At 37.4% G+C, this 956792-nt stretch overlaps 7 protein-coding genes across 8 annotated transcripts; 5 read left to right on the top strand and 2 right to left on the bottom strand.

The window, feature by feature from the left end:
• Window positions 1-133545: 133545 nt before the first annotated feature.
• WNT5A (Wnt family member 5A) lies at window positions 133546-146214 on the top strand. The gene is made up of 5 exons (XM_050904703.1): window positions 133546-133827; window positions 137354-137487; window positions 138633-138898; window positions 143732-144024; window positions 145630-146214. The coding sequence occupies exons 1-5, from the start codon at window positions 133822-133824 to the stop codon at window positions 146086-146088; spliced, it is 1158 nt and encodes a 385-aa protein (XP_050760660.1). The 5' UTR covers window positions 133546-133821; the 3' UTR covers window positions 146089-146214.
• A 179985-nt stretch (window positions 146215-326199) lies between these two features.
• On the bottom strand, window positions 326200-809487 carry CACNA2D3 (calcium voltage-gated channel auxiliary subunit alpha2delta 3). The gene is made up of 38 exons (XM_050904793.1): window positions 809369-809487; window positions 808673-808754; window positions 709242-709358; window positions 665614-665673; window positions 627075-627237; window positions 601377-601508; window positions 599921-599981; window positions 599678-599828; window positions 588007-588081; window positions 573058-573147; window positions 565647-565760; window positions 500292-500370; window positions 492779-492912; window positions 465684-465701; window positions 452381-452452; window positions 451502-451582; window positions 447265-447339; window positions 433952-434035; window positions 427705-427776; window positions 427411-427472; window positions 425450-425517; window positions 423577-423622; window positions 423329-423426; window positions 422425-422518; window positions 420704-420799; window positions 419263-419384; window positions 418603-418683; window positions 374826-374887; window positions 373848-373892; window positions 368353-368415; window positions 365005-365075; window positions 355658-355733; window positions 351899-351951; window positions 350248-350303; window positions 346255-346366; window positions 328328-328440; window positions 327428-327510; window positions 326200-326571 (listed from the first exon to the last, which is right to left on the bottom strand). Exons 1-38 carry the CDS (start codon window positions 809485-809487, stop codon window positions 326479-326481), a joined length of 3273 nt encoding a protein of 1090 aa, XP_050760750.1. The 3' UTR covers window positions 326200-326478.
• Window positions 398092-405281, top strand: LRTM1 (leucine rich repeats and transmembrane domains 1). Its single transcript, XM_050904500.1, has 3 exons — window positions 398092-398101; window positions 401291-401887; window positions 404848-405281. Exons 1-3 carry the CDS (start codon window positions 398092-398094, stop codon window positions 405279-405281), a joined length of 1041 nt encoding a protein of 346 aa, XP_050760457.1.
• A 94901-nt stretch (window positions 809488-904388) lies between the features above and the next one.
• SELENOK (selenoprotein K) lies at window positions 904389-906780 on the top strand. 2 transcript variants are annotated; one of them, XM_050904714.1, is made up of 4 exons: window positions 904389-904431; window positions 905068-905158; window positions 905936-906016; window positions 906684-906780. In XM_050904714.1, exons 1-4 carry the CDS (start codon window positions 904413-904415, stop codon window positions 906778-906780), a joined length of 288 nt encoding a protein of 95 aa, XP_050760671.1. In that variant the 5' UTR covers window positions 904389-904412. The 2 variants fall into 2 exon arrangements, with proteins under 2 accessions (XP_050760671.1, XP_050760672.1); XM_050904715.1 differs by having other exon boundaries at window positions 906684-906771.
• A 3448-nt stretch (window positions 906781-910228) lies between these two features.
• On the top strand, window positions 910229-920719 carry ACTR8 (actin related protein 8). The gene is made up of 13 exons (XM_050904571.1): window positions 910229-910351; window positions 910546-910716; window positions 911624-911734; window positions 911991-912095; window positions 912743-912916; window positions 913480-913573; window positions 915567-915699; window positions 916030-916183; window positions 916729-916824; window positions 917418-917558; window positions 917964-918228; window positions 919189-919352; window positions 920037-920719. Exons 1-13 carry the CDS (start codon window positions 910229-910231, stop codon window positions 920178-920180), a joined length of 1875 nt encoding a protein of 624 aa, XP_050760528.1. The 3' UTR covers window positions 920181-920719.
• A 1340-nt stretch (window positions 920720-922059) lies between these two features.
• IL17RB (interleukin 17 receptor B) lies at window positions 922060-926429 on the bottom strand. The gene is given in 7 exon segments (XM_050904886.1): window positions 922060-922487; window positions 922490-922556; window positions 923940-924061; window positions 924684-924725; window positions 925080-925093; window positions 925925-926052; window positions 926415-926429. Coding segments are annotated over 7 exon segments (816 nt in total).
• A 15238-nt stretch (window positions 926430-941667) lies between these two features.
• LOC127021726 (choline dehydrogenase, mitochondrial-like) lies at window positions 941668-952092 on the top strand. The gene is made up of 8 exons (XM_050904927.1): window positions 941668-941696; window positions 943206-944014; window positions 944450-944601; window positions 947704-947833; window positions 948503-948637; window positions 949801-949943; window positions 950766-950868; window positions 951447-952092. The coding sequence occupies exons 2-8, from the start codon at window positions 943261-943263 to the stop codon at window positions 951863-951865; spliced, it is 1836 nt and encodes a 611-aa protein (XP_050760884.1). The 5' UTR covers window positions 941668-941696; window positions 943206-943260; the 3' UTR covers window positions 951866-952092.
• The last annotated feature ends 4700 nt before the right edge of the window (window positions 952093-956792 follow it).

The following is a 956792-nucleotide window of genomic DNA, read 5'->3' on the forward strand; positions in this document are numbered from 1 at the left end:
ATTAAATAGGGCGTATATCTTCTTTAGAAAAGCTTTTCTGTATTTGTTTTTTACTGCAGACTTCTATCAAAAGCTAATTGTGAATATGAGAAAACCAAGAGACCCAACGAGAATGAACATGAGGGATATATTTTATGTTGGAGAGGAAAATATCATTTTAGCAACAATTTCATTTTAAAAGTATTTGAACTGCAAGAATGTGGATTTCTAGGAAAAAATCCTTCACCTTACTTTTTTATAGTTTGTATCTTTGCCATAATTTTTAGTTATACAGTTTAAATTATATAAACTATGGATGCAGCAGTTCCATTGCAACACACACTTTTGTCTATGAACCAAAGCATATTAATGTCCTTTTAGAGTCTCAGACACATTTGTTTTGGTTTAAAAAAAACTTGTGTACAAAGTGTACAATGATTTTGAAAACTGACTATCAAGAGACTAAGGGAATCTTAATTTAATTTTTGTTACAGTAGTGTAAAATAAATGATATGCTTTTGATTTGGAGTTTATTTCTCTTTAAGAGGATTTTTTTTCCTACAAAACAAAAAGCCCCTGAGATACCAAAATGTTTAGCTTCTGAACTTGTTTTGTTTCAAGTCTAATTTTATCCTGATTATATAGTCTTACTAACATTGTTTTAGGTACCATGCAGATAGTCTCATTCAATCAAAAGTTTTCCTGAGGCCATGAGGTAGTACTCTGCCTCAGTAAGGATAGTTCAGGCTGGTCCTCTAATTATGTTTAAAAAGTAGTAAGTTAAAAATCAGTGAAGTCCTTTTAAACTTTACCACTTCAGTACTCAAATACTACACAAGAGTGACATGAAATGATGGTGGAAATGTAGAGTGGCAGAACAAGAATGTGTTGTAAGGTTATAGAGAGCTAGTTACTCATTAAGGAACAGACGAGGTGTTCAGGCAAATCTCACTGGCCAGCAAATTTGGTAGCACATGTAGCTGCACTGGTTGGGGCTTGTTGGAAACAGGATCTCTTCCCCTGTCCTCACCCTTACAAAGGAAAAAAAAAAGAAAATCAGGAGGTGATGATAAGTTTTAAGAATTAAGCCTACATAGCGGTCTGTCATGGCTAACTGAAGCCATGTGACTCTCAGAAAATATGATTTGTGGCACAGCTGAGGTGTGCAGGTAGAACACAAGTGCTAGTTTTTTCCTTTCCAGTTCCCCCCACTGAAGTGCAGCAGACGCTGGAAAAAGTTAGGACTTTGCCGCAAGTTGTCCATGTGCATCTGTAATAGAAATGAACACAAAACCTGTTCGTACAGTATTTTGTTTGTACAGTACTGTAGACTTTATTCTTTGTCAGATGTGAAGTAAATCAGATGTTTTAAAAGATGTTTAGGAGTGTTTGGACAATTTTATTGTCTGTTATATCCTTAGAACAGGGTTACCTTCACATCTGAAACAAAGAGGGACTGAAGCTTGTCCCTGACAGCAAATGATGTCTAGTGTTTTTGAAACTAGAATCATAAAGCTAGTCTGTTAAATTTGGATTTAGGAGCATAACATATAGTCTATAATTTTAAAATTTTGCCTTAATAGAGACACTGTGGAGGCATTCTTCAGGAGGCACCAGTGTCATTCAGTAAAAAAACCCTTCAAAGCAGAAATTGTGTACGGAATGGGCGAAAGAATAAAGCTTCTTAATTATTGCTCAGGCAAATATTCACTGTTCACTTCTAACTACTGGATGTGTTTTGTATGTTTTCAGGGAGGAGGAGGAGAAGGCTGTTTTAAAACAAATGTGGTGCCTAGCTTTGTCTTTGTTGAGATGTGGTGAACAGTTCTCTTTCAAGATGTCCTTACTAATAGCAATACAAAGCATAACAACATTTGGTCATGTTACTATATAAGGATATGTTTAAAGACATTAACTATTAGCTATTGTTCTGCTTTTTGTTTTTGTTATTTCAAGTCAAGATTTTTGTAAATAATTTATTTTTCTTTATGTTTGGATATTCTGTTTAGCCTGTTTTGGAAAAAACATGTTAACTTTGAAATGAGTCTCAGCAGCATGCAAAGCAATGGAAAAATAAGGAGCATGACTGTTTGCAGTGTTCATTTTAATTTTCTCATAGAGTGTATGAATACTAGCTCTATGCTTAATTAGCTAAATGGGTGTTGCTACATTGACTGGAGCCCAAGGGCATTTTGGATTTGTGACTTTTTAGACATGATTGTTGTTTTACTGCAACTTGGTTTTTACTAAACAAAAGGAGGAACCTCCCTAGGAATGTTTGTTTTGCAAACTACGGACAGATTTGTGACTAGTCTTCATTCCTGTTAAAATACTTTTATTCATAATGGAAGATGTTTATAGTTTTTATTTTAATTGGGAAATTTTATATTAGTTAAAAAGTTACCTTTCTTTTTTTCTTAAAGATGTCGTTACTACTGCTAGTATTTTCGGGTATTAATTGCCCACTATCAAAGACAGAGGTTTTTCATTAAAAATACATAGGAATTTATTTAGCTGTATGTATTTGGTTACTTTTTATTGATTATACACTGGAAATACGTGAATTGCTTGACAAACGTGAAACTTTTTCTGTGTTTCCTATGGAATGGAAGATCAGTAAAGCAGATCAGCGTTGTTCTTTTGAAAAAAAAAAAAATTCTTAACTTTCTGTTACAACACTGCTACAGCCAAATACATTAGAGTTAAGGTCAGAAGCTGAAACCCTGGGCCCACTGAAGTCAACGAAAGTCTTGTTATTTATTTCAGTACTGTTAAGTTTTCACCCAGAGCAGTTTCTGTCTTTTGATTTGTTCATAGTCTTAGTAGAAAAACATCTATGCATATACATATATGTATTCTCAAAAAGATTTGTACGAACTAGACGTCTTTTACTTTACTCTGACAGGCATTTATCTTATCTTATCCTTGGTATTTATGAGACGCCAGATCACCCTCATGTCTAGCTATAGAACATTATTATATAAACTCAATAGTTTTTTGTCTGTCACTTGTATTTTGGCTGTGTGAGTCAGGCCATTCTGCTTGAACTTTGGCCTCAGCTTCTTCAGTGCAGGTGCAGAAGGTGTGCAAACAATCTGAAAATTTATCTGATGAACTGAAGTTCAAAGCTTTTGATGTAGTCAACCTAGAGACAACAATCGCAGGGCCTACAATCATCCGTCGTACTCTTTTATAATCTTCCATAGTAAAAATAAATAACATACTAGAGCAATTTTTAACACCATAGAAAGTGAGAAAAGGCAGTATGTATTTTCACAGCTAAACTTTGTTTCAAAATATTATAGTTGCTGTAAACAGGAGTAGATAATCACTGACTTCACACCGAAAGAAGTAATCAAATAATCTAGGTAAAGTTTAATATGTGATGCTAAGCTGACATCTTGAAAAAAGTAGCAAAAATCTGCTTTAAAGGGATTAATACAATAATGACTTGCATTTTGTTGGTTTGCACTTCTACAAATATTCATGTGAACATGTGAAATTACTATTATTTTTCTTGAAAACAGTTTCAAGCAGTTGTTTGTGAATGTTAGAGTATGTGAATATGGGACTGGCAGCACAGCATTCCTCTTGGAAGGTCTTGGTTTGTTTGGAAGCAGAAGTACCACCTGACTTAAAGACCTAATCAAAGGTCATGTGACCTAAACTTTTGAATGTAAGATTTTACAATTGAATATTAAAATATGAAAGAAACAGTTGATTTTGAATAAACATGAGATTTATATAAATTACTCTGGGAAGTTTATGAAAAAATACAAGAGAAAATGTTCAGTAGAGTACAGAAAGTAATACCTAATAAAAATTATCTAGTAGCTATTTTTAATATAAATAAACATATTTATTCTGTTAGTTACAATGCTACTTAAAAAAAAAAAAGAAAACCTCCCTGTGCTGACCTACTTAACATCAATGAAATACCATTTCATATGTCTCTTGATTTCCTGAAGGAAAAGCTTTGATAGGTGGTGACTGCTATCATAGATATCCAGTCCTACCAGCCACAAGGCCTGGAGCCAGTTTTGAGACACATCCCTGTCTCACGCTTCATGTTATTCTGGCAGTGGTTTCTAATGCAGGTTTTCAGATCACACACATGCAATAATTGAAGCACTTCATCTGGGTGTGGTGGATAGAGCTCAGACTGAGCTGAATGAGGTGTAGATACAAAGAAATAAAAAAAGGCATTTGGCTGTTTCTGCAGGTGTATACTGCTTGCATAGCCATTCCCTTTTTCTGCCAAAGAAAAGGCATTGGGCAGGATGAGATTGTCTTGAGTTTGAGCCTTGAATCAGTGGCTGAAACATGATAATTTATAAATAATTCTATAACAGAGAGTACAATACAGAAATCTAGGGAAACTATTTATTCATGTGATTTAATTAAGTTCAGTATCAAGCATCTTGGGAACGTTGCTTTGACAACATTAAGCTATTTGTATACTTGTGCTCTAGTAGCAAATATTAATGTAATGGATTAGAAATAGTTAAGGAATGCCTGTTAATATTCCTCATCTTGCTATACTGTCCCACTCTAATTAGGCATCCATTTTGGCATCAATATTCTCATTTGTTCAAAAAAACTATTGTGCTAATTGCCCATTTCAAGAGACCACTAGGCAAAGAGCAACTTTAGTTGCTGTGGTGGAATATCCCTGCATATCACAAATGGCAGAGCCTTGTTGCTTCATTTTGCTTCAGTTTTGATCTTTGCTTTATAGACAGTTCACTAGTGAATATGTTTACAGGTCTGTTTTCCAGAAGAGCAGTGATGATTTCACTGGTTCCCTCCTGGAGCCTTTCAAATCATCTGGCTGGCCAGATCATGAGCTCTTCTTCAGACTGGCTCTGAGTTCTACCAAAGTGAGCCAAGCTAGCTAAACAGTTCATGTACTAGTTTTATTTTAAACCAGATCTTTTTGACTACAATGAGCAAGCTACTCACTTGAACAGCGTTACTGGAAGATTTGAAGAAGTAATAGTGTTAGAAGGGAGAGGGACAAGTAGCTGGAATCTCTTTCAACAACATATCTGGATGCAGATGAGGATATCTGTCCACAGCCTTAGGCCATGGGCAGAGCACTCTACAAACAGCTGTGCCAGTTGATGACGTTACCACCCACCCTTATGTGCTTATTACTATTTTTCTGCTAGAGATTATTACCCTCCCAGATCTATCAACAGAAGAAATCACTCCCATCAATTCCATATCAACTTCAAGCAAACTGAGCCAGGTTAGCTTAAATAGTGATGAATACCCATTCATCAGGCAAGCCTGTTTATCGTTGCGTAGTGTGGATTAGAGAGCACTCTGACATTTCTGACTTTCTGTTGGAAACTGTGTGATAACATCCAGCTGATGGTTAGTGAAGAGAAGCTAGTGGCGGTAACATCTTCAAGTGGAAAAGCTCAGTCTGGAAGAGAATTATGTCCATAAGTTAAAAACAAAAAGACCCTTACTGAAATCACTTTATCTTCAAAGGCTCTTGCACCAATTTAGGTATTCAGGTTATTAAAATAATTTAAATTAAACCAGTGCAGTTTTCTTGTTTAACTAATCTGAATCAGAACCTCTTTGTTTGTTTTGCAGATAGACATATTTTTACCAGATGCAAGCATGGAGATCAGTAATAAATTATATTTTCCATTTTATATAGGAGCTATAATTTTGGATAGTAAATCTGTGTTAAATTCTCAGAAAACAAGTTCTTCAAATTGTTTTTTGGTTGGGTTTTTTTGATAGATCTTGAAGCAAGTCTTTGCTGGGCCAATTATATTAATAATATGATTAATTTTGTCACACATGGCTCTAGGACCTTGAAATGCATTAGGTGATAAATCTTAAACAAAGCTGAAAGCTTTGCTCTTTATAGCAGATCTTGAAGTCTATCTAGAAGTGTTTACGAATGACTACTGTTCCCTAATGTGGCTGAGGCCTAAATCTTTATTTGTTGAAGCCATCAAAGAAGCACAGTACAGTCATGTTCTTTGTGTTGTGTTTTACATCTGTTGACCTGGCTCCCGCATGTGAGCTTTTCATGAGGATTCATTTTAGTTCTAAGAATATGGATAGGGTCAAATGTAAACACTGAGGTACGTTTTTAATGATTTAGGAATTCTGTTAGCTAGGATGATTTTGATTATGGCAGTTAGAGGCTTTAGGTCTGACTTACATGGGTTCTATATCCCTATAGGAATTTATACCTCTGTAAATAATAACAGATCCTAACATTTTGACTGAATTAAGTTGTGTTCAAGCCTTTTGGGTGGAAAGTACTCTGAGATTGCCTTTACATTTTTTAATGTAATTGAGTATTATATCCTACCTGCATTAATTGTGGGGAAAAAAAAGGATAAAGGTGAAAAGCTTTATCCTTTTGCAAAATGTTTTTATAATAGTTCCTGATCTAATGTTGGACTTGCCTTCAATGTCATGCTACTGAATTTTTTACCAAGTCTCTAAATTTTCTTCTCTGCCTTACTCTATGTTGTAGTTACGATTTAAATCTGTGGTTAGATTTAATGAAAACATAACTTCTTATCCACCCTATTTAACTTATCCTCACTCATACTCTGTCTGAGGCTGACAAAATTGTTGAGCAATTTACATTGATCCTGCAGCACTCATTTGTAAAATATTTATGAATGATAGGTCATCCTTTTAAAAACTTACAAAACTGCTTAAAATCTGTTTACTGTTTTTTCCCAGATTTCTTTACCAAATCAGATTCAGCTTTTATTCCATCTTTTACACAATTGTGGTCATTCATCTTCTAGGATATCTTTTTCTTCATTTTTAAATTTGCTTAATTTCTAAAGGCAGTGGCAGAAATTTTACTGAGAAACCGTCTTATTGTTAACTGTTTTATAATTGAAATGAACTATTTTACAATTGCAGTGTTGCAAATCAATGTACCTTGAGGCTTGTAATGTATTTCCAGTGTGTAATTCATGGATGGAAAAATATTTAGAACTTGAATTGCCATTCATTTTAAGAAAAATGATAAATGCTCAAAAAATATCTGCTAGTAGTAATAGTTTTAGAATTGAACCTGTCAACCAAAAAAAGCCTGCAACTGATTGCAAAAGCAAAGCTTATTCTCAGAAAGCTAATTCTTTTTTTAGTTACATTTATTTTACTTGTTTAATAAGTTCTCTAATTTTTAATTAGAAGTGAAGACTACTTGTTCAAATATTGCAGTGTCTTAGAGTACCTTGTCTTTTGGTTTTGTGGGAAAGAGAGGCCTTACTATGAAAACTACTAAAGTTGTATGTGAATCCTCCACAGATACAGTTTTATTGCTTGAAGAAATTTTGGGGAAGTTTTATCTGGAAATGGTCCTTCAATATAAGAATCAGAAGAAAAATACCCTTTCTTTCCCTCTTGAAAGCAGTGTAGCTTCTAAGAATGTATTTTAAGACAAGCTGAGTGAGAACCCTGCCTTAGTTACAGAAAAAAGATACTCTACAGAGAAAAAACATGAGCTCTCTAGCTACATTTAACTGCTGTTAGCACCAAGACAAAATGAATACTGTCAACCGTACTTTTACCAATGTACTCTGTTTTTCCTTGAGGACTGATAGGTTTAAATGTACTGATTCTCTCTTTGACTCTGTCTGTCAAACTTTGATCTGATGTTGAAGAGTTCAAAAGCTGCATGTGTTGGAGGATTTCAGCAAACTTGATCTTACAGGTTTAACTTAAATATTGTTTCCATTTTGAAGTCTGTCATATGGGTGTACCACAAAGAGTGTTTGGTTTTAGCCCTGATGTCTTGGGTGGTGGTATGCAGCAAGTAACAGAATACTTGGAATAAAGAAAAATCCTGAAATGAATCCCTCCAGCTATGGGCCAGTTGAGAGCTAGAGAGACAGGATGTAAAGTAAAACCAGGATGTCTCCCTTTGATCAAAGGATAGATTCCCCACCACCAGCAGGTGATTAACACATAAGTACATTCTCCCTTACATGGGCTGATTGGACAGAACTAAGTATCTGCTTAGCACCCATAAAGCAAACTTCAGTTAATAAACGGATGTTAAAAATATTTCAAATGCGTTCAGATGCATGAAGTTATGTGATCTGATGCGCATAAGTTGCTACTAAATTGTTTTAGAACATGAAATTCTCTAAAGGAAGAATTACTAAGCACCTTATGAAACTGCATTTTTATTTTTAGAAAACAACCTCTTTCCACAAGTAAATTGTTACATATTTTTCAGTTGTGTATGCTTTCTGTATTTGGAGAAATTCATTAATAGTCAACTGCACTATAAATTTTGAGTATGGTGAAACAGTAGTGTAGGGTGTGGTTGTGCATGGTTTTATACATAAAAGCTGTTCAGAAACAGACTTGACCAGCTGGAAGATCTGTAAGCCACAGACTGGTTTTACTTCAAAAGTAATGACAGTGGGCGTTTTACTTTGTTTCTAGAAGTATAATACTGGATTTAGAAATCTTTATTTTCTCAGGGTTTCATCTAATTTTATTTATTATGCGCCAAATGCATGTTTGTTGAAGAGGAAGGATGTAGCACATGAAGCCACCACTGTCCTGAAGAATTTACAGTGCAGTAACACACTCATGTCAATAAACTCTGTTGTTGTCCCATTGACTTCTTTGAGGACAAAATTTCACACAAGAACTTTCAAAATGGAGAGTATGTCAGCTATGCTGTTCTCATTTTCATGATTATGAATTGCTTTCCAATACAAATCAGAATATAATGACTGAAATTTAAACATAAAATACCTCTGCTGTATTTCACTACTAGTGTGATAGAAAAATCTCATCAGTGTCTTTTTAATAAGTAGCCTCACTTGGGATGTCTGTTAGAACATAATCTTAAGAAAAAATTTATTCAAAATTCATTTTTATGACAATAAATAAAATATTTTTCTATGAAAGATAATCAAGCCATCTCTCACCAAGCAGGATCTGCCACATATCATCCAGAACAATGTCTTTCAGAAAATGGAAAGCAATAAGCTAATTACTAAGCAAACTATTTTTTTCATAATTTTATTATGTGAGATCAAATGTCGGTATACATATGACACATACGGTTTTTGCGAGCATCCTGCTAACAATAATTAACTAAAGTATTTATCCTGTTACCCAAGAACTCTACATTCTTCTTAATATCAAGATTGAATTTTTGAAACAAAGATGCGTTGCCAGATTCTAAAACAACATGAAATAAATAAATCTTAACCAAAAGATATGCAAACATTCCAGAAATAAAGTGTGGATGTGGTATTCTAGAAAATAAAGCCCCCAGATCCATAAAAGCTTTACTGGGTATTGTCTTTGTTACAAGACTGCACTGTGGTTGCTACAAATTGTGTGCTTTGGTATTGGTATTATAACGCAATTTTAGCAAGCTTCTGTATAAGAAAAACATTGCTTATCAACCAGTCACTTTTCCTCAGATCAAAAAGCAGTAGTTGGAATATAAAACCTCCAAATCTGCAGGAAAGGTGTTTGACAAATTAATGTAATTTAATAAGATCAAATAACACTGTTTTAAAATCTTATTTACTTATTGTTTTTCTATATTCTTCCCATAAATCGTGGGTAGAGTGTGCAGAGTTTGCAAGAACCTAATATTCTCTTGGCAAATGTTTCAAAGATTAATGATCAGGTAGTTCCAACACTGGTGTTTTTAAATGATGACAGATGAATACAGGCTTTGTAGCAAGGAGAAAACAGGTGCTGAGATGCAGAACTATTTATTCTGTGTATTTTGAGGCTTTTTTAATAGTCGCAAAGCTGCTTTCTTCTTCAGTGACTAGTTTTGTGTTGTTTTATGATTTTAGCTAAAGACTCCATCTCTTGTGACATACTCCTCAAAGTCCTGTCATGATATAGCTTAACAAAGCATCACCAAGTATCCTGATGTGCAATCCTGACTGCCAATCACTTGGTACCTAAGCAGATAGGCACTATCCTGAATGTCCTCGGGGTGAATTCTTGTTTGCATTTCCTTTACAAAAAGCCTGAGGTTGTTATTACACCTGCTGGTGTTCAGTGTCACTGACCTCTCACCTAATGTACAATCAGGTGCTCTTTTTTTAACAGGCAATCTGGCATTCAGCCCACTTAAATTAGGTTCATTTGTCATGTACTCCTATCTGCCGGCAAGCAAACTGGGAAAAAAGAGGCCAAAGTAGGGATTTTTCAAATGTAAATGTTTCCTGGAAGCTGCTGTTGAAACTCAGACATGTCATTCAAAATGCATGTTACTGCCTGCCTTCTTTCTTAGCAAACTGTCTTTTACAAGTACTTGTCTTTGCAACAGTTTTGCATGAAGTTGTTGCATGCATATTGTTATTGCCAAACACTGTTGCAAGCAATAAATAAATCACTGGGCTATATTAAAAGCATATTTTGGCCAGATGCTGCTTTGAAATACTGGATTAAAATGGAAAAAAAATAGTTTTAAACCACTTACAGGAAATGGGATCATGAAAAAGGCTGGTTTCATTTCCAAGTATCTTGTTGCAGTCAGTGCTTTTGTATATGGGATGTGTACAAATTTATATTACAATATGATACTAAATCTACTTTTTAAAATTATTTCATTTGTCCCCCTTTATGGTGGGTTTTGGGGTTTTTTTTGGCTAATTTAATCACATGGGCCAACGTATGAGTAACATGGTGAGATGTAGATTCTGGTAGTAGGTGAAGTTACTTCTTTTAAAACTTAGTGGTAATTAACTTCCTGAAGAATTGTGTGGATTCTGTCAAATTACTAAATGTTTCAATGGCTGTGACAACACTACCACTTGTATAAGGTAGTGATCCTTGAATCAAGATTATCACAGCAAGATACAGCTATCCACAGTAACAGGGATGGAGCATGATGAGGTGGCAGGAAATATGCTTTCTTCCTTGTAGAATAGTAGTTTATTTTTAGTTTTGCCATTCTTATGAAGGAACTGAAACTTCATCAAATAACGATATACAATTGAGCTTGGATCAAAAGTTGACAATATTGGCTAAATAATGTGCTGTCTTTTGCTTCTGCATTTTCATTTCCACTGTCAGTAATGAGAAGGGAAGATAGTTCTGGGTTGGTGATATGTCAGTGAGAAGGAAGAGATTGGTTATGAAGCTGGGAATTGGCTTTCTGAGACTGCAGATTGACAAAAAGAGATTTCTTCAAACCTGTGATTGTTGTATGTGATTGAGAGAGCGACAGACTTCCTGACCGGTGTGAATGTTTTCAGGCAGGTGGAAGTAGGAAGGAGCTGAAGAACCTGGCTAGTTTTAGCACCAGAATGGCATGTAGTTTGTTTTGGCAAGATTGAACATCTGAGATGATGGAATGAAAAGGTGAATGAAAAAACAGGTTATTGGGGTTATGTCAAATGAAAGTGGTAGGTAAATTGTATGCTAAGAGTTAGCTTTAGGGCTTGAATTAGGATATGGGGACAACAGCAAAGGACAGAGATATAAAAATAGTCATTATTTCTTTGCTCTCTTCAAGTTATACTTTGATGGATTTTCTCCACCACTTTTTTTAAGGTTCCTTTTGTTTCCATTTTCTCTTGTTTCCCTTTTCTTATGTCTCTACACCTTAATCTTTGGATAACCTCACCTGCAAACACAATTTATTTACTATGTCTTTGCTGATAGTTCATAATCTGCATTCCTACCCCAGATCCAACTAATTTTCTCCAAATTAAAATCAGGGCTATTGCAACCGTCAGGTATCTAGTTATTAGTTTGAGGAAATATGTCTAAAATAGGTAATCTACCTTTTGCTTCTGTTTAATTGCTTTCATGATCATTATATCATAATCTGACTTTTCTAATATTATTGATTATTTAATTTGTTTAGATTCCCCAAATAGCCAAACTACCATGATCTGTAGTTTACTTCTGCAGGCACATAAAATGAGCAGCACACAGCTGAAACCTCAAAGCAGGAAAGTGGAGAGAGGTGAGGTCTAGAACACAAAGGAAGACTAGGTTTTCTTTTTACCTTTTTTGTGCCTCTGTTGTGCCAGAGCAGCTTTTGTTTTGATGATGTTTACTTTAGGCTATGAATGCGAAAGCCCCTTTAGGAAATTGGCTTCCAGCTTCCAGAATAGAATACAATTGTTTTATTCATTGCTAAAGGTAATAACTAACACATATAATCTGTCTGCTACTCTAGATGAGTCACTACACAATAGTTTTAATATAAAATAAACTGGCTGGGATTTAGTATGGATGGAGATGTAGTATACACATCTTGCCAGCCCACAGAAGAATCTTCTGATGGGGTCTTTCCAGTGAGTTAGACAATGTATATTAGTTATGTTACTATAACAAAGCATAACCAAAACTGTTTCAGTAGAAAGAAATAGTCATAATTGGCACAGTGAGTTAAATTATCTTCAGTCATCTACAGACCAGTGTACAGAAAAAAAGAATGGTGTTGGTATAGTAGATGTCAAGTGGACAGGTTAAAGAAATCCCACTCCTAGTGTACAGGGATATTACCTGGGTGTATTCAAAAGATTAATTCAACAGCTGAAGTTTTTAAACACCATCTTTCAAGAATTAAAATTCTTCTTCTCCTACAATGGATTTATGTCTCTGCCCAGTGAATTCTATTAAGGAAGACATAATTCACGTCCTCAGTAGCTGAAAAACAGGTCAAATTTTAAGGAAAAAAACCCAACAAGCTATTAAACCAATAGCATTGTAAGTGCTATTATTTGTTTCAGATGCTTTTATTTGCTTTTGTGAGCTAGCAATAGCATATGAGCAGTAAGAAAACTTTTCTTCTTTCTTCATGGCTTTTTGTCTGTTCTTGAAAAAGCCCTACTCCCTCAGAAAAGTGTAAAAAATTGTTTTTTTCTCCAAAGCTAATTGAAACTACATTGGAAAAAACCTTTTATCTGATTTTTCTTCTTGTCAGATATCTAGATTAAACAAGACAGATGATTAGGCCACATTTATGTCTTCAATACTTTTTTTCCAAGAGTTGTCCATTAGTGGGTGGAGAATTCTGACTTACATAATGGGTTTAGAGGTATATATGTACAGTGCAGTTAGATATAGAATATAAAATATAATAAAATGCATAATGAGGTTAGAGATTCCTTAGAAACTGCTGTTCTGAGATGGTCAACAAGTAATGAGTTCATATTACATATTAAATCATATATGTCATATTACATTTTAATTTTGAATTGGGAAACCACTATTTTTTTATTCTACAATTCTTAGTATTTTTCAAATCTCTCTGATTAAGAATACAATCAAAATAAAGCAGAAAATTATGCATGGTCAGTCACTGTTAAGGAAGTTTTCACTTTGATTACTTAATAAATTGTTAGATTTAAAAAAAAAAAATTTTCAAGGTTAATAATAGTCTGTCTTCTGTTTTCCAGTTGTTGAAAGGTAGAATACGGTCTTAAAGAGTTTGAAAAGTCTTCCCAGAATTTCACAAATTCTAAATAATTTTCAGGAGCTAAGGAGGAATCAGGAAAGTTGTAGAAAGTTGTATGGAAGATAAAGTAAATTACTTTTTCCCTCAGTGTGGATGGATCATCATGGACCTTATGTTGTTGATTTGAAAGAGCCAGGGGCTTGTCTGCCAGTCGTCTTCTCTGCTGGTCTATCCAGTCCACAAAGATGATTAAGGGCTGGTAATTGGCAGAATCTTAAGTCCACTGCAAATATAGCTTATTCATAGGAATCTATCTTACTGTTCTCCCTCCAAACAGATGCATCATAATTTCTGTTTGTCTACTTTGCTGTAGAATGTGAAGAAGAGATTTAAAAAACAATCTGTTAATATAGAGTGCACAGTATAAATTTACTCCTATGAAATTAGGAATGACTCAAGATTTTGGGTGTGTGGCAAAGTAAGAATTCTAGATCCTTATTGCCAATTTCCAAGGCAACTGCTGAAGTCAATCTTAAAAACTTGTTCTCACTTTAGCAATTTCTGGCAGAGACAATGTTGTATTGTATAGGACAGCTTGTATGATATCCAAAACAGGACAAAAATTTGGAAACAATAGGAGAATTTGGCATTTATTAATCTGTAGGGTGTGCACATAGTTTAAATAACTTCACAATGTGAACATCTATGTGCTTTAGAGTCAATAATCAAAAGCTTTGCAGATTTAGGAGAAAGAATTCAATTTTAAAACAAAATTAACATGTCATAAAAAAATCTTAACATAAAACTGGAACGCAGTATGATATAGCACATCAAGGCTTACATTTCCAAATCCTTTTATGTACACTTTTCTGAACACAAAGCCCAGTATGTACTTGCAGATTGAAAAAATGAATCAAATGTAAGTCAAGCATCAACAAAGGTTTGTGCACGTATTTTTGCACTTGGGTTTCCCTAAATTGCTGTGACTCAGTGCATTTACATTTATTATCATTTTGTTTTACAAAATGTCATTGACAACAAATCAATGAATCACATGCTTAGAGGTACCAAGAAATAATATACCCTTTTAATACCTGCATTTTTGTCATCTGAAATCTAGTAAATTTCCCTTTTCTTCTGATTTTTCTTAGAATTGTACACTATTTGCATTACTGTGGTGTAAGAGGTGTATCATGGTAAAGAATATGACCAAAATGCTAGTACACCATCAAAGAATTCCCAGTGCTAAAAAAATGTGAGAGGGTTTGATTCACCAGATTTAAGCTTTCTTTATGTCAGGGCAGAAATCAGGTCTACCAGATTCCAGATCAGGTCTGTAGTGTTTTCCCAAGGGTTTGCCACTTAGTAAAAAGAAGGCCTGTTGCGCAGAAGCCTTAAAAGTATAAACTCAGCTATTTTGGTTTTGTGGTTAGGACAGTGCTGTTTATTGAGTTTCCAGGTAGGAATCTGGTAGGTTATCTAGCACTCAATAAATTACTGTATGGCCATTGAGCTAAAAAAAAAATCAAGATGCTTACAGTGTCATCATTGGAAATTAGTCAACTAGTCAGCCTGCTTATTTAAAACAACATTATAAAAATGACGAGATGGCTTCTGGCATAATTTCCTGGTTCTATAAGGGCATATTTTGATTTGCTATTCCTATTTACAACAACTTCAAAGAAAAATCCTTAATTGCCTTGCCATACATGCTACATTTTGTTGGTTTATTTTTATGTTTGCAAGCACATTGTAAGCCTGAAAAGGTAAATATATTTGTGCTGATTAGATTAATGAGTTCCTAATTGTTTTAGCTTCTGAATGCTTGAAAATTTGACAGGCATTGAAACATAAATATATCAGTGTTCGGGGTTGAAAGAATAAATGACATGACTCTTTGTTTAGTGAATAAGATATATTTTTTAATGTGCTATTTTATTTTCCTGACATATTCAAGGAAGTCTAAATCTAAATTCCTTTGGCCAATTTGCTTGACTTTCCTGCCAGGGTCAGGGGATTGAGTAGTTGTGCCAAAGTTTTTTATTCATCCCTATTTACACGGAGTGACTGGAAGCTTTCAGAGTCAATCATTCCAGTCACTCGTACCTGAACTGAACCCACATGAATGTAAATCCATCTGGCATTTACCCATCCCATTTAATTTGCATATTTAGCTATATAGTTGGTATCTTTTTTTGTAGGCATAGTCAAATAGTGTTTATTATTTTGTGACACTTGCTTGACCAGTAGCATCCTCTATGAGTCAGTGAAAGAAGGAAGGGGGTATAAAGGACAGGCTCAGGAATAATGCCTCAGTTTGCTGTTCATCTACAGTTTAAGCAGAACATGTGCATGCTGGCGTATGTGTTAGTGAATGTCTCTTTAACTAGCTGTGTGGTATGAGGGCCAACGTGATGAGGTAGGGCATGCCAGTTTTCCTTCCCAAAGGATCTGGTTGTTCATATTGGCAGGAAGTTTTACTTACCAAAGTGGTTAGCAACTGGCAAAGTGAGCACATCCAGGTCTGAGGTATTCCTTACACACATTTCTTCATGGGAATTTCTTATGTTAACAGTACAGTATGCAGTGTGCTTAATATTCTGTTTTATTTATCAAGGCAAAGAAACAACTGTATGAGTAAGGTCAATATACAGTAAAAGTTATTTTAGGTTGGAGGTCAATTTGTTAGTCCTTGTGGTTTGTTGTTTAAATCTGTAGAGATTTTACATATTAGCAGCTATTTCCTGGAAGCAATAGGAATGATGCGAAATCCTAGAAGGATTTTCACTTTTCATTTTCCCTATCTTCCTTTTAGAGGAGAATGGTACTCATCCTCCTAAAATTAGTTCATTTCTTAGTTGTAAAGTTTATATAACTTTTGAAGACTTTAAAATTTTGCATGTATTAAAGAAAACGTGAATATATTTTAAAATGTACACAGATCTCATTGATATAAAAACTGAGTAAAATTAGATCAACTGAAGTGTTATGTTTACAAAACTTTTATTCTCTTCTCATCTGCACCAAGTATATATATTAAGCTAGCAAGTCCAGGGAATTTTCTCCTTCCTCTCACAGACTCATGTCTCAATTCACTGTCCTACTGTTGAGGTGATTGCTTTTCACTACTGCATTTGATTTAGAACATTATTTTTATTGAAACTACTGTGTTTTAAATCTTTTGCCTAAAGGAACATGTTTTCCCAAATAATTCATTGAATGATAAAATAAATTTCTACTCTTATAAAAAAAAAACCAACAAAAATGTTGTAATCTTAGCCAAAACAAACAAAAACCCTGCACCAAATAGCAGTTTAAAGGTAGCAGAAATAGTTAGTTTATTGAAAAAATAACTTTTTGTTAACATTATTGTCAACATTAAGACACACTGCACTTTGTCTTAAAGGTTTTTGATGGGACAGTGATGTATTTAGTAATTTGTGATCATTACAACAGCCTGGCTGTTGAAAGACGATCTCTGTGGTTATCTGGAGAAGATCAAGGTGCATCACCTCTAGAACAAGGCCTTGTTCTGGCTCACAGCTGTCCTTCTGGAAAGGGAGCACAAGATTTTGAAAGAATGTTACTGCTAAATCCATCCTTTCACCTCAGTTACAAGCTTTCCAGTATGTGAAGTTTAACTGCAGATGAGTTATTTCCACAATAAGGCTCCTGTGTTAGCAGTTTTTAAGACTTGCTATGTGTTCTGCTATCACTATTTTGTCAGTAGGATGACAGCAGCTGTTCTTTGATTGAAACATGAAGAAAGATGTGTTGAAGTCAGATAAGCATCACTGCTAAAGCAGCTTTACCTCCCAATTTGCTGGTCTTTGTAATATGGCTAGTAATAAGGGATGCTGAAACTGAGCTTTGTACTTGATTTAAATTATAATCTTACAAGATATGTGTAAATCTATCTGAAGAAATTTTTCTTCATGTATCTCTACTTCTTGAGACAAAATGCACTCATGTCATTGTAAACTAAAAGACACAGAATAAGAGAACATCATCTGACCCTTAGTAGTAGTTCAGTAGGATTTTTTTCTTGTCATTCCTTATGATTATGATTTGTCTTTTTGATGACTTATCAGTCTTTTTTTTTTTTTTTTTTTAATCTGAAGTGATTTGTGGTTGGACAGCAGTAGTTTCTTTGATCTTCATTTCCAAAGCTGCATTTGTAAAACCACATTCAGTAGCAGATTAATCCTCAAATACCTTGGTTCAGTTTTCACAGTTGCTGCCAAGTAGGCCTTCTTTCACAGGCCATTTTATACTTTGTGATACTTGTAATTAACAATTACTTATAGCAAGTTTGCTTCTGTATTCTGCACAATGAAAATTAAGCCTTACTGATGCAAAATACTAATGAAGATAAGCAACATGAAAATTTACAAGAAACTTTCTATCTCTTATTTTTTAAATGCTGTGAATGATAGTGGGCAAATAATCTGTTGGTGAAATGATCCCAAGTGCTTTGGCAGATACTGAAGATTTTCAGAATTTAAGTAGGGCTAAAGAAATGCTCAGATCTGGTTTCTTCTGATCTCGTTTGATTTTTGGTTATGTACAATGATGAATGGCATTCTTTTAAAAAACAGAGTACCAGCTCTAGTGTCTGCTTAAATCCACTGGATGCCATTTAAATTGCATTAGGAATAAATGGGTTTGGTAAGGTATATTTCCAAACAATACATGAGATTAGAAACTAATCTCCCAGCTTTTTAATGACTTTAAAAAAATATGTGTCATTGCTAAATTTTCTTGCCAGGGGATTAAACCAGTAAACTTTTCCATTCATCTCTAGGCTGGGTTTGACTGTGACTGAAATTGTGTTTCAGTTTTAGTTCAACAAACATAAAAATATTTTCAAAATGACAAAACTTCATATTCAGTTGCAGTTGAAGTTAAGAAAAAAAATAAACTTATTTTCAATAGGGTTTAGTTTGTCTCCTTGATGATCTATTTCTAATCTTTCTATCATATTTAAAACAATAAATATATTACTTCGGTATTTTAAATTTACAATACACTCAAATAAGTATTTTCTGACATTTGCAGAAGCTGGTTTTTGAATCTTTGTCAACTACCTGATGTCTGTATTGTTATAAAAATTAACTGTTGGCTATTGGTGTACATATAGATACCTTTGACCATTACCCCAAGTATATTTTTAGTCCTTGGAATCATTAACTCATACATTGTCTGTAGTCTGGGATAAAACTTTGAACAAGACATATTTCTTCTTAAGATGATAACTACCCAAATCAAACCATATCTTACATGAGGCTCCTTTTATAGAACAGTATTTGTACAAACGTTATACATTGCATAAAACTGAATGGAAAGTCGTCGTCTTAAAAGCATGCTCATTTTATGCATCAGGAATCATTTAAGCAACAGGAATTTAAATAGGGACTTCTTCCTGGGCTTTGATCCAAATGCATATTAAATAATGTATTTAGAAGATCTTTCAAAAATACAAATAGGAGTTAATTTAATTAAAGCTTATTCAGAGGTAAGAGGCTTGTGCTTGACCACTAGTAGTATTTTTATGAAAGAAATACTAAGGACGAGAATTTTTAAAAAATGTATATGGGTCTACCTACATGAAGGTACTGATTAACCACACAATAGGAAAAAAATACTGCACGGAAAACTAACATGAAAAGTTCACATTCCAGAAAATATTAAAAAATAGAAAATTTCTTTCCTCGTTTTCTCCTATCTCTGCCAATGCCCTGTTGAAGAGACCTGTCTTTGTGTTTTGCACAAGGTAGATATGATGACTCGTGATATAGTAGCAATAATTGTAATATTGGTACTACTAATAATAGTAACAGTAACAGTAGAAGCTTGTCTTCTCTAAAGATGCTCATTTCTACTAACATTTTAAACTAAGAGTTTTTTGTGTTGGTATGTTAGAGCACGTTGTTTTGAGAATGTCCCATTGTGACACTTTAAAGGAACATGCCTTTTAGCTACTTGCAAGCTGCTATGAGACTAGCTGCCACAGAGCAAATTACAAATCTGAAGAAAGCATTCTAATCTAGGTTCTTCGTTCTGTTCCTTTCTGGGACTTACAGACCCTATTATCTTTAAAGAACTTTATGGTACGCAGAGGCTCTAGGAGGAATGAACAGAGGGAGTGAATTAGAGCCCCCTTAGTGGTAAAATCTTGAGAAGGGTTTGGTGAAATACTGTGAGATCATTCTAGGAAAGCAAAGAATTTACAGTAAATTTAGAGCACATAAAGAAAATATGCTTTATTTAAAATCCTTCAAAATTTTATTAAGACTTTAATTAATTTCTGAAAAGGTCCAGTGTCAGTTCCAACCAATTAGTCTAATGAAAGCAATAAGAATATCCCTGTTTGCAAAGAGAATTTTCAGACTTTTCTTCAGGTTTTTCTTCTTCATTGTTTTTAAGCAGACAGACTCTAAAGTATTTTGGCATAGCTACGCTCACTGTATCCATTATCACTCTTTCTTTTCTCTTACATATTAGTGAATGTAAACCAAGACATTTTTAGCCTCCCTGGTTTTCATTCAGTTTTTCAAACAAAGTGGTAGTGACTAAAACAGCTCTATCAGCCTCTCAAGGAGGCCAATTTAAGATTTGGCAACTTGCCATAAACATAAAAATACTATTTATTTATTTATTTACGGGGGGGGCTAAGATAAGGCAAGTGCCCCTTTTTGTTTTCTTAAACAAAAAGAAAATTTCCCCTAGCTTGAATCTTCTTCAATAATAAATCATTCTTTTCCAAATTTGTAATTTAATTAAATAACAACAATAATTAAAAGTGTTGAAAGGAGATTGCTGAGTCCCCTAAATCTATTGTAAGGTAGAAAACATGTCTCATGGTGTTTAATTACATTGTATTTATATCCCAGCGGTTAAAAAAACCCCTATGTGTTTTGTTTGCATATTTTAGTCTAAAAAACAATTCACGTATTTATTGATTGTTAGCATTCAGACCCTGTTTTAAGAAATGTCTGTTTTGTTTGCTATTTCCAAAGTTGAGCCACTATTAGAACTTAAAGTTGAAATTCCATTTTGAAATTTTGTGTATGTAGCTTTGACTCCACTACCCAGTTTAGGTCTGTGCCCCTGCTTTGTTCCTAGGTGTGATGCAAATCTTGAAAGGGTCTATTTTCAAGTCCTGGTTGCATTTGTAGCTGGGTAGCATTTTCTGGTGGGACTTCAGTTCGTGGGGATAAAGTAATCCATCTCAATTTCTGAAAACAGTTTGCAAAATTCCCTCCTGATTTCTGAATCCAGCCCATCAACTGCATATTTGGATTGAAACTTGGTAATCGTTTTGCCCTACTGTGAATTAAAAGACTGACACCTCAGCTGGTCTCTGGTTTTTATTTTCCATGCTGTAAATAATAATGGTGCTGTTTTAAAAAAAGATTCTCAGTAGCATTGATATCACATTCATTTACTTGCCCCCTGTTTACTTTTTCCCTGGTCAAAAATATTTGTGTCTTAAACTATGAAAATAAAAGTCAGCGGAATCAAAAACGCACACGTTCAAGTTAGTAGGATCATCTATAATGTTCATCTTTTAGCATAATTTTAAAGCAGTATGGCGCTTCCTTTGAAACACAAATCAGGGATTTTTGATGGTTTAACAAAGTGCACAGTATGGAGGAGTGACTGATAAAAGACTTAGAAGCAGATGTGAATCAGAATACAAGAAACCTTATGAATCATGGATAAGTTGTTACAGGGATCCTTTGAGGAAAGTGATACACTGTTGATTTTAAAGGTTAGAAATAGCATCCTGCTGTATTTTATACTGCTAGGAATTGATATAGCTGCACAGACTGTGCAGACTGTGAACTGGCCCCTATTCTTTTGGAATAAGTAACACGTCTTTAAGTATTACCTGGACCCCCATTTCCCAGGTGGCCTCTGCTATGGGTAACTGCACGGTTCTGATAGGATCAATCTTAATGAAATAGAGCTGACATTTCAGTATGTTTCCTGGAGCAAGGAAAGATGCTTACTGTATGTTTTTTCATACTGCTTAAAATAATGTCCACAGAAAATTCACCCTATGTGAAGTGAACGATAATAGTGCTTTCATTCAGCATGTTATTAATTTCTAGCTTCTTATTGGAACAGGAATTTATGTAATGCTCACAAATTGTGATTCTATAATGCAGATAAGTCTTGACTATTCATAGGCTTTCTCCTTAACCACTTATTCTTTCATGCTAATTTTTGTTCTAGATTTTAGTATGACATTGATTTAGATCATTTTCTTGCCAGATCTCAAAAAAAAAAAAAGGAAAAAAGGAGTGACAGAACTATTCAGAATTTACTGCCAGATTTCATACCTTATGGAGATGAAATTGTGTGACACTCTACAGAAACAAGTTGTCCTGAGATGTTCATCAGGTTGCAAAGCTATGCTACTTCTGGTGGTGATGGTCAAACATTCAGATATAGCTTAATACCACTGCAGGGTATTACATTATGTTACTTAGATATGCCTTTGGCCCAGGGCTGAAGCTGGGGTTAGCATTTTGAGCTAGAAGTAGGCATAGATAGTCTCTGGGAGATTGGAGCTCCATGCTTATATACCTACAGCAGCCCACTCCATGATAGGAAATCAGTGTAATATTTCCAAATTTCTTCCAGGTTACAGCAGTCCATTCTAGAGGACACGACTGCACTGTGGTGGCTAGAAGAGTCATAGATAAGGAGAAAGGTTTGACATTTCCTAGCCAGTCAAAAGTTGCTGTTTATATAGTTTAAGCGATGGTAAAACAACGCTGAGGTTGCACACTGCTCTAAAGAATGCATGAGTAAGTGTCTAACATGCGTGAGCTGAGAGAGACATCCTGGTTACTGCTGTCCTGGTCTTACCTGTGAAGAATTCAAGCCAGCTCCTTTTTATTCCAATATAGTGCTTTACCCATTGTGAAATCATTATGATAACACTGCTTCTGACAAAAAAAGTTAGGTTGCTTGCTGTCATATTAGTGGTATCACGATTTTCAGCTTGTCTTCAAATTACCACGACATTTTTCAGAAAGGTAGAGCTCTTTAGTTTCATATCTAAATTAGGTAGTCATTTTCTTGATATTCTGCCTCACTTAAAAGTCTCCATTGCATTTTTTGCTGGAGTCAGTATGTTTTAATTTTTTCCTAAGCTATTCAGTCACATTGCTAGTTTTATTTAACTTTTGTTGATTTTACTCAAAATGAGTGTGGCTTGAAGTGTCTTGGTTCAAATATACATCGTTTAAAGGATGGATAGATACCCTTCTGGGTGACAGATGTTACAGAGATAATATTTCTGAAGACGATTTATCAAGTGATTAGCAGAGCTGTCAGAATTAGCTTATATTTATTTCCTAGTCTAGAAAGCTTTTTTTAAGCCACTGACTTGTCTCTTTAATTCTAAAATAGTAATCTTTACTGGTTCCTGTAGGGAGATAAGGCAGAGATCTCTGCTTCCCAGGAGGTAGTTTTTGAAGTATGAATACTTTACCTTTAAAGAATAGTAATGAGAAAAATGTCAGTGGAAAGGATTTTCTAAAGTAAAATTTGAAAAAATCTATTACAGAAGACATCATGAAATAATATTTTTGGTTACTTTGTGCTGTAGATATATTTTTCTTGGAAATATTTGCTTTTTAGTGATTAAAGATATGGTTGGTCATTTGATTAGTTTATGTAAAGTTCTGTTTCATGTGGAACCTTAACTAGCCTGCACTTAAAATAATTTGTTGAGTTGATATCTGGATTCCTCATTTGAAGTTTGTCTTGGAAATAGAATGTTTTCTATATTACTGTCAATAATTACTTGGACATATGATCAGTATTAAGAATGCATGAAGATGACTTATAGTTTCAGTTCTGTATTTGTTGATTTAAAAGAAAAATTGACACAAATTAAAGAAAGTTCTCACAAATTGGAGCTCTTGATACCTTGTTTTAGTAGTTAAACCTTATATACTTGTTCTGGAGGAAGGATTTGAATGGAAGTAGATTTTTAGAGGCAAAACTAAACAGGAATTTGTGAATAAAATTAGATTTTGTACTTTTTTTAATGCATTTTGTTGCTGGAATTTCCATGCAAACATGAAAATGTGAGAGAAAGGATTTAACTGGGAGTCTAAGAGAAGTTTTGGAAATTGAATGAATCACTCTGCCTTCTAATGACAGATTATAAAGGTGGTTTAATCTTACAGTGTGAGTGTTCTACTGGCAGGTTCTCATGTGAACAGATTAGACATCCATCTGAGACATTTTTATCATATTGATTTGTTCCCTTGGAAAAATGCAGGCTTTTACTTATTTAGAGATAATTCCAAGTGGCTTGTCAAGATTACATCTTGCATGTGAATTTTAGCTGGGATTATGTTACATGGGAGTGACAATTTTTAATAGGCATGGTTCAGGTGGTACTACAGAAAATGAGTAGCTCAGCTTAATGGAAAAAGCTAACATATACACATGTGTAGCAAGCAGCTCTAGGGGAAATCTGTAGATAATGTATTTGAATAGTGCATGTGTACATAAAAAGTAATATATATTAAAAAAATTTCTGCTGATTTATGTTCTTAGATAATAGGCAGTTGTATATAAACCATCCTCATGTCTGGGGCACTTACACAACCAAGTGGCAGCTCAGATCATTTTTAAAAGCATGTTCATTGATGGACAAAAGGGAATAAATACTTTCTGAGCCAAACCTGACTAATGCTCAGTAGTGCTATGACACTCGGTCCCATCCTGACAGACTTCAGGCTTAAATAAAAATTTTACATAAAGCTTTGAAATTCATATTTTGTATAAATTTTCCACTGTATTTTATCATGAATAGATTTTTACTTAAGACGACACTCCTGCTTGAAGCAGCGCTAACTTCAAAGTTAGATCAGGTTACTCAGGCCCTGGTTTGGCCTGAGATTTTTTTTGCCGAGACCTCAGAGTATATGATCAGTGAAATATGTGGAAACATATAAACAGGTAATACAGGAATAAGAATAATTTATGTATTTGTCTATCTGCATTTCATGCAAGCAAGGATGAAGCAGGGATGTTGGGGAGATGATCATAAACTACCAGATGTAACTGAAAGGTCTTTGCTGGCATCACAAGTTCTACGTAAATGATCCTTCTCAGCAGGAGGACCTGGGGCTTGTATCAAGGAGACTTTAATTCATCGGCAGTCAGTCAGGAACAGAGAAGTTAAGAATCAAATTTACCTGCATATCTAGAGATCATTAAATGCCCTTTTTCTGTATGAGATTGAACTGCTGTGAAAGGAACTTAGCACATAGCTTCCTGGTGACTCCACCAGTGCCAATACACTTTGGTATGTGAATAGAGCCGTCAGAAGAACCCTACAAATGGACCTCTTTTCTATATTTGGAAACGCCGAATCTTGTCTTCTCTGCCTTGATTTCTCCCTTTTCGATTACTAGTAACACGGTACTGGCCAACTATATAGTACTTCTTGCTGTCTATTAAGAACTCAGATGATAGTAACTAATTTAATGTTAGCCAGCTGTAAGGCTATTTGATTATAGTAATTTTGCAATAATTACTTGAATCTGTTACCTAAAGGAGACGAGTTTTAACTTCCTTTATCAATGGCCTGGCTTGTCCATTTTCCTAGCTTCATAAAATAGAAATCAAATGAACTTGCAAAACTTTTATTTTGAAGATATTTCATAGGAGAGCAAGGCATTCTAATTAATCTTAGTTTATTATTTTATAGCCATATGATATGAATAACTAAAAAATACATCTCAGAAGACAGCGATGATGCATGAAAAAACAGAGATAGAACAGCGTATATGGAAAGTACAAAATATCCAAAAGGTTTTTTTATCGTCTGTGAAAGCTGGTCTAAGTCTGTTGGTGCTGCTGTGGAGGATGCTCCTGTGCTTTCCTTGACTCCTGCCTGCATGGTCTTTTTGCCATTATTAGTACTCATGCTCAGCTTGCAGGTCCGGCTGAACACTAACCCTTACCAAAAAAAAAAAAAAAAAAAAAAAAAAATTGCTTTGTTGAATCAGTGAGCTTATCCAGCTCACCAGTTAGCCAAATGAATAGTAATGCCAAAAAAGGCCAATGATGAGAACTGCATGGCTGTGATTGGGAGGTGGGAGGCACAGAGAAAGGGGGCATAGGAAAGCAGGATGTCCCCTTGTAGCAGGAGAGCAGATAAACTGAAGACAATTGTAAAATTATATCCATCAGCATCAATTGTAATATTCATAGTTGCTGCATGTTTGTGCTGTTTTAGGAATTTTACGCAATTTATACTGCTAAAACAAACACAAAAATAATCCAAGGAGTTTGGAATACTAATGTGTTCAACCAATATGGGTTTTTTTGTTTCCTGTAAACAGTTCACTAACGTGAGGTCTTTGCATTTTACCTACATAACCAATTCTTTAAAGGTCAAATACAAATTCACCCTGTAATGTCTTTACTGATTCAGCATAACGAAAATGGAGTTTTCCCATCATTGCAGGCTATAAATCATACAGACTATTCTTTCTTTGGATAGATTTCAGTTGTCATTTCTTACGTATAGCACTTGAAAAATTGTTTCTAACCAGAACTTGAACTGCTGTAACAAAGTGCCTATTCATTAGACATGATATTTCCTGGATATCAGAAGGGTATCTGCAATAGCCTTTTATCAAAGAAAAGATAAGATTCCTCCTTTCCCTGTGACTGAGCCAACCCCAGCAAGGAGCAAATAGGGGAGTTCTGTAAGACAGTTTTGTGTTCTGTTGCAGGTAGTTAAGTCAATTGCTTTTCATTTGGCATTAATAAAACATTTTGTTCAGTTGCAGATTAATCCCTAGCAGCAGATGTCTTTACCTAGAAATGCATGAAATATTTTAAAGTTTAAATTTATTAAATATGCTTACAATTGAATTAGCACTGGATTTAAATATGCATTATTTTAAACATATAGAAAGTGAAATTGCTGGTGTTTTCCATTTTTCACAACTAGACAATCATAAATATTTACAGGCTTTTCAGTGAAAACTGAACAACACAATGACTGAAGTCAAAGTTGATGGAAATATAATTAGTTCTACATAATAGGCCATGCCAATTGTAGAAAAAAGGATTTGAAACTTAAACAATCCAAAAATATATAAATAAGTGACAGCCGTTGGTCTGCTGTAATTTACATTCCAAAAGGTGACCTACACTTTAAAGCCTGTTTCCTCCAGTGCTCAATAAAAACAATAGAGTCACAACAAACTCTCTGGCTTGCCATGAGAATCCTCTAATGTGGAAGAGAAAAAGGCTTCTGAGATGATGCAAACTGAGAAGCACTTCAGTATGACACTAAATTTTATAGGTCTTCCAAATAACAAAAAGTCTTTTAGAATAAAATGCATTTTGCACAGATTTCTCTATTCATTGATTCTTTTCTCCTAATATGGCAAATCAAATTTAGTCAGATTTTAGAAGTCTAGAAATAGTCTTGAAAATTACGGTTAAATTGCTTTGGTTAGGTGTGTAAAAGAGTGAGCCCCACACTCAACTCGTGGTATTTGGCAAGTCTGTAGGCATAGATTTTGCATCAGATTATTCCATGTGTTCTTACAAGAGAAGGGCCAAATGTTTTTTTTAAAGTGGTTTGATTTAGGCATTATTTGCTTATTAATGAATCTTTATCCAATGCTTATATTAAAATCATGTATGTATATTGCATGTATAAATAACTATTTTTAATGGGGAGTGTGAGAGGAATGTAACAGAGACAAAATTTCAGGGGGAAAAAAAAAATCACAATAGAAAAGGTCAGCAGAAAGTAGTGGGCTTCATCCATAACAGACTGGTGCCAGGAGCATGAGAAGGCAGATTCTGTTAGGCAGGTGTCAGTTGCCAGCAAGAAAAGCGGAGGATCGCATGCGTATCTATTGTAACTGGCTGTGGATTGTAGTGTGTGCACAACCATACCAAATGCACTTAGAGTGCACAAAGCATGTCCCATATCTTCTATCACACCACATATTTTTCAATTCTTTCTTTGCTCTCTTTTCACTATCCCCATCAAGCTATTTAAGGATTCTGTAATATTTTCAGGATAAAAATCCATCTATACCTACCTTGCAAATACCTCTTTGTGGATGGGTTGTAGTTAAGTCTGGATAGAGTCTTACCTGGGTTGACTTAAATCTCATTTCTTATCCTTAAGATGTCCCTTATGCCAGTTTATACTTCTAGATGCCATCTACATCCACCTCCAGTCAGTGTGTAAATAACACTCTTCATTGCCTCTGAATGTAGTAACAGTGCAAAAATGTCTTAAGTAGCATAAGTGGGTTTAATCATAATATTGAGGGATAGAAGAGGAAGAACTCTCAGGAACATGTGTGTTAAAATGCGGATGAAGGGAGGGTGTTCACTTACATTTTCTTTCACGTATTTAGTTGCAAGGTGCTGTCAGCACAAATTCTACTTCACTGTGGTTAGGTGGTCAAAAATTAAATGCCTCTTCCTTTTCCCCCCCCTATATTTCCCACTGTCTCTTCTAAAATATGATATTCAGCCCTAGTGTAATTATACTGAAGTTATTTTGGTACACTATTTCAATATTTGGATGTATGAGAAAAACTGCAAATTTTAGTTAGTCTGCTGTAGGTTCCTTGTCATAGAATCATAGAATGGTTTGGGTTGGAAGGGACCTTCAAAGATCTTCTTGTCATTGTCCCCCCGCCATGGGCAGGGACATTACCTCCCCTCCACCAACATCCTTCTCTTCAGTTACAATGTGCTTATTTTACAAGCGCCATTTTGCATACCTGAGTTGGTGTCTCTGTGTGTGCCTTCCACAGTACCACATTTCATGTTAATTCTCCCCTGAGAGGTTCCCCTGAGCATAACATTATTTCAATCTCAAATGTTTTCAGTTGCAACCCCTACACAATTATGGTAAAAGTTTATGGTAAAAATATTTCCATCCAGTTTTATAGTCAGTAACTGCCAGAACATCAAACAAATCTGCAAATACTGTGGCACTCATGTTTCCCTAGAGCACTCTTCCTTTAGACCTAAGGAACCGTAATAATTCATGCATCTATGATGTGCTGACCCTAACTCAACTGGGCTATCACTAGCACCTAACTGAAATGTCTGTGTCCTGGAAGTTGACCCTTAAAGTCAAGGCTACTGTGTCCCTTGGCAGAGCTTCTTTCTACCAGGATGCTGTTCAGATAGGTTGTGGGTATCCGTGCATTACAGGTGTGTTTCTCTTCCATGTGTATGACAGGACTATTCTTCCTGGTGCCTCCATGGAAGGAGTTACACTTTCTGCTTTTAGAATCTGAACATTCCCTCAATTAAATAACTTTTTGGAAAGGCACAAATTACTTGGACATTGCAGTAAACAAGCTTGCACATTATTTCATATTATTATATTATTGTTAATTCTTATATATGATTTCATATGCCCTATATATTAATTTGATTATTTTGGTATTAATATCACTTGCCTTTCATTAATTTAGTTTTACCAGTGGCAAGCAGGTTAGAAAAATAAATAAATGGAAAGAAGGATCACTGCCAGGATAGGTCAAATTTTAGGCCTTCCAGTCTTGATCTGTCACTTCAAAAAAAACCCCAAAACAAAACCACCACCCTATAATTCTGTGAAGACATTACAGTCTATTAAGTTAACAGTGTAAATGTTTATTTAAAGAATAGTTTTTTTAAAAACTTGTCACTGACCCAGTGTGATAAATAATCAAGGCTGGATTAATATAAAAACTGTATCCAGCCATGAAACCATAGGTCATAAGAAGTTTATGTGAAGAATGCAAAGCTGTAGTCTCAGGCACTTACACTGTGGAGCTTACTAGCTGCAGGATCTAGCTCTTACAAAGTTTTGACTGGATTTTGTCATATACACAATTGGGGACTACTTCAAAAGCATAAACATTAGCACTGTAGTTGGGATTAAGTGTTGCATGTGCCAAACTGTCCTCCTGTTTTCAACATTTTTCCTGACTTAATTTGGCAGTAGGAAGACATACAGGGCACACTATATAGCTGTCGCTACCCAGAAGAGATGAAATTAAGAGAAAGGAGTGGTTGGCCTTACTTTAATGTTTGCATTGTAGTGTAAAAATACTGATACTAAACCAAGGACTTGCTCTGTAGAATAGGATGAGTCTGACTCGATGTCTGCTGGGAACATAACCAGCAAAGTGCCTGAAACGGAATGGAATGAAATATTCTCTTTCTCCTGGAGGGCTGCTGAAATGGACCCTATCTTAGAGCAGTTAGACCAGTGTCATTCCTGAGCTTTAGAAAACGCAGCTGCATTTGTTCTTTAAAAAGAAAGGGCACTGGTTTTGTATATCTCAATCCAAGTTTCACAAGCACAGAGGCTCTACTGAAAAGTGCAGTATCCTGTCCTGCTGTAGATAACTTCACCAATCAGAGTACTAACTGTGGTTACTTATGCAGTTATGTGTACGTATAAAGACACAGTTACATTCTATGGAGAAGTAGAAGGATGATGTGTGCTTTTCAATAGTTGAGGAATACAGACATACAGTAGCATTTCAGCTCCTTCTAAAGGGAATGTAAACTTTTTTTCTGTAACAATAATTGTCTACTAAGTCCTTACGTATTTTAGATTATTTTTTCTCATAGTCATATTTGATGGGGAATTTGGAAGACTGGGTGCTAGAAATATGAATTCTTTCAAATCCTCTCTTAAAAAGCAAATCGAAAAAGACTATCTACCCCTTTTCTTTCTACCCCCAAAGAGCAATTTATTTATGGGAAGACAAACATGTCAGTGTTCCACTGTGGACCGTATCACCACTTGATGTTTTATGTGCCTCAATTGTTGTGTTTTCAGATTGTAAGCCCCAAGGGGCAGGGACCATGTCTTCTTTTGTTTGTACAGCACTGAGCCTACTGTCAGCACTCTATAAATAAGTAGTAATTATAATGTTATGCACCCATGTATTTTGAAAGCTTGGGTTTGCTCCTGTTGAAATCCAAGGAAATTTTTCCCTCTTACTTCAGGGACAAAGGATAACATACTGTATTAGCTGGCTGAATTTGTTTTACATTGGGGGGAGGGGATGTTTATGCGAGGAAAATAGACTAAAAACTATAATACATCCTTTTCAACCAAGGTGCTTTAGTATATGAAGCTGGGTTTTGATTCTGTTAAATGAATATATAGGACATGTTGTGAATTAAAAATACTGTTTCAAAAGATGATAACCAGTTTTCCAAAGCTAACAGCTTAGCTTATTAATGCGATAGTAAAATAAGAAATGAAACTGCTACCAACTATGGAAAATTGTAATTAGAATGGAAAATTCCATCATTCTACTCAGTAGACACAAAGGTTTTTCTGAGTGCAGGGAGTGCAGAGAATACTAGAACAAGAATGGGAAACCTGTTTTGAGCTACCATGTAATCTGAAAGGCACACCATTTTTTTAATATATGTGAAACATACTTTAATGCTGAGGCCTTGTGTGTTAAGGTTCTGCCTGAAGTGAAGTTTTACGGCCAATTTATAAGGTCTTGCAAACAGGAGTTTACAGTGGAAACAGTGACTCTTACCTTAATTGTAGCAATGTCAATAGCGTTGCTGTAATGAGCATCTGGCTACATTCCATCTGTTGACCACACCAATGGGTTTTGTGCATCATAAAAGAAGTGTTTCCCCTCCATATTTGATTTTCCACATGTCAATCCCTCCTACGCACTCCAGCCCTTTCAGTTTATTGGAATCCCAAAATGTGAGCTGTGTAAGTGAGGGAGATGGGTGTTTGCTCACATGATAGAGACAGCCCAGCCCATGCGGGCCTTGTAGCACGCTTTTTCAGCTGCATGACTTGCCCTTGTCACTTCCTCACCGCCATCTAAGTCACACTGGATACACATGGTTGATTAGCCTGTCAGTTGCATGTGGCATATTAGGTTATGGATTTGCAGAGACGAAGCAGCACCACGCTGTAAATGCATGAGGTCTTGCAGCAGGAGAGCATGAGATGAGGCCAAAAGAATGAATTTCAAGTTTAGCACATGAGACTTGGCAGATATAGTTACTGGCAAGTGTTTGGGGGAAGCTTATATTTGCATTTGCACAAGGGAAAAGTTATGCATTTAAAAATGTTACCAAAACCAAACTGCATAATTTTAAATGAATGCTGGGCAATTTCAGTTCTAAGTCATTTCATTATTTTTTTAATCAAAGAAAGAATTGAATAAATGCACCTACTAAAGTAGGTAAAGAATTTGGAATATAATATCTTTCGTATGAAATACAAATAAAATATCTTTTTGTATGAAGCAAATGTTGCCCAGATGTGCATGTAAGGTTTCACAGTTACTAGAACTTTTAATGGGTGATCTAATCTCTTCCAATATCAATGGCTATTCCATCTCCACCAAGGTGCGATGCTATGAATATCCAAGCTGTTCAACACAATGACGAACTTACCACTTTTTAACTTGTCAATGTTTGAGGCCTGGTGCACTTATTCCAGGAACAGAAACAATTAATAGTGAACTGTCTTTGTTACAGACCTATATATCTGTGTTCTAATATACACAGCTTGTTTTTTCCTGAGCATGGAAGAAATAAAGTACAAGTGCCATACTTACTTGATGTCCTATCCTGGTTTTGGCAGTGTTCAGTCCACACAGCTATCCAGGTCACAGTATCAGAGTTTCTCTAGCTGTGCTTTAATTTCTCCTCCATGTCAGTCCTGTGCTGGTTTTGCTGCTCCTCTATCATGTATGTGCACTTAAAACACCAGTCACTGAAACATCTCTCCTTTTTCCCAATATGCACATTTGCATTTTTTTCCATATTTTTGAGATTGTCACAAAGCTTTCCTAGGTCCACTGTCTAAAATGTAAGACAATCTTCAGGATCACCAGCTTTGCTACTAAGTTGCCCAAGCACCTTCTACTAACTTGTGTGGCAGGTTTTCATAGGAAGCTCTTGAACCCTTTAGAAAACTTAATGCTGACATGCCTGAAGATATGTATTACAGCTGTGTTATACATTTAGTGGTTGCTATTTTTATACTATAAGCATATCAGTTTTGTCCTTGAGTCTCTGGTAAATTTAGTACAAAATGTGTTATGAATATTTTTTATCAACACTTTTAACCTAATTAGACTTCTAAATGGTAGTCTTTAGGTCTTTGGGAATTCGTTGTGCATCAAAATATTGCTGTAGTTTTGTTCTCAAGGAACATTCCTTATTTTCTATCTTCATACCTGCTGTAGTTTTGTTCTCAAGGAACATTCCTTATTTTCTATCTTCATACCTGCTTGCTTTCTGTAGAGCATCTGCTACTAATGCAGCAGAAAAAATAGAGTCCCAGGTTTGAGGATGAAAGCTGGTCAGTAAACTTTGTCTTCTTGGTGCTCAGAAAAGTATGCAATAAATGAGAATATTTTAGGCCTGTCTCATTTTGGATTTCACACCTTCAATAGTAAATTGGCACTCTACCATTTAGACCCAATATTCCAGGACACAATGTCATTCCCTCCTTGGCTGCATCAGGAAGTCCAACCTTTATTGCTAGTATACCCTAGTTGTTCTTCCAATAACTTTGCACTTTCTCTCATGTTTCCTCCAGGTGAGGGGAAGCTATGTCCAAATCTATAAACTCATCACCATGTCACCCTTTAAATCACTAATAATTATCCTTAAAGGCTATTAACTTCTGTCTAACAAAAGAGGGGCAAGTGACAAGCAAAGCTTATAAATACTAATTCAAATCAGGACTGTATCTACCTCTTCATGTCACCTTAATTTGTTTCTTTATATTTTTATCCTAAGTTGTGAAAATTCTGGACAAAAGGTATTTATACTGTGAATAACATGAGCGGACTTAAGTCCTTGAATGGATAATAGATACAATTGTAATAGAAATCAATAATTCTGAATGTTATGAGCAGTGTGTTTCTGAATTTTCACTTTCAGCAAATCACAGAACATGTCACAAATGAGGAAATGTGCACTTAGGGAAAGCAATTCTATAAAATAGTAGTTCTTGGGCATTATTGCGCAGACCTTTTTGGGGGGCAGGGGAAGCTTTGCCTCACAATTTGTTAGGATTGTGACAGGCTTTGGAGAGCTGGGAAAGCTGCATGCTCACCCTTACAGCCATTGCATTCTCTTGCTCTGAAGTGGGTGATTTCCCACCTTCCTTAGAAAGTTTCAATTACCATTAATTTTGACTTCATTGGGCAAATAGATACTTAATCGGAATATCTCTTCCAGAAGCCATCATTACCTGATATACTTCACTTTTTGTGCATAAGTGTAGAAATAGTATTATTTCTAAAAGTGTAAATTGCTAGGATTGATACGTAGTTTTGCTGTTAAGGCTTTTTGTCTCTGAAAGATAGTTTCTTTGCTTTTCTTCTTCATAGTAAGATCTGTAGTTTGTATGTTGTAGGCACACTAGATGTTTGCACACAACAGAAGATAAGACAGTCTTTATCTAATAAACCTCAGCAGCAGTACTAGTTTTTGAAATGTCAGAGGAATACTATAATCATAGCTGTCATTATTTATACAGACAGTGGTGAACAATTCCTCTCAGTGAGGGTAGCTGCTCAATGAAAAATGTGGAGACAGGAAAGGACTATTGAAAGAATAAGCTGAACTTAGTTGAGATCCACAATTTAACTAGTGTTCCTTGGTTTTGTTGCGTGCACTACAACTACATAGTGTGTAGTTGTAGCAGAGCTATTAATGTGTAGTTTACATTACTGAGCATGTAACTGAGTCCTGGATCATTTTGTGTCTCCTCTAGTGATGTCTCCCACAAAGTATTTGATGTGGGAAAAGCTTCCAGAATTTAGGAGTGGAAAAGATTTTTTTGTTTCAATTTGTTACTGTGCCTGCCTCATAACTGATGATAATGGCTCTGAGAATACAGGGAGCTAACCAGGCACGGCAGGAGTGCAAGTGATTGAGAAGGTGTCCTGGTTTCGGCTGGGACAGAGTTAACTCTCTTCTTAGTAGCTGGTACAGTGCTGTGTTTTGGATTTAGTGTGAGAATGATGTTGATAACACCCTGATGTCTTAGTTGTTGCTAAGTAGCACTTATCTTAAGCCAAGGACTTTTCAGTTTCCCATGCTCTGCCAGCAAGCAGGTGTGCAAGGAGCTGGGAGGGAGCAGAGCTGGGGCAGCTGACCCGAACTAGCCAAAGGGGTATTCCATACCATGGAACGTCATGCCCAGTATATAAACTGGGAGGAGTTGGCCGGGGCGGTGCGGGGCAGATCACAGCTTGGGCATCGGTCAGCAGGTGGTGAGCAATTGCATTGTGCATCACTTGTCTTTTCTTATTTCTTTTTTTTTTGTTGTTGTATTCTTTTTCATTACAATTATTATTATTCTTAGTTAGTAGTGTATTTTTATTTTTACTTTAGTTATTAAACTGTTCTTATCTCAACCCACGAGTTTTACTTTTTTTTTCCTCTCCTCCTCCCCACCCCACTGGGAGGGGGGAGGGGGAAGCGGCTGCGTGGTGCTGATTTGCTGACTGGGGTTAAACCACGACAGAAGGTTAGTGCCTGAAAGTGTTCCACAGACCTTACCTGATCATTTGCTTTGTAAACCAATCTGTGATTGTTGCTTTTCCTTTCACCTTATACTCAAAAAGAAAGAAAAAAAAAGTATTCCAAGCCAATGATCAAAACTAAAATATGAAAAAAAGGATGAAGACATACATCTAATGTGTATCATATTGATTTATAAGATGTTTCATGTGCTTAGAGAGAATTAGAAAACATAATATTGTTGTGTATAGTGGCTCTCATTTTCCTTGGTTTTAAGCGTGTGGCATGGTACTGTATATATGATGTTTGGATCCTTACCGTAACATACCTCAGTCAAGTATTTCTGTTTGCTACTTAAGGGTCTTAGGCATAGCAGTTCAAAGTTGGGTTATTTATTTATTTATTTGCTTATTTTCCTTGATGTACTCAGAGAAGATAAGTATCCAAAGAATCAAAGACTTAAAAGATGCTTATTCTCATAGCCAAAGGTTTTGGAGTCTTTGAGGACAGGGTTCATATATCTGTTGGAACAACAATAAAGAAGTTTTATTTTATTAGAGCCAAAATATTTTTCAAATGTTGGTAATTAAATTGAGTCCATAAAGAAGCTAGGATATTAATATCAAGAGTGGATATTTCAATATTAGGAGATGCTGGCTTGCAAGATTCATAATTAGGAATGTGATTCAAAACTATTGTAGCTAGAACTTTAACCCACACAGTCATAATTCAGATCATAAGCAATACATAACCAGGGCATGCCAGTGGCTTTTTTGTATTTTACTTTATAACAAGTATTTTCAGTATGAGTATTGCTATTGTTGACTATTATCTATTAATAGCAGGCAAAGTTTTAATGCATTTAATAATTTCTAGTATTTCATCACATCATTCAGACATCCATACTCTTATTTCTTATTCAGTTTTATTCTTAACTCTTCAAGTTGTTTCCTCATGTATTTATCCTGGTCATTTGAAATACAGCAGCCAGAAACTAGGGAGTAAGTTGGGATTTACTTGTACTTCAAATAATTCTCGAAGGTTCCATTTCGTCTAATTTTGTCTCATGAGAAAAAAAAAAAAGATATTATGATTCTTGTGTTTCTTCAGTTTATTTTTTACCTTTTCTCAGGTAAATGTATAGGTCAAAGTGGATAAAAGAAACAAATGGTTTTGGTAGTTCTGAACTAATGTATCTAACCTAGAAGATTCTATTTTTTATAATTTTTATAAGTGGCATGCTTTCTTAGTTTTTATCACTTTAACATTCTAGTACCTCTTTTGGCCCATATCTGCACACGGATACATTTATAAAGTATTTTTTGTTTCCATCTTTACTTTTTGGTAATTCCATTTTGTCAGATAATTTATATGACGATATGTGATGAGCTGAAAAAGTTGTCCAGACCATTCAGAGCAAAGATAGTGACAATATGCTGGGAGGTAAACTTGAGAAATGGCAAATAAATATCTGGATCTTGGAATGAGTCATGGCTAGTAGAAATAATTTTAACAAAGTAAGACTATTAAAAATGGAGGAAAAGAACAAATTTGTAACAAAGGACGCCTCATGGATATGAGGCTTTTTCCAGTGATATTTTGCAAAGTGAGAGCAGGAACAGAGAAAGTGGAAATTAGAAATACGACTCTTGCAGGATGCAGAAGTAAAAGGAGTCTGATGAGTGAAGAGTGTAAAGCAGACAAAACTAACAGTCATGACTGTAGAGGAAAACAGGGGATGAAGCGCTTAGAAGCCACTGTCATGACATTCAGGGACTGAAAATTGCAAATAGCCACTTAGGATGACTGGAAACTTGTGATGGAACTAATTGTAGCATATATTTCACACCAAAAAAATTCACAGGACAGAAGAAAGAGAAATTTGTAACAGGGAAGACAATTAAACATCAAAAAATTGTGGTGGATTCTGTCATTCTGAAACCTTCATTTAAGATGCAGTGTTCCAGCTAAACAAAAAATTCTGGAGCTGTTGAAAGAATCACTTGAAGATGCATTATGCACAATGTCATGGAGGGACTTTGGCTTTATCAGTTGTTTTCTCATGGCTTTAACCACAAGGGAAATTATACAAAGCAAAGGACCTGGAGAAGTGTTAAGGATTTCATTATAAAATAAGGAAGATTTAACTTGCTCACCAACTGCACGCTGCTGTCCTCCAAGATCAAGACTTTCCTCTGGAAGTTCATGCACAAATACATACTCAATATTTAGTTTTTACATACCTTTTCATACTGTCTTCAATAGCAAGTATAAGGGAGTTATGACTAATTCTACAGTTGTGGCTAATTCTAATTTCATTCAGAATTAGCAGGTGATCTGAAAAGATTCAGAACACTATGTTTAAATGACTGCTGCAGTCCCTTTTTTGCCTTAGAAGGTATAAACCTAAGAGGAAAACAGACTGTGTGTGTGATATAGGAGAAAGAGCAGAGGAGTGAGAAGAAAACATAGTTGCTCGGTTGCAGCTGTATGGTGGGAGGTAAATAAAGCAGTGTCTGATATACTGTCTTCCAAAATGAAAAGAAGGAGCAGTGAAAGCCCAACAACCACATTTTGATCTGATCTCAGATACCTGGCATATAGGAGAAGTTATCTGCACAGGCATGACAGTGGAGAAGGTGATTGAAGTGCAGCCTTATTTTCTTCAAGTAGGTCTCCGTGCAAATGTTGTGGCATAATTTCTATCCCAGAATTAAAAAATAGTTGAATGCATTCCTACTTAGTAGGAGATCAGTTTGTGTAATGAAAGAGCTTTCATGCTGTAATACTTCAGTTGGTCTCTACTAGTGCTAAAGAGGTAATTATCACTCTTACTGTTTTCCAAGCTGACAACCAAGGTGGCTGAAAATGCTTTTTCTGTCTGATAATGTGCTTAACTAGCTTTCAGTGAAGTTGCATATCATGCTTCATTGCCCCTTGATTTTTTTTCAGGACCTGAAGTGGCTGGTTTAGTGACTAGCAGTAATGTATCAGTGCAGATCAGCAGCAGATAATTTAGTCTGATCTTGTTTGATTTTATGGGTCTCCTAAAAACTTTGTTTCCACATACCTAGCAGCTTAACAGACAGACATATGATTTCAAGCTGCTAAACTTCAAGGACTGTTGTAGAAGGGGCAAGAATGCATGGTGGAGGAAAAAAGGGTGGATTTAATGCTGGGAAAGAATTTGACTCTGGCTTATACTGCCTTTCATTTTCAGACATGTCTACACTGAATATTATACATTTCTGCGTCTGTTTGTGGTACAAAAAAACCAGAAATGAGATGACTAAGTTTTAATAAATAAAATGTTTTCAGATGTATATAGTTCTTCATGTTCCTCTAAGAGGAAAAGAGAAAGTTCTTTACAATTCTAAATTTAACTTAACATGTACAGCTAAGGGATTCTTGAAGTTGTTATTATTTAAAAGTAATCTTTGTAGAAATAAAGATGCACCTTTCAAGTATTTAATTAATGTAGAATTTCAGTGGGACAATGTATCCTGGACTTAGCTGGGGTTTCAGACTGTGTTGATCTCAAGGTGTAAATGAATGGATTAAAATGTGGTTTGGGCTTTTTACCTTTGAAATGAAAAAAACCCAAGGCTTTTGTCATTTTACTTCATTCATAGAGTTAAAAAAAAAAAAGCCGATGTCTTATGCTTACACTCTTTACAAAAAAAGAATTCTGATGTGGAAATTAATAGGCTAGAAGTTATGGGAGATGCAATATGCTAATAAAGTTATCCTCCATGCACCATCATCCTTGGGAACCAACAATTTTGAATTTTATGTGAGGCATTAATTTAATGAGGTTGAATTTTCATAGCATTCCCATAGAGTCAAACATACAGTGTCTTAGCAAAAGAACAGTCATTCCCAAGAGCCCAGGGAAGATAAAATGTGTTTGTATTCTTATGAATGGTCCTTGGCCTAAAAAATAAGGCAATACACTTGCTGAGTTCAGCTGAGTTCAACAGACATTGTAGACAACTATTTATTTTGTCAGCAAATAAATCTGATTTTAAAATATCTTATATATTAATTTTATAACTATATGTTAGAAATTGACAAATACTTATATTTCAAATGGCTGTGATTACTGTCGTTTCTTCACCTTAGTTGTTTTTTCTCCTCTTATAGTAAGCATTCACATTCAATAAAGTAAATAATAGCAGGTGACCATTATTTTAATTTTAGAAGGGATTAAGTTGAATCAAATTTAATGGTGAGATGTGTGTAGAAGGAGCCAAAATACTCTAAGAGAGATCTATCTGGTATTAACCAGGGATCGCAGGGTCTCACTTTTATGTGCCTAAGAGTTATGGAGTGTAGGATAGTGGATAGTTTCGTTTTAGGTTTTTTACAGTTAGACAAGGTATTACTGGTATGAGCAGGTATTTCCTATATGCAGAATAACCCAGCTAACAGAAGAAAAAAAATTAAAAGGAAATGCTTTAAGGGCCCTCATGGTACACTGTGGTATTAAACACATGGCAGCCCATGGACTCAAAATAAAATCTTACAATTTGAGTGTGATGTCACTGGTCAATTATTTGACTGTGGTAGCAATACTGATAGTGATATCGCACCTATGAAAACTGGAATTCATCCAGCTAGGTTTGAAGGTGTGATCTACAATCCATCAATGTCAGTTGAAAGTCAACCATTACCTTTTACATCAAACTATAAAAGCAAGTTTTACCTTCACTGCTGAAGCGTAAGGGTGTTGTTCAAGCAGCCCATTCTTTTTAGGTATTATGTATATAGTTTATGCATTATGTTCCTCTGAGAGGCCTTTGATTGCATCTTTAATCATAATCAATATCTGGTGTTAATTACTACTAATAATGTGTTCTCTTTGTAATAAATTTAAACTTCACAAAATAATTTGTAAGTGGGAACTATTATATTTCTATTTTGAGAAACTGAACTACGAAGATGTTATGACCCGTTCATGAATTATTTTGTATTTATCTATTTGTGTTTACCTGGTTTGTGACTAATTGTACCCCTAACTTCTTTTTGAACGGTAATATTTTACAAAATTTTAAAAGCAAAAAATAATTCTTGATTTATTTATTAAGATAGCTTTAAGTATATTTAATCAATTCTAAATAACAACGTTCTCTCTGGCAATACTGTAGCTTGAAAGTGTTATATATCCTTTTTCTTTCTGTTGAATATTTACGTATACAACAATTTTTTTATTCCTATCATGGTGGAGGGTTTTTTTTGTCATTAGCAAGAAGGACCCCAAAATTATATCAATATATGAACATTTATATCAATATGTGAAAAATATATCAATATATTAATACATAAATATATCAATATATAAAAATTATATCAATATAATTTTTTTACAAAGAACTTTTGCAATACTTATTAAATTGTTCTGCTGGATTTTTTTAATAGAGTTTTTCAGCTGTTTTAACAAATAATTATCAACCAAGATTTTCTACATCTTTTTATTTCATAATTACAGCACTTCAAAATTCCCTTTCTGGTTCCAACAACAAAAAGAAACAAATTAAATAGGTTATTACAATAAAGCAGTAGTATGAGTTTATTTGTCTGCATTATATATTCCCAGTTTACAGACCTGCCTAGTATCCTTTCTTCTTTTAAAGGTCGTCTGACCTTTCCCATAAAGAAATGGGGTTTTTTAGCTGATAATTTTATAAAATTACTTGGGACACTTGCTAAGTGAGGTATCTGTCTCAAGAGTTTATACTCTGCACAAATGGTTCCATGTGCTCAGCTGAAAAGTCTCACCTATTTCCAAGACAGAGAATACAGGAAAAAAAACCCCAACAAACTAGTAAACAATACAAGTGGCAACTTCTTGGAAAAGATTTACTGATCCAATTGTTTCAAGATGGTGTCCTGAGTTTTAGTAATTGGATCGTGTTTATTTCATGGATGTACTTTTTGTTGTCCAAGTAAGTGTTTGTTAAATTTAGTTAATTTAGAAGAATCCCACTTTCCATGAGATCATTAGGTTTTAGCAGCTAGGATTCCATCTGCATGATCGGCTCTGGGGCTGAGGAAGATTTCTCTTATTTTCAGTTTGGGACAGCTTCTGTTGTGCCAGGTCCAGAACTGAAGCTGAGAGATTGTCTCTCCTGTATCTTTTGTGTCATCTGCCAGTCCATAGCTGGGATTTTTCTCAAAAAGTTGATTTGAGGGAGGAAAATGAGATCCAGAGAGGACTGAGGCTGATGAAAAACATTAAGGCGGGAGGAAAAAGAGTTTGGGAATATATCTCAATAGAAAAGAAAGGATAAATCAGCTGCAGGGGTAAGGTAGAGCTGAGGTAGCTGGGCAAACAGGTGAGAATAATGGTTGGTGGTTCAGGAGACAACAAGAAAAATTGGGACTGCTAAACTGCGAAGGAAGGGATTGTGACATGGGGATTGGAGGGCATGGTGGAGGCTGGAGTACACAAATAGGAATGATTGAATATGGAAGATGGAGGAGAAATTGGAACTGGCTGAGCAAAATCCCTAATGGTAGTAACTGAAGAGAATCCAGAGAGATGAGGGTAACTACAAGTCCACCGAGTAGGGGATGCTGATACTCAGGTAAATGAATGCAATAATGTCATAATAAAGAATACTCTAGAAAAGCCTGAATGAAATTAATAGTTTTGTTTTGACAGTAGGGTTTGAATAGCATTCAATTAACCAAGCTTGAAGATAAGATGTATCAAAAATGTTGGCTAGTTGGTCATGGGTGAGGTCCTGACATCCATTCTGTGTACTGATTGAGGCAGGAGCCCTGGGGAAAAACAAAATATGCAGACTTAAGGACTGTATCATAACTAATAAGGTGCAAAATTCAAGCTGAACAGATAATCTTAATTCTGGAGCTTTTTACATTTTGCTTGTTTCAATTTGTAAGCTGATAATGTTGTTATACCATAGAAGTTTTTTCTCTATGTGGAATACGCATTAAGTAGATTGTATGCGAGACAGTAGACAAACTTCTGGATATTCATTGTGTAAATTAAAAAAAAAATTGTCAATGTGTGTCTAGGCTTTAATCACATTATATGGTTAACATTAAGCTGGGTGACAGAAAGAAGGATCAGCTTCTCAATATCTTTTTAATCAGTAAAATATTTGCTTGTTCATCACTGCAAGAGGTTGAATATACAGCAAGAGATTTGCTAAATGACAAAAGCTTTAATGTGAATGTCAGTGTTTTATCTTCAGTATGTATACCTGTATCAGTCATCTTGTAATTTTTTTAATAATTATTTTGTAATCAATTCCATTGTTCTGATAAAACACTGTTTCCTTGAGTGTGCTGCATAAACCGACAGCTTTTACTACAAGGCCTAAATGTGTCAACATTGACAGGTAGTTTGTCTTTTTTTTTTTTAATCTACAAGATAAAATCTTGAACTCAAAAAAGCAAAGTAAATAAAATAAATAGGCTTAAAGAGACAGCTGTGTGCTTTTATGAAGAGAAAGAGTAACAAAGGACACATCAAAAAGCCGAGGATGATGTGTTTCAAATAAACCTTGGTACGTATGACAGTTCTCTGTTTAGGATTTTCTCATAAAGGTTCAAGGTAGAATAACTTAAAGGTGGAATAGAGTACTGCCAGAATATTTGACTTGTCCTGTAGGCAATTTTTTGAGGCAATGCAAGTATTTAATTGACCTAAATATATAGTATTTATTGTCCAAGAAGGCAAGTTTCATGCATCAGCAGTGTTTACAAAATAATAGTTGTCAGACTCCATGATGGGGTTTTTATTTGACAGGATCTGGTCAGTAAGTTAGTATTTAGAGTAAACATGAAATCGAATGAAATTCAAGAATACCATGTTGTGAGTCTGGTGCAGAAGTCTGAAGTCTATAGTAACCAGGAACTACAGCTTGTGTTGCATGAAAGTTAGAGGGTCCCTGGTTATTCTGAAAACTGATGCTGATATACTTACCCTTGATTTGGGAAATTTTCTGTGTGTTAATTTTTTCCATGTCATCAGTGCAGCGTTATGTACTAAAATAAGTATATAATTGTAATACATTGCAAGCTATCTCTTAACAAATCTTGAAAGTATGTGCAGTCCTGTTCTCTAGGCAGAACCTCCCCTTCAGCTACTTTGTTAATAAAAGTCCCCTTCCTAAGACTGTCATACCAACAATTACTATTTTTTTCTGAATAAGGAGATTAGCATTCACCCTAGTGTAAAAAACCAAATGTTTATCTTAATGACCAAGTATAACTCTGGAGTTATAATCAGCAAATGTGTCTCTCTTGATTTCAGCAGAGGCTGAGAAAATCTTAAACAGTGTTTTCCTCTTCACATTACTATTGACACAGGCTATGGAGCACCTATTATTAAGACAAGGCTATGTACATCTGTCTAAATCTTACATTGTTAAAGACTGCCGTTGTTCTTGCCATTATATTTCTTTGCAAAGCTCTATGCACAGATTAGATACTGCATAAGCAATAACTGACAGTTCACTGTGTGCACTACCACCTGGAAATATTGTTAAGGACAGTCAATGAGGGGGAAAAAATCAGTGATGCTGAGTTTGGATTCTGTAGAAAGAATTAAGTAATGATTTTTTACTGGATTTTTTAAAATCTGTGTTTTCAAGGTTATTTTCATTTAATTTTTAAAGTTTTCTTAAGGATTTAAACATAAAGATCTGTTTAAATAAAGAAGGCTTTTAGTGGAAGAATAAAAAAAATAATCTACTACCACCTAAAAAAGCTTCAAAGTCAGTCTGTCAGGTTCTTTCTAGCAATGAAGCTCTCACATTATCTTTTTAATGTTGAAATCAGTTCAAGTCAGTGAAATTTCTTTAATGAACTTTAGGGCACATCTTCAAAGAAACCTGCAATTGAACCTGTGGAAAGGCCAATGCCTTTGAACTGTGGAAAAGAAGTTTATCCTAGATTAGCTTGATCTTTTAGTTTACTCTGCCTTCTAATCTAGTAACAAAGATCTAAGCTTTAAGAATACCCCTGAACTGCAGTGACAACTTAAAAGTAGTGCATTGTTATGGATAAATTCATTACTTCCCTTAGGTATTGGCATTTTACAATTGGAAGGATAGCAAAGTTGTTTATTTTGTACTGTGACCATGACCATTCTGGGTCTCCCTGAGCACTAAATTTTCTTTAGTTTTGTTACTACCTTATGAATTGAAAATTTAACTTCATTTTTGTTTTCATTCTCCCCCTAACATTTCACTGTACTTCCATCCAGTTCAGTCTTTCATCACCCAAATGTGGAACAATGAACCTTCAAATGTGAAAGAAATAACAAAATCTGGAACAAATTATGAAGTGATGGAGAAGGGAAATGCAGAACTGTATGGAAATAAGTACATTAATGCATAGGCTCTGATGCACATAAGTCTGTTTTGAAGGACACTTCATTTTTAGTTTGAACTTCTGCTTTTAAATTTTACTGTAATATGATATAACATTTGCTTTGGTGAGTACTTGAGGAACTTTCGGTGTTAACAGTATTCTTTTCTATAGAAATTCCTTTGGATTTCAGATTTTGTACTCTTTCCAGGTTACAATAAGAAAAACATGGAAGAGATTTTTAATAGAAAAACAACACTCGGTGGTTTGCAGCTGGCAATCACAATGCCTCTACTGCTGCTTTTATTTTATTAAGTGGAACAGGTCAATTCAGTATCAGAGCTCATTGTGTTCCTTCTCTAGTCAAAGTGAAAATACAGGTCTAGCAAAAAATTAAGTGACCACTAGTTTCTTCCTTTCAATCATTCTGTGAAATGTCTTTTAATAACCATCTCATTTTGTGGAATCAAGTAGGACAAGAATGGTTATCACTCAGCTGGCAAAGGAAAATATGCCTTTTGTCTATAAATATTGACTTCCATAACTGACATTATTTGATGCCTACTTTTAATTATGGATTAATAAGAAATAACACTGTGTAAAAAGTGCAGAAAACCAGACTTAGGCAGAAAATCTCATTCACAATCAGTTGAAAAAGATTGTATTTATAAAACTGGATTTTTGAAGAGGGAAGTATAGAAGAGAAGAATTTAAAATGTGGTTGAAGGAACAGAGAATAATTGAAAATGGAAATTATATATTTATCCAGCATTAAAAATTAAATGATGCTATATTTTCCTGTATTGTATTTTATTTTGAGACTAAATCCTTGACCTATTAAAGTCAATGGGAATTTCACCACTGACTTGATTGGCATTATTTCACCCTTCATTTATGAGAAGCAGTTTCTGCTTTTTATTATTATTTCAAAACTGTATCCTTCCTTTTCTTCTGTTACTCCAGTTTCCTGAGGATTTATAATCTTTTGCATCAAAAGGAAAATTTTTCTTGGTATATACTGTATAGTTGAAATCAAGCACCACGCAAAAAGCTAGCTGACCTAATGGGCTGATTCCAGCAGAGCAGACGTTTTGAATCTGGACTTTCTTAGTTATTGAGGGTATAGGATTTTGAATGCTTTTATCCTTTTATTGGTGAATGCACTAAAGTGCATGCAGACAGAGAATGTTAAAGTGGCAGTCAGATAAACTTGTTAAAGCAGTGGGAGTTTTTCCTTTCTTTCTACGTGACTTTATCATCACAGTGGAGTTAAAAGGCAATTAGCCCTTCAGCTCTTTTCTGGCCAGTTTATTGGCATTTTACACACAACTGTTGAATAGACAGTGCCATATTAAAAATTCCAATGAAGCTGGCCTGGGGATAACAGACTCTAAATTTCAGGTTAATGTAGGTTTCCTTGAGAGGAACTATTGCCAAAAAGCTCGAGTAAAATTATCTAAATACAGTACCTATGCTGCATGTACTCATAGTTGATGGAAAATTGTAGTAGTCTTGCTACATGCTGTGTTACATTTCCAGGGAAATATTTTTATAAAGAGTGTTTGATGAAAAAGTTTATTCCTTTAGTAATAACAGGCTACCCCCTGTGTTACTTAAGGCAATGAACATAGTGAGTAGAACTGGACGTTTTCATCATAATAACAATTATACTTGCTTTGCATTTCTGTAATTTTCATCTGAGGTCATTAAAACACTTTACAAACATAGAGTACTTATTTCTTTCAGTATATGAGAAGGTGAGGGAGAGATTATTAAGTCAAAGTTTTGACCAAACTTAGTCCAAAATTTGTATTCCTTTTTTTTTTAGAAATGTAAAGGAAATATTGTGGGGTTTTTCTCTCATTTCAGTGTCAATAGAAAATCAAACATGTCTTTTGCAATTCTTGCACTCCAAAATGTTAAGAACCTAAAACTGATTACAATAATTTTTCATCACTGAAGAGAATGAAATACAGACAGAAAACGCATAAGCTCACTACTGGAGAGTAAATTGGAATTTTCATAGCATTTCAGTTTTAATCTGCTCTTGCCAAAGAAAATGTGAGGTTTTTGATAGACTTGACTGAGTATTATTGGGTCTTAATGATGCATTCATTGCCTCTGTGAAGAAATTTATTTAATTAAATTTTGTAGCTGATTCTAATTTACTGATGTTAGAACAGATAATGAGAAATCCATTGAGGTCTGTGTGATTGCAAACCAGATGGTAACAACAAAGAGTAGATCCAATATTTTTAACCTGACCATATGCATTGCTCAAACTCCTCCAAGCTGTATGTCACCTAACTGTGAAATCAACAAAAAGGCTCCTTCTATGTCCAGCTGATTTTTGGATCAGATCCATTTCAAAATAGGGAGGAAAAGCTGGTAGGCTTAAAGAATCAAAAGCCCTATTTTCACTATTTTTTAGTTTGCATGGCCACTCTGGAGAGGGCACTCAGATTTTGTTCAGAGAGTAAGTGATGGTTTTATGCTCCAGTGTGTCTTAACAATAAACAAAGCAAACCAAAATGCTTTCATTTGCTCGGGTATATAAGCTAGCAGCTTTTTCTTTCAGTGCACAACACTATAATTGGAAGTGATCACCAATAACCACAGGTTTATTTTAAATGGTGTGTATCTGTACTTCAACTGTCACTATTAAGAGCTCAAACTTTGCTTCTGATACTGACGAGCCATCATTAAAGTTGTCTGTAACTTTCGTCTTTTAATACAGCAAATATATGTTGCAAATCAACAAAATGGCTTCATTAAATAGACATTACAGTGTAAATCAAAAGTCTGGAACTTAGGAAGTGCCAGATTTAAAGTAGCTCATATAATTTTTATTTTGGTGCCCTTTTTGGTACATTACAGCGCTTTTCAGTTATACAGCCATTTACTACCTCTTCTGTAGCACCTCACTGCTGTTCCATGCTTGCTATCTGTTATACTAAATACATTCTAGAGTTGCATATTAAATGGGACAATGGTTGTGGGAGAGACAAACAATGATGTTATTGGTCAACTTAGCCCTATCCATTCTCTTGCTACAGATTTCTTATGTGCTAATGAATTGCGTAGACCAAAATATAGGTATTGTGTGAACTTCTATTTATTTCAGTCATGACCTGTCTCAGATGTATCGAGCATTCACAGTACCTCAGAGCAATGAAAACACTGCCATTATGGTAGTAAAAGTATCTGGTCATCAGGAGCAAAACCAGTGCTGAAGCACCAGGAGTGGTTCTGAGTTTTAGGCCATTTCTAACAGTTCTCTGGGCTGCCTATGCAAAAGTCACTTTTTAGCACCTACAAAATGAGGAAAATAAAATGTGCAATTTTATTTTATAGAGATGTGTCAAATATAACATGTTAAAGTCTATACAACTGTTTCAAAAATGAAAAGGACTATAAAAACCGAAGAACTTTACACAAGTAAGCCTAATGCATTAGTGCAAATGACCAAGACATCTGCAACAAACGAAGACTTTTGAAACTGTGCCCAGTGTCTGTGCACCATCTTTTCCCACACAGATAATAACGCTCTTTTCATATCACAAAGAAGATGCAGAAAGCAGTTTGTTAGTGTTCTAGAGATATCCAGATATGGTGATGAGCAGCACAGAGAAGCCCAGAAAGCAAATAGTGGCATAGTTTCAGGGAAGCAGCGTAGCAAAGGCAGCATTTTAAAAACTTTGGTAGTGTTGAAAGGCAACTTCATTCTATAAGAAATATTTAGCCTGTGAACAGAATGACACTGAGATCCTAGAGTGAAAAATAATGTGTGAACGTTAGTTAGAAAGAACCATAATTTATAGACACCAGGGGGCAGAATTAGGGTTGCAAGGACAGCTATAAACCTGGCATTGCCAACCATCTAAAGGGCTATTTATGTTCAAAGTCACACTTTTAAATTTAAATATTTGAATGGTATAGAATTTGTTGCAAATAATGTTCTAAGTTTGTGGAAACAAAAGTGTTTAAATACACTTGGGAGAGAAGTGTGATTGCTCATATATTAAAAATGTGAATTTAACGAAAAGCTAATTTTAATTAGTTTCAGCTAATGTCCAACACATTATTGTTTGTGGATAAATTAATCCAGCTTTCTAAAGGAAAAATGTCAAAAAAATCCTTTCTTGAAAGTTAGACGTCTTTTTCTTACTTTCTGAACTGCAGAAAAGACTGCAGATAACTGCAGCTTTTTATTTCCAAGCTGACCTTCCACGTTCTGAAACTAATTTGCCATACTGCTTCTCAAAGTCTGCTCAAGGACTTCCTTTAGCAGAATAATGTGGTTCTTATTAAGTACATCCTATAAGACCCAGGAGGATTGCATGCAAAGGAAATAAGACAGAGACACAAATGAATTTCCATCCTCTAGTCAGATATATGATATTGATGACCAGGATGTATATGAAGGATATTGAAAAGAAGACAAAGAAAAAGAATTAAAGCAAATGTCTGACAAATTGGCTGTCTTCATACGCAAAGATGACAAGTGGTCTATACAACTAAGTAGAAGAGATGTAGGCATCAAGCCAAATAGTTATATAGTCAACAAGTCTCTTTGAATCACATGGTTATATGTAACCTCTCTTTTAAATAAGGCCTCACTTTAGATTACATCATCATGAAAGACTTAAAAGCCCTGAAGTTTTACATGAAAACTGATAGTTTCTCTTAACTCCAAATGTTGTTTTTCACCGGTCAGAATTTTATATTTTTACCAGAATACTGAGATATTCTGTTAAAGTGGAACTTCTTTAGGAGATTCTTTCCCTAGTTTTTAATTAAATGCACCAAATATAACTAATTGTGAAAATAGCAGCTTTCATTTCAAAGTCTGTTTCTTCCTTTAGTTAAAGTTTTTCTATAAGGCGACAAAATATTTTTACGTTAGTATAATTTGATGGAAAAATGCATTGAAGTAGCTTGAATGTACTATAGTCTCTAATTCCTGATGTTCTGGTTCTAGGGTGTCTTGCCTAATGTAGCTAAATATAGATTTCAGAGGTTTTACAAGGCACTTGGTTGATGAGGAAGATTTGCGCTCTGTATGTGACTCCGTGCAAGTGTAAATAAGTGAATGGACTCCGGAACTATCATTATTTTTCATTTCATTCTTCAACAACATGCAGAATTTGGATAATCAGGATTCTAATATGATTTTCCTATTAATCTGTTTTAAACCATGAAATCTGATATTTTCACTGTGAATAATCCATGAAATTTGTCAACTTTGTGATTTACACAAGCTCTATTTATAAAGAGAACTTGTTTGAGTCCTAAGGCATGGAATATTATTTCCCAGCGTGCTTTTAGTGTCTTTTTACTAATAAGTATAAACAAAATGTGCTCATTGATTATATTATTATTTCAAGATCAGGAGGTAAAACATGAGGAATGTTCAAAAGTATATTACCCATAGCAGTGTATATGAGTCTTAAGCCATTAAGAAGAAAATAACCTATCATATCAGAGTTGGTAAGAATGGTTGTGATCATAAAGTTTACCTAAAATAATTGGATAACTTGCTTGTAGATTAGAAACATATGTGATACTTGTATGTCTTTATGCTATAGGCTTTAGAATTAATTGCTGTCAGCATAAAACAGACCAAACAAAAATAGATTTGCATCAATTCTTTGTAATGGGGGAAAAAAAAGCTTGAATGACAGTGAGGATAATTCTATTTTGTATTTGGGGGGGAAATGGCTATACAACGTTCACATACTGGAGTGCAATTCACTATATATGGGAAAGAATAAAGATCCTTTATGTAAATGTAATAACATGCAAGTAATACCTTCAAAAGGAAAGAAAAAAAGTCTCTTGTGTACAGAAAGTTAGTCTGCTCCAGCTGTCCTCTCTCACTTTGTGGGGGGAAGACATTTGGGGAAAGGCCAAAACGCAGATCTTCACAAAGCATCCAATTTTCAGTTCAGCATAATGTCTTAATCAGCTTTTACAGAGCTGCTCTGCTCTGTACCAAACATGCTATAAATGTGCAATACATCCGTACATGTAAATAAGTCACACTCCCTGTGGTGATGAGAACAAGATGACTACATATTTCAATAACTGCACAATGCTGCAGGTAATAGAAAAGCAGCCTTGTCTAGTTGTTTTTCAGCTGAGCAGGGGGCTAGAGCTAGAACTGCTGAATACTAGGGCTATCTCTACATCATTTCAAATTCCTGATCATACAGTTTTATGAAAGATCTCCAGAAATCATACACATTAACATCACAGATGGCCAACTTGTGACAAGATCCATAGACCGGAGCCAGCTAGCAAGAACTTGATCTGCTCTGTAATCTGGTCTTTCTCCAGAAGAAATGACCATAGATGTATTTACATGTCCATCAAATTATCAAAATACAGACATCATCTGTCATGTTTCCTCAATCATGTGATACAAAATGCCTGTTTTGTGATCAGATGATAGGTGAACTTCTGGTCATGTGCTGAGAAAGGGCTCAGGGAATACAATCTTCATGTGTCTTCTGCAAATGTCATGATGTTCTTATGAGGTTGCCCAAGCCATGGCAGGGGAACTCTGTGCCTTTGTGGTTCTGGTTGGCCTTTTCTCTGTCCTGCTTCCTTAATCACTACAGCTCATGTTCTCAAAGGCACAACTGCCTCTCAAACTGATTTCTGAATGAAAACAGTCAACTGGATAATTGATAACTGGAGAACTAATAAGGTTTAACCAAATGCCTGTGAGTTTCCAGAAAGTATAAAGCCATCCCTGATGAAGAAGTGAATTCAAAACAACTCTTTGCTATCCCTCATATTATGATTAACCTGAGTATCAAATAAAATTAGCAGTTGGGGAGTTAAAAAAAAACAACACAGGGAGGGGAGGAAGGATGGGGTATTTCTTCCTATAAACTGTAATTCTTCTATGGAACTTCTTGCTACGTGACGCTGTGAACCATTTTTACTGGTTCAAAAAGAGATTTGATGAATTTGGGGTGGGGGGAATCCATCAGAGGCTGTTAAGTGCTGAGATACTGTTTGCAATGTGTAAATCTATGCTGTGAAGGTTGCTTAGGCTGGGAGACTATACCAGGAGCCACCACAGGAGAAAGGATGCTGCAGTGGATGGACCTGTGGTGTGCTCCAATGTTCTTTAGCTCTCTACCAGGCCTCCTGCTGTTACCCCACCACTCGGAAATTCTTGTCTCACAGTGTTCTGAGAGTCGAGGGGAAGTGTTACCTCTACTCCAGGCTGGAATCTGTTCTTGACCTAAGAATTATAATTTATTTCAAACTTACTAAAGTAATTAGTCCAAAAGGATATTTTGTGGAGGATAGGGAAGAATTTGGGGAAGACAGATGAATGTTTTACACATAATGTTTTGCACTTCCCTAGCTAAAAAGCAATTGAATAAATTTTCTTCTGGTTGCTCATAGCATAAGATGGAAAGTAAGTGGAATCTCAACCTTTTAAAAGATATTTTGAAAATAGTGTGAGTGAAAAATAGATGTTTAGAATGAAAGTGTGATTTTATAAAATCCTGTCAAATTTAGAAATCAAAATGATCTATTGATCCTTTTTTTCATTAAGTACATCTTATTTTGATATCTTAATATGCCTCTTTACAAATGCAAATGTTCCCTTCAGAACCTTAAAACTTCTCTGATACCACTGCTATAGTATGGAATTCATGAATAATCAATAGGGTTACATAGATTCTGTTACTTATTCATTCTAGATATCCTAGATATTTCGAACTAATATTTTTATGTATATTTAACCTAATATACATAGAATTGCTCAGGACAGAATTGAAGCTGTGTCAAACTACAAAAGCTTTTGGCTTTATCCATTTACTGAATCGTTAGGCAAATACTCTTGTGTTTTCTGCATTTAGGCTCTTAAAAATTATTGCCTTTATGTTACAAAGGATTCTGTTTTACATGATTAACATGCCATGTTCATATAAGACAAAATGCTCTCCAGTGTAAAGTAGGTCTGTGGAATTTACCTAAATGTTTGTTGAGTATGAAAGTTCTACAGCAAGGCGTTTTCCTAATGCATACATTTATCAGCTAAAATCTTGATTGTTTTGCCTGTATTATGTCACTCATGTCTGGGAAGAACAGCATCCTGCTGTTTGTGAAGCTGATCTCCTGCTGCTATTTAGCCACTTGTAGGATTCTGTCCCAATTCCTCTAATCCACTCTGTTTCAATAGCACCATATTTGGACTCCTTCGCACATTCTTTTGCTGCTCTGTTTGTGATGCTCTATGAGCTGAATTAGAATTTTAATGTTCCATTCAAAACAGAAGGAACCTTTTTGTTAAATGAGAGTATAAGGAATAATCTCCTCTGCTCCCTTGGATAGAATTTCTACACGTGCACTATATTATTTTCCTTCAAACTATTGTCCAGAAGTTTGGGGCACTATTTCAATATATTGGTTTACTTTATATAAATCAGATCCAATTTGAGGTTTAATGTTGCAATAAGGCCTGCTACCATCTTAAGTTATTTCTTTCCTGTTGTAACTTCTCATTCAGAGTTCAGTGCTCCTTGTTTCCATTATGTCAAAGGTTTACTCATATCTTTTCAAGCTCCTTGTGCAAGTCAGGCCTAATTAAAGCAGAGAACTGAAAGGACTCAAAAAAAGGTGTTAGAAATGACACCAAAACACAAAGTGCGCTGTAGAAATTTTTGCCTTACTTTCAAGAAGTCAGCAAAGATTTGCATATGTATTTTGCCAGTAGCTATTTCCTGATCCTCACATAAAACAAGGTTTAGAGAAAACAACTTAAAGCTTGATTGGTATACCTATATATGGATTGTCTGTCACTTCACAACTAAACCTATTAACTTCAGTGGAACTATTTCTGGCTAAGATAGCAATTGAAAAAACCAGGATAGCAGAACGTGATCCTTTTTAATGTAGAGCTCCTAGGCTTATACTTGCTTTAAGCATTTTTCTTTAGTGAATGGGATTTAGTTTAATGAAAAATAAAAACATGGTTGAATTATGATGCTAATTTTACTCTGTGAAAAGAAAAGAAGTTCCTTGGACACAATGCAATATTGTATGAGTCTGTTGTACAATCTTAAAAATTTTCACTGCAGTATATATAGATTACCTAAGCGTATAAAGAGAATAAAGGCATTATCCAGGTGAAACGTATTTCAATAATTTCATAAAGTGTCTCTCACTTGTACCAAACTTCCTGCACTGGAAAATTTAGAATGTTTTTTAAAGCATGTACCATGTTTGTTTTAGCTGTAGCTTTCTGCAGTCCAGAGTTCCCTCAGTGTGCTGGATTATCATCGGCAGGAGCCACTGGTGCCAGGACCTGATGAGAAACACCATCTTGTGAATGGGGTTAGGGATGCAAGCAGAAACTGGAAAAGACAACGGCTACAGCAGTTTGATAATATATAAATTGCTGTCAAGTTTTACAGCTAGGAATGGAACAGAGAAGATAACGAAGAAAAAAGGGGAAAGAAAAAGATTTCGGAAAGTGAAGGTGAAACAGGGAGAGAGATAGAGAAGTATAGGAGCAAGCAAAGGAAACCATACTGAAGAAAAAAGTGGGACAAAGAAAAAGTATTATATGGCCTCCTTTCTTGCTTGCATTTGGCAAATAATGTGTATATGGTTTGTTCACAAATGTGTTAATATTTCTAATGATAGAAACATATAAGAAAGAAAGACATTTAGCAGTTTTTATCAAGGGATTTATTTTATGTAATACAAAATGAAGAGATTTGTAAGTGATCCATCTATGCAATATCAGCTTGAAGACTTGTGGTTCTGCTGCTCCTTCTCTGTTTGTACTTTAAAATTAATTGAAAGCCTCATTGTTTTGTTTAAACTGTGAAAGCTTCCAAGGTCAATGAGTGAGGTAATTGACCTGCCTGTTGTAGGACAAAAATATGTATGTTAAATTGCATAATTAGTTTTAATTACATAATTATGGTGTTTAATGTGTGTGGGTCAAAGGTTACTATTACATTTAGAAGTCATGGCAAGAAACACAAAAATAAGCAACATAGTTTAATTCTGTGTTTCTTTGGGTTTTGAAAAAGGGGTCCACTGTGATCTGTCCTTGACCTTGGATATTTGATGATTATAGCAAATAATATATTGCTGTTACACTTTTTGGAATCATAGAGACACCTTTGTAAATGACTAAGTGACTTTACCAAAGACTTCATTTAGGTTTAGAGTACACGAAAGTTAATCAACAGTGGGAACTCAACTGACAGCAATTTAATCTGATTGGGTAAGGTAATTACATGATTACCAGGAGTGTTTATATATGGACAAGGATATTTTTATTGGGAAAAAACCTAATTACTTTCTTACTGAGAAGAGAAAAAAACAAACAAATTTGTTGTCACAGGTTAAGAGGACATCCTTCGTTCCTTGAAATAGCTTCTTTTCATATTTTAGCGACAAAATGAACTCATAATTCTTTGCAAATTTGCACTGGGATTATGTTATGAGTTCCTCTGTTTCTAAACTAGAAATAATGCCATCATTAACTTGTTTTAAGAAGCTCATTGCTTACACATTAATTGTGTGATAGCCTAAAGATGTCATGATGCTTGTAATTCATGATCTGTTTTACTGTGTGTAAACACTGTTGATTAAATACAGGTTGATTTCACCAAACTTAAACCTAAAGGTCCATTATACTAATGGATATTTCTGGGAAGGAGGGCATTATTTGTTTTTCCATGATGGTAAAAAAAAAAAAAAAGCACTATGTACAAGATAGGTAGATAAAAGATGGTGTTCCTAAATGCTAGAAGAAAAAAAATCTCAGTTTAGGTTCTCTGAATGGTCTTTTAGAAAATGCTCTTTCAGTCTATTGACAATGAAGGGAGTGTTGGGAGATGAATCTTCATTAACAAACATTAACCTCTGCGCATACCTTCCTGAAGTGCACTACGGAGTAGAATCCCATTTGGCTAACAAATAGTGGCTTGCTCCAAAGCCTGTTTAAGTAATGGGCCAGGCCTGGCCTTGGCACTTTGTATGGTGTGTTAGACACCAAAAAAAGAAATTGAAACTTATAACAGTAACTTCATATCTCATCAGTAACTATTGAACACATTCTGCCAATGGAAATGGGATACAATCCTCTAAAGGCTGACTTCTAAGGAATTTAAAAGTTAATGAACTAAATGTTAAATAAGAAATAAATGAATTTTTGAAATGAACTATATGATTATGAGAAGAATCTCTGTGATACATTCCATGTTATAAAAATTATTTGTTCTCCCTTTTGCTAATTTTTCCCTAAATAAGTTCTTTAGAAAATATTACAATTTTGAATTGTTTTTCTAAACCAGATGATCCAGTCACTGTTGGAGGCACATAGCCACGGCAAAATCTCATGCTGTACATTGATCACCTGTCCAACCTTTGCCTAGAGTGTGATCCCCAGTTCCTTCAAGAGATCCATCTTTACCTGTCTATAAAGAAGAAGAGGAGGAGGGAGACATCTGGGATATTCAAGTATCAAAGTTTAACACCAGAGCAGGTTGAATCTCCATTTATATTATTCTCTATATATGTTGCTAGTATTGACTTGGATATTTGGCTGAAGATTTTTTCAGTAATTATATAGTATGCTCTGAAGTTTTACCAGCATTAAAGCATTTTTGTTTAGACTCCTCACTTACTGAAACTACACATGCATTTTTCATAGTTCCATGGTGCGAAACTGATTCCAAAGTCATTCTGCTGTTAAGGAGGTTAGCTAATACTGAGCATGCCTGGCAGTCTGTACCTGTCTCTTGAACATATGCTGACCACAAAGACCAAAATGGCTTGTTTAAAACTGCCCAGTGTACTGTAGTTGTACCATTCTGTATTTAGCACACGCAACTAAATCCAGGTCCCCAGCAAGTACGCTCATTTTCATTCACTTGCTTCAGGCGAGTTAAACTTGCTTCTTACTCTTCCTCTTCCATTTCCAAGAGGACTTTGATATCCACAAAACAGACAAGGTTTCACTTACTGTCCTAAGGACTGCCCCTTTAGGAGTCTAGCACAGCCCACACACAATCCTGGAATATGTCCAACTTGTTCTTTGAGCAGAATGTGAACCTCTGACCTCCTGGGCCTCCGGCAAGAGTGCTGCCTACTGAGCCACCAATACCCAGGCCATCAATAAGTTTTAAATGCCAGTTGCAGACTTCACAGAGATAATGACTTCAGTGTGTAAAGGTTTTGTTGTGGAGGCTGCAGTCTCACATATGGCGTGACAGAGTAAATATGCTAAAACCATAGAGAGTTGTTGCATAACTTGCCTTGATATAACAGTTTTTGTAATATGTTTCAAGGCATGGAATATTATTTAAAGGGACCTTGTTATGTAGGCTTAGGCCCCAAATGAAGCTATTATAAAAAGAATGTTTAGCAAAAACAGAAATATGTCCATGAAATTGTTGGAGTGGGAATTTCAGGGTAAACTTGCTTGGATTTAAACAGTCGCCTGCATGACATTGCACTGTTGTGCTAGGGAATGAGAACCAGCAAATGAAAATACTATTAAGTGAGAACCAGAAACTGAAACTGGGCAGAATTAAGATATTAGAAGTCTATTACTATTGTTATAACTTCTTAAAAATCTTACCACATCCTGAGAAAGATGAGGTGGAAAAATAAGTTCCAACTCAGTAATTCAAAGTAGCACTATTGACACAGGTAAATAAATGTATTTGCATTTTAATATTATTTTTAACCTGCTCTCAAGTAAGTTTTGTATTTTATATACTTATAAAGCAAAATTAATATGAAATCAGCTTTAGGTTTTTGGCACATTTCAGTTTTATTGATGTTCTCTATTTAAAATTTAGCATTACAAGTGTACAAAAGACATGTTGATGTTTGTGAAATTCAAATTGATAAATGTGATTACACAAAATGTTATTTATAGACTTGGATCAAGGAGGAAAATGTAGCCAGATTCAAGCTAGGACTTACATTGTGGAAAGGCTGTTAGATAAATTGCATGAACCTTCTGTGGAGCAAAGGCCAGGAACCCAGGACTCTTTTTTCCAGCTGAGTGCCCAAATCACTAGGCTACAGACTCTTGCTCCCTCTTGTGTTCTTTCTCTGGCCCAATGAATCTTGAATTATTTTCTGTACAATGATACAGCTTCAACAGGAGAGCTTTAATATATCCCTATCCTTGTCTCAGCATTTAACGCAGCCTGTAGCCTATTGATTAGAACATTCTGCTAAAAGACATTGCTTTGAGTCCTAGACTGAAGAAGGAATTGGACCTGGGGATTTTGCTTCTGGGATGAGTAGTTCTGCTGCTAGGCTAGGCATGACTGCTGTTCATGTACCATTTTAGCAAGAAATAGCACCTGAAGAATTTTGTAGGAAACCCACCTGGTTGGTGTTTATTAGGCTGGCTTAGGCTGGCTTTGAGAACACCTGTTGGATCAAACTCCTCAGATCACCTAGGCAGGGGTGGGCTTCATTTCTAGATCTCAGTCAGCCTTAGACATAAGCTGTGCAGTGAGATGTTCAGCCCTGGCTGGGTAGGTAAACTCTGGCCATGCACAGATGTACGGCCTCTGTGTCTAGCCTATCTTACCACAAAAACTGTATTGTCTTCAGAGAATAGACATCTCCAGGATGAGATAGGGGCCTTGAGGATCACCATTTTGGCTGGAGGTGCCTAAATTCTCCTCACATCCCATTTTGAATTCCCATATTTTTAGGCCTGTAATTAGTTTATTTTAATTTAACAGCTCCTTTGAATGTAGAACTGAGGGATTTTATGAACCTGTTTTTCAAACATAAGGTAACTTTAAAAGAAAATGTTACAATTAAACAAGTTGATAGGAAGAATTTCTGGTTCAAAAGTGCGTTGACAGTTAGGAACCATAGACAAACACGGTGTGTTTTGAAGCTCTAAAAAGTGAAATTGCTTTAAATGTGTTAATGCTTTTCAGGCAGTTCTGTAGAGCAGTGTGTATTAGATCTGAACTCAGGAATAGTCAACTTAATTAACTGCATTGCAGTTATAAAACAAATGTTTGTCAAAATTTCTGACTTAATTCCTAGGCTATCATTTTATTTTTTTCAATATGTATGTTTGTATTAAGTCCTGCAGTGCAGGTCCTTATTCATGCAAATGCATTTACCTGCCTCAGTGGAATTATTCTGGTGAGTAAGTCAATGTCTAAGATCAACTAGGATGAGTCTGGTTTTCTTTTTAATAGAAATGCTAATTTTGAAAATGACATCTGTGAATTATTTTTAGTCTGAAGAGCTACAGACAGTATAAAATTAGAACTGTGGGTTTCCTTGGCAGTTCTTTTATTATTGTTTCTACCTGTTGAAAACACTGGAGGAATAACGTGATTCATTACACATTACTTTTCTGGCGTTAGATGTATCACCTAGTTTGGTATCCAAATGTGAACTATTGCTGCTTTGTAATATGGTAAATTGGGGGTGGTGGAGGTGGGAATAGAAAATTATATTCATCACAGGCTGTTGGTTTTAAAGACAAGTCTTTTTCTGCCTCGCTAGTGTCTATTTTCGTTGCAGTGGAGCTTTTTATATAGTAGGATAGCACTCAGCAGAAGTAGGATGCAATCCATATCCTGGTTATTGACTGAGTAGATTTATGTGCAGTTAATTTGGCAGCATTTATGTTTCTACACACAGGACTTTCACTGTCTCATAATCTGTCTCAAGAAGGGCTACCATTTGCACAATTTAATGCTGTCTCTCACAGTGAACAGAAGTTAAATTGATAAAGATTGTAAGTCAACATCATATTAATGATTGTGTGTGCATGGGGACCTACCAGTGTAGGGAACTGCTTAGCAGAGTGTTGACTTGATTGCTCTAGAGAAGTGGGTGTTTGTTAGTATGTTAAAGGGGGTGTTTAGATACCAGTGTTACAAATTTGTGATAAATAGCTAAAAAAACACTGTAATCATCCACATAATGACAGAGAAGGATAGAGAGGACTGAAAGAAAACTGGAATTGGAAAATTGAGTAGGAGAGCAGAGGAAACAAACATTTCTACAGAACGGAAAATTTTTAAAAGCTATGAGTTGATAGAGTGGTAAACTTTGGAGGTGAGTAGAGGTCTTCAAGAATGAATAATTTTTGTATAACTATGGATAAACTATATTACATGATTCTAGTTGATTTGAATCGGTGTAATTTGGGAAGCCCTGCATAAGGCAGTTATAATAATTAAAAGTTGTGACTAATAAACGTCTTGATGGAGTCAGGTAATAGTCAAATGTAAAACAAGCTATAGAAATGAAAAACAGACTTGCAGTTCAAATCACATGAAAATTAGTATTGAATTTGGGAACAGCATATTTTCAAGATTACAGATAGGAAAGGTAAAAAGAAATCACAGTAAAGATGACTCATATATTATTTAAAGCTCAGATTAAAGGCCTCATCCTCCCAGGTATAAAAATCGTCAACTGCGTTGTCAGTTAGCAAAAAAAAATAATATGAATGCTGTTGTGTTTTCCCTTGATCAATTTTAAATGAAAACGTTTTTCACTTTATTGCGTATTTTGTTATTTTTATTTTATATGAGAGGTTCGTTGATGTATGATTAGTAGCAATGATTCCCCAGCTTTCAATCACTTGGTATCTTGAACAGGAAAAGATTGCATGGCCTGGTCTCACTGTCCCCTCTTTAGTGTTGCCACAAAGAAAAAGAAGACTGTTTAAAAATGTCTGAAACTTATTTGCATTTGCTTTTGGAAATACTGAAGCTGCTAGGGAATTTTTCAAGTCAACAGAGTTTTTGATAGAAATTTTTGCTTCATCAGACCTGAAACCTCTCTCATATCAAGGGCAGTTTAAAGAAATTTCCTTCAGGAAACTTTAATTTTAAATAGCAAATAACTAATTTATTGAAAATGGAAGAGCTCAACAAGAAACCTTGAGAGAAATCTGCATTACAATACCAAGAGCCTAATAGTTAGGGCATTATCCTTTAAGACATGCAACTTTGGTTCAATTTCCTCTTCTGAATCCAGCTGAATAGAGACTTAAACCCAGTTGAATATCTAATGCATCCAAGGCAACTGTCATTACCACTGGACTATTGTCTGTAATAGGTTGGGTATCTCTGCTTTTGTGGAAATTGTGAAGGGATTTGTCCTAATACTAACAAGACCTTTCTGAAATCGCCAGAATTCTTATAGGCTAGGAAAGAACCTTTGTGCCTAGCTTTATTCATAACCCCCAGGCTCTGAAGAAATGCCTGTAATAATCATTATTTTATGTATTCATACCAGGCAACATTTGTTAATCTGGACTCTAAACTAATTCTCAATCTCAGACTCCATATAGAGCTGTCTTTCCATGCCTCTGGTTATTCCTGTCAGCTGTCTCAGGTTTTTCTCTGTTTTTCCTATACCCATACTTTTAACAGTTCAACCAAATCTGCCTAGAAGTAGTACTTGGGATATAACAGCAATTAATTTAATAGCATTTTTCAATGTAGTTTTCTATCTCTGTTTTTGCACCTTATAATTTATTATGACAAGGTGAGCTCAGTGGTGATCACTGTTGAAGATGCTTCTAGTTGAAATGTGCACCTACTGAAAAAAAAGAGTTCCAAAACTTGTTGTAAGTAATTCGATTGTGTTTGGGACATTGTTTTGGAATACGCACTTGATGATGGATTCCATGAAACTACAGGAATCAGGATAGTTTTGTGCCCTGTCACTGGGTAGGTATTCTTCTGAGATTACCAAAAGGGATCAGTTACCTTGGTAATGTGTCCGCCAATATTTATTGTGTCTATTTCTTTACACAGGCTAACAAACATTCATCATGTGGGAATGTTGGTCATGATCAACTTGAACTGAATTTAAATTGATGACCTAAAGGTTAAAGTCTCTGTATCCCGTTCCCTCTCCCTTGGGGTGTCCAGTCCCCCTACAACTGGGTTTAACACCATTTTTAGTTTATCACTGTCTTTGGAGGAAGAGCAGTCTTTAGAAGTGTTGATCTGACAAATACCGTCGATGTCCTGTTTAAAAAAAGAAAAGATTTCAATATGACTTTTGCAGCTTGTCAATACTTGATAAAGAAGGTTCTGAACAAGTATTCAGACGCTGGACTAATAACTTAACCAGCCTGTTAGATAGCTTTAATCCAGTCATATGGGAACATAATGCAGTGTAGCAGCCCAGTGAAACATGAAACTATGAGAACAGCTGAATAAATTTAAACACATTTGTGAACATTCTAACCTTTGTCATAAAAATCTGATAATATAGAAGAAAAACTAATAACACTTTATTTTGGTTTTGTTATTCTGTACAGTAGTTGAGAAGACAACATTTCTTGTGGTTGCTGACTTTAAAGAAGTAGTGACAATTTCTGACACTACTTTTTGCCCCATATGAAGTCTATTCTTTCTCACTCATTAAGGAATGAATCTGGTTTCTGTTTTATTCAATATTGTATATACATCTCACCCATAAATATTTAAACTAAGTAAATATAGAATCTTAAACATGGAATATGCTTTCATTCTAAACTAGTGGCTGTGGGGGAAGGTAAAAATATTTTATTCAAAGGCCAGTGGTCCCTTTGGAAGAGAAAAAAAAAGTGTTTTGCCTAAAAATTGGATAGACTTGTGCTTGCTGTAGGGCAGCAAACTTTTTACCAGATTATACCTATATTGTTATATTTATATGTATAAAGTTCAGACTATAAAGGATCTATAGGAAAGGGTTTGCAGATACTCACTTCAAAAACACATGGCTAGTATTCAGCCCCTGTATCTGGGGCTAATTTAATTCTTCTTCTCCATTCAAAGTGCCTCACTCCTGCCTACAAATGCAGAACAGATTCCCTGGTAATTTTCTTTCTTGGAAGTATCGTCATTTTATTCCTAACTGGGAATAGCATGAAATGGAAATACATGTATGACTCTACTTAAAAACAAACACCAAACAAAATAAAAGCATGGATAATCTGAAAGATAGTTCCATAACAAATTGATGCAGAAAAATGCAGAAATATGAAGCATATTGAAAAGTACACAACTGACATTTTCTCCAGGAAGATTTCCTTTAGCAAACTGATTTTTGGAAGCAGCGTAATGTGGCATACCCAGAGTACTTAATTAATTTTGGCTTCGTTGCCAGTCCAAACTGGTAATACAAATTCATGGTTTTAATTTGATCCATGTAAGTAAAGTTCAATACATGTCTAGGTATGCAACAGGTCTAGATCCTATTCTTAAGATACAATTAAGAGAGTTGTAAAAGTAAAGTTTTTTAAACTGAATACAATGAATATTGGGCATCTGTGCTTTACAATGTTATGACTGTGTGACTCTCCTATGTGTATTCCTCACTCTTCTTCCATATATATTGTACAGTCTGAAATGCTGAGGGATACTGAAGTTTACATCCTGAGGCACAGTTCTGCTGAGGCTTTCTTGAAAAAAGACAAGTTCTTTGTTATGTTTTGGAGGCCTGCGGTTCAAACTGTAGCTTGTGTAGGTAGCTAATGGGTTGGATCGGCCCCTTCAGTAAAGCCTGGATCCTTTTGTGGGTAATATATCAGTGAAACATAAAATAAGCTTTGATTATAAAAGGTGTCTTCTATAAACACAGACAGTTACAAATAGAGCACTTCGTGTTTACAAGGCAAAATCAGACCAAACCTCAAAACAGAAATGGAAAGTAGATAATATTTTATTATGCATTACAGAGATGTAATTAACTGATCAATATGATCTCCTTTGTTGAATTCGATGAGGTCACAGATTTAATTTTAAAGGGGAGGCAAAAATCCACCCTTTATTTTAATTGATTTTTATGTGTAGACCAAGTACCTGAACTGGACCGGTGGTAAAGACTGCTTTTAGCTAAGTTTAGTATTGCTTCTCATTATTCTTTTATTTTTCTATCAAACAGAAAAAGAAGATGTGAGAGAACATCAAATGGTTTAATCTCCATTCTTGTCAGAACAGGAGGGTAGAACAGTATTTTCAACAAGATTCAGTGGCTATTGTTGACTTTTTTATGTTAAACCTATGTTCATGGAAATCAATGGCAAAAGCTTTATTGATTTATAAAAGAAGGATTGGGATATGTTAGTTTTGCCCTCTGTAATTAGGCATAATAAAGAGTTTTTTGGTGTAGAGCTTTTAAACAGCTTGGTCTGGAGCTACCCTTTCAAGCTCTGCTGGCTGAAGTGTTACAGTAATGAATCCTAAATTCAAAGATGATTTCTTAAGAGTGTGGCTTTGTTCTCCTGTGCACACTGACAGATACAGGGAGAACAAAACCTTTCTTTGGTCTTAGATCAATACTGTAATGAAAATGCAAATACTTTTGTATGTTACCACAGCTCCCATAGAAGCACCATTCACACGTTGGGTTTTTTTCCCCACTTTGATTATCTGTACCGGCCCACAAATTCAGTCTGTGTTGGCACAGAGCCCTCAACATGGAAAATCAAGACAGAAGAAAAGTGTCCTGTCATGTCTCCCTGTGCTTTTATTTCCCATCTCTTCGAACTGTCCTCCTCCTGAAATTTTCCACTTCAGGTATGTGGTTACTCTGAGTACATCCTTTTACTGAATTTGTTAAGTGAATCTAGACCTCTGAGCTCCAAGTACCATTTTCATATGAACATAGGCTCTTTTTCTCTTTGCGGGCATCTTAACTCTGCTGTGCAGAATGAAGTACAGTCCCTTTGTCTGTAGTTGTAATATACTTCATTAGTTTCCAGAAGACAATAACTTGCTTTATTCCCATTTTATAAGGATTAATTATACTCAGAAAAAGCACTCAAATAGCAAACAGAAAAGGAAACCAGATGTTGCAGAGTTATTTAACCAGTGTTATTTGCGGACAAATATTTAAGCTATGCGATTTAATTTTTTTGTGGAACCTTTGGAAGCTGGCTACTGAGTGAATAAAACATCCAAAGTATATATGAAAATATATTTTACCTGATAGTATCATTCTTTTACCTAACTATTGCAGGTAAATACTTTATCAGTTCCTGGCCAACAAATTTGCAAAAGTATTTGATTAGAACAGGAACAATCCCCAAGGCATATTGTGTATAGAGTCATAATTCATAAATAGGCTTTTGTTGCATAAGGCACAGTTGCGCATTTCCAACAGTTTCAGTTTTCTGTGTGCTAATGAAATGGTATAGTGATAAACCTCTGTGAAAATTTGTTTTTCTTATAGATGCAGAATCTAAAATAATGAATGTTTAGAACAAGCAAATGAATTCATCATCTGAACACAAATATTTAAATGTGTTTCAATGCGAGCAAGCTTCACTTCTGGAAATGGTGTTTTGCAAAACAGACGTGCAATTTCTCTTATAGCAATGGTTTGTATAGGCAGTTAAAGGCATATTTAAAAGTTTGCATGTGTTCCTAAAACTGTTTCTATCTGTTTTTTCATGTCGTTTCATACCTGTAAATTTGTAAGACATAGTTCTAAAGTATAGAAGCTTCCTGTTCTAGGCATTATAGGACAAACAAGAATATCAGTTTGTATTGTCCCTTTCATCATTTCTACGTTCTTGACATCTCAGAAATCCTGAACTGTGGTAACTCCCCAAATTTGTCTTCCAGCTGTCTTCTTGAGCACCTAGAGCGTGTCTTCTGCCAACCACTCCTGTCAAAGACAATGTGCCTCGTCATTAATAGAAATTATCTAAATGACAAATGTTGCAATATTCCAGTTACTAGTATCTCAGCACGTGCATGGATATGCCTCATATTCAGCTTTGGCTACCTAACTCAAGGAAGCACCTTATCCTTATTTTGCCAGATTTGCTCTTTTAACATCTTTCATCCAGCATTTCAATGTCTTCTTTCTTGTAGCCTCTAGTGGCTCTTCATTCTCTTATGTGGTCTTTCTGCTGTGCTCTCCTTTCCCTCTACAACGTTTTCCAGCTGCAATATTCCTTCCAGGCTTTCAGATTCATTTGATTTATTTTCAAGCCTATCTCCAGCCTCTTTTCCCTTCTTTCCTCTTTCCTCATTAGTAACCTGCAGGCTTTTCAAACTCTCTTTTTCCAAACTTAAAACCCCACTTTCCCAGGTTACGTCATCTATGTCCTGCCTCCTCAGCTTTTTCCTACTGTTCTCCAGTGGCACAGAAGTTTTGTAACAGTTGTGTTACAGTAATTTTCACTGTTCTGTTCTGACCTTACAATTTCCTGTTATTTGGTCCGTGCAAGTGCTCAACCTGATGGACTTTGCACTGAGCATAGTCACAGAAAAAGAAAGTATGCAGTTTCTGTCATCAGAGATGATAATAATCTGTTCCTCTTTATAATACCATTTCCTGTTTATGGGAACCCATTATTGCTGACAGTTTATTGCAAAGAGGCATCATTCTTAAATGTACCTTCATCTTTAGAAGTTTGTGCATTTTTTTTACTATATGCAAGAATTGTTTGCTTTATGTAACTATTTCCCTTGTCTAAATGTAACTTGCAGAAAGTGACGATAAATGTTAAATGGTTCTTGTAAAACTGTTAAATTGTCAGTTTCAAAACTTAGTAAAACATTGATGTTTTCATTAGATCCCAGCACTGAGGAATGTCCGGCTTTCATCATAACAGAGTTGTTTAGTTCCATGTAAGTCTAAATACTCTGCCCTTGGGAGATATCTTACTGTCACCTGCTCCTAAATTGAAAATTATTTGTTCAGCCAAAGGTTGTTTTTTTTTTAGAAAGGAATCTTTTTTTTTTTCCCCTTTAACAGACATCTTTGATGTAGGACAGAATCCCTTCAATGTAAAAGAAATCAAAGCCTGGGATGCTATTAAACAACCTTTTAGTTTAAATATATCCAGTTCTAGATAACCAAAACCTGTTGCTTCCTGCCCTTGTTATCTCTTTCTCTATTAAACAGATGTGTAGATTTTTGGACAAACAGTTCTATTGGCTACATCATGAGCTCCTAACCACTAGCACTTTGTTGATGAATAAAAATGTAGTGCTAGGTAAACTTGTTTAGAACACATTCTCCGTATAAATACCTGAAAACTTTTATCTTGAATAACAAAAGTACAGAAATCAAAGACAGTAAGTTAATGTCATTCAGCATAAAATAGAATCAAAAAGCTGAATGTTTCTCATCTCACCTAAACAATTAACAGAATCAATTTAACTCATAATGTCAGAAAACCCTTAAAAATGTATAGCGCAAATACAGCCTTGATTTAATTGTGTGTAAATAAGAACTGTTGTCACATTCACCAAGCTGTGTTTGGCTTATGCCTAAACATCAACTTTTTTTTTTTTTTTTTTTTAATAATGCCCCGTTTATCTTTAAGAGGCATACAGATGTAGGGCCAAATCAGATTTTGCTTGAAAGGAACGAAGGAATGCATAAATAAATGCATTAGTACCTAGTTGAAGCATATTGTTTTAAATTCTGTAGGGCTTTTTTTACATAATGATTGAGAATATTAGCAAGTAAGTTCTTCCAGTAGATATGGTTCTTCAGGATGAAAAAGGAGCATGAGGCAAATATTATAAGACTAGAAAAAAACTTTGAAAAGAACTCGATACAGAAAGGAGGAAACAGATCTTAAAGTGTTTTACATTTATTTTCCTAGTCCTTGTACAACCAAGAAACCCCAAAACAAAAACCCTACAGAAAGCTCATGAAAGCCTGAGGTGTATTCCATCTATGAAAACCTTACAGTATACATCTCAAAACAGAAAAAGAATGTATACAGGTATTTTTTAATATCTGGGAATATTCTGTCCAGGAACCTATGGAAGAACAAGAGGTGGCATCTTACCCAAATCATTCTCGTCAGCTGACAGCAAGGTACTACACAGCACTATACATTCATGTCCTCCTCAACTCCATTGAAATAAAAAGCTTCCAGGCCCTGTCTACTACATCTGGCCTCTTGGATACATTTCTGGTATGTCATATACGACATTACATCTAGCTTTGAATGTCCTTGGTATCTCCTGTATTTATGCATTCTGCCTCCAGATCTGCTCCCTTGTGGCAGTCTAGTTAAGAATGCCACATGTACGATATGACTATTCTAATCCTAGCTTCATAGTCCACACAGAGGAATTTCTTAAATATGTGCCCTTTACTTATAAAACATATGTGAAAATTACAGATAGATGGAGAAGAATGCTTCTGTACTGATCCTTTCTTTGCTTTCATTGGCATGTTTCAGAGTAATTTGGTCTCTGAGTTTGTCCAATGGTACAGTCCTCTTTTATTCTTCTGTCTTCCTACTCTGATGGTGGTATGTCCACTTAGCTAGGGAAGATTTACCTCTTTAGAAACAGCCTGTAACACTTTTTCTGCTTCTCTTCTTCCCCTGAAGTTTTTTCACTTCTGACACTGTAAGTTCTTCATTGCTTAGTCTTTGTTTTTAAAACGAGAAATAATTCTATTGACAACACATGCTGTCCTACTGGAATAGGGCTGTGCCATTATTGGTGGCCTTTTGATGCAGCATCAGACACCTAAATATTAGGCGTCTCTTCCTGATATTAGAAAAATGCCAATTAAAGAGATGGTGATTGAAGAAGACCAAGAAACAGAGGTCTTGACATGGAGCTAAGATGTATTATAGATTTATCTTTCTGCCTTCCTTCCCGTTCAGATTGCAGACACAGATATAAAACTTAAATTGTCACAAGGTGCAAAGTGATCCACAGAGCAAGTTGTGTGTCTAGGCTAAAAATATCTCTGGATTTGACAGCCACAGCATAACATTATACTCTAATTCTGGGCAGAGATGAAGAGCATTCTTACTTGCCTAGTTAACAGAGCTGCTGTGAAACCACGTCCTTATGTCTTTTAACATGAAGCATAAGGAAAAATCCTGCTTAAAGGACTTTTACCATAGTCTTGATCAATTATTTTCTACAGTGCCACAGAGATGAGAAAGTAGCAAAAAAAGATGTCTACTTTATCCCAAGTTCAAAATACTGATCAGATAATTAACAAATATCTATAACTTGTTTTTTTCTTTGTATATAATGAATTTATAAAATGGAGAAGTGGGAGAAAAATAATTAACAATACTAAAATGTGTATGACATCTGTTTCTGTTAGTACTATGGACTTTGCTTACAAAAATAGCAGATCTCAGATGATTATGTGCTGGATTGCTTTTTATAAAAAGGGTCTACTCAGCCCACTTATGGACCAGGAGGTCATTGCATTACATACTATATGAATATATAGATATATTTATGATCCTGATAGTGTAAAAGAATGGTTTTGAGTATGTAAATAAGGTCTGTATGTTTGTATGTGTACTAAGCAAGGATGATTTGTATTTGTGTGTGTGTATTTGTGTGTGTGTTCATTTTATGTATACATACCTATTAAGCAAGCTTAGACAACACTATGCAAAGAGCTGTCTAAACTTGTTTCGAGGTTCCAATCCTGTTTACAGCCTCTGGGCATTATTTTAATGTAAATAATAAATAGGGGGGAAAAAGACCTCCACTGGAATTACTTATTTAGCAGCATTTTTCACACTGATTTAGTAATCTAGTAAATTTATTTCCATAATGGACAGCACCGGACAGGAAATAGCTGTCATGTCTGCTACCAGTTTGACAACAGTTGGTTTGTTGAATCATTGCTTCTAGAACCCTAATCCAAAACTTTCCCTGTAGTGATTTGTGTGGGACATTGAGATTTCCTAGTATTTAATTTCTTTTTTTCCTAGCTGGTGTTGATTGTATTTATTTACTTTTTTATTTATCTCTCTCTCTCTCTTTTTCTGTTTTTGCTTTCTCTTATTTATGCAAGTCAGAACTTCAGCACCTCCCCTTATCCTTGTATTGAGAGATTTACTATTCCTATAAAGAAATTAGAGTCCATTTTCTACATATACACCCATATAGGAATTTCTCTGATCACTGAATCCTTGCATCTTCTAGACAAGATTTTACTCATCATGACCTGACTATAAAATCAAGGGTTATATAGTAGCTACAAATTCAATTTGATAATAGTGTCTAAGGAGTATGAAAAGATGTATCAGTGAATGATACTATATACATGTATGTGAAGAGCAAAGCAACCTGCTGTTCTTCCAGACAATTATTACTCTGGGACACTCAGGTTCTTTAAGAGCAAAGTCATCGAGGCATTTTCTATATACCACTGTTATACTTCTAGTAATTTTGGTTTTTGAAGATACTAGAAAAGGCTGACATATTGGTAAGTAGGCTGGTCATATTGGTAGTAGAACTTACATATACTAAATATTTATATGTGCTGTAGGTCTACCAGTTTGTAAGAACATAAGAATTCCTTCTTTTTCAGTAACTGTTTTATATGGTGTCATTTTTAACAAAATTTTCAGAAATCAGTATTTATTCAATACAGAATGCACAGAACTGTTTTGTGAATCAGACCTAAGCCTTCTAACTTGCATATCTTAAATATAAGTAGTTAATAAAAAAAGAATTCTGATGATACTCAAAAGAGGGTCTATTTTGTATGATGTTATCCTCCATTGTATATAAGGTTTTACATGAACCTGTAACAAGGATCCAGGGATTGCATATCTTTTAATAAAAAAATATGAATGTAATTTTAAAGGACTCTCTAGAGTAACTGTTTCATCAATCAATTAGACTCCATCAGCAATGAAAAACTTCATGTATAATTGTTACGTAATATTTATAAATGTATTTGATACAGAATATCCATGCTTGAAATGCATTTATTTGTGTTTAATGTTAAGTTTATATTTAGCCTATGTGTATTTAAGATTTGGGAGTAATACAGAGCACAGTAATTGTTTTTCCTTTCAACCAGAAAAAATTATAAATTGAAGTTGGCTGAGGCTGCCAAATACTTAGTTACACTTAGTTAATTATTAAATCCATTCACAACATGACTTAGAAATATACTAGTTAAAAATATTGTACATAATCAATCTCTAAAAAATAGTATTTGGCAGCTTTAAATTTGTACTAAACAAGGGATTAATTATTGAAGCACTGAAACAATGCCAATCACAAAGCCATTTAAATCCTTCCCTGCTTTTGTGTCATTCACAAGAAAAGCACTTGTTACCTGTTTTCAATTTATATTCTGTATTTCTGCTCTATACCCTCAGTTTGGAAACAGAAGATCTGGAAATACCTAATGGCAAATCTTAAGTTTCTTGAAGCTAACAAAATAATTTTTTAGTTCATCATAAGTCAATTAGTAATGATTAATATTATCTACATACTATGAAACTAACCGTTAAGAGAATATCTAAATTATAGAATACAGGAAATTAACTGGTACATGGGTTGCATTCTTTCTTTCTGGGTAAAAGTGCATAGCATAAATATCAAAGCTCAGTCATGTATGACTTCCAATAAGCATGCTGTCAAATACAGTAATAGCTCTGCTCTGCTATGTAAATCCAAGCTGCTGAACAGTTAGCAAACAGTTAGCTAAATGACATTGTTTTGAAAGCTTTTAACTTAGCGCTACCACAGGATACGTAGTTAATAACAAAAACAGCTGCGTAGACATTCTTGGATGCCATACTGAAACTGATAAATCTGCAGTGACATGTATCTGTGATGAAGCGATCTGCCATTAGTGGATTTTTTTTCTTTAGTGACCATATATATATCTCTATAGCATCTTGCTGAAGAATGAAGCTCCATGCTTAAAAGCCACTTGACTTTTTTTTATGAAAGTAAAAAAGAACTATATTTTGGTTTAGTAGTTTGTTAGAAAATATTTTCAAACAGAAAAATTGCTAATTTTCCCTACCTTTTTGGTAAACTGAAGAGGTTTACAGCAAAATCTGTGACCAGTGTCACTTTTATCATCACTAATCCATGCACTTGCAGCACATACACAAACATAGAAACTTCTTTCAGAAAAAAATTTACTGCTGTGTATATGACCTACTAAATCATTGTTGGAAAAAACACTGAATTCTTAGTATTATGGCTTGCATAGGAGTGCGATATCTTTTCTTTTAGCTCTACAATTCAACTTTCATTTGAATGGATATAAAAATCTCTGAAGGAAGAACCAGGTCCAGTATTAAATATTCTTTGCATTCCAGATCATTTTCAGATGTCAGCTATATTTCCCAGTCCCTATACAACTGAGAATGAATGGATGCAAACTACATACTGTTTTCCCCTCCTGTTGCTAATGTGTGTTAGTTTGTCTGGTTTAAGGTTTGGAAATTTTGGGGGGTGGTTGGGAGGGCAGAGAGGGTTGTGTGTAGTATATGCAAGTTTCAGTTCCTACTGAACACTCCAAAGCACTTTCCTTTGGAAGTATTGAACTGCTGCCTGCAGATCAGAGGGTCAGGTTCATATCTTGTGTCCTGGAAGCTGTCCAGCTTCCTAACAGAGACTCATAAATTCAAGAAATCTGTTCTGATTTTGAGACCAGTTGGGAATTGCAGTAGCAAATGAGAGCTTGGACCAGTTCATGAGGAAATAAGGTATGCAAAGAACAAATACAAATTAATTTGACATTAGCTTAGTTACTGCTTACCAAAAGCCAATGGAAATGTTCCTTACTTATTTAGGATTGTCCACAGTGATGATGAATTTTCCACAATAAGGATGACTGCTTTTGCTAATGGGTTCAACCAATGTTAATATCTGGCTGTTTTTTTGTTAGGAGTTTCTCCTGTTGCAAAGACAATTAGAAATTAATTGTAATGTAGTAACAACTGTAGTAAATTACTATAGAAATGTTAACAAAACTTTATTTTAGCAGATGTTTATATCTAGATCATGGACCATACTGATTTGTTCTTTTCCTAATTGATGTATAAATTAGATGGATGGACAGAGATGGACTTTCATTTTAACATTTCCCTGTTCTTTAATGATAAATCAGTGTTGCTTTTGGAGAGGTTTTTTGAGCACTGCGTTTTGAGAGAATTGCTTTCAGTCCATGCATTGTTCATGTTCCCTGTTGTCATGGATCAATGTGGTCCATATTTGACAAATCTTCTTCATTGGTGGTCATTACAAACTATTTTCACTTTCTCCTTGTTATGATAACTAACAAATTAAGACAGTAAATGCCTTGGGCGAGATGGAAATCTGTAATAAGTCATCATACATGCATAAATGCTATGATCATGGTTCAGAAAGCCTGTGGAAATTTTGGCCTGAAGTATTTTGGAAAATGTTTCCAAAATCTGCTGAGCTCTTTTCTTCTTCCAGGTTAGTGGTTTCTCTCAGAGTGCAGGTTAACTTTCTAATTTTTTTTCCAGTTCTGTGCAAAACTACTGATGTATTTCAAAATTCACTTTGCATGAAAGCAAAGCTTTTATTAATTGTTTCTTTAAAAAGATAACCTACAAAGATATGTGATTGCAAATACAATAGTTTCATTCTTATTTCCAAAAACCTCCACCCATACAAAAGATGGCATCGTGCCAGTTTCAGGAACTCTAATGTGACTAGCAAATAACAGCCTCCAGGGGAGCAGGAATGCAGCGCTCCTAATCCTGGCCCAGAGTCGCTGGGAGCCAAGGCAGTACCCTGCTCAAAGGTGTCACACTTTGGACACTTCTCTGCTGACGACTGTGCAGCAGGACTGGTCATTTCCCCGTGCACTGGGTCAGCTATGCGAGTGACAGTTCTGTCTCTCTTTCTGAGTATTATCGGTATTGCTGCAAGTGTAGGAATTTTTCAGGCTGTTGCATTCAGGAAAATCAGGACAGTTGCTGCAACTGGCTTTTGCCCATGGAGCAGAAGCAGGAAAATGCAAGTTCCGTTTCCCCTGCTAGGAACCCCTTCGTGCAAAGGCAGGTCTGTACGGCATGCTGTTCTTATTGGGATCACACCAGCCCCTAGGTCAAGTATCCCACATGAATGTCAAGAAAATAACACCAGTGAAATGATGGAAAGCAAATCATCTGGTTTGCCTGTACTTCTGAGCGATTGCTTTGTAAGCAGTGTGACATCTTGCTATGGGTGTTAAAATACTTGTGACATTCTGTAAGTGAAGAGTTATATATGGGTAACATCATGACTAAAATCTTGTATCTAAGCACTGCCCCCTGACTGCATATGTAAGTGCCTGCGTGTGTGTGGCTTTCAAACTCTTGCAGAAAAGTGGCTGGGCGCACAGATAAGAGAGAGGTCTGCTTCCTTTTATTAGGATTCAGTACATGTTACTAGTTTGGGCTTTGGTGTCTTACAGTGTATAAAAATTATCTTTATATGGGGATAATTAGGAACATTTTTGTTGAAAAATCTAAACTTGTTTCCAAAAAAATGTTTTGAAGGATGCAATACTGTGTGCAAATTCAGGTCAGATTTGGTGAACAGATGTGCACTTTCTTTTAAGAAATGTTTTTGAAAAGTTTTAAACATTTGTTTGTTCTGTATAGAAAGCAAATTAGGATGAATTCGTACACAAGCACAGCAGGTTTTCTACCACAACGTTGAACCTTGTGTGCACAAACCAGCATATACTTTTGCATTTTTTCTTTTATAATATGTCTAATTTTACTGCATGTTTGTATTAATTTACATACATTTCATATACATATGGTCTGTCATTTAATTCTCTGCTGCGTCATTACACAAGAATGCCAAAGCTGATTCTAATTGTTCAGCAAACTAAAGGAATTTAGGGAGGTTGCCCAGAAATTCAACGTTACTTAAATAAAATACACATGTATTTTAAACCTTTTAACAGACACGTTCTGTGCCATATCCCCTTTACTAATATTAAAATAAGACTTATCAGCACAAGCTGCATAAGGTTGTGCTGCTGGAGCCAAATCCTGGGATCAGCATCCAGGCCACGAGCCTGCAATCAGTTACACTTATGTTGAACTTCATGCACATTTGTCATTCTTTTGAAATCAGCAGGATTATTCACCTCCATAAGACAAGTATGTGTGGAACTGATTCCATGAGCAGACCCTCCATTTTTATTGGCTTTGTTATGAATCTGAGAACAGGAAGAGGAAAATCTGCATTAGGACCACAAAATTTAGCTCATAGGGATCATATTGGAGACAAAATTTTGGTACTCAGGCTGCTGGTAGTCACTGAAGGAGAAAAGGATCATGCAGGCGACATGCATGGTCAGTGGCAGAAGGCGTGTTCTGGGGGATAAAAGAGATTATGGAGAACAAGAGAGCGGAAAGTTATTCCATTGGTTCCCTAGCTGAGCTGAACCTTTTCAAGTCCTGTGAAAAATCACAGGCACATCATGAAATGGTAGGAATGGTAGAAAAACGGTAGAATAAGTGTAGAAGGAAAGATGAAGTTTTTTTGTTTTTTAAGTTCTTAACATCTGGATCTAGTAAATATTTTGATGCCGAAGTTTCCCAAGCTGTTTAGTTGAACCTGCAGAAGGATATTTTTTGGCTCATCCTAAATGGTAATGTTAATATCATCTAGGAAACATTTTGTCTTCCCTAGACACTGCTTTCTTACATCACTCCTGGAAGTGCTGTATGCAGTTTGCAGTGTCATGTGCAGTAGTTGTAGAAATTTTTGCTATCAGTGCCAATATATAGCAACAGAATTTTAAATGTATGCGCAAGTATGATATTAATGATCTTATTTCCTTTGGTTCTTGAAGAATTTTTGTTTGCAAATTTGGGATTGAATCTTTTAATAATAACATTCATGGCCTCCCTTCACTGCCCAAATAAAAGACCAGTAACAGCTATGAGGAGATTAAGACAGGCTAAATGAAATCTTGTTACATTAGATGAACGTAACTGCTGCAGGTAATTAACGTCTTCCATTTTGAAGAATGATTTCAAGCACTTGAGGGAATTTGGAATGATATTTTATGTTTTATTCCAACAAGTAATGTAGAAAGGAAATGAAATAAGACTAATTTTATTTTCCATTTTTGCTGTCTCTCTCGTCTCTCTGTTCTTTCTCTTGTTGAAAAACTATTGTCATTTATGTCATTAAAACACAGAATTATTGCCCTCAGACTTTCAGTGAACCACAGCTGTTGACCTTTTTTGTCAAAAGCTTTGAATACAAAACTACATTGGGAACATTTGTAGCCTGTGGACCATGACAGCACTGTAGACTTCTCTCCTGTCCTGACAGAAGAGAGTGCCAGAGGGTGTGCTCACATAGTGACTGCATTATTTTCTGGCAATTGTGGTAAAGATTTCCTTGCTTTTGGTCTTTCTGCCTCCTCTCAAGTATACAGTCGTCCTTCAAACCTATTATACCACCTTCTGAATACTGTGGCTTTGTCCCTTAGGCTATATAATCTATTGTTTAAAATGTTTACCAGTGCTGTACAGATATTAAATTAAGCATTGCAGCTTAACGTGGAATGTGTGGATACTTGAAGCTGGATTTAAAAGACATCTTGATTTCCTTGCTATGTAATAGTATATTACATTGAATAGGAAAGAAAGTAAAAAATTAACCTTTTCTAGTATAGGAAGTGATAATTTTCAGTGAAGACTTATGAATATTAAAATAAATACTGAATACTAAGCATGTGAAAAACTCAAGATGTCTTCGCTTGAAATATGCCATAAACTCTTTTATTTTTCCGGGTGATTAAATTAAGCACTTTTCAGTAGTGCACACCAGCTGCTGCATCTGTAAGTAAACCAAGTATTTTCCCACAGTACATGCTGTATATTTCATTCTTATAGCATTTCATTTTGACAGGTAATCTTTATTCTTCTGCATATGAAGTCAAAATTCAGAGGATAACTAAAAATTAAAGGCAAAATACAGTGTGTTTCACAATTTCTGTGAATTTAAATAGAGCAATATTTTCATTGACAATTACCAGGACATGTAAAGCTCGATTTCTAAATACATAGTCGATTCCTAAATACATGTAGCATGAAGTCTCAAGTTTGGACCTAATTTCTTTCTTCTCTGTACAACTGACGTTTCCCCAGTCTTTCTCTTGTGAATGTATGAGGAAAGCAGAAAGGGTGGTAGTGGAAGGGAATTCTGCTTTTTTTCTTAGGCTAATTTTCTCTGTGAAACTTGATCTCTCTTAGTTACATTTATGAGATTTTGCAAACAGAGAAGGGGCAATGTGATGTGAATGCAAAAATCGTACATTTTCAATACAATTCATTAGGTTACACTGCAACTTATATACAAAAAATGCCCAAATCCTTTCATAACTGAGCTTTCTAAGCATTACCGTAATTGTAAGCTTATTCTAAATAGTCTTTTCCCTTAGAGAATAAACAGGTACATTTTTTTTGTATCCACAGTCAAGTCCACTTAGAGGTGCAAGGAACAGAAATTGTACTTGCAATTCAACTGGTATTTTGAAATTATACTGGCAGAAGAGAGGCTGCCTTTCAGAAAACTGTTTTCTATACACTTCCCCCTCCTGTCCCCCCCCTTTCTATAATAGGACAATATACTTCTTTCAGCTGAACCACAAAGTTCTTGAATATCCTGAAAATCAAAATCGGGATTAATGCTTGAAATGTATGCACCTATCGCAAAAAACTCAACCTGTGAGCTAAATGGGACCTACAGAGCTCTGGCTTCTGGTCACTCAAGATCCCAGGAATCAACATCAGGCACATAGGGGCCACAGTGATTAAACAGGAACGCTGTTTGGCTCCTCTGCTTTAGGTAAAACCAAAGAACTATAGTAATGTCCGAAAGACTGTATAGCAAAAAGGATGAAGAGTAGCAACAGGTATTGATGAGATGGTTTAAGACCATTCCACCCAATTATTAACCTCTTCTTCTAAATTAGCAGCAATGTTACTGGAAGACCTTAGTGTTGAAATGTCTACAGCTATTTATAATTAGAATATCTGTTTTCAAATTATACTGTTATATTTTATACAAGAGTTGTTAGTAGTATATGCAATGTATATTTTTTTCCTTTTTTGCATACCTATGTACTTTGTAGTCTGCACTGAATTAGCCATCTTATAAAAGGCATTCTGTGTTGTCATTTTTTACTGCTGTCATTACTGGTAGGCCTGTATCTCACCATAAAAGGCTGCCTGGTAGTTGCTGAATGCTCCACATGCAAACTGGAAAGCTCCATAACTGCAGGCAGCAAGTTTAGACACCTTGCTGCACAAATACTGCCTCCATTCATATTTTTGGGACTCTGAAAATTTTCTCTACTAGTACTAGTAACACATGTGATCGTTCAGCTGCCTGGAAAAAGCATCCCAATGAATCGTGTAGTAGTTAAGAAGGTAAATGGCATCAAATTACTTACGGGTATGTGATAGGAAGCAGATCTCTTTGGCTGAGGATGCACTTCAAAGCACAGGAATGAGCGATGGTTCTTCAGTGCTGAAGAAGTGTGATGGAAAAAGAGAGTAGGAGAATTACGGTGATGGCTCCTTACACTAATTCTGAACAAAGCACTTAATTTGAGTCAGACCTATGGCAGTGTTTGAGTAGAACAGCTACATTGTTTCCACTCAAATCCATCTTGTTTTCCTAATTTAATACACTGTTACACAAAAGAGAGGTACAAAATTTTTCCTTTCTTTTCGTAGTTGACATAGTACATCTATTTATTTTCATTGTAATTGCGGGGAGAACAGCACAAAAGCCGTTATATCAGAGGAATAAAATGGTGATTGTATACGTGAATTTATCTCTAAATTCTTTGTAATAGGCTAGGAAACAAAGGGAAGGTATATTCTGTTGTCATTATGGTGATCCTGTCCTCCTTTGTTTTAGCAAACCTCCTAAAACTATAAAGCAATTATAATATATAAAAAGCTAAAATGAGGATTTGTTATTGGAGAGCACAGCAGTGGAAATAAGTATGGACTTAGAAAAAGGTTAAAGTAGTACATTAAGTAATGCAAGACGAAACACAGAAAGAGCTGAGAACTTTAATTGAAAGCTACTAGGATCTAGTGAGGGGAGGCCAAATCCAGCAAGGTGCTGGTGCAGCAGTTCTGATCTGTCAGTAACATGTCCTTCATATTGGTATTTTCTAAATATATTGATTAGGTAGTTAACGTTAATCTCTAGAAAAACAAAAACTTAGATTAATAAGAAGGTCCTATCTGCTCACTTAGGTGTTTTGAAAACAAAAGGTTAAACACAATGGTGACCTATTCTTACTATAAACTTTTTTTTTCTTTTTTTTTTAACCAAAAAAACCCTGATCAACCTACTTATTTACAGCTGTTATTTCATTCAAAGTCTTGATAATCTGGAAGCGACAATTATCTTCCTGAGCTAAACTGTAAGGGAGCTAACATGCAGGGATCCTTACATCAGCACCTATTGCCAGAGGCTGCTTTCTCCCAGCCCAGGCGGTCCCTTGTTTGGCATCCTTACACAAAAAATGTTTTCCTCCAACTCTTCTGACAGGGATTTTTAAAAAGTAATTCTGTCTGAAAACACAGAATGGCAAACCTTCCTCCTGTCTGAGATTCTTCCCCATGACTCTCTCCTATGTCACAATTTTCTTCTATTTTTCAAAAAATAGAATATTTTTTGAATAAATATCCATCATCTCCTAACTGCCCACAACTGCCGCTTGCTTCCTCAGATTGTTTTCTGTGACCCAAAAGTGCTTGCAAGACACCTCAGTGGAGGCTAGCTCCACTGAGTATGGCAATGTTTTGGGGACAAACACAGAAGTCCAAGAATACCGGTCAGAAAAAAGGCTGAATTACTGAGTCCTGCACAGGTGGGGTTTCCTGTGCAGAATGGCATATGACAAACATGGGAGAACTTGCAGAAATGGTATGGGGAGAATAGGAAAAGGTGTGAGAGGAATCCAGAGTTTAAGGTTTCTATGAATGCATGAGATAGGAGATTTCAACCCCTGCTCTTGTTACTTAAGTGCATTCAGACAGATCATTACTTTGATGTGCATTTCATCTCCCAAATCTTTTCAAGGTGATCTTTATCACCTAATTAAGTAGATTTTCTGAGAAGAGGGATCTCTGTATCCAGAAAAAAACAAAATGGCTTATTGCTATTATTAAAATTTGTGGGGGAAAAAACAGAAATGCAGAGTTAAATTTTTGAGGGCATATGTGGGAAGTTAAACACTGATGAATATCCCAACTCAGATGTGCCTCTCCATCTTGCACTCACTGCTCAAAAAATGTTCTCCTTTGTGTCCCAAAATTTAGCTTTATCAGGGAATTACTGTGTTGTATTATTTTGTTACTGTGCTAATATCAGAAGCACAGCAAGGCAAAAGAATTTTTTAGAATGAAATTAGAAGAGACTGTATAGTTCAAGACAGTGGTTAATCCTTAAGGGGAAAATAGTAATAATAAAAATAAGAAAATAAGTCTCTTTGGAAGAAATAAGAAAGAAGTAGGAACTTATTGGCAATTTTTCTACCCATGCGGTATTCTTGGAAAACAAAAAATAATGAAAGCCCATTAATTATTTGTCATGTCATAAACTAGATTAATAGGCTGAGATGTTTTTAAATTCTTGACATAATTGAAATCAGTATCTATATGAATTGCCAAAATAAAATACAAGGATGACAGATTCATAATATGAGCAAAAGAACATTTTTGAGCACATTAGATGCAAAAACATTGGAAACTATTCATCTGATTTAATTGTAATCTTTTGCCAAAAACATTAATGCAATACCTTTGAAGAGTAATTGGTATAAAGAATATCCTCAAAGAGGAGCATTTCCACATGCCTAGGCTTTATTTTGCCCTCATTAAACTTTATTCTGAGTTGAATATTTCCTGTCTATAGCATAAGGATTATTCTTGTTCTGCAAACATCTTAACCTTTTAGTTTTATCACATTATGCTCTCTGATGCGTTTTCCAGATGCAGGTCAGTTGATGACAATCAAAGAGGATTTTTAAACCCTTTAATGTTTTCAGGTCTGCCTTTCTCCTTTGTTTAATCAGACAGGTTGGAAGCTCATTCTGGTCAGCCTGTTCATCAGGTGAAATGGGCAAATTTATTAAGCATTAATTGCTTTCAGGCTGCATAGGAACCAATATGTACAGTACAACTAAAGTTCAACACAACCATAAATTAAGGATTGAAGAATGATAAGAATGGAAGGAGCCTTGGGCAGGACTGTCACCTACCTTACTTTTAGTCCCAAGTGTAAAACTTTGACTGAAGGACGCACATAAGAAAAGTCTGTTAGTTTATCATCCTATTCATTTCTGTATGACCCCGTCTTACGCTCTTTGTCTGCAACTTTGAATTGATACTTTTTTTGAGTTAGAAATTAGCTATTTGTGCATCATGATGAATCCCTGGTCATTAGCTAGTCTAATTGGATAAAATCAAGGATTGTTGTTTTTATTAATTTGTATCATAATCAAATGAACTGATGCCATTATTTATGAACTGGATTTATTTCCTCATGAGCTTAAGATCAACCAGATGCTTAGAAGTCAAGATGTTGTCACAAAATGGAAGATATATTAAAAATAAATCTAGACTTATTATCTCTCTCTCTTCCCACCCTCTCTCTCCCCCTCTCCCCCAACATCCTCTTTTCCCCACCCCCATTATCTCATGAACTTTGCTTCTCACCATAAATTTGTCTGATACTGACATTTTCAAGATAGTAAGTCTAGACTTTTGGAAACTCTGGAGACTAATGAAAAAGTCATTGAGGTGGTTCTTAAGTGTCTTGGGCAGCATTCCCAGGGCACCTTCGACAATCAGTGTTACTTTAACATTTCCGCTCCACATTTAGAGGTCTTCTCCATTAAATTCTGCCTGAAGCTAACCCTATGGACAAGCAAATGTTTATGATAGGGATTTTGTGGGTGTATGATCCAGTAGGATGTTTCATTAACTTCTCGTGGCCTCTCCAGTCACAACAAGTCTTAAGGATCTTTGCTTTTGCCATTGTTTGTGAGCTGAAGATTCCCGCTCCTTGGGAGATAATACTGGCCACACAAAGCTTGGTGAAGGACATTGGCTATTTGTTTTTGCCTAGTATTAAGCAGTCACTAGCAGCAGATATCATATGCTCTCTGCACATGCGATATGACTTCTGCTGTGAAAGCAACTTTACCAGTTGCCATCTGGGGCACCTTAATTGATGTGTTTGGAGACTCTTGTGCAGCCATAATGAAGACTTCAGCTGGTATTTAGCAGAATTCTCTTTGGGTTTTAGTTTACTTGCTTACTTACAGCTTGTAAAGTGATGACAAAAGCCGAAGGAAGAGAACCACACTTCAGAAGAGATCTATTTTGGTAAGACAGGAGCCCAAGGAGTACAAGAAGGGGTTGGGCTGCTAGCAGACACCCACAGACCTCTGTGCAAGCTCATTAAAAATATCTCCCTCATTAATGTCTTTTACCACTTACTGCTAATGAGTCTGGAAGAGGTAGAGCTTTGAGGGGTGTCATATGTTTTTTAAAAGGAGAGTTTTGTCTGAGAGTTAGTGGTTTTGTAAGTTATGGCAGAGGTTCTGAAAGCCTTGTTCACAAATATTGTAATGATTAGTGATGAAACAGTGTATAGAGATGAAGATCCCAAGAGGGCAATTCTTTCCAGTGCCAGGTGTTTTTTGCAAACTAAACAATGAATGTGCTTTTTGGGACTTGAAGAAATACGGCACATCACAGGATTATTCTCAGCGTGGCGAATGTCGTATTTCCATTAGTGAACTTGAATTGATTATATAAATAAGAATTAAGGTAATAAGGGATATTTACATCCATCCTGAAAACTTCTAATTCCCAATGACTAGATATTTAGGAGTATGAAATCAGGTAATGTAAAGATATCTTATTTTCAAAACCTACCAGCTCAAATGATTTAACAAAATTTTCAACACCGTAATGTGCTTGCTTCTCTGCTGCTATGACATGAGTGTCCACCATATATTGCCTATATTATACATAGTAGACTTAAGTATATTTATAAAGATATTTTTGAGGCATATTTGAGTGTCATTCTCTAATCCAGTCACTGGCGCACAGAGATTTTGTTTCCAGAGGTTCAGAAGTGCCTGACTGCACACCAACCTGCTGGCACAAACCCCTGTATCAGCACAGCACCTCTCGATGCTTATTGAGCTGAGAGCTGTAAGCGCTGTACACGCTGAGAAACCCCACTGACATCAATGGCTCTCACTCAGACATCATGTAAAAATAGTTTTCTGTTTGGTGGATTCTAGCTGTACTGTTCTGCCCCAAAGTTTGCTTGTTTGCTGCTTATGTTTGTGCCAGTGTGAAATGTTGCTGTACAGCAACAGGGTATATAGTTTAGCCTTGTTCGTCTCTTCACAACTTCTCTGTCCCTTCGTTGTTAAAAAAACAGCTCTCCCACTACAAGAACAGATTTCCAGTTTCCACTCATAATTAAACACACACAACTAACTGCACTACTCAATCTTTTTAATGCACAAATTAAGCCACTAGGTTATTCCATGAAAAAAATTGATACCATCTCAGGTATGACTATAAACATGGCCCTACATATGTACCATCAGAAAGCATCAAACATCTTACATTTAATGATGAGAAAGATTTTAATTCTTTTGCAAATTAATGGCCTGATCATCACTTGGATTAAATTCCTATAGTTCCACTAAAACCAGGATAGCCATGCTCACTTACATTTTCCCTACTGTCAGACTTGCATTTACTTTTAGCCCAGTCAGCACTAAGAAACCTATGCAATAGCTTTGATGCATCTGTGTCTCAGTTTTCAACCAGTCTTTTCTGATACACCAGTTCCTCTTGTGTATGGTATACCCATGTGTTTCTTCGACCTTTCTTGGGAGGTTGATGAATGTGTTTTTAAGCATCTGTAAGTGAATTGTAATATATGCTAAAATGATATTTTTGCAATATTTCTGCCAAAATGAACTACAGTGGATGGCTTGTGTCCACATTATGTTGGAATGTGCATGCTCATAAAATTTTACACCGGACATTTGACATTTTGCCAACATTCATTTGCTGTCACATCACCATCATTTCCTACTTCAAACTTATTAGTACCAAGTGCATGTACAAGCATAGTTGTATGCTGCTTAGAATATTATATATTTAGAGGGGAAGGAAAGATGAAGTCAGAAAGACTGTATGAAGGTCTACTTAAACAGCATAGTAATGCTTGAACTTTATTCATCCTGCCTTAGACAACTGTATGAGATGGGTAAAAAAATCTATAAGCAAACTTTCTGGTATTTCTGGTATCTACATTCTAAGAGCTTAACTCTTATTAAGTTGAGGAAAAATTTTGCCAATAACAAGTCAGAGCTATTATGTCTTCATTAATATGTACATAAGCTGTAGTCCAGGAAATTACAGGTCAGAGGGCCCTGTGTTGTCTGAAGAATACAATGAAAGGAGCTGTATTCATGAAAATTTTTATTTAAAACAGTATTTCTTCCTTTAAATAGAATTATAATTAGAGAACGTAAAGGAATATCGTCAAGGTAAACTATATAGCTCCTACTTTGTTATGAATATCTTGGGCTTCTGCCGCAGAAGAGAGTACCAAAATCTGTATTGACTTTAACATTTGGTTCAGTTGCACATTTTTGTTTCATTCATTTATAAGGATGAATTATGAAACTGTTTACTCTCACTTTTGGCAATAATGCATTACCTACTCTGGTCTTTTTGTTCATAATGCTGTTGTATTTGGGATCACAGCACAGGCTAGGGACTCACAATACAAAATAATTTCAATTATTATTTATGTTATTTTTAAAATGTGAAGGCATTTCTACTCCAGTTGACTTTCCAAAATATCTTTCTTTTTTTTTTTTTTTCCATGTATAAACCTATATTCTGAGCCCTGTTAAGTGATGCTGTATTTAAAAGAAATTATTACTATTGGACCTGATCTAGATATGCTATGTGGGAAATCTGCCATACACCTACACATTCATACCAGTGAAGCTCTATACAAACACAAGGGCCTGTCCCTTCAGCTGGAAGGAGGTTCAGATGGTCTTTTCTAGAAATGTACATCCTTGCTGGGAAGATGACCTTTGAAGAAGATGAACTGATAAGCCTATAATGTGAAGGTATTCTCAATTGCTGGTGATATTTTGGAAAGAGAAAAATGGATTCTGAGAAGAAAGCATATGAAGTTAAGAGGAGAGAAAGAAGTTTCTATTAGTTTGAAATAAAAGGAAAATACAGAGGAAAAGAAATATAACAGGGAATATGAGAAATATAAGAGGGAATAAAAGAGGAATGGATGACCCCAAAAGCTTCCGATTATTCTCAAGTTGTCCAGATTTTTGGACTTTACCTGAACCATCTAGATTTTTATACTGATTTTCTATATTACATCTATATGAGCTCACACTATAAGAAACAGAAGTACTTGAAAGAAAATGAACAAACAAATCTGGTCTTCATTAGCAAAAGAAAACAAAGGACTAAAGCAAAATTAATCCCCTTTGTAACCATATAAAGTTAAGAGGCACAGCGTTATGAGACAAACAGCAGAACAATTACATCTGAAGTCTGTAATAAGATTTACAGCATTATATTTTAAGGAGTTTAAAACCATATTTATGAATGTTTTGCATTTTATATGAATCTTGTGAAAAGATATAATTTTCCAGGATTTCTCTACTTTAGGACTAAAACCTATAGAAAAGTATAACTTGCTGCACTACAGACTGTTCAAGATTTACTTCTGACCCCGCTGTTGCTGGGCTTGGCTACTTAATTACATTTATTTTGCGCCATCTAGTCACTGTCTGCTTAAAAGATAAATGTCAGATGTTGTTTCATGAGAGAGTACGCATTTCATATGGAATGTTCTGCTGTTGACCTACCTCTGAAAATGAAAATGCTTCTTATAATGATCTTAGGTAGTTGGAATCTTTGAGTAACAGGTATGTGAGATAGAACTGGTTGAATGCACGAAAAAAGGGATTGTAAGAAAAAAAAGTATAGTGCTGTTTTTTCTTCTGAAACTCATGAGACTGAAGAGAAAACAATACATTCCTTGTAGCGTCTTATTTAGGCAGAAGCTTCTCCCCACACCTTGCTGCTGGAAGACGCAGACCTCACCCCTCTCTACGGGTTCTTCCCATGGTAAATAGGTCATGGACAAACTATCAAATGCCATTTATTACCACAGAGTTCCAGGTGTTCCCATTTTCCCTCTTTCTGATTTTCTTAAAAAAACCCAATAGAATTTTGTCCAAAATTGAGAATAACATAACTGAAATTCAGGTGTTGGTAGGATATGGGATACTCCAACATGAGGGAGGGTGTGAGTCCTCTAAAACTTATACAGCCTAAAGCAAACCCTAGGTCTTGACCAGGAATTATGCAAGTGCAGTGGATATCTTCTTTCTTCAGTGTCTTTTTGTAAATAAATAAAATCACCGTGGGCTGTTCTGAGAATGAGACAAATTCAAGTTAGGAATACCATCTGCATTATGTGTTTTTAGTATATGGGTGGGTAACAGTAAATATTATGTAACTGTTAAGATTTGGACAAAAAACAATGCCTTGCTATCCCCTTGATAGGCCCTCATCCCCTGAGGTACTGAACACTCATTTTCCATAGTACTCACTCAGCCCATTATTTTCATCAAATGATTGCATCAGATAATACATTTTAGCTTGCGTAGCCTAAAACTAGTAATCCCAAGAGATTAATAAGATTATAAATGTAACTAAAATTAATCAAGTTTAATCAAGAGAAAGGATTAACATGGTACTATTTTTATTGTCTTGTTGTCAATCACTCAAAAGAATATGCAAGGCAGAACTTAGCCCAGAGTGATGTAGCAACACTTCAGCATTTCAAAACTTCCCAATTCCAAAAGTTCTACATTGAAATTGTGACTGTATAAAATCGAATGAAGAATCTATGTCTAGTGCATTAATTCTGTGCCCATTGCATTTTAAAACAAGCTACAGTTAAAAATATAAAATAATATCAGATATAATGCCTGAAAATCCAGACATATGGCATGAATAAATTGATTTGAGCTGGTCATTTAACATGTAATTAATCTACAAAGAATTCCTGATGATAGAATTCCTGGATTTCCATTTTGAAAAAAGCAATGTTGATTAATAGAGATCCAAGACCATATTTTCTGACTTTTCACTTGATATTTTTTTGTTTTGTCAGAAAAAATTTTCATACCTATCTTCGAAGTAAAGCATTGACTCTCTGTCTTCCAGAGATCTTCTTTAATCTTGTTCTAAACAGAAAGTTAATTGTACTCTGTTTAATCTTGCTAGGAATGCAGCTTTCAAGGTCAATTGTTGTCCACTTGGAGCCATGGACAATAGAAATTAAAAAATACATGTATTAGTTCACCCATTCCATCTTCCTACTCCCTAAGCAGCATTTTCTGCTGTCACACTCCTGAAGCTATTAATTTTGGATAATACCTAGCCTTCAAAAACAGATTTTCAGTGTATGCAAGACTGGAATTGAAAACATAAAATAAGGAAGTTTGTCTTTCCAGTTAGGCCTGAATTTTTAGCTGGAGTGTGTTTTGAGTGAGTAACTTATGTTAATTTAAGGATCTATGTTTCTTTGGGGTGGAACATCACTGCAGGGAGTGAGGCCCTATAGTCTAATAGTGCTAGCAATGAGTAGGCCATTATTCTACTGTAGGAGGTGGAACATACTGGTTCACCTGTGGTTTTGCTGCTGTTTTCAGACTTTATTTGTCTTATCTGTTTAGAACGCTTTTCAGTGTGCTTGTACAGCCATTTCAAAGGCTACTTATTATACAAATTTATGATAACTATAGAGTTAGTTACAGATCTGTCCTCCCTTTGGAATAAATATTTCTCTCCATCTCATATCCCGCTGAAGAGTGAAGATCTGGAAAGGCCCACATTAGCACTGCAATGTATTGTGCTTTTGACTTTAAGATAAATAAAAAGAAAACAAACATGCCTTTGTCTGACAGGTTTTGTCTTGGGCACACCCACTTATCCCTCATCAGCCAAGATAAATTGCTTCAGAGGGAGGACTTCCATGTTCACAGAAGGAATGCAGAAATTCTTTCTATTTTGTACATTCTTGGTGTCTTTCCTTTGTTATCAATTTCACGTCCTCTTTGTGTTTTGAAGCTCTGCTTGGGAAAGGAGGTTATAAATATTAAAGCTCTGCACAAGTTCTTGAGTTGGGATTTTTTTTTTGTTTTCTCTTAAATATTCTTTGTTTCTGCTATTTTTACCTCAAAGCTATCCTTCCTCATCCAAGCCGTGTATTTTTAGCTAGTCCAGATAGTTGAAAAGATTGTTATTAATTGGACAGAGATTACTTTTGGCTTTCTTCATTTCCAATTCTGTTGTAATATTGCCAGCACTGAGAAACACTCACTTAGAACAGATTTTACAAATATTATATGGAAGATATAGAATTTATATTTTGAAAGTACTTTAATGAATCCCCTGCCATAAACGGCAAGAGTTTTTAAGTACTGGAATGTGTGCCTTAAGTTGGACTTCATGAAGAAACATCCAAAGACTTTGTTCATAATTGCATAGGACTTTGTAATTAAAATTCTAATATGATCAGGCTGTGGTTGATACAGTTTCTATATCACTGTAGACAATGCAAATATGTTTCTGGCATGGCTTGAATTAGATGAGAATTTCCATTTTCCCTCTCATAAACATTTACAGTAGTTATTGACACATACCTGAAAGGCCAGGATTTTAACTTTTAACTAGGAGCAAATATATATATTGTATTGAACCTCTAGCTGTAGACCCCATTTTTAAGTTCAGGTCCCCTTTCACACTCTTCTAGAAAAATAAAAATTATGTGGAACTTTTCCACATAAACTTTTCCACAATTCCCTGTATTTTGTTTGCCTGGCTTGTAAATAGTCTAAATAGACCCTTTTCCTTCATGTGTGAGGGTAATGTATAGATTCCTCTGTCACTTCCCGCAATCACCCGAAGCTCCGTAGGGGAACAGTGGGAAAGGCTATGGAGTAAGCAATAAAAGGAGCAGTCCAAGTGCAACGCAAAAGAAAAAAGAATACTTTCCATAATTGGAAGGTCCATAAATTACTGTAGCCCTGGGGTCAAATATTTATGTGTGGAATTGCTGGACCATTTAAGCAGCTACTCATTAAAACCATGTAAATGCTTGAACAATCAAGCTATCATTTTACACTGATACTTGTACCTACTCCCAAGGAGGGAAGGCAAATGTGCATTGATAAGGATACATATACTTTTAAAGAAAGGTAGGTTCCCACATACACAGCCCTTCTTCACATAAACATTTCCTTAAAGGCATGCTGTCAGGTGAACTTTGCAGAGTTTCAAGCCAGGCATCTGTATCTCAGTGTTAGGACCTGCTAACTCTAATGGAAAAAAGCCTACAAGAAATACAGAAAATTTCCTTGTAGGTTGCTCCATTTTTTTATGTTTTTGCCTCTAGTGCAGCAGGAGCAGTGTGGTTTTCCCTTATGAAGTGAGCAGTGAGGTCTGCAGAGATCACAGGGAATCCTCCAGAGCCACAAAGCCATCCTCAGGGGTGATGGGTTCTTCTGCACTACCTCTGCCCTTCCATCTTCCCCCTTTCAGTTTCTCAAACACAGGGAGGAGGGAAGGATTTGCTCAGCAATGGTAGTTTACTCGTAGTTTAATTAATCCTGAACTGCGTTCACTTTTTGGCAGCCTTCCAGCGGAGTTCAGCAAGGATGGTGGATATCACTCGTGCCTGTACCTGCCTTCTTCCTCTTCCAGAACCGGGGAAGTTTCTCTGCAGGTTCAGAAACAGCAGTGACATCCATCAGTCCCCTCAAAGTACTTCGGCACAGAGGGGCCCTCAGGTACAAAGTCTGTAGTCTGCCTTTGTTTCACACGCGGGGTTAAACACTGTTTTTCTTCTAATGCAGTCTTCTCTCTTTAATTGCCCGGGGTGTTTTATCTCTTCTATCTTGGCCTTTCTCCATGTCTGTATTTAAATTCAGTTTTTCAATTTTCCCTGTGCTTTTCCCTTCCAATTTTCAATTGCAACTGTTATGATCAGCTGCTGCTTTGTTCTTCTCTCTGATCCTTTTACCACCCCACTGATATGAGGTCCCTCATTCTTCAGCCCCACGTGATGTGAGTGGGTGAGTAGTGAGCAGATGACAGAACTAATTTGCAGGTGTCTCCCTCCTTTTGCTTTTGACATCCTGTCATTTACCATGTCCTTATGTCTAGGGGGTTATTTCTCAGAGTTGTGCAAAGCTTTTCTAGGTCAGCATCGAGCAATCTTAATTATTTCAGAGACAATCTTTATATAAGGAGATATTTTTTGAGGGAAAAGACTTTCAAATGTTTTTCCTTTAAAAACAGTTCAATGCAGTAAAATGGAAAAGGCATGGAAGTAGTGGCATCATTTTAAAGCATGTCTGCAGCTACTCTAAGCCAATGAGAATGGAATAGTTTGCAACAGAACAAAAATGCCAAACTTGAAAAACTAAAGATAATAATAGTAAGATTCATTGCTGTGTGTTCCTTTTTTATCTTAGGAGATGATATATATTGAAGGTTTGGTCTGCTCTGCACACAGTTGCCTCCTGGTGAGGTGAGGCATGTCTGTTTGCAGAAGCGCAGTGTGGTTGACTTGTAGGTGAACTTCTTATTTACACTCTCATTTGTTTACAAAAACTGGGATGATTTACTACAAAGAGTGTTCAGAGTATTCCTCCTGTACATCCCTTGCATGTCTCATTGTGCCTGGTGAGCATCTCTCATCCATGACATTAATTAATTTTCCAGAGGGGAAAGGGTAAAGGAAAGGTAATCTGTGCAATAATGGAGTCAGGTATGAGTGAAGAATTCTAAACATGTATTAAGTACACGCTTAAATCTAATAATATTTATTTATTTACTATTTAATTTCCCTCTCAACATTCTAGTGTGCTCTTTATTATTCAATTTATATTTTTTTTCTTCTGTTGGGTCACCCCGAAAAAACATTCATTGTTCCTAATCATTGATATTCTGCCTCGTTTTGGGAGAAGAATGTAAATAAAAATGTCCAAACTGTAGGTCTTGTGAACAGTCCTTTGTCTTTAAGGACTACAGATATTATTTCCTTGGAATACTTTAGTTATGCCTAGCCTTAAGGGAAATCATCTTTCTCTTTAAGGAGTTTCTTTTCATTATTTTAAACATTTCTGAGAATGACAAGTGAGATTAGCTGAACACAGCACACATTTGGGGAAAGGAAGGATGAATAAGAAATTTAAATGACATGAGCACCAATATTCCTTTTTATGGGCTTCATGTTGTATGTTGTTGTATGATTACAAAGAGCAAGTATTGCTAACAAGTCATTAAAAGGAGACCCCATTTCTTTATCTCTAACTGTGGCCTTAAATGCACAAAACTCTTAGTAAAATAAATGTGTGCACATCTGTGATGTAATAGCAAAAAGTAAAAGCTGGAAACAAATTTGTAATTCTCCAGCGCTCACTCTGAATGATAGTTGATTTTTATGCTCAATATTACAGTTCATAACTGGCAGTGAAATAAGAATCCAAACTGAAATATTAAAAAAAACAGAAACATTTGTCTTGATTTTTTTTCTTAAGCTTGCATGTTCTGTGCTGAAACTGTTGCTGTAAATTGTGAATAGCATCTAGAATTTCATATGCTTGCATGCCACATTTCAAGACTAAATGGGCTGATTATCAATTATTCCTCATAAATGACATAAACGTTCAGATTCCTTTCACTAGTTGTATGTTCCCACTGACTTCGGTGGGAATTACTGGTATTAAGATCTTTGAAAATTAGGCCAAAAGACAATGGTGTGCAATGCTGTTTGTGGAGTGATTTGCAGACAGATGTGCAAAATTCAGTTCTGACACAACAAGAAATCACCAGGAAGCTCCGTCCTCTCCCAGCATCTTTGCGGGAAGAAGGGTTTCTTTTCTACAAACAAATTTATTTCCAAACATCCCAGTTTGTTTAAATTGTATTTCAAGTCATGTGAAGCTTTTACAACAAAGCTGGCATCCTTTCTGTAAAATTGAATAAGTTTTAACACATTTGTGTTGTTGCTTGGTTTGCTTTTTAAACTAACTCTCTGATAAATCACCCTTTTAATACTAAACTAGAGATGGGCCAAACCAAGTTGAACAAGCTCAGTTATCTTTAAGATGGAATAGAGCATTTGACCAACTGGGGAAGGTGACGGAGTGAATGCTTAAGCCAACCTGTCTAATAAGGGAGTCTGTAACAGTTCTCCCTGTCACAGAAGGCTCTTTTACATGCTCTATTTATAATGTCCTGTTGCCATTTTATTGTGCCTTTAACAGCTATGCAAGAGTGATTAGAAACAGTCCCCAAGTTTCCTGTGTCACTTTTCACTCATCGTCACTGCTCTGAATGGTAACAGTTTAAACCTTCCCATGCCCATTAGCTAACGTTTGTTGAGAACGTAATATTGGCCTCTTTCTTTTTCTTACAAACTTCATGTATCTGTATTATTAATTTTTCACTGTCAGGCTTATGGGAAGGATCCAAATCTGGAAATTTAAATAACAATTCATCTTCCTTGTTTTCTGGTCTTCAAATTCCTCTGCGCAAAACTCTACTTGACACAGCATTACTCTAGAATTAGTTTCACTGCCTTTGCCTAGCAACACAAATACGTTTTACACTTTCCAGGCTTCTCCTCTTAACTTCTAAAGCTGATTGTTGTCACCGGTATATCTTTGTTTGCTATTTATTTGTTACTAGGTGTGATGGCTCTGGACAGGCTCCCCTGGCTGGATGCTCCCCAAGCTCTGTCTTTAGGTCCCACGATGCTGGAGCTGTGTTCTCTCAATCTTCCTGACTTTGAGCAGAACCCGGGACTGCCTTTGGCTCAGGGCTCCTACATGCCTTCTCAAGACATGCTCTCCTAATTGCTCAGACCTGCTGTCTGTTCCTTAGGCCTGTATTCATGCTGGATCTCCAGGAAGATCCTCATGCTTTCCCAAAGCTCAAATCTTTGCACTGTTCTTCAGACTGAGATGGAAATTTTCACTTTGAACTTTTGACACTGTAAGAAATATACTGAATCCAAAAGAAAGAAACATCTTTATGTCCTTACATCATTTTCTTCTTGCGTTAGGAACACAGCTTTTAGAAAGGGGCATAGTCCCTCTTTGGAAACTTGCAGCCTGTTTCTTGCTGCCAGTCAACTCCCCTTCACCTTTGCCATTACACAGTAAGGAAAGTTTATTCTTTGGCCCAAAGCCTGTGTCTTTGTTCATCTCTCTCCTACTTTTTGCCTCATCTGTCTTCTTGACCCACCCTATCTTCATGGCTTTTAAAAACAGTGTTTAATATTGTGCTCCCTTCAGATTGCCCCAGGAGGGTGTTTCAGCCTTCTCAGGCAATCCTTAGCAAACTTGCTGCCCAGCTCAGCACATTCTTGAAGTGTTAGCAACATCTTTGCTTGTTCTGTAGTTTCTCTGAAACAGAAGATGTCACAGGACAGTGTCCTCATCAGATTCACTTGGTGTGCGAAATGGAGGGGGAAAGAGTGAGGACATGGTTCGCAGCTTGCTGGTAACAGGTGCTGCTGCCTAATGAGGAGGTAGAGCACAGCTGCTCAGCAGGATCAGGCTTTTGGGCACAGCACAGGTTTGCCACTGCCCATCCCAGGCTCTGCGGGAGCCGGCATCGTTGTTCTTCCTAGTGGCATCTGTCCTCTGCGTCCCTTCCTGAGTCACCAGCCCACCATTGCTGCTGCTTCCTGCAGTGCTGCGGGAGGCCTTGCTCTGCGCCCTGGTGAGTAGGTCGTGCTCAGGTGAGGGAGCAGCTCTGGAGCTACCTGGCTGCGTAGGGCCCTTGACAGCTCAGAAGGTGCTGGAGACCTCGGGGATGGGCTAAGCTCCAGCATCTGACTGGATGTGTGGGACAGCTGCTTCTGGCGGCACTCAGAATGACTCAGAAGAAAAAAAAGTGGCAGCAGGTAAGTCTGTGCTGGAGTCAGTGCTCGTTGCTCAGTAGAGACTTGTACACTTAACAACCACACCTCATATTTGTCATTTAAGAACTGCCGCCAACACATTCTGCACCCGTCTGATGCCGGCAGTGGTGGGAGCCCCTGAGCTCCTATCTGATTTGCCTGGCTGTGTCTCCTCTTCTTGCTGCCTGCTCAGTCGCAGCCCCAGAGATTGTCACCCGTCCCACCCACTTGCACGCAGACGATTTTAAAACAGGGACTAAGTGGAACAAACCTGTGAGCAGAGCCTGTGTTCAGCTGTCTGTAAGGGGCTGGTGCTTATGTTGGTCCTCAGCGTATATATTTCCTTGAGAGTCAATTCCTTTCAGGAGCATAAATGAAATGTTACTGTAAAATGTCCCACGGGAGTTTTGCATAAGATATAAGTGACTCCTAGTTTTGCTGATTTTTAACAACATGTTGTGTAAATTACACAAACGTGAGGTCGTTACCTATTTGTTCTTTCTGTGGATAAAAAGAAGACATTTGACTGAGGGTAGCTTTTTAGTGCATATGCCTCAGCTATGCACACAGTCATGAATCAGTTACAGTCTGTATTGGGAAATATATTGTTAATGTAATTGGTTTGGTGAAATGAAACATTTAAAATGAATAATAGAAAGATACTAAAGAATTTATATTAAAAAAAATATCAAAAGCAGGAAAGGACGTGACCTTCTTATGTCAGTGATGTTTTTTGTTATTATAGGAATGAGAGGCTTAATTCTTGGAAGTGCTAGAGTGGTTTTGGTTGGCTGAATGTGTCCCTCATAGTAGTCTGTCATCTCTCTCTTTTTCTGAAAATGGAATTCAGATTTCTAGCCAAAAATACAATATTTTTTACTTTGCATTGAGGTTATATAACAGATGGTGAGCTAAAATGCACTCAGTGTTTCAAAATTATTTGATGACTCATAAAACTAAATAACACTTTTTCCTCAGATCATGTTTTGATTCTATCTAGGGATGAGTAAAACTGTTGAATTAGAGAAAATTCCATCTAAAATATTAAGCAAGTATTTGAATTGTGAAAATCTGTTGGGATTTTTTTTTTTAATTCATTTACCTGTGGCTTGTCTTGTAGTAGGAAGTATTCAAAATCTCACAGGAGAACAATGTGCAATTCCTGAAATGTTTAAGGAATAGCTATAGTTTAGTCAACATTGAAACTGCAAGCGAAACCTTCAAGTTCCCTGAGAGTTCAACTATTATATGCTTTAACTGGAACGAACATAAAGCATCTCTCTTAAAAACTGCTGTTTTCTCATATATTTGGAATCAGTGGGAGTCAGGTTCCTTTGGAAATACTTTAGAGCGCCTATCGGGAAATAAGGCATCTAGTTCATTGAACGTCTGTCCCTAATACTTGTGTGATGGACAAACTTTAAAGGTGTGGGTCCAATGTTGGAAGTTTCGCACCACGAACCTACTTGGTTTCTGCTGGTATGATCCATCATTTTCTTGGACATTCTAGAAGGTGCCCTTAGCTGCTTCTGCACCTACATTGGAAGTAGGATAATGTCATTGACTCTGTTAATTAGGTCTTGGTAATGCACATTTGGTCCAAACACTCCCTGGTCATAGTTCAGTCTGACCCTTTTTAAGAAGCAAGGCTAATCATGATACTCTGCTTGGAGCAGAAGAAATTTTCTTGGGTTAGGAGGGAAAAAGAACAGTGTTTGGGGTCTTAGCACACATTTATGTATTTGTGAGATCTGGAGAGACACATGAGGTTATGGAGCTGAGTAGGTCTCAGTACCCAAAGGACTGTCTGAATCAAGGGGGCAGACAATTCTTTGACTGGATGCTCAGAGGATCTGGCAAAGGAGGTGGCCACTAACTAGCTTTTGATTTCAGATTAAGGATTTTCATTCAGGACAAACTCTATTTATTCAGGCCTAAAAGAAAAACTTCATTATCGTACCTTACTACTCAGCTGTGGATATATTTTTAAGTTAACATATACATTACTATAGAAGAAAGCAGGAAACTCAGAACACTTCTATCTTACAAGTACACAAAAGTATATTATGTATACAAAGAATACACAATTTCGAAAGGGCTCTTAGGCCTGCTTGTGATGTTTACATAGAGAGTTAGCAATGCCATTCTAGGTGTATCGGTAATATTTGCTTGAAAAAGAGATGCCATCCCTTGGATTTTCTTCTTTTTTTGTAAAGTTATATTTTTGCTCTGTATATCTAGTAGCACAAAGCTTGTTTTTCTACAAGTTGCTCTATTTTCAAAGATAATAGGTAGATGTTAGAGTTCCAGCTTTTCTTCCTGATATTACATGTGTGGCTCTATTTGCATTCTCTCAGCTCATGTTTTCTCAGATGCAGAAAATTATGTAATTAGTTGTGGGGTCTCATACCATCATTTCAGAGATGTTTCCCATTTAAATTAAAGGCCTGTTCTTCTACCCAATCAGTAATTGTCTAGATCTTTTAAGATCTCCTTCAGCTTGATTTAATTGTTAAACATTAATTTAGTGGGAAAAAGGCTTCAAAGGGGGAAAAAAAAAGAACTGCTGGAGGGTCAAAATATTAATAGGTGCTTAAAAGCAAAACAGTAATTCTTCCCTTTCTAAGCTTGCAGCCCTTCAGGCCTAGTAGAAAAGAAACAATTGACTGTATTACAGGATTACATAGGTTTCATTGACTTAAAATGAACTGAAAGCAGCTGTAGGGAGATTTACCTCAAGTCTTTATTATTAGCCATATAAGGCAGAAAGAAAAACAATGTTTTGTTTGAATCAGAAAATACAATTTTCAATGGTGGTTTAGAAAAGGTTAGATAAAGAGAGCATTACTTTTCAATAGGGAAAAAGGTGAACAGAAAAATTCTGTTTTGCCAGCATTATATACCGTATGAAAGATTTCAGCCAACAGAAAAAGAGGCTATCTTATACTTGTAGGGTCTTTGTTTTCTTTCATTTCTGATGGATAATCTTTGAGTTTAGTACACTTGATATCTCTTTTACTTACTAATGACAGTAATACTTCACTCCTTTGAATACTTCTACCATGCAAATGGAGATAAAGATCAAAAAAGCGTTGCTTTTTTACAAAGAAAATCCTTCTAAAGTCTGCATCTCATTGAAAAATACATTGGTACAGGTTTCCCTCTAAGATTTCTGCCCTTGGTTGTTAAAAATTCTAATTAAGAAAGAACCGAGGGGTTTTTATAAAAAAAAAAAAGTTCAGGATGCAAAGTCAGAATCTATTCTAAAGATCCAGAGTATTTCCTTACCGTGAATTTTTAAAAATATTTAGGATTATTTTACCTACCATAGACTTTTCTGGAAACCATACATGTCATTAAAATGCAGTTACTAGTAGTTGTTTTATAAACTGTCTATGCTCAATTACTTTAGTAAATCAGGATGTTGCTTTAATTCCAGTGATGTGCTGAGAATGGGAACTGCTTGTTCTCATACTTAGATAAAAGTGCACTGTTGTGCTACAATGTTGGGTGATAAGGCATCTGTAAATATACACATCAACATGAATAAAAACTGATGCCTGGTATCAGTAGTAAGATATTACTATTTCAGAAAATACAAAACTTTCTGTTGTATTAGAATTTCTGGTACAAGTTTCTTATTTCCTGTAACTTACCTTTGTCCAAGGTGATCATCTGTAGTCACACGTATTTTGTTAGGCTGTATTACTGAATAGATTCTGCAATACCTAACAGACTTTTTTTTCCTCTGGGTTGTTCAAGTGAAGTGCTTTTATATAAATGTGTCCACAACAGTATTCATTATGATGCAGGATGGAATTACGCGATTCTGAACGTTATATCAGCTGTATATTACTTTGGCATTGCAGCAACAACATTTCAGCAGAGCCAAACTGTTATTTAGAGTTATGAAAAAATAAATACAAAAAAATTCTATGGACATAGAAGAAAAGCTGGAATGAAATTCTCACTGATATTAAAAAATATTTTCTTAACCTATAGACCAGCCACTCCATAGTCCATTTTTGACTGGAGCAAAAAAAATCATTCTGCGATAAGGAAGGACAACTTTGTTTGTGTAGCTACAAGTGGCAGCTATACCTCTCACCCACTTACCCATAAAGTTCCTTCTTCAGAGTCTACAAAGAGAGATGTGGCTGATTCCGTCTCCAGCAATGTAGCTTTGAAGTATATATTGTTGCATTCTGATACTCTGTGTATGCAGAGGCGGAGTTTTCCCATGTTTAAGAGCTGTCTTACACTCTCATATTCATTTCATATTTTTATGCAATATACAATTTCTCAAGCCCTTTTCAGTGGGACAATGACTTTTTGAGGTATTATAAATGGTAACTTTTAGACCTGCAGCACTGTCATATTAATTATCTATTTTGTTTTTTATATATCTGTGGAAGGGACGTTCTCAACTCTCTGACACTCATGGGGTCAACATACCATTGAACTACCAATTTTTTCTCTTCAATTCTTTTCTTAAATCATTCACTGAAGGGTTATCTTTCTACAGCAGCATAGCAGCTGTTGCAAAACACAACTTCAAATTGGTGGACCTCATTTTTGGATCTTAAGTTAGAGAAAGGCTGAATATTTTGTGAAAGTAAAACATTTTTACTTTTTTTCAAATTTGTTGTCCAGAACCACTATTTACGCTTTTAAAAGGTAGGCCATGGTTCCTAATCAACCTGAATTCAGATAACACTGCATATGTTTTTCAACCTAAAGAAATTGAAAATGGTGTAGTAGTACAGAAGAAAGCTTAGCATTTACATCCTGCTTTGATCTGTAGGTTGTAAGGGACTTCTCCAGGTTTCCTAGCTGTTTTTTTGATTTTCACAGTTGAGAAAATCTTGATACAGAGAGATTAAGCAACTTGCCCAAGGTCTCAAGAGGAGCGACTTAACACCATTGGAGCTGAACACTGAATTCCTGTCCCATTGTTCACAACACTTAGATCACAAGCTGGGAAGGTGGCAGTTGCTCTGGCATTCAGAGGAGTTTCTTCCTGAAATCCCACCCCCAGTTTGCTTCTCCAGCAAGAAATCCCAATCTTCCTTATCTCCCATAATTTCCAGCAGGTTCCTCCTGCCTTATGCTATCAGCAGACACTTATTATCAATGTTGCCTTCTAATAAGAAGTCCAGGTACCTGCCACTGTGTGTAGGAAGTGGATGCTTTCATTCAGGTTGATGTGTTTCATGTTCAAAAGTATTCACTTCTAATTGAAACTTCCAAAAGATATGAGTTCAACAAGGGAATTTGGTGTATTTGCTGTAGATGTGTTGTCAGACTTGCTAAACACCGTCCCAAACGCTAGCGGGGGTGGGAAGTAGAGAGTGGATACAAGTGACCTGAAACACACCTGACTCGTTTGCACTAGACATATAATTACTTGATATGTGCATGCATTTACAGTGCTGTAATTGCATGTCTGACGTACTTTTAGTTATGTATTCATCTGTTGATCTGCTGAAGAGAACAGAAATGTTGAACAAAATGAAACATTTCTAATGAGATCTTATTTCATCCACATATTCACAAAAAGAAAACTAACCTGTATGTATCGTGAATTTAGGTTAGTGTTCTTGACAAAGTGGATGCTGCTTGTAGGACAGGAGTAATCTCCCTTCTTGGAAGTGACTTCCAATTATTTGTGTATGGATGTACAGAATGTTCTGCTTCCTTGGGCAATGTTCTCTGTTCAGAATTGTGAGGGACATGTTCATTGTGTTGTTAGTGATCAACAGGAGTTATGAATTATTGAAAGTTATCACACCTTCCAGGCATTTCAGGGCAGTAACATATAACAAGAAGAGGCACATTTCCCTCAATGAATACATTTCCATTCAGTGGGTTATTCACTTAACCAGCATTAAATGAATCCTCTTTGAATCTCAGTGGCCACCTCCTACTCTTTTCCTGTCAGTCTTCATCTCCTGCAAAAGCATGAATTCAGCCTTCAAAAGAACAGCAGTTTGGCTAAATCACTGTGTAGCTTTCTGTAAGAAATACAAGAGGGATTCTATAGAATTAGTGCAAAATAGCTCAAGGTCAGTAGCTCCTAACACTTTACATCATAATAAAAGTATTCACATTTTGTCTCTTCTCCTCTCTTCTCTCCTCTCTTCTCTCCTTTTCCTTTCTTTGCTTTTCTTATTTACTTTTTTCTTTCTTCCCCCTCTTCTTCCCCCTCTTCTTCCCCTCTTCTTCCCCCTCTTCTTCCCCCTCTTCTTCCCCCTCTTCTTCCCCCTCTTCTTCCCCCTCTTCTTCCCCCTCTTCTTCCCCCTCTTCTTCTTTCTTTTCAAGACGGAAAGGTATTTGTCTCAGTAATATAGCATCATCACCTCTTTTTATGCTAATTTTATTTTCAGACAAGGCAGATCACACTGCTGGCCATTGTGATTTACTGCACACCAGCTTTGCAGAATATAATGGAGTGGGACAGTATTCTTTTTGATGTGGTTAATCTTTGTTATACTTGTGCCTCTCCTGAAAACTGCACTGTATCAGAGAGTCTTTTGTAGCCAATGGTGACAGGAAGATCAACAGAGAGAGGTTGCTCCATTAACCTCTGAAGTAATGAAGTTGCATTTCAGGCAGTCAACACTCACGCTGCCAATTTATTATCATTTAAGAGGAAGTGGAACTACTTCAAGCCACTCTAGTGTCCACATTTTGATAAATACACAGATTGCTAATGTTCTAATGCTAACGATCAGCCTTGAGGGGACATCTAATGGCATAGGATGCTGTGGCTGTGTGTCTTCTTGGTCTTGCAAAATGATCAGTCTTCAGCACCAAGAAAACAGGGTAAGCCTATTTATTTCCATACTAAATATGCAGATGTAGTTATGCTGATAATGCCAGCTTTATCTGTCCATGTGGAAATGCTGAAAGTAGATAAATAATTTGATAACAAATTTGTGTAAACTTTCAAGGGAACTGAATTCAGATCTCCAGATTTGCTTTTATTTAATTCTGGTTTCCCAAGGGATACACATTTGTAAGGGGATTACTTTCCGTCTTAGAAATGGACATAACCAAAATCTTGGGAACACGTTTAAACCTTCAGTTTGTTAAAATCTTGCAGGATTGTCTGACCTTATAAGATTTTCATGACCAATAGTCAAATCCTGTGAAAACAGCTTTCTGAGGAAGCAATAACACTAGTCTCCCCCACCTCAGCAGTAAAACAGGCTTGTAAAAGAAAACACTGCAAAACTGGCATGACCATACCCCCATTCTTCCTGAGTTCTGCTCCTAGGCATGGTCTTTGGCACATATTTTTTCCTGCTAAAGGTAGCGTAATTTACATGTCTGGCTTTCCATAAGTAGTGAAAACACTTTTTATATATAAAAGTCCAGGTGGTTTCATAGCCATATCATACATTCCTTTTCTCCCAGGGTGACATAAATAGTTATTTATCCACAGTATTTCAGAGACACAGAATCAAGGTGGTCAGTTAAGTGCAGTATGTTCCTGCTGGTGCCTTGCTAGATTTCTGATATATTTGTATTTATGCTGAGGGCCAAGTTGTGCCTGCAGATGGGTCTCTGAGTATTTGCTTCCTGGGACTAGTTTGACATAGCTCCACTGAAATAATTTGAAAGATTCTGTCTTCCGTGGGCTTTGGATGGGTCCTTTTAGTGTCTTTCATCTGTGAAGAGAAAGCACTCAGTAAAGCAGGGGGAATGTTACCTGCATTTTATAAAAGCATATTGTTTATGAATGGAATACTCAGCCATGGCCTTGTGCCCATTGTGCGAGATGACTGTTTTCTAGCCTCTTCTGTCAATAGTCTGAACTATTTTTCTCTCCCTCTGAGCTGTAACTCTTCTTGTGGTAAAGCTTGCTCCCTTTGTCTTGCCTCTGCATGAGGAAGGTGGCTGCATCTCCTTGCCTGGGCTTTTCTTTCTTGAGCAATGGTTGCTGGACTACATAGCTAATGGCTGATGGTGCAGAGCCCTGCCAAGGGTAGGAGTAATGGCTGTGGCCAGTACAGTTTCTCACTGCTAGCTCCGTACCTAGCAGACAGCGTCCTGAGGTCTGTATCGACGCCACAGGATTTAGAGCGGCGCTGCGTTGCTCTGCCGTTTGCCAGAGCTTGTTACAGACCTGGTGCCAGAATGAGGACCACAAGCATCTCCCACGTGTGCCCCAAAGCTGCATCGAGAAATGCAGCCTGCAAAGCTTAATGTATTTTCTCCCGCTCCCTCTCTCCCTACCCCCACGACACGTTTTTCTCTGTACTGAGACAACAGGTATCTCAAAACTCTCCCTTTTGTCTTTAGGCAGACGGGTTTGGAAAGGGCCCCCTACCAGGTTAGAGCACAAGGTTGCTTTCGAGTACCTGACTTGACACACAGCGGTTGGCTTTTTCAGCTGTTCTCAGCTGGGAGCGGATCAGAGAGCTCTGCTCCCAGCGGCGCGCAGCTGACGGGCCGGGAAGGACGCGCACTGCCGCTGTCTGCGCTGCCGGGGAAGCACTGCTGGGCAGCAGCACAGCGAGGGTTATGGCACTCGACAGCGTTCCCAGGAAAATGTTTTGAATATGAGGGGAACAGGATAGGGAGTCTCTGCCACCTGCACAGCCGGTGGCGGCTGCAGAGCACTCAAACTGCCTATGTGTCCCGGATGCAGTCTTCGGAGTTTCTGCAAGGGCATGTCGCAGAGGAACTGGAAAAGCTGTCAAGAAATCCGTAGCAATGCTAAAACCAGAGAAACACGAGCAACCCTCTGTGGGCCAGTACTGTTTCAACACTCTTTGCCCTCTCAACCCCTGGCTTACTTGATATTACTAGCATTCATAAAGCAAATGAAACACACCATGTGTGTGTATAGAGGAAGAGAGCTGGGATTCATGTTGTGTGGTATTGCATAAAGATTTTGTTGGCATCATTATCAGATTTTCAGGTAGTGAAGATGTTTTCATTTAGCACAAAATTACATTTTGTATGCATTTTCAAAAGGGTGAGATAAGATTAAGCAATACTGAATTATAATTTGTAAATCTACAATTTGTTATTGGTTCGTGTCTGTAGTCTTTTTATGTGATTTAAATATACAGTTCACTAATCTTAGCTTCTTCCCTTCTATGTTTAGCCAAAGCGAACTGTTGAAGAATGTGAAATATATTATTTTATTGGCACTGACTCACAACTGAATCAGTGAACTTTTTTGCACTTACAACTAAAATTGGATTCTAACTTTCAAAAATTTATGACAATTGCTCCTTCTTGTGGCTTGAATGTTGACATATAATTAATTTAGGATTTCTTCTTGAGATTTCCTGTCTAGGTTTGTACCTGTCACAAAAATATCCTTGGGAGTTTATCTAACAGCTGGAACACCACGAGAGTCGATTGAAATTTAGCAAAGAGATTTACTGGGGCCAACAGGAAGTGCTCAGAGCAGGATGGCATAAATATGCAAAAAGAGCCCTTGTATTTCAGCTGTTTGCAAGGGTCCCAGTACAGGCTGATAATGGCACAGTCCTGAAAAATGCTGACAGTGTCAGCCAGCAACACCAGCACAGAAAAGGATTCCACAAGCATGGACTGGCACTTTGTTGAATTATGCACAGAATGGAAATATGTCTTGTTGCCTTCCCTCAATCCCAGCTGCCCTGCAGGTTTCAGCTCATTCTTTTGAGAAACCAGATATATTTAATGGGAATTTCCCACGAAATGGTTTTGAAATCTATTTTGTTCCTCTGCAGGATTGAAGGAATTCTGAAAATTCAAAATCTAGGTTGCACTGACTTGAGGGACCGGGCAGTAAAACGGCAGATGAAATTTCCTTTAGACAAATGCAAAATGAAGCATATGGGAGAAAAACAACCCTAACATTACATATCAAATGTCAGGATGTAAATTAGCCATTACTCTTCAGGATGGAGATGTTGGAATTATTGTGCATAGTCCTCCAAAAACTTACCTTTATTTGCAGCAGTAATCAAAAAAGCAAACAATATTATAAATACTTAGGAAATAAATAGATACCTAAACAGAAAGCCATTTTTAACCCCTGTACCTGTTCAAGGTTTGCCCACATCTTTGCTATTCCACACATTTCTGATAAGCCACTGAGAAAGAATAGAGAGCACAGGAAAGGCTAGCAAAAAGGATGATGGGGATGACAGAGATTTCAAATTGTTTCTACGTAAAGAAAGGCTATTATTATATGCAATATAATTCTTCAGTTTGGAAAAGAAGTAGAAATATGAGAAGTGTCTAAAATCATGTATAGTCTGAAGGGTGTGAATATGAAATGATTGGTAAATTTGCCCACAATATGGACACTGAGTGAAATGAGCAGGCAGTGGATTGTAGATATAATACAAGCAATACTTACTCAAATATCATGTAACTGTTGCCCAGGCTTGCCATGCCAGCTGCGGAGACCACAAGTATAAATGAAATTGGAACAGTGCTAAATGGTTTGTGGATGGTATTGGTCTATAGATGGTTATTAAATGCAATGTTCTGGATTTAGCAGAGAGCCCTGAGCTCAGGGGCATGTGCATTGTGGGGAGCCTGGAGGATGCATTCCCTGGAAGGGAAGGGCAGGTCCTGTTTCCTTCTGCATAGGGATAGTGGAAGGTGTGAGTTGTTCCTGATCCACACTTTGAAATTTGAAACAGAGATAAATTAGAAATTATTACTGGAACAAGCTGCATTTTCTATGAGCCTACAAAACAATTTGTGATCACTATTGTGGCAATGCCTAATGGTGGAAGGTACGTACCTTGGGGAATTAAAAATAAGATTTAATTTGATGAAATGGAAGTAAAGATCCCAAAACATTCTATTGGAAAAAAATTCTGCAAAGGACACCGGTGATCCTTCTCCTCCTTTTTTATGTCCTATGTTTGTGATCTCGTGACCTGCATGACAAAATTACTCAGCTTTTTGTTGGTTTTTTTACATGATTGTCAATTGTTGAGCTCTGTTAAAAAGCTATTCCTGGCTTAATCAATTGCTTTTGATGATAAAACAATTGATAAATTACAGGTAGGGTATATGCTACAAAAATTGGCTTGTTCAAAAGCACAAGTAGCTTAGACAAATTAATAAAAAGTTAGTTTGATTTGATCTGTGCAAATGTTTGTACAAACAAGGTTTTCTCATTTAAAAAAATGCAGTGAAACCACGTTCTTTGACTTAAACCTCGCATTTTATATTCCAGCCCTCACAATACAGTATGCTAAATTCAAATATGAAATCATGGTCCAGCTGTGGTTCTTTGCTGAATTTCCCACATCTTTGTGTCCAACTCTAATGTTCTTTATATAGCACAGGCCACTGTGTCTCATATCCAACGTGTATAAAAATGAATGTGGAGGTGTACGTAGCAGTGGTGACCTATATTATATCTTTAAGTTCAGACAGAAAATGAGGCAAGACATGCAAGTGTGAGGAAAAAAATAAATCCAGAAGATCAGAATTAAATGGGCTGGATAATTTTATTTGTATTTAGAATACTTAATGAGAAATTAGGATGTATTGTCAAATTTGGTTTTCTCTTCTTGAATTAGAGTCCAGTAAGAACAAAGTTTCTGGAAAGTAGTCCTGAAACTATCTTGTCTTTCTTGTAATGTAGTTGTTTCAGTGGAAAAGATTTTTTTAAAGTACCAGTTTTGGTGCTGCTCCCTCTAAAATTAATGGAGGAACGAACAAAGTTTGTACTACCATCATTATTCTTATTTTCCAAGTTGTTTCTATGAGTTAAGTTCCACTCTGGGCTTTACTTTTTCCTCAGTGGGGTTGACACATTTGTGCATGCACAACAAGAGTATCTTCTGGTTTTGTTTTGCTGTTTTTAATTAGCGAATTGTTGCCCTCAAAAATGCTTTTGTGAATTACTCTTGTGTTTTATCTTGTTCCAACCAACAGAAGTAAGGTAAAGTAGACAGTGATGATATCACACAATTTCCAGCTATAGTCCAATACCACCGCTCAGCAATGAGCTGGTCGGAGATTGGCAACAGAGACTGACAGAGTGGTAAGAGCACTACTGCAGAGAATGGAATAAAAAAGAGTGGGGAGAAATAAAGCTTAAGCAAGCAGAAAAATAGAGAGAGAAAAAATAGAGAAGGTCTGTGCACAGTTGGAATGGGAGGTTGAGAGGGGAAAGAAAATGGGCATAGGGAAATAGGTGTTCTCTAGAAAAAACACTGTTCAGTGTAAGTTGTGATTAATGATGGATTGTAGTGATTATTTTTGCTCATAAATTTACTAGTCCTGTATTGCTAAACACAGTTTAATTGCAGTACATCAATTTTCTATAAAGGCATCAAGTAGAAAATGTTGTCCTTGTAATTTTATATGATTTCATAATGAAGCTCATATTTTTAGTTGTATATGTTTACCTGTCATTTGACACTTGCATGGAAGGTCTGAGTATCTCCTTTGGAAATCTTGCAAACTAAGCCTCTGATCTCACTAACTCTTACACACTTGCATGCTTTTGAGTTCATAAATGGTTAAAAAGATGGTGTTTGGAGATTGGGGGGGAGCAAGATTTTGCTTAAACAAGTTGCTTAGTGCTATTTTATTATTTCCCTTTATGCAATAGTCATTATTATTGGTATGCTGATAACTGTGGGGCTTCGATCTGCATGGCATATTATATGCATGCCCTTAGTAAAAGGATAGCCTGTAAGGTCCCTTTCAGGATAGACTCTTACGCGTTCTCTTAATGTTAGGTGCACATTTAAGTCTCACTTAGAGTAAAAATTAAAACATATGCTTATATGCTTACCAGAACTGGTCCCTATGTCTTCCCTATCGTGCACTGAGAAATGCGTGGGCAGACCCATAATTGTGGAGAAGCTCATAATATTGGGGCCTAAAGTATAAAAATTATTGCATAATTAGACCACACAAGTTAGATTTCAAAATGCTGCGTGTTGTTTGGATGGGTATTTAAAAAATAAGTAGCTGTCAAGCATGTATGGTCATGTTCACACTGCCACACACAGTCATTGTAATGCTTTAGCAGTTCGAGGAGTTTTAAGTGGATCCAGCATTGGTCTTACTTCAAATAGACCAAACCTACTAACACTTTCCTTAGTTGTATCTCTTTCTTCTTGACATTAAAAGATGCAACTGTAAATATCACACTTCACTTTTATAAGTAGGTTCATATCATGAAGCATGTAAAATAAAAAATATTTAGGATCATTTGGAGAGGAAGGAGATGAAAGGATATCTTGTGTACTGTAAAACAGGCTTTTGGTATATGACAAAACTCTGAGCTATCCTTTGGCATATTGATTTCTTTTATATTATTATTAATACAATAAGCATACCTCACAATGCCCTCCACAGCACAATTAGTATTTAAATATGACTGATAGGATAACTTTAAAGAGTACAGGGCTATTAACTAGCAGAACAAACTAATGAAATGGTATGTTAATGGTTTACCTAAATTATGAAGTATAGATAGGGACATACAGCTGTTGGTACAAATATTCATGTCCACAGAGCAATACTCTGAAGCTCATTAGTTTATTCTCAACTTTAGAAGATAAGCAATCTAAGGTGATTGGAAAAACAGATGCAAGCCATTAGATGCATCTTTATTAATTTTCATATTATTATTTGGTTAAGAAAAAGATAATCCCAGCAAACTTCTGCCAATTTACTGGAGTCATCTGCCCTAAGGACACCATGCTATGCCCAGCACTTCCAAGAAGACTTGTCCTCTCTAGCCAAGAATCCAGCCTTTTCCTAAGGGAAGAAATAGGCCCACACATGAAGTACCTCAAACCTGCACTCAGCCCTCACCACCTCTCTTCCTCCCAACTCCATCCAGCCTTTGGGTACTTCAAAAGAAGGAGTACAGCCCTTGTATGCCTGCTTGTTGGCTGGAATGCTTTTGGATTAAACTTCCTCGCCACAACCACCAAATTTATTAGTATTTACTCTGGTACAACATCTAGTAACCAATATGCTTCTAACAACAGAGTGTGGTGACAGCCACAGAAACTAGAGTTATCCAAGCACAACAGCCAGACAATTTTAGCTATTAAATATTGACTGACTCTGGTAGGATGCATGAGGTGAAAACCAAGTCATACTCCCTACAACCAGACAAATATGTATGAGATTTTAAGAATTTCCTTCTAGTCCCAAACTATCAGCAAGTCTAAAAAGATGACAGAAAAAAACATAAGTCTTACAAATTCTAGAAATTCCCCTCATCCAGAGAAAAGCCACAGCTATGACCTTGCTTGGCTCAGGCGAGCTCCTAAGAACAGAAAAGAAACACTCCTTCATCACTGGTGGCCAAAGAAAGAATGTGCTTTGCCTTTGACATAATTTTTGTCCCTCCAAAAGGACTGGCCAGTCATTTCTGTGGATCAGCAAGTCGGAACTGACTGAGCCCTTAGCAGCGCTGCCAGCAGCAGTGAGCTGGGTGCACCCCAAGGGTGACTACGCCTGAGCAAAAACCCTGTCACCTCACCCATGAAGAAACAGGGGAGGGCACCAGGGAAATGCCTGTGGACAGAAAGAACAAAAGATTGCCAACCCCTTCCCTCCTTTAGCTGTGACCTGTCTTTATCATTTTCTGCACATTTAACCTCTTACATAAGCTTTAGCTCATTTGGGAATGAGGGCAGCGGCAACACGTAACAGGCTTGAGAGAGAGACAAATGTTTCAGATATACAAGTGTTCAGCCAACTCATCATTTGCTCCATGTCTACAGACTGGTAACTCCTGGCAGTGATGAATCTGCAAGGATTTAAAAAACGTGGGACCACAATGCAGTTTTGAAAGGCAAACAGAACCTTCAGAGCTCAGGGACCATGAGCATCCTCATCAATGTGCAACAGAAACCTCGCACTGTTCCCTGAAAAAAGTGTAGTCCTTAGGGAGATAGGAAGAGGTGTTCTTCTGATTTGTATCTCATATTAGGGTTTATAATTTAAGTCTACCCCTCAGTTATATCAGTAATATCTCCTTTCATTAACTTAATTCATCTTTCTTGTCCATTTCACAATCCAGTTCTTAAAATCTGAATTAAATACATGTTTTATCTTAAAGAAAGGAAAAAAAATAAGAACAGTGGGAAGTGTTGATTTAAATAAGTGGATGCTCATAAATGAAACTTATCCCAGCTGAGATTTTAGTGGGTTCATTTTTTCTGTCTTCATTTTGCAATGAATTTCTAGCAATAAAGATTTCTCTATCCAGTGAAAATTTTCTCTTTTAAGAGAAAACAGCATCCTGAGGTTTCCTTTTTTTTAAAATTAAATAAAACATGCAGCAAGTTGCAATTAAATTTCAGTTAACAAAATGCAAAAATACACCCAACCTCCATCTGCCAAAAATAAATAGTTTGAAAAGTAATTTCACATCCCTGACAATGACGACTGTGTTTATGACATATTTCTGGTGCCATATTCCGCTTTCCTATCACTGCCAGCTTGCGTCCAGTATTTAGAAATAAAACAGAAACACATTGAACTTGCTGAACTAGATGTTGCCACACTGCAACTCTAATGGGCTTAGTGACCACAACCTACAGGGGCCAGAATGTGTCAACAGCAAAAGGGCCAACCTCAATCACTGTCTGTGCTTTTACAAAGTTGTTACATGTTTAATTCTTTGCAGCTTAGTTCTCCTGCTGTTTTGGCTGCTCAAAACCAAGGCTCATATATTGCAGCAGCCTTCTCTACCTCATATAATGCCACAAAGGTCCCAGCAGGAGACCTTTCAGTGGAGCAGACAAGCCACAGGCTAGGGCAAACAGGGCATCACAACTTCCTAATAAGATGACTTATTAGATTGGGGGCTTGACACAGCTTTTATTTAACCACTTCTTTTCCCAGCCACCAGCAACACGAACTGTCTGTCTGCTTGGAGCACAGCAAGTGGTATGTGGATTTGCAGCAAGCACTGCCACATGCATTCAGTCCAGTCTATAAGTAGAGCGTGGTTTCTGATGCCATCTTTATCACTACACCAATACAACAATTTTGCCCTTTATGTCAGATTTCCAGCCACACGATTTTTTGTTATATTAAATTAATGCTTTCCCACTGGCTTGGTCACTGCCTATTCAGGGCTTTGAGTGGGCTTGTGGCGGGCCGGCAGTGAACGGGTTAAACGACTGAAAAGGCAGGATCGGTTTCCTGCCTGCACTTGCAATGGCCTAAGGCAGTGCCTGCTGTTCAGGAGTTAGAGAGAGTGCCTTGCCTTGTCCCAGGTGGCAGACAGGCAAACCATGTTATTAAGAAGCAGAGATCGCAAAACCTTGATCTTCAAAAAAGGCCCCTAATTAGTCCCTAGCATGAGAATAAATGGCATTCCACATCAGCAAGGATGAAAAAGGCTCCTTCGAATTTCATTAAGTAATCTCTGCTATTGACAGTTTTTAGGATCACGTTGGGAACTCTTGTTATTTGAACCACTTTACCCAAGAACTCTTCTTTATTTGTCACTTCTGTTTGATTTAAATAAAAAAAAGAAGTCTTAATGGTCTCACATGCTGCATCTTAAGGAAGTCATAAATGTCTTGACAAAGAGCTCCATGCGCTGCACTGCTGAGTCACTGCTGCCTTCGTGAGCGGCTCTCAGGTCTGCTGGAGTCGATGGCAATTCTTCCATCATCTTCAATACGCTCCAGCTCAACCCATCGAACAGTGCTACCACTCTCAAGCCACCCTTAACATTTCCCATAACCCTCTTTACAATTCAGTGTGAAAGTGACAGACTGAAGAATATGTGCTGAATTTTCTCATATTTCTGAAGAGCTTTGATTTGGACTAGACTTGTTTTATGAAAAGAAGAAGTTTATTATTAAAAAAAAAAGCTGTCTTTCAACTCATATACCACTTGTCTAATTTTGATTTATAAACATTCCCAGTAGAGAAGGCATCCTTGTCCAAATAGTCTCAAGGTTCATAAACTTCATCTAATTTTATCATATAATTGTACAGTAGTTTTCAAGGAGACTCATTCTCTAGAGGGCTTGAATCCATTTGATTTTATTCATCCCAATGGTATCTGCTTTTATCCCCAACTCAGATTAAGAATTCTGGCATTATAGCAGTATGGAAAGTTCATCACATTCATGCAGTGATTCTACCACCAGCTGCAGATCCTTCTGAAGTTTACTGTATAATGAATTTAAAACATAAATAGCAAAAAAATAGCGTAATTTCTTTGCCAGAATTGGAACAAAGTTAATTTTGTCTTTATAAATAACTTTTTATACTGATGTTTTTTGTGAACCTTTCAATATTTAATTAAATCACACAGTTTCTGGATCTTTCTCTTAAAATATATTTTTCTCATGTATTTTCCATTTTTAAGCTTTATTGTAAGTAACTATAAATCATTGAAAAAGTAAAAAGAAAAATGGTTCTACTTTTACAATGTAGCTAAGAAGGTATTTTCTAACCTCTAAGAAATACACCTCAGAATTGCTTATTCAAAATCAAGAGTTATCATTATCAGGGATATTTCACATTATCGTAAAAGAGAGATTTGTTGTTAGGATTTTGTAAGCTAGGTTGGAGCTATTTATTTTCTGAAAGGATTAGTGCATTAAGAGTAGAGCCGGACACCTTTGCCTAGGTATACCTGAATGTTGTCAGACAGTTGCAGATCTCCCAGGTAACATTTCCTTAAGTGGAGTTTTTAAGAATGACTAAAATTTGTTCTCCTCCAAGCAGGGTGTTTACTTTCTGTGTTCACTGTTCTCCAGATAATGTGCAGTGCTGCACTTACCGTTCAAATCAAGAAACTTCCTTTAGCATTACTTTAACCTGTGGGCTTTATTGATTTGAGATGTAAGAAATTGTATGCCAAAACTTTGGTTATTTTAACTAGTTCTAAACAAGAAAGACTAACATCAGTTTTGACAACAAACAAAACCAGTTTTTGTTCTGTTGGTTATGTTTAAAAGATTCCAATTTCAAACCAAACACAACTTGTGGTTATTCTGTCAGATATTTATGTAGCCACTGGGGCGCCATAGTTATGCACCGCATACATCATTGTATTTTTAAAATGTACTTAATGAACATTTTTTCTTTTCTGGTAACTACTTCATTGCCTTAAATGAATGCATTCCAATAGAATTTGTAACAAATGAGCACTTTGTGTTTGCATTAATGCCAAACACGTTTAACAAATTTTTAACAAGGAACACTGGCAAAAAGCCAAACTCCTAGAGGGACACTGAAGGAATGCTATAAATTTAAACTAGATTTTACCTTTTCACTCAGCTCAACAAGTGTCTTAGGTGTCTTTGGCATCTCGGTATTGAAAGTTTTCTACATAGGTTGGATACAACTTTATGTCTTAATTATTTCTCTTCTTGGCCCTCCTTGCTAGAGATTTTCACATCGATAGAACAGGCTTTAACAGATTACTGTATTTTTTAGAAAGTGAGAGGTGAGGTTTCATTCTTTCCATGAGAGCTAGGCCAGGAGGCAGTAGCAAAAACAGTATTTATTGTTGGGACTGTAATGACAGAGAAGTTCAAACAGTACATATCATGCCATTTTCATATCCTATGTTAAGGGAACTATATAGTGGCGAGCACTCCAGCAGATCTGTGCTACCTCATATTGTTTCTTGTGCTGAGCTGCAAATATCTGGACTGTGATCATGTTTGCAACAGCACTTCAGGGGCAGGGGAAAAGCAGCCCGCAGTTCTCCCACTGGTCCGAGCTCTGGGCTCGCACAGAAGCCACGAACAGATTTTTGGCTGAATCAAACATCTGGGGGGATTCTGCAGTTGTTAAGTTATGCCCACATGGTGCATGTCATTACAGACCTTGGGAATCACCTAGTCTGTAATACATGTTCGTATTAAAAGTGTTACAAGTAGCTCCACAAACCACATGCTTGCTCTTTCCTTGTAACTTAATATATTAATTTAATTTTTACTATGTTATTTCAGTTTTAATCAACTGCAGGAACTGAAAAATAATAATACTTAGCACTCATCCAAGACTATTAAGGCACATTACAAACATTAAGCCTTGCAAATTCCTGTGAGGAGCCTGATGTTATCCCTGCTATAGCAAAGAGCAGAAAAATGATATGACTTTTTCCTTAGTCACACAATAAGCTAGTGGCAGGGACAGAATTCAAAACAGTACCATGCCAGGGCTTTGTCTTAGTTAATTGTGTCATTCTTTTCATGGTTTTGCACAGACAAAAGTAAAAATTGAGAATGCATTTTTTTTTTCCTTCATGTCATTTAGATTTTGTTGTTGCAAGAGGCACAGGTGAGTTCCAGGAGGTCACTTGAGAAAGACTTTATGAGTTATAGCCTTATTTTTTAAATAGTACTTTTCAGTCTAGTTACTTGTTTCCAGAAAATGAAATAATTTCCCCTCGTTTGTTGGTACTCTGATCACAATAATGATGAATGAGTCTAGAGAAGGAAACTGAGGAATTCATCCTGACAGCTTTTTAAAAGATGTCACATTATAATGCAGATGCCTTGTCATAGATTAAGGAGCAGAAATAGCCCTAACAGGTTTTCATTAATGATATCCTTCTTTACTAACATTTGGTCAGATACCAATTCCCTGCAATAAAGTGGCTATTCCCCCTCTTTCTGACTCACTAATTACCATATCAGTTGTTGGCCTTTTATGTAGGTACCATGTGTAACAGGTTAGGAGAGGGCAATTTAAGCCTATGTGAATGGGTATCTGTTTTTGTATCTGGGTGCTTGTTGCAAACATTTGGAAAGCATATGGAGCATAATGGACATTAACCCAGATGTCAAAAATAGCCTGCATTTTACTACTGTTATTAAACAGTTTCCCCTTTAACCCCTTTGTGTTTACCCACCCTCTCCAGCTTGTTTCTGCAAACCACTGCTGAGAGGAAAGGATTGGAGGTAAAAAGTAGTAATCAGGCAGGTGTCTTTATCCAAAGGAAAAACAATCTGAACAAATATTTGTGGGCTACTACACTTTTATATCTTCACATCCTTCTGCTGTTTTCATTGACTGGTATCTAATGGATTATCAGAGGTGCCAAACTCATAAGACATTAATTTCAGCTGGAGCACTGCTGAATCTCAGGCCCAATGTATGTTACCAAATTTTATTTCTGTTTTAGAGGTTCAGTGACCTATACCAAGTACAGCATTGAAGAAACAAATATAAATTTAATTTACTCAACCTCAGTTGGTATTTGACAGCAATATCCTTTTATATATTTATTTGACTTACTTGAGAAATACTTTGCATTTCCTACCTGTGGTGAACAAGTTTTTGTTACACTTCCAATACATGTATGGTTTCCTGATGAATGGGTGGGTTGATTAAGCGGGTGGGGTTTATTCGGGGGTTTTATTCTATAGTAAAACCCTGATGAAAATTTGGGGAGCAAGCCGGAGAGAGATTGTATTTTGTGATTTGTTGCTGTTCCTCAGATTGGACACTTTATTCTAGGTTCTTATTTTTAAGAGCATAAATGAGTGTTAATTGCAAAGGAACTTCAGCTTGTAAAATATCAAGTATATTGAAGATTTGCTGTGATTATGTTTTAGTGAACTTGTTAAAAAAAAAAGTAGACATTTTTGTGCTACGGTTTCTGGAATGTACTCTCCTCATTAACTTCTATGGGTGCTTCCTATGCCTATGTATCTCCTTGAATGATGATTAAGAAATACTTGGCACACAAAAGAATGGGAGCTATGCACAGTTCACGAAACGTAATGCATGCTCTGACTTACAGTTTTCATAAAAAGTTTGCAAAGATTTTATGTGCTAGAACTAGTAACATGATCTACTTTAGGAACTCCCTGGCTTTCCAGCTCTGCAGAAGTCATTTTTTCTCCATTCAAGGGCCAGATCCAAAACCTGTTAAAATCAGTGGGAACCTTTCCACATTTCAATGGGGTTTGGATTAGTTCCTAAGTGTTTTAACCAGACGAATTGTACCAACCTCCCATTGGAAAAGTAGAACTATTCATCTAAGTTTGTATTATATAAACCGTTATATGTACTTGCCACAAAGACATGAACTTGAAAATATGGATTTAAAATCATCTGCGAGTTTATTCTGTAAACAGTGTTTCACTTTACTCACAGACTAATTACTCTGATAAATATTAGATTCTAGAATTTAAAGGTGCGTTTTAGTCAACTAGTTCTATTTACAAAACATAATTTTTCAGTTGTATACAAAAGTGTAAGTATTCTATGGCAATTTCTTTTTCATAAAATTGGATGGTTTGGAAACTTCTAAGGTTACATAAATGCAAGGGCAATAATGGAGAATCCCATACATAATGCATTTCCACTTTTCTAGAAACAAAGTCAGTGGATAAATGAACAACTGCCCTGTAAAGGAATCATTTAATTCCTCCCACTCATCTGATATACAGACAATGTGAATAAAGTCTTATTCACTGTCTAATTCACTGCTCTCTGTTCAAGAATATTGTGCCGTTTGCTTGCAGCAGAACTAGTGTAACAACAAAAATCATTCAGGCCTCACTCTGTAGTTGCTTACAATCAGACATGGAGCCTCATCCAAAGCCCGTGGAAAGCAGGAAGACTGTTTCCACTGCCTGACTCGGGCTTACACCAGTTACCTCTCGTAGTCCCCTAGACTGCAGCAATGCCAGCCAAACCATGATGAGCAACAGTCATTGGTTAGAGACTGCATGGCTGAAAAGCTCATAACAGATTGTTGTATATTTTAACTTTTATAAATCTGAGGTTCTTGTATCCATAAAACCTTTCTCCACTGTTTTGTAAATTAAAGTGGACCTGAAGTGCTTAAAATATAACAATAAAATGTTGTTTTCAGTACCTTCAATCTTGGAGAGTTGCTAGAACTACTAGATATTCCCACCTGCCATAGAACTGAGTTGAAATAAATGGATGATTCCTTTGGTTTCCAAATAAAAATATTTAGTTTTATTAATAGCATTTCCCCTTCAAAGCTACTGTGCGTATAGATAAGATCAGAAAACGCACCATTTACAGAATCACAAGCACAACAGAATTTCACATCTTTGGAATTTAAAATCTTTCCCATTTAGGGGGAATCTTGTCATACAAATCAGCTGTAAACCTAATTGCCACCCTATGAACATAATAAGTGGGTTCAAATCTAATTTAAATCCTTACTTAATCCTTAGTCCCTAGAAAAGCAATATATCCACTGATGTCTATGAGAAGCTTGATTAGATGAGAACTAGGATATTTTGTATGCTTCAATCATGTTATTAATTGGAATATTTTGTTCCCTTGTTACAGTTGTCAGAGGAACTAGCGAAAGAGGAAGAAAAAAATGTAGCACTGGAAGGTAACGATGATAATCTATTGCATTGGATCTCCAAACATGACCGTGATATCCTGGAGAAGATCACAGATGCAGAAAATTAATGCTAAGGTTGATATCTAATGAAATGCTGCATTAATTGGCATTTTCTCCATTATTTCTTGTAGTCTACTATGAAATTAGATACTTTGGAAAATAATGAAGGAGACTCAAGCAGAAATTATAAGAGCTTCATTTCTGTCTTTAATGGGTCTTGCAAGTTATTCTGTTTTCACAAAGAAACCATCTGTTCAGAATATTATTGTTTAATGAAGTTCAGTTAAACAGGTTATTTAACTAATTTTTGGTAAACTGATATTGATTTTAATATGTAATTCAGATTCTCTTAGATGTGGTATCTGCATTTGCTGATTTTACCTAGTCTATTCTAAAGTATCACTTCTATTGCACTAGATTATCAAAGAGGTATTAGTAAAACGCTATATAAGGGTGTTGGCATTAATCTTACCCCCAGTTAGATGTGGGCTTTTCCAAAAAATAAAACCCAAGCCTTTACCCTCCTCTGTTTTCTTTTATCTACTGATAAAATAATAATAATTTTAAAAAAACCCAAAAACCAAAAAAACAAAACCCAAAAAACATTGATAGTATAACCGGTATTAAGCTCTGGGCCAGGTTGGAAATGAAATCAATTTTTGGTACTAATAACTGATGACAAAGATTAATTTATGAAAATATGGTGTGTGTCTCTGACAATGCATAGGACATCTAATTTGAGCATAAATATAAGATTATATACAAGATGTATCTATTCCTGGATGGTAAAAGCTTGAGGCATATATAAATACATATGTATGTATATATATGGACACATACACAAGGATGTATCAACCTTTTACCATCCAAATGCATACAGGTTTTCAACAATAAAAGCTGGGACTCTTTAAAAAAAAACAAAAATAAAGATAAGATTGCAGTGAATACAGTATATGCACTAGGTCTCCTGTAAATGAGGAACTGTTTGTTTCTGTTTTCTACATTGAAAAACAGTCTCCAACATGGATCCCAACGAATCTTAGATGTTAAAGAAAATACCAATGAACAAACAGCACTTAAAGGCTGTTTGTATCAACAAAATGTATCTAGTAAAATAAATCTAAAGCACATGCAAGGAAAAATAAAAATGTGAAGTCATTACATTCAGTGAGAGAATATAACTGATAGTCAAATCTCTACCACTTCTCAAGGAGAGGATCCTTATGACTCCATGAACATTTTCAGTCAGTCTGGCAAACGTGCAAATGTTTGGCTGTTTTATTGAGGCATCTTTTTGTCCATGGAGGAAATGCTTCCATGCTGATGGGAGTGCGAATAGAATAACTGAATTTTTAAAGGACAAACAATAAATTTAAGCATGGGTGGCCTTAATCCTTAGTAGTTTTTCTTTGCTGCTGTAAAAAAGAGAAATCTAAATGGATACTCCTAAAGTCTTGCACTGAATTTAGAAAAATTATTTTTTGAACCTGTGGTGCAATTAACCCTAAACATCCTACATGAGCCATACCTAGTAACCCCTTTAAAATTATTGTCTAGAGATGATATTTTATTTATTTGTACCATAATTCTTGGTGCAATCAAAGAGCAATTTATTCGAGCAGGAGTCCTGCTGGATGCTACTGTCTTCAGTAAATAGAGTAAAATGTATAGAATTAGTATCGCATAGATAATCCCAATTTCATTCATGTTTAAAAAGTTTGTCCTTTAACTATCATTAAAATGCCACTAAAGTGGCATTTTAGATCTTTGTTTTTGAAACAGCAAAGCTTTTGGGAGTATATTTAGCACATATGACAAATGTTGCACTTGGAAACTCAGACAACAAAACTAGTTGCTCATGACAAATTTGTTGTCGCAGTAGGGGACAGTCGTCTGTGTCTCTTACAATCAGGTCTTTACCTTAACTCTGCAACTGAATACTTGAAGTAGGAAATAAACTAGGGGGGAAATAGGGTCACAGATACAAAGCTGTATAGTTAGATATTTATATGTATGTGCCAATTTTGTCACAGATATTATTTTAGGGGCATTTTTGCTCCACTCATGTTGGTAAGAGTATTGATCTAAACTTTTTTCAGGGGCTACAAGTTAGCCCCTAAAGAGGAAAATTTTGTCTAACATTGCTGTTTTCTTTCTTTTTTTTTTTTTTCCTTTTCATTTCATGTGATACTCTATGCTGTTTGGAGAAAATCTTTTCATATACTAAAATAGAATCTCGGGGTTTACAATAAACACTGTGATGTTGGGAAATATTTTATTTGAGCAATGTTTGGTAGGTTTTTTTTTCCCCCTGTAAGTGTAAAGAAGCAAACCAACTTTTGGTTAACATTTAAGATAATGATTATTATTTTAATGTGAGATCAGTCTTGTACTGCACATTCTTTCTTTCATTTACATGTACAGTATGAATTTTGTATTTAATGAATTTTGTGTATCCAGTATGCACGTACCTGCACATTGACTTTCATTTGAAAGTGGGTTTCAATTTACTTTTTAAACAGTGTTTATGAAAAGACCTCAGATGTGTTGACACAAACTATATCTGCAATGTTTTTTTTGTGTGTGTAGGGTGACGTTTGAATGTGATGTTCTGCAGCAATGGGTCAGTATTCCCTATTTACCTTAGATCCTCATTTGATAGTGCTTCTTGTAATAATTTTTTCAAGTGAGTGGCATGTTCTGGATTGTGATATTGATATACGGTTAAGGACATTGATATGAAACTAAGGAATTCCTAGAAATTACCAGTGGGCATGTATTAGACAGTCATTGTAATTTAATGTCTAGTAGAAGTGTAAAGTACCAAGGTATCTAGAGTTCATAACATTGTTATCATGTGTATGGGAAGTATTTAGTGTTGATCAGCTTGTTTATATTCATCAAATAAACTTTGTTGCTTTCTGAAATCAGTGTTGTGTCATTAAAGTAGGTTTAATGACTGTAAGAAAATGTGTGAGAGATGTTTTCCACATGGTAAATCTATCACACTCCTTATTTCTCTAATTGCTACCATTCAAAGTAATTTATCTTCGTGTTGTTACTATCACATAAACTGTTTAAGAAAGCATAAAAAGGAAAATGTCTCCTAGGCCTCACTCCCAGAAATGCTTATGAGCAACTTTAGTAAAGTGAGGAACCATTTTCTGGATTGAGCTCTTATAGAGCAATATGCTTTTGAGTGGGTTTCTAAAACATAATATTCTTGTGTGACCCTGTGTAATTGCATAGAAAATTACATTTTGTTGATGTACTTTACTGACCAAAAGCCATAAGGTGTGAAATTCTCTGCACAGTCAGCTCCTTTTTCAGCTGCCTGGTAAGTGGTTCCCCGTTTCCATTATGTTCACTTTTTTTAGAAAAGGAACTTTTGTTGAACAGGAATTTCTTACCTCATAGAACTCCCTGGACCAGCTCAGGGCACACACAGCAGGAGAATAAAAGGTAAGTAAGTACGCTTTTTACTTAGGTTATTTAAAAACACACAGTCTCTTAGTTTTAAGCTCTGTTTCTTTGCCTATAAATTAGTTTTCTTCGTAAGAGAGTACTATGTACTAACATAGGATATTAAGTTTCACTTTTAACTACAGCTAAATATACATTTATTGTGTATTCTACTTACGCCTACTTAGCTTTGAGTTGCAATGCTAGAAACTGAGTAGCAGTTGCTTCTCTTCTTTCTAGACCTGCACAATTTTTCAGAATGGTCTTGTTCTATATTCAGGCAGTGCCCGTATTAGGGGACTCTCCATCCCACTCCACTGGAAACACACTTTTTTTTATTCTGTTTTCAGTGTTAATCACTTCCTGCTTTAAAGGCAGGTCCTGCCTCCCTGCGTGGTGAAGGGGACAGTACGTGCCAACGTGTAGTACTAAGGACATAGAGGAGGACGCCAGTGGATTTGGGGAAACTGTGAAAGGCTCTTGAGCCCCATTTTCTGTAAGATTGTTTTCAGCAAGGAGTCCCCTCTTTCCTCTGCAGGAAGAGCCTGTGAGGGCCCCAGGGGAAGGGGCAGGACGGGTCTGTTTGTGTTTGCTGGCTGCCTCAGGGCAGAGGAGCTCCTCAGAGGGCAGCTCTGGCTGCAGGAACGTCTCACCTCAAGTTGAAGTTTGAGTTCGTACAGTTAAAAGCTCCTCCAGCCCTATAGGAGAGAGCCTGAATAGGGTCAACCTCTTCTGAGCTTGAGGTTTCTTCCTAAGAGAGCCTGTTTGTTCACGTCAGACTTAAGCCAAAGTAGCTCGAGGTTTGAGCAAGCAAAAGTATAAGCAGTGGGGGACATTCAGGGGATGAAGCCATGTGTTGGCTTGCATTCAAGCCAACATGTCAGTTCAGACACACTCCGAGAGCCCCAAACCGCTCCGTGCCAGCACGAGTTGGTTAAAGCCAATTGCAGAACACCTACTGCATCTCCTGGTTGTTCACACTGTGCTCCAGGTCCAGGATTTGATCCTGGAAGAGCCGCACTAATTACGCTCACTGCGTCCTGCCCTGTGCAGAAACCTGTCAGAAAGTACAAAACAGAGGGTCAAACAACCGTGTGGCTGTATTTCACCTCTTGATATTGCTTCTCCAAAACACGAGACTTTTAATAACTAATGTATTAAATCATTCTAAATAAAGCCAAGTCAGCTCTAAATAAGTAATACATTTCCCATTACGAAGTCAGTGGGAGCCCTCCACATCGCCAGGGCATGATTTGACCCATATATGAAAAGGACAGCTGACGTGGGGCTGCTGTACAGATTTTCCTCCTGTGAGATTAGAGTGACGTTATTTGATGCCCCTAACTTTTCAAACAAGACACCTCTTTTTCAAATGCACCTTTTCAAACAAGAGGCAACCTCTCAGGAGTAGCCCACGACACATCACTACAGATTTTGTATAGCCTGGAGGCACTGATGCAGCAGTAGCCCTGTTGAGAAGCCCACCCTTGATGGATGCAATTGCAGAATCAAGGACTGATTTTGTTTGGTGTTACATTCTTTCCACTCCTTCCTCTTCAAAATGACTCTTTCTTCAGAATGAGACTATTCTAAAACCAGATCACCACAGATGCAGGGGAAGAGCAGGCAAAATGCCAGTCCATCCTAAAGACAACGCATGTATCCCTCTGAAATGTGCACTTGAATTTGTGTTACAGATAGTTATACCACATATTCCCATGTAGCTGCAAGTCTCAGGACAAATCCAAAAACTTTGAACTCATCCAGTTTCTAATGGGGGCGACTGTCCAACTTTAAAAAGGCCGTGCTTTTGGTACTCACCCCAGCGAGGCCAGGAGACAGCAGATGTTCTGGCAGCTGCAGGCTGCCTTGCGCTCGGGGAGCCGGGGCTGGAGGAGAGCAGCCAGCTCCCTCCAGATGGAGCAGACAGCGGAGAGGCGAGTGGGAGGCTGCACAAGGAAGTTAGATAGCTCCAGATAGCGAAGGACTGATGATGTGTGGCTCCACATCACCTAACCAACTTTCGAGAGGCTGCACAAGAGAAATAAGCATCAGTCCACAGTTAACCTGAGTTCAATAAGAAGTCTTCTTGTCATGGGAAAATCGATAGAGAGGAAATATCTGTGCAGAATGCATGATAATGTAGCATGGTAACTATTTTTTATTTGAGTGTAATTTGGACAAATGCATTACTCATAAGTGAGTTATCCAGGCCTTGCCAAGTATGCAGCTAAACAGTTATTATAGCAAGTTACACCATCATCTAAACACCTCTGTTTTGGCTCTTGGTTGTCTTCTTTTGCAATAAGGTTTTTTTTCTTGATTATTGTTGTCTAATATTGCTGTATGTACTGCTCTGGTTACCATAGAAATAAATAATATGAACAACAACACGCGTACAATCGAATCAGAGCATTTTCTGAATTTCACGAGGAGAACACCCTTGTTAATGAAGACCTATATGGCTGCATAGTTCTTAACATAGTTCTCAAGTCTATTGATTTGTGTCCTCATATGCATTTTATTATGGGCTTTATATTTCATTTTAAACTTCCAAAACTAAAGAAAAACAGCTGAAGCACATTTTTTTTTTAAATGGCCAGATTTTGGTTAGAGGTTAACACAGGCCAAAAGAGAACAAAGATCTGCCCTGGAGCTCTTACAGTTTTATTTTGTTTTGTTTTGTTTTAATAAAAAGATCCTTATTACAATCCACTGAGGGTCACAGAAACGCGGTCATTACGGACCAGCCGTATTCCTCATGCATAACTCTCCTGCCCTCTGTACATTCTCCAGTCTTAGATCAATCAAACGTGTGAAGGCAGGATTGTTGTCAGTCATGATAAGGGTGTGCATTAAGGGACTAATCCAAACTTTACTGAAATGAACTGAAAGACTATTGATTAAAAGTAAGTTTCTGATTGCACTCCACTTGCTTCTTTCTGGAGCAAATGCATACATTTACAGGAGCATGGGGCCAAACCATTTCCTCTATATATCAGAATCTGAGCTAAATGTAATTCAGATGAACAAACTGCCTGACTTTTTGAATGCTTTGTGATAAGGAAATACATCTTAGGTTTCATTACTGAAGTTCATTTACAATGTATTTTGTTTATAGTAGTCCTGACTGTGTTTCTAGGTCAGCACTCTACTCCTACCAACTCTTAACACAGTCTCTCATTACAGTGTCTCTATGTTACAGTCACTTATCTCATAGTATTTGTTACGATTGAATAAGTATCATTCAGTCCATATGGTAATTTGGTATTGCTATAGATAGATTGGCTATTGTCTCAGGGAGTAAAATGCATTATATTTAAGGAGTCTATTTTCTAAAACAAAATAAATTCTGACCAATCTTTCAGTTGGGGTTACTACAGGAAAAAGAAGAGGCAAAACCCTCCCATAATAACTAACTCCCAGGGCTGTTCAGGTAGCCAGTTTCTAGAGGATTTGTTCCAATTCTGATGCCATTCACCACGTCAGAGTTATTCTCACTGAAGTTAAAGAACCAGTCTCTGCATCTGAAAGCTGAAGGTTGTAAATCTCCCTTGTGAATGTTGCCTATGACAGGGAAGGAAAGACTTGCATAATTACCACTTGTACTTCCTCGGAGAACATGAGCTCAAGTCTAAAGCAAGAAGTTTGGTCAATAAAACATCAAGGTCTGAAAACTACAGGAAAAGACCTGTCCGGCTCATATGATAGGGATTTTTTTCTTGGTTACAAGAACATGAATATTTCAGTGGAAGCCTCTTCTTCAGACCTGAGTATTGTGCAGGTATTCTCAATTTTTCTTCAAGATTACCATCAGTTATTGCAATTAATAGGTAAATTAATTGAAATATCTCACAATCGTCCTTCTATGTGAAGCATAGTGCACTGGATATAGTTATTCTGCTAAAATACAGAGAACTGTTTACTAATCTGACTATAAATGTTATTATATTCATTAGTGTCTTTGAAACAGGCTAAGAATTTAAAATCAGAGAGCAGGAGTAGCACCCTGTTTCCATGAATAACGCTACTGAAGTCAGAAGGAATTACTCTCAGTCCTTCTCAAGCGAGTAAGGGATATCAGTGCTTGGCATTTTTGGCTATAATTGGCCAGATAGCTTATAGAAGAATACAACTACTCACGTGAGCAAATTTTTACAGGACTTAGATCCTGAAATCAATTATAAATGCTTTTGGGGTAATGCGAATGCTCATGGTCATACCGATACCTTTTCATAGCAATCCTCGTCCACATCTGTTCTGTACATACATTGCAGGGAATGATTTCGGTTGAAATGTTTATGCTTTGCTGCCATTCTGTTTGCTCTTCTCCACTGCAGCCATAGGGGCATACAGGACTGATTTTTCTACTTTCTGCAGTGCTTTGTACATTCTTTAGCTCTAAATTCCCTCATGCAGAAGTGCCATATGCAATCTTTGAAAGCTTCTTTTTGAAGGAAATCTGTGACTCTTCGGCTGCTTTGCCATCTTCTCTGGGGGTGCACAGAGGCAGGAGGCACCTAAGGTAAGACTGTCTGAAATTAAACACATGCTTCAGACTTGGATTACCTATGGGTCCTATTCTGTGCAATACGGAAATGCTTTCCTTCCTTTGCTTGCTGTGGAATTTGAATATAATTAGCATCTTCCACGATAGAGACTGAAATATAGAAAACCTTATAAAATTTTCCTAATATACATTAGGTTGCCATCATTAGTGTCCCAAAGAATCAGGCAAATCAGAACATATTAAAATAGGTTGTTTAGAAATGCTGTTTTTTCAGAGTTCACTTGCCTAATCAGTTTGGCTCAATAATTATTTTTCCCTCTCACTTTTGAAATTCCAAACACAAATTGTGATGCATGCACATTTGTTAAACTCTGAGCGATTAGTGAGAAATTGCACTGAAGGGGCGTTTTCTGCAACTGATTTGTTGGACCTTGACACGATAGCGAGTTCTGAGAAGAATTTAGATTACTTAGCAACACAGACATTAAACTGCCGTCTGAAAATAAAGTAAATGAGATATTTGAATTGAGTAATTCATACGAAAGGAAGGGTGCCTTGATGTGTGATAGCCTAGTACTTTCTGGAAGGTCAAACACCAGGGGAATGGGACAAATTTAAAAAAATAGATGTTTTTATTTTGCTAAATTTCTTCCTATTTGCATATTCAAAACATTGCAAAGTCACTGCCGTAAACTATGTTATAAACAAAATGGCAATTGAAGAGATAGTTTTGATGTTATGCACATCCTACTTGCATCGCAGGAATGAAGATGAAAAGGACACTTCTTTCAAGTGCCACATCTTAGTACAGTTTCGTAATTATGCTACACAGGCAATATTAACAATTCTTATTAAATACAGGATATCATCTTAAACCAAATACCAGATTTTTAGGAAGGGCTTTTTAACAAATATTTTTAAAAATCTGATTTCACTTTAAATTAGCTTTTAAAATCCAGTCCAGATATATGTAAAGAATATAAAATGTAAATATATTTTCTAAAGTACTACAGTATGTGAAATTTATAAATTGTTCCATGCTTTGCTAATGCAGCTGAGTGAAGCTTAGTCTCAGATAGAATCTTTTAGATAAATCATTTATGACTAGATGACTTCTTATCCAAAAGTCAAATATGCGATCATTTACAGAGGTCACGGGCTGTATTCTGCTCCGTGTTCCATAATCAGCTGAAATAAACCCCAGGAGTCCCTCCTGATTGTATACTCACAGGGTCACAGTATAATAAAATACTGCTCAAATTGTATTTCAGACAAGGAATGCTTTCCCCAAAACTATTCTAGTCTCAGGGACAGGACTGTCAATATTCATTCCAGTGCAAATGGCAAGTATAAAGTCCAGCATTTTGAAGGATTTTAGTGGCAAAAGCCCTGCTGTGACACACATTTAACTATTTAAGTGACTCTTACAATGTATATTCTACACTCCTTTTTTTACAGAGTCAAGCTGGGACTTACAACTAAGGCAACTTTTTGATAAAGAGGAGAGGTACAAAGAAAATACTGAAAAACTTGGGAATATTTTCCTAAGGAACTCAAGCTTATGTTGTGGGATAGTGAAGAAATACTATCAGCTTCTATGGAAACAGAGAATATCCTCATGATATCCTACTCATGATAATGCAGCCCTCACAATAACTTCATGCAGTATTGTCAAAAAAAAAAGTCACAGGATGATGGAACTGCATGGAAATGTACTTCTGCTTGAAAAGCAGGTAAGGTATTAGCCTCTGGCATTTCCATCATTCTGTAGAAATACATGTAACTGATCATGAAAATGCAATAAATGTTCTACATAAAACCTTACAGAAATGAATGAGATTTTGTTTTCCTGTGGAGCTCACTACAACCAGTGGTAGATCAGTACACGCAGCTCAATGCTGGGTAAGTTACCCTGTAAGCCTCAGATGTTCTGGAAGGAAGTGTTTTATGAAAATATTAGCAAAACAGCTGATTAAATAAAGAAAAGTTGCTAAATTGGCAACTCGTAATAAAGACAATTAGATAAAGCGCAATGACTACTATCAAGCAATTAAGTGGCTACTTCTGTAGCTGTTCCTTTGCTTGGCTGCTTTATTAAAAGTGATATCATGGAGTCACCACTATGCTTTGAATTACAGGTTATTACTGACTGTTTGGGTGGAAGAAATGCTGTGACCAGGACAGATGCCAATGAGGCAGGGCTGGGCAATTACCATAGCTGTTCAAAGCAGCACACTAGGCAGTAATGAGTACCTGTCATGCTCTCCTAGAAGCAAAAATACAGCTACTTGACAAAAAAGCTTACAGTGTTCTGTACTATTATAAAGAACAGAAGATCATCTCCCATCTCCATGGGATTGTCCGCTCCAATAGCACAGCAGGCTATTCAGACGGCTTTTCTCTGCCTTCGAATGAAGAAGCAGAACAAGAGGAGTCACATACACAGGCTATGGACTTTGATACCAGAACTCAGGTAGGTTGGAGCACAGCAGAGGCCTCACTGCAGAAGCCCTCATCCACTTCGTTGCCAGGTCCTGCCTGGAAGCACAGGACACTTTCCACCACAATGGTCCTTGTTTCTTCCAAGATTATACTATAAGCATTTTTTGTCAGGTCGCTCCTCAAAAAGTGACAGTCTACAGGCTCTAAACAGCAGAAGAGAATGAGAGGTGGTCCATGATAAATCCATTTCCAACTTTTCAAGGCTGGGTTAGTGATTTTAGCAAGGGAAGCACTTGCCCTAAGTGCCAGATCTACGCATGTGGCCATTACACCTATTCTGTATAGAATCTTAATACATACTACTCAGCCTGGTCCCATGGCTGTGCTATCAGTGTATTCTTGTGTTATTCACTGTGGGCAAACATTCGCACTGTCAGTGCTGTTTTCAAAACTCTTCACAATTTTCATTTAAATTGAGGAAAATAATGTAGAGCTAAAATGGTACCTTAATCATTCCATGAAAAAATAAAGACAATAGTATCACTGGGACGAGAAGTCACAAGGTTTGCCTAATCAAATAGTTAAAATGAAGACTTCAAAAGTAATCTAAACATCTTTCTAAAATGAGTTGTCGAACAATGCCGTATTCTAAATAAACTGGTAAGAATCAAGGTCAATTCACAGACTATTATGGAGCTTGAAAAATAGGGTTAAATTAATCAGATGTGTTGCTCATGGTGCATAGATTGATAGCTATGTGCAGAATTATATTGGCTTTAAGCAGTCATGGACAAATATACATTGGCTTAACTGTTATGACATATCTTTAGTCCTAAGGAAATGATGAATTAGCTAAATAGTCTTTAAGATAAGTGTCATATAAGGGCTAACCAAGCTCCCTCCTCTCACTCTTAAACACACCTTACTGATGACATGTGTCTGTACATATTTTAAAGAAATGCTTAGTGATATTTCAGGTGAGAGTTTCAGACAGCATCCACCTACATTCCTCCTTGAGCTATGCAGACTTTGAGGATCTAATATTGCTACAATTATAAACTTGAGCCTAATCTTGTAATCTTCTCAGAGGTAAGTAGTGCTATTCAGGAGCAGATGCGGCCCCAGGCAACCACACATGGTTGTGACCATATCAGGAGCGGGTGTCAGACTGGTCCATGCTCGTGGGAAGTCTGTGGTGCCCTTTCCTCTCTTCCCCTTCCTGCCCATTCATGGTTTGCTGGTTTGCCATCAGTAAGATCTCCTGAGGGTCCTAGTTACCTGTGGGTCATGAGTATGGCACAGCAATCACACCAACACCATGAAAATATGCCAGGCAGAAAATGGGATTAAAAAGTTTCCTAAGCTAGGAGTACCTTCTTATGTGGTCCAAGGAGGATGGTGAAACAAGTGTGGTGATGTACCACCCAGCACCATATGCGCAGCCCCAAACCACGTCTCAGGCTGCCTGGGGTGTGTTAGCAGTGTAAACAGAGCGCAATGGCAGTCTGCTGATAGGGGCGTCTGTTTAAAGAGCAGAGATCACCCCAGCGTGATCCCTCACCTCTATAGCTGGTGCTGGGCTGCTTCTGCCCTCTCTTTGCTGCTGCAGTTGGGAACGTGAAGCACAGCCACAAGGCAGAGACCTGCATGTGAGAACGGGGCTGCTCAAGGGCTGTTACACACGAGTGATACAGGTGAGCTGTGGAAAAGAGCCTTGTCCTGTCCTCTCCCTGTTGTCTCCTGTGCAAACCCTCTCTGCAGCTATGGCCTTCCACGCCTCAACTATTCTGCGGCTCTCTGAGGAAGAACCAGGAGACTGTGCTGGTCTGTAGTCAGTGCGACAAAGCTCCCTGCCTGGTCATCTCTGGAAAATGAACTCTCTGTGTGCTTTTGTGTGTGTGTATTGGGGAGAGTTATGTTCAGGCCACTCAGAAGAAACATATAAGAGCCCTCCAGAGTTTATGGGAGGTGCCTCAGGCCTCAGTGAAAGAAGGAACTGGTAGCATTAGGAGAGGGAAAGTACTCTGTTGTTAAGGAGTGGTGGTGGAATTGTTTATTTTTTCCTCCCATAAACGTTTTTTTTTAAGGTCCTAATGGAAACAAAGCAAAGTATTATTCCTCTAAAAGCACTATTCTTTAAGTAAACCAGACTCACTACTTGAAACATTCCAATGACATACGGTGGCAGCAGGGGGATCGCTGAGATGCAGACGGGAGAGGTATCACCAAGATAAAGACACACAGCTTGTAGGCAAAGGCACAAGGTGCGAGGAGAGGGATACCTGCCCCAGGGAGAGGCAGGACAGAGGAGAAAACAGCAAACGCTTCTGGGGGCATAAAGTTATTCCTTTGATAAATACCTTCAACAACCTTGCTATTCCAGAGATTAAAAAACGTCAGAAGCTCCCCTTTCACAGTCTCTATTACTACAGAAAGCAGAGGTCTAGGCAGCTTTCCCATGTCCTGTTGGCTGTGGGGGAGTCATGTCCTCCTTGAACACCTCCTTCAGACACCTGCATTAGCGTCAGCACCTGCACCTTCAGCTCACTGAGCTCAGTGTGCCAGAGCCGGGGTTGGGCAGAAGCAGCTGCCTGTGGCACCAGTCTCCCAGAACAGTACAATAATCATCACTGTGGGGCACCAAAACACAGGGGTGCCTTCCCTGCTCTTGTGAGAGGGCGTTTTTTTACCATCTTCCACCTGGCTGAGCTCACAGCAGTCGAGCCCCATGCTCCAATAGACGTGGCACCCGGTTGGCATCCTGGTTCAACAGCTTTTAGGGTTATTTCTCATTTTTGTAAAGAATTTTCTCATATCTTTATCTTCCTCCATGACCCAGCACACACACCTGTTGTACCTGGGCTGTGATTTCTGCAGTGGCAGCAAGGTTTAGTAGACCTCAGTAGAAGGGAATGAAAAGAACCCATCTGTGTCTTGCACATTAAAAATGAAAAATGAGTCCACAACTGTCTGTCTCCAGCTGACAATGCAGACAAATGCTGAGTGTTTTGAGGGGTCTATTTGTTACGCAGTTCATTACTAGTAATAACAAATTGGTACAGTTATCATCAACTCATATATAAAATGGTATATTTTTTTCTACAGACTTTGCAGGTTTGTAGATTGGTGTATTTACCAGAATCTGTGACGCTTCATTACCCTGTAAACTTTCCTCTGTTGCTTGCTGCCTCTTATTTGCAGCTCACTGCATCTAAAATATGTCTTCACCTAGTAAAGATGAATGCTAATCTAGACTCTGTCTCTTCCTCTCTAGTGGTTATTGCTGCTCCCAAATGTCCTGACTTCTTTCAACATCATGAATTTGGGATTTGAGGGAGGGGAAGGGGACAGGGCGGGGGGACACGACAGACATCCATACCCTTTTCTTTGTCTTCTAGTCTCTGAACTTGTCAGAGTTTCTTCAGCAGTTAGGCAAGCTAGAAATATAAAATGATTATTTAAAAAGAGAGAACGTTTCCCATGCTATTTCTTGCCTTTAGTGTCTAAGGATATAGGAAAATAACAATATTTCAAGATTTGGCATAAAATCATCATCTTTGGCATTTCTTTTGTAGTTTAGCCATCTTTGGATGACAGGGTGGTCTGTAGAAGAAAGCAACAGCATGTTTGAGGAAAGAAAACAGCCTTAGGAAAGTGCATATATGACTTCAAGGCGGTTACATTTAAGTCCCTCGGAGCTTAAAATAAAAAGTCATCCCTGGACTAGATGTGCTGGAGGGCAGAGTGCAGGTTACATGTTCAAAATAACATGGCGTATTTGCTCTGTCAAATGGTCATTATGGTACTATGTATGGCCCTCACCTAAAAAAGCATATATGCAGATACACTATGCATAGTAATACCAAAGCAGCTGCAGATGGGCTATGCCTTCACAAAGGTTCAGGGCAATATGTGTAATAATTCCTATATTATATATTCAAATGCCATGATGAACTAAAAAGACATATAGGAAAATACCTTCTTCCCTCAAAAGTTCTGCTTCCCAAACGGGTTCTTCATGATGGAAAACCGTGCCTATCGGCCTCTGACTGCATATTTGCCATTGGCCAAGGTGTAAAGATATAAATCACACAGCACTAGCCATTAAAATGAACACATGCGTGCAATCTTTTGATGTGACCACTCCTTTGTTAAAATGCATTACTCTGCAGAAAAATGGCAGAAACACATCTAAAAGAGCAGAAATAATCTATTTCTGTCTTACAGAGCATTGCAGAGCTACAGCAGACCTTCATCTCTAAAATACTGCAGCGTTGCTCTTTGGCGTTCTGCTGTTTGGACATTCAACAATATCGTTGCACTTCCTATTACATTACTCTGAGCATTTATCTTTTTTTTTTTTTTTTGTCCAGAAAACACTTCGACGTGCAGTAAAGCAAGCCAGATCAACTGTCCGGTTAACTTAAGAGCTCCATCGCCAGCAAGCCTGGAAAACAAAAGCCTGGGCAGCACGAATGCCTGTGACATTGTCAATATTTCTCCCTCCTGCCCTCTCTAGCTTCACCCAGCTGTTTTAAATAGCGAGGAGAAATTAAAATTCTTAAAGCCTTGCAGGATGTTTGGATTTCTGCCCTTTATTTCCACTTCTATGCGCCACAGCTTAAAAATTTGCCCGTGATTTATAAATTCCCTGTTCAGTTTTTTTTTTAAAAGCAACGACTAGGAATCCCGGCAACGAAAATGATCTGCTGTTGGCTTCGCCTATTGCCAAGCTGCTGCTAACAGCCCTGCCTGCTTGCCTGCCTGTATTGATCGTCCCGGGCTAGGCGTTTTCCTGTGCCCGATGACATTGTGCAATTACATGATGATAAACATCATTCGGGAATACAAATGCGAGAGGTAAACAGCTCGGGGCTCTTTATTAGTTTATTTCAGGCGATCTTTCTTGTTTTACTGCGCGACTCCTCCCCTTTTTACAGTTTTCTGCTATTCTTTACTAATTCTAGTGATTTGAGAAATGACCTTTAACCCACGCAGTTTGCAGACTCCTAAAGGGGATAATTGAAATGCCACAGTAAACCAAAGGCAATAAAATATTATTTACTAGGCATAAAACTAAGGTTGGTCTTCCTAAAAGGAACGAACAACCCCTTTATTCCTCCCCCCCCTCCCCGGTCCTGGTGCTACACCTAATTTATAAATTCCTCACCAGCCGTCCCGAGGAATGAACCGCAGCCCAGGCTGTGAGGATGCCTAATGGAAAGACTCCTCAGATATCAGGGAGTAAATAAACCTGCCGGGAGCGATGCTGCGGCCTCGGGCCCCGTCCGGGCAGGCAGGTGCCGGCGGGGGCGCGCAGGGTGCCGGGCTGACCGCCCGCCCCCGGGGCGAGGGGGGCTCCGCGCTGCCTTTACGCCTCCACCGCTCCGTTAGGCAACGCTCCCCTTTCCACGCCGTCCCGCTCCCTGCCTGCGCACCCGCGGCGCGAGCTGCCCGCTCCTCGGCTCTCAGAGCCGGGTACCCCCTTCTCGGCGGCCCCTCCGGCGCGTCTCCCTCCCGGGGAGGCGGCGGGCTCGGCGGGCAGCGGCGGCCCGGGCAGAGCGACAGAGGGGGCGGCCCGGGGGGGGGGGGGGGCGCTGGGCAGAGAGGGGAGCGTAGCGATCGGGGCCAAGAGGAGGGGAGGTTGCCTGTTCAGTGGTCGGGGCGAGAGCGTGCAGCGGTCGCTGCTGCCGGAGGAGGGCTGCGCTTACCTGGCGGGCAGCGCCCCGTCAGGGCGGGCGAGCTCCTGGTCCTGGGGGCGTCTGTGCAGCGGCAGCGGGCTCAGGCCGGCCGAGATGTGTCTTTCCCCCCCCCCCCCGTTGGGCTCCTGAAGGGATTTTATCTGCAGCGGAATGGCTTTGAAGGAGTGAATGCATTTATTGATAGCGGAGCTGCTCTCGCAGCCTGTTTGGATCTCCCAGGGCTGCTTTGATAATGTGCCTCCTCCCCTCCCCCGCATCCCCCCGTGGACCCGCAGGCGAATACAAGGGAAATAATGCGGAGTTATGGCATGGCTGGGGGAACGCTCCCATTTCCTGCGCTTGGGTGCGTGTGAGATGTGAAAGGTGCAATAAAAAACCTTTGGCTGAGGACTGCAGAGCTGGGAAAGCACTCCGAAGTACAAAGGGTCCGCGAAGCTCGGCACCTCGCCTGTAGCTCTCATTGGGTCTTACATGATTTAACCCAAAGTTTTGTCAACAACTTGCCAAATTTACAGCGGAAAAAAGACGTTGAAGAAGGAGGAACCCAAACCGTCGAGCCCGCGCCGTCCCCCAGCCCTTGGCAAGCGGCACACGCGGCCGCCTCTCGTGTCTCGGAGCATGCGATAAACAAGACTTGTCAAATGAGCCACTCATCAGGAATGCTGGTGCAGCCCCCTCCGGCTCGGCCATGTGCGCTGCACATTGCACACACATGTATGCGAGGGGGAGCCTCCGCAGGGCCGGCCTGGCAGATTATTTCGTGTGCCTGTGCGTCCCTCCGCCCCAGATGAGCAGCCGGCGGTGCTGGTGGCACCGGGCCTGACGCGGACCCCCGGACGCGCACCCCGGACGGGGTGGGTGCAGGGGGCACCGCTTTGCGGGAAGAGTTTTGTGTTCACGGAGCCTCACGCCGGGCTTGGCCATCGAGAAGGGCCCGGCGACGCGGGGCTCAGCCGGGGCGGGCACGCTCCCAGGGACGCGCTGCGGCCGCGAAGCCCGGCCACCCCCCGCCCGCCCCGAGCCTGCACCGGGGTCCCGCTCGCTGCCGTACAGCTTTAAAATCCAGCCCCGTCTGCAATAGGTCGGCTCCGGGCGCATGCGCTGCGGAGAAAGTTTTTCAGCTGCCGTTGGCTCTCCAACTTTTTTTTTCTTTTTTTTTTTTTTTTAAACAGTTTTAAGCAGCGGGGTTGAAGAGGAGCGAGGGAGAGACACGGGGGGAGCTGGGCCGGCTGCAGCGGGCGGGGGGCAGAGCCCCGAGGAGGAAGGGTCGGCTGCAGCGCGACGTCGTCCGCTCCGGCTCGCTCTCCCGCGCGTAACTTGCTCCCCGGCGCTGGGTGCCTTTGCCAGCGATGGATTGGGGGAGCCGCAGCTCCTGAAGCCCCGGACTTCTCCCCTCCCCCTGCCCCTACTCGCCTGGCAGGATCAGTCGCCCCGTAAGACAGACACACGCGTGCACAAGACCCCCCCTCCCCCTGCCACGGTTGTGCAGAAACTTCTTTTTCTGTTGGGCTTTTTCTTCTCTGTGTAAAATGGAGGGAGCCAGCCCCAGGATGGCTCTGCAGCCGCGGACGCCCGGCTCCGCACCGCCCAGCCTTTAAGCAAGTGAAGGGGGGCGGCCAGGGGGGAGCCCTGCGCCCGCTCGGCTCCGCTCGTTCCCCTTGCCCGGTCCGCGCCGAGCCGCGGAGGGGCCGCGTCGGCGGCCCGAGCGCTGCCGGGGGCCGGGTGGGAGCGCGGGGAGCCCCGCGGCGGCACCACCTGGGCTGGTGGGACGGATCGTCGCCCGCGGCGCTTTCGCTGCCGCTTGTGAAGATTTTTATTTGCTTCCGCACAATCACGCCCACGGGCGCTGTGTGCGTGTGTTGGGTTGGCTTTTTTTTTTTTGGCTTTTTTTTTTGGCCTTTTTTTTTTTTTTTTGCCTCCTTCTTCTTCTGGTGGTGGAAAGCCCTAATTACTGCGATTGCTGATGGACCTTGGAAAGAAGGCTGCACTGGTGCCCCGCTCCGCAGTCGGACACGCTCAGCCTGCGCCGGACAGAGCGACCGCTCGCCCGCCGCCCCCCGCCAGCTCCGCGGGCCCCCGCGCTCCCCCGGCAGCCGCCGCCGTCCGCTGCTTGGGAGGATACCGCCCGGCTCCCGCGATCCAGGATTTTACTTTCGCCTCGCCCTTTTCCCTCCTGCTCTGCTTGGATTACTTGGCTGCTCTCGCTCGGTGATCCCGCGGCAATGGAGGTGAGTCCGCGCGGGGCGCGGGTGCCTCCGCGCCGCGGGGGGCTGCCGCCGCGGGCGCGCAGGGTGGGCTGCACCTTCGCGGGGCGCGGCCCTGCGCGGGCGCGGGTCCTCAGCCGCGGGGCGGCCCTCTCCTCCCCGGGCTGCCGCCGTGCGCTCCCACCTCTCCGCTCTCACCCGCCGCGGAGAGCGCTGCTCCCCGCTTGGAAAAAGCTCCTTTATTTTCTTTTTTCCTTCTCTTTTTAAATTTCCCCCCCGAAGAGAGGCTGCCCGCCGCAGGGACGCTTGCCGGGCTCGCTCTGCCCGCCGCGTCCCGGTGCATCTTTCTGGCAGCGGCTCCTAACGCGATTTTAAAGACATCTTTCCAAACTTCCCAAACTTTCCCGAGGAGGATCGCTATGGAGGAGCTCAACGGCGGCGCTAATGGTGGCCTGTACCTTTAAGGAGAGCTGGCTGGGGGCCAGCGGAGGACCCGGAGTCAGGCCCCCCCCCCCCGCCCCCCCTTTTAATTTTATTCTAAGTTTCTGGAGATTATCACTCTGCATCTGCAGAGGGTCCCGCCTGGGTCAGAGCGGAGGAGCGCGGCTCCTCGGGGTCCCCTTGGCGCTGCGAGGACTCCATGTTGGAAAGGCTGTTGGCTTTTTGTTGTTTGTTTGTTTTTAATTGTCAATTGTATGCTAAATCGGTTGCGTTCTGAGGGTCACGGAGAGTTCAGTTGGGCCGAGAAGCGTGGCTTTTCGCCGGCCGGAGCTGGCGCGGAGGGAAGGACAGAGGTGCGCCTTAAACCCCCCTGGAAAACACCCCCCCTCCGCCTCTCCGGTAGGAGAGAGCTGGGCTGGGGAACCCAGCCAGTGCCTTTCTCTGCAAACGTGAAACCTGGTCTCGTCCCTCCAAAATGGATGTAAAGCCGCAGCGGGGAGCAGGGGGCGGCCGGGGGGTTCCCCGCGGAGCCGCTGCGCTTCCCGCGGAGGCCGCCGCGGTTTACAGCCCCCCGGAGCCGGGGCTCTGGATGCCGCCTTCCCGCAGGTAGTGCTCCCAGAAAACCAGATGCCTTCGCAGGCTTTCCAGACACCCCGTGTAAAACAGGATCACAGGCGATCCCGCGGCTGCAGGATCTGTAAAAGCCTCCCTTTTCATCTCAGCAAAGAGCGCGGCCTCCGCATGGGGTGCATTAAATACCAAAAAACCAATCTCCGCGGCCCTACAAAGTTGAAAATGGTGCCTCACACTCCTGATAGGCAATGCTGCCATGCTGCCGGCGAGTCTGTCTGTTTTTTGTTGGCTTTTTTTGTTTGTTTGTTTTCTTTTTGATGGCAGCTTGTCAGCTGCTGCGTGCAGCAGGGACGGGCTGGAGGGGCTGCGGCCCCGCCCGCGCCCCCGGGCGCAGGTGCCTCCTCCCGCCTCGCCACGCAGCGCCGTGTCAGGAGGACGAGGAGGGCGATAACGGCGATGATGAGGAGCGGGAGGTGCCGTCGGAGGGGCAGCGGCCGCCCGTCCCCGTCGCCTCGCGGGGCTGCGGCGGCCGAGGCCGCCCCCTGTTGGGAGCGGGGCGGCACAGCTCCCCGGGGGCCGCCGGGCCGGGGCTCGGGGGCTCCAGGGCTCCGGCCCGGTGCAGCGCTGGCTACGGCGCGGCGACGGCCAGGCCCGGGGGGGCACCCGGGCCCTTTGACCAGGGCTAGAGGGGCTTCGTCCCCGCCGTCTGGGTCTTGCAGCGGGGGCACCGCCCCCCCCCCCTCCCCCTCCCCCTCCCCCCCCCCGCGGTGCCCCGGCCATCGGCTCCTTCGGCGCGCGGCGGGCCCCGGCCGCCCGCCCCGCCGGGACAGCTCGGCGTGCAGCGGGCTGGCTGCTGGGCCGGGCAGCTGCAGATCTGTTGGGGTTCCGCTTGGGCACCGGCGTCTCCAACTTCCTCAGGGCTCGGGCAGTTCCAGGACAGTTCTTCATTATTAGTAGTATTACTATTAGTTATTATTATTAAGAACAGATGAAAGAAAAAAACCCAACACCTTGGCTTTTGGGTGTCGCAGTGAGCTCCTCGCACACCTTGCTCCGCCTCGTCCCTTGCTTAATATGCCCTCGGCTTTCGCATCTTTCCCGGCATTGATCCCATCTAAACCGGACGGGCTCTTTCTGCTGCGGGAGGCGGGCCCCCATTCACCCACCCCCAGCAGTGAGGAATTGGGGGGCTCCCCCCGGGCAGGAGGTATTTAACCCGCAGGAGGCGGCCGGGGCGAGGGGAGGCTTTGCCCCCGGGGCCGCAGCCCCGGCGCCGTGGCGATGAGCGGCGCGGTACTCCCCACGCAGAGGCGTGCGGGCCCCCACGCTGACTGCAGCTTCCCCGCGTGTGTCCGGGCAGGTTTCGTGTCAGCCCGACTTCCCGCCGCGGCGCTGCGATCGGTCCTCTCCTCCCGACCCTTCGCAAACAGAAATAAATCAGAATTAAGAGCACCTTCAATTCAGCATTAAGGGCTTTTTGAGAATGAATAGGGAGCCCCCAAGTGTCGAAATGTCTTTTTTTTTTTTTTTTTTTCCTCCTTCCGAGGGGAGGGGAAATAAAAAACCGTGAATGGCACTGGTTAGCAAGTTAAAGAGTCCCGTGTGAGGACGCAGACGGTGATCGCGGGACCTGTCGGGGGAAGCGTTTGACTTCCAAGACGGCAGCCTGGTTGTTGCAGGGGCCGGGTCGGGACGCGGAGCCGCTCCTTGTCGCTCCTGGTACCTCCCCAGGCCGGTACCGACCCCGGCGGGGCCCGGGGGCTGCCGTCGGGGCTGTCACCGCGGCGCCAGCGGGGAGCTCGGGGCTGCCTCGGCGATCGCGGAGAGTGGGCGGCGGCGCAGCACGGAGGCTGCAGCGAGATGGTTTAGGGGGCAGCGGGGAGCGCCTTCCCCGGCCGGCGGGGAAGGGCGAGAACCGGCCGCATCGTCCCCGAGTGGGAGCCGCCGGCCCCCCCCCCCCCCCCGCCTCCCGTGGCACCGACCCCCTCGTGGCACCGGCCTCCCCCCCCGCCCCCCGCTCGGGCTCGCTTTGCAAACCTGAAGCCGCCTTTAGACAGCTGGGAGCGTTTCGTGTCCGCGATGCTGGCTCCGGAGCGGGGAGCGATGGGGTAATGGCCGGCCCGGGGCCCGCGGGTCGCCTGTAGCCCCGGCGCAGCGGGGATGGCCGGGCGGGGTGCGGGGATGGGGTCCCCCGTGTCCGGAGCAGCGGTCCGGCCCCGTCCCGTCCCGTCCCGGCGCGGGCGGGGTGCGGGGAGCGGCGGGGCCGGGGCAGAGGGCCAGGCGGGCGCGGGTCGGTGCTGCGGCCGCCCCAGGAAGGCGGTGTCCGCGGGGGGGTGGGGGTGCGTGGGTGGGTTTTGCCCGGTGGAGCGGGAGCCGCGACGTGCCTGCGTCTGGCACCAAAGCCTCGGCGGGGAGAAGGGCAGGCGAGTCAGAGTCAAGTTAAAAGGGGCCCGGATACTTCCGTTGTTTAAACTTGAATGCTCGAAAATGGTCTGAGAAGCAATAAACAATCTGATCCTTTTTCTCCCCCCTCTAGAAATCCACTGCAGTATTAATCCAAGGAGGTGCTTTGGGGACAGTTGGCAGTACAATGGCTTCTCAGTACCTCGTAGTGGCTCTGGCCGTTTTCTCCTCTTTTACCCAGGTTGTAATAGAAGCCAGCTCTTGGTGGTAAGCATCTTGTATCGACTTGATTTTAAAAGGGGGTGTCAAGATTTGCTTGATGAAATGTCTATTTACTTCTTATGTACTTTGTTTCGGAAGGAGTACTGCATGAATGAGACAGCAGGGGAGTAGTTTAAGTTGTAATATGTAATATAGAAAAATGAATGGGTCTCTTGAATAAGTGTAAATGTGCAACATCTCGTGTTGTAAAATTCAGTTTTTAGAATGCCGTACAGTAGATTCTCTACGGATTTGATCATCCTTAAATTACTAGAATTGTCTCTCTTTTAAAAGAGTCATTTCAACTGCCTTAGATTAGAAATTTTGCATTTATAAGAGAAAATGCTGATTTACAAGTAAAAACTTTTACTGAAGTTTCGGTTTGAACTTCTCTGTAACTTAAATGTTTATAAATATATTTTGTTACAAAGAAGTACATTTAAATTTCTGCTTTGGCAAATTATCTATTTCTGTATAGTGTACGATGTTGGGAGTTCTTGAAATAAGTGTTTCTCTGCTGTTTCAAGTGATCCTTTTCGGATTAGCGGTCACTTTTAATTGAAATGTATCATGTGAAGAGCACTTTAAGAATTAAGAAAACAAAGTTGATTTTGTTTACAGTGAATATACTTGCCTCTGTGTTTTTGTGTGTCATTCGGAAGAAGCTAGAACTAGTCTGTAGCAAGTTTCTAACTTCTGGCTTGTTAAAGGTTTCCCTGTTTGTTTATGGTAGAACAGATTGAAAAATCCAGACTTAAATCTAAAATATGTGTTAAAATAAATCGGGGTTTGGGGGGCTTTTTTTGTTTTTGCTTTATTTATTTTTCTGGCCTTGCAGTTGTTTAGAGCTTCTGTTATTTTTACTACGTCCATTTAGGTTGGTAAAGGACTGCCTAGATGCAAGTTTTCCAAGTTTGCGTCTTACTTCAGTCCCTAATGTATGGTGATAACCACATGGATGGGAACTAATAACTTCTGTTCTGTGCTGTCTTTAAAACAAAAGTTTTATATTTAAGTGGTTTTTTTCTCACCTGTAGCAAAACCAGGAGTTGTACACTCGTGTATAAGATACAGTTCTGTTTGGGGTTTATGGACCTTTTTTTTTTTTTTTTGAGTCTTCTCTTTATTAATCCAAATCTTTCTTTATACAGGTCTTTAGGGATGAACCCTATGAACCCCATGAACCCCGTTCAGATGTCAGAGGTATATATAATAGGAGCCCAGCCACTATGTAGCCAGCTAGCAGGGCTTTCCCAAGGACAGAAGAAACTCTGCCAATTGTATCAGGACCATATGCAGTTCATTGGAGAGGGTGCAAAGACGGGCATTAAGGAGTGCCAGTATCAGTTCAGACATAGAAGATGGAATTGCAGCACTGTGGACAACAACTCTGTTTTTGGCAGAGTCATGCAGATAGGTAGGAAGCAACATCTTTATGATTAAACTCTTGTCTAAGGATATGTATGGCACATACTGTTCTGCACTTGAAACTCTTGCCAGGTTCTTACTGAGTACTGTATACAATCAAGGGTTTTTAAAAGTTGGCAAAGGAGTTGAATTATTTTTAGCTGGAGGTGATTTCCCACCACTGTCCAGCCATGTGTCTTGGAAAACGAAGTAGGAATATATAGTTGCATATGGGAATAGAGGAGAAAGGAAAATGCGGCCCTGAAATCTCCTTTTAGAAAACCTGAGACAAAATGAAGGCAACCTAAGAGAATTAAAAACAGCAGCGTCTTGTAAAATTAAAGATGTCCATGTCTAGTTCCAAAGTTAGCGGCTGCATAATAAATTGCTCTTGGTCTGGAGGTTAACTGAAAATTGCTGCTCTGTCTGTTAGTGTTTATAGGTAATTCCTTCTTGCTTATTTCCAGATATGGTAATTTTTTTCTCTTTTTGAGAAAGGTAGATTTATGTTAAAAGTAATGTAGCAGGGTAGTTTTTATGAAATCAGTTCTATCAGGACAAAATGTGTGATTGTCCTTGTAATTCACATTTAATGTAATCACATCGCTGGTAAGAGAGACAGATTCCTGTTTAACATCTTATCACAATTTGGTGGGCACCCAACCCTTTCCCTGTCAGACCCTCTTTGAAATGTGCTTCAGTGCTCACATGCTGCCTGCCTTTCCTGTCATTTAAGGACCTCGGCGTATTTTAAAGTCCTTGGCAAAATTTTAACCAGTGCTGTTGAACTGGGTCCATGGAAACCTTCCTCTGACTTTCCCAAGTCAGATTGCTGATTCTGTGTAAGCGACTGAAAAATGCCTATTTTTCTGGGTGACAGCTGTGATCTTTTATGTAGTGATTAGTACACTGACAAACTCAGCAGTGCTTTTTAGTTGGAGATGTAGAGTAAAGCTTTTATGTCAGTGTTTTTCTGTCCTGCTTTAAAAAAATAAAGTTTTAAAATCAGACTCAAGCTAGGTTTATCTGTAAATGGGCTAACTCCAGTTAAGGTTGAAGGAATACATCGGTTCACATTTGGTCTCAATTTTTGTTAAAAGAAGTTTTTATTTGGAGATTGTCAGACAAATAGAAAAAAATCTGTTGCATAAAAGTACCTAATTGGAACAGCTGATTTTAGATGAACAACCTTCCCTAGGCTTTTTGCAAGCACAGTATTAACACCCCCCCAGAGTTTGTTTTTTTTACCCTACCCGAGCAAAAGTCTAAAAGCACATGAAACATGAAAGAAAACTTTTTCTGTACACCTTTCTGTTCTAATAATCTAACAAATGTCAGAAAAATAATCTGTTTAAAATTTAGGCCTTCATCCTTCAGCCCTTATTTATTATCCAAGCAAGTGAAAATGAGCTCAAGGGGACTATTGGTGTGAAGAAATGTACAGGATTGGGCCCGTGATTTGTGGTGTCTGTCTCCGGAATAGATGTTTCTGCCCTCTCCAAGTATGACATCTATTTAAAGGTGGTTTCTTTCAAGTTAAATAACTTTGCCGCGCCCTTCTGCTGAATATGACTGTATTAGCTGATGTCTACACAGCAATTCATCATGTAATTAAGCCACTTATTCTAATTGCAGATGGAAGCAAGGTCAATAGCCATATTCAAGAGTTAAAGAGCCTAAAGAGTGTATTCACTGAGAACAAGAAAGGTGTTGTGGGTAACAGTTGTATTATTTCATGCTGACCTTCGGTAATGACCAGTTGCTGTTCCTCTGAGTGGAAGGAAAAATGGGTACTTTTAGAGCCTGATTCAATTTTACGTCAGCCCGCCATACCCTGGCTTGTCAGGGACTGTCAGATACTCCTTACTCTCACTGACGTGAGAAGATGGTAGTCAGGATCTGAACGCGCATAGTTTGGGAGGATTTTGTCATCTGACCTAACGACGTGCTGTCGCTGGCTGTGCACAGGAGAGCGCCTAGGCAAAGCACTGACTGACAGCACAGTAATTACCCCAGTGTATAAATGGACAGTCTTTCTTCCAGGATTTATCCTGCAAAGTTAGCTAAAGCTGTACAAATAAACCTGGCATTGGGTTTGGAAACTTGCTCCGTGGCTTATTGAACTGCAAAATTTTAGAGCTTTTGTTCTCTGCTGCTCTCCTTTGCTGCTGGTTCCCAGGTCAGGCCATGGTCTTCACTGCCTTCACCACCTTGCGCCATCTCCTGGCTTTGTGGCCGGCCCCGGGCTGGCTGCGCTTGGGCTTTGCAAACAGCGAAGAAGTGCTAACATAAAATAAAATGACTGGATCCTCCCCCAACAGCTCGATGTAGTTGGGGTCCAGTTTATTCATGCCTGCTGCCTGATGTTGAATGCTTTTGAAATGCAAGACAAAGAACATTTTGTATCTTATGTTCAGGTATAAAAAAAATCGTTCTGTTCTTGCAGACTTATTCATATCAAGTGTAAAGCTCAGCTCCTTGCTCTGTGGGTGGCTTCCTACAGTGTGTGTATATTGAACAGTTCCATTTCTATGTTTTATATATATGGGAGAGAGGGGACTCGAACGTGTTTGGAATGTGTGTTTCCTTGCCATGGCTACAATAGAGAGAAATGCTGGACTGTGGGAAAAGACAGATATGTTTGACAGTGAAGAAAAGCACAGTTGTGCCTAAAGACTTAAAAAAAAAAAGAAAAAAGAAAAAAAAATGCAGAGTAACTCATCCATGTGGAACCATCACTCTTAATGTGTTCCTGGGGTCGATGACTTGAGGCAGTGTTGGCTTGCAACCTGCGGGGGCTTGAAATCTACTTCAGCAGCTGATGCTATTTTATAATTTGCCTAAATGTTCAAGGAGGGAACTTGGGGGGCAACTCTCCTTTCTGTTCCCCAGCCTCTCCTTCTCCTTCGCACTAGGAGTAAGTTCTCTAAAATATGCTCCGGGATAATAATGAAAACTAGTCAAAATCAGTCAACTTTATGAGTTTAAATCCTGCAATAAACGGCGTAGTTAACCATGTGAAACGTGAGGTAACTAAACATGAAAAAGAATAAAACGAATGGAAGAGGCGAGTCCTGTGGTCCGAAGCAGACCACGTTTCTTTCCTCTCAATCTAGTGGAAATTTTGCTTAAGGAATTAATCCAAAAATGTGTGTTACAGAGCAAACGGGAACATTAAAATCTGTATGAGGTTCCCCCTGCTATAGTTTGCAGTAAATGCAAGGCATAAGTCACTGCATAAAGCCAAATCTTTTTTAACTGAAAAGGCTACTCTTGTAACCCTTTATACCCATAATTCATGTAAGTACTTCCATGAGCAGGTGTCTGTGAGAATAGACCATTGTAAGTAAGAGAGCAAAGTGCTTCTCATCTTCCTTAAATCTGATCTTTCCCAACATAAGACTTCTGATTTTTCCCATTTAAAACCAGCATCTATTACTAAAATTAATCCAGTGGATGACAGCTGTTATATTAACAAAGCTGCTCTGAGCATGGTGTCATCTTGATGTTAAATATGGACCAGACTGCAAATTATTTATGTTCCAGAAGTACTTGAAAGCTCCTATTAGATTTGACCTGTTATGGTAGGTCTTGTACAAAGAGTTTCTGCCTCAAAATGTTGCTGCCTGAATACATATGACATGTCCGAAACACAACCTCTTAAAGCCCTAATTTTACAAAGGCCCATGCTGTTCCCTAAGAAAAATCTTGTAAAACCGAGATTAAAAACTAGCTTGATCTGTTGATTGGACTAAAGATTAGAAATAAAACTTAACTCATATAACTAGAAAAAAAAATATTTAGTCTATTCTCAGTCATTCTGGGAATCTTTCTTGGAAAAGACCCAGTGGGATGCTGTCTCTTAAGATGAAAAACTTCAAGTGGGCTTTCTGGTGCAAGTTTTGTGGTTTATTTTTTGTTTGTTTGTTTGTAAGCTTTTCTAGTTGTAGTCAGAACTTGCGGCACCCTTGGAAAAGCGATAGGGGAAGTCAGGCTCTAAATAAAGGTGGCATTAGCTACTGTCAGCGGGATGGTACGTGGCCATAGCTTGCATTCTGGGTGTTGTAGCTTTTTCTTCCGAAAGTTTGAAACTCGAGGTTTTCAATTTCCATTTAAGGGCACCAGATGCAGGAGAAAACCTTCAAGGCCGCCTTGTGCCAAGGGTTTTTTCTTCCCTGTAATTTGTAAAGATGATTGTCCATGGACTCACTTGCCACATTCACATGAGCTGGAGTGGCGGATACTAAACAGCACAGGTTGTCGTTAGTTTTAAATAGCCTCCTACAGAAGTGCCTGGCTTATGCGTAGGGTGAAAAGTTGTGCGTTATTCTGCTGCGCATTTCTTTGATACCAGGAGGCTTTGTAAAACGCTATAACTTTAAATAAATTGGAACAAGTGGGTGAAGTGCATAAATCATATTTGAGAAGTAGTAATTTAAGAACCAAACTTTTAAAGGTTGTATTTAACATTTCTTTTTTCTGAAAGACAGGGAGTCTGTTTCCCTTTCCGCCCCTCACACGCAGGCACAGTTGCTTTGGCCCCGCTGGCATCGTACTCCGGCCCCGATTCACCTCCTCCTCGCTCCCTCGTCCAAGCTTTCACCAAGATGAATGAGAAGCAACTCCTGCTCTTCATAAACACCTTGTGTGCTCTAATGGATTGGTTTCGCTTGGTTTTTTCAGAGTGAAGACATTTTCAGGAGCATGGTTCAGGGTTACTCTACCTTTTAGTGGGCGAATGAATTCTGGTGGCTCCTGGAGAGCCTTTGCCCTCCCGGCTCGTCAGCGGGCAGGGAGTGGTGTGCGTGGGCTCCCCCCTAACACGGCTTATCTTTCCGTGCAGGCAGCCGGGAGACGGCCTTCACCTACGCAGTGAGCGCGGCTGGGGTGGTCAACGCCATGAGCCGTGCCTGCCGGGAGGGTGAGCTCTCCTCCTGTGGCTGCAGCCGAGCAGCACGGCCCAAGGACTTGCCCCGGGACTGGCTTTGGGGTGGCTGCGGGGATAACATCGAATACGGATACCGCTTCGCCAAGGAGTTCGTTGATGCCCGGGAGCGTGAGAGAGTTTACCAGAGAGGCTCCTATGAGAGCGCCCGCATCATGATGAACCTGCACAACAACGAGGCCGGGAGAAGAGTAAGTGGCTGCGAAACAGCACGTCCCTCTGCCCCCGTCTGCGTCGCTCCTTTTGGGGAAAGACGTGCCTCAGCAGGGTACAGAGCAGCGCTGGCCGGTGACCAGTCTCCAAGGCTTGTCTCCATTTTGATGCACAAAGCAAGAAAACAGCAAATACAGGGTGTAGGTGGGTGGGGAGTATATGAATTTGTGTTGCTCCTGGTTGTCTGACAGCCCTATTGCCTTCCCCATGGGGGAGGATTGGGACCGAAGTGTGTTCTGTTTCCCTCCATATTGTTTCATTAGAAGTGCCCCGCTCACTGTGGATTCTCTGTAGAACAGAATTTTATTAGTTTGTATTTCCAACCAGGACAGTGTGCGTTGGAGGGAAGAGGGACGCACTGGGCTTCCCAGGCTGGAATCGTGCCACAGGATTGTTCTAACTTTTTTTTCTTTCCCTGCTCTAAGAGGATGTGAAAAGCTCCTCCATATTATTAGAAAACATGGTCTTCTGTGGTTAAACATGTCTTTATGGTTTCTTTAATCTTGAAAATGCCTTAAATGAATGGGTGTAAACTTTTCTTTTTTCTAATAGTCTGAACATGAAGAGCCAAAATCATTATTTTCCTAGAGCTTGAAGTGCCAGAAATAGTCGGCTGGAGACTTTACACTTGTGTTCTAAGGTGAAGAAGGATGAAAGATAATTGAAAATTAATAGTATTTAAATGTGAGAGGAGGGTGTCTGAAAGCAGTGGACAGGCCAATTTACTATTAGCAAGAAGAAAAATGGCACTTTCACAGTTGCTTATGGAGACTCAAGCAGTTTTTTCCTTCCTCAGCCTCATCTTTGCAGTGCCATTTGGCAGCAGCGTTAAGACTCTCTGTAACTGCTGGGTGGAAGTTGTCTACAGTATCATCTAATGTGTCAGACCCCAGGATTTTTGGGGCAGTGTCAACACTGACTCTTATTTCTATTTGTACAGGGCAAGTGACTGATATTTCCCTGCCAAAGCTTTGTAAAGAGGATATTGCTGTGTAGCTCTGTCTCCCACCCATAGGTGTTTGGGGGTTTCTTCTTGGATGAAGTCTCTCTTGCAGAGCAATATTTGGGATAGGAGGAGGAGGATGCTGAGCCAAGAGTAGACAATCAGCTGCAGCTGAGCCAGGGGCAAGAGGAATCTTAACTCTTTCCCTAATTGCAGCCTCAAGCAGAGATCAATAGAGAGAGTAACTCAGATAGAAAATAAAGGGATGTTTTACATTTCTCAATGAAACAGCAAAATCCTTTGCTGGCGTGAGAGCGAATTCCTAAAATTTGACTGCAGCCTGACTGATGCTGCTGTCTGGGCTGTGTGTGTGCTGTTGCGGCTGTCTCTGCGGTGGGGAGAGGCCGGCGAGAGCGCTCCCCTCCTCCTCCTGGCTAACGGGGGTGCTGGGGGTGGACGTGTGTTGGCTCGCTTGCTCTTCCTTCCCAGCGTATTGCAGGAGGGAAGAGGATGCTAAGGCGAATATTGTGGAGGGGCGAGTGGGAACGTGACAGAGGGCAAGAAGTGAGGGGAATAAATGCTTTCACAGCCATGCTAATCTTTCATCATCCTTTTTGCTTTCTCTCTCTGGCTCCTCCAGACTGTGTACAACCTGGCTGACGTGGCCTGTAAGTGCCACGGCGTCTCTGGTTCCTGTAGCCTGAAGACCTGTTGGCTGCAGCTTGCCGATTTCCGCAAGGTAGGCGATGCCCTGAAGGAGAAATACGATAGCGCTGCTGCCATGAAACTCAACAGCCGGGGCAAGCTGGTGCAAGTGAACAGCCGCTTCAACGCACCCACCATCCACGACCTGGTCTACATCGATCCCAGCCCTGACTACTGCGTGCGCAACGAGAGCACCGGGTCCCTGGGCACGCAGGGCCGCCTTTGCAATAAGACCTCGGAGGGCATGGACGGCTGTGAACTCATGTGCTGTGGCCGGGGGTACGACCAGTTCAAGACGGTGCAGCGAGAGCGCTGCCACTGCAAGTTTCACTGGTGCTGCTACGTGAAATGCAAGTTGTGCACAGAGATCGTGGACCAATTTGTGTGCAAATAGGGGACGGACGAGGTGGGAGGAACTGAAGCCACCTGCCAGCAAGGGGTGCAGGCTCCTCTCCCTTTCCACAGGACTATCTCCACTTTATTTATAGAGTCCAACGAGTTGTCGTCTTCTTTTAAAAAAAAAAAGAAAAAAAAAAAAGGGGGGGGGGGAAGAAAGAAAGAAAAAAGAAAAATATAAAGGTTGCAAAGAGAAGTGCCTGGAAACCCTCTCTGCGTCCATCCCAGAACTGTGTGCAGCTTATATTTTTGGCAATAATGGAGGAGAACCTGAGAATATTTATTTTACAAAGTAAAAAAAAAATTGACTTTTCTTAAAAACAATAGAGTAGTTTGAGGGGAAAATCCAACATATCCTAATTTAGTCCCACGGGACGTAATACACGTGCAGTAGGCAGGGCAACCATGTAATGTGCTTGGGATGTTAGAACAATCCTTATGGATGTGAGGAACACACAGACCTGTCCATGACTTTTAGTTTCAGACACTAGAAGTTATCAGAATAGGGTATGTAAAGCTGTTCAGTACATTTAGGGTTCTGTAAATAAGGGGTATATTCATTACAAAGTGTGGTGTCAGTTGCGTATCTGAATGTGCCCACTTAAGTACGCAATGTCATCAGAGGGTAAAGAGCAAAGGATCATAAAGGCTTCAACTGCGCTATTCCTGAGTCACCGTGTCTGGTTCCAGAACCTAACAAGACCAAAAAAAAAGAAAAAATCTGCCCTGACGAATAATAAAGATATTCTTCAGGGCAGAATTTGGCCTTATTAGCTCATTGTGACGTTCGAGTGTCTCATCTTACAGAGCAGTACTTCACTACTACCGAGTGTGGAGAGCAGCCGAGGTGCAGGCTGTGTGGAGCACTGTAGCCGGGCGGAGGGGAGCTGCAATGCTTGCAAGCAGTTTCAGTCTCCCAGCCTGGAAAGCCCATAGAAAATAGAATTCCCCAAATTTGAAAATGCCTTAAAAATGGTGTAATAGCTGGCTGTCTTTCAAAACACAGCTTGACAAATAACTCCTCTAATTTTATGTGAGAAAATAAATCATTAGATATCCACTCTTGGAATGATTGATTTTTAGTTTTTTCGCAGATTTTGGGAACGCTTTCACTCAAGGACACAATAGTTTCATATTTTAATAACATTAACTGACTATTATAGTTCAATGAAATGTTGCAGCAATACCAAATTTATCATCCTATGTCTTTAATACACATGCTTTAGATAATATATTGCAGATATACACTACAACTGTTCAGACTATACTTGAGCAGTTACATATATACGGGAGAACTGTGGTCTGCTGGTGTCTGATATTTCAAAGCTTTTTGTACATATATTTTAATGATTTAAGAAATAATAAAATGTCTAAATTACAGGGGCAGTTCATCCCCCACTTCCTTTTTCAGATCTCTTCAGGTTTTTAGATTGATTCTAACCTTTTGGTGTTGGTTTTTTTTTATTATTTTTAAAAGCTTTTATCATTCAAAAGTTTTAAGGTTAATCACAAAGAAGTAAGCCTCTTCCCAGCTTTAAGACTTTCTTGGGTGGTTGGTAGAGGCAGCACCCTGCACTTGAATTGATACCGGTCTGGAGATCGCTTCTATTCCACTCTTACGTTAAGGGCATTATTGATTATTGCTGAAAGGAGACACCTTCCAACTCTAAAATGTGCTGCATTTGGCCCTTGCTTTTCAGTTTTTGAAATGGAATTGTAATTTGTTGAACAATGTGCGTTCCCCCCAATGCTGTGTAGTTACACAGGATTTCATCATTGGTTCAGATGCCTCTTTCCAAGTCAGTCCCATCCAACAAGTTAAAGAAAATGGTTTTGCAAATACCAAGTGAGGAAAACCTTTCACTTTAGCCTAGTTGTACTAAAGCCTTAACTTTTCACGAGCCTTTAAGCTGTATCATTAAGTTCATCTTGATCATTTATCAGCTTCTTAAATGGCGCTTTATTGCTCTTAATTTATTGTACAAGGACATATTTACCCCTCATCTTCAGATGTTTGCAAAGAATATCTTTAAGATAAATAAAGCACTAATTCATTGAATACGTCACTTTGGTTTTTATTGTACAAAAACTATGATCATTTTTTTTTTCATTTGCTGAATCACCTCATGTTCCTTTTTAGTGGCTTTTGTCTGAGCAGAACTGAATCTCATGATCCTAGCTATTAAAACACTATTTAATGTAAAATATTTTACTTGTCATTCAGATATGTAAATCTTCTATGTCCTTTCCTCTGTTCTGTACATTTAATGTACATATTTCTGTCTTGCGTGATTTGTATATTTCACTGGTTTAAAAAAAAAGAAAGGATTATGCCATAATGGAAGATAGACTATAAAAATAAAACTTTGGTTGTATATTGGGAAGTGGTTTTAATTATCTTTCAGAGGAGGGTGTGTTAAAACAATGAACAGAGTTGATTTTTAAATTTACTACGTGGTAAAACAGGGAAGTGATTGTTCGCCAAACATACAAAGTACATCTTGAAGTTTTATTTCTATATTAAGAAGGCATACAGATGTAATTACTTCTTAAATAGAAAGGGAAAAAAATGCCAAAAAACCCAATCCTAAATCCCTGTGACTGTGAACTAGAAAGCATTTTAGAGATGGGTAAGTACTTAATTGGCAATCAGTAGGGACCTGGGTTAATGTTATTTGTGTGCATATGGCTTCCAGGGCTGCTTGTAGTGATTCTGGGTCAGTGGGGCCCGATCCTGTGAACAGCTTCCTCCAGTAATCCCAGTGATGGCAGCAGGATCCTCGTGTGAGCAAAGGTTTCCAACGCGAAAAGGTTTTGGGACTGGGTTTTGTGCGGTTTGGGTCGTGCGTGCGGTCGCTGGGGGTGTGGTTCCCCCACCCCTCCGTCTGACTGCACTGGAGCTGCAAGGTGAAAGCTCACCAGTTTTTCCTTAGACTTCTTGCCCAGAAATTGAGCATGTATGGAGGGAAGAATCTTAAGGCAAAGCACAATGAAGTATTAGTAGTAGGGAAGTAAAGCAGAAAATGAAAATTAATGTAAAAACCAAGCCTTCTGTTTTGAGATTGGCTTTTCTTTGAACTGATTTCCTGAGTAATAATTTTTTTCTGCTGTAGGGAGCTTGATGAATTAGTGGCCTTTCTCTACCTCTCTTCTGCTTCTTTTCTTCCTTTTTTTTTGCTTAAGGATAACCTTCTAACATATCGAAACTCCTTCTGGCTGCCAAGAATGTATTATCCCACAAACCAGTAGACCAACATCGTGTGTTTAAAATAGCGATTCTGGGCAAATGCAACGTTCTGTGGTCCTATTACTGACATCTGGTTCAGTTTTCCTTCACTTGTATATTGACCAGTATTCTTTATTGCAAAAACACAGCCCCTATTTAGGAAAGTCAGCATTTTTTTGGACTGGATTGTATTCAAGCTCTTCCCAATAACAGAAAAGTTACCAAAAAATTTCTTTATTGGCAGCAGTAAATATCTGTATTCAAAATAGTCATTATGGGCTCAGATACAAGAGAATTGTTTCTAATTTGCAGCAAAGTTTATCTGTTTAATTTTGTTAAAAATGCTGTTATCCCCTGGTTCAGAATCTTGTATTTTTAGTAATCTCTTCAAATCTATGTGTTCGGTTATGGCTTTGCCAATATCGATTTTAACCCTGTTTTTGCAAAATATTGAAGCCCCAGGTGTTAGCAGGAAGCGTACCAGGAACAGGCAAGAAACTTGAAGAAGTGAATGCCAGCTTCGAGTCAGGCACTGCATGCAGAAAGCAAGCTAAAATCCTTCCTTTCTGAAGGGTGTGTTTGATAGAACTATCTTACGAAGATGATACAAAACTTGTAGAAATTGGTACTGAAGCTGACAGACTGCTTTCCTTTGGGTAAGGATTCTTGAGAAATAATATCTAAACCATTAGGATTTTCATTGTACAAGGGTGGTTTTGCTGAATCAGGAAAGACATCTAGTTTTTTCTTCTGGACTATATGCTAGAGGAAACTATGAAAACAAAGGGGAAAAATAAAGCTCTCTTAAAAATATAGCTAAATATATTCATGTATAGCTTATGCACGTACTTGCTGACTGTGGTAGTCTTAAAACTGCTTATCTATTACTGAAGTCAGTTTGGACGGCAGGCCAGATCTGTTCTTTCACTCTTCAAATTGTATTTAAAATCCTCAATGGGGGGAAAAAAAAAAAGAAAAAAAAAACTTTCTCCCCTACTACAGGCTCTGGTATGTCTGTTTATGTTGCAGCGGAATAAATGAACCACATAGGAGCACAGTGAAGGGTTTGTACATGCAATTTTGTTTTTTTAAAAGGTGTGATTAAAAAAATGCAATCTGTCTCATGCTCTGCTCTTATATGAGGTTGCGTGTGTGCATTTGTATATACTCTGCTGGTATTTTCCAATTGTGTTGGCCAAATTCTGCTTTTAGTTATGGTTAGGCATCTCTCCTGACTTTGGTGGTGTCATATGAGCCTGACATTTTTCGACCAGACGTGAAGGCCCCCCTGCTCAAAGAGAATGCATATGAAATATATCAGCCTTTCTTCTGCTGGCTGGTTATTTAAACATGGGTAACTGAATTATTGTGAAACAAATTCTGGGACTGCAGCTGCAAAAGCAGTAATACAGTATATTCGTAGTGATGTTTCTACGCCATACCTCCTAATTTCCCAGTTGATTTCCAGTGCAGACAGAAAGTCTAGAATGCATGTGGTATGTTCCTCATCATATATTTTATAAATGTAAAATAATGATTTGTCAATTACTGTTTCTATTATAGAGATAAAAGTAGATATTTCAGGCTCTCATGATTTCTTGAAGACCTCTTACGTTTGGCTGTATTGAACGTTGCTGGCTAGGAGCGTCATTGAGCGGTGTGATGTGAAGCTGCTGTTGGTAACGTCTCTGAAACCCGGGCTGTGCAGTGTGAATATTGGTACATCGTATGCTTTTATAGCCAATGTTGGTTTACGTCGTGTTGTCTTTCCCAGCAGTCCTGCTTTCTCAAATGGTAATTGAACAGCAGCAGTCAAAATACTCAGCTGACGGAGAACCCCTGGACACTCCATGGGCAGTTAGTCAAACACTTTCTGAACCGGTTTGCCCCATTGCTGATTTATTCCAGATCCATTGTGAGGAATTTAAAAAATGCAAACTGTAGTGTAGAGTTCATAGCGTGGCTCACAGTTCTTTTTGGCTTTGTTTTGTTTTTATAAAGCAGCCCATTCCAAAATTCCGTTTTTTTAAAGAATTTTTTTTTTTAAAGTCCTTCTCTGAGAGGCACGCCCTAGGCAAAGGAAACGGTCCCCGCCATACAAGATGATAATCTCTGTGCAGTTCCTCCAGTGACTCCCAGGTCCTCAGTGACAGGTTACCTTGCGAGGACCACATCCAGAAACCACCCACTGCCCAGGGTGTCCTCCTGCTTCTCCCCTGGCAGTTAATTAGCAGAGCGCAGCAGCTTCAGCTTGCTGGTCATTACAGCATTGGCTGCTGCTTTATGCCTCTTCTTTCTACCAGGGAAGCAAGCCCATCTCCTCATAGGTTTTCCTGTTGTTTTTCATAAAGAGAATTGCATCTTTACACAGCTTTTCTCAAGTATGGGTTGGGATTTGCTTTCCATGACTATTGATTTCAGAAGAGCTAATGCTTGGTAGGCAAATAGTTTTAGGACTTCTCAAGTATCTCTGCTTTGTAAATCGGCAACCTTGGAGGAGTAAAGGGTAATCCCTGAGCAAACTCGAACTGGCCCTTACTTGGGGCAGGGAGATTGAGGTCGCTAATGCTGTAAAATACTGTTCAGCTGTATTTTTGTGCTTTCCTTTGGGTGATAGGAATCACAGCATGAAAAAGAAAGTTGTTACTCAGCAAGACATGAACTAGTAAATATCTGAAGAAAATGGGGAAAAGACCAAGTTATGGTGAGCAAATACATTGACTTTGTTAGCAGTCTTCTTTGGTGTTGATTGACATTTATATAAAATCGAAGATCTATGTATTTCTGCATTTATGCTTTCTGGATGAAAGTATTCCCTTGATGATACTTTCATCTTACGTAGTACATTTGTGGGGAAAGAGCCTGTAAGTAAATCAAGTTTGAGGACTTAATGAACTAGAAGTAAAACCATAACCAAAGAAACAGCTCCAAAAAACCACTATAAAGAAAATGAACAGTGCAAGATGTGTCAAACAAATACTTTAAGAGTTAGTGTTGCTATAGTTCTCAAGCAGGCAAATGATTACTTCTGTCAAAGATAGTATGTCCATTTTAAGCCACAGTGCCATTTGATTTATGTACGTACAACTAGGCAAATGCCAATGATAGTAGTCTGGGAGCAATTCCTTGGTAGTTATATGCATTATATGGAATGCTTGTTAGTTATGACCTCTGGCAATCCTCAGTATGCATGATGACATGCTTGTACCTGAAAATAGGTGATAAGATTTTTTTTAAATTTGTAAAAGTATTATGATTTGCATTGCATAATATATAAGAATTTATTTTTTTGCTACAGCCTTCTAATATATATGGGAATCTGAATAGCTGATAAAAATTATGGGAGAGGGTGCAATGCCTTGGCATAAGCAGCAGATGTACACAGCCTAGGGAATGTGAGGTGGAAGTTTCTTCATCCTGATGTTGTTTCCTGTAACAAGGCAGCATGTATAGATCCTGCGTAACAGATGCTTTGGAAAAGAATGACAGGAAGACTTCATGAACGGAGGACGTAATTCATTCATAGTAAGTACAAGGTCTGATGTACTAGTGTTGCCTTTGCCATGTCGTTTGCATGCAATATATATCTCTATATGAACATGTCAAATTCTAAGATCTTTACTCAAACGTAAGGTCTTTATTATAGCAGATTAAAAGCAGAATAAGCTCTAATGAAGGCAGATGTAATAGGAACTGAGTGTGTCCCTTGTTCTTACATTCTAGTGGATTTTGTTGTTACCTTGTTAAGATTCGAACCGTGTCTTCAGGATTTGGCTGACTGAAATGATAGATTAGTCATTGTGGAGAATTTTATGGATAATACATCACATTCTTTTTTTTTGGAAGGGATGATATATGCCTTTTCTGGAGGGCATTTTTATCATAGAATGTGCTTTAATTTGTAATGTAGTTTCTGATCCTCTCTGTGGTTAGAGAATATGTGGAAACATCTATGCCTTGTGTAGACTCTGTCATCTCTCATGTCTTATTGTCCTTGGTGGTGTATATTTTGAATAAGTTACTATGGCTTTACTATTTTAAAGCTTGACTCTTGAAAGTAGAGATCTTGTAAGACCCCTGGCTTGTGGACCTTACTGTAGGAGATCTATTGCCAAGTTTAGCGGAACTACTTAGCATAAATAAGAGTGGCAAAATTTAAACATTTATGTGAGGAGCCAGCTTGACTCCACATTTAAAAAATCTAGGCGAGCAAGATTAGGAAAAGATGTGTTTTCTTCACCCTATTCTTATGAAGAACTGAAGACATCTATCCTCCATGTCTAGGTGAACTTCTGGAAGGAATAAAAGACCAGTGTCAAATGGTAGCCAACTCTTTCCCTCTATGTCACGATCCTAATGTACTTTTATTATACTTTGAGATCCTAAGGCTATGTTGATCTGCTACATGATTATATAATGCTCCAGGACACCTGTGTAAATAGCAAACAGAGAGGCTTTTTATAGATACTAGATCTTAGATAAGTGGCTCTGAGAAGTAATATAGGATCCCAGCTGTAAACTCCTGCTATACATACCATGTATTTCTGGTTGTTTGTTTATTATAAGAAGTACAGAAGCTGTTCCTTGTAAAATAATTTTTGTAAGGCTTGCATGTGTAAAGATTAAATTTGCAAATATTAAATGGAGGAGCATTAGAGAAACCACTAAATGAATAGCTACACATTTCTCATTCCAGATTCTGAAGCCGATTTCCTTAAATGTTGCTCCGCTAACATTCAAATCTGTGTGATGTTTAAGTCTCAGAGAGGAACTATGCAAACCCTCAGCCCTGGCCCTCTCTGGGTGTAGATCTCAACCAGCAATCTTTAATGGTAACAGATGTTTGCTGGAATCCTCCTCAGGGCGCTGAAGTTCTGGGTCAGGAGCTTGTGGCGTTAATCAAAGCACCCTGTCCGTCAGTGCCCGCTGAGGATCTGACCCTCTGCAGGGACCGCGTTTTTCAGGGAGGTGATTCTGGTGTAGGATTCCCCCGGGATAAAATCAGTAGGAACTCTCCCATCTCAGCTCCATCCCACAGTAGGAATGTCCTAGTACAATTAACTTGGCTTGCGTTAATGAGAATAGACTAGAAGCTGGAGGGGGTGTCTTTTTTTTTTCTTTTCTTTTTTGTTTTTTTACAAATCAGCTAACTTCTGAGAAGCCAACTTGTTCCAGTGGTCCTTAGTAGGTACGCTTCTGGGCTGCTGAAGCATTACAGTCCTCCGATTCCTGAAAAAAATGTCCCTGAAATCTACAGGAAAGTATATTGAATAGTTCCCCCTCTATACTTCACTGGGATGGTAAGGAACTACAGCGGTGAGTGAACTGTTGTTTACCAGTATTTATAGAGGAAGGTTGTTTTACATTATTGCTTTTTAAGCACTTAATAGGGCACCTATTAAGAATGAATCATGTTTTTTCTTCCGAAAATAGGGTGAGGAAAATTGAGGCGAGAATACAAAAATGTGGATGTGGCAATATTGGCATGATACTGTTCCTGTTTGTACAGTGTTAGCAGATGATTCTGCAACCACGTAGCTGTAATTAATAGTCTGTGTGTGGCTTGCAGCCGACTGACCCATGACTTCCCATGGAGTCAAGGTTTCCTTATCCAGCCATTTCTTGCAATACAGTGAAGAATAAATGAGTCATGTGGGACACGTTAGTCGAGCACCTCAATTAACAAGAAAGTGCAGGGTAAATTCAGTGGCATTGATGAAAATTCTGTTATAAAGAAGCTGTGTACAAAGAAATAATTTAGATTCCAGATGCTTTGAATTTCTGTGCGCATTTCTTAAACTTAAATGACCCATAAGTAAACTAGTTATTCATGATCTCATTATTACCCAAACTGAAATTTATTCAATGGTGATGATATGCCTTTTATTTTGTAGGGGCAAATGGACAATAATATCAAACGTGCTTAGTTAGGACACAAAAATACTTTATGCAGCGTGGCTTATAGGACTTGAAGTGCCAGACCCATCAACGTATTAGAATAAGTAACAATATGCCACAATTAATTAATCCAAGAAGATTTTTTAGTGATTGTTAATTTTTTCCCCAGTATTCAGACCGATTTGTCATGTTGGTGTTTATTAATTTAACATTTGATCTGAAAAAAATTCCCCAAACTTCAAAGTTCAGCCTGTTCTTTAAGAGCAATCCAAAAATATGTTTCTTCAGGCCCCAGGCATTTCTGAAGTAGCTGAAGTTAAACAAAAAACATTTCTCTCAAACTCTGCAAATGTTCTAAAAGCTTTAAAGTGGTTCCTCACAGGGAGCCGGAGCAGAGAGGGAACCCCTGGGTTATTTTTGTTGCTGTGCAGTGGCACATGGTTTCCTGGAGGAAAGCTCCAGAATTATCGCTTTTCTGTGTGTTTGTATATGTTTTTCCTTCCTTTTTTCACCTCTGTCACTGAGCTCCTCTCTACCCCTGTGCCTGGATCCCCTGTTGAGAAAGTCTGCAGAAGGTAGGGGTTAGATCATCCTTCCAGCAAGGATAAACTGAATTCATGTCTGAATGAGAAGATGACTCACGTCAGATGTGATGTTTTCCTAAGCTCCGTGTTGGAAGGGATGAAGAAGGACTTTCTTTTCTTGAGGAACTGCACCACCGCACTGGGGTCTGAGCAAAGTATTTTCTTGGTGTGTTTCACTTTCACAAACCGTGTTTTTGCTCTGCAGTAAAACAGCATTGGTAAACCAGTCTGTATTTTGCTGGTTCCTTTTGCTGTTATAACAGCATCCCTGAGGTTACAAGTGCTGTTGAGAGCTCTTCACTGGAGTAATTTTGGAGTGATCTTAATTCATTTTCCCAAGCAAAGACTGGTATTCACATAAGATGACAACATGGGTAATCCGCCTTAAGTGCAGGCTCTGAACATATAAAGGCATTTCTAAGGGAATTGCTTCATGACTCTGAGGAGGCCCAACCCAAACTAGTAATTCTGCATCCAGTTTGGTTAATATTTGTGTTTGTTTAAAGGTTTTCCATTTACAGTTCACTTCTGGAAATTTCTGCAGTGCGTCCTGCCTTGTGAGAAGCCCTTTCAGCTCACAGCACTGTTTTAAGTGGGCTAGAGCACTTTTCAGGATTCGGTTGTCACGTAATGTGTCTCGCAGTGGGGAGTCAAATTAGCTTCTCCCAGACAATTGTATTGTATGTTAAAATATGTGCTGTTGCACTTACATCATACGATAGCTAGTTGTGCCACATCACAGACAAGAGTTTGACATATGTTGCAAAATAAAAGTTGCCAGTCATGGACACTTTTTTGGGTGTTTTCATCTCCAGCAGTGCTGTCATGATCTCTACCAGCAAATCGTCTCCCGCTGAGAGCATAACACAAATACCGCCAACACCCTGCTTCCAGATGTGTTACGTGGCATTGAACCAGTGACAAATGATGCTATTTTGATCTTGCATGATAATTGACAGCAAGGAGGGCACTTTGATATCCTCAAATATCAACGTGCTATTAAGCTTTTTGTATGAGAGGTCAGTGGCTTTACGGGATGGGGTTTGCTTTCTGTCGCTAGTCACCTGCTTTTTGCCAGATGTGGCCTTGCTGAAACCAGTCCTGGCTGGGACCCCTGGCATGACCCAAGCTCTCACTCGCCCACCTCCCAAAACCCTAAACAGCCCCTGAATTTGTGTCCTCAGCAGCTTTGGTTTGCATAGGCACTTCCAGGAGAGCAGGAGAGGATCCACAGCCCCCCTCCAGCCATGCTGCCCTCCTGCGCTGCGGCAGAGACATCGTCCTTCCCCGGGAGCCAGGCTGGGAGGGCGAAGGTAAAGCAATGCACGATCAGGGTGGGTTGAGCAGTGGGGTGCAGAGTGGGGCATCATGCTGGTGTCATGCTAATAACATTGCTATGTTCTATACCACAAGCATTTAGCCTCCTGCTGATGTCATGGTGCTGATGTAACACCCACTGCTATGTGGACTCACGGAGCTCCAACAAACAGCCTTTACTGCTGCATGCATAGCTCTGTCCAAATATGCTCTCTGGCACGCAAACACTCTCATTTACACCTGTCAATGAAACAGGCAAATACTAAAACTTACATTTTTTGTACTTGAACAGTGAAACTCAGGTCATGTAGAATGTGAAGGGCCACACATTAGTTGTAAAGCTGTCTTAAAAAGAGCCATTCTGCCCAGGAAAAGTCATTTTGGTCCTTGGAAAATAGTGAACAAAGTGGCATACCCTGAATACTATTTACTAGCACACTCTGGAGCTCTCTCTTTTGGAGATCACTCTTGTAATGGTGAACAAGCTGAATTAGCGTAGCCACAGCCCTCTCCACGAGTCAAACCAGTTGTGCTCCCACTGAGATGTAAGTAAAAATATTGGAGGCTGTAACAGGGACTGCAGGTTTGGGCATTCCGTCTCCTTGTTCATATATTACTGTAGAACAACTCTGCTGTGGTGTTAATACCTTTGTCTTATACTCACAAGAGAAGTAAATGAGCTTTATTTGGATTTTCTATGGAAGAAACAGCAGTGCTGTTTTACTTGTGGCATTTGAATTAGCTATTCAGAGCTTATTTGACTGCCTGCTGCTTTTGAGACAGGCAATAGAGCCAATCTGGTTTTGTATGTTGAATATTTTACAGTAGTAAGAAATATGTAATTAGAAGGGAAAATATTTAAAATAGCTATATGTCTTAATGTCAGTTCAGATTGGCATTTGTGCATGCAGCTTCCCTTTTCTTTTTCTTAGTCATTAATCATTATTAGTGGAGATATGTCAGAATTTATAGTTAGATTCAGCTCTTACTGTGTTTCTCATTTCTTTATAAGTTTTGTGTTCTGGACCTCTATGAAAAAAAATCAATGTGCTTTGGGTTTTGTTTTCATGGTGTAACAAAGTGACTTGTGGCAATAGATAATTGAATTTCCAGTCTGTTTTCCTCTAGGAGGTTTAAATAATACATTGGATAATGCATTAGTGATGATGCTTTATCTGCTAGTCACCAGTGTGAAAAAACTGGACAAGGCTTTCACATCTGAAAATCTCTGATGCTGCATGAGATAATGTTGCTATGAACCAGCCATCCATTTCTAACATGGATGTCCTTTGGGCTCAGCAGTTGAAACTGTAAAAAAAACCCCAACAGAACAAACCAGATGAAAATAGACCAAGAAGGTTACAGGTTACAAGTAGCTTAGTCAGGAAATCACACTGTGCAGGCTTTTTTCCCTTTTCCTACTGTTGGTGCCAAAGGAGCGAACACCCTATATCGGGGAGAGAAATTCACTATCATTGGGCAAATACTTTTGAAAAAGCTCAAGGAATGTCACCTCTCAAACTTTCCTTTCTTGGTTATTTTACCTTGAAAAGACTGTAATCCTGGTATAAACCTTATGAAAGCTGGACTGCAGCTAGGGAGGTTTGAATAGTTATCCAGGCACTCACTCCCAGGTCGGTGTCCCCCTCAGTTGCACATCGTATGCATGGTGTCCTAAAGCCAACCTGTTGTTCATCACACACGATAGTTCTGGCACCAAGGACGGAGAGACGACTGAATCCACAAGACATGGCTTTGTAGCTAATACAAAATCTTGCCAGTTGTCTGGAAAAAATGTCACAGTGGGTAGGCTGTAAATGCAACTGTATTTTTACCTACTTCTCTGATTTTTTAGAACTGTGATTTCAAAACAAAGTATTTAGTAGAATTCAAGCTGACTTCACGGCTACGTCTTCTTTTCTTCCTCTCTGCGTGATATTCCATCCATGGTTTACTAAGTGGTGCAATTTTGATTTTTCTCCTCATCACAAGTCTAATGGGTGAATGGTGATAAGTTTGTAGCTTTGGAGAGATTTTCTTGGCAGTTTCAGTCTATATTTCTGACAGGAAATCATTTTCTCCCTTGAATTATGATTGCTGGGTTACATGAGTGCAGTCTAACCACTGCTCAACTGCTGTTTGTCTGCTGTCTTTCTGGTCTTATGAGAAGGCCAAACTGCCCCAATGTGAAACATAAAATTAGATGAATGCTGCAGGAAGGGAATAACAACATCATTTTCTGTGATCTCTTGCGATTTTATTTTACCACTTCTTATCTGAAAAGCATCTTCAATCCCACTTGGAGTCAAGAATTAAATTTGTTTAGAGACAGTTCTTCCCATATATGGAAAACAAATGGAACTGACTCCATTTGTGTGTTTTTTTTAGTGGAAGATCAGCATGTTCTGCTACAGATGTTTGCAAATGAGCAAACTAGCAGAATATGTGGACCTCATCTTAGATCTACAGAAACTTGCCCCATAGTGTGGCCTGTATCATTTGGCTAAACCTTGCATAGTCCACATCAAACGCATAGCACCGACCTTTCAAGGGTAAAAACCTTATATTTGGTGTGGTGTTCATCTATAAATTGCTGTGGGTCCTACTGTCCTACTTGCTCCTGAAAATGGATAAATTTAACTCTTAGTAATGGAGGCAAATCCAGTGTTTGGAAGTAAATGATTTAATGCAAAATATTGTTACAGTTGAAATTTATAAAAGCAAGCAAGATAATTTCTTTTAATAGACAGGCAGACAGCAAAACCCATCTATTATTGCAGAGTTATGTCCACAGTTTTACTGTCAGCACCCTGGGCTCATCACTAAGGCTCCGGGCATTGCTGTCGGCAGTGTGCAGGCAGCAATGCAGGTGCAGCTCCTCTCTAGAGGTAGGAGTTTGCAAAGTTGGTGAGACAGACAACTGAAGAGGAGCAAATGGAGGAAATCATGAACTGAAAATAGTAGAAGTCTCACCTAACCAGCACCAAACACAAAGCAGGACTACCTTTTCTATCCTAACTTTCTTCCCAATACCGTTTAATGAAAATCTTCATGGTACTCGTGTGAGTAATGGCTGAGGAATGAGAAGGAAGAGGGGCGCAGCCCTGCCGCTGCCGAAGCCCGGAGAAGCTCTGTCACCGCCTTCTGCGGGCTCCTCGCCGCAGAAAGCTACAGCTGTCAACTTTGATGCTCTATTGAACTTGCTAACGTAATTGTAAAGATCATCTTGAAGTAATTTGATTTCTGTCTTCATAAAGTCACGCAAGTGTTGCTGATTTGTGTACTTGCTGTGTTTATTTTTGTTGCAAGTTCAGTTCTAGTCCAGTTAATCAGTAGGCCAGAGGGTCATCTCCCCTCTCCCTGCGCCAAGCCATCAGTAATTCCCCCATGCAAAGTACAGTCGGCTTCAACAGCGGGGAGTGAGCTGTGCCCTTCAGCGGGTGCTGGAGGTGATGGGTGGGGATCAGAGCTGCCCGTGCATCAGTGCTGGGGTCCCTGCCCGTCCCCTCTGGGCACTGGTGACAGTGGCCAGAGCAGAGCATAAATCCCCGTTGCATGGTCCCTGCTGTCGCCCGGGAGATGTAAGACCATGTTAATGCAAACAAATCTTGTTAATTCTCACGAAATGCATGCAGTTATAACCCTGTTAACAGCACAGTATTAATTAACTGAGTGGTGCTTGGATTAGGTACTTATTTAATTTCCCTAACACGTGTTCATAACCCATAGCAACTCAGAACACGTCGTGCTGCAGAAAAACTGTGAATGAAAACTGAATCAGGAGTCTTGTAGATTTTCTTAAGGAAAGAAAATCTTCACCCTGACTAGTCCAGTGGTGTCTAATCCCTGTCCCTAATAATTTTGAAGTCCTGCCCAGTGATGCAGCCTGCATTTTCCCTGAGAAGAGGAGAGGTCAGCAGGCTGAGGGACTTTAACACAGGAAATCTGGAATATACCTCTAGCTCTTCCAGATAACATGCTTCTTAAAGGCTACCAGTCTCAGGTTTCTGCGTGAACGGAGAGGATGGACGGTGTAAAAAGTGGGGTATAAGGAAAAGAAATGCATGGAAGGCTGAATCAACATAGTAGTAAAGGTATACATTAATAAGCATCTTATAACTAATTGTTTCTGGCTGAAATACAAGCAATACAAACTCTAGTCCTATTTACTGTTCTTGAATTAGACTTGCCTTTACTTGGGAATATTTTGCTTAACAAAGTAGGTTGATTTTTATCAAATGAAAATGGCTTTTGTAAAACACTGTTCTGACATAGAAATGATTATCATAAATGCTCTCATGACACTGGAATTTTTCTGTAACAACAAAAATTTTCATGACAATGGGATGCAGTATGTTAACGTGGGTTTTGCAAGCATTCCGAGTTTCCTAAAATCCATAGGAGAGCATCAGCTCACGCAGTCTGCGTTTCCCAGACTGTTAAGAGTAGTCTGCACAGCACAACCCAGAGTTAAGTATTCAGAATAATATGGTTGTAGTACTGAGGTGCTCCACACAGGCTGATTAGCGGAAACTGGGAAATTAAACTGCAGGTGGAGAATAGGAAACCCCCAGTGCTGCTCTCCGCAAGAGTTTGTTGGTAGCTGTGAGCTGCTGCAGTATGGTTTGCTCAGATGGATGCAGCAGCAAAGTGCCCCGCGGTGCAGAAGAAGATGAAGCTCCCCCAGCCCTACTAACCTGGTTTGGGGAAATGATTCGTGGTAGCCTAAGAAAGGATTATTTGTACTGCCTCAAAACGCACCCCTGACCTCTCTGTTTTTTGGACTTTGGCTATTAAGCAGGGGTAGGGAAGCAGGAGAGGAGAGGTGTTATTTCTGACCTGTGTGGATGCCTGGCTAAATTCCTAACGCCTGACATTAATCCAAGCGTGGGTCTGCAGGAGTTTGGAGTAGTCTGTGGGCAGTGTGGGCAATCCGGTTCTTACTATGTAATGTTATTATTAGAAAAAAGAGAGTAAAGGGGAGTGGTAAAGGCATGCTGGAGCTGCAGGGGGGAGGATGTGGCGGCTAAGGAGTGAGGACAGCGCTGTACAGCGGGGCCCTGCACTGAAAGGCTCTCCTGAGTCTTGAAAGCAAACCTGCAACACTGCCCCGGGCTGAGGGTGCCAAGTGGAAAAATAAGAATATGTGTGTGTGTGTGTGTGTGTGTCTGTCTGTCTGTCTGTCTACATTTCATTTCAGACTATGTATCTGCAAGGCTGGAAAGTCACCACCAAGAGATTATTTTTTTCCATGTGTTAGTACCTAAAATCATCAATCGAGATACCTCTCAGCTGCTTCCTAGCTCCCATGCCTACGAGCGAGCAATGGACTTAGCTTGGTAAGTAGATGTTGAGATCATATATGCAGAGTCCATCACATTGTCTTAAATGATGTTTATGAGCAATTGCCAGAGTTGGCAGTATAAATGCAAAGACTTTGACTGAGGAGTGCTGCTGAAATTTTTGCTCATGGACAATGAATAACTTGGTCGAAAGCAAAATATAGTAAAATATAAGCCTCTCAATTTAATCAAAATTCTATCTTAAGCTGTTGTCCCGGTTTCTGAGTTGAATCAATATTGCCTTATTTTGCGACAGTGGCTACTCATTCTGTGTGGAAGTTTTACTTCAGTGATTATACATTTAGTGGCATTCTAACTGCATTGAATAAACTCTAAAACCAGTACCTTTAAATCAGTAATAAAAATCAGAGATAACAAACACTTTTTCTGAACTGGGGTGTGTTCACTAAACATCTTGTTAGTGTATTTCTGATTTCTTGCCACTGGTGGACCTGCATCCTTCAATACAAAGAACTACTACTACAATTTTATTTTTTAATTTTTTTTTAGAAAACAGCTGTGTGATTTGGGATTGGCTTTAGGATTTAGTAGGATGCTGTTGCAAACTGTGTCATTACCATGACCTTGATCCTGCGGTTGGCACATGCGCTCGAGTTAGCAGTGTTACATGCAAAGAGAGAGAAATCTGGTCTTTCTCAAAAGATAGTTACCTATGAACGATGTGGATGTTGTTAAATATTTCTGTGCTGCTACAGATCAGGTTTAAAAGAAAACCTTTACAAACCTTTTTTTTTTTAATCGCCGAATTTGAACAAGATGCAATCTATGCACCAAGTAGCGTGAATAGTACTCTGCCTACTCGTATATGCTTTGAAAAAGCACAAAGGCTCGTACCAATGCGGACAGGAATTATTTTATGCACAATGCCTTTTCAGTCTGACTTCTGTTATACAGAGGTATTTGAACTTGCAGGGTACTAAGAGAAAACACATGGTCAGCTGAAACATGAGAGAGCCTTTTAAGCAGCGTGTCTTTCAAGTCTGCAGCCATTCCCCATTGGTCTGGGAGCCGTCAGCTCGCAGGCAAGGGCGAGGCCTCTCCAGTTGTCTGGAAAGCCACCAAAGCCCAGGCGCGTTGGGGAGCGGGTGGGTTACCGGGAGGTAGAGCCCTTCCGAGTCAGGGTAAATTAGTGCTTAAGGTAGTGGTGGACTTCCAAGGGTGCCATCTTCGTGAAGGGGTGGACTGGATCACTACAGGTTTCGATGGCTTTTTTGTAAAAGTAGTGTCCTGGCTGAATTCCAGCTTAACTAAGGTGGAATGGGAAGAGCTGATGGCTCTGCCTGTCTCCCACCTACCTTCTGCTTTCATTGGTAGAAATAGCCGGTGAAGGGAATATGTTTTCTTTCCCCGTGTAGAAGCCTCAGTTTAGGGTGGAGGTGCTTTTCTTTGACTTCACAGGAGACTTTGATGATATGCCAAGCTTAAAAAAAAGGAGACGCTATTTTCCTACTATATTGTATGTCTTAGATCTGATGAGAAAAAATGATTTTCTTAAATTGCATGGGATGTTTGTGGGATTTGATCCCTGGGTAATAGCATGTGGTTTTAGGGCTCTGCATGTCTCATTAGTTTTACATAACCTCTTGCTCTTTCCTGATACCGCATCCCCCAAACTTTTCATCCTTCTCCCACTTACGTTCCTATGCCTTGTGCTGTCACCACCCACCCCCTCCGTTTGCGAGAACGTCTTCCCATTTTTGTAGTAAACACTTACTTTTTCTTTCTTCAGGAACTGCCTTTATAACAAATCCTTCCTTTAAGACTTTTGTTGGTAAATCACTTGGATCTCTACAAATTTGATGCTAGACTTTCAAGAATCTGGTGGTTATCTGTTATGTACTATGCTGTCAGCACACTTAAAGACCTAAAAGTATTTTATTAATGTAGGGCTATAACACAATTCAGTAACAGTGTCTACACAACAAAGAGCAGAGCATGTTGTAACATATTTGGGACACAATGTCCCAGTTACAGTACATTTCATGGTGTGGTCAATCTATACGTTCCTTGGGGAAGGAAATAAATGTGAACTGTGTACTGTACGGAGCTGAGAATGTTGCTGGTACTGGATAAATTGCAAAACAATGTAACTGCTTCTCCAGTACTAATGATCAGAGCCATCCCTAATTATGCTAGTGCCTTGGGCAAAGAATTTTTATAGTGTTGCCACTCCAGCTTGAAAGACCACGCTCTCCGCATCCTAATGCAGCCATGGCTATTGCCCAGCTAACATCAAGAGCCCGCATCTTAGGTGGCATCAAGGTATCAGCACACCTCGTTTGAGGCGGCTGAAGTTGCTTATAGGTGAAGAGGTTTCTGTTGAGGGCAGAAAGATGTATTAGCCCTAAATTTGAAGTGATTACAACTGAGCATGAGAAACGTTTTTGTTTCCACTTCACTTAGCAAAATGCAATCAATTCCATATTTTCTGTGAAACAATACTCTAGATGACATCACAAAACCAGCCTAATGCCTGCAGTCCCGGACAGATTAGGTTGGAGACAGATTTTCCATGTAGCCATTTTGTACAGCCTCAGGACACAACCAAAAATCCCAGCTCTTTTGAAGGCAGAGAATAAATAACTTTAAATTTCTCCCATTGAATTTCGACATGTTTCTTTTATTGCAAAACTTGGATTTTCATGCCCTTATTTGAATTGTACATTAAAATCTGTTACTTGCCAGCATCCCACCCACATATAGTACTACGTCTCATGGAAGTCATCACTTAGTTGGAAATGTGTGCACCATATGCATACTCTCAACTCCAAAAGTAGCACCCAAGGGTTTTTTAAACTCAGCCCATAATCTACAGACACTGTAAGAAAAATATAAAAGATAAAAGAGAATATTTTAAGATGCTATAAAATCTTTTAGAAACTGTTTTAAACCTCTCTCTGTTATAAGGAATCTGAGGAACATTTATTTTTATCCTCAAGCAGGAGAAAAGATAGGAGACTGTCCAAAAACTTTTGCAAGCATTTTTATTGCATTGCAGGAATAGGAAATGGGAGGCTTGGAGGGAGCAGGGGGGGGTGTTGTTTGTTTTCCCAGCTAGAGACATCTAAAAGTTTGGAATCCTTATGAATAATATATACATTGACATATTCTGGTTGGACAATATTAAAATAACAGACTGTGTGGAAGCTCCTAATTGCACATCAATATTATAACTATGCCATTTAAAAGAATGCTGCGTATAATGCTGCTGCTGCTACCTTTGTAGCTGCTGCAGTTATTCTTGCTTAACAGAGAACGGTTTCCTAGTTGTACATAACATTTCTGCAAATCAGTCACCTGCTTTGGGACCCACTGTAGCTTGCTGTTCTTTGACAGAGAGGAAGGAAAGCTGTCCTGGAAAAACGACTTTCCCTTTCTGACACTGTGTGTTAGATGGGAGTTTGTTATTCTTTTGAAAATGACTTAAATATTACAAAGAGGGCTAAGGTAAAAAGGACATTTATAAAAGGACTTCAGAAACAGGAAGAGGCAACATGGGTATCGAATATCTGCATTGTGGATAGTTCTGGTTGGGTAACATTTTATATCCTGTTGGCTCAGATCTGTATGACTACGCAAGGTAAAAGGTGAGGGAAAGTCAGGCAAGTAGCATTAAACAATGTTCACTTTATTTTGATAGCTGGATATGCATCTTTTGTTTGAAGCAAGAGATCAAAACCTAATGCCATCACCAAATCAACCTGTTCCACCCCTTTACTTTGCATTGCTACTTAAAAAAAACCAAAACAAACCCACAACAAGAAAAAAATGAGAAATGCACTCCAGGAGATGGAAGGAGCTGGGGTCAGTGCTAAAAAAAATTCAGCACATTTTGGTAACTAATGGCCTCAGTAGTAACTGGTGCCAACCATACTGGTGAGGTGGGCTCAGCTGACTGCTCATAGCTCATGCTCTGGAGAGGCTCTTGGTCTTTACTGAAATTGTTCTTCTCTCCTCATTTTAGCTCTCACAGTCACTGTATTTGTTTATGTGTTTTTGCTGTTCCAGGCAATAGCTTATTATCTAATCAGGAAAACTTTTTTCTTTTTTTTGTTTTTGTTTTTGTTTTGTTTATTTCTTTAAGGGCACGCTCCCGTGTGTCATTCATCAACTTGAAACTGGGGGGAGGGCAGTTTCCCTCTCCTTTTTTTCCAAGTTTCATAAATGATTTTGGTGACTCTCTAGCAATCCCGCTGGCGACAGTCACCTGCACACTCATTGACTTTGTCAGTTTTCAATAAGAATTTCCAGGTGGTTGTTAATTAAATCCCCCAAATGACTGGGCCTTGTCTGAAACTTATTTATACAAAAAGCACATCTCATAGACAGCTATTACAATTAAATTATTACATATATTAAAATATAGCCAAATGCGCTTAAAAACTCAGAACACATGTAAGTGCAGATGTTCAGATCCTAGACTAAGGGTTTGGAAGAATTTGTTCTTACAAGAAGATTGCTCCATAGCTGCTTGCTACAGCTCTTGCGTGTCTCCTCCTGCCGCACTGGTACCCATTACTGGCAGACACGGTGCAGGGAAGAAATAATCTCTGGATGGGTAGGGACTCCTATGTTCCCAAAGCTGCTATAATACACGTCTTGGTTTAAATTCCTGTGGCTCATGAAAGGTGGAGAGCTCATGGAAGGATGTGAGCTTGGAGCAGGGGAGGGAGGTGACCGGCTCAGCTGCTCCTGCTGCCTCTGCTGTGCCCCTCTGTAGGGTCGCTGCTCTTCAGCCCCTCTGCCCATGTTGGCAGCCAGCCCTGGGCTCAGGGGACTCTCGGGACATCGGGGAGGGGGACACATCCCTTTCCCTTTGCTATTTATCCTGCTGCAAAGATCAGTGGGGCTTGAGTGATGCTTTGGTGTCTCCAGAGATCCCAAGGACCCTGAAGCATTGGATAAAGCTTCTCCACTGACTGCTTAAACTACCTTCTGGGAAACTTTATGCCAGGGGAGCATCACAAAATACAATCCTAATACCTCTCAGGAGCTGATAAATTACTTTAACTTCAAAAAAATCCACAGTGGATTTTCCTCATTAAATAGATGGTTGCTTTTTATGAATGCTTTTTCTTTGTTGGAATGTTGATTTTTGGAATTCCTACTATAGGAGGTACTGGTTGCTCCACTTACTGCTCTTATGTTTAGTAACATCACAAGAGTTTTGTGGATAGTGTCCATTTTGTTCCTGAAATTGTAGCTGGCTTGCATCTGGAAAAGCAGAGAGCAACCAATAGTTCCCTGGCCTAGTGCTGGCTTTAGTGTATTATTAAAATAGTGGTTGTGATTTTCCAACTTAAATTAAAATTAGGTCAAATTCTGAGGCCTTCACATGAGGAAGAGAGCGTGGTGTGCAGCGGTGACAGCTATGCCAGAGCAAGGGCCACCACCTCTCCGCAGGGTGAGGGGCAGCCCTGCCCCATGGAGACCTCCTCCTGGAGAGCCCTGAGCTTTGCACAGCTCTTGCAGAAGGTAAAGGGAGCTGCGTTTTCTCAGAATTGCTGACATCCAGGCCCCTGTTTCTGCTGATTAAAGAAACACTTAAAGTAGCAGGATGACAGATTATAGAGGCTCATTTAAATATATATAGTATTAACACTATACATTACAAAAATTGGGATGTGTCTTTCTTATGCAAACAAATTCTAAAACTGTATATTTTAGTCTCCCTTTAAGCTGTTTTTCTTATTGAGAAGGTAAATTACTGAAATATGATTTGTACTCAGTTTGTGTAGTTTGCTTAAGCATTTTCAAATTGAAATGTACTTGAGCTTCTAAGCAATATGTAGATGCTTCCTTGCCATGATGTTATTGCCAGCTGTCTACATTTTATGGGCATTTTGCTCTGTCTCACTAGTAGAAATCCTGAGGGTGCTCTCTGTGGAATTTTGTGTATTGACCCAAATGTTTTGATCTTCTTTTTTATGGTGAACTTTACATTGTATAATTGATGTGGTCTTCGACTACATAAACATTTGATACTGGCCAGAAAAATTTGTGACGTGAGGAGCATACTCATCTTTCTGCTAGTTGCCATGATGTGACCCATAAGAGTCACTGTAGCTCTTGCAGGGCTACAGGCTCAGTTACAGGTGAGCCGTGCTTGACTTGGAAGAACCAAGTCAATACGGGTGCACAAATGGTGTAGATATGGGTGTCTCTGCTCATAACTGCTTTGGGGGTCTGGATTGGTTATTTTAGCTGCTCTAAACTAGGCCAAGTGGCCCTAGGGACTCCGGGGACTGTTTCAGCAGGTGGGAACCCTTTTAGACAAGGAGATGCCCTCTTTGTTGGAACAAAACAAGTGCAGGGGCTCAACAGTTTTGTATCAGGACATCTGGTACCAACGCAGCACACCACCTGGCATCTGGATATACAATCCTCTAAGCCCTGATGCAGACGTGAAAGGTAAATTGTGGCTGTTTTGCTCAGCGCTGAGCACATCTCACTTTCTGAGCAGCAGAGAATGCAAATCTATTGCAACAACCCCACGAGCACAGGGATTGTGCTTTGTCGAAGCCTGTACCATGGCTATTGCGCTGTGGGCTCCACTTAGGCTGGTGCCTTGTTCTTTCGTAGACATGGGACATCAGGGAATTAATTGGAAGCGAGTTTGTTCTTGGTTACTTCTGTGAGAAAATAGCATAGTCACAGATGAGTGAAAGATCTGATGTCTGTTAAAGGTCCTGTTGAGAAATAGCGTATTACAACTGACTTAATTCGAGTATAGGAATTTGGAGGAAATGTACAAGGAAATACATATAATATATCAAATTATGTATGCCATCCATGGGGAAAATTTCTTAAGCATTGAAGTCTATACACTTACTGCATTGCTTTCTTTTAAGAAAAAAAAATTACATTTTCCTTGTAACACACGGTGCTGTATTTGGATCGCTTGTGTTCTTTTTGGCATGCCCTGATCTGCACACTCTTTTTTTCAGCAGAGAGTTAGCCTGATTAAGAAGCAGGGTTCATATCCTTATATGTTCCTCTTCCATTGGAACTGAATTATATTTTAAACACTTTATTTATTCCTACCTTATTTACATAATTGGAATTTTTCGGTAATATTTTTAGTGCAGAAAGGAAGTGAGAAATTGAGTGTTTTGGGCAAATTAGCCTACTTCATGTTAGTTTGGCTAGCATGTTAATTTTCTCAGTTTGATCTGAAATAGCAATTACATCATGATGAAAGTCAAGCATAGGTTTTGTCTATACATTGCTTGTGTTTATTAGTGAGTTTGGTGTGTGGGGGTTAAATATTATTTTCACTTGATTTATTATTATTATTTATGGCACAGCTCTTTTTGACTGTGTGTGCATATATGTATATGCATATAAACACACACATATGTTATGTTATATAAAAGATGGCACTGTGTGGTAGTAAATACATTTCTTGGCATGAACTTGGAATGTCAGCAATACTCGTGAGTAGCAAATGTAATTCTTGCCAAGCTAACATAAGAAGATATGCAAATATTTAACATTATATATAGTTGTTTTATGGGCTGCAATCTGCACACATGTTCTCTTTATACTGCTTTAGTTGGGAGAGAGATAACTTTTTCTTCAAATTGAAAATGTGAATTAAAATTCTGTGTACCCAGGGGAAGCTGCCATCCAATGACTGGTCTTTTTCCTGAAGAAACCCTTCCTGTTAGCGCTGGGAATTAGCTCAACTGAGGACAAAGAAAAATAGGGACATAGTTTCTCTGCTGCTTCCTCGGGTCATATCAAAGTCCAAGCCTGTAAATACTTATGTATGTATTTAACTTTGGTACTTTGAGTACTCTTAATGATTCAAATGAGATTCCTCATGGCAGAGTAGTTAATCATGGGAAAAAATGTTTGCAGGTTTGGGTCCCAAGGCTGTTTTTCCTCTTCAGCTGCACCTTTTCAACTTTTTTATATTCTCTTATAGCCCTCATGTGTGGGAGTAGTATGTAATGATCAAGTTATACCATGTCTTACAAAGCAATAGCAAATTATTTTCGTATGTAGAAGAAGTGATTATTTTTTTTCTGGGTGTCTATTGCTGATCTAAATATGCCTTTTAATTCAACTGCTTTAAAACATTGATTACATATATGGGAGAATGGTAGGAATCCTAAATGAAAGTTGCAGGACGGGGACACTCATTGGAGGAGAATGAAATACAACATGTTATCATGATGAAGTGGCTGGTTTAATTCTTTATTTTTAAACTCTCATTTAACTCTACTGCGCTGTCATATATTCTTTAGGAAAAAATGTTAATGCTGATTTAATATGCATGTAGTAATCAGAATCTTGCAAGCCATTTGTGATGTTTGGGTTGATAGGACCCAGCTGTTCGATGGCATTTATAGGTATGCTTAATGCAAATATTTAATCCTGGTTCATCTAAAGATGGTCTATTAAAAAACAAAATGAAACATGGTGGATAAAATAGTAACATTTCCTCCCTTAAATGTATCAGATAATGCACTCTTAATTTAGATACTTGTATTTCAAAATGTTGGTTTTTTTTTAAAATTTAAGTAGTGCTCTAAGGGAAATGCAGTGCTTATATTCTCCTGCGTGTTGCACTGCAAGTGGTTTTGTGTGTCGTGGTAGGTAGCACAGTACTAGAGCAAATGGACTGCCATTTCAAATTAGCTTCTAAGTGCTTTTTAATATCTCTTGGAGATGAAAGGAAAAATGGAGATTTTGTGATTTTCATCTCGATTAACGGGACTGTGTGTAGAATTTATGAAATGCTTCAGTTTAATATTGAGTTTGTTTCATCAGCTATTTATTTGGAGAATTGCTGAGAAATGTTGCACATGCCTTTTGGGTTATTTTAAATGGACAGATTTGCTTTAAAAGAGGTTTTAATCTTTATCACATCTGTGGTGGATTTACTACACTTCCTGTAAAATGTTTTCTAAGGTAATGAATATAACATTAACAAAGTCTACTTTTTATGTGTCAGTCAACATTACTTGATTTTTCCCCCTCTTATTCCATTAGCATTTTTTTGCTTTTTCCTAAGATATTTATACTTGAATGCATTTTAAAAAGTAAACTAGATGAGAAATATTTTAAAGTGAACCATCAAAGGTACTTGGATAGTAATATAAACTATAATATTTGTTAAATTTTGATTCAAGCATACATTTAAGTTTCTAGAGAAGTTTTTAAAATCAAAGAAAAGAAAAATGGGTATATGCATTATTACCTGTAGTTTAGAATAGCCTTGTGCTTTGTATTCTACCTACATTTGTATCTTTTCCAAGAATATATTAGTCATTTCTGTATCTCTATTTTATAAATGCAAGTAAGAAGAATACTGTATATGCAAATAATATTACATGACACATGCTTTCTTAAATATGCTTATCATCCATCTGGACAGTTTTTAAGGGACAGTGCAGAATATATGTTCTTTACATGCAGCTCTTCATACTAGAGTGAAATATTGCTCTTTTGCACTTGTCCAGAGTTGCGGTGGCTTGAGTTTTCTGCCATTACTTTCCCATCTGGAAGTTCAATACATCTTCCCATGGGCTGCCTCTTCCCCCACTGAGCAGCTCTAAAAGGTGCTGGTGGGGGGAATTGGCCATTTTCCTGTTGCTGCAGAATGGCATGCTGTGATTTAAATAATCCATCCTTGAAACTTGGACCTTTCCTTTTTGGTAATAGATTATTCCTAAATGAACCTTAATGAGAGTGCCGGCAGGTAGTTAACAGCAGCAAAGGCAATCTTTCTGAGTATGTGTCAGAGCCATAAAACTTAGGAAAGTAAAATATAATGAGGTTTTTTGTCTTATCTGCAAGGTGAAAATGATAGGAATAGAAATGAATGAATTTGAGGACCTCATGGACTACTGTTTATTTATTTGATAAATGTTACAGCTTGTGCCACATGCCAGTGGAGCAGTCATTTTTCCTGGACATTTAAGCAGCTGTTTCATCTGACCCATAAGCCTGAGCTCAGATTTAGCTGTTGCTACTAAACCTGGTACCTCCCCCAGTTCCAGTGTTTAACAAGCGTTGTGCATCCAGTTCCAGGAACTGTTCACGTTTGAATGTTTGCTGACAAACTTTTCTTCTGCCGTTCTTTTCCCTTGTGTCACGCACAGCCATCACCTGCGGTTACCCCCATTAACGCTGAAAAATATCATCATGAGAGAGAGAATAACCCGCCTGCCTTTGGCAGGACTTGCAGTTTCTGCCTGGACTCAGGGTTAGACACCGAAATGGCTTTTCCGTGTGCAGCAGGCGGAGGCGAGGCAGGCGCTCTCCCCGGGGCTGCCGGGGCTGGGGCAGGGGGCTCCCCCAGAGCGGCTGGAGCGGAGCCGTGCCAGGGCCTTGCCGCTGCCGTGCGGGGCAAGCACGGAGCCCTGGCCTGTGATTGCTGGTTAATCTTCCTCTTCCCCTGCCAGAGCAGCAGCTCTGGGTCTCCCATACCCAGGCTTGAATGGCCCAGGTTGTACCCTAACCCAGGCACCTGACAAACACCCTGAAACCTGCACTATCAAACCCAGTTTTTCGGCAAGACGAACCGCAGTGGCAGTAAAGTTAGCTCTCTGAAAGTATTGCAAAGCTCTGCGTGGAGCTTGGCTCAGTTTTGTACTTGTTAAAGCCTTCTCAAAGGGTGTTTTGGGTTGAATTCTTCTTGGGACTTGGACTAATACGGGAGTGAAGACAAGATGCCTCAAACAGGGCAGTGACAAATGCAAAAAGAAACAGTGAAAAATGAGGAGACAAGGATCTTAAGGAAAAATCATAATAAACATCACATACAGGCTACCCACTTATGCCAGCTCAGCTTTCGGGGTGTTTTTCTAGCCTCTTTTAATATATAGCACAGGCTTCCCTTCAGTTAGGAAAAACATTAAAAATATATTAATCATCCTTAAACAAAAAAACATGTGCTTGAATGACAGGGGAAAAGCGTGCAACATCAAAGTAGATGTTTCTGAATTTTGAATACCCTCTCCGTACCCTTCTCCTGAACCATTTCCTAAAATTTACAAAATATCTCTGTGATCCCCAAGCCCGGCACTGGTGTGTGTGAGCCACTCTGCGTGGCAACTGGGCAGTCGGGCTCCAACCAGCCTGCAGGGTCAGGTTAGCTGTGCGTATGGGTGTTTGCAAGATGATGCCCCCACTTCTTACCCTCTGCAGCTAGGCCTAAATAATACAGATTTAGCAAAGAGTTCTTGTGAAGAGGACTGTGTTTTCTCTCGTAGCAAATGAAATGGAGTAGCTGTGCTTTAGGAATGAAGAGGCAGTATGACCTTTAGCTTGCCTTTTATGTGGGGAGTTGTCATCCACTGCGACAGCATTCAGTGACGGAAGGGAACTGAAAAGAATGCGGCAGGGTAGCGGGAACAAACCTCTTTGCATGCAACTTGTGGGTATCTAAACAAGCTGAATTGGAGCTGTAAACGTAGAGCAGTTGCTGTATACACCAAAACTGTTCTTGTTCACCAGGCACTCTGAAAGGTCGCAACATTAGAACAAATCAGGATTAGAAACCCAATATTTTTAGCACTGCAAAAAAGGTGAGTGGTCCCTATTCCAACAAGCTGACTAGTTAAGGCTTTGCACAGTGGCCTCTGTTAAGTGTAACACCCTGACTTAGAAAGACTTAAACATGCATTTTATCTGGCCTCTGTTCAGAAACCATGTGGGCATTTTAAACAGCTGCTTCACTGGTGTTCTTGAGCAGATGCTGAAGATGCTTTCTGAACTAGGTCCTGATCATACTGTCAGGGGGAAGAAGCAGCAAACTGGAAGAAAAAAAAAGAATTTCAGGATAGAAATTTGTGCATACTTACTCTCACATGCAAATCAAGAGAGTTCCCCTCATGTCAGAATAGTTACCTCAAATTTGAAATTACTGTACTCAGTAGATACTGCACTTGGGAAGAATGGGCAGGCTGATGTCAGAGGAACATGCTATTGAGTTGAGTGTAAAAGAAAACAGATTTTGAGAATTTCTGCTTACTTTGGTTATTATCATCTGGTTGATATAATGTTTGTCTGAGAGAGAAATTTTTTGAGAAAAGGACCTCTGAGTTAGCTTATGGTGAATATTTGATGTGACTGGAAAAAGACATTCATGTGTGAAATGAACAACTAGGTGCTGTGTTTAGCAGGAAGGAGAGTCAGTTTAATAAGACACCAGAGCAAGTAAATGAGGCTATGGGGATCACTTGTCACTTTGTGGGTGCTTTCTACCCATGCATGAATCACAGCAGCCCCTGGAGAGTCTCGTGCCATCCCAAAGGTAAGAGGCTGCACCATGGCAGCTTTGTGGCAATTTATGTGCAATTGTTAGAGAAGACAAGGTCAAAAAACTGTATTTTACCCTGGGAACAGAAGCGGTGAGCAGATGGGGAAGTTAATTCCCCAGCCTTGAGCCACCTTTGAGAGAGTCCAGTCTCTGGGAGCTTCCCATTGGTGTGGAAAGGCCCCCTGCGCCGGGTAAAAAAATCCTGCAGAATATATTGCTTTTTCCATGGTAATCCTCTGGCAGAGATCAAAGCAATCAGCACCCAGTCCTCCCCCAGTACTACAGCTCCTCAGGCCACTGTGCAGAGAAAACATCCCCTTTCCCTGTTTCGATTCTCTCAGACATGTAGAACTATTCTTAGAATTCCCGTTTCTGGCCTCATTATCTACTTTGTCTATCTTGTATTGTAGCACTTTATTTTCCTTGAGCAACATATTAAACATGCCAACATATCCAGCACAGCTAATTTGCAGACCAGCAGATTTGTTTTCAGCACCTTCTAATCTCTTAGAAAAAGACTCCACTTTATTTTCAACAGCAGAGACAGTCTGTGAGGAGTCTAGTCTTTCATGTATCAAATCCTGCTCTGCAGCACTACTTGTTTCACATCTAATATACCGATCTCCCACACAGGACTCGCAAGAGTGGATACAATTCCCTTTACTGTAGGCTGCCGGACTGCTTGGGTGGTGTTGGAAGTTTGTTTTTAAACACGATGAAAACAGGAGTTCTGCTTACCCCTTTCTCAAGTGTCACCTCAGCAATCATAAGAAATTTCCGAAAGAGGCACAGCCAAGCAGCCAGAGAGCAGTGACTGCATGTTCTGACTGTCTCTCCCTTCCCCATGAGCTGATCGGGAGGAAGAAGTGAACCTTGGGCCTGTGTTTTTGAGAGTATAATAGGTTAAAAAATGAACTAGATGATATACATTAACAGAGGCTGAGTCCTTCAGGGGCTGTTAAAATCTATGGTTTAGGTGCAGCCCCCAGCTCTGGATGTCCTTATGCCACCTTAAGATTGGAAGTTAGGAGGGCAGATGTTGGAGGGAGTACCACTGCACACTCGTCTACAAGTGTATCTTCAGCTGATCCTTACTGTCCTCCTCTCCTTGTCTGCTAGCGGCTGCTATCAGAGGCTGAATACAGAGCTGGATGAATCTTTGATCCGATCCAGTACTGACACTCATATGAAAAGCGGGGGTCTTGTTTTCTTAAGGAGGTAAGCAAGTTTCTGTTAAATTAGAGAGGCCACTCACTCTATTTGAAATACACATCTCTGTTTACCATCCTCCTGGCTATGTGTTGTAGAAGACCTGAGAGGCTGGAGAGCACCAGGAACTCAAAGCCTGTGCTGCAGGGCATAGTGCATGCAACTATGGTCTAAAAATTCCCATAATGCATCCAGTATTATCTGCCACTCCTATCACCTTGTTCAGCCCCTGAAGAAGACAAAGATAAATGCTCTTTTCTCTCTATGCTAATTGCAGTGAGGAAGGAGATAGCTGGTAAAACCTACTGATAAGATTTAGACAGATTTTGCCAACAATTCCCAAGAAGATGTGGAACATAAAATGTAAAGCTTTTCCCAGAAGAGCAATTTCTAGCCACACTGCTAATTCTGCAAGACAAATGCAAGGGAAGCACTTACTGTTTACTCTCTAGAATAAACTTCAAACGCAATGCAGACCTCCTTTACTCACTAGGTGTGGGCAGGGACATTGCTGTGATGTCAAATTTGTCTGTCACTGCTATAGCATGCTTTACTTTCTAATTTATGGGTTGTCATTTGTTATGCAATTTCCCTGTTTCCAGACCTTCTGCATAGCACATTGCTAATGAGCTCATTTGCCCTGAAGATAGGTATTGATAAATGCTGGGCAGGCAGCAGGCTGCCCTTTATAGTGAAGCTTCCTCCCAATAAAAGCTGTAATGGCAAAACCTCTTTGAAGCAGATGTACTGTAGAATCAAATGGGATCAATATGTTCTGCTTAGGCTGAAGACAGTTAGACTTACACTGAGCGAAGCAGAGGTGAATTCCAAAAGAGATGTTCCAGGTCTTGTATAATGGGGATTATGAGACCACTGAGCCATATAAGATATTTTAAAGCCTATTCAGCAAGCTTGCTGGCAAGCCTGCTGCATAATCAGGTATCAAATGGCCAGTGGTGTGGAGTCCGTCCTGATAGCTTCCTTGTTTGTTGTGATACTGAACGCGGGAGTATCCACAAGAGCTTTGGAGAGTGCTACGTGAACAGTCCTCTGCCCACCCCACCTATGTGTGAATCACCTTTCCTGTGGCATTCCCGTCAAAATCAGAGCCTGCCACAAGTGGCTCATTTTCCATGAGTGATGAGGCTTTGAAAGGAAGATATAAAAAGAGTTAATGGAAGCAGAGGGACGTTTCTGAGTCAGTTGGCCATGTAAATTTTGAGTGGGGCTTCCCAAACATAACTTCAATATTTGAGTTAAGTGAATTAACAAGGAGCTATTGAAGCAATGAGCAATAAGCACTGGATATTTGGCTGCCACATTGTGGTTTTGATCATAAGCATGTTGGAAGGACTGTACCAGTTTCCTTTCTGTACTAAAAAATCCTAAAATACCCCTTTTTTTTTTTTTTTAACTTGTGAGATAAAGTGTAGCTGCCTTTTTTTTGCATTGATTTTACTCATCCTCTCAGCACTCCTCTCCTGTGACATGATCTAATTCTATCTGCTTTCCTGATGGTAAATGAAAACATCTTGGGAATGCAGTACGGGCACAGGTACAAACTTTAAAAGCAAGGAGTGATCAAAGACAGCATTGGCTAACCACTGAACAATTTCTAATTAGCTTTCAGCTATCTTTACAGAGAGCAAACTGAATGATAAAGAGTAATTATTCATACAGAGGCCACGTAATTTAGACAAATAACTTGTAAAACAGTAATCAGGCTGCATTGCACTCTTTTTTAATTAGAATTCATATTTGGGATCGGGGGGAGTATTCTTCTGTTTTAAAAAGGGGGAAGATGTAAGCTATAGGAATTAGAGAGGAAAAAGCATAATAATTCATCTGGGTATCTAGATAAATCCTAGCCAATGTGGCATTCTTCCCTTGACGCATCATTGTGAAGAGCTAGCCTTGCCACAATGAAGCTTGAATATCTTTCCCTGTCTAAAAGGAGGCACACAAAATATTCTAGATAGTTTTGCCCAGTGTAGCATTATGGGAAGCAAGTGTTGCACAGTTAATTTGCTTTCAGCATATATTGCAAGAGCCACTAGACCTCCAAGTTCAGTGCAGAATTTAACTGCCTCTTTCCCCAGGATATTAGCGTATATTTGTCTGGGTGGTACTTCATTTGGTTTTTTCTCTCTGGGGTTTTAAACATCTCTAGGTCCTTTCTGATGTTTGTAGCACTTCCTAATTAACGTGGTGTGCCTATTTAGTTAATGTGCTGTGTGCTCCCTCTTAGAGATTATTAATAAAGATGTTAAATAAAATTGGTTCTAGCATTTATCCAGCAATCACTCGCTCTTTGCCCTTATAAAGACATTTATGACAACACACTATAACCATTGCATTTTTTCTCTCACCTCAAATTCTGCTGCTGTATCAGTTTTGGCTGTTTCTAATGGAATCTTCCCCAAATTACAATCAAGAGTCTGATATTAAGAATCTGGACTTTTGTATATCAGTGGATTTTTAAAAATCTGACTCAACTAATGTAATTTGGTTTTGTTAGCTTGTATAAAGCAGTGTAACGATTTTCCCCACTCACAGATTTGGTTGCCGCTGATTATTGTGTGTCATCATGGCAAGGATCTTCATTTTCTGTTTTGGCTGTTTGTTTCATTGCTTCCTAAAGATAGATTTGTTGCACCATACTTGCATGCATCTTTTCCCTCCCTTTCAATGATTAGCAATACCTTTGCTTTCCTGCCCCCCCTCCTTGTTGCCAATTCCTGCTCTGCTTAATCTTTGAAAAATACTCAGTTATTACTCAGAATTCAACTGATACTTAAATATTTTTTCTGTTATAGTAAATATTAACTCTCAATATTAATACACTATGCTTGGAAAAGAATACTACCATATTAAAAAGACTATTCATGTACTAATGTGAAATGAATCTCAGAAACCGTTCATTCTGAATTTTAATGAAATCAGTCAATTTTGTTTCTGAAAATGATCAGATCTGGTTTAACATTCAATTATACACACAGAATTAATCTTCTATTTATGATGTTCCTGAGATCATGCACTGCAAGTAAATTGTTTTTTATTTTTTTCGTCAGTACAATCTAACCTTTTAAAGACTATTCATGAAGTCAATACAATGAAAAATCATGGGAAAACAGAGTGGTGTTTGAGGATGCAAGTATGGTTTAGATGAACAGTGAAAATACTTGTAGGGTAGGCTGGGTTTTCACTATGTTAAGGGAACCAGGGACTTTACGTAAACTCCAACTAGCACAGAATGTGGCTGCCAGGTTTCTTATGAAAAGGAGATGACAGGAGCACATTTGATTTATTTTGAAAATGTATTGGCTGCCAGTCAAATACCATACTGGTTTTGAAATTGCTCTCCTTGTTTGTAAGGTGTTACATAGCCGCAACCTATCTCTTTGACAGTCTTTGTCCTCACATTCCTGGTCAATCTCTGTGATTTACTCAGTTCCAAGAGTCCTCTAAAGACCAAGGACTTTAATTTCTTACTGACAGTTTCTTATACAGAAGATATTAAGATTGTCCCTGATTTCTGCTGCAGCCCTGACTTGGAGAATTTCACTGACCCAACTGAGCAGTCACTTTGATTTGAAGTTGGGCACACTGTTAAGTACCTTGTTGAATTAATCTCTCAGTATCACATTGTCTTCAGTAGTTTTGCAACGCACAGAGTAAGAGAAGAATCAGGCTTTTCCTTGTTTGAAAGTTAAATACAATGTGGTAACTTCTTTTTCCAGTTTAGCTTTTCTGATGCATTGATTATACATTAAAAAAAAAAAAACAAAAACAAACCAGAAAAAAACCCCAAACCACTGAGGGTTAGTTTTCTGTGCCAGTCATTGTGCAATATTTTCATGACAGCTGCTAGAAACACATTTTTTTGCCTCATGTAAAAGACTTCATCTGATTTTTAAATTTTTTGTCTTTCAATTACAATGCAGGAAATTTTACAGTTCATGACCATTTTTTATTTTTTTAAAAATTGTCAGATATGCTTGTGAATTTGTTTTCCCACCATAATTTTTTCTCCTGTTTTTGTTTTCTGGTTTTTTTCTTTGCTTTCCTTTTTTGCCTGCACTTTCTATGAAGTTCTCCAATCATGATTTTACACATCAAAAATGCCTCTTTCTGCCTTCTTACTCACACATGTTGAGAAACATTCCAAACTTTTGATAAATTAGAGTGATAATGTTGTAATGCTCCATGTTTTACCATGGTTCTTCAGCTTTAGAAAAACATTTAAACTCTTTGGAGTGTGCAGCTCTTAGCATGACAGAGTGATGTCGGGGCGGGGGGGGAAAGAGAAGAGAAAAACAGAAAGGAGGTGATATATCTTTCTCAAGGACCTGCATCTGTATATCAGCTTTTTCTTTTCTTTCTCCTGAAGAAACTTTTCTCTGAAAAGGCAAACTCACCTGGCTGTCACCACTAAAAAGGCGGTGGGTGGGACTGGAAACTGTTGATTTATTTTTACAACCAGTTTATGTTTATTTTCTCTGCGTCACTAAGGCACTTGATTTATTCTTTTTTTTTCTCACAAGGATATCATCTTTCCTACTGTTGTTTAATGTTTTACAGTTTAATTAAGTTCATTCCATAATTTGAAAACCACAAATAGGCATTTTTTCAAACTCAAATGAGATGGTAGCTTAGGATCATATAAGCCACCGCTAGTGCCACCCACTACCATCCACTACTGTGACCAAAAAGGGACTTGCAACCTGTACACCTGCGGTGCCCCAGCTGCTGAACGATGCCTCTGTTAACTCTTGATTTCCAGATTTTTGAACTTGTGAGATGATTTTCTGAGGAGATGGATTTTCAGCGCTACCAACTTAAGAAAACCCAAAACTTAAAAAAGGATCTGATTACTGGCCAACCCTTTTATAGGCAGGTACTATGCAGAAAGAGAATGAGTTATTTGCAGTTGTGCTACCGATTAAGTACATGGGAAAGTTAAAATAAGTGCCCTCTGCATATTCTTGCCTTTTACATGTAGAATATAGTTCTACAAAAGTAATAATAATGAATCCCTGCTTTCCTTTTTGCCTGACCACCAAAAATGCTTTCTCTCCCTGGGGAGACAGACCAAGATACTTAGCCAAGGGTGTGTTTTATTTCTCTCAGTACTTCTGCTGCTCTTTTTTCTTAAACCAATGTGGTGTATACTCATGATTTTTTATAAAGTACAAAATACATATAAACATAGCTGTGCATAGTTACAGTTTTGTGAAGCCAGGTTTCTTTCCAATAGCTTCTGTTCCCTTCTCTCCTGCTCTTATTTTTTATTTTTTATTTTTTGTTGGACAGATTGTCCTTGCTTTATTCTTCTTTCAACACTTTATAGTAAAGCTTCTGTCCAATTCTATCTTTTGTTTAAGATGTGTGCATGAGTTTCATACTTATACTAAAGAGGGAATTAATGGTGCTGACTTCTTTACACAACCATGTCAATACCTCTTATTTCATATTGGCAGTATCCCTTCCATGTTATGCTTATTCCTTCACTGAGTAGCTGTAATTTTGCTAATTTACTGACCTTGGTGATGTGCACAAATGAAGGGAAAGATGAGGCACTGTAGAGTATTTCTACTTGTGGTCAAACTGGAATATTCAGAGCTCTTCTGGGCAAAATTGGAGTGCTTTGGGGGGTAAAACAAACAAACAAACAGAATCTTCATTGTAGTTTTTGTTTTTCTGGATCAAAATTAGGAGTGGTTTGCCTTTGGGTCTTGTTTCATTTGAACTTGCAACAAGTGGGGAGGAGCAGGGAGAATTATATGAAATAGGCCTGGCTTTGGCCAATTTCTAGACAAAAAGCAAGTGAATGAACTAATGTTCTGCATCAGCAAGTTTTTTTATTATCTTACTTTAGGTTTGTCAAGTGCTTACACTTCTTTCCTCAAATTTTCTCTTTGAATCCTATATTGTCTTCAACTCACCTCAACATGTTGTCCCAAAGACAGCAGCAACCTCTCCCATGATGGATGCCAGGATGAGAAAACAATAAAGAAAATCCAAACATGCAAAGAAAGCATGACTATCTTTCTTAATGCATGCTGTTTACAAAGAGGAAAAAAAGCCTTATAAAATACTATCATCTAGATGCTAATGCTTTTGCTCCCTTTTTGGGTTGCTTAATACATGATAATGATCCTGTTCTGCACAAGCTCCCTTTGATATTCAGACTCCATTGCAATGAACTGCTCTTTTCTCAGAGAGAAAAGCTGTAGTACCGGATAGGAATGAATAAACACAAATATATACAACAAAGGCAGTCCTGAGCTTGATGTAACTTTATTAGCAACAAGTAGGAAGAACACGACATAACAGTATACTATAAATCAGTACAACTATAGAAGCACCATTAGAGGGAGCTCTGTTACTTAGTCCAATAGTTTATATCTGACAGACTTGTAACCAAGTTGCAGATTTCTGATTTCAAATTGGAAAAAATATAGGATTAAAAAAAAAATAGTCAGCTTTGGCTCTAAGCACAGACATCAAGAGAGCACTCTGAATGTGGGTATCTTTCTTGCTGAAAGAGCACGTTGGTTTCAGGCTATTTATATCAGGCTGCTCCATAAAATAGTATCTGTAAAAACTAAAACTGTGACTCGGTCCTTTTCATCTTCCCCGTTCTTCCCTCCCTCTGTCTCCCTCAAAGTATTGAGATATTGGCTTTAAAGTAATGACTTCTTTATTCTTTTAAACATGTGCTGTTTGTCCCCTTTTTTGTGTATAATGCACATGTATGTGTATATTAACTTTGAGCATAGGAAAACATGGGGCCTGAGATTTGAAGATTTATTCTATAATGTTATCTCTACAGAATGCAGAGCTGAAAGGAAATAAAAATGTATCTTAGAATTAGCTAGAATTAAAAAATACTGATGGTATGTAGAAATAGTATAAAAGAAACGAGAGAATTTCACTGCTCTCCTACTATATTTATATACAATTTACAGTGTATGAGGTGTAATTCTGCAATTAATGTGAGGATTTTTTAAATTGCATATTCCTCTTCCTTGTCTGAATCCTATAAATGCCTTAAATATAGTTTATTAATCAGCTAAACACTAATCATGTGGTCCTTGAAAAATTGTTCTAGTTGTTTCTTACCTGCAATAGAATTGACTAGAGTTCCCAGCCTTTGCTCTACACAGTAATTAATGCTCTTTCTTGAAGGGGATTTTGTTTTTTGACTGTCAGTTTTCCTCCTTTCTCATCCAATGACACTTAAAGCAAACTTTGCAGAAGGGGAGAGTTCTAAAATAGCTTCCATTTTCATTTATTTTATAAAAATAACCCAGCAGAGAAAAGGGACCTGACTTGTGTCCCTACCAAAGGATAGGTTGTAGCGAATGTTAATCTCTTATTACAGATAATGGTGCATCCATGCAGCAGTTTGGTATCAGGCACAAATTCTTAGGAAAGCAGGCTTTACTGGCTCTGCCGTTAACAGACCAACTGTTATCTCTCAGGGAGTTTGCTTATGAAGATACTTCGAGATGGGATCATTATCAACATTTTAAATTCTTGATCCTAGAAAGCCAATAAATTTCATCTGTCTACAAGTGAGAAGACACAAGAAGTCAGTAAACACAGGAAAGGAAAACTGGGCTCTGTTTCCTATGTCCAAGTCCGAAGAGAGGAGCTAACATGTTTCTGTGCAGAGCCAAAGCAGCGGTGCTGGGGCTTAACTAGAGAACAAGGCTGTGCCTAGCACATATCATAATACAGCGCAGTATTTATGTAGCGGCCAACGATTGCGAAGTGCTGAGTGCTGGAGTGAGGGAGAGCGTTCATTGCCTTCCTCGGTGACTCTGCACTTCGGTGTCATACATCCCAAACCAGGACATTTATTGGCTTTGAGCACTTGATATGAATAAGTGAACCAATTTATAAAATGGAGTAGCCCCCGACTAGTTGCCACAATTGTAATATTCCTTGAGTTCCTAAATAAATACAGACTGAATGAAGAATATCAGCCATATTCAAGCAAACAGCCATTAGCACTGGTTTTCTTTTCCTCCTCTTGTGTGGCCTCTCTCCTTACACTTGTGGTAGCTTGTCAGCACTTTCTTTAAAGGTAACACAAAGCCCCCTGAATCTCCCAAACAATGAAAAATGAATTACCATAATGTATAATAAATAAGAATCGCCTCTTAAATCAGTCAGTGGCTATGTTAAAGGGGTCCCAGAGCCTTTTGCATTTCCAGAGCTGATGTGTGTGAGTTAGGTCACACTATTCCCAGGAAACGTGGCCAGGGCAGAGGGGAAGGGGGATTTCTTAATTTTTTTTTTTAATTGCAAGGGGACGGAGCAGGAGCATTCAGAGGGATGAGTCACAAGGACCAACTCAGGAGCTCGGGAGTAACAGACAAAGCTGTGAAATAAATTTTAATAATAAGCAGCGGTGTTTCAAGTTAATTTGTCTAGACAACCTAGTGGCAACACACTAACACCTTGGCTCACGCTGAGGAGTGCCTAACCCAGGAATGTGTATTTCCACTGATCTGAAGCCCTTCTCCACCGTTGTTTTTTTTTTGGTCCCCTCCCAGAAATCTGTGGGACTATCTCTGAAGCCAGATCCCATGCAGTGGTAAGATAGCCAAAGTATGGCCCTTACGAGAAACTGAAATACTTCTTCCTGAAAGTCAAAGGAGACATGAAATCCGAGTGCTGGCAAATGTGGGCAATAGGGGGAAAAATGCCTGACGAGAATAAGAAATTAGTTAATAACACTGTTATTTACTTTGCCTGAATTTCCTCACCCTCCCTGGCAAACCTCTTTTGCGAAAGCAGCCGGAAGAGAAGCTGGGTAATATGAGACTTCAGTCACTGATGGCAAATACAGCAGAATGTTAGTGGCAGAGCTTTCCTGCATTTATTGTGGAGGAGCACTGATTGCAGGCAATTGTATCGATCCATTCAGCCACTCATTTCACTTCATTGGAAAATGAATTAATTCTGACAGGCTTTGGCAAGAACTCATTAGTCTGTGGCTTAATGCTTAATAAACTGTCATCTCTCCTTTAACGGTGTAGGAGCACTTGCCAGCCAGCGTGGGGATGCAGGGAAAATCTGAAGACTTCATTTTTCTCAGAAATTAGATTAATAAAAGACAGGATGATATGGGAGCAAATGAAAAGAAATACATACATGAAATAAGTAAGCAAAGTACCTACCTGCAAAAAGGAAAGAAAAATTCTCAAAAAAAAATAGGGAGGGGGATTGGAATTTAAACCTGTATCAGAAATTCATTATTTCACTGTGGCAAAAAGCATGAGCCACTGCTGGATGGCCTTGGGGCAACACCTCCAGAATTTTGTAAAGTGAGGTTATTTCTGGTGGTTTCAATGGTATCATTTCCTGTGCTCTAGACAAATAGTGTTTAAATGTTCTTAGCATGTTAATTATCAAGATGTTGTGAATGTGAGGAAAATTATATTAAAAAAACCATATATTAAAAGCATTATTAATGCACAGACAAAGCCATATATGCAATACTCTACTTTGCTAAATGATTGATTGGCTTCTTTACCTCCATCTATCTGCTTTCAGATGCTGAGGTCAACCATTACTTTGAACAATAAAAAGGATTTTCTCAGGCTGTGATAAATGCTTTGAATACAGCATGACCTTTTTAATAATTTTCGTTGTGTTTTCAGATGTGATTATATTATATTACATATGTTCTCCCAGCAAAGCTCTTGACATTAACTTGAAGTGCCATCTAAAAAAAAAGGAATGCACTTAGTTTGTTTTTTGTGCTAGATTGATAATCCCGCTTCTGCATCTATGGTATTTACTGTGCCAGATGTTCTGGCCTTTCTGTGTCTACTCTTAGTTTGTAAAGTGTGTAAAAGTCTTTGAAGGACCGTAGCCATCATTGCTTTGACTCTAGGTGAAAGTATAGGAAAGATGGCCACAGGTGGTACACGAAAAGGTCCTGCACAAACATGTGGGAAACCCTGTGAAATGATTACTTTTTTCCTACTGTAATAACATGCTCTTATTCCAACTCATTGTCAAGCTGTTGTCCAATCCTCTCACTTGCAAGTAAAATCCATATTTCCTTCATGTTGTATGATAGAAGACAGCTTGATGAATTCAGCTGAGGGTACTAGTGACTACTCCAGCTAAGTGAAACAAAATGGTAGTCCCCTTTCTCTTCTAATGCAGCAAAGCCAGGTCTTCTGTCTCTGTATGTGGCAGTGGCCATGCCCCAGTGCATCTGTCCCATCGCAGCAAACGTATAGGGGTATAACCCAGCCTCCAAAGGCTTCTTCCCTTCCCATCTTCCCCAAATGAGTTTGGGCCTCCTGAAATTGCTGACCTCAGACAGATTATGGAGAAAAGAAGCAGCATCTATCAGTGGCGTAAGCTCCTACATGCAGTATGGTAAGACTAGTGAGAGTTAATGTCTGAAGCAACATTTATCTGCGGCATAGCATGGATTCTCTATGCTAGAAAAGATTTGGCAGTTTGCTATTCTGGCAAACTTTCCTAGTGTAGCCACAGCTTATACTGGCAAGCTAGTGTTTTGTCTGTATGTAGTTTATACCAGTTCCCTGAATGAAATGTGCTATACTGGCAGACTCCTTCCCCCTCCCACCCACATACAGCAGCATCTACTTTGGCATTCAGTATACAGCAGAAGTTTTGACTATAGATCTATTAATGTAAGAAAAATCATGCTCCTTGCTAAAAAGGAGGCTGAAAAGAGGTTGTGTAAGTGTTGGGTAGAAAGCTGTCTTTGCACTGCAACTACATGGGAAAATTGTAAGCATGTGTGTTTGGTAAGGTGATTTACCAATGCCACTGGTGCCAGATTAGTACTCCAAGAATTGTACCTGTGCTGGTTTGCTACTGCATTTTCCAGGTGGAGAGCCCGGAGGCATTTCTTCTTCTGTGTTGCATAAGATTGGTGGGTGAGAAACTACTGCCATTGATCAGTTTACTCTTACAAATAACCCTTTTCCCTTACAACCCCCCCCCCCCTCTTTTCCTGAGGGGATGTGGAGTTTGAAATGCTGATAGCACAGAAGTCCCTGTCTCTGTTATCTCTTTTTATGGTTCTCTTTGAAGGGGAGAATTTCCCTGCCTGTGGCTGAGATAACAGAGAGATGCTAAGTGGTGGGATTTTTCACAGCACTTGACCATATGCAATAAAAGGTCAATTTGGACACACATCCCAGTGAACTTGGAAACATCAGAGTTGTGCTGGTTTAATGTGGAAATCAAAGTGTTTCAATAGCTCACCCAGTAGAGCTATTACCTCCTAATTGCCTTTTTCTTCATTTGCCCCCCACCTCTTAAAAGCACAGTGCCTTACTACTTACTTTTCTTTTAAGTTTAGAAAATTGTGAGTAGGTGGACTGGGATTCATTCTTGCCTGTCTCTAACAGGAGGACGAGGGCTCACAGGTGAGGGCTGTGGGGGCCAGGTCCAAAACCCCAAGTTCTCCATGAGATGAGCAGAAGAACCTCTGGACCAAGGACATTTTGGCTGTTGGACATTCACATGGGCTCCAGCCAAGACTGGAGAAGAACTCATGAGAGAGACCCTCTGAGGGTTACTGAGCAAACCAGACTGGGATTGGGAATCGGCAGAGCTGAAAATAGCTGGAGACTGGGAGAATGCTCCCCGTATGGGGAGTATTCAACACCTTTACCTTTTTTTTTTATTTCCCTGTGTGCCAGCTGAGAGACTGCGGCACACTGGGTATGGATTAGATGCACCCCAGTATGGCTGTTCTTATGTTCTTGTGTATATGGGGTTAAATCAGCACAGAATTCAAATTTATAGAGCCAGAATATCCATCTTGTAATGTTCCTACCATTAAGCAATAGTTTATTCTTTGCAGAAATACTCAGAAATTAAGGTTCCTATCCAGGTACCTCCTTGACAAAGAATGCTTGGCACAGTTAAAATTTTCAAGTTTTGAGTAATATATTGTTAGGAGCTGGAGATAGCAGCACACAATAAATTTTTTTTTGGTTTTGGCTTGGCACCTAAAGCCAGCTGACTGAGGCTCAGTAAAAGGAAATTTGGCATTGCTGCTATTTAGGAGACTGGCTAATGCAAGGATTTGGAATATAAAAACCAAATCAGAAGAAATATTTCATCTTCATAAGGTGGTCCCTAGGCTCAGTCCTGAAGCCTTTGCTCATGCAAAACAAATTTCTCATACAGCTTATTCACATTAGGGGAAAAATATCATGATTGGGCCATTTGCTTGTCAGGTTTACGAACATTTCTCTAGCAGTAAGGGACCCCGGTGCATCCTTCCTCACTTGCCTCCTCGCTCTGTGCTGTCTGTGCTGGTTGAAGTCATGACAGATTCGTCAGCATGGAGGCACAGAAGGCAGGGCTGCTTGGGGAACCACGGGGGGAAGCACAGCCAGGGCTATCCCAAAATATGCCCGAGCCCTTGCGCACATACAAGCCCTCCTGCTCCAGTGTGTGTCCCAGTGCCAGGCTGGCTGCCAGCAGATGAATCATTTGTCAGATTCACCCTCCAGTTTCTGTTGCTTCATTGTTTTATTTATGTTTTTTTAAGCCTTTGTCTCTTTTCTTTGTCCTGCCTTCTCCCCCTCCCCTCCACCCCTTATTTTGTCTGGTTTCGTGTTTTCTTTGGTCTCAGTTAGGGGACTGGGCTGTGCCAGTGCGGCTGCATAGGGCAGGTGTGGTGCTGGGCAGGAGGTGGAAGGGTCCTGGGGACCCCTGGCCCACACCAGTGAGGGCAGCTGCATTTTGGCTCTTGGCCTGACGCTTCCTGGCCCCAGGGAAGGGAATGGGGCCGGGCCCTTCCCTGCTGCGAGGCTCTTTGTGGCCAACGAGCGCCTTGGGGACGGCACAGCCTTCGGCAGGCGCTGGTCGTGGCCCACCCTCAGCGGGTGGGGAAGGGGCAGGACCTTTGAAAGGCCTTTCAAATGGCAATCAGGACATTTTTGGGGGGCTGTTCACAAATGGCCATGAAATTCCTGAATGTTTGTGCTTGGTGGCCACAGTGATGCCGCGTGGCCAGGGAGCCAAGAGTGAGGGCTGCAGCGCAGGCCTGGCCCCGGCTGGGCAGCCATGTTGGGGCCTTGTGGCTAGGGAGCAGTGCTGCTGCAGGGGCTGCGGGGAAGCAAATAGAGTTTCCATTTTGTCAGCACAAATTGTATCACTTCTCTCTTTCTGTGCCTCTAAAAATGCGGTTTGCTTTAGTTTGGAGGATACCTTGCCCTCAGCAAGTAAATAAATGCCAACTAAAATAAAAGGGAAGCACAAAACAATACTGAGGCCTGCCACACGCCAGCTTTAGAAGCCCCTTGAGGCTGGATGGGAAAGCAGAGGGTAAAGGGCCAAATCCTGCGCCCTGGCTGCTGGGCTGCCGCGGGGCCTCTCCACCCCGTGGCCATGTTTGCTCGCTGGGGGGGGTGGCCCCTGGCCAGAGGGTCCTGCAGGACGCCGTCAGCGAGGGCAGGCTGCCGCCTCCGGAAAGGGAGCGAAGGCCCCATGGCCATCGCATGTACATAGGCAATGGTGGTGGACAAGCATCTGCAAGTAAAAGCTGCTGCGCTGCATCGCTAACACGCAGAGAGGGCAGAGGCAGAGCAAAGTTAGAATCAGTGAGATTCTAAGATTTTACTTACTAAAAATCAGTAAGTAAGTAAAAACCACATATACTGTGGCAGTCTCATTTAGATCCCTTTGAGCTTCAAATTGCATATGAATTTGCCTAATTGAAACACCTGAAAACTGAGTGATAGTTTTACATCTTACCTACCATTTCTTGAAGAATGTTTAAGGATTTTTCTTTTTTTTCTGTTAATTTGTAAATGAATGGACATATCACAAAAAGAAATATACCTTACCATTGAAGGACAGGGGAATTTATTGGCAGAAATTTCTCACAAACAGGTTTTTTTTCTAAATTGTGTATTGCTGCTAAAATAAGCTATAGAAAATAAGAATTGCATATTTTTTTTAAGCACACAGTTAAATACTTAAGTCATAAGTAAACTGAAGGAGATTCCGCTATAAATGGAAAAAGCCTGAAAACAACTTTAAAGGGACTTTATGTGTGAAGAAAGAGATACACTTCGCATTAGCCACCCCAACTACATGCTTGTTAGGGGAAAAAAAAGTTATGTAGCACATTACTTACCTCTGTTTGAATAATTTACTACATATGCTTTCCCATCAAGATGGTGGTAGGTTAAACACTTAATTTATTTTTATTGTATACTCTCGTTCTCTCTGATGTTTCATGCCAAACTGCTGTGGTAAAAAAAGTCAAATATATTAAAGACGTATATTTTAATTAAAAATATTAGAAGAAACATATTAGTGTTCCTTTTTTATTAATAGCAGATTGTTGGCCAACTAGGGAGCAAAGTTATTTATTTGGAAGACATATGTTATGCTGTGGAGTAATACTACAAGTAGGACATTGCATGTGATAAGTGGTTCTGTTGGCAGGCTGCTTCACTTCACTTCTGCTGCGTTATGGGAGCACTGGGCAAATCCTCTCCTGGTGCAAACCAGCATTGCCTTGCCAACACTGGCCCTGAAATCAAAGCTATCAATATGACCACATTTGGTGCGAGCAGAAAGAAATCACTTCTGTGATGAACTAATTTAGGGCTGTTATCTGTGAAGTGGTCAGAAGAAAATAAGGTAATGACACATTGTGCATTTTTTCTAAGGTTGAACTAAGAGCTTAATTCCATAAAAGTTATTTTTCTTTTAACTTTTTAATAGCTTAAGTGACTAAACCAGGCAAGAAAAGTAATGAGTTTGGTCACAATAGTATCAGAGAGAATTATAATAAAAGAGGTGTTACCGATACAACCTAGGCTATTTTTATCATTTTCTTCCCTTTTTCCTCATCTTTATCAGTGTGTTTTATGTAAACCTGACACATTTATATATGTGAAACAGATGCAAAATGAAGCAGTTTTGTCTTCAGTTATGACCATGTTTTTTCAATCATGGACATGATTTATGGAAATGTTCTTTGCTGTAAAAAATTTCTTTTAAAATCCAAACCACATTAATTATAAATCTAACATTCAATTTCTTTTGATACTTTGGGGAATGTGGGGAAGTAAATTTTTAATGCAAATAAACAGTTTCTTTAAAAAATCAGTATTCATTAAATGTTGAGATGAAACCAGCACAAGACTTCTCAGTGAAACTACTAGAGAATTCAATTAGATGTTGAGAAAATTAGCTCTCTTTTTAGAAAAATATTATATGTCTCAGATTTCTATCTGCTATGGTATATTTGGCACTCCTGGGGCCAACCAAACTGTGAAAAGCTATTGATGTTGGCTCCTTGGCTGATCAGCCTGTTCAGGATTGAGCTCAGTTTACTGTGGAATAAACTCTAAACATTTCAGAGATCAGAAGAGTTGTGCAGAGGTGTAGGAACTGCCTGAGACTGAGCGGTATCACCAGTAGAGACCAGGAGAATTTGTAAGGTCAGCAGCTGGAGAGAATATTTTTCTCCTGGACAAAGCCAAACTATATAATATCCACAGCACTGCCAACTATGACGACTTTATCACATCTCTTACAAGGCTTAGGGTTTTTCTTCACACCTCAGCCCTTGAAGCATGTACAAATCTCAGTTTCCATTTTTTAAATATGGGTTTCTAGTCCTTGTGATTACAAACAGAAGCTTGGAAATGTTAACCCTAGAGGCTGAACACCCAGAAAGCAAATAAAACAGTCACATTTTTCTTAAATCTCACTTTAAAGCCAGTCTCATGATTTTGGGGGTCTCATTCATAATTTCTGCCTGTGTAGATCAGGCTATACTGAATACCAGGAAGCTAATTCAGCTTTACAGAATTAATCTCTCCTGACAGGTCTCTGTGGTCTGTGGTGCTCTGGTGGTCTGTGCTGAACTGCTACTTCTCTCCTCTCCCTATTTCCACCTGCTATTTCTCATTAAAAGACAGCTAAAAATACTTTACGTGCTTTCACTATATTCCTATTGCTTATAAGCAATTACAGTGCATTAAGCATTATTCAACAGCGTTGTGGGAGTTGAATTCACATGTTCATCTTCTTCTTACCCATTCAGCTGTCTGTGGGATAGTCTCTCAACTTGTGTTTCATACAATGAAGTATTTTTAAGGTATCTGTCTCAAGATCATTTCCAATGTCAGTATTGTGATGTTAAAATTGTTCATTAAAATGCGAAAGGAAGTGACTTTTGCCCAGTCTTTTAAGGGTAGGCAGTGGCAGGGGGGTCTTTTCAACCTGAGCTGGGAGAATGGCTTGTGCTTGAATTAGCTTTTTATGAAAGTTATTTCCCTACCTAGCTGGGCTCTGTTGGAGATTGGATCTCTGTTCTCGTTTCAGCTTCTGTGTAGCTGAAAGCTCTGATAGCCACAGAAGTGGTGGGGAGGACAAGCGAGGTTTGGTTTCTGTGGAAGGAAGGAAGGAAGCCGCGAGTCCTGGTATCTGTGTAAAACAAAAGCAGCATCACGGAGTCTACAATTGATCCCCCAATAAACCAATTTTGAAAGCCCCGGCTTCCCCTATCCCCCTCCTCACTGTCTTCCTTTGATAGGAACAGGAGGTAGGAGCTTCCCAGGAGTGTAAAGATGTCTGGTCTGGAAAACATGAAAGAAGAAAGCTTGTATGTTTATTTTGCATGCCATAGATTTTAGGGCCAGAAAGCCTTTTCTTTTTTTCTAATTAGAAGATAATATCTTGTTAAAAAGTATATGTTCTGAAGCTTCAAAGAGGGAAAAACAAAACAAATCCTCCTCTTGACCTATAAATACAGTTTGAAAAGCTACAACAATTCATTGAAGTTTACTGTGATAACTTGATTTTGGCCTCAGTCTAGAAGATTTGCGTACTTTGGGAATTGTAGGAATCTTGAATCTTACTGGTAAACTGTGAGAGGAGAAGTATGAAAGCATGGTGCAATGCTGACAGAGCGGTATGCAGCATTCCTGCGCATCAGCAGTGTCAAAGTGTGGAGTTTATGACTGCTGTTTCTTTCTCCTCCATCAGTAAACACAATCTCTCCACTCCCTAAAGTTAAATCAAACCGCTGTAAAGCAACTCGTGAGTAACCAGGGTAAAATTTCCACTGAATTAATCATATATCTGGTCCAAAATATTTAAGATATAAACAAAAGAGGATAGAATAAGACCAGCCAGGCATGTAAACATTTCCAAAGTGGTTGTTTTCCAGTTAGTTTTTGAGCCACAACTGGCTAAAAACAGGGTGGTTGCACAAAGCTAGCTTTGAAAGAAATGGATTGTCATCAGTTTACACCAGCTGAGGATATGATCCCACATATTTCATGACTGTCTGTTTAAAACATATCCAAAAGTCCTTGGAAAATATTTTTCCATCGGAAAAAAAAAAAAAAAGAGCAAAAACATATCTATGAAAAAGTTGGGCAAACTTTAATAGACGTTCTAATGAAAATAATCCTACTATTTTTAAATAAAAGAAAGGGGCTTTAAATCTACGTCCAGTGTCCTTATCTGGCTTTCCAGTATATGTATGAGTACAATAATTTGTATGACAGTTTTCATTTTCTTCCTTGAAAGTGTAGTAAAAATAAGAAGGACAAGTATTAATAAATCAGATCAAAACCAGAGCTGTTGAAGAAGCTAAAGGCACAGTGATTTGGGAGAGTCTAAAATTCCAGACATTGCAGGTGTCGTTCAAAATCTTTATGATACACAGTGGACACAGTGCAAAAGGTGGGGAGGCAACAGTTCACACAGCAAAAGGTAAAGTGGATGACAAGATACAGTAGCGTAGGTCAGCAGTGGAATATTCTAAATCCAAACTTGGCATGCATGAACAAATTATGATATGGTGAAAATTTTTTCTTTATATCTAAAATCCAGTATGCAGATTTTGTTTGGGAAGTTTGAATTTTATTGTTGCACGGCACCATTTTCTAGTGTTGTGTGAAATGAACCCAGACTGAAGTCGCAATGTCTTTCATGCGTCACACACAGTCACCTGACATCTATTCAAATAATAAGCTTCAGATCAGAGGCTAGGAATGTCATTTATTGCTCTCCTACAGTACCTAGAGGAAGAAAGTGCATTTAATATGTTAGACTTTGAGGTTCTTCCTCAGGGCACATGTTAAATACTGGTCGTTGCAAACTGTATTCATATTTATAGAGAAATTTGTGAGAGTGGCTAGAATCCATAGTTCCTATGAAGTCTTTGCCTGACACAGGTTCTATAAAGGCTTTGCCTGACACAAGGGCTTAGGGTCTTTCTGATTAAAGTCAATAATGATCTGAACTCTGGGTGAAGGGAACATATTGAATGGTGTAGAGTTATGGTTCATGTAAGCAACTTTGAAGTATTTGGAAGATAACATGTTAGAATGCATCATTTCCCGGTTGTATTTTCCTTACCAGTGCATAAGCCATTTTTTTGTTTTATTACATGCATTCTTCCTATGGCCCTGCAGGCCAGTTAGGGACTGATTCTTGTGAAGCACGATTTGTAGTCAAAGCAAAGAATCGGCAACAGCATCTTTTGGATTAAGCACATTTTGAAAGAGTCTAGACAGTTGCAAATGACAGTTTATCAATTGTTACTGCAGCCTTGAAAGTTCAGATGAGATGACAGGGCTGAACTGATTGGAAAAGTATCTCAAAATTCATTCTCTGCCCCAGGTAGCCTCATCCCCAGGTTTTTTGAAGGGACACATCTTACACCAACAAGCTCTGAAAAATTCCCAAACAAGTAATTTTTCACAGTGTTTCTCCAGACTAGTAAAATATTTTGCTGATGGAGAATACAAGTGCTCCTGTGACCTCTGTAACCTGCTGGTATGGGTGCTGGATACCAAAACTGAGTCCTTGCTTGGCCTTGGTTCAGAGCCAGGACCTACAAGGCAGTCTTCTGCACGTCTGGCAAGCATCCTTAGCTACCAGACTATTTGTTATTTCTGGATGTGTCCCTGATTTTCATTTTGTAGCTGTCCTGCTTTGTATTAAACTAACTCTTCATTAGGCAGGGAGGGAAGCAACAAGAGTTGAACACTCCAACCCTTGGTTTTGTCACTCCCTTGGTACATTAGCTAGAGAAACTCCTAAACACTGGCTTACGAAGTTCCAGATAGCAAAGCTGTAAAGCTCCAGCTGCCAAGATCAGGAATTTGTCTTCTCTCTGTTAATTTCAAAACAGTCTCCTGCAGACACAGGACTGAACAGCTTTGTGTAGTTTAGCCTCCAGCTGTTTCCTCTTGGCGAGGTGATCGTATTGCTCACTTCCTGCTGGAGGTTGTCCATATTATATAAATATATATGTTGGGGAGCAAGCCCTTAAATGCCACTATCAGAAGTTAGTCCAGATTGATTGTTCACTTCCTTGTGGCTATGGGAGGGAGTGTTGACTGATTTTTAGGCCAGTTTTGGAGCCTGGACTGGGACCTGACTCTGAGTAGTTAGGCAATTATCTGGAGCTGTTTTTTGCCAGCTTTGTACTTCAAAAGGTAGCACTTTGAAGTTTCATTAATTCTTGTTTCATAAGATCATACCTCATTAGCGCATGCTTAATTAGTTCCTGCTCTGTAAGCTGATGCTTTGAACATTTAAAAGCTCATGGTTTGGGGTTTTTTTGTGTGACAACTAGCAAGTCAGTTTAATTGATATTGTACATTTTATCAGTTCCCATGGCGTAGCAGTTGGTGAAACCTGCGATTTTATTACAAATCCATGAACTTTTAAAATGTTCCTTCTAGTTAGTTCTCTATCCATGTCCTTTGGGCAAAACAAAACCCTTCGTGTGGTAAATAGCGAGCTTTTGAGTAAACGTAATGTGCTTGAGGGAGCCGATGCAGTTTTCTGTGATGGTATTAAAGATACCTATGCCAAGTCGTACTCAGTTCCATAGGACTAGTCAGTTGTCTCTGGAGATAAGGATTGAAATATAGGAGTGGCTGCCTCTCGGGTGGGACGCCCTTTCGCCACGAAGTGCTGAACGTGCCAGTTGGAGTCCTTTGATACGTCTGCTCAGCCAGGAGGGCTGCCTGGGAATAGGATGTTGTATACAGCCCTTGTCCTCAGCCTGAGTAGAGCAGAAGGCACCAATCACAAATCACTCCCCTCATATTTATTTTCACAAAAGACACGGTCTAGCGTGCTCATATAAGTACTGATAAAAAAGTTGAGGCTAGCGAGTTATGCTTTAAATGACTGCTGCAGAGTAGTTATATATAGAATGATTAATTTTTTTAGAGGAGCCAAGGGCTGTCCTTAAGTTTACGAGAGACCTCAACAACAGGTGGGAGCAGACAGCAGGTGAAGATTCATATCTCCCCGCAGAGGCCGAGAGCTGTCAGCAGAGCTTTCCGAACATTAGCATTAAATGAGTATTCTATGCAAATAGTACTATTCCTTCCACCAAGGCTTAAGTCATATATCTGGCACACTACCTGCAGATGACAATGACTTGTTTATTTTATTAGATCATGTGCTACTCTCCCAAACTCAAATAAATTATTCATTTCCAAAGAATGTCAACAGCTAATGAGTGCTTGAACAGTTCACAAAAGCTCAATGCTCTCTGGAAGGTTGGATCTGTTATTACTACAAACTGGTACATTCAATTGTGTATATAACATATACAAATGAGGGCTATTTCGGCATCTTTCACTTTTGTAATGCTTTTCCTTTGAGCTGGCTATGGTAAAGTATATACCAATTAGCATGGCCAATGATAAACTTAGTCGTATACACTGCAAAATTGTTTACTGTATTTTTCAAGGAAAAGAAGTCATTACAGCCCACACTTGGTTTGTAGTTTGGATGGCAAGATTGCTTCAAGCTTCTGGCTAAAAATCTGGAGTATGATTGCTTTGTTCACTTCTAAAATTTGAGTAATGGATGAATTAGACTAAATCAGACAAAAACACTCAAGAAAGATTCTAGGTACTGTTTATTTTTGTATTTTCTCTTAGTCTCTTATACACTAATTGGGACTGTGAGTGTTATTTCACCAGATTGCTTCTAATTATATTTGTTTGGATAACAAATTATCTTTCTGTAGAAAATATTTGCTTTTATGTTCTGAAACATGGCTCATTTGAACTGTGAAAGCTATGCATGGGGTTTTTTTGTTCGCAGTAATAGGGTGAATTTGCCATGTCTGCGAAGTGATTAAAATTACCTAATAAGGAGATGATAACAGAGATAATATTTTTAAAGTTATGAAGCAGTTGTTGGAAAAGAGAAACCATCACGAGTTTTTCAGCAGCTCTTCTAAAAAAGCTACACAGAAGTTGAGGTTCTCTTTTCTTAAAGGCAAGGTAGTTATGCATTTCTATATTTATTTCCAGCCAATTCCCAAAGGTCCAAAGACAAGCATCTGTGCATCATTGTTCTTACTTGGGGAGGGGGAAAGCCTGAGTCAGAGTAGAAGACTTGAAATTTGCCAGCAGCTTGCTGTAAAGGTACCAGAGCTAGAAGAGACCAGCAGGATTTATATTTCTCATATATATTTCATATTATATGATAAAGCCAAGCAGTATCAAGCTGTACACACCTGTTTCAGTAATGTATTCTCACAAAGAGCTCAAGTGCCAATGGGAAACGGGAGCCTTTCAGGAGAAGTTTTGTCCTTTTCTTTCTAAAGGTGTTAGGTCTGTGCAGAAGCAATGGATTTATGTTGCCTGACTCCAAAACTGCAACAGTCGAGAGACAGCCCGGTGACAATTTCACACAAAGATGTGATTTATCATTGATTTTACATCACTATTACCAAAGCCACAGATGATGGAATAATAAAATTACCACACATTTCTATATATTGTCCCTCTGCCAAGTTGTAGCCCAGGTCTGGGTCTGTGTAGTTCAACTTCACAGAAAATACAGTCCTCACGGTGCCCAGGTATGATAAGACATGTTTGCTTACATTCACTGATCTTTTTTACCACTACATTAGCAAAAACAGTGGTGCTACGTTCCAGGAATCAACTTAAATTCAAGGCAAAAAAAGAGACCTCCATCTGCTTGAAACACAAACTCTTATTAATCACTAATAATATGTATCTAAGCATGGAAAGTGTTTGTAAACTAAGTAAACTTCTTTAATGTCCATCATGAATACAGAAATTAATAAGTGACACTGTTGCTACTTCACACGTGCCTTTAACAGCCTTGTAGAGCTGTTCTTTTGATCAACTATTTTGATTAAAATTGCCAGAACAACAAAAGAGCTTTCCTATATTATGCTGAATTTCTATTTTTCGAGCTCGGTCATTCTTGTTCTTCAAATATTCTGCCATGTGCAAAATGCTTGTATGAAGCTCTTAGAAAACAAGAACAAGAACAAAAAAAGCCCCCAAAAGGAAAGGAATGCTGAAAAAATACATGTTTCTCTAACAAAGCCATTTCCTGTCAGCTTATGTTCTTGAATATTCAAGAACTATCTGCATTAAATACCATTTAAATTGTATTTTCCTCTCTTGATATAGAGTCATTTTTCCAGCATATATATATAAAGGAAAGCAAATTTTTAAAGTGTGCCTTTTCTCCTTAACCAGGATCTCTCATAGATGAGCTACTGTTGTCACCAAAGGTTTGCCAATAAGGGGGTTTTGGTAAGAAGACTGAGAAATGTTCCAAAACTGAGAAAAATCACAAATGTCAGTGTAGTCAAAGACAGACGTTTTAATGACTTTTTGTCTGCTATTTGTTCAAGGCTGGATTACGTAAGTGTTCCCTTAAACATCTTCCCCTGAAAAGCACTTCTAAGACAAGTACAGGTAAATTGGATAGCCTCCTAGTTTTGTCAAGAGTGTATTCAGTAGTAGTTTCAGCAAGGGTTATGTATATTGTACATAACATTGAACAAGAAATATTCTGATTGCAGACACTCCGGTATTTTCTCTAGTATTGCTAAAAGAGTTGTGTGGCAAAGAGCAACAGTGCCACATAAGGGATCGCTCATCCCTTTTGGAACAGGGGAGTCTATCAAAGGTGGCCAGTGGTCTGCAGAGTTCTGTACTGAAAAAATTTAGTTGAGTCTACTACACTGTTGCCTCCTCACAAGCAATAGAGGGAAACCTGGACGTAGCGTTACTGATGGACAAAAGGTCAAACCGAAGATAGCCTTATATCTCCTTTTGTCACCTGTAAAACTAATGTTGGTGAAATTTCTGTCTCAGAGCCTAAGCTCATGTGTTTAGCTGCATTTATGTGAGCAAAGAAAATATTACAGGAGCCCTGGTTTAACTGAGCTCTGTCTTCCACCTACTGCTTGAGCACTGCAATACTGACATCAATAACAAATTTTGAGTGCTATTAGTGTTGAAGAAGGAAGAAGATCTAAATATTAAGTGGCTGCTTGAGACACTACTGTAGTTAAGAATTCATTTAGAAAGAACAGACGCCCCCAAAAGAAAAATGTGTATCTCAACTGAGGTGTTAAGAGGATTAAGGATTAAATAAGCACAAGATCAAAGGCTAGACTAGGGCCAAAATAAACAAATCTATTTAGTCAGGTATAAGAAGAGGAGATCAGAAGAAATGAGAGGAATTAGAAGACAATGATGATGAAGGTGACTCACAGAGGATATTCAAGATACAGAGGTCACAGATGAGAGTTTCTAAACCACAAACCAGAATTGTTAAATCAAAAACAGATGACATGCGGAAAAACAGGCCATGATGGCCAGATGGTAAAATTCTGTGAAGAACTGTCTGAGGATAAAAAAACCCTGTTAGATAATATTGTTTCGACAGGTGACAGTGAACCATGACATGAAAAGCTGAAACAAAGTTTGCAGTCAAAAAGTCAAGAATAGAAGAGCTGTAGGTACTAGGCAAGGTACTAATAGATTTTCCCAGGTTGAATGTCAGTACTGTGGGTGACTTGTTCCAAGTGGGAACATGGAAGACACTGTGTTAGTACTCATTCCATTACCAAACAAAAATAATGGGAAGACTTGTATAAACAACACAAAACTTTCTGTTACTCCATGGGATCAAAATCAACACTGGCAGCTTTTAAAGAAGTTTTTCAGAGAGGTCAGTGCTCCCCAAAATGTTTTTTTTTCCCCACAGAAAAATGAATAGCTTGATACAGCCTGCGTGAACTAGCCTCAGAGACAGTTTCTAACTTTTCATACAAATTTATGATATTTGCCCATCTCTTCACAACGAGTGGGATGTCCACTATCAGCTACAAGATGCAAAGTTACATTTACTAACTTCTATCATCATAAAAATGGAATTACACATCATATGCACCCAAAAGCTGCATCTGTCAAAAAGGAAATTCTGCTCCCATCACTCGTTATGTTGTTTACCACGGTCTTTTGAACTCTGTGCCAGACATCCATGTTTCAGCAAACTTTGTTTTTCCATACTTGTTGCTCCCTCCCTCATTAGCACTAAACCAGTCACGAACTGGTGTGTAAAGCTCTCTAAAGGGACTTGGGCACTTTAAAGTGTAGGCCTTGAAAAATTCCCCTGCAGCTTGTACCTCAGTTTGATTGAGTTCCTACATGAGTACATTTCTAACTGTAAATTTCCCTAAACACCTAAATATCTGCTTCTGAACATGGCCAGACCTTGCAGGTCCTGACAGCCGATGCACTACGCACATGGCTGTTCAAAACAGCCTCCAAGGACATGCGGGTGCATGGCCTGATCTCATAGAAAAGGGCCTCACACAGAGTGGGGCAAAACAGTGCTGATGAAACCTCTGGGAAGGGAGGTAAGGAGAGGAGAGAGGTCCTTTTGCCATTTGCCCAGAATTCAGGTAACTGAGTTTAACTTCCTTGAAAGTGTCAGAGAACACAAGTCTGCATCGCCCATGTTGCAGATGAGCAGTATGCTGGAGGTGGTGTGGGTTTTTGCCATTCCCTCTTACGTAAAGCTGCGAGATTGTGACAGCTGGTCCACGAGCCGATGAGTCACGCTGCAATGGGAGGAAGGTGGGGTTGGGGGGACATCTCCAAGAGGCGGGTGGTCCAGGCACCAAAGAGCGGGAATCACTACAGACATCCTAAGATAACTATCTGACTTATGAGTCAGAACCCAAAGATACCAGGATTAACAAACTTAAAAGCAAAAGACTTAGCCAGACAAAGATTGTATATAATCCAGTGTATATATAAACTCCTCTTACACTGCCTACCCAGTGAGCCAAAGTGCTTGGAGGGGACTTCTTAGTGGGAAGTCACTATTTCTGATAGTTCTGAGAGATGAGTTAGAAAGCACGGTGTCTAGTTTCTTGCTTGTGAAACTTCGCTAGCCATTTTGAACACATATTTTTAGGTTAAGTAAGTAAAACAGAATTTCAGTGAAACACAGAGTCAAGGCCTCGTTCCCCTCCACTGCACAGTTATACAGCAGAGTGGCACAGATGAGGGAAGTATGTCCAGAAAGCAGTGGAGCTGATATGAAGTATCTATGCAATAATATATAATTATGAAATATGTAAGCAGTCAGTGTGTAATCCCAGGCCAAACTATGGTGTCCACTGATAGCAGTTAGTGCAAGATCATAAGTTCACACAAGAACTATCCAACCTTTAGTGGCATGTTTTCAGGTAGGGTTTTTTGCTTCCTTCTTTCTTAACACACCTGCTCAGAAATACCCATGAGTTCAGTTTCTTGTTAATAATGCAGCATACTAGATGATTTGGGTAATTCTAAAATACATAGTTAAAAAAGACAGATCTGCTTTGTGAGTTGTGCATTATTTTCTTCTTCCCCAGCTGGGGGAAGAAAAACCCATCTCCTTATCAAAGTGAGAAATGAAACAGCAATGAAGGATGTACTTGATGGTGGGCTTTTTTTCCTCAGAGAACTATTATTTGGATTCAACTTCTTTCCTAAATTAACGGATTATTTAGTTTTTCAACTCCCAACAAGCACTACTTTGTTAATTAGAGCCATTTCATGGGTATTTGTGTCACTTCATTTCCCATGGAGACATGTCTGCAGGATCATGAGAATTTTCTAATGATACCTCTGACAATTTGCTGTTTTATCCATAATCTGCACTGTTGCCCTTTGCTAAGGAATACCACAACAACTACTGAACCTATACCATTTTATTATCTACAGCAAGACTATGTCTATAAGAAGACATTGCATGTTATGAAAATCCTGGGAATCAGGATTTTTCTGATGCTACATCATATGCTAATTAATTTTTTTCTAACTCTTGGCACAAAACAAGAAGAAAATCCTCAAATCAGCATATCTGATTTGTAGCAACCCCAAGGTGTAACTAATATTAGCACAATATTATGGTTCAAGCAGGGTGGGGAGAAAATAAATTCATAGCTGAACCTCTTTAGGGGGAAAAATTCAAATTTAATATACCACCCACAAGGAAGCCAGAAGCCATGTTTGTTATTGTTAAAAACCAACAAACAAAAAACCCCAACACCTACTCACCCTTTTTGACACTGCAGATCAGATCCAAGGGATAACATCATATTGTCACACTCTGAGTGAATGAAATCATGTTCACAGTGCTTTTATCTGAGTGTTGGTGACACCTAACAGATATTCCTCAGGGCACTGGCAGGTCACAGATTTGTTAAGACTTGGAGTAGTTGCTTTCCTGTAAAACTGTGATTCTTAACCATCTGTAGAAAAATTAGTTTTGCTAATCTTTCTGCTGGTATTAGGTCACACATGCCGTCATACTTGATTGGCCATTCAGAAACTGGGTCTTGTGATTGCAGATACAACTCACAAATTGTAATGTAGGAGTAAAGCATTGCAAACCACAGGAGAAGCACAGAGAGGAGAGAGAGGGGCAGGAAGCAGGACAGTCTGTCACAGGAAGCCAAATGGGCAAAATAACACTAGGAGAAGAAGAGCATCCAGATAAGGAGGAAGAGAAAGGAAAGAAAAAGAGAATTAGTGAAGAAAATGTTGATCCTGTGATAAAGTCTGTGTTGTCTTCCTTTAATTTGTGTCCTTTGGAAGGGTAATTGCAGTTTTCAGATAAAGTTGTGATTACATGGTGCATCCTGAAGCTCATCTGTGGTCCCAGGCCATTTCTAAGAAACTACATAAAACCCCAGAAGATCTTGCAGTAGTGCTTGCTGGCAGAGGAAAGGGTCGGTGATGGTATTTCTGTGAAGAAATATGTATGGACTCTTAGCACTGCATTTGACAGCTGTGCTGTGGATGGTAGCTGTGGTCCTGCTCCCACAGACACAGACCAAGCAGGAATGGGAAGGAGAAGGAAAAGCTTGAGAAGTTGCTGTCTGACAGGTAAATGCTTGGTGTAGGCATTTACATAAAGACCTATATTTAAACTTCCCTTCACTACACTTTGATGCACTCTCATATCGTGTGTAAGAGTCCTTGTCTCTGCTAAGACGTAAGCTCTCGGGCATAACTTTTAAAATGGGTCTCTTTTTGAACTTAATGGAGCTGCTTCCATGCTTGAGACTAAGCTGGCAGGATTGGAGGCCTGATGGTGTGACAAATAACAAAGGACCCCTAAAGGGCTGGGGAGGCCAGATTCCAGCTCTCATCAGAGGGCACCACATTGCTGCACAGAAACAGAGCAGGGTTTGCACTAATTCTGTAATTTCTCCAGCACAGCTCACGTCTCCTCCCATCCCCAAAAATTAAAAAAAAAAAAAACCCAAGGAGAAAACAATAGCAAAGCATGTCTCTTACTGTGTTTGGGAAGTGCCAAGCAGCTTGCAGAGGCTGCTGCTGCAAAAAAACTAGCAAATGACAGTGATGTGAAGTTAATGAGGATCAGAACACTTGGCGGTGGAGGTTTCTGGGCTGCAGGAAGGAGGAGGGCTCTCAGGAGGTCCCGATAAGCATTAGCAGTTTTGGATGCTCAGCCAAAACTTTTGTGGTTTGCCTGTTAGTACTGAATCTCTTTTTTGTTCAGCCGTTACTTTATACTGTGCGGTCTGGCTAGCAGTTGTACAACAGCATTTAAAATATACAACATGCTGTGAGACAGAATGCAGCTACCTTGTCAAAGATGCCAGCATTAAATTACAAAGAGGCTAGTATACTCCATATATAGGATATAGCCATTTTGCCTGTAAAAGTCCAGATAGCCAACTTCTGTTATCGTTGAGTTTAGGATGCAGCAGCTGCCTTGAGTACAGCAAGGGAGGGTGAGGAAAATACAAGGAAAGGGAAGTGGATGGTCCCATTTGGGTCCATAAGCAGTCTGGCCTGGGAGAATGAGAAAGACAAGAGGTTGGTGATCTTTTTTTGGAATCAGTAAAATGGAAAGAAAAGTAGTTGTATAACGTCTCCACAGTGCTCATCACATGAAAGTGCAAGGGTTGTTTGCAGGGTGAATATAGCAGAGACAGTGATTATGGGTTTTGAAGTGAAACAGTGAAGAAGCTCTACCTTTAGGCGTGGGGTTTGACTTTCTGTCATTTTTTTTGAATTTGATGAAATTGATTTCTTCTTGAACATTATTGGCTTTGAGAGAAAATATATAGAGTAGGGCATTTGAACAACAACATTGTGGTGACACATCATAATCCTTTGTGCTCTGCAACGGGTCCTTCTTTTCTTAGTAGTTAACTCTGTATTAGTGAAAATAAGTTCCATATTCTTAAAGGAGGTGGAACTAAAGATACAGCTACCCCAGAAGCTGTGTAAGAATTACAGAGGAAAGTTTAAAAAGATCTCATAAGAGAAAACAAAGACACTAGATTAGCTTTGAACCTGGGAGATTCCCACACCGCAAATCAAGTGCATTGTCAGAAAAAGCACAGGTGTACACCACATGTACAGGTTAAAATGTAGTCCTGAGTGCTGTGATGACAGTTCTGTGCTCATAATGTATATAGCCCAAACAGTACTTATGCATCTGTTATAAATTCAGGTAGGATAGAGATAGGGGAATTTCTTTCTAAGTTACAGTATTGTAAATGCAGCTTTGCTCTATTGGTATCAATGAAATAATTCATATGTGAATTTGTCCCAGAGGTTTTTCTTTTCTTTGTAATAATAATTTTGTAGACACCAATATTTAAATACTTATGTATCTCCCCCACTTTAAGACATGGAGAAAGATTATCTTGAGACTGCTGTGGTCTGATAAGAGCAGTGAGGAATTCTCTGCAGGAGCAGGTCTGATAAGTACTGTGGTAAGGATATAAAAGGGCTGAAAAACCCTTGGAGGTTTCACAGCTTTCTAAATGATGCAATGTAGCATGAATGGAGGAGATGCATTAAAATAGACCAGGAGTTTGAAGAACAAAACCTACATAAAGCTGTTTATGTGACATCATTGCCAAAATAAAAATGGTTTTGCATCAGAAACATGCAGACACTTACTTTTGCCACCTGATACCACAGTAGGTGTTTCAGCAAATTTTTGTATGTAGCACAGAAGCTGAAAGTGGCACATGCTTCTGGTAATTATGAAAAACCGGTGAGTTTTTTGGTTGCAATTTTGCACAAAAAAGCAGTTTGGGCTCTGTGGCCCAGCTTTAGCAAGGTCCACATAAAGCTTCACACATGATCAAACTTTAAGGGCTGAAGCCTGTTGGGGATGCGGGGCATAGGGGATTGAACCTTTCCAAAAAAAAAGCTCTGGTGCCTGTGTTTGTGAGATCCACCACCTTGGATCCTGAAAAGAAAGGGGGAAGATCTAAAGAAAGAGAAGAGATGTTATGCCAACTCCATAAGTGAATTGCTTTGTTGTTTTTATTCATAGCGTGCACCTAGAAGCCCTGAGTCAGCTTCAGGCCAGTGTACTAGGCACTATATTCCACACATAAGAAATAAGGTGATTGCTGTCATCAGGCTTGTACTGGCCAAAGAAAGGCTTGCCAAATTGTTCTGCCATAAGAATGCGTTTGTTGGCCAGGCTGGAAATGAGAGAGAATTTGATCAAGAACCGAACACAGGTTTTGCATCAGCTCTGGTTAGTCCAAGCAACAATAACACTTTAAAAGAACCCCAAACAAACCACCCAAAAAAGATAGTGACCATTGTGCTTTAAGCATCTTTGGGAATTAAAATCTGAAAGGGTTAGCAATGAGCTATGTGAACTTTGCTAAAAACCTGATCAATATTTACATAATTCATGCATCCCACCGAGTGAGAAGCTGACAGTCAGAGTAGCGTCACTTCTGCATAATACTACTGCAACAGGAAAAGGAAAATATTTTCTACATCCTGAATCGGTTATTTAAGCCTTCTCTACCTCCTTGGAAGTATGACAGCATCAATCAGCCAAGCTGAACAACACTGGCATTGCAAACATTTATTCATACCATCTGGTACAGAGTCAAATCCAAGTAACAAAGGCTTTTATTTTCCCACAAAGGCTGAAGGTTACATAAATGTTACCCACATACTTGTGGCATCCCAACATGTTATTCTCACGTGCTGTAGAGAGATTGACAGTTCCCAGACCAGAACAAGACAGCCAGCCACGAAGATTCCTGCAGCACAATTGCTTACTAATACCACTAAATGTACATTTTAGACCCCTTGAAGAGCATTAAATTCCCCTTGTTCCTTATTGCACAGATAATATACATAGTCCAACATGACAGGCAACATCTCCAGTGGTTAAATGCGAGGGTAGTAGTGTTGGGTTTTTTGCTTATCTGGGATGACCACTTACTTGAACTCACTTATGGCTCTATTTCATTCAGCTGCTCATAAATTAGCTCGGCATCCTGAACTCATGAAAGTAAATACATATTTGATGCTTCACCACTGTATAGTCAGTCTCGCTGCTTTTTTTTCTTATATTCAGATGCTCACATGAAACTTGTTATCCTTCATCATAACTATATTGTCTGAATGAGTTTTAGGACTTAAATGTTTTGTAAGGCCTTGTGCAAAAACAAAAGTTTAAGAAATACAGACAGCCCTTCAGAAAGCTTAATGATGTGGGATAATCTGTTAAAAAACCATGTATTTTTTCATAACTTCCATTTCAGAATCTGGTGCACCTTATTTACAGCCTTACAATTAAAAGACATGTATATGAAACAGCTTCAGGCTTTTAGGGCGCAAAGACAAACTGAGATCTGAAACCTAGCACGTTTGCTCACCTGCTGCTGGTCTCTCCTATTTATGAGATGCTCTAATGGGCCAAGTCCTCCAGCAACTCCTGCTCCATGCAAGGGGCCACATCCTGCAGGCGCAAAGCTGCCAAGGAAATTTTATATTTAAGCATTCAGGAAAATAGACCTGGTCAGAATTGTTCTTTTCCTGAAGGAAACATTAAAGGAAAATAAAAATAAAAACAGGAGGGGAGGGAATTCATGTATTTTTTTGGGGAAAAGAAAACACAGATAGAAAACTTCCTTTTTTTTCATCAAGAAATTGATGTGTTTGACATGAAAAATGGAAGATTTCTTTCTCCAATATGCAATTTATGCTTCTATTTTCATGATGTTTTATTCAGACTGTATTTTCCGTGAAAAACCCAGCACATGCTCATCGCTTCCTGAGATGCGTGAGACATCCTGAAGATCTCTGAATGAAGGACATCAAATAAAATGTTATTAGGGAACATTGGCCACTCTACTTTGCTGGGAACAGGATTTTAAGCACAAGGCCAGTAGGATCACCATGATATGGGGAACTGTATTCCCTAGCTCTAAAGATAAATCAGGGATGTAACATATACCACTGATTTTTTTTTACAAATTAAAAAAAATATCCTAAATTCAATTCCTTATGCTACTGAGCTACTGAGATCACCTGATGGTACTAACAGAGAAAATGGGAAAATCAGAATGAGATAGTAAATCTTTCCGATAATCCTTTAAAGCTCTCTTCCTTTTAAAGCTGAGCTGTGGCCACACACGAGAGCCTTCTATGCAAACCTATTTTTAAGAAGCTGCTATGGAAATTTCCGTTCTTAAAGATCAGGCCAAGCTCAACTCTTGCTGCATTCAGCTGAAGCAAGATCTGTCTCTTTTGGAAAAAACTATTAATGTCTCAATTATGTGATAGTATTGAGTGTTATCTCTTAGAAAATAACTTAGGAAGTCCCAAAGCCTGATACTGTCAGAAGCTGCAAGGGCTTCTTGAGGAAGAAATTACTGTATACCTACTCTGTTTGTTTATTTCTTTTCCTTAGCCAGTCAAAGGCAAAACATTACGTTAGGCATATGTCTCACCCACAACCAGAAGTATGTTTAATAGTTTGGATTTCATAATGGCTCACAGCTTTCTAGGACAGGTAAAGCCTGGATGGCACCGGGCACTTTGTGCCCGGTAAGGGCAAATGAGACTTTAACTTTTCTCTTGTAACAACTTTATCTCAATATAAAACCTCCTACTGTCTCTTGAATATTTTATTATTTAGTCAGTTAAATAATGCAGCTGGCAAACAAAGACCTAATTTATCCTTGTCTGACTGATTCCCAGTCACCTAAGAAAAGAAGCTGTCAAATAGAAAGCCAAATCCCATGGCACCTACACAGGAGAAGAAAGAAATGGGAATATTCCCTGGGAGATCAAATAAGGACTCAAGCATTTGATTTCTGTAGCAAGAATAGTGCACAATTTCCAGATGTTTATGACTTTGAAGAAAAACTGGTTTAGAGATAAGGATCTCAGAAGAGCTCGCACTGAGTGCCGAGTGCTGTGCATATGAGACGTGCAATATTTCAACTTCTGATCTATATAATAAAGGACAAGACATTCATTTAAGGCACCAGACAAGACTGTCTGTTGGTCATGTAACTCAGAAGTGTCTTAATGGCATAGCTTCAGACTTCCACAAAGCTAAAAAAGAAAAAAAAAAAAGCCCACAAAATCCCAGCCCTTTCTACTGCCATTAGGAGACAGCTTGGTCAAAAAATTAGCATTCTTGACCCTATTCCCAGCTTACCCTTCAGGACACTGCCAGGGTCCTACAACACATGTTTCATAAAATAGTCTATTTGGTTCATAATCACGTACTGAATGAGCTGAAAAAACCCCACTGATAATTTCAATTATTTTCTTAAGATGCTGTAAGTAGATAGATTAAGGTTCAGGTATAAGGCAAGACAGGATTGGAGAGCATATCATTATTACTTTCAGTGTTTATATTGCCATAAAAAGAGAAGGATTAAGAGTTTTGCAGGATTGGGGTAAGAATGGTAAAGAAAAAAATATTTCAAAACAAAAATCAACCTCTTTTGTGTAAACAGAAATCATTTTGCCAGAACAGTCAAAAGCAGGAAATTAATAATTTACTTATCCTTTAGATGATTATGGCTGATTTTTTTTTCTCTCCTTTGCCAAATAGATGAAAGGTAGGAATGTCATATTTCCTTGGTACCTGAGCTCTAAAACAGAGGCGTCTCCCTCCCTAGGTGGAGAGTTCAGAGACAACGTTGCAGAACTAAACTGGAGGACCTGATTTTTCAGAATATTTGACTTTTATGTTTGGAGTTTGATAACATCAGTTAATTATGAAGGAATCTTTTATCGTTTCTCAATCTGGTTGACCCTAAATCATGTTGTTAGTCAAGAAAAGAGCAGTTCTCATAGTCTGAAATTAGAAAGAAAACTAATAATCAGATAGAGATTACTATCGGAGAGAAACATTTGGATTTAAACTAAACTACTTCATATACTTGTGTTTAAGTGCCATGAAATGTAGCACATGCTTAAGTGTATCGATTATTAATCAGGCCCCTGACATAGGCTTAAGTGTATCAATTAATCAGGCCCTTGAATTAGGCCCTCAAAATAGATTTAAGGGATATATCCTTTCTTCTCCTAGCAATGTTAAGTGTATTATTACACTTATCACAGTGAGACCAGCCTCACTGAAATACATGGAGGCTCACATCCTAGTTCACTAGGTTTGCAAGTGCCAGGGACTAAGAAGCTTGTGTAAGACAGGACGTGGCTTGTTGAGTTTTTAATCTGATTTTAACACTTTCATTGACCAGACTATACAGTTAATATTTTAAAACATTTTACTCCTTCTCTCCCTGTGCATCTACAGTTTGAAACAAGCATGTCCTTATTCAAAGCTTCCATAAGAAAGAGACTCTTGTGCTAAACATTTATGTCTCACTGCTAGCTTTAAAAATTACTCATCTTTAATAAAGTTACCACAAGCTGCACAATTTATTTTTACACAACAGGAGTCTATCTTTTTTCCCTTTCCAGAAAATATACAAAAACAGGTGGCTAGATTTCCTGAAAAAAAGGCCATTTTAAATGTTTACTTGTTTTAAGGTATACTTAGGAATTTTAAATGCTCTTAAGAAAAACTTTTTATTAAGTTAAGTTTCAGCAGTGCTTTTTCTTTTCGCCTGTAGTTTTAAATGTTCTCTAAATTTACATCTTATTTTATTTTATGTCTGTGCTGTTTATATATTATTTTCAGATTAGGAAAAAAATTCTTCAAATAACATTTGAGAAATGCAGCATGCGGTAATGTTTTTCAAGTAGTTTGTTCAGTGGTTACAGTTCATGAGGAATGCCTAAATACATGGTAATGTGGCTTATTTTAATTTCATAATTCTTGTAAACAATTGATACTATAAACACAGTGCAACATCTGAAAGGACTCCAGTGGACATTGTAGAAAAATGCTGTCCAGCCATTTTTAAAAGTGTGGAAAGTCTAATACATTTCCAAAGTATTTTCTTGGGTTTGTTTGGTTGATTGGTTGGTTGGTTGGGTTTTGGGTCGGGTTTTTTTTTTGTTTTCATTTAAAGATTCTGGATTTTAATGTATGGATTAGACAAAGGGAGGTTTGGCTAATAAAACAGTAAAATCTTTTGAATACATATTCCTATCATAGTTTTACAAAAAGAGGCCTTTTTCCCAGTGAAGTTCAGAAATTAGATTTTGTTACTGGTTATGTTGCCATTTTTGGCAAACTAGAGTTTTACGAGCTTTTTTGGCTGAGCTGCCATGTAAATCTGAAATAGCTTTGCCCTCCCATTTTACATCCTTGCATACAACCATGAAACGACACAAAATATTGACAGGAGTGAACCCCTTTTCCATGACAGCTACCCAGCAGGTGGACGGCACTGCGGCCCCGGCGGCCGTTCCCAGGCAGCCCGGGATGAAACAAGATGCTGAACAGCTTCTGCAAGTGCCGCGAGCTCCCAGCTCTGCTGGTTTTGTTGGGATTTGAAAGCATTTAACACCTTGTGGTCAGTCATGTCAGGCACTGTGGGCTCAGATCACTCTGCTTGTGGGGACTCCAGAGTCTTGCTTCGCATCTGACTCTGAGCAGTACTTCCACTACCTGAAAGAGCCACCTTTACCTCTTGAGCCTTTTTCTGATTTATGGATTTAGACACACTTGTCGTAGGCCTCAGAATGGAGGGACATTAATACATGATCCAGCCGGAGTGCTAGGGTTTGCACTATATTCCTGTTATCGTGTTAGAAGCCCTGTTCTCTGTTATATTTCATTCGTTGGTGTGTATATGAGTGCACCATGCCGCACTACTACCAGGGGATTTTCCTTCATCATATTGCTATTGCAAATAATAAACTATTGAATAGCTGGGAGTTCTTTGATTCCTTTTATCCTCATGAAGAAACAAATGATCGGGTCTAAATCAGGAAATTCCAGCATGGATTTTCAGAACCGAAGAAGCTGTGGATGGGGTGGGAGAAGGGGAAGGCAAAAGGCAGATGAAAATTTATTTCATCTTCTCTTTCTGGGCAGATGCCACGAATTTCTATGTAGCAAATTTGAAAGAGTGTTGTGTAACTCATGTTCAAAATAGTAATTGAAATGTATAGTGTTTATTACATTCCCATATGTTTGTAATCGAGGTACAACTCTAGTGGATGGGAAGCAAAAAGCTATAATTTGCTGCTTAGCATCAGAGCTGTTGCACATTCATTTAAATAGCTTTATTTATCTTCTTCCCCATAAAGAACCTTCCATACTGTAAATTTATTGAATGGTTAATGGCCCAAAAGTATGGGGTTCATTACAAAATGAAGTATTTATTGCAGTGTTAATTAAATAAAAGCATTGTAATCTTTCCAAATTGAACAATTATGCTCATTTGAACATTTTAAACAGAAAATCTTTTATATACTAATTGAGTTGCATAATGAAAAGCACGTGTAATGGAAATTTTAATCAAAACAAATACTGAAATAATTTGAACACTTTTTACAATATAAAAGGTCTACCTCAGTTTTTATTAGAAATATTATAACAGCCAGATTAGTTTCAGAACTCATGACCTTTGAGTGCGGTATATTATTTCTGAGCTGATAGGCCACCCTCACATACCAGTTGGCTAACCCCTTAAACATCAAAGTTACTGCTTGGCTACCAGCCTCAAACCATGACAGACTGGCTGCAAGCCCAAAACTTGACAGCCTGGCGCTAGGCCTGTAGCCTTAGCTGACAGCCTTTTCTGCAAGGGGCTGATGAATGATTTCTGGCAACTTGTGCTGCGCTCTGACTGACTGGGAGAATAGCATTCAATCAGAAAAATGTGCACAAAACCTCCGTAGGTCTGTAAGAGATGGCACTTTGCCGAATGCCCAGATCAACGGCGTGTTCACACCCATTTATTTATTTATTTATTAAATTTCACCGAGCAACCCTAGAATATTTGCAACTGCAATTATAGTTCAAATAGCTCAGCCACTAACATCTAAATTTTATTCAAAATTCAAGACTATTCTTTTGCTTCTCTGTTTCCTGTTCTGAACTCTTGTAGGCATAGTTGGCTTTGTTTTTTCATTTGTGGACAAAAGTTGAATAATGCGTATTCATTTGTGAGTCTGAATAAAATTCCTAAAAGATGAAATTGCATGCCACAGACTTGCAGCTGAATTTTTTCTCTTCAGAGGAAGGCATGTAACCCAGTCTCTTTTACTGGGAGTTTTCTTGTTTGTGGACTGGCATTTCCTGAATTCTATTCCCATTTAACAATTTTATTATTAAATTGAGGAAAAAGGAAAGGAACCATTTAGATCCTTTTCTTTGCTTGATATAATTGCACTGTAAGGGGAGCGGTCCATTAGCTGACATCAAGATTTTGCTGGGATTACCAAGAGATTTAAGGATAAATCTCCAGAAAAAAGCTCATGTAATTAAAAGTTATCAGCAGTAAGCTGACAGTATATTGATGAAAATGCTTTGGAAGCAAATTCCTACTCACTTTATCCTTAAAGTGAACAATTATTTATAGGAATATGTAATAGTAATCCCTTACAATGACTGAATATAGAGTTTTCTATAATAAAATGAGCCTAATTGAATACAAGTGAAAAAAATATGGTGTTATTAGGCAAAGGAACTATATTTTACATCTGAACTGCAACAAACACTACGGCCATGAAATAAATGTATAGCAAGGGATTTTAATGCAGCTAAAAGAATATCTACAACGTAAAATCTGCAGACGTGGTGAAAGCACCTGTGAAGGTGACGTTTTTTTGTCTAGTGTACCCTGACATAGGTACCAGTCTCTACAGGATAAAGCATGTTATTCCATTACTCGTATTGGTAACATGAAAGTCTACGTGCATTACCAATTTTTTCCTGCTACACAATATGTCTTTGTAGCTATTTGAGCGACAGGTTGCACATTAGCATGAATAGGCATTCATATGATACTAGTAAAGATGAGTGATTGCCAACACATTATGACACTGATATTTCTAGATCGCTGCCATATTATAATGGGATATGACAAACCCTAGTGAAGACTCAGCTACAGCAGTCTTTTATGTTTCAAAAGTCATTTTCACCCCTTCTCCCAGAAAGTCTGAATGAATTAGGAGCGGAACCTCTTGCAGTGAAAACTTGTTCTTATTTTTCTTATATTAGTGTGGAATAGATGTCCTGCTGTTCAGAGCAGAGAGTCAGTGCAAGCAGGAGGGAATCTAGCTGTAGGCTTCCTGAAATTATCCCATCACGATCTAGCAAGCTAGATGAAAAAAAAAAGCTATGAATGTGAAACAAATATGCAGAACAATATATAAGCAGATCAGAAAGCTTACTACTTTTTATGCATAGGGATGATTAATGCAATGACCAAGGATAGTGTTGAAAATATTACCATGTTATTATATACAGCCTTTTCCACCTAAGACACTGCAGAAAAGATTCTTCTTTCCTGGGTTGCAGAGGGAACATTTCCATCCCAAAGACATTTGATTGTTTAAAAATCCAGGTGAGCAAAACTAAAATGACTTCACTGAATAGTGTAACGTAATATCCAGAGTATACCTCCTAACTAAGGTATCTAAGTTTCACTTAAGAAACCAGAAAGGAGAGGGGGGTTTTGGTGCTTTTTTTTTTAAAGCAGAGAAACCAGTTGCAGTCTTATTGTAACCATCTGTGAGAAACACCAAGACAAATGAACTCAAGTTAGAAGGAGCAGTAGACAAAACATCACTGTGTGCACCCACCAAAAAGCACGTTTGACAGTTCAACAACTCACGGTTCAATCCAGGGCGCTGGGAGGAGGCAGTAACTCGTGGCCTCTCGGCAGGGCTGTGGGCAGCCTCCAGGGAGGGGAAAGGAGGGGAAGCACAACCATGGAGAATTGTAGTTTTGGCTGCCAAGGGCCTGCAAGGCATGAAGATGAGGACATTGCTCCTGGAAGAAGAAACTCTTCCTTCTCTGAGTAAAAGCTGTCACTCCACAGGCTCTGACCTCCTGTGGGGCAGCACACACCTGGCTTGCCAGGACTGGCATGGTGCAGATGTCCTGCCTTCTCCAAGGTCTTGGGCAGGAAAATAGCAGGTAGTTGCACCCAGGTTGAAAATACCATCCAGATCAATACACTACCAATGATCTTTCGGTAGTGATCTTCATGCAAAACAGCAGAAAAAGAGTAATTTTTGCCTGTAAGAATGGAAATATTAACTCTTATGCTGCTAATACTACTACAAGAAGGTGTGGGAGCTGCATTTCCGTGGCCTGTCCATGAACTGTGGCAGCAGCTCCTGCAGGTGAGACCTGCACAGGGTTTGCTGCCTGCTCCCCTTGCCCACACTCCACTGAGACAGGGTTCGTGCTTGGGGACCCACCAGCTCCCTCCTCTGCCTGACCATCAGGGCTGGCAGCAGATTTGGACTTGCTGGAGCATTTCCTCCTGTCCTTCTGTGGGTATTCACAAGCATAGCAGGGTTTTATTGAGAATGAAGAGGTAGCCCAGATATTCCTATTCCCTGCTCTTCACTGGCTCTGTAGGAAGGCGATGGGATAAAGAGGAGAAGCAAGCAAGTACCTTATCTGCTAAACTGTTATTTAAATTGTTCCTAAACCTGATGGAGAGCTGAGACACTGTAGGGACTTTCACAGTGTTGATGACTCATGGCTGTAAGCTGAACTATATTCAATTAGAGAAACAGCTACAGAAATCTCTCCCCCAAAAGCCAAAGCCCAAGAAGATACAGGAAGGAGGAATAAGGGTTACAACATGTATCTCAAACATATTAGCAGGTGTTGAAGGAATCTCAAATTCGCCTTCTTGCAGGGGTTATTTCAGGATTATGAAAAAGTAACATGAAGAAGGGCTGTTTCTCCTGCGATTGCCTCAAATTAATAATTTTAATCTTGTTCTTACATGATGTCACGTTACTTCAGATGAGGAGGTAAATCTCCCAGTTGTTCCCACTAGGCAGTGTGTTTTCAGAGTACAAATTCCTGGGAGGTGTGCTCCAAAACACCTCCCGGGCTGCTGCCATCACTATGAGCCTAGGCCACAGGACTGGCCCAGAGCTAATCCTCTTTCCCCCCAGAAATGCACCCAGCGTCGATTTTGGGTCCACATCATTAGATCCGCCATGACTGCGCTGCTTACGCGCTGCCGTAGGTACAGCAGGGAATATGCCAGCACGGAAAGGGTAGGAGCCGCAGCCCTGCGGAGTCTGCCCTCAGCAGCTTCAGGTAAAAGGGCTTAGATGTGCATGCCCCTGGGGATGAGCCTGCAGCCTGAGCTGCTTAGCTCCTGGGAAGGGAGCAGAGCATCAGAGGCTGTTAGAGCACCTTTTGTGCCTTTTATAGCACAAAGGTGTTAGGTTTTGATACCATTTAGGGGCCTGTCATAGAACTGTTGTTTAAATTTTACCCACCTGCCCTCCCAAATAAGAAAGCCCTTTTGCAAGCATTTCTATTTGAAATATGAAATTAAGAACTAAAATGGAAAGTGGTAGCTTTCCACTGGTGCCACTACAATTTCTAGGTTTTACCATTTATTTGAATTAAATTAATTCAGTTCAGTAATTCCCAGTCTCAGTCAGGATTAAGAGCTTCACTGCTGAGCTATGTACAGATTGAAAGACCAAGTCATATCCTAGAGATCCCTTTTTTAAAGTACGTGAAATGAAGTGAGTTGAAGAGAAAGGAGGATGACGGTCTTAGCAGAAGTCAAGTGCAGGGACCTGAGTAGTGGTTTGGCATATGGGTGGCAGAATAAATCTCCTGCTTTGTTAAGGCTGTCCGATGTGATTTTTTTCATCAGTCACCTTGGTATGACTCTTTAAAGACATTTAGGAGTTAATTCTCATTGATTTTAGTGAGAGACAGGCACTCAGATACTCCTGAAAATCCCACAAGGCATGCATCTACATTTTTAGGTAACCAGATATATCTATAAAAACATATTAGCATTAAATGGAGAAAATATCTTCATCACAAAGAAATTTGAGGTTAAAAAAGACTAGAAGATAGTAGGATTTTTGGTTATTGCAATAATGTGAATCAGCTTCAAATACCTAAAATGGACCGGAGGGACAGGGGTCCTGATGCTGGACTGTTAATCACTGGTGTGGTCAAAATGGGCCAAATTCTACAGTCATTACTCAGGCAAAACTCCTGTGAAAAATCAGTGTAAGGTTTGCCAGGGTAAAGATTTGGACTTACAGTGGGTGAATGCTTAGTCTTTTATCATTTGTTAGATCAGCAAACTCTTCTCAGCATGCAGCGTGCACACAGGATATAATTTAGACCACCTACAGAACAGCTTGTCTGATTCCTAACTGCAAGCCATTAAAAACTAGAATGTAAATATGATATTTGAGCCAATGGTGCCATCAACATAGAATGGATTTCTGCTTCGAAATCAGAGGCATGTCTTGCCTGACTGGATTTCACAACCACCGCTTGTCTGTGAATTGTCTTCTCGAGACTCTGAAGTTAAAAAGACCCTGAGTTGGTAACACGCTGCTGATTTAAGGACTATAATTAGATCAGAATATAGCCTGGCTTTGGTTTAGTTGCAAAAGCACAGACAGAGCAAAATTTTTCTCACCTGGATGCTGCTATAGATTAGGAGCAACTCCACTGACTTCAGCTCCTCGGTGCTGCAGAAGAGCATGAGGCTGGGTCCACAGTGCCCTCCATCAAAGGTTATTTCTAATTAGTGCTAGAATAGGGCTTCAGGAGCTAAATAAAGTTTAAGACCCTGTTCTCTCAGGAGCCATAGACGTGCATGTTAGGCCTTCAGAGCTAAATAACCAGTGACAGAAGTATAACAACAAAGCCTTCAGGAGCTGGAGGGAACCGAACGGCCAGAGATGTGAAGCAACCTCTGTGTGAGGGCACAGGGGAAGGTGATAACGCATCTGGGAGCAGAAGCCTGGATGGCAATTAATGCTCCATATCAACTGCACCACGCTGCCACTGCTGCTTTGGCTGTTCTCATCCTTCAATGGATATTGTGTACACTGTTCTTATGGTACTCTTGGTAATTTTAAGCACTCTAGAGTCATAGCCATTTATAGCGTATGGAATTTCAGTGGTGTTTATATTTCCATGTGAAAACCACTGATATGATGACTTAGTCATTTATGTAACATTAGGGGATAGATGAAGATGGGGATCCTGGCCTCTTTCCATCCTAAAACATGTCTTATGTTTGTAACATTATACCACATTTGCTTGGATGTATTTTTGCTGCATTGATGAATTTGTGATTAATGAGGTTTTATCATAAAAATTCTGTACACAACTAAAAATTACATGCAATTATATGTGCAGAAACAAAGTAAAAAATATTTGGGTTGGAGTGCACAACTTTGATTTGGCCACATTTACTGGTTACACGCAACTGAATCTGGTAGTTTTTCTTACAAAAACAAAGTAACTAAATAACAGTAATGATACTTTTGCATGCAGATTGAGTGACATAATGTGGCTTATTAATGAGAACAACAAAGAACAGTGGGATTAAATGTATGCCTAGTGTAACACAGTTGCTAAAAATCAACATTATCACTGGGACTAATTTGGTCTAAAATGGATTGTTTCCCAGAGGGCGTTGCTATGTGAAATCGTCTTATCTTTGAGAAAAAAGGAACAATGATCTCACTTTACATTTGCTTTCTTTTTTTTCACTTGCCTATTTCCACTGGTTTCAGTGTGATTGTACAGGTGAAAATGGGGGCACGAGTTGATCCCACCGTGTAAATAGATAAAAATTTTAACATCCTGCTAGGGAGACAGAATGCTTTGAATCTGCCACTTTTCAAAGAGTTTGCAAACAATGTAGCTATAATATATTAGTCTAAATTAACTTAAATATTTCCAGAGGTTGCGTTAAACTGGTGAGCCTTAGACAGGAAACACTGTGTTATCTGAAGAATAATGAATTCCTAGAAGCTTCAGTCGTACCTGGCAGGATGAAATGACTAGACACAGTTTTAAAAATAACCCTTCTTTCCGATTTCAGAGACAACAGATGGGTCCAGATGGCCTAGTGTTACCCTGACAGCGGTAAGGAATGAAACTCTGTAGGTACAGGGTAACTGAATGGTGAAAAATGCCCCTGTGTTTGGAGCATTACCTGATGCATGTTGTTAAATTAATTGTGAAATACTCACTGAACAGGTTGTTGTTAATGATTATCAATGATAAACTTGCTAAATTCAACCTGGTTTACTTGCAAAACTGTTGCTGTAATTAAGGTCTAATCCTGCAGTCACTGTCCCTGTGTAAATAATTTAATTCGGTTCTAGACAGAAGAGTAATTCCAGTGGCTCAGAATTCATGCAAGTGCTCTATGTTGATAAATCTTTATACACGTGTGATACAGGAAAAATAAATTTAGAGAGGAAACCTCTTTCAGCTTTAAATTTCTAAGAAGTAATTATAGGCAACAGTGAATAAAAGTAAGTTTTAAATTATGAAGCATAGGTTGATGGTTTCCACTTAACAATTTTAAAACTAAATTTATGCATGGGAGGATTAATATAGAACAATAACACTGCACCATCCTGAAGGCTAGAAATTGAAAAAGAATAATACATCAATGTTATACTGAGATATAATACTCTATACCCTAATTTTTGTGCAGAATAACACGTTTTTCTTGGATAGAAGAATTTTGTGTCAGCTCTTAACCATGTTACAGTTTCTTCTGGCATCCAGACTTGGGAAGCTAACATTTATTTGGTCAGACTATTAGCACCTTACAGCCCAATCTGAAACCTTCTCAGGTCCCTTTATTAAATAAACTGAACAAAGGGTCTAGGAATCATAGTTTTCTCTTTACAGATGCCCTTTAACCTTCATGACTGTTCCTAGCTATATATTTATTTACATAAAACACAGTACTTCTGTGAAACACTAGACTGCCTACCTCTACAGTCATTTCCTACGGGGCGGGGGGGGAAAGCTTGTCGATATGCTTCAGTTTTCATTTGTCTCAGTGTAATCATCTTTTGTGATTTAAAAGCTGGGAATATGTTGCTCTTCATTGCACCGCTGTTTTAAAGGAACAATAGTGTATACACAGCCAGCTTTTGGTGCATGAATTGGAATAATATTAATTTTAATCTAAAAGGAATTTAGTGCCCACTGAACAGCTTGATTTACAATGTATCATCTTAGCTATGGATGCCGATAATAGTTGGGATGGTGTTTTAGAGAGGCTAAAACTACAGCTGGCTTGGCTGATTATTGAGCTGTGTTACAATTTTCTTCAGTGTAAAATTTAGTTTGAAAGTGTCTTATATAGGGTCTGGACACAGTAGGACTTTTAATGGACCCCTCCACCCCAAAATCCAGATAAGAGGACATTTGTCAGACTCCAGCATCCATTTCTAGCAGGCCAGTCATTAGGTGATTGTACTTTAAGATTACCTAGGTGTTAAAAAAGTGTTTGAAATACTAATCAGATTTAAAAACAAATTTTCACATACCACTTGGTGTTCTTGTTGCTTTTACTTCAGTTTACTTGGTTTGAGGCTCCTCTCGCCCTGATGTAAGGTGTTGCACTCGTGTTTTGTGACCAGTGCTTGCTTGTTCACGGGCTTTCTGCAGAGACCTTAAAGGTCACTATGTCTGAGGGGCTCCAGGGAATGGGCAATGACCATCCAGTTCTCCTCTGCGGCAGCCATCGCTGTCTCCTCTTTTGTGGTGGGAGGGGGTGTCCTTGAGAGAGGAACGATTATCCCGGCCGGGGAAGGAAAGCAAGCTGCAGTGTTTCAGTGCCTGCTTGTACCCTGCTGATACACTGTGAATCCTCCCCATAAACATCTGTTCCGACACACTGCGTGGCATCCAAGTGCCATTCAGTGCCATGATTGTAGTCGAGACAGTATGTTTTGAATTCCAGAATGCCTCTATTTTCATTTTAAGGAAATACAATCCCATAGATAATTATTTCACTGCTGAAGGATGGCTTTCCAGGCACGGTACATTCCCTTTTACAAAATCTATGTCTGTTTTATCTAAACCACCAGAAATCATAATAACTACCCTCCCTCCCCTTTTTTTTGCACATAAATTTGCTATCATTCCTTCTCATACTTGAATGTTCTCCCACCTGTCCTCAATTTAATCCGTGAATGTAAGCACATAAATCTTCATGACATTTTGGCAGAAAGTACCTATTTTCAGATGACTCCTTTAGGAAACTCTGAATCCAGGTGTTTGTTTTTTGCATAAAGTGTTGCAAAAGGGGAATTTTAATGTGACCATACAACCAAAAAACTGGTTACATTTGAAATTCTGTAAAAGGGTGGGCTAGCACGTGTGCAAACTTTGCGTATCTTTTCCACACCTTGAGTTATATTCAGAGAGCTAAATGATAATTACTGCACCATCTGTAAAGGGAAGGAATACGGGATTTTACTGCTACAAGCATGTGATTACACAAACTTTGTTATGTGTAACGAACATGCACTGGATATTTAAAAGTCCTTTATCACATTTGACAAAAAGGGATAAAAAGTAGAATGCTGATCTCAAAACATATTTTTGGGATGGGGTGAAAAAAAAAAAAAAAAAAAAAAAAGAGATGAAACAGTTGGCTATTTTTCTTTGGCCAGATGGTTTCTAAACAAAGATCAGAATCTATTTGAAAGTCTCATCATAAGGTCTGCACTAAATAGTTTTGACATAAGGACTGCATGTTCTGAAATTTGAAAAGCCTTTTACCTTTAGTTACTATGGGGCCTATAGGAACCCTAGCTTTATTTAAAGTTGAATGATGAATTAAAACAGAGGTGCTCACTATTTGCTCTCTACCAGCTTTTAGATACTGTATAGGGAACAGATTTCTTAGTAAGTGCTATTTTCCAACCCTTGGGGGAAAAAAAAATCTCACTCTTTTAAAATTACTCAAATTTGTCACCAAACTGAAAATGCCCCCCAAATAATTGATCATTAAAAAACCCAAAATATCCTGTGTACCTAAGCACGTGTATATGGATATCATATTAAGAAAATACAAAAAAGTCCTTTGTTTCTAAGGTGATGAGAAGAGTGTTGTATTTTGCAGTCCACAGTCTTTTACTTTTCTCCCAAAGGTGAGATTAGCTGGTGGGGGTGCTTTGGCTGTTAATGGGACAAATAACTGACTGGGAGAAACTCAAAAAGGGGAGGAAAAGAAAACGCTACCAAAAAAAAAGAAAAAGAAAAAAAGAAAAAAAGAAAAAAAGAGGAACTCAAAAAGGGGAGGAAAAGAAAATGCTACCAAAAAAAAAAAAAAAAGAAAAAGAAAAAAGAAAAAAAGAAGAAACTCTGGCAGGGAATTAGTTGGCTTTTCTTCCTCTGATATAAAATCTTAGCACAGCCCTCCCCCTTCCCTAAAAAAATTCTATAGCAAAGGAGATCTACATCTCACACACACCTTTTTCTCTTGAGAGAGGACGGAAGAACGGACCACACAGGACAGCGGTTACACTATATCTCTTAGCTCACACTCCTGGCAGGCAGTCAGATGTGATGGAGATAAGGGCAGTACAAGGACTTAGGCAGAGGATAAGAGCGCTCATTGTTCCAGCGTTGATATTCCCCACTATAGACAGGCGATTTTTTTTTTCTTTCAATCCCGTAATCACTTATATTTTGCAGAACAACAAAAAAACCCTTCTCCTTTTTGCTTCTAATGGACTAATCCTGCAGAAAGGCTTTGCTCTGAATTCATACTTTTCTATAGGGCCACATTCTCTTGTCTAGTGAAAAGGTTAATTCAAAGGTCTTTTGACCAGGCCGGGCGGCCGGGAGTGCTCTCGAGGTGGCCGCACAATTGCCGGCGCAGGAGGGGAGTGGCAGCTGCAGCGCCCGCGTCTCAGCACCCGCTCCCCGGTGCCCTGATAATTTCTGGAGTTGACTACGACTCTGGGAGCCAAGATAAGACACCGATGTAAGGAAGATTGATGCATTGATTGTGCTGCATGAGACCATAGCATTCAGCTGCCGCCGCTACCTCCTTGCAGGGCTTTTAACACCAGCACCAATCTCTCAGGGTTTGCTAATACAAAGAGGAGGGAGAGGCTGTGGGGGGTGTCTCAAATGAGACGCCTGACGTACCTGCTATCACCTTTATGGTTCGTTCTTGTATAGCACCCTTAAAGGTGAGCAAAATCAGCCCTTTGCACTCTGTCTCCTCAGTGTACCTATACTGAGAGAGAAAACAGAAATTTGGATGGGCCCGTGGAGTTGGCTGTTGTTACTGCTGCTTTTTTGGCATCATCAGAACAATCCCTTTAAAATCCCAACTTCCCATGAACTTACCCATTCTGATCTGAATTTCGGGTGCAGGGATTCCCGCTGGCCACCCTAATCTCCCGCCTGGGCAAAAGATTCTTTTCATGCTGATGGCACAAAGGACTTTGTGGCAAGTTTTACACAGCATGCGCAAATGAACCGATCTTCTGTTCGCAAGCAGGAGGAGAGTTTTCTTTCTTTCTTTCTTTTTTAAGTATTCAGTTCATAGTGGTTTGTTCCTTTTACTCGCTCAAGCTATCCCAGGGTAGAGAGCGAGTTTCTTGCCAAAGATAGAAGCATATTCTACTTTGGGGTGGGGGAAATAGCTTTACTGTTCAGAAATAGCACTTTACATTTGCTGTAGCAATCCAGAACAGTTTATAGAGAAACATTATGCTGCTGATAAAAACAATTTATAAGGTGAAGTTATGCTCCAGATTCAATGGGACTCGTCCATGAACATCTGAGGGCAGAGATTGTTTCCTGAAGACTCGTTGTCTTGGTTTTGGCTGGGATAGAGTTAATTTTCTTCTTAGTAGCTGGTACAGTGCTGTGTTTTGGATTTAGTGTGAGAATAATGATAACATGCTGATGTTTTAGTTGTTGCTAAGTAGCGCTTATCCTAAGAAGTTAAGGATTTTTCAGTTTCCCATGCTCTGCCAGCAAGCAGGTGTACAAGAAGCTGGGAGGGAGCAGAGCCGGGGCAGCTGACCCGAACTAGCCAAAGGGATATTTCCTACCATAGAATGTCATGCCCAGTATATAAACTGGGGGGAGCTGGCCAGGAGGGGCAGATCGCTGCTTGGGCATCAGTCAGTGGGTGGTGAGCAATTACAATGTGCATCACTTGTCTTTTCCTGGGTTTTATTTCTCTTTTTTTTGTTATATTCCTTTTCATTACTAGTATTATTATTATTACTTTATTATTATTATTAGTTAGTGTTATATTTTATTTTACTTTAGTTATTAAACTGTTCTTATCTCAACCTACAAGTTTTACTTTTTTTTCCTGATCCTCCTCTCCATCCCACTGGGAGCGGGGAGCGGGGAGCGGCTGCGTGGTGCTTAGCTGCTGGCTGGGGTCAAACCACAACACTCATGTTGTGCAGTTCTTTCCCGTTGAATACCAATACCAGCTATAGCAGATATTCCCAAATGGAAAAAGTGGTAGTTGTTGCTATCTAAGGTAAAGATAAACTGAACAAGAGGCATTAAAATTAATGTCCAAAAAAAGAAGAAGAAAAAAAATGGCTGAAAGAAGTATGTTCTTCTAAAGGAATGGTAGATATTTCTGATGTCCAAATAGGATTGTGTCTTCTGCGGGACCTGATCTGATGTCTCCTTTGATACCAGAGCAATGGCATTTTCCAATCTCCCATCACATCGTCCCCTTCCCATGCAATGGAGCCGAGTCAGCCTCGGGGAGCGACGGAAGCAGATGTGCATTGCACAGCTCCAGTAAGCCTGCACAGCCCCCCGAGCTCACCACCACGACCACCCCCAGCCGGTTCCCGCTCTCGGACCCTCTGCGCCAGCCTCTGACCCTCGGGCACTACTGCAATGACCTTCCCTGGCCCCAAGCCCGCTGGGGCTCTCAGCAGCCAGGCAGGCAGCCATCACCTGGCTATACGCACCCACTAACTGCTGACAGCCCTTGGGGAAGGATTCAAGCATGGATTTTTTTTCTTTCTGTATGATAATAGCAGGAGTGTCTACATTTATCAGGCAGCGAATCCAGCATAGACACTCTTTTCTTGCATTTTTGTTAAACTTTGATGTCATGATACTGAAGATAGAGGGGACTATAGGTTTTCAGTGTTAAAAGAGTGTATGATTGAAATCACACAGGTCTCAGTGGCGAATTCCACTTTTCATTTTCCTGAGTAGAACTGTCAGTAAATTCAGGGGTTTGGGCTCAGTTTAAGCATTTTCTGGGTGAATGTCCCTCTGATTCCTTCTTTCCTTTCATTAGACAGACTCTTTTATAATCAATGCTAAAATGCTAATTGGGGAAGGAGAAAATCCCCAGATTTTTCACAAAATTATTTCATTTTGCACCAATTATTAAAAATTTCAGAAGTTCTTAATAGAAAGGAGGACATATTTTGGACAAATATATTTGTATTTTCCCTAGTGCTTAGCAGCTCCAGGTTTTATTTCCCCTGAACGGGATGAAAGTTAGTTTTCGCATTTGTAAGATCTCAGAACTGCGTAATACTCACAGGCTGTTTCACCATAATACTTCACAATCGCAATGTAGTTTCCATCTTTTTAAGTGCTTTAGTAACTTAAACAGTAGTATTAGCAAGGCTTGATGTATAAAGCAAGTAATTACAGGAGTACAGTCAGTATTTCTCATACCAAGAGAAAATTAGCATGGTAATTAAATTCATGTCTACTTTGTTTTGCAGCTGTATTTTTGCTAATCTAATCTAATAATCTTGGAAGGTTATAATTACTGGTCTTTTAAAGTACATCTGTTAGCTGGCATGGTGTGGCAAGCACAACTGATATTTGTTTTATTATAATCAGTGCCTGTGCAGTCATTTTGGAGTGCAAAGCAAAAAGAATCGCCACTGAGGTCAGTTAATGATCATTCTTAGTGGGCTTTGGGCAGGGTTTGGTTTTCACGAGAAAGGGAGAAGAGACTCAATTTCTGATGCTGTGGCAGCATTACTACATGACTTTGGGCATCCTATTTACTCTGTTCCCACTTCTTTCTTCTCTAGTTAGTCCCCCTTTAGCTCCTAAGTGGTGATGTATTTGAGAGTAAATTCAGCTGAACAAAGTTTCCCCACTTCTGAGCTGGACAATGCAGGGTTTAGGCACTTCTATTCATCGAGCTGGTGAGTTTATCTGGTTTTAAACCATTTGTCCCAGAAACAGTACGGGGTACAAGCTGACAGATCTTCCAGTACGTTTTTTAGCTGGGTGCTTGACCAAGGTACGGCTATGGGGTATCTGTGGACGTTTCTGCTGGCTGCTCACTCCTTGCTCAGAGCTGACTTGGGTCCTGAGTGAATGAGAAAGCCTTGTCAGCCCAATTCCTTCTGCTTATCAGAGCTGGGGTAAGCACTTGGTCTTGTGTATCCACTGAATACTCAATGCACTTCAGCCAACTCTTCATCTTAAGTCCACAGGAGTTTTCCAAGATGATTATAAAAATAGCACTGTTGAACACAGCAGCAGAAAAAGCATGTCTTACTGTTGTGTCTCTTGCAATTGTCTCCTCTTTACTAATCAGAATTGATTCCTCTCTTTAGTAATAGCACTAGCAGGTGAACAGCTTTATTGCACGAGAATGAACTCTTCCTGCATGTCTCTTGATTTTGCATAACTTGTTACAACAGTGACCAAATAGGACAGTATATTATCTGGTGAAGAAGAAAGCATTGTGTATTTACTATTTGCTGTACATACATTCTCACAGTAGTTTTCTTAGGAAAAACATATTGGGCCAGATCTTCCTTTACTCAAGCTGATGTTGCAGTCTCATACATTTACTAAATCAATAAACCTCAGAGGAGGTAGTGTTCTTAATTAAGCATACTAGTGAGAAAGGAGTGGTTGTGAGGATCTTAAAAAAGAAGCGAACAAATCCCTACCTCTGTTTTTCAGTCCCGGATTCTCTCTGGATTAGACAGAGATTTTTGATCTGAGCTCACTGCAAATGGCACAGTATTTTATGACTGAAAAAGCAAGTGAATGGGCAGGTGGGGATGCCCAGCCCTCCTGGCCGCCCTGCAAGTATCTGTGCTCTCGCATGTTCTCACTCACACAGAGGTGCTGCGGTGATTTCTGTCCTGAGCATGGTGGGGTCCACTATTTCTCTTGCATTGGTGGCGAGAAATGATCGATGAACTTCCACTGCTCTGCAATGAGCAGTTCTGTGTAAAATTGACCTCTACAGCTGAGGTGAATGAAGTTTTTGGACAGTTTGTTTTACCAAAAAAAAAAAAAAAAATCTATTCAGGTCAAAAAAAGCTAGGCAGAAATAATTTCACTCAAAAAAGAAACTAAACCCTAAACACTTCAGTTGGAATGAAATAGTTGTCTGGCCCCAAAGAAAGAGCTTTATCCAAGTTAATTCTTGCTTGTTTTGGGATAGCTGAAAATTCAGTCCTAACATCTGCTCACTCCCATTATTTTCCTGTTTTGCCAGCAAGCTGTCTGCCCAGTTCTCCTTTACAAATTTTTGTCATTCTTCAGAGATGTAAAAAAACCCCAACCAAGCAACCAACCAACCACCAACACCACCAAAACCCCAGGGTTAATTGTCTGGTTGTCCAGTCCTCCACCTCAAACACCCACTGAAAGCAGGTGTTACCACCTACAGACCTCACCTGTGATCTGGGCTGCTTGAGCCGTAAGCATTGGACTACAAATTTAGGTTTGAGCACATACTTACTTAAAAGCTTATTATGTTTTACTGGACAACAGCAGATGTGCTCAAATTGCAGGTACAATGCAGTGTGTGGAGGCCTGTAGTCCTGTCCCTGTGCCTGAAATGACAAGCACGGAAAGGAAAAGCAGCTGATGAATGTCACTGAGAAGCAAAACTCCAGTGTCAGATATGTCAGTGCAAACTGGAAATGACTCAGCTGAAGCCACTCAGGTCATTTCAGATTTATATGTACCAGAGGGGTGAAATTTAATCTCTTAGTTATTGATAACTTTCATACCATTTTAGAAAAATCTCATTTGTTTCTCTCTGCTTCTGCAACAGTCAGGCTTCACTGTAGGAGGGGAAAAGCTCTGAATTTCTAAGATGCAGTTTGGGAATTAAAACTCCAGCAGCATGATATGCAGTGTTATGCCCATTTGTGCTGTATAAATAAATATCTCAAAATGTTTTTTAGATTCTGCCTTGTCTATTACTGAAACCAAAACCATTTGTGCTTCCAAAATGATCCTCAGAGAGTTGCTTTGCATTTACAGAGATTTTCAGATTGGCAGGGAGCCACTGGACAATTTATTGAAAGTCACTGAAAGCTAGAAGTGATGTGAGGGCTAGACATGGAAGGACAATTTCACAGATATTACAGGGCCAATTCAGATTTCACTTACAGAGAAGAATGAGGATAACAATAAAACACACTTCATTAGAAAATAAATATATTGTTCCAAAAAGATCCCTGTTACCACTTCTATACCCAATATAATTCTTCCAGATGAAAACAATCCTCAAAAGAAAAAAACCCCAACATTTCTGCTAGCTGTTGAGTAAATCTATCATAAGGAGGATAGTCAGAGTGCAAACACCTAGCTATGTGATTTGTTTTTGCAGAGGTTAAGGCTGAAAATATGAACTACAATTAACAAGAAGTTCTTTTTCTTGTTCACACATTTTTTTAAAATTATGCAGTCTATTTGTTCAAAATGACTTGCCATTTCTTCAAAATATTGTTTTGCTTTTTGAATAGTACACAAGCGGTTCACTGTAAGGGTTCACTATTCAAATGTCAGAAGCCTCAGCGTGGTTAGCTTCTGAAGCGATGTGGTATTGTTTCTGGTTGCTGATCGGGTGATTTATGTAATCCAATGAATTGCAAATTGCAAACATATCAATGGAGAATTAGTGCTATCTTTGAAAGTCTGACTCCTCATCCCTGTACGCCTCAAGTTCTCCATTTACAAGTGGTGATAATAGCGTGCAACACACTGGAGGGATATATGCTTTTCTGTTGAGATGCTGTGGGGGCTGTTGAATGAGATGATGTCTTTAGTGAGAGCCATCAGGAAGAGCTCTTGCAGATGACATTTGTTTAAGCTGCAGCTTTAAATTCAGCCCAGTTTGCTTCTTCATGGCAGCTGTGTTTTGTCCCGCAGGCTCCTGAATTTCTCTTGGAGCGTCAAAGTTGCTTGGCACTTTTACAGGGTCTTAACAGAAAAACGTGCATGTTGGCTGCTTTGATTAAAGCAAAGGAACGAAACTAAGGGAAATGTAATCAAGAGCCACATGTTAGGTCTGTGCCCACATCTTGTACCAGCAGAGGAGCTGGGTGCTCCTGTCGGCTCCTGTCCTGAGGGCAGGGGCAGGCAGCATATGGCCACAGCAGCCCCACTGTGCCTGGAGCACCAGGTCTGGGGCAGGCACTGCTGTCCCTCTCCGTGGCTGCAGGCAGATTGTGGGGCTGGGGAAACCCCTCACTTGGTCCCAGTTTGGCAGCCAGCTTAGAGGACCATGCAACCCCACACACCCTGCCTGCACCTGCCACCAGGACACCATACACTTGTCCCAGACTGCCCTCGTTCCTCCTCCTGGCACCTCACTTCAGTTTCCATATAAACTGAAGCATATAATGGCTCATCAGTTCATCAGCAGAGGTGACATACCTGGGAGTCACCTAAATCCTCAAAGATGAAACCAACATTTAAATTCACTTGGTTAGTTCATAATCTCCGTGCCGAGCTGGGAAGCAGGCAAGAGGTGGCTTTGAGAGCAGCAGCTGCCCAGCATCAGACTTTGCAAGTGAAATTAAGTCATGCTAGGGCAAGGGGTATACTTTCCAAGGACACACATGATTATTTGGGCTCTTTTAAATAAGATATTTTGTAACAATAATCTACCGTCTTCTGAAGCACATGGGAGGTGTTTTTGTGGGCCAGTGGCTGTGCAGGATGTAAGGAAGCAGGTGGAGAGGGGAAAGTGCCACCAATTAGACTGGATTATTGGTAATTTTAGTTTTAGTTCTTAGAGAAAAAAGGTGTCCATGTCAATAAAGGAAGTGGACCAAACATAACTCTATATCGGCAGAAAATGCAGAGGACCACATAAAGGACAATCAGTACAAAGAATGTACTTGAAAAATAATTCTACTACAACTGATGAAGCAGGTTCAGTATTAGTACAACTGGATAGAGGATTTGGTGGTCTGAACAGAGGGCAAATGCTTTTTAAGGACAAACCAGTCTGCATCTCTGACTCTTATATATTACATGTTACAGATCCAGAGGTGTGTTCACAACACCTGACTAAAGGCTGCAGAGTGACAGGCACGCCGGATGCATGGCAGCTTTCCTGGCAAGCGTTTGCTTGTAATCCTCTGGTTTGGCTATATGATGGGAGTTGCTGTTTCTGTACTACACTAAGCACACTAGATTTGCTTTGTCACCAGCATTTTGTGCAGGGAAGACTGTATGCTAAGCTGACTTTTGGCAGGGTGCGGGGGAGAACAGCTGTACAGCCAATAATTAATTCCATAATTGCTTTAACCTAGACCAAAACTGAGACAAACCTTGGACGGAAACACAGCGCTGCCAATGCTGCGATCAGCTGTCTGTGTAGCCAGGAAATGCTAACGAAATAGGTTCAGCAACATTAAGAAAGAGCTCAGCAGACCTGAACCCCATCATTAGCAGTGCAATGGGGCCTTTTAAAAGTAAGATTTCCAAAATGCAGGTATGATTAGTTTCCCTGCAAAAGTTAGCAAATGCTCCAAACTTACTGAAGAAGCTGTGGAAGGCAGAGATGCACGTTCACAGCTGTGTCCCTCCTGGGAGAAGCTATTGCCCATCCTTTGCATATGGAAGCCTATTGGAGAATACAAACGTCTTCTTTCCATAGTTTCTGCCTAGATCCTCCCTTCACACAGCCTGCTTGGATGTTGCCAGACCCTCAACTGAGGTTGAACTTCCTCTAGACAGAGACACACCAAGAAACAGATGTACTTTTTTCAGTATTTCTTCTTTTTTTAGATATTTCTGCCAAATTTGCTTCCAAACGGACCGACGTCAGTAGGTGGTTTGTGCATGGTTTCTGATCCAACTGCGCAAGTCCTTCTCATTGCTGTAAAAAGCATATCCCAGCAATGACACCCATAGCCTCTTGCACAGGCCTGAAGCTCAAGGCCTCTCATTTAGATGAGCAGTATCTGTGGGGCCGTACCTTCCCCTGTTTCAGACCTGCAGGATGCTCTGGTGCTGCAGCTTCCCAGGGACGCTGGCAGACCACCCACACGGGGCAGCTCTTGCTGACTAGCTCTGGGAATAGAGGGAGGGCTTCAGGCACAGGCAACTGGCACAAGTATCCTCTCACACCACCTGCTCACAGTGGGATATTTTCAAAGCTTTGAGTGGGATTTTTAAACTGTGCATTATCAGCACAGTGCAAAGAAAACATATGGCAAAAGCTCCATGCAATGAGCTGAATATGCAGCTGATGGTGAGCTGAAGGTCTTGAGCTCAACTATCCTGTCCAAATGAATACTGTTGGCTTAGCTATGCCAGTTTTCTTATGAGATTCCTTAAATAACTGCACAAATAAAGTAGCTAACATATTTTCTCAATGCCTTTGGGTATCCACCTTGGATTTTAATTTTCTGCCTCATAGAAAATGATGTTTGTATATTACAGTGGTGAAACATCATCAAAATATCTTTACATGATACATAAAAAGGAAACCATATAGCAGAACAGAGCAAACTGTCAGTAACCGCAATACCAACTATACAGCCTTTCATTGCAGTGCTACTTGCCAGTAACGATGCCTTGCACGTATAATTGCTAGTTTCTAAATGTATTACTGGCTTTCAGGGGGAATTACTACAGAAATGATCCACAACAATTTTTCTGTATTTCATTTGTAGAAGTTCCGCAAGCTTTGCCCTTCCTCTTTGTTGTGAAATCGGAGGAAACTGCTGGTCTCCCACTGAAAAAAATGAAGGCGCTCATACTCTGAATCTGAATGCTGATATTTGTAATGACACCTTCAACAGACTCATTAAAGTGCTGTTTCTGGACAAGTGCTTGGCATGAAAAAAGAATTTCTATATATATAAAATAGATCTTATATATAAAGTATATAAGATCTATTTTATATATATAAAAATTATCTACAAGTATTTATGTGTACGTATTTGCAGTCCCTCACTATTGCTTACTGGCAGCCAGGTGCACAAGGGTGCCATTTAAGTGGCTGCTGGCTACTGTGGAAAGGGTAGAGGCGAAAGTGGAATTGTGATTGTATGAAGACATGATGAAAAATTTCTGCCTACAATGAGAAGGTGGCATATTTGCTCTGGCTGTCTGCCCTGTAAGTCAGTCTGTCCTTGGCAAGAATCAAGAAAGCTTAGTAAACATCCGTTACCTTTTAATTTAAAGTCTACTTAGTGCACTTCAAATATGTAAGCTTACGAAACCAGGGGTTTGGTTTTGGTCTCTCTTAACCAGTTAAATGCATATCATTTACATATTTAAAGGAATTTAAAATACTGTAAACAAAGGGGCGGTTCCTTCTCCAACAGTATCAGTCTAAATGGGGAGTAAGTTTCAGTTTCATTGATGCTCTTCCCCCTTGTCAATAGTGTACATGAGCACAGATTCCATCTTTACATGCTATATTCCATGAAGCATTGTTAATTCATTATCTGGTGGACTAATGAACAACAGACATTTAGTTCTTGTTCACTGCTACTTCATACTTATACTATGTTTCCCAGAAGTAAACCACTTTATTCTAAACTAGAGTTCTGGAATTTATTATTTTTTCTTCTTGTTTCTGATGACCGCAACTATTTTGCATAAGCAGCCCCGTTTCTTTAGTTTGTGCCAGCTATGGAGAAAGGATAATGGGGGGAAGATAAATCACAAATATGACATGGTAATAGCTGGCATGAATGTCCTTTTCCAATGTACTGCATTTAGTTCTTCAATTTTTTGCAAAGTGCATACGTAATACTTCATTGGAACAGGTCACAGGAAAATTGACTATCTAGTAAAAGATGAGAAGCATCGCAAAACAGACATGTTAGTAGCACAATAACTACTACTGCTGTTGGAATACAATGGTAGCAACCATTGGTACTATTGTCCATGCTTTGTAGCGCTAAATCAGCAACTGAAGCCCCTATGCCCTGGGATCTGCACACCAAAAGTTTTGGTCCCTAACTTCTATTCCTTTCATATCCTTTCTATTTAAAGAGATCTTTTACAAACAAAAATAAAACCATTTTATACTCTGCATGGGCTAACCATGTGAGGGCAAACATCACCCCCATTTCCTTTCACCACATGTGGCATACTTACCTGTGGACAAGACTCAGCTGAACTCAGCGCCCCGGGTGCCCCCAGGGACAGACAGGAGGAGGGGGTGCCTGGGGGCGGACACGCACTTTCACCACCCACAGTGAGGGTTGCACTGTGAGGGACAGATACGGCTCCCCTGTGCTGCCCTGCTGTCACCACTGACGGGGTTGAACACCATCAACCACCTTCTCCAGAACACTTCTTTTTTACCCAATGAAGGCTATTAACAGAGTTAATAACATGGTTACTCACTGCAAGCAAGATTAAAATTCAGCATGGGAAATTTGTTACTGCACCTAATTTTGTTTTCACATTTCTGTAAGATACAGTATGACTGACATTTTTGTAGTGCTGAGTTTTATCTGTTCTGTAGTGCTTCACACTTGTTTTTTATCCAGATGTATGATCTGGGCAGAATAAATATTTGTATTTCCCTTGCTTTTCCTGTTAATTGCTTTTAGAGTAGCTCATTTAAAATAAGTTAGTAAAAATGAAATCTCATTAATGAAACAGAGAGGACAGGACATGCTTATGTTGAGATTCATGTCTGCTTGCATCAAAAAGAAAAAATTCTAGTTATAGTTTTGCACCAACTCAAATCCCGAGAGATTGCAGCTTCAGTTTTGACTCACCTCAGTGATACTGGCACAGAAGGCAGAGCCCAAATCACATCCTTGTGCCTCCCGTGAAACATCTGGGTTTCACCACTTCAAAGAGAGGGAATAGAGTGAGGGTCTGATCCTGCGAGCTTTTCTCCAGGGAGATTCCCACCATACCTGTGAGAGAATTAAGCTAAACAAGTCAGCTGCATGGTTAACATTTGTATTGATTTTTTTACTAAGGAAAGCAGTAGGCAGATGTCTATAAAACATGTCTAGGCTTAATCTAGTTGGCCACTGGATGTCACTGATGGCCTCACAAATACAATGGTAGTATATAAAAAAACCTATGAACAGGTATTAAAAGAAAACCCTGTACATCATCTATACATTTGAAGGGGAGATTAACAGTGTCTCATTAGATTTGAAGGATGTTACTACTGGAGTTTTTAAGTCCTCAGTGCAAACGTGTGCAAAACTTTCTCACTGTGGTAACAGAAAAATGGTTTCTTCATATAGTAACAGAATAAAATACCTACCATTTCCATAAGCTGATGCAGAACCTTGTTATGATCAGATAGCCAAACTGGTGAGAGATGAACTGTATCTGAAACTCACCCAGGTCAAGGTCAAACATTCTGAAGAGTTTAAAATGCATAAAAGATTTTTTTTTTATTTAGTTCTTTTCTTCCGCCTTGTAAAGCCCTTTAACTCTGGATGGGAACTGCCAATCTGTCAAAAAGAAAGATCACATTTGAGTGATTCCTGAGCCAGCCTGAATCAGGAGGTACCAAAGGTATGATTTTGTTGGCTCAGGAGTTTGAGCAACTCAGAAAATCCTCTGGCATTTTGGGTGCTCACCCACACTGAAAGGAACTCCTGCATTTAGGGAGATTCACTAGTTGTCACTACCTTTAGCTAATGTACCCTAAACAGACAGGAAAGAAAATTGCCTTTGTTTTGGTAGGTGAAAATGTTAGAGTCTAGTGCCTTAGTCCTCTGGTGAGGGAGAAGAAACTCACCACTAAATCAAGCTCAGACTTGTGCTCTGTAGAGTGGTTTCGCCATTGCTAAACATCTGCTGGGCCTGTTAGTAACTAAAACACATTTCTGGAAAGACCAAATATGATTGTTATTTCCCTGCATTTTCTTGGGATAAAAGTTGAATGAAGTTGCATGAGACCAAGAGCTGAGTTACTTCTATTGGAGTGCCTCAGCAAAAAGAAGTGACAACTGCTAATGGTGACTATGTGAAAAATATTGTCATTAAACATTTGAACACATCCAGTATTGACCAAGTGATTTCCAGAAGACAAAGCAGCCATAGGCTGAGCTGAGTTCCTAGCAATACTAGGAAGACAAGGCTCCTGAATGCATGCTGAAGAGCTAGAAGGCTGCTGAAACCAAAAATTCAGGGGTTAATTTTCATACTAAGCTCACATTTAGAAAAACATGAAACAGATGTTCATATCAAAATCTGGTATTTTTCCGTAAGAGCCAAACATGAAAAAGAAGTGAAGTTAAAGCATGCATGCTAATAGCTCCTTTCAAATAGTTTAGTCTTTTTCAAATGCATAGATGTTCAGAAAATCTCAGTCTAAGCAATTCTGGGTAACGTAAAAAAAGTCTCTGCTGGCTTAAGCTAACAGAGTTGCTGCTTTATCTCAACAGGAAAGAACTTTTCTCTTGGGGTCTTCTGTCTCACCATTGAATTCTTGCGCTAAATTAACTTATTAATCAGCGTGTACATATGTCTGTATATATAAGGATAACATGTGGCAAACAGGCAACATGCACAGGGAGAGGCTGCTCATGGAAAGAACGATGCAAAGCATAGTTAGAACGGTCCTTTGCCAGGTCCCTCTATGATCAAAGCTATAGCGATAGTCAGACATGACACCATAAATGAGAAATGTAGCACAAATAATACGGAATCAACAATGTATTGTACTCAGCATTTTTCCAGCAATTTGCTGTATTAGTACTTTGGTCATCTGACACCTGAGGCAGCTCCTGGATCATTGTAGGCTCTGCAGCTGCTGCATTCGCTGTAGCTCACCAGACTTCGGATGCAGCTCTGGTGGCTGCATGTGTGAATCCCTGTCTGTATGTCCAGCTGGCTTGCAGATAGGTGCTGTAGAAGATTGGAGCTGCTGCTGCTATTTTTGTAAATCTAGAGAATACTTAAAAGTAGAAAAATGCATAATTATTTGGGGTAAAGTCAGCTTCACTGACGCTAGCAGCTTTGTGAATGATACTGAAGATACTGCTTGTGCAAGCATGTTTTTGACAAAGTCCACTCAGAACTGCTCTAGTTTAATCTAACTGCAGCTCACCACTTCTACTGGCTGCAATTCTTTATCCAAAACATTTTTTCCAGCTGTGTTGACTGGCTCTTTCAGAGATTGTGGACATTTTCTCTCTGTTTTCTTCTCCCTACTTGACCTGTTCTTTAGGTTTCCTTCCAGCTACTCAAGGCCATGCAGATCTAGCTCCGTGAAGGATTTACACGTTAAAAACCCCAACAGGCAAGGCCAACCAGAGGTCCATCAAGAGCTGCATTCTGTCTCTGATGTCACTGATAGCAAGGGGATTGTGCCCTATCCACTGTGCCCATCCTTCTGTTCCGGCAACTCTGCAGGACTGACCAGTTTTTGGTACCCTTTTCTGCACCTTTTCTCATTCTACTATTTTTGAAATGCAGGACACCAGGATTATACCTGTATTCAAAATATAGGTATAGGGTGGTTCTCAGGTTTTTTTTCTTTCCTAATAATTCCTTACGGTCTAGCTTGACTGTGAACCGATGTTCTCCTAAACCCATCTATTATGGCTCCACATCTCATTCCTTGGGAGCCCTAGTAAGTATTTAAGTGCCTCCCTTTCAGTCTGTGCAGGGCTGTGCGTTCATTGCTATTTTAGCATCCAGCTACCCAGTGCCATACAATTCTTCTGCAAATATTTTTGTTATCTTTTAGAACCTGGTATCAGTAGCAAATGTTGCCAACTCATTTGTTATTCCTTTTCCAATTTATGGTGGTTGCAAAGCCAATTTTCTCTCGTTAGGGACTTTAACAATCTCTGGCATTTTGTTTAAGGTTTGCAGAATCTATTTTTTATGCTTTGGCAGTAAAGAGTCTGGCAGATTTAAGTTGGTCTTTCTGGCGTGATAATTATACATGGTCCAGAGCAGGGTCAGTGAACCATCTAGGATACCTTGTGTGAGAAATAGGGATGCCACATGGGGAATGCCCATATCTATCACAAAACACTATGACGGCACTGTATCGCTGCAACTGATAGGTGAAATGGGAGTGGGAAGGAGCACACCTTCCCATGGTTATGAAGCCATTGTGTTTTTAAGTGACTCCTGCTGAATAACCTAACTCAAGATGCTCCAAGAGCTGTGCCAGGACATACTTTTCATATGTAACACAGATACTAGTTCAAAATTCATGGCATTGGGTTCTGGCAGGAGCAGCCAAGGCAATGTGCAGCTCAGTTCAGGTTTGCTGCAGAGATGTTATCCAAGCTTAAAGGAGATAACAACTGCAGTGTGGGCATTTGCTAAGCCTAGGGAAAGAGGCCGTGCGTTGGCGCAGTAAGCAGTGAAGTGACAGGACTTGTGCACACAGAGGTGGGGAAAATTACAATAGTTGGGCAAGGGGGAAAGAGAAGGGACCAGGTACAGTCTTTGGAAGGACTAGGCTGACTTTGAGAGCTGCTTCCTTCATTTTATACTGTAAATTGATATTGCTAACACAGGACTAAAGCACATCTCACTTACTTTGCTATGGAACTTGAGACTAAAGCAAGCAACTGAATAGGTATTTATAAAGTGGGTTTTTCCTACTGAAGAAAAAAGAAGAAGAAAAAAACAGCTGATGCTCTCTCACACCAGCTAATACTCTTTTAAGAGACCTATTAGTCTTATGGCAGAACGCAATGCTGTCCAAAGATAGCTGAGCTTGCTCTGAAAGAGTAAAGCTGAGTTCCAGAAACACCACAATTGTGTTGGAATAGCCCTCGGTCTGGCCGGAGCACCTCTGCATGCCCCTGTGTTTTCTTCCATATGCACATCGCTATTCCTCATCTCCTGAATCGCGTATCAAGCCAGTGCCTTAACCTAAATATGACTGCTAATAAGAATAATAATAAGCAGGTTATAGGTCCCGGTCCTGGACTTAGGCCAGGCTTCTACTACAAACTACAATATCAGTCAAGGAGTATTATCCCTTGTTGTGTCAGCAAAAGTCCCTGCTGTAGACTTAGTTATACAAAACTGTGTATTCACCAGGGTAGCTTATTTCACCCATATTACGCAGCAAAAGTGCAGTTTTGCCAGAATAAACACATCTACGCCAAGCGCTAGGACAGTTCTCTAGAAATAGCTACACCGGGAAAGCACTCTGCTATGGCCCAGGTTTAGGCATAGGGAGATTGGGAGATCCTGCCCTAGCACAGATAAGACTACAAGGCATAAGGTCAGACAGTGAGAGACTGGGAAATGTCCCAATTCCTAACGTTACTGCCTCCTTGCCTTAATAGCAATGAGGTATTGGCAACTTGAGACAAGCTGCCTCATGCAGAGGAGCTACAGGCCAAGGGAAGCTAACTATTTCTGTCTTGTTTAATTTGACCACTTAAACAGTTAATCCCTTTGCAATGTTATTTTTTGGCATAGATACCACATCTGTCTATTTCTGAAAAGATCTTTCTACTAATGCAGCTTTTTAATATATGAAACAGTTCGCATCAGATTACAGTGCCTTAGCAGTAGCAGACCACTATCTGTAGGTATGCATACAGACAGACACACGGACATATGCATCCACACATGCACGTTACCTCTAAACGTCTCTGCTCTGTCCCATCTCCTAGTTCTTCTCTGTGATGCCCGGTTTTCCCTCTTTGCTCCCCATCAGAAACAAAGCAGAACATGCCCCGGGCAAGTTGTATTCCTGTGTGCTAAGGCTTTATGTACAAAATCCAGGGTGTAACAGATTATCTTTGATATTTTTTATTTGCTCAGCTTTTTTATCTTCTGTTTCACTGACTGTGTTGCTGCCTTATTCAAGCATGTTTAACCTAGGCTCTGCTTTGTTTTAAACCCACCCTTACTTGCAAATACTAAACATACTGGAGAGAGATCAGCGAAGGGCTACAAAGATGATTAAGGGACTGGAGCACGTCTCATATGAGGAAAGGCTGAGGGAGCTGGGACTGTTCAGCCTAGAGAAGAGAAGGCTCACAAGAGATCTCATCAATGTATAGAAATACCTGAAGGGAGGGTGTAAAGAAGATGGAGCCAGGCTCTTTTCAGTGGTGCCCAGTGACAGGACAAGAGGCAATCAGGAAACATTTTTTACTGTGGGGGTGACCAAGCCTAGCACAGGTTGACCAGAGACGTTGTAGAGTTTCCATCCTTGGAGGAGTTCAAAAGCCACCTGGACATGGTCCAGGGCAACTGGCGCTAGGTTGCCCTGCTCGAGCAGGGGGATTGGACCAGATGACCTCCAGAGCTCACTTCCAACCTCAACCATTCTGTGATTCTGTGAAATAGGATAGTAGATTAGTACTTGTATTAGGTTCAGCAGGACATTGGTCCAGGAAATGAGTTTTTCTTCTCATTTTGTAAGAAATTTGTGACAACTGCAGGGCACACTGAAATAATTTAAACTTCTGCAGTAACAGCTACTGGAGTAGACAGTATATAATAAAATGAATTTCATAATTAATATCAACATGCACAATCCTGATGCTGAAGAAGCAGCATCTGTAACTAGAAAAACAGACAAGAACCACAGTGGATTTCTCTTCCATGATTCTTCTATTTATCCCTGCATGAAAGTGATGAAATGTCAGCTGGTTTTGCACGTGTGAAAAGATCTTGCACAGAGGACTCATGTCTAAGAACGTGCACATGATGTTTTTACAGCAAAAATAATGTTGGTTTGCAATGCCTAGGTATATAGTATTTTTACTAGAGCTGTTAGAGTTTAAAAAAAGCAGCTGAGAATACATGCATGTGTGTGTCTTTTTTCTCCCTCCTTTTCTAAAGAATTTAATTTAATTTTAATCCATTCAGAAATAAGCACAGAAAGAGAGGGAAAGGGAGAAGAATGTAGACAAAGAGGGGAATGAAAACTGAGCGTAATTTAAATAGGAAAACCGAGTTTCACCTGCACCTTGGAGTTATTGTGAAAAGACTTGTCTTTCCAACAAACTGATTTTTTTTTTTTTAAAGTACATACAAGTAATGGGCCATGGGAAGGTTATGGAGTAACAGAGTAGCTAGAGTCGGCTGAAAAGACATTTAATTTGGAGCTTGCCAGATACTCTTCTGGCAAATTAATATTAATGTTTTTATACACTGTGGGGTGTATCTTGTTCCCTGGGTCAAATTTGGGTTCATTTTTTTGGTGGAATGCATTCTGTGGCAGCTGAGACACATTATTCTCTGGCTATGTCTTGTGAAAGTAAAAGTGGGCAAGAAAGATGCTTTGAGATAAAATTTGAATGGAGATATTGGGTTTTAGACAGTGAATACAGAAACATGCTTTCAAAGGTTAGAGAAGACAACTTAAAACAACAACAAATCTGCAAGGCAGAAAAAACTTATTAAATTGTTATTAAACTGTTATTATAACAGAAAACTGTTATTAAACTGACACTAGTCAATTTACTTTTTAAAATAATGTATGCAAAGATTTCATTATATTTCATGTCCCCAACTCCAATGCCACACTATTTAAGTATTTATATGTACCTTATAAACCACGTATATCCAATATGTCATTCACTAGTCTATGTTGATTCATTGTTCGGGGTCTAGTAATTAAAAGAGAAATTCTTTACAGATTGACTTCAGTTATTCTACTCTGGTCTTGTTAATACGTTAGCTGTGTATTCTGATTCCAATGACTTAATGGTTTCTATTAAACACTGAATAAAACCCCTTTAGGGAAGCCAGCTAGAAATGCATGACTTACTCAGTGTGAGGCATCTGCAGATGATTGATTAAAAAAAATTAGCAGTTTTGGGCTGAGGAAGAATTTTAAAATAGTTTCATTTCTGAACAACCAGTGACAAAACCATTGGATTGTTTTAGATGTCAGTGAAAATGTTTGTATGTGAAACTAACTTTGTCTTTATTACACATTTGTTTCATAAATTAGAAAAAAGATCTAAGGTAAATGTTCAGCTCATCTGGTTTGTAACAGAAACCATGACTATGGTGGATAGGGTACAAAGATGAGCTCATTCAAGAATTCTTCTGAAACAGTAATTTATCATCTAGGTAGTTTTAAAGGTTCCTCATGTCATTGCAAGGGCGGCAGAAGCAAGCTTTTTAAAAAACACTCTTTGTAGTACCCTAGTAAGCTGATGCCTAAAATGGAGATTTCACTAATGACAGACTTCCCATCTTGTAAATATTGGGAAAAAAATTTCAGTATAAAAATCTGTACTGAAAAGGATCATAGAAAATTGTCTCTTCTTCCACTAAACAAGGATGACTTCCAGTATCATTAGCAATTGTTCCCGAGAAGATTCTGTTTTGGATTATATTATATATACAATGGGAATTTATTTGAGGTTTCCCAAGTTTACTAGTTCCATTCCCATGAGCTAACAGACAGTAGATCAAGTGCTTAACAGTCAAGTATTCCCATGGCAAATATCCACCAACGTCCCTTTCATCTGATGCAATGGCATAGTGCCCATCCTTCTGCTTCATCATTCTCTTTCAGTGCGTACAGTGTTCCAGGAAAGGGCCATATCATGTATTAGACTACGCGGGAGACATTAAGCCTAATCTTTAAAACCTTATGGTTCTGTTTCGGTTTTTGCTGACCACTGGAAACAATTACAGCAGAGACAACACATGAGAATGTCTGACAGCTTCTTCAGTCCCTTTGCACTCAATCGCTTGGTGAGTCTGTAGGTTTTTGTTTATTACAATCGCAGTTCAAAGCCTATGTTTGCATAAATATCCTGAAAATGAGCAAGAACCATGCAACTGGTGGTCAAGGTGACTGTCATTGGATATCTATCAAATAGGTAAAATATACTTTTAAACACACATTTTCTTATTTCTGTCATTATGCCAGGCAATACATTAGCAGCCACTGATACCCATTTATCTGCACTTTTTGTGCTTGCCATTGCTGAAAGCTCATAGCCTTCATGCTGATTATAGTTATCACATATTTATAAGCATAACTAGTAAAGTTTACTTGCTACTGGGAAACTTCTTCATAATCTTGGTTTTTGCCTAACAGTTTTCAAAACAAGATTTGGGCATCCATAGAAAGTAGGAAAATAGATGGAGTTGGCGACTTTATATGCAGTACTTCCAACAGGCACCGTACCGTTCATTCTGGAGAATCAGAGTCTCTATAGAAGGTGCCTTCACCGGAACGCAAGAGTTAGATTCAGGAATGTACAAATGCCATAAGGAAGGCTGATCTGTTCAGAGAATTCAGGAGCTTCTGAAGGACAGTTTGAAGATGAAAGTCGAGAGGCTGTGGAAGTGAAAGGGATGACAACTGAACAGTATAAAAAGAGGATTAAAAAACCCCAGCTAGTCAGGAAAACAAAGCTGATGGAGAGACAACCAATTTGCAGGCAATTTCTTGTAGGAAAAGGGAAAAATGATAAATTAGGAGGACAGCATTTACTTTCCAGACTGGTTCCAAATCCTGACTAGAAACTAGATATTATTGGGGATTCTCCCGCCTACAAGCTACTGAAACTGTTACCAAGCGTGCTGCTGTTGCCAGAGCTTAGGAATAAAGCTTGTGAGGGCTGGGTACTTTTAGATGTGTGCCATGAGCTGGAGAAATTCTTGTCAATGGAAATGAGAAAAATCCCAAACCTTCAGATCTTCAAAGACATGTTTCTTTATTTTTCTCAATTAAAAAAGGGTAAGAAACTGCAGCAGTATGTTGGTTGGTGACCAAAACATCAAAACTATTGAAGACATAGGGATGGAGCTAACTAAATTTTTAGTTAAGCATACAGTGAGCAGATACTATAATTCTACCTAAATAAGATATAGGCAAGACTCATGTCTAACTGCTTCCATAAGTCACAATCTGTATGTGCTCCTAAATTTTCCCATAATATTTCTTATGTCCTGGATATTGGGGATGCTTTACATCTTGTGAGAGTGGCAGGATGGCATCAAGTGAGACCAGCCCTGTGATAGCCAAACAGGATAAATGCTGAACAGAAAAGAAGTCTCCAAATTTATTAACAGGGATAGTTGTAATTGTACTTACAGTGTGCTTTTCAAAGGTTTGGTCTCTGCTAATTTTTTAATAAACAACCTAAAATGTCACTACTTGCTGAGACTTTTGCAAACTTCTTTGTTCTAAAGTGGCATGAAATTCAAAGAAAACTCAGATGTTCTGCAGACATTATTATTGATGGCTCTACTTTAGGCTTTGACCCCATATATATTTCATGCAGTAGCTCTGTCCCGCTCTAATGGACATACAAAAAGGCAAAAGCAAAGAAACATTAAAACCACTGAATTTCTTAAATTATATAAAAAAAATTGGATTTCATTGGAGCTTTTTGTTCAAAGGTAGTTTGGTTTTCATGTTCCCTGAATCAAAGAAAATTTCTTCGGATTCATTTTTAAAAAATTAGTTTAATCAGACTGTATTCTGTACCTTTGATCTGGTGTGCCTGTGTCTGCTTTCTTGAAATACCTCATATATAGAGGCCTTTTGATGCTTTGAGAACTTTACTTGAAATAACAAACATATATAGCTAAATTAACGTGAAATTCTGTTCTCTTTGAGCATGGACAATGAATGAGACAAAGAAAAGGTCTGGTATGTTTGTAAATAGTATTTCCAGAAGGACTCAGAAAACCAGTACCTTGCTATAGCTTGCCTAAGACCGTCCTTGTATTATTTCTCTATAAAAATAGCAGGTTCTTGCAAAAATAAGCAACAATGTTCACTCAGTCTCTTAGCACTGCTTTCTATGTAAGTTCCAGGTAGTCCTATTATGCTCAGCAGAGGAACTCATTTAATGTGTAACTCTGCACAAAAGTGAAGTAAAGAGAATAAAATAAGAATGGGCAAACTCTTGAAGTAATCTAATGTTTCTTTTGCATATGTGAATGATGATCCATTCTTGGTTCGAGAATAATATAAATACACATTCCTCAGAGGAGAGATGAAGGATTGACAAGGATTTTTCAAGGAATTTTTTTTAAAGAGGACATCTTCTTGAAAATGACTGAAATAAATTACAGTGGGTAGGTGTGTATTCTGTTTCTATCATTCAAATGTCTGCAGAGTGCTGTTAGTAGGAAAAAAAAGATGGCAGTTATTCAGGCACTGAATTCATATGCTGTTAATGATTACTTATACACTGTAGTTCTTTAAGAATAAATTAGGACAGTAGAGGTTACCATCATGCAAAAATAAAAGCATGCTAAGCACCACATACATAACAATCATTATTTTGCAAAAACTAATCTTACTACAGATTAAGAAGGACTCAAGTCTCTTATTGGTCTTCAACAAATCACAGATTGTTCATGCTTAACTACATACTGCCAGGAACAGTGCTGGCATACTACAGTTTTTGGGCTGTACGTTCATACTCCATTAGGATCCCTGGCAAAAGTGCAGGCACAGATAAATTGGCTTTTTTGTATATCCGCCTCAATTTGTTGGCCTGCCAAAAGGATGCTTACTGACAGATGATGTAGGCATTGTAACTTAAAAGGTGTAAACAAAGAAAACTGGGCTGTGTAAGGGTAGCAGATTAGAAGACTGATCCTGCCTCAAGTGTAATAATACTTTGCTCTGCAGGAAGTCCTACTCATTTCATTGGGCTGGAATAAAGTACCAGTCAAATTGCTACGACAAAATTAAACCCATATGCTAAACTCATTAATTTTCTGCTCTTTTTAAATCAGAGACACAGTTGTAGTAGACCTGTCCCACACGGGTTGTGAACCAGCTGATAGACCTGCTGGTAGATCCCTTTTCTCTCAAGTTTACCCTGACCCAAGTGGGCTCCAGGACTGCTCCTTCCCTAATCCCTGGCACACACCCAGGCTGCATCTCTCTGCTTTAGAAATGGGGTCTCTCAGTCCTACTGCTGAAGGCTTTGGGGCCAGTGCTCCTCTTGCAGATTGCCCAATAGTTTTGGCTCGGTTTTTTTCCATAGCTCCAGGCTGTTCAGTCTGGTTATGGCACAATTATTTTATAATTTAGATAGTGCAAGAAATGTAATGAGCAATGCAAAATCAGAAGTCATTTGAATGTATTTTATTCCTGTGATTTCTTTACTTCTCTTGGAAGTTCCTTGGGTTTAGGAAGCCAAGATGCTTTCTCTCTTCTGTTCCTTGCAAAGCTTCTCCTTCAGAGCCTGGCATCAGCCCTTACTTTGAGGCTTTGCCTCCTGCTTCACTTTTTGTCTCCTGCCATACTGCTCTCTCTGTTTCTCTTCCTTTTTCTTTTTTCTTTTTTTTTTTTTTTTTAAAGGTGGTGAGAGATTCTTTCATTTTGAACTGCCTCAGCCCCTTGGTAAAAGCATCAAAGCTTCCCACTTTGCTCCACCTCCCTTTGCACCTTTGCCTCCCCTCACTTTCTTTCCACCCTTCTGCTCTTTTGGAGTTCAGAGATGAAAAAAATGGTTTTGCCCTAAGTGGAGCAATCTCTTTGCATAAGGAAATTCTCTTCAAATGGATGATTAGCAAAGTTGAATGGCCCTCAAGTATTAATCCTGTGCCAAGCATCAGAATTTCTTCTGTCACCACCTTTAGGTTTTAATTCAAAGTAAAAACAAATACAAATGAGACACTAATAAAGTCCTGGTCTCTGAGTGGAACATTTGATCTGACATAAGTATAATACAAAACAGAATACTTAAATTGTACATGGAAAGACACACCGAATCATCAGGCATATGACATTTTTAAGCCTTGTGAATCTTTTCACCTGCATCTTTCCTGCAGGTTTGTACATCATTTACTGCTTTTTTTTCCCCTGGAGTATGGAAGTAGGATAGCATATTTTACCAAAGAGGGATCTTAACAGAAAACATAACTGCATTTACATAGGATTTCCAGTAAGTATTCAGACATTCCTTGGCTAATAAACTTATTTACCACAAGTGGTAATGTGCAGGTGTGCATTCTTAAACAAGCAAACATCAGTTTAAAATGGGTTACACAAAACCTGTGAATACAAGATGAATCTTGCATACTGTGAACTTTCATATTGCTTTCTTTTATTTTCTGTGTATCTCCATGAGTGGAAAGAAATTTAGTTAAAATAATAAAGCAGCATTGCAATAGAGGAAACTCTCATACCAATGGCTCTCTTCCCACCTTATTGTGCTGGAGATAAAATATTCTCCAAGAGGATGATCTGATACATACCCAGCCTTATTGGTTGTTGTTTGTCTACTGTACCCAAACTGTATTTTGTATTTGTACTTTCTTCTGTTTGGCTTTTTAAAAAGAGGTGGGTGCCTTTTGATACCTATTTTTGGATGCCATCTGACTGGAGACCAAAGCCAAGCCCTACATTTACCGGGCCCAAACATCACACCATGAGAAACCCAGTGATGACAGCTAATGCACAGAAGAGACCACACTGCAGCAAGGATGTTGTTGAGAGGGTAACAGGTTTCCATAGCTCTACCCTCCTCCTTTTGTTGGCTCAGCACTTCTGTCCTGGACATATTGGCTGCAATGCCATGTATCAGTAATGGTTTGCCTTGTCACTCCCCTCCACAAGGCAACTCAGGTTTATAAAGCCTTAGCAGTCTCTTCACCAAATTGAACCAAACTTCGGATCCCTTGGGTGAGACTCGACTGACCCACATGGCCCTGCACTCCTGTTACACTCCTTGAATCTATGAAAAGCTGTGCCAGAGGAAGCATGGAGGTTGTGTGCTCTCTTTTATAACTAACACATTTCTCCTATGTACAGCGCTTACCTCCGCTCTAATGTCCCAATCTCAGCAAAACCTGGGTGAACACAGATGTGAGGTCAGGAGGACCCCAGCTTACACTGCAGCAAGGTGGGGCTCCCTGCAGGTCCCAGTGCGAAGCTGCTTTTGTGGTCCTCACTCCCAAGGCGATTCTCCGATGGGCAGCACAGAGACAGACCTTCCAGGTGGCAGCATCGTCCACTTGTAATTCCATTTTCTGTTTGAGAACATGTAACATCCTGGGTTAAGAGCATGCATGAAAGTCAACAGGAAAGAAACTAATGGATAGACTTATCACAGAGGGTAGCGAACAATCACAAACGTAGGTCTGCTTTCAGCCCCCGCACTATATCACAGCTTGGCATTCTTTGATCACCAGTGGGAGATCTGACAAATGTTAAAGGAAAACAAGGGGTAGGTTTTAAATGCTTGTGAGAGATTTCAGTTCTCTGGAACCTGTCTATCTAAACCAAAGCAAACATTATCTTCAGTGACTTGTGCTTGTGACTTATTTCCCATACACACCATAGATTAGTAAAGCATGGTTTTAGATTTGTTGACATTTAATAAAAGCTAAACACTCCAGGGGAAAATAAATAGTTTTTATTCTGTAGCCATAGCTGAATTTCCTTTTGGTTGGAATCTTAGCTGGGTGCTCCTAGCATTTATATTCAATTAGAGTCAAACACAGCCAAGAAAACTGAAATCAAGAAGCAGGTTTGTATCTGTATATGGAGACGATCATTCTATCATATTCTCACGTGCATTAGGAGAAGAAAATATATTCCTATTAATTTTACTTGTATTAAAGTCTTAAGGAAACCTGGCAAAAATATAGATTTGCATGAGTAATCAGAACAGTCATTTGGAGGTTTAGAAAATGAATCATTGACTTAATCCATATGTTTTAGCTTGGATCTCTGAAACGTACCATGCTTGTTCCGAGATGAAAATAGAGCAGTTTTAAGAAAGTCAACTGGAAAAAATATAGCTATGTTAAACTTCAAACTCTCTGATAATAAAATATGAAACAAAATATGTTATGTTTATTAGCAACTAGCAACATGTGAAAGACAAAGTATTTATTGTGAGGTTATGCTAATGCTATTCTCTTGGAATTTTATTTTGCACTTCATAAAATGTAACATAACCCACTGGATCTAACTGTACAAAATTATTGATGGGAGAATATCTACATACTGGCATCACCACTCTACATGTATTTGTATTCAGCATTGTAAGGGTTTAAAAAAATGATGCCTAAGAAAGCTGTAATACTCACTAGCAAGTCCTTCCACAGCTTTCAGGTCTGGCCAAACAGAAGTGTTAAAATACATTTTCACCTAAGAGCATTCAAGTTGATCACTTAAATGGCATCAGGAAGCATCAGACAGGGAATGAAAGTATTGTAAAGTATGACTTAAAAATATAAGCATTTTATGAGCATTTAATACAGGAATATATACATACATGTGCACACATATATAAACTTTTCATATTTAGTGTTAATTTTGGAAACACCAAGTAGAAACTGTCTTCCCCTTTAAGTGATTTATAAGGTTCATGTGCCAAATAATCTTTAAAGTATGCATATTGAACTGAAAATGTATTTTACAATTTACTTGAACTACAGAGTTCCTAGTGTTACTTCTTGCTTTACCAAAACTTGAGAACTTATCTCAGATTTGTGTTCTATTTTAATCATAAGTTTTTTCATTTCCATTATCCTGTGATCTGCTGCAAACAACCAACTCCACTTACTGCTGCTAAAATAGGCTCGCTGTTATATGAAAGGACAGTGCTGGTAGTGAACTGGATATGAAAGGTTTGTTCTAATAATAAGAAAATCTTTTTCTCAGGACCACTTTTTCCTACTGTCTCACAGTGATGGAAAGATCAAACACTGTCTTAAACACAGTAGTTCTATACTTCGGCAACAAAATGCTACTTTATAATGCGGAACCAAAAAGAAAAAAAGTCTGTTGTTCAACAGTCTCTCTGAAAACGATTCGGCTTCTTCTCTCATCTCTGTGTATAATGAACTCCAAATCTGTGCCCTATTACTTTGAACTCTGCGCACGTAGCCTCCCCCACATGTCTTCCCACCATCAGACATTTAAGTCCTAGGCTAATAGCAGATCCACAGTGCTAGTACATGTTTCCCTGGGATTTGGAAAAAGCCTTTAAATAGATTTTTTTATTGGTTTTTAAGCACAAGGTTATTTTGTGTTAATAATGGGCATACATTAGGCTTTAGATAATTGCTTTATGTAACTTAAAGTTTTGCCTTTCAGCTAAATAAACACTGTATGTGTTCACAGGTGTCTTGTCCTCAAGGGCATTCTGCTTCTCAGGGTGGCAGCTGCTGCCAAGGTGTTGCTGATACAGCCCTGTGTATAATTTATTGAAAACAGGTGCTGGCTTATGATGAAGATAGACAGGAAACTAAAGCAGACAACATGTTTAACCACCATTTAAAAAGTTCAGGTTCAGAAAGACAATGTGTCTGAGATGTTTGGTTGATGTTGCCAGCGTCTTAGTGAGAGTTTACAAGCTCCCAGAAATCACCATAAGGAACAGATTGTCCAGGAACTGCAGGAATTGCATACTAACGAGCATTGCATGCGACGGCGCCAGTGCTCATTGATTACACAAATCCCGTCATTTGTAACTAACAAAAATTATAGAATGTATTCCCGGGCTGATGTTAAAAATGACTTTGAAATGAGGTTAATATCTAGAAGAACTCTCAGGCTGAGGGATGCTGTGTGGTACGTAACACTGCTATGTGGACAGGCACACTGGGACATTTGTACATTTGCAGGATTCTACGATTTTCCTCCCATATTTTACTGTGTGAGGACTATAACGAATAACTGGTAAGCACTGATATGTCAAAGCAAAAATGGAAATCTGATTCAAATTTACAGAGGAAGGAAGGACACTCCGGAGGAGAGTTCCTCTGCCACCAGTAACTTACCCCAAACCTATGTAATGCATATGGCAGATGAGTGAGCTACTGTGTTATGTGGGCTGCTGCTGCAGCCCATCAGCATAGCACAGTAAGGGAGCAACAGAGCAGAGACAGGATCCAGTGCACATGGGAATAGGTGGAAAGCCTTCTTTTGACCTCAGTGGTCTTTGGATTAGATCCCAGGAGAAAAAAATGAATATCTTTATTTTCTGTGGCCAAGTTAAACCATTAAAGTTACTTAAATGTTGCTTTTTCCTCCCCTCATCTTACTTCCCTTTGCTTTTATTGTAGTTTTGAACAACTTTTTTTAAATGAAAAACTTTCAATAGGAGTTCATGAGGATGTTTTTTCATGGACAGCAGTTTGCATATTTTAACAAGTAATCTCCAGTTTAATCTCTAGTCTCTATAAGATACATATGTAGTAAATATGCATACTAAATATTTTTAAAAGAAGTTGTTAAAGTGTGTGCACAGTTCTTAAACCTCAAACCTTAAATATCTCAATGATTTACATTTAAAAAAATACCCAAAGGCATTAGACCACATTATGGACTAATAGCCTGCCAAATTTCATTTTTTTGGAAATGTTTGAGTTACAATATAGGAGTGTAAAAAGGCAACTGAAACAACAAAATTTGGTCAAGGAAATATTGACCCCAGGCTGAGACCTTGTATGCCAAAAATGTTGACAAAACTTTATACCAGCCCTAGCAGGCATGTCATGTTTAATATTGGCAGTATATGGAAAAAACTTTGGCAATTTAATGCTTGTATTAATTTGAAAAGCTTTTATGCAGTGCGTATAAACTTTTACATTACCATTCCTAATTTATACCAGCCATCCTTTTCTTTCTCAAAGGAGAAATGATCTACAGTAGTGGGGAGAGAGGGGCATGGAGAGAAATCCCCCAAACATATAAACCAATGAAGCCATTTGCTGTACCCCACCCAAACCCGTATACCTGACTTGGAGTGATCACCCCTTCCATCTGATGGATAATTCCATTTTCATGCTATTTACACTTCTGGATTATTTTTTCACATAAATTTTTCATAGGAAAGCAAATAGTTGAAATAAAAATAAATCTTTTAAAAGAAATATATGTAGAAAATCTTTATTTGTATTGAAACCTCTTCAAATAAATATTCCGTTAACAAACTTGTGTAAAGAATGATAATGTTTCATACCTTACCAAGTGATGAAATACAGTGCCACAAAACAAGTGGAGAAATTGATGATTGATTATTAGACTCCTTAAGCAAATAAATGTGAACTAGTTAATGATAGTTCTTTGTGATGGGAGTTTCACTGCTTCAATGCTCCGTAAGGAAATAAATGAATGGCAGGAATTGACCAACTCCCTAACCTAATGCTTTGCATTTTAGAGGTCTACTCTCTACCAACAAATTATTCTGAGAAATGTGGTGGTTCGAGCTCACACATTGTTATATATCAGTGATTAAACTGCAGTGATCAAGCTGCAAGTGCGGCATGAAACAAGGGGTGAACATGCCCTCCCAGGTTATGCTGCGATCATGCCTTTTATAGTCAGTAGGAAGGAATTGTGATGGAGCTGTGTGTCATGACCACATATGAAGAAGTTATGCTTTGATGATTAAAGAATGACTAAAAAGGTCCCTGCTTGATTACTAAACAAACAAAACCAAACAAGCCCCACAGGATCAACATCACGGCAGCTGAGAAGGGGCAGGACAGCCCTTTTCCCAGTGTTGGCTTTGATCATTTCAAAACATGTATTCCCAGTTACACATCCAGGTTGTGTTCTAGCTAGGTACTAGAAATAATAAAAAAAAAGGATAATGCAGCCATTAAATATTTCATTAGGGCCAATGGCTGTTCTCAGATACATAAAACCCACCTATATGGTCTGGGCACACCTGCTGACCTCGGTCTGGCTGGTCCCAAATCAAGGCTAATTCACAGGAATATCTTCCAAGGTTATGGAAACCTAACCTGCAGTCCATCCTAGCTCAACTCATGAAGGAAACTTGTTAACATTGTTTTCCAGGACTGTTCATCCTTCAGCTGAAAAGGTTCGTGACCTGAAGCAGTGGGTGACTGCACTTGGCTAGAGGCATACGCTCAGGCTACGCAGTGATAATCTACACATCTGCCTGGGCTTCCCTAGGTGCTGCTGGGACCATACTCAGATGGCATTAGTGAGGAGGGTTGGGTGTATGTCATGTGGTCTCCCTGCTTCTTGGTGTTATTATGATAGGTGACTCATTCAACATGGTTGAATAAATGGTTATAAACAATTCTAAACGAGCAATTACAAATTAATAAATGACTGAAACTCACTTCTCAACAATCTCAGTAGACATCTGTGAAGATTTTGATAACTCTACTTTCAAAGTGGTATCCCCAGCAGATGCCATTTTCCAGTATTGTCGGACTTAAAAGTTTTGAATGAGGTATTTTATTTTGCATCAGGTTAGATGCATTATATCAGAAATATAAAGTAATCAAAATCAAAATAGAACACTTCAGTTTTGACAAAGTAAAATGATTCAGCCAACCCAGAATGAATTATTTTTCTTTGACATTTTTCTTCATTGAACATTTGGAAATTTTGGATCTTTGTTCCAATTTGGAACAAAGCCATATTTCAGGACCTTGCATGAGATGGATCTCCTATGTTTGACAGAGCTCTAATTTGCATCTTTTTCAACAATGAATGGAAAAAAACCAAAGGGTAAACAATTGTTCCCCTGCTTCATTCACTGAGCCTTGTCGAAAGTGAGCTCCACTCAAGCAGTAAGTGCAGCAAACTTGTCTTTATACCCATCATTCATATTTTCATATTCAAGACATGGAATCTGCATGGTCCCTGCACCTTTCTCATGCCACTGGTATGTAAAATTCAAAGCTTACCCATCTTCAGTCCCAGCAGAACCCCTGAAGGCAGTTATTTTTTCCTTCTTCCACGTCCTTTGTTAAACAGGAAGACAGTACATGTAAAAAGATAAAAATAAAAAAAGTCAGAAATAGTGAATCTGTTAAGGTATCACTGAGGCTATATGAAGTCAGGTGCAAAAGTCAGGTTTTCTGATTACTTTAGACAGGGACAGTGGAGTGTGGCAGAAATAGGAGAAGGGTGACTTGAGTTGTCTCGGTGAAAATGTGCAGTATCTGAGGAGGAGACCTGGTGGAATTCATGCCAATGGTCACAAAGCCTGACTGTGACAAACATCTGAAGGCATTGCTGAAGAGTGGGAAAACAGTTATGTCTGGAAATGAATGGAAAAGTCAGTCACCCCCAGTCATATGTTGAAAATCTGACAGCAGACAAAGAGCAGGCTTTGGGCAACACAAAGCAAGAGGTATGGACTTCAGACTTCCTGGAATTTAAATAAGGTTACTGAATAATACATGTTTATCTTAGAGATCATTCTTAATTTGCCTGATTCAAACCCTTTTGTTCCATTCCCTGCCCTGAACTGCTACAAAAGCCAGGAGCATCTCTCAGAAGCATGGGTGGCTTTTCATGATGTGTCAAGCACATGGGGAGTACTGGAAGGGTGCTTTGCTTCACATATTGGCTAATGCTATGCAGAAGATAAGTGGGAATGAACAAATGAGCAGTAGACAAAGAACAACAACCAGCATCTTGGCTCCCTTCACAGGCACTGAAGACACAAAGGTATTTTTAATAACGTTAAGGGTGCCCTAAATGAAAAATTTCATTCACCTCACTGGTAAACGTTGACATTGCCATTATCCTTGAGGCAGTTCAGGTATCTTAGAGGTGACTGCTTCTCTTTTGTGGTTGAGATTTGCAAATGAACTGCTTGAAAAACCTCCACTATATTTGTGACTGAATACAGAAAAGGGCTCTTGGATTCTGAAGAACAAAAGCAGAGGAGAAAGTTAACTAAAAGATGCATTTCTAATTAAAATTCTAATCACTGTTAAGATTTATGTATTTTAACAATTAAGACTTGTGGAAAGGAAAATGCGTTGCCATTCTCCATTATAACAGAAATACTGAAATCCACCTATTCACCCTCATATCTCTTTGTGGCCATGGAAATCATAAAATGCTGCCTCTATATTTCAATAGCAAAAAGGCATTTTGCACTGTGCAGTGAAGTATGAACAATATTTACTTCTGGATTTGTATGTACACAGTGAGTAGCTGCATGTTTGCAATAGTTCATTTGCCTTAACATGTCTGCAATGTGAAACTCGTGAATTATGCATATCACTGTTGCCAGCAGTCTTAAAAAGTGATTAAAATTCTGAAGTTTATGTCTCTAGAAACATGTCTGTCTCTAGAAGACCTGCAGAAGAGGCTTAAATCTAAAGGTGATTTCAGGAGGTCAGATCTACTGGATTAAATGATTCTACACCAAATTAAGTGATGACATAAATAATGCAAATCTTTTTTTGAAGGCAATAGGCTTTACACCTGCTTATTCCACAGCTCAGTTTACTTCTCAGTGCTTAAGATGCTTGAAGAGGAATTCACATTTACACAAACACTGATGTTCCTTGTAATTTCAATGTCTTACTTTCATGAATCCAAACACGACAGACATCTTGATACCTAATTGGAATAATGTACTCTTTTGCATAATGACCAAAAAACACTATTTTTTTTTTTTACCAAGGAGTTTGTATCTGTTCGGGACAGGGTTAAAAATGTCTGTACTTTCCATGGATATCTTATACATTAGACAGAATCCTCCTAATGATTTTCCTAGGTCTCCCCTGTTTGCCTTCTAGAATGTAAATATAAAAGTAGCTTTAATTTTTTGCTTTCTACCTAGAGCTATGAAAAGGAGAAGTGCTTATAATATTTAAACAGTAAAAATAATTTAGTACATACCAATTCAGTTTTGTGCTAAGAAGGATGATACCATTCCGTAGATCCCAGTCCATCTTGTCCATGCAGAAGTTACAGTGTGTACTCCATGAGTGCTTATTTATCTAGAAGTCAAAAACATTAGACTTTTCAGAGGATCAATCCAGATAAACACATTACGTTTTAAGCACTTATGAGACTTGATTTATGAAACAGAATAACGTGTTAGAAATGTGACAGAGTAAGTTGTCTAATTATGCAGCTACCACATATAGCATGGGAGAGGATAGAAGTTTCTGCATTATCCTCTTTGAGTTCATACCAAATGAGTTTATCTTATGTTATCTTTTTATTATCTTATTTTCTTGATGGAAGTTGGGCCATCTTTACCAAAAGAGAGGGCAGCAGAGAGTGGGAGAAGGCAACTAATTCATGATCCACCCACCTTTCAGGCAGATTTACCTCTGAGCCTTTCTCTTTCCATCATGATGGATGTGTGAATGATTTACTCTGCTTTTTTGTTCAGGTAGGAACAGTAAGACCAAGTCTATGTACATCTGTTTTGTAGCAAATAAAGCATAACTCCATGCAATCAAGTCTTCGCTGTTTTGAATCCAAGAATAACGGAGCAGAAGGTGGTACAAGGGTCTGGAGAGGTAGTGCTGATGGTCGGAGCTTCAGCATTTCTGACATACAGAAACATTACCAGCACAGCAGGCATTTGCAGTCGTCTCACATTGAGGACATGCCCAGGGAAGTTCAGAGCTGTACCAACTGCCTCGTGCTCTCAACGGTTTAATATGATCCCTAGCTCTTGATTCATGCTGACTCTGTAAAGCTACACACTTCTTGTCCTTATTAGTGGCTAAGATATTTCCTGGAAAAACTTACATTCAGCATTCAGAACAGGTCCCTCCTGTCTGGAAACCTACTTTTTGGGCAGAGTCCACAGAGGTGGCAAAAGCTGCTTTAAAACACCTCTCTGATGTCTCATCTGGAGATGCACTGGGTCTTTTCTGGTTGATTCGGAAATAGCAAAGAGAGAACCAACCTGAAATTACGCCAGTAGGAATAAAATTCTCCAGGGACTACTCTGCTGACAGATCTGTGTCGAAATACTGAAAATTTTGGCTGTGTCCCATCACTCTCCAAAAGCTAAAAAAAGCAGATGTCCTAAAGCGGCTAAGCAGCACGATGACTCCCCTATACCACAGGATCACCAGATGTCCTCTGCAGGCAGCTTAAATATTGCTTCTCAGTGCTGGGCCAGAGGAAAGAGCTGAGGATCTGGCATGGCTTTAGAAATTATTTTCCTCATAAGTGTATCCTGTGGTTTTTCTTTTCTCCAAAAACAGAGTCCTGTTTGAAAATAAAGCCTTTAAAATATACAGGCAGAGATGAGTGTGCAGCCTCCCTTTATTTCAACAATTTCCAGGGCTGGTCCTTCTGCAAAGCCAACAAAGTTGGTCCCTAAACTGGAAGGATCCAGTTTTCTCTTGGCTGTCTGACCCAAATGTCATTAATTCTAGCTAAAAGTGCAAAGACCTTGGAGGAAGGAAGACAACAATACCTCTAAGCAACACAGTACTGGAAAAAGAAAAGAGGGTGGGGAACAGGCCTCAAAGGGATTACAAAACAAAGTGAAAAAGAGTTGAGACAAAGAGACCGTAAGACGCTACCCTTGTGGGACAGTGAGAAATGGAGGAGAAACTTAGTTCATTCTCAACAGATGTTACTCCAAAAAACCCAAGAAACTTTGTTGTACCTGGACTCCTGGGCCTGGACCTTTCTGTCAGGTACACCACTGCTGCCCAGCTCCTGCCACGCTGCAGCCTGGGCTAACACATACCAGCACACACCATGAGGAAATCAGCTCAGCAGTTTTCTTTCCAAACACTGTCCTGTCACGTCCATCTTCCCCACATGTCAAACATTATGTTTAAAGTATTGAATGAAAGCAACCCGTGAAAATAATGAAATGCATGAAACTGTGACTGATAAGACAAAAATGCAGTGTTAGCTCTGACTGTCCACAATTAAGTTTTCAAAGGCCTGACTGCTGACTGAAAATATCACCCACTCATCTTCTCCCAGTTTTGTTTGGAATGGATTTGACAATTAGGGGTGATATTCCTTTGTCAAAACAAGCCTTTTGTTACATATTTAACAGGCGCTCTAGGGATTCTGGCAAAGTGCTAACTTTTTGTACAGTTTATCTGGAGAAGAAACCTACATTTTATCAGATGATGCTATAAACTGAGATGAGGAAACAATTTACTCTTGATTGTTCTTTTGGTTTCCTGATTCAAGAAAATAGTGAATCTGCACATGGGATAAAGGGAATCTAAATAGAGAAAAAATGCTTGAAAATTTAGATCAGTGCTAGAAAAAAGTTTTAAAATACATAGTTAAATACATGTCTATATACACACCAGTATTTTTTTAATTGTATACAAATTTACAACATTTACATATATTTCTGCATGTAAGATTCATATATGTGTCTTACAACAAAGTTCAAAGACACATGGGACAGCATCCCATGCTGACTGCAGAAGTAGGAAGAAGCTGGAGGATGAAACTCCCCAGAGTTCCCCAGGAGACCCACCATACCACAGCATTTTTAAAGCATACTGTGCACACAAACCCAACACACATAGACTTATAACTTTGAAGGGGAAATCTGTTTATGGTAGAGATGAGCACAGCCAGCACGATCCATGTCACCTCACTCAGTGCCTTCTGGATCCTCAGGTGCATGTTGTGCTTTGACAGTACCACGTGGCATTGCTTTCAAGCCAATATTTTTCCACAATGTCCATTTCCTTAGAAACACTGAAAAGTGGCTACTGCTCTGGAGCACAACCACCCCTAAAGTAAAAAAAAAAAAAGGGGGTATTTCATACAAGCAGGAAATTCCAATTGGCTTGACCCAAGGGACCCAATGACACCAATGGGAACACCACCTCTGCCTTACGAGTGGTGCAGCAAATGAGTGGCTGGTCCTGTCAAAAGGGGAACATGAGTAGGCCTGAAATCTTTATAATGGATCAGAGTAACTAATTTTTCAATAAATTAGTTTTAAAACAGACTCATTTTGCATTCAGTTAAAGCAAAAGGTAGTTGTAAATATAGTTCTGATACACAAGATCATCACAGGAACAGTATGACTGGTAATGATTTTTTTTTTTAAAGACAGTAGACGTGTTCTTGGTGTAATAACAGGGCAACATGTATAAATACCCCATAGCTTAATTTCTGCATAAGATATCGAGGAGGCCAAAGTAACATCTTTTCCTCTCTGTGAATGCAGTTTGGGTAGGCATCTGAATGAAAGAAAAACTTCCCAGCAATCAAAGACGCTCTTTTTTCTTTTACTTTACTTGATCCACCCAAAAAAGAATATAGAAAAAAAAAGTCTTAAAGTAGTTGTCACTTTGAAATTTTCCAGTGTTTTAATTAAGTTCCAGAGTCTGGCAAAATTTGTCAAACTTTCCCTTTGAAAATAAGGCGGGCTTAACCTTCAAGGCAGTTTCCCCAGGTTGTTAATACAGCTCTAACCCAAAGTTGTGTTAAGTAGCAAGGTAAGACTAGGTGTGCTTCACATCCTTTTCAAGTTGGTGGAATGACTCTTATGGTCTTCAGTGGGCTTTGACTCAAACTCATAATTCTAAATTTAGGCTTATTTATAATTGTCCCTTTTCCTCCACTAACTGCTCCATAATTAGCATTATTTTGGAATCAGAAGACACAGAAAGAAGTATTATACCCCTCTCATGTATATTCATGCTTAGTCCAGGAAAAACACCTTTTTGCCACCTTTTGGATAAGACTATGTATTTTCATTAGAAGAATGAGAAAAAGATCAGAGGCAAACAAAAGCTGAAATAAAGCTGCAGAGGGGACTCACTAGCTGATGCAAAAGGAGAGGACATAGACTGCAACAAAACAGATAACACGAAAGAGAATGGAAATGGTGGCATAAAGAAAAATAGGTCAAAATTCAGAATTTCATTTTCTTGGTTGGAACACTGTTGAAGACAACAGTCTTGCACTAGATATAAATTAGCATAAACAAGGACAGAATCTGACTAAGATTGAGTCTGGCACACTAAATGGTTAGTCTAGCCCTAAACTGTGTCTACTGAGGGGTTTTAAGAATTAATCCTTCTTGGTTTTGTCAGTCTTTATTCAGGAGTAAGAGCTGAGCCAAGAGCTCGGGAACTGGTGAACTCTGCAGAATCTAGTGGGAACATTTTTGTGGGAATGGCTGCTATTCCCGGAGCTTTGCTTTCTTAACTAAGGTTCTCTTTTAAGAATAATACTTGAAAAGGACTGATGTCCTAAGAGAAATTGCCATTAAAAAGTTGATTTTGTGTTTTTCTTTGATGCAACTTTAAAGGTGAGATCTGCATTCCACAATGTGAGGGCAATAGTCCAATCCAGGTTGGTAATGTGATTTGGCAATGCAAAGCTGCATATCAAGACTTTAGTTCTTGGCTGCACATGCACTATTACACCCAGTGTTCTGAATGGGGAAACAACTGAAATGGGTTTGGCATATAAGAGGTAAGAAAGCCCAAGTGACTGGAGATTCCATAGATAAACCTACATTGTCTACAAAGGGAAAGCCTTTGGCATGCTAGATGATATTTGAGATTAATTAACAGTTTGTTTAATAAAGCTGCAGCCAGACATCTTTAATCCAAACACCTTTGTGGAGCACATTTATATGCAGAACTGTGGGCAATTACCAAAAGTATTATTCTATAATAAGAAAACAAAACTCATTTATGAAATAATATACATGTGTTAATACATGAAAACAAAGCATAATATACACTTACGTATAACATAAAAATAACTGTACATGCCAGACACTTTTGACAAGATCTCCTGGACACTTAAAAAGCACAATAAACATCTGTTTTATATCTGAAAGCAAAACCTTAAAAAAAGCACTCTCTTGTTAAAAGTCCAGCTCCTTATTTTAACTAAATTACCAGCTGTTTATAAAATATCATTCTCTTGTGAACCTACAGTAAACAGGAGAGATACATAAACCAGTAAATTGAGAATGCAGGCTTCAGCTGTCAGGATGTCATTGGTAAGCTTCAAGTTGCTATGCTGGTATGCATTGGTGCAGTGACATAAGTATACTGACCATTTGAAGGAAAAGTGAATGAGTTTAGGAGAATAAGTAGAATTTCCAAACAACTCATGTTTAAACAAAGGAAAAGAAGGACAATGGTAAAGAAAACAAAGAGGAGCTTGAGTGGAGGGTGTCTTATGATCTTTACTGGAATGTATTAGAAGAAATGCTCTGGGCAGTAAAATAACACCATTCGTCACAGAATGGATTAAATTCAATCAGAACATCTTTTCTGATCATTTAATTACATATGAGCAGTGTTTGTGATTATGTCTCTTTTTTTTTTTGGCAGAAAACACCAAAACTTAACACTACATTGCTGTATAACATGGAATACCTTCTCTCGCTTGTATATATGTACATATACCTATATCAAATTAGACAGTGGTCTGTATAAATTAGCAATAAAAAAAATGTAGAAATATGATAACGAAAGCTAAGGACATATATGTTGCTAAGAACAATAAGAAGGTTTTTCAGGACTATATTGTCTCCCCTGCAATTCCTTAAAATGGTATGAACACATTACTGGATTGCTTAAATCAACAGTGTTATTAATATCATAGATAAGACAGAAATAATATATGTTGTATATAGACACATGCAGACACACACACACTCTACTGTCTAGTATTTGAAGAGAAAAAAGATGATACATTCATATGACACAATGATAATAAACTCCCTTGCATCACATTGCCCAGGAAGTCACTGTAAAAATCCTTTTATTAGAGATGAATATTTTTATATCAAACAGACCATGCACTATAAATCCAAAGGTTGCTAGAGAACAGTAGAAATATGCAATGTTGCCAAAAGCCAAAGAGAGGAAGCAGAATGATCACAGTAATTACAGGTCAGTTAGTCTGGCATCAGTCCCAAGCAAAGTAATGGAAAAGCTGATAAGGGATTCAATTAGTATAAAATTAAAGGATGACAGTATAATTGGTGCCAGTCAAGGCAGCTTTATGGAAAAATGAGTCTCGTCAAACAATTTGATGAAGGTAACTACACAGATGTAAGACTTGCAGAAGACATTTGACTTAGTACCTCACTATGGCCTGATTAAAGCATTAGCACTGAGTAAAGTAGTTTATGGGAAGAGTGGAGAATGAGGGTAATACCTGCACATGGTAGCACATGCCAGTTTTCTGCCTGATATTGCTCTTCCTAACTGTGTGGAGTCAGGCTAACCATTGTCAGGTGAAGCAAGCAGGAAAGGAGACCAGAAACAGTCTATCACCAGAGGACCACGGCAAGAAAACAGCAAGAAACAGGAATGAAATCCTGAAGGCAGTGGCAAAGCCCCACTCACTTCAGTAGGGATAGTTTTTCATATAAGGTCTGCAAAGAAAGCAAAACCTAGGAAACTTCTGCAGAGTTTGTCTTCAAGTAGAACATGTATTATGAGACATGTACTTAAAATTTGGATGGAGATCAGTGTGTCCTAAAATCTGCAGGTTCAACTCCATTACAGACATAGTGTTTGGGGGGTTTGTGGCAAAATAGATAGACTGATTCCTTAAAGTTACAACAGGAGATCTGAATCATAGTGCATTCCAAGTCCTACTGAACAACTAAGTCTACTCCCAACAGATTTTGTGTACGTACATCACATCACAGATGCTTTCATGTCTCAAGTCTCTTGGGAACACTATGTTTTGTCTGCTTTGTTTCTTAAAGATTTGCAAACTTTTATAACTTGGCTGTGTTGCTAATTTGCTTGTGGGTTCAAGAAAAGACAAGAATCCATAAACCTTTGATCCACCTGCTATAAATGTACTAGGAAAAAAGAAAAGAAAAGAAAACACAGTGCTGTCAACAGGAAGATACAATGGTTGGTTTGTATGAATGGGGATAATTAGTTCCAAGAAATGTGATACGGGAATTGTTTTGGGTTTTTTCTTTCTGGAAAACATATTTCTTTGTAAGAACAATTTTTATGTAAAGTATTTTAGAGAACATTTTATATCAGATTAAATCACAAAGATACTTTTTCTGGTCTCACCACAAAACAAAGAAAGGGTGTTGAGTTTCATGGTCAGCTGCAGAAAAAAAAATTTTAAAAAATGTCATTAAAGTTGTTATTAGCCATAGGTTTAATAATCTAAAAGATTATTAGATCTCTTAACTACATTTTTAAGTATCACATTTTAGAAAGTATGGGCTATGATTTTTGTACATCTCACTGTAAGGAACTCAGTGTGCTAACAAGCGAAACAGGAAAGTTGCACTCAGAGGCATCTCTATTTTAATAGAGAAGTTTACCCAGCAGAACATGCTACTGTGCAGCAGACAGCTGCTTAACTGGCTGGTCCAGCTGAAGGGCAGTAAGTGACTATCTCAGGATGGCAATTTTCCTTCACCTCATCTAAATGGCTTGAATTTAATCCCAAATAAAAGCTGGGCTTCTGGTTCAAGCCAGTTGTCTTGGCTCCCTCTATAGTCGAAGGAAAGAAATAGGCACTTCTGGATGGCAACTGATCTCATTAATACCAGCCGTCTATCTTTGGTGGAGTGATACATCTTGATCCCCAATGACTATAAAGGGAACCTCGATGAGCAGCTCAAACCGGAACTCAAACCTTCAACAGTCAACACCAGGTGAGATGAATTATAACGAGGGGTACAACTGATACATATATTTAAAGCCAAAGTACAACTCTGCCAATTAATTAAGTCACGTGGGTCTGGTTTCAGAAATCCAGATAAGCACTTGAGATTTGACTCAAGCTTTATAAATATCCATTTCATATTTGAGTCAAATGTAGCTATAAACTGAAATGTGAGAACCTTATACATATATTAGAGAGGAGTGTTACAAAAATCGCTAGCTGAGAGGGCAAAATGAGGGGGCTGCTTTTTGGAGCGAGCTTGCAGTTTGTGTTTTGCCTACAGCCCTCTCCAAGACAATGGGAGGATGGTTGTTCTCAGTTGTTCAGCTTTGGTGCAGGGTCTGTGCAAATCATGATTTGAAAGTAATTGTGGTAATTGCTGTAACTACAAAAGTTAACACACACAAGCTTAATTTTGTTCACATAAATCTGTGCCAGTAATGGCACCATTCATCATTTTCCGTTAAAACAGGTGTTAATCTCCACTCCGTAATGGGTGCAATGCGAGTGAGCAATAAGGAAAGTGCCAAAACGAAAACCACCGTCAAAGCTCTCTGTCACAGAAAAACAATTTCTAGTAATATCTCTGTAATTGGACTCAACTGAAGAGTGAAAAATTATTTGACTTTTCAGTGATGGGGATTGTTAATGAACCCAATTCTTCTCTTCCACCTTAATTAGCTTTCTGTAGGAAGATCCATTTTAGCTCTGTACAATGTAGTTCGGAGTAATAGACACCCAGCTGCTGTAATCTTGTCAGTCCTCCCACTTACAGAAAAGTAGTCTTTTTTTTCTTTTTTCTTTTTTGATAGGCTGCTGAACTATTACCAGGTTTTCAAACATAATGGAAAACAGCGCAGAGTAGAATTTAAATAGGACTTTAACAGCAATTTTGCTATTTTTCTAGTTTTAACAGCAACCATATAAGATTTTTAAATGCCTTGCATATCCTGTCCTCCCAGGCACATAACCTGTCCTCCCAGGGTTCTGGATGTTACCTGTGAGATACCCTTGGCACTGTATTGTGGGGTCTTCTGCTCACTGCCATAGAATGCTACCTTCCAGAGCAAGAGTATAGCCAAAATCTCCTGTGTGTTTTGATTATGTAAACTAGTTCATTCAGTGGCACTCAATTTATCTACAAGGCTCATTTTAAGCATGTAGCAAAGCATTTCCCATTAAGTGTATACACAATCAGACTGGTGTACTGCACAGTTAGTTCACGCTATGGATTTGAGAGAGTTCAAAAGGTAATGCCAGGTGCATCTGCATGGTTTTGCTGAAGTCAATGAGTGCATTTGTGCTGCCCAATGCCCACACTTTTGTTACCAAAGGCATGCTTCTAACCGTGGAGAGCCAAGAGCCATTTTGATTCAAAATGCAGCCCATGATCCTCGTCTTGTCTGTCCTATAGCACACACTGCAATAGCATTTGGGAAAGAACAAAGTTGGCTGCATGCTCTGCCTCTTGCTGCAGCTGATGAGGGTACTTACAGCCCTGTCTGGAGAAGCTGAGTCAGGTGAATGCAAGCATGATACATGCTCAGTTGGAAAGACGAGGTGAAATGATGGAAAGATTTTTGTAGGCAGGAAGAAGCCTCAAGGTACAGCAGGTGAGTCAGCTTTTGGGTAGCTTCATGCTCCGGAGAATCTGGTCCTAGAGGACTTGCTGAAAAAAAAAGAACAGTGGGATAAGAAAGACCAAAACAATTTTCCATAAACAATTCGTCATAAGTCAATCTCGAAGTACTTTACAATGGAAGGCCTATCTTTCTCCCTTTTATGAAAGGGGAAATTGAGGCACAGAGAAAGGCTATGAATATATATATATAATATTGACTACATTCTTCAAATTTGCAAAGAATTTCCTCCTAATTTTGATGTTGTACTTTCTGAAGATGTTCAGAAATCAGAACTTCCAACACAATGGCTGTTCTGGAATCAAAAATAAATTATTGCAAGGCATAAAAATGAGCTGAAACATTGACATGAGACTGAAAGCTGCAAACTATTGTGGCTTACAGCCACTGAAATATTCTACTTTGAATGTTCTTCATCATTGTGTTATGTTACAATATTAACAGATATAATTAGTAATATGGTATAAAAATAAAATAAGATTAATTAAAATGAGGAAACATTTCGTATTGTAATATATTTCTTATTAAAAAGAAATGAAATGAACAGTGTAGGTTTTTCTCCATTGACATTTTTGTTTATATAAGCACATTTCTGCAAAATACTTCAACTGTGAAACACTTTTTTTTCATAGAAAACGGTTCAGTTTAAACTTTGTCTTAAGTCTTGTGTGTGTTGATATTATATTGGGTGAGTTTTATGCTGTGGAATTACTGTCATGTCCAGTGACATCAGCATAGACCATGTCATTAATTTAGGGGTTCACCACTCAACCGCATGTTTAGCTTTCTGGGTTGAAGGGTTGGAGAAATTTATTCATGTTGCTAACACAGGATGAATGGAGATTTAGGCTGTTGAAGCCTAAGTGCTGTTTGGAAAAGATGTGCTATTTACATTATACACAAAACTATCTGATATACAGAGATATGAATGAATTACTGTGTATATGTCTGACATAAATACACCACATTTAAATGTTGCGTGCTCTATACGTGCCTGTCAAAATGAGATCTTGTAAGATAAAATTTTGGGTAACGATCATACACAAATGCTTTAACCAAGCAGTGCACTTTGAAGAACAGATTTTGTCCTAAATGGTAAAAGGAAGATGGCTATTAACAGAGGAGCTATAATTTAACTGAAGCTGCTGAAGTACAAACTAAGCCACGTATTTGCCATCAACAACTTCAGTGTCCGAAGACGCACGCAGTGATACAGAAGCAGAAGGGAGAAGCGCAGCTGGCTCAAGCACAGCTGGCACAAGCACAGCTGGCACCTCCCTGGGAACGTGCCAAAACTCCCCCTGACACACGCCAAGCTCCCGGCGCTGGAGAGGACCAAGAACACAGGGCTAAAAGTTGGCAGCTACTTATCAGCAAATGAGTTAGGGACATAAGATATCTAAGCATATAATTACATTTTCTTAATTCCCAAAATACACAGCTCTCTTGGACAATCAGGAGGGAATCATGTGGACTTTCCAACTGCGGGATAAAAAAGCTGACATAGTCACAATGATGACATTCGAAAAAAATCACAAATATGGCATATAGTTTGGGGACAGACTGATGGGAAATGTAAGAATGAAAAAAGAAAGCATTGAGGTAGAAACACATTTTTGGAGCATAGGTGAATTAATAAATAAACCCAACCCTCTTGATTTGTATTAATGCATGACTCCTAGTCATACCTAGGAAGTGTCTTCAACACACCTAGGGATACAGTTTGACATATTAGCAACGGACCTATTGACATACAAAATGTGTGTTCTACATGTTTCAAATACCGAGACTTCTGTGTATTGAGAAATTGAGCCAGTTTTAAAATATCAGTTAAAAACAACCTCTGTATAGCATTACTTCTGGTGTGAAGAGATGTGGCTCCTTCAGTTTCAGTGAAGCCGTGCCTGCGTGGAGCAGCTGGCATGCCTGATCTTCACGCATGGCCTCCCCTTGATTTCGCTGGATTTGGGATCAGCTGCAGAAAGCACATGTATTTGGATAATGGATCTGCCTCATTTGAAATTTCAGGCTTTGAGAAAGACCAGAAGCTAAGCAGTGCACCCGGAAACTTTAGCAGGAAATGAAACTTTTTGCAGCATAGAGAAAAAAATGTGCATGGGTTATGTTTTTCATATGAATATAATCAGGTATTGTAGATATTCCTTCAAGTCTCTGGCTGATCCTTACAGATCAATCAATGAGTGAAGGCTTTCCCAAGTGACCCTGGTTTTGTTTCTTTTTTAATTAATTTATTTATATTTAAAAAGAACTCTGAACTGTAAAATCAATCCACATCTTTCTTTAATCATAGATCTTATTTAAAACCTGTTATCAATACTGGAGATTTTAAAAGGAGAACTAAAAAAGAGAGTTTCTTATTCTGTTTGAGAAAATCATTAAATGCAAAAAATGTAAATCACAGAGATGGCCTTAGTGCTGACAAACGGACAAAACCCAGGAAATTTAAATGCAAATTCCACATTCCTTGTCAAGAAAAGAAACCTCCAAAAAAAAGATAAGAAGAAGGGGTCATTGCTCATTTTTTCCCAATATTCTATTAATATAAATGCCCATTTGTGAGGTAGTGGGAGGGTGCATTTAGAGTGGTAGCATATTATGATATGCACTCAGCTTTTAGCTTCATAATAATTTTTAATAAAGGAGTTTTAAAATACCTGTAATTTTAGCTGTCTTATTTCACAATTTGCATATTTTTTCTTATGTCTTTCAACTGCTGAATTTATTCTGCCAATTATTTTTTTTTTTTAATAGTAGGTTTCTATGCACAGGTAGATTAAATAAAAGAAATTATGTGTGGCATGTGAGCTCTCATTATACAAAATGTTTCTATCCCTCTGGCTTTAGAGATAACTTTCCAAACATAAATTGCTTCAGTAATTAGTTTTTCTGAATAAATTACATATTATTGCATAAATTTGTGGGGAGCATTTATTGTCTGAAACACAGAAAACATATACAGAGAGTCCTAGGATTAACAGAACTGTTTAGTCCAACTTAAAAAAACCCACTACAATAATTTTTTACAGTTATGAAGCTTTTTGACTTGCATATGTTTTAATGCTGTCCTTGTTTTGTATGGCTATTTAAGTGATCTTTAAATTAAAAAGAACTAAACATAAGTTGCATACTTCTTTATGCTGTTGTGGCTTAGCTCCTCAGATGGGGTAGTTCTAATTCAACAACTACAACAGTACTGACTGTCCTTTATATGTCTTAGGACATAAATACAATTTTACCTCATTTTTTCTTTTACCATTTGCAGCTCTTTGGTGGACCTGAAACTCATAAAATTAACAATAAAATTCTCTACATTATACTCTGATTAATTTTCAAATGATTAATTATCAAATGCACACACCCTAGACATGGAAGCCAATTTTTTCTTTTTATTTTGATCACTGCACTGTTTTTTTTGGCAGAGTGAATTTTAAAACTCGAACTAGAAGAAACCTGGTGCCATGTGGCTGGTTGCGGCAGCGTGCAAGAGCATGGCTGCCCATAGGGCAGTAATGAGCTGCCGAGCCCCACATGGAAACTTTGCTCTACCTCAGTGTCGCAAAAAAGAAATCAATAAGCTGAGATAGAATTACAGCGAATTTGCTGATACGAAGAAGGAGAAGGTCACTAGATATAGAAATTTGGGATGGGAAATGGAGTAATATTGAGGACCCTTATTTAGCCCTTTTGAGTCAAATGATGACCCCATAGAAATCCATGGTAACTTCCACAGCCTTGTGTGGGGCCTGGATTTCATCTTCTACAGCCATGCATACCTTACAGCAAATATTTTTGTCTGTGAGGAGAGAAAAGAAAAAAACAATGCAAGTATTCCTAACACACACAGTGAATGGATTAATGACATTAAATCCTTCAGAACATAATAAAATCCTGCATTTTTATTTTTAAAAATAGTGCATTCATGTGTTGATATGTGCAGCTAAGGCATTTCTTCCCTTTTTTTTTAATATTGCATGATGACATCACCTAATGATGCATCAATTCTCAGGGATTTTGTGCAGAATCTTAATGTTTACACTAACAACGTAATTTAAGAAAGTATCTTCTGTAAATCCTTGAATCTCCTAGGGTCTAGGAATGAAATGTAATGCTAATTTGATTTAGTAATTTGTTCTCTTTCCCCAGAAACACACAATTACTGCTTTTGAAAGACTTTTTTCTTTTTCCATCACGCTAGGACTAAATTGAAAGTTGAGTCGGCAGCAAAGCCCAAGCTGGGAACATAGCAGACCTCTGCTACTCAGCCTGTTACCAGCCAGAACATACAGTGCCGGGAGATTTATTTCTGAAAACGGAATGTTCATTATCTCTTTTTTTTTTTCCTTACAAAAAATGGAAACAAAATAAGTTGTCTTGAAATTCCGTAATAATAATCTAAACGTGAAATGTGAGCTGAAAATAACATGCCTCTCTGTGTGTCTAGAAGAGAGAAGGCTTGCGGCTGTGTGTCTGTTTGCAGGAGAGAAGGGGGGAGGTTGTGTATGTGTCCGTGTGTACAGTAGTGTAGAAATAGTTCATCAAATGAGCGGTTTCCTGTCCTGATCTGTAGATTTTCTTTCTTCCATGAAAGGAAATGGAGATAATTGATCTGACCTCCATCAGCGCACAAAAGAGATTGTCGGCAATTTGTTTCCTGCAGGGCTACTTAAATATATGGTGATGTAGCGAGCAGAAAAGATCACCCACAAATTCTGCAGTAGTCACAGATACATGGTAGGCACACCCAGGGACTGATACATTCTGTTATTTGCAAAGTATGACTTTCTTTTCTTTCTCTCTCTCTCCCTCTTTCTTCTCCTTTAAGGATACACGATGTCCCTCCAGGTTCTGCAGTCTGGGTTTGATTAAATAATTATAAACTTCGAGCAGCAGATCTATCATTTACATTCCTGAACATGCCAACATGTGCCTTTTGTGGGGATGCCAACCAATACCAAAGCTTCTCTCATTATTGTCATTGAAAATACAGTGGTTCAATGTTTGTGCTATTTCCTGGATTTTGGCGATATAATGTTGCCCAGCAATTTGCTGTCAGTGCCAACAACACTAAAGAACTTCATAATAAATCCTTTCTATATTTACTCAGTCCACCACTGTGTCACTGAAATTAGCATTTTACGATCTTATGCTCCAAAGCACCTATTTTCTCTCCTTTAACTCCATGCTCTTATGAATCCTAACAGAAAATCCATCAAAGCATGGTTTTCTTCAGCTTTTCTGTATAACGATTGCTGTCAGTCATGTTTGTTTTCTGAAGGGATGTGGAGCTTGTAGCTTCATGGTAGACGATAGTAAAGATAAACCAAACTAACAAACAAGACAGAATGTTTAATTTAGAGATGTTACAAAGAGATTGGCTTAAAATGTCAGATGCCACCACTTCATGCAGGCTAAAGTACAGAAGACAAAATTTACAAACAGAGAAAGATACCACAAAGTCATAGGACCAGATCCTGCTCTGAGGTCCAGACAGGCCAATTCCGCTCATCTGAGTGACAGGCAGAGTGAACAGAGAGGGTTTGACTCCACTGAATGAAAATACCATGCGAATGGAAGAAAATAATAATCAGTGCAGGGGCTTTAGCACAGGAACGTTCTCAGGGATACTCCAGCCAACTCATCATGGAAACCATGAGACCATGGAGGCTCAAATACTGTTGTATCCGGGTAATCCAGCCCTTTGCTTAATATGGTGTGGAAGAGAATGAAATAGTGCCTTTTGCACTGAAATCCTCAGAGGGGCACTCCTGTGAACCCTGAGTTTGGGGTCCTGTCCAGGTGGTCGATATGGGGTGAAATTCCACTCATTTGTGGTCTTACCAACAGATGGTGACACTGTGGGCTCTGCCCACTGGGAAAAGGAATAGGTATGGTCCAAGCAGAGGAGCAGGTGGTATTAAAAATATTGAGGGGAATATGAGAAGCAAGGATTTTCTAGGAAAAGGAAGAACAGGTTTGATAAAAAGGAGAGAGAGCAGAGGGAGATAGTTTTTGTTTTTGCTGTGAGGAAAGTGAAAGCAATGCTTTCTGGAAAGAGGAGAATGACTGGAGAAGAGGAGGCTTGTGAAGAGATACACTGTAGGACCCACAGTAGTTTTATTTGTTTCTTGCTGAAATAAGTGGCAGTTGGAAATTTTTGACTAATAGGAAGAGCATCATTGCTATCCTCTCATAACCCCCAAAAAGCTCAAAAAATTTTGCTGAATGTTCTGGCATAGAGCAAGTCCACTAAAAAAAACCTCATCCCTCAGAATGGAGTATTTTGGAAATGTGCATGTGTGCGCGCGTGGAGTCACGAGGCTGGGAAGGAAACTGTTCTGTAATCTTAGCCCTCGTGGCAAAAGCAGCTCCCACAGCACTGTGTGATGTGGGTGCACGCAAGCTGAGTTACAAGCTTTCATAGACACAACCTATCGTTATGAAAATCTCACGGCAGAAGTCATTTAACCCGTCCTGTCATGCCCCTTTACAGTGGTACGAATGCCACAATTGCACCAGTGAGAGTGTCAGGGCCACTGCGTAGACTCACGAGGAGAGGACAGGCTTTGTAGGATCCGTTCGAGCATGTTCATTAATCACAGGGCATTTTGAATAACAAGGATACTTGGAAGGAAAATAAGATACTGCATGGCAAAAAAGACTATCTGATTCACAAAATAAAAATCAGGGTTATTTGGCTCAGCAGCTTATACTGCCTACAGACCCCCCTTCTTTCGGTGCAAGACCCGAGGGATTTGCAGCAGCATATCAGCCACCAGAGGACACTCTTATTTCTCCAGGAAAACAGTGCTCTGGGCAGCACAGAAACATGAACTAAGCCGAGAGGCTCTTAAAGCTGAAAACCAACCTGATCTTCGGGTCAGACCAAGAGCAATTTTGTAAACAACTTCCAAGGCATAATCTACGTTTTGCTTTTCATGAGACAAGCTACGAAGCAGGATTTTCTTATATTGGGTTGTACACCCTTGGACTAAGCCATCTATTAAGCTGTTTGCTTAAGCGTGATAATGAGATGGGCACATTTGATTACAGGAACAAAATGTTTCAGGTGGTTGAATCGTCAGGGCAGTAACCTAGCTTTTTCTCTGTTCTGGAATTTTGTCATATTCATGCAGCAGTAGTGCTTTTTATAACTTTGTTTTAAGCCCCCACAGGTGATGGAAGGGTGTGGAAAACATTAATAAACACAGAAAACAAAAATGTTCATGCAATGCTGCTTGCATAGATAGCTGGCTGTGTAGCTGTATATGTAGTTAGCTATATGTCAAATGTCATACACGCATTAGGTGAAAACATGGGACCAGGTATACAAAAGTGCCCAGTTTATGCCTCTGCTGGGGCCTTCCCCCAGTAAAGACATTCAAACTTCCAGAAACTCTGGGAGCTCAGCATATAAAACACTAAAATGAAAAGAAAAATAATCCAAACAACAAAACTCACCCTGTTTTTCTGTTTCTGATTTTTCTACTCTAGATTGTTCAAATTCTTTCCTGGTTTAAATCTGTTGAGTTCAGTGTGTCACTGCTAGAATTTGCATGGAAAGGCATTTCTGTTACCATTATAAAACACAAAAATCTCTGGAATAAAGAAATCTCTTCTGGTGTTACACACTATCCTGGCTGTATTCTGCTTACAGAAGGATGTGTTGACTCCCTCCTGTCAGCACAGAGGACACAGGTATGGAAAGGCAGAATACGGGCTCGTACACCTGGTTAGAGGTAACCCGGGTGAATGGGCTGGCATGGCTTCCAGCTAATCAGAGCAACTCCACTGAACTAAGCGATGAGCCTACATATTTTATGAGTTTAAACAGTAAGCAGAGACTGAGCCCTGATTCTCTAGACTTGTGGTGTGACCAGAAACCACCTCCTTTTCTGCTTCTGATTTTCCTCAGTAGTAAGGAAAACTGAGCTACAAGAACAATATTTCACCAACAATTTCTTCTAAAAGTATTCTAATAAAAACATCCTGAAACTAGCATTCAGCTACTTCCTTCTATAAGTTCTTTTTTGTTCTGAGTTTTAAGATGGTGGTTTAAAAAAGTGGTTTTAATCTTAAATTAAAGAGTACAAAACAGAGTAAAAATTATTACTGAAAATAAAAAGTTTTGCCATCTAACTTATGATTAAATTACTAGCTCAATTAGTTACTGAAGTTATAGTAGTCCTTCCCTCAATTTGTCATTAAATGACAGGGAAAACATCTATAAAGAAGATTCTGGGCTTTTAAAAATCTGAATATAAGCAACTGGAAAAAAAAAAAAAAACATGGGCGACTTTTCAGAGCCTCTGAGATACTGGGGAATACAGCAGATATCAACGTTTTTTTAATTTATTTTGTCTACTTCCATCTGTGCACACTGCACTGTTGGCTTGTTGCGATATTGATTTGTTATTTTATACCTCTATGTATGAAGGTCACTTACTCTACTTATGTTTTCACTTATGGGACCTCATTCGTTTCACAAACCACTACTGCAAGGATGATAGAAAAGTCTGTTGAAAGATATGAAATCCCTATGATACAAAGGTGGCAGTGATTATTCTCACACTGTGACCACTGGGAGGAAATTTCCCTGGGTTGATTTTGGACACCGTGCTCCTGGATTGACGTCTTTGGTAGATTAGCAGTGATACAGGTTGCATTCTACCAAAAGACCTTTGTTAACAGTGTGCAAATACACTTTTAAGTTACGGGATTTCTCTTTCCATCACCTTTGATGATACTCAAGCATTCCTACATACTTCTATGCCCAGCAAAGCACTTTAGGTGTGCTAAAAAAGAAAGCAATGGCACCAATAGACATTATCAAAAGCAAACATCAAAAGGAAGCAATGGCACCAACAGACATTATTCTCCAGTCCATTTCAGGCTTTGGGAATTTGATCTTTCTCACGCCATTCTCCACCATGTAACATCCAGATGCCATGTTGTCACCATGTGTCCCTAGCTTAGTACAGTGCAATCCTGATATGGAGTCCACTCACATAGCTCAGTTATGCGACCCAAGGACAGCTGGGCAGAAGAGTGTTGCCTATTTCTTAACTATAATCCCTTCATGTATCTATCTTCACTAATCTATCCATAGTGCAAATTACTATATCCCTATTTTCCACTTCTACAGCCTCCTGAATCCCTGTGTTCACGCTGCCCTGTTGAACATGGTATGACTTTCTAGTCTGATTCTCCAAGTCTCTTCCTCCAAATTGCTCCTTTAGCAGCATAATCTCTAGATAGGCTCTAAGAAGTGAATTAGGCAACTGTTATTGTAAAATTTAGTCATCCTCTTAGAACTGTCTGTGTCTTACCTTCGATATTCATGGGTGGAAAATGACGCATGTTCTTTCCCACTTAAATCCCTGTCCTCAGCTATGTTAGTCAGCTCACATCTGGAAGTGGAGCAGAGATGCATTTGCGGCCCTGAACTTTGCCTCTCCAGTTGTTCTCTTGAGCACTTAGTGCTCCACTGATGCTTTTTAAAAAAAGGTTTAAAATAAATGCAAGATTAAACAGGATTTTTTTTCCCTAGTGTCTAGCAAGAGTCTGCTTGACACTAGGAATTACTTCTGCCATGATCATCATTAAATACTATTGCTGCGAGCAAAAAAATTACATTGTGCAAACCAAATAAAAACAAAACAAGCCCTTTCAATCCCTTAGAGTTCTTCCCACAATGTTTTCTCCAAATTCATATACTCATGCTTCAAGAAAGTACTGTAAAAAATCTGGTTTGCTGGGTGGGTGGGGTCTTCACTGGCGCTGTGCCAGGCCATACATATGGGATTCTGCCATGCTTGCTGTTTTTTTAATCAGGTAAAGAGAAGAAAAAGTATGTGGAAGGCGAGAGCAAATGGCATCCTACAAAATAATCAAACTCTTTTCCATCATTAACCTTTCTAAAGAAGACAACGAGATATAAGAACAAGGCAGCAGTAAGTGAAATAGAGCACAAAATATCGGTGATTAAAAACATCACATGCAAGAATATGTGCAATCTCAGAGCTATTTGAAGACTCAGTCCTCTGATGGATGCAGTACACAGTATTTGCAGGGGTAAGTGGAGAAAAAATGCAATTCACTGATTTACGGGAAAACATCTGTTTTACCACTTTGTGCCATATTTCCATTTATTTACCCGAAATATTAGTTTTATACCTTTATCTTTCAACTATGCCAATGAGTACACCAGGATAGATCACAAATGTGTCACTGTGTAGCCTCAACCCTCTTCAAGGCACACAGGGCTACAATAAAGTGGTAGGTGTGGATTCCTTCACCGTGTGGCTCTAGAAAATGTTTTCTTCTGGGCCCACCTAATCCAATGGGCCTACTTTTAAGGTGCTTGTGGTCACTTAGCTGTTAGCACTTGCTGTACACTTTAACAAGGGCTTTCTAACCTGTTTCTGCCTGGTTGAGATGAATTTTCAAACACATACTACATAAACTATTTCAATGGACTTGGCTTATTTAAGAACTATAAGGCTGAAACAGTACATTAGCTCTTAAACTCCAGTCACCTGAGACTGCAGCAATAAGTGTCTTGCACAGAAGAGCCTGGAGAGTATTTGTCTACACAGCCCATCCACCGTAGCCTGCAGTGGTTTCTCAACATCCACTAGAAAACCCAGGAAGTAGGGTAAAAGACCAAAATCACAATGAACTTCATTAAGAAAGCAAGTGATCAATGACATCACCAAAGACCTATCTCCCCACGATAGCAGAGAGTTTATTAAATGCATATCCAGGATCTTTTCAGAAATGGCTTGCATACCATGTCATAGAAGAGTTATTTTTTAAATAGATCATAGCTCCCAAATGCGCAGCCTTGCCAGCCTGGCATGGAGGGAAAAATTTCCCCCTAACTGCAAATGGGGAGGCTGCTTTATGCCACTGCTGAAGGCACCAGTCAGGTATTGGGGAGTCTCGTGTGCCTGACTCGCTTGCTGGCAGTGACCAATCTCCCCAGTACTACTAGGTACAGCCAGCAAACCCCAAAGCATTTCTGAGAAGCCACATAATTCATGAAGACCCCCACAGGTGATCAGCATAAGCACCATTTGCCCGTGACCTCGGGAGGCAAGCAAAACGCAATGCAAGCACATTTCAGCAAGAAGGAGCTGACACCTGGCCCTGCACCAGTCCAGCTGATGAGGAGGAAGCACTGCTCTCCGACAGGCAGGCACGGAGGTAGGCAGGGCTGAAACACAGTGTGTTCCAGTAATTTGGGATGACAGGGGAGACATTGCAGGTTATTATATCTAGCGCACATTGGAGTTTTGTTTTGTCTAGCTCGTGTGATATTCTGGGGCTCAGTGCTCTCGCCCCAAAGTCTGGGAGGAAGCGTGGGGGGGAAGAAAAGGTAGCAAGGAGGAACAAAACCACTACTATACTCATACTGGCCCAACACAGAGACCAGGCCACATTTGGGACTGATTTAGAAAACTATTTGGCAGCATCTGTGGAAAAATGGAAGATCAAATGACACCTTTCTCTAATCTAAGTGATTTCTAAAAGTTAAACGTGAAGCACCCCAATCCGCCACAGTGATAACCCTTCTACTGTTGAGCTCATATTGGCTCCGCTTGATGTTTATGCATGTGGTTGTACACATCCATATCTAATATTTGTCGGTTGGTAGGGCCTCAAAAATTTCACAGTGGATATGGAAATCCTGTTTAGAATGTGTGAGCCTGTAGCAATAGGTTGGCCATTTTAGTTACTTTTGGAGGCCCATTAGTGCTAGTCCATGGCACCACTCTCTCTCCATAAGCACCTGAAAAACAATTGGGTTAGAATAGGGGTACCAGCCTTGACACCTGAGTTAGAGGTAAAGCATTGCTAAGCTCTTCGGTACAACTGAGCAGAAGAACATCAATGGAAGAGAGACAATTTCTCGAGATCATTCCTCAAAGACCATTCCTTCATTCCTGTTGCGATGATTTTCAGTGAGTGAATATTCTCAGAGACAATTGTTCTGATACTAAGAGAACACAGGACAGAGAGGTATTACTGTCCCATTACAGGACAGTGCTTTAGCCTGTGTGTTTTTATTAGAGCTGAGAGAGTTTAAGAAAAGAGCCCTGTAACGTGCATGTCCTCCTGGTGAGTTTATGCATGCTCTCACAGCTCTAATAAAAACATACGATGAAGGTAAATTAGGGCAGATGACTGCTTCTGTCAACACTGAGCAAACAGCATCTTCAAGGTTTATGTGTGACTTAGAATTCAAGAATGCAGACTTTGTTTTTCATTGATGGGCTTGTTAAAGAAAATTCTTTGATAGTTCCAGAGGAAAAAGAAATTAAATAGAAATGTGAAGAGATTAAAGCAAAGAAAGAACCTTGACATCAGACGGGAGCTTGTTTGATTAGGTCACTCTATAGACTAGAAATAATTAAAAATAAAGAAGACAGATGGGGGATGTCAGGTGCTTAAAACATCTTGAGTCTACCAGTGCTTGTGTTGGTGCAAGCCAAGACTTCAGGCTTCACAGATGTCGAACGTGTCTTTTGGCTGAGGATCTCAGGAGGATGAGGAGAGGCACCAGAATTTAGTGTGAACAAAATGGAGATTGTGCAAGTCTGACAGCAATGAAGAACATTTGCTGCTATTAACAAGCAGAGAAGGAGCTTTCCTGTCACTGTTCTGGGGCAGGCAGACAAGCTTGCCTCTAGTCTGGTTCCCCGTCTTTTGCTCCTCACCTGCTGCTGATTGCTCAGTCTGCCTTTGAATTAATGAAGTGGCTATTTGCCTTAAGGAGCAACTTGTTCGAGTCCCAGGGGAACTGCTCCTGCCTGCTTGGTGGCTGCAGCAGCAATGCCAGCAGCCTGGCAGGTGGTGGCAGATCAAAAAGAAAAACTCCCACAGAGCTTCTGGGGATTTCCTCACTAATATGCTGATACATACATTAGTTGACTGACTGACACTGCCTAAATATTTGTCCTTTACTGCTATGTTTGGCCATGATTTTATAGCAACTTTGGTGGTTTGTGATTTAGCCCACTTTATGCATGAGCTCATTTGGCTTTTGGTTGCTGCCCATCTGCTAACCACCACTGCAGGATTAGGAGGGTTGACATCAGGCCATTTCACCTGAGTTTTCTCTTTCTCAGTGAGATATGAATGAGTTTTCACCTCCCACCTAAGTGCTTCAGTCAGTAATGGAAAATTAATGGACTTTGACAGAAACTAAGGAAGTCTACGCTCATATATTTACTTTGCACAACACTATATATTAGTCCAGAAGCAGGAAGGAGTTCTCAATGTCTGTACATCTCTCCAGAAGGTATTTGCATGTTTGCTAAATTCCCGCTGAACAGGGAAGCCTGGAAAGGGCACAGATAAGCTACTGTTTCCCAGCCAGCACCAGGTTCAGCTGCAGCCAGAGCCGAGGGTTGCTCCATAAAAGACCAAGACAGACCAAGACTGTTGGAGGGAAACAAACCAGAAATATCTGTCTTTTCACTGTAGTCGCTTGGAAGCTTGATGCTTAACCAGGAAAGACAGACAGGTACCATGACTGTTCAGGTGATCCTGGAAATACACATTATTTAAGTATCTTCCCCAATCTCACATTATTTAGAACAGATATCATTTGTCCTACTATATAAAATGAAATAGGTAACTTCCTTTCTTTAAGGTCAACTCAATAGGATCGTGCATGTTCTTTAACTGCAGTGATAAATACATATGGTTTAGGAATTCAATTATATTTAAGTTCTCTAATAAAGCTAGAACAGCTGGCTGCCAGATCCTTGGAGTGCTTCAACTTTGTCAGGAGCATCGAGCATATTTTAAAACCATCTCTTGACCCTACAGAGGAGGTCAATGTTTCTCCTGGCAGCCCACTAGTTATTTTTTAAGTGTCTTGATTTTTTTCTGTGGCGTAATGCAATTTTGCTCATTATCACTACAGATGTCAGACCAAGACTATCAAGATTACAGCAGTAGCTGAAGCATATGGTTGAGTCATATGAATAATAATCATAAATCGTTTTTGACATTGGCCCATTATTACATCCTGATCATGTCCCCTTGGAATCTCTTGTTTGGTGTAATGTTTAAGTCATTATAAGGTATCTCTGGAGGTCTAGATTTATAGAGAACTCTATTGGAGAAACACAGTATTAGCAGTATGTTTATACAAACATAAAACATGTGAATATTATATAGCAATATATCTACATGTAATGTTTATGGAGACATACAGGAGAAGCAATTAATGATTGGCAGTCACTAAAATGCTTCTGATATCTTAACATCACAGTGTAAGTCAGGGTGACAGAGACATTGCCTGAACTGACATTGTTAAAAAAAGAATACAAAGTATATGCATATAAAGAAAAGTGAAAAGAGACAGTCTTTATAGTTCTAAATGGTAACATTTTTCTAGCTTTTACATTTTATTTTGGGAGAAAGAAGGATGGAACAAGCTGTGAAGGTAGCAATAAGAGTAAGGTTCTTCACATCTCACTAAACAACGTTTGCTGTTTTCAAGAGGATTTTACAATTACAGGCTACCGATTTCTTGGCCATCTGCAGCAGGCAGTAGTGATGGTGTCACAAAATGCCTGGGTATGAGAAGTCCAAATTATGGGGAGGTTTTGATCCAGATTTGAATACTGGTGCTGACTCATTGTATCTATAACAACCTGACAGAATATGCTAAATCAAAACACTCAGGACTTTAAAAAACACTCAATCTAAGTATCATAATTACCAAACTCCAGTCACAGTAATGTGACAAATCATGAGCAGCTTTCCCAGGGATGAATTTTTGTGGCAGGAGTCCATGCCACAGTGAAAAGAGGCTCATTTAAGACTAGTGTTAGAGCAGCCTCCAGCAAACCCCCCTCAGATGTAACAGGGATACCCTAAAACTGAATCTTTCGGATTTAGAAAGAAAGGGTCTCTGCTGAGATACCATGTAATGGGTGATCCAAATATTTACAGGCTAAAACCAATGCAAATATATTAACTGAGCATCATTGGCTAGCACTGTTGAGTAAAATGTGTTGAAAATTACTTCATTTTTGGTAAAGGACATTTCCTCAGTCATGGCAGATTTCTTTTTACCAATGCCCATCAGCCAGCTGTCCCTTTTGAAAACCCATGTTAGCTGCTGAGCCAGTCTCACCCGATGTTTGGGATGACACAGAGCCATACCAGCCAGCACTTGGAGGTGCGCTCCATTTGTTCTCCCTCCCATTGCTTCTTCCTTCCCTTCTGCCTTGCTCTTCTGCTGCTGTTCTGTTTTTAAAGGAGGGGAATGTTTAGAGGAAATTTGTATCGTAAAACTATTCAGCTTCATTTTGCAGTGACTCCCCCTGTTTTTACTTAAGCCACGATGCTAAGCGTATCAGCAGGCAGCTGGAGCATTCCTTTATTTTAGGCTGTGCCTCAAGCGCCTGTTACACCAAGTTTTCATGGCAGATTTGCAGTTTTCTCTACAAGAGAGACCAGTGGCTAAAACCTCGTCTGCCTCTCAGCACAAGCATGTGCTGCCTGTGCTCAGCACCCACCTGCATCAGTCCCACACAGCCCAGGGGGAAAGACTGCACAATCAGGTTTGATCTGTCCTGCAGATAAAGCCTGGTGAGATGGTGGCCTCACCAGTGGGAGAGGTAGCCTACATCTTGATTCAAAAGGGTTTTATTTGGAAAGGACCCCTTTTTTGTTCCAAGCACAAAAGCGATAAACAGAATAAAATGAATCTAAACACTAAAATATAATAAAAGTCAGTCTCCAGGCCTGACCAGCTGTCCTGACCTTTACTGGAAGATAAACCAACTTGGTACAGCTGTGATCATTAAACACATCAAGGCAAAGACCTGAATGCTTGAAATGATAAAACATATTTGTGCTGAAAAATATAGCCGTGCTCTTGAATTAAGTGCAAGAGTGTTGTGGGTTTTTTTCCTTTCCTTTTTTTTTTCCTTTTTAATGGGATGCTTATTATTATTGGGAACTAATTCCCAAGAGTCAGCATGCTCCATTTTTGTTTCTTGCAAATAAGTGAAATATTTCGGTATTTGCCAATTAATGGGGCTTTTGAAACTGCTTCCTATTTAAAGAAATGAAGCAGATTGCGATATACAGAAGTTATCCAAGAGGATACTTTAGACAGATGCACCAGAGATGACATCTCTCTTGTCATCAGTAAAAATGATACAGAGCATATTGCTAAGTTATTCAGCAATTTCCAAAGAATCCTCTTTAATGCACAATAAGAAACAGATCTTGGTTGTCTTTTCAGGGATGTCAGACTTAAACAAAAACACAGAATGCACTTGCAACCATTGGTGTGAAAGGGTACTTTCAAGTGCAGGCCTATTAACTGAAACATTCTGCTATAAGATATCAAAAGACTGCCTATTTGCCACAAACTGCGCAAAGTTATACTCATTTTTCTTAGTGGCAGTAAGTGGTTTTAATGCAAGTAATGGAATTTAAAACCAGAAAGTCCTTATTACAATTCAGAGTGCCCTTTGTCCTTTGATAATGAACACCATATTAGCGTCTTGAAGAAAAACCAAAACCTTAAAACAGGATATGTTGTTTCAGCATTTTGAACTAAGTGACCAAAACTTTACTACTGGAAGTTGATTGCATTTAATTGCATATAGACAAAAATCTAAAAACAAGTTCCAAACTCTCTGTTGTGCCAGAAATAAGAATAAAATGAAGATGGACTAACATATTATAAATTAGAAAAATATGCCAGAAAGGGATAACTTTTGTAAAAAAAAAAGTCATGCGTGATATTTGGCATAAAGCAATCGTATCTGCTGTGCTGGAAAAAGACAATAGGGAAAGGAAGGGAGGGAAAGGAAGGGAGGGAAAGGCAAGGCCAGGCAAAGCAGGGGCATGCATTGCATGAAATGCATCCCAAGAGGCTACTGGAACCAAATGTGTTGCAATTTTAATTACTCTTACCACAAAACTCACTTAGTTAAAAAATGAAAGTAAAATCTTGAACTTAAGGAAATATTTCAGCTACAAATGCAGAACAGGAAAATTTCATTTTTGGCATGGGTAAATTTGATTATCTTACTAAAACAGGACAGTATTTAATTATATAGCATGCATAGCATTTCAAAAAAATAAATCATTTGCAGCTAAAATGTAATGTGAAGGTTTAAAGCATATTCCCCAAGTAAACAAGCTCTGTGATAAGAAGAAAAAAAAAAAAAAGGGTAACAAATTGTCCTTCCCACCAAATCAATGAATAAGGAGTAATCCTTAGATCAGAAATTTCAGTTAAATTACATCTCTATTTGCAATTCATTTAGGCCAGATATGCCTGGTTCTTCTCCATATATATATATATGGCTTATGAAATTTTAGTCAAATATTCCTTCACCATAAACTTGCTTCATAAAATCTCAGAAGTTTGGATGGAGTTTTTTCAAGAAAAATATTCTGAAATGAACAAATTTTCACTGAAACTTTTTTTTAACCTCAGAATATTTTGAAATTTATTTTATAATCTCAGTTCTTCAGGCAGAGATTTGTATAACGCTCTTTTCTTAATTTTTAGTTTCTGGCAAGTCAGCAGAAGTACACAGTGCACAAACTACTGACGCCTATCATGACACAAAGTAATCATGATAGCTCGCTCCTCCTTAGCATGGACTGAAATACGTTGCACAAGGATCAAGAGTGAAAAGAAAGACATGAACCTGAATTCCACGAGTCTCTTCAGAAGTCTTTGGACTACTTTTAAGGGGACCACAAAAGATGATAAAGTGGAGCAGACCCATTATCTGCTGCTGCACTTACCACTCTTTAACTTTTCCAGCACAGCTCTGTTGAGTTTAGGACCCTCATTAACCTCTCAGCATCGCTCTGCTCTGGACCATGCAGACACACCAGTCACTATGGAGTCTCTTCTGGTGATGTAAAGTGCTGTCAGGGGTGGTTAAGATATACCCACTGTGAATGCAAAAGAAGAGAAGATATTTTTAATCAGATGAGCACTTCTCCTTAATTTAAAATGAACAGACCATACTGATTACTATATTATCAGGTTACTACTATTATTGACATATCACAAAGTAGGAACAAAACTGGCTTATAACAACAAACATGTTGCAAAATTATAAACATGTCCAAAGACTGAGAACACATTTCATAATTCTGGAATAAAAATGCTGGGGAAATATCTTTTTCCCAGAATTTCGATTTTGTGTAAAATTTTAAAAATGACGTGTTTTTATTTCAGGTCAGAATGAGTTAACATTTGTTAAGAATTGGGCATTTTGAATACTAAGCATTTTTTAAAAAACTGGAAACTGTGAATACTGATTAGCTTAAGAAATGGAAAATGTGAATAGTGACCAACTCAAACTAGTTTCAGATGAAAAGTCTGAGATAGGATTATTCTTGAAAGTATATTCTCCTTTATTTTGTCTACTTCACTTATAAATCAGTCAAGCAAAAGGCTAATCAGTCCATCTATTTCCAGATTATTGCAGTGTTGCATCATCTCACCAAATGGAAAAACTTCCCCTCACTTTATTTCTTACTGCTCTCCTGATTGAATTCACCCCCAAAACATCCATCTCCCAAAAAACTGTCTACCAAAGGCTGCCAGAGGTGCACAGAGGGATTGGGATGAAGCTGAAATCCCACTGCAGCACACAAAACCTCCTCACAGGGAGCGTTGCCATGGTCTTTGCCACTGTTTTCTAAAGGACTAAAGTTGCCAAGGAGAAACAGAGTGATTTTGGGAACCAAATTCCATCTAGTTGTGATGAAGTCTCATTTGAATGCTCCCCGGATCATATTTAAGTTTCCCCAAAGCAATATCCTGCTGTGGAGGATGACGGAGTTATGGGGAATAAATGTCACAGTTCCCTTGGGTTATCTGTGTGACATTACCCTGCTTGACTACCAGGAGTTAAATCAAAGGAGGCTGCTGAGGCAGAAACCAAATGAACACGAACACACACACTGCTCCCCCGCCCCCTGCCCAAAAAAAAATAAAAAAAAAAGAAAGGAAAAACGAAAACAAGCAAGAACTTGGAGGGTCCAAGGTAACAGGGGTTGAGCTGTGACCTGGGAAGTGGAAGCCCTCCCAGTCGCCTCCGGGCCGGCTGGGTTTGCCCATCAAAGGGCATAAACTTTGCATCAGAGGTGGATCCAAACCTTACACTTTTCTGGCTCCAAGGGAGGAGAGCAGTGGCAGAGGTGCAAGCAACGTGAAGGGGATCCTAGGCAAGTGCAGGCAGGAGATGCAGGCAGCAAAGCAGCTCTCTCCAGTCAAAGGTGATGTCTGGGGCCACCTGCCTGCACCAGGTGGGGGTCCAAGGTCAGGATCAAACCAGGAGAAAGGACTCCTTTTCCTGTAATGCTCCTGCCCCTGGCAGGCAGATACCTCTACAGTTTGAGGACCCTCTCTCTAAGTCACTTTAATCAATTGCTACCATGGTTGTCAGCAGATATAGTGCTTGGAGGTGAACCTTTTGCACAAACATGAGTAGTAAATCATGGGTAACAATCTGGAAAAAATGGACATAAGAGTAAGGAACAAGAAGCCAAGCTATTGCATCAGCTATAACCCCAGCAATGAGAAGAGAATTGGATGCAGCTTGCTATGTAATGCCCAAAGCTGTTATATATTTAATGAAATGATATTTACTGGAAGATAACATTCTTCTACCACCATCTGGATTACTGAAAATAATGTGTAAGTCTCTGAAGATTTATAATTAAGTGATAAAACAATGTTCCTCTATGAATTAAAGGGTGTCTTTGATTCTCCTAGTAATATGATGCCATCTTACCGTGACAAGATTATTAAGTGCTCGTATAATTTTCATTATTATTCTTAATGGAGGATGTGTACAAGCTCTCTGAGACGAATATAGTATGTATAAGCAATGGACAATACTATTGCCTGTAGGAACTAATATTTCTTTAATAGCAGTTGAAATATTTATTGCTAATCAGCTATATATGTCTTTATACTAACTTGAAAGACAAGCCAACTTTATACAGACACCACTAAAGGTACGAGACAGCTTTCTTGTCATCATCAAAATGATATAAAGCAAACTATTGAATAATTCAACTAGAAATGCTCAAAGATCACCTTTACAAAATATGAAACAGAACCCTGAGTCTTTCTTTGATGTTAAGATTTTACAGAGCAACAATAATGCACTCTGGATGAAGAAGGACATTGCTTTGATAAAATATATGATATTCAGTCCTACATACCTTTTTGGCCATGTAACACTGCATTCTTTTTACAAGACTATTTTTTTTAGTACTATAGACACTTCAGAAGAGTAAAAACGTGATGTGTAATAAAGTTGTGACACACAGAAGAGTAGTAAAAGACTAGTCTATATTTCCTGGCCCCAGCCAACTGACAGGGTTAAAAAGGTTAATACCCTGACACAGGACACCAGCGGCTACTGTTATATGGGCAAATCTTTTATTTTTTTATGTTACTTGTCATAAGAAAAGGCAAAGAATATCTTAAAGCTCTTTAAATCAAGCCAAGCATCCTCAAACAAACAACTCAAAAAAGATCCAAATCTAATGGAATGATTATTTATTTTTCTGTGTAGGTTAGAGTTCAGTGCTGGTGGAAAATAATCTTCTAAAACTACTATAAGATATTCTTGTATGTTATACATGATGGTAACATGTTAGACTTCTGACTTTACAGAGTTTTAGATAGTGGATTTGGTTTCATGCACACACTGTTTGAGGAATATGATTGCTTGCATAGTCACTTTTTTACTTTTTAATTAAAGAAAAAGTTGAAAAACTTTTAAAAATTATTATGAAGTTCAGATTTAAATTAAAAATAAATAATAAAAATAAACACTTGTTTATATTTATGGTCCTAACTTCCATTTAATTCCATGGGATTTAGGTGCATGAATAATTTCAAAAATCTTGAAGGGACTTACATCTACTTAAGCATAAAACTCCAAATTATTTGTACAGGAAGTAGGTTTATAACTTTCTCTTTTTTCAACATTATGTAATATTTACTTTGCGTGAAGTTTGAAAGGTGCTAGTTACTACGGTTTGCTATTTGTATGGAATATTCAGTGAAATTTTCATTGGAAATTATGAGCATTTGGCTTCAGAAAGACAGCATTTACAAGGATTCCTTTTCAAAGAGAAATTCCAGCCATTGGTCTGGTAACGATATAGCCTTTATCTCAAAAAAACAGACTAAGAATATTTATGCTTGAGGAAAAGACCTGCCTGTGTAAAAGAATGTTCAGTTTTTCTGTATTCACATTTATAGGATCTCTTGCAAGATACCCTGGAATATATTATTGGAGCTGGAAATAGAGCCATCAGAGCTGAGCCCGCTTAACCCCTCCTCGCTGCAGAAACAGCATTTACTGTCCAATCCATCCACAGAATTCTAGAAAGGGCTTTTTAAAATGTGTTGGGCTTTTTTTTATCAGTCTTAAGGCATCTGCATTATCTGAAGAAAAACATTTACATTTGGACAGTATTTTATAGAAGGTATTTTTAACTTCTAATTCAGGCTTCTATTTACAAGGGAAAATCTTTCGTCTCTCATATGTTGAGATGATACGAACTTCTAATGCATGTTCTTGCACACATTTTATATTTAAGTGCAAGCCTTCATATTATGACTGAGATCACTGCTATGGGAGTAACAACAGGTTGCGCTGTACACAAATACGGCATAATGCCTCCCAGAGGGCTGTACAGTTATCTATACATCAGCTGAATGTGATCATCTAACCCTGTCACGGCACTGTCACCCTTACCAAAGAGACACTCATAACAAGGAGGATAACTACCTCTCTGGTAATTTACTATTCATGAGCTACATTGTTTCACTCTCCAATAATAAAGCAATAATTGCCAATCATTATTTTATCCTTACTTGGGTTTCCATAAGGGCTTGGGAGAAAAATCTCTAAGGAGTAAAATTATGAAGAACCCAATCCAAAACTGCAAAGAATTGCAAAGAAAGCGTCCCTGCCAGGAGCCAGGGCTAACTTGACCTGGATATACCAATATTTACAAAACCATCCCATTAGGGTTAAACTCAAAAGCCAGCTGAGAAGCGGGGGCAATACAGGGCATCACGAGCTGTTCAGCAAGAGCGAGTTGCACTGTGGAAGGGCGGTCCGGACCCGCGTGGGCCTCGGTCACCGCCGAGGCAGGGCCGGGACCTGCCGGGACAGCCCTGAGTGCCAAGGGCCGCAGCGGGGGGGGCTGGCGTAGCGGTGGGTCCCACAGAGGCAGCCTTCCCCCGGGGCAGGAGGTTCAGAGGTGCTGGGGTGGGAGCTGAGGTGGGAGCGGGGGGGCGATGGGTGGGATGCCAGCACAGAGCGCGTCCCTCCCGCGGCGGGGACACGGTGCCAAGGGCTGAGCTGCCTCCGCAGCGCGGCCCGGCCAGGCTGGCTGAGGGGGGCTCCGCACCCGGCTCTTCCCGGGGCTGAGCTGGCCCTGGGCGCAGAAGAGCCATGTTCGCACAATGCTTTATCTCGGTTAAGAAATCTGCCAGATTCAAGTGTTCAGGGTCCACGGCAAAGATAATCCTTAGACCAAATAAGCAACCATGGCTAACTGAGATTTGACAATGCAGCATTATTCACTTTAAGTATAAATTACAAGCATCGTATATTTATTCTGACTTGTACCTTTAGCATAGTTCCAAATGTTGAGATCCTGGGAGCAGCTTCTGTGTGACTGAGCTAACTATAGTGCAGTCCTTGTTAATGATGCATAAACCAACCTGAAAAAAATCAAGAACTGCTTAAACCTTAAACTGATACTCCAGCCAAGCCAAATATTTGCTCGTATATGTAGCTACATCACTGCTCTGATTTTCTCCCACCCCCACCCCCTATGCTGCATCTTTCTATTTCTGCAGGTCACCTAGCTCTAAGGCCAGTTTCCATTTTATGAGTCAAGGTGAAACAGCAGGTTAGGTAGGAAGGCATTTGTTGTGCTCTCTGCCAGACACTTTGTTTCTTTTCTTGCTGTTAATACTTAGTTGTTCTTTGCCTGTCTCTCTTCAATCTAATTTTAAGTCATAGACAGTGTAAATCTGAGGTTGGATGGTTTTAGTATGGAAAAATATGGATTTTTTTTTTTTTTAAGTTCACTTACTTTTGATGGTAGTCATTCAAGACAATGAAATATTAATTTCAAATAATAGGCTATTTTTATCAAATATTATTTTGTTTGGGTTTACTAGATGCAGTCAGCAAGGAATATAATGTATCTAAAGCACATTTGCTTAAATAAAAGCAGCAGTAAATACTAACAAAAACTGGATCTAGCAACAAACAAAGTTTCCTCCAGAACCATAAATTCATTTCCCAGGTCAATACACTTTGCACCTCCTGGGCCTGAGAGACCCTATTATGTAAATGTGTTGTGGATGGGAGAGGAAATGGTGCTTCTGCAGCCTTGCAAGCACTGTCCTGATTTGTGGGGAGAGGAGTGGGGAATCCCTCTTCCAAAAACAGATTTCGGATGTTCCAGCTACCCGTTTTTGTCCAGTCTCTTTAAATCTAAACGGTCAAAATAGAGAAGAACTAGAGAAAAGGGGAGTGGAATACTCCAGGCCTGGTGGAAAGGGCAAAACTTCTGTGTTAGTAGAAGAGGAGATCTAAAAGTAGAAAACTGTAAAAAGGGTTAAAAAGCCAAATGCCCCATGCTTGCTGGAGTTTGGCACACCAAAGGCAGGAGTGGTAGACAGAGAAGTTTTAAAAACTATTTTTCATTTGATAACAGTTAAAAATAATCCTTGTAAATTTTATAGTAAATTTTATTCAGGTGAAAATCCCTAGCTCATTACCAATGCCTCTGGAATTAGTCACTGTCACAGCAAATTAGCAAGGGAAGGTGAGATGGTGACTTACCCCAGTGGCGCAGTGTACGCGACCCCATGCAGCATGCGGGAGCAGGACCGGTGCGAGGAGCTCCAGGGTTTGGAGACTAAGGAGCCGATTCCAGAAACCGATTTTTTACTATGTCGAAGTGACCCTGTGTGTATGTATTTAACAGTCAGGGAAGCCAAAGCAAGCAAATTGAAGAGTTAATGCGAAGCCAGACATAAAGCGAGCAGCAATGTACCATTACAGCTATCCAGGCTCCCTGCAGATTATCGCCACACAGAGAAACTATGTCTTGTGGTTTCCTGACATGTTCTTTAGTGCACGATCGGGCTCCAAACGACTCCGGCCGCATGATGCCAAAAGCAAACCTTCTCGAATACACTGCGACCTCCAAAAGGCTATCGGTGCCTAAGGAACCCACCAGCCTCATGCACATACACACTAACGCACACTGGAAAACAACAGCCCTTAAACGATCTGCAGATTCAGAGGCTCCCTCGGGTTTTCATCACAGACTATCCCTCCCTAGGTTTCCTCAGCTTGAAAGTCCCAAGCCTCCGTACGCACTGGTGTAAGCCCAGCTCATCCTGCTCGCAGTGGAGGAGAAGAAAGATTGCACAGCATGACATGTGCTTTCTCTCTTCTTTCTCCCAGTATTTCTGGCATCTTCAGCAAAACTTCACACTGTTATATAATGGAGTGAGGAAGAATATTTTTACAATTTTTATCCCATCAGGAAGGTTTCATATTGGTTGTCTTTGTTTTATAGACTAGTTGCAATAAACTACAGTGGAGGAAGATATAATCACAATATAATGTAGGAAGAGCCCTTACCTTTCTAGCAGGTAGGAACTATGAGCCTCTTCTGCGGCTGCTGGCAGCTGTGGCCACCCACCCTCCTTCCAAATACTTGCTCAGAAGCATGCGAGGAATGCCCTTGCCAGCTGCCCAGCAACAGCATCCATGGGCTGCGGATCAAACCATTCACCTGAAGGTAAACATGGAGATTTCTCCACCAGAAGGTGATGTTGCAACCACTCCTGGGCATACCGGCTGGCACACCGCAGCTTCTGGCCATCGCATCTGCATTGGTGCTGCTGGGCTGAGCTCCTGTGAGAAAAGGGGACAGTGCGCCTGCCCATCCCCTTAGAACCAAGAATCACTAGAACCCCATTGATTTCCCTGACTTGGCAATAATTAAGTATATGGCTACAGATGGCTTATATTATCTGATAATTAGTTTCATTAGAACTGAAATGAATGGATTTGAGGGTTTTTTTTCTCTTCCTTTTTGTTACAGATGTTTTCTTAGGGCATATTATGATTACACCTGCACTAGGGGAACATGAGAATGTGGTGCAGGAAAAACAGAGAATGACAGAGGCTGGGACATCCTTGGCTCTTTCTGGCAGTGGTACTGCTCCTTCACCTCAACAGGTTCCCCTGCAGAAGGTTCTTGGTACTCACTGCGCACTCTGGCGATATAGTTGTTTAAAGCAAAATTGTGGTATTTATCCATGTCCTAATACTGAGGTCATTGTGCAAATCCACTCGCTAAAAAAAAAAAAGCATTTCGTTGCAGAGCTTCACAGCTCCCCAGGGCTCCATGCTTGACCTGCAGGATGCTAAAGGTACACTTTTTTATGGATCTTTAATAAAAGTGCAAATTACCCCTGAAAGCGGTAGATACTTCAGTGCTCAGAACAACGTCTCCAGGCAGAGCCATACTGCCTGGGAGGAGAGCGGGAACCTGGACTGTACTAGCCTTGCTACGGCATAAAATGAGAAAGAGGGATGAGGAAAGACAGATTCCGTAAACATATGACCTCTAATATGCTGGGGCTGTTAGAAGAAATCTCACAGAAAAATTAAGAAATCATTATACTGTTATGAAACAGTTCTGGATTCAGTATGTACAGACTTCACTCGATACTGACCAGTTGAAATGAGAAAAAAATTACTTCTGCAAAATTAATACGTAAAATAAAATTTTATGGTTTCAGTTGTATTAATGTTACTATAAAAGCTAACCAAAGCCAAAGGCTCCTGATACATCACTCATGTGACTCCTACCATAGTGGAAAAAAAAATTCATCCTACAATAATGTTATATAGCTTGCCAGCTGTAAGCCCTGCATTTTGTGGGCTAGTACTATTCAAATGTTTTATTTCTTTTTAATCATCATGCCAAGAATAATATTTCTTCCATTATATAACATGCTCTTACCCAGGGAAGGAAGAACTCTTTGTTACATGTATATTTACTTTCTCACACATACTGAAGACATTTAAGCTCAGCAAAATTCCTAGGACAGTGCTTAGGAGGACATGTATTTCGAAATCTATGGTTTGCTTCATGGTTTTTACTGGGGAGGGACACACATCAGTGAGAGAATAAAGCATGTTATAAAGGCACTATCTGAAAAATACAAATAGATGATCATTCTTTGGAAACAAAATTAAGGGGAAGTTTAAAGAGGATTATATGCAAATTCCTCTGTAGAAATGAAACTTGCTTATATCAGAACTTAAAAAACATCAAAACTAGACCTTGGCTAGTTATCCATGTCTGATATTTCACATGACAGTCACAGCCCCTCTTTTGTTAGCAAACTATTTCCAAGTCAACTTTAGCATTTTTTACAAACACATTTGCTTAAAAATCTCCTGTTAGCTCAATGAAACTACAAGTCACCTTAGGGATGGCTGAAAAGCCATTGGCAATAGGCAATATTTCAGACTAACTGTGTGTGATAATTACGGTCCACCTGAGCCCCATGCTATCACTCACTTCCCAGACTAGAGTACCTAATTCAGATACAGTATCCAAGATAAACAGACATAGAATTGCAGTGTAAATATTGTGCCTATACGTATTTACAGCCTTTATTCTTCCTATTGCTATGCCCACAAATAATAATTTTAAAATCCCTTTTATGAAAGTTTAAAGAAAGTAAACAAAGTGCTTCCAAATACCAAAATAAACCAACAGAATTATTGAAATGCTTTCTCAAGCAGTATTCACCCTGCTTTATTTAAAGTGTACTAAGAGAAAAATGCACTTTGACCAAAGTAATCCGTACCAGAAATTAGAGAATAAGCCATCCACTGAGTCCATTGAAAAGGGGAATTGAGGCATAAAAACTACTAAAAACAATTACTGTAAAGCAGCAGGAAAGAGAAAAGATGACTGACATTGAAGGATGGTTCCTACCTTTTCTGATGAGCAGTGAACATGGCAAAGTGACCCGGGTGGTCTCAGATCTTCCTGGCTTCTGGGCTGGGTCTAGTGACACTGTCACTGCTGCTCTGAGATGCCCCTCAGTGTATGACAACAGTTTTGAGGAAAGCATTGCTATTTAAAAGGGAAGATTTTAAACAGCATGTTAAGAGAAATCACGTATTTCAACTCCGATTTCATTTGCACACCTCAAACCGCCTCACGCAGGATCCAGAGGTGCCCTGACAGCAGGAGGCTGTAACGCTGCCGTGTCCCACCACAGCTGCGATTCTGTACAGCCCGGAGAAAGCAGACACGAGTTTGTCATTGGCTTTGGAGAGACGCTCCTTGGGAGACACGAGCATTAAGGCAATGGGTGACCTGCTGACAATGCAATGCCTATTGCAGCGAGTCTTTGGAAAATAGTGTCTTTAGTACCTACCTGTGCTTGTGGGTATCGCTTGCTGTCAGGTGATGTAGCGGTGTCTCCACGAGTAACAGCAGGACACAGGGAGTCAGCAAAGGCAGAAATGGAGCCACGTACGTCATTCAAGGACATTTATAGGTACAGAACAAGCACTGTCTCAGACAGCTCCTGCAGTGCCGGTGTTAGCTGGCGCTGGGGAGCCACAGTATTTCTTCAGAATATTTCTAATGGCTCCTGCGGCTCCATGCAGTGGACACATGGGATGTTAACTTGTCCACAAAATGCTGGGCTACTCTTGGGTAGCTGAATACTTCTGCACACCGATTTGCTTCCCAAAAGCCTGTTTCTGTCATATGTCCTCCTCCTAGAAGTAACTGATGACTCTGAAAGTTATTCTCATTTTAATACTTAGAAAAATATACAGTTTTAAGTAATCTATGTTTTTGTTTGTTCTTTGGGGTTTTTTTTCAGGCTCATTCAGGAAACTCTGAAATAGGTAGGAGTTAAACATTTCTGATCCTAATAAGATTTGAAAACAGTACATCTTCCAGAGTACCCATAAAAGTAAGCAGAAATTAGAAGGATTTTAGCATTCTTTAAACATATAATTTCTTTTCATAACCTTATGCATTTCAGCAGTGATCCAAAAGGACTAGAAAAAACAAGTGGCAACATAATACTACAATGTAAAATAAAAACATAGATTAATACCAGGAAACTACAAACTATTCCATCTGAGATCGTGTGGGGAAGTCTTTGAAACTATTTTAAGTGACTCCAGCTTTTTTATTTATGGGAAGTAGTTGGATGTTGATATTGAAAACAAGTTTTGTAAATTCTCAAATACAGAATCTACAAGAGCACTAAATAAAGAAAAATGTTGTGAGATTAGAATCAACAACAAATCCCCCAAACTTTTGATCTTTAACATACATTGACTAATGGATGAGAAAGTGACTTTCAGTTTAGATAACAAAAGCCAGCTCTTTGGATCAAATAAATGCACAAAAGACAAACCAGAGCCCCATCCCTAGCCTGTGAGAGACAACAATAAAACTCTACTGACTGCAAAAGAGAAGGAATGAACCCTTGAAGTAGACAACCGCAGAAAAGCAAAGGCCTCTCAGACAACGAAAAAAATCAGTAACTTGACTCCTAGGTTGCATTGCTGTCAAAATGCAGAGTATTGAGAGAAATGGGTACTGACAATATTGCCTGCAGAAAAATCACTATTGTTGTAATGGGGCTTAAGTAGCAAGAACAGAGTCACTTCCTAAATTGCCAAAAAGATATTCAATATAAACAATTCAATCACTCTCTCAAAAATTCAGTTAATCCACTCTGCAATTTTAAAACTTAACAGTGAATTAAAAGACTGGCCTACTTGAGCAGAGTGCTTATATTAATCACATGGATAGTAATATGCACCTTCCTTAGCTCTGCTTCATTATTCAAAGCAATTTTTTTTTTTTTTTTTGGTCAAGAAAATAATCCTTAGTTGCCTTCTGCCTTTGTTCATGGTATCTTTCTGTCACCAAAACCAGCATGGACTCATGGATTTTTAAGGCCAAAAAGAGCCATTACAACACAGGCCATACATTTCATACAGTGGGTCAAGCCTCTAGGACAGTATTTTGTGGACTGAACCCAAACTTGTCTTTTAGAAAGTTATACAAATTTGATGGTAAAACTCACAGTGGTAGAAAACCTACGACATCCTTTGGTAGTCTGTTCCAAATGCTAGTTGTTACTATTTCATGTGCATGATTCCTACATTTGCAAATAATATTTATAAATAATATAAAAAGATAATATCCTTGCATCTAAGACAGAATAAGGCCTGTTTATTGGCAGTAAGCGCACCTCTTCCTATTAGCATACTAAACTTGAGGTTACAGGTCTGAGAAACTTCTTCACAGAGATAAATGAACACCTGAGAAAACATGGGCTTGTTAAAAAAATGAAGGTTTATGGCTCTACTATATGGCCCTGTGCCAACAATATGAAAAAGCAACTCCCAGCACCTGCACGTGTATGTACAAGTTTTGATTTTAGCAGATAAGTGAGGGTGCATGCCACCTATTAAAGTGCTGGAGAAAAGCTTTGATCCCATTGACATCTTATTTATGTGTGTGCATGTGTGCATAGGTGTACCTATTATATATATTAAAAGGTATTTTAATCATTCATGTAGGAGCTTTTTTTAAGATGCCATTTTGTTTCCTCAAGATTTTTGTGTTTATCACTTAGTGATACCTAGGATGACTGAGAAGTTGACAAAGAGGAAAGGCCTATGGTTTGTAATTTTATATGCTTTATTGAGCAAAGCACCTGGAATGAAATGCTTGCTCTATCGAAATCAGTGCCAAAACTTCCACCCATTTCAGCAGGACCAGAATTTCAACCCAAGTCAAAAGGTCAGCTTAGGTGCTGAAAGTTAAACATCTGCTTAAGTAGAACAGAAAGTTCCCTCATTGTTGGCTCAGATGCATGGACAAGACAAGGCAAGACACAGCAGATGACGCTAAATAGCAGGGTGAAGGTTTACTTGTCACTCTTAGAAATATAACTGTAATGAACAATGTCCAGGGCCTGAATATATGGTTATAAGATATACCAGAATCCCTAAATAATTACTTTGGAAATATAAAGATTTATGTTAATTGAACCAATGGATCTGAAGATGTTCATTGCCTCCAACAGACACTTCACCTCCAAAGCTTCTGACCTGCTGCAGCCTGGTCCTTGGCTGTGATGTAGGGCCAGCCGGCCCCAAGAGCTGCACTGGACCTGTCTCCAGAGGCTGTCAATAGACTGACTCCGTTTGCACTGTGGCGTATTAAGCAGATACTCTTTCTATTTTACCTTCCCTTCTATGCTAAGAAGATTGGGGGCGGGGGGGCAGGGAGAAGGTTCAGTTTTTACCAGTCTTGGCAAAACTGGCCTCTGTTGGCTCGTGCTACTATGGATACCTAAATGCTCAAAGCTCGATTGCACCCTTTAATGGTTAGAGTGCTGCTCTCCGCTGATCACTCTACCCCAGGAACCAACTGAGCTCGTTCCTTCAGTGAGTTATGCCCTATAAGACCTTCTCCTTGCCTCCTCCTCCTGGAGCCTGCTGTAGGAGCAGGAACACAGTCATTTACCTGGGAACAACTTGGCCAAATGCCCCAGCTAGCACCAGAGAACGGCAAAACTTTGCAACTCAAAAATTACTCCTAGGCAATGTTTTATTTAGCTGTTAGTTGGGTGTTAGTCTTCTACACTACATTTCTAAAAGCTTCAGTCATTTAATTTTTAAGTGTTTCAAGCAGGAAGGCTTCCACAGTGCTTTTTCATGCTCTCAGTTCCTCCTATTACTTGTTCCAGAAGTGCTAATACAGCTCCTCAGTTTCAAACAATCTGCCAGAACAGCAGAAAACCAGAATTCCTTGCCAGGGAAGCCTTAACGCTTAGAGTAAGAAGGAGAAATATTTTCTTCTTAGGGGTATGACCCTTTTTTTCTTCTCTGTACTTAATTGTGGGGATTAACAAACCGTATCTACAAGTAGATACAAAAAAGGCAAGAAACAGAGTCAGCTTTTCCTGCATACGCTATTGCTTCAGGTACTTAGGCTCTGATTCAGCCAGTGAAGCAAGTAAGCATATGCTTCTCTTTGTAAATTTAGTCCCTCTTATCCAATAAACTCAGAATTTTTAGAGCGGGAATAGCCCTGATGAGGCTACCCCATTGAACAGTCTCTAAACTACTCCCTTTCATCTGAGCAGGCAACTGCGATGCTTTCTTACCTCTGGCAGATATCCTTTGCACAGGTACTCAGGTACATAGTACACAGGTACTTTGGGAAAGGGGACTTGGCATCTTTCTGCTGACCTGTGTATCAGGAGCTGGCTGGCCTTCTCCCTGTCCCTAGACTTACCCTAGCTAATGAATGCCCAGTGATGCTGGTTCAAAAGACAAACTCTACAGTTCTCCCTTTTAGGGACACTTGATAGTAGATGGAAATGAAGATAACCAACTTCAAAAAGTAGTACAGGATCTCAACTCAGCAACAGAAATTAGGTATACATTTTATCCTTCAAGATTCCTGACTATTTTCAAGCAATTTTTGCTTAAGCTAGAGTTTTAGTCCCTTTCCCTTTATGCACAACACTTTCTCACCAGACATCCGTGGCAAATCAAACCAAATTTCCTCCTCACTGACCAATGTCCTTCATCCTTATTTGATCCCATATTTAAAAGAAATCTCAGGTCCAAGATACCAGCATTTTTTCCAGCCTTCTGAACTCATCTTAAATTTCTTAAAATTCTCAGTAATTCAGATTATATTTTCCTCCTCCTATGCAAGCATTTTTCCATTCTTCAGATTTGCTACAAACAACTGACATGAGACGTTGCCACTCCCAAGAGCTCACACCTGGATGGAATTCGGGAAGGTTTAACACTGTTTCATGATCTCCAGTGCAGGGAGATGATGTGGGGAGACTGGCTTTGCTGCAGTCACTCAACTTGTGTTACTCAGTTCAGAGGCTAAACACTATCATTTCAAACATTTAAGAAAGATGACTCCTTCTCAGGACATGTTCTCAAGACAATGATGATAAGCAAAGCTGCCCAGGTGATGCTGAGAGAGACTTCAGGAGGCAGTCTTCCTGGTGAGGACAAAACTATAATCCTGCCTATGTTAAGACCAGTCTAAAGATGGATCATTGGAAGAGTTTTGTCCGTTTCTGGGAGGAAGAGTATAATTTCATGGATGCATATAAATTCTTTGTGATATTGAAGCAATGCTTTTAAGGAGGAGGACACAATTAGAGCACACTTATCAACCTTGATTTCAGAAGGACATAGTGCAGTATTTTTGCAGCAAATAGAAGACAAACTGTTGAACTATGTTATTCACTGTAAATAGTGCTTCTGAGCTAATTCACATGTCAGTGGGGCTTACAAATATGTATCTTCAGAGCTGGAAGAAAGATCCATGGCCAAAAGAACATTTAAGTCAAAAGAACTTACTTTTGACCTAATTAAACTTAGTCAAACTATCTAGATTACATTCAATAGATTCTGACCTCATTAAAAGTCAGAATTGGGAAACAGTAGGAATTTCATAACTGATTTCCATGGTCAAGTTTTCACTGCTTTTAAATGTGCTTGCTGCACCTTCATAGTTTTGAGTTTGAAGAAAGACAGGGGAAGCACTGTCATCTGAAAGTGGTTAGAATTACTGGATTTTTCCAATTGAAAGTTGACTTTTTACCACAAAAGGACCATATAAGTCTCATGCAATAGATATTCAAGGTTAGTGTATAATAGGAGCAAGACAGTTCATTTCAGAGTTGGGATGCTAGACTTGGAATATCTCGGTATGTAATTTCCTGCTTCTGTGCTTTTGAACTAGCATCTTTTTTAAACCAGAAATTCAAGGTATGCGGAAACAAAAGGAACACTTGCCTTTTCGTCCTTTTAAAGACAGTGCTTTTTCCTATGCCCTTCAATCATTTCTGTCTTCAATTTCTTTAACTATCTCTTGAACGAATTGATTTTGCCACTCTTAGTGGGCCTTTCTTATAATTCTTTCAATATGTGTATTTCCTTTTGAGTGAAATACAGTAGTTTCATGTTAAGTTCCTACCTGCTCCTAATTTCCTAGGATGTGCATTATGTCATCTTGTTTTTGTGTTTTTGCCAGTCGGAAAAGTTTGTCTAGGTCAATTTTATCAGTTTTCTGCATATGAGGAAAAACATCCATTAGATCACCACAATGTCTCCCCTTCCCTAGGGAGAACAACCTTATTTTCCTCAACCACTGCTCATTACATAAATCTTTCTGTTTTGCAAGTGCCATGGGTTTTAACATTTGATACAGAGATTTAGATCTCATCACAAAGTCACAGGGAAAAATTGGGTTTGTAGATAGCAGCAAGAAGATCAAAACTCAATTAAGCAGCACACAATTCTTTGGCAACAACTGGTAACTTTTGCTCCCAAAACAGAATTACTAATTTTCACTATCTTGAATTTCATGGAAATATCACAAAGAGATTCTTGAGGTAAACACAATTAAAATATGATCTTGTTGCAGTTTGAAAAGTAACACATTAAGTAGCAACAGGGGTTACCATGTTTATTGCCTCTCTGTGGCTTCCAAATTGAATTTGGGCAGTCAATGAGATTTACAGCAAGCTTCCTAATCATGTTTGTTGCAGTTTTTCTCTGTGAATCTAAGGCTCTAACTTTAATAAAGTTGTCATCATTACCAATACATATAAAACTAAAAAAATCAGCAGGTGTGCAAAGGAAAAAGGACAGTTCCATGATCCATATTTGCAGTGAGCAAAACACAATTCAGCATCTCTTTGAGAAAGACAATGAAATCAGGAGAAAGAGACCTTGAAGACCTGGAAAAGGGAAGTACAGGATGAATTTTTCTACTCAGAAAGGATTTCTTTTTCTCTTCCACTAGCCAGCTGAAAAGAGAAGAGAGATGATATGTTTGGCATCCTTTTCCATCAGTAATTGTGATATTGCCTCGGTGTCTTGGCCATGATAAGTACATCTTACACGGAGGGATGCATTCTCCTTAGCTGCTTTCCAGGCTTGTAGGATATGAGCTGGCTGGTACAAAAGCTGTGTAGCTGCATTAACCTGGCACTGATCCCAGGCTTGTCAACCCTGCTGTTTGCACTTCCCAAGTGTGTTAAATTTCTACTAATATTCTGCAGAAAGAGACTGCTAGCAGAAATATTTGCTGATACAGCTTTCAGAAATGACCACTGTGGTATTGAACATTAACGAGGTACTCAAGTATTTCCAACAGCACTTGCATACCAAATACCATGCTCACAGACCCCACAAAAAGGACGGACTGTGTAACCTCTATATCATGGACTGTGCAAGATTTAACTATGACCAAATTTAGAATTTATGTGCATATTTATTTTACACAACAAATATATTTGATCAGATCAGCTGCCCAGTAAGTTAATGACACAGTAATGTTTCTGATCTAACTTCTGGGATAATAACAAGAAGAGTTAAGAGGCTAGAAAGTGTCAGAAGAACTATGAACATATTCTTATTTACTGACCATATCCAAAACTGCTCTGTTCTTGGATTCACTCTGTACCTAGTCTGGAGCTGAATTCTTTCTGGAGATCAATACTATGTAATTATCATTTTCTTATGTGGGATTCACTCACTATTGACATATTCCTTTGTCTTTGATAGGTGCACATGTACTACCACGTATATTTTATCTACCATGGGTATTTTTTTTACCTACCATGATATCATCCACAACTAAAGTCAGCTGATATATTGCCTCTTTTCTAACTTTCTTTGACTATGGTTAAAGGATTTTCACTTGTCTGAATGTTTCCTTACTTTTCTAAGGCTCCCCATTATATTTATGAAATCTTCTGGTTTGTAATGTCCATGTGCTCTCAGATGGGCTTTAAAAACAGAATGGCAATAGCCACTTTGCAAACTGCATGTACTTCCCTCAAGATAAGCAACAGTGAGTGTAGAATTACAATTCTTTTAAAGCTTTTGTAGTGTACAAATAGTGCACTGGGGGAACACAAAGCTCCCCATTCACATTTATTACCTTCTCTGTGTCATTTCTCACTTACCAGGGTACTTCTTGGTGCATTTTGACAAGCTCTGTGGATTTAAGCATTTTTAAAAATTCATTCCTCTGCAAAGTAGTAGTTAATCTCTTATTTTCATTCTCTCAATTTGAATTTTCATTAATCTCTTTCATTTTTCTAGGTTAATGCTTATATTCAGAGGCACAAATGCCAGGGTTTGTTTGATGAGTTAAATAGTCTCACTGCATGACAGATTTGTTTGATGAAAGTCACCTTCCTTCCTGCCCATGCAATACTTTTCCATATTCAGGAAGCATTTTTAAGAGGAGACAGCATTGAGGTAATTCTGCCCCTACTTAAATCCCGTGACACCCATATCCGAAACTTAATACATGTAGAGCTGAAAATAAGAGCTCTTTAAAAGCCTTGGAGTTAAGAATTACACACAGGCAGCATTTAGCCCTTTTGCTTGCATTTTTGTCCTTCTCCTAGCAGATGCAGCAAACAATTCTTTTCTCTTCACTCTGAGCAATGAAGTGAATGACATAGCACTACAAGTATGCATAACGCTTTTTCACTCTTTTTTTTTTTTAAATGAGAAAACAGACAGTAACCCTGACACATATGATGAGAAAGCTGTAATTTTGACCTGTACAAACAATAGCCTAACAGATAGTTGGGATACAAATATCAAGGAAGAATGAAGAAAGACAGATATACATGAAATCCTGGCTCCATTGAAGTGGATGGGAATTTTGCTATTGATTTGAATGGAGCCAGGATTTCATTGTGAAAGCATCGCTCAGCTGTATAAGTTGTTACTTTTAAGTCTGTACACCCTCATGCAATGAGTCCCAAACTCCTGATGAAAGGATTTGTAATTTTTCATATTGCCCAAATATTTTTTTTAACAGCTGACCCTTTCTCTTACTTAAACACAACATCCTTCTCCAAGACATGTATTGAATGCTTTTGTTGATTTTAGTATGACTTTTAGCAACTTTCCCACATTCCAACAAAGCCTACTTGAGCTATTTGCTTCCACTCAATTCCTCTTGTTCTTCTCACTTCTGTTAAAATCACTGTGAACACAACTGAATCTAACTGAAGATAATACGGAACCTGGTTGAACTGTGGCACTTTCTGGCTTCCTGATAGCAGTAATACTTTATCATCATTTTTTCTGCTTTTGTTCTTGGCAATACATTTAGATAAACTACTTATCTACTGCTGTTATCTTTATTATGCCAAACACTTAAGTTACAAACATGGGGGTGGATGTTTGGGGAACTTTTATGTCGTTGTTTCATTGGGGACACTTCTTGCTTGCTATCTATACAGTTACTGCATCTGTCTACCCTCATGCCTGACTTTTGGAGAGGTAACGATGTGGTTCAAAGAGGAAAAAGAAGAAAGTAGAAGGCAAATATTTTATATGATGCTTAATATAAAATATTCAATGATGTAACTTGCAATAATGTAACATCACGTGACTTACAAAAACCATTATAATGAGTTCACAGAAGAAAATGCTATTACATTATTTAGGACTGTATATTATCTGCTAAAAATAAATAAATCACCCAAACCAAGAAAAAATAACCTTAGACAAAATAGCAAACGTACAAGCAAAATATTAGTACAGTGGCAGTGAAGAGAGCTTGACCCTGGGTAGAAGTTGCAGGTCAGACAGCATGTGCTGCCGTTTGCGTGATGCTAGCAGGCAGTGCCCTCACCTACTGACAGCTATTGCCCTCCCTCCAGGACTGAGCACCTGGGAGGGTTTCCCTTTAGATGCCTGACAAGGAAAACTCTCCTCCACAGAAAGACTTAGACGAAAATGATAATCATTTGCCCCACTCTGCCACTGAGCCAGCACACAGTAGAGGAGCAAAATGACTACCTGAAACGAGGAAGAAAGCAAACATTTTTGCTATATGTTTCCAGCAGGCAGAACGGGTATGGTGGCTTTTACAGCTGCAGCAGCCAGCACTGAGGCAACAGCCAGACTCTGTCTAATGCACCGAAGGGAGCTTTGTGGATATTCTCCACCCCAGCACCTTTAATCAAACCCAACAGCAACAGTCAGCTTTTGGTCCTACCTGAATTTCTACGATCTGCAGCACGTTTTGCTGTACCTTAACACTATGCCTGTGGTTCATCCATGCAAAGCCTTGCAGGACCCCGGCTCCTAGTGAATGCTGAGGAGCACCCTTGCACAGATGTCAGAAAGCTGGCGGTGCCCACCAGGTCCCATTTACTGCAGCTGGTGAGGAGAAACAGAGAGGATTAGGGGCTCCTCCTCCCCTTGGTCTGGCAAGCGGGAGCTCTGCCTTTTGCAGGCTCTGCCCTCCAGCCCTGGGGTCCTCTGAGAGGAGGGAATGCAGCTGTTTACCAATCTGATGCTGTGACTGAAAGTTGAAGGTGGTTTTGCCAGTGAGACAATCAAAGGGAAACCTGTGAAAATATGCTTCCTAGGTATATCCAGGAGAAACCTATTCTGAGAACAAGTCACGTGAGTTTAATAAACACATCCTTAAAATAGTTAACACTTTTACTGAAAATCTTCAGTCATCCTAGCCCCTGATGGAAGTCTTATTGAGGGTACACCTACAGCTGTCAGATTTGACATATAAAATCAAGTTAATCTGCTTCAAATTAAATTTGAGGAGAAAGAGGGTAAAAATTAAACACAATTGGTTTAGAATGAAATGGCTACTTTGTAGTTCTTGACCCTTTTATTTATAGTAAATATTTGGCTTGCCTTGGAGTAATTTTTATTTTGAATGTCTATAATTAATGACATGGTTCATTAGTTGCAGGGAAGCTAATGTAGCTCTGCTATACAGTAGTTCACATAATTGTGGGAGGTAACTCATTCCACATGCTCAAACATCGTAATTTCAAAATATTTTCCTAATAGTTTTCAAACAGAAATATTTCTAAGTGTACATCGAAAACTGCCTATATCCAAGTAACATTAACAGAACATAGTTTAAGCATAACATGCCAAGAAGTATTATTTTTGGCTGTAACATAATTGGTATCACATGCTGTTGCTATTTTATATATTCTTTTCCTTTTTGCCTTAACTTTTACTATTTTGTATGGGCACAGGTATTACCTGAGGGTGACTTTGCATGACAAGATGTAGGTATATACTAGGTACTGGAATTTTAGCCATTTTGTTTTCTTGTTTCAAGCTGCAACAAATATATGAAGCAGTTAAAGGAACTAATCTAGCAAATATTTCCCCTTACACTTGGCAGAATAAACATAATTTTAACACGGCATTTTAAAAATCAATTTAGATAGAAAGTGAAGCACAAGATCTAGAATAAGACTGAATCTGGAAAAAATGAACACAGTGAATACTCCTATAAATCTCACTTTTACACAGAGGTATTTGACTTTAAGTATTTCAGCTCTTTTGTCCCCCTTACCAGTAAGATCTTCAGAAGCCTGATAACTTGCAATCCGTATCCCAGTGGCTGGGTGGGTCCTTACCCAGTCTTTAGGATGAATCAGACACTCATCTTCCACCCTATAAAACTCCTTATATGTGTGCCCACTTAAGATTTATCCTTGTCAGTCGATGGCAAGATCCTCAATACTGTGTGCCCAAGCTAAAATGCAACTAAGAAATCCCAATAGTGAAACAGGTACAGGAGATTATTTCTGTTCCATCCTGCAGCTATTTAATGGGGGACCTGGGGAGAAAGTAGATACGGCACAGTTAAGAATGTGAAATATTTACCTATGTTTACTCTCAACAACATTACATAGATGTGATAATGTAGATGTAATAATATTCATGTGATCATAGTGGATATTACTGGTTTCATAGGTAAACAAGAGGGACATGCTATGCATTTGTTTTTAAAGAAACAGTTTTTAAAGACTTTTAGGATATACTTCCAAGCATTAAAAGGCTCTCTGGCTACTGAAACAAAAGGATTTGCTTCCAACCCCACTAAGTAAATAAAGTCATTATGTGATCTGATCAGCTTATGCTTGAGTCTTCCATGATCATGCAATGAATGCATTAACAGCACAAACTGACTCAAGATCAAAAATGAATGTTTGCCATACTTTGAATACTTAACATTTATGTAAGTAACCAAACCTGAACTCCATACTTCAGGTTCAGGTCTAAATCTCATTAAAGTCTATAGCAGCCTATCCATTGGTCTGAATGGCATTTGTGTCAAGATACTTTCTGGCTGCCGGCAGAGTATGTTAAGTGAGTCCTGACTTAAGTGAGTCAGGTGTGTTCCTGGCTGTGCCCCAGCTCCAGAGTTGGGGACAACCTGATCTCCTTGGGATGGAGCCAAGGCACATGGGTCAGGCAGGGATCCGGGCACTTGAGATTTCATGGTCTAGGCAAGTGGGGGACCAAGACAGAGAGTGGTACCTCAGGGGTTACCTGTCCTGCCACGTATAGGTGGCCTCTGGAAGCAGAAGCAAAGTTACAGACCTGAAAAAATACCAGTATGTTAAAATACTTAAAATACACAAAATACACACTTTATATACACAGCTGCAAATCTGGTTTCATTCTGGAAAATTTAAGAGAAAAGTGCTAAGTGTGACTTATTATGATAAGCAGGTGTATTACGTAGGCAATGTTATTTTTTCAGGAAACAGGACTGGGATAAAAACTATGAAGAAGTGAGAAGTGTTTGTCCACTTGAGGAATAAACCATATTCAATTATTTCATTATTTTCAGCTTTGAGCTATATGTCAATAAGACTGAATTGTCTTACTTAATACTGAGGATCTGTAGTGATCTTTCCTGTGGAGCTCTGTTTCTACTTACTTGTTTGCACATTCCTTTTATATTCTACCTAAAATATTTGGGCATGTTTTTCACATTGGGGTTTGATTTCAGTAAGTATTCATAGACAAATTAAATGCTGCAAAAGGGAAAAATATTTGTATTTTACATAGCTGTATGCAAAAAAAGAGTCAGTGCTATTTGCAATGCAAATCTTACTAATTGGAAAATTCGCTAAAATGATTTTATTTGGATAAAATCAGAACTGTTATATATCAAATTTTCTTTTCACGTTGGTGTAGAGTACAAATTTATTCCTAAGGGCATTATAAGACAAGTGTAACTAACAAGAAAAATACTAAAATTAATATCCATTTTTAAAGTAGCAAAATAGTGATATTTAAATTAGAAAATAACAGGGAAATGTAAATTGTTGAAATGGTCATTACTGAGAGCCTCCTCTCCAAAAGCCTGTTCTCAAGATTAGTTGTGTGATAAGAATTACTGCCATTATTATTTCTTTATACATACATTTCTATTATACAAACAAAACAAAAAGACAGTCCGCAGCCAAAAGCTTATTTAATACTATGACGTACCAGAGAAGTTTTTAAAAAAAATGAATACTCAAAGCTGCGCATATTGCCTGGGTTTTGCCATCGCCATTGGTGCCACAAGGAAGGGTGTTAATTGCATATCCTGGGAAACACCCCCAGATTTTACCCCTGCATCAGCAAAGCAATGAAAAGTATAATTCACGTTATATATTCAGATAGTTCTAAAAAGTCACTTTGGCTAATTATAAGATTTTTGAGTACCCAGAATAGCATCCAATATCAACATCATATGAAATCCAGTCTGAGATGCAGGTATGTAACTAGTTCTAGTCAATATTAGTAAATCAGACAGGTTTGAAGCAAAACAATTCTGATTACATCACTTGAAACAATACAATATATTAGTTATGAAATATTACGTACAAAATTAAAGAGCTTCCATGTTGACTTAGTATGGACCTCCTACACAGCTTGTAAACCACAGTCTTTTTTTCCTTTTTCACATATTTTCAGTGTAATCCATCTATCTCTTATTTTAAGTAATAACAATCTGTAATTCAAATACAGGTAGTGCAGTAAATTCATAAAGAAGTCTGACAAGTAATATGCACAAATATGTTTTACACTATGGCTTTGTCTTCAGAAACTATCTTAGAATGTCTAACAGCAACAGCAAAAAAAGCTGTTTTGTGTGCACTTACATTAGCATTTTTTGGGGATCAGATACATACCTGTTGAAGCGACTCCCCCACTTTCTCAGCTGGGCTTTACACCGTGAAGCTGTGGAGGAACCCATGATCTGGATGAACCTGAACTGGAAGACGTGTTTCAGAAGCCCCAGTAAAGTACTGGAGCTGTTGATGGGTGATCTGCCCAAGGGACTGGGCTAAACCTTGCCCAGAGTTAAACTCCCGGCTTTATCTATACGTTGGGATGTCAGATCCTCTGCACCAACTGTGTCATGTTACAGACTTCTCCTGCTGAGCACATGGCTTGCAATGTAGATGCAGTGTATGTTTTTCAAACATAAATGATATAGTTTTACTAATTACCAGTGATCTGTTTCCAGAAAGTCACATATGTCAGCTTCTACAATGCTTGGTAGATGGAGTGCTTGATTCAGTAGGAGACCTATTTTTTGCCATTACAATGGAATTTATTTGTCCTACATTGGCCAGAAAACATTTTTAGGTATTCTAAATACTGCTATTTATCAAAAAATAATAAAAAAAACCCCAAACTCCCCTCCAAAATGGAGATGGAAAGACAGTATTTACAATGAAGGAAAGAGAAGCATAGCTAGATTATGCCTAATTCACCATGATTTGCGGTTGCAACCAAAACCCTTTGATATCAGAAACACAAGTTGTTCTACTTATGTCAGTTTGTTTTGGATTGGGACTTTTATTGCTTAGAAGGGGAGTGCTACACCATGGTGTTTCCTAACTTGTTTAAATCAAAGGGTTTTTACTACTTCTCATGTTTGATTCGGCAGTGCTGAAGTTAATGGAACTTTGTCCTTGGCTTTCATGTAAGCTGATTCAATGGTTACCATTAAAAATGTCAATATAAACCCACAGATACTTCATAAGTAGTAATGGGGATTTGGGACTTCTATCCTAAGTCATGTATAAAATAATATCTGAAATTCAGAGATAGCATTGGTAAACTGTTGGGAAAAGATTTCTTTTTTTTTCCCCCCTAATGGAAGTCACTGTGTAGAACATCCAAAAAGTTGTCTTCTTCTTATCCATATTTATGAAGGAAATTCTCCATTTTAAATTTCCTGGTAGAATCCAACCATTTGAGCTAATTTTAATTTCAGAATGGATTAGGCCTGAAAACTCAGCTGGCTATACCAAGAGAACAGACTTCCTTGTATTTCCCCACACTCCCCCAATTTTGGATGTATTGAACATAAAGCAAGACAGGCAGACAGTCATATTTACTTATAGCAGAGACATTGCCAAGTTTATAGAAACAACCTTTATCAAAAGTTTTTTTGTCCGTTATATTTCTCTTCCAGATACATTTTGAATTTTCATTTCTTTTCATATTCCCTTAGATACTTTGTTGATTTTTCTGTCTTGGCAACATAGGCTATCATTATATCTTGTTTTAAAATGTGTTGAGTGATTAGAGAGGAGTCAGCGCAAAAATAGCAACAGCCGTGACTGCCTGTGCCTGACTGAAAATACCCAACCCTGCGCGCCTTCAGACACATTGAGCTGGTGAGGCCACCCTATGGTAATGTCCGTTCAGAATTAGGCTCACCAAAAAGCTGTATAACAGTGATAACGGAGCATTAGCCATATTAGGTCTTCTGTCTCTCCTCATTCATTTCTCTTGGGACAAAAAATGTCTATTTACTCACCCTGGGTAAACTACGGGTGACAAGTTCAGGTCTTTCTTCTTTCTATTCTCTTCCTCTAAGCCTCTATTTTCAATTAAAAAATAAAAAAAAAAGCTCTTGTAGATAACTTTGTCTGTATCATATATATTTCCTTGTAGCGTATGTATACGCCACCCTTCTGGTTTTGTTTTTGTCTTTCAGAGCAGAGATGATGCATTTCAGTTTTTCGCAGAATGACCCATCATCTAGAGACTTACTCTCACTCTTAAACCCTCATCACAATAATTAATGAACAGCTAGCAATCTGCACTCTGATGATGCTTTCACAGTTTGAATTGATTGAAGGCCTTTCCCTTAAAAAAAAAAAAAAAAAAATCACAATTGGGCTTTTCCCACCAAAGCCACTGTGAAGGGGGCATTTACTTCACATGTGCATAAGCTATCAGTCATAACTTCATTCCCACTCTCACGGCCCTAGTCTACTACCTTTTCTGCCTTTAAATATATTTGCTGATTAAGTTTGTTTTATTTATCATTTTGTGTCCCTTTCTCATAATGGAATTCCTGTCATGGTCTTTCTACAGATTTTCAGGATAAAAGCAAACTAACTACCATATTTTCTTGTGGACGAAGCTTTGTGTCTTGGCCAAAAGCCATTTATAGAAGGACTACATCAGTTGGAGGCCTTCCTCTCCAGTCTAAATGAGAAATTGCTCCTTATGTTATCTTTCATCTTTTAAATATGTTCTGATCTGAGCAGCTGTCTATGTTAGATTTATTCCTCTGCTTGTTCACTGATGTTCTCAGCTATGCTAATCAGTCTTCCTTTGTACATCTTGAGCATTATCTTCTTAATCAAGTTTATTTTCAGACCCCATTTCTTGGCTTTCATGGTCCAGTTTCTCCATTAATTCTTGTAGATTGAGTTTTTAGACCAGCATGGTATCTGACAATGTGATTTACTTAATTTTTTTTTAATGCGGGGTGTTCATTTCTCTAATTCTAGACATTCCTTTTACAAAATTGCTATAGAATATCTGCAAACAGCTTTAAAACAGTAATATCACATCGTTTTATTTCTCTCTCTCTCCTCCTATAAATACACACACACGCACATATATAAATAATCCTACACAATTTAAACATGTGGTGGATGTTTCACATTACTGTGTGCTTCCTGGAGACACAAAACAGCATAATATTTTTATGTGCTTAAGCTTTTCAAAGCTCTGACTTTTGAGTTTTTTTCCAGTCGAACAGCTATGTTCATGCAGTTCATGAATGCCATACAGAATAAAAGTTAGGTCTATACTTGTTCTCCAGTAACTCATTAATCATTTGAGTATTATCCGTTACAAAGCACCCAGAACAAAAGCCCGTCTGTTTTCATTGTTTAACCAGTCACTACGGTGTGGCAATTCCTGCACGAAGTATCTTTACACATTTCATTTCTGAAAGGACCCAGCCCCACCAAGCTTAGCTTCTGGTCTGAGGCATCATTAAAATGGTTTGGAGTCCAGCACAACAACTTCCAGCACTAGGGTTTCTTTTTGCTACCTGATTCATTGCTGGTTCTGCTTCATCTTTGGGATTACAGAAAATGCCTGTAATGATCACACAAGGAAAGTCACTAAGACACCAAAGGGACTTCCCAAAGCAGCAGGCAACTACTTCATTCACTCAACTGCAGGCTGAGGGTGGCTAAATAACCATTCCTCCTTGTGTCTCATGCAAAGCTGAAAGGACTTCAACCAAAGAATCAAGATGTTGGCTTGTCTTGCTTCATCCTCCTTCCAGCATCATTTTTCCCAGGAGAAATACTCTTCCTCTTGTCTACCTGCTCTCTCCTAGGCAAAATTTCTGTAGGATTTTAGGCAGGGGAGAGGATGGGAAAGCGCCAGAGCAGCTAACTCTGCCCTCCCCTCTGCCTCAGCTCCACACTCAGGTTACCTCTTCTTGCAGCGCGATCAAAGATTTTCCTACTAAAGGGATGCAGGAACCTTCTTACACCTTCTTCCTACAGTGCTGAATCCTTGTGGCCAAAATTTCCGGGACAGGCTTTACCTACTGAGCAGCTCTGTTGCAGTGCTATGTGATAGTACAGGCTCACTGAGCAATTCCTCTCAGGCCACCATTTACTGCTGTCTCTGTACTTCTATCTTCATTCAGGCACTCTGCCTCTTTCCCCAGATGCTTTAATTCAATGGAAATTGTGAGGGAAATTTGTCTCCATGCCCAGGCCCCACAAAGGTCCCATAAACCATTTCAATTTTATTACCTAATCCTGATTATTGAGTGTTTTGCCACTTACCTATAGTTTGCCAGGGTTTTGGTCCAAACACAAGGCTTAAATAGTGCATCAGGCCTTGGAATGGAAATGAGCTTCTCCTTTCTTTACTGAAAGGAAAGTCCTGACTGCTGCCACTAATGCCTGTCATTCCCCTGACATAAACGTTCATTTCATCAAAAATTCTCATCTTCTAGGAAAGAGCATGCAAGTCACTGCTTTTATAAGAGTACTGAACTACACGGCACTATAACAGAGACCTCCGAAGTATTTAAAAAAAAAAAAAAAGTGAACAGACTTTGTAAAACTCAAGTGGCAGCTACAAGCCAAACGCATTGGGTGGCTTTCACCTATCCTGCTCTAATGCCATGACAGGATTTATGCAGATTCCCTTAACGGCTGCAGCTCAAGGTGCTGTTCTTCGCTTTCACAGTCTGGGAGCTGCGTGCTTTGACGTTACCAGCCTGCATTTTCCTTTGATCTGCAATTCAAGATCAGAGAGGGTATACAAATCACGGGGGTGTCTGTCTGAGCAGATTAGCTGAAAGCACCAGCACCAGCACTCTGTTTCCTACCTGAACCAAAAGTGTGATGGCCAAAGCCTGGTCCATGCCCAAAGCCCGGTCCATGCCCACTTCCTTCCCTTCCAGGGAAAGGAGAGTGTAAGAGATACTGATTTAAAAGGGGACTTTGTTTGCCTCCGTCAAACAGCATGGGGCAAACAGATGTTAATGCTGAAGTCCCATTGTATTTTATTGTGGGCTTGCCTTGATAGCGTTCAATTACACACATGTGAAAAATAAATAAAACCACATAAGCACGTCTGTTACAGCTCAGGCCAGTTAGTGTCAGGTCCCTTGTTTATTTTTTTTTAATTGAAGATGCTTAGGCATTTTATAGTTTGAGACAGAAAGAAGTCCCTCTGTTGGCTTGTGTTCAGGCTCATTTGTATTCAAATCCACATTTTGGAACAAAGAATCCAAAATGAGCACATATTGAAGTCAAACGATGCATCAGTCACTGAGCATGGCTCTGGAACATATTGTGCATATAATCTCACAGAACTGGGTTTGTGAAGCACTGTGCTTCAAGGGGGTAAAGTCCCTTGCTAAGTTAGGCTCTGCTCCAGCAGGCATTTATGCACGTGCTTAATTTTTAGCAAAAAAGCTGTTCTACAAAAGCTGATGGAGCTGTGCATGAATCTGAACAAGCCTTCTAGTTTAGTGCATGTTGGATCAGGGCCACTGACTGTTATACTGCAATATGAAGGGGAAAACTTATTGAACAGAGACAGCATTTTCTTTTAGGAAAGTGTCTCATTCTTCATCTGCTTTTCCCAAAGTTAACAATCAGACAGATCTGAACTATATTTCCTTATTCAAACATGCTGTTATATATATACACACTTAAAATTTTATGTAGTTTTACAGCTCTCAAGTTAAAAAAAAAAATGAACAGGTAGTCAACAAAAAGATAACATTTGCCATTCTAATAAACATTTTGACATTAAATTCAAAATTACACACTTTTAGTGGAACAGAAACTGTTCATTTTGTTTCATATGTCAGTTCAAAGTAAACATTTTTTTATTTTCTTTTTTTTTTTAAAGAAAAAAATGTTGGGTTTTTTTCCCCCAAGGAAAAAATATTTTCCATGGAAAGAAAAAGGTTACAACAAAACCATACTAAAACTTTTTGTCCAAAAATGTTGACCACAACTTAATACAACTTAACAGCTACCCGTATTGTTGTACAACTGCCATCACTTATTTCTGTGCAGTCTTTCCTCAAAATCTATTGTGTCTTTTATCTGTAATGTGCATAAATGATTTTTTAAGAAGTAATGCATTGTGACAATTGCCAGAATACAGGCATATTTAGTATGCCGTGACATTTAAAAAGACTACAACCATTTCTTAGAGAGGTACTGTAACTTTTTCAGAATTAAAGAGGAAATAAAAAGCCAAAGTGTACAGTGTATTATACATAATTGGCCAATCATCAAAATGACCAAATAAGTTCAGGATTCAGCCTGTGTGTTAAACACAGCTAAGGAAGTGGCATAAATTAACTAAGCTTCTGTATTTTATTTTCATTTCAAACCATATTACTAGAGCTGTAAGAGCTTGGGAAAAAACAGCCTGCCAGTACACACTTCTCTAAGAAGCTCTTCAAGCTGTAGAGCCTCGGGAGAACTTCATTAAAGCCACTCGCTATTGCTTTTACATATGCCTCCAACTTTGGTTCAAGAAGTTCTGCCTCTCTGTGCCAAAAACTTAAGCAGGCATTTTTAAATGAACAGTTTAAAACATAATAATTGGAAGTTATATAGCACATCTCATCCCAAAGGATCCTGAAGCACTTTACAAAGCTATCAGCTAACTCCATGATTCTCTCACATCAGCCAAATTTTTCCTACCTTCAGCTGCAGATTTCCCTGGGCAAAGGCAGTTAGAATTAGGTCCCACAATCAAATGAGGAAAGATGGAAGTATGAGAAAGTAACTAAACCTGTAGCTGGGGAATGAAACAAAGTGCATTGCTCCCTGCAGAACACCACTGTGTATCACACACAATTCTGACAGCAGTGGAAAATTTCTCATTGTAGAAATGATATGCAGATACTGATCATTAACTACCAGACATTTCTCATTTCAAGCGTTATTGAGAAAAGCAATAGAAAGTTGAATTAAAGCATTAGCATCAATCTTGGTAATTCATCAACTGTGCGCTTCATCTCTCTGAATCAGCAGAAGACGTGCGCCTGATTTATCAGCTCTAGATTTTATCTACAAATGTTGCTACAGTTTTTATTTGATTCCCCCAATTCATTACTTACTGTCCGCAGCACTAGCTGAAACGTGAGTAGAAGTCTTTCCCTTCTGAATGTGTTCAACAATTTAGAGGATTTATTCACGTTTTTTTTGTTTCTCTTTTGGAGAGCTGCAAAGCTCTATTGATATTTTACACTATTTTCAGTGGCCAAAATCTAATACTAGAAAATCGGGGTTAGAGTTCCAAAAATATACAAGTCCTCTAGCAATTTTTCCATGCTTAGTACAATGCTTGTTCCTGAACACAGATTGATTTGTTACTATGAAAAAAATCAAAGGGTGCTTCTCATAACAGCTAGCTCTCTAAGTGTATATAATTTCTATATACAGTTTATTAAACTATTCTACCTACAACTAAAATATAACCAATTCTGAGGTCAAAGGTTATCAGCGCATCTGACAGTATATGTTTAAATATTTACAGAAATTGTCACAAAGAATAAGCACTTACCCAAAATCTTTCTGTACCTTTTAAACTACCCAAACAAGATTCAAATATTCACATCCTTCCTTGACAACCATCGGGATTAAGCCTGTGCAAAACTGCCCCACCTTCTATCCCTTACAGGGCTCCAATTTCCATCACAACGCACAAGCTCCAAAATTCATAGAAAAGGATGTATTTTGCAAAATGCCCTGAAGATCAATCAGCACACTGAGGCTTTTCTAGTAAGGGATGACATTAACAAAGGATTTATAGACACCTGCCTCCTCTCTGCAGAGTGAAACGGGATGCCTTTGCTCATGTTAACTATAAAAGTATGGCACCGGAAAGTCATCCTCTCATATAGGATAGCCCAAAGCTGTTGGGAGCTTTCTAAATCAAAACTAATGTCTTAAATTCAGTCTGGGAGCTAATACCTGTAGATGACAAAGCAGCAGGACCTCATGCTATTACAACATCATCTATTAAGTAGGCAACATCCTTCTTTATCAGTCTACTCTCCTGGAGTTATGGTCTAATCGAAGGTGCATTGCAGCAGCCTCATCTGGAAGTGGCAAAGGCTCCTGGTCCACATCAGAAAGAAACAATTAAGCTCTTTGCCAGGCACAAATCTGACCCCAAGAAGAATCCTGACCAAGCATCCTTAAAAAAGGTGGGAAACACCAGACCGGCCACATCATCTCTGCTCCCCACCCCCCACTTCTACAGCTATACTTTCAGTTATATTAGGAACAGGTTTCAGCCCGTAAAGGTCCCCCTCTGACCTCAGACTTACCCTACACTGAACTAGGCACAAAACGCTGCTGGCTGAATTGGACACGGTGGTGTTTTAAAGCTGGGTGGCATTAGCCAACTGAAAACCTTTCAGACTATACCTCCTAATTAAGGGCTTCTCTACACTGGGAAATTTACCAGCATAGTTATAGTGGCTTAATTATAACTGTTATAATTGGGAGATAAATATAACTCTCTATTTGGACATTCATATAAGGACTATGAGTGCTTATCTCTGGTTTAGCTTATGTCACTTTGAAAGCTGTTTAAGGAGAAAAAGATATCTTTATTCCATACTAAATATATCCAAAGGAGGAGTTATACTAGCCAGACTGGTGTAATTACAACTGGTATAATTATACCAGTATAACCAAGCCGACAAATGTTCCTCTGCAAACAGTCCTTCCTAGCAGACTCATGTACATGTTAAGAGGATGAGAAAGCAGAAGGAAGCCTGTGCAGTCCCATCTGACGGTATCCTTGGGAAGCAAGTGCCCTTCAGCGCTTACTGAGATTGTGCAGCAGGGGATGAAGACTGACAATTGAGAAAATATTTAAAATTACAGTGGGTGATATAGGTATCACCAGCTACAAATACTTTGACTTGGAAATTATACTTGTGCAAAGTGCCAGCATTCACTGGCACAATCAGAATTGATCAGGAACTCTACTCTCTTCTTAGTGAAATAGTAGCACTTGTAATAGCTGACCAACACTGCCTCAGAGCAGGGAAGCATGCCAGCTGCTCAGTGCTCCTTGAGAGACCCTCATGCAAAAATATAAGCTTATATGGTGTACTTAGGAAGCAGCTCTAATATTCTACTTCCTCTAATTAGGAAGCATCTACAGTGTGAATCTGGCATCTCTATGATTTGTTTCTTCCATTAAGTTCCTGACATGTCAGATTCTTATGTGCAGACATGGCCCTCCATATGCGATTAATGTTGCTCTTCATATTGACAGAGGTGCACAGAAACTGGAATCTTTTTGCATTCATGGAATATTGAAAAACTTATGAGAATATTCATTCAAATTTTTAAAGAAACAATTTTAAACTAACATTTCAGTAGGCATTATCCATTATTTTTCTCAACAGAAAAATAATCAGAAATAATTGCAGTGATAGTTCTAAGTGAATTCTGAAGAATATGCATTTGTCTTTATAACAAACTGATAAACACTAGCAATATGCAATACCTTGTAAGCCTTTTACAAGGAAGAAAAAAAAAATTAGGATATCATTTGCTGTCAATTAGTTAGACAGCTTTAGCTCTTTGAATGTTTCTCTTTATCCCATTGGACCAAATAGATCTCACCTGGTAGAAAGCTGTCTTCTACAGACAGAAAATTAGCTAGACCGTGTTTTCTCAGCAGTAGGCTGTCTGAATCACTTTAACAGTTCTGTTCAAAAGCCATTTGCTTATATTTGCGTGATCTCAGTTGCTTTTGATTGCTAAAATTTAAGAACTCCAACTTAAAGCAAATGAATTTCAACCAGGCAGAAACCAACTCCACCTGGAACAGGGATACAGAGCCCATGGCATGGGTGAAGATAGAATGACATATTGCTAACTTTGGAAATCCAGGAAATCATCTCCTGAAAACTCAGGAAGATTTACGCCTTTCTAATCCAATCATAATTCACTTCCACAAAACATGGAATGAAATCCACAGAGAATCATCCAAGGAAATTCTTTGAGCAGACATGTGGGGAAATTCCTCAGCAAAGGTAAAAGGTCATAGATTAACCTGAAACAAGTGAATAAAAAAAAGAATAATCATGGTCTCCAATCCTTATAAGAACGGTCATTTTCTGAGAACTGTATTGGTGAAAGAAAAGGGGGAAAACATAGCAGCACCACAGATATAAATAGCAGTTCTTCTTGCAATTGTGTTAACTAATGGGTTAAATTCACTGCAGTTGAAGGAGTTAGCACAGGAGCGAGCTTGGACCAGCAGATCTTAAGAAGAGCCAGGAGGTTAACACATGAGTTAAAACTCTGCTAAGAAAAACAAACTCTAAGTTGCAGAAGCCCAGAAACAACAAGGTTCCAGTCGCCAGTGGCCACCTCTAACACCTACTGCTTGCAGTGGAATACAGAATCAGGCCCATATGTACTTTTTTTCCCTGCTGAGATTGCTCTAAGTAGGTGTCATTGGTCCTTTCTGATACAGCTTCCAGCAAACTCAGTGGAAACAGAAGGAAAAATAGCATTTTGTTACAGTCAAGCCTCAAGATAAATCCAATGTCTTTTCTTTCCCTGAAAGTAAAGGAAAGATGAATTGACAGGTAAATCTTAAAGCACTATACTCTATATTGCATTTAAGAACATAATTTCTTACTTATGGTGCTTTAAGTGCACCATAGAATTCAATTACCTTTGAACGGTCCTGCCAAGCCACTTCAAGTAGGGCACAAGTGTTAAAAAGCACATTATGTGAACGTATAAATAGGAAATGAAACTAATTCTCTCCAACAAATCCTTGAAAAATATCAAGTGAAAGCAAACAGAACTGAAAAAGATACTGTCATCTGAGGCTTCTCAATAGATGTTCTTTCCTAATTCTGCTCCCCCCAGTCCATACATTAGATACTTTAAAGGCAGTCCATGTAGGGAAGACAGATGAAATGAAGTGTAGGGAGCCTTGTTGTTCAGTGCATGGATAGAGGGAATGCTGCTGCACTCTTCAAATTCATTGGGGAGGGAAAGGAGACAAGGATTTACATTCTCTGTTGAAGACTGGACCAGGAGATTGTGAAAGAGTTATGCTGTCACTTGAGAAGCCAGCTTGAAATATAAGTGGCCCATAATATTCCATGAATTATTGCACTCCACTGCATAGGTATAGACTAGGTTAAGAGGGTGTAATCAGAACCAGAAAGTAAGGATGTTCTAGGATGACATGTTGCTTAACAATATCTGCATAAGTAAAATAATGCTCTTTACAACATAACTTTTTTCCAGAACTATAATATATACAAATATACATACATATATAGATACATACACACACACCCCCACCTCCCCTATAGTACTATGAAACTGATCTTTCTGATTCTAATGGTAGCAGACTATGTGTAAAACTCCAAAAAGATTCATTGAGCTCTTTATCTTCTTCAATCTGATGCTAGGGTTTGGTGGTTTGTTGGGTGTTTTAAGATTTTTTTCAGAACTCATGCAAAAAAAGTAAGTAGGAATAGAAACACAAAATGGAAGAATTTAAAAGGACCTAGAGCCATATAAGCTATGGCAGAAAAGATCCATCATGCTAAAACTATGGAGAAGAAACAGATGTGGAGTACAGCAGTCTCTAAAGACTGGAACAAAGAATGATAGGTCAATTTTATATCCATTTGCTTTCTCTTTTCTTCTTCGTGAATGCTGTGATTGTGTTTCTTCACTGATTATTCGGCTGTTAAAAAAAAAGCAAAACCTGATCTCCTGATACGTTAAAGCGTTGTCTGTTTGATAAGCACCTGTTTTTTCATTTATATGAGATGCAAATCTCTTCCAGAAGACAGCGCAGGTAATAGAAATCCATGTTTCTAGAAGTTCAGTAACAAATGGGCCAAGAGGCTTGTTGGGAGCATTTTGCAATGTTACACAGTTACTTAGCTGTGTTAAGGCTTTAAGAATAGTTTAATACTCTCTTCTTCCAGACAGTAGACTTTTTAGGATATTACAGTTCAGGTCTTACAGGCACCATTCAAGATTTTTCTCTTTGAGAGAAAACGGGACTTAAGCATGATAAACATGACATACTTTAAGAACTATTTTTCAAATCAGCTTCTTTATTTATAGCGCTGATCTTAAGATAACAGATATTTTAGATGAAGGACTTTATATGCTTGTATTGGGTTTGCGTGGCAAGGTTTTGGTAGTGGGGGGGCTACAGGGGTGGCTTCTGTGAGATGATGCCAGAAGCTTCCCCTACATCCAACAGAGCCAATGCCAGACGGCTCCAAGACGGACCCGCTGCTGGCCAAGGCCGAGCCCATCAGCGGCGGTGGTAGCGCCTCTGGGATAACAGATTTAAGAAGGGGAAAAGTTACTGTGCAGCAGCAATTGCAGCCAGAGAGAGGAGTGAGAAGATGAGAGAGGAACAGCTCTGCAGACACCAAGGTCAGTCTGAAGAAGGAGGGGGAGGAGGTGCTCCAGGCGCCGGAGCAGACATTCCCCTGCAGCCCGTGGGGAAGACCATGGTGAGGCAGGCTGTCCCCCTGCAGCCCATGGAGGTCCACGGGGGAGCAGATATCCACCTGCAGCCCGTGGAGGAGCCCACGCCGGAGCAGGGGGATGCCCGAAGGACGCTGTGACCCCGTGGGAAGCCCACTCTGGAGCAGGCTCCTGGCAGGACCTGTGGACCTGCGGAGAGAGGAGCCCACCCTGGAGCAGGTTTGCTGGCAGGACTTGTGACCCCACGGGGGACCCACGCTGGAGCAGTCTGTTCCTGAAGGACTGCACCCTGTGGAACAGACCCACACTGGAGCAGTTCATGAAGAACTGTAGCCTGTGGGAAGGACTCACGTTGGAGAAGTTCGTGGAGGACTGTCTCCTGTGGGAGGGACCCCACGCTGGAGCAGGGGAAGAGTGTGAGGAGTCCTCCCCCTGAGGAGGAAGGAGCGGCAGAAACAATGTGTGATGAACTGACCCAAACCCCCATTCCCCGTCCCCCTGTGCTGCTTGGGGGGAGGAGGCAGAGAATTTGGGAGTAAAGTTAAGCCCGGGAAGAAGGGAGGGGTGGGGGGAAGGTGTTTTGAAGATTTGGGTTTATTTCTCATTATCCTACTCTGATTTGACTGGTAATAAATTAAATTAATTTTTTTCCCCAAGTCGAGTCTGTTTTGCCCATGACGGTAATTGGTGTGTGCTCTCTCTGTCCTTATCTCAACCCATGAGCCTTTTGTTATATTTTCTCTCCCCTGTCCAGCTGAGGAGGGGAGTGATAGAGCGGCTTTGGTGGGCACCTGGTGTCCAGCCAGGGTCAACCCACCAAAACGCTCCAAGCTGAAGTTCACTAAAGATATGGAAAAGATACCTGCACCTATATCCCTGTTATTTCTATTAAAAAATGGATAAGACTCCAGTAGCATTTGCAACAGATACGAGATTTTTCACTTGTGTTCTTATTCTGTGTGCATTTAAATGATCAGCCTACCTTGTCTCAGGACACTTAGTTTAATAGGCTGAACGTGAAACTGATAGGTAAAATTCTTTGGAGCCATAGCTTTACATCGTTTGTGCACAAGCGACTGAATGACTAGGCTCCTCAATTTTAATTCCTGATTTGATCAATATAGCATTTCTGGGGTAAAGTATTTAGAGCCCAGTCCGCTCAAGCACTAGAATACTTTTCCTTCCTGATTGAAATACAAATGCAAAATCTCAAGGGATTCACATCCTGACCTCTCGGCATTTCCATCTCCCCAACTATAAAATGAGGACAATACGGGAGAAGAATTCAAGAGGAACCCTCTGCTGAACCAAGACCAAATCTAGCTCAGTGGGTAGCTTGTCTTTTTGGTTTTTTATTTTTCAGAATTTACTCAGAGCCAACTGCCCTCCCCTGTTCCCTTGTCTTCAACTGCTTCAGCTTTGAGTCTGTGCTGTCCTTGCTTGTGCTTATTCTTGGAGAGCAAATGAAGCTTCTCATCAGATGCCTTGCTTGTCACAAATACAAGCATGCACCAAGTTGCCTTTTCTGCAAGTTGGCACTGAGGCACTGCCTCTAATAATATATGGTTGTGTCCTTCCACATTACAACTGCTTTATAGTAAAGCCATGAAAATGCTGTCTAAACAGAATTTCATTTCACTCTCTTAACACCAAAAAAAGCTGAATCTTATATGCCCTACCTGTTCATAGGTAGTTTTACCAGTAGGTCTAAAGCAAGAATATTTCCAAGAACACAGCACGCATATTTCTATTGACTGTTACAACAGGACAGAAGGAAAAATGTGTCATTCTTCCCTTTCAAGAGGCCATAATCTTTCCTTTCTACGCCTGCGATGTTACAAGGGATTTTTCTTCTTGTGTAAGACTGAGGCAAAAGTTGGACAGGCAGGGAAAGCAGTATAAAGCATAGAGGGTTTCTTCCTGTTTGTTTTGCTCATAGAGTTTTTCATTTTTTGCATTAGGGTATCCTCCACTAATCTTAAATCTGTCAGATGCTAATGAAGATAGGGTTGCTGTACTTGGAAAGAAATGGGCAGGGCAAATTTCCAGGTTTTCTGCCATGAATATCAGAAGGATAAAGCCTTCTTCTCTCAAGTGAAACAGTTAAGAAATTCATGGTTTGTCCTAATCTGAAACAGCATTGCCTAGAGGTCCCAAATGCAGAGCTGAAAATATGCAACAGTCTTTGGTGCATTAGGAGTTGTAGATCATTTACATGCTTGGCAAGGCAGTTTAAGATCATTGTTTACTGTTAAGAAGTTCTCAAGTGTTTATTGAAAAATATGTTAAATGTGAAACTTCTAAGTATCTTCTATTAGGAAAAAATCTTTCAAGATAGACAGATGTAAATACATAATGACTGCCATATGTCAAAAGGATTTCATGGTTAAAAAATGGACTTAAACAGTGCCTCTCTAAGTTCTCATAAACCCAAGTTTTTAAAGTTTTTCTTTTAAATAAAATCTGGAGGTTTTCTGCCAAGAAAAGTTTTATCAGTGGAAAATAACAATACTTGACCTTCCTATATCTCACAGAATATTTATCTTCCTACAGAGATCTCTGCTTATATCATTACTAGTGGACCTAAAGGATATTAACTAGATATCCCTTATTGAGTCCATACTTGTATGAATTCAAGTGTTTCATATTAACTTCAGGTTTTAAGCTGAATTCAAAATACTCTTTGTTCACCATTTCTCCAAAGGATAGATTTCCTGGGAGTTCTTGAAGTTATCTGGGTTTGGACTTTGAAAGACTGCAGAAGAAAAAGCAGGAAGAATGTCTGCTTTAAAACAAAATGCCTTTCTGAAACCCACAAAGATCTGATGATGGGAAATCACAAGTCTGCATTAGAGTCTTTATCACTAGGTTTTGTGTCCTGCTTTTTAAAGTCTATTAGAGCTAATGAAATTACAATTAATTGTGGCTCTGTTTTGTTTTTGATGCTTAGAAACTAGCAATATAAGTAGATTTTTTTTTCCCCTAAATATTTCACTCACATCTGTCGACATGAAACAGATGTACCTAAACAGCTTCATTAACTATAATAGATAATAAAATATTGTCAGGAACTTGGGATTCTATCTTAACTATTGCACATATCACAGTAACGTCTCAAAGGCGGTATTAGAAGATCCAGGAATGCAGCTGGCTGCTTACAAACTAATTCTATCTATTTTTTTTCCCCACAAACAACATGGGCAAATGAAAAATAATCTTTCATTTTCCAGCTAAACCCAACTGACCAGTGCCAAAACACTAACAAAGAAATGAAACAAAACGATTCTTTATTTCCTGTTTCAGGAGCCATCTGCACATTTGCATGTCTGCCAAAAGCATTCTCGATTAGTTCAGCTATCCCAACTAGCCCCAACTAGCTTTCTCTATTAAACATTTAGCACTCTTCCTAAGACATTTGAATAGCTGATTCAAAACACTTCTTGCTATGAACTGAAATATGATCTTCCCTTTCTCCTGGAAGTGAAATACCCAGTGTGTTAAAGTTGCAAACTAAATCCTAACATAGTCAAACAAACCCAGCATTAACCACTTGAACTTCTGGTGCTAAGGTTCAAATTTGACTCAGAATTGTCAAGTGTAACCTTTTCTTACAAGGCTGCTTTAAACACATAAGTGCAGTTCAAGACTGCATCTGGAACAAAAAAGCCAGCTTTCGAGTTTGATCTTACAGAGGCCCTACTAGCTGTCAACTCCTTATAACCTTTTGATAAAAGAATTCAAGTAAGAGATAACCAAACTCTGCACTACTTGAATGAACTAGAGCTCAGCTCTTCAACAAGCATCTTGGATTCTGCAGCACTCTGACATGACAAACTGGAAATTCAGCCTCCATTCCATGTAATGTAAAGATAACAAATGACTGCCAATTAATAATGAAAATATCACAGGGAATACAGTAGCTTTCTTCCCACTTATGTTGATACTGCATTGATTTTTTTTCAATACTATTTTGTCAATTTTGGGTGAATTACCTACAAATCTCTGCATAGACAAGGCACCCCATATGCTGCCAGAAACTGTCAGCAGCAGAGCAGAGAACAAATGTGAGCTTTTGACACGTGGTGAGGTGTTAGATGGTAGCTTGACATAAACACAATCACCTGGTTATTTCTGCCACCATGATGAGCAATCAAATCTGTTAAAACTGTTGAAATGGAAATTGTCTTCTTAAGGTTTCAGCATCTCATCACTTGGATGGCTGGATCAATTCACAGCTCTACTGGCTACTCTTAAGTAAGGCCACCTTCAGACTTAGGAGAAAATCATTTAAAAATTTAGTTACCACTCTTTAATTATTTTTTCTGTTTAATTAAGGGTGCTTTTTTTAAAATTACAGAACTAAAGGAAGCCTCAGTAATTATATATTTAACATATCCGTACATGGGAATGCAATGCTTTCACAATGAAAGAGCATGCCTTGTTTACACTCATTTCAGTTTCAGTTACATCTAATTCTGCAAGCAAAGTTTCATGTTCTTAAAACTCATCATTAAGCAGTCATCTGGCATTTAACAAATGTTATGTAAGGTCTAATTTTTGTTTTAAAATGTATTGCATACATTTTGTTAATACCAGTTACTGAAGGGTAACATAGCTTTGTTTTACCATCTTTAACCTGGACCTAACTCAACCATAATGCAGACGCGCCTCTTGTTCCAACTCCAATCCAATGAAAGCCAATGGGTTCTTCCTATATTAACAATGGGCTTTGAAATTCTTCAAAGCATCTGCTAGGCAGAACTGTGGATTTTTAAAATAATTTGTACTGTAATTGCAAACAATAAAATAACATTTGCTTAGTTGACCACAGTTACTATAGGAAGAAGGAGGAAAAAAAGTCTGAAAGAGTTGGAAACGTATCCTTCCACTCAGAGCATCACAAGAATACACTATGACTTGGTATATCTGAGTTATAATATCCAGCTCCAAAAGTATTCTTGGGAAGAAACATAGGACTAACTCTTGAAGATGACGTAAATCCTCCCAAGGAGATATAGCAAGAATATTATTATATTGGAAGAAATATGATCTGAGCCTAATGGCCAAAGGCTAAAGACAAGAGAGAAGAAAATTGCCTTCAGACTGGCTTGTGATAAACTCCAGTGAGATCTTCTGAAGATGCTGTATATGAGAACCATATCTCTGTCAGTAGATACACGGGAGCTGGACCTGTCAGAGAGAGTACATTGTTGTAAACCAGATAAATAGCAAGTCAGCTAAATACATACTTGAAACCTTCAGAACCATGGGGAAAAACTTGGACAAGAAGAAAAAAACATACTAATGGAAGTATCTTGGACAGCTCAGGGAAAAGAATAATCAAATAGGAAAATTAAATAAACTTAGTATTTTCCACAGTTGCAAGATTTTGATGCACTCTTCTGCAGAAAACTTTCCAATTGTGAATGCCTATTTACATTAAAGGTGCATGAGTTGGAATTTCTGAGGCACAGAAAGCCCCAAGACGTAAAAGTCCTTGGAGGCCATAACAGGCTCAGGACACAAATGGAAGTAACTGGCGGCTTCTAGCCGCAAATCTTCTGAGCCAAACTTCTGTCTTGCCTTCTGAACTCAAAGGGCTAAACAGGCCCGTGCCTTGTTCTGGGGCTCTTGCTATCAGAAGAAAACTGAAACAGTCTCTTGAAGCCATTTAGGCAATGAAACAATCACTGCTGCTTTTAATATCTTCTTGCCTTAGGCAACCACCTGTTTCGCCTAGCATATATATTGCAGAACTGGCCCTGGCAGCAAAATGCAGTGGGTCAGGCAGTCTCAGTGTCACAAAAACAATGAGAGGAGATAGCACAGCTGCAGAAACCTGCCTGAGGCGCTCTCGCTTACAGGATTTTAAAGGAGTGTTTGCAGCACTGACAGTTATGGGCAGACAGTTTTCCCACACAAAGCCATTAGAAAATGGTGTGTCCATGGCCAGTCCTGAGCCCCCAAACAGCTTTTGCTGTATCAAGATGAAAGGAAGATGAGGCAGCTGGGGCTAATAAGCTGAAAATCAATGCCATTAACAAAGAGAGGAAAAAAGAAAAAAAAAATCCAAGCCCTGCAGAAACTGAAACTTTCAGTTATGCCTCTTGCTGTGTAGAAACAGATTGTACAGTTGTCCCGGTTCTCCTTGGATTTGACCTCAGATTTGGGGAGATAAAAAATATAGATGATGTATGAATTTCCTGTTTATTAAAAATGCATATAGTTTACATATATGCAGCTGTATGTATGCATATGTATACATCTGTGTTTTGCTACGGACTACATTGGACTTTGGATCAGATCTTGCATGATATTTTTAGGATTTGAGAGGAGTAGCACCTAGAATTGGTGAGGTTATGAAATTTAATTCCACCTTCTATGACCTGCAACAGGTTATGGTATGACAGCACAGACCCACTTCACGGTATCTTCACACCTTCTCAGTGTTTCAGAGCTAATGATGACATACAGACTGGTAAACTTAACAACAGTCAGGAACGTTCCTATGCATTAGAATGAGATCAGCTTTTCTGTAAAACTGTTTTGAACAGCCCTTGGCATGCTTTCAGCCCGTGTCAGCTAGCTCTGTCCCATAAAACTCATAATCATAATTTCTGTGTTTGGACATAGGCTGTTTGTATTGCAGCTACTTCATTTTGGAGACCAAGAGATCTTACTAGCATATACACACGCCACTCTCAGCCAGTTGGCCTCAGTGCCAAGAAATGTTTCCAGACACACTCACTTTACTAGTAAAGATGCAGCCAATTAGTTCAAATAAATAGAGATCTCACAGCATTACCACTGGCCTACTGTTGATCCGTTTCATGCACTCATGATTGATGTTTGAAATTCAGAAAAAGCAATACGAATGTCAGTGACTGAACGTACTCAATTGAATATGAGGACCTGTATAGGCAAAGATCCACAAATGTGAACCCAAGGCAACATCTCCACTTGTCCTAAACTACTGGCTTTATGAACCTGAATTCACACTGCATCAGAAACTTCTAAAGGAATAAATACAAAATTAAAAAGATGTCTTCATTAGCAAAGACATGGCAACTCATAAAAAATGTTTTTACACTTAGCAACTTATTTGGATTATTATGTTTTACATAGTAACTTGTTTGTGTACACCAATACATTCTGCCTTCATAACTTTGTCTTAATGTGTGAAAATGAACTGTCACATTTCTCTGAGCAATATTCATTTACGTACCCATATTTTAATCTCTTTCACAATATTAATTTAGACTTGTCATATTTTAATCTCTTTTGTTACTCCCTGGCTCCTTTCTAATTACAAAACTGTCCGCCTCTTTCCAAAATTAACAATGAATTATTATTAGGCATTTTCATCTTGGTTCAGTAGAAATAAATCTTCTCCTTTAATGTATTTCTTTTCTTTGTAAGAGCACTGATGATTTCTGCATCAGACAGGACAGGCATTTGTATGCAGAGCTTTTCAATGGCTCTAATAAGAAAGATTTTTCTTTTCACTTTCTACTAACAAGGAAAAATCACCTGGACTCTGTCGGTTTATAAACATTTCCCATCTAAGCTGCACTGAGAAAGAACAAGCATCAGACATACAAAAGCATTATGAGGCTGTAGTGTTGTGCATTCTGGAAACTCAGAGGGAAAATCAGAAACTAAAATACTATATAAATAAAGTATTGAGATTAATTTTGGGGAGAATGATGGAGGGTAAGGGGGAATGGTGCTCAGAGAAAAACCAAGCAAAGAACTGCAGGATATCTGTGTTGATCTAAGTGTAGAAAATGCCTTGAATTCCCAATTAGCTTAGTAAACAGAGCATGTCGCTAGGACAACAGATTGACCGAATGTCAGCTGGAAAATTATTCCCATAGTGACTGATTTTGAGACCAACAAGGAGGGCAGAGAAGTCTGTAGGAAAACACTCCTAACCAAAAAAGGTGAGGAAAAGAAAATTATGAGTCCAGACAAAGATCTGTATGGTTTCAGAACCAGAGGAAGTACCAGTGCATTTGAACCCGTTAAACCATTGAAGCGGAAATTTTATTTTACTAGTTCTTCCTCTTACAAGCTGGATAGTATTCCTTAAAACAAAGCCCCTCTCAGTGGCTTAGCTCCCTATTCTCACCTAAGGTACACAGCAAATCTGCTTAGCGTTTATCTAATGCTAAAAGCATACTTATTCCCAATCAGGAAACTCCAATCTTCAAGCACCAGGTTTAGAACAGTGGCATTTTATTTTGCATCTAATGTATTATATTGTTAGAAGGTCACATTATTCTCTTGATAGCATTCTACTTCATATAAAACTCCAAGGATAAACTGAGAGATTAACATACTTCAAAGATCAAGGTCTTCAGCAAACATATCCACAACAGGGACATTACTACCAATTACAAGAGGAATATACTCATTATACTAGGGGTAGGATAAATATCCTTCTTTGTATAGGGTTTTAAAAGACTTAAAAATCTTATTTTCTTTATCTTCTTGTTTCCCTTACAAAGAAGAACATAAGGCCTAGAATAAAAAAATATTGGTCTCGATCTTTGCCCACTGAGAGTGAGCCTCAATGAATTCTCAGTGAAAAGCATAATGAGTTCTGCTGACGCAGATATGTTGTAAGTCAAACTTTCTCTGCTTATAAATTCCCTCATAACAAGCTTCTCCCAGCTGACACAACATCTATAGGGCAGAACATTAACAGAACAGTATCATCCTTTTATGTAGGTTATTTTACATATCTTCCCACAAATTGTAACAGATGAAAAGTATTTAATTTTGCCATCTGCAACTAAATCAACCAATTTGATCTAAAGCTTGCCCAAGTTAGGGAAAAGGCTGTAATCAGGCTTTGGCTCACTTTCTAAATGTGGCTGAGATGTTTTATAGCTATTTCCAGAAACCAAACCTTCACTATAAATCAGCACAGTGTATTACCTGCTCAGCTTCATACATGCACATGTGTTTCCTTGACTTGTTAATAAAAGCTATTCTGCCGTATTATAAAAGCTAACTCTACATTTTCTTCTCTGAATCTTTTCAGAAATAGGCTAAAAGCATAATAAAACATCTTCCATTTATTTTACTCTCTTCCCATCATTAATTAATGGAACAAATATATTATCATACTTAAAATACACTCTGAAACTGTGATTTTAATATACTTTATTGAAAAAAGTACACAGTTTTAAATTGTTTTTAATGGGACAAAGCAATGGTCACCTCTATCTACCAAGTCCTTTTTTGATGAATCATGACTACCATATGCCAAATTCACATCTGCATGACTTGCAAAGTAAAAAGATAAATCTTTTTTCAACATATCTTTAAGAATTTATATCACCAACAGTTTAAAATCATGAAATGTTGATGCTCTGACTATATTTCATGTCCTCTATGTTGCACCATTTCCCAGTTCACAGTTTATCCATGTATTAGCATGCTAATTGAACACATCAGTCAATGTCACCTTGAGAAAATCGTCAACAGCAGAGGAAGAAGAACAAGAGGAGGTTTAGCACTAAGGCCTGAAACACCACCACATTCTCTTGCATTTTCCTAAAGAAAAAAAACCAAAGGAAAATAAATACAAGCCATTACACTCAATTGTAATACATGATTATTTACCAAACTACATAGGCAGAAGAGGATTGGTGCAAACAAGAAAACCTATGAACTAAATACACTCAGGAAGTAATACAGGTACACATTTTCATTTGAACAAGTTTAGATTGTAGACTGAAAGTAAGCATGATCATCAAGCATTACACAGTCCCCTCCACGCCATATTTTAGGTCTCATTCTACATTGCATTACAGCATTGAAGGCATGAAATAAAGTTACTCCAGAGTAAAACGGATGTCTACGAACATAAGTGGTAGAAGCCACTGTAATCACATCACGGTCTCTATCGTATCTCCTTGGCACTATACAAATAAGAGTACTATGCAGAACACGGAGTAGTAAATACCTGTAGTGATCCCTCCCAAGCAACATTATGCGTAAACGTAATGACTATAGCATGACAGTTGAGATAGTGAAGCTAGTTACTGAAAAAAACATTAACAGCACAAAGTTCCCAACCATCTCCAATGAGGAATCTTGTGGTCAGCGCTTGCGCCAGAGTAAGTTCTCAGATATTCCTGGCTGTCAGTTTGTGCTCACATCCTGCCATGTTCTCTTATATGATACAAAACAGTCTACAAAAGCAGCAAGTCACGACGTTGTCTACAGGAGTACTAAAAAGATTTGCAGCACTTACAATGTCACTCACTTCCCTTACTACTACTGTGTTCTGAGTGTTCAGAATACTTCCTGATGTTTCATCTTAGAAGATAGTTTTCCCATTTATTTTTTTAAAGAAATAAAACATCTACCAGAGTCCAAAAGAAAGGAAAAGTAGATAGAAACTTACTTCAGGGTGAAATCCATGACAAGATTCTGGGCGCCTTCTTATCTTCTGAGATTTTAAACGTTCACATTTAAGGGATTCATTATGTACAAGGTAGTTAAGGAGAGATGTTCTGAGCATTGCATTTTTATGTGAGTGTTGAAATGAATGTAGTGAAAATCTTTCAGCTCCTTCCTTCCTTCCTCTCCATCAAACCCCCAAGGAGATATGTGTGGTCAACACAAGAAAAAGAAGGTAATTCTAGTGCTTTCTCCTCAGTGATCTGTAGTTTAGACAGTACCATTTGCACTTACATGGCTAACCTGTCTTTCCATAATAAGTCTGCAATAAGAGCACACTGCAGGCTACTTTTGATAAATTCCAACTTATGTGAGAAAACAAATCCTAAACTACAGAACAGCACAAAATAAAAAGTGGGGCAACTAAAAATCAAGAGATGTATTTATTTTGCTACATTTTTATATTTTTGGAAAGCAGGATTCTGAAACATTTTCAATACTCCAGTCCAACCCTAAAACAAAAAGATACCTATATTGTAAGGAGTTTTGTAAGTTCCAATATCAGGAGCTCCATTCTTATAAGGAAATTACATACTTAGGGCCTAATTTGAAAGATTATCAGCTATCTAAGGATGACCATGACCTTATGATACTTAAAGATGCACTTAAGTGTGTTTGCTTAATTTGTATTGACTGTTCAAAAAAAAAAAAAAAAAAAAGTAGTGAATTCTCCTTGAAAATAAGTAAGAATGCATTCTCAGCTGGCTTAATTTCAAACAGCCCCAGCACTTTATAATGGGTAATGATGCCTTCTTAAGTCATGTTGCAAGTTTTATATAATAAGAATTTTTTCAATATTTGCATCTTGAATCTCTTTCTGACAACTTTGCAAATAAAAGGATATACCTTATTTCTATAGGTGCCATGGTAATTGGTGGGACAGAATCACAGAAGCATTCATTATCTACTACCACCATGAAGAGATTGCTGCTTGGGATTTGCTGGATAACAAAAGACCTGCAAATTAAAAAGAGATCAAATAATGGTGACATTATCTGTATTTCTGAACAACAGGTTTTGTTAGGGTTTTTTGACCTTGTCAACAACAGCTGTACTATAGTCACAAATATCATTGACTTTATATATCATACTATATCTCCACACCTTGTAGAAGTACAGGGCCTTGGGCAATGCTTCCCTCAGTTCACACAATATGGTTGTCCATTTTGAGATGTACATGATGCTGAAAGGTACACAGGTGAAGCAGAACGGACAGGCTTATACTGCTGATACATTAATGTGGAGACTGGGACACGAGTGAATTACCAAGGAGTTTATCAGATTTTTTCTTTTTCAGATTTCAATACTGAATCTCTGCTCTATTATGAACACCTAGCTATGTATTTATGATCTGGAATTTTTAAGTACCCATGAAACCAATCTGCAAAAATAATGAAGGTTCTTCTGCAGCCACATAGTGATAACTCATGGTCCCAAACTTTAGCCTCTACAATCATATTAGGGCCTTTATTCACTCTGGGTCTTGCTTGAAGGAACATGAACTACTGAGAAAGATCTCAGCTTTCATCTGTCCTCTTGAAAGTCATTTTATTAGAGCCAACAAAACAGAGATTAAGCCTCAAAATCTTCCTAAGCAAGGAGATTTATTTTAGAATAATGACGACTATATGGTACAAATATGGTGATAACTCAGCACTACATTCAAATTAAGACAAAGTAAGCAACTCAAAAGGAGAGCGAGAAATAAAGACATTGCTTGTAAGAAGGAAAGCACCCAGGGGAGACCAGGGAAGGATCCCGTGGGCACTATTCAATGATCCACATAGTTACAATGAGCTGAACTCTTAAGCACATACCATAGAGAAAAGGGGGAGGAGGCAGAGCAAATAGGCACTATTTAGCCTTTCCTTTGAAATTCAGGACACAATACAAAGAAAGGCTTTAAGGCTCAGACCCAATTCTTGATAAATTTTTAAAACAATCTGTCGGAATTTATATATCGTATCAACAGAATATCTGCCATATCAAATATCATTGAAAACTTGCAATTCCGGGAATTAGGTGTTTTTCAGTGTGGTATGCTGGTAAATGTACAGAACGTTAAGTGAGGGTTTGAGCACCAAGAAGATGTGGAGAGAAACATATTTTTCCTCAGACATCTTTATTTAAAATACATATTGTCTTACTAAAATAACTCCCTGCTTTTTCCAAAGATCACAGAAGATGAAATAGCGGAGGGGGCAGGGAAAATTCAAACCTAGCTTCAGAAAAAAAAATTTGGAAATCTTACTATAAAAATGTTGCCAACGGAAAGATTAAACACTTTTCAGTACTTTTTAAACTTACTGAACCTCCATTAAAATTACACTTAGAGTGATCTGCAATATGTTAGCTTTATGTTTATACATGAAATATACATTTATGGCATAATGTAAAAGGCTGAACTTTATAAATGTACCTACCAAACAGCTGGAGCATGTAGCAAGACTGACATCATTGTAATGGAGCATCTGTGGCTTTGTGGATTTGTGTGTGGGAGAGATGGGGCCAATAAAAGGAAAGGAGGGAAAACCTTTAACAGACAACATCATCAAAATTGTACTGCATGCATTTCTCAAAACAGTTATGAATAAATCAAACCCTAAAGGATAGAAAAAAAAATTAATTTTATTTCCAGAAATTGGCACGATTTGGATTTTGTGCAGTCTGAAACTTATATTTATTGTATCTTTAAAACTAGCTCAGAAAAGAACCTGAAGGGCATAAAGTGTTGTAACAATTAACTGGATGCTAAATGATTCATTTCTCTTTTTGATGAGAAGGGAGTAATCACTCTTCTGTTGTACCTACCATGTGTTTGACTTCAAGTCCTTCTGTGATAGCCCCTTTTTGTGGCTCCCAGGTGAGTACTGAAGCCTGTGAGAAAGCATGTACCATATAGCCAGGCTTAAAGATGCCATTTCATGAAAGGTGGGCACATTTTCCATTTCACCACTTCTTTCACCCACATCTCTGGGGTGGCATAAGGGCTCTACAGTATAGGCTATTGCTTCCCCAAAGAAGGGGGGGGGGGGGAGAAGTAAAAATTTGGGAGCTTTTCCTATCACTTCACCTAGCTGGAATGAAAAAAGAAAGCACTTTAACCCAGAAGAAAGTTTCCACTACAGAACTATGATGCTGACTAAATTCCTGTATGGCTTCTCTGACAAAAAAGTCAAAAACTACAAAGGTTTGGAGGAATTACGTGATACAGAAAATTTTGCTGGACCTGGGGAATGCCGTATATGCATGGATTGATGGAAATTATGAATTAAAGGAACTGCAAAGAGAAATATATTAGGTTAAGTCAAAAAAACTTTTCTACTTTAGGAGTTATATGATAGATATTGACTAATTACACTGGTTCAGTTTACCAAACAGTGAATATTCTTACAAATCTACAGTCTGTTTATCTATTACAGACGTTTGTGAAGTGTCTAACCTTATGATGACTGCCACAGAACATGTGAGTGTCATCTAAAGAGCCATAAAAAGATGAAATGTTTGACTCACTGCAGCATTTTTTTCCATAGTGCGTAATAATATCTTAACTAATATCTTGCAAAGTGAAACAACTAGCTTCTCATCCACCATACTAGAGGTAAATTAAAAAGAAAATGTTATCTTCCACAAGCAGTAAAAGAATGTTTTCCCTTTCACAATTCTCAAACATAATCTTGAAATGAAGTTGTAAAGCCAAGCACGTGTCCTCACCAGTCATTGACTTGTGAGGTCACAGGCAAAGGATTAACATATCAACAAGTGAAGACAGAGAACTGAAGAAAGAGATTGAGTCAAGCAAATAATTAAGGGCAAAAAAAAATTTATGACCAATTTCGCTTTCTTTTCTATTAATAGAATGTGCACAAGCAAATGATACTTCTTTCAGCTGTTGTAATTTAAGATCATTTTGCAGTCATGAGGTACTCTTACCCTCACTAGATCAATGGCAAAGAAGCTTCTGCCAATCACAACCACTGCAGTTGCTCTGTGACTATTCAGATAATTCATGTGGCACTGCTTCCATGCCCAAACTGGATACAGCACACAATCATCCCAGCAGCAGGTCTTCTGCTTGAGTTCAACTTTCAGTTTCCATGGTGACATGCGCATGCATCTTTGAAATTCATTTTCAGTGAATGTTCATGCAAGTAAGCCTCAGGAACTGAACATTCACAGAAAACAAAAGGTGCATAAACACAGTCAGAACAAAGTCTTTCAAATACTGAAATATTCCACCCAAACTGCAGTAGGAAATAAAGAAAGTTGCTGACAAAGTAATGAAAATGGTCTTGTCTTTTAAGTGAGCTCCACTGTAAGTCTCTAAGGTTTATATTACAATAAGCATTTCTGAACACCTGCTGGCTTAGGCTGTCATTTGTGTCACTGGCAATACGGGAGCCAACTCTCAGGGACAGAGTAAGGGGGTTTATTGAACTTTATTGCTGGTTTAACAATCAAAAGAAAGTCTATGTTTAATAGCCTATGTTTAATATTTATGGAGACTGTTTCATGTTTAAAGGGTAAAGCTTTTTTTGTGTTAAGTAATGTAAATCTTTTGATTTGAACCTTTTTCCTTTACACCAGTATCATCACCATCATTTGATAGTGACAGCACAGAAAAAGCCTTGCATATGTCTCCATATATAAAATGGAATAAACTGTTGGGGTTCCTGTTATGTTGAAGCCACACTGAGTCAATAAGAACTTTATTAACAATTTCTCCTCCATCTTTCATCCTCTGAGGAACTAGTTTGGTTTATTTGATGTGCAGCTTCAGAGGCTTAAAACAGTCCTGAACACAAACTGCTTCTTCAGTTTGCAGGGAAGGTGAGGAAGGAAGAAATTTAATACTTGAAAGGGATAGAGAGACAAGGAGAAAGAAAATCTAGTCATGCCAAACCATTTTGTTAATGAAGAAAAAATAAGAATAGAGAGTAAATCTGCAAGAAAGCATGTATTTTGAGTCAGAGCATTACACAACACTTTTCTCACGTTGCACACGCTTTATCTGTTTCTTTCTAACCTATTTCTGTATCGGCCCATATAAAAACATCTGCACAAATATACAAATTGATTTTGAAAAAAAAAACAGCTTCATGTTTTACTTGGAAATAGTAAATATTTGCTCAGAAATGCAAGTATTTATTAATCTATTCCTTGAAAATTAATTTTTCATTGTGGAATGAAACAGAAAGATTTGGAATTCAAGTACTGCTGCATTCATAATTATATTTGCTAAAGTCATGCTTATGAAGGCATGATAAGAAAGCACACTTTTAATGTGTGTCTGGTGGCTAAATGACTCTTCCCACAGAGAATCAGTCCCTTCTAATTTCTTAAGATAGCCTAGAATTTGGAAAGCATCATAATAGGACTGTAATACAAATCTTGGAGGGCAGTCACACCAGCTGCCTTTATGCATGTAACTCAGGTTCCTACATTAGAAGGGTAATCATCTCCAACTCTGAACAGAGTACATGCAGAGACACAGACTATTAAAGGATAATTCAGAGCAGGAGCTTGGCTTCGGTGATCTGAATCATCCTCTGCAGGAGGGTCTTTCTCTCTCTTTAATGGCTGAATAGTGATCCTGCAGAGAAATGCATCCTGAACAGGGTGAAATGTGATGCCTAAAGCTAAGTGCAGACTACAACACCTGTTCTAAAAGGACCAGCACACTACATTCAAACCTAGGTTTTTTTTCCAATTTGAATCTCTTCCTTTTGCTTGTATATATAAAAGTTTTCATACAGTTATAATATATATTATCATAATAATTTATTCCACAGACTATGTTTAAAAAAAAAAACAATTTCAATAATTTCAAAAACGTCAGCTCTTTTTCTTATTATAATTACTTTCTCCTGTAAGGAGGAATAATTAGAAGATATACTCAGGGCAATAGAGGAATAGGGACTGAGCTGACACTACCCGTGTTGCACTACCCTCTTTCCACACTGTGTGCTTCTTTCTCTTCCTTTCATCTTCCAGCCTCTGAAGCTGTGGGGTGGCAAAGTATCAGTAAGGCAGCTGGGAGAGGGGCAAACCTCCCTGGAAAGGAGGGAGACGTTCCAAGATGGGGGGAAAGGGCAGGGATGATAGGACAGGCAGTGTCGGTGCCCTTTGGGAAAGGGACAGAGGGAAGAAGGTTATTAGTTGCTGCAGCAGGTGGCTTTGTTGTGGGGCCTCTGCAGTCTGGCTCCTTAGGGATTTTGGAGCATCTCCCACATCGATGAAAACAGGCACAGCAGTAGCAAGGCAGAGCTAGACCCTTTTTTCTTCCTGGCTGCTGTAGTCATGAGGCTGCTATATCTGCTGAAGTAAGATGACCAGTCTACTGGCCCACTTGCAGTTCACACACTTCTGTAAGTCACTTATTTCCTTGCTTAATGCAGGTCATTTTGCTTCACTACAACTACCTGAATCATAAGGTGCAAAATCTGTATGTGGTAGGCTTAACATCTTGTCTCCGAAATGCTGCTGGCTTCAACTTTCCTTTCCTAACATAGCTGGATCCATAACAGGCAAAGCTAAGGTAATTCAATTTCAAACATGCAAGAGATGTGTCTTGTCCAGCTAAGCAAACTTAACCTTTAAGTTGTTTGCTCTCTACTGTTTGACTATAACATCTGCTATTCAGGCAAATCGATATTACTGTTAAACAGCTTAGTGTCTGTATTTCCATGCAAGAGAGAGAATCCATTTCCTTGTCCACTGATGTTAAGTTTTGGACAGGATATAAACTGAACACAGAGCTGAGGTTTCCCTACTAATAAGCAGCCACTTATATAGCCCCAGACACACCTAATCTTAAGGAAACATTTTGAATGCAGCATATTTTGTATGGGACTGAGGGTGGGCCAGACAGCTGTAGAGATGACACAGTCATATTAGACTGTTCAGACTGAGGATCCCAAATACCATCATTTATTGGTCACTTGCACTGAACTATTTTCCTTTTCCTGGCTTACAGCCACGCTGCCGTTAGCTGGTGGCCAGTGACACCACTACATGACTTGTTTCAACAACAAAGAATGGTAATAAATAGCAATCCTAATAGCATTCAGAAATCTCTGATTTTCAGATCCATTTCCCCCTTCTTTCTTCAGACAGTTGCAAAGGTTGCAAAGTGTTTGAGGGAACAAAATGAATGACAAGCAGCATGGAACTCTGAAGATACTTACAGGATAAGACTACACTTGAGAAACCAAAAAATTTAGAGAAAATATCTTCCCATTATACTGCAGAATGGAAGATATTTCTTTGTAATTTCAGGATGATTTGAGCACAGCACCAACATTAAAAGCAATTCAACTTGTTTAAAAACAATGCTGTGTGTTTCTAGTTAAATTTAATTCTTGTTTTCTCACAGAAATACTGCATTATTGTGCTTTATTTTAAAACATGCTTGTTCATAAGTAAGAATTATTGAACTATATGGTGTATTTTACAAACAATACAATTTTTTTTCATTTTACAAAAATATGCTGCTATTATATCTGTGCTCATGACAACAGATGCTATGCAGTAGAGTATGTGGTCACAATAAACACATGGCTTAGGTGGGATTTTAATCCTATAAACATTTAAATGGCTGTTCAGATTCATCTTTAATTTCATGTTCAGGAGCTTTAACAGCCTGATTCAAGGGGGAAAAAAAATCCATATGTATATTTTTCATTTGTTTCTGTAATGACTGTAGGAACACTTTAATACTATTGTTTAATGTTACACTGATGACCATGGGACTTACATTCAAATTATGACTAGAATAATATCTCATTGTTGTGTTAGCATATGTCACTCCTGCACATAGGTAATCATATCAATCATTTTTAGGAGGCAATAGAAAAGATCTTTTAGCTACCAGTTGTTTTGCCCATGCAGATGAATCCTACAAAGCATTCAAGAATTTCACTGTGAGTAGTCTGAACTGAAATAAACTGAGGGCAATATTTTCAAATTGGCAACCTAAACACATGCACAAAGATGTGAAAAAGCAGTCTGAATTTCCATGGTACTCAACTCAGATAGCCCCCACTGGGCGCTCCGATGCTTGAGCATCTCTGTAAATTCAGCCATTTCCCTCCGGGCCTTTCAGCATACTTTTTGAGTGCAAAGCTGCATTAATGAAGTTTGAGTATTTTGGATTAAGATTAGTTGTTACTTTGGGATTACATTTCTTATCTTGCAAATTTTATCTTCCCTATTTTTTAGAGAAAGAAAAAACATACCAGCACCAGGGTACAGTAAATGGAAAATATTGTGCACTCTGCACTCAAATATGTGTTACTCACATAACTGTTGGTTGCAAATGTTCAACCCTAATGGTCTGGAACAAACTTTAAGCATTCAACTGAAGTGCAGATATCCGCTGTGCTGTTTCCCAACTCCTATCATGTGCTTTCCAGGCTGCTGGCTACATTTCCAACCCACATTTCTCTTACTTATCACATTTTTTAAATGAATGAATGAAATGTTTATATCACAGTCAAGTTGGGCTACTTGGGTTTTTTTCAAATTAATGATGATAGAGAATGGAATATCTTTAATGCAATTTCTAAAAATAACATATATGCCAATAACAACTTTTCTGAGAGCTGGAGCCGTTAAAGTATATGAAAAAAAGCAGCTAGTGGTTCTCTCATATAAAAAGAGACAGATAAACTCTCAGCCTCAGGCCTGTAACCTGACCCCATGCTAGCAAAATATTGCTACCACTTATAGCCTGACTGAAGCACAATTTGGTGTCAGTATAAACATACCTACTCAAAGCAAAGTTTAGAATCAAGGATTTAGATGAACAATATCATCTTCGTCGTTCCCGTGTCTACCGAAAGCTTGCAACCCTGGAGAGCTGTGGCATGGTTGGCAACCACTTTGTTTCAATAGGAAACCCCAGAAGTGCCATTCCTCTTTCATTATCAGTCAGGGGATGCTTTCTCAAATAACTGGTTCTCAGATAAGAGTACCTTACCAACTGCATATTAGAAACGTTACAAACATCCAAAAGCTTGAGTGTACAGATTTTAGGATGAAAAAAAGTACTTTGTGAAATGAGGAATTTGACAGTGCTCCTAAGCTTTCTAGTCCAGCCGCTCACCCTTATGAGGACGTAAGATAACGGAGAGTTTCAGATCACTAGGTTTAAAATGGACTGCAAAATTTTTGCAAAGAAACCAAGCTCAGAAATCCCACAAACTTTAAATATGAGTCAAGGTTCACACCCCTGAACAAACCTGAGCTGAGAGCGTGGGATAAGTTGGTCTCCATAGGCAGAGTGGGTACCTGATTCTATGATAAACTGCTCACAATGAACAACAGAGGAGATACAGTAATTGGTCCAAAGCAAATCATATCAGAGGTCTCTTAAAGCTTGGACTTTGCTTTTTGACAGTGGCATCTGGTTAGCAGGACAACGATAGGGAAGTCAAAGAAGTTATCCAGACTGGAAAATGCAGTTCTACTATATGTTAGCCAACATGTGTTTTTAGCAGAGTTTTTTTAGCCCTACTTAAGTAGCTGTGGTTTGTATTGAGAGACATCTCAGATAATGTTTTTAAAATGCTAGATGATTTCTAAGCTAGATTCTAAATATAATTTAAAGATTAAAAAGCCAGTTGATTTCCTCTGATTTAGGAAGGCTCACAAATATCACATGACATTGTAAAAGTAACTATTGAATTGCATGAATTGGTAACTACTCTTTTCCACAGCTTTAGATCCAGTCTAATCTACAAAGACGATATGGCTCTAGCAAAGAGCTACGTAACACAAACTGAATTATAAAAAGCAGAGATGATCAGGAGATTCATATTAAAAGTCCAATAAATCCTAGAACTAAAGTGCTCATCTGATGTGCCCACAGTGTGCTTTGCAAGGATGTTGTTAATTTATTTCTGTAAACATAAACTTTAGCAATGATTGAGAAGGCCACATCTGAAAGAATTAAGTACACTGCATGTCATCTTCTCCATAGCTAGTTAAAACTCTGTAATATTTTAGGTAATATATAAATGTTCCCTGCATGGCACTCAAATCTTAAGATTCATGTTGTTTTTCCAAGTTAAAGTCTATTAAATATCCATTAAGCTCTCAAATCCTTTATAAAGAGAAGTGCTACATGTACAGATGCCTAAGTCATGTTAGCATTGTTTTTCATCAATCAGACTATAATATAATATGAATATATTATAAACTGAAATTAAATTCCTAGTATTAGCAATTCTTCACAAGTGTGCCTGGCTTTAAAAATTCACTGCAATGTTTTCCAATTGTAATAAGTTTTCCTATTCCAAGCCATCTTTGATATATATATATTACCACTCAGCTCTCCATATTATGGCGTTCATACAACTTTTTAAATCTCCTGTCTTTACAAATCATCCGTTCATCGTGTCAGCTACTATCTATCATTTGGTTAATATTTATTACTGCTTGTTTAAAATGTAAAATTATGTTAGCTTTTAAGTAGAGTAATATTTACATTTTATAGCACTACTGAGTTTAACTATGAACAGTGGATGGGTGGAGATCACCACCTTCCCACACAGAAGTTTTATTTACAAACTTCTCAAGCAATTCAGCTCTAGGCTCATTTGGAAGACATAAGTAGGGAAGTGGGGAGTTAAGAGAGAGAGCACATCTCATCCTACTTGTCAGAAAAAAACCTACAGCAAAACTAATGACAACATTAACAGACTGAATTGCTAGGAAGCTGACCCATGTATATCCAAGATTTCACAGTACTTACAGATGGACCACATGGTCAGTGCTATGAAATCTCCTAATTAAAAAATTGCACACATCTGCAAGAAAAGACCACCGTACATTTCCTCATCTTTCTCTTCCCCTTCTCATTCAATATATATTCCTTGCCATTAAAAATGCCATTTGAAAAAGATTACTATGGTTAGAATTTTTTTTTACATTAAATATACTTTTTCTCCTTTAATCCATAGTGATTCTTTCATCCTCTAGCTTTTTTTATGATGATTACAATGCCAAGCAAATTGAGAGAGAGAATCTGAATACAGATTTGCATGGGTTTGTCAACTAAATAAACAAACTCCAGGTTTTGATTTTTGGGGGAACACTCTGATATAGAAACTGAGATAATAATGAAAGACTATTTTCAATGTAAGGTGGCATTCTGTGATTAAGTGTATTGGGTTTGCATGGCAAGGTTTTGGTAGCGGGGGGCCTACAGGGGTGGCTTCTGTGAGAAGCTGCCAGAAGCTTCCCCTACATCCAACAGAGCCAATGCCAGACGGCTCCAAGACGGACCCGCTGCTGGCCAAGGCCGAGCCCATCAGCGGCGGTGGTAGCGCCTCTGGGATAACAGATTTAAGAAGGGGAAAAGTTACTGTGCAGCAGCAATTGCAGCCAGAGAGAGGAGTGAGAAGATGAGAGAGGAACAGCTCTGCAGACACCAAGGTCAGTCTGAAGAAGGAGGGGGAGGAGGTGCTCCAGGCACCGGAGCAGACATTCCCCTGCAGCCCGTGGCGAAGACCATGGTGAGGCAGGCTGTCCCCCTGCAGCCCATGGAGGTCCACGGGGGAGCAGATATCCACCTGCAGCCCGTGGAGGAGCCCACGCCGGAGCAGGGGGATGCCCAAAGGAGGCTGTGACCCCGTGGGAAGCCCGCGCTGGAGCAGGCTCCTGGCAGGACCTGTGGACCCGTGGAGAGAGGAGCCCACCCTGGAGCAGGTTTGCTGGCAGGAGTTGTGACCCCACGGGGGACCCACGCTGGAGCAGTCTGTTCCTGAAGGACTGCACCCTGTGGAACAGACCCACGCTGGAGCAGTTCATGAAGAACTGTAGCCTGTGGGAAGGACTCACGTTGGAGAAGTTCATGGAGGACTGTCTCCCGTGGGAGGGACCCCACGCTGGAGCGGGGGAAGAGTGTGAGGAGTCCTCCCCCTGAGGAGGAAGGAGCGGCAGAAACAATGTGTGATGAACTGACCCAAACCCCCATTCCCTGTCCCCCTGCGCCACTCATGGGGAGGAGGCAGAGAATTTGGGAGTAAAGTTAAGCCCGGGAAGAAGGGAGGGGTGGGGGGAAGGTGTTTTGAAGATTTGGTTTTATTTCTCATTATCCTACTCTGATTTGACTGGTAATAAATTAAATTAATTTTTTTCCCCAAGTCGAGTCTGTTTTGCCCATGACGGTAATTGGTGAGTGATCTCCCTGTCCTTATCTCAACCCACGAGCCTTTTGTTATATTTTCTCTCCCCTGTCCAGCTGAGGAGGGGAGTGATAGAGCGGCCTTGGTGGGCACCTGGCATCCAGCCAGGGTCAACCCACCCCAATAAGCAGCTACAATACCCCTGAATTCAAGAAGCACACTAAAAAAGTTCTGAAACAAAAAAGGAATATTGAAAATCTTTGTCTATTTAAAAACAAAAAACCCAAGCAAGCAAAAAAATAAAACCCTTGAAAACTGTCCGAAGGATTGTTAAACAAATGACTGGCAGGCACAGACCTGCCTGGTAACTTATATATGTCTTGCCCTATTATTTCGTATACCTATTTTCTTAAATGAAAATAGTAATTTACAGTGTTTCCTGAACTGGTCATTCAAAATATACATTATCAAAGGGTAGAGTTAAATTACCCATACAGTGACTTTAAATTGCACCTGCATGACAAACATTATAATCACTGTTGCCTTTGGAGTGAAGAGGAAGTTACTCAGCATAAAAGTGGAGATGTGTGGGTAACACACAATATAGGATTTTAAACTAAGTATAAAGGCCTTTAATAAACAATTCTAGCAGTTTAAATTGCATAATCTGATACTTTTTACAAGGGAAGAACAGGAAAAAATCTTTTGGGATCTTCTAGAGTTTGGGGGTTTTGGCTACGGTAAGTTTCTACTGCTGTTGCCGCAAATATAAAGACTTTTTAACACTCATAAGTACTCTGCAAGTCTGGAAGATCTGATATTCAAAACAGAGGTGCAAGATGACTCTAGAGACTAAGATTTTGATTCTCGAGACCAACAATTAACTACTGAGATAGGCAAAATGCTCAGTTTCCCTTCAAGATACTCCTTGACTTCCATGCACATCTAAGCAAGCTCTCAGAAATTAAGATCTGTTCAACATTGCCAAGATCAGCAGTGAGCAGTTTGACTGCACCAGACCTGTGACTCAACATGGGCATAGGTCAAAACCATTTATGTGCATGGTATCACATGTGTACTTGGCATGGTTGCTGAAAAAGCAAGCATGCAAAAACATACAGTTTAAACAAAGTATGGTGAAATATAGAGAACATTTGGTTTTCCTGTAAGATGGATACAGTAAAATGAATACAACTCAAAATGTCTTCTAGAAGACTGACTATAATTTACTGCCCAAACTACTCCAGGAAATCTAGAGGGATATTCTGATGTACATAGGTAGAGCTCTAAATGAGAAGAAATTGGCCCTTGATACTTTGCTTGTTTTATGTGGCAAGCTGATTTGTTTAGAAGTAAACTAACTACATCTGAAAAGGCAAATGATTATTTATTTCATGGGAAATTGAACTGCATATTTATTTACACATTTTAAACATGATCAAGTACAGCAGTTTGGCAAGCTTCTACTGAGAAAAATGCAGAAATATTTTAGGAAATCATGGTATGTCTCAAGATCAAGTGGTTTTTAAAAACCATTACCATTTTAATGTCTGCAGATTGCACTATTCCTGACACTAATATACTCATGCCCTGAACAATCTGAATCTAATTTGTATTGTTATTTATCTGTTACTGCCAAATAAGCACATTCAGTGGACAAGTCTGAAATTTGGCGTTATAAATCCACATAAAGTGTTCAGTGTCATCCTGAACTATAATTCCACTGCCATTTACCTCTTTTTATTGACAAGGAACAACACTCAATGCCCAGTCTATAAGAAAGCAAGAGAAGGCATTTGGTTTATTGATGATTTTCCCTGTTAAATAATTGTCTGCTTCCTAACACTCCAATGGGCCAAATATTTAATACATGGGACGGTGTTTAATCGAATAAGTGGTTCTTATCAATTTAACAGGCAATTTACATGTGATATACAACAAAGTAAAGGGAACACTTACATTCACCTTGCATAATTAAAACACACACATAAGTCTTTCCCAGGGTTAGGACGATTGTAGCTACATACTTCCTTGCTTTCCTAGTGAGAATATAGCTTTCTCATATTTACTTTTCTCTTTATTTTGTGTCTTAAGACTGCGCACAAAGAATCAACTGGGAACAAAACAGTTTCTGTGGGTTTTTGGTATTGACCTTGTGGACCCATGAGTGCTGCAATTAAAAGAGAAGGGGGCTTTGCTCCCTGGGTCATTGGAAGTAAGGCCAGATTTTTGATCTGCATCCAAGTCCAATATGTCATCACACACGAACAGGAGAGGTTAAAAGGGCAGATTTTTAAGCATTTGACTGTGCAACTGCTGCCTGATTTGTATACCCATAGTTTTTACAGTTGAACACGCAAATTGGGCAACTATGCACTCAAATGGTTCCTTGCAACTTTGAAATTTTAAAATATATAATTAAAGTACAGTCAGATGAGTAAGCTGCTGTGCCTACAGAAGATCTATACCCACATTCATAGCAGCCTGAGTTAATGCTGAAATTAATGGTATTTTCCTAAATGGAAACATCCAAATTTTCACGCAAAAGAGAGATTTGCAATTAGAGAAAACTTTTTTTGTCTGTTCTACAAACAGATAAACGTATATTCTAAAAAGATCAGGTAACTTTCTCTGGTCAAATATCGTAACAGCCATCATCCTTTCTAATTTATAACAACAACTTTGTCTTTCTAAGGATGCTTTCCTTAGACATTTTTAGTGCTTTTTAAATATCAGCAATTAAACTTTGCAATGCTGAGATCACCAGAAGGCAAAAACTGGTAATGTAACCAGTGAGAATTGCTGAAGAACTTTGGTTGACACACTTGTATTAAAAATTGGCTAACACATTTGGACAATACCTCATAAAACAGCAAGCAGCATTGAGATGCTTATTTAGCCAAAGACTTCAAATGTAAGGTCTAATCAAAAACACATCTCCGAGCAGCACAACACCTTTAAAACCCATACCAAGTCCGTTTGGCATTAGCGTAGTTCTGACTCAACAGAAAGAGTACCAGTTGACATTGATAAAGAAAAACCATTTCTCTTTAGAAATTAACTATTTCCAACACTGAAGCTGCCATAGAACATGGAACAGCCTATCATCTGAGTTTTCAGAAGTAATGATTAAATTTTGTTTTTAGCTTGGTTTTTTTTTTTTACTTTTTTGCTATAAAAGGGAATAGCTTACTGGAAAATATGAAGGCATGTCAGATTTTTAAAAAAATCCTAATTTTTCTCTCTTGTTGACAGTGCTTAGAAAATGTGGGTTGACTTGTTTTTGATTGCTGTTTAAATAACAGATTAATTTAATAATCGTTGGGATATTGAATAACAAGAAATTATGGGGTGGGACAGCCAAACCTTGACCCTAATGACATTCTTATGATAATTCGTATTTTCTTTTAGGCTCCTGCTTTCTTAATAAAACCTATATTTTTGAAAATTGTTTTTAAACATTGCAAATTATCCCAAAGTAGCATTTATTTTTTGCTAGTAAGAGATAAGTTTACATACAGAGAGTGTATTTTATATGTCTGTATACATTTAGTGCCTGATTTGAAGTCCACTTAGGTGTATAGGTGCCCTTCCATTGATTAAGTTTTCAGAGATGGCTGAAAAGGTGATCCAGCTATTTATGAAGTAATTATCATGTAGTCCTTTCTATTGTGTGATTTATTTGTGAGGATACTTTGATTTAAATCCAAGTACCCATGATTAAAAAATATGATTGGAAACATTTATAAGAACAAGGCTTAGTTTTCATAACTACAGTTGGTAACTGTTCCCCTTGGTAACTGTGAAGTGCAGAGTATTTCGAAAAGCTCAGTAACAGCACACCCAGGACGGAATAAGACTGAGCCTCTGACGCTCACTATGTGACCTTGTTGACTATGACTGTGACTTTGTTAGCAATAACACAGTAGTTGTGCTCCAAAATGTCTTATCTAAGTAACATTATATGGTTTCAATTAACATCAGTCATCATTTTTATTTCTACTAAGAGACTGCTTTTAGTCTCCTTTTTCAGACAAGGGCTCTATAGTAGTGCCTGACACTGTAGGAACAAAAGACAGTGACTTGAATGAGTAACTTGTGACACAAACTTTCTTGCAGCAAAGTATTTGCACAGCTTTTGTTTGCAAACGTGTTCACAATATACTGACTTTTCCAGTGTCTTTCAAATAGGTTTGCAATATTAGAGTGGGTGTATATTCAGCTAAATATTTACAAATGTCTTTTTCTACTTGTAATCGAGATTTGCAAGTATATATCACAAACAGATTAATCTATAACACGATCCGACGAGGACACAGAAAATAACCCCACTGACTCAAAGAGATCTGAATTGAGAGCCTAGTATGCAACAGATGCCGTGCAGATTAACCACTGAACACAGTGTCAGTTCAAGACTCACTGTATATAAGGTTGAACCCTAATTTTGACTGATTGAGCCCATCATTCTTAAATTACAAGCACTAAGCAATACACTTGCTTGTAAAAATATTTATTGGTACTGAGGCCATGAAACAGAAAACTGGGTCAGAAGATGTAGGTCTACAAAGGACTTTGGGTCAAATTCCTTAGCCATTCTGCGGGAAAGTGTCCTGGGTTATAACAAAAATATTTGGAATCCAACGCAGTCTGCAATCTTAGATGCAATTTGTAGATTGTTAATGACAGTGGGTAAATGGTATAACGAAGAACTTTCCCATGAGAATCTAATAGTTCTTCTGGATTATTTCTTTAGGTTTTGCCATTGCTTGTGGAGAAAAATAATGGGTGCCTTGAGATCAGTTTGTAACTTACAAGGTTTTCTTTTATTTTTTTGTTCCACTGTGGAACACAAAATGTTTTTCTATGAAAAAGATCTTAGCGCATTATTTTTGAAATACTATAATTTTCACTAAACTCAGTTTCCAACTCAGTGCTGTCCAAGTATTGCAGAATTGTGTTATTTTTGAAAGTTAGTTCCTTTGACCTGAAGTTACCTAAGAAGACAGACTGAAATCTGCATTCCTTTGAGAAAACCTGGTCCTGTTAAATTAATCTTCTTTTCATGGAATCATGTCTGTTTGCAATAGTTAAACAGAATCATAGAATCATAGAATGGTTTGGGTTGGAAGGGACCTTAAAGATCACCTAGTTCCAACCCCCTGCCATGGGCAGGGACGCCTTCCACTAGATCAGGTTGCTCAAAGCCCCATCCAGCCTGGCCTTGAACACTTCCAGGGATGTACGACAATTTGTTGCACAACTTCTCAGTAAACTTCTGCTAAATGATCACAAAATAAGGCTGCTTGAATTCTACAACGCTGGCATGAAGCACTCATAGCAGTGTAACATACATTGTATTTGATATGTCAAGTGGAAAAATCACGGCTTGATTTTGTTGAGTTTGTACTTTTCAGGCAGTGGGACCTATTGTTACACTTAAAGGGTTCCCTAGGATCAATTTACAAAGCACTTTCATACTTCTATCCCACAAAGCCATATAAAAACAATTATTCATACTAGACATTAATAATCTCCTTATAATTAAAAGTTGGTCAGCAGCAAATTAAAAGTGAATATTACCACTTAAAATATATCTCCAGTGTACCTACTCCTATTTCCTGTTTTAAAACAATGAAGATATCAAGGAGAAAATTTAGGAGCAAGTCCAGAAGCACACCTATTGACTTCAAAGAGAAGATGTTTTCACCTTTATTTGCTAATCGCATATTGATTTAGTGTGGAAAGCAAGAGTTGTAACAATTGCTGTTTAATTATAAATTCTTTCTGACATTTATATTGATAGACAAATTATTGCTGTAAATACTAATCTCCTTTGCGATGATGACCTCTCAGCATAAAGGAAATCCAATTAAGAGACTTACTGAAGTACAGAAATTTGCACAAACAATACCTATGCAATTTTTCAATTAAGATGTACCATAACTACAGTAAAAAAGTCACTGCACATGGGCACTAAATGCAGAGAAAAGACATTTTCAGTGTGAAGGAGGAAAGCTAGAATGAAGTCTCTCTCTTCTTTTAACCCTATGAGGGACAACTTTACAGTAGCCCTGGTAGAACTGACAAGGCTGCAGCACTGACATGTGAGATTTGTTACTATTAACTCAGCTTCCCAGCACTGAAAGTTTGGAGGATAGATTTAATCCTCTCCCACTCTTTCAGCCTAACAATTCTAAGAAAACACTGCTTGGCATTCAAGTAAAACAACCAGATCTCACTGCAGCACAAGGGAACTTCTAACCTATCCAGCAGGGTTTCACTCCTGTACAGGAGAGCTAACAGCACTAACCTTTTTGTATCTAAATCTTTACAGAATATGCCCTTAGAATGCTGCCTGTGTCCAGGAAAAGTCTTAAAACATTCACTATTCTTTGAAATTAGCATAAGCCTCTACTGGTTTTACATTTTTTGGTAATAAAAAGAAAATAATAGGTACTGCTTTAATTTAAGAGTATCAAACTTTTAAATGACCCCTGTAACAAGAGAAACGACACCCTGACAGAGGTCATTATATAAGATAAAACATAACAGACTTGTACGTTCTTCAACATAACCTTGAATAATTCAGTTTTATTGCTTTGTCACAACCAGTTGTATAAAAAAAATTGAAAGGGCTTACTTGAAACAGTCATCGCAAGCAATATTCCCCGTGGTCTCCTTTATAGTGCGTTCGGAAACAAAAGCTGGATATTCAGTATCACAGGGCTCTAGGGTTTGTTTCAACCTCTGCGCTATAGGCACAGGAAAAAATATCTTGATGTTAACATGGGAAGAACAGCACACAAAATTCTGAACAATATGAGATGCTGTATTACAGAGCTCACAGAGAACGGAAATGTTACTCAGCTTCTGCCACCCTGTGAGATTTCCTAGGCAGTGCATAACACTATTTTTTCAATTAAAAAAAAAAAAAGTTTATCCATGGAACGTAATTTTGTAAGACATAACTGTTAAAGTAGTTATTCATGGTTTAGCCATTGCCAACCTACTTTACATTTATGCACAAGCTTTTATTCTTTCTCTGTAGATTCAAGATGGACTTACTATTGTTTCTATTTCAGTGATGCTGTGCATCACTAACTATTATGTATGGGGGTTTACATTTATTTGATATCTAAATTGTGGTACATTTTAGTGAAGCCAAAACACTTCTTTGGATTACAGCTTGGGAATCTTTGCAGAATTTCATCAGTTAGAATAACTCAGTGGGTGGGGGGCAGAAGTGTTACTTCACCAGAACCAATGCTTGTTATCTGCTTCCCATAATAGTAAAAATTAAGACACCACAACACTTTTAATCTGAAGCCCTTGCAGTGCAAGGGAAAAGAAAGTGTCACTATTTACATCTTAAAGATTGGGAAATTGAGGCACCAGGAAGCACTGAGACTGGTTCAAGGTCAAACTACAGGACAGCAGCAAAGCTGGGAACTGAAGGCAGCTCTTCTGACTCTCACACTGATGTATCTGTTGGACAATGTCTCTCCCTCATTCCCTCTCTTTTTCCTCCCCACCCCTTCATTCTTCCTTAACACAGAGATACACTTGCACATCAGCACAAATGTTAAGCCTATCTTAAACTAATTGCTAAGTGAGAAAACAAGACGAGGTATGACAAAAATAGATTACACTAAACAGGCTCTTGGACTCAACAGATCTCCCATTCAAGATAATCTGTTTCAGAGCCAGTGGTGTATCTACGGCGCAGTGCCAGGGGAATGACCAAAACTGCATTTGCAATCACACTCTAGGACATGCGCTTCTGAACTGTTCATAATTTTTGTATATAATTAAAAAAAATATTCCCCCAAATGCACAGATCTCAAGGGAGGCACTAAAGTTGATCAGAAAAGTTTTGTTATTTCTCATGTTTTCGCTATGGTCATGACATATTTACCAGTTTAGCATTTTTTTAAAAATTGTCTGACTAGCTCTACTGCACCTTCTCCCTTTCTCTTCTGTTCTCCTTATCTGTTGCCAGGAATGACTGAAATTTATCACCTGTATTTTGGGTCTACCCTCACTTGTATCAACATATGGCTTGTGTAACAAAGAGGCTGCCAAAGATCCATGGGTCTCAGATTTCCAGCACCCTGTTAGAGTCCAGAAGATGATGAGGTTGCCCAAGGTTTAGGGCATCAGTTTCTTCTCTCTCATTTACAAAGGTGATTGAGATTACAAGATCTTGTGCAGAAGTATTTTTCATACTAGGGTTTGGTAAATTGGCAGGTGTGTGGGGACCCTCTAGGATCTTCGTAATATGTGATGCTCTATTAATGTCACAATTTGAGCAGGAAGCAATTTCCCCATTAGAGGAACTGATTTTTTTTCTGAGCTTTGTTAAGCATTGTTAAGTAAAAAAATGTGCAAGTTCATTAGTTTTAATTTCATGAAGTGCAGTCATAATTATTAAAACTCTTAGTGGTAACATAGCATCTACAGAAGAACATACCTAAGCACATGCTTTTCTCTCCTGCTGACTTCTCTCTTGTGAAATCTCTCTTGCTTTTGCTTTACTAACACGTTGGTTTCCAGACAACTATCACTTGCTACCTAACCAAATTTGAACTGGGGAAGCAGTACCATAAAACTTATGACATTCCAATGAGCATGATGAGGGGGTATTTTCAAGATTCTTACTCATCAAAGAAATGGAGCAAGTGAATTGTGTAGTTAAAACTTCACTTTCAACTAAAACATGAATGAAAATCCCTCAATCATGCTTGTCTGTCAAAGTGCTGTAATGATAGCTTTGTCTTTAAGAAAAGAAAGGTTGCAAGTTATTAATGCCTGTCTTCTGTAGTTAGTACACGCTTAAAATACAAAACAGACATTCATTTTCATGAGATGAACAGGGATGCTGTCTTTAAAGGATATTTTGCCTAACACACAATGCAAGTGCCATTGGATGTTTCATGTCAGATATATATTAAGGCATATTTGTACAGGACACTTGAAAAACCATCCAAAAAAGTTACTCGTTTCCTACACTGGCTGCTTTGCGCTGTTCTGCAAACACCAAGGACTAAGACTGGCATACCTGCCATTCCCCTTCAGATATAAGGAACAGTTTTGCATCTTCCAGGTCTAGCACAGCAAACCCTGCTGTCCTTCACAGCCATCAGTGTAAGGGACATTGTTCATCACGGTTAGGGAAATCACTGGAAAGTTAGTCTTGGTTTTTGAAGATCTGTCTAGGCACTGCTGATTACGAAGCAGTCCCAAAAGCAAACGAAGTCTGGCTGGTTCTCATGAAGCTCTATTTGTGTATGTGCATCCAATCTACATCAGGCTCATTGTTCATGTAACAGAAGAATTGGCTTCAGTGTTGCAATGCAGCGTACAGTTTGCATCAGTATGGGCAAGGCTATACTAAGTTCATGCACCTAAATTTCCAGAAGGCTCTTATCAAATCTTCACCTCCAGCAGACACCCATCTCAGCCTCCCCTCCTCCCTACACAGCATTTACAACATGTTAGGCAGTAGCCTGATGTGTGCTTTGCCATTTACTGCCATACTCTCTGGTTGCTCCAGGATAGATCTTTCTGCTAGAAGAGCTCCAGCATCTTATTACCACAGGGGATACTGGAATATTCCAGGGCATCAGTATGTTCCATTTTCCCAATACCTTAACTTCAGGCAGGATATTGTTTTGGCATAAAGACAGCCTAGTATCCAGGCAATGCAAATATAAACTGAAGCCTAAAGGAGCAATTTTATCCCCTGCTTTGCTATGGAATATGCAAATCTGCAAGTATGAGGCTGAAGAACTCACTTTAAATCATTATACCAGTAAATGGCATGCAGCGTAATTTGCCTATGAAATAGCCAATTGAAGAGCACTGCTCTTGTAAATTAGCCCTTTACTTTTGAGCAACACTTCTGAAATGCCATAAAAAGTCTGCTAAAATATAGGACAGTTGACATTGAAGACTTCCAGTTCTTATGGGAACTGTTAAAATTTCATTATTTCAAATGAAGCCTCCGCATTTTTAAAAATTATTTTGAGTAAATTGAATTTTAATTCATCTAGATTTTATTACTTCTAAATGTCTATTTTGAATGGAATGATAAAACAAAATAGTTTTAACCAGTCTTGTTTAAAAATAAAAGCATAAAATTTACTATCTTAAGCCTTAAAATTATTTTCATATGAAATTATATTGAGATGACCATGTTCCTGTGGACTTCTGTTGAAATGGCATTTTACAGCACAATAACTCCCCTACATATTACAGCAGCACTAGAAAAAATGTAGTATAAGCAGAAAAAGGCTAGTGTAATTGCTTTACTCACAAAGACTGTTTTGGAATGAAGGGAAATGTTTTTTAAAAACATATTTAATCATTATCTACTATTTTAACTTTTCAATTACAGTAGTGTACTGTATTCCTAGAGTACACACAAACACTTTGTAGTTATTCATAGAAGATCTTAATTCTCTTGTGTTTTGGGAAACATTAACAAAGAAGAGGATGCTGACATGGGAGACAAACTATTGTTGTCAGACGTCTATTATTTAATCTAAAACATTTTATGCACATCTGAATTACAAAAATCCAATTTAATCTAGACATTTCTGCCATTATGGCCAGGAAAAAAAACTACACTTACCTTTTGCTGTTAGATCAGAGTGCCACCAACTGCATAGATTAAATTCCACAAGGAACCTAGAGAAATTATTAGAGTTTTCATATTATCCCACAGAATGTTTTCAAAACACTAAACTGGCAGTAGTTCAATACCATTAATCCTATTCTAAAGAAAAGCTAACACAGAATTGAAATCCATGTTACTACCATAACTCTGGGATTATCAACTCCTGCTATTCTCATATTTTCACTGGGTTTTATTTTACCACCGAGAATTTATTCTGAAATTAACCCCATTAATAAATCATAGATTTACCTATTATTAATTTAAATTATTGATCTTATTTGAAGTGCCCATTAAAATTCTCAATGCATAGCAGCATACAGTATTTTTACTGTTGAACATTATTGAACATTATTTCTTCATTATACAGGTATTTTGACTCTCTAGTAAAACACCATAGAATTATAACTGTCCTGGCTACAGTACAGGAGCATACATAAAATACTTTCTTATATTATTCTGGAACTAAAATAATAAAGCTGTTTTATTTCTAGGAGCAGAAAAGATTGATTAACCAGTGTCTAATCAACTTCAACTAGACGTGCAGAGAATGCATTTTTCCACTAAAATATACTGCAATTTACTTTGAAGAATGGACTGAAATGTGTCATTTTATCAGTTATTGTAAGTGTAAAGAATGTGAAACCAACATCCAGTTTATCATATGGACATGAAACTATAATACTTATAAACACAGAAAGTTTCTTGAAATTTTTGAAGCTGTTATATGCTAGTATCAAAGTCTCATTTTAACATGATTTCTTTCCCCGATATTTACTTTGAAAGTTGCATTTAAGATCAATCTCTTCCCTCTGGCAATAGCCATTCAGTTAATTCTCCTTAACTCTTATTCCAAACTTTGATGAAAGCTCATACAATTTACAATTAAAACAAAATTACTACAAGAAAAAATTAGTTTTATTTCAATAAGGATAAAATTAACTTAAATCTGCAACTCTGCTCTCTGATAAGAACAATAATAAAACACAAGACACATTTTAAGGCTTCCTCTTCTCCATATGATATTTCTCTGTGATTTCTTAGGCAATCTCTCTTAAAGGCAATGCTCATTATGTATTAACTGGAAATGACAGAAGAATCAGGCAAGGTAAAAATATTCAGCAACACCCAGAGTACACCTTATCTGGTATATACTGTAAAAGGTCCATCTTACAGAAATTCATGAAGTGACAAACAATACAGTGAATCGCTACAACAGTTGGGTATATTGACAACAGCCCACCCAAGCAGCATTACAAACAGCCAGACATTTATGTAAAATTTAACAGTAACCACAATAATAAATTTGGTTTGTATATTGCAATCTGCTAGACTTACTAAGCAAAGACATATGGATGTAAGTGAAGACCATGAATAATGTAATAAAAATGCAACTGTGCATTCATATAGCTAAAATTTTCTCAGATTTTAACAATGCAAAATTGGAAAGCACAAAACTGATAAATAGTACTATATTTAAAATCATTTAATAAAAGCAGCACAATGTATGTAAAAGGCAAAAAGTACAAATATTCATTAAGTATTCAAAAGTACAAATATTTAGTAGTTCACACAAATATTCATTAAGTTCTTGATAAAATTTACTTACAAGACAAGCTCAGTCATAATCCATTTTACTGCAGCAAAGAAGGCATTATAAGGCTGAAGAGAAGCAACTCATTTAATAAAAAGGCAAAACATGCAGTATTTATATCTTAACCGAATTCTTCATGTAAAGACAATGTTATGGATATTCAAATGCATGGGTGGCATGAGAAAAAGAACAATAACTTTTTCTTATGAAGAAGCCAATATTATTATATTGAATATTAAAACATATAGTAATGAGATTTCTTTTTAATGTGGTTGGTCATATACACAGATTATCAGTTGGAAAAGGAAAGTTTTGCAAATGATTCTTAAATCTTTAACCTCTAGGGGTTCCTATTTCCCAGGCTATTGCTGGAGGAACAGCTCTGGTAGATAATATGAGCTTTCCTTAGGCTGCAATTCACAGGCTTGCCTCCCTATACGGTAAATCTCTATTCATTACCTCAGTCTAATTAGGCTAGGAAAAGCTTCTAAGGTTTGAATTTACCTAAATGAAGTTATCTGTGTCATACTGAAGGTCCAGTTGTAAGCACATTAAGTAGTTTTTAAGATTCTTCCCTCCTCCCTCTATTTTTCTGGATCATAACAAATACAGCAAATACTTTGAAAATCCTGTGTATACAGTACTTCTACTACATTCTGAATATTTTATTTTTTAAAAGAATATCAGTAGGATTGTTCTTCTATGAAAGAATCTCAGGCAGAAAAGTCAGTTTCCAGAAATTTGGAATCTATCCTTGTCTCACTCATTTGTGTCAGGGTCTCCTAGTTGCATAAAATTTTAAAAACTTTTTAGATTCCATATCAACAGAGTACTTTAGCACATGTAAGAAGTCGTATCGAATTTAACAGAACTACTCAGATATCTAAAATAATGCTTAACTGTCCTGAATCAGCACCTTACTGAAGCAATGCCATTTTGCACAGCAGTAACTAGCCATTTAAAGTTTTCAGAGGCCACAAAGAGTATTTCTGCACAGGGCTGATATCTCACAGAGCCAATGAACTAGTGTCAGTCAGTGGTGTGAAAGGTTGAAATAGCAAGCCAGCAGAATGCGTAATGCCTGAGACAGTAAAGATTTTCACCTATTAAGGACTGTCTTACAGGAAAAGATAAAAAGCTACAAGTCTTTCCTAGAGATGAAAAGAAAACAAAATTTCAGCCCTGTGGGACATCTTATTTATTTTCATTCTCAATCAGAAAATCCAAAATTTCACACCCAAGTAATTAACTTTGCTGCACACTTTTGTTTTCATAATGCCAAATGATTTAGTGTAAAATAATATATTTATTATGACTTATGAACAATACATATTTAATGTAAAATATGCTATGTATTAGAAAACTATTTGAATATAAGAACTAAAAGAAAATTTAAAAACTCAATATATCTGAAAAAAATTTCAATAATATGAATAGAAAATGAGAAAAATAATTTGTTTTGAAATTTTAGTGGAAAAACATTTCATTACATTGATATAAATGCATTCTCCTGAAATGTCATTTTACTAAGTCAGCCTTTTCCACTCAAAGACTGTTCCTTCAAAAACTGCAGCAAAAACTGCAGGAGTTTTATTTTCTCTATGTATTTAAACCATCATTGAGAGCCAAAGGAATTGAGCTGGGTGACTCTATGGCACTGATACATTTGGAACAAAGTGGTTCTATGGAGAGTTATCTAGGACTTGAATAAATTAAAACAAGAAAATACGCTAAATAACAAAGTATCTGGATATCTTTTAAGAAGCAATCCTATACTGGTAAAGAAATGGACCAGATGATCTATAAATCTAGTCCATCTCTAATTTATCATTTTAGTCGCACAGCCTAAAAAGCTATGAGAGAAAGAGGGGTCCAGCCCTGACACCTGTTTTCCACGATTTTGGCAGAATGTTGTGATAGATCCTTTAGTAGTCGTACAGTCTTTGATGCCTATGCTCCACTTCTTTGCTGTTTAAAATATGAACTCTTTAAAGAGTCTCAGTCTTGTCTCTATATCTATTCCTGTATTTGTAAAACCGTAATTCTCAAAAGGAAGGATAAACATTTGTGAACAAACATTTTGCTTATGTAGAAACTGTACTGAATACTGCCTAATAACCTGATCTATATGTACAAAACTGGGCATAAAAAAAAGAAAAAAATACTTCTGAGGAATCTAGCCCTATCTGTTTTTAATGCAAGTTCTCTTTATACTTTCTCTGGAGTCATGCTTATTAGAAGTGACTGAATCAACAGGAAAATAATAAAATAACCAAAGCTCTGCCCACCTTTCATGTTGAACATCACAAAAACTCACTTGAGGTTTAAAGAAGAGTTTGGCTATCTTTAAAAAAATAAAGAACATGCTCGCCATGTCTCAGTGTATCCCACAACAGTTGCAGAGTTTTTTCTCCATAAACACAGTCTGAACAAAAATTGGAATAGTGAAAATCTCTTGGATTAAAGCCCACTTGTAAGAGAGAAATACTTCAGCTCTACATGCTGGGTGCTTATGCAAACTGAGCTGAAGCCTCAAGCCTTGGGATGGAAGGTTGTTGCTAAGAGTTGTAATATATTTTAAAATTTTTCATGCAAATGTGATTCACAGCATCCCGTTCTATTTCACTAATAATTTAAGTTTCATTGCACAGCCTGGTACTTATTATTCTGTCAAGACAGTATTTTTCAGGTTCAGGCTTTAGCGGATAACAGACTGATAAGCGTAGTAAATCCAAATTTGCAGGTACTTGAAAAACAGTCATGTAAATATGTAAATTAAAACATCCCAAAATGCATACGATTATTAAACCACAGAAGCTATATATAGATATTTAGAAGTTGCCAGAACCTTGATATTTACTCAACAGTTTAACTATGTGTAGGCTTATTTTTTCTAGCTACATCCCTGTGCATTTAAAAATACTATCAGATAACTTTTCCAGACTGGGAAAATTGCTAGAGTGTTTTGCTGCTGCCTTTACATAAGAATTTTTCATGCTAATACTGTCATATACTTGTTAAAATCATTCCTTTTTAATATTCAAAACCTGTACTTTATCTAACATCTTATCAGTTCTGATAGATTATTATTGTAATCAGTAAAACCTATACATGATTATAAAATACCCTTGGGGTTATTACCTAGATAGATGATTTAGCAACAAGGAAGTGTTGCCCTTGCAAGACCCAGCTTGACTCTAATCAGGCCTTGCTGAGGGACAGGGTTTGTATTCAGATCTGATTGCAAGACAAAGGTTTAAATGCATTGAAATTCCACTTTCAAAGACATCTTCTTTAAATACTAAGGAAAAAAAATGTGTTAAAATCACTGACTTGCATGCCTTGCCAATGAACCAATCCTTTCATATATATAAAAAAAAAATCTCAATTTTTAATTTGAATTACATTTCTGCATGTGTGTATGTGTTTACATAGAGAAAAGGCATATGATTCCAGTCCCCCAAACAAAACACAATCCATTGCCAAATTTACAAAGTCCTAAGAAGGAGGATTCATATGGTGCAAAGAACATTCTGACAGAACCTCAGAAATGGTAGCCCAGCATTAAAAGTGATCGTGTAAGTATTTGAACTTGAAAATGCTTAACACTTTGCATTTGTTTATAATGAACTATTCCTTGTATGCACTAGGATAAACCAAAGAGCTGTAAGCATTCCAAATCAAAATAATGGGCTTACAATGGCCATGAGATATTTGCAACAATTTTCTTTGATGATTGCATGGAAAGGTGCTCAGAAAATTCACTATACTTACGTCCAATAAGCTATGGGCACTGTCGCTACTCTCTTTGTTTGTTCTACACATGGCCTGGTAGTCATAAAGTGTAATTCTACAGAGAAGAACAGAAAACTGCTTGACTAAAAGGAGAAAACACAGTGGAATAAAAATGATGATATGGAACAGTCTGCCCACAAAGTAGACAGGAAAATAAAAATCGTAACAGCAGCAGGGAGAAGAGGGAAAGGGATCATTAAAATACAGGTTACACAAAGGAGAATAAAGGCAAGAAACACTGCGGAAACTTTGTAAGGATTTTATCAGACTACAGAACAAAGCAAAAGCGTAACTGTGAGAAACCAGGGAAGATACACATACAGTGTAACACACAATGATATAAACAATGTGAGGAGGAGGAGAATACACATTCAACATGATGCTTAAACAATTGGTTCTGGACTAAGATCAGCACATTTAGCCCCAGAAAGTGAACGAACCTATGCATTTGAGGGGCTTCTCACAACAGACCACTCCTGAACTCCAGTAAAAGCAGAAAGACACTTCTACAGTTCCAGCATCTCAGTGCACAACTAATTTGTAAAAACATGGTGTTGCTTCCAAAGAAGAGAGAGGTGGAATTTCAATGTATTCACAGTACAGGTAATTGAAGCAGGATGGGTTTACTTTTGCTTCTTTTCATGAGGGCAAAATATTCCATGTCAGGTACCTGCTGTAATCAACATATGCTAGAAGCCTCCTCAGATGCATAGTAAACAGGGAAATTTCTTTCTGCTTGTGATTTTACTCATCATTGATACACTTCAGAGATCTAAATGTAAAATCCAGAACTCACAGATAGTATATGGAATTGTGATTATTTCCTAAATCTGTCTGTCCATAGAACAATTAATTAACTATATCCATCCACATAAAAAGCATTTAACATCTATAGCAGATGTAAAGAATCTTTAGCTGATAAGTTGCAACAAGTGTAAATACATAAGAGTTACTAGTATTATTTGAACATATCCATTTGACTTTTGCATCATCAGAGGGACAAAGGAACACAATTGGACATAGATGGTTTATAGATGTATGAGATGGGACTTCAATGTTTTGCAATGTGTGCCTTGCTTCTAAGTGAAGAGGAAAGGAGAGCACACAAATTCGGCTACGGAAAGGATGTCCCAGAAGCTGCCAAAAACAGGTCATGAAATGCATTCAGCATCACCATGAGGCATTCTGCACTGCATGCCATGAAACGTTGCAACCTGTACCAATAAAATGTTGTAATCCATTGTGGTAGAAACTGTATATAATTTTTCTGATCTAATTTTGTGACAGCAACCATCACTGAAAGCTTCTTTATTATGCCTATATTTTCTTTTTGGCTTACAGGCAAAATAGCTAATATATTGGATCTCACAGCTTCAACTAAACATTTAGTACACGGTCATACTGCTTACATTATTAATTTTATCTTATATTCAGAATAGAAATGGCTAAGAAGCCATTGTTTTGTGGACTGGCAGAGAGAGGCACATGGTAGACACACGCATAACTAGAGACCTAAACATGGGTGTAAGTTGAACACTGACCATATTTGGCAGAATCACGCCCACAGCCAGATCCGCGCACACAGATCTGCCAAGACAAACAGAGCAGTACATGGTGTAAGCTGTGCTGCCTGTGTGGCATGCAGTAATACACCACTTTCCCTAGCTTTTTTTTTCATTTCTTTCCCCCCTTTAACCATGGTCAGAATCCAGCCCCTGTAAGGTAATCTCTACAGCTCAGCCTTTCCAGTCTTCGTTGGCTTGACTATTTTATTCCTCTAGATCCAAGGACTGTGTTGCATGTCCACTTGGGCCTCCTAGTGATGGTGGCAAGTGATAAGCACACAGACAAGGGCAGTTTACAGGTGTTAATGTGCTCTCTGCAGAGTAGTCAAGGAATTCTATATGGATGAAACGGTCCCATCCTGCTTCATTCAGTGTCTAGTGTTACAAGTAGAATAGCATTCAGTTTTGTCTTTATTCTGTGTAAATGGTTTTTCAATATAAGTTTGGTGACCTTTTGTTTGGTGTTTGAAAGTGCAATCAATTTCTCAACCTTCAATTTCATACACCAGAACTACTTGGTCCATCTATGGACTTCATTATTCTGCTAAGAAGTGTTAATCAAATACTAGTATAGTGTGCCATGTAGAACATCTGTTATAATTTGAACTTCACTTTAAATATTGGAAAAAGCCTTTCCCCCTCTCAATATTTGTACTTGTATTACATTTCTTATGTAATTATTACATTGTAATAGATGTAATAGTTTCTTTAAATGTTCAAAGATAAAAAGTCATTAAAAGATTGAAATATGTACTCACACAAATAATCAGAAATATAATTAATATTGCACCCCGATATGCTAGATTATATTTTTTGTAGATTGTCTTATTGTATTGTAGGGAGCATACAACAATCTAAGATTGTATTATCAGCGAGAGGAATAAAAATGTTAAAATGTATGTAGTTAAAAAAAACTTCATTTAACAGGGAAAGAAATACTAAACTTTAGAGTGATGGCAGAAGGGAAGAGATGTAATAACCTCAAAATCATCGTGGAACACTGCAGAATTGTTGTTTGGAAATGCTTGAATATCATCTGTGGATGATATTATAATGAGTTTAGTTTTAGTAAATATATTTGAAGGTGTTTCCAGTGTGAATATTCTGGTTCAGGAACAAACTAGAAAACAGATAATGTATCCAGGTTTAAAAAAAAAGGAGCAAATCCTTGGAAAGGTACATGGCAGACAGATTTCTTAACAAAAGCCTGGAATGAGTTTTGGGTTTTGAACAATGTATTCCCATCTCAGTAACTTTCAAAGTGGGCAGGTTCAACACCTATCTGAAAGTTTCTAAAGATGATTCAAACAACTATAACACAGGATGTGCAAAATATACCAGCAAAAGCATTATTGCAAAACGATCTTAAAAGACCTGATTCTTCCACACTGAAAACAAACAGGAATTTTGCAATACACTTCCAAGATCAGTGGATGAAGCCCATAATCACGTTGAAATCTGAACACTGCAACATATTGAATCAATTCTGGATTCTCTGTCACTGTGAATGGTATTAAAGCTCAGCATAAATGGGTTCCAAGGCATTCAGAAATTCAAATCCAGTTTTGTTTTGTTTTTATTCTTGTAAATGTAATAGGAAGGTAAAAGCCTTCCAGCCCTATTCCTTATAAAAGCTACTATAGTGTTTGTAGTCAAAACAGTGGCCTAAGACACTGTGGTGCTTCTGTGTTCAGGTGTCATTTCCAGAGCACTATTTTATTGCTAATGTCTTTCTGAGATTTTAGAAAATAAGCTTTCTTCTCACTCAGACAGACTTAACTCAGTGTTGCAGAAAGAAAGGCTTCCAGATTACCCTTTCTGAAGTGATTGTATTTCAGTTTTAAATAACTGTTTGCAGCTAACCGTATCCTGTTCAACTGACTACAGTTAGTGAACATAACTTCCTGCTTCCCACAATCTAATTTTAAGTCCGTCTGGATGCCCAAGTCCATGTTATGTATTACAGCACCTCACAGGAGAGCTTTGCTCTTGCTACAGATAACATGCTTGAGACTTTCTGACATCACCACGCTGTTAACTGCCCATATTTCCACACCCGGTCACTGAAGTCTACAGAGCAATTGTTTTCAACATCAGTCATAGGACAAACACAGACTATGTGCAATCATCTTTAACTAATGGAAGATAACTTACCAAAAACTAAATGTGCACCTCCTTCGTATATAACTTCAGGGGCTAAATACATTTTAGTGAAAACCTTTTTATTGTCCATTTCCTGATATAGGAAATTCCAGTCTTCTACTTTGCAATGTACTTACAATTGAGTACAGATCTGGTTCAAGAAAATTGAACTTCTAAGACCTACCAGCAGCACAGGCCATATTAACAGATGTACTCTATTGCTTTCAGCTAGATTTTCAGCACACCTATGGATTTCTACTTGGTAGTATAAAATACCATCACTGACAATTCTAAGAGCTGAAAGATCTTCAGCGCATAAAATTTCAAATGTTTCGTCACCAGTTCAAGATTTGGGGGTTTTCATATGATGTGTAGGAATAATAAGCTTCTTACCATGGAAGTAAACGTCAAGTCCATAGAAAAAAAGGAAGAAGTGCTCCAAAGAACCAAGCAAAGGAAGCCAATAATACAGGAAGTCCTAATTATCGACACTATGCTTTACTCAGTAGTCTACGTAAAAATTAATGGTGACTACAGCTCACTTGTGGTGGAAAGATGTTCATTAACTCAGACACAAGATATGCAGCCTGTCTGGCATTCTCGCAAGGAGGGGAAGGTGGGACAGTGTTGAATAGTATGAAGAGTAAACCAGTTTCTAAAGTCTAGAGAGGGTCCTTGTGGTAGCAGAACACTGTAAGAAATCCTGTACCGTTGCTGCTCTGGCTCTTCCACCTCCATTGACAGACAGATTATTAGTGTCCAGAAGCTGTCAGACTAATGCCTTTCACCACCACAAAAATCAATGAAAAGCATAAAAATAAATTACAGCATTTTGACAAAACAAACTTGTCATCACGTATCTTTGCCTTTATTGTTCAGCTATTCCCAATTGCCAAGGTGCTCCAAAGCATAACATGTATAAAAACTACAACTCAACCTGTATTTCCAGCATACAGAATGACAACTGATTTACATAACACACATGCCTGGGTTTCTCCTTAAGTGGGTAAAATGATTCCCATATACTAATACATTGCATTAAATTAGTGGTAGTATTTACAGAGTTATAAACTCTAACAATGCCCAAACTCAGTTTTAAGACATTAATTTTAGATGTCATATGGACAAAATATGAGCAGAAAACATACCACACAGCAGTGCGGGAGTTTCAGAGCACAGGTACCAGATGCACATCTGGTAAATGCAAAAAAAAAAAAAAAAAAAAAAAAAAATCAGAACAGGGCTCTTCTTGTTGGTAATGACAAGAGGGAAGTGACAGATATTATTTGGTTCTTTTGTACCTACTTGTAAACCTATTCTAGACAGTCTCCTATATTGTTGCCTTTCTGACAGCTATTTCATTGATGAAAATGGAATGTCTTTCTTCAGGGCAGTACAATTAGATATTATTCATTTAGAAATTGAAGATTAAGGGTGCAGGCCTCATACATGCTCTGCAGTGCACGACAGCTAATATAGAAGATAATTATTGGAAATAGTCTGCTCATTTTCCTACCTTGAATGTCTTCTGCCCGCCCATACAAAAAATGCCTATTCCTCTACCTGACTATTTTTTGTGGTATTTATGCCATGAACATAGCGTATATTTTGAGCTTACTTTTTCTTTTACTAAATAAATCATCACTAAAGATAGGGAAATTTTTTATAATATAAGAACTGCTATATTGCAGAACTGCTACATCACAGTTGCATTTGTCCAACACCAAATCCACTAACTCCAATTTGAATTGTTCCTTCAGTCTATCACTGATCTTCTCCAAAGTATACATTTACATTCAGAAACATTGCCAAATTCATAGAAGGTCAAATCAATGACCGTAAAAAATTTTAAATATAAGTGTCCATTTAATACCTGCACCAAAAATTTAAGAATATCTTATTAAAATGAATGCTTAAATAAGAAAGAGTGGCCTAAACTAAACAGAAAAATATCCTTCATTTGGAGGCTGTGCTGCCTCAGTGGTAATTAGCACTAGTTGGTGAGCAACTAGTTACTCTTTTCATGATTTGGCTTTAATAACGTTCTGCTCTTTGCAAGTAGCTTAGTAACGAGTTCTGAATTTTTTTACAATCTTATAAACCTGGAGGCAAAACACTTGCTAGGTTTTGCTTATAAAGCAAATTAAGATTGAGAGATGAAAGTCTGCCTCTATGTGCATACATTTGGAGAACACAGGTGAAGGATTGGGACTGTACCGTGCTGTAAGGGCATAGACAGTACGCATTCTTCACTAAGAAGCATGTGAGGAAAGATAAAGAAACAGAGCAAGAAAAACTGAGAAACAAGAAATGCTCTCAAAGCAACAAGGGAGCCTTAGCATCTGGGAAAGCTGGAATTCAGGGGTGCACCATTTCAGTCATATAACCTGACAACATGATTAAATACCAAAGCATAGATTTTTCTTCAGAGGCCAAGAAGATGCCTGGTGGAAACAGAACTGCTAAGAGGAAATGATGCTGCTTCCATATTTGTCTTATAGAATTGCTTAGTTTTCCTCCTACTGGAAAGGATGAAAGCGTTTTGAAGTCAAGAGATATTTAATTTTCTCTTACAGATTTACTAAGTTCATTTCTTTGGGCATCTCATTGCTCTGATAGCCCTTAATTTTTCTGATGTTAGTGTGCGTTTTTTTAGATTTTCATGCTTTGAGCAGTTGAGTCTATTTTTTCACTGTTTTTATGTAAACAAAGTGCTGAGGAAACTATAAAAACCCTTTTTTCTAAGTTATGTGAAGCAGATACTTTTCCATAAGCACATCCTAATTTATTTAATAATAAATTTAAATTATATTTAAATTATTTAACTGTGTGCAATATTCAGGGTATAAGATAAACATCATTTTGCTAAATGAAATCATAGAACATGTCACGTTGCTGTGGAGGCACTGATATAATTTTTCTCCCTAAATATAAAACCCATAAACTAAGAAAATATACATACACACATATGTACATATTATTCAAAAGAAGTACTGAGTTTAAAGAAATTGAGGAGGGAAGGAGGTATTTAAGTTCACTTTAAAAAATAAACAGCGAACACAAAAATTGAATTTCATCCTGCTGCAGGTTGAAAAGAAATATAGTCAGCAGCAAACAACCCCCTTTTGTTTAACGCTTCCAGCTCAATCCTAAAAAGAACTTCTATGTCCCTCCAAATTAGTGGTAGTTGAGAGAACACACAAAGGGTTATTTCATTCCTTTTGTGGACGGAGAGCCTGAAAGCTGGCATGAATCAGCGAGGTGGTAGCACATATCTGCGCTGCCACTCAGATTATTGGTGCAAAAGGAAGAAAGGACTCCCATCCCCATGGTTACTGGGGATGTTAGTAAACTCTTCTGCAGTGAAGATCAGGCACTGTAGAACCTTCTACTTCTAAACTAAATGAAAGAGGAGCAAGACCAGATCAAACAGGGCAAAGCTATATAATTCACCTGCTGGACGGTAAATGCCATATAAGAAGCAAATTGCAAGAAAGGGTGGCTCTGGATATTACCAGAATAAAAGGCTAAAGAACAGAGCTTGCTCTCTGATTTCGTCTCCGTGATCAGAGCAGCAATGACAAGTATAATGCATGCAATATCTATATTGTTGTGCTCTCAGGGAAATGGTACTGGTAACAGATTTTGCCACTGCATTATTCAGTGCTTGTTTTCTTTACTTCTTATTCCATATAAAATAAATTTTGGAAAAGCAAAACACAACTCCAACCAGACAAATTAGTAATCTTAAAAATATGGTAAATGTGTCTAACTATTTTTCATGAGAGCCAGCAAAGACTTCTTCATACTGCTGGAATAATTTATTTTAAAGGCCTCATCTAGCACAGCTCAAAGACAGTTTGGGGATTATTTTGTTGCTGCACAGAGCTATCTGCTGTACAGCAGGAAAAGCAGGTGGCTCATTTAGTGCAATTACACCACTTTGATTCTCTCCTATTTTTAATTGATTGGCAATGGCCAGTTTATTGTGTTTAAATAATCAGCTCATTGTGTTTACATTTTCTTTAGCATGCAGCTCAGTTGCACTGAACTAGTGGCTTCATTATCTGTGACTCTCTCAGAGCTCAAGACCAGCAAATTCATAAGCCAATGATCCACGCCAAACTGGTGTCCACCGCAGTTTAGATGGAATACTCAAGCCATGCAGTCTTTGTTTTCTCAATGGTGGTGCCTATGACCATTGATTGTTCAGTAGATATTCTGTCTGAAATCCTTTGCTAGGCAGGACAAAACAAATTGGGACAAATTAAAGCATTATCCCTTGATTTTGACTGTATGTTTTTTGTTTGTATTAAATAAAATGCTTCTTCTCTTGTATAAACAGATCTTTTCATCGTAGAACCCAGTCTATAAATAGGTATTACTTCATTTCCTTTTACAGCATATATTAAGAATATAGTGCTAAATACAAAAAGGTTGCCACCCTCAGAAAACTAAGATTTGGGATGATTCAGTGAGTGCTAGATCTTTCCATTTCAGGTCAGTCATCTGCTGGGAGTGATATTCAGCTGTAATGCACAGAGGTAGCACAGAAAGCTTTCTGCCTTTAAGAGAGCTGGTTTACCAAGGAAGCACACAAACCGTCTGTTTTGAGAGCCTCTCTATACACCCTTCCATGTAATAACTAAATTCAGTGGTTGATGGGATCAGTGATGTGTCTTTTTTTTATACTAGAAATGCACAGGAAAATAAAAGGGAAAAGTGTAATATATATGGTCAGTACTTCTCTCATGCTGTAAGAGGACAAAGGGGTAAGGAACAGTTCTTAGACCATGTGAAAGCCATGAAGACTCCAGTGCTGAGTTACAGGTTAAAGGGAAAAGTTCTTTCTTACTTCCCCAGGATGCATAATTTATTTCAAAGGACAACACATAAAATCACTATTAGTTTTTATTGTCATCATGATAGTAAGACCATGTCAACAGTCACAACAATATTCAAAGGTGAGTTAGCATGTGAATGAGAATGAATTACTGGCAGAACACTCTTTCCCTTTAACAGTAGGGCATTTTGCACTGCCTAGTTCGAGCAATCTTCAACTTTTTACAGGTCAAAATGTTTAATGTTGCATCAATGATTTGCTTCAGAGCCATTTAAAACTGTTCAGTAGTAGATATGGCCCAATCCCTTTTCCACTTGAGCACAGCAGGAACAGGAGATGCACACAGTTTTAGCATTGTAGGCAAATAAACTGTTCTTTTAACAAGAAACTCACTGTAGGCTGTCTCCAATACTCTTAACATTCAATGTGCATGGCATCGAGCTACGTTCAGATCATATGGAACATATGAGCAATTGCATTGTGCATCACTTGTCTTTTCTTGGGTGTTATTTCCTTTTTTTTTTGTTGTTCTATTCCTTTTCATTACAATTATTATTATATTATTATTATTCTTAGTAGTGTATTTTATTTTACTTTAGTTATTAAACTGTTCTTATCTCCACCCACAAGTTCTACCTTTTTTTTTCCCTCCTCCCCATCCCACTGGGAGGGGGGAGGGGGAAGCGGCTGTGTGGTGCTTAGTCGCTGACTGGGGTTAAACCACGACAGGTTGTTACAACATTTTTTAAGAGATAGAAAGTTGAGTTAATTCTTACCTCTTAAAGGAGCCCATTGTTAGTAACTTGTTCATCACAGCCCCTTCAACCTCCCCAAAAAAGTAACCAGTCTGTAAGGGGAAAATGCAAGAAATTACCAGAAGTGTAGATACATGCAAAACAACACTGGATGCTATCTAAACTGGCATATTCTAGGATCTGACAAGAGTGGCTTTGACAGTTACATAGATAGGTTTTCAGGACTGCTACATAAAAACTGAAGAGGACTTCACAGTTATGGCAAGTTATAGGGATTACATTATTACCCCTGAGCAGATGTGAGAGCTTAAACAATATATTGAGGTACATTATATAACATCTAACATCAGAAATAAAAGCCATCCAGACCTAAAGCTTGTAAAGAAAACACACTAATCTGATCACAAACCCTTGTGATTAAAATGTTACTGAAAAAAGATATAAACAGGTTGTGAGAGGATTTCGTAAACAGTCATTAAAAAGCATTGTTTATAATTCCTGCATGACCTGTTTAAGGAGCTGGAACAGTACATTTCATCAATCCTATAAATTTTAACTCCATTCAGAGTCATTTCATACTTAAAACCACTCAGTCTGATGAATTACTCATTTTGTCCTTGTTCAGTAGATGTGGACTAATAAAAATAAATCTCTGTTGAGAAAACAAATATTGATGTTATGAATTTGGTATGTAATACAGAAGTGACTCCATCATCCGCAGCCATTCATATGACAGTGGAAAATCTTGCATGTACAGCATTTTTCTAGTTTGGGAAGACATTTTTCATTTTAGAGCCTCAACTCCCACAAGGATTGGGTATGTTCTCTGCATTGTTTAAAGGGAGAAATCCCACAATTTATGGGGGGGAAAGGGCACTACACTCTCAAATTGCATGGATTCCATAGGTTTTGTATGAACTAAACCCCAATTCCATTACAAGGAACTTAGCTGACCTCAAGTACGCACCTGGGAGTTCGCAGGCAGAAAAGTTACAGCCCTAGCCAAAAAAAGGCATTCCTCCACCTAAAAAGCAAGTATTGCCTTTTTTTTTTTTACTTGGGAAACTTGGAACATTTTCCAAAACATGCGGGTGTGTAAAGTCTCCTAGAAACAAGAGGAACATTTGTAGCTTGCATGACTAAAAATACTAGCTTCAATAGCCCTAGCTGACTAATGAAGAAAGATTATCCTAACTATGGAGAGGCAGTCAATGTCAAAAAGCCCAAACCATAAATGACTAGTATAACCTTAGATAGTAATAAACCTGATTTATCAAGCTGTGCTTCAGTCTTATAAAGACATTTCAGTGACAGTTCTCTCCACAAAAGGTCCATTTGTAAATGCTAGTTCTCCCCCACAGCAGTAACACCCAGATTATCGTTATTTTTTAATATGTTAGGATTTAGTTGCAATTCAGATGAAGGATTACCCTGCCCCGAACAAGATTCTTAGAGCAGTTCAGGTCATTTTTGGGAAGTCCTTAGAAAAATAGTGCTGAAGGAACCCCAGACAGGTGAGTAACTGATAATACATCATCCCACTTCCCTACCCCTTCTCTATCCACAATAAATATAGAATGTATACATACATACACATATAAAAATAACCAAATACTATTGTAATTATCATAATCTTACTATAGCATTATATAAACATAGAGACAACTTTACTGTCCATCTTAGGCTTAGATCCATCGTAACTAAAAAACTAGGTCATAACACATTTCTAGCCTAGTTCTGATCCAACAATTGTCCACACTATATTCTTCACGGGAATATGTAATGGCTAGTACCAGGTAACCTACCAAAGAAAAAATCTCTTCCTAATCAGATTTATTGGCTGTAGCCAACTATCAACTAGCAAATCAGTTACACAAGTCACAATTAAGTACCTGTGAATAATAACAACAACAACAACAACAGGGGGAATAATGAGACAAAAAATGTTTTAAATGTATCAAGATTATTCTACAATGAGCGTTTTCCTTAAGTCACTGCTCAACTAAGTAGAAAATACAGATTTGATAGATAGATACAAGGGAAAAAAACCCAAACAGCTGCTTCTAACATAATGCAGTTAATATTTAAGCAATGTTACATTTTTAGTTCATATTATTTTGGGGATACATCCTAGAATTGTATTCAGAACATGTTTGACATTCTAAAGTGATGGAAGCAGTAAATTTAATAAAGTAAAACAAAATAATCAATTTTGGTGCTCAGTTCTACATATAAGAAGACATATGATGAAGAATGACTCTTGCATGACACAGTACAGCATGCTTAACAGTTAATGCTCTAGTACACATTGGAAGAATAATAGTTTCAGAAAAATTGTATTTCCCCTGTTTATTACGTGCTAATAGACTTTTCAAAGTCTCAACCAAAATGGAGCAAGGGAGAGAGGGATCACGAGGAAACATGCAATTACTTTTGCGCTGTGCAAAGTTGAAAAATACCTGTATTTTTACTTTCAGAAGTGTCAGATTTAAGGTTGCAATAATTCAAGCTTTTAATTTAAAAGCAAAATGCTGAGTTTGGCTTCTTTTTTGCCATTCATTTCAAGTTTTTTATCTCCTCTCCAGTCACTTTTCCAAGTCCCCCAGAGCTCTTTCCGATAGCTGTTTCTCAGTAACCAACCTAGTCATAACAAATTTAATTCACTTGAGGGCTAAGTAGGAGTGTGGATATTCCTATTCACAATCCCAATACATAAAAGAAATTAAACTTTAGATGATTCTGGCATCCCAGCAGTTTTCAGGCAAAAGTTAATGAGAATGGTGGTGATTCCCTCATAAGGTTTGCAGGATTGAGCGATTACACATTCATTTTTCAATAATTTTCCATGAAGACAAAGCAAATTAATGTTTTGAATGATATTCTCATTAATCATGATCCTTGTCCTCTCTGTTGTGATGCTGAGTGCTTAGTTTTAATCCTTCAATGACTGTAATCCACTTCAGAAAACAAACTCCTCAGCTAACAGCTCTGTAAAATTTCATTATCTCGAGTTTGAATGTGAGAGCTCTATGTCCCCAGCGTCCTCCCTCCCTCCCCAACCTTTCCATGTGGCAAAAATGCCACAGAGAATCTTTTTTTCTTGGGGTAAAAATGTCTTACAAAAGACAGACACTTCTGCAGCAAAAAAGCCCTTTAAGAGAACATTTATGAGTTTAAGAGCAGACCCTGCCCCAATGCGAGACAGAAACTGAGCTCCTGTGAGAAACAAATTACATTCTTTGTTGAAGGAATTTTTTAAATTTTATGTTACTAATTCCTTAACATTTTCAGGTAGTGGCCTATTTAAAAAACAAATAATTTTATATGAATGTGTTACATGAGAAGATTGAATAAAAACCTTTCACTTACCTGTCTATAGTCTTCAGACACTAAAATAAATCCGTTGTTATCTATTAGGTAACAGTTGATTGCCTGAAAAATAATAAAATACAATTTTAATTTTTGATTTTAGGATACAGCAATAAGTTAATTACTCTAATTCCAAGTGACTTCTAAATGGGTAAAGCCTTCAGGTTGTTATAATGGCTTACATAACTTCTAAGTGAATGTAGTCTCAACTTCTGGGATGTTATCTGATTTAATTTTTATGCATTTGTTTCATGCAAAACAAAACAAAGATGTGTACAGAAAGGGAGGATATAAGATAATTATAAACAAACATAAAAAGAACAAGGTCAGTGGTTTTATAATCCATTCTTAAAAGTTTTCCTTATAATTAAGTTTGCAAAGGCATAGAACTTTGTTGCTCCTGATGGCTTCTCCTGTGTTTGGAGAAAAACATCAGCACAATGTCATTACCCTAATGATGTATTAATGAAAACACAGTGTCAGCCTGGAGGACCAACAGGGGACCAGGTAATATTTTTTAATTTGTTCATTGGGGGATGGGACCAGAAACTTCTGTAAAAGAGGCCCCACAGGTCTCCTAAAGCTTTTCAAATTCTGTTTTTAATTGGGAACTGGATTTAGAGGTAGGACTGTTAGCTTTTCGTAGGTCAGACGTATAAACTGTATAAAACAAGGTAAACTCAAATCAGTGCTTCCCTCCATACATGCATGCGCTATTTTAACCTCAAGTGAATTACTTGCTACAGGCAAAGTTTTAATTACTGCACTTCAGAGTTTAAACATAAGGCTCAACTCAAACCTTGATATAACTCAGTTTCTCTTCAGTACTGCCAAATACCTACCCCAGCGTTAAATCTTTAATGTATTTCTATTGTTGGTGTAAATCAGCAAACATTTTATCATTGTTTCTTGAATTTTCTGTGACATCTGTGTAAAAAAAAAGTGGGATGGCTTCCAATATAGGAATCATCATGGCTTTGCTTTTAATTCAAAACCTTCCCTGCTGCAAATGGGCTGCACAGAGACACGACAAAATACGCTTTCTGCTACCCTCTGCACATCCAGCAAAATCTCTCTGCTGTTTTAGAGAGGAAAGCAGTTCCATGCAGTAGTAGTTGTGCAAGACTGTGAAAAAGCAGTCAGATTTTTCAAGAGATGCTTAGATGTGTCTGATTCTCATTCTGGCCATATATTAGTACTGTTCTGTGGGGCTGAAGAAGAGGAGAGATTTGTAGAAATGCTGGCTTGAAGTTCAGTTTTTAAAAAAGCAAAGAAGCCCAAATCAGGCAAAAGTTTGGAATGAATGTCATTCCCTAACGCAAATGCAGGATATTCATTCTAATAGGGGAACCTAAGCTTCAGACACTCCCAGTCACAGAAAACCTGACAAAAAGGAAGTTGAAACAACTCATTTCCAACCTTTGATCTGTTAGAAAGCCAAAAACTGGCAAATGCAATGTGAAAAGCTGATGATGCTGGCAAAGAATCGAGTAGAGCTAATGCATTCAGAAGAGGCAGCTACTTAACCTCAACGGTGTGTGAAGGGTGGAATTTCAGAAGTAGACTGTAACACCAGAACACTGCTTTCCCCAAAGTCAATCATAAACCTCCCACTAACTTTATTAGGAGAGGAGCTAAGTCAACAAAGAGCTCTTTTGAGGATACATATTTGCAGTCCTCATGCATGAAAGATTAATCTAAAGATAGTGCTTTAGGAACAATATTTCTCCACAGCATAGAAAATAAAAGTAGTTACGCTGGACAAGAAAGAGTGTAGGCTTAATTTCATAGTTTATGGATTATACGCAGTTGGGAAAACACTGGCTCGACTCAAGAATTAGTGGCCATGTCTCAAATCTCTAAGCCATAGTCATTCACTAGGACTGTTCAGAAATTAAAAAGATACTAATGTTTTAGCATTATTATTGGAAACAGGCATAACACAATAGTGGAATCTGTATCTTTTCGGAGGAATGTGAAGATAAGAGGGTTTCTATTTCAATCCATTTTAGAAACATTAACAAGGGAAAAATATTCATTTAGGACCATTCATTCACCCGCTTGCCAGCAAGATAAATAACTTCCAATATTCAGCACTACATTAAAGAAACAGTTTGTAACCTAAATTTAGCACTGACAAAGGACAGTGGGGTGCATTTACTTGTCCAATACATTAGCAAATCTCAAACAGAGGATTTCAGATACAAGATTAATGCATGGGATAATAGCATTTGCATAGACTAGAGCTGTATGAAAGAGGTTTAATTCACAATGTTTCACAGGTATTGGAAGTGAACTATGCACAGGTTTGCCCAAAGGTTCAAGTTCAGTGAACTTCAGATTTCAAGGGGAGCAGTTCCATAGGTGGAGAGTCCCTAAGCTTGTAAAATAGAGTAGGCATGAAGTCCAGAATAAACACAGCAAGAATGTTGACTGAGGTCTGAGAACACGTTTGAATTACAGTAACTTTGATCAAGTTCAAGCATATTTTTCACAGCTCCAATATACAATAACAGTAATGGAATGTAATATGGGTTAAGAAACCAAAAACGAAAAAGAAAGAAAACAGAACATTAAAATAGAATGTGAGATATCAGAAAAACAAGAAGAAACAAGCAAATTCAAAGCTCTCAAAGAAAAGGAAAAAAAAAGAAAAAAAAGGATTTCTAATTAATTGGATGTCTCTATTTTAGAATCAAAAGTATCACACAAACTCGTCAACTAATTGTATGACTATTGTGCCACTCTATTTGCATTAATGTGTTAATACTTTTAAATGCTTTAATTTATGCCACAACTGTTCAGCAGATATTTTCTTGCCATTGAGAAAAGACAGCTGTGAAAGTTAACAGACTCAACAGAGGAGCTGTGATATTTGATTGAGCCCTATCAACAGCATATTTTATCATTTAAAAAAAGTTTGGAATCTCTAAATCACCAAGGTTCACACTATTACTAAATTTCTCCATATGCTTACATGGATCCTGCTGGTGTCAAGTGAAAGTAGCTGAAAAGACTTTAAACTGCTTGTGTTTTCTTTGCATATGGATATAATGGCAAAATATGTTCTGCATGAATATTTAGCAAAGTATATAACTATTCTTATTAACTGCCAATGTGATAAAAAAAAAAAAGAGTAGATTGTTTCTGGCTGTGTCCTCTTGGAATCTTTATCAGTGTGTACTTGCTTCTTAGCAAGGACAGACCAAAAACATTTTTGCAGTAACGATAATATGCTTGTTTTGATGAAGTAGTTGGACACTTTGTAGCAGGAGCATGTTTTACACAAGAAATTATGTAATATTACTATTCTATCACAAAGGCTACAGCAAATGAAGGAAGTAATCTCCGCCCAGTTTTTAATCCCAAAAGCATGGTGGTTTAGGCTAAACAAGGAGGAGCTTTTATACAGCACTCTAATTTTACCCAGACTACCTGCAGTTATACTTCTCAAGCTGGTTGGCTATGACTGGAAACCCATTGAGAAAAATATTTAAAGCTGCTGGAAACAATTCAAGGTAAAGCTTGCACATTAAGTCTATAGCAAGCTACAGCAAAGCAAGGCCACAGAACTTAGGTAATTAACAGTTCTAAAGACGTTCTTTTTCACTAGATGTCTGATCACTCTTAGGAGAATGGGGTAATAAACATTATGAGCTCATCTTAAAACTGGTTAATATGCAAATGACAGCCTGAAATTTGGGCTAAGTAAGCACTTTCACCCACACCTGGGTGGAATCTGCTTTGTTTTTCATTAATTCATATTTGGAAAAGTTTACTTAATGATTAAAATGATACAAGCTTTAAATGGAAGAGTCTGTAAGTTGTTATAGCTAGAAATGCAGAAGATATGTTGACATATGGTCCATTTCATTGCCAAAGATGGCATGATCATCAGGTCTTTCTGTTTTGGCTTACTGCAAATTTTATTTTCTATTATTTATTGCTATCTCTATCCTCCAACTGTTCGATGCCAGGGTCCTAGTAGATGAATTACAGTTTGTTGTAACTTTTGCTGATTTGGTATGCTGAAGAAGTTAGTGTTACACTCTTATAACTGCTGATGTTTTAAGTTCTGCCTTTCTCCGTGGAATGATTTTTGTGATCTGAATCTCATATTAAGCAGACAGGTATTTTAAAAAATGTTGTCACTGCACCTATGTCCTGGACTCACTTTTCAATAAAACTCATTCCAATGTCACAGTATATGAGGTTGTGAAGTAGTGAGATTGCTAGGATTGATGATGTACCTTTTAAACTTTTTATAAATTAATTTACACAAAAGTAATAAATTAAAATAACATTTTTTGCCTTAGACAACAAAATATCTAATACACTAATGGCACGTGTTAGAAAGCACTCCTCAAACACATTTGTGAACTTCTTTTTACCATGGTTATTTAAAGTTTTGAATTACCTATCCTCAGGAAAGCTCAACTCTGCTAACTTTCACTACAGGAAATATCACACAGGACTTTACAGGATAAAAAAAAAAAAGTTATCCTACTTAAAAAAAAGATTGCAAAAACATTGCATTAGCATGAATTACAGAGCCAAACAGGCTCTTGCCTTTTATGTATGTTTTGCAATAGTTCTTTTGGCCACTGTATGAAAAGTATCATACAAACACAGCCTGCGGTTTTTATTTCCAGATTTATGAATTTACATTTTATCATACAAACTCATATAGGTTGTTCAAGCCCAGTTTATCAGGTGATCTGGATCTCCTCACTCCATTCACTCCGTTTAGAGATAACACAAGGATGTTATCAGTAATTGCTTTGTTTTCTTCCAAATCACTAACTATACATGACACAATATCTCAAACCCAACTCTGATTTTCTAGAATCTTGTATGCCTAATTCCCCCCATATATCAATGCAGTCTGTGCTTTACTAACCACTTTTTAATTCATTGAATCTGTGATACACTGGTTGCTTAACCAAAACATCATATGGTATGACGTCAAATGCTTTGCAAAAATCTATGCATAAGATATTAAAAATACTATTTTTATCTAACAAATTAAACTACATAAAAAGCTACTTCGGTGAGTTCATTAAGCCAAACTGACTAAGGTTACTTCTTTTTTTATTTCTGAAGGGCTATTAATGTATTAGTTCTGCATAGATTCAACTCTGAATTCATGTCTAATTCTAGTGTGAACATCAGAGATTAGCTTCTAAGATGAACAACAAAGTAGTAAAAAAATGCCTTAGAACAGCTTCAAATTATCTCCAAAACTGGATTCACAAAGCACAAGTCATTATAACACGTATTTGAGGGATCGGTGTCAACCTTGTAATTAAATGGATGTTTGTAAGCATTCATAAAAAAAGTCTCACTATCTAAATAGTATAATATTTAGAAGGTGATTCCAAATTACACCAGGAGATTATAATGTACAATGAGATGTTCAAACTAATCAACTTTATGTTCTACTGCAGTAGACATATAAATGGGGGGAAAAAAAAAAAAATCTGTTAAATACTTACTTCATCATCACAACTTATAGCACATCTGCCATCGAGAGATGCACACTAGAGATGATATCAAAAATCAATAAAACATTTTCATTTCTTTTTTGATGATTACAAAATATGACATTTTAAAAATCCATATGAGCACAATTATAAAGAAGTTGATATTGATTACTTTTTAATCTGACAGCAATTGTTCTAAAAATGACTAGGAAAGTTTTAAATCTCTTCACCAATCCTGTTCTGTTCCTGTCTGCAGAGAAAGGGTGCATTCACACTGTAACAATTTCAACTGTTTTAAACACCATAATCTCCTCCATGTGTTAGAAGCTTGGAGACCATTCGTAGACAAGAACACATGATTTTCCAATAAGGGTGGGGTAGGACCTGCATTTTCGGGGTTATTTTCTGAAACAGTACAGTTCCAATCTATTCTCAAAATAGGGATGGCATCTCCTTAGAAAGTACATGATTATCCTCTTCAATGAGTACAAATTCTATATAGGTATAGTTTATTAAAGACTATGAATGCCAACCACAGTTCAGGAATCTAGTTTAGTTAATTAATTTATGTGATACTTGGTTACTGAATGTTAGAAGATAGGTCCTAAGTAAGTGAGAAGGCGTAATTCTGCTATCACTGAAAATTAATAAATATAACAGTTTCATTTACTGTTTCCACTTTTAGTGAGGGAGAAAACCTACACGTGTCAGGCCAACAAAGTAACTCCTTATGTATAGGGGCCTAAAACTAGTAATCTTTCTACTTGCTTCCATAAATATGGGATCAAGCAACTGTTTTTGACCACTGAATTCTCTTTTTGTAATGATGAACTGGAACGTAAATCAGAAGAGCTAGCCATTATACATTTCAAATACATTGTTTCTGTTCAACAGTTTTGCTTGTGACAAAAAAACCTGCAGATCATCATCTGCACAGTTAGAAAGCTGTTGTGGACTCAATGACAAAGAAAATTTCAATTTAAAATATACCTGTCTACTTGCAGTCCAAAATTTCCGCTGGAAAAATTCAAGTTTCATCTGGATACCTACAGCTGGGAAAGACAGAAATTTAAAAAAAAAAAAAACAAACACCAGCATGTTTAATTCCTTCAAAATCATTACTTAAAATTAATCAGAAGGAAAAAGAGTCTTATAATAAAAAGGGAAAGTAAGCCCTAAAATAAAAAAAACACAACTAATTAAATTGAAGAGACCACACAGTCATATCTTAAACCATTTACAATTTGGTTAAACATGAAGACATTGCTAATATAATGTGAAGAATACACAAGGCAAATATCATTCAAATTGCATATGTCTCCATAATTAACATAAAAGAACCACAAGCTGAACATATTTATGTTCACATCTATCTCAAATTTATATTTTACTGATACCAATATAACAGCTGCAGGAACACACACTGTGTTTTGTGCTGAAACACATGAAGGTGTGCTGAAACAACATGAAAATGTTGGTTAACATTTCAATCATTTCAATTTGGTTTTGGGTCATTTAATCCATGAATTATCAGTGGAACACAAGAAGCCTATTTCAAACATTAAAAACTTCTTTTAAAAAATGAAATTAAGAGCATTATGTGCAATTTTGTCAAAGTATCTGACAAACATTACTGGTTGTCAAATTTCAAAAAAAAAAGATACTAATGATAATAGCTTGTAATCTTTTAAATAAAGATTCAAGATACTACTGGTTTAAATTATACATTTCTCATAACCTAAACTGAGATTATGTTTTTCGTAATATGAGTGAACCTTTCTTCCAGCCTAGTCTGATGTTGCTATCAGACCTAGCACTAAATCGTTTCTATTGAACAACAATATAATGCATTGTGGTTTGCATAAGCTCCAAAGACAGTTAATTCTTCTGGTTTCACCTGCCTAAACTAAGAGAATGATAACGTATCCATCTACCTGTGCTGAAAATTTCTGAATTAGCTTCTTTTATTTAAAAGAAGTTAATATGATGAAGAACATGGCAGGAAGACAGGGATAGAGGGGCGAAAGACATCTGTTTTGATTGCTCTTACCAGCTATTGCTGCATCCCTGGACCATATCTTTTATGCTCTCACTCACTCACAGAGCACACCTTGTGCTAGGCTCTTCTGCAAAAGTGTTTCAGCGCTGGCCCTGTGCCCAGGGATATTCTAGTTGTTCAGTACAATTTATCAACGGGTTCTAGTTCAATGCCCTACAGCTCTTTCAAGTCAGCTCAGAGGAGACATAGTTGCTAGGGTAAAAAGAATGAACTGGGCCCTAATAACTAATCTATAATCTTAGTATACTATTTTCTTCACAAAAGCTACAGTTTTTAAAGCCTTGAAAGTCTGAAGACCTAACTTCTAGCAAATTCATTGCTACAATGTTTTGTTTAAAACAAACAAAACTTCAAAAAAATGTAGTAGTTTTGGAAAATTGAAGAACATTTCATTTATTCATTCCTCTTCTAGGATCCACAGCAGGGATCATTTAAAAACATATTTACATTTAGATTATTGGTACTTGCTTTTGCAAATGCACACATACAGATGTCACGCATATATTTTGCGTTAGCAGGTAGGAAAAAGTATGTGAAATGAAATCTGTAATGCACAATTACATAAGGAATTTTCTTATTATAGCAGGTTATAAATAGTTTTCTGCTATCTGTAACTCACGGACATTTTTGCTTAAGAGAGTAAGTACAGAAATCCATTTCTCCTTTTGAATAAACTCCAGAGGAGACTCTCTCCAGCCACATTTTATTATCTAGTAATTTATTTTACAGTCAGTGAGAAGATGCTATCTGACAGCCATGCAGCATGTTTTCTTCATCTGTTGTTTGCCTTTGGGTTCATTCCTAGCATGCAGGGGATCTGCACATCCTACCTGCTTTTTTTGAAATGGGGACAAAACACACACATTTTCAGGAACTTTCCACCAGGAAATCATATTGCTTCTGGATGCTATATCAGTATTTGAAATATCAATCGCATACTACATTTCTACCGATCCATTTAATCATGTAAGAATTAATGCAAAACCATTTATACCAGTAAAAGTCTTCTTTATTTCAGCAAGCAAAGTTTATGCCTTGTTTTCTGCATGCGAACATTCCTGTTGAATTCCCCGAATCAAGCCACACGATCCACACTAGATACACAAACAGGTACCTTGCTGAATCAAGGCCTAGATTTGACTCTAACAGTCTAAGACTCCAACCTGCAAAGAACGTCATCTTTTGCAGACTTCAGGTGGAATCAATAGCTTTCTGATCATGGAGGATCAGACTTCTTTTCCAAAAGATACAGAATGAACAAGCTTTCTGAACAATAAAACACAATATTTAAGGGAAACTGGAGTGAGAAATGGTTGTATTTACTCTGCATTGGAAAAATGTAAATTCTTAAATCTGTGTTGTGAATCTTTAAACGTTTCTGAGCTCTCAGTTTAAAGGTAACCTGACAGGACCTAGTGGAGCCAATCTCTCTTCTCAGGTGGGTCACAGCTGTAAGCCAGTGGGCGTTTTTCTCTGGGGAACAAAAGAATTAAGATATATAGACCCATGGAGCTGCATCCTTCCCCAAGTGATTTTATAACAGCATCTTCTGGCTAATCTGTTTTGAATGGCTGAGTTCCTGAAAAAATGGATTTTCAAAAGTGTTTAGATTTTTGAAGTTGCAGATTTTCAGAAGTGTTTACGCAGAGTTGCTATTAACTCCTACTGATTTCTACGGTTCCATAACCAAGCAGGTTCCTAATCTGCTTAACTATTTCTATAAACCCTCCAAAATGCTTGTCTCCACCTCTGGACTCTGAGGTACCTTACAAATTCTGTTCCTCACTCATTCATAAACACTAACAACTTCAACCACCTATACTTACTATAGAATACCTCTCAACAAAGAATCTCAAAATACTCCCTAAATGTCATTAAGTCTTAATATTCTTATTGTATTGCTGGGAAAACGATGCATAAAGGAAATGAATACCGGAGTTCACACAAAGATCTGATACGGAGAGTTACAATAGCAACCTTTAGAATAAAACACAGATCTGTGCTCTCCGAAGCCTTGTTCTATCAGTTAGAAATACTGCTGCTCTGAACAGGCACAGAGGAGTGGACTGTGGTTAGATATTCTTCATTTAAGGTCCTGATAAGGTCGACCCTTTGCAGCTCACACTCTTATTAGAGACACCACCACCCAGAGCAGAGAAGCCGTTGCCAAAATTGAGAAAATTATCAAGTTCATTATCCTGATGATGTAAAAGAACAGAGTCGTTATCAAACGTTAGTTTAAGGTTTAAACCCGTAAGAAACATTTATTAAGCTTTAAGGAATGAAGACAAAGATCTATTCCACTATGTTTATGGAAGTTCATCCATTTGTGCTTATATATCTAACATATATAGCTTCTATCCAAGACCTATAGTATATTTAAAATACAAAATACCAGTACAGATCAATAACAGTGATATTAGAATATAAAATCTTCCATTACATGTCAGTGATAAGTCTCCGTAATTTAGAGATTATTTGATCTGCTGTGGCTGGCCTGTTTAAAATACCTGGCAAAGCAACTTTTGATTAAATGTCATTTTTGTTCTTGTAAACTATTAATGAAAGTGTAATAAACATTAAGGAACAATTAAAACTATGGTTCTCCCATAATGAAGTTGTACGTATATACAAATTTGAGCAGGATGTTGGACTAGATGACCTCAGGAGATCCCAATCTAAATTATCTTATGATTCTACGATTTAAGTGTAAATGTTTTGTAGAGAAGTGCTAAATATATAGCGTAGAATCTTCCTTAAATAAAAAGAAAGTGAATATGTACTGAAGGTTTTCTAGTGTCCAGCATAAATTACTTACCACATGAGAGAGAATCTGAAACAGTAACAAGATAATTACGACAAAGCTCATCTGTAAAAGATTCCATGTGCATGTTTTAATGAGTTGCACAATGGAATGCTGTAGACAATTGAAATACTGGGACTAATTTATATGAAATGTAGAGCATCCCTCTTCACAAAGATGAGAGGAGGGAGGCAGCTGCAGTTTTCTTTTCATAGTATTAGCTCTATGAATTTTGATGCTTTCTTGGACAGACTGTGAGGGGAAATAAAAGATAGTGAGAAATACTGGGCTTGCTCCCACTCGCGCAGATTCCCATGATTTCAGCAGTAGTGTAGTTTGTGTAGAAACCGAAGGCCCAGGCATTATTAATTTAGTTACTGTCTTCCTTACTTTTTCAAAAAAGATTCAGTTTATTTCTCTACCTAACTATTAAAAGAGCTGTATTGGTGATCTCTGGGGTACAATACCGTTGAAGGAGATAAAACAGAAATGCATCTTAAACTTAGCCTACTCTGGTCAAGCTAATACAGTGTTATAACGGCAACATTTTAAGTATAACACATGACAGATTACATATTTCCCTTGTGAAGTATTTCCTCAATTAGAGTTTTTTAAGCCTTTTACTTGTTATTAAATAATGAAGTGCTACATGATGATTGGACTCGATCTACGGTCGGACTTGATGATCTTACGGGTCTTTTCCAACCTAAATGATTCTATGATCTGTACCTATGTTGCAGGATAGGAGGAGAAAACACAGCTTGCATAAACATGGTATGGTGAAAGCAGCAATAGACATTTTCTTTGAAGAGGTGTATCTTAATGTGAGATTTTAATCTCATCGTTTTAGTTTCTTTACATTTTGATCCTTGCACAATTCAACAGAGGAACTTCCCTGTCACTGAATGAGTAACTTCTAAATATTCTATATCTTATGTAATATATAATAAATGACAATTATGAATGTTTTCTACAATTTCACTAATAATTATTTGAATGTATCTACATTCAAAAGAATTAACAGTGTTAGTGTATGGGAAAATAATTTTCTTTTCAACCCCAGATTGATACTAAAGCATTTTTGCAGGCTTTTTTTCCCTGAGCTTTTTGAGAACATTCTAACCAACACAGGATATTTTTTGGTTGGGTCATTTAATGCCTTAAGAACTATTCAAATATACTTCAAAAGGTTTTAGAGCCAATACATTCTTCTGAGTAATCCCTAGTCCTTCAGCATTTCAGAACTTCAGAATGAAATATCTGTCCTCCTAGCTACTTTATATTTAAATCTATGTTTTACAAACTGGCTACATGTGGGGAAAAAGGGAAACTTCAGAATTATATCTCCCATGCCACCAATTCCTTGTTTAGCCTCCTGGGTATAACAACTATCACAGAGGTTAGAGAAAAAAAGTGCAATTGCACTGAAATTTTTCTAAATAGCGTTCAGCAAAGTATCCAGATAACACCCACTTTTTTAATTAAAAAACAAAACACAAACAACAAAAACTATAATTGACCTTTACACGGAATATACATTTTAAAGTTATAGAGTATTCTTCAACATTTGTAGGCTTGGTTCAATCAAAATGGCCAAGGGATACAAATTATTTTTCTTCAGCCAGGAAAAAATGAGTAAAGATGAGGAGAAAAGGTTTTGTCTTCACTGCTGCCTTTCCTTTGTAATGTCACTGGGGAGGGTGGGCTGGAGCTAGACGTATACAGGAGATCAACTAATGTGAGCTGATGGAGGGGTACTAAGGCTCTTTCTCCATGTGACACAAAATGTGACATTTCAAATGAATATTGAAAATCCAATTTTTTGTTCCAATCATATTAGCAAATTTACCTAGGTACTTCCAATAAATACCTTTAATGCTGTCTATGGAAAAGAGTTATTAACTCCCTGAGATTTCTTTTCTTTGTTTAATAAAGTGGCTGCTATTCTGTATGCATAGGTATGCATACCCTATGAAATAACAGATAGTTGAGAATTACAAAGTTAAATTCTTGGCTCAGTGATAATTATTGCTAAATAAGTCATTTCCTCATGCATTAATTCCATGGCTGAGGGTAATATTTCACTCTTTTAGTGGGATGCTTTGAAGATAGAAGTATTGGGAAGTGCTCAACTGCTACAGAGATCAGGGCTGCTTAGTATCAAGGCAAACATGAAGGAAAACAAATAACTACTCAGAATAGATCAGGACTGCTTGTGTTCATTTCAAGATCTCCATGGTTAAGCCAATGGACCGAAAGATAAGGAAAGCCTTCCTCAACAAATTACTTCTGTGCACAGAATTACAAGAGCTCTTAGGCTCTAAGTAAAAAGAATCATCTCCTACTTAAAACAAGAGAGGAAAATAGATCAGACTGATTTATTTCAGGCAAGGGAGGAGCTGAATCTGCCTATAAACGTGGCAGAGGATTCCAAATACATAATTAAGGAAAAAGTAGTAAAAGCTAAAAGGATTTCCATTCTGTGAAATATCTATAGAAAGTTACACTATATAAAAGCACTAGATCAGCAAGGTTAGAAAAATATCTTAAGGTCTCCATTCCCTTTTCCCACAGAATACAGTATAGACTAAGATTCTTTCTCACACATAAAAGACGCTCAACATTTTGAGGACATTTGGGCCTCCTATTTCTGATGGAATTATCTTAAATGAGGTTTAACTTGGCTTCAAAATAAGAAATCTTGGAGACAGATTTGTAGCAGGATTTTTTTTTTAATCTATATTGCCTTTGTGTATTAAGCCTAGACTCCTTAAGATTCCCTTCTTTCTGCCTACTCATATTACCTCTTATTACTATCTTTTAAAATAGCTAATAACTAAATGTGAAATATTCCAGAACACCTTTAACTACTTTAAAAAAGTTGATTGCACTTCTTTGTTTATACTCTAAATCTGTTTCAGTTCAAAATCTGTCTTCAGTTTTTAGCTCAGCCAAAGAATAAGACGCTGAGTATTACACCCCAATGCACAATACTGAGAAATAAACACTATAACTGCCAAAAAGTACCTCTAGTACAGATTAATGGAAGACTCCCACCACCAAAGATGATGCCCTTAAAAAAACTTATAAAACATGTGTTATGTACTGTAATTAAAAGAAAATGTACAGGTTTTTTTCCCCTCATTTCCAAGAGGCCTTAGCTAGTGAATTAGAGGTATTCCAACAGGCATTCTCCTACAGTAACATAGTTATGCTCCAGTATCATCCAACATAGCTATATTCCCAGTGATAGGCATTCTTTCATCACATGCAGGATATATAAAAAATATGAATGAACATTCGTCAAATGTGCACCTCCCAGACTGCTTCTAATCCCAGTTTCAGTTTACTTGCACAGTAAAACGCAGTTTCACCCTTCCAAACTTCACACTTCATTCAGTTTCCTTCTTGATCTCAGTGATATTTTTTCATTCTACCCATACCTTCCTCTTCTCACCCCAGCCCATTTTCTTCAGTTCCTCTCTTCAAACAGAAGATCCCCAGAATTTTCTTTTAACATGAAAAAAATATTAGTTTTACTATCTGGAATGTCTGAAATCGATTCAGACACCCAACATAAAAAAATTCAGCCTAACAGTAAGTCTGGCTATTTTTTAGTATACTGAAAACATGAGCTTATAATTGGAAGTGTTGGGCAACCTCAACACTTGGTGGTGATACCAGCCATCTTCATAATGAAATTTTATAAGTAGCCCGTGATAAAAGTGTAAAATTGACAAAAAGCTGGGCCAAACTATTGAGTAGTTGTACACTTTCTTCTGTTTTTCTTATAATAAAGCATAGTTCCTACCCCAGCAAAAATAAAATATCAGTTATGCATTTGGATAAGATACTACTATTATTCACAAACTGTCCTCTGCAAGTGTTGTTTTGTTGGTTTGGGGTTTTTTTTTGTATTTTATTATTTAACTCAGTGAAGATTTCCAATGTTCTTTACAACTTTTTTTGTAGCTTCTCTGACATGGAAGCTTCTTGCCTAACCCCACAATGTGTCTATTGCATATTTAGGTACCCTTAAATTATTTTAATAGTTTACAATTATTTTAATACTAAATTCATTTGAAATCCATGTAAATGTGCACATACCTTTTCCACCTAAATTTGAGCTACAGTGCCTCATTAACATTTACAGATTGATTTTTCCAAAAACGAGTCTTTTATTAACCTAGATACAATGTAAAATGCAAAAAATCTCAAACTGCAAATTATCACATAGTTTTGGATTCTAAACAACATTCAGGAAAAAATCCTGTATTATTACTGGTATCTTACCTTAAATCTTTTTATCATCAAGTAAGTGGAATGACTGCACATAGACATACATTTCTAAGTCCTACATAATTATTAGTTTGTTATAGGAGACAGTTTTCATATGTCATAACGTGTCATAAGATTTTAGCAACACAAAGAATACTTCCTTCATCAGAGCTATCAGGATGCAACATCTAAATGAGTGAATTCTTCTTAAATGGACAATGGAAAGTTGAAGTTCTGCCTCTTTACTCATGGATCTCAAACCTGCTATTTTCTTCCAGAAGATTTTTAGAATTAGTGGTGGAAACAGTTGTCTGAATGGAAACTCCCAAGATACAGGGAAGGCAGTGGCAACTGGTATTTCCTGGAGGCCAAGCTCAAGCAGAAAGGGAGGAGATATTGGGAACTTGATGTGAGGCCAAGCTGAAAGGGGAGCAGGATGATGATTGCTGGGAGGCCGAAGTTCATCCAAACTCAAACCACCAGGGAAAGCTGAAGGGCTTGGTCTGCAGCCAACCCCTGACAAACTGAACTGCGGAGGGCAGTCTGTGAACATCATCATAAACCAGACTCCCTTTGACTCCCTGACACATATCTTCCTTCTGGAGGACTAATGAAGTAGCAGCAGGAGCAGGAGGAAACACAAAAAGGATATAAATTGAGTGAAAACATAAAAAAATATAGATGCTGTTGACTGAAAGTCCATTGCCTTTTCAGGAGGCTTCACTGAGGAGCTTGGAGGGAAACAGGTTATCTGTAAATTATCATTCAGACAGTTGCACTGTATTTCAAACTTTACAAGATAGTAGCTGATGTGCTGCCAACACTCTAACAAAGGGCTCCCACAGAAATCTACTCATTTACCCCATGATAAACTTTGTGTACCAGGAGCACAGCTCAAGGGAGCTACTTGGGAATCCACTTGTATTTTAAAAAAAAAAACAAAAAAACCCCCACAAAAAACCAAGGGAAAAAACCTCTCTCATAAGCCTAGAGGGAGGTAACCACTTGGCATGGAAAATTACACTAAGTGCACTTTGCTGGAAAGATATATACCTTGTTCCTGAGAAATACAGGGAGTACATTGATAGCATAAAATAGTGGTTTAGACTGCACAATTTGAAGGAGGTGAGGCGGGGCACGGTTAAGCCCTGTCTGGCGTCTGGAGAATCCTCTCTGTGACTTTTAGAAAACACCTGACACCTACTGACACCTGGTTCATTCCATTACCAAGAAAGAAAGAGAGAAAGAAAAAGAAAAAGAAAAAGTGGGTTGGGTAGTATTTTTATTAGCCTCAGGAATGCTTCAGTAGCATGCAGAGAGAAGGCAAGCACCATCATAAAGAAAACTGTGCTGGTGGCAGAATTTTCATAAGGAGTTCCTATGAGCCTTCAGCTTTCTTCCAACATCCCCCTGCATGGCCACCAGTCTGACAAATATTTCTGAATTCTGATGGTACAGGAAGCACGTGAAGACTGAAATTTGACCACAGTAACACTAAAATAATGAAGCATTGATGGTGTTTTAGTAACTCCCTAACCATTTTTTAGTTTTATAGGGTTTTCTTGCTCATTTTTTGGCAATATTCAAGTACATCCCATGACTGAAATGAAAAATAAGAACAGTATATATTTGTAAGCATATTTATAAATCTTAAGGGAGGATCCATGACTTGTCAAGTTCTCAGAAAAAGCTTTACTTCTTGCAGCTGAGGTCCTAGCTTAGGGTAGCTTAGCCAGTATATCTTTCACATCTCAGCCAAAAGGCTGTGGTTTCAAGTTTGCAATTAATGAACTCTAAGAGGCTCAAGGTTCAGACAAACATCCAGAAATTAGGATACTTATCTAAACTCTTGGAGACTGTGACCAGATTCTCTTAGGAGATGTCAGGCTTTCTGCTTCCACTTGTAACTAAAATACAACACATTCAAACCTTGATAGTATTTTCTTTTTTCAGACTTGACCCTGGCTACTACCTAATTGTGTTGACAAAAAAAGTCCGTATCTACACATCTCAGCATTGTGAGAAAGGCTGATTGCAGAAATGGGCAAAGCTTCTGTTGCTCTTATTTCCAAAGAGGTTTATCCCTCCCAAACTGAAATCCTATCCTATCCTGTAGCAGAATGGCTACAAGTTGTCCTACTTGTAGACACAGGCACAGAATACTTTGGATGAGACATAAAGGTAAATGTTATGGCATCCACTGCAAAATGAACTCATGAGGTCTCTGTCCAGTTTCTCCCATGTCAGTTCAACGTCTTCTATCCTACCATTGACCTAGAAGCCAAGACATGGAGATTCTGCTGCTACCAATCTTATCACGGAGGGGAGAGACTTACAGAATTCAGCTCTTCCTGCCTCCAGAACACATTGACTACCAACTGCTTGCTCTATCCAGTTATCATTGTGGGCACTTGCATGCATACAAGGGCTGTGAATATATGAAATCTCATTAGTGAAACCAGACTTAGGACACCGAGTGAGAAAACACCAACGTTTTATCAATTCACGTCATTTGGAAATAAGTCTTGGATCTCTTTTTGACTGAGTTATAATAATAATAGTGACATTCTCTGCAAACTGTTTGTGCTATACTGTAATTAGCTAATTACTTTGAACTACTAAAAATACGAGTAATGTTATTTGAAGTCAAATAATACATCAGAAATACCTCATCATGAATACAACTCTCCAGCCTTTCAACACCATACCTATTGGATGTTTTATAAGTCAAATATTTACTGTAATGTTCCAGAACAGTTTTCATGTTTTTATTTTTCTAAGATCACTACTTTATTTAACCATGTTTTTGCTGTTTAACCACATGGTGGTAATTGATAGTTTTAGAAAAGTATAAAAAAAAGTGCGTGCCCAAAAGACTCAGTGCACACATTTTTATGTGTTTGAAATAGATTTGAGTAGTTCCATAGTATTCTGTAGTTGCAAATACAAAGAAAATAGTGCTGGTAGGTTTGCAACCCTCCTGAGTTATGATTGTGTCTTTTACTGAACAATTTTAAAAGACAGTAATAGCAAAAGATACAGACATTATACTTTTCCATGAACAGTATTAGCTGCAAAAGCAGCTTTGTTTGCCTGTTCTTTCATTTTTGGACCAAAAATGCATTTTTCTTGAATCTCCATGTAGAAGAGAACACAGCTGCCTATTTGCTCAACAAAAACAGGAGCTAGTATTTGAGCTATAAACTAGCATTCTTGGAATATCCTGAACTAGAGGTTTAAACCATGTCAGGGACAGAAAGTAATCTTAGATTAGTAACACTGAAAGATTTTCCAGTTTACTGAAATATAAGTTTCCTTCTTTTTCATATTGTCCTACTTTGTATGTGTAAAAGAAAAGAAATACCATCTTTCAAGATTTATTCAGTATATTACATATAAACATCTCACTGGAAAGTTTATTCTGTTTCTAAAACCATGGATTAACATTGGCCATAATCTGAACATTTTCATATTTACTTAATTTTATTTCATGAGAACATTTTATTGCCACCATTTTGAAACCCTGTCAAGAAATGTTAATTATACCTCTTAGGAATAACCTATATTGGGGAAAATAATTGATCTTTTGCTTTATCTAACCTGAAGAAGTTCAAGTGTGTGAACTAGAAAATAGCTAATGTGCATCCAACAGGTCAGGCATTGAGGGATAGAATGACAGCTTTCTATTTTACTTGTCTACTTACCACATTTTAGGAAAACTAACAAATTAACATCTTCAGAATTGCTACATAAGCCTACATACTCTTCAGCAGAAATGTTTGCTTAGGTCTGATCTTGTGAATATTCATGAATTGAGAGAGGTCTTCATATTGCTGAAAACTAGCCAAGAGCTTATTTGCTTCATTAGACAAAGTTGAAACGACCTCCTTAATGCCACTAACTACAAAGAACAATCTATTGACTAATTTATCGCCAAATACATAATTAATGTTTTGAATGGATACTCCAAGAAAACAACAAAGAAAGAAGGCTTTTTAAAAATGTTGAGACTGATAAAATTAAAAGGTACTGACAGATTTTAAAAATTTCTTAGTAAAATGTCATCATTGCCCGAGATCTCTGTGCCAAGTTATGATCATAAGTGAACTTCTCTGGGTGAGTTATTAACTTCTGGAAATAGCATAAGTGCTGACATGACTTCCACAATAGAAGTACAAATGTACTAGACTTACATCACATAAACCATTATCCAGATGCTTCAACAAGTAGTATATTACAATTTATATCCTAATGATTAGTAGGATTTAGCTGTCAATACAGCAGTAAAGCATATTTTAGAATTATAAATTAACAATTTTTGAGGGAAATCAATATCATGGCTACCAGCTGTAATCCTCTTTAATGGAAAAGCTTTGAAATAAATCAGGAAGATTTGCTGAAAGGTAGCTGTCTTTGATATTCCATTAAACTAAGGATTTATCATACTAAAAAGCTTCTATTTTTACTAAGTTGCAAGATAGGTGCAAATTCAGCTGGGGCTTCTGCCTGAAAGGTGTTGAGCACTGCTAGTGCTCATTGAAGTCTGTGGGAGTTCAGGGATGCCCAGCATATGATAAGAATACTTAGCACCTTCCAGAATGGAGCTCTGGAGAATGCAAAAAGTCCTCAAATCTCCACTCCGAAAAGGACTTTTGGCAAGAATTCTCAGAAATTATGTGGTCGTATAAAGGCAAACCTATTATTGACTTACAAAGAAAGTTAGCTTTCCAAAGGCCAGATTTTTATAGCTGTTAAGGCATATACCAAAGGTAGACTGATACTGATGGGATTTCCAGAAGCACTTATTTCACGCTGCAATCACTAAACATTAGGTCGTTATTCTGAAGTCTCTACTGTATTCCTAGCCATCAAAAAAACTTTTAAATACCACTTTCCGAAATGTAGACATTTCTAAATGACAAAGGTTCTCTTGGAAATGTTGCTATAACACGTTTTATAAAACATATCTAATTTTCTAATAGGGTCAATTCAATCAACTCTGCATTTTACTGCTATTTTACAAACAAGGACACCAGAATCTTTTTGAGAATTAATCAATCTTCTCAGCATGTCTATAAGGGAAGCAAAGATTATCTTCTCCATTCCTTCAGAGTACAGAGCTCATATGCCCTACCCTAAGGGAAAATCCCTTCTCCCTTTCACATTAAGAAAAGGAAATCAAACACACACATTAGAGATACAGTAAACTATGACCAACTTTAATAAAATATATTTAAACAGTTTTATTTTAAATTCTGATTTTGATTTTTGTATTAAAAATGGTACAACTGACCATAGAAGGAAAAAGAGAAGGGTCCCCCACAAATTTCCCTGCTTTATTCTCTGCTTTTACATGCAGTTAGAAAACATCTATAAGGATGGAATACTATGACTTGTCATGTGTAGAGATACTTTTATACTGTGCTGACTTTATAACTAAGACTCTTTTTCATTTAATTCAATCAGATTAGATTGTGGTACTGATTATGATCGTATCCACAAATTCGCATTTGAACTGAGTTTCCATGGAAACACTATATGCCCCTGTTGTCTTTTCAGACAAGGCTATGCCTGTTTAACAAGTTTGCCGAGGACAACATGTTTTGTTTAAGTTACATTAACTGGAGCCAATGCTTCCTAATTACATTACCAGAAGAAACATTTACAGCAGTACTTTTACCATGGGAAACCCTCCATTGTTCAGCCCATCTTAACATCTGAAAAACAGGAAACATCAGCATTGCCATTGCTTAAAATGTGTTAACTGGTCTTATATCTATAAAATAATCTCTTTTATTAAATGACAACATTGGTCTTGTTTTACAATCTTCATATATAAGGACATTATCCCATGGTATCTGGATTTCTGTGAAAATTCCATCAGAGAACATCTGCCTATGAAGACAGGGTGGTCCAGTGGCTAAAGCACTGAACTGGAGTTAGAAGTCCTAAGGTCTGTTCCTTGCTCTGCTGTTTACGTGTTGTACAACCATGACAAAATCACCTTACTCTTCTGTGGTCCGTTTCCCCATTTGTGAAATGGGAGGAGGGATACTTCACATTCTATGAGAAGTGATTTGAATTTTATGAATGAAAGCAATAATAGTTAAGTATTCTTACAATCATATTTTATAGATTAGGGTGCAATCCAGAAACAGGCATGCCAACCTGCATGAAGCAATCTTGGGTGAGAAAAATATGGCAGGATTTGATCTTTAAAACTGTAAGACAGAATGGGAAACCTTTTATCCAAGAGAAGCAAAGGTCATTCTTCCAAAAACACTGGACCTACTGCTTTATAAAAAGTTAGAATATAAGACTCTTTTCAAAGCATATCCTCATCCATTATTAGTCTACAACTACAAATAGCAGAAATAGCCTGTAGCATTTTTTTTATCTCCCAAATAGTATACTTTCTAAAATCACATTGTGGGTATATACTAACTCTAATAGAAGGTAATCACAAACAAAAGAGGGTGGTTTCTTATTTGTCATTCCAGAGAAAAGCTTGAAAGTCTGAATCCTAAAAGCTCTGAAAAAAGAGACAACACAACAAATACTTTTTTTTCAGAACATTATGACTTTAAGTTCCAATTTACAGATTTTACACCTTTGCTCACAACACTGGTAGAAATAAAGGAAGTCCACTCATAAATGTTTTCCTTCTTCTAAAGGCTAACATTGCCTACTTGAGTCTTCTTTCTTGTTGTCTCTCACCTTCAGTGGAGAAGCAGCACATTGATTAAAAGACTTATTTTTGTCCACTACAATTATTTTTTCATCCTCATTTACCCTAATTATCAATCTTAAAGATACTACATGAATAGCAATAAAAATCAAACAGCTACTCTGTTTCAGAAATTTGGGGGTTTTTTTTTCACATTTAGCCTCAAAAGAACTGTAGAAACCTAGGTCTGACAGGTGCCATCATCTGTCCAGAAAGGTCCAAAACCTTTTGAATCTTTGAGTGGTCAGTTTTGTTCACCATTTCATACTATTCTTATTGTCATGGTTTAACCCCAGCCGGCAACTAAGCCCCACACACAGCCGCTCTCGCTCACTCGCCCCCGGTAGGATGGGGGAGAGAATCAGAAGGGTAAAAGTGAGAAAACTCATGGGTTGAGAGAAAGACAGTTTAATAGGTAAAGCAAAAGCCATGCGTGCAAGCAAAGCAAAACAAGGAATTCCTTCACTACTTCCTATCAGCAGGCAGGTGTTCAGCCATCTCCAGGAAAGCAGGGCTCCATCATGCAGAACGGTTACTTGGGAAGACGAACGCCATCACTCCAAATGTCCCCCCCTTCCTTCTTCTTCCCCCAGCTTTATACACTGAGCGTGACATCATAGGGTATGGAATATCCCTTTGGGCAGTTGGGGTCAGCTGTCCCAGCTGTGTCCCCTCCCAGCTTCTTGTGCACCCCCAGCCTACTGGGGTGGTGTCAGAAGCAAAGGCCTTGACTCTGTGTAAGCACTGCTCAGCAATAACTAAAACATCCCTGTATTATCAACACTGTTTCCAGCACAAATCCAAAACATAGCCCCATATTAGCTACTATGAAGAAAATTAACTCTACCCGAGCCAAAACCAGCACACATTCAGAAAAACAGAAAGGTCGTACCATACTCACACTTGCAGTTCAAATGGTATGTTGATGAAAGGGTACAAATTACACTTCATCTTATCTCTGCTGAGTTCAATGAAAGATTTCCCTAAGATTTTAGGAGAAGAACCAGGCCCAAAGTCTGAATTAAGAATATTTAAAGCTGCAAGACATGCCTTAGCAGAAGTACTGTGACACTACAATGAAGAGGATTAGAGATAAACAGGTTTTTGACTTTTGTAGTGTAAATCTACACTGTACTATGATGCAACTGAAATGTTGTTCTGCATGACTGATTTCAGCCAAGTTCCATTCAAAGTATTACAGAGAATCAAGCATCATGCGACTCCTTCAGATAAATTGGTGTCTACTTCTTTCTCAAAACTTCACATTTTCAATTTAAGAAAGTCTGCAGAACTGTTCTTCTAAAATAGGTATCCTTCAACTCCAAAGCTAAGAAAGCAAGAATATGTAAAAGTATGACCAGCTGATGGCATATAGTAGAGAGGACAAAGTGTTTCTTTTCCATGGAAAAGCCTGTATTACAGCTCCTTTCAGTTGCACAAAATACAAATATTCACTTAAGTGCCTATGTTTGGAACATGACGTCTCCAAATCATCACGAACTACAAATTAGAGAGAGCTCTCTGCTCTTCTTTCTGAAGGGTTTATAGAAAGGAAGCTTGTAGCAGTAACTAATGAAAATCTATTTAAGATCTTACTGACACTAAAAAACAGAGGTATAGAAATTATTAGTTCACTAACTAGGCACATGATGCATAACTTCAACTTCTGAAAGCGGTTAGCCTACTTCTCTCAACGAGTACTTTAAGAAACAGAGAGGCCAGTAGTACTGTTCTTTGAACTCATCTATTCTAACTCTGCTGAAACACAGAGATGGAGTGAAAATGGACACTGAGCAATGTACTGTCATTTTGAAAAGGGAAAAGGATAAAAAGCCTCAGCCAAAACATGAGTAACCAAGGTCAGCCCTGCCATTATGTTCCAAAATAACATACTGCAGAAGGGAATGAAAGCAAATAAAGAAGATCAAAATACACTTTTTTTGACCAAGACAACTATAGCTATACGGACAGAGGAAGCTCAACGAGGTTGGGAATTTTTGAGATCATGCCCTAAATTAAATAGTACTAAAATAGAAGTGCCTTTGGATAAAAAGGGATTGTATTAAATGATAATATGTATTACCTGTATACTTTAGCATCACTCAGTGGTGATGAAGCAGAAGTCAGATATAAACATTGGAGACAAAAAAAAGAGATCAAAAATTAAATGTTGCCTGAACTTTAGGGCTAATAATCTACTTCTACACAGTATTTTTTCTTTATACTTGCCCACAGGCATTCCAACTGTTGTTATAAATTTGTTATCCTCTCAACTAATGCATGTGCTCGACCCAGAAAGTTCATCCTTCAGCATCTTAAGGGACAGTAAAACAGAAACCACAGTTAAAAGCTTGCAGATCACTTTGGTTAGTACAAACAAAAACTAGACACAGCTCGGTATTATGACTGTCAGGACTTCATCATTTCTGCCAATCTTACTAAAACATTTTCCTTCTTACTTAGCAGACAGCACGTCAGCCATTTGGTATGATCCTCCTAACAGTTGTATTAAATCTCAGCAAACAATTTTCCTTTTTACTAAGTCAAGAAAAGGCAAATATTATACACTGCAGATACTTTATAAATTGTAGTCAATATATTGAAAAAAACATATTCTATCAATGAGAAAAGAAACCATAGAATGAGGGCCTTTTGTGATTCTCAGTATGAAAATAGGAAACCAAAAGAGACATACAGAAGAACATATAGTCAAAACAGTAAAGATAATAATGAACAGGTAAAAAAAAGAGTGTAAGAATAGTGAAAACATGATGTTCCTTAAAGATTTCAATCTTTAGTGTCTTTTACTTGCCATTAGGTTATCCCAGTCAAGTTGCTTCATTACTGCTGGTATAAACTGCATACCTATATAAACAGGGTTTTATTAAAGCTTCTTTTTATATTTTGCTACAGGTTTGGGGTTTGTTCTTTTTTTTTTTTTTCCTTTATTTATATACCTATTGTTTTACTCCTGCATAAATTTCCTCCCAGGGTATCTGAAATCCTTAATCATCATCCCAATATTTCCCTCCCACATTACACTTTTAGAATCAAGTTCCATGACCTTTAAGAGTTATGCTTACGTCAGAGGGAACAAGAGGTTTAAATTTCAGTACCTATTAAAGGAATTTAATCATCCCACCAGTTCCATTTGGACACACTGTTACTGTTCTTTGCTAATCTATACCAGATTTTCCAGTATTGTAATTCTCATTAATGAAATGCCCTCTGAAACAGTTTTTTCTTTTTCTTTTTTTTTTTTAAAGAAAAAAGACCTCTCAGTGGCCTATTTTACAAATACTGAACAGAAACATCATTATCCTTTCTACTAGCTAAGTTTCCCAAGGATTTATCATGTCTGAAAACAGCACAACTAGCTAAACTTGAGGGATGAGCAGTCTATCTATATACCTGACTTACCCTGTCACTTCATTTAAAATATTCGGTGGAGAAAAAGGTATTTTAAAAACACATTTGGTGTTTAAAACCTGCTTAGAGCTTAAAAATAGGAGAGGGGAAAAAAAAAAAGGATAACAGCATGCCATGTGATCTATGTGATCTCTAGGATGTTGTCGTATACAGAGGACTTTCAGTGCCTGCTGCTGTGGCAGTTAAAGCAGTAAGGATGACACAGAAATCCAGAGAGAACAAAGAAACAAGAAAAGCAGCAAACTATGTACTGCCTTGTAAAACTTATCTGCTATTGAAATGAAGAACATCAGCAGCAAGTATAGGTATCTGGCTCATTCTTGTTCATTGGAGTCATATGGAAAAAGTTTACAATATCCTTACTCCACTTGTGAAATGGTCCCATAAGCAATGTACACTGACGTTCCAGCTTCTATTCATCTATCCTACTCAGAGGTCTGCTAGTTACAACTGCTACATACCAGTACTGAAGAGGGTTATAGTCTGGTATCACGCACATTATAATGTAGTTGCCAGATGGTACATCATACTTTACCTGCTGCAAGACAATTAAGACTCTTTCAGGAGCTACAGGCTTCAAGCTTTTCTCTTGTAGAGAAACTCCATCAAAGGGAAATACTCCATCAAATCTTGAATCCAAAGCTATTGAGCACATTGGTCCTGATCCAATAGAATACTTAAGCATATGCTGATGTTTAAATCCACGAAAATTACGTATTTAACGTTTATCAGCTGCATAATTTTAATGTCAGGCTATTTAGTACCTTGCTTAAATTAATGAAAAAAATTCCCATTGCTATTTCCAAAGCGTTGCAAGAATTACAGAAGTTTAATTATTTGACTTTTTACTGCAGCAAATGTCATCTCTGCTTCTGCAAGTTCTTGTGTTCAAGTGGCTACTAGGGCAAAGAGAGAAAGAGTCCTTTTGAGCCCATAAATATAGCAGTTCCCAACATTTAACAGTGAGTTTACTTAACTACTATGACTTGCCTTAAACGCACAAAAGGAATTAATGAAGTACGACTTCTATTTTGTAGCACAATTGGTAAGCACCAGTTTAAGAAACATTTACTGCACTTTACAATCTTTCTTCATACACTGAGAACATTTGAAAACCCTTTTACAGGAAGTTGTTCAAGAAAAATCCTTCCAATTCTTACAAGAACTGGCCTAGTAAATCAACCATTCAGAATGCACAGGAAATTTATATTTTGTTCTTGAGTCCAGGGTGAGCTATGACCATGAATAGAAATTCTTATTAAATATAAAAATAAGGAAACAAAAACACTAAGCAAAAGCTTAGAACTTTGTCTTCAGTGTAGAATGAATAAGCTATCTAGAACGACAGTGAGTGATCTCAATTTTAACATGTTTAAGAGCGGACAAAAAGCATCTAAAATGTCGAGATAAAACAAAATGTATACCTGTCCTTATTCTTACATGTATTTTTCTAGCTCCTGTTTTTATTCCTTTTGTTTCTGTTACCTTTATGCCAAGCAATATGTTTTTCTATTTACAATAATGGCAAAATGAATTCATTAATTAACTCTAATCATACTGGAGATACATTTTATCTATGGATGCTCAGCATGTATAACAGGTGGTTGTCATTAGTCAGGAAATGATTGAAAATTGAATCTGCATCCCCTGCTGCTATTTGTGATGGAACAAATATTCTGCTGACACATAATCTGACCCTTGCTGCAAATTCATCTAACTTGCAATTAAGGTAAAGAAGCCCAGCATCTCTATTTCCTGTGCTTCTCCTCATTCTGAAGGCCTTGCACCCCCTTCTAATAAATTTTCTACCTACTGAAGCATACTGTAAGGCTGATGCTTGAGCATTTTCCAAAGTAACCCTTTCTCACCTTCATATATTTCTGCTCATTTAGTTATGGGAAAAAGAGTACAAGCCAAACCAACTCCTAACTACATTATATCAGAGTTATAATATCACAACAAATTGCTGACTGATCTACCTAATGGATTGAAAGTCTTGCATCACTTTACTGGAGAAAAAAAACAAAAAAAACTGCGAAGGACTGACCCAAACAGTTGTCTATAGATTATCAGCAAAGACCTGGATATGAACGTTAAAAGAATTTTCCAGTCCAAACCAGAAGTTAGCCCAGCTATCCCTTCCCCCACTGTAAATTTCCACCTGGAATACAGTATGTTCCAGTTCATCTAGTCCACTATTACATCTCATACGCCGGCCTCTTCTAGAGGTGTCAGAGGAAGGTGTAAAAATTCCCATAAATAATAATTATGGAAAAAACCCCTGCCCACAGGGAAAGGTTTTTCTCCGTAACTTGTGTCATTAGTGGTTGATTAAAGCCCTTAAGAGTGAAAGTTTATATCCCTTCTAAATGATTCTTTGCCCCAAGAGGTAACTATGGCTCCAGATTATATATGAATCCTACTAATCTTTTGGCCCAAGGATAACTTCCAACAATGCATTTCATAGATCAATTATGCATTGTATAAACAAGTACCAGATGTATCTAAGGCAAAACAAGCCACTGAAAAGAAGAAAACTGGGCTCTTCCCCTCAAAGTCAGTGATCCAAAATACAAAATCACAACTGCCTGCCTGTTTCCTCATTTCTAGAGTTACAAAATATTGTTTCTCACCTTAAAGGGATACCACCAAACAATTCGTAACAACTGCCAAGGACAGACATGAACAACTTTTTAGACATCATGATGTCTCCTTACGCTGTGTGATAACCAAGATTCGACGTTATTAAACCCTAGCTGGTATTACTCTCCTCTTATCCTACCTAAGCAATAAGATGTCTGAAGAAATCCATGCGCCCATCTCTTCTGGAAAATATGGCCAACTTTTTAAGGTATAAATCTTCCTCAAGCCAAATTTGGTCTGATCCATTGGCTTATACTTCTCTTGTGAAAGGTAGGCAGAAGTAGGATCCAGGGCCTTCCTCTAATCTTTCTCAACTTTGGAAAACCTAGTACCCTGCCAGGCCCTGTTTAGAGGGTCCTGAGCTCTTAGAGTACAAGGACTGCCTTTGCAGAAAGAAAAGCATGAGGGATTCAAGGGTTTCTTATGTCCTGTCATCTTTGTTTGCACAGCATTCTGACTCATATCTGGGAAAGGATAAGATCTTTCTCCATGATGCAGTACTGTATTTTTTCAAGTGCCAGTTAAAGGGGGAGACTTTTAACAACAGAGATATGGGCTGTTTCACTAACAAACATGAATTATTTTTTGTCCTGAATCAACATGAAGAGGAGTCTGCATTGCCCAGAGCAGCATTTAGGGTCTCCAGCAAGAGCTTAGCTCTTTTACCAGTCTGGAGACACACGTTAGTAAGGAGAAAGCGCATGCCATTTCCCTGTAAGTGTCGCAGTTTTAATACCTTCCCATTCAAAAGCATAAGAAAAATAAATCTAATAAAAAGAATGTATAATGAATTGTCTGCTGTGGTCTTAGGAACATTTTTTTATATAATCACATCTGCCTGGACTCGATATACAAGGCAGTGGAATCCAAAAGCTGTAGCTTTTAAAAACTTGAAATATTTAAATTGTTTCCTTTCTGCTAGAGTTTAATCAATGTAATGTTCTTCTGTAAAAGAGATAATTCTTACACATACTACTCCTTTGAATCAGATAGCAGTAACCGCTGCAACAAAGTGTTTGCTGGCAAAGCAAACACCGAACTGCCCCCACCAGCCAACAGGGATAGGATATTAGTTCATTGGGCTGTCTTGCTATTTGCAATAGGAAACATATTTTGTTACAACAAGGCACAATTTAAGCAGTCACAATAACACAGTTGCTGCACCACATCAGACAACTGAAAAGAATCCTGCTGGCCGTTCTAAAGGCCAGAAGTAGAGTAGATTTTATGGTTATTCTGTTTCTGGCAAATCTCTACCTGTGTCACAACTATAATTTTCACCACATCAGACTTCTCTGTCATAACCAAAGTATTATTACTAATGGGAATAGGACATGGATTATAGGTTGGGGAAACTTCTGTTTACAAAACATGTGCACTCAGAGTTCTCAATAGAAGGAAAAAATAGCCACATCTACACGAAAAGCAAATTGGCAGATTTAATCATATGTTTCCAAATCTGAACTCGGCATGAAGATTTAAAAAAAAGTAATAACTTCTTATACCACAATTCAGAGTACATAAAACAACCTCTGCATTATTGTTGGAACTGAACCTCCCACAGTGCTTAACTTTCAGTGACCTTGTCCTACGACCATCTCTTTAATATGGCGCGTGCTAAAAATAATACAATTATAGTAGCAAAGACTTACCTAAAATAAGAGGTGCAGTTAAGAGACATTCTTTAAGCCCTCTGTTAGATGACACAAACTGCTGTGGGAGCTCGTAAGCCCACCTGGTCAGCAAACATTAGTTAAGAGGGAAAAACAACTTAAAAAAGAAACCCTTTGAATTCATGAGCCAAAATAAAATTTTAGATACCAAAGAGAATTTAGAAGTGTGAAAAAGTCTTATCATACCAGAAAACAATAAAATAATAGCTAGTACCTCCTGCAATATAATCAGAAGTCATGAAAAGGGCTATCATTGATACAAGGGATGAATTACTGCAAGGACAGAGGGATGTCATCTCAAGCAACAAGTACCTGACCTAAATTTGTTCTTTGAAAGAGCAAAGCAGAGTATCTGCAGCTAGCAAGGCTACGACTTCTAAGGACTATGATATTTTATAATAGCCCTTTTTACATTTAGTTCTATCTTCATTAAAATGATTCACTGATACTATTTAGACAGGTCTGTTTATATGTTTGTATATGTGTGCACATAAATGGATTGGGAAAGGAAATAGCAAATAAATGTGCAACAAAGGTTAGAGAAGCTTTTCACTTTAACTTGACATTCATTTGAAGTACATTACAGCTGATCTTTAAGCTTATCTCCTCCTCCCTTGGTAAAGCTGGAGTTATTTAGTATGGCTATGGTTCCAGGTAATCTACGTCTACAGTACTCCTCTACACTAAATCGCAGACTTTCATCCTGTGTCAGGATGACGTGTCATTCATCAAGAGTGTCAAGTATAGTATGGTCTGCGATTTGTAGCAATAATCCTAGTATCCTCGAGATGAACAGTCATGTTTACTTTACAGAATGTCAGTTGTTCTACGTTCTCCTTCACTGCTCAGCAGTATTCACTGTTCCTTTGGGTATCTTGACCGGTGTCAGAAACAATTCAGCAAAGCATACAATAACAACAGTTACAGCTCTCTCCTGTGGGTGAGGGTAGCAGAGATCTAAACACAGACTTTCAGTAACCAAAAGGTAGCTATGGAGAAGATGGGGTTACTTTCTTCACAAGGAAGCATAGTGACAGGACAAGAGGTGATGGACACAAGTTGCTTCAAGAAAAACTCTGTCTGGATGTAAGACAAAATTATTAATGCTGAGAACAGTTACACATTGGAGTAGGTTGCCCAGAGAAGTGATGGAATCTCCCTTGCTGGAAATATCCAAGTCTCAGCCTGACAGGATCCTGGATAACCTCTTGTAAGACTCTGCTTTCAACAGCAGTTTGGACCTGATGACCTCACTTTTCTATGATTCCTTCCATAGGCCTTAGAAAGTGAGCTTTGTGTGATCTTTTCAAAAGCACCTAAAAGCAGAATTTGAACCCAAAAAAGCTATGTTACATATAAGAATAGGTCTGAAAGCTTTTTATTGCACAACTTCCCTCTTCATAGGACAGCTAACAGATGGAGTGATCATATGGCCTCAAAAGACTCTATTTTATACCAGATCTCTCATTTCTTTAAACATCTTTGAGTTCCTTCATAGTCATAAGTCATTAATCCTTTTATTGTTGTAGACAGTACAGTATGAATGAGTTATACTGAAGAAGTAACAGAGACAAGTCAAGGCACCATACGAACACGTGAAGTACAATTTTAATATCATCTGCCATTTCTTTCCAATATCTTTGAAAATAAATAAATTTGCTCAGTATTCTTGGTGACCATACTAGTATGTATGCCATTTTTACGGAAGAAGCCACCAGTCCTGTGTTCCCATGCAAGAAAATCCTGTCAGCACAAGTAATGGATGTGAGATGAATAAGCTCAGAAGAGCAAACAAGTGCACTGTCAAAACCATGTCATCAACCCACAGGCCTATTTGTAGTGATATTACACACTCCACTGCCTCCAGTCACAGCCCAGGATAATCAGAATCCATGTTCAGAGTCATCTGATCCTGCAAAAATTCACACAGCATAGCTAATAATCCACCAGAATTCAGAAACTATACTGGATTTAAAAAGGCAGCTTTATTTTTGTGCCTTGCATTTGAGGCAGATTAAATAAATTGAAAAGGCAAGGCTATCAGGTCATTATTTGTATGTTACAGCTGTCCAGTTAGAGTTGACAGACACTCTTTGCATGGCCTGTTGACTGATTAAGAGGCAGAGTAAGTCTCTGAGAGTCATAAATGGATGGGGGGCGGGGAGAGGGGGAAGATTGCGATAAAGAAAAAATCAAAGGCTGATGGAGTAACTCACTAGAAATAGTTGCACTTCTACACAAGCCACAGATACCATCTTAAAAAAAAAACCCACAGAAAGGAAACTGGATGAGCACATTACAGATTTGAAGTGGGAATGAGAACAAAGTGTTTGTTACTGTTCTACATCAGAAAACTGGACTGAATCTTCTGCAAGGTGAACAAGCAAAGCAGAATGAAAGGTGAGGTATTGAAGCATTCAGATTAATAATGAAATTTTTCTGTTCTCTAAGCATTTCCTTGCCAAGCAGTATTTATTTTAACTCTACATTGGAAGCTGTGTCTCAGTTTCTGAAGCCAACTGTTGCAGAACAATGTAATGAACTGAAAGCATTGCTTACCTTGCTTGCAAGAATGATGAATTCTTTCAAGTGAATTCTACAATGTAGAATTCAGTACTGCAGAAAATTATGTATAATTTTAATATAAATACCATTTCATTTTTGAGTGAAAATTAATGAGTAGTTTGTGACAAACTGTAGTCTCAAAATAAAACTTTCATTTATACATTTGTCATATTCAATGTTATAATCATACACTGTTATTTCTTTAATATGGTATTCCCTGTTACTAATTAATGTTTGATCTCTGTAAGTCAATAAGCAGTGTGTCCTTTAATTTCCAAAGGTTTCAAGTAGTAACTAACTAAAATGTTTTTCATTTTGAAATAGTAAAAATTATTTGAGGCATTTCAAAAACAACGTTACAAAAGGATTTATCATTCTGACTTTCTTTAGTCAAAGAAAATCTTATTATTCAACATCATCTGATCATTTTTTTTTTTATTTCATGCTGTGCATACAAACATAGCTTTAAGTGGCACCTTATTTTCAAAGTAAGATCATTAGCAAGACATGAAAGGTAGAAACTATTATTTTTTCAGTTAAAACTGACCTGAACATCACGGAGCAGAAGATAATTATAAATACTAAGTATTCCTGTCAACTCACTTATCTTTTTAACAGCTTCTTAACAAACGTTGGCTCATTGTGTAGAAACTTTTATCTATGGGAAGTACAGCTGGCATTCAGATAAGGGAATTAAAGCAATAAGTATAAACATAGATGTTTTAAAGAACAAACTTACAGAATCTGGATTGCTGAAAAAGTACTATTAACTGGTTTTATAGCAATGTCTTTGAAGCCTGTTATTCTTTTGATGGCACATTAACTTAATTCTTTTTAGGTAGTACAATTAGTAAAAACACAGAAAAATAAAAGTTCTACTTGCAATTCTTCTGACACAAGATGGCTCAAAGTTGTTACTACCACAGAAAGAGAAACATTCAAATTTAATAATTTTAGAAACTCTGTTGCATTTCCCTTCAAACATCACTGCTCTGCTGATGGCAAATCCTCCTGAAAACCATTTGTACTTAAGATAAAGCCATGGGAAGTACTTCATTTTAAGACCATGGAAGCACTAACTTCATTCTGCATTATAAAAGTACTTCAATACTATCTGTAATTTACTAATGTATTGTAAAAGAAATGAAGTCTCTTTATGCTATCTACATTAATGTTTATTATGGAGCTGTATATCCTTTGCCCATGTTAATGACCTGTACATTGCCACAAGACAAACATTTTAAACTAATTTTAAAACTTCTTTCACTTGTGATACAGGTAACTGGCTATTGGTTTTGAGTGTCACCTTGTTAATATATGCAGCTCATGGCTGTCCCGACAAATGCCTATGCTATACAGCTTCAAAGACTGCAGACTGCAAGAATAGAGGATTTACTGAAATTCCTGCCCGTTTACCTCCTGAAATTCAGATACTACAGCTGCAGAATAACCGTATTTGGAGAATCAACCAAAATGCATTCACTGGAACACCGCTGCTCAAAATCTTAGACTTGTCTAATAATTCTCTCTCAAGTCTGGCACCAGGTGCTTTCCAAAAATTACGGTATCTACAGGTTCTAAACCTAACCAGAAATGTGATTCATTATATAGAAAACAAAACTTTCAGTTTTCTCCCACACCTAAAAGAACTGGACTTGTCATCCAACAGCATTATACGTTTGCCTGAGACTTTTGGAAACAGCACAGGGAATATAACATTGCTGTCTGTGAAGCATAACAAACTTCAGAAAATGGAAAGAGTTCTGCTGGAGTCACTTCCAAACCTGAAGGTGGTTCTTTTCAAAGATAATCCCTGGCAATGTAATTGTAATGTCTTTGGCCTGAAACTGTGGCTGGAGAGCTTTTTATACAGAGGTAAGGAATTCTTCTCATTACATACAATGCACATGAGAACACTTAACCAGCGTCTAACTGATCTTCACTACTATGGCTTAACAATTTACCCCACAACTTAGATCATCCCCTCAAATAAGCACATTAAAATATAGTCTTATGCATAGGTCAGAATATAGGTGCTTTCATAAACACAGGTGGCAAACTAGAATCACAGAGGAACTTTATATTAGCAGAAAGAGAGAAAGTATACACACACAATCATACAGTATGTACAGATACGTTCTGGAAATACATGTGTAGTGTGTGTATGCATATATATCCATACCTATATAACAAGTATACTTGTGCACATACACTTGCTTTAATTCTACCAATATATTTTTGCTAGAAACCAACCTACTGTTTAAAAGCTTTTTACCTGATGCATGAGGGTAAACATAGAGACAGATATCAGTGCCGATTTAACTTTAGAGAACTCAGGATTCTAATTCCTCTATAAATTATCACTTAGTAGCTCTTCAATATTTTAAGAATACTTTACCTAAAAATGTATGTTACACCTTGGACAAGTTTGCTCTTGCCTAGTATTGCTTCCTAATTTGTTGTTAACCAGAAGAGGTACTAAATTCATTGACAATTTCCTGACAGAAATGGGTAATGCCATCACATGGGGAAAAGTGAATTTTATAAATAAAAGTAGCCTCATATTTTGGTCACACCTGCTTTTAAATATATTCATGTGTTATGCTGTAGAAAAGAGAATATGATCTAATTCTAAAGGAATTAAGTATTAAAAGAAATTAATTTCTTTCTCCCAGGAGGTATGCTCAGACTCTGAGAATTCAGAACAGCACAGCAATTTGCTTTTCTCTAAATCAGGCTTTGATGCTTGCATGTGATCAAACTCCTGACTTCCACCTGTACATGGAAGTGACATGGAGCATGTTGCAACACAGCATATGTGAAGATGGTCCATGTTGCCTGTGATCAAATGAACTGCCATTTTCAGGCATCAGAACTCTGCAGGCCAGCTGGAAAACTGTACTGGCTATGCAGGGACACAATTAATACAGGAATAGTCTCTGGGTGAGGTAAAGCCACTGCCAGAAGCAACCTTTTAGAAAAGACAAAAGGCTAAACTCTTCCCAGGGCTAAAATCTTAATATTTTGGATTGGTAAAATACTACACTATCCCAGGGCTTTAGTTGTATTATGCTGGAAACATTCCATACAACAAATTTCAGCAGGGGTTGACTTCTCTGTGCAGAAGAATGTAATGATCCAAGATAAACATATCAGATTGTCTTAATTACTCTGCCAGCAGCATAAGTATTGTAATTTATTTCAAAAACCAACGTTGTTTAGAAATTCAGTGATGCCCTTCCATCTTTCTGAACATTGCACAGATTACTTAAATGGAGTGATATGGAACTTACAAATTCATTTTAGCAGCAAGTTTTAAAGGAAGCCCAAATACTACGTTCTCTTCTATGTTTATATTTCCCTAAAATTACTTGTGTGAATCACATGAAGAAAAATTAGTTATGTTGCACATTAATCTTTCCCATTACTTATATTGTATACTTATGATAAAACAGGACTGTGGCTCTACAGATATTTCTTGCAAGTCCTAACAAAACATTGCTAGAGATGGAACATTGTCTGAATTTAAAAGTATTGACTGTTGTGTCCAATATAACTCCAAAAGATTTCAGTATTTTTAGCTGAATCCAGCTCAGGGAATTGACATTTGATGCATACTCATAAACAATTATAGAGAATGCTTCAGTTCAGGTGGGACGCCAGTCTTCTATTCCAAGCACACATATTTAGTTACTTAAAACCATAGAAGGATCACAGTTGCAGGATTGGGAGTTTTATCTGTACCCACATTAAACTAACACATTCGAGGTGTCTGGAACCACACTCTGGGTTTGGCTATTAAAGACCAAGAGACAAGCTGCTATGCTCGTATCTGTCTTGGAATATCATCAATATTTGTGGAGTAGTCTCCAGATGTCAGTTTGTATTCACTACTTTCTCAAAGTCTTTTCAGGATGAAAATTTCTATGCCTGGCTTTAGCTGAAAGGTGGATTATTTTGGATAGAGAAGAGGAAGAAAATTCAGCTGATTTGATTAGTTAATTTTTTTAAATATGTAAACATTGTTTTTGGCCTTGTTGACTCCTTGACACACTACAGTCCTAAAGCCGTGGCGTATGGACTAAATAGAAACCTGAAGGCTATGCTTGGTGTGTATTCCTCTACATGCTGAGGAACAACTGCGTGATTTACCAGGACTGAGGCTTCCTACTTCACTTCCCATTATACTAAAAACAGCCTTTGGGAGAGAGCAGAAGCTGGCTTTAAGCAATCATGAAATTTACCATTTGAGCAGGGTAATAGATTGATTAATCTTAACTCCTTTAGATCTCTGTATATTTTCTTACCATGAGCCTTGCTTCAAAAAATTGCTCATGTATACATACAACTTACTGAACTTTCACTTTGCTTCATTACAGTTAGCATATGATGTCAGAACAATGACTATTTCATGGAACATTTCAATCAAGTGGGAAATCTTTACTAAGTATATTGTTTCCATTTCTGTTTATAAAAAGAAGTAATGGCATGAATTTGAATGGAATTAATTTGCTGTTAACAATACCTCTTTGTTTTCATATATGACTTAGTTCTTACTTTTATACCACAGTTGTTTTTTACTTTTACATCCATAAAATCATAGATAACTTAATTCCTGATGAATTGCTTCTTGCAAATACTCTCTTATATGAGTGTTAAAGTGTAATAATCTCACCATTGATCTAACTGGAAAAAGACCTTAAAGATATAGTTATAAATCTTTAAAAGTATAAAGTCAAAGCTGATGATAAATTTACTTCAGGTTTCTGTTAATTTTACATTAAGATAATTCAGAAACCACCAAATCTTAAGACCATAAATCTGTTTTTTTTCAGGAGGAATAAGTGATGGCATTATCTGCTCAACGCCAGGGATTCGGAAGGGAAAGGACCTCCTCAAAGTTCCCTATGAGCTGTTTGGGGCATGCCCTCTAACGACAGCTCACGTTCATCTGGCTAGCATTCACCACCATAGCTTTGAGCACAGAAGTTCTCTGAAGCATGCTCATCACAATGAACATGGGGAAAACAGCCGTTCAAACTGTGAACCCAAACCAAAGCCAAGGCCTGTTAGTTTGCGTCATGCAATTGCCACTGTAGTAATAACTGGAGTTGTCTGTGGAATTGTGTGTCTAATGATGTTGGCAGCTGCTGTTTATGGTTGTGCCTATGCTGCAATTACTGCTAAATACCACAGAGAACATTTGGCCCCGGTCAGACAGCATGGGACTCCTGAGGAAAAAGAGCCATTTGATAGTTCCTTGGCTTGAGTTACTTCTGTCTTTGGTTTCTTGAAAATAAAGCCCTCACTTCAGTGAAAAAGCCTGGAATCTAAATAGGATTGATTTAATAGTAATTACTGCTTTTTTTTTTGTGCTTTTTCACTTTTTTAAAAAAATGTAAATATATACATTCTTTGGAATATATATTAAGAATTTATGTAGAAGAATGTAAGTTTATTTATATTTTGTGTGTATATATTCTGAAGCCACTATTTAAGCTTGAGCATTTGAGATAATGAAATCTTGATGTAGCCACTTTAAAGTATTCCATTCTCCATTACTAGCTCTTGATGTAATATTAGTGCAACACATGAGTCATGGTGCAGCTACAGTCAGTAGCCGATATGAGTGAGCTTTCTGCAAAGAAAAATACGGAATAGCTACAGATGACTGACTATATTTTAAGATCTTAGAATACCTGGTATGTATCCAGAAATACAATTCACGAACAGTTTTAGAACTGGCCAGTCTGTATGCTGCCACTGATAACTTCGACATGTGTTAAAAACATTTCCAAATGCATTTTTTCCACCTTCCAATCTGCCCTAGAGGACAACAATTAAACATTACATCTGTTATCTAACTTAGAAAATAGGAATTACCTTGTTAACTATCACATATCATTTTTAAATTACTTAGTAGGGAAGCAAGAAGAGAGCTGAGAAAATGCTGAAGAAAAAAGAAATGCTCCACTGTTTCAGATACAAGCACTGAAATGAGTACTTATAGCATATATGAAAAGACACTACCCGTTATCCTGCTGGCACACATCCTTGCTACAGACATTTCTGAAGCTTCTTATTCCCAAATCCACACACAAGTGTTCCATTTTGCAAATATCATGACTGTAGATGCAGCTCCCATCACAGTGCTGCCCTTCAGTATGGAGGATAATATAGTTGCATATTTACACACATTCTCTCTTGCAGAAAGAACATTCAGCCGAATTCATTCAAGGGTCCACCCTAACTTTCTTCAGCGCAGTTTTGCCATCAGAGGAAATCAAAGCCAAAACCATTTGAGTAACAGAAATTTAGAACAGAAAGAATATTTTGCATGTGCAGAAGTATTTTTTAAATAATTCTTAGAAATTATTTTAAGGCATCCAACAGAGATCAGCAACTCCATCTACCTTTTCCAAGACTAGATAAAATACATCTAGGCTATTTGTGACAGATGTCTAACGTGTTTTCTAAATCTCTCCAGTGACAGTGTTAAAGAGCTGTCTAGGTAGCTAATGCAGAAATCAACTATGCTTATAGTCTAAGAGCTTTTCTTAGCATCTATCCTAAATCTTTGGTGAAAATCTTGCCAGTTTATTCCACTGGGCAGAAGACTTGAGGACAATAGCTGAGTAACAGTCTGCAATAAGGGCAAAAGGAAGCTGTGTCGTGGCATTCAGAGACCTCCACTCTCCTTCCAACAGATGGATTCCAAGATCAAGTTCTGTAGCTATTCTAATAACAGCCTCAACTGAGTAATGGGCTATATGGCAGGAGTCATGTAACCCTTGCTCTTATCTCCTTATTAATAATTGCAACCTAAATATTAAAGCTCATTCCTGCATCTGCAGTTACTTTCGTGTCTAGAGCAAATTAAGCATCTCAGTCTTAATCTAAATCTAGCAGACATTGAAAACAATCAATTAGTCTGTCTTTTTTTTTTTTTAACTGCTAAGTGCTTCATATTATTATTAGGCTCTCTTCATTCTTCTCTGTCCTGAACTAAATAAACCAAGCTGCTTCAAATTTTCCTGTAAGGCCACATTCTCCAAACTTTTTTTTTCCTGCATTCCCTGGAACCTTTTCCATTCTTCTACATTTTGTTTAAAACGTGGTACCCTAGATTGGGCACATTACTTCAGCTGAGACATCATCAGCACAAAATTTTTAGAATATTTATATTCAGGCTCTTTAAATCTGATCTCTTGATGATGTATCTCAGAAGCAAGTCTGCTTTTTTTCCTTTTAAATATTCAGTAAAGCTTAACGAATAATCTATTTTCAGAGCTAAGTCATTTGAGTGTGTAGATCTACATTTTCTACTCTTTTACCCATTTATTGTAATAACTTTTTACAAAGCAAAACATAGTTTTTCAGATAAAGACTGAAGTAATACAGGATAGGATCTTATTGCCCATGGGTGAAAAAATGAGTTCAGAGCCAAGCCAAATCAGTGCTTTTCTACGGTGACAACCTAAAATAAGTACACTTGCACTCAAACTGCAGATCCTAAGATGAAAGCTAATAAACCTCTGACCTCCAGAGAGATTTCACCCACAGTGTTTCTAATAGGCTCAGATACAGCAGTGCAGCTTCCATCACAAATAAGTTCACACTTCTGATATCTTCAAGCAAAGGAAAAACAAGAACTGACTTGGTATTTCCTAGTCAGGAATAACCAGAACATCTTCCTCATCCTTAAAAAACAGTCCTATCAACAAAAACCTTTCAGGCTTTCCCTACTGTAAGATGGTTTTAAAAAAAAAAAAAAAAGGGAGGAAAAAGGTGAGGAAAAGGGAATGAAGGGCACAACAACATTTAAAGAAACTCTTTCCAAGTCACATTTAAGATGCTTTGGGGATTTTCATGCACATGTAAGGCTGTAAATTGATACGGAGTTCCGCCAGAAAGCAAAGTATTTCATATTTCCATTAGTTCACTCTGCTATGGGAGTAGAGCAAGTAAGTCCATGCAAAATCTGATTTACACTTTCTAACTTGCTGTCTGCTAAAGCAAGAAAGAAAAAAAACCCAAAGAAAAACCCAGCAAAAAATCCCAGAGAAATTTTTCATTTAAAGTTTATAAGACTATATATAATATTTACAAACGTGTTCGCAATTAACAAATTCCAGTTATTTATGATGATAAGCTAATAGCAGACATTCAACAGAGAAACATACAGAGAAACATTGAATTAATAAATGCAAAATTATTTATTTTTCAGTAGAGGAAATAGAATGTTCGACTACTGAAAAACAGAGATAAAAGGCACAATTTATTGTCCATAACAATTATTGACTACAACAAGTGGAAGACTGGATCTAGGGATTCCCCACAGAATTGCCCTTAATTTGTAAAGCTTAGCAATGGACATCTGCCACTGAAATAAGTTGTCTGCACAGATTTATTTTTCAGATAAAGGTTCCTGAGAAAGCTTTGGGTTTTTTCCAGCAATCTCATGAGAGGTATTATAGTGAGCACAGTATTTTTTTCTAATCTCTGTGAAAACCACTCTTCCCTCCAAAGACAACAAAATATCAGGACACACTACTCTGCAAGGTATTTGCAATGACAGAGAAAGTACACATATTGTTGTATTCCTTTCATAGAGAGGCTCACCATATTACTTTGTTTTCAGAAAAAGAGGCTTTCTAAAATTTCAATTTAGAACAGAGATTAAAAACTACAATACGCCAATGTTCTTTAGAGAAAATGTCCTTAGTATCTCTATGGAAAGAAACAAAGCTTAAACTGAAACATACTTGCTTGCCATATGTGTCTTTCCATCCAGAGCTTGCAAAAAGTCAGTCAAAATTCAGCTTCATTATTCCTAGTCATACAATGTCCAAACAAAATCAGGATCCCTCTTCTTGAATATCAAAGTAGAACATTTAGTGACATTATACATAGCTTATCTGTCATGAACAACATTAACAAAAAAATACCAACTGTTGCCTACCAATAACCATCTATCTTTGCTGGCCAGAAGACAAAGACACACAGGCTTTAGTTAAGCATCCAGAAAGTATGCCTACTTTTACAACTTTGATCTTTGAACTTGGCTGAAAGTGGCATAGTAATAATAATCATAAGAGAGTCTTGGTACTTCCTGAGTTTATATTACCTGAAATGTGACTGTATGCTCCCAGATGAGACAGGCAGCAACATCAATCATCTGGATGCGGCAGTAAGCCACAACAGGGGAGAAGGAGTAGGAATTAGAAACCCATAATAAACAAATCTACAACTACATACTTCATAACTATCTCCAATGAAAGCTGCGGTTGGTCTCTCTTACGGATTACAGAGGGATCCCCTGATGTTTTAGGGCTATGTACACTATACGTTGAACTTTTTGCATAAGGCTGCCATCCTCATTTCAAGACACAACAAACACATGAGAAAACACTTAATGTTTGGAAACATAGCCTACTGGGGGGAAAATAAACTAGTTAATCCACAGTACTTAAACTGGTATTAGTGTATTCATATACTACATAATTGCAGCTTCATATTTGCACAGCATTATTTGAAGTTTTCAAAAGAACCTGACAGCTTATCTGCTGCCTTGTTCTGCAATCAGGGATTTATTTTGCTAGCAGCAGAATTATTTAGCAAAATGCCCCTACAATCTGATTGCTATTAGATCACAAGGATCTTCCTCCTAACCAAATTACATACTACTAAAACCCAAACAAACAAACAAAAAATCCCAACAGCAAAGCAAAAGCACAGAGGCAAAGAGCAGAATGCTCTATGCAATTTACTATAGATGTTAAATACTATATGTATTGGGATACTGTTCTAATTCATCCGTCAGAGCCCCAGATTCTCTGAGAACAAGTGGTGAGGAAAGCCCAAGAATTAGATAAATAGGGGTTAAATTCTCAAGCAAACACTAGCAGAGAACTATCTTAAAAAGCTCTGTTATTGAATTATTCCACACACTAATTCTGTATGGTAAAATGAATTGAGAGCAAATACAAATGAATACAAATGTGTGAATGGTTGTGAATACGCCATCTAACCTCAGATTCCCTGTTCAGTCAATAGAGAGAGGCAGGATTTTACCACATGTTCTGAAGCATTCTGTGGAGGAGCTTACCTCTCTCCACGCATTACCTACAAACCATGTTTCCTAAGTCCCGGCTCCTAACCTAAGTCTGTGAGTTGCTTAATGTTAGACTGTACAAATACACATTTCAATTTTCCTGAAACTGAAAACATTAGTCTATATACTAATAGTAGATTTATGAATACAAGCATAATATTCAAAATGAACAAGAAAATCTGGAAAAACATAAACTAGTGGTTTTCCACCAAAGCATGAAAAGCATTTTGAGGGATTTACTAAATGCTACTGCTGAATATAATCTTCCGTGGCTTATAATGTGGAGTAAAGATTAAGTAAATCACTGTCTTGCCTGACAAGGAAAACATCTATTTTAGAACACTTCAAAAATTTGGTTGGTGTGTCATTATGATGACATATTCATTTTCCCTTAGGCCTTCATACTAAAATGCAATTTTATAGATGGTATCATAAATTTTAAGGACTGTGTATGACAGTGACATTTGCTTGAATGTTTTTAATAATATAGTAATACCAAAGCAATACGTGTGAGAAGAGAAAAAAAAAAACATATAAGCAGTACAGAGCAGATGTATTTACTCTATGTGCTATTGTAACAATAGCAGATTGAACTATTTGTGAAACATTTACAATATCTGCCACTCCTAGAAATATCAGTAGTTCAAACTACTTTTGATTAAATTATTGGGAGTCACTTTTTCAAAGGATGTTCTGGGATCTTGTTCAAAGAGAGATGCGCATGCAAACTCCATTTGAATTCACTTAAAAAAACCCTGAATGGAGTGTTGAGGTTGCATGTATCTACAATTATTAACACACCAAAAAAAAAAAGGAAAAAAGAGGATGAAGAACAAAATTTTTGTGTTGTAAAGGCATTTATTTTCAGATATAATGTGCACATTTTCCTCCATGAAATTATAAAAGAATCTTCCTTACTTAGAGCCTAGACCACCACAAGCCTCAGTTACTGGAAAACTGGTATATTCACAAATTTTCCTTTCAAACTGCTGTTCTGTAGAGGCTGACACAAACAGGAAGATTAAAAAACTGAAGTGTGACCAGTCTCAATAAGACAGATTTGTATTTTAAAAGTAATATGAGATTCTGGATCTTTCCTGTTTTCAAGGCACAGTTTGAAATATCTTAAATAGTAGGATCATCAGGGTCACTTTCCTCCAGTCCCAACAGACGCATTCAAAATTGCATGCCATTTTTAACAAATTGGTGATTAAATGAAATCTTTACCGTATCTTCTTTAGCTTATGGATGGGAAACAAAAAGGAGAACCTAAATCTTCAAATTGTTTCATTGAAAGTACCTGAGGGCTTTTAGTATCTTGACTAGGAATATTTAACATGGAAAAACTGAATTTATTGTTATACTAATGTTTGTTCTTAAAATGATATAAAAAGAACAATGAAGGTGATGGATGAGGACACTTGTAAAAAATCTCTCTCTAACCAGGGTTTGGAGAAAAAAAATTTGAACTTGTATATGGGCTAGTTATAAAAATAAAGGATCAGCTTTGAAAAGTTAAATACTGGAAAGGGAAAGATCCTGGCTTTTCGTGGGACAGTTTGTTTGCCGGTATAAAACATAATATTCCTTGTTTGCATAATAAGGATTTTTGGTAAAAGCATATAAAATCAAACTGTCCGTGAACAGAAGAGGGTTAGGCTGCCTTTTCTTCAGATTCAGTAACACCTCCTACATCTGACTACAAAGGCCTGCTTATTATATTTTAAATATATATTTTAGTGTATATTTAAATATAAATAATATATATACATAAAATAACACTTAAGCATGATCTACAGTTTTAGCAGAAACCATTAGTAGGTGCTTCTTTTATTCTGCTAAGCCACATGGACATGTTTCTTTTCAAGAAATCTCTTACGTGATAAATTATTTCTATTAGTCTCACAGGATTACTGTGTGGCAGAGAACAGGGAGCAATCTAACACTTATCATGCCCTTCTGTTACGGTACCATCTACTATGGAATTAAATGCACCTGCCATGCATTTAAGGACAGATTCCCTGGAACCTTCTGTGTCACATACCTATATGAAGACAAGACACTATATAAAGATATGAATCGTGGGTGGCAGAAAGTATCTCCCATTTTCTTTTCAGGTTTTACTGCTTGGGAGCAGAAAATAATGGCTGTGAGAAAAATTTGGCCATCCTTAATCATTCTGAAATTAACAGTAAATCTATTCTCTTGAAAGGACTACAAACAAAGTATAACTATTATTCAACATGTTCATGAATGGCAGACTCTGACCCTTATGGGTCTAGTATTCTCACAAGAGCTATAGACTTTTTGGTAACCTTCACCACAGAAGATTCTGAGAGTGGCTGATCTTCAGGCCATCTGTATGAGGAATGCTTAATACACAGAAGAAAAACAAAAACACCAATCAAGAAGCCTGCAATTGTGAAGAAAAACAGGGTTCCTTCTGCACTGATTTTTCTCTTCTGTCCCAACATGAATTACTGCAATCATTCTTTTTGGGTAGCTTCAGCAGAACAGAATGAGTCAGGGTAGATTCACAGAGCTATGGCAACGTTTGAATGCACATCCCAGGCAATCACTCTTCTTTGATAGAAAATGACTGTAAAGATGCCTGTACATAAGAACAACATGGATTTCTTTTCTTTCCAGAATTACACTGAATAAGAGAAATCTTCAGATTACTACTTTCATTTCTCTCTAATTTAGCTACACTGAGCTTCCGTTAATCTACTAGTCCAGTTAAGTTGACATAGAGCAATGAGGGCTTTCTTCTTTTCAGAAACTACAGGTCTGACTGTATTGGTAAAGCTTTTTATGTTTTTAAAATGAACAAATTAAAATATTACTTGATTTTGATTGAGAGACCACAGAAAAGTATGTGTGCAGGGAGGACTCATTTAGAGTTTTCTATGTCCTAATTTCAACTTTGATAAATAGGATATCCAATACAAAACTGATCATATATAAAATATTTTGGTAGAAAATAAATATAAAACCGCTTCAGATATTCCTTCCTCGTACTTTGGTACCATAGAAACAAAACTTCTTTGCAATTCTACGTTTTTATCAATAGGTGGAAATAGTAATAAAAAACCACCTGTTTTTCCTATCTAGTTATTATATCTAGTTATATCTAATAATTTTAACCCATTTTCTACTGCAACCTTTCCATCATGGAAAGAACACACTGATGACATTCAAACTATGTTTCATAGTAGTACCATCTTTTTATATGCTTATTTTTCAAATCTATGTACTAGGGTCCTTTGCAACTGACAGCATAGCCATTTGTTAAAATGAAAAGACTGTAATATACAGACACTCAGTAATCTTATTAATCATTAAGATGACTCATGTTCACATGGTATCATACTGCTGTTCTATGTCCTGCAATACTAGAAATGCAGGCACATTTCATGGTCTTTCTGTGACAAATTTGCATACCTCTTTGAAACATGGACCTGGTTTCAGAAGAAAGAGAAAACACTGTTGGGTTTGGGTTTTTTTTACTGTGAGGGTGGTCAAACCCTGGAAGAATTTTCCCAGAGAGGGTGTGGCATCTCCATCTGTGGAGACATTCAAGACTTGACTGGACACAGTTCTGGGTAACCTGCTCTAGCTCAAGATTCTGCTCAAGATCTAGTCCACTGGGATTGGACTAGATGGTCTCAAGAGGTCAATTTCAACCTCAACCATTCATGTATATAACTAGTCTGCACAAAAATAGGCACAAGAGAATTAAGGAAAATTTGTACTTAATTTCAGAATTTTTAAGCAGCCTTGTATTAAACAAAAATGGACTGTTTCTCATCATCTCCTTCAAACTCTATATTTCAAATGACTATGAGACTAAAGACTGTGCCTGTGTATGATTTAATCCTTCATTCTTCTGACTAGGTGTCCAGAGCTTTTTACTAAGCACTGCTATGGACTTTTTCAATGAGGCTTGAAATTCCACGTTCTGATTGTTCTATGAAAAAAAGTTAAGAGATCTTGACAATTTTCATCAGACATTTTCTTCAGTGTTCTTTAATAAATTTTTGCCCTAAGAAGATTATGTCAGTTCTGTTATCTTTAATTAAACATTCCAAGGGGCTAATATTCACGTTTTCTGTAAACAGCGATGGCCTCTTCCAACACGAAGGGCTTTTAAGATCCTATATTGTACTGTAACTTTTGAGCTAAAATGCCTCTATAGGGAAGTACATATATGAAGGTTCATGTACTCTCTCAACTGTCTCAAAATCTGAAGAGAGAAACACTTTTCATTTTTTAGAGCCTGCTTTACTCCATGATGACTTTCATTTGCTTGCTTCTGTCCCCATCTCTTGCCCAGAACTGTCTAGGTGAGCAGTATCTTTAAAAATTTATTTTAAACAAAATCATAATGATGAAACCATCACCTTTCCCCAAAAAACTGGAAATAACAATTAACATGTACATAACATACACAAATCCTATGCTGCATTTATCCAGATGCCCATATATTCATTAATTGGAATTAGAGATTCAAATAAAGGACCTCAAATGAGTTCACTCATCATGCAATATCAAAGAATACAAGACTGCAATGCTGAATTCTATCAACAGTTAGCGTGAAACATACTGCCTTTCACATGAGCATCGGAAGAGATAATTCAGTCTTAATTTGCCTCATTTTTAATAGTGTGCTGGTTTTGGCTGGGGTAGAGTTAATTTTCTTCATAGTAGCTAATATGGGGCTATGTTTTGGATTTGTGCTGGAAACAGTGTTGATAATACAGGGATGTTTTAGTTATTGCTGAGCAGTGCTCACACAGAGTCAAGGTCTTTTCTGCTTCTGACACCACCCCACCAGCGAGTGGGCTGGGGGTGCACAAGAAGCTGGGAGGGGACACAGCCGGGACAGCTGACCCCAACTGACCAAAGGGATATTCCATACCATATGACGTCATGCTCAGCATATAAAGCTGGGGGAAGAAGAAGGAAGGGGGGAACATTTGGAGTGATGGCGTTTGTCTTCCCAAGTAACCGTTCTGCATGATGGAGCCCTGCTTTCCTGGAGATGGCTGAACACCTGCCTGCCGATGGGAAGTAGTGAAGGAATTCCTTGTTTTGCTTTGCTTGCACGCATGGCTTTTGCTTTACCTATTAAACTGTCTTTCTCTCAACCCATGAGTTTTCTCACTTTTACCCTTCTGATTCTCTCCCCCATCCCACCAGGGGCAAGTGAGTGAGCAGCTGTGTGGGGCTTAGTTGCCGGCTGGGGTTAAACCACAACAAAAGCTAGACTACTACCTAAATTCAGATATTCTATATTGACTGGCTTCATCTTGGTCACTGAAAGGAATACCGATCTTAGATGTATCTCATGGAATTTCAAGACTAGGGTGATTCTACAATTTTTAGATCATGTTGAGAAGAATAAAAAAATAAAATTCTATCATCTTTTTTCCCTCCTTCACATTGTAATATGGACAGTTTGAAGAAACTTAACATTTCAATGTAAACTTGATATAGGAGACATGGTCATAGTGAACACTAAGACAAAGCAATTTTGAGCATAAATGTGTTTAAATCTAAAAAAACCCTGCATTCAGTACTATTGCTCCTTTCTCTCCTGCAAATAAATTGAACTCTGTATAAACAGTAATAAATATGATGCTACTACACTTATGTATTAAAGACTTATCTCCTTCTTCCACACTTTCTATAGAAAATTGCATTCATTTAAGTGAAAAAAAAAAAAATCACAATCTCAATTGAATGAGGCAGGAGGGATTTTAAAAACAAATTACATGGTTTTTTGCCAATAAGCAAAGACATTCTGACAGTGAACTGGAATTAGTAGGTACAGATAGTGAAACAGCAGCAACGACACTCAAGTTCTCTGTAGTAACAGTCTGGATACTCATTGATTTTAGGATTTTCTGCCTATATTAGAGTTGAGTCTTCCCTACTTGCAATAAGCCTTAGTGTAGATTTGCATATGAAGTCTGTTATAACTGATGCTTTTCTACAGAAACAAAATTTAGAAAAATTTACAAAAAAAAAAATAGAAGAGACTGCAGATTTTGTAGTAAGAGTTGGTTTTGTTCCTTTTTCCCCCCCTTGTGGGCAGGTCTAACTCAGGTTTCCATTTTATAATAATGTTCTAGTTTCTCTCTGCCAGTTTTAAACTCTTGTAGTGATCTGTAATAAACAACATTCTGGCACAGCTTTATTTTCAGTCAGATCCCTCTAGGGAACAGAGTGATTTTACATGAAATGTGTATCCCATCCTGCTGCTTTCTGTAATCCACTCACCCAAATGGCGATGAGGAATACTTACTTCACACAAATTAAAATGAGACGTTTTGGCCAAATACTTACTTCACACAAATTAAAATGAGACCTTTTGGCCAAATTTGAACTTTGATGTAGGTATTTGAAAATGTTACCCATAATCCTACTTTAGTCTCCCAAGTCTGGCTAATAAAAACTGCAAACTTCTCCCATTTACCACTGCTCCAGTTTCTGCCTCCAAATCCATTTTGCTTAAAACAGAATATTGCCAATCTTATAATAAAAGCTAAAAATTGAACTAGATGCTGGGTACTTTGTTGAAAGTTTTCTGATGGAAAAAGTAGGACTGACAAGTTGCATTTATGATCTCCAACTTAAAGAGGACAAGAATAATGCACATACTTGTTTGTCTCTGAATGGCTGGCTGAGTGATACTTTCATGGAAAATGGTTTGTACAGATCCAAAGAGGCCTCCCCCCCTTCCCCAAAAAACCTGAAAGCTTGCAACCATACAAGAGGGAAGGGAAAAATTATTCAAACCAAATTCTAAAAAATGCTTCATACTGAAAAAAAAAAAAATCTAGTGCACAGTTTCTAAAGTGTACAGAAATAAAAGTAAAAAACCACCAATGTGCTTCAGAATGTAAATACACTGCTCAGATTTTTCATGGCATTATGCATTTCCAGATATCATGGAAATCTTTTACATGCTTTGGTATTAAAAAGCTTTGAAGACCCTGTCTTTACTTTAGATAGAAAGTATGGGATCCAAGTAATTTTGAATGTTCAATATTAAACATAATTACTGGGCAAATGGAAGCAACACTGCCTCTCTCTTTTACAATTACTAAAAAACCCCCCAAAGTTTGACGACATAGTATTAGAGTTGGTTATGTGCGATACCTCCTCGAAGTCAACACTAAATTGCAAACACTAGTGAGGAAAGAATGAATTTTAGGATGCCGATTAACCCTACACATTTTACAGATGATGGTAAACTGCATGATGAGCGTTTTGCTAACTCCAAATGATAGAGCATTCTAGAAATAACGTCAACCTTCTTCACTGTACAGTGAAAACTCTTAATTACATCTTCAGCAATTTGCAGATATCTGCATTGACATTAGTTTATAAATGCTGTTTTATGCTTTAACAGGAGTATGAAGTCATAATTAGAATTTCCTGTTATATTATGGAAGAGTTCAATAAGTTGTGAAGAATGTATTCACGCAAACTGGAGTCAGAAGGGTGCCTTCCTATTGACCTTTATAAAACCTGCTATTATCGGTGGAGATATTCTGTGTTTGAAGAAACAGATTAGAGATTTCCCAATTATCTGGCACATTCTTGCTCTTTCAGGATTGTATTCACTGTATCTTTCTGCATTTTAAATCATGTTTTAAATATGAGAAAAATAGGATGGTTCTTGTTTTGTGGTAGGTACCTAATTTTCCCTGAGGTAAGTGAGCTTGGTTTCTGGTATAATAAACCATAAGACTTCTCTAAATTAATTCCTTCTTCAAAGTCAGTAACCATTGGGAACTAGAGAAAACTGTTCAGAAAAGCATCTGAACTTGAGTGAGGAATGTCCAACAATTTAAAAATTAATTACTCTCATTTTTAAATCTGTATGTTTTATTTCTAATCAGTAGTTGTCAAACTTCACCTTTTAGTCTTTAGGTACTGTTATACTCTTGGCTGATAGACTGTAGAGCTTTGTTATTCAATTTATATGCTCTGATCAAATCACATCTCTAATAATCTAGACAAAATGACCACTTTGTATCATTTGTTATAGGACAAGATTTTCAAACCTGAAGACTGTGTGGAACCTTTACACATCGGATAGTCCTTTCTTATATTTCCTTTTCCTTAACATAATATATTCTGATTTATGATGATATAGAATTGTGTCTACTAAAAATGCTTCACTAATAATGGTTATTTCCATTAAGTCAAACTCCATAGCTCACAGGGAGCTTGGATAGTCAATTAATAAAGGATCAAGTTCTCAGGGAGAGGAGGCATTAAGTGTTCTCTACACTAAGTCATTCAATTATATCTTACAGGTGCAACTGCATCTTTCCCTCCTCCTCTCTTCTTAAAAGAAGATACTCCTACATTAAAATCCTGCTAACCCAAAAGAGAAAGTGAGGAACTCATAAACTGCTTTAAAAAAATTAACAAAACAAATAAACTACAACAATTTTACCTGCAACAACTGGAGATTTTCTGTCATCCAAAAGTTGAATAGCAGTACTGGCTGTCACTACATTGCTTTTGTTTGCAGTTTCTGCAGAGTGTATAAAGAAAAAAAAAATCAAATTGAAATAATATATTGCAGAATGAGGAAATTGAGCTTTTTTCCCCTGGATTGAAATAACAGTCCTTGTGGATTTAGCGCTCAGAAAATGTATGCTCTATGTATGTCTGTATGTTCTGTGTATGCACAGAACATACAGGCACTGCCATTTCAAAATTCCCCAGCATTCCAACAACAAGCTTAAAACACTGAAGCAAGTAATCAATTTTTGCCTTCTCTGCTGAAAGTGGCAACAGCAGTGACAACTGGTAGGGCTTCTCATTCATGTGGACACTTACTCTGTTGGACTTGTCTTGCTTAAAATACTAGGCTGTAAGTTCAACCTGTGCAAATATTAAATGAAAACTGTTACACCACATCTTGGGGTTTCACTTGGAGCCCTGTAAAAGATGCACCTGGTCAAAGGACCAGTAAATTAGCTGCAAATTTCAATGCATATTTTAGATTAACATTTGAGACTAGCTACAGAGCCCACTCAGTACTGACATACTTGGAATCCTTTCAGCATCATATACGGCTCAGCATTTAGAGAATGACAAAATTATAGACCTGTACTAAATGGGATTGAATAGACAAAGCTCCCAGGTATTTGCTCAGCAGCTCTTCTGTACCAGAGTGGAAAATGGTCAGCATTAAAAATGTTCTCCTTATCTTCAGCTGTCAGGAAATCTCTTGAGAAAGAAGAGAGAAAGAAAATACTTGTTGTTTCTTGCATGGCACACAATAAGTTTCTAGCTTTGAAAGACAAGAAAAAACAAAATGCAATCTTTTGGGAAAGAAAATGCTTTTGGACAATTTTTCTAATACTTTTTGTTCAACAAAAGGGTTAACTTTAGCCCCTAATAATTATTTGTGACACACTTACAATTGCTTTTGTTGTGAAGGATGGAAAAAGTACTAAAAAAAATAGTGCCTCTAAGTACCACTGAAAACATTTGTACTGATGTGTACAAATAAAAATGCTTAGACTAAAAAGCCTTTTTCTCTCAGCACAATGCAAGAACTGTGAACTGTACAAAACGGAAAAGGCACTGGAGATTTGGTAGTTTGTTGCCACTGGCATTCACTCTTAAGTAATGAAAAAAAGTAATTTAACAGCCTACTTTCCAAATAGTATGTAAGGGGTGGTAGTGGACAACTACATACTTTATTCTTCAGTAATCTCAGGGAATGCTGACAGAAGAAAGTTTGTGTCAGTGAAAAGAGCAAGTATGGTCCCCACGCTATTGTTCTGGTTTGCTGTCTGACAGTAACAAATTGCAGTGCTCTTGATCTCATCTGTCAGGCTACTCACACTACAACAATACTTTGTGGTCAGATAAGCACCATATAATTTTATATTCAATAAATTTAGTTTATCGTAAATATCAAGTGCAGATTTTCTTTTACATGCATAATGCATATAGATTTGCCTGACACTATCAAACTGCTGCCTGAAAAAGTCATTAATTATGGAACCTTATTTTATAGCTCTCCATTTTAAGAAACCTGTACCTCCACTAGATTACATCTTCTCCATGCAAAATAGGAAACTCTTGAATTATGAGATCTCCTGATTACTCTTTCACCCAGTCCACTTCTGTCATTTGGCTTTATTTCAACACCAAAAAAATTTTCCACAAAAATGATGCAAAATCCCTGAAAAAGCCTACAGATATTTGTTTTTAGATGGGATAGTAAAAAAGAAAATCATCATCTGCAGATATAGCATATTCATAATTCTGCTCTGAAGAATAAAGATGTGAGGCTAACTCCAAGGGAGTGGAGGGAAAGTAAATATATGGGCTACAGGTGTAAAATAGCTCATTGTTCCAAATGTTCCAGCTGAAGAAAGAATCTAAGGGATCCTATAAAATCTTTCTAACTTGTTCTATGTATTTCAGTGCGCCAGCATAAAACCCTGGAAGAAACAGTAGATGGGCTTCCTAAAAATAAACATTTTCTTTTCTTCTTTTCTCATATGGCTGCCAAGCATAGCTTTGTTACTTACTGATTAGTAAGCTGTTCTGGACCCACAAACAGGTTGATACGAGATAGTCCAGTCCGTGTTCCAAGGAAGGCAACTTCCACTCCCTTGTCAGAGTTTCTGAAATAGAGCAGAACACAAGCAAAGATAACGTTTCCAGACAGTAAACAGATAAAGCTATACTACTGGTCACAGAAAGTACAAGTGTACACATTTTTGAGAATGATTATTTTAAGTATAGTTCTCTTATTTATTTTTTAAATGCTGTTTTTTAAGTTAAAGTCGTGTGGGTTTTGGAAAACATACAATGTAGAAATGCTGTTTAGACTGAGTCACTAAAAAGTCAAAGACAGTAAATTCGGTAGGATTTGTGGGGATTATGTGGAAGCCATAGAATAAAAAGGTGTGGCATAGCTATATAGCAACTATTTAATAACCACTGGCACCCAGTGATTCAAGATGGGCAGGAATTCCACATCTTGCTCCCAGTCCATTCAACACTTCTGTGGTACATCTATGCTTCAGAGTCATAGGTGTGACTGTTGCTCAAGCAAACAAAAACTAAGCTAGATTTAAAACAGCTAGCTCAAACACAGCTGCCATCAGGACAGGCTTTAGCCTCTAGACCTTAGGAAAAAAAAATGTGGCGGGTAGCTCAGGCTGAACTCTGTACCAAGCTAGCTACTTTAAAACTAGTTTTCATATGGCTACAAGAACTTCGGTCATATTACCACAAAACCAGGGACCACAATCTTAGCCATCTTGCTGTCTCACACTTCATTCTTCAATAAATGGCCTGTCTCATTAGTGTAAGTCAGAATATGCAAGGGGATCAAAAGTCTCCTGCTAGCATCTCTCTGCAGCTGTCTTCCTTGTGTTTACTGGGTCTTTTATTTCATTGTGTAAGAGGATTCCAAGAAACCTTATGCCGCTATATAAATTCATCAATGTCTACAGTATATTAACATGCAACAATTTCTAAGAGGAGACTGGATAATCCTTAGTTTGATGAGTCAGATCTTATCACATTGATTTTACTCATTCAGTATGAGTATGTGCTTTGCAGCAATATATTTTTTCATTCAACTTATAAAAATGGCTCAAATTTAGCAAAATCTAATCAGGATAATCCCCAGAATTGCCCTTCAACCACAGTATTTCATGCAAACTGCTAATCGTAACACCTGTTTTCTCTAATATATATAACACCTTGTTACTTAACACCTTAGTACATCATAACGTAAATGAATTAAGTAAAACATACAAACTCTGAAATGGACCAGCTAATCTCCTGATTATCTATAACAGGAACCTAGATCCCAGTTAGTTCTGGAAACCAACAAAGCAAAAACAAAAAAAAAAGATTAAAGAAATTATTTATTTTACCAGTGCAAATTTTTCTATATGTAATTTGTTCTGAGACAAATTACCAGTTCCCATCAACAATTTTGGTTGCATTAAATTTCTCAAGTACTCTAAACCATTTGTTAGAAATACTCAGAACTGCAAGTTGTAGTTAGTATACAATTTCATTAGTTATATTGTAAATATTGGGTAACCTTACAACTAATGATCATGATGTACACTGCAACATAAACACTTAACACTGAACTCAAAATTGGTGGTATTTAGGATCAAATGGTTAATATAATACTTCCATGCATATCAAGATTTGTTGGGTATTCCACCAGTTCACCAACATAACTATTAAAAGTTCACCCATGACTGACACAAAGCTTGCTTACTCTGATTTATTCAATGCTAGACTGGTCCAATAAGCTTCAATTGGTGCACTCACGACTGCATCAAACAGAACTTCCTGGATCAATTCTTTATCACCTATTACAACATAGTAAAATCAGTAAACATATGTGCATACAAAGAATTTTTTTTAGATGACTAAACAATAATTTTTTTAGACTGCACTATATTTTATCTGTGGTATGCATTCAAACTTTTTACACTATTAAGCATTTACTACGTAATATTACATGGTATTTTACAACAGTGCAGTTTTTCAAATATAGTTTCATTGCACTAACAACAATTTTAGATTAAAAACCAAAAAATGATTCTCCATTTCATGTAACACATTCATGTACATATTATCTAATGCTCACATTTGCACATGACATAAGGTTAAAACTAGGTCTACTAGCAGTCACAAAAGCTCTACAGTGCTGCAAATAGACAAAATATGCACTTATCCATCTGAATTTTTTTTATTCTGCTTTGCAGTTCAGAAATGCTGATTGCATATACATTCTCCCTAAAATACTCAGGAAATATCTGGCATATTCTTTAGAGGCGTGATCCAAGGATTGATTCAGACCAATCCTGTTTAACTTCTAAAACCAGATGGAGCGATAATATTGCATAGTATAGCTACACCATCTGAACAGAAATTTGAATGTTTGGTTCAGGCATATTGTTTACCGTAAAAGTCAGAAATTTGTATCGCCATTATCTTTATTGATACCCTGGAAAAAGCTCAAAACCAAATGAAATTCCAAAGTGACATCAGCCAAGCAATCCAATCTCAATTTACCGCTCGTTAAACTAAGTAGCTTTGCATTTTGTAGAAGGTTCAGTACAACAGTTTTTAGCTAGGGTAAAGCCTACTACATGTATATTTAACAAAATACTTGCATTGGAGCAATGGCTCTTTTCCTGTGAGGTAGCGTTTAATTGCTTCTAACTGAGTCATTTGACGGTGTTCAGGATGTAAGTCAGTGTTGCAATAGGACCTGTGAACACGTCAAAACATTAAAATGTTAGTATGTATAAGCATGATCTTCCTTTGTCTTTGAACATAAAGAATTGGGCTCAGCAAGCACAAACAATATGAAACCAAGAAGGGTAACAGGCACCAATTTCATGCTTTGTTTAAGGCTTACCATTCATCTGCTAAAGATACATCAGGGTGTTCTAAATCATGTAAACCTGTAACAGGAATAATAATGGGTTATTTAGGGAGCAGTCTGGGTAACAGATGGTTATTTACATACACTCCATAACATAAACCCTTCCTTTTTGGAAAGTGCATTATTACCACCATGTAATAAATCACAGTAAACTATGTTCAAATACACTTTAGGGTCTAACAAACTGGCAAAAGCCAACTAAATCAGATCTAAAACTGAAAAGGTAGGAAAAACATTTTTTGTGCTGATATGTTTAACTTATACAAATTACTCACATGATATATTTGAAGTTTAGAAGAAAACTTGAGCAAAGAGAAATACACAATGGTAAAAGACTCCTATTCGTACTCCCTTGTTCTATTTTGCTAGTAAAGTTCTTTACGTTAAAATACATACTTATCATTTCATGAAAGTTGTTCTCTTTCTCTTTAAAAAAAAAATCCTTTAAAAAGAACAATTCCCTCAAAACCTAACCACACAGCCCATGAACACAAACAGCAATTTACGGGATCATTCAGAATAGGTTTATTGTACTAACAGGTCACGCAAATGCTTGTAAATAAGAACTATATCATTAGTTATATTGCACAATAAAAATGTACTTTGACAATTTTAAAAACTCTTAAAGCACTTATCAATAGACAATAAGCAAACAGGATTCAGAAGGCGGGGTCTAGGTTTAAACCCCCTGAGTACATAATAAACAATGACAGAGCTACAGTGATTAAGGAAAGCAGGGAAGTCAAAACTAGAACTATAATTATAGTCCTTGGGGAGGACAGTGAGGTGTCAGTGACAGAGAATCAGTGAAGGTAAGAGTGGGAGAAAAGGAACAGTTAGTTATGGCTATGTTAACATTTCTGGTGATGCATTTGGGAGGAAATATCAGACAGACTGGCTGAGATGTATGGCTGGATTAAAGAAAATAGGTGAGAGGTATGTTGGGAACAGTTTGGAGAGTAAGCAGCTCCAAGGCTCCTGCTGTGCTCTCTTTCTATCTAGACATGTATTTGCTGTGCAAGTGACTCAGACTTTAAAGCATTTCTTTTTACATCTCTCCTGGGTACAGGAAAGTATTCATGTCCCAAAATACAGCTGAGGAACAAAGACCTGAAGAAATTAACTATCTTGTTTAAGATCACTGACAAAACAAGAAACAGAAATGGAAATGGAGACTAAAGCATAAAATCAGAAAGCATTCCTCTATTGAAACACTTTTTGCTCAGCAACGGCTAAAATTTCTCAACCCTCTCTTCACTCTTCTGAAATGCCTCTGCTCTTCCTTCATCTTCAGGAACCTTTGTTTTTGATCTTGTTGCCAAACAACTTTATCACCACTCACAGTTGACTCCTCCACTCATTTTAATTGTGGACTTACCAAAAGTAACACCATAAAGAAAGAACAGTTCTTCCCCTGGTTGCTTCTACTTATATTATATAAAAATGCAAAATGTAAATCCCTGTAGACAATGCCCAAAGTAGTTATATTTCTGAAAGATTTCATAATGTATAGTCTGTGAACAAAAAAGCCATAGCCATTACAGTGCTCTTAGTGGTTACTTCATTCAGAAAACACCACAAACAATTAACAGTAGACCCTGAGTGAGTCTCTGGAATATTGAGAGAGGAGGACAGAAGATGATTCCCATCTAAAGAAGATTCACAGTCTGACTATGCTTAATATAAATGAGGGAAAAATGCCATGAAGTAAAAGATCTTTAAAGAAAAAAGAAAAAAAAAAAATCTAATTTCCTTATGGGATCTGCAGACAAACATACAAGCTTTAGGTCTACCAAATCAACAATAAAACTACTGTTTAAGCAACATGAGAAGGTAGGTATCTTACCTTCTTCTACAGTTACATTCCCTCTGAAGAAATATTTTCCATGTCCTCTAGAGAGAGCCACACCTAAACTGTGCAGAGAAATAAAGCAGACCTTGAAATCTGTGAGACAAACAATAACAGACATTCAGAGCTATTTTCATTTCTAACATTTCCAGCTAGTGTACTATGATTAACTTTAAAACTGCTTGTTTCCAAACCCGCAATGATCATATTTATTGTTCAACTAGCTGCTTCAATGCTGTTTCAGTTCTGATGTGCCTGCAACAATCGGCTGTATTTCTGTGTGTTTAGAGGTGCAGTAAACCATTATTCTCTGGCAAACTAATAAATGAGCCCCTGTAAGCTCACTGCTGTTCACCCAGCACGAGATTTCTTCAGCTGAGCCTTGAACACGCCCATGGCCTTTCAATGAAGAAGACAATTTTTTGTAAATCAAACTAAGCTATTGAGAAACTACGTAAGTGTGGGAATCAATGGAGCTACTGAGAGGAAAAGAATTTCATATGTGACAACAGCATCATGACTCCTCTCGGACTAATTTTTCTGTGATTCATATTTTTAGCTAGTTTGACTTTTTTGCATTGACTTCAGCTTCATAAACTCTCAACACTTACGTACCCAGTTTTGGTTTGGTTTTTAGTCTACTGTTTAAACTATTCGAGTTTAATGAACTGGCTGGGGGATGCCATGCCTCTTCCTATTGAACACATACACAGAATACCTTCTGGCATTCATTCATTCAAGGGGATTATATCAGGCTAGGAACCTGCCAGTAATCAGTAAGACTGAAAATGCACGGGCTGATACTTTAAGTACACGTAGAGGCACCAACTCCAAGAGCACACGTGCTGCAATCAACAGCTCAATCTGGAAATGGGCTGAACAGTAAACATCTTTGACATTACAGTGTATATTTTAATAAATGTTGCCCCGCTGTCTTCCTGAATCTATACTCCTACTCATCAAAACTAGATAGAGACCATGCTGAAAAAGGCAGGACAGTTTTCCTACTATATTTCTGTCCTAAGAATCAGAACTCACACTGCATGTATATATGTAGCCCCGTATCTGTTTACTAAATAGAGTAACAATGACAGTGTCACAGAAAAATAAATAAATAAATTAAAAAAACCCAAAACAACAACAACAAAAAACCCCACAACATAAAACAAAACAAAAAACCCACTGAGTTTTACCACCCATGTGTGAATTTTAACAAGAATAAACACATGCATTAGAGATCACAGAAATGTGCCTGTATTTTCTCTGTGTGGAAATGTAGCTCAAGTTCTGTGAAATGGTTCCATTGAAGAAAATTTCAGTTGAGTATTGCAACTATCAGCCTCCTGCTTTAAGCATAAGGTACAGTCAATATTCTTTTATTAATGGATTATTTCTAATCCAAATATGAGCAATTTTAAAGTGACTTCCTGTCTTTCTTTTCCTTTTTTTTTTCCCCTCCTAAGATGCATGCCAAAATAACATGGCTGACTTACTCAGTTTTAGTTATACAAATACACTGAAGGTAGTTCAGAGAAACAAAATATCCAAACCTCAAATTGGAAGTGAAATACTATCTCATTTTACATTACATTTTTGTTGTGGAAAAAAATCAAAATGGAGCTCAATATGTAGTTACTTAAATGGATTATAGTATTTATAGCTCTCCAAGTACTTGCGAAAGCCTTTCGTTCAATGTAAACCTCAACTGAATATCTTTTAATGAAACGTAAGCCATGACAAACACTGTGAGTTTGCCTGTGTGAGCTTGCACAAACTTTCCATCCCTGGAAAAGCTGAAAGGAATGCTGGTAGGCTCCTTTTCCTTGCTATTTTCAGCATTGTCCAGGGATATTTCATTGTCAACTTTTGCTGATGAGCTTTTAATGAGTTCATAAGCTCTGTATAAATGCAAATCCAATGAGTCTGATGAAATGTCCATTTATTATGGTCGGCTCTACCTGAATGGAGTACCCTTGATGTCTGTATAATAGTAGTCATTTGTCATCACCAATACCCGCTTCTAGATTCAGAACAAGAAAGTCAGAAGGGGAGGGGGGAAGAAGTTAGTTTGCTATAAGAAATGTATAAAAGATCAAGTGGTTAGTCACTGATAAAATTACAAGCAATGTTTACATTCAGTGAGTGAAAAAAAATATACTGCAGTGAATCATATTTATGGCATTCTGAAAATTTGTTAAAAAAATTAAATGCTTGCTTTATACTTAGTTGGAGTAATATTTTATACATTGTACCCCTTTGTCCACTGTCTTCTTCACTTCCATGGAGAATTTCCCTGTTTTCCGATTCACCATTGCATTTCGGAGCTGAAATGAAGGAAATGTGTGTCAATTCCTTTATTTGCATTTCCTGTAATTCTTTCAGCTCTGAGCTTTCTGGTACACTCGTTTGGCCTAAGCAGTACTTAATCTTCTTCATTTCCAGTAGTCCTACTACACACTGAACAACCCTCTTACGGATTTTATTATTGAGTGTATAGGCCAAGACTCCTGCCGCACTACTTTAGGCAAGTTGCTGAGGTACGTAAGACAGGAGCTCTCAGCATCCTTCATAGTAAAATAGCTCTTTGTGTAGTAATCTGGATCCTATAGGAAGATAAGGACTAAGTTCCCAGCTGGACTTAGCTGAAGTTACACCAGGGCTCAGTGTTTAAATACATCAACAATTATACATATAACAACAAAGCAGAAAAGAGAAAACCCCACTTACCCTACACTATTCATTCTGCTTCTGCTTGACACTCTACATTGGGCTGCATCGTAAACTAGCACCAGAAACTGCAACCTAATGGCATCAGAAATTAGAAGTAGCAAAAGAATGACAGCCCATTTGATCAGTAACCCGTTTTGATGGGAACACACAGATGCAGTGCTCTGTGATTCCCTCTGGCTGTCCATTGGTGTCCAGGCACCCCTTGCAAGGTAATAAATTTTATCTCTGTAATGGAAGCCCTAGGTCAGTCACAGCTTTAAGAATTGGCCCGGACCTCTCCCTCTCAAAGTTGTCCAAAAGACTTTTTTAAATCCCCTTCAAAAACAGGTTTCATTACTATATAAACCAAAACCTCAAAGCAGCTAGGGAAAACAGAAAATAAATGAAAAAGGGTTTATACACAATGATTTACCTGCTGCTCTGCAAGTTAAATCCGTTACTTTTTAGATTACCACAAGCACTGTTTTTCAGTAACTTTATTCTAGCCTCTACATGAGCTGCAGGCTCCCAAATCTGTGCTCGAAGTCCCTTACCCATCATCTCTAAAAAGTCTTCCCTTAGCACACCTCTTTGCTCCCTAGGAAAGAAGAGCCTTCCTCCCAGAGGACACCAGCTGAAGCAGCCTCTCTCTTAGGTGAAGATGTCATGATGATGAAAAGAGGAGTAAAAAAAACCCAACAACTGTCCCCCAGGTCTATAAGCCAAAATGACCTGCAGTGTCCCTAACAATGAGTACACGCTACCCTGACACAGCTGGTCTGAGAGCAGGATCTCTGTGCTGAAACTGAAGAATGACAGGACATGGTTTTTGAGAAATCCTCAGCCTTAGTGTTTTGAATTTGCCTATTTATCAGTTCAGGACTTTAGGGAAGAAAGAAGAAAGTTGCTGTTTAGCAACCCATACCATCCATATATGGAAGTATTTTATTTGAATGCTCTTAGATTTACGAATGGAAGAAGTGACTTCTTTTGCTTATATTTTTAATTAATGGCACAGATGCAGAAAGTTTAAGGTGGTTGTTTTAGGATATCTTCAATTACAAAGTGAAATTGCTATACTTGTGGGATTTTTTTGTGGTAAGAAGCATCTATAAATCTTTCGCGACTAATTTTCGTTACAATAGGAAAATTCCACTATCAGTAATCAATTCACACTCCCTCTTCAGGGATATTAAAAATGCAGAATAATATTGACAAAATGAGCATTTTTATGTCTCTTCTATTGCTTGTCTACCTGAATACAATTTTGGACATCATGTTCTTGCTGAATAAATATCTCCTGTTCTCCAGTACCTCATGCCAGATTAGGCAGTTCAGTCAGATTTTAAGGAAAAATTGTGAAGATAGTCATATCAATGCACTCTGCAGGCTTTCTCAGTTAGTACGGAGTGAAAAGAGAATGACCAAACTTGTCAGTGAAATATCTGCGTTTATTCTCATGAACAAGTTGAGCATGGCTGACCTATCAAAAACTGCAAGCTTTGCAGCTCTTTAAATTTAATTCTAGGGCATCTAGATTTGAATTAAGAGTCTTACTCTTCTGTCAGTGAGTGTAAAAGAATAATTTTTAGCTGGAGGCATGTATAAAATAAAGCATATATTTTACTGCAGATTTTTTTTAACAATACATAATAGGCAATTCTGGAAATAGTTTCCCATTTTAAGTTTTGTGGTTTTGGACTTGGAGAGCTGGTCTTAATTAACCATCTACTTTCTAACATTTACAGAACAGTTCCATTTATCTTTAACATGGTTTTCATTTTTCTCCTATTGGTGCCTGCAGTTGTCTAAGACCCATTCCTCCCTCAAGCCTCAGGCAAGTCATAGATTTACTAAAAGGGCCTCCAAACTCTCAGTAGTGTTTAAGATCAAGTCTGCATGTGGGATTTAGAGTTTTACTTTTCTTCTTTTTCCTGCTTGCTGTGATTACATTTCTTGGCTTTGTAATCTGGTTTCTCGGCTCTTCTGCAGTTTCATCTCCCTCCTCAAATGCATAAAATAAGTACTGCCTCAGTTGGCTTCAAGCCCCAAAACATTCATTCATGGTCTTTTTTATTTGGAAAAAATATTTCATTCAGCTAGAAATTATAATAAAAGAATTTTAAAAAGTGAGTTAATGAGAAAAAGGTTTCTGTCCAAATTGTAACTTCTTGTCTTTGGTACCGCGTATTGCCAAACTTTGCTGGAAGACACTGTTAGTTTAATAAGCTGATGCTAAGAGTTCTATTTCTTAATGCAGTAACAGCAAGATAGCAGGTACTGTTAACCTGGAAAATGAACTGATTAATATATATTTACACCACCTCTATTTCATGGTGAAAAAAATTTGAACCTTAGTTCTGCCAACTTTTCCTTATTGGATGACTAGAGAAAATGTATTTCTTCACCTCTTCAGAGTAATACGCATTATTACTCCTTCAACTAAATATCTTCCAATCAATTGTTAACAACCCAGTTTCACTGCTATAGCATGAGATCATTCTATATTCTTGGAAAACTATGTAACCTTTAAATTAATGTGGTAAAAAGTAAGAAAATGTCTTAAGCAGCTTCCACATAAGTGTTTCATGGGAGAAAAATATACCAGTAGTAGTCTATGTTATTAAATGCAGCTATATGAATACATTAATTCTTTCCCTCCACAGTTGAATAAACAATGCTTTACTACCCAAGCTTGGAAAAAATCAAGAACATCAAATCCAAGGCCTTGGCTGAAGCAGAGCCACATGTAGCTCTCAAGTCAATAAGTTACTTCACAAAGTTTTATGTCTCCTACACAATATTTACCATTTTCACTCAAAATTAACAATATTAAGGAATTGCCTATTAGAAAAGATCAACAAAAATAACACACACTTTTTGGACACTCATTTGGATCCTCACATCAGAAAAGCTGCATTAAGAGACGGATTTCATTACAATAATCTACAGAACTTCCTTCAAATTCCATTCTCATTCTAGCTCTAATGCTAATAATGACTGCCTGTAGCTCCAATACTACTTTATTTCATATCTCCTTTTCTTTTATTCTTCTATTAGTATTTCTGACCATCAGCCCCTCTGAAGGTCTCAGTCACATGGTATAAATGACCTCCATATCATTTCACACAAACCCAAAATACTTGTATTGATATACCAGGCTTACATTTAAAAATAGCTGTAAAAATATTATTTGCTTGACATCGCATTTTTTCCTATTTAGATATTTGCATGAAGGTCTCCACTTGTGTGTGGCATTGCTGAAGTATTAGGACAACATTTGGAATGTTAATACATTTTTCTAATGTATTAATACATGTATTAATACATGTTTCTAATATTTAACCTGCTGTTTTTTCAGATAACAATTGGTCACTAATCATCAAACAGTAGATGTGTAGGCTGTTTTACAAAACCTATCTACTGGGGGATTATTTATCAAAGAATGCCTGCTTATTCAGGCATGCACTAGTGAATTATTAGGATTGATAGATGGGTATCATTCAAGGAAGTCACTACAACACACCTGTATTATACATGAGTACTGAAAATTCTGTTTACTGCTGCTCCAAAGCTACAATAGAATATCTAGGTTTTTTCTACCATGTATTAAATATTTACCAAAATTAATTTCACTTATGATTTATCTGTTTTTTTAGTCTTACATATTGGGCAATGTACCTGGATCTTTTCTACAAATGTAATGCTCTATTTAGTCTATTTGTAATGTAGATTAACTTCTTTTCTCCTTCAAAAGATGAAACAATTGGAAAGGCTGCCTGTTTCTATGTTGCAATTAAAAAATACTTTTTAACAAACTTTTTTCTTAGGTGAAAGGGAAAGAGTCAGATAAAATGTATGTATATATCTTTCATCAAAACATGAAATAAAACTTTTTGCAGCCTATGGATAGACAAAACTCGATTTTTGCTAGAAATTTTCAGAAAAAGTGACAGAGCTTAGGGGTCTTAAAGGAAATACTTAGAGATGAATCTGGACCTTTTGCTTTCACGTGTATTCAGATAGAATCTCAATTATAAATAAAACTTGATTTTCAACGTCATAGAAATAGTTCAGTGTTACATTAACTGAACCACTGAATTTCTACTAAGATATGATTCAAAATGAGGGATTAAAGCTGTAAAAATTAAGCAGAGAAAGTATTGGAAGAAATAAAAAGGAAAAAAAATCCAAACCAACGAGAAATAATAAGAAAAAAAAACCATGAAGATTTAAAAGCTGTACTGAACTACAGCAATAACATTTGAAAGGAGAGAGGAAATTTTAAAAGGTCATTTGCAGAGGAACCAGTTGAGCAATATGTGATCAAAGATAAGAGAAAAGGCAAGGTATAAAATATGAAGTCAATGCGATTGCCAAGATGGCAGAAGGTTGCTACAGTAGCTGAAAATCTAATGCGGAAGGCTTAAATAGTGTATGCATAGAAAAGTGCACAAAGCTATACAAGAAACATTACAAAAAGTTTGAGTGTTCACTCCAACACAAAACTTTAAATAAGGAAGATGGCCTCCTAAGAGAGGATGAGGACAATCTATCACCTGATGAAACAGACATTGCTTAAAACATAAACTAACCGTTTCACTATTCACAAAGGGGGTGGAGAAAGGGAGGAATGTAAGATATATATTTTGTAAGGGAGAAAGAAAATATAGACTTATGTCAGAACAGGAATGAAGAAATTAGTACATCTGAAGACTGACAAGACTCCAGGGGCAGCTGTACGTGATCCATCCCAGATTTCAGAAGGACATGACAAAGTAAATATGGGAACCTTCAGTGGATATATTCAAAACCTCTCTGGAAAGTAGAGGTATGAGGGACTTGAGAGAAGCTAACACAGTACTGATATTTGAGAAGGGATCGAGGAGACATCTATGAAAAATACAGACATGCAGTCGTGACTTTGGCAGTAGGGAACTTATGGGAAAAACTAAATTACAGGACAGAAAGGGGAACACCTGGAAAGTTATGATTTAATTAAGGACAGTCAGCATGGATTCACACAAAACGAATCATGCCTAACAAATCAGATTTATTGAGGAAGTAACAGAAAGACCAGGCAAAGGTTAAGCCATGGACATAAGGAAACCTTTTGATACAGTACTGCAGAAAAGGCTAAGCCTGCATGGTAAGAAAGAATAAGATAAAGAGTGAACTACAGAGTAGATAGAGCACTGAAAAATGAGTTTAACGGAAAGGATTGTGTGCACAACTGCTGATAGACATAGAACGCATGCTTCTGCAGCCACCCATATGTCTGAAATTAGGAGTTTGGAGTGAATCTGTGCTCTGAACAGAGGTCAAAGAATGCAATTCTGTTTATTCGTCTGATGCTTCTTGATTTTGTACCTTAAGGAAAACAGCTCTCATTACTTCCATTAAGGAAAGAGGGATCTCATGGAGAGAAGTTAAACTCATTCCTTCATTTCTGAGTTTCAGCAGTTGTCTGGGCCAGCCCTAAAGAGATATTCTATTCCCTTCTCTAGCACTGTATTTGTTATGCAGTAAAAATACACAATAGGATGCATGGGGAATGCAAGGGTGATGAGTTTTACCAAAGATACAGAGTCTGTGTTTGTGGTATATGCATATGTAAGGAAGAATCAACACAAAACAGTTATAAAATTCTGAATGAAGTAAAAGGGGCTATTGTCCTTCCCTCCCTGAGAGCAGTCAGGTGGCCTCTCTAATGACTACTTAAGCAGTTTCCAGGTACAGTGGTGGGATGCAACAACGTCTTCTGACAGGGTTTTAAAACACATCACTTACCACATCATCTCTGTCTTCCCACTCGACCTCAGAAAGATCCACACTACTGTAGTTGGGCTTTCTTCGTTTCTTCCCCTCTTCATACTGGCATAACAAAGGTGAAATATTTAGCACATCCTGTTTTATTTGCACAAAGATTTTGTATCAAAAGATTTTAAAAATTTGCTGGATACATCTTGATTGTATGCAATACACCTAGCAGTAGGTAGCTTAATTCATACAAAGTGCACCATATTGCTGCATAAATGTTTTCTGTAAACTAAAAACCTACATCACACATGATTATTTGCATGATCTCTTACCATGATACAAAGCTTTTCTTGATGGACAGACTAGGAAGTCAAATTCAGCAGTTGTACCTTCTTCTCCCCATATGGAAAATACATGAGACCTTGATCTTGTAGTTTATGTTAAATGTCTCAAACTAGCTCTTTCAGCTGTACAGGAAGTTATATTTCCTATAATCTTATCAACAAAATGTTTACCCATTTCTCTTTAAACGAGATAAGATGCAAGTCTTGGGAAGTATGGTGTTAACATTTGCTGATACTACATTTTATCTACAACTTCATGGGAGAAAGTAATGTACTAATAATGATAATTTATAGTTTTTTATCAGTAGTCACTGTTACACTGTAAATCACACATTTCAAATAAACATTCTAGTGACAAATTGATTTGACACTGAGGTGTTTATAACGTAGGAAATTCTGCCCTCTGCTGAACATTCAGAATCAGAGAGCCTACTAGTGTAAGAACAAAAACCTTGCTTGGTGGAAAAAGAAAAAAGTATTTAGAAAGATCTGTGAATAAAGAACCTAACTGGTTAACAAAAATTATGAGAATGTATTTGAAAAAAATTAAATTTGGGAGAGGATCAGCGTAATGTGAAATCTGGTCTTTTATCTTTTATGATGAATATAAGTGGGAGGGAAAACCACAAGTCCTTCTATGAAGTATGACAGGAGACATTGGGATACTGTGAAAAATCCCCAAATTGCTTTTGTGACTCACCAACAATAGCATCATAGAAGGATAGAAAATGTACCTGTAAGGCAGTATATATAGTTGATTCTCCTCCCTCAGAGCAGGACCAACTATACCATAAACCAAACCTGTCAGTGTTTGAGACAGCCAATTCATCACTGGGGCCAGTGGTGCAGGAACTTTCAATCACATTCTGCAGACTACAGAGAGACTAGAGAGACCAAAGAAAAAACTCGCTCTCTGATCATTAAGGTTATTCCCATCCTGACTTTTTCCTCTCTAAATTAAAAGATTCTCATGTGAATCCCACAGTTGCTTTTGTAGACCACAGTATTTAAAAATAGCCATGACAAAATCTTCCTGCAGAACAGCAAACTTAAAAATATTGACTACTGGATCATAATCACAAAGAGATTTTGAGATAATGGTAGCACCATAAAGTTTCTTCTAGCACAGGCTTCACTAAGCCTCCTTAACTTTTGCTCATAATAACTTGGATATTCCAATTATTTCTACAGATGATTCTTTTGGGAAACTACATGGGATAAAATCCTGAACCAATTCTCATTCTTCTTTTGAATAACAAAAAATCCTAGCAACTCTGTTGGTGTAAGTCTTAGACTAAGTTCTGAGAATTCATGCAGATGCAATTGAAGAGTACTTTCATGTGCTTTTCTTTCCCCTCTGCTAGAAGCCACCATTCTTGTAACAACAAGGTTATCTACTTCTGGGCTAATGCTATTCAACAGATGGGTCGAGAGATGTAAAGAATTTCTGCTTTCAGCACATGCTTATACACTAGACTGTGAATTCAAGCAGCTCAGTGCTACAATTAATTCTTGCTATGTGACAGCTCTGATAACCAAAGAGATAACTATACCCAAATACTGAAGTACAAAATTTGCAGCCAATATAGTTAAATCTCACAAGAATAAAATATGAGAGGATAATGTCCAGTTCATTAGCGGGGCTTCATTTTTGTAGCTACGTTTTGCAAGCCTTTCATTATGGCTGCAGCTATATCAATATTATCTTTAATCTTTACAAGGAGTAACTATGTCTACTCTCTGTGGCTGCACCAATTAACCAAGCAAATCTTTGATCTGATTTAATCATTCTAGTATAGAAATGGTTACAGTCAAGCTCTGAAATACTGAGAGCTGAAAAGTGTTACGCAGACGTTAGCTGGGATCATTTGAGTAGAGTAAACAGCTCCTGTACTGGTTCCAATGTTTAATTACATCCTTACTCACAGATGTTGAAGAGCTTCTGGGCTATACTGCATTCTCAGACACATGTGCAAATCCTTACTTATGACAATAGGAGTTGATCTTGTGTGTCTGACAGCAGAAGTAGGCTTCAAACATAAGGCAAACCATTTGCATCATATTGATTATGGGGTTTGTATTTATTTTAATCATATAGATTCCACACCTTGCACTCAAAGAGCAAATGAAGAGCTGGATAAAACATTCAAAGTTCTGCAGCAAAGCCAGAATTGAAAGCATTCATGTCTTAAAAATTCAGATAAGCAGAAACAAAGCCAAAATCCCAATGCTCAAGCAAGTGTTAGGCTCCATAAGCACTCAAAGGAACTGAAAGTGCAGTTCTTAAACACATTTAGGACAGAAACCAATAAAGTATTGAGATGCGTAACCCCTCATTCAGCTCTTACACTTTAGGGGCTACTGTTTAATTGCCTACACAGGAATTCAATAAGTGAAGAGTAGCTTTATGTTATAGTTGAAAAAAGGATGGCAGAGGAAAAAAGCAACTTCCAGCAAGGACAGGATACCAAAAAAATAGCAATTATTTGTACACCTGGGTAACTTTGCTTACAAATCTAATCTTCATGAAGAGATTACCTTATTCCCAGCAGTAAATTTACATATCTTTATGCTTATGTAACTAGGGCCTAAAACATAAATGCAAGTAGATCAAATATAAAATACTTCATAACACTACTGTTCAATTGGCCATTCTTCTCTAGCTTCTTTCTAGTTTTATTGCTTAACTAATTCTTAGTAAAAGTTATTCATGGACATAGAAGCAATTCACCAGCTTTTAAAAATGGCATTCATCTATATCTTTTTCTCTGGTAGCAAACCTAGTCTAACTTTTTATCTCTGAGACTCCTGGGTGAAGTATAAAATACTGATTGAAGGCTGAAGCCAAACCCATCTGCAAGATTACTGTAAAGCATTGAAACAAATTATTAAGGGACCCACTGGGAAAGATAGATACTAGGAGCTCTACCAAATTACTCTGATTTAAGTGCACGAGGAAAGGAGCTAGATTTAAACTGTGTGCTGTTAATCTACTTTGGCCAGTATGAAATGTGTGGTGATATTATATAGCAGTCAACCTCGGGGGGGGGAAGAGATATTGAAAATTTTTAAATATCTGGACTGCCATACAAGAATCTTTTAGTCTGCTCAAAACTACATGATAGCTCCAACATATTTTTGTTTGTGGAAAGAACACAGGAAATTATTTTGTTTGGTAATCAGAATGAGCTTTATCTTACTCAGTGTCTTTTATCTGAGGCTTGGCCAAACTCTTATAGCACTGGATGATTCAAACAACATGTGACATGTACTGTTTAAAGACTGAATCACATTTTTTCAGCACCCCGTATACAACCATTTACATGTGCCATTATTAAACTCTTTGCTTTGATTTTTTTTTTTTTAACACAAGCAGTCCCAAACCATCTGCATTGAATATGACCTGCCACGTGTTTATAAAGTCAGAGTGCAGCAATCTGATCATGGAGGGAGCAAGCTACATCTTAACAGCTGCAAGCCTTGGGTCTAAGGTGATTGGAATTTCTCAGACGTGCTCCATCTGGATAATAGGGACGTAGGGGAGAGTAAGTTGCTGTGATAGCATCCTTGGAAACGTCAATAGATTTTAGCAAACTTGCTTAGCCACACTTGTGGAATCATCTGTGAGAAAACGTTCTAGCATGAAAGTATCTACTAAACAACAACCAAAAGCTAGAGAAGTAAAATAATTTCAAGGGAATGCTCTTCCTTGCCAAACTAGTATCCTATATACAAAATTAAGGAATCAGGAACTAAAAAAAACTCCTCCAATTTTAAAACGCAGCATCAATCGATTAAGTTTCACCTTTTTGGATTAGTACTTCAAAATTAGGATAATTTATTAATCTAAACAGAATTTGAGAATGATCCCAATTTTTTTGTTTAGAGGAGACAAACTTGAACATATGCAAATATGTTTTGCTGAGCTTGAATTCTACATAATTAAACATACAGTACAATTACATGTATAACTTACATTAAGCCATCCTGTAAAGGTATTCTTGTCTACAAAGTTTGATAGGAAAGGTTGAATGAACAAATATCAAAGGAAAAGCATCATTAACTAAAATTACGCACTTTTCCATACAGCTTTAAATAAACAGGTGCAGACTGAATACACTGTCATTATCGCAATTCCCTGGTCTAGCCAGTTATTCGGCTACCTCTCTTCTCTAAGATTCTGGACACTAAATTTACCATTTATTTATTGTCTAGTGTAGCTCTGATTGACATAATGCAAAGACTGCAGCTGTTCGAATGGAAACTGCATTGAACCTGACTTTACGTGGTCAATGCAATGGCTGATACCGAGACCTTTACCAGCTATCCATCTTAGTATAAATTGCTACTGAGTCACACTATTCCTTATTGAGGTGATTCTGCAAGGGGAAAGCTCGGTTTACACCAACTCTAGGAGCAGAATCATCTGTTTCTATCAGCAGTCCTTCAAATGCGTCTTCTTTGCTCTTTCCATAGAATAAGGCACGAGTATATTGCTGCTTCCTTTCCTGGCTGCAAAGGGAGGTACGTCCCTGAGTGAGGCACTTCTCCAAAAAGAGCCATGCCACTCTGCTATGTAAACGTGCACAGAAAGGAAGGGGAGGGGAGCACTTCTTTCCTCCTTTTCAGCAAGGATTGTAATAATTCCAAATTGCAAATTCCTTTAAATATGGATTAAGTCCTTCAACATTAGCCTGTTAATAAAATAATACTTCTATCATAAAATGCTTAGAGTTTAAATAACTATGGGACAAAGACAAGATAATGGAAAAATACAGTGGAAGGTCGTGAGAAGACAGGGGAAGAGATCGCTTCAATAGACTGATTCACACTGACATTTAAAAAACAAACAAACAAACCAACCCCAGTAGTGAAAAATTCACTGCTTCACCTGTTTATATAACATCACCCACAGTGACTGAGCTTTCATGCACCATGCGCTACATAGCTCCAAAACGTTCTGCCTGGGGACACATGTGAAGCAGCATTCTATCTCAATGTAAATCACTACCGCTTGGCTTTTAAGCTCTTTATTTCATTTGGAATTTTTTTTCCAGCTCACATGATCCTGATTTGTGTTTTGTGATACTTTTATTTCATGATTTGCATCTAGTTTGCAGCTTCAAATGATTTTTTATTGATCTGCACTTAATCTTGAATTTGTAGAACACTCATAGGTGTCCAGTCAAAACCAAAGTGGCTTTCTATACAAAGTTCCTTATTTTAATATTAAAAAGGTAACGTCTTGATTTTCTTAGGAAAACAGGAAGAACAACTTCCCTTTCTAAAGAAAGATTTTCATGACAAGCGTATTATTTAAGATGTTAATCCAGAAGTTCCTAGGTTATGGTTGGCAGTAAAAAACAGTTATTTTGGACTGATTTTTCATGCCAGATGGCAGTGAAAAACTGCCACATTATAAAATTTGCAGAAATACTGCAGAGAAAAGCTGACAACAGGACCCATGTCATTTGCTAGGGAAAAGAGAATAATGCAATTCTAAGTTTCCAGGCAGAGAAAAAGTAGGAAACATTAGATGTACCATGTACACAGGAGAACCCTCTAGCAAAGTAATAGAAGAAAATAATTCTCATGCCACGTGTATTTAAATTACTCTGTCTACTTACACTCTTAACATGTGTTTGCATTACAAATGGTGCAGTAATGTTTAAATTGATGAAACAAAATATGGAAATATACAGGGTGAGGTAAAAGCAAATACAAAACCCAGCTTTAAGTCACACACCTACAGTCTGGACAAAGAGTACATCGGCTGAGCTCACATTTTCAGGTGGATTGCAGTTGATTAGCAATGCGACATGTATGTGATTTACTCCGCTGAAAAAAACAACCCCTCTATTTAGGATTTTATTTGCATTCTCAGGACCTTATCATTTGGGATTATGTAAAACTGGCAGCTGCTTATAATTATTTGGAGTTTGAGTAGAAATAATTAAAAACATCTGCCTTTATCTTAATACTACCAGACTTAAACCCATGAGCTCGGTTATACCTAACTTCAAAGCCGAAAGCAAAGAATAAAAGAAAGCGTCACATATTGCTAACAAATTCTCAGTGATTCATTTATATGTGCAACCAGTTATTCAACAGCCTTCAAACCTTTAATTATCTTTTAAATATATGTAATTTTGCACTTCTAATTAGATAGCAATTTAACGCTCTCACAGGGATTCAGATGGGCTGTCTTTTTTGAAATGTAAACTCCAATAGGAATAATCATTGGCATTCAAGTGATTGAATTCTTCAGTTATTTAAATGAACGTGAGGCATTTACACTGTTCAAATCATTTAAATATTCTGCTGTCAGCTACAGCTGTAGAGTTTTATGAAGTCGCTGAATAAAGCAAGGGTAAGTGTAGGTTATCTTACGTTCCAGGCGGGACTCCCCAGAGAGAAATGAGATTTGCTGCTTATGAAAGGCTAACACTGCTTAAGTGGGGCATTAATGTTTCCCCTGAGACTTGGATTTCTCTGTTTTTCTATATTAGGAGAAACAAATTTTCCCAGAATTTACAGCTACAAAAGACTTAATACTGATCTAGCAATCTTTAAATACTCCAAGTCCTTTAGCTTAATACGATACATCGTGACAGTCAACATTCTAACTTTAAAATGGTAACTTAGGCAGCTAAACCACCAAGATATTTTGGTGAGGGTATTGCGATATATACATGGGCTTTGATTTCTATGTGTAACTTTCCCTATTATGACTGATCAAATTAAATAAAGATGGGCATCATTTTAAAGAAAGCAATGTATCAATTGAATTGGTTTACAGTGATAAAAAGAGTATTCACATATAGCCATTCGAAAAGTGACCATTACTAGCCTTCCCGAGCTTATACTGACAGTATGAATATATGCCTCAATCTTCTCAGAGACAGAGGATTTTGATTTAAACTCAGAAATATTACAAAATCCTTAGCCATCATAGATGTTATTAGATTAATTCATAAGTCATAACACATTCTTAATCTTACATTTCTCAAAAAAAATGGTAGAATCTGAATAAAAGATGTGATTTGATTCCATAACATATGCATTTTTCTTTAAATGCTTATTTTCTTTAATTAAGGAACTTGAGCTCCTTGTTCAGGAACTTTGAGTATTCTACCCTAAATGAACCTAATAATTACTAAAAACAAAATCCCTCTTTACTCTCTGAACAAAAATACAAATTCCATTGCCAACTATGAATCAAAAAAGCCGTAGACCTCACAAAGTCTACTAGCAATCTTGCTATTATTCATTGAACATGACACAAACATTAGGACTGAGAGGCAACGGCACAAACCCCTAACGCCAGATAAGATTCACAAAGGTGTCAATCTATGACTATGGCAGACACTAATCTTTCGGTGGCATTCCTTAATTTCTCTGTAATCCCATGACACTTTTCTAAGAAAGCAGTTTTCCTCTGGCACCAACATTTAACAGACTCCACAATGACAGTTACAGTAAGGAGCAATCAGCCACAATTAATACAGTGGTTGTTTTTAAGTGTATGTAAAAAGTATATATCACTGTTTATTACTCTTCCTTTACATTCACTAAGCTCTTTTCTTTGGCAAACCATAACATCATCATGACATATTTTGCATTTTAAAATTTAATGCAGTAACACCTAGTACACTGAAAGTGCTAACAGGATGCTGAAAAGCAAGCAATTAAATCTGACATAACTGTCGCTGAGAAAAACTTTGTCCTCATGTACACATTTCAAGCGTGTGTAAGGAACCTCAGAAACCAAGTTACTGCCTTGAAAAATCTCAAAATTCACTTTTGAACTCCCAAACAATTCATTTTTTTCTAAACAGTAAGTCGTGGTTTTAAACTAAATATAAAATTCAAAACTACATCATATAATTTAAAATATTCTCTCATGGAAAATACAACACTACTCTGTAAAAATATAGACTATTAATCAAAATGCAGCATATAGGAGCATTCTGATATAGCAATATTAAAAAAAAATTGAAATATCATTACCATCAGCTACAGTTTCTTGAGCTACCCCTGGAGTAGTTTTGATAGGAAATGCACCCTAAAAAGCATATAACATGTAAAAACATTTAAAACGTACTCATCCACTATATAATAATTTAAAAAAAAAAAGGCTTTGAAATACAGCAGAAAGATGACAAAAGCATTTTTTTCATTTAAACTCCAGTTGAGACGAGTTTCTGGGTTCTGACACCGCAGTTTGCACCGCGCACCCGCCCCGCCGTCCCGCTCGCCGCTTGCCCGTGCGCAGCAGCACCCCTCCGCCCGGCGGGGCGGGGCGCCGCCCCCCGCGCGCCCTCGGCGGTGCTGGGGCGCCACCGCATGGCGGCTGCCCCACAGCGCAGCCGCGGGAGGCTCCCGCCCGCTCCGCCCGCCGCGCCGCCCGGGCCCGCGGGAGCTGGGGGGGGGGGGGCACGCTGCCCGTCCCGGGCCCCGCCGCCAAGGGCACGGCTTCGGGGCTCGCCCCGGGAGCGGTGGCGGCAGCGCCTGTGGAAGGTCACGGACAGGACAGCCGGTCACCGCCGGGAGACAGGGATGGCACGGCCTAAGGTGGATTGGGGAAGAAAAGGGCAACAAAAGGAAGGGAGATAATATCAGAGTTGCTATTGTCGTTTACACTCAATCATTTAATTAGGAAGGCCTCACAAGCTATCTCTTTTTATTCTCCAAAAGGAATTTCCAAGGGATTCCTTATTCCCTGATTATCATGATTTATTAAGTTGTTTGTCAAGACTAACCGCTCTAGTAATGTATTTTAGAGAAGAATGGAACCAAAAGTCCTTTCCGGTCCCTCTATGGCAACAGTCACCCGTGACAACTTCCAGCCAGCACTCAGTTGGAAGTCTGGGGGCTACTTCAGCAATTGTCATAAACCTCTACAAGTACCTTCTAAGCATCTAGAAAGTACTTTCCTCTTCTTCCTTCAATTACTCCCACCAGCTGCCCGTGCACACGCAACCAGTAATCCTAACCGAAACCCAAGTTTATTCAAAAAAAAGGCAGAAGAAACAAGGGAGGAAATCTCCAAGAAAAACATTTTTAAACATAAACCCAATAGGATAATCAACACAAAAATGTAGCTAGCTTAATGATTAAATATACTGGTCAGCATAAGATAAAAATCTGGCACAACAGGAAGCACTCTTCCTCAGCGACTGTTTGCTATCCTGCCTGTCTGCTCAGTGTCCCATAAGACAATTCCTTAAAAAGCGGTATGTCAGCTTCAGAACTAACGGACATGGCCGCTGGGGTTAGCAACTCAGGAGTCTAGTAATATTCTAGCTTTACATCACCATAGGAAAACATAATAGCAATATAAACCAGTGTGGATCAAGTCAGTAATCAATGGAGCTTGAACGTAAACTCTAACCCACCCAAATAATTTTAGATAATATCTTTGGTGAACTATCTAATTCCACTCCTACATGCCTATTTTCACATACTATTGTCACAAATTTCATGGAATGTTTTGCCATTAGTTACAATGGTATCAGGATTCGGCCTGCAATATTAATCTCAGGGCCCAAGCCAGCAATCACTTCACTCTCAAAAACTCCACTGAAGTCAACAGAAGACTCCCATTATGCACTACTGACAGAACCCAGAGGTAAAAATGCCTCTTCCAAAAAAATGAACAGACCGTGAATATATCACAATGAGTTCCCTGTAGTTGACAGCTTATGGGCTACTGCCCAACATTTTGATTTTAAAAAGAAAGACTGTTGTATAAGGTAATGAAATAAGTACCTTCAAGATGTACACTTGGGCGAGGGATAGTAACAGAGAACCACCTTTTGCCTCATTAAAACATGCCACCACAACAGAAATAAGGAAAGAGGATAACACCCTTTGTCAGTCTAACTTAAAGCTATCCAGTGTTCCTGGATTTCATTACCTTCTGTTTATTAAAATTTCTATTCTGTAATGAATAAATACTAATATTTTTGAAGGAAGTAATTTGCCAGAAGAAAAAGGGACAGTACAACAAACGCATGTGTTGTCAAACGCTTGTGATGTAGATAGGGAACTTTCAAATATCTATTCCTTTGGCTTGCAAATATAGGCTGTCAGATGTACCCGTGATACCTGAAGATTTCAAAAGCATTTTTAGGAATCAAGACCAAGTCATGATTTTAGTATTATGAAAATTGGGCAATGCTATAAAAAACAATACGTTTATATCCAATTTAGAATGAGATATTAAAAAACCCCATGGATTTTCATACATACAGGGATAAGAAAAAATATTCTGAAGGTAGTGGCCAATCATGAACTAAAAACAATCCCCTATCACATTTTCCATTGCAACAGCTAAAAATTTTGAAGACAGCTTCTCCCCACACCGGCACTTCCCACAAAAAAAAAGTTTAATATAAAAAGTTTACATTAAAGCACAACAACATTTATTTCAGCATTTTAACCACTGAGGTGAATTAATAGAACTAGTCCAATATAAATTTTCAAATAGCAAATTGTAGGAAAAGATACAGAATTCTATGACAGTCAAATTTTAGATCTAGTCAGTGTGCTTTTAACTTTGGCTCTTTTAAGCAATTTTTAGGTTATGTCTATGGCACAGCTGGATGTGAGATAAAAGCAAAATTACACATATAGTCACTTGACAAGGACAAGCTAGCTGAGGTAACAAAGCAGTGAAGATGCAGCAGAAGAGACCTGAAGGTGCATTAAAAATCTTTGTATGTAATCCAGGTGCTCTAAGGAGGTTTTGTACGGCCCCTATTGCTGCCTCTTCTCTGCTATGGTTACCAAATAAAGCTCAGTGGGCAATCTCAGTCAGAAAAGGAAAGAACATGGAAGAATGGATAAATAAGAGGTCAGAAAAATACAGACAACATGACCACAAAATGCCAAAATGCAGAAAAGTAAGAGTAGAAAAACATTACAGCAAGACTGAAAATATTGGTTGTTTTTTGTGATGAGAAGATTCAATGAGATAACAATCACAAATTATTACACAAATTAAGAAATGGAGAAGAAAAAATAGATCAGGAGCTTCTGCTTTCCATATTCATGATATAAGAACTACTAATGAAATTTAAAAATCAAATTCAAAATAAAAACTGTGCATAAAATGGTTACAATATGAAAAATCACCATTATGAGAAGTCAAGCAGACTGACAAAAATGAGTATGTTAGTATGGATAACAGAAGTATCCACTCTAATAAGTCTTAATGTTAAAATGTCAGAACCAAATGTTTATGAGCGGAAGCCTATCTGAAACTCTTAAAAGTTATACTGACCGCTGTGAGATTTTCCACATCCTCTTACTCAGTTCCTGCATCTTCCTCAGGAACAATCTCATGTTGGACACTGCTGGAAATGGGATTCTGGACTAGATGTGTCTAGGTGTGGTGAATCAATCTCATAAACCCTACACTTACATACTTCTCAAGTATGTAATATCTTGTAGAGACAAAACACATTTTGACTGAGGGGTGAAATGCTTAGGTATCGATTTAGAGTTTCCTGTCTTCCTTAAGAGTAAACTGCTGCTACTGAGGCTGGAAGTTTTTCGCTCCCTAATATTTATATATTTGGGTAGCAGAGGTCCTAATTCCCATAAACCAAGAAGATACAAATTCATCATTACGAGAAATCATCAGTGGGGAGTGTAGAGGTGAAAAAAAAACGGTCCCTGGAGCATGTTAATTTGACTGGGGTCTGAGCTGTCTATACCTAGATATATAGCTTTAGTGACTCACCATTGGAATGCTAAAAAAGCCAGTGGGATAATTTGCAAGAGCCATTTCTGTGAATTGTATTGCTTATTGGTCAGTAATTTGCCAAATTCTCTACAGGTATTGTCTTCCTTTCCACAGTTGTGAAAAATTCTACCATCCAGAATCATGGGTGATATTCTTAGATGAAAAATGACAATTAAACCATTTATTTTAAAATTCCTTCCAAGATACTATAATGTCTGCTTTGCCATTAGATTGTCTGTCCATTTTACAGTGAAGTTACTGAGAAAATGTTTTTCCATTCACCCATAGAAGTCCTCCTGTTGAACTTTTCATAAGCTCTACTCCAGTTAAAAAATAAATGGGGAAACAATAAGTGCAAATACAAATGTTAATTAAGTGTGTAATTCCTAGTCCAAATCCTAGAAAGACAAATTCTTTTGCTGAATGGAAACATCAGATATGCTAATGACTTAATCATGCTTTTCAATAATTTTATTTTTATATGAAATTATCCATCCAATTAATATTTCTGTTTTCTACTAAAATATTGTTGAAATTGGACATTACTTGAAGAGCCTGCATGAGAAATACATATGGCATCCATGTGTATACAGGAGTGGAATTATTAATACCGATGCTTTGCTAAGAGTTGATAGTGATGGAACACTTGCAAGTACTGTTCCTAAACAATGATGCAATCAAGAACATACCAGTTCTCTAGGGTGTTAAGCTGATAAACATTTGCGTAACAGGCACTTCTATTTTTCTTGCTGTGATTAATGCAAACAAGATGATAAAGGAAACTAAAGGTAAAATTTGCTGCTATTTCTCTTTTAGTACAAAAATCCCTTGTGCCCCTATTTTGTTTAAGAATATGCTTTATTGAAATTTCTGTACATATATTAAATTAGCTTTAACACTTTAACATGACAAATAGGGGTTATTACATAGCAATAGAGCATTCTGGCATTCCGTTTCAATGCAAAATGAACATAATTATAGCAATTTTTGGCTTTGCCATTTTGCAGTAATGGAGGCCTGCATCTTTTGCAGAAATAACTTGTGTATTTATTTTCCTTGATTTTTTTCATGCTAACCTTTGTTTCCAGAAGTAAATTTACCAAGAATTATAATGTACTATAAAGTAATATAAAGTAACTGGTCTGTCTCATTTAATTTTTTAATGAATATTACATTATTCACACTAAAAGAAAAACAAATGCAACATGTATAGCTAAATAAAATAGATCAGTAAACAGTATTCTTACCAAAGGCCTAAGTTCTGGATGAGTCAAAATATATCCATTGTTTGTAATTGCAAAAGCGTATCCATGAATACCTAACTGTAAGAGTAAATAAGAAAGAAATACTAATTAGCATGGTCTCCAGTAAAATCTTAAACAAAAAAATCAGGCAAGAATTTAGTTACCCAGGGCTTAAAGCTGGCATTCGTAACCCTTATCCACATAGTATTTCATTGTAACAGATACAAAGCTCTGATCCTTGACTTTTTGTGAAAATGAGAACCTGTCATTGCGATGAATTCACCATATAGCACAATTTTAAAATGTCACATAGACTTTGCTATCTAGGGCACTTATTTCTGTGTGCTTTAGAGTGAATTAGATATACACATATATATGACACACCATAGCACGTGGCATACACCATAGCACGTGCCAAAGCAAAAGGATACTGGAATTTGGTAAATTCACATATTCCCAGGAGTGGCTAGGTTCAGCTTACTTCACTTGTTCAAGAGATGTTGTAAAAGAATCATTTAAATCAATGGTACTGAATGTACCATTATAGTGAGCAAGCAGTGGCCTGTCATATGTGATATTTACATCTTCCAGTCTTAGAGGCATTTTACCGCTCTGTTAATTCAAGTTCATCTGGACCCACAGAAGGCGGAATTTTTCTACTAAAGAAACTCCTTTAAGTTTACATATTTGTACCGAGTGGAACTATGGGAGATCATTTGAGAGCAATGAAATGCTTTATGAGGCCTATCGGTATATGTAATCAAATTTAGCACTGTACTTATTTAAATAACAATACTACTCTTTTAACAATATGCCTATTACACAGTTGATTGCACCCACTGAAGGCAACAAATGTACCTTCAAATCATTCATGAGGGCATTCAAACATCCCTTCTTAGCATAAACTTGCTGCTAATGTAGAATCTTTCTGCAGCTTCAGTATGTAACTTTTACCATGCAAAGAGTACATCTCACTATACTTTCTCACCCATTTTTTTCAATTCTGAAGTAATGTAATATAACATCCCATATATCTTTATTTAAGCATCTTGATGCACCGAGGTACTAAAAAACCAAATCCAAAACTCCAGAACTATCTTGCTTTGGTATTTACTTCACGTTTCTCACTACTAACAACCTTTTTATTTTACTTCAGTACATTCTTAAATGCTTTGCTGAAGTGGGTCCTTAGGCATTTGTCTGGCATAAAGCAATGTGAGCAAGGTTGACAAGTCAGAATAATTTCTAAGAGGCAAGTAGGACAGCAAGTCTGTTGACTTCTGTAATTTTCTGGAAATATAAACCAGCGTATGATATTATGGCAAGGTCATAGAGAAAACATACCAGGTAGATTTATACCGTCTCTCTGTGAATGATTGTATATGGTCAACTGTATCTGCCATATAGAAGAATGTTTCATAAATTAGCAGTTTTCCTAAAGCAATAAACTTCAGTGAAAGTAATACAAGGTGATATGTTCTTGGCATCTCTTCATAAAGGAGGGATAACCAAAATAATAACAGTGGACATATTTTACCTATTATAGTATGACAAGTGAACTAGCTGTTGGCTAAATATCAGATCTCAAGTATAATTGTCTGTGTTGATAACTGCAGAATGACATCCAAGCAATGGAAGTCAGGTAAGGAAACAAATGTGGGTGGTATACTTCACAGGAAAAAAATGTTTGCCTATTTGAAGCATACCCAGACTCCAAGGGTAGTATTTTATGGTATGTTGTGCAATATGTGAAACTGCACACTCTTTGCACTTAAAATGCTTTGGCTTGAGAGGTACTACCAGTTACAGCAGTATTGCCATTTTAAACCTTGAACTCTAAGTGACAGATTCAGAAACAAAAAAACTTTTTCTAACTGCTGTAAAATGCCACATGAAAACTAAGTATTACTAAATCCAACCCTGCCTTATTCAGGGGAAACTGCCACTGACATCTGGGGAAGTTTAGTCTAGATAATGACTGCTGAAAATAGCTTATTGTTATTATTCATCTTCCTCAGCATAAAATCCACCTCGTCCAAGCTGAGAGAATTCCAGGTCAGCAGAATTCTATTTCCAACCAATCGTTTTATATCCCTGTGTGAATTTTATTTCACATGCTGCCTCTACAGGAATGGGTCCCAGCGGTGATTATGCTCTTGCAATTGCATGGTCTTTTTACTGTTCAGAAATGTTTATGGTATGTGAGACTGGAAGTTATAACTCAAGTGATTTCACTAACCTAACTGTATTGCATGATATTGGTGCCTCCTGTAATAATCCTCTCTTACATTACATCCTGCAATATAAAATGTACCTTCAAATAAAAAGTCTAATATTCAGAAAGAGGATCGTATATTACTTCCACAGAAAACTAAGTCTTAAAAAATATAGTATCATACGACAAAACCAGAAATTTTAATTTTCCTGCCTATCTGCTCCTTTTCTGAATCACTCTAACTCTGCTGCAATACCTGTTATTCAGGCCCCACACTCTCTCTAGGTTCTTGCATTCAGACTATGTCCAAATCTTACAGACAACTTCTGAATAACATCGCTGTGATATGGCCTTTTCTATCCAGCCATGCACAGCCAGGCTTTCATTTCTGCAGTTACTACAACATTGTTCTTCCTTCTCATTACAAATGAAACTTGCTCTAACCCATAGCTCCTTAGAAGGCTGCTCCAAAGATTGGTTCCATAGCTCCAAATTCTGCAAAGGAGCAAATTTTGCTCCTTTCTCTTCTACCTTCTACTGATTCTGTATTTCTGCATACACAAAAGTATAATATAAGTTGCGGTTAACTAACTTTGGTGGTTAGTGCACTGAGACTGTTCTCTGTCTCTGTTCACTATGTTCTGATATCAGTATGTAGCCATCTCCTGCTCTTCCCATAGTCTGCAAACTTTTTTTCCAGCTGGGACAGCCTTTCTGTTCTGCGTTTGCATAGCATCTAGCCTAGTGGGATCCAGGTCCCAGGAAATTACTCCAATACACCTTATCAATATTATTGCCAGTATTTTATGCATTATTTTTATCAGATTCTCATTTAATTTAAACTTTCCAGTTACTGCATATTGAATCATTTGGTAATTGCTAATGTATTCAAATTAGAATTAAAATCGATAGAAGGATTTTTTTTTCCTCCTAAGTAGAATTATCTACAAAAACATGTAGGAATATTCAAAGGCATTCACAAGTCAGCTTATTCCTCCACCCTCTTAGAAATCAGTAAATGAGAACATGGCAGCCAATTAAGAAGAAAGTATGACATAAAAATTTATGCTCAGTACAGGTATGCGTCAAAATGTAGCTATTCCAATAGCCGGCCTCTTTAGTAAAGGCTGTCTACAGTATTGTGTTATGTGCTTATTTGTCTTGCAAAAAAATTCTGCTAGGAATTAACTGCAAAACATTCATTTAATTTTCATTTGTGAATAAAACAGCACTATAGTAAAGCATTTCAGACATAGAGTAGTAGTGAAATACTTATGTATTGCATCAAATTTAAATGAAATGTAATTATATCTTTGCATTTGCCTGAAGCCTTCTTTTATTGAGTTACAAATGTTTCACAATAGATGAAGTGCATCAAATTTTGAAAACTTTTATGATAATTATTTTTTTAAGAATTTTATAGTAGAGTTGTCTCTGTCTTTGAAAAACTAATTCGAGAGAAATAGCTAGCAAATACTGGGCAGGGGAGAAGGAACCACTAGTCTGGTTAGGCAGGAATTTGTTCAAGTTCCTGAAATGTGCCACTTGCTTTAATTCAAGGAGCTGACTAATGTGGGACATGGAGTTGGGATAGGAAGTACTACACACAGGCAGGAAGCCTAAAGCCATGTTAAGGATAGATTTTTGTACGGCTTTCATACAAAGTTATGCAAATTTTCAGCATGAATTTCTGGTTATTTTGTGCGGTATTCTGGTTATATTGTGTGGTTGAATCATTTCATGGATTTTATTATGGACAATACTTAATATTACCTTCTAGAGCAGTCTGTGATCTGCAAAAATGTGACAATTAAGCCATATATTAATTTTGGTATTAAAAACTGCACTTGATCTCAGGACCAATGACATTTAACCATCAGACACGACAGAGCTAGAATTCCTGAGGAAAATGAGTGAAATAATGGACCTACATCAGTATAAATAATATTAACATGCTAAATAATTTATATTATATTACAGATAATTATACTGAGTATAAAGGACACATTATCATTTGTCTATTACCTTGTATTTTGGAATAGTTTTTAAAAGCTCTTTAACTGGAACATCTGTGCCAACTACTCCCAGAAGAATCCCTTTAGATCTCTGAAAAGAACAACAAAAGATGCACTCAGAACCACAATAATGATGAACATTCTCACCGCTCATTTCACATTACAGCTACTCTGCAGAAGTGAATAGATAACAGACAAATTATTTAAAAAGTGGGGAAAGCAGACGCTGGTACAACTCATCTGATCAAACAGTCATTTAATCAATAATATTGCTCTTTTCTACTTTATCTGCAATTCCCATCGAAAAGGCATGCAAACTTCTGATAGCTATTGAGTCCGTCAACAGAAAACTTCCTTATGCAAAATAATTTTTTAATTAAAAACTACTGTTAAAAATATGTTACTCCCTTCTTTCTCAATTTCTCCTGCCATTTGATAAACAAAAGAGAAAGATTAAACATTAAGGGGAAAGTACCTGTAATTTTCTTTAATAACCTGTTAAATTAGTAAAGATAAACAGATATATACATAATATACATATGACTAATTAAATTTTAAGTCTATGAAATAGCAGCATATCAGTGCAAAGAAGAAAAGGATATAGATTATTTGCTGTAAAAAGGTAATATAGAAGTAAGAAAACCCTAAGGCCTAGCATCACCTGAGATTTTCTCTCAGACATAGTTTCATTATTTTACTATGGTTTCTAAGGTATAGTTATTTGGGATTATTTGTCCACATTTTTATGCTAACAAAGGGATATTAACTGCAGACAAAAGAAGAAGAGAAGAAAAATTTTTAGAGTTGGCTAAAATCTTATTAGGTCCCTGAAAGCAACTTCACTGCAGTCACCCCATTATCACATGACAGAAATACTCTGAGTACTTACAGTCTCATTTTGCTTACTAAATACTGGCATGGCAACAGTTGTCATCAGCACCAATCCCTGATCATCAGCAAGCTATATTTGAAAAAGAAATATTATCTCTAAGAAGTAAGGAACAGTTACAGACATATGATTGCATTTTTCAATTATATTCTCTTCATTTTAAATGAGATAAGGCAATTTATCTAAATGACGCTTATGTAGTTAGACTTGCAGTCAGTGCAGCCCAGCCCAGCCCTGGCTCCATCTCAACTAAACTATACCAGCTCTGCCCACCCCACCATCTGCGTTGGCAGGAAAGATGCCTCATCTTCATTCCTGTTGCAGTCTCCCATGAGACACACGAAGGGGCTGAAATGTGGATTGTGGAAGCAGCATGTGCGGTAGCAAAGCAGCTGGAGCTCTGTTCTACATCTTTCCCAGTGTCAGCTCTGCCAACATTGCCTCAGGCTGTTTTCTCCCAGCAAGGGACAAGAGGTCATGAGTTGCATGCACTTTGTTCTGGTCCAGACTGAGATCTCATCAGCTAACACAGTGGCAGAAAGGATGACAGCCAGTTAGGATCCCAGGAGCATCTTTGCTCCATCCAGTTTCAGTTTGCTGGAAGCAAATGCATGAAGCATTAGCTGATTCTGCACATCAGGTTTCAACATATTTCTTCAATTTAGGGAGAAAACAGATCTCCTGACCTTGGTTCCATTCAAGAGAAACATGTAGAATGCTTATCATTGGCCACAGGAGAGTTACATTGCTCAGACTATCCTCTCTTCACTTTTCACACCCTCTGGCCAGAGTACATCTTTGCCATAAGGCAAAGGCTAACTGTGATGCTCAAGACAAGCACTGCTCTGTGTGCCTGTAGATCTTCACCATCTACACATGAAAGATAACTCAAGCAGGAAGTTGAGAGTTACTGTTAAACTCTTTCTGCCCCTATAATTTGGGAAGATGTTTGAAGTCGAAGACACTTATCCAACATTTAAAAGCATGACACATCCAGTTATAATTACAACTGGAGATTTTGTAGAACACAATTAAAGTCTGCTTTGTTGCATCAGTGTTTAGCCAAATGGACAAGGCAATAGACACGATATTCCTGAGAAATACTGTAGGTGACAGTCATGCCCAATTTCAAGTATGATATTCTCCTACTACCCCTACATCAGTATCACATTTTCTGTACTCAGGCAGTATTTCTAATACATTTTTTTGAGAATTGCTGCAATTTTGATTTTTTGTTAACAAAGCTTTTGTTATTAACAAAGCAACAGTTATCAACTCCCCAGATTTTCAGAACACAAGTCATATATTATGACCAAGATATTTTATGAAGCATGTTTCACATTAACAAATCAGACAAAATCTAGAACATTACATGTCTTGCAGCTCCCAGTCTGCTTCAGGAGGGTTTCAGTTTCCCAAACAAGTATATTTCCTGAAGCATGGCGCTATCTCATGGTGAGGAGGAATGTTTGCAGACATCAGACAGGAACACAAATAGGGTTTAGGATTAAGAAGGTTTACATCTGATAAAGAATCAATAGGGACATGAGGTGGAACCAACTTATGATCATGTTTGCTTTTTTTTTTTTGTTTTCCTTTTTAATAAGAAGAGATATTTCCAGCCCTGATATAATCTTTGATCTATTAAGCAATAGTAAGTTATTAAACAAAACAAAAAACCACCAACAAAAAACCCAAAAACAACAACTCAGGAAAACAGTGGGAGTTCAGAGGTTGCACTTGAAAATCAAATGCGGCTGAACTAGCATAAGAATTTACTCTCCTTGGCCAGAGTAGTAATCAAGCACACTGACATGATTTGTATGGAGAGGAGCCTTCTGTGGTGTGAGAGTCAATAGTCCCAAACACATGTACACCAGGAAGTGAAAAAGCATTCCGCTGATTATGGGGTGACATCTTGGAGCATTTAGAGATTTTATATGATTGCCCAGGGTTGTTCTTCTCTGACATTATGCATTTGTCAAGTATCAGTACGGTATTATTTTACGAGTCCACTCACTCTCAAGAGATTACTAGAAACAATTTATTGGATAGGATGCCAGCCAAGGGACTGTCAGTAAAGTTTTAGGGTGTTTGAAATTCTTTAAATGGAGAAAAAACCCAGTCTGGAGTTCCTAGGAAATTCTGAGAGAACAGGTCATTAACTCTCAAAACTAACTATCGAAGCATGCAGAGAATGATTGCCCTGTAATTATGATATCTACAAGGACCACCAAGGGTTGACTGCTGCAATCATTTCTATAGAAGTGCAATCTTATAGTCCAGCCTGTTTGGTTTTTTGTTTGTTCGGCAGATGAAGAGGTTGTTGGCCACTTCCATAAGTGGAGTCAGCAAGTAACTGGATGATAGATGACTCATATTTGCGATGTTTCACTGAGTCACCAACTCAAGCTGCAGTATTTGCTTCACAAAAATTGTTAGATTGTGAGGAATTACCTGCTGGGGAGGAGCACAGCTTTATGCCCTGGGCAATGACATTTTGGCAGAAATACTTTGAAATAGTAGAATGTTAGCCACTGGGTATTTCTGCTAAGACAATTAATGCTAGAGTCCATTAATAAATTACAAAGGAAGCCATGATCTAGGTATTTTGCATTGTTGCTTTGCAAGTCTGACAATTTCTTACATATAGCAGAACTCTGTAACAGCTCATGCAAGTGTTTGAAAAATTTAGTGATTCTGAGAAAAAACAGTAATATGCTCTCTAATCACTGATAAAACTTCAGCTTATATTAGTTACATTCAGAACAAACATGTATCACTGATATCCTCAGGACTGACTAGGATTTTTTTTTTTTTAAACATCAGCAAATACTTAATTAGAAGTTAACGCTTAATGAAAAATGTTAAATATCACAAACTCAGAATAACAAAATCAATATATAATGATAAAGTCTCTGAATGACTGTACAAAATATGTAACAGTTCAGGTTGTTGTATAATTAGTAATAAACTCTTTGGTTACTCAATTATTATGTTTTTCCCCAAAAGAAAATGTAGACAATCCTTATGATTCCCAAACTCATCAGCTGGACATCACAAAGTCATAGGCTCAGAAAAGAATTATGTAGGCATGTAAAAAAGAAAATACTGTAGTCAAACATTTCTTACAGGAAACATCTTGAATAATTATTTTTAAATTTTTTTTTAAATAAGCACAAAATGCATATTTCTAAGCAGGCAACAAATAACTTGGTTAAACATAGAATCAGGGAGTTTTTTTAGTGTTATTGGCAAATACAGAGAATGATACTTATCCTAATATAACGCAATAACATCACCGGATGGATGGTTACTAGTTACATACAGTGAAGGGTCCTTAGGAATGACTGAAACGTGAAGCGCCATGAATTTAATCTCAATCTTTAAATAGGCTGTACCTTATCCAATTTTGTCCTTTCAGTCTCTTAGGAGTAACTAATATGAGTAACTAATACTAATAGTTACTTCCATTTTTACAAAGGTATGCTTTATGTGGCATAATAATTCCCCACGGTCTGATGATTCAAAATTGTTTAAAGCTACATGCTAAGCTTACTTGGTTCATCCTTACCAACCCCCACACATTCTGGGAGTTGGCAGGGTTCAGGGGAAACAAAGAGTAAGGTTTGACAAAAATATATTCACACAATATTATGTTTGATATGTATATAATTTCTGCTGAAACAAAATGTTGCTGGCAGACCCATTGTGTTCACAAATAAGGATTAATTTGGACCAAAGTTCACCCAAATGTTGGAACCTCATCTAAATATATACTCAGAGCCACTAATAACTCAATTCCTCCAACACTCTGTTTTGAATTCTTGTTCTATTCTCAAAGAAAATCCTCTATTTCTTTTCTTCCCCTCTACTACTATACTGGGTTTTTTTCAATGCTTAATAAGGTCTCTTTGGACATCAGTCTAAGTATTAACAACTCAAGCTCCTTTCTATTTCTTCAATCTTTATATCCCTGATAAGTGTCTAAGCTTATTCTTTACCTGGGGCACCATGTTAGTTAACACACATAGACTCTGACTGACATTAAAGTCCTGTCTCTTACCTATTTAGCAGCATATCAATTACTGCATTTTTATTTCCTTCAAGTTGTTACATAATATCAAGAAAAAGGCAAGGAAACAAAAGCTGCTTCATCCCCAACCCTCCAGGAAAATAAAAATTCCACTGGCAAGCTCCAACACTTGAGGCTACCAACAGATGTGAACTAAGGAAAAGGTACGTGCTTTGAAGTACCCTTCGAAACATCTTACTGCTCAGTATTTTTTGCTATAAAATTAAACAATATAAGAAGCAGCATTCAAATGCATCTAAACACTTCCCAGATTCAGTGCAACATCCTGCAGGGTATAAGATAGAACCTAATCAAAATTGGTGGAATAGTACAAAAAGAGTCTCAAATAATGGTTTTGTTGGATAGTGCTGCCATTTCCTAGGGATGAAATTTTCGAAGATGCTTCAGGAAGTTTAGTTTCCAAATACCACTGACCTCTGCCAGGACTTGGGCATCTAATTTCATGAGGCCTCTGAAAATTCTAGACAGCTATTAATTGTTGTTGCCTTTTTAGGAATATTGGCAAAATATAACCATAAAGTAATCACTAAAAAACAGTTTAACAGTTTTAGGCCAGTGATGGTATCTGTGCACTAACTTAGAATTTTGTTCTACTTAAATGTATCTGCATAGATAAGCTTGTTAAGGTCCCTTGCAATTTTTGACGCAAGTTCTTCCTGGTTTCAGAAGTGGATGTGAATTCCAGTTTCTTCAAATTCTTGGTTTTGGATTACTGGAAACAGAAGGAAACTAACACAAACAAAAGATAAGAATTCAAGAGCAATGCTTAAGGCATTGTCAGATGCTTCAGTCAGCAAATTAAAATTAGTCAAATAAAAATGAAATGAGAAAAATATAAGGATGCAAAAATTTTGGACAGAAAAATAAAAATGGAAAAACATGCAATAAATTACTCATGGCTTTTTTAAGAGGTATTACAGGTATCAAAGTCACTTTCTTAGAGAGTAATTTCTTAAAAAAGGCAAATGGGGCCAGGCCTGTATTATTTATTTATATTTATAGAATAAATATTTATTTATATTTACATATATTTTCCTATATTTATTTAGATCTGTATTTATAAAAGCACTAACCATCTTAAATGTCTGACATCAGCAAGCCTCCACTCTTGCAGAGTAAGTCATCTTCATGCTAAACAATACAGAACTCTGGTTATATGCAGTATGGCACTAAGTGCCTGTCCTTGCAGATTTTCCTTACTCTGTTGATATTTATTCCCCATAGAATAGCAAGAAGTTCCTGCTTTTTCCAAAAGACAAATTAGCATGTTTACATGAGCCTTATGCATTTCAAAACAAAACCCTGAGTTTACCTTATCACAGGAATTCTGCAAAGACATTTTATTCAAGAAACTGTTTATCCATCTGAACATTGGAGTGTTTTATTTTGCAAGCACGGAATGTAATATGGGGAAGTAGGCTGCCCCATAAAACACAGTGGTCACTGTTTAGAGAAAGAAGAAGGAAAAAAAAAAAAGAAAAAAATAAATTACCTAAAGTTTAGTTCAGTTTCTTCTGCTCCAACGCAATTAATTTGTTCTCTGAATGATTCATTTTGATTAAGGACTGCAGCTGATGAGTGCTGTAATCAGCATCTCCCTTAATGAATCAGGAAGATACCTTCATGAGAGGAAACACAGATTGCCTATGCCAGGTTCACATACGAAGGCATCTTCCTTCATAAACATAATCAGTCTGTGCTTCCTCTCTAAATTCAGTTCTCTCAAACCTCAAACCTCAGTAGTCTTCACTATTCTACTAGTCAGACTAATCTATTGAGCAGTATTGGTCTGCCTGTTTCCTCAGACAGGACAGGACCAATGGATGTGTCTGGGAGCCCCCAACAATGTATGAGACTTGAGTGGCTTCTGCTGTCTACACCAGTGGTTTGATCCTGAATAAATTCTCCACATAATGTGAAAGCAATGTGAAGGCTCATTACAGTCCTTCTTGTGGCAAAGGCACACTACATACTGGAACCCCTGAACCCAGGCAAACCATGTATACACAGGCAGAGTTCCTTTGCAGTAAGGTATTTTTTCATATTCAAGTTTCTCCTCTGAAAACCAGAAAAAAGGACTCCTCCCTATGCTGAATGAGCACGTCTTTTTCAGTACTGACAGCGTACAATTTAGTTTTCATATTGCAGCAGCTGTTGTTCCACCAGCCATTTCAAAAATTCTTCCATTTTCTACCTTTCTGCTGAGCTGTTAATTTCTGATTTAGCTCTACATTTGAATACACTACAAATTTAATCTTCTGCTAAGAATATCAACTCACAAAAACATAATTCCCTCTAGGGTTTATTAATAAACCAAAAGCAACAAAACAAACCTCAATTTAATCTCCTTCTGAGCCTAGCTTCCACTCAAGATATTAATTAATTCATTTTCTTTCCTTCTTGCCCTTAGCAGAAGGTATTCCCCATCTCTTTTACATCATGAGTGAAACTAGTAGACCTCTTCTGTCAGGTGATTCTGGGAATATTTAAGGAGAACTCTGCCACCATTTAAGCAGAACCACCATTACAAGAAAAATACAAGGCAACTTTAGCCTCAAAGAGCTATGAAATGCCAGTGATTTGACAGTGCTTGACTGGATAATGAACCTACAAAAATGTCAAATTGGTGCAATAAGAATTCATGGGAATTCAGTTCAGTGAAATATTAAATGTGTGTGGATTCATGCATATGGGTATATATGCTTACGGGAGACTACTGAACTGCACAGCCCCTCAGATGTTTCTTATTCCTTCAAGTCTGGAAAGATATCCTCACATAAACACAAGTAGTTTAACTGTTACTATTCCTATGGCTCTCTAAAACATGGAATTACAATGGTAGAGTAAAAATACCTGCATTTCAATGCTTGAGTTCAGTTCATTTCAAGTTTGGATGAATTATGCTATGGAATATTCATTTTTCAACATGTTCATCTAATAGTATTGCAAAAAAGTAAGTTCTTGTAGTTTCTCCAACTTGTACCAGTATGTTATATCTCAGAATTGCTAGGGTACTTTGGATGACACTGGCAAGAAAAACTAAAACTAGACCCCCATAGAAAAACATGGAGTTTTCAACTAGATCCCAGGATTTTGTAAGTTATCATCTACAGTCTAAAATGATGAATGAAAGAGAGAGCACTAGTGGTTTTCCCCAGGAAGTTGTTCTATTGAAAAGACCTAGCGGTAACAGTTTTAGGCAGGAACCTATACAAGGGCCATGGACACTCAGTTTGATAAAATGCTTAGCAAACAATAACAAACCTTTAAAAATAATCTCAAGAATGAGGAAAAATGCATTCCCAGGCTAAATGACTCTTGGCTGTTTGGAATAAAGAAACAGAACTTACTCTCTCAGAAAGTCACAGGTCTGTAATGCCTAGCAGTAACAGTTTTATAATCGGAGAAAAACTCCTTTTAGAAATAGATTTAACTGCTAGTTTTCCCTTTAACTTCTTGCTGTACAGGGTTACCCCCCTCAGAACAACCCCAAATAAATCTCCAGAAACAACAAATAAACAAGCATCCACTTACTCCTCACATGAAGTATATAAACCAAAGAGAGTTTAGCCCCACATCTAGCACTAACATCCATCTCCCAGGACAAAGATTAAGGCAGGCTTCAGAATTACTCCAGAAACATATATACAGGAAAGAATATCCATTTCCTTAGGTGTTTGCATTATGGCAACAGAAATTTGAGAAGGCTCTCCGAAACATTTTCCTTAGGAGTACATAGTCAAGAGCAGCTACAGTAGGTTGTCCAGAATTTCTGACACAGAGTTAGCAGTGTCCATATCTATTAACAATAATAGTTAATACAATGTTATTCTTGTCTACATATATTGTGCAATGATTATATGAAGCCAGGCTCTGCCAGCAACGGACCAGTGGATGCCTCCTGAGATGGAAGAACGAGTAAGGACAGTAACCAAGCCCGTATCCTTTTTTAGATGCTATTTCTGATTTTTTTCAAAGACAATATGCAATATTGTTTCACTTTAGTTGGCTATGAAGTGGTATTTTTATATTTTTTTAAACATACACTTTCCCTAATTGTTACTGATGAATTAAAAAAAGCAAAATAAACAATATACAAATTAATCTAAATAACAGGCAAATTTGATGGGACAATTCTACTTTTTGTTGCTAATTTTTGAGCTATAATTAGTCACAGAAAGGAAACAAATTTTGAGATCTAAAACTCGTATTTTTTCCACTATCTTCCAGAGTTTAGACTTTGTGTTTTAGACAACCACAACTTATGTCAGGGTTTCTAGAATTTTTTCACCAACTTTCACCACATAAAAAGATACTCATCCAAGAAAATACTAGATCTGAAACCTCAAAATATCTTTTTTTTAATACAGGTTTATTATGTCTATGATATATATCAGGAAATCCTAGCAGGACTGTTCAGCTCAGCTCAGAAGTTAACTTCCATAGTGCTAATTCTATCCAGTCTTCATTTCCCAATGTAAACAATGCCTAGCAAAACAAAATAAGAAATTTTTTTACACTAACTTTTTTGTTGCTTGACATATTCCTCATTTTTGCACTTACATTGGACTGTAATAACTGTAGTGCATTTCCACAGAACGGGATATCTGCTGCAGCAAACAGTGTCAAGTAAAGTCAGATTCATCTCCCACCAATTCTGATTCATGGAAACTACCAAATAACCACAACAATGCCCAAATTTGCTCATAGACTAATCTCTAGCCCAAAAATATTCCTTTGAATTCTAATCTCTCTGGATCTACAGTATTCCTAGTTGATTTTTCACCATCCCAAAACAGGAACTTTGATTTCCACAATATTTAATTAAATTACCAACAGGTTGAAATGCAGAAAAGGTCCATAGGCCGTTATATCTAGAGCTTAAAATTGGAGCTAACGTTCTGAATCAAAAAATCAAGCAAGGTTAGGAGATACGATGGGGCTAAACAGAGGCACTCGATCAACTGTTTGAGGAGGGCTGTGCAGCTATGCTGACATAGGAACCTTTGGTCTGTAGACCTATAAGGAAATAGGACTTAAGGGACTTAAGTGAGGAAATAGGTCAAAGTGAAGGTCTGCTGGCATAGCCTATACAGCCTTGTGAAAAAACAATTGAAAAGTAGGGGAAAAACATTGCTATATTCAGAGGGTCTGAAAGTGGGATAAAACTGTGGGGCATAGGAACACTGCAAACCCTCTGACAAGGCACCAGTGTTGAAAGTGGTTGCCACAATGCTGCTGCTGAAACTTTACCTACAGCAGACAGCAGTTCCGTAGGGATGTATTTGAAGTATGAGGTTCATGCTGAAGCTTTTGTTTTTTCCTCACTACCTTGTTATAACTCTGCCACCTTCCCAACATCTCCCCCCCCACACACCCCTTCTTCCTTTCCCCACTCCACATAGGCTTGCTTCACGAGGTGTTGTCTTCTCCTGTGACTACTGTGCTTTTATGTGCTGAGTAGAGTCATGAGGCAGGCTGGAAGCATCAGAGAATTGGAATTTGAGCATTTAATTGTGTTTTATATAGACTACAAGAATAAGGAATAGCTATTATTTTGGCTTAGATTCAAATTATGGCCTGGGACAATACAGGAACCTGCGTGAGTATATTAAGTTAGAGAGACATTTCTGTGTTAAGCACACAGAAATGAAACACAAAAAAACCCCTCATATTGTAAAATAGTGACTTAGAGTTTGCAAATTGCTGACTCAAAAATGTTATTAAAAGTTAGCTTGCTTGTTAAGGAATGTGAGAGAGAAATTTGGAAACTAAATTTAAGATTGCGATTGACACGTAAGTGAAAATTTTAATGCAGTTTTCTGAATGGATCACTCAACTTTATATACATTATGAAACTGAAAGACAATAGCCTCTCGTCAGCAGGAAACAGATCCAAAGAAATGCTAAATCAGGATAAAAATGTTTACTTCATGATTATTTTGTACTTCATTAGTTTCAATTTAACTCCTATAGTTTTATAAAAATGCTAAAATCACTAGTCATGCACTTCAATGAAATAGCAGCTTTGCAAATTTTCTATTTTCTATTCCCAGTGACAGTTAATTCAACACTTCAAAGTATAAGAAGGTAAATGATGCAGGGAATGATAAATGATGCTCCCAAATGGCTGAAAGATGATAGCATCAAGATAAAAGGAGGGCAGAGCACTACTTACAGAAGTTAAGGGATAACACAGAAAGAGAGAAGAAAGCTGTCAGGAACTTTTGGGCAACAAATATCATCAAAACATTTCTATATGGAGGAAATATGATTCTATGTTCATGAGAGAATCATTAAAAAAAAACTTCCCTAAATGTTCCTAAACACAACTATCTGCTTCTGATTTGTGTGCCTAATTTATTCACTTCTACCTCTTCACACAAGCTAAGTAGAACAAAACATCACAGCAAGAATAGGACAACAGATTTTGAATCCTGCTGTGTTTGCTCAAGAAAGCAAGTAAAGCTTTCCTACTAGGAAACAAAACACCTTTTTGAGCTATTAAGGAAGAATAGCTTTTGCTCGTCAATGAATACAATAGCTGCTTCTTAAAAGTGTTTCAAAGATAAAGGTCATTTTGGAAGCCAAACTGAAAAAGTCTGAAAATTTGTAAATTTGAGTTATTAGTTTGTATAATTACTATTTTCACAGCTCTGTGGGATGGTTACCTAAAAACACGCAGAAAAGGAACATAGGACATACAAAATTCACATTAATTTGTTCCATTTGTCTGGATAGTGGCTCTTTCTTTTAGATACATTAGCTCTTCCTAGATATATTTTCTTCTGAAAGCTACATAACCATATTAAATCAGCATCTTTATCACCTGAAATTATGGTGGGGTTTTTTTTGGTTTTGTGGTATTTTCTATTTTAAGTATAGGGTATATCACAAAAATCTTTTCAAGACAAATGTCATGGTGCAACAGACATCCACCTTAAACTCCTCATACTTCATTTCGCCTGCACTCCAATTCTGACTTTGCAACAATTTGATTTAGAGCAGATAGCGTAACAGTAACAGGTTTTAATTGTTATTTAACTGCCGTAGACAGCTAATCACTATAGAACATTGACTAAACATTGAGAAGACTGTAGCCAAAGTGTTTCACATAGAAGACATAAAGCATTTCATCAAGATGACCAAGTATTTATAACGGATATAAAATAGTAAAGGTAAACTTGGAATGCCACATTTTTCTTTCAGATCACTCAAAGATTAAAGCGAACATGTTTAGAGAGACATGACTGTTTGAAATGTTTATAGAGAAAACATTTGCAAGATGGTACATAGATTCCAACAAAAATACAGTACAAGTTCAGACACCATATGGCAAAACATGTACACTAGTGACTAAGTCATTCATAAAGGCATGCATCAGCCCTGTGTTGCTTCCCTTCACCTTTGCAGATAGCACGAGATTCTCATTTTGTTCATAAGCTATCCGGCCATGCTTACAAAAAGGCTTGTTTCTTACCTGAAGTTATCAAAAGCCCTTGTGGAGTACTTGTATCTGTCCTCCCTCCCCATCCCATTCCTTCCCACCCCTCTCCTCTGTCTCTGCATGAAAGTAGTATACAGTCAACTGTATGCATATATATACAAAATATGTGGCTTTGGTTCTGCATTAGTTTGTTCAAGGAGTAAACACACTGAAAATTGGCATTTTTGACCTTCGCTGAAAACTGTGTGCTTTTTCGCTAACCTCGAACTTGAGTAATTTGGACCAGAACATTATTTAATAGCTCAGAATTGTAGACATCAGAATGTATAATACAGCACCACATGACACAATCTGGTAAACAGCCTGACTGTTTATATCTTTCTGCACCAGCATATTATAACCTCACCCTGCCTCTTCTTTCTGCAAACTGTTAAGAGAAGCATTTGGCATAAACTTAGACAAGCAGGTGAACATGAAAAAGCCAAAGTTAGGCAGTCTAGCCAGTCTTTTAGCCCTTCTCCTTTTCCAGGAAGCTGTAAACAAAAGATTTCTTTAAACCATCTATTTCCAGAAAGGAGAAGGAAAAAAAAAAAAAAAGGAACCATTTTTATTACCATGTCACATTCGGTAGGCTCTGCAACTATCAAAACACGAGAACAAACTATGGACATAGTCCAGTATCACAAAATAGCATATTACCTGCAGATTTGAAATAGAATTTTCTGAGCTCCATGAGCAAAGCAATTTCATATATACATAGCATCATAAAAATAAAAGCTCCCATGCTCATATTTCTTGCTTTTTAAACTAAAAAGTGGATGAGATACATTAATTAACCATTTTAAAGTTTTGAGTTCCGTGGATGCCTTCACAATTCTGCAAAAGCTATTCATTGAAGATCACTTAACCTATAGCTTTCATTAAAAACTGAACTTTGATCATCATCCAGGACTGTTAATAACAGTGATGTTTAACTGATTAATTGCTATGACATTTCTTATTAAAGGTGCTTTACCTAGCACAATAAGAATGACTTGGATGAGCGAGTATTGCGATTTCCCAGTATATTCCATTCATTTTTTCATTCTAATTTTTTTTCACCACAAACCAGAAAACAGCATCTACGTTTTCTATTTTCTGGAAGCTTTAATTATATTTGGGAAATATATAAGGATGATGCATCAAGCAATTCTTCAAGTTTGCCACAATCATTGTGCTATCATGATGTGCAGTGGTGACTCTGGTAACATACCACATCGATGCAGAAGTTGTTTAAAGGCAAGAGCATATTACATGAAAACTGTATGTAACCTATTAGAGAAGTCAAATGTTAGATGTATTCAAAGGTGTGTTAATAGATACAGTGGGGAGCAGTGAAAGGGTACCAGCTATACCACAAGTTCTGCAGTCTCTACAATAGAGACAAAATGATCCAGAGATGTTTCACATGGAGTAATGGCGTGATTTTTTTCATCCTTACTATTATTTCAAATTGTTGATAAAATAGCCTTCCTGTTGTTTTAAAGTTGTAGGCTACTATAGGCCTATCATGTTAAAATAGCTCATATGTTTGAAGAGCTGCTCTCAGCAAGTGCCTTAGCTGGCCTTGATGTCAGCTACCCTTCTTGCTGCTCAACGCCAGAGCCCCCATTACAGTGAACTGTTTCACTGATCACTACCGTACCATACTCACAACACCATGGAAACATGAAGGACTGGTGATTACTTTGAATGACTAAGATTTGATTAAAATATTTTACCTTTTGAGCCTGAGGGAGCTGAAAAACAACAAAACAGAACAAGCAATCATTATACATTAAATTAATCTGAACAGCTACTTTAGCTGTTGTATTCATAAAATCACAAACATAATATAAAACAAAGTATAAAGGAAAGAAACTAGAGAAACTAGGTTTACATTGCCAATTGATTCAACTTATTGAGGGCTTATTAACTTAGTTTATTATTTAACAGCTTCTCTACTAGGTATCGCAAAAGCACCATGCAATTTGTTAAATACCATGATACTAAGAGAGGGAGTGTTTTCTCATCAGATATGGTATCATACTTGAACTGTGAAGTAGTTCCATCTTCCTGTACACAAATATAATTCAACATAAAGATAGTTTTAGTTTTAAAACTAGCCATTCTTGGTTTGTAAACATCTAAAACTACACTTACTATGAATGAAATTGACATTAAGAGTGGTTTATCATATTAAAGTAGAAGGCTGTATTCTCTATGACAGAGGAAAGAAAAACAAAATGGTAATAGAAAGTTACTGACTGCTTATGCAAACATATTATCATATATACATAATATACAATAATGTATGCATAGAACAATACATTTCTGTACTGTAAACACAAGTATGATTATATGTACATATATGCAAATAAAAGGTAAATGTTTATGCATATATGCATATTTATATCACACAGATGTTCTTAGGCAAGATTAGCCATACCTGATTGTATGCACAATATTTACTGTAAGCAACAACTCACGTAAAAAGGCATGGAGAGCAGGCAGTAGACTCCATTACATGTAAAATACCTTATTTATCAAGAGTTGAAAAATGGGTTCTGTTTTCACTTTAGGAAAAAGAAAACCCATTGTAGGTAATGGAGAGGAACTCAGAAAAATAAACTATTATAGGCACAATACAGTTTTCCCTTTTTCTGAATTTTTCTCCTTTTACTTTCATACTCGTAGAGAAATTCACCTTACACAGCAATTTAGCCTTGTGCTAAATCCACCTTCTCAGAAAATTTTTTTCCAATACAAATTGTTTCTTTACAGGCATCAGCTGAACACAGAAACAGGCAGGTGAATCAATACCAAATGCAAAAAGACCTTCAAGATCTCTAGTGAGCTTCTGACTGACCTTTTGTCCTTGCTCTGAATTAAAACAGATAGAAAAAACAACTTCCATATAGTACTCTGCTAAAAGCTAATGTCCACATTAGTATATGTCATAAAGGAGAATTGTCATGTGATCTCTAATTCACAAATACTGAGAGCAACCAGCCACAATCTCTGTTTTCACAATATAAAATGTAATAGAATTCATGGCAGGGAGAATTGCTGCAAGTAAAATTTTTTCATCCTAAAACTTCAATGATCCAATAGCAAGATATGAGCCATGATCACATTAAAGTATGACTTATATGTGTTTCTTTCAAAGCCTGTTGTTTAAATAATTGATTATATAGAACGATATACAAGGGTTGCTGCAGAAATTGCAGATACCTGGATGAACCGTAAACACGAGCTAAATCCTGTAAAACAGGTTAGAGCATTACTTAGAGCAGTTTAAAGCTTTTCTGAACATTTATCTACTTATTAGTCTTCGACTTGGTTAACTACTTTGATAAGTGGAAGCTCTTTCTTTTTTTCATTCAAACAAAAGGAGAAAGTTGCAATATGAATTTTTTTATTTCCTGTGGTAGCACTGAAACTGGTTTTCTCTCTAACACTGGTTTTTTGTTGGGTTGTTTTTTTTTTTTTAATGCCACCTTCTTGCTAAATACATGTAAAAATTACAAGAATCCTTTCCTTGGTATCTCAGATAAAGACACGTGCAGTAAAGAATGATGTCCAAATTTCCACCTTTGGAATAAATACTAAAGAACTCTACAGTTTGCCCAAGCCCACTACACATAGCAAACTCATATGTTTTCATAATGAGCTAATTTGTATGCCATATTCTACAAAACAGTACTTCGAGTACAGTCAAGGCATCCAAGGCAACATATGCCATGTTAGGTACAGAAGTATCATTGCAGAAATACTTACTTCTAGATAACATTCAAACTAAATTAGAAAGCTTATAGTCCACATATGGGGGAGACAGGTCCAAGGAAGGGTGGGGAGAACATTAAAAACCTGAACAAACACAAAAACCCAAGACAAATGCATGCACACACACAATGCTCTATTAGGACTTCAAATTTAAGCTGAATCCTTATACAAATATTAGTACTCTTTGATGTAATTTTTACTAGTTGTTTTCAAAACTTGAGTTTACTCCTATTTGAGCACATCCCTTCAGATACATATGGTTTGGTCAAGTTTTGCCATATGAGGGTATTACAGTCAGATGGAATGCAAGTGAGCATCTCCTGTTGTGGTTTAACCTCAGTCAGCAGCTAAGCACCACGCAGCCGCTCCCTCACTCCCCCCACCCCCGCTCCCAGTGGGATAGGGAGGAGAATCAGGAAAAAAGATAAAACTGGTGGGCTGAGATAAGAATGATTTAATAATTAAAGTAAAATATAATACTAACAATAATAATAATGAAATATAATAATAATAGTAATGAAAAGGAATATAACCAAAAAAAAAAAAAAAAGAAGAGGGGAAAAAAAGGAAAAAAACCACCCAAACAAAGCCAGTGATGCACAATGCAGTTGCTCACCACCTGCTGACTGATGCCCGAGCAGCGATCTGCCCCTCCTGGCCAACTCCCCCCAGTTTATATACTGGGCATGATGTTCCATGGTACGGAATACCCCTTTGGCTAGTTCAGGTCAGCTGCTCCCTCCCAGCTTCTCGCACACCTGCTTGCTGGCAGAGCATGGGAAATTGAAAAATCCTTGGCTCAGGATAAGCACTACTTAGCAACAACTAAGACATCAGGGTGTTATCAACATCATTCTCACACTAAATCCAAAACACAGCGCTGTACCAGCTACTAAGAAGAGAGTTAACTCTGTCCCAGCTGAAACCAGGACACCTGTTAACAGTTACTACACAAACTAGACGCTACACACTTTTGTATATGAAACTATCTCTATTGCTTTTACTGAGATTATTTTCAAGAGCACATTAAGAAGAGTTTACAAATCAGAGTTCCGTATTATCTGTTGCTGAATTCAGTTTGTTAATCCCATTTATAGCCTTTTATAAAATCAAGAATATTTCCTTGCTCTGAAATATTAGTAGTCAAAGCCTTGATTAAGAATAATAGGGTCAGCAGCTGAGATTTACATTCCGTTATGCTTTTTCCTGGGCTGGCATTCTTGTCACTTTTCACCTAAGCTTCAAAATCCAGGTTCACAGTCTTTTCCTTAAAAAAAAAAAAAAAAAAAAAAAAAAAAATCTGTCTTTGTTACAGCCAGACAAATCTTCATTCTGTTGCTGATTTGAAACTTGGCTGTTACAAGATCCTATATGTCAGCAATTCAGTTTAATAATTGCTACAAATTCCTTTGAAATAAACTATGGAGGTTTGTCTGACATTACCCCTTCTGGGAGGCCATAGGAAACAAATAATTTTCCTAACAATAACAGTAATAGTCCTCTGGTCTGACCCTTTATTGCATAGTCTAAAAACTGCCTGTCTCTATGTAAAACCCAGTGGGTACCTCTGATTCCTGTGGTTTGCTTTATACACTGCTAAGAGGCAGTTTTGCAGTAAACTATGTGATCTTTCCCTGGCCCTCAAAAATCACTGCAGATCTTTCTATTCTACTTGCACCTATGGTAAACTATGCCATTGTGGTGTCTTCATTCAGCTCCAACCATACCAAAGTACCTCCTGTTCCTATTTGTTTTCCATTAGTGTCTCTTCCTCCCTTTGGTGATTGTCTCTAAAGAAGATAGGTGATAGGGCACATATCCGTTTTACTTGCTCCTAGTTTACCATCTGGGTAATACACGTGTTGTTCAAATGACTGTGGGTGAGGTACAGGGAAGAAGTCTGGCCATTTGCTGTCTCCTGGTTGTTGCAGTCTGGGTCGGGAGGTGCCCTCCAAAGGGAAGCGTACCTTCCTCCACACACTGCTTAGTAAGAAGAGGCTGTTGCAGTACTGCCAGGTATGGCAGGGACTGGAGCCTGCAGACCTGTAAGCACCAGGGGAAACCTGAGAGGATTTTCTGATGTAGAAGAGCGGACTTAGGGATCTTGATGGAACTGTGTAAATTTTACTGCAACCTAAAAAAAAAATGGATAGATTAAAGAGCAAGATTAGAGCATAGGGCCTTGCAAGGACATAGTAAAGAAAAGGGAGGGGAATTTGTTTTCAAACTCTTTTCTTTTAATCTATCTTTCCCAGAAAACCCAAATTTTCTTTAGCAAACAAATTTTCTTATTCTATTTTGTATTGTAAAAAAAATACCCTTCAGAGACTGCAAGCCCCCTGAGGTTCACAGTACGCTTGATTCCAGTAAGACATGTTGAGAATTCCACCTCTAAATTCAGGTCAACTTGGGGTCCTGTCACACAATGTAACACAAAATAAATAACTGTAGGAGGTTTTTTAATACTGTTATTGCACACGGTGTCATGCTTCCCACATTTGCAAATAATCTAGTATTGTTTTGAGCCCTTCATGGAAATGTGTTTGGTATTATCAGAAAAAGGAAAATTACAGACACTACTAACGTGGTAAAACAAACCAAGACAGGCAAAGGAGTCCAACATCAAGGATGTTGCACTATTTCTTGGATCAGATAACTGTGAGGCCAACATGAGTGAAACAAACAAAACCATAGACAGATCTGAAATACTGTCTTTAGAAGCAGAAGGCATATGTTACAGGACCTGTAGTTCTGCTAAGTACTCCATGCCAGACCTCATAAAAGTCTGTCTCCTTTCACCCTTAACAGAAGAAGTTCATAAAGACTGATTTTCTAAATGACTTCATGGTAATTCCAAAACAAAAAGGCCATACACTTCTAAAATATTTTATAGCCCTTTCAAAAATTTATTCAAAACGTTATATAGCTGTATGTCCTAGATTTCCAAGAAACCAAGTCTAGAAGTCTTAAAGGCAAACATACTAGAATTATAAAGTTATTGTTCTGTTAGATCAGAATTCAACCTATGTTTGTTTGAAGAATAGCAAAAAAAAGATCTCCTGCACAACTAAATTATACTCAGCAGTTTGTTATACCAAAAAACTGATTTCTATTATTAGAGAAACAAAAATAATATAAATCACTATAAAATTAATTTTCCATTTTCTATTTTTCTAATGATTGCATGAAATTATCTTTGTCAAAAAAATTATACTATGGCAAAGTACTTATGTTAAAGCATTCAAAAAATAAAGAAATAACTTTTATTTTACATTCACCAACCTCATTTCCACAGTCCTATTCTCCTGCCAAGCACTTAAATGTCACCAGTCTCAGAAAAAGGCTAACAACCCTACTGACTTGATTGTTCCATAATCAGATACAATACAAATCAATAGAAATTAAGTACAAATATGCCAGTAAATAATCAACAAGTATGAATACAATTTTGATAGTACAGACATTTCTGTAAATAGTTTCTGGGCTGCACCAAATTTAACATCTATGCATAGCTAAGTTTATGGTGGTTTGCAATGTTCAGACTCATCCCGTACATGTCACATACTGGCTCTGAATTTGGCATTGAATGTATGTATTAGAACTTCTACTTTTTGGAAATACACTTTCAGTAAAGATGTGAAATATTGTGGCAAGCATGTAGGTCCTGTACTTAACACGACAGCAAGGAGGAAGATGTCACACATATCAGTGAAGCTCCTCAGAAAAGAATGAGACAAAAAAAGAATATAACACTTAGTGCATACATGTGCCAGGTACTCTATAATATAGGTTGTTTGTTTATGGTGTCATATAATATAATTAAATGTAGGGGTAGATAATGGTTTATTTATGTGTATAAAGAAATGCAAAGCATGTCATACATTGCTAGGCAGGGTTCCACAGCTCTTCCCAAAAATGGCAAAAACTTGGGAGAAAATAGAAAGAACATTCAAACTCTCAATTTTTAGCAGAAAATGTAAATTTTCTGCTTTAAAATCTACTTACTCAGTTGCTATAAGATACAGCATTTAAATATTACAATTTTGGCAATTTTTCTTTTACAATCTATGCACTTATTCTCCACTTCCCGGAACCATGTAAGTACTAGAGGCATCATAGATAATTATATGCATACATGGAGGAAGAAATAAAATTCAGCCTCCTACTGGCATGTTCCTGATGTTAAGATTTCAGTATAAATATTAAAAGAGTATAAATTCAGTATAAATATTAACCTGCAGCTTACTGGGCCAACATCTGTAAGGAAAATGCACTTGATTTTTCAAGGGATTCAATACCAAATCCTTCTTTGTTCACATAATTGTTTTACTGTGCTGCCACATATTTTGCAGTAACTACAGCATTTTAGTCAAGGATCGACTGTCTACTGCATGCAAAGTATACCAGTCAGAGGAAATGTAAATGTTGCTATGAAGAAGAGAGTCATAAAATATACATGAAAACTACAATTCTAGTTCTCTCTTTAAAAAGAATTCTATAAAGATGACAGAAAAGAAAGAAGTTAACTCTTGCGAAATGTGCAAAAGAAAACACAGGAGCTGCAAAGGTATCGGATTGGAATTAAAAAATAGCAGAGCACACTAAAAAATTACATATACATTCCAAACATCTTTGTAACAAAATGGCTCCACCCTTTGAAGATTTTACACATTTTCTAAAATACATAACTGTTTATTAATGTAAATGACTGAATAATTTCTAATGCACTGTCTAGCAATCTTGTTTTTAAAATGAGAATCATTAACACCAAAAAAAAAAAAAATCTAAATATGCTCAACTTTTTAAATGGTTAATTAAGTCATATCTGTCTGCATCTGCTCTCTGTGGAAGTTAACAGAAAAGAAATCCATACTTGTAGGAATATCCTTATGTTTTCACTGTAAAAGTGATTGCTTAAACACTGGAGCACACTGCCCAGAGAGTTTGTGGAGATGTTCAAAACCCAATTGGACACAGTCCTGGGCAACCTTGCTCTACCTAATCCCGCTTGAGCACAGGGTTGGACTAGATGATCTACGGGAGGTCCCTTCCAGACTCAGTTATTCTGTGAGTCTGTGATTGTGATTCTTTCAGTTGCATAAACTAACTGTTCTCTCTTTCTAATGAATACAAAATATTTACAGAAAAGATTGGATTTCTATTACCCAGAGTGATTACTTTAAATGCAAAGTTTGGTTAGAAACTTTAGTCATAAATAATTATTTTTTTAAAGAATTATGCTAATTTTACAAATAAGCCACATGACTAAAGATCGAAGTAGCAGAACTGATTCATGAAATGAGACACTCCATGAATATTCCACACACCACGAACAAAATTTTGGCCTCATGCGTGTGTGTTTAAAGGGAGTGAGTTCTATTTATAGTTATATCAATAAAGACAAACTTGTTAGTGCAAAATAGATGTTCATGGTTAATTCTGTTTATATATGCAAACATATATGAAGTATAAACATTACTATATTTAGATTTCCCTATAGAAATCATTGATATAACTATTCTCTTATCTGTTATACAGTAGATATTTCCTTCTGTGGTGGCGCAGCCCCTGCCCCAGGCCACGTCACGATGTCAGGACCAGCCACCATTGCATTCTTGTGCAGTGAGCTGAGACACTCTGGTACTTTCTTGTCCTGGCTACGGTACAGTGAGTTAGGACGATTAGGCCCTCCCTAACCGCGCCTGAAACTCCTGTTGCCTGGAACCACACCTGACACTCCTGCTGCTTTGATCATGGCTCACCTTGGAGAGTGCCAGAATTACCTGACAAGAAAGAACGATGGCCAGAATGGAACCACACTGACCAAAGTCAATCATCTTGCAATCCTATAAATAGTGATCCTAAGTGACACCCTTTGAGCTCTCCAGGATCGCAGCAGGCTGTGACCCAGTATCTCCCCCTGAGTTGGGATGCCTCTCAGGGTAGATTTCGCGAGGATTTTTCTAACGATAGTTTCGCAAGGATTTTAAGTAGTAGATGGTGCGAGGATTTTAAAGAGTAGCTTTCACAAGGATTTCCAAGATCGTCTGCCAATAGATGCCAACGAAGAAGAAGGGGTCTAAGATTGTCTGCTGACAAACTGTGACAAATGAGAATAGTAATTCACTACAATGGGATTTCGTGAGGTTTTTAAAGATCATTTGGTACCAATAATTGATCACAATTGGCCAAGACAGAGAAATCTTCATTATATGTTAACCTCTGTATCTGTGTGAGTGTGTGTGTGTATGATTTGATTTAGTAAACTTTGTAGTGCTGATAGCAAACTTTATTAAATCACTCTGATAATTGACTGATGATTAAGTGTTGTTAGAAATCATATAACCTAATCTTGTGATTTACCGTAATAATGTTAATAGATCTTAAATTGCTGCTACCCTAAAGTTTTCTGGGATCCATAATCACTCATTCCCCAATAAACTGACATAATAATTTAATGGGAGATTTTCCTTACCCTCTGTATCCCTTTTATTAGGCATAAACCGTTGTCCAAGTCTGAAACTAAGTTTGGATCCAGTCGCACCTAGACTCCTCTCTGAGATGGAGTTTAGAAAGCAAGGGGATCCATTCTGAACCTCGTGACTCAACGGGAGGTTTTCCTTACCTTTGCATTAATTCCATGAGACATAAACGGTTGACCAAGTCTGGGACTAAGATTGGGTCTAGCCACACCTAAGCTCCATCAGGAGTTTAGAAAGCAAGGGGGTCCACTCTGAACCTCGTGACTCAGTGGGAGGGTCTCCCTTACTCTTTTGCATCTCCAGTCTCTGTGTAAATCATCCTAAATCGAATCTAACTCTATTTCCCTTTGCATGTTCCTTCCATATAGTGAGTGAACCTTGCCATTGAACTTTGTTAAGTTGCACTTTTACAAATTCACATTAAAAAATCACTTTTGCTAATATCTTTGACGGTGATTCTTTAAGTGATCTAAACCACTCCATTCGTGAGCCCTTCCTAATCAAAAACTGTATAAACATTCATGCATGGAATTGGAATATTTTTCTAAATATAGACAACTCCAAATAAAACTAATGGTTGTAAGATACACATCATGTAATACTAAGTGACACAATTTACATTAAAATCTGCAGAGTCTTTTTATCTCATACAGAAAATAACAGTTTCTAAAAAATGGGATCATCAGTATTAGAGTGCTACTAATAGCAGAATAATGAAGAACAGTCTTTTTAAAATGTTATGGCTATTTGATTGTTGGATTATTAAGTTTTATGTTTTGAGGGTGACCTTCAAGTTATGGAGACAACTAATTCAATTGCACTTCAACTGTGGACAACACGAACAAGAGAACTAAATGTGCATAGTACATTTTCATTCCACCATAAAGAAATTCAATGCTGTTTTGTGAGACTGTAAATAAGTTTTCTCTAAAACTTGTTCTATTGGGTTGTTCTGTTGGGGAACACATAGACTCACCTTGCATAAAGTGGGATAATATTTATTTTAGGGGCTGGTGGTTTTGATAGTCCTTGTTGTATCTTATGTAGGATTTGTGCACTGACTTAAAATTTCTACAAGTTCCAGCTCTCAAGTTGTTGCAAATATTCTGGGTTACAAACACACAAAGGGTCTAAAGCTAATTAATACCTTCTGTAATATCACTAAACATGAGCTCTACAATTGACTCCAAGAGGATGGATAAACAGACAAGCACCAGCAGCGAAGAGTTATCCTTCAGGATGATTTTCTATGCTTATTTAAACCTAGTGCCTCTATTTTACTGGTTACCAATATTTGGACTGCATAGTTATTCTGGCAGTGAATGACTTATTAGTAGGTTTTTTAAAGTCATACAGTGCTCAAGATGTTCCCATCTCTGAGCAGAGCTTCAGAACTAATTGCTAGTTCTAGAGGCACAGGTCCCTACATGTTCCTGGCCCTGAAAATTATCAGAAACTTCCAAACTGCTTAAATACATATTATTATAAAATCTGAAGTTGTAATACAACTTAAATTACATGACTGGTGATAATTCCTATATTTCCATTAATATAATTTATTTAAATTTTAGTGAGATAGTAGGTTTCAGGTTTGTTTTGTTTTGCTTTAATCAATGTTAGTGGTCAGTCAGTCTGTCTCTTTATATTACCGGTACAGAAATGAACATAGCAATGTAAATCATTTGGAAGTACTATTCTAACTTCTGTTTCTACTGAAAAAATGTATAGATATGTCTAGACATGACATTAAATTTCATTGATGATCATATTTCACACTGCACACTAAGTTAACCTGAAAATAATTAAAAGAAATTTAATCTTTATTATTGTTTTTGTTGTTGTTGTTGTTGTTGTTTACTGTTTTCTGGTATAGCAATCATATTATTACAGAGAAAACCATTATGTCTTCTGCTGCCTCCAAAATTATTTTATTTACACTGCACATTGGGTTTTTTTTCCTTGTTTGTTTTGAACTACTGTTTGGTTTTGCTTTCATATAAGTAATAGGGATATAGTATGATTTTAATAAACTGTAAGACTTGTCTGTGTCTTGAACGTGTCCCCTTTTCTTTTACCAGTCTAAGATCAAGATCAATTTAAACTTACATTATACCACCAGATCAGAGTTCAGTACAAAGTTGAGAATATGAGCTCACCTACAGTAAAGTATCTAATTTAAGTAAAATTTTGAAGACACATGAAAACAGTATTCTAATATTTTTGTCTTAATTTTGTTAATTTATTTTAAAGTATTTACTATGCAACTTCTTTTGCTGTGCTTGCTTTTAGCATTAGTTGATATGCTAAAGCACAACAAACAGTTTAGAAAGCTCACAATTTAAATCACATAAATTTTTATCCACAAGATGAAAAATTATTGGAATCCCTGAATACCAAAAAGGTGTAGGTAAGTGGATTAAGAACTGGATATGGATTGTCAAATGATAACAGTTCTTTATCCCTTTTGTAGGACCGGAATTTTTCAACTCCAATTTGTAAGCAAATTTATCTTGAATGTTTAAATAATAGCCCTTCAAAAAGCTTTTAGACATACAAAGAGAATAACCAGGGAAGCCAGAACAGGGTGCAGAAGCGAACTAAGGCAGAAACTGAGAAAGATCTGATCATACCTCTAAGGTCTGGTAAAAAAACCTGCTCCCACTACACTCCAGTTAACCATGCACTATTCAACCTTAAGAGCACTGAAGAAGTTTCATATTGTATAAGACAATAATACAATGTCCGTTTTGTCTACATACACAAGAGAACTGAAAGCAATACACCTATATTCTAGACAACAAACATTTTTTTCAGCCTTGCTCTTACTCATAATATCAAAAGGAAAAGAAATTTCTAAAACTGAACACCATTACACATAATATGACATCCAACATACTTGTAAGATTCTGGTTCTCATCCATGTAAAATGACATCAAATTATATGATTAGGCTCCTTCTCCTTACATACCCTTAATACTCTTTAGTATTTATTAGCATTTGTACCACCTCTAGAAGAACAGATAGTGTCATTTTAATTATTACTAATGCTAATTATTTCTAAATAAGACATTTAGAAAGACTGTTAGGAAGGCAATAGATAATAGCATGAGAATCCTTCCCAGAGAAATAGTTCTAGTAAGAGAAAAATAACTGCATTGTAGTAAAACAAGAGCTGGAAAAAACCATCATACTTGCATTTCAAAGAAAAAAAAAGCAAGGTCTTTGTACTGTAAAGACTTGTTCTGAATTATCAGGAGAGGGAAGGGAGAAAGAGAAGGAAGGAAAAAAAGAATCAACCTCAGAAGACAGGTGCATATATACATACTCATTCATCTATTCTCACATAAATGCCCTTTCACATTTGGAAAAAGGGCAAATTCTTTTACAGTCCTTCTAGAAATGAAAAATTATTTCTTAATGATAAATCCTCTTAGGAGCTAGACACACATCCTCTTTCTCCCACGATAAAATCCACACTGGCCTCAAAGCAAAACCAAACAAGAGCCTTACCCAATACCTATTAGAGTCAATGAGAATCTTGCAATGAGTTCAGTGGGCTCTTGATCTTGCTCTATATTAAATCTTACTTGCTCTACTTATCAATGTAAGACCAACATCTAAAGATAACCACTTTCTGAGGAGGGGTGAAAGTGTATTTGACTTAATGAATGTGTAAAGCAAGCCAGAATTTCTTCTAAAACTTAGATTTACTAATTGTGTTTGTGATTTTTAGCATGTTACTCTGACTGCATTAAATGGGATTGTACTTCTAAAACAGATGTGTTTTTCTATAGTCTATTTTGTAATCATCCAACATGCTCTAAAAAAAGGGAATGGCTGTAAGAACATGTATAGTTGAATTATCCCAAACCACTCTTTTCTCCATCTTTTTTCAGAGTACCATTTCTTCTGTGTGTCCAGAGCGCTGCTCTGCCAGAAGTGGAGGGTGTAGCAACACTCTGCTTCCATTCCCTTAGTCTCTGTCCCTCTCCCTTACTCTCACAATCAATCCATGCATTTTAGGAGTACAACTTAGAAATCTGAGAATCCTTTCTTCCTTGCTGTAGTTAGTATTCACAACCTAACAGGAGTGAAGGAATCTGCCATGATGAAAGGTTTTTAGGATCTAGCTTTGAAAGTCTGTATTAAGCACAATTCATACCAGACATTCAGTTTAACCTTGTGGAATGCGCATTTAATAACGAAGAAGAATCTTTTGCCGACATTTACTCTATTACATGTAAACAGCATCATTTCAAGATCAGTGCAGTTTGGACTGTGACCACAAAACATGCAATGGAGAAACAGACTGTAAATTACTTGATGTCTAGCACTTTCCTGTAGAAGTAAACATTTTCATATTTGCAGGGGACACTATTTACAGGTATGAAGGCAAAACTGTCCTATTAAAAGGTTTATACATCATTTTGTGTCAAGGACACAGGGTTAATAATGAAAGATTTGTATTCTGTATAAAACCTGCCCTGAAATCAGTGGACTGACAGAACCTATTTACAATATTTAATTCAATATGATTTTGCTTTCCATTATCTTTATTTAAGCTTCTTTTTGTTGCAGTTGTTGATTTTTTACTTTATGATTAAAACAATGAACTTGTAATTGAAAAAGGAAAGCTTTGGCTAATACCAGGACAAAGCAAGGCACTTGCAAAACTACTGTGGAATGTTTAACACATAAACACAGGGGAAGAAACAGGGAAAGTATGGATTGACTTCAAATGACTGAAGTTCAGCATGCAAGAACAAGACCAGAAGAATCAGGCATAGGGAAAAAATCAGCACTGAGAATCTCATCAGTAAGACTGTTACACACAATAAAAGTAACCTATCTGCTTTTGATAACTAGAGGACTAAACTGATCTTGTAAGAACATGAGTCTGTGATGCAAAAGATTCTAGGAATGTCAAAGCAAAGAGAAACGGAGCTGGGTTTGGGGGAGGGGAGATCGTAATTAACTTGACTTACTCTTTCTCTTTCTTACTTGCTTAGAAACAAGTCCTTCCAAAAATATTTTGAAATCAACTAGTTGATTCTAGATGTCTGATGCAAAGACTGGAACCAGTACAGGCCTCTATGTGCTGGAACCAATTATCTTTTAGAATTACAATATTGAACATTTTTGTAGAGGGAACAGTCTGCTTTATTGGTTACCTAACAAATACATTCACAATAATTATATATTTTATTCTTTTTTTCCCCATTTATCACTTCTGAATGAGCAAAACTCTTGTACAAATTTTGTATTTAGCTAGCACAAAATACCTTGAAGGTTATGTCAGTAACCAATGGCCCAGAACTGCTCTGAATGGAGCAGTATGCTGGAGGGCATAATGAGATAGATACCATACGCTCATAAGATTATTTGAGCTGATAAACAATAGGGCATGCATTTTAAAGGAAGAAAGAAGGCACAAAAGTGTTAGCACAATTTCATTCACTGAGGAGAAGAAATCCACAGATATGATAATAGATCAAGGCCACTAGAAAGCAGCAGGAAAGGCAGCTTATGCACAACTACTAAATGAAAAGCTTCAGTTTTTCAAAGGGAATCACCTTTTCTCTTGTTTAGCAATTTGCCTCTGAAAGGGCAAAACATTAATGGATCCATCTTAAGGCACATCTGCAAAAGTTCCGATGAAGCCTAAAGAAAGAGAAGGAACAAATTGCATGCGAAAATACTGCATAAAAGCTATAGTCAGAAGCCCAGGAACTGAGCTCAGATAGATGTGTAAATGTACTGTTTTGCTTTGTGAGGAAAGGAGGCATACACCCTAAGCCCAGAAAACAAATGTCCGTAAAAATTGTGTCCAGGCTTTGTATAAAAATTTGAGCATCAAATGTCCAATGTGTATTTTGGAAATAAGTTAACAATATGCTAAAATACTATGCTCTAGTAGCAAGGTGGCCATCACGTGTCTCCAAATTAGAAACATATGTGTTTCAGGTTCGCATATATAAGCAAAGCAACTGATTTTACTAGGTAACAGAGATGTACAAGATCAGAGGGCAGGTTTAAGTCTCTAATTGTTACAAGCATTATTTTTAAAATATATGATAAAACAAAGAATTTTTTTTAAAAAGCTTAGAAAATGCTCCATCATTTAACATTGTGAAATCTCTTAGTTGGATAAAATCCTAATCTAACAACACATTCTTTCTCTTTTCTATAATATTTTTATATCAATTTGTGGGTAGGCTGGTACCACAGATCTGGCTAGTGCCGTCATTATAAATGATAAAATGGCACAATCAATGCTGCTTCTTGTTCATTAGCTCTGTTTTGAGGAACAGGTTCTGTCTTCATACCCTTCTCATAAGTATGTAGCTAATGTATCTCACCATTCTAGTTTTACACCGAGATTTTATAGCTACACTTTATCGAAAAAGCCATGGAGCATTTTATGGACTCATCACACTGCAAGTTGAATTCATCAGGCTCTATAAATATTCACTCACTCTGTAGAAAGAGCTACATTTCTCTTGCTTTTTTATTTTGGAAGAAGCTTTCTGTTGTTACTCTGCACAACTTGAAAGTTCAAAGCTTCCTAAAAGCCAATTTGACCCGATGGCCAATAGCTAAGACTCTGATTTGTTGGAATTAATCTGAGAGCATTTCTAGATGATCTAAGTTAATTTCAAATATGCAGTTTCTCATTATTTAATACAATGCTTGTGAAATCTAGTTCAAGGAATGGTTTTGGCCTGAGGCAAATTTCTTCATCTTCTTCTGCTCTTTTCCCCTTATTGCATTACCCAGCAGGTCAAGAAAATTTTACCCCTACTTCACTCCTTCACTATAACTCACAAGAAAAGGTCTCAAAAGTCTTTCAGCTATCTCAAGAGCTAGAACTGTTTGCAGACATTAGGGTCATTTTTAGGCATGCTAGCACCTAAAATGTGATAAATCCCATTATCTTGTAGTTGGCTACACAGCAAAAATTTTGTGAACATAAAAAACCTGATTATTGCAAAATCAGCTTTCACTGTATCTCCATTTTCTTAAACTGAACTGTAACACAAAAAGGACAAGGTGAAGGAGGGAAGAAAAATTACATTTTCTTTCCTATAAAGGCAACTTGCTGTCCACTGTAACTCCTGAATTTTTGAGGCTTTAAGGCTTTAATCCAAAAGAGAAAATGTTAGAATTGTTCCATCAGTCAATAGAAGTATAATCCAAGCCCCTTAAACTGAGATTTAATACAATGAATGTCTTCTGTTTTACATCAGTGTAACTCCAGGTACATAAATGGAGATACTACTGATTTACTGCAGAGTAAATTAAAGAGGAAGAAGAATCAACAAATGTAACCCATATGGAATGCAAGCATATAGCTGACTTAGGTAGTTTACTTTTTTTTTTGACAGTTTTCTGGAATAAACCTCACAATATTGAAAACTGAGGCCTTTATTATTATACAGAGGTCATTGGCTGCAACAGAACAAAAAGACATTAGAAAGGTCTGTAAGTTGTATTGTTCCTTGGTATTAGTATACTGTTTATAGTGCATATTCTCTTGTAGTATTTATGTGCCACTATATAAACACTATTGTAAAAATATATATATATATATATATATAAAAATCATGTTCTGTAAAGGAAGTCCTTAAATGGAATGGCCCTGTAGGCTCCTTGTGTCAAACCTTAGCATAGAGTCCTTAGGGATTTTAATGGTTTACCTAGAACTAGGCAATGTAAACTAATATTTAGGGTGATTACATTTTCCTTCCAAAAAATCTGACATCAGTGCAGGTGAAATGGCTCTTATGAATTCCAGAGAAAACACTTCTAAGTGCTCTAAGCTTTCTTCTGCTGATACTGATGTTGCCGAAGATCATGCATTTACCAATTGGTTAGATCATCTTTCAACTAATCATTAAGGGAAATGCTTGCTTGGAAAGATCTGATCTGACAAAATACAATGGTGTGGACAAAGGTCAAATGCCTTGCTGTCAAGCAGCAAGAACATCAGTAGGAAAGATCCTCTTATTCCTTGTAGAATAAAGTGTATTTCTGAATAATTTCTCCAGAAATTACTAACTTCAAAGTAAATATTAGTCATAATGACTGTGATAAACATTAATGTTTATACTGTATTGTGTGCATGACTGAGTCATATGTGAAATCTGATTATACAAAAAGGAGAGCTATAAATAACAACTTCAATATCTGCAGAACAATAGACAAAAGAGAAGATTATTTCCTTTTATTCTCTCTTCTTTTCCGTTTTGCACTGAATTCTGCCACTGCAGCAAAGCTCGAATGGCACCAATAATTTAATAAGTCTTTCTTTTTATTTCAGATTTTCACTCCAGCAGTGCAGATAAAGTATATTTCATCTTCACTGCCCTCTTTCTTCCAGAAAGTTAAAGAATGACATATATGAGATCAAAGGATGGGATTTAGTACATTATACTAAATTCATTGCTTTCCTACATTATCATTTACCCTAAAAAATCTGTTATGTGAAAACTAAAGACAAAAACACGGAGAAAAAAGGTAATCTATCTGACAAATTAGCTACAATTTCCTTATAATTAACTCAATTCCACTCAGAATGGAGGCAATAAGATCAAAGACAGATAAACTGTTATCAGCTGTGAATTTCTTTAAGTAGTTATTTTCACTAAGAATAGACATATCCTCCTAAATGTTGGATTCACCACAGCATACAGAGATCTAGAAACAAATTATCCCTCTAGTTAGTGACTTGTCACCTTTTGATTTTATTTCTGTGTCACAACGAAACCAGAACATTCCCTGTGAAACAAGCTGGAAATGCAAAGCATTTTCTGTCCCCTCACCTAAAGGCACTGTATGTCATTGGCAGACCACAGCTGGAAATGGTCCCAAGCTGCTCTATCTCTAGTGTGCAGGTGTCTGCAAATGAGCCCAATCCCCTTTTGGCATGAATATGCCTGTTAATCAAATTCAACAGCAGAGCAATTCTCTGTAATTTGTATATAGTAACTGGTGGGAGAACATCCAGCAGGCGAAACCTACAGACATTTGTAATTCTATGGATTCTTTTTCATACACATCCAATCAGTTTTCATATAAGAAGAAACAGTAATTTGGTGCAAAGCAATCATGTCACAAGACACACCATATTTACAGCAAAAGCAGCAAAGCAAAGCTTAACAATTCACGACAAAGTCCTAACATAATATCATTGCACTTGACAGCTCTCAAAACAGCAAAACACGTTCCTTTAACATTCAAATCTTACTGAATTTTCTGATTTCCAAAATTCAATCACAGAATGTGTTTTGTGAATGTAACCACTTTGAAACACTATTAGAGCTGTAAATACTGGATTGCCCAAATACTTCCACGAAATTAAGTTTAACCAAACACAAGCAAGGACTCCATGATTCTTAAGACCTGGACAAAGAACACTTGTGTGGGAACCCTGTAGAAGTGGACACTACAATCTGAAAGACTTGAACATGCATTTATGCGTGTTTTCACATTCTGCCCTTCATACTTGAGATCTCATAGACCAATAATTGCTTATTGCATTGACCTATAGTGTCTTAATGTGTCCTTACACTCTCTGCCCTTTCTAAGAAACTGGTGATTCTTACCTATTACTTTGAATGTAAATTATATGAGGAAAGTGTCGTTATTTAATCCTGTCATCACACATCATCTACCATAGTAGGACTTCAGTGGTTTATTAAAATTCTCAGGTCTTGATAATTATATCAGCAATGGTCAGTGAGAAAATTGGAGTTGAAATCAGTGATGTGAAGAAGTGGAAAATCCACATTGAAATGGTCAGTACAACCTAAAAACGAGAGTGACCTTAGAAAACAGTAAAAGACAGTGTGGATTTTCCTACATGGCATTTTGTAGGAAAGGAAATGGAAACAGAAGAGCATCACTGAGAAATACATCGTACGAGAACAAGCTGATACAGTTATTGGGAAATTGGGTTATTTTTTGAAAAAAAATCATGATCAAATATGACAAAGTTTGTAAAAAAGTAGTTTAGTTTAAACATCAGAACATGTAAATGAAGAGGTGGAAGAATGTTAGACAGATGTCAAAGCACTTAAACATGGTAAAACTTCCTTGTTCTCATTTGAAACATCATTTAAAATCAAAAAGTAAATAGCACTAAAATATTCCTTTAGCTATCAAATTCTGAGATTGTTTCAAAGAGAGGTGAGTTTTTACTCTGTTTAAAGCAATGTTTCTGCAGGAACTACTCTGATTTGAAATGAGACATTTAATCTCTCTGTGCCTGAGTGATGAAAGATAAACAGAGACCAAGGTCAAACCGTAGTTACCTTATTATATAAAATACTAGAAAAGAGAATCAATATATAGCTAAAAGCCAAGATGTTACACTGCTCTGATTTCCCTTCTATGGTTTAACATAATGGTTGTCTTATTTGCACCACATTGGGAGCAGAGCTGCTTAAGACCTAGCTTTGCTGTGGCATTACAGCTGCTTGCTGATGTCGCAGGAAGAAGATAAAAATAAGTTCTATATCAAAGCCTCCAAGTGCAAAGAACTGTAAAATGATTTAAAGAAATCAAATGCATATCTCAAAGTTTGAAAAAGTACAATTTGAATTCTGCATTTCTCATGTAAATATACACTAGGAAAAATAATTACAATAGTAATCCATTTCAATGGAAATAAAGTACTGTAATATTTATAGTCTGTGCCAGAGTTATAATGACTGTGGGGCGAGAAGTGAAGTGTCTCAGCATGTTCCACATGTTTTTAACACTGTTTCTAAAGGCTCTGGAGGCTATTAAATTTAATGAACCCATCTGCTATGAAATAGAGGTCCAAACGTAATCAGTTTTCTCAGTGCCATATAATACAGATGGCATTCCATGTTCCACATCCCCAGCAGGAAATTTTATGTTCCTCTTTAAGTGCAGGACTTTTGTTTTTGTTTTTGATGTTTTAAACATCTTTTTGATGTATTGCATATAGCATTTTATAGTGTAAATACCATATACAGTGATACACATTAAAAGTGTTAATTCATTAAAATAAATATTGCTATTTCCTTACAACATTTTTTTCTAGTGACTTTGACAACTAGCAATTAGCTCTCTGTAGTAATATTCTTTGCTTAATGCAATCACTGAAAATTGCCCTAATAGCGTAAGTTCCAGCACTAGCAGTGAAGTAAAGCAAACATGTAATTTATCAAACCAAGCAGTTTACTTCAAAAGCTGAAAGGTACACATATACATACATACATGTGCATAGGTGCTACCTATGCTTATGCATGTCCTTATTTGTATATGCACGGAAGAATGCACAAATCATTCTTATTTAAAGTATCCATATTCCTACTAGGTCATTATGGACTTTATTTTCCTTTGCACATCCCAATTGTCATTTCAGGGGTCTCAATTTGTGTGTTTTATTGGGACATACTGCACCATGACTCTTGTACTGGTGTATAAGCAAGGGCTCTAAGCTCAAATTTAAGTGGCACAGCATTCCTTGCACTGATTAGCACCCTGCTGCTTAACATAAGTAAATCTGATGTGCATTTTCTAACAAAAAAGAACAACATCCATTGTTATTTTGAGCTGTATCTGAAAGATAATGAGAGTGCATTAATTCTATTCAGTTGAGAGGTTTATTCATTTACTATCTTGAGCACTCATTATGTTTTGACAGTTGACGCAGATCTTACTGAATTTGAAACAGTTAATGTTGTTAATGGTAATTCATTTATTCTAGATCCAGCAGTAAAACAAACAGATTAGAACTGTTTAGGAGAAAACGAGAATACTTAATTATGGCAACTGGAAATTTTGGGCCACAGAACTCATAAAAGTCATGGCTCAAAGGTTTTTTTTATTGGACTGTCAATGAAGATTTCCACAGACAGCCTGCTAATCATCAGCATAAAGGGATGTTGCACCTACATATAAATATGTGCACAATCTTTTTTTATTGTGTGTACAAGTAGCTGCATTGATCACCATTGTTAATGTTTCAAGCACTGCCCCAGATCTATAAGATCCCAGTGCAAATACAGCAGACCATAACTGCTGGACCAGATGGTCTGCAACTTCAAACTGCAATCATGCTCTTATAGAAGCTTTGAAAAAGATGAAATGGTCAGAGCTGTTATATTTTTCCAGGAAAATTAATCCAGACTAAAGCGCTGATAAGAAGGCATTCCCTGGGATACTTTCTACTTTTTCTCCTATATCAAAGTCTTCAAAAGACCACTGCAGATTTGTAGGAGACAAAGCAGAGCTTGAAGAACCTTATTTTAAGAACAAACCTACCTAATGGAAGGCCTGATATCCATGCATGGGATTTTCCTTCCCTAACCCAATTCACTCAAATGTCAAAGCAAGAAAAGGAAATTCTCATGGGAACCTCAGAGTCAGTCAGTGGTGATGACATTCTCTGATAAAGAGCTGTAAATTATTAGAGATTAAGAGGGAGGGTTAGAGAGCATGTAACCAAGTCCAAAGTGGGAAAAAAGCAACACAGATTTCTAGTTTTAAAACATTAAAAAAAAAAAAAATTACTGTCTGTGTATAAATTTTCTTTTCACAGCTGCTGATTAATGACATGTCCTGACATTCAGTTCTGCAGTGATTACCAATATTTACTTGCTGTAGATATAACATGAGCATTCTGAACACTCTGATGCATTTTAATGCATACCAGTACTACAATCTAGAAGTTTTGAGATAGAGGCCCGGGGAACCTTTTACTGTGATAAAAATGCTAATTACATCTACTTCTTATAATAGCACAATTAACTTGTGCCACCAAAAGTATCTGAAGATATCTCTGGGAATAGAAGCTAGTGGAAACGGGGTACTATTTATTTTTTGTTACTTCATACAAGCTCTTCTGTGCATTGAACACAAAGAAAACTGTGTGAATGGAAGAAGCACTAAACAGCATTTTTATACCTCACCAGAAACTCCTGGATAGAAAAAATGCCAGCATAATAGCTTTCAGTCTGTAGGACCTTCTGTTATATCTCTGTACATTATACACAGGACTTCAGGTTTCCTCGCTTCTCTGGAACTGGCTCAGAATTCATCCTTTGACAAAGAACTGTATTCCAGAATCTAAATTTCCATACTTAAAACATTTGGATTCTGATGTGACAGCTATCTGAGAAGCGTGAGCTTCATATACTTCCTACTGAATTTCAGCAAAGAACCTGAACCAGGGTAAAAAGTATGCCTACATAGTACTTGATTTTTTTTTAAGGATGAAGATGAATAAATTGAAATTGTTTGATCATATATGTAATAATGTAATTGTAACATCCATCATAAGCATTTCAGAAATACTTAGTCTAGGCTTTAGCTCCGTGGAGCTACCTCAATTTACTTCCCCATAAGGGGAAATAAGGTTCTTGGACAGGTTGACTTACTAGCACAGTATCAGCTTCTTGGTCAGAAAATACTTCCAAAAAATCCCTGCTTCAAAGAAAGAAAGAAAAGAGGGATATAATTTCTTTTTTTTTTTAACAGCAATTGTGGAAATGAACTAAAATCCATAATTTAATCTGTGTCTATGAGAAGGTGGGGATAATGCAAATGAAGAATCAACATATAAGTACTTTAACACTGAAGAAAGTATAAAGAGTAAAAACCACTCGCCATTCGTATTATGACAAATCATGACCTGTAATGACTCGGAACACTTTTTTTTTTTTTTTAAACGAACTCTTAAATTCTGAAGCACAAGACAGTCATCTCAAAATATTAAATGAAATAATAATTTGCTTTTTTTATGCAAAGGAATCCTCCAACTGGAAACTGAACAGAGCCAACATGGTAACGTATGCCTGAATCTGCTCACAGCTTGAAACTAATAGCCTGAAGGAGATGAACTCAGCAGTGCATTAGATCCAGAGAATATATTCAGGTACACTTATGAGAAACAAATTTCACCAGGAAGAGTCAACAAAGGTCCAAGTAGGTCAAATTATATGCCCCAATAAACAAAATTCTCAATCGCAAGCTTTTAAACAGTGGGAACTCAGGGGCCAGTCCAGTCTTTTTTTCTTTATTTCCTGCAGCAAAAAGTAATGTTTCTCCACATTCCAGATGTTATCATAAGAATGAGTTAAGGGCTTCTGTGCTTTATAGATGATTACCCATAATCCCAAGAGACTACCTCTATGCATTACTTCACTTGAATATTCTGATGCCCAGGCAATTTTCCTTTTTCCCCCCAATATATTCACTTGTATTGACTTGCTATAGATGCACATATGCTTAAAAAGAAGTCATTGACCACTTTAAAATTGTTCCCTCCCTGAAATACTTTCATACTTTTAGAATTCTCTTCTACTCAGGAAAGAGTACCTTTGAAAGCTTTCAATTAGAAATCCAACTCTGTTTTTATGCACCCATTAAGGTATTTTATTTTCTGAAGCATTAGGTACTTGTAGGCCTTAGTGATGTTGAAGCAGTGATATCAGATCCAAACGTGATCTACTTTTGAGGCAGAAAAGTTATGGTGAGACCGGTCTGTTGGAGCACTGTCCAGACCTCACCGTCTAGGGCCCACTGTACACGTGTCCCATCCACGACCGTCCAAGCTAGGCCTTACAGCACCTCTAGGCTATACAGCTGAACACAAACATGTAGCAAGACGATCTCTTCTCCCGTTAGACTCCACAACCAAGAGTCACCTGCCTGTCCCCTCACTCTTGACAGCCCAAATACCCTTTCCCATAGAATTGCACAGATCCAACAAAGCTTACTTCTAGTACGTATCAAACTGCTGACTAGAGAAGTACAAATGGAAAACAAACCAAGCCTGGGGAAAGGTGTGGAACTTGGGATCAGAGGACTCAATCAGAAGACTAGACACTGGCTGGCATATATCACATACTTCAATCCCAACATTTTACCCTAAATGTATTGGCAGCACTTAAGCTACTAGCCTATTACAGGACTAGCACTCCAACTATTGTGAAGCTGACTTTAGAATTAGCCCAAGATAAGCCTGTAAAGACTATTTCTCAAGTGAATGACTAAACCAAGTACAACGAGGAATCAGCCCAGTTCTCCACAGACCTAAGTTCAAATGATTTCAGACATCTGTTATGTTTCTCAGAGTCAGTGACACCTCTTAAGATTACATCACTCATGTCAAAAGACCTTTTTTTGAAAGAAATGAGGCTTTAAGTCACTGATAATAATGTTTCCAACATGAAATCCTGGGTTTAAGGGAAGAAATACAAAGAATTTTCTGATGGAGGGTAACTAAAACTGACCCTAGGAGCTGACTGGTAACCTCTTCAAAAAGGCAGGAAACACTGGGGAGAGAACAAAGTCTAGGGGCAGAAAAAAGGAAGCCAGTTCAGCTGCCTGCGAAGCAAGGAGTCACCCAGAGAGGCCTAGTCTCAGTTGCTTTATAATCCCTTCAGCTATCAGAGGTGTGATCCTGACAGTGTCAAAGGCAACACAGAACTGACATACATACATATTCCTCCATGATACATTTTCTGCATATGATATCTTGCCAGGGATTTCCAGTTCTATAAATGCCGTACTTTTTTCTAAAAGTAAGTGAAGCACCTCAGAGTGTCAAAGCTAGGCTGAAGAGGCAGCTGTATGAACATTTTGCAGACATCCTCTTACAGGAAAGGTGAACAGATGCAGGAATTAGATGCCTTGTTTTAGTAGCAAAATTCTTCTGGGAATATTCCTAAATGGTATCAAACACTTAAATGACCCAACTTCTGGCTTTCACAGATGACTTTGTCCTGGACAAATATTGGATGAGAAGAGGCTGGGGCATCAGGGGAAATGTTTTGTATCCTAAGACTATTCCTGTCCAGCTTCCTTCTGTCTGAATGCTAGTATGTTCCAGCCTAATGTTGCTTGCTCAGAAACAGCACAGCTGGCCAATTAGCTCTGATATTTGGTGAGAAGGGAACAGGGAAGTATAATCCATGCTGTTAGGGCACAGTGACACTGATTACAACCATGTATATATAGCCCTGAGAATCTAGCCATGGCTGTTCGGACACAGCTGGATGACAAGAACATTTAAGCTGTCTGGAAATACACTACCATTTCTAACCTGGCAAGGTCCAAGCAGCAGCCACGGAGGAGCAGGGACACAAACTGTCTGTGAAAATCAACAAGTTATGGGATGGAGAGGATTATTTAGATGGCACTTCCAATGCCAAGACACTAGAGATGGCCAGGGACTCTGTCTCTGAAAATAGTACTCAGGCAGCTTTTGCTGAGGCAGAAGCTCATCTGGTTTGTTACAAGGTTCCCTTCATTGTTATTTCCAGAGTTTTGTATGTGACTACCCTAATTTATCCTGTTCCTTTGTCTATGAGTTTTTTTGAGGGGAGGAGAATGGAGGAGGGAGGAGAAAGGTAGTTTGCAACTCAGCAGATCACGGTATTCTATTTTTAAATCTTTTCTTATAGCATCCAACCCATTAGGGTCCTGAGTGGAGTTTTCAGACACTTAAAAATATGTGTGTGAATGTGAGTATGTATATGAGTGCATGTGTATACACGTGTGTGTGTGTATATATATGTGTGTGTGTGTATATAGTCACATTAATTAGCCTTAGTCAAGAGAGTGAGAAAAGAAGAGAAAGAGAAGAACCTGGAAGTATTGAAGTATTTTATTTTGATTGCAGGAAACCAGCTTTTGTTTGGATTTAAACACTTTCTTTATTCAAGAATGTAACAGCTCCACTGTTTTTTATTTTCCTGTTTTCTCAAGATTCCTTCTCTACGCTCCCTCTAGTGTTCTTAAGTTCACTTGCATTTACTCACCCCTGCTGTATTCACTTAGTATTTCACACAACATTAAGTTGTTCATTTTCCTTAGCCTCTCCATAACCTACAGGGGAATCACTGAAAGTTAGACTAACTTTTCTGAATATTTTTCTCCCTGCAATGATCGAAGAAATACAGATTAACAGATGAAAGAGAGAGTAAAGTGTAAAATTAATTCTGAAATGGCATTTTGTACTTGGTTGGTAGGTAAAGGGGAGGACTTGGTGTCGAGAAAGGAGGAAGATTTTGTTTGCAACACTTTTAATGCAAGATTCATAGCCAAAGGACAAGGAGGAGAGTTGCACTAAAACACCACTTACATGGATCTCTTCCTGCTACTGTCTAGCAAATACACAAACTCCCTTCAACATATACACACATTGATTACTTCAAGCATATAAAAGCAAGAAGCGAATAAGAACAAGGTTTTCCTAAGCATCTCCTCATTTCATGGGATGCCGTGAAGGGACAGTGATAACAGGTAGTTTCTGTTTGTCTCATCCTTATGTTCCAATAAAAGAAAGAGAACAAAGGGGAGACTGGATTAATATGTTCTTTAAAAAAAGGAAACAGAGATAAGTAACTTCCTTCCAAAGCAATATTTCCAAGCAACTTTTTGTTTCACCTTCATAACTGCAGTTTTAGTATATATTTTACATTACCCATGGCCACAACTGAAGAATAGAAAAGACCTAAGCAAATGTGAAAATGAAGCAAAACTCTACTGCCAGGGTGGGTTTTTTTCCTGGAATATTTTTGTATTGATTTAAAACTAAACCTTCTAGAAGCATTACAGACTCAAAACAAACCAACCAAACAAAAAAACCCCAAATATCAAAGTGAAGCTGATGAGATTCTCCCACCTTGCCCCATCTTCATGAAAGTAAAAATTTAAAACAGAAAGAAAAAAACAGCTTTGCCACTAGTCATCTGTGATCTTCTATTCACTATATTGAATACTTGGCATCACTTGTACTAAATAACAGATATTTGCTACAAACTCTTGTTCTACGGATAATATATAAACCAATTTATTTTAATTGGATCAAATGAAACATAAAAAGAAAATAGATAAAAAGCTATTTCAGACCAACCCATGAAAATGAACAACCTTTATCTGCAAATCCGATGATTTACCACAAATGATACAGAAGTATCATGAGTGCTCAGTCACTGCATAACAGAAAGTTCTGCCTCAACTCTAATGTTTCACAAGGATGTCAAATTAAAATTGGACATTTATGACAATTTTGTTAGCATATCACCCAGTCAATCCACTTTAAAAGGCAGAATCTTTTCATTATTCTTCCCCAAGACATCACAGCTGTCCCCTAGATGTTGACCCACCTTTATATACTAAAAATATTGATGCTTGTCAGTCTATGCTTTTATACTGACATATTCATTGACATGTTTTAAAACATATAGAAAAAACTGTTACTCAATCTAATCAATTTCTGTTCAATGCCCATTTTTGATTAGTAAAAGAAATGTACATTTGGAGGTCATAAATTCTAAAATTATGCTGTTACTCATTTTTTTCATTATTTTCTATGTAATTTACAATGTATAAATATCTGCTGAAGTTCAGTAATCTTGAATTATTTACTTGTAGCATAAAGATATCAAGTCCTGACTCTTACACTGAATTGGCACATCCCAGCAACAGAAATCAGATGCACTAGTGTTTCTACCACAACAGTTTTGCTCCTAATTCCTCATTATATGCAGTAAGCCTATATTAAATGCTTTATCATGCAGACTTACAGTGCTGTCAATATATGCTTCAGTCCATACTACATCATGCTCTTGGTCAATAACCTTTGGTCGGCTAAGAACATGGAGATATTCCATGACATTCTCTTGAACATCAGCTAAAGTAGAGATCTGAGTAAAAAACCCTGTGAAAACACACAATTCCAAGTTATAAACCAGACAGAACAAATTAAGGAAGATTGCAACAAGGAGTATGATGTGGTTTATGTCTGTCGTGTTTTCTGCTTGTTTATTTCCAAAGAAGAAATGCAAAAAAGGAATGTTTCATAAGAAGCAGCCTCAAACAGTAATAATTGGTGAAAACAGAAGTCTGCGAAACCTTTGGCCAATCTTGAAGGACTGGGTTCCCAATATTGCTATGAACCACTGCACTGCCTGTCCTAAACTCTCTATTTCCAGAAAACTTTTGTTGTTTAATGGTAAATAAGTTTGGGGGTTATTTTTAAATGCTGCACACTTTAAAAGTTAGAACTGGTATTAACTTTGTCCAACATCTCATCCAGTTTGTCCAGTTTAAAGAAACATTACAGATTAGAACTACAGTAACAAAACAGTAGTTGCATATGCTCTAAAATGCTCATCCTTATAGAATATGACTAAACATCAAATAATAGCAATATGTTATTTACAAATGGCAGGTCACAGAAAATGTAGACTACAACTAGAATTGCTTGGCTTAGTGATCACAGCTTTGTTAATCCCTTAAAACATCTCCTACAACCTGACAGCATTGAGAACAGCAAAGGCCACAGCTATTTGAGCTGTCACCACTTCCTTTTCAGTGCTTAGATGTCAAGTATCTTTATACATCACAAACTTGGCATCTGGAGTCCACATCATGCAAGGGTGATGAAGGACTGACAAATTTCAAGGCTACAGCTTCATCAGGCCTTATTTAAATGCATCAGTTCCCCTTCATATACTTTCCTTTTCTTTAATGAGAAAAGGCCAATATGGAATTTTCATGAGAGAGGCCTTGCTACAATTTTAGTCTTTTGACAAGATCACAACTTCTGTGGAGCTGGAATATTAAGCTTCAGCAGAAAACACAACAGCTGCAAAAGAACTTTTGAGCTGTGTTTATTATAGACAGGGCCAATTTTGGCAAGATTGCAAGGGTGCTCTGTAGTCTGAATGTTAGAACTTTCTGATTCAATACACCTGCCAATAATTCATGCAGTACAAAATTGATGTTTCTACATACATTTCATCTATGCATGAATTAAGACACAGTGTAAGAACAGACTTTGTAGCAGAGAGCTATAAAATGAAACGAGTCATAGTAGTAGCTTAATGCATATTTTCAACTTAATAAGAAAAAGCAGAGGTGGGGGGGTTGTGAAACTAATTTGATTATACTATGATCTCAAATATTCCTAGTACAGTATTCATACTCATAGTATAGTATTCATACTGTTCAAATATTCAATATTCTGCTTAAGGAATTTTATTTATTTGATATTTTATTTTTTTCTGTTAAGTCCAGTATTGTGCAAGAACATTAACTGACTATTATATATACTATCAAGATTTAATTCTTGTTTCAAAACAGGCCTATTTTTTGTCTAAGGTTCTGAAAGGTTTTTCAGCCATAGAGTAAAATGATTAACATAAGTTTAATTAGGAAATCTGTACTTGAGAAAGTGGAATTTTATGTACATGGTGAAAAACAAAGAAAATTATAGTGTACTTTCATGAATTATTGGCTTAGAACACTTAGGGGAAAAAACAATGTGTACATTACTCTGAGATGCTGCCTGCTCCAATTTTGGGACTGCTGAGTCTCCCAAGTCAAAGTATGGGTTTCTCCCTCCTGTGAGTAATAAGGGACACTTCACTATGTGGTCCTTTTAATTTGGTGTAAATGTCAATACATAGTCAAAATATGCCAATATGAGCTATTCACATAGAGAACCTCATAAATGATATATATACATGTATGTATGTATATGTACACACTGTAGTTTATAATGCTTTTAATCAAGGATTCAAAATACTTCAGAACTGTGTGGATCACTCATTTTACAGGTGATGACCTACATTTTCCTAAAGCAGTACAGAGTGCCTGAATTTTGGTATGTCTCATTTCAGAAAGCTTAAAAGAGAACCAATATTCAGAGGCCATATTCAGCACTGTTCACATGTTTCAAGTTACATACTCAAAAGCACTAGCCACTCAGAAGTTCAGAAAAATTAAAGAGAAGCACAAATAGACTAATGAGCCTTTTGCCTTTCTTCCTCCATCTTAGACTAGTGTACAATGGCTGTAAGTGAGGACTAAGACACTAAAAGAAAAGAGCACACAAACTCTGCTCATTTCTCTGTAGGAGATTTAAAGCAGGGGACCTCCACGTACGTTCATCACTCTTTTCTCCTTTTACCAAACACATACTACCTCCACGTACGTTCATCACTCTCTTCTCCTTTTACCAAACACATACTTTCAGTTGTCCCGATGGACAAGTTTTTAGTTGTCCTTAAAAAGCAGACTTAGTCACTGATTTGTTTCAGTGTTTTCTATGCAATCTTACATCACCACTCCAATACTATTTGTGTTGAGCTCTCATACTTCTCAGTGCATGTTATGCCAGTACTTGCACTTCTCTTACAACAGTGCGCAAAATTACAGTTAGAGCAGAGATCTGCTTGCACTGAGTAGTGTACAGTGAACAACAGGACAACACCTGCACTTAAATATTTAATATATATATAAGCATATTAAATTATGCCTGAAAAGTCAGAGGAGAGTAACTACTTGAAAAAATTTGTATTGTATCTAAGGTGATAGAAAGGTCTTTTTTAATCAAGCAGCATTTTCTTAACCATACAGGTTGAAATCACAATTAGTTAACACTTTTTAATGTCATACTTCATTAAAATCAAAACCTTAAAGACTCATTTAAGAAGCTCCTGGATGTCTATGCCTGGAAAATTCTTTAATCACAGCCTATAAATTACCTTTGAGATAAAGAATACCTTGCTCTAAGATGAGCATGCATTCTGATTGCCTCCTGAAATGTTTTTATGTCAGTTTTTCAAGTGAAAAAATTTAGCTAGATTACTCAAACAAAAAGAAAAAAAGAAACAGAAAACAGAACCCAATCTGAAACACTTCAGTGTTGTGTCATACAGGTTTATACATGTTACAAGGCACTGATAATGCTGAATTATTTTTTTTTCTTTTCTTCTTTTCCTTCATTTAGAAGAGATCCATCTGGATCAGGTACAGCCAACATGAGCAGACACACCTACTTGAGCACTTATTTGTAACTATTCTTCACATGGGTGTGTATTACATTAGGTATTTCTCTTTATAGTATTTCTGAGAATGCATGCTGTCATATCACAACTTACACAGAACTCTCCAGGCAGCATGCTACAGACTAAGTATTTATTTTACTTGCAAACCATATCTCTAAACTGCACAATAGAGAAAACAGTTTTTAGCCTAATTTCCTAAGACTAAAAGAGATAGTAAGTCTGAATCAATTTCATATAAACTTCGCAAAGAAATAAAGGTCTCAAAGACAAGTGAAAATTTGTGTGTACCCCGAGACTGAAAGAAGTGACATTGAGCATCCTATTTGGAAGCAGCCAGATGGTAAATCAGCACATGTATACTGGCATGCGTGTAGTTGCCAGCTAGCCATGCAGTGCTCCTTGCCCAGTGAATATCACAGCTAAAGAAGTCAAGGTTAGCAAGTGGAAGAAAAAGGGATTAGTGTGAAAAAATCCTATTTTTTTAATCATATCTGTGTTTCACAGATTTATTCATATATCAGGCTGCAACAGATGAAAAGTTGAAAGAAAGAGTGTGTTAGAGACTTTATTCCTTTTAATCAGGTTGCTTCAAATAACTGAATTTAGTGAAATGTAAAAATCGCTGCCAAAGATATGTAAAAGACAAGACCTAGATGAAGATGGTGTCATAAGACACAACCATATGGATTCTCTCTAGGTTTTCTATAATGTGATCTCAAGGGTGGTTTTCATTTGTAATTTTTGGGAAGAGTTCCTTTTTTGCATTGAAGATTTGTCTGTTTAATCTCCTTATAAATACGGTTTGTGCTTTTGTAGCTCACATTAGAAAAATCTACAATGATTTTACAGTTTCCATAACTCATGTAATATGAACAATTACCTATCTTCTGTGAATTTATGGTTCATCTATTTACTTTGTTTCTACAAAAAATTGTTTTCCTTAAGTTTTAGCTTTCTTTACAACAAAGTGAAAGGAATTGCAAAAGCTACGTGAATGATATTTCTCATATTTTTAATGCTTGTTCTAATAGTTATTTTTTGATCTTCTCCTAATGGGAAAACTCTACCAAAAGTTACTATATTATAGCTAGGGACAGCATTAGGTAACATTCTCTTAGTTCATTTTCACTGTATATTTAGACTTTTTGATGATTCATGTGTTTGTAGCTATGTGTAACAAATGCCAAACCTCACAAGAATTAGCTTCCTACACTGCTAAATTTATCTCTCTTATCTAGAGATCAGAGGTACCCCATGGATTTAAAAACCTTACTCTTCCTATACCAAGGTTTAATCATCAGATAAAGACATGCTCTGAAGTTCTTGAGCACAGCTGCTGAGGCCATGTAAGCAATAGCAGCAAACCCGTGCTCAAATTTTTGCATTCTAACACCTGCTTCTCAGCTCCCTGGTGTGTGAATTATGCCACCTTAGAGCCCCTTACAGTCAGCGCTACTTTTTTTTTCCTCCCCAGCAGGAAAAAATTCGTGAAGGAAATGGGTAAGATTTGGCAATGACAAGCATGAGATATGTATAATAACGTGGTTAAAGACAGGCACTCATGCTCTGCAAGTGGGCTGCCTTTCCATATTACACAGTCCTTGCAATATTTTTGGATGGCTTGTTTTTCTCTAAAATGTCCACCATTAGACTCATAACTTTTCAAAACGCCTCCAATGGAGTGCAGCACTTTTCATTTTCTGGACACTGTGCAAAATAGATGCAATATTCTTGCAACTAATAAAATACCAGAATTAAAAAATCCTCTTTGGGTAGGGACTAAGGAGGGAACTCATTGTTTCACTGCAGCTGTAAAACTCCCATGGAGAATACCCTCCCTGCCCCCCCACCTAAGAGGCCTCTCAAGCAGGTGAACAGTATCTGTAACTGGCTGCCTGCCACCCCCCAGAAGAGCCCACAGTGCACGAGGTGCTGGGGTCATGATAATAATGAGAATGGATGTGACTGGGGCTTCCTGTACACAACTCTCCTCTGCTAATACAATAGTCTATAAACTGCTACAGCTGGGGCACAATTTGCCTCAGGGCTGATCTGTCCTCTGCTGGCAGTTAGAGAGCCACTATCAGACCTCCGATATGCAAAGCATTTTTCTCTACATTGTTGTCTCAGCCTCTGCTCCATTGTACTGATGAATCCTCTCCTTTGTCCATTTTACAATATGCCAACCGCAGTGATGATCCATAATAAAAATTAAAAAATAATAATAATTAAAACAGAGGCTGTCAAATTACTAATGCAATAGAGAATTTTACTGAAAAAAAAAAGTTTAATCTTAGCTGTTTTGTAATGCATTAACTCCCATCTTTATCTTTACAGCTTTCTGCTGGGAGTGACTGCTGAGGGAAAGGGAGTGCCTGCTTACTTCAAAATCCAGCACGTGCACGCTAAGCACTAGGAAACTTTTACCTTTGTTGACTTCAGAATCTTAGTAAATCTTTATTCTTTTCCTTTATGTGCACTTGCTTATGCTACAGAAGAGTAAATCACTGCAAATTTCACAAACCGCTCTAGAGGGACTTTGGGGTTCTTGAATGTTTTAATGTATTTAAAATGGTTTGGTGTTTTGCTTCATTAAGCCAACTCCCTCTAGATATGCCCTACTTATACATAAAGATGTAACACAAAAACATGCTTGGGGTTTTTCAAGGTTTCACCATCAGAATCTAGAAGCTAAAGTTTTGCAAGGTGGTATGAATTTCCCCTGTGACCCATTTTGAAGGGAAGGACTGCTGTCCACAGTCCAGTCAGCTGGAAACCCTGCAAACAGCCTTCATCTATGTTGTGCTTCCAAGGGGAAAATCACTGCAAGGAAAATTGATTTTAGGGTCATTGACCCTCAGTGACAACAACATACTTTGGCCCACCCATGCAAGTAGTAAACTGCAGTCCAGCCATTCAGCCAATCTTTAGGCCAGCTTTACTACACTCCTCATCTGTTGTGCTGTAATGTTTCATTTCACTAAAAGAAAATGGATGAGCTGTAGCTGAAGACTGTAAGAGAAAGGTCTAAATCCGTACTGTTTGACATAATGACTGTGCTGTTTCCAATTGTGATTTTCAAAGCTATAAAAAAGTATTTAATTACTGATTAGAGGTAGAAGATTTTTGCATTGTAAGCTATCAGAGAGCAGGTATTGTAACTATTAAACTGAGAGAGAAAAATTTATAGAAGAAACAGTCATTAAGCTGTTTAGTTGATTCATATGAGTAAGATTCTGACTCAAAGCAACATGGCTCTGAAAAGAACAAAGTAGTCCTGAAGAATGACAAAGGTGACCACTTTTCCCCCTCTGGGAATAAGGAAGACGTGGACCAGATGATCAACTAAGGCAGTCTCTATTGCCTGGTCCTAATTTCTGAGTTGCTGTACTTAGATCTTTATGAATCTGTAGAGCTGGGCTAAAAAGCTAAAAGATTTTGTTGATTAAATTGTCTTCAAAAAAGATGCTTCAAAGGATTCTTATACTATTATTTAAACTAAATTATGGTGTAATATTAGCTGATTAAGACAAGACTTCAAACTGAGTAATTTCCATCAGCTGGACATAACAGTAGTTAAAGAAATAATGACTAAATGGATAGCACCTGATGCAATTCATCATAATGTAATGTGGCACAACGGAAACAAAGAACTTTTTTTTTTTTCCCCCAAGAGGAAAGGAAAAGGAAAACCTGAAGATTAATTAGGGGGTTTGGTTTTTTTTCTGAATCATTCTAACTTATATTAGTCAATCCTTTTACTGTAGCATCTCAGCATCTTACATGTTTTAATGCTCCTTCCTTAAAGTATATAAAACTGTTTTTTCAATTACACTGTCAGTTCCTCAAGGGACAGGATGTCTGGTGTTTTACATACCATGCCTAACTCAACAGGACTTGCACCCAATGTTCTTAGGAACCAAACTAACTCTGACTGAGTAATAACAGCTATAATAGAACAAATGCTTTGACATCAAAGTTTGTTCTCTAAACAAAAATTTAAGATCACATAGTTTAAAAGCTTCATACGTATTTTAAGAAAAAAAATACATTTCAAAGTGGTTTTTTGCTTTTTAAATTGTATGCTACAAGATAAATAAGCCTTTTCCTTTCCCGGAAAAAAACAACCCATCCTCTCTGATTAGTTGTCAGTGACACCATATCTGTAGAAGGGTCAGATATGCAGGAAGGCTCAGTAATAGGGTTTTGAAAACAAGGCTTTCACAGTTGAAGGTTAACTAACCTTTGTTAGCACAGGCCATCCACTTCAGATTATCAGCAAAAGCAGCTTCTCTTCCAATCAGATAGGTAAAAATACGAACCTGAAAGTAAAATGCAAAAGATCAAGTCAATTAATTCTGTATTTAAAACTTATACAGTGGAACTTCAGATACAGATGTGTAATTCATATGGATAGACCCTTTTTAAGAAAGTATTACTGGTTAAACAGCACAGTAGGTTAAAAAAAAAAATCTCTGCCAGTAATGTCTTCGTGACAAAATGTGGCTTTTGTTCAATGTAACAGAATAGCTGATCTCTTTGGATGTTTTTAATATCTGACATTTAACTAAAGTTATGGTTAAACGGTTACAGTGTAAGTAAGAATAAACTAAAACCATTGGGGTACAAGCCAAAACTGCATGTTTCAGACAAATCTGTTCTGCACTTACAAATTCAGAAAATTGCTACAGTGTGGAGGAAGTGCACTTAATTAGCAAATACTTCTCTAGATAAAGGATCTGAAACATCAAGCAAGCAAATTCCCCTCAGTTTTCAAGGTTCGTATGGCATAGTATCTTTGTCAACTTAGAGACAGGTACCCACCGGTGGCACTTGTGCTATCAAGTGATAAACAGCAGAATCACGTGCAGGGTTGCCACATCTTCCAGACAGAAATATCTGTGCAAAAAGCTGTGCAGTTGGTGTATGCATGTGCATGCACACAGACATACACACAGAGACCTTTGTCCAGAAATCCTAGAAAATTGCCACTTTCCTTAAAATTCTGCCCAGATAAAATTTCTTGGCAGAGAAGAAGGGAATACTTTGGAAACATTGGATGCAGAGTAGGCCTTGATAGATGCTAAATGATAACACTTGTTTGTCTGGACTCCACAGTTCCATGTTATAATACTTATATCCAAAACTGTTTTTGAGCAGCTTCAGACAGCTGCCATTTAGAAAGCAAAGGAAAATTTCCAGTGAAATATTTCTTTCTTTACTATACCATTTTCTCAGTTCTTTCTTATCAAATAGAGATAGGTTCAGGGTTGCATTATTTTACAGGCCTTGAAAACAGCTGCAAATTTGTCCTCACAGTAGACTGATGACAGCATTTTCTACCTCATACCTTCTGCTCTCAACCCTATTCTATACACGGGAAACTACAGCAAAGATAATTGAATGGGTTTTAGCTAGATAAACAGGGAATGGGAAAGGAGCATGTTGCCCAGAGCTTCCTCTACCTCACTAATACAAGTTTGCGTGGCACTCACAGCCTCTCCGTTCAGGTTGGGTCTGTAACCACCCACATGTGTGTGCTGAGCAAAGAAATCACTGTCCTGGGTCCCAGCATATTCCATCTAGAAATCCCACACAGTTCCATACCTTCTTCATCTACCATCTGATATAGCTGGGTAAGATGGAGCATAGTGAGCCTCACTTGATCCGACTAAGCTCCCAGCAAAAGAATTGGGAATAGCACCTGCCAGCTACAGCTAAAGCCCATATTCTGCCCACTGTAGCCCTTGCCATGCTAAGGCTCATGCCTCTCATTCCATGTGCCTAGACTTCCACAACCATTTTCCCATTTGCTAATGATTTGCAAAAGAGGCCAAGTGCATACTGGGCCATATTAGCAAGACAAATACAAGGTGATTATTCCCCTCTATTCCATTGTAAGACCACATCTGGAGTACTGAGCTCAGTTTTGGATTCTCCCATACAAGACAGACACTGACATACTGGAAAAGACAGACTCTTCTTGAAGGTGGACCCTAAGAGGACAACACAGCAAGGGACAAAAGTCAGAAGGTGGTCCTAAACAATTCTGACTCGACATAAAGAAAAACTTTTTTTATCGTGAGGGTGATAAAACATTAGAAAACATTTCCCAGAGATGCTGCAGAACCTGCATCCTGGGAGATATTCAAAACCTGACCACACAAGTTCCTGAGCAGCCTGATCTAACTTCACCTGCTCTGAGCAGGGGGTTGCACAAGATGATCTTCAGAGATCCCCATATGATTCTACGAAATCAGCAATATTTTACACAAGAGATTAAAAATTTGACTGATTTTCTAATCAAATAACTTGTTCTACCTTTTGTGGATTTTGAAGATAAAACAAATAGATTAAGTTAGGACTGGAAATTGACAATTTGTAGCTGCAAACATGATGCTATCATTATGTATCAGAAGAAAGAAAATTATGAACTCCATATTGTAACACTAAAAATTGTAACTAACCCCCACATCAGATCCTTTTATCTTTTTATCAGTATACTTAATACAATCATAATTATCCAAACTTTTTTACAGAAACTGTGTTATCATCATTAAAAAGCTGTACACAAAATATGCTCCAGAACATTTTATTCAATAGCTAATTGGGTCTCACATTCACAAAATAGACACGTTTAAATTATACAGAAAGCTAATTACACAGAAAGAAATGTCACGATGTAAGAAGTTTATGAAGACCTCTAATTTAATTCATTTGCAATTAAAAAAAATAATCAAAGAATTAAATTTCTTCTATTTTTTTCATTTGGCACTTTTTTCTCACTCACAGTGAGACAAAAGAGATTATTTGTAGAATATACCAGATTTATATTAAGTTCCCATAGGTTTTTTTCACAGAAGTTTTAAAATTTCTTTGAAAGTTTCCCTCTTTACTGTTAGTTGTGATACTATATTCCCATTGCCCTTTTGTCCATTTTCTTAATGACCAGATCCTGTTTCTAGGCATACATGGTGTTTTGCATTATTATCATGCCTTGATACCAGATTTCAATCACAAAACTTTTCCCAGTTTTTCAAACATAAAATGCACATAGAACTCAATCATGATTTATATTGTTTAAAAAGTACGCACACTGATTATGTAGTGTTGTTAATTAATTTGAATCAAACAGTATGCATAATCCTACTCTAAGACTCTAAAGAACACCGCATTAAACAAAAGAATGGTACTTTTGTGCTTTGTTGTTGGCTACAAAAAGCATTAATAAAGAAAATCTTTATTCTCTAAACACACGTGAAAGGGCACAGTGAGATTTATACCCTCAAAATACAGCACAAATCACTGTCACAGTTTATCTTCCTGAAAATGATGCTTGAATATAGCCTATGATGAGACTGAATACATCTGAGAGATTTATATTTAATGATCTGCTTTAATCTATAAAGAATCAAACTACACTCTGTTCCTAATAAAAGGAGACCAGGCTTATCTAAAAGGATAAGCAGTAAGCATGATAATAGGCGTAGGCAGCAAACTAACTGTGTTAAACCTACAAAAAATAAAATTTCAACAAATCGGTATCATAGATCATCATGAGGAATGGGCTGCCTCTGTGATACTGTTGCAAGGATGTTAATGATTTTTCTCTGAGTACATTTTATACACACAGTTTACTTGGTATCTGCAGTTCCGCTAGAAAATATTTTAAGCATCATAAAAAATACTGCTGATTGTTTGGCATTACTTGAAAAAATAAAAATAAAAGCTATAAAGGAGAGAGCTAGCACTGAAGATGAGTTATCAGAGTTTATTAAGTGCTGCTTTCCTTCCCTATACCAATGAGTTGTGTATTTTTCTCTATGCACTTTTCACTGTGCATGTTATATAAATGATGTTTACCAGTGTCAACATGAAGTATAAAATCTTTTATAAAATGAAATATAAGGTAAACTATAATTTTAGAATACCATTTCTATACTGCTCATTACTTAATAGAATGACTTATTATTCATAGTAGCTTCATAAGAAAATAACCATGTAAGGTCACAGGAAGGTATTTTAGTTAAAAATAATGCCACTGATAAGTTTTTCTTTTACATTGACCTTAAAGATACATTAATAGATATTATGAATATTGTTTAATACTCCATTCAGAATAGTGAGAAAAATCCTCAAAATCAGCTCTGATGGCAAACAATTCTGATTATAGCTCTACTAAAAGTTTCATTTGATCAGTTCATTGAACCCACCAGCGTAAACTTAATTCACTGTGAGCTTGCACTGGGAAACACTCATGAGTGCCTAACCATTCATTGTAGAAGTAATTTTACAAAACAAATGCTTGCCATATTATTTTCTGCTTTCAGAGATCACAGCAATGACTTAGGTAATAAATGATTAGAATTAGAACTTGCCTGAATAAGTCTACATTTTAAATCCCATTTTTCAAAACAAACTTGGATCTACATACCTTTTATACTAGTTCTACTCTTCTGGATAGGTATTTTATGTAATAATTCTAGATGTGCTGGTACCATCCATGGTATCATACCAATAAACAGGGACAAAGTTACTGTAGTCACATACCTGTTTTCTGCATCTACATAAAAATATAACTAAGTCACTATTATAGAAATATTACATCAATTTAGCAGGATAAGTTCAAATTACTTCAACTCTTGCATGTGGACAAGACCTATGCAGTGACGGGCTATGTATGCTGCAAAACAGGACACACTGCATCAGAGTTACCACGGAAATTGTCATTGTAAATTAACTAGACATTAGGTACCAGATTTAATATCCATCCATATTCTCAGATACCACGTAAGATAAATGTTGTTAGGTAAAAACTGTTAATAGTGAACACCAAATTTTCTTCTTTGTGTATTTGAAGTGACGGAATGGAAAGTGTGTCAGAGCAGTTCTGCTCTGCAAAATGATTGCATGAAATGTCTATTTTATTCAAACAATCCAGATATAGCACTAATATGTATAGTCTACTGATAAATATATATAGTACTGAAGCATATGATTGAAATCTCTGTAATTTATAACAGATGAGGAAGTATAAAGTGTGTGTCATCCTGTGGTTTGTATTGGACCTTAAAGAAAATAACACAATAGAAACTATGAGCTTTAATAAGTATATACACTATATACATACATACACACTGATACACATATATCGGTAACTTATGGTACAACACTTAATGTTAGGACACTAAAAATTCTTTCGAATCCATATGAAGAGAACATTTTAGTCAAGGAAGACTGAATAAATTCAAAGTTGTTATGGGCCAGTCCCAGAAGATCCAGTAACAACATTTACATAGTCTACATACGCTCTAACTGAGTATAAGCCAAATGAGAAAAACACCTTTCAATATCCAAGCGCTGTGACTGAATCAAGAGACCATTTTCATCTGAGAAGGAATCTGCATCAGAGGGTATAACTACCTCTCTGGCAAAAAACATATGACAGAAAGAGAACCCTTCAGTTCTGGATAATTTTGAAAGCTTTGCAAGATATTTGAGAGAGATACCTGAATCAAAATATTTTCAATGTCTGACTGTAAAATATGATACCAACTAAATTAAGGCTTAACGTGAACTGTTAGCTGTGGAGAAAGGAAACATTCTCAGGCAGAAGCACTAGTTTTGAATTGTTATATCCTATCTACAAAACGGAAAATTGTAGATGACGTCAGATTCACTGAATGCAAAGCAAAGCTTACTCCAAGAGCAAAAACTTTAATCTTTGGAACTATACTTGCTATTCCTGCACAGTATGTAGCTCCTACCGATGTGCCATAGACTACTACTTTTTTAAGCCAATGTTGACAGAAAACGGAGTGAGAGCTCCACAGTAACAGCACAGAAACTGAAAGGACAGTGGAACTAGAATCTTTAATAGAGCTTGCGACTTTCTTACTTCATATTTTTCTACATTTTTCTAAAGCGGGTGTTGAATGGCAAAGAATACCATTTGAGACCGATGTATTTTAATTATCTTTAAAACAGCGGCTGTAGAAACCACCTATATAGTACCTTGTTATTATGTCTCATTCCTGACCTAGAAGGATCACCTCTGGGAAGGAGCACTCCATTCAGTTACTATTCTTACTAAAAGATTGCTGCATAAGCTCAAATGATTCTGGACTGTAGAATCATATTCATATTAAGCAACAGACTAATATCAACAGTGCATTTTAGGATGGTCAGCTTCTACGTGCAAGATTGTGGATTCTGGTCCAAACCACTAGTCCATAGTGAGCTAGTGAGCAGAAGCACAACATGTCAACAGTTGTCACAAGTTGTGTTGGTAACTACTGCCATGTACACAGCAGAATTAAATAATATTAAGGCATTGAACCACCAAGCTCAGTAATTCAGACAAAACTGAACACAAGTCTTACCTCAGTAAAATACTTAAATCAACAGTAGATATTTAACTGCATATATTATCATTATTTTTAACTTGCTTTCTCTCCGGTTTTCCAGTCTCTTTGTTTTACACTCTTGTTGCCTTACCTAGGCACAGATCATGGTTTGGATTACATGGGTGGTTTGCTCTCTATTCTTTGTTGCATCCCCTCAAATTTTGAAAAATAAGAGAGTACTGTTAATAAGTTTCTTGCTTTTACAGCTAGGGAATATTCTGAAGTTTGAACCTTTAAACTCTGGACAGACAGCTTATATAAAATCTCAGAGATGCATACACTCAACCATTAGTGAGGAAACCTAAGAATGATGATTTAAATGACAGCTATTTCAGTGCTAACCACTTCATCTGAAATATCCACTTAACAGTTTAATCCATTATGCATGGACTAATCTGCAGTCCCTGAACTGTCCTCACCTCTGAAACTTCATTTAACTAGCAGCATAGCGAAGAGAATAGGGACCTTCTTCTATCTATGTTAAGCAAGACGAGTGAACCTGCAAGATTCTACACACTGGAACTGTGAAGTTGTAACTTCATGCCAAACAGCTGGTAAAATAGTATTTCCAGAAACTTAAAATACAGCGTGGGAGGGGAAATGGGACTTCTGCTTGTAGCTGACAGTGCAGAGCTCTGTTTGCAGCTGCAAACTATTTCATGGACACCTTCAGCAAAATAGTCTTTCCTTTCTGGCTCAGCAAGAAATAAATAGTCCTGTGGCAAGAGCTATGGAATTTAAGTTATAAGTGGGATACAGGGATGAAATTCAAGTTCCCATAGTTATAAGTTATGGTGGTCCAGGAACGCCCCAGCTAGTCTCTGCATAGATGAGCAAATGGACTGATTGGGAACAATGGATCAACGTGAGACTAAGTGATTGCCTGAACTCCTAAGTAGCCTCACCACAAAGAATGGGCTTAATTGTTACAGGAGCTCTCAAGGTGGGAATTTGGGACAGTTCTGGAGGTTTTCCCAGGCAAGTCATGCTATGGCTAGACCACCTGATAGGCACTATTTGTATACTTCAAAGTGTTAATTAGCTACTTGGAGAATCTGGGCATCCCAGAGACTTCTTCAGGCAATTCCTGCTGTAGAATTGACCAAACTGTATAGAGAAAAGATACTTGCATAGTATCGTAGTAGAAAGCCTGAGGAACAGTCACATAGGAGAGTCTTTTGAACATACTTAAGATAGTTAGGAAATGTTTTGTACACAATTTAAAATAATAAATAGCAATGAATCATTCCTGTGCTGGAGTAGTGATATACAACCACAGGCTAGCTGGAAATAAAGATTCAGCAGAACAGCAATTTAGAGCATCTCACCCAATACAGCTGAAGACACTGTTGCAAGGACCCTTATCATCTAGACAGCATGTGACCATCCTGTTCAAGATGCTTGGTTCCCCATTTGAGTATTACCCTATCCAAAGACCCCCCCAAATGGTTTAACATTCTGGTCTTTGCAACGGTCACAATGGTGCACTGATCAAAGCACCTCGATTTTCATTTGATCAACAGCTAAGAAAATGACAGTAGGAGCTGACGAGACCAGAGCTGGTCTACATTTGATTTACATGCTGTAATTCAAGATTCACAAAAGCAATTCTCTAATTGCCTGAATTTTGTGAACCTAATAATGGAAAAGGCTGCCATTTATTTAGGTCTCTTGCACTTGTTAATAGAACTTCTCAAAAAGAAAAATCACTGGTGTCCCTTAACATATTTTAACCTGTGCTGTATACTGTCACCTGAAAAGTGAAGATGGGCTACCAGGAAAAAGGTGGCTCATTTTTGTACTGACATTTCTTTTCCTACTCTGCCTAAACATATTCATGTGTTATCTAAAAGGCACTGAACATTTACACAGGTTAGTATATTAAAAAAAAAAAAAATTGAAGTGTTTGTTTATCTTTGATTAAAAGCAGAGCAGAACGATTAATAATTTTCATTAAGAGCTGGTGCCACTTCTCTAAATACAACCCCAAAGCTACGTTCTCAAAGTCTGGTGTGGACAAAATGCAAAGTTCTGGTTCAGTCTCTTTGAATATGACTAAGAAAGCACATGGGAAGAATACAGAGAAACTTAACAGAGCTTAAGGTGAAAAGAAAAATGTTCATTTTGAAATTTTCATGTGCATCCCCCCTTCCAGGCAGATCCATTTTTCTATTCAGAAAAATAGCATTAGGGAGGTTCTCCATTCTTTGAAAGTCTACCAAGAGGTAAAAAAATAAAGGGGGGCGGGGGGGGCGTGAAGGGGAGCAAAAGTTAACTTTACGAGCTGTAATTTTGGTGGCAGAATTGACAATTAGACCACATTCTAATTTGCCTGGGTTAACTTCTGATTCTATTCTTTTGCTATTTCAGTTTTATGTTGTAAATTACTTGTCTCTTCAAACCAGCTTCTCTTTCTGTTGATTATGAATTTTTCATGCTCCATTTCTTCTTACCCTTTGTTACAGTGGAAATATTCTTAAAATTAGTTACCCAGGATAAATTTACAAACTTTTCATCCTTTAAGCCTCAATAACTGGCTTCTCTTCTTTGGGGTCCTGCTGGTTTATAATTTTCTGATGTCTTTTTGGGGTTCAAACTCCAAAAGTAAGTAACCCAAACTTACTTCCAAATTTAGAAAAAGCTTGAGGTTTTATTTACGCTTCCACTGCTTCCCTCCCAACATTACACTGTGCCTGTTGCCACTTCAAGATTGGTCTTCAATATCACTCCTCCTTGCATAATCTCATCTTCCTATTCCTCTCTCTCCAGCATCCTTTTGTACAGCTCTACGTCAGAAGACACCAATGGGAAAAGGGGAAATCGATGCTGCAGTTGGTCCCTGTGTTAAGGAGATGGCATTACCCCACCACACTTTCCTGCGAGGAACAGTTTGGATGCAGTCATAAAGGTTTTTGAGAGACATACTGGATCCATTCATCAAGATCAGTAAGATTCACATTCAAAAAATCTGAACAGGACACAGGTCTTTGCACAAGTAACCTTTCCAAATCTGAAAAGGGAAAAATGTTGAGTTTGTAAAATGTATCTATTTTTGAGATGTGTTATAGCCTCTAACTTTAACCTACACACACACAAAGCAATCCAAAAATAATACACAAATTCCAAGTGTACTCTAGTGTATCTGGTTGTTGCAAAGGGCATAACATATAGGGCAATGAACAGGCATGGGAAAAGAGCAGTAGAAATACAAGGTCACTCTAGAAACTTCACCTTATCTCTGAATGTCTTCGTAGCATTTTTTAGTTCTTTTTTTTATTATGAAGTGGTGAAAAAATGAGTTAAGAATCTGTTTGCATTGATAAGTTAGCAGGAAATTCCATGAAGACAATGCTTTAAATGAGCACACAAAATTCTACTGATGAGGGCTACAAAGCCCTGTGATACAACACAAGATAGCACTACTACAATATCTTCGAACCTATTAGAGACCTTTACCCTATAAGGTGTTGAAAGACTCAACTTATGCTGCACTCAGTGCAAGGAAGCCATGAAATCGAAGCCATTAACTCATGAAATTTAATCCTTAAACATTAAGTTACTCAGTAAAAGGTTCTTCATTGTTAATTTTCTCCTGTAGTATTTAAAACACCTCTTTTGGAAAAGTTTGCATTTATACATTTCCTCATGTTTTCTCCTTCCTGCAATTGCACACTGTACCCAGACAATTTTATAACAGTGTTTTCTATTATAGTGATATCAGAAACACTGTGTGTTGTACCCTAAATACTGATGGGACAGTTAACGGAAGCAACCCCCAAATAATTAATAGGTCTATTTAGCTGGAAAACAAGATGCTGTAAGCAAAAACAGTAACAAAGAAAAACACTTAATCTGTCTGGGGATCATCAAGCAGCTGAGCCCTGCTTTCCCAAACATCCGCATCCCCACAGCTCTTTCTATAGACCTACCTCAGAAAATACGTGCAGGAAAAAAGGAAATTGATGCTGCAGTTAATCCCTTGTGGTCAGGGGACAGCATTACTATGTCACACTCGCCTGCGAGAAGCATTTCTAGATCCACCCTCTAGGTCTAGGGCTGCTGAGGGTCACTTTTAGAAAATTCAAACAAGCTACATGTTTTACATGAGACATCGAGTCAGGATATTTCTTCTAGCACTGAAAATGTGTTGACATCTTTTGTTGATTTACAGAAAATTATAATGCAACTCAAGATTTATTACGAATAATTTCCCACTGTCAAAATTCACCCAATACATTAGGAATATTGTTAGCAGAGGAACAGGAGATTATGCTATTTTACACTGTGCAAGGATAGAGCAGGTGATGAGAAAGTGTCCAACTCCATGTTAGCACAAGCCTTATTGCTTCCCTAAAGGAGTCTGATGGTTGACATGGTTCTGAAAGGAACAAGACATCTTAGGCCTTTTACATGGGACACAAGTTCTAGCCACTTTATACATCCTGAATTACTGGTCACAGAGAACTGAGCAAGATCAGTTCCCTCACAGGCAGATGAGCTTCAAATGGCACAGCAAGAGCTTGTTACTAAAGAATTATATGTAAAGATTTGGCAGAGCAAATAGGTTATATTAAATAACCATTCAAGATTTGGCATTTAACAGTAAAATAAAAAAATCACAAAATAGGTCTAAGAAGCATCTAATACTTTCTAGCTTATCTTTCCTGCTTAGTGCGCAGTGTGTATTAATGACGTTAAATAAGCAACCAATACTGTACAAAGTGTAATACAGCAGTATATATCTTGAATGTACTAAATTCTTCTTAGCACTTCAACTGTTAATTCAGCAAAGAAAATTTTCACAGATTTTGAGAATATTAAACTTTTGGGCTGAAACCATGCCTAGAAAATGACATCCCAGAGATTCCTTTTCAAAAAGTTATGATTACGGGGGGGGGGGGGGGGGGGGGGGGGGGGGGGGGACGACAAAAACACAAGATTACAAAAAAAAACTTGTTACCTTCACTGTAACTTTTACTTTCAGCACAAGCTATAACATTTCTCCACTTTTACAAATTACTTTGAGACCAATAGGTTAAGTGTGTTAAAAATATTTCAGATATATCTGTAGAGTGCCAATAAAATCTTTATACAGCACCTCCAAATATTGTGTATATGCTACACACTTTTACTGAAGAACTATTTTAGAAATATTTTACTGAGTTTTAGAAAATGTTATTTATTCTACTTTTTATATCCTTCCACTGGTAAAGCCAGCCATGGTACAACGAGTTCAACTATATGGGGTATAGAGGGAGAGGAAAATTTTAACTCAAGCTTTTTTTAACTTCCAAAAATTACCTGACATCAGTTTTCTATCATAACAATGTTACTATTTCAAAGTAAAATATGATACTATTTATTGGAGCTAGGAACAAGTTCTGTGCTCTCATCTGAAAAGCTAAAGAAATTTTTGTTTCCAGTCCCGATATGCAAGATTCCAGATCAGTCATTACAAACCATTAACAGCCAAGCCTAGATGAACTACTTAAGGGTAGTTCAACTATACCTATTATTGCCATTCTTCAAAATGCTGGTGGATTTGCTGAAATGTAGAACATATATTTTCTTCCTTAAATGCAAAATCGAAGCCTAAGCAAATTAATTTGTCTGAATGGAGGGGAAGAGATTAGAGCAGAAACCATGACATAACCAACTTTCTTGGATCTAACTGAAACGTCTGTGGAAAAAGCAGGCTCATACAATTTCTGCTACTAAACTACTCAGCTTTCTTGTATATCAACCAATATTTTTTGCAAGAATCCATGAGAAAAGATCAAAATCAGACTAAATTCTAAGTAACCAAATACTGCCAACGTCTCCACTTCTGTTATTACATAGTTCCAGGATGTAACATAGAACAATGGTAACTTATTTGCAGTATACTTCACTGTGCATGGTGCAGACACAGATTAGAGGATGACATAATGGATAAAGCACTGGCCTTTCACCCTTGGGATTTTGTCCAGCCTGCAGTCCTATCAGATAATGGGTTTGGCAATCTCCACTAGTCTCTTTTGGACACTAATCCCCACTACAGAATCTCTATAATTCATCATATAATTTAATACACCTGGCAACCTTACCACCAGTTCATTCTTTTGTTACGTAATGGCCCAAAGTGAAGTCAAGGGTGGTTAATGCTCTGACAACCAGCTATTATCTCCTGTAACAGCTGATTTTGAGGGGATTATTGCAGTCATAAACTATTTTATAAAAATTGGCAACTGGGAAAGCAGTGTAACAAAATAAGGTGATATTTAGAAGTTTTATCACTGATTTTCTACCAATCTGTAATGGAGTTTCTAGCATCCAAAAAATGCTGGAGAGGAAACTTGAGATTAAAGGTACAGATCACGAGCCAAGAATCTGAGGCCTGAACAAGCTTATAGCCAGAAAATTTTGACTATTTTGAGTTTACAGACACTTTTTTGTCTTTTTTCCTGTCAAATAGACAGTATATTCTTTATTTTGTTTCACTTATTAGTTCACCTCTTCCCTTTATCAGCATTCTTCCCTTTCCACTTTGAAGTACTTCACCACTGTTATTACTCCAGTTTTAGATCCACAGCCTTGTTCACAAATGAACAAGGGACTTCATTGCTATCAGGACCAATTGCTGACGATGTAAGCGAGTCTTCAGGCAAGACAAAGGGGAGCTGTACTCGGTTTATGGGATAAGAAATCAGCTCACTGAAACTGTGGGAAAGGTTAGGAAGAAGATGAGCAGTTGAGACTCCAGTCTAAACTACAATGGCATTAACATACGAGCAAACAGACAATAGTACCAAGGTACCCAGTCAAACAAATTACCGTGCACAATTCTCACTGGAAATAAGAATCAGTTCTACAAATTTGTAAAAAGGCTTTAAAAATTTCACCAGCTAAAAATCTAACAGAACGTAATTGTTGTCTGCGCACTAAATTGTGTTACCAAAAGGCAAAATGATTTGGTAGACATCAAACTGTAGAAGGATAATTGAAAAAGATATCAGATGCAAGGTCCTTCTGGGCTCTCTGGTAGGTCCACCCAGCTACACCCGTACAATGCTATTTTGTATAAGATAGTAGCATTAGTTGGATGCTATATATTTAATCAACAATATTGTTTCATAGAATAAATTTTGCACAACGTGAAGAAAAAAAAAAAAAAATCAGTAAAACAAAGCCAGAAAAATTTGAGCCATAGCCACTCCTGCTCTGACTGAGAGGCATTACTAAAAATGTCCAGTTGAATAAAATATGATCTGTTTCATGGAAGCTTTACAGAATCGTGTTGAAGTGAGCTTCTGTATTTCATGACTCAGGATATCGTCTACCTGTCTTTTTTTTATGCAGACTTGACTTGAGCAAGCTTTCCTTCACTACAAGGAGATATAAATCCCTGCCTGCACTTTGAACCAACCGTTTTAGGCAAAAGTCAATGTGGTGCTGAGCTCAACTTTGTAAGCCTATGTTTGGTTCTGTACAACTGAATTTTATGTTAGTTTTTATACTAGCTTCAGTGGCAAAAGGTTGACGTTCTAGAAATCCAATCACCAACAGGAATTTTATAATGTAGCACAGAAAACTGTAGTGAGGTCTACTCACAGAATGCAAAGAATTTTGCAAATTACAAGCATAATAGAATAAAACTGAAGGCTTTATTTACAAGAACAGGAAAAAAGTTTGTGCATGGAATTTTAAGAGTACCTTAGTAATTAATTGAAACCAAAAATCAGCCAAAGCAAAACCTGCAAATGCAGATACTGCTCTGATAGAACAGCAGACCCACTGTTTGGCAAACTCTGGTAGGAATGTGTGTTTATTGTCGGACTTCCTGTGAGTAGAAGTACTACAATTTCTTTCAGAAAATCTTTCTGAAAATGCTGAGTTAGTGGATAGAAAAATAAATGAGATTTTACATAAAAACTGTCTGCTATGCTGAAAAACATTTAATCCTTCAGACACTGTGTATATACACCATGAATTGTTTGAACCATCAAAGTGTTACAGCAAGGACATTAAATAGACATCATATTCCTTTATCTTGACATTTCAACCAACTGAAGCCAATTGCTGCTCAGACTGTCATAGTATACCAGTCAGTATTAAAATTACTATACAGCCTTTATCTTTGATTAAAAATTAAATTTAGCTCTACTTTATCATTTTTGTAGCCCTACAGCATCCATGTGTTCTCACAGTTAAGTCAAGTCAAACTAAATATTTAATACACTGTTCTAATTAGCTACAAACTATTACCTGATTTAAGTCTGTAAATGAATGTGAAAAGACTCTGGAGGCCCAACGTTAACCTTCATCCACTCCAGTTATATGAGAGAAATTACAGGCTCTAATTAGACTCTTTAAACTGCAAAGAAATAGAATTTTCATAACCAGCTTATTAAAAAACAAAGGCCCCCTTGGGACAGGGCAAATTGCTTCTACCCTGATCCGCTTATCCTTGTACAACACCATACAGAAGACTCGTGTTGTCTGACTTGCACAGCTCATATTTCTCCCAAATTAACGAGCACTCAAATTATTCCAGCTGCCCCCTTGGCACGGGGAAAAATTGAAAATCCATGGCTGCCAAGTGACGTGTATAACCCAGCTGCTAAATAAAATGTGCTTAAGGGGACACAGCTGTTGAGGTGCCTATTTACATTAAAATAAGTCCATGGATACAGAACAAATGCCTAAAGACAGCAAACAGTGTATAACACTTTGTTTAACCCTTTCATTAAACCAGGTCACAAAAATTTGCAGCATCATTCATAGGCTAGACATAAAAGCATGGCCTTTTCACCTTATGATTTATTTCTTCTAATTTGTCTAATCTTGGAAATTTTCTGATTTTCTTTTGCAGAACTCGTAAATTCAGAGGAATCACATTAAATAGTACAGTTCACATGTCAGAAAGGGCAGTTGATTTTTCAAAACAACTCTACTTGGGAACAATACAGAAAATTTAACTCCATTCCCTGCTCTCCAAACATGTGTGCAGTGTGATGATAAGCATGACCTTCGAGACAGCAGAACTTCTGAAAATGATACTTGCAGAAGATTCACACAGACTTGTAGAGTCAGAACAAAAGGAGACTATTACATTTTTATGCCTTAACCTACACAGGCTGCCTACTCATTTCCACAAGAAGCTGAGGATACTAGGTATTATCTTTAAAATGCTAAGTAGTATAGGAATTCTGTTCCGTAAGAGTTATCTGTCTTCTGAACAAATTCATAATGCTGTGATTCATAGACCACATTTTTAAAATGTTTTCTAAAACATGATTGTAATCCAACTGACTTGAAAATTACCATGCCAGTTGCAGAGCCATTGAAATAACAGGGGCCAATACAATGTTTCTCTTTACTAATCAGGAATACTTGGCCAAAGGACACCTTAGATCTAGCACCAAAATCTAGTTTCAAATTCTCAGTTGAAAACGTTTGCTTTATTCAGGAAGTATGTATGAGGTCCAAGCCATAAGAAAGTGTGTATGCAAGCTAACTCTAACAAGAAGTGTACAAAAACCAGCAGATAAGGTAGAGAAGGTTCAAGTAGTCAATGGTTTGTTTATTTTAGCCTTCACCAGAAAGTTTAACTTGAGCAGTCACTATGACACAAGTATTTTTAACTATGGAATTAGGAGCTGAGGTCATATTTGGAAAAGAATGGTAGATAAATAAGATGTGTTTAAATCAATGAAGCCTGATAAAATTTCCTTTAGAGTATTCAAGGAAATAATCAAATTAATCTTTAAACCATTAGTGAATATTTTTTAAGATCTGTGGGCAGCAAAAGAAGCATCAAGGACAAGAAAAGGGAAATATACTTTTAAATATTTTTAAATTTTATTTTCAAAACCAAGAAAAAGGAAAAAACCTGTAAAATTACTTCCTAGATTTTACTACCCAAAAAGACACTAGCAAAAGTGATTAAACAGTCAATTCACAAGCATACACAACATAATAACGTGGAAAGAAATAGCCAACATCAATCGAAGAGCCATTCTATCAAACCAATCTGATTTCCTTTTATGACAAGTATCTTTTGTACTACATAGGAGAAAAGAGGAGGAGAAAGATAGCTTGGTTAAATTCCCTAAGTATCTTTAGAAGTATGGTCACCCACACCAATCTAGGACTCGGAGGCAGCATATCATTCATGAGAGCTTCCAATTAGGACTGGCAGAAAAATAAGCCACAGCATGTTATCTGCTCAGTGATGTTGTCTACCTCTAAGGACCACTAGCCTAATGAAATGAACATAAGGTGAAGGCACTTTTCAGACAACTGTGCTCTCCAAGTGTATTTATTATTGTCATATTAGGAAGAGAATTTGGTGGAGGGGGGAATGATCTGGCCTGGATCAAGTGCAATTTAATAATTTGATTCAGAATTTAGATGACTGACTAAAGAGAACACTTAAAAATTTGTCAAATGACATGAAGCTGGAAGTCATTCCAAGCACTTTGGAACACCCTTGAATTAGAATTCAAAATAGTATTTTTGAGCAAGAGAAGCAGTCTGAAATAAACAGGATTAAATTCAGATCAAATAAGTACATAATCAGGAGGGAAAGTTCTAATGCATTGACAAAAGATGAAGAAAATGCTAGTAGAGCACCAGAAAAAGATCTAGATTTTAGAAAGAACCACAAATTCATTGTGGGTCAACAATGGCAAACTACTGAAATAAAAGCAAATATCAAACACTTGCTGCCTGTGGCTGAAAGAAATGGCAATACATACTTGACATGAATGCAAGATATAAGAGGTGGTTATTCAGCTCTACCTGTGAAAAAGAAAAATGGAAAAAAGTTTTAGCTAGACTTTGTGTTCACTGTTGGGCCTGAAACTGTTAGAAAGGTCTGTGATAAAGTAGGAACCCTGCATGTCCACAAGAATTTTTTTTTTACTTCTCATTAGCTATCCTAGCTAATTGTATAAGCACTGTAAATTAGAATGTCATCCAACAGTAAGACACATTTCACATAAGCCTACATACATTGTAACATAATGGTCATCCTAGTTAATTAAACATTAAATACAAAAACCAGGTTTGCTTCATCATAATTGTTTATTCTTTTCTGACTGCATCCTGAACAAGTCATTTAATGATTTTTACCTGTGGCTGGCTCCAGGTACTGTGGTTACTTAGCTAGATATATATGTCTTCCTATTAACCCTTCTATAATGTTGACAAAACATTGGGGGTTTTTACCTGTCAGTTTGAATTCATTCATGTTCCAACACTTGCTAAATATCAACAACAGCAGTTGAGGTGTTTGAAAAGAACTATTTTGACTATTTTAAACCTGGTACTAGAAAGAATGAAGAATGAGGAGCAGAACTTCTTTGGACACTAAATACGAAAAACAGCTTAGGGAGGTCCATCCTTTGAGTTCAGAACTACAGTGAGCTTTTTTTTTTTTTTTTAATGTGACTCTCAAGCTATGCTCTAAGTTCTGTAGTTAATTATAAAAACATGCTCTGTTTGCTCTCTGCCTTTTCACTGCTGGTTTTGCATTGTCCAAACCATATAAAAGTATGCAGTGATGTCACCATATGTATCATGGACAAGAAAAACAGATGAGTACTCTATAAACACTCTTCACTCTTAGAACATGTAGCCTAAACAAAGGGCTTCCTCCTCCTTTTAGAGAAACATGGGAAGAATGAGAACTGGGAAACAAAATGAGGACATTGAGCATCAGCACACTTACATCTGACTTACATTTGACATTAAGAAATACAGGAAAGTTAAGTTAGTAGTGAAAAATGGGGAACTCCAAGTTAAAAGATAAAAATAATTCATTTTGCTGAAGGAGATTTGACACCGAGCAACTGATTTCTTAAAAAACTTCCTGACACGCTACATCACTGTATGCATTTTTCCTTGTGGCAATCTTTTGCAGCAAATAATTGAATATATTCAAAGAGCACCTTTTCTGGCTTTGTACTGCCTCCATCACTACACCAATTACAACATCTAAAATCAGACCAGTAATTCAGAACTCTAGCACTTTTTTAACATGTAGGGTTGTTTTAAATATCTAAAAAACTCCTAAACCTTCAGTAATTTTTTAATACAGGTGCTTGATGCTGCCTTTGGGGCCCAAACACAAATAAAAAACATTTTACCCACAAGTAGAATGATAATGGCCTGTGCAGTGGAAAATATTTTCAGAAAGTGACTGTCCCTTCAGCACATAACAATACCCACTACACACAAGTAGTAATAAATCTGTCTATGAAGCATGATTTCATAATCCAGCTAGACCAAAAGACAGCCTGAATTCAGGTCTGTGATTTAAAAACGAGATATCAGGTGCAGAGGAGATGCGGCACTCTCACGCGATAGCTTCCCTATATGGCAACACATTGCAGGAAATGGCATCCTCTTCACCAGAGTGCAGAAGGGAAGTAAAATATTACAATTCTCAGGAAACAGTGAATTGCCATGTATGCTAATATCACTTCTACATTGCAGGGTAACATCAGCTAATGGTGGAGGAAATACTACTGAATTTCAAATAAGCTTTCAATACGTGAAATGAAAACCCAGGCATATCACATCTTGCACAATTTCCTTAATTAAGAGAATTTCAGCTGATCATTACAGATGAGCCAGAACAAACCACCTACAATTCTGTTATCTCCAGAGACCAGAGAGTTGTCTCTTTTGGAGAGACAGCTGTCTGTAGATCACAAATTTGCCCGTAGGATCAATTATCTTGAGTTAAGGATAAAATAAGTGCTTAGCATTTAGTATCACCGCAATCATATAAAACGGATACTTTAGAAATTAAAAAGGAGATAAAAAAATAAAGAAATTGAACAGAAAAAGAAGAGATTATAGGAGTAGGGAAGTAAAGACAAAAGAACAAATTAAATGCCCTCAGTGCCAAATAGAAGACAAGAGAAGCAAGAATGAAAGTTGGAAGAAAAGACAAAGACAGCATTAAAGAAGAAAATAGCTTACAATAGAAGGAAGACAGTACTTTTGAGCACTGTAAAGGGCAGAGTTTGCTCAGCAGAGCAAAATCATGAGTTTTCAGAAAACAGGGAGTTTAACAAACTGCACTGAAAACTAGACATTGAGAGTTCTTAGTGTCATGAAATAGAATAAACATCCTTAATGCAATGTCAGGCGACACAGGGAAAAAGTGCCCAATTGAGATACAAAGAGAATGTAATAATAACAAACATTAGAAAGTCAAGATATGAGCCTAATATTATATCTTATGATCTAGTAAAAGGAAATATATGACTGCATATAAAATGAGAGGAAGAAGACAACAGAAAAAACAAAAATACAGAAGAGAAGAGAACACATGCATGTGCAAGTTCTCTCTGTAAAAAGCGTGCCTCAGGAAAGGGAAATCTAATGTGCAACAAATTAAGACAGAGATTTTATTCAACCTTTTAATGAGACAGCCAAAAGAGAAAAAGGGGTTATTCAATCAAAGGTAGAAGTAGGTTAATTAAGCCAGACAACATTTGACACATGGAATTAAATCCCTGCCCAGCTGAGCCTGAGGGCCCCGCAGTCCCATGGGCCCTGCAGTAGGGACAGCTGTCACAGAGGGAGGGTACAGTCCCCAGGACTGATCCTTCACTCTGAGTGAGGGAGGCAAGAAACACAGGTGGGTACCAGAGGAAAAGGAATGGCCAGCTGGGGGCAATGAAACTCCAGGAATCCTGGCTGATGCCAGAGAGCAAGAAAACAAATGTAGCTCTACTGAAATTGCTTGCCTATCTGCCCATCATCCCCTTCCTATTCTTGTGTTTAACTCCACAGTTCCTTTGGGTTGGCCACTGCCTTCCCCTCCACAGGAAAAACATTTGGTGTCTGTACTATTTCCTCTCACCATCACGCACAGCATTTAAGGACCGCTATATTTAAACACTGATCTGAAATAAAGAAATGTCTGAACTGAAACACATCTATTCCTGAATAAATCCATGAGTGGACACTTAATTCAGAGTACAAATGCTGATGTTCAGTTTAATCTGTTTGGAAGATATGAGGATAAGAATACCTGCATGTGGAGTTCAGAAATACTCATTCAAATTCTTAATAGATACTTCTCAATACTGCCATGCATAGGCTAGAATATATGGTGCTCTCTGTGCTACACAGATGAGACATATACTCGTGAAAGCCTGCATAAGTCCACTGGAAGGAAGAGAAGAGGAAGGAAGAGGAGGCCCTGGACAGAAAAGAACCTTTATTATTTAGCCTTTCCTTTGTAACATTTACTCTGACATCAGCCATATTGTTGAAGTGAAGCACACAATTATGTTACTATTAGAGTCACTGAAATTAGAATTTGGTTTCCCAGATTTTTCTAGAAAATTCATTTTCATTTACTCAAAGTAAGAAAAAAAAATTGAAGATTACCCACTTTAATAAAACTTCATATTTCTTTAAACTACATACAAGAGCTCCACCATGCTGAAATCCAATAAATGAGATGCAGCTACAGTGTTTTTCTGAATCATACTACTAGCTCTAGTTCAGGAATCTCACAGAAGAATAAATACAACTTTCAAATAACAGTGTGTTCATTTGAAGCAAATAGCATGCAGACACTATCATCTCTCGGTTTATAGCTCTCAACTTTTGACACTTCAGATTTCATTCTCAGATCAACCCAATGGCCCTATAGATGCGGTTTAGAATGGACATGAACCACTCTCCCTATTCAAGCAACACCTACTGCAAATACAATCTACACACCAATCTGCAAGCATGTTCCATAACCTTTTTTTCCTGGAAAGCTATTTATGAGTTTTTACTCCCAAATGCCTTCTCCTACAGCATTCCTGTTCCTACCTCTGAACTTCATTTTCAATGATATTTGGTGTATCTTTTATTCACTGCCAGACATTTTCTTTTTTTAAGCTGAGATATGTTCTTAGAATTATGTAATTTCCCATAATAGCATAATTCCTTAAGTAACCTTTTTCTGAAAGCACAGTGATAAATTGTACCAGGGTTTTATTTTAAAGCATCACTAGAAGTAGTTAACATATATAAATGTAAAACACAATTCAATGTATTCCTTAGACAAGGAAATGTACAGAAGGTCTCTGAACAGCCAGAAAATGTTCGTACTTCAGATGTGGGGAGCTGCACATGGACTTCTAAAGTGTTCTTTCTTTTATTTGTTCTCACTTATTGTGCATACGAAGCCATTAGTCTCAGTCAGCGTCTCAGTCTCTCCTCATCCAGGCAGTACTATTGATTATCTGGGCCACTGTCAGAGGGAGATTAGGATAAGGCTGACAGTTAGCTGGCTGATGAATCAGGAGAAAACTCAAATGATGCCAGTATACTTGAAGGAAGAAGTCAGCTTATATACTGAAAAGGATATCTTCCCTGTTTATGCAGCACGTATTCCTACCATTTGTTATGCACATTACTAACACGGGAGCTGCACCAGATCCCCCAGCTGCTCTGGAACCAGCAGCTGAGCCCAAGAAAGCTTTCTACATGGGCAACTAGCCAGGGAATTGCAATCATTTATTTCAGATGTCATCCTTTCTATGATCACTCTTTTTCTCAAATTCAGGTTATGGCAACATATTCCACACAGAAATGTATCTTGAGCCAATTCAAAAATACAAGACAATACAGAATGTAATTTCTACATTAACTTCAAGATGAAGGTTGAATCTATCAATGCCAAATAATTTGAACAATATCTATTTGAGAGTCTCATCTGGATTACTCTACTTGTAAAAGTATTGAAGCTGCCTTGTCCTTAATTTAAAAGAGGATGGCATTAGACCGTTTTCCATTAGAAACTCTTCATTTGGGAACAGGTTCCACCATCTGCCTCAAATTGTCCAGAATCAGTGACCTTCATAAAAACGTAATACAAGAGCCATCTTTTTACGGAGACTTGGAGCAAGCGAGTCCCTCAACAAACACACATAGGAAAAGAGTTTGTTGTTCTGCTGGTAAGTTAATATTGTTTTAGCTATTTTATGCAAGGATGCCCAAGGCATTTTACTATTACCCATATAATAAAAAAGTAATAACAAATTTATAGAAGGCCCAATAATTGGATAGGTGAATTCATTAATATTTTGCCTCAGGAGATACTGGTTACCGTTTACATCACTCAGGAAACTGACTGTGGCTGCCACCCAGACAATAAAGAATAATGCAGGGATCTGGGATTCAAAGACCTGAAATCTGTTCCTTCCTCTGTTAGTAATGTACAGAAAGTGTCTTTACATGCCTGCCTAATATCCTATTTGCAGTCTGACTGCAGTAATTGAAGAGCAAATTTTCCAGTTCAGGACTGTCTTTTCATATGCATACACATCACTACTAACACCACAGAAAAAACAATAATATTAAAAAACAGAATTTGCTTGTGTCTACCAGGAGCATTTGTGATGATCAGAGCAGCATGTTAGTATCAAAATGAATATACACCAGTTTGACATTACAAGAGAGAGATGTATGACAAGAAGTAGTTGGTGTTATTTCTGGTTTACTCCATGCTATCATTGTTCCACTTTCTTGCACACTAAATAAAACCAAAATAATAACTAATGAGGTTTTTAAATAACTGTTATTTTAAAATTGAGATGCTAAAATTCTTCATGGAATAATTAAAGAACACAATTTCACTTGAAAGGATTTAAGCAAATGACAATAGCCAAGGACAAAAGCACTTCAGAGTTTGAGTTTTAGTCTGAAAAATTTAAGTCTAGATACTGTTACAGAAAGAGCTACTTTAGACTTTAAGCTATCTAATAAAGCAGAATTGAGCTTACCGTCTGATTATATGCACTTTGGTATTTTTATTACAGAGTCTTAAAAAGAAATCCTTAATTCACTCTACTTTTCCCACATTCTTCAGCCTTTTGTTTATTTCCAGAATCTCAAAGCAGACTTTTTAATCTCATCCTGCTTATCTCTCTACAACTTTGCTTGTGTCCAGTCCATTCTACATAAACTATTACCTCTAATTTTACCAACAAAGAAGGACTTTACAATTACTGTACTCCTTGATTTGGTTGCTGCTTTTATCAGGAGAGACCGTTTTCTTCATCTTTGTTTTTGCACTAGCTCTGTTGTTTCACTTTGCTAAAGCCTTTTTTTTCACTGAGGTAATTCTTCTCCGTTGGCATTCATATTTCTGTCAATGGGCACTCAGTAGGACTACTTACCTGCTTAAGCGCTTGCTGTGCTGACCTGGATGGCACAATACTGTACTTCAGAAAAATCAGGTTTTAAATAGGAAAATCACAACAGTACAATAAGTCTCACACTAGAAAACTGGTCAAATGTCCTAAGGTCTTTTAAGAATAAAATTCACAGTCAAAATTACAATTCTCAGAAAATATTCTAGATTCCAAAAGATAACCCAAAGCAATATTATCAGAAGTTAAATGATGCTGATAGCATAAAGCAAAACAAGCAATAATTTTTCAACTATACATTTTCATGTCAAATTTTATTTTATATCTCCTGGATTAAAAGCATCACTACTATTCCAGACAACCAACTTCTTCCATCTAGTGAACCATGCATTATTTCCATACTAAAAATATCCCTTGGTCAAAACTTTAACTTACCAACATATGCTTTATTTTACTAATTCCCGAGCCACTTTAAAAACAAAATCTGTAACAAGCTGATCTTTACTCCAGGTTTTACTGTTGATAAAACTACCAAAACTTGGGAATTCTTTATCTGTAAAGGCCAAAGAAAATAATGGTAACTACCCTTGGTTTTTCCTTTGTCAGTGTCTTGTCTCTTTCTTTAAATAATAAGCCCTTTTTAACCTTTAATTTTGTTTAGGAGTTTCGGAATCAGAAAGTTAAATTGTATTTCTAGTTAAGATTACAGTTCAACCATGACATTTTGCCAAGATTTATTTATTATATTAAAAGGATTCAAAATGTGTTTGAATAAATCAAACTTAAAACTGTGGCTGATCTGAAACTGAAAGAAAAGCTACATCACCACATCTCCTTGCTGTCTATAATTAGCAGGGGAGAAGAATGAATTTTAAATGCTCAACCAATTCAAAAGCTACATGGTTGAAAAGAAATGAATTGCTGAAGACCTAGGAGAGTCTGTTGCAATGTTGATTCCCCACCAAGAACTCACTGGGTGGATAAAACTTCAGAATCTCTTGTGATTAAAATGTTTAGGTTATGTCTTATCTTACAAACATGCATTTTAAAGCATCCTGTCCTAAAAGATTTAATTGATCTGTCCCCTGTCCAAACAGCAGTCCCCACTTTCTTGCATACTTTGGCATAGGTTGGGGGTGCTAAAACTGTACCTTTCATGCTCCTCTCCTCAATCAACACATAACTTCTTATAAACATCTCGAAGTCCAGTCTGGCAGTTATCCCAAATGCTCCAATCAAAGAGATTTTGTTCAGGTTTATCCATTCAGCGTCAGGTTTATTTTTGTTATTTTTTTGGTCATTTTTGTCTTTAGTAGCTGTAGAGACCCCAGAATCAAATGGCTCACTAATCTAAACTTTGCAGCCAACTATTTGTGAATTTCCATATTATATTAAAACTCGTATGCAAAACTTTGGCTACACTGAAACAGACTGCATATACTATTTCACTTATAACAGGACAGACCCTCCAGATATCTCCCATTCAAGTGGGGTACAAAGCAATTAAATAAAATGAACTTACACAGACAGAATTGCAAAAAATGTGGAAATTTGGTGGGTTTATTCATCCCTCCTTTTAAAAAAGCCAAGATATGCAAAAGCTCCAGGGGTCTAAGCAGACTAACTGTTGGCCTTAAAACAAGGCAGGAACAGAACTCAGAAGATCTCATTTTTGAGCCATGATCTTCAATGCCTTTTATTTCTTCAAATACACTGTGTTTTAAGCATAGAGCAGAATTCATGCATACCGTGTTTGCAGAGATTCACAGGCGAAAATCTAGGCTACAATAGACAACATCTGGGTCAAGCCAGGGAGCAGAACACATACAAGTGAACAGTGTTAAGTTTTTCATGAAAAAATGTTCCTTAAAACAAACTCTCCTGGTAACTTTTACTTGACTTTACAAGGCAGATCACAGTAATGATGTATCACAGGGGAACTTTAATGAGAATTCTCCCTAAAAATCTACAGGTTGTGGTTCCTGGCTCCTGAATAAAGTTTATGAAACTAAGTAGATAAATCTCCACAGAATCTTTTGCAGGAAACACAGATTATTAAAACACAAAGAAAGTTGGGAAACTTTCTGAAAAGTAGAAACCCATTTTCTAGTTGGCAACTACATATATTATGTCAAATAATGATTACAAATAACAACCAACAGCACTGCTTGCTTTGGAGACAGTAGGACAAGGTTTTTATACCTGAATTCATAAACTCAGGCCCTGAGGTCTTGCACAGATATAGGCAAATACTTCATTTTATCTCCTGGATTTTTTCCACTGCCTACAAATACACTATACAAACCCAAATTCACCACCCAGTCTTCCTATCTCACTATCCAGGAAGTTTTTCAGGCACGGTCTAAGGCCATTGAGTTACTTCTTTTTGCAGCAAAAATTTGGGGTGCCCTATGAACTTTTAATGCCACATGGGTGTTTTCTAGCACTTGCTGCCTGACTTGACAATTCTTGTCTGTCCTCATGGTCACGTTGTGCAGTTATCATTAGGCAGACAAGGGTATGGGGTGCCTCATGGACTCTTACAGATATGGTAGTAGAACCACAATATCAAATGATATCAGAATTATTAGGTACCACCATTATTATGCTACATGAAATATCAGTTTAGTACCCTACTATATGCATCCACTGTGTACCTGGTTTTTGACCCTCTTTCTAAAAGCTAGACAGAAATATTTCATGTTCTTTCTTCCAAAAAGCTGCTGTTCTTTAATGATTCCTGGTGAAGAACGAGCAAAGAAAGGACTTAAGCTGGCCTTAGATATTCCATATGCTGGGCAGCTTGTGAAGCAGAAAAAGATCCCAGATCCTGCATCAATTTCTGACGCAATCCCCATCCTGAGGGGAATCCTCTGGAGACAGTTCCCAGTGCCTTCATCCCATCATGAGGTCAAAATGCTAGTGAGGCACAGGCTAATGAGAAATTCATAGTCTCCTGACACACAACTCTTTGTCAAAAAGGTTCATTAATGTCACAATATTATTTTTAAAAATTTATTTAATGTGGAAGAGTCAAATGGTTTCACCTATCACTATCCTCCAGTCACGAATATGTCATGCCAGATTTGATTTCTAGGCATCCTGCGCTCAAATAAAATTTAAGCAGTTCATGAGGGCAGTAAGGTTTTAAGGTGTCAGGTCTTAGGGAGATCTGCTCATGGAAGTGGCAAACTCAAATACAAGTATACAGACAAGGTCACAAATTAAGATGCTTTTCACAGAAGACTCTCTCAGAATATTCCCAGCACATAAAGCTAAGCACATACTTAAGCCTTTTCAGGATCACAGCTGCATCTTGACATAAAACAGAAAGCAATGTCAAAAGATAAGAGAATTAAAAAGAAAGTTGAAACTACAGCAATTGTACTTGTTTTTTTTATTTAATATATGCCTCATAGTGGTTGTTAATAATCATGAGTAATTAATGAACAGCAATTGCATTTCTCTCCAAATTACTTGCTAATTAATTGAATTTACAGTGGACATTAATACCTGAACATTGGGTAATCTTCCACTGACTGCAGCAATGTAGTAGTATCTTTTAAGATATATCTTCACCTCATTTTGGATTAGTGAACCATGATTTTTTAATAACATCCACTGTAAAGAGTTCTTGGCTAATACATTTCTGAATAATGCCTTTAAAGCAAAATACATACGTAAATATATTCCTTTGAGCAACCCGGTCTAGTGGAAGGTGTCCCTTCCCATGGCAGGGGGGTTGGAACTAGATGATCTTTAAGGTCCCTTCCAACCCAAATCATTCTATGGTTCTATGATTTAATAACTACTTAAGTACAAGTGGTAACTAATATGAAGAAAAAAAAATCGTAAAGGCCAAATATGTAAAAGTCACACAAAAGATAAAGAGCCACCAACTATTTTTCCTTTTTTTTTTGGTAACTCTAGAGAAGAAAGATTTTCAAGTAAGCGATAAAAAAGAAAAAGAATTTGGAGGTTGAGGAAAGACTTAGTACCTACTAGCATGAATCCAATCCACAAATGTCAGAAATGACCTGCCTTTAAAGTCTAGAACTCTTTTCACTACTCTGCAAATCCCCTTCCCTTCTTCCTCCCATGTTCACAATGTGACAAAGTACTATTTGTTCCATAAACAATATTTACCTGATGACCAATTTACAGATTAAAAGAATTAGCAAAACCACTTTGTATCCAATCACAAGAACACTATTTTTAGAAAATCTCCTGCTGTGTTTTTTATTATCACACAAATCTTCTGTAATTAAAGCTTCTAGACAGAGAGGCTCCTGTTCATTTATTTTAGGGAGCCACTAGAAAAATGCAGTTCTCCCTCCACCCTCTATGAACAAAGTTCTTCTAGTTTAAAGCCTCCAATCAATGACTGCTAAGTACTAAACCAGGCACTTCCTTCTGCCCTCTTACTCCTTCAAAGTGCCAAACGTGTAATGTAAAGCTTGAGCTCTGCATTAGTAGTACACCAGTGAAAAATGCTTGAATTTATTATATGCAGTTTGGGGTATTTACTTTTCCTCTGCCCTATGCAAGTCTGCATTATTCTCATTCATTATCAAGGGAGCAATGACCTCTATCAATTTTTCACTTACTGTGATAGCGTCATTGCCATACACCACATATATACTTTCTAGATTACAGACATTTTCAAAGGTTTTCTTCACCAAAAAAGAAATAAACTGTCCAATGGGGCAGCAGACCATAAAATCCCAGTCTGGACTATATGGAGTTTTCTAAATGATGACAGAAAAACAGAAGCTGGAAATTATATGGTGCAATATCATAGCACTTACAGTAGCTAGTGGAAACTATCCAATCAATATCTTGACAGTTGGCATGCTCAAGGCTGCTCAGGGAACACAATGTGCTGACTAGAGAGCATTAAAAGGTATTCCTTCATTCATCATCAAATGCATGACAGTCTCCTCTCAAGCCTTGCTTGTTAGAGCTTACACTGTTCACTGACATCAACTCAAATTGGACTGAGGCAATGCATAGGAATGGACTGTAAATCAGTTAGAGAGAACAGTAACATGCCACCTGGCTGCAGCACAGAAAACTTTAGGCCGCCGATTTTAGTTTACATCACTGCCACACTGCATGCAAAAGTAGGGAGGCATATGCCTGCTCTGGGATCCCCCATTACTGCTATAAATAAATAAAATACATAAACCCTCAAAACTTAAAAACGAAATAAAAATAAATCAAGCTTTGCAGAAAATTCAAAATACTGAAGACTGACAGAAATACACTCTTAAATCCTTTGGGCTCTATCAGATTTACAGCTATAGCTACCCTATGTGTTTTTAACAGAAGTAAACAGCAAATCACTGCCCCTCTGTCATCTACCTACTATAGCTACCTTCTTATAAAGTAAAAAGTCAACCTAACAATCAAGAAAGGAAGTAAAACTTTCCCAGAGTATATTTATGCTTCAGGCAGAGTAGAGGGAGTTGCACATTAACAGAAATACTCAAGCACTTTTTAATCTTGCAAGGTCAATGCACAATAATAGCAAAGACACTGGTAGAAGCATGACTGCAGACCAGCTGCGTGAGTCAACACCAGACTCCCCAAGGGATTTGTACCACCCCACTTAGCTCAACTCTTCAACACCTGCTGCAACACACACAGCTCTGCCAGGGAAAGGAGGCTTTTAACCTGCCCTTCACTGCCTGTCTGCAGTGTTGCCATTGCTTGCATCCTCACAAAGCACCACAAGTTCTCTCCTAAACATCAAAAAAGCCATGGCACGACGCAAGGATTTTAAGTGGCATCGTGACCACAACAGGGAAGCAACTGATAAAGTTAAAGCCCTGCCTTGTAGCTGCAGCAGGCAGCGCCACATTCTCTCAAGGGTTAGATGAGTACTTGGCTTGCTCAGGTAGGACAGTTATTAGTTAAGGAGGATGCCTCCATAACCACAGCTATTACAAGGGAATGGCACACCTCATGATTATTCTCTCTGCTCTCTATTTTTGTTGTAGCCACCACAGGAACATCTTTGTGCATATATACGCTTAATCACTTAGTACTTAAGAGAGATTACCAGTGTTAATGGGGTTTCCATTAGGCTGCAGGGTTCAGCGAACTATAAGACCGAAACCATGTAAGTACACATAGTTACAAGAAGTTACTTACAAATAATGTGTTTACTTAAACAGCTATACTGTCTTCTGGACAGTTTTCTTTGTTCTATAACTAAAACTGTAGTTATGTTGTATATTTACCTGTATTATTGTTGTATAGTCATTACAAACGGAATGTGATCCTGGCTATATTACCAGTTCGTGAATTTTGAACAAATTATTCTGCTTCTCTGCAATGCATTTTCCCTATCCATAAACCAGGAATAATAAAGTATTTTGAAGACTTTGGATACAAAGCATTCCATAAAAGTGAACTGTTATTCATTATTATCACTATCATCTGGTCAGCTGTGAAAATTTCAAAAGCAATCAAAACATTTAGAAGATGTTTTAGAACATTTAGAAGATGTATTTTATAAAGTTTATCATAAAAGCCTAGAGTGAAAAATGTTTCTAATAAAAATTTATAACATGCACAAAACTTCAGTTGTACTCACAATAATTTTAATCGATCCATTCCAGTGCTCTTTTAAAAAAGACAATTTTCTATGTGACATTCAGAACCAAAGAATTTCATTTTAGTTTTAATTTTTACATCCTTATTAAAATTTGAAGCATTTGACTTTTACCATTGATATGCCTCTTACAATATGTTTCTCTTTTAATGAATGTATATATATATCAAACAGACAAAATCAGAAACATGACAAAGAATGATGGTGAGCCAAATAAAACATGTGTTGGTCCTGAATATAACTGTAACATTATAAACTAATGAAGAACAAATACGAATTGAAAAATTCTTTGACAGTGAGCAATGTTCCAACTGTTGTACAGAAAAGTGGTATTATGCATCCAGAGGCAATGAGGAGCCTGTCCCTACAACGTTGAGCACTTCCCTCATGAATCTAAACAAATTTAGGCTAATACAGAAACAGCTCCAACATGAAACTTCAAACCAGGCTACTGACAAGGATATGCTTCTTTTGGCTAGTTGTAAACCTTGTACCCTTTTGCTGTATATGACAATAAAACAAAATCTACGACAAGAATTAAAAATATTAGTTTAGTTTAGGAACGATACAAATGTATCAAAGAAACAAATCAACCCTTTCTGGTACTGTGGAGAGAACTAGAAAAGGTTTGCATTTACTAAATAAAAATATTTTTAATCTATATATTCAAATTTTCATATATATAAAAATTACAAGAGTAAAATATACCATTCAGTCTTGTAAATTACAGGATATTATAGACTTGCAGCCTGATTTACCAGAGCAGTATTCCAGTTAAATGCTTGTGTAACTCAGGTGATTTCTAGCCAGTTCCTACTCAGAAAGAATGGACAAGAAATTTTGACAAGCTATGATTTGTCACCTCCCTTGACCATTCATGTATTCACTACAGTCTGTTCATTTTAAGTAGGATCTCTAAATTACAAAAAATAAAAAGGTGAATTACTGACTTTATTACAACTCTGCATCTGCACTGGTGTAGAAAGATGTCTCTCAATTTTCCTTGGTATTTCTCTTCAGTAAACACTTTCTGTCAACTACCTCATCTTTTCCTCTCCTTTTCATTCTGAATAGTAGGAATTTCCTGTAACTAACATGTTTTCTTTTCTTCAAAAATGTTTCTCATGAGAAGATGGATTATATGTTTAAATCATTAATTCCCTACAGCTAGTCTAACTTTTGTTTGTGCATGTTCAAAATCTAGAAGGAGGGTGGGGAACACTATCACACTGAACATAAGATTCTTCTAAGCAGAATCCTCAACATATTACTAGAAGGGTTGGGGATTCTTAACCAACTTTTTACCAGCAAACATAGCAACAAAGTGAGTAAAAAGATTATGAAAACAGATAGAAAAAGAACAGAATGCAGCAGAATGTAAGATAGCCATTCCCTTCAATATCTTCAAAGGCAAGCCGAGTTGTGACTCATCCTTAAATCTACCCCAACCCCCCAGAACTCTTGTGTGTCAAAATTTAACTTCTCCCTTCATGAATGTGTAATATAAGAAGCTATTGAAAATAATTTAGATATTCCCTCTGGTGCTCCATTTGTTGACTTTCTGGTACTTATTGTTTATTTAGCTTATACCTACCCCAGTCTCCAGTGAGGCTAGAATGAACAGATTGATAAATTCTCATTTTCAGTAGATGGCAGATCAAAGTTATAGCAATACATTACGGATGTAACTGTTTCTATAGAAATTAAGCAATGAAACATGACAATGTCACAATAAATGTAATACTATAGGTTACAGAATTCTGATTCATTGCTCTAGTACAGCATTGCATGGAAAACTATGCTATTAAATCTACAGTGTTACATAAATGTTTGCTTACTTTATCAATGAAGAAATATGATTTGCCAACATAGGAAAATGTTTTTCCCCTATTCACTTCAGCTCAATTTTGTTCCTAAGAAAAATTGCAGTTAAGAATACAAAAATATGTGAATCTACAAGTTTGCTGCCACAACTTCAGAGCATTTAAGAAAATACCACCCCCACTCCCCTTCTCATCCTCCAACAGTAGTTCTGGTATCTTTTCAAATGTGTCACTTGAACAAACTGAGAATAGCTCTCATATTCAAAATTAATTGACCCAAACATCTTTGTTCTTAGGAATGCATGAAAAATGAGTAAAGAATGTGCTATTTCTGTTCTTGAAATCAAGAGTAAACACATGCACGCATGTGTGCACACACTATTTTAGGAGGTAGTCAAGACAATAGTTCAAAGGCATCACTCGTGCTGCCAAGCTAGCCATTTTAATTCTATGCCAGGTGACTGTTACTCATCAGTGAAAGCCAGTAATGACAAATGTTCATTGTGATCCTCCACAAAACTTATTTTGCTAATAGACTAAAAATTCTTATTAAATTTTACATGTGGTCACAAAAATAACATCAGAAAAATTCCCCCTTCAATAAAATATATCTAATTGTTTCAAGTCAGCAAATCTGGGAATTTTTAAACAGTTTTCTATTTTCCTTGGCTCTTCAAATCTCAGTTTAAATTAGTAGCAAAAGATAAGGTACATAGTCATGTCTCCAGATGCTGCTGACACACAAACAATTGTGCTTAAGTATGGTTGTGCAAAGGTAGAATTAATCCTGCTGTTTCTAAAATAAGTCCCTAGACTCAAATAAGAGTGCCATAAAGGAATAATGTAGACTGGGTATGTTCATTCATTCATTCATTCATATATATATATGTGGAACCAAAAACTTTGCCATTGATGGTTGCAACATAGGATTGTACTGCCTGTATCTTTCCCACATCAACTAACGCCAGTTTTCTCTGCTATTGCCAAAAAGAAGAGGAGAGCTGCAAGAATATCTCTTTCAATTCTATGACACACTGACGCTCCGGCTAACCATGAGACAAAGGTAAATATGCAAGCACATTTTCCTAGAGGAACTACAAATTTGTGCTGCTCCATAGAATAAGTCCTTTACACATTATCAGTTCTTTACCTGCTCAGAGTTCTTTAAAAATAGCAACTTATTAACAAATACTAACAATTACTAGCTAGCAATTGCTAACCAATTCCTACAAATAGTAACTTCGCAATGGCCAGCTAATGCCATTTTCTTTAAATAATTCTCTAGTTTACAGATGGAAAAAAATAGATACTGATGGCTTGCTTTTCTATCAGGACTAAATGAAGTCTGGCCACAGTAAAATGGAGAATAGACAGAAGGGAGCTATTTTAAACTGCTGGCACTGATAATATTACTGTTGCAAAATCTCATGCTTGTTAAGAAGTGTATGAAAAAGAGCTGTATTCTGTCACATCCCTCTCACCAAACTCTCAAAATTTTACACGGTATCCTTCTATTTTTTCTGCTCATACTTTGTTTCACTTGAAAAGTGACAAAAAAGTTATATTCAAGCACCACTTTTGCACTCCTGGACTCAGTGCAGCGGCAGTCCACAGAGCCCAACCCAGGGGGATACAGTGCGCTGATTTTCAGAGAAGCACACACAAGTCTAAGTAAAAATAAAAGCCCCTTTCTTAACGCATCTTCCTCTAGGTTTCTTGCTTTTTCTCTTGTTAATACTGCACAGATGTGACAACTTGAGTGGAATTCCTTCCTGAATCTCTCATCATCAATGAAGTGATGACTATGTGTTCAATCCTTCTTCCCTTATAGTCATGACGACTCTCTTATTCCCTTTTTTGGATTCTGCTCTCCTCTTTTCCCATTTCAACACTTCTCTTTCAACTTTTGTATAGCCACTCCAGTCAATTTCTAGCATGTCTAATGGCATGTATATATCTACTATTAATTTTAATACCTAGCTTCCTACACAGTAGATTGAGATAAACCCCAAGCCAGACCACAAGTCAAAGAAACCTGGAATATTCAAACACGTGTATACTATTAAAACAGCATGTGATGAGGTACAGGATTTTTCTCTATAGTACGATGCTTTTGCAAAAGGAATAGAAATACACTGCTGTCAATTAATACACTATGTTCTAAAAAATTCTAAAGTATGCAGAAATTCTTAAGTTGCAGAAACTCAAAACATTTGCAGTTAAAAATACGTCAGTGTCTTAATCCTATGGTATGAAAAGAAAGATTTTTTTCATTTGACTTGGAAGAGAAAAATGCAAGAGTGTTAAGATTTCCCACTCTGAATTAAGAACCGCTTTTTAAAGATACCTAGACGTACACATAGGTGACATTGTGACTCAAAACCAACATCCACTGTGGAAAATTCCTGGGAGCTTTTGAAAGTTTAGTGGCTTTTTTTCCACTAAAAACACATTAGAGGACTAACTAGTCACTGTACAGAACTTTGAACATGTTAAGCATTCATAATTCCTAAAGACTGTATTCTTTGCACCAGCATAACTGTTCTGCACAGTACTGCTGGGAAAGACTGTCCATGGGCTAACTAGCCCAGGCAGGTTAGCCCACAGTTCCGACAGGTCAGCGGGGAATACTTCTGTCACTGTCACTCTTTTCTGATGCACCAGAGGGAAGTGGGCTTAATTAGGAAAAAGGAATAGGGGTAAGTCAACACTGTGTCACAGCCTTATTTGGTGTACTTTTGGTTTCTGATACCTAACTGGACACTGAGATGCCTGAACTGTGTTAAAAATCTGATCGAAACTTAAAGCAGTAAGATGCAGCTGTTGACATCTCCATTATATTACAGTGATATCACAATGCATTCTTCTACAGCTTGGAGTGAAGCTTCGTGTACTCAACAAAAAATACACAAAAATGCTATTATTCACTTTCCTTCAAGATCCTTCCTTGCACACTGGGAACACACTTTATGGTTAAGTCTGTGCTCTATATTCAAAAGCAAAGCACTTGCCAAGCACAATAGAAATCAGTTCAAAGCGTAAGCTCACACTACATACTGAGAACCAGCAACCTGTCATCTAATTTCCTAGACTTCCAGGTATGTACTGCATAGCAGTGCTCTTACAGAAATGTGCTCGACAGCCACATTTAAGATTCTCATGCTGCACAGTGGCACTTTAGCATGCTGACATGTATGAGTCTGTTACCACTTCTGTATGTATCCTCAGTTCCAAAAATTGAGGAAAATGGAAAGAGGTCGAGGACTTCCCTATTTAGGCAATTCTTCATAAGCCTTACAGATGGAAGATAAAAGATAATGCTCTTATGTGAAGAGATCTAATATAACCACGATGCTTTATTCATGTGTATTATTTCACAGCCAGTGTACTATATTTGAAACCACTGGCACTGGTTCCTCTCTATTTTGTTTTATGACTGCGGCTAGTCCCAATGTTGAATTAAATGTCTGTTTCTCACAGAGGATGTAATCCAAAAGAAATCGGAGCCAAATCACTGATTTATAACAAAAACCGACTAAAGAGCAAGACTTTTTGTGTGCAAAACTTTCCCCAAACTTGTATAATATGAGAGGGTACCACTCAAAAAAGAGAACTATCAACAGAATGCTTTAAGAGGCTTGCTCTCCACAAAGTGCAATGACTTTACAAATGCTCACCTGAGCTAACAAGAAAATGAGGTGGCAAGTCTCCCCCTTCATATAATATGAAGTAATCCAATAATGTTTCCAACATATTCTGATGTGGGAGGACAAACGACAGAACTTGTACATCTGTTATGACAGATACTTTTACATTCTTGAGAGGACCTGCCTTGGCTCCATCCCCGAGTATTTGCACTTCTGTCCCAAGGGAAACATTACCCACTTAAAGGTCACAAAAAAGACAGGCTAATGAAGTTTATACACTAGCATGATCTTTTTATACACATACTGCCTTATTTATTGCTCAATTTAATTTTTCACTTTAGCATGCATCATTATTGTCATGAAGATCTATAAAGGAAAAGCAAACTAAACTCATCTAAAAAAAGAAGTCTGGAACAAAAATGTTGTTGGCTCTGAAAAAACACGCAAGAGAACAGATGTACAAAAGCACACTTTAAAGTATGCACATATAGGTAACAGAAGAGTAATTGTACTTCTATTAATTAAAGTTAAACCAATGCTTTAATTAAATAATGGTGAGATGCAGACATAGTCATCTCCAACCAATTAAAAAAGAAAAAAAAAAATGTTGTGAGGGTTACCCAATAGAAAAATCAAATCAAATATGAACATTAACATCTTAATGTGCAGAGTAATTTATTAATAGATTAAAATTTTTAAAAGCTATTCTAATTAGATGCAGCAGTAAGCCCTCTGATATGCAAGCAGTGCATCTGCCTTAGTGTATTAACTTCTTCTATTAATGTTTTTTGAATATATGCTTTGAACTAGAGATTACGAGCATTGATTCTGCAGAAAGCTTTCTTTCAGGAATATGTTTCTAGCTTCCTATTTTTGTATAATGGTAATCACAAAGGAAGTTTTTCTAGCTGAATACTACAGTACAAGACATGCATCTTCTTCCTTTTTATTCAGGTGTTTTTGTAGAATTGCTCTACTGATCAGGTAACTTATCCAAGAAACTCTTCACCTACCTGAGGTCATATTCAAATGACAGCTCAGAGAGTATGGGCTAGTCAGAAACTGGAAATAAAGGACTTGGATGCTTTCAGAAATTTGGTAAAGCAGGGCTGTAGGATCAAAACCTAAAATAGCAGGCCATGCAGAGTATCAAATCTGCTACAACTAGCAAGCATAACACCTAAAATACCTAAAATAGTGGGTGGACCTGATGATGTAAACTTGTGTTGATCACAGGTAAAGATGACTTTTATATGCCTTACCTTTGTGATACCTCCTCACGTAAAAACAGTTTTCAGTACCAAGAAGCACTTTGAACAAGATCTTGTAGTGTGGCTTTCCTGAGCTAGAAGTCAGCTTCCATCTGCTGCCCACATCCACTAGCATCTGCATTGTTTCAGCTGCCAGTCACAGCCCCTTTTTTTAAAAAAACTAAACCAAAGCACACTGCAATTCAGTTGAATTCTGCCCCCATCTGCACAATTCCATCATTAGTACTTCAAAGAAGGGATAAAAGAGGGGACACACATTGTCTTTGCACAAACTTTCACTGCAAAAGAGACTCTGCTTTTTTGCCCCTTTTTGGAGCCTTTTCTGTCTCCAGTCTGGCATAAAGGAAGCAAAAGACTCCTACCTGTAATATCTTACTCGATTGTTGATAAATTATATTACCAAGGGATTTATTTAATCTTCCATGTATTTAGAGATGTTTTCAGCATTTTTAAAAGATTTGTCTTGGGATAAAAGGATTTTAAAAAGTCATAAAACATCTCTCCAACTTGATAATATATATAAAAGAAATCCAGAAAAATCATGCAGTAAAAAGAGAAAACAAATCTAAAGCAGTCTAAATCACACTTCAGAGAAATGTATAGTAGTAGCATCATATACTAATACCTAATGATTCAGACAGTATTTCCAAAGCCCAAAATTCAATTTACAAATTTAATGGAACATTTATGCATTAAAAGGCTGCCAAATCTACACACATCTCAAGGATTCTGAATGCTTTCATCAGAGAGCATGTATTAAGAAACAGTGAAAGAAACTTTGTATGTGTTCTATCCTGGAAGAAGTTTAGCTTTTTTGCATGCAAATACAAGTTATTGAACTGTAAGTATAGCAAACAACATAGTTATGAGAATTAAACAGGGAAAAGGAAAAATATTTTTAGGTTGCCAATATTTCAAATTAATCATCATTTGATCTTAGCTTTATTGCAATTACTGCTTTACTTACTACTAATTTTCCTGCCAGCTGGAAAGTACAATTGATTGAAGCTACTGGGTTTTTTTTAGATTTCTTAAGTATACCATAACGTAAAGGACATCACAAATATATATTAAAAAGAGCTCTTGCCAACACGCAGCTCTGAACACAGAAATTTCTCCATGATCTAGCACAATTAACTTAATGCCCTCAAACTGCATTTAGAACTTGTGTTATACTGATGCATGTTTTAATTGCACTTTTTGACAGGGTATTTGTTGCTATGTGAATACTGACATCCTGATCTCCTGAAGATGAGTGGAATGGTTTTCCTGCCAGCAGGCACTTTAAATAGGATATACAAAAATACACTGCTGTAGTCAAAATCTTTGCATACATTTCCAAACATTCTTACAGTAAGAGTTTTGTTAGACATCCACTTTATAATTTGGAATAAATATCTCTAATAAAGACACAGTTAAACCAATGCATATTTGAAACAACTAAAATATTAGGCCTAACATTTCATAACAGAGATCAGTACAGTATAAACCTCTTTCACAAGGTCATATTGTATAAATCCTGCTAATTTAAATGGAAATGTTATCTTTGAACTGAGAAACAATTTGGCTTGTGAAACCAGTATACACTCCAGTTAGTATGTAAATTTAGCATAGCATTTACTACTAATGCTCAGCATATGTTTTGAGGCATGTTACCATATAGATACGGCCCAGAAAAATCAGGTTTGAGTGCCTCATTAGCCTAATGTCTGAGCGCATCATACTTGCACACTGACAGTTGTTTCTGAACTCGCCTGGGTATGCCTAGGGATATACCTCATGTATCGCTTCTACGGAATAAAGATGACTCCTGGTCAGCTGTGGAAAAGCTTGCTTGTCTGCCAGTAGGAATTTTGTAAAGTCACTGTATCTGGGGGTGATTTAGTATCTAACTTCCCTGAGAAGCTGGCTACCTTCAACCCACGCTGAATTCACATTCTAAACCAGAAGGTTCTGCATGTCAGTCTAGGAAGAGGGGATGGGCCCTGAAACCCAAATATGCTGAAATCATGATCAATTATATGTGTTGTTAATAGGATGGATATCAGGAACGAAAAGCCGCTAAGGAAGTTATCTGGAAGACTATCCTTAGACAAAGACCACTCAGAGGGTAGAAACAGTCAGAGCTGTGGAACTCTACTGGGTTAGTATTAAAGGATCATGCTTCCATTTTAATTTTTAAAATACATTTATGACTCTGCAAGCTCTGTACTACTTTTAAGGAGCTTATCAAGTTAAATTAGTTTTTACAGGGTATGGGTAAACAGGAGTTAATCAAGATATACGAAGTGCAAGTGCACAATCCGTGGTTGAAACATGAATGGAACACAAATGGGAGACAAATACAGCTTTAATGCTCTACAACATTCTATAGTTTCACGTTTCTACTCCACTTGATTTAGACCAGAGAAATGCAGCTATTCACATGCAAAGTGCATTAATTGATAGACAACTGCAACCTGAGGAGGATGCCTTAGTCACTCCTAGTGGTACTGTTTTTTCACTTTCTATAAATGATGAAAATATTTCATGCAGAGCGTACATCTTGCTCTCCCACTTCCCAGGCATATGTCATATCATTAAAGTATATCCAGACACACACTTCCTCATGTTCCCTCTCTTTTTCTCTTGCTGTAAACTAATGAATTATTAATTGTATAAAAACAAAACAGCTCTAGCAGGGAGACTTTAGCAAACACTATACTTGGGTGGTGTCTAGTCTATACTATACCTGGTTTTTAATCAGAGACTTTCAGTTTAAAACACCCAGGATAAAAACCGGTCACAAGAATAGTAAATAATCTAAATTGAGTGAGTTTCTCTCCCACACATCACTTTCATATATTCCTGCAAACAGTTTCAGCTTTGACTAATTTTACTTTACCATTTCTTAATTACTTCATTAGGTAATTCCCAAACAGATCTTTTAAGGTAGCTGAAAATATATCTCTCAGTATCAAAAAAACATAAGGATTCTATTTTTACTTTTCAGGTCTTACAGCAGAAAACATCTTAATGCAACAGCCGCACGTTATATTTTCTTAAGTCAACGTGGACATTATTAACTTTATCAGCAGACAATTTTTCTTTTCAAAACTGTAGACTGCAGCGAGTAACAACACACTCAAGCTAAAGGGCATCCATTATATCTTAAATGGACTCCCAAATTATTATGCATTATTCGTACATGAGACTAAGATGCTCTTCAGCTGCTATTCTTTTTTCAAACTTTTATACCATATTTTATTTTAAAAATGTGCTCCTTCTTAAAATGCAAGTGTACTAATTAATCCAAGTTTATGAATGGGTAAATTTGGGTCCCAAATGTGACTGCAAAGAAGTGTAACTTAAGTCAAGCAAGAGCAAGATCAAGTTAGAATCAATATCCCTTCCACTAGAAGAATCTTCACCCAACTAATAGCTCCATAGAATGACATGGCTTTAATTTTCTTGTTTCAATGTTGCCAAGCTGTATATTTCCTCACACATGTACTTTATTCAAGAAACTAAAAATAATATAAGTAATCAACACAGAAAGAAGCAAACGTGAAAAATACATGGTAATGAATCAAGTTATTTATAGTGAAAGCATTTTATTATTACACAACCTAAAGCATGCTGCCCCACCCTCTTTCCTTTTTTTTCTGCTATTCTTTTTCTAAATTAATATCCTTCCTCCTTTAAGTATTATTTTAAACCAAAAATGCTCAGAAAGTTTCCCTTAAACATTTTTTTGTAATACTCAGTGGAATATATATATTTATCTCTGCATTAGAAAGGGGCTTGCCTATATATCAACAAAAACTTTCCAATGAGTACTACAGCTTTTAACCAGGAAGAATATACTGTTAGTGGTAGAACATATGGCAGTAGTTCTACCAGAATGTACGGTAGTTTTTGGCACTGAACAAAAAAACTTTACAATGACCAGGGCTCCCCTCACCTTTTTTTCCCTGTTTCAGTAGCATCTACCTTAGAAATTCTGCTGACCTGAATCCATTAGTTCAGCTTAGTTTCCCAACGAGGACTAAGCCAGTCCAACAAGGTGGCTGCTACCTTCTGTTTACCTTACACTGACTCTGGCTCTCCTCTGACCCCCTCAGTGAGACAAGTTCAGCTCTCTGCAGCACTCGCTTCTTTTTGCTGGGTTAATTATCAGCCTGCTCACTCATCTGAACTTGCTCTCTGAGCTGCCAGAGCCAGCTCAGGAGCATGCACTTGAAGGGGGAGCCAGGAGGAAGCGAAAGGAGGGGATGTCCCTTCAGCAGCAGCAATAATATCTGCATTAGGATGCACAGGCAGCTGCCACCTCCTGTTTGTCATATCAGCACTCCCTGCTGATGGTGTCACTGCTTGCCCTGGTCCAGGGGCACCTGTGGCTGGTTACAGCTTCCCCTGCGCTGCTAGAGCAGGACAGAATATGCAAACAAGATAGGGGTGCGAATGGGGGTCAAGCCCACTTCCCTCCGCCGGCCCTCGCCCTCTCTGCTCCTTCTTGACCCCAGACTCTTTTGGGGTGGAGAACGCTGGGGCTTGAACAGGGACCACGGGGCTGCGGTACTACCGATCTGCTCTGCTCTGGCTGCTAGGGCACAGCTCCCCCCACCTGCCCACAGGCTGCTTTCTCCTTCCCCAGCACCACCTTGCTCCTTCCCTGCTCTCTCAAGCCCCACACATCATTGACAGTTTTAAATTAGCCCAGTTGCCTCATGAAGCCTCAGCCAGAAGGATATCACAATAAGCTTAACACAACTTTAAACCATGGTGCTATGCTCTTATGTTCGTGCCATCAACTATGTGGTTTCATTCACTTTCTTTTGCTTCATCTTTCATCTGATCGGTCTGAGTACAAATTTTTTTTTTAGGTAGGTTTTTTTACTGTAATAGGCATACAAAACACTAGTGACAGTAAAATAGAGATGATATGACCATACAACGGTACTGACGACATTAGAGTGAATGTGACTGCAGGTGGTACCACATATTATAGTGGCACCATAGTCTTCGATTGGTTTAAGCTGCTAATGAAATGGTAGCTAAAGAGATCTTTCTTTATTACATCTGAGAGACATAGGCATGTTGGCAAAACTTCTAAGCATAGAAAGTGCAGACTTAAAACTGCCAAATCTGCAGAGCTCAAATTTATTCTTGCTACATCATACCAGAAAAAGCAAAATATGTTCACCTCTGATCCAAGAGCAGTGAATTCTAGGAGAGAGATCAGCTGAGTTAAACTATGCTGACTAATAAGATACAATATGTGACAAGGAATAGGATTAAAAGGAGAACTACTTTGATTTAAAATACTTTTTGGGACACTAACATTTAAGAGCTATAATTAACAATATGCTCTTTTACTAAGGCATCAGTGCATAGTTTTTAAAAATAAAAGAAATGCATTTCTCACTCAGAATTGGAGTCAACAAATGCCAATACTTTGGTGAAAGCCCGAAAAGACATAAGCCAAAGGAATTGACACAATACTAATTTTACTTACTTTCTTTGATCCTTCCTTTCAACTTTGTAACTGAAAGAACTAAGAAAAAGAATAACTGAATTTACATAGAAAATTCATAACCAGTTTATTTCACAGCTGACGAAATAAGCACCACCAATTCTATACATTTCACAAAGGCCAGCACGTTATCACTCAAGGTACAGAAACACATGAAAGTAAGAAAAAGCAGATTCAAGTGATACTGCACTATGAAAGGTAGCTTGTATATTAGCTATCAAAATTGTTGCCATGACACAAAAACTGTAAAAGTATTTTTCCTTCCCTGCATTTCACAGATGCTGGCACAAAGCTAGTGAAAGTTTGTAGTGACTCCCATCACAAGACAGACAAAATAAAACCCACAGATAAATATCTGTCAAGACAGCAGTTGAAAGGTATAATCTTTCAACTTGTCAGTGTTCATGTATGGAAAGAAAAAAAAAAGGATAAAACACAAAAAGCATATAAATAGCCTAGGATTTACACATTTGATTCTTGTTCTTAAAGAGCAAGAAGGTTGCCTGAAGCTTTTCATTGCTTGTATAAATTGGGAAAATTTGTATGCTGCTACTAAAGGAGAAATTCAGCACTTAGTTTTCCTTCTGTCCTGCAAAAAATTACCTTGCTTTAGAATAAATTTGAATACAAATATGATTGCTGAAGGTCTTTGAAAAAGCAGATTTTTTTAGGCAAAACAGAAAGAAGAGGGAATTTCTGTGATGAACTGTATCAGAAAGGACTTCCTTTCTGATATAGAGACCGTAACAAGGGACAGAGGAAAAAACATCTAAGAGATTAGGAATCAGTGTGCAGTCGTGCTAGGTAGAAACAAGATTCCAACAGAAAGCAGTGAGAAGAGAAGAATTTTAAGCATTGGGGAGTTCAATGCAGTGGCAGAATGGGATGAGAGGGCAATCAGTGAACTGAGTGCAGCACAGAGATGACAAAGGCAAAGAAAAGTTTGCAACCAAAGGTGGAAAGGAGCGAGATCTCTAACACTATTACTGGTGCAGCACCTTATTCAGTCTATAACACTAACTATACCAGCTCTATTATTTTCTTGGAACATTAGCTCATCTTTTACAAAAGAGATTACTTATTTCACCACCTAGATCAGGAGTTTTACCATATGTAACAGAAGTATCACAGCACTTGCTCTACATAACACTTCCACTTCTCAGGTTCGTTCACATCTACCTTTACTCTCAATTGAATAAAAATATTTTTTTCTTCTAAAGTTTCATTTTCTTCTGTAATGAAATTTATCATTTCCTTTCTGAACAGTAAATATACACCTAATCTCCTCATTCTTAGATGTTACTTTTCATAGATGTCATCCACCTGCACCTCAATCTCATTGAAATATACTTCTTTCTTCAACTTAATTATTAATATTCTTCAGCATTAACATTTCCTGGGTTACATTTTCAGTTCAATAGTTTAATTTTTCTTTTCTTCATCAAAATAGCCCACTGGAATAGCATTTGTTCAAAAAGAACAATCAGCAAGAGGCTTGCAGTTGTACATAAGTAATCTCCAGGGGCACTTTACAGCCAAATTTTACAATTTTCTGCTTTAAACTACTTTGTTATAAGCTTTCTACACTGAGCAATTAGCTAGTACTCAGGGTCTTCTCAGTCTCTCTCTCTCCTATCTTTTGGTACTGTGATGGATTTGATTTCTTTTTTTTTTTTTTTAGTTGTTTCTCATCTTTCCATATAGAATAATTCTCTAAAGAACATGGCCTTTTGTTGGCATTTAGTTTCCTCAGCCTGTCTGGTTCAACTACTGCTAAGCTGGCCTATGATTTTGTTGCTGACTAGGCTATTGATAAGAGCGAGGATTAAGCTGAGAGATGTCCACAGCAAAAGCACTCATAGAAATAACGAACCTCCTTGTTCCAGCCTATGCTTTAACTATTATATTTTGCTTCCTCATTCAGTAAAATTCATGTGTGCACATTATTGCCTCAACACCATTACAACTTCTTCATCGTTTTTGGTAAGGCATAAAACTGTGACCTATTAACAACCCAATTAATATTAACAGCCAGATGAGTGATAACTTAGTTTTAAAAAAGGGGAGATATCCCAACACTAGCCAAATGAAAAACAAGCTATAAGTGTTTCTTTTACTAGGAAAAAATGACAGTTAATGTCACATTCGGAGTTTCTGCTGGTCACTTACTGAGAAAGAAAGGATGACTCCTACTCTATCACTTTTCTCTCAAGCTTTAGTGGCAGCCCATGGCTATCAGTGAGAGACTGGAATAGAGTACGGCAGTACTCCTGACAGGACAAAAATACCCCACTAGAAGGTCTGGCTAGTAGGTTTTAGTCTTAACCAAACATTAGATTTTCCTCACATCAGATTTGTCAGGACCAGCAGGGAATCGCTGCTTTCCTCTGCAGCACACCACGCTGTCTGTTTCCTAGGGTCATTTAGACACTTTCACCTCACAGTCCTGTGCTACAGCTAAGACTCTAGAATAAAGCTGTCTCCTTTCTCTCTTGCCCTCTTCCTGTGACACACAGGCACTTCAAAGCATTCTAGTATTTCATAGCAAAAGCATTTGTCACAGGATTACATAGACTGCAAATGTGTGTGGAGGGAGTATCAAAGTACATGTTCTTGTCAATTCTTCTAACCATCGTTTTGCAGACAGACCCTCACTGACTGCTCCTTCTCACCATTCCCACACTTCATCTTACTCAAAACTGCTCCTTCTGGCTCCTATCCCTTCCCTATAGCTATCCTTGCCTTTATTGACAAATCACTCTTTGTCCCTTTCCCTTCCTTTAGTGGCTCCAGCAGGGAACTCAGTCCAGTAAGTCCAGAAGAATTTTTTAATTTGAGCAGCATTTGACCCAAGCTGTTTCTTCTAGACCTACATTCCTATGTTAGGATCAAATATAGTTTTCATTACGTACTTTTCCATGCTTGCAATTTGGGAAAAAAAAAAAGGAATACCACAGATAATAAGAGATACAAATAACTTTTTTAAGGGTGAAAAATATAATTTATGAGTACAAATTTGGTAGCATTAGCATGGAGCTTTCCGGTTGTTAATAATAATACAATTATGTAAAATTATAAAGGTTAGAAAAATAAAACTGAGTCCTTACTTACCTGTGGTTATTACAGAACACTTGGTACTTCCCACAAGCATGTTACTGTGTCCATATTCTGGACAGATTGTACTCAGGCAATTGCGTTCTCACTGTGCAACATAACCCTTGTAAAATATCAACTGGAAAAAATAGTTTTTAGACTTTCCCCCTAAAAAACCCTGTTGTGTCGTGTTGTTGACGCAGAATGAATACCTGCATTCCTGAGATGGATGAGTGATCCATAAATATACAGCCTATAAAGTACACCTGTACTTTACAGTACAAACTTGTACTGTAGGTGAAGGGAGAATTAGTACAAAGCTTGCCACATTTAAATTAACATTAACTTACTTGCTTTCTCCTCTGACAGCTTTTCAATTTGCTGCTGAGTTAAGCCTACAGAAACCATAGCATTTCAGAATTAGAAAAAAAAGTCAAGGCAGAATAGTGAATGTATGCACCTACAGACATTTAAAATATGTTGTGTGCAAAAACAAAACGCGAAGAGCAGTGAGCCATGAGGGAGATCTGGGTGACATCTACTTGATGTCACTTGGTGGCGCTGTTAGGAATGTTAGCTAGCCAGGTTTTCTATGCTCTAGCAACCTTTTCTTACCATACCATTTTTGCAGGACTAGCATACTACTGAAAAGGAAGGAAGAGGGCACGAAATAGATGAAAAAAAAATAAAGAAAATTAATACATTAAAGCAGCCCTGAACTTCTCCCCAGCAGAAGAAAACCTCTTTTCAATTCTATTGTTTGATGCAGTGTAGAAACCTCAAACTAAGCCAGGAGAAAGTACTTTATCTTACAAAGGAAGAAATCAGACACAACAGTGGTATTGAGCAGGAAAAAATCAGAACAGAAGACATATGTTTTAAAATAGAGAGGCTGCGGTACTGTTGAATGGAGAGCTGCAGAAGTCCAGAATGTGGAAGGTGCTCTGCGAAGGCCCTGGAAAAATCTTCAAGGATACTTGGTGTGTATCCAAGTTCTATGCTGCAAGGACTTTATTAACAAGTGAATAGTATAACAACAAAGTCAGACCTAAGAACTGAGGATTTGAGAACAGGTGGAAAGATCACCTGCTCACATACTACCAAAAGCTAGACAGCAGGCTCAACAGACCCACTGGCCAATCTGAGATGACATATCCTGTATTTCTGCCGTATGTTCCTAAAGCAGAGTGAACCTGTTTTATCTATTTGCTTATAACTAGTATACAGCATCTTTTGCCAGTTTTTGCTCTTTCAAGGCAGTAAATTTGCAGAATTTTTTTTTTTTAATTAATGTGAAAGACCTTAATAATACTCTTTCAACGGCTGATTGAGCTGATTAAATCAATTTCTGTGCAATAACTAACCAACAGCTTTCCAAATAATCTGCAGAAATCATTTAAGGTAGCTTTTGATGCAAGAGCACACAGACTTGGTAGAAGGGCGGGGAGAATCTTGGCAGCAGAGCTAATAAATGTAATTATAATGATAAAAGCTCACAAATGGCTTCATTCTACACTGTCACTCACAGCGCAACCTGCTATCACTCACTCCTGCTGCGCACAATGACCTTTGTCATGCTTGAGAAAACAGCTTCCCACTGTGATTTGACTCTTACTGAGTGGCCAGATGGGGCAGTTTTGCTTCATTATTTGGGTCTGTGAAGTGGAAATGCCAACAGAAAGATTCATTACTGTCAAGATCATCTCTGCAAAGCTCCTCTGATTTATTAGGGCATAAACTGCTGTACTGGCTGTAATGAGACATAAATGTTCTGTAAGGCCTATGAACTCAAGAAGGAAACACACTGCCATCAAGAGGCTATGGGTCTAATTTATTAACAGCTTGTGCCAGTACTGTCACAGAAAATCATACAAGCAGCATGGACTGCAGCAGTTGTAGGAAAAAATGTAACAGATTAGCCAATGACATGTTTACATAAAATAATTTCTTCCATTTTTCTGAAATTTGTACAGTGCAGACCAGTGAAATGCAATGGAACTGCTAAATACATTAAAATATTAGCATCTCTCAGATTTTATTTAATTAATGTTGAGATTATGATCCACACTGATAAATCATAGGAAAAGAAAAATTAAGTCTCAAGTTATCTTGCAGGGAGACAGTTCCCTGTCCGATTTCAGAATATTCTAGATTTTTTTAAGCCCTACATTTTGTTAGGCAGTCCAGATTTTCTTACATTTTTATTTGTATCATGGGTCTTGCCTGCTTTTGTAATTAACGCAGTACAACGCTCCTAAAATATTACAACTACTTATGACGACAAACAAGTATCAAAGAAACACTAAAACTCCTTATTTGTGTTTGCCATGAAGTATGTGCATTATTTGAACAGAATACATCAGCTACTTCATCCACATTGAGAGCATGTAAAAAGCACTTCAGCAACACAGGAATAATTTAATACTACTTTGAGAAAGGGCTTCTAGTGTGGCCACAAAGATGCTAGCAAGGCTGCACGTACGGTTTTGCTAGCACTGGTCACAGTTTTGGTTGCTAGCATTCAAAATGGCTCAGAGGCTGTGATTAAGGTTGGACTACAGTCACTAGAGGTGCTTCTTCTGGCATTGTCACTGAGTGACCTTACACAAAAGTTGCTGGATAACTACTAGCAATTGCGTGGCTTTCTCTTGGCAAGTAAGTGCTGCAGTCAGGAACACCATGGCAGTTGCATCAAGCTACAAGATCACACAGATCGTTCCAGTGCAAGATCCACTCCCAACCGTGACTGAAACTATCCTTTACAGCCCAGCCCCTCAGGATTCTATGCTTCTATCAGTCACTGGTTCCTCAGCTAGTTAAAAAACTAACCAAACAAACAACAACAAAAAACAAAACAACACAAACCAAAACAAAAAAACCACACAAAGTTTGCACAGCACAATTTAAAACTGAGTCCAAATCTGCAACCATAGTCAAGTCTCTTCTGCACTTTCAGAAAGAATGTAACAAATTATGTTTACATTCAATTAACACATTATAGGATAAATGTAAACATCTAACAATAAATTTACACAGTTTACAGAAAGAATTGTACAAAAGTTCCTTACTGAAATCTCATTAATTTTCATGTACCCCTTCCAAAATTTAGAGACATACACGCACAGTATAGATCAATTTTTAAAAATTTTGTTTCAAAATGTTTCAGAAAACTTCTTACAAGAAGTTACACCTTGAAAGAACTTCCCTAGTAGGAAATACATCACAATCTGAGCAGTCATACAAAGACAATTAAACCTGCATAGTACTTTTTACTTTCAAAATACCAGCAAAATTAATTAAGCAAATTAAAAGTACAAAGATATCTGCTTATGATGGCATGGTAATCTTGCCTATGCTTCTAATCTAATAAACCAGTCTCACTTGGAGGGCAACTACACTTTGTACTGACACAGCTCCTGTGAGTAGTTCTGGGTCTTGTAGATACTGTAGTGCTGTTAGCACTTGATTAAATATTAATGTGGGAATGAACACCAGCTTCTTTTGCTACTCAACAACCCATTAATAAGTCACTCCGGAGAAAGGAGGAAAAGACACATGTTTTGTTGAGCCACTTTCTTTTGGGAAGGCTAAATCCATACATTAGTAGAAAAAAAATAGTTCATTAGTAGTGTTTTTAACATACCTATATGGCTTGCTTTACATTACTATTCCCTTATGGCTATTAAATGTTCCGATATTTAAAAAGCAGCACACTAAACCATAACTAAACCAGGTGTTTCCTCATCTATTTCTCACTAAATGATGGAAAGTTATCTAGATTGTTTTCTGCAAGTCTGTATGTTATTTCACAGTTTACTATCTGTTTAAAGGTGTATCCTATAAAAAGTGATCTTAACATAAAAAATACAGAACACAGTAACATTGAATGCTGAAATAGTTATTAAATTTCCTTCTTTCTTGACTTTCTGTTCATGTCTAGTGATTTAATAGAAAATATGCCTTTTCAAAATGCTTTTTCACTGATACACTGCATCATACATGTTTCTTGGACAGATAATATGGCATCAACAGTTCAGTGCAAATGCGAGAAAATTACCAATTCGCCTTATAAGTAAAAAGAAGTGGTTTGTTTTTAAAAGCTGAAAATAATCTTAATCGAGTCTCTTCTCCACAAGGTGAAATGAAAATTTAAGAATCATCCTTTTAGTTTTCAACTCAGCTTTACAATGAAGTTCAGCCCTATTTTAGGGTCATGGCTTCCCAGAGGGAACACTAGTGAGCATTTAGCTTCAGAGATACCAAAGCTTTCCAGTGCCCCTTGCAGCAGAGAAGGAACAATTGCCATGAAACTCCTCCAAAATTTATAGTCAACTACTCTCCTTCCCAGGATATTCGGAGTACTGTGCACCTATATAATTAGAGGTGGAGCAGTTGCCGTATCAATCTTGTGCAGAATTTATAAAAAAAGGGCCAATAATATTAGGCTTGTATGAACGCAGTAAAAGATCTTAACCTCACTAGGATGTGAAGCCCATCTGTCATTTTCCTTCTCCTGCGTCCACACAAATATAGTTCAAGCAAGACCATATTGCCACTTTCCACCATTAACATCTACCAGGAAAACCCTCTCAGAAGTACAAACAAAACAACAACAAAACGAAACTTTAAAAATGCGTGAAAGATGGCAACATTGCCATCCCTTAGAGGCTGAGGTCAAGTTCTACTTTTTCCCTGCCCCCCTCCGCAGCAAAAGCAGCTGTGGTTACTTACACAATAAGAGCACTTGCCTGCTGTATTCCTCTCCTTTTCCTGAGAGTCCCTGGTGGTTTACATCATGTAGAGATCCTGTCCACCCCTGCTAAGCAGTTAGTCTTAAAGGTAATACTTTGTAGTTATGGAAGTGAGTATCTGGCACAGAAGAGCCATATCTAAAAGTTGCTCTGGTGCAGAGTGGCACAATACTTACCAGAGTTCCCTTGATGGATTGAGGAGACTGATGGACGGATTCACATTTTTAAGAAAGGAATTTGCTAATTCCCTTAAAGGTTCAGTATTTGTCAACTGAGAAGTTTGTTCTGGCTGTTTGGCAATGATTAGTGACTGTCATCTCCTTGCCTGGGAGAAGAGACACCATTCTGAGCAACCTTTGTGAAGGCTGTGAAGGGGGGCGGGGGGGGAGACATTCCCTACATCCTAGCTGCTATGTGACCAAAAATGGACTGACCTCAGTCTAGTCGTGTCTACTAACATGGGGAAAGTATGTGAGGATTTTATTATGAACCAAACTAAGATTTTGAAAATTATGTTTATTATTTCCTATTGCTAATGCAAGCAGAGCACAGTCAAAGACTTCATTTTGAGTTTCACCTTTGAATACAACTGAGTATTGTATATAACACTTTTATAACCATAGGGAAAAACCCACCAATTATATTGATCTAATAGCTTGTTAGATGTCACTCTTGCTGCACACAAATGTAGAGCCAAGTGCATTTTTCTGGCTGAAATTGCACAAACATGACGTACCACAAAGGCATCCTCAGATGTCTGGCTCATAGCTAGTTTCCATACATGACCTTTTAAGGACAATTTAGGTCAGCCTAAACAAAACCGTTTGTTTCAAAATGGGGTGCCATATGTCAAAATGTACTTAGTCAGCCAGTATAATTTTTAGCCAAAAATTCAGTATTATCAGATATGGTGCTAAAATCTCTGTACTCACAATTTTCTCATGCTGTTTGTGTACACATTTGAATATTTTGCACAAATTTGGGTTTGGTTGCTTAAATGAATCAAAATATTAAAAAAATACTATCATAGTTATTAGAATCATACTGATGTACAATACATTTATAATGTCAACATTGTTAACATTAATTGTTTGTTAAAATCATTAGTAAGTAATACTGCTAAGTTTCCATTACGCTTTTTGTGGACTAAATTCTGTCACCCTTTTTTTAAATTCTAAACAGTTCCATTTGCTATATAGATATTGTGGGTACTACTCATCATGAAATCCATGATAAGTCAGGGAGATAGTCCCAGAATAGGCGATAACTCCCATTTTGACAGGATTGTACTGAATAACACACAAGAAGGTGCCATAAACTGCCTCTAGCTAAGAAAAGGAAAACTTATTTCACAAGGCAGCTAACAGGTCCCTTTGCCTTGGCAAATATTCCCCCCTGTGTAGGAGACAGAGGGAAGGAAACTCCTATTGGTCTCTTAAGTAGAGCTATTTTCTAAAGAAATTCTTCTAGCAGAGGAACATGACAATATTGTTATACTGATCAAATCTCAGGCAGTGTGTGCTGCCCACATGCCAGACTTCCAGGGACAGCACAGCTGAGAGCACAGATTTTCTGGTAAAACGAGGTAAACCCAGCTAGGATACTGGATGTCCCAAATACAGACCCAGCAGAGACAGAAACACTGTACTGAAAAAGTCTGAACTCCTCTGATGAGTAGTCCCCATCAAAGCTATGGAGAGAGGTTTTTAGATCCTCATTAATCCCTACCTGACACACAAAGGCATGATGCTGCCACTGGCTATGTTCCCAACACTGCACAGAACAAATGCAAGTAGTACTGACACTATAGCATAGGAACAGAAGTGGGGCAATGAGGGGAAAATTACTTGGTCTCAGTAGAATTCCATACTCATTTCTGACTGGTGGGGTGATTATGCCTTTTCAATACAATATAAACCATAGGATCAGACTCAAATTCTACACAAGAAAACAATGGGAGTCTCAGACTATCCATACTCCCTAGCCACATTCTGTGGTCCTCACTCGAAATTGCCAGCAGTACAACTGCAAAAATGCTACTCTGATGGTGCTCCCACAAATTGGTGGCTGATGAGGGACCCTTTTTCAATTGCAAGTGACAAGAAATGGACGGATAGAAAGATAATCTAACCATAGCCATTTTTGCACATAGGATGAAATTAATCTTCCATGAATTTTTGTGCCTATAAAATTTGATAGTGTGAATATTTGATGAAAACTCACCCCCTAAATGTGACATAAACTTAGCCAAAGCAAATGTTTACAGTTTTCACGCATCTCTACCACAGATGTTTCACTATTTAGACAAAACTCTCATTTTATGGAAAATTCAGCCCCTTCTTTTTCGCAGTGAGAGCAAAAATAATAAATGTATACTCAGTTAATTTCACTCTTGGAGATTAAGTTAATAGAGTTGATGAACTGCCTCGGGATTCTTCCCTTCATTTGTAAAAAGAATTGAAAACAACTGCACACCTACTGCAGGGCAACTGCAACAGTAATTTTCAGGCTGGTAGATGTTTGTAGATACTGCAAAATCTGGGGAAAGCAGGCACCTCAAAAGAGGCAGACTGGAATCTTGAATAAGTGACATGCTGCAACTAACCTATAACGCAGCATTTTATGATGAGTACTTCATGTATCTGGGAGCGTAAGGCACATTGGAAGGGGAGGTCAGCTGCAGCCCCAAATTTTATAATCAGTTTGTTGGAAATCATATCCAGTGGCAACACCAGTCCACAGCTTAGCAACACTCTTCCAGGCTTGCACATACTGGTAATTCACCACTCTCTGTAGCCAGCCTTCTATGCAATACCACAGAAGACTTTTTCCCAGAAGGAAAGAAATCTGTGTAAGACAGTCTGAGAAATCCCCTTTTGATTCCCACTTCATTTACTTCCTCCTACTTCCTTCCCTCTCCTATTCTTTCCATTATCCCTTTTCCTTGTAATTTTGGGCATGATTTTTTACTCTTGGAAAGTCTATTAGGCAGATGGATCTAGAAAATAACAGAAGCTAACTTTCAGATGGTCTTCCATAATTTACAATATGTTGCACCTATTCCTTTTCTGCATGAGTTTGTTTATAACTTGGGGAAGTCTAGGAGAACAGGAGTTGAAAACCTGCTCACAGCTTTCTACCTGACATACTGAATATATAGTTCAGTTTATTTATTGAAAATGCATATTTGTTTAGTAAGAGTTGAAGATTTAGACTGATCCAAAGTGACTGAAATCTAAATGATTAATTGAAAAACCAGTATTATTCTATCCTTTGTCTTTATATTTAGGAAGCATTCTTCATGGTTTTACTAATATCTTGTATTATTAAATCAACTAAAAACCACAGAGACAGACCATAACTGATACTACCTTGGACATTATTAAAAAACGAAAAATTCTCCTTCATCAGAGGCTGAAAAACAGAACCATGTGATAGAAAATTCTTGGAATAACTACTGTATTTCACAATTCCATCATATTTTGTTCTTACCAAGAGGAATGCCCAGGAGCTTGCCTAGCAGATATGTCTGTTGTCTCCATTCATGCACACTTCCAAATTTTCCTTTAGGCTTCTTGACAACAGAGAGCAGTCATCTTTCTGAGGGTGTTTGTGGCAATGTTTTTCCTCAAACAAGGATAACCTGTTTCTATTTATTTTTAAAATAGGTGAAGTGAACATAAAAATGTTACCAGAGGTTGCTGAATATTTCCAGATCCTATTGAAGCATAAGAGATATGGAAGTTGACTGTACAATTTGCAAGACACACCATTTTCCATAAAAACAAACCCTAAGTAGCTTCTGTCTTGAATTGTCCAGAAAAGCCAGAATTAAAAAACAAATTCCTATTTTGTATCCAGTAGACTTCTCGCTCTCATTATGTCTCTCTATATACATACATAAAAATACACAAAATGATGGGGTTAAACAAAGCTATGCTTCTGATATCTCTTCCTCCAAAAAAGGCCTGTTCCAAGTGTCATAGGCTCTGTAGGTGTTCTATTTTATGAACCTCAATATAACACAAATTTCAAAATGTTTTATAAGTAAGTATTTACAGCTGCTTCTATTTTCATAATGACATGCTGAACAGCAGCCATTGGGATACACACTTTACTACTACAATGGATTTTAAAGCCTTCTTCAATAATGAGTCCTGGATGATTCAAAATCCTACATGTTAACTCAGCTTCAATGTTAAAATCCAGCAAAAAGGTTTCAAGAACTCGTAAGGGGAAACCACTGTGACTGAGCTTAAATCTTAACAGAAGTCAGTGCACAAGTGTTATCCCACAGAAACAGAACATATTTATTCAGATGTGCAAATCTTATTCTGTCCTTCTTGCACAGAGATAATTACAGTAAGGGTAATAGAGAGGATTATGAGATGATGGCATTTAGAACCTCATAGAGAAGAATAGGTTTTTATCAGTTTTGCAGCAGATGTCTCCACATGGGAACAGAACACAAAAGTTAAGTCTACAGAGACTTCCATGTTTTTCAGAAGTCTCAGAACGTAGTTAATGCTGTTACGCCAGTTTAGAAAAAGTAGGTATAAATATAGTGAGATAAACAAACAGTGCGCTCTAAATGGGTATTCTATAAAATGCAGAACCACTAACATAGTTAAAGATTCAACCACTCAGAAAGAATCAGCAGACCCACAACAGAGTTCTAAAGATGGGGTTGTTTGGATAACTTGTTTAGTTCTTAATTCAGTAAAGCACTTTAATGTATGCCTGAATCCATTGCTTTGGTTAGCAGAGATGTAATAATTCACATATGTAAGCGCTTTGCTGAAATGAATACTAAACTACACATATATGATCCCCTGCATGTAATGAATCTGCCGTACTGTCTTGATACATGTGCATGTATTGTGGGATTGTTCTATAGCCAGACACCACGAAGGATAACAGAGGTATTCTGGGAAAGTGGTATATATGAATAATAATTTCATATAAACAATGTCTGTTATACTTCCAAACCAGCGGAATTTGGCCTCTCAGAGCAAAATGAGCAAGAAATACCATTTACTATATGTAATGGGATGCCAGCAAGAGAATACTATACCAAACATTTAACTTCCTCCCTTTGTAACATTCCCTTTCCAAACATCTCTTGAGATTTGATATTTAAACATGCAATTTACCAACCTTCTCAACTTAATGTAAATATCCAACAGAAGTTAACTTAAAGCCCCAGCATGTAACGAAACAACACACTATGGCTTATTTTAATTCAGTGAGAGTTATATAAAATAGAAGTATATGAAGATGTCATTAAAGGAAAAGTGATACAGGAATGAACTAAGAATGGATCATACAAAGTAGGCAGAAATGTAGTTCAGTACTCAGATGAAAATGTCTGAAAACAGTTATTCTTTGTGCTGGTCTATAGTTTTCCAGGGTACTTACCAATTACTTACAGGCTACTGGAATTGCCATACCTCATCACACTAGCAATGAATCTGACCTATTGGTTAGGAAAAGGCGCAATAACCCATTTTCCTACTTAAGCCTCACCATTGCACTGTCTCCTCTACTTGTATTACTGCATGTAACTGTGAACATTCTTGTTAGTCATAAAAATATCTTTAATCCTATTAATGCTTGTCCACTACATAATTTTGTGTTTGTTCAAGCTTAACCTTGCATTTAAAACAAAAAAAAAGAAAATTGAAATTTTATTGCAGTATATTCTAAAAGCTATAACAGAGACCTAAAACATCATAAGGGCAGCTTTTTAAAACTTACTCCAAAATACATATGAAGTTTTCACTCTTCCCTGTCTGTAGAATCAGTGAAAAGTTTTCACTTAGTATCTTGTGCTCTACAGAACAGAAAGTACCTATAAAGCAAGCAGGCATGTAGATCTATTATATCCTTCTTATTTCAGGCTATAGGTGAAGGAAGCAGAGAAGACTGAGTATAACCCTAGTTTTGTCTCTTTCACTAACTGATTTTTCACCAAGGCTCTCCTCTGTAATGTAACCTTTAATATAGATTCAGATAATTTCAACTGCTTCCAGAAGCCAAACTTTAAACAGGTAATTTAGGAATACATTCAGTCCAACATCATCTTCAGTTTTTTTTACTATCTGTAGGGTTTTTTTTAATTATTAATCCAAATTAATTGATTAGAATACTGTGTTACCTCTTTATTGTCAAATGCAACCAAATGGGTTTCATATATGCAGCTATGGTTACCTTTTTGTTGGTGGGTTACTCACAATTAACAATATATATTCTTGATATTTTACAGAGAGCGTAGATACTCATCTAAAATAGAACAGCTCTGACAGCCTTCAACATCTCTTTTCTGCCTGTCGTGTTTAAATAAGAAGATGCATACGTTATAAAGAGATGTAATTAAAAACTAGCAGACTATGAACTGTATCCTGGCTTTTAGTATAATTGCAGTATTGTTCAGTTTAAACCACACAAACTAAAATACAGTTTTTATCATGCTCTTGAAGAACTTCAAGAAATAAATGATCTCACTGTTTCCTTAAGTGGATGACATAATTCTTCACAAAAAACACTACCTCAGGAATAGACATAATCCACAGAATATTGGCCATATTTGTGCAGTTACTATGCCTACTTTAACTGTCTTGCTTCTGGCATAACAACTCCACAAAAACAATTTTTTAAAAAATTAAGACCTTACAGTATTTCAAATATCAGGTCAGGTTTTATTATATTCATTTTGTGGATTAGTAAACAGAATCCATAAGATATCAGGTTCTTATTATGATATTTACTTACAATACTTTGGTGTCTCTTGTTAATAATGGCTTTCAGCCACATATTTCAGTGATACGGAATTTATGCCAGATGCAAATAGTGATTACTTGTAGTCATCTAGGCACGTTTTATGTACACATATTTTATCTTAAATTTTGAAACTCTTTATGTCTACATACACTACGTAAAAAAATAACTTCTTTTTTACAAGCAAAAGTAATGATTTTTGTGTTATTGATACTCATGAGTTCCCAAAAAGTACTTTGGTCAATCTATTTCAGATTGTGGATTATTCTCCATTTTGACTGCCCATTGTTTATAAGGTACTCTGTATGACTCATAGTTAATTTACTTTTGTATCTATTTCTGATTACATGACAAACATTAACAGGGTAATAGCACTTTGGATATACATTTACATTGTGTATAAATGATCATCTCAACTAAAAGCCTTAAAACATTCAGAAAGCATTAGCCACTATATGATTCTAGCCAGCCATATAACTCTGTATGTGAAAGGCAGTAATCCTTCCTCTGGCAATTCACATATACCCTGAGGATAAGATTCAATTATCCTTATCTTCACAAAAAACATCTCCCCACTTTTTGATTTTAAGCACTGCAGAAAAAGTTTCTTCATGGCAAATTAAATTGACATTGGTCTAGAAAAGAATTCTTAACTACTTTGAGTGTCATGTTAAAGAATTCAAGTAGAAATACTAGTGATCGATTCATAGACAGCATTGTAATAGTTCTGACAAAAAAAAAAAAAAAAAAAAAAGGCATTCACTGAAACAGAAACCTACCTGCCTCTTTTTCTCTTTAAAAGGGAGAGGTAATAATGCAGAAGAAAATAATCTTTTTTAAATTTTTTTTTTTCCCCAAAAAATTGCACATGGGGCAGGAAACTAGGACTACAGCATTTCTGTGAGGAGTTGTTTCTTTTTATCCCCAAATCAAGAACTTTTGTTTGATCTCATACCCCCTCTTTCATCATACTGCAGGGGTGCCTAAAAAGATCGCTAATTAATATAACTTACGTCATAGCTTGAAAGGCCTATAAAGTGTCTGGACCTTCTTTTGTTCTTGAGATAACCAGTATAAAGCATACGGTTTGTGTAGCCGTAATAACATCCACCTCTAAAGTACTTCAGCCTTTTTAGAAAAAAAATCAAGTTAATAACATCCAGACAACATTGTACATGAGACATTCAATTTGCTGTACTAATGTTCCATGTTGCCAACATCAGCAGGTTCCTAAGCTACAGAAACTTGGTTAAAAATCTGCAGAAAGGTTTGTAACCTTGTGGATAGCAGACATGAAGAAAAAGATGATTTGTCACCAATGCGATGCCACAATGCAGCTACTCATTTTCTCGTAGCCTGTTTTCACAGCATCCACTTGATTTCATGTTTGTCTTTAGGATAGTTTTCAGATAAAGGAAACAAAAACATGTCATGTTTTCATCTTCCTTTGCCAAAGGAGGGTAAGCAAAGCATTCTTTCCTGTCCTATGGCAGAATCTAAATGTCTGGGGAATTTTACATATACCCAAAGCTCAGACTTTCATTTCATATAGAGCAGTTGAAGCCAATAGATTGTTGGACATCTTTAAACTCACTAAACAGATTTTTAGTAAAAAAAATAAATGCAGAATTATTAAATATATATTTCACATATCTCTAATATAAATGAGCACATTGAAATAAAGGTCTTCAGTGACCAAGTGACCAGTAGTCATCAGTAATGACCAAGTATTTTCTTAAGTATTTAAGAAAGCATAACACCATATATTACTAAATGTACTATATTGATCTTGTAAAAGTATGCATTAAAGTCCCACATAGCTAAGGAGTTATCAACTGATTATTATTGCCTGCAAGTATTATTATAAAATCAAATCTAAATCCAGCAAACTTTGAGGTGCTAATCTCTGGATTCAATTACAACTTTAAGTATCATATATAGACCTAGAGACCTTCCAGACTGAAATTTTTCATATACAGCAGATGCAAAAGCAGGTATAAATACTTAAAAGTCATGGAACTATTTATCTTGTAATTTCAACAGTTCTGTTAAGACGTAGGCAGCATCAGCTATTAGGTCTTTCTGCATCATAATCATTTAGCAGTAGGAACAAAGATGTTATTGCAGTTATTCTTTATATTCACCCTACTTGAAGTCTTAGCACTGACAGAAATCATCTTAAATCTCTGCCTTGTTGTAATGGTGCATAAGCAGAAAGAAAATACTCATCTCCCATACACAATGAACTCTCCCCAGAGCCCTCAGAATAACAGGGAGACAGACAGATGAAGTTCTGTTCCCTGTTACTTGCCCAGTAAGTGAAAGGCTGCAGAATACTAAGGTAACTGAATGTGGGGGTCCTTTTAACTCAGATTTAAAAAAAAAAAAAGAGAGGAAAAAAAAACGAAAAAAAGAAAGCATGAATTCTAGAGTACATTCATCCTTCCTTTTCATCAACAGAGACAAAATTCAGGAGAGACTTCTAGCCTGTCTAGCTGGATTTAATTCTAGAAAATGAGGAAATTTTAGGTCGGATTTTGGTTTCCATTTCACTTTACTAAGTAGTGAGGGATTATTGCTTCTGTTTTTACATATATCTACCATAGCATATAGCTATTTCAGATAATTATGAAAGCAAATGCTTTTCAGGATCAAAGGACAAACCCAAAGGGAAGGATATAGTTCAATTGATTCAATGAGTCTCTTGCTTTCTTTTCCAGATTTTACACATGGTACAATACCACCAAGTGAAGAGCTCCCAGGCTAAGGGAGCAGAACATCCATTTCTGGATGTTGCAAGTCACAACAGCTCACAAAGATGATATCTTCCTAGACCAATTGTGAGTACTGCATCAACCCATATGAAAAAGGAATACTAGAAGACTGTATCCACACTGAAATTTCACAAAAATATTTGCTTATATACTTCAATTATGTACCTATTTTCCCTTGATCTCAATGGGATTTTAGCCTTTGCCCTGAATCATGATCATGGAAGAAATGCTTTTGGGCTTCTCCAAAACAATGAGGAGATGGGCTTTATAGAAGTATAGAACTTGATAGCCACATAAAAACAATGGGGAAAAGGATGAGAGAAAAAGACCCATGCTGCAAAATATGCAGGCACTTGGTCATTTTAGCCAGTGGAGAAAAAGGATCATGAGACTTCATGGAGTTGCTGGTGAGTCACTAGGGTTTTAAAGTGTCTCCTCATGCATTTATACAAAAAGATTTACTATATTATTTTCCTTTGCAATGTCACAACATACTGAGAACAGTCTTGCTATAGTTAAAATGTCAAAATATGTTAAATATTATTTAAGTAGATACTTTCCGTTCCAAGTTTATTAATTTTCAATTAGTGACTAAAATGGCTTCCAACAGAGAGCATGACAGGGCTTGAAGCTCTGATCATATCTCTGATCTCACTGTAATTTCATTTTTAGATGTATAAATACTATTTTTAGATGCTACAGCATTTCAGCACCATTTACAATGTTAATCTTCCTGGCATTTTCCATGAGTTACTTCCTGGAATTTTCCAATAGAGAGGAAGTAGGATTGTGTTATTTAAGAAGAGACAATTAGTGGTACTACTTTCTGGGTACTATCTTTTCCTGTAGTCATGTCCATTTGCCTGCCCCTTCCACCCCATAACAATGTCTTTTCATGCTTTTAAATTAGAATAAGGTACCTAGTGAAATATGTAAGTGCAGTATTTTGCTTGGTTTCTAATAGTGCATTTGGATACAATAGTAGAAGCAATAATATACAGTAAAAGCATGACTCTCTCTGTTCCAACTGACATCAAAAAGATGTTCTGAGACTTAAAGGCTTTCTCCTGAAATAGGACGCCTAAAAAAAAAAAAAAAAAAAAGTATTGCAACTGTATCATAGTTGTAATTGTAAACAAACACTTTCTTGGTACTATTCTTTTTAAATACTTATTTCTGCTACATGGTGAAAACTTGAGCTTTTATATGACAGTGTAGATGGATTTACTCTTGCAGATTAATTGTTCTCTTTTTGGTACTTCATGTGGCAGAGCTGTCATGAATGAATTACAGAAACTTGAAAATGCTGAATGTAAGTTTCATGAATGAGAAAAATTATGTACATAGCATAAACTCATTTATAATGTGTGAGAATCTAGCTCCTTAAGGTGCACGATTGCATGTATGGACTCATAAAAAAAAGGAAAGAGACATTAACAAATTAGAGCCTTAGTCATACAAATAAAACATAGTGTGTTATAAAAATAGCATCTACTAGACTTACATTTTAAGTAGCAGAAGATATTAAGAAAACATGGGGAAGTGGGTTTTTTGGTGAGGCAGATAGGGACTCATAAACAGTAAAACAAAAGTGTTCCTTCTTTCTAGGAAACAGTCCAGAAGATAATTTTAAATAGTCTTTTGATGGTCATAATTCTCTAGCTCATACACAAAATCAGGCTGATGTGCCCCCAAAAAACTCAATTACTTAATTTAAGCTACTTTGGGTATTTAATTAGAGCCATGTTATTCCATTTCAAAATTATTGCAGCACAATTTTTATTTAATACATTATCAGAAAGAAGCAGCTTTTTCATCAGTTGTCAGGCAGAATACATCTACAATCATATGTAATAAAGTGCTCTTATCCCTGTTCACACAGTATCTTTTTTAAAAAAGACTATCTTTTGCAAAGATATAGATGGCTTAGAAACAAGAAGAAAATGTGAATTGTTATTTACATGGTGACAGTATGTTTTCACTCTCCATTTTTAGAGATTGTCACCAACAAACTGGCAAAGCCTTCACAGTTATATGAAGAATTTGTTCCTTTCTATAAGAGAACAAAATATTTCTGCTGCAACTAATGATGGCATATTTAATATTATATAACATTAGATAAAATATAACTGAAATAGGTACTTTGCTGACAGGATAATTGAGGTAAACTGAAACTCAAGAACTTATCTCATTTAGAGCTATTACTTTGTCCATCACTGTCCACCACAGTATCAAAATGGCAGGAAAAACATAAATTATAAGAAAGATGGCAAGGCAATGTATAGATGAATAGAGAACAAAAAACGCGAGAAAAAAACTACTAAGCAGTTCAAAGGTGTGATTTATAAATATAAAAAATGGCTTTGGAGAGAATAAAGATCGTGTAATGCAAAAGCAGGGGATCTTGAAGCGCACCGCACGCATAATTTTTAGGCACGCTGACATTGCAAATATGTAGAATATTGCGTTTTCAATAATTCTTCTTTTCTAGAACAACAAATCCAACAAAGAACATTGAAAGCTCTAATGCATTAAAGCATACATATGGAAATCTTTTACATTTTTCATACTGAAACATTTCAGGCTGAAAAGAGGAAAAACTGACTTGATTTTTTTCCTACATATTTTCTAATATACAATTTAGAAGACACTATAATACATTAAATATTTCATAAGAGTTGGGTAGAATATTGCATACTAAGTAAAAGCTACTCCCTGAACACTGTGTCCTTGCTAAACAAGGTAGGATTCTTCATGTAGGCCTTTGCAGAAGTATACCCAAAGGGAAACCTGTCCTGCTGCTTATTGCAACAGCTGTGCTAGGTATTGTTATCTCAGATATAGCTGTTGATTTGCACATGAAAGATATACAGCACATGGTTTTGTGAAAATACTTAGCTGACTGTTTCAGAGAATTCTTTCCTTACTGATTTCATGTGATAGAGAGAGTTTTTGCATGGTCTCTTCCCATTCTTAAGAGAGGAACTTCATAGTATAAGAGAATACAAGACATCAGAGGCACATCCCTCTGAGAGAGTCTGTAAATCTCCTTAGACATCAGTGTTTGCTAGATAAAGCAAAATGTTCTCATTGAACATTTGAGGACTTAACAACTTAAATCAGATAACATCCCACTGAATAAGAGAGGAAAGACTGGCCACAAGACTTTTTTTTTTTTTTTTTTTTTTTTTTAACTTTTAAGCCTCTTTTCCAGTGGAACAAAATGGGTTATGTTTTCATAAAACAGAGCTAATGTTAGCCTACAAAGTCACTCAATCATATCAAAACTGGAAAGGAGATAAAATTAGTGGGAAGGAGAAAGTGCCAGAAATACTGATTGGCATTCCAAAGATAATTTAGATTCAGTCATATTCCTCATATCCTCTATTTAATTTGTTTAAATTTAATTTGTTTGAATTTATATATTGCTTAATGAAAATTCTTCATACATCATCTGATCACGGAAATCTTGAACTATTACAAGATTTAATTCACTAAAGTATTAAGAGTAAATACTGGAGCCTATAGCTGAAATTAACACTTCTCAGACTATTTCTATAGGGATAAAAGTGTATGCAAACATCTGGGAATTACTAAAAAAAAAAAAAGGAAAAAATTTTGTCTGTTTTTTACAAACATTTGTGATCTGAAGAAGCAGCTATTAAAATAATAATTTCACAATCAGGTTATAGTCGTCTTGTTTCTCTCAGAAAACATTCGGAAATAAGTGTGAATACAAAGACGAATTTAAGAGATACATTGAGACTATATTACTACCAGGCATTTATATGAGCACAGACAGCTGATAAAAGACTTAAGCCATATAATAGTAAGGAGTTACACTCATTTACTTAGGAAGAAAAACATAACATATGACCTGTCTGATAAAAACAGATTCCATTTTGAATATTTAAATATCTGAAAAAACAAGCTACAGTTCAAGTATGTTACTGTTTCCAGAATTATTCAGTAATTTCAACAGACAAATGTATTTTATAAAGCCCTAACTTTCCAAATGTCTAATTAATCAACAGAAAAATCAATAAAAGCTTTACTCCTGAAGAATCACCCATCTTCAACAGTAAATACAGAATAAGAAAAGGCAGCAGATATTTTCATGTAAATAGCAACAACAAATAATCTCAGTGAAAAGCACTGAAGAAAAGTAGGGAGACAAAGATCAAAGGTCACGTATTCTCCTCCGACTTGTAAATAGTTGATCACCACATTTCAAGGAAGTAGTTCTTGTATGTCACAGAATAGAAACAAGTATTTCTGTTATATTTCAGCAATATTGCCATTGCCAATTGAGATGTGACCCAACGAAGAACAATAAATACCAAAATGGACAAACGCTGACATCCAGTGGAACTTCTTTCATAATATCTAGTTCTACATCTTAATGCACTAATTGAATATTGAACTTCCTCATCCCTTCCACTACACAAAGGCTAGCATCAATTCACACGAAAAGTACTACATGTCTCCTCAGAATATGCACAAATACCGATGCATCCTTGCATTCTTTTAAAGATGACAGACTTCCTGGCATGTCCTGGTAAAAATCACAAAAAGTATGAACTTTCTTCTTTTAGAGAATGAAGTTACATAAAAGGAGTGAGCAAGGTATCTGAAGAGAAAAATAGATCTTCAGATTGCAGTTAGTTATTACTCTACATTCTCTGAATAAAAACCTCTTAACCAACAAAAAATAGAATAGTTGTATGTCATTTTTACTACACAAAATGACAGTAATTGACATAACGTTTTCAGAAGATCAGTAAAAAAATCACCAATTTCCCATTTTCTCTTGCTCACTGATTGCTAACAGATGAGGTTTAGCTCAGGTGAACAAGAAAAGGGAGAAACAGAAAACAAATGTAATTTTATAAATGATAGAAATGCGACTAAAAACTACAAATCAAAGCTACTACTTCTTTCCACAGAATACTGAAACCCCACGCAGCACACCTATTAATCAATTACTTGCTCAAATTGCACTTCAAAGAGTGAGGCTGTTTCTTCCACAGGCATATAACATGGCAGGTATCTCAAACTACAAAAACTTCCTAAAATAGTCCCAAAACTTGCTTTAGCAGAAGATAAAAAGTGTAGAAGGAAGTTATTTCACATCCAAACATGAGGCCTACTAGAGCTTTCTCATCGGGAAAATTCAAGGCATTTCTGCACTACCATATAACATCCATGTGTTATGTAACAAGGTAATTTAATTCTGGACAAATTTCTTCATACAGATCGATAGAACCAAATACATTTTTAATAAAATCTCACCAGTTGCCAACTCTACCCCTCACTCTGCCAAATAAAGAAATTAAAAATACTGAGTACTACATCTGCTCCTCCTCCAGTCATAGCAAACCATTCACTGTCCACAGTACATACCCCTCTTTAGCTTCAAAAAGCATTGAATTATTAGTGAGTATTTTGGGAGAAAGAAGAGAAAAGTTTTTTTGTGTTTAATGATGTCTTACAGGGGAAGCATTATATAATGGTCCAAAATGTACCCTGGAGGGAAATATTTCCATAATATCTTATTATCCTAAGTTCATTACTACAGTAAAAGGCCATCTCTATTCTCGAGCAATATCACATGAGCATCATTTTTGTCATTAGTGAAGCATCTAGCTACCCAAAATCATTTCTAGATCATTAGAAAGATTGTTACTGACTTTTTAATAGGCATACACTTTACATTGGATATGAAGCTTTGGGTTTCCCATCAAATAAAGGTGATAACATACTTACTTTTCTGTCTGGCCAATTATATTTTGCAAATATTGTATCGTATGTGTCCACAGCTCCATCAGTAATCAACATTATGGCTTGGCTGCAAATACTTCCTTGTCCTGTGTGATTGAACTGTGAAAGGAAACATTTAGTTACAGCACATTCCTGTTAGATGAAGATAGATAGGATTGCACTGGATAAACATGGATCTTGTCAAGTCTAGCATGCTTAGAAGTAGGTGAAAAAGTCTCAGGTTGAAAACGTTTTATCATAGATACTATGTTCTTACTGAGTTGTAACTTCAGTTGTGTAACAGAACGGGGATTCATCATATATCCCCACTTTATCAGCTTGAAAAATAAGAAACATACATAAATATAGCACTTCCCCAAATTGAAGGTGTATCTCCCTGTTTTAGATAGATGATATGTATTGATGCATCTACATAGGGTTTGCTTGGATTTAAATATAATTTTAAAAGAACAAGCTACACAAAAAGAAGAAATGAATGACTGATAATTTTACTACAAAGTACAGAAGATACACCACTTCTGGAGAGACATATGACTATTCATATGGCATTCATATTCACTCAGGATTACATTCCATATGTTATTTTTCATAAAATGTTTATCTGGGAGAACCACGTTAATATTTATATATTCTCAGATTCTCTTATCACTCAAAATGAAGACATGTAAGTAATTCAAGCTGCTGAACAGCAGTACTTGAGCACAGGTACTTAGACAGCAATCAACATATCCTTTGGAGTATGCAAAGAAAGTTTCATCGTTCCACAAATGGGATTTTCTCCCGGTCAAAGAGCAAGTAAATTGGACTGAGTCACAACATAAGCTTTGATCTCTTGATTCTGGAGTTGGTGCCTAATCCATGTGTCTCCATTTGCTCTTATTACAGAATAAGTTCTTACTTGTCTGTGTATTATTTTATATATTCAAGGAACTTAACTGAAACCCCTGGCTTTTAGCAAAAAAATGCAAAGTTGGAAAATTATTTGATTTTTAATTACTCTGTATGAACACTAAAAAAATCTGTGAAAAGATCAATAAACTGGGGCGTTACACACAACTCTACAGATTGGGCTAACATTTGAATACATACTAATGAATGAACAATCTCCTTTTGTTCTCTTCCTATGTAGTTTTCAGGTACATTACCAACTTTGAGGTCAGACAAGGCCTCATCCTACCACCTTTCTCTTGGTACTGAGAAAGTCAAGCAATAATTACCTTGTCCCACCTCACCAGACTATCTGTGACAAACAGTGCCCAAAAAAGGGTGGTCCTATTTGAGAAGTAGTATTTAAATTTAAAGGTGAATTACCTTGCAGGGACTCTAACTGCTTCTGGACTCAACAAAATTTATTTGGAGTATTCTAGTTTGATTTGGGCTAGCAACTGCTCTTTCTTTAAGCTTTCTGCAGTCCACCTGCCCTTACATATTCACTGTTCTTCCCAAAACTCTAAAAACCTTTTTTCTAGAAAAAGTTCTTAACTTCTAAAAATGTCATCTTTGTAGACATGCCTGCAGTAGGAAAGGGAGTGGATGGTGGGTTCCAGCAGTGCTCTGTCCTTTTTCTTCTGCCTTCACATTTCTATATATGAGTAATCACATCCACAAATATCATTCAACAATCATTTATATCATCTGCAGCTCTCCTCCAGATCAGTTTCCTTTTGATCAAACAGGAACCTCAGCGAACAGTAATAGAAACATGTTACTTAAAGGGAAACCAATGTGGGTTTACAGAGTTAGCTATATTCCGGTCACTGCCTGTGTGAAAACTCTTACCTGTGATACCTGCAAGGCAGTCTATCCTTAAAATTCTTCAGTCATGACAGTTTTTCCAGTCTTAACCAGAACCAGAATTATTAAAGTGGGATTCCTTCATCAGTATGATCTTAGATCCAGTATTTTCTCATAAAGATGAAGTTACTTTGTCAAGGGATATATTCTTCATATGGACAACATATTTTGAAAGAGACAAGGTATATCAAAAGGGAAATTAACGAAGGAGGAATGCCTTCATATATTTATTTTAAAACATCACTCTGTATGCATCTGCATTATTCTACATAGTTATGTTAGAATATTTTGAAGAATGAGATTAAATTCAAATGCTCTGATGAGTAATATCTTCTCATATTTGTCTAGAACTTTAATTTTATTGAATAGCAAGAGTGATGAAAGTGTTTTCCATAATAATAACAATGACAAGGGCCTTATGATGAACTACAATTAACTCAGTGATTCATCAGTTAGCAGCAAAAATTTCAATGCATCCTGACATTTACAGCATTTGGTTGTGATTAACAGTCTTTGAAATGTCACAGAATTTTATTTAATTGGCTATGATTTTTTTAAAGGTAATCACTGCAAAGACCGCATTTGTCACCAAAAGAGATAATTGCAGTTGTCACATGACATAGTAGGTGCCTAACTACTGTACCAAGCACTTCTATATTCTTACACTGTATAATGAACACTGCATAAATTGATGATTGGAAAGAATTTGGAAGTGGATTTTTAAATGTGCTTTTCAAAGACATTAGTATCAACCATCTCCAAGTCTTAACAACCTAGGCAAATACTGAAAGGTAATTGCACGGCAAAATTAACGGAGTTTAATTAGTGTAACCCCTGAACCACTTTAAAATCCAACCAGAATCTTAATAGACTATTTGTGTAAAACAAAGCTTTTTCTTTTTTTCCTTTCCTTTTTTTTTCCTCCCTTCCACCCCCCCGCCTTCTTTTTTTTAAATGTAGACGAGACATCCTTAGCTAACCTGTAATTCACAAGAATAGATTTCTGGCACGTAAAGGTCACATCCTGTAGACAAAGTGGAAAATGGTTAGCTGTACTGTTTTAAGGAGAGATTAAGTAGCTTTTTCTCTGGCCTAGGCTGCTTAATAGAAGCTCCCAGAGACTTTGCCAATATGCCTGTATATAACGGAAAAGATTTTTATGCTGTCAATTCTGGAAGTAAAGGCTTGAAGCTATTATACTGCCTTTTATAGTATAAATAGAAACAGTCATTACTCCACCTTGAATAGATCTGAACATACATGTAGCATGACCATGTACAGATCAAAAGATTCTCACTCATCACAGGTACAATTCAGTACATGGGATGTCAGTTCCCTTTATTCTTAAAACTATCAGTTTATCTAATGAGATTTTTATACCACATCCATCATTGTAACTTCAGTTGCCTCACAGATTTTAAAACAAAACAAAAAAACCTCATCTAAGGTCTTCTTGATCACTGTCTGTAATGTTTTTTTTCAGTTTACACAGATTTGGAAGACTAGTACAGAACATCTCTTGTATTGAGGCTGGTTGCTATTTACTGTTGTGTATCTGTTTCCTAAGACTATATTCAATGCCCATAATGGGATTCTTAATAAACTCTCTACAAACAACCTAGAGTGTTCTTTACGTCATGCAGCTTTTCCCATTGTCATTTTTGGCATGCACCGCATGAAGGAATTAGTTCCACACTGTCTGGCTGAACACGTGGGCAGTGGCTGGAGGAAGATCCTCATCTTTTCATCTTAGGATTTTATGCCTGGAAAAGAACTGATCAATATTGTGCTTCAAGATGAATACAAAGGAATTGGAACCATTAGTTAATCTATGATCCTACAGTATAAAGGCAGGCACACTTCTCAAGTCAAACCTTTTGGAGAATATTTTGTTTTGATGTCTCATTTGCAAGGTACATCCTTCAATCAAAAGACAGTTTGCTACTTATTTTAGATGAGATTTTCTTTTTCCAGCAGACTAACAGATTTTTTTTTTTCCCCAAAAGAAATGACTATACTTAAGGAAACACTTTCAAACATTTTCATGAATATAAGCTGAGTTGAAAAAAAGGGAAAACAAGAAGGAGGCAGAAAAGGAAAAGGTCTGGGGGCGAGAGGGGGGGAAGAAAAAAAGGAATTTGCTTGTTGTATTTGTGACTGAAATATTTCTTTCCAAAACAATCCTCGTAAATGTGAGCTACAATAGTAAAGTTTCTAAAAACATTAGTTGGTATAGCTCAATCTTTATTCTATCATCTGTTAATTCATGAGTTGTGACTAGTTTGTCCGTATTCTTAAAATCCAACTGAGGTTAGTTAGGATGCATATTAATTCTAAAGGTACATGATTTTTAAGACATAGGATCTACTAAGGCTAGGTAAACTGAAAAATAGATGGCCTGGGAAATGTTAGGCAAAAAGAGAAACAAAACTGTTTTCATGACATGAAGAAAACTCAAGTCAGAATACGCCTAAATTACACCTTCATTAAAAGTAAAAATGTACTATAAAAATGTTTTTCCAGCTTTCTTTACTAATCCTTACTAAGCTTAGTCGTAGTATAGCAAGTTTTACTGAATTTAATTCGTGAGACAGGAATTAAGTCCCTGTAACTTTTACACTGAAAGAAATGTATCTCAGTTTAAAGGAGAGACGCTGTAGTTTTTAAAATGGTGCCTTTTCAGAGCCATACTTTGACTAGAGAGGAAGGGTGAATTGATTTCTAATAATGTATCCCAGTCAACACTCCAAGGCATTGTTCAAACCGAGAATGATAAAGCAAACTAGTTCTGGATCTGAACTATCAAGCAGCAAAATAAGGGGTCTAAATTGTCAGCCCTAAACTTAGGCTCTTCTGTAATACACATCTACAGGTAACACTAATGGCAGTTATTTGGAGCCCATAGACACAGAGTTTATAGATTTCTTGGACACAGGCTATCATGGAAGGATGTCAGGAGGCCAGTTTGGCTCACTGAGAAGAGATACTCTGAATATGTTACAGAGGTTCAAGTAGTATGAACAAGGCATTGATCTGTTTATTTTTGAAAGCTTGTCTCTAAAAACTGTAAATTTATTTTTCTCTTTAAAGCTGAAATATCTATATATACATACACATAAGTATGTGTTTACTTTTCTGGATATGAAGTGTGATTCTCTCTCAAGGACAAGCTGTTCTTAGAACGAAACACATAGTGGATTTACTTGGAAGTATCCGTCACTAACATTAACATTATACAATATTAACTACCACCAGCTGGACTGCCACCATGATAGCCATATCAGAAGACATTAATTTCTGTCTGTAGACAAACTAGAATGCCTAAATACAAAAGGAACTACATTCTCACCATAACATCATCAGACATTTAGTAGAAGAAACATCATCTAAAAAAGCATAGTCCATACATTTTAACCCAATAATTTGGGCATCAAATAACTATCTTGTGTTTGAATTGCATTGCAATCTCCCTTTTTTGTTGCTTTGGAAAAGCTTTTAAAAGCCTTTAAGTAATCTTGTTTGAAAAACTCAAAGCAACAGAAGATCTTGCATAATCTATTTTAAAGGTTGCTTAACAATTAGAAGTCCACATGATTTTAATTCATCTGCCAGGAATTTGATGTTGCTCTGTCCTTCTAGATGATACCTCCCTCTTCACCAAAAAAAAAAATAATTAAAAAAAAAAAAATCTTCCGCTACTCATAGGGGTTCTAAATCAGGATCAACTCACCTCTTAATTGATTTAGATTATTAAAAAGAATACATGCATAATCTTTAAATATTTTCTTTTCTTTTTTTAATAAAGAGAAAGCTTTTCTGGAAACACCAAAGCATTTTCAATTATATCTTAAGCTGCTAATATCAACTTCAAAAGAAAGCTATAGGGAATGTTTTAATAGGCTGATGATGCTTACTTGTAACATCCAACCACTTAGGAGGAGTTGGTCCTGTTGGAAGGTGTTTAGTCACTTTTGCTGACTCACTAATACAGTTCAAATGTTATCAACAAGATGCAAAGAACAAGGATTTGGCATCCTATTAAAAAGAGTGAACTTTGGGCAAGATGAAGCATTCTGAAAGAATCCACAGAAATAGAAATTTTCATTTTCTTGCCTTAGAAAATGCTAGGTGGGGATTACATGTAGCATCATTTTGAAATAACTTTACAGCTAATATTCCAGGTCTTAGAATAGGAATGTTCTGGGATAAGAGTTTAAGTTTTCTTTAGGACTCATTGATCACTGATTGCTAGTATTTCACCTTGGGGCTCTTGGCACTTGGACAGAAATGATTGACTGATTTTTTTAATCAGTTTCTTGCTTTCCTTAGTCTTGAGGCTAACTGAAATACCTCACGTTTTCCCCCTCAGTATCTGCTCTGGCCTTTGACATATTCAGTGGTTTAGTCCTTCACAATGACATTTGCTACATATATCTTGCTTAATAAACTTTGCTGTAGCTTTGCAATATAGCAGTTTACAATTTTACAAGTGCTCATTAGTTTAGAGATCCTGGAGAAGAGATCTGCTTGTAATTAAGTTATTTAAAAAAAAAGTGAACGCTCTCCTTCACAGAAACCCTATATCTAAACTGATACTAACAGAGGTTGTAAGCAAAGGTTTCAGTCCTACCACACTACCTAGGGTTTTCATTCATAATATCATGAGAAATATTTGATATATTTTACCTTTGCCAGAAATGAAAAAAAATCTCTCTGAAATACACTACATAAAATCATTTCATGATAACCCCTAAGACTAATGTGCACCTTGTGAGGAAAAGCATTTCAGGCAAAGACAATGGGTCTGATTTTAATTAAAATATCCTTTGAAGGACAATTTCCTGTACAACTATGAATGCTACACTGATTTTACATGGCATTCGGGAAGGAACCTAGATGCTCTGCACTAGATTATCTCTATGATCATGATGTTCATCTTCTAGAGACTGCATTCCTGTTTATAGACATTATTCACAGGAATGTTATCAGAAAGTTGGCCTCATGTTTTTGGCAGATAAATAGTTAAAATAATATTAATACCTCTGAGCTGGTTAGACAAAGCTTTACATTTCTCCCTCTATCTTAAAGTATTACAGAACTAAGTACAAAAGTGTTCAAATAACTTCTTTTATATAAGCTACAAGAGATATTGTCACGTCAGAAGTCAAACCACAACTCTTTCACGACTCTTAACAGTGTGTATTCTCAAAGTGTTTATGAATATACAAATTCCTGTAATTCCTAAAAGGTTAGTCCTTCCAAAGAAAATAAAGAACAATCTAAACTGTGAAATTTGCATGTTACCCTAGTGTTTTTAACACCTAGAACAGCTACTGAAATAAACCTTATTTAATGTACACATGTACGCGTAGGTGTATACCATATATATAAACACAAAATACATTAATATAAAATGTATACATATAAAAATGTAGATGTTTATATCTTTCACCACATATAGATTATATAGAATTCTTGTTCTATAGATAATATTTTACTATCATCACATTTTTGAGTTCTAGTTTATTATCCTAAAACTGACGGTAATTGCTAAATAACAAGAAAGGTGTCAGCAGTGTAAATATGAAAAGTATTAACTTACTTCACTGAGCATGTTGAAAGCTTCATTTAAAGCAATGTCCAGCATTCCAATTCCTTTTGCAAAAAGTTTGTCAAGGTGTTCCCTGAAATGCTGAAACACGAACAAGGTTTTATTTGTCAGTATATTGTTACAACATACATGTTGATATCAATGATTAAGGATTTCTAAATTCTTCTTTTGACCTACTACTTAAGCTTAAATGACTGCATACACTAATTTATAAACCACAGTAATTCCTGCTTAATCCTTTCGACTCTTGAAGTCACACTAAACTAAGGATGTGTTAGAATAATTATAATGCGAAGATATCACAAGATATGTTTTTGGCTAGTTATTCAATCAAATCGTTTTCCTTTGGGTTTTTTGTTTGGGTTTCTACCTAGGGATATCCATATCTTCTTTTCACTTCATAAAATTTTATAACAAGCAGTTCTTAGAGGCTGACAGGTCAGAATTCATCCTACATTTTCCTCTTTCCAAACATACGTTATTTCTCTGGATATGTCAGAAGTTTGACAAATTTCATTAATTTTGCACTCAACAAAAATATAGGACTACTATATAATACGTATATTAAATTGTAATTTTTTAGAGAAAATGTAAGCTATGAAGTACTAAGTAGCACATTTTCAAAACAATGTTAGCACTACTCTCCAAAAATAAAATGTTCAGAGGAGAAAAAAATTCTCTTAGGTTTATAAGAAGGAGCAATATATCATTAAAAACAGTATCACGAACCATGCTATCATAAAGGGACACTGTATGCAACATTAACAAACAAGTACTTCATTCCCCTGATTTTCTATGATGGAAACTTTTTTTTTTTTAATTTCATAAAATAAAAAGATATTACAGCAGTATATTGGAAGGCAGAGAACTTCCAATTTCATTATTATATTTCAGTAAGTTGAAACAGGAAAATTTACATCCTAGCCTTTAGGCAATTCTGAAGCCACAAAAAAAGGGCTGCTTTTTCAAAACAATTACTTCGTAGTGACCTAGTAAATGTGGTTCATCGCAGCTCAATACTTTGAACAGCCGAAAGGCACAGTATTGTTCGTCTAAATAAGCAGGGATAGCATAAAGGCCCATATGGCTACACCGCAAAATGGTTCTTTTTTTCCCCAACTTAAACATAGCTAACTTAAGTAAATACTAGTCAGTATCTCCATAGTGCTAGTAATTACTGTTTTAAATACATTTTAAAATACAATAATTAATTTGTAAGAAGAAAATGAGGACATATGTGGTGGGAAATAGCAGAGGAAGCAATGCTTTTGTGAAGTATCATTTCAGTCTCCACAACTGGATTAAAAAAGTTACCTCAATAGATTAGAGTAAGAGGAAAATTTTTATTTGTCAGTCCATTGGTCTTAAAGCATTATTATAGGCAAGAAAACTAAATCAAACTAATTATCTTTGTAGAAGAATTAAAATACTACTGCCCCTTGAATTGTGCCTTTCATATTTTTTACAAGTAATAATGAAAATAAGAATGACTACAAAATACCCAAATATTCAATAAATGCATCAACTTCTTGTTATTCTGTATCCAACTTGTCATTACAAAGTATCTCTGAAGTTTAGGTCCAAACTGATCAAAAGCCACATCAGCATATTCCTGACTTCAACTAATGTGGCCTGGAAATTGAGAGCGGCAATGCAAAGATGGCAGTTTCCCAGACAAGGGCTACTTCAACTGTCAGCAGCACAACGCAGTGTGTTTTCCATAGCTATTTTGAAACACAATAACTGACCAACAGTCAAAATCAGAGACTACTGACTTCAGGACTCAGGGTGACTTTAATGCATATGGCCATCAGTCCATATACAAAAGGATTACCTACAGCACAGGACTGTTACAGTCATTAAAGCTTTTCAGAAACTCAGAAAATACAACCGTTTTTCATGAAATATGTAACGTTCATACGAATTTAAAATTGTTCATTGCAATTCTTCAAAAACTAAAATATATCATGTTTATAAAATTCTCCAGGAAACATCTTAGCAAATCCAGTTTTACATATAGCTGATATTTTTAAACAGAAAGTGTTGTTAAAACAATTTCATAACATCAAAGTTCTGTGTTGACCAGACATTTTCAAGCTGCTGAAGCAGCCCTATGCTCACAGCCCATCTCTCCCAGATACATGGAACTCAGGTTACTTTACACAGATGCTTCCCTACTAACACAGGGATTCACCCCGAAACAGGAGTTCTCTGAAGATCGATAAAGCCAAATTTCAGTATTGGAAATAAGTTTCTAATCTTACCTTTTCATAAACCAGATATGTTAAAATAAATCTTTATTACAAATCATATTTCTCTTTGGAATACATTACTGCTTCATAATTAAACTAGAATTATTTTGGTATTAAAAAAACGGAATAGTTTATAATTTCTGAACATTTCAGAGACAAGTACTGTGCAATGTTTATTACAGCGCATATACATTATCAAGTATAAACATACAGCATAAACAGATTACCAAAAATTACTAGTAAACAGTATAATCTCTAGTGTATAATTCAGTTCACGTGATCTGTCAGGAGAACAAATATTTTTGTTTGCCATAGCTATATATATATACAGGTTCTGAAAAATACACTGTTGATATATGAAGAAATATAATAGTGACGTTTGTTTGATACAAAACAGTAAAAATGTTAAAAATCGATTTCATGCACTATGAATTTTAACAAACCAATGTTTTCTGCCTCCAGGCTTCAGAGTGAACAGATGCTACAAGGTGATTCTGCAAAAGGATTAAATAACTAAAATGCATGTGTGGTTTGGTCTTTGTTTGTCTGGAGGGGGTTTACGGGGTGTTTTGATTTATTTTTCAAACCAACTCCATTCTCTGTCTTGTCTTTGTTTTTTTTCCGAATTTCAGCACTTTGTACATCCACTGGAAAAATCACACAACAACATGCAAATTAACATTTCTTTTTTCCCTTTTTATCATACTGGATGCCCTGGATATGTGGCATTAATTGGATCCATGCCAAAAGAAATCATGTTTCATTTTACAGGCAGTACAAAGAATAGCTTCCTCAGATTGTTCACTCTACATCTAGCTGAGGTTGTTCATTACTAAACAATCAAAATGGACTGTTGTACTTCCATAGAGACTGAGGTTTTTACCCTTTTAAAGAGTGGTACCTTATTCTGACTTCAAAGGGCATACTATTGACACAACTATTATGTGTCATGCTGTTGTTTTAAGGAAAATTTATAAGAAAAAAATCCCAATCTCCAAATACTCATTTTTTCCTATTTCACATGTCCAGTCAGTACAGCAATGCTCTGCCAGTCATGCTATAGTGCCCCCTTTGTTACTGGAAAAGGCATTTTTAAAAGCATTGTATTCTTTCTGTATTAGAAAACCAAAGTTTCAAACTAGTACGCTTGCCCACATGTGTCTCCAACTGCCACTCAATAATTTTGTCCCTTACAAAAGCACTGCAAAACAGAAAAGTATATTTCAACTCTACTAGTAGTGAAAAAATGTCAGGGCAGGACATTAACCACTGAAACATCAATTTAAAGAAAAAAGAACAAGTGATTTTGGAGTCAGGTAACAAACACCTCAATTCCACTTTCAATACCTTTCAGAAATCAGATCCCAGAAAGCAGGATTCCCCTGCTCTTAAGTCAAAAAGCATCTTTTAAACTTTACATCTTAAATAGCTCTTTTTAGTAATAAACTGCATAGGAAATAATATTGGTTCATCTTAGCTTCTCTTTACTGTCCTATTGGAGCCCTTGTAGATTAGTATCTGAACTTCCTAGAGTCTGAATTGGTTATCTGTCCAACTGTGTGCCCAAACATTCACATGCAACTGTATGCCTAATTTCCATCTGCAATTACCAGAATGTGCAATATCTAATTGTGGACACAAATACCTAATTGACATGCATAATCTTGGTAATTCTGAATGCAAATTAGGCACACAATTATGATAATCAGACTCTGATGTCTGATTACAAAATTATAGGGCCAGAGCTCAACAGGAGAAGTTGTGTCTTATTACAGTGAGGAAGTATAGATGTGTTCAGCTGTGGAGGTATCTATGATCCATTTAGAAGTGGCTGAAAAACATGAGCTGAAGAGAGCGAGGATACAAATCTACTTGTGCATGTCAGCCATGACAAGGTCTTTGCAACTATCTACAAGGGTTCAAACCAGAACATCAGTGATGCATACACTCAGTCTTGTACCCTTGCATGCTGCTGATTTTGTCTGTTTATAAACACCATCCGCTGTCAAAACCAGAAAGTCCCAGTGATCCTAACATCTGATAATAATCCATGTATGCAAATCTAAAAGGTTCTCTCCTTTTGTTTTTTAAACTGTGTAAAGTTTGTTAGGACCCTTTAAGTCAGAAACAAACCAACAAATACATTTGATGGACCTAGAATCAGGAAACAGGTTCTTGTCCTAGGTATAGTTACAAATATGCTTATTTGAAGAACAATAGGATATACTGAACAGGGTATACTGACACTGTTCTTCCAAAGATGAAAAATAATATTCACACACCTATTTCTGCTTAAAAACCAGGTGGCCCAACTTGACTTGGACTATTTCAGAACTTAAATGAGAAGGAGCACGGGAAGATTTTTAATGGTCTTCATATTCTATGCTTCATGGGACAGTTATACAGAATATTAAAATTACACCACTTGCGTATAGCTTTAGCATAACTGAACAAGAGGATAAATTTATAACCATTATCATGACTGAACTTGGAGTTTCTCTTATAATGAGATTATTGAAAGCGTTTTTTGGTACACCCAGGTGTATTCACCTTTTCTAGCCTCACAGCTTAATCAATAATTGTAGGGATTTTGGATCATACTTGGTTAGATGATTACATTACATTTTCAGACTTCAGGGATTAGGGTAAAATTGTCTGGCAAAATATGATAGCAAGTCATATTTCTGTTACTTCTTTTTTCAGTTTCCTACTTCTGATTTATTAGGGTTTAATAGTTAATAAATATAAATAATTCAAGTTAAGTAATTTATTTCAACAAATCTGTGTGTGGGAGAGGACACGTATGATTTTGCAAAGATTCAGAGCACTTCTTCATGATTTGGAACATAGAAGAATTTAGGGAGGTAGAGGGCGCTATCTGAATACAGGTGAGAATCTGATGTTACTTTCCGAATTTCAGGTCATTGCAGGCAATTTAAAAACTCTTCTGAGATGAAGACCAGAAAACTGTGAAAACTGAATTTTTCTTCATGGCAGAAGCTCCCAACTATGTAGCTAAAATGACACAATGGTTTATCTAGCCCATAGTAAAGCTGAAGAATAATTTACTGATTTGGAGGCAATTCTGAAGAAATTCTGAGGCATCTCTTATCTTACAGGCTGTTCTAATGGCTTCACAAGGTTTATTCTCTGAGATTATAAAAGCTGACTGGTATCTATAATCACAACAAGACAACAAATTTTTACATTCTGGAAGTGAACAGAACCTGGTCACACTCCTAACAAACAAGAAAGAGTCCTGTGTCTGGGCAACAGTCAGGGAAATTTTTTGGCCTCCATTACAATAATATGAGGATATTCCATAACCTTCAAGGTTTTATTCTTTTTAAATAAGAAAAAGAAAGGAGAAGAAAAAAGTACAGCCATCTTCATTCGACATCTGAGGAAACAAACACATCTGAAAGCAAGTAATGATACATTAAAGCAGAGAACCCAGTTCCAATTCTCAAATGCCGTCACAACCATGCCATCTCAGACATATACAAAAAAGAGCAGACAAGTTGTCAGCTAACATAATCCCTAATGCCTGACATTCATGTTTTGGTATCGCTTCTTTTTACCATAGCAAACATTTACAGAATTTCACTGATGGATTTTTCCCTAGCATCGTAACAAACCTCGTCACAATAGTGGCGTGCTTGGCTCAAGTTTTAATTGGCACACAGTCTACAACACTTCACAGGCCGTTTTAATGCATCTTAACATGAGGTCACCACCTAAAGCCTCACAAATAAAAATACATCACCCAATATGTTCAGCTTGCTATGATCCTTTTTCTGGAAGATCTGAAAACCTGTTTGCCTTTATATTGTATTTCTCTACCACTGACAAGGTGGAAGTACACTGGAAGCGAGTTTACTGTTGTAAACTTCTGACCAAATCAAGTCCTTATCTCTTATCTTCCTACTTACCTAGCTAAACCAACCTCTTTTTTTATTCTATTTTAGGGCTTCTGAATTAGTTGAGTTATGCCCAACTTTCCATTTATACAGTTTTCAGCAGTTTTTATTACATCCAACAAAAGTTTTGATTTCCTTCTTGTTAAGGCAATATGCTACATAGTAGTCCCAGTACCCTGTACAGATACATTTTATTATAGCTTACTTGTGATTACCAAAAATAAGGTACCACTTATGATGAGCAGGAATACCCAAATTAGATGGGGTTACAGGACCATGGATTCAAGTCTAAGCATGCATGAATAAAGCATTTTCCACTGATTCCAAAGAGGGAAGTAACAGTTCACAGCTGATATATACAACAGAGTTTATACCGCTACACTGGAAAGCTATGATATTTGCTACTAATTGTCTGAAAAGGGTGAGCTTCCTACAGAAAAGCATTGTTAATGGGTTCAACATTGCTCCAGATTTCTCTGACAGTTTTAGTGCAAATCTTTGCTACTTCTAGTATTAGTTCCCATACTCATCCATGCATGCTGTAACTCCAAATGTTCCTGAGACATACTTGGCAAAGATTTGTCAGATTTGTGAAGATGAACTACATCAGTATATAAACCAGTAAAAAAAACCAACCAAACAAACAAAAAAACCCCCAAACAATCAGGAGGTATATGTGTGAGGTGGGAGAGTGATATTTACTGATGTGTCACAGGGAAGTTTACCCACATATACTAACAGTTGATAAATGTGTACTCACACCTGTAAAATGCATTTAAGCATCATCCCATTTAAAATCCATAGCCAGGGCAATTACAGGTTAGCTTGCCGGTGATGATTATCCAACCATTTGTGTTCCCCTAGCACGTTCATTGTCTTGGTAGACTGGATTTTTTTTCAGGAAAACAATCCTGAAAACAACGCTGAACAAAGAGCTCAAGATTCAATACACTTCAATTAAAAACAAGTTCTTGTTCAGTAAATTAGTTGCCTGGGGCTGCAATAGAAAACTTCAGACCAAATTTCAGTGGTCTGGGGCTAGCTGAAAGTTTTGGGGGTCTATAATGGCTAGCCAGTTTTAAAAAAAAGTAGATTTCAGTGAGACTTCATGTTTTGGGGTTTTTTAACAGCTAAGCAATGCAGTCAAAAATCTTTTTTGGAGATCTAACAGAGATGGATAGATAAAAATACACCTAAGTACTTTGCTTAAATAAAATTCAATATGCAAAATTTGTATTTACCAATCTCTTATTGGCAATTTCACTCAGCTTCATTGCTGAATCAGTCTTCTGGTTATTTAATTTCTGGTAATTGCATACAAAAATAAAAGCTCATTGGAAGTTATACACTACATCTGTCTATTTTTGTCATTCTAATTTACGCAGGGGTAAGTTCTTGATTTAGTTTGGAGTTACTGTGCCTATCTGTGCATCTAGAAGATGATACATTTCATCTGGAAACATTTACAGAGAAATGTCCTCAACCCATATATAGTACATTAAAACAACATATAAAAGAGGAATGTATATTGTAATATTGTTACTTTAAATCTGGAGTTACATTAAATCAGATTGTCATCCGATTCCTTTGGGGTAGGTAAATTGCAACATGGAGTTTCTCAAAGATGAAAACCTCTTGGCCCAAGAAAACTAGTATTAAAATAGGCAGTTCCACATGTTTGTAATTTGTGGAGAAAGTGCAGACGGTGACAGAATAGTGTCTGAACTATTTCCCACTCTTTTTCAAATTTGTGTATAGCAAATTGATACACTTCAAGGTAGCAGCTGTTTAATGCTAATGCCAAATTATAAGTTAGTCTGGTAAAATTCAAATATATGTTACGTATTTTATATTACTAAACCACATTTAGGATCACAGATTAATTTCAACCTCATTTATGCTACCCAATGTAATTATAGATTTAATTTTTGTGATAAACAAAACTTGAAGCAAGTTTTGCAAATTAGGGATAGCTTGCAACATTTTGAGAATATGTCTCCACGTATCTGAACTGAACCTTCAATGCAGGTATGTGCCAACACAAAAATTTTATGACAAATGCTAGGCTATGAAAAATTTTAGAAATAAGTGGATGCAACTTGATGCCTGCCAGATCACCTGAATTTATAATTATTCTTAAAACAAATTACTATGTTCTTCTATTGTAAAAATGAAAGCAGAAACACTATATGTTGGAAGAAATCTAGTACTGGGATGCCTACATCGTATCTTAGTAAAACTGGTAGCACATATATTAACACCACTCACATCACTCTGTCATATTTGAAGTTGTAAGTTTGTCTTTTATAAATACATAAACCAGACTTGATTCAATAAGGTTTCTCAAAAGGAGTATGCTTTCTGAAGTTGTATCTGACAGAAATTCAAGGTGCAATTAGATCCTCACTGCTCTGAAAACTACACATAACATAAGCTTTTACAGAACCAACAATTTTGCAGGAAAAAAAAAACTTGATCAAAACCTGTGGAAATTTCTAAACATACTAGCATCTCTTCCTTGTAGGTTGTTGCTAGCAGTAAAAAAATAAAGTTAAATGAAGATTTACAACTCAAGACTGCATTACTTTGCTGTTCTTGAAGCTGGTAGGGAACAGGTTTAGATGCTTAGAATCATCACTTCCTTCAATGTATCCTCTTTCTTAAAGAAAAGCATGTTACTTGATCAACGTGCTGGAGATTCAGGGCTGAAAACCTGTTTCCTCCAACCTTCATTCCTTTCCCATAACAAAAATGCATGAATATGTTAAATGTTTAAATGTTTAATTATATTAAACTCATTTGATGTCCTTTAAAAATCTACTGTAATGCACCAGACAGATATTTATTAGTGTAAATAGCTAAATACTATTAGCTCCTAATCAAGGAGCGATCTTGATCAAGTAACCCCTACAGGTTTGATGAGGCTTGTTCAAAAAAAAAAAAAAAAAAAAAAAAAAACCAACCCCACAAAACAAAACAAAAAAACCCAAACCCACAACACAAAACACTGCCTTCACTACGCCAATCACTATGAAATCTGTACCAAACTTCAAAACATGCATTTGGCTAAGTTGAAAGTTGCAAAGGTAAAAGTATTCATGCTATGTTTTCTTTTCTGTCTAACTGCTCTCTTTACTTAACAGAACAAATCAGGATCAAGAATCTTCGGCTAACTTGGGCTCCTAAAGCATATAAATTAACAAGTAAATCTAACTTGTCATCCCTTACTAAAATAGCTGTGAGAAGAGAGACCTAAAATATTAACTACAGGGGTAGGGAAGTAATAATTTAAGTAAAGATGCAACTGGAATGCAGATTGCACATTGTAGAGGAAACAAATGCAGCTTCATCAATAATACCTGGGTTGTCATTCAAAGAGAAATGCAACTTCCTTGCTCTGTATGCACTTTGTACAGATTTACTCTGTCAGGCCCACGTTCCTACCTGAAAGACAAAGAAAGAAAAATGGCGGGGGGGGTGGGGGGGGTGAAACGTGGGCTTTATAATATCTTTCCTGACACTTGGAACAGAAAACTGAGCCACATTACTCAAGGGAGAGTGTCACCACAGAGTGGATATAAGAGGGTTACAATGCTTTAAATGCTTTTTCATACTTTAATGAGAGTGGATTTTTTTTCTTTTAGGTAAGTAGTTCCCACACTGTGGTCCAGAAAATAATAGTAAGTGGTCTACAGCCAATGTGTGGAACTAACACTGTGTTTACTATACTGTTTTGCTCCCAAAAAAAGAAGAGATGTTGTGGAGGGGAGGGGAAAAAAAAAAAAAAGCAGCAGCAAGAGTCACACTGTTTCACTGAGAAAATGTGTAAACCAGACAGCTTTTTTTTTTTCCCCCCAAGACTAATTGGATTTTCTGAAAGTCTGGTTCTTTGGAAGCCTGTTAAATTCCCTGCATATTATGGAGAAGAATTTCTGCAATCCATCCCTGAATGTGAAAGAGCATGTTCATTTGCTACCCATAATCCCATTGACTATTCAGTACCAACACCATTAAGAAGCACTCGTTTCCCAGGCTGCTATATGCCCTAAGGCTGAAGCAGTTTCCTGTAGCCTACCCAAAAAAATCCTTATGCTCCATTCCCTGAAGATGCTCCCAGGTTTCATCTTACCTAGATAGGCTGTGCATGGGAACAGAGTAGGCTCTGGCTGTAGCCCAACTGCCTGAGGCAGCAGACTGCTGCAGGTGGCAAATCAAACTATTTTACTTATGCCTACATCTTGGAAAGCCAGGCTGGCTGCTACTGCAGCTGTGCAAGAGGTCAAGATGAGCGGGGCAGTGTCTGTGCTGGCAGAAGGGAACCCTCTCAGCAGAAGCAAACGCTACACTCTGCTGTCCTCAAAAAGGAGGACCTGATCTCTCCCCAAGTCCAGCCCTGGCCCCTCTGCCCCAAGTTAGTGTAATTTAACCCTATCTATTCTGCTAAGAAGCTGGTTTGCCCTCCAGCTCACTACAAATGAAGTGCAAGTGATAAGGATAGCCTAATCTTCTAGATTTTCTATTTCTTTGTTTTGTTAAAGTTTAGCGATTAAAGAAAACTCAATTCAAAGAAAGACATTCCACATGTTTAAGTGACATCCTCAGAGTAGAAAGATTCCATTTGAAAACATCTGAGCCTTATATAAAGACAGCAAAGTAATTCTTCAATAAATACTTTCAAGACAAATGTAGACTGGGGTACTGATCCTGTGAAAGCAATTTTTATCTGGAGTTATTGAAACAGCTGCTTTCCTCATGAGATAAAAAGCTCCAGTCAAACATCTCAAAGTAATTTCTTATCTCTGCTTCTAAGAACTGTTTATTTGTTACATGTGATGTCACATGAACCTAGCAAGATGCAGTTAACAAGAACTGGGGTTTGCGTCTGAGTATGTTGGGGGGGATTTTTTTTTTAAGGGTCATTTAATGGAAATTTTTTATATCGGCACTCATGTATTATGGTTTAAAGAAAAAAAAAAGAGAAATATACTGCCAAAATGGTAGGAATTAAAGTTTACTCAGAATAAATTAATAGCTTGGTAAAACTGGTTTTATGCATGCTTCCAGCAACAAATGCTGCATTAAGAAATACCTGTCCTTAGTAAGGTCAGGTGTATATATAGCAATATAAAAGAGTGGTAGAGTGAACTGTTAAAAATTCAGTTCCCTGCAATCATCAGCAACATATATCTCCTCTTTCTATGTAAGGGAAAACTATAGCAATATGAAATACCATTACAGCAATTTCTAATTGTTCCTAGCTAAAGAAAAAACATTCTAATGTATTTTAAAATGCTTGTATTTATTTTGGTGCTAATGACCTTACACTGGTAGTAACAGATGTGGTCATCCTTGCTCCCGTTCAATTGAGGAGAATATTTGACATTAAAAGATAAAGAATAAAAATTTCTGGAAGGAATATATAGTTATATCTTCAGACCTACGTTGGACTTCCAAAAAATCAGGCACATGTATACACATATAAACTGAAACAATGGCATATATTTTAAAACATTGCCTGTCAATCACCTGCTCTACTTTGCCAATACAGGAACTCATGGTTGTATGTTGATAATGGCTGTTTAAAAAAATACATATTACAGTGTTTGTCGCGATATTTTTCTTGTTCCTGTTTTATCATTTAATAGACAAAAGAAAGAGCTATTCTTACCAGTGAACACGCAAAGGAGTATTTACCTTGTAAGACAGGTTGAGAAAGTGTAATTTCATCTACTTTCGTCTGATATTACAATGGACACTTGGCAATTACACAGAAGAAACTACAGGAGAAGCCTGGTATATCTGTTAGACTCACAGAAATAAAAGTAACAGCCCAAATGATTAAATTCTTATGATGAGTTCCAAAACACAACTAAATACTCTGATAGCTCTTGACCAGTTTTGGAATGTGCATAGTAACAACATTTTAAGACATCTTTTTTCTATGGACCTGACCAAAAGACTATGAATTCAAGAGAAACTTTTCTAGGAAATCCAGTGAGTTTTTGATGAGGCCCCCAGGTAATTTTGCTGTGTCGGTATATTCACATCACACAGTATCAGATCTTACAACAATATCAGCTAATTCAGAAAGCTGTTTGTAACTACGAATTCAGGAGCATGATAACCAAATTACTCATTTAGGATTATTACGTGGTTGTCCATCTCCTTGACAATCTTTACTTTATACTCTGAGCTATAGTCAGGACAATTGCACTTTTGTGCCTTCCAGTGTTTAGGCAAATAAATTGTTAACTTCATTACCCAAACTAGAAAAACAGTAAGAACATATAAATTCACAGAAGTTAAGAAACAAATGAAGATTGACAAAGTCACAGTATATAAAAATGGAACTATTACATGCTACTATCTCAGGTTTATTCTCTAGTTCTGGCCTTTCAAGGAAAGAACAATAACTGGCTCACTAATATGAATAACTGGAAAAAAGGTCATATTTAGTTATTCTCTGAAACCTTGGATGTATTATTCAATTTGTAGGCAAAATAAAGCACAAAATAATAATAAAAAAAAATTTAGCTAACTAGAAATTATATTGAAGCTTACACTGAAGAACAAAATATGAAATTGTACTTAGCTATTTGGAATAATTGAGCACTGTTCATAAAATCTGAGCATCATCTGGGTGGCATAAAACCTTTTTGATCAATTAAACTAAAACGAATCTGACATTAAGTAACATACGGGTGTATGGTAATCTGCATTTTGATCAGTTGCAGGGTGATGGAAAGGTTAACAGTAGGATTAATTCCAGACAGTACATCTGGGCAATATATTTGCATCTTTAGTTTTAAGTCTAGAACTTGCACAGCTTTCATATGGCTCACTAGATGCACGCACAATAAAGTGCTCATTTAGAAAACTGCATCACAGTTCACAAATAAGGGTCTTCCACACAAAATTATTAGAAACAATTCATGTCATTCCTCATAGTAACCAAATGATATTTAGATAATCTAAGAATCAACAGTGGAGAACATCAAGTGTATTAAGGAAGCAGCCCATGAAGGATAATTCCTGTACAACGCAGGTGTATATGTAGGTAAAATGCAAAGAACTCATGTGACTAATACAATGGAGTAAAGTTCAGCATAACGAGATCAAATTCATTTTGTCTTGGTATACATAGAAAGACCTAACATTGACACACTTAGAAGTGCGTTTTCAGAGCTATGTTTTCTACTTCCTGTAACATCTCATTGACTTCTTCAGCAAAAATGAACTACCACACTATCCTGGTTTCGGCTGGGATAGAGTTAATTTTCTTCCCAGGAGCTGGTATAGTGTTATGTTTTCGATTTAGTATAAGAATAATGTTGATAACACACTGATGTTTTTAGTTGTTCCTAAGTAGTGTTTATACTAAGTCAAGGATTTTTCAGCTTCTCATGCCCAGCCAGCAAGAAGGCTGAAGGGGTGCAAGCAGTTGGGAGGGGACACAGCCAGGACAGCTGACCCAAACTGGCCAAAGGAATATTCCATACCATATCACGTCATGCCCAGCATATAAACTGGGGGGAGTTGGCCAGGATGGGCAGATCGCTGCTCTGGAACTAACTGGGCATCAGTTGGCGAGTGGTGAGCAATTGCATTGTGCATCACTTGTTTTGTATATTCTAATTCTTTTATTATTTTTATTATTGTCATATTATTATTATTTTCTTCCTTTCTGTCCTATTAAACTGTCTTTTATCTTAACCCACGAGTTTTACTTTTTTCCGATTCTCTCCCCCATCCCACTGGGTGGGGGGAGTGAGCAAGTGGCTGCGTGGTGCTTAGTTGCCGGCTGGGGTTAAACCATGACGCACACTGAATGTTAAGAACAATTCAGTGCTGAGCTGAAATTCTTCTGATTTGCCTTTAGTAAAAAAAGACAGAGAAGTATTTAAAGAAAGATGCAAGGCTGCTGCCCTCTCCAGCCATAAGCAAGACTCAGTATAGGTGGACAAGTCACTTTAAGAAGAGAGGAAGCTTTAGCAGGGAAGTTCTACAATAACACAAGTGGCTTATTTTAACAGGCCTTTCCCTCTACAAGAAACACAGGACTTTTCAACTATCTTATTTTATAATTTTACATGGCATAAACAATCTTACCTTACCCCTCTAAGAAGTGTGATGGAGTAATGCTTGCACAGAGCAACTGCATTTGGATGGCAGGGAATAAACTAAACTTCAAGCTGCAGACTCATACTGCAATCTCCCTTCAAATAAAACTTTCACTGAAATCACTGTAATTCTTTTTCTGAAAACTGCCAGCAGGATGTAATTAATTTGAACACTTTCACAGAACTTTCTTGAATGAATGCATTATTATTTAGACACACCTGTTTGGAATGCTAAATTTTTTTATCCACATATTATTATATTTATTTGCATTTGTTTTGAGATTTTGTTTCAACTTTAGTGTGAGTTTGACTTAAAAATGCAATCTTTTCCTCATCAATTTTTGGTAACAGAATGATAGTTCAATTTAAAGCAACTGAAGTATTTTACTTAAAGTAATTACTAAACTTTATTAACAGTATATTTTCAGTGATTTCTGTATTTTTCCACCAAGTTTAATCAATCAAATTGACTAGGAGGTTATTTCTTTTTCTTCCTACCGAGTCACATAAGACTCCTTTGAAATGGCATAAGGAGAATAATTAATAAATTCTAATAATGCAATGCGTTGTACTAGGAAAAGATCATTATAGCACATTGTTATGCACTGCATCCTATCTCTCTGCTGTTTTGTTACTTTCATTCCTTACCTCTTTGTTGGCTCTGTCTGCTTGAACTAATGTTCCATTCAGACACGGCTCTACATAGTGAAGTTCTTCATTATACTATAGAGAAAAATAAAAAGTATGATGAAAAATTTAATTAAAACCTTCGAAAGATACAATTTAATTTAATGATTTAGAACTACAGTGAAATCATGCACATAAAGCAAGAACAAAAGGATTCAGTTCATTTTTAAAAACTGGCTGTAGTATTTTTTTTCCTTTTATATAATTCTTAATGTTTCAGAGGTTCATAATTTTAAAAAGGAGCATTTAATTGAATGGATGCCAACGCTCAGGTGGAGTTAATGGGTACTATATACACCAGCTGCCACAAATATCCTTCAAGTTGAAATCTGGATAGTATTAAGAGGTCATGTTTGATACATCCGAGTCACAACTCCCAATTCTTTGCTACGGATAAAAAAAGTCCTGACAAATATGTGAGGCACTGGCTAACATTTTAGAAGGTTAATAGTGGAACAACTACACCAAAAAGTCTGTAAGCTTGAATCAATCCTGGACATGCCTGACAATAGTCAGCATTTCAGTCAAGCAGAGTACCTTATTATACGCTAAGTCATGAAGCTGTGACAGATCTTTAAGGAATTATCTGTTTATCTTGCAAGGTCTAAGTTAGATAGCCCAGTCCTATTTTCAGGAGCATCTTAAGCATTAAAAGAAACTAAGTCTCATCTGCAGGCAGTAGATCTTGCAGACTCATGGATGCTTAAGCCACTTGATTGAAAATTGGACTTGATTGTTTAAATCTTTTAAACCTTTCAACACAGGTCAAGTTAACACAGAAATACCTTCAAAAAGTCTACATTAGTTGTATAGATAGAGTTTTAACTTAATTCCTCCTCTCATTAATTTAATCTACCCTAGAAGTTATCACAGATCAAACTATAAGGCCTTTGCATTTAGGCTTTAAGCAGTTTCACCCTTTCATAGGCATTAAGTGAATCAGAACATCCATAGTAAACAATGAAAGATGACACGTTAAGTCAAGTCAAAAATAAGCAGGAAAAACATTTCATTAGATTAATACATGCATTTACTCCCTTATTCCTCCACCTCAGTGGGAATAAAAAAAGTCTTACAATGACTCATTACAGAATGCTGCTTAGATAAGGTTCTCTGTTACTGCAAGTTCTCACTGTCTCTGTCTGCCTGTAGCTCTGAATTGGTTCTACTCTCTTCAGTTTAACACCACTCCTTTCTCTACACATATGTCTAACCATAGACCCCTGGAACCTGTTCCACTTTGGACACCTGTCATCATCATCCATTTTAACAGTGCACTACTCGCCACACTCATAATTACATAATCACTGTTGCATTGGTGTCGTGGTTTAACCCCAGCCAGCAACTAAGCACCACGCAGCCACTTCCCCCTCCCAGTGGGGTGGGGAGGAGGAAAGGAAAAAAAGTAAAACTCGTGGGTTGAGATAAGAACAGTTTAATAACTAAAGTAAAAATAAAAATACACTACTAAGAATAATAATAATTGTAATGAAAAAGAATACAACAACAAAAAAGAAATAAGAAAAGACAAGGGATGCACAATGCAATTGCTCACCACCCACTGACCGATGCCAGAGCCGCAATCCGCACCTCCTGGCCAACTCCCCCCTGTTCATATATTGGGCATGACGTTCCATGGTATGGAATACCCCTTTGGCTAGTTCAGGTCAGCTGCCCCGGCTCTGCTCCCTCCCAGCTTCTTGCACACCTGCTTGCTGGCAGAGCATGGGAAACTGAAAAATCCTTGGCTTAAGATAAGTGCTACTTAGCAACAACTAAGACATCAGGGTGTTATCAACATCATTCTCACACTAAATCCAAAACACAGCACTGTACCAGCTACTACGAAGAGAGTTAACTCTGTCCCAGCCAAAACCAGGACAATAGGGAAGAGTGTTTAATTTGAACTGCATCAAGTTATTCTTGAGGCATAGTGCTAGACTCAGTTCTCAGCTATAAGGAAATACAAACCCAGAATAACTCCACTTACTATTGCTGGTTATACAAACTATTTACATCAGCATCAACATAGTAATTGGTTGGTTGTATAGAAACAAATAAAAATGCTCGAAAGATATTTACACATAATTTCTGCAGCAGATTTGCATGCTTCCCTAATTATTTTATTCCTATCAATATTATTCCAATATATGAAAGCCTGTGGACATGTCTATTGCTCCAAAGAGCAATATGAAACACAAGGCAAAGATTTCTAGAACACTTTAGAGTCACTGGGAGTGTCCCGTGTGCATCTCAGTGTCATAACAGTTTATTGATCTGATAAATGATGGACTTTCCCCTGTAGTTTCTCTCTTCAGACTGCTTTCCAATCTATCTCCTGACAGTCATTGCAAAATAATAATGCCAAATCTACACAGCATTTCTTATTATAGGCCAAAGTCAAGACCATATTCCATTCTATTGTAAAAAAAATATAGAAAATCTGTAACAGACACCAGTACACCAGCCCCTACTCCCAAGCTTTTTCCTGTCTTCACACAGTTTTTTTTCAGCATGTTCTTTAATCAATACACTTTCCAGTTAAGCCTGTTCTTAGCTTGATTTCTATAGCTGCCATTGGAAACTATATTAACATACGTACTTTTCTTTACATGATACCAAGCACAGTGTCTGTAATTGGCCAACATGCAATAAAATACTAAAGTCTACCTGTCTCTGAGTCATGGTCTCAGTTTCAAACATCTGCATGCAAGCAAACTCAGAATTTCCTAATGCTGTACTAATACCACAATTTTTTTTCCCCAGGCCTATCATCACCAGCAAATAGATGAAACAACTTCCTACTCTATCAGACCTTACATCTAAGTAGCATAATTTCAGTCCATTAGATTTCTATAAGATTTAACTACTATTTTGAGTAACTCATATCATCAGGCTGTTCGCACAGACATGTAGCTTGCATGTCTGCTCGCTGCACCATAACCCAGATAGATTCCCAGTAGCCTCCCACTATGCCTTTAGTGTTATTCAGTTGCGTAGTATAAAGGATGCCAACACTTTCACAGAGGACATGCTTTAAGTCTCCTAGCAGCCCCATCTTACAGAATCAACCTACTTCAAAAAAGGATGAATAAAATTGTTCATTCTCACACAAACAGCACAATTACATAGATGGCATGTGGACAAAGCACTTTCATTGTCACTATGAACATAAGAAAATGTAGATATTCATCCTTCTGAAACCCAGCCAAATTGTGACACTATTTGCATTTGTGGCATCTAATTCACCTTGAGATTATTACTATCAAAAATATTTTAAGTAATCTGCTATGTATGGCAGAAGAAACTGGATTATGCCAAGGTATGTAAATGAGTATTTTATGTAACAGTGTTCTATGGATAACAAGCATAAGCTGGAAGTGTTCTGGTTTTTAGCAGTTCTTCCCCTACTGTACAGATACAAATGAAAGCATAGTAAGAAAAACCTTTATATAAAAAGGTATAGCAGCTTCTAATGGTTTGAATTGCTGCAAGGGTGCATTTTTATGATCTATTTTAATTTTTATACTCTTTGCTAATTGTATACACTTTCTTTTCCTTTTTAAAAAACTCAAATATGAAGAGATGGAAAAATTCACTGGACAAAATTATTTCAGTTCCAAAAGAAATTCCCCAAACAGCAAACATCTGCCCCTCTAAGTCCATGAAAACTGTAGAATTCTGATGCAACATGTGAAAGCATTCAAGCAGTGTTTACTGCTTAAACTAGCATATCCACTTGATAAGATCTTCAGTACCACTGTCAGCTTCTAGTAAAATACCCAACTTGTGCTTCATAGCATATATTCGATTTCTTTGTCCTTGTCATAGGGGGTTTTGCAGTGTTATTGGCGATGCCTTTCTTTTAAGTGTGCCAGACCTTTAAAGCGGAAAGGGAAAAGATTCCACACCCACACACACACTTCCTTATCAGCAATTTGAACTCAGTTCTGCAGCTTTTCTATGACATTTAGAATTTGGTATTTAGTGAAATAGCTTCCTGATCTTGAATCAAAAGGGTGATTAGTAACTGCTGACTATGCCAGCAATACCCAGTATAGATCTCTTGTTAATTTACCTCAGTAAAAGCCTGCATTTTGCTCTTCAAGAGTCTTGCATTGCACTGTTTCCTTGTGTTTCCTAGTATTGCATAGTCCCATACTCCTATACTCTGGCATATGAAATCTTTGCATGTTATAGTTGTGACAGCTGTGATGCAATAGCTGAGAGTGCTAATACTGGTGCAATAGCTGTGAATAGCCTGTGTTTTACTGAAGGAGGGAGGGAGAGAAGTAAAAACCAGTTACCTTCCTTTCTGAGCTCCTCTTCTAAAACTACTACTACTTTCATCTCTCTTGTAATTTAAACCTTTGATGACCGTATTGAGTTTCCATGGCAAGGTTTTGGTAGTGGGGGGGCTACAGGGGTGGCTTCTGTGAGAAGCTGCCAGAAGCTTCCACTATGTCCGATAAAGTTAATGCCAGTGGGTTCCAAGATGGACCCATTGCTGGCCAAGGCCAAGCCAATCAGCAACAGTGGTAGCACCTCTGGGATAACAGATTTAAGAAAGGGAAAAGCAGTTACAGGGGAGTAGCAGTTGCAGTGAGAGAGAGGAGTGAGAAGATGAGAGGAACAGCTCTGCAGACACCAAGGTCAGTCTGAAGAAGGAGGGGGAGGAGGTGCTCCAGGCACCGGAGCAGACATTCCCCTGCAGCCCGTGGCGAAGACCATGGTGAGGCAGGCTGTCCCCCTGCAGCCCATGGAGGTCCACGGGGGAGCAGATATCCACCTGCAGCCCGTGGAGGACCCCACGCCGGAGCAGGTGGATGCCCGAAGGAGGCTGTGACCCCGTGGGAAGCCCGCGCTGGAGCAGGCTCCTGGCAGGACCTGTGGACCCGTGGAGAGAGGAGCCCACCCTGGAGCAGGTTTGCTGGCAGGACTTGTGACCCCACGGGGGACCCACGCTGGAGCAGTCTGTTCCTGAAGGACTGCACCCTGTGGAACAGACCCACGCTGGAGCAGTTCATGAAGAACTGTAGCCTGTGGGAAGGACTCACGTTGGAGAAGTTCATGGAGGACTGTCTCCCGTGGGAGGGACCCCACGCTGGAGCAGGGGAAGAGTGTGAGGAGTCCTCCCCCTGAGGAGGAAGGAGCGGCAGAGACAACGTGTGATGAACTGACCACAACCCCCATTCCCCGTCCCCCTGCGCTGCTCAGGGTGGGGAGGAGGTAGAGAAAATCGGGAGTAAAGTTAAGCCCGGGAAGAAGGGAGGGGTGGGGGGAAGGTGTTTTGAAGATTTGGTTTTATTTCTCATTATCCTACTCTGATTTGACTGGTAATAAATTAAATTAATTTTTCCCCAAGGCGAGTCTGTTTTGCCCATGACGGTAACTGGTGAGTGATCTCCCTGTCCTTATCTCAACCCACGAGCCTTTCGTTTTATTTTCTCTCCCCTGTCCAGTTGAGGAGGGGAGTGATAGAGCAGCTTTGGTGGGCACCTGGCATCCAGCCAGGGTCAACCCACCACAATGACATTGATTTTTATTATTATTTTATTTACTTAGTTACACTTATCTGTTTTATTAGTTCACATTATTTTGTCAGTCTAGTTATTTCTTTGCACAACAGGCATAAAATAAAATGAGTGGGCTAAAATCTGAACTAAGAGGAACCATATAGCTGGTTAGACAGCTGCTGACCTACATTGTATAATCAGATACTATTGGTATTCTGAAAATGTGAGATATATGTGGTTCTAGCACACCTACACAAGTAGTATACATTTATCTTGTCATTTTTCATAGTTATCCTTTGTCACATTTAAGCTGTCTGGAGCAAGGTCCACAGAAACAAATTAAATTCACATTTTGTTGTGCAACAATACACAGATAAAAGATTTCACGCTATATTAGGCATACTTGGATATCCAGTACAGCCCAACCTAAGATCCAACAGTGAAGCCAATCCAGAAAAGAAACCAAAAGAATTGGTATTTCCAAAGTTCCACTAGTGTTACCATGCACAACAAGTGGCACACAAGCACAGCCCACTGCTTGGAGCAATCATACAGAGGTTAGTTAGCTGTACCGAATCTGATTATTCAGGCAGGCTGAAAAGTAAGTTTATCCATAACCTATCCTGTATGACTACAAGAACTCCAAAGAAGAGACTACACAGAAACCATTTATAATAGAAAAATCTACAAATTAAAATCAGGGAACTATACTACTGTGCTTTGAATTAACAAACACTTTTATTCTAATCAATTTTGCTAAGATGGTGTGACTAAAGCATTAAAATTAATTTAACATTCTTGGCTCAGTTAATATTTCGTTAATTTAATGTAGAGTTTACATTTTTATAAAAGCATTTTAAAAATTTCAGCATTTGGTAAAATTAGTACTCGTTTTATGATAATATTGTTAATTTAATGCATGACTTGGAATTATACTTCAAAGTGAATTGGAAAAATATGCCTTTTCCCTTGTTATTGCAGGTACCTCTGTTCACGCACCAGTGAACTGACCTTAAATTTTAACATAGGCAGCACAAAATAGCTCTTGTATTTCTAACAATTTTTTGCAATTCAATCATCTAGTCCATCAATTTCAGATAGATTTTGCAACAACCTACCCATGAAAGCTAAAACGATTTTAAATATTATCCTTTTATGTTTATTCTCTGGAAAGACCTGCACTGAATTCTGCTTTCTGCTATATATACAGATAAAGTTAAAAGTATATTTAGTGAAAAATCAAATGGATATGAAACAACCCAGCTAATGTACTGCTAGTGGCTTTTCAGTTTTGTTCTTGGCTGGTTTTTTTTTTTCTATCCTACTGCATATTTATAAGTGTTAATTGAGTACTTAACAATGTTAGTATGTAGTGCCCATAACTCCCATTACAGTTAAGAATCCTAAACGTCTTTTTGTGTATGGAATACTGAAACGTATAACAACCACCTGAAAAGGAAATTGAAAAGCTTTTAAAACTTTTTGTACAGTGAAATGTTGTAAAGTGAGAATAAAAAACTACCTGAGTTGATGACCACAAATTTTGCACAAATGCTTTTCAGACTTCACTTTTCCATCTGCTAAGTTCTGTTTCCTCTTCCTTCACTAACATAGATACCGATTTTCTCAATGCTCAAGACTGTTGCTCATCTGTAAGTCCTCTCTCACATCTTTCATCACTATTTTCCTTGCATTTCCTTCATTTGCCTCAAAATGCAGGCATGCTTTAGGGTTGTCCCTTCTTGTGAGAATGAGAGAGAGAGAACTCCTTAACCTATTTGACTCCTAATTCCTGACCCAGTTCCTCAAGTAAGATATAAGCTCACTCAAACATTTGTCTATAGATAAAAGCTGTACGGGATTTTCAGTGCTTTCACACCAAGAAGCTTCTTGCATGGGCTTTGTTGTCTCATGTTTTGATCACTGAAACATCCTCTCCGGTCTTGACAAAGATCATTTACCCTGCTGGCACTTATTCAGAGCAGTGCTTCAGAAGTAATTTTTGCTGATCATTTAGATCACAGTAACCCTGGCTTTACTGTGTACCCTCACTATGTCTTCCTCTAACACACCAAATTTTAAAAGGAGTTCATAATCCAGCCCCAGCCTACCTATGCCATTCCTCATTGAAACGTCCACTCCCTTCACAGCGTCAGTCTCTGTTACCAGTTTGTTACATTTTCAAGCAGACAAATTTTGTTTTCTTTACTTTTTTTTTTCCTTGTGAGACAGCAAGGATGATATTGTGACGCTTAGTCCAAAACAACTCCTTAAAAACTCTTCTTCCAAGATACCTTCAAGGTGACAGGACAGCACTTTACCCGCTGATTGTCACTCCTGTCATGGTCTCCTTGTTCTCCCCTGCATTTCTGCGGTACCTCTCTCAATGCCATGAATAATTTCAGGTTCATATTTGCACAGTAACTAAACCATCAGTGTCCTAATGAAATTAAACTGTTGAGCTGGTAAGAATAAAATCGCATTCTCAGTAGCTATTTCTACTTATTTCAACAAATAAACACATATTTATCCTAAAAGAGGTTATAGAGAGGAAAGAGCCTTCAGATGAAAAAATTACCTCAGACAAATGCTATAATTACCACAATAATTACGTATCTTTCTAAATATTAAGAATTTCTTATACTAACCAAACTACTTATTAGGTGTTAGCAGGAGACGGCTGCAGTGGCAACCTGTGTGCGAGAGTGCCATGCACAGCCCCGTGCCGGTCACAGCCGGTTCCAGCCAGCACCAACACCGGTTTGAGCAACTTGTGAGGCATCAAAACTGCAGCAGCAGGCCTGAGGCGGCTGTGGCGTCCTCATACAGGCAGGCATAAGGAAGAAGCCATCAGGGGCTGGAAACATTTGCAAACACAGCTGGAAAAGTGTCACGGTGAAAGGGATGCGCTTCTGGACACCATGGCCTGCAGGCGACCCACACCGGGGCGGGGACACCCCTGAGGGACGGCAGCCATGGGCGACCCATGCTGAGGTGGGGACACCCCTGAGGGACTGCGGCCCATGGGTGACCCACACTGAAGAGAAAAACAAAGAGCAGAGGAAAACCAGTAAGCAGCGAAGAGCAGCAGTGAGCAACTAATAAGCCCAGAGCTGCTGACTGAAAGCTACACAGGACCCCGACCTCCCGCACTGCCCAGCGCCTCACCCAGGAGAGGGGAGGGACTGAAACTGGCGGCGAAGGTAAGGGGTGCTGAGACAAGGGCGCAGGGGGGAGGTGGTGGACGGAAGCTGAGCCTGGGCAAGGGGGAGGAAAGGCTTAACTGGGTGTTTGTTTCCTTTTCGCAATATCTGAATCAGTGATCAGAAGTTTGTGTTAATTGGCAATAAATTACATAAAAATTCTGTGACTCCATGCTGGTTTATGCACAGGTCAGCTCATTTTCAATTAAAGTTTAAATTGAAAAAAAAATGATGTTTAGTTATTTCATACTTGCTTTTTCTGAAGTATTTACACAGTATTTCTGCTGTACTACTTAGGCAAAATCATTAGTTTGGATTCTAGCTACATACACTTTTACATTTTTTGCTATAGATGACCCTTTTGGTTTTCCCAAAGTAAAAAACTTCACTTAAAACAACATTTCTTTTTTCTTCCTACATCATTCACAGTAACTGTCACAACTACTGATAAACACAGAGATTATACACCAAAAAATGGCTGGTCAAGTATCTTAATAATTACTTAGTTGAAACATTATTTCAACTGACAAAACTTATTTAGATTACAGTTAATCACAATTTTTTTGAAGGACAGTAAACCTTTTTTTGATACAGTATATATGTCTTTCTACTACATGAGTTTCTGCTAATTATGCAATTATCTTGCAAGGAGATTAATATGAAAGATATTCTGAACTAACTGTTTGCTATCTGTTAAAAATACAGTAAATGCACATATACTTCAGGCATATATACTTCATTCTCCATACAATCTCAAGGATTTGCACTGGTGTCACTGGGGTCATTTATTTTAGTACACAAAGGGCACTTCCCTTGTAGCAAAAAAAGGCCCGAATCCTCCTTACATTCAGGAGTTTGAAGACATTTTTAGGATTTATGCATATGATAAAGCCTTTTGATACTTTTGATCAAAAATACTTTGATAAAGTATTTTTAAAGTATTAGCAAAAGAATATCAGCAAAGGAGAATTTATAAAACCACCAATTCCTCCTCCCTCTCCCCCCCCATCCCCCACGCAAATAGTAGTTTTGACGTCAGTTTTGGACTTGTTAAAGCCATCCTTACCTACATGATTAAACCCATTACTCCTAAGTACTGTAAAACTAGCCTCTTGTCATAGATTTAAAACATGTAACTGTACCACGGAAAACTACCTACCATACACAAATAACATGAACTACTGATGATCTAATTTCTCACTGTTAGTAAGCACCAGTAATACCTCTGCACAGCTTACGCATACATACATTTCAGATTTGCACTAAGGAAAGCACGAACAACGAGGAGCTATGTTGGCATTTTATCATGCCATACAAGCTTCAGCAAAAGCTAAGATCTGATTCTATTAATTCTTATATATTAACCTGCATTGGGTTTGCATGGCAAGGTTTTGGTAGCGGGGGGGCTACAGGGGTGGCTTCTGTGAGACGCTGCCAGAAGCTTCCCCTACATCCAACAGAGCCAATGCCAGACGGCTCCAAGACGGACCTGCCACTGGCCAAGGCCAAGCCAATCAGCAACAGTGGTAGCACCTCTGGGATAACAGATTTAAGAAAGGGAAAAGCAGTTACAGGGGAGTAGCAGTTGCAGTGAGAGAGAGGAGTGAGAAGATGAGAGGAACAGCTCTGCAGACACCAAGGTCAGTCTGAAGAAGGAGGGGGAGGAGGTGCTCCAGGCACCGGAGCAGACATTCCCCTGCAGCCCGTGGCGAAGACCATGGTGAGGCAGGCTGTCCCCCTACAGCCCATGGAGGTCCACGGGGGAGCAGATATCCACCTGCAGCCCGTGGAGGACCCCACGCCGGAGCAGGGGATGCCCAAGGACGCTGTGACCCCGTGGGAAGCCCACTCTGGAGCAGGCTCCTGGCAGGACCTGTGGACCCATGGAGAGAGGAGCCCACCCTGGAGCAGGTTTGCTGGCAGGACTTGTGACCCCACGGGGGACCCACGCTGGAGCAGTCTGTTCCTGAAGGACTGCACCCTGTGGAACAGACCCACACTGGAGCAGTTCATGAAGAACTGTAGCCTGTGGGAAGGACTCACGTTGGAGAAGTTCGTGGAGGACTGTCTCCCGTGGGAGGGACCCCACGCTGGAGCAGGGGAAGAGTGTGAGGAGTCCTCCCCCTGAGGAGGAAGGAGCGGCAGAGACAACGTGTGATGAACTGACCGCAACCCCCATTCCCCGTCCCCCTGCGCTGCTCAGGGTGGGGAGGAGGTAGAGAAATCAGGAGTAAAGTTAAGCCCGGGAAGAAGGGAGGGGTGGGGGGAAGGTGTTTTGAAGATTTGGTTTTATTTCTCATTATCCTACTCTGATTTGACTGGTAATAAATTAAATCAAATTTTTTCCCCAAGGCGAGTCTGTTTTGCCCGTGACGGTAATTGGTGTGTGCTCTCTCTGTCCTTATCTCAACCCATGAGCCTTTTGTTATATTTTCTCTCCCCTGTCCAGTTGAGGAGGGGAGTGATAGAGCGGCCTTGGTGGGCACCTGGCATCCAGCCAGGGTCAACCCACCACATAACCATTTTGCAATTTGCACTGTATTGCAGAAGATGTGAGGAAGAAAAGAAGGCGGGGAAGGGGATACGGGGACACACTCCGAAGTTAAAAATTAAGGTAATGTAAAAAGTTCAGGCAAACTACAAAAGAGATTACTATTCTTTGCAACTCCCAAACTCAAGACAACTTGTTTAAGGGGTTTCAGATTGCAAGTCATAGAAAAACAGTTTGAAAACACTGTCACCTGAAGAAGCTTGCATTGGAAAATCACAGTGTCTGTCCAGCTGGTTCAGATGTCATCTTATATCCATCACCTGTCTGCAACATTTTTCAAGTCTATTGTGTGATGTAAAACATGACAGATAGCAACAAATGATGGAAGAAAAAAAAAGGAAGAAAAATCCTGAAACACTCACAGCAATTATATTGAAGAAGTCATCATCTCCAAGGGTATCCAAAATAGATGAAACTGTCTGTTTTGCAATAGTCAAGCGAAGCCCTTTCATACTGCCACTGACATCTACTAAAATTACCACATCTTTTGGAGAAGTTGCTGCCTGGATGTACCTAAGACAAAAGACAAAATAACTTGTTCTTTTAAAGACTGAACTTTTCTTCCTTTCAAATTTCTTAAACACTGGTAGTCATCTATTGCCTACCATTTTCTATTTCTGCAGTCAAATGCAATTACTCCATTCTCATCAGGTTCCCATTTAATTCCTGTTTAAAAAAAGAGATAAAAAGATTAAATTACATTTTCACAGTATCTGTTCAAAATGTATCTGTGGTATTGGGGCTAAGTAGCACTTAATGGAGTTTCACACTTTAATCTAACAGACAATGGTATTATAACACAGAAAATACTGGAAAAAATAATTTAATAAAATAGGACAACCGGAAACAATTTTTTTCTTAGTTCTTTTTAGCCTACTGTAAGGTGAAAACCTCTTCAAGCCTACTATGTTCATCATACTACTGTCACTAAAGTATTGTCATACTTGATCAATCACATGCTTGCCAAATCCCTTTCAAACCTTGAGCACTTACTACCCATGGCTGATCTCAACAGGTCCTGTTATACTGACTGCTTCACTCACAGGTCATACACCTGATGTTTTGCTCACATCACTATGAAGAGGTAATATCTCCTGGTTGTGGGTCAAAAGAAATACAATAAAAACATCTCCAAGCGAAAAAAAAATTGTCAGGGCAATCCTTCCTGCTTTTTACACTTGTTTTCTAGCACAAAACAAGAACAGCCTTTAAAATAAGGACTAACATTTCTTCTACCCTTGAAATACCATGGAGCTTGAGAACTGAACTATAATCTAAAACTAACACAGATGTAGTAGCATTACTTTCAGTCACTTTCAAACATACAGGCTTATAGTAAACTCGCTCACATTAAACTCAAGACTTCAGACTTAAAAAAAACGTGGGTTGCTAAACCATGTCAGCTAAAGGAACAGTTCTCACTATAGGCCTGACCCAAAGCTACAGCAGCTGAAGATCAGTTTATTTAACTTTTTAGTTTATTTAATATGTAGTAAATTTGTTATGTGATTAAACATAAAACTTAATAGGTAACAATATATTTTAACTTATTTCTATAGAAATAATACAAGTGATCTAATTGCATTTTATTACAACTGGTGTGAAAGTAAACTGTAAAACAAGTTTTTGAAATCTTTAAATGTAAAGATGTCAGGTTAAGCAGAAGTCTAAAAACTGAACAATTAAACTACAATTAAGTCTTACAGTACGCATCGATAGAGCACATTATCTAAGTTCAGTACTATATGAACAGTCTAATCCTTTTGCCCTCCTTCTCCACAGTCTGTTTAGAAGTTATTTTTCCTATGTGTGTGTATGTATATCTGAGCAGGAATATTTATGAATACATGAGTTATCTTGGGGGCTTCACCTCTAAATGAAAATTGGTAGAAAAAACTCAGAACGTTGAAAATGTTGATTAGAAATAGCTCTCTGAAAACTAGATAAAGTAAAATCAAGCCTGCAAGTATCTGTGAAAGTCATGATTTGTGACAATACTCAGCAGAAATTTGCAGCCATAGCATTCTTTATTGTATTGTAAGTAAAAACTTGTATTCTTACCTGGATATTGTCTGAAAAATCCTTTTGCACTTCCAAAGTACTGCCAGATGAGAGAAGGGTCACGATCAAAATTATCAACAAACACCTTATTTAAAGATTCTGACCAATAAACTCCATTTACAATGGCTGGATCTGGGGGGGAAAAAAAAAAAAAAAAAAAAAACACACAGAGAAAAGTGATTTTACCCAAACAAAATCCCTTGAACTCTATCATCTTCAGCTTATTCAGTACCCAAAAATCCAGTGACTGCAAACTATTGCAGAACATCTTTTAGTTTCCTTTGTCAATTAAGTGATTCAAAATAAATGATACACTTGAATAACGGAAGTGTGGTTAAAATACAGAAGAGACACCAGGCACATTTTTTAGATAAGTTAAAATTGCTCATTAGAACATCTGTCTGGAACTACTGTATCGCTTGTTCTGGAGAACATAAATGAGTCAATCTAATAATAGATTATTTACTCAGTTTACTTTCCCTAAATGCATGGAATGTCTCATGGCAACACTTTATACATTTTTTTTATTTTTTTTTTTTTTTTTTTTAAACTTCAACTTGGTAAGACCATTCTTACTATATCTGAAAGTTTATGTGTGGGAACAGAAAGTGAAATACCTTTTATTTCACACTTGAATGAATTATGATACACATACAAACACAAAATCTCATGACAAAAAACACTGATTGTTATTTGGAAAACACTGGACCCAGATTTCACAACAATTACCTCATTATTTTTTATTCCCATAGAAAGAGAAATACAAAGCAAATCCTTGACGTTGAAATAAACTATTTCTGTTTAAAACACCCCCATCTATCAATTCCTAAAAACCCAGGCTGCCCAAGTATGTTTTTAAGCTGCAGATTTGGTTTGATAGAGGGAAATCAGAAATAAATGAACATATCTTAAAAAGTTACTCAATTTCAAACTGTGAATTTTGAAAGATGAGAAACACTTAAGATATACTAAAGTCCCAATTCAATCTGTATGTGAAGTCAGCAGAATAGAAAGGAAAAAACGGAATCATCACAGATGTATTATTTCATTTGTAAAATTGTGCATACATGACTACACAGTAAAATTTGCTCAAGCATTTGAAATAATGCTTCCATTAGATTGCAAAATAATGTTGCTGTACTGATTTCAGAAAACTGCTTAAAATGTGATTTTAATGGAGTGGAAAAAAGGTGAATTGTTATCTTTCCTTACATTCATCATGAAAAACAGCAGAAAATGGGAAAAGTCTCAGCTACAAATCTTTGAATGTTGCTTTCATCTAAATATTTAGGTTTACATAGATGGACTGGGAAAAAGCAAGGTCAACAAAACAGATGTTGTTTTTAAAACATGTCTAGTATAGTTACTTGTTTTTCTAGAGGATGAAATATACATTTAAAATCTGTCCAACCAGACACATATCAAACAAACCGATGTCACGAGTCCAACGGTACTACTTCAGTTTTGCCTATCTGGCAAAATCCATTGTCCAGTTGTTTCCAAATCTGCAGTTACTCCAATAACAAGCTGTGATTAAGACATCACAAATTAACTGTCAAGACTGCCTATCCTGGGATCTATCATCCATTTGTAAAAATATGCTCCTTTTTCAGCACCCCAAAATATTGATCCATTGTTCAGCATTTAGACATTACATGAGAAGTGAAGCACTAAAATGAGAATCCTATTCTCAGTCCACTGGAACTTCCCAGTACTAGTTCAAACTTGTTCTGCTAGTTTGGGTAGGTTCTGCTCCTATACCCAAGTTCTGGTGGAGTATCTGAATCACTAAAAAGTACAGTGGCATTATTGACTCAGCATTACAATTAATTCATCTTTGAAAAGAGCAACATAGTTCAGAGGGTTGGTTTTGTTGTTTTGTTTTTTTTCTTGGAAATGTTGCTAGAAAAGCCTGTTTAGAGGAAAAACAAGGAACCTTTCCTCAAGCCTCTAGAAGACTGTAAGCTCTTCGTATGCCCTTCAGTCATCAGGATTAGTGAAAAGCCAAATGAATCAAACAGAATAATTCTATCTTAATTTATATTTAAATTTAAAATAAACTGTAGTGGTTCTTAGCAACTTACATTTGGATCTCATTCCAAGACTGCACATTGTACCTTAGTATTTTACAATATCATCAGTTCATCAGATGTCTTCCATCCTGGATTCCTCAGACGCTAATTTTAATGTCCTTTCCTAATGAATCTGTGCTATAGTGTCACTCATCCAAGCAGAACCTTCACTCTGCCTCCCAACCCAATGATAATTTCCTTTGAATTCTATATATGCTCCAGGCTCCATAAGGTCACAGGACAACTTTAGTTGTCCACCTGTTAAGCTCTGAACTGAATGTGAAATCCTTCCATTTGAAGGATATATTTATATATTCCTTCCATTTGAAAAATTATATTTATATATTAAAAAATACATATATAAATCACTTTTAAAAAATTCATATTAAAATATCCATGCCACCACAGTAGTGGATTACTTTTTTTAGCCCATATATGAAGAGCCATTTAATGTTTATGTATCTGTACTACAGATTAGAGAACTCCATGGAAATAGAATCAGGAAATTTTCCTTGAGTGTGATTGGTTGAGTCTATATTTTGCATTAGGCTGACAACACTAATCACCCAAATACTGATCACTATAAACATTAATCCAGTGACTCTGAAACTAATAGGAATGTTTTAGCTGAAAGGAGAATTAAGCAGGCTTTTTAAATAAGAGGGCACAATTAAAATGTGACCTATGATGACTGGGTTCTTTCAAAATGAAACCCGGTGATAATTCACTACCTTCCTATGCCCTACATATCTATTACGCTGGCTGTTCTTTTTACAGTATACCAAGTTACATTTTATGCATCAACCGTTTTTATAAAAAAGCAAGTAAGGTCACACTCAGTTTAATCCTTAGAATACAAAGAAAAGTGAAGTGGGGAAAAAAAAATGTATCCACAGTACAAAACTGCAGGCCTACAGCCTTCACATAGAAATCGTGTGTCTTTACTAGCTACTGTGTCTTCAAGGCAGAAGGTTTTCAAACCCAAGCTCCTTGTTCTAAATTTGATAATGACTGCTATGTGGATGCATCTCTGTCCACATGCACCATCCTAAATACAACTGAGTTCCTGACCATATATCCTCATTAAAATTTTACAGTCTCATCTTCTAATAACCTGTATGTTAAGCTTGTAGTTCTGGGCAATTTCCAATTTTAGTAATTACACTGAATTGCTTAAGTTGCCCCCAGTAATTCATTTAGAAACAGTATTCTTAAGTTTCTACATTACTGGTGAACGTCATCTGCATCCCCAAAACAGTTATACATCAATAGTGGTAAATTAATGCTTGTGAATATTCAGAAATTTGGGGAGGGAGAAAAAGAATAAAAGATAAAGCTTAATATAAATGCAAAATCATTAACATGATGTTATGGGGCTCAAAGACAATAAATCTAAATAGCTTCTGCCACAATTCTTGAAACATAATTGCTGCTTTTGATTCCTGGTAGTAACAGCTAAAATATAATTGAAATATTCCCTCTCCCTCGCCTTTCAGATGGGCTGGCTTGCAATTATATGGGATTTTGCTCCAATACTGTTTGTGTAGATGTTACCTGTTTTTTACTGATATTTAATGTAAAACCAACCCCCAGGCAAATAGGTACACTGACATGAATCTGAAACAAAATTGCCAAAGAACAGTACAAATGCATGTAGCAATTAAGCTGCTGCCATAGATACTGCTGACCTGAAGAAATAGGTCTGAAGTCTCGACAAAGGCAACCAAGGTGTGCAGACTGAAAGATGTGCAACAGCATGCCAAAGGTTAGCACTATAATGAAATGTATTTTAATTCACAGAATCCATAAAAATATCTAGAGTAGAATAAGTCTATTGAACAAACTAATACACGCATGACGCGTTTTGCTTTCTAATTATTCCAGAAAGCTTTATAGAAAATAAGGGAGACCTCTGAGGAATTCAGTGACTATGAAGAAAGTGTGGAATACTTCTCTTTCTTGCCATCCTCTGCTTTACTACCAAGAAAAAAATGTTAGCAATGATCCTTAGTTTTTTCCCCTGTTATATTACCTTTGTAGTATAACCATTAATTTCTCCTGGACAGCTGTCAAAGATGCTGGCATCCAAAATGGTGTTCCTTCTTGTAATACCTGACGACCTCAAAGGCAATCCCTAACATTGCAGAGCAGTACTGTCATACAATAAAGCAGTATGAGCACAGCCTACAGGACCAAGCACTGGAAAAGGAATGCAAAATCCAGCATCCTTTTGGCTCAAAGATAGCAACAATATTAGCTTAGTTTTGATGACACTGACAATGTATTTAGTCTGGTCATATTTTAAAGAATAACAAAATCACATACTTTGCTGGGACATTCACCAACAATCTAATAATTATACTACTCAATACTAATATGAATGCTTTTCAGGGTGGTCCAACACATTCAAGAGCTGGGGCTGGATGCCAATTTTGGCAACTGCCTTTGCTTTTTTCTCTCTCTTCCCCTCCTTCTGCCTCCATGGGGTAATGTGGATGCATCAGCTCACAGATTAAAGCATCTGGCCATCTGTAGACACAAAAGAAGGTGTTTGTCCATTTTGCTTCATGTGCTGAGAACCATTCACCAATGTCAGAAATCACATTCTCTCCTCATAAGCATATGGGGTGGTAAAGACTTCAAGTGCGTAACTGTATAAAGGCATAGTAGGAGGTATTTAGGTGTTTCAGCTTCCAACATTGCCCTAATAACATTCCCCTTCTCCTTTGAAGTGGCAGTAGAAGAACTGGAGTATGGCCAGATGCGTTTATTTTTATGCTGAGTTTCCTGAGTGGGTTTGGGGCGCTTTTTTTTGGTTTGTTTTTTTTTTGTTGGGGTTTGTGGTTTGGGGTTTTTTTGTGAACAAGGTGATCCGAGATTCAACTTTATTTCATTTGAAAGCCAGAATTACAGCTGCAAACTCCTCACTAACACCATTCTGGGATAGAGATTCAGTTCTGACTCCGCTAAGAGCTTGCCACTTAATGAATGCCACTTATAAAAAATGTCCTGCAGCAAATCAGTGTACCTTTGAGGTCACCCATTCAGCTACTGACCTGGTTGGACCCTGCTTAACTCATCAGATGTAACAGCTAAAAGGAACCAGTATGCGGGTTGATCTGTGAATCAGTTAGAGCAAAGCTCTGGAAACAGCATATAAGCAGGATCTATGAACACAGAACATTACCTTTTTTTAAAATTAAAGGAGGAATTTGGAGCAAAACCCAAAGGCTTCACTTACTGTGCATCCCAGGAAGAACTAGAAAGATGCTGCTTTAATAGAGCTGTTGTCACAGGAGCCAGGCACATGGGGCAATTACACCTATCACTTAACATAGTCTAACAAAATAGGATTGCCTACCCAGCAATTGCTAAGAGGCCTTTAGCTGAGGAGAACTAAAGCCAAAACCCAGTAATCCTGACAGATGATCACTCCATAAATTGTGACCACAGATACCAGGATATTTCTGTATTTTCAGAAAAATGTACTCATTTCCACTTTTTTGCAGGATACAAATTGAAGACTATGAAACCTGAAAGATTGGTAAGAAAATACCACACCACAGTACTCTAGGATGCCAGGGTGTGACTGAGAGACAGGGCAAACAACATGAAAAACGACTGCTAGAAACAGTTTTCCAAGTAGGAAAGAGAAAACAAATGCTCAGAACATACGAATTAACCAAATTGAATAGAGACCCTATATGCACTACAATTTTATCACAGAAGCAAAATTAGTCTTGAATACTGAAAAAAGAGCCAGTTCTGACACATGGCAAGAAGAAATTTCTGCACAGGCTGAGGGACCAGTAACTATCAGCAACCAGGAAATCTAAACCTCTGCAAGTGGCAGGGCAGGAAAAAGTGTCCTGACAAACAATACAGGAAGCCAGTGGAACACACTGCAAATTAGAGGAAAAGAAAGCAAATGTGACTGCTGCTAAATGAAGCCAACTGTGCTGTAAAATATTTAATGCACAACACACCAAAAGGGACAATTTTAGCAGAGCTCTTGTCAAAGTGATGTATGACAAAGGCAAGGCACAGACTTGGAAATAAGTCATCCTTATGGAAGTTTCTCAAGGACAGACCTCTTCACAAATCTTTACAAAAGCCATTTAAAACACAAGACCATGCAAACCTGTAAACTAACGTTTCACGATAAATGTCTAATTCCTATTTCTCAGATATTCAGAGAGAGACACGGAATTATAGAAACAGACCAACTTAGTGACACAACACAGTGCAGTGAGGACCAGTAAATAATGCTTTGAACAGGAGATGTTAAAGACCTCCTAGTTTTATCAACACATCATGCCTCTTGCATACAACAAATAGAGGCTTGAGAACCTTTAGAGAGAAATGTTTTAGCATGTAAAATGCATTACAGTCTTACTGGGCTATAACAAACTAAACCTCTACTGCTACATTCCTGGGACTATCAACATAGTATGAATGTGCAAGTATCAGATACGACAGCACATCTATCTATTAGCATGACAAGTCATCGTCTCTCATCCTCTCAAATCAACGGTCCCTTACTGCTGTAGTGCTTTATAATCCTTGTGTAGCACTTCTTTCTTGTACAAAAGACTGTTTGCACAATTTGAGTAGAATGGAGGTTTTATTCAAACAAAAAATAGTTGGAAAAAGCCTCACATATGAAAATGTTCAGCTGGCTCGAAACCTCTGAGGCTAGTATTAAAACATACTGAAAACACTGAGCAGATGCACAAATGCATCTCAGGATGAATACATTACAAAATCAGTTACGGATTCTTAAACACTATTCGCTCCTTCAGGAATGTGCCAAATAGTCTGCAAGAAAGACACCTAGATAAACAAAGTACAGTGTAAAAATGTCTTTGTAAGTTTTTAGCCAAACAATATTTTGAAACAGTTTATATTCTAGCCAAGCATACTAATACTTAACCAGAAGAGCAAACCTTCTTTTCTCCTCTTCACACAACACAGATCCAAAAAAAAAAAAAAAAAATCAAAGAAGGGTCTGTGTTATGTAGCAGGATGGAGAGACAAATTATTACTGTATTCTAAAATAGTAGACAAAATGAATAAAATGTATCTTTAGATAAACCTCTATGTTTCTTTGTCAAATGTCAATCTTCTTCACTCCATACTAAACAAAAGCTACGATTTTTATATTTGCCATACAACCATTTAATCAAATGTTTTTGCATATTCAATCCTAAAGGTTTTCAGAAACCCAGAACTATTACATTGATTACCACTAAGTTTACAGATTAAGAATGCTTTTCCAACATAGTTCATGAAGAAAATTAAGTCTTGAAAAATCTTTAAATAAAGCAAAATAAACTGGAAAACAAATAAAACTCCCCAATGCATTCCTAGCATATAAACTCAGTCCATTAAAAATAATCTTGTATCAAATGACGAGATTTTTTTCACTAATATATTCCACACTAAAAGATACCCTGGGTACTTTTCCCTATTTGTTATTTTAAGCCAATAACAGAACATATCCTGTTTTCTTGATTGCTTTTTCTCATTAAAATAATGAAATAAACAGAAGTAAGGAAAGTTAGCACTTTAAAAGAGAACAAACCAATTACAATTCATTTTCTTTTTTTTTTGTAAAGGTATATTACTATGGGAAAAGAGGGAAACAGTTTGTACACTAGAGGCTAATGATGAGCAAAAGCCTACAAGAAAGTCTTCACAGACACAGATAAGAAAGTAGAAATAACTGCTCTCAAAAAATAATTTGGCATATAATACCAACAACATGTTTAGTGTATAATATATATATTTACATACACACACCCTGTACATAGCTGTAGACAACAGATGTCCAGTGGGTTTTTCGTTTGTTGTTCGTTTGGGTTTTTTTGATAGGCTCAAACCTTTCTTGGGGTTACACAGTGATTACACAAAAACAGAAGAGAGCACCAAGAAAACCTCAAAAACAATGTTTTTCCAGACTCAAAATGCAGAGAATAAAGGTAAGGAGGAAGACACCTTGTATGTTGAAAGCAACTAAACTTCTTTGCACTTGGTGCAAGACAAAGGCAACTGCTTTTGGGACAGGACAATGATGCCCTAACTGACGTTTCGTAAACCTGCTTGGGTGGAATTTATTGCTATTGCTGCTGAAGGAAAAAGAATGAATCTTTTTGCAGACACACACATTAAATAAATAATGCCTAGCTTTGGGCACTAACTTCTGCGCCAGGTAGGAAACTGATCCACAAGGCAACAAAAAACCACTTCAGTCTCACAAAAAGGAGGAATTATGTTTATAAATCACTTTTGGAGAAAGTGAATTTCAAACTTTTCTTGAATTTAAAAAAATGTATGTCTAAATGATAATTCATACCATTCCCTTTTTATCCTGCAATATAACGTATATTTCATGTAAGAAATTCTCACCATTGCATTCCAGACTGACCTTTCAAGCAAGGAACATGTTACCAACACATCTTTAAAAGCCAAATGCAGCTGGATGAGGCAACACTAATTAAACTAGTCCAACACGTTTAACTGTCTCCTTACTGGTTCTGCAGTTGTGACTGTCTGGGGACAGATCCCATAATTCCAGTGCTGACACGCTTAAAGTTTCTTTCTCATTCAGTGATGCTAATTGTAAACAGGCGAGAAGACAACTTGCTTCACTTAAGGGATGCTTGGGTAAAGTAGGCAATCCCCAGGATAATAAAAAATGAAGCTGAAATAACTTGTTGGACTTCTATTCAGGTAAGCACCCCAAACACAACATGCCTCCAAATCAGAGATGTTGAGAGTATGGACAGCAATAGTGCTTGGGTTAAAACTACTTAAAAAGTCTCAGTTAACGTAGATTAAAATGTACTCTCCTCAAGTTCAGTAAATTCACTCCAATTCAAAGAGAGGTTGCCATTGCCTTCGTTCTTATTCATATTCTCAGTCTAGCGATACTTTTGCTTTTGTGCTTCATTTACCTCATTCTTGAAAACTTTGTCTTTGTAGTCCACGCTCTTCCCCTACAGTTCAAAGGGTTCACATGCCACTCATTCACCATTCCCATATAACTTCCCTCAAAGTAAAACAGGTGAGTTGCAGCAAGTGAGGACAAAATTCAGTTTGAACGTACAAACCTGAGACGTTTTCTAGAGAGGCAGTCAGTGGGACCCAGTGTGAATTTATGCTTATGAAACTTGAGGCAACAGACCTCCCTGCATTCACACTGAGCCCACCTACACATATAGCCAAGTAAGTGCAGTGCAGGACCACACTGAGATACCAGTTCCAGTGCTGGAAGTCACAGAGCTGAACTAGCATGGCAGCAAGCATGAGCTAATGAGGAGCCTTATAGCAGGATTCATTTATCTGCAACTCCACTCTCTGCAGTAGCTTTCAACCCTCTCAGTTGAGCTCCAATGTGTACTGTGGATATGCCTTTATACATTCCTATACGGGTTACCTAGTACCCAGGCCCAAGTGGACAGGAATAACAGCATTAAACAGCTGCTGCTTCCAACCCTTCACAATGTGAGCTAAAATGGTGGCTTCACAGCTTCTAATCAGTCATCAGAGAAGTTAATACTCATCAGAGACAATAATACAGAAAAAGGGAAGATAAAAGAGGAGACAGAGTAATTTTCTACTATTATAGGCCAATGGTAAATTATTGTCACTTTCTTGCCCCTGGAAGCAACAAGGAAGTAGGGGAGGCATCATGATTAACAGAGTTGTCTCAGGTCAAAAAGCCTCTTAATGTTGTACCTGAGATAGTGCACATTAACAAACTTTCACTGGCTCACAGTTGTCAAAAGGCAAAGCCCAACCCCAAGTAACTAAGCAACAGCTGCTAAATAAGGAGTGGTGGAGAGTAGGGCTTTTTAGAGGAAAAACTGAATGTTACCGTGTAGCCTGTATCTGACATCTAGTTGCCATGGTGATGTGGATGTATTAGAAACATACAGATTAGATCCACAGCCAGAGACAGACTAGGATACAAGAAAGATAAAGCACAGTATACATCCTGCATGGTGATGCCAACATTTCCAAAAGGCTTGCTGTTAAAGACAGAGAATTGAAAAAAGAAAAAAAAATAATAATCTGTGAAGCTAAAGCCCTTTGTAAGAACAAAGCAGCAGCCCAAGTAGACTCTGGGAATCGGATTTGAGGCAGAATTTGAGCAAAACCAGATGGAACAAGTGGAGGTCTGTGCATCTTTGTTCAATAGCAAGTAAGAGTTAAAACAAAGAAATATGGGAAGATAGGAAATTCTCTGCAACCTTGACTAAATCAGTTAGACTAAGAAAGTTCCTTTTAAATTAAACAATGACCAAAATTAGGAAGACAGTGAAAACACTGTCCTAGAGATCTTAAAATGTGAAGACAAACAAGTCAGGGGAAGGATTTCAAAACATAAATATAGTGGTCCAGGACAATATGTGGCCATGACTATTTAAATAACAACTCCAGGATGTTGAATTTTCAGAAGCATAGTCCATAAAATCATATGCGACAGTGACAGACAAGATTGTATTTCTTAATTTCACACCTTGCAGGAAAAGGGTCTTACATATCTGCTAGCTGCAGATTATAATCTTTCTGCATCACTTGAGAAATGATTTTTTTTCCTTCTAATATTCTAGAAAATAGGTAATCTCGATTTTGACAGCCACTTGGAAGGCATTGATAGGAAAGTATGACTGAACGATATTCATAGCTCTTTTTAAGTATCAAATTGAAAAAACCTCACTTAATCAAAAAATGGTTGTGGTTCATCACATTTCAATATCTTTTAGAGAAGGCTCTATTACATGCAGCAGGTTTTTTTTTCCTAGGCAAGCAAAACTTTTGATTAGAGTCTGCATTTATTGACTTGTAGTGCATAAACTCATCTTTTAACACGCACTGAAAAATCATGCAATGGAAATGCCATTTGACACAAGTGATATTCTTTACTAGTCTCTAAATCGTTCAAGCAAAACTTAAAGACAATTTGTGAAGTCTAAGTCCAAGACCTACTTTTGCAATGTTTCCAGCATTCAAGAAGTAAACATGGTAAGCAGAAAAGCACAGACTAGACCTGATGCTTTTGTTACTAAAGACACTGAGTTCAGAATTATTCAAAGCTGTATTGCATTCATACCATTTGTAAATCATTTCTTAAAGTATTAGCGATTATGAAGATGGACATAGGAAGGAAGGAAAGAACTGCAAGAAAAGAAAGAAAATATCTTGTGATAGGACAAGGGGTAATGGTTTTAAACTAAAAGAGGGTAGATTCAGACTAGATGTAAGGAGGACATTTTTTGCAATGAGGGTGGTGAAACACTGGAACAGGTTGCCCAGAGAGGTGGTAGATTCCCCATCCCTAGAAACATTCAAGGTCAGGTTGGACGGGGCTCTGAGTAACCTGATCTAGCTGAAAATGTCTCTGCTCGTTGCAGGGGGTTTGGACCAGATGACCTTTAAAGGTCCCTTTCAACCCAAACTATTCTATGATATACAACCCAGAAAATAATATGAGAGCACACAAATAATTGATTGCCAACTTTCCATAGTAATAATAATAATCATAACACAAAGCTTTTAAACAAAGGTTTAAGTCACATGATAAAAATCTATACTTTCAAAAGCCAGTAAACAATAGGTGACAAGAGAGACAAAGAGAGGCACAGAAGACAATACACATGTGCTACAAATAATCATGTCATGAGCAAAGTTATAAGAGAAAGAGATAAAGCCTATTTCTGCAGAAGAGTATCACAAGCATGCAAAAAAAGACCAAATCAAATATACTAAGTTTGGAAGAATGCTAAATATGGGCTCTCCACATGGAAAGCAATTGAATTGTGAAAATAATGAGAAGCAATAATAAAAATTGAATTGAAATCCATAGGAAAAATACAGGATATTTGTAGTCATCTTGTCTCTGAAATGAGTGAAGTCCAAATATACTTCAAGACTTGTAAGATACTTTTTAATCACTTCTTTTATAAATCCATATTTACTCAGAGCGATCACTGTTACAGAGTCAAAACGGTTGCTAATACTTGAATGTATTTCAAATCCAATGGTGTGGGATTAGTCTCTGTGTGGTATTAATTCAAGCAAAAATGAATTTAGACTATTATTAATGAAGACTTCTTTAAGTTTTTACATATTATTGAACTTTTAATTGTATTTTACATTCATTAACCATTTTTTTTAAAATGCTGATGACACAGCTTGAGCCTCTCAGCAACATATTGTGTGCCTTATGTTTGTTAGTTGAGTTGACATAAACCATATCTCCTGTTGACAGAAATGCTTGAAAATATTCATGGACTTCAGCATCCATCACAGAAAAACTCTGCAGTTATGGAAAGCACTGATAAAATCCCTTCCTGTACTTCAAAAACACCAGAAGAGCAGCTATACCACAGTCTGAGGATGGAAAGAACAGACGGAATACAGACAGACTTCTCTAAGTTAAAACTTATATTATTGCTTTTATTTTTCAAAGCAGCAGATTAAATCTTGGACTGTATAACACCGATCATCAAATTTTATTTTCTTTCTTGGTTCTTCTGCTCTGTCACACAGCAACACCTTGCACTAAGGCTACTACTTCATTATCTAAAGATACCTGGATAGATACCTGACAATCTGCAATCCAATGTCATCTTATTCTTTTTTCTTTTTTTTTTTTTTTTTTAAACACCTCAAACAAAAAGGATTTGGAGAAATTAATTTTTCACCTGACCATGCCCACACTATTCTCCAGCTTTCTTAAAGATCTTCCCCGTAACATACCTATATTTCCTAATTTAACAGAGAACCAGGCCCAATGATGTAAAAATGTAAAAGTAATTTACTAAGGCACCTGCCAATTTATGATAGCAGAGATTTTATAAGCTAACCAGTCTCTGGGCTGCTGATAGGTATTTGCCAAAGACCAGCCAATCTGATAATAAGAAAAAAAATCCTTCCTAGTGCCAAAACAGCAACTAGCAGAATGCACATATTGCAGTCTAATGTCAGGGGTAGGAAAGAGGGAACTGTTATTAAGGAGAGATTTTTAAAAGTCAGTTATGATTATTTGATTTAAACCACATTGTTCACCTGCTCCCCTCTCAAATACGTTATAGTTGGGAATGAAGACTTACTCAACTACAAAATTCACAAAAACATGACTGTGACCCCAAAATGTATTTCCAAATCATGTGGCAGTACTATGAAATATAACTTGCTTGATGTAACAAAGGATGGGAAAATTCAGTCTTTTATACTGATAAGACATTATGAAATGTCAGACAAAGTTGTAGGAAAATGCTAAGAGAAATGTATTCAGTATAAATAATGTCATCATTAAAAAGAAATCAGTGTAAGCACTGTGCTAGAAGTTTGTGCAACTTCCTTTATTTAAAATGTACTCATATAAGGAAAAAGTTGAAACATGGTTCAATAGTATAAGCCCCATTCTCCATTATAAATGAAAGCTGGAGAGTAACTTTCCAGACCCAACACTTTTGAGGAAATTTTATGCTTTATTTTGACATATCGTTATTAAAATCGGTAATTGATTCTCACGTATTTTCTTCTTCCTGCACAGAGCATACTTCCTCCCTGAAGCAGAGTCCATCGCCTTTTAGATGGGGCGGTTATTGATACCAAGTTTCTAAAAAAGGAAAATGCATTTGAATAACTATCTGTACATGCCCAGACGCTGGTATTTTAATTCAGCTTGAGCAACAAGTAGGAAAGCAGGAAGGTGCTTCAAAGTGCCTTCCTGAATCAAAGCTCCATTTACGGAAGATAGTTATTATTGTACTTTACTGTATGTAGTCATGTTAACATGCTCCTTTTGCTCCTTAACATCCTGCTTTTCCACATACCAATCAACATTTCACCTTGGGCACTTCAAAGACAGTAATCAATTCTTTTCACAGAGTCTACGAATTCTTCCAAACTAAGAGTAGACATTCCCCTGTTTAAACTAATTTCAACAGACGTCATTGTAAATCAAACTAGGAAGAAAAATTTCCAAAACTGAGTCTGTTCAGAACAAGCCTATTCATTTGTACCAGCATGGTGCTTCTGCTTGTGTGCACCTAGAATGACTGGCATTTAAGTATTTATGCAATATTCACCCCAGGACTTTACTAGGAGTAAAGCACAAAAAAGCCCAAGCTAAAAGATGTAGATGTCAGTTCCACAGAACTTTGAAGCATAGGCTTCAATCTCCCCACACAGAGCACAGTAGTTCAGCAAGCGTTAAATTTTAAGACCATGAAAATCAACGGAACGTAACTGTTTGTGGGGAGGTGGCATGCACTTGGTGCTGTGCTGGAGTACCAGATAGCTGAACCAGGTCTAAAACTCTTCAATAGTCACAAAGCTTAAAGTGAGAAACTGTACCTCAGGCTAGATAATGGAATCCCACTGGAAACAAACTATGGGAAAACAAGTGAGCACTAAAATACCGGTGTACAAAAATACCATGTCTCAAAAGCTGTATGCCGTATGCTGTACAAACGGAAGACAGGGCAGAGCTGCAACCTAGCTATCTCTGGATTGGAAGCAAAATAGAGACATTAACCTTGTGTTGCACCTTAAATTACAATTCTTCTGATCCAGGATTTGACAACTTAGTTGCAGAACCACGGTCACAAAACTATCTTGCATCCATAATATTTTCATGCAATACTCCAGTGAATCATGTATATATGTCAACATCCTTTGGGGTAAGAACAGGCTGCACAACTCTCCACCACGTAGCATAGATGTGCCTATACGTCTTTTCCTCTAACATTCACTAGTGATGAAAACAAAAATACATTTAAAGTAATTAAGAGCATTTAGAATTTGAAAATCTATTGTTTATCTGGCGGTAAGTTTGCACTCTTTGCTCAATGACTTTTAATAAATACAAAAAACTCAATGGATAACTAAGTCTTGCAAAGCTCTCGAATGCATTTAATTCCAGTCAGCTGTGTTAATAGGATGAAGGTTTATCCTCTAGGAAATATTCCTCCATTATAAAACTCAGCAAGTAAAACAAGATTATGTATATAGTAAACTAGAAATGACAACAAAGGAAAAAAACTCCCATTAGTTTAAATCAACTTATGTAAGCCTACTTCCTTTCTATTGCCAAGAAAAATTATTTTTATTCTCTCTCTCTCTTTTTTTTTAAAGGCAAAATCAGACATGCTGCTCAAGCTGCACCTGATCTGATCCCAGTAAAGAGATTAGCCTCTTTCCCCAGTCTACCTCTGTTGGCACATGTCTACGTTCACCATCTCTGAGACTACTGCCCAGAGCTGGTAGATAGATTCACATACGGTCACTGCCCCCCTAGTTCTGACAAAATGATTCTATTTTCAAACACCCTGCTAGGAAAAAATGCTGATCTGATTTCTTTTACCAAACCAGTTTCGGAAAGAGCTTACGGAACAGCTTATGACAGCTGGTTTGAACGGGACAGTAATATCCAGCAAGCACAAGTTGCAGAGAGCAGTAATTTCTTATCCCCCAATAACCTGCAGCTGACATCATACATCCAATTGTGCCTTGAGACACTTCACAACTTCTTTATAGGTAAAGCTTTTTTGGAGACGAATTGTCATAATCGTAAGCACAAAGGGGATCAAGCAAGAACTAGCTCTTACAGAAATTTGAGATATAAGTTCAGGACTGAAAATAGGAGAATGTGTTTTTCGGTATGCAGGAAAAAAATGTAATGAGAAAAGGAATACAATGTGCAGTTGTCAAAGTGTTAGTACAGGCCTAAACGGGAACAAATGAAACAGTCAGTGTGAGGATAAAACCATGCAAGTTCACCTAAGGGTTAGTACAAAACTAGGCCTGAATAACCACATTCATTCTTTGTGTCTTCTTGGGAAGACAAAGAAAGGAAATGGAGGTAGCAGAAACCCACTAGGAAAGTAAAACTGACCTCATTCTAAAAGGCATTTTTAAGAACATTTAGAAAGGTTTTGTGTGTGTAATATTTTAGTCCAGACCAAATCTGGAGGCAGAGCGCCAGTGAAGATTTTATGAGACATAAGATTTTTAGAAATAAATAATATTTTTATACTTGAAAAAGCTCTCAGGCACAGAAGTCTCTCCTTAGCTTTAAATTTCTTACAGTGAAGAAATTATTACACTGAGCACATTTACTCTAAACAGAGATTCAGTAAAGACAGTGGTTTTTTGTATCCAGCTGCAATTAGAACCCATTTAGTTTTGTTATTCTGTTTCTACTGTAAAAGGCCTGCATCACTTCATGTTTTCTTGTATTCATTTGTATCTAGAGGTCTGAGTGAGACATTGTTTACCCATGTAAAAAACCAAATTATTCAAGGCAATCAAATTATAGAGGTATGTACCTAAGAATCTTACTATCTACCCTGTAGACACCAAACTTCTTAAAATCCAAAATTCTAACTACTTAATTTTTGGTAACAACAAAAGGTAGTTAAACAAAAGGCTTGACACTTTTTGAGAAAACATATGGTGCATCAACTGTCCTTATAAATCACTACAAATTCTTACACTTTACAGTTATTCTGGAAATGTTCTGCAAGTTCAAGTCCCAGAAACATTCAAGAAACGCTGGAGTAATTCCCTAGAACTGGAAAAGGATTAAAAAGTCTTCCAGATGGCCAGGTGCCTGCTGTGATGTATCTAAGTAGCTGCCTGTTTGCATTCCTAGGGATAGAAGAGGCAACTGCAGTCTAATACTGGTTTTGCAACAATAATGTCATTGACTTCAAGGAGTCCAACCCTCTAGTTTGCACCAGTACTTGATAAAGGAGAATTCAGTGCCAGTTAAATTAGTTAGTCAATTATGTTAGTGAATTAGTCTGTTTTTAACAACTAAGAACACTAGGACAATGAGAGAGTAAAATTTGCAAAATACAAAAGCCCACAATTCTGAGGACCTAAGGGAAAAACGGAAAGGTACAATAGAAAGACAGTTTAAAAGGCAAGGAGAAGTGCTTGCATCCAGAAATCTCTGAAGTATTCAAAAGAAGAAAACCTGGGCTTTTCTCTTTCTACAAACTACAAATGTAAAGTTTACCTCATCATATAAACAAAGACTGACTGCAAAAGCTCAAAAACAGGAGTTGTTTTCAGTTGATATTGAGATAATTTATTTATCAACATCCTCTTGAATTTCCTAGACTTTATGCAACACTAACATAAGCAGATGAGATCCTGCTGTGTGTCACTTCTGGTACTGTACTAGGCTATACTTCACTTTTCAACAGGTGCCATATTTTAGAATTGGCTGAGTGTGTGTCACCAAGACACATTCACCTTCACCCTGGCTTTAGTTTTCATCTACGTTCCTCTGAAATCCACATTTAGCCAATTATTCATAAGCTTCTTCCAAGAACTTGAAAAAATGCCGAGTGTAAACTCAATAGCAGAAAACATGTAATTGCTGTCTACAACTATAGGTAAATATGAGGTGACATAGACTTAGAAAAACAAAACTGGAATAGGTTCTTCAGCTCAGATACAGCACATACTCTGGACAAAGAATGTAGGATTTTAAGAAGTTAAACCCTACGTTCTCATACTAAGAAAAGGGAAAATGCCACTCTCTTTTTCTTCTACGTTTATATGCTATCAACATCTGCAAGATCAGATTTGAGTGTTCTGAATGCTTCTTCTATCATCTCCTCGTGTACATAAATCCATTATAGAATCCTACTTTTTCCCAGTGGCTATCCTACTGCCAGAAACCATGTTCTCCATGGATGGTTGCCAGAAAGCCTAGCCCACATTGCAACTGCCTACTTTTTAATTATATGTCTGATTCCTAGGTTATTCTAAATATACTACTAGCATATCAGAAAGTAATAAAGCAAATGTTGAAAACATGTAAACTTCAAATTATTAATCATTTTTCATTATTATTAATCTTTTCCACAATAGCTGTTTAAAATATACTAATTGATATGTAGAAAGGTATATCTGAGTATCTTTGGAAAGTATACCTACGGAAGTATATATGCAAAATATGTCTGAGACAGTAGCATGTCCCAAATCACTTACATTCTAAAATAATAGGAGAGAGATAAAAAATAAGAGATATGAAAAATCACTTTGGTGCTGATACATAACCCATGTAAATAAACTTTATTAAAAAACCAAGAGCAGCTGAATTAGACAGCACCTTATACACACTTGTTCTCATACCAGGACTTCTGCCTTAGTACTGCATTGTCCAAACTGGATTCAGATTGATTCGGTACTTTCCAGAACTAAACTTTCCTTCTAACATGGAAAAAGTAACTTTATTCCTCCCTTCCTTTTTCATCTATGAATATACCTATATGATTAATTCACTAAGAACCCTTTTCCTTACTTTCTGTCAGAAATTTGTACACAGTTGATAATTGCCAGTTACCAAATTTGTGGATGGAAGAAAGAGCTACCACTTGCTAAGACAGTTATCACAGAACTTCTTACTTAATTATTTATTCACTGTTTGAAAGGATACTGCCTTGCAAATCCTGTGGCTATAGGCAATGAATACACTGTGCTTAAAGAGAAGAAACAGAATGCACTGACAGATTTAGAATCCCGATGTGTGCTTAAACATTTCAAAAGCAAAACATTATCATAAGCAGTCATTTTCAGGAAAAATGAAGGAGGCCAATTCCATCAGAATGTTCTGCAGTTTAAATGGACTGCCAGCCTTGCTGTGAAACAGCCTAGAGCTGAGAGAGGTCTCTCTGTATTAACAGACAGATAAGCACACTTATCTGTAAAGCACAATCATCCCACTTTTTTTTTCTGAATTCCTTCAGTATATGAACATTATAGGAATGCCAAAATAGTGTTTTCTGAGCCCCATAGGCTTTATATTCCAAAGATAGGGAACTTTTCTATTTTTAACATTAATTGATGCAACTAAGAAAAGGTGACGAGTGACAGGAGTAGGTGACTCTCTTCTGAGAGGTACGGAGGCACCCAGTTGCCAACCTGACGCACTCTCTAGAGAGGTGTGCTGCTTACCGGGGGCTCGTGTCAGGGATGTCACCGAGAGACTACCAAGCCTCGTACAGTCTGCTGACTATTATCCGCTGCTGCTGTTTCACATGGGCACCAGTGATACAGCCGGGAGCAGTCTGAGGAGCATCAAGAAGGATTACAGAGCCCTGGGAGCAGCGGTAAGGGACTCTGGAGCAGAGGTAGTTTTTTCATCAGTCCTCCCAGTCAAAGGGAAGGGGTTTGAAAGGGCCAGTCGAATCTGGCAAATGAACAAATGGTTACAAGACTGGTACCACAGCCAGGGGTTCAGCTCCTTAGACCATGGGACTCGCTTTGAGAAACCTGGTCTACTGGGGGCTGATGGGGTCCATCTGTCAGAGAAGGGGAAGAGCACCTTCAGTTATAGGCTTGCCAAGCTGGTGAAGAAGGCTTTGAACTAAAGTTGCCAGGGGAGGGGAACCTCAATCCAGCCCACTCCTACCAGTTTGATGCCAGTGCCAGCAACAGATGCCCAGAGCCTGGAGAGGGATCACAGGTCAGCAGGAGAGCACCTGAAGAGCAGCACAAAGGAATTCCAGCCACTCCAGCCAGTAAGTCAGCTTCATCAGGGGCCCAACTTAAATGCCTCTATGCAAACACACATAGCATGGGGAATAAACAAGAAGAGTTAGAGATGTGCACACACCTGCAGGGCTATGATCTTATTGGCATCACGGAGACACGGTGGGATGAGTCCTATGACTGGAATGTTGGAATGGAAGGATACAAGCTCTTTAGGAAGGACAGGCAGGAGAGACAAGGAGGGGGTGTCGCTTTCTATGTCAATGACCAGCTGGTGTGCATGGAGCTCTGCCTGGGGATGGATGAGGAGCCAGCCAAGAGCTTACGGGTCAGGATTAAAGGGAGGGTAGGGACAGGTGACATTATAGTGGGGGTCTGCTACAGGCCACCTGACCAGGAAGGCCGAGCAGATGAGGCCCTCTATAGACAGATAGCAGCAGCCTCACGTTCACAAGCCCTGGTCCTCATGGGGGACTTCAACCACCCCAATATCTGTTGGAGGGACAACACAGCAGGGCATAAGCAATCCAGGAGGTTCCTGGAATGCATTGTTGATAACTTCCTTCTCCAAGTGATGGAGGAGCCAATGAGGAGAGGTGCTATGCTGGACCTTGTTCTCACCAACAAGGAGGGGCTGGTGGGGAATGTGAAGCTCAAGGGCAGCCTTGGCTACAGTGACCATGAAATGGTGGAGTTCAAGATCCTTAGGGCAGCAAGGAGGGCGCACAGCAAGCTCACTACCCTGGACTTCAGGAGAGCAAACTTTGGCCTCTTCAGGGATCTGCTTGGTAGAGTACCATGGGATAAAGCCCTGGAGGTAAGAGGGGCCCAAGAAGGCTGGTTAATGTTCAAGGATCACCTCCTCCAAGCTCAGGAGCAATGCAACCCAACAAAGAGGAAGTCAGGCAAAAACTCCAGGAGGCCTGCATGGATGAACAAGGAGCTCTTGGACAAACTCAAACACAAAAAGGAAGCCTACAGAAGGTGGAAGCAAGGACAGGTATCCTGGGAGGAATACAGAGGAATTGTCTGAGCAGCCAGGGATCAGGTTAGGAAAGCCAAAGCCCTAACAGAATTAAAACTGGCTGGGGACATCAAGGGCAACAAGAAAAGCTTCTATAGGTACATCGGTGATAAAAGGAAGACTAGGGAAAATGTGGGCCCTCTCCGGAAGGAAACAGGAGACCTGGTTACCTGGGATATGGAGAAGGCTGAGGTACTCAACAACTTTTTTGCCTCAGTCTTCACCGGCAAGTGCTCCAGCCACGCTGCCCAACACAGAAGGCAAAGGCAGGGACTTGGAGAATGAAGAACCGCCTGTGGTAGGAGAAGATCAGGTTCAAGACCATCTAAGGAACCTGAAGGTGCACAAGTCCATGGGACCTGCGGGTCCTGAGGGAACTGGTGGATGAAGTGGCTAAGCAACTATCCATCATATTCGAGAAGTCGTGGCAGTCCGGGGAAGTTCCCACTGACTGGAAAAGGGGAAACATAACCCCCATTTTTAAAAAGGGAGAAAAAGGAAGACCCGGGGAACTACAGGCCAGTCAGTCTCACCTCTGTGCCCAGCAAGATCATGGAGCGGATCCTCCTGGAAACTATGCTAAGGCACATGGAAAATAAAGAGGTGATTGGTGACAGCCAACATGGCTTCACTAAGGGCAAATCGTGCCTGACAAATTTGGTGGCCTTCTACAACAGGGTTACAGTGTTGGTGGATAAGGGAAGAGCAACTGACGTCATCTACCTGGACTTGTGCAAAGCATTTGACGCTGTCCCCCATGACATACTTCTCTCTAAATTGGAGACATGGATTTGACAGATGGACCACTTGGTGGATAAAGAATTGGCTGGATAGTCACACTCACAGAGTTGCGGTCAACGGCTCGATGTCCAAGTGGAGATCAGTGACGAGTGGCATTCCTCAGGGGTCGGTATTGGGACCAGCGCTGCTTAACTTCTCTGTCAGTGACATGGACCGTGGGATTGAGTGCACCCTCAGCAAGTTTCCGATGACACCAAGCTGTGTGGTGCAGTCAGCACACTGGAGGGAAGGGATACCATCCAGAGGGACCTTGACAGGCTTGAGAGGTGTGCCCGTGTGAACCTCATGAAGTTCAACAAGGCCAGGTGCAAGGTCCTGCACATGGATTGGGGCAATCCCAAGCACAAATACAGGCTGGGCAATGACTGGATTGAGAGCAGCCCTGAGGAGAAGAACTTGGGAGTGTTGGTTGACGAGAAGCTCAACATGACCTAGCAATGTGCGTTTGCAGCCCAGAAGGCCAACTGTATCCTGGCTGCATCAAAAGAAGCGTGACCAGCAGGTCGAGGGAGGTGATTCTCCCCCTCTACTCCGCTCTCGTGAGACCCCGCATGGAGTGCTGCGTTCAGCTCTGGGGCCCCCACCATAAGGACGACAGGGACCTGTTGGAGGGAGTCCAGAGGAGGGCCACGAAGATGATCAGAGGGCTGGAGCACCTCCCCTATGAAGACAGGCTGAGAGAGTTGGGGTTGTTCAGCCTGGAGAAGAGAAGGCTCCAGGGAGACATTATTGCAGCCTTGCAGTACCTAAAGGGGGCCTACAAGGAAGCTGGAGAGGGACTTTTTACAAGGGCACGTAGTGATAGGACAAGGGGTAATGGCTTTAAACTGAAAGAGGGTACATTTAGAGTAGATGTAAGGAAGAAGTTGTTTTCTGTGAGGGTGGTGAGGCACTGGAACAGGTTGCCCAGAGAGGTTGTGGATGCCCCATCCCCAGAAGTGTTCAAGGCCAGGCTGGATGGGGCTTTGAGCAACCTGATCTGGTGAAAGGTGTCCCTGCCCACGGCAGGGGGGTTGGAACTAGGTGATCTTTAAGGTCCCTTCCAACCCAAACCGTTCTATGATTCTATGATTGATGTGCACTGTAAGAGATGGAGAAACTGGGGGACAAGAGTGTGCAGAAGAGGGGAATGAAAAGTTTAAGAGCACATCAATAACCAGACCAGCTCTTCATATTTTACAATGATGATCAAGAGTACTGTAAATGCAAAACTGTGACTCTTTATTAAATTAACTAATTTATTTTTCCTTCTACATTTATAGCAGATGCATGCAATCTGTACTCAACGATGGCACTAGAGTTACATATATGATTACAAATCAGGTTGGCAGCCTTTTTTATTGGTTCTTGTTTTCCTTTTCAAAATGTTCCATGTTAAATTTTAATATCTTAGTTTTGATATTTATGGTATTTCAGCGTTCTTGATTTCACCATAAATGTCATGAAATTTGCTTTTGCTTTTTATTTTCAGATTCTAAACTTGACAGTTTCCTTAGAATGGGAATTATTTAGCCCTGTTGTTACCATCAATATTTTTAAGCTTTTCTATGCAGAGGCTGAAAGAGCCAGAAGGTATATAAAGAATAGCAATGTATTTATGTCCCATGATTTTTAAGCCAATCTCATTTAGAGCCTCGTTAGGGACTGTGAACATTAACTTTAGTGATTCTACAGCTGGGAGGGATCACTATGGTCATGCAAGCTGACCAGGCCAAAGTTTTTCCCCAAACTAATTCTAGACTATGTATTTTTTCAAAACCAAACAAAAAAGAATCTGGTCTTGATTAAGGGCTTGGGGGGGACGGACATAGGACAACACCCTTCTAATAGACCACTAACCATCTTCATTTAAAAAAAAAAAACCCAAAACCAAAAATACCCCCCACCACAAACAACCCCCCATGCCTTAACTGAGCCCACATCTGTGCAATTTGCAAAATAATGGAACCCAGTTTCAGCCAATGGATCTTTTTAAACATTTGGCAACCAGATTATAGAGATTGGTATTAGTCATTTACTAGAGATCAAGTAATTAATCCTTTAATCATCTCTTGAATAAGCTAAATGGAGTGAGCTCCTAGAGTCTTTCAATCTAAGGCACATTTTTCAATCCTTTGATGGGTCCTGTGACTCTCCTCTGAACCCATTGCAAATTATCAATTTCTCTACAACTAAAAAACCAAAAATGAAGGAAAAACCTTAGAATTAGATTACAAATTAAAAGTTCATTTTCCTATGCTGACCTGAGAGTCCTGTGTTTAAATATTCAATGATCACACTTGTCTGTTTTCAACTGTGAGTTTGGGCTGTGGTTTTGCCTAGTAATTCAATAAAATAAAACATAACCTGGAAACGAACAACAGGCATTTTCTAGAGAAATGGTGCTGTGCAGATACTTGGTTGTAAACCTATCAATATGTACTGCCTGTACCCTCAGGCTAGGATTTAATTAACTTGTTACCACCCTCCACATTACAGAACTGAAGAAATGGGCAACAAAAAATACAAGTATACAGGCTTCTTCTTGGTAAGAGTAACATTTCCAGACATTGTCAGTCTCCAAGCCAAGACTATCATGTCCATGTGTAAGGAAAATATCAGCAACAAACCAGATTTCAGCAGTTGGAATACATTTAAATGATAAAAAAATGTTTTTCTGCAGCTGCATGAAGTGATGATTTTGGCTGGTTTGAATTAGACAAAGTGGAAACAGGAATCATCACAGCGCTCTATCTTCCCCATCTCTACAGGCAGTCCCTGTATTAGAGGCCAAAACAAGATGCAACAAGCCCTTTGACTTTGGCCTTTAATTGTAATTAATCAGCATATAAAAATGTATTCTGTACATAGCAGTACTACATATCATGTAACAGAGTCCTTCAGTTTTACTGCTCTCACTAACTACTCAGGTTAGTTTGCTTCTCCAGAAAAACATGATTGCCTGACCTCTATATCCCTTTGCAACCATACTTTTTTTCCCTTTCTTTTCCTCCTTAGCAATTCTGGAATGAATTAATTTATAGACAGGCTCAGTTAAATAAACATTAGCACTTGCACAAAAAAAAATGGTTTGGTAGCTTTAGAAGCTTTAAGCATTTTCCAAATCTTTTCAAAATATCCCATATTAATCATTTCACAACCTTTCAAATACTCTCTAGGAAGCTTTGTTATTTTGTAATCCCTAATTTAAGACATTACTGTATGATTTTTGGCTTCTCAAGATTCTCAAGTCTGAATCATAACTTCGAAGAGAAGCTGCCGTATCAATTGCTTCTTTTACCAGCCTAACCTATTTGAATTAATTCTCCTTCCATTTGTGATTACACAATATCCTTGCATGAATTACCACAATTGCTAGCCTGGAATGTATTACGAGAAGAGCATTTAATGTATTTTTAGCTGTCTTTTAGTACAGTTAAAACAAGGAAGAGGAACCAGATAATGAGATTAGGCAGCTCTCTACAGACCAATGACATATATACTGTAGACATTGTTCGGAAACTTTGGCACTTTCCTTCTTAATTTTTCTTTTATTACTGGCTTGAGAAAAATAAATAGATGGGTGCTGCATAAGCACACTAAAATTACGAAATTCTGCCCTCTGATCAAAGGGAAGTGGCAAAAGGAAAATGAGTAAGCATGTACCTGAGTGCAGTTTGCATCCCCAGTTTTTAGACCTAAGTCCATCACTCCTAATATCGCTATTTGTTAGTGCTATGTGCTAGCCAGCACCTATGACAAATAGTCAGGGGAGTAGAAATTTTGATGTAGTTTATACCTCCTAAATATTACCTGAAAACTCACAGCAGCTGTGTATACAGTCATATACAGCTAGAATTATTCCCAGAAGTTTGAGAGCATAAATCTAATAAAATATTCCCCTCCCATCTACCCTGTATCTTTCAAAGACACTCCTAGCTCTCAGCAAAGACAGAATGTAACTTGTAAGTGACAATGTAAGATCTGTTCAACTGATTTGGAGAGTCTGGAAAATAATTCTTAAGAATAAACATATTCTGCCATATTCTATGGCAAAATTCATGCAAGTCTAATATGCAAATCATTGACCATATTAAATTGCTAAATTGCCAAATTGCCACAGATCAAAAGATACTACAAAACTGATACTTCAAGCATTCTTCCACTGAAATTTCAGTTTAATTGCAAACTGGAAAACACACACAATATATAGTTACTCAACCGCTTCATTTTAAAAGCAAGGAAGTTCCTATGTTTGGCCAGTGGAACAATGAAATAAAACAGCTCTTTTCTTACCCTTATTGTACATATTGGTTGGTACTTGGACATCACTCAGACTGATGTTCACAGGCAAGTTATTGAAGTGGTCATTTGGCACTAGAATAAACTCCTTCCCCAGCTCCAGATAGTTTCCTTCTTCATCTCGTTCATTTATGAGCACAGCATTGAAGTATTCATACTGCAACAGAAACCCACATTCAGTACTCAGAATTCACATTCAGCATAAAAATATGGGGTTTGAACATCTGAACATATCTATAAATTCATTGATTAATATTTACATGTATCTCCATCTAGAATAGAAGAATAAGATATTTTTATCATCTCTCAGACTCCCTCTATACTCCTAGTACAGGTACATTTCTGAAACCAGATTTATCAATACATCTCAAGAAAACCCCATATTACCTCAGATTTCTGGCTGCCCTCAAAATGCTAAGGGCAGCCCAACAAACACTCTAAGCATAAAAAATGTATGCACTATTTTTAATACAAAGCTCTCTACACTTAAAAATTCCCTGGAAAATTATTTAATGATGATCTCTCCGTTTAGCTTATTTTCATCAGTTCAAGAACTGCTATCAGTGTTGAACTTAGGCCTCGACAAACTAAAAGTGTTTTTACTTCACAGGAATATTAACTACAGCTGTTATTGCTTACCCAATGTGTACTGACTGACATTTCCTAAAGAAAAATACTTGCTTTATGCTGAATTTTACAAATGCACATCATAGTAGGGTATGTAAAATTATGCATACTTTAATATGGACATATAAACTTAGCAGGGACGTATTTTGAACAAGAAATCATTGTCTGCCTGTTACAGATTCCTGAAGAGTATTTGGCCTATTCTGTACAGAACTATAACCAGATAAGCAAAAGCAATTTAGATAAAATTATTGATTTCTTTACAACCTAGTTTAACCAGAAATTCTATCAAGCTTTGAAAGCAACAAACAGTGAAGACTACTTTTTAACCTCTTAAATAACCTCAACCCTTGGCAACAGTGTGATGTGTTTCTTAATTGAAAGAGACCAAAGTTTAGTGTCTTTGAAGAATCTCATCAATTTAAATACGAGTCTCTGCCCTAACCATCCATTTGAGAGTAAATCAATATAAATAATATTTAGACATAAATCTATGCATTCATAGATCATATATATCTATACAACCGTACAAGGATAAATATATTATACCATTTACAAAGCTAAAACAGCCCAGCAAGTACAAAAACTTAAAAGGCTTTTCACAAGCACTCTTTCTCAGTGTGATATGCAACTCATTCTACTAAACAAGAATTAGTTAAAATCTTATAATCTATACACTTCCATTAAAAGGCTTGATAATTTAACCAGTATTTTAAATGGAGGCTTACTTGGAAAGCAGTTTTCCATATCCTGCTTTCAGCTTTTAGTTTTTCAAAATGGCCAACCCATAGTTTGGATTTTAGATGAAAGTAAAATACAAAGAAGTCACTGTATATCAGCTAGATTTTGAGGATCTTCTGTGTATGACAGAAATATTCAGACAAACTCAGTGTTCCACACACCGTTAATTACATATAACAAAGACTGAGACACATCAGTATTTGAAAATCAATTTAAAGGAAATTAATTTGACATGATTAAACATTTGACCTTAAGGTTATTTTACTTTAACTGGTTTACACTGAGATGAGCCAAATAATCTGCCGCATACATCTCATGACTATATACAGCTATTGAATCCTAAAGTCCTGGAAAAAACCCATAGTAGTCTTTTTTTTTTTTTTTTCTTTTCCCCTCCAGGAGCCACAGGTAAAGAAAAGAGTAGAGATATAATTTGCCTAAAGCTGTAGTTTCATTAATTAACCAATTGCAAAAGTTATTAGAATTATCTAACACCCCCACAGATGCTACCCTTCTCTATACCATTTGGGGGATTGTCACCGTTATAGATTTGATTTTTCTCATACCAAAACCAAAAAGACGAAGAAACGTGATCATTTCCAAGAAACACCAGCTCTCATACTATTTGGGAGAAACCTTCTCCATCTCTGCTTATTATCCAGGTTTATCACAGATCATTAACTGCACTGCATGCCTGCCGCCCACATGTGACAGCAGCTTTCTGAGTTTACCCTTTCTGCAAAAGCCAGAGACAGTTGGCAGAAGACTTGAAAGCCCAACTCGTATTTCCCATCTTAGTAAGAAATAAAATATTCTTTCCAACATTAAGCCATGCATTAATGACTGTTGTAAAATGCAATTCTACTCCAATTCCAAGCAAGGAAGAAGTAAGCCGTGTAGCTTTTCCGTGATATATTAGACAGTATCTAAGTCTGGAAGAAAGGCTGATATTCCATCCCCTGGGAGTACAGTGATAAATAAAATTATATATTTCATGCTTTGTTCCTGCCAACCACCTCTCTCTTCACACTCCCTGGACAGCTAAGTTCCAGCAGGGTGAGGATGATTGTTTCATCTTGTTTCCAAACCACTTGTTTTCTTGTCCTTAAAAGACATGGTTTTATTTTCCTTTTTCTCTGTTGAACATGACATCGCCTCCACAACTGCTGGAGCTACAGATAAACCATTGTGATGCTTTCATGATGCTTCTTGGCTTTATAAGTCTTATCAGGATTGTCACAGAGAAATCAAAGGGGTTTTGGTTTTTTGTTTTCTGTTTTCTTATTAAAGATGACCATTGAAAGCATTCACAACACCTAACTCCAAATTTTAACACAAAAGTTGTATTTAAATATTACACTTTAAGCGAAAGGTGAATACATTTGGGGATAAAAGATTCTGTACTAAAATATGTAGCAATATACTGTTCTCCTTTAACTGAATTTGTTATGTATCATGGAATAATTTCTATAGTAATTCACATACAGACTTAGTGGTTTCAAGGATGTAAATTTATGTCCATGGGTTTTATAATACTTCGGAAATGGTAGGAAAAATGGACAAATTTCAAATAAGAATGTCAGAATATACATGGAAATCACCTCTAAAAGAATATTATTTCCTTTCATTCAGTGGGTTATTTCCTTTTCCAAAGGAGCTAATTAGTGGACATCCTCCTTCCTCATGTTCTGTAAGTGGCAAGGCTAGCCAAGTATTAAAATCTGCTATATTCTAAATAAATGAAACCACTCGTTTCACAATTAAGGGTATTTAGGACTGATTGTTTCTTTGGTTGATTTAGTATTCACTGATTTATTGGCCTGAGCCTGTATTTTCTCTTTTCAATTCTACAAGTGTATATACAATAATATGATTTATGTAGGGTTTTTTTTAAAGCAAATTGTAGCATAAAATAGTCCTTACGATATTACAGATAATTAATATTTTCCGGGGGGGGGGGGGGGGGGGGGGGGGAGTGTCTGCTTAATTTAGGCGGGGGGATGGGTTTGGTTTGTTGGGGGGTTTTTTGCAAGTGAAAAGCCTACAAAAATAACATATGGAAGACAGTCCTGCAAGTTCTAAGGATTAAACATCAGGTAATATATACAGCTCAAAAATACTACTGAAAAAGATCAGCATTTAAGCAGAGCTGTTATAAAGTAGCTTCTTTTGGGCACTTTCCTTCCAAGGAAATTATTGAGTGTGACAGCTGAAAGGTGATAGAAGGAAAATTAAAAATAAAAATTGGAGAAAAAAAAAATATTAAAGTAAATCCCTCTGGCATTCTGACACTGCATTCAAGATAATGCCCAAGGGAAAGAGGATAAAGTCCTGTTTGCTGACAACACAAATACTCTACCTGCTAAGCTCTAAGAGAAAATGACTTCAATTTAATCTTGTCAATGGAGGTCAATCTTTGCTGTAACCTTAACTAGGTGAGTTCTGAGTGCGCACAATATAACATGCCAAAAAGTTATTAGTCTAATAAATAACAAAATAATTATCCAGGTTAGGAGCATAGCCAGGCTTTACCGTGACTTGGCCAATGGATGAGTTTACATTAACCTTACATATAGACTTGCATCGTGAGCAATAAGCTGGAGAAAAAGAATTCAAAGGAACTCTCATTCATGTAATCTATTATATGCATCTTAAGATCTAAACATGAACTTTTACACTTTTGTGCATTTAAATTTGCTCAAGTAAACACATTGGGGTTTTTTGTTTGTACATTCCTTAACAGCATCTGCATCATTCTGAATGTTTGATCAACCATTTTGACAGCCCCCATTGTATCATAATGAAGACGACTTAGAGCAAGGCCATAAAAACTGGGGACAAATAGGAATCTCAGCTTTCATGTGATACTAATATTTTACCCTTGTGAAGAAAGCCTTCCCAATGCAAGCCAATATAAACTGATCAGCAGTGCTCAACAGAACAAGCACTGGACCATTCTGCCCTCAGCAAGGAGCTGACCATATTTGAGACATCCCAAAGAATCATATTGCTAACAGTCTGCAGAACTCTGGGCTGCTCTAACACACTGGTATAACCATAGTAGACAGAGACTTATGGGGCTGTTAGGAGGCTGATCACAAAATTGGTTTACAGGTTCATTCAGGCTGACTAGCAAAGGCAAGCTTTGTTTTAAAACACCATAAGATAGCCTCAGTCACAACACAAAAGTGTCTATTGTATGATCTCTTAGGATGGCTGCCACAGACATATGTTAATGATGATAAAAATTAATTCATTCAAAAGTTATCATAGAAAAATTGTGGGGAAGTGCAAGGTTTGTGGCATGCAATGAGAACCACAGGGGTAGGTTGCAGGGGAGAACTGATCTGCAAGGCAAGAAGGAAACTGAAGCTATCTGTTCCATTTAGCCACTTATTTTGGCATAATGTCTCAACTAAACAAGCACCCCAATTACAATGGATACTTTGCTGAGATAAGACATCAGTAATTTAGATATAATACTGAAAAGTATTGCGCATGTCTTGCATAATTGCAGTATTGTACAAACTGCGCTAGATGAGTGACATTCTCTATTTCCATTTACATTTATCTTATTGTAAACAGATATCTTGTGATGCTTAAATTATTTATCAAATATTTGTTAACATTGTAAACAGCATATTTATTTAAATATAAATATTTACTGTTCAATTTAAAGGATACGTTCTAATGCAAATTGCCTTTGCAACTTAGAGAGTACTTGGCACATAAGAGTAAACATGTATCAGTTGGTTTCATTCTATTCTAAAATGAAGTATTTTGTTTTAATGGTATGAAACAATGCAAGTCACAATTTTAGTTTGATATGTTCTTTCTATGGTACAGAAATTATTTTTACCAAGACAGCATAAAAAACTGTCCCATTCACAGAGCTATGAGGACTAGGAAGGTGTAAGAACACAACTGGGAATGATCTGCACTAATGGGTCAGCACTATAGCAGTATTGGCGTTACACTGATAATTTTTAACTATGCAAGAACCATTTTCACAGTGTTTCTGCAACCATACAGCTCGTCTAAAGACAAAGCTGGACGTCTCTGGAAGACACTAAATCAAGGAAAGTTTATGGCATTTGCATTGAACCTCAAAATGCTAGAGCGTCAGAGAGAAAATGAAAAAGTAGCAAGTAACATGGAAAATGAAGGGGAAAGCAAAACCTAGCATTAAGTAGCACAGACAGCTAGAAATGAACAATAATTTGAATATCTATGACAGTTTCAGCAAAATAGCTATTACCATCAGTGAATTTTAAAAAAAAGAGGAACAGTTTCTTTTCTCAAGACTCTGACAAGTAGGACACATCTCTGAAAGGGCAGAAATGTTCATGATATGTAAAAAAACAAAATGAAAAAAGTTATCCACGCTGAGGGAGGCTTTCCTACTACAATACACATTGACAACAGTCTCTACTCTGGTATTCATGTGTTAACGAAGAGGCAGGTATCTGAATGCATATCAGTTCCTAAGGCTCAAAAAAGTCTCTTCTGACAGTTGTCCAGTAAGGAGAATTTGTTTTGAAGCATATGATTAAAGATCTTGAATACAAGAACTTAGTCTGATCTTTAGCGAGCAAGTATAAAAGGTCATAAAAGCAAACTGCCTCATTCAATAAAAACTGGTCTGAATTTTAAAAAGCTTTTAAATTTGAGAAAACTGGCATCTCTTGTTGTAAGATACGATCTTTATAATTTCTGATTATTCTCTGAAAGTTCTTACTTGTTCCTCCATAGGGACTTCCAATGCTTCCCCCCCCCCCTTTTTTCATGTCTTTATTCAAAAGCAAGGCTCAGAAAACACCTGGGATTTGAAATGTTGTGATCAGTCCCTCTCTAATTATGATAGTAGTACAGAAATGTTACTTGTATCCTTGCAAAATCTGATCTGTTTTCTACACAATCAGATTAAGATGACCTTTCCCCAGGCTATCCATTCCCTCCCAATACGATTACCTTATTAAAATTGTCTTAAAACAGGATAAATAAATAATACTTTATTACAGTATAAAATCAATTATACCAGCATGTAAATTGATAACACATCAAGGTCTCAGAAGTCTTGTAAGGATTAACTGATTCACTAAAAGTGGCAAGTAGTAAGTAATTATGATGGCTATTTTAAATCATCCACTAAAGTTAAAAAGAGTCACTTTAGGTTTCAAGTTTCAGATGAAGCCTCCTTTTCCTTTACAGATAAATAACTTCAAAAATATCTATTTTTACATACAAAAGCTCTCAAGAGTCTTTTCTTTGTCACAAGGCTGAACAAAAACTCTTTGGTCACTCTTAAATTTAGTAAACACAAGGAAAGAGAAAAGGCTTTCATAAGGGGCTTTCAGTTTGACATTTCTGACACCTGTATGACAAGCCTTACTGGAGATCTAATGTTTTTGCTGGGTCTAGAAACACAAGTGTTCAGTGTGTTCCTCTTCATACACATAAAAACCTCCAGGGAACACTTTCTGCTAAAGAGCAAAACAAATCCCTACTCCAGTGGCACCATAATTTCTCCTTTCTCCCAATGGACGTATGTTAGCAAGATACCATTTACATAGATGAGTAAGCTCAGAGCCAGTTATCATGCTCCTACAGAGCTGGAGTAAACCATGCAGACAATATACTGAAAATTTCTAGAGCAACTTTAATCAAGAATTTCATTACTTCAGTGAATCATCTCGTAATCAGAATACAATAACGGCAGAATCTGTGCGTTTGTGAAGGTTGAGCGATTCAAAACCACATAATTACCAGAAATACCAGAAAGCCTGCATGCCAGTCAATGAGCTTACACTCTAATACTGTGAAACAATAAAAAGGCAAAAATACTCAACCTGGAAAATCTACCAGTATAGTAATGTGGCCCTTTGATAAGGCTTATCATCTCTTGCACATATTGCTGAGCGAGTATGACAGGAATACTTCTGGGGCTGGGGCAGCCGCTTCTCAGCTGCACCCAAAATGCTCCCTCCTGCACTTCCACTCTGGCCTTAGCACAGGCAGAGCTCCCTTGGCTCTGCACTTCTGCTGAGGACGCTTCTTCCCAACTTGCTCCTGATGGACACAGTAGAGAACTCTACACTTAATGCTTCCAATTCAGAAATATACTAATAGAAGAGGCTCGTTTTTCTTGCTAATAAACATGAGAGGTCTGTTGGGCTTTATTTAAACCACACTTTGGAAGAAGAAGCAATTAGCCTAAAACTTTTCACCCCAAAAGGACAAGGCCTGTGCAAGAGCAAAGAAAACAAGGGAAGACTAATAAGCACTTCTGAACACTTGAGGATGTTAAAACATTTTTGAACACATTTGTATCAAGCTTGCCATTACTTCCATGCTACAGTAGTGGCGATCCTCCGTTTTCAGACTAGGAAAACTGAGATACATTACACAGTAAGCCTTGACTAGATTAATATTATTTTCAGAGCATTAAAAACCCTCACTATGCCTCATTTTATTTTTAGATTAGAAGTAGTATCTCACTGATGTGGGTGTGGTCAAAACGCAGATGCAAAATACTTATAGCAAAACACATGCCGACAGGTTGTCAGGATGCCTGGGGTGGGGGGGCTATAAAATCTCTGCAGCTTTGTTGAGCAGTTAAGGCGCACAGACACACACTGGAGAAGGCTTTCAGCTACTCTTCTCTTAAAGTCTAAAGACAGAAATAGAAATGCAGTTTGATACATAACAGAAATAGCACCTTGCTTTTAAAATATCTGCTTTTTCTTTTTTTTTTTTTTTAAACGCTTACTTAAAAAAGTGGATTAACTACTGACTTCTACTGGCCATGCTCTAGGCATAAGGTTAGGCATATTTTAAACTTGAACAGTATTGTGAAGGTATTTGTCACATTTAAAAGGTGAATCAAGTGCAATTTAAAGTTTGCTGTATTTACCCTCACAGTCCACTTCTGAAAAACGTTGTGTGTCTCAAGGCAACAATCAATGGATTTCTTCCCTCTAAAGTCCACTAACTCAAATATTCCCAAAACCAGTTTTATGGGGCTGACCTTTTTAAAGTAATTATATCATTTGTGTATCTTTATAGACGCAAAAAATCTGCAAGACTTTGCCTCATTTAATACCATTTTCATTACTAGCTAGAACCACAGGACTCCTTAAACCCCTGTAGATCATATCAAGATAGCAAACAGGCAGGATCAACAACTTCTATAAAATAATTCTGTAAAAGAATATTCTGTAAAAGAAAATAGCAAAATCACAGACTTCCTTCGAAATCAATGCAGTAATATTTTCTAAAGTTTTCCATCTTAAAACAAGGTAACCAATGAACGGCGTTCAATATAGAACATTAAAAAAACTCTCCATACAGTTTAAAATGTGCTATAGAAATAGAAAAGCAAACTATTTCTCAAACGGATAAGCTGAAAAGTTTTAAAGTGAAATCAGTGTAGTTCCATGCATGTTCAGCTCATCTGACACATTCAGGTTGATGACAACCTCAAGGCTGCTTCTAATTATCAGTGGAGACGTATCTGAATTCTTTGTGCCTTTTTACAATCATATGCCCTAAGTGCCTCATTCCTACTTCCAAGCAGGAAGAAAAAATATTTCTCAAGCTTTGCATCTTCTCTGTCTCCCATGAGAAGCAACTTTAACCCAGACTCTTCACAGTCTGAGGCATGCATATAATGCTGCTCTGTACTCAGCAAGAGCTGTACTGTCTCCTCAACAAGATATGCTCAGGGACAGTAGACAACCCACGTATAGTGTTTTGCTGGGTTGGGAGTTAATAACTATCCCTAATAAAACAGAAAGTAACAGGCAGTTCATATCCAGCAGTTGACAACATTTGAACACTAACTGTGGCTCTGAATGATGAATTAAACATGTACTTTACCAGATATTTTTTTTTCATACCAACAGGGGATAATCAAAATAATTAAATACTGAAGAACTAGAACAGAACAAAATTTCATGGTGCTCACTGCAATCCAAGGTTTGTTTTGTTACTCCCAACCACCCACCATACACATAGGAGGTTAAATTAATATTATTGACTACACACAGGAAAGCAAAAGAACACGTGCAACGTTATTGAATTTATTTGGGAGTAAAGTGAGAGATGAGATGTTGAGCAACTGAATGTATACAAATCCTCTTCAAATGATTAATGACTCTCTCATGCAATATAGAAATTCGGTCAGCTAAGCCCACAGTTGAAATAACAAGACCACGATGATGAGTTAATTTAATAAAAGAAACACATGTCTCCGGAGCCACACAGTTCTGGGGGAAAAAAGAACAACAGCACCCATTTTATTCATAAAATGAATTTGAAGTGTTTAGAAAAATCTCACAAAGAAAAAAACTGGTCATGAGAATAATTATTCTATGGGGGGGGGGAACCCTAAACTTAAGAGGATATTTTGCAGACTGTAGTTACGTGCTAATATATTGGAGTATTCTAACTTTCAAGTTACGCTATGAGAGAACTCTTCAAACCTGTAGATCATGCTAAGAACAGCATGCCTTCTGATGAGTTTATTGCTGAAAGGCAAGTATTGCTTCTCTTGAGTCTTTACAGTGCTGCTTTGCATTGACTGTATGAATAAAGTTTAAAAAATACACCAAGAAAATACTTTTACATGTCACACTCTAAGTCTTTTCTTGACTTCATTCAACAAGCACGAGTCCTAGATATAGAAACTCAGAATCCGCATAAACCAGCTGTGGCAGATTTGCTCGCAAATACTAGTTTACATTCGGCCTGGGAGCTAGGCTGGGGGGCAGGGAGGGAGGGTGGAAAGAGGGGCAGGTTGAGAACTTAGATATTGCAAAATATCTACGTGGGTAAAATGAAAACCTGCACACTATTCACTTCCTGAACTTGTGCGAATGAGTGGTACAGTCCAAGAGTTAAGATTATGAAATATAAAAATGGTCTCTTTATGTTTTCAATTTTTAACCATTTTTCACATCAAGCAAGGACAGGCTAACAATGACAAATATAACAGCAGCAATACAGGAACACATTATATAAACTGAACTTGTCAGAGCAACATCATGAAACTATCTGGAGTCTGTACTATTATTTCTTCACTATATTAAAGTCTCAGATACCCATGGAACAATTTACTAGTATGCTTACTGAGCTGTAGACTGTGTTGCTATTGTAGTCCTACACAAAACTTCAGAGTTACGGTCAAACCATAGCATAGTGTAAGGCTCTGTGAAAGCAACTGAAGAAACTATTTAGATTTTCAGAAACATTACCATTTTCCATGTTTCAGCTGTAATTTGTGTGGCACTTTCATCTATTCTGAATTAAAACCGATAAACACTTTTAGATAAGATGATCAGGCAAATCAAGGCAACCAAAGACACAAAATTCTAGTTTGAAACCCATCTGGGTGATGGGACAACTGGTAGTTTTATGAATCATCTACCCCACAACCCGGCTTGCTTCCCGGTCTTGTTTATAAGCATTAGAAGTGCATGCTAAAGAGGTGGGAGAGATAACATCTTCCAAAGACTCTGAAGAATCCAAGAAACATTCCTAGGAAGGGCCTTGCATGAAGCCTCTGCTGAGAACTGAGGAAGTCACCAGCGGACAATGGCAGTCCAGAGCGGGTACACGGTGTCTTTATGCGTTTCCCTCAGCTCAGCAGGAAAGATCACACACAGAGAGGCCCCTCAGCCATCTAAACAAATTAAAAACCATTTTGCAGCTCTCTTTAGTTACTCTCTCTAAACATCCTAATTTCCTATTTCACTGCTCCCTTCCTGTCTCTGGTAAAGAATAAATTGAAAACAACAAGACATGAGAGGGAATACAGTATCATTCAGTCACAAATGAGTCTGAAATGCTCATCTAGTAAAAAACATGAAGAACCCTTCATTCCTACCAGATGTTTATCTAAGATTCTGCTTCTTTTGTTACCAGAACATCATATGAAGAATGACATTTTTAAGGACACACACATGGGGGTTTTTTTCTTAATTGTTACCTTTTTTTCTCAATTGTTATCTTCTTAATGGAAAACATGATATACAGATATATAAATTCCCTTGCATGTGTCTACATTGAAGGAGAAGAGCTGAATGTAAAAAGATTATATAAGTTGTTAATTACGATATGCAGGAAAATCCTACATTGCCTTTAACCATTTATTGTAGAAACAAAGATTAGTGCAAATATAATGGACTCCCTTATGGAAAAGATTTATCAGTTTTGAATATGTTGGCTCTGAGCTTATTGCCACAGCTAAACCAATATTCATAAAAATATAATCATACTTAATGTTTTAAAATGGTTATTTTAATGAATAATTACTATATTTAATGTATCTTATTTCCATGCTTGCTTCATTTCAAGTCTGTGACAAAAATGACATGTAGTGCCTATAGCCTTCCCTGAAAAATACAGGTCATAAGCCATCTAACCACTGCAATTCAATGTCGTCTTGAACAAAAGGCTTAACCAACAGGAGAAAGTATCTGAAATAATGAAAAATTTGCGAGGCTGACCCAGAGATTATTAATTCAGGCTTCCCGGACATAAGTTTACTACACAGATGACTTACTATATATAGATTCCAAGGGAGAAATTACACTAGCCTTCAACTGCCAGAAAAAGATCCTCCCTCCTAAATAAGGTGCCATGAAAGCACTTCATTAAGCAACCAGCTTGTCATTAGCTATTTCGTTGAAATAATATATAATGACTAGACCACACAGGGATCTGAACAATACATACAACATATCATGAAGAAACCCTGCAATGTAATACACATCTCAGCCATTTACTGATCTGTAGTTTAAACAAACATAGAGACCTAAACCAGACTTACAAACTTTAGTGACAAAAAATATTCTCAAAGACAGAAGGGCTTATGCTAATGGATACCATTCAAAATGCCTAATGTAACACACATCATCTTAAAACAGAAATATGCCATGGATAATTCTTCAGCAAACATTCAGGTACTTAAAGTACAAATATGAGCTTAGGTTTACCTGAGCTATATGCTGATACTGAAAATTTGTAGAGTTTGTTTATAGTAAAGCTGATTGGGAATAATGAAATGGTATCCCTGAAATCTCTCCAATTCCCATTCTGAATATTACTGTATTTAGAAAGAGTTTTACAACAGGAAGACTTATTAGTAATACAAGATTATTTTCTAATCAGAAGAATGTCTCTACTTATATATATCCTGTACTTTAACTGCTTTTTTGTCATATTTGTCAGCATCTTGGGCTCAGTTAGACAGTGACAAGCCCTAAATACTTCAAGGAAATGAGACATATTCAATTAAAAAAAAGCTTCTCATCTCTGTTACAGCTATGCAGAGACTTTGAAGTCAATGTGAATGGTGGTTGCTGCAGCTGAAAACAATAGCTGTCCCTTTATCTTGAAATGTATACATGACTAAGGAACTAATCTGATACGATACCACTTTTATGTACAGAAGAATTAAGAGGGCTTCCAACTGCACATTTTAGTACCCACTCCCCAAATCCTCTGTATGAGTGTGCCTGAGAAGTTGAAATAATTTTGACTTTTAGTGCTTCTTTGCAGCAGTAGTTCTTAACAGCTCCCAGGCATTCATACAGTCAGCAGTGGCCAAAGAGCAAATCATCTTCCTAGTCTTCACGAAGGACATTTAGAAAGAGATCAGTGGTGCTGACAGTTCAAGACCCACACATTCAACGCATTTTTCCTGTGCTCCCAGCTCAAAGTATTAATGCACAACACTGGCATCTTCCAGGCAAAATTCAAGCGTTAAGTCGGGTTTTCTCCTAGCTGAGCCTCACAGTAATTACTGAAGGCCAGGACTTTGTCAGGCAAATATTATTGAATGGGAAAACAGAAGACAGCCCTCAAAATACAGCCAGCCCTCTACAGTTCTCCATGGAAAGCAGCAAGATGAGCTCACCAACTTTTTCCCTCGTTAGCTCCAATATTCAAGTTTCTCAAACCTTCAGAGTATTTCCAATAGCAGACCTGCTGAAGAACTATAAGTTAACAGGTGAAGAGCTTCATCCTTTGTTTCTCTCTTACTCTATTAATTCTTTGTTTCTTTCTATTCTTCCTAAATCTAGTTTATATGAAATGCAGATGAAACTGAAGCAGCAAACATATCTATCACTAGGCTGCCAGAAGTAAAAACTTGAGCAAATCAGATAAAATGAGAAACTTCTTACGTTACATGAGCCTCACTGGAGTCTTACTATTTGAGGCTCTGTTATTAACTACAAATTAGTAGGTTAATGAAGTTCAAGGAAGAATTGTGAAATTTTAAATGTTGTTTCTGAAACTCAAAGTTTTCTGTCCCACTTCAAGAATACAGCAATTTCTTTTACTTCAAATTAGAAAAGTCAAGCATATCTATATATTTCCACAACGAAATCTTGCTGAAAATTATTTGATTTTTCAATAGATACTGATCTTTAACCACTTTGTTAAAAAATGCAGGGGGAAAAAAACCCAAAAATCAACATTTTATCTCTCTCAAGGGAGAGCTCAATTTTGATTCCCTAGACAGGAATTATCACATTTGTCGTTCTTACAGGACTGAAACTGCCTGATGAAAAATGTTCCATAGCATTACTAGCCCTCCAAAGCACTACTGGTACTTCCATATCAACAGATCCTCTATCTAATATATACTGCCAACAATAAGACAAGTGGTACTCCAGATTCCCTACCTGAGCACTTAACAGACCATACTGAGTAAGTCCTGTTCAAACTTGCCATTTCTGAATGCAGCACTTGCACCTCGTGATCACGCTAATTCCATTTCCTAACAGGTTCCCTTTGGATGAAATCTTCACACAGTAGCTTGCATAACACTGTCTGATTCCATGCAAGAGCAACACTGGCTACAGAAAGAATTTAGCTTTTTCTCAGATTTACCTGCTGAAACAATTTCACCATTGTAGTCAGGCCACGGTTCTATTTTTAGCAGCAACAAAATAACTACCTGCCTGTATCTCAAAGCCTGGAAGAAACTCTTCATTTGACCTAATGTTTACAGGCAAGCTAATCAGGGCATCATTAATTCAGAATTATAAGTAATAAGACAGCTTCCTAATATGTTGTTAGTATCTATGAATCTGTCTCACTTGTGTGGATGCAGGCCAGAAGACATCCTAGAATAGCTAAAAAAAACCCCTTACTTTTTACATTTTCTACCAAGCCAACAGCTTCAGCATCACCATGAGTCACAGAGGTTGACTAGCTGGTGACAATCATGTGTTGAAATTATAAACGTCAAAAGGCTGTGATTCACTTAAATCAAGCGCCTGTGTTTAATTTATTTATATTAAGCTTCCACATTTCTGACACATGGTTTCACCCAACTGCTTCCCTAGGAGAGTAAATCACCATCAAAGTACAGAAGAGTAAATCTGCAGAACATAACTGGGTTTGAATATGACGCACAGCAAACAATTGCAAAAGCACATATACGGATTCATTGTTAAAGCTGCTCCAGCCTTGGAAACGTCTTCACATTTTTCCACAGTTTATGCAGGAATTTAGAATGTTGCAAGTATATAATTAGTATTAGATGTGATTAATTCATACTGTGGGAAAATACAGAAAGAACTGAAATAGAGCTCTGCGGATCTCCTTTCTCTCCACCCAAACTGCAATCAAGCATATGCCTATTCGACTCTCTGAACATACTGCCAGAACTCAATTTTGGGAGCTGGCTTTTTTCTCCTCTGGCTGTAATATTGAATGTTTCATTTTTCAATGTCACACTATTTACCATGCACATATTTTAGTCATATCATTTCACAGTATGGTTCTGGGGCTGGTTGGCTCACGGCTTCTTTGTACCTATTTTCCTTCATTCTCTTTTTCATTTCTTTCTCACGAGGCTGTTTGCCAAGTCTTATTTACCTATATTTGTAAAGTAAGAACAAACTATTATCAGTCCTTTGAAAGGCACAAAATACAGAGTTCTAGGAAAAAAAAGCTGCAGGTTTCATCTGCATGGCTTGAGAAGAATCAGTTTTGATTTCTACTCTGGTTCACTCTGGATTTTGCTCTGAGCTGTGTGTCAAGATCAGACGTAAAAATCTTCAAAGTTTACTTGTAATGCTGAAAACATGAAACCTAAACCTTTTTAGAGTTTGATACAGAACAATAAATCAGTCCTCAGATTACTGCAATGGGGCTCAAATTTGCTTGAAGAGTTCTGTGAACCTTAGCAAAAATCTCATGGAAATTTAGCTTTTAATGATAGCTGAAGTCCATCAATGCTCGGCACGGTTCCACAAGTTTTAACATAAGGTTTGCAAAGCTTTGACAAGCACATGCTTTCACTGGTGTTTACTTACCTGCAATAAGCAGGAGTAATATGCTCCTATGTATGCTCAGTTTCTGAATTTGGTGTGTATTTCACCATGCCAAAATTAAGTGAAAGCAAGACGACAGAGAAAAAAGTGATATAAGGAATACAGCATGGGAAAAGAAATTATGACTTTGGTCCTACTCTGCCCAAAATTGCACGTGCCTCCTGAAAAGACATGAAGTGAAATGGAGAAAATAAATGCCTGAGTAACTTAAAGGTTAAAGTTTCATTCTCAAATCTTGCATTCGGCTTTAAATTTGGTGTGACCTCTGCTGTGTTTAAGGATAACTACGCTGTACAACAGAGCCCAGGGCAGAAACTCTCTTAATTCATAGACTAAAAAAAGTGAGCTGGAAGCTGTATCACCTTGCCTACACAGTACTATGCCTGAGTTAATCAGCATTATTAAGAGAAGAGCCTAGGACATCAGAGACAGCCTCATACTACACAGACCTTCTGCTTTCAAGACCAGAGCTAACGGCCTCCTCATGGCACTGCATTTGGCCGTGCGGATAGACCAGCATCTTACACTGCGTGCATCACAAAGGATGTTGCGGAAAAACTGGACTCGGGTGTTTCTAATCATTTTACCTGACAGTTAGTTTTAAGGCTACCTTTAAACTGTCCTGAGCTGCCATTTTCTTCTGCAGTCTATTGCTGTACGATTCCCTAAAAAGAAGCATTCTGTACATTGGAAACAAAAAAAATATGAATAAACAAATTATGATATTATAAATGGCATATCATAATGCTAAAAGTTATCTTATAACATGTTCCTAATTCTAATCACAACTTCCTATTCTGATAATAAGTATAATTGTGTTGATTTTAATATAAAATAATCCCTAGTTCTTTACTATCTAGGTTATTGCTTGTGTTAGCTAAAAAGCATATAGATCATTGATTATATTCATAAGCTCATCAATTATCATATTGCTGTCATTCCGTAGTAACTATTTTTAACCAGGTTCAACATATTAAGGGGTGTAAAAATTCTGAAAATAAAATCTGACTCTTAACCATATTTATTTGTATTTTTAGCCCATGTTTACCTGGCACTTACTGGCCTCTGAGTTATACACCTGCACTAATGGGGGAATAAACCTCCTTGTCCCAGTATTTACTCAAAAAAACATTTGGTCATGTACTCTCCCTTCTTCTCTTAAATTCAGTATATTGTACTGTATTTAGCTTTATTTATAAAAGGTTATGCTTACTGCAAATTCTAAGTCTTGGAACAGACTTTGTTAGATTAAAATTAATTTCCTTCAAAATATCTGCCCTTTTACATCTGAGGAGAACATTCTGACCTAATATTTTGAGGGGAGGGGGAAAAACTAGTTAATTAGGGGGAAAAATATGCACACACGCCCCACTCTAACAGACAGACATACTTTCATCCTAGTACAGCACAGTCTTCTCCCACCCCGGTGCTCCCTACAAGCTCTGCCCGAGGTTTCCCAGGAGGAACACCCCGGCGCTGGCCTGGCCCCCACTGCCTCTGCAGCTCCAAGCGCACACCACCAAGCACGCCGTGTGCTGCAAGCGACTCGCTACCTCATTCTGCCTACCGGCCACGGTCTTTACGTTTGCGCTTCTCCAGACTCCAAGAAATATTGCAGGGGTTCATATGCAATTATAGGATTGGAAACGCCTGTACCAAAGTCTGTCCCCTCTCCCTTTTAGTTGCTACAAAGGGGGCATCAGCAAGGTAGTTTATTGCCAGACTAGAAGTTTCCTGACATGGGCGACTCGCCCATGGTTCAAGGTGGGGAGACATTACTCAGAGAAGATCCTCCTTCACGACAGAAAGGAAAACTGTTCTGGATACTCAGATTTCTTTTTTTCCTTTTAGTGACAACAGCAGACGTAAGAGGTTTTCAAACTGTAGTACACAAACCATTTTGGAGCAGTAAGGGGTTGCTGCACGCAGAGCAGCAGCACTCAGTCTTATCTGGATGAGGAGCCAAGGCTTCGGCCATCCCCGCCGCACTGTCCTCGGGCACAGCTGGAGCCGCGTTACCCCTCCTCGGCACAGCAGCACCATCCCACACCCAGCTGTGCGGCACTTGTGCTCTGGTGGCTGCGAGAGGTGAGGAAGGATACAGCGGGGAACAGGGCTCAGCAGGGGGACGGATGCTTCTCGGGGAGCACGAGGGGCAAGCTGCTCCTCACTGGAGCTGGATGGGGTTGCGATGGGTATGGGGTGAGGGTCCTGGTGTGGAAAAAAGAGAGGGTGTGTGCACGCTGCCCAGGAGCTGCTGCTCCTTCTGCAGATGGTGGCTCTTGAGCGAAACTGGCATCTGCAAACCCTTGACATGCAGCTCTCCAACCAAGGGCACAGAATTACTCTTGACAAAGGGAACTGCCAGCCATTGCCCCTTGGGGAGAAGCAAACTAAATGCTTCCTCACATTTGTGTGAGCCAATATAGCTTTGTAAGAGATTTTTCTCCAGGTACACTACAAGAAGACACGCTTTAAAGAAGCTGGTACAAAGACTCTCTTTTCACCACCACCACTTAAATATTCATAGAAAAGGGAAGTAATGGGGAGCTTATTGGGAAGAGATTATAAAAGTAAGATCTGATAGTAGGGGAGAACGGATCTACAGAGTGACCTTTAATAAATAACTGCTACGGTCCCAAGTGAGTTAATAAAATTGCAGACTAATTTAACCACATCCCCTTAACTTGCCCTTCAACAACTGCATGGTCAAGACAATGTATACAAACAGAGAGGTCAGCATTTGCTAATGACCACAAAAAGCTTCCTCACTGCAGTATTGCAGACAGGCTGTAGTTACGAGACTTGAGCGCTGAGTCATGGACTATACCCTTCCCTACATGTGTAAGCCATTAAGTGTTCATCACAGAAACTTAAATAAATTAAATCATTCCATTGCAAATGACAAAAAGGGAACTTTCAAGTTGCACAGTTATTATTCAGAGATATGGAAGCAATAAAGTTAAGGTTCCACACGCATCCTCAGCTCTGTGCTTTGGTCTACATGTAGTGTGGTTGTTAATTCCATAAACCACTAATAGGTTTTTTTTCCTAAAAAGAACAGAATAATACTGTTTATCCACATACAGTCTATAAACTCTGTAGAAAGACAGCTCTACTTTTATTTAAATAATCCAATCACCTCTTTACTGACACATTTTTATGCACTAAGATCTTTTTCCTATATTTACACATTTTGACGTTCCAAGCACATTTCTCTACACGGAGCCCCACCGATGATCCTCGCCTCCAAAAATCTAACCAGGGTACAAAGGGCTTTCTCAATGGATGTATCCCTCTGCGTTTTTCTGTCAATTCACAGCATTCCACATACGCTGGAAAGTACTCAGATAAATCTAAATCTAACTTAATTGAATGTGCAGGAGGTCTTTATATGCCTATAATTTTTCATTGTTACTCAGTCTTGTTATTCACAGGCTGTTGCAGGTTACTTACAAAATATATACTGTGTATTTTTCAAGCAAGTGACTTCCATTGACTCTGGCTGGCATACAAGTAGTTTACAGTACATAGAAGCTATCTCACATACACATTTAAAGCTGCAATAAAAATATTTGATGCTATATGGAAAACAGCATTAAAATCACATAATTAAAGGCTATATCAAATTCACACAAACAAAAGAGAACAGATTCAGTCTTACCAACAAAAGAGGATACATTTGCCTCTACCGTTAAGGTTTCCAACATCTGAGGGCTTATTTATCCAATGTTACTGATATCATAACAAATTTCTTTTGGCTTTTTCTTGTGAGACAGGCAAGTTTGTGAGACATTTTCATGTTGAATTTTGGGTCATCATTTTAAAAGAAGTTCCAGAATATGGAAATATTTCTCTGGAAACAAGTGACCACTATATTCCACATAGTTTGCAAGATGCAGAAAGGAGTGATTCTTATACATATATTCAGAACTCCACTGTATTTTCTTTAGATGATGTAGATGAATTTGGAAGAAAAGCTTAATATTTTAACTGTGTATCCATTTGGGGTGCAACACTTCCTTTTATGAGATTAAACAAAGAAATTCAAATGTACTATATTGTGGCCGAGGTATGCATTATGCCTTGTACAGATGAAACATTACAATTTTGTTATGTTGAAGGTTGTAGGGATTTTTTTTTTTTACTTTTCCTGTATTGTCTCAAATAACTTGAGCATTTTTACACTTATTCTTCATCAACTACAACTACCTGGCTAAGAAAATCCTGAAAGATGCAAATTGGGCGATAGGCATCTACAGACAGGCAACTCGCATGGAAATGTCATTATAACTGTAGTAGAGAGGTTGCCAATGGTAAAACCTGAACATACAACAAGTTCAAAGAGCTTCCTACTGTATCTGGTATAGAAAAAAATGCAAAGGTGAAGTTCCTCATAGAATTTTAAAAAATAGATTTAGAGCTTCTTGCCCCATAAGTGGCTGTGAAATCAATCAGAAACAGAGATGAATGCACATGCCAGAAGTTTGTGAATTCCACCCAAAGAGAAAAATGAGACATAGCACAACACAGCTATGCAAGAGGCCTGCAACAAAAAAAATTGTCTAGGGATAGCTTTGAAATATTTATAAACAAGTGTAACATTACTGAGGAGGGAAGGAACACTATAAACAATAGGGTCGTATTGTAACTTTAATTAAAAAAAAAATGCAAAATAGCTGAAATACCAAAGGAACATCTTTAAAGGGGCTTTGGGTGTGGGAGGGCATAGTTGGGTTTTTTAAACAATCATAAATACTCTCAGCCTTGTACTGGGATGAGACGAGAGTGGCATCTAGTGGCTTGCAATGTTATGGTACTTATTCCCATTGAACAGCTGGGATATGTTCCAGACCTGCTTTTCTGCAGTATTCATTACAATCGTCTGGGCTGTAATTGAGTATCTGGCGAGTATCTTGCTAGCAAAAGTTGGAGGGGGGAAGGGGAAGGTTAATATGTAAAGGAATAAGTAAAGAAGTATTATTCTGTGTTTATCTGCGCTTTGTTAGTGACTTAGCTTAGAAGGAAGTAGACGGGAATTTTTTTTTTTTTAAATCTGGCAGGAAGAAATTGCAGAGTCTTTAAGAAAATATTTAGTATAGCTATAGGACTAATAGTGATCTGTTCTTTATGTATGCATATGTTCGGTTACCACTGACTTCCAACTATAAAGAATATTAACAGAGCACTTTCATACATCATACACGTTTGGTGACATTTTCCAAAATTTACTTAATACTCTTTTATGAGTTGCATATTTTTACTGTGAAAATATTGGAAAGAAGTTCCCCAATTGGGAATTTTGGAAATTCCTTATGAGAGAAGACTGCGTATTTGCAGGAACAGATTTCCTGAGAGTCATTCAGATCCCCTGGGCAAGATCACTTTGTTTGCAGAGGAAAGGGTACAGTATTATGGTATTAGGGAGACTTGATGAGTTCTTGATCCAGGTTCCATTTTAATTACTTATTATTAATCATTTTGCAGTTGGAAAAATCTAACATTGTCTATGTGTAACTAATTAGGAACTCATGTTTTTTAAATTAAAGAAATGTGTAGAGGTTTCTTTCGCAATGTGGGGTTGAGCTGAGAATACATAGCACTACAGCATAAATTTTACTTCACAGTTCAAAAATTGTTCCTCTAGAACAGCAAATAAACAGGAAATTGTGTATTATGTTCCAAAATTAGTGCAAGATACTACAGGCGTTCCTGATTCTTCAAATATCACCACTGAAAAGGCCTTTTAAGTAATCTAATCTGCTTTGTATTTGCAGTTCTTATCTTTTTGAAACTGTTCTCTGACAGTAAAAACCATTTCTCTAATAATCCCTGCCCACAGTAACCACACATGCATAAGTACATATTAATTGATATTACTGTTTATGGCCAGGATGGCAATAAAAGTGAATGTTACAAATGCTGCTATTACTATCAGCAGTTCAGAACAGCATGCAAGAAAGATCTGAATTGCAAGCAGTGTCATACACAAAGCCATTAAACTAATATTTATATTTAACCTGTATTTAACAGAATTGAAGTGTTGAATGTTAATACAGATACAAACAATGACATAATTTAAAGCATTTAAAAATACACGTAACATGGACTAAAATACAAAAACTGTGTGTGGTGGTAATTCATTACTTTACAGTTCAACTTACCAAAGTGTCTACATACTTTGGAAGTGATTCTTTTGATTTTCAGTTTTCAGATTTTAAACTGAAATTTAAAGCTAAAATTTCAGTTTTAAAACTGAAATACAACATTATTGCAGATTTTTAGAAAGTACTTTTGATTCTGCCAAACATTGACATTCACCAAATCCAAACAGAAGTTTTGGGGTTTTTTTTCCTAAACTTTTGGTTAAGAAAGCTCACACTGGCTTAATATGGCTGATAATGTGAAAGTTTGAATTTAAATCCCTGGAAAATAAAGGCTTTTGAAAGTAAGGAGAGTGTAACCCTTACCCATTTTCTATCGTTTCAATAATATAGCTGCTGACTTACAATACAACAAATGAGATTTGTTGGCACAACTTGCCAGAATTACAAGCTTTAAGTACAACCCTATTCTCAGTAAAGAAAGTTTAAAACACAGGCAAATACAAAGCCTTAGTACACTATCCGACTATATTGTGTACTTCTATCTAGTATTTTTAACATGCGTCACCAATTTTACATCACTATAATGTTCTAGCTATTAAGTTTCCTGTATCTGTCCTTTAAGCATTTAGAAGACAACAGCTGTATGCCTTTTTGAAACACTCACAAAACTCAAAATTTAAATTAGCTTTTTAAAATTTATTTATTTTTCCCACATAGGTCAGCTCTACGTGCTAGATCACTCATTAGACCTTCCCTGTAACCTGTTGGTTAGGACAGGTCGTATGTCCAAGAGTTAAAGTAAAGCTAAGCAGCAATTGAATGGCACTATGTATTTGTGTAAGTAAAGAGCACGCAGGAGTTTGAGTCATGGAACAGGACTCAGATGTGCTAACTGCTGTTACAAATGCACATGCGATCACATGCATGCATGCAAAATAATCTCTGCTGTAGAGTTTTCCATCTGAACACAAGCGAAGAGATTTATACAGATAGGCAGGGGACATCAGTAAATAATTAGGTAATACCGATCATGAAGATAAGCAACACTTTCACATCATCAACCACCTTATTCGCCATCAACGATTTGGGGGGTGGGGGCGGCAAGGAGAAGCAGAGGATCATTTGTTGAAAAAGGAGGATCAAAAAGAAAGAAAAAAATGTAATTAAAGTGAAACATTTGAAATGTAAAAACAGCCAACTCCCATCTGTAATCACCCGTGAAACCCAGAAACAATGATTACACTGATCTCCAGCAGCATCGTCTTTTGCCAGCTCCAATAAGCTGAAGGAACTGACCATCTACAGACATGTGTAGAATACCTGCCCTGAACGTGTGAATGACCCCTTTTGTTGAAGACATGGAGACATGTTTTTATTTAACACAAGACAGTTCAACTGGTAAAATGTTACTAAATCAATTGTATATCAATATACATTCTGGTATCACGGCAGTTACAGTTCAGCGTGTAGGGTAACAATAATGGAAAACAGAACTTGCCATTATGTATCATTAAAGTATAATCAATTACAGGAATCTGTTAGTGCTTTGCTTCAGAGAATCAATCACGAGGAGACATAATCTACTTAAATGTGCAGATAACAAACGGAAATGATTTTTAAAACAAGGTGATTGGGTTGAAAACATTTTTAAAGATAAACTTTAACAGATTTCCTGACCTCATTTTATTAATGCAAAAGTCAAAATAGACAAAAATGCTGGCTTTATATTCCAAGAATGGAATATGAAAGTTCCTATTAAATCTGGGCCTGGAGCATGCATTTTCCAGCCAACATCCAAGATTGCATTTGCTGTATTCATCATTATATATTTGTGTGTATATACAATGATGTCATTGTTTATGGCACTATAAAGTCCAATTCTAAAAACACAGTTTTTATACTGTCCTTCTGGAGTTCACTTACACACAGGCTGAGGTGCAACGCTCACCAAATTCACAAGTTAATTTCAGGATTTATCTGGAAACAAGAGCACAGAGGTGAGCACGCTCATGCACTCAAGGAGCTAGGCAACCATGGTAAAAGCTAATGCAACCATCAGACACATCCTCGGTTGTGCACTAGAGGATTTGTCACTGCAGAAATGCTTTATCAATCAAAAGCAGAGCTGAACTGCAGTCTAAAGAGAAAGGGCAAGACAACAAATGAAACAGTTTCGTATCCTGTAAATTCTCTCCTTGTGTCTCTGTCCAGATTTCCCCTGATATACCAGGATCACCCGCGGTTTACACAAGCACCATGGGTATGAGTCACCCATGTAAGACAAAACTGAACCAGTTGAAACGCTTTGGACTTGACAACGATCCCGCTTCCCAGTTTTGTCTTCTCACACACAAAGGTTAAACAGGAAGATGAGGTGAAACCCTGTGTTGGGACAGGATGAAGGGAAGGAACAAGTCTTGAAACATTAGGGGTGGGAGGAAAAGCTCACCAATGGATGGGAAAAAAGCTACCAAAGCTGAATAGCTTTCACTCCAACCCGTCCCAAGTGCTACTGAAAGGTATTACCTTTTGATTAAAGTGAAAGGAAGCAACGCGTAAAACCTGCATTACCAGGATTGCAAGGGGTCCCTGTTTAAAACTGCTCTGTCTCCATCTTGTATGTTCACTGCCTTTTGTCAGCAGAATCTCCCTAATTACCATCCCAGCAACCCCCACTCAAGAGGAACGCTGGTGCTGCCAGTACCTGAAAAGGTCAAGGACTGGGACATTATTTGGAGGAAATATATAGCAAGGTATTTACCAAGAGACCACAAGGGATTAAAAAAAATAATTAATTGTATTTATCTATGGGGATAGTTGTGGATGCTAATTGGGCTGTTATTTTATGGAATTCGGTGCAGAAATTGGACCAAAAATGATGAACATTTTGGGATTCAAGTATTTTTATATTACATACTACACATTCTTATTTTCTGAATTTCAATTAATCTTTAAGAGATTTCCCATTCTATAACCTGTAATAGATCCCAATGAATATAGATCCCATAAAATCTGCAGAAAATTGCAATTCTGACAGATGGAATACAGTAGGGAAGGGGAGCAGGTATAGAAATTGAGTAATTTTTCATAACACCACCATCTTATATTTCATCTCCTTAATGTGCCTTTTCATATCATTGACATTTTACAGGTAGTTAAAGCCTGGAAATTTGTGTCTTTCTAGGAGAATAATCACTTGACTTCTAGAGAGCTACTTCAATAGCCATTTAACTGTACAGGAATTTCAGTAAAAATGGGGACAATTTTCAAAAGGCAACATAGGATTTACCCCTTCACTGAGAGGTATGCACTTAACTTTGAGCATCCCTGCCTCCATCATTAATCAGTGACACTAACACAGCGATACTTCATGGGACTATTAATTTCCTAAGTGTTTGCAGGAAACAGCTGGATCCCCAGCTACTACATGAATGCACTAGAAGACACGACGCTTGCGTCGGGGAAAGATTTACAGGGATCTGAAATGGTACCTGGTCTTATGAAAAACAGCACACAGCTTGCTATGAAAGGTTCTTGTGTAAGATAGGATCAACCAACAGCCAGGCACTCTGCCAAATACAGGCAAAAATGTCCATGGCAGCAGACTGTCTATGTTGCCAATGGCAAGAGAGTGAAGATGAGTTAGGGTAGCACACACTTTCACAACCTGCCTCCGTAGCCCTCTGCTGCTGCTGCTGCCGCTGCCATGGGGGCAGAACTTGAAGTAGGAGAGGGCGTAAATTGAGCTGGGCACTCTGGTGAGAAGGGAAGTGTGACAGAAAGGAGAGAAGACCAGTTCAGAACTGTGCTAGGGTGGCAAGGTCTACCGGTGGGCTGGGGAGAAAGCCTTGGAGCCTCCAAGACCTCCCACAGCCTTTCACAACCTCAGGTGACCTCTGTCTAGATGATTTTACCTCATCACAATTCCATACACCCTTTCCAAAAATCACAAACCCAGCATAAGCTCCCACAAGCCCTACAGATTGTACCAGATCTCCTTACCTTGCTGCCAACCAGCTGGCCTTTGCCAGCCCTATACCCAAAACCTCCACTGTCCCTTCCAACATTGCGCACGCACCCCAGCTTGACTCTTTGCTGCAAAATTCTGTTTTGCATATGATGCTGAAAGCTCTTGAGCTGACTTTGTCAGCAGGAGCTTCACACAGGCACAGAATATCCATTAAACCTTTCACTAATATCTTTGATAGGCACATTTTGGATCCAACAGTAATATTTCTCTGAACACATGCTCCTCATTTCGAAAAGCTAACTGGACACAGAATAAAATTTCAAGTCCTTTTTTTACATCTAAATTGAACAGTCCAAAAGCTTTAGCTATATAGCTGTTAGTTTAAATCTGAAATATGAAACACATAAAATGTAACATTAAATCAAATTACTGTTATTGTAATGTTGCTTTTTTTTTTAATGAACCGCAAACAAAACACTTATTTAAACTTGGCCTCTATGATTTTTCAAGGAACATACCATCACTTTTTCCAAGCTTTTCCCATAGGCAAGTACATCCTCTATTTTTTTATTTCATCTGTCTATCTATTTATACATTGCACTTTGTTGCAATACCCCTGGGGCCTGATCTTAGACGTGGTCTTTCATCAGGAGGTTTTTTTGTTGGGGTTTTTTTTGGTTTTTTTAAGCAGGACATCTCCCACAGCATGACCCACAAAACCACTGATAAAGATGTGCACATCAGGCAATATACATAAGGTTGAAATGCAGAACTTTGAACAAAATTATTAAAACATAAATACTAAACTATACATGCATATAAATATGTATAATTATTTCATACTATCAATCATGGTCAAAACTACTAGTATGTAGAGTACAGCTCAGAAGACTGTACTTCTAAGTCTGAAGTTTTTACACATCATCACAGAATTGTCATATTTTGAAATTTTCAATTTTTATATTAAAAAGACCTGAAAGCCATTAACTGTGGCCCTTGACATTGATCTATCTATTGTGTTTTGTGCTATTACCTACTATTCATGGAAAAATAATTGCTTTTATTTTTCCAAATAATTTTCAAAAAAAATCTGAGTTTAAAAAGTCACCAGTGACTATTTCACAAGCAGGAGCTTTCAACTAATGATTAAACAAATATGCAAGTGTATTTTTATGATAAAAAACCCCGTAGCTCACTGAATTCAGACAAGTCCTGTATATTATGAATTGACCAACCACATGATTGATGAAATGATGCGTGAAAATAGAGGCAGAGGCAAAATAACCTACTTGAACCCAGAAAATTTTCAGACAATAATCATTACCAGCTTTAATTAACTTCAACACAAAAGTAGGGGCTCCTTCTGTTTCAAGTTAATGAAGCTCAACACACAGACACTACAATTTGAGACAAAGCATAAGTCTGAATTAAGTTGTATCTTAGGATTGAAATAATGAGCTTGGTATTTTAATTTTGTAGTCAGCAATTATGTGAGATTCAGAAACAAAGGAACAATACATGCAATTGAAATGTTAAGGTGTGGATGTAGCTGGTTTTCACTCAATAACTTTCTTATAAGCCAAAGGCAAGAAAGTAACTTTTTTTCCTACAATAAGCGGTATGTACAATACCCTGGAAATATTTCCACTACGATCATCTAAGATTTACTCACTTTCATACTAACACAAGTCAGAAATGTGACCTCATCTAAAGCTATGAACTGCTTAGTGACTTCTATCTTGCCTCTCATATATATTCATTAAATCTTTATCTATAATACTGTTATTTCTATTTAAAATGATTGTTGTGTAGCAAAAAAGCTGCTGTCCCACAAAAATGAATAAACCTAGATTACTTCTACCCTTTTCAATAATTTGCCTATTCCTAAATACCAGGTTGGAAGAATATATGACCTTTAACTTAATCTCATCACCAAGCACCTCCAAAAAAAAAAAAAAAGGGCACAAAAAGAGAAAAGATGGTCTGCCATTTATTTCTCCCATTTATAGTTTATTAAACCTAAAGATAATAGGAAAAAGGTGGAAAAAAGCAGAGAATGTCTGGGCTGTAGTATCAGATATCACTGCTTATTACTGGCTATCTGCCTAGTAATCATAAATCCACAGGGTAATATTCTAAAATCTTTTGCTTTTCAGGTAGGTGTGAGCCAAAAAGAAAAAACAGTTTAATTTTCTATGAAGAGCAGAAAAGAGCAAGCACAGCACAACTGGGTACCAGGATGCATAAATATTCCTGATTACAAACCCTTTCACATAGAGCAAACAGGAAGAGTTTGAAGCTAACAGTGTGTACATCATGCAGAAGGTATCTCCGTCCCAAAAGATAGATATCACATAGACTATGAATGAACTGCTCCAATAAATTATATTATTCCTCAGAGGGGAAAGGAGAGCAATGTTATAAACAGTGACTTCAGAAAAGTGAGAACAATAGGGCATTGAATTTTCCAAGAGTGAATTAAGGATCTTTTTTTCCTGGAGGAGAGCTCAGTATCATTGACCAATGAGCCTTATAAATAAAAACATTAACTCCAGCACTGCCTGCTCCTCTAAGCACCTTAACATCTTGTCCTTTCAACGTATCAGAAACTAAATGTAGATACAAAATACATACAAGTACATACAGAATTAAATAGATGTTTCAAATAGATTCTTTAAAATACACTTTCCAGACAGTTCAGAAAGCATGTGATTCTGGCAAAACGCACATCTCAAACACACAGCTTTGATGATAGACTGTGCTATGTATCTTTGGTGTAGAAGTCTTAACAAATCAGAAAATAACAATCTCTATACATCACCTCCTCCTTGTGCTGTCTGATACATATTGAATATTCACAGATAAAGGAAAGCTAAGCCAGAGCAGCATTTTTCAAAAAGAATCTCGATAGGATCAAAATCCTCAGAACTGTCACTTGCCTTTGGCATCGCTTAAACCAAGGAGAGTCGTTTTGTTAAAACATTCACTGAGATCGTGACAGAACTAAAGGAGCGTACCAGTAAATCTGACACCCAGCGTGAAACTGCTCAGTGCTGAGGGTAGGGCTGCTGCTAGCCAGGTAAAAGGCACAGGGCTCAGAGTTCAAGCCACTGATTAGCTGGCCTTTTCTGCAGCAGAAAGTTAAAAGCTAATTAGAAAGCGTTTTCAGAAGGTGACAAGCTCTCTTTTCTTCTGAGGGGGATGATCACTAATACCTAGGCCACAAGTCTCAACAAGCAAGTCAAACAACTGCCCTCTATGAAGTGATTTTTAATCCCAAATTCCTGTTTGCTGTCACCAATACGCCAAACATCGAGCATTGGCAACTCTAAGTTCATCTTGCATGGTCATTTCTCCTTTTCTCTGTCTCTTTAGCTGCTTTCTTGGTTAGTCAGAATTGGAAATTGATAGTCCCGTAAACGTCTACTAGAGACACGTTTTTAAACACATCATCTCTGTCTGCTCTGACAATGATAAGACAAGTTTCTCTGAGGTTTATGGCAACCTCAATGAGCATATGTTTTTCAATAACACTGTGATATTTTTCCTCATCTCCTATCCAGCGTTCCTCCCTCACTCCCTGCGCATACTTGTTTTGCCATACTTCTCTGAAACCCATTTTTAAATGGTATTTTAATGTTACCTACTCTTATTCTCTGACGGTTTCTTTTGTTTTATAATGAAGCTTATGGCAGGCAGCTTCTTACTGTTTATGTAATTGCCTAACCTGACACAGAAGAGGATGGAGGAAAGAGGTTTTTGCCTTTTTTTTTTTTTTTTTTAAAGAAGCTGAATATGGTTTCTCCATTTTAGCCGCACTATAAGCAAAGGTAATGGTTTGAGAGAGACTTGCAAGAAGATTACTGTCAGTACTCTTGAAACACAAAGATATTAACACTTAACAGCTTTGCTTTACACATTATTTAGTTATTTCTCCTTCTCCAGCCTTCTTTCCAGCACTTTACAGTCTTCTGACACCTAACCTTTTACTGCACTGTTTCTGCTTTCTTCTGCATCCTCCACAGGCTTCCTTTCACAAACCTCAGTTTCCCCTTGCTCCATTTAACTTGTTCTGCCTACTCTTACATCCCTGCCCAGACCAGTGGACCTGGCGTCCAGGAGGTGCTCATCTTCCCAAACGACAGTCTGCTTTGAAATACAGGGAAGGTCGCCAACTGCTCAATTATAAATTGTGGCACGCATGGATCACATGCTATTTTGACTGTGTGGAAAGGCAATCACACTAGCAAAAGCTATTCTAGTTTGGGCATTTTTGGAAGGAATGCTAGGCATTTTGAAAGAGGAAATTTTTTTGAAGCCTCAAGTGAAGTTCTTGCAAGCTTACACTCACTCCCAGCTTGATATGACGAATTTCAATCTTATTTTAAGGCTGCAGCATTAAGTATTGTTACTGATTTTCTGCTAAAAGTTCACTTCATAATGTCTCTTCCCCCCCCCCCCCCCCCCCCCCCCCCCCCCCCCCCCCCCCCCCCCCCCCCCCCCCCCCCCCCCGCTTGAAAGTGAACATATCTGTTTTCATTTGACTGGCTCCTTCTGGTACATCATTATCCCTTTATCTGAACAATACTAGCTTCTTTCTCTATCTGTTCTATTATGAATAAGTTAAAGAATTGCCTTGCAAAAACAATAAAAGAAAGAATTCTGTGTTGCAAACACTGAGTTTTATCACTATTTTAATGAGAACTTCTGTTTTACTTATACCCTTAACCTGTGAATTTAAGTGAATATTCAAGAATCTTAGCTTTTACATCTTTTAAACATGTCTCTAATTCTTATAAGATGCTTACGAAGTGCATAAAAAAGCAACCTGGAAATACTTAATGATTTGAGCATGGGAAAGGAAAAACTGTATACATGTATTATACGTATGTAAATACTTTCTGTTCCATGTTTTTATTGCTGTTAGACCTGACCTGTTATTCTTCTTAGTTTTGGAAAATACATTTCTTTTTTGCAGAATTGTGCCAGAGAGGAAAAGACTTACACTGCAGTTCAAATCCATCCTCTGAATCAAGGAGAAGAGAAACTCAGACTAGGGCCTCTGAGATCCAAAACGACTGCCCCATTCATCAGGCTTTTCTGAGCAGAGTGTGTCTCAAACTCTTCTGCTGCAGTTGTTTCACATCATATAAATAATATTCACTAGAGAAGCAACTTGAACAGGCTTCTCATACCGGAACCAAGAGCCCCACCTATTTGATTATGAGTTGTTCCGAAGCGGAGGTTTCTCTTGCTCAGGAAAAACTTTGGGGTATCTCAATGTTTAATCAGAGAACTTGAAATTTTGAAAACACTCATGGGATGAGAAAGCTATTTCCTTCTCATTTCTGGGAGCAAGCAAACATAATAAAGGGACAAATAAATACAAAAGGAAAAATCTCAGGAAGACAAAATTATCTGCTCAGTCACACAGTTCTTTGACAATTCTAGGTTTCAGATTTCGATAATTATTTACAGCAGATATCACCAGGCAAAAAGCACTGTGTCCATATTTGATGGGTAGAACTGAATTTATAGCGTGTTCTTCAGTACACACTTCACACGCTTCAGACAGCGATTGCTATCACAAGAGAGGCAGGCAGGAATAAATCCAGAACTGTCTGGAAACCACTTCGGGTAGTTGTTTAATGAGTCTAACCTGTTAAGGGTACCAAAAGGATGAGTCCTATAACTGCAGTCAGAAGAATGAATCTCCGGAACTCTGTGCCAAACCTCCTCAGGAGCGGAGCACGTTATTTGCAATAGCAAATTCAGACCATAGCTGCTAGTTCCTTTGTTGTCAAGCCCCATGTAGATTGAGCAGCTATTGAACAAAGCAGGCAAAGAATTACTGTTCTTTTTGATGGCTCCCTTATATAGGGCAGAATGGCACCAAAATGCCAAACAATTATTTACAGCAGAGAAATTACGAATTTGTTGAAAAATCACCTCCTGCATCTCTGCTTCTGAGACAGTGAGTTAAACTCCGCATTTCTGTGCTTAGCTATCAGACTCACTCCTTGTCAACAGAAGTTATGAACACACATAAAAATAAAATCGTTCTAGTAATTTACATTTGATTTGTTTGTAGTAAGAGAACTTAGAAATTCTTAGACACGTGTGGAAGGGGGAAAAGTAATGAAAATTATCCACTGATCATAATTGTCTTAGAATGCCAAAAATTTCCCCCAATCCTCAAAAAAATTCCACAAAACCCCAAAGTGAAAAAAACTAACGAAGAAGTTCACCTTCATCATTAGAAGATGAACTAAAATATCACTAGTGCTTTTTTTTTTTCTGGCTTCATAAAACCCTGTTCTCATTTTCTGTTCACTTACCACAGGGGCAGAAAACAGATAAAAGCTTGGAGATTAAAATAACCCAAAAGGTGCACAGGCCCTCTTTCTCTGTACACTCTCTTTCTGATACTTAATCCCTGCCATGCATGCAGAGCAAAAGCAATGTGAAAGTCTTCCTCTGAAGGTTACCTTACTTGTGCATCAATTCTGGAGAATTCTTTACCAGTAACATCTGAATTCACTGACGTCTCGATAGTTCCGTAGTCATTTCGGTTTTCCTCTTCCCAACGTCAGCAAATAAATAGGGAAGAGTAGACAAGCTAAAGTGCTCTCCACTGAAGGGGTTTATCCTTAGAGCTAAAAATCTGGAAATCAATTTGTTGCAGTTCTGGTGTTAGAGCAGTTGAGAAGTCCTTAATTTGAGCTCACAGAAATCAATAAGAATAATACTAAACTAAGAACTGCAAAGCTGAAACTTTTTTTTTTCTTTCAGAAAAAAGTACAGTAGTATTTTTTGGAAAAAAATTAACATAGGAAAAACTAAAACCAAATAAAGACTCTAACAGATGCTTTTATCATTTAAATGTGTCCTGTTGTGCCTTATAGTTCACTAACTCACTCGATGCTCATGCTTCTATTCCCTTTTTCCTTCCTCTTAGCCCTCAAACTGCAGTGTAATTCTTAAGAGTTTGGGGCTTTGTTGTTGCTGTTGGATTTTAATGACTTACTGTCTTTCCTTGATCTCCCTTATCTTTTGATTAGTACTGAAAACTTCGAACTGTTCAGAAAACTCAGTAACAACAAGACTTCTGCAGGTCCTGGCAGCATTTCTACATCACAGCTGTATCCAAATTACGCCTTCAGTTGGACGAACATAACCATATAGAAGAACTTGTCACGGTATCACAAGTGTTAGAGGAACACAAAGATGAACCCCTTGAGAGCAGGTCATGTGTGAGGCACCTCAGGAAAGAGCTCCAGAGGCAGATTTTACAACTGAATAAACTATAACGTTTCCAGGGTTTGTAGCTACTTCTGCAAGAGTTGCACAGGGCCATGAAAAGTTAACAGTTTAGATTGGTGCTAGTTAAGGATCTCTTCCTCCTGCCTTATTACAGGCTACACTGTCCATATCCCATCCAAATATAGCTGAGAGCACTTTGGTCTGCAAAATGTCTGAAAGAAAGTCTAAAAAGGAGTTTAGGCTGTCAGATCTCATATTAGGTTTCCAGGCTTGGAGTTTAGAAAGATTGATTTCTGATTTAGAAAGTAAGCAGCTTGGATAAATAATCCATGAAGCATATCAAACTTCAGATGCTCCACTGCTATTTTAAATGCATTTTTCAAAAAGTCATTTCAATCATTGGTTCTGAGTGCTTGAAGTCCAACAGACTTCCCTTTCCATTGTGGATGTTCAGGACCCTTCAAGAGCTGACTTCTGTCTTGTGGACATTATTCTAACAGTCAGACAAATATTAATACTAATAGACTGTATCTAGTTATCATGTGCCTCATTCAAAATTAGTGACATAATAAATATGCAGACTTTTCTGAAATACTAACATGAAAGTAATGCACGCGTTATAATAGGAGTTTAATAAGATTACGTAGAATAGCTATTCTCAATTATCTTTTGTCCTTGTATTTTCCAGTAACTGATATCAATGTAATTACCATCTATTTCACTAAATTTTCATTAAATACCTAAGCATTTAATACTCCATCATTATAAATTTTTGCATGGTATCATTATACTAAATAAACATTTAGGTCAGAATTTTTAAAAAAGTAGCGGCAATTTAAGTTACACTTTTATGTCTATGTTTAAACTCTATATCTAGCAGTTGAACCTCAAAATTACTAAAAGCCAGGTAGCCCCCCTTGAAAGACAACAATAAACTATCTAGTAACATTAACAGTTGCAGGATTAGACCCAGAAGCTGTAGAGTTTATGAACTGGACTAATTCTGTTCCCCAGCCCTCTTTGGCTATTTTTGCTTTCGCCTAAACCTTTGAAGTCTCACCTTTTGTAAACGTTCAAAAATCACTAAATATATATTAAAAAAAGTACATCATCCACCTGTGCAAACCACTGGAAAATTCTTAACTATCCTTCTGCTGATTTCACAGGATTTTTTCTATAGCCAACATATATACTCTAAGAGTAAAATGAGATTCTCAAGGACATGAAATGCAATTAGGAGTTAACAGCCAGCAAAATCTGGCAGACAGGTACCTAAACTCTGGTATAGTTTTGAAAACCTCTTCCTTCAGACTCAGTCATATTTTATAGAACTAAAAAAATGAATAATGAAAAGCAGCCTTATACCATTATTCCTTTTTTATCCCACTAAATTAACTTTAAGAGTATTCTTAAAAGAAAGTAATCCTTTCCTAAAAACCTATTTGATTAATCCTCTTCTAGTCTTCTGACATAAAACTGAAATAAGGTCAACCATCTTAAAGTATTGGCACTTGAACCTCACCTACCTTATACAGAAAACGAAAATACAACAATCTGAAAAGAAAACATCTAGTAATTCAGGTGACATCAACTATGCACTGGCTTTGATTCTATTAAAAAGAAATAACCTTGCTTTTTTATTGTCACATCACACACATGCAGAGAAAACTCAGCTGGAATGTAAGGCGAGTGAACTAATGAACTTAATTAACACACAGAAAAGAACCACCCTGCAAATGTATATGTATAATGAATCTGTTCAGCAAATGAACCAGTAGTCACAACGAAATTTTGTATGACTTCCTCCTGTCATTGGGGTCAGAAGTATGAAAACTGGGTAGGAACCAAGTATTATAAATTTTTATTGATCCTAAATTTAACTTTTTTTTTAAAGTTCGTAAGAAACAAAGTGCAAGTTACTTTTACTGCTCCATTGAGAACTCCAGCATCAGTTCTACTGCTGAGCATCCACCTCCTGAGATTATTGAAAAGCAGAAATAATACAACAATATGATAGAGATCTTATCCTCACTCTGTTCAGATGGGAACAATACTTGATGCATTTCTATCCTAAGAGCTCAGATACAATCACATAAATAGCACAATATGGTAGAAGACTTAGGTGCCAACACAGACCACATGACTGCAGTTTAAGCGTGCTTTACCACCTCACTAGTGACTGCATAAGAGCAGCAGCTGTGTATCACATTGGGGTATTTTTACACAACAAAATCTGTCCAGTTTCTAGTGGCTTGAGGAAATGTGGTGGGAGGAGAAAGCCTTTAAACCTATGTGGTTGTATCAGCTGCATATGCAACAAATTCTTAGGTATATGACAGGGAAGAGTTTTCCACTTCAGAGCCTCTTCCAGGGATCTGAACACAAACTCCACCACGGTGTTTCTGTGAATCATAACAAGGCAGTTCACATCATAGGAAACGTATACTCAAGCATAAAAGTAGTAAATGGTCAGAAGGTCAAATCTCAGTTAACAACAATGATCATAAAAGATTTGAAATTTCTTTTTAATAGATCACCTCCTAACAGAAGATGTTACCCTCTTTTTTATCTTTCCTCAAAAATTTTTCTCTGGGAAACATTTAAGTCAACAAAAACCAGAAGATGGTTGTAGAATCACTTCAAAACCTGTAACATCCAATACTCTTGCTGGGTCTGTGCTTGGCAGTTGGCCCCTATATTGTCTTTTTCATTGTGTTAAAGCCACAAAATCAGGAGGAATTACTTCATTTTAAAAGAGAGGCAAGCACAGAGACAGTGTCCCGTATAAAGCAAGATGAGCAATTATTTAAGCCTATAGAAATATTGTGACAAGGCAACTTGCTGTAGCAATACAAATGGTAACTTATCTTATATCCCCAAATACATTATTAGGCATGATTAAACATAGCAATTCCACTTAGCAACAACTTGAAAAGAGTCTTTAATAACACAGAATAACTTGAAACCATACCCACCAGCTGAGAAAACCCTGGATTAGGCTAAAGGTTCAAATATAAGTAACATTTAGAAGGTTATTTCCTCATAACTTGCTAAAACTGCAGCTCTTGATTCACGTCCCTAACAGAAAAAGGAATCTCCCAAAGCTCAAATACTGCAGGGTAAATCTTTAAAGTCAGCTCTCACCGATTCTTAGCTTGGCCATTACTCAAACATGCAATATATAATGCTGATGAGTTAAACATCATATCACCCATTTTGATTTATTTCTTTCAGTTCACTGGGAATTTTATTTATGTTTATAACTACAAGGTTTTTGTTGGTGGTGCCAATAGATTCAGTCCAGGGATAGATAGTTGAGTGCTTAGACCATTATATAGCATTACAGTATATTGATTAGAATACCTATAGAATAACTAAGAACAAAACTAATAATGTTACTAAGAAAAATGCCCAGAAGGGATCAGGTCTAGCCTAACCAAATAATATAGTTTCAGCATTGCTGAAGAGAATACCAGCAGTCTAAAAGATGAACTCTTCCAGTTATTATTTTCTTTAAGTTGGTGTTTTTTCACAGTCAATAAAAATATTAATATTATTTTATTTCTCCCTTATATCATTTTTATGGACTGACACAAGATTATCTATACTGTCCTGAAGACATCGAAGGTGACGTTGGACCAATAAAAAGCACAAAAGCACTTTCTTTATGTGCTTTCTGAATTTCCAGAATATCTGAGCACAAAGAGGGCAGACTGGTGCTGTATCACATACCACTAATTCAAAGCATTTAATCCTGTCTTCCACACGTCGGCCAAGGTAATACAAATGCCAAAAAATTCCTCTTCGATAGCAGAATTATATACACTGTATATTATATAAGCCTTCTGTCCCCCTCCACTTGAATGTACACTATCAAATCACTCTGGCCATTATTTTATATTGAGCAGATGGCATTATGAGATTTTTGATAAAGAACAACAATCACCCAGCAAGGGTTGCAAAGGGGTCGCTGAAACTAAGATTAACAATTGATTAGCTTTAATGGACCGTGACAGTAATAAACAACAGAGCTCTACACAAAAATTTGATTGTCCTGTTAGTGCTGCTGACACAAATGGCTTTTAACTGGCTTCCTGAAAGTGTTAATATCTTCAAAGCCTCAGCAAATTAAGAACTTTGTCAAAGTGAGAACTATCCTGCAGTGAAGAAGCACTTACTGCAGACCTCTAAAAAATCTTCTATAAAGTGTGTTTCTGATTTATTCAGACAATAGCTCCTATTTCTCCAAGGCTAAAGTTCAAAAAAATAAAATGCAGCATACCTCTGCAAAGCTGGAATGTAACAGAACTCTAAAGCATTTGAATACAGAAGCCAGCATTCATTGTATACAACAATAATATGAATTATCACTTTTAGTGTGCTCATTTTATTCTTAACTCCATGGGCTGACAGATCTCAGTATCACATCATATTGAGTTTAGAAAAACTCAATTTTTTTATCCTTAGCTCTGAAAAGTTCACTCTACTTTTTTTCCTTTCTGCACAGAAATCAGTAATTTGCATCATATTTTCATTAAAATAAAATGTTTTGTGATTACTGGAAGTAACCATGGTAAAATCTGAAAATAGAACTTACAGATCTGTGTATTTCTTAGATACATGTACGGGAAAGTCTATGGAAAAAGTCTCTGTTTCCCTTAATTGCTTAAGCTCAAAATTTAAATGGACATATGGCAAATATTCACATAAGGTTTTAAAATTAAATCTAGATAGAGACAAAGTAAACAAAACTCCACCTAACATGGCATTCAAGAAACCAACGATATAGGAATTCATTACAGGTAAGGAGGTATTTACTCATTTAAGCACCGAGTAACACTTTCTGTTTTAGGTTAGATTACTTGGTTTCTAAATTAACCAGGTTTTTTAATTATGTGTCTTATTTAAGCAAAGGTTTTTCTTTTAAACATTTTTAACTGTGAGCTGCCACAGTGCTTCTCCCTCCCATGTTATCCCTAAAGGCAACATTTTGAAACAATAATGGTATGGCTCTAAGGGCTTCTAGGTAAGAGAAAAAACGGTGTCTGCTCTAGACACGGATCCAAACGCAAAGCATTTGCACAAATCAAGGTCATACTAATCCCATCCCTGTGGGTCCCACCCCATCTGCAAATTCAACTCTCTATAGAACAATTCCTTGCCAGTACACCGCAATGATGAAACATGCTGCTAATTACTGTGTTCAAAAATCTTGACCTAAGCAGACATGCAGGGAATTTAAATGAAATCTCTAAAAGAGTAAAATCCACCTGCTTGGTCTCCCAACACACAAACACTAAATGCGTAACCTGTCAAAATACTGAGCCAGCCTTCATTAATTCAGTTTTCTGTAATCAGCATCCTTCTATTACTCACATGCTTAGCTTTCTACAGCAGTTCTTCAAGCAAGCTATTTTATAGACTGTTATAGTATACACTGATGATACCTATTTAAGAAAATAATTATTAATTACCTGTAAGTCAGCATCAAACTCATGTTTCAGGTAAGCATCTTCTGCAGCTTCAACAAGACGCTGAAAAAAGAAAAAAAGGTGTATTTTTGAAATAATGGATAACATCTTTAAATCCAAGTGTTCCTTCCAGTATAACAACAGAGATCGTTTGAGAATTGTGTAATTCATTGTCACCACATGATATCTGCTATGATACTTCATAGAATAGAAATAAACGATCCAGATTAAAAAAAAAAAAAAAAAAAAGACCAAGTTTTTTAAAACCTCAGCATCCATGACTGGTGGTACAGAACTCTCAAAACAGCTCAACTACTAATAAATAAAGAAGAAAAAAAAAAGGTCATTTTTTCCAGTAGTGCTCAGCACCCTGCAGCTCCCATTCCAATACTGATTTTTGAAAGAACACAAAATACAGTTGCTTTCACACTGGACCTTATTTTGCACGTAGGAACCCTTTCCAAATCTTTCTTAAAATTAAAACAGGAGGTATTTCCTAATAATGTACTTGATTACAAGCAATTGAAATAAAAAGGAATTTCTAAATAACACATCAAATATAAAAGATAAGTAAACAAACCTAGTCTCTGTTTTTCTAAACAGATTTGAAGTGTTGTACACACCACCTTAAAATGGTGCATAATCACAAGAAGATTTTCCTGCAGGTACAGAAGTAATATTTACTGAATGACAGCAATTCAGTAGTATTTTCTTCCTCTTAATAATATCCAGAACTCCCTGTAGTAGTTATTCTTCCCTACCACTATCATCTGAAGGAAAAAAAATAAGGGGGTGGGGGGGGTGGGGGGTGTGCACTAAAACATACCTACTTAAAAAATTTAATTCATATCAGGGTTTGCTGCAGACATTCTCTTGTGAAAAGACATTATATCCTTTCTAAGGTTTTATTCAGGGCTCTTTATAGTTCCGAACATTTTAACTATATAAGTAACTCCTAGTTTTTATTTAATCTACCTGAACATTCATATATGTACAACCCAAAATTAATCAAAGGATGATCTGTCACAGAATACTCAATATATTATTTATATTTTCTTTGATCTATCAGACACTGGCACACACGTATATTTTCAAATATTCTGTATCGTGAAGCAAGGGAGCTACAGGCTCTCATTAATGATACACAGAGTGGACAGCCGTGCATACATTTGCTTCCCTTTTCAGAACTGCATGCGCTTTTATCATGTCCTTGGATATAAATCAAAATGAAATCGGAATTCGTATCGATTTCTATACGATTTGAACTATAATGGAAACCGAACCAAGAAAAATATTTCTGGTTGCCAATTCAGAATAAATGGTTCAACAAAAACCTGTCAGTTTAAAGCAGAGCCACATTGGTTACAGGGAGCATTTGTGTTCATCGAGGTCTGCAAAGCAGCAGCATGTCACAGCCTTTCCTTCCACATCTCTGTTTCATCGCACAGCTTACCCACAGGTGAGCACAAGCCTCACTAAACCATCAGTCCACTGCTGGCTTTCTGCATCTTCCCTGCAGACCCCAGCAGGAAGGTTGCTCATACCTTTTCCTTTAGTGCAGAATTACAGATCTCAAAGATTTGATTAAAAACTGGAAACGCTACTGATGCCTAGGTTGATACAGAAGAGCAAGAGAGAGCAGAAGTCCACCTTCCCAGAGCCCTGTGCTGTGTGTACATCCCTGTCGTTTGACTGTTTCCACCTTTAAAAATCTTGTCCCATGTAAACCCAGCTGGTCTCAGCAAACCCTTTTGACCTAAACTGGCGTTGAACTGAAATGGTTCCAACACGGGGCAAATCAAACCAGAATCGAACGGAACAATGTAACAGCTCACCTTCCCACATACACGGGTAAGAGAACCCAACAACTAACGATGCATCGCAACAGGCTATGTGAGAGGAAGCTATGAAAAAATATTTCAAATAAAACAGTGAAGTTCCATGGAATTGTTTCTACTGCTCCTGTACTGTATGAATAGTAGTAAAAACAGATCTTGCAATTAGAAAGGTTATCAAACATTAATTTGACCCACAATTTTTTTGCATTTAGCATTTAAAAAGAGAAGTGACATAAATTAACTATTTCTGAGGGGGAAGCCTCGCAGCAACTGAAACAGATTCTTAGACATTTGAATGGTCTCAGAAGTCCGTCTTTAGCATGTTAGTGACCTGCTGAAAGTATTTTACAAATCTAGCCCTCATTTTTCAAGTATGAAAAAGGCATTTTATGTAAAATAACTACTCTAATTCAATGCATTTCTGCAGGTGTGTACTGCTTTATGTTAAAACCATAGTTGCGTTACTACTCTGTGCACATCTAATACAAAAGATCATGACTCTGATGAGTTTGAGAGGAAAAAAGTGAAAAGAAGGGTCAAAAAAATTTTTCATACAGAAATGAATACAGGGAAAAGAGAAACATGTTTTTCTTTCTGTGCTGAAATATTTACTTACTCACCGGAAGAAAAATTATTATAGTATTTCATGAGATACTAGTGCCTAGATATTAGTACCTAGTGGGCTAGAAAAATAATTCATGGTTTCTTATATAGTTTGTATTGATCCCAATGTGTTTCAATTACATTTTTGCCTCAGTGAAATAAATTTAAACTAAGATTTATCCCCCCATGTAAGAAATAGCTAAAGAAGCATAAGATGGGTAATAGCAGAAACATCTGGTAAGGAGGGCAGCTCAGAAATGAAAAGTACTGATTGGTACTTTATTGATTTATTCATTAAGATTTCAGTTGTTACATCTGTTCTTTCAAAAACAGAAAAGTTACGTGCATTTCAGCAGCATTCTCTACAGGAAACAGAACAACAAAAAAAGCGAACAACCTACCAACACGTATTTTTCCTTGAAGACGTAGACACAAATACGCATGCATACTACGTGCTTCACCCTCACAAATCTAAACACTTAGATTTATTTAAATTTATTTATATTTATTTATTAATTTAATTTAAATTTAAATTTTTTAATTTAGAAAATTAAAATTTTGGTACACTGAATGTAGACAACACAAGCATATGCTGCATTTTCTATGTAATAGTCCTTAAGCACAGTTTGCTTTAAATATCTCAATACCATTATGAAGGAGACTGTGAGAAATCTGGGAAAGGTACAGAAAAGGTAAGCTAGTAATAAGTCTAAATCCACAAAATGACATATTAGTGGATATACACAGATGATATCAGAATGAAGAAATTGTATACAAATGTTTGGGGGGGGTTATTGGGTTTTGGGGGGGAGTGGGTTGGTTGGTTTTGGGTTTTGTTTTTGCTTTAAAAAAAGTCCCCAAAGGGATGAAGCATGATGGAAGAAATTTCTTAACACTCTGGAGGCAAAAAATATAAAAACCACATGTAATACTGCAACATTTTTATATTGAGGCCTGTCCTGGTTTCGGCTGGGATAGCGTTCATTTTCTTCTTAGTAGCTGGTACAGTGCTGTGTTTTGGATTTAGTGTGAGAATAATGTTGATAACACACTGATGTTTTAGTTGTTGCTAAGTAGCGCTTATGCTAAGTTAAGGATTTTCAGTTTCCCATGCTCTGCCAGCAAGCAGGCATGCAAGGAGCTGGGAGGGAGCAGAGCCGGGGCAGCTGACCCGAACTAGCCAAAGGGGTATTCCATACCATGGACATCATGCTCAGTATATAAACGGGAGGAGTTGGCCGGGAGGGGCGGATCGCTGCTCAGGCATCAGTCAGCAGGTGGTGAGCAACTGCATTGTGCATCACTTGTCTTTTCTTGGGTTTTATTTCTCTCTCTCTCTCTTTTTTTTTTTGTTATATTCCTTTTCATTACTATTATTATTATATTTTATTATTGTTGTTGTTATTATATTTTATTTTACTTTAGTTATTAAACCGTTCTTAACCCACAAGTTTTACTACTTTTTTTTATTATTATTCTCCTCCCCATCCCACTGAGAGGGGGGAGGAGTGAGCAAGCAGCTGCGTGGTGCTTAGTTGCTGGCTGGGGTTAAACCACAACAAGGCCAAAAATCCCTTTTAAAATATTTTAATGACTGAATAGTTATCTAGCAATGATTCTCAACATTAGCATGATTAGCAATTTTAACTTAATAGTTTATAATGACATTCTTAATACAAATGCCAATGTATTTTCATTTGAGTAAACATGCTTTAAAATCGTTGCTGTAGCAAGTAAATGCTTATCAAGCTGTGGTTATCCTGAAGGAATTGTGAGTTATCTATATGCATTTACATGGAATGAATTATGAACACTGAGTGAGCATTGTTAGAGTTACACCATTTAAGGGTCTATATTTTAGGAGTATTTAGCTCTATGTGTGGCAAGGTGTTTGCACGTACATGCACAGACAAGTCAAGGTTAGCATATAATCTTTAGATAAAGAACAATTTTCATGTTCTATGGCACAGTTCAATTGAGGTTCCTCCAGTTAAGGAACTAATCCTTCTAACTTTCCCAATACATGTAAACATGAGAAAGATTAACTGACTTATCCAGCATGTCACAATGCAGCATGGACAAAACCAGGGTATGAACCAGGATTTGGAACAAATATCACACCCAAAAAAAACCCAAAATGGTCACCAAAACACAATGTCAACATTTGGTGTTTTTAGCAGTACTAGTATCACAGATAACGTAGAGAAAGCTGAGAGAAGAAAAAGAAATGTTTGTTTCCTCTCAATAACATTTAAAAAAAAAATAAATCACTGAGCTATCTCTGAATAGGGCGATTTTCTTGACAAATGATATTTTAATTTCAGTGAACTGATATTCCCAGATAAATTCTCATTCAAGTTAGGTTGTTATAGAGATAGCAAAGGAAAGGTGAATGAAATAGAATGGATGAGGGAAAAAAAATAATCCAACAGAAAGTAAGGGCAAAATGGAACAGATGTGCAAGAAAGGTGAAAATAAATGAAGAAGAAAATAACAATTTCAAGGAAAAACATCACGCAAACATCGAGAGCACAGGGTAACCATTTTAGATTCTGATAATATCTTTTCTCTTTCCATGTGCCTTGTAAGGGTTTCAGTTTACTTTTGAATGATTCTTCTTCATTAGAATCCCATTTTGAAGTTAAGAGTAAATAAATTCTTAAGCATAACAAAGTTTGAAACAGTTTCTGAACTCCTGAACTGCAGAGGGTCACTAACCTTTATCCATAAACGCTGACTGAAGTTATGTCCTTCTCTCTTTTCAGCTATCAAATCTTGAAGCAGCACATTTATACTTCATTGTTTCCTTTCTATTTTTCTAAGATAAACCAATTGTTACACATAAAATGAGAAATGCTGCTAGAAATTACTCTTCTTCAAACCAAACTGCTACAAATTTTAAAAAAGCATAGAAGACTGCTCTACCTTAATTATAACTAGTATCAACTAGGTACTGATATTACCTCAGTCCATAACTTTAATAGTTTATATTCCATAATATCACTATGATGAAATTTCATTTCAAAATAGCAAAAAAATGCCATATTGTGATGTACTTAAACAGAAAATGAAAGATCTACCCTCCCAATTGTAGATGCTCCTTCTTTACTCAGTCCCAGGCTCATGCCTCACTGCTACAAAAATAACCAAGCAGCACAGCTTCGGTTCTCAGCTGAAAAATGTGAGCTTGTCAGCAGCCCTTCTACTAACATGTTCTTCCCAAACTCACTAGACTACGCCTTAACATTTCTTTCAGTACATTATGTGAATCTTGCCAGTTCGAGCTGTTACCTCTGTATTGTCCTGCGCAATGCAGAATTATCATTTTAGGTCTATGAGAATTTCATCCAGAGTACGCCTGACACAGGCCACCAATTCAGACCCTGCTCTGAGCAGTGGGATATCATAGTCATGAAAAAAAAGTCTAGATAAACCTGTAGGAGGCTCTTATATCCTAGCATCTGAACGCATTCAACCAACAGCAAAGAATAGCCCCGAACCCTAACACCCTTTCTCATCATTTTCCCACTGCATCAGATCTGTTTGAGGTTCACCTCCTATACAAACCTTGTATATCACTTCAAGGTTGATTCGAGATGTGTTTTGGAAGTAAAAAATAATTAAAAGCCATCCTTACTAAAAAAATAGCAAAAAGTCTAAACCCAAGAAAAACCTATGAATATACTGCATTGAACTTTTGTCTTGGAAAAAAAAAAACCAAACAATATGTAGGGAAAAAAAACAGGAATTTGTGTAAATTTAAAAGCCTGACTCCCAGACTCCTATGTATGGAATTGTAACAAGGATTTCTATCTTAATCAAATGTAAACAAACTCTGTTAATAAAGACAGCAGGTAGCAAAACAAAGGAAAACTAATTCCTGTTTTTAAGAGCTTATTTCTTTCATATTTTGTAGCAAGTTTTCTGGTACATTACCAAGCAAAAACCAGCAGTATTCTGTATATGGAAAATACTTACAACTACCAATAATTACCCTTCTTCAGGTGAAATACTCGGTGCAATTTTAATAACCTTACTATTGGATTTGAATATCTAATTTCCAATCAAAATTTATAGTAATTGAGCTGTGAACATGCCAAAAATATTTCCTAAAGTGCAGCCAGATAACTATTTAAAACATAGTTCAGCACTTGAGTATATTCCTGGGAGAGAAACCAGAACTTGTGTTTCAATCATCAGAGCAATTTTCTTCACTGGCTTCTTTGTGAGAAGCCTATGCTCTGCATGTGGGAGCACTCAGTAATAGACTACCAAACTTTAAAAACATTACCCAGGTACCTTCCTATGACTTCCCCATTTTGGGGTTCATTTCAGAAGTGAAAAAGGGATTTCCTTTCCAGGAAACCTGTAAGGCTGCAGGTGCTTTGAAAACTTCTGAAAATCTTGGGCTGTTTTGGGTAAGAACAAGATTTATTAGCATTAAGTGAGCTTAGGTAATATTCTGGCATGGGTGGTAATTCTGCTGCAAGTCCTCCTTACTTCCATCAGAGTTCTGGGGTTTGCTTCTTTCACAGTTCATTTAGCAGAGAAGGTAAAGAAACCACCAGAGAATATTTGATGTTGTTCTTCAGTATCGCTATTATTTCCTATGCTCAAAACCAGTATCATATGCATTGAATGCACCGATGTGCAAACAGGCCTCTCAGTCTCACTATTTTATGGCAAATAGCTTTGCACGTTTGCCGTAACCAACAGAGAAGCATTGTAGGTATCAGAGACTGATGCTGACATTGGAGGAATATTTGCTACCATCAGAAACACATGCATTTTTAGACAGGCCAATGACAACGAACTTGCAATTTGGCTGTTTTAATCCTTGAGATTGGGCAAGCTAGAGGGGAGAAGGGGGAAACAGTTTCTTCTTTTCAGAAAGCCCAGCAGCATATTTTATTTCCCACTCTGTTCTCCTCAGCTATGAGGTATTTTCTAGGAAATTCTACCACTAAAATTGCTGTTGTTGTGGCTAAGATGCACTGAAAATTATTTAGCTCCTGCTATTTTGATATTAGAGTTCCTAGTGCTTGTAGCTTAAGACAGATACCAATCTTGCAACTAATGCCATACAAAAAAAAAAAAGACTGCTCTATGACTACTATCAAATTCCACTACAACAACTCAACTAGACAGTGCTCAGTCACAGTAAGTGCTGCATCAAAGCACAATCAAAGCAGAAATTATAAATAAAAGATAAAAATAAATTAAAAGCTTAGCATATGCAATTATTGTAAATAACTTCAATTATCCACTTATATTTATTCAAGACTGGCAGATTTTCAGGTTGATTGTTGTTAGAGTGCTAGCTGTTTTTTGAAGCAACATAAAGAGTTCAGCTTGGCAAAGAGCTGGACAAACAGAAATGAAACTGTAAATGGATTAAAGTACGTGAAACTTGCACGTTGTATAACAGTGGCTAAGACAATCCTGGAGTAATTAGATGCATTTCTAACTTAACTTAGTCAACACTATATTTAGTTATGGCATCTGAAAATTGCCATGACATGGAAGGAAGACTGCAGATGAAGAAGGTAACACATTTCTCTTGTACTGAGTTCTGCTGTGCTCAAAAGACTGCACAAAGCCAATGTATCAGATACAAAATATGCAGATTATCAAATCTGCTCCTACCGTGTTATTATGTCTACCACAGAGCAGAAAGGAATGAAGTGCTAAATAAGGTTTTGTTCCATACTTTTAATTCCATGTGTCCCAGCCATCAAGGAATCAGTTTAACTGCAGACACAACTTAAAGCTGTTTCAGGGCTATTTAAAATGTGATTTGCGTGCCCGGGGTACAGCAGCAACCAGCTCCTTCAGCCACCTTTCCTACCTCAGGGCCAAGGGGAAGGTTCTTCAGTATTTCACACCAATCATGTATTCATCTGAGGTTGGGTAATCTCTGGAAATACCTTTATGTATCTTTTTAATTCCACTTGCAACATGGCAACACAAGCTGTAAAGTTTTGCTTTCAATGAATAATTCACAACTGGTACATTGCTCTCTTCCACATAAATTTAACAATCTATTTACAACGTTACTTCGTAGAACACCTTCCAAAATCAAGGAAAGCTGGCCTGCGTATGTGTCTAAATATCCACCTGTGTGCACATAAATTTATATATATTTATTCAACACTAACCTGTAAGTATCATTACAATCCTTATTCCTGTCCCCTGTACTGAAATCAGTAGATTAAAACATCTGATTTATTAATCTTTTTCACACATTTAAGCTACCACAGGTCACACTCTTTACCTGACTGTCACAATCACTATCCTGTTTGGGTAATGCCAGACTGTCTTTCTGCATTTCAGTACAGTGAGGACTTACACAATGTCTGAGCAAAAATAGTTTGCCCTCAGCTCCGACAGCTCTCAACACCGTTACTGGACGCTTGGCAGATATTGCTGAAGAAAGATTTGGGATAACTATTTTCATGCAAGTTCATTTAATGCAAAATTCTCCATTGGTAGGATTTATCTCACCTAACCTCAGCTATTTCAAAGTTAGTCATCTCTCTACACAAGTTAACTAAACATCCTTCATATGTAGAGACAGAAAACTCCAAAGCTGCTGCTCATCCCATTCGAAAATAGCTCATAAGGTACAGGAAGAACTTTGGAGCTTTTCTTTCACTCTTTTCTTCATTAGATGTTTAACTTTATATGAATGAAGTTAAGGGAGATGAATCCCACACCATATGTGCAACATAAATGAGCTAAAGAGAAATGGAAATATTCCCATGCTCACTCAACAGGGGAAAGGAGTCTTGAGGCAACACTTTGTCCTGACAGCAGTCCTGGGACTAGTCGAGGTGTTTCTGTTCTGTTTACATTTAGACGTACCAAGTGAAACCAATTGTCTTTGCTTTGTTCCCTCTCTCAGCTCTTTCCTCACCTCTGCACTAAGGCTCAATCCCCCAAGTTAATTCAAATTCAGCTTGCAATTGTGGTCTGGTTCAACAAAATCAGCTATGATATACTGTCCTTCTTCCAGTTTCCAACCAGATTACTATCACACAACAACAGCAAAAAACCTTCAAGATTTATTACTCAAAACAAAGGTCAGCTCCAGAGTTTGCAGGGACTTATTTCCATTGCCTAGCCCAGCACTCAATCACAGGACACTGAGCCTTGTCTTTGCTTTCAAACCAAGCCATGAAAACAGTAGGTATTACTCTCTCTCTCAAGTGAAGTCAATTGGACCATTGTTTTTTACTTCCCACAGGGTCAGGATTTCAGTTGCCGATAGACTGAATAAAAGCGAAAATTTAAAAATAAGAAACGGAAAATTAAACTCTGAGTTTTCTACTAAAACCTTCCCAACTGCCTGTTGCAAGCCAAATTCTCTAAGCTAGATATTGAGGCAAGTCGAGTATTATTGTGAAGATGTGAAGAAAGAAGTACTTCATGAAGTAAAGGGGTGGTGTCTCTTCAATACATGGAGCCAGTTTAAAATGTGGATACAGTGAAGATACTGCAGCAAATATTCCATCTCTCTCAGTAACTGAGAATTTAAACAAATCAGTATTAGCATTGTTATATTTCTATAATTTTATAACAAAAACATTATGCTAAAAAGTTCAAACACTATTACGGATGCAAAGCCAAACTAAGCTAGGAAATGCCAGAATGAAGTTGCCTCTAACTTCAGTCCCCAGTATTATAGTATCATTTTATCCATAAAATTTTGCTTGGTTAGAACACTGAAAAATACCATCTAAGACCTTTGCAGTCCTCACTAACAGAGTGATGGCCGTTGGTATCCATTTCTATATGTATCAGTAATGGATTTTGCAAGCATTCACTCGAGACTTAGAAATCCAGTGTTACAACTCCAGTTATACAGGCACGGATTCTTTGGCCCACCTCCATACTGCAATGTACCCAACTCTGCCTTCAAACATAACCATGGCTTACTCCTGTTCCTTTCTATCTGACCACAGTCCTAGACCTACTCTTATTTCTTTCCTACCCCTCCTTCAACATCCTGAGCTCATTAAGCTCATATTGCGTGTCCCAAACTCCAGTGCTAAGGTTTTTCATACTACTCTCCACCTCTTATCTAGCACCTACCAGTTATTCTTCGTTCTTCTTCCTATCAGCCTTGGCATCCACGCTGCTAAGCATGTTCATGACCAGTGTTTTCCAGGCCCCTACCACCTCCTCATTCCTCACTCTGTCAACCTATATTTCCAATTTTCCCTATTCCCTGTACAATCTCATTGAACCCAGCTAGAATATCTTGTACCATTTATATTTCTAAATCCCAGCACAGTCCAATCCTGTTCCCTTTGTCTCCTGAAACCATCTCGTTATTCTCCATTCTCTGTTCTCCTTGTACCTTCCTCAGCCTCTCCTAAACCCACCAACAGACTCCCTTAGATGCTGACCCTGCCATTTTCCAGTGCCCTAACATGAACACAGAGATGAGACAAGAAATCTCTCTCCTTAAGTCTTAATCTCTCTCCTGGCTCTAGAAGGCACACGGATGCACTGACAGTGCCTCAGGAGAGAGAGACTTTGTTCCCCCTGCCTGCTGCTGACTCAAGCCATAAGAAACTAATGGTGCAATTGCAGGAAAGTCTTGTTCAACCACATACTGAAAAATCACAGTGCAAAGAATTTTTGAAGATTTCACTTACAGACAGTTTTGCTCTGATATGTTTCTAATGGCCATATGCCTCTATGTGCAGTTTCCAAATGATAACAACTTGATCCAGCTGGAACAGATTTTCAAAGAAAACCTTGTGTCAAGGCCACATCCCTGCCAATTTCAAGAGCTGGTTCCCAAGCATAGGAGTGCTATAGAGTCTTAATGAAAAGAACATCAGTATTATTTTTAAAAGAGTAAACCAATGCATTTTTCCCTAGTTTCTTTCCTGGAAACAGCTGAAGTTCAAAGATAACATTCCAACCTTTTTTGGTCTCCTGGACTGTACTTTATCATTCTGAAGACTTGATTGCTGTTGAAGATGCTGGAATTAATTACAAAAGCAACTTTCAGACTAAATGATAATTTAGTCTTTTCATAATTTTGTATATTCTGGCAGGTCTGGTAAAAAAAAGAAAAAAGGCTACATTGGAACTCTCTGGTCACACATTTATCTAGCTGATTAATCCTGGGATCTTACGTCCACACTTAGTAACTAAACACTGGTTCCCCATACCTAGAAGGATTTTCTGGTATACTATGAATTAATGCTGAAGTCACAGAAGAATATATGGGCATCACTTTTCCAAAGTCATGCTTATATACAGACTTACAAGCCTGTATATAGGTACAGACTCCATCCCATATTTTTTTTTTTAAATAAATCTTTTTGTAATAATAGTCAGTATTTTTTGCTCTATCTCAAGAACAATATTAAACTGTCCCTGTAATAAAAGGAACATTTGCAAATTCCTAAACCCAAAGGAAAGGCTGCATTGCATAGTCAAAACCTTATTACCTTTACAAAGTAAAGCAGATGAGTTCAAATCCAGTGGGTGTTTTGGTTTTTATTAAGAAAAGTCTTGTAACTTGTATTCTCCTAGTAACTAAAAGATTGCTATTCTTTCACCTCTTAATTAGTTTTTATCAACTGAAACGTTCAGCATTTAATTATCATATGTAGGTTTATTTGGAAAACGAAGTAAAATATGTAACACAGCACCTCATTTCCATTAAGTTTGACACACCTCTAGATTTTGCTATGACCTAGGGAACTCATTTCATAGAATACGCCCATCTTTCATAATAATTTTTTCTCTTGACTCTCAAAGTACTTCTAAAATGCACTTGGGGAGCAACATCAGTCTTCACATAGCTAAATAACACCTGCAGGTTCAAAAAGTGACAACCAAAGACTGCAACCCAGCTGACAAAAACTAATACCTCATGTTTGCAGAGGCAGCGAGTAAATTATAACAATAGTTTTCCACTTATTTTGGATTATAGACTAGTGAACCACCCCATGCTGCTGGCAAGGCTTCCTCTATTGGCTGAGTGGCTCCCTCAGCCATCACCACAGGCTCTTCAGCCATACATTCATCTGCAACCAGCAAGTGTGCTCCAACCTTCAAAGTCCTAACAAGGACAAAACCACCAATGTCATTAATGTTGCTACAAGCAGTTTTAACTCCCAGTCAACTCCGATCCTGAGAAACAAGTGTAAAACACCTTTTTTCCTAACAAACTATGAAGCCCTAAAGACCTGTAACTGCTGATGCTCCTCATCTTCGCTGTTTTTTCCAATCTAAAACCCACACACTAGTGTAGGAGAATCACAAAAATGAGAGACGCAAAGGAGAAAGGAAAGATCTAAGCTAGCTTTCTGGTTCCATATGAAGGTAGATTTCCCTTTTGTTAAATCCTTATTCCTTGAAGCTGCCTACACTTTGCAGGCTGAAGCCTCTGTGAACACCTTGACTTCATACACTATTGGATTTATTGGAAATCTATACCCGGCACTGGCAATAGCATGGCCAAAGCCAGGTATGAGAACGGGTGACAGTTCCTCCAGCTCAGGGTTTGTGGGGTGATAGCAGGAGACTGCCTTAAGAAAACATGTAGGGACAGCCTTAGACGTTACCTTCGTGTAACCCCACTGACACCAGTGAAAGGGGTTTATGATAGACCTGGCGTATTTGTGCTACGTTAGATTGTGAAATTTCTCATCCATTGGTTATTAAATCTGTTGGGCAATCTCTTTTAAAGACTTATGTATTAGACTTGGCTTTTAAATAGTGTCTTTCATGCCCTTGTAGCAGTTACAACCCATTCCAGAGTAATAAACTGAATAAAGGGATTTGCAGTATCTGTCACGAAAAAAAATGTAGTACTATTGAAATGAAGATTAAACAAAATATATTTTCTACCACAAAAACATTATAATTATTGTTTTTACTATACCAGGATACAAAGATGAGTCAAACATGCTCCGTAATTAGGCTTTCATCATAGACCCTTGAAAAAATAAACACCGAATTAAAATGAAGAACACTTCTGTGTAACACTAAAATGGTTCAGAATGAGTTCTCACCAACTGGATTTTTTCTATTTCAGATACATGACACAGTTCATATAAACTATATAAGACCTCAATAATATAAGTACCAATAAATAGTAATAAAAATTACACAAAAAGACAGAGCAATGACTTCTCGCATCAGAAAATTTCTTAGTGGTCTACTGTAACTACTGGTAGAAGATCTGAAATAAGAATTGACTGAAAAGCCTTAGGAGAAAGATTCCGTATAATTAGAGAATATACAGAGATGGTGCATATATAATAAACACAAATATTTATAAAAGAAACTACAGCTCAGTTTACACTCTTCTTTCCATGGTTCTGTACAATCTTCAATTGCTTATGAGCAATTTGCCTGCCACACTTTTGAATTCAAAGTATTACACTGGTAAGTTCTAGAATTTCTTAGTTCACTTTTAACTAAATAACATAAGGTCATTAACAAATGTTGGCATATTACTAACTTTCCTAAGCTTTCTAGGCTACTCGGATATTTCCTGAACTACCTAGAAGAAACCCTTGCTTTAGTACAGTCTGACAGAGCCCTACCAAAAAGCCCATCCTCTCCGCACAACCTGCTTGCCCAGAGAGCAGACAGGTATCTTTTCAGCATTTTACTCTGTGAGGAGGTTCCAGTACAATGTTACCTGAGTGCAGGGGATTTTTCCAAGTTTCGCTCCTCCTTGATCAGTTCCTAAAGACACAGCTTTTTGCATTGAAAGCCCACCCATGGTCACTGCAGGGCTGATGCAAGAGGTCTGGAAGGAGCAGGGTTTGATGCAGACACTGTGCCCCTGGGTGAGGGACAACAGAGCTGACTGGGGCCTCGATGAGGCAGCAAGTGATACAAGTATGTGCCCTCAGCTGTCACCGCTACACAAATGTGGTATATACAATTGTATATGATATCACTGTCCTGAATTCTCCCCAAAAGCATGCTGCAAGTTTTACCCATAAACATAAAGACAATAGTATTTTCATATAAAACTTAGGTTACTTTCTAGTCAATGGTTTAATATAGTATCATAGCTTTTTAAGTGTCTGTATAGATATGAATAAAGATAGTAAAATATGATTGCAAGGTTGGAGTCTTTCTAAAATGAATAAAATCTTTCTGTTTGATACCCTCTCCAATCATTAAAAAAAAAACCTCAAAAGAACTACTATTTAAAATACAAAATATATAGCCAAATTTTTTGGAGCTCTTTAGCAAAGGCTATCATTTATCATCAGATACTTTTTTTTACACTAATTTGTAAGGAAACCAGCTGTGCTTTGCTGGGATCTACCTGAACACTTGGAAAGGAAAATCAACTACTGTACCATGAATTTTTATGTAAGTGGATTATTTCTATGCATTTCATTGTGTTGATTAATGAACACAGCAACCTACTGATCTAGTGTGCCAGATCTTAATAACATCTCCAAAACCTGAAATGCTTAAAGCACTAACCAAATCTGAAACGTAAGTAGTTCTTGCTCATTAGCAGTCTACTTGTGAAGTGCTCTTTCCCCATCACTGCTCTCTTCCAAGCCTTGTTATTTAACATTCCACTGTCAAAATAAAATATAACTATAGCTATGTCACCCTTAAACTTTCAAATACAGCTTTTTTTCCCCCCTCTATGTCTACTTAACAAGTAATTTCTATCATCTAGTGTAGCAAGGAATAAATTATGGTTGCCGTACATAACATTTTCGAGACAGCACAGAATTTTGGGACAAAGACTGCCACCTTTTGGCAATAGTCTATAACAAAAAAAATGCCTGTTTTCTTATGCAAATTAATACAGTTCTAGAAATAATTTTTATTGTATTCCTTTAGCAACTTATATCCAGCAAACAAACTGAAGAACAAAAAACATTGGGTTCAACTGAAGCCAACCTGAAAAAAACCACTACCTTTAGGATTGCTATATACAAGGTTTCTTAGCATAAATCACAGAAATCAGAGCTAGGGTTTTTTTCCTGGAGGACACTAGGAGTAGATAGCCCTGGCACACAATGTTGAATATGACACAGGAAAACTCATTTGTTTAAAGATAAAAAGATGAAGGAAGGCACATATGAATTCTTTTATGCACAATTTTCTTTTCCATGCAGCATTGATCTAACCTTTGAGTAGGTCTGCTCTATGCATTAGGTCAGAAGACCTAAAGAAAAATTATTAAATAATTAACAATTGTATCATAATAGAAATAACATATTGCCAACCCTAACTCTGCCATTTCCCACGTTTTCAGTGCTTGACCTTGGAAACAATGATTTTCATTTGGGTTTTTGAGTGGGTTGTTTTTTTTTTTTAATGGCTGAAATAAAAAGGGATAAGAACAAATTCCATCATACAGCATGACAGTTACACTGGCTTGGTTTCAACAGAAAGACCTTTGCATCTGGTAATGTACCTGATGGAAAAAAACATCAGGGATGGCCAAGTCATCATCCCTGGAGATATTTAAAAGACATGTAGACATGGTGCTTAGGGACATGGTTTAGTGGTGGACTTGGTAGTGTTAGGTTAACAGTTGGACTCAATAATCTTAAGGGTCTTTTCCAACCTAAATGATTCTATGATTCTAGATTGATATTTTGCTATTGGAGCAAAGTAACTAACAGCAAAGGCTGGACCAGCATCACAAAAGGAAAGGACAAAATGGATTTCTTTATTTATGGATTTCCTAGTCATTTGCTGACGGCAGAAGAATGATCAGGAGTTACACTGCATTCTCACTAGAATTGTTTCATCATACTTAAAGATGTGCACATGAACGTACAGATGTACCCTAAAATGACATTAGTACCACAGCTAAACATATCCTTAGTGCCAAAGAAAATCCCCAAAAGTTATCATCTGGGACGAAAAGAGCTTCAGGTGACCAGCCTAACTCACAATTACCATCGTGACAGAGCAAGGCGAAAGACTTACTGTAATAGAGAAATTAACAGAATGGATGAGCCTTTGTATTCCTTCTGAGAAATGCAAAAAAATACAGGTAGAATTCTCCTTTACAGGCAACCTAAAACATGGACAGAAATTCTTGGGGAATAATTAGGATATGGTTTGAGGCTTTAGAAGAGTACGTAGAGGTCTCAGAAAATACTCATAGCAAATGAACAAACCATCCCATGTGTATGAAATATGCCAAGAGGTCCAAAAGAGATAAGTAATACAGAGGACAAAGGAAGGGCCAAAATAGGACGAGAGAGGGCCTGAGGAAACTTTTAGAAGTTTGTAAGTCAGCAGCATGAAAAAAAGAGTTAACCTTGTTATTATTTTTATTTTCACAGGATAATGTAAAAGCCAGAACGTGCACAGAACAGCAGAGAAGATGAACTAAGACAGCACTAATAAAGAAAGGCTAATTTGTAAGGATATCAATATGTGAAGAAATCATAAGTTAAAGAATGAACACAGAAATGCAGACGTATTTTTGTTAAAACAAATGCAATTATAGAAAGATCAAAAGAGTATTTTACTGAGCTTCTCAATGCTGAAATTCACAAAAGCAAACAACAATCGGCCTTTTTCCAGACAGCTGAGCCATTTGCAGAAGAATGACATTGAGAAGAGCTTCAAGAGGCAATCAGAATACTGAGGAGTAAACAAAAGCACCAGGTGTGAGTAATCTCGCCACTGAATTATCACGAACAAGAGGGGAAAAGGAAGTCAAACACTTTATAGGGCTATTTGGTTGGTTTGAGTTTGGGGAAAATTTTCAGGCATAAGAGGAGATATATGCAGTATTCTAGTTTTAAAGCTTTAAAAAAAAATTGATCTACTCATTTTACAGAAAACTAATCTGATATTGGAGAATAGCATTTGGAAGCTTTAGCTTAAAATGTTATTTTGAAAATCAGTTACATTACACCAGCATGTTAAATATGTATATATCTTCTACAAATGTTGGAGGGGGTTTGGGTTTTTTTTGTTGTTGCTCTTGTTTTCAATTGTATTAAACACACATAATCTATTAAAACTGGGAACTTAAACAGAACTCTACTTCTGATTTTAAGAACCTAAATATCTTCACAATTAATTGCTCACCCCCTTTAAAGACTAGCTGTATTGAAGATAAGTGACTAAACTCATGCCATATGGAATTTCATTGATTTAACTGAATTTCAGCAGTATAATTCTGCTTTTACTAGTGGGAGTTATGAAAGCAGATGAAGGGTAGCAGAGCACAGCAGAGCCTACTACCTGTCTGGCACCATAACCAACCTGCACAGATGGAAGAGGGATATGGTACAGGCTTCCAGGCTTCCCCATCACAATTCACAGCTCTTTGGAGCAGTATGACAGTACATACTGCTTAAAAAGTATTTTGCTACTGTCAGCAGGACTTCCATATGGGGACTGCCATGTTCCCAAAGCACAGATTACACCACTTGCTGAAGAATGTGCCATTTACAGTCTTTTCAAAATCATGTCCTGGTGGTCAGGCTTAATGTCTTTAATATCCTTCCCTTGATGGTTTTCAGCTCACTGAGGAAGTAAAAACATTTTTTAAGACTCTTAGATATAAAGGCTAGGCTTAGGGGTGTAGAACAGTATCATTGTCTTGGCAGCCTCAACACTGAATTTCTTTCGGTGTTGAGTTTTTTGGGGTTGTTTTTTTTAGTTGGGGGGGTTTTGTTGGGGTTTTGGGGTTTTTTTTGCACATGCTGCTTACTCTGATTCTCATGAGTTATTTAAGCCTCTTTTTTTCCAATGGGTCTTTGGACTGTTTGGAAAATGACATTCAAATAAAAATATGTATGTAAGATGTTTCCCATGAATCTTTAAGAAGTATGAATGATGGTTAAGTCATAAACCAATAAAACTTGCAAGGTCAATTTTATTACACAAATGTGTAACAGACCACATAAATGGTAATTAAATCCTTGATTTTTTGGAAGTTGTGATATTGCTTTCTTCTTCAGACATTCAGTATGGATTTCCAAAAGCAGACACTGAAACCCAGAGATCTCCACTGATATATCTAGGAAAATATTTCTAGTTCCTCATTAACACAGTCAAACAGCAAAATGACAAAGGATAAGCCATTATACAGTAGTATAATAGTACAGTACTAGTAAGTACAGTCATGCAACACTCCCATGTATAAACATGGGTATTGATATATTAATTCAGATCACGTTTTGATACAAAGGTTGCACTGACCACCATCACGCTTAACTATATGATAAGGCACATGGAAGAATAGCATAATGTCTTAATTATACTTTATATACGCGTGTTGTATATATTAACTTTTAACATCTGCAGAAAACACAGTCACGGGAAATTGCAACTCCAACCCTACCCTGTTTATGCAGGCATCATACAGAGATCTGCTTGAGGACCTCCAAAGTAAGAAAGTTACTGTCCCATAGTATTTTACCAGGCACATACTTTGTCTTTAAATCTACTTTCTTGTCCTGATAAAGTGAATCAATGCAACAAAACCCTCTTAAAAGAACGATTTTGAGGAAGTTATTAGGTTCTAACCTAGCTAGAAAGTCCCAATATGATAATTTTGAACATTTTCAGTCCCATCCTTATAAGCAGTTTCACAGATAATACTTCCATTTATGCAGACTATACTGGTTTGGGCTAGTTTCCCAAATCATTTACATTGTGATACAAGTTTGTATGGTTTTTAAAATAATTCTATCTCCATTTTAAAAGACTGTAGAAAAACTAAAGAAAAATTTACCACACTAAGTGAGCCAACATAGTGACAACATTGTTTTGTTTATGACTCCCATCTCTATTTTGCTTTATGTTTACTTTTTTCCTGATGCCATGGAAGTATCAAAGGATATGCTAATGATAAGCCATAGTAGCAGTGACAGATAACACTTTAAAGGTGAAATGTAAAATTCTCTAATAACCTTGGTAGCATAGTCACCTTCCCTGAAAAACACAGTGCAGAGCCACTCTTTTTGCATCGCATTACTCAGCCTCAGAAATTAAGAAATAAACCTCAGGTTGTGGTGTTTTTTCCGTTTTGGTTTTAATACATCTAGAGCTAAAACTTATTTGGAAGTATCGCTTCTTCAAAATGGATAGTATTTTGTTTCAGGTTCAACTGTTAAAAGGATTAAAAAAAAGATACCTTAGGACTGTAAGACAGCTAATTGTTTTCTGCAGGTATACTGGTAAAGCTGCACAAAAATATCTGTTCAGCCACCTTAAATTGCAGTATTAAATTCTTGAGTTGTGTGTGGCAATTGTGATATTCAGATATTGTTTACGTATAAAGATCAAACCTTGAAAAATTATGTCGTTTGCTCTGCTGAGATGTCTAACTATTTACATCCCCAAAGTAGCTTGGAGTCGTTCACTTCTCAGCTCATTTAACAGATTTCTTCCATCTCAATTAATATTCCATAAAACATTACAAATTGTGAAATTCTTTCACATTAAAGAGAAAACAAATATTAGAAACATTTCCAACCAACCCGCATCTAACAACTATCACCTTTATGTTATAACATGAAACACTACACTCTCTTCACATCACTTCACGTTTTGCAACCAGAAAGCATACTTTATTCAGTCTATTTTGTCTTTGCACGTTATTGTAGGCAAATGTTTTAAAAAGCTTTTCTCTCAAAATTCAAATGCAGAGGAGCCTTGTGTTTTCAAGCCATATATTAATATTATTACAGCACAAATTTTTGAACAATTGCAAGAATAAGAAGTTTACATATACTGACCAATTTGTGTTAAAAAAAACTACAAGAGATGTTAATAGGTAGCAAAATAGCTTGATTTCAAATATGAATAGGCTCGAATTGCACATTTCAAACCTGAACCAGGATATTATACTACCTCTGACACCATACAGGAGTGTCAGCATGTTAAGTTCCAGCGGTACACTAGCCTCCCACTTGTCACAAATACACTCTGTTCCTCTTCCCAAAAGATGATACATATGCAACAGTTCCTTTTTAACTTTAGTTACTTGAGTTTGTGTTGCTTTTTAGCTGCTAATTTTCAGTCATTCATATGCTTTTCTTAACCTACACATTAACATTGCATACAGTGGAGAGAGCAAGGACAAAGGAACGTGCTTTGTACTTGGAGTGGACAAAAGGAAAATTTGAGGCTATTTGCCATGCATTCCTGTTAGAGTTCATTCTACTCTTGTGAAAGGTAAACCTACCTCCCACAGGCTTTTATTGTGGAAAGTTCCACCGCACCAGAGAAATGAAGCCATTAATGATGCTTTTTACACTGGAATTACATATTCGTTCACATCCATTTGCAAATCTCCAACAGCAATTTGAAAGCTATTTTTCCAGGGTCCCCGAGTGTGAAATTCACTCAGGGATCTCTGGAATGGTATCTGGCAGAGCCCAGATTTCTCTATCCCAGGAGTTTAGAAGGCAAGTAGTAAGTGGTCAGTTATCAGCTACAATACACGTTCATTCAAGAAGTTCAAATTCATCCTTTGTCCAAATCAGGATTTAGAAGCTTGGCAACACCAGACAAAACACCACCAAGAACCCCACTAGCTCTGGGTGAAAGAGAAGGAGTTTTCCTGTCTGAAAATTCAATATGTTTCTGTCAAGTTCCCAGAATAAACTTCCCATTGTTCACATTGCCTACTGATGAAAAGTCTACTCAAGAAAGTGAAACATAAAATCATTTTCTCAAAAATGACTGTGAATCTTTTATTTTTTAAAAGCTCCAAACTTATGTAGGGTTACAGCAAAGGAATTTGCCTGACTTGTTAGCAGACAGCTCTCTGTCACCAGGGTTGTGCAGCTCCTGGACACAAGGGAGTCAGCACGCAGTTGTCTGAGTATACAGACTGCTGCTAAGTCTTTTTGGAGAATTCGGTGTTGTTGGGGCTGTTTACTTCATTCATTTTGGTTCCCTAAGGAGGTAATAAGTAAATAAATACTTAAAGATTTCAGAGTATTTTCTATGAACTACCAGGATAAAATAATCATCTGCACAGATGCTTTAACAGCACTAAGAGGAGCCACTTCCATCAGAGACATGGAAATCATTCCAATTTCAATTTCACGTCAGGTGCTAACTGAGGACTTTAGAGCAGGCGATGTGACCCAGCCAGCACTGCTCTGGTTTCAGAGCAATTTGCCTTCCACCGAGCCTCCCTTTCACAGTCACTCATTGTAAATCTCTTATTCAGAAATACAGGTTCGGGAACTTCAAAGCCAATTAATTCTGTCCTTTAGTCAGAGAGAAAAAAAAAAAAAAAATCACAAAGCTTACTGTCTCTACAGCCTGACCGCAGATAGAGGAAAACAAAACAAAAATCAAACAAGCTGCTCCTTCAGGTAGCAGAGAAAGTGCACTGTGGAGGGGGAAGGTTTGGGAATAGTATGCCTTGCTCATTAAAATGTAGGAAGATTAATATCCCAAGTACATCTTCTGTAGTTACATTCATGGAATTATCAGGAACTAGCTAACGAGCGAGTGCAAAGATCTGTAGATCCTTCCTGGGTGTAAGAGGGCTAATATCAGCCAGAGGAGAGCTACAGAGATGGAAGAGACCACTGCTCACAAGCCTCTCTTCACAGAAGGCAGCTACCCAAGGAAAGCGGCATGGCTATGGAGGGGAATGCTAATTCTGGGCTGGGTATTATCTGCTTGAAGTAATGAAATGAGCCAGGGTGGCATTCCATCCTTGAGGTTTAAGATTTATTTTCAAATCCAAAGAAAATGAAGCTCAGGGATACTGTGAACTCAGACTGACAGATTTCACACAGCTTACCCCAAAATTAATAAATGCCTTGGTGGTATTCCTTTCTTTCTTTTTTAATTAAGTGATCTCCAGATAGAGTAGACAGGAGTATTAAAATTAAAGGATACACCAAATCTTATTACTAGTTTTGCTGTTCTGCAATTCCAGTGAGAATTTTACCATTTCCAGAAGCTCTCCATATTTCCGCCTAGTTTATGTCTTGTTCTGAGGCAAATTTGATGCCAATTCCAGAAGATGGGGAAAGTGCTATACAGAATTAATTTCAGCTACAATTCCTATTTCACAGTATCTCTTTGAAGGTAGTACATGCAGCAGATTTGATATTCTCAGAACATATGCATCACTGCATATCTACTTTGCCTGACAGTTTAAGTGAGACATTTAAATATTCTCTCTTGATTGCAGTATTCCACATTTTACCTAAGCCCCACAAAATCATTTGCTGTCAACATTTTCCTCCTATATCACACGGTACCTATCACGACACATTCTGAATTGTAAGGAACATCCACAGAGCAGAAATACTAGGTAAGCCCTACGGCAAAAGTCAGATTAATGGCTAAAATGAGAAAGAGATCCAAAACACTGCTTGGGGACCACTTTGCAACAGTATCTCTTGCCAAAGGCAGATTTCAGGGTGGGAAGGGGAAGGTCCTTCATGAACCCTTGAAACTATCAGTACAAGAGCTGCACATACATCAAAACTAAAGAAAAGAAAATAGCCCTCAGGTTTAAAAATAGAGCTTGATTTAAAATAAAAAGCACAGAGCTGACTTTTGTCAAAAATTAAACTCAACTAAAAACTTGTCAGGTTTGTGTGTGTGTGCAAGAAGAGAATGACACTTCTAGTAAAAATGAGAGAGACCTCTGAATACATGACAGCCAACCAGTGGGGGCTCTCATGCAAAGACCTGGGAAACTGCATTCATATACTTATGTTTGGGCATTATGGATTCTAGATTGGAGCTGGCCTTAAAAAACACCCTCCCTGCAACAGAAATTGATGAGCTCTGAATTTTTCTTACTTCATTTTAGTTTAATTAGCTTTCTGCATAGAAATCTCCTTGCTAGCAAGCTGCTGAGTCTGCGCTTTTCAGGCTGCAACTACTCCAGAGCTAGACTATACAGCTCCCCTCCTACAACTGAGAGCAGGTATGTGCCCACAGATCACGGAGTCCAACTAGAGCAGCGTGCAGTCTCGGAAGTAGCCAAAAGAAGAAATCCAAGGAAGCACAAAATAACAATGTAACTATATACGATAATGCTCCAGAGTACCCTGCCAAGCTTCCAGTCTGCAGCTCTGGGACTTCACGAGAATTAAGCACCCCCCTTAGGCATTGCACTGGAAAACAGAGCAGCCGCTTGCTCTCCCATTCTCCCTTCCATCTATGATGTTACTGACTCCTTTTACATACCCCATCCCTCAGTTCTCTTTTTTCCAGAGTGAGGAATCCACATGTAATTCACTTGTAATAAAGTCATTCAAACCTGCAATTATCTTTGCTTCCCTTCTCTGAACTTTTTAAGTTCATTATTGCCTTCCTAAGACAGAAAGACCCAACAACGCACTGCTGAAGGCGCAGCCGTGCTACAAATTATGGTATGCCTTGGCAGACAGCTTACACAGAATTTAGGGCCTTCACAGTGGCCTTTATCACACCCAAAAAGCACGAGGTGAAAAGCCTCAGCATAAACCAGAACGCAGATACCGAATCACGAGTGAGGCTTTGAGGTCTAAAACATGATCACATAGACCGATCTGATGAAGCCTGAAGGTTGAAGACTTGAGCCAGCTGGCTGCCCATGCTACTTCTCTTGCTAGAACTATAAGACCTTGGTCACCACTAAGTGAAAGCTTATGATCTTTTCTCTTAGATCACTCTTGCATCGTGATGCCATTCACTACGTCACAATACCATTTGCACTCACCTACTAGAAACATATATATATTTTTTGGAAAAAAAAAAAAAAAAAAAAAATCTGTATTCTAGGATTTCAAATGTCTTCCCTGAGTTTCTACTTAAATGAGAAATTTAAAAACTAAAGTCTGTATACAAAAAAATTTTTTTTTATTTCAGTCCCCCCAGCCGTGAATAAATGTCAAGTTTGACCACCTCTAAGGCAAAATGAGTTCCTTTTTACTTTGAAGGTGGGATTTTCCCAGTACTTTTCACTTTTAAAAACTTATCTAGCTTTCTATTACCTAACATCTCAGAATCCCACCAGTTTTTAAATAAAATAGTTGTTTTCTGTCCTACCTATTTTGACATGAAAAGGAATTAGAACAGAAATATCAAAAGTGCCATCTAGAATTAATAGGCAAGGAAGAGAAACAGCAATGGGAGAGAGTACTGTTTAAGACAACTGAAGCACTGAAAGGGCTTCCCACGCCCCATAAAAGGGATGGGGAGCTCTCCAGCTCTGCATGAAAATACTGAAAGTTAGGACATGGAATTGAGTTCCTTTTCAGTTCTCACACGTTTACTGTGTGATATAGGACATTTTAACTTATCCCAGCTTACAGCTTATAAAATAAAAATATCATTTCTCTATTCTCTTCTCCTAAAAAAATTAATGGATTGAAAACTCTGAGGTTCACAAGCCCTGAGATCTTTAGGGATGAAGAGATAGAGAAGCATGATTTTAACAGAATGACTGAGCACATTATGAAAGCTGAGAGCATCACCTTTATTAACAACAGGATTATATTAAGTTTACAAAGTTTAAATCTAATGTAACTTTTATTTGACATTTATAGAGCTTTTCCTCAAGACCATAAACATTGCCCAACTGCCTGTGGTATGAGGTCTTAGTGGAGCACTTTTTTTTTTTTTTTTTTAAGAACCACAAAACTGCATCTTATTATGAAATTGCCAATACGTGGGAAAGACCATGTTTATTTATGCTGGAATTCGATCGGACAATGGAGCACCTACTCAGAGACTGCCAAGTTATGATTCACTAAGCAGAGTCAAGGTTAGACCCAGATGCCAATAAAGATTCATTAAGTATGAAATACAATATCAGCAGTGTCTTTGTAATGACCTGAACGCTAATTTTGGCTCAGAGTACTCTAATTCCCCAATGCAAGAAAGGCAAAGGGGAATAATTTAACAGCTTTTAACCACAAATGTGATAACATGTAAAACATTTGAAAAGATATTGGGAGCTATACAAAAGTGAGAGTAGGCAAGTGATATACAACGTTGCAAATTAATAGTGTTTACATAGATTTTTCTTTATTCTAGTGCAAAGAATAATTCATTTTCCTAGTTATTTTAATGTTGTTATTATTACTGCACCAAAACAATACATTAAAATTATGTGCATCATCTAATTCATATAGGATGCCATACCAGAAGACTAAAACAGTTAGCTAACACAATAGCACCTAGAGAAAGAAATAGAAAGGAATAAAATTCATGCATAATTTTTCTATTCTCAACTCTTCATAAATAAATAGCATGAGAAATAATTAACTAGTAGCAAAGAAAGGCTGGATTTTCAAAAGAAGTAGAATTGTGTGGGAAGAAATACTGAGGTTGATATGCCCTTTTTAAAAGAAAATGGAAATAAAATAAATAAAAGAACAAAAAGAAAGCTTACAAAGTTGGTAGATTAATAGCTTTGTGTTTTTATTAAATTTTATAGGCTGTTTTCATGCCAGTAGGTTATATTTGCTTGTCTCCCAAGAAGCATTATAAGCAATAGTGAAATCAGACTGAATGAAATTTCATCCTGGATAAAATTTTATGTTCTTTTACTTTAGACTGAAATTAAGTTTTCAGCCCACTTCAGATTGCAGTCCAATTAATTTCTGGAGTAACAATCACCATACCACTTTCTCGTTTCACTTTTTAAAGCATTAGTGCTTTGTAACACAAATAAGGTGACTCAAATAACAGACATTTATAATAGATAACAAAGCCATTTCTCCTCCAAAACACTTTCTTAAATTCAGTCCCATTAGCAATAATTCCAAGTTACCATTGCAGGCTGGTCAAAGTCCTCTGTGAAATGAGTTGCTGGTGCTAATAATTTGTGACTGGACAAACGTCCATATCACAATCAGTATGACTTGGTAAACATGTTAGCTTTGACAGACTGAGTGCAGAGGATTAACTAGGCTTTGATACTAAATTATTCTTGTCACCTTATATAAAAATCATAACTAAATCCAGTTATATTTACAGTCTGAAAATATGTTTTCCTTGATACTGGCAGTAATGATAACATGCAAAATATTTTACATGATTTAAAGAAAAAACACTTTTTTTTTTAATCTGAATGATAAATTTTATATATGGTTTCACAGATTTTTCTACACTGAAGCTTTAAACCAGCTTTTGCAAGACTGCAATCAGTGAATGTCTGTGAGTTTATCTTACCTTTTAACTGCCTTGGAAGACTTTTACTCTAACAAATTAACATTAATCTAAAGCTTAGAGCTTATGTTTTTTATTATCCCATGCACTTACCTCTTCACACTGGACATTTGTACACTGTGCAAGAAGAAATAAAGTATACCATCTACATCGGTACCTGCAAGGAATCCAGCCTTGTAAGATTTGCACGAACCGCATGGATTTGTCTTGTATGGGAGCAAAACAAATGTAGGGGTATGCTGCATGGAGCTTCTATCACAGGACTGGCACTAAATTCTCCTTGAAGATATGCACAGTGTTTATGGCTACTTATAAATTCCATGTCTTTGAATTCTGGAACAACATTGCAGAGTTTATATTTACACCTGCAATGTTGTGCATCCTCCTGAGTCTGTGCTCTACAATATAATCAGAATAATGTGAGATGAATTGTCTTTATGGCACGAAGCACTACATTATACCACGATTCTCAGCTTTTCTGCTGCAGAATGAAGCTGTTTAAGACTTCATTTAATCATGCATAATATATGAAAGACTTCTAATTTTGACTTAGCTCTGCCATTTCAGATGAAATATTTTAGTTATGTCATACAGAAAACCTAGAGTTTGTGTTGACTACATCCTATATCCCTTTAACACAGGGAATTCTCAACAGGAGCAGCTGGACTTTTACGATTTTGCAACTACATAAGATAATGTTTCTCCTATACCTGCCATGCACTCTAACGAGATACTAGCATTAAAAACATACATGGCTACAGATTGATACAATAATATGTTACATTAAAATGTTTTAAGAACACGTAATATAGAAGCCATTATTTTCTATTACTTTATTTTTTAAACGTTTTTAAAGTATGCTCTATTTCTTTGTTGGTCTTGTAGTAAAACTATATCCTTTTCTGTGCCATCGCCTGATTGTATCATCAGGGATCATGCCGACACAACTACATTTTTTCACCTGTTCCACTCTAGTACTCCCATACATACGCAGAAAGAAGAGTCTTGCAAAACTCAGGCTGGGTTATAACTGCATGATAAAAAACTGACTTTCAAATCTAGTCATTAGCAAATTAATCTTTAAAAATATTCTAATAAACTCCTCTATTCTTCCTTCAGTTCCTAGAATAATTCTTAATCTTTCTTCATAAAAACTGACTTGTTTCACTAAGACTTTTCAGACATGTGGCAGCACAACTGTTAAGTAATTTATGTTTAAAAATGTGTATCGATATACTCAGAGTACCAAAAAATAAAAATTAACATAACCAAGCTCTAGACATAAGGAGTGGCTGGAACCATTCCCAACTTCATGATGGCTTTCTGAGGGGACAGACTAATTATAAAAGCTAATTCTACCAAACTAAACCTAACCACTATGCCTTAGTCTTGAGTATTTTGTATGAGAAATACTGAAAATCCAAGTAGCTTCAGCTACAATCAGTTAGCTTAACTGGTTTCATTTCAATCATCATTTCTAGCATTCTGAAAGGGTAGAAGCCTTCTTTTCAAACTCTCACCTTCAAAATACATACATCATTTATACACAAAACATGTCTTGTGACTTTTTCATCTCTTTCATTGTTATTGACAGTTGTAAAGTTCCAGTTGTCTGTCTTTCTTCATAGGAAAAGTACCTGTCCTGTAAACTGAAAGCACTGTGCACCATAAGAGCTTATAGCTATTTTTTCTTCAGCAAACAGTACACTCAGACAAGAAGTATCAAAAGAAATGAAAATTATTCCTGGAATTTCACCTCAGGGTAATCACAAAATAATCGCTTTGTGTTTTCCTTATCTGTTCACAATGAACATATCATTCTAATAAGATATGTTACATTCATAAATATAATGTACATCTGAAAGATGAAATAAGAAAGTAAATGCTGATTTCATTAGGTTTACAACAGCAAAGATAAATAACTGGTTTAATTACGGGAGAAAGGAAAAAGTGCACCTTCATAGTTTAAAAATACCTAAGGAGCAAAGCAGTGGGTAAACAGATTAGAATGTCAGATGAAGCACCACATGATGAGTAACCCAGCAGTGCAGACCAAGTAGACTTAACCATGATTAAGAAAAAATAGTTTACAGACAATTGAAGATAAACAGGGAAGAAGATCAACAAGTAGTCCAAAATTAAAACATCCAATAAAATATTAGAAAAGCAGAAGTTCTTTGAGAAGTAGCAAGCACGTTGGCAGGCAGGCAGCCAGACCACAAAGGACCTGGGAAGAAAGTGGCAGACAGTATTGATATAGCACGGAACAAGTGAATTAATTGCCTCAGAGTTCAGTACAAAAGCCACAAAACAGTGATCAGGAATTTTATTTTTTAATGAGAACATGTGCTTTAAAAAAAAGGGAAGAACCAAATAATTTCTATGAAACTCCAAAACCAAGAGTTACAATAGCTTCTGGCTTAAAGAAGTCTATCAAGGCACTGATAATTCCTTTGGTGCAGACTGTCACTTGGAACAGCCTAAAATAATTAACTAAGCTCCATTCCTACAGCTTCCCAACCACACACATCACCTCCTTAGTCATGAAAACCAGCAAGCAATTCTATGAAGTGTTTCTGTGATATATTGCATTATAGTCATCTGGAGAGAAATGGAGTAATAAAATGTATTTTTACCAATTAATCGTGTCCTCAAATGGAAAACAGGGTACTGGGGAAAAGTTCAAAACTGTCACCTGCAGCCAGGAACAGAATGTAAGATACTGCCTGTATTCTCACAGAGATGTAGATCTGGTTGAAACAGGTGAACAATATTTGATTAATATTACAGTAAAAATATATCTCTTTTTCATCTGCTCACATTCATCAGCATTCATTGTACTACATGTAACAAAGCTGAATTTCAACGTCCAAAGAGAAGACGGAAAAAAAAACCCAAAGACCTCAGACTATTTTAAACCCAAGGCAGCTCTCTGTTTTTATGTTTATGTTTTTATACTTTGGGGTTGTGTTGATCTAGTTCTGAGGAACTTTTGCTTCACTCTTATCATGCAATATTCTGAGTTTCTCCTGAACTTTGCTTTGGGTTTGCACAAAGAAGCCAGGCTAGCATCATCTGCATGGTTCACTTCTTTCTCTGGGCAGCAAAGTAAAAGCTGAAGATTCAGCGCACGGTTGTGCCCGACACCATATCACACTGATTTGAGCTCAGAAAACAAGATTATGAATGAGGAGAAGACAAAAGCCAGAAACATGCAGCATTTTGTAAAATAAAATATAATTTTTTAGTTAAAGGTTCTACCAGCTCCCAAAGAACTGTATCATAAGCTCAGCAAACTACTTAGTCTTTCAAAAGCATAGCATTCATCTAATAAATTTTAAAGTTCAGCTCTTCAAGATGTTTACAGAATCACAGCAATGAGTCTATGTTATCACATCATATAATGTCAGCACGTAAGAGACATAAGACAGACAGCTCCAAACCTCTCTCCAGCAGTGGTCAGCAGTGCATGCTGAAGAAAAGAGCTTAAGAAACAGGAAAGAAAAAAAAAAAAAAATTTTTTTTTTTTTTAGTAAACCATTCCGGCTTATGGCAATCAGTGGTTTATGGGCTTCTTGAGTTAAAGGTTGTCCCTCAGTATATTAATTAGCCACCTACAGACTCATCTTTTATGAATTTATCCAATCCCTTATTGAACTTCAGTCAAAAATAAAGATCAAGAGGTTAGCGATTTAATTTCTAGATCATGAGCATCGAATTATCTAAAAGCAAAAGGAAAATAACTATTCCCATTTCTATAATGATTCATAGTGACATTTAAATGAAAATTGCTTAATTCACAAATCAAGGCAGTATTTCCATTTTTATATGTCAAAAATATTTGCATTAAAATAAGATAATTTAGTCTTCTTAGACCCATCTCAAAAATAACACTGTAGCAATATTTTTCAAGTGTAAAAAAGTAAAACTCCATAAATATAATAGAATTAAGATAAATGCAAAATTAATGACTCTAGAATTACTAATTTACTGGCACATTTACAAAGCGCTAAATTACCATCTCACCACAAGATATGGGAAATGAGTGATAAAAATATGATTTTCCTGACAAAACTGTTTTTTCAATATAATGAAAAATTACAATATAAGCCAATCTTTTTTAATTACAAATTTTATTCTGGTCTGCTCCGTGTGTTAAGGAGGATAAAATCCCCTCATTGTGCTAGCCCCAAGGGGTACAAAAACCAAAAACCCCACTGATGCAACAGTGAGGTATAAACCAGCAAATAAAGATGTTTACCAGTGTTCTCCCTTAACGTGTCACCTACCTGTGCTGAAGATTTACCAGTTAAAGTGGTTTTAAACACTGTCTTATCCTTACACATAAGAATTAAAGAATTAACCTCAGATATCCTGCAGATTTTTTCTGACACGTATAAAAAGTTGTCCTGTAATCCTTTTGGGGAGGTTGTAGTGTATAGCCCATGCTATGACAAATCTGGGAAGGGTGATGTGAAGATACATGAAATCTCTAAGTGCAGTCTAAGTGCATTTTTCTGCAGCACAGCTTGTGTATTTTGTTCCTGCAGCATACCTTGCTTCTCCAATTCCAGCTTGTTTTTAAAACAAAGACTCACAGGTACAGAGCAGTTATTTCCTTTATTTTCTTGCATATAATGTTTCTGCTGCATTTTTTCATTGCACTGAAATGACCCATCAGAAACACAGGGCACAAGATTTTTCTATAATGTAGTATTTCTGTAGTGCTTTGTGCCACAATGATTGCTGTAATTTAACCTTTATAATAAAAAACAGATTCATCAATAAAACTTCAATTTATAGTATTAGTTTGGGACTATTTATTTCTTCCATGAAACACCTTTTTTTGTTATGATTTACTCAAACAGTTTGTCCTCCTGGAGTACTTGCACAGCACTGCCAGAAGCAATCATCCGAGATACGCTATGCTAGCTTAAAGGACAGAGAAATGCGTTTGATCCAAGAATACATAGCTATATCTATTTATACAGACAGTAAAATGAGTTATGAAGTGTTTTCTATAATTTATTGTTTGTTCCCTTCAGTGTAACTAATTTTAAAACCTATACCAAAGTTATGTGGCATAATTACATGGTATTGAAATCAAGATGCTACCTGAAATACATGACTACACTGTTGTTCTTACTACTGCTACAGCACCAAAGACAAAGCACCAAATGACACAACACTTAAGAAAGAGAACGAGCTACACAATATTCTCCCTTCCAAACTTAAAATACCACAAAAACAAAAATCACACTTCTGCTCCTCCCCCGCCCACCCCCCAGGGATTTTTAACTTTGTATCCTCTGAAAACAGAAAAGCCATCTCAAGCACACTCACCACGCTCTGTACCTGCTCTTACACAAGTGCACTGCAGTACTGCTTTACAGAGCTGTAGTCCTCCCCTGTTCTTTCCACAAATCCTAATTCTACAACATAAATGTTTTAAGATCCTTTTGTCTGTGTACACAGAAAGAATTGCCTGGACATTTTCATGAGACCTCACATTCAGAGTCCATCTTTGGAAGTAATCTGAAATCCGTTAACATGTTATTTTTAAGCAAATTTAATCAATCAGTAAAATCAATCAACAGCAAGGCTATGTTTTTAGTAGGATTTTTTCCACCTCTCCTATCACCCCTAAAGCTGGTTGATCTCCAGTGTCAAAGACTGAAGCACCATCAGAATTTGAGCACTATGAGACTCAGGCTTCAGTGGGTTTACATTGTTCCTAGAATGTTGCCCTCCTGCCTAGCAAAAGCCTCAACTCTAACAATCAACATGCCATGTGTGAGCCAGTTTGCCTTATTCCCTCACAAAATGAAAGTTCAAGTCTTGTTTCTTTTTTTCTGAAGATTTAGAGATTCAGGTTACCAATTTGAAACATTTTTGATCAGACATCTACAGTTTGAGCTAAAGAGCTCAGCTCTCTGCAGCTAACATACATAAGAACTCAATTATCTACAAACGGGCTGGAGGAGGAGATCCTCACCTGCTAGTACGGGATGCAACAGCAAAAAAGATTTAGCACAGTAACACATACAACATCAGACCTGAAGCATCTCATTTACACACAAGTGATTAGACAGTTTCCCTAAACAGCTGCACAGTCACCACAGAGCTTAAAAAACATCCAAACAAATAGGAAGATGGTTCAATATGGTTTAAAGCCATCATTGCCACCTCCATAAGAAAAAAGGGGGGGGTGGGGAAGCAGTGTCCATCATATGATTCAACTAATTCCTGTCTCTTATCTCCTTCCTGTGCTTTGCTGCTACAAGTATTTTTCATCTCATGCAATGAAAAAAATCTTAATTAATCTAAGGGAAAGAAAGCCTCTCTCAGGTTTTTGTTTTGGGGTTTTGGACTGGATAATTCTTTGGTCTTGTAATTCTCAGACTATTCTGCACAGCCACACAAACATTTGCTACAGCACGGTGGAGGGAAAGAAAAAGTAACAGAGAAAGGAGAGAGGAGCAAGCACCTATGGAAGCTGGTGGGGAGACTTCTTTTTGAAGAGCCAGTGCCAACTTGCAAGCACGTTGAAGCACAGGCTAGGGCAATTCAGAAGTCTAACACTAACAAACAAAACTTGAGCCTTTTTCTTGGTATTCATCAAAAGGAAGATTAAACATTTGAAGTTCTTAGTTACAGCATCAAGTCTGATGTTTTATTACAGTTGCGTTTCACACAGCTGTTAAAATACAGTTCAAAACAAGAATGTTAACTAAATGCTTCAGTTAACTCACTCTCAAAAACACCTCTGCTTTTCCAGGAGAAAAAGAAGCATCTCACCTCACTTTCAGTCTGCTTTTGTCTCCCAAAAGTGTTTCACATAGCACTAGGCCAGTCATGACAATCCTGAACTCCTGATTTACTCAAGCAGAAATTGTGACCACCTGAAATGCAATGCTGTTGTGAAGAGTTTCTTTACCCCCACCCTCACTGGAAGCTGCCTAGAACAATTAGCCTGTGCACTTAAAAAGCACACTGCTAGAGTCCATTTGGTTTTCCAGTCTTAAAAAAACCTGTTCAACTGAGGGAAAGGAACATGATGGGTTTAGTGTATGAATCCGTAAAGTATAACTCTATTCAAATAAGAAGATAAAAGTAACTATAGTGTCCAGGGAAAATGAGATGAGGCAGAATAACTTTTGAACAAGTAAGTGTTAAAAATCCAAAAGGTGAGAAAGTAAGTGTGCTGACCAGCACTGTGTACATTTGGAATACATAATCAGCTGTTACAGACACTATAACAAATGAACTAAGCTGAAAGTATTTTAGATTAAGCAGGCATCTTCCTACCTAATTACACTGCAGTCAAATAAACTCAAGAAAGGTGGGAGTGAACGGGATAAATTGGGTATTTGCCCTCAGTTATCTGTGTAGGAGGTTCTTCTCTCACAATGGTGCTCCAGTGGCAGTTCAGGCTAAACTAACATACCTGACCTAACACAATAGCCACTGAAAGCTCTATCACAAATGAAGAGCAGAGTGAAGAGTTAAAGCTCTTAAAAAATACTAATGAATTCTCTTTACAGCTCTTTTCATTGAAATGCTTCCAAGCGCTTCAAAATGAAGAATCACACAGAGATGATAGTCTCTCTCCTACTCAAAATATTGATAAATGACCATTCATTAAATCCCTCCAAGGGATTAACGGGCTCCTCCTTACTACTGCTCCTAGCATTCCCTCATGCTCCACAGACCAAACTGAGGAGTTTGGCATCATTCGTGTAACGAGAAAAGGAGGCAGCAGCTTGAAAACCTGCTCAGATCGAATGCAGGTTACACCAAATTGAGCATTCTCTTTAAGAAGTTAACTTTTTTCATTATCTAAGCATTAAACTGAATGTACATAAGGTTTCAGAAAACAGGCTAATGTAACATGAACAGCAAGCAATCTATAGTGCATCTTCTCAAGAGAATATTTATAGTCAATTATAAGTATCATTAAACACTCTAAAAGTGACTTGACGCTGAACATTTTTCATTAATTTTTTTATGACATAAAAGTACCAGTATTTATAAAATTTGAGGATCATTTTTTATCATTCAAAAAATAGATTTAATGATATATATTTACAATATGAAATAAGAATTATAATTGAAAATTGAACAGGTGACAGTTGTGCAAGTGGAATTAAATTTTAATACATTACTATTTGAAGTGACAAGTTTAAATCACACATTGAACAGCAAGTTAGACAATATGACTATTTTTTTAAAAATAATTAATGTTAATGTAAAATATGCTAATACTCTAAAACAGTGATAAAAAAGAAGGATACATGAGGCTAATTTATCCTAGTTCATTCTTCCAGAACTACTTTACTGTCGTCTTCCTGCTGTGTGGAAAGCTATTTTATGTTGATAGCAAAGACTGAATGTTATGTACGTTTGCAATGAAGTCTAATACAAGAATTATTCTGTGAAGTGGCTGGTTTGATTTTTCTCTCTGCCTGTATTTTCAGATAAGTGTTCTATATTTGAATGTGCTATCTTTAAATACTTTTCACTTCTTTTCTCAGCACTGAAGATGAAACCGTCATAATCGTCCCCAGCAGCAAATGCTTTTAAGTTTTCTCTACAAGTCTTTATTTTCCTCCCTTTTTTCTTAAGAGTATTTTTTCTTTTTTCTAAATTTGAACTTCCAAAAGAAATTCACTAAATTTCCTAAGACTGGCTAGACTGTGTGGACTTTTTTTTTTTTTAACATACAAACATGCCAGAGCTTTAAAGACAGCCAAAATTCAAAGCATAGTTCAAGTTGCTTCATTTTTTGTAGATGTTTATTTCAAGCTGTACCAAGACAATGAAAGCTCCAAATTTGCAGAGCCATAAAAGCATGCATTTAGGAAACAGTAGTTCCTAGATACTGCATGTACCAGGTTATGTACGTAACTCCCTGGAAATCTTGACAAATACATAGCCCTGAATCTCCTAAACACAATCAACATGAACTACTGCTCCTTCCTCAAAAAATGTACCTAGCAAATTATTATTTGTTCTTTAATATATATTAGTACTCAGAGACCGAAAAGAGAAAATTCATTCTGAGCAGACAAAAAAAGGTTGATTTACAAAATTCTTTTGATCTAATTAAAGTCTTTGCAATGAAGGCATTCCTGAACTGTTAAACAAATAAATGATTAAGCAGCAAATGAAAGATCTCCCTGAAGTTCTTGCTGGTTTTCGTTCTGTGGAAGTCAAACACTGAGAAACTCAGTATGCACGAGAAAAAGCAACTGAGTTTTTCAAGTTTTGCCTCTCCTCCCCCCCCCCCCCCCCCCCCCCTTTAAAGAATAGCTTTCTGTAGACTCAGCTAACCTGGATTTTAGGACATATAAGAGTTAGATAAAGATTTATCAATGCACTTGGGCTCCCTGCTGTGATTCAGAGAGGTTTACAGACAAAATTCCTAACTCCCATTAAACCTATCTATTCCATTACACAGGTAGTACAAGTATGAGATAAACTGATTGGACCTTTTCCCTTCGTTTCTTTTGTTCACCAGCAACATGCCTGAGGACAGCCTGAGCACTCATATTGCAGCTATGTGATGGGAATGAAGGGTAAGGGTAAGAGAAGCCCATCCAATAAAAAGAAACTTTTTTTTTTCCCCGTTTCAGAATTCATAGCAGTATCTGTTTACAAACACACACATTTCTTGGGAAACTCAAAGAACTAAAAAGCAAAGCAGCAATATGTGATCTAGCTGATCTGCACTAGAATAGGTTTGTTAACGCTTCAGTTGTCGAAGATCCTAACTTCTATACGGTTAGCAAAAGCAACCCTTAAGTCCAATGGCAATAAACAAGAAAAATATTTTCTGTGCCTTTAAACATTCATAAAACTATGACTATCAAGGTTATGTATTATGCTACTGAATACTGCACTGATTGTCAGTGGATTGCTAACCATCTTTTCATTTTCCAGTGTAGTCTAGTTCGCCAAAAAGTAAATAAAGCTCTTAATGCTTTCAGAACAGAAATTCATTACTTACGTATGAAGGAGACCAGTAGAAATACGAGCAAATTTCAAATGATACCAAAAGTTACTAGCAACAATTATGGTTAAAATATTAAACGTGAATACAAAAATATTGCTGAAAACTTTTAATTTGTTGGCAGTAATTAACACAATTGTAGCCATGTCTCCTTTATTCATTATGTCTTTATTCTGTCATTTAAAACTATTTATAGTGACACTGGGTTGATTCACCATAATTTCCTTCCACCCACAGCCATTTATAATTTTTTCCTCCAGTAATTTTATACACTTAATGGTTTGGGTTTTTTTTTTTTTTTTTCACTTCCATCTGCTGGTAAAAAACAACCTGTCTTACTATATTAAAAAAAAAATACTGGGGTCAGAATAGCACCCATTGAGCAGCACAGTTTTACAGAGGGGATGTTGATATTCATTTTTCTTCCTTCTAATTCTGCAGATGCAAATTAGCTCAATGAGGGAACAGAGTGGATAGTGAAAAAGTGTTTATTCTACATTTAGAAATAGTGAGTCTAGCAAAGTAATGAGTTTTGACATTTAAGACCTTTCTATCTTCTCTTATATGAATATGAAATATGAATGATTATTTGCTTCTCTTCTCAAGAATGCCACTCCCAATCTAGCCTTGATCAAAGTGATAGAAAATCAGAATATAAACACAGTGTAATAAAACACACAGTGAACATTGAAGACAGTGTACATTTAAAACAGTCTCAAAAAAATCAGTTCAAATTCACCTGGAATATTCCTCACTGTTGCCTCAATTTTTCTTTAGGCACTGTGGGAAGCCATTGTTTTTCAACTTCCAAGTCAACAAAAGTACAATCTAAATACTAAACCCCACCATGCAAAAATGTTCTGTCTCCAGTAAATGCTCTTAATTGGCATAATGACATAGCGGTGACAACCTCAACTTCCCTGATTTAACAGGTTTTACAAAAATTCTCCAGTATGCAGGAATGTAAACTGGAGATTACATTCCAGTAATTCTTAATTCACAGATTATATATTAAGAAATAACAGGTAGAAGATTATGCAGATGGCTGTTATTTTAAAATCCCATTTAAAACCATAGTGGAAGGAATATCAAACAGATTTTTTTTTTTAATACATAATGATGTCTGCACCAGAGACACCTGGCTGTAAGAAAACAGAATACACAATGGACCTAGGACACTGGCAATGTCTTGTAGTATATTATATTTGATATACTTGATCTTTGATGTAAAAGTAAGATAATTATACTGCTGAGAAGTGTTCTGAGCTGTAAGGTGCACAAAAGATCCAAAGCTTTGTAGGTGCTATGAATGTCTAGACAACAACAATATGGTTACCCATGATCAGCTCAACAACCTACTTAGATAACTCTGCAGATTAGTACTTCCACTTAGAGTTAAATGCTCCTTCAATATAATATGTGTTAAATGTACTTTCAATACAACATAGTCATTCAAGCCAGACTTCTTTTAAATTTAACTGAGTAAAAATGTTATTTTTACTTAATTCAACAGATATACTCCCTCTGTATTCAGAACTATATCTGCTTTGGTCACAGACACGCACACAGAAAACCGAAAAACAGCTCAATGGTATTAAGAACATAGATCCAAGACTACTGAACAGAAAGGTACATTTCTTTGGGTTTTTGATTGTTTTGTTTTTAATCCTTCATCAAGTTCCCATTTGCCATATAACTTCTTACCACCATATTTTTTGCCTCTACCCCTCATCCACTAAATAAGCCTCCCATAATTTATTCAGGTCCCTTCCACATCACCCCTAGTGCCCTTTCACTGCACTGTGTTCTCCCGTCTTTTCTTATGACTGAGTTTTCTCTGCCTTTCCTCAGTGAGGATACAGACTCTTTTCCCTGTAACCATTCCCTGATTCTGACAACACTTGTAGGGATTTAACCACTGGCAAAAGCGATAATAGGTTCAAACGTAAAAGGGGGGGAAGGAAAGCAGTCAATAACCTCAACCGAAGAACATGACAAAAATTATCCACTCTAAGAAGAAAAGAAGCCCCCAAAAGATTACATAAAAACTTCCTTATCAATGAGAACATGTGAAATAATGACACCTTTCTAAAACTTGAGTTTTATTTAGTTTGTTTTCTGTGATTACACTTTTGTATGAGTTCCATGACACCAACTGAAAGCAGTAATCTTAAAGTGAATGACTGAAATAACTGCTGGAATGGAAAGGTATTTAACAGTGGGTAAGAAATCAGTCTACTTAAGTGTCTACTTTCAAAATCCAGTTCTAAATGCCACCCTCAACCAACCAGAAAACAAAAACTACCTTCTGTATCAATGTGTCTGATCAAATGGGGAAGAACCTACCATTAAGTTACACACCAAAAATTAGTTAAATTCCAAATACACCCAAGAAAACAGTGAAGTACTTGTGGGTGGTTTGTAAATAAAAGCTACATTCATTGACTACAATATTCAGTATGAACTCTTTACTGAGCTTTCATAAACAAGTCTATTCAGAGCACTGCAAAATATTCCTATGGAGAAAGAAACTTCCTCTCTTTAGGACCTTTCATTCTCAGCTTTGGATTACTTGCCATGATCTCTGTGTTCATCCAGCCAAGTTCACTTTGCACTCACCAACATATCATTTTAATTATTTTAAATAAAAATAACTTATTGATCAGGACACTAATTTACCAGTATTTGCTTGGCAATATGTGCAGTACATTTAGTTTAATACTTTGCTTACATATGTATGTACATATATATGGAAAAAATCTATAGTAAATTGCACCTGTTGATATTACATATATAAACTCAAAATGTGTGTCTGTAAAGATACGTACCCACACGTATATACATCCACATACTAAAATGTGCAAACCAGATACGTGTATGAATAAGCACAAACATTTCAAACACATACATTACACTTTTTTAACTGTGCATAAACAACATCATCCTAATAGGATCTGAAAACAGTTTAAAGACTGGTGTAAAAAAATCATCAGTGGGAAAAAAAAAAAAAATCCATTTCTCTTCATTGCAAATGCTTGTTAAATGTAAATGCTGATATTCTGCTCCTTGGAAGAACGTTTGTCTGTGTGTGGAATTTCACGATAAAAAGCTTTAAAGTCCCAGGTTTCTCTAGATAAACCCCACTGGCTTACTGATGCATGAATGCACTGAAATTGAATTACTGTACAACAGCAATTACTTTTCACAGTACAGTTATAATGAGAATCAGCTTCACAATGAACACCAGGTAGCTACAGTAGGAAAAGTTAATAAAAAGAAATCTCTTATTTGCATTTTCCGCTGCAGCAATGGTAGTTGCCTTAAAGAAAAATAATCCTTAACACTTGATTTGCCATCTTGCAAGTAAATCAACAATCATTTTTACAGGATTCTCTTTACTTGCAAAGAAACACTAATGAAAATAGAAATTCAACTGCATAGCTGAAGTTTCAATAATAGCTTTTTGAATATTCCCTAATAATTTATTTATCTTCCATTTTGCTTTCTTTTTCACTTCCCTCTATCCTCCTTTGATTTTTTTTTCCTATTACACCATTAAGTAGGAAAAGTAAAAGCACCAAATGAATAGTTTTAATTCCACCTCTTTTTCACTATCAAGTTTGTTGCAGTAGTCATTTTTTACTGAGCATTATGTCATAGTGTCATATTCCTCTTCAGTTTCAAATGAGTGGAGTCACTAAAGTATCATAAAACCTTCTAAAAAAAATTAAAAAAAAAATTAAAAAAATCACAGCTAACTTTAAATTAAGACTGATCAAACACATTTCCTATGAGTGAAATCACTAAAAGTCCAGGAAAAGCAACTGAAGCAATTCCACAAGTGACAGTGGACTACACAAGGGTCTCAAAGGCATTATTTGGGTTTGGCTTTAAAATTAAACCCACTGCTGAACAATGCAGGAAACATTTCCATTCACGCCACCTTATGGGCAGTAAGATTTTTCCCAACTCGAATGTCAGTGTTAAAGGTAAATGGACACATCTACATTTGTCACAGCTAGAAACAAAGCATCAGCGACATTGAATCAAAACCACTCTTCAGTGGTTTTAACTTAAATCATGTCACAAATATTTCAAAATAAAATCTGAAGTTACCTCTCTGAAATTCGATCAAGTAGGGCAGTATTAGGAAGGAAATGGTTAACAGGAATATCCTGAACTGACATAAATCTAAGGTAAATAGTGAACACTGGGGGGGGAAGTTGCTTGCAAAGGTTTCCATCAGTAAGTAGATGACAAAAGGTTATATAATTGGTTTAGCACTTTCAGTTTTCCATTTATTTTATGTATCTGACAGCACAAAAATAGGACATTCTGTGATAGGATAATTGCATACTGAAGGGTAATTCAAACAGGGGATGAATATGATAAAAATCACACTGAACCAACTAATCACTATGAAAAGCAATGAGACAGAAAGATAAAAATTCAACCAGAATATAAAGGGGGAGGATGGAGAAAAGAGTTCAAATGTGATTAGTAGCTTTGAACAAGTTAATGTGTTTGAAGCATAAAGCAAAACAAAAAAACTGAAGGCCTTTCCAAGCCACCCTATTTCTATATTTCCAGGTCTTTCTTCTTGGCCTTTTCTACAAATTAAAGATTTTATATACTGTGGCTTTCTGAATAGTTGTCACAGATTGCCACATCTGCTAGAATCTGAAAATGTATGTTGATTAAAATGTTTTATCTAAAAAGTATTTTAAATTAAATCATGGATTTTGATGTCTACTTGAAGCTAATTCAATAAGCAGTGTAGGGTAACAATTTGAGGTAACATTGGGACACGTTTTCTGAGCACTTGGATTTGAATCCTTGCAATGGTCACCCCGTTATTTCTAGGGCTGAGAGATATTTTGTAAGGTACTCTTCATTTAATACTTACCCCAATATTACTGTCAGCATATCTAAAATATTACTCTGAATTCTAAGTTTCAGTGCTCTTCATACAAGTTTCCATCAAAAGCTTATGTCGAAATTCAATTATTTTAGAGGCAAGGTGATGCAATATTACTTTGTCTCAGCATGGAGGAGAGGTCTTAGGTCCATAGGAGCTTTGTAACTCCTATCTCACCTCTCCAGATACGAGGAGAAAATTAGCTATAATGTAGCAAAGATGGAACTCATGCAAAACCTGCACTGTACCACTGATTTTGTACTTATCAGGACATAAAATACTAAGCGCTACTTACTTACCAGAACATAAAAGGTCACTCACTATACCTCTAGCAACCAAGACGGACCACGTTATGTAATTATGCAAAAAAGAATAACTTTATTGGAAGGTACACTAAAGCAGATCATTTTTTAAAAGAAGTGACCCTATCCAAACCAAGCTTCTATAGCTTCCTTTCCAAAGATGGAGACCTTCCAAAGAAGGCTCTGGATTTCAGTCACTTTTTCCGGCACTAAACCCCTTTCACACAATACTATACACATGGTTTAACTTCACAGAAGTCGGGCTTATTTTTACTCAGAGCATGGTGGCCTATATTGGTCCTATATGTTTTTCCTCCTTAGATAAAAACACCATTTGTATGAAGAGGCCAAACCAGTTCTAAACACTCACAAACGTTAGAAAACATTTGTTACAAAGCTCTAATTGAGAGACAAACTGCTCTTCCCCAGTAGCACTCCACACTGATGGAACAGAGCTCCTCTGACCAGCAAGCGTGCAGCTTGCTGGGCTCTTCTTGCTCTAAACGAGCACTGTTCCGAGAACGGTTTTTTCACATTCTTATGATCTCAGGGCAGCAGTTTTCTCTGCTAAGGAACAAGGAAAACAATCGCCTCCCAGAGTCAATATTCTGCAGGCTTCTGGAAGCTGTTGCACACATCTTAAAGTGCAGTTTTTCTCTGAAAAACAGACTGTAAAAATAGCATTGTGGGGTTCCATGTTTATTGTCTTTCTCTGCTTCCCTGCCAAGTGTGCTCGGTTTACAAGCTGAAATATGTTTTACTTCGCTGCCAGCCCAGAAAATTCAACCTCTAAAACGCAGCCAAATTCCTTCCTCCCTTTTGCACCATAACAAATAATAAAAGGCTAAAGGCAAAATTGTATCTACAGTTACACAAATGGAATCCCTGTCCTTGGGTGATGCCTTCAGCTCCACCGTCAAGACACAAAGACCTTCAACTCAATTGAGCAGACAAATATGGCTGAAAGAGTAGCTGGTGGTAAATGGCATCACCATAATGTCCTGTTAGTTTGTTGATAGGGATGATGTAACAGGCACTACTGTTACAGGCAGTCACCTAAATTTGTAGCAAAGAATAATGCAAAATGAAAACTAAAACAGGAAGACCTGTTATTCTTTAGGACATGCATGTTACAATGAACACTTATTCAATATAGTAAAACATAGAAGTCAGAACTTTTTCTCTTTTTACGGTAAATCTAATCTAATAGGACACCAAAGCTACTACAAAAGAAGGATCAGAATGGAGATCTTAAAAAACAAACAAACAAACAAAAAAAACCCACCAAAACCTACAGATGTACAGAAAGCTCAATGTAGTAACTTAATGATCATTAATAAGTCACCTTTAGAGTGATGTAGTACTTACCACAATTAGAGGAATTTTGGATTTAGTCCCATTTGAGGATCTGCATCTTTTTCTAGATTTGAACTAAAGGACAGTTATTGAACTCAGAAGATTCCCTGCAATACTATTTTTATAATAGTGAGCAGTGAAATTAAGCCTGCTTTGGTTTGAAATCTAACATTTTAACGCACAACCATACGTAGTTATGTTTTACTGAACACAAGTGATACCTTACAAACTCTCATGGGAAACTGGTAGTCCAAACCTAGTTATGCTCTCTTGCATTTATCTATTGATGGTATAAATAATTCATATCTCTTCTCTTGAACACTGATCCTAAAATACTTCTGAACGCTTTAGCATTTCTACTTCAGCACCTTCAATTGCTAGTACAGCCTTCAGAGCAGAGCCTAAATTATGTACGTAGTTTTACATCATAGAATGAAATAGCAGATTGATCTGCTGCTTACCCGTACAGCTTCAGACTTTTTATGAAACATTTCTTCCATATTCTTTGCTAACTTTTTCACAAGCTGAAGGCCATCAATTTCTTCTATTGCAACCTCCTTCTCATATTCTTTGTATTTCTGGAAGAAAAAAATGAAAAAAGAATTAGAGGAAAGTTATTCACAGTGAACCAGCTGAAATTCTGACAACTAATTATTAGTTTCATATTACATTTTGCTGACATTCTTCATTTATTTGATGTTTATTTGTGTGACAGAAGGCTGCTTTGTGCCAAGACGCTGTCACAGAGATAGAACTGGGTTAGAACCAGAACTCCGTTAAGAAAATATAATAGGAATATTTATCTCATGCACTGTAGGAAAACAATAATTCCCCTTCACAACGTTTAAATTACCCCTTCCCGCAACTGAACAACAGCCAAAAAAAAGTAGTAAAAAAATCCTCGTATCCCATCCAAAAATCATTTAAAACCAGTGATATGCTTGGCAATCCACTGCGCCTTAGCAACCTAGAATCCTCCTCCTCCTCATCTGAACTTCTGTAGATGTCTATTTCACAAGCTTTACACAATACTTACATTATGAATACTTATACTACAAGCTTATCCAGACATTCTTAACTTTCCATGCAAACAAAACCCTAAATAAACCACATAAACATGAGTCTTTATCCAAATGCAAGCATAAAAGTGTTCTTTATACACTATGGATGAGCATTACCTTATGGTCTTTTTTCACAGTGTGAATAACTCTCAGACTGACTAAGCACTAAAAATATATTCAAAACAATTTTTATTCTCTATTTTCTGCATATCAACATTTTTTCTTTATCAGTGTTTACAATGAAGCTTGTAAGAATATAATATACAAAAAAAGCATTTAATACTGAGAACATTCCTCTTTCCCATATCATGCCACTATAGCCTGTACTCTAAGAAGAGATCGCTTTCAGTCTCATTATTGTTTGCTTATCTCTATTTAAAACATGTATGGTTGTGATGAACTAACCTTTGCCCATTACCGAACCCTTAACCTATTCACATAATTGTACCTCCATGATACCGAGAGGAAGATGAAAAGCATACCTGGCTTCTGCCAGCTTTAGCCTATGTGCAAACAATATCTTCCAAACCTCTAAAGCAGACTCTTAGGGCAACCCACAGCACAATACTTGAGCCAATAAAGTGAGCTGGTATTATTAAAAAGATTTATCGTTAAAATTTGCCTATAGAATTATGATTATCTCCAGACCTTATGTAACTCCAGAGTAAGAAGGGCATCAAAAACAGTGGCTCAAAGCACCTGGATGAACACTAAAATGATCAAAACAGTGAATAAGTCAGGACCAGCGACGTCTACGGAAGGACTCTATTGTAAGAGAACGCCTGCGCATATTGTACCCATTTCTTCTGACAAAACTAATTTTCAAGGCAAAGTGACACTTTGGACTTGCTTTAAACTTTATACTTCTCTGCAAAACCTTGTGCAAGTGTTTTGATAAGCAAATAACATTTGATAAAACATCATTTGCAGACAATTTCATAAGAAGGTTAAAAAAATACAAAATTATCAGTAAATATTTAGGACACTAAATTTTTTATATTCTTTAATTTCCGTAATAATTTCATTTTTTCCACACTATTTCCTGTTATGAGGCTCTATGGTATCTGAGATTTTAATAGTAGTCTAAGCAATCTAAGAAACCTCAAGCAGACCACCTGCATTTTGCTCCCTGGAGGCAGGAGGGGAGGTTTGGTTTTTTCCTATTCTTGGTCTGCATTTAAATGCCATAAGCAGAGTTCTGATTTCAACTCTGCAACTCCATTTATGCCATTACTAAACTCACTACTCTCCACTCTGAAAAAATTCATTTAGGATAGCACAGTGATTTGTCTAAAATAGAAATTTTTATTTTTTTTTTTAATGTACTGGAGAAAATACAACAACACAGTAGACAACAGAGGAGTAAATGTTATTGTAAAAAATACTGTGATAAAATGTAGTAAATTAACAGCAAATTGAAAACATTCCCAGTTAATTAATGATGTCAAAGTCTGTCCACGTCCCACAGGATTTGAAGCTTTAGAGAATTTAAAACAAATGAAACAAAATGCACTGTCATGAACAACTATCGTACTTATTATGTCAATAGATCAAGTACAAATTTGAAACACTTATTTTAAGCCGCACAGATCATGTTCAACATATAAGTTCTGATAAAAATGGTTTCCTTCAGACTTGACCTTTGAGTTCTTAGAAAGTATTCTAAAATGCATCACTTCAAGAGACTGTTTCCAGGTCACCAGATTTATTGACTTAAGCTTTGCCATCAAGTGAAGAAAACCAGGCAATTATTCACTGCATTTCTCTGAAAACTGAATGGTACACTTGAAGTCAACAAATTTTCTAGGCACAGACAATCATACCATATAGTCTATTAGGCTATTGTGAGAACATATTAAAAAGCCACACTTCTCAATTTTGAGTAACTGGTGCTTTTGAAAATGAATAATAACTTGCACTCAAAATAGATGGGAATGATTTATTAACTGATAATTTGTGATTTTATAATTATGCTAGTTCATAGTACATAAATTCATTTTTTCCTAATTTAAATGCTGAAGTTCCAAAATTTAAAAAAAATAAAAAATAAAAAATTGGAGGAAACAGAAATAAGTTCTATTTGAAAAGACCACACATCTTGCATGGTGCATGTCTAGTCAATTGTTGGAAATCTTCAAGAACATTTGCAACAAACTAGGAGTATTTACTTGATCTGCAAGACCTTGGCAACCAAGAGGTTTACATAATAAGAGGTTTACATAATATGTATTTTACATTCAGTATTTCATTGCCATAAAAATACTTCTGTTATTTTTTCAGCCGTCAGTGGAAGGTTCCAAAACAGGAGAAATTATGTGGTTGGAAAAAACACCAGCTGTTTTTAGTATCCTTGCGCTCTAGTGATTGTGTCTGGAGGGAAGAGGTGCCAGCTTAATCTGTGCGTGTCTCTGCACTTCCTCTTAGTACTCAATGTGCATGAAGCTGGGAATTTAGATTCAATCTAGAAAGCGGTTGATTTTATAACAACTATCAATGCAAGAAACCTGAATCACAGCAGATAATGGGGAAAAAAAAACAGCCACCACAATAAAACTGTAACAAAGGACGCCATTAATAATGGATTCTCCTCCTTTCACACTGCAGAGGCGCTCTGACCTCCAGGCTCTCATCACTTCCCCACCACTAGATTTCTACATATTAAATTTGTTTTTAATTTAAATAAATTAGCTAAAACAGCAAAGACATAGTCCCTTTGAAATAGTTTTTTAATGAAATTATTTATTTTATTTTAAGGTAATCTTGAGAAAACAGCAGCGTGCCACTACAGTTGCAATTAAGCAAAATGCTATCACAGACAGTGGTGAAAAAACCTAGCTTCTGGGCCAGGCTGTCCTTTATATTCCAGACTTGCAAACTACCTTGTAGTACCACTACTCTGAATGGCTATTCCAAGCAATGTCTTTAAATAGCCATTTGTCTCCACTGTAAGAAAGATGAAGTTGATGATAAGGTTTTTTGTTTTTTTGGTTTTTTTTTGAAAGATGAAACCCTCGATTTTTTTCAATATTCTATAATTTTATTCCAATAAGAGATACTGAAAAATTCTCATCAACATTTGTAACATACCGAGTAATACATTTGTACTGTTATTAAAAGGAGAGAAAAACAGCCTTAACTTTGTTATAATTGACTTGCATAACAAAAGTGTATGAAAAATTAAGTCATAGTTGGACATTTCTTTTGATAAATGGATTTCCAATTGTCTAGAAGACCGAGCAGATACATCTTCTGATTTGCTGTGTTATTAAAAAAAAAAAAAAAAAAAAAATACTTGAAATGCTTATTCTTTCTGCTTGCAAGAAATCAGCATTTGGTAAGAAATTCTCCAGAGAGACAAGAACATTTATCATTTGAGAAAGCACACAAAATTTACATTATTTCTTCAGTATCTGTTTTGCCAGACCATTTCACATAAGCGCCAGGGAAAGGCAGACAGTACTTCACTGTCAGAACTTTCAATGCTTTTCATGGATTTAGGTGTGGGGTTCTTTTCTTGCATGGTAAATGATCATCTAGAAATAACATACCAGAAAGCAATCTGTACAGAACTCAGGTCTGAAGCATTTAATGCAATCCAAGTATTTGGCACTGAAACATCAACAACAACAACCACCACACACACCAACAAAAACAAACAAAAAAACCCACATCAAAACCCATGCAGCTTGAGTGACCAAGGCAGGAAGAGAAACACCCTCTTGAAGCAAGACAACTTCAGAAAGATGCCATATGTCAGCTACAGTTTGAATTTTTTCCTCCTGGTTTTTTTTCCAAAGAGGAACATGATCTTTGTGTTCTTATTTGTATCTACTTCTATCAACTCTTATCAAAATCAAGATAATTGCCTTTATGCTGTATACAAAAATATTTCAAGTTACAAGCGTGTAAACAGTCCTTCGTCTCAGTCCTTCAACAAGCCTGTGGGTGCTTTGTACATGTGCCGAACACTGCAACCATTTACAATGAAAATTCTTCCCACTCCCTGGGATTTTCAGAGCCAGTAAATACCACTACCATCCTGATTAAAGAAAGGTATTCACGCAACAGGAATTTTGTAATAATCCTTTAAAGTAATCTGTTGGTTTGTGTTGCATATTAGGAACTGATATACACCTCTGAGGTGTATTTTATAGCTACAGCTTGCATAGTTGTACATACTTTACAAATATTGCTATTTAAGAGGTTTTGTCACATACATGTTAAATATATATATGCACATATACATTTTGTTTTATAATGAAAAAGCAGAACCAGTGTGCAAATGAAAGATCAAATATCCATTCAATCTATTCATTGTTTCCATTAAAAAAAAAAAGTATGTTTACTCCATGCCATTTGGAAAACAAAACAAAACAAAACAAGAAAACCAACAAAAAACCCCACACCAAAACCACTTTCAGATGTTCAAGTCTCAACATTGCAAATGTAAAGTGAGATTACAGAAACATACACTTCTGATCAAATCACCAACTTTTGATGTCAATTAATATCTATTGCCCAGTAGAAAGGCTGTGCTATGCATTGCTTGAACCGTTTAAACTTGCTTCAGACACTCTGCTATGTAAGTCCTAATAGTGACTCCCTTTGGCACAGAAGTGGTGGTTTGAAGGACCACATAAGTTAATTGGCTTATTAGAACTATTTTGATTCTATATGTGATATGTCCTGACAATCAAATGTAATCAATGAATGAGTCTGCAAGGCCGCAAAAAGCTTACATTACAAAAATACAATTTTTGCAGCTCTTAATGTGGTTTCTTTAGTTACAGAGTCAAAAGCTATGTCAGTCTTAAACAGAGTTCTGTCTCAGTTAATTCTTAACCCCTAAACCCATGGATTTCTTCACTAATGTTGACTTTCCTACCCAAAGTAACCTCGGATTTTTAGGTCAAGTTCTTCTAGAGTGTAGGGATCAGAAGGCTGACAATATACTACATTTTTATGCATTAAGAAAAATGTTTTTTCTTTCACTAATGTATTCCTCATTGCAACCTAAAAATAAAGCTCACATTCATTTTTTTTATGCTTTTCTCATTGTATAATGATTTTTTTATGTGTATGTTATTAGTACTACTGCACAAAATTTAAAACAAATGGCATTTATTCAGGGTGCTTTAAAAACACCTACTCCTTTTTACACTTTGTGGGGTTTGTTTTTGGTTTGTTTTTTTTTTTTAGTTATAAAACCCAAAACCTACAATTTATGTGGAGCAAACAGCGTAGAAACATTAGGTGCTGTCTTACACCATTAACAGTTCTGTCAAAATTAAAGGAGCTACGCACAGAGCAAGGCTTTCCACTATTAGCAAAATATGGCTCTGAGCTTTTGAATCAAAACTAAGAATGTAAATTGCTTTTGATGTGGAAAAATCTATCACAGCATTTTTTAAGACAATATTATTTTAAAACAACTTTCATGTTCAAATTGATGGGACACAAACAGTGAAAGTTCAAACTTTCTGTGGCTTGAGCTCTTGCAGTGCTCTACCACACCAGCACACATCCCTTCTGCACATGAGAGATGGTAGAGCAATTCCCAGCAGAAGATTTAAAAATATACAGCACATCCTCTAAATGCTTCATTAGAAGTGTAGGGTCACTAATTATATATGTACTGTTGGAATAAACCTGAATTTGAAGCCAAACAAAAAGCAGTCTCCAGAATTACATGTGCATGTGAGTGGGAATCTAAGCTTTTCCACTGAGCAGAAGGGTACTCAGATGGCACTACCACAGCAGAGATATCAAATACAGATGGTGCACTCCTTTGATAGACTCATCTGTGAATCCCATTATCACATTGACCCTATGGTGGTGTGTTTTTTTTAAACTAGAGTGCCACCATTATGTTGTTATTATCTGGTCCTCCTTAATCTAAAATGCATTCAGGCCTTAACAAAATAAGCAATAGTAAGAGTTGGTTTTATTTTGTTGTTGATGGCTGGTGAGCATTTATAAACAAAATTATTTTAGTTCAGAGCTGGTATAGAATTTTTCATCCACAGAGCTCCAAAGACTTTATAAAAGGAGTATGTATGATAATCTCCATTCTGTACACGAGGATATTGAGATATACATAAATTCAGTAACACGCCCAATGTCACACAACAGTTCAGAACTACAAAGAGAACAAGCTCTCTTGGTTACTCTTCCAGTGCCCTGCCCAATAGACCACAGATAACTTTGTTAAGTTCAGCTTGATCTGCATGGAAAGATGAGTCACAACGGCATACTTCTCCTCACCTTGACATTAGAGAACTCCTTGATAATTGGGAGTTTGTGTTACACCACATTACACACTCCTATTAACCTTTACTGAACCTCTTTGTGTTGATGAAATCCATCAGCAACGACCAGTGTGATGGCACGCTCATTTGCTTTTCTGCAGAGAAATTTTTATTCACTTCATCAAATGACTCCAAGGAGCTCCACATTAGCCTGTCACATTTGACTCTTGCCACACACTGGTGTCTGAGGAACTCCTGTTGCCTCAAACTCCCATTTAGTTACTGCATAAAATACACTTGGAAATGCAAAATATTGAAATATTTGTTGCATAGTATTTTAATATGATTAGCTACTCAAAGCTGTACCTGGTGTATTATAGCCAAAGATCAGCTATCCTGAGGAATTTGTTATCATCAGCAGACTTGACAAGGATAGTTACTGCTTTCCTTGCAAAATAATTTACACACCATGTAAGTATCCTACAGTCATTGCAAGGGCGCTATATCCCCAGCATATTTAATCTTTACAGAGATATTTACTTCTGACCTATTTTTACCTCATTGCTACATACAAGTGCTACAAAACCAAATCAATTAAAGCATTAAGCTGAATGGTAGTCAAAACCAACCAAACCAACCCAATTCCTGATTTAGCAATATTCCTCAGCCCTGTCTGTGAAACATGTCCACACAAGGTATCTCCTCAAACCTTTACATAACTAGATATGTATAGATATACCATGTAAACAGCAATAACGGGAAGAGTGTTGAATATATACCTGGTTAAAACAGCTGAGCTAGTGTGGAAAGATACAAGCTACTCTACAATATAGAGTATTTCTCCTCACAAATAAAATTTAAAAGCAGCAGTCACATTGGTCATGCATAAATTAGAATATTCTCTAATAAATAAAAAGATAAGGAAACATGCTCCAGGAGTTTCAAATGCTTGCTCTCTAAGACTGATTCAGTATTGCAATTTTTACTTGAAGTAGTTAATAAGCTTCCGCCTAAACAACCATCACCAAAAATGGGTGATCCAAATAAAAATCTAGTTAGGAGATCTCATTCTAAGCAGTCAAACAGCGGTCAGGAATATGCTCCCACCTTTCCCTTTAACAGAGTTGCTCTGAGTCCGGGCTAAGCAGAGCAACAAAAACACCCGAGAAGGTTTGCCTTGCTGCTGTCTCCAGCGTCCAGTGGCAGAGGCCAAGGGGACTTCAGACTGTTTTGCAAAAGAGTGCCAGCTCACCATCTTTCCTGACTATAAACTCAATCATATTGAAAATGGTTGAAAAAGCAAACTACTGTCTTGTAAATTCTTTTAGACATCTGAAACATCTTCACAGGCCAGCATGGGTGTTTTAAGAGCCAGTTAAGCAAGACTACTAAAAACTGCTTTAGAAATACATTTTACAGAAGTTGTCTATGTAATTATACATACCTTTGCTTCTATTTTAGAAGAGAACATAAAGTCCTCATCTAAACCAAAAAAGAACATTCTGGAACTGCCCTGGAGACTCCTTTTTCCATAAAGACATACTTGATACTCTTGAAAACTCACTACAGTATTTCACATGAGCTGCTTCAAACAATGAACAAAAAACCCATAGGTATAAATCTGCAGAATCACAATATGACCCAGAGGGCATGGTCATCCAAGGCAAAGCCATCACTGTATTTTCAGGTGAAAGCAAGTATATTAGAAGTATGTACATCTAATCTGCCTCTCACAAAAGTCTGAAGAAATGTGAGAACGCAGTTATATCATCTTGGATAGTTATTCTGAGTCACTGAAGATTCAGAAGTAGGGAACCTGACAACTTACTACTTTCACCAATTTCTCAGCTGGGATGAGATACTACAACATTTTCTTTTGTACACCAAACTGCATTGGTCTTCTCCGAAAGCCTTTATGGTTACTGGAAACAAGGACAACCAAAAGAGACAGCTTGCTTTGTGCTGTAAGGTCACAGGATACATCCACAAACTAATTCTTTCAATCATTCTTTCTTTATAATGTTTTTTCTCATTACACTTCCTTTTATCACTGCGTGTCTGTCTCTCCCTCTTTATTGTTCCATTTCTGCAGACCTATGCCTGCCTAACACCCAGCTGCTGTTCTGGGTTTCAGTATTTCTATATACTTTTATTAGACAATGCTTATTTTCTATTCCAGAAAAACCAGACAATTGTCTCCCCACCTTCCATGGTTGCCCCTAAATGAGCAATAAAATAAAACGAGCAACAAAGAAAGCAACAAAGTGGAGTATAAACACAAAAACTGAAGTGCATTCTGAAGACAAACCTTTGCTTAGCAATACCCATGTCTTGTGACAAGATTTAAAAGCACTGCTCATTTAGGACAGCTAATGGTTATTGTTCCTCAGAAAAAGAAACATGTAATCTCATCTCCTTGGGACACAAACTCTGTTTGCAATTTGCAATGTTCTCTATAACTAACATTCATCTGCTTGGATAATACTTCTAAACCTTTACCCTTTGCATTGTGTGGGACCTTCAACATTAACTCTTAAATGGGCTTTATTTCATTGTTTGTCACTATGAAGGACATGGCATTGATCCCTGCTGCTGCATCTCATCATTGCACTTTTCTGTATCCACCTGATAAAAGTATTTATATTGATTTAGGGTTTTAGACAGGTATCAGAAGACTATGTATCAAAGTGGACTTGTAAGAACAAGAAAAGGCATAACATCTAAATACCTCAACTCAGGTGCCTAAATTTAGGCTTCCAATTCATTTCATCACTGAACATGAAAAATGATTTTATTTTCAAAAATCTGAACTCCCCTCAGTCACATCAAAGCCAGCAATGTCAGTATGTTCTCAGCATTTCTGAAAATCAGACCACCTGCACATGGTCTGTGCGCAGATGTCTTGAGAAGAACTCAGCAGGCTAACCATAAAAAAAAAAGATTTGGAAACCAAACTATAGTATTTGGCACTGCCTGGAAGCGTGAAAACACATTTGTGCTTTTGCCACACAAGCTAATGCTTTTCACTTTCCTGTGTGATTCTCAGCCACTTATAACTTCACAAGAAACAGTATGGAATGACTAGCCTTTCTGTACATTTAGATAGAGTATTATATTCACCATGATTTCTTTCAAAGCCTCATAAAACAAACTGGTAAACACACAAGGAAAAACAAAGGGTTAAAGTTTGATTGCCAAACCACATTCAATCCAATATTTGTTAACTGCCTTTGAAAGACTAATATGATATAAACTAATGCCCTGTACAACAGAACTTGCCCAGATCTTTCTCTCTTTGGACCGTTTAGCTATAATCCATATATTCTTAGACTGGCATCTGAAATATTGGCATGCTGCTAGCTCCCAATGTGTTTTTTCCCCTCAGAGTGTTTTCTCTCTTGCACTTTTAAAAATGAAGCTTGAAACCTGGTTAAGAAAAAGCCCTGTGCATAAAACAATGAACACATCAAAACCACAGCCAGAGCTCTGTTTGTAGCTCTTGCTTTGTTTTTTTTTTTAATGAAAATTGGATAAATAATCTACAGAATAATAGCCTTTGTATCATATCACACCCATGCTATACCATAAGCAGGTATTCCAAAACATCACTGCAAAGAGTAAATAAACACACTGAGCAATTTAAAATTTTGCAGAGAAGAGTGAAAAATCAGCCTCAATCTCAGCCCTTATTTTCCCCTGAGACTGAAAACACAAGACATTTTATTAAAGTGTACATAGCTCCCTAATGATAATCGCCTTCATCAAAACGTATGTCAAAAACTAACCAGATTCGGACCTTCTACTTAGAAATTTGTAGTCTCGTGCCCTTATTAGTCTTGTCGGTTTTTTCCCCTCTCTCTCTCAAAAAAAAAAAAAAAAACAACAAAACCCAAACAAGAAAATAAGTTGACTACCAAGCTAAGGTAGATTTATTTTTGTGTACTTACACGGCAGTATTCGATCAGATTGGAAACATTTCAACAAATCATCAGTTTAGTGCTGTTTTTGCAAAATTATAAAACTTTTGCCCAGATTTAGCTACATTAAATCTGAACCAAACCTATCTCAAGTTAAAGTGTAGGGCATATTTTTTCCTATTATTTACAGAGGTTTCTACATGCAGTTAGTTGTAGCATACATACAGAAACATGGAGATGCTTATTCAGCTTTTGTCTGATTCTCAAAGGACTAGAAAGTTTTTGTAATTTAGGAATTCATTATATTACCAACAGTTTGTCTCGCCAAAAAAATAAAGCATATTACAAATAGCACTACGATAGGTCATCACTATAGCGTATAGAAATAAACCATCTAACTCAAGAGTCTATAATAGAATGCATAAACTAATACATTTATTAGCAGAAGTACAGTGCTTTTGCACTAGAAAGGACCCAGCAACAGCTTTGTTTTGCTTGGTCAATAAACCACTATTAATGATAATGTATCTATGAATTAAAGATGCATCAATCTGCATAGCAGAGAATAAAAGCCATGAATAATAGCCAAATCAATACTATGAAGTCGTAAAGAATACAGTGTGCTCTCCTTCAGGCTAATGGTAATTAATTTACTTTTGCTCCCTTCACACATGAGAGGAAGCTAGTAGAAGAACACTTTAATCACATAGAAGTTGTTAATTAGAAAGAGAACACATACTGTTATCTCCTTACTGTATCTTTTCTGTTCATATGCTTATAGCACTTAAAAAATAATACTTTATTTGCACACATCTAGAGAAAACAGCTTGTAATTTAGGAGTATATGCATATACTGGCTGATATTTTCAAGTACTACAATTTGAAAGTTTGCTTCTTAAATAAAGATCTTGTTCTAGTTGGGATGTTCTTTAGTACAAACAGTCGATGTCTAAAATCAGATTTCTGCAACAGAAATACTCTACTAGGGAATATACGTATAGAAATGTTTTAAGCTTTATGTGGTTCATTATACCATAATGGAAAGCCTTAGCACTGAAAAATTACATTTGCTTACATTGAGGCTTAGTTTATTTGATTCAACTCCACTAGTTAATTAAATAACACCTTTTTTGCAAATAAAAAAAGACCAGGTTTAAGTGAGCAGCATCTAATGGAGGCACCTCCTTCTTAGGGGGAAGGAAAAAAAAAAAAAAAAAAAAAAAAGACTTGGTGGTCCTGTTACTTTGAGGGACTGGCCCTAGACCAGTAAGCCTCTAGAAGAGGAAACAAGATAAAGCTACTGGTTCTCTGGTTTTAAAAAGTGTGTCATCGCTTTCTGAAGAACAGAATTTTCATATTCACTGTGTTTGAATTCTTTTAAGTACTATTTTTGCACGAAGTAAACTTTAAATTGCTACAATTAACAGTACATTTTCACAAAGACATCGAAATTAAAGTCTCCATTTTTAAAATATATTCTTCATGATAATGTTCAGCAAACTGCCATCAGCAGACTGCTACTATTTCATCGCTTAATAAAAATACACAATTTCGCTAAACCTCAGAACGTCAAACAAAGCCGCCTGAATAACAGGTTACTGCCAGTCAATCTATTGATAAATTCCTCTCTGCTCACCACAAAGCAATGACCTTCTCTGTGAACTGCATTCAAGCTTCTAAGACAGCAGAGTAATTAACATATACTTAAGTTAAAATCACAAGTGGTCCTATTGAAGCAGGCAGAACAAGTCAGCACTTAAAGCTATCTACGTGTGAATTAAGGTCTCAGTGGTCATTTCTGACTCTCAAAGCATCCTTATGTAGTTTTGCTAAACTCATGTTATCGAGCTCAAAAAAAAGCTAACTTCTGAGACTGAGCTTGACCTTTGGTTGTTTACCAGCAACTGTGTAAAAGATTCATAACGCAGGGTCACATCTCCATCTTGTGAGCTTTCTAAAAAAGTTTTGCTGTGAAAGAACATAATGCACATAACCAAGGGCAGAATACTCTTTTAATTTCCAACACCAGATTTTGTCATGTTAACCTACTGAAAAATTATAATAATTATTTAGATTCTTGTCAAACTCTACCCTGCAACGTAAACACCCTGAATTTACTTGCAGGTTTCCTCCTTTCACAAAAATACAATTTGTCCCTTATTATTACGAATGTACAAAGAACAGCGTACATCAATAAAATATAATTGTGGCAACTGGACATTCTGTTTGCATTTGGAGGTACGGCAGAGCCTGTGCTGCATGCACAGGACTGCCAGAGGCATACATCTGTTTGTGCAGTTCTAGTTCAGTAGTTTAAGGAATGAAGTATCACCTCATTACAGAACTGCCATGTATGAGTGAATTTGTGGAGCTTGCCCTCCTCACAGTCAGACAGTTCTAATCTCCTTGCAAACCACAGTGGCAGCACAGAGATGAAGTGTTAAGCTTATCAGGCCTCATCTGTACCATCACCTACTTAGTTAAGCCCAGGCCATCCATTTCTCTGTCATTTCTTTGTTCCTGAGGTGCCTGAATGCATAATAGCCACTAGCAAAAGATGCAAGATATCTTTAAGACTTCACAAGAACACCACCTACTTTTTTTAAAAATGCAAACGGAAAACAATTCACAAGCACCGTTTTAATCCTAGGTTGCACTACCTGCATTTTTTCTTACACTAGAATTCTACCTTGTACTATCACGACATAACCTGTTACAATAAAGCTATTCATTTATTTTATATTAACTTTCAATGTTTGCATAGAAATTCCTAACTCTGAAAAAGTCTGTATCCCTATTGCAGTATAACAGTTGGGAAGGGTTCTGGTAATTGAAAATCTTATGGCATAATAAAACCGACTTTGTACTCAACCATTCTTTTTGGGCATCATCAAGCAAATCAACAGTTTTGTTTCAGTCACAAAATAAGGATTGTTCTTCAGTGGCTTTAAAAAAGGCATCAAAAAAGGTTGCCTTTAATTCATTCAAAATAAAGTTCCCTTTTAACCATTTGGTTTTAGTAACACAACTCTGATTTCAAGATCATGATACCTTATGGATTTTTATTTCAGGAATAAGGTCCAAAACTTTACACGTGAGCAACTGCACCCACAAGATATCCTAAACACTTGGCAGGAAAAACTTGAAGTGGCCTCTAGTGAAGTACTCTGAGCTACGTAGATGACTTGCCCTCAGATCCAAGTCATTCTGCTGTTTCAGGAGCAGCTGAGCCAACATAGTAACCTCTTTGTGAGAGGTTTGACCTCGAGGGACTCCTCTTCCTAAGCACTTTCTGGAGCCAGGGGACTGAGATGGACTAACCTCCAAGGTTCCTAGTCACCAGCTGAAGGAGACTCTTCTCTCCCTCAACTATGGTGGAAGGACAAGTAAGCCAGTTTGATTAGGCTAGTTAGCAAGACTGCCCACTGCATCTCCTTCTGGTTTAACCCATCTTCCAGATTACTGTTACAGGTGTACAAGTACTATTGAGAGATGCACATGAGGAGACACCGACGCCATTCCAGACCCAATGTCACTGAGAGCTATCAACCACAAACAGGGAAAAGAGCTATTACAGTTGTGTTCAGTCTCTGTGGTGCTGGGAATACACAAGCAGCATGCTGCTTATCCCCACGTAGCCCTGTGCAAACAATGCAGCAGTATTCTGATCAGCTTACATAGCATTTACACCAAAACTCATCTAAATGGATTTTGAAAAAAGTCCTTTTGCAGGAACAGCACAAGCCTGCGTGCAACACTTCACTAATTCATATCTACAGAGCCTGTAAGGATTCCTGAGCATTATTTATGCTTTAAAGGTACTGATGGTGCCATCTTACATCTCTAGATGTCTCTAGAACACCCTAATCAGGCCTACGTTGAAAGATGCCTTAGTTGAAATAGGAATGTTTTCCAGCCTTTAAAACAAACAAAAATCCACACTGTTCATAATGAGCAATTTGCTTTTGGCTCATTCCTCAAAATTTTCCTGTTCCAACTGGAGATTAAAAGTCAAACCACAAGAATACTGCCAATCACTTCACCATTAGCTCCTTGCAAGTCAGAAAAAAAAATTTATACATTTATGAGAGAGAGAGAAAGAGAGGGAACATTTATTGCAGTAAATTAGATAATTCTGCAGTAACAGCTTACATGAAAGAATGGTAATTTGATTCCTGTCAGTTTTACAGCTTTCTGTCAATACTGCATTTGAAAAAAAAAAAAAAGTCAAGGAAGAAGCATGCAAATATTCCAATCACACTCCAGCCCACTTATATCCTTGCTTCAAACAAAGAGTTTTTGGTGATAGCTTTAGAAGAGATGTGTGGTTGATGGAAGCACATTCCCAAAACAATGAATAGAAAATTGCATGAACCCACTTGCTTAAGTAACTATCTAAAAATTAGAGGTTAGGTGCCACAAGGTGTGAAATAGTATACACTACACAAAAAGCCACTAGGAGTCCCGACAAGACGACATTACTAAATAAAACAGTGGAGCAGAAATTGAAGAAGATGCAGGATATCTAAACATGCTCTTTCTAATCTCTGGTACTCAGTACTAGAAGTGAAAACATGCTTCTAGCAAACTAACCTTTTATCATATATTCATGCTTTCCAGTAAAAAGTAACAATCAGTTACCAGATTTAGAACTCTTTCATGACTCTGATAGCTGGGAAAATATCCTCCACTATATGTTAGGATCTCCTGCCAAAACAGACTGAGGATACCCAAGTTACCACTATGTATTTTTGAAGAGTGACTCACTTCACCGTAAACTGTTTATTTCACAATTAGTGGTTAAAGAAATCACCCATCCTCTATCACTTTTGGTGAACTACTAACATCCCACTAAGAATACCAGCACTAGATTATTTTCTTCTCCCCATCTGGCTCTCCTGACCCAGTGTGCAAGATTACTCTCTGGAAAAAAAAAAAGCCACAGGGACAGAATGAGGCATGTTTCCGTGAGGCCCTCATAAAAGTCTCTGGTTACTGTGGGATGACAAGAGGAGAAGTGCCAAAGCACACAACAGCACAGCTGACAGGAAGATAATGTCCCGATGCAACTGTTCCTGGATATTTTACTGTTATTGCTTCTGTAATCCTCGTCTCTTTGTCCCGTTAATTATCATGCAGCAGCTATAATCCTGCCCAGAAAAAGTCTTTGTTCCTAGATAATAATTTCACTAATAAGCAGAAACATTTTACAAATTTTATAACAACAAATGAGTCAAGGTCATAATCAGCTGGTCATCTTTGGGTTTCCTTGGAATTCTTCAGTAATCCAATTTCTAAGTAATATCAGTTAACTACTAACAGCATATGAAAGGATCAATAAATTTAGAAAAGTTATCCGATTCCATGACTCTTAGAGCTTAACTTTTGTATATTGTCCATTAAAACGTAGTAGTTCCCTTCTCTTCTGTTGCAAGAAGTTGGAGGTGGGTTTAAAGGTCATATATGGGCAAAAAGAAAGGATAAATAGGTTCTGGTTTTTTTACTCAGTACACTAAGAGTCAAAACAAAGCACTTGCTAAATGACAATTGGGAAGACAATGCAAATCTCCTAAGCACTAACGGCTGTCTTCCCAGCACTGCAGCAGTCTGACTGAATTATTTTAACTTCTCTGTGTCTTCATTTCCTCATTCGTAAGACAAATTAAACTTGTCTTACAGGAATAGTTTGATGCTGAAATGACTATCATTCTTCAATATCCTTGTATAGAAAGGATGTATAAACATTTAAAATATATTATTCATTCATTCACTAAAATATTTACAAAGATCTTCTGAAGATGTTTGAACTTAAGATTTTCTGAAATAGTTTAAGAGGACCAGGTATTAGCATATATCACAAAGCAAACTGAATAAGACTGAATAAATATCCAAAAGTACTGTTAAATTTATTTCCACCCCAGCAGGATATCTTAACAAACCAGATCTTTGAAGCTATATCTGAAAATTGAGTTCCCTTGAAAATATTATGGTAAATAAAAGACTAGCTTTTTTCCTAAAAAAGCACACTCACATTAGATATACAATATTTAAGACTTACTTAATATTTCTATTTCTTTCCCAATAATTTGTAGTAAGCATGTTTAGACTCCTAATTATTTATTATTCTTCCAGTTACTGGTCCTGGCTTGTCACACTTTACCAGGGCTGAACTGCCAAAAAAATCCCATATTATTCCAGGTTTAGTTTCACAAGTTGCATTTTAAGAAATCATCACTTTGCCCTATAATAAAACATCTTCTAGACAGGCAGCTTATACTCATGCTTCATTTTTTTGTCTTGAATATGAGACTTTTAATTCTTTAAAATGAGAGTTACAATATAAATCAAGTCTGATGTCAACTGTCCCTCTACAGAGGCTTTAAATTTTAGAACACTGAATTGTCACATTATTAATAATTTCTTCAGAATTCAGCTTTCATTTTCAATATAAATATATATTGAGAGAGAGAATAAATATATCAAAACTATGCTTTGTAGTTCAAATATTGCTGAGATAAACATGATCTGTCTAGTTTCAGGCAATGGCTACAGTAAATAATAAAATGATCTGTAATATTAGGGGACAGAGGAAAGGAAATCTCAGACAGCGTAAAAAGTCTTACTATTTAAGCTTAAAGACATTTTGAAAAATCAGTTATTTTACCAATAAATACAGCTTAAAAATAGTCAAACAGACTTTACAGAAGCAGTTTTTAACTCCCTTGTTATTTGAGAGCAACTATGGAAAATTTAAGTCAAAGGGATTTTGGTTATGCAGTAAAGTTAGCATAAGTGAAATTTGGGGTTATAAAGAAAGCTATATTCTTAGAGGAAGAATGGTCTGGTGGTTGAGATATTAACCTTGGACTCAAAAGAATTGGGCTCAGGTCCCAGCTCTGCAACAGAGTTTTGCATAACCTTGAATTAGTCACTTAATTCCTCAGTGCTTCTCTTCTCAAAGTATTAAACAAGGATAATATTTCCATAGTCAGCGTCACCTTGCTCTTAGGCTTAGTCTTGCAAATTAGGCAGAAAACAAAATCTGTGAAAAGCCCCCAGTAGTCTAGCCCCAAGAACAATTTGTTTCAGGACTGAGAATTAGTTTCTGTTCTGAAGACTTGGCATCAGTCTCAGTTTGCATGGTGCAATCCCAAACACCATCAAAAAATCCTAGGAACTACAGTAATAAAACAGTCAATAATAATAGCATTCCAGCAATAATACTTGTATCACATATACTGTATCTGCATAGAAGGCAAAGGCTTATTACACTGATCGCTAAAAAAAAACCCTAGCTAGCTAACTGCAAACCTAATATAAAAAGTCAAGACAAATAATTTTTTTAATATATTACTGTATTTTCAGTACACACACTCTGTGTATGTGTTTAAAAAGTGAAAAGCATACACAATTTTGAGTAAAACTGGAATCTGATGGAATAAAATGTAGTTTGCATAATTCACATGCAAGAAGATATACACAGACTAAGAAGCAACACTCCTTATGTAGCAAAAGCACAACATACCTGTCATTCTGAAGTACTGTGATACATTCAAACAAACATAAAAAATTCTTTGTGTGTTTATCTACCATGAAATGCTTATGCACATAATCTGTTACTCAGTTTGTAAAAATAGTTATCCACTTCTTGAGCATATGGTAAATACCTATCATGAAGCATCACAAGGACTTTATATCACTTAAAAACAACAGTTTTCAATATAAATGCCCTATTTTATTTCCCCCAAAGAACTCTTAAGAAATGCATTGCATAAAAATATTTTCCAACGACTACTTAATTGAAAACTACAGAACTCCACAAGAAATAGAGGCTCAAATAATTGCAGTTAGAATCACAAAACACTTATTCTCTATTTAGATTCCATAAAATCATGTACGTATCAAGCTTTTATCAAACACAACGTCAAAGAATTTAAAGCTGACTGATGAGCAAACTTTGGACATTTAAAAAAGACAACACTAAAAACATTCCAACTGTAGCTTAGATGTTAGGTTGCAGTAGTTTGAAAACAAAAGCTATTACTGTTCTTATCTATAAGCTTGCAAGAAAAAGAGAACGCGCATGAGAGCGCTCACACTGTCGCAAGATAGGAAGATGTAGAGAGACGCTATTTAAAGTGGGAAAGGAGGTGAGGTTCATGTGTTGAGCAACAAAAGAAAGTCACATGAATTTAGAATTACGGAGCGTGAACTGGAATTAATTCCTCTTCTGGGCTCCAGTGATGGAGCATCACAAACCACCCGAGCTTCGCATTTGAAGTTTATGTCATCAGCAGAACTCCTCAGTGGAATTATGGGTCTGTAATTCACAGTTGTCACTATTTATTCTATACATTATGGTTGCCTGAATTTCATTTGCACAAAGCATGCACTCACGCACTCATTACCCCTGGACCATTATGTACTTGCATAAATCATCATTTCTTTTCTTCTAAAGCGGAGTGTGCAATCCATCCCGATGGAGAAACAACAAAATCTAACTGCATAAGCAATTTTCTTGTATGGCAGATTTCTCTAGTCCAAAGATAATAGAGAGAGTTCTACACAAATTATTTGCTTTTCCTACAAGTTCCCACTCAGAAATACAAAATGTCTAGCTTTATTCAGTTTCTTGGAAATTATAATAAACAAACCAAATGGGGACCAAAGATTCACATTTTCTACCAAAACAAATCGCAATGTTAACAGATCAAACTTTATTAACCACAAGTAAAAACCACTGTGAAAATGAGGTACAAAGGTAAAGCTAATGTTATTAAAACAGCTTGAAAGAAACCATGACTTTACTAACCCGTTTCATGATGCTAACGTGGGGGGAGAGGGGGAGGAACAAAAAAAAACCAAAAAACCACCTATATTTAATTAGCCAAAAAAAATTTTCTCAGGTAGGAGTGGATGAATCTTTTTTTAGGGTTTTTTTTTCACAAAGCTGAAAGGAATTGCTTAATATATTAGATGCAAGTGTTCTAAATAATTTTAAACTCAAAGAAATTTGCATACAGCATATGATGCATTCCTGCAAACCCTCCTTCACCTACTTGATCAAACTGACTTCAGCGCATCCCCTACTTGTGCGAATAGTACTCACAGGAGTAGGAACTGCTAGACTGAGATCTTAAATTTAAAAGCATATATAGACAGCATGAAATAAAGAGTCCAAAACGCTGTAAAACTAATATGAAATATAAGAATCTATAATTCAAGCAGCAGCAAGAATCAGACTTATATACGATACAAATGCAATATAATACAAAGAGCAAAATACTACAACTAAATAAATGCTGTGAGTGGTCTAACATGAAGACCCAAAACCTGCAAAGGTACTGCAGCAAAACAGTACTTTGTAGCACTTCACAGAGGGATAACATGAATATTTGATATTGCTTTTATTTGATAAACATATATTTTATCTACCCCATTTGAAGTTTTTACTTACTGCAGCTTATGGAAAAGGTGAGAAGTTTCAAGATACAGTTATCCTATGATATCCTATAACCAGAGGACAATTCAGTATTTCTGTTAAGACTGAAAGTGTACTAAACAGTGCCTTGACATGACTGCTATCATCAATTTCTATTAATCTAAAAGTACAGCACTGTAAGAATCCCTCACTGCATTATGTATTTTGCATTTGTGTTCTATTTAATCAAAACATAAAAATCAGTTTTATCACTATTTGAAGAGCTCATCCAACAATTACTAATTGCTAGAGAAGAACGTATTCTTTTTCAGGAACTGATACTGTACTTCCCATTCCTACAGTGGCTCCAATACTCTCCCTGGCAATTTTGTTTCAGGACTGCAGGTCTGAAAGTGCACCAAACCAGTCCTCTCCTTGAAAACCACTGCAAATCCAGATTCATAGAATTCTAGCTTGAAAATTCAGTCATCTGTATACAGACACTCATCTATATTTACTATATGGGTATTGATCCAGATCCAAAGAAGTGACTACATTTTACCGTGACAATTTGGCAACCATACCTGCTTAATAAATCTGCCACTGAACTTTTTTTTTTTGGAAAGTTCACACACAGGCATGATAGCTGCTTTTCAAAACATAACAACCAGGTTCATTTCCACATATAGTTTGTTTATATATTTCCTCAAATTTCCAGTGCAAATTGTCCATATCATGCACAAAGTCTTCATGTTTTCCACTCCAAAAAAGGAGAAATGGTGAAGTCTCAGTTTTGAATAATTTTTAAAACTACGGATACAAAATACATTACTATACTAGAACATGCTGCACTATTATTTTCAGCTCTGATACCAAGTACATGAAAGAACTAAAAATTTTCAGCTTATGTAGACCAGAACACTGGGCTATATACATTACCTTCAGCTATACACATACAAAATCAATTGAATCCAGGAATAGTCAATGGTAAACTGGGGGGGGAGGGGGGGGGGGCAATAAATAAAATCTCGAGATACTTCTGTGGCACAAAGCTTTTTCATTCTATCCAGCCTCCCACATCTGCTGACTGGGCTCCACTTCACCATAACTGCATCCCTGGCTGCCTCAGTAGCTGTTCCACCTGCATCCAAAGCTGTTCCACCTGACCCATCTCGCATCCAAAGGAAGCGCTGACAGCGCGCCAAGCAGGTCTGCTGGTGAGAACTCGGCAGGTAGCAGGACAGCTATGTCCCTACTGTCTTGATGGATCAGACCAAGGTGAGGAGCCCTCATTCCTGGATCAATTTGAGGGAGCGGTGCACAGCCAGGCTGTTCATGCCTGGCCGACCTGCCCCAGCAGGTGCTAAGTCCCTCCTGCATTTGTGCTACATCTGCTCTCGGCTCCTTTGCCCCTGACACGTTATTACTCTCTATTAGCTCTGACTCAGGAAAACAAAATGGGAATTTTCTAGCATAAAGCTGAGGGCGTCCTCTGAATGCCTTTGAGCATATGGGAACATCTCAGCACACATGACCTGCTGTGGTACCTTCATGGACCTCCTAAGCAGAGGGACTCAGTCTCAGCACAGTACACACAGTATACAGCACTCTTGGGTGGGATCCTACAGCAAACTAGTGCTCACAATTCATCTTGCAGAGAACAAGTTGGTTGCTCTCAAAGACAGCCCGCAAATAAAGTCCTGGAACAAAATGGAGCAAAACAAATTCCTGGTGTAGCCAGACCTACTGTCAGCAGAACACATCAGTGTCTATTAGATTTTTATAGTGCTAATATGTTCAATTACTTCAGCAAGGACTCCAGCTTGCCTGTTTTTCAAAATTAAGTCACTTCAGCTTTATTCCCAAAATGCTCCAAGAATAGAGGTATACAGAAAGAAAAAAAGTAATTCCTACTTATACACTGAGCTTTAGGCAGACAGGCAATTCTCGGCTGACAGCGGGTGTTTTGTGGCCATGTCAGATGAATAACCAGTACCTGTGTGAGACAGATTTATGATGGTTGACTCGAGTGAAAGTAGAATTTTGATCCATTTTTCTAAGTTTTCATCATACAATGCATTATATGTGCCTACATTTATATTATCCAGGATTAAAGCGCAAATAAGGAAAGAAACTACAATTTCTGAAAACTAGCATACATGTGCAGGCATGCGGGTTTTTTAGAAAAAGTGTTTTCCAATTCCGAAACAGACAAGTATAATCCTCAAATCTGCTAATCCGATCAAAGCAGTTATATACTGAGCACTTGCTACTTCAAATATGGTTGTCAGGAATGGAGACAAATTTCTGGTTTTAAAGGCAGCATTAGGTTCAGTTTCAATAACACACTCAAGTTTCATAACTGTACCAGATCCAGAGTGTCAATAGCCACAAAACCCCCTCGGTCCAAGTATTTCCCACTCAGTAGTATTCAGCTGTGCTTTTTTCTTTATAGCTGCTTCCTCCCTTTATTTTTTTAAAGCATCTTGCTCCGAGTAGGCAGTCTGTTACACAAGAAGGGTGAATTTTCACTGTGTATCGAAGTGCAAAATGGACTTCAGATGTATTATTACCACGTGAGAGAAAAAGAAGCCAAGTTACACCTGGCAAAGCTCTCAGACAGAGAGACTCTTTTTTTCTTTCTTTTTTGATTTATCAATTTGCTCTTGGCAGTACAGAAATAAAACAACATCTCTCAATTTCAGTTTCATGAAATATTTTCATTATGATCATATTTTAAACAGACAGATACATAGCCTTCACTATAGAAGAGATATGAAAAGTTCATAAGTAACAGTAAGAATCAATGACTATTTAAGCCTACAAAAAGTTGGGAGATTTATCACATGAAAATTTACATAAATGTTTTCCTGATAGTAATTACATTAACACTAGCTACAAAGGATAACAGAATTTTTACATCACAAACAGCCATTAAATAAACAGAAGTTTTAATGCTGATTTCAAGCAAAAAAAAAAAAAGTACGAAGGAAAATAGATCAGCCTGTCAAGGCTCAGAAAATAGCAAGCTCTTTTTATCATGTCTAAATTTGTTTTGATTTTCAATTCTTAAAAAGTCATAGCCAGTTTTTGTTAAAACAATACACACCAACATTTAGTAGTGAACTAATAATACAATTTTTTTGTTTTTAAAGAATACTAAAAAAACCTAGATGCATACTGCTACACACACAAACATGCACAAAACCCTATATAAAAGAGAAACAAGAAGTAGTAAACAAGCTGTGTAACACTGTTCAAATACAAGATGCACCAAAAGTGAGCATCTCAAAGAATTTCAACAAGAAAACTTCTTTCTGCCATTCAGAAATTGAAAGCGTTACTTGAAATTCAAGCAGGGGGATATGTTCTCTGCCCAGAAAATTTTTGTCTCAGGTGAAGCTGTCCAGACTGAAGATAAATAGCTGTTATCTGTATCTTTGGGGCAACAACAATATACTTCAGCATGCTTGGTCCTACATACCTATTATTCTGCCCTGCAACCCTCCCTTCCTTTGATCTCTAAAGGCAAACCATGTACTCTGATTTTCTTTTTCTACGTCATGTAGCTGATATTTCTTTCCTACGAGAAACTAGAGTTGTAAGATATTTATCAAGCAAGCAAGCTTTTGAATTTCTTCTCCTTACAATTTAATAAAACAAGGTAAAAATCAATACATGCAGAAACAATCTCAGAACTAGAAGTGACTGAGGGTGTATTATATTTGATACCATAGATAAAATAAAGCTTGAGTGATCACAGATCATATACCATAATAGCAACAAAGCAGACAGGATTATGGTAATTAAGCAGACAGATCAATAGAATATCTGTTATATTTTGGAAAGTCAGCAAGTAGCAGTTATTTGAGTTTCTGACCTACAGAACAGTCTGTAACATTTTTTGTTGCCCCGGCATAATCTATCTTCAGGAAAGAGCTTTGTTGTGTATTTAGCCTAGGGATGAATTAAAGATAAATATTAGAATTCAGTGAGTTCATTGCAAAAAAAAACAATTTCAAGGAACCAAAGCTCAACAAAAAATAAAGAACTTCAAAAAAAGAAAGTGTTGGGTGTTTGGAGGGAGGGTGTGGTTTTGTGGCGTTGGTTCTTTTTTTCCTTTTTAATTCATGGAAGCACAAGAGCAGTTGATTAATTTGTGTGTGCTTCTTTAGGAGAAAGCATAATTTTTGATATACACCTGAAATTTTATAACAAAACACAAAAATCAATTGAATGTCAAAAGTTTTGTCTCAAGATGTAACTGAAAGAATAAGATCCCTGCTGACTGTTGCAGCACAACTATGGGAGAAAGAGAGAGAGCAAAGCAAAACATCCCTGACAGGTTTTTTTATATTTGCTAGAGTTGAGCCACAACTGGCCCTGGACTTAGTTCATTTGTTTTTGATTCATGCCTAAATCCTAGAAATCCAATTTAAATTTCAGATGGCAGTATAAACTTAAACTGGTTCAGGCAGAAAGCAACCAAAAATCCAAACAAGGGAGGGGAAAAAAAAAAATCCTCTCAATTAACACAGGACAAATTTTGAGCCAAATGTTTCATAAAAATTTGGATTTTGTTTCAGTTATTTCATACAACTCAAAATATTTTTTTCTTTCCACATAGGGAATTTGATTTAACCAAACCACTTTTTCCAGGGTGAAACACTGGAACACTTCTTAATTCTACTTGATTCTCTGGACCTGCTGATACACACTACTAACCTCAGACCTTAGAAGGTGCCTCCAGGCTCACTCACAGCAGTATTAGGTTCTATAAATAGTCCCTGAACACTTGTAAGACATCTTAAAGCTTTTGGTGGATTTAAAAATAAATATGGAATAAAGTTTTAATTAAATGTACTTTCAATTATTTGCTTTACTTAAATATTATTTCAATATTGTATATAATATCCTTATTATAAAATCATTCTAAAGAAGCTCTTCTGTTAAAAGTGATAAACAGTCAAAAGACAGTAGCACAGAAACAATGCAAATGAACTCTGTTCACAGATCAGTTAGAAGTCCTGAAATTTTTTTTCAGATAATCAGTCGTCTGCAAACAAAAGTTCACTCAGTTATACCTTGTACCAAATTCAATATTTGGCATTAAATTCTTTGCATTTTATTAATTACAAAGATAAAAAATGTACAGCAATGCAACGCATGTAACACAATGCAGCCACACACAGTATAAGCCAAGCAGAAGCTCACCCCATATTTGATGGGATAGCTATGCATCCTCAGTCTATTTTTTATTCCTTTCGTATTTTCTAACATGAAGTACTATTAATGACTACAAATACCAGCTTTGTCGTTAGACAAGTGTTCCATCAATATTTCGTAAACACTTACTCAGGAAACGCCTTTTCAGCAAAAGCAGAGATTTTCAGTCACAAGCAACACCCATCTTTCCAGTCATTTTACACTGGATCATTTTCCTTTAATGAATCCTTGTTAACAGAGATGTCTTAGCATCAACAGGAATAGTTGAGAAATGCTAATTTAGAGCATCAGAGGAAAAAAAGGCTCAAGATTTTAACTAGAAGGTAGGTTTAGACAAGGATCAGGACTACTAGATATTATTTCCTCTTCCTGAATTTTCCTGAGTGTTATACAATATTTCCAATTATTTCCTCTCTGTCATTACTTTCAAGCATATACACTTAAGTTAAAAAAAAAAATTCAAAATTCAGCAACATAGCACTATCAACACTACTACATCGCCCACTCTTGCTTAGGGACAGACTCTTTGCTTTTATTTTCATTAAGGGTCCTTCCATTGACATTACAGTCCAAATTTGGAGGTCAGCCCTGAAAACCACCCATAAGCAAACTTCTACCAGTTTCAGCTCAGCAGTTATCTCACAATGCTCCAAGGAGCACGCCGGCTGCAATCTCACTGGTGTCCACCACTGCCTTTCTCCCACTACTCAGCACTGCCCAGTCTAACCTGAGTTCAGGTTTCAAACAGGCATCAACCCTAACCTCAGTCACTACAAAAGCGACAGAGGCACACGCACATGTGAATATTTACTATGAAAGACAAAGAGCAGAGTTGAATGGTACAAGGTGAGGCCAGACTGGATGACATGGTTCAGTGAGACATAGTATCTGTGATGTTGAGATACTATTGAGATCATCAGTGCCTAACAACTTTGGTACTTAATACATTAGACTAGCACTACGTGTTACTACACGACTGCTCATCACTAAAGCATAAGGCATGACACAAACGTGGAACACGTGGCACGGGGCATAGATGAAGAAGAAGAGGCCTCATGGGATCGGTATGATAAAAGCTGTCAGAGTACAGATCAAGTCCTTGAAGAGCTTTGTTGGGCAAGAAGCAAAGGTTTGTCTGTTAAGTGATACTCTTGAAAAATAAACCATCTATGCATCTGCTTAGGGTACACTAAAAACTTGTTGGTAGTGTTCCATCCCTGGACGATTCCCTGAGAAGACCATAAGCAAGCAATGCAGTCGTAACATTGAAACATGATGAACAAGTCACTTTAGAAGTATAACCTCCCCACCACCACCTTTTTACACAACGTATCTTTAAAGCACTGAAATTACCATCACAACCCACTGAGGTCAACTAGATAAGCAGTATTTAAAAAGATTGACCATCTCCTGTGCTGATGAGAGAATAGTGGCTTTAAGACAGGACTTTTTTTCCAATAAGCAGAAGAGACATGAACCTTTATATTTATTAAAATAAATCAGGGACTCTGTGCTGAGCTCTTCACTTCTGCAAGAACGTTGTTCCTAGCTGTTCACAACAGAAATGTTTATGAGGATGATGGTAATATTTAAGTCCGACACTGATAGACAGGATGGTAGATTGAGAAATGGCCAGTAATTTCCACAGCTATTTCTATATTTTCCATATTCAAACCCGTTTACTCATAGCCAGTTATGACTTTATTTTGTTAGATTTTAAACAGATGCAGTAAACTTACATATGCATTGGTGCATGCACACCACACCAGTTTATAATAAACAACCCTTGCCTTTCCATTGAGAGAGAAAAGCTCATATAAAAGAGAAGAAAATGACAAAACAGAATAGGATAAAGTTAGAAACCTTTAAGTTCAAATATTTTAATAGCATGAATATTCTTTAACTAAACCTAAAGCTGAAACATAACATCCTTAAAGTAGAAGCACACAAAGTATTAAGGGGAACACAGTCTTGTGAACTATACTAATAACCATCACTACATTATCACAATAAGTGTTGTATTACTTAGCTTCCATTACTTAATAAGCCATTTGTCCAACCAACCATCAATAGACCATAGTGCTATGGCACAGTACATCAATATTTATGTTTCTAAATATTTTCTTTCACTGAACGTAGTGCCTGTTTTTCCACCAAGGCAATTTGAAGATAACATTTTCAGTATACACACCCACAAAAAAAAAAAAAAAAAAAACTAGCAATGATGCAACATTTCAGATGAAATAAAAAATCAGCTTCCAAACATTATCTTATTCTGTTATACTTTCATATATAAGGGTTTGGGATTTTCTTGCCTCAGTGGTGTTACTCCTGTATTTTAAAACCTTTCAATAGCTTGGATGATAAAGCCTATTTTTCTCTTACCAAGATATGCAATTCCTTCCTCAAAAACCTGAAAGGATATGAATTTTGTCTGAGCCCTTGAGTCATGAATTCCTTTGCTTATGCTTAAAAGGGTGAAAGAACTGATCTTGTGGGGAAAAGACAAAGACCAAAAAAGCCATACCTAACATGGCACTGAGGCTGTACTGTTCCCAGGCTACACACAGCAACAAATTACTCTCTCAAAAGAAGAATGCAGGTCTTACATGAAGTGGAACAATTAATTTCACGCTTGTCAGCCCAGTCTCAATAGTGTGTTGATTTGAATCAGATATTTGTGGCGCATTACTGCATGCAGCGGACAGTCTTGATGCCTCCTGAGCAGACATATTGCAATGATGACTATCATTGTAAAACAATCCATCAATAAGAGTAATTACAGTATTGATCAAAATGGCTCGTTGTTTCGTATCAGAATCAATTCTCAGGAGTTGCCAGAAACAGAAATATCTAATGGACTATTCCATCACTGCAGCAACCGAAACAGCTAATATTCTGGAAAGCTCTTAATAATTACTCATTGACTCTAGATTTCCGCTTCAGTGGTTAACTATACCCTGCTTACTGTTGCTTGAAAGTCAGTCTTAGTGGTTGAAATAAGATTCCAATGCAAATTTATAAAGTGCTAACATCTGCAAAAAAATTCAAAAACACCTTATATAATTTCACTATGTTCTGCTAATCAGAGAATCTAATTATATTTCTTATTACATTGTTTCTGGGTGAGAAACTGCATTCTGGATGCCGACAGCTCATTTTACAGTGGCTGCTCTTACAGTACTCTACAATAGGCAGGGTGGAATGCATTACGGCTCAGATTGTAAACAATAGAAAGCACAATACTATTAATGGGATATTTTCATGTAAGTGTCACTCACTGAATTACAGATGGTGTTGAGATAGCATCAGCTCTTAATGCTGTGCTATAAACCCTAGAAGATATCATAGAATCATTTAGGTTGGAAAAGACCCTTAAGATCATTGAGTCCAACTACTAACCTAACACGGCCAAGTCCACCACTAAACCATGTCCTTAATTGCCACATCTACACATCTTTTAAATACCTCCAGGGATGGTGACTCAACCACTTCCCTGGGCAGCCTGTTCCAATGCTTGATAAACCTTTCGGTGAAGAAATTTTTCCTAATATCCAATCTAAACCTCCCCTGGCGCAACTGGAGGCCGTTTCCTCTCATCCTATCGCTTGTTACTTGGGAGAAGAGACCAACACCCACCTCACTACAACCTCCTTTCGGGTAGCTGTAGAGAGTGATAAGGTCTCCCCTGAGCCTCCTTTTCTCCAGACTAAACCACCCTAGTTTCCTCAGCCGCTCCTCATAAGACTTGGGCTCTAGACCCTTCACCATCTTTGGATGCACTCCAGCACTTCCATGTCTTTCTTGTGGTGAGGGGCCCAAAACTGAACACAGTATTCGAGGTGCGGCCTCTCCAGTGCCGAGTACAGGGGGGCAATCACTTCCCTGGTCCTGCTGGCCACACTATTTCTGATACAAGCCAGGATGGTCTTGGCCTTCTTGGCCACCTGGGCACGCTGCTGGCTCATATTCAGCCGGCTGTCGACCAACACCCCCAGGTCCTCTTCCGCCGGGCAGCTTTCCAGCCACTCTTCCCCAAGCCTGTAGCGTTGCATGGGGTTGTTGTGACCCAAGTGCAGGACCCGGCACTTAGCCTTGTTGAACCCCATACAATTGGCCTTGGCCCATCGATCCAGCCTGTCCAGATCCCTCTGTAGAGCCTTCCTACCCTCAAGCAGATCAACACTCCCGCCCAGTTTGGTGTTGTCTACAAACCTACTGAGGGTGCTCTCGATCCCCTCATCCAGATCATTGATAAAGATATTAAACAGAACTGGCCCTAATACTGAGCCCTGGGGAACACCACTTGTGACCGGCCACCAACTGGATTTAACTCCATTTGCCACCACTCTTTGGGCTCGGCCATCCAGCCAGTTTTTTACCCAGTGAAGTGTATGCCCGTCCAAGCCACGAGCAGCCAGTTTCTCCAAGAGAATGCTGTGGGAAACGGTGTCAAAGGCTTTACTAAAGTCTAGGTAGACAACATCCACAGCATTTCCCCCACCCACTAAGCAGGTCAACTTGTCATAGAAGGAGATGAGGTTAGTCAAGCAGGACCTGCCTTTCATAAACCCATGCTGACTGGGCCTGATCACCTGGTTGTCCTGTACATGCTGTGTGATGGCACTCAAGATGATCTGCTCCATAACCTTCCCCAGCACCAAGGTCAGACTGACAGGCCTGTAGTTCCCCAGATCCTCCTTCTGGCCCTTCTTGTAGATGGGCGTCACATTTGCTAACTTCGAGTCAACTGGGACCTCCCTGGTTAGCCAGGACTGCTGATAAATGATTGAAAGTGGCTTGGTGAGCACTTCCACCAGCTCCCTCAGTACCCTTGGGTGGATCCCATCCCGCCCCATAGACTTGTGTGTGTCTAAGTGGTGTAGTAGGTTGCTGACCATTTCCCCTTGGATTATGGGGGCTTCATTCTGCCCCCCGTCCCTGTCTTCCAGCTCAGGGGGCTGGGTACGCAGAGAACTGGTCTTGCTATTAAAGACTGAGGCAAAGAAGGCATTAAGTACCTCAGCCTTTTCCTCATCCTTTATCACTGTTTTCCCCCCACCTCCAATAAAGGATGGAGACTCTCCTTAGCCCTCCTTTTGTTGCTAATGTATTTATAGAAACATTTTTTTACTGTCTTTTATGGCAGTAGCCAGATTAATTTCTAGTTGGGCTTTGGCCCTTCTAATTTTCTCCCTGCATAACCTCACAACATCCTTGTAGTCCTCCTGAGTTGCCTGCCCCTTCTTCCAAAGGTCATAAACTCTCCTTTTTTTCCCCCGAGTTCCAGCCAAAGCCCTCTGTTCAGCCAGGCTGGTCGTCTTCCCTACCAGCTCGTCTTTCAGCACACGGGGATGGCCTGCTCCTGTGCCTTTAAGATTTCCTTCTTGAAGAATGTCCAGCCTTCCTGGACTCCTTTGCCCTTCAGGACTGCCTCCCAAGGGACTCTGTCAACCAGTGTCCTAAACAGACCAAAGTCTGCCCTCCGGAAGTCCAAGACAGCAGTTCTGCTATCTTCTGATATCTCCATAACATGTTCCTGTTTCATTTCAGATTTGTCTGTCCTCACACCTAAACTGTCCTACTAGTGAACTGCATGTAATTAAGACTATATCAGCATGCAAATGTATTTTAATATAATCTTAAATTGCCAATAAAAACATATTTAAATTAATAAATTGGCACATTGCACAGGCACTGTAAGAGACAGTATTATACCGTTTCTAATAAAATACTTTTATATAACACATTAGCATTATCATCAATTGGAAATCACTAATATTTCCTCTGATGTTTGCTGAAGTAGCATTAATTATGCTCACTTTCTTTTGGTATTCATGTACCATCAATGTAATTAATTTGGAGTTTACTGAAGCGTGAAATGTTCTGCCTGATAATAGATTCCCCAGAACCTCATACAGCAGTCGACCTTAAGCATTCCAGTTTTGCTATGGCTGAACATAGAGGTTGAGTTCAATACCACAGCATCCTCAATGGTAAAGCAGCAGCATAAGAAATAACAGCTATCTGGAAGCCTTTTTTTTAAATATGTTGTTGATAAGGTTAGCATAAATATTTTGGTATTTCAATAGATGAAAACGTAAGCTGAAATATAGAAAGGCACCAATGCAAACAGCATGGTTGAGTTCTGACTGCAGGGTGAAAAGAACTAGGATTGCTTCAATTTAGTTTTAATTGCTAAGAGTATCTTTTGCAAATCATTGAAGGTCTTGGGACTGGACTTAATAATATGGAACATTTTGAAGCAAGGATGCTTAGGACAAAATAAATGAAATTCTGCAAAGTAAGAACAGCAAGGAACAAATATTATATTAAATAACAGCCTCCATTTAGTCTGTCATTGATGGTAATGAGGAAACTCCATAAGCTTATATAGGATCTGTTTCACACCCCACTGAAGTCAAGAGGAATTTTCTTTTTTACCCCCACGTGTTTAGGATCAGGCCTTACAATACAGAGTTCTCCATAAATACCAACACAGTGAGAACATCAAATATTTTAAGTATTTAGATATCTAAAGATTTTTCTCCATATTGTTCTATTTATACCCTCTAAGTTGTGCTCCGCTTAATTCCACATTACTAATGTTGCCTTGGTTATTTTTCCTCAAGAGGATTACATTTCCACCCTAATGATATCATTAGAAAGTTAATCTACACTCATCCAAGATGCTTTAATCATTTCCTGCATCTAATAGCTGGCAAAGTCTGTCAAATGCAATATTAAAAAAAACTTAGGAATCTTAGTGCTTGAGCCACCTGACACTACTACTGTCACAGTTTTGTAAAGTTTAATCAGGAAAGAACTACAATAGTTCAGATACTACCAAACCACTTCTGATAAATACTGACCTTTTAATACGCACCAATGTATTTTTTTAACCCTACAATCACAAGGATGAATGACCAGCAGTTTGTACTGTTCTCATTCATCTTGCTTCCTTCAAAAAAGGAAAGCTTGGGAAAAGCTTCTCCAAATGGAATGCCTAAAATTTACAAAATTAAGTTTAAAAAATATCCCTCAGAAACCCAGAATACAAAACCAGACAAAACAGATGGCACGTCTTCTTTAGAGAACAGGTATTTTTCTTCCGTGCTCCCCATACACATGTATTTATTCTGTGCTAAGAGTGCAGAGTGTGACTTAGTGTAGCAGGACTAGCTTTTACAAGCCCAGATTCCAGATACAGGAATAAAAGCAGCCTAAAAAAAAATATGTTTATTCTGTAAATGCAGGTAAAATTTTATCACAATATGCTTTCAAAATATGATAATAAAGAATGTTTGTGAGATACCTATAAATTATAGGACACTTAGAACCTATAGGGAAACTCCCGCAGAGGCAGGTCTTCTCTAAACCGAATGCATGCACTGCACTCAGGATATACATCCTTATGTCTTTATAATTTATACTTTTAATTCATCATAATATTATCTTTTTTAAAAACCTACCTTGAAGCAAAAGCTATGCACAGCTGGTGAATGTCAAAATCCTTGCCCTCTGAAAACAGCTGACAGAGAAAAACAGCTAATGATGCCTGAGGTGTCTGTGTGCCACCATTAGCACAGAATTAGTCCATTCTATTTCAACAAATCATGCTTTAAAAAAAAAAGTAATTTTAAAATGCCGGTGAGACATTGTTTGCTTGCTATGCTGTAGAAAAAAAAAGTACAACTTACTTCCCTACATTGTTAACATCACTACCATTTAAAACTACATATTAACAAACATCATAAAAATGCTGACAGTGGCATTTATTATTGATAAAGACAGGCAATGTTATTAAGCAAGGAGAGGTACTTTTAGTAATTTGCAATTATCATAAGATTTCACCATGATCATAAGCCACCTTCACTAAAAAGCAGCAAAGGAATTCAGTTTGTTTCAACAGATTTGAAGCAACTCTCTCTGCCACAGCGCTTCTAGTTTCTGCTCATTTCAAAGGGCCAGAATTCTTTGTAGGTAGTTAATGCTTAGAGACAATTTCATAATGTGACTACCTTCCGCTAGACTGCATCTCAACAGCCAGCTTAGACCAAGGTTTGCAAGTAGGTTATAAGCCTATTTACATTTTCCTACCTGAATGTTTTAACAACAGATAGTAATCCAAAGCAAAAGAGGCTACAGAGCTCCTTGAAGTCTCCTGTAACACATCGAAGGATATGCTCTGAAAAGCTCCCACCTACAGTCTATGCAAAGCTATGCAGCATTTGTGACAAGCAATCAGAAGAACATTTAAGAATTCTTAGAATTTTTGGACAGATTATTATTCCAATTAATTGCCTTGGTTCTATAGATTTCATATTATAGATTCACTTTCATATTATTGCTTCGGAAAAAACAGACAGGGTTTAATAATTAGAATTTTATCTTCCCACAACATTTTGTTGCTTTAACCTTTGTTTAATGACACAGTTCCAGTGGAGGCATGCACACTTATGCTGACTGCTGATTTGGATTTCATGCTGACTAAACAGCAGCTTATTACATACAGAAGAAAATCCACATCACTGCATGAAAGAAGTTGGTAGAAACTGCTTGCTTCCTTGAGGCTCGAGACATACAACAAAATTCTGGCTTGTAATAAACACATCATGTTTTTATAGCAAGCACAATGTAAGCAACCTTCAAAACTGAGAAACTTGCTGGCACTATGACTGCAAGCACTGTGAGACCTGACTGTCCTCTTTGAAAACAACATGAGAAAAATTAATCTGTTGTAAAATGAGCATAAAATACCACTTATACAAGAACTAAGCTGTGGTAAGAGGTTAAACACTTAGCACAGCAGATATGACATCATCATATCTGAGTAAGAACATCTTCCCTGGTCTTGTTTCACATGTCCAGGTATACCGGACAGTGACAAGGAGGCAAGAGAGAGATTGAGTGGACGACCAATACTTCCAAGAAACCAGGAAAAAAAGAAAAAATTGAATATTAAAATAATAACTTATTATCCAAACATACCCAAATGCTAAAATGCAAAGCCACCAGCATTTCTCAGCGTAGTCACCAATAAAGTCAGCAAAATATACTGTATATAAACAACAGATACGTGTGTTTACATAAACATTAATTATTGCAACTAGCTTTCTCTCCATCAAAAAGGGTGAGATCAAAGGCATAGGCAGCATGCACTGTGTGTAAACACATACTAGATTGCAGGTACATGCACAGAAACCTACTTAGAGTTGCACTTGAAATACAAACCACTGTTTTAGCTCTCTTAACTACTTGCAAGAGCTGAGGTTGCACACCCAATTAGCCAAATATTGAAACTAGTGGTAAGTTCTGTAGCATCTTATATTCCTTCTGGTCTGGTTAATGCACTTTCGGCAGACTTACCATAGATTTTAAAATGCGCGTATATTTTTTTAAAAGTCTATTTATACTAACGAGTGCAAAACAAGTAATGTTGTTAAATACTTGTTCTTTGAGGATTCTTTCTTCATATGCATGGAGCAAGCCTTGAATGCAAGCTGAATGCAGGAGATATGCAGATTTTATTCCCTGCCCCACATGAAAATTAACTAGAAGCAGGTGCAGTAAATACAGTTGTCAGATATTGCTCAGAGCTACAAAAGACTAAAACCTATTAAAAGTTTTTATGCAGAAAAGTGATCAAGTTGTACGGTATTTCATTATGTCCTGAAATCTGTTAAATACCATCTTCTAGATTCCCATTTCACTTTATCCTTATAGAAACCTCTACCTTTTTAAGGATGGCATACAAAACTACAAAAGAAACATCTTTTTCTGAACCAATAAAGAGTGGCAAGAATTACTTTTAGTTTTTTAATACAAGGATTACTATAACACACACATTTTTCTTTTTCTTAAACTGCCTGCTGGGATGATCTTTTTTTCTCATCAGTCAAGCATCTAGTAAAGATGATAGGTTCTAATCATACAATTTCACTGGAACTACTGAAGTATGTATAACGTTTGGGCAGATCTGCCCCTTCTATTAATTACTCTCCAGTTATTAAGGCAGCTGATTATGTTTATGAATAAGGGGGTTATAAAATCCAATCTAAGCAGAAAGACTCTGAAAAATAACTTTAAAGTTAGCTTATCTATGAACAACTCATGATGCAAACCCATTGCTCCAATTCTAAATGGCAATACAATTTCAATTTGGAAGTTTCAGCTCTTCAGTGTACCTGCAATTTCAAAGCTATTTCTACCTTTTCTTTCCAAGTTATATAAGCTTTCACTGCTGTTTACAGTGCAATAGCAGCTTCAGAATGGACCAGCTTTTAATGCAAGCATTAAAATTTCTTTTAATGCAAATACAAACCTGTGAATCTAAGCAAAAGTGCAGAATTACTGTTTTGCACTAAAGGGCAACATACTTTTCTCCTCCAATTGTTCTCAAATGCCTCACCGTTTTGAAATTCATTAAAAAATACACAGTAGCAAACCCATTGAAGCTAAAATTGAAAATGCCTAAAAGTTTACAGTGCAAGACTTTCATCATCTTCACTCATTTTCTTACCACTATCAGTACAAAAATTTTAGAATTCAGGGTAGCAGCAATTTCTACTCAACTAGTTGTAGCCTCATATTCCATATTAACATTAATGGCTTTTTTATGAAACTTGTGAAAATTGTTTGGAACAAAACAGGTTACTCTCCAAAGCTAGCCACAACAACGTAAGAAATCTCTGTCCATCAAGACCTTGTCCTTTACAGCATGGTGTTCCTAGTATTGTCCTTTTGGGAAAAGGAGAGCCACATAAGGAGCCTGTAGTTCCCTGGAATTCAGACTTCACTGATATCTGTAGTCTTGCTTGCTTTGAGTTACAACAGTAAAATTAGTCTTCAGTAGAAATAGCTTGTAGCATTTAACTGCTCTGCTTTTTATCCCTACAGCCACATGAAGTCTTTACAATTTTTAGTTTGAGAAGCAGCAAAAATTTTAATTTAGAATATATACTGTGAATACTCAATGTTAATATCTTACACTTTTCCCTATATGACTTTACGATAAACAAATCTACTTATTTTTGTAAAATAATTTTCAGTGCACCATAATTTATCTGAAGAAGTTCAAGGGTTAGTTTGAGGCTGACATATCTTGTATTAAAACCGCTGTAAATAGGAAGAAATTTTTTAAAAAATAAAGAACATTCCATTTGTCTTGCTAGTATGCACTTGCCGTACAAAATATTTCTTGCTGTGTGTATGTTGAATCAGATGTTTGAAAGCAAAGAAATTATTAGTTCTGTAAGACTGTGTATGCAATACTATTTGCAGACATGTAAGATAGAAGATTCCATGCTGCCAGAAAACTACAAGATTTGTTTCTCTAAATGCCTAATTAGACATGCAAGCACACTATTTAAGGCATTTTAGTTGGTAAACTACTAAACTAATAGTAAAGAAAATAACATGCTTAAGGTAAATGCTAACAGGAATAGTTAGCAAGTGTCATTTATGTACCTGGTGCTATACTCTGGACGTGCAAGTGTTATTCATCTTCTATACAAAAATTGCCTATGTGGAAGAGAAAACTAATAATTACTCACAGTGACACCTAAGACATGGCTCTACAATGCATTTATAGTTGTGATTACATATGGATGTTTGCAGATCAGACGGGGGGAGACAGAATTAGACTAATTCAGGACTAAATATAGCCTTCATCTGACACAGACGAATACACTTTTTTCCAACATCAATAGTATAGGACATGGCCAACTTAGGCACTTATAAGCACTGCGCTGCGAACAGCGGCATACCATGCACGACAGCAAAGCTTTGCCTGCAAATTATTTTTTCTCCTTCCATACCTGCAGCATTATGTTAAATAAGCTGTTCCGTTACATTTACTATAAGTCTCTCCAATTCCAGTTTTTACCATGTGTGTTACTATGAAGCACACATAAATGCAGATTAACTCAGCTAGCTCAAAGAATCTTGCTTTTTCTAAAGACACAAACAGTTTTGTTTATTGTCATCCTCTTATCTTTGGACTCTTCTCAACCACGTTGCCAAGATACATTCTCATGTTTTTTCAGCCACTAATAATTTCTCATTTACCCATCTGACAAGTAATAAATTCACTCATAAGCTTTAGGACAGTAAAGCAGAAAAGCTAAACTCATGAATATCTAATCCACTTTAAACTTTGCTTCATGTTGGTGAGACAGCTGGTGTGCTGTGACCACCGCTTATTACGCTAATCACAATTATTTCACTCTTTCCTAGAGTGCCTGTGCTGCTGCAGTGTCCAGCTGTTCCCTCTCATATTATATTTAGACTGCAGACTTCTGGGGCTAGAATGGTCTTTTCATTGTCCATATGTAACTACACACAACTGAACTCTCAGATGCTCTAAAACAAACATGTTAAAATAATTCAATAAAACATACACAGTATGAAAAGTTTATGATTTTCATTCTCTCTCAGATTTCTTGCCAGTATTGTTATTCATATTATGGAAGTCATACAAACAATAAACTTCTCAGTTCAGTGGCTAAATAAATTACTTCAGCTTGGGTCAAGATGAGTTATCCCCTTCTTGTCTTTTCATTTTGAAAAGGAAATACAGATGTCAACTCTGAAACAGAAGTGGAGTTTGGAGACACAGTTCAAAGGTTGAATTTTGACTTTTCCAAAACATTCTGAAAATGCAAGAATGAAATGCTTTGCATTTTTAGGACACCATCCCACTACTGAATTAATAATCTCCTGGGTACAAAGAGGAAACAAAATCCAACTCTGTGTAGGAGGAAAAGACAGCTACCCCTATGTTTAGTTTGCCTAAATAAAAAACTCGTGTGATCTTTCCTATTAGAACTGCTACTGTTTGCTGCAAAAGCCGTTGATATTCTCCAAGGACACGAAAACAGGCTACAGTGCCGTGCTGGTTTTCGCTGAGATACTAGGTGTTAGTAATATGGGAAGAGCTTCTCCTTTCTCTTGCTTGCATTTGTCAGAAGCATTTTACTTTGTCACCTTGTCAAAGTTAACACTGGAAAATGAAAACTGTAGATTTCTTGGGTAGTGGCTGCTAAGATCACTACCAACAGCAACAGCACTACCACAAAGGGGTTGGAAACACTTGGGAGGGACCAGGGCAGCTGCAAGAAGGGCACAGACCCAAGGCTAGAGTCACCCAGTAGAAGCGGCACAGGACCACAGTAGCATAAGGCCCCAGGTGGCATCCCCATCCATCTATTTTTCTAGGCAAATCATCTTCTCAAGCCACATGCCACTACCATCAGTCCCAAAGATTAAGTACTCACAATGGAAGCGGCCATTTAGATCCACCCATCACAAAGGTTGTTTACAACTAGAAACACAAGAATTTGTTTGAGGCTTTATCTTTAAAAATGAGCAAACAAAAACCCTCAGGGAAATAACAAATGAACAAGCTACACTAAAAAGAAACAATTTCGCTGACAAACTCAAGCACTTGTAAACTAAGCAAAGCTCGATTTACAGTTGCAAAAGGATTTGAGTTTGCGTATACAAACACTTTATGATGTAAGCTTAACTCTGCTTGTCTAACTGTTTCTTCATGAGATCACAGTGACTTTCAGTACACAGGATGGTCTCGCAATCTCACAAACTAAGGTTTCAAATGTGCAATTTTGCAATTGTAATGATGCTTTTTATACAAAATTATTATATTTAATTGCTATTTTATTTCTATTCAGTTCTAATGTTTTGCATCAAGGAAACATTTCTATGGATGCAGCAACATTTTATAACTCCAGATGTAGATCTGAATCATTAACAGAACCTCAGAAAACCAGACACTAATTCCAACAGCTGAAAATTACTGTGAATAAAAGCGAAAGCTGCATCCTACGTACTGCTATAAACCTCTTAAGAACATGCACCCCTAAAAAGACTTGCCTTTGCATCTTTGGTTTGAAAAAGAAATGCTTAGTGTTTTGATTCTACCCACTGAGATCATCTTCCACAATTTAATGTGACTTTCACAGAAAGAACTTTCTACAACCTGTATGAAGGTAAATGGGTTGAATCTTTGATTTCAAAAGACAACATGCACAACTAATCTGAGAATGTGAAGATGACCGAAAAGTGGCTTTGTGCTCTTCAAATGCAATGCTCAACGTGCAAACTGACGGTGACCTAGTTTCCGGATGCTGTCTCCCAGTTCTGTGAAATAGCTCCGTACTGGCAGAACTGCAGAAAATGCAACTTTATACTTCTACAGTACCACAAGAAATGTCAACTAAGTTACTTTGGTAAAGTATTGATGCTCTCAAGGTACTTTTGTAAAAAAATCCTAGAAGTTTACAGATTTCCATCCCACTGACAAACTGACAGAGACCATCAGCTACGGCGATTTTATTATTTAGACTAAAACAAAAATCTCTGTGTTAATGAGATACATTTGGGAACTTCAGATCAAACCTTACGACGGTTAACACAGTGAAAAGATATGAAACATCACAAAGCACTTGAGGGGAGTTCCTCACAACATTAATTTTTAGCCTGGCAGAATAATACTCATTATAAGATCCCACAGATGAAAACTAATGTACTGTGAATTTTATACCACTTCATTATAATTCAAATGACTTTTTCTTCCTTCTTACATTTTCATTGTTTGATATACTAAAATACCTCTGCTCCTTTTATAAAGCATAGGAATAGCATCAATGTTCATCAAATAACATTAAATAAGTAATATTCAACAACTACATATGGCTGAATATTCTTGAACTATGTTATGCCACAAAATTGTCATTTCATATCAAAATATGACTTACATAGCAAGGCAAAGAAAAACTAAAGAGGCAAGTGTTCATTTAAGGGGAAGAAAAATCAAGCCTTTTATTAGTCGTGCACTGTTTTAAAAATTGATTTTTATGAGAAGCATTTCAAAGACACGCTCCAACTTTTAACATTTATTTTCAAATTCTCAAGTCTTACCTACGAAATAAGCACATTCAGTACATTAAGTCACACCCAGCTTTTTGTAAGCCACTGGTAAAAATTAGCCCACTGCCCACTACATTTTACACAAATTCACAGATCATTGTGCTGGACCAAGCACTTCTGGATACCCGATAGGTACTCAGCACCTTCCTTATTTTCATGGTAAAAAGTCAGTTTTGCTGCTGTTCAGAAACAAGAGACATTTTAAGTATTGGTGTCTTTTCTCTCTTGAGACCTTAGTCTTCAATGTAGGCTGCAGTCTATCACAAAAATATTAACCTAATTACTACAACCATAAAATTAGATTGTGCAAATTAGCATAGGAAAATAGTTTGTCAATCTCAACAGTTCAATCCCAGTCTCTTGACACTTTATGTGAAGAATGTAAAAGGTACTGAGTTTCTTCCAGTGCTACCGAAAACAAAAGTGTTTCATTACAGCCAAAATAATTTCTGTGTCGCACCACAGAATGGCTATTTTGTTTAACCTCTTAACTTAAAATCCTTCATACTCTAATGCTCCTCACTTTACCATGCTTACTGGAAGCTCTGGGATTTTCTGTACAAAAGTAATGTCTTTCATATCTCTTCAACTGTATACAGTAGGTTTTTCCCTTGCTTTTCAGGAAGTGTTTTTGAGCCATTAATATAAAACAAATTTACAGAGGAATTCAAATATAATTTATCCCACAACTATGTGTTTGCTTTCACACAGATTTTTTTTAAGTAGGTCAAAACTTTTTAAATGAGTGCTGACACCTCAGACAATTTTCTTCTATCCTTAAAGTCCCTGTGTGTGCTTACCCATCAAGTCCCAGTCTACCCATGAAAATTTGTCTGGGCGAGACAGGATCTGGCCTGACTTTTGGTCAGTAGTACAAGATCCAGCACTTGAAAATAATTTTCAATGCTTCCTCAAAGAGTCTGCAGAGGACAAGAGATCTGCAGTTCAGCACTCCCCTTGCACGCTCCGAGTTTGCCTCTAAGTTCCAGCCTCTCTGACCAACACTCTTCACCCAGCGATGCATATCATCAGCACCATTTCCTCATCAAGGGCCAGTGTTTACTGCTGTGACAGGCAGCATTGCTTTGAGTAGGCTGGCTCGCAGGCTGTGTGCAATGTTCATTTACAAAAAGAACAACTGAGTCTGGTGTAATCTGCTAACAGCTGGAAAAGAGACTGGGGCGGTGAAGGGAGATCGCTCCTTTTGAGAAAGCCGTGGGGTAAGCAGCTCAAGAGGTAGTGAGTGGTTGCATGGAGGCGTGAGATGGTCTCAGCAAAGAGCTGGTGGTCTCCAGCTTAACCAGAGACACTGCTGAGAGCAGGTCACACTTTAGTTTAGAAATCCTTTAGTGAAATTCAAAAGGGGAAGATCAAGCCATCAGAATACATGTCAGAGTCCCATCATAACAATGTAGATAAAAGCATTAAGAACGTCTTGGTGATTTTGGAGCACATCTGACTGACTTGGGAATGTCAGTGTTATTGGGAGTTGGGGGGTCAAAGATCCTTTAGAGGCAGTTGATGCCCCTGTTCTGGCTCACATCTTTGTTTGGGGAAGGAGAGGTGTTTACCTCAGATCACTGGATCAAAATAAGGGGCAGGACATGCGATACAGAGGAAAAGCACTCTGCCAAGGAGCCACTGGGAGTGGAGCAGCAAAGGCTGCTAAAGAGTGCGTGGCTGGGGCACAAATCATCTAGGACAAGGAGCTAGATAACGGCAGAGGAAAGCACAGAGAGGACAGAAGAGAGCAGAGGGATGAGGCAGTGTCAATGCCAGCCGAAATCCTCAGCAGCTGCCTGCCCTGTCTGCCTGCACCGCCTCTCACACAGACTGCATATGCCTTGACCACCTCCACCCAGATGTATCCATACGCCTCCTTCCCACAGCTAACTAGAAATGCACTAGCCCTTAAAAAAAGTGCACGGCCTGTGCCTTTTACTTAACGGTTCTCTGGCTGTGCAGGACAGAGAAACAACACGTGGAGAAAGAGTTTAAGATTCAATGCCTTGGTGCCACAATGTCCAGGGGAACAAGTTATATCAGTCTGACAGCACTCGCACCAGGAGGACAGACTGCTTTAATGCTTACATTGCTACAGCTAACAGCCTGAAACAAGCAGCAAATGGGCACTTTTGAAAGTATCATCTCCTACTTAATAAAACTCCTTTTCTCAGAACGTCATTTTCCTGCAAATTCTTGAAAATTGCTTTGTTCCGATGGAAATGTCTGCTACTGACACACAACCCTTTAAAATATGCTGACCATGTCATGAACTTCATTTGCATATTAATAGATCTCTCTCTCTCAAGGGATTAATTGTCTTCTCAATAGAATCACACAATCCCATTTATGCAGGTTTATTCTGGCTCTGGGATGGAGGTGGGGATGGGCAGTTCGTTGACTGCAATTCTATTGTTTCAGAATTTGGGATTTCTCAGCACTTACCTTTTTACGTTCCTAAACACTTTTCAGTAATCATGGGCAGTATGAAATAGAGATAGACCTTTTTAAACCAAGTTTATCCAATTCAACACTGGTTTATATTCTGCAATTATTCAATTTATGATTTTTAAAGAGGATTGCAAATTAAATCATTCAATTATATAATTCTACAGAGTGGATAAATTGCACATTAAAAAGTAATTGGTATACATTATTATAAATGTAAAAACTAGAAATTTGAGTACAGGGATAGTCTAGAACTCCTTCCTTTGCAAAAAGAGAAGTCTATTGAGACAATATCATGCCAGGTTATTCTCTCACACAGGCTATTCTCAACTAACACATGCTTAATGAGGCCACACATTTGTAATTTCTCCTACAGTCAGCTAGGAGGACATTTTAAAGCACCCTCACAATATACTGTGACTGAAATTATCTAAATATGCAATAAAATTCATTTGTACCAGAATCCTGGCAACGATAGAACTCACAGCTTAAACTAAAGAAAATATCTAGCGTACAGTGTTCACGTGACAAGAGCTCATTAGTGAATATGACAGATGCTACAGCGAATTTCTAAGTTATTGCAGTGACCTGCAATACAAGAATCTGCTTGTGAGATTTCAGAATCCAAAAAACCTCTCCCAGTGATAACCTATTTACTTTTCCCCTAAAAAGGATAAACAAGGTGAGTGGGATAGACTAGAGCCCTATTTCAGATTAGACACTAAAACCTTTTCTATCTGAATTATTGTAATAACCTTGCATTTACTACAAAAATCTTGGGAAAATATGTATTTGTCTCAGTTTACAATCTGTTTTTCCAAAGTATTTTCCCCACTCACTCCTCTGGTTCATCCTTTCTGTAAAGAGATCCACTACCAGTTGAAACACTTTTCCAAATGCACAGGAATAATTTCTAAAATATTGTGCTTGGCACAGCTGGTAATACACTGTCTTTAATGACGTTCATCTCAGTGCTTTTTGGGCCCAAGGATATGCAGATAATAATAGCAGAAAGTAGTTTTAAAAAAACACCACCACTGCAATTACCATATCCTTTTCTTGCACTACTGCTGTTCCAAAGCCTGCCTCTCTGCTAGTTAGGGCATTTCAGAGGAAGCAGATAGTCATAATAAATTCTCTGCTTTTGTTGTTCTGAAGTTATCAATGAGCAACTTTGATAGACTTCATAACAAAAACCTAAGATTTTAATCAGCTAATAATGAAAGCTTAATTGCGATGCACTTTGTATTTATCTCAGATAGAAGAGGGTAAAAATGTTTAAGGGGATAAGGAGAAATAAGCATACAAAGAGAACATTATTCAAGATTCTAAACATAACTTCAGCATCCCCCGTGCAAAGCTCTATAGCACCTACCATTTAGCCCAAGGGTGTCCTATATGGATGAAGGGCCAAAGACACCTTCCCACATTTCAGGAAAAGAATACTTATTTTTCCTACATGGGAAAATCAGGTCAAGTCAGGTATCTTAAATATAATCCTCTTTGTGAGCAAAGAAGGTGCAAAATCCTTTCTTTGAACACAGAAATAGTCAACCAACAGAAATCATTATCCTTGCTGACCACTCCTTGATACTTTCTCCAAGCACCAGACAGAATCTATCTTCTAAACTTTCTTTCAGAACATGCCATCTCTGCTCTCCTCCTCTAACATACCAACATCACAAACATTCTCCTCAAAAACACCAGCCAGTGAAGATCTCCACCCACAATTTAACTCTGGAGTCCAGGGACCACGTGCTTCAGCATCTTGCCTCCAATCGCTCCTTACTATTAGCCTAAATCATCTCAGTGAGACCTATCGCAATGGATAGGCTTACAAACTGAACCATGCTCAGTGTAACTACAGCAACTTGAAATAGGTGAGGTGTTGCTAACACCATCTGATAGGATATAAACATTTAGACTTGAAAACTGGACATTTTCAGGGCATTCGCGCCACCCCAGGCCTGACTCTTACACGTTAACTGGGATCTGTGGGTTCCTTAGAAGGATACCAGGCTCATTTTCTCAGCAAGCATCTGCAGAGGACCGATCCAAGATTCCAGAAGGATTTTTTTCCCCCTCCCTATTCAGAGAAGCAGAGCATTTGATAGACTATTTTTCCTGCCCATTGCACTCTGTATCAAGTGGCATTGCTTCCATGCTCTGTAGGATCTCCCAGGGTTATTATACAGAAGGAACCTAGAAGTGATTTTATAGTTTTAAAGTAACTTTTAAAATCTGCCTGAAATAAAAGAAAGAGCAGAATTTATGTGGTCAAAAGGTGTGAAGTTTCACACAATACTGATTTTATGACCTCTAGACTTTCCATGGATTAATTATCTGTTTCTTCTTCATAATCGTAATAGGAAGCTTTTCAATCTGATTCTGGTCTAATTTTTCAAATATCTGTTTTAAGAAAATTTTTAAAAAGCTATTTTCTACCCCAAGCAAACTTTGTAAAAAGGAATGCACTGAGGACAAGTTATATAACCGGGTGGTTAGGGTACTTTTACATCATATTTGAGAGCACATTTTTGCCAATACATCTACATTGCTATTGAAAGTTTATGTACTGTGATCAAACCTGATCATCAGGACAGATGCATCTATGCCTTATTTCTAAATTGCTCCAGTTGCATCTGATTTCACTGATGGGAGGAGCCTGGATGCAGTCCAGTCAGCCTGGTTGAAAGAGGACTGTATGCTCACACCTGATTATGAAGATTAAAATGAAGCTAATCATTAAAGAAAATATTTGGCAAAAGCAGCATATCCTATTGTCAGGCACTGCTTCACTGTGTGTGAGACTCAATGTAAAATGCTCTGAACAGGACCCAGTTTTGACATTTTAGCCCTGGAAATGAATTTTAATATACTGACAAATCTCAAAAATGTTATCTTAAACAAAAAACTCTCTAATGAAATAAGACAAATATATGGAAAATTAGTTAACTATAAACCATTACAAAAGACCACATTTACAAGAAGTGTGATCCATACTAGAAATAGTGTTGGGATATTTCCCTTGGTAGGAATGCACATAAATTGCATCAAGTGACTGCAAGCCAAATTCATACAGCCGTTTTTGGCTTTACTAAAACTGTAGCTTTAGTGAAGATTCAGAAAGGCTTGAAGCTTCTGATCAAAAAAAGGATTGTAAATCCTATTAAAATGGATTAAGAGAAACACTGCACATTGCTAAAAATATGAAGCATAATTTAAAAATTCTTCAAATGTTACCATTCCATTACACTGATAACATTTTAGCAAAAAAATAAGTTTAAAAAAAAAATTAGAGTTGTGTTTCAATTTGAACATATATTTTACATGGACTTTATAGCATCTCTCATCCATCCTACTGTCTTACAAGCCATGCAGTTAATGTTTTATCACCAGCAGCTTCTTTCTGCAGGTTTCAAACTGTTCTGCAACCACACATCTAAGAGTTGTCTAATGTTAAAGATACAGGACTACCTACTGGCACAGGCACGGGGACCACGTTCTGTCTGGCATTATGCTGTAACTTCAGGTAGAGCATATTTCACACAGGGGCCACTGATCAGTTACTAAAAGCTGAGCACCCTGGGGAAAGCTAGGAAGGCTGGGATGGATCTTTCTAACAAGATCCAGTTTATATGCTGGTTTTTCTTTTTCTACTTTTTGCATTTCCATATTTACATAGGAAATATAACACGCAATTAATAAAGACTAAAGGCAATTCTGTAATAGGTTCATGTTGTTGAAATAAATTCAAGACATAGTAGGAAAGACTTTGTCTCTTGTTATTTTATGTTGTTGTTCCTCATGATAGTGCCTGTATGTTTTCCACATACATTCTCACCTGTATTGAGCTACAGAGCATTTGATGTGTCTTTTCGGAGTGAGTCCTATGTCTATAGTACGATTACTTTTTCAGAGATCTTAGATTTTGGGGTTTAGGTTATTTCAGGACTTGTTTTATATTGTAATTGGTTAGGATTCACAGAAAACAGATGCTTTTATAAGAGCTGACAATGCTTGCCACTAGCTTTTCTGGGACCAAACACAGAGCTTTATGGTGACTGTAGCCTTACAGTTACATCAGTCAGCTCTTAATCAGTTTAGTCACTAACCCTTTAAACATTTCTGCTGGGGCCGATGGAACTATTTATGTTCAGAAAATTGTGCATTTCCATGACTGTTTATGGAACAGAATTTAATACATAGCAGTCCCAATTTTCCTCTCATTTACGGCAGGAATGATTCAGCATAGGTCTAAAGATTTCCTTACACTAGAACTCCAGACACACTAAATGTAGTTACGATATAGGCAATTATTTCATCGACATATACTTTATATTCTGATATAGCCAAAAACAATTCAGCCCATAAAAATAGCCAAAAGGCAAGCTTTGTCACACTACAAAATACACTGAAAGCAGCTGAACAGTGACAGTCATGAAACACTGCCTTAGTACAGTTAAAGCCAGGCTACCCTCAGTTCTGCTGGGTTCTCGGGTCCCTGCAAGAGAACAACCTTAAACAGACGGTGCCTCCATACTATCATCCAAACACAACATTCATTGAGGTTGGCACTACAAAACTTTAAAGAAGAAAGAGGATTGAAGTGATTCTTGCTTCCAGCTGTCCACTCAGTTCCACTAAAGGGATGCTGGACAAGACATTTAAATACTCTTCAATGCCACAATTTACAGCTCAGGATATTAATGTAGGCTGTAAATCATCAAGTTGCACAGAGGATATTAGGTGTTACTCCACTTCCTCTCTACCATCTTGCAGAAGCTGCAATTTCTAAGAAAAGCTAAGGGCAGGGGGGCAATAAACATTTAGCAATCTCAGTTTAACCTAGCACTGCATGCAAGCAACTCTCACAGTCATTAGGAATAGTCTTTTACCTGTCAATTTAATTATAATATTCCAGTATCTATAACTGCAACTATTTATCTCCTTTAGAATTTCTCTAATATCTATACATCTACAGATTATAGTCTGCATTCTGTGGGAGAAAGCAGAAGTGTCTTATGTTTTCAACTTACTTATCAGAAAGGGTTATTTGTCCATATTCTTTCAAATATTTCACTACAATCAGAACAGCATGTAACAGGAAAAATATAGCCCCAAATCTTAAAAACCTACATTTTAAAAATGTAAAATATTGGAATACATAGTTACCAAAAGCAATTACAAAATATCATTGGTCATTCTCCACTATAATAACGTTTCAAATTAAAACCCACCAACTAATTGGACAGATGCAAGTTAGAAAAGGATTGAAAGTTATGTAAAGATAAGTTTCCTATTTTTCTAACAGTACTGGCATCATTGCTGAACATAAGTTTCCTCACTTTATATAATATACAGAAGAATGGACATGTGTTTCTCTTTATAATGAAACTATTGAAATCAAAGAACTTTGTTACTGAATGTGGTAGGAGCAACTTTATGTGCAATATCAGCATTCGAACCACAGGGGGAATAGATACTTCCCTTTATAAAGCTACTCAATATCTGAGCTTTGGTCACCTGCATAAAACACAGTGAAGATGACTTTCACAGAAAGACTGAGGTTATGCTACTTGATGCTAGTTACAAATTTTTGCTTGAATAATACTACATTGATATCAGATAGATCTGGAAAATTCACTACTTGTCAGAGTTAAACAAACAGTGTCAACTAACCAGTAGCACTTGTTGTAAAAGTTGAGGCATTAAGGACTCAAAGGAATAAACAAAAAAATTCAGAACAATTTTTTCCTGCAACAGTAAGCAGAAGCGAGTGTCCAGCCAGTATTCAGAAGCAGAACTAGGTGACTAGCTCATCTCCTGCTTAAATACCTTTTCTACTAAATACAGCAGAGGCAGAAGCAGGTCATTTGTTTCCCAAGGAAGGATCCCATCCACGAAAGAAAGGGTTTAGCCATATGGACTTCAAGCGAAGTAGGAAGCTCATTCCTTCCTTTGGAAAGGATGAATGGAGCACCAGGGAAACAAAGAGCCACTGCTGCCAGTGCTTCCAGCAGCCCTCGACATTCCTCCCGTACAGCGGCCAGCAGTAACCCACACCAGGAGACAGCAGAAAGATACTTGGCATTTTGGTGACACTGTAGAATATCTGCCTGAGCCAGTCTCCTACCAAGGGTGGAAATCACAACATTAGGAAAAAACGAAATACATAGCGAAATAACATAGCTTCTTTCATAATATTAGCTTCATACTGCTCTATAGGCAAAACACCCATGGAAAAGTTTTTTTTTGAAAGTCAAATACCTAGCCCTATTCATCTCCTAATCGTTTCTGTTCTAACGCTGTTACAACAGGATGCTTCTAAAGACATTTTTTTCCTGGGATTTGGGGAACACTGAGAACTAAGTCTTATTTCCTACAGTCACCAAGACATAGGGAGTATGAGAGTTGGTTAAATCGCGGCCACACTCGGGATGCGGGCGAGACTCGCTCCTGGGCTGCGGGAGCGCGTCACAGCCATATCCTTAATTCAGCTAAGATTCCTTGAGCAATGCGAGTAAACAAACACATCTGTGATTATGGCCAGGGGAACAGAAAAGGAAAAAGGCTGTTATCGTCTCCAGACAGACTCTTATCAACACTTCCATTAAAGCACAGTAAACTGCTACCAATGATAAAATTACCAGTAAGGAATTTTAAATGCATTATTGATGTACTCTTGGGGCGGGTAGAGAGAAGTTAACCCTTTGTGGTAAGCATAAGTGTTAATACCGAGTGAATAGTATACCACTAAGCTATGATGATTTTTTTCCACTTAAAATACTTGTATTTTCATTGCTAGCCATTGATATGTAAACACACATCGTGCTGGGTGCCTTCACCATCTTTTTAAGTAAATGAAAGTTGAGAGTAATCAGCATCTCGTAAGTGATCCTCACTACATGCAGTTCCTGGGTTTTGGTGTTTTAGGGTTGTTGTTTTCTTGGTTGATTGGTTGGCTTTTGTTTTGTTTTACTTTTGTTTTCTAGTGTGTTTTTTGTTTTTAAACAGAAAAGCAAGAGACTGAACATACCACACCTCTTGCAGACATTTCTGTTATTTTCAGCCACAAAAATCTCATTTGTCCTATTTCAAACAAACAGCACATACAGTTACTTTTTGTCTTTGCAACTGGGCTTCTGTTAAAGCACAAATTAACCATGCACGATAAATCACCATTTGTCTGAACCTGTAAATATTGATAGTTGTTTAGTTTACAAACCTTACTGTAATTATTACTTGGTGCTGTTTTGAATCACCATGCCCCCTGGGTCCATTACTTCACCATTTAGTTTTAAAGTAATTTTCCAGATAAGGTACCTTCTAAACATTTTATTTTTCCCTCCAGATAAATCATTACACTAATTGTTTATCAGAAAACTGCAGGCTGCTACTGGATTAGGAGAAAACAGAGGGGCCACATTTAATTCTATTTGATAGAACTCAAAGGAGAAAAAAAATTTAAAAAATTCAAGACTAGAAGTTACATATACTTTTTCTTCACAGGATCAAAATTTAAACAGAATAAATAGGGACACTTTCTAAAATCATTTTCTTGACAAAATACAAATCCTAATAAGCAAAGGGTGAAATGTAAATAATTCCCTTAAAATACAGTATGGATACAAAACTGACTTATACTCAGAATATTTAATTTACAACAGTTGTGGGGTTTGTTTTTTTTTTTTGCTTTTTCCTGCAGCTAACTGCAGAATGAAGATCTAGAAATCATTTGAATTCATAGCTTTTATGAAACTATTAATGAAATTATAACCACAGTGGCTTTTACGGATCAGGATACACAAAACTGTCTTTCTTGATTGTTATGATTTCCAAAGGAGAAAGAAAGGCCACAAACTGAGAAAAGTAAAACACCCTCACCCCCTTTTTTGATTTTTCCCAGTAAATTAAGCACATCTGACATGAAATTCAGAGAAACAGGGAAATGGTATTCTACAGCCTTTTTAATACCATAGCAACATTTTAATACACCTACTTCAAAGGTCATCATTGAAAATATATAAAGCTAACACCCACTTCACTACTTCCACTCTCTCCCCTCCCCCCCCCCCCAGTTACATGTACTTTGAAAAAAGAACTTAATAAATTGCATTAATAGAATGACTGACTAGTTAGGAAAAAGATCACTAGTGTCCTCTAAAGCACTGCTCCACTTCCTTCCTCTGTAATCAGGCTCCAAAAATAGGCTTAAATACAGTGTTGTAAAAACTAATGACTGGCACAAAATCTTTATACTTTGATACCTAAGCAAGTAGTATAAGTGATGATAAATAGGCCATCACACCATTTGAAACTGAAATCCAGCATACTATCCCATTACAGTGTATTCATTTTTATACTAACGCTAATTACCATCTCCCTAGCACCAACTTTTAACCCTGGCTGGCTGAATTTGCTTTTCAGGATCAATATGAAATGCTTTCTAGAGTCTAGCAGGTATTTTGTTCTCTGTTGTATATTAGTTCAGGTTTCATAACTATTCTTTTTAACCACATCTGAAATTCAAGCCAGCCAAGTTCCTGCATTTATGAAAAGATCACAGGGAACAAAAAAATTTGAATAGGTCAAGTGATGTGAATATGCATGGACAAATCATTATCTGTTCTCTTATCCATTTAGTAAACGGGTAGAGGAGAAACATAAATCATTGCTCAGCATGTATTCAACTAGCTCCTCTTGACTCATACTTAGAGAACACTACTGTCTGAACAAGCGTGCATACAGGAATTAGACTATTACACACCAAACCATACTATGGCTGCTTCATTTAAATTGTCAGTTTAAAGGGTAAAAAACCCAGACTTTAGACCTATGTAGAAATTTATCTTAAAATTGAATTAATTTAAATTAAAGCTGCTCTTTTTCATTTTTCCTTGCAGATTTAAGTGCTAAGCATTTAGTCCTCTACCCCTTTAATTGAATAAAATGCATATCTTAACGTACTTACAGAAGCTTTCCTGAAATAAATATATAGCTTAGATCTGGTCTTGAATTGTATATTCTCCTTTTATAGAACAAAAGAAAAAACTTCCCAGAAAAAACATCAGTTCTCATAATGCTTTATAAATAGGGAAAAATGAAACACTTCCAAAAATACTTGTCAGAAAAAGGATACACAAAAGGGTTTTCAAACATTTGCTTTTTCTTGCTGAATCCAAGAAAGAGAAGGGGGGAAGAGAAAGTTAATCAACTGAAAGAAAGAAGAAACAGTAACAGCTTTCCAAAATAGCCTAGCCGATAAGAAAGTTGTCTGATTCTTAATTTGGTAAGAAAGACTGATTATAAATATCTGATGGCAGAAGCATGTTATCCCTAAAATTTCCTAACCAAACTTTTTCCACCTTTCACCAATTCACTTTTTTTTCCTTCCAGACATCACTCAGAAATATGGTGAATGTGAACCGGACAAATATTACACAACAGTCTTGAATACGCTTACAGCGTTTCTCCATTCATACTTCTTTTTGTGTGCTTTACAAAATACCTTGTTCAACTAAGTATGGAGAAAATTTTGCTGGAATTAATTCTCCCAAAGCCACATGTCATCTCCGCATCTCAGCACTGCAATGTTTTACAGCAGATTCAAATGTGATGCCCAAACAACTACAAAAAAAAGTGAACTTCGCTATCCCAACTAAGTGAAAAAAGTAATGCAGAAAACGTATCAAAAATAAATATGAATGGTTATGTAGAGCTTTAAAGATGCTTCAGTTTGAATAAATAAGTGGGCATGCTCTCCATGAAAAATGCAGAATGAGACTAACACGTAATTGCTAGCATAGCTTTAAAACTGGTGCAGAAGTACTCTCACAGCATGGGAAATATATTTTGCATGCTAAATAAAAACTGACAAAAGATGTATATGCCCACATTGTCAGCATGTTCCTTGCTGCCAAAAGCCAGTCTGCCGTCAAATAGATTATGTTCATTTGGCCTTTGGGAATGGTGGCATCTTAGAATTTCAATTTCAAAATATAATTAAGAAAAAAAAAATCCACAACATTAAAATGGCTGGAGGAGAAATACCTTGTACAGAATACTTAATTCAGGATCGGAATTTTTATTTGGTATTTTACTGGAAACCAGTGAAGCAGCTAGAGACTGGAACATATAAAATATTATTCCAGTACTGCACAGACCTGTTTTCCTCAAAAACTCAAGTATTTCAAAGGAGATGAGGGCAATCATTGTGCAAGTCAGGGCACAAGCTGAAGTACCAAATTTTAGCCACAAACCCGCTCAATGAAGAATAGCCATGCATACACAGAAAATATTTCCACTGATGTATTATGGAAATATTAGAAAAAGTGAAGTGTGGTTGTTCAACAAAAGTTTTTCCATACAGCACTCTGCTTTTCAGTTTCTCCATCTAGGTGATGACAGGACTACAAGGAATGTTACCTAATAATGCACTGATTTTTTACCTCAGAAAGCAGAGATAAATGTTGAAATACATTTAAAAAAACACAGATGGCCCTGAGTGAATAACAGATTCACTTAACCAAACATTTTATTTCCTGTATCTTGAATAATTAACAAAAAAGTGTTTACCAACAATTATATAACAGTTTTTATAGTAACACAAGGAGGAGAAAAACATTTAGCACTGACTCATAAATAATTCAAAAGGTCTAATTTACCATAATCACGTCTAGCATTTATCTTCAGTAAATAATGTATTAGGCATATACTGTGCACTATTTCCTACAGCAACTACTAGAGAGCATTAGGAACAAACCCATCTGTGTTTAGCATTCTGTAAATCAGGCCAGCTCTTGCATGCATAAAATGATTGCTGATGAAGCCATTTACCTACGCAATGGATAGAAATGACATCTTTTAATGTAAAATTAAATAAAAAAAATATAGAAACTGCAACACAGATGAGGTTTTTTGTATACCATAAATATTCATAGCTTCCAAATTGACAAAGCATAGCTCAGAAACCATAGGAACCACTCTAGGAAAAGAGTTGGGTCTTCCATATTCACTGTGCCACTGACAGGTTAATTTGCATAAGAGCAAATTAACATCTCAAAAGCCTTGTCTTTGCTAGCATTTTCAAGAAATCACCCACCCTTACACTAAAACCACTGCAGCTACCTTGGCACAACAGAAATGTGAGTTCTAGTGTCCTCCAGACGCAGGGTGCTTCTGTCCGTTTGTTTGCTTAAAGCACCACTGTCCCAGCTCCTTCCTTCTACATTGGCAGTTCCTAATTCCTAATAAATGGTAGCATACACACAACCAAAACCAGGTTTTAAGGTTTTCCTCTTAGCTTTCGATTATTTCCTATTTTTGCCTGTTAAGTCTGCAATTTACTTAATCTCTTCTGGAACTTACACATTTTCAAATAACAGAGAATTTGAATTTATCACAATCTCCCCAGAATTAAGGAATACTCTAATGCAACTATACTCAAATTGATCAGCCACATCTTTAGTTTGTGCCTTACCTATCAGTAAGAATACAGAACACAGTATACAATTTGCACATAGAACAAGGATTACCATTCTGTTAAAAGCTCACTTCCCCGTTTTATTGATTTTTTTTTCAACTTTTCGCAATGTGTTTAAAAGATATTCAAAATAACGTAAGCAGAATCTTCCAAAACTCTGTGCACTTTACATCTTCATATGATTTTTAGTGTTGTACATGCCCAGGACTTTGTAATACAGTTCTCACACTGTGGAAAATACATACTCAAGTATAAAATTTTGTATTAATGACTCACGTGAAATAAGACCACACTTTCTCACATAAATCGAGGACACTAGGCAGCTAAATTAAGTGATCTAATGAAATTTCACACTCCTTAACAAGTGCTATCCTTGAGATCTCCAAGAAGCCTACATTAAGCATGACATGGAGTACATTCAACAGGATTTTCTGTATTTTTCAAGCACATTTATGTTTGTTTAGATTACTTTTATTCCTTATGCATGTATAATAAACACCAATACACACCACAGCCAGTACTTGTCCACTCCTTTCCTAGGTTTATTTTGTCATTTAAAGAAAGGTTTTATTGTAAGAAGTAGTTAGAATATTTCACTTTAATTACAGCATATATTCTTGTATGATCCTTTTGTTGAGACTCATTTTCTGAATCGTAGCACTTCACATATCTCCTATGAAATGAGCCAGCCTATGATCATGAATTACATAAAAGGCATCCCAGAAGATAGAAAATGTAGAAGTATTTCAAGAACTGTTGTTTCTTTCACATCATTTTACATTACTAGACCACTGAAATTAGTTTAAAAAGCAAGTACGAATTGGCAGAGTAACTTTTTCTTTTATATTTATATGTATATTGAGAGACCAGGAAAAAGTGGAATACCTGTGGTTTCCAACTGTCTCTCAGTTTCTTCAGAGCTGAGGTGGAAACAGGTCATGTTAACATGACTCAGACCGCAAAGAATAGAGTGCCAGAGTATTGCTCTGCTCACCCCCTAACAAAACATACCAGCGACTCAGTACCAGCAAAGCCTCAATGGCAGCTCAGCAGGATGGAGGCGGCCTTCATTACGCAGCCTGTTCGAATTACAAAAAGGATGCGTGGAAGAAGATGGCCTGCTAGTTATCCTTAGAATCCCTATCCTTATTTTATCTGCTGCTCAACATGAACGTGGTAAATTGTCTTTTTGATGTCAAGGTAGTAAAGTTTCATAGGAACAAAGCCAGTGTCTCCAGTAAGCTAACACACCAGATCAGTGAGAACTGCATTCAACCTATGTTAAATAAAAACATCAGAATGTTGGCTTGTAATAACCACCAGACAGACATGTGTTGAATGAAGCCTCCCACCGACAGGAAAACCACTGTTTTAATCAGAAAGAAATTCTAATTACACTTGCGTACTGAAATCTTTAGGTCTCCATAAAGAAAGCACATAAGGATATTTTAAAAATGGAACTAAGTATCTTCAGCAGTAGAATAAATAGAGCAAACTAGATGAACCTTCTGCATCTTGTCTGAAATCACCCCTGCATTAAATACCACGTGGGGAGAGATGCACCCTCATTATGAAAGAAGGGCCCTTGAGAACAGACAGAAACATATAAATACACATGCTCCAAAGACTCAAAGAGCAAAAAGCATAAAGGTAATTTACAGAGATATTGTTGAAGGCAATACAATTTGGATGACACTATATAATTTAATCACACATAATGCCATAACAAGGCTTCCATCAAAATATCTTTCAGTCATGACTCTTAACCAGCACAAAAACCCCAGTTAGTTGCAAGCAGTTCCTTAACCCTTACTTGTTTAATTTCCCTTTAATTGTCAATGCTGATTGAGAAGCTCCATATGGAGCTCAACTACTAAATATTAACAGTGCAGAAAATACTTCCTGTAATATATATATTTCATCTGAAGCTACTGTGTATGCAAGCAAATAAAACTGCAAACACATAAGTTACTACATGTAAAATAGAATACCAATTACATTTGTTCATCATGGCATTCTATAAAGTCAAATTAAGACCTATCTCTAGCTTCAGCCTCCCGATCAAAAAAAGAATCTCTTTCACAGTAGAAATGCCTACTATCAATTTGTCAAGTCCAGATAAAACCTAATTTCATAATCCATGAAGAAAAGGAAAAACATAGCAGGAACCTAACAACAGAAAATTATACCATCAGGATAAGTGTCAGGCACTAAATAAGCATGTCCATGAAAACTTCATGCTGTAGACTGCTGATATCTCTGAGCTATTGCCATATTCTCAAACTGAAAGACAAAGGCCAACTATTCTGATATGTCTAAACAAGCCATAAAGGAATTAGTGAGTAGAGGGTCCTTTCACTAGTAGACTTTCCACCACCATGGCATTCTGTCGGTAAGACCGAGCTAGTAAATAAATGGGTGCTAAAACCTCTGAAAGCCAGAAACAGTAGGATGCAGGACTGATCATCAATAGCACCATTTTGGTGGACAAAAAAGGTAAAAAGAAAAGTCAGGCAAGAAATCCACTTGAACAGTCAGTTGTCATCCTTATAGTTGTCTTTAAATACATTAATATTAGACAACAGATGCATGGTAGACAGCTCATTTTATAGTTTTATAATTACAGATTATTTTTAGAGTCTTATTGTATTACAGTCGATCTTTATCCCTTATCACCCAAAGGGCATACCTATTTATGCAACACTCTAAGACACTTCTAAAATATCCTTTGTGCCCTCACACTCACAGAAACAGAGAAAAATCTAAGACAACCCTCTATATGCCTGCATGGAGAGGCATGAGGACTTGAAGGAGCTCTGATCCTCCTTCAAATCCGTGTGAGGGCAGGCAGATCAGTAGATTTAGAACTAAAGTCTTCAAAGAGTTCAGGATTTTTTTCCTCCACAGTATATAAACCATCAAATTACTTAATAGCTAATCCACGCACAGCAGCTACTTCCTCCAAATTCCAGATATGTGCTACCTATTTGTCAAATCTATTTGCATCTTCTTCGATAGGAACATGCTCCTGAAGCTGTCTCTGCCAGGGTGGTCACCAATACTTCCATGGAAGTTACTGTACTGTTTCACTGTTGTGAAAATTTATCTTAAAAGACAATCCAAAACAAAGAAAAGCAAGAGTGCCCCCCCAACTCACCTATAATAATATGGTCCGTATCAGGATTATGCCATAGAGCTATTATAAACTACAAGTATACCTATACCATAAAAAACTAAACTCAAACCCAAAATTCCTCATCGTATTTCTAAGACCTTTTTTCCTTTTTAGGGAAAATACTGGTTTCTCTGAATTAAATTTTTAGGAAAAAAAATTTATTTTGAAAATAATTGCAACTCTAATGCAGACTTTTAATTGAACTCACATAGTATCATGTAATTTTTTAAAAATACACCTATTTCTGAAAACCTTTATGTTTAAATATTGATTTATAATAAAAAGTACAGTACAACAAAAACAATAGATTCAAAATATAAAAAGCTAATAATATTCATTTATGCAAACTACATTAAAGAAAGATGAAGTCACTAATTCAAAAGCTGAGAACAGTTACAGACATAAGGCAATAGCAACAGAAAACATTTGAAAAAATAGCACGCTAAAATCTGTAAGTTGTAAGACTATATATGTCCTGAAGACTGCAAAAAAACTTCACTTTTTCTTTAATTGTCATAACTCTCCAAGACATTGATTGCACTGCTGCTTTTCAGCATCACACACATGCCACATCTTGCCAAAGTGTAGTTCACAGTTGTTCAACCCCCTTCAGCAAGAAGCATACATCTTGAAAACTGAAGTGACATTCAAAGGTCAAACAATATTTATAACATCTCTGGACTTCCTTTTTCTAAACTAACTTCTCCTGCAGCATGGTAACTAACTCCTTTATTGTCTCCTGTATATCCTGGGCACCCAGCCACATTTGCCAATCTGTCTTCAGCCACCTTCAAACAAATATTAATATCAGAATTAGAATTGAGACCAAAAAATGTTCTCTATCTGCCAAAATATCAGTTGAGTACTCCACTATAAATAATTACAGCTGGAAAGCAGTGAGTATATTTCACTTTATTAATCCAGAATTGCAAAGCGCTATACAACTGGATTGAAGCATGAGCTGAAGATCTCTTTCATAGAACATGCATATGACAAATTACACACACAGATACATACAAACACTTTGAAGAAAATGGAAATGCCCTAAAGGTTTAATCTCAAGTCTATCACACATTTGCCTTCACCTTTTATCAGTTGTCTGTGAGCTACCCACTAAGTTCTGTCTTAGATTATGATCTTGCAATACACACAGTAAGAGTCAGATAGGAGTAGAAAGAAAATGGTGAGACCATGTGGTCTTTTGCCCAACAATGAATATACTGAGTTTTTAAAACATGAAGTAAACTATAGTAAGTAGGTAAATACTTGTAACTAATGGACTGATAACCTCACATTTTACCCCTCACATGCAAACCACACACACATATTCAGGTATACCTGTTAGGACATGAGGGGAGGGAAATTTGTAGAAATATTATTACTATATTAAACCTATTGTTTATTCATCATCTTAATTGTTTTCTGACTTCAGTTTAAATTGTGTTAACCATTATTAACAACGGCAGGTCACAAATAAATGTGGCCTTACACAACTCAGTGTGGAGAGAGAAGTTAACACTTGAATATAAAATGAGTTTTGGAACAAGAAAGTATGTTAAAATGTAATTTTAGCAACTATCACAAATGCATAAGATCACAGCTATAACCCGCAATATGCCTCCATGCATCTACAAAGGCTGCTGAAAATTAAGCACATTAACAACTCAGTCAGTAAAATACCTTGTTCATATAACCAGAACTCATCACCATTCAAACAACTCAGCAGATTGGCACTGCAAAAAAGACTATACATTCTAAATGAGATTGTTTGAGTGCTCTTTTTATTATGAAATCCAATTTTATCTCTTTGTCCCATTTAATAACAAGTTTTTGACAAATATTGTCAACATTTATTATATGTGTGAAAGATAAAAAAACCTTCCTTCTTAGCAACACAGAGCAGTAAATGAAATTACAGAACTGATGCTGCAGTTCTTAGTTGATATTTTGCATTAAACAAGAGCCTCACACATTCTGCCTGGTTGTTTTAGGCAAGACAACATTTAAATCAGGTTGTCTTAACAAATCTAATAGGTGCAAAAACCATGCTCAAAACTAGTGATGTTAACATAACAAGGGGAGCAACAAGGATTCAGTAGCGACATGCTACTACACATCTTAAAGAGGACGGGATTTCAAGGAACACAGTTTATGAATTAAATGTTTGAAATACACAGACAGATACTTTTTAGTTTAGAACATAACCCTTATATTCATAAGTTTGATGTAGCTAAGTTTTCTGAAATGTTTGACAGTAAATTAGCTTTAATAAATGCTGTGTTATAACACTGAACTCCTAGAGTTTCCATAGCAGAACAGCATCTACCAAATTTTCTTATTCATCATTGCAAATCTCAAGCTGTTTGATGCCTTTTTAAAGGCTCGTTTTCTGAGGATAAAGAAGTTATTACATATAAATTGAGTTCTAATTGAAAAGTATATATACCAATTCTATGTTTTTAGAGTAAATCCTGAAAATTGGTCTACTTCAAGATTAAAAAACAGTAGAGCAAGTAGGTGCAATGTACTGGTTCTATCTCTAGTACTCAAGCCCATCTCTTGTTTTAAGGGGACTGTCTCACAACTTTTGATTGCTTAGGACTAGTACTATTAGGCAAGAAGGACGTATTTCCTTATTGCTTGCTTGATAGCCTAGACATAGATCCAATGGGTAGGACAGCAAGACTGGTCACACAAGCAAGGAACTCAAATGCAGCTTTTGCCTTTCTCAGTGTGCATTTTGAAGCTTCAGTTCCTCTTGCTGCTTTTTCAAAAACAGTAAATCTTTCCCTCCTGAGTATGTGATCCATAGCAGTTTTCAGAGAGTGCCAATTCTGCCACAACTTGGTTCCAGACGAGAAAAGCCATTAGATAACTGATGAGCAGAGCACAAGCCTATCTTCAGTTTGGCATTTACATCCCAGAATAGAGGGCTCAGCCCACTTATGTACTAATGTTTATGTTATAAATATAAACTGCCTTTCATACACCTTAATCGCATGAAAATAATCCAATTTTAGATTATGAAAATGCAGCAAATGAGAAAATTAGAGTTTTGCTATTGGTAGTATTAGCTGTTTCTTCATGCTCTCTTTGTAGGTTCAAAAGCATTCTACTCTGCTCTATTTCACTTGCTATTTGAGGTAAACTTCCTGTTTCTCATGCATCCACAAAAACAATATTAATTTGTTTGGACTCAGGATGCAGGAAACTCATTTTTAAGTTACTGCTTTCTTTTATGATGATTACATAAAAGTAATCTCAATCTTCAGATAGCTTATTGTAACACAAGAAAAGAAAACCAAACCTAAAAACCCTTCAGGATTTAAGTGATAATTTAAGCGATATTTCTTCTCTTCCTTTGGTAACATTATCACCATATGGTGTTTTTAAAATATGTATTTCCCTTGAGAATATCCTGTTAAATAAACCACTATTTTATTTAGCAATTCATAAAATGGCACAGAAAAGAATATATCCTAGTTTGCACTTTTCCCCCAAAAGCAAGAATAAATGCAGTTGAGGCTGGAACAGATGCTGTGGTCTAGTCTCATTCAGTGCAGCTGTAATTATATAATTTTAGCAATTAATTCTGACTGAGGCTTTGCTCAGCTCTGGCTGAATGTTCTGTGGTTGATTGTTCAGAAAGTGGCCTCATGCGATTCGTTTCCTCTCTGCAGTGAAACATTCAGATAGCAACATTTGCTTTCAGCAGCCTGAAAAAAGGACAAGAAATCCCGAAAACTCTTTAGGATTCAAGTGATAATTTGAAAAGCACAAGCAAAGCAGCAGACGGGGTTTCTACTCAAATCCTGTTAAAAAAAAAAAAAAAAAAAAAGAGAGAATGGTACAAGTTCTGTATATATCAGGGTAAAATTGAACTTTAGATTTCTGCCACAGCTCAGAGTTATCTATGAAAATGCTAGAGAAAGATGAAGCAGATGAACTGAAGAGAGTTTACATCTCACTATTTGGTTTATGGCACTGCTCATCCAAATAACTATATTGGTTTAATGTTCAAAATATCTGAAGTGAATGAGAATTAATACAGGGAGAGGAATTAACACAAGAGAATGGCTTTCAAAAGTTAATGTTGGAGCAAAAGACGTAAGACTAAAATACATACTATTTTGGAGATTAAATAATGTCATGAAGATCTTTCAAATAGTTATAAGATCTAAACCATTTTGTACAGTTCCTACTCAAGAGGAAAGTCTCTTTCTTTTCCACGAACGTTAATGATTTCACAGCATTTTCTGAAAAATCTGCAATTTGCCTGTGAATTATTTTTTGCAGTCTCGAGTGGAATGTATGCTTTTCACGTTACACATCATTTTGACAATAGAGACTGCCTTGCAGTGGTGCTATGCAGCAATGAAGTACTCTGACATCCACTGCCTCTACAGTTTTTGTGCGGTTTTGTTTGGTTGGTTGGTTTTTTTGCTTGTGTCAAATTCATTAAGCCACTTGGATTTCATACAGAAAGCTCCAGGAATTACAGAAAGTATGAATAAGACACCCCCACCCCACCCCCCAAAAAAAAAAAAGTATCTGCCACAGAAGTGTTTACAGAAAATTTCAGTAAACTTATGTGAAAAAACCATGAAAGTCATGACAATGTCTACCATACAAGGAAAACAATTTGTTAGAAATTTAAATTATACAGATTCATTAAATAGATGTGCAAAGACTTCTCCTCCTTATCAGTTGGAACATATATTCTTTACATATTACACACCATTCTTGTCATTTACAAGTATATCCTTTTCATATTCTTACAATGAGAAATTTTCCAACTCCAGAAACAAGAGAATCATCTTAAGAATGAATACGAGAAATCTCACTGTAAAATATAACATTAGAGCTCACAAGGAAGACAGCAAGAGACAATGAAAGTCAGTGTGATGCATGTATTCCCAGAGCATGCATGGCAAGAAAATTTCTCATCCATCATATTTTCCATTATAAGTGTTTCTAAGTTAACTTGGCAACATTCACTTCTAGTTGTCATCTCATCAAATGAATGTTTAAGATTATAAAGCTCACAAGTCATATATATGAATGTGAACATACACGCATTTCTTCCCCACAGAAGCTTAAGTTCACAGTCCTAGTCTATGTTAACTATGGTTATAATGATTAATAGCACCACAATAATTGCTGTCCAGTGTCTATTCATCACAGGGGCTCCATTTCTTCATGGAGTTCCTCTTTATGTAACAAATATAGGACTTTCACATTGTACCTGACAGCTTGATTAATGATGCTACAGTTAGTTTCTCACACAATAAGCATGGCATAAGTATTGTAAGTGTCAGTTGTTCGGCCCAGTTTCAAGTCGATTTACTGTTCTTTAGCATTAACAAAGGGTAAAAGAGGTGAAAAAGAGGTGTATATATCATAAAGTGTTCTTTTAAAATTAATTTTAGCTGTACCCAGCTCTATTTCAGCTATAAAGATAAAACATAAAGAAGCTACTGATATCTAATCAGTTAAATAGTCTGTTTAGAGCAGCAGACTACAAACTACGTTGACTATATATCAAAGATTTACCATGTCAGCTTATATTTCTAATTTTCTTTTTTGTTGTTTTACAACCAAAAAAATAATTGCAAGCAATAAATAGTAAGGAACTGATGTGAAATGACACAAGAAGAAACATTCAGACATGAAACTCTTAACTCATGATGACTTCCACAGTGCTTCAGCATACATAACTGACCAGTGCAGGTTTCCCATCCCTTTCTCATTGTAGAGAGAGGCTCCTGCAGATGGAGTTCCAAAACTAACTGCATATCCAGTTTTGTCAGTGAATCAGGCACTTAATGCTGTCTTCAAACAGTTTTTCAGATTGTATTTGATTTCTCTGTAGCTAAGTAATTTTAATTAACCTTTCCAAATAGGCACACTAACAAATTATTTTATCAAGGAATTTAAAAGTAATTGAACTAACAAATATAATCCACAATGACATAGCAAATTACTTGAAGAAGTAGGAATAAGAAATAGTTTGGTGCAGTTGATAGTTGACAGCAAAAAGGCAATACTTGTTATATTTTCTTCCTTTTATGTGTGTTAAAGATGGCACATACAGTTCAAGAGATAAGCAATGCAAATAAATCATTCCTCTAGACTAATGTGCAGTGATCAAAGACTACTTATACTAGAACGTTACCAAAACTTAAGATACAATGCTGAAGTCATACACTCTACTCAACAAGCTAACACACACACAAGACACGCTTATGATGGAAAGCAAAACAGTCAAGTTATAAATAAGAGATACAATGACACACTGTAGATTTGTTTCTGTTTGGCACAGGAAGTTATGCCTAGACTCCTGTACTGTTCATTGCCCTGAAGCAACCACGATTTATGTTGTCACCCATAATTAGCATAAACGAACAAGGTATTCTTTATGTAGCCTACGAATAATCGTTATGAACACAAGAATAGTAATACTCGATGAACACAGTATTCACCAATACAGTGTCCAGCAGCAGATGCTTAAATAACATGCTATAAAGATGAAAGAAGTATGTGTTAATATTCTCCCGATATATTCTCCTAGGCATCAATAATCTGTGATGTAAGAACTTCAAGACAAAACTAACATCTGCATCCATTTAATTTTTAATGCTCTTTGGTAAACTTTTCCTCTGTGCACTTGTCTAATTGCTTTTTGAACTTATTTATACTTTGGCATTGGTAATATCCCATGACAATGAATTACATAGATTATGTCTAATGGAAAGAGCATCTCCTTTATATCAAAACTTTTAACTGAATTTCATATGATGCTCTTCACCTCTTCTGTTAAGAGAAGCTGCGAATAATTTCTTGATCACTTCTTTGCTGTCATCAGTGATTTTACACAACTTTCAAACTACCCTCTCCTCCCTTTTCATTTCTTTTGTATGCTAGTCTTAATTTCACCCTGCAAAGCTGTCCTGTTCATCTCATCATATTAAAGATTTGCCTCTACCTTTTCTCATTCTACTGTAACCTTATTGAGATGGAAAATCAGCACTGCATATTTTATTCAAGATTTGAGTTCAATGTGGATCAATAGCATAGCATAATAATTTGTTTCATTCTCTGTTCCGTTCCCAGCAATTCTTACTGTCCTCTTTGCCACTTTTGACTTCCGCTCTGCATAAAGCGTGATTCTATAGGTCTCAGTTGCACCACCAAACTTGCTCTTTCGCGGTAAGTTCATAGGTAGTAAAGGGAATTCAGAGGGACCAAAGAGAGATAAGAAGATAGCATATTCTCCCTTCGTGACATTAGTAGTAGTGTACCCCCTTAAGAGATATAATTTCCCCAGAGACAAAAGTTTTCCTCACCCAAGAGCAAACTGTGTGGAATTTTTATAAAAAGGCAGATATCAAGACTGACCATGTCATTTGCTGAACTGAACAGTGTTTGTATTACAAAGGCTGCAAGCATCAACTCAATGTTATAAAGCAAACACTGCGATTTAGCAGAACATAACTGTAATGTAGCACTTCACTATTCTGGTTTTTCATCAAACTCCTGGACTCTAAGTCTAAAGAAGTAGTAGATATATGAACTAGGTCATATTGAATATATTAGGCTATATTGATGGATTGCACAATTTCTGTATTATGCTGCTTTCCAATTGTAAGGCATATAACCAACCGCACATTTAAAATTGCTCTTGGTCACATGAACATTATCCCATTTAACTATATTCCTTGAAGGAGTTATTGCTTTCAGTAGTAATCTTAAGCTCACGAGAGAAAACCATCGGCTTTTTAAATCTTTCAAATTTAAGAATACACTAAAATATGCCATCCTAAGAAAGAGCACAATTTAATTTTTAAATATAAAGTATGACAGATTTCAAAAATTAGAAGGGCCGAAGTAATATGAAGAGATATTTTTAAGCTCACTTGAAATTCTTTCATCTTTTTATTCACTAATTCGTGCCGTTGATGGAACTCAGTCCACAATACAACTGAGCTGCTAGGCCTCATTTCCATTTCTATAGAGGCATATCTTGAATCCAGAAACAAATAGCAAAGAATCTAAAATATTACATAAAATAAGCATAATGCTTTTTCTGCACATGGTCAACATCTGAATGGATCTCACTTCTAGAGCAGACAGCAAAGAAGAAATAAAGACAACAGAAAATATTAACCCAAGACCAGAACAGGACAAAAGCACTATGGATTATGACCAAATACAGAATGTCTGATGTGTGCAAGCAGTACTGTATCTCCACGCTACAACTCAAATTCAACGGCTGATACAACAAGAGATAAGTGAGAAAGTCTGAAAACAGACAGTAGTTCTTTGTACATGCTGCTTTAAGCTCTATTGGTGTTCCAGTAGCATGTACACTTCCTTGCCTTTTTCCAGAGATTATATGTTAAAATTTAAGAAGAAACAATAGTTACATTAAATCAAGCAATTAGGAAAAAATATATATACACAGATTTTCTTTTTTAGAGGAAAACAGTTTGGTTTGAGTTTTAAGAAGGGCAAGAACAAAGTAACCAGTGATTGTCCTAGGAACTATTAAAATTGTGCTAGACTTCTTTAAGAAGTTTCAACCTGATGACTTAGTAAGAGTCCTCAGATTTTTCAGCTGCAACATTCTCCGCACATGTAGCATTAAATGTTTAAAAAGCTTTTGCCCTAGCAAAGATTTGTTAATTTTAATCAAACACTGCAAGCTTTATCAGTTTCTGACACACAACACAGAACAAAAAAAGGATAAAATGGCGTAAATACATTGAAGAAGAATGATATTTAGGGGCAAATTACTAATTGATTCAAGGTAAGTTTTAGAAAGACCTACTAAAGAAAAGCCTTAGAAGCTCCTTCCATCTCAAATCATCCTGGAACCACGGAAATACCATTTTGAGAACTGTTATCCCTGGCAGAGCTATCTGTACCTTACAAAAGATTGCTACCATTGAAGTTTGCTCAACATGATCTCTAATTATTACAATGCTATCCTCAGAAGTCTGAACTATTTCAGTTGCTATAACAACTTAGCTCAACCACTGTATCACAGGCCTTTCTTAGAAATATATAAATATGTATTTTTGGAAAGAATGAAATTCCATTGGCAAATGATGAACACTGACAAATGGAATAATCCAAATGAACAGTCTGTATTCTGCCCTGCAATTTCAAGTTACATTTCCTATATTCTGCAACTATCCATCTTCAATGCCAACAGCACAGTTATGTTTCTTTGGGTTCTCCTATACCTGTTAAGTGAAAACGGCTTTTCATTCTGTAGCGTCTATTCTGTAAGGGCTCTGATTTCACAGCAAGTACGAATTCTGAAGGTTAAAGTTTTTCTGAGCATTAGTAGTCATAGAATCATAGAATGGTTTGGGTTGGAAGGGACCTTAAAGATCACCTAGTTCCAACCCCCCTGCCGTGGGCAGGGACACCTTCCACCAGACCAGGTTGCTCAAAGCCCCATCCAGCCTGGCCTTGAACACTTCTGGGGATGGGGCATCCACAACTTCTCTGGGCAACCTGTTCCAGTGCCTCACCACCCTCACAGTAAACAACTTCTTCCTTACATCTACTCTAAATGTACCCTCTTTCAGTTTAAAACCATTACCCCTTGTCCTATCACTACATGCCCTTGTAAAAAGTCCCTCTCTGGCTTTCTTGTAGGCCCCCTTCAGGTACTGCAAGGCTGCTATAAGGTCTCCCCGGAGCCTTCTCTTCTCCAGGCTGAACAACCCCAACTCTCTCAGCCTGTCTTCATAGGGGAGGTGCTCCAGCCCTCTGATCATCTTCGTGGCCCTCCTCTGGACTCCCTCCAACAGGTCCATGTTCTTCTTATAGTGGGGGCCCCAGAGCTGAACGCAGCACTCCATGCGGGGTCTCACGAGAGCGGAGTAGAGGGGGAGAATCACCTCCCTCGACCTGCTGGTCACACTTCTTTTGATGCAGCCAGGATACAGCTGGCCTTCTGGGCTGCAAGCACACATTGCTAGGTCATGTTGAGCTTCTCGTCAACCAACACTCCCAAATTCTTCTCCTCAGGGCTGCTCTCATTCCTCTCATCGCCCAGCCTGTACCTGTGCTTGGGATCGTCCTGACCCATGTGCAGGACCTTGCACCTGGCCTTGTTGAACTTCACGAGGTTCGCACGGGCCCACCTCTCAAGCCTGTCAAGGTCCCTCTGGATGGCATCCCTTCCCTCCAGCATGTCAACAGCGCCACACAGCTTGGTGTCACTGGCAAACTTGCTGAGGGTGCACTCAATCCCACTGTCGATGTTGCCGACAGAGACGTTAAGCAGCACCGGTCCCAATACCAACCCCTGAGGAATGCCACTCGTCACTGATCTCCACTTGGACATCGAGCCATTGACCGCAACTCTGAGTGCGACCATCCAGCCAATTCCTTATCCACTGAGTGGTCCATCTTGGTGCATGTAATGATGAGGAAAAAAAGGGGGGGAAGATACTCCTTCAAGCTACCAAAGTGTAAAATTTTATGATTTACTTCGGTTACTACATAACAGCTGATCTAAAACAATACTTTAACTGGCATTGTCTCCTTTCTGTTATTAATGACAATTACTGAATTTAGCCACTGCATTTTCAATGTATAATGCTAGACGTCAGAACACTTTTCATTTTTATTCACAGGTTTTCAAGGTTAACAGCTAATAACCTACACTAAGTTAAATTACTCACTTAAGATTAATGGTATTGAGTGTAAAGTATAACAACTTAGTGCTGTAATCCTTCATAAGATATATGGGTGAATGAACAAGATAAAAGAAGCCTGCCAATGGTCCTTGGGACACACAGACACACATGGTACCATGAAGTGACTTTTTCAACCTTGGGCTTACCCTTTGGAATAAAAGATGGTCAGTACAGACTATATTCATGCACAGAACTTGCATTCGCTTCTGCACTTCAGATCATCTAGTTAGCAGCTGTGGACCATATCCATCCAGAGATGGCAATTCAATGCTACTACCCTAAACAGCACAAAAAGGACCTACTCCACCATTCTTAATTTTTTTTTTTATGACTAGCTGAGCATGCTATTTCAGTAATTCAAATCAAGTAACATTTTGATCAAGCAAATTTTGAACTTGACAGAAAATTTAAGAATCTGATGCAAAGTTCAGTGAAGTCACATAATTTTTACCAACTTCAGTATCCTATGGATGAAGTCCACAAATGCTTTAAAAGGCTGTTTCTCCATTTTCTTTCAGAATGGCATCATTAGTACTCTGCATCCTCTAAAATCTCATTTGCAAAAAATTTACTATTCACAAAAGTCATTGTCATGTCTGGATCCTGGTGTAGAAGGAACAGCAAGCACTAGAACTTGTGCAAAATTTCTCATGTCATGTAATCTACCCTACTGCACAGTAATAGCCCACCTTACAGCAGTTCTTATATTGAAAAAGTGAAACACTTACAGAAGGTGAAAAAGAATGTTCTCATACGTCAAGTCATACACAACAAAAATCACCAAATGCTGTGTTTGACTGTGAAAGGTTAAAAGCTGTACACAAACTACAGACAAAATAAATATAATGTACTTGTATCTAAAATCTGCAGAATGTTAATCTTTCTTTTGATGTTCGGCAATAAACTCCAGTAAGTTTAAACACTTGATTTCCATTCAGCTACTCCAGTATATACAGAACTACAATTTTATCCTTTTAAAATATTCTTCAAATTTAAATGAAGAATATTTGAATTCTGTATTTCTGAAGTCATTTACCTCTCTCATGAGATTACAGAAAAAGAAATCTGGTAGAATAAGGAGATAATCTCAGGCAAACAAAAAGCCAGTCACCGATAAATGTCATCATAGATATTAAAAACAAAACTCCATTTAGGAATAAAAGTATTAGAAGGAGCATTCATAGTTTTCATATCACTTTGTACCGAAAATTTAAATTTCTACTATACGTTTCAACACAGTATTTTTTGTAGAAATTTGAAAAGAAATTTTGGAGTTTTCACTGTGTCATTTTTCACCTCTAATATTTTTAAATATAAAAAAATACTGGCATAATGATACATTAAATCTGTTTTGCATACGTTTTTCACACCGTTTTCACTAATAATTCTCTTTGAACAGATGATCCCATTTTCCAATTTGTAACCAGATGCAAATACTCTCTAACATGAAACAATTTTTCATGTATTTCAGGAAGAACATTCAGGACATCTTTAACTGTAGTGCAGAAACCCATGCAACCCTGGAAGACAGATATTTATATATCAAAAGAGAATCTCTTACTTGTAACAGCTAACTGCCCCTGAAAAGACATGATAGCACTTCTACGGTATTTCATTTACTTTTTAAGGTTAACCTGAACACAAATTCCACTAGGTATGGAGCTTCATTTTCCTCTGTCCTCCAGCGAGTCAGTTTTCAGTTTTTTATTTTAAAAACCAAAAATAAGAGGTAATAGGTAACAAGCATCTTTTACTCATTTCAGCTTTAGGGCTTGTAAAGCTATTTGGGGAAATGGCAGCAAGAACACTTAAAGAGCATTCACCAGCTGGTCACAACCTCACCTGTGAACAAGGTGCAATGCCCACTCTCTTCCACCTTGTCATTTATCCACACTGACAAATGCTCAGCTAAAGGTACTGGATTGCTTCTCAGGTTAGGAAACTGCAGGAAGAAATGTATACTCATTTTTTCATACAGAACTTAGTTTGCAGAGGAAGGAGAACAGTGGAGACTTCTGGGGCTTAAAGGTCAGGGGATCAAAGAACTGACCTCTGAAATAAGATCTGTTCTTACACACACTTCCGCCATCCAACAATCACTGCCGTGGTTTTTAGTCTATGTACATGTCCTCTCTGCATTTTATTTTCTCATTTCTTCCTTCTGAGCCCCCTTTTCCATGGTTTGGTTTTTTGTTTGGTTTTTTTTGTTTTGTTTTTTAATAACTCCCTGCATAAGTCTGGCACAACTTGCCACTTTATGTCCTTTTTTTGCCTCCTTTTCAGGTTCATTATGAAAAATCAGTTCTTAAATCAGCAACAGTAATTCACCTTCATTGGACTGTAGGCTAGCAAGAGTCCACTGTTTCCCTCTGTATGAGAAGAAACTCTTCCTCACCTTTTCCATAAGTTAACCTGACTGTAAAATTGTCTGCCTCTGATTTTCTGCTGGAATACTAAATGTCTCCTTATCATCTAATAACTGCCCCCAATAGAAATGCCAGAACAACAGGCCTAGATGTAGCTGGGAATTTGCAAGTAAGCCTTGCTTCGCAATCATAAGTCTCAAAGCAGAGGAGATACTGTTGTGGTTTCCACTCCCCAGTAGCCTAAACATTTTTAAAAATCCATTCTTTTCCTTCTCCATCCCCTTTCCCATCCAGTTGCCACTACTGCAAAATGCTGAATTACTCATACGAATACTTTTCACTGGGGGAAGGGGTATGAAATTATTTCAAATGTTTTAAGTTACTTTCTTACAGAGTGATCTAAAAAGAGCATAGGGTACGTGTTATCTGGGTATTCGGTACACAAGGACATCAGAAAAACAAGACCTCAACATGCCAATGGAGGCAAGTAAAGAAGCAAAGACCTATAGGCCAAATCAAAGATCAATCTGGTAGTTATGCCAAAGTTAGAATATTAATTGCTAACCTAGAATAAAGTCTTGTTCTCTATACGTGCCAACTAGCAACAGTATGTATCTCAGACACCACCAACTACAGAGCAGATATTCCAGAACTCATCCCATTAATTGAAATGAAAATGCTGCACTCCAAGTTCAAAGTCAATAATTTTCTTTGGAGTCATACAGAATGTTTAAAATTACATATTTTAGTCAAAGTACGTGTGGATGGAAGCTGCCTGGAGCAGACTGTTGAAGACAATGTTTGGTTGCTTTTTGTTGAAAAGACAAACGCTGTCAGTTCTATTGCTCTCCCTCATAGTCCACTTTACAGCTCAACATCCCACTTTAAGGAAAACAACTAACCAACTCAAGCACTGAGTTTTACAGTTGTCAGCTGATGTGAAAAATGCAATATTCAGGTGTTTTGCAATACCAATTTGAATTTTTTTTTGTAGCCAAACAAAATAGCATGACAAAGTTCAATATTCAGCCACCCAGGAATTTATCTTCTCTATTTAATGTATTAGTATTTTTTACCCTGTAAATTTAAATTGTAAGTGCCTTCAGGAGTTTGTGCAATAACTGAATTGACTTCACTAGGCCAGGATCACGTCAAGGCAAACATTTCAGGAACTCTGTATCATTAATTTCTCCAGTTCTCTCTGAAGAGTGAGAAGCTACACAAGCCTAAAGAAGATGCCCAATTAACATTCCACTTAAGTTGATCTTGTTCCATTTTGCAACTGTGATCTATTTGAACTATTTATATCAAGTAGCTCATTCACTAGCATATATGTTACTAGCAGATACTTGTTTTCCTTCTTGTTTCATTACTATTTTTTAGTGAAATTGCTAGTAGCAGCACACTGTGATCCTGCCAAGGACTTCAACATGCTCACTGTTCCATACAGTTGCTTCTGTAAGAGATGCAGACTTGCCTAAAATTCAGCTCAGGAAATAAATGTTAACAAGTTGTCATTCTTAGTTCTTGCCTTCAAGGAGATCTTAGAACATGGACTTTGCAGCTCTCTAGTTATGCTACATTGAGATCCCTTTATGTAATATCACTTACTACTGTTAGACTCTTTAACCAAAAAGGACAAAATAAGCATAATTTCTCTTTCCTGGGATATTGAAAGCAAATCTCCTTATGCTTATACTTCTTCCAAATATGCAGAAGTAGCTCTGCAAAAAAAGAGGCCAATAAGAAGATTTGTGTATGTATTTTTATCATTGCATAATAAGTTGCACTGTACAAAGCCATTTTTAGTGAAGGAGTTGGTATAGAACAACTAGAGATTTTAAAACTCACTCTCTGGTTGATTCCACCCTTCTTCACGTAGAAACATCTGGAGAATGGCCAAATACTTTTTGCTCTATTTCTGCTCATGATACCATCATGGGAAAAGGGATGAGCTCCCCAACAGAGCCTGTTGAACTGCAATGGTATGATTTGCTAATGGCTGTGATCTACAAGTAAAACTAATGAACATAATGAAACCACACATATTCTCTGCTGTTCACTGCATAAGTAATGGAAGTAATTACTTTCAATTTCTGGTCACTGCTAGCACAACATACAGGTCCTTGAAGATTGCAGACTCATTCTTATGCTGCATCAGCCTCACAGATGAACGTGGCCACATTATAATTTGAAGAGGCCTAACAATGGTCGGGGGATATATTCAACTGCTACTTGTATATCTAATAGGCACATTGTACAGCATCAATAGATGAAATTGTTCACATGTTTTTCTGTGAATACAAATACACTACTAGCAAGAATGTCAAACAAATTAGAGCTGAAATAACACTCGATACACAGAAAATGAATAGGAAGGACATGAACCACTCACAGAATAAAATGGACAAAGTAAGAGAGTTTGTAAATGTAAATCTGCATAGTGAGCAATATAGTTAAAGCCTCTAAAAATTACTGGCAGCTGGGAGCACTACAGAGCAAGTTTGCTTAGATCCCCAGCAGTAGCAGAAAAGCACTATACTGCTGTTTGATGAACTCTCCAGTAGACTCAGAACCAGCACCAATGGCATCTGGAGGGATAATGCAGAGCTCTCTTCAGCTGAAGGGGTGTCTTGGTTTGATGCGGGATTGGAGATTATTGTAGAATTCTTTGATGCTTTCAAAAGGGCCCAGCAATTCCCAAAAGGAGAGAGACTAATAAACACCACAGAATTGATCAAAGACATTGTTAGCTTTGTGGCTGATGTAGCTTTATGTGAGAGGACATGACAACTCTAAGTGGTTTACAGCAGAATTATCTGCAGGGGCAACTGAAGATCTGATATGAAAGAAGTCTGCAAGGAAAGAGAGGTTACGTAGCCAGAATCACACTAAGTGATACATTAGCACATGTATCACCCAAAACTCATGGGAAGTCTGGCATCCCCTCACCAATTCCCCCCTTCTATTGACAATGCCCTATAATAACAATTCTTGTTCCTACGAAAAAGAAAAGAAATAGATCTCCATCTATTGCCTCACACCATTCTGCTTTTACTGCTAATGGCCATCTGGGAAAACAGTTATTTTGGATAAATAAATAAATACTAGGAACCACACGAACAGAGTTGATTCTTCATATCATGCACCAAAATTCTGCATAATTGAGTTGTAGTTTGTTTGTTTGTTTTTTGCTTACAGTAACCCCATTCCAAAGTTATAACAACAGTTTTTGCCCCCAACCCAAAGCAGAAAGGAATAAAAGAAAGGTTTTGTTTGTTCGTTTGTTTTTTTTTTTTAAAGATGCCTCCAAGCTTCTCAGAAAAAGAGAAGGAGATTTGCTTCGTTCATCTCTGATTAAAAACATCATGGGAAGGGAAGAGAGATTGCACAAGAAGACAAGTCTGTTTTTCCTATTTGTGGACATAACATTGAAAATGCTCACCTGCTTAATCGGTAACTGCCACAGCTATTCTGGAAGTTGTGTAACTATGATGGCAAATGTTTTTATTTCAGACTGAAATTGCTTCCTGTAGGAATAGATGAACCCAGACTGTTCTCTGTATCCAAGCCATGAACCTCTATAGGGCATAGCACTTTGCCATGAAGATGCATCCTAAGATCTTTGTATTGAATTCATCTGTGGAAACAGGGATTCAGTCCACAGTGCAGAGAGTTTTCAGGAGGAAAAGATTTTTCATCATGTCTCTCAAAGTTGGAACAAGTGTTGAGAGTCTGAATCTTCAGTTATAAAGCTCCTAAATATAACCGTCAAGCAGGACACACAAACAGCAGAGAATATAATTCAGAGGAAACTAAGGCTGTTAAACTTGGAGAGTTTAGATTTAAGTAACAGAAGCAAAATCTGGAAGTATTAGGTCACGAAGAGAAGGTGGCTTCCCTCCATTTGTATCCTACCTTTTTAAGCTAACAGTTTCAAGGATTAAGGCAATGGGTGGCAAGAAAAGTTGATCCATAATTTTGTACGAATCAAAACACAAAGCGTACATATTCAAAAACCACTTAATCTGAAAAACAGGTACTTTTCCAGCTGAGGAGATTTACAGGCTCACTTATATTTTTAGAAATATGATATATTTTTGAGATACAATCTCTGCACCTGACATGAGGGTGTCCAGCAGTAGTAGCTGTCCTACACAAACTAGTGATTTTGAGAGCTCTTCCCCAGGACCTGGTTAAACCAATGATCAAATAACTCATTTAAAAAATGTGTTTGGTCTACAAAGTTCTAAGAATAGCTAAGCTTCCCCAGAGTTTAAAGATCCAGGCATTTGGTTCAAGTTTATGTTTTATGAAATATGCTCAACAAGTCAGAAGTTTGTAACCCGGTAACAAAAAAAAAAAAAAAAAAAAGATTTGCAAATCATATATAAGCATGCTTAAAATGAGCCCTGGATTCTAATCTGGAAAATAAAAGGACAACATATAAAATACTATTTAAAAAGCCTGATCTGAATGGAAACTTCATCTTTCAAATGAAAAGTTTATCCACTTCATCCCATCATAATTTACTATTCAGATTATACGACGACGTACAAGCATTTGCAACTTAGATATTCACAGTCTTTAATATGCAAAATTATATCTGACCCCTCCCCTTCAAGAGCAAAGCTAACCCTGTACAAATCTTTAAAACATGTCAAAAAGGACTCACCACAATACCTTCTTAGGGTCTTACTCATGCTGCCATCCTGTGACAAAAAACAGTAAATGCAAGAAAAAAGTTCCACAGAAAAACCCCAGACCATTATCAAAATACTTCTGAAATTCCTTCCCATTTTTTAAGCTTAGAAGAAAGTCTTGCATTAAACATAAAACTTCAAAATACAATGCCTTAAAGGGCTGTGTAATTGCTTTACCATTTTCACAGTGATAAACTGACACTTCTCCTTATCTCTATTACAGAAATTGTCACAAAAGGAAGAAAAACTACTAAATAGGTCAAGCTAATAAAAACTTATTATGGATCCAGTGTGGGTTTTTTTGTCTGCTATAACAGCGTAACAGGTAACATTTTCTTGAAACACCTTGCCTTGTGGCAGAGTGTCAGAAGATTAAAATGCTTCTCCTGAATTGGTGAAATAAAGTACCCATAACACATGAAATGAGATGGAACTGGGCTCTAAGGAAAAGCTACACATTAGGCTGAGCAAGCCTGAAAAGAGAAGCATACAAGCAGTTACTTCACATCAAAGTTTAACTGAATATTCTTAAGGTGTTTTAATTATTCCTAATGGTAATAAACCCTAGAAAGATAAGAGAGTTTCACAGGATTTGGGTTTTTTTTTTTCCTGTGTTGACAAAGTACCAAATTTATTACGTGAAACAGGGCTTCATAGCAATGCAGGTTACCTTCAAGTATCAGCACATCAGCAGTGATACTAAAACAGAAGGAAAGGGACAAGTAGTACAGGAGACTCAAATTGTATATCAGGTTTTGTCTGTACCCTACAAAGTCATCAGAATCTTCAGTGGTTGAAAGGGGATCTGGGCTCAGAGGAAAAAAAAAAAACAAACAAAAAAACAGGCGACAGTTTTTCAGAAAACATCAGGGCAAATTTAATGACAAGCACCCACCTTGCCTTACAGAGGTCATGATGCCAGACACCCACTGAGCATGTTCTCTTGAGGGGTGACAAGCCCTCGGACCAGCTCTCTAGACAGGCAACCTGAAAATACAGCTGGAGAATGCCTTTGGGATCACAGATGTCGTCACCTGCCTGAGCATGCCTGGCAGCTCCATATACAGTACAGTTCAGTAGTTTAATATGCTGCCCAGGATTTTCAGACTGGCAGGCTGCAGGCAGTCTGCTTTCCAAAGCAGTCACATGAATGGAAAACAAACAGATCGCACACCATGCTGTTCTCACAGCCGCTCTTATGGCTGCCTGTCATAAGGCTGTATGGACATAGTCATTGAGTCTATACCTTATTTGAGAAGAAAGATTGGCAGTTAGCCTAGTGGCGTCAAAGCAGACTGAAACAGTCTGTAGGTATTTTCACTTGTACTCAAGATAGAAATTGTCAAATTCCACAGCCACCAGCCAGGACTAAAAAAGAAGGGGGGGCGGGGGGGGGGGAAGCACAGATCATAGACGGAAGATGCTCAGGCAAGTGCAGAAATGCTGAAGGGTTTATTTTTAAAAGTTGAGACAAGATAGATTAGCTAAAAAGTCTGGCTTGCACATGGCACTTGTTAAGGAGAAACTCCTGAAAGATGGAATCATTTGCCTGAAAATTTGCATCCTCTTAGTAGAAGGAGGAGGGCGAGTTATCTTGAGTAATCAAAATAGATTAATAAAATGTTAAAAAATGAAATATTGATCAGTTTGCACAAAAAGATATTTTGCATGTTTGCAAATGTTGTAATTTGCATGTTCATAACTATGTGTTGTTTATTACGCCACCCAGGTGAGAAAGGCTTGGTATAGAAACACGTAAGAGAGTGGAATCTGAATACAGGAACTTTTCAAGCAGCTCGTCCAGAAAGAAGCAGGGCTGAAGGGTTTTTTGTCATTAATTTGGTTCCAGGTATGAAGGTTTAAACTTAATGATGTCCAGGTAAGAATCTGCTCACAGACAAAGTGTGGGCTGGAATGAGAGCCATATACCAACGATTCATTGCTGAGGCTATTAGTCTTACTGCAGCCAGTACAACCAAGATTCCCACGGTGGCTTACTACCTTCTGGCACTTCCCCAGTTTATCTTTTAGTATCAGCTGATTAACTAAAAGCCAACTATTTACAAGAGGAATACATTTTCCTTTGGAGAGAGATTAAAAAAAAAAAAAGGGACAGAGCCACACCTAGACAAAGACACAAACACCTACTGTTAGAGAAAATTCTCCACACTGCTCACAAAGTTCTAAAATTAAAGCCTCAAATTTCTAATGAAAACAAGCAATTTGAGAGGAAAAAACCCAACACCCTGACAAGTAAAAAGGTGTTTCATACAAAATATACTTTCTTATTCAGATACCTGTATATAGGCAGATATTGACAAGTATCATTGAGTGGATGGGCTAGCCACAGAAAAATGTGATTTTCATTTTTAGCAGCATAAGATGTCTAAATTTCTTAAGCCATATATTAGTACAGTATTTTATATTAATCCAGTTTCTCTGAAACTTACATTTACCTGGTTTTCACCTACCCGGAACAAAAATGTTTGAAGGCTAAAAATACTATGAATTTTTATTTATTTTACTTGTCTTGTCGTCATTTCTCTTCAGAATATTTTGGTACTGAAAACAAACCTTAGAAGAGGCCTACGAGATAGACACGAACAGTCCAGGTACTAATTGATGATTATAACACACACAGGCTTCCCTCTTACAGAGATGTAATGTGATGTGAAAGTGAGGGTAGGGAAAAAATAAATAAATAAAAACGCACACAAAAAAGAAGTGACTCTGTGCTACAATTTTTCAGAGTAGCAACAAGATTAACTTAACAAGGATCACAAAGTGACCTACAACTTGGTCAACTTCAAGAGCTCTTGACTCAGAGTCAAGAACATAAAGTGTCCAAAGGTTTCAGCTTATCAGAAATAAATCAAAATAACCCAACATATTATAGCTTTCAACTAGTCTGGCAATTCCATGAGACGGCCTTTCCCCACAAGGTTTGACTCCGAACTTGTACAGAAATGTGGTAACACCACAGCCTAAGTCTTACTGTGCTGCCATTCCCAGTTTCAGAACAGGAATGCTGAGGGAATGAGAAATGAGTACCCAAGCCACACTCTGATCTTCAGAAACACATTTGTCTACATGTCTGACACGCATTGGGCAGCATACATCAAAAAATGTGGTAAGTCATTAATAATCAGCCTTTGATTAAAACTCTAATCTTTATTTGATTAAAGTTTTAATAAAAAAATTGCCTTCCTTTGAGCATTTGCTGTACATTCTGATTCAATAGCATTTGGGGCAAAAAAACTCCTCAGAAGTAATCTCAGAAGACTTGCTGAGAGAGAGACATGGCCACCCATGATACGTCTGCCTCTACACTTGGCTACAACACCAACCTCACAACCTGAAAACTCCTTAGTTTATAACCGTTTCCTTTTCCAGTATTTTCTCTCTGAGGTCAGCTACACACCACACCTTAGTAGGAAGACAATTCCACAAGTCAAGTTTTCTTTACAATTTTCTATTTTAGTTTGAATTTAAACTGTGTACCAAGCAAAATGAGAACTTTATATACCTAGACCCCACAAAAATATACTGGTGAGGTGTAGACTAAGGGAGCCCTCACATTTTTTAGTATTTTTAGCATTTAGGTTTTTTAGTACTATTTACTCCTGAACACGTGACTTAGTAGCAGCTCTAGGGTATGCAGTTCCCTAGATAGTAGCTAAGCGCTACTAAAACACTGCTTCTACATCCTACTTGATGTACATGGTTTAAGTACCTAATTGCTACTATGTTCAATAGCTTAAAAAACTTCGGGGAAAAAAAACAAACAACAAAACCAACTAAGTAAAGCTAAGATCTCTTTCACAGCATGCTCTGGGGAAATAAGTTGCCTCTGGGTTTTTTTGTTTGTTTCTTTCTTAACTTTTATGATTTAGTATGTTTCATTTTAGTTTTAATTGTCACTGAATAAGTGTTTTATATGAGCCACAGCAGCTCAGCAGAGAATACAGAATCACATAGATTGGAAGGGAACTCTAGAGGTAACCTAGATGACAGCAAGGCCACCGTGAAGCTAAGCTGTGCTCCAGGCTCATCCCCAAACTGGTCAAGTCATCATTCTGGCCAGGGAGTCAGTGCCAGCCAAACATGGCACTGACCACACTGTTCCTTTACCTACTGTTATCGACATACTTTCAACAATGCTGGTGTGGCAAATCACACAGGCTTGAGACCTTTCATCAGAAAGCGTACAGATTAGAAAAACATATATAGTTAAAGCATTCTAATATTCTTTCACTGTCTCAAGGTAAGAAAATAGGTCAGATGACACTGTATTGATAACACTACCTCTACAAACCATTAAGTCATATCAAACATCAAAATGCTTCTCTGAGCAACTTTGCTTAAAGAAGTTGGACATTATGGATTTTTTCTTCTTCAGCTCAACAAGTTTCAAATTCTAGTTTTGAAACCATATTAATGTTAGGTATTTAGGGTTAAAAAATGGAAGCCTGGCTCAACACACTTTAAGCCAATAGGGCTATTCAAGAAAATAAGGCTAGATAGCCATTGTTACTAGTTTAAAATAATAGATATTAAACCAAATTAACTTTATCTCCCAAAATGGAACACCTTGAATGAGCTAAAGGGTAGACTGAGTTCTAAATAATGGATTTAATATTCTTCTTTTAAGAGGAAGTCAAAATACTTATAATCCAGGTGATTAAAGCCTTTTCAGTCTATTTTCATACCTAGAATGTTTCTTGGTTTATGATTTTTTTTTTGTATCATTGCTAGTTTTGCTAAAAAACCTTACAAAATTTCAGTGTCAAGAAACAGAAGCAAAAAGAAAATTTTTCCAGATGTATGGAAAACAATTTTTCAAACAGCTTAACTCAAGAATTGTCTTCCCCGTCTTCCCCGCCAACCCCCCCCCCCCCAGCATGCAATACCTTTTTGGTAAGGGAGTTGCAAAGAATATTTTTTTATATGCAAAGGAATTTTCCTTTGAAAGATCAACAAAGGATCCAGAAGATACCTTATAAAAAACAAAAACAAATCCTGCTCCGAGAAGGTCAGACAACAAGAGACTTGGCTTGTCTACTACAACGAACCATGGTGTCCAATTTCACCTACTGCCTTTTTCTTTTTCCTTTACTTCTATGTTTCATAATGGACTACCGTTAATACTTATGTAGCACAACAGATCAAATCTTTCTTCACAATTTCTCTACATTCCAGAAAGACCAGAGTAAGGGAGATTTTTTCCATGCCTGGACAAACACCACCTGCAATACAACATCTTGCTGCAGTACTTGGGTATTTTTATCCCTGCACAGGTAGAGCAATCCTTGAATGTATAATGAATACATTGGAGGGTGGGGAATCTGTACAGGGTTTTTTTTTTTTTTCTTCTATCAGCCTTTTTCTTTTTCTCCAGTAACATGGTTATCCAGGCTACAAGAATAAATAAAAAGTTTGTCCTGTAATCCTTATCCAAACTTGGAATCATATCACAGTTCTATTATATGATTTTTAAGGACTATTTAGACAGAGGAAACAAAGTATAGACAACACAGTAGGCAACACTCATTAGTGATAAATTTCACAATCTCAGACAATAAGGTGTATTCAAATGGCTCTATAACTTTCTATATCTTCTTTTATCTAACCTCATAGTGCTTTATACAGTTACATAATACAGACAAATTAGTGCAAGATTTTCTGAGATCTTGGGAGGTTTTGGGTTTTGGTGTGTTGTTTTTGGGGTCGTCCTGGTTTCAGCTGGGATAGAGTTAACTCTCTTCGTAGTAGCTAGTACAGTGCTGTGTTTTGGATTTAGTGTGAGAATGATGTTGATAACACTCCGATGTTTTAGTTGTTGCTAAGTAGTGCTTATCCTAAGTTAAGGACTTTTCAGTTTCCCATGCTCTGCCAGCAAGCAGGTGTGCAAGAAGCTGGGAGGGAGCAGAGCCAGGGCAGCTGACCCGAACTAGCCAAAGGGGTATTCCATACCATAGGATGTCATGCCCAGTATATAAACTGGGAGGAGCTGGCCAGGGGCAGGGGGGATCACTGCTCAGGCATCAGTCAGCAGGTGGTGAGTAACTGCATTGTGCATCACTTTTTTTCCTTAGGTTTTTATTTCTTTATTTTCTTATTTTGTTATATTCCTTTTCATTACAATTATATTTTTTATTATTATTGTTACTATTATATTTTATTTTACTGTAGTTATTAAACTGTTCTAATGTCAACCCACGAGTTTTACTTTTTTTTCTTTTTTTTTTTTTTTTTTTTTTTTTAATTCTCCTCCCCATCCCACTGGGAGGTGGGGAGGAGTGAGCAAGTGGCTGTGTGGTGCTTAGTTGCTGGCTAGGGTTAAACCACAACAGGGGGTTTGTTTTTTGTTTTTTTAAGGATGGCACAAGGCCATATATACAATATATCTTGTAAAAATCTTTCAGTCAGTAGCAATAAGAGAAAATTTAAGATGTACACGGGACGGGTAAATAGTTTTAAAAATTGAATTTTAAACATGGGATAAAAAAGAGGCATAAAACTATACAAAAGCTATTGTTACCCCTTTTTAGCATAGCAGTTAGCTCAAGGTCATATTATTTGCTATAGTTGTACAAAGAACCCAATCCAATTACATGTTTTTTAATGGCAACCATGTTCACTTAAAGAAAAATACACTTTTTATAGGGCTTTACAACTGCAGGCTGTTTCATGCCTCCTCTATTTCCTTTTCTGTGAAATTCTGTGATGTTTCTTACTCCTCCTCAAACACATACATGCTATTTCAATAATACTATTTCAAAGCCCAGAAAACTCTACCACAACCACAGCCTAAGTTCTTAACTTATCCTGAAAAATGATATTGTAATGTGACAATCCTATTCTGCTTCTGTTGTGTAAGGGTATTTTAATTATTTATTCAGGATGAGTGTTAAAAGCAATGACGGTTACCCTTCTTCAGAGTTTTATCTGAACACAAGTATAACTATTGCAGACGAGATCCAGAAGAACAGGTTCGGGGTGGGGGGGGTGGGGGGAGATTAAATTATAAAATTGGAGAAAAAAAGATTATTTTAGTAAGAAACCCATCTTTCCTACATATAACAATCGCTTTAGTTAAATCTCCAAAATCTCACTATTATACATTCAAATACTTTTATGCTTAACCAAGTGTGTAGTCACACAGTATGACCTACATGCACAGAGAAGAGTAAGAATAAAACAAAGCAAGACCTATGAAGTACTCTTGAGAAAAGCAAATTAAATTAGAAAAAGAAAATATATTTTGAATTGGTGTCTGAACTACCTGGAGTAACCTGAAACGAGTGCAGTGTAGTTGTGGGGTTTGCAGCAAGCTGCAATAGGTGAAAGGAATATTCTGAATGAATCATGCTGGAGGACTGGGCTGCAATCCTCCTGGTAACAGAGCTGTAGGTACAATGGCAAGTCAAGAACAAATTTCAGATAGCAGCTTTGCAACTGTTCAGTAGATGCAAAGTACCACATAGCTATTAAAACATAAAACTAAGCTAGACTGCCTCAAAGACATTACTACTACACAGAATGTATGAAGGACAGAATCATTTGCTCAAGATCACCCAGCAGCTCCGGTGACACACATAGTAACAGGACTTGGGTCTCCAGAGTCCCATTTACTTAACATCAAATTAAAGAAGCCACCACTAAGAAGCTGGTAGTGAAAGAAACAGTATGAGGAATAAAGAATGTTATGAAGGTTTTCAGAATTTTCCTTTAATTAATGTTTCTTCTATTCCCACTCCCCGCTGCCCACCCTCCTTTGTATCTTGAACAATTCCTCCAGCTTTGGAAAGCTTAGAGACTGATAAATGAAAAATGTATTTTCACGTTTTTCTAATTTTTCCACAATTTCTTTTGTCTGGAAGTATTAGTGGGGCACCAGAGATTACAGAATGAATTTAGGGCAACAGCAGGGAAAAAGATTCACTATGAACAAACAGAGAATCATTTACACTTTCCAAACGAGATTGCATTCTAATACAACCAAGGAGAAGTTCTAGACTAAATGAAGTCAAAAGCAAGAGGCATTTAAGAGGTAGAACAATACTGGTAGAGATAGAGAGGTCCATGTTAACAAGCGATAGGATGAGAGGAAACGGCCTCCAGTTGCGCCAGGGGAGGTTTAGATTAGATATTAGGAAATATTTCTTCACGCAAGGGGTTGTCAAGCATTGGAACAGGCTGCCCAGGGAAGTGGTTGAGTCACCATCCCTAGAGGTATTTAAAAGACGTGTAGATGTGGCACTTAGGGACATGGTTTAGTGGTGGACTTGGCAGTGTTAGGTTTACAGTTGGACTCAATGATCTTAAGGGTCTTTTCCAACCTAAATGATTCTATGTACATCAAGGTTAGATATTATATTTCTTAAGAGATAGGTATTGGGATATTTCAAAGAGCTGAGAAGGTACTGATGGCTTTACTATACATATGTATGTATATTAATTTTTTTTTAAGTTAATACATAGGAGTAAATCTGAAAACAGGACTAAGAAAAGCTGTATTCTGAAAAAGCCAGTTATCAAATAATATCAGAAATCTGAAGTGAGGACAGAGGATTGGGGGGGAAGGAAGTGAAAAAGTATCAGAAAGGAGAAGAAAAATAAATGCTTAAGGCAGAAGATATGTTGTATATCAAGCCACTCATATTAAAAAGGAAAAAAGCAATTCCTCATACATGACATAATGAAGGAGAAGAGCTAGTGCCACAGAAGAATTGCCGGCTCCTCTGGGAGGGAATGAACAGAAGAATTAGGGAGTGCATATGTTGAAATCACTAGGTGAGAGGATCTTATTTTATTGTTCACCTACAAGAAATGGGACTCTATCCCAGTTAATTTTCTTTTTAGGCAATTAAACAAGGAAACAAAAGCCATCTTTCAATTCTAACCTCCTACCCACCAAGGAGAAAAAGTAAGAATCGGCAAAGTACATACACTTTTGCAGCTAAAATAAATTACAGCTTGACTTAATGTGAAGCCATCAAGGAGATTTATAATTACTCTTCGTATTTAAACCGTAACATTTTTCCAGTCTAAAGAACATTGCACCCTCAAACATTCTACCCCTCTTTTCCAACAGAATACAGTCTCATTACAGATAACAGTCTCATTACTGTGTATGACTATTGTGAATATAAAAGAAAACTTCCAGATTGCAGATCCAATCCTTTTGCAATTTATACAATAGCCAGCATTCTAAGTACTGGTTTAAAGGCTTGCAAGGCGACATACAATCATAGTAGACACAGACCTACTCATATATCCTAGACATACATGGAAATTATTCTTTTACTTGCATGTACCTTAACTAGCTGCCAGTCCAGCAGCAATTCTTGTCCTCAGTTTTCTTCTTTACATCATTTCTCATCAGCAATCATGACTTCAGCCCCAGACAGTCAACGCAGAATCAGCTATTCTTTTACAATATTTGAGCTACTCAACACTTTATGCAAGTACTTTTCATTAAAAGCAAGCATAATGTTACCAAAAATGACCTTATTTCAGGCACAAGACTACTACAGAGGTGCCACTCACATCAACAAGCAAAGTAACTCCCATCTGCATTTGCCTCAATTGCTCCTGAACTGATGTGAATTCAAATGTTGTGGTAAGTAATTTACTCTGAAATGAAATTGAAATAATAATGTTAATCCTGCACGCACCTTGTTTTCATTCAAGTTCTTAAGCCTTTGGAAACAGATGCTATATTATCCAGACTCCAAGACTGTTCTTTTTTGACAGCACTGCTACTACATGGGAAGTTACAGAAATTGACCTGTTCAGTCAACTAGATCAATCATTCATCAATACATACTAGTAAGTGATATTTGATGTCATTTTATGAAAAAAAACAAAAACAAACCACAAACCAAAAAAACCCCACAAAACGAAGAACATCACACCAAAAAAAAAGAACATCCCACAAAAGTAAATTTTGCACACAAGTTGTCATCAAAACTTCTTTTTTAAACTGCAGACAGTAAGCAGAATTTTCCACATCTTTATAAAAATGGAACCAGACATATATCAGAATCGAACTGCATAAGGTCAATCAACAGGTCAGGGGCAAAACCAGGAGCGTAGGTTTTTTGGAGGCTTCTAAAGCAGAAGGAGCATTATTTAATTCAATGTAATGATTGCACCAACTAGCCAGCAAACATATTAACATTTCAGCCAGTAACTAAGATGTGAAAGGATCATGTCTGCCAAATTACAGAGTTGTCCTATAATATTGAAAACTTTGCTTTAAGTGAGTGAAGTTCAAGCAATGCAAGCCACAGTACAGTCTGCCCAGATTTGTTGTCCTCCTAGTCACACCAGAAAGCCATAGGTTTTTACTAGATTCTTGAGAGGAAGATATCCGATAGGCACAGAGGATTTGTGTGACGAATGGGAATTTTGTACTTTTCAAGACGCTATTTTTTAGGTTGTGCATTTTACTGAGATTCTTGAGAAGAGCTGAGTTAGCAGCTGGTTTTGTCTGACAAATTATGTTCAGAATAATTAGAGTTTTCAGTTATATGACTCCTGTATATTTATAAACCAAGATAAATAAACAGCGTGCAATCAGATAAATATGGCCATACATGAATAATTCTATACACTAACATTTGAATTATTCCAACACATAAGTATAGGTCCCAATCCCACATAAAATGCTATTTTCTACCATCCTTTTTCAGACAAAATTCCCCAGACATCTTGTAATGCTGAGGAAGTTCTACTGAACAAACATATTGAACATTGATAACATGCTTAAGGTGGACTCGACAGGATTAGTGCCAAGTTATGAACATACTTGAACTCTATTCCTATCACACTGGGGCTGTACAGAATAAAGGACTTCAGCAGAGCAAACGTCAAATTTTTAAAAAACGTTAAAGCATTCAAATTTCAAGCATCTGGGAAGCCAAATACAAAAGTCAGAATTCTGTCATTACTAATACTCAGTTTAATTTCAGATGCCTTTCCTGAATTGAAATTTACATTTCTTAGCATATAATTTCCTCTTAATTTTAGTTCTTGGCAAAAGTTTTGAAATCATGTGGTACTCACACATTTCAAAAATAGCAAACTTGACCTTCTGAGACATAGATTTTTAATATGAAAATTATTCATTTAATAGATTTGTCAAAAATAATCACCAGAACACAGATATTGACTGAATTTCATACAAATGTATTCTCCAATTGTATTAAAATACAGAGAAAAAAATAACACTTCCTTCAGTCATTCTGCTTCTTTGCTCCAAATGCATTCCATTCCTCTTCATCTTACTACCTTTAAGTGTCCCTCTTCTCACCTTTAGCTGTTTTTAAACAGACTGCAGTAGCTTCCCGATACTGACTCCTCCCTGCAATTTGTATTGTCAGAAAGATGCTGTAAATTTGCCTCCCCTGCTATGACAGAATATTTCCATTTAATTTTGGAGGAAATCCTGCCCCCCCCCCCCCCAACATAACATCCAAGGTACAACTAAGTATATTGGCTGTTACTGGGGAAATAACCACCTTCTCTTTCCAATAATGTTCACAACATGTAAGGTGCACCAGTAGATCCTAATGTGTTTATTCTTCCTTTCAAAGGTTCAAACATCATAACTTAATGAAAAGATCATTTTAAGAACACCACTTGTATTTGCATAACCTTCCCCCATTCTTATGTATTAAAGTGTTATTAAGCCATTACTCATGTTATTTCTGCATATTTTTCTCCAGCTGACCAGATCCTCACTGCAGCATTGTGATTACATCTGCTCAAGGCACTGAAAAATACATTAATGGTAAAAATTTCCAGAGGAAAAAAAGCAATGGCTATAAACAAGTGGGAGCACAGAGAAGGACAGAGTGAGAAAGTACACACAGAAAAGAAATTTCTATGGTAATTGCACTACAGACAGAAATAATCAGCTACCCATAAAAGGATAAAGAAAATGTTTTCATTCCCAATTTAACTGCATTTGACATTTGTGAATTTGACTCTGTAACAAGTCTTGTTGGTTGGATCTCACTTAGAAGAAAATCAGAAAAGGTCAGAAAAAGTCTGAAGGATCTAGACAAAAAAAAAAAAAGTAGTGCAGAACTGTAGTTATATGGAAAAAGGATAATAAGAAAGTACCACAAGGGTGGTGGTGGGGGAACCGAAACATAAGGGAAGGAAGAAAGTGTTTGCAAAATTGAAAGTTACTTTCTAATTTTATCATAGCATATCATTTTGTATTCAAAGCATAGGAAGAATTAATTCTCTGACAAGAAAGGGTTCAATTTCACTTGCCAGCACAATGCCATACAGAGATTTATTGCCAACTACAGATACCAAATATCAACAGCAGAAATAAGAGGGTTTCTATCAATTTTGTAGTTATTCAGGACTGTTACAGGAAACCATTTATCTGTTCAGTAGTGAAAGAAGTTTTATTTAAAAAGTGTGTTAAAATTAATGCTTTGTAGCTCTCAGAGCTGATCCATTCCATGTGCTTTGCTTTACTTCCACATCCATATGCTAATGCTGTTCTTCACCACCTGATCCTCTCCATATGCTAAACACTCTACAAAAAGTGTTGCTCCTGATCCAAACAGTTTCAAAAGTTTAGAAATTTAAGGAAAAAGGTAGTATTGCTAGGCCCATTTTATAAGGAAAAGTTAGGCAAAGATGCCTCCATTTGGTGGGGTGGGGTGGGAATCCTGCTTGCAGTTTTAACTTTCAATTCAAGGCTTCTGGCATTCTGGATGAAATCCCACCACCACACGCGCCGGATATGTGTGACATTACAGGTTAAGTTAATATCATGCTTAAGGGCTTCACTGAATTTTGGCCACCAAGATTACGTGGCCTAAGGAGACCACCAAGAAAGTTATCACAGACCTAGGATAAGAAGCCAGATATATCTGAATCTCAGTCTGCTGCCTTGATTTTAATAGGAAAATTACAATCTGAGTTGGCCAACAGAAATCCTCCAGTTTTCTTTCATATTCCCCCCCCCCCAATGTTTTTCATGGAAAGTTCCAGGGGGATGTCAGAACTCATCTCTACTTTTACTGCGAAATTGCGTTGCAGTTGGTAATGATAGGTGGAAGTGTGAAGTGAGTACTCAGATTTTTTTTTTTTGTATCATGCCATCTATAATACCATCTTTCTTGTACTTTGTTGAAGAAACGGCAGAAGATATTGTAAAAGGCACAATGTGCATAGGGGGTAATAAATCTGTTGGATGCAGATAGTCAATGGCTGCAAGTCATAACATAAAGCTTTACTCAGCCTCCTACCAGTTTTCATTATCAGTGAAAATTTCTATTAATGTAATACGATAGCATCGTGTATAAACAGCTCGACAGTCATATATTTTGCACAGCTGTCATAAAATGATAGTCATTTAGCTTCAAGGTAAAGCTGAAGTTTGAATATTCCTGCTTTTCACCTTTGAAGCGTTGTCACTTTAGAAGGTAATTATCTAATTTTGTGACCAATGATGTGTTCCCAACACATCAAATTTTAATACCCGTAGTATGTAGATCCTTTTTTTGTGTCTTGAAAATTAGCAACTTAGATAGCTTGACACAAAATCTTGGGAGTATATTGAATAGCCAAACATTAAAATACAACCTAAAGGAACAATAGGAACACTATATGCTGTGACCCTGACCAAAGTTTTCATAATGCCTTCCAAATAGCATTTTCACAGTGCTTTTATCCAACAGGCTAGAGATACTATGAGTGCATAATTTTGACTCCTGCTTTTTAGGAAAGCAAGTCAAACCCTTGTTTGTGCATAAAAGCAAGAAGCAGCTGCTTGCCAGCTACTGCAGAATAATTTAAAGTAAAAACAGACAATAAGACACAAAACCTTCTACCAGCTGACAAATTATTTCTGTACAACACTAAGCTCACTAAAGATACTGTGGCTGATAAAGATAGTAAAAGAAAATCGCTAGTGAAGCAACTGGGATCTAAAGGATTTGGTTTAGCCCTAGATTAGAAGGGAAATTCCTGTGTTACCATGACAAATTAAAAAAAAAAAAACTTCTCCCACTCGTGCAATCAACTTAGTGGAAAGTACTCTTGAGACTTCGTAATTATGAGAAGAGTTACGTACTCCTATTGTGAGAACAAGAGTGTCTGTGGAAAAAAGCCCACCTGAATATTAAACAGCAGAGAGTTCAGTTTAAGAGCCTGTAATGTTAGTGCAAATTATTTTGAAAGAATGGGTCAGAAAAGAAGTGTTAAGACTTGATGAAGCAACTAAAAGATGGTATAATGTTGTCTATGACTGAGGCCTAAGAGATGCCTGTCATGACAAAGTGTCATGCGCCTTTCAATACCTACGAGGAAGTTATGGAGAAGATGAACCAAGGCTATTTATGGAGGTGCACAGTAGAAGTGACAGACAGGAGTCATAAATTGAAATGGAAAATTCCAGCTTAAGTAACTTTTCATCCAGAGTAGAGTCAAGCACTGGAACGAAAGAGGTTGTGGTATCTGTCCTTGAAGGTTCTAAAGACTCAACAAAGCCCCAAGAAATCTGCACTGATTTCAGCATTGACCTCACTTTGAGCAGGAAGTTGAGTTAAAAGACCTTCTAAATCTTCTTCCAGAATGAATTATTCTATGATTCCAAAAATTATTTAAAATGGAGTTCCATAGTAGAAGAGAGTAAGACAGTTGTACAAAGGGGAAAGATGAGGGGGCTTTTTCCAGAACCAGTTTTCCCGAGTCATTAATGCCAAACACAAAAGTCTCAGTTATAAAAGGACATTTAGAATTTTTAAATTCAGTATCACTGTATTCAGAAGAACATTAATGAGAGGAGATCTACTCAACTTGCACATTATAGAGGAACAGTGTTAACATCATATATAATCTGCCACCTGCACAAAATTCAGGGAAGCCTGTCAACTCCACATTTTGAGCACACCAAAAGGAAAACATTTCATGAGGCTATTAGAAGCCCAAAAGTAATTTCCACCCTTTCCTAAAAACTAAGAGCAAAGCTTCAATAAGGAAACTACTGTCAGTCATACATATAAGCAAGCTAACTAATGAACAATCAACAGTATCCACACGTTAAGCCCTGATACGCCGAGTGAATTATACACACATACTTCTCATGTTATATACCCAATCTTATGAACTAGATTAGGTCACCATACGATTTGTTTTGTTAATAGACCTGAGAACAACTTTTGCTTGCATCTTTTACTTCCTTAATGTGGGTGCTCTAAGATCTCAATCTAGTTTGAAGGATAAATAGTAACAGCTATCTTTTTAAGTGCCTCCTGTACTGCAAACTGATTTATGCAAAACTTTTGGCATCAGTCTCAGAAGAAAACATTTCTCTCTCTAGAACATCTGCCCATTTTAAAACAGAAAGATTCAAATATAAGATAAATAAGGTGGTTCAGAAAGAGGAGGACAGGGAGAGAGAGACAAAGACAATAATAAAACAACATGCCAAATTAAGGAAGGCAAAAGCAAAACACAGGAGTAGGAGCAGGTGCTCTGACAAAGAGAATAGTTTCTAATATTTTAGAAATTGTTTTGGTCACCTCAATGAAATGTATTGGTTTAACTATTTATGGTTCTTTCAGGAATCTTGACAGACAGAACAAATGGCTAAAAACAACCACCTGTCAAACACTGTTCTGACTAAGGGTCATTGCCAGAACCTATATGCCTTGATGACTCTATCCAACCAACCAAACAGGCTCTATCTAAAAAAGCAAAAATTCAGCATAAGTAGTGCTTAGGAAGAACTCTTCTCAAGAGTAAGAAGAGTTAAGAACAAACTTTACCAAATACCAACAATTGCTGATAGCAAAGCACTAGAACATGTAGCAGGTACATAAAGAATAAAACAGGAGTTTACAACTTATCAGCTATTTGCTTCTCTCTCATTGGAACATCACACTGTCTTACAAGCCACAGTGAAGCTCTCTTACCTACATGCTTCATAGTTACATTTAACGTAAGAACATGTTGGGACACTTGAAAAACTAACCCTGCTGAAGTCTTACCATGTGGTTGTTGGACTTCAAGTCAAACAGACAAAGACTGCTCACAAGTTTAATCTATTATATTTAATATATGTATCTTTCTATAGTAAAAAGCCATATACTTTAATAAGATTACTTAATTGTATGCTTATAAAGGGGAGGAAAAAAAAAACCCCAAGCATTCAGCCAACCTGTACAATAATGACAGTGTTATATAACCTGTTTCTGCTCTGAAACTTGAAGGACTCCCCAGCTGTGTCTTACGGAGATAAAGGCACAAAGCTTAACAGCGCATAGATATAGACATCAAAGAAGAAATACAATTACTTTCATTGTTTATAGTCCAAAATGAAAGATTATGTAGCTCATCTTCCTAACATAAAGCAGTTCAACAAGATCTACATAATGGCAGGTAACCTGTTCTGAAAAGCCACCCTGCAAGAGTTCCACACTATTCCAGTGTTTTCTCTCAGTTAAAAAAAAAAAAAAAAGAAAAAAAAGGTTTTGATAGTAGGAAAAACTAATTCTTGTGTTTAAAGACCAGTTCTTGTTCATCTATCATGGATATAGAGAACACATTTATTCTTCCTGGTTTTCTTCATGTGAAGAATGTTGCCATATTTCAAGTTTTTACTAGTTTTGCTCAGGCACAGCTTGGCCCACAGCACTAAATCACTGTCTAGTGAAATAGACCTAGTTGTTCTTCCTCTCTTCCCTGCCCCATTTACATTTCTCCACACTTTCTTCTTCAGTACAAAAGGAAATAAACTTTTTTTTTTTTAGATTGGGCTTTCCACTCCCCCCCCTCCAGTTTTCTAGCTTATTTGAAGGTTATTGTCTCTTTCACACAGCGTACCTGTCTGCATCAGACATTGAAAGTTTTTTTGGAATTCAGGACTGGTTGTCCCCCTCTGTCTATGCGACACAAGTATCTTACCTTTAAGAGTTTCTACAGTTTAGAACATTTCTAGTCTCATAAATATGGATTTGACATATGCTTTATCATACATGAGGTTCCCAGTCAATTCTCAGCTCTCTACAGAGATTAAAGATAGCCACATCAGCCATTTTACCAGAAAATATGGCAGAAATGAACAGCAGGTAATATGTATCAGATCAGATGAATCTTTGAGGGTAAAACATTCCTCATCCCCCCAGTATATTCACAATAGACACAGATACCAGAAGCAGCAAGAACACTTGGTGTCTGTGACTTCCTCTGCTGATGACTTCTGTAAATGAGTGTCTTGACACATCCATAACGGATTATGATGGGTGGAGCTGATGGGGAGGGCGGAAGAGGCAATAGAGAGAGGAGAGACAATAACCCTTGCTTGTAGTAAGTGCAAAAGGAATCAGCGGGAAAAGCAACACAAGAGAAAACTAATTTGTGCTCCTAGCAAACAGGATAGATATCTACTGTCTACTATTTTATTTCCAGATTAAATTCGATACGCTCATTGTAACATCTGTACACTGCTACATGAACAAGTCTGTCTCTCTTGACCGATCACAATCTCCTCATGTCTTACATCATCGACCTCAGAAACAGCGTACTAGTTATCAACTGTAAGATGGATAACTCCATCTGTAAAGTCCTAGGAGATCTGAGGGCAGGATATTTTCAGAAAGTACCTGTCCCTGGAATTCATCACCTCCGGAAAGGCTTCCAAGACCCTTCCCAACTTCTTTCCAACTATGATAATTAAAAAAGTGGTTTTGCACAGACTTCCTTTTTAAATACAAATCTTGCAATGATTTTGTCATTCACTCTAAGAAAGTACGTAAGCTTTACAAATGAACTGCATAGATGCTAAATAGGGTCACAAAAACGTCCATGCAATTTTGCAAAAACATTATACATAGAAAAAGGAAAATAGAACTTCACAAGAACAACATATTAATCAAAGTATTTCATGAAGACCTTTCTGTGAAGCTTCTACAGCAACCTAAAATACAGTCTATCCTATCAATATATAATTTGTGTTGTACAACGTGTAACCACTTATTATCAGCAACAAAAAATTGTACCCTACAAAACAGTAATGACATTTGAAAGTGTAGTGTATTGATTAGCAGTTGCTTAAAAGTGAATCACCACTACAATGCGGCATCTATTCATGGCTCTACATACCTTCACTGTCAAGATAATTTGCATGGAGACTGGCTCTTTTAACCTTGAAATGTAAGCATTTTCCAATACAGGATGTGAAAACAAACAATCATAAATGCATTAAGCAAGGGAATTAGCATTCATTTCCTTTCAAGATCTGATGTCCTCCAGTTGGATTGTCCACTCAATAATTTCCATATTAAAAGACATTATTGAAAGTGTAATGCATGTATCAAACTTACTGAAGCCATCTCATATTTCTATTACATACTAACAATAGAACATATTTACTTTCAATAATACAAGTAAGAGGATGACGCTGTGCTTGCAAAACCCAGAAAGACACAGAAAATACTGCAAAATATAGAGCGCTGACAGAAGAGCATGAATTCACCGTGGTTTAAAAGAGAGCTTTCCTTTTAGTTAAAGGGAAATACAGAACATAATGATTGATATTCAGGCTGATTTAGACTACATTTGAAAAACATTACCAACACAAGAAATTATTACTCCTACCATAACATTAAAACAAGAGATGAGAGTAAGACCATATATCATTCAAGATGCAGTTCTAACTTCACTGAAGGCAAAGAAAATTTTCCAATACCTCCAGAGAAGGCAGAACTTCGTTACAAGAAAGAAGGAAAAATTATTCTGTTATTGAGAAAGAGAGACCACACTTCTGAAAGTTTGACTGTACTGCGATATTTTCCTCTACAGATCAATATGCTACCTGAAAATTAGTATTGGACCCAGCAGGTTTTTCCACCTAATAATCAAACACATTCATATGCTACTAATGTATTTTTTTTTCCTCGAACAAAGAAAAATTAAAATATCTATCCAAAAGAATTTACACCTTTATGTCTGCAGATAACAACATTAAATACTTCACCAAACACACTGAAATGCTCCATAACTAGTCTGGCATGGAGAATAACGTCGTGATTCATGTAGCCCAAAGTTCTGTGAGAATTAAAGGGGATGGAGGTTCAAGCTCTGCAAGTTCCAAAACATCATTTGCATTAACCATCAGAATTAAAGTGATTTAAGATTCTCAGATGCATATTTCTTTTATTTTCTAATGCTTGATTTTAATTCAGTGCCAGGAGACACATTTTACATAATCCAGACTTCAGGAGTTTGAATTATAATGAATTAACACTGAATAGAGCTTTTAGTAAGCTCTATATCATTTACCTGGCTGGTGGGTTTTTTGAGTTTGGGGTTTGGGTTTTGGGGGGGGGGGGGAGAGGGTTTGGTTGGTTGGCGGGGGGGAGGGCGGTTGTTGCTGTTGGTTTGGGGTTTTTGCAGGGGGTGGTGTTGTTGTTTTGGTTTTTTTTAAATCATAGTCATAGGTCTACAGTTTTTTGATCATTTTTCTCCTATATTTGATAAGGAAAAAAATCAGTATTATTTTTCCAGTTTTAAAATTGCTCAGCTGGCAAAAGTTTAAATTGATATCTAAGAAGCCAATCCACGTCTATCCTTTAAACTGCACGTCTCAATCCTACTGACCCTTCCTTCAAAGCAGTAGTTGCAGTGTCTCAAGCAAAGAAGAAACAGCCTACAAAGACCAAAACCAACATAAGGCTGAATAAAAGAAAAGCAATTAATGTCAAGATGATTGGACTAAACTTCTCTAAGAATTTAAGTCACTATTATACGATTTAAAACTAAAGATAGATGCACTGCATGAATCAGATACACCAGCTGAATGCTAATTGATCTAAATCACCCTGTTACATTAGTTTTGCACTGACATTTCCATAGTTGTAAGAAACTAACAAGATACAGCACCAAATCTAGTCAGCAAGACAAAATGCAATTCTGAACCTTTAAAAATAGGAATGCTCTACTGATCGAAAAACCTGCTTTGAGAAAAACACAATGATTTGAGAACTCCTAACACAATGAAGAATTTATTGAAAGGAGTAGGCAGTTGCAGACTACAGACTGCTTGAGACCAAGGCAGTCAGTGCTTACATAACAGTGAAGACTCCATTAGATGACTTACATAAGAAAAATCTGAGATAGCCTTAAACAAGCTTATCTTCAGTAAGAAACCTTTACGGCAGAATCGATAAATAAAAGTTTCTTTTTCAGTTAGAAACTGTTCCTACATTTGCAATAAAATAATATTGACTATTCAGGACCAAATCAAGAATTATCAAAGCTCAGAATATTAAAAAAAAAAGTAGTCTCTCCAAAAGAAATCTGAGAAAGCATAGACCACACTGTATTTTTAGAGAATCAGACACTTCATTGACATTAGAAAAAGCTTTATTGTGTAACAACAATTATTTTTAACATTAACAGAAGGCGCATTACCTGCATTTTTTGCTTCCGTTTTATTACTACTATTATTTTGCAACAACGTGGAACTGAAAACATGTTATTATCATGGACACCGTAATATGAACAGTAGCATTCCCCAAAGTCTGTTCCTCCAAAATTCTAATCGTAGCAGCTGAAGTGAATATCTTCCTGGCACCTAACCCTCGCTTTGCATCCTATACTTAAAGCCTGGCTTTGCCAGTGGGCTACAATCTTGCATTTACTACAGTACTCACTAAACTTAATCAGTGTTAAAAAAAAAGTTTAAAGAAGTGTCAAGATTCAAATAAGGCAGGTGTCTTTTGAAAGTCTAAGGAAAAAAAATATAAGCACTAAAAGACAATTAAAATTTGAGTCAATTCTTAGGCCCCAACAGTATTTGCTAAGTAGGTGAAGAGTATGCACGTCTCTACAGCACCAAGCAGCTTCTTACACACTGCCAAATCTATATGACAACTGTAAAACTCCATAAATCAGGTAACTTAAGAATAATATTGTCCTATTTTCTTCCGTATGGTTTTTTGAATACTGAATGGTCTTTCCTTCACTTTGAAAGCAAGTAGTAGAACATTAAAAATGCTACATTTTTAAGTGCTAATTTTGCTTAAAAGCTCATCATCATTCCTGAAATCATTTACTGAACTATTATTATTATTTTCTGAGCTATTTACATTGTTTGTATTTCATCTAAAGCCAATTTTGGGAAAAATCTTATGTATTTTTTAAAAAATAAACAGTTTCAAAAAGTGGCAAAAATATTCTTACGCATCTTTTGGAAACTCAAGAGGAAAGCAGTGCTGGTTACTCGTTTGATGTCCACTGTACAGCAAGACTTAAGAATTGTAATAACTAAATCAATATTCACAGCTATAACCTGGCAAAATTTTGCTTTACTGAGTATCTTGCATAACTTCATTTGCTCAATGAAATTTTAGTATGAGTCAAATGACTCTTAATGTGTAACACATTTGGGCAGTAGACACTGTCAATCATGCCTTGATTTCAAACGCATTCCGTTGAAAGTAGTGCTCACTATATATGCTAACAAAATGACTCAAGTAACCTTTACATTAATTTTTCATTTAGCAAGCCTTTATTAAACTAAATGGCACTACAAAGCAGTTGGTAATTGAGAAATCTATACTGCCCAGATACATAATTATACGCACATCTTATATCTTTATTTGTTTAACGATGCTTAACTCATAATGAGAAAATGTGGGTTCCTCCAATAATATTAGAGGTTGCACTGCTTCTAAAAGTGGAATCTTGACTTTAAAAAGACATTGACTCTGATCACTCAGAGCTCACAGTAAATACCAAACGGATTCTTGATGCCTGGCTAGTGGGGAAGGAGCGGGGAGAAAAAAGGCATCTGCATTTAGAGCCCTACTGTGCTATCACTTCCTTAATTGTTATGACAACTTCTGTCACTGACTTTGCATGTTGAAAATACTCGCAAATCTTCAAGTTTGGTATGTTTTTATTCACACAAGCTTACAGAAGAAATATACTTTATAACAATACCAAAAGCTACGTGTTAAATTCATCTGCCATCCAGGCTCATTTGCCACGATCAACAGCAAGAAATAGCAAGCTTAAAAGGACAGAGACACTTGGAATTCTAAATAAAAATGAAAAGCACCAGAGGTTTCCTAAAACTACTGTAAACCAGAAGGAAAAAAAAAAAAATAGAGGATGTGACAGAGAAATAAAAATGCTCTAAGTACCTGTCAAATCTGCATTTTGTCTTTCCTCTTTCATTCAATAATGAAATGCCATAACAAAAGCAATAAACAAAAACAAAATAGCTTGGAATGAATAGACACTGTCCACCTTCAAAAACAGGAGCACAGATTTGTTAGTGAAATAGAAAGGATGCTGATGAAAAGGTAAAATGAATAGCTTCCAATTACCTACAATTATAACAGCCAATAGGAAGAAATCTTGCTACTTCAGAGGGAAAAAAAAAATGCATTACAGAAGGGATGACAGCAGTATCTACTATGAGGAAGAGAATAATGATTAAGGATCTCATACTGATTCTTTGTGGATTTTAGCATGATTGCAAAACACAGTATATTCCATATTGTTCTAGTAGATGTTGGACTATCTGTATTTGGTCGATTTAATTTTTAAAGCCATTTTAGTGCAAAAATGGCTGTGCATGGAACAGTTCCAAAGTTAAAGGTACCTGGTTTTTATGGCCCAATAAAAAATTAAAGCCTTTTAATAATACTTGATTAGATACTAATCAAAACTGAACATTCCATCTACTTTATAAATTTAAGGAGTTCATATAAAAATGCAATGATATAAGACTACACAGACTTTAAAGAATGTGAGCTAGAAGTATAATAAATACTGAAGGTCCAGATTTTCAGATTAAAATAAAAGTTTGCCCAATATATTGAAGTGAAGCCATTTAATGGCCTTGAAAGGTAGTGAGAGACCTCAAGTCTTTTTGTTCTTAATAGCTCCGTATTTTAGCTTGGTGAAGTTCATGTTTTGCAGTCCTGGGTATACAACACTGAAAGGACAGATACTGCTAAGGAACTCATATGCCTTTAGTAATCATTAAGTCAGTTGCTTTCATTTTACATGGATAGCATAAGCTTTTTATTTCAACTGCTACATGTACTGTCCATTACATAATTTCACACATATACAAGCCTTTCAAAATAAGTGCTACAAGCTCAAGAAATAATTTCCTTCATAATCAGACAAAAAAAAAAATCAACGTGTTACTGAGAACTAAAAATCACGTCTAAAAAACCTGCAGAAATTTAACATATGGGTTGAATGTCTCTGTAGTCAGTGAACATCTCTATGTTTTTCCATTTCCATATTGCATTTTGAGGATCACATATTAAATGCCGCAAAATCGCAGTCTTAAAATCTTTAACATATTCCTCTTAGTCTCTCATTATATTTTTTTCAGCAACTGCTGTAAAAATAAATTGTCTACAATACAGGACTTTACTATAGGTTGCACATTTAAATTAGAGTAGACACAGTCCTTGATATATACCTAATATTCAAATCCACTTTCTCGTTACCCTCTGCCCTAATTATGTAGACTTATACCAATTTCTCAAGTTTTTGCAATACTTCACTAGCTTATTACCCAGCTGTGCAGCTGAGCAAGAAGATAACCACATTCATTCCTCTTATCTGTAATGATGTAATACATCCCAGCACTGGGTTGAGATGATTGGGGGAATAATGGGATTGTAAAAACTGCAGAGATGACAAACAACAGTGCAGCCGCCTTCTCCTGATACAGTGAATTGCATACATACCGCACAGGGTGAAAATAATACAATATGCACTAATTCTGCTGCTTGAATGAAGTTAACATTTTTTCATAAGAAGCAGCTGCTGTTTCTACACAGAAACATCATCATCACAATGCAGCAACCAGATTAAGTACCCTCAATCTAGGCTGAAACATAGACTTCAAGAAATGAAAGTGTTAGAGTTTACTTTCTAATAATAACACAGAGATCATCCAAACAGAAAAATATCAGTTTAATCAAGGGCTCTCCAGATAGTGCAGTGCAATGCAAAGAGTCATCAGGGACTAGTATGCAATACAAAAATAGATCTTGGACCAAAGCATGTACAGCACTGCTTTCCTATTCATTTTAAAAATTAAATCTGCCTCCATTTTCTCTGTTAAAACCTTCCTTACTACAACTGAAGAGATCCTTACCTTCTGCAGGAGCTGGGAACCCGAGTACTTGGCTGCAATAGATTTGATCTCTCCACCAAATGCTGAGGCCCAGAGCTTTACACTGTGAAGAAAAAAAATGAGACAGGAAGAAATGTAATACACATGTCATAGCAAGCACCACAGACTGTAACAGCTTCAGCTGCACTCAGAAGGATCCTAGCAATTTTGCATTAAAGAGATCACTAAGGAACCTAAGCTCAGCAAAAGATTAGCGAAGCTGTTCAAGTATACGCACAAACCAGACACTGTGCTAAGGTAAGGCCTCTGATACGAAACTACCCAACCTGCGCTGTTTAAATTTAAAGAATCAACTTGTACAGAAACATGCTTTGGCACAATATAACGTATATGCATTGAAAGGAAAGAAGCAGATAAAATGGCAAAACAGTTCTGAATGATGAATTCTCACATGAGAAGAAGTTAACAGTGTTAACTACAGTAAATACAAGCACTTAAGTTAAGACTCTGCGGCCACGTACTCCACCAACACATGCTCCTACAATAAAATCAAAGTAGTGCTGAGCGCATTAGAGACTACCACTTTAAACACAGCTGACAGAGGAGCAAAGGTGCCTTGAACAGTCAAATATCCGCAATACAAAAAGATAAGAACTTGAGCAGTCAAGTTACCATCCTTCAACATGGTCCTGAGAGCAATAGCATGAAAGCACTTACACAGACAAGGGGATCTGCTGCTCCGATCCAACCACATCCACTAAGGCTGTGTTAAAAGCTGTCCAGAAGATAAAGAAAAACCCCCAAAAAGCCCGGAAAAGATTCAGATTCTTTGGCATTGTGCCTCTCTATGCCTGGAAAGATTTGGGGAAATTCAAATAAAGCTGAATTCAGCAGCAGTGGGGTTTTGCTTCTAAAGCCTCTTTCCCTACCCTTACCCCCTCTGCTAGAACAACACTGGAAGAAATCACAGCTCCATCCTCATCCCTCTGAAGAATGACCCTCTCTGTGTAATGGAAGGAGAGGACCAGAAGCGAAGGTCTAATGACTTGAAAACTATTGTGTCCCTGGTAACAGCAAAGCGTTTTCCAGCACTACTGCAGCCACTTGCACGTAGTTCTTTACAACTCCGCAGTCAGCAGTGTGCTGGAGTTACTTCAGTGACCTACTGCTGCTCCAGAGTGCCCTTAGCAGCAAGAAAGCAGACTATTGATTCCAACTGGGGAGGCTGTCTTCTTGGAATTACTGCTCACTTTGCAAATAGAAAGCTGCTTAGAGTTCTCCTTTCCCTCGCCGATAACCTCCAGCCTTCATCCCAGATCAAGTCAGCCAATGTATTGGTTCAGTGGAGCAGGAGCAGCAGCCTTTTAACGGGATAGCGCCGAGACAGAGAGGCAGGCACAGGAGGAGCTGGACCAGAGGGAGGGTGCCTCTGTATGGCAAAAGCAGAGAAAGTCTGGAGGAGCTGAAAGTGTAGTTGAGCCCTTCCAGGAAGGCGAGAAGAGAGCGTTGCACATTGCCGGGGGCTGAGCTAGGGAGGGCTCGGCAGGGCTGGCAGGGGCGGGGGGGGGAGGGGGCGTGCACACCCACTGGAGACCCTGCCAATTCAGGCAGGGCACTGCTGCATGACAAGCATCTGTCACACAGCCTGGAGAGGCGAAGGATGGACAGAGCTCAGCCCTTTGCGCCGAGAGCGCCCAGCATCCCGGCCGCGGAGCCGCACCGAGGAGGGCGCAGACAGACGGAAGGAGGAGAGGAGTGATCCCCGCCGAGGTAGCATCGCTGATGAGCGGGAGCAGCGGGTTCCCGGAGCGAGCCCCGGGTTTAGGTCAGGCTTGCACGTTTAATTGAGTCATATATAGCACGTCCTTGTGCATAAAAGCACGTTTGCTGCTTCCTCCCACGCCCGAGCGCTGCAGCGAGTCACTATCGAGAGATCAGGACTAGCAAAGGCTTATGAATGAAAAGAAATGCAGCAGAAGTAAATCAATGCGGGCTAACTGACTCGAGCCCATGAATAAATTATTAATTTACGCTCATAGAAGAATCCTCTTGATATAGCAAACATAGGATTACAAGCTCCTCCACGGGGAGAGCCGCATGGGGAGCAGGAGGGGTTGGTTCAGGTATTTTTGTTGTTGCATTTTAAAATCTACCCTCCCTTCCTTTTGCTTTTATTCTTCTCCCTCTGTTTGTTTCTCACCTTCCTCTCCACTAAATGCACAGACTTAAAATAGCAATTGAACTTTAATGTAAATAAGCATGGCAAGACCTGGAGATGATTTGAGCACGGGCTGAGTCATCCTTGCATCATACAATATAGCTCCAGTGTCCGCTCCAGAATTCTAGTTTCTTCCCTCTGTAGTTAGAATTAATACCTCAGAATATTCACTCTGCCTTTATATACTGTTCTTGTCTTGTTTAACATTTTCTGTCTTGAAGCTAGATAGGTAGTACCTGTATTTTTTTTTTCCACATTAACATTTCTAAGAGCACTGAACAGTTTGCCGTGAATATCAAAACCTCTATTCAACACCTGGCTGATAAAAGCTTTCTGCTTTCTCAGAAGAAACCAGAAGTTTAAAGATAGAAAGACTACCTTAGGGAAACTGTATAGAACAGAGTAGCATGGTACGCTGCAACTTTCACCATCCACTAGCCATCCCCACCAAGAACAGTAAATAGATCATATTTCTGTCTGTACTATTACCTTCATATGAAGGCAATAATGAAAGTTTTGTTAAAAGGGACACTTATTTTGTGTATTAATCAACCATTTTGAAAGCCCTATTATCTGTGCTGTTACTGTGGATTTTCTAAGCAGTGTTTTAAATATGCTGCCATGTCACCAGGTGTTCAGGCTACCTACAGGCAGAGATGTAAAAATGCACATGGCTGACTAACCATATATAATGAATTACGTGCCCCTTTGAACATACTCTACAAACAATAGTATCTTTTCAAAACTAGGAATGAAACAGGAATGGTGGACCGCCTCACTGCTTGTGCTGTTTAGCTTTTTTACATACTAAACAATGTCAGGAAGGAAATTCATAAGGCTAATTTTGTGGGACTCAAACTTCGTTTTTACATTAACACAGATCCTTATCTGCTTCAAGTCAACACAGTGCACTGGTGACAAGTAACAGCTAGCTTCATTCTTCAAAGAATCACTGGAAGCCCTAGAAACTTTTTGAAAGCACGAACAATGTCCCTGTGTTCAATAGATCTGAGAAATTTAACATGTATTAAAACCGTCACTAATTATTGGCAAGAAAAGATGATACAGTCACTTGTCAAACCTTGACTTCGTTTATTATACATTCAATACCATATCAGATCTACGATTTATGCATTTGGCACGTATAACTGAACCCTCACATTTGTTTAATATAAAAATTCTATTTCTACTGTCACTAGTCTCAGAAAAAAAATTCACTTGAAAAAGAAATTTATACTTGACAGTGCAAGCACGGCCACCTCCTTTTGTGTTAACAAACATTCGTATGCATTATACCGTAGAGTGCTTTCAGCATCTTTCATTAATGCACACTGGTTATGTTCATGCAGTTATTTAGTTCCTCTCGATAATTCAGTGAATGGAAAGTAAACCTATACTGTAATAGTGGTTTAACACATACAAACCATACATATAAACCACTAGAAGTGACAACATTTTCTGTCAAGCTATTGTATCCTGGCCTGACCACTACTGACTATTCCTGGTATGCAGATCACTGCAGCCAAGACACCAGGTTCAAAACTAATGTTACCATTTCCCCCCATGTTGTCCTCATGAGGAGGATGCAGAAGCTTTCCCTAAGTGGGTTTGCATAAGGACTAAGGAAAATAAATAGAAAAAAAAAGTGGCAAGTTCTGCTGAAAGGTTTGAGTCCTTTATACTGGGGATATAGCAGTGTGCTTCATTATTTGGTACAGCCTTGTGATGTCCTGGAGCAAAGTCAGAAGAAAGCTAAGTTTCAAAGGAGCACAGTAATGAATTTATATTTTGGAAGTAATGTGGCATTTCTATCACGTCCTTACGCTGTTATAGATAACTGCCGAATCTGGCAGAATCTTTAAACACTGGTCCCACTAGAAAAATGTATGTGCAGATAAACTGATCAGAGAAGGAAAATGGTTATGCGCTTAGCAAATTTACGTTCTAAAACTAGAGGCCATCTTAGCAGTAAGTGCGGGTAAGTTAGTTACATGCCAGTGGTCTCAGAAGCAGAGCTCCCCATACAAATGTATTAAGTTGGATCACCCTGCCCCCAGCCCCCCATTTTTAAGGGATAAAAATGGCATCTAATCTCCTGCTGTGTCTTTGGTCATCAAGTACAATGGTGCATTTTAGTATCTCACAGAAAATGAAAGTTGTTTTCCACATGAAAGCAGAAATAAATTTGGACACGTGAATCATCAAGTGTTGTAATACAAAGTCACAGGCATGGTCAGAGAAAGTTGATGAATTCCCAAAGCTTTTGCAGTGGACCACGTTCAGGAAAATAACCAAGGGACTGGGCAAAAAACAAAACAAAACACCCGAACAAAAAAAAACAGGCCAAGGGCAAAGGGTAATATGAGATTTGACACAAAGGCTGAAGTAGAGAACACAGACTAAGGGAAAGTCCTGTACATAAATACATATAGTAACTTTACCTGACAAACTAATCCCATTGTTCTTTCCTTTGTCTACCTCCACATATATTTACACTTATAAAAGTGTGCAGGAACAGGGTCACATTTGCATCATCAGAGCATACTTCGAGGTCTTCTGATTAGACATGTATCAAGCTCTAACAAAAATCAATTGAGAGGCATAAAGAGAAGACAACATATGGTGCAGGGGAGAAGAGTAGGAAGAAATTATATAATTAACACAAATGTTTATTGTATTTCTTTTTTCAGATGCTTATCTACAATGAGTTCTAAACAGAGAGGAATAAATGCAGAAGGCTAAAGTGCTAAAAGCCTTGCTGAAGATGCAAGCCACCTCCACTGGAAATTAATTTAAAAAAAACAACAAAAAAGGAAATATGTCAGTTTATCTATATTCCACATATATTAGAAGATTCAGATACTGCAAAAATAGACAAGTCCTAACTACACTGCATGATGTGGTGTTAATACTTGCTTTGTAGTATATTCCTCAGCAATTCCAAATACTGAGATTATAATCCTCAGATGGGTTCTCCACATTGTTTGATTCAAGAGATTAAAATGTCCCTTCCCTCCCTTTTCCCTTCTCTGAAATACTTCCCTTAAAAAGTGATCCCTTAAATAAAGGCAGTGGGAGGGGAAAAAATGGAGGACATGAAGGGATATAGCCACCTCATGCAATAAGCAATTTAATATAACGTCCTGTACTGAAAACCCTTCCAGCCTTTAACAACTGTATGCAACTTTTCCCTTACTTCTCTGCAAGTATAATGTTTCACATACACTTACACATGGAAAATGAAAACAGGAGAAGCAAAGGGATAACAAAAGTCATCTCAGCTTCACAAAGCACTTTGAGATTGTCAGATGAAAGGCAAAATCTGAACATTCAGGATTTATTATTTGGAAACAACCCAATGGTGGAAGGATTCATCAAGTAGTGTTTGCATGCTGTGAGAACACAGGCTTACTTGTTTCAAGTGAGCTGTACATCTGAGAAAGAGCAAGAGACTGCACATTAGATCTATTCTGTAAAGGCTTAGCATATGTACATGTATTCTTAGAATTTTATGAAGGTCCCATGTGTATAAATATAAATGTTTCATTGGTACGGGAATGCCTAGTTATTGACAGATTCCAACACACTTACAACAAAGATTGAGGTCAAGTAACATTACTCACTGGATTAAATGAACACAATTTCACATAATGGGCATGAGCTAGAGACTTGTAGAAATAAAAATACTGCAAAAATTCTAAACCATGTCAGTATTTCATATGCAACTTTGTAATATCATCATCTTGTTTGTGTATACTGTTCAGGTCAAATCAAACACTAATATTTCAGTTCAGGAGAATATTAAGGATATATGTAAACCTATGTTTACATATACTCAAAATCAGTTACGTGATAATACATACAATCTCTAAAGATTTAAAAAAAATACTCATATACACTCACAATTAATATGTTGCAAGTACAGCATTTTAGGTTACTGTCACGTTATCTTTAGCACACTTCAACACCAAATAAACCTCACAGTTTGCCATAAACCCCCAAGGAACGCATGGTTAATTTAGCTTCTACAAAGCCTCTGTTCAGCTGGCTTTAGCATCTCCACAAGGAGTTAATGCTTTGCTCTTTTACATTTTATCACATTCCAGCCTATGAGAGCTCACACTGCATGGTAAGCTAGAATGCTTTAAGCTAATGATGTTTATAGCTAACCAAATCCAATTTCAGCAGTCCACTGTAGCTCTAGTCTGTTAGTGCCATTTTACATAAGCTTCATTTATTCTGAATTTTCAACTATTAAGACAAAGTCCGCTTATGGTTTCTTTCGAGTGTCATGCTAGGAAATTAACTCTTCTCTAAGCAAATACATTACCTTTTTACTCCCAAGGCTAGCACTAGGTTGTAAATGTTAATGCTTCCAATGCAATCAAAATACTTGAAAACCGAAGATAGGACTTAAAAATGAGAAACTGTAATTGAGAGCTCTAACATAATGGACAGAATACTATGGAAACAAACCAACCTAGCATTCTTTCTCTGATGATACAAATGAAGACTAAAGGTCACAACATATTTAAGCGCTAATCTCTTACTGTCTACACACTACAATGAAACGCCTAGTCATATCTATAACAGCCTATGAACATTCACCCAAACCTTGCCAATTCCTCAGAGCCACTTTAAGGGACCCTTGTCAAAGCCCAAAATACGGACTTCAAAGGTTAGGAAAAGCATTGCTTTTACTTCAGATCTTGGGAGGATTAGTGACACATAAACACTGGGTACCAAAAATGATGTATTTGAGGGGAGAGAAAGAGGGAAAGCAGTACTGAGCAGACTCTTTCAAAAAAAAAGAGCTCTTTTTGCATTGATAGATGAAGTGTCATCTATTGACCCATTGTCATCAGTGAAGTTTCCAACCACTCAGCTGAAAGCAACCTGCAAACTTTAGACTAACATTTAATTATTTTCAAAATACTGTCCTTATTGCAAAGTTGAAAATATAACATAGCTTTTGATCCAAGAAACAGTGCTATGTCAAAGTAGCTATGTAAAGCCATTAGGTACTTCAGAGGCCTATAATTCCATCACTCTCCAATTAATTCCTGCATCACAAGTATGAATTTTGAGGTGGAAATGGGACTTTTCTGAAGTCTTGAATATCAGATCAAGAAACTGGCAGTTCAGTCAACACAGTGCTGCTTATGAGATGTTACAGAAAATGAATTTTGTATAATTCTATGGCAGCAGTTGCTAACCTGTGATCTACTTCTGCTCTATCACTTTGGTGAGTCTTGTTCATTTATTGCGAACATTGACTGATCCTGAAGATCAGTTATCTCAAAAGGCTATTGGAAATAGCATATATTAAAAAGTAGGCACATTATGGTAATGAATTCCAGTAACTTGTTACATTAAAAAAAAAAAAATACATCAATGTAAGAAAAAGTCCTGAGGAGTGAGGATATTAGACTGTCTTAACCATCCGATCACCATTGCAGAGTAAGACCACCAAGAATTATCAAAAGGCAAACAGATTTCAATAAGGCTAAAGTGATACTAGGAAGCACTAAAAATATTTCTTCACTTTTCAGAGTTTAAAATTGATTTATTTAACTTCAAAAAGAGTGTAGGCAATTCATTAATTGTCTTAAGGTCTCAATAGCAACCTGATAAAACCTATTTAAGGCTTGCTGCTTTATGCAAACAGAGTTTCGCTTCTTCAGCAGTTACTTTGGGTAAGAACCAAATTTAAGATTGCATTTTTTCCACCAATGCAAGTGGCTACTTGTTCTAGTGAACATTAGTTGAAACCTTGCTGCCTGTAAGCAGATGACACAATCTATTATTAGGGCACTCCTGTAATACCCTAAGTCAGTGGAAAAAGTGGACTTGGGCATAATGAATAATTCCGGCATCACAGAGAATATCCTAGCACAGAAAAAAATACAAGACAGTCTCTTACTCTGGGGTTTCAAATTCTGACTTGTGTATAGTGGTCCAGTTCTACTTCTATTTTAATAATATAGCTTGACATTACATACCATGGAAAGCTCAGGCTTCACCTACTGAAGAATAGCAGATTTATTAGGTTGTTATGGGTTTTTTAAAGACATTAAAGCATGATTATGCTCAAAAGATGCAAAGTAAAAGCAAAATTGATACCCATAAATATACTAATAAGTGTTAGGTAAAATATTTGCCAGAGCATGCATTTCTATTTTACAGGCCGTTAATCCATCATAGTGTCACTAACATTGCAAGAGACACACTCAGACTACTATGCTCATTACTTTTTAATGTATCACTCCATTTTAAACAATAAGACTAACAAGTTCAGGCCATAATATAGCCATTCTTCCTACGACTGTAACAAAAAAAAAAAAAAATCAAACCCACACACACCACCCACAAATGCCAGTTTACACTATGATTCTACTTACAAGCAACCAATATTAGATAGACTGTAGAAAAATACAGAAAAAGCAGCAAAATTCTGAGCCAAACTTATTATCAGGTGTTATCCCACCCCAATGTTTTGTGTTACTTTTTTTTTGTTTGGTTTTTTGTGTATAAATAAAATGGGGACTAATACACTAAATTCAGATAATGGATTCAATACGATACTTGATCAAAGGCCAGCAATGCCGCCACCCCTTAACCCAAAGGTGATGTTTTGTTAATAAATAATATATGCCATTTATCAAGGACCTCTCAAATAATTATAAAAAAGGTTTCTGCAGTTCTCAGCCCTCCATCTCTCAGATATTACTAGAAATAACTGTCTCCATTTTAATGAAGGATGAACTTCTTAACTTTCCCCAAACTGCTATTTTTGGAATTAGCTGAGGGCTGCTGGAAAAAAGCAACAGGACATCTTGTCAATGTTTCACAGAAAAGCTTAAGAAAGATATCAGACCCCAAAGAGCTTCTCCTGAGCATTATGCAACCTGATACATAATTTGGTACTTGGAAACTAAGGCGCCCTATTTTTCCTCCAATACATTTATCCCCCCACCATCTTTTTTTCCTGCAAGCCCATTGCTGTGTGTCTCTACTTTCAGTTCTCACCTTTGTCTATTGCAAGTCTCACTTTTCCAAGCAACAGAATGATACTGCCTATTTTCTCACAAAAGCATGTAAAATTCCCTAAACAGTTTTCTGACTTCTTTGATCCCTAAATTCAGTACTCCCATCCTTCTCTGTAAATGTAGTAAAGGCTATTCCATCCTTCATACCCTTCCAACTCATACAGACTGCTGCCCATAGTCTTACTGCTGGAGAAGAGAAAGCCATCTAAATCACAGCCTATGCTCAATTCTATCTAAAATTACCATAAATCCAAACTGCAGAAGCTGCTCAGCCTCCAGAACAGAAGGTGTCAGAAATTCATGAAGAGCCTTCCTTATAAGATGCACTATGCTCATGTGACACTTGCCTAGTAATCTAGTATTAAAGCTGCAAGCTCATAAGAGTACCTATTATCATCCATCACCGATCAAGACCACTGACCTACTCATCAGTGCACTGTTAATTCACTTTGGTTTTATTTCTCACCAGGGAATCTCCACCTGAGGTGTCATCTACTTACACTGTTTAAAATTCTCCTCCCAAGCAGCTGTTCTAGGAAACTCATTGCAAGCTTTAAAGATCTAAACTCAGATCTTTTTAGTTGCCAGAAGGAAAGCAATACTGTGAGCTTTTTGTTGATAAGGAAAAGAATTAATAATTATGACTGCAAGACTTCAATAGCACTTCTTGTTAACAGGTTTGTGGTAGTAATCAGACATAGAAGACAGCTGCATTTCTGGAGATGCTTCATCTCTACATATTTTCACTTAATGTGTTAACCAATACACATACTTCAGTGCATTTATATTGGAGACACTTTTGTAATCACAGTAATGATTTGATTGTTTATTGCTTCCTAGATTCAGAAAAAGAAAACCTATGAGGAGATTAAAGCAGCACAAGACATCCATGTTCTATACAAGTTTAGATAATGGTTGAACGTTAGAAATCATTGATAAGTCAGCATTCTTGCTGGTGTGTTTTATCTGGATGCTGCACCATGCCCTACAAAGCTGGTGCCATTCTCTCACTTCCAGATAACGAGTTTCCAAACTACTCAGTCCCGATGCAAACACTGCACTCCTAAGACAGCTTCCCCCATCCAAACTGTGCTCCCTACATGCGAGAGAGGGAGCAATAGTTGGAATTGCTAGCTCTCCTATTCTTGCACCTACCCTGCCAAGAAGTGACTAAATCTAAGTTTTAGGAAAGGATAGAAATATATATATATCTGGGGGGGGAGGGGGGGGGGGGCGAGATACCTGTCTGTCTATATATCTGTGTACATACACACAGCATTGAATATAAGAGATTGGGGAGAATAAAGTTATGAGTAAATGCCTTTTCTGGACATCTGCTTTAGTCCAACACAAGTTACTTACATCAATAAACACTTTCTATGACTGGAAAATATGGTATTGCATTTGTTATATAACGCTAGTGGACCTACTCTGGTCTCTATTGCTTAACCAAACTAATTACTCCTAGGCAAAGAAAGGTAGCCACAACACACAGCTGAGAAGCTGCAGATCTCTGAAGAGATAAGTTCTCCAAAAAACAAGTAAACAAAAAGCTTCTAACAGTTTCCCAAGACAATGTTTAAAGTTATTCTGGATATAACCAGTACCTGCCTAGCCTTTAACCTACTGATACATACAGTCAATACAATCCTTCAGCAAAGCTGAACAACTCTTTCATACTGCCCTGGGTAAAATCTGATAACACAGTTCTGTTGTCAGGGAAAGGCAGCACTCCACAACAGCAGACACTTCAAGCAGCACTTCTTAGAGCAGCAGTTACTGCTTCAAGAAATATGTAAGACCAGGGAACTGCTGTAGTTGAGGACAACACATGTCATCTTTCTGGGCATCTTGCCTTAACTGTATTACCAAGAGAACCGGCATTACACATTTTTAAGAGTTGTAGATAAAGTGACTAGGGACTTATTTAGAAAAACTACAGTGTCCTAATTGACCCTATTTACCACAATTGACACAATATGCACCACCGAGCATACTGCCACTCTCATCCTGAGACTGAAATACAGTAGTGCACACGCTCTTCAAGAATACAAATTGCCAACGGGGAAAGTAATAATCTCAAAGCTTGCATCATTTCACAGCCGAGTTGTTTGAAGACAGGCTAGCCATTATATAAAGCAGCTGTGTTATCTGGCTTTTCCTTTCATTCATTTATAGACTTGAGTTGTTTTTCTAAGTCAGTTGAAACTATTTTCCTTATTACAGGTTTTTGTTCAATATGCAAGGAACTTAGCTATAGCAAAAAACCACAAAGGCTTCCATTCTGTATATGTCAATATTTTAGAGATATTGTTAAATTGGAAGCCTGTTAGGGTTCTCCAGATACGTTACAGTATTGGCTGGAATTCACCACGACACAACAGAAAGATCTGTCTTTGCAAACTTGTGCAACCTTACTTTTCACAGAGCTGATCAACGTTATTTCATGGTGCATCTTGGTGTTACTGGACAATGTAAGGAGCAAAGGCTCCATCCTCTATTTGCAAAAGAGGATAATCCAACAGTAATGAAAAAGTAAATTTTCACACATTTAGTTTTTAGTGTCCAGAAACAAGGGGCATGCTACATTATTCCAAGTAGAAAAGCTTCATAAACATGCTGCAATCTGAGGAATAAGTGTTGCCAGGTGTTTTTTCATTTGGCTGGGTTTTTTCTGCATGCCAGCATGCAAAACTTCAGCAGAAAGCTGCAGTTAAATATGAGAAGATGGGATTTAAAACCATATTGTCAGAAAAAAAAATATCTCAGGTTAACAGGAATATCTTTTTAGTTCTTTAATATTTCGTTCTTAATGATCCTTCACCAACAGAACACCTGCTCTTATTTTTCAAACTGGAATGCACTTCTATTATTATATTGAAATATTTGTTGTTATCTCTGTACCGGTACTAACATACACACAGATAGGGAAAGAAATACTTGAAATAAACCCTATAAAGTTTAGGATTTAGGAGGAGGCCTCCTATGTTTTAGACATTTTTCTGGTACTACCACAAACAATTGTGCCTTTAGACCTTAATTTCTCCTCTTCTCCATCACATCCTCTTAACCCTCCTTTCTCTTTCCCTTTGTTTAGGGGACCATGTTTCTCTTCTTTTAAATTCCAACCCTGTTCACCTTCCATGATCCAGATGCTTAAAAAAAAAAAAAGAAAAGAAAAAGAACACCACAGTCTGTCACACCAAATAGCCTTTCGCTTGGTCTTCTGGCCTGCTATCACAGCTGAATCAGCATTTCCAAATATTTAAAAGCATCATCTTCTTTCAGTGTCTAAGAATTTTTCTACTGAACCACTGAGCTGCTTGGAAAAAAATTAGGAAGCCTGTGGTGAAAGGACCTTTCCCCCCTCTCCCCCCAGTAGTAGGTGGTTAGATATTTGAATAGTCAGGATTGTTCTCTCCAATTCAAATCAAGTCATATAAGTTATAATAAAATGTTCTAAGTTGTAGGCTTAGAAGCCCTCCGCCTGATGGACACTGTTACATTGCTTTAAAAAACAGTATTCTATGTAGGAGAAAAACATTCTGCAAAATCCATTACTACTCCATAAAAGTCTCATACAGAGGTATTTACATAATGAACTGCAATTACTCACATTATATTTATCTAGTAAAGAATGAACCTATTGTGTGCAGTGAAACATATCTGTTCTGCACTAATACACGCACATAGTAAGTTACCTAGTGAAATAACACATCAATCACAGGTTAACACTAAGCCTGCACCCGTATAATGCCATTTCCAGTTCATTAAAGAAAAACAGCTGCAGAATCTGCAGTTGTGCCAGACTGTCAAGGCTCAGCAAGAGGTTAGGAAGAGATGTGCAGTGAGCTTGTGAGTTGTTTGTTGTGGGCAGGGAAACTGTTTCTATTGAAAGTGCTGTGACAATGATCATCATAAGCTGTAAAGATTATGCATGCACTGTAAATATGCCTCCACTGGAGCAGAGCCCTCAGATCCTGGCTAATAGGTATTAAGATATATAAATAGCACCACAGTGATAGCTGGAGCAGCAATCCACCAGCACAGATACTAAAGTCCTGAATCTGAACCCTGCCAGGAGAAATTCTTTACTTTGCTGACACCACAAACCTGCATATGTATTTTAAAATTTAATGAAAACCTGACAGCGGAAAAGTCTGCTGCTCTTACTCAGTTCAAAGTTCACAGGCTAAGTAAGGTTGGGTGAGCCTTTTATTAGCGTGCATGCAACATTCAAAAATGCATATGGAATCTGCCAGCAAGCTGGACCTTGATTTCTGGATTAGAAGTAATTTGATCAATTTTTGCACACATCTGAACATTGTCAGAGTTAGGTATGCACATTTTTACTCTACCTTGGACTTCTAATAGTCCATTTATAAATAAAGTATCATTCACTAGGGAGTATATGCAGATCAGATGCAGTTTCCTCTGTACAGCATCTTTGAGTCTTTCTCCTCAAAAGAAAATATTGGGAGACTATGAAACCCCTTCATTTTACTTGTCAGAATGAGACTGCACTTAAGTGCTCTGGTACAGCAATAATCAAGCCACTGCTAGACTGAAAAGCAAGAACCAGGTATGTTTAGACCTTTTGTAGCATTTCTTAATTCTATTCTTCAGTATTAACAAAGTCCATCACTTAGCACTAATTTTCTTCTGCGATGGTGTTTTAAAATGACATGATCTTTGCATGGTACCTGTGTGGGTGCAGCAGGTCTCCACACGTATAAAGACTCTCACACCTTGTTAAATTGAGAGTTTCTCTCCTCACATTTCCTTTAACAACTATATTCAACTGTTATTACAGCATTTCACAGCATTAAGGCACAGTCCACTTCCAGAGAGGCATGCTGTTGGATGCAGAAGGGGAGAAGAGGCAGGTACAGAAGTTAAGCACATGTTCTAGTCCAAAGCAAAGTGGAGTTCAAGCAGCTGTAACCAGGGATCTTTAAACTCAGAAACTTATGCTGTTAGTTCTATGCACACATATATCAGCCAAAAGCAAAACTAAAATAGAAAAATATTACTACAGCAACCACCTTTCCCCTTTTCAGTAGTCTTTAGTTTCCCTTTCCACGCTCCCCCCCACAGCTGAGAAGATTCAGTGGTTGGCTCTCCTCAGCATGCGACACGTTGAGCAGGTCCTTTCTCCAACAACAGGTTTCTCAGATACCTTCTCATCAGCAAGGGCAGGAACTCCACTTTCAGCTATGCTTTACCCGTCTCTTCCCTGTGGCTCTGTATCTGCAGCTACCCCAATTTGAGAATTTAAAAGATTGATTAAGATACATTGAAATTACCTTCATAACATCCACTTGAGATTAATAGGAATGTCAGTTTACTGTACCAGAGAGTCCATAATCTACTGAACTACAATATAAGATTTCAAATTAGTGACGTATTTCCTTCCCCCATCAGACCTAAGTTTTCAGTGTGAGAGTTTATCTTCACAGTAAATTTCTGCATTCTGCAAGTATGGACCAGCAGCAGACATTTAGACAGCAGAGATGTGGTCAAACAGAAAGGAGGACAACAGTTGGGAACTGGCAAGCAAAAGCCATTCTAATTTACGTATGGCTTCAAAAAATTAAAACACAGCAGAATCACGTTCTCAAACCCAGGATCTGTAAACACAACAGAAACAGCTTCAAGGTACTTAAAGGAAATCAAACTAGTCAGTCTTCTCTTCCTTCCCTCAGCCACTCCTCTTTCAGGGATTAAGGGATGGCTTTAAAATTTAACTTACAGATAAGCAATTATCTACAGAAATAAAAATTTTTCATCTTAATACCTCCAGTTTAAAAAAAAAATCCATTTTCCTCAAAAAACAAAGGTAAATTGCAATTCTATATAAGAAAAAAAAGTCAAGCTCATATTGCATTTTTTGTCAACAATATTTTTCACTTTCATAGTAAGTACTCAAAGAATACTCTAAAGCAAGTTCAACATCCCTGTTAATTAAACCCATCTTCCCACATAGGCAGACCAACACAGTGAGAGACTATTGCATTTGACAAAGGGGTTTGTACTGCAGAGGCCCTGACTCAGTTTTGTACTTTAAACCACAAGATGAGTATTTCTGAGATAAAGCATAAGAAAAGTCAGGAGTCTAAATATTTTTCTCTTACTGTAAATTAGCAAAAAACCTAACATAGAGCAAGAACAATGAAGGACAATAGAAAATAATTATATTCTACAAGAACAGAATTTTGTCACAGTTGTGGGAAATAGGAGCTAGGATGCTAAAACAACAAATGCGCTGCCACGCAAGAACGAAGCACAGTGCCTGAGTGCAGGCAAAAGATAACTGCCCCAACATCCACAAAAGGAACAGAGATCAGTTTTTCCCTTATGAGTAAAGGGGAATATGGTTACTTTGGGACATTTGCAACTAAGTCAGAGTAAAAACACACAGTGAAAAAGAAATAAAATGGATCTGAATAAGGTATATAAACATAAAACTTCTGAAGTATTTTGACAACAGCTATTTGAATCAGATGAGCTAAAGAGGGGTCCTATGAGAGGAACAGCAAAGTACACATTTAAGAATGACCAATAAAAAGCTTAGTCGTAAATAGTAATTAAATACTTTAAAAAACCCACCAAAACCAAGAGGCAGATCTTGTTTCAGCTACTATGTCCTTAACCATAAAGGTGAAGGACATGATCCTGGCTGAGACAAGCAGATGTGAAAGAAACAGAATCCTCACCCCTTAAGGGGGCAGGTCTGTCAAGCATGAGGAGATGCCACCGTAGGAGTAAATTAATGGTGCTAATAGCTCAGCTTTTTTTTTTTTTCCTAAAATGGTATTAGTTCTCTTTCAGCAGTTTAAGCTCATGCTTATTCTCCATTCGCACCCCCAAACTATGCCTTTAGTGGAGGCTAATGTGAAAAGCAGACTTTCAGTAACTTACAGCTTTCAAAGTGTTCCCCTCATTCTGTGCAGATGACTGTTTTGGTTGTTTACATCACATTGAACTGTGCAAGCAGAGAAACTCAAACACAAGGTTCAAAACAAAAACGACCCACCGCAAAATACATCCTGAAAAAAACGGGGGGGGGGGGGGGGGGGGGGGGGGGGGGGGGGGAAGGTGTCTTACATGTCTTACAGCGCTATTGGCAGGCATGCCTGCCATCAATTAGTGAAGTTAAGACTACTCCCAGTAGAAAAATTACAATTTTTTATTACCCCTGTGATCCTGATCACCAGGGACATCTTGTACATGAGTCTTCTGCAACAGAGAAAGAAAGTGAAATGTTGGGTCACAAAAATGAAACCGAGTTTAACTGCACTGTGTCACGTCCAAGTCCAAGAGTTTACACACAAGTTTTCATGCTTACAGACACACAAAGTAAGTTTTTATGAGACAGCAAGATACACAAACAATTCCTTACAGTTTTATAAAATCTGTAAGTCTGCTGTTTAATAATGCATGGAACTAGTACACAACAGTGAGAAGAAGGACTAAGTTGCTTTTTGTTGGGTTTTTTTGTTTGTTTTTAGCAACTAGAATTACACTTTAAGAATTGGACTACAGCTAAAATGAAATTACTGCACACTGGCATAAGAGCTGGAATTAATTCATTACTATGGATCTAAAATAACACTAGGACCAAGCATGTTAAAAGTTATTCATTGAATGGATACAGGATTGCATATAAAAACTTTGCATGAAACAAAACTGCAGGCAGATATATACTCTCAGCATCAGCAGGTGGCATTAGCAGAGCATATTTACCATGTTTCTTCTTAGCTGAAACCTTAGGCTACTTTAAAAAAAACTTGGCAACTTTGTGTTAATTAAATTGTAAAGTGGGAAACAGTGATACTAGCAATAGTTATACGCCCGCAGGAGGCGAATCAAATGTGTCAGTCTCTAAGGAACAGGCTGGTAAACCTTCAGATTGAGAAAAGCCTATTACTTATTAGTGGGAAATACACAGTACTTTCTAGTTCTGACAGCTGAGTCCCTTCAGGAGGGAATTATTCTAGAATGAGACTATAGAAAACACAGAATAACCTACCAGTTAAGTGTTAAATATGTGAACCAGAATGCTAGAATGAGTAACAGTGCCAGATCAATACAGAGATAGTTAGGGTAAATGTATTACTGCTTAAGCAGGAGTTCACGGTATCAATAAAAAGAAAATATTAGTTAAAACTTGCAAAGCTTTGAAGCCACCAACTGAAAAGATCTTTACTTCTGAAAAACTTGCCATTACAAGGTACCAATCCAAGCGAAACAGCACACTGAAAGAGATATTTGATTCTTTTGATTTCAGCTTTTTTGTGCCCCTTCACTATACTTGTTCTGTAACGATTACTAAGATATTAGTACAGCCACCCTGGACTTGCCTAGAAAGACAACTTGTTCTTTCCTCACATCACCTGTGATTTATTTCAGATTATTTCAAGACTGAAGACTCAAAAGAGAAAGAAAATGCATGCTTTGTAGTCAATGTTTTCACACCTATTCTGGGAGTGGACTAGAAAAAGGAAATGCTATACAATGTATATGCAAGTAGGACAATCCTGTTAAACAAAGAAACAGTGCAATCACATCTATGCACATACATCTTCAAGAAAGGACCCATCCTACTGCCCAGTAGATCTAGTAATGCATCAAAAGAAACAGCAGCATGCAGTCCCTCAGGGTGCCACCCCAGGCTAGTCCCTGACCACCCCCCACCCATCAGGGAAAAAAGAAAAAAAAAAAAAAAAAAGAAAAAAAAAAGAAAAGAAGATTATACCATATGAACCTTTTGAGAAAGGGCATTAGGGTCTCCAGGATATGAATTAACTCTTTAAACCATTTCGCAATTAAACATCACTGCCTCCATGCCAAGTGTCCATCTGTGCTATAGGCTGGTTTGTTTATTTTAAAGAAGATAGGTGTGGCCTATTTTCACAAAGTCCTTCCTGCTGGTGTATACTGGGCAGATTAAGAAACACTCACTAGACTGGTTCCGCAAACAAAATCCCCACCATTGGGTATGGAAGAGATTCATAGCTCAACCCTTCCACAGCACAATTGCTAGCATGCAGTGAACCAAAACTGTCAATATCGAGGGAAATTTATTGATATCCAGAGCGACGGCAGTTCTGAAGATCAAGTAACAACAGCTAAACTTCACTTGAACATTTTCTGCCAAGTTAAGCCCATATCATCTTCTGGCACAGCGCACTGCACAAGACATGCTCAAAGCCTTGTTTTTAACTAAACCAGCTACATTGTTCCTACTCGATTTCCCACTTCACAGAACAAGGGTTGGTTTTTTAACCCCTGGATCCACCATTGATCTTTTGGCCCAAGATTCTTCTGTGCCTTTCCTACGTGCTACTTAACTTCTTTATCAAATAACCTGCCCCTTACCTCCACCTCTGTTCACCTTTTCTGCTGTACTTACTCCATACATTTTTCCTTTTTCTGCTTAGATAATTTATTCAGAGAATCCATTTGGAAAATAAAACAGTATTTTGCAAAAGCTTTGATCTATTATCATTTGCATGCTCCTCCCCATTTCAATCTGTTTCAGATCTTTTTTGTTTACTATAGCTACAAAAAAAAACAACCCACAAAACACCACACACAGCACACACTGAGTTCCTTACAGAGTTTTAAACTAACAAGCTGTTAGTTTCACATGCCATCTTGGGAAAATTCCTCCTAAAATATAAAACACTTACAAAACCCATTATATACTTTTAACATCCTGTAAAGATTATCTCATTCACTGTTAAGTTTGGACATTCTTGCAAACAGTCGCAATCACAAGCATAAGTCATTACACTTAAAGATATAAGCGTAGCTTGTTCATCACATTCTGCCTACTTAATGAGCAAGCCAAAGAGGGGGGAGTACAAGACTATTCAAAATAAACAGCTTGTTTTGGTTTGAAGGATATATAGCCAGTTTGGGTTTTAAGGGGTTATATACATACATATTTCACATATAGTGTTCATTCCAAAACTTACAGTTTTGTGGACTCTAATTTAGCTTTATTAAACTATGTAATGACAGAAGTTCTATTAAAACCCCAAAACCAGAACTACAAACTATGTCCTTCACATTATTAGAAGGTGCTGACCAAAGGATACTCTACTGTATCACATAATCCATTTTTATTTATGAAGCCTGCCTCAACATTCCCCTTGCTTTATTAGTAATAAAGCAAGAGCAAAGCCTCAGTCTCATACTAGATAACACAATAACTCTGCTCTTCCTTTTGAGGAAGGCATCAAACTTACAGCCATGCAATTGTGCATCAGTTTTGCAGGAGACCTGGAGGAAACAGCAGCTAGGCATACCACTAGAAGCGTGGTTTGATGGTGGTGTGGTAAGAGCAGCATAGTAGCAACCAGCTCCTGCCACTCCTGCACTCTCAAGGCAAGTTGCACTAATTCAAATCCTGTTCATCTGGAAATATAACTTTGAGATTCCTCTGTTCTAGAATAGATATCAAAAGGTGGCTGGTTAGCCTATACTTGCCAGTCAAAAATCCATTCCATCTGGCTTGCGTTGCTGCTAGGCAAGCATGATGCTGTACCTTCAAATTTGTATTATCCTAAAACCCCCTACTTAGCAGGCAGCAAAAATGATGGCTTTTATGTGCAGCATAGTTATAACGTATGGATGGAAAAAAAAGTTAGTTGGAACCATTGAAGTGGCTAAATGAGTTAGAAGGCTGGATTCATGACGAGTTAGACAAAGCATACAATGAGATTTTGCTACAGTGTACATATATGCACCTGGTGACATAGGCCAGCATATTTTAATTAGCCAAATATCATCTCTTAGAAGCCACAGAAATTTAAAACAAACAAACCAACCACACCCTCCCACAAGCTATTCTACCAAATGACAGAGAAAATTGAATATTGGGGAGACACATGGGGAATCTTTGGCTTTGGAGAAAAGAAGCCCACAGACAGATCTGCAGAGCTAGGGCTATCCCTGCCTGCTACAGACCTAGAGGGGATCTATGGGTACTTAGTATCCTCCAGCAGCAGCAGAGGAAGCTCAGTGCCGTGCTAAACCAGGAACTATCCTTTGATATTGAGGTCTTTCACACGTATGTGTATTTCTGAAGAAAATTGTAGCCTGTCTATATAAATGGCAGCATCCATAACAATGTAAGTCTGGCTGTTCTGGTTCAGGCTAAGAGTTGCTGTAATCCTGTGGTCTATGTCCAACAGTATCTACAAACAGATGGTTAGTGAAGAACGATGCTGTCCTTTCACCAAACATCAGTTACACCTTTCAACTCTGAATATGGCATATTTCATTTAGATTTAGACTTTACAGACTCTTAGATTGATGAAATTCTGTGAGATTGCTCAAAGGAAAACCATTCAAGTGCTGATGACAAGCAGCACTTCTGCCACGTGACTAGTACCTTGCAGTATAATCTTCAAAAGTACTCTCTGGTAATATACTTTTCATAGAGTATACAATAAACTTATTAAAAGATCTTATTTTACTTAGTATACACAGAAGAACAGGCTAGTTAGACAACTCTCTCACCTGGTCACTTCATACAACATTGCTCCACAATTTCTATTTTCCCCTCACTATGTGAAGACTGAGACCTCTCATGTACTACTCCACACAAGAAACAGACTCTTTGTTGAAAATTTTGCAAAAAAAGGGAGAAACATCTAGCAGATAAAGGCAATTCTAAGTTATCATAAGATAATAGATCTGTGAAAAATCATAATTATATATCACTTCTTTTCTGCTACCATGAACATAACTGTAATTAAGAACAGTTTCCTTCTTGAAGGCCCAAAATGTAAAATAATTATACTTCAAAGCATGCAAATTCATGCAAGTTTTAAACACTTATTTCTTCAGTCCATCAGGTTCTTCTGGGAGTAGCTGTTTCTTTACCATAGCATGTGGTGCTAGCAACAGCACATCATAACACTGCAAGTTTTAAGTACATTCTGAGACAAGTTAAGGGATATTTCCATTCTCCTATGCCACATTTAAACAAAAACCATACACATAATTATTCTGGATGTCTACTGCCACGTAAAAATGAGATATGAGAAAAATTTCTCTGTAGTAATTCATATTGCAAAGTAGATCTTGAATACATTAATAGCACCCTCTAAAGCCTTCAAGGCTGGCTAATTTTTACCACTTCCATGGTAATTTTAATGACTTTCTCACTTCCATCAGAATTTTGTTTCACTGTTAAGTCACTGTTGCCTCCCACCCATTCATAGCCATTAAGAATAAAATTATCAAATGGACTTTATTCCTCACAGGTAAACCACTTATTCCACTAAGAACAAGCAGACCAGGTGGCAGTACAATGTCTGAATGGCTAACAAAAGTGGTGGGATAGAATTTAAACAACTTAACAAGTGAATGGTATAGGGCCGATAAGATGGCAACAGATGCTTAACAGCAGCTCACTTGAAGGCATCATCCCCCAAAGGATGCCCTATTTATCTCTCTAGTTACATAGATGATTATTTTGTTATTCTCTCAGCAAAAGAGCTTAAAACAAAGAATACTTATTCTAGTACAGACATCACTGAGGTCTCAAAGCTTTGAGCCTCCAATGGTCAAGCAAGCAGTAGCTTCAGGATTTTCTCTTAGGTTAGCAAGCTTGCTGCTTCAACCCCACCCCCATGCTTTTTTTTATTCTTTTTTAAATTCTTTTTTTCTGGGGAACAATGGCCAAGGTTGCTTGGCAGGGAGTTCTGGACAGTGTCATCCAGAACATCAATCAACGTCATCATAAAGGTCAGAGTCACCACATGCCAAGGCCCAGAAATTTTCCATTTTGCTGATGAGCCTTCTTTCACATCCCCAAAAGGTGTTTCAACCAGAGGAAGCAAAAAGAAGGTATCTGCCAAACCACTGTCTCAAATTATGATTTAATTATTCCCTCAGCTATTCCTTACCACTCTCTATGTGTATCGGGGGGGGGGAACCCACACCCCAGCACCAGAAAAACAAAATCTCACAGCAGCCACCTAACGGACTCTTAGTCCTCAAAGATAACTGATAGCATCTATGGGAATATCAAGTACAGAAATCATTTTGAGAAACCCTCAATAGAAGAAAGGAGAATAGAGGTAAGCAAAAAGACTTAGGAGGTGCATCTTCGTCAGCTACAGTCTGAAATACTCACTACCTTATATTAGATTACACTGTGGGTGCTTGACACTTTTACCCTCATTCCAGAATTTCTATTCCAATCTCTGTAAATCAAAATACAGAGAACGGACATACGCATTGAATAAGCCCACCTGATCATGCCCTTTCTGGCACTGGACAAAGAGGACTGGACAGTCTATCTGAAGTTTCCAGCAAATTAAGGAAACCTAGATTTAAGTGTGTTTTAACTAAATTTAAAAAATAGGGTATATTCAGAAAGGTTTATCTAATTCTTTTTCTTGAAGAAACGAGAACGCAAATAGGCTCACAGAAAGAAGGTTTCTGGAAAGAGATGACAACAGAAGAAAATAGTCTGAGGCTTTAAGGTATGTATTCCTATCATGACCAAAACAAAGATCTACTCTCACTCAAAGAATGTACACATAGCCTAGACAGGTAACATACAGAAGGAGCAAGAGCTGTTAATGGTGGTACCAAAGGTAAAAATAAAAGTAAAATCATAAATCACTTTTATAAATGTTTGTATCCAAATAATACTATGAAGAAGGACCTTTGTTACTATTTCAGTGAACAGTAAGTTTCTAGTGATATTGCGTTGTTTGAAAGTAAAACGTGCCGCAAGTCTTGCAAAACATTCACAGCATTTACAGAAAACAAGTTAATAAAACAGATAATCTATGTACCTGCATTAATTTACCATGAAAATTCTAGTGGTATCTTCAGGGGGTTTTTAGCTTTTCAGACCAGATTCTGAAATGTTGTTCAAGCACCTAAAAATAGAGTTAGACATCTGCTAGAATTTTCAAAAGCATCTAGCACTTCAGATGCCTTACTTGGTGAGAATTGACTACAATTGCTTTCCACTCAGAAACAGCAGCCAGCATTTCCCACCCAATAGAGTAATAATTCTTATTCAATTCATCTTAAGAGTTACATAAAAACAGTAACAGGCTGTAAGGTCAATATCCACTTCCAAAATACAAACCACTTTCATTAATACCAGTGTACATTCAAAACACATCTGAATAGCACTAACCGCAAACTGTACTAGCCAACACTAACAGGCGTGCATGTCCTGTGCATTCTGTACCCACATAACCCAGAAAAATACATTTATTCAGTCTTATGTCTTTTAGACAAGTAACTTTGAGTTAGTGTGTGAGGTGTTTCCAGAGCACTTAACGACAGAACTATTAGCTTACTCTACAGTGATTCGAATTTGTATGTTAAGAGGACCTACCTCTGAGAAAGTGCTGAAGATTTGGTTCTTGATTTTATACTCCAATTTTGATTGAAAGTTTTACCAATTACAGAATTAGTTTTAGTTAAAAATCAACTGGTTTATAAAAAGAAGTTTATCATAATCCAAGAAGCATATCTTTTACAAATTCTATTATTTTACTCTTCTAATCAATGCTTTATTGTTTGGCAAGAAAACACATCTTTGCTACTGAACCCCCTAGGGTCTTCTTTTGTTTCCTACCACACCATCATATATTCTAGAAATGCTCCCCAAATGTGAGAGTTATTCTATATATTCCCACTATAGACTTTTTTTTTTAATCCTACTATTTTCCAAAACAGCTGCTACTGATCACTATCAGATGCATGCAGTGGAGCAGAAGAACCAGTGCTGCGGTCAGAGATGACAGTTTCTAGGTCAGCATTTTCACTAAAGGGAGTAAGTCAAATGAGATCCAAATACCAGACAGCAGCTGTTTATACATTACACCAACCTGTACAGAAGTAGTGCATCCAACTCAATTATTTATTACAAGCTTACAATAAAGATGACAAGAAAGCAATTGTGACTAGAGTCAACTAAACATTAAAAATATTTTGCATGGCTGTTTATTTGGATCTTTAAAAGCATTTGCTACTGTTCCCTTTTTCCTCCTCTTTACGGAAGACTAAAAGAAGGTTAGAAAAATGAAGTCTCAAAATAGAAAAAGCAGACCTTGAATGCTCTAGTCTTACTTGGAAAACGGAGTGTTGTATTCTGCTACAGAAGATAGCACTTCAAATTTGAAAGGTCAGCTGCAAAGCTTGGCTTCAAAAGCAACTCAAAATAACAACACCAGAGAACAGAAATAACTCTTCCTGGGCCAGAGAACAAGTACAGGATCCTGGAGATTGTTTTCAGGCAAAACTGATGACAGAGCCACATATTTCTTGATGCAATCCTACCCATCTTTAGTGAGAGAGTAAAGTCCTATTGCCTTGAAGACAGCAAGAACTAAGCAACAGGAAGAAGTTTCGCTGCTCGTTGCCCATGCTTCTTTCCAGACAGCTCTGTGCATTTCCGCACTCTGCACTGACTCCTCTCCCCTAACAGTTGCAGGCTTCTAATGCCACTCAACACAAATTGGTTCCTCTACCAACCAATACGTTGCTGTTCTTGCTATACCTCATCCTTCCTCAAAGTCCTCAACTGTTTTTATGCACATCATTAATGCTAAGTAGAGGATCTAAAACACCAGTCCGAGACGCTTGAGTCCAACCCCTCCCCGCCTGCATTTATTCACAATAAAGCAAAGTTCAAATGCAGAAACAGATATGGAAATGGTTTTTTACTTCAGTGAAATTCACAGACTGTAGATCTGTTAGGTTGATTCTTTTCCCTCCCCAGCAAGAGCTACGCATAAGAAATTCACAGCATATTTAGGCAAATATGTTTATATTTACCTAATATTTGTTTATACTTGGAATAAGCTTTGCATAGTTGATAGTCCTCATTCTTTGCAAAGTAATGCTGAATCCATCACCACTCACCTAGTAAGTGTTGGTTAGATAACTACTACTGATTTATTAACATTCTACCACCAAAAATCTAATACAAAAAATGAGTAGCCCTACAGTGACTGAAAATTCTTGTGTATTATGATACAGCCTGCTGGAGCCAACAAACATCTTCAGTTGTACTTGCAGACAGCATAACATTACTCTGCAAAGCCACACATTTCCCCCCCCTTTTCATGTTGTTTCATTTGATGGAAGGATCAAAGCATCTAGTCATTTTTTCACCCCAACTCAATCAGACAAGGAACTCTTTGAAGTGATTTTTTTTTTCTTTCTTATTTTTCTCCCCCTCTTCATTAGGAAGAATCTTTCCAAAAACAGTCTGACATTCTGAAGTTTCATAATGCTAATTCTACAACAGGTGTGACATGTCTCCGAAAGCAATGCTCTGATGGTTTATTTATGGGCTTTACTCTGTCTTTCCACTTAAGAAGAGACCTTGAATATGTTTTCATATGTCCAACATATATTTAGAAACTCTAAAGGCAGCATCCATTCATCAAAAACATGAAAACTAAAGACAAGAGTTCAAATAAAAAATTCGAAAAGCCATTTGTGGCTACCGCTTAAGGTTGTCATGGAAAGAAGTATATCAAAATACCTCCATTAATGATTGCCTCGCAAGCACTGCAAAGTTGAAAGCCTGTTACTAAGGTTCTTTTCTCTAATGGGAATTCAAACTACTGTGTAAAAGAAGGTGAGTAAGAAGAGATGAAAAAAAACAAATTCAAAATGGTTTAATTTCAGAAGTCAAGAAATATGGCACTTTGTTCAGCAACACAAAAGAAAAGACACCGTAATTTTCTCCTGACCCTTGATAACAGAGAAAGCAGGAATCATCCAAAGCAGCAGGATTCAGTAATCACTGACAATCTGTACCATTAGAAAAAGCTTAGCGAATCGCTGTATTGTTAATGTGTGCTTGTCACTGAAGAATTTTTAACGTATTTCAACAACCTCATTACAAAGAACACGGAGAAGAGATATAAACAAATATCACTACTTTCCATGTGTAGTCTGACCATATTTTGAAATTTTATTTTTTCATTTTAAATAGGACTACTAAAACAGAAAGCTACCAGAGGACACTAAACTGAGAACTAGTGCATGCTGGCCAGGTGACATGCCCATAACAGTCAAGAGCAAATCAAAAGAAGTGAGCTGGGAAAAGCACAGACAGGCAGCAGAAGTCACAGCCCTTTACAGCTAAATAATATCTGAAGTAGCACATGCTTCTAGTTGTTACAGAGCAACTGCATAACTGAACAGCCTCCTTGTCTCCATCCAAATGGTGGCTCAGTGCCCCTTTCTAGATCAAGAAGAATTGGTTGAGATTTATCCCGAATTGTTCCCCACAGCTGATATCACTGAAGAAACGTCTGAATGAAGAACCACACATTTTGGAACATCAAATATGCAGCTTCTGTAATCATTCAAAAGGACATTGGAGCTGTTGAGTATATGGGTTTTTGAAATAGAAACTTTAATGAAAAATACAATTATTTATTTTAATAGCACTGGGGGGGAATCTTTAAAATATTGCAGTTCCCTTATTCAGGCAGAAATTTTTATCACCAGCTTGTAGACCTCAAAAGCGAGGTATAGCAATTTGCACAAAATCAGAAATATAGGTTTTAAGAACAAGAAACTGAAAACCTGGGAGTGCAAGAAATACAACCAGCTGTGCTCTCTCAAAACACAAACCCACACTTGATCTCCTCCCATTTTCACTTATTCACATCTTCAAAAAGACTCTTCAAGTTTGCAGTGGATTAAGTGCAGTATTACAGTGCAGTTACCTTTGAGTTCAAATTAAAGACAGCCCTGATAAAAATTACCATGTGCATTCATTTCTGAACTGTACTCGTTCTGGACAGAAGAAAAAGCAAACCCTATTCAAAACTCAGATCCATTTCATCTGGGAAGAATCTCTACAGAGTACAAGTCAAAGGCAGGGATAAGAGGAACTAGAAACTGCTATTGGAAGAGAAAAACAAGGCAAGCATCCAATTCCCTTGGCTTCATTTTCTGTGTAAGTAATGGACAAAATATATCACTTCAGTAATCTTGGCCCCATAGCTCTTATATTGTGTTTGGTTATTTTAGATTTCTTTTGAGATTATCTCCATCAAGGTGCAGGAATTTAAAAGCAGTTCTTCAATATCAATGTTTTTCCTCTCTCTTTCCTCAGGGCAGATACAGGGTACCGTGACGCAGTACCTCCAGCTCACAAAAGACTGATGCTAATGGTAAATCTATTTCATTTAAACTGTTAATTCAGCTGCATAAGGGAGGTCAGAAGGTCCTGGCTCTTGTTTTAATATTGCCTGCACATTTAAGATAGAAATCAGTAATGCATTTCAAGATGTCATCCAGTTTCCCTTAAAGCTCCACTGTATACCTCAAATGAACCGGCAAAGTTTGGAACAGCACCTATTCCAGTCAAAGAACAAATAGCTATTTATAGAACACTTGTTCTATAAACAACAGAAAATTTATATAACATTTACATATAGAATATAATAGTATATCTAAAATAGAACATTTATAGATAATGTTTGTCCTGTTGTTATTTTTGTGAGTTACGGCAAGACAAGGACTTGAAAACATAGGCAAGCTTCAAGAAGTCAAACATGAGCAAGTGATAGCTCCAGAAGCTGTTAGTCTAGAAATGGGTATCTTATTTCAGGCAGTTAAACAAAAAAGTTGCCAAAAGACCTGCATGACGCTACTGAAATACAACACGTGAAAATACTTAGTGTGGATCAAGGATTTTCTTATCCCCAGTCACTTTAACACAAATTATACTGTTTAACTGAATTAAAAACAAAACATAAAAACAAACAAAAAAATATAGTTGGCTGAAAGGATGTTCCACCATTTCTTTGTCTTTGTGGTTTTGAGGAACACAAGTTCAAAAAAAACGACAAGTAACATGTGGAACCAAAGAACGGAATAGGTACAAATTAGAATAATCTTTCAGAATGACAGTAAGCGTTTTACTGCTGTGCTGTAAAAGTTCAAGCAGTATTAATACATTGATATCAATGAAACTAAAAACTTGTGGGTACTGCAAGGACTTGAGGATTGTGTATTGTAATACCTCACCACCATATAAATTATGATTATAATAATTTTTTAAATGCAAGTCAGTTGCACACACCAAGAATAAAAATATGGGTTTGTTGTGATAATGCCGTAAGAGAGAGACATTTTCAGGATCTGCTATTGCATTTGTGTCAAATGAACAGTCCACTTACACATGGTACTTATGAACTAAAACCTCCTCATGTCTAGCTGCGTTGCTCAATATTTGTTCTTTCTGTTTCAGCACCATCTGCAAACTCTGTTTTCACTGTCATCATTTTCAAGGAGTTAACATAGAATACTACTACATTTGTTGTTTGGGTTTTTTTGTTTGTTTTATACTGGCCATTTAAAGTTTAGATCTTCTGACTCTATCTTCTTTAATTATCACAGGTCTTCATAATTCAACTTATACCAAACTCAACTTGGCATAAGATTGTAGTTTCCATACATTAACCAATCACATAAATTATGTGGAACTCCAAAAAAAAAAAAAATCACCATTTCTTTTGTGAGAAGACACAGGCCTGTTATTACCTATCACACCATATAATATGCAAACTATAAATAGGAATATTGAGTAGACTTGATGTTAATAATTTAATGTTGTATACATAACAGAATTTTTAAAAGTCATCAATATCAGCAGCTGTGGGACCTTTGAAATAATCGATTACAGTTATTGGCCATTGCTCCCTTCCTTACAATAAAACTGGTTTCAAGTACACAGGTTGCTTAACTAAATGGAACACATGCCCATGCTGATACCTGCAGATCCAAGAGCATACAGCTTTACAAAAGCTACTATTTATTATATTTGATCTTCACATATCAGTCTTAAGAAATCCCCAGAATGTATTTGAAGACGTACCTTAATTTTTTTTCCAATTTTTTTTCTTCATCTTAATTCTTTTTTATGTATCCTTGCTAAGGAATTAAACCCCAATTTTTATTCACAGAATTCTAACAAGCCAAGATTTCTCATGAGTACTGTAGAGCAAAGATGTCTACCCACCAACAAAGCATGTGGATGTGTGTGTGTGTCTCCCAGGTCTATTAAAGCTATGTAAGCTACTAGCATTGCAGAGGACTTTTTGAACAAATATGCATGTAAATAAAAGTGAAGCTAGCTATATGCAACGTCTCCAAGATGTTAATTATGATACAGGAAAAAAAACCCTGCAATACCTAGGCAAATTGATAATGCTGTTTGCCAAACTAAAACATGATTTTCCATATAACTCCCAGTAACAGCTTAGCTTTTATGAGTGACAATAAAAGAGTATATTGTAACCTTTTTAACCTACTTTCTTTTCAAAGAAAATTACAGCCCATAACACTTTTTCCCTCTTGCACTTTGAGAAAAAAAAAAACAGTATCTTATTTTTCTCAGCTCTGGTTAGTGTTGGTCCATAGACCTTCACTTATTAAAAAAGGGAAAAAAAGATTGAAGTGCGTTTTATAGGTAGCAGAAAATTGGAAGCAATGGAATAAAACTAGCAAGTAATTTCTGCACCTGGGAAAGCATTATCCTTCTCCACGATACGTGATGTTTCATGAAAAGGCTAGCTAATGGTTCCACTACTACAGGACTTGCTGTGTTATTTTTAAATATAAAGGTTCAGCCTGTCAAGTTACAACTCATTATTGATATTTCCTGTTTTCTTTTCAAACAAACAAAAAATTCCTTCAACAAGACAGCTCACCATGCTTTCAGCACACACACAACTATTCAAGCCCTGAAGTAGAACAAAAGTATCTTACTACTTCATAATTGAAAAGTCAGTGATACCTGTGGTTTACAGGTTTCCAGAATCACAAGCACTGAAGATCATCCTTAGAAAAAGGGGACTTGACAAATTCTCCATTACAATCATCCAATAAAATCCACAGGTTTGAAGCATATTATTAAATCTAATTCTTGGAATGGCTGGTTGTGCTCCAGATGGGCTTTTATCTACTATTTTAGGTATGTACAATGTCACAGTTGATTTCTGTCTAAGTATTCAAACTTTCTTTTATGAGTAGTAAAATGTCTATAAAAAAAGGAGATGATACTTCAAAAAAAGCATGAAAGATCCTGAAAATTGACAAGTACTACACATGCATCTGGTGCTCCTACAGATAAGCATCACCTTTGTGCTTTACTGATTACTGTGAAGAATGTTTTTCTTTTATACTTTATGTTCTTCTGTACTCAATTGGAACTGAGTATAGAATTCCATTACAAGAGAAATATATCAACAAATTACATAGAGAATCCAGAAAAACCCAAACACAGGCAATAGATAGGAAATTACTTGTTTTTAAATGAAGATCGAAACCATTCAGTATAGCTTGTCTAACCAACAGGGAAAAGGAAAAGCTGCAAGTAGGACAGGAGTCAGCACACCAAACAAGAGTTGGTATCATTCAAAATGCATACAGCTTTCAAAGTTAAACAGAGTCAAAACCAGACTCTAGATTGAAATTAATAGACATTTTACTACAAGCTATGCTAAACAAAGAAATAACACACTAATGAGTCATTTGAAAGACTAATGAACAAAGCTTTGAGGAACATACAGCCAGATTCATCAAAGATAAAACTAAGTATTTGAACAGGTATTCTTCTTATCTAATATCTACAAAGCTATCAAATCAAGAGAGACACATCCATTTCTCATTTTAGGTGAAAATACTACAGTGATAAAGAAGGGTAGAAATAAAGATGAATAAACCTTGACTTTCACTATTTAAATATAGTTTATGCATATTTCGGCACCACTGAAAGGCTTCTTTAAACCAATCCTATTTTTAAAGGGATCTTTCATTTCTAAGAAATGAAATTTCATCCATATTCACTTAAACTGTCTTCACTCATTTTGGCTCTACAGTTTGCATAAAAAGCAAAAAAATTAAGGTAAATTAGAAAGAAAAAAACAGTGATGTTTCACAAAAAAGAAAGCAACCAAATTTGAAGTATACATATTAAAAGGAGAGGTAAGTAGATACAGAAGCACATTAATTGCAAGGTTTAAGAGTGTTGGTTTCCAAGTCATGTGGAAATCAGCTTTTCCTTGCTCTGTAAAGCAGTAGATATTCTCTGATTCCAGAAACTTGCCCATGACCCTTCAAGGACCTCCTACATGGGCATACAGAGTATTGTTATTGCCCCAGAGATTATGTCTCAATAGTGCTATTCTATCAGCTGCTTAATGAAGTGGTTATTGAAGCTAGTAAATGACAACACAGTTGCAGGAAACAACCTACTGCTGCTACTAGCGTTCTTCATATAGAGAGTAACTACACCATAGTGTTCCAGGTAGCAGAATATGAATTTGTTACCCCTGCTACATTTAAGGGAGGAAGCCTACAAGCTTTAGAGAGAGATAATCTAACTGGAGGGTTTGAAGTTAAAGCAAATCCAGAAGTTGTATACATCAAATAACTTGCTCATTTTTGTCTCTGTAAATTCTTCATGTACCAGGTTCCTTCTGAGTTTTAGCCAGAACTGGAAGCAACTGTTCTAAATAAATGGACTAGATGACCTTTAAAGGTCCCTTCCAACCCAAACTATTCTATGATAAATATATACTGGAGTCCCACTGGTAGTTTCACCTTACCATATATACTAGACTAAAGCTTTTTTCCCCAAATTGCTAGTGATATGAAATGATGACATTTATGAAAGAGAACAAGTTATATTATGAAATTATATTTTTACTATCACAGGTGTTTATAAACACTTGTACATGGTAGCCATGAAGTAAAGTTCATGTACTTGAGAAGTCTTAAAGGTTATTTTTCATCAGTAACTTCCTAATTGTTGAACAGAACTGGACAGTTTCATTAGCGAATTAAAAATATTCATACTTTCATTTCTATTCTTATGATTTAGTGTATGGTACAGTCTTCTCTGTACCATACATTACTGTCCTGGCAGAAATGCCACTACATGGCATTTCCTCTGTTGATGTTAAGACAGTGACATATGTTGGCATATACTCCTAGAGTCATTTTCATAATTTAAGAAATCATGGTTTTCCTGTTTGCTTCCCCTCCACCACCCCCCAAGTAATTCTTTCATTTAATAGAAAATAAAGAGATGACAACGCAAGGGCTAGGGAAAACAAGACAAAGCCAGCATCACTTTTTTTTTTTAATAGATTAACAAAATGCGTACATATGCAGGTTATGTGACATACTAAAAGCAGATATATGTAAACTCAGTCACCACCAGTATCATCTGCTCACAGATTTTTATTTTGAGATCGTGTAAGACAAACAGAGCATAAGCACGTCTGCAAACTCACTGCTGTTGGCTTGATGGCCAGTCCTGAGTTCTGCAGCTGTCAGCTGCAGCAATCTAACAGAGTCAGAGTCTGCAGCAAACAGATTGTAATTTGGTCCCCAAGAGAACTGGGCAAGGGATGCCAAAGGTAAGTCATATTTATCTAAGGACTGGAGTGAAATGCCAGGCATAAGCAAGGTATTATTAGATCTTCTTTGTTTTCAAATCCTTTTCTTTGTCCAGTCTATATTGCTCAGTAAGTGAATCATAGCTTTGTCCTGAAGAAGCTTTAACTTCTATTTAACTTCATATTTCCTGCAGCAACCCAAAGTAAAATTCTTGTAGGTACCAAGGTCACTAGACCACCTGATCACAAGCAAAGACACTAGTAGATGAGACAGGATGATTCAGCAGTACAAGGAGTTAGAGGATAATAACTGAACATAATAATGCAGCAATCCAGGCTGAATTGCCACCTCAGTAGGACCCAAACTAGAATAGATCTTTCTAGGAGGAGACATAATTAGCACAGGGGGGGAGGGAGAAAGCAGCTTACTGCACCAACTAAATTGGATGGCTTGTGATGAACTTGAAATTAACGTTACACCATTGAAATTTTCTAACACTTGGAATTCAGATATGCCTATGTCAGACTGTAAACTTAAACATCACAAAAGCGAGTGAAAAACACTTATCTGCATACTGACACAAGAGAGATTCCTGTAAACCACAGAAGTCTAACTTCAGTTCTTAACAGTTACGCATTCCAACAAGATGCAACTGTGCAAAAGTAATTACTACTAATTGCAAGACAAGCTTTTGATATCAGAACTCCAAGGCAGTAACTACATAACCACCTGGATGGGGACTTAGACCTTCAGAGTAAACATACCATATGAAAGCTTTGGAAAGGAAGAACAAAAAGGTCTCACGGGTCATTTTAGAGACCAGAAGAGCACTGACTGCTAAGTCAGAGAATAACCACTTACATGATTCAGCAGGAAAGTTATAGGCAGGAGAGGAAGGACAAGATATCCCCTAGGGATATCTTGATCTGATCTAAGTCTTGACTCTCATCTAAGTCAAACAGTTTTTGAGAAGTTACGAAGAAACCATAACAAGGAAGTTCATGCAGGTGCATTATTGTCTAGATCAGTCATTTTCAGCTGTTTTCAACTAGACTCCCCATATGACAAGTACAAGTCTACTGACAGTAGCTACTTTTTTTCCTCAGTTACCTTTCAATCACCCTTTAAAACTAGCCCACAGATTCCCAACATCACTAGTCTATACATAATTCTAGTGCTTTATGACATGAGGTGTAAGGGGAAACTAAGCAATTAGGTCTAGTTCCCATGCAGTGCCAGTAGAGAGAGATATATGATGTAGATGGGAAATCTAGTATGGTTAATAAAAGATGCAAAAAGTGAGAAGGGTTGTATCATCAGCCTTAATGCTCCTCTAATAACCTTTGAGAAAGTCTGATGTGAAGCATATGTCCACAGTTAAAGAATAATAAGGCATTGAGTACAATGTAGAAAATCCCAAGATAGCCCATCCAGACAGGCACAGCATTTATACCAGCGTGAGCAACATCTCAACATCAGCCCAAGAGCAAAGAACTGGTTAGCTGAGACCTAGCTCTGCACCGATATGCCTACGTTGCTTCCTATAAAAATTTGAGTAATAGCAGATTGGGACACTCAGCACTGTACTTCATTCATGCAGCACAGTCCTACCCTTAGACTGATAGTTTGGAACAAGTGCTTTTCAAATTACAGATCTCTGCAGGACAAGCACAGGAAAAGTTGAACATGATATCTAGCCACTACCAAAAAATATCAGGGCAGCAGGGGCGAGGGCTGGGGGAGAAGAGGAGTAGTAGTCTATGGGGTAACATCTGACTTGTGGCTAAAGTGACAAGCCTCCATTTCTATGTACTTATGAAATCTCAGAATGTTTTCCCATGCCTAATCTTGTCACCAGTTTTACACTTCTGTTCTGCATAAGTGCAAAGCATTATCATTATAAGCAGCACTTAAAGGCACTCATGCATTACTGCAGATTTCTCATAGCACACAAGAACATCCAGTCTGCTCAACTTAAAAAGAATTTCTGCACCAGAACGGAAATATTAGGGAACAAGGATTATTAACCTCTCTTCTAACTTGCTCACACTACAGTACAACCTTCTGTCCTGGTTTTGGCTGGGATAGAGTTAACTCTCTTCTTAGTAGCTGGTACAGTGCTGGGTTTTGGATTTAGTGTGAGAATGATGTTGATAACACCCTGATGTCTTAGTTGTTGCTAAGTAGCACTTAGGATAAGTTAAGGACTTTTCATTTTCTCATGCTCTGCCAGCAAGCAGGTGTGCAAGGAGCTGGGAGGGAGCAGAGCCAGGACAGCTGACCCAAACTAGCCAAAGGGGTATTCCATACCATAGGACATCATGCCCAGTACATAAATGGGGGGGAGTTGGCCAGGAGGGGTGGATCGCTGCTCAGGCATCAGTCAGTGGGTGGTGAACAATTGCATTGTGCATCACTTGTCTTTTCTTGGGTGGTTTTTTTTTTGTTATATTCCTTATCATTACAATTATAATATTATTATTATTCTTAGTAGTGTATTTTATTTTACTTTAGTTACTAAACTGTTCTTATCTCAGCCCATGAGTTTTACCTTCCCCCCCCCCCCCCCCCCATCCCACTGGGAGGGGGAGGGGGAATTGGCTACATGGTGCTTAGTTGCTGGCTGGGGTTAAACAACACCACCTTCCTCTCGCATGAGATCACAGGGGTTTTTTGGTTGGGGTTTGTTTTGTTAGGTTTTGGGTTTTTTTTTTTTTTTTTTACATTGTTGAGCTTCAACTTCATAGGAACACAAAAACCCCACATAAAGCATATTTGTTTTTCATAGTATCATACTTATGGGCTAGAAGCAGCACATCCTGAAACATTAGGGCTCAATCCTCTAATTACTCAGCAGCATTAAGCAGACTCCTAAAACTCAGAGCAATATGAACAGCAGGTGATACTACCATGTGCACAATTATGAGCAGAAACGACTGAGGGCTGCATGATAATTCAGACAAGTTTTACGAGGCAAATGGACCTCCGACATTTCTGTTATGCATGATAATGGTATAAGCAAGAAACACGATTTTTTGTACAACTTTGTGGGAAAACGATTGGTACGACACATATCTATGCTGTTCCAAAACATATTAGAGATAGTAAAGAACATCAGGGCACACGTGAGAAAGACAAATAAAGCCTAAGAAAAGTTGTTTTACTAGCAAATTTGATACAGCAGTAGCTACTTCAGAAAAGTATTTTAAAGAACTACACTAACAATTCAAATAGCATTCAGTTCTTGGTAGAATGTCCAAACATGAAAACACAAACTGGCTATCCAGTTATGGTTATACTGCCAGGATACTGAAGGTTGAGCTATGATGTACTAAAAACTTGCCTCCTGACTGTGCATAGAAGATGATGCAACGGTTTTAAGACCCATAGCATTCAAGTGAAAACAGTTGAAAGTGAGCTATATACAGTCTTTAACATTCAGTTTAAGCATACTTTGCCCAACAGTAAGTTAAAGCTACAGTTTGATATACCAAGTTCGCTTAAAGTGGCAACTGGAGACTTTACACAAATATGAAGAAAAGACATACTGTTGTGTTTTTCACTAGTTATTATATGAAAAATTCTTATTTTTACAGCAAAGTTTATTCACTTATTATTGACATTTAACAAAGCAAAATCAAGATATCCCTTGAAGAATGACCAATGGGTCTACCCATTTTGAGTTAAAATTACAAGCCCAAAAGATTTGTAAGTTTAAAAAAAGGGGGAAGAGATGAAGGGTATGAAAGCCTGTGACAGGAGCTTTGACAGTCTTTTAAGTATTAGAAGAAGAAAACAAGAAAAGTTAGATAATCCAGAGTCAGAATAGAGAAGGAGAGCTTACTGAGAACACTTACAGTTTGTCAGAGAGCTCTCTCACTATATCATCACATATTATCACTTCCCCCCACCCAAGGCAGAAAAGTCACAACCTCTTATCCTATTGTTTTGTTGCAAAACTAGGAGTTCTACATCACCTTACTGCATTTTATTTTTAAATAAAATTTCAACAAGCAGGTCTAATACTAGAAATACTGCTAACTGCATATGCATGTACTACAAAGGCTACTAGAAGACTGCAAACCGCACATACTTAACTGCACAAACATATAGTTAGACCCACCAAAATCAGGATGAACAGAAGTCAGGCCGAGTGTATGCCCACACACCAGATGAGGATAGGAACCTGTACTCACCCAACATGCAGGCCCCACATATGTCCTCTCACACATCACAAGAATACATTCTTCTTACAGTAAGAAGACTCAACAGGATGAACTTCAACCACCCCTTAATATGAGAACAACCCTCTCTGTTCTCTACTCTCCAGCTTTTTCTTCCACTACAGCTCTTTCTCTACAACCAACATCATCTCTTATCACCTGGGCTGTTGTTTCTAAAGCACCTGAATCTAATGCATTGATTGGTCCCAACTGAGGAAAATAATGAGGCACTCAATGAGGTCCACATGTGTGTGGTGGTGTTTTTTAAAGCAACCACACAGAATTTGTTAAAAGATCTTTACTAGTTTGTACCTTTCTAGAGTTATTTACTACAAATTTCATCTCTGCAATTCATCCTGTAAGGTGAACGTGAACCTAATTTAAGTTACTGCCTATTAAGTGTATGTGCTATTGTGAATGCTGTAGAAATAAGCCATTAACCTTCAGGAATTACTGGATCCATGATCTACAATAATGAAGAATTTTTATTGTTGAAAAAACTTTTTATTATGATGTTTTCTTTAGGTGAAGATTTTGTTTGTAGTAGTAATTTGTTTTACTAGTCTAGAAAGGTGCAATTTGACTGTCCTGAAGAATTAGAGGATTCCTATTTCTGTACAGGCAGAAAAAATCTTTACCTTTAACAGAAGAGCCAGTAGAGGTGCTTTGGGGGCAGAGACAGACAACTGTTATGTGTGATAAAATATCAAAATACATTATCTCTACCATTATCACTGATTTGTGTTGGTCCCTAGGCACTACTGTAATGAACATGAGTAATCTGAGCTCAAGAATGTGGATTATCTCAACACGTGCTGCTGATAATAGGATGTGCTAAAAATGCAGAATAGATATAATTTGGGGGCAAATAAACTGAATAAATTAAAAATATTTTTCAGTTGCAGGTGTTCTAATTAAAATATCCGAAGCCATTATTGCTGTATGCCAGCACTGAACCCCATGTCTAAGCACTCAATGCACATATCCTACTATTTCAGCAGTGTTCAGGTCTCCTGACTTGAATAAAAAACCTTGGCGTGCAACATGTGCAAATCAAGCAACTTTACAAGTTGCCTAAGTAGAAGCTTACATGGGTGTCTTACCCTAAATCTTCCATAATTCTGTCCTTAGTATTACTGCATTAAAACAAGCTTTCCTTATTGTATTAGTGAATGCTGGCCTCCTTACAGCATAAATGTTTTATTTTGTTCTGAGGCTTACTGTAAAAGAAATGCAGGAGTTAACTAGTTTATTTAGATCTAGGAAGACGCATGCCTATGAGGAAAAAGTCAGAGAACAAGCACCTAACCAAAGCCACCGCTATGACCCTTAATAAAACAAGGCTCAGTCTCCCAAATGCAACTGCCAGAATCGTTAAAGCAAGACCTTAAACATCAAAAAGTATTTGCATCTATCAACTTGATCTACTGAAAGATGTCCCTGCCCATGGCAGGGGCATTGGACTAGATGATCTTTAAAGGTCCCTTCCAACCCAAACCATTCTATGATTCTATTATATACTTGAATATTTCAGCTGGCATCCCCAAGAGGTATTTGGAGTTATTCAAGCGTGAGATTGTTTACTGCTTCTTCCTTGTTCTCCTTTCATTCCCCCAACCAACCAAATAAAATTCAAAATTATGTCAACTTTCATAGAAGTAATGGCCATCTTAAAATGAGTATATATTATTGTTTACAGTTTAGTCCTTCGTAAGACCAAGAGGGAAAAGAAATCATATATGTACTCAATACAGTGCCAGAACAAAGAGATCTTTCATCATTTTTTAATTTCATGTCACTTAAAATACATCTAGAAAAATAATTCCGTGGGGCAAACTCAGCAGATAAGGTGGGTTAGTGAGGTTACATGGATATATACTCTGAAACCTCATCCTTGGAATCTGCTCCACATAAGCAGACAATTCTATCCAGAAAAGCCTTAATTGAAGCTATGGAGCTGCTTGCGGGAAAAGGCTGGCATTTGCAGTTCAAATGCAGCTAAGCAAGCAGAGACTCAATGCAGTTGTTATCCCTGGCTATTGTTCATTGCTCTGTGTAATGTGACTATTTATCCCAATTCGAGTCCTGTAAGATAGGTTTTCACATCAAAATCACTATTCCTCTCTTTACATTCTCAGTAGAAATCTAATCTAAACTCTAATACCAACTCAGTGTTTCTCCACGCTGAGACATTTCAAAGAACAATTTATAGGAAACTTGCATGAGTATTGGTTGTGCATTACCTGCTGGAAGGATAAATAAAGGGACTTCTGAATCCACAGGTAACGGTCAGTTCAGAACTTTTCACCAAAGCTAAAGTAACACAATTAAGACATGAAATAATTCTACAAACAAATAATTAAACACATAAAACCAGTAAAAGCGGCTAGAGGACCCTTCATTAATGAAAAGTCAGTTAACCAGAAATGGAACCTATCTCTGGATGTCTGGTTTTAGAACAACATATATTTCCTCTAAAGATTCTTTGGGGGTTTTTTCAACAATTCTGCCATGGACTTCACAACAGACCTAAATCTGCACTGAAGTACTTCCAATGTAGTTTAAATATTAAAAATGACTGTGCAAAAATACTGTTAATTTATTGAACAGATCTATAGATGAGACTTTTTGTAAGGTTCTGACTCAAAAAATTAGTTTTGTCTATACAATGAAGAGGTTCAAACCAGTCTCTATTTGAATTCAGGACTACTTGTTCTAGCAGCTGCCTTGCTGTCTGCCCAATGCTGTCTAGTCTTCTTCACACAATTACTTATAATTTCTATTTTTTATTAAGCATTAAAATACCATACATGACACAAATAATTGTAACATATATTCGAGGTAATGGGCATTTTTCCATCTTTTTTTAATGTAATTAAAGTAAGAAGTTACTTTCTAAGAGCCTAATCAGCCTACAGCAATTGAAAAACACCTTTGGCATTTCAGGGATTTCATACCCTTGCAAATTCCTCATTAATAGAGATACTCAGAGGAAAAATTGTAAAACAGCGTCCAGCACAAGTGAGTAGAATGGAAGCCACATCATGCTCGTAAAAAGTGCACAGTATTGGAAATACAGGAATGAGTTTTGTATCTGGAGCAGGATGTGAAAGACACAAAGGAAGTTGAGGTTACAGTGCCTTTCCTGTTTCTCTCAAGATATTCAGGTATGGACACTTTAGCTGTTTAGCTGGCTGGGTCCATGATAGCATAATGAATCTTTGCTATAAACTTTACCACCTTTGACTTACTTTCCTCTTTGCTCAACTCATGGAACAACTGCTAATGTATCTGACACAAAAACAATACTACCTGTAAATAAACTCACTGAAAACAAATTTTAAATTCATTGTTGACACCCTCGCCTTTCAAAGGTACTCACACTTGCATTGTTCTGCTCTTTGGTTCTGGCTCTTTTTATGAACAAGGTGTTTGTCTTTTCTAAATGTCTTCAAGCATTTAATTCTGCTTTGGTATTTCAATTTATGGCTTCTGTATGTGCTTGCAAGGCACAGAGGTAAGAGATAAAATTAATTTACGTCTATAAGATCCAGAAAAGGAAATGGCTATTCAATGCAAAGAAACATTAGTGTTCATTATTATATGTCAGATAGTTTTAGAAATCTCCCTCTCCCACATGGTTATAGGTAATGGCAAAATTTTAAGATTAAGAAGGAACTACAAACATGCTGGTTTAACAGTACTTTAGTGATCCCAAATCAACTCCACTCAACACAGTTGTGTGTATTTTTCTCAAACGCCTTTACTATATATTGGAACAAGCATTCAGAGGATTATTTACGATGTGACCAGAATAGAAATCACTAAACTATCCAGCTCTAGTACTGTTTGAATGTGTACTAGGTTTCCTGCTAAATTCCTCAAGGCAAAAAGAAAAGATGCACAGATGGGAACTATCTCTGTGCAAACTGATGCATTAGGAAAGAAAAATCTGATTAAATCACAGTTAGTCTCACCCACTTCATGAAACACAAGAGACCTGTAATATCAGTGGTTGTAATTGAAACCTATCCTTGGAAAATATTTGTAAAAAGATTATGATATTCAGGTACTTTGATATAAACACTGATAAAAGATTTGACCAAGGCAGAGATAGACACACTGTGAGATGACTGAGGGATTGGTCTGACACAAGGTTATGTAATGTTTGGTTCCTCAGGAGGTAACACAGACTGTAGTGCTAGAAGCCTACACATACCAAATGTCATAGGAGAGAAGGCAGAGACAGAAGTTAATGAAGAAGTAAATGTCCCATGTTTCTTCTCCTCCATCTCTCCAGTAAATCCTTTTTTGGGGAAGATCCTGGAAATCCTTCATTCTTTTTTAATGAGCTTTAATTCTAGTTTGCCTTCTGCATCTGGCCAGGCATAGCGGCAAGGGCATTTCCATTTGTATCCAAAACCTAACTTCTCGAGAAATAAATGATAACATAAATGGGAATGGAGTCAACCAAATCTTAAGAATCATTTCAGCTTTCATTTCATAATTTCCACAAACTCTAGACTCTGAAGCTAAGATATGCCAAAGGTACTCCAGATGAGTGGCATAGAACAACTGGTAATGTTTGTTAAATATATAATAAAAGTATATTTTATACTCATTTCGCTTTTCTTTTTTCACACTTATAACTAAAACTCTGTACTAAAACACAGCTAAATGGACATTGGTATGTTTTACTACTGTCATGGTACAGTAGTACCCCAGCCAGCAACTAAATGGGGAAACTGAGCATGGGAAACTGAAAAATCCTTGACTTAAGATAAGCGCTACTTAGCAACAACTAAAACATCAGCACGTTATCAACAGTATTCTCACACTAAATCCAAAACACAACACTGTACCAGCTACTAAGAAGAAAACTAACTCTATCCCAGCCGAAACCAAGACAACTACTAATCTCCCATGCTGTTGCAAACCCAGATTACATTAGCAAAGTTATAGGGCATTGTGTTCACTGAAGTAATGAATCAAAATAAAATTGCTTAGATAGTCTCGAAGGACCTGCGGACTAGGATGCATTTAGCATAGATGTCTTCAGCTGTTTTGCAAATATGGTATTGGTAATAGGTGCCAGCTTGGGGAAATAAGTTTTTTGTACTGTGAGCAAACTAGCCTCTCTCTGGCCAGGAGCAAGTGGCAGAGAACTGTCCCTTGGCTCCTAATGACCACAAGCATCATTGTTGTGAGCTCCCTAAACTAACGTAAAGGAATCCATACGAGGTTTATGCACTGAGGTATCCAAAGACAAACACCTTCCTCTACCTAGGATACAAAGCCACAAAACCTCTCTTTCAGTTACACAGCTTACCTCTGTTTGCAAAGAAATCCTGAAAGAAAATACATACACTGCAGTCTACCATTTCTGCACTGTGGTATCAAGACCTCATTTCAATTTCTTGTCATCAAATTAGGCAAAATAAGGATTTGTACCTACTTACATCACAACTGTGCTTCAATCACTGGACTGTTCAAGAGAGACACACATATCCAAAGCATACTCAGAGTAAGCCTATGGGAACGATCCTCCAGACAGGCAGAGCAGGCAGGCAGAGAAACAACTCACAGTCAAAAGTACCATCTAAGATCTTCTCTCCTAGGTCTTTCAAGCAGCACAGATATATTGACATCCTGCAGGTTAATTGGTCTTGATAAAAAGTTCAGATTATTAACTTATTAATGGAAGCTAAACCTTGACTCTGTCCTGCTCTATGAAGAGTTATCAGCGTGTTTGTGTTTCCCTGCATTATACTCCACTGCTCAGTGTAGACATACCTTTATGCTGATTTTAATACACTATTATGAGGTTTCTTGGGAGCAAGATCCTACAACAGCACAAAATACTTACTATTTCATGTTTATATTACAGTAAAACACACATGCAATAAACAGGATTAAGCTTTCATACAAGCACAAAGAGAGCAAGAGAATGTCTGACCCAGGAGTGAATACAGGTGGAAGCTATTTGGGAAAAGTCTGCATTTAAATGCATGAACACCTGTGACAGAATTCAGTTAAGTGCTGCATCAGTGTAGTTCAGGTTCAGTCCAAAACATTTGAAATCATTTGAAAGTAATAGCCATTGGAGCTAATCATGCAAAACCAGCTTGGAAACTGAGAACGCTTATTGACAAGGTTCCTTTTTATCATGTCCTTCTAGTACTTACTAGATGTTCCAGCCTTAAAAAGCCATTACTAGGATCTATAGATATTCTTTGTGATGTGCTTTCTCCCACTGATTTATCATCTTCTGTTTCACTGTAAAATCTTCACTATAGGACTGAAGTGATTTCAGATTTGCACACAGCTTCACTAAAGTATTTTAGAGATATTTCAAGTAGCATTAAATCGAGGCATTTGACCTTGGCAAGTCATTTTATTATAGTTTTGTTAGATGTCTCAGAAAGACTGCCCACCTTCCTTACTGCTAATTTCTCAATATAGCACACATTTCTAATTTTAGACTTACAGAGCTATTGAACTTCCCCTGAAAACAAAGTATCTGAAGTCCTTCCAACACCCAGTCTCTCTCTCCTTTCCCCTTCTTCTCCTCTGTCCCTGAGCATTTTGACTAGCATAAGAAAGATATTCCTTATTCAAATTGACCTTGTTCTATTTCATTGAAAATAGCCAAGTTTCATCAGTGTCATTTATTTCTTAGCAGCAGCCAAAAATATTTCCATCCCTCAAAAGAAAGAAGAGAGGAAAAAAAGCAAGAAGAACATAGGAAACAGCTCCATTGCAGTTTTAGGTTTGAACAAAACAGTAAATTAGTTTCTAACCTGAGCAAAACTAATGTATCTGAAGAGAATTAGACAAAAGTCTCTGCCATCTTAAACAGAAGAATTCACTTCAGCTCGAGAGCCTTCTAAATTTTTCACTAAAATAAAATACTGAACTTTGCCTAGATCCTTGAATCCCACCTTACCTGAGTCTAATCACATTTTTTTAAAGTAACTGGTACTACTATTAAAAAAGTGAACTTGGGTCTACAGCTCCAACTTGCAATATTATTGCATGACAGCTAAAGGTAATGAGAACACCGAGTCACTCATATGTACTGTCATTAGTATAAAGCTATGTGATATATATTTAGGTAATGGCCCTGCAACAATACTTTGTGTTAAAACCACAAAAAAATTAAGGCAAATGTTTATAATACATTAAACATGACTTTTCTTAACCTGAATTTCCACTACTATGGAACATTTTTTGTGATGGTATGTCATAACATTTAACTTTAAAATTGCTAGGTCTATGTTTTTTAGACTGAAAGTGTGAGTGCAGTTATGCCTGCTGTCTTGCTTCATATGCCCTTATGTAAGTGTTGCAAGGCTAATCTTCATATGGTTTTGGAAAACAAAATATTTTGAAATCTGGACAGTCTCATCATCTCTGTGGAATTAAGTATCTTAGTAAGATCTACTGCAGCAGTTGAGCTTATATTTATTGGTAGCAGCTAGTCCCTGAATTCACAAACACATTTGCATAGCAACAGCTTTCCCATTAACTCCCAGTCAAGGAGAGTTGTGAGACTGACTTACTACTCCCATGACAAGACACATTTAAGGTTCACAATTTCTGGCTTTCAATCTTCACCACCTAGGCACCTTTAATGTTGTCTTTACTTTTTGCCTAGAAGCAACAGAATACTACAATATATGAAAGTGGTTTCTATGTGTGTAATACAAGCTTGCAAAAGAAATCACAAGGTGCTCATCACGGCAAGTCTGCACCCTTGCAAAGCACCATAGCAGTTCTTGGGGCTGCTCTGCCTTGCAAAGACGACCACATTTGTCCTGGCTGCGGTAGAATGAAGTAGAAGCAAATTAGATTAGTCAAGGGAAAGCAAATCCAGGCAGACTCCATCAAGTGACTACGTTAAAACACTTTCCCAGTAACACCTTCATCTGTCTGACATGAGATCCTATGAGCTAGTCAGTATATATCTAGTTACAGGCTTCCATGCCATTTATCCTGGACTTTGTCAAAACGGCCATAGGCAGAACACCCCATACAGAGCCATATATCTGTTGAACTGTAGGTATTTAATCATTCTAGGATTTCAAGAAAATTCATGGCTACCCTGGCAACTTCATATATTTCCCTATGGATACAAAACACCCACTTAAAAGGAAAATAACTTTATCAATATGAGTAATTCATCAGTTGTTTCTAAATCAAACATTCAAGCTAGTCAGAATAAAGTAGCTATACTGTTTGAAAGATCTAATAACTTATTCAGACATATTTCAGATGCCATCTTGGATGTCTCAGTGTGTACTGTGTGCAGGTGTATAGGTATACATAAACACACACACACTTATGTATATCAACTGCATCTCCAGGAATTCGGAATTCCACATGAGTTATTTAAACAATATAGTCTTACGGTAGCTTGAGAAATAATACTAACAGAATATAGGCAACATTGTGATAGCAATTCCTTTTCTCCATTTGGAGTCTTTTGAAAAACTGTGAAATTAATATGAATAAATTACCATGCAGAGAGTATCAACGTGAATTGTTTTTAAGCTATATTTACAATTAATTAGAGGATGCAACTATTAAGCAAAAATACTTCTTTGAAGTATCTAAGTTTTATTTTCTAAGGTTTGTTTTAGTCATCTTTGTATTTCTGGTGTATTAAGTCACTATAAAAGCAAAAATCCACATCCCTCCAAAAAAAAAAAAAAAAGTTAAGGGGAAAATCATCTAATCTTCATGATCAGAACATAAATATATTCAGCAGAAACCTGCTTTCCTTCAGTAGACCATTCAAGTGTGACATTTGGTCATTTGCATGCAGTCATGCTGTCATTCCTCACTTGTAACTCTAATTTTACATAGGCAGATGTCAGAACTGTAACAAGATTTAACCTAACCTATATGTAAGCTTAGGAGTGACCATAAACCCCAAGTAACTGAATGCAAGCCAAAATCCAGCATACATAATCACACGTTCCGATTCAATTTCCAATACTCTTAACTTTTATAAGGCATTTTGGGGAATCAATAGCTATGTTGATTTCTTCTGTAAATTGTTTCCAATGATTTTGACATATGAGCTACGTTGATTTGCTTTTCCCAAACTTTTTAATGTTATACGTAAATCCCAGTGGCACTTATATACCAACTAATGTCTTTTCCTGCTGTCAGTCACTGCATTTCAAACTTGTATTTTGCTTCTGTCTGCTATCCAGCATTTTCACTCTCAGTATTTATTCTCCACTTTTGAGTGTATTTCAAATTGTTTGCTTTGCAGACATATTACCTTCCAGAGGCAGAAAGTGCATTATCACTAATGTCAGCTCTCTTTTTAGTTTTCCAGAGTTATTATTCACCATAGCTGCTTCCCGTAATGCTCTTTCCTTAATGGATAAGGGAATAAGGGGCTGCAGTTCATTTAATTGTTCCAGACTTTCTTCGCTTCTCATTACCTGCCTCTTCACTGGCATGTAGTAAAAGCAAGTACACTTCATAGGAATAGACCTCCAAGCACCTTTCACACACTGAAAAATAGTATTGTAGATGAGTCTGTGAATGGGTGAATATGAAATGCTTCCTTTTCCTGAGACATCGTAAATGATAACTTTTATTTCCTTCCTTTTACTTTTTGTCCCTAAGCAAGGGACAAAGTACATCAAATCCCCTATCAACATTTGCTCTTTCTCACCTTGTTTTTTATTTCATCTCTTATGCTGGAAGATATGTCTGAATGAGAAGAAATTCCATTTTGGAAGTCCATCTGATTTTAAAATAAGTCAAAACATCCATGGGCCATACGTCTGAACTATACTCCTCATATATCCACTGAAAGCAAAACTAGTATCGAGTAGCTACATTTCTCTTCTAGGAAAAAGGATGTTCACAGATAGTAAGAAGAAATAACCTGCCTTCCATGGTCAAAATCAGTCAGATTGATTAGGTCAATGAGAGACACAGGGGACACATATTTTGACGATGAGTTTGGATACAAACTAGTGGCACAGAGACCAGAAGCATGAGTGAAGACAGGAGTTCTGTCATGATCATCAAACAATGCAGCAAGATGATATTGCAAGCAGCAGATGATATTGCAAAAGATTCCATGACCAAAACATTTACAGTTACACAGGGACAGAGATTTTCTTAACAATGACTTGAATAACAATCCTGAATTGCACTAAGGCCAAAAATTCATTTAATGCACACTACTGAAAATCTACCACTCTGGATTCCTGCTGAAACATAGACAGATGAAAGGCTTCATGAACTTACCTTGAGCTGTCTGATACCTCAAATGTCTTGCATTTTTTCTACAGATTGACTTGCTCATACCAAATACCTTCTCTAAGTTATTCCTAATGTTGAATATGCAAGATTTACCAAGGCAAGTACCACTGAAACTACCAGGGAATTCAATCTCTGAAACTAAATAAATTGTTCTAACATTTTAGCCATCACACAGAAGAATTTAAAAGATCTGTCACTGTGCAATTTTCACTGAGGTGTTTGATCTTTGAATGATTGACATATAGGCAAATCAGAGAGGTATTTTCACTGTTTGCACTCATTACTTACACTTTTATATAGCGTTTGTGTCTGCAGGCCAACAGACTGGGAGCTACTGTGGCAAGGCATATGGGAAGTGTCCTGCCCTATTCTTAAAAATAAGACTAGATGCAACAGGAGCTGCAATCAGAACTTGTTATCTGCTGATCTTTTCAGAGAAACTTGAGAAAGGACAAGTGTCTTATTTTTGGCTGAACATAAAAGCTAGCACAAACAAACATGATGAAAGTATTAATCTCAGAATTAGACAATTAGCTTATTGATGGCACCTTTGATACAAGACCAGAGGTTGGCCATGCTTCCTCCTCTGTAGGGAAACTGTGACCTGTTGGATATGAGAGTTGTAAATGCAATAAATCTTCATTTATCTAAGATTTTCACACAGTCTCACATAACATTTCATTAGTAAATGAGGGACTTAGATAACATCCCCTCCCACAGGGCAAACAGTTGAAAAACCAATCTTAAAGAATATTTTTAGAGGCTACACCTCATGTGAGTTCTGCCACAGCTTTGAAGCTTCAGCAATGGAAAAGGATGCTTGGATGACACCCCGCTCACCAGGATTATTCATCATGCATAAAGATATCACTCTGTATGGTTCAAAATAATTTCCTTCTAATACTTTTCCATGTAAACTATTTCTGTTGTCACAAGTACTCCAGGTGTTTGCAAATAATGGTGGGAATATTGCAAAGTTGACCCCTCAAGTTAGGGCTCAGATTCACACATACCAGTTTCTGAAGCCATCAACACAAAAGAAAGTGATATACAATCTTCACTCCCTTGTTATAATTAGTTTGACTGGATCTGCTTTTACACCTCTAAATCCATTCTGGGATGTCATAATTACTCTAACTTGTGGTTGAGAGCACAAAATTATACCACTACAAAGAAATTTGAGAAGAAAATGTAGAGCATGCTTTGCATTCACTTAGGTTTTGTTCTTAACATTCGGATCATATATAAACTCTCATGTCGAAGAACATCAGACAACTTTTTGGCTGAAAACTCTGGGATGACTGATTGACAGACCTCAAGAGTAATGTTTATGTGACTTATGAATATTATTTGTTGATAATGTGCACACAGTTATCATTAGAGATCTTACATCCCAATTATTTTAAAAATAATCTATTCCTGTTTATTCACTTCAGAAAGCATTTATACATTATACTGAATTAATTAGCTGAGGATTTTATCTGCTCTGAAAATGATGACTATGTATCACAAGTATAAAATGAACATAAAGAACAAAAAAGGAAAAGGTCACTCATCTCTCCCTCTCCTGACTCACCACTCTTTTTCTCATGCAGTCAGCCTGTTTTTCCCTATGTATAAAATGCTGCATCTACAAATTTTCACCAAGGTATATCAGGTTGCATCACCACAAAAGAATTCATCTTAGATGATCTGAATATTTTAGGGGAGTGCATTATTTTAAGAGCAATTATTTCTGATCAAAAAAGCTTGCCACAAAAGATGAGTGATAATTACAATAATAGGTTAACTACTGAAAAGGCAAAGAAACATGAATAATATATTGTAGGTTTACAGAGGATGTACCCACCAAAAGGAAATTGCCTCTCATACAATTATAATCAATTATATATTCATCTACATATGTTACTTATGTAAGAACCTCCATTTTCTAACAACTTCCCTATGCTGTTCGGCAAGGTTTCAGTATATGTGGCTGTTTCACAACTGCAAGGAGAAAAATGTAGCCAAATACTGAAGAGATGATTAACAGAACATGCATTCAAGTATTTTAAAACTTGTACAGGAAAACATCTTTTGGGAGGAAAAAAAAGGGGGGAAATCTCCATGTGTTGTGCTCACAATATTTTTAAATCTCTATCTTTTTTTCATTATTTCTATTTTCCCATAGCCTCCCAAACTTACACAGAGCTGCCTGCATATGCCCAAAAGATATATCAAATTAGCGTTCTCCCAGCTCACATAAATTGCTGAAGAAACAACTATTAAAGACTAAACCAATAATATCTTTTTCCATTGCCGTGCAGTTACTCATTGAAAAAAGTAAGCATTGAAGACAATAGGACTAAACAGTCAACAACAGGAGTAAGGCATTCACAATCCGGTCCTAAGTAATGGGTCCTCAGTTTCTAAAACCTCCTGGAGTTGCGGCTCAGAAACTCACTATGAATTCTGTAATGATCAGATAAGCAGAGAGAATTTTTCCATAAAAAGATATAATTACCACATCAGTTGTCATCTTTTTAATGGCCATCACTCTGTGAATAGTTACAGAACCCTCACTAACCTCTCAAAGCTTTCTTTCAAGAGCCATTAAACTAAATTAAAATTCAGAAAGGATTTTCTGTGTATCATCTTTTCTTTGATTCCAAAATCTTGGTAAAAAAAATCTAGAAAAGAGTCTAGATGCAAACAGATGGATACAAACTAGTGTAGCATTACTGTTTAATGTTCTGTTACTAAAATATGGAACCACAGCAATGATTAACATTTTAACTGTTTGCACAATAACAATAATACTATTAAAACAGTAAATTATGGAGTCTAAACTATCATTTCACTATTAGATTAAGCACATTACAGCCAAAAGGGCAAGTCCAGTCCTCGCTACTATTCACCACCACATGATTCCATCTCCTTACCTGGTGCAGACATTAGATACTTTATGACGCTGTGACATGTCAGATCAGCTTGCCATGTTCACAAATGCTAGCCCTGTGGCCACATGATCATCAGTGCTGATGCAAGGGAAACAGTGGGAACACACAGATGGGGACAAGTCTTGGATCTGCTCAGTCTCCACCTCTGTGACAAATCTGACCGATCAGAGGAAAACGGACTACAGCAAAAGTTTTCATTAAACATTCAGACTTAACAATGTAGCATTTTCCAACAGAACAGTGTTTTATGAGACAATTCCTGTCCAGGTCTACTTCTGTGTTAACTCAAACTGACATTTATTCCGTTTAGCTCAGTTTACATCTGAGAAGTTCATAAATATTCAGTAAAGGGGCACTTACAGAGCATCTGGATTTAAACACCTGGTCATCTGAGTACATGAATTTCACTTACAAAATTCAAAACTGCATAAGAAGTTCATTAACAACTTTTCATTCACAACATTTAACAAAGCTCAACAGAAAAATGTAGAAGTGCCAAAAAGAAAAAAAAGTTATTGTATACATTATAGAATTTAAAGACAAAAGTCCAAGTTTTCCAAACTCTGACACCTAAAACCAGTCTCTGGTGTCTATACCATGGGAATAGTTTCCATTGCTTCAGTATGACTGACTGACTGATATTCAACCTTCTGAAAATCAGGCCAGCTATATTTAGGCGCCAATCTATGGACTTGAAATCTGATTTCAGACTTCCGAATTGAAAATTTACCTCTATATTCACAGAAATCCACTCAATATTCTTGTCAAATAATAAAATGACTACAGACATTTGAAATTTCAGTCTACGTATACTTTCAATATCCTAGGGACATATTTTCAACCAAAGGTATAACAAACATGTAATGCAGATAATAGGACTTTGGCTTCTCTTCTAGCATCGACCATATGGATATTTTATTCATTTTTCCATATGCTTTGAAATACATAGATTTAGTAATTTTGAAAATAAAGATTATGGTAAGAGATAAAAAATGTGTACAACAAAAGCAAAGGAAAACCAAGCAATAAAGAATCTGTTCTGTCTTCACAGAAACATGCATCTCTACTTCACTGAATCATCAAATCATGTTCACGTCACTGTAGCTCAAATATAAGTCTTTCAGAATACAGAACGATAAGAATATTAACATGGCACAACGTCCTCAGCAGATGCTACTAACCTAATAAATCAAAAAATGAAGTTGCACAGAAAGCCAACAATTCTGTTGTACACTATTATGAACACAGTAGGCTTAGTATAAGATGGACTATAGGCTTATAAATTAATATGTTTAAATATATGATTTTACTACAGTTAGGACAAATCAAATTAAAAGCTAGCCCTGCTGTGCTAGTAATGCTATGTGTCTGGCAATGTATATATGGCATATTGTTGTCATCATGCAAAACTATACATGAGGAGTTAATATAACTATCATTCTCTGTATTAACCAGTTCTCCAAAATTAAAGTACCACAGTCTATAAGTATTTGCAGAGAAGGTAGTCATAACTCCCTGGCAGAGACTGAGAACATCATTGAACATATAATCGCTGAGAGTGGCCCAAAATTAACTTCCCGTAAGTCTAGTCATGGCTCATGTTTTTTGCTGTCAGAAAGCTTTGGCAAACCCAGATGAGAGCACAGGTCAAAAAAAAAGAAAAGCTTACAGCACTCTGGATTGTCCTGAGATGCTTCTAAGCAGTGAACACCAAAAGACACTTGCCTTACAGCATCCTCTACTTTCTCAGAGGCTCCTGTCTCTTCCTGCTGTGTCTGTGACAGAACTCACCTACACCTCCCTCCTGACTTCCATGTATGCTTTTATTCATTTACACTAAATAAGAAGTATTTGGTAACTAACCTGATAAATTTCTCACAGCAGGGAGGACTTCTTGAAGCAAGGGTTCAGGCATGGGGAGTAATTTGCAGGGGACAGCAAGGAGGACATACCTGCTATCAATTTCACAATGGGAAAAATCTCTGTTCACTTCAGAGTCACCTGTGCAAAGCAGCTACAAGTCTTCATTAAAAATATTATTGGGTCTGAGATACACAAGTCAAGGTAAGAGTTAAAAATTCTCCGTGGTCTATAAACTCTTAAAGATTTCAGGTAGACTTTTTTTTTAAATCTACACCATCAACAACAAAAAGTAATGCTACTTTTGTCCACCTCATGTTAGGTCTAGAGAAAGGCTGGTTTTACTTCATCTATAAATAAGAAAAGGAGGTAAGAATATATTTGGACTGGAGAGCAGCTGAACTTCCAAGAGAGCTCTTTTCCAAAATAAACTCTTTTATATGAAATATTTTTTACATTATGGGCAGAAGCATTTAAAGAAATAGTGGTGTCATCTCTGATGGCAACCCGGCTTCCCTTGTAAAGAATTCTCCATCTTTAATAGAAGAGTAGTGGAATCATACATTATATGAAGGAAAATAGCTTAAAAGCTGGAACAGGAGCAAGAAGAAAAAAATGCCACACACTCATGTAGTGATATAAAGCTGTAATAACAGCTGTCAATAACTTGAGTGAAACAGAAAAGCCCCTTCATCATCAGTTCTTCCGCTATATCACATTTGTTCTATGTGATATGGGAAAGAAGAAACCCCTGTTTAAGAAAAATCTTTGCAAATTCTTCGGTATTACTGCATATATTTTATATTTCAAAAAATTTTCCTTCCAGATAGTTTCATCCAAGACTAACGCAGCATATAAAGCATATTATACATACTTACTCCTTTATGATTCATTTCTCTTGAATGCCAAATTTGTTTTAGAAGTGACATGCAATGCTTCATCCTACCATAAAATCCAGATGAAGGATTATATATATTTTCAAGTCTGGGTTAATTTGGAATTAATTGTAATTACTTGGAATTCACAATGATATATAATGAACATCCCCTTAGACATGTCCAGTACAAAGGGCACTAGAAAATATAGGGAACCTGCAATTGTCTGATATTTTGGATGATATAATGACGCTCAGAATTTTACTGATATTTTATCTACTATTTTAAAATTCTAGACTAAAAAAATAGCTGACATACAGGAAAGTGAATGCAAACAAAACTATATGTGGCAAATATATTTTATTAAATAAAAAGGCTCAGTCATGAAGCTTGATAATAAAGCCTAGTGTATTATTCAGCACTGAAATTTCTAAAATTATAATGAGATGGTTCATGAACATTCTCATTATGTTAATCCAGATTCCTTCAGGAACATCCAAGATAAAAGCTGAATCTGACAGAAGCCATTTGTGGCTAAGCAACAGTTTCTGCACTCACATATCTGAAGTGCATGGTAGTTCTACAAAAATGCTTTGTTCCTAATCTTTTGAGCTGTTCTTCATTAGACATGCAAAGCTCACTCTTGCATAATTTGACTGAGTTAAAAAAGCAAAATAGAAAAAGTTTACATCCTATACAACTATAACAGGAAATATGTAACTGAAATTCTATTTAGATGGCCGAGCAAGTGAAGCAGTCATTTATTCTTTTTTGCAAAAATTCTGATACAGTTTTAAATGCACTGTGGTTAGCACATAATGATTAAACCAACAGCAAGAGCAACTTTATTACATGACTTCAGGTATTATTTCTTAAACAAATTCAACATATATGTATTTTGTCATCCAAAGAAATCTGTTTTACTTCTGCAGGAATTTGAAGATATTTCTTTTTGTGATTTTCAAAGGGACAACACTGATACTTATTTTGTAACATATGTTTTACTAATTATTTGAATACTGAATAGAGTTTAAAGAATAATTCTAGTATTACAAAAATTCCTTCTTATTGGAACCTCATGGTCCTTAGTCTTGTAGCATGATTTGCAGACCTTAATTAAAGCTGGCATTAAAAACGCCTCTTGTAAGCTGGAGCAGAGTCTTTCCTTGTGCAGTTAGCAACATTCCAACTTACATACATAAATATTTCTTAAAACTCTAGTCAACTTTTCTCCCCTCCAGTAAACCTACAAAAGGACATGAAAATTTCAGGAAACAACGTATTTACATTTTTAATCTCCTGACTAGAAATATAGTATCTTTGTGCTTAGCAAATACAAACACATTTTCATGAGGAAAAAAAAAAAAAATTCCAAGAAAGCATCCATCTTCTGCTCAGTCAGTGGTATGGCACCCTCACTAAAATCACCAAGACCATCAAAAGCTGAACATAGGTCATACTTTAACCTGACCTCTAATCAATATCGTAGTGAAGAGTTTTTAGGAAAAAAGCAGTTAGAAAAATAGTAATGGTGTGCAAACCAATGCTGACCCCTCCTGATATTTTTAATTCAACTACAGTAGTTTATATTAAAGTAATTGTAAATGTGTCAATAATTACAAGACTACAAATGTTTTCCAATTACTATGTTTACATGGAAGGAATTAGCTATCTTGATTGCTTAATATTTGAAATTTCTGTGGAATTCTCCATGCATGAAAGCATTTCAAAGTGTTTATTATAATTTATTTTAAATTAATCAGTATCTTGGGAATATAATTATAAAATATAATCCAGTACTTTACTTTTTCAAAAATTGAAATATATATGTATATGTGCGTTGTGTGTCATCACCATAATCTATAAAAAAAGGCATTAACATCAGATTGAATAACTAATAAAACTAGTGATAGAGATGAGTTCTGTATGTCTAGGTATTAAAATCATGCAAAATATATTGCAGCTTTATGACCAAAATAATCTAGACCAATTTTTTAATGGGCTGTGGCTTTAAATTCAATAAACATTATATTTCATGATAATGATGTAAGTACCTTTCTCAAGAATCATCAATAGACTAGGATCTTATTCTAAAAGATGCTGGGGGAAGATGCCAAAGAATGGCTGCAGCTAATGAAGGTAGCTCTTTCCCTGAGAAGGTGCCGAAGGCAGTGCAATCATAAATGTAAAGAATTTTTCAAGATCTGATCCTTTACTTAGGCTGGACTAAAGAATGCAGTTGCGCAAAAATGCTGGATCTTCTGTCGTTCCAGTGAAAAAGAAAGTTCTTCAGTACTTCTACTTAAACTATCCATACCATATAGAAAGGAGAAAGCAAACGAGCGTGGAAGAGTAGTAAGCACTGAAGTGAACATAAAGCTGTTTGACTCTGTTACAAACAGCAGCCATGTTACTATACATCTTACATACATTTTCAAGCACTAATGGTTCAGAAATTATGCAACTCTCATAACACATCTTTTACTAGTAAGTAAACAAAACAGGGATATTATAAGGTAGGATCAATGCCTGACTATAAAATTCTTTTAAGAATATGTAGCTTAGTAACATGATCTTCTATCATCATCTGGCTCAGGCTCTACGTATTTAGAGGTTTTTTTGCTCTTGCCACACACAGTTCTGCAAACCTGTATTTATTTTGCTGTGCCTCACTACCTCTGTGTTTCCTTTGGGTTTAGCTATCACAGTAATATATCATCTACAATATGACGAGCTTAACAGAGCCCCCAGGCATTTATAAATCTAGCCTCATAGTGCCTAAGGAAAGCTAAGTATCATTATCCCCATTGGTAGGAGCATACCTGAAGACAGAGCGATCGAAGATCAAATGTTCTAAAGCAAATAACTGTAGTGAAAGGAGACATTATATATATACAAATATATACGTAAATCTGAAAAATCAGGATCATTGATATGTGAAGAACTTCCTGTTTTTCTTTAAGTGTGCCTGACATGTACCTTACTCAAAACTATTGCATATAAGTGATGGGCAATGAATATAATGCCAAAATGCCAAATCTGGAGGAAAGTTCCCTCAAACCAGTTTTGCCTTATGACTATTAGGAACTTACGCAACCTAGTATTCCCGGCTATCCAAATAGTACTAGAAATGAGGAATATTTGTCTACCCACCCTGATGATTATTTTTTGTCTTACCCTAAAGTTGAAACACTGCAACAGTACTCACTATCACATCATGGATAGTGTTTGGACTTAAAAGTAAACATTCTTGCAGAATTGTATCTAACTATAGCTACTCATTTTAGTGTAGGTTTGAAAGTAAATGCTGGTAGAAATTCCTACGCAGAAATAGTACAGTACGCAGCAACTTATCTTCTAGACAACATGAGACATAAAGAATGCCTCATTTGGTCATTCCTTATGTTATACCAGCTACTGATTTAATCCTCAAGTCCTATTCTCCAAAATATGATATAGTCAGAAATTCATAAACACAATTTCAGAAGCACTTGTTCTCATCAACAGCTTCTCGGAGATTATGAAAAAAATGGAAAACCAGCAAAGACCAACATTTACTTTCGCAACTTATTAGCAGTCACAAAGAAGAATGCTGACTAAAGGCTATTGTTTTAGAATTCTGGTAGTATTCAGATTCAGTGACACACATACATGACTGGTTACAGAGAAAAGCTTCCCTACACAGCTTTGCTGGAAAGGAAGACATGATATTTCTTATCCTTTTCCACAAAAGAACATTCCTGGATCAAGATAGACATAAATCTTTATTATTCATGCTAATCCTTACACTTTTTGATGAGTCACCAGCGAGGGATCTAAAACTTAAATGTGGAAGCTATTATGACACAAAAGACATGAACACAGGCATCATTTTGCACTGAATAGCTCAAAATTTTTCAAGTATCAATAAGCTTCTGTTTCTGGAATATATTTGAACCAGTGAACTATAAAATTAAGTATAATAAATAATAAATTAAAATTAAAGAGTATGAGTTCTCCATGGACTCCTCCAACAGATAGTTTCCTTTATCTCATGTTATTCATGACTTCATTTTCTTTGCATCCTTTGGTCAACTTCCACTTTGTATGAGCCAACACTTTTATCCAAACCAATTTAATCAAATCCATTCAGTAAGTTCTTTAGTATATAGCTGCATGCTTTAAAAACAACTCCTTGTTTTGGCATTTGCAATAGCCTGCAGTTATCAACTATTCACAGTTACAAAGACTGACAGTGCTACTAATTGCAATATAGTTTTTTAGTGAAAAATTTCACTTGCTAATTTATGTGGTCAACTAATTGTTTTGAACAGGAAAATAAAATACATTTTTTTATAAACATGATTTACAGTAATGGGATGGATGAGTCCAAATAAAGAACGGATGAGTACATTTGAAACAATTGTAAAAAACTGTATAGGTATGTCTTCAGCCATTGGGATTACTGTTTAAACCACTCTTAAAACCAAATTTAATATTAAATCTAGTTCATAGCTCTTAAGCATATGGAAGATTAAGACTGTCACAGTACCTAGCAGTCCTTATTTTTAAATTTTTACAGTAACAATATATCATGACATCTTTAAGAAAGTCTGAGTCTTCGTATCCCTTGTATTTTAATATGGGGGTTTCAAAAGTGAGCATGGTGGGACAGTAAATTAATACTAACAAAATGCTTAGTCATTTGCTATGTCGGAAGGCAAGTGACATTTCGGATAGTATTTGGTGAGCATAAATTGAACTGACCTTGGAAGAAACCTTAATGTCCTCATGTGCATAAACCAGTGAGGAGCTATCTATATGCAGTTTCACGCCTCATGAACTTTTACACATTATTCATCTAAATCAGAGATCCAGATACAAAATCTGGCACTTGGGACATCATGTGGATTTCTGATATTCCTTGGCAAATGTAGGGTCCTGAAATAAATGGCTATATTTAAATGATTTACAGATGTAGGGGTAGGATAATGGGGGGGAGGGTTATTTTCATTTTTTATTCCAGATGCATACCTAAAGTACAGATAATCATTGTTCTGCCTAAACGGTGTTTCAAAACACCACATTTGAGAGAGCACAACGGCATGGAAACTGATTATACAAAACATGAGTGGAGACTGCAGAATTTCCTAGCATCTGGCATACTCAGTTAAATGAAGAGCTTGTCATATGCTGGCTTTTCAACTGTGGCATGTCACCTAAAGTCTGCAATGCTACAGTATGGGTGAAATGACACTGCTGATATGCCAGTATGTGACATACCTTTAATTTCACATGCCATGCATAGCTGCATCCCCCACTGTGAAACGTTGCAGGGGCGTATTTTTCAGGTGATGTTACATTGTTTTGCTAGACTATTTGCTCCAATTTAAAGTCACAATTAGCATCTGAGATTAGAGGAAAAATGTTAGCCAAGCTGTTTGAATGGTACCCTTTAACTGGAGACTGGTTTTTATCCTCTCATAATGCTAAGCACCATTGCTACCATTGTTTATTTTATGTCCAGGAGATAAATGTTTTTTCTCAATTGGACTATCAAAGAAGGTGCATGGTAAATACATGATAGAAACCTCTACATAACCTCTACATACAGAAGTCAAAACCAAAATAAAATGGCAAAATGTGCTATGTATTCAATATACAGAAATCAACAAAATATGTGGTTTAACACATATTATCAAAATTTACAGTAATGTTATGTTTTCATACACAAATGACAAAATATACCGAACAAGACTGCTTTAAAAAGCCACTGCAACAGCAGAAATACCAGAGGGGTGTAGTGCCATGAATGCAATTACAGAAATAATCTTTCATGTTGTGTCATTCAAATGGTAAAATTTCAAAATATAGTCACGAACACATAGGTGAAACACAAAGTTCTGAAACAAAGTTTTTGATAGGGCACTTCATAAAAAGACAAAGCAAAGATCTATATCACTTTGCTTTGAAACTTTAGATATCATGTTATGCAAATAAAAGAGGTTATTCTCAGTCCCCTCTATATGAACTTGCTTCTTTAAATATGACCTGCATCTCCACCTCATGTCTACCTTTGCATCTCTTGTTGGAAGAGTATTTCACATCTTTATTTGAAAAAGAATGTAAAATGCTGACCGCTTGATGATTAGCAAACATTCCAGCTAGGGTTATGGCTCTATTTTTATAAATATGCACTATATAACAATTTTCTTCTTCTCAATAATAAATATGTTTTTAAAGATATAAACATAATTTAAATTCTACCAGAAGTACTTTTTGGGTAGCAATGGAAATTTAAAGTTATGTTTGAGAGGATTAGGTCCAACATAAGGAAATAGCCATAGAAGCTTTAACACTGACCTGCCAATATACCTCAGTCATTGTCTGGATGTACCTATCCTAGAGTAACTCTGTGTCTGTGCCTATTTAGTCCTTGCTCTTTCTGCTAAAACACGTCACTTGCCTATTCTGAAGAGGGTTTGGTAATCCAAAAGATTTGATCTGTTTGCCACAGTGCAGATCAATACCACCAACTCAGTTATGTGACATGCCAGTGAACCAGTGTTCAACTCAGGCCAAAGTAAAAGCAGTTGAAATAGTGGCAAGCTCTGTATCCTATTGCCACTCCAACAACTCCATTGTCACCATTTTGACACAGCAGTGGGGAAGCTAACAATCCATTCAGTTCTGATACTCCATCTATTCAAATTCTAGGACAAATAAAGCATGTACATAGCCTTTTCCACGTGTATGTAAGCCCTATTGGTTTTGTACGCTTCTAATATAAAGACTCACAAAGGGATTCTAAACTATAGTTCCCTTATGTTAATGAATATTTTTCAAAATTCAGTGGAGGAACGAGTCAATTATTGCCAGGATCTGAGCCTTAAAAAAAAAGAAAGAAAGAAGGAAAGAAAGAAAAACAGAAAAAAAACATTACTACCTTCTCAGAGAAGAACAAATGGTATTGAATCATCAATAAATGCAGTGTGAGCAGTCTGTAAAATATACACTCAGAACTATCAGAGAAAATAATTTTGAAACATAAACAGAGCTCCAAAAACTAGATACAAGATTGCAAACAAAAGCTATTCTTTTTATTCTGAATTACCCACCTGACTCAGTGCCATAATTTTCTAGGTGGGAGGAGGAGAAAGAAAAGAGAAAAGCTTGAATATCTTTTCCCTTTACTCTCTTTCCTAGTGAAGAAGTGGCTGAAGAAAACATAAGAATCTGAAAGGGCACATTTTCCATTGTGATTGCAAAAGCTGTAATACACTGTAAAGCCTGGTACCTTTTAGCTGTGTTCAAATTTGTGATGTTATTTAAAAAATGAATAATTTATGAAAAATTATAAAATTAAAATGCTTCCCACAACTCCCCATACAATTTCATGCAAATACCTTAACTGCACATCCCTTGTTCTTCATCTCCTACTAACCCTTTCCAGTGGAATGAGGAGCTCTCTACACTGGGTTGTATATAACCCTAGGCATGAATAGCCTTGAAGTTAAACTCACAGACTGGGACATTTCTATCACACTGATAATTATGCAGCAAAAAAACCAGAAATACATTGATTAAATTATCTTTCCTAGAATTTTAATTGAAACTATCATGCATTTAACATAGTATAGATTGCATATACAATAAAAATGTGAACCAATCTGTGTACCATATGAGCACACTGTAAATACTTCTCCACAGACACTGGCTGAGGAGTGGGCTGGCTGCGCATCCATTGGTCTAGTCTTTTCACATAAATCATAGCTGTCCAAAGTCTAATCGGATTTACACTGGCTGCCAATGTTCCCAAAGGCTTCTGCACTAGCCAGCTATAAGGAAGGCCCAACCACACACTGTACAGCCTCCAGGGAGAATCCTTGTGTTGAGCACATCCCTCCATGGCCAATTAAACTGGCTTTAGAGTCACCTTGCACTGTTGGCATGGTGCAAAGAGCCTGCAGTGCAGCTGAGGACTAGGGCCAAGGTGTTGTCAGTTCCGATCCTAAGGTTGGGGAATGCTCTGTTAGAGAAATTTTAGTTACTTTCACAGCTCGTTGCAAAAGCACCACACACATAACCTTCTCATAAAATAAAACCCTTCCCCATGATAAAAGCTGCAAATGAAAGCATTCTCATCTCAACGCAGAGCAGCTCCCATACCCAGCTAAGCAGGACTGGAAAACATGGTTATGGCTGTTGACTGCGGAAATTTCTGAAAGAAGCCTCAGAAAATATTATGCATATCTTTTGTAGGTATAACAGATGAAAAGATATTTAGAAAGCTCTTTATTTTAGGAAGCATTTTAAGATTTATGTTGCTTACAAAAGTTCTACATTTATTAAATATATATGACATTATTCAGTACAGCATTTTTACTGCCATACTATACAATGACAATCATCTATAAAATGCTGACTAACCAGCAGCAGCTGTTGAAGAACTTTCTGGAGTTGCAAACCAACCTCTCTTAGAAGTTTGAACTACAAGCTGAGAAAGCTGAAATATTAAGGAAAGAGTAAATGGAAACAATTAATAAAAACTGGCAGCTGACTTCACAGTGCTTTCAGAAACTGAAGATTCAAAATCTAACACCACAGTCACCTGTAACCTCAAGAACCTTATGAGAACATTATAAAAACTTGGAAGTACACTAAAAAGACCCAAGGAAGCAGCAGTTTAAACAGTAACACAAGCATTTTACATTAATAAATAGTGAAACACAAGCAAGAATTATTTTATGCAGAATTCTTTTTCATTAATACATACGTATATATCCATCTATGTGTATGCATGTATATATATATATTTAAATGCAAAGCCTTTTTGCTAAGGTCATTTTTTGAGCTGAAGCAAAGCTATTTGCACCACAGAGTATAGATGGTTGTATTACATATTTCCTATGCATGTGCATATATATGGCACAACTCTCCTTGGCTTTAGTAAGAATGTGCTTGGGCTCTGTGTCGGCTAATTAGTTACAATCAGGAAGCTGTGTGAATGTCTATTATGAATTTAATTAAATCAAATTGCAGAGATTTTCTTTGAAGCATATTTTTAACACATGTTGCACAGCAATGTTTCATGTTGTGGTACACATCTTAATACCAACACATTCCTGTGGACCACCAGTCCTTTGAAATACTAGAACTACACTTTACCAGACATACTCATTAGTCCTGTACCAATTTCACAACTGAAGGATCTTTCCTTGCCTCTTCTTTTATACTTTCTTTGCATCAAATCATGGCCTGGCTTATATAAAAAATGATTAGGTGTATTTATTAAAACTAAAATTAATTTCTTTAACACACTACATGTTGGTGACATTTTTCTATGCATAATATACATTCATTTTTGGTCATGTACTTATATATCAGAATATCAGAAGTGGACTATTTCAAGAAGCTTAATAGCATCAGGACTGTGGAATTCAACCCCAGATCATCTATTTGCCTTGAAAAGAGAGCAAACACTGAAAGGTAGACAAGTCTGCGTGCATCCACATTTACTTTTGATAGTGTCCTTTCTTGAATGGAAATGGACAGTATTTCTTTATACAAGTGGACTCCTAGGGATAAATGCCGCAAATCTTAATAACCCAGGCAAGGGGTATATCGACAGAATGATTTATGATTGCCATGATGCAGTCATAGAAAGAAATGTTAATGAGCTAAGATACCTTGTAAAGCAGTATGTATTCCTTTAAAAACAATGTGCTTCAGTAACAGATAGCAGCTCCCGAGAGGCTGCCTTCTGGTGCAAATATCATGGATTCTTACAGCATATTCATTTCATTCTTTTGATCATTTTCCAAAATATACCACTTAGGCACGGACACACTAAAATGAAATTTTTCTTCATCCTTTCTAGTACTCTAAATAGTACTCAGAATAAAGTAACAGGGACAGAAAGAAAATAACAAAAAAACAGCATTTCGTTGTCTGAATCCAGGTATTGTTTTCTGTAGCTGAATTAGTTTCATTGGTACAGTTTCATTTGCTGAGTATCAGGAAAATACATTCCCTCCAATTTAAAAAAAAAAAAAAGAAGACAATTATTTGTATTTACTATTTAATCATACACAGGAAACACAAGAAAAACACTTGTAGTCATGCTATGATGAATCACCAACCAATCAAAAACTTTCTTACTTAGCGTCTCTCTCCTCTGTGCTCTAAGCTTCTCAGCAGAGGGAATGGGAATTTGAGATTTTGCATGATGTCAAGAGCAAAATCAGCACTAAGTAAAAATAATACATCTTTCTCGTTGTAACTTCATGGCACAAAAAATGAGCAATTTATTCCAAACAAGGAGAGAACTCAATCTTCATATTATAGATTCAGTAACTTACACTCATTTATATTTAGCACAGGGTCCTCTATTAGCAGCAACATTTTCTATTTAAACAAATGTAGGGGAAAATAAAACCTTGATTCCCTTATATTTCAAATAAGAGATGATATGGATCAGTTATGAATACTTAAGTAGGAGCATAAGAGTCCAGACTTCAGGTTATTTCTAGCTATACAACAGCCTTTTTGTGGACTGAGTGAACCTTTCCATTTTTATGCTTCAGCTTTCCTATCTGCAAAATGGGAATAAAAAATGTTCTTCAGATGTATTTCCACATTTTTAGAAAATACCGGGCATACGAAATGCCATAACATACTGTTGGTGAGATAACAAAATTATACACTAAGTTTAATAAATACAGCCATATTTAAACTCTTAAGTATAACTAATATAAAAAGGTAGGTTACAACTGACAGTTTTCGCATTCAATGTGTCTCATGGGATACCCAACTGAATATGGGCAGAAAAGCACTGGCAAAAAAACATGCATCAGTTAGTTCTGGTGTAGTTGAATACAAGGGTCAGAAACTATAAGCGAATGATGGTACTAATGGCAAGATTTTGTTTTCTTATTGATTCGGAGAGACCACAAATGACAGCGTCCATCATCCGTAAAAATAAAGTTGGAAGCATGCAGCTGCAGAACTGTGTAGAAGCAGGCATGGTGTATCCACTAAATGTTATGCCCTGTAGACCACAACTCACTATAAATCCATCTATCTGCAATTAGACACTGCAGCCTGAACTTTCTGTGGAAAAGGGCACTGGTACAGACTGTACTGAAACTAATAATTATTCTCACACACACCAATTCATAGCACGTAGAGAAACGAATGTCTCGGGAACCAATCATTAAAGGCTTCCCAATGGTATACAACAGTACCACCAGTTGCATCTGTCTGTATATTTTTAATGAATGTATTCCATGCTCTCCTGAGGAAAATGAATAACCATGCTTACTTGAAAACTGCTTTTTCTTACAGGAATATTCATGAAACACGAGAGTAATTGTTTTGGTATGAACATTGCTGAAACACATGGAGAAATGTTTTGATACAAACAAGCATATTTTCTTCCATGTTCTCTCTCTCCTAATCAATAAAATTTACAAAAGGAAACAAAACTGCTTGCTGGCTTGCATGGCAAAAGCAGCAAGAAGGTAACCAAATCAATAGGGAAGTGACCTTGAGTTGAGCAAGCGATAAGCTGTATTTTACTATCCTTGAAAAAATATATAATTAAAAACACATGATGTACACTTGTAAAAGAGAGAGTTCCACATTTCTTAACACTAACTGTTGCAACTTCCATTGAACTGCAGCACCACCTCTATACGTTAGGTTTGTACTTGCAATAGAGAGGGAAAAAGACAGCAGACCCTGAAGAGAAGTTAATAGGTAGTAGACTGTCTTTCCATTAGAAAAGAAACTGATGAAAAGAGGTCAATGAGGGATGAGGAAAATGCCTACATCAGCAATCTGGTGTTCTTCCTATGTGGGTTCATGTTAGAATTTAGAAATAACATCCATTTCATTGTAGATTTTTTTTCAAAACATGAAATTCCAGAGAAAAACTATGAATGAAGAAGCTAATGGTTCCTGCTGAACTGAAAGATTCCTTTGCTCAGCATTAGACGTTCAAAATGTTCAATATCCATTCAAGGGTTTACTAGTTTACCAGCCCTAAGACAGACTTCCCTCAGATGTAAAACCAACAGTGCTACCCAGCTGTGCCCCTACATCTATGAGCTGCTTAACAGCTAGTTAGATGTATAAAACAAAATTGAAAGATCTACAGAGTCAGTTCAAAAATGTTTCACTTTACATTAAGAACAAAACCCTAGATTTAATAATTTTTTTATCTCAATTATTTTACTTTTTTTTTTTCTTTACACTTGTCTCACTTGGTTGACCTGTCAGGATGTACAGTATCACTATTACAGCAATTTACCATTAATATTACTACGAGGTAATAAGATTATGGAACAGCAGATCCCATTCTACACGCTCACCTATGACCCACTTCGGCACATTCAGTTCATCGCAGCAGCAGCCTAGGAAACACTTTGAAATTTTTAACACTTAGATTTTTCCATTGTGTATTTATAGCAAGTGGGAGTGAAAGCACAGAAACTGTCAGGAATCTACGTTGTCCAGGACTGAATATGGATTCTTAGACTACCACAAAAATGGTCTTTTACTGTATCACATGCCATAGATTTTCATCCACTCAGCTCTTTAATGAGCTCTAAGTCAAGTATAGCTGAGGCTAAAAAGAAATCCCCAAAAAGCATCCAGTATTAACATGAAGACATCAAGCCATGGAAAGCTTTACTTCCCTTGGAGATGTTTGTCATAAGCTTCTTAGCCATACTGGTGTCTTGCATGGGCTCCTTTGCCGAGAAATCACACACAGGTGAGGTTCTCAAGGTGCACTTAGGATTGACATCGCATTAAGAGGCCTTCCAGGATACAGCTTCCCCCTTTAGTCACATGGTTGGAGAGACTCCCAAGTGTGAAGTATTTCACTAACTGTGAAATGCACTATATCAACAGTAATCCAAATGGTATGGCTGATGCTGGAATCAAACCTACCTCAAAGGTCTGTAAGAATTGCGCAGTGTTTGGCAACTATGATGAAATGATATCTCTTCTGATTGTCAGAATTATTGATCACCCCAAAGAGAAAGTGGATTACAAACACGTATCCTGTCTACCATGCAGATGCACTTTGGTTTCGTCACACCTCCAGAAAGCGGCAATGCCAATTTTTTGTAATCCCAAACAAAAAGCAAAGGTGGACGGATAACCTGGTAGGTGCTTTTGCACATCTCTGTAGCCAGCATAAGGATGCTGTAAGCCCTGACCGTGTGGATGCTGAGAGAAAAAAAAACCAGCACAGAAGGGTCTCTCTGTCATGGTGCTCTGGAGAATACTAAAGAGCAATGCGGATATGGCCATTATGTCTGCAGTTAAGAGTGTGGCTGAGAACTCACACCTAGGAGAAATGGGCTCCAGGGATTACATGGTGGTTAGTTAATTTCAAAGCTATCAGTCATTGTCATTACAGTGTAAAATAGGAATGACTGTCTGTAGGCAAAGGTGAAACAAATTTAGAAAGTGCTAGCAAGTGTCTAATTCAAAAGAAGGGTCTAGATCAGAGTTCTGCAACTAATGTACAGAGGATTAAAAAAAAAGGAAGACAACAGGATTTTGGAATTTCTCTTTCCATTGGACACCCATTTCCACTTTGATATTACACTGGGACAGGAATTCCTCAAAGTTAGATCAACACAGAAAGAATAACTTTATCAGCATGCATTTCTAAATTCTTTGGTGAATGGAAGAAAACTCAGCTGCCACTCAAGGCTGCAGATCTGGAATACAGGGTTCATTTACATACGCCCATGTTCTATAATTTACTGTTGAACTGTATTTCAAAACATGCTTTTTAGTATTCACACGTTCCCTCTGCTTTCCTGTATTTGCTTTGAAAAGAAACACTGCATGTCCTTCCTATGTAGTGTGGAGACACCCAGTGGAAAAAACAAAGTAGCACAGGAATTAAATGACACTACGGTAACTCAGGCTGCTAAGAAAAATCGTCTGTATATCTTATATATGCTGCGATTTCCAACAATTTGAATGTTGCCTCTTGGCTATCAATTGTGAGAAGTTCTCATTTAAAAATCTTCACAATCGATACCTGAAATATACATTTTAATCTTCCCAATAGCAATTTCTTCTTTGAAATTTCTTTTTTTCTGTGATTTGGAAGGAATAGAAGATGATATAAAACTACAGAAGAATTAAACCTCATACTTTTTCTTTTTTAACAATCATAAAAATCTCCACAAAATGTTTTAGGTTTATATTTTGAATAAAGATTTCATTTTTCATTCTATTTTCTCATCTGATTTTATCTTCCTTTCCTTAAAAGGTACTGTAATGCAGAAACAGGGTAAACAGTTTAACAGAAAACATATGCATGCTACTTACTTGGGTGACCCAGAGAGAAAGGCAACTTACTAGCTGCTCTTCTGTGCAGAAATCAAAACAATAAATTTCCTTTTTTAAAGAAACACTTTGCTTAAAGTACTCCTTTATTGTACGTCTTGTGACTAATGAGATCCTCACAAAGCTTTGTAGATGTAGCAGGAGAAATAGTTTAAAAGACTTAGTTTCACATCTCCCTAATAGTTTTTAGAATTATTTTTTTAATTGGACAACCATTACTCAGAAAAATGGTAGAGTCCAAATTCTTCTTGCATTATGTTATCTCCTACATTCTTCATCTGACCAGTGCAGCAGACGAAAAATAAGGAAATAATTACAGCTCCACAATTCTGTGGGCAAGCCAACACCAACCTAATGTCCTAGCAACATGTTTTTTCATAAGACATTACACATCAGCTGGATTAATGGATCAAAATTTTGTCCCTCTTCTGATGTCAGAGACGCAGAAGTGTTTGGAGCAGAAGCCAGCTCTGTGTGCTTCATTCCAGCTGAGAGCTTTCCATCAACAGAACAATTCTCTACTGATTAATTACAGCCAGCATCTGGCTCCTTTATATCACCTGAACAGTAAAAGATGTCAGATCAGTGTGGAGATATCTGTCCTTTCATGTAGCAGTTAGTGAAACCAATACTACAGGATGTAGTAGTTAATTATTACATACTATCTATGTAATTCTTTGAATAAATTAATGGTACGAATCACAGCATTAAGTGCCACTAGAAATGACTGATGGAAAGGAACAGCAGATTAATATAAAACGAGACAAACAAACAAAACAGACAACAGAGCTTCACATTTTACTTGATATTTTCTGTTAATTTTGGGTATTTAAGTATCTTAACTTTCTTTGACTGATTTACTTTAAAGGAACAAGATGGACAGGAGAACACTTTTAACGAAGTTGTTTTTCCCAAATGGATTTGTTAAAATAGCACACACGTTTGACGAAAATAGTATTTTCTAAAGCCACTTGGAATAATCCAGTGTAAACCTTCAGCTGATATTTTTGGAGAACCATCCAGAATATTTCAGAGATTTTTTTTTTTTTCTGAATAACAACAGCCAATTTAGAGATCACTGTGTAGAATTATATTTGGTTTTCCTCTTCATATTACCTGGCACTTTTTGAAAAGTCGTTACCATATTACTGCATCATACAGTACTAAAAGATCCTTCTCAAACTCTCTGCAGTCAAATTAAGTTTTCACTGTTTAAAATAATTGAGGAAACAAAATTTGTTGTTGATACATATTATTTACCCTCTTTATTAACAATTTATGCACGTCTAGAATTATATAGAACAGCATAGGTCTACGGACAGATCCTTGTGGGACTTCATGAGTAACTTCATCATGAACATGCATAATTTATTCCTTATCTCTCCTTAAAAAAATAGTATTTCAAATACTCTTCTAACTATTGTTGAACAGCAGCAATGATCCTTTCTCAATGATCCTTTAAATGCATGTACATTCGGAAAAAGCAGATCTAAATATTAATGCACATGGTTTTCTCTTTGACAACTTGATAGGGGAAACCACAAAGGTAACAGGAGTATTTAACTGCAATTCCATTAAATACAGGTCTTGTCTGTTTCAATAAGCACAGGTAACCACATATTCAGTAAACTTTTAAAATAGCCATTCAATGTAAAATCATTTGAAGAGAGATATGCAAAATCTTACTCTCTATGACTAAAATTCAACAGATTACACTAGCACTGCAGCTTTACAGCTGGATCTCTAGACACCCATTACATTTTGTGAGCTGTTTGTACTGTAGCTTTTGATACTCTTAAAGGATTGACGGCATCCATTTCCTTTCAAATAAGGTCGTTTTCAATTTAGCAGCATTCAGCAACCTGCAAATCTGAGTCTGCAAGGCACTCTTAAGAATATCACTTTCAGACGATGGATGTTTTCCAGGTGGTTTTGCAGAGAACCATGAAATGCAGCTGCTACAAAACCTTTGATGAGACATAAGTAGAACAACATCAAAAGTGCACTTCTTTTTGAGCAAATACATGAAAGCGCAAAACTAGCTGACAGTATCACATCATGGAATTCATTTTAACTTGCAGACAGAAACCAAGAGGAAAGATGATTTCAATGGCCACTGCTTGGAGCATGGCCTGTACAGTATAAAAACACAGAAACAGGTTTTTAACTCCATCATTATATAATCAAACACACAGCAAGAATTAAGCCTTTCAAATAGAAATATATATACACACACGTATAAATACACACACATATATGTGTGTCATCATAAATCATGATACTGACTTCTCTAAAATTTCATTTTACTGCAAACAGCAAGGTGCATGAACAGAATTCACAATGGCAACTCTCCTCGCAGCCTCACCCAGCCTCCTAAAAGGTACAGCAGCTGGTATGGACAACAATGCTCAGTAAGCCTAAGGCAAGCACAGTATACTTATTTATCTAGTTTGTTAACAACCAGCTCAGTCTAAGTGTTTCATCAAACATTTATAAAACAAAACACTGGCTGCTATATAAAAAGTTACTTCTCTAGGCAGAAATAATTGATTCCAGCTTTATTATATGCTTAAGTTCCTAGCATATATTTCTTTATATCATTTATAATTTTGTTCAGAACATGGAAAGTTTAGATGACAGCCATCTTTCTGAATTCCCTATGCACATTTGGACCCAGTAGACTTATCTTAGTTATGTATAGAGATGAACCAGATAATCTCATCTGCAATTAAAAATAATTTTTAAAAAGTCTGTTCCTGAAGAAAACATAATATAGAAATTATCATTGGAGGTATACTATTGAGAACACATTTCTTCAACTCACAGGACAAGACTCTGTGGGGGAACATACATTTAAAAATGAATGCCTTGATTCAGTAAACTTGCCAATGAATATTTCACCAAATTTGAATGCATCAGGCTTTATTTTGATCAGCATTTGGGACCATTCTGATGAATGAGAGGACTCTGAAACACCGTTTACCTGAATTCTTACAAAAGTTGATTCCTAATTACAGAAAAACAAAAGGATTTCACGTTTTAATGTATGTGTGATTTATTGCAAGGAGAAAATTGTTGTTATTGCAGCCACAAGTGTATGTTCCATGCTAAAGACCAGTAAGTTAAATCTTTTGCTTTAATTAAACGACAGTAAGCAGTGCATTTTGTTTCTACAGTTAAGGATGCCAGCATTTCCACTGAAACCCTTTATAGCAATGTATGTAACCTAACTACAAAATGTGCTCAAAGCTGGCAACTAGTACATATCAGCTACAGAGAATTTCTTGCATTTTCTAAACTTTTTTTAAAGTGTATTTCTCTGGTTAAAGCCAGAAGTAAGACACTTCATTGGAAGCTTTGCCACTGCCTTCAGCAGATACAAGTTGGATCGAAGGTAAATAGGTACTTAGTCTACTTAGTACCTCTGCTGCTGCTAGAACCTTGACTGTAGTCATATCTCCAACTCTACCACTTACGGTCAGTGCTCATGAGCACACTCTATACCAACTTAAATGAAGTTTTAATTTTTATGGACTGATCATACAAACTGATTTTTCCCCACTGGAATCCAAAGAAATACTTGAAATAAAAAGGCTGAGCAGCTTATGCAAATAATCTTCTGTCATGCTTATACTGGCAAATTTTATACTAGCAGAAAATCTATATGCCAATGTTTGGAAAAATACCACTAGTATCCTTCTGGCCTCCACAAGAGAAAAATCCTAAAGATTTGCATCTTACCTTAGGAAGGGAACTTACACGCCTGATCTACAGAGACTATTCATTTGCTTGTTGTCGTGAAACAAACCTGATCCTGTAGCAAGGACTAAAGCTATCAAGCTGTTAACATGAAATTATGACCAGGAAAAATATTTTTTAAAATTTAAAGTGTGCTTTAACTGTACATTTAGTCATTTTTTTCAATATCTGGATATTTTGTTTATCTTCACTTTAACACATATCTTTATTCATATTTGTTCTTCAGTATCACTGCAGTTATAAGTACTGTATTCTATTTCGGTCCACGAAACTCCCTCAGTATTTTGCAGTGAAAACATCAATTTTATTGGGCTCAAAAAACAAAAAAAGTTTCGTTTCAGTGCCATTTACAGCCATATTAATTGTTAAACATCATGAAGTACAAACACATTTCAGATCTGTTATCTTGCAAGAATTTCTTCCAATAAAAAGAGAAACTGAACATACTCAGTTCATGGAGTCACCTACTAAATCATGAAGTCTTGGCAGAGTTTCAGTAGCTCTCTCCCTTCTATTGCCACTATGCTCGGGTACTGTTAGATTTCCTGGCAACATCCTTGCCAACACACTGTGGTCTCACAGCCATTCACAAGTTTCTCTTTCTGGCCAAACTCATTCATTTCAGCTTTTTCCTTTCATGTTCTGTAAGAACAGCCACAAGAGCAAAAGGGTCCTCATCCTAGGCTTGGCATGCATATCCCTTCACTCTCATCTATATGAACTGCTTTTACTCCTTGTTATCCTACTACCCTATCTGGAATTTCTAAAATATTTTTTGGGTTTGAGCTTTTTGTTTGTTTGTTTTGTCTTATTTTTTAAGAACCTCCATCATAGTGATACTTTAGTCCACAAGACATGTAACCAATTATTCATATGGTTTAACTGAGTCTTGTATCTGTGACAACTTTTCCATCTGATTAACTTTTCCAAGCTGGTCCCACTCACACGCATATATACAAGGAAATTTGGCTGACATAATGGAGTTCCACCTGCATATCTGCTATTATAACTGTCATTTACAAGGCGCTTGTGAATTTTTGTGCATTTTACACAAACTTTTTTGCAAGCTGAAAAATAAGCATGCCATTTATGGTGCTAAGTAATGACAAAAGGCAGTGAAGAGGATATAACCTTCACACAAAAGCTCCAAAGTAGCATAGAAGCACAGCAATGTATTTCAGAATGCTATTCAGAAGGATGACTTTAATATTGTTATTCTATGTCTGTCCATTATCAGAAAAATGTGTATTGTCAGTATCATAAATGTTCAGCCTGGCTCCAGAAAACTATATACAAAGCACTTCTTGATGAGCACAGAAGGAATTTTTTCCTTGTTGCTATAGGATATTTACACTTTCAAGGATGCCCTGATTGGAAGCAGCACTTAAAATATATCAGCAATATTTCTTTGACATCTGTCACACACATTTCAGCACAGTCCTTTCCAACAACACATTCTCATGAATCATCTACTTAAAATCTACCTCATGTGCCAAAGAGATGGTGATAATGGAAACCTGACAGTTTTTTGGATTTGTTATACTGATGAAACCAGGCAATATGCTGAGACATGTCCAAGCACCTATAGGGAAGGAGATGGAATGATACAGTTGAATTCCATCTGTGCTACAATTATTTGGTTTTTCCACATGACAAACTAAATTATTCACATTACTTCCCATTCCACACCAGGTTAGCAACTCAGCCACCACTGATCATCTTAAAAGCGGAGGAACATCAGTTCTAATCAGGTAGCCTAAGCTTGCTGGTAGAACCCTAGTAGGTCCAGCAATCAAGGAGACAGCAACAAAGATATTTAGACTCAAGAAGATATAAACATATTTACCCTCAGTTTGGAGGCTATCACCAACCCCACCTTATCTGCTAAGGGCTGAAGCACCCATAAGACATTTGAAAAAGACTTTGTTACTAAGCAATTTTAAATTTTCTAGTGAAAATCCTCAAAGTATTGTAAGAACTTAGCTTAAGAATCTCTGCATTAAGCCAGCCAGCCAACTCAGTACCCCGCCTCCAACAGACACCAAGAGCGGATGTAAAGGAAAAAAATTGAAAAGTAACTTGGAATGATAATTCCAAAGTATACTCTCCCAACCTCCACCAGTTTGCAGCTCAGACTTCCTGACCCAGAGGTGATATCTTTGTGCTTTCCCATCCTTCAGGTGTTTTTCTTTCACAAATTTGCATAGCCACTTTTTGAATTCACATAAAATCTACAACATGGTAGAAGGGTTCCACAGCCTAATTGTACGGTGAGAACCACATACGGTTTTTTCGTAAACCTGCCACTTGCAGCTCTTCTGTGCCAAAAATGGATGAAACTGACTGGAGTTACTTCTGCAGTGCATGCTATAATGGAACTATTACAGCATGTACTACACACAAATTATCTATCAGTAATTTGGAGATGATCCTTGCCATGAAAACCTGTTGTACAGAACCTGCCAGGAAACAGTTAGATAAATGATGCCACAGATGACCTGCACATTTAGTGAGTAACTGGATCACTATCCTTGAGATTATGAAATGAACTGCATCTGCACCTGCCAAATCAGTGAATGCATATGCATTAACCACAGACTGAAATAAACAGAGATGTGCAAGCTGCAAATTTTTTTAGCGAAGAGACTGATGAGAGGAAGATAGTGCGAAAGGTCATTTCAGTGAAGATAAGAAAGAGGATATTCATGCTTGAAATGTATATTTAACATCTTATAAGTGCCTCACATTACATCTAAAATGCTTTCATGAAAGAGCATCATTACAATTGGCCTCTTCAAATAACACTAAGGGCTGACATTTTTACCTTACCTTATTGACTATTCAGTCTATAATTTTTTCCATAATTGTTATTTTACAACATAACCCACAAGTAGCACGGTCTTTTGTAGATGTACTCTTGAAGTTCAGTATTACTTACATGAACATATGCTTTGCCTTTTAACAGTTGTTGCCGGGTTTTGTTTGCTTGGGTCTTTTGACAGTTTTGATATTGCTTCTGCCATTGAGTTTGCAATGCAGTGAGAACATGACAATCAAATTTTGTTGCTCTGCAAAATTCTGAAATCTCAAGATGCAAACCGAAGTCCATCATCTGTAATGATACCTACTAGAAATGCCTGCTAGACAAGCCATGCCATGGGAGAAGTTTCCATTACCACATCAAAAAGATCTATTTCTTAATTGGAAAAGCAACAAACTATCACAAGGTATACTTGACTGTTTCATGCTACCCCACTCTTGCTAATTTGCTGGAAGCCTATTGCAGACACTGCATTGGCTTTATTGGTTTTTATGCCTAAAACTATCTGATTTATAATGAATTTGCTTTGCAAAGGAGATTAACTTGCTGGAAAAGGTCAAATATGGATTGTCCATGAGGGCCTGAAAAGTCTCCATTTTTCAGACTTCTTGTTCCCAAGTTTTTCACAGAAAGGAACAGCACATGCAGAAGTGACCTGGAACAGAACTTGTGGTTTTCACATGAGAGTAAGTACTAGCGTTAAAAAGAGAGGCAGAAAGGTAGTTATTTTCTGTACCCAGAATCACCATAAGTTTGTATGCATGATGACAGCTAGTGGTAATTACCTGTTAGTTATCTATACATATACACTGATATTTATACTGTTCTTGCATGCCATTTATTGAATGTAGGTTTTACGTGACATGGCCACTAAGGTCCAAACATTCCAATATATTTAGAACCACAGTCAAAATGCAGTTTAAAGAGCTAGCAATAACTGTGAACTAAGCAAATCCCCTAAGAAGAGATGGTCTTCACAATGAAGGGGCAATGCACACAATGCAGATTTTATATCTCTTTCATTCACTTTTATGGTACAGTTATTTTCTTTTACTTGTTGTTAATTTGAAACATTATGACCATTTTATTCTGCTTATAAACTACTCCACCTTAATTTAAATACAGCTGCTTCAAGTCATTCTTTCTAAGAAGCCAATAAAAGCAATTTATAGAAACAAGAACCAAAGCACTATCTGTCACTTAATTTATAAAACTTACGTTTTCCTTTAGTGTCATATTTTTAATTGGATACATCTGTAATTTATTTATTTTTAGACCAAGAGAAAATGTATCATAAAATGGCTACATATCAATGATGAATACATCGATCAATGAGAACAGTCTCTTTGACCTATGATGCTGATTACAGAGGTTCTTAAAGTTGGTGCAGTGAGTGAAACTAGTGCACCAGTAATGAATTAGCATCAGGATATCAGCCAAGAGATGCCCGCAAACTCTTTGCTATGCCACACTGACCTTACTATTATTAAATAACAGTGGTTGTCTGCAAATAATGGTAACTGATCTTCCAAATATCTAGGTTAACAACAGACAGAACTCCCTAGGTTCTGTATTATAAATACTGAATGCAACACTAGTAAGAATAATAGTTTAAAAGGCTTTGTCTAGAAAACATAATTTATGCATTTCTTTTGTATACTTATCTCATTACAATAATCTCTTTTAACCTGAAATGCACATTTTTTTCAGTTTGCATGATTTCCATCTGAAAGATTTGAAAAATTGATCCTGGGGATAATTTATCACTATTCTGGGACCTAAAGTTTCTTATCCTCAGATAGCTCTGTGTTCTCTGAGGAACCAATGAGTTCATCATATATGAAAACAATATATACACAAAATTTGGATATTTTTTACCTGAACCTACAGAAAACAATATCTAAAGGTCTTGGGATCACTGCATGATGCTTCTTACCTCCCCAAATTTGTTTAATGTGCCACAGATCCTTTGGAATGAAATCAAAGCAGGCTGCTACCACTTTATCTTGGAGGGATACATCATAAAATCATTCCTCTCTTTTTATCTATAAACAAAGCTCATGGTACCTTCACACAAGTTTTTCTTTCTCTCTTGTCTCAGGTGAGGATTTCATAGGGTCCCTTATTTAGACAAGTATCTTCTCACTTCCTACCTGCTCTCTACATTACTCATGACAGGCACATGCCATAAAAAAATTTCAGAGTCCAGTTAGTTTTCACAGAAATAGCAAGTCCTCTGGGGAACTGTGAGGCATTTCTAACTCCTTTCAGTTGATTGCTGCATGGGAAAGCCTTTGTTTCCTTAAAAGACATCATACTGCTTCAGAAAGATTAAAATACTAATTGTCTGAATCAACCAGTTTGCTACGCACCTGAGTCAGTTTTAAAAAATAAGGTGTGATTTTGACAGTCACCAATGTTGATTGCCCAACCTCTTATATGGTGAACGCTACAGTGAAAGGGGCCAAACATCTGCAGTTCTCATTAAGTTGTGCAGGAGGGACAGACACCTAGAATTTCTGTAAAACAAGTGCATATTTTCCCAAGTACCTGGAAAAGGGAGTCTCCAAAGAACATTCACTATGTTTTATCACTTTAAATATAGAAAATTTTGTTAGTATTTGAGGAAGATGCAAAGGATAGAAGAGCAGATATACCCTCTCTGCCCAAAAACGTATTTTGTGGAGGATTTTGCCCAGAAGAGGTCCGATTTTCTCACAAGGAAGTGGACTAGCTCATTAAAAGGCACTTCTTAAGCATTATATATTCTTGATCCCAATTTTGTAAAAGTTTGGAAATGTCCAAGAAGTAAGAAATTCTCCTCCCTCCCACCCTCCCTCCAAAAACAGAAAACACTGAGAGAATCTATTGCAAAGCAATTTCTAGAACTATATGGCTACTGGATCAAACAAACAGCTGATGGATTGCACACTTTAAAATCACCGACTAATAAAGTGAAGGTCATCACAAATTAAAAACTGAAGCTAAGCTGTACATTAGAAACTAACTATTGCCAAGCCTATAGATCAGACTGTGCAATATGGAATCTGTGGAATCCATCTGGCTAGTGCACAAGAAAAACTCCATCTTCTTTGGTACTTATCAAGTCAGATGATCCTACAGAACTGTGAAAGTTCTCTCAGTTTATTTCAAGATACACAGTACTGCAGACATATGCTTTCAAAGGCCGCCTAGACAAAAAACTCAAAAATTTTAGAACAGAAGGGCTATTAGAGGTAATTCAGTTTATGGCATGCACCAGGGATGAAAATGAAAAAGCTAACCTCTATCCAGAACTACAACCATTTCTCCAGAACGTATTTTAAGGAATGATGCAGCTATGAAAAAATTTAATTAACACAACATGTCTCCTGCTCTACACCAGGGAGATAGAATCCACTATATTCTTCACCAGCTCTATAGGAACAGTTTTGTATACATTTCATTCTGACCCTCCACGTCAAATTGCAAAACATAGGGAATTTCTTTGAAAACTACGAGAACTTGGGCGAAAAAAAAAAACCAAACAAACCCAAAAAGAACCCACAAGAGGTTGAAAGCAAGCATAAAATTACTGACATACAGATTTTCATATAGACTAATACATAAAAATATAACACTGCTTGTTCCAGAAAGAGATCCAATTGCTTTATGCGCTTCATAGAAGGTTACACATTTTTAAAAGGAAGTATCAAAAGTAAAAATAAATGTTTTCACAATCACTTTACACTTCGATGAGAGCCCATCTCATTGTCTTTAATGCGGTACAAATCTCACTTATTGAGGTCTTACCTTTCTTTAGTAAAGCTACCTTAACTATGATGACTGTTCCTATGTATACAAGCCCTTAGATGGAACAGTAAGCTATAAGCTAGGGAGGACTTTACAGTGCACTCACCAGTCCATCCTAACTCCCTTTTTGGGCACTCTTTTACCATTCACTATGCACAAAACAGCCTGCTCTGATTTCTGTAAGAGTATTTATAAGGATTTAACGGAAAGTCAGCAGACTATAACTTCACAACCAAAATTTTTTTCTATTATCTCCCCCTGAAAATCATTCCAGGCACATCTGACCAATCCCCCAGTTACTCAGGTTACACATTTTGTTGTTCCATAGGCACAGCAGATTGCACACACGGTGGCCTACTTACATATCTCCTTTTCCCCCCCAAAGTCCCTATGCACAATCTCCCTAGGCTGGAAACAGTCTGTGCCTCCATATGCTAGAAGCTTTGTGTGTCCTTTCCCATATTCCTATTGACTTCTACTACTCTCTTTTTCTCTCCTCTTCACATTGCAAGGGCACCCTATAACCTGCATGATAACCTTCTGCCTATCTACCAGACACTATTCTTAATTTCTCTGTTTCTGTCAGGTAAGACTGATATCTTTTTTTGTTTTGTTTTTGAGCTTGCACTCTTGCATCATTTGGTCAAGAACTCCCACCTCCTATCTGAGTTCTGAATGTATTCTAATCTTAGTTGAAATGCGTGCACAGATTAATTTCCACACTAGTTCCTAATACACTTTTCACGTCATGGTGGGTGGACCCAACATCCTTGGGATTTTAATATCTGTCTTTACTTGGGAGAGTTTTAAAAGTAAAGTAACATGAACATTTCAAGATCATGTCTGAAATCCACTAGCAGATATATGTGCTTACTCCATGCTTTTCTAGAAATTTCTTCAGATATGGAGCCACATGAGTATACTTCCTCTTCATCTTAAGTTCAAGTCCTTGGACTTGTTCCCCTAAGATCAAATATATGCAAATTATAAACTACAAATTTATTTTAGACATTTTTCTTACTCTTGATCCCACATGTAAAAAATGAGAGCGGTGCCAGACTGACGTCTATAATAATGAAAATCAATGCATTCTTTTTTCTTCTTTTTTTACAGTAAGTTTCTAGCAGAGGTATTTTTATATGTGATACTAATTCACTTCCTTGTTTCAAGTATATGAGGTATATTTGACAAAGACTAGAAGCCACCTGCATCAACTGCTACCTGAATAACTGTTTCTGTAGGTTCATGGCTGTGAAACTGACACCAGAACCTTTCCCCAACTCTCTGTAGAACGAACTTCAGTTACATGGATCATCAGGACGCTTCTAAACAAGAGTCAATTTTCAAAAACCAACCAATTTTCTATGCAGTTTTTGCCACTATTTAAGTTATTTCTAAAAAAACATTTCACCCGTGTCTAGACCTACTACCCACTGCTGACTCATCTTCAGGTACCCTTATAGCCACCTCCAGCCAGCCCCAATAGTTCTCACTAGAAAATCCAGTATGCCTTGATGTATCTTTTGAATAAAAAGAACTGCTTGAGAATTATCTGATGATTTCTTCTGAACTACCTTGCATCATATCCTTTACAGGACCTACGAACAGCTCTTTTTTTATTCTAGGCAATCTTGAAGGTAAGCTAACAGAGCATCCATCAAGATAAAAACCACACACACAACTCGCTAAACACCAACAGGTTTGCAAATTACGGATCTAGAGACGCTTGCTATTATTTCAGTGGGAGTTTCAAGTGGCTAAGGGATATAGGGCTGAATTTTTTTCCCCTATTGGTCTAATATAATTCCTAATACACAAACAGTTTTAGTAATATCTTGAGAACTAGAGAAGCATTAATATATTCTTGATCCAAGTGAACGCTAAGCATTAGTATCTTCCCTAAATAAGGTAAATGCATTAGGGAGAACATGATGACAGTGTTAAAGTTAACGAGCCAGTGCAATAGTATTTAAAACAGATTTGGCGCTAGCTTAATCACATTAATTGCTACATTGGACAAACTGAAGAACAACGAATACATTGTCCCTGAAAGTCCTGAAGCAGTATCTTGTCCATCATCTTAAAGATGCAGTGACATTCATGATCTTCAGGTAACTGGAACTTTGAGTGTACTTTGTTTGTCCTGCTACATCAGCTAACTATGAATTATTAATCTAAGCAGTCCTCAAATTATTTTTTTCATACTCTATGAAGTACCTTTAACAAGGCAATCTGTCTCTTTCCTTAATTACAGCAATACTGGTCAAAGCCTATTCCTGTTCTTACCATCCTATCCTAAAATCAGTAGAGAGATGTCATCTAGCGCTACTGCCCTAAGATGATTGGCACTCAGCTTAAAATACATGTACACCTCCCTTTTTTAAAAAATTTCATCATGAAGGAACTAGTTTTGTCAGAAAGCACCAGCAGCCATTCCCCCAAAAGTAACCACACATACCTCAGTTCCGCCATGGTCAAGACAGTCTGGGAAGTTTACAGAGTCTTTTTTAACGTGAAGTTTCAAGATGATTTACAGTAGTCTCACTGTGGTCCTAGAGCAGCCTACCACTGAGTACCACTGAAGCCTCATGCTACCCATAGCCACCTGAAAAGCCTGTGGTGGTTTGGTTTTTGGGATGTTTTTTCTCTTTTTTTTTCCCCTACAGTCTCAGGCTAAGTATATCAATAAATTCATTGACCCTCAGACATTCCTCCCCCAAGACTATCTAGCTCTCCTGGGAACTCAAGCAATGCATGAGAGTTCCCATAATTCCTCCAGAGGCCCACAAACAAAAAATGAGTAGATCACAGAAAAAAAAAAAAAAAAAAAAATAAACAGCACTGTCTCGCTAACCTCTGTGCAATCACAGGAAAACACAGACACGGTAGCACTGAACTAAGTCAGAATGCTATACCACAAAAACACATCACAGCTGATGGCACTTAGATCTGATTTGGTTAACAATAATAAAATAAAGATATGTAAAACACAATACGTGCTACGAGGGTATGAATCAGACTTCACATAATCTGACTATCACAGCCATCAGATATTTAAAATAGGATCCTTGACAAAAGAAAAAGAGGAAATAATTGGAATAAGATCTCCCACAGTACAACGAACATGGTCAGATTTAAATGTCCTATTTTCATTTAAGAGGGTCTAAGGACACATACTCACTAATGAAATAGATAATATAATTAATCAGATAACTTTGTAGAATAAAGACAATACTCATGCCTTTTTAATTAGATACAGGTTTGCATAGAAAACAAAAATAAAACCAAAAACCTTATCTTATTTTTTCCTTAGTAGATTTGCTGCATTAGATGGAACTAACAGATATAAAAAAGTAGAAAAATCTGTATTTGTTCAGGTCTCAGAAAGCACAATTTTTAATAAAAATTTCTTAGAAAAAAAATCAATATAGTTACCTTTCATGTCAAGTTCCTAGACTCTAGCTTATTTTTCCTCTTTCTTCATAAAATCAGTCAAGTTTGTGTATAGGACTATCTACACATTGTTTGAGTGACAAAGATAGGAAGTCTTTTAATCACATCCAAGGTCATAAAACTGAAGTGTCATATCCAAGGTCATAGAACAAGTCTTCCAGATTTTTTTCTGCTTACACTATCATATTATGTTTTCTTTTTGCAAGCATTATCTCTTAAGGGAAAGAATCTGCTGTCAGCAACTGCAGTATTTTCTGCTAAGTCATTCCACCACCTTGCAAAGACATTTGAAAACATAAAAGTGATTTATAACAACATTTTACAACAAAATGCTGCACTAGTTATATGAGAGATGAGCACAATATATCAATATGCAAAGAGCAGGAAAGCTCCTGCAAAAATATTAGCAACAATCTATAGGAGTTCTGCAGAGTCACACCAGGCCTAGGAGCTCAAAGACTCTTGTGATTTCAAATAGTAATACATTCTGATGCAGTGATCAAGCTTAAGAACTCTCTAAAGACCCTGTGAAGACCCTATCTGAAGAATTACGAATTAGAAAAATTAAACTGACTTCACAATACAGGTTGTGAAGACTGTTTCTACATAACACATGTAACCCCTTCAGCCAAGAGAGATATACTTTTGCCTTGTACTAGGCCAGTAGAAGCCACATCATAGTCTTATAGAAACAAATTCAGTTACTGATGGAGGCTCAAAGAGCCACAAAGACATTTACTTCAAAGGGAAGGTCTACAGACTTCAGAGGAGTAACTCGTGAAGATGACCTGAGTTTTCAGCACCATCCACACCAGCAAGGAGACATAAGTAGCTGCAGCACATACATAAACAACCACTTGCACAGAAAACACTTTCTTCTCCCTTGTTTCTATATTTTATTTCTTATTTATATGCTTCCTCTAGTTTCTGCTTATCCCAGCTATTTTGTACTTGCCAGTGGCTATACACAGATGCCATAAAATACTGAAGGAATTAACTGCTGAGGTAAGTGCATAATTTGCAGGGTATCTGTTACTACAGATGACATATTGTAAAGGAGATCTACACTTCACAGGCAGGGGATAGAAGTTTTAGGAAGGCCAGCAAGCCGGGGGGGGGTGGACAGGGACAAACAAAACTTACAGAAAGACATAAGAAAGCTCATTTTATGTTGAAGTACTGAGATCATTATGGATCCCCACAATATCATTAATACAAATTCTCTAGGACAAAAATCACACTATAGAATTAAAGTTCTTTTGTTCTCACAGTTAATATCTATTGAGTCTATTCTGAAGCGGCTACATTTTCAGTGTACCAGCTGCACAGAGGGAAGGTTTATGTGATGAAATGGAGAGGACTGCAATCCCTGTTCTGTCCCTTTTAATTCTGCCTTTTCAAATGACATGAGGAACCCAGGTGGAAATATACGCTCTGCATGTCTGGCCATGTGGCAGAGAGGAAAATGTAATTGATTATTCTTATTAAGGAAACTGGTTTTGCCAGAAGTATCAAGTTTATTCAGTTTCATCCTTAAAATGAAATATGCAGTGTAGTTAAATATTCTATCCTTATTTTATACATAGCTCGAGCCGACTATAAGTATTTCAGTGATAGCAATAATGAAAAATGCAAGATTAACTTCATTAGAAAATTAATGGAAAGAGAGGGAAGGATGCTGTGATCAAACTCAGATCTTTAAATGCTGATAATCCATACACTGTCATTGCTTCTGTCTGTAGAAATGTTAAGAGTTGCCTCAAGACCATCAAAAAGGAAGAATAGCTAGAAAAAGACAGATTTTTGGTGGCCTTTTACAACAGAGTTACAGCATTGGTGGATAAGGGAAGAGCAACTGACGTCATCTACCTGGACTTGTGCAAAGCATTTGACGCTGTCCCCCATGACATCCTTGTCTCTAAATTGGAGAGACATGGATTTGACAGATGGACCACTTGGTGGATAAAGAATTGGCTGGATAGTCACACTCACAGAGTTGCGGTCAACGGCTCGATGTCCAAGTGGAGATCAGTGATGAGCGGCTTTCCTCAGGGGTCGGTATTGGGACCAGCGCTGCTTAACTTCTTTGTCAGTGACATGGACCGTGGGATTGAGTGCACCCTCAGCAAGTTTGCCGGCGACACCAAGCTGTGTGGTGCGGTCAACACACTGGATGGAAGGGATGCCATCCAGAGGGACCCTGACAGGCTTGAGAGGTGTGCCCGTGCGAACCTCGTGAAGTTCAACAAGGCCAGGTGCAAGGTCCTGCACATGGGTCGGGGCAGTTCCAAGCACAAATACAGGCTGGGCAATGAGAGGATTGAGAGTAGCCCTGTGGAGAAGGACTTGGGGGTGTTGGTTGACAAGAAGCTCAACATGACCTGGCAATGTGCATTTGCAGCCCAGAAAGCCAACCGTATTCTGGGCTGCATCAAAAGAAGCGTAACCAGCAGGTCGAGGGAGGTGATTCTCCCCCTCTACTCCGCTCTTGTGAGACCGTACCTGGAGTACTGCGTTCAGCTCTGGGGCCCCAAACATAAGAAGAACATTAAGAGATTCAAATAATGGCTTCAGAGACTGAAAGGAACAAGCTGTCTTCCAGTTTCTCTTTTATATCAGTCTAATAATAAATTACTCTTCCATGCTTAATCACTCTTTGCAGAAACATTACTTTGTGGGTACCCAAATACTGGATATGTTCAGATACTGGATGTATCATTGTAGTATTTGTAAATGTATCAGAATCTGCTGAAGCTAAGGTTCAAGAAAGATAGGGAACCATACGAGCAATTTACCCAATGAAAGAGACCCTCAGATTTTATATTGTTGGTAAGAAAACACTCAGAAGAGACCTCTACATTTGCATCCCAAAGGACACATGCTTTTCATTAGTATATCAGGAATCTACTATTAGGTAACTTACCATCAAATTATGCAATTTCCATGCAAAAACGTAGATTGCATAACCTACTATTAAATTTTTATTTTTTAAAAATTATTAGCGTAATCAGGTGTCATCTGAAAAACAGCTTTAGAAAATAAGCCTTAGGCAAAAAATGCAAAATCAACACATGATGCTGTCAAGCAACGAAACATATCTGAAATTTGAAGGCAACAGTGTCACTTTTCTATGCATGGAAAGCTACTAATCCAAAGTAACAGAAGGGACTTTAAGAAGCTATTAGTGAAGTTTCTGTCTCTCCAGAACAGCTGTCATTGACAAAAGAAAGCAACCTGACAAAATACAGCACATTGGTTCCAGAACTTAGATTCTGCCTCTCAGCATTAAACAAGTAAAGTCTGATGGGACCAGTCACATTGCAGCAGAAGAGCAAGTGATGGCCAAAATTACTCTCTCCATTGATTTTTTTTTTCTTTAAACTTGCTCTCAGGAGCATGTTTTGAACAGCTTCAAGAGGAGAATCTATAAACAAGCACTTTCTAAAGTCTATTAGCCTAATAAAGCATTGTAATCTATTGTGAGTTCAATTACTTGGAAGCTTCCCTCATACCATTTTAGTTTTCATTTCTCTGATCAGGTCTACAGTGATTCATGTACCTGGCTAATAGCCTGGAAGAAAATCTTGTAACATAAAGGATGGAGAAGACTCTGTGAATGAGTCTTTTGAAATTGAGAAATAGGCATAATAGAGAGCCAAAATGTTCAGGGTAGAAGCATAAGCCCAGAGGAACCAATTCTCTTTACTCTTTCTCTCTCCTTCTTAATGACTTAAAACTATGAAAAGTTTAAAGGGTGCAGAAAGGATCTTCAGGTTAAAGAAATACCCAAGAAAATACAGAACTTCATCACCAACTGTCTCCTGCTTACCTTGCTGCCACACACCTGGAGACTTTCTGCACAGTGAACAAAAGCAGCTGTCTCAAGCCTGGCATCCTTGTCCTTTTTCTCTGGCAGCTATATGAACAGCCAATTACAGATCCCTTCTCCTTTGTTACACATCAGGGAATGCGTGTGGTGTGTTGGGTCAATAGTAAAGGCCAGCCTACAGGGTCATGTTCTAGGTGGGGAACATTCAGGAGCACCTTCTCCACGAGTCACACTCACCTAAAGCATTATACAAATAATATCCAACATCATTTAGAGAACTTTAATAGATAATGTAGCCTTGCTGCTTTGGCAGCATTTAAAGTTCAATTGAGGTATATGCTTAAGAAGAAAGCTAGCCATAGGACCTTTTTGTTTAAAATGCTTCTATTTTCACACTGGTGCCTGACTTCACTCTCACAATTAATTTGAACTGATGCTTACTGGTTCTCAGCAAGATCATGTCACACAATGGGACCATGCAGTACATTATCTCGCCTTCGAAACAAGTCAGACAAACACTGCCAAGACAGCATGTGGAAGCTTCTGTTAGTGATGAAAAAACTGAAGCTGTAACACAAACAGAATGAGAGAAGCAAATATTCCAGAAGCCTAATGACTGCTTCTAATATCCATAAGAAAGGCTGCGGATCTGCAGCAGCAAGGTAAGCAGGAGGCAGCAATGATTGACTGGAAAGTCTCTGAAAGGAGTTCCAAGCATCAAATGCTTTGATATAGTTCCTTCCAGTACCTGATGTCAAACACTTCAAGGAAAAGTACGAGAGATACCATATGAGATAAATATCGGAATAAGCTACTTTTGTCAAAAGTCTCAGCTTAATTCCTACTGCTTGGAGACACAGACATGATCATTTTTATCCCTGACTTTTTTTAAAGCATAAATTAAAACTCTTTTCTTAGTCAAAAGTATCCAATTCCTTTTGATTCTGGGGTTTTTTTTTTTTTTTGGTAGCAGGGAAACAGGAATGAAGGAATCCAATGCCTAAGGAAAAAAAAATGTCTTTCTTTAAACTCACCTCTACTTCTTCCAAAAAGAAATTTAACTTTGACAGTAGCCTAGAATATGAAAATCCTACTGTGAAAGCATAAAATCTAAAATGCTTGATTTCCAAAGCCTTTTTAAAGAACAAGTCTTACAGAGCAGATTTTGGTGGGTTTTTTGTTTGAGGAAACACAACCTCCTTTTGCATGGAACTCTCTTCTGTCAAGACAGCATAAAGGGCTTCCTGATACCTGTTATCACCCTCTAATTTTCATTGACATCAAATGTTTTTGTTACCAAGGAAAATGCAAAACTTTGCGCTGCTTAATCCATTTACATTTTTATATATTTCAACTCTCTTATTATTCATCTTCTCAGATAGTTAGGTATTACTATGTATCTGGTTTTATGCCTGACTTTGCTTCTAAAAGAAATCAACTTTTAATACCATCCTCTGTACTGCTATAATGTCTTTTTTCTATGATGCAGTAATTCGAATTCACTATACTACTCTATGGAAGAATTTTACAAGAAATTTTATCATCTCATTACTCAGCCTGACTTGCATTCCTTTTCTCTACCACTGAAGCTCAGCTTCATGCTGACTGGATTGCTGGAGAACCTTAATTTTTACCATAGTTACTGGCAAATGAAATTAGCACTTATGAATTCTTTATAGGATAGGGTTTTTTCTTCCTTGAGCATGAAACACATGACAATTCAATTGCAATTAATTGTCAACATAAAGAAGTTACTGGGGATTCTTCTCAGTGTCCTAAATTTGCTCCTTCTGAGTTTAAAACTACTTATTTAAGTCAGGCAGAAAAGGGAGAATTTTTAAAGTTATGACAATATGAATGTAGAGAACTGAAAGCATGGTTTTGTCACCCAGTCTGATGGAGACGGACAAAAATATTAAATAAGTTTATATAAAATTATTTCTTACTGGGGGCTACCTTTGCTGCTGACAGCACTGAGCCAGGGTACATTATGTGCTAGATTATGAGGTATAACACAGTGGACTATCTTAAATGAGAAAAAATGGAAAATGCAATAAGTAGGATAAAGAATTGCAGCTGTATTTTTAAATCAGATTCTTTGGGGTCCTCTATCATGTGATAATGGCAGAAGCAAACATGATAGTCACATAAAAGCTAAACTGGGAATGCGTATATGTTCCCCAATCAGATATTACATAATACTTCTTTGATTAACTCTACTATAAAAAGTCTCACATGTGCCTAAACTGATTTCAAATGGTAGCTCAAAACCATTTTTGCAACCCATGAGATACTGTACAGCATGGCGTACCAACTTCCTGCAAAATATGGAATTTTTCTGGGGGTGTGTTGTCCCAGATTACTTCTATAGCTTGTAAGGGATTTCTCCTACCAGAAGACCATTGTTTTAAATACATCTTTCTCAGAGGAGGCAATCTGTTTTTGCAATGAATCTTTTGTCATGGCTGTAGCTTCCCTTTTACATTCCGTAAAACCAAGAATAGCAATGTTGCATATAGAGAAACATCAAAATTAGGAGCAATAAGAATGGAGTAAGAATGATGCAACCTCAATGCAGTGTGCTTTTAAAACCTCTACAGAATCATCATGTCAGCACCCATTCCAGGCTTCACAGCATCCGCATCTTCCCAAACACTCCCTAACAAATCATAACTATGTGCTTTTTAAATACCTACACTGCTTGCACCCATTTAAAGGTTTTTCGATTGCATTAACATATTCCATTAAAGTAGTAACTTTTCAGAAGACAAAAATTGATATTAATACTCCAACACAACCATAAGAGCTCTTCCCAACAATGTGTCAATTATCACTTCACTGTTTTATTCACCAAATAGATTATGGAATTGGCTTCATCCACCTACTTCTGACAAGTACCTTAACTGCTATTTTTATCTTGGCTGTTAAGTCTGAAACAGTTAAAGAAAGTTCAACAGCTAAAGCTGTAGATCAAGTACCAGAGATGCCTCTAGCAACAGTTAGAGCCTTGTTTAATTTGTCACCTTACAAAGCATTGCCCTTTCTAATGCAGTAATGGACATTCTCAAAATTTATGTTAATCTTGTCATATACAATTTCCATTGACAAGTCTACATTGCTGGCCATTATACTGCAAAGAGGGAAAAAACAAGGTTTCATTCGCTGTAATCTGGTATGATTCCAGGACTGCATATCCACATTACATCTTTACCAGCAGCAAAGTTCATGCCAGCTGCCAGTCCTCAGCGTGCACCGCATATGAACAGAGAGCTAATAACCCTGCGCCCACACTGCAGGAGTGTTCCAGCTGCTGTGCAATCTCAGCCGTAGTTCATCAGGAGGGAATCTACTCTTAGCACAACAGTAGTGTATGTTCAAGTGTCTACTGCAAGACTCCAAATGCAGACACAAAACTTCAAACATATAGTAAAGCAAATATGCATCAAGAAGAAATATTCCTGCTCACTCAATCATCAGTGTATATGCAACCCATGCATATCCAGCAGAAAACAGCACTGTCTATATCCTAGCTGTATGTACTGTCAGGGACAAGTGCCATTTCAGTTGAGTACATGAGAAATAAGAAACAATTAGGTGAGTTTGTTCTTTAACAATATTTAAGAATTTAGCACTAACAGTGCTGATTATATTAAAAGGACTAACACAACCAAGAAATATAATTCCTTTATAATCATCTCAGTCCATAAATATTCAGCAAGTCTCCCAAGAGAGACTTGGAGATAGTCGTCTAATCTGACTCCAGTACAGCTGGAGATAGTACTGATGTTCAGTAGAACTGGATTAGGCTGTGGAACAGAAACTTTCTGATAAAACCAACCACACTAAACCAAGTGTAGGAGCACAACAAAAAGCAGCCAGCTCTCTAACAAAAACAACATGCATACAAATGAGAAAATAAGAACTTGAAAAATATTCAGAGTAATTCATGTTTCTTTTTTTCAGAAACATGTACCCTTCAGCACCAACATTCCCAAAACTCACTCCTACTGAAATCTAATACCTTTCCAGCTATGGCTTCACACACCTGCCCCAGCTATCCCATGAGGCACCGCCCACACAAGGCTCACCTGAATATCAGTGAGGCCAGAGGATTCCAATACATATTTTGTGTTGTAGTCATCTCAGACACAAAAATAAAGATAAATCACAAGCAGTAGGGCCTTGTTGGAATGCAAGTCTTTCCAGTTCCCTTTCCCACTTTTCACGTATGAGTTTTCTCAGTCATATAGCCCATACCTCTCCCACCAGGTGGCTGATAAGAACGTTCCAGCTATCTACAAGCAGCTCCACAGCATCAGTGAGCTAAAGCCTTTTTTCCTCCTTGGAGTGTATTCGTAACCAAGCTATCACCTAAAACGGACAGTCTAATGTATGCCAAACGTTTAATAGAGCTTTTACAGATAACAGAAACGCACTATATCCTTTAAGGGGCCCCAGAGAACAGAGTCAATGTAAAACCTTTTGAATGAAAGGAGGTTTACTTAGATATGATAATATCTGGCATTTAAACCATTCTTCAGCACTCTGAGAGACCATTTCTTTCTTTAACATGTTTATCTTTTCGCAGCTTTTAAAACACCTCTCCCTGCTTTGACTAGTACCACAGTGCTAAACAAATCAGTACAAGCAAATTTTTGCATGCAGGTAAGACCAAAATCACAGTAAAAGACTACGACATCAGTTCAACCATGTTATCACCCGCACCTGCAACAGTCTGGCAGAAAAGCCAACATCCACATCACACCACCCGTCTTAACAAATCCATTCCTCTGGTTAATCATTCCTTTTAATCTCTAAAGATACCACAACAGGATAATGGTGTCATTTTCGATATCAAATTAAAATCTGGGAAGTGGAAATAGCCATGTGAAATCTGTAGGTGTGCTTACAAGCTAACTTTACAAATACAGTTTTAAAATATAAGAACAGTAATGAAAAAGGATAATCCCTAACTTGAACATTTATTCTTCGAATTTTATTGCATTGAATTTCACTTTTCACTAAACAGAAAGCCCATTATTTCTAAAAAAGTTCAGAAAAAGAGTAGCAAGAAAAAGACGCAAAAGCAGGCATTGTGTACGTGCATACATTCACAATCCAGTCTCATCAGGTACATGAGAAATCAAATTTTCATGCATTAGCAGACAGCATAACAAGGCAAAGGATATTTGCCTTAAACCAAAATACTAACAGAGTCTGAGACTGCTTTTGTTTCCTCTACCTGACAGCTGGAAGCATATCCTCAAGAAATTAACACAGGTATGAGAATAAGCAAGTCAGTTCTATTTCAGGCTTTACCATTAACTTGCTCCATAGGTTTGAGGATGTGATTTTTATTTTCAGTTGACCCATCTGATGATCATTATTTTTCCTACCTACCATACTTCAAAAGGTCATTATTACACATATTTATGTTAACCTTTTTTCATTTATACCAAAAAATTGCCAACGGTACCACTAACAAAACTGGAAGTCTGCTATTCCACAGCAGAGTTCTCAGCTTCTCCCCAGACTAACTAACTGGGACAGGGCAGGAGCAAACAAAAATCAACCAACCAACCAACCCACCCACCCCCCAATCTTTCCCATTGTATAATAATCATATGTAAACATACAAGCATTTCTCCAACTTTACCCAAAACCCTACCAGTATAAGACTTCTAACGAATTCCCAAAACAGTATACATCTGTGTATTCAACACTGGTCCTTAATCCAGTAAGAATTTGCTACTTACGCATTACTTAAGTGTCTAGTGGCACTGGACTAAGGATTTTTGTATAAAGGAGAATCCAAACATGTTATGACTAACTTGGTAGAAAGTTTGCAGTGTAATTAAACAAAGCAGAGCGCGTTATTTCACACTTACGCTGCCACCTGATGGATATTCAAAGTATCAGCACTACTCAATAACCATGCATGAAACACGGGTATTTCTTCACTGTGGTCAAGTACTTTCACCAATTACTGAACATGCTCTTTTTCTGCCTGAACAGAAAATTTAGCACAGTATTCACCCTGCGTAGAGGAGTGTGGAAGTTTCTTTCTAGATTCTCATACAACTTTAAATTGAGGACCAACAATTTCATTCTACTGAGGGTTGAAGTCTTTGTTATTAAGAAGAATATGTAATATTTACAGACAGTTATGGCTTTCTTTATATAAGGATATGCTGTTATCTAAAGAAATATAAAAGCACAAGACAGACCTTTGGCATTCCTCCAGCATGTATTTGCTTTCAAACTGTTAACTGTAGTAATCTTGCACTAAAGTCTCCTCATGTTTGTTATTCAGATATCAACAAATGATATAAAAAAAACAATTAACAGACAAATTCTGTTACCAGAACATCTAGTCTCTGTCCCAGCTAGGGAGAAAAAAATAGTTCACAGCATTATATGCTTATTTTCTTGACCTGATTTTATGCTGAGATCAGAGCTGCTGATTTTGCAAAATGTATCTTCCAGTTGAAATTTGCACAGGATATCTTTAACTCAAACCCCACAATACATGAGTATATCCTTGTCTGGGACGCTAAAGAATAAAAAGAATTACGTCTTCAATCAATTATTCAGAACTGAAGCTTAAACAGGCAAGTTCTGTTTAAAATTCTGACATTAAATCAACATAATTTAGTTCCAAGAATTGAGTTTCAGCTCTGCCACAAACAGCAAATTATTTCCATTTTTCTTATAAAAGCTGTTAAAAAATAGATTCCTGTGAAATATCCTCCAAATTTTACGTTTATGGTGCAATGAACATTCTACGTTTGTAATTTGGAGTTTAGAAGACCTTCTCACTCTAATACATACAGGATTAATTGTGTGTGCATAAGACAAATACCACATGACAATCAGCTCTTCTATGAATAATTCAAGTCCAAATTAAGTTTTGAATGTTTCCATTTAAACTATGTGATGGTGCAACATGATAATCACTATGCGAAAAAACTATAGGCCAGCAAAAAAAAAAAAAAAGATGCCTTTTCTGTTTCTGCTATTCAAATGTGGTCAATAGTTTGCAAATCTTCTTCAGGGCAAAGTCAAGTTTCCCCTGTTTAGCTTTTAATTCAAAATTATTTTCTCTTAAAAAGTTTATGTTCATATTAAAAACGTAGCATAAATTTTACAGAGTATAAGCCCTGTCCATGCTGTATCACCTCTTCTCTATGCATACAATTTGCTAATTCTCTTGCATCACAACTAAAAGGTCACCCCTTAGTATATAAAATGCTATAAAAATAGCTGACCCATGGTTTTGCTACTTTTGATGAAAAAATAGAAAAAGTTACTAAAGCACAGCAGTATGTTGCTCAGACACCAGTAGTTAGGTATTGATATGCAAATACACAATTCACAAGGAATCAAGCTATACAAATGTACATCTGGAATAGAGCCTAAAAAACCAAACCACCTAAAAACACGATGTATCCCACTGAGAGTTCAGATTGCATTAAAAAAAATGAAAAGCCCACTTAGTATTGGTCTTTTTCAATTACTTATCTTAATATACGGCCTACAGTACTCTTCATGACATTGTACAGATATTTACTTTGCCTACCATCAAATGATCACATCTCCCCAGTTTCCAAATAGCATCTATGTTAACTTTTAGCTTTTATGCATCAATGACTGCCCGGCTCTATTCCTCACAGTACCCACCTTCAGAAGGGCAACCCAGCTGGTTTGTATTTCTGTTGCTGACTTCCAAAATGCCGCCTTCTACTAATTTTCATTAAGCGCAGGTGCACTGCTCCTGTGGTCCTCTGAACTTCCCAGCATCAGGCACACAGACTGAAAGCAAAGGTGCAGGTCACTGAAGAACTCCAGCTAGCAACAGCTAGAGACACCTGCCCTGCCCTTTGTGAAGGAGTAGCTGCTCAGAGTGGGATGCCAGGCCTGTGGTGCTACCAGAAATGAGCTCCCATCAGAGCTTATGTCCACACCTGCTGTCCCAACTGTACCAAAAACTGCAAATGCACATGAATAACCGTTTTCCTATTCCTCTTCTCTACTCCATTCCTGACCTGAGGACAGGTCAATGGATAACAAGCTTGATGATGCAATGCTACCATTGATTTTTAACCACACCTTTTAAATCTCACATTTTCTTGTCTAAAACACAAATATGGAAATAAATAAATAATGCTTATGTAAGTACTTTAAAAATAGTTATAAATACTAAAATTTTCATGTATCATTTTATGCAATGGTTGGTTATTTTGCCACTGTTAAGTACCTGAACATGCTTCCTTGGAAAAATAAAACTGTTAGGAATACACACACACACTAGTACTCTCAATTTAAAAAGTATATTTCTTTAATTTCATTCACCAAAAATACATTTCACAGAGAAAGTTTGCATTGTACTTAGGTAATTTTAGGGCACTGAGACAATACTTATTATTACTTCATTATTAAATAAACCAAAACTCACTCACATATGATTTTACTTTAAAAAAAAATAAATAACTGAAGAACCCACTAATCATCCTCTTTGTTGTTTGGGTTTGGGGTTTTTTTTGTCATTTGGAAAACAAAAAATACATTGTTCCTTTCTGCATGATTAACACATTCCCTCTGAAAGATAATACATTAAAAAAGGGAATGAATTGTTCAAATTCTTATTACATTAATTCATGCAGGACAACATCAACTGCATACATAGCATGAGTTCAGGTGGAATAATTACCTGCTCATATTGAGGTTCACTATTCTGTTTCTGTCTAAAGTACAGTGATAAGTTTGGACTGTGACATTTGTTTTTATATTAGCAAGAGTCAGTTTGTGTGTGTTTTCAACACATCACAAAATTTACAATACCACCTTTATCTCTACTTACTGCCATTATCTTCCCATTGCTATCCTCCCTCTTTTTGTTTTCTTCTTGGTAAATGTTGTATCTACAACATGTGCCGTAATTATTTAAACATAAGATAATTTGCTGTTTTGTCTCAAAGCCTAGTGAAAAGAAAACAAAGTGTATTTATGAAAATCATTTAAAAACAAGACTCTATCTTTTTCACGTTAGCATACTATACAAAGGTATGCATTTGTCATATACTTTCCTTGAGTACTGTTATTTTCATATTATTTGACAATACCTTTTTAAAGTAACGTTTTCACTTTCCGTATAAACTTAGCATTTATGTAACAGTATCACCTAACACACGATATCAGATCTACTATGCATTCTATAAATTAGAAGTACACCAATACATCTTTCTTCCAGTTTATTGTTCCATTTATCTGGTTTCACTGACAATCTAAAAACAATGTTCAAATGACTCACTGACTGAATCTCTCTTTTTCTTTTATACCTATGTAGGCTGAGTTTTGCAATTTGTAAACTGAAACTGATCTGACTACACTTGACTATTATTTGAAAAAATCATCATAAACATAGCTAAATAAGAAAAAAGGATAGATGTTGTCCCTGAATAATTTTAACATACTGCATTTTTGCTCATTATGCACTGTGTAGCACCCACTATTTTCTAAACACTTTTGCATTTCCCCATTGAGTGGTAGATTACCTAGCTCTTATATTAATGATAAATAATTATTTTATGTATGTAGTTACAGATACTTTTCTTTCACAATTGCTTTCAGTTGTTTACAAGAGTTTATTTCTGGAACATCAAACATTTATAAACACCTGTCAGTTGCAAACAATTTCTTTACTAGGGGACAACTACATTGTCAGAGACATATTACAACTTCAACCTCAGACAACACTCTTGTGTTAAGAGGTTTAGCAGAAGACTTTAACTCATCGTTATTAGGAAAAGACAGGTCTTGCAAAGGCAGTATTACAATGTTTTTATATTAATTTTTTCTTACTGCTGTTTCCCAGTAGAATTACACATCCCTTCTCTACTAGTTTAGTTTAAAAGAGAGAAGACGTTATATTAAATTTGCCTGTATAGCTATATAGTTACCTCCAATTTTACATGCATGGATTCTCCATGAGAAGAAGAGTTAGCCACTATTTGCAGGGCAAAGTTTTTATAAAAATAAAATTTTAAGCAAATGCTCAACTTTGGGCTGAACATTCCCTCCAACAAAATGGCAATATACATAGCCACATACCTGTCATTACATAAAAGGAACCAAAGTTCCCTTTGAAGTTTTAAATAAATACCTGCATTTGGTCATATTTCTAACATTACTATAGTGAGTTATCACTTTCAATATTCCATTAGAGAAAACCACATGGATGAACAAGGCTCTCTTCAACAACTAGAGAAAATTGAGGCGGCGATAAAGGACAAAAGCGCTAGCTTTTATCTAAGATCCAGCAGAAGTTAAACTATGGAAGACTACTAAGAACACTTAATTTTTATGAAAGCTACCCTGGCAAACTACTAACTACAGTTATTGTTTCCTGTTAACTGTTGCTAAAACCATACGCTTATCGGGCACGGCACAGAAGCTCCGACACAGCGGTGTAACTACTACAACAAATACATTCTGGGAGCGAAACAGAACCGCCCGCTCTGAGGGAGGAGACGCCCCACCTGAACACACCGGCCGGCCGCCCACAGCGGGGCTGCCGGGGCGGACCCCTCGTTAACGCGAGGCTGCCTGTTGCTACGACTACTGCGGCAAAGGGAACCAGGAAAACAAGGGCCGCCCAGCACCGCCACAGCCATATCCTCACGGCACTGCCCGCGCCGCGCCGCCACCCCCCTCTTCCCTCAGCCCCCGTCGGCCGGAAGCGAGGAGTCGGTACCACAGCAGGGCGCCGCCTTCAGCGGCCCCTTCTGAGCATGCGCCTGCCGCCCGCGCACGCGCAGCGGGGGCGAGGGCAGGTGACGGGGCAGCGCCCGCGGCCCGCCGCCATGGTGTACATCTCCAACGGTGAGGGGCAGCTGGTGGGAGAGGGTCGCGCCTTTTCCCCTCAGCGGGCTGGCGGCGCGGGGGCGGCGGCCGCGCAGCGGGGCGGCGGGGGACAGGCTGGCGTCCGGGGCGGCGAGCGGGGGACGGCTGGGGGGCATCGGGCCTGCGCTGGGCAGGGCGCTGCCTCCGCGCACCGCCGCTGCCCGGGAGAGCCCAGCACGCTGCCCTGAGCGAGCAGCACGTCTCGCCCGCTGCCGCTGTCAAATGCACCCCACATCCACGCGCTTCTCTGTGGCCTGGATTTGAGCCTTACGTGCTTCTAAACGGTTCTTAAGGACTTCGAAAAGTCCAAGTGTGTTCTGCATACATGGGGAGCGTAACAGAGAAGCAGCTTAACCACATATAGGGAAACAGAGACTGTACTGGTATTTTTTTGTAGGTTTACCTGGACACAGTGTCCAGGTGGTAGTGATCCGATTATTTCAAGTACTTGGACAATACCCTGTAGGGAATGAAACTTGCTACTGTTGCCCATAAAGTGTAGTGTCTCCATCCTGTGTGCAAATTCTAGACTCGGCAGATATGTTTTTGTGTAATACACTGTACAGTGTCACACACTAAACATCACTGCATGTTTTGTACCTTGGTATGTTACAGGACAAGTTTTGGATAACCAGAGTCGGGCTCCTTGGCGTTTGTCATCTATAACAGATTTCTTCTGGTCGATAGCAGATTTTGTGGTTCTGTTGTAAGTAGAAATCAATTCTTTTGCTGAGCTTTATTTTAGATTTGCCATAGGTAGAAGCTACTCAGTGCTATCAGTAACACAACAATAAAAATGCTAGCTTTACTCTTTAGCATTCCTTATCTACTGTCCCCAAATCATATATGAATGCTTTAATATGACTATGTGGCTTTGGTTATTAAGCACTATAGTATATTTAATGAAAAGTGTATGAAAAGTGATGCTAACTTACTGGCAGTTCAAATGAGTTTTCTTACATTTCTTCCATTTTAACACTGCAAAATGAAAAAGCATACACTTTTGTTAAACAGCTAATGTCTAATAGCTGATCAAATAATTAAGATATTATTTGGAGAATTTCTACTGGTGACAATAGATTCTGGCTATGTAAAAATAATCATACAGCAGTAATCACAAATTTGTGGCCCTAGATCAAAGCCAGTTAAGAAACAAAAAGTTCTTTTGACGTATTCAACAGTCCAGTATTTCAGTTACAGGTTTATACTTTATGCATTTCTTGCATATTTATTGCATATTTACCAGAAAACTCGATTTTATAGTTTGAGCCTCACTATAATTTAGAATTACTTCAGATTTTATCTTCATATGTGGGAGAAAAATTGCCAAGATTTACTAAACAACAATGATCTTGAGAAGATGATACACTGTTCATTCCTGAACACTACTTACTGTTTTTCAGGCCATTTCTTACCTTGCAATCCAAAAATTCAGAAACTATATCTAGCAATCAATTTACCTAACTCCTGTTTTATTTTTCAGTTTCCAGAGCATTATCCAACCAGATTTGAGAAGAAGAGGCTACACATCTTCCTCCTATTCAGGATACAATGACGGAAGAGGGTATTTTTTCATATTCACACTAGTTCTGATTTTTTTTCCTATCTTAGCAAAATGACGTAATGTATTCAGATTACAGTTGTGATTTGCATTGAATCGGGTCATGTAAGAAGACTAAAATGTTTATCTGCAGTATTTTGTCTGAAACTTGTTGATACAATACATAGCTTTGGATAGCTGTAGTAACAGTATAGTCTAACTCTCACTGAAACTAGTTTTGAAACCTGCCTAATAGACAATATGCATCTTTGTTGAAATTCTTTTGTTAGACTTGCTTATACTCATTATTTGATTTACATTAAATCAGTCATTTCATGTATTAGATTACCTATGGATAAAGCAGAACAGTTACAGGGATATCATTTCTATAAACACTATAGTTACTCTGTTTCTTTGTTCTTAATGGCTTGCCTAGCTTTTTTGTAGGACTGTGTAAAAGCCTCAGTTGGCTGTAGCTTTCTCTTGTGAGACAGGAGTAATTAGAACAGTTTGCATAAGAGAATTTTCGTGAAAGTGGGGTTGGGGGTTTTTTTACAGCTTTTCACATGAAACCCAAACAACTTTTCCAGAGGTTCTAACTTTCTATCGTTTAGAGACAGTGTTATTATATTTCTAGTTTAACAATTTCATGCCAATTGAATAGATGTTGTTTTCCTTGCTTTCTTTTCAGGCCTCCAGCACATCCTCGCCGTAGGATGGGTCGAATAAATCACTGGGGTGGAGGCCCCAGTCCACCACCAATGGCTGGAGGTGGATGAGGAAGGTAATTCCAAATCTGCTGTATCCTGCTTTGAATTTTTTTTTTTTTTAAATAATTGAAGGTAAAGGTAGAATGGAGTGTTTCGTCCTCCTTTTGCAAAAGTTACCAAAACAGGAACAGAATCAAAGTGGCCAGATACTTTCAGTAAAGGGGGAAAAAAGGGAGGGGGTGTGTTAAAAGGTTTTGGCTCAGAAATGGTGAGGTTCTACTTTTAATTGCATAGAAGTGGATATACAAAGAGTAGCAAAGGTTTTTGAACACAGCTGATAAAAAATTGTTTATAACTTTGTCGTGGTTTAACCCCAGCCGGCAGCTAAGTACCATGCAGCCGCTCGCTCACTGCCCCCCAGCCCTGGGATGGGGGAGAGAATCAGGAAAAAAAACCTCGTGAGTTGAGATAAAGACAGTTTAATAGGACAGAAAGGAATGAAAAACAATGATAATTATAATAATAATATGACAATAGTAATACTAAAAGAATTAAACTATACAAAGCAAGTGGTGCACAATGCAATTGCCTACCACTCATTGACCGATGCCCAGTTACCTCCCAAGCCACGAGCCGCCCCTCCCAGCCAGCTCCCCCAGTTTATATACTGGGCATGATGTCATATGGTATGGAATAGCTCTTTGGCCAGTTTGGGTCAGCTGTCCTGGCGGTGTCCCCTCCCAGCTTCTTGTGCCCCTCCAGCCTTCTTGCTGGCTGGGCACAAGAAGCTGAAAAATCCTTGACTTACTATAAACGCTACTTAGCAACAACTAAAAACATCAGTGTGTTATCAACATTATTTTCCTACTAAATCCAAAACACAGCACTATACCAGCTACTAGGAAGAAAATTAACTCTGTCCTAGCCGAAACCAGGACAAACTTTTCATCTTTTTTGGCTGCTAATTTAAAGTCCTGTCCAGATCGGTAGTGACTGAAACTTTGTTTGCATTTCTAGTAGTTATCATATGACACGTGAGGTTTTTTTGTTTAAAGTAGATACTTCTCAATAGAAAAGAAGGCAAATTAATAAAGTTGTTAAAAGACTATTAGTAAAAATCTTTTTTCCTGTTACAGTGATATAGCTATGCAAACCTGGAATTCTAGTATAGCATAAAAATCAGAATTGCTTAAAATGGGGGGCAAAAAACATTAAAAAATCCCTAGTCTTTAAATTTCTTACAGCTGCCTGAACTTTAATTCTGTTTTATTAATTAGTTTGGCTGGTGGAAGTTTCATCTAACACTGAATGTATATATGCTATGGTTTAATTTACTTTAAGACTTAAGTAAACAATCCTCCTTCTTTTTCATTAATCACTCCCCATTGTTACCATAACAAAAGTTACAAGAAAAAAAACCACATGCAGGTGGTTAATACCTGTAAATCTTGTAGGAGAAAGTTCATATTCCAAAAAGCACATACACCAGTATTTCAATTCCCTAGAAAAGGGATAAGCTTCTTTCCATGATTTTTTTTTTCATTTGGATGGTATTTTTTTTTTCTTTTTGACTAGACATGAGGCCAGCAAAGGGTGTGGGGACAGCTTTTGGGTAATAATAGCAATGTGTAATCTGCTCAGGAATAGAAGTTTGCGAGCCTTTAGCATGTCTCATTTAGCTAAATTACATAATTTTATCTCGCAAAGAAAGGCCTTGTTCTCTTTAAATGTACTGTAATTATCTTTTAGGTAAGCACCTGCTGAAGAGGCAGGCAAAAGCATACACATTTGCAAGATGAAAGGGAAGAAGTGTTCAGTGGTGGACCAAATGAGTTTGAATGTTGTGAATATGTATGTCTAACTGGAAACTGTTCTGTGATATAAGCAGATCAATGAAGTTGTACTGGGAACTCCTTCAAGGATCCGGTGTAACTGAACCACAGTTTTATTAAATACATGTTTACTGTCTAAAGTCTTTGTATAGTTTCTGAACATTTTACTGTAGCTGCAAAGAAGTAAATTATATCTGGCTTGTCACAAGGCTGACTTTCTCATCATTTTTAGGAAAAAAATTATCGGCAGTAAGCCCTTTTCTGTTCAAATGAGGAAGAATACATATTTATATTTGATACAGAAGGTCCCTCAAGAGTCAAACTTAAAGCAGTGCTTCCTAATAGGTTTTGTATTTATTTTTGTCAGTACTAACATTCTGTACTTTGCTGTATTTTCATGGTATTCATGATACTCTAAAAACACTTTTGAAATGCAACTTACAAATTACTTTGTTTTACAATCCTTGCCTTTTACAAACTTGGTTCCTTCAGGCCCATAACGGGTTTTATAACATGCCTGGTTTATAAGCACCTCTTGAAACAGCTTCCTTCTCCATTATAAACTTACTCAAATGTGTACGTCTATTTGCTGTACAAATTTTGGTAAGACTTTTTTCAGTGAAATTAGGCTTTGTTTTTATTGCATGAAGAAAAAGGTAGTGAACTCAAATACTGAGTGCTAACACAGAAGAGTTATTTTCTTTCAAACATAACTACCTTTTAACTAATTTACCCCATTTCAGGATGGGAGTTTCTTATTGTTATTCTTGGGTTTTGTTTGGGGTTGGGGTTTTTTTGTTCAGTTGGAGAGGGCTGCATCTATTTGAGAAAAGATTAGCTGCCAAGAATCCAGATGAAATTATCTTCTACAAGATGCCACTGCAAATCTTTTACTTAAACCTCTCTAATAATCTCTTTAGCAGGAAATTACAACGTCCAACAACACCCTTGGTTAACATAAGCATCTACTAATTAGCTGGCTTTTGCCAGCTAGTTATGGTGAAATCCCCCCTCCGGTGGCTCCCACTCCTGCTACACGTACCCAACACAAAGTTACTATCTTTTAAACTTGCTGTGTAACAGCAGCCTGCAGTCTAATAAACAGATCTTCCTCAACTCCACTCAAACATCCCATTTCATAGTTCATAAAGGAGCTTCCCGCCCACAGATCAGGTGTGCACAGGTAGGTAGGTCATCGTTAGTTCTTCACAGGTGTATCACACGTATATCAGCTGTATTATGGTATTTTTTTAAAGTTGTTCGGAGGACTGTATTACCCTTCCTCCAGCCCCACCACCAGTAACAGCCCAGCTGACAGGGCTTGGCTGCTGCTAGGTGAGACCTCCCGCAGCCCGGAGCGGCGGAGGTGCTCCCCAGGCTTTCTGCTTACCGCTGCTCGTCCCCTCAGCGCAGAGGCCGGGGCAGTGCCCCGGCGCAGCCACTGCCTCTCCGCACCCCGCTGCGAGCCAAGCCGCGGCGGCCCGGGGCAGGCACCGGCGCCGCTGAGGGGGGGGGGACGGCCGGCCCGGCGAGCTCCCTCCCGCCTCTTCCCGCCGAGCCCCGCGCGGTACCTGCCCGAGGGGCGGCGCCGGGCGCGGGCCCGCCCGCTTCCGCCCCGCGCGAACGCCGGGCGCGGCGCCGCTCGGCCCTCGCAGGACCGGCTTCCGCGTGGCGCCGCTGGCCCGGCGGGGAGCATGACCCAGGCGGAGAAAGGCGAGGCGGAGAACGGCAAGGACAAGGAGCGCGACCGGGAGCGGGAGCAGCGCGGTGTCAAGCGGCCCATCGTCCCCGCCGCCGTGCCCGAGTCCCTGCAGGAGGTGAGGCCCGGCCGCCCGGGGGGCGGTGAGGGGCAGGGCGGCGGCTCCTCGGGGCGGTGCTCCCTTCCTGCTGGCCGAGCGGCTGCGCTGGGGTGGGGTGGGGGGGACCGGCCCGGGCTCTGCCTTTTAAAGGCCTGGGCGCGGGGAGACGCGGGGGCGGCTGCTCACTGCCGTGCGCCTGGTGGTGCTTTCAGCAAATACAGAGCAACTTCATCGTGGTGATACACCCTGGCTCGACGACTCTGCGGCTCGGGAGGGCCACGGACACGCTGCCCGTGGGCATTCCCCATGTCATCGCGCGGCGGCACAAGCAGCAAGGACAGGCGGCCTACAGAGACAGCTGGCTCCTGAGGGACGGGCTCAATGTAAGCCGGGCCACGCACCAGTGGCACATCCTCTGAACTTGCTAAAATGGATGTTTTAACTACATATTTCTGTTGCATTTTTTAGTTGTGTAATGTATATCTTCCCCTCATGCATTACGTTTTTCCAGCGAGGAATATGTCTCAAGACAAACTTTTTTCCCCTTTTAATGTGCCGTAGATGCCACCTTACTGAAGTCAGTAGATTTGCGCCAGTCTGTGTTAGGGCTTTATTTGATTTGTTCGCAATGAACTAAATGTAATAAATTGATAGGTTGAGGGTTTGTGCTCTGTGCAGTCAATGTGCTCATTGATTTCTCTGCTCTGTGGTCTGATATCACACACGGTATTTCTGTTTATAGAATGACAGCTGTAGAACTAGAATTGGACTGCTCCATTTGTGAATGCGTTGGTTACAAGTTGGCTTGTAACTTGGATAACGTAGCCAGTAATTTTAGTCTAACCTGCTCAAAAAGTATATGTAGTGATCTTATTCATACTTTGAATCTGTACAAAAAATCATTAATCAAATTAACGTCTCTAATATGAAACCTCAGCTTTAAATAATTGAGATCTATTTAAACATTTTTGCTCCCACTTAATATTTCTGTAGTTAAATAGATGATATCCTGAGTTTATCACTGTGGAGATGAAGTCCAGCAGCCATTATAATCTGTTAAAAGATTCAAATTGACTTAGACAAATAGGTATTGGGAACTCTAATATAAAAAAGAGTTTCTTTAAAAATAAGCGTATGTTCATTGTACAATGTGCAAACCTTCTGTCCTTTCTACAGTCTGTCAACTACAGTAATGATTTCATTGTTTAATAATAGCTTCAGTATTACCAACATACAGACATGTAGTTAGAAAGTAAGTATTTACGTTGCATATTTTTGGGTTTTGTTTAGAAACCTGAAAGTACCGAGCAGAGACAAAATGGCCTTAAAATGGTGGACCAAGCAATATGGTCCAAAAAGATGTCAAATGGTGCAAGGCGTATACCAGTGTCACCTGATCAGGTAACTCATTCTTAAGATTTTATTAAATTGTTCATTCACGTTGTCATTTGGTGTGATGCTATATTTTAGTGGAGAAGAATAGATATCCTTTATACAGCAAATATGGATAGTGCTATTATGTGACCTAACTTTGAAGATCTGAGAAAAGGAAGATTTAAAATGGTTCTTCGAGGGGTGGGGGGCTCTTTTTTCTTTTGTGCATAAAAAGTGACTGGTGAAATATTTATCAACAGCATTTGTTTTGATTACATTTCAGGCCAGGTCATACAACAGACAGATGCGGCCAGCTATTTTAGATCACAGCTCTGGGGCCAAGTGGACAAACACATCAAATCATCCTGAATTTTTGGTAGGAGAAGAGGTAAGATTCATTTTCCCGCTGAAATGAGGCTTAGTATTACGTTTTAATGCGGCTATGTAATCAGTAGCAGTCTGCTATATGTTAGTATGTATTGAAAGGCATATAAATGTAGTCAAGCAATACATGAGAAGCTTGACTATGGACTAACTGAATATTTATTATTCAGCAAGACCAGACTGTTTCCCCATTTGCCTAGCAAGTAATCTTGATCCTTTGCTCCTATAAATCAGTGTTTCTGCAGGGACTAGGTGAGAACTTTTCCCATGTGGTATAATTCAGCGAAAAGGCAAGAAACTGATAAAAGGATCAGTACATGGAATCACTGCTGAGTAATTAGGTATTCGTGAGCTTCAAAGAGTCTTTAAATTATTTTAGTTACTAATTTGAGATAATGGAAAAATACACTGTTATGTTGGTAGTAGATGTCCATGGATATGAAAATTCAAACAATTTAAACCATGTATTTAATGTCTTTTTTATTTTAATGCTTCATAATCATGCCCTATTAAAAAGAAATCTATTGTATTGCTGTCACATCGGTCTGAGTGCTGCTGTAGGTCTTGTATCTGCTTCTGAAATATTTTTCTAGTATTTGTTACTAATCTTTTGGGAAAAACAATACATAGAACATTGTCTCTTATTTTCAGGCACTGTATGTTAATCCACTAGATTCTTATAATATCCATTGGCCTATTAGAAGAGGGCAGCTGAATCTCCACACGGGACCTGGTGGCTCCCTCACTGCAGTATTAGCAGACCTTGAAGTTATATGGTCACATGCAATACAAAAATATCTGGAAATACCATTGAAAGACTTAAAGGTGAGGTGTGAACACGTTAATGTGGGCTGTATCCACTTCTGTAAACGTTACTGTAAAAGAGAAGCAACCTACTGTTATTGTTAGCCTCTTACTGGTGGTTTTCTTAAAGAATAAATTCTTTCTGCTGGTAAGCATGGTTCCTAAGACTTCATTTGGAATTTTGTGCATGTCTTTGAAACAAAAATTGTTAGCAGAACTTCTGCCAAGGAGGTTTGGAAATCCCATTATAGAAATTTCAGTCTTAGCCTGTTTGGGATTTTTTTGTTGACTAAAAAGGAGGCAGCTGAGGAATGGGTGCCTAATACTTGCATAATTTCTTCTTGCTGAGCAGGTGTTTTTCTCGTATCTGATGTACTTTTAAACATTTTAGTGACCTATGAACTCTTAACTTGGTACTTACTCTGAACTCATGTTTTAAATTATTAAACCCCTTCCCCCTTTCCATAATTTTGCTTCTTTTAATAACTTGTATATTATGTTTTCTTCCTTAGCATCAGGTATTCAAGAATGTAAAGAGAAACTTAATTTGAGAGCTGGCTTTAATTTACTGTTCTTATCTTCAGTACTACAGATGCATTTTACTAATTCCAGACATCTATAATAAACAACATGTGAAAGAACTGGTAAATATGATCCTAATGAAGATGGGCTTCTCAGGTAAAACCATACATAAGCAACCACTTAATGATTAATAGCATAAAGATTTTTTTTCTTTTACCTTTAAGGCACATTTTTGCACATCAGTCCCAGTTTGGCTGGGACTAGCACCTTTCATCTTTTGCTATTCCCATAACTGTTGTCTCTTTTAATGGCGCAAAATGGTTGGCTAGCATTGAAACAAGTTTCTTGGTTTGCTATTAGGTATTCCAACCGTGGGCTTCTCACTTCAGCTGAGATAAAAGTAGCAACACTCTGACTTCTCAAGTACTTCTAAAATACACGATGTTAACTCCACAGAGTATTAAGATTCTTAGACTTCAAAACAAAAGCATGTGATGTAAGGTGCTGCTACTGTCCTCTCTACAGGATGACATAATAGGAGGTTTCAGAGTTGCTTAAGTGCATACACTAAATATAGAAAGGCAATACAATTTTTAAAAAATAACCAAGTAATTGTTAGCTGCTTCTGCATGTTTATTTTTAGACTGGAAAACCCTCTGATGAAAAAGAGTAATGCAGTTTCCTTTCAGTTAAACTGCTGGAAGTTTCTGGCTAGTCTTCTGGAAGGAACTGCTGTAGTCTTAGCCATCTTTCTCTGATTTCACATTTAGAGAAAACACAGCAAGTCATTACGGAAGGCACAGTAATCCAGCCATATGGAGCATACATACTTAATTTGAAATAATCAGAGGAGTAGTACTTTTGGTGCTGCAAAGTCCTTTTTTGTATTAGGTATGCAAGGAAAGAGGCTTAAAAAGTGGACAAGAATAATAAGTTAAATGATAGAGTAAGTTAATTGTAAGATGTTGGAGATTAATACTGCTGTTGTTTAATAATTAATCAGTACATAGTGCAAGCAGTTCCCAAGTATTACTCAGCAGAGTATGTGCTTAGATACTATTGCTTCCCATCTGAAAGGATTAAGTAGGTGGTAAATAAACACTGCAAAAAGAGAGACTGATCTCATGAGATGTAAATTTTGTTCACATACATATATATATTTGTTTTGTTTCATTGTGTCAAATGAACAAGCCATATTGGCTGTTAGTTTTAGTTTTTGATCAGAATGGTTCTAAATCATACTTTGATTCCTCCTCAGTTTTTACATGGAAGTAATGTGAACAGTATCTAATAATACTACTATGTAAAAAAGTACTGGCACTAGGATAGAAGAATTTGCAGTTCGAATGTGTTAGCTTCAGAGGAACAGGAAGAATACTAAGAAAAAAATACAGAGCTTCATATTTATCTGATACATGAAAGTGAAAATCAGAAAGTATCATTAATAACTCTTCAGAGTGCCATTTCCTAAATAATAATTTGGTGAAGAGCTGAACTAATCATACAGCATAACTAAATTCTCTTAATCTATTTAAAAACATTTGCCTTTAAAACAGTAATTCTACTTAGTTTTTGTCTACAAAGCACAGCTCAATTGAGCTATTCTTTTCCTTCATTGGCTAGAAGGATAGACTGAAGCCTCCAGTATTTCTCAGGTTTAAGTATGGGCTTGTGATACAAAGGTGCTCTTTCACAGAGTTAAAGGTGGATTGAAAGGAAAGCAGACAGTGAAATTGGACCTTGTTTTATAACTATTTAAAGGACATATCTAAAATGCTAATGGTAATGATACTTGATTAAAATTAGAAAAAATTAGGAAAATGTTTCATGTGCATCTGGTAACCAAGACCCTGCAATACTGGTTACAAAAACAAGTAAAGTCTGGAGGCAGTATCTTTAAACTTGCAAAAAATAAGAACATTTGAATATAGGCATCCACCCCGCTCTTAGCTTTTCTCAGGACTTTAAGGGCCTACCCAACAAAAAAACTCTTAAGTCCCCCTTACCCCATCTGCACTAAATATACAAACTTTCAGTGCAGAGTCAGGCTGTTAGTAGATTTTCAGAGACATTAAGATGTCCTTTAAATGTCAGCAACATGGCTCTGGAGCTTGGCATAATTGGATATAATGTTTTCTCATATTGCTAGGAATTGTTGTACACCAGGAGTCTGTCTGTGCTACTTTTGGAAGTGGTTTAAGCAGCGCATGTATAGTAGATGTGGGAGATCAGAAGACAAGCGTTTGCTGTGTAGAAGATGGTGTTTCCCATCGCAACACCAGGTATCTTTTAATATGCTGAATTATTATAAGCATGTAGTTAGTTGCTTACTGAAGACTTGACTTCAAAACCAAGCAATTTTTTTTACAAATACAAGGGTTTTTTTACTGTGAGCTGCATGACAGGGTCTTCATGGTACAGTATGAACCTTAAAGAATTCTGACATCTTTAAAAGAAGAAAACAGGCAGAACTGATACTGTGCTGTACAAACTATGTGGACGTTATGATCACAGCATGTCTAAAATGTTGCTTGTATTCCTATGTATGCTACTGTAAAAGGCCAGTACTTCAGCAAATTAATAAAATAATCTTTTTCTTCTCTGTGCTTTAGGCTGTGCCTTGCATATGGAGGATCTGACGTGTCAAGGTGTTTTTACTGGCTCATGCAACGAGCAGGATTCCCATATAGAGACTGTCAGTTAACTAATAAGTTGGATTGCCTGCTGCTTCAGCACTTAAAGGAGACATTTTGTCATCTAGACCAGGTGAGAAGGGAAAATGGTATGTTCTCCAAGTAATTTTTTTTACTTTACAGAATGCTACTCTGGGGAACCCTTTTGTGAGTCTACAATTGCTTGTAAATGGAATAAAATGTAACATTTTACTCGTAGAATACTGGCAAAAGCTGGAGAAGCTTTAGACTTGAAGTATTTGTAACTTGTTTTATTTTTCTTCTAGTTGAAAGAATCCCAACTCTTAGAAAGGTAGTTTCTTTGTTCTTACTACTGAAAGAAGTTGATAATGGCTGCATATTTGCTGGTTTTCAACTTCAGTTTTGTAAGGCCTGCCAGCAGGTCTCTTCTTTCTGCACAAACCCTCATTTTAGAGGCTTAGGCATGCAGAAAGCTGTTTTGGCAGATTGTGCTACAAGGAAAAGACTTTAAAAAGAGTTCAAGAATAGGTAAATGAAATTCACAGTCTGAAGAGTTTTGTTGCTTTTTGTTGTTTCCTACAGTTCAAATAGATTATGCAGCTTAATAGAGAGATATACAAGATATAATTTTTTTTTTTACGTTGTTTTTGACCTTAGGATATTTCTGGATTGCAAGACCACGAGTTCCAGATTCGTCATCCGGATTCTCCAGCTTTATTATACCAGTTCCGATTAGGAGATGAAAAATTACAGGTGATTTTTTTTTTTTAATTACAAGAGTTATATTCAGCATTCAGGCTCAGGGCCTCACTTTGTATTGGTCCAGTGCTACTAAGCCCACATGATTTATGGATTGTTCTTAACATATGCTTGTTGGTAGTTTTAAAACTAATTCCTATATGTATGAATGGGCCTAATGTAGCACTGGCGGATGCACAAGACTTCCTAGCTAGCTTTAGCCAGAATGGTTGTAGCTTCAACTAAATATGATGATATTTATCCTTCAAGGGCAAGGAATGAATGCTAATTTTGAAAGTTTTTCATCTCACCATTGAATTTTCTAATTTTGTAACAAACTGCATTTGAATGCTTGTTTCTCATACAATGCCAGAATCCGTAAAGAAACCTATATACATGTACAATTGTATGTTTTGAGGTTTTTTTAATTATACAAAGCTGAAGACACTTTAGCCTTTTACAAAACTATTTGAAAAAAGTGTGTATTTAATTTTCAATTGTGAGAAAAATAGAACAAGCTTTTTCTCTTTTTATGGTAAATACAAACAAAACCCCAAAACACTGTTGTAAAACTGTAGTAAAATCATGTCAAATCTCTCATACCTCAGGCTCCAATGGCTCTGTTTTATCCAGCTACTTTTGGAATTGTTGGACAAAAAATGACAACCTTGCAACACAGGTCACAAGGTGACCCTGAGGATCCTCATGATGAACATTATCTGCTAGCCACACAAAGTAAGCAGGAGCAGGTGTGTGAATGCTCATTTTATTTTTCATTATTATTTAATTGGGGAATAAAATGAGGACTCATTAGCTCATCTCAGAAACCAAAGCTTGTTACCTGGGCCAGAAGCATTAAAAAATAAATTTAGAATAAGGAATTATGGATGTCTAGACAAGTCCTTAATTAGAACTGTTTATTTTCAGAGTCTAAGAGGGCTTCATATTACGGCATTGATACATCTGACGGAGTTCAAACTAAAACCCTTACTTTGAAAGTAAGGATTAAAATGAAATAATACAATGCTTAACCTTTCTGTGCAAAAGGGTGAAGGGAACTACAATGGTGCTTAGTTAAGTCTTTGTATTTTTCTGTAACCTGCTGAAGATCTTTTTGCATTTTTCATAGTTCAACTTGTTTTCTTGCTTTTAAGTCTGCAAAAGCTACAGCTGATAGAAAATCTATGTCGAAGCCTGGTGCGTTTGAGGGAGACTTGAGAGGCCAAGCCTCAGACATTTCAGAGAGGATCTACCCACAAGAAGTGGAACTGGGATCTTCCCAGAGTGATTGTATGATATCTGGAAATGATTCAGAGGAACCTTTAACTGCACACATGTCCAGGAAAACAGCTATTTCTCAGTTTGAAGGCAAAGCCTTAGGCCTTGACAAAGCCATTCTTCATAGTATTGACTGCTGCGGTAAGAATTACATTTGTACAATTCTGTAAAATATTGTTGTGGCTGGTTTAACCCCAGCCAGCAACTAAGCACCATGCAGCTGCTTGCTCACTCCTCCCCCCTCCCAGTGGGATGGGGAGGAGAATCAGGGAAAAAACGTAAAACTCATGAGTTAAGAACAGCTTAATAACTAAAATAAACAAATAAAATATAATAACAATAATACTACTACTACAAATAAATATAATAACAACAATAATAATAATTGTAATGAAAAGGAATAGAACAAAAAAAAAAGGGAAAAAAAAAAGAAATAAAACCCAAGGAAAAAAAAAAAGTCAAGCACAATGCAGTTGCTCACTACCCACTGACTGATGCCCAAGCAGCGATCCGCCCCTCCTGGCAAACTCCCCCCAGTTTATATACTGGGCATGACATTCTATGGTATGGAATATCCCTTTGGCTAGTTCAGGTCAGCTGCCCCGGCTCTGCTCCCTCCCAGCTCCTTGCACACCTGCTTGCTGGCAGAGCATGGGAAACTGAAAAGTCCTTGGCTTAAGATAAGCACTACTTAGCAACAACTAAAACATCGGAGTGTTATCAACATCATTCTCACACTAAATCCAAAACACAGCACTGTACCAGCTACTAAGAAGAAAATTAACTCTATCCCAGCTGAAACCAGGACAAATATGCATGTCAGTCAGTGTGGATTTATGGTAACTCCTATATTTTACCAAAGTAACACGTATGTCCCTAAAGTTTTCATCATCTCTAGAGTAGCTACACTGTTCCTTATACTTGCATCTTTGTTGAGGTTTCTTGAGCTAGATGTTTTGAATCTCCAAGGAATAGAACAAGAATTTTAAAAGCAAACGTCAGTTCTATCTGGTTTGACTTGCACTAAATTCTTTATAATACAAATACAGGCCATATTAACTTAAAAAAACAGATATATTTCTATATATCCATTCATTCCAGCATCTGATGATACAAAGAAGAAGATGTACAGCTCCATCTTAGTAGTGGGAGGAGGCCTTATGTTTCATAAAGCTCAAGAGTTTCTTCAACACCGAATTCTCAACAAAATGCCACCTTCTTTTAGAAGAGTCGTTGAAAATGTTGAAGTCATCACAAGACCTAAGGTATACTGTTAACTGGTAACTAAATGGTTAATAAACTATGATTGGGTGAAATCTTCAAAAGATTAAAAAAAATATATATTCTTTCAAAACCACAGATTAGTTGCACATCTGAGGAGATTTAGGAGAGCTTTCAGCTCGTAACATAGCGCTCTCCAATTATCAGCAGGAAGTTAGAGGTGTAACAAGAGTGTTACTAGCATTGATCACTGAAGTGTTTATTAGGTAAAGGCCATATTCTTAAAGAAGCAGTTAGTACTGGCCCATGAAGTTAACATGTCTGCTCAGCAAGAAATTGCGTTAGGGTTTTCATTACTATTAAGGTAAAAGAAAGTATGGCGTTAAAAGAGCAATTTTCATTTGGCATTAATCAGGCAAAATTTGTAAAATCAAAACTTGAGTATTTTTCAGAGCCTCCATTGCTGAGGGCAGGATGTCCATGACATGCCTACAAGGCATCTTAAAAAAAAAAAAAAAAAAAAAAGTGACTTCTTTAAACGCCTTAAATATTCTTTCCATATTTTTATCTCACTATTTTTTCCTGAATAATTTTGAAAAACTGCTTTTCTCTTCCCCTAACCCCCAAGATTCTAAGTGGTTAATGCTGTTGGAAAAATCAGGATACAAGTTTTGAGAACTACGCAAATTTACACCAGTGATTGTGTACAATCTGTGTTTTGAATTTAGGATATGGATCCCCGCTTAATTGCATGGAAAGGAGGTGCAGTTTTAGCGTGTCTTGATACAACTCAGGAGCTATGGATATATCAGCGAGAATGGCAGCGTTTTGGTGTCAGAATGCTACGAGAGCGAGCTGCATTTGTATGGTAATGGATATGTTTACAGTGGAACACGATTAATTGAGGATTCCTTTCCCCAAATGCCCCCTTTTTCCAGTGCAGAGGTATTGATCTTCTGCTGATAGATATTTTTGTATTTTATTAAAACTAACTTCAACTGAGATTTTTCCAAAAGTGGTGCAAAAGTCTTCAGCATTGCTATACTTCCTCTTTTGAATTGTATGCATTGAATTCTGTGTACAGAGTATCACAGTCATCTCCAAATTCACTACATTTATATTATACAGGTTATGTATATTAAAACTGCACAGTGTGGGAATTTGAGGTATAAAATATTGACGTGGCAGATGTTAAGCCAAGATTCATTCTAGATACATGTACACAGAAGCAATAGCTGAAGAGTGCAGTCTGTGGGTTTAATGCCTTATTTTGATTCATACTCTAATGTTACCGGGAGATGAAATTGTAACATAAGCGATCATCATGGAAAAAGTGAAATGGAGAACCCAAACTACAGTTAATGTTAGTATTTTGCTTATACAATAAATTATATTATTCAGTGGAAAGACTTAAGAATTTGAAAGTGGAGTATTTTTTCTTGCCTGTTCTCATCATCAAAAGCTCTTGCTAGCTTTTCGTTATCCATGGTCTTTTCCCTATTATCTATCCATTATCTTTTCCCTATTTAAAAAATCCAATATAATACACTCAAAAGAACTAGATGCATTTTTATATAGCCAGCACCAACCTCAATCCTGTGGTACAGGCACATGGGCTTTTTCTCCCAACAAATATCCTTAGTTACAGAAGTGCTATTTGTTGGTTTTTTTCCTCTGTAATGAAGGCTCCCACAACCCTCAGATCACACGTCAAATCCATATCTGCAATTATAGTCTAGATTAAAACTATTAAAACATTTCTAACAATATAATAAATATCAAAGATGAATTAATGTCGTTTCTACAAAGCACACAAGAAAGAACTGACTTCCTTTTAATCTGCTTTCATTAGAAGTTCTAAAGAGAAAGGATATTTCCGCCCAAATTATGCTGTAATCTTATCTCGAAGTATTTTACTGCAGGCTGTGATTACATTCTTGTATTTTATTTAAGACTAGGACCTTTGGGCTCTCTTTTGTTGAAGATAGCATACAATACTTCAAATTTTACTCTGGCAAGATTAGATGTCATTGCTGGGTTTGTTTTTTTGAGGGAGAAGGGGGCATTCCCTTCAAGAAAAGGGTCCAGAATTCCTGTTATGGAATAAATGTATTGTTTTAAGTCGTGTGATTGTGATACAGAAGAGAAAGTACACATGTACAAAGATCTTTTTTAGATTTGTTGATATACAAATGGTTCTCCACGGCAAACATTTCACAACTTCACATCAGTGGGTGCTGACGCTTGGACACACTGAAGGGTGAGGTAAATTACCCCACTTTAAAAGCTACATTATTCTTACAACAGCATATCAAACGTGCTGTAAATGCACACTGTAACTCAGCAAAGAAACAGAGTCACAAAAGCAGCCTTTAAGTCATGTTGGAAAACCTGTGCTGCTTAACTGCACCTGAGGCTCCCATAAGTTAACTTCACAAACTCTACACAGAGGAGAGCAGTACTTCTAAATTACTTGATGGACTGTGTTCTGGTGTTTACACAACCAGTTACTTCTGACTGATAGTTTTATTTGAGCATAAATTTCTTATCATTATTTCATTTCTTATTATGGAAGTCACTTCTTAGTTTGCCACAACTTAGAAATGCTTTGTTCAGGATTTATTTCAAACAAGTAAGCTTGTATTAAATATGGCCCAGTAGCTACAGTGCCCTACTGTTTGTTCAGCTATTGGTACTTTTGTCCTCAGTTTTGTAAGACTAGAGCTCAATATCTAGACACCTGTTAATTTCCTATTTCTTGCCATGCACCTCATTGCATGAAACAGAAAGGTCTCTGCAGAAGTTCTCAATGTCCTTCATAAGACAGTATTTTGGACAGAAGTTCAGAGCACTTGGTGAAGTGTCTTGTGAACTCACCTTATCAATGAAAGAAACAACTATATATTTTTGTACAGAGGACTGATTTGTCGTGTCACTGCAGAAGAGGTTAACTGCAAGAGTGAACATATTTTCCATGTTACTGTGGTTTCTCATGCTTTTACAAGAAACATCACATGCAGCAGCAGTAGGGTTTGAACTGAGGAAAATCACGCGATCTGCTGCTGCTTTTTGAGCACCAAGCCATTGTACGGGACCTTTTTCAGCAATTCTCCTTTTCTCCCACATGTCTAGAATAACATCAGTCTGGCAGCCCTCATGCAGGAGTTAGCAAAAGAAAGGACAGTGTGATGAAAACACACTTCTTCTGGATATATAACCAGTACTTTAACACGTAGTTGTAGCTGTACCTGATGGAAGAATCGCCTCTTAAATGAATCTGTTTAACAAAAAAGACACTATATGCTTTCTTAAAATGTCAGTATTTCTAGAAACAATGTAAACAAAATTTGAACGGCATTGTAAATTGGTATGGAGGGGTTGACTCTGTGCCTCTTACTTTTTCCTAGAAAAAATTAGATACCTTTGTATAAAAGTATGAAAAGCAAAAATAGTGAACTAAAATTAGAATTTAGAGCTCAGATTCCCATCTTCATGATGAAATAGATCCAACTTAGACAATTTATCTGCACTTCATCTCTCCAAGAATGTTGAAAATAATTTAGCAAAACTGTTCAGTAGCTAGAACAGTTTAAGGTCTACTCCGAGTGAGCAGCCTTGCATTACAGACTGATGAGAAGAGGGTAGCAGAGGCATGGTACTTAATCTGTTAGTCATTCTGCAAAACTAATACTGTGAAAAAAAGTGCTAAGCAAACAAAAATTAAACAGCAAAATGCTCACATGACCCCAGCTGATGTTTGCTAAAGAGGAAAGGGCTAAGCAAAAATTGTCCACACTCTAAATGGTTCACTGTTATTACAAGTATTTAAGAGATTAAATATTTACTCTCCATTTAGGAAAAAAACGGAAGGAAAAAGGCTAAGCCTGCATTCGCAGGTAGTGTGGTAGAATGGCAGAGACTACAGAGCAAAACAATTGGGGGCCAATGAACAGATTTCTGCACTAAGTATTTCAGGGGAGTTACTGCAGCCTAGCCCTAGTCCAGACCTGTGGCCTGCATACCCATTAGTGGTTGGACTATGTTAGATTCATTAGAGCACATCTTCCACTTTAATTTCATCTGAGAGAATCAAGGCTGCATTCCTCAACCACCCTGCAATACGAACCAAACTGTAGTGAGGCTGGTGGGCAATTCCCTTCAAAAGCACAATACTGATTTAAACTAAAACGTTAATGTAATTGTCTTTAAATCTACTAGTCTGATATAACAAAGCAGGGTGAATATCTCAGTAGGAATTACAAGCAAGGTGCGTTTCATGTTAGTGAAGCCTAATTAAGCAGTTACTATATTTTCTTATGTTTTCATGTTCATTGATTAATCTCATTCTGAACAAAATAATATTGTTTAAAAACATTCTTAAAAATAAAGAATATAATCTCAAAAAGTAAAATAACACATTGTAACAGTGGAGCAGAGCTCTTCTGAAAGCAACGACAGTTCTTTTAGACCATCTCCTCGGTGCTTGCTGGCCAGCTGTGCTGATTTGACTTCAGTGGAAGCACATGCCTCCTGCTGTGCTAACACAGAAGGAGAACTTAGAGAACTATGCTTTCAATTTATTATGATTTAACAGAAAATTATCTTTGCTTCCACTTTTTTTCAATAAGTACTTCATACTTTTGACGCTCAAAAAGCAATATTAAATATTCAAGCCCAAGACTGCTTGTTGTAAAATTCACTTTTAATTCTGTCTCTGTTTTACAAACAGTTATATTTGGATTCCACAAACTTCCTGAGGGTTGAAAAGATTTCAGTTTAAAATTGTTAATAACTGCGTAAGTGATGAAGTGGATTTCTATGACTGTGCTTGTGATAGGCACGATGCACCCTGCAGATGGCAGCTTATGACCTAACAGATTGTTGGTGCTTTTGAAGGGGCAAGTCAGAAGTGTTAGTTACAACAGGGACCCCCGCAGTTGTTTGAATTCAGGCACTGTTGCTTGAAAACGTGTGTGGTAAAAATATCTAGCCCATTAAACCTCCAACAGATTTAGAAACAGTAGTACTCAGTATTAATGACACATCCGCATGCTCAAATCTGCAAAGAATTTGTTTAGTCTGCTAAAGGTACTTTTGTTCATGTTATAGTGTACCAACCAGTAACTAGGCTAAATTCATCATCTCAGAGAAACCAAGAAAATTTCTCAATCCCATATTCACGAGTTAAAATATGGCATTATTATCTAAATTAACCTGTACAGAATTCTCAAAATTCCTATTTTAAGGCCATGACTATGATATAGGGAAAGATTCAGAAGCAGGTCTTAGATCCTATTCAATATTCAGGAAAAGATGATATTGTGAAACATTCATTTTTCCCCCTTGAGTATGATGTCTATATGTGTACATAGCACCCATTTCAATACAACTTTTGCTGTATTTCATTACATTACAGCCTGTGAATTTAAATGGATATTTAAAATTTTAGCAAATGCATGATCTGTGTGCATTTCCACTAAAGTCTATTAAAATATGCCTAAATGAATCCCTAAGTACAATATATTTTAGAAAGGACTATTCAAAATAGGTACTAGCCTAATTAGCTCCTGCTCCATTAACAGTGGTTTTGTCTTATTTTCTATCACTGTCCTTACTTCTGTCACCACCTCCTCAAACATGCACGCGCTCACACAAAACACACTACACTTACATAATCTTCATAGACAGCTGCCTAAAATACGATAGTGATGAGTAGGCATTAAGTAAAAAAATCCCAGTGGTCTTTCTTGTGGCAACAAAAGCTTGTTTACCAGCGATTATCTTACTGCAGATTAAAAGAAACCAAAAGAAATGCATCCCAGTTTCAGGCTGCTCTGCCTATTATCTAACTCGCGACAATACAAGTCAAAACAAGAAAGAAAATAAACAGGTATGACCTATTTCAAACTATAGTTAATTCAACCTCGTCTAGCTGGAGAACGTCCTCTGTATGGAAGAGTACTATGTACACAGCAGCAACGCCTTGACCCTGACCTGAGAAGTCAAATCTTTAAGGGAGGTATAACGAATATGGCTGCCTTCTCATTACTAAGGAGGACACCCGCTCTCCTGGTGACCAGGTGTCCTGGAGAACAAGCACCGAGCTGGTGCTTGTCTTTGTGTGGAGACAGAGATCACCAGTTCTACAGTATCAAGCAAAATGACGATAACAACATGTTCTTCTTTAAAGCACCTCTAAACTTATAGGCTGCCTTAAAATTTTAGAGAAATAATAATATTCCTGATTAATGTTTATTAAGAACTACATTGAAAAACTGTATAGCTAAAAGTGTAAATTCTTTTAAAATTGACAGCAGAAGAAATATTTTTTCCTTTGAAAAGCAATATGCATTTCTCTGTTGCTAAAAGATAAATGGCAAGCAAACACAGAAACAAAACAAGCATGGGGAAAAAAAACCCAACTAATAAACCACTGCTAAAGAGCTGGCTGTATTTGAGTTCTCAGCTTTGATGACTGTGTGTCTATAGGGTGTTAGATTCCAAAACACATTGAAAACAGAAGCCATTTCTGGCCTTATTAAGGAAATCTGTGCAATAACGTGGATGAAAAAAAAAAATAGTAGTATCATTTAGCAGAAAATGCTTGATAAATTACCTGGTGTAGTTAGCAAAAAGGATTTTGATAGAAAAATCCTCTTTTATATTTGCTGGGGGCAGACTGTAAGCATGGATGAAATATTTTGTTTCCAGTTCTACAGGGAATCCAATATAATGGAACAGCCACTAAAATAAAAATGAAGAAAAGTTTACTTCAAGGACTTAATACAAAGATAGATATATACAATCCTAATGGGACCAGGTTTAACAGAGGAGAATTTATATAGATTAGTAACTGCTAACAGTTACTTTAAAAGTGCACTTGAAAAGGACAAAAATAGATTTTTAGGAAAAGAGAATTCCATACTCAGAGACAGGAGCAAGATATCGAGTGTCAATTTCATTACTATGTATATGCACACCTATAGCTTGCAGCCAATATTAAATAATTAAAATTTAAGCCCACAACGAAGGAGGGTTGTCCCCTATCACACCATCCTCTGTCCCAGATAATCCAATGACAGATCATGTATTCTGGCTTGTGTTACCCTGGCTCTAAGCATCCATTTGAGAACAGAAGGAGAGATTAAGTTCTGGAAAAGAAATAGGCTAATTTTCCCATAGCTTTGTTCTCAGTCTCCGAAAACACAGGGCTCAAATCCCTCTTTCATTAAACATCTGAAGGAAGTATAAAACTACTATTTTTTCTTTCTCAGGTCACTTTTTACTAACTTCAGCAGAGGGGAAATTTTTACTCCATACTTTTAAATGTCACTTCCCTATTCCCCACCTTCTTCTTCCCAAACTAAAATTAGTGAAGAAAACAACTACTTAAAAATATTCTTACTCTTTGATTACCGACTGCAGTTTGTCTTCAAAACTTTTCTGTATAATTGCATCAAAAACACTGAAAACATTCAACAATTCCTTTGCTGGTTACACAAATCTTTGTGGCTGTCAGTTCTTTGATGCTGGCTAGAAGTAAAGATGACATTTGCTGGTCAATAAAAAATAAAAGTTGTTTCACCTCATAGAATATTAAACACAGAAAGCTTCTGTGACAATCGTTTCTCTGAATAAAACTTAGCAATTTTAAAATTTGCCACGTACTTGAGCCTTTGGCCTGTTTACAGAACTAACACCAGAGACTGTAATACCTTTCTCAATTTGTTTTATCCAGTTCATACCATGCTCATCACTCTAAAGCAAAAAACATCCAAGTTATTAAAGCACAAAACATCTAAGTAATACTCTCTGCTTTTCCGCTCTCCACTCAGTCACAGGTATACTTCCATTGTGTCTTTGTACCTGTGTCTGTCCTTGCAGCTCTAATAAAGTGATTTTCATCTTTTCATTGCAGACCTAAAAACATCCCACTGAAGGCAGAAAATTCTATATAAAATATCTTATATTCTAACAAGTGTGGCCCCAGATCTGGGAACCAGAATTCATAATTCTGCTGGGGAAAAGTGGACTCTGAAGTTTTATACGATATTATAATTTCTCACCCTCTCCATGTCCACAGGCTATAAGCTACCTTTATGTCCCCTGCACTCCACAAATAACACCTACCTTATCTTTTGTGAGAAGATCAGTAAGATACTCTCCTCCCTAGACTCCAAACATTTTTTCCCAGCTTGTATTTAGCTTTGACATCCACTGCTTTTGTTTCTAACATAAAGGAAGGTTTGATGTGCAAAACCTTGGCTATTTTTTCTCAACATAGTACTTTTGCCTACAAGCCCTGTCACGTCCATGGTTCCTGATGGCATAGTATCTTGTTTTATGACTGCAACCATGTCATTAACAAATCAAAAGCTTTACTGAACATGTATTTGCTCCTTACAGGGGCCGGCTGCATTCACTGTAACAATGCACCCAGAGCCACAAAGGCAGTTAATATATTGGTCAACCCAGGAGAAAATACTTCTATTGATTTGGAAGCATGTAGGTTTATACAAACCAATCTCTTCAGAACAATTATCTGTCTTAAACCTTGATGGTTAAACTGGAAGGCAGTAGCATACCTTTTATTTGCTCATGCCACATTTCTGGCATTACCCTCTGCAGTTCATTTTCTTATTCTCCTTAGGATCCCCACCAGCCACTGTGACAACAAACTTACCATCTGTGCTGAGGCTCCGACTTATATTCATGGAATAGGACTGAAATTGTGTTTCAACTTCTTTTTCAACCCATACAGCACTGAGATTATGAAGATCTGCTGGTGCAATGCCGTACCACTTTCTCAGCTCAGGAGCAGAACCTTGTGAAGAAATATAGCCAGGAATTAAAATAGGCTGATCATAGCTAACATATCCCCATCTGTCCATCATCTCTGGATTGCATGTTTACCGGGGGCGGGGGGGAATAAAAAAAGTAAAAAAAAAAAAAAAAAAAAAAAATCACACTTTTAATTTTGAATTTCGCTATCAGTTTATGAATAACAAAGCCATTCTTCTCCCATGCACCCAGAAAAATCTCTCTCTAGAATCACAGAATGAAGAACCTGATGTTTACTTCCTTTCTTGTTTAGCTAGATGAAAACTATTTGTCTCAAGCTACAGTGACTGATAAAAATCAAAAGAGATACAAGCAGATAAAGTCATAATACTAACATAGGTTTGTAGATCACATGTTTGTGGGATGTTTTCTGTACCAGTACATACATATCTCTTTCATTATACGTAAGGTGAAAACATTTCTTGTAAAAGAAACTAAGCCATACTTCTTAAAAGTATGCAAAATGCATACTTTGCAAAATGCAATAGCCCTGGGACTCATGAACTAATCCTGTGTCTGGCAACGCAATGAGCTGAAACAAACGGTCAGAATTCCAGCATTCCTTTGGATGGACCAGAAGTTATGCAACAAAAATGGAACTCCTCTCCTGCAGGACTGAGCAATGGCCCTTATCCTAAGAGTTTGTCAGGAAGAAGTTGGGAGGCAACTAGAAATCCATCTGAGAAGGGAGGTAAGTTCCTGGGAGCATTGAGATGTGGAAGACAAATTTAACTGGAATCTGTTTTATCAGGGAGACAGCAAGAAAGAGAGAAAATTTAAAGAAGGACAGTGCAACACAAGTTCTAGGTATGTAAAGAAAGTATGCCACTTTTAGTTTATTTTAGCAATCACGGATTAGAAACTGGATTTTTTAAAAAACTTTCTATTTGTATGTACCTGTTTCTAAGCCACACACAACAGACTGTAAGAAAGAAAAGTAGTGTTATTTTTTTATTATTATTATTATATTGCTTACAATTTAGTGAAGCTAACTTTAATTGTTAAATTTCAGAGGTTTGAATCTGCACTTTTCATTGAAAGACAAACAAAAATTACTCAGCTCCATGGACTACAAAGATACATTATTTGACTTTTAAATAAGCGTATCTTATCTGCACACGCATCGCAGCTCTGCAGATGCTGGCTGTCTGAACAGAACTGAAAAAATGCTGCATGATTGTAAGACATTTGGACCAAGAACACGGACTGACAAGTTACTGGAAAATAAAAAAGAAAACTGAAACCTTGTCCAGGCGACAACTGCTATTCTGTGGCTTTTGGGGATTAGAAAAACTAGCCTGAGGCCATCTTTGTTAGGTCTTCAAGGACTTCCTTGCCGAATTATGCAAACATTGAGGAATTGTTTCGCAAGTTTTTAATCTGACTGTGTATTCAAATTAAAATGAAAGAAGTTTTGCTGTGAGCAAAATTATGTGCAAGTAAAACATCAGTCCTTCCTAAATCTCAAGGAACATCCACTACTTCTGTAAATCCACACAGGAGCCTTATCTGCAGTGAGACTGCTTGACTCGATTTTACTACACATCAGAAACTTCTGTTGAAGGAAACCTGCGAAGGAAAATGGTGAGATCTGTTTCTTTATGAGGTATTAAAACTCCTTACAGATTGTCCTTTTCCCGATCATATTTTTGTTAGATTAACAAGTCTAAACTCTTCCCCCCATCCTCAATGAATTCCGTAGTGAATTAGGAAGCCATAAAGAAAATATTCTCAGTCCTCACCTGAAGGCATTAGACTTCTTGAATCTTTATCACAGCTTTTACTTCAAGTTTTTTGGTTTCCTTTCCAGGTTTTTGAGCAGAAGACAATATACAAGGCAACAAATGCTTCTTTCACCTCACCACTGCTTATATGCTTTGCTTCTGCAACAGTCTTTTTGTCAATGACTCTCTAAAGCAAAACCAGGCCATGCATCTTTTTTACTAAAACTGAGCAGAAAGACCATCACATCAAATGCTTATTAGCACCTCTTATCCTAAATGGTTAGCTTTACTCAATTTTCATGCACTATTCTGAACATTTTTCATTTAAGGATTGTTCACCTCACAGTGATCAGGTATGTTTCTATTAATACAGTTACGGCAACTAAGCACATTTTATATTGGTTTTTTTATCACTGACTATAAATAAAGATTTCCATTAAGGCTTTCTCTTATATCCATCAATATTTTGATTCTCACATTGATGAAATAAACTAAGTTATTCCAGTGTAAAAAAAGATGTAACAGAAAAATTCACACCCTGTCTCCAAAACTGAGAAATAAACATTCATATCTTTCACATGACAGCCTGTTGGTTGAATAAGGCAGAGAAAGACAACTTACACGGTTTAACTTACTTTGATATTGCTTTCAGTTTTACAGCCAAATACTGTGCTAACTCCAAACGTCTATCTTCCACTACAACAGTGTAATAAAGTATCCTTCAGAATTCTAGCCATTAAAGCAGGAATATTAATGGCTTCCTAGATAACTAATAGGGCCACTTGTTCAACTTGCTTGTTCAGGATATAAACATAAGTAAGTTTATTAACACTTTCTAAACATACCTTTCTGCATCTAAGTCCCACTGTCTAATAGTTAAGACTAATGTTAGCAGGGCAGCAGCTGGTATTGCTTACAAAAATCACCCATCTCTATTATAATGCATATCTTGAATTGCATAGTGACTGCCAGTGACACTTGTTTTTACATGCAGGTATTCCTACAAATATTTAGCGAAAAGGTGAAACATCAACTTCTGTTCTCAGTTGAAATGCAAATTCAAGAATGCAAATGTACTCCTAAGAGCAAAAGTTAGCCATAATGCATTTAATGAAAAGCGCTAACATGAAATTTTTAGTGTCTCTTTAAAAGGAGATTACATTACAAAATTAAGGTAAGGATACTATTATGTTTCATGCGTATATGTACTTTTCATCATAAAGGATTTTAAAGTGCTTTATAGAAATATTTAGATACTACAGCCACTTTTGAAGTTTAATAGATAACAAAAACAACTATTAACTATACTTTGTGAAAGTGATTATTATCCATTTTGTGAGAACAATGGAGAAAAAACAGGATTAACCGGCATAGAAGTAAAAGGATGCTATTTATTTTGGGTCACTGCCGCAGTATTTGAGCAGTTTACTAAGAAGAGCTTAGGGAACATATTCATTAATATTTAAGCCCCAAGTACAAATGAAGAATTGAGGGCGAGACATTGAGCAGCTTTCTCAAAAGGAGACTTGCTCAAGATCAAAGAGAAATGATGAAACAAACCCTATGTAGAAACAAACCCTAAAGCTCAAGTTTTCCACTGTATCCCTATTTGTGCCATTGAGTAGTAGGATACCTATGAAAGACCAGTAACAAATAGGCCCATGCTATATATGGTCAGTGTGCCAAGATTCAAATAATTAGATGCAGAAGCTTATATTTTGTATGACCAGGTCAACAACAGAATACATCAACCACATATAGGCCTTGCATGTACACACGTATATTTAATATTTATTTTTAGTCCTCATGATTATTCTGATCACACAAGGGTATTTTTTGAGTATGTCTCATGGAAATTTGTTCCAGAATGCCTTATATTTTTCCTCTACTGTCAACATGGCTAAAGACAGACAAGTGCCTTTTTGTTGTACATTTACAAGTAGGATTGACTCAACAAGATGGGAGCCCTGCCTGCATGCTGGTTTGGGAGATCTGAACAGGGCAGTTCTAGAAAATGGACACTGAAAGGAATAATGGACACTCTGTTAAAAAAAAATAAAAATAATTCAGTGTGCAGCAGGACACTGCATGACAGGAAGTGGGTGATGATGGTACTGGAGTAAAGCAACAGAAGGCGACTAAAAAGATTCAGATGATAATGATGGGACAAAGTGATAGAAAAGATCAGATGCTAGCTTCCTGACCCAAGGACAGAAGGGCCGATCCTCTGAGTAGCCAAGGATAAGGCAGCATCACCAATTTGTAAAAATTAACAACAAACCCACGAAATATTGGACACCTGCAGGAGGAGCCCTTGCAATCGAGTGAGAAACTCCTCCGTTTTTTCGTATTCAAAAATAGCACAGAATTCTGCCTGTGTTCACTCAGATCTGCCCCTGCTTAACTGCTGAAATTACTCTACTGCTTCATAAAACTTCTTTTTTAAGCCAATGTCTCAACAAAGGAGAAGTCATTGGGCATCAGGAACTAGAAACATCATAGGAGAGCTGGGGGAAAACTCCGAGAGTCCCAGGCAGGCAGTTCCTTCATGAGGTAATGGCTCTTTGAGCAGCTGATTCTAATAACTATTTCTAATTGCCCTTATCATAATTGCTGGATACTTTTAATTATATGGTTGGTAGACTGTATAATGAAACTAAAATAATTTAAACTTTTAAAGTGTTTTGAACATAAGAACTGATTTTTAATACTTCTAAATATGACTGTTGTGCTACACCACACAGAAGTTCACCTCAAAGACTTTTTTTTTCTTGCTGTCATCAAGGTGCTGCAAAAATACTCATAACAGTGAAAATCTCTGTAGTTCACCAACATTTATTTAAAAGACTTGGGAAAATGTCACGCATAGGAAGAATGCATTGCACTTCTAGAATATTCACTGTTTTCTCTCCAGTTAGATTTTATAGCCTTAGTACAGGAAACATGGGATTAAAGTGGAAAAATTAAGATGTGTGGGGTTTTAAAAGATTCATATGAAATCTTATAGTTCACTTCTACAAAGAGTGAATTGAGGAATTTTCACCTTCATTTGAACAACCAAACATCAACAGGCACAGCTTTGTGGACTGAAGTTTGGCTTTCCAGCCTGAAGTCTTCCCTTGCATACAATAAGAAAAGTTTCAATAAAAAGACTGGCTAGAAAAAAGTGACGGAATTTTTAATTACCATTTGCTTAACGCAAGAAGGGAAGAATAAGCATGATCATCATGACTTTCAAAAGTGGCTCACGATTTTTTTTTTTGCTTAATGTGACAGATTCTGAATTAATCTCTAGAAAGCATTCCACTCAAATTGAACTTCCACTAGCTAATCTTAAAAACATAGCAAGTGAGAAGCATTGGCCTCAATTCTAACGCTTCATTAGGGACTTATAACTGCTGCTTTGCACATTTAAACAGTAACAGATGCTCGTGCCATTTGGTGCTCTGCTAAACAGAACAGTAATATTTAAAAATCAATTCTGTTTTCTTTTATAGTCCTCTCAAGTTATTCATCGCTGAAGACACTTTCTTGCATAAACTAGAGTAGAAATTAGTACAAGTTGTTAGCTGCAAGAAAAGAAAATGTACCAAAACTGGAGCAGGTCAAATTACAGAAAATCCTGAATAGTCGCTAAGCCTAGTGTATCCACATAGACAATACAGCAAACTCACTTTTGATTTGTTTCTTGTCTACTTCAGTCAGAGCTTTTGTAGCTTGAAGCGTAAAAAAAGATAATGTCCTGCTTTTCTTTAAGTTTCTGACACTGAAGATAATCCTGATTTATGCTAATCTACTTTCAAGAATTAGGACCGCAAAATTTTAGCATGTGGACCCATCCATTCCTCTTTATTGTTTTTTCGTTCTTTTCCGTTTTCCTATATTGTTTTATTCCTGAGAAATGTGTACTTATTAAGTTACTTTTTCCTGTTGTGACTGTATAGATGCCTGTAAATGTGGAATTTTCCACTTACTAGAATTGTTGTGGCTGGACCAAATTGGATTTTTACTGTTTTGGGGAAGTCAGGAAGGCTCTAAGACAAGAGGCTCCTAAATAATGTCACTAGGACAGTTCGACCTTAGAGAAAATAGTTACGCAGAACCATAAAAATAAAGACATTTTAAAACAAGCGCCTCAACCAAAACAGACTACCCTTGAAGGACATGATATACATGATCTCAGAACTGAGTATGCGCAAAAACAGAGGTCAGCCAGCGGACACAGTGAGGAAGAGTGTATCCTTCATCCAGAGACCCCTGACGACCACCCGGAGACACAGACAGACATGCGCAAGAGACTTTTGCATATGATAATGAGTTCCCAGAAATCTGATGAATATGTATGTAGAGCTTGTATATAAACTATGCAATTAACCTGACCGGACACACACAGTAGGAGGAGATATCCCCTGTGTGTCCAGCGCTGCAATAAAGAATACCTACTTAATAGTCCCTAGATTATTGAGTCTTTGATTTCAGTCTTTATTATTTCTAATGGCAAAACATAAGTTACACCCCCTTTACGTAATAATTCATTTTTTCTTTTGTCTTTGAACTATAATCTCAAGCATATATGTTTCTGTGCTTTTTTCCTGGTAAAATATTTCAAATTTCACTATAGAACATTTTGTCATCAACCTCTGAAAAACAGGTTAATGGAACATATGCACCACTGACTGCCCCAACAAGAAGATAAATCTGTAGGGAAGAAACTCTATAATGAAATAAAATTGTTTAATACATCTCCTCTTTCACAATTATTTCAAACTTTGATGAACATTTTAAAAATTAAGCTGAAAAGACCTTTTAGAAAATAAATTTTCTACCTATCACATAAGTGGTGTCCAGAGCTGATAGTTCATTTCTATGTGAGCGTAACATTATAGTCAATACAAGCTAGTACTTTTGATGTTCCTGTAAGTGATCTACCCAAGCAGTACTGTTTAAACAAATTATGGTCATCCATGCACACAAACAAATCTCTTTTTTTTTTTTTTCCCTGTAGGATACCAAAAATAATTATTGATTCTTATTAGTGGTTAAGAGCTCTAGCAAGGAACCAGGACTCCACTGCAGCTGCTGCTATGCTATCAGGGATCAAACCCCCACTATTCACTGAAAAAAAAATAGAATAGTTCTTAAATGTATATATTTCATGCATATTTATATATATATTTTTTACATTCTTATACACATTGAATGGATATTATTTTATATAGTCTTTATATTTGCTTACTGAATAAAAGCATTGAAGGTGTAAGAAAATACCCAAACATACTGCAAACACCCATCAGCTTGATTTCAAGCATTCCTAATCACCACGTAGATTAAAGACCACTTATATCAACTACACATTTACTCATAGTTCCACAGGGGACAACTACTCTTTTCCATTAATGAATAATTATTCGGAAGTTCACAGTTTGGTGCCTAAGTATGAATAACCAATCACCCAGAGACTGTCCATTATTCTCTGCTTGTCTAAGTAAGAGCAAAAACATTAACAAGCAATTATCCCAGAAAATTATTAATCATCCAATACATTCCAAGCAGAGCCGTAAGGAGGGACTTGGGAAAATAATCAGCCGCTACAAACAATATCGAAGGTGTTGTAGAAGAGACTACTGTCATTACAAGATGTCTGGAGCAAGTTCTCACAACCATTATCTTGATTAGTCTTCATTATATCATTGTTATTCTACCATGAGCATTCTGAATAGGAAAACAAGACTCTTGGGTTCATCCTCCAGCAGCCCAGAAGAGCAGCGGCACTGACTCTTCACACAGTACTGATCCTTGACCATTTCCAAAGGAATTTTATGGGATCTTCTCCCCACCACTGGCATTTCATGCAGTTTAGCCTACAACGAACATGCACTAAAGTAGGATCTGCTGAAGATACTTAGAGGACCAAGCCCATAGAAAAGTAAGTTATATTGATACCAAAAGACTTAGACAATTTGACGAAGAACGGGCCCCCTTTGTGTAAACTTTGTACAGATAGAACAAGCAAGCCTGCATACTAAAGATGAGCAAGCCTGCATACCAGAGACAAGCAAGTCTGCGTACCAAGGACAGCAAGCCCGCATACCAAAGAACAATACGTGCCAAAAGGGCAAGATGTTCCTCAATATCAGTACTGCACATCCTGGCTCTGCTGGCTGAGTTACAAAAGCAGCAGTTGCCGGACGAACTGAGTTAAGGTCTATACCTCAAAACGACCACCAGAGACCACCAGAGAGTCTTTCCCATGCTTGTGTAAAGGCAGTTTCCTAATGTGTTAGCATATGCATTAGATTTCCTGGAAGTAGGCGGATACTTCTCGGAGATCATATGAATAATCATTTTTTAATGTATATAATGAGTATGCTTTCATCCCTCGGTGTACATGTTAGGAGGAGGAATCCACCATGCACCCGGCTCTGTAATAAACCAATGTCGGCTTTCTAAACTATCATTTGGTTTGGAGAGTTTTCTTGGTTACAGTTTTCGGTAACAATATGACAGTTCCAAAGGCCCTGTAGTATTTTTAGTACTTTTGGCTACCCAGTGGGATACTGTTGAGAATTATTGTTGAACGCACACTTATCAATGATGAATACTAGAAACGACTAGTCGTCATTGCTGAGGTAACGAGTTAGTTAACGCAGACTGATGCGGTGGGACAACTCGTTGTACTATTTGCTTACTTCCAAATCAACGTGTTCTCTTCGAAATACGCGTTGCGCAGGTAAGGATCACAATTAAAGACCTGAATTGCAAATTCCAGCTCAACTTACAAACGCAGCCTTTGAGCACTGCGTCCACAAGCTAACACAGCAAACGCCGCCCGTTAGCGACCCGTGAGGCGCAGCAGCGGCGGGGCGACAGGCACGGCAGGCGGAGCGCTGCCTTGCGCCTCCTCACGTGAGGTTTCCCGCCGCTCCCCGCTTCACTTCAAGCCTCATTAGAGCTCCCAACGCTTCTGTTGGAAAGCGGTTTCGCAGCCGAGGTGACAACACTGTGGAATACGTTTGCTTTAAGGAAAAAAAATGCCTTTTGTCTACCCCACTTAAGGAAAAGTTAAGGCGCTCCCGGGAAGGGACGGGGAGGTCGCCTCAGCGCTGGGGCTGGGGCTGGGCCTGGGCCTGGGACTGCCGGGCCGCGCCCCGCCGCTTGACCCCGCTCCGGCCACTCCTGGGGGACCGCGGGCGAAGCTCGCGGCCCTGTTTCGGCCGGCGTACGGGAGCGGCGAGGCAGCGGGGCGCCAAGCCACCCGGGGACTCCAGCGGGGTGGGTGAGGCGGCGGACTTCGGCCCGCTGCCGCTCTGGCCGGTTTGGAAACAGGCACGCACCCTTTGGCCTCCGCGAAAGATGTGTCAGAGCGACTTCGTGCTGTGGGAAGTTCCACCCGCTCTCCTGTCCAGCCTCCCCCACGGAGCTCTCCCCCTGCCGAGGCCAGTCCCGAGCGCGGGGGCCCCGACACCGCCCGCCCTCCGCTCCGCGCCCTCCCGCCGGCGGCCCCAGCGCCTCACAGGGACCACCCCCGTCCTCCGCGCTGGGGAGCTGCGACGGGCAGCGCCGCCGGGGCTTCCCGCGCAGGGCGTGCGAGTGAGTGGGGCCGCAGCCGGTGGGCTGAGGAGGCTCTGAGGGAGAGTGCCTGGGAGCCGTGAGGAGAAAGGGCCGGGAGAGGGGAGTGAGGCCGCGGCGGGACAAGAGGGGGCGGTGGCTGCCGACGATTGGCAGCGCGGCCCTCTCTGCTCCACCGCCGGTGGCAGCGTCCCGCACACAAGCGGCTCTGAGGGAGGCAGAGGCCTCCCCGGCCGAGAAGGAGAGAGACGTGGCCCGTGGGTGCCCCGTCCTGCGGAGGGGACCGGGACAGGCCCGCGATCGCCCTCCTTCTCGGGCGGCTGGACGGAGCCGGCCCTGGCCCCCGGCCTTTGTGTGGAGCAAGAGCCGTTGTAGGCGCCCCCAAAGCAGGGGCGCGGGCAGCCCGCAGAGCTGCAGGAGCTTACAGCAGCCTGGCGCCCTAGGCCGGCAGATACGTTTGTTCATAAAGGAGGAAATGGTGAGGTAAGTAGGCTTGAACAGTTTCAGCCGTGGAAATGAAACTTACCACAAGATTTCTGTAACTGAATGAACTTTTTTGCTAGTAGGACTGAAGGGAAAGTTAGTCCAAAACACTCCCTCAGCAGATGTATTTAAACTGTGTACACAGTCTGCAGTAGGAGAAAAAAAAAAAAAAGCAAGAGCTGCTTTTACCTGAGGAGCTGTTGCTCCTGCGTCTTACACAGACAGGCCTGACAGGATTTGGCAGAGCAGTGCCGTGAAGGGTAAATGTCCAGCAAAGGTCCTGTTGCTCTGCTGCACCATGTATTGTCCATGCTGTTGGACATCTCTGGGGTCATATTTTGCATCTGTCAGAGAGGAAATTATTGTTTTGGCCCTGGCAAAATAGGACAGGGAGTAAAGTTTCAGCCACAGTGATCATCTCTTTGTTTCAGGATCGGTTTAGAGGAACTGGGGTAGGATAGTGCTCATGCAGGAGGATCACGTGTAGATGAGAGTGGGTATGGATCAATATTACAAAAAGAATTGCGCATTGAAACTTGTGTTTTAATCCATTCAATCCAACTATGTATGTTGGATTTAAATTAAATCAGAATGGCTTGATTTTTGACCTCTGCACTTCAGAACTTAAAAGCATAGAAATTTGTGAATCATCTACACACTGATTCTCAAAGTCGCTTGAATATTATGACCAGGACACTGTTGACTAACTTCACTCCCAAGGATGCCCAGTGCCCTGTAACTTTTTTAGATTAGCCACCTCACCCACCTACAGAACCGTTTCATTACTGTCCATTTTTCAATATATCGCCCCATGTGTGCAGGATACCTACCCTCGTCTCTTTGTTGTGGACTGTGAGCCCTTTAAATCTAGAAGTCTAGGAGTAAGGTCCCTGGGCTGAATCCTAGCACTTTTGCTTAGCTTTCTTACAGAGAAGGCAAGCCAATTTAGTCCTTAGATGCCCTACACAGCCTCTTGCATATCTTTTTCTCTCCTCCTTCCTTAAAAAAAAAAAAAAAAAAAAAAAAAAGTGAAGACATTCTTCACCTTTCACAGCTTCACTGTCCCTTAGACAAGTCTGTTTTCACATGTGACCCCAAATCAACATCTGTAGAGTTGCAATGGTAGGTACCCATGGGTTACATCAGGGTTTATTTCTCATGCAAGCCTGATACTGCATTCAGCAATGTGTTACAATGATGCAAGGAGCCCCAAACACTTAACTTCAGAACTCCACTGCCCGCTTCTAGCTACCTGGTGTATGATTAGATATATTATTAAATTGTAGCAACAGAATTTTCCTGCTGAGATGCTCCTGCTCTCCTCGCTCTTTTAAGACCACTGTCTATAGGCCCTGCTCAATAGTAATATCATACATAAAGTATGTACATAAAGTAAATACATACTTTTTAAAAATGAGCTCCAGATTTTGAAGTTCTAGTGTAATACAGTGAATATATTTTATGTTGCTGCCATATGCATTTCTGCAGGTCTGTTCACTGATTCCTGAGGAACATCTTACTACACGTTCATAAAGAGGTCATGATAGGTGAGAATCCAGATAAAGACACGCAGTAATATCCAGTAAGGCCCAAAAGACAACTTTTTGTTCGTGGTAAGTACAGAGCATTCCAGTAGAACCACGTTGTGTAAACCTTCATATTTCTACATATTTTGTTTTGACATAGCCACTGCAATATTTAATAGATCTGGCCATAAAACTTTAATTCTCTACTGGGTAAATTGGGTCAGCTTCCCCAGCACATCTCAGAGCCTCAGATGACTCTACCTATTAGGATAACAACTTGATTTTTTCCAGTTACTGGAAAAAGCACATTCTTGCTGAAATACAGTTCTTTGGAACACTGCACAGGTTGTAAATTCTCCCTGGCAAAAAAAGCCAGATAAAACTAAGGGAAAGTTGAGAGCAAGATGCATTAGGTTACTTCTTGACTGATGTTCTCTTGTTCAAAGAGGAACTCCTGTGAAGTTCCACAAGACTATCTTCTGTAGAAGAACTTGGACTGTGATAAACCCATGTAAGCTCATAGAACTACATAAATTATTTTAGAGAGAAGTATCATTGTGTTCTGATTTCAGGACTTCATGATCTCAGTCCTTGATACAAACCCCTTCAATACAAGGTTGAATTGGTCTATGAGTTTCGAAGCCTGCACATGCGAGGGGCTCTTAACAAATCACCTTTTAAAAGGGTCTAGACAGTATTAGGGTTCTGGCATAAGGCAAGACAGAAACACTTAGTCCTGTAACATCAATGCTGCCTTTGGAGTGTCACTTGACATAGTATTTTCAGGAGCTCAGTAGCCACTGCTTACGCTGTAGCAAGCTGTAGAACTACAGCCTCCAGCACTACCAGAGTAAGTCAGTCTCTGACTGAACATGATTCCAGGGATTCTGCAGAATCTACCCTCTTTACAGCCAACAGCTAGGTAGGTTGTAGGCTTAACAGCCAGCGTACTGGTTAGGAGGCACAGTAATATTTGATGGCATTATAGATCCCATACCAAAATAAGCAGGTGTCATGCTTTAACCCCAGCCAGCAACTAAGCACCACGTAGTAGCTCCCTCACTCCTCCTCCCTCCCAGTGGGATGGGGAGGAGGAGGATCGGGGAAAAAAGGTAAAACTCATGGGTTGAGGTAAGAACAGTTTAATAACTAAAGTAAAATTTAATACTAACAATAATAATAATGAAATATAATAATAATAGTAATGAAAAGGAATATAACAAAAAAAAGGAAAAAAAAGGACATAAAACTCAAGAAAAAGAACAGCAATGCACAATGCATTTGCTCACCACCCACTGACTGATGCCTGAGCAGCAATCCACCCCTCCCAGCCAACTCCCTCTAGTTTATATACTGAGCATGACATCCTATGGTATGGAATATCCCTTTGGCTAGTTCGGGTCAGCTGCCCCGGCTCTGCTCCCTCCCAGCTTCTTGCACACCTGCTTGCTGGCAGAGCATGGGAAACTGAAAAGTCCTTAACTTCTTAGGATAAGCGCTACTTAGCAACAACTAAAACATCAGTGTGTTATCAACATTATTCTCACACTAAATCCAAAACACAGCACTGTACCAGCTACTAAGAAGAGAGTTAACTCTATCCCAGCCCAAACCAGGACAGCAGGCCAGTACTTGTTCCAGAGTTTGTGAACCCTACCTATCTAAATAAGTGTTGACCATCTGTAGGACCAAATCTGAAGGTTTACTTCCTCAGGAGTAAGGTTGATCACTTGACTTCACCATGGTGAATCTCCACCAGAAAAAAAGAAACAACTCACATTATAGGAACAAAGCATCTTTCCCAGATCATCAGGGCCCAGGCCCATATCCTACCAACCCCATCAGCAATCTGCTGTTCCTGAAACAATAAAGTCCTGTGACCCACCAGTTCTGCAGGTTAAACATAGGTGCTTCAGAATTGTAGCCCTCACAAACCAAACCAAGTAAAGTAAAAACCTCTCTACCTTTGCATCCTCCTCTGCTGTATCACAGGAAATTGCCAAACCTTCTTTCCAAGACAGAATCCTTTAATGTTCTCCACCTGTAAAAGACAATCCCCACCTTCAACTGGAATCAATTTTGAATTAGCCATGTGAGAATCAGCTGTGTGAACTCTGGGCTCAGACCTATTCCCTGCATCCTTTTTTTTTTTTTTAACAGAGCAAACTGTTCTCCATGGTTGGTTTTTCATTTTCCAGAAGTTTGAGGGTCTGTACAGCCTATTACAAGTTTTTCCTAGAGAAGGGTAAGAGATGTATGCTTATTCCCATCCTTTCCCCCAGAAGAAAAGAAAATACTTTTGCATATGAGATTGTACATCAAATTGTAAATAAATATAGTTGTATATGGAAGGCTTTCAACGTTTATCAGGAACCTGCACCTAATTTTGTTACAGAGTTTGGCCTTAAGAGCTCATGTGTGCTCTCACAAACTGTACATTGTAGAGTTTCACCCAAGAAAATGAGTACCATTCTGTTCTACCTTTTAGTAAGAAAAAGCTGATTATTTCAGTGATTCATTAAGACATGTTCTTTTCGTGAAAAACCCAGACGTTTTACAAAAATACAGGGCTTATAATACACAATATTTGATAACTATGAAACTTGAATGTATGAAAATCAACATTAACAACCTAATTAATTTCTGAAAAATTAGATTTCACAAACATAATACAGTACTCAATATATTTCCAGGAGAAAGCTTGCTTATCTCTTTCAGATGGGCAGTGCATTACAGTGTAACAGCTTCTGGATAAGTTGCTATCTCTAGAATTCAAGGCAACTGCTTAGATAGAAGCCATGGGCCAGGGAGAAATACTATATACAGCCCAAGGATATCCATTTTCACTAATTGTTTATACCAAGAGGAACGGTTTCAAGGGGAGAGAGCAAGAGAAACACACTTCAGACTGGCCAGCAGGATCAGTACCTGTGACACTTACACAGGCTGTGAAAGTCTTGTATTTAGTCCCTGTACCTGAACCTGTACTACACAGAGCTAAACCTGTGTTGCTTGCAAGGCTCACAGACTTTCCTGAAGGTAAAAAAATCGCCATACCTACTTGGCCTAAGGATCTTGTGGTATTAGATTGTAACTGTCCTCAGAACGCTCCTGCAGGATCTGGTTTTAGTAATAAGGTAGAAAGGCACAGATGAACAGATTTTGCCTTTCCTATGTTAGCAGACATACCTCAAAAAACAGCAGTTTTTCACCTTAGGGATAGCTGAAAATGAGTTTCACTGTTACACGTGTTTTGTAGAGACGTCCTAGATTTGGTCTGGCAGAATCTACAGTGGGCATACTCATCATTTCCATTGTTGTGAATTGGCTATACAATATCACTGACTGTCACAAACTTACAGAGAAATTTATGAAATCGTTGGTTTTCTTAAATTCTTACCTACTAGAGGCAGATGAATAGAGACTACAAGATAAGCAAAGGCTTCCATCCTTTATGGTTCTGGCAAATACTTGAAAATGTGCTTCATGTATCTATCTCAGGAACAAGAAGCAAATCAAAATCAGGCTGCATATAATACAAAATAGTATGCCACTTGACTGCATTAAAAGAATAGTAAGACAGCAAGTTTCAGAGTAAATGTTTATTGGTTTATTGGCATTGTTGTTAACCTTTTGGATAGTGAGAATGGGTAAAGTATACCAGTTTTACCTGAAAATGACTGACATTTTAGAGGTCATGCACTGTATTAATGCTTACATCTTAATTAGAATTTTTGTTTGTTTGTTTTTCTAGGGTAAAACACTGGATTTTTGTTAGAAATTCTGCAAGAGTGATACTGTCAGTAAAGATGTCATACTTAATGAAAGGAGTTAAATGTTGCAGTCCTGTGAATCAGATGCACAAAGTAACAGGAACTCTGTTTAAAGTACACATATTAAAGAACATATTGGCCATCAACAAACAGCAATTCAAAATTTCACGTACATCATCTCAACTTAGTTCTGAAAAGGCAAACTCTTATAATTATGTCATTGTTGGAGCTGGATCAGCAGGGTGTGTATTAGCCAACAGGTTGACTGAAGACCCTCTCAGCACTGTACTACTTTTGGAAGCAGGCCCTAAAGATACCCTTCTAGGTAGTAAAAGACTGATGTGGAAGATTCATATGCCTGCTGCATTAACATACAACCTCTGTGATGAGAAATATAACTGGTATTACCACACAACATCACAAAAGCATATGGATAACCGAATTATGTACTGGCCCCGAGGAAGAGTGTGGGGTGGCTCCTCTTCTCTCAATGCTATGGTATACATTCGTGGGCATGCAGAAGATTATAATCGATGGAGCAGGGAAGGGGCTATAGGATGGGACTACGAACATTGCTTGCCCTATTTTAAGAAGGCACAGACACATGAACTGGGGCCAGATCAGTACAGAGGTGGAAATGGACCCCTGTATGTGTCAAGAGGGAAAACAAACCATCCTCTTCATCATGCATTCCTGGAGGCAACCCAGCAAGCTGGGTATCCCTTCACAGATGATATGAATGGCTATCAGCAAGAAGGATTTGGCTGGATGGACATGACTGTACACCAAGGTAAATCATAAAGGGATCCTTAAGTAATTTGTATTTCTGACTCACCAGTGGTACTTCTGAAAGCATTTTGGAATATGGACATATAATCTGCACTGAATGCCATTTGGTTGTTTGGATTACTTAACAGCTATGGCACTCTCTATTTACACCCTGTTCTTTTCACAGCAGCTTGCTATCAGTCTAGGGTGTATTTCATTGAAAATTGCATTGGCATGCAAGTCTTGATTCATAGTTAAATTTGGGAAGGAGGGTAGGTTTTCATTGTGAAATTTGTTATGTTAAAATCTTTAGTTATTATATCAAATCACATTTGCTTTGAACTCTATAAACGCTATGAAGGCTTCCCCCCTGTAAACATCCTGACTGTTATTGGCCAAAATCTTGAAGAATACTGAGCATGACTGTTTTGATGTTTAATGTAAATATACGTTGTAGGTCAAAGATGGAGCACAGCTAGTGCTTACCTTCATCCAGCCATATCACGTCCAAATTTGTCAGTTGCAGAGAAGACACTTGTAACAAAGATCTTGTTTCAAGGAACAAAAGCCATTGGTGTTGAGTATGTGAAAAATGGGCAAAGGAAGAAGGTGAGAGATTTTTATTTTCCAGTATGAAAGGTATGAGTCAAAGCAAAATTAAAAATTTTTTTTAAAACAAACTTTTATTAAAAGTGGCACTTTACTATGTAAAATGTCTGCTTTTCAGATGCTATGTTGTCTCTTCTAGCACGTGATTCCTTGTCAGTTATTTTACAGTAGGTGATACTTCAGCTGTATCGATTAGAGATTAACATCTCCATTATATTTCCATCTCTCGGTACCGAAGGGACAAGCCATAACTTGATGTTACGCTAGAGTGTTGCGTAAGGTTTCTGGTTGGAACCTATGGTGCAATCATACACTGTCTCAGCATATTGGCTAGTGTGCTGAAATGCTGATGCTTCTGAAAAACAATTGTGAAAATGCTGTTTTGGCATAGGAAAATCTGTAAAAGCTAGATACTGAAATCTGAATGGCTCAAGGGATATATAATGAGTCATTCACTTCTACTTTGCCATTATGTATTGAGTTTTGGGATAGTAATGATGAAACGTAATGATTAAAAGTGCCTTATGGTTGTTTGTGGAATTAATATTTTTCGGTCTCAGTCCAACTTCCACTGAACATGTGATCATGTGGAAGGAAGCTTGAATTGCCATTACGACTTAACTCTGTGGATAAACAGTTCATTTTATGCAGCTTTCAATCCATTGACTTCTACAAGACCTAAAACATTCTCATTTCCCTTAGCTCTTTACTATTACAGCTGATTATAGAGTATGTAACTAGGAAATTGCCTAAAAGGGATTTGTATGTTAATAACTTAAGATATTTAGTCACAAACAATTATAAAACAATTAAAAAATGTAACAGTAATATCCTAAAGAGAGAATACAAATTTTGATGGTTTGAGTTCAGTAAGGCTTACAAGACTCAACAGACAAGTGTTGTGTGACTGAACACCTGCTAAAAGTTAAAATGCAATATAAACAAACTGTTCTTTCATTTTCTAATGCACAGAACATCTGTTGTTTTCTAAGTGGATTGGTAATGATATCATTTTAACAATGTAAAACAAAAGTTGCAGAAAATTTAATTGATTTCATGAGCTATTAAATGTCTGCAAAAACAGTGTCTCTACTTGCTGTTCTTGTGCCATTATCAAGATTAATTTTGTTGAAGAAAGTCTTGGAAAGCTAATTACATATGATCAAAGACTTTCTGAATACTGGACCACTTCAATTGCAAAATTCTTTAATTGCTATGAATTTTCATACATATTAATACATGTATGAATTACACATAGTGAATGATATATATTTATAGCATATATCATAAAATGTACACCTTCAAAGTATTTCCCTTCCTTTTTTTCCCCCCAACATCAGAATTGCAGGACTTGTCTGCTTTTACTTTCTGGAAAATTTTTTACCTGTCAGGATGGAAGAGCTAATAATTTTATTACATTATGAACATGAAGATGAAACACTTGATTACACTAAAGCGTTTTTGTTTTTACAGTCTATTTTAGATAGGATCTCTTTACATCAGTCATCAGTAAAGTTAAAAGATGATCAAAACCTGATTCAAGCATGATTCAAAACCTATTCATCAAGCCGGTGACTTAATTGTTATTTCAGTAGACATTGGGGTCCTGGAGAGCTCCCAGGACTGCAGTAAGCCCTCTGACAAAAGTAGGGAAGGTAGACTGAACATTCCTGGAGTTTCTGAGTTCAGAAGCAAGCAGAAAAGTGTCTTTAGAGGGGAAAAATGTTTTTAATGTATCATAGACTAAATAACCCATACAAAAATGTTTCAAAGTCAGTTTTACCTCTTCGCATGTTAGCTTTAAGCAAAATGAAAGACTGTATTTGGGCTAGGAATAACTACAGTGCTGACTTTGCAGTGAGCATAGACCAAACGAGCATCATTTGAATGCTACCTGGAACAAACTGGCACCAGTTCTGTGTGTACCATAGAAAATAGAAATAAGCTATATTTGTATAACATGCAAAATACAGATCTAGGTATTGATTCAGCAGTCACAGATATGCTGTGTATTAGTCCTAACATAGTAATGATTGCCTGGGGCAAAACAATAATGAACAAAAAATATCAGCACCGGCTATCCATCGGGAATATCGGATAAATAGTGTGGAAACAATTTATCAAAATTTATCTTCTTACTACATTTTGATCTTATTACTAGCAACAATCTTTCAAAGAGTAAAGGGAAAAGGAGGAGGGTATCAATATTTTCTTACTCTACACAGTTTTCCCTTTTAACAGTGAAAAGCACTAAGGGGGGTAGTTCTGATCCTAAATTTAAGAGATGTGGCAACAGGGAAGAGGTAGCCCTCAGATACAAATGACACAGAGAAAGATTTTGGTATTGCTAAATGAGAATATTTTGGGGCAGAAATCCTTGGGAAGAGATGTGCCAAAAATACTTACAGAGAAGGTTCCAGAAAAAGAACTATCCAGCACAGAAAACCAAATCAAAGGCGGAGGAATAGTTTAGCAGCCTGTATCATGACCAGCTCAGGGCTCAGACTCAAACTGTTTGATGAAAAGTCTATCAGCAAAACAGAATTATATATATGCCTGCAGCCAGAGTTTTCTCAGTAGTGCTTTAGTGGTTGAGGGGCGTCTGAGGACTACAGTGAGCTAAGAAACCAAACATTAGTCTTGGTTGAATTAAGAAAATAAGCTCTTGAGAATTTTTGAGCTAGCATGTCTCTGAATTCAGAATCTTCCTTAGGAGTTTCAGTTTTAATTTACAAACAGTTATTGAAAACGGAAGAGATGCTTAGCTGACTGATCCCAGTGTCATAGGTACTTTTTTCCTGGGAAGTAGCACAGGAGTTATTGGCAGCCATGGTGCTGGCTGAGCTGAATGTTTGTGTGCCATACAGTTTGAATGGATTGTAAACATGGGAATAAATACAGAAATGATCAAAGTGAAAGCTTGATCATTTCTCTCTGCAGAAACTACTAGCAAGATAGGAATACATTGAGAATGAGAAAAATGTGAGGGGAGGGTGTCTAATCTGGATCAGAATAGCATATCTGAACAGAAGCTCTTGACATGTTGCTTGCATTCAGATCAGGCTTAATAATTTTAGGACTTTTGTGCTCATTTCCTTTTAGGCTTTTGCCAGTAAAGAAGTTATTTTAAGTGGAGGTGCCATAAATTCTCCACAGCTGCTTATGTTGTCTGGGATTGGCAATGCAGATGATCTAAAAAAACTGGGGATCCCTGTTGTTTGCCATCTTCCTGGTAATTTTATTATTTCTTTTAACCTTACATCTTCCTGTGGATGCAATTCAAAGAACATTAAATGAAATGAATCCATGAAATTCAGTTGTCTTTATGTCAGGTTGTGTGGACTGAAAGTAAGTGTTACAAATCACTGGAAACATGCATTGATTTTAGAATTGAGCAATAAACTCCTACACTTTCTTCACTACATTTGACAGTGAAAAATGCCTTTCTGAAAAATGCCACTGAGTACTTTTAAAGCAAAGCAGCATACTTATAATTTAGAATTTTGAATGAGTTTTGATCCACAACAGATTGTATAAACTCCCACTGTAATATATATTCAAAGACAGAAGGAATAACATGAACTTGGCCTTAAAACTAGAAAAGCTAGTACTGTATTTAGAAGTCATATCTGGCAATTTTAGAACAAGTTATATGTCTGCCATTTAACTTTCTATTTTCATTCTAGTTATGCTATGTTTATGTAAAACCTTATTCTGACATGAGCAAAAGGCTGGTATGACTCATGGTCTTGGTCTTAGTCATCACTGCCCTTGTAAGAGGTTAGTTTAGTTCCCATTTATGCTGTTTTCTGGTTGCAAATGTTGTGTATAATAGTTCTGTGTGAAATAACTTCTTTTTTTCCCTTTCTTCTCCCTCCTCCCCCTTTCTACTCCCCCCCAGGAGTAGGCCAGAACCTTCAAGATCATTTAGAAGTGTATGTCCAGCAAAAGTGCACCAAACCCATTACTCTATATAATGCACAAAAGCCAGTTAACATGGTGAGGATTGGTCTAGAATGGCTTTGGAAGTTTACAGGTATGAAACAAATTATGCAATCATTCTACCATTGATTGATTTAGAATTATTACAAGCCATGAATTTCAAAGTCTGGGAGCCTTCGTATATAATTCTTTTCATGTTCTGGGAAATAACTGGAGCTTGCACGTGGACTTGAACTATTTCTTTTTTTCTAAATCAGAATATTTTAAAACAATTATATCTTAAGTAACAAGGAAGGGTTTTATACACTGTTTTTTAACATTTTTATGTCTCATTTTAAGAGAAATTCTACATTTAAAAATCTTGGTGCTACTGAGAAAAGCTGTTGTAAAAAAATGAAGAAAAAATTCTATTTGAAATAGATATCGTGTCAATAAAAACATATTGTTGAACTGAATTAAGTTTTCTGCATAATTGCCCCCAAAGAATTAGTTTGTTGCTCTGATCAGAACCCTTTATGCTTGCATGTAAATCAGAAGTGACTTTCATTAAAATGACACACGCATTTTACAGTAACTCAGCTGTAAGTTGTACCTTAAAAAGAATCTGTAAAAGTAATCCTTGAAATCAGTAAAATAGGTTGGCCAAAGTTGAGATCTTCATCACTTGCTGAATTATTATGTTAGTATTCGACAACTTACGCTGGGTATATGTGGCTTTTTACCATGCGAGTAAATATTGAGGGCTAACTTATGGTTTTAAACAGATGTGAAAATAACATAATATGAGGGGCATTGCAGGCTCTTCATCTTTCCCCTTCAGGGTGGGTACTGTGGACGGCTCTGCCTATTACACGTGACTGATGGGATAACTATACTGCATGTCATGGAGCGCACAGCGCAGTGATATCAGGATGCTGCAGTCAGTTCCCTCCACACCTGTTAGGATCCTGGGACCAAATCTGCCTCTGGAGTTAGACCCTAGGCCTGCCAGTTACAGTGAGATAACTGTTACGTCCCACTCTCAAATAAGTGGGATTTCCAAAGTTATGCATATTTACATTTATCTAGTGATTAAAAAGCACATGAAAGTGATGCATATTGCTTAAATTACAAGCTGTTCATAATGGATTTGCTCTCCTTGCAATTGCCACTGTATATATAAATTATTCATACTAGTGAAACCAAAGGTTAAGAAGAATTGGATTTCTTGCTTTTCTGAGGTCTTTTAATAGCATTTCTCTCTCATTTACACTCTAGGTGAGGGAGCCACTGCCCACTTAGAATCTGGTGGTTTTATCCGAAGTGAACCAGGGGTTCCTCACCCCGACATTCAGTTCCACTTTCTCCCTTCTCAGGTGATTGATCATGGTCGGGTTGCTTCCACAATGGAAGCTTACCAGGTGAGTTGTTGAAGAGCATATTCCAGTGATGTTCTGTAGCAATTAGCAAGGAGGCTTAGGCTCTGTTATAAATATTGATAATTGGCTATATACTGAAAAATACTTTGTTCTGTATAATACAAAAGAGCTGGCTTAACCTCCTACATCGGGGAAAAAACATGAGCTTGTTATTTCATATTGCTACCAAAATTATGTTACTTTTTATCTCTGGGAAAGTAGGCAAGTATTGAACTGCTGTTTAAGTATTTGCACTACTGAAGTGCCATAGTGCTATCGATTAGGATACCATTGTGCTAGGTGCTGTACAAAACTAAAACAAGGTGTTCCCTGCTCCAGTGCAGTTTAGACACAGGTTTAAGCGAGAATGTATGAAGCCAGTCATTTATTCATTGGCACAAATCCAAGCCCCATTTTAGACTATGATCTTGATCCAAAAGTCTGTGCTAATGCTGGGGAACTGTCACTGAATATACATGTTTCTTCTTGCTAATCTCTTTTCTTCAGTGATGATAGTAATTTGGTCTGATTGCTGATTGTATTAGAATGCTCTGCTACTGCTAAATTGGAATGGCTGTATTTTAAATTAAAAGAACAGCTGTGAAGTTGATAAGACAGGTATATTCACTTCCTCTTATGGAATACCATATTTACAACAAATTTAGATAAAATGGAAAAATGTTCAATGGCACTTTCCATTATCTTCCTTTAACGTCTACATTTGCTTAACTTGTAAAAACTGTCCAAATTGCAAAAAAAAATTCATACTGAATTTGAAAATACGTCTGGTGGGATTGCATCATGAGTATAGCATGGGTGTTGCAGGTCCACGTGGGACCCATGAGGAGCACGAGTGTGGGCTGGCTAAAGCTGAAGAGTACAGACCCAAATGACCATCCTCTCATTGAGCCTAACTACATGTCAACAGGTAAACGCAGCCTCTCCTTGCTCTGATCTCAACTTATTTCCTGCCTGTTTCAGTAGCAGATTTTCATATCTACTCAACACCAGTTCAGAAGTGCTGGTTGGTGCATTGTTATTTATTTCTCATTTATAAAAGACAGTTAGTATCAAGAGAGGCCATTGTGCAAAGCACTGCATAAACCAAAAAGAATTCCCTGTTGGGGATGCAGTCAGGGTTCTTGGTGTTTGCTGCATTCATTTCATCCCCTCCTCTGCTTGTGCAGGAATGGATCTTGTTTGCTTCTTTGTGCTGAGACTAGTGTCCTTGGCTAGACAGTGGGTATAGCGAAATAAAGAGCAATTCTTCATAGCTCACCTATTCCCTTTTGGGATTGTGCCATGTAAGTGACAGTTTTGTTCACAGTGAATGTAAATATCTGTGACTTTGAAAAATATCCTATTTTATTATGGCTTTCAGCAGTAAGTGTGAGAGACTTTCCCTCCAGCCTTTTTTCTTTGATGCTATTCTTTTCTGTTATGCATTCCGTATGTATTACTAAATTAAGGGTGTACTTACAGTTTTCTTATTTTCTCTCCATACAGAAAGAGATATTTGGGAATTCCGCCAGTGTGTCAAGTTGACCAGAGAGATCTTTGCTCAGAAAGCTTTTGAAAAATTTCGTGGGCCTGAAATTCAACCAGGAAACCACATTCAGTCTGACAAAGAAATAGATGCTTTCATAAGGCAGAAGGCTGATAGTGCTTATCATCCTTCCTGCACCTGTAAAATGGGTCAGCTTTCAGACAGCACTGCTGTAGTTGATCCCCAAACAAAAGTAATCGGCGTTGAAAACTTGAGAGTAGTAGATGCTTCAATAATGCCCAGTGTTGTCAGTGGAAATCTGAATGCCCCAACTATTATGATAGCAGAGAAAGCTGCAGATATAATTAAGGGCCTTCCATCGCTTCAGGAGAAAAGTGTTCCTGTATATAAGCCCAAAACCTTGGACACACAGAGATAAACAAATGTTTTCATCCTTTCACGTCTTTTGCCACTTAGGCTTTCATCAGCATGTTGGTATCTCATACTGAACATGCCAACAAAATAAATACCATGCAAAACAACATATTGATTTGAACCATTCTCTTATATTAGACTACCTATTCCTTTTATTTAATCAGTTGGCTTAAGCTGCTTATTTTAGTTAAACATGACCTTTTGTGGTACAATTCAAATTTTTTGTTGAAGAGAAGCTATTTCTAAATGACAAGACAGTTGTGCACATAAGCCAGAAATACTGTGCAATTGCATGAGGAACAGAAGAGATTAATGTGTGCTATTTTGAAAATCATTATGGTATGCCTTGTTATTTAAGGGAAGGATTTTAACTGCTATGAGAGTGTTACCCAGGATAACAGCTAGTCAGTAATCCCCACATCCTGCAAAGAATGGTTAAGTAAATGTAAGCATTTATGCAATTTCATATTCACAGGCCAAAGTAGTTCGCATCAGAATTCATAGGAGAGAGAGGAACCTGCATGTGTTTGGAATTTGCCAAATGTGTTTTTTTATGAGAGGAATGCACAGTTTACAAATCCTCACTGAAAGTTAGACTTCACCATACTTAGCAGTCTTAACTGTATAGTATTCAGAAAGAAGACATACATTGTATTTATCAGAAACTTATTTTTCTAAAAAATGCAGAACAGGAGCTGATATTTATAAATATATACTGGAAAACTGGAATTTCTCCTTGCTTTTTTTGCAAGGAGCTTAGTAGAATTCAGTTCACAATTTAAGCTGATTTAGTTGTACCACTTTATCATTTAGCACAGTAAGAGGTCTGCACTTCCTATAACGTCCTGGTTTTTAAAAAAAAAACAAACAAACAAAAACAAACCTAAAGAAACTGAACTCATTGAATGAAATGAATCCATTTAATTGTTTGGATTTATTAAGTATTCCAAAATAACTTCTGACTAAGCAGCTGTTAAATTATAAAGTAAAAGCTTCTGTAGTCTAAGATTGCTCAGGACTTGTGGTAAACAGAATAAACTTTTTTTTGCAGAAAAAATGGAATTTTACACCATTTGAGCAGATAGTAAAAAAACTTGCTGACTCAGATGTTGGCTAGGGGGACAACTGCAGATGTTTAAGGCAGATACTTCTACCTGGTGCTGCTTGCTGTAAGGCAGTGGTTGGAAGCCCTGCTGCTAACTGAGGGAAAGGACTTAATTCATTAGAGTATCTGCATAAAGACAAACAAAATACTGAAGATGGAAGATGATAGCAGTGAACTCTGCTCCAAAAGGAGACAGGTAAACCCTTTCTATGTATGTGATGCATTCTTTTGGAATGAGGGGAAGAGCAAGAATATTTTAAGTCATAGGTGATTGATTAGCTGTGTTAATAAGACAATTCATCTGATGCAGCTGTGCAGTTGAGGAAAGCATGAACTGTGTATGGTGTACCTTTTTATGGCAAAGGATTTTTATTCAGCACCTGTGCTTTTGAGATTTTCATTTAAACGTATTCAGTAGGTATCTTAATGTCATTTAGAATACAAAGTATTAGGATACTCAGAGTAATATATACTGGTGAGACTTAGCACAGTCCTGTGCAGTTGAGAGGGGAAGCAATTTGGAAAGACAGAACACCGAAGTTCCTGCATTTGCAGATTTACACCATGAGTTTCCACTCTAGGCATGCAAGATGGGAATTGTTGTTATGCAACTGCAGAGGATTAACTAGCCCCTGTCTTACATAACTTATTACTGAACACGCACAGAGCTATCCTCTGCCATTATGTCAAGCTCTAAAAAGATGAGGCAATAGCAAGGTTAGATATACATGCCAAACTGCACGTGTGTCATGTTCAGGTACACATTGTTGCATTGTGCAATCAGATCATCGGGCATTTCTTCTGAAACATCATCATCTTTTCTTGCAGTTCTGAACATATACAGACACCTTGCAGATTCCTCCCCTTCTGAACACTTAAATATTTTCATTGCTGTGAACCGCAGTTGCTTTATTAATTTAGGCCTCACTGCTATAAGAATGTTGAGGCTCCTTCATGACATTCCTTTGATGCAGTGCTAAAGAAATGGCTCAGGTATTTGAAAGTTTTGTTGCCCTGGGGAAATCTTTAGGTAGCATCAAGCTACCATTAGTTTCTCCTGCGCTTTATCTGGTTGCTGATATTGAATTCCTGTTAAAATTGTTCTTACTTCTAGCAGAGTCAAGTCTGCTAAGGGATACTTAGAACAGGTACAAGATATTCTAACGTGCTCTGTGGAGCACTGGCAGTCTGCTAGCTAAAGTTAACCATCTTTTACACCTTATTGGATTGCAGAACACAGGCTGATAATTCCACAGTTTTACTTATTTAACAAAATAACACAGCGTCTAATTGAATGTTATTCCCAGTTCTACCCAGATATAAATTTTTCTATAAACACGCAGATGATACTACATGATGTATTCAAAAACAGTTAACTATAAAAGCTGTTTGATGTAAGAATTTGGAAGTTACTAGACCTGCCCGCACGGCTTGAACCAGCAACGGTACTGCGAGTGACAACACCAGCATTTCCATGGTAATAGCTTGCTGCAGATGCTTCAGACACAGTTGGAGGTCTCTGGCTGGGGACAATGAGATTAAGAAAGAAAAGTGACCAAAAATGTTTCTTTTGTACACGTATTTCAGTTCAAGTTGCTTTAGTATGAGAAGTGCTTTTAAAAGCAGCAGAAAATAGCAGTATTTGTAAAACTGCATTACATTTAATTTATGTAAGGCCACTCAAGGTTTTGTACACCAGAACTTTTGATATTTCTCCAGCTTAAAATCCAAGTGTCTGATTTCAATTAGTCTGCAACCAAATGAGGCAGCTATATAAACACTGGAAAACTGGAAAGTGGGCTTGGAACATGCATTTTCTATAAAATAAACACAGAAACATATGTTGAGGAATAATAAAAGCATTTATGAATTTTTAAAAATTATAGTTAAAATGAAGTGTTATTGTGGAGAACACAAGCATATCTGATTACAGTATTATAATTTTTAGTGTCTATTCTTCTGTCATCCAAGCTCCAAAAAAAGACACTGTTCAAATATGAATATATTTTATATATTCACTTTTTCAGTGAATTTACTTCCCTGTAAAAGACTTAGTAATGTTTAATTCTTTACTAATATTTTCTGTCATTATATACATCTATAAACAAATCTGGAAACTCATGAAATATGCTTTAATTGTTGAGATAACTTCTAGGTTTTTTTGTATTGAGTAATTGCTATGATTGGCAGTATTTTAAGGGTGCTGATTGCCATGTAATTGTGCATATATTGATTACTTTTTTCCGTATACTTCTGCAATAAAATTGAACAGGTATTCTATGTATCTATATATATATGTTCTCCCTTAAACCATTAACTATATAGAACATGATTTGTAACTAAATTTCCTTCATTGTTTATTTTTGTAAGGACTGTTTTCTCATAAAATAGCATATCTGCCCTAAAGAGTCTCTCATCAGACTACTGAAAGCTAAGGACTGACCATACTAGCAAGAAAATACAGTGAAGTCAGCATATTGTTTTCTGTCTCCTTGGACAAATGATTAATTAAAAAAATTGTCATTCAGCTCAATCTGCCAAATTGATGTGCTATCAAAAGTCCACGCAGTTAAGTAACCCGGTCTGGGATTTTTTCCTCTTTTTTTTTTCTTTTTTTTTTCTTTTTTTTTTTTTAATTAATGTTCAACTTCAATTGCCTTAAAGGTGGTTTTCAGAAGTGGGTATACCACAGTAGGGGGAACATTGAAAACAACTCATTGTTATTTCACAGTGATACCAGGTCCAGAAAGCTCTATTTTGGTCTCCTAAAGTATGTTTCTGTAAGCTGGGAAAGTGTAACAAAGGGACTACTGCTGGGTAACCTACCCCAGGGTTTCCTGGCAGACAGCATGAAAGACCTGTTTTGACATTTTAGGGGATTTTAGTCAGATTTTCCTAATTGTTTCCATAGATCTGTATCTAGGGGAGTAATAATCCCCTAGATAGCAGGGGAGTAATAGTACCCTTTTTCATATGAATACTCTAATCACTTTTTTTCTTTCTGGTTAACAGCAATCATTCATAACAGACTTGCACACTACAGTAGTGTAGACTGATGACTATTCCACACATTCCCTCCCATTCTTCAAACAGTGCAAACAGAATTTAACTTTTGGAGCTTCTTGCTGAAAAACTATTAGTAAAAGGAGTCTCAAATATAATAAAATTATTACACAGTTTTATTTTGAAGAACATTTTGCATTTAATACAAAATGATGTAGGTCAAGAAATAATTTACAAACCTTTAAGTTCTTATCCTGGCATTTGAAATAAGAATGATTTCAGAGGAAGTCTGTAAGCTATTCATAGGAAACTCATTATGTACAAAATGTTTATTGACATGTTTTAAACATCACATTTGTAAAAATGTGAACTGGATTGCTATCTAGCATATGAACTACAGGTAAAACCTGATAAGATAACTTGTTACAACAAGTCATTGTTATCCAGTGCTAACAAAATAGACAGTAGCTTTCAGTGGTTTTTTTGATTTTTCCTCCAAGGTCATTTCAGCCTCAAAGTCATTTCAGGGTTTTACTGCATTATGAACAATATCTAAGCCCTCTCTTGATTGCATAAAAATAAATCTTTGAAATAGTACATGTAGAACAACAGAAAGGTAGAGGCAATAAAATTGTATACTTCTTATATCAAGGTTTTTGGTTCTGTGAAGCATCATTTTATCATATTTCTTTTCTTTCCAAGCAAAGCAGTACTGAAGTAAAGCATTTTCATTTACCCATGAAATATTTTCTGCCCAAGATGCTTTCTATCAAAGTAGGGTAGGCAGGTAATATACTTTGTCCAAACTAATTGTCTCATGACC

This window comes from Gymnogyps californianus, chromosome 13, assembly GCF_018139145.2.
Source record: "Gymnogyps californianus isolate 813 chromosome 13, ASM1813914v2, whole genome shotgun sequence".
NCBI classification, from domain to species: domain Eukaryota; kingdom Metazoa; phylum Chordata; class Aves; order Accipitriformes; family Cathartidae; genus Gymnogyps; species Gymnogyps californianus.

Bases quoted from the DNA above. Each gene is read 5' to 3' on its own strand.
- CACNA2D3 (XM_050904793.1), bottom strand. From the start codon at position 809,487: ATGCCAAAGAATCTGAATCTTTTCCGGGCTTTTTGGGGGTTTTTCTTT. The intron at 573,148-588,006 runs GTAAGGAATGAA...TTCGTGTTTCAG, and splicing joins CAGACAGAGCCAACAAAGAG to CATTTCAGGGAACACCTTGA. The intron at 423,427-423,576 runs GTAAGCCTTAAA...ACGTGTTCACAG, and splicing joins GTATCTTTAGCAGATGAATG to GTCCTATTGCAACACTGACT.
- SELENOK (XM_050904715.1), top strand. The intron at 905,159-905,935 runs GTAAGTAGAAAT...TTTATTTTTCAG, and splicing joins GCAGATTTTGTGGTTCTGTT to TTTCCAGAGCATTATCCAAC. The intron at 906,017-906,683 runs GTATTTTTTCAT...CTTTCTTTTCAG, and splicing joins GGATACAATGACGGAAGAGG to GCCTCCAGCACATCCTCGCC.
- LOC127021726 (XM_050904927.1), top strand. From the start codon at position 943,261: ATGTCATACTTAATGAAAGGAGTTAAATGTTGCAGTCCTGTGAATCAG. The intron at 949,944-950,765 runs GTGAGTTGTTGA...TGGGTGTTGCAG, and splicing joins CCACAATGGAAGCTTACCAG to GTCCACGTGGGACCCATGAG. The intron at 950,869-951,446 runs GTAAACGCAGCC...CTCTCCATACAG, and splicing joins GCCTAACTACATGTCAACAG to AAAGAGATATTTGGGAATTC.
- ACTR8 (XM_050904571.1), top strand. From the start codon at position 910,229: ATGACCCAGGCGGAGAAAGGCGAGGCGGAGAACGGCAAGGACAAGGAG. The intron at 916,825-917,417 runs GTGATTTTTTTT...CTCATACCTCAG, and splicing joins TAGGAGATGAAAAATTACAG to GCTCCAATGGCTCTGTTTTA. The intron at 918,229-919,188 runs GTAAGAATTACA...CATTCATTCCAG, and splicing joins TCATAGTATTGACTGCTGCG to CATCTGATGATACAAAGAAG.
- LRTM1 (XM_050904500.1), top strand. The intron at 401,888-404,847 runs GTAAGGAATTCT...GTTTTTTTTCAG, and splicing joins GGAGAGCTTTTTATACAGAG to GAGGAATAAGTGATGGCATT.
- WNT5A (XM_050904703.1), top strand. The intron at 137,488-138,632 runs GTAAGCATCTTG...TTCTTTATACAG, and splicing joins ATAGAAGCCAGCTCTTGGTG to GTCTTTAGGGATGAACCCTA. The intron at 144,025-145,629 runs GTAAGTGGCTGC...TGGCTCCTCCAG, and splicing joins ACAACGAGGCCGGGAGAAGA to ACTGTGTACAACCTGGCTGA.